This window comes from Somniosus microcephalus, chromosome 7 (genome assembly GCF_052327205.1).
Source record: "Somniosus microcephalus isolate GS21.2 chromosome 7, FLI_Smic_1.0, whole genome shotgun sequence".
Classification (NCBI taxonomy): Eukaryota; Metazoa; Chordata; class Chondrichthyes; order Squaliformes; family Somniosidae; genus Somniosus; species Somniosus microcephalus.
This window is the reverse complement of record NC_140993.1, coordinates 272,269,882-273,292,980: the sequence shown is the minus strand read 5'-3', so window position 1 is coordinate 273,292,980 and position 1,023,099 is coordinate 272,269,882. Positions and strand designations below refer to the sequence as shown.

At 46.4% G+C, this 1,023,099-nt stretch overlaps 2 protein-coding genes across 13 annotated transcripts; both read left to right on the top strand.

The window, feature by feature from the left end:
- The first annotated feature begins 76,826 nt into the window (after positions 1 to 76,826).
- Positions 76,827 to 286,952, top strand: golga4 (golgin A4). 10 transcript variants are annotated; one of them, XM_085993781.1, is made up of 27 exons: positions 76,827 to 76,953; positions 88,496 to 88,597; positions 97,438 to 97,536; positions 118,131 to 118,214; positions 131,430 to 131,750; positions 139,398 to 139,445; positions 140,594 to 140,650; positions 150,646 to 150,744; positions 152,958 to 153,111; positions 156,788 to 156,975; positions 161,071 to 161,154; positions 163,792 to 163,939; positions 166,810 to 166,830; positions 178,626 to 178,804; positions 197,063 to 197,194; positions 199,727 to 199,882; positions 210,370 to 214,619; positions 231,890 to 232,011; positions 237,539 to 237,669; positions 239,832 to 239,945; positions 241,413 to 241,442; positions 242,883 to 242,951; positions 243,050 to 243,125; positions 253,247 to 253,347; positions 267,777 to 267,863; positions 283,415 to 283,474; positions 286,424 to 286,952. In XM_085993781.1, exons 1-26 carry the CDS (start codon positions 76,888 to 76,890, stop codon positions 283,442 to 283,444), a joined length of 6,948 nt encoding a protein of 2,315 aa, XP_085849907.1. In that variant the 5' UTR covers positions 76,827 to 76,887; the 3' UTR covers positions 283,445 to 283,474; positions 286,424 to 286,952. The 10 variants fall into 10 exon arrangements, with proteins under 10 accessions (XP_085849907.1, XP_085849906.1, XP_085849912.1 ...); XM_085993780.1 differs by having other exon boundaries at positions 283,415 to 283,478; XM_085993786.1 differs by lacking the exon at positions 97,438 to 97,536 and having other exon boundaries at positions 283,415 to 283,478.
- A 40,226-nt stretch (positions 286,953 to 327,178) lies between these two features.
- Positions 327,179 to 866,715, top strand: itga9 (integrin, alpha 9). Of its 3 annotated transcripts, XM_085993778.1 has the most exons (28): positions 327,179 to 327,618; positions 328,621 to 328,748; positions 342,453 to 342,559; positions 371,649 to 371,772; positions 379,198 to 379,265; positions 396,475 to 396,604; positions 405,905 to 405,990; positions 409,901 to 409,963; positions 415,471 to 415,608; positions 418,330 to 418,435; positions 427,829 to 427,923; positions 435,559 to 435,649; positions 449,199 to 449,244; positions 463,651 to 463,805; positions 477,331 to 477,488; positions 625,854 to 626,006; positions 660,826 to 660,902; positions 683,643 to 683,793; positions 697,919 to 698,005; positions 710,518 to 710,597; positions 752,112 to 752,201; positions 757,287 to 757,395; positions 773,015 to 773,122; positions 803,025 to 803,150; positions 807,414 to 807,533; positions 808,856 to 808,957; positions 832,780 to 832,899; positions 860,721 to 866,715. In XM_085993778.1, exons 1-28 carry the CDS (start codon positions 327,443 to 327,445, stop codon positions 860,817 to 860,819), a joined length of 3,093 nt encoding a protein of 1,030 aa, XP_085849904.1. In that variant the 5' UTR covers positions 327,179 to 327,442; the 3' UTR covers positions 860,820 to 866,715. The 3 variants fall into 3 exon arrangements, with proteins under 3 accessions (XP_085849904.1, XP_085849905.1, XP_085849903.1); XM_085993779.1 differs by lacking the exon at positions 625,854 to 626,006; XM_085993777.1 differs by lacking the exons at positions 660,826 to 660,902; positions 683,643 to 683,793; positions 697,919 to 698,005; ... (7 more) ...; positions 832,780 to 832,899; positions 860,721 to 866,715 and adding an exon at positions 654,987 to 656,728.
- The last annotated feature ends 156,384 nt before the right edge of the window (positions 866,716 to 1,023,099 follow it).

Sequence of the window (1,023,099 nt, the reverse complement as noted above, 5' to 3'; positions counted from 1 at the left end):
ACAAAAGAAGTAAAAGAAAGATTAAAAGGTATCTGCAGTATTTTGCTATCGTACTAGTGTTTGGTTCACTGCCACACCTTTTCTAGGAATGCCTACCTTGAAGAAGTTCTGCTCTTCTCTTCGACGGGATCTCCGTTTGGCTCTTCAACCTTGTTCATCTTCACTACTTTCAGTTTCCCTTCTCGTGTTTGATCAGGTATCTGCCAAGACTCGGCTTCACAGCCACATCATTTTCCTCAGCAACTGTCTCCGGTTCCGACTTATTCCACGCGGATTCCAACTAAACTTCCACCCTTCGTGTTTCGGATCCACCCAGGATTACAAATATCTCCAAGATATTCATCGTTCCTCGAACTACTGCTCTCGCCGCATCTTGAGATCCATGCTCAACGCCATGCGGCGCCACATGAACACTCTCGACCTCTCTCTTCAGCAACATCGGCGCACTCTATCTCAAAGCTGTCCGGGTCCACAGTTCCATTTCATCCTTCGACTCATCCGACGCTTCAACAAAAAACTTTTTTTCTTCCTTTCCGATGTCAAGGATCGCAAGCTTCATCAACTCTTGGACACCAACGCCCCTCCAGAACCTTCTTCTCCTTCACTTTCCTCTGACCCCCTTCTTCCAATCTCACCCCCTGCCGCGTTTTCACTATCCCCTCTGACCTTCCACTCTGACCCCGAACGATCAGTCCTCAGCAAAGGCCTAAGCTTCATCCCCTTACGCCCCCACCTCAATGAATTTCGAGCTCGGCACGATGTTGAGCTCTTTTTCCGCCGCCTTCGTCTCCGTGCCCACTTCTTTGGCCAGGAGTCTTCCCCCCGCATGACTGACCCTTTCTCCCGCTTGCAGAATTCCCGTTCTACCTGGACCCTCCCCCTGGCCTCTTACCCTCTCTAGATCTTTTCATCGCTAACTGCCGCCGTGACATCAGCCGTCTCCATTTCTCTGCTCCCCTCACTCACTCCAACCTACCTCCCTCTGAACTTGCAGCACTCCATTCTCTTAGATCCAACCCTGACATTGTCATTAAACCCGCTGACAAGGGTGGTGCTGTTGTTGTTTGGTGAACTGACCTCTACCTAGCGGAAGCTGAACGCCAACTCTCCGACACCTCCTCCTACCTCCACCTGGACCGTGACCCCACTACCGAACATTAAACCGCCGTTTCCAAGACTGTCACTGACCTCATCTCCTCTGGAAATCTTCCCCCCGCGGCCACCAACCTCATAGTTCCCCAACCCCGCACAGCCCGCTTCTACCTCCTTCCCAAGATCCACAAACAGGACTGCCCTGGTAGACCCATCGTTTCAGCCTGTTCTTGCCCCACGGAACTTATCTCTTCCTATCTCGACTCTATCTTTTCTCCCGTTGTCCAGTCTCTTCCCACCTACATCCGCGACTCTTCGGACGCCCTCCGCCACTTTAACAGTTTCCTGGCCCCAACCGCTTCCTTTTCACCATGGACGTACAATCCCTCTACACCTCCATCCCCCACCAGGATGGCCTGAGGGCGCTCCGCTTCTTCCTTGAACAGGGGCCCGACCAGTCCCCATCCACCACCACCCTCTTCCGCCTGGCTGAACTTGTTCTCACATTGAACAACTTCTCCTTTGACTCTACTCATTTCCTCCAAATCAAAGGTGTTGCTATGGGTACCCGCATGGGTCCGAGCTATGCCTGCCTTTTCGTGGGATATGTGGAACACTCTTTGTTCCAGTCCTACTCAGGTCCCCTCCCTCACCTCTTTTTCCGATACATTGATGACTGTATTGGTGCCGTTTCCTGCTCTCGCCCCGAACTAGACAATTTCATTCACTTTGCCTCCAATTTCCACCCTTCCCTCACCTTCACATGGTCCATTTCTGACTTCTCCGTCTCCATCTCTGGGGATAGGTTATCGACTAATATTCACTACAAGCCCACTGACTCCCACAGCTACCTGGACGACACTTCCTCCCACCCCGCCTCCTGTAAGGACTCTATTCCATTCTCCCAGTTTCTCCGTCTCCGCCGTATCTGCTCCGACGATGCCACCTTCCACACCAGTGCTTCCGACATGTCTTCCTTTTTCCTCAACCGAGGATTCCCCTCTACCGTGGTTGACATGGCCCTCGACCACGTCCGTTCTATCTCCCGCACTTCTGCCCTCACCCCTGCCCCTCCCTCCCAGAACCACAATAGGGTTCCCCTTGTCCTCACCTTTCACCCCACCAGCCTCCACATTCAACGGATCATCCTCCACCATTTCCGCTACCTCCAAAGTGATCCCACCACCAAACGCATCTCCCCCTCCCCTCCCCTTTCAGCATTCCGTAGGGACCGCTCCCTCTGAGACACCCTAGTCCACTCCTCTATCACCCCCAACAGCCCTTCCCCTTCGCCTGGCACCTTCCCGTGCAAGCGCAGGAAATGTAACACCTGCCCCTATACCTCCCCCCTTCCCACTGTCCAGGGCCCCAAACACCCCTTCCAGGTGAAACAGTGATTTACTTGTACTTCTCGCAATCTAGTATACTGTATTCGCTGCTCACGATGCGGTCTCCTCTACATTGGGGAGACCAAACGCAGATTGGGTGGCCGCTTTGCGGAACACCTCCGTTCAGTCCGTAAGGGTGACCCTGAGCTTCCGGTCGCCTGTCATTTTAATTCACCGCTCCATTCCCACTCGGACCTCACCGTCCTTGGCCTCTTGCATTGTTCCACGGAAGCTCAACGTAAACTCGAGGAACAGCACCTCATCTTCCGATTAGGCACTTTACAGCCTTCCGGACTCAATATCGAGTTCAACAATTTCAGATCATAACCTCGGCCCCTATTACATTTTTACTTATATTTTTTTCCACCCCTTGTTTTGGGTTTTCCCTTCCCCCCCACTTTCCTTTTTTTTTCTCCCTCCCACATGGCAGCTGTCTCTCATCCTGCCAGAACATTTCACACCTAATCTCAGCCATCTTTTGTCTCCACTGTCCTATTACCATCTCGTCTGGTTTTGAATACATCTTAATGTCTCTTTTACTTCTTTTGTTCTATCGCAGCCCTGCCTTCGATCGATTTTATTTCCTTTCCAGTTTTGAAAAAGGGTTTCGACCCGAAACGTCGACTCTATTTTCTCTCCACGGATGTTGCCTGGCCTGCTGAGTTTTTCCAGCATTTTTCTGTTGTTATTTCAATTAGAACAATGTCAACTTCACCATTGTGCTCCGCCAACCATGCACAAGCAGTCATGTGACCTGCAATGCATTGGTCCAACATCCACCAACATCTGAGATTCAAATCATCCCGCCACCTTCCACACCCATTAAATTAAAACCTGACTGGGAAATCTACAGTCAGTAATGGGACAGACTGGAATGGTGTGAGTAACTAATTTTTAATATAGTGAACAAAGTAATTGGATTAAGACAAAAAAATGTGACACCCGTGCTAACCCGCTATGATCTATGTATTCTTTCTATGCCTACCACTTCTATGTAGCAATGCCCCTGTGGCTTCAGCGGAGATGCTGGAAGGCTGCTGCTCACCTTTCTCAGTTTCTTGATGTAAGATTTAGGATCGCAGGTCACACACAGATTATCCAAAGGGTCTTAGGAGTTGTAAGGCATTTTATTAAAGAGCTACAGTTTAAAGTATAATCAGATATTACCACATGCGATTGAAATAGATACAGTAGACATACAACCCATGACAGATGAGGGCGATCTACGGCCCTGGAACTGAACAAAACAACTGGACGGACAGTGAGGCAGTATGGTGGTCTCGGATTGGGTGGATTCCTGCAGTCTGCTGCAGCAGTCACTTCCGTTGGGTCATTCCTCGAGCTGTTGGAGGTGTTAGGCCGTCAGCCACCTCAGAGGCTAAACTCGAGCAAGGTGTTAGGCCGTAGCCACCTTGGGGAAGACTTCGCCCCTAACTGCCTGATTTCCTCTCTCGGTCGTCTATATTTATAGTTATTTCAGTGGGCTGGTGATTACCTGGTGTTAATCATTTGTTCCCCATCCTATTGTCCAATTGTGAAGCAGGAAGGCATCCCTCACCGTCCCTTCCTGCATGGCGGACGAGCCTCCCTCTTATCTTTCTGAGGAATGTTTTGTTATGTTTCTTTAAGGACAGTTTATGACTTTTCAGCTCCATTTTTGTCTATTATCTCACCACCCTGTGTTGTTTTGCGTTTTACGATTCCCGATCACTTTGTCTTTTGGTGCTTGTTATTCGACCTTGCTGGCATTTCTACCATCTGTTCCCGGCTGCATGTTGTCTAGTCTCTGTACTAAGAATTAAAACCCCATCTTTGAATCTAACAGCTATCACTTACAATGAGTTGTTCTTGGTCGACGCGTTCTGGGGCTTGGAGCCTATGAGGGCCCTGCCATTGACTGCTCTTCCTGCACTGGTGCAGGGGCAGTGTGGGCCAGCTGGAGTGGAGGCACCATGTCGGGTACGGGTTGTGCTGCGGCAATGGATGAGATGTGCAGCTGTTCCGAGAAACATCTGCACTTGCCTCGCCTGTTCCGCCATCCTCCCTCTCCCTGGGGCAGCAGCGCATCAGTCCTACCTGTCTACAGGAGAGCAGAGTGGAAGAAATCAGTGACGCCTTGGAAGCCCCGATCTAGTCTGTTTACGATCTTGTAGAGATGCTTGCGCCCAGAGTCTGCAGAGCCACTGCCTGTGCCTGCATGCAGGACACAACGGCTGTCAGCATTGGCTCGTGTGCAGCCGGCTACAGTTGCCACACGCTCCATGGTAGATTGCAGAGTGAAAAAGTTCCACGACATCCCCCCAACATATGTTCAAATTCCTCTCTGCCACTGTGGACAGTGAGCCCGGCAAGCCTGCCATTACCTCAAACAGTTGCTGCTGTGCTTCCAACATTCTCCTTTTCAGTGCCGGCCCCTGCGTCCCTGTCCTGATCAGCAGAGCTTGGAGAGGATAGCGCCCTCCGCTCTTGATCTTCATGTGAGGAGAGAAGCAAATATTAAGTGATGGCACTTTGAGAATGTTGATCTGCCCATGAAACTCTTCATCAATGTTGTCAATGTCCTGAGGTCCACTGAAGGAGAAGTTGCTTTGTGGGAGATGCGGGTATGAAAGTTTAATATTGTCACCCTTCTCTGCTGGACCGGCAGCCTCGCTCAGGGAGCTTGAGATCCCGCTGATCTGTAGTACCTCCTCCTCCCCTAGTGAAAACTCAACAATCTCTTGTGGTCTCCACCAGATCTCGCTGTCTCCTTGGCGTTTTGTGCTCTCTTCTCCTGCAAGGGTGGCGTGACATACCTATGACTGGCTCTGAGCGATGTGTCTGGATGGATGCAGTGCAAACGGTGAAGGTCTGATTCAGCCACATGCATAAGGAATGTGAACGCCATGTCTTTGAGGATTGTGCTAACGTTGCCATTTCAGGATGTGTGATGAGAGTGGTTGGAAATGACTGAGATCGGACAAGATGAGATGAAGATTGTAGTCACTGGTAGTGTTGAAGTGAGGAAACAGGTGGTGAACATGCCCAGAGAGTGAGGGTGACAGGAGGTGATGTGAGTGATGTGCGGGCAAAGAGTGCTATGAATGGAGTAGGAAGGACAAGACAAAGTGAGAGGGGTACAGTATAGGATCTGGGTGAATATAGCCATATGCACACCTTTCCTGACCTAGTCAGTGATGTAAAAAGACTACTGAGCACTTGGTTTGAGTGTAAAACAAGGCTTTAAACAACTTGTTTCAGAAAATGGAGGTCTAGTTGTACTTCACTAGTTCCTGTCTTACAAAATGTCCCTGAGCAAGCTGGGCCCACGCCCGAGTATTTATACTCCTTGGACGGCGCCACCAGCTGGCCGTCCAGTGTTATTTCGTGAGTCATTTCTTCATGATGATGAGATTCATAACAGTCAGGTCATTGAATCGCTTGCGGTACTGAATCCATGATCTCTGGGTCACACTCCTGCTGCTGACCTCCTCTGCCACCTCCAGGTAGTAATTCTTGGTCATGGCAGCAGGCTTCTTTTTCCCACTGGCTGGGAACAGCACCCACTCCTGCTCCTTGCTGCCCCCAGCAGCACATCCACAGATGCGTCTGAAAATCTTGCTGCAGCCATTCCTCTTCTTCCACTCATCCTTCAACTTTGTGCTTGTTCTCTGCCACCACCCCGCCCCTGCTCTATTCCCGTCTCCACATTATTTCCAGGGTCCAGGACTTTAGTGAACCAGCGGAGACTGTCAGATTTCTTAAGAAGTCATTTTCATGAAGGATGAACCCATTTCTCATATGTCCAAGTAGATTGTAGCCTCCTGCCACATTTTAATTTTCAATATATTTATCACTTTCTTTAAGCTGTAAAAGCTCTGGGTTGTATTTAATTCTCTCCAATTTGAAAAGTGGTGGCGTATCGTGTGATGATATTCAATCCAATAAGCAGATTACTGCAAGTAGGGTAATTGCTAATTGCCAGGGTGTGCAGCTTTGCTAAAGACAGATTATCAGAAAGTTACAGTTTTTGGATTATAGGGGACAAGGTCTATAGTGGGACTCGCTATTAAACGATTAAGAGAAAACATTTGAATAAAAATCTGAAATTGCAACTGTTTGAGTGTAACGAATCTGAGCAAGCGGACTACCTGCGAGGGAGACAGTCGGCAAGTGACACAACGAAGGAGTGATGTCAGAATTCAAAGGTGTCGTTGGCACAAGGGAGCTGAGAGGTGAGTGTCGGGTGAGTATTTGTGGTAAGTTTTTTTTTGTTCTGTTTTGAGTATATTTCTGCTGAGTAGATGATAGCCGATCTAATTGAGGGAGGTGCTGATTGGTGTGTAACTGTTGAGTGTTTCTTGTTAAGTTTATTTCTGCTAAATGACTTCCATAGTCTGGTGAATAGAGGCATGGCTGGGCAGCTCAGTCCCATTATTTGCACATCCCGGGCCATGTGGGATATCCTGGACGCTTCTTGCGGCCTGGACGACCACGTGTGTAGGAAGTGTCACCAACTGCAGCAACTCGCGCTCCGGGTTTCGGAGCTTGAGCGGCAACTGGAGTCACTATAGTGCATCCGCGAGGCTGAAAAATACTTGGAAAGAACGTTTCTACAAGTGGTCACTCTGCAGCCTCAGAATGTGCAGGCAGAGAGGGAATGGGTGACCACCAGACAGAGAAGGGAAATGGTGTTAGGGAAATTGATGGGATTGAGGGCCGATAAATCCCCAGGGCCTGATAATCTACATCCCAGGGAACTTCAGGAAGTGGCCCTAGAAATAGTAAATGCATTGCTGGACATCTTCCAAATTTCGATAGACTCTGGAACAGCACCCATGGATAGGCGGGTAGCTAATGTTACCCCACTGTTCAAAAAAGGTGGTAGAGAGAAAACGGGGAATTACAGAGCGGAAAGCCTGACATCGGTAGTGGGGAAAATGCTAGAGTCCATTATAAAGGATGTAATAGCAGAGCACTTGGAAAAAAGTGACTGGATCGGACAAAGTCAACATGGCTTTACAAAAGGTAAATCGTGCTTGACTAATCTACTGGAATTTTTTGAGGATGTAACTAGTAAAATAGATAAGGGAGAACCAGTGGATGTGGTGTATTTGGATTTTCAAAAGGCTTTCGATAAGGTCCCGCATAAGAGATTAGCGTGTAAAATTAAGGCACATGGGATTTGGGGCAAGGTATTGACTTGGCTAGAGAACTGGTTGGCGGACAGAAAGCAAAGAGTTAGAATAAATGGGTCTTTTTCCGAGTGGCAGGCAGTGACTAGTGGGGTACCGCAGGGATCAGTCCTTGGGCCCCAGCTATTCACAATATATATTAATGATCTGGACGAGGGAACTAGATGTAATATCTCCAAGTTTGCAGATGACACAAAGCTGGGTGGGCGTGTGGGCTGTGAGGAGGATGCCGAGAAACTCTAGTATGATTTGGACAGTTTGGTGATTGGGCAGAAGCATGGCAGATGCAATATAACGTGGATAAATGTGAGGTTATCCACTTTGGTGTCAAAAACAGGAAGGCAGATTATTATCTAAATGGCAATTGATTGGGAGAAGGGGAAGTGCAACGAGACATGGGCGTCCTTGTGCACCAGTCGCTGAAAGTAAGCATGCAGGTGCAGCAGGCAGTTAAGAAGGCAAATGGTATGTTGGCCTTCGTAGTGAGAGGGTTTGAGTACAGGAACAAGGATGTCTTGCTGCAGTTGTACAGGGCCTTGGTGAGGCCACATCTTGAGTATTGTGTGCAGTTTTGGTCGCCTTATCTGAGGAAGGATGTTCTTGCCATGGAAGGAGTGCAGCGAAGATTCACCAGGCTGATACCTGGGATGGCAGGAATGACGTATGAGGAGAGATTGGGTCGATTGGGCTTGTACTCGCTGGAGTTTAGAAGAATGAGAGGGTATCTCATTGAAACTTATAAAATTCTAACCGGACAAGACAGACTAGATGCTGGAAGGATGTTCCCGATGGTCGGGGAGTCCAAACCAGGGGTCACAGTCTAAGGATAAGGGGTAAGCCATTTAGGACAGAGATGAGGAGGAATTTCTTCACCCAGAGAGTGGTGAACCTGTGGAATTCTCTGCCAAAGAAGGCAGTAGAGGCCAATTCATTAAATATATTCAAGAAGGAGTTAGATATATTTCTTAAGGCTAAAGGGACCTAGGGATATGGAGAGAAGGCAGGGACAGGGTACTGAATTTGGATGATCAGCCATGATCTCATTGAATGGTGGAGCAGGCTCGAGGGGCTGAATGGCCTACTCCTGCTCCTATCTTCTATGTTTCTATGAGAACTAGGCAGGTAGGGCAGGAATCCCCAGAGTGCATCTGGCTCACTAACCGGTTCACAGTTCTAGAAACTGGTGGAGGTGATGGCTCCTCTGGGGAGAGCAGCCAGAGCCAAGGCCACGGCACCACGGGTGGCTCAGCTGCACAGGCGGGGAGGAAGAAGAGTGGAAGAGCAATAGTGATAGTGGATTCATTGGTATGGGGAACAGGTAGGCGTTTCTGTGGATGCAGACTTGACTCCAGGATGGTATGTTGCCTCCCTGGTGCCAGGGTCAAGGATGTCACTGAGCGGCTGCAGGACACTCTGAGGGGGGAGGGTGAACAGCCAGAGGTTGTTGTCCATATCGGTACCAATAACATAGGCAGAAAGAGGGATGAGGTCCTGCAGCCAGAGTACAGGGAGCTAGGAAAGAGATTAAGAAGCAGGACCTCAAAGGTAGCAATCTCCAGATTACTCCCAGTGCCACGTGCTAGTGAGTACAGGAATAGGAGGATAGAACAGATGAATGCGTGGCTGCAGAGGTGATGCAGGAGGGAGGGCTTTAGATTCCTGAAGCATTGGGACCATTTCTGGGGAAAGTGGGGCCTGTACAAACTGGTTACACCTCAACAGAACTGGGACCAATATTCTCATGGGGAGGTTTGCTAGTGCTGTTGGGGAGGGTTTAAACTAGCTTGGCAGGGGGATGGGCACCAGCATGTAGGAGTGGAGGGGAGGAGTAAGGTGCATGGAAGAGTGAGTGTGTTGGATGGAACTGGAGGGGAAGGTAGGGCTGGAGGCAGAAATAGTACCATATTAGATAGGAACAGACTAAGAAAGATTACGAAAAATTTAAAAATGGGTTTAGAATGTATGTACGTAAACGCACAAAGTGTGGTGAATAAGGTTGGTGAGCTACAAGCACAATTAGACGTGTGGCAATATGATGTTGTGGCAATAACGGAAACGTGGCTTAAAAACGGTGAGGACAGGGCACTTAATATTCAAGGGTACAAGGTGTTCAGAAAAGATAGGGAAGGAAAAAAGGGAGGTGAGGTGGCAGTGCTGATTAAGGAAGACATTGTAGTGTTGGAAAGGGAGGATGTTCTTGAGGGGACAAGGACAGAATCCATTTGGTTAGAGTTGAGGAGCAAAAAGGCTATGATCACGCTATTGGGGGTATTCTACAGGCCTCCAAATAGTGAGAGGGAGGTAGAGGAGCAAATCTACAGGGTAATCGCAGAGACATGCAAGAGCTATAGAGTGGTGATATTGGGGGACTTTAATTACCCAAATATCGATTGGGATAATGCTAGGGTAAAGGGAAAGGAGGGGGAGGAATTTCTGAAATGTGTTCAGGAGAATTTCCTTGACCAGTATTTTCTTGGCCCAACTAGGAAGGAGGCATTGCTGGATCTGGTGCTGGGGAATGAGGTGGGCCAGGTCGACCAAGTGTCTGTGGGAGAACACTTGGGTACAAGTGATCATCGTATCATAAGGTTTAGATTAGCAATGGAGAGGAGCAAGGAACAATCTAAAGTGGAACTTCTAAACTGGAATAGGGCTAACTTCAATGGGATGCGAAAGGATCTAGCCAGAGTAAAATGGAACCAAAGACTGACAGGAAAAACTGTAATGGAACAATGGGTGATCTTTAAAGAGGAGATGTTCCAAGGACAGGCTAGGTACATTCCAACAAGAGGGAAGGGTAAGGGAACCAAAGCAAGGGCTCCTTGGATGACGAGGGAGATAGAGAAGATGATGAAACAAAAAAAGAGGGTGTATGATGAATGTCAGGTGAATTCTTCAAGGGAGAACCAGACCAAATACAATAAGTTGAGAGGGGAAGTGAAGATGAAAATAAGATTGGCAAAGAGAGAATATGAGAGAAGAATGGCAGTTAACATAAAAGGGAACACAAAAATCTTCTACCGGCATGTAATCAGTAAGAGGCGGGGTGGGGCCTATTAGGGACAAAGAAGGTGATATATGCTTTGAGGCACAGGGTGGGGCTAGAATACTCAATGAATACTTTGTATCAGCGTTTACTAAGGAGGTGGATGCTGACAAAATATCGGTAGAAGTGGAAAAAGTAGAAACAATGGAAGGGGTGAAAATTGATAGACAGGATGTACTAGAAAGACTGGATATGCTTCGAGTGGATAAGTTGCCTGGTCCAGATGGCTTGCATCCCAGGTTGCTAAGGGAATTGGGGGAGGAGATAGTGGAAGGGCTTGCCATAATTTTCCAATCTTCCCTAGATGCGGGGGAGGTGCCTGAGGATTGGAAAGTGGTAAATGTGACACCATTGTTCAAGAAAGGGTGTAAGGACAATCCTAGTAACTACAGGCTGGTCAGTTTAACATCAGTGGTGGGTAAAGTTTTAGAAACAATAATCAAAGAAAAAATTTACGGGCACTTGGAGAGGTTTAAGCTAATTAAGGAGAGCCAACATGGATTTGTAAAAGGCAGATCATGTTTCACTAATCTAATTGAATTTTTTGATGAAGTAACAGGGAGGATCGATGAAGTGAATGCAATGGATGTTGTCTACATGGATTTTAGGAAGGCGTTTGACAAAGTACCACATAGAAGGCTGGTTAACAAAATTGAGGCTCATGGAATCGGTGGGTCAGTGGCTGCTTGGATAAGGAATTGGCTTAAGGACAGAAAACAGCGAGTTGCGGTAAATGGCTGTTTTTCAGACTGGAGGATGGTAGACAGTGGTGTTCCCCAAGGGTCAGTGCTGGGGCCACTGCTTTTTTTGATATATATAAATGACCTGAATATTGGAATAGAGTAGAATTTCTAAATTTGCCGATGACACCAAACTTGGGGGTGTGGCAAACAGTGATGATGATACCAATCGACTGCAACAGGACATAGAAAGGCTAGCAGAATGGGCAGACAAGTGGCAGATGGAATTTAATAAAGAGAAGTGTGAGGTGATGCATTTTGGCAGAAGGAACAGGGAGAGGCAATATACACTTAATGGCACAGTTTTAAAGAGTGTGCAGGGATAGAGGGACCTAGGAGTTAATGTGCATAGGTCCCTGAAGGTGGCAGGACATATTGAGAGAGTGGTTAGTGAAGCATGTGTGATCTTGGGCTTCATAAATAGAGGTACTGAGTACAAAAGTAGAGAAGTTATGCTGAATCTTTATAAAGCGCTGGTTAGGCCACAACTGGAGTATTGCATCCAGTTCTGGTCACCACACTTAGGAAGGATGTGAAGGCCCTTGAGAGGGTGCAGAGGAGATTTACCAGAATGGCTCCGGGGATGGGGGATCTTAGCTACAAGGACAGGTTGGAGAAGCTGGATTTGTTTTCATTAGAGCAAAGGAGGTTGAGGGGTGATTTGATAGAGGTGAACAAGATTATGACGGGTTTGGATAGGCTAGACGGGGAAAGGCTGTTCCCACTAGTTGATGGTACAAGGACTAGGGGACACAGAGTTAAGGTTTTGGGCAAGAGAAAACTTTTTTACGCAGTGAGTGGTGAGGACCTGAAACTTGCTGCCGACAGAAGTGGTGGAAGCGGAGACACTCAATGTTTTCAAGGGGAGACTGGATAGGCACTGGAGGGAAATAAACTTGCAGGGCTACGGGGATAGAGCGGGGGAATGGGACTGACTGGATTGCTCTACAGAGAGCCGGCACAGACTCGATGGGCCGAATGGCCTCCTTCTGTGCCGTTATGACTCTATGGGGTTGATTTTCCCGAACCTGTCGGGAAGAAGGTGGGACTTTAACTTTCAGGTTTTAGACCCGCCTACTTCGACGTCCGGCCAATCCGCGCGATTTTCCCTTGATTAACCGTGTTGAGCCCACCCAGCGGGCTCAGCAGGCCAATTAAGGGCCACCTGGCAACAGGTGACGTCACAGACTGCAATTTCATCTGCCAAGAGTTCTTGACAGATGAAATATCAGCGTTTCACAGCTGTTTGAAGCTGTGAAACACTGACAGTCTGACTTCTACCATGAGTCCTTCTGCACAGACTCAGTTAGAACTCACACCGGCACTCAAAGCTGAAGGCTGTCACTTTTCACAGATCGCAGCTGTTCAGCTTTAAGTTCCGGCTGAGTGATGGGCTCCCGACGACTACAGGAAGAAAGGCTGTTAAGGTAAGTATAAGTTCTTTACACACTTTAGACACACCAAACACACATGCACCCATCACTCACCTGAGCACCGACATCGCGACCCCGCCAATTCCTTCAGCCCGATGGCCCACCTGCTCTAACCTAGCGTGGTTTGGAGCCGTCGGGAATCCCACACGAAACCCCTCAAAATAGGGATTAGGCTAAAAACTGCCTGTTAACTACCTGTTAACAGGCAGTTAATTGACACTAATCCCTTCCCGCCTGGGGTTGGCGGGTCCCAGTGTGGGGTGGGTACCCGCCGCCCCTGAAAGTTGCGTGGGGCGGAGTTTTGGGCGGGATGGTGTCGGGACCCCCGAATTCGGGATTTTCCCCCCACCACACGCCTGAAACCCCACCTCACGGCTCCAGGAAAATCTAGCCCTATGTTTCATCATTGTTTCAGCACTGATTTCGCACACTCTTTTCCTTTGACCCAGATATAGTTGGTACTGTCTCAAGAAAGGAAAGGGAAGGCGAGAGTGCTTTCAAGGTCTATGTAATTGCATTAAAAAAAATCCTATCTCTTCGGAGATATTTTTAGGTTTAATATCTTTTTGTTCACCACGGAGACCCATAATTTCAGAACTCTTTTATTTCAACGGGGAGATGCTGGGCTGACATCAATTGTAGGACAGTTATGAAACTGTTCATTTTCAGCTCTGTATATAAATCACAAAATGTCAACCGAAGAAAATGCAGTACTGGCTAAAAATACAGCAGCAATAAATCTTGAATACTTTGCTTTGGCTGTGGTCAGTAAGGTGATTTTGTTATCCTGGAAGAGAAACTCAGCTCGACTGCTTTACGTACTGATGACGATGACTATCTTTGTTTATCTTTGCACCCCAGGGAAGAGGTCCATAGAGACGACATGGACTAGTGGTGGTCTGTTCCCTCCTGACAATCCTCACTTCCCACTCATTAACCTCTTCCCCCTCCCACCCCAGCAAATAAATCCAGAACTTTAGACTTGGCACTGCCGACCCCTTGGACATCTGAATTTAACTGTTCTTGTATATATATAACGAGCTGAAGTGCCCGGCAGTGCCGAGGGATTTTTGAGGGCATGTTGTTGTTGGAAGAGAGAGAGAGAGAGAGCGCGACTTGGGGGAAGAGAGAGAGCGACGGGGGAAGAGAGAGAGAGCGGCTGGGGGGAAGAGAGAGAGCGGCTGGGGGGAAGAGAGAGCACGACTGGGGGGAAGGGGGGGAAAGGGGAGGGGAGGGGGGGAGGGGAGGGGAGAAAGGAGGAGGAGAAGAGGGGGGGAAGGGGGTGAGGGGGGAAGGGGGGAGGGGAGGAGGGGGAGGGGGGGTGGAGGGGGGTGGGGGAGGAGGGGGGAGAAGGGGGGGAGGAGGGGGGGGGGTGGAGGGGTGTGGGGGGAGGGGGGAGGGGGGGTGGAGGGGGGTGGGGGGGAGGAGGAGGGGGGTGAAGGAGGAGGGGGGAGGAGGAGGGGGGGTGGAGGAGGAGGGGGGGAGGAGGAGGGGGGTGGAGGAGGGGGAGGGGGAGGAGGAGGGGGGAGGAGGGGGGGAGGGGGGAGGAAGGGGAGTGGGGGGAGGAAGGGGAGGGGGAGGGGGAGGATGGAGGGGGGAGGGGGAGGAGGGGGGGAGGAGGAGGGGGGAGGAGGGGAGCGGGAGAGGAGGGGAGGGGGAGAGGAGGGGGAGGGGGGAGGGGAGGGGAGGGGGGGAGGTGGGGGAAGGAGGGGGGAGAAAGGGAGGGGGCGCCAGCAGACCCTCTCCCCTCTGCCGGCGATGGGGGGGAAGGGGAAAGGAGGGGGAGAGGGGGGAAGGGGGAAGGAGAGGGGGGAAGGGGGAAGAGGGGGGAAGCGGGAAGGAGGGGGGGAGTCCCCGAGCCCCGCCCCCCGCCCTCCCGAGGCCCGATCTCACGAGGCCCGATCTCACGAGCCCCGCCCCCCGATCTCCCGAGCGCCGATCTCCCGAGGCCCGATCTCCGATCTCCCAAGCCCCGCCCCCATCTCCCGAGGCTCCCCCCCCCCATCTCCCGAGGCCCGATCTCACGAGCCCCGCCCCCCCCCCGAGCCCCGATCTGCCGAACCCCGATCTCCCGAGCCCCGCCCCCCACCCGAGCCGGCTTCAAGAGCAGAGAGAGAGACGCCGCCGCGCAACCTACCGCGTGAGGCCTGGCCGGACTCAAGTCGCGCGCGCTGACTCCTGCCCCACCCGCCTTTACTAAGATGGCGGCGGTGGCGACGCTCGGCTCAGGCCCGCCCCCTCCAGCCTTCACAAAGACGGCGGCGATCGCGAGCCGCTTGTTGAGCGTGACGGGAGGTGCCTAGCTCGGGCGTGGCTGGGCAACAGAGGCCCAGGCTTACAGGCCTGGAAAAACGGTGAAAGGTAGGAAAATTCTAGATGTTAGAGAAAAGATTTACAAATTAATTAACTTTTTTAATAAACAATTTGTGTTTTAAAAGCAACTTTTTTTTTGCTGGAAATGTAGATTTGAAAAGAAACACGCAGAAAGTGGGAAAAAGAAATGAAAAGTTTGGAATCAAGATGGCAGCGACTCACCTCGGTTCAGAATGATAAGGCCCGCCCACACACGCACCGGTTGGTCAACCGTCAGGTCACTGAACTGTAGGATTGGTCAATCATCACGTCACTCAACTGTAGGATGGCCCGCCCGCACACACAATGAACCCGCCCCCACTCGATGCAAATGAGCGGATAATGAGAGGAATTTTGAACGTTTTTTGGATACCGTCGGCACAATTTTTGTCCGACCGTCGGCACAATTTTTGTCCGAGCAAAAAGTAAATATGCCTACAAGAGTCCCCTAATGATGAGCTTTCTTTTGATATAACATATGTGTAGGTACGCTCTATAACTTTTGATTGTATAGCCGGCCAAAGAGACAGACAGACAGACAGACAGAGAGACAGACAGACATATCCTTTTATTTCTATAGATATGCCCTTTCTCCCTCTATTGTATGTTTATGTGATTTCCTGCTCAACTGACTGCTCTTCTGCTCCCTGACTGGTTGTGATTTTCTGTTTTGCCTCTCGTTCTGTAACAACTCCATTTTAGTGTTTGGTATCTCTCATTTGTACATATACTGATCCTTTATAAAAGGAAAGATTACCTGGTGATAAGGTCTTTTTCCTTCTTCAAATGCAGGCATCCTCACACACTGATGGGTTTGTCAGAGCAAGTATGTTCCAAAACATTGAGAAGAACTAAAATGGACAATTTCCTTTTCAGGTACTGATAAGGTAAAAAATTGATATTGACCATATACAACCCACCCAATTAGTATACAATGCAAGCATTGCCCAAAGAGCATTTTGTTATGAAATTGTTTCAATTCATCCTTGGGATATGGGCGTCGCTGGCAAGACCACATTTATTGGCCATTCCTAGCTGCCCCTGAGAAGGTGGTGGTAATCCTTCTTCTTGAACCGCTGCAGTTCGTGTAGTGAAGATACTTCCACAGTGCTGTTAGGGAGGGAGTTCTAGGAATTTGACCCAGCAGCAATGAAGGAACGGTGATATATTTCCAAGTCAGGATGGTCTGTGACTTGGAGGGGAACCTGAAGATGATGGTGTTCCCATACGCCTGCAGCTTTTAGGTGGCTGGAGGTCGTGGGTTTGGGAAGTGGTGTGAAAGAAGCCTTGGTGAGTTGCTGCAGTGCATCCTACAGATCAGGGTGGGCAATTATTTGGGCTAGAGGGCCACTTAGGTTTTGGTGAGCTGTTGAGGGCCTCACACCAATGTTCAGCCTCAGGTGCGCGGTCCCGAATCAATCACGCAGCCCGTTCACCAGCTCCTGTCTCTTCAAAAGACCTGTTGCCGACTCGATGGGCCAAATGGCCTCCTTTGTGCTTCTATGATTCTTTGATTCTATAACAATAACTGTACATAAAAAGTTAATTATAAAATAGTTTAGTATTAGAGTTTGCGAACCCTTTATTATTTTCCTTATTTTGAGGAGTTAGCACAGTGTAACATCTATTATAAATATATCTGCTTGTCTATTATTCATTACATTTATTTGGCACTTCAAACCTAAAACGAGGTCCAGCATGATGCTGTGCAGTCACGATAGTCTGCTGTTTGATGAGGAAAATTTCAGTGGCTAAAGAATTCCAAATAAGGTTTTCTGTTCATTATTCTGGGCATGCCATCAAAACCTACCTAGATTGAGGATACTCTTGAGCAAAAAACCCACAAAAATGTAACTCACATGATAACAGGCTTAGAAGAAGCTAATGCCGAATCAGGTTGAGATCCTATGGTGGTCTGGATGAACAAATATGAGATGTCTGATATTCTAAACACTCTTAGTGTACCTTGACACCAGCAGATGTTCCACAGTGATGGCTTTTACTGCCAAATGTCAAAGTGATTAATATAATGCCACAGAACAAACCTCTTCCACCCTGTGTTATATGCTTTTCAAAGTGGAGGATATTCTGAATGCTCGGAACTAATGCTGAGGGTAGAAGGCCTCATCAGCAATCTGTTCCTCTTGACTACAGGCTCAGAGATACAGAGAGCCAAATGCCATCTGTTTGTTTAGCCGAGACAAAGGATAGCACCAGAGAGGAAGGGCTAGAGGTTATGATTAACTGCAGGAGGTCAACGAATCATATTTTCAAAAGCCATTGGTGTGTTGGTTACCAGAATAAACATGATTGATCTACTCAAACCTTCTGCAGAATCCTTGAAAAGAAGGAAATACGTGCAGAATTGTTCCCTCCCAAAAGGATCAGAGGGAACAGGCTTCATCTGCATGGTCCTGTGTCCTAAAATAACATTTACATACGAACATACAAAATAGGAGCAGGAGTCGGCCATTTGGCCCCTCGAGCCATTCAAGAAGATCATGGCTGATCTGATCTTGGCCTCAATTCCACTTTCCCACCCGCTCCCCATAACCCTCGACTCCCCTGTAGCTCAAATATCTGTCAATCTCCGCCTTGAATATATTCACTGACTCCGCCTCCACAGCTCTCTGGGGAAGAGAATTCCAAAGATTCACCACCCTCTGAGAGGAGAAATTCCTCCTCATCGCCGTCTTAAATTGGCAACCCCTTATCCCCTCGTTCTAGATTCCCTCACAAGAGGAAACATCCTCTCAGCATCTACCCTGCCAAGCCCCTTATTCTGCAAAGTGGCTGGTATATACAATCTGGTGAGGCTCAAATCTATATATATCCGTACATTTTTCCTGATCAGTGTGGTGTATGTAACCTGTACCAACTACCTTAAGAAGATGGACTACTTTCTCTTGCTACTGTATATTGTAGTACCGGTGGTGACCACACCGGCATATAAGCTCTGTGTAGTAATTTGTAAAGCAGTTCAGCCCTGACCTTCAAGTAGTAAAGACCTGTTTAAGTTTTTCCTGTTGTCTGTGTCCAGTTATTTAAAATAAGTATATCTGGAACACACAGACTCAACAGTGGCGACGAGTCGATCTTACCCAGCGGCAATTGCATCCAAGGCAGCTTCGTCCCCAGAACAGGCGTCGAGAAGAGGCATCCGCCCTCATCATCCTGCTGAGCACCGCATTCGCACGGGAGGCATCGAGAACCCGGGTTGGAATTGCTGACCACGAAGTCCACCATCAGCGACAGGCAGTGATCATCCTTCTTCCACGGCGGTGGGTAAGCCGATCTAGCGACACGGGCAGAAAGTCGGCCGCGTTGTCAGTGGAGAAGGGGGGCGAGACCGGAGGAAAAAGGTCGGAGAACTCGACCGCAGCCAGTGTAAAGGGCTGGGCTGCAATCGGAATAGACGCGCAGCAAGAAAGGAAGCGCTAATACCCACGAGGACAGCAGGGAGTAAAAGCAGCAGTGTCGGGGGAAATTAAGGACCGCTGGGAGGCGAGAATGGCAACAGCGCGGTAATCGCCATTGTAGCCAGCGGGGGAAGAAGCCAAGCGCGGGAAGCCACCATTTTAGTCGGCGCAGGAAGAAGACAAGCGCGGGAAAAGCCGCCAAGCGCGGGAAGCCGCCATTTTGGAAAAAAAATAATAATAAAATACTTAAAGAAACTTACAAGGATGCCTAAAAACGGTAACATCACTGCTTTTGATAGCGATGTTGAAGATTGGGCCACTTATGTGGAGCGTATTGAAGTTTATTGTACAGCAAATGAGATACCGGCTGAAAAGAAAACACTAACCCTATTAAACTCGATGGGTGCGAAGACGTACGGGTTATTAAGGCACCTTGTAACACCAGATAAACCGGCGGATAAGACTTTCGCGAATATTGTTACTATCCTGCAAGAGCAATTAAACCCCACGCCGCTGCTGATAGCGGAACGATTTAAATTTTACAGAAGAACGCAGCTGAAAGAGGAAAGCAACGTTGAATTCTTAATTGAACTGCGCAAGCTATCAAAGTACTGTCAGTTTGGTACAGGACTAGCAGATGCTCTGAGAGATAAGTTCGTGTGTGGACTATTAAAAGAAGGAACTCAGAAGCGACTGCTCGAGGAAAAGGACCTTACGCTAGATAAAGCTGTCACCATTGCAGCATCGCACGAGGCGGCAGCACGAGGCACCGCGGAAATGCAGCTAAGGCCATCGGAACTCAGCACCAATCAAATGGCATTGGGTGCAGTAAAGTGCTATCGTTGCAGAAGGACAACGCACGATCAGAACCAGTGCTGGTTCAAAGATCAAGAATGCAGAAAATGTGGCAGACTCGGTCACATAGCGAAAGTATGCCGGTCAGGAAAGAAGACCAGCAACAAAAAGTCACCACAGAAGAAGTACAAAAAAGTACACAAGGTGACAGAGAACAGTTCGGATGAACAGAAGACGGATTCAGACTCCAGCAGTAAGGAACTGGGTTGCCTAAGAATACATAATGTGGGTAACACAGCAGACCACCAAACTATTTGGGTTACACTCCAGATAGCAGGAGTCCAAGTGAAGATGGAATTGGACACGAGATCGGCATTGACGGTCATGAATAAGCAAGATTACAAAAGGTTATTCTCACACATTCCCCTAAAGGATACGGAGATTGTATTAAAAACATACACGGGGCAAAGAGTGTACCCCATCGGAAAGATAAAAGTAAAGGTGGTCCACAAGGGTAAAGAAAGCAAAGGAATGGACTTGTATGTGTTACCTGAGGGAGGTCCACCACTACTGGGACGGGAATGGATCAGGAGAATAAATATGGACTGGCATTCCTTAAAAGCACTAACTGTAGATTCCGGTAAAAAGGACGATGTCAAACCTAAACGACTGTCCAGAATATTGGACGATGCTAAGGAGGTGTTCCAACAGGGACTGGGAACACTGAAAGGAATTACGGCAAACATCAAGGTTGAAGAACATGCAAACCCGAAATTTTTCAAAGCCAGACCGGTACCTTATGCAATACGACCTGCTGTGGAAGCTGAGCTGGAAGGGCTAGAACGTTCAGGAGTACTGTCAAAGGTGGACTGGCGCGAATGGGCCACGCCCATTGTTCCCGTCATGAAGCGTTCATTGAGCAACAAGCCGGGGGAACTGGGGAAGGTTCGCATCTGTGGCGGTTTCAAGATCACTGTTAATCCGGTTCTTCACACGGTGCAATATCCGCTTCCGCGGATTGAGGATATCTTCGCTTCGTTGTCTGGCGGGAAACACTTCACCAAGATAGACCTGGCGCAGGCGTACTTACAGATGGAAGTTGATGAAGCGTCACGCCAGTATCTCACGATCAACACGCATAAGGGCTTATATCGGTATAATAGACTGGTTTTTGGAGTGGCATCGGCTCCAGCGATTTGGCAAAGGGCCATGGAGCAGGTATTACAGGGAATTCCTGGCACACAATGCTATCTGGATGACATTCTTATTACAGGAGATGATGATGAGGAACACCTTGCTAATTTGGAACAGGTGCTCACCAGATTGAAAGAGTATGGACTTCGAGTTAATCACCAGAAATATGAGTTCTTTCAGAAGCGAATCTCGTACTGTGGTCACGTCATTGACCAGGAGGGGCTTCACATGTCACCTGACAAGATCGAAGCTGTTGTGAAGGCTCCCGCTCCGGAAAATGTATCCCAGTTGAGGTCGTTCCTAAGGTTGATTAACTATTACCATAAGTTTCTGCCAAATTTATCCACGGTGCTACACCCGCTGAACGCTCTTTTACAAAAGGGAGTGCCATGGAAGTGGAGCGAGGACTGTAAGCGGGCTTTTCACAAAAGCAAGGCATTGATCACCTCTAAGGAAGTGTTGGCTCACTTTAACCCAACGCTGCCTATTCGTTTAGCTTGTGATGCTTCTCCATATGGTATTGGGGCAGTGCTATCACATAAGTTGCCAAATGGCTTGGAAAGACCAGTCGCGTTCGCATCCAGATCATTGACCTCCGCTGAGCGCAACTATGCTCAGATAGATAGGGAGGCTCTCAGCCTCGTGTGGGGAGTAAAAAAATTTAATCATTACCTGCAAGGCCAAAAGTTTACGCTGCTGACAGACCACCAGCCGTTGGTTTCCATTTTTAACCCTAAGAAGGGTGTTTCGGTGATGACAGCGCAGAGGCTCCAGAGATGGTCCCTTTTCCTAGGGGCACATCAATATGAGATCAAATTCAAAGGTACAAAGCAACATAGTAATGCTGATGGGCTGTCGCGCCTGCCACTACCTACAGCGGAAGAGGCACCGACAGTTGACCCTGTTGAGTTATTTCACTCGACCATCATCGAATGTTTGCCAGTCACCAATGCGAGTATTGAGAGAGAGACCAGGAACGACCCGACACTGCCTCGGGTCTACGAATTGACAGTGAAGGGATGGCCAGCACATGGTGAACCACTGTTACCGGCATTCTCAGCCAGACGAGAACAGCTGTCCGTTTGTCAAGGAACATTGATGTATGGAACAAGGGTGATTATTCCTCCTAAATTAAGGGAGAGAGTTCTAAAGGAACTGCATGAAGGTCATCTGGGGGGAGTCAAGATGAAAAGCCTTGCTAGGGCTTATGTGTGGTGGCCAGGTATCGACAAACAAATAGAGGATCTGACTAAAAGCTGCTCAGGGTGCTAAAAAGTTCAAAATGCACCTCCAATTGCACCGCTGCATCCATGGGAATGGCCTTCAACCCCATGGCAGCGTGTACATATCGACTTTGCAGGTCCATTCATGGATTCCATGTTTTTGATAGCGGTAGACGCACATTCTAAATGGCCAGAAGTGATTAAGATGGCGACCACTACCTCGGAAAAGACGATCGCAGTTCTAAGAACCATATTTGCAAGAAATGGATTGCCAGAACAGATATGTTCAGACAACGGACCGCAGTTCGTGTCAGAAGAATTCCAGAAATTCATGAAGAAGAATGGGGTGAAACACTATACATCTGCCCCATATCATCCGGCTACAAATGGGTTGGCCGAGAGATTTGTACAAACGTTCAAAAAGGCGATAAAGGCCATGAGCGAACACCATATTCCACTACAACACAAGGTGGACAATTTCCTAATGGCATATCGAAACGCCACACATGCAGTGACAAATCAAAGTCCTGCCATGATGTTTTATAACAGGAGGTTGCGGTCCAGGTTGGATTTGTTAAAACCAAATGTGCGTAGGGAAGTCGAAAACAAACAGTTCCAGCATGTAAATAACAAGACCACTCGGAGTTTCGAAATAGGACAACCAGTGTTAGCCCGGGACTATAAGAATGAGAAATGGCAATCTGGAACAATTCGTGCCAGACAAGGACCCCTGATGTACACGGTAGAGATTGGTGAAAACGTAATACGACGTCATGCTGACCAACTTGTAGAATCGAGAACAAGGGTCGAACCCATGGCTACGGCAGAGACACCAGTGGAAGAAATTATTGAACCTGTAGCATCTACCTCAAACGCGAACGTACATGAGGATGTTCAATCCATAAGAGATCAATTAGAGGAGTCACCCCAGCAACCAGAATCAGAGACCCCTGAAAGGCGTTATCCAACTCGGATCAGGAGGCCTCCTCAGAGACTGAATCTTTGAACAGTTGCATGAAAGTTGTATATATGTTATCCATGTTATGTTTAAATTGGGGTGTACACTGTTAAGCTAAAAAGGGAGGAATTGTGGTGTATGTAACCTGTACCACCTTAAGAGAACTACCTTAAGAAGATGGACTACTTTCTCTTGCTACTGTATATTGCAGTACCGGTGGTGACCACACCGGTATATAAGCTCTGTGTAGTAATTTGTAAAGCAGTTCAGCCCTGACCTTCAAGTAGTAAAGACCTGTTTAAGTTTTTCCTGTTGTCTGTGTCCAGTTATTTAAAATAAGTATATCTGGAACACACAGACTCAACAATCAGGATGTCTACTGTGCTCGTTTTACTCATTCTACCAGATGCTGTGCAGAAAGAGCAAACTGGCCTTGTGGCAGCTGTGCCATTGCTGGGGAATGTCTGGCAAAAGCAACAAGATCAAGTCCTCCCCCTGCCAACAACGCCCCCCCCCCACTTTGTTGACACGACTTAGCGTGGGTGCTTTGTCTGTGCATAGATGTAATGTCACACTGGAGTACTGTGTCAAGTTTTGGCTCCCACACACAGCAAATTATATCACGTTCTTGAGAAGATGCAGAGAATGGTCACCAGAAAGATACCTAGCCTAAGGGCTATTAGTTCTGAGGATAAGCGCCAAGATTTAAGGCTATTTACTTTAGTGAAATGGAAGCTCAGAAGTGAGACGAATTGGAGTGCCAGCCCCATCATTCATAGCTTGGCTATGTACAGATACTTTACCAATTTTTTATTTGCTTATACAACTGACTCATTCTCTTTTCTTGCGTTTAACTAGGTGTTAGATCAACTGAGTAGATTCATCCAAATTATACGAATTCGGACACCAGAAAGTCCCCGACAGAAAGTCCAAGCAAGTTATACGTCTACAAGTAGGCTAGTCATTGGGGCCTGCAACTACTAATCAATCCAGACGAGTTCTCAGCATGGAATACGAAGGGATTACCGAAAGTGAGCCTACTTACACACCTGGATGAACAATGTCGCACCACATATGTTGTGCTGTGTATAATAAGACACAGACTGCAGGAGAAACGGTACAACAGGTGTTTACTCAACGTGGCTCACAGTGGAACTGCCCGTACAGATTACTACTCAGTGCTATATACAGGTGTGGTCACTGCCGGTACTACAGTATACATGAGCTGTAAAAAGTAGTTCTCCCCTTAAAGGTATATACATTACAACATACATTCCATTCTCACTGGCACGTGGGCGGCATTTTATTTCTTATCCATAGAAGATAACACAATACAGTATTGCATAGTTATAAATATCACACCCGGCCAGAATAATAACTGAAACCTAGATATGTTTCCAATTAGCCATAATTCTTTTCACAAATCTATTGATGCCTTTTAAGTTGCATTAACCTAGCACCTCCTGCTCACTTAGCATTCCCCTGCAGAATCCTAATGACCTAATCTAAACCATATGCCAGCCTCTATCACACACAATCGGCCAAATATTCGGGTCGGGGGCTTCCCGTGGGTGCAAGCCCCCGACCTGCACTTACCTAGCGCGCTGGCCGTTGACGTCTGGGCCTGCATGCATTTCCGGTCTGTGGCCCGCTGCAGCTCCCGGCGCGCTGTGCTTGCGTGATCCAGTGGTGTAGTTCGTTTGATGAGCCGGCTGGGATCACGTGAGCACTGGGCAACCAATCGGAGGTTGCAAAAGTTCATTCATGAGTTTGATAGTAAGAACTGTCAAATCATGAAAACTCCGGGCACCCAAAACAGTACTTAAACTTCAAATAAAAGTTAAAAAAACATCCCACTAATTAAATGAACTATTAATAACTGTAAAAAAAACTAATTTAAACAATTAATCAAATTTTTGAAAAAAATAATTTTTTTAAAAATCGGGTCTATAAATACACTTACCTTACTGTAAAGTCTTTAAAAATAATAAACCTGTGGAAAAAAATTTCTAACTTTAATTAATAGGCCACTTACCTTTTAAAACTAAGTACTTACGTCTGGTTTTTAGATGTGCAAAAAGTGCAGGCATTCACGCACGGGCAAACCTGTCAAAAAACCCGCAGTTCAACGCGCACGCGCTGCCTCATACGTCGCACGCATTTCACCTCTTAACCCCTTCGTTCAGGGGACCGGAAGTGCCGTTTTCCCGCGCATGCGCTGCGCATGCAAGAAACTGGCATTTCCATCGGGTCCACGCGTGGGTACTCCGTCCGTACCCACGCGTTGGGACCCGAATTTCTGGGCCAATACATTCTCATAATACAAAGATATTAATACTGACTTCTGTATCGTTAAGTTATTTTTCCTTTTATAATACACATTATCCTACACTAGGTATACATTTGTTGTACACCAGGTTCTTTTACGTAGAATTACATAGAACATACGGCACAGAAATAGGCCATTCGGCCCAACCAGTCCATGCCGGCGTTTATGCTCCACTCGAGCCTCCTCCCGTCCTTCTTCCTCTAACCCCATCAACATAAACCTCTATTCCTTTTTCCTTCATTTGCTTATCCAGCTTCCCCTTAAATGTATCTGTACCATTCGCCTCAACCACTCCCTGTGGGAGCGAGTTCCACATTCTCACCACTCTCTGGGTAACGAAGGTTCTTCTGAATTCCCCTATTGGATTTTTTGGTGACTATCTTATATTGATGGCCTCTAGTTTTGCTCTTCCCCACAAGTGGAAACACTCTGGCCATGAAATTTGAAGTGTTTGCGCTGGCCATTAAGGCCCGTTTTGGGGTGGAAAAAACGCCTTCCGCCTGCTGCCGGAGGGTCCCGCGGCGGCTGCCATTTTTGGCGAGTCGGCAGCGCTGCCATTGGCTGCACTCGCCGAAAGTATTGTAATTAGTCGGAGCGTGATGTCAATTGGCGTGCAGTTTGGATATCGCCACTCCTCTTAGAAACATAGAAGATAGGAGCAGGAGTAGGCCATTCGGCCCCTCGAGCCTGCTCCGCCATTCAATGAGATCATGGCTGATCATCCAAATTCAGTACCCGGTCCCTGCCTTCTCCCCATATCCCTTGATCCCTTTAGCATTAAGAAATATATTGAACTCCTTCTTAAATATAATTAATGAATTGGCCTCTACTGCCTTCTGTGGTAGAGAATTCCACAGGTTCACCACTCTCTGGGTGAAGAAATTCCTCCTCATCTCAGTCCTAAATGGCTTACCCCTTATCTTTAGACTGTGATCCCTGGTTCTGGACTCCCCCGGCCATCGGGAACATCCTTCCTGCATCTAGTCTGTCTAGTCCTGTTAGAATTTTATAAGTTTCAATGAGATCCCCTCTCATTCTTCTAAACTCTAGTGAATATAATCCTAATCGACCCAATCTCTCCTCATACGTCATTCCTGCCATCCCAGGTATCATCTGGTGAATCTTCGCTGAACTCCTTCCATGGCAAGTACATCCTTCCTCAGATAAGGCGACCAAAACTGCACACAATACTCAAGGTGTGGTCTCACCAAGGCCCTGTACAACTGCAGCAAGACATCCTTGCTCCTGTACTCGAAGCCACCTTCTCTAAAGCTCGCTTGTGCGTGCAGCCGCAAAAAGCATTTCACCAGCGGAAACAGCAATTCCCCGAGGACGCTTCAAGTGACAATTGTAAGACAGCCAGAAAGTAAAGATAGAATTATCTCCACGTAACCCTGTTTATATTAATCGCAAGCCTAGGTCTTGGTAGCTGACCCCTGAGATTTGTAGGTAAAGGTTAAATTTTCTGCCTGTACTGTCCTGCCTGAGATTGTAATACTGAATGTGTAACAAATGAGAAGATGCAGAATATCGCAAGTCATTACTTCTGAGTGACTGTAAGAGTAAGCGTGAGGTTTGGATTTGGAATCACCTACGGATGTTCAGTGTTTCGATCTCTGAAGTCTGATGTACGAATTCAAATTCTTTAAGTTATCAGCTATGAGTCCTCTATCCTCACCATGGAATAGTAAAAAGTCCTCAGTTGTCAGGCCCTCCAAAGCCAGTGACTAAAGTGACCTCAGCATATCAATGAAATTATGACTACAATATAATGGTTTCAGAAACTACAAAGCGCTGGATTTCATTGTTCCTGTCCGACATCTTTTTCTTCCTGCTTCATGAAAATTTAAACAAGCATTTAAAATAAGGAGCTTTGCTTAGTCTCTATTCCTTTTGAATGAGATGTGTGGGTAAAGTGGTCGGGGAAAGTCCTTGAAAGTATTAAATGGGCCATCTTGGCCCCAATGTCAAAAGAAAATGACCTGTGGTCCCTTTCAGCTATGGTGTCTGCAGGGTTCTCTTTAAACAACACTGAATGCTGCGTGCCTTCTTCAGCACAATGAGAGATACAGACTTCAGCACAAAAAGAGAATTAATTTGCCCTGTTTTACACCCACACCCTCCCCCCTTCTCCTCCGATCCCATAAAACCCAAAGTACGATCAAACCACAGACTTCTCAACGCAGTCGACAGACTCCCTGCAAATGAAGTAGCCGAACCCTTTTTTCCATCTGTAGAAATGTTGTGAGCCAGAGCTTGAGCTGATTTAAAAGATTACACACTTCCATAGACAGGCGCCGGAGCTTTGCTTGTGTCAATTTCAGGTGCTTTAAACAAGAGCTTTCTCCACAAAAGCTGAATGCAATGCTGTAACATTGATTAGTGAGTGGGTGGGTGGCAGGTAAATACGGCAACTGTTCAGTACCTGGCCGACAGGTTCACTCGTTCCTTCCTCGTTCTCCTTAAATACAAGTGGGATACCGATGAGACCTTCAGCCTCCTGCTGAGCTTAGCACTGGAAAGAGTGCGTTACACCACAAATTCTCCGCACCGCTGATGTTAATTAGCAGGCAGCGCCGAAATACCGGTGCTGCCTGTGCTCGCTCTGCGAGTGGTCGTTAGCCTTGGCCGGCACTGTTATCGGCAGCCTTCCAGCCTACTCCAATTTCTAGGCGTCTGTGCCTTTCAAAATTAGGTCACCCCTCAGCCTTCTCTTTTCAAGAGGAAAGAGACCCAGCCTGTTCATCCTTTCCTGATAGATATAACCACGCATTTCTAGTATCATCCTTGTCAATCTTTTTTGCACCCTCTCCAGTGCCTCTCTGACGTAATAAAACTCACTACACACTTGGTTTGAGCATAAAGCAAGGCTTTAATCAACTTGTTTCAGAACATGGAAGTCTCGTTACACTTCACTCGTTCCTTGTCTTACAAAATGTCCCTGGACAAGCTGGGCCCACGCCCGTCCAGCGTTATTTCTTGAGCAGTTTCTTGATGATGATGAGATTTATAACACACTCTCTATCTTTTTTTATAATATGGCGAACAGCACTGTACGCAGTACTCCCAGTGCGTTCTAACCAAGGTTCAATACCAATTCAGCATAACTTCTCTACTTTTCAATTCTATCCCTCTAGAACTAAACACGAGAGCTTAGTTTGCTTTTTTATGGCCTTATTAACCTGCATCACTACTTTTCGTGATTTGTGTATTTGTACACCCAGATCCCCATGCTCCTCTAACCCATTAAGATTCTTATTTTCTAATATGTGACCTCCATATTTTTCTTACCAAAATGTAATCAGGATTAGGAATTAAACATTGTAGGGTATAACATTTTTAGAAAAGATAGAGAGGGAAAAAGGGGAAGTGGAGTAGCTGTACTTATTAGGGATAAGATAATGGCAGTAGAAAAAAGAAGCAGCTATCAGCAAAACAGAAATAGAATCAATGTGGACAGAGATAAAAGATAATAAAGGATCAATCACACTAATAGCGGTAGTCTACAGACCACCGAATAGTGAAAGGGAGGTGGAGGGAGAAATATGTATACAAATTAGGGAAATGCATAAAAAACATAAAATAATAATCATGGGGGATTTCAACTACCCAGATATTAATTAGACAGAAGAGGTAGGTAAAGGGGATAAGGGAATGGAGTTCCTACAATGTGTACAGCACTCCTTTCTAACCCAATATGTAAAAAGCCCAACAAGGGAGGATTTGCTATTGGATCTAGTAATGGGGAATGAACCAGAGCAGATAAGAGAAGTAAAAGTAGGGGAAAATCTGGGCAATAGTGACCATAATATCATACACTTTAAGATAATAATTGAGAAGGACATAAGTATGACAAAGACCAGGGTAATAGATTGGAGAAAAGCTGATTTTGAGGGGCTGGGAATAGAACTTGGGAAAATAAAATGGACAACAATATTGGCAAACAATGACATGGAACTGCAATGGGAAACATTTAAAACAGTGTTCAACAGAGTCCAGGAAAAATATATTCCGCTAAAAAACAAGAACAAGCTAAACACTAAGAAGACACCATGGATGAATAAAGCCATAAGGGAAAAAATTGAAAGTAAGGAAAGAGGCATAATTAAGTACATGGACAGCAGGGGAGAGCATGATAAGGGATAACAGCACAGGCAGCGATAGAGAGATGGCAGAGATATTAAATAATTACTTTGCTTCAGTATTTACCATGGAGATAGAACAGGTGGCGATGACATCGAATGATGAGATTAGTAATGAGATAACTGCATTTCAAATAAAACGAGCAGATATATTAAATAAACTAATGAAACTCAAAGAGGATAAAACCCCTGGTCCGGACGGATTACATCCGCACATTTTAAAAGAATCCAGGGAAGAGATAGCAGAGGCATTACTACACATATTTAGTAATTCGTTCGAAAAAGGTGTAGTGCCAGAGGACTGGCGGATAGCTAACGTAATACCTATATTTAAGAAGGGAGATAGAACATGTCCAGGGAACTATAGACCAGTCAGCTTAACATCGGTGGTAGGAAAAAGAATGGAATCCCTACTAAAGGAGAAAATGGAAGAACATCCAGAGACCAAAAATATATTAATGAATCGTCAGCATGGATTTCAAAAGGGAAAGTCTTGTTTGACCAATCTCATTGAATTTTTTGAAGAGGTAACAGAGAGAGTAGACAAGAGTAATGCAGTAGATGTAATTTATCTAGATTTTCAAAAGGTCTTCGATAAGGTACCACATAATAGACTAATGAATAAGGTCAGGGAATGCGGAGTCAGGGGACAAGTAGCAGAATGGATTGCTGGCTGGCTTCAAGACAGGAAGCAGAGAGTAGGGGTAAAGGGTAGCTATTCAGAGTGGCAGAAGGTGGGTAGTGGTGTTCCACAAGGATCAGTGCTGGGACCACTGCTGTTCACAATTTATATTAATGATTTAGAATCAAAAACACAATTTCTAAATTTGTGGACGACACTAAATTGGGGGGTGGGGGGAAAGTCAATACTGAGGAGGACTGCAACAATTACAGGAAGACATTAATAAACTTGCAGAATGGGCATATAATTGGCAAATGAAATTCAACTCAGATAAATGTGAGGTATTACATTTTGGTAAGAAAAATAGGGAGGTCACTTATTACTTGGAAAATAAGAATCTAAATGGGGTGAAAGAGCAAAGGGATCTCGGAGTAAAATACACAAATCACTAAAAGCTGCGACGCAGGTTAACAAGGCTATAAAAAAAGCAAACCAAGCACTAGGGTTTATTTCTAGAGCGATAGAATTGAAAAGTAGGGAAGTTATGCTAAACCTGTATCGAACCTTGGTTAGACCACACTTGGAGTACTGCGTACAGTTCTGGTCACCCTTTATAAAAAGGATATAGAGGCACTGGAGAGGGTGCAGAGAAGATTTACAAGGATGTTAATAGAAATGCAAGGATATACCTATCTTCTCTTCTTTTTAGGCAGTCCCTCGGAACCGAGGATGACTTGCTTCCACATTCAAAATGAGTTCTCAGGTGACTGATGAGTCCAATGCAGGATCTACAGTCTCTGTCACAGGTGGGGCAGACGGTGGTTGAAGGGGTGGGTGGGTGGGGTGCTTGGGTTGACGTGCGCTCCTTCCGCTGTTTGCGAAATACCTATTAGGAATGGATGAACAGGCTGGGTCCCTTTTCTCTTGAAAAAAGAAGGCTGAGGGGTGACCAAATAGAGGTCTTTAAAATCATGAAAGGTTTTGATAGAGTGGACACAGAGAGAATGTTTCCACTTGTGGGGAAGAGCATAACTAGAGGCCATCAATATAAGATAGTCACCAAGAAATCCAATAGGGAATTCAGAAGGAACTTCTTTACCCAGAGAGTGGTGAGAATGTGGAACTCGCTACCACAGGGAGTGGTTGAAGCGAATAGTATAGATGCATTTAAGGGGTGGTATGATAAGCAACCGAGGGAGAAGGGAATCGAGGGTTACGCTGATAGAGTTAGATGAGGAAAGACGGGAGGAGGCTCGAGTGGAGCATAACCGCCGGCATGGACTGGTTGGGCCGAATGGCCTGTTTCTGTTTTTAATCCTATGTAATACCTCACACTTATCTGTGTTGAAATTCATTTGCCAATTATATGCCCATTCTGCAAGTTTATTAATATCTTCTTGTAATTTGTTGCAGTCCTCCTCAGTATTGACTATCCACCCCCCACCTCAATTTGGTGGCACCCGCAAATTTAGAAATTGTGTTTTTGATTCCAAAGCCTAAATCATTAATATAAATTGTGACCAACAATGATCCCAGCACTGATCCTTGTAGGACCCCACTTTGCACCTTCTGCCACTCTGAATAGCTACCCTTTACCTCTACTCTCTGCTTTCTGTCTTGCAGCCAGCCAGCAATCCAGTCTGCTACTTCAGCTCTGGCACCTTATCGAAAGCTTTTTGGAAATCTAGATAAATTACATCTACTACATTACCCTTGTCTACTCTCTCTGTTACGTCATCAAAGAATTCAATGAGATTGGTCAAGCAAGATTTTCCCTTTTGAAATCCATGCTGACCATTGATGATTATATTTTTGGTTTCTGTTGTTGCACAGCAGGTTCTTAACTTATACCCCAAGCCCTGGCAATGCAGTCCACGAAATCACAGACAACTCTGGGACTGTGGTAGCCCATAACTGTTCATAATTTGTATCTTACCTTCTATAAATTGAAATGTCCTATTCCCTCCAGAAATTGTTGGGTTCCCTATAGCAACTCCATTTCCACTGCATGTTTTTATAGTTTGTTCCAGAGGGCAATGACTTTCTTCATGCTTTGACAATGGATTTTATATACACGCCCTACCATTTCTATCCATTCCAAATACACAATCTAACCGGACTGTATCCAATCCCTTCATCAGTTCAAAAATCCTCATTCATATCTCCTCTGAGCTTATATTTTGCTAAAGTAAAGAGCCCTCATAAGTTATAGGCTTTATACTACATATCATTCTGGTCACCTTGTCTGCACCTTCTCAAGAGCCTTCATATCATTTGCTGTGTGGGGTGTCAAAACTGGACACCATACTCCAAAAGGAAATGCACCATGTGTTATTGTACAAGGGGGATTTGTTCTACACGCAATGGTCCTAGGAATAGATTGAAGAAAAGACTTATATTCATGTACATCTTCCACGACCTCAGGATGTCCCAAAGCACTTTACAGCCAATTAAGTACTTCTGAAATTGTAATGTAAGATATGTGGCATCCAATTTGCACTCAGCCATGTCCCACAAACAGCAATGAAATGAATGACCAGACCATCTGTTTTAGGTGTTGGTTGAGGGATAAATGTTTCCCAGGACACTGGAAGAACTCTCCTGCTCTTGTTCGAATTGTGCCGTGGTATCCTTTACATCTACCTGAGACCTCATCCGAAAGTTGGCACCTCCAACAGTGCAGCACTCCCTCAGTACTGCACTGAAGGAGTGTCAGCCTGGATTATGTGCTCAAGTCTCTGGAGTGGGGCTTGAACTTATGACGTTCTGACTCAGATGCAAGAATGCTACCACTGAGCCAAACCTTAACATACAACCGAAAACCATTTAGCCATCTTATACTGCTTGTGCACCTTTAGTGAGTTATATAAAATATTACCCCCAGACCTTTCTTGATCTGTTGCCTTTAATGGGTAGCCCTGCATGATGATAAACACGCCTGGAGTTTGCCAACCCCAAGTGGTTACACTGCATCAGCCACACATGTACCCATTCACCAAATAGGAGCTGGACAAATAACTATCAATAGAAAGCAAATTCTCAAACACCCACACATAGAGTAAGAGTGTCCAAACTATGACCTGGGGGCCATATATGGCCCATGAGCCTCAGTACTCCAGCCCACACAACTCAGCTCGATTGGCACTTCGATTCTTCACTTGCTGGTTTGTCCTATTTTAATTTTGTGGGCGTAGAGAGTTGGAAAGGACTGTTGTTAAGTCCTAGAGTCAATGGATAAACCCTAAATGAAAACACTTAGTGGGAAAAATTGGGTCGTGCCCCCTTTGGGGCGCTAACTTCGCCGGGGTGCTACTTTTAGCGCCCCGAAAAAGTTAGCTCCCCACGCCCGAAATAGAGTGGTTGCGCACCAAGCAGGAGGCGGGGTCGTTACTGGAAGCGCTCCCCCTCCCTCTTGGGTGCGCCCCCATTGAATATCTAGCACCGCGGTACTACAGGCCTCCCTCCCCTGATTAAAGGCCCTGCTGGACCACCGGGGAGCGGGGTGCCAGCAAAAGAGCCCGGCGCTCAAGAGGAGTGCCGGGCTGCCCGATTGCGGCCGGCACCCCGCATGAGATGGGGAAAGGGGGCAGGTGCTGGCAGGCGGCACAAAAAAAATGGCCACCCGGCACCTGACCTTTAATTTTCGCCGCCCCGGCTGCAAACACGGCACCCTGACCCTATTGGACATGGCGTCCGGCGGCAGGTCAGGGGGCGCGAGCAAAGTTTGCGGCCGAGGCGCAAGCGGGGCGCTACCGGCTACCGCCGCCGCTAACCTCCTGCAGAATTTCACAGGAGGTGACATAAGAAAACTACTAGGCACTTGGTCTAAACGTTAAACAAAGCTTTAATCAACAGTTTTATAACATGGAGGTCTAGTTGTGTCCTTCACTAGTTCCTGTTAAGAATGTCCTGCGCAAGCTGGGCCCATGCCCAAGTATTTATACACTCCCTGGACAGCGCCACCTGCAGGCCGCTCAGTATTATTTCATAAGTCTTTCTTTTATGAATGACTGATTCATGTCAGGAGGCGTTAGCGGCGCCGTGCCCGGGTGCGAGGTGCTTTGGGGGCGCTAATGGGAGGTGCAAAGCAACCCAATCTTTCCCCCTTAGATCTCTTAGTAAAAGAGCTTCAGGTAGAAGCATAAAAAGAACATGAATTTAAACTTGACATGTGGCCCTTGAGGCCAAATACTACTCACCTAAGTGGCCTCCAAAGACTGTGGGGATATAAATTGGATAACCCCTGAAACAGGCACAGGGCTCGTGATGCATGATTAACCCGCGCCTGTTCAATGTAATGCAGGTCCACCCCAACTTCGTGTTGCCTGCTCATTTCAACGATTTCAGCGTGCAACTTCGGCTTGACTCCGAGGACCTGGATGCAGAAAGTTCAATGACCCCACACGAGTGGCGAAGGTCAGTGAATGAATCTTCAAATGCCGCATCCTACCAACTGCACCACTAGCCTCAGCCACTGCTCAATGCACCACACCCCCAGCACTCATCTACCAACAATCTCTGTCAATCAGCACTCATACTTATTATTTGTAGCTTCACCTCACCCTCACACACTTAGAACTGCTGCAAGCCTCACAGCCACATTTCACAGCTTGTACACACTGCCAGCTGTTCAACCATGACAGGCACATCACCCAAACACATTGCACCACACTCACTGACACACTTCACCCAAACACATTGCACCACACTCACTGACACACTTCACCCAAACACATTGCACCACACTCACTGACACACTTCACCCAAACACATTGCACCACACTCACTGACACACTTCACCCAAACACATTGCACCACACTCACTGACACACTTCACCCAAACACATTGCACCACACTCACTGACACACACATCACCCAAACACACTGCACCACACTCACTGACACACTTCACCCAAACACATTGCACCACACTCACTGACACACTTCACCCAAACACATTGCACCACACTCACTGACACACTTCACCCAAACACACTGCACCACACTCACTGACACACTTCACCCAAACACATTGCACCACACTCACTGACACACTTCACCCAAACACACTGCACCACACTCACTGACACACTTCACCCAAACACATTGCACCACACTCACTGACACACTTCACCCAAACACATTGCACCACACTCATTGACACACTTCACCCAAACACATTGCAAGACACTGATGATGAAGACACACTGCCACTCGATTTAACACTTGGAGCCACCAGCTCAGATACTGACATTGCGTGTCATATAGAGGAGAGCATAGAGAAAAAAAGAAAGACTTGCATTTATATAGCGCCTGTAAAGTCTGTGAGTTGTATAGCGAAGTAATACACAGACTACAAGAGTAACTTAAACAGGACTTTACTATTCGAAGGTCAGGGCGAATCTGCCCAATAAATTCTGCCACAGCACTTAGATACCGGTGTGGTCACCGTCGGTATTACAGTATACAGCAGCCAGGATAAAGTAGTGCCACACCTAAAATAGTTCTCTTAAAGGTGGACGGTTACATACAATAGTTCTCTTAAAGGTAGAACAGTTACATACACTACAATCCTCCCTTTTTAGCTTACAACATACTTATTCCCCATTAACATAACATCATAACATATCCAACTTCATGTTACAACAGTTCACAGAGGTAGTCTCTGCGGAAACAGTTCACAGATTCAGTCTCTGCGGGAAACAGTTCACAGATTCAGTCTCTGATCTTCTTGACTCGGTCCGGACCACGCCTCCGTGGTGTAGTCGGGTCACCTTGCTAGAGGGACTCATCCCATAGTCCTTCCCTAGACTTAACAGCTTTACTTCCATCACTTCTGAACCAGCATTGCTGACTTTTTAAAACAAACAAAAAGCAGTTGGATTGCCTTGGGAAATTTTCCTACTTTCCAACTGATTGGCTCCGTTCGGGGGACCACGTGTGTGATCGGGTAGAGGTAATAATGGTTCAGATGGTTATCATCTTCTGCTTCGTCTTTTCCTTTTTTGCTTCTTGGAGACTCTCGGGGCTCCATTGTCAGCTGCCAGCTGTAACGCCACCATCTCTCTATGTTCCTTAGACTTTAAGTGATTCATCCTGATTTCGGCACTTTGGGAGTTCTCGGCACAAGCTGGGCAGACCAGGTCCTCGTAATATTCAGTGTCACTCAACAGATCATGGTAATATTCGGTGTCGTCCTGAGCTAGGCCAGCGAGAGGGTCTTCTATTTCCTCCTTACCCAGCTGGACGTCAGCCGACTTTTGTTCCAAATCCCGACATCTGTCCTGAAGAGACTTCATCATGCGTTCAGATTCATCCCGCTTTTTCTGGGCTTCCTGCAAGTCTTTTACTAATGACCTCATTTGTGATTTCAATACTTCAACTTCATTCGGAGATTGATTGATCGGACTATTCAATCCCTCTACTGAAGTAGCTGTTTCAGTATTCTGTTGTTCTACATTGCCGTGCGTCAGCGTACTTTTGGCATCCAAGGGCTGTTCTGCTGCAGACTTCTCAGTCTGGGTTGCCACCTCAGCTCTTCCAGTGACTTTTGAGAGCTCCCTTCCCTTTGAAGATTGAGGCTCGTATTTAAGTTTTTCCCATTTTAGAGTTTTATCCCTCAGCATATGAATGAGTTGGCTGACTGTTAACTCTTCTGCCATCATCCTTTTTCCATTAACTACAGGGCTGTTTATAACCTTGCCCTGGAGGAGTTGGCTGACTGTTAACTCTTCTGTCCTCATCCCTTTTCCATTAGCTGCAGGGCTGTTTAGAACCTTGTCCTGGTGCTCCTTTGCTGCTTCTACTTCGCCATCATCCGCAGCCCCCATCATTCGAATTTCCACAAATGAATCGTCCGGTGATGCTGCACTCAACTTCAGTAGGAGCTCGGAAGTCATGTCGACCAACTCAGCTTTTTCTGCCTGCAACCTGCTAACCAGCGCCTTCAGTTGCGGCACATCTTGTTCCACCGGATTGGAGCACGCCCCTTCAGAAGCCGAATCAGCTTTGATTCGTTTGGCCTCCTCGTGCAGACGGTTTGTGTGCTCCTGCTCCCTTTTCTTCCCCAGCTGCTTCTGTTGTCTTTCCAGATTCTCCCATTCGGTATCATAAAACTTTTTCATTGCTTTCATCTCTTGCTCGAGACGGCAATTCAATTGTTCTAATTGCTGTCGTAATCTGAAATAAGTTTGCGTTCGAGCTCGATGTTCCTCAGTAATATATATGTCTGTAACTTGAACAGACTCAGAATTCTCTGTCAAGCTATGTTGTTGTTGTTCAGAGGAATTCTGTTCTGAAACTTTGTTCTCCTCTGGAGCATAAGCCTTTAGGACCACATTCGTTCTACCAACCTTAGTCAGCAAGTTCATTTTAGACTTGTCTGTCATGCTTGGGCTGGTCTTATCGTCATCCGTTTCAGAGTCTGAGCTGATTGTCTGCCCCGAGTCCTCACTCGTTATTGCTTTGAGGTAATGCCATTCCATGTCTATTTTCTTGATCCACTCCCGTCCTAGAAGTGGTGGTCCTCCCTCAGGTAGTACGTATAAGTCCATTCCGGGGTGTTCTTTGCCCCTGTCTCTCACCTTGACTCTTATCTTTCCCATGGGGTATACTTTATGCCCCGTGTATGTCTGCAATACGAACTTGGTATCTCTCAAGGGTATATGTGAGAATAGCCGGTTGTAATCCCTTCGATTTATGACTGATAGGGCTGATCCAGTGTCCAATTCCATTCTCACTTGGACTCCGGCTATTTTTAGCATGACCCAGATAGTTTGTAGGTCAGCTTCCTTACTCACATTGTGAATTCTCAGACTACCCAGTTCCTGGCCGCTTGGGTCTGAATCCGAATTCTGTTCATCTGAACTCTTCTCAACCACCTTGTGTACTTTGTTGTACTTTTCCTGTGATGGCTTTTTTTTTTGGTTGTTGGTCTTCTTCCCTGACCGGCATACTTTGGCTATGTGACTCAGTTTGCCACATTTCCTACAGTCCTGGTTTTTAAACCAGCATTGGTTCTGGTCGTGTGTTGTCTTCCCACAACGATAACACTTCGTTGCACCCGAAGTAATTTGATCCACACTGAGGACCGCTGCCTTCAGCTGCATTTCCGCAGTTCCTTTCGCTGCGGCTTCGTGTGATGCTGCAATAAGGACAGCCCTATCCAGTGTAAGGTCGTTCTCTTCGAGCAGTCGCTTTTGCGTTCCTTCCTTCGACAACCCGCACACGAACTTGTCTCGCAATGCCTCTGTCAGATTTCCTCCAAACTGGCAGTATTTCGCTAGCCTACGCAGTTCGACCAAGTATTCCGCGTTGCTTTCCTCTTTCCGTTGCGTTCTCGCATAAAATTTGAATCGTTCCGCCAACATCAGCGGTGTGGGGTTCAAGTGATCCTTCAGAACAGCAACAATATTATCGAAGGTTTGACCCGCCGGTTTAACTGGTGCTAGAAGATGCTTCAATAGCCCGTATGTCTTCGCCCCCATCGAGTTTAGCAAGGTTATAGCTTTATCATCATCCTCTATTTTATTGGCCTCACAATATATCTCAATGTGTTCTACATACGTGGCCCAATCTTCTACCTCGGAATCGAAATCGTTGATGTTACCACGCTTAGGCATCTTCACCTCCCTGATAAACAACAACGAAATATTTCTTTAACTCTTTTTTTTCCCAAGATGGCGGTTTCCCCGCGCTTATCTTCTTACCCCGCCCCTTTCAAAATGGCGGTTCCCGCTTCTGTCTTTTTCTCCGCCTACTGGCGGCTTCCCGCGGTTTCCCGCGCTTATCTTCTTTCCCCGCCCACTTTCAAGATGGCGGTTCCCGCTTCTGTCTTTTTCTCCGCCTACTGGCGGCTTCCCACGGTTTCCCGCGCTTCTCTTCTTTCCCCGCCCACTTTCAAGATGGCGGTTCCCGCTTTTCTTCCCCTGGCGGGAGGGGTAAGCTTTTCCCTCGGGCGACGGCCGCTGGCTTTCGGGGTTCGCAGCCTGCGCTTCGGCTTCAGCGCGTTCCCTTCTCTCGGCCGGGCAACCGGCTCTGGGTACAACCCGTTGACGGCGAACGGTCTCAGCCGCTGGCTGGATCTCGCTCAGTCTCCCTCGCTCGGGCTCTGTCTCTCCGGTGCTGGGTACAACCCATTGACGGCGAACAGTTTCAGCCGCTGGGCTGGATCTCGCTCAGTCTTCCTCGGGCTCTGTCTCTCCCGCTCGCGCGGCTCTCGCTCGCTCTCTCTCGGGCTCTGTCTCTCCCGTTCGCGCGGCTCTCGCTCGGGCTCTGTCTCTCCCGCTCGCGCGGCTCTCAATCGCACCTCCCAGCCCTCTCGCAGTCCGGTGCTTCCTTCCCCGGCTGCGGCTGAGTTCTCCGTGATTTATTTATTTTATATCGTCCCGCGCCTTACGATCCGGTTGCAGCGCCTCATGGTCGCGGTAGTTGTCCGGCCTTTTTCGCCGTCGCGGTCTAGCCGTCTCATGACGCTCCCCAGCCCGCTTGTACTGCGGCTTCTGCTCCACGCTGCCCCAGTCTCAGCGCCTCTGGGCCCGACTTCTGTCCGGCTCCTTTCCCCCTTGACCGTGGTCGAGTGCACCGCCCTTATCCTCCGTTTATTTGTTTCTATTTTCCCTTTACTCACAGTCACCGTGGCCGACTTGCTTCTCGTGTTGATCGGCTCACTCACCACCGTGGCAGAAGGGACAATCCGTGCCTGTTGCTGATGGAAGACTTCGTGTTTGAAATCTTCCTCCTTTCTTGGTCTGCAGACTCAAGTTTTCTCTCAGCAAAACGACGAGGGTGGGTGCCTCTTCTCGACGCTCGTTTACTTCTTCAGAAGTATTGTTGCCGCAGGGTAAGATCGAACTCGTCGCCACTGTAAAGTCTGTGAGTTGTATAGCGAAGTAATACACAGACTACAAGAGTAACTTAAACAGGACTTTACTATTCGAAGGTCAGGGCGAATCTGCCCAATAAATTCTGCCACAGCACTTAGATACCGGTGTGGTCACCGTCGGTATTACAGTATACAGCAGCCAGGATAAAGTAGTGCCACACCTAAAATAGTTCTCTTAAAGGTGGACGGTTACATACAATAGTTCTCTTAAAGGTAGAACAGTTACATACACTACAGCGCCTTTCACGACCACCGGACGTCTCAATGCGCTTTACAGCCAATGAAGTACTTTTGAAGTGGAGTCACTGTTGTAATGTAGGAATGTAGTTGGGATCTGCATGTGGTGAGACACTGGGCACGAGTGGACTGCACCCAGGGCAGGGGGAAAGGATAGCGCAGGTGCCAGCTCCCCGGAGGGCAAGGTTACACACGAGTTCTGCTGCAGAGGACTCAGATGAGCATTTTGATGGGACAGGCTACAGAAGAAGGTTGATGGGTATGTACAAGGAAATACTTGGTGCAATGGGAAGTCTGCCAGAAAGCCAATGTGCAATGTCAAGGAGCATGGAGGAGTCCAGCTCCAACTTGGCACAGGGCTTTGTGCAGAGCTTGGAGACCATCCTTTCCAGCGTGGAAGTGATGGCCAATTCCATTCGTGCACTTGTGGACCCAACCATGATGCAGCGTCTGATGGCCGATGTCTCAGCTTCCAGTGCAGCACAAGCAGAAACCACCCAACGTCTGAGTGCTGCAGTGGAAGCTCAGACTGCTGCCATCCAAGGTCACACTGATCCAAGGTCAGACTGCTGTCATCATGGCTCTGGATTCCAGTGTTCAAAGGGTCTTGCAGGGTGTCACAGCAGTCCCACAATCTGTCCTCCAACAGATAACTAGGATTGATGAGGCGCCGACCCAGGGGAGTGGCAGTGGCTCCGTGGAGCACGAACCCGCTGTCCTCCCACCACTGCCACTCTGCCAGTGCCCTTGGTGTTGCCTGTCAGCCAGCCAGCCCAGACTGGTGCTGTCAATGCTGAGATAGTGCAGTCCACAGCCGGGCCTTCTAGGCCCAGAGCTACTCGAGGTCATCCTGCAAGGCCATCTGCAGTCTCCTCTACTGAAAGTCAGCAGCCTTCCACCGGCCATGCTGCAGCCACTGGGGTAGCACTGCGTAGGAGCACTAGGACAAGCAAAGGCACACGGAAGACGGGCACTAAGGGAATACACAAGGGTGATTAGTTTAGGTTTGTATGCCATATGGCATGATTTAATTTATATATTTTGTTTGGAATGTTTATTTTATGGAGGCTTTTATTTTTGCATAGCGGCCAAGCGGGCGCTGTGATGGTCAGTGACAGAGGGAAGGTAAGGTGTGAAACTGTTGGTGAATGGGGAATTGGGGTTGTGGTTATCGGTGTTGTACTTGGATGAGTTCTTCACGGACAGAGTATTGTGTGCAGTTTTTGTCATCTTATCTGAGGAAGGAAGTTCTTGCCATGGAGGGAGTGCAGCGAAGATTCACCAGACTGATACCTGGGATGGCAGGAATGACGTATGAAGAGAGATTGGGTCGATTGGGCTTATACTTGCTGGAGTTTAGAAGAATGAGAGGGGATCTCATTGAAACTTATAAAATTCTAACAGGACTGGACAGACTAGATGCAGGAAGGATGTTCCCAATGGCGGGGGAGTCCAGAACCAGGGGTCACAGTCTAAGGATAAGGGGTAAGCCATTTAGGACTGAGATGAGGAGGAATTTCTTCACCCAGAGAGTGGTGAACCTGTGGAATTCTCTACCACAGAAGGCAGTAGAGGCCAATTCATTAAATATACTCAAGAAGGAGTTAGATATATTTCTTAAGGCTAAAGGGATCAAGGGAAATGGGGAGAAAGCAGGGACAGGGTACTGAATTTGGATGATCAGCCATGATCTCATTGAATGGCGGAACAGGCTCGAGGGGCCGAATGGCCGACTCCTGCCCCTATCTTCTATGTTTCTATGACAGCCCAGGCAGAAAGGGGCAGTCTATATTGCCTCCTCCCTTTCTTTTCTTCCTCCTCTTCTTCCTCTTCATCCTCCTCCTCAGCTGCTCGCCGTATGGCTGGTGGCAAGGGCTGTGCCCTCATGATGGCGAGGTTGTGCAGAATGCAGCAGACCACCACAAATCTTGACATCCACTCTACCGAGTACTGCAGGGCTCCTCCAGAGCAGTCCAAGCAGCAGAAGCATTGTTTCAGCACACCAATAGTCTGCTCTATCACATTTTGTGTGGCAGCGTGGCTTTCATTGGATGCGTGCTGCGCACGTGTGCGTGAGTTGCGCACCGGAGTCACGAGCCATGTTGTCAGCAGATAGCACTTGTCGCCCAGTAGCCACCCTTTGGTTTGCCATGGTGGATCAAATGCAGATGGCACTGCGGACTGCTGTGAGATGTTGCAAATATCTCCAGCTCCAGCCTGGAAGGAGCCCGACGCATAAAAGTTCATGGCCACGGTCACCTTCACAGCTATTGGCCCTGCTCTGAGGTTGCAGCAGGTGGCAGCTTTCAGTGAGGGTGTCCTTAGTGAAGCGCAGACATCTCTCACATTGTTCCTTGCTGAGGATCAGATAGGTGAATTGCTCCCTGAACACCCTGGGCAGATATGGCCTCCTGCTGAGAGCGCTTCTCCCCCTCCTCCTCCTCCCTCTTCCAGCAGCTTGTCCTGCTCTGCGTGCCCTCTGCTCATTCGCCCAGCCATGCTGTATTCCAAGGGGAATTCCTACTCGTGCCCCCATGATTGGCAGCAAGTGATTTTTGCAGAAGCCCTGAAGTGGGGAAGAAGTCCTTCAGCACCTGCCACTGCACCCGCTGTAGACTTTGGCAACTTTAAACAGCTATAGAAAGTATCAAACACTTGTACAAGCATAGCAACAGCAACAGAAGAAATCAACCAGCAACCAACCTGTAAGTAGGTGATGATCCCTTTAAATTGCGCTGGTGGGGGGTCCTTCCTGCTGCTGAATGTGTGTGATCAGCTGTGTGAGCTTAAGAGAGGGCGTTAGCTGGAGCGTTGAGCCCCAAAATGGCGGCGCTGGCGTCAAATCAGCGTTGCACCCGCTGCATACTTCCGGTCGGTGTTCACCGCGCAAACGCCAACACCTTCAGCAATATGACATCCGGCGTGATATGCCCCACAAGTATGTGCATGCGTGCGTGCGCTGCGGACGCCATTTTGGAGCTCTAAGGGTACTTGTAGTGCCAAATAAACGGGCGCTGCGGATCCACATTTTGCGGCGATAAAGCTTCACCGTGACCGAGAGAATTAACCAGTGACACTCTTTTACACCACCTGGTGGTCAGTTACTAAGTTGCATGGCAAGAGCCTGCAGTCTGCTTAACTTGTCCCATTACCATCTCCTTTTGCCTCGCACCATCATCCCTTTTGTCTCTTCATCTCTCCTGCCTTCCACCCTATCACAGACCTTCCCTTTTGTTTTTTCCTCCCATCCCCCCTCTCCCTGTCCCTACACTTGCTTAAAAACCTGTTCCATCTCCAGCTTTTTCCAGTTCTGACGAAGGGTCATCGACCTGAAACGTTAACTCTGTTTCTCTCTCCACAGATGCTGCCTGACCTGCTGAGTATTTCCAGCATTTTCTGTTTTTATGTCAGGTTAATTGTGCTGCGCTCTTGGGAAACGATATCTCACACTGGTGGCCTTGGAATAATTAAATATCTGGCAGGAAGGTGAAAGGTACGTGGAATGACTACACCTCACACAAATCTCACTTAATGTAGGGAGCACAATTCTATGCAAAAAAGTGCAAAATAAAAACAAAAAAATCACTGCAAACTTTGTACCACAAACTCCACGCAACAGCACAATTTTGTACATGGTCAGCGCAACGCAAATTGCTCAAACCACTTAATTTAAAAAAAGATAAAATGCGACAGAAATTCAAAAGACCTTAAAAGGGACAGATGAAGATGCGGTTTAAAAATCAGTGTCTGTGAAATCCACAACTTGATAGCTGTATAGAAAAACACAAAGGGGTCGATTTTTGCTCCTTCCACCTGCTGTTACCTACACGGTAATGACCTTACTGCCCCAGTAACACCAGCGATGTGGCCGCCCCCAATTTAAAAGGGGCCTACCTCTGGGTGTCCAAAGTACCCGCCTGTTTTAGGCCATGAGCTCCTTTTAATATGGAAATCCAGATAAATAGGACCCCGATTGCTATTTTAGGTAGGAACTATTTGGACCCTGTCCAGTGCAGGCTTCGACCATTTTTTTAAAATTTGTTTATGGGATCTGGGCGTCGCTGGCAAGGCCAGCATTTATTGTCCATCGCTGGTTGCCCTTGAGAAGGTGGTGGTGAGCCGCCTTCTTGAACCGCTGCAGTCCGTGTGGTGAAGGTGCTCCCACAGTGCTGTTAGAGAGGGCATTACAGGATTTTGACCCAGCAAAGATGAAGGATTGGCGATATATTTCTAAGTCAGGATGGTGTGTGACTTGCAGGGGAACTTGGAAGTGGTGGTGTTCCAATGCGCCTGCTGCCCTTGTCCTTCTAGGTGGTAGAGGTCGCGGGTTTGGGAGGTGCTGCCGAAGAAGCCTTGGCGAGTTGCTGCAGTGCATCTTGTTAAATTATGAGGACAGGTTGCATAGATTGGACTTGTATTCCTTGAGTATAGAAGATTAAGGTTTGATCTAATTCAGGTGTTTAAGATGATTAAAGGAGTTAATAAGGGAGTAGGAAAGAAATTATTTCCTGTGCTGGAGGAGTCCACAAAAAGGGAGCATATTAAAATTAGAGCTGGGATGATGTATAGACAGGGGTGATGTCAGGAAACACTTATCCACACAAGGTGTAATGGAAATCTGGAACTCTCTCACGAAAAGCGGTTGAGTCAAGGTCAGTTGAAAATTTCAAAACTGGTAGAAAAATAGGAGCAGGAGTCGGCCATTCGGCCCTTCGAGCCTGCTCCGCCATTCAATATGATCATGGCTGATCCTCTATCTCAATACCGTATTCCCGCTCTCTCCCCATACCCCTTGATGCCTTTTGTGTCTAGAAATCTATCTATCTCCTTCTTAAATATATTCAGTGACTTGGCCTCCACAGCCTTCTGTGGTAGAGAATTCCACAGGTTCACCACCCTCTGAGTGAAGACATTTCTCCTCATCTCAGTCCTAAATGTCCTACCCCGATATTAATTAAAATGTTGTTAGGCAAGGATCTTAAGGGTATGGAACCAAGACATGTAGATGGAGTTAAAATACAGATCAGATATGATCTAATTGAATGGTGGAACCGGCTGGAGGAGCTGAGTAGCCTCCTCCTGTTCCTATACATTGATTTCTATTGTGGCCACCGTTCGCCAGATGTTTCTCTGCTTTAAGGTTACCCAGAACCAGGTCAAAATGTGCTCCTTTCCTTGTTAGAGTAAAAACTATGAAAAGAATTCCACTTCATCACCATAAACTAGTTTTGGATTATTAAAACCTTCTACAAGTATAACTCTATTATTAACACATGCCCCTCTTACCTGTCTCTATATTTCATCTTTGATTGCCTTTTGATTGTTAGGGGGTCTATAATATACACTAAGCAATGTGACCAAATTCTTCCACAGCTCAATTGAGAGGGATTCTGTTCGGACCATTTTTCTATTTAAATCCTTGTGCTCTGGTGCTGTGATACTCTCTAATTAACTCAGCTGTCTCCCCCTCTCTTTTTCCTTTTCCTGAAACTTTTATACCTTATAAGTATGTAGGCTTAGGATGAAAGAGTTGGATCTATTTAGTTTAGAGCAGCATAGACCTCGAGGCGACCTGGTAGAGCTACATAAAATAATGAAAGGGCTGGATTGCATGCCGAGTAAAAGATTATTTCAGTTTGACGAATTGGGGAAGACTACGCATTTATACTACACAAGAGTAGGAATAGGCTAGACGTGAGATGGTTTTTCTTTTTCCAGGGAGTAGTGAGTATCTGGAATTCATTGCCAGCTTGTCAGTGGGCACTGACTCTCTGCCAGCCTTCACGAGGGAGCTGGACCTGTTCTTGGCTGGGTCAGAGATCCCATCACATAAAAGATGAATGGATTTACAGTTAATGTACGCCTGATCAATGTGATCTCCTGGAATGGTTTTGATCGCCTGATGGAGTCGAAGAAGAGTTTTCTAGATTTTTTACCCCCTAATGGCCCTAGGTTCCTCTGGGTTTATTTTTTTGCCTCTTCCAGGAGATTAACATACTTGCGGGGTGGGGGGTCGGGGGGTGGGGGCTTGGGAAGGGCCCAGTCATAATGCTCCAGGCATCATGAGTGTGGGGTAGGCTTGATGGGCCAACTGGTCTTCTCCTGCCCGTCATTTTCATATCTGTGTATATACTTAGTTGCCAATCCTGGCCTAGCTGCCACCATAGTTTTTGCTAATGTGTCATGATTTTAATTTTAATCAATGGTTCTCGTTCCCAATTTTGTTTCTTGTGCTCAGTTTGGATTTCCCTGATTTGGTAATTGTGCCTTTTTTTAAAACTATCTTATCCTGTTGAAACCCTTTAAATCTTTCTACTACTTTAATCCTTTAAAGCTTTACACTTAAAGCTTACTTTCCCTTCCAGGCTGCCTATTCTACTGTCTTGCTTTGAAGAGATATTTACTAGTCCTAGCCCCTTTCGGGCTACCCCGGATCAGGCGTATTTCTCAGACATTCACTTTCAACTAAAGTTTGAGGTAGCTGAATCCTAAAGACGCTTAATTGGGTCTAAAGGTCCGGGCTATCTCTCCCTAAAGGAAAGGAACAACCTGAAAATGTTACCGTCCTCCAGATAGCAATTTTAATGAGTTTAGCTAGACTGTAACGTCCCGGATATTATTAGGGTCCAGAAAACTCACTCAGAATTCTGCAACTCCTCACCAAAGAGTGTAGAGAGATTGAGTTTGCGAGTTATTGACACAGAAGACTTATGTGAGACAATTCTAAAAATATATCGAGATTTACTAAAAGAACCGACATGCAATTTACAGTTGGTGAATCAGTCAATCGCAACATTAACAGTTCTAAAAAGAGAAAAAATAATAGCTTTTTAACAGAGAGTCTTACTTTTAAATCTTAACTTTGCGACAGTATTACAGTTCTTAAATTTTCTATACAGGATATCCATCAATATCAAATACCTTTGATCCCCGAGGTACAAAGAGTTGGAGAACACAGAGCTGCCTCTGTGGTCGAGAATCGCTTTGCCCAATTAAAGCGAGCCTGATATCCCAGTTGAAACTTTAATATTTGTACCCCTTTTCAGTGGTATTTCCTTTAAAGTTTCTGCTGATTCAAGTTAATTATCCCTATTCATCTTTCTGCTGACCTCTGCAATTCTTATTGCTACATCAGCCAGAATCGTGTCTCATCTCCAGGTGCTCTAGGGTCACCATATAGAACGGTGTGAAGGGCAGGTGTTCCTTATTTTATGTCAGCTTTACGAGGGCAGATGTTCCTTATCTTATGTGCCATCTTTACGAAGTTTAAATTAGAACACCTTATCCAGGGTGAACCATTGCTTTTGTTCCCAAACGTCAGCCTGTCGGAGCCTGCACCTTCTGTTTCAATAAGGTTATTTATTCAGGGTCAACAACTGTCTTATCTCAATAGCCAGAATTCTTTCACAGCTATTTCATCGTTAGGTTTCTAAATTTACAAACCCAGTTTGTCCTGTTTTAATAAGACCAGAATTCTTTCATAAGATAGTCTCTTTTTCTGAATAGGTTATATGGCTTATTCCTTCACAGCTTTTACCCCCTGATATTTGAATCTTACCCTCCTCAGCTTTAGCGAACCTCCCAAAGAGGGTATTGGTCCCAGCTTTACGAAGCTATAGGGTGTTCTGTTGGTACAGCGCATGTCAAGGAATCTGAACCTACACCATGCTTCTAGCCATGCATTCACCTCTCTAATCTGTCAGACCTTGGCTATCGTGTGGCACTGCTGAGATGACTACTTTGGAGACCCTGCTTCTTAATCTACCTCCTAATACTGGAGAGATTTGAGCCCATGATCTGGGCTGACACTTCAGCGCAGTACTGAGGGACTGCTGCACTGTTGGACGTGCCGTCTTTCTGATGAGGCATTAAACCGAGGCCCCATCTGCAATCTCAAGTGGACGTTAAAGATCCCACTGAACTATTCGAAGAAGAGCAGGGAGTTCTCCCAGTGCCCTGGCCAACAATTATCCCTCAACCAACATCTAAAACAGATGATCTGGTCATTTATTTCATTGCTGTTTGGGGGCCTTGCTGTGCACAAATTGGCTGCTGCATTTTTCTACAGAAGTACTTCATTGGTTGTAAAGTGCTTTGGCATGCCCCGAAGTCGTGAAAGGAGCTATGTAAATGTAAGTCCTTTTTTCGATTTTTAATTCGTTTGTAAAAGCCAGAATTGGAGTAGCGCAGAGATCTCAGCGGGTTGTAGGGGCGGAGGGGGTTACAGAGATAGGAAGGGGCAAGACCATGGAGGGATTTGAAAACAAGGATGAGAATTTTAAAATTGAGGTGTTGTTGAACCGCGAGCCATTGCAGATCATTGAGCACTGGGGCGATGGGTGAACGGGATTGGTGCGAGTTAGGACAGGGGGTGATCTGTGAACGGGACTCGGTGCGAGTTAGGACAGGGGGTGATGGGTGAACGGGACTCGGTGTGAGTTAGGACAGGGGGTGATCTGTGAACGGGACTCGGTGCGAGTTAGGATACGGACAGCAAAGTTTTGGATGAGCTCAAGTTTACGGAGGTTGGAAGATGGGAGGACAACCAGCAGTGCCATTAGAATCGTGAAGTCCAGAGGTAACAAAGGCATGGATGAGGGTTTCAGCAGCAGATGAGCTGAGGTGGAGACAGGCAATGTTATGGAAGTGAAATTAGACGGCGTTGGTGGTGGAGCAGATATGTGGTCAGATAAACATCTCGGGGTCACATATGTAAGGGGTGGTGTGTGTGGTCAGCTTCACCTCTGACTCCCTGAGCGGTTCGAATCGCTCCCATTCCTTTGGTTCTAGACTTTGGACTTATTTGGGGGTTGTAATGAACTTGCAACAGACACCTGGGTTGGTCAAAAGAATTGAGATCTTTATTTTGAAACAGGAAAATATACAATACAATAAAACTTATATACTCTAAAAGGGTGGGGAACACTCGGAACATGCGAGGGAGAATTACAATAGACAAAAATCCCTTACCCTCCCAACCCCACTATCCTAACTAAGTTGAAGGCCAAAGGACCAGGAAATGCTCACCAAACGACTTTCTTGACAGATTGTAGAGGTTTGCGATTTCGGGGTTCTCCTTAGCTGTGGCGGTTGGGGCCTGCCATACCCCGGACGTGGTAGAAGACTGTATCTGCATTGGGTCTTCAGTTTGGGTTTGTCTGCTGATGCGGTTAGCTACATAGTTTGGATGTATCGGGTAAGTACCCAATTTTCTTTGGCTAGGTAAAGTTTTAGGGTCCTTTGTGTCAAAATCTTACCATGGGGTAAGTCAGACTAGCCTGTAGAGTGGAAACAAGTTTTTTTTGACTTTCAAATTTTTTGGTGGTTGGTTTCTTGTTCATTGCGATGGCCCAGTATTACCTGGTTGGTGGTAATATTGGTTTCTTGAAGCCTTTGGTTGCCGCGACTTTCTTTTCCTTCAAGTCTCCAACTGATGAACTTGAACTGCACTTCTTCTCCGATCTCAACTGTGATCTTACTGCAACTTGAACTGATTCACTAGATAAGCCAGGCCTCAGCAGGCCTCAATTGACACCAAGGTTGCGAACGATCTGTTTCAGCCTCAGACAGCTGCCAAGGAGAGGGATGGAGTCAGTGGCTACGGAACAATTTTGTGGCAGGGACCGAAGACAATGGCTTCGATCTTCCCAAATTAGTTGGAGGAAATTTCTGCACATCCAGTACTGGATGTCGGACAAGCAGTGTGACAAATGAAAGCTGATGCAGGAGTTGAGAGAGGTGGTGGTGAGGTAGAGCTGGGTGTCGTCAGCGTACATGTAGAACCTGACATTGGCCCAGAAATTCGGGTCTCCACGGGTGAGTACGTACTGGGTACTCACCCGTAGGCCCAACGGAAGTGCCGGTTTCATGCAGGCACTGCGCATGCGCGGGAAACCGGCACTTCCGTTCCCTTAAAGGAAAGGGTTCAGAGATCGAACACGTGCGCCGGAGAGGCAGCGCGTGCGCCTGGAACTTAAGTTTTTTTTGCAGGTTTCTCCGGGAGGGTAAGTCTCCAGGAGTTACACATGTAAAAAGCAGTCGCAAGGCCTGCTTTTAACAAGGTAAGTGGTGAATTAATTAAAATTAAAACATTTTTTCCACAGGTTTATTATTTTTAAATACTTTAAAGAAAGGTAAGTTTATTTTTAGCCCCGTTAGAAACTGTAATTAATTTTTTTTTAATTTAAATTATTGTTTAATATAGTTATTTTATGTAATTTATAGTTATTTTAAAAATGTGATGTTTTAAAAAAAATTATTTGAAGTTTTAGTGATGTTTTGGGGCTTATAGTATTTATAGTTTTGACAGCTCTTCCTGTCAATTTTATGAATGAAGCATTCCCTGCTACCATTGGCTCTCCATGGCCCACGTGATCCCAGGGGACGTTTCGAACTAACTGCGCCCCTGGGATACGCAAGCACTGCGCGCCGGCAGTTGGAGGAGGCCCAGGATCGGAATCCCACGCGGGCCCACAGCTCAACGGCCGGCGCGCTAGGTAAGTGCAGGTCGGGGGCTTGCACCCGCGGGAAGCCTCCGACCCGAATTTCTGGATTGTGTTTTCGGATGATGTCGCCGAGGGGCAGCATGTAAATGAGAAGTGTGAGGAGCCCAAGGATAGATTCTTGGGGGACCGCAGGGGTAACGATGCAGGAGCGGGAAAGAAGCCATTGTAGATAATTCTCTGGCTACGACTGGATATATAAGAATGGAACGAGGCGAGGGCAGTCGCACCCAATTTATAGGAACATAGGCACAGATGTAGGCCATTCAGCCCCTGCTCCGCCCTTCAATGAGATAATGGCTGCTCTGTATAAGAACATAAGAATTAGGAGCAGGAGTCGGCCATACGGCCCCTCGAGCCTGCTCCGCCATTCAATAAGATCATGGCTGATCATCGACCTCAACTCCACTTTCCCGCCCGATCTCCATACCCCTTGATTCCCCTCGAATCCAAAAAACTATCAACTCAGCCTTGAATATACTCAAAGACTCAGCATCCACAGCCCTTTGGGTTGGAGAATTCCAAAAATTCACAACCCTCTGAGTGAAGAAATTCCTCCTCATCTCAGTCTTAAATGGCCAACCCCTTATCCTGAGACTATGCCCCCTAGTTCTAGACACTCCAGCCAGGGGAAACAACCTCTCAGCATTTACCCTGTCAATCCCCCTCAATGAGATCACCTCTCATTCTTCTAAACTCCAGAGTGTACAGGCCCAATCTACTCAATCTCTCCTCACTGGACAGCCCTCTCATCCCAGGAATCAATCTAGTGAACCTTCGTTGCACCGCCTCAAAGGCAAGTATGACCTTCCTTAGATAAGGAGACCAAAACTGTGCACAGTACTCTTCTTCTTCTTAGGCAGTCCCTCGGAACCGAGGATGACTTGCTTCCACACTAAAAATGAGTTCTCAGGTGACTGATGAGTCCAATGCGGGACCTACAGTCTCTGTCACAGGTGGGGCAGACGGTGGTTGAAGTGACGGGTGGGTGGGGTGCTTGGGTTGATGTGTGCTCCTTCCGCTGTTTGCGCTTGGCTTCCGCTTGCTCCCGCGAAGAGACTCGAGGTGTTTGGCGCCTTCCCGGATGCTTCTCCTCCACTTTATGCGGTCTTGGGCCAGGGATTCCCAGGTGTCGGTGGGGATGTTGCACTTTTTCAAGGAGGTTTTGAGGGTGTTCCTGAAGCGTTTCCTCTGCCCACCTGGGGCTCGCTTGCCGTGTCGGAGCTCCGAGTAGAGCGCTTGCTTTGGGAGTAACGTATCGGGCATGCGGACGATGTGGCCCGTCCATCGGAGCTGATCGAGCGTGGTCAAAGCTTCGATACTGGGGATGTTGGCCTGAGCGAGAACACTGACATTGGTGCGCCTATCCTGCCAATGGATTTGCAGGATCTTGCGGAGGCAGCATTGGTGGTACCTCTCCAGTGCTTTGAGGTGCCCGCTGTACATGGTCCATGTCTCTGAGGCATACAGGAGGGTGGGTATCACTACTGCTCTGTAGACCATGAGCTTAGTGCCGGGTTTGAGGTCCTGGCCTTCAAACACTCTCTTCCTCAGGTGAAGGCTGCACTGGCACACTGAAGACGGTGTTGGACTTCCTCATCGACGTCTGCCTTTGTTGACAGTAGGCTCTCGAGGTATGGAAAGTGGTCCACATTGTCCAAGGCCTGGTCATGGATTTTGATAATTGGGGAGCAGTACTGTGTGGCGGAGGCAGGTTGGTAGAGGACCTTTGTCTTATGGATGTTTAGTGTAAGGCCTATGCTCTCGTACACTTCGGTGAAGGTGTTGACGATGGTTTGGAGTTCGACCTCCGAGTGAGCGCAGACGCAAGCATCATCTGCATACTGTAATTCGATGACAGAGGATGGGACGACCTTGAATCTGGACTGGAAGCGACGGAGGTTGAATAGTTTCCCGTTTGTTCTGAAATTAGCTCCACTCCAGCGGGGAGCTTACTGAGGATGAGATGGAGCATTGCAGCAAGGAAGATCGAGGAGAGTGTTCGTGCGATGACACAGCCTTGCTTGACCCCGGTTCGTATGTGAATTGGATCTGTGGTGGATCCGTTGGTCAGGATCACGGCTTGCATATCATCGTGATGCAGGTGGAAGATGGTGATAAACTTTTGAGGGCAGACGAATTTGAGGAGGACACTCAATCCCTCACGGTTGACAGTGTCGAAGGCCTTTGTGAGGTCAAAGGCGGCCATGTACGTGTTGGTGCTGTTCCCTGCATTTCTCTTGTAGTTGAAATGCGGTGAAGATCATGTCCATTGTGCCCCTTAGTGGACGGAATCCACATTGCAACTCTGGGAGGAGCTCTTCAGCCACTGGGAGAAGGCAATTGAGGAGGATTCTTGTGATGACTTTCCCTGTGGCAGACAGCAGGGAGACTCTTATGTAATTACCGCAATTGGACTTGTCACCTTTCTTGAAGATTACGATGTCTCTGAGATCCCCTGGCATGCTCTCCTCATTCCAAATAAGAGAAATGAGTTCATGTATTTGCGCCAGCAGTGCTTCTCCGCCATATTTTAGTGCCTTGGCGGGGATTCCATCTGCTCCTGAGGCCTTGTTGTTCTTCAGTTGTCGGATGGCCTTTTCAACCTCATGCCGGGCTGGGGTTGTGCTGAGATGGTGGTGGGTTGCATGCTGCGGGATGGAGTTGAGGACACTTGCGTCAAAGACAGCGTCTCGGTTAAGGAGATCTTTGAAGTGCTCCTTCCAGCGGGCACTGACTGCCTCCCTGTCCTTGATGAGTACCTCTCCGTTGTTGGCCCACAGTGGGGTAGGGCCTTGGGTGCTTGGGACGTAGGTGGTTTTGACAGCGCTAAAGAAACCACGCACGTCGTGGATGTTGGCTAGCTGCTGGATCCAGCTGTGGTCTCACCAAGGCCCTGTAGAATTATAGAATGCCTTCTTCACTCGTATACTCCAAACCCCTTGCAATGAAGGCCAATATGTCATTGCCTTCCTAATTGCTTGCTGTACCTGCACGCTAACTCTCTGTGTTTCCTGTACGAGGACACCTAATTCTCTCTGAACACCAACATTTAATCGTTCCTCACCATTTAAAAAATATTCTGTTTTTCTATTCTTCCTTCCAAATAATAATAATAATAATCATCATAATCAACTTTATTGTCATTGTTAGTGCACAAGTGCAGTACAACGAAATGTAGGCTTGCGGCTCCCGAGAGTGTCCATTTAGATTAAGACATTTAAACATTCAACATTCATTTGGCTTGTAACACATTAACATAAACATAATAAAGTGCATTGGCAGATGTGCAGGCTTTAGAGTTTATTGGTGGAGTTCAGTAGGATGACAGCCCTGGGAAAGAAGCTGTTCCTGAATCTGGTCGTTCGGGTGCGAATGCATCTGTAGCGTCTCCCAGATGGCAGGGGGGCGAACAGACTGTGGCTGGGGTGGGTAGGGTCTTTGATGAATAACCTCACATTCCCCCACATTATACTCCATCTGCCACCTTATTGTCCACTCACTTAACCTGCCTATATCCCTTTGCAGACACTTTGTGTTCTCCTCACAGATTACTTTCCCACCTAGCTTTGTATCATCAGCAAACTTGGATACATTACACTCGGTCCCTTCATCTAGGTCATTAATGTAAATTGTGAATAGCTGAGGTCCCAGCACTGATCCTTGCCGCACCCCACTAGCCTGCCAACTTGAAAATTACCTGTTTATCCTGACTCTCAATTTTCTGCCCGTTAACCAATCCTCTATCCATGCGAATTTATTACCCCAAATCCCATGAGCCCTTATCTTGTGCAGCAACCTTTTATGTGGCACCTTATTGAATGCCTTTTGGAAATCCAAATATACGACATCCATTGGTTCTCATTCATCTACCCTGCTAGTTACATCCTCAAGAAATGAATACATTTGTTAAACACAATTTCCCATTCATAAAACCATGTTGACCCTGCCTAATCATATTATGATTTTTTAAGTGTCGTTACCATTTCCTTAATAATGGATTCCAGCATTTTCCTGCCGAAACTCCATCTTAACTCCATCCACCTGCCTTGGCTCCATATCCTTTTCTGACTTGTCTAACAAAAATCTATTGTTCTCAGATTTAAAATTATTAATTGAGCATCTACTGCTTTTTGTGGGCAACACTTCTACACTTTGCGTGAAGAAGTGTTTCCTAGCTTCTCTCCTGAATGCTCTGGTTCTGATTTTAAGGTTACGTCCACTTATCCTAGAAACCCCCACCAGCAGAAAAAGTTTTTCTCTCTCTACCCCATCAATTCCTTTCAAAATCCGAAAATACCTCTGTCATAAATCTCGTCATCGAGAAACTACCTATGAAATAACACTGGACGGCCAGCTGGTGGCGCCGTCCAAGGAGTATAAATACTCGGGCGTTGGCCCCAGTTTTCCATGGACATTTTGTAAAGACAAGGAGCTAGTGAAGTACAACTAGACCTCCATGTTCTGAAACAAGTTGATTAAAGCCTTGCTTTATACTCAAGCCAAGTGTGTAGTGAGTTTTATTACGGCAACCTCAATCTAACCTTCTATGTTCCAGAGAATGCAAGTCCTGTTTGTGTAATCTATCCTCATAATATAACCCTTGGAGCCCTAGTAATATTCTGGTGAATCTGCGCTGCGCTCCTTCCGAGGACTATATATCCTTTCTAGAAAGAAAAACATAGAAAATTAGGAGCAGGAGTAGGCCATTCGGCCCTTCGAGCCTGCTCCACCATTCAATATGATCATGGCTGATCCTCTATCTCAATACCATATTCCCACTCTCTCCCCGTACCCCTTGATGACTTTTGTGTCTAGAAATCTATCAATCTCCTTCTTAAATATATTCAGTGACTTGGCCTCCACAGCCTTCTGTGGTAAAGAATTCCACAGGTTCACCGCCCTCTGAGTGAAGACATTTCTCCTCATCTCAGTCCTAAATGTCCGACCCCATATCCTGAGACTGTGACCCCTCGTTCTAGACCCCCCAAGGTGCAATGCCCAGCTGTGTAGGGGGTGGCGTGTGGCACGTGCGCCCAGTCAGTTATGCCCCTGACTGCCCATGAGCGGTTCGAATCGCTCCCACACCCCTGGGTTCTAGACACCGGACTTAGGTACAGGTGGCGATACAGGAAACTCGAGCAGACAAGTGGTTTGGTGTAAGAAAACCAAGATTTTATTAAAACAGAAAATAGAACACAGTCTTATGAGAAATTACTGATACAAAATTACAGGCATAAACAATAACTATACTTATACATGGAATGGGGAACACACGGCACATCGAGGGAAAAAAACTACTTTAACAATCCCCTTATCCTTATCCCACCCCTATACCTAACTAGATTAAGCTATGAGGGGCCAGGAATTCATGCTCACCAATCCACAGCCTGTTGCTTTAACAGTTGCGAGTTTTGAGGTTTGGGCTTCTGTCCTTTGGGGTATTCCGTCGCCACGTGGTCTCAGGGCGCGGTGCTGGAGCTGTTGCTGCCACACACCTTCCCTCTCCTCAGCTACCGTTGTCGTCTCGTCGCGATGGGTTCTCTTCTTCTTCTCCCTCGGGCGGTTGTCGGCGGTAACGTTGCGTTGTGGGGCGGTTGGCAGTTTTCACTGCTTAGATTTTTCTACCCATCCTCTGAACGCCGGTATATTCGTTGCGGCGTGGACACCAATTACCAACTTATTCTCACTGTCCATACATATATTTCTTCCCCAAGCACCAGCTTATAACTAGGCACTCGGTCTTTATCAATGCGTCTTCTGCTGCCCTTCTCCGCTCTTGTCGGGTCTTTACCTTTTTCTTCATCTCGCCTTATCTCATCTCGTTTCGTCTGCCCCTTTTGGTGGCCCATGTGTCCTGTATAACTTTGGACTCGGGTCTCGTTCCCCTCTCCGTGATTGGTATGGATGTCCTTGGTTGCTTACACAATGTGGGGAGCGAGAAGAGAACCCGCCACGAGGCCAGGGCACGAGTATGAGCGGCAACAGCCCAAGACCAGACAAGAGGTCAGAGTCAAGAGAGCGATTGTTACTGATGGGCCTACAATTATACTCCTTCCGAAGGCCCTTATCTGCGCGTCAAATCAGGTCAGTCCATTGTTTAACTTTTGGCGGGCTGTTTTAAATGATTATACCAATCTAATGGTTCTAGATGGCTGTTTATCGCACCTAATGGCCCGATGTCCGGGTTGTATTGTCATTAATGCATTTTAATTAGCCTGTCCAGCCTTGGTGGCTCCCTTGAGCTGTTTCCAATTATTTATGCGGACAAACTAATGGCCTTATGCTTAGGCCTAACTGGGTTTGATCTGTTTTGATCTGACATAATGCATATTCAGTGTTTGCCTCGCTGTCTAGATTTTCAAACACAAAGTCCTTTTCACAGAAATGCATTTTAAGTTTCAATTTCCCAAAGCTGCCTGTTCTGTGCTGCAGAGTCTCACAGGCTTCTTGGTCACGAGGTGCGGACGCCATCTTTTGGGTACCCTTTTTAAATTGTCCACACAGGGTCCCTTTTTATTAATAACCTTGGGGGAATGTGGGAATTTTGAGAACTGTACACAGTACTCCAGATGTGGTCTATCTCGGGCTTTGTATAGCTGTAGAAAAACTTCCTCCTGTTTATATTCCAGCCCTCTCGTTATAAAGGCCATCATTCCATTGGCTTGGCGGCAGAGGAGAGGCGTTGGTGCAGACTGGTGTGGCCAACCATGCCAAATGCTGGAGACAGGTCGAACAAGGTGGGAAGAGAAAGTTTACCCTGGTCACAGCCACATAGCATGTCATTTGTGACTTTGATCATGGCTGTTTAAGTACTGCAGCAAGGGAGGAAACCTGATTGGAGGGATTCAAACATGGTGTTGCCGGAAAGATAGGCACGGATAAGAACATAAGAATTAGGAGCAGGAGTTGGCCATTCGGCCCCTCGAGCTTGCCCCACCATTCAATAAGATCATGGCTGATCATCGACCTCAACTCCACTTTCCCGCCCGATCTCCATATCCCTCGATTCCCCTAGAGTCCAAAACTCTATGGCCTAGAAATTGGGTTGGGGCGCCAAACTGGCACCAAGTTCGCTTGAGCGCAGGATTTAGCGCAGCGTTCGAGTCTTCAGCGATCATCAGATATTCAGTTTCATTGCCCCTCGAGGGACACGGGGCGAGGCTCGAGGCGCTCCGCGTCCCTCTTAGGGCGTTGAAACTGAATATCGCAGTGCAACGTGCCGCAGCGCCACACGCTGCGGCACGGCACGCTGCGGTACTGCAGGCCTTCCTCCCATTGTTAAGGGGGAGGGGCCTGCAACAGCGCGATCCCCAATCGCAAACGCCGGCAAAAGAGCCCGGCACCGAGGAGAAGTGCCGGGCTCTCGGGAAACAGCCAGCAATGCCGCGGGGGGGCGGGGGGGGGGCTGGTCAGGAGGCCGGAGGTGCTGGCAGGCAGCCGCCGAAAAAGGCGGCCACCCCGCACCTCCACCTTAACTTGCGCCGCTGCCGGCACAGTAAGGCCCCGTGAACCGGGCGTGGGTAGCGAACAGCGCAACTGCGGCGTTCGCAACCAAATATCGTGAACAGGGCGCGAATGGGGCGCTGCGCACACCGATGACGTCATCGGTGGCGGCGCAGCACAAAAGGCTAACGCCACCATTATCGCCCCAACTCAATATCGCGGGAGGCGCAGCCAGTGGCGCTACAGCCACTGCCTGCCTCTTTAGGTGCTAACAAGTGGCGTTGCTCACCCAATTTCTCCCCCTATCTATCTCAGCCCATTTGGGAGGTGACAACACATTCAAGGACTTTGATGGGACCAGTAGCACAGTGGTTATGTTACTAGACTGGTAATCCAGAAGGTCTGGACTAATGATCCAGGGTCATGAGTTCAAATCCCACCACGGCAGCTGGGGAATTTAAATTCAGTTAATTAAATCTGGAATAAAAAGCTAGTATCAGTAATGGTGACCATGAAACTACCAGATTGTCATAAAAACCCATCTGGTTCACTAATGTCCTTTAAGGAAAGAAATCTGCCGCCCTTACCCGGTCTGGCCTATATGTGACTCCAGACCCCAGCAATGTGGTTGACTCTTAACTGCCCTCTGAAATGGCCCAGCAAGCCACTCAGTTGTAACAAACCGCTACAAGAAACAATAATAAGAATAAAACTGGACAAACCACTCGGCATTGACCTCGGCACCGGCTTGGAACACATCAACGACACACCCAGCCCAGTCGACCCTGCGAAGTCCTCCTCACCAACATCTGAGGACTTGTGCCAAAATTAAGAGAGCTGTCCCACAGACTAGTCAAGCAACAGCCTGACATCGTCATACTTTCAGCCAATGTCCCGAACTCCTCCATCACCATCCCTGGGTATGTCCTGTCCCACCGGCAGGATAGACCCACCAGGGGTGGCGGCACAGTGGTATACAGTCGGGGAGGAGTGGCCCTGGGAGTCCTCAACATTGACTCCGGACCCCATGAAGTCTCATGGCTTCAGGTCAAGCATGGGCAAGGAAACCTCCTGCTGATGACCACCTACTGCCCTCCCTTCGCTGATGAATCAGTACTTCTCCATGTTGATCACCACTTGCAAGAAGCACTGAGGGTAGCAAGGGCACAGAACGTACTCTGGGTGAGGGACTTCAATGTCCATCACCAAGAATGGCTCGATAGCACCACTACTGACCGAGCTGGCCGAGTCCTGAAGGACATACCTGCCAGACTAGATCAGCGGCAGGTGGTGAGAGAACCAACACGAGGGAAAAACCTACTTGACCTTATCCCCACTAATCTACCTGTCACTGATGCATCTGTCCATGACAGCATTGGTAGCAGTGACCACCGCACAGTCCTTTTGGAGAAGACGTCCTGTCTTCACACTGAGAACACCCTCCATCGTGTTGTGTGGCACGACCATTGTGCTAAATGGGATAGATTCAGAACAGATCTAGCAGCTTAAAACTGGGCATCCATGAGGCACTGTGGGCCATCAGCAGCAGCAGAATTGTATTCGACCACAATCTGTAACCTCATGGCCCGGCACATCCCTCACTCTACCATTGCCATCAAGCCAGGCGACCAACTCTAGTTCAATGAGGACTGTAGAAGAGCATGCCAGGAGCAGCACCAGGCATACCTAAAAATGAGGTGCCAACCTGGGGAAGCTGCATCACAGGACTACATGCATGCTAAACAGCGGAAGCAGCATGCTAAGAGATCCCACATTCAATGGATCAGATCAAAGCTCTGCAGTCCTGCCACTTCCAGTCGTGAATGGTGGTGGACCATTAAACAACTAACGGAGGAGGAGGCTCCATGTGCTGTGGCATTTGAGTGGAGAGAGAGTGTGGTAAGTAGGAGAAAAAGTCATTTAATCAGATCAATCAAATCAAATCAAATCAACTTTTATTGTCATTGTTAGTGCACAAGTGCAGTACAACGAAATGTAGGCTTGCGGCTCCCGAGAGTGTACATTTAGATGAAGACATTTTGTGAATTTTAGTGTGCTAAAAAGTTAATTATTTGAAGTGAGTTTAATTTTTTAGTGTAAATTAAGCTGTTGGGGAGCTTAAACCAGAAGTAGAATCCGGGTATAAAAGGGGCGGGACTAGTGCGGCTGCACAGAGTGTGGTGCATTGAGTGGAGCAAGAGTTTGTAAGTGGGAGAGTTCGGGCAAGTGGGAGGTGAGGGGCTGTTTTTGCTCTGTTTTGCTCCCTACTCCCAGGCTTAGACAGCACTGCGGAAGCGGAGCAGCGAGACGAATCAACCAAACAGGCCCCACAGACAGCATTCAAAGAGGAGGTTGGTGATCAGCTGGTTGGTAGGCTCTCTTCCTTCTCTTTTATACCTTTAAGTTGGTAAGTCCTATTGAATAGTGTGACAAATGGCACTGGGTGAACCCAACTGCAGGAAGGCAACCTCAGGCAGAGGATAGGTTGCAAACACAAAGATAGACTTTACTAGAAACAAACAAAATAACTACAGGCTAGCAGGCCGGCTAGAGGATCACAAGGCAGTGTGAAACTCAAGACTGAACACCAGACATAAAGCTAAGCACCACTTAAATAGCAGGCATATAACCATGCACAGGTGAGTACGATTAGGAAGAAAGAAGGAAACAATTAAGAGTTCATGGTGCCCTCTGGTGGCGAGGCGAGGCAGAACCTGGGTCATTCCTGACAGGACCAAACCCACTAGGAACGGCCCCTGACGTGCCCCCAGAAGGTCCATGGCGACGACGAAGAAAGTCCTGCACCAAGTCGCGATCCAGGATGTTCCGGTCCGGGACCCAGGAGCGTTCCTCCGGACCATATCCCTCCCAGTCCACCAGGAACTGGAGGCCCCCGCGAACCCGGCGAGAGTCCATCAGGCGACGGACCGTGTAGGCAGGCTGGCCGTCGATGATGCGGGGAGCAGGGGGAGGCCTCGTGGCGGGCGCCAGGGAACTGATGGCTACTGGCCGGAGCCGGGAGATGTGGAAGGTGGGATGAATCCGCATGCAGCGAGGCTGCTGGAGACGGTAGGACACCGGGTTGACCTTCCTCAACACCGTGAAGGGACCGATGAAACGGGGCCCCAGCTTGCGGGACTCCACTCGCAGCGGGAGATCCTGCGTAGATCCGTAGGCCTGGATCCGTCGTTGCCGAGAAGCTCATTGTAAAGCCAGCTGCGCTCTCCTCCAGGTCCGTCGACAGCGCTGGACAAACTTCTCCACGGAGGGAACCCCCACCTCGAGCTCCTGCTCCTGGAACAGTGGAGGCTGAAACCCGAACTGGCACTCGAATGGCGATAGTCCTGTGGGGGAGCAGCGCAAGGTGTTGTGCGCGTACTCAGCCCAGACGATGTGACGGCTCCAGGTCGCAGGGTTAGCGGACACGAGACACCTCAGGGTCGTCTCCAGGTCTTGATTGATCCGTTCCGTTTGACCGTTAGACTGAGGGTGGAAACCCGAGGAAAGGCTGACAGTAGCTCCAATGAGCTTATAGAAAGCTCTCCAAAACCGGGAGGCGAATTGTGGACCACGGTCAGAGATGATGTCAAGAGGCAAACCGAACAACCTGAAAACATGCTGGACCATGAGCTTGGCTGTCTCTTGGGCTGAGGGAAGCTTGGGCAAGGGCAGAAAGCGACAGGCTTTGGAGAAGCGATCCACGATGACCAGAATGACAGTGTTGCCTTGAGATGGTGGAAGGCCTGTGATGAAATCCACAGAGAGGTGTGACCAGGGGCGGGTGGGAATGGGGAGAGGATGCAGCAAGCCCTGGGGGCGAGATCGAGGGTTCTTGTTTCGTGCACAAGTAGCACAAGCTGCCACGAACGCCTTTACATCCCTCTCCATGGTGGGCCACCAGAACCTTCTGCGAAGAAACTCCAGCGTCCTGGATGTGCCTGGATGACCGGTGAGTCGCGACGAATGCCCCCACTGCAGGACTTGTGAGCGTGCCGTGTTGGGAACAAAAAGGCGACCTGGTGGGCCGTTGCCAAGGTCTGCCTCCCTCTGTTGCGCCTTTCTGACCAGCATCTCGATCCCCCAGCGAACCGGTGCTACAATTCGAGAAGTTGGAAGAATAGGTTCTGGTTGTCTCTCCCGCTCAGGTGGATCAAATTGCCTGGAGAGAGCATCAGGCTTGAGATTCTTGGATCCTGGACGATATGACAGGACAAAGTCGAAATGATTGAAAAACAGTGCCCAGCGAGCTTGACGGGAGTTAAGCCGTTTGGCCTCCTGGATATAGGCCAGATTCTTATGGTCTGTCCAGACAATGAACGGGTGTTTAGACCCCTCCAACCAATGTCTCCACACCTCCAGTGCCAACTTAACTGCTAGTAGTTCCCTGTTCCCAATATCGTAGTTTTGCTCTGCAGGAGTGAGTCGGCGAGAAAAGAAGGCGCAAGGGTGCAGTTTGTTGTCGTTAGACCGCTGGGACAAAACGGCACCCACTCCTATATCAGAGGCATCCACCTCGACAATGAAGGGGAGTGAGGGATCTGGAATCACGAGGACAGGAGCAGACGTGAAGCGCCGATTGAGATCCTCGAAAGCCTGCGCAGCCTCAGCGGACCAACTGAAGCGGGTGGAAGCGGTTTTGGTGAGGGCGTTGAGAGGGGCAGCAATGGTGCCGAAGTTCCTGATGAATCTCCGATAGAAATGAGCAAACCCCAAGAAACGTTGCACCTGTTTGAGAGAGGTGGGTGGTGGCCAATCTCGGACAGCTTGGGTCTTGCCAGGGTCCATTTGGATGTTGCCGCTGGAGATGATGAAGCCCAGGAATGAAACCGTGGAAACGTGAAACTCACACTTCTCAGCCTTGACAAACAAGAGGTTGTTAAGCAGACGTTGCAGGACTTGCCTTACATGCTGGACATGATCGTGAAGAGTTTTGGACAAAATGAGAATGTCATCCAGGTAGACAAAGACAAAGCGATTCAGCATGTCTCGGAGGACGTTGTTGATGAGCGCCTGGAACACAGCAGGGGCATTGGTCAATCCAAAGGGCATGACCAGGTTCTCAGTGCCCAGTAGGTGTGTTGAATGCCGTCTTCCACTCGTCCCCTTCGCAGACACGGATGAGGTTGTAGGCGTTGCGGAGATCCAATTTTGTGAAGACTGTGGCTCCCTGTAGTAGCTCGAAGGCCATCAACATGAGCGGAAGAGGATAACGGTTCTTTATAGTAATCTTGTTAAGGCCACGGTAGTCGATGCAGGGGCAGAGACCTCCATCTTTCTTACTCACGAAGAAAAAACCGGCACCAGCAGGAGAGGTGGACGGACGGATGAAGCCAGCGGCGAGGGCGTCACGGATGTAATCCTCCATGGTGGCGGTCTCTGGAGCAGAAAGAGAGAAGATCCTACCCCTAGGTGGGCATGTCCCAGGCAGGAGGTCAATGGCACAGTCATATGGCCTATGAAGGGGAAGTGATGTGGCTCGAACCTTGCTAAAAACCTCTCTTAAATCCTCATACTCGGGAGGCACTCGGGACAATTCAGAGTGAGATGGGGGCTCCTGGGGCTGGGAAGGAGACTTGGAGCGAAGACAGGTGGTGTGGCAGGCGGAGCCCCATTCTGTAAGCTGGCCGGCGGCCCAATCCATGTGTGGATTATGGCAGGCCAACCAAGGGTAACCCAGAACTAATGGAAACTCGGGAGAGTGGATAAGGGAGAATTGGATGGTCTCGAAATGTTGTCCTTCCACGCCCAAACACAGGGGGGGCAGTAAGATGGTGAATAGTTCCGGAGCCCAGGGGTCTTCCATCCAGGGCGACAACAGTGAGGGGGTGACCTGGATAGGTATGGGGAATCTTGAGCTGTTTAGCTAAACCCAGATCCATGAAGTTACCATCGGCCCCAGAATCCACCAGGGCCTTAAGATCATGTTGTTGATTGCCCCAGAAAAGGGAAGATGCCAGCAGGACCCTAGAAACAGTGGGGCCGGGAGGGACGGTTACGCTCATCTCAGGGCCCTCCGTCCTGGATGAGCCCTGGCTTTTCCCACCAACTCTGGACAAGAAGAGCGAAAGTGGCCCGGTTCCCCACAATAGAGGCAAGATCCCTCTCTCATTCGGCGATCACGTTCAGGCTGCAAGAGACGAGCTACTCCCAACTGCATGGGCTCCTCTGGAGCAGTCAAAGATGGACTCGGGATGGCTCGGAGGCTCTCGGATGGCTTCGACGCAGGGAAGGCTCTTGTTTCCGGAAGTGGGGTGAAAAAGGAGCGGCGTTCTCTTCGCCTCTCACGGAGACGATTATCCACTCGAATGGACATATCAAAGAGAGACTCCAAATCACTCACCGAATCTCTGGAAGCCAGTTCATCCTTGATTTCATCCGTGAGACCGTGGCGAAAAGTGGCGATGAGCGCCTCCGAATTCCATTGGCTCTCCGCCGCGAGAGTGCGAAACTCAATGGCGAAGTCCGCAACGCTACGAGCCCCCTGGCGAAGCTGAAGCAGTTTGTTAGATGCCTCTCTCCCACTGACAGGATGATCAAAGACCTTTCTCATTTCCTCAGTGAAAAGTTGGTAGTTTGAACATGCCGGAGTTTGCTGTTCCCAGACGGCCGTAGCCCAGGTAAGTGCTTTGCCGGTGAGTAGCGAAACGATGTAGGCTACTCGGGAGCGGTCAGTGGGAAACAATGAACCTTGCAGCTCGAAAACCAGGGAACACTGGGTTAGAAAGCCTCGACATCCTCCCGGGTTACCATCATAGCACTCGGGTGCAGGTAATCGGGGTTCTTTCAGAGGGGGAAGTGAAACCGAAGGAGCGGGTAACAGTGCTGGAGTAGCTTGGGTCGATTGACTCTGGCTCTGATGGAAAGCAATGACAAGGGCCTCCAGCTGTTTCTGGCTTTGGGAGAACGACGTGGCGAAACACCACAGTTCATCCAAGATCAGTTGTAGATGTTCAAAGACTCGTCGTAGCCATTGGTCCCTCTCTGCTGGGTCCATGTTTGGCTCAGTCTTGCTGTGACGAGTGACACTGGGTGAACCCAACTGCAGGAAGGCAAACTCAGGCAGAGGATAGGTCGCAAACACAAAGATAGACTTTACTAGAAACAAACAAAATAACAACAGCACAGATACAGGCCGGCAAGAGGATCACAAGGCAGTGTGAAACTCAAGACTGAGCACCGGACATAAAACTAAGCACCACTTAAATAGCAGGCATATAACCATGCACAGGTGAGTATGATTAGGAAGAAAGAAGGAAACAATTAAGAGTTCATGGTGCCCTCTGGTGGTGAGGTGAGGCAGAACCTTGGTCATTCCTGACAAATAGTGGTGTGATATTATTATCTATATCCGGGCAGGGTCTTCATAACTAATAAGAAATTAAATTAATTATATAGAATGGAGCAGGTGATGTGTTACTGTTGCAAGATGTGGGAGCCGGTGGACCCCATTGAGGCTCACGGTGAATACATCTGCGACAAGTGTTTGCTGCTAGAGGAACTCCGGCTCCGTATTGAGGTGCTTGAGACCGAGCTTCAGACACTGCGACACATCAGGGAGGGGGAGAAGTTCCTGGACTCTATGTTTCAGGAGGTAGTCACACCTATGAAATTAATTAATTCAGATGTAGTCTGTGGTCAGGGACAGGATGGTGTGACTATGAGTGAGGCAAGTACAGGGATCCAGGAGGTAGTGTTAAAGGAGCCGCAGCCCTTGCTCTTGTCAAACAGTTTTGAGATTCTTTCTCCCTGTGAGGGCGGGAGCGGGGACTGTGGGGAGGATGAGCAACCTGGCCACAGCACCGTGGAACAGGGGGCCATTCAAGTGGGGGGAGTAAAAAGAAATGTTGTAGTGGTAGGGGATAGTATCATTAGGGGGATAGATAGGGTTCTCTGCAGTCGAGAGCGGGAGTCCCGAAGGCTGTGTTGTCTGCCCGGTGCCAGGGTTAAGGACATCTCTTCTGGGCTGGAAAGAAGCTTGGAGTGGGAGGGGGAGGATCCAGTTGTCGTGGTCCATGTTGGTACAAATGACATAGATAGGACAAGGAAGAAGGTTCTGTTAAAGGAGTATGAACAGCTAGGGGTCAAATTAAAAAACAGAACCTCAAGGGTAATAATCTCTGGATTATTACCTGACTCACGAGCGAATTTGGCGAGGATAAATAAAATTAGAGAGTTAAATGCGTGGCTCCAAGACTGGTGTGGGAAAAATGGGTTTTGCTTCTTGGGACACTGGCACCAGTACTGGGACAGGAGGGAGCTGTTCCGTTGGGACGGACTTCACTTGGCCAGTGCTGGGACTAGAATCCTAGTGAATCATATAACTAGGGCTGTAGAGAGGGCTTTAAACTAATTAGTGGGGGGGAGGTTTCTAGAGAGCAAATAATAAAAATGACTATGGAGAAGGTCATAGACTTAGGTAGCAGTGGGGGAATTAAAAAACAGAGCGTGTCAGGAAGGGACAGAAGGTATGGAGTAAAAGGTAAAGTAGTAAAAGGGGAAAAAGCAGGAACTGAGTGTCACAAAACATATTTGAAAGTTCTTTATCTGAATGCATGTAGCATTCGTAACAAAATGGACGAGTTAACGGCACAAATAACTACATATGGGTATGATCTTGTGGCCATTACAGAAACATGGCTGCAGGGTGACCATGACTGGAAATTAAATATACCAGGTTATTTAACAATCAGGAAGGACAGGCAGGAAGGAAGGGGAGGTGGGGTGGCTATGTTAATAAAGGAAGGAATCACTGTAATACAGAGAAATGATATTGGGTCAAAGGATCAGGATAGTGAAACAGTTTGGGTGGAGATAAAGAATAATAAGGGGAAAAAAACACTAGTGGGCGTAATCTATAGGCCTCCGAACAGTTGCAACTCTGTTGGATGGAGTATTAATCAGGAAATAGTTGAGGCTTGTAATGAGGGAATAGCTATAATTATGGGGGATTTTAACTATCATATTAACTGGACAAATCAAATTGGGCAGGGCTGCCTTGAGGATGAGTTCATTGAGTGTATTAAGGATGGGTTTCTTGAGCAGTATGTAACTGAACCGACCAGGGGGCAAGCAACCTTAGATTTGGTCCTGTGTAATGAGACAGCATTAATAAAAATGTCCTAGTAAAGGATCCCCTTGGAATGAGTGACCATAACATGGTTGAATTCCATATTCAATTAGAGGGTGAGAAGGTTGGATCTCAAACAAGCGTGCTGAGCTTGAATAAAGGAGACTATGAAGGTATGAGAGTGGAATTGATTAGAGTGGACTGGGAAAATAGATTAAAGGGTAAGACGGTACATGATCAGTGGTGTACATTTAAGGAGTTATTTTACAACTTCCAAAAAATATATATTCCACTGAGGAAAAAAGGGTGTAAAAGAAAAGATAGCCATCCGTGGCTAAGTAAAGTAATTAAGGATAGTATCCGACTAAAAACAAGGGCATATAAGGTAGCCAAATCTAGTGGGAGGATAGAAGATTGGTAAGTCTTTCAAAGACAGCAAAAAATAACAAAACGATTGATTAAGAAAGGGAAGATAGATTATGAAAGTAAATTAGCAAAAAATATAAAAACAGATAGCAAAAGTTTCTATAGTTATATAAAAAGAAAAAGGGTGGCTAAAGTAAATGTTGGTCCCTTAGAGGATGAGACCGGGAAATTAATGGTGGGAAACATGGAGATGGCAAAAACGCTGAACAATTATTTTGTATCAGTCTTCACGGTAGAGGACACTAAGAATATCCCAACACTGGACAAACAGGGGGCTCTAGGGGGGGAGGAGCTAAATACGACTAAAATCACTAAGGAAGTGGAACTTGGTAAAATAATGGGACTCAAGGCGGATAAATCCCCTGGACCTGCTGGCTTACATCCTAGGGTCTTGAGGGAAGTGACGGTAGAGATTGTGGGTGCATTGGTAATAATTTTCCAAAACTCCCTGGACTCAGCAAAGGTCCCAGCAGATTGGAAAACTGCTAATGTAACACCCTTATTTAAAAAGGGTAGTAGGCAGAAGGCTGGAAACTATAGACCTGTTAGCCTAACATCTGTGGTTGGTAAAATTTTAGAGTCCATTATTAAGGAGGCAGTAACTGGACATTTGGATAAACATAATTTAATAGGACAAACTCAGCATGGTTTTATGAAGGGGAAGTCATGTTTGACAAATTTGCTTGAGTTCTTTGAGGAAGTAACATACAGGGCGGATAAAGGGGAACCAGTGGACGTAGTGTATTTAGACTTCCAAAAGGCATTTGACAAGGTGCCACACAAAAGATTATTGCTCAAGATAAAAAAAATCACGGGATTGGGGGTAATATTCTGGCATGGGTGAAGGATTGGCTATCTACCAGAAAGCAGAGAGTTGGGATAAATGGTTCGTTCTCAGACTGGCAATCGGTAACTAGTGGTGTTCCGCAGGGGTCAGTGCTGGGTCCCCAACTCTTTACAATCTATATTAACGATTTGGAGGAGGGGACCGAGTGTAACATATCAAAGTTTGCAGATGATACAAAGATGGGAAGGAAAGTAGTGAGTGAGGAGGACATAAAAAACCTGCAAAGGGACATAGACAGGCTAAGTAAGTGGGCAGAGATTTGGCAGATGGAAAACAATACTGGAAAGTGTGAGGTTATGCACTTTGGCAGGAAAAATCATAGAGCAAGTTATTATCTTAATGGCAAGAAACTGGAAAGTACTGTAGTACAAAGGGATCTGGGGGTCCTGGTGCACGAAACTCAAAAAGTTAGTACGCAGGTGCAGCAAGTGATCAAGAAGGCCAATGGAATGTTGGCTTTTATTGCTAGGGAGATAGAATATAAAAACAGGGAGGTATTGTTGCAGTTGTACAAGGTATTGGTGAGACTGCACCTGGAATACTGCATACAGTTTTGGTGTCCATACTTAAGAAAAGACATACGCTCTCAAGTCAGTACAAAGAAGGTTCACTCGGTTAATCCCGAGGATGAGGGGGTGGACATATGAGGAGAGGTTGAGTAGATTGGGACTCTACTCATTGGAGTTCAGAAGAATGAGAGGCGATCTTATTGAAACATGTAAGATTGTGAAGGGGCTTGATCGGGTGGCTGCGGTGAGGATGTTCCCAATGATGGGTGAATCTAGAACTAGGGGGCATAATCTTAGAATAAGGGGCTGCTCTTTCAAAACTGAGATGAGGAGAAACTTCTTCACTCAGAGGGTAGTAGGTCTGTGGAATTTGCTGCCCCAGAAAGCTGTGGAAGCTACATCATTAAATACATTTAAAACAGAAATAGACAGTTTCTTAGAAGTAAAGGGAATTAGGGGTTACGGGGAGCGGGCAGGAAATTGGACATGAGTCTAGGTTTGGAACGGTCATGGCCCTGTGGGTAGCGGAGCGGGCCCAGGGGCCGTGTAGCCTGGTTTTGCTCCAAACTTCTTGTGTTCTAATTATGTGTTAGATTTCAGGAGATGATTCTATTCCTGTTCCTGGCTGGGGTGGCGATCACCTTTTACAGAGGTAAGTACTGTAGAAAATATAGGGACAGAGTGATCTCCTGGAGGAGTTTCGATCGCCTAGATGGGTCGGAGAGGAATTTCCCAGATTTTTTCTCCCAAATTGGCCATTGGGTTTTTTATCTGGTTTTTCGCCTCTCCCAGGCGATCACATGGGTTTGGGTGGGATGTAGAGTGCTAGTAGATTTGAGGTTAGGATCAGATCAGCCATGATCTTATTGAATGGTGGAGTAGGCTCGAGGGGCCGATTGGCCTACTCCTGCTCCTATTTATGTTCTTATGAATATCCCCATCCCCAAGGCGCCTCACATGAGTGTTATAAAACAAAATTTGGCATAGAGCCACATCAGGAGATAATAGGACAAATGAAAGAGGTCGGTTTTAAGGAGCGTCTTGAAGCACGAAAGAGTTCTAGAGAGACAGAGAGGTTTAGGGAGGGAATTCCAGATGGGAGCAGAGAGGCCACGCGAGATGAGACGGTCGAGGGGGTGGCTGTGAAAATGAGTTGGGAGTTTATATGGAGAGGTTAAGGCGGGAATTGGAAAACAGTAAACTCAGAGTAGAGAGGGCATAGTGAGTTGAGATGGAGGTTGAAATTACCGAGGGTGAGAATTCACTTGGCGGAGGGGCTGAGGGGGGAAAGCAGTGAAGATATCACAGTGAGATTATATCGTGGTACTTGGGTGGTCGATAGAGAACGAGGATTTTAAAGAATCGGCGAGGGGGTGGAACAATGTGAGATGTTTACAGGAGAAGGTGTGTGAGGAGTAGGGGATAGACCAGGATGTGATTTGGTGGCAAGAGCCACACTGCCACCTCGGCAGGGCAAGTGGTGGAAAGTATAGCCAGGCAGGGAGGTTTCATTGAGGAGAAAGTTGTCATCACCCGTCAGCCAGGTTTCTGTCAAGGCTATGATGTCGATGCAATCATCCACAATAAGCTCATGGTAGGCAAGGGCCTTGTTCACCAATGAACTGACATTCTGGAGGGAGCTGCGGAGAGGGGCGGTGATAGCTGTTGTGCTGACAGAATCCGCAGGGTCAGCATTGGAGGGGTGAGTGGGACGGGAAGGACATTGGCAAGATTAGCCTCCGGGGGTGTGCAGAGCGGGAAGCTAGGCGAGAGAGGATGGGGCAGTTGAGGTTGCTGCTCGTGAGGAGGCAGCGATGAGTGCCTCAATGGGCCCTTCGGAGGATGCCATGAGAAGCACAGAAGGAGGCTGTGGGCTTATCTAAGAGGGAGTCAAGCCTGGGGTGGTGGCAGGAGGGTAGGTAGGTCAAGGAGTGCTCAAGGGTTGGGGTAGGGATTTGCGGGGGCAGTGTACCCAAGAGGGGAGAAATGAAAGGAGGCATGATGACAGGAGAGAGCAGCCTAGGAGAGGTAAAGAGAAAAAAAAGGGAAATAGACGTGCCGGGTTCGAGTCCGGAGCAGGAACCAAAACGTGCACACGCACGGACACGGGAAACTCAAGGAACCCTTCCTCTTCCCATATGAGTGTCTTTAATTGCTTCTCAAGCTTAATACCATTGACTTTTCCAGAACGACGGACAGCATCCTGTCTCCTGCATCACGTACAGTCATCTGAACAAATTTGCATGGGATCTATGGTGATTCCTTTTCGCGTTTCATTTTGTGGGGTTAGTCATAAATATTTATTTCAGGAGGCCATTTGGATAGTTGAATGGCATCCTGAGGTGTGCAAAATTATGTTAAACTAGCTAGAGTGCCCGGCGGTGCCGAGGCTTTTCTGAGGGCATGTTGTTGTTGGAAGAGAGAGAGAGAGAGCGACTGGGGGGAAGAGAGAGAGCGACTGGGGGGAAGAGAGAGAGCGACTGGGGGGGAAGAGAGAGAGCGACTGGGAGGGAAGAGAGAGAGCGACTGGGGGGGAAGAGAGAGAGCGACTGGGGGGGAAGAGAGAGAGCGACTGGGGGGGAAGAGAGAGAGCGACTGGGGGGGAAGAGAGAGAGCGACTGGGGGGGAAGAGAGAGAGCGACTGGGGGGGAAGAGAGAGAGCGACTGGGGGGGAAGAGAGAGAGCGACTGGGGGGGAAGAGAGAGAGCGACTGGGGGGAAGGGGGAGGGGAAGTGGGGTAGGGGGAGGGGGGAAGGGGGGAGTGTAGGAGGTGAGGGGAAGGTGGGGAGGGGAAGGGGTGTGGAGGGGGGTGTTGGGGTGGGAAGGCTTTCGGGGGGGAAGGGTGGGGGAAGGAGGGGGAGGGGGGAAGGGAGAAAGGGAGGGGGGGAGAAAGGGAGGGGGGGAGCCAGCAGACCCTCTCCCCTCTGCCGGCGATGGCTCCGCGGAGCTCCATGCCGCCCCACGCACTGACATAGCCCAGCCGAGCGCAGCGCCCCGGTCAGCCCGAGCCCCGCCCCACGCCCTCCCGAGCTCCGGCTTCAAGACCGCCGATTGCGGCTGGGCCTGCGCTGGAGCCAAGCCCCGGGAACGGGCGTGAGCCGGCTTGAGGCTGTGAGAGGGGGCCGGGCCCGGTTGCCGGGGTAACCCTTCCCCCCTTTCCCGCTCTCCCGAGCACCGCCCTCCCGAGCCCCGTCCTCCCGAGCCCCGCCCTCCCGAGCCCCGCCCTCCCGAGCACCGGCCCCCCGTCCGAGCCGGCTTCAAGACCACTGAGCGGGGAAGAGAGAGAGACGCCGCATCTCACCTGCTGGCTTCCCGCGCTCTGTGTCTCGGACTTCTGTGTGTCGCTTGCTGCGCGCGCACCCTGTGCCTGTCCCGTGTCCCTCGCTGCCGACGCCGTTGCCCCGGGTAACGTGATGGGTGGGACTGGGGGGGGGGAGGAGCTTACCACAAGCCGTGGGTCAATTACCTAGCTCGGGCGTGGCTGGGCAGAAGAGGCCCAGGCTTTGAGGCCTTACAAAAACGGGGAAAGGTAGGAAAAAGAATCAGGTTAGAGAAAATATTTACAAATGAATTAACTTTTTTAAAAAACAATTTCATAAAAGGAATTTTTTTTTGCTGGAAATGTAGATTTGAAAAGAAACACGCAGAAAGTGGGAAAAAGAAATGAACAGTTTGGAATCAAGATGGCGGCCACGCACCTCGGTTCAGAAGGATAAAGCCTGCCCACACGCACCGATTGGTCAACCGTCAGGTCGCTGAACTGTAGGATTGGTCAATCATCACGTCACTCAATTGTAGGATGGCCCACCCGCACACACAATGAACCCGCCCCCACTCGATGCAAATGAGCGGATAATGAGTGGAATTTTGAACGTTTTTTGGATACCGTCGGCACAATTTTTGTCCGAGCAAAAAGTAAATATGCCTACAAGAGTCCCCTAATGATGAGCTTTCTTTTGATATAACATATGTGTAGGTACGCTCTATAACTTTTGATTGTATAGCCGGACAGAGAGACAGACAGAGAGACCTATCCTTTTATATATATATAGAAGATATATTAAAATCTGAATACAGGTTTCCTCTCATAATGTGTAATTAAAAAACAATCACAGCACACCAGGGTTGGTAAAGTTCCACTCAATTGCAAGTTACTATCCAGTTTTGATGAGCTGATAAACAAAACACACGAGTTTGCAAATAATGATGTTGATATGTTTATTCCTCCTTTCAATATCCCAAATTCTCCCCACCTGCTCCCACTTCCTTGCTTAATTTTATCCTTTGTGACCTATTGCAGCTATTCCTGACCAATTGAACTTAGCACCTTGCGTAAACTAAAAGGTATTTAAAAAATTTTTTTTGTGGTTTGTGTGCCGCTGGCAATGCTGCATTCACAGAAATCACAGAAACCCCACAGTGCAGATAGAGGCCATTTCGGCCCATCGAGCCTGCACCGACACATATCCCACCCGATCCCCGTAACCCCTACACCAACACATATCCCACCCTATCCCCGTAACCCCATGTATTTAATCCCCTTAACACTAAGGGTCAATTTATCATAGCCAATCAACCTAACCCGCACATCTTTGGACTGTGGGAGGAAACCGGAGCACCCGGAGGAAACCCACGCAAACACGGGGAGAATGTGCAAACTCCACACAGACAGTCACCCGAGGCCGGATTTTCCCCATTCCGAGCAGCCCTGAACAGTTGATGGACTGACTTTGTTGTGACTCAGTGCAGTTCTTGTGGCCTTGATGCTTCCATAGTGGTGTAAAGTGGGCAATTCCAGGATACTAACCCAGCGACATAAAGGAATGGGAGTATATGCCGACCAATAAATGCTGGCCTTGCCAGCGACGCCCACATTCCATGAATGAATACATTTTTTAAAAAACCTCAGGATGGTGCGTGACTTGGAGGGTGATCCCATGACCTTGGAGCTCTTGTCCTTCTCGATGGATTTGCTTGTGCGTCTGGGAGATGCTTTTGTCCCTTTTTTGGATTAAGTTACTCGAGTTAAAAGTTGATGTTAGAATTTTGGCAAGTAAAAGGTAAAAGTTCCACAGGAAGAAGAAAATCTTGGTCAACGTTTGCTAAATTCTGAAACTTTTTGAAGCACTGAAGGAATGTTTTTCCCCAGGGCAGCATTCAAAAATAACCCCTCTATTCAATATTTTTAACATTATAGACAAGTCATTAATAATGATGACAAGTTTAGTGCCAAGGGTTGCATTTAAACAAATTAATATACACACAGCTGAGAGGGGGTGTGAACAGCTGCCAACCTCAAAAAACCAGGAAAGAATTATTATACAAGTACTGTATAATTGAAACACTATTTCAGTCAAGTTATACAAATTCAAGAAGTGCAGCACTTCTCAGAGCATCTTATCACCATTTAAGATGTCCCAAAGTGCTTCAAATATGATGAAGAGCTTCTGTCAGTCACTGTTGCTGCAACAGCCATTTTAAGCACAAACTCATCCCCCAAGCAGTAATGAATGGGCACTTCATTTATTTTTGGTAGTGTTGGTTGAGTTAAGAACATCAGGCAGCACAGCAGCAGATCTCCCTTCTCTTCAAATAGTGTTATGGAATCTTTACTGTCCACCTGGATAGGCAAGAGAACATAAGAACATAAGAAATAAGAGCAGGAGTAGGCCACACGGCCCCTCGAGCCTGTTCCACCATTGAATAAGATCATGGCTGATCATCGACCTCAATTCCACTTTCCCGCCCGATCTCCATATCCCTTAATTCCCCATGAGTCAAAAAATGTATCTATCTCAGCCTTGAATATACTCCAATTCCAATTCCAATTAAAATGCTTTATTGGCATGAAAGTTTACAGAGAACCATATTGCCAAAGCTTACATAGCAAAAAGGTACAGTTTTCCAACATTCTGTAGGTGTCAATCGATTTGACATTTGTTGGGTACATACAATATTACTTTTAAACAATATTAATTTTAAACAGTCTTTGTACTTCATTTGGTACGTTCAATATTAATTTTAAACAGTCTTAATTTTAAACAGTCCTCAGGTTGTGACATGTTGTTACATATTTGGCCCCAAGGTATGGTCTGTCTCCTTCTCCTAGGACTAATCTCAATTTTGACAGATCATCCAATTCCTTGAAATCTGGGGTTGTTTGGCTTAGCTTGTTGAATAATATGTTTCTTGATGTGTTGAATTTTTCGCATTTTAGGAGGAAATGCATTTCTGTTTCAACCTCGCCAGCCAGACATTGATCGCATATTCTATTCTCTCTAGGCTGCCAGGATTTCTTGTATCTGCCTTTTTCAATTTCCAGTTGGTGGTCGCTTAGTCTGTACCTGGTGAGGGTCTGTCTCTGTTTTGTGTCTCTGATGGTCGTGAGGTAGTCTGCCAGTTTATATTCTCTTTTTAGGGCCCGGTAACATTCTAATCTGCTTTGGCTTTCGGTTATTTTGTTCCAATGTTCCAGGTAGGTTTCTTTGCATTTTTTAATGATTTGGTTCACTCGGATTGGTGTTTGGACGGCTGTGTTGGTCTGGGGCTGGTCAGGGTCCCCAAAGACTCAGCATTCACAGCCCTTTGGGGCAGAGAATTCCAAAGATTCACAACCCTCTGAGTGAAGAAATTCCTCCTCATCTCGGTCTTAAATGGCTTACCCCTTATCCTGAGACTATGCCCCCTAGTTCTAAACACTCCAGCCAGGGGAAACAACCTCTCGGCATCTACCCTGTCAAACCCCTTCAGAATCTTGTATGTTTCAATGAGATCACCTCTCATTCTTCTAAACTCCAGAGAGTATAGGCCCAGTCTACACAATCTCTCATCATAGGACAGCCCTCTCATCCCAGGTATCAATCCAGTGAACCTTCGGGATGGGGTGGGCTTAGCTAAATGCCTTATCCTTAGGTGTCAGTCTAGTTTATGTGTTCAAGACTTGGAGTAGGGTGTAACCTCACAAATTCCTGACTCAGATGTAAGAGTGCTACAAATTAAATCAATTAGGTAAAAATCAATGACAGCAAAAGGATGCAAGAACTGACAGCTGCAGTATTTTGGCTGAAGCCCAATACCACATGGAGCAGATCTGGCAGTTATATCCAGCCTGGGACATTTATTTTAAACATATAATGACCTCGTTTGATGTGAAAACTGAACCCACGTACATGTTTATGACGTATGCAGCAACAGGGTTGGCAACTCTGGTTGAAGGTATTCTGGGAGGTTCCATCACATGACCTCCCACCTCCAGCGTCTCCGCCCCCATCCTCCTGCCATTGGTCGCCTGACATGTCCATCCCATGCCAACTGGACATGAACAGACTCCTTGATCACCATTGGATGATTTTTAACTGCCAGTGAAATATTTTTCTATCCAATACTTTTACAACTCACAAATGAAAGTGATCAAAGAAAATTATAAAAAGACAATTTGTTTTAAAACCCCTATGGCTTTTCTGCCAGGTTGCTCCAGGCAGAGTCCTGAAGATTAATCTTTAGTTCCTGGAGATTTCAGGACAATCCTGGTGGGTTGGTCTCAGCCCCCTCACCTGGTGAATCTCACCCCCTCACTTGGTGCCCCTCAACTGGAGCCCCCTCACCTGTTGCCCCCCTCACCTGGTGAATCTCCCCCCCTCACTTGGAGCCCCCTCACCTGGTGCCCCCCTCACCTGGTGAATCTCACCCCCTCACCTGGTGCCCCCTCACCTGGTGCCCCCCTCACCAGGTGAATCTCACCCCCTCACCTGGTGCCCCCCTCACCAGGTGAATCTCACCCCCTCACCTGGTGCCCCCCTCACCTGGTGAATCTCACCCCCTCACCTGTTGCCCCCCCTCACCTGGAGCGGGGGTGAGGACAGCGCCTCTGCCGGCCTGTCCGGGGATCGCTTTGCTCGGTCTCGCGCAGTTTGGTCCACGTCGGCGGCGCGTGCGCGCTGGCCGGAGCCGGAGGAGAAGCGGCGGCCTGGAGCCGGGAGTCGGGATCCGGCCGAGTGACAAGCACCGGGGGCGGGCAGTGGTGGCAGCGCCTTCCTCGCTGATCCCCCGCACAGCCGCCGCCATGTTCAGGAAACTGAAGCAGAAGATTAACGAGGAGCAGTCTCCGGGTCGGAGCAGCCAGGCCCAGGTGAGAGGGGCCGGAGGGAGGGCAGTAGCGGCCCCGGCCCGGGATCAGGAGTCGGCCCCGGCCCGGGATCAGGAGCGGGCCCGGGGGGAGGGCAGGCAGGCTCCCCGGGGCCCGCTCACCATGGGCCGGGGACAGCAGTGCAGGCTCCCCCGGGGGGTGGTGAGCGGCCTGGAGCCCCGTCACTGACCCGCTTCAGGCCCGAGCTTTCAACTCGAGAGGCCGGGCCACGTCTGATTAAAGGGAGGGAGGGAGGGCGGAGCACGGGGGAAAGTCCGGCTCCCCCCTGGGCCAGACCTTCCAGGTGAGGACCCTCGGGGCACTGGCTCACCTGGTACACCTGGCTGGGACCCTCACAGGGTGGGCATTGACTCAGGGGGTTTCAAAACCCTCCTCTCATTCTCACCTCTGCCTTTCTACCTTTCTTCCTGCCTTTCTTTCTATCTTCCTGCCTTTCTATCTTGAATAACAACAGAAAATGCTGGAAAAACTCAGCAGGTCAGGCAACATCCATGGAGAGAAATTTGAGTTGACGTTTCGGGTCGAAACCCTTTTTCAAAACTGGAAAGAAAATAAAATAGATCGAAGGCAGTGCTGCGATCGAACAAAAGAAGTAAAAGAGACATTAAAAGGTATTCAAAACCAGACGAGATGGTAATAGGCCAGTGGAGACAAAAGACAGCTGAGATTAGGTGTGAAGTGTACTGGCAGGATAAGAGACAGCTGCCAGGTGGGAGAGAGAAAAAAAAGGAAAGGGGGGGGGGGGGGGAAAGGAGGACCCAAAACAAAGGGGTGGAAAAAAATGTATAAGTAAAAAAGTAATAGGGGCCAAGGTTATGATCTATCTTCCCGCCTCTCTTTCTATCTTCCCGCCTTTCTTTGCTTGCTTTCTTCCTTCAAGTAGATCACTCAGAACACTGTCATAGCAAAAGTTTTGTTGCAATTTATTTTAGAAAGGAACGTAAAGAAGCTCAACAGTCTGTACCATAAGGATGGACGAGAGTACTTCTCTTTGTGTGGTGAGGTGACTTCACTCACGGTGATAATTGATATACTCATCCTGCAAAATAAAAGATGGGTGTGATTCTGTGTCAGGATTTCTCTCTGGATTTTTTGTTTCTGGAGCCCAGTAGTGAAGAGTGTTTAGCTGGTGCTTATGTTTGAATCAATCTTCACTATCCTCCTACTGAGTTTCTAATTGGTACTACTTCAGAGGGCTGTGGATGCGCAGTTGTTGAGTGTATTCAAGACTGAGAGTGATAGATTTTTCAGCACTAAATAAATCAAGTGATATGGGGATAGGATGGGAAAATGGAGTTGTGGTAGAAGATCAGCCATGATCTTATTGAATGGCAGAGCCAGGTCGAGGGACCACATGGCCTACTCCTATTTTTTATGTTATTGCTCGATGGGATGCTTCAGTATTGTGGAGTTAGCTCACTCATCACTGAGGAAGGACACTCATTAGAAATTTCTAAGCATTTCTCTCATTGGCCTTAGGCAGTCCCTCGGAACTGAGGATGACTTGCTTCCACACTAAAAATGAGTTCTCAGGTGACTGATAAGTCCAATGCGGGACCTACAGTCTCTGTCACAGGCGGGGCAGACGGTGGCTGAAGAGGCGGGTGGGTGGGGTGCTTGGGTTGACGTGCACTCCTTGCACTTGGCTTCCGCTTGCTCCTGGTGAAGAGACTCGAGGTGTTCGGCGCCTTCGCGGATGCTTTTCTTCCACTTTGTGCGGTCTTGGGCCAGGGATTCCCAGGTGTCAGTGGGGATGTTGCACTTTTTCAAGGATATAGGGTTACATTAATAGCAGCGGTGGAGCTAATGACTCAGATTGTTGTTGCCAGTCTTGGCAAAATAGGGTATTTACCCTCCAAACCAATGAAACAGCTCAACTTAATTTTGAAGGGAATATAACTTTCATTGTTTTTTTGGGCAGCTTTTGAAGGTAAACTGCCATTTGGATTCTTTGTATCCTAATGAGAAGTTACAAAATGCTAGTGTGCTTCACCTGGAGATTCCTCACAGTCTGTGGCTAGCAGACTTGTGCGACAAATAACCCAGAGAATTGGTTATGCTGCAATTAGGGGTGTTATTGATACTGCGTTAGTGTCCTGTTTGACTAGAAATTTATAGATTTTAAGCGTTGATTTAACATAGCTGTCTCTTCGCATTGGTTTGTTGATACAACGCTTTACACCTATATTTTTGATGAAAGTATGAGAACCTGGATAATGAGCGTTCGTAGATTGTCTGTCCATCTTTGGGGCATCACAAATGGGCCACATGCTGTCGCACATGGTGCAACCATACACTTGTCAACAGAAGTCACTGGACAACTGTCAGGAGTAGGAAACAAAGCAGTTTTTAGAAAGGCGAATTGTAACACAGCCATTGCCCCATCACCTGAGATGAACTAATTTTGCACACAGTGTGTGTAATCATGGACTCTGCAGTTTATCCTCTGAGGTACAATGGTTTTGGACATCTGTAGATTTGAAAGATAGTTTATGTAGGTGAGCGAAAAGACTATTTAAATAAGTTGTTACCAGTTTTACCAGTAACACTGAGCCTGGTGAATTCCAGGGAGAATTGGCAGCACGAATGCTTTGCTCACCAGTGGAACCTAAATTGAGGGAAGTGAAGCCCTCTAAAGATGTAATTGAGAAAAGAAACTGGAAATATTTAGCATACTCACTCAACCGGTTCTCTGTCACATCAGAATATATCCGTGGAGGGATGTGCAGCTGGATCTTTTATGACAGGCCTGCAATTAGGCTTATTCAAACAATGACATGGCTGTTTCCTTTCCTTGTACATTTGTATCTTTATTTTCTTATTCATCCACCCACTCTCCTCAACTTTCAATAGTACTCGGTCCTCGAGTTTTACGCATTTTATGTACGACAGTCTGCTCATTTTAATTGTTAGTTTCAAACATACATCAGAAAATTGTATGAAAATATTGTTTTACTTTTTATATAAGATTTTCAATCAAAAAAACAAAGTTGAAACTAAGTAGACAAGAACAAAAAAAGGAAATAATTTCCCAGTGGTGATCCCAGCCATCATTACACTGAAATGGGTGTAAAAACACTTAATATTGACAGCAGCATAAAATATCAAAGCTAAAAAGCATCCCAGAACAAATAGATCCCTCTGTGCCAAGAGGACATGAAGAAATGAATTCTCAAGTACGAACTGAAAAATATTCAGCTGGTCTGGGCACTAGATGCAAATCCATTGTGGGGAAAAACCTATCTTTGAGATATTTACTGAGATGAACAGTTAGTCAAGATATACTTTTTAAAAAACTCTATATCACGACATTTGGACAGTGGCTTCCAAGGTCTGTATTCAGTAAGGCCCAAAGTTCACCTTTCCCACATACAGGAAACTTTTTTTTTAATCCGACACGGACGGGACTGACGTGGTGCCGGTTCATCAAAAATTCCGGATAACCGAACGCTATAGTAAAAGATAGGGAGAGCTGACAGCTCCGTATAAAGCAACAAACCCTGTTGCTTAGCAACAAGTGTAGAACAATGGCCACAAGTTCCAAACGTCTCTGTAGCTTAGCAACAGCTGCCGCCACACCCTTGCACAGCAACAGATGGAGGAAGGCAAATACAATATGAAGTAAAACCTACTCCTGAATTTTGCCGGTTAACCGAGATTTCCGGTTATTTAGGTGCCGGTAAATCGAAAGTTTCCTGTATTGATGATGGTTCACCCTAAGATATCCAGGCCAAAAGACTGCTGGCGCAGGCAGACAGTCAGTTCTTCACAACAATATGGTGGGATATTTCAGCACAACTTTTGATTTGTGTTTCACGACTGTTGATATTTGATCAAAAAAATAGATGTTAAAAGTTTGTCCTGAGGAATCTTAAACTACAGAACTGGTATCCGCAATGGTCTTTTTCAAGGCCTAGTTTTTGAGTTGGGGAGGGTAAAACAAAAAGCAAATATTTGAAAGCTTAACGCCTAATTTAGATGTTTTGATTACCTTGTTCATTCAACAGGGACTGCCAAATTTTGGCATGGCAAATAATCAAAAATTGCAGTGACCTCATAGTTAAAGAAGCTGCCCAGTCTCTCCCGAAACAGTGCAGACTATAATATTCCAGGGTTGGTTCCCAGGTCTATGCTGAGCTAATAGTAGTCCTGGAGTTGTCGGTGGGGTGTCACTCTGGGCTTTGTTACCCCAGGGCTAGGAAGGGCAAACAAATCAGCCGGGTTCTGTGCTGCTGATGGCTGTTCTGTGACTCATCTCCCCCGCCCCCCCCCCCCCCCCCGCCCGCCACACCTCCCCGCAAGCAAGTGAACATAAGTGGATGTTTCAGGTGAATACACAAGCTTCTCCATTGTGATGTCCCTATGATTGAATAGCCTGCAAACACAGTGCATAGCCTCAAATGTTCACATTGACACCTTCGATGAAAGCCGCCAGTGCACCGGCATAGACCTGTTGGGGTGATTGGCCTGTTTCTGTGCCGTACATTCTGTGTAATTCTATGTAATTTATACAATTTCTTTTATTGGCCCTGAAATTGCGGTCGGCAGCATAGGTAAGAAGTATGCCGTCGACCTCCGAAAGAAATCCACACTTGGCTGGTGCGAGGCCACCTTGCGTTGTTTCGCTGCGGAGTTGTGCGCAGCGAAGTGGCCCACGGATCCCAGGGGCGCACCGTGTGCTTGAGCGTACCTGGGATCACGTGGGGCGGTGCACCAATAGGAAACACAAATCTCCGATGCCCACTCTTTTTAGTCACGCTCACCCCAGTTATATTAATAAATAAATCAGCATCTCACTCACCCCAGTTGATTGAATAAATAAATCAGTGTCTCATTCCAGGTAGATTGTTTTCACCCGTGGCCTATTTGTCTCCATGAATTGTGTTGGGATCAGAAGATAGTTTGGTGGATGTAGCTATTTGAAGATTTTTTTATCAAGACTGGTGTATATTTCAATTTACTGCAAATCCCCCCATTCCTTACGCTGTGCAAACAGGCTCCTGTGCCTGTTTGCACCAGCCGTAAAACTTTCCTGCGAAATTGCAAGGCATGTGGCGGGCAATTATCCCAATTCTGCGCCAGCGATAAGGATTTCACAGTCGCAGATGATCTGTCAAGTCAGAACTTGACAGATCGCAAGTTTGGGATTTAGCACAAGTGCTTGCGGAAATCCCGAACTTGCAGTCAATTTCAAAGGTGGTATGCCGGCCTACTCTGAGAGCACGCCGGCCTACTCTGAGAGCACGCCGTCATACCGACCTCAAATTCTGCCCCATTAGGTTTAGTTACAAAATTATTAAGTATTTACAGCACAGAAACAGGCCATTCGGCCCAAAAGGTCCATGCGGTGTTTCTGCTCCACACGAGCCTCCTCACACTCTTTATCAAACCCCATCAACATATCCTTCTATTCCTTTCTCCCTCGTGCGCTTATCTAGCTTCCCCTTAAATGCATCTCTGTGAATCGCCTCAACTATTCCTTGTGGTCGTGAGTTTCACATTCTACCAACTCCTGAAAGTGTGTTAGAGGAAATAGTGGAGCAGTGTATTTTAAAAGTGAAGAAGACTTGTAACTCACAAGTATGAATCATTTGGTAAGTGTATTCCTCGTTGTTCATTGTGCATTTAGCTTACATAGTTGTGATGGGATAACTTGGTAAGGGTGTTTGTGTATCATCCTGTCCTCACAGATATACATTGGCACCCCATTCCCAATGCCTTGAATTTTAAATCTTTATCCCTGTCTTTAAATCCCTCCATGGCATTGCCCACTCTGTCTCTGCAATCTCTGCCAGCCATATATTTCTTCCCGTCTCCTCCAAACAATCTGTTCCTCTGACTATGCCCTTTTAAGAACATAAGAAATAGGAGCTGAAGTCGGTCAGTTGGCCCTTCGAGCCTGCTCTGCCATTCATCAAGATCATGGCTGATCATCACCTCAACTCCACCTTCCCGCACGATCCCCACATCCCTTAATTCCCCAAAATTGATCAACCTCAGTCTTGAATATACTCAATGACTGAGCAGCCACAGCTCTCTTGGGTAGAGAATTCCAAAGATTCACAACCCCTTTGAGTGAAGAAATTTCTCCTCATCTCAGTCCTAAATGGCTTACCCCTTACTTTGTGATTGTGACCTTGTGTTCTAGATTCCCCAACCAGGGGAAACATTTTCCCAGTATTAACCCTGGAGGTGGACCATGGAGCTCCTTGCCCGAGGACTCTGCCACCTCCTCTCGACGGGAACACACCACGTCCTTCTTCGGATGGCATGTTTCGTGTGAAAGCCTCTGCTGCTTCTTGGCCAGTTGCAGTATGAGGACTTCGCGAGTCGGGCTTTATTCGACTAAGGCCGGAGTGGTACCTGGGTCGTCACCTTGGCCAGGCGCTTGACTTTTGGTATTCTTCCCGTTACCGCTCCTCTCTCCCTTTTTCCAAACCCCTTAAGAATGTTATATGTTTCAATGAGATCACCTCTCATTCTTCTAAACTCTAGGGAATATAGGCCTAGTCTACTCAATCTCTCCTCATAGGACAATCCCCCCCATCCCAGGAACCAGTCTAGTGAACCTTCATTGCACTCCCTCTAAGGCAAGTATGTCTTTCCTTAGGTAAGGAGACCAGAACTGTACACAGTACTCCAGGTGTGGCCTCACCAATGCCCTGTATAATTGTAGTAAGACTTCTTTACTCTTATACTCTAATCCCTTTGTAACAAAAGCTAACATACCATTTGCTTTCCTAATTGCTTGCTGTACCTGTATGTTAACTTTCTATGATTCATGTACAAGGACACCCGGGTCCCTCTGAGTGCAAACAATTCCCAGTCTCTCACCATTCAAAAAATATTCTCCTTTTTTGTTTTTCCGACCAAAGTGGATAACTTCACACTTCCCCACATTGTGTTCCATTTGCCATGTTATTGCCCACTCAGTCAACCTGTCTATATCTCTCTAGCCTTTTTGCATCCTCCTCACAGCTTACCTTTCCACCTAACTTTGTATCATCAGCAAACTTGGATAAGTTGCACTCAGTCCCTTCATTTAAGTAATTTAATATAGGCCCTGAATTTCCGATCGGAGGCTCTCTGCGGGCGGATGCCTCCGATTGGAAAAAATCTACGCACTTACCTGCTGGCTCCGTAGATCCCGAGACTTCCGATCCTGGGCCTCTCCACTACGAAATGCGCAGCGGCCCAGGTATCCCAGGGGCACAGGCAGTTCGCAAGCATCCCTGGGATCACGTGGGCCATTGGGAACCAATCGAAGAAGGGAATCCCCCTTCACACTTTTGACAGGTCTCTCTGCACAGAACTGTCAAAAGTATGAATGGGGATCACTTAAACACAGCTAAACATTAAATACATTAAAAAAAAATCACGTATTTAAAATTACATTAAATTAAATATCTTAAACAAATTACATTTTTTGAAAAAAATAATGAATTATGGGGCTAAAAATAAACTTACCTTTTTTAAAGTATTTATATATATAAAAGGATACTTCTGTCTGTCATTCCGTCTGTCTGTCTGTCTTGAATAAACTCGAAAGTTATAGAGTGTACCTACACGTGCGTTACGTCGAAAGAAAGCTGACGATTCCAGAACCGTCATAAGCGTATTTACTTTTCGGTCGGACTAAAATTGTTCGCGCGTTATGCAAAAAACCTTCAAAATTAAACTCATTATCTGCTAATAGCATTGATTGACTGACGTCAAGGTCGACCAATCCTGTGCCGTCACGATTGACCAATCCTACAGTTCAGTCACCTGATGGTTGGCCAATCACTGCGTCTGTGGGTGGGACTAATGCTTTTCAACTCGGGCATCGGACAGCCATTGCTTCACTACTTCCAGCTCAAAATCTGCTAATCCAGCTTCTAAAAAGTCATATTTACCAAAAACGTTTTATAAGTACTTTCACTTTCATCTTTGAAGCTATTAAAAGGTAGAAATGTTGCCCGGCAGCAGATTCACAAAGGGACACAGAGACAGGCCCCAAAGCTTGGGACTCGATTTAAAACGTTGCCTGGCAGCAGATTCACACAGGGACAGACAGACAGGCCCCAAAGCCTGGGACTCGATTTAAACCGCCTGGCCCAAAAGAGCCCTGGCAAAGCTGGGCTCCCCCAGCTAGTAAATTATAAATGAGTGGGAAAAAAATATCTTTTAATTTTTTAAAACTCTTATGTTGGTAAAAGCAGGCATAAGATTTTTTTAAGTTTTCAGTGGGCGGAAGTTGTGCAGAAAGCAACTCTCTGCCCGCGGAGGCCCTTTTCCCGGGCGGGCAGATGATCTTTCAAGAGGACTCTTGACAGATCGCAAGTGCCGGATTCGCATGCCTGAAACCATACCTCGTACACACCCGTGGGGGTCGGAAAATCCGGCCCAATGATTGTAAATAGCTGAGGCCCAAGCACTGATCCTTGCGGTACCCCACCAGTTACAGCCTGCCAACCTGAAAAAATCCTGCTTATTCCTACTCTCTGTTTTCTGTCCATTAACCAATCCTCAATCCATGCCAATACATTACCCCCAATCCCATGAGTCCTAATTTTGTGCAATAACCACTTATGTGGCACCTTATCGAATGCTTTTTAAAAATCCAAATATACTACATCCACTGGTTCCCCCTTATCCATGCTACTAGTTACATCTTTGAAAAATTCTGAACAGATTTGTCAAACACGATTTCCCTTTAATAAAACAATGTTGACTCTGCCTAATCCTATTATTATTTTCTAAGTGCCCTGTTACCACGTCCCTAATAATAGATTCGAGCATTTTGCCTGCTATTTTGAATATCCCCCGATTCTTGTGCCCTGACACTGGTGGCAGAGCATACAGCTACCTGGGTCCCACTCTCTGGAACTCCCTCCTAACCTCTATGCCTCTGCACCGTCTCATTTAAAAACTCTCAAAGCACATCTGTTTGACTCGGCTGTTGGCTACCTACCCTAAAATCTCCCTCTTTGGCTCAATTTTCGAAATGCCTTGTGACTTTACTTTTAACATTGAAGATGCTATATAAATTCAAATTGCTAGAGTTTTGATGAGTATAATTGCATCTATATTTGTCAGTTTAATACTCTCCAATGTGTAATGCTGACAGTCAATTCAATTCAATTCAAATCGCTTTATTGGCATGACAAGGTACATCTTATGTTGCCAAAGCATCGAAAAACATTTATGGTTTAACACATAAATGCAGATCTATCCATACAGTGTATAAACAGATATATCCCTGAGTGTATATAAATATACATTCATATAATTTGTATATACTCTTTTCTTATATTTAGTGGTTGTCCCTCTGTTTATGGCAAGCTGTAACATAGTGTGCCGCTAAGGTTACGCAATTTCTCTGTTCCCCTAGTAGGTATGGGAGTTTTTGGTCGTCATTCAAATTTCTGAATTCAGGGCATATTTTTGTGAATTTTGGGTAGAAATTCTCCCTTATGCCCTGATATTTTCCATAAGCTGTGAGGAAGTGCATCTCTGTCTCCACCACTCCCTGACTGCAGTGAGAGCATATCCTGTCCTCTCTTGGCAGCCAGGTCTGCCTGTGTCTGCCTTTTTCGATAGCCAGGCTATGCTCACTAAGTCTGTGCTCACTAGTCAAGGTTTTTCTCAATTTGCTATCTTTTACCGTGGTCAGGTATTCAGCCATGTTGTGTTGTCTGTTTAGGGCCAAGTAGCAATTGAGTTTGTTTTGGGTTTTTGTTGTTTCTGCCCAATATGACAGATATTTTTCCTTTTGCTTAGTGACAGTTGTGTTGGGTCGAATTCTCTGTGCTACGATGTCACTGTCCTGGGGCTGGTTATTGTTAGTAGTGTTAGTAGTTACTTCACTGAGTCCCAGGACTAGTTGACTGAGGGTATTCTTCTTTATGATCCTCTCTTGGCATTTCAGGGCTTCGTAATGATAGCAGTGGGGGTTGCTCACTTTTAGGTGTTTCCAAAATTTGGTAAAACTCTCCAGCTATGGTTGTCTGCTATGTTAAGTCTCCTTTGAAAAAAAATTGTGTGTTATACTTGCAGGGTTGTCTTGAGACCCAGCTACTGCTGCCGCCATCACCTTCACTTGGAAGCCCCAGACGTAGTGGGAATATTTATCTCTAACTCCGTACTAAGATGCATTTTAAGTATCTTGTCAATTTTTTGTGGGAAGGAAATCAATTAAGTTATGCGAAGAGTTGAATGTGTTTCAGCTGTTTGTGAATCTGGCAGATTTCGATCTGTTTTGAGAGGCACGATGAGCTCCTGTCGGGGTATACTGCAGTGAATGATGGATAACAGTTACGATTAAACTGAGGTTATCACATTGTACCAAGTACTATTGATTGTTATTATGACGAGAGGGCTGTCCTATGATGAGAGATTGTGTAGATTGGGCCTATACTAAAAGAATGAGAGGTGATCTCATTGAAACATACAAGATTCTGAAGGGGATTGACAGGGTAGATGCTGAGAGGTTGTTTCCCCCTGGCTGGAGAGTCTCGAACTAGGGGGCATAGTCTCAGGATAAGGGGTCGGCCATTTAAGACCAAGATGAGGAGAAATTTCTTCACTGAGGGTTGTGAATCTTTGGAATTCTCTGCCCCAGAGGGCTGTGAATGCTGAGTCTTTGAGTATATTCAAGGCTGAGATCGATAGATTTTTGGATTCTCGGGGAATCGAGGGATATGGAGATCGGGCGGGAAAGTGGAGTTGAGGTCGATGATCAGCCGTGATCTTATTGAATGGCGAAGCAGGCTTGAGGGGCTGAATGGCCGACGACTCTTATTTCTTATGTTCTTATTGATCAAACAATGTACAGGAAACTTTGTTATATCCGGTACCGACTGGACCGAGCTGTTGCCGATCTATCAAAACTGCCGGACATACAAAGTTAATGTTGAAGCATATGGAGGTTTTCATCTCCGTATCTGACAACAAACACTTGCTTAGCAACAGCTTCAAACAGTCGGCCCATACCTTGGAAGCATCTCTAGCTTAGCAACAGCTTCAGAGAGACTTTCCAGAGCCTGACTGTTGGGGGGAAAAAAAAGCCACGAGAAGAAAAAAAACCTAACAAAACGGCTCCTGATTTCTGCCGGTAGATCGAGGTTTCCGGACATACAACCTCCGGATAAACCAAAGTCTCCTGTAGATTGTGCTAAGCAAAATTAGTGAGGTAGGAATATATCAGTAGCAATACAAATACAGATCTTAGACTGGAATCGGTGAAATAATTAATAGCATTTAAAAAAAGTAAACATTTGAAGTATGTGTAAAACTTAAATTTGTATACAGCATGGACACACACTTCGATATAAAGCACTTTTTGGTTCAGCTCTCACAATTGGTGAATTAATAAACCTCTGCATTTACAATGCCATTTTTAAAGACTCCAAAAGACAGATTTATGGGAGTATTAAAACAAAAATACCAAAGTGGCAAGTGCATGGGATTGTCAGATGCAGATTTTTAAGCCAGGTCCTTTATCATATTTTTTCAAATTCTCAAGACAGTCTCTTTTCCTCAGGCCTCTCCGAAATCCATTCCACCTTCAACAGGAAATCGAAGCCGCACCTCTTCTTTGTCGGGCCAGCATAATGAAGGCACTTTCACTCCCGGTGACAGAGAGGTAGGTTTAAGTCCAAGTATGTTGGTGTTTTGTAACAAAATGCACATCACCATAAAGGTTTTATATTTACTTGATTAAGTGTTGAACTGTTTGCAGGGTCAAAGCAACATGAATTTGAAATGCTGCACCAGTGTTTTATTTCCTTCGAGGGAAACACCATAACAAGGTCGTCTTTGTGGGCTCTGCTAACTTGTACATTGAACTGTTTCCATTTCTTTGCACTATTTCTTCTCTTGCTTTTCATCATTAGAGCTGATTGGACTGGAAAATGGAATACGATTCCATTGGTATGAATATTGTTCATCAGTTCGATCATCCACCTCGGGTTAATTGTTTCACTGTACCGTAGGTCATTTCATTGCACAGAGGATTATCAGACCAGTCCGCACTTATTTTCCTCATCAGTTTTCAGTAGCAGCACTGTACTGTTGCTCTTTAAGTAGGCTAAGCGTTTACAATTTTTGTGCTTTTTCAAGTGATGGCTATCAGTCTAAGATAATGAAGTACTTTCCGATTTTTGGCATTTAGTTTTAATACTCAAATTAGTTTGAATACTGCTCGGCCAAGTATATCACAGCCAGATGTACAGTAAAACTTTCTGTACAGGAGCACTCCAGATGACCAAGTAAAAGTGCTGCAGAGTTAACTAGACCATTAAGGCAGAATGTCCCAGGCTCATTTCCCAATCTGTAATACCTCGCTGATCGAAGCCAGGGTAACACTTGAGACACTGCAAGTGGCCATGGGCTTGGAAGGGAAAAGTCAAATTGGGTTCTTGCTCCTGATTGATATCCAGTGCCACAAGATATGTAGCACTTGGGTGAAGATCTGGAGAAAACTGATTTGACTTGGCTGTGATGGCTCCCAAGTTGAATAGCCTGCCTATGCTTCCTGTCTCGGCTCATTCACAAAGAATGGACACTTGGGTGAGCTGCCAGAGTTCTGAAGGTTCCCATTGAACTGTACCCCTGTGCGAGTTGGTGCCTTCAGAAAAGAGGGGGAAAAAGCTTCCTTTACTCTTGCACCAGCGTGATATTTTCTCAATAGAAAAAGCTCTTGAAATTTTTTCTCATATTGTGCGATGCTTGTTGTTTCTAGTTTGTAGCTGCAGTTTAATTCTCAGCAGTGTCTCGCCAAGCGAGTTGAAGAAATTCTGGTGTGTACATTGGCCCAGAATTTGCGGTCAGCAGCAAAGCAAAGGTGTTCAGGGTTTCCGTGTTTAGATGTGCATGCTCAACGCCCTGAAGTTGCGGTCAGTTTCAAAGGGGTAATAACAGTGAATGCTGTTACTTCGCTGTTATTGCCCACCGCAAATTCCGGGCCATTATTTTTGTTCACACTGGAATATTTTTTGGAACCCCGTTTGTCAGTCACATTGAAACATCTGTGGCGATTTTGTCCCTTCAGGGAGTTTGACATTTTGCATATCCTATTACAGGAAACTCTTTCTTATCCGGCATCGACGGGACCGGCGTGGTGCCGGTTTATCAAAAAGTCCGAATTACAGAGAGGTATAGTTTAAAAGGTACGAGCGCCCCGTACCCGGCCACAGATCCAGGCATCCCTGTTGCATGGCAACAGGTGCAGGAACCCCGGCCACAGATCCACGCGTCCCTGTTGCATAGCAACAGGTGCAGGAACCCCAGTTACACGGCCACAGATCCAGGAACGGCCACTAATATGAAGTAAAACTTAGCTGAACCTACTCCTGAATTTTGCCGGTTAACACAGAATTCTGGCTATTTCGGTGCTGGTAAATCGAGAGTTTCCTGTATCGGGCTTCTCCAGCAACTGATGACCATCAACAGTGCTTGTTGACTTCCATTTAGATGCAACAACAATGAACGTGAAGATTATCTGGTTTTCTTCAGAAGAACATTTTGTGAATGACTTCAGTGTGGGAGACTGATTCTTAAAAATAGAACGGCTTTGTTTGATTCACTGCATCCTGTGTCCTCAAAGGCAGGCCCCAAGCCTGCTTGGATAATGTGAATTACCACAATAATGTGTACCTCAAGTACCGTTAAGGAAAGAGTAGACGTATTTTCCTCCGCTCCTTCCAAGATCCCCCTAACACAATGCCCTCGCACGTGCTTCTGATTCGAAAAAATCTTTTGACTTAAGGTAGTTTGTTGTCTCATTCCATACCAGGTGTTTTAGCCATCTCTGGGACTTGTCAAGTCAACACCCACTATGGTGCTACAGCAGTATGAATAGAAATCAATATGTTCTCTGATGCTCCTTTTCTGGGGAGTTGGTGCACTAAAGTGGCCACTGATATTGAAGCTCCCAGGCCACCCTAAGCTCGAAACAGTTCTAGTAAGTATTTGGACGAAGGCCAATTAAAATCTTCACTGGAAGCGTTGGTCTCATTATTGGCAGTGATTAAATGTTTCACCTCGTTTAAGGTTTTTGACCTGGTTCAGAAAGATGAGGGTCGATGTTGCTGCACAGCCATTGATCTCCGTGTGGGCATATGTGACAGCCACTTCTCATGTTCAGTTGACATCTTGGGATCTTTACAATAAAGTGAAATGGATAACTGCCTTTGGGCCCTCCTAGAAAAATCTCCCTGCCTAAGTAGCTAACCATTTTGCACAACATGATTCTATTTTGGATCTATTGAAACGCTCGTGCTTGCTTCCTGAATTCTCTGGTTTTTTTTCATTCGTTCATGGGATGTGGGCGTCGCTGGCAAGGCCAGCATTTATTGCCCATCCCTAATTGCCCTCGAGAAGATGGTGGTGAGCCGCCGTCTTGAACCGCAGTTAAGACCACATTGCTGAGAGTCTGGAGTCACATATAGGCCAGACCGGGTAAGGACGGCAGATTTCCTTCCCTAAAGGATATTAGTGAGCCAGATGGGTTTTTACAACAATCCGATAGTTTCATCATTGACACCATTACTGATGCAGCTTTTTAATTCCAGATTTATTTAATTAACTGAATTTAAATTCCACCGCTGCCTGTGGTGGGATTTGAACTCGGATCATTAGTCCGGAATTCCTAATTACTGATCCAGTAACATAACCACTATGCTACCGCACACGTGCACCCACAAATTGTTCGGAAAGACCTGATTAAGTTTTTCCTCAGCTTTGGTGCTCTCAGGCCAATATCAGAGTTGGGAGCAATGCCCATGCCGTCCCTAAATATTTAGAATTATCCTTCAGAAAAGATACCCGTTGGCACATCTGCTGTTAAAATGAGCCTGAAGATTAAATTATTAAACCGCCCACCTCTGATTTTTGTAGCAGCTTAGCTTAATGTAAGTGGATCATAAAGGAATGAGGAATGTGACTATTAAATTACCTACCGTCAGTCTGGTTATCTTCGTTATTATTGTGTAGCTTATCATTCCCACCTGTTAATCTTATGCTGCGACTTCAGTTTTATGCCATGGCTCTTGTACAGCATGGAATGTAACTTTGCTGTTACAAGGCCATAGTAAGTACATTTCCTTCAACACATTTTCTTCTATTTGGCAGTGGCCTTAACCCTAATATGTTAGAATAAGCCAAGTACAGAGAATACCAAAATGGGGCAATGTAACTTTTAGAAACATAGAAGCTAGGAGCAGGAGTCGGCCATTCGGCCCCTCAAGCCTGTTCCGCCATTTAATGAGATCATGGCTGATCATCCAAATTCAGTACCCTGTCCCTGCTTTCTCCCCATATCCCTTAAATTGCTTACTCCTTAGACTGTGACCCCTGGTTCTGGTCTCCCCCGCCATCGGGAACATCCTTCCTGCATCTCGTCTGCCTAGTCCTGTTAGAATTTTATAAGCTTCAATGAGATCCCTCTCATTCTTCTGAACTCGAGCGAATATAAGCCTAATCGACCCAATCTCTCCTCATACGTCATTCTTGCCATCCCAGGTATCAGTCTGGTGAATCTTTGCTGCACTCCCTCCATGACAAGAACATCCTTCCTCAGATAAGGCGACCAAAACTGCACACAATACTCAAGGTGTGGTCATTTTTTGCTCATAGTTCAGCAAGATTGCCTCAAGGTCCTTGTGCCAGGATAGCGAGTGAAACCTAAACCCTGTTTACATTACAAGTTTGATATTGGTAGGAGACCTGTATCAAATAATCTGAAGCGAGGAGAAAGCGAGGATGGTGCCATTGCATATATTTTTTAAATTTTATCAAGCCAAGTGGATGACCTAATGTGCTGGCACTGTAACATGACGGAAATTTCTTGAATCCAGGAAACTGTTCTCAAGTGAGAAGAGTTCTTAAAATGCATTACAAGCAATTAATTTGAGTGTTAATTTGGGTGAATGAATCAATCAAGATCACTTGCTAGGTTGGATGAATAAGGCACTTCGGCCAATTTGACCTCATTCTTCAGAATACCGACCAATCCACTGCTTGAGTTGTGAATAATTTACATGTTCATCCAGCCTTGTTAATGGGTTATTCTATTTATTGCTGGTATGATTGGTCACATATTTTGATGCATTAAGTATCTCTTAAAAGCACAGCAGTTTGGTTCAATACCTGCTCAGTGATACATATTTTCATGCTCAGCGAACTATATCTGATATACTTTTTTCCACAGGCAAAACCAAATGCTCAAGTACTAAATGCAGCATTTAAGATTGCTTACTTTAGCACCAACAAGATCTAAATGACTAAGCCAGATGTATGTACAATATCAAGTTGTACTGGTGACAAGTTTGATGACCAGTAGATTAGTTGCTAATTGTTCTGCTTAATTGAGCATTAATTGCATCTCCAATATGAATGATGGCCAAGTATGCATAATGTAAATTGACTAACGGTGGTATCAGTGACTGTTGATATGATACAAGTTTGCAGTGAAGCACTGTAGCACCAACACCCTGACGTTCTAGGTGACGCTGTGTACCATTGGAATAATATTATGGGTGAAGTTTAATTACTGAGATTGTTTTGTGTTATTAAGTATATACACATATTTTTGTGAACACTTTAATGTGTGTTATATCTATGTTCTGCTTTGTAGTTCTTCTTGTTATTGAGAGTTATATTTATGGGAGAGAGTTTAAGTCTTTTCCATGTTACCTTTCAAAGCAGGGACCTTTGTTGGGGCATGGTAAATTATTCAAATTGGCAACTATTCAAGTTCATTATACACTTGCCTTGTGCCTCGTCACACATCTGTCCAGGCTCATTTTGAATTGCACAAAATAAGCTTTTAATTTTAATGTATCCCGATAAGGAGTCAATTAAAATATGTTTTAATCTTCATTGGATACAGCACTGGAATTTAAACTCGCAACATTATTTTCCTTTTCACTAAGTATCCATGCAATTAATTGGTTTTATAATATTTTAAAATATTGATCCATGCCTTTAGACTGTAGGAACTGAGTTTAAACATCTGTAGAAATTTTCAAGAGGGCAAAAAGCAGCTCACAGTCTCTTCCCCATCTCCTTATATAAAAAAAAAAGTATACAAAGTGAAAAATTATGAATGTAATAATTCAATTATAAAACCACTCGAGCTCACACACAACTTGGTATGGAGGGTAATTAAATAGCCTGTGCTATTCTAATCAATTAGAAGCTGCATCATTTGGGGTAAGGGTTTAACAAGATCTAGTACAAGTAGACGATCCTTTATCCGAAAACCTTGGGACCAGCTGTGTTTCGGTTTTCGGAATTTTTCGGATTTCAGAAGGTTTTCATCTCCGTATCTGACAACAAACACTGTTGCTTAGCAACAGCTTGTAAACACTCGGGCCCTGCCTTGGAAGCGTCTCTGAAGCTGTTGCTAAGCTACAGAGACTCTTTCCACAGCCTGAGTGTTTAAAAAAAATGCTAGGGGAAGAAAAAAAAACGAACAAAACGGCTGCTGATTTCTGCCGTTAGATCGAGGTTTCAGGCTCCCCCTGCTCCGTATCTGAATTCCTTGACTTAGCGGGGGTCTGGGGCTCGACTGCTGCCGCCAGTTGTGGGAAAGCCGGATATCGGCTGACTCCTACACTAAACTGGCCCGCAAATCAGGTCGGAGGGGCGGTGAGGGGGGGGGGAAGAAAAGACTATCGGACGGGCCGCTGTATTGTTGGGTTCACTCTCCCGGTACCTCCTTCACACTGCCCAGCTCGGCCTGCAATCTCCTACCCAGGAGGGAACTCTGTGACCCTCTGCCCTGCTCACAGGGAAAGGCAGAGCTCCCGGACCACTCCTGTCATGTTTGGCGCCACTCGGGTCATGTCGTGCGCACGACTTACGCTCCACGAAAAAACTTTCGGTTTTTAGAGGTTTTCGGTTTTTGGAAGTGCGGATAAAGGATAGTCTACCTGTATTGCTGAAACACTCTAGATTTTGTTAAACAACAAATTGAAGGTTTTCCGGAATAGAACTCCAAATAACCCTCAAGCAGGACATCTTGAACTGTCAAGGCCTCCTAAAGAAAAATATTCCTCGAATCAGAGAAACTTACAACACAGAAGGAGGCCATTCAGCCCGTCGTGCCTGTGCTAGCTCTTTGAACGAGCAGTCACGCTTCGTCCCACATCCCCACTTTTTGTCTGTAATCCTCGAAGTTCCTCATCCTCAAATACCTGTCCAATGCCCTTTCAAAATTATTGATGGAATCTGCTTCTAGATCTTTTTCCATTGATTTTGAATTTATGACCTCTGGTTCTTGACCCACTCACCAGAGAGAATAGTTTTTCTTTCTCTCCTCCATCAAAACCTCTCATCATCTTGAAAACCTCCACTAGGTCACCTCTTAAACTTCTCTATTCCCAGGAGAACAGTCTTAACATTTCCAACCTCTCCTCATAACTGAAATCCCTCATCCCTGGTAACATCCTGGTAAACCTCCTCTGTCCCCTTTCTCAGGGCTTCACATCTTTCCTCAAGTGTGGTGTCCAGAATATGCCAGCTGAGACTCAGCAGTAATTTATAAAGTTCTAGCATGATATTTTTGCTTTTATGTACAATTCCTCTATTGATAAACTCAAGTAACCCATATGCTTTTTTAACCACCTTATCAATGTGCCCTGCCACCTTTAAGGATTTGCGTAGCTCTGATTAAGCCAGTGTTAAGGGGTGAAATGTTTCAGGGAAAATAAGACTAAGGTAAATATGTGAGTGAGATATCAATGAATTTGAAGGGGGGGGGAAATAACATTTAATCAAAAATAGATTAACATGTTGATTGTTTATGCTAAGGGGAGAGAAAGAAAGTGTAAGTTAATGAGAAAAAGACAACAATTGGGTGGCAAAAGAAAAGGAAAGTATAATTAACTTGGTTAGTTACATTTTAATGGTGTGATATTTTTGAGTAAGAAATCAAATATCTTTTTATTGAGGAAGGTATGTCTTTGACTTCATTATTGTGTCTCATACACAGGTATGTGTATGCAGGTAATGCATTCTAAGGTCAATTTTAATTTTAATTTCAAAACATCACCATCACTCAATGGGTAAATTCATGCAAAGTGTGTTCAGCTTTTCTGTTCTACCTTCTGTATCCTCTCCATAAAGATGGGTTCAGTGACTTCTGTAAAGTCTTCAAGTTGAATACAAAATCCTTGAATAATTTTTATTCCCTGTACTGTAATTTTTTGCTCATTAATGTGAGGACTACCTGTTCTGAGGAATAGCATATTTTCCAGTGTTTGCACAGTCTGAATACACGTTCAGTGCAGTGTAAACTCCTCCTGCACTGCCTCGACGGTGTGCTCTGTGTTTTGTTACACATCCTAAATATCGATTGTTGAGGGATGAAGCTGAAAAATGATTTTTGGCAAGATTTTCAACCGAGAAGAGCATTAAAGCCAAGTCTGATCCTATCTCTATCAGGCACCCATGCATGCATTAAAGGCAGGGTCATGGATACCAATCAAGAGTGGAACCCGAGCCAAATTTTTTTCTTTCATACATGACCTGAGTCAATAAAAGGCAGTTATAACACACCCCAGTACCACCTTATTAAAGGTCATCCACTCCCTTTCTCCCAAGTTTTCTAAGTTGTCATCTGTTACATTCTGGATTTGTGCATCTTGAAATGTAAAGACTAATATGCTGTGCAACTTCTTATATTTGAGCTAATGAGATTGTATTCATTGTTCATTGCATTACTTAAAGCTTGTTCTTTTCTCAATATTTTTCTTGTCGAAACGTTTAAGAGTTTGATAATGTTTATTTTGCTCTTTTCTCTCCCTGTCCCGCCCCCACCCCCCCTCCCCGAGTCTCACCACAGCACGTGGAGCGGCATGTGCCGATTATGTGGAAGATGTTCTGTGTTGGTGGTTAGTGTTTTGAGCAGTGAAGTATCAATGTGAATGAAGCTTTCTGTTAACTATGGAACAGTTAGGTGCTGTGGCTTTTGACATATTGAACGTGAATCTGCAAAGTAGCCTGGTCAAACCAGAACACTAAGCTTGCTTTGTAACTGATAAATTTACAACAGTGGTTTTTTTTTTACAACAGTGTTTTTTTTTACAGATAAGAGGTCTTAATGCTTTTCTCAATGGTCTCCTTTAAACAAGGTACAATCATGGTAGATGCTGCTGATCTTGGGCATTAAACTTCCGGACTGTAGGTTCATTTAGCTAATACAGGAATCTTGTGCCAAAATTAGGACCAAATTAAGGCACTTTTGGGATGCCTGGAGGAAGCAGTAAATTGTTCATAATTAACTCTATACCTGATTTAGGCTGCTGTAACTTGCTGCAAAGATGAAAAAGAATTTTATTTGCCCAAACATTGTTATTTTTCCCCCAATCATGTGCCAGTTTGAACCATTTTTACCTGTTTTGCTGATGATATGTGCACCATTTTCTGAGTTTTTTTTATTTTCTTTGTTTCCTCCTTTTCTGCTTGTGAATGAGACAGCTGTTGGCCGAGATGATAGCAGAGCCTGCTTTTCTTTCTGAGTATACTATCTTTGCTCTGGAAAGCACCAAACGGCCTAAGCCGCTGCATATCAATGTGGTGAGTCTTCCGACCCTACCAGCAATGCCATGGCAGGGTAGGAGAAGCATTTAGCAAGAGAAGATTGTGCTGCTTGATGCTTGCATTCTTTCAAAGGCATTTACCACTTAACCTTGAGTTTATCTAGGGGTTTCATTAGAAGGTGACTGAAGCTAGTGCCGACTTGGCAAACAGACATAACCTGTGTTCGAACTATCTGTTTCGGTTTCTGGTACTGTGCCATAATTTAAAATGTGGCATTTTGTTTTGTAGAAGTCCTTTGGTAAGTGTTCTGAAGACACAAGCCTCCAAGAAAATAATGAAACCCGTAGATATTCAAAGTACGCTTTGCTCTAAAAACGTCACTAAATGTTGCTCTCAACTATTAGCTGCTGTGAATAATATCCACAAATGTGTGTTTTGTAAATTAATACTAAAAAGCAAAGGTTTACTTCGTGTTAACGGTCATGGGCTCGCATCTGTTGTGTATTGTTTGTTAAACTTGAGTAGGCTGAGCTCAAGGTGGTACACAGTACATCTAAATGACGATTTAGTTTAGTCGCCTTAATGCAGTCCATCCAAAGTAACAAATGAATGAAATTAAAAACATATAACCATATCTATGACTTCAACAAGTCTCTATTAATGAGCATGATCCTTGTGATTGTTCAAAATTATCCATCTTACAAGAAGCCATATTTGACTGAGTTGTCCAAAGAAATTTTGTTAGATTTCTAAAGCCGGCTTTGTGTTTACGAATCACAAATTGTTCTTTAACACAACTAAACAATTTTTTATTTGTCGCTTGCATGAAGTTCGAGAAGTCTTGGCAATGAGTATGTCTGTACCCTTCAAAAATAATTTGCCAACAGGTTCCCGATGTCCACAATTTAGGAACTTGGGAACATTTAGCCCCTCGAGCCTGTTCCGCCATTCAATGAGATTGTGGCTGATCTGTGACCTAACTCCGTTTGCCCTATATCCCTTAATAACTTTGGTTAATAGGTATCAATCTCAGATTTAAAATGAACAATTGACCGAGCATCAACTGCCTGCCGTTTACGGGAAAGAGTTCCAAACTTCTGGTCCTAGACTCCCCAACCAGGGGAAGTAGTTTCTATCTACCCTATCGGTTCCCCTTAATATCTTGAAAAATTCAATCAAATCACCCTTTAACCTTCTAAATTCGAGGGAATACAACCCTAGTTTATATAATCTCACCTCCTAATTTAACCCTTGGAGTCTGGGTATCATTCTGGTAAACCTACGCTGCTCTCCCTCCAAGGTCAATATATCCTTCCTAAGGTGTGGTGCCCAGAACTGCTCCCAGTGCTCCAGGTGTGGTCAAACCAGGGCTTTGTACAGCTGCAGCATAACTTCGACCCCCTTGTATTCTAGTCCTCTAGATATAAAGGCCAGCATTCCATTAGCCTTTTTGATTGTTTTCTGCACCTGTTCATGACATTTTAATGATCTGTGTACATAGACCCCCGAGTCTCTTTGGACCTCCACTGTTTGTAGACTTTCACCATTTAGAAAGTACTCTGTTCTGCCCTTCTTTGTGACTAAAGTGGATGACCTCTCACTTGCCCACATTGAAATCCATTTGCCACAGTTTTGCCCATTCGCTTAATCTATTAACATCGCTTTATAATTTTAATGTTTCCATCTACATTGCTTACAATATCACCTATCTTTGTGTCAAAGGCAAACTTGGATTTGCAGCTTTCTATTCCATTATCTAAGTTGTTGTAAATACGGTGAATAGTTGAGGCCCAAACACAGATCTTTGTGGGACACACCTAGTCACATCCTTTCAATTACAGTACCTGCCCATTGTCCCTACTCTCTCTCAGCCAATTTTCTAACCAGGTCAGTAATTAACCTTCAATTCAATGAGCTTCAATTTTAGCTAACCACTTATGAGGGACTTTATCAAATGCTTTCTGGAAGCCCATATAAATAACATTCATAGACATTCCCCTGTCCACTACTTCAGTCACCACTTCAAAAAAGATTCAATCAGGTTTGTCAGGCATGACCTACCCTTTACAAATCCGCGCTGGCGCTCTCAGCAGCTGAACATTATCAAGGTGTTCAGTTACTCTATCCTTAATTATAAATTCTAGTAATTTCCCGACAACGGATGTTCGGCAAACTGGTCTATAATTCCCTGGTTTCCCCCTCTCGCCGTTCTTTACCTGTTGCAGGGGTTGCATATCAAATGTGAAGTTGTTCTTGCCTTGATCAGATCGGCAGATGTGGCTGTACGCTCAGGATGTTTCCACAAAGACTGAAAAAAAAAAATAACTTCATTCCTTACACGACAAATAACACTTTAGTACAAACTTTATTGGTAACGAAGCAGAAATTGAAGTAGGTAGCCTGAAGGATGGAGAAGCAGAGAAGATTAAATGTTAAATATAGAAGATTCTGTCTGGAAATATTAAAAGTTTAAGATAAATATACTCAAACACAGCATTTTGTTGGTATTTTATTCAGATTAATTAATCCCAAAACCCCTTGGCTCACAGACGTTTAGGATTAACCTGTTGTAATTACTGTCCAGCCAGGTGTAATGTGCATTTTGTTGTGTACTGTTGACTGAAGGACAATGTGCCAGGTTCCATGGAGCTTGCCCCATGTGGCGACAAGGAGAGAACCCATAACTATTCACGTTGTGACAGATTGGTCTGAGACCCGACTCTTCAAATAGGTCGGTTCCGTTGATTAAGATTGAGTTTACAACAACTTATATATTTATATAGCACCTTTAACGTAATAAAATGTCCCAAGGCGCTTCACAGGAGTGTTATAAAAAAAAAACTGAATTTGACACCGAGCCATGAAGGAGATGTTAGGGCAGATGACCAAAAGCTTGGTCGAAGAGGTAGGTTTGAAGGAGCGTCTTACAGGAAGAAAGAGAAGTGGAGAGACGGCGAAGAGACTTGGGGAGGGAATTCCAGAGCTGAAGGCACACTCGCCCAATGGTGGAGTATTTAAAATCGGGGATGTTCAAAAGGCCAGAATAGGCGTAGGGCAGAGGTCTACGGGGATTATCGGGCTGGAGCAGATTCGAGATAAAGATTGGTGAGGCCATGGAGGGATTTGAAAACAAGGATGAGAATTTTAAAATCGAGGCGTTGTTTAACTGGGAGCCAGTGTCGGTCAGCAAGCACAGGGGAGATGAGTGAGCGGGACTTGGCACGAGTTAGCACATGGACGGCAGAGGTTTGGATGACCTCAAGTGTGGGGAAATGTAAGGTCATCCACTTTGGACTGAAGAAAGATAGATTAGAGTTTTTTCTAAATGACAAGAAACAAGGAACTATGGATGAGCAGAGAGATTTAAGGGTCCACGTACAGAAATCACTAAAAGCTAGTGGCAATGTACAAAGAATAATTACAAAGACTAATGGAATGTAAGCCTTTAACTCAAGGGGTCTGCAATACAAAGGGATGGGAATTATGTTACAGCTCTGGTTAGATCCCATCTGCGTTCTGGTGGTGATTGTTGGAGCTCAATCATCTCAGCCCCAGGACATCGCTGCAGGAGTTTCTCAGGGCAGTGTCCTAGGCCCAACCATCTTCAGCTGCTTCATCAATGACCTTCCCTCCATCATAAGTGGGGATGTTTGCACAATGTTCAGTTCCATTCGCAACTCCTCAGATAATGAAGCAGTCCATGCCTGCATGCAGCAAGACATTCAAGCTTGGGCTGGTAAATGGCAAGTAACCTTCGCGCCACACAAGTGCCAGGCAATGACTATGTCCAACAAAAGAGAGTCTAACCACCGCCCCTTGACATTCAACGGCATTACTATCGCTGAATCCCCCACCATCAACATCCTGGGGGTGAACATTGACCAGAAACTTAACTGGACCAGCCACATAAATACTGTGGCTACAAGAGCAGGTCAGAGACTGGGTATTCTGTGGTGAGTGTCTCACCTCCTGACTCCCCAAAGCCTTTCCACCATCTACAAGGCACAAGTAAGGAGTGTGATAGAATAATCTCCACTTGCCTGGATGAGTGCAGCTCCAACAACACTGAAGGAGCTTGACACCATCCAAGACAAAAGAGCCCACTTGATCGGCACCCCATCCACCACCTTAAACATTCACTCCCTCCACCACCGGCGCACCGTGGCTGCAGTGTGCACCATCTACAAGATGCACTGCAGCAACTCGCCAGGGCTTCTTCGGCAGCACCTCCCAAACCCGCGACCTCTTCCACCTAGATGGACAAGGGCAGCAGGCGCATGGGAACACCATCACCTCCAAGTTCCCCTCCCAAGTTACACACCATCCTGACTTGGAAATATATCGCCGTTCCTTCATTGTCGCTGGGTCAAAATCCTGGAACTCGCTCCCTTACAGCACCGTGGGAGCACCTTCACCGCATGGACTGCAGCGGTTCAAGAAGGCGGCTCACCACCACCTCAAGTGCAGTTAGTGGTGGGCAATAAATGCTGGTCTTGCCAGTGACCCCCACATCTCCGGAACGAATAAAAAAAAAAAATGCTCTGGGGACCACAGCTTATGAAGGATATATTGGCCTTGGAGGGGATGCAGTGCGGATTCGCCAGAATGATACTGAGGCTGAAAGGGTTAAATATGAGGATAGGTTGTGTAGTCCCTTGAGTATAGAAGATTAAGATGTGATCTAATTGAGGTGTTTAAGATGATTAAAGGATTAGATAGTTAGATTGAGATAACCTATTTCAAGACAAGTCCAAAACAAAGGGGGCATAACCTTAAAATTAGAGCTGGGCCGTTAAGTGGTCGGGATTCACTTCTTCACACAAAGTGTAGTGGAAACCTGGAACTCTCACCTGAAAAGCAGTATGACCTACTCCTGTTCGTATGTTCCAGTGAGTCTTGTCCTACCTAACTGATGTGAATTGAGGTGCTGCACAGGATGGCCAAGTCTAGACAGATCAGGCAATTCACTGAGGCTGAACCAAGAGAACTTCCAGGTTTGGTCTTCATTCCGAGATCATTAACTGCAACTGATAACTGTGGAACCAGTATAGACTCGATATAAGTGCAAACACTGACACAAAAATAACCGGACAAGCAACACGCAAATGCTCTGCTTTCCCTCTCTCAATGCAGCCCATCTGAATTTAAATGTTCTCATTTTATTCACTTAGCTTGATAAAATGGGTCAGATCTCATTATGCTTTGTAATATAATTTATTCCTATATCAATGTTGTATCTTCCAATTTACCAGTTTTAATTGCAGTACAGTTACTTTTACCTGCAAAGGAATCCTTTGGTCATTATACGAGTATGCGCTGCATGTCTGAGGCTATTGACGGGTGGACTCCCCATTTGTGTTATCGGGAGGTAGTGTTAACTTGTGATTATGCTGCAAACAGTTGTACTTTTTCAAGGTTGATAAATTAAGCTGTTTAAAATCTGAATTTCGATGGTTGCATTGCCTACGTATATTCGTGGCATTGAAAGTGATTAGCGGAGTAATAGATGATTTGAGGAAGTAAATCAAGAGACTAATAGAGGCTATGAAAGCAACGTATTTCCAGAGTAACTCCGAGTAATCTTTAGATATAAAGGTAGGCTACCTGGCGGAATTTTTTTTTACCACTGTGAAATTTTCAAAATACATTGGCCCAGAAATTCGGGTCTCCACGGGTGAGTCCGCACGGGGTACTCACCCGTAGGCCCGATGGAAGTGCCGGTTTCCTGCATGCGTGGGAAACTGGCACTTCCGTTCCCCTGAAAGGGGTTCAGAGGTCGAACGCGTGCGCATCGAACTTAAGTTTTTTTAACAGGTTTTTCCGTGAGGGTAAGTCTGCAGAAGTTAGAAATTTAAAAAGCAGGCGTACGGCCTGCTTTTTACAAGGTAAGTGGTGAATTAATTAAAATTAAAACATTTTTTCCACAGGTTTGTTATTTTTAAATACTTTAAAGCAAGGTAAGTTTATTTTTAGCCCCGTTAGAGTATAAAATTATTTTTTCAAAAATTTAAATTATTGTTTAAAATAGTTATTTCATGTAATTTATAGTTTATTTAAAAAATGTGATTTAAAATAAAAATTTATTTGAAGGTTTAGGGATGTTTTGGGGCCGTAGTATTTATAAGTCTTGACAGCACTTCCTGCCAAGCCTTATGAATGGAGCATTCCCTGCTCCGATTGGCTCCCCATGGCCCACATGATCCCAGGGGACGCATCGAACTAACTCCGCCCCTGGGATACGCAAGCACTGCGCGCCGACAGCTGGACCAGGCCCTGGATCGGAATTCCATGGGGCCCTACAGCTCGACGGCCGGCGCGCTAGGTAAGTGCAGGTCGGGGGCTTGCACCCGCGGGAAGCCTCTGACCCGAATTTCTGGGCCATTGTACCTATCTCTCATAATTAATTAGCTGTAATTACTGGACATTAACTAAGATGTTGGGTTGGAACTTGAAACTCCAGGTTTATGCTGTTCTGCTAAACGCACTCATTTAAAAAAAAAAAAAAAAAAAATTGACGTGGATGAAGCTGACAAAGTCGTAATTATCTCTTGTTTCTAGTTCCCCCGAGAAGATTATGGTGGGCCGCCTTGAATTGCTGCAGTCCTTGTGGTAGTGCAAGTAACATTCCATCTGAAGATTTACCTGACCAATCTGAATCCTGCATAAATGGAGCTTTAGATGACCGTGAATGTTGCTCATTTTTGATGTTGTATTCTTGCCCAAATGGTATGATAAATATATGTACAGGAGAGGGATGTGACCAAAGGAAAAGGTACTGCAACATGCAATGGTTATAGAAACATAGAAACATAGAAGATAGGAGTAGGCCATTCGGCCCTTCGAGCCTGCTCCGCCATTCAACGAGATCATGGCTGATCATCCAAACCCTAGCACCCGGTCCATAAGAACATAAGAAATAGGAGCAGGAGTAGGCCAATCGGCCCCTCGAGCCTGCTCCGCCATTCAATAAGATCATGGCTGATCTGATCCTAACTGCCAATCCACTATCACAGAACCATCTCCTGCATCTAACAGAATTAGACACACGAAATAGGAGCAGGATCAGGCTACACGGCCCCTGGGCCCGCTCCGCTACCCACAGGACCATGACCGATCCGAACCTAGACTCATGTCCAAATTCCTGCCCGCTCCCCGTAACCCTTAATTCCCTTTACTTCTAGGAAACTGTCTATTTCTGTTTTAAATTTATGTAATGATGTAGCTTCTACAGTTTTTTGGGGCAGCATATTCCATGGACCTACCACCCTCTTGAGTGAAGTAGTTCCTCCTCATCTCAGTTTTGAAAGAGCAGCCCCTTATTCTAAGACTATGCCCCCTAGTTCTAGTTTCACCCATCATCGGGAACATCCTCCCCGCATCCACCCGATCCAACCCCTTCACAATCTTATATGTTTCAATAAGATCGCCTCTCATTCTTCTGAACTCCAATGAGTAGAGTCCCAATCTACTCAACCTCTCCTCATATGTCCATCCCCTCATCCCCGGGATTAACCGAGTGAACCTTCTTTGTACTGACTTGAGAGCAAGTATGTCCTTTCTTAAGTATGGACACCAAAACTGTACGCAGTATTCCAGGTGCGGTCTCACCAATACCTTGTACAACTGAAGCAATACCTCCCTATTTTTATATTCTATCCCCCTAGCAATGAAAGCCAACATTCCATTGGCCTTCTTAATCACTTGCTGCACCTGCATACTAACCTTTTGAGTTTCGTGCACCAGGACCCCCAGATCCCTTTGTACTTCAGTACTTTCCAGTTTCTTGCCATTAAGATAATAACTTGCTCTACGATTTTTCCTGCCAAAGTGCATAACCTCACACTTTCCAGTATTGTATTCCATCTGCCAAATCTCTGCCCACTTACTTAGCCTGTCTATGTCCCCTTGAAGGCTTTTTATGTCCTCCTCACTCACTACTTTCCCTCCCATCTTAGTATCATCTGCAAACTTTGATATGTTACACTCGGTCCCCTCCTCCAAATTGTTAATATAGATTGTAAAGAGTTGGGGACCCAGCACTGACCCCTGCGGAACACCACTAGTTACTGATTGCCAGTCTGAGAATGAACCATTTATCCCAACTCTCTGCCTTCTGTTAGATAGCCAATCCTCTATCCATGCCAGAATATTACCCCCAATCCCGTGATTTTTTATCTTAAGCAATAATCTTTTGTGTGGCACCTTGTCAAATGCCTTTTGGAAGTCTAAATACACTACGTCCACTGGTTCCCCTTTATCCACCCTATATGTTACTTCCTCAAAGAACTCCAGCAAATTTGTCAAACATGACTTCCCCTTCATAAAACCATGCTGACTTTGTCCTATTAAATTATGATTATCCAAATGTCCTGTTACTGTCTCCTTAATAATGGACTCCAAAATTTTACCTACCACAGATGTTAGGCTAACAGGTCTATAGTTTCCAGCCTTCGGTCTACTGCCCTTTTTAAATAAGGGTGTTACATTAGCAGTTTTCCAGTCTGCCGGGACCATTGCCGAGTCCAGGGAGTTTTGGAAAATTATTACCAATGCATCCACAATCCCTACCGCCACTTCCCTCAAGACCCTAGGATGTAAGCCATCAGGTCCAGGTGATTTATCTGCCTTGAGTCCCATTATTTTACCGAGTACCACTTCCTTAGTGATTTTGATCGTGTTTAGCTCCCTCCCCCCCCCCCCCCCCCCTTTAGCCCCCTGTTTGTCCAGTGTTGGGATATTCTTAGTGTCTTCTACTGTAAAGACTGATGTAAAATATTCATTCAGTGTTTTTGCCATCTCCATATTTCCCACCATTAATTTCCCGGACTCATCCTCTAAGGGACCAACATTTACTTTAGCCACCCTTTTTCTTTTTATATAACTATAAAAACTCTTACTATCTGTTTTTATATTTTTTGCTAATTTACTTTCATAATCTATCTTCCCTTTCTTAATCAATCTTTTTGTTATTTTTTGCTGTCTTTTAAAGTTTTCCCAATCCTCTATCCTCCCACTAGATTTGGCTACCTTATATGCCCTTGTTTTCAGTCGAATACTATCCTTAATTTCTTTACTTAGCCACGGATGGCTGTCTTTTCTTTTACACCCTTTTCTTCTCAGTGGAATATATATTTTTTGGAAGTTGTAAAATAACTCCTTAAATGTACACCACTGTTCATGTATCGCCTTACCCTTTAATCTATTTTCCCAATCCACTCTACTCAATTCCGCTCTCATACCTTCATAGTCTCCTTTATTCAAGCTTAGCACGCTTGTTTGAGATCCAACCTTCTCACCCTCTGAATTCCATATTCAATTAACCATGTTATGGTCACTCATTCCAAGGGGATCCTTTACTAGGACATTTTTAATTAATCCTGTCTTGTTACACAGGACCAGATCTAAGGTTGCTTGCCCCCTGGTCGGTTCAGTTACATACTGCTCAAGAAACCCATCCCTAATACACTTAATGAACTCATCCTCAAGGCAGCCCTGCCCAATTTGATTTGTCCAATTAATATGATAGTTAAAATTCCTCATAATTATAGATGTTCCCTTATTACAAGCCTCAACTATTTCCTGATTGATACTCCGTCCAACAGAGTTGCCACAGTTCGGAGGCCTATAGACTACGCCCACTAGTGTTTTTTTCCCCTTATTATTCCTTACCTCCACCCAAACTTTCATTGTCCTGATCTTTTGACCCAATATCATTTCTCTGTATTAGTGATTCCTTCCTTTATTAACATAGCCACCCCACCTTCCCTTCCTTCCTGCCTGTCCTTCCTGATCGTTAAATAACCTGGTATGTTTAATTCCCAGGCATTGTCACCCTGCAGCCATGTTTCTGTAATGGCCACAAGATCATACCCATACGTAGTTATTTGTGCCATTAACTCATCTATTTTGTTACGATCTACACCGACAGCCATCCCACCCAAGCCCTATCCCCGTAACCCCACGTATTTAATCCCCCCTAACACTAAGGGCCAATTTTTATCATGGCCAATCAACCTAACCCGCACATCTTTGGACTGTGGGAGGGAACCGGAGCACCCGGAGGAAACCCACGCAAACACGGGGAGAATGTGCAAACTCCACACAGACAGTCACCCGAGGCCGGATTTGAACCCGGGTCCCTGGCGCTGTGAGGCAACAGTGCTAACCACTATGCACCGTTATGCGATGCAGGTGAGTATTGGATATCTCCTGTGGAACGTACTTAAGTGCAACTGCATTCAGGACTCCCATTGTTTTAAAATTTGTCTTCCCTTCTGCATGATCATCACAAGCCACTTTGTGCTACCCTGACCAACTGCTGGGTAATGAGTGAAAGGACAAGGTGAGTGAAAGGACAAGGTGAGTGGAGTAGAAGCTGTTTGTTATTCCCAAGCAAGTGTCCTTGACCATGACTCTCCAGTTCCCTATGGATAATACAGTCAAGGATGGTAATTCAGACATGAGCCCATGACCTACCAGCCTGTAGTGCAGCTTGTTAGAACTTTACTATGCGCTGCTTGCTAGCCATATTATTCCTGCTATTAGCTGGAATTTACACATTTAAGATATTTATTGTGGAATAAATTATTTAAAAAAATCTATTTTCATATTGAAAATTATTTTGCACTGTATGAAGAGTTTGAAATGTATTCTGCTTATACTACTGTTAAGGGAGCATATTGTATCTAACACTTAAGGGAGGGGCAGGAATATATGGATCGTTTACTCGAAACAGCGTCACACGACATCGAGCGATACAGGACGAGGAATGTGACCGACAGTCAGCAGGGTAGGGGCAACCGAGTGCAGGCAGGGAAGGAGGAACTGCAGAACTTGCTCATGTCCTACAGTTACGGTGTACTTACCAGCTGTGTGGATAAGTAAGAAGGCTGTGGGATGATGAACAGAATGCTAAGCAAAGCACCCTGGAGCAGGAGGCAGTCCAAGACAGTTGAGGGCAGGGGGAAAGAGCAGAACAGAAAGGTTATACTTACAGGAGAATTGATTATTAGGAAGCCAGAGGGTATACCATGCGATTGAGTGTCAACGAGATTTGTCGCCAGGGTAAAGGATATCTCGAAACGACTGAAAAGGAACTTGGAAAGGGAGGGGGTGAAGATCTAGTTGATGTGAACCATGTTGGAACCAACGACATAAAGAACAGGGAAAGGGTCCTGCTGAGGGAGTATCAGGAGCTAGGTGCTAAATTAAAAAGCAGGACTTCAAGGATGGTAATCTCTGGGTTACTACCCGAGCCACATGCTAATTGGCATAGGGATGAACAAATCGGGAAAATAAATGTGTGGCTGAAAGACTAGTGAGGGAAGGAAGGGTTTCATTTCATGGAACACTGGCACCAGTGCTGGGACAGTCCACGCCAAGGTTCTAGCAGAAAGGATAAATAGGACTGTAGAAAGCAATAAAAGGAGGGAGGGTCTGGGTGGAAATAATAACCTAAAGATAAGAAAAAAAAGGGGACAAAAGCAAAGGTCAGAGTACAAAAAGAGACAAAGATAATGGGCTAGATCTTGCTGGAGCTGGACATCTCACAGCGTATGCCCTTGGACCTTTTCCTGCACCCTTAGCTCGAATTGTTTTTATGTTGTAACTTGTTGGAAGTGTGAGCTGATAACGGTGTGGTGAAGGCAAGAGAGTATCTGGTACCTCAGTGAACGGTGGGGCCAACAGTGTATCTCCTTAATCAATGACATTTAAGGATTGAGAAAGAAACCGCAACAATGGAGATGAAGGGTAAATTAGAGTGGGTGAATTTTTGTCAAATCAGTTACAGAAAGAGAAATAGAGAGGGAAAGAAAGAAAGATTAGATTGAGAGAGGGAAAAAAAAGACAGGAAAAGTAAGTTTTTTTTCAAATTTTACTTTTTAAAATCTCTAACAACAATTTACTACATGCAGGAATGAGCTTGAACAGTTTAAGTTGTTCCGTGTCTGGGCCTGAGGGGTTGATTGGCATTGCATTAACAATTAGCACGTCATTAAAAAGGTACTTGAGCTGTTAAATTCAATCCTAACTTTCTGTGATGGGTTTAATGGGCAAGTTAATGTGCAAATCCAGCAAGTTCTTCAAAATAAAGTTGAAATGCTGTTGCGCGAAACAAACGGCACGCAGCGTAAATCGACCAGCAAGTTCTGGAGATTCGCAACTTGCCATATCTCTCAATCCCCTGAACTTGCTGGCTATTTGCGCATTAGTTATTAATGGGAACAGAAAAGGTTATAGGAAGTAATAATAAAATACCTGTTAAAAATAAAGCAGGAGTGAAAATTATATTAAATTGCCTGTATAGCAATGGACAGAGCTTCAGCAACCCAAAGTGACAGGTCAAAAAGAGTGAGAAGTACACCATCGGTATAAGTGATGCCGCTGTTACGATGCACTGTGATTGCCTGTGAAATAGCTGTGTCATCGAAACCATTTTTGGAGGGAGAATTTTTGAAGAACTGCATGCTAAAGGGGAAGCTAGATAAGTGCCTAAGAGAGAAAGGAGTAGAAGGATAGGTTGAGATGAGGTAAGGTGGGAGGAAGCTCGTGTGGACTATAAACACTGGCATAGACCTGTTGGGCTGAATGGCCTGTTTCTCTGTTGTAAATTATATTTAATTCTATGTAAGGCTTATGGGCAGCGTTGGGGATAGTTATCCAAATGAGAGTTGTGTTTGAGTGTACGGAGCATAAGAAAGGAAACAAATGAGTTTAAAGCGCAAATTCAGCTTAAAGGATATGATGTAGTCGCCATTGCAGAGCCTTGACTACAAGCTGGGCATGTTTGGGAGCTAAATATTCCAGGCTATAGGATCTTTAGAAAGGACAGGGAAATTGGGAAAGGAGGAAGAGCAGCAATATTGATAAAAGACACAATTACAGCATTGGAAAGAAAGGAGTTCAGTAAGGGTGACCAGGCAGTGGGAGCAGTATGGGTAGAATTAAGGAACAGTAGTGATGCAGTGGGAGGATGTAGCAATACGGAGATCGAGGAAGCATGTAGCAGAAACAATGGGAGATACTAATTTTTCCACAGACTGGGAGAAGCAGAATAGCACACGTGGTAAAGGCAATGGATTGCTAGAATGTATTCGGGACACTTTTCTGGAACAATATGTTTTAGAACTGACCAGGGATAAGGCCAGACTAGATTTAGTGACAAGCTGCGAACCAGAATTAGTCAACAATCTGACTTTAAGGGAACATCTTGTGAATTGTGCCCATAATATGATTGACTTTGATATTAGGTTTGAGAGGGAGAAGCGAGAGTCACAAACAAATTTAAAATTCAGTAAGGCAAACTTTGAAGAGTTGAGAAATAAATTGACCACAGTAAGCTGGGCTGGGTTGTTAATGTCAAAACCTACAGACACACAGTGGGAAATATTCAGAAGTTTTTGGTGCAATACAAAACTAGTACATACCCTTAAACGCCAAAATCTCCACTTGTACAGCTGAGCAACCATAACCAAAAAACGAGGTAAAAGACAGTATCAAGTTCATAGAAAAGACTTGCACAAGTGCAAGGAAAACGGAAATCCAGTAGCATGACCTTGAGTTTAGATTTTTGAGGGTGATCTAATTGAGGTGTTTAAAATAATAAAGGGATTTGATAGGGTAGATACAGAGAAGGTATGTCTTCTGGTGGAGGTACTTCTCACATTGGCAGTCCAAAATAATGGATGAATGTAATTGTGGAACAAATAGTTGGAGGCTCATTATTTTAATGTCATCCTACCTTCGAAATAGACGGGTTCTGGGAGGTACCAGATAAGTTATGAGCTTGAACATAAGAAATAGAAATGGGAGTAGGCCATACGGCCCCTCGAGCCTGCTCCACCATTCAGTAAGATCATGGCTGATCTTCGACCTCAACTCCACTTTCCAGCCTGAACCCCAGATCCCTTGATTCCCATAGAGCCCAAAAATCTATCTATCTCAGCCTTGAATATACTCAACGATTCAGCATCTACAGCCCTCTGGGGCAGAGAATTCCAAAGATTCACAATGCTGTGAGTGAAGAAATTTCTCCTTATCTCAGTCCTAGATGGCTGACCCCTTATCCTGAGACGGTGACCCCTCGTTCAAGACTCTTCAGCCAGGGGAAACAGCCTCTCAGCACCTACCCTGTCCAGCCCTTTCAGAATATTGAGCTTTCTTAAGGAAAAAAGGAAAAGCTTAGGAGATCAAAAGAAAATGCTGGGAACACTCAATTGGTCAGTCCACACTCCGTAATCACATTCATCCATTACATTGGACTGCTAATGCTTGAAATTCCGCCACCTTTCACAGGTACTAAATCTGATGACATTCCAATGTCCTGCATGGTTGCCAGACCCTATTTTACCTTCTCCCTTCCTCGACCCTCACCCAACCTCTCAATCTCATTCCTGAACTTCATCTCGCCTTCCCACTACCAATCTAAACTCGAGCACAATGTCATTTGTGGAGACAATTGATGAGATATTGCTGGTAATTAAATAGAATTAAAAGTAAAGTTTAAGTAATAAGAACTGAACAGAGAACATGGAAGAAAACAAAATGGAAAGACAGGGTTAGAAGAACTGAAGTGCATTAAATGTTTTATAAAAAAATGATGTTTAATGGCCCAGATATTCCGATCCCTACGGGTGGGTACGCGCTGTGTAACACCCGTAGGGTCATCGGAAATGCCGGTTTCAGGCATGCACAGCGCATGCGCTGGAAACCGGCATTTCTGATCTGTCAAGAATGCTCTTGACAGATCCTTCAGCTGCCCGGGAGAAGGGCCTGTGCGGGCGGAGAGTTCCACTTTTTGGAGACCCTCTGCCCGCAGAAAACCCTTGCAATTTTTACGTCTGGTTACCATAAGAGTTAAAAAAAAAATGCTTAATTTTTTTTCACTGATGTGTCATTTAAAAATACTTAAAAAAAAAAAGGCAAGTTTATTTTTAGCCCCGTAAAATTTTTTAATTTTTTTTCAAAAAATTAAATTTTTGTTTAAAATATTTAATTTATTGTAATTTCAAGTCATTTTAAAAATGTGATTTAAAAAAAATGTATTTAAAGTTTTACTATGTTTTGGGGTGATCTCCATTCATATATTTGACCGGTCTATCTGTCAAGGGCAGCACGGTGGCATAGTGGTTAGCACTGTTGCCTCACAGCGCCAGGGACCCGGGTTCGAATCCGGCCTTGGGTGGAGTTTGCACATTCTCTCCGGGTGCTCCGGTTTCCTCCCACAGTCCAAAGATGTGTGGGTTAGGTTGATTGGCTATGATAAATTGACCCTTAGTGTTAGGGGGATTAAATACGTGGGGTTACGGGGATAGGGTGGGATATGTGTTGGTGTAGGGGTTACGGGGATCGGGTGGGATATGTGTCGGTGCAGGCTCGATGGGCCGAAATGGCCTCTATCTGCACTGTGGGGTTTCTGTGATTCTGTGAAGTGTCTGAAGGGAGATTCCCTTCTTTGATTGGCTCCCCATGGCCCACGTGATCCCAGGGACGTTTGCGAGCCGCCTACGCCCCTGGAATACGTGGGCCCTGCACACTTGGAGTTCGAGAGGCCCAGGATCGGAAGTGTGTGCGTCCCGGGAGCCCTCGGGTAAGGGCGCAGATTTTTTCCAGATCGGAGGCTTCCGCACGTGGGAAGCCTCCGATTGGCAAATACGGCCCATTGTTCAATAGTGTAATGGTACTGTCACTGTAATAAACCTCCCGACATTTGAGCAGGTGTAATACTGCAGGGTTCGAGCAGAAAAATGAAATGGCTGCCCTAAAGTAACTGGGGTTTCCCATGAGCGACTGGCAGTCTAAGGGTTTAAAAAATGAACTCGAGTGAAATATTCGCTGAATGATCAAAATTTCCTGGCCAGTTGCTACAGTATTTTTACAAAAAATGTGCATGAAGTTTGGTGTTATCTTAATATTTGAGATTTTTTTTTTTAATATCCCTTCTTCCACATAACCTAATATATTACTAATTCACCAATTAGTGGAGTGTCACCCCAGTTTTGTGAAATAAACTGGAGGAAATATGTAATTTATTTTCAAAGTAATATGTTTGAGGGAACTAAGTATGGAAATGGTTAAAATTGTATTACCTGTGATATGCTCTCTGGTGGTCAGATAGAGTATTTGTTTTGCCTGCATGAATAATGAATGAAGAAATAAATTGAAAGAATAGTCAGCGATACCATAGGGCCTTGCTTTAATATTTAAAGAGGCTATCTTACAATCCATATTCCTTTTTAAAATAGAATTATGATTGAAAAAACCCAAGAAAAGGATATTATCAAACTCTGCTGACGACATAATAGGTGGAACAGTGCTGTAGGAATATAAAGTAGATGCTTTGGCGGTCATGTTACTTCAGTTATTTGTTAACTTATCTCCTTCATAGTTTCCACTGTTGCCATTATCACTACTTTAAACTAAAATGTACCAACTTAAAGAAAAAAATGAACCTACATTAATACAGAGCCTTATTCAAATCTCAGGCCATTCCAAAGCACTTCACAACCAGTTAATTACTTTTGAACTGCAGTCACTGTTGCCAGTTGCTCACAGACAGCACGTGAGATGAATGGCCAATTAATCTGTTTAGAACTGTTGATGTTGGTTGAGAGTGAAATGTTGGGTACAACACGGAGATAACCCCTTGCTGCCCTTCAAGACAGTGCCAAGGGATCTTCTACATCTAACTGAACAGTCCTCCCTCAGTACTGCACTGGTGTCAGTCTGGGTTATATACTAGTGTCCAGGAGTGGGACCTGAACGCACATATTTCTGATTGAGCCATTATGAAATTAATCATTATATCAGTTTTTTAAAACTACTTAGTACGTGTTCAGTATGGTCATTAATATACAGTATAATGCAACTTTGAAGTTATGAACCATAAAACCATTGGTCATCTGAATATCAGAGCAGAATTTTTGTGAGGTATTTGAGGGAAAGTTTAAAGCAACTCCCCCACTCTATAGAAATGTGATTCTTTTATTTGCTGCTTTTGCAGTAACAGCAATTTTCTTACTGGTAAGGCTACCCTCCATTTCAGGATTGCATGCTGCCAGATTGCTGTGGTGATGGTAAGAAAGTATGGTCCCACGTGTCTCGAGGACGGCATAAGACACAGCACAAACCATGATTTCAAGCAGCCTTAGAGCTGCTGTGGAGCTGTGGCACCAAAGGAAGTCACAGCACTGCCTGAGGATACAGAGTACGACACGACAGCTTTAACCCTTAGACTCTAGCAGATCCAGTGACATTCTAGATGCCCTGGGCACCAGCTACAGGAAACTTTGTGATATCCGGCACCGACGGGATCGGCGTGTTGCCGATCTATCAAAACTGCCGGACATAAAAAGTTAATGTTGAAGCATACGGAGGTTTTCATCTCTGTATCTGACAACAAACACTTGCTTAGCAACAGCTTCTAAAGAGGCAGCTGCAAGCGTCTCTAGCTGAAGCTGTTGCTATAGCTACAGACCTTGCAGTGCCTGACTGGGGGGAAAAAAAAGAACAAGAACTAAAAAAAACTTACAGAAAATGGCTCCTGATTTTTGCCGTTAGATCGAGTATTCCGGACATATAACCTCCGGATAGATCGAGTATTCCGGACATATAACCTCCGGATAAACCAAAGTTTCCTGTATTTTTAAATTTCATGACCTATAAAAGCCCTCTGACCCTGAGGTGTTGGTATGTTTGAAGTTTGACTGTATTCTGTAGATTTGTGTCTCCAGTCATTTTTAAATAAATGATACCGATGTCAAAATGGAGTTTTAATCTGATAAAGCACCTGGTCCGGATGGAATGCATCCGAGGTTGTTGAAAGAAGCAAAGGTAGAAATAGCAGAGGCGCTGGTCACAATCTTTCCATCCTCATTGGATACAGGAATAGTGCCGGAGGATTGGACGGTTGGTAATGTTAGACCACTATTCAAGAAAGGGGAGAGGAATAAAGCAGGAAACTATGATCTAGTTAGTCTAATATCGGTGGTGGGCATGTTATTGGAAACCATTATCAGGGACAAAATAAACTTTCATTTCTAAAGGCGTGAGTTAATCAAGGAGAGCCAGCATGGATTTGTTAAAGGCAAATCGTGTCTGACGAACTTGATTGAATTCTTTGAGGTCACAGAAGGTTGAAGGATGTATATATGGACTTTAGGAAGACATTCGACAAAGTGCCACACAGGAGGCTTGTTAAGAAGATGGAAGCCCATACAATTAAGGGGAAAGTGGTGGCATGGGTATGGAATTGGCTAAGTTACAGGAAGCAGAGGGTGGTGGTGGATTGATGTTTTACAGACTGGGAGGTGGTTTGCTGTGGTGTTCCCCAAGGGTCAGTTTTGGGTCCATTTATTAAAAAAAAAAAAAAAAAAAATTTTTTTAATAAATGAACTGGACACAGGTGTCGGGAGCAGCATTATAAAGTTTGCAGTAGATACAAAACTGCGTTGACTCTGTTTCTTTCTCCACGGATGTTGTCTGGCCTGCTGAGTTTTTCCAGCGTTTTCTGTTGTTATTTTGGATTTCCAGCATCCGCAGTATTTTGCTGTTGTAAAAGTAGTAGATGGTGATGAGGATAGTTGTAGACTTCAGGATAACATAGACAGGATGGTGAAATGGGCAGAAGAATGGCAGATTGAGTTTAATGCGGAGAAGTGTGAAATAATGCACTTTGGGAGGACGAATATGGAAAGTATACTATATATAGCACGATTTTGAAACGTGTAGATGAGCAGTGACACCTTGGTGTCCGTATACACACATCCTTAAAGGCAAGTTGATAAGGTGGTTAAAATAGCCTATGAATTGCTTGGGTTTATAAACAGAGGAATAGAATATAAAAGCAAAGGGATCATTCTAGAACTTTATAACTCAGGGGTTTGGCCTCAGCTGGAGTCTGGTGGACAATTCTGGGAACCACACCTGAAACATGTAAAGCCCTTAGAAAGGGTACAGAGGAGGTTCACCAGGATGTTACCAGGGATGAGGGATTTCAGTTATGAGGAGAGGTTGGAAATATTAGGACTGTTCTCCTTGGAATGGAGAAGGTTAAGAGGCGACCTAATGGAGGTTTTCGAGATGATGTGAGGTTTTGATGGAGAGAGAGAGAAAAACTATTCCCTCTGGTGAGTGGGTCAATAACCAGAGGTCAGAGATTCAAAATCATCGGAAAAACATCTAGAGGGGAGATGAGATTTTTTTTTTAACCAGTTGTTGGGATCTGGAACGTTCTTCCTGTGAAGGTGGTGGAAGCTGATTCCATCAATAATTTTAAAAGGGAGTTGGACAGGTACTTGAGGATGAGGAACTGACAGGGTTACGGACAGAAAGCGGGGGGTGTGGGACTGAGCACCACTGTTCGTTCAAAGAGCTAGCACAGGCACGACGGGCCGAATGGCCGCCTGTGTTGTAAGTTTCTAGGATTCTAGGAATATTTTTCTTTCGGAGACCGTGGTAGTTCAAGATGTCCTGCTTGAGGGTTATTTGGAGTTCCATTCTGGGAAACTTCAATTTGTTATTTAACAAAATCTAGAGTGTTTCAGCAATACTAAACCTTGTTAAACCCTTACCCCAAATGATGCAGCTTCTAATTGATTAGAATAGCACAGGTGATTTAATTACCCTCCATACCAAGTTGTGTGTGGTTTTATAATTGAATTATTACATTAATAATTTTTCACTTTGTGTACTTTTTTATAAGGAGATGGGGAAGAGACTGTGAGCTGCTTTTTGCCCTCTTAAAAATGTCTACAGCTGTTTAAACTCATGGAGTAAGCAGCTCCAAATAAACTACTGCTTTCATCATTGAAATTCAAGACGAGTGTGATTTGTTTAGTTTAGTGCCTTGCTATGAAAGTACACTAAAATTCTAACTTCTGTACAAAAAAGTTGAACATTCGTATCCTGCATCAGTCCGCAAGCGCAGTTGTGCAATAAAATGTCTGATCACAATCACACACCTTAGCTACTGGACAGGCTAACAATCTGGCAGCTGCAGAGTATTTTTATTCCAGTAATTGCCTTATCCACATGAATATTCCAAAACCATTAATCACAAAGATGTCTTTGCCAAGGTTGGTAGTCCTAATCCTTTGCTTTACTTGTGTAATTAACTGTCTCTCCTAATTTAAGAAAAAATGCTACTGAACTAATCTTCTACCCCTCTCCTATCTTACACCACTGCTGATTTTAACCTATTCTGTATGAATTGTCTTTGTGTAGTGGAGCATCGTGTTTTCCATTGATTATTAAACCCTGAATTCGACCCAAAGAGAGCTTGAATTGGCTGAGAATATTTGTAAAATCTTAAAGGTGAATGATTTCACTTAATCGCAGAACTTTTCACTGGTCTGCATTTGCATCACAGGAGGATCATGCATATCAAGGAAAATGTATCCCTGTATTAAAGACCATAATCTAATGGCAATAACGAATGTGTGCTTAAAAGCTATGATAAACATGACTTGGAACTGCATTATGCCCAACTGAAAGACTAGACAATAGATGCAACAGTACTTTTCCTTTTGTGACCCTGCTGTTTGTTTTAGTTTCCTCAAAGCAACATGAAGCTGGTGTTAAAGTGAAGTATTGCTGACTGACTCCATACTCTGTTTTAATTTTGTTTCCAGAATGTACTTAAGACATCAACAGAAAACTTGTCTTCTCCGAAGTCCGCAGATAACCCCAATGGTGGCGATTCAGTTGCTGCTCAGGTGAGACCCCCAGCAATTAATGCTTTTATCTGTTCATCAGGCTAATTGACAGTTTCTAATTGCTATGATTTCCAGAGTTGTACACACGCCTGTTAACTCTGCATTCTATTATTCCAGCTAAAATACTGCAAGCACTTTCACAGGGCAAAGTCCCACCCCAGGAATATTTAGTTTTAATTCCATGATCTCTTAACATTATTGTATAAAAGCAAAATACTGTGGATGCTGGAAGTCTGAAATAAAAATGGAACATGCTGGAAATATTCAGCGGGTCAGGCAGCATCTGTGGAGAGAGAAGCAGAGTTAACGTTTCAGGTCGATGACTTTTCGTCAGAACTGGAAAAGGTTAGAGATGGAACAGGTTTTAAGCAATTTCAGAGGCAGGGAAAGGTGGGGGAGGGCAGTAAAGAACAAAGGGAAGGTTTGTGATGGGGTGGAAGGCAGGAGAGATTAAACGATAAAAGGTATGATGGTGCAAGGTGAAAGGAGATGGTAATTGGACAAGTAAAGAAAGAAAAGATGGGTCTGGAGGAGGTGTAAATGGGAATATCAGAATCATTACCAACAGTTGCTGTCCAAAACAATGGGGACAGGACCTATGATCTGAAATTGGTGAACTCAATGTTGAGTCCGGAAGGCTGTAAAGTGCCTAATAAAAGAGGTGCTGTTCCTCGCGCTTTCGTTGAGCTTCATTGGAATAATGCAGAAGGCCGAGGATAGAGGTGTCAGAGTGGGAGCAGTCTGGAGAATTAAAATGACAGGTGACCGGAAGCTCGGGGTCATGCTTGCGGACTGGATGGCAGTGTTCTGCAAACCTCTCACCCAATCTGCGTTTGTTCTCCCCAATGCAGAGGAGACAGTCTCGTGAGCAGCAAATACAGTATACTAAATTGCAAGAAGTACAAGTAAATCGCTGTTTCACCTGGAAGGAATGTTTGGGGCCCTGGACAGTGGGGAGGGAGGAGGTAAAAGGGCAGGTGTTACATCTCCTGCGCTTGCACGGGAAGGTGCTGTGAGACGGGGAGTGGGTGTTGCGGGTACTAGAGGAATGGACCAGGGTATCATGGCGGGAATGGTCCCTTCGGAATGCTGAAAGGGGAGGGGAGGGGAAGATGTATTTGATGGCGGGATCAAGCTGGAGATGGTGGAAATGGCCAAAGATGATCCATTGAATATGGAGGCTGGTGGGGTGGAAGGTGAAGACAACAGGACCCCGATCGTGGTTTTGGGAGGGAGGGGAAGTGGTGAGAGCAGAAGTGCGGGAAATGGAACGGACGTGGTTGATGGCCCTGTCAACTGCGGTGGAAGGGAATCCTCAGTTGAGGAAAAAGGAAGACATATTGGAAGCACTGGTGTGGAAAGTGGCATAGTTGGAACAGATGTGACAGAGATGGAGAAACTGGGAGAATGGAATAGAGTCCTTACAGGAAGTGGGATGAGAGGAAGTGTAGTCCAGTGTTGAAACGGATTTTTTGGTCCTCAATCTGGTTCAGTACAAACACTGAGTCGGAATACTGGTTTAGTTCAACAGTTGTTTTATTCTGTTGTCCCGGGAGACTTACTCTGATACAGCACAGTTCTGACTCCAGCAGAGTCTCGACAGGTTCCACCAGAGCAAGTAATCTTTCATACAGAGTACCACATTATTATACTTGCTTTTGAGAAGACATTAACACATCTTACAGTCTGCACCAATCCCGAGCTGGGCACGTACACATTTAAATTGATTTCCTGGCCTGGCAGTTTGAAATAAAGAAGTCACATTTCACTGAATGGTTTATAGTTTAGGAAATATGCGGGTAATGGTTTCACGATCACCTAATCAGTATGGTAATGCGTTTGCAATAATGGTAATGTGTTTTCTGATCGCCTATTGTCTGTATATCCTCTGCACTCCGCCCTACACTGTTTCTACCAGCAAGGTGTGACATTGTAGGGGCCAGCCATATTAGCCACAGATCAGTTTAGCTTCTTTTATTTTACTTCTTCCTGCTGCCTTCACAGCTTCCCGAGTTAACATGATCATCTCTTACAATATGCAAGTGACTCAGCGATGTCGACATTGCACCACCATTTTAGGCTAACAGGATCCTCCATTTTAGATTGACAGGGTCCTTGGCCATGCGAAGCGAGTTACCCTATTTTTGCATTCTATATCCTCACCAGGTAGCTGTGGGAGTCAGTGGGTTTATAGTGGATATTGGTCAATAACCTATCCCCAGAAATTAAGACAGAGAAGTCAGGGAAGAGATGGACCATGTGAAGGCGAGGGAAGGGTGGAAATTGAAAGCAAAGTTTATGAAATTTTCCAGTGTGGGAGGAGAGCAGGAAACGGCACCAATACCGTCATCAATGTTGTCATCAACAGCATCGATATAGTCAACATTATTGTACGTTTTGTTGACCAATGTGGCACAAATTAAGAGTCTAAATGGGGTAGAGGAGCAAAGGGAATCTATGGTTACAGATTCACACATCTTGCAAGTAGGCTAAGAAAGCCATAAAATGCGAGCAAAGCACTAAGGTTCATGTCTACAGGACTAGAATTCAAAAGCAGAGAAGTTATGTTAAGCTTATGTAGAACCTTAGGTAGACCACACGTTGGGAGTGCTGTGTACAGTCTGGTCTCCTTATTACAAAAATGATATAGATCCCCTTGAGAAGATGCAAACAAGATTTACAAGGATGATACTAGAACTGAGAGGATTTAACTATCAGGAAAGACTGAACTGACTGGGGCTCTTTTCTTTAGAAAAGAGAAGACAGAGAGGTTTAATCAAGGATAGTCAGCAAGCATTTGTTAAGGGAAGGTCGTGCCTGGCAAACTTGATTGAATTTTTTGAGGAGGTAACGAGGGTAGATGAGGGTAGTGCGTTTGATGTAGTGTATATGGACTTTAGCAAGGCTATTGATAAGATTGCACATGGCAGACTGGTCACGAAGTTAAAAGCCCATGGGATCCAGGGCAAAGTGTCAAGCAGGATTCCAAACTGGCTCGGAGACAGGAAGCAGAGGGTAATGGTTGATGGGTGTTTTTGTGACTGGAAGGCTGTTTCCAGTGGGGTTCCGCAGGGCTCAGTACTAGGTCTCTTGCTTTTTGTGGTATATATCAATGATCTAGACTTGAATATAGGGGGTATGATTAAGAAGTTTGCAGTTGATACTAAAATCAGCTGTGTGGTTGATACTGAAGAAGGAAGCTGTAGACTGCAGGAAGACATCAATAAATTGGTCAGGTGGGCAGAACAGTGGCAAATGGAATTCAATCCGGAGAATTGTGAGGTAATGCATTTAGGGAGGGCTAACAAGGAATGGGAATACACATTAAATGGTAGGACACTGAGTAGTGTAGAGGAACAAAGGGACCTTGGAGTGCATGTCCACAGATCCCTGAAGGTAGCAGGCCAGGTAGATAAGGTGGTTAAGAAGGCTTAAGAAGGAATGCTTTATTAGCCGTGGCATAGAATACAAGAGCAGGGGGGTTATGCTTCAACTGTATAAAACACTAGTTAGGCCTCAGCTAGAGTACTGCGTGCAGTTCTGGCCACCACATCACAGGAAAGATGTGATTGCACTAGAGAGGGTACAGAGGAGATTTACAAGGATGTTGCCGGGAGTAGAGAATCTTAGCTATGAGGAAAGACTGGATAGGCTGGGTCTGTTTTCTTTGGAACAGAGGAGGCTGAGGGGAGACCATATTGAGGTGTATAAAATTATGAGGGCCCAGATAAAGTGGATAGAAAGGACCTATTTCCCTTAGCAGAGGGGTCAAAAACCAGGGGGCACAGATTTAAAGTAATTGGGGGAAGGATTTGAGGGGAAATGTCTTCACCCAGAGGGTTGTGGGGGTCTGGAACTCACTGCCTGAAAGGGTGGTAGAGGCAGGAACCCTAACCACATTTAAAAAGTACTTGGATGTGCACTTGGGATGCTGTAACCTGCAGGGCTACGGACCAAGAGCTGGGAAGTGGGATTAGGCTGGATAGCTCTTTGTTGGCCGGCGCGGACATGATGGGCCGAAATGGCCTCCTTCCGTGCTGTAACTTTCTATGATTCTAGGTGACCTGATAGAGGTCTTCAAAATTATGAAGGGTTTCGATAAGGCAGATGTAGAGAATATATTTCCACTTGTGGGTGAGTCCAAAACTAGAGGCCATGAATATAAGATAGTCACTAATAAATCCAATGAGTAATTCAGGAGAAACTTCTTTACTCAGAGTGTGGTGTGAATCTGGAATTGGCTACCACATGGAGTGATTGCAGCGAATAGCGTAGATGCTTTTTAAGGGGAAGCTAGATAAGTACATGAGGGAGAAAGGAATAAAAGGCTTTGTTGATAGGGTGAGATGAAGAAAAGTGGGAGGAGGCTTGTGTGAAGCATAAACACCTGCATAGACCAGTTGAACTGTTAAAGTGCTGTAAATTTTATATAAAATAATGGCTGGAATTTTTACCTTCCAATGTGCTGGCAGCGGGGGAGCCCTGGATCGTGTGGGGAACCTGGAGGTTCCAGCAGTGTGTTTTGCAGCCACTGCATTTGCATCCGACTTGCGGGTTTCCCGACCAATTAACGGGAGCGGGCGTGATGACGTCACGCACGGGTCCAGTTCAGTTCAGGTATTTAAAGGAGCAATGCAGAGATGACAGCTGAAGGTTGGTGGAGGTTGGAGAACAAAGAATGCAGTCTCAGCATCTGAAAGCTGCCCCTCGATTTAGTGATGCCTCCCTGCAACTTCTGCAAAGAGTTAGGGCCCGCAGCGATGTCCTGTTACCTGCTGACGGAAAGAGACCAGCCTCCGACGCCAAGAAGGCATGGCTGGGGATTGCGGAAGAAGTGAGCAGCAGGAGTGCGGTGGCGAGGTCCTGGATACAGTGCAGGAAGAGATTTAATGACCTCATGAGGGCAGGCAAGGTGAGTACAGTGTCACATTCAACTACAGGAAACTCTCTTTTTACCGGCACCTAAATAACCGGAAATCTCTCTTAACTGGCAAAATTCAGGAGTAGGTTCAGGTAAATTTTACTTCATATTAGTGGCTGTGTAACCGGGGTTCCTGGATCTGTGGCCGTGTAACCGGGGTTCCTGCACCTGTTGCCATGCAACAGGGACGCCTGGATCTGTGGCCGTGTACGGGGCTCTCGTACCTTAGTAAGTATACCTCTCTGTAATCCGGACTTTTTGATCAACACACAGCACGCCGGTCCCGTCGGTGCCGGATAAAAAAAAGTTTCCTGTACATCCTGACGTGCGTGTCTCCCCAACCCCCTCACTCTGCCTTCCCAAGCCTACTCCTGCACATCACTCCTCACACCAACCTATCTTACAGGTGCACCCAGCCCCCTCTGTCTTAGGCACTTCCTCACGGTTGAAGCTGTTGCTAATAATGACGGTATGGTCACACTCATCCTCCTCCTCACATCCCACTGCCCCCTCATTCCACAATCTCTTCTCACTTACAAGCTGCTGATGGTGCATGCATGGATATCTTGCTTTCCCCCTCTTCCCTCACCACAACCCGACCCTTGTGCCTTTCTATTTTCAGATGCCCAAGAACTGCCAGCAGGCCAGTCTGTCCTTCCTGCTGAGCAAACTGGAAGAGGAGGCATACAAGAGGAGGAGACACCGGCACTGCATTTGACACTCGCAGACACCAGCTCAGAAAATGGCAGTGTGGAATTTAGAGGGTAGTATAGAGGCGGGATCTGTACCGAGCATGAGTAAGCTGCAGCCAGGCCAGGGGAAAGGTTAGCTCGGGTGCCAGCTCCCTGGAGGGCGAGTTCGTGCACGAGTTCTGCTGCACAGGACTCGAATAATGACCTCGATGGGACGGCCTTCAGAATAAGGGTGATGGGCATGCACACAGAAATGCTTGGTGTAATGGCAAACCTGCTAGAGAGTCTCTTGTCGGTGTCAAGGAACATGGAGGAATCCGGCTCCAATATTGGACGGGGCTTTGCACAAAGCTTGGACCCATGATTTCCAGGATGGAAATGATGGACAACTCCAGGAGAGACCTTGTGGGCCCAGCCATGATGCTGCGTGTGATGGGCGATGTCGCAGCTTCCATTGTGACCCAACGTCGGAGTGCTGCGGTGGAAGTGCAGACAGCTCTCCTGCAGGCTCAGCTTGCTGCCACGCAGGCTCAGACTACTGCTATCGTCCCTGGCTTTACCAGTGCCGAAAGGGGCTTGCAAGGTGTCACAGCAGGCCAGCCCCAATCTGTCCTCCAACAGATTGCTAGGGATGCTGAGGCACCGTCGTGGGGGAGTAGCAGTGGGTCTGCGGAGCAAGAACCTGCTGTCCTCTCTCATGATGACAGCATTCCTACTGCCACTCTGCCATTGCCGCTGCCCACCAGCCAGCCAACTCGGACTGCTGCCCCCATGCCGAGGTGGTGCAGTCTACAGCCGGGCTTTCTTGGTCCACAGCTGGTCGAGGTCATCGTGCAAGACCATCTGTACTCTTCCCCCACTGAAAGTCAGCAACCTTCCACCAGACATGCACCAGCCACTGGGGGAGCAATGCGTTGGAGCTCTAGAGTAGGTAAAGGCACACGAAAGACAGACACTAAAGGAATGCACACGGGTGAATAGTTGATATTGTCATTTTGATTGCATTTGGATAAATTTATGATTTTAGTTTGGAATGTGTGTTTTGTGGTGGCTCTCATTTCAGCTTTGTGCCCAGGAGGACGCTGTGATGTTCTGTGACAGAGGGATGGTATGATGGGGAAGAGTTGAGCAACAGGGATCTGGGGTTCATTCACTGAAATTGGAGTCTGATGAGGCGTTCACGGACATCCGTCCGGAACGAGGATTTGCTGCCTGTCTCCTCCCTCCCTCCCTCCCCTTCCTCTTCCTCTTACTCCCCCTCTGGTGGTCTTGCAGTCCCTGGTGGCAAGGGCTGCACCCTGATGATGGCCAAGTTGTGGAACATGCAGCAGACCACCACGAAATGGGATACGCACTCCGGCGAGTACTGGAGGGCTCCTCCCGATTGGTCAAGGCTGGGAAACTGTTGCTTGAGCACCCTGATGGTCTGCTCGATGATGTTCCTGGTGGCAGCATGGCTGTCATTATATGAATGCTGGCCATGAGTGGTGGGGTTGTGGAGGTGAGTCATCAGCCAGGTCCCTTCTCCTGGCGTAGAGAGCCTCTGTGGCCTCATGGATGCAGTGAGGGATGGTGAACTGGGAGATGTTAGCTACGTCTTCTGCTGCAGACTGGAAGGATCTGCTGGCGAAGAAATTGAGGGCCACTGGGAGCCGCCGTCACTCTGCTCTGAGGCTGCAGGTCTGGTTGAAGGAGGTGGCAGAGTTCTGTGACCTTGGTAAAGTGGAGCCTCCTAACACACTGCTCCTCGCTTAAGTGGAGGTAAGAGAAGTGCTGTCGGAAGACCCTAGGTGGGTAAGGCCTCCTGTTGAGAGCCCTCCTCCTCCTCCCTCTGCGAGCATCTTCTCTTCTTCGCTGCCTCCGCTCCCTCTCCTGAAGATACTCGAGCGCGAGGGGGACTGCTAGTAGAGTCCCCATGACTGAGCAAGTGGTGTGAGCAGAAGCCTTTAAATGCGAAGCAAGGCGTTCTCCACTTGCAGCATCACTCCCTGTGACCTCAGCATCTTTAAACAAGCTTAGAAAGCTCCAAGAGTTGCTGAAACTTAGACAGAGCCAGTAAAGCTGAGAAACCATGTCCGCTGCAAGTCTTTGCAGTCTGTGCAGTTCTGGTCGCCTCACTATAGGAAGGATGTGATTGCTTTGGAGAGGGTGCAGAGAAGATTCACCAGGATGTTACCTGGGATGGAGCGCCTCAGCTATGAAGAGAGGCTGGACAGGCTGGGGTTGTTTTCCTTGGAGCAGAGAAGGCTGAGGGGGGACCTGATTGAGGTGTACAAAATGATGAGGGGCATAGATAGGGTAGATAAAGAGGAACTTTTCCCCTTAGTGGGGGGGTCAATAACAAGGGGGCATAGATTCAGGGTAAGGGGCAGGAGATTTAGAGGGGATTTGAGGAGGAACTTTTTCACCCAGAGGGTGGTTGGAATGTGGAACTCACTGCCTGAAAGGGTGGTAGAGGCAGGAACCCTCACAACATTCAAGAAGCATTTGGATGAGCACTTGAAATGCCATTGCATACAAGGCTATGGACCAAATGCTGGAAAATGGGATTTAGACTCGACAGGGATGGATGGGCGGCGCAGACACGATGGGCTGAAGGGCCTCTTTCTGTGCTGTAAAACTCTATGACTCTTTGTTGATAATCCCTTTAAATAGCGCAGGTGGGGCTTTTTGCTGCTGCTGCAAGCTTGGTCAGCTGGTCGTGATCGAGAGGGTGGTGATTGGAGCGGCGATGTTGAAAATGACAGATCGTGCGTCAAATGAGCGTTGCACACTCATTGACGTCACGATCTGCCTCATTTCCATTTCTCTAGTAACTTGCTGCAAAATTGCTGCTGCCGGAGGAGCCACCGGAAGTGAGTCGGCCGCCATTTTTTCATCAAAATGGGCCTTAATGGCCGGTGCGAAACCCCCGAATTTCGAGGCCCATGTTTCTCACTCAAAGGTCTCTCGTTTCCCTCCTTGCAGGAGAAAAGAGCACAGAACACCCGGGAGAGACAGGGAACAGAGGTGGCTCTCCAGTCATCGCCACGCTGATTACAGCAGAGGAGGGGGCACTGGAGATAACTGGTGTATTGGCATTGATGGCAGTGGGAGATGGAAAGACAGAATTAAAAATCACACAGCCACATGGCATACAACAGTCACTCATGTTGACTTGATGTCAGCAGCCTGTGAAATATGATCATGTGCATAATGTTCACCTGAAACATTCTTATCATGACAGTTCTAATTCATGTCTTTACTCTTCCATTGGCCCATCAAGTGTCCAACAGCCAGTTGAGCCAGAGAAAGTAGAAGACTCCTCATCGGAGGTCGCTGACACTGAGGGTGCACCGTCACAGGACACATGCACAGCAAGCACCAGCGCAGATACACACACGTCGGTGGGACCATTAAGTCAGATAGTTGTGTTGTCACCTGGTGTCTCGCAGATCACGTGTGAGCAAGAGCAGGAGCAGATGGTGCAGACAGGGACAACAGTGGAGAGGCCACAGGTCGCTCCAAGCTCTGCTCAGCTGGACGAAGATGCTGAACCTCGGGGGACCGTCGACAAAGAGGATGATTCTGGAGGAGCAGCAAAAAATGTGAGACGCTCTGGCAGGATTTCCAGCCGCGACATGCTTGCTTGCAGGGAGAATGGAGGAGTCCATCTCGCGCATGACTGGCATGATGTCGCAGGCCATGGCTATGATGTGTTCGTCTGTGGAAAGGTTAGCCACGTGCAGGGAGCAGCAAATGTGCCATTCAAACAAGTGCATGCTTACTCTCACCAACAGCTTGCTTACTCTGAATGCCATCTTAACAAAGATGGATAGAAACCTAGACTTGGCCGTTCATCACCCAAGTGCTCTCCAGCTCCTTGCTAGCACGGAAGTATGGGTGGGCCATGAAAGGGATGATGATGAAAAGGGATGTTGAAGTGGGGACTCTGCTCAAAGCGCTTCCACTTCTCACCTGTTGCCCTTCCCTCAGTCAGAGCCCCACATCCTGCCTCGTCTCCTGATGACCGGGTCTGCCCCTGTATAGCTTCAGGAGGAGTAGTCTTTGGCAAGGCCCTCACTGGCTCCAAAACCCAGAGGATGTCGGCCAAAAGCATCTCCGCAGTCAACAGGGAAGTGAGCAGCCTGCCTGTACCTCTGCTGAAGTCACGGGGTTGCATGACGTAGAAGTGGTAGGAAGAGGAAGATGACCGAATTCTAGATGCACATGGGTGTGTTAGGCAATGTTGCACTGTTATTATGTTGATATTTGGAAGCACATCAAATTACTTCTTTGCACCACTTTCCTGTCTTGTCCATTTTTTGCCTGTTGCCTGGCAAGTGGCCTTGTCACTTGTAATGAATGGTAGGACATGACTTAACTGTGAGCAATGGGTGCCTGTGAAAGGAATGGTTTGGTCATTGTAGGACTGGTTTGTGGTTGGGCAGGGTTGGGGGTGGGGCGGGCGGGAAAGCGGGATCAGCATCTGGGCACAAGATGGGTGCACTGGTGCAACCTAACGTGAATCGTTCCTTTGAGGCCATCCTGGGCAGCAATGTGTACCGCTACTGGTGCCAGGTCCACATAAAATTCCTCCTCCGAAGAGGCTCTGCACTTTGCTCCTCCAGCAGCTCCAGTCCTCGCTGCTGCGCCATGTTGTGCAGCGTGCAGCATACCACGTTCATTCTGGAGACACTGGCTGGTGCGTATTCAAGGGCTCCTCCAGATCTGTCTAGGCATCTGAAGCGCATCTTCAGCATCCCGATTGCTCTATTTGGCTTGGATTGTAGCGCTCTTCGGCCTCATTGCTTGGCCTCCCCAAGGGTGTCATCAGCCATATCTTCATTGGCTACCCCTTGTCTCCAAGCAGCCAGCTGCTAAGTCTGGCCAGAGGTGCAAAGAGCTGAGGGAGGGTGGACTGGTGCAGGATGAATGAATCACGACAGCTCCCTGGCAATCTGGCACACACATGCATGGTCTTTTTGTGGCTGTAGAAGAGCTGCACATTGATGGCGTGGGAAGCCCTTGCGGTTCACGCACACTCCTGGGTAATCTGGGGGGTGCCTTGATGGTCACGTGTGCAGTCAGTGATGCCCTGCACCTGTGGGAAGCCAGCCAGAGCCACAAACCCAAGTGCCCGACATTCTGACTGGCTTCATCAGTGGTAAAGTGTCTATAACTGCCTGCCCTGGCAAACATGGCATCGGTCCCTTCGGTGAAGCATTTGTGGGTGGCCGAATGTGAGATCCTGCAGATCCCTGGAAGGAGCTTGAGGCGAAGAAGTTGAGAGCGGTGGTTACTTTGACAGCTACTGATGACGCATGTCCACTTGGCAGCAGGTCGTCTTCCAGCAGGCTACAAATGTCTGCCACGACCTGATACGATACCCTGAGCCACTGGTGTTCAGTCATGTTCAGGAAGCTGATCCTCTGCCGATATACCCTGTGTTGGGGGTATCGCCTCCTGCCAGCTGCACCCCTGTGCTCATCCCCCCCCCTCTTTCCTGTAGAGCGACAGATTGGTGAGCAGGCTGCTGCTGGTCCTCATCTGAGGTCCAAGGTGAAACAGCATGCTGATCTGACAAATAACAGATGTAAAGTGGAGATCAGACGCACAATCCTCCAGTGTACTGAGGGTGAGCTCCAAAGTTGTAGAAATCGCCTGCAAAATCCTGAAAGCAAACTCTCGGAACAAGTGGTGTGAGCAAAAGCCTTTCCCTTAAGCAAGGAAGCAGGTGTGAGGTCTCAGTAGTTGTGGGATTTTTTGACTGTCATTTGTTCAGCCTCCTCATTTGCCACTGTGCCCCCACCTTGCTTGCGCTGGCGAGGTTTAGGAAGCCCGGGAATCCTGTGCGCACACAGTAAAACTTGAAACCCCACGCAAAAAAGGCTCTTAATAGCCTCTTAACTAGCTATTAATTGCTTTAAATTGCTAACCCGCCTCTCCCGAGGGGGGTTTCTCGCTCACAGCTGAACGTGCTCCAGTTAAAGGCTGAAGCCAGCTTCCTGATGCGCTGTCAATTTCAGCGCTTTGAACTTCCCACCCACTCACACTTTGCAGTTAAAATTCCAGCCAATGTGCTTGAAGGTGTCAAAAGGAGAATTCTCTACTGAGCTAAACCGTCTGCTCTAAATTGGGTTGTGCTTCTGTTAATAGTAAAGTAATTTCAGAGGCAGTGCAGGGATCGGTGCTGGGACCCTAGCTATTCACAATATATATTAATGATCTAGACGAGGGAACTAGATGTAATATCTCCAAGTTTGCAGACGACACAAAGCTGGGTGGGCGTGTGTGCTGTGAGGAGGATGCAGAGAAACTCCAGTACGATTTGGACAGGTTGGGCGATTGGGCAGATGCAATATAATGTGGATAAATGCGAGGTTATCCACTTTGGTGGCAAAAACAGGAAGGCTGATTATTATCTGAACGGCAATAGATTGGGAGAAGGGGAAGTGCAACGAGACCTGGGTGTCCTTGTGCACCAGTCGCTGAAGGTAAGCATGCAGGTGCAGCAGGCGGTTAAGAAGGCAAATGGTATGTTGGCCTTAATAGCGAGAGGATTCGAGTACAGGAGCATGGATGTCTTGCTGCAGTTGTATAGGGCCTTGGTGAGACCACACCTTGAGTATTGTGTGCAGTTTTGGTCGCCTTATCTGAGGAAGGATGTTCTTGCCATGGAGGGAGTACAGCGAAGATTCACCAGACTGATACCTGGGATGGCAAGAATGACGTATGAAGAGAGATTGGGTCGATTAGGCTTATATTCGCTAGAGTTTAGAAGAATGAGAGGGGATCTCATTGAAACTTATAACATTTTAACAGGACTAGACAGACTAGATGCAGGAAGGCTGTTCCCGATGGCGGGGGAGTCCAGAACCAGGGGTCACAGTCTAAGGATAAGGGGTAAGCCATTTAGGACTGAGATGAGGAGGAATTTCTTCACCCAGAGAGTGGTGAACCTGTGAAATTCTCTACCACAGAAGACAGTTGAGGCCAATTCATTAAATATATTCAAGAAGGAGTTAGATATATTTCTTGGGGCTAAGGGGATCAAGGGATATGGGGAGAAAGCAGGGACAGGGTACTGAATTTGGATGATCAGCCATGATCTCATTGAATGGTGGAGCAGGCTCGAGGGGCCGAATGGCCTACTCCTCCTATCTTCTATGTTTCTATGTTTGCACAGCAAGAACTGAAGAGCCCAGTTTCAAGCCATCAGTAGTTTAATCAACGTGGGGGATTTTTATTGTAGAAATAGCAAATTAGAAGCTTTTTTTATAATGGACTGAAAACTAATTAAATTTGTATCTGCTCAAGGCAGATTTTATTAATAAAATTATGAAAACCACATTTTGTCCCTTGTGTTATGTAGCAGAAGTAAGTTCTGAATCTGAGGTTCTTATTCAGGGTAAACCAGTTTTGACATGAAATTAATACTGGGTCCAGATACAAACGATGCAATGGTCACTGGCATTTCAAAATAAGCAAATGTTTGACAAATCAAAACAAGTACTTGAAAGCAAGTACATTTACATTTTTTGGTTAGTTAAAAATGTCTGTTCTAAGATTTTATGAAGTTATTTTTGTGGCACTTTGAGAAAAATGTCTCTTCTGTTGCAGAAACCTGAGATGCAATCCTTTGCCCAGAAACTTCAGCTTCGTGTTCCATCTATGGAGTCTTTATTTCGAGCTTCTTCGAAAGAGGCCCTTTTCCAATCTCCTTCAAAAGAGTCACTAGTGCGATCTGCCTCGAGAGAGTCCCTCAATCGAATTGATGCAGATGTTCAAAGTTCTGGTACCACCTTTGATCCATCGTCAGACATCGAAAGTGAAGCAGAAGATTCTATGGTTAGCTTTGAGAGCCTTAGTAAGGACCCGTCTTCCAACCAATTCCGCAGGATGGAGCGGAGCTTGAGCAACTATAGATTGAAGTATTCAGAGGTAAGAACTACTGAAATGATATATTGTGATTTGTTATAATTTTCTGAGGATGCCACAGTTTTTCCTGTGGGCTACAACCATTCCCTTGTAATCCACAAGGAAAAAGCCTTATCAAGTCTCTCGAACACCCCAAAGTACTTCACATACAATCAATTGTTTTGAAGTGTTATATAAGCAAATTCAACAGCCATTTTGCACAGAGCAAGGTACCACAAACAGCAATGGGATGAATGATGGTGCTGGTTGATGGAGGAATGTTGGCCAGAACACACAACATCCCAGTTCCTCTTTTACCTGAACGGGCTGGCGGGCCTTTTGTTTAAAGCCTCGCTAAATATTGGCACCTTTGGCAATGCAGTGCTCCATTTTTTACAGCATTGCGGTCAACTGTGGTATCATGGAATACATTCGAGACAGTTTTCTAGAACAATATGTCGTGGAACCAAGCAAGGAAGAGGCTATTTTAAGCCTTGTCTTGTGTAATGAGACAGGGTTAATTAGTTATTATTTCTTAGTAAGGGATCCTCTGGGGAAGAGTGATCATAATGATAGAATTTCACATTTAAGTTAGAGAGTGACGTACTTGAGTCTGAAACGAGAGTCTGAAACTTAAAGCCAATTACAGAGGTATGGGGGGCGTGTTGGCTGAGGTAGATTGGGAAATTAGGTTAAAAGGTATGAGGTTGTGGCGAACATTTAAAGAAATATTTCATAATTATCACTGAATATACATTCCATTGAGAAATAAAAACTCCATGGGAAAAGTGATCCATCCGTGGCTAACTTATGAGGTTAAGGATAGTGTTAGATTAAAAGCAGAGGCTTATAATGTTGCAAAGAATTGTAGTAAGCTTGAATTGGGAGAGCTTTAGAAATCAGCAAAGGATGACCAAAAAATTGATAAAAAGGGAGAAAATAGAATGAGAGTAAACCAGCAAGAAATATAAGAGTTAAGGTTGCAGATCAACCATGATCTTATTGAATGGCGGAGCAGGCTCGAGAGGCTGTATGGCCTACTCCTATTTCTTGTGTTCTTATGTTCTTAAAGCAGCGACTTTTCCTGGTATCTTGGCAAACATTTATCCCTCAACCCAACACAACTTGAAACAGATAAATTAATTACTCAGGTCGATGACCCTTCGTCAGAACTGGGAAAAAGCAGGATTTCCAGCATCCGCAGTATTTTGCGATCAAATTAATTACAGGAAACTTTCTGGTATGCGGCACGGATGGGACCGAGCTGGTGCCGGTCTATCAACAATGCCGGAGAATCGAGCGCTACAGTTAAAAGATACGGAGCTCAGCGCTCCGTCTAAAGCAACAAACCCTGTTGCTTTAGACAAACCCTACAAGTAAGTAAACGGGAAGAGAGTAGCAAAAGTAAATGTTGGTCCCTTGGAGGCGGAGACAGGAGAAATTATAATTAGGAATAAGGAAATGGCAGAGACTTTAAACACATATTTTGTATCTGTCTTCACAGAAGAAGACACAGAAAGCACACCAAAAATAGTGGGGAACCAAGGGGCTAATAAAAGTGAGGAACTTAAATAATGACGATCAGCAGAGAAAAAGTACTTGAGAAACTAATGGGACTAAAAGCCGACAAATCCCCTGGACCTGATGGTCTATACTCTAAAAAGAGCTGGTTGCAGAGATGATGGATGCATTGGTTGTAATCTTCCAAAATTCTCTAGACTCTGGAACGGTCCCAGCAGATTGGAAGGTAGCAAATGTAACAAGACAGAAGGGAGAGAGAAAACAAGAGAACTAGAGGCCAGTTAGCCTGACATTAGTCGTCAGGAAAATGCTAGAATCCATTATTAAGGAAGTGGTAATGGGACACTTAGAAAATCATTATATGATAAGGCAGCGTCAACATGGTTTTATGTAAGGGAACTCGTGTTTGACAAATTTATTCAAGATTTTTGAGGATGTAACTAGTAGGGTAGATAAAGGGAAACCAGTGGATGTAGTATATTTGAATTTTCAAAAGGCACTTGATAAGGTGCCCCACGAAAGGTTGTTACACAAGATAAAGGCTCATGAGGATGGGGTTAATATATTGGATAGAGGATTGGTTAAAGGACAGAAAACAGAGCGTAGGGATAAACTGGTCATATTCCAGTTAGCAGGCTGTAACTAGTCGGGTGCCGCAAGGGTCAGTGCTGGGTCCTCAGCTATTTACAATCTATATTAATGACTTGGATGAAGGGACCGAGTGTAATGTATTCAATTTTGCTGACGATACAAAGCTAGATGTGAAGGAAAGCTGGGAGGACGATGCAAAGAGGCTGAAAAGGGATATAGACAGGTTAAGTGAATGGGCAATAAGGTGGCAGATGGAGTATCATATGGGGAAATGTGAGGTTATTCACTTTGGTAGGAAGAATAGAAAAACAGAATATTTTTTAAATGGTGCGAAACTATTAAATGTTGGCGTTCAGAGGGATTTGGGTGTCCTTGCACACGAAACGCAAAGTTAACATGCAGGTGCAGCAAGCAATTAGGATGGCAAATGGGACGTTGGCCTTTATTGCAAGGGGGTTGGAGTACAAGTGTAAGGAATCTTGCTGTAATTGTACAGGGCTTTGGTGAGACCACACCTGGAGTACTGAGCACAGTTCTGGTCTCCGTACCCAAGCAAGGATATACTTGCCCAAGACGGGGTGCAAGAAGGTTCACTAGATTGATTCCTGGGATGAGAGGGCTGTCCTGTGAGGAGAGATTGTGTAGATTGGGCCGATACTCTCTGGAGTTTAGAAGAATGAGAGGTGATCTCATTGAAACAGATAAGATTCCGAGAGGGTTTGACAGGGTAGATGCTGAGTGCCTGTTTCCCCCTGGCTGGGAGTCTAGACCTAGGGGGCGTCGTCTCAGGATATTTAGGACTGAGATGAGGAGAAATTTCTTCACCGAGGGTTGTGAATCTTTGGAATTCTCTACTCCAGAGGACTGTGGATGCTCAGTCGTTGAGTATATTCAAGGCTGAGATTGATAGATATTTGGACTTTGACAGAATCAAGGGATAAGTGGATCGGGCAGGAATGTGGAGTTAAGGTTGAAGATCAACCATGATCTTATTGAATGGCGGAGCAGGCTCGAGGGGCTGTATGGCCTACTCCTATTTCTTGTGTTCTTATGTTCTTAAAGCAGCGACTTTTCCTGGTATCTTGGCAAACATTTATCCCTCAACCCAACACAACTTGAAACAGATAAATTAATTACTCAACAGATAACGCTGGAAAAACTCAGCAGGTCAGGCAGCATCCATGGCGAGAGAAACAGAGTTAACGTTTCAGGTCGATGACCCTTTGTCAGAACTGGAAAAAAGCAGGATTTCCAGCATCCGCAGTATTTTGCGATCAAATTAATTACAGGAAACTTTCTGGTATCCGGCACGGATGGGACCGAGCTGGTGCTGGTCTATCAACAATGCCGGAGAATCGAGCGCTATAGTTAAAAGATATGGAGCTCAGCGCTCCGTCTAAAGCAACAAACCCAGCTTCAAAACAATCAGCACAGCTTGCAAGCGCCTCTGTAGCTTAGCAACAGCTTCAGTTAGACGCTTGCACAGCCAGAAATGAGTAAGAAAAAGTAACTAAAAGTAAAAAAAAGTTATCTGAACCGACTCCTGAATTTTGCCGGTTAACCGACATTTCTGGTTATTTAGTGGCCGGTTAATCGAAAGTTTCCTGCACTCATTTTGCCTAAATTTTAACTACATGTGAAAGGCTTTGAGACATTTCTGAGGCATGATAAGCCACGATGTAATTACCAGTGTCATGGGGCGGGTGGGCCGACAATTGGCTGCTGAATCCTTGGGCGCGGGAGGGAAATAAATCAGCCAAGGTCCGCGTTCCTAATCATTATTGAGTGGTTTCTGCGGGATAGTGCACATGTTGAAATGATTTGAGGACAGGATTAGCTCAGTTTTATTGCCCAAATAGCCTACTGATATTCATTGCTCAGGCTTAAACATGAACAATAACCATTTGGGCAATATATTGAAGTGCTGATGGTATCTGTGATTTCCTATTCCAGCATAAGTTGCTGCCTTCAAGCGGGTCGGAAGCGGATATCGGATGATTCTTTCAAACTTTTTTTTGTTTGTGCGTCATGATTATTGCATGGTTAATATGTTGGCAAGACAGCCAAGGGCACTCCTAAATCTTAAGTTGCACACATTGATTCCAAAGAAATTGGATCAGGAATAGAGACTGAGTACATTTTATATAAAGCCTCTTCGAATGGTTCTGCCATGAGTTTAAAAGGTCCCCTCTTCAGAGCATGATAAATTGTTACTGAGGAATAAGATTTTAATTTTTAAAATTGTATTCCCTAGTAATAGTCACCATTAAAGGAATTAAAAAAGCATATACATGTTTAGTCCACTAATTGCATCAAAAAGTTGATGATAAAAGCCTTGGGGAGCAAAGGAGGAGGGTTTTTGCAGTGTCTTATAAACTGAAATTTGTGGTAGAGTGGTGTCAGATGTTTAAAACCTGGTTACGTGTGCTGATTGAAAGTGTTTTTTCAAAGTGTTTTTTACACTGGACGTCATAGCCAATGTATAATTCTTAATGCATACATAATGAGATGTGCAGTAATTGTTTGCATAACTTTTTGTTGAGTTTATATAAAAATTCTCTCTTTTATACCGCTGGATTTCCCCCAGTCCGTCCAGCACCTGCAGCCAAGAATGCAGGGAACCTAGTCCCATGCTTTGCCTGTGTTGCTCTGAACTAGGTGGTAGATGCACACCGCATTGGTCCCCGAGTTAGAATCCGCACTACAGGAGCTATCAAAAACTCAACAGGTGCAGGGAGTTGAACTTGTTTTCCTCCATTGTCGCAGCACAGTGAACTGTTGATCCACTGACCCATTCCTTTCATGCATTTTGAAGTGTTCTTCCATCGCTATAATGTGATATATTAAATTCAACTAAATGTATAAGCTCCTAATTGGGTCTAATGCTGTATTAAATGTGGGATTTGTAAAGTTGCAGCCTCACATTTAAAAAAAAATCTTTGTTCCTGGGATGTGGGTGCCGCTGGCAAGGCCAGCATTTATTGCCCATTCCTAATTGCCCTCGAGAAGGTGGTGGTGAGCTGCTGCCTTGCAGCCCGTGTGGTGAAGGAACTCCCACAGTGCCGTTAGGGAGGGAGTCCCATTATTGGGACTATGCAGAGCTGTGAAACCGAAGAATATTAAACAATCTTCAATATGATATGCTAAAGTGTTATTTCAATACATTTGTAGCTAACAGTGAAGTTGGCGATGTTAATCTCGGCAAATCTATCTGTATCAAAATCTCACATGTAGCCCAGCTTGAAAATGTTGCAATTGAACATGATTCGTTCTATATTATGTGCACTGAAGCAGTAGCATATCTCCATGAAGTAGCTAGGAATCGACCAATCAACAAATAACACCTTTTATTTAAAAAAAATAAAAGCAAGAAAGAAAGCCTTTGGCCTCATTAAACTAAGGATTTTCCTCTTCACAGCAATTAGTCTTTGTGGCCTTGAAGGGGCAACACAGCTGCACCGTACCAGAATAATGGCCCAGAAATTCAGGTCGGGGGCTTCCCGCGGGCGCAAGCCCCCGACCTGCACTTACCTCGCGCTCCGGCGGTTGAGCTGTGGGCCCGCGTGGGATTCCGATCCTGGGCCTCCTCCAACTGCCGGCGCGCAGTGCTTGCGTATCCCAGGGGCGCAGTTAGTTCGATGCGTCCCCTGGGATCACGTGGGCCATGGGGAGCCAATGGTAGCAGGGAATGCTTCATTCATAAGTTTGACAGGAAGAGCTGTCAAACCTATAAATACTATAAGCCCCAAAACATCACTAAAACTTCAAATAAATTTTTTAAAAACCATCACATTTTTAAAATAAACTATAAATTACATGAAATAACTATTTTAAACAATAATTTAAATTTTTGGAAAAAATAATTTTATTTTCTAACGGGGCTAAAAATAAACTTACCTTTCTTTAAAGTATTTAAAAATAATAAACCTGTGGAAAAAATGTTTTAATTTTAATTAATTCACTACTTACCTTGTAAAAAGCAGGCCTTGTGCCTACTTTTTATATGTCTAACTCCTGGAGACTTACCTTCCCGGGAAAACCTGCAAAAAAAAAATGTAAGTTCGATGCGCACACGCTGCCTCTCCTGCGCACGCGTTCCACCTCTGAACCCCTTCTTTCAGGGGAACCAAAGTTCCGGTTTCCCGCGCATGCGCAGTGAATGCACGAAACCGGCACTTCCATTGGGCCTACGGATGAGTACCCTGTGCGTACTCACCCGTGGAGACCCGAATTTCTGGGCCATTAATGTTGTGTGTCACATGGTTTAACAATCCTGCCCTTATAAGACAGTGTATCTTCTAGCATAATGTGAGTAATGCCATGGGAGTTCCATCAGTAATAAGTTAAATCTTGTGGATAATGCACTTTAAATGTGTCGTAACCCTTAAAAAGCTGTAATTTTCTGATTGGCTCAAATGTTCCAGGAAGTAACTGAACAAGAACACTTTCCCACTATTCACTTGCTTCACTGTCTCTTTTCCTATCTCTCACAAACTTCTTCCATACCCTTTAAATCACCTTGAGCAATACTTAATCAAATCTGCTTTCATCACTCCCATCCTCAAAAAAAAAAGACACTCTTGATCCTTCTGTCCTTACAAACTACCGTCCATTCTCCAATCTCTCTTTCATAGAATTACATAGAATTTACAGCATAGAAACTGGCCATTCAGCCCAACTAGCCTGTGCCAGTGTTCATGCTCTACGTGATCTGCCTCCCACCCTACTTCATCTAACTCTGTCAGCATACCCTTCGATTCCTTTTTCTCTCATGTACTTATCTAGCTTCTCTTTAAATGCATCTATACTATTCGCCTCAACTACTCCATGTGGTAGCAAGTTCCACATTCTAATCACTCTCTGGGTAACGTCTCCAGAGTCCTTGAATGTGTTGTCGCCTCCAAAACCCGTTGCCACCTTTCCCACAACTCCACAATTGAACCTGCAATGGTTTCTCTTCCCGCAACTTTACCTCTGGATACCCCAACGATCCATCCTTGGCCCCTCCTATTTCTCATCGACATGCTGCCCTTTGGCGCCATCATCCGAAACGCGTCAGATTGCGCATGTATGCTGACGGCACCCAGTTCTACCTCATGACCACCTCTCTCAACCCCCCTCTAATGCCTGTGATTTGTCACGTTGATTGTCCGACATCCAGTATCAGATGAGCAGAAATTTCCTCTAATTAAATATTGGGAACCCTAAACCTCTGCGCCTCTCTACCTTTCTTCTTTTACGATGCTGCTTACAACCGTGACCCAGCTTTTGGTCACCTGTCCCAATGTTTCCTTATGTAGCTTGGTGTGAAATTTTATCTGATAATGATCCTGTGAAAGCGCCTTGGAACTTTTACTCTGTTAATAGTGTTAATATAAATGCAAGTTGTTAATGTTTCCTGTAGAATTTTAGAAGTATGTAAACATTTGGATTCTTTGAGTATGACAATTCAGTTATTTGTTGGCATTATGTTACTTATTCCATGTACTTGGGCATGTATGTGTTTAGAACGGAATTTTGATGTTGAGCATTTTCATAAATATATTTTTGTTCTTTCAGTTAGTCACTGCCTATCGAACTTTACAGAGAGACAAAGAAAAAATGCAGGTAAATGAAGATTCCAGCTGCATTAACCCATTATAGACCACAGCCCAATGATCAGTCATCAAACTGGTGACTAAGGGTAAATAGTTCTGAATATAAGTGTGCTGTGCAAGTTTTTCAGTACTCAGTTTGGTTCCAGGGACTGGGTGTTTTTGGGCATGGTAAAAAATACTGCTCAAGATGTGTGTCTCAATCAGAGGCCACAGTAGTGCATGGGGAAGGAAATGTAAATATGGCTGCGGTAGAAGGTGCTTTGAGATGAGGGTTGAGGTGTGGTACTTGGTAATCTCCTTGAGATCTGGCACATGCTATACCTGACCTGGTTTCAGGTGCAGAAAATGGGAAAATGTTCTATTTTTAGCACTTGCATCCTTCAGCTTGACAAGGAAAATATCTACTTTCCTGGCCAACCCTCCAAGTACTGGAAACAAGTTTTTAGTCATCTCTGGATAAAGTAAATATGGTCAGCTTTTAATGAGACCATCTTTCTGCGGTAGTTTAAATGTTAATATTACATGCAGTACTTGGAATGTGCAAAGAATAGTGTGCGATGAAATCTGCAGAGGTGGCGCTTGCAAGAAATGCTCTCGGCTCAATAGAGTTCAGTGGTGAGAAATCTGACTTGGTTTGATTGCAGTTAAAAACCGCAGTGCAAATTTTGCAGTCAAATCAATCAACCTTACTCTAACCACGTAAGGCAGATGAAGCGGTAGAGCATAGTTTTCAGAACTTTTGTATCTACTTAGTCTCTGCTCCGGTAAGCCTGTTCTGCGTCAGCCACGTGTGACATTACTGACTTATGCGTTAATAATTTGTCTGTCATAACACATACATACTTTTGTGCGAAGCATGCTTGTGAAACATCAATGAAAAAAATGACCTAAATTGTAAGTATAAATTATTTTACCGCCCGATAGTTAAATATTATGTGCAATGAAATGTTCAAAAGCACAACTTCATTTTACTATTTTAGTAAACCCTGTTATTTAACGATCTTACTGTGCATAGGAATGTTAAAAACGACGAGGGAAAAATACAGCTGGCTTCAACACAGAGAAATCCAAAATGGAGAATAGTTAATTCGTGAAACATGTTTACATCTGCATATCCTGTACATTGATTCTAAAATATTTTCTACCCACTGCTTTTAGGTAGTTTTGAGTCAGGGTCAAGATAAAGCCCTGCGTAGGATTGGAGAATTACGTGAGGTAAGACCCTGCATGTTTTGAATTAAGCTGCATTGTTTGTCTATTGTGCCGTTAGACCACATAAAATTAGAGGGTGACCAAATATTCTGAAACTTCTGAAGTCCTCCGTTTAATTTTTATGTCCTCTTTCAGATGTGGTTAGTTTGTATTGGCTGGCACTTTTATTTGGGAAAAGAAACAATAAATGTATCAATATTGTTTACAGCAGCCACTGCTGGTCGTAAATTTTAGTCAAGTACTAGTCGAAAGTGTTGTGAATAAAACTGAAGTACATGAAAACAGTGTTTAATATGTTTGTTTATTTTTTTAATTTTGATTGGACTGGGGTCAAAGGGAAGGTTGCACAAGGAAATTAGATTAAAAAAAATCTAAGACTAAATTACTTGCATGACATTTTCTTTGCTGTAGGAGCCTTGAAACAAGGTACAGTTGTGTACTAAAATTTCAGTGGAGTAAAAAATAATTTGATGACTGCTGATGTAGAGCTGTGTATTGAATGTACAGGAAACTTTGTGCTATCCAGCACCGACGGGACCGAGCTGTTGCCGTTAGATCAAAACTGCCGGACAAACCAGCGCTAATGTTGAAGCATACGGAGATTTTGAGCTCCGTATCTGGCAACAAACCCTGTTGGCAACAACTTCTAAACAGTCGGCCGTACCTTGCAAGCGTCTCTGTAGCTTAGCAACAGCTTCAGCGAGACCTTGCAGAGCTTGACTGTTGAGAAAAAAGCAACAAAAAGAAAAAAAGCCTAACGAAACAGCTCCTGATTTTTGCCGGTGGCTCGAGCTTGCCGGACATATAGCCTCCGGATAACACACAGTTTCCTGTATACAGTATATCTACAATTTCGGTTGCGCAACACCCCAGTGTTATCTGTAACATTGGCCCATAAATTCCATTCCCTACGGGTGTGTACGCGCTGTGTACTCACCCGTAGGGCCAATGGAAGTGCCGGTTTTATGCATGCACTGCACATGCGCTGGAAACCGGAACTTCCGCTCTTCAAAGAAAGCACTTCACAGGTCAAACGCCTGCGCCGGAGAGGCAGCGCGTACGGCGGGAACTCCCATTTTTTCCAGCAGTTGCTTCAGTCCAGGTAAGTCTGAAACAGCTGCGCCTGGAAATGCAGGCGCAAGGCCTGCTCTTAACAACGTAAGAGGTGAAGAAAGTAAAAAAAAAAAAAAAAATTTCCCGCTGATTTATCATTTTAAAATACTTCAAAGAAAGGTAAGTTTATTTTTAGCCCTGTTAAAAACTTTAATTAGTTTCTTCAAAAATTTTAATTTTTGTTTAAAATAGTTAATTTATGTAATAGTCATTTTAAAAATGAGATTAAAAAAAAAAAATTATTTGAAGTTTTAGTTCTGTTTTGGGGCTGATCTCTATTCATAGATTTGACATGTCTTCCTGTCAAATCTATGAATGGAGATTCCCTGCTCTGATTGGCTCCCTGTGAACTACCTGCGCCCCTGGGATACCCGTGCCCTGCACACCGGCAGTTTGAAGAGGCACAGCAACGGAATTCTGTACGTCCCGGGAGCCCTCCGGTCCAGGCGCAGATTTTTCAGGATCGCAGCCCTCTGCCTGCGGGAGGGCTGCGAACGGAATTTCTGGGCCAATGAGACTAAGGTCAGAATACACAGGATATGCAAATTTCAGTGTTGTACTTTTACTGCGATGTCAAACTCCCCCCGTTCCCCCTGCACAACCTCGCTCTAAACCATGATGTTGGCTGATAGATAGAAATCGGTCCTTCAGAAACACACTTTTGTGTATTCAACTACATGACACTCTCGATTTACCAGCACCTAAATAACCAGAAATCTCTGTTAACCGGCAAAATTCAGGAGTAGGTTCAGGTAAGTTTTACTTCATATTAGTGGCCGTTCCTGGATCTGTGGCCGTGTAACCGGGGTTCCTGCACCTGTTGCTATGCAACAGGGACGCCTGGACCTGTGGCCAGGGTTCCTGCACCTGTTGCCATGCAACAGGGACGCCTGGATCTGTGGCCGTGTACGGGGCGCTCGTACCTTTTACTATACCTCTCTGTAATCCGGACTTTTTGATAAACCGGCACCACGCCGGTCCCGTCGGTACCAGATAATAAAGAGTTTCCTGTATACTGCTTCTGCAGCTCTTGGAAATATTTTATGCACCTACAGATTACAAAAAATGCTGTATCTGTGGGAACATGATGCATCCACAGCTAGTAAATAACTTGATTGGGGAACAGCTCAAGACATGCTTTCACCTTGTGTCGCCTAACTGCACTCAAGCATAACAGCTTGCAGTTCAGGATATAGCCAGGAGCAGTTCCAGGACAGCTCATAAAACTGCTGATGCGTACCTTTGCTCCCATCGCCAATGAAAACCATAATAAAAGGGCTAGAAAAGGCTTTCAGTTACATACAGAAGCATGGATTAGTACCACTGCACCTTGACTAGCCACCACATGGGATTAAATCAGGAACAGCAAATTTAGCTCTGTTTTATCAATGTAGTTCTGCATAAGTATGTGGATGCATTGCTTAGGTAAGACTGAGATGCACCCAAGTTATAGGAAAAATACAACAATGCTGAATGCTACATAAGCAACAGATGGGAGAAAAGCTGGGCTCCCTTTTGAATCTGAGCCAATGGAGTTAACGCCACCAGGACAAATATCACTACAAGAGAGGGCACCACTACCACAGAATAACTGCCCCAGTCTCAGTCCCTACATCAGTCTCGCCACTGCTAAAAGCCTTATCCATGCTTTTGTCACCTCCAGACTCGATTACTCCAATGATCTACTTGCTGACCTCCCATCCATTCCCCTCCAGAAGCTCTAATTTCTTCAAAGTTTAACCCATTGTATTCTGTTCTGTACCAAATTCTGGTCACCCATCGCCTCCTTCGTTGCTGATATACATTGGTTCCTGTTCCCATCTGCATTACATTTAAAATTGTCCTCTTCATCCACAGATCCTTTTGTGACCTTCACACATTCTCTCTTTGCAAGCTTCTTAAGCCCAATACCCTATCCGACATTGTTTAATCCTCAGACTCTGGCCTTCTATACATCCTCCCCTCCCTTTGCCCTACCATTGGTGGCATAGCCTTTAGCTGCTTGACTGTACTCTCTGGATCTGTCTCCCTAAACCCTTCCACCTCACCACTTCTCTCTCTACCTTTTTCAAAAACTTTCACAGCACACCCATCTTTTTGACCCATCTTTTAATCAATCACCCAAATCTCTTCCTTCATTGCTTTACGCCTGTTCCCTTATCTGCCTCATTCTTTATCTGTTGTCTTTTGGATGAGACTTTAAACACAGGCCCTGTCTCAGGTGAACATAAAAGATCCCATGGCACTATTCCTAAAAGAGTAGGAGTGTTCTCCTGGTGTCCTTGCCAATAATCATTCCTCAGCTAATATTTATTCCTCGACCAACATCATTAAAGCAGATTATCTGGTCATTTATCTCACTGCTATTTGTGGGACCTTACTGTGCTCGAAGGACTGCCGCGTTTCCCGAAATTACAACAGCGACAACATGTCAAGAGTACTTAATTGGCTGTGATGCACTTTGGGATATCCTGAAATTGTGAAAGGTGCTTTGTAAATGCAAAGTTGTTCTTTCATTACCTCTCTCCAAGAAATGCGTTGGAGCTGGGGTTTTTTAAAGAAACATTGAAGGTGTTACATAAATGCAACTTGTTGGTCCAAGGGGGCTTACAGCTCTCCAGTACCTCGCCCAAGGGGCCATTCTTTTGTGAATCCAGCACCGCTGAGCCTGATCCAGTCCTCATGCACACACATCCTTTCCAGCAGGCTCATTGGATAGTGATCTGGAGCTGGAGCACCGGCAGACTTTTACTTTACCCCTCCCTACCCCTAATGGTGTTGCTTGCATAGCCATCCAGCTGAGATCAGCTATCGGGGATCAAACCTGGGACCCCTTGCTGTTTGTGTATGGCTCAGCACTATACTGTGATTAACTACTGGGCCAGCAAGGCAGCACCAAATCCACTGCTTTCAGGTATTTTCTGCTCTTCGAGTTTCCACCGTCGCACACTATTCTCAGTTGTTCCCCGGCCTCCGTCAGTGCTGCTTTGAAACTCGCTGCCATCAGGATGATCAGAGGTGGCTTTCCCTCTTGCTGTTCTCTCCTGTGGGGAAGGGCTTCGTTTGTGTTCAGTTTCACTCCTCCAGTGGAGTGGCGATGTCATCGTGTGTTGGATTAGTTATGTGAGGCTGTGTCCTTGACAGGCTGAAAGGGATATATTTTATACCCAGTGCAGTAAGTTTTCTTTGGATTGATAAAAAACTGACTGACGCATAGGAAGCAGTGAGTACTTGTTAGTTGAGTTATGTAATGGTAGAGAGGGGGAGTGGTGAGTTATGTAATGGTGGAGAGGGGGAGTGGTGAGTTATGGTGAGTTATGTAATGGTGGAGAGGGGGAGTGGTGAGTTATGGTGAGTTATGTAATGGTGGAGAGGGGGAGTGGTGAGTTATGTAATGGTAGAGAGGGGGAGTGGTGAGTTATGGTGAGTTATGTAATGGTGGAGAGAGGGAGTGGTGATTTATGGTGAGTTATGTAATGGTAGAGAGGGGGAGTGGTGAGTTATGTAATGGTGGAGAGGGGGAGTGGTGAGTTATGTAATGGTAGAGAGGGGGAGTGGTGAGTTATGGTGAGTTATGTAATGGTGGAGAGAGGGAGTGGTGATTTATGGTGAGTTATGTAATGGTAGAGAGGGGGAGTGGTGATTTTGGTGCCTCATGGATCGATGTTTGGAATGTTTGTAATTTACATTAAAGTTTTGCATTCAACTGTTCAGTGCAAACTGGTCAAGTTCAGTGATCGAAAACTAGGAGTGACAAATAAATCTGAGGAGGCAGCTCAGGGACTACAATATATTTAAGTGAGTGGAGCAGTGGCAAATAAAATTTCATATGCACAGTGTCAATTACTGCACATAGGAAGGGAAAAAAAGGGTAACATAAATATTCCAGGAATTGTGTTTCTACCTTGGGATAAATTTGGAACAAGTTCTTACAAAATTCGTTTGTCAAAATTTCTGAAGCAGCAATCAGCAAAACAAATAAAACGCTGAACGACATGGCCGAAAGATCACGTGCAGGTCTGAGGAGCTGATGCTCAAATTGTATCGTGCGCCAGTTAGACCACACCCTGAGTAGAGTGTCCAGTTCTGGTCACATGAGAATGATTTAGTTTTCGGAAGTGGTTCAAAGAGCCACTGATTTGGTCTTGAATATACTCAGTCATTGAGTATATAAGACCGAGAGCGATAGATTTTTGGATATTAAGCGAATCAAGGGATATGGGGATGGTGCAGGAAAGTGGAGATGAGGTAGAAGATCAGCCATGATCTTATTGAATGGTGGAGCAGGCTTGAGGGGGCAGAATGGCCGACTCCTGCTGCTCGTTCTTACGTTCACGACCTACTTGCCCCCCTCATCCCTGAGCAACTATTGTATGGGGCAGTGTGAATGAGCACTTGGACAAATATGAGTGTCTATGGATGTTGTTTATATGGACTTCTAGAACGCATTCAACAAGGTTCCACATGAAACTATTAACACAAAGGAGAGCGCCTGGAATTGGAGCAACCTATTGACATGGGTAGGGGTTAGGAGATGTAGAGTAGGGGTAATGGTTATGTCCTCATATTGATAGGATGTGACTCGTGGTTCCGACACGACTGGGGCCTCAGCTTTTCAGTATCTTTATAAATTACTTAGATTAAGAAATAGAGAATCGTACATCCAAGTTTGCTGATGATACTAAGTTAAATAGAACAATAAACAGTGTTTTTATTTATCCATTCACGGGATGTGGGAGTCGCTGGCAAGGCCAGCATTTATTGTCCTTGAGAAGGTGGTGGTGAACCGCTGCAGTCCGTGTGGTGAAGGTACTCCCATAGTGCTGTTGGGGAGGGAGTTCCAGGATTTTGACCCAGCGATGATAAAAGAGCAGTGATATACTTCCAAGTCAGGATGGTGTGTGACTTGGAGGGGAACTTGGAAGTGGTGGTGTTCCCATTTGTCCTTCTTGATGGTGAAGGTCGCCGGTTTGGGAGGTGCTGTCAAAGAAGCCTTGGCGAGTTGCTGCAGCGCACCTGGTAGATGGTACACACTGCAGCCACGGTGCGCCGGTGGTGGAGGGAGTGAATGTTTAAGGTGGGGGATGGGGTGCCAATCAAGTGAACTGCTTTGTCCTGGATGGTGTCGAGCATCTTGAGTGTTGTTGGAGCTGCATTCATCCATGCAAGTGGAGAGTATTCCATCACCGCCCTGACTTGTGCCTTGTAGGTGGTGGAAAGGCTTTGGGGAGTCGGGAGGTGAGACACTCGCTGCAGAATGCCCAGCCTCTGACCTGCTATGTGGCCGTGTGTAGATAGGAGCAGAAAGATTGATAGATTAAGCGATTGGGCAAAACTCTTGGCAGATGGAGTTCAGTGTGGGGATATGTGACGTCATCCACTTGGAAAGGTAGGTCAGAGTATTTTCTGAATAGTGAGAAGCTAGGAATTGTGGAGTGAAGCAGAGAGATTTAGGGTCCAAGTACAGAAATCACTATAGGCTAGAAGAGATGTAATTTAAAAAAAACTAATGGAATGTTGACTTTTATCTCAAGGGCTCTTAAATACAAAGGAGTGGAAATTATGTTACAGTTATATAAAGCTCTGGTTGGACCCCATTTAGAGTATTCCATTCAGTTCTGGGCACCGCTTCTCAGGAAGGATGTATTGGCCTTGGAGGGGGTGCAGTGCAGATTCACCAGAATGAGACCTGCGAGTAAAGGGTTAAATTAGGAGGACAGGTTGCATAGACTTGGCTTGTATTCCCTTGAGAATAGACGATTAAGGGGTGATCTAATTGACGTGTTTAAAATGATTAAAGGGCTTGATAGGATAGATAGAGAGGAACTATTCACTCCAGAACAAGGGGGCATAACCTTAAGATTAGAGCTAGGCAGGGGTCACCTCAGGAAGCACTTCTGCACAATAAGGGTATTGGAAATCTGCAACTCTGCCCCCAAAAGCTATTGAATCAAGGTCAATTGAAAGTTTCAAAACTGATATGTTAGATTTTCATTAGGCCAGGGTATTAATGGTTATGGAACCAAGGCGGATAGATGGAGTTATGATGCATATCAGCGATCATGTACAGGAAACTTTGGTTTATACGGAGGTTGTATGTCCGGAAACCTCGATCTAACGGCAGAAATCAGCAGCCGTTTTGGTTAGGTTTTTTTTCTTCTCGCATTTTTTTTTTTCCAACTGTCAGGCTCTGGAAAGCGTCTCTGTAACTTAGCAACAACTTCAGAGACACTTCCAAGGTACGGGCCGAGTGTTTACAAGCTGTTGCTAAGCAACAGTGTTTGTTGTCAGATACGGAGATGAAAACCTCCGTATCCTTCAACATTAACGCTGGTCTATCCGGAAGTTTTGATAGATCGGCAACAGCTCGGTCCCGTCGGTGCCGGATATCGCGAAGTTTCCTGTATTTGAATCGCGAAATAGGCTCGAAGGACTTGATGGCGTACTCCTGTCCCTTTGTTGCTATGACTGTTTTGAGGAAAGACACAGAAAACTTGAAAGGAGGCGATTGAGAGGTGACCATTTATAGGTGAGTAAGGTATCTAATGGTACAGAAGTAGAAGATCTGGAACACTAATTCAAACTGAATGTGGCAGTAAAATAAGTGGAGCATATGGGCTGAATCGAGTAAAATGTAAATTTTGGGTTGGTGTCAGGAAGTTGTTTATATTAAGAGCAATAAACACGTAGAATAGACTTTAGAGATTAAGTAGTGGAGGCAAAAACCCTCGAACAATTAGATGCTAGGATTGTGAGAGTGATAATCAGATCTTTCTGGGTGGATGAACTCGGATGGATTGTCTATCTTACGTTTGTTTTCTCACTGCACAGACATTGTTAACTCTCCCCTGTGACTGAGCATGACAGGGTAGCCACCTGCTTGGGTGTGAATGTGACTGTTTCTGTGCCAATCACGTGCTTCCAAATGGCTCCATCTCTTTTCGCCTTTCGCTGTACAGCAGTGCGTTTGCAACCATCTTCAGCTAGAAGTGCCGAGTAGTTGATCCATATCGACCTCCTCCTGAGGGCCCCACCATCACAGAAGCCAGTCTTCAGCCAATTCAATTCACTCCACGTGATATCAAGAAACGGCTGAGCGCACTGGATACAGCAAAGGCTATGGGCCCCGACAACATCCCGGCTGTCATGCTGAAGACTTGTGCTCCAGAACTAGCCGCGCCTCTAGCCAAGCTGTTCCAGTACAGCTGCAACACTGGCATCTATCCAACAATATGGAAAACTGCTCAGGTATGTCCTGTCCACAAAAAGCAGAACAAATCCAATCCGGCCAATTACTGCCCCATCAGACTACTCTCAATCATCAGCAAAGTGATGGAAGGTGTCGTCGACAGTGCTATCAAGCGGCACTTACTCACCAATAACTTGCTCACTGATGCCCAGTTTGGGTTCTGCCAAGACCACTGAGCTCCAGACCTCATTACAGCCTTGGTCCAAACATGGACAAAGGAGCTGAATTCCAGAGGTGAGGTGAGAGTGACTGCCCTTGACACCAAGGCAGCATTTGACCGAGTGTGGCATCAAGGAGCCCTAGTAAAACTGAAGTCAATGGGAATCGGGGGGTGGGGTGGAAGCTCTCCACTGGCTGGAGTCATACCTAGCACAAAGGAAGATAGTTGTGGTTGTTGGAGGTCAATCATCACAGCCCCAGGACATTGCTGCAGGAGTTCCTCGGGCAGTATCCTAGACCCAACCATCTTCAACTGCTTCATCAATGACCTTCCCTCCAACATAAGGTCAGAAATGGGGATGTTCGCTGATGAATGCACAGTGTTCAGAGCCATTCACAACTCCACAGATAATGAAGCAGTCCATGCCCACATGCAACAAGACCTGGATGACATTCAGGCTTGGGCTAATTAGTGGCAGGTAACATTCGCACCACACAAGTGCCAGGCAATGACTATCTCCAACAAGTGAGTGTCTAACCACCTCCCCTTAACATTCTACGGCATTACCATTGCCGAATCCCCCACCAACAATATCCTAGGGGTCACCATTGACCAGAAACTTAACTGGACCAGCCACATAAATACTGTGGCAACAAGAGCAGGCCAGAGGCTGGGTATTCTGCTGCGAGTGTCTCACCTCCAGACTCCCGAAAGCCTTTCCACCATCTACAAGGCACAAGTCAGGAGTGTGATGGAATACTCTGCACTTGCCTGGATGAGTGCAGCTCCAACAACACTCAAGAAGCTCGACACCATCCAAGACAAAGCAGCCCGCTTGATTGGCACCCCATCCACCACCTTAAACATTCACTCCCTCCACCACCGGCGCACTGTGGCTGCAGTGTGTTCCATCTACAAGATGCACTGCAGCAACTCGCCACGGCTTCTTCAACACCACCTCCCATACCCGCGACCTCTACCACTTAGAAGGACAAAGGCAGCAGGCGCATGGGAACACCATCACCTCCAAGTTCCCCTCCAAGTCACACCCCATCCTGACTTGGAAGTATATCGCCGATCCTTCATCGCTGGGTCAAAATCCTGGAACTCCCTCCCTAACACAACTGTGCAAGTACCTTCACCACACAGACTGCAGCGGTTCAAGAAGGTGGTTCACCACCACCTTCTCAAGGGCAATAAATGCTGGCTTTGCCAGCGACGCCCAGATCCCATGAACGAATAAAAAAAAAAAAATTGGGAGGAGAAGGGGATTGAACCTTTGTCTCTCCTATTGATGGCATCTCTAGTTTTTGCTTCTATTGTCAGTGCCACCTGTGCTTTCCTTTCCACCTTTTCTCTCTTACACATGCTAAGACTTGAAATGACAGGAGTATTACAATTTCACTAAGTCTTGTTGAAACACCGGAAAAAAATTAATTCTGTGTCTCAATGAAGCTTTCTTTGTTAAATTCTTAGGAACTAAAAATGGATCAACAAGCGAAGAAACATATTCAGGATGAGTTTGAAGCAGCCCTGGAGGAGAAAGACCAATTTATTGGTGTTCTACAGACACAGGTAGAAGGGCACAGCATGTGCGTATCTTAACTATATACCAGGTGGCATCCAAGCCGGTTAAAACATTTTTGTAACCATTGCAGGCAAGTCATCTTGCTGTCCAGGTTTCAGTGGCTTGATTTAAAAGTGTTCAGTATTTAAACTCAGAAGCTACAGGTACATAATGGGACAGAGTCTTGTGTTGTTGGAGCTGCACTCATCCAGGCAAGTGGAGAGTATTCCATCACACTCCTGACTTGTGCCTTGTAGATGGTGGAAAGGTTTTGGGGCGTCAGGAGATGAGTCACTCGTACAATGGTGATTAGTTGATTTTTTGATGTAATATTGGATGGATAGATGTATAAATATTACTTTATAACCATAGTAAGTTAAAAATGTACTTTTATTTTAACAAATGTCACACCCCCATCCACATCAATGGGGCTGTGGTGGAAAGGGTGGACAGCTTTAAGTTCCTCGGAGTCCACATCACGGAAGACCTCTCCTGGTCCCTCAATACCTCCTCTCTGGTGAAGAAGGCCCAGCAGCGCCTATATTTCCTAAGGAGGCTGAAGGGATGTAACCTGTCACCCCTGATCCTCTCTAACTTTTACCGCTGCACAATAGAGAGCACCCTGACAAACTGTATCACAGTATGGTATGGCAGCTGTAGCTACTATGACCGGAAAGCCCTGCAGCGGGTAGTCAAAACTGCCCAACGCATTACCGGCACCCGGCTACCGACCACAGAGCACATATACCAGAAATGCTGTTTACGGAGGTCACGGACCATCACAAAGACCCTACCCACCCCAGCCACAGTCTGTTCGCCCTCCTGCCATCCGGGAGACGCTACAGATGCATTCGCACCCGTACGACCAGATTTAGGAACAGCTTCTTTCCCAGGGCTGTCATCCTACTGAACTCCACAAATAAACTCTAAAGCCTGCACATCTGCCAATGCACTTTATTATGGTTATCTTTATGTTAATGTACGTTGAATGTTTAAATGTCTTAATCTAAATGTACACTCTCGGGAGCCGCAAGCCTACATTTCGTTGTACTGCACTTGTGCACTAACGATGACAATAAAAGTTGATTTGATTTTGATTTGATAAGTAACTTTCCATAATGCGTTTTTAAAATTAAAACCACTTGATTTGCACACAGGGTCATGTTTGATAATCAGGTCTTTCTCTGTATCCTGTCTGGTTTGTGTGCTCCATCGACATTTAATTGTTTCAGCTTAGTTTCACAACTGCTCCTTAACTGACCTCCATCTATGTTTTAATTCATGTGTGCAATAATTGTTGTCTCTCTCTTATTTGAAGTAACTTTTGTAATTATTGAATTTTTGAAGCTCTGTATAGTAGGATGTGGACATGGATTCCTGGGTCCGAGATTAAGCTGGCAGTTTTCTCCCATACATCACTGATGTTGGCCTTGACTGGCTGCAGCAAACTGGAGGCTCCTCATCGAGTTTCCACAGTGCTCAATGGGCACACACATAACCAGCTCTCTCCACCGCCCTGCAGCAGCTTGGCTAAGCTTCGAACCCTAATGGCATGAGAGATTAAACCAACATATCTCCTGACTGTGCCATTGCATGTTGTGGCTGCATTGCTTACCACCAATGCAATACCAAGCAATATTTAGTTTGATGGTAACTGAATTTAAAAAAAAAGCTTCAGTTCTCATAGTTTTGCATAAAATGTCAATCTATTTACAAACAGTTATATCTTGTTGCAACTGTATTATCATTGCCACTTAATTAAATGTTCTAATTTAATTTTAACTAGACTTAGTTGAAATGTTGAATTTTGTATCTCAATTTATTCAACAAGGCACTGACCAATAATTCTTTATATAAATCTTGATCTAGATTTTTATGAACTGCAAAAACCTGAGCTATGACTTGAGTGTCATTTTGATGCTTATCCAGCCACTCTTACAGGTGTAATCGCTGTCAGCAGCCACAGAATCTTTCCTGAAATTGGCCCTTGCCTCCTCGGGGGTTGCATTACTAGTGATTGGGGAGAGTGGGGCACAAGACTGCACTGCTTAATGGATAGGGTAACCATTGATGTGCCTGTTGGATGCTTTCTCGCCCTTCTTTTCATATTTTACAGTTTAAGGAAGTTGTGTTTAAATGTTTGGTACTTCATTTCTTCAGGGGACCATGGTCAGAAGTGCACTTCATCAGTTTGTTAACATTGAACATTTTACATCTGCAGGTTACATTACTAAAGCAAAGGATGGTGCTTGGAGGGACAAATGAGGATCTGCATGAACCCACAGCTGAAGCCTCTGTAATGGAAAATACAGAAACAGTTCAACAGAGTCTCAACAATGAAGAAAATAGTACAGACAGTCCTGATGGATTAGGAGGTGATGTCTATCACAGTCAAGAAACTAAATGAAAAATGTTGTAAAAAGAAAGCTTTTGGTGGTTACAGATGTGCAAGTACAGGAAACTTTGGTTTATCCGGAGGTTGTATGTCCGGAAACCTCGATCTACCGGCAGAAATCAGCAGCCGTTTTGGTTCGGTTTTTTTTCTTCTAGCATTTTTTTTTTTTTAACAGTCAGGCTCTGGAAAGCGTCTCTGTGGCTTAGCAACAGCTTCAGAGACGCTTCCAAGGTACGGGCCGAGTGTTTACAAGCTGTTGCTAAGCAACAGTGTTTGTTGTCAGATACGGAGATGAAAACCTCCGTATCCTTCAACATTAGCGCTGGTCTATCCGGAAGTTTTGATAGATCGGCAGCAGCTCGGTCCCGTCGGTGCCGGATATCGCGAAGTTTCCTGTACTACGCTTGCAGTGAAACATGGGGCCAGAATTTATTGTAAAAATAACGGTGAGGCTTAAGGCCCTGACCGTTATTTATGTGCGCATAAGACAGAAACTTCAAGCGTGGGCAAATGGCAAAGTTAAACGCGAAAATCCGAAAGTTTCCGTCCGAGATGCTACGTGCAAACGGCATCTCACTGCCTGGCTCCCCATTCAAATGTAATAAGCAGAATGAAGTTCCTGTACTTGGATCGTAGATAGTGACTAAACTTACCACCGCTGGGGCTTGTCCACTTCAGTGTAAGTACCCTTTTTAACGGCATGGTAAGTCTTAATTACTGCCAAACAACCTCTGAAAATGAACCTTTATAAGTGTGGCATCTCATTTCTTCAGCTTTTAATTGTTGGAGATTTAAAAAAAAAAGTGACTTGATTTTTACACTTTCTCTTTTCTCTCTCTCAATCCAATCGTTTTTGCCCTCTTTTTGTAGCTGATTTAATATTGAATTCACTATTCTAACTTGCACTTCCTGGTTCAGACTCGGTGCTGTTCATGAATGATTCTTTAATCTGATTGGTTAAGGCAATACGCAGTTGCTTGCCCTGTCCACACAGATCCCAGATGTTTTATAGAGGGCACCGTGGCATTTCGATCTCTTAACTTGCAACAACTTGCTGCGCAAAAGCTGATGGAAATTTGTTCAGTGGCAACAGTAAATTCTGCCCCATGTTAAGCCACAATACATTTTCTTCGTTGTACCCTGAAGTACTTGGATTTTTTTCAACACCACAAGGGGCATGATTGGTGAATCCCAGCAATAGTAATTTCCTCACTGTGCAGCTTTAAGGTCTCTAGTTTTGTCATACTAATTATTTACATGTTGATAAACCTGAAATCGAATAGGCTCGTCTTGGAGCATGATGCCGATTTAATAAAAAATAAAAAAAAAGCCTGAAGTTCCTGGTGGTAATTTAATTCCATGTTCTTGGTTAAACAATTATTTTTTGGTGTGCGTGTGTTAGCAAATTAGATTAAATTCCCAGCTGGAGTTGCAAAAAGCTCCACAATTGGATGTGAATGAAAAGCGTGCAGTTACACTTTAACCCTCAAGACTGCCAGTAATATGAGAATCCCTTGTCTGCTTGGGCTGACTGACTTTGTAGGTTTGCAGCTCACACCCCGAGATCGTTGACACAGGTGAATTTTTCGGTGTCTGTTTTGCGTCAGTGATGTGAGTTTCAGGTGGGTGCATCAGGGAGTGATAGCACCATCAGAGTAGTTCAAGTGAATGAAGAAAAATGTTGGCAGCCCTCGTTCCTGGAAGTCTCATTTTTCGCAAATAAGCTTGAATAACTTTCTACCCTATATGGCTACATATAAATTGAGTTTGTGCAAGGATCGCTTTGAAGTTTTGTAATTAGTATTTTAAGTTTTTTTTTTACTGATACCTAATTAATTCACCTGATTTGCTATGAGGAGGAAATTTTCTGTCCTGCAGGCCATTGCCAACTTGTGCAGTTTTGCATTTTCAAAAATGAGATTTTCAAGTAAGGTCAGCAGTAATGTGACTTTCAAGTTTACTTTTTGTTGTTAATTGTTTTAATAATATCAGTAAATAATTCCAGTTGTTTCAGTGTCTGCACTAAGACGAGAATGTTTTTTGCCGCAACTTGTATTGCACTAGCTTTTTTTTTAGTTCTGTGGCTGGAATGCATTATTAAGGAAGTAATAGAAAATCCTAATACAATCAAGTAGAGTCAACATGGTTTTATGAAAGGGAAATCGTGTTTGACAAATTTACTAGAGTTCTTTGAGGATGTAACGAGCAGGGTGGATAAAGGGGAACCAGTCGATGCAGTGTATTTAGATTTCCAGGAGGCATTTGATAAGGTGCCACATAAAAGGTTACTGCACAAGATAAGAGCTCACGGGGTTGGGGGTAATATATTCGCACGGTTAGAGGAATAACAAAAGAAAGTGCTGGAAACACTCAGCAGGTAAGGCAGCATCAAGGAGAGAGAGAGACGAAGGGTTGGACCCGAAATGTTGACTCTCTTTCTCTCCTCGATGCTACCCAACCTGCTAAGTGTTTCCAGCACTTTCTGTTGTTATTTCAGATTTCCAACATCCGCAGTATTTTGCTATTGTAGCATGGATAGAGGATTGGCTAACTAAGAGAAAACAGAGTCGGGATAAATGGGTCATTTTCAGGTTGGCAAACTGTAACTGGTGGGGTGCCGCAGGGATCAGTGCTGGGGCCTCAACTATTTACAATCTATATTCATGACTTGGATGAAGGGACCGTGTGTACTGTAGCCAGATTTGCTGCTGATACAAAGATAGGTGGGTTAGCAAGTTGTGAGGAGGACACAGAGCCTGCAAAGGGATATAGACAGGTTAAGTGAGTGGGCAAAAATTTGACAGATGAAGTATAATGTGGGGAAAATGTGAGGTTATCCACTTTGGTAGGAAGAATAAAAAAGCAAATTATATAAGTGGAGAGAGACTACAAAATGCTGCGGTACAGAGGGATCGGGGGGTCCTTGTACATGAAACACAAAAAGCTAGCATGCAGGTACAGCAAGTAATTAGGAAGGCAAATGGACTGTTGGCCCTTATTGCAAGGGGGATGGAGTATAAAAGTAGGGAAGTCCTGCTACAACTGTACAGGGTGCTGGTGAGACCACACCTGGAGTACTGCGTACAGTTTTGGTCTCCTTATTTAAGAAAGGATATACTTGCATTGGAGGCAGTTCAGAGAAGGTTCACCAGGTTGATTCCTGAGATGAAGGTGTTGCCTTATGAAGAAAGGTTGAGCAGGTTGGGCCTATACTCATTGGAGTTTAGAAGAATGAGAGGTGATCTTATTGAAACATAAGATTCTGAAGGGGCTTGACAGAATAGATGCAGAGAGGATGTTTCCCCTCGTGGGGGAATCTAGAACTAGGGGGCATAGTTTCAGAATAAGGGGTCGCCCATTGAAAACGGCGATGAGGAGGAATTTCTTCTCCGGGTCGTGAATCTTTGGAATTCTCTACCCCAGAGAGCTGCGGATCCAGAGTCATTGAATATATTCAAGACGGAGATAGACAGATACTTGAGCTACAGGGGAGCCGAGGGTTATGGGGAAAGGCAGGGAAGTGGAGTTGAGGCCAAGATCGGATCAGCCACGATCTTATTGAATGGCGGCGCAGGCTCGAGGGGCCAAATGACCGACTCCTGCTCCTACGTCTTATGTTCTGATGTTCAACTGTGTTATCATTGTGTGTCCTGCAGAGGGAGCTGGCGATGCTGCTAATTCCGTAGTAGTTCTTCAAAAACGTGTGAAGAGGCAAGAAAATCTCCTACAGCGTTGTAAGGATATGATTCACATCCACAAGGAACGCTGCACTCAGATGACCAGTGAAAAGGAAGCCCTTCAAGAGCAACTAGATGAGCGCTATCAGGAGCTGGAGAAATTGAAGGTGAACTTAAAAACTGGTAGAGCTTTCCTTTGCTCTGGCTGCTCTGGTCAGGGACTGAAGTCCAAACACAGTGGAACACTGAAGACCTGGCTCATAGCTGAACGGCAGTACAGCTCTAAAGGGGTGGGTTGCTGTCTGGCACCTTGGCCTGGGTCAGCAGCCTTTGTGCCATCCAAGGGAATGACTGTTGACAGACTGCTCAGCTCTTTAAAAGTAGAATCTGCAGACTCGTCTTTTTTGTAATTGAACTGAAATAATAAATTGCATGTACAGGAAACTCTTTGGTATCCGGCACCGACGGGACCGGGATGGTGCCGGTTGATTAAAATTCCGGATGACGGAGAGGGTTGTCTACCGAGGCTATTTTTTAACAGAGTCAGACTCAAGTTATTGAGGTGTTCGAACTTCCGACAGCGCCAAGAAGCCGAGTAGTGGCAGTTTGGAGAACTACCCCCACTGACTAACTCGGCCACCGCCGGAGACTCGGACTCGGCAACATTGCCGGTTATTGAGGGGTTGTTTTCGAAGTATGAATTTTGCTGGTTAATAGAGAATTCTGGATATTTAGGTGCCGTTTAAACGAGAGTTTCCTGTATTGTAGTTTAATTTCTAGTGCAGCAGTGACCTACAATCTGCATATTTTATTGGTGGTTGGGTGGAGAATAAATATATGGAAATTCTATCAGTATCATGGCCTTTACTCCGACTATACAATTGGTTGACTTGTTCATTTATAATTTGCAAATACTTCCTATTTTAACTGCCAGCAACTTACATTTTTATAATAATCTTGAAGTATCGACAGATATCCCCAAGTTCTTTGTAGAACGGTGGGCAACGTGTGCACATCAGGTGTGTTGGGAGGAGGGGCAAAAGAGATCTTTTGGAAGCTGTTGAAGGCAGGGAGGGAGGTGGCCAGGCTGAGATACTGAGGGGAGATTTCAAAGGGTGGGAGCAGCGGCACCCACATCCCATGAATGATTAACAAAAACAAAATAGCTGAAGGAGTGACCACTGTTGGAGCAGGCAGGCAGTGAGGGGTCGGTTGCGTAGACTTGGCTTGTATTCCCTCGAATATAGAAGATGAAGGTTGAATCTAATTGAGGTGTTTTAAAATGATTAGATAGGGCAGATAGTGAGAAACTACTTCCTCTGGTGGGGGAGTCCAGAACACGGGGGCGTAACCATGGTCCCCCCTAATATTTTTGGGGGTGCGCAATCCCTTTAATGGGCTACGTGGCCCATTCAAAGTTTCACGCAAGTGTGAAATTTCACATTGGAAAAGCCGGTCCCGGGCCGCGCAGCTTAGAGTGTACGTTGGGCATAACCTTAAAACTAGACCTCGGCCATTCAGGGGTCATGTCAGGAAGCACCGAGTCGCACAAACATTAGTGGAAACCTGGAAAACTCTCCCCCACGAGGCTCGGTCAATTGAACATGTCAAAACTGAGCTTGATAGATTTTTGTTAGGCAAGGGTATGGAACCGGCAGGTAAACCGAATTGAGATGCCGATCAGCTGTGATCTAATTGAATGTCAGAACAGGCTCGAGGGGCTCAATCTGCGCTGTGCCCCCTCCAAGGCCACGATATCCTTCCTGAGGTGTGGTGCCCAGAATTTAACACCGTGCTCTAAATGGGATCTCACCAGAGCTTTAGATAACTAACATAACTTCCACCCTTTTGTATTTCAACCACCTTGACTTAAAGCCCAACATTCCATTAGCTTTTTAAATTATTTTTTGTACCTGTCCACTAGCATTGTGATTTCTGTACACAGACCCCTAAATCTCTATGCACATCCACTGTTCCTAGCTCCACACCATTTAGAAAATACTCTGATCGATCTTTCTTGGGTCCAAAGTGGGTGACCTCACACTTTTCCACATTTTACTCCATCTGCCACAGTTTTTCTCCACTCACTTAATCTGTCAATGTCCCTTTGCATCTTTATGCTCGCATCTACATTATTTATTGTGCCACTTGACTTGGTGTCCTCAACAAACTTGGATATACGGCTCTCTCTTCCTTCATCTAAGTCACTTACAAATACAGGAAACTCTCGATTTACCGGCACCTAAATAACCAGAAATCTCTGTTAACCGGCAAAATTCAGGAGTAGGTTCAAGTAAGTTTTACTTCATATTAGTGGCCGTTCCTGGATCTGTGGCTGTGTAACTGGGGTTCCTGCACCTGTTGCTAAGCAACAGGGAAGCCTGGATTTGTTGCTGCGGACGGGGCTCTCGTACCTTGGTAAGTATACCTCTCTGTAATCCGGACTTTTTGATAAACTGGCACCACGCCGGTCCCGTCGGTGCCGGATAAAAAAGAGTTTCCTGTATCGTGAAAAGCTGAGGCCCCAGTGCAGATCCATGGGGGACATCACTAGTCACATCCTGCCAAGTGAAGTACACACCCATTATTTCTACTCTCTGTCTCCTACCTCCTAACCAATTCCCTACCCATGTCGATAGATTGCCTTCAAATCAATGGGCTCTCATTTTTGTTAACAGTCTTTTATGTGGAACCTTATCGAATGCTTTCTGGAAATCCATATAAATAACATCCGTAGACACTCCCTTATCTACCACATTCATTACCTCAAAAAATTCACCTAGCTTCGTTAGACACGGCTTGCCCTTTACAAATCCGTGCTGGCTCTCTCTGATCAGTTAATATTTGACCAAGTGCTCAGTCACTCTGTCCCTAATAACAGATTCTAATAACTTCCCTGCAGCAGACATTAGGCTAATAGGCCTATAACTTCCATATCTATCTCTCCTACCCTTCTTAAATAATGGAGTGACACTTGCAATCTTCTAATCAAAGGGGAAAATTCCTGAATCCGGAGCATTTTGGAAGATTATGACTAAAGCATCTACAATTTCCTCACCTACTTCCTTGAATACCCTCTGGGTAGAAGCCATCAGGTCCTGGCGATTTCTCTATCTTTAGCCTCGTTATTTTATCCATTACCGTTTTTTTACTTGCATTAAATCCAATAAGTTCCTCCACTTGATTTATTTTTACTTTTCCTTGTAACTCTGCTACTTTATCCTCATCCTCGACTGTGAAGACTGATACAAAGTAAGAATTTAGCAAGTCTGCCATTTCCTGATTTTCTGTTGCAATATCACCTGCGTCTGTCTTTAAGGGACCCATATTACCCTTAGCCATCCTCTTTCTCTTAATATACTCGTAAAAACCTTTAGTGTTGCCCTTGATAACTCTCTCAGGTTTTTTCTCGTATTCCCTTTCTGCAACACTTACTACTTTCTTTGTATCCCTTTGCTGTTCTATATATCTCTCCCAGTCCACGGGATCTCTACTGTTGTTTGCATTTGTATAAGCCCTTTTTAGTTTTACATTATCTCACTTCTTTTGTTGACTTAGGTTGTCTAATTACTCAACTAGAGCCCTTGCCCTTTCGGGGTATGTACAGATCTTGTATTCAGCCAAATACTTCTTTGCACACCTCCCACTGTTGATCTGTAGTTTTATCCGTTAATAGTTCTGCCCAGTCTACTGTGGTCAATTTCTGCCTCCATCCCTTCAAAGTCCACCTTACCTAAATTTAAAACCATAGTCCGTGACTCATGCTTCTCCCTCTCAAACCTACTGTCAAATTCAATTACCCATGCAACAACATCCGAATTTCCTATTATTCACAGTGGAGGAAGCAAGTGGTTTCACATGAAAGAAACAAAATTGGACTGTGAAGCTAGGTTGGTGACTGGTTAGGAAATTACATTGGCATAGCCTTGTGAGCATGCCACCTGTTGCCCCTGTTTTTGGAGAATGGTGCAGGAAGTTCAAAGAGAGAAGTAATTTAGTATTCTATCTTTATCTAAAACAAAATTTTTTATGCAAGGTAGTGTGTGAATATAGCATAGATGTATTCAAGGGAAAGCTAGATAAGTACATGAGAAGGATATGCTGATTGGGTTGGATGAAGTAGGGTGGGAGGAGGCTCGTGTGGAGCATAAACTCTGGCATAGACCAGTTGGCCGAATGGCCTGTTTCTATGCTGTAAATTCTATGTAATATAATGGGGACATCAGATGGAAAATGCCTTTACACATTGTTTATTTCTTCAGGATCTGCACACTATTGACAAGAGTAAACTTATCACTCAGCTCCGAGATGCAAAGAATTTAATTGAACAGTTGGAGCAAGATAAGGTGAGCAGTACTTCAGTGAGGTGAGTGTTCTGATGTCTGCTCAGTAGCTGCAGGGAAGCAGGAGTATGGCATGAGTTGCTGCAGAGCTGACCCAGGTCATCATTATTCAGTTCAATAGTAAGCTACTGCACTGAAATAGCAGGAATGGAGTCTGAGCTCCTTTATGTACAGCTAAAAGTTCTTTGAATTTCAAAGTTAAGTTTCTTATTAAACAAAATACTGCAGATGCTGGAAATCTGAAAACAAAACCAGAAAAAGCTAGAAATGCTCAGCAGCTCAGGCAGCATCTATGGGAAAACAAGTCCGTCGACTTTTCGTGCCCTTCCTGAGGACTGGGAGGAGATTTCTTCCATTCCCCTCTGAACTTGTATTCGAGATGGCATTCAAAATATGCCTACATTTAATCTTTAGTGTCAGTGTCATAGGTTAAAGGCTAACAGCTAAAGAAACTTGGTTGCATGCCCTCTTGAAGTGAAAATTAATCATTTGTGTTTTAGCGAAACAATTAACATGTAGCCAGGATTATAATTTAGTGTATTGTCTTAATTCTTCTATGCTCCCTCTCTCATCCAAAGAACCTTATCAACACAGAGCTCCCAATTACAACAGTATTGCCATAGGAAATTGCTGAATGGAGCCCAAGTTATCCTGCTGGATTTAAGCCGGTGGGAAAGAGATAGCCAGTCACCTCTGAATCACTTGTGTGCACCACCTACTGACTGGTTATGTTGGTGTGGGCCCTGAAGTCGCTCTGCAAGCCACCCTCTGAGATAGAGGTGTTGCGTGGCTGAGGAGAAAAATAAATTACAAGGGTGGGGAGGAAAAGCAGGCACTTTCCTGCTGTAGGATGTTTTGATTAGACAGTAGACTCTCTCATCTTTTTGTTAAATCTGTAATATTAAAAAAAAAGCACAGCTCCCATCTCAGATAGGTTTCACTCGATTTTAAACAAAGTTCCAACTACCATTTGTTGTGTACGATCTCTAAATCTGTTATGATAGTATAGCATAACTCAGACAATTACGGGTGGCTATGCATCTTCCTTAATTTTTTTCAAGCTTTTAAAAAAATTTACTTCAGTGTTAATTTAGTTTCTCTTTCAACGTTCTTTCCAAAGTGCTTTTTTCATTAGGATTACCAATTTTGTGGATTCCTGTAAATCACAACTACATTTGAGTAATAAAATTATGTTCAGCAAATGCAAAACTACATTAGGCGACTTTATATAAAAAAAAAATACAGAATACAATTACACACAGCTCTGTGCTCGCCCAGGCACTGACTTTTTTGTTTTCTTTAAAAAGGAGACATTGTGAATCACCTGCATGTCCTATTTACACTGCTGCATATGAAGCTTTAGACTTCAGTGTTTAAAATCGTGATTACAGTCAAGTTTCCAGTGTATTCTCTCGTGATGGACTCTGGGGTCTTTTCAACATTTTACACAGAAGATGCACTCTCATTTTCCAAATTTATTAAGAATCCCATATCCAGTGGGAGATTCTGAATCATCGGAGTTGTGAACCATGTATTTAACTGGTTTACAATCTGTACTGATAGAATATGTGTTGCAAGTGTAGCCGCATAACTAGATGACCAAAATCTCTTCCACATCTTGATGTTAATGTTCTGTCTTTTCTTGCTTAACATTGGATAGCCAATTCCTAGGAATTTCCTTGTCTTACTATGGCATCAGGTCAGCATTTTGCCAGCAGTCGATCATGTACCATGTTAGCTTAGCTCACTTGGTGGCACGCTTGCCTCTAAGTCAGAAGGTCATGGGTTCAAGTCCCACACCAGGAGTTGAGCATATAATTTAGGGTGACACTTTGCTACGTTACTCAGGGAGGGCTGCTGACATGAATCTTGTCATTCATGTGGAAATGACTTATGAAGTAATACTGGGCGGCCTGCTGGTGGCGCTGTCCAGGGAGAGTATAAATACTCGGGCATGGGCCCAGCTTGCTCAGGACATTCTTTAACAGGAACTAGTGAAGGACACAACTAGATCTCCATGTTGAAAAACAGTTGATTAAAGCCTTGTTTAATACTCAGACCAAGGGCCTAGTAGTTTTCTTACGTCAGCTGCATTGCTGGAAGTGTCATATTTCTGGATGAGACATGAAAGTGAGGCCCCATCCGTCTGTTTAGGAGGACATACAGGATCCTATGGCATTACTTGAAGACAAGCAGGGCAGCTCTCCCATTGTCCTGACTGATGTTTATCCCTTACCGAAGACTACCAAAAACAGATAAACTGGCCATTATCTTCTTGTTCGGGACCTTGATAACAACACTGCGAAAACAAATGAATTGGCTGTGAAGCACTTTGGAGCATTCCGATGTCATGAAAAGTGCTATACAAGTTCCTTCTACTGAAGTAGGTAAGGCAAAAAAATGGATTTGCCTTCAACAAAAGTAGCAGCTTTCAGAAATGCAAATAAACTTTCAAATGCAGTTAATTGCATTGTAGGAGGCAAATATAAGTGCTAATAAGCTGCTTGGTGGGAAGCGGTAATTAGAGTAGGAGGAGGCTTTCGAGGAGTATAAATACCAGCTTTGACCAGTTGAGCCGAATGGCCTGTTTCTGTGCGTAGATTCTTTGTAAGCAAAATTTAAAGAATTGATAAATTGCAGGGAATGGTAATCGCAGAGACAAAACGGCAGATGCATGAAACATTGGAAATGAAAGAAGAGGAAATCTCTCAGCTCCGTGCAAGAATTCAGCAGTTCAGTGGACAACGCGAAGAGCTGCTTGAACAGAAAGAGAAGTCTGACAAAGCTGGTAAGCAGTTCTTGCTGCGTTCTTCTATTTTGGCTTGTTTAATTTTTTTGGCTTTTTTTTTACAAATCATCTTCAAATAGATATCTATCTAAGCTCAGTAGAATTCAATAACATGTGTAAGTAAATCCAGATTTGGCTGGTGAAGGAAAAGATAGTGTGTCTGGTTCAGTCAGATACTTCATCAGCAACGTAATGGTGTGCTTTTAGAAATGAACTAGCAGTTTGAGCATTTATGAAATCTGAGCTTAGATTGTTAGCTTATTTCCACCAGCTTATATTGTGTTGATACTTTGTGCACCAGATTGCTGTTGCATGTTTTAACTCTGCTGTGCGATTCTTAACTTTGAAAGGTGCACCAGTGCCCAACAGTAGGTCAAAGGAACATTTTCACCATTGAATAGAAGGTGTTTCTTCAACCTGCTATTCAAAGTCTGCTGACACTGGCATTTGAGCATTAATTTGATGACTTTTGATGCTTGCAGATGCTGTCGTTCAATATTCATTAACAATACTTTGTTGTGACTCATTTCTTTGGGATTTTTTCTGCTGGTTGCGGTTTGCTGGTAATAACTGCGCAGGATGTAGATATGCTTTTATAGTCATGCTGGCCGTAGACAGCGTTTCTTAAAGTTTACTAATTCTGAAAGGATCACGATTTATAAATAAGCTTTTAACTTTTTATCTGCCAAGACAGTGATAATGATGAAATAAATAGCCACTTGCTTTATACCCAGTACTACTTAGTCTTTCTCAATGGGTCAAAGACTAGAATTTGTTTGAATGAGATTATAAACCAGTGTTTTATCAATGAACATTATCACTGTGGGTTGAGTGAGAATTTGATGCTATGTGTACTTTTTTTCGTGACCTAATTTGTCCAGTGTTGCCACCTATTTAAAGGGAGGCTAATTTGGAATCAGCTCATTGGAGCTGTTTCGTTACAGTAAGTGATGAGGCAGTGTTAATTTTACTCAAATAACAAAAAAAAAAGTTTTTGCCCACATATTATTTCTTTGTACATTTTATCCATTACAAATGGTATAAAATTAAGGGATTTTTTGTTTAAGACAACCACCTTTATAATCTCGTTTAAAAATTTTTTTTTTGCATTGGATGGCTGTGTTTGTTGTACTCACCACAGCACTTTAGTCTCAACTGTTGAGTTTATACATCTTTAGTTTACATTTAAACACCCAAGACACAGTGGCCCGGATTTTGCGGTAAGAAAAATGGTGAGGCTCTCGGCGCTCGCCGTTATTCTTGAGTAAATTGGACAGTAACTTCCGGCGTCCGCACAACTGCAGTAAAACGTGGAAAGTTGCTGTCCAGTTTGCCTTGCTCTTCCAGAAGCTTTGCTACACTGGTATCTTGCCAAGAGATTCGGCATTGACACACATGAAGGGCGTGAAGTCGGGGTACTTAACCACTCGATACCCACTGAACATGCCAGAAGAAGTTAGGGCTTGTCCATTCAAGTGTAAGTAAATTTTAATGATGTGATAAGTCTTAATTACTGCCGAACAACCTCTCTGGCACTGAAACTTTACTTTTACAAGTGTGGCGTCTCATTCCTTCAGATTTTACTCACTGCTAGAAATTTGAAAAAATTAAAAAATTATTGTTTTACTTTTTCTTTTTGTCTCTTTTCTCTCTTAATCCCATCTTTGTTTCCCTCTCTATTTTGCTTTCTATGCATGACTTTACATTGATTTAAATATTCTAACTGACACTTCCTGGTTCAGACTCTCCGTGCCTCAGTCAGGATTCTTCAATCTGATTGGTTGAAGAGACATGCAGTTGCGTGCCCTGTTGGTACAGGTCCCAGATCCCCTGTAGAGGGCGCCGCGCTGTTTCAGACTCCCGATGACTGTAAGTTGCTGCGCAAAAGCCCACGAGAAGTCTGAGGGCAGCTGCAAGTGCAATGAATGCCGACTACTGTTTGTTCGCAGTTGACAGCAAAATCCGGGCCAATATATTTGGCAGCAATGATTCACCATGTTTCATTTTAGATCTTCATTTTTATCAGGATTTTTTTATTTTACATCTTTAACACCACTGTGCTGTATAATTTCCTTCCCTTCAAATTATTAAAGCTGTAGGTAATCAAAATTAGAAACCTTTTCTTTGTTAGTGAGCTGTTGGGGCACTACAATTGGCTTCATGTTATGGAGGGGGGAAAAAATCAGCCACGGGTTCCTACTTCTGATTACCATCCAGTGAAACTGCTGGAAAAGCCGCATGTGTAGACATTGGGTGAGGACAGGATCAGCTCGACAGTAATTCCTTTTCCACAATGATCGAATAGCCTGCTGGCACTCGGCCTTTCGTAAAGAATGGCCTCCTGGCTGAGGCACTGGGACAAGGCACCTGTGGAACTGTACTCTGTCACCATTCAAATCAAATCAACTTTTATTGTCATTGTTAGTGCACAAGTGCAGTACAACGAAATGTAGGCTTGCGGAGAATTTAAAAAAAATTGTATAAATGTATTTGATTAGACCATTCTGGCCACTGGGTAGTTAGCATTAAATCCCCAGCTGATCATGAGTCATGTTTTTATGCCTCCTATGCAAATTTTACATGGCAGCAATGCCTATTTTGCTTTGGTATCTGACCAAAGTTAACATTGTTGATACAGTACAAGTTTCTTAGATGTTGATAATTTTAACTAAGGAGATGAAGTATAGCAAGTGCAATAAGTATTGCTTGATGAAACAGATTTAATAAGTTACTCTTTTCTTAAACGGAAGGTGCTGTTAGGTTTCTATTTTTTTTTAGTTTTGAGGTTCACTGAGCAGAAATCTTACACAGCAATTTTATTTCTGTACATCCACGCATGCCAATAAGTGAACCATGGTGCCTTTCCCAAGCCTTGTATGAACAGGACTGGGGTAAGGGCTCTTCTTTCTTACACTCCATAGTGGTTGCACTAGGCTCAGCAAGTAAACCCTATGTTTCTCAGGCAATAGTTTTAATCCTTTACGCTCACAATTCTCGCTGATTCATTACAAAGATCAGTTGTTGCGTTCATGTAAAATACCCTCTTAAATAAAGAATTCGTCAAATTATATTCTTCAGATTTGTGTGCCTACTTTCAGCACGTTTTTCATAAATGTATTCATTGCATTTGTTGTCCGTCCCAAAAATGAGTCTGGCTTTTTTTTTAGAAGAAATGGGAAATTTTTATATTCTCACTAGATACAAGGGTGAAAAATGGCACATCCTTCAGAAAATCTTAGCGCTAAACTAGGAGCCCTGTACAATAAATTGCAATGCAATGCTTCAGCGTCAGTTCATCTCATATCTCCAATGGCCTCTAGTGGAAACAACAGAGCACTGCAACATTTACATTGTTCACAGTAAGAAGCCCGAGTACTGTACATGAACAGTTTGACACGAGGCCGGTGTGAGACCAAAATGTCCATTTGAAATGATAAGTTGAGTGTTGTATAACATAATAATACCTATGGAGACTAAAGGACCAATCATAACTTTGGTAATGGAGCTTGTTCAGTGTATATAACTGGTATTGAAGTGCCTGAAGTTAATTGCTTACACGGTAGAAATAATATCCTATATAAAAAAAAAAAGTCGAAGGTCAGAAGAATTACAGCTTAGTGTCTTAGGGTGGCATGCACACAGACAGAGCAGTACTCCAAATTGCTACAGGTTTGTATATAAAACTTCTCAGCTACAATTAACACCAGCATTGGTGTGCTGTAGCGAGCTGCCCACGGAATGTAATTGACTTACTTAGGTTTTTATTTTTCTTATTCTCCTTTGTTTGACAATTTTCTCACCATTGGTATTATTCTGCTGAAGACCTTGAGTCCTTGCTGAAGTGACCTTTTTGATGTGCGAGTGTTGGCAGGCTGTTGATCTGTGGAGCATCACAGCCCAGCCCTGCTCACCTGACGTCCATGCCTGCACTTCCAGTAGGTGACGCTAGATGGTGACCAGAGGTGGGAACCTTGTCTGATTTTTTTTTTTTTTTTTTTTGTCTCTTCCCTTCCCGGGTTCAAATTCGGCCTCTGGCGACTGTCTGTGTGGAGTTTGCACATTCTCCCTGTGTCTGCGTGGGTTTCCTCCGGGTGCTCCAGTTTCCTCCCACAGTCCAAAGATGTGCGGGTTAGGTTGATTTGGCTATGATAAATTGACCCTTAGTGTTAGGGGATTAAATACGTGGGGTTACGGGGATAGGGTGGGATATGTGTCGGTGCAGGCTCGATGGGCCGAAATGGCCTCTATCTGCACTGTGGATTCTGTGATTCCCAAAACCAAGCAACATTGAAGTCAATCATTGCACCCCCTCCTACCAGCCAACTGAGCTCAGCTAACCTGGTGCAGATTGGGGGTCAACCTGGAACTTGCTTGGTCAGCTACTCTCTGCCTTAACTAGCTGAACCATTGGTGATCTCCAATACCTTGGGTTCTGATTAAACTTGGTCAAGTGCTTCAAGTCTTGGCTTTAAAATTTGACTAGTGGCGGATACTTTTCTGAATCGGTGTAATGAACCACCAATTCTCTGTTGTTAATTTGCACCAGCTCTACCAAGAGACTGAAGTATTGGTGCCTCACTGGAGTAATATTCTGTCATGTCCAATCTAACAGACGGAGCAACCTAATGCCCTTTAGAGAAGGAAATCTGCCATCCTTAGCCAGTCTGGCCTAAATGTGACTCCAAATCCACAGCAATTTGGTTAACTCTTAACTGCCCTCTGAAATGACCTAGCAAGCCACTCCGTTGCATTAAAAACTGCTGTGGAAAACTAAGAATAATAAAACCGGACGGCATCGACCTAGGCACCGGATTCGGACACAATAAAGGCACACCCAGTCAACCCTGCAAAGTCCTCCTCACTTTTATTTGGGGACTTGTGCCAAAATTGGGAGAGCTGACCACAGACGAGTCACAGCCTGACATTGTGATTCTTGCAGAATCATACCTTTCAACCAGTGTCCCAGTCTTCTGCATCACCACTCGTGGGTATGTCCTGTCCCACCGACAGTACAGACACACCAGAGGTGATGGCACAGTGGTACACAGTTGGGAGGGAGTGCCCCTGGGAGTCCTCAACATTTACTCCAGACCACATGATGCCTCATGACTTGAGGTCCAACACAGTAAGGGAAACTTCCTGCTGATTACCACCTACTGCCCTCCCTTAGCTGATGAATCAGTACTCCTTCATGTTGAGCACCAGTTGGAAGAAACACTTGAGGGTGGCATGGGCACAGAATGTACTCTGGGTGGGGGACTTCAATGTCCATCACCAAGAGTGGCTCGGTGGCATAACTGCTGACTGAGTTGGCTGAGTCCTGAAGGACATAGCTACCAGACTAGGCCTGCGGCAGGTGGTGAGAGGACCAACACAAGGGGAAAAACCTACTTGACCTCGTCCTCGCCTATGTACCCGTCGCAGATGCATCTGTCCATGACAGTATTGGTAGGAGTGACCACCGTACAGTCTTTGTGGAGACGAACTCCCGTCTTCCCACTGAGGACACTCTCCATCGTGTTGTGTGGCACTACCACCGTGCGAAATGGGATAGATTCAGAACAGATCCAGCAGCTCAAAACTGGGTAACCATGAGGCGCTGTGGGCCATCAGCAGCAGCAGAATTGTATTCCACCACAATCTGTAACCTCATATCCAGCATATTCCTCACTATACCATTACCATCAAGCCTGGGCACCAACCCTCATTCAATGAGGTGTTTAGAAAAGCATGCCAGGAGCAGCACCAGGTGTACCTAAAAGTGAGGTGCCAACCTGGGGAAGCTACAACACAGGACTACATGCATGCTAAATAGCGGAAGCAGCATGCTACAGACAGAGCTAAGCGATCGCACAACCAACTGATCAGATCAAAGCTCTGCAGTCTTACTACATCCAGTCGTGAATGGTGGAAGACAATTAAACAACTAACGGGAGGAGGAGGCTCCATGAATATTTCCATCCTCAATGATGGCGGAGCCCAGCACGTGAGTGCAAAGAGCAAGACTGAAGCATTTGCAACCATCTTCAGCCAGAAGTGCCAAGTGGATGATCCATCTCGGCCTCCTCCTGAGGTCATTACCCTCACAGAAGCCAGCCTTCAGCCAATTCGCTTCACTCCAAGTGATATCAAGAAACAGCTGTGCGAACTGGGTACAGCAAAGGCTGTGTGTCCTGAAAACATCCTGGCTGTAGTGCTGAAGACTTGTGCTCCAGAAGTAGCTGTGCCTCTAGCCAGTACAGCTACAACACTGGCATCTACCTGACAAGTGGAAAATTGCCCAGGTATGTCTTGTCCACAAAAAGCAGGACGAATCCAATCTGGCCAATTACCGCCCCATCAGCCTACTCTCAATCATCAGCGAAGTGCTGGAAGAGGCCGTCGACTGTACTATCAAGCGGCACTTATTCACCAATAAACTGCTCACCGATGCTCTGTTTAGATTCCACCAGGACCACTTGGCTTCAGACCTCATTATAGCCTTGGTCCAAACATGGACAGTACAGCTGAGGTGAGAGTGACTGCCCTTGACATCAAGGCAGCATTTGACCGAGTGTGGCATCAAGGAGCCCTAGTAAAATTGAAGTCAATGGGAATTGGGGAAAACTCTCCACTGGCTGGAGTCATACCAAGCACAAAGGAAGATGGTTGTGGTTGTTGGAGGCCATTCATCTCAGCCCCAGGACATCGTTGCAGGAGTTCCTCAGGACAGCGTCCTAGGCCCAACCATTTTCCGCTGCTTCATCAATGACCTTCCCTTCATCATGAGGTCAAAAATGGGGATGTTTGCTGATGATGGCACAGTGTTCAGATAATGAAGCTGTCCTTGCATTCAGCAAGACCTGGACAGGATTCAGGCTTGAGCTGATAAGTGGCAAGTAACATTCGCGCCACACAACTGCCAGGCAATGACCATCTCCAACAAGAGAAAGTCTAACCACCTCCCCATGACAATCAATGGCATTACCATCATCAAATCCCCCACCATCAACATCCTGGGGGGGGTCACCATTGACCAGAAACTTAACTGGACCAGCCACATAAATACAGTGGCTACAACAGCAGGTCAGATGCTGGGTATTCTGCGGCGAGTGACTCGCCTCCTGACTCCCCAAAGCTTTTCCACCATCTACAAGGCACAAGTCAGGAGTTTGATGGAGTACTCTCCACTTGCCTGGATGAGTGCAGCTCCAACAACACTCGAGAAGCTCGACACCATCCAGGACAAAGCAGCCCGCTTGATTGGCACCCCATCCACCACCTTAAACCTTGATTCCCTCCAGCACCGGCAAGCCGTGGCTGCAGTGTGTACCATCTACAAGATGCATGCAGCAACTCACCACAGCACCAGCCAAACCTGCGACCTCTACCACCGAGAAGGAAAAGAGCAGCAGGTGCATGGGAACACCACCAGCTTCAGGTTCCCCTCCAAGTCACACACCATCTTAACTTGGAAATATATCACCGTTCCTTCATCGTCGCTGGGTCAAAATCCTGGAACTCCCTCCCTAACAGCACTGTGGGAGCACCTTCACCACACAAACTGTAGCGGTTCAAGATGGCGGCTGACCACTACCTCTCGAGGGCAGTTGGGACTGGGCAATAAATGCTGGCCTTGCCGACGTGCCATGAATGAATAAAAAAGAACACAGCACCTTGGAACCCAGTACATCAGTATGTTGTATACAAATATTGAAACGGCCCAATACCAACCAATTGGCATCAGCCCGACTGCACACATTATCAGACTTGCGGTGGTGGATAGACGTAACGCGTAGTGGCAGATTGTACTCCTCACATACATCGGTCATTCTGGCTTCTGCTAAACTCTGAATGCTGTGTGTGCATATACATAAGCGAGGAGATGCCGTTCCATGCCCCATGTTCAGGTAAATATAATAGCGTGAGTTAGCTGAGTGTAGGTCTTGATGAAAGTGTGTAAATTGAGATAGCACTTAAAAATATTGGTTGCGACGATGAATACTGTTGAAAATGTTTTAATTTTAATTCTGTTACATGCAAACTTAATACTTGGTTAACTATGTCTGAATTTATTATTCGATGCAATGAAAATAATTCCTTCCAGAGCAGCACTGTTTATAGTCCTGTAAATAATGATCCATGAAAATTCACATGACTTTTTTGATTTTCTTTGTAACATTCTTAAAATCTGATACTTTGCGGGGTTGAGGGGGGGATGTTAATCCTGAATATAAAGCAGCTTAATTGCCTGAGATCCATAGTTTTAACTTTAAATAGCCTTAAGTGTGGTTTTGTGGAAGTTTGTCATTGTTGCTTGCTTCTTTCATAGATGTGCCATTTTTAACTGTAAAGCAAGTGTCTGCTGATATGTGCTGTGGACGTGACATCCTAACTCTGTGCTATTGCATGTTGTGCTGTGGTTCAGCATTGCAGATTATCTAAGATGAGCAAAATGGATCTTGGCAGGTACAAGGACCAAGCACTTGTTTTGACCAGCAGATAGCTCGAAAGATTCACGTCGAATAATTCCCACCTAAAACTAAAATGTAATCAGTTTTGTGAAACCGGTTATTCTTAATTGTTACTCTTTCCTGTCTCGCCCTTGGAAACAGACTTAGCTGAGAATCCAACTTACATCAGCCACTTTCATATTGTAACTCCCTGGTAGTAATTTCATATTAACCCCTGATCGGGCTGGAATGGTACAGGTGATTTGCTACTTGGCTCACTCCTACATTTGTGTAGGTACTGCTTTTAATACTTCGAACTGGTCAAGGAAATAATTACTAATACATTTGTTGGCATTAATTGCATGGCAATTCTGGATGTAGGAACTTTTTAAATTGAGTTTTAAGGATTTACAGTAAGAAGCACTGAGATTGCAATTACTGCAACAAAAAAAACCCCACACTTGATTTTTAATTGTACCAAATCTTAAAGGCTGTGGGTGTAATTAAGGTTTTTGCAGATAAAATTAATTGTGTAAATACAATAGAGCAACATAACCACCTTGTTGGGTTTAAAAAAAAATAAAAATAATTTATTGTAAATGTTTTAGTGTAAACTTTGCTTCCCTGCATTGTCCTTTTTGGGACTCTTGTTTTTCAGATTTTTGCATTGATTTTGCCCAGATGTGTATAAATGTTGCTTTCCAACAAGAGTTGTGGATTCGTTGAGACTTTGTAAATGTTTTTCTAAGTTTTTTATCATTTTTGAAAGCAGCTGCTTTTAGTTTAAGCAAATTATTTTCTAACCAGCAGCTGGTTCAAGTGAATAATACCATAAAAATGCACTTCAATTTATATAAAGCAACAAATGAAAGTGTAGAAGAACAAAGTGGTGAATAGTACTTGAATCTTTCATTTCCCCTTGAACTAATATTTGGCAGCAGTATGGGGCTATTGTGTTTATTGCTCTCTCGGAATCCATCTTAAAAGGATTTTTGGGCAGCCTTTTACTAAACTCTGCAGTTGCTTAAATGAGGTTTTGTAGGTTTTGGTGTATTGGATGGAACTTTTACGGTTCTGAAGAAAAAGTCCCAAGACATTTCACAGAGGCATGAGAAAGAAATGAGCATTGAACAAAAAAAGAAAACAACTTTAATTTATAAACCTTTAACGTAGCAAAACGTCCCAAGGTGCTTCACAGGAGCGTCAGCAAACAAAATTTGACACCGAGTCACAAGGTGAAATTAGGGCAGATCTTGGTCAAAGAGGTAGGTTTTAGGGAGAGTCTCAAAGGAGGAAAGAGAGGTAGAGAGGTTTAGGGATGGCATTCCAGAGCGATTACAATCAGGGATGTTCAAGAGGCCAGAATTAGAGGAGCGCAGATATCTCAGGCGGGGGGGTTGTGGGGCTGAAGGAGATTACAGAGATAGGGAGGGGGCGAGGCCATGGATGGATTTGAAAACAAGGATGAGAATATTAAAATCGAGGCGTTGCTTAAATGGGAGCCAATGCAAGTCAGCGAGCACAGTGGTGATGGGTGAACGGGACTTGGTGCGAGCTAGGCCACGAGCAGCCGAGTTTTGGATGACCTCAAGTTTACGTAGGGTAGAACGTGGGAGACCAGCCAGGCGTGTGTTGGAATAGTTAAGTCTGGAGGTAACAAAGGCATGGATGAGGGTTTCAGCAGCGGATGAGCTGAGGCAGGTGTGGAGGCGGTATTAATTATGGCACGGGTACATTGTTGGAAGCTCATTTCAGATTGCTAACAGTTTGGTTCAGCCTCAGACAGATGCTGGGGAGAGGGATGGAGTCGGTGGCTAAGGAATGGAGTTTGTGGTGGGGACCGAAGACAATGGCTTTGGTCTTCCCAATATTTAGCTGGAGGAAATTTCTGCTTATCCAGTATTGGATGTCAGACAAGCAGTCTGACAATTCAGAGATCGAGAGAAGTGGTGGTGAGGTAGAGCTCACGGGGGAAACTCAAGTTTTATAAGCCTGGTTATATAGCAGTCATTCAGATACATATTTCCTGCTGGTAACAGGGAATAGATAGGAGACAATAGGATGGATTCCCGTGGCAGGATAAAGTTGACGTAGGTAGGGTGGAGTCAACATCAACGAACTGTTGTCCAAGTTCGGCGATAGGTGCAGCGGGCAAGTGAAATCCAGAAGCTATTTGAAAGCTGGAGAATTGGAGGATGGAGCTTTTGTCCATGGGAATGAGGATCCAGGTTGCGGGGCAGAAAGATGATGGCGACATTGTTGGTCACTGTAGATCAGAAGCGGCAGAGAAATGTAAATCACTAGCCAGAAACCAACAAAACTGAAAAGCCAGAAGAACGAGTCAGCCAGTCACAGGCTCAACGGCATTACCATAGCTGAATCCCCCACTATCAATACCCTGGGGGTCACCATTGACCAGAAACTTAACTGGACCAGCCACAAGAGCAGGTCAGAGACTGGGTATTCTGTGGCAAGTGTCTCACCTCCTGACTCCCCAAAGCCTTTCCACCATTTACAAGGCAGGAGTGTGATGGAATACTCTCCACTTGCCTGGATGAGTGCAGCCCCAACAACACTTGAGAAGCTCGGCACCATCCAGGACAAAGCACCCGCTTGATTGGCACCCCATCTACCACCTAAAACAGTCACTCCCTCCACCACCGGCGCACCGTGGCTGCAGTGTGTACCGTCTACAAGATGCACTGCAGCAACTCACTAAGACTTCTTCGGCAGCACCTCCCAAACCCGCGACCTCTTCCACCTAGAAGGACAAGGGCAGCAGGTACATGGGAACACCACCACCTCCCAAGTTCCCCTCCAAGTCACGCACCATCCTGACTTGGAAGTATATCGCCGATCCTTCATCGTCGCTGGGTCAAAATCCTGGAACTCCCTCCCTAACAGCACTGTGGGAGTACCTTCACCACACGGACTGCAGCGGTTCAAGAAGGCGGCTCACCACCACCTTCTCAAGGGCAATTAGGGATGGGCAATAAATGCTGGCCTTGCCAGCGATGCCCACATCTCATGAACGAATAAGAAATAAAGAGAACAGTGGTAGGGGAAGGGCTGTAGCTGACCCAAATTGTAGCAGAAAATCAGAGACACAGCATATGAGTCTTGGGGTGTCGTCTAGTGCAGAAGCATAGTCTTGATGTCCAGAGAAGTCCAGGAATTTGGAAGCGAGATTTGAGAAGTGATCCAGCAACTCAGTGAGAGTAGCAAAGAGCAGGCACAGGGGTTGCGGGATGGGTAATGGTGGTTTAAAATAGCAGTTAACTTGTAGTAAAAAAGGGAGATATTAGGAGGGATGACCAAAAGCTTGGTCAGAGAGCTGGATTTTAAGAAGGGCTTTAAAGGGAGGTGAAGCGGCAGACAGATTTGGGAGGAAATTCCTGAGCATGGGACGTAGGCGGCTGAAGGAACAGGCGCCAGTGACTGGAGGAAGAGGGGGATGCAGAAAAGGCTAGACTCCGATGAATAGACTTTTTTTTGCTAGGGGGAGTTGTTACCTTGGAGAAGTTTAGCAATAGAGAGAGGTAAATCGATGAAGGGATTTAAACACAAGGATGAGCATTTTAAATTTGAGTCATGGTGAGATTCGGAAACAATGTACATCACCAAATACAGGTGTGATGGCCAAGCACGATTTGGTGCGCGATACAATACGGGTATAGTGTTTTGGGTGAGCTGAAGTTTACGAAGGATGGGAGGTCACCCAGGACCACATTGGAATGGTCAAATATTGTAATTCATTAATCATTGCAGCGCGCGTTGTAGAATCTGGATAGGAATGTCAATATCTGCAGTACTTTTATTTGCTGTGTTTAATTTTTTTTTGTATTCCTCAAAAATGTTCAACAAAAATTTTTAGAAAACGTCCCTTGTCCCTTTTATTCCCAAGACTTATTGAACGAGTTAATTAACATTGTTCAGAACCGATTTTACCATGTTATTTGCAGCACTTCAGCATATGTCCCCTCTCTTCCTGGGGATGTTAATGACCGTGTACAGCAGGGATGTGTATGAGGGTAGAAGTACTGAAGCAGCATTCTGACATCAATCCTCATACCACGTTAAAGGCTCACTGCTTCTGTCATTCCGTAACTTGTCCTTTTCTTAATTATCTTGAAGAGCAAAGAAGGCTAATGGTTGGTAATTTATATTGATTGATTTGTTGGTAAATGGTTCTTTTGGTTTTCTCTTAATCCATAGTCTGACTACACTGGTAAACTATCCAAAACAGAGAGTAGGGATAAATGGGTCATTTTCTAGTTGGCAGGCTGTAACCAGTGGGGTGCCGCAAGGATCAGTGCTTGGGCCTCAGCTATTTACAATCTATATTAATGACTTGGATGAAGGGACCAAGTGTAATGTATCCAAGCTTGCTGACGATACAAAGCTAGGTGGGAAAGTAATCTGTGAGGAGGACACAGAGTCTGCAAAGGGATATAGACAGACTGAGTGAGTGGGCAGTAAGGTGGCAGATGGAGTATAATGTGGGGAAATGTGAGGTTATTCACTTTGGTAGGAAGAATAGAAAAACAGAATATTTTTTAAATGGTGAGAACGATTAAATGTTGGTGTTCAGAGAGATTTGGGTGTGCTCGTACAGGAAATCTAAAGACAGCATGCAGGTACAGCAAGCAATTAGGAAGGCGGATGGCATGTTGGCCTTTATTGCAAGGGATTGGAGTACAAGAGTAAGGAAGTCTTACTACAAGTGTACAGGGCTTTGGTGAGACCACACCTGGAGTACTGTTTTGATCTTATCTGAGAAAGGATATACTTGCCTTAGAGGCAGTGCACTAGATTGATCCCTGAGATGAGAGGGCTGTCCTATGAGAAGAGATTGTGTAGATTGGGCCGATACTCTCTGGAATTTAGAAGAATGAGAGGTGATCTCATTGAAACATACAAGATTCTGAGGGGGATTGACAGGGCAGATGCTGGAGTGTCTAGAACTAGGGGGCATAGTCTCAGGATAAGGGGCTGGCCATTTAAGATCGAGATGAGGAGGAATTTCTTCACTCAGAGGGTTGTGAATCTTTGGAATTCTCTACCCCAGAGGGCTGTGGATGCTGAGTCATTGAGTATATTCAAGGCTGAGATAGATAGATTTTTGTATTCTCAGGGAATCAAGGGATATGGGGATTGGGCGGGAAAGTGTAGTTGAGGTTGAAGATCAGCCATGATCTTATTGAATGGCGGAGCAGGCTCGAGGGGCCGTGTGGCCTACTCCTCCTAATTCTTATGTTCTTGTGTTCTTCTGAAAGCCGAAAGTAATTGATGGGTCAATTTATTTATTAATGTTATTTCATCAATTAAATGTCGTAAATCATTCAATTTTTTTTGAAACTTTATTGAGAATTATTTAACATTATAAATGGGAGTGTTATAGGAAAGGCAAGGTTATAGTACGAAACTCCTAATTTAGCAGAATAGTCTCTCAAAACTGCACAAACTGAGCTCTTCACTGATTTAGATGCCATCTATCCAAGCATATATTCTAATGACAGTTGCATGAAATTAAAATATTTGTAGCGTTAAGGTAAAAGGGCAGGTTCAACTTGTTACATAGCTGTTGGCTATTCCCTCCATTAACTTCAAAATAATTGCTGGTTTCAGAAGGTTTCTGGTGTCATTAATTCGATAGAGTGGGATCTGAGTTGAGAATGTACGTTAAATCAGTCTTTAACAACCCTGCAAAATAAGGAGCAATCTTGATCGATATTACTTTTATCTTTGAGCGAAAATCTGCACTAAATTTTGAATTGAACATTGCAGTGTTTCAAAGCTGGGGGCAGCGGTTTCTAATGGAGGTTCTAACTGATGCAATAATGCAGCTTCTTGAGTAACCTTGTTTACATATTTGTTCAATTGTTTCACTCCTGTACTTGCATTGATCCACTTTCTCAGCTGAACCACATGAGACTTAACTTGGCACAGTGCAGCTTAAGCAATTTCAATATACGTGTGAATTTGCTGCTCTTTAACTTTCAATGGTGGATGAAGTACAGTAACATGTTTTAATTGTGTTGCTTGATGCCCCATCCTGATGTTGAAAAGCTAACACATTGTGAGCCAAGAGTAGGGTAGCTTGGGGCTGTAAAAAGCTTTGCTGAATTGTAATCAGCTTTTCATTTGTTCTGCCTCTGTCACATTTGAATGTGGGTCTTGTTGACCGAACTGTATGAAATTCATATTAAATTAACAGGTTTGATTCTAGTGTTCAGTTTTATTTGTTTCTCCAGCCTTTGAGGAACTTGAGAAAGCACTGGCCACAGCTCAGAAATCCGAAGATAGTTGTAAAAAGCTGAGGCACGAGATGGAAAAGCGGATCATGGCTATAGAGGAAGCAAGTGAAGAAGAACGAAAGCACTTGCAACAGGAGCTCACACGGGTTAAGCAGGAAGCTGTTAATATAATGAAGGTAAGAAAACTAGTACCAGATAAAATGTCATGTTTGTTTCGGATTGTTTTTTATTCTAAGTTGATAAGATTTATTCCTGCAGTACGTGGAGTTGATAGCTGATTCGGTCTCTAGTAAATGCTGCTGTATTGATTTACACACATTGGGGATTATGGGTGAGGAGTTTATGCCGAAACTTTTATCTTTTCATAATGCCAAGAATGTTCTTTGCTTAATTCTCACAAAGGCACACTTTAAAAAAAAAAAAACTGTACAGGAAACTCTTTTTTATCCGGCACCGGCGTGGTGCCGGTTGATCAAAAAGTCCGGATTACAGAGAGGTATACTTACTAAGGTACGAGAGCCCCGTACACGGCCACGGGTGCAGGCGTCCCTGTTGCATGTCAACAGGTGCAGGAACCCCGGTTACACGGCCACAGATCCAGGTGTCCCTGTTGCATGGCAACAGGTGCAGGAACCCCGGTTACACGGCCACAGATCCAGGAACCCCGGTTACACGGCCACTAATATTGAAGTAAAACTTATCTGAACCTACTCATGAATTTTGCCGGTTAAGAGAGATTTCTGGTTATTTAGGTGCCGGTAAAAAGAGAGTTTCATTTATTTGGAAATGTGCACCTGCATCATTTTAAAAAGGAAAGCAAACTAGGCCACGCCCAAGGGTTTTACTCCTGAGGCCTTTTTGAAGTAAAATAAATTGAAGTTGGAAATTTCTGGACCGGCTTCATTTGAATTGCTAGATAGACAATGTGACCTTTCACACAATCCTCTTACAGCACATAAGGTTGCTGATTGATTTCTAAGCAAGATAACTAATAAATCCATGAAAGAGGCATATTTTTAAAATGATATGAATGAAACAGGAGCTCTCACACAGGTTAAGCAGGAAGCTGTTAATATAATGGAGGTAAGGAAAGCATAACAAGATAAAATGCAGTGTTTGTATGAGGATTGTTTTCTTTCTAACCTCCACGTTGATGGATTTATTCCTGATTGAATACTTACACTAAGCTTGCTTTTGTTGTGGTTTGCTTAATGGCTAATGCTGTAAAGCATGGAAAAGGCCATTTGGCCATCAAGTCTGTTCATTTCACACAACATGTGCAATCTGCCCTGCTTATGTATTCGACTGGTGGAAAATACTGCATAAATACTCCCTAGTACCCAAAGGTTATTGAGCAAAAGTCCAGAATATTCATCCTGGATCATGCCTCTCCTTTCTCCATGGAAAACAAGTTGAACTGTGCAAGGTGCTCCCATAATTTGGAGTCTTAACTTCCAGGGCCAACCTTGTTGTTCTCCAATGTAACAAAACCTTTGTTTGAAGGTAGGGTAACCCAAAACCGACAGTTATCCAAATGTAGCCTCACGGGTAATCTATACAAATTTTGTTTTACTTATTCAAATGTATCTTAATGGCCTGTAATTTGCAGTCAGCGGTGATGGCCGTTGCATCGCCGCTGACCTCAAAGAAAGCTCGTGATCTCTGTAGTGAAAACTTTACCAGTGAGCTCCTGAAGCACTCTCAGGAGATGTCGAGCATGGTCAGGGAGGGAGTATGTGGGGAATATTGACCGACAACTCAACCCGAACCACACACTCCCACTTCATAATCGATGGCTATGAAGCAGAGCAAGATAAGATCTCGGAACAAGTTTGTATATTGTCCTTAAGGCTAGGAATATTGCCTGGTATTGATGATTTAAAAATATGGAGGTAGAGGTGGAGGGGAAAGTGAAGATGTGCGTTTTAAATTATTTTTCTACATCTCCCCTCTTTTAGGTTTCTTCATGCCTTGTGCAATTCTCCAGACCTGTGCAACTACTACTTTGTAATTAGCTGCTAAGAGATGCACAAATAGGAGGGAGAATATGTCCTCGGTTTGCTTTTCCCTTTAGGAAGTACTTGGCCTCCATTTAGCAGCTTGCAGTGATGGCTCAGGAGAGATCAGAAACTCATTTTACAGGGAATTGTGGTTGTAAAGTTAGACCCTGTCACTGTGTGTTGTTTTCTCAAAAGGAAAAATTGTTAACCTCTCCAGTATCAAGGTTTAGGAGCGGTAATGTTTATGGGGAGTCTGTCGTGTCATGCGCTGGTAGAGAATATCACTTCGGCTTCAGGGGTGCAACACTGAGACGCAACTCCTCGCACATGGATCATTTCAATATGGCACCCCTAACAAAGAAGAAGGAGCCCTTGATTTTTTTTTCCCATTTAGCTTTGTGGAAGGAGGTACCTTCACCAGACATCAAGTATAGCTATTGGTTGTGAATTCATAAAAAGAAAGAGAGACTTGCCTTTCACAACCTCAGGACGTCCAAAAATGCTTAACAGCCAATGAAGCACTTTTGAAGTGTAGCCACTGTTATAATATCGGAAATGCGGCAGCCAGTTGTGCACAGCAAGCTCCCACAAGCAGCAGTGTGATAATGACCAGAAAATCTGTTTTTGTTGTGTTGATGGAGGGATAAATGTTGGGCAGGACATCAGGGATAACTCCCCTGCTCTTCTTTGAAATCGTGCCATGGGATCTTTTATGTCCACCTGAGCCGCCAGCTCGGTTTAACGTCTCATCTGAAAGACGGCACCTCCGTCAGTGCAGCGCTCGCTCAGCACTGCACTGGAGTGTCAGCCTAGATTTTTGTGCTCAAGTCTCTAGAGGGGTGAGACTTGTGCCCACAACCTTCGGACTCCGAGGCGAGAGTGCTGCCCACTGAGCCACGGCTGACACTCATGCGCCACTAAGAGTGAACATCAAATATCTGACTCTTGTGTGTGGTATTTAATAGCCAGATTTACATTTATCTAGTTCATAAATGTGTTAGATTTTATCAACTCCCGAATTGAATTCCACAGTGCTGTGGAATTTGTGTCGTCCAGTGTTGTTTCAGGTTTAACCACAAATCTGCAATAAAGCTGGTTTGATTGGATGTAGCTTGACAAGTGGACATGTGGAATGTTTTATGACTGTAAAACTACAATGGTATGTTTAAAGAAGCTGACTGTACTGTCGATAGGACTTTGGGCAGAAAATGTTTAGCACCGAAATTCACATGTGCTTTTCATTAATCTTGGCATGTGTGCAAGTCACTGCAATGTAGGAATATGAAAAACTAATCTGATATAAGTAAAAATAACTCCGTTTCCTTTAAAGCATCTTGATTTCATTGAACATGTAATAGTGTATTTTATCCTTCAATATTTTGAAGAAGTGGATGATACTGTCTGAAATGAAAGCAGAAAATGCTGGAACTTCGCAATATATGTCAAGAGGAAGGACTTTATTAACGTACCGAGTGCACATCGCTCAGCAGAATTGTAAAGTAAATGACAAAAGAGCCCCTGAATCGGAATGCACTAATCAAGGCAGGAGGGACAAGAGAACAATGGGTAAAGGACAAGAATACGTCAGAGGAGCTCGTGGGTTAACTGGCCAGCAAACAGCTTTTTTGAAAAGCTTGCAAGAGATGAAAACCAACATGATATGTGTTGTATCCATGTGTTAATGGAGACACGGCATGCAGGAGTTGGTTTAACAGGTGTTTACTGAACAAAGTCTGGAGGTGAACTAAAAGATACAAGACGCTATGCAGGCTTATATACCCGAGTGGTCACTACCGGTATTACAGTACACAGGGGCTCTTAAAGGTACATACACTACAATTCCTCCCCTTTTAGATAATTAGTACATAACATTTTAAGTAATCATTAATTAACATGTTTACAAGAACAATAATCTACACATTTGCTGCAGTTAATCAATTATAAGTCAGTCTCTCTGGAGGCTTCCTGACTCGGTCCGGATAACGCCTCGGTGGTGTAGTAGTTTTCGGTGGTGTAGTAGGTTCTTTTGGCAAGGTCGATTCGGCTTGAATGCCAGTGTCGGGTTCATTTGGTTCCAGTATCACCGGATCGGAGGTAGATACTATGGGTATCTCTGCTTCATCATTAGGCGTATAGAGTTGTGGTGTAGGTTGTCCCTTTTCGGATGACTCTATGATCTGGTCAGCATGGCCATGCCTTATTATGCTTTCACCAATGTCAATGGTATACATCAGCGGTCCTAGTCGTGTGCAAATAGTTCCAGGCTGCCATTTCTCGGTACGGTAGTCCCGGGCCAAAACTTGTTGACCTATCTGGAAGGCTCTAGTTGGCCTTTCATTCATGCCTTGAAATTGCCGGTTCTCTACGTCCCTTCTGATGTTTGCCTTGATCAAATCCAGCCGGCATCTTAGTCTTCTATTGAAAAACATCATGGCGGGAGTTTGGTTTGTAACCACGTGTTGCATTCCTGTACGCAAACAAGAAGTTATCTACCTTATGCTGTAGATTTATGTCTTCATTACCCATGGCCTTTATGGCCTTCTTGAAGGTCTGGACAAACCTTTCAGCTAATCCATTGGTGGCGGGATGGTATGGGGCGGACGTGTAGTGCTTAACCCCATTGTTTTTTAAGAACTTCCTGAATTCTTCGGACACAAATTGCGGTCCATTATCAGAACAGATCTGTTCAGGCAGCCCATTCCTGGCAAATATGGTCCTTAATACTGTGATGGTTTTTTCCGTGGTGGTGGAGGACATCTTTATTACCTCCGGCCACTTGGAGTGTGCATCAACCGCGATTAAGAACATTGAGTCCATAAATGGACCAGCAAAGTCGATATGTACCCTTTGCCATGGAGATGAGGGCCACTCCCATGGATGTAGAGGGGCTTGTGGTGGGGCGTTTTGGACCTTCTGGCATCCTAGACAGCTCTTGGTCATTTCTTCGATGTCTCCATCGATACCTGGCCACCACACAAACACTCTGGCTAGGTTCTTCATTTTCACTCCACCCAGATGCCCCTCGTGAAGCTCCTTTAGCACTTTATCCTGGAGTTTGGGTGGAATCACCACTCTGGATCCACACATCAAGGTTCCTCGGCACACTGACAGCTGTTCTCTTCTTTGCGAGAATGCTGGCAACAGTGGTTCACCATGTGCTGGCCATCCCTTCACCGTTAAATCGTAGACTCGTGAGAGAGTCGGGTCATTTCTCGTTTCCTTTTCAATGGTAGAATTTGTTACTGGTAGACATTCCACTATGGTTGAGTGGAACATCTCCACTGGGTCCACTGTAGGTGCCTCTTCTACCGTTGGCAACGGTAGGCGTGATAAACCGTCAGCATTCCCATGCTGTTTTGATCCTTTGTATTCTATGTCATATTGGTGTGCCCCTTGGAAAAGGGACCACCTCTGTAGCCTTTGCGCTGTCATAATGGGAACGCCCTTTTTAGGGTTGAATATGGAGACGGGTTGATGGTCAGTCAACAAGGTAAATTTTTGTCCGTGCAGGTAATGGTTGAATTTCTTCACTCCCCACACCAGGCTGAGTGCTTCCCTGTCGATCTGGGCATAGTTACGCTCAACTGAGTTCAATGAGCGTGACGCAAAAGCTATCGGCCGCTCCGAGCCATCGGGGAATCTATGCGATAATACCGCTCCTACGCCGTAAGGGGATGCATCGCACGCCAGTCTGATGGGCAGTGATGGGTTGTAATGAGCCAACACTTCCTTGGATGTGATCAAGCCTTTGCATTTATGGAAGGCACGTTTACAGTCTTCGCTCCATTTCCAAATTACTCCCGTTTGTAGCAGTGCGTTAAGAGGGTGCAGAACAGTTGACAAGTTTGGTAAAAATTTATGATAGTAATTTATCAATCCCAGGAACGACCTTAATTGTGAGACATTTTCAGGTGCTGGGGCTTTTATGACCGCTTCAATTTTATCAGGTGACTTATGCAACCCTTCTTCGTTAATTATATGGCCAGAATATGATATTTGTTTCTGGAAAAATTCGCACTTGGGGCGATTTGCTCATAGGCCCCGTTCTCTCAGCCTAGTGAGCACCTGCTCCAAATTGGCAAGGTGCTCGTTGTCGTTTTCTCCTGTTAGAAGGATGTCGTCTAGGTAGCATTGAGTCCCCGGAATCCCGTGCAGGACTTGCTCCAAAGCTCTTTGCCAGATAGCTGGAGCTGATGCTACTCCGAAAACCAGTCGATTGTACTGGTACAGGCCTTTGTGTGTGTTTATCGTGAGATACTTTTTAGAGGCCTCCTCAACCTCCATCTGTAGATATGCCTGTGCCAAGTCAATTTTGGTGAAACGTTTCCCTCCGGAGAGTGAGGCGAAAATATCTTCTATCCTCGGAAGAGGATACTGTACCGTGTGAAGGACCGGGTTTACAGTCACCTTGAAGTCCCCACAGATGCGAATTTTTCTCTGTTCTTCAGATTTATCATTATTCAACGTTTTCTTCATGACCGGGACGATGGGTGTTGCCCACTCGCTCCAATCTGCCTTGGATAACATGCCTGCCTTTTCCAAATTCTCCAGCTCTGCCTCGACTGCTGGACGAATTGCGTATGGCACCGGCCTTGCCTTAAAAAACTTGGGAATTGCTGCATCTTCTACTTTTATTGAGGCGGTGACGCCTTTCAAGGTTCCTAGTTCCTGTTGAAACACTTCTTTGGCGTTGGCCAAGATGTCTTTTAATCGTTCAGGTATGACGTCATCATTTTTTTTCTTACTGGTCATCGTCAGTGCCTGAATGAAGTGCCAGTCTAAACATATCTTCCTGATCCATTCACGTCCCAACAGCGGTGGACCACCATCTTGCAGAACGTATAAATACAACTTCTGTATTTCCTTGCCGTTGTATACAACAGGCACCTTTATTTTCCCTCTGGGGTATACTTTCTGCCCCGTATATGTCTTCAAGATAATGGATGTGTCTTTCAAAGGTATATGCGGAAATAGCCGCTTGTAATCCCGTCGACTTATGACGGTCAGAGCTGATCCTGTATCTAGCTCCATTTTAACTGGGGACCCCGCTATCGTGAGGGTAACCCAAATGGTCTGGTAATCTTCTTTGGCAATTACATTATGTAATTTGAGACAGCTTAGTCTCTTGTTTCCGGAGTCGCTATCGCTCTTCTGGTCTTCGGAGCTACTGTCCGTCATCATTTGTACCTTTCTGTACTTTTCCTTATTGATTTTTTTTCTGTCAGTGGATTTTTTGTTTCCAGATCGGCATACACGTGCGATGCGTCCCATCTTTACGCATTGCCTGCATGCTTTGTCCTTGAACCAGCAGTCCCTCTGGTGGATCTGCCGCAGCGATAACATCTCTCGAAACCCCGTGTCATTTCATGGGTGCTGAAGTCCTGTGGCTTTTGCTGTATCTCTGCAGCTCCTCTTGCTGCTGCTTCGTATGATACAGCCACACTGAAAGCCTTGTCTAGTGTCAAATCTTTCTCAGAAAGTAGCCTTTTCTGTGTTCCTTCACTTAGGAGACCGCAGACGAATTTGTCTCGTAGAGAATCTGCCAGTCCTGCCCCGAATTGGCAGTGCTTTGACAACTTTCTTAATTCGGTGAGGTAATCAGCGTTACTTTCATTCTTGTGCTGATTCCTCCTGAAGAATTTGAATCGTTCCGCTATCAGCAGCGGTGTTGGGTTTAAGTGCTCCTGTAGGGTATCAACAATCTCCTTAAAATTCTTGTCCATCGGTTTGGCTGGAGTGATTAAGTTTCGTAACAGCCCGTATGTCCTTGCGCCCATCAGATTTAGAAGTACCGATGCCTTTTTATCATCCTCTACTTCATTCGCTGTGCAATATACCTCCACTCTTTCCACATATGTGGTGCAATCCTCTATATCACTATCGAAAGCAGTAATATTGCCAGTCTGAGGCATCCTGAAAATCAAAAATGGCGCCTCCCACGCTTTCCTTTCTTCCCTGCTGAGAAAAAATGGCGCCTCCCGCGCTTTCCTGCCGCTGCTGACAACGCTGTTCTCCGCAGCTTTTATTTACACAGATATTTTTAATAGTTGGAGACTCGTTCCCGCCGGACTCTCTGGGACTTTTCCCTCCCTCTGCTTGGTCCAAACGCCGACCTGCTTTGCAGCGCCGGCCGTCTCCCGAGTGCTCCACCCTCCGTCTCTGTTTGCCTCCGCCTTCCGACTCGCTGCTTGGCCCCGCTGCCGAGCCACCCGATCGAGCCCCAGCCCGCCGCCCAGGAAGGATTAGTGCAGTACCTGCCACCAGCCCGGCTAGCTGGTGAACTCAGTTTTTTTTTTTCTTCGACCTTCGTCTGAGGAATCGATCTCCTTGAGGTGCTGCCGAATTGCAGGTAAGTCCGTTTCCAATTCGTCGCCACTGCTGTATCCGTGTGTTAATGGAGACACGGAATGCAGGAGTTGGTTTAACAGGTGTTTACTGAACAAAGTCTGGAGGTGAACTAAAAGGATACAAGACGCTATACAGGCTTATATACCCGAGTGGTCACTACCGGTATTACAGTACACAGGGGCTCTTAAAGGTACATACACTACAATTTGTAAAGGTTAATTCAGTGAGGCAATGAGAAGACAAAGGATAGCTTGGTAAGGTGATGAAAAGGCACAGGAAAATTGGAAAAAAGAACAGAAAAAAAACTGCAAATGCAAGAAATGTAATAATAAATGAAAAACACCTTAAACATACAAATGCCTGAGATTTTGGTCCTTTCGTACCCGAGAGGAAGAATTTTTTTTAAATTGAAGTGACGGATGAGATAAAGGATGACTTGGAATGGAGGATCAGGACAGCTGTGATACTGGTTGAAGCTGTTGTTGCTGAAGGGAGAGGTCAAAGCGTGTGTGGTGGCATGTGGCAGAGCGTGGATTGCATGAAACAACAAGAGCCGTGATGTTAAGAGCATCGAATATCATATCAATCGTCAGGAGTAGATCCAAAAGAGGAATGGTGAAAGCTGAAGTGGAGTCCATGTGGACTGAATTGGAGAGGGGGGCGGCAGCAAATGCAGAGAAAAGAGATGTAGCTGTAGTAAATACACAATCACAATCAAGAAAGCAAAAGGACAACAATTTTGGTGAACAGGATGAAAGAGGCAAATGAAAAATAAGTTCTGTTCCTCGCTGTCGTGATTTTCATTTGTCTCCGGCAGCAAGGACTGAAAATCCAAGTAGTTCTGGGATGCCAGCCAACCCAATTCCTCCTCCTCTTCCCCATCACTTTCCTCCGACCCATCTTTCCTTTTAATCTCATGTCCAAATGCTTGTTTTTAGGACAATCTATGCACTCGTGTGTTGGCTTTTCTAATCTCTTCAGGCGCTGAGAAATCTGCTGGGTATGTCTGGTATTTCTGTTTTTATTTCAGATTTTTTTTTCAGATTTGTTTCTCATTTTCTTCATTATGTATTGATCTTTCCCAAGTCTTTTCATTACCTCACAAATGCACGTTCCTGCACTTTTTTGCATTTGATGCATTTTCATTGCCTCAGAATGACCGTTGGTTATTATTTACCAGTATTCACCTTTTGTAAGGTTTTTTTTTAAAAAAAAGAACCTATTTGTTGACATTTAACACATTAACTCCACTCAATGGCAAAAGTCCTGGTCATTGATTTTTATCTATTCTTGTTCTCTTCTTTCCCTCCACTCCCTATCCGCCCATTATTTACACCTCAACCAACATGTCTTCAGATCTGCTGTATTGCTAGTAATTCCCAGTATTTTATCAGTTCCACTATTTGCATTTATTCTTCTAACACGAACTGAAGGCATGTTATCACCATTTTTTGGTGGCATAGTGGTTAGCACGGTGGCATAGTGGTTAGCACTGTTGCCTCACAGCGCCAGGGACCCGGGTTCAAATCCGGCCTCGGGTGACTGTCTGTGTGGAGTTTGCACATTCTCCCCGTGTTTGCGTGGGTTTCCTCCGGGTGCTCCGGTTTCCTCCTACAGTCCAAAGATGTGCGGGTTAGGTTGATTGGCCATGATAAAAATTGGCCCTTAGTGTTAGGGGGGATTAAATACGTGGGGTTATGGGGATAGGGCTTGGGTGGGATGGCTGTCGGTGTAGGGACCGGGTGCTAGGGTTTGGATGATCAGCCATGATCTCGTTGAATGGCCTACTCCTGCTCCTATCTTCTATGTTTCTATGTTTATTTGTACAAAATAAATGGTGCAGACTTGCCCCATGAATACTATACCGTTGCTAATTCTTTGGGTGATGTGGTAGTGCAGCTTGTTGAAGTGAGTTCATATCTGTGATCTTCCATGCTGTTGATTCCTTAATCTTGGCCACATTTTCGAGACTGAGGGAAGGCTACGTGACCTATAGTAAGCAAAGGCGGAAGAATTTAGAACGAGGATCCTACAAAGGATGCTGTTGTGTGCCTTTAAGATTCACATTGAACTTAGCTGAAGCAACACCACCTCCCTCTACATCATTGCCACAGGGTTAATCCCTATCATCATGTTCCCACGTAGGGAGGCTGCTCATGAATATTTCAATGCATGCTTGGAAAATCTAGCTTGAACGTGACGCCCTCTTCTGTTAACAAGAGGATGGCATGAACATGTCAAAGGAAGAAGTTGAATATTTTAAACCCAACGGAGTTTAGCTTCAGCGAGAGTGAGTGGAGAGTATTGACTTTCTTACTTATTTTAATGTACTTCTGACTCTTTCATTCTAGCTGTTAAATAGTATGCACTGTTTAAACCTGTTTATTTCGTGCCTTACCTGTGAGCTGGTTTGACTCTTTATTACATTAATTGATTAGCCAAGTGGCATTAATTTTCCTGCAATGGTTGGCGAGTTAAAACTACAACTGAAATTAACTTGGAGATTAGTTTTGAGGAACAAAGGACCAGTGGAATGTGATGGGCCAGAAGAATGTGGAGTTTCACCTCAGTGGGAGCTCAGCCTCAGAGGTACATGAGCTTTTCAGTCACTGAAGTGTTGGATTTGGTTTTATTGAAGAGAAAAAATGTTGATTTACCATGAGGAGAGACAACTGGAACGTGTGATGTGTGGTACCTGCATGATTTGGAAGGCCCTAAATGCTGTGTGTGCCCAGATGACTGGAAGCACAGCATATGTCGCCGATCGCTTGTGCTCGCGCTCAAAGCTTCTGAGCTTGAGTAACTGGGGGCACTGTCACTTGCTGGAGCCTGAAGGATGTCGTAACTATGATATAGAGACGTGGCTTCGGTTTGGGACTGGGGACATAATGTTCCTGGCCGTAACACTTCCAGGAGAGCCAAGGGGAAAAAAGGTGGGTGGCATTATTAAGAAGTGTACTGTCACAGTATTGTGTAGTCTAGGGGATTTGGAATGGTGCTATTCTTGGTAATCATTACTGGTCACCAGAGATGTGTTGGAGGGGGACATTTATAGACATTTCAGATTGGTAAGAGGAATAGGAGAAAAATATTGGGTGATTTTAAATATCCCAAGATAAATTCAAAGATATACTGTGATAAAAGCTATGTATGTGGTCAAAGACTGCTTCCTAGATCAACATGTTTATTGTTCAACCAGGGACGAAGCAGTGTTTGATTTAGACCTGGGAAGTGCAATACAAGTAGAGCTTTTTGTAAAGAACGACCACAACTTAGATTCAAGATGAAAATTGCACAGGATATTGAACTGGACTGGAAAAAGATGAAATTCAATGAGTAAAGGGATCTGGCCCAAATTAATTGGACAGAGAAGTTGACAAACAGGGCAATGAATCAGTAATGGAGAATCTTCAATAGACAACAAAATAGATTTGTACTCAAAAATATCAAATACACAGCAGTAATTACACTTCAGAAGTCATTCATTGGCTATGAAACACTTCGGGCTGTGATGACCACTGTATAAATGCACATTTGTTTTTCCTTTCTTCTTTACCAATTAAGGCAAAAAGTGTGCATCAAAGGTTACAGGTCTGTGGATAAATAGAGAGATTAAAACTCACCTGAAACTTAAATAATAAAACTAGGGTCAACAATGTTAAAGAAATTCTTGAGTAATATAAACAAAATGTAACGAGGAGACAAAAGTGGAGATTAAAGGGGCTAAAAGGGAGTATGAACAAAAAGGTATTTAGATAATATAAAAGGAAATAATTTTAATAATATCAAAAGTGAAAGAATAGGTTCAGTGTTTCGGACCGCCCAGGAATCAAAAGGAAAATCTAGCAGAGAATGAAGGTAAGGTATTAAATAAATATTTTGCATTTTTTTCCTGCAAAATATGGTAGAAATTATAATGTAAGTGCACTTGAGGAGGATGTGGAACGTTGTTACAGATAACTAGAAAAGGAATTGGTTCTGAAAGAAGTTGCGTAACTTAAATGTACTCATGGCTGTTGAAGGCAGAGAGGAGATGGCAAATGCTTTGACCATCATTTTTCAAACCTGCTTAGTGACGCATATTGTGAAGAACTGGAGCGTAACTAGTATAATGCCTCTGTTCAAGAACAGAGAGAAAGTTAAACCAGCTAAATGTAGATCACTTAGTCTAATGTTAATTGTGGACAAATTTTAAAATCCATCAGTTGCAATCAAATTAGAGGGACATGGGATAATGAAAAATAGCCAGCATGTATTTGTTAAAGGAAAGTTATGTTTGACAACATCGTTTTTTTTTTAATCAGTGATGCAGGAGATATATGGATTTTCATAAAGCATTCAGTAACAGTTCACAGAGGCTTATTAGTAAAATTCAGGCTTGTTGTTAAAACATAGATTAAAAACCTGTTTGGAAAGGAAACAGTTAGGGTAAATGGGTAATAAAAACAGAAAATGCTGGAAATGCTCAGCAGGTCAGGCAGCATCTGTGGAGAGAGAAACAAAGTTAACGTTTCAGGTTGATGATCATTCCAGTTCAGAACCCCAGTTCTGACGAAAGGTCATCGACCTGAAACACTGGCCCCGATTTTCGGCTTGTGTGGGAAATGGTTGGGTTTCCCCGAATGTGGGGTTCTGACACACACAAAAGAAGTGTCGGCCAGCTCCATGCAATTTTCCCTCAAGTGGCCAATTAATTCCCAGCATGTGGGAAGCCTTGCTAATTGCCCAATTCGAGTCAGAAATCCCCACAGTATGATGTCATCATTCGTGGTGCTTTCAAGGTCCATAGCAAGCACTGCATCCTCTGAAGGCTTCCAAACGAACCATACAGGATGGCAGAGGAGCCTGCAGGAGCTGTGGCCAATGCCAGACCCCGAGCTGCCTTCAAATTCGACGAGGCTTCACTGCAGGCATTATTGGACGGGTTAGGGCCCACAGGGAGGTCCTCTTCCCTAGCTCCGGGAGGAAGAGGCCTCCCACTGAGACCAATGCTGCATGGATACAGGTGTCAGCAGATGCCAACTTGCTGGGAGTCACCAGAAGAACTGTGGCATTACACCTCTAACTCCTTCCTTTACTCCCCCACAGTACCATCCAGAGCCCCCGTCCTCACTGTGGAGGAGGAAGAGGCTGTGCAGCCAGACTCCTCAGAGGAAACTCCAACCTCTGAGGGCACAGCGTCAGCAGAAGTAAACGCACCCAGCACCAGCGCAGACACTCACACCTCGGGGGGACCTTCGGGACATAGAGTGGTGTTGTCACCTGGTGTTTCACAGCTCACAAGTGAGCCTCAGCAGATTCTGGAGACAGGGACAGCAGTGGAGAGTCCTCGTCGGAGGGCGCAGGACTCTGCCAGCTCAGCTCAGCTGCACTGCATTTCGACCCTCTGCCTCTGGGTCCATCCGCAAGAGAAGAGGTGATGGATCTCCATGCACAGATGCAGGAGTCTCTGGCAGGTTTTGTCTCCAGGGTCGCTGCGAGTGTGGAGCGAATGGAGGAGTCCATAGCGACCATGAGCAGAGCCTTTGTGGAGTCATTGGCCCATGAACGCATCACCATGGAAAGGTTGGCAACCTCCATGGAGGAGATAACTCGCCAGGGTACGGAAAACATGGTGAGTGCTCATAAGAGAATGATATCTCTTGAGGAGCGTTGGTCACCTGTTCAACAGAGAAACCAGACCTTCATGGAAGTCCTTCTGAGTAGGACTGCCAGTGCAGAAACGGGTCCCCATGGCCCCCTAAAGCGCAGCAAGGTGCTCTCAAGCCACTTCCAAGCGCTGGCCCCTTCTGGCCTGTGCAGCTTCAGGTGAGTGAGCAGCAGCCTGGTGCTCCTGTTGCTGATCCTCCTGTTGCTGATCCTGCTGTTCCTGGTTCTGCTGCTGCCGCCTCTGCTGCTGGAGATCCTCTAATAGCAAGAAGGGAAGGAAAAAAAGGCGTCCCATGCTTCTCGTAGATGCCTCCGCTGAGGAAGCGCTGAGTGAGGGTGGCGAGAGGGGCTTCCCAGGAGATCGCATTGGAGAAGTGTGTGAGGCTCCAACCTTCCACAGTTGTGCCCAAGCCTTGAAGAAGTAGCCCCAAACCTGCAACAAGGTCCTTCAACATACAAGTGCTGGCCCTTTAAATCGCAGCTTCTCCGAGTGACCTGCAGCTGACAAGCAAGCCGGCAAGCTTCACACCAGGTCTCATCAGCAGGGTTCCCCGCAGGCGTGTTTGCTGAGGGAAAAGCCCCAAAATCGCAACTGCCCCTGAAAATCGACTTCACACACAATCACAGAAACCCCACAGTGCAGATAGAGGCCATTTCGGCCCATCGAGCCTGCACCGACACATATCCCACCCGATCCCCGTAACCCCACGTATTAAATCCCCCTAACACTAAGGGTCAATTTATCATAGCCAATCAACCTAACCCGCACATCTTTGGACTGTGGGAGGAAACCGGAGCACCCGGAGGAAACCCACGCAAACATGGGGAGAATGTGCAAACTCCACACAGACAGTCACCCGAGGCCGGATTCGAACCCGGGTCCCTGGCGCTGTGAGGCAACAGTGCTAACCACTATGCCACCGTGCTGCCACTTAAACAAGGTAATTATTGATCATTAGTGTGCTGACGACCAGTCCCGTCAGCGGCAGCCGGGACTGAAGCGGGTCGGGGAGAAACGGCAGTCCGAAAGTCAGAAGGGGCGGGGAATCAGGCGGGTGGGGTCCCGACCCGCTTTTTCCGCGATTTTCGGTCCCCGGCCGCATGAAAAGCCGCCCGACGGCTGCCAGAAAATTGACCCCATTAACTCTTTCTCTTTCCACAGATGTTGCCTGACCTGCTGAGTATTTCCAAAATTTTCTGTTTTTATTTCAGATTTCCAGCATCTGCAGTATTTTGCTTTTGATTTAGGGTAAACAGGTGTTGCTCAGAATGGAGAGCAGTTTGGGAGTGTTGTGCCCTGGGGTCACTGCAGGGCAATGTTCTCTTCAATTTTTTTGTTGGGTGCGCGGCCCCTTTAAAATAACACGCATGCGCGGTTTTTCCTCTGTAAAAGCTGGTGAGCCTGCTGCGTGGGAGCTGCAGAGCACTGCGGCTGCACAGCTTCAGGGGAACATTGCTGCAGCGTCTACTTTTGTTGTCTGTATCAGGAGATGATTTGGACATGGGCACAGGAAACACAACATCAAAATCTGTAGATGAAACAAAACTCGGATTGGCAAACAGCAAGGAGGACTGTAAAAGGCTTTGAGGTATAGATAGGTTGGTGGAACAGACAGACAGGCGGCAATTACAGTTTAATGTGGATAAGTGAAATAATGCATTTTCGTATGAAAAATAAGAAATGGGAATATAAATTCAGTAGAAAAACACTGAAGGATGTGGAGGATCAAGGGATTCAAATACATAATTCCTTGAAAATACAACTGCCTTAAAAAATGAAATTAGAGGTTTGGATTTTATAATTGGGCTGCAAGAGCAAAGAGGTAATAAATGTGTATAATGTGTAAATGGCAACCAGAACTGTACGCAGTTCTCTGTGTGGTCTAACCAAGGTTCGATACAGGTTTAGCATAACTTCCCTACTTTTCAATTCTATCCCTCTAGAAATAAACCCTAGTGCTTGATTTGCTTTTTTTATGGCCTTGCTAACCTGTGTCGCAACTTTTAGTGATTTGTGTATTTGTACTCCGAGATCCCTTTGTTCCTCTACCCCACCTAGACTCGCACCCTCCAAGTAATAACTGACCTCCCTATTCTTCCTACCAAAAATGTAATACAGGTAGACTACCTTTTATCCGAACTTCCGAAAACCGAAAACCTCTAAAAACCGAAGGTTTTTTCGTTCAGCGTAAGTCGTGCGCACGACATGACCAGAGTGGCGCACGACCCCGACCCCCGCCGACGACCCCCCGCTGACCCCGACGCCGACCCCCGACCCCCCGCCGACCCACCCCCGACAAATTTCCCAGTCTTACAAAATACCATCCGAAATCTTCCGAAAACCGAAACACGGCTGGTCCCGAGGTTTTCGGATAAAGGATAGTCTACCTGTACCTCGCATTTATCTGTGTTGAACTTCATTTGTCAATTATATGCCCATTCTGTGAGTTTATTAATGTCCTGTAATTTGTTGCAGTCCTCCTCAGTATTGACTATCACCGCCCCCCCCCCCCCCCCCAAAATTTGGTGTCATCTGCAAATTTAGAAATTGTGCTTTTGATTCCAAAGTTTAAATCGTTAATGTAAATTGTGAACAACAGTGGTCCCAGCACTGATCCTTGTGGAACACCACGACCCACCTTCTGCGACTGTGAATAGCTACCCTTTACTCCTACTCTCTGCTTTCTGTCCTGAAGCCAGCCAGCAATCCATTTGCTACTTGTCCCCTCCCTGACCTTGTTCATCGGTCTATTATGGGGTACCTTATCGAAGGCCTTTTGAAAATCCAGATAAATTACATCTACTACTTTACCATTGTCTACTCACTCTGTTACCTCTTCAAAAAATTACCTATGGAACTTTTTTTTTATTCGTTCATGGGATATGGGTGTCACTGGCAAGGCCAGCATTTATTTATTGCCCATCCCTACTTCCCTTGAGCTAATAGAACTACTTGTACTGGAACAGAGAAGGTTAAGCCGAGTTTTAATGAAGGTTTTTAAAATTATAAAATGTTCTGACTATTTTGTCTAGTCGAGGAGCTGGTGGTAATCAATTCATACTTACTAAGAGTTGGGAGCAATTTCGTTACATGAAGAATTCTTAAAAGCATGCAAAGCTTTGTTGCAAGCAGTGGTTGAGGCTAAGACCATTGCATCAATAAGGGAAGAACAGAGGAAGATACAGGATTATGGGGTATAGCCCTTTTTGGACTCTTTCCAATTGTCTGAAGTTGATTGGTAACAGTGGTGGTTTTTATTTGATATAAGTAAGATTTAATACATTACAGTATTTGAGCAGCAGCAAGGAACTATTGAGAATTACAGTACTCGGTTGATCCTTGGGTGGAGATTGTGAAGCCCTGTTCCACGTTCTCTCTTCAGTTCATCCTCTTTCACCCTCCAGGTGCTCGCTGTTGAATCTTTTATACTGAGTGTGGTTCCAAGCCCCCTGGTTGTACCTCCAAAAAAGGAACTTGCAGCAGAATTTGTCCAATCATGTCTCCGCCTCCCCCCCCTCCCCCCCCAACCTACCCAATCATATCGTCGATGATACATACAGGCACAGACGGTGCTTGGGCCCCTCCTATCTCCGTCTTTAGTCTCATCACAAGCTTCAATTGTCTCTGGGCTAATGGCCCATCCTGCAGACTTTTAAACTAACGGCTTTACTGACTGTTATCAGGTCTCAAAACATTACCTTCCTGTAATCCAGTCTCAAAACATTAACTTTGTTAGTAATTTAATTCGAGGAATGATTGTAACTGTGACCTACCAAAGATAAGAGATTAAATGTAGTCTACCAATGCCCAATATTATAAACTAATCAAAGTGGTTGTAGATTGGACAAAGGAAGAAACGTTACCCTCGGTAGACTGGCAAAGCCTATTATCAACATGTAGCAGTTTCAGGTGCATCCGCTGTTGTATGCAAGCTACAATTTTAAATTCTTTGGGAGGAGGCAAAGACCATTGCATCAATAAGGGAAGAATAGGTAAAGCCAAGGAAGATACAGGGCTATGGAGAGAGGGCAATTGAATGAGTTTTGGGTCTGCATCCATGACTGGCTTCCTTCTGTGCTGTAACGTTCTTCTGTAATTCTAAGTACGTTTGAATCTAAAAGTTAGTGCCTTTTGCCTTAGGTTTTGACGTTGACATTTTGTGGCATCTTACTTGATTGGAATTCAGTGGGATCTGTTTCTGTGCTGCACGTGTTGACGTAATAAACTTGCCAGAAATTATTATAGAATTGTGGATAACAAGCAACGAGTGCATTATAATATGGGAGGAGGAAAGGAAAACCATTGCTCATGAAGGTTTCTGGATTACTGTTTATCAAAACAGCACATTGCTCCAGCTAGTTTGGATAGCTAATGTCCTCTTATGCTTGCACGCACTCTGAGCAGTACTGATGTTGTAAATTTGCTTCTTGCTATAGAAGTCCTCTGAAGATCGTATTGGAGAACTGGAAAAAGTTCACATGGAAGCACTGATCTGCAAAGAGAGAGAGTTTGAGCAGCAACTGCAGGCTTTTCAGTGGGAGTTTCAGCAACAGTTGAAAATGGCTCTGGTATGTACCATGCAACCTGAGCTTTCTTTTATTGCAAGAGAGATCAATCATGGTAAATGTGTATTGTGGAACAAAACCATGTAAACTAGGTTCTATGACTCATTAGTACCCCAAAGCACAGTCATGTCAATGCAGTTAGAAAATTCTAGTGGATACTGGCTTAATTCTGGCGTAGCATTTCCCACTTTCTTCAAAGGTATCCATTTTTCAGTGCAGTGTTTCCAGCCCATTTGTAACTACAGGAAACTCTTGTTTAAACGGCACCTAAATATCCGGAATTCTCTATTAACCGGCAAAATTCTCACTCCGAAAACAACACCTCAATAACCGGCAATGTTGCCGAGTCCGGGTCTCCCGCAGTGGCCAAGTTGGTCAGTGGGGTCGTTCTCCAAACAGCCACTACTCGGCTTCTTGGCGCTGTCTGGAGTCGGAACACCTCAATAACAGGAGTCTGACTCTCCCGCGCTGCCGGTAGTCTCTTCCGATCCGCCATTTTACAGGGGTACTGTGTGTCTCCCACGCTGCTGGTAGTCATTGCATTGCATTACCCTCAACTGGCAGTACTGTACTTAATCAAGCATCTTCCACCATCCATTTAACACAACATTCTGTAGGTGAGTACCCAATTACTGTATACTGCACATTTCTTGATTTTTTTATTTTTCTTTGTTAAAAATAGCCTCGGTAGATAACCCTCTCCGTCATCCGGAATTTTTGATCAACCGGCAGCATCCCGGTCCCGTCTGTGCCGGATACCAAAGAGTTTCCTGCACTTTTAATAAAAGGAAGCCTGTTGGGCCAAGGTTCTTTCTGTTCCTCATAATTCTTTCTCCACCACCAACTGTGCCCCACCCCCCTGAAATTTTCCCAACATTTTTAGCTTCTGTTGATAACAAAAAGGCAGTTACCATAAACAGATCAAGTCCAGCGTGATCTAAAATCTGCTCAGGATTAACAGTGACCTCCTAAATGTGGTATACAGTATACAGGCTGGGGTTGTTTTCCTTGGAGCAGAGAAGGCTGAGGGGGGACCTGATTGAGGTGTACAAAATGATGAGGGGCATAGATAGGGTAGATAAAGAGGAACTTTTCCCCTTAGTGGGGGGGTCAATAACAAGGGGGCATAGATTCAGGGTAAGGGGCAGGAGATTTAGAGGGGATTTGAGGAGGAACTTTTTCACCCAGAGGGTGGTTGGAATGTGGAACTCAATGCCTGAAAGGGTGGTAGAGGCAGGAACCCTCACAACATTCAACAAGCATTTGGATGAGCACTTGAAATGCCATTGCATACAAGGCTATGGACCAAATGCTGGAAAATGGGATTAGACTGGACAGGGATGGATGGGCGGCGCAGACATGATGGGCCGAAGGGCCTCTTTCTGTGCTGTAAAACTCTATGACTCTATGACCTGGTTCACAGTGGCATCTACACTCTGTTCTCCCGTTCTTCCACAAGCCAAACTGTAAAACTACAACATGAGAATTATTTTCCTAGGGAATAATACAGAAACAGTGAAACACACCAGGACCCTTGGATGAAAGAGTCTTTCGTCGATGTTCATGATGCAGGCTTGTATTTAGATGGTGCAAGTATCAATTAAATCACTGAGATTAGTCCTCCAGCCAAAACCAAAGCGTGGGGGGAGTTGCAAGTTCTTAGCCAGCCCTGAAGCCTCTGAATCAGAGTTGTTAACCATCCATGTTTAAATGATGCAAGGTATTGCACAGAATGCTGGTGAGCAAATGTTCGAATGCTTTTTTAGTTTTCATTGATGTTAATGACTTGACTGTACAATTTCATTTACTGACTACGGAATCAACTTGTCAGTGGACAGCAGTAGTGCTTCCACTGGGGCTGGTCAATGCATACAATTCATAGAAACATAGAAGATAGGAGCAGGAGTAGGCCATTCGGCCCCTCGAGCCTGCTCCGCCATTCAATGAGATCATGGCTGATCATCCAAATTCTGTACCCTGCCCCTGCCTTCTCCCCATATCCCTTGATCCCTTTAGCCTTAAGAAATATATCTAACTCCTTTTTGATTCCCAGCGGGACTACTTGGTATCAATCAGCAGCATATCTTTGACAGGTATTGAGATTATTTTGTGCTATCCCAAATTTCTCCATCACCTAAAGCTCTTGTCGCACCCTCTTCAGCACATTCCTATACCAATGTCATGGAGCCCGAGTGCAGATGTCAACCAGCAGAAACTGTGTTAAAAAGTTTGCCCCAGCTTTCTGGCTTAGCTTCAACAAAGCAGCAATTATTGCCCCCCTCACTCTCGAGGACCCAGGTTATGGATAGAAAGGGACATATCATTTGTTCAGGTCAGGGAAACTCTCATGCATATTGACTGATGCATGCTGGGCTTTTTTGAAGTGTTCTTTTAGTTTGCAATAGTTGTTTGAATTAACTACACAGTTTTAAAAATCATGAAAATATGTACAGAGCCACAATTTTCAAAGTGGGAGAGAGATATGTCCTGATGTGAGATGACTTGTTTATATGGCATATAAATTATTTTTGACAGGATAACTGTCACGCTGAGTACCAGGAGCAGCAGCAGGAGAGGGAGCAGCAAACTGTGTTGGCATTGGAAGAACAGGAATTGCAAAGAAAGGCTATTCAGTCACAGGCAGCTAAGCAAATCCAGGAATTGCAAGCAGAATTGGAAACCTTCAGAACGGTAAGCCAAGTATCCATGTCTGGTTTTAACTGTACTTCTTAAAAACTGACTCCAGCACAATCATTGATTGCATTTCCAAATCCGTTTCAAATGGGAAAGGTTTTATAATTCATTGCAATAAGAGACGTTTGGTAGGAAAAAAACAGTTACTTGTATCCCAAGCAAGTTCTGTAAACTGTAAGTAAATACAAATTACAGATACATCTGAGAGGCCAAGTATCTTCAGTTTTACTTTCTACCAGGCACGTGATGAATTTGCTGCCTTACAACGGTGGACAAAACTGTCACGTTTAAGTTGCAGTGGGACCACCGTAAATATTAGAGAACAGGAACCTGATCATGAAATAATTACTGATGAGGGAGGCCATTCGGCTTATTTGAGCTCTTTCATCCAAAAGACCCAGATGTCCCCTCGTTGCAGCATCCAGTTCTTAAATCATTTCAGGGTATTTGTTTCCACCATGGACACAGGAGTTCACTCCAGGTGGTGATCACTCTTCGTGTGAAGAAGAACTTCCTGATTTTATTCTTAAATTGTCCTTTCACCAGATTAAACTTGAGGGCCCTTGTTTCTCTTCCATAGTTTAACGTAATTTTCTAAATTTACGTTTTCTGCACAGTTTATAATCTTGAGTACCGATAAGATCATCTCTCGGACATCTCATTTCCAGGTTGAAGAGCCCAAGTTTCTCCAGTCCTTTTCCATAACAGACCTCTAAGACTGGGATCACTCTCCAATACTTGAATGTGTTATTTCTCAGTGTTTCTCAGCGACCAGAGCTGGATAGTATATTCAGTGTGCAGTCTGACCCCAGAGCATGTAAAATGTGATCATGATTTCCTTCAGTTTGTTTTACGACTGTTTCGGTTCTGTAGTTGAACATCCTATTAGCTTTGTTGATTACTGCTGTCCATTGGTTGGACATTTTGAGTGCCGTGTCCACTAAGACTGCATGGCCGCAAAATTCGGCTCCTAGGCATCCGCTGTTTCGCCGCTTTGGATTCAAAATGGAGTCTGCGGTGGGCGGCGCCCGCACACTTCTGGTGCAAGTCATGCCAGAAGCCATCTTGGTGAGGGCATTGGCGCGTGCGCAGTAAACGTCCGCCAGAAGTATGCAGGGTAGGCAGATCATGGCATCAATCAGTGTGTAACGCCAGCCATGTCATTGTGGAGCTCAACGCTCCAGCTGACAGCCTTTCGTAAACACGCCCAGCTGAACACGCGTTCATCAGCAGGAAGGACCGCCACCAGTGCTATTTAATGGGGTCATCAGCTACTTTTAGGTTAGTTGCTGATTGATTTCTGTTGGCGGTTGCTGCGATTGTAGAAGTGTCTGGTGCTTTCTCAAATTCTTTAAAGTTGCTAAAATCTACAGGGAGTGGTGTGGCACATGCAGAAAGACTTTGTCCTGACTTCAAGGCTTCTGCACAAACCACTTGCTCCCAGACATGGACTACAGCATGACGAGGAGAATGAGCAGAGGTGAAACAGAGCAGAACAAGCTGCTGGAAGAGGGAGGAGGAAGGGGAGAAGGGCTCTCAGCAGGAAGCCATATGCACCCAGGACATTCGGGGAGTAATTCTGCTACCTGAACCTCAGCGAGGAACACTATCAGACATCTGCGCTTCACTAAGAACGTCCTCACTGAAATCTGCCAACTGCTGCAACCTCAGAGCAGGGTGAGGACCGCATTGCCAGTGGCAGTGAAGGTGATCGTGGCCATGAACATTTAAGAACAAAGAAATAGGAGCAGGAGTAGGCCATTCGGCCCTTCGAGCCTGCTCCGCCATTCAATGAGATCATGGCTGATCTTCTGCCTCAACTCCATTCACCGGCCCTATCGCCATATCCCTTGATGCCTTTACTAGTCAGAAATCTATCGACTTCTGTTTTGAATATACCCAATGACTGAGCCTCCACAGCCCTCTGGGGTAGAGAATTCCAAAGATTCACCACCCTCTGTGAAGAAATTTCTTCTCATCTCAGTCCTGAATGGCCTACCCTTTATCCTGAGGCTGTGGCCCCTGGTTCTAGACTCCCCAGCCAAGGGAAACATTCTCTCAGCATCCACCCTATCAAGCCCTGTAATAATTTTGCATGCTTCAATGAGATCCCCTCTCATTCTTCTGAATTCAAGAGAATACAGGCCTAGTTTACTCAATCTCTTCTCATACGACAGTCCTGCCATCCCAGGAATCAGTCTGGTGAACCTTCGTTGCACTCCCTCTATGGCAAGTATATCCTTCCTTGGGTAAGGAGACCAAAATTGTACACAGTACTCCAGGCGTGGTCTCACCAAGGCCCTATATAATTGGAGTAAGACTTCTTTACTCCTGTACTCAAATCCTCTTGTAATGAAGGCCAGCGTACCATTTGCCTTCCTAATGGCTTGCTGCACCTGCACATTCACTTTCAGTGACTCATGTACAATGACACCCAGGTCCCTTTGAGCATCTGCATTCCCCAATCTTTCATCATTTAGGAAATACTCTGCTTTTCTATTTTTTCTATCAAAGTGGATAAGTTCACATTTATCCACATTATATTCCATCTGCCATGTTCTCGCCCACTCACTGAGCCTGTCGAGATCCCCTTGAAGCCTCTTCGCATCCTCTTCACAACTGACACTGCCACCTAGCTTTGTGTCATCAGCAAATTTGGAAATGTTACTTTTATTCCCCTCAACCAAATCATTGATCTAGATTGTGAATAGCTGGGACCCAAGCACCGATCCTTGCGGTACCCCACTAGTCACAGCCTGCCATCCTGAAAAAGACCTGTTTATCCCTACTCTTTGTTTTCTGCCTGTTAACCAATTCTCAATCCATGTTAGTATATTACCCCCAATTCCATGTGTCCTAATTTTGTTCACCAATCTCTTGTGTGGGACCTTACCGAAGGCCTTCTGAAAATCCAGATACACCACATCTACCGGTTCCCCTTTGTCTACTCCACTCGTTGCATCCTCACAGAACTCCAATAGGTTTGTCAAACAGGATTTCCCTTTCATAAATCCATGTTGACTCTGCCCAATCTTACTATTAGTTTCTAAGTGCCCAGTTATTGCATCCTTTATAATAGATTCCAGCATTTTCCCAACTACTGATGTGAGGCTAACAGGTCTGTAGTTCCCTGTTTTCTCTCTTCCCTCCTTTCTTAAATAGTGGGGCTACATTTGCTATCCTCCAATCTGCAGGAACCGTTCCAGAATTTATAGAATTTTGGAAGATGACAACCAATGCGTCCACTATCCCAATGGCCACCTCTTTCAAAACCCTAGGATGTAGGTCATCCGGTCCTTGGGATTTATCGACTTTTAGTCCCATTAATTTTGCTAGTACTGTTTTTTTACGAATAATTTCTTTTAAGTTCTTCATTCTCGCCACACCCTTGGTTTTCTCGTATTTCTGGGAGGTTTTTTGTGTCTTCCTCCGTGAAGACAGAAACAAAATATTTATTTAATTTCTCTGCCATTTCCTCATTCCCCATTATAAATTTTCCCGTCTCTGACTGTAAAAGACCTACATTTACCTTCGCCAGTCTTTTCCTTTTCACATACCTATACAAGCTTTTACAATCCGTTTTTATATTTTTCGCTAGTTTGTGCTCATATTCACTTTCCCTTTATCAATTTCTTGGTCCCCCTTTGCTGATTTCTAATAAGATCCCAATCCTCAGGTTGACCGCTTTTTTTTTGGCAACTTTATAAGCTTCCTCCTTTGACTTAATACTAGCTTTAATTTCTTTTGTTAGCTATGGTTGGAACACTTTTCCTTTTTGGGTTTTTATGCCCTTGAAGAATATACGTTTGTTGCAAATTAAGCATTATTTCCTTGAATGTTAATCATTGTATGTCCACCTTCATACCTTTTAGTGTAGTCTCCCAATCTACCATGGCCAACTTGTCCCTCATACACTTGTAGTTTCCTCTGTTTAGATTGAAGACCTTAATTTCAGATTGGACAACATCACTCTCAAACTTAATATAAAATTCAATCATGTTATGGTCACTTGTCCCTAAAGGCCCCTTTACCACAAGATTATTGATTAGCCCTTTCTTATTACACAGTACCAGATCCAGAATAGCCTGTTCCCTGGTTGGTTCCTCCACATACTGATCCAGGAAACCATCTCGCATGCATTCCAAGAATTTGTCCTCCACACCATTAGTGGTAATTTGATTTGCCCAGTCAACAAGAATTTAGGGAGTTATGTAGCAGATTAAAAAGCAGGACCTCAAAGGTTGTAATCTCTGGATTACTCCTGGTGCCACGTGCTAGTGAGTATAGGGATAGGAGGACAGAGCAGATGAATGCGTGGCTGAAGAGTTGGTGCAAGAGGGAGGGCTTTAGTTTCCTGGATCACTGGGTCTATTTCTGGGGAAGATGGGACCTGTACAAGTCGGATGGGTTGCACCTGAACCGTAATGGGACCAATATCCTTGCGAGGAGGTTTGCTAGTGCTGTTGCGGCTTGGCGGGGGATGGGATACGGAGTGGAGCTGTAGTAGGGGGTGATGCACAGCCAAATATAGAGGAAAAACAAGTCAGTCTGGAAGGCAGAGCAAATATGTAACAGCACAAGGGAGTATGGCAAGGCTGGATGGCATTTAATGCAAGGAGTCTTACGAGTAAGGCAGATGAATTGAAGGTGTTGATGAACACATGGGAGTATGATATTGTTGCTATCACAGAGATATGGTTGAGGGAGGGGCAGGACTGGCAGCTTTATTACGGGGCATAGAATCTTCAGGCAAGACAGAGGGGGGTGTAAAAGAGGAGGGGGTGTCGCAATATTAATCAAGGAGTCAATTACTGCAGTAAGGAGGAACGATATCTTAGCAGGTTCCTCTAATGAGGCCATATGGGTAGAACTTAAAAACAAAAAGGGGGCAAGCACTTTGCTGGGAGTGTACGATAGGCCCCCAAACAGTCAGGGGGAGATAGAGGAACAGGTATGTAGGCAAATCTCAGAAGTGTAGAAATAATAGGGTAATAATAAGTAGGGGATTTCAACTTCCCCAATATTAACTGGGATAGTCCGTGTGAAAGGCTTAGAGGGTGCGGACTTCTTAAAGTCCATCCAGGAGAGCTTTTTGAGCCAGCATGTCGCAAGTCCTACAAGAGAGGGGGCGGTACTGGACCTAATTCTAGGGAATGTAGCCGGGCAAGTGGTAGTGACCATAATTCGGTGAGATTTAAGGTAGTCATGGAAAAGGACAAAGATGGACCCGAAATAAAGGTTCTAAATTGGGGGAAGGCCGATTTTAATATGATGAGGCAGGATCTGGCCAAAGTGGACTGGGATCAGCTACTTGTAGGAAAATCCACATCAGAGTAGTGGGAGTCATTCAGAAAGGAAATAGAGAGAGTACAGCGCCAACATGTTCCCGTAAAGGTCAAGGGTGGGACCAACAAGTCCAAGGAACCCTGGATGTCGAGGGATATACAAGAATGGATTAGGAAAAAAAGGGAGGCTTTTGGCAGATACAAAGGACGAAACACAGTGGAAGCTCTAGAGGAGTCTAGAAAGTGCAGGGAGGTACTTAAAAAAAGAAATTAGGAGAGCGAAGAGGGGCCATGAAAAAACGCTGGTGGGCAAAATAAAGGAAAATCCCAAGGTGTTTTATAAATACATTAAGGGCAAGAGGATAACCAGGGAAAGAGCAGGGCCTATTGGGGACCAAAGTGGCAATCTGTGTGTAGAGCCGGAAGATGTTGGTGAGGTTTTAAATGAATATTTTGCATCTGTGTTCACTGTGGAGAAGGACGATGTAGGCATAGAAATCAGGCAGGGGGATTGTGATATACTTGAACAAATTAGCATTGAGAGGGAGGAGGTTTTAGCGGGCTTAAAAGTGGATAAATCCCCAGGCCCAGACAGGATGTATCCCAGGCTGCTGTGTGAGGCAAGGGAGGAGATTGCAGGGGCTCTGACACAAATTTTCAGAACCTCTCTGGCCACAAGGGAGGTGCCAAAGGACTGGAGGACAACTGACGTAGTACCATTATTCAAGAAGGGTAGTAGGGATAAACCAGGGAATTACAGGCCAGTGAGCCTAACATCAGTGGTAGGGAAATTATTGGAAAAAATTCTGAGGGACAGAATTAGTATCCACTTGTCGAGGCAAGGATTAATGAAGGATGGTCAGCTTGGCTTTGTCAGGGGGAGATCATGTCTAACCAATTTGATTGAATTTTTCGAGGGGGTGACTAGGTGTGTGGATGAGGGTAGCGCAGTTGATGTAGTCTACATGGACTTCAGTAAGGCTTTTGACAAAGTCCCGCATGGGAGACTGGTCAAGAAAGTAAGAGCCCATGGGATCCCAGGCACATTTGACCCATTGGATCCAAAATTGGCTTAGTGGCAGGAGGCAGAGAGTGATGGTCGAAGGTTGTTTTTGTGACTGGAAGCCTGTGTCCAGTGGTGTACCGCAGGGATCGGTGCTGGGTCCCTTGCTGTTTGTAGTGTACATTAATGATTTCGATATGAATGTAGGAGGTATGATCAGTAAGTTCACAGATGACACAAAAATTGGTGGAGTGGTAAATAGCGAGGAGGGAAGCCTCAGGCTACAGGACGATGGACGGGTTGGTCAGATGGGCAGAACAGTGGCAAATGGAATTTAACCCTGAAAAGTGTGAGGTGATGCATTTTGGGAGGACTAACAAGGCAAGGGAATACACAATGAATGGTAGGACCCTAGGAAGGACAGAGGATCAGAGGGACCTTGGTGTGCATGTACTGTACATAGATCCCTGAAAGCAGCAGAACAGGTAGATAAGGTGGTTAAGAAGGCATATGGGATACTGGACAAAATGCTAGTTTGGCCACAGCTGGAATACTGTGTGCAGTTCTGGTCGCCACACTATAGGAAGGATGTGATTGCATTAGAGAGGGTGCAGAGGAGATTCACCAGGATGTTACCTGGGCTGGAGCTGTGAAGAAAGACTGGACAGGCTGGGGTTGTTTTCCTTAGAGCAGAGAAGGCTGAGGGGGGACCTCGGGCAATTATGAGGGGCATAGATAGGGTAGATCGAAAGGAACTTTTCCCCTTAGTAGAGGGGTCAATAACCAGGGGGCATAGTTTCACGGTAAGGGGCAGGAGGTTTAGAGGGGATTTGAGGAAAAACTGTTTCACCCAGAGGGTGGTTGGAATCTGGAACTCACTGCCTGAAAGGGTGGTAGAGGCAGGAACCCTCACAACATTCAAGAAGCATTTTAGATGAGCACTTGAAATGCCATAACATACAAGGCTACGGACCAAGTGCTGGAAAATGGGATTAGAATAGACAGGGCTTGATGGCCGGCACGGACACGATGGGACGAAGGGCCTCTTTTTGTGCTGTATAACTCTGACTCTAATATGTAGATTAAAGTCCCCCACGATTACCGTATTGCCCTTGTTACGTGCACTTTTAATCTCTTGATTGATACTGTGTCCTACATTACCGCCACTGTGTGGTGGCTTATGCACAACTCCCACCAATGTTTTCCGCCCTTTGCTGTTTCTTAGCTTCACCCAAACTGATTCCATTTCTACACCACGATCTGCCAAGCCAAGATCTTTTATCTCTACCGCACCGATCTCATCCCTTATCAACAGCGCTGTGCCACCTCCTTTTCCTTTTTGTCTGTCCTTCCCCTATGACATCATTTGAATGAATCTGACGTGTACATCTGCACCATCCTTCACAGAAGACCATTCCAAGTGTTTGTCATCTTTTGCATGAAGAAGTTCTTCTAAACTTTATTTTGATGAGTTTTAATCTGTGCCTGCTTGTTCTTGTGCCCTGCAACATGTGCTCTTCCCAGCCCCTATTAGGCTTCTGATGGTATATCTCATTTCTTTCTCTTGCACTGTCAGCGGCAGTTTGTTATAGTCCTACATATCAAGAAGCAACTTTTTCAGCGCTGTCGAAATTGGTTGCTGTGATTAATTTACATCCTTAGCTGATTGTCCTTCAGCCAGGGTTATTATGAAGCTTTTTGTAAGTTTGCTCATTTTCCCATTCTGCACAGTCATCGGTATCAATTTATGGTTTTGCAAAGGACTGCATAATATTTGAATCAAATTCTTCAGTTGATAACTTGTGTTGATTGATGTTGCTGTGTCATTCTCGGCCTTTTCCAATTCTCTTACCATCTGCTTTGGTTGACAGTTGTGCTTGGTTTCAAGACTTTTACATGCTGCTTGGTCCTTTCCTCTGACAGATGTGCATGATCAGGACGTGCATTGTCTGCAACATTGCATAACTTTCAGAATGAAGAGTCTGACAGGGCTCTCCATTACTGCTTGACATGCTGGGAAATGGTATTGGTGGAAAGAAGACGGATTGCTTCAAAGATGATTATATAAAACTCAAGTGAAGTGCTGTAAGACAGATTGGGATTGGAAGTGCAGATCATCGTGCCAAATATATAAAGTAATCTTGGTCAAAAACACTGGAGAAGTTGTATTTTATTTTGGCTTGAGGCAGTGGAGTAGTGTGCATTATTCAGGACACTGACCCCCCTTCTTCAGTGCTCCACCTAAATCTTTCAACACCTGAATAGGCAAGGTTCTGCCTAGTGCCAGAACATAACTCTTTGCTCAATTGTGGGCAAGGCAATGGTACATGGTCAACTTTCTTAGAAGGGAGATTTGAGTAATATGTTGACTTGGACCTATACCGCAGATAATTCAAGTGCAGTGTCCCAAGTTTCTTTGAGCTGGAAGACAGCTTATTTATTTGTAAGTCATCCCTGACTTGTATTCAGAAGGCAAAGAACATTTACCAAAGGATTTACTGAACAATATGGAACATTAGACATCTGTTCTGTCCTCTTTTTTGTTTCTTTCAATTTCATACACTTTTCAAGCTTCTGTAAGAGGTGGAGGATGATCTAGATGGGGTGGCGGGTGCGGTGCAGGGCTTCAGCACCTCCGTTGTAACTGCCATTTACTTACTGTGTGACATGAGATGTACCTCTGCAAAATGCAGCTGATTTGCTGCCTTTTCTCTTGCCTCTCTCTCACCTCGCCCCAACGACTGAACGGTACTTGATTAAGTAGCCCAGCAGAAATATGGCAAAACACGACCAATAAGAGCAAGTGCGTTTGTCTGTCAGCTGAGTTAGAATTCAAGCTCTAATCTAGTTCTTGTATAAAAAAAATTAAAAAAAAAAAATCAGTTCTGGGTTGCCCGTGGAATTTAGTCTCTGTTTTAGTGGTTAAGTCTCAACACAGCCAAACTCCTCTTCCAACCATGCACTTCTTAATAGTAAAATCACTTTATTTTGGAGCAGCTTCGCATGTGCTAAATCACTTGGATAAGAAAAGCCACAGTTCATCCTTGTGAATATGTGATTCAAATGGTACGATTTTCTTGCCCTTTCCTTGACTTAAAAAGTGCAGCAAGGATTTTGATGGATTAGAGAGACAGCATTTAACCGTGGTTGACTATATTGGCCAGGATTTTGCTGTACTAATAACAGGGAGGCTGTTGGCGCTCCCCATTATTACCGGGTCAAACTGACAGCAACTCCTGGCGTCCGCACATGTGCAGTTAATCGCAGAAATCCGGAAGTTGCTGTCCGTGACACCCTGCTCGACCACAGGTTGTGTTGTTGCAGTCTTTGCCAACTGAATCTGCACAGAAATCACTAAGGCGTAAACTTAGGTTAATTACCCACTGTTATCACGCTAAAAACCGATGGAAAAAGTTAAACCTTGTTCAATCGGGAGTAACTGAGTTTTTAATGGCGCAGTAAGTCATGATTACTGCTGAACAACCTCCCTGGCCCTGAAAAAATAATTTTGTAAGTGTCGAGTCGCATTCCCTCAAAAGACAATTAATGTTGCAGATTTAAAAAAAAATTAGTTTTATATCCTTAATCCCACGTGTATGACCCAATCTTTATTTCACTTCCTGTACAATGATTTAAATATAATTTATATTTCCTGGGTTATTTTTCTGCTTTGCTGCCTGTGAGGATTCTTCAATCTGATTGATTGAACAGCTACCCGGCTGCTTTTTCTGCTCAAAAGATGCCACAGATCCTCCGTAGAGAGCCTTTAATTCAGCCAGATGCCGGAAGAGTAGAAATCGCCACTGACCAGCCCGCTAAATGTCTGGGCAACTTTACACGAGGTGAATGGTGAAATCTGTTCCTTCACCGCTCACAGCAAAATTCAGGCTGTTATTGTTCACTGATGACATATTTAGTTCTGCCTCATCATGTTTGTAATAAATTCTGAAGGGGTAAAATTACGATAAGTAGTTTTGGAATTCATTTAAAATATCTTTTGTGAATACAGTGAAGTTGTTGTGTGAGAGCAACTTTATCTATCTGGCCTTTATTTAGGTCACCAAACACTATTTTCAGATGGATAATTAAATTAATTAAGTAACGAATTAACTAACACACACACACATGTACAACAACTATGAAATTCAAAATACTGCACGTGGTTATCATTTTAAAAATTACATTTTTTTCCACAGCGAGTATTGGAATTGGAGAGTTTGCCTTTAAAGAAGTCACAAGATGGTGAAACTCAATCAGAAGAGCTCGAGACAGAGAAGGCCAAGTACAAAGTCGAAATAGCAGCCTTAATTCAAAAACACCAAGAGGCACTGGAAAACATACGTCAGGAAGAAGAGCAGTTATGGACTGAAAAAATGCGGGTAATTAGCCATCAGCAGAAGGCTAAAGTGGAGGAGCTTGAAGAGAAAGCTAAAGAACTAGAAGCACAATTGAAAGAGAAGGAAACCCAATTCCGTGCACACATTGAGGAAATGAACCAAAAAACACTGGAGAAACTCGATGTGAAACAAACTGAGCTGGAGGCACTGTCAACCGAGATAACCGAAATACTCAAAGTACGCCAAGAGTTGGAAAATAAGCTATCTGCAATTGAGGAAGACTATGAGAAGAAACTAGAAGATAAGAAGATACATTATGAAGAAAAAATTGAAGCTGCTCGAAAAGACAATGAACAGTCCTTTGGGGGAGCGGAGAAAACATTTACAGATGAGCTGAACAGCCTCCGTCATATTCTTGAGGGAAAGGAAAAAATGGTGGGAGAACTGCAAGTGGAAAAACAGGGTCTGATAAATGAGCTTGAGTCAAGTCAAGTCCGTCAGAAAGAGCAGGAAGATGCCAGAGCAAAGATGAATTGTAAACTAGATGACCAACGTCAACAGCATGAAATACAATTAACAGAGTTACAGAACTTGCTGAGAAACCTGAAGACTGAGAAAGTGAATCTTAGCAGACATTTAGAAGAAAAAGAATTGTCGGATCAGACCAGACTGAATGAGCTTACTGCCGATTTAGATCACTATAAATCTCAGGCACAGGAATTGAGAGGCCTGGAAGAAAAAAACAGTGAGTTGCTACAAAAAGTAGCTTCCCTAACAGAGCAATATGAAATCCAGCTTGCTCAGCTCGGATCAGACATCGCACAGTTGCAGAAAAGTTCAGAAGAAAAGCAAAAGGCACTTACTGAGGCACAAGATCTTCAAAAACAACAGGCAGGAGACTTCACTCAAAAACAAACAGAAGAGCAAAGCTTGCGAGAGCAGCAAGTTGCTTCACTTCATGAGGAACATGGAAAGAAAGTAAAAGCACTTGAGGAAAAACTGAAACAAAAGGGGAAAGAAATGCAGGAAAAATTCAAGATAAAACTTTCTGAACAGGAGATTAAACTGAAAGCAGAGCTGGAAAAGAAGCAGAAGGAATTGGTTCAAAAGGAGCAAATGTTCAATGAAAAGATCGTGAAAATGGCACATGCAAGTTCCACAGGAATTAATGAAACAGTGGCCCAGCTGGAATCCAGTCAGAAGCAACAACTGGAAAGTCTTAATGAGGTTCACAAGCAAGAGGTTGTAGAACTTGAGCAAAGCTGGGAGAAAAGGTTGGTTCAGCAGATTGAAGAACTACAAGTGAAGCATCAGACTGAGCTTCAAGAAAAGGAACAGCAAGTGAAAGAGATAACGCTGAGCCTAGAAGCCTCCAATGATGAAAGGGAAGAGATATCCAGGAAAATAACAGAACTGACAGAGGAGGTTGCTATCGGAGCAAATAAAGTGCAGCAGCTCCAAGGGGACCTAATGGAAGCATCTGTTCGGATTGGTACTTTGATGGAAAGTGAAACAGCCCTTAAAGCTAAATTGCAGACCCTTGAAGAGACTTACAGTCAAACTTTGCTAGAAAGAACAGAGTTAGAAAACCGACTAAGCGAGCTGAAAAAAGCAGATGAGCAGAACCAAGGCAAGATTCACGAGCTTAGCAGTTTGTTGAAAGAAACTGACGATAGTCTACAGGCATTGGAAAACCTGCGTCGCAAAGAAAGCGAGGAACATGAAAAACAGCTTCAAGAAAATTGTGTCGAACTTGAGCAGAACGAAATTCAGTTCAGGAGCCGAATAGAGCAACTAATAAATTGCTTTCATGAAGCAGGTGCAAAAATAGAGCTACAAACCAATGAATTCCATAAGAGGTGTAATGATAAAATCAGCATCCTTAATGAGCATATTAAAGTTTACCAAAATCAAATTGAGAAGGTAAAAAAGGCACTTCTGGGAAGGATCAGTAGAGTTGGTGAACTAGAAGCTAAACTTCAAGAGGTAGAAAATCAAAATGTCTTATTGAATAATTCAGTACAGCATACAACACAACAACTGCAAGACGAAGAACTAAACTTTAAGGCTTTGCAATCTGAACTGCAAATCATTACTGCACAGCAGGACACACTCCAGCGAGAAAGCAGACTTCACAATCAAGTATTAGCTGAGAAGGAGGCATGCATTGAGCAGTACAGAAAAGAGCTGGCAGAAAGTACAGATGTGCACAAATCCATCGCAGAACGGCTGAAGGAAAAAGAATTGCTGATCTTGAGCTCGGAGAAACAAATAAATGATCTGAAGTCGCAGCTTGAGCACAGTGTTTGTCTTACAGATCAGGAGGAAGCTAGATCAGTGCTCAACAAGCAGCACCAAGTGGAACACCAAAAGCTGCTGGACCAAATAGGTCAGCTCTCTGTGAGTATTGAAACTGTTTCTCAAGAGAAAGTTTCGGCCCTTGAACAGGCAGACCAGTATAAAAACAAGCTAACAGAATGGAAGAAAAAGGCAGAATCAAAATTCACACAGCAGAACAACAAAATGAAAGAGCTCGAGTCAAAATTTGAGATGTCTGTTAAACAGAATAAAGATAAGGAGGACCAATTATCAACGTTGACAGCAGAGGTAGAAAAACTGACGACCAATTTACAAAGTGTGAGAATTGAAATTGACTATGTGGAGAATGAGAAGGAGAAAATAGTAAATGATCTGAATGCCCAGCTGGAAACAACTAAATCTAGGATAGCAGAACTAGACCAAGATATTGCTGCAAGGTCTGAGGAATGTGAAGTTGTCGAAGAACGCAACAAACAATTGCATCAAAAGGAAATTGAATTGCAGGAGATGGAGCTGCAGCTTGAACAGGCTCGGGCTGGAGCTTGTGATCAGGACAACCGATTCAAGGGTGCGGAAGAAAAAATACAAACTTTTGAGAAAGAGATGGAATCACTCCGGGTTGAATTTTCGCAGAAACAGAATGAGTGGGAGCAAATTAAATTAGACCTTGTAAATAACAAGGAGAAAGAATTGATGGATATGGAAGCCAAAATGAGAACTGAGAGCAGCACTAAAATAGCTGAATTAAAGAAAAAAGCAGAACAGAAAATTTCAAAAATAAAGAAGCAATTAACAACCCAATTGGAAGAAAAAGAAAAACGTATGGATGAACAGCTAAGAGACTTAAAACAAAAATCAGAGGAGCAAGAAGCAACCATTGGGGCCTTAAAAGAAAAACTGAAAACACTGGAAACGACAATAGGATCAGAAAAGGAAGAAAAACAAAAGTGGGTTGAGAAAGTGAGAGAAGAAATGGAACTTGAGAAGGAGAACTCTCTGAAGGTGTTGAGAGACAGCTATGAAGAACAAGTTCTGGTTCTGCAGATGGAGGTAACAGCAAGAGATGAGACGGTGCAAAAACACAAAGAGAGACAGGTAGAATTAAACAATTCTGAACAAGAAAACAGTGAATCTTGTACAGATCTTCAAAAGCACCTCGAAAAAGTTGAAGAGGAGAAGCAAATCCAGCAGAGGGAGACAGACCAGCTTCAATCAGAACTTGAACAACAGAAGCATATGTATTCATTACTGGTTGAACAACAGAAAGAGGAAACTGGTAAATTAGAACATTCTCTGGAGCAGTTAAGAATAAAAGGCAAACAGATAAACGAGATGGAAAAGACAATTGCAGAGTTACAGAAGAAAATGCAGGAAAAAGAAATGACTGAGAAACAAACACTAGTGGAACTAGAAAGTGGTTTCACCTTAAGAAAGGAAGAAATTGAGAAAGAGATAGGATTGGAGAGCAGTTCCCTGACTGAAGGCTACAAAAAACAGATGAAGACGCTCCAGGAGCAGTTAGAAGAGAAAGCCTCTCTGCTGAAGATCTTTGAGGAAAGTTCTGAAGAGAAGACAAAAGCTGACCTAGAACTACAAAAGTTGCTGGATGACATGCGAGAGCAGCAAACCGAATTGGGACGCAAACTGGAAAAGGCAGAAAATGAGAAGAAACAAGTGCGTAAAGAACATGCCAAACTGCAGAAAGACCTGCGTGCCTTGCGCAAAGAACATGAGGTCGAAATAGAAATCAGTAGAAAGGAAATTAATGAAGAAGCTGAAAAGAGAGCCAAGTAAGTGTGCACTACGTAACAGGTGAACATTTATTGTGACATTGTTTTGACTTGCATTGCTTGATCTAATACCAAGTTTTGTCTGTTAACGGCTTGGGGAAAAGCCTCAATGTTATTATCTAAAAGAAAGAAAAAAAGTCCTGCATTTATATAGTGCCTTTCAGGACGTCTCAAAGAGCTTTACAGTGAATGAGGTACTTTTGTAGTGTAGTCACTGTTGTAATGTAGGAAACACAGCAGCCAATTTGTGCACAGCAAGGTCCCACAAACAGCAATGTGATAATGACTGGATAATTGGTAATATTGCTGATGTTGGTTGCGGGAGAAATAAATAATATTTCTTATGGCTAAAGGGATCAAGGGATATGGGGAGGAAGCAGGGACAGGGTACTGAGTTTGAATGATCAGCCACGATCGCATTAAATGGCGGAGCAGGCTCGAGTGGCCGAATGGCCTCATCCTGCTCCTATCTTCTATGTTTCTATGACACTGGGGAGGGCAGACATTTTATCTCTCACCTGAATGCCGACCCCGCGGATAATGCAGTACTCCCTCAGTACTGCACCAGATTTTGTGCTCAAGTCTCTGGACCCACAATCTTCTGACTCGGAGGCGAGAGTGTCAGAGTCATAACAGCACAGAAGGCGGCCATTCGGCCCATCGAGTCCGTGCCGGCTCTCTGTAGAGCAATCCAGTCAGTCCCATTCCCCCGATCTATCCCTGCAAGTTTATTTCCCTCAAGTGCCTATCCTGTCTCCCCTTGAAAACATTGTGTCTCCACTTCCGTCGGCAGCGAATTCCAGGTCCTCGCCACTCGCTGCGTAAAAAAGCTTTTCCTCACATCCCCCCTGTATCTCTTGCCCAAAACCTTAAATCTGTGTCCCTTAGTCCTTGTGCCATCAACTAGTGGGAACAGCCTTTCCCTGTCTAGCCTATCCAAACCCGTCATAATCTTGTACACCTCTATCAAATCACCCCTCAACCTCCTTTGCTCTAATGAAAACAAATCCAGCTTCTCCAACCTGCCCTTGTAGCTAAGATCCCCCATCCCCGGAACCACTCTGGTAAATCTCCTCTGCACCCTCTCAAGGACCTTCACATCCTTCCTAAAGCGTGGTGACCAGAACTGGACACAATACTCCAGTTGTGGCCTAACCAGTGCTGTATAAAGGTTCAACATAACTTCTCTACTTTTGTACTCAATACCTCTATTTATGAAGCCCAAGATCCCATATGCTTTGTTAACCACTCTCAATATGTCCTGCCACCTTCAGGGTCCTAAGCACATTAACTCCCAGGTTGCTCTGTCCCTGCACACACTTTAAAACTCCGCCATTAAGTGTATATTGCCTCTCCCTGTTCCTTCTGCCAAAATGTGTCACCTCTGCCACTTGTCTGCCCATTTTGCTAGCCTTTCTCTGTCCTGTTGCAGTCGATTGGTATCATCATCGTTTGTCACACCCCCAAGTTTGGTGTCATCAGCAAATTGAGAAATTCTACTCTGTATTCCAATATCCAGGTCATTTATATATATCAAAAAACGCAGTGACCCCAGCACTGACCCTTGGGGAACACCACTGTCTACCACCCTCCAGTCTGAAAAACAGCCATTTACCACAACTCGCTGTTTTCTGTCCTTAAGCCAATTCCTTATCCAAGCTGCCACTGACCCATCTATTCCATGAGCCTCAATTTTGTTAACCAGCCTTCTGTGTGGTACTTTGTCAAACGTGCTACCAACTGAGCCACAGCTGACACCAAACTAAGAAGGATTGACTGGAGAAATGTGCTGAATGTGTCACCACACTCCCTTTGTTGGAACAGAGGAGATTATGGGATTATTTGATGGAGGTGTTTAAAATTATAGAAAGCTGGAGCAGAGTAGCTAGAAACAGATTGGGTGACCGCTTTGTGGAACACCTCCGTTCAGTCCGTAAGGGGGACCCCAAGCTCCAGGTGGACTGTCACTTTAATTCTCCGCCCCACTCCAACTCAGACCTCTCCGTCCTCGGCCTCTTGCATTGTTCCGCGGAAGCTCAGCGTAAGCTCGAGGAACAGCACCTCATCTTTCGATTAGGCACTTTACAGCCTTCCGGACTCGACATAAAGTTCAACAATATCAGATCATAACCTTGGCCCCTATCACATATTATTATTTTTTTTAATCCACACTTTCGTCTGGCCTTTTTTCTTCCCTCCCACATGGCAGCTATCCTTCATTCTGCCAGCGCAATTCACACTCCATCTTGAGCCATCCTTTGTTCCTTTACCTGTCTCATCACCACCTCCTCTCGCCTTCAATGTCTCTTTATCTCTCCTGCCTTCTATCCTATCACAGACCTTCCCTTTTGTTCTTTCATCCCCTCCCCCCTTTTCCCAGCCCCCAACTTGCTTTAAAATCTGTTCCCTTTCCTGCTTTTTTTCTAGTTCTGACGAAGGGTCATCGACCTGGAACGTTAATTCTGTTTCTCTCTCCACGGATGTTGCCTGGCCTGCTGAGTATTTCCAGCGTTTTTCTGTTGTTAATTCGGATTTCCAGCATCTGCAGTATTTTGCTATCGTAGCTAGAAACAGACTGTTTCCAGTGTTTGAAGAGTTTAGAACGAGAGAACATGGATATAAGATTAAATACAAGCGATTTAGGACAGAGAGCAGGAGAAACTGTTTTTTACACAGGATTGTGAGACTGTGGAATGTACTTCTAAAGTTAGTGATCGAATCAGAGACCATCAACATTTAAGAATAGGTTAGCTCGGTAGTTCAAGGAAATCGGAATAAATAGATATGGGAACCAAGCGGGTACATGGATACTGCTCATGTGGAGGGTAAACATCAACGTGGCCAGTTTGTGTTGAGATTTCTGTGTAATTCTATGCAAAACATGAAAAAAAATTGGCACACTAGGCAGAGCCAAATATCAATGTTCCAATTGATAACTTGCATTCACTACTAAAAGTCTGTTCCATGAGCAGGTGTGCATCTCTTTGGAATTGAAGATTGCAACCTTGTGCATGACATGAATGGGATAGCATACAAAGGGACCCGTACCATGGTGTGATCCACTGGAGATTATATAGGCTACCTCTATTTTCTGCCTACTTCAAAAAGCAGAAAATACCACAGCAGTTATGTTCAGGCTAATACTAATAGTCGAATTTATTTGCAAGAACAATAATTACACAAAAGTGGAAATATATAACAGGAAACCAGCAGTACAATACTTGACTTACTATATAAGCTGTTTCAAAACATTGAAGATTGCTGAATATTTGGATATCGATTACAATGTTTCCAACTGATTCTCTGCTGAAACATTGCAGGGATAATTGACCTTCACGGAGCCTTTCTGGAAATAAGCTGAGAAGTGAAAATTCTAGGACCACTGTCAGATGGAATCATGTTTTCCTTTGAAGTGGAGGCAAGTTCTGATCAACTTGCTGATCAGATTAGCCTTGGGCTTCCAGGTAGAATTAACAAAACAGTGGTTATGAAACAAAACTGAGCCTCCTGGCTTAGAAAACCCAAGAAGATTTTCCATGTCAGCTTCTAATGAACAAGATGCACCTGCTCTCCCCAAGGCAAGTTGCTGAGGATATAGAGGGAGCGATCAATGTAGAGCGCCAACAGTGCCATAGGCCACCCCTTTCAGCTGTTCACCGGAAGAAGGGTGGTATTATCAACCCTGGCCCGACTACAAAGCACTTCCAGCAATTATCTCTCTTTTGGAATGCAAATCTTAAGCACCCAAGCCCCCTCCCCATGATGGGGAATCAAATAGGTAGGCCATCAGCTGACAGCCCCTGGGTTTAGCCTCTCTTTTAAAGGTACAGGCAAGGTAAAACATAAATCAAATTGCCCCTCACCAGCTTCAGCAACTGGCAGATTCTAAGAAAGCTGAATATTTATACCCATCAGGAAAGGGCTCATAAAGGAAGCCCAGAAAAAATAATCTCTAGGTCCCCTAGTAAGCATATAGTTAGGAAGGCTGAGGATTGCTTCCTGAGAAAAGTAGTACAGGAAACTCTCTTTTTACCGGCACCTAAATAACCGGAAATCTTTCAACCGGCAAAATTCAGGAGTAGGTTCAGGTAAGTTTTACTTCATATTAGTGGCCGGGGTTCCTGGATCTGTGGTCGTGTAACCGGGGTTCCTGCACCTGTTGCCGTGCAACAGGGATGCCTGGATCTGTGGCCGTGTAACCGGGGTTCCTGGGTCTGTGGCCGTGTAACCGGGGTTCCTGTACCTGTTGCTATGCAACAGGGGCGCCTGGATCTGTGGCCGTGTAACCGGGGTTCCTGCACCTGTTGCCATGCAACAGGGACGCCTGGATCTGTGGGCGTGTACGGGGCTCTCGTACCTTAGTAAGTATACCTCTCTGTAATCCGGACTTTTTGATCAACCGGCACCACGGCGGTCCCGTCGGTGCCGGATAAAAAAGAGTTTCCTGTAGATGGAGAATTCTAGTGTAAAACATAAGAAACAGGAATAGCCCATTCAGCCCCTCAAGCCTGTTGATCTTGGAGTATCTGTGCATCAACACCATTTACCCACCTTTGTTCCATATTCTTTGATACCTTTACCTAACAAATATCCATTGATCTCAGTCTTGAAAATTTCAATTGATCCAGCATCCACAGCCTTTTGGGGACTGAGTTCCAGATTTTCCTACCCTTTGTGTGGAAAAAGTGCTTCCTGATTTCACCACTAAGTAACCTCGCTCTAATTTTAAGATTGTAGTTTCTTGTTCTAGATTCCACCACCAGAGGAAATGGTTTTTCCGTATCTACCCTGTCGAATCCCTTTATTATTTTTAAACACCTCAATTAAATCACTCCTCAACCATATGAACTTGGAATAAAAGCCAACATTATGCAACCTGCCCTCATAATTTAACCCTTTACGTCCTAATATCATTCTAGTGAATCTGCACTGTACCCGAGGCCAATATATCGTTCGTGAGGTGTGGTGCCCAAAACTGAACGTGGTACACCAGATGGAGTCTGACCAAGGTTCTGTACAACTTCAGCATCACTTCCTCACTTTTGTATTCCAATTCCCTTAAGATAAAGGCCTACGTTCCATTCGCCTTTTTGATTACTGTTTGTACCTGTGCAAAAGTAGCTTTTAGTGATTTTTGTACATGGACACCTAAATCCCATTACTCCTTCAGAGTTCCTTGTTTTTCACCATTAAGAAAATAAGCTGATTTGACTTTCTCCGATCTAAAGTATATGACCACACACTTCCCCCACATTGAACAGCATCTACCATAGCTTTCCCCGCTCACTTAGACTATGTGTGTCCCTTTGTAACTTCCTACAAACATCCACACAACTTACTGTGCTGACTGTCTGAAATTTGTCTTCAGTAAGTTAATGTCCTGCCTATACATGGCAGTAGTGTGCAGTTGAAATAATTGATTCTGTTGGTCAGACTGTCGTCAATGTAACTGACTCCACTGCTACTGTACTCGCTCTTTCTGAAAATCGGATGGAGACCACGCTGAGGTAGCAGCACAGGTACATGCCATGAAATCCCCTTCCTGCTGCCATGCCTGAGTTCCAAAGGCCAGTTATAAACTTAAAGATGTTTAAATCTTGTACATCACTAAATATTGACATCACTCATCCTCGGGCCGTTAGAGCACAGCTAGAGTTAGTCTTCCCATTTCAGTTCAAAATATTTTTTGCCACTAATTAATTATCAGATGGCAATACGGAGGATTAGTTTCTGAGTCTAATATACAGGAAACTTTGTGCTATCCGGCACCCACGCGACCGAGCTGCTGCCGTTGCCTCAAAACTTCCGTACTCTCCAGAGTTAATGTTGAGAGATACCGAGATTCTTATCTCCGTATTTGACAACAAACACTGTTGCTTAGCAACAGCTTCTAAACACACTGGTGTGGCCCTAAAGCTCTGTAGCTGAAGCTGTTGCTATAGCTACAGACCTTGCACAGCTTGACTGTTCAAACAAAGCAAAAAAAACAAACAAAAAGAATAAAAAATGGCTGCTGATTTTTTTGCTGGTGGCTCCAGATTGCCGGATAGCTCACCTCCGGATAGCACAAAGTTTCCTGTATGTTGATTAGAATCTTGCTGTGCTGCCTGGTGTGGCTGCACCTTCCATTGGTTGTTGTGCATTTAATGATGTAGCAATTCCACATGTACCCATATTTGGATGATTGATTTGTCACAGCTTTCAGTTGGGATGCTTCCAGGCAAGCAGTTTAAAGGTTTTTCCAGAAATTGGGCTTCATGGATAACCATAAGAAATCTCAAATACAATGGCAAAATACTGCGGATGCTGGAAATCTGAAATAACAACAGAAAACGCTGGAAAAACTCAGCAGGCCAGGCAGCATCCGTGGAGAGAGAAACAGAGTTAACGTTTCAAGACCTTTCGTCAGAACTGGGAAAAAAAAGCAGGAAAAGGAACAGATTTTAAGGCAAGTTTAGGGGCTGGGAAATGGGGGAGGGGATGAAAGAACAAAAGGGAAGGTCTGTGATAGGATGGAAGGCAGGAGAAGTAAAGAGGCATTAAGAGATATTCAAGGTTAAGAAACAAAAGATGGCTCTAGATGGGGTGTGAATTGTGCTGGCAGAATGAAGGACAGCTGCCATGTGGGAGGGAAGAAAAAAAGCCAAACAAAAAGTGAGGATAAAAAATATATGTGATAGGGGCCGAGGTTATGAACTGAAATTGTTGAACTCTATGTTGAGTCCAGAGGATTGTAAAGTGCCTAATCGAAAGACGCGGTGCTGAGCTTCCGTGGAACAATGCAAGAGGCCGAGGTCGGAGTGGGAATGGAGCAGAGAATTAAAGTGACAGGCGACCGGAAGCTCGGGGTCCCCCTTATGGACTGAACGGAGGTGTTCCGCAAAGCAGTCTCCGCTGGGTCCCATGCGCGAACTGATATTTGTAGGATTACAAGTCTTCGCAGTTGAAAGGAGAGTTTTCTTTCCTTCTAGAATATTCCGGGGACTCGTATCCCCCACACAACATTTGTGCTGATAGCATGGGCTATCTTTGTAGTTCCAAATGCTTGATTGTCTGAGAACCCTTACTAAAATCATTTGAGTTGCACTGCTGACTTCCCACTTTTCATCTAACGTGCTTAGACTAAGTGCCAGTTCAGGATGTCTTCTGGTGGATTCAGAACCAATGTATTATAAGGAGGCTCTTCTACAGCCTCCTTCTAGCAAGTCATCTTCCAGTCCATCATTGTGGGGCAACTGCCTTCTAAGCCGCACATCAGCTCCGCCGTGCTCGAGATGGCTCAGTGATCTTGTTCAGGGCCTTGAGCCTGGACTGTTAGGAGGGTTGGATCAGGTTTGGCAGGGCCTGCTTGTTTTAAATTGGACAGTACTTTTATATGGCTCCTCTGGTGGTGAAGGATGTTGAACTGAAGAGCCAAGATAGATTGCCCACTTTGTAGAGCCTTCTTCATTCTTTGATATGTATTCATTACAATCCCTCGCAACTGTCCCCTCAGACCCCGCCAGGTTTGTTTTTTTAATTTGGTTATTTTTTTTTTGTAAAGTGAGTTTAGATTCAGGTCAGGTCAAAATGAGTTGCTACTGTTGTGGAGCTTCTTGGGACACTATACAAACATATCTTTATATACAGTGCATAATACCTAACATTAAAGTGTGCCAAAAACAAAGTTTGGGCATGGTTAATGCATGATTTTCCCAGAACCGTTGAATTTTAGCTAAGTTGTACAGTGTATGAAAGATAGCTGTCACTCAAAGAATGAAGAGGATCCTGCAAGGTAGCATAATTTCCATTTGGCCCTACCTTGAGTCAGCAGTAGCATCCTCACTCTCAGTCAGAAAGTCACAAGTTCTAAGCCCCACTCCAGAGACTTGAGCACATAATCCACGCTGACACGTCAGTGCAGTACTGTGGAAGTGCTGCAGCGTTGGAGGTGCCAGCTTTCAGATCAGACATTAATTCAAGGAGTTTGCCTCCTCAGGTGGACATAAATGATCCCTTGGTACTATTTGAAGAAGAGCAGGGGAGTTCTGGCGTCCCGGCCTACATTTATCCTTCAACCAACAGCACCAAAACAGATTATCTGGTCATTTATTTCATTGCTGTTTGTGGGACTTTTCTGTGTGCAGATTGGCTTTGGCGTTTGCCTAGAAAATAACAATGATTATAATTCAAAGATACTTAATCGACAGGCTTTGGTGAGACACCTGGAGTACTGTGTACAGTTTTGGGCTCCGTACCCAAGGAAGGATATACTTTCCTTGGAGGCGGTGCAACCAAGGTTCACTTGATTGATTCCTGGGATGAGCGGGTTGTCCTATGAGGGGAGATTGAGTAGAATGGACCTATACTCTCTGGAGTTTAGAAGAATGAGAGGTGATCTCATTGAAACATGTAAGATTCTGAGAGGGTTTGACAGGGTTAGATGCTGAGAGTCTGTTTCCCCTGGCTGGGGAATCTAGAACTAGGGGTCATAGTCTCAGGATAAGGGGTCGGCCATTTAGGAATGCGATGAGGAATTTCTTCACTCAGAGGGTTGTGAATCTTTGGAATTCTCAACCCCAGAGGACTGTGTGTGCTCAGTCATTGAGTATATTCAAGGCTGAGATTGATAGATTTTGGACTCTAAGGAAATCAAGGGATATGGGGATCGGGCGGGAAAGTGGAGTTGAGGTCGAAGATCAGCCATGATCTTACTGAATGGCGGAGCAGGCTCGAGGGGCCGTATGACCTACTCCTGCTCCTATTCCTTATGTTCTTAGTAAAGCGCTTTGGGATGCCATGAGGACATGAAAAGTGATATAAATGCAAGTTACAAAAACGAAAGCTGGAAATCTGAAATAAAAACAGAAATGCTGAAATACTCAGCAGGTCAGGCAGCTTCTGTGGAGAGCGAAACAAAGTTAATGCTTCAGGTCAACTCGAGACATGAACTCTGTTTCCCTCTCCACAAATGCTACCTGACTGCTGAGTATTTCCAGCATTTTCTGCTTTTATTACAAATGCAAGTTCATTCTTTCTTATGTAATATGTTTTGGGTGGTGAATAAGGTGCTAGATTTACCATCTATCAGCCTTCAATATCACCATCTAAATAAAAAGGAAAGGAATCATCTTGTCCCCACGAGTAGCCACCACCTCTATCCATGTGGCAGGTAATTTCTATTGGTATGTTTGTGTGCATAGCATTTAACTGCAGAGGTTTGGGTGGAGCATGTCCCTGGAGCCCTCCGCTTTCACTATACTAGTTCCAGATGAAGCCGGACATTCTGATATTTTAATCTAGAGATGAGAACTGTGGTCCATATAGCGCAGTTTTGAACCTGCCAAAATAATGGATGCTGCAGTCTTTTGAGCAATTAAATACTCCTGTTGAGAATTTTCATTCGAGAGTCCTGACCTAGGATTTGACTCCGTGTGGAAATGGAAGTCTTTCTCTTTCCCATTCCCTCTTGTAAACCAACTTGATGGAATTGTGTCAGTCTGTTTTCTCCAGCCCAGGTAGGATGGGACAGTTCTGCTGAGTCCCCTGAACTAACTTGGAGATTCTTTACCTTTTGCCTGTCATGAACACCTCCATGATGCTCAAAGTTCAGATATAATAGCAAAATACTGCGGATGCTGGATAAGAGTTGGGAGATCACTTTTTGGGCAGACTCCTGTGTCCTGGAAGAGTTTGAATGATTCGACTTGAGAAATAAGACATCTACTTTCAGAACTCACTAAATGAAAAATTCCCATGACTCAAAAAAATGATCTCTACGCTGGAAGAAATAAATGAAGTGTGCAGTTAGTAGCTGAAATGTAGTTGCTCAATCTGTAACATTCTTCTTCATATTGATTTCTAGCTTGAGATGATAAAATCTTAAATCTTAACATAAAACTGAAAAGCTACCTAAAGTTGAGAGAATTGGGAATTGTACAGAAGGCACTTCAATATGCAAATAGTTAAGGGAACTAGGAAGGTAACTCAACAGTAACAAGAGCGAGAGAGATCAAAATATACTTTCCTGCATAGATGTCTCTGACTCTGCTGATGAATACCTACTGTCTGGGGTAGAGGAGGGTGCCCACGTGCGGTGCAGTTAGTCTTTGGGTCCCTGGATGCATTAAAAGTCTAGATGGCATCTGATCAAATACGAACTGGGGGTGATATGGTTAGCTTTGTGGGGCTGTTCAGTTCTCGTGCAAGGATAATCAATGTAGAGTGACATCACCACAACAATGACGTTTGCTTGCAAGGGCTGTGTTCACTCCTGTTTCCTATTGCCAGGATTTACATCAGGTCTGTTTTTGGTATTGAACCACCATATGAGCCTATATTTGGGCAATTTAGTGTGGGCTTGCTGAGTTACAACCATATTAATCCCATAAATGGACTCTACACTCTGGTGGCAAATCTCTTTCCAAGAATGGGGTATTCAGAAATGTATCTATTGCAACCTGTGACAAGAGAAGACTTTTGAGCTTCTATTTGGAAAAATACATGTGACATGGCTTTGGCTCTGTGCAGTCTGCCCTGGGAGAAGAAAGTTTGTTGCACACTCTTCCTTTTGCTCAGGATTCAGAAAACCTAAGTGAAGGGAGTTCAGGTAATTCTGATAATCGAATAGTGCCTCCAGAAATTGTGGGTCTGAGACATCTCTGACCACTCCAATCTCTGTACATTCATGAAGAGCCAGATCGAGCGTCCCTCTGTAATGAACTTTCTCCTCGACAACTTAACTGTTGACAGGAACATGTGTTCTGAAAGCTGGTGTGAAGTTTCTGCACCAGAAATTTCATGCTCTTCACTCTATACCTTTGCCGAACACACAGAGCTGCATTTATTAACCAAGAGATACCCAATTCGCCAATTTGGAAGCAGATATTAAATCCAGGCCAAAATATCTTCTACTGGGTTAGAATCCTGAGGTACATGGAGGATAGCACAATAAATCAAAATCATCGCCCATCTTAGGAAAATAAAAAAGCACAGGAAATGTTCAGTTCTGTTTGTGTGTCAGTATCTAAAATGCGCAGAAGAAAGTGCATGACAGTTTGGGCTATTGGCCAAAATGCAGATTTCTGCTCATAATACAATTTTCTACCATTACAGTAATATTCAGACACCTAGAATATTTAACCCGTACCATTTATTTTTGAAGTTGTATGATCGTTTTTGTTTATGTAATTAGAACATCTTCATCTTCAAGACACAAAGTATATTGAATGTACAAGAAGAATAATTACTAGCTGAGTTTTGCTATTGACGAGCAGTTGTTCGCTGTTTTAGTTCCTTTTATTCTGCTGTGTTGTAATTTAATCACCTCGTCCTTCTCTTCTGCCCCTTTTTCCATGTATATCGTTTCTGTAATGAATTAGTGTTAACTTGCCTCAGTTGGTAGCACTCCCACCTTGAAATCAGGTTGCAGTTTTAAACCCTACTCCGTGACTAGAGCACATAATCTAGGCTGACACTTCAGTGCAATACGGTGGGAGTACTGCATTGTCGGAGTTGCTGTCCAAGGTGTTAAACCGAGGCCCTGGTTGCCTGATCCACTGGTTCGGGTGGTTATATAAGATCCCATGGCACTGTTTGAAAAAGAGTAGGGAGTTCTCCTGCTGTCCTGGCCAATAGTCCTCCCTCAACCAACACCACCAAAAACAGATAACTAGTCATTGTTATAATTTGCTGTTTGTGGGATCATGTGCAGATTGGCTGCCGTGAGTGCCTACATAACAAAATCATTCATTGACTTTGGGCTGTCTTGAGGATGTGATACGGTGCTATATAAATGTTTGTTTTATTTACTAGCAGGAATTGTAATAAAAGCAAATCACTTGCAGAAACTCACTGTCTTAATATAAGGCAGTGGCTGAAATAATAATCCACCTAGAAATATCCATGGTAACGTTCCAAGAGGAAAATGCTGCTGTTAAACCTTTATTATTACTTGGTTCCATTTAGGGTGATAAAAATACAGGAAACTTTCGTTTATCCGGAGGTTAAATGTCCGGAAAGCTCTATCTACCGGCAAAATTCAGGAGTCGGTTCAGATCATTTTTTTTCTTTTCGTTGCTTCTTTTCTCCAGTCCTGGCTCTGCAAGCGTCTCTGTAGCTATAGCAACAGCTTCAGCTAGACGCTTGCAAGCCGCGCCGACTGTTTTGAAGAACAGGGTTTGTTGCTTCACATGGAGCTCTGAGCTCCGTATGTTTTAACATTAGCGCTGGTTTCTACGGCAGTTTTGATCTAACGGCACCAGCTCGGTCCCGTCGGTGTCGGATACCAGAAAGTTTCCTGTATAATGTTGAGCAAGCTGTGCGGAGGACACGAAGGGCTGAATTTTGCCGGGACTCAAGAGTGCGGGTTTGGAGGCGGGTCTGCTGTCAAACTCACCAGGATTGATAGCGGGTCGGTATCCCGCTGTAAACCCGCCTCCTTGTCAGTTTCCCAAGTGTTGGATCAGTCATCCCTGAACAGATCCGACACCAAGTGGCAGGTCATCCAATTTATATAGTTAAAAGCTTATTATAAGGTAGATAAGAACCATTTTCCCATGTACTTACCATTTTACCAGGTTTTCAACGAGGTTCCCAGAGAGCGGCTATCACGTCAGGTAAGTATGTCGGGTTACCAATTCACAGCTGTTCACTTCCCAATCTTAGAAGCTGGAGCATTAATGATTTAGAACCCACTTTTGAGCTTTATGCACTTTTGAAGTGTGGAGTAATCTCTCTCTCCACTGTCACCTTCTTGGAACAACCTATCTCAACATTGACAGATTACTTCTGTCATCTCAACCTCACCTGCCATCTATTCCATCAGCATCGGTGCCCTTGAAGAAATCTCACCTTGGTCCTCAGAATCCCAGCACAATCAGCAGCAACACCAGCATCACCGGGCACACCAGCAGCACCAACATCCACACCAACCTTCTCCGCAATCAACTGATGCTGCACTGGACACAGGGCATCATCACCTGTGCACATTGCTGCCCAGGATGCCAGCGATGGCCTCACCATGTCCAGATTTACTTCACTTGACGCTGCACACCCTGGCTGCCACATGATGCACCAGGTTGGCACCACCCCACACCAACAATATAAAGCATCCCAAGCCATTCCTTTCACAGTCATCAGCATTTGGGGTGGAGGGGGGATGTTCTGTCTCACCATTCACTGGAACTCACTAAGACACTTTCAAAGGTGCACACAAATCTGTCCAAGAAGGTAAAGTGGTGACAATAAGGATTTCAATGCTTGACAACACATTAACAGAAAGTTTACACAAACATTGGCTGAAACACCCAAGTGCCTATCCTTGTGTGTTGTTAGTTGGTATAATTGGACTCTGATGAGTGTGAGGGGTGGCTAGTGAGATGGGGAAGTGATAATGTAGATAGAGGGGATTGGGTGGAGGTGCAAGGTAAGCTGGTGTGAGTAAGGATGTGCAGGAGTAGGGTAGGGAAGGCAGAGTGATGGGGATGTGACGAGTGGCACAGAAGGATGAGGTTGAGTGTAGTTTTGCAGTAACGTTTCCTGATCTATTGAGATCATTGAAAGGTTTGTGCTACTGCAGCCTGGTCCTCCTGACGACATCCCTGCTTGTGTCCTCCTGTGCAATGTGCAGCCAGGCTGCGTTGGTGTCCTGGGGTGGTCTCTACTGCCCATGGGAAGGGAAGAGGACCTCCTTGTGTGCTGTGACTCCCTCTATAAGCATATGGAGTGAGTCATGGGAGAGCCTGGGTACAGCCGTGCACCTTTGTGCAGTGCTTCTCAGTGCTTGCAGCACCTCAATGCTGTACAACACTGACAGCCCAACTATCAAAATGATTGTGGATATGGTCCCTTAAAGGAAACCGGCTGATGACGTGTCATCAGACCCGCTTCCTTTTAATTGACCAGCAACCTTGTAGGGCTGGCTTAACAAGCTCAATCAGGGCAAAATCACTTGGAGGAGGCGGGATGAAGACGGGTGCGGAGTTTGAGGCAGCCGTCTCCTCCGGACTCGCCACGGCTGGTGAAATCGAGACCAAAGCGACTGCAAAGGGATCTAGACAGGTTAAGTGAGTGGGCAATAATGTGGCAGATGGAGTATAATCTGGTGAGGTTATTCACTTTGGTAGGAAGAATAAAAAAACATGATATTTTTTAAATGGTGAGAAACTATTAAATGTTGGTGTTCAGAGAGATTTGGGTGTCCTCGTGCAAGAAACACAGAAAGCTAGCATGCAGGTACAGCAAGCAATAAGGAAGGCAAATGGCATGTTGGTCTTTATTACAAGGGGGGTTGGAGTATAAGAGTAAGGAAGTCTTGCTACAATTGTACAGGGCCTTGGTGAGACCACACCTGGAGTACTGGGCACAGATTTGGTCTCCTTATCTGAGGAAGAATATACTTGCCTTAGAGGCGGTGCAACGAAGGTTCACTAGATTGATCCCTGGGATGAGAGGGCTGTCCTGTGCGGAGAGATTGAGTAGATTGGGCCGATACTCTCTGGAGTTTAGAAGAATGAGAGGTGATCTCATTGAAACAAACAAGATTCTGAGGGGGATTGACAGGGTAGACGCTGAGAGGATGTTTCCCCCTGGCTGGAGAGTCTAGAACTAGGGGGCATAGTCTCAGGATAAGGGGTCGGCCATTTAAGACCGAGATGAGGAGGAATTTCTTCACTCAGAGGGTGGTGAATCTTTGGAATTCTCTACCCCAGAGGACTGTGGATGCTGAGTCGTTGCGTATATTCATGGCTGAGAGATAGATTTTTGGTCAGTTGGGATTTGGAGATTGGGCGGGAAAGTGGAGTTGAGGTCCAAGATCAGCCAGGATCTTATTGAAATGCTCCTAATTCTTATGTCGTTCTGTTTTGTTAAAGTGAAATAATGTAGCATACAAGTAAAAATATGAAAATATAGTGGTTCTGTTGTGGCATTAATTTACACACAGTATTGAACTGGTGAATTTCTTTGGATTCTGGCTTTTCTGCCTCTACCGAGTGTCACGCAGCCTGATGAAACGGGGGCAGAGTAATGCCCTCTGCCCACCCACTGCTCTCACTCTGATCCTTTGAGCAGGTAGACTTGCATTGTCCGGTAGCTATAACCTGTGTATGATGAAGTTCTGTGGGCTGGATACTCTGACTTTCTCTTAAATTTGGAACAGCACTGTACAAGCATTAATTCCACCTCTGAGACACAGGTATGTGGGTGCACTTGCACCCTGCTGCTCAGCAGTTTAAAGGAAGCTGAAGACTCCATTGTACCCGACCCGTATAAAGTGGGCAACATGAATCAAATGATATTTAATATATTTTACTCCAGCATCCTGGTTAGCATGAAAAAGTCCTCAAGATGTAAAATAAACAGCACTTTACTCACTCAACAACGCCCGCTGAACCCAGCTTTAAAAGAGCGCCAGCTGCTCTGTTAGCTCACTTGTATTTTTTACACGAGCTGTTCTATGACTAGAAGTGAAATTGCAAATGTCAATGCTGAATCCTGGCCGGTTTTGTACTCAAGAATTGTGTCCCTTTAACCCTTGGTTGCGAATCATTCAACTCTTGTCATTTGGGACCCTTCCAGTTTGCAGCAGAAACTTCTGTCCCATCGTGCTTGGCTGATTTTGAATCCAGATACTCTAGGTGAAAGGGCAGTGCCTTAGCCTGAAACAGTGCTCAGCCCCTGGGGCTGTGGGGTATACATGTTTGTCTGTTCCTAAAGACTACAACTTGGAGTTTTAATTTTGGAATATTTAACTATTAAGTCTGCACTTGCTGTCACCAAGGTGCAACCTATTTACAGCTTTAGATTTATCAGTAAATATAATAATTTCATTCGTTAGATTTCCAATTGACACACAGTTCTGTACAAAGAAGTCAGTAGGAACATTAACTGGGGCAATACTAAATGCTTCATTCTCTGTCAGCTGTGGCTCAGTGGGCAGCACTCTCGCCTCTGAGTCAGAAGGTTGTGGCTTCAAGTCCCACTCCAGGGAAAATCTGAAATCTAGGCTGACACTCCAGTGCAGTACTGAGGCAGTGTTGCACTGTCGGAGGTGCCATCTTTCGGATGAGATGTTAAACCGAGGCCCCGTCTGCTCTCTCAGGTGGACGTAAAAGATCCCACAGCCACTATTTCGAAGAAGAGCAGGGGAGTTATCCCCGGTGTCCTGGCCAATGTTTATTCCTCAATCACCATAACAAAATCAGATTATCTGGTCATGATCACATTGCTGTTTGTGGGAGCTTGCTGTGCACAAATTGGCTGCAGCGTTTCCTACATCACAACTTCAGAAATACTTCATTGGTTGTAAAGCGCTTTGAGACGTCAGGTGGTCATGAAAGGTGCTATATAAATGCAAGTCTTTATTTTTTTTCTTGTGTTAATACAGATTATGATTTTACCCAGTCTGAATTTGTTTTATTAGCTTTTCCCCCAAATGTTAGTGAATTTTGATTAGAACAGTTAATGAATTTCTCGCAAATGCCAGGTTATAACTTTCACTGCTTTGACCTAAACAATCAGAAGCAAGAACATATGAATAGATGCAATCTGACATTGGTACCAACCATAAACGCTTAGAAAGTGTTTTTGACCACCTTAGGTAATAACTGTATTTTCTAATCCTTATACAAAAGTAAAATACTGCGGATGCTGGAAATCTGAAATAAAAACAGGAAATGCTGGAAATACTCAGCAGGTCAGGCAGCATCTGTGGAGAGAGAAACAGAGTTAACGTTTCCGGTCGACCTGAAACGTTAACTCTGTTTCTCTCTCCACAGATGCTGCCTGACCTGCTGAGTATTTCCAGCGTTTTCTGTTTTTATTTGCTAATCCTTAATTTTGTTTGCTTAGCCTTCTTGGCTCTGTCCTAATAGGTAGAAAGTTATCACTGAGGCCACCATTTTATTCTAAGGCAAGCTGGAAGTACTGCAGGAAACTTTCGTTTAACCGGAGGTTAAAAGTCCGGAAAGCTCTATCTACTGGCAAAATTCAGGAGCTGTTTTCTATAAGTTTTTTTATTTCTCGTTGCTTTTTTTTTTCCCCAGTCAGGCTCTGCAAGGTCTGTAGCTAAGCAACAGCTTCAGCTAGAGACGCTTGCAGCCGCAGCCGACTGTTTTGAAGCTGTGGGTTTGTTGATTCACATGGAGCTGAAAAGCTCTGTTTTAACATTGCCGCTGGTTTATACGGCAGTTTTGATCTAACGGCACCAGCTCGATCCCGTCAGTGCCGGATACCAGAAAGTTTCCTGTACTGAGTTTTTCTTGCTGGTAACTATTGTTTTTGTTTCACAGACTAGAACTGGAGGATGTGCAGCTGAAACACAACTCCATTCTCAAACAGTTAATGCGAGAATTCAATACACAGCTAGCTCAGAAAGAACAAGAGCTCGATCTATCAATCAAAGAAACCATTAGTAAGTACAAGAACAAAAAGTGATTTTGTATATATTTACATACCAAAAGGATAATGTAGTATCATCTTTCAGTAGATATGTCTATTGGTTATGAAAACCAGAAACCTCTCTTTTAGCCCTTATCTTTTTATAGGTTGATGTTTTCGCTCTGAGAATTGAATCCCTTTGCCATGGTTGTAGATTTAATGTGGCCTTCATGCTATGAAATAAGCTCTGTAAAAATTATTCAACCACACAGAAAGCTCATATACTGTTTATTATGTAACAGGAGCTACACTAATCATTGGGAAGTTTGTTGGCCATTGCCTCTGCCTGCTTTTAAAAGGAAGTGAAATGTAAGTGCTAAATGGGGGAAAAAATGTGAAAGTTGTATTTGTTTCAATCTGAACTGAAACAATTGAGGACAACATTAAATCCTGTTTGCCAGTTTGCTTTATCTGTACTGCATGTTAAAAGTAAAAGATGCCACATGGTAAAGTGGGCAGGGTTCATTGGGCACAATACCACTCCGCTGTGTTATTGTGTAAAGTGTAGTGTATAAACCAAATATTACAAGGTAATTTTTACTGAGTGGAAATGGAAAATGGCTTCAGAGCAAATCATCTGCTCATCCCCCTTAACAAAGCTGGTGCATAATATAAGGCGCCAGGATAACTGAAAAGGTATTAAAAATAGGGGAGAGAAATTAAGATTGTATTTAGTTTGTATAAATTGGGAAATCTCTATGGGCACTTCAAAAGTTTGCCCTGCATAAGTAATATAAATGGTTATGGATAATTCAGTGTAATATCCTAGTTTTATTTTACTGCTGGAAGTTAAAATTGTCTGAACTTTGTACTGGTCATTTCAGTAAATTCTTTTCCTATAGAATGAAAGCTGCCGTAGATCTACATCCACACATCAGAAATGGACGAGCAATGAGTAATCACAGTTCTTATTTCAAAATTCTGTAGCTTCATTTATCAGAGGATGGGCCCTGAAGTAACTATATTTCAATATACCAAGTTCACAGGTTACAAATACATGTTTCTTTATTTATAGTCAATTGACTGATAGCCAGGCAATTATGTGGCCTCCATCAGTTTAGCCGCTGGATTTAGCTGAGTTTAGTTTATTCTAACACACACCATTGGATCCACAATCACCATTTGCCAATAAAACTATCTTCAAAGAATCACAAAAGTTAAGATGAATCAAAGGTCACCCTTAAGTCTAGCCTGAGCACAAGCAAGAACACTATCCTGGATCTGGTAAATGCACCTTCATCCACCAACAAAGCATTTATCAAATAAATGTAAACGCCTCCCTTAAGGGATGCGTTTGGGTCTAGCATCACAGTCCTAAGTGTTATCAAGGACAGAATTCTGGAGGATTGTCTGATCATCTAGCCATAGCTTTGCAGGTTTTCCCCTGTCAATTGCTATAAGGCCTGCTAATGAGATACAGTAAGATTTTGATAGGTTGAATAAGGAAAGACTATTTTCTCTGGTTGGGTAATTGGTGATGAGGGGTTATCAATTTAAAATTGTCACTGAGTGAGGAGAGAGATTGAGGGATTTGTTCAGACAGGATTGTAGGAGCATGGAAAGCTTTGTCACAGTGAGTGGTTGAGGCAGAGGCCATTGTACTGTTTTTTCTTCTTAGGCAGTCCCTCGGAACCGAGGATGACTTGCTTCCACATTAAAAATGAGTTCGCAGGTGACTGATGAGTCCAGTGCGGGACCTACAGTCTCTGTCACAGGTGGGGGCAGACGGTGGTTGAAGGGGCATGTGGGTGGGGTTCTTGGGTTGATGTGCGCTCCTTGCGCTGCCTGCGCTTGGCTTCCGCTTGCTCCCGGCGAAGAGACTCGAGGTGTTCGGCGCCTTCCCGGATGCTTCTCCACTTTGTGCGTTCTTGGGCCAGGGATTCCCAGGTGCTGGTGGGGATGTTTCAAGGAGGCTTTGAGGGTGTCCTTGAAGCATTTCCTCTGCCCACCTGGGGCTCTCTTGCCGTGCTGGAGCTCCGAGTAGAGCGCTTGTTTTGGGAGTCTCGTATCGGGCATGCGGACAATGTGACTCGTCCATCGGAGCTGATTGAGCGTGGTCAAAGCTTTGATGCTGGGGATGTTGGCCTGAGCAAGAACACTGACGTCGGTGCGCCTCTCCTGCCAATGGATTTGCAGGATCTTGCGGAGGCAGCGTTGGTGGTACCTCTCCAGTGCTTTGAGGTGCCTGCTGTACATGGTCCATGTCTCTGAGGCCTACAGCAGGGCGGGTATCACTGCTGCCCTGTAGACCATGAGCTTAGTGCCGGGTTTGAGGTCCTGGTCTTCAAACACTCTCTCTGTTTACAGAAAAGTAGATCAACATTTGAAGCAGAGGAAGATACTGGGCTAAGTGAAGAGTGTAGAGCAGTGGGCTTAGTTTTAGATTGCTCTAGCCAGCACAGATGGGACAAGCCATATGGTGAACCTCTCTGGTTCTAACCTATTTCTGTAAGTCATTGCTGCATCCCATTTGCAAAATTTGTACCACTTCTCATGGATCTCTGAAGGAATTCTGTTTAGTTAACTTTTTTCCAGGTACCCTAAGTCTATTGACATATCCTCTATACATGGAAAAGTGTTGATTCCTCCCAAGAAGTAGTAGAAACAGTTGTTTGGGCCAAGGAATGTTGCATCCAGTTGTGGATAATTTACACCATGAAAACTGTGTTCATGCGGTCTAACCAAATTGGCCTAACTACGACACACTTCTCTTCATAGAGAGGAGTTAGGGCAGAGCTCATGTTGATAACATTGCCTGGGGTTGGACATTTCCTCAACGGTCTGCTATGAATGCTGTGACCAGAAGCAGTCGGACAATTATCCATAAGATGGTATTGCTACATGTATCACCATTTCCCCATGATTTGTCATCTCGAGCAAGAATCCATTCATGGACCAAGTAGAGGCTGTGCTACAAAGCTTCAGTTTGCACCAGCAAAGTATCTAAGAACTTCCAGGCAAGATAGCTAAGCATAGTTCAAGCCAAGTGAACACCGAACCCATGCCCTGGGCTGAAAAAGCAGTTCCTCAGCAGGATTTGCTCAGGGTACTCAACACCCCATCAAGGACCTAAAAAGGAGAAACTTTTTCAGGCCAATTTTAACTTGACGTACCTGGTGGATTTGGGGCGGTAGTGGTCCTAAAATCGCAGTGCTGCCGTGGCTGCCTCATTCTTGCTCTGATCTGCCCACTGCCATTTTGCCCAAAGCCTTTACAAGGGCGGCCCAGACTCTCGCCTGAATCAATTTCAAGGGACAGGTGCGCAGACGACTCACCGTGCACGCTGAAGCAGAAAAGGTCCAAAAAGTTAAGCACAGAATTATCTTTGAGACCCCCCGCGGAGTGCCAGCCGCGGTAGTGCCGGGCTCTTTTGCCAGCACCCCGGTTCGCGCTGCGCTAGGCCTCTCCCCTTTCATAAGGGGAGGAAGGCCTGCAGTACTGCGGCGCGACATGCCGGTGCAGTCCCGCAATTTTGGGCTGGAGCGCCCCAAGAGGGAGGGGGAGCGCTTCCAGTAGCGCCCTGCCTCCTGCTTGGGGCGCTACCATCGAATTCCAAGCACGGGGGCGCTAACTTTTTCGGGGTGCGACCCAATTTTTGCCTCATGATTTTCTACAGACAATCCAAAGGTTTACAAACGTCAAGTTAACAAAGAACCTCTGCTTATTGGAGCTATTTTGTGTGGCTAGGAATACTTGTGTTTCTGCTTCTGCCTTAATTTTGAAGGATAAGTTCAAAATAACTACCCTGCTGCAGATTCTCGAAGCTTGACCATTGAGTTTGAATGATTCTAAATGATTTTCTAGAATTTGGCCAAATGTGCCTGGATAGTAAAATTTCCCCTTCTGAGGTAAGGGGGTTTCATGTTTGTCTGAACCTGGATGAATGGCTGGTTTGAGTGCCTTCAGGGAGTCCCTTAAGGGAGGCAGTCTGAAATGCAAGTGTAGCTATAGTTAATGAGTTCATAGTTAACTGGGAGATGTCCCAACTACACACCAAATAGGAGCCTGGTTCCAGAAAGGGGTCGGCATATTGAAATTGCAATGAACTAGGAAGTGCTTTTATGTCTTTATTTGATAACTTCAATCATCATTTTAATGTTGCATTTTAGCTATATAACCCTGCCCTGCTGCTAAATCTCATAGAATCACGGAAAGCTCCAGCACGGAAGGAGGCCATTTTGGCCCATCGTGTCCGCACCGGCCAACAAAGAGCTATCCAGCCTAATCCCACTTCCCAGCTCTTGGTCCGTAGCCCTGCAGGTTGGAGCATCCCAAGTGCACATCCAAGTACGTTTTAAATGTGGTTCGGGTTCCTGCCTCTACCACCCTTTCAGGCAGTGAGTTCCAGACCCCCACCACCCACTGGGTGAAGAAATTGCCCCTCAAATTCCCTCTAAACCTTCCACCAATTACTTTAAATCTGTGCCCCCTGGTTTTTGACCCCTCTGCTAAGGGAAATAGGTCCTTTCTATCCACTTTATCTAGGCCCCTCATAATTTTATACACCTCAATAAGGTCTCCCCTCAGCCTCCTCTGTTCCAAGGAAAACAGACCCAGCCTATCCAGTCTTTCCTCATTGCTAAGATTCTCCACTCCCGGCAACATCCTTGTAAATCTCCTCTGTACCCTCTCTAGTGCAATCACATCTTTCCTGTAATGTGACCAGAACTGCACGCAGTACTCTAGCTGAGGCCTAACTAGTGTTTTATACAGTTGAAGCATAACCCCCCCCCGTGTATTCTATGCCACGGCGAATCTCCTAGTTCAATGTTCTTGTGATTTTTGTTCCTGTTTGAGAAGTTACTGTGGGTATCCAGGAAAGATTCCACTTTGAAAGCTCCAATGTAAGAGTTTTGTGCACTGGTGTTTGAATGTTTTAAGTTGTATCTAGCAATCCTGTTTTGTTCACCAATGTGACAGCCCAAGTTCTGTTCGAGTTCCAGGGGCGGGGTGCGGGCGTTGCCTGCTTTCAGAGAGATGTTTTCTTAAATGGATATTGTTCTTGCGTGCCTTCTCTCCCGCTCCCCTACCTGAGATGTTCTTCTACTTGCAGGTTGAATTTCAGTTGCCGAGTGTATCTATGGTTAAGTAATCTATCATTTTGCCCCACCTTCTCTGACTCATGATGGGTTACTGTTCCTGGATACCACTGCTTACTAATACTTTGGCTGAATAGCTATTCTTCTTGTCTGAGCCTAGACAGAGTACCTACAGACTATTTGACCCTGGAGATCCAATCCTCAGCCACATAAATACCCTTGAATGGGGTCCTTTCATAGCCAAGCAACACTGAGGCCAATTTAGATTTTGCACACACCAAGGATCGATTCTCTGACCTACTTAACTTGTATGAATCAGTGCCATACTGGCTGGTTATGTGCATATGCTCAGGCTTACAGATTCATTGCTTTTGTATCTTAGATTGTGTAATCGTATACTATTTGAAACTGATACATGAACTGAAGTGTGGTAAATTCAGATAAATTATTTTACTTTCCCAGACAAAGCCCAGGAAGTGGAAGCTGAGCTTCTGGAAAGCCAGAAGGAGGAAGTAAACCAGCTATACCGCAAAATGGCTGAAAAGGATGATTATCTACAAAGGATGACAAAAAAATATGAAGAGATTTTACAGGTACTTCATGCTGGTGTGGTAACAATTACATTTTTGATTGTTCAGAAATGCCGTCTTTATGGACAAAGAATGATGTGTTAAAAGCTCAGCCGGAATTTCAAAGTCATAAGCCCTTTGAAATGCATCTGATTGCTCACTATTTGATGTTTAGAATTGCATTTCGGAGATTGTCTGAGAGAAAAGGTAGCAATCAAATGTCGATGAGCGTTGAATGTATTGTGGAAATACTGATGAAAATGGTTGTGGAATAAAAATACAAGTCAACCTTCTTCAACTGTGGCCAAGTGGTTCTCTCAAGCTAAGTCCAGGTGAGGGAGGCCATTTGACCATAGAAACCTACAATCCCACATCATAGCATCTAACTACCTCTTGAATGGCTCCAGAATTTTTGTCTCCCACTACCCGCAACAGAAGACCATACCAGGTACAGGAAACTTTCGTTTAAACGGAGGTTAAATCTCCGGGATGCTCTATCCACTGGCAAAATTCAGGAGTCGGTTCAGATAACTTTTTTTTAACTTTTCGTTGCTTTTTTTCTCCATTCCTGGCTCTGCAAGCATCCAGCTGAAGCTGTTGCTTAGCTACAGAGACGCTTGCAAGCTGCGCCGACTGTTTTGAAGCTGTTGCTAAGCAACAGGGTTTGTTGCTAGATACGGAGCTCAGAAGCTCCGTATGTTGTAACATTAGCGCTGGTTTCTCCGGCAGTGTTGATCGACTGGCACCAGCTCGGTCCCGTCAGTGCCGGATACCAGAAAGTTTCCTGTATTAACCACTCTTTGTGAAATGCTGCTTCCTGACATCAGTCCTGAACCGGTCTTTCCCAGTTTCCATCTACTTCTCACTGTCCTGCAGTCATAGTTGAACTTGAAATAGTGCTCAGGATTAACCGTTTCTATCCTGCTTAGTGTATACATACCTTTATGAGGTGCACTCTTACTCCATTCCATTTAAGGCTGAAGAGTTTAAGTTTTTCTAACTTTTCCTCATAATTCAGTCCTTTGACACTAGGCATCAGCCTCGTGGCACTTTTTGGCACCACTTTCAGAGCTTGGATATGCTGCGGTGACCAGAAATGAATGCCATACTCAAGATGGAGCTTGATCAGAGCACTGCAGTTTCAGCATGATGGCCTCAGACTTGCACTCTAGTAAATTTGGCAATGTAGCTCAGTATTCCTTTGCATTGTTAGTTGTAGCTCTGCAATGACTGACCAGTGTTGTCTACTATCTCTCATCCTCGCCCCCTGCTCATTTGATTAATTATGTACCCCGTGTCTGTGTCTAAAACTTGCACTAATCTGTATTGAATTTCATCTGCCATCATTCTTCACATTTGCAAATTTGTCTCGGTCCTTATGAATTCCTCAGATGTTTTATTAGACTTTACTGGTGTACTCTGACTCAGTTTATTATAATTTGTAAATTTGACCAACTTGCATTGCACTTCAGAACCTAGATCATTCATGTAGATCAGAAGCAAGAGGGACACTGATTGCTGGGGTGCTTGACTCAGTCGAGCTCCATCACCCCAAGCTAGTACCTGCTGCTTACTCTCTCAGCCAATTCCTTATACATCTCCAAGTTTTACCTAGGCTGCCCTTCCATTGGCACCAAGGGGAAGACTATACAATAATGAGGTATCTGTTGTAATGAGGTTTCACTATTATAAATATTCCCTGTGGAAATCTATAAAGCCTACACTAGGATTTGAGAGCTGCATTATATTTATATCGAGGTTTTGCATTCATGTGACAGTACCAGAACGTAGTATTTATCAAAGGAACTGGTCAAGTCATTTTCTGCATTGAATGAAAGCCAGGGAAAAGGTCCAAGAAACTTCTAAGTCTCGCACAACTTTCTTTAGTTGATGTGGCAACATTGGCCAGTATCGGCATAGCCCAAAGTCCCCGAACACAGCAACAAACTTCCCTGCAGGACAACAGCCAGATGTACCTTGTCAGTTTTTCTGTAAAGGAACTTCAGCTAGTACTTTGTTGAGGAATAACTCTCCACCTGCATGGCTGGCTGGCTGTCTCGTGCTCTGAAACCTGGTGTTGATCTCATCTTTGATGCCTTTTTCTCCTCCCCCATTCCCCGAGAGGTGGCAAAAAATATGAGAGTAAATGTGATTTTTAAATTAACTATAATTATGACATTTTTAAGTCCCGAGAAGAAGAAATGGCTGCTAAAGTGACTGAGGTACAGACACAACTCGAGGAGTTACAAGCCCAACATCAGCAGTTACTGCGTGATGAGGAAAATCAGAATAGGGTACAGGTAATGCACACTGATATTAATTATGAATGAGTGCTACGCTATAAATGAACAGTATGAAATCTTCAAAACTGGTGCTGTGACATCACATGATAATTGTAAGCTTTGCTGCTGTAGATTACATGGCATACCTGCTGATTTATGTGACATAGGAAAGGTGAACAACATAAACTAAGCATAAAATAATCATACATATAGCTGAAGTTTTATTTTTGAGGAGGATAGAAAAAAGGGGAAATAATAAAAATCACCTACGATGTAGGTTTTTTTTTTAAAGCTGGCTAACTTTTTGTTTAATAAAATGCGGTATTTTGTAGGTTTTATTAAACTATATGATCAAAAAAAGACGAAGGGCAGGAATTTCCTTGATACGACTTGAGCCGCATGTTCCGCACTTTCCTCAAGCCCTGATTGTTCACACTGATTCATACTTGGTTTACGTTGGTTCTTACTTTCCAGCGTATGCTAATGAGATTCTCAAGGAATTTCAGCGTAATTTGCCATCAGCGGATTGATGTAGAAGCTGGTCATACAGCACGCTGCCGGGCAGGATAGCAGGCTATAGAAGGCCAAAGCCAGGGACCATTGGTTCAGTCCCCAGCAACTGGAAAACATTGCGGGATTGGAGGGAGGGGGACAGGAGCTGGGCTGACCATGGGGGTGGGGAGGTGGGCGGTTGCCCAGGAGAGATCGTGGGGTTGGTGGGGGTACTGGGAGAGACCGTTTGTGGAAGTGCGTTTTGGGGGGGGGGGGGGGGGGGGGGAGGTCCGGGAGAGATGACGGGGTTGGGGTGGAGGGGTGGCGTTGGACCAGCAATGGTGTCGGAGAAGGGACTGGGAGAGATCGTGGGAGGGGGTCGGCCGATCGCAGCAGAAGATTTGCTTGAGGGGTCGGGGGGAGGCACTCCTGGTCCACAAGCAGTGCTATCAACAGCACTTAACTGTTGGATCCGGCTGCCATCGCTTCCCTGTAGCTGCCGGGTTTCCTGAGCCCTGGGAAACCCGGCTCGTCAGTGTTGAATTCAAATGGCTGCCAAAGTCTGAGGAACGGAGCCTCATTTACATTTTCCAATCACAGGCCCACCTCTCCAGCGCGCGTTACTCGGGTGCCCCCCAAACTCGCCGTGGTTAAAACTGAAGTAGGCACATTCGTGACGAGTTGGGGTTGGGTTCCGCATATTTGACGATTTAACCCCCCCCCCCCCCCCCCCCGCCTATCATGGCGGAGTTAACATTCCTCCTCAATTCCTCCCCCACATATATTTTGTTGCAATGAACATGTACTCTTAAATGAACTTGTCAGGATTCTCCAGATGCTTCAATTGTGTGAGAAATTGTAATGGTAAAAGCCAGAGCCATTTCCACAAATAGTATACAATAACCACAGATTCTATTGAAGAGTTCAAGCATAGTTGTGCCAAGAAGCTGCATTATTAGTATTTTTATGTCTTGTTTTGGTTGATTTATGCAGGGGTGTCCACTCACAGTGACAGAACTGCAGGTGAGACTGTATTAGCATCATTTTTTGATGCCAGTTACTAATTGAGATGCTAAAATCCATGGAAACACAGTTTTAAGCAATGTACAGAGCAATGAAAAAAGTGTGGAAATCATTAGATAGTTCCCAAATAAAAGCATGTTTTATGTTAAGTGTGCTCAGGATGTTTTGTTTCACAAGACTTACTTGGTTTTTAGTGTTTCAGATCTACTTGCAAGAGGCTATGGTTAATGTATTTGCAAAAAACGTTGCAATGTTAAATACAGTAGCACATTCCTTTGTGCGCATTATGCTTTGACTTTAATGCTTGAAATTATATTGCTTGTCTTCACATCTTCAGTTTTCTCGAAGGATTTAAAAAGTACTGTGGATTTTGTTTTCTGGGAATCCTGTATGACCTTAAAGCCAAATTATTTAAATGCAGTTTTACTTAGCTTTCTGAGAACGTTTCTAAACCAAGTTTGACATGTTACTCATCTTTTTATTAATTTTGATTGGTTGAACTATTGAATAATATGCAAAATAATGATGTATATTGACAGTGATTAAGAGCCAAATGTCACAGAAATCCAAATATTTTCAGATACTTACAGAAAATCTAGCTGAATAAAACAAGTCTGCCATAGTTAGAAAAGTTAATTTTTTTCAAAATAGAAATGTCTCCTGTCTTGAGAGTTTAGAGTGAAATGTTTGACCACTTGAGTTACTGAGCCACTAAGTGACCTTTTTAATTTTACTATGTACAGGAAACTTTGTGCTATCCGGCACCGACGGGACCGAGCTGTTGCCGTTCCCTCAAAACTGCGGGACACTCCAGCGCTAATGTTGAAAGATACGGAGATTTTCAGCTCCATGTGAATCAACAAACCCTGTTGCTTAGCAACAGCTTCTAAACAGTCGGCAAGCATCTCTGTAACATCTCTAGCTGAAGCTGTTGCTTAGCTACAGACCTTGCAGAGCTTGACTTGAGAAAAAAGCAATGAAAAGAAAAAAAAAAGGGCTCCTGATTTTTGCTGGTGGCTCGAGCTTGCCGGACATTTAGCCTCCAGATAACACAAAGTTTCCTGTAGCACATGTTAGATTTTTAAATCCTTCGGATTTGTGAAACTGAGGTTACATTTGCTACATCTGTAACATTGACGTGAAGAGGCTCTGCTTCATACCAGTGCTGCAGATACAGACATGTGTACCCTGAATCCAGAATCGGAGCCTACTCCAGTGAGACTGCCTGGAGGATGTAGGCTAGCTCTGCTTTGTGTCGGAGTCAGTTTGACCCTTAATCTGATTCACAGTGCGCAATTTTAGTGTCAGTGCAAGGACAAAATCTGCTTCTCACTGATGTCAAATGTCTTGTGTAAATATGCATCCCAAGCCTCAAATTAATTTGCAATTTTAGAAAAAAAAATTTTTTGGATGCTTAAATATTTTTACTTAACCCATCAGGCACAGCTAGCACAGAAGACTACTCTCGTTAATGATGCTAAACTCCAGGAACAGGAATTTAGAGAACAGGTAAAACCAGATTTTATATTTTCTATTATACAATCTTTGGTTAGTTTCTGCACCAAGACTCTTATTCACTGAATTGTTCTTCTGGGTTTATTTTCCAGATTCATTCACTTGAGGATCAGCTTAGGGTCCATGAGAAAAGCTCCTGTGTGTCACCATTTGGAACGCTCTACAGAGGTGAGAAATTGGGAATCCCATTTGGTTTAATACAGAGACGGAGATGCCAACATCTTGACATGGGGTAGTTTCCTATAATTGTTCACTTTTGAAATGCTGCAGATGAGTTAACTTGGGCTGTAGCTCTTCCTCTTTTGATGTACGTAACCAGGTTTTGGGTTGTGAATTGGCTGGAAAGCTGGTTCTTTCAGAACCTTGCTTATACTATAGGCGTATATAGCCCACTTCGAAACTTTGAGGAAGCCATCTGCCGAGCACACACATGGAATTATTGTCATGACATTTCTGACCGATGGTGATGTATATGGTTTCCTAATATTGTGTTGCATGGAGCCTCGAGACCGATACTGTTGCAGCCTTAAAAGATCTTGACTCATTGTGTTGATTTCCTCTTGGGACAAAGTGTCCAAGCTCTTCACATATGTTAAGTAAGGCAGAATATCAAACATTCTGTTCATTTATCTGGCATCCAGGTTCTTGACCTCTTTCAGGTTTCCCAGAAGCCTACGGTGTTAGTACTGGGAGACGAACCGCCAGAAAATATCAGATTTAACTGTCCTTTTCAGGACAAGCATATATAAGAAAGAAAAAAGCTATGCTTTTTAGGTGGCGTGGTATCACCAGTGACCAATGCCATGTTCAGTGGAAACCCATTGACAAAGCAACCTAACCTGGCAAAAACAACAACAAGCATCAACTAACCAAGACATGAATTGGAATTGTGCACAATGTGTCCCAGCACTCCAGCACTGGTTCTTGCAACACATTGCCTGCATCAAAAACAAACTCTGTGCTTCCATTGTTGAGTCAGTGTGTTTGTACTAACATATGTAAAAAGCTTTAAATACTGTGCAAAATGCAATAGATCATTCACAAGCACGAATGGTCAGGATCATTGTTTAATATGATTGTTGTCTAAGTGTGTTGCTGCAACTTCGAGACCCACTCCCAATGAATGGCTGATCAGTGTTTGCTGCATTATTCAGAATGGGACAGTAGGATAAGACAGGTTAGCGCATGGCTGGAGAAATGGTGCAGGAGGGAGACCTTCAGATTCCTGGGGCATTAGGACCAGTTCTGGGGCAGGAGAAATCCAAGTTTGCTGACAATACAAAGATAGGTGGGAAAGTAAGCTGTGAGGAGGATGCAAAGAGGCTGCAAAGGGACATCGACAGGTTAAGTGAGTGGGCAGACAGAATATAATGAGAAATGTGAAGTTATCCACTTTGGTCAGAAAAATAGAAAAGCAGAATATTTTTTTTAAGGTGAGAGACTAGGAAATGTTGGTGTTCAGAGGGACCTAGGTGACCTTGTACACGAATCACAGAATGTTAACATGCAGGTACAGCAATCAATTACGTCAGCCTTTATTACAAAGGGATTGGAGTATAAGAGTAAAGATGTCTTACTGCAATTATATAGGGCCCTGGTGAGACCACACCTGGAGTATTGTGTACAGTTTGGTCTGCTTACCAAAGGAAGGATATACTTGCCTTGGAGGGAGTGCAACAAAGGTTCTCTAAACTAATTCCTGGGATAGGAGATTGTCCTATGAGGAGAGATTGAGTAGAATGGGCCTATATTCCCAAGAGTTTAGAAGAATGAGAGATGATCCCATTGAAACATAGAAAATTCTTAATTGACTTGACAGCGTAGATGTTGGGAGGATGTTTCCCCTGGCTGGCGAGTCTAGCACTAGGGGTCACAATCTCAAAATAAGGGGTCAGCCATTTAGGACTGAGATGAGGAGAAATTTCTTCACTCAGAGGGTAGTGAATCTTTGGAATTCCCTAACCCAGAGGGCTGTGGATGCTCAGTTGTTGAGTATATTCAAGACAGAGATCAATAGATTTTTGGATGCTAAAGGAACCAAGGATATGGGGATAGGGCGGGGAAATGGAGTTGAGGTAGAAGATCAGCCATGATCTTATTGAATGGCGGAGTGGGCTCGAAGGGCCGAATGGCCTACTCCTCCTTCTGTTTCTTATGAATCTGTGCAAGCCAGACAGGTTGCACCTCAACAACCTTGCGGAAAGGTTAAGTCGTGCTGTGGGGAAGGGGTTAAACTAATTTGGCAAGGGGATGACCACCAGGATGAAACATTCGAGAGGAGAAACAAGGTGCATGGAGGACTGGGAGAAAGAAATAGCACGAGAGTAAAGAATGGTTCAGAAATAGGAGGGATCAGAGGGGGTAAATGCGAGGCAGTCTTAGGTGAGTTTGGAGTGCATGTGTGTGAATGCATGCAGCGTGTTAAGTAAGGTTGGTGAGATAAGGAATAATAAGGGGGAAAAAAACACTAGTGGGCGTAGTCTATAGGCCTCCGAACAGTGGCAACTCTGTTGGACGGAGTATCAATCAGGAACTAGTTGAGGCTTGTAATAAGGGAACATCTATAATTATGGGGGATTTTAACTATCATATTAATTGGACAAATCAAATTGGGCAGGGCTGCCTTGAGGATGAGTTCATTGAGTGTATTAGGGATGGATTTCTTGAGCAGTATGTAACTGAACCGACCAGGGGGCAAGCAACCTTAGATCTGGTCCTATGTAACGAGACAGGATTAATTAAAAATATCCTAGTAAAGGATCCCCTTGGAATGAGTGACCATAACATGGTTGAATTCCATATTCAATTAGAGGGCGAGAAGGTTGGATCTCAAACAAGCGTGCTAAGCTTGAATAAAGGAGACTATGAAGGTATGAGAGCGGAATTGAGTAGAGTGGATTGGGAAAATAGATTAAAGGGTAAGGCGATACATGAACAGTGGTGTACATTTAAGGAGTTATTTTACAACTTCCAAAAAATATATATTCCACTGAGAAGAAAAGGGTGTAAAAGAAAAGACAGCCATCCGTGGCTAAGTAAAGAAATTAAGGATAGTATTCGACTAAAAACAAGGGCATATAAGGTAGCCAAATCTAGTGGGAGGATAGAGGATTGGGAAAACTTTAAAAGACAGCAAAAAATAACAAAAAGATTGATTAAGAAAGGGAAGATAGATTATGAAAGTAAATTAGCAAAAAATATAAAAACAGATAGTAAGAGTTTTTATAGTTATATAAAAAGAAAAAGGGTGGCTAAAGTAAATGTTGGTCCCTTAGAGGATGAGACCGGGAAATTAATGGTGGGAAATATGGAGATGGCAAAAACACTGAATGAATATTTTACATCAGTCTTTACAGTAGAAGACACCAAGAATATCCGAACACTGGACAAACAGGGGGCTAAAGGGGGGGGGGAGGGAGCTAAACACGATCAAAATCACTAAGGAAGTGGTACTCGGTAAAATAATGGGACTCAAGGCGGATAAATCACCTGGACCTGATGGCTTACATCCTAGGGTCTTGAGGGAAGTGGCGGTAGGGATTGTGGATGCATTGGTAATAATTTTCCAAAACTCCCTGGACTCGGCAATGGTCCCGGCAGACTGGAAAACTGCTAATGTAACACCCTTATTTAAAAAGGGCAGTAGACCGAAGGCTGGAAACTATAGACCGGTTAGCCTAACATCTGTGGTAGGTAAAATTTTGGAGTCCATTATTAAGGAGACAGTAACAGGACATTTGGATAATCATAATTTAATAGGACAAAGTCAGCATGGTTTTATGAAGGGGAAGTCATGTTTGACAAATTTGCTGGAGTTCTTTGAGGAAGTAACATATCGGGTGGATAAAGGGGAACCAGTGGACGTAGTGTATTTAGACTTCCAAAAGGCATTTGACAAGGTGCCACACAAAAGATTATTGCTTAAGATAAAAAAAATCACGGGATTGGGGGTAATATTCTGGCATGGATAGAGGATTGGCTATCTAACAGAAGGCAGAGAGTTGGGATAAATGGCTCATTCTCAGACTGGCAATCAGTAACTAGTGGTGTTCCGCAGGGGTCAGTGCTGGGTCCCCAACTCTTTACAATCTATATTAACGATTTGGAGGAGGGGACCGAGTGTAACCTATCAAAGTTTGCAGATGATACTAAGATGGGAGGGAAAGTAGTGAGTGAGGAGGACATAAAAAACCTGCAAGGGGACATAGACAGGCTAAGTAAGTGGGCAGAGATTTGGCAGATGGAATACAATATTGGAAAGTGTGAGGTTATGCACTTTGGCAGGAAAAATCATAGAGCAAGTTTTTATCTTAATGGCAAGAAACTGGAAAGTACTGCAGTACAAAGGGATCTGGGGGTCCTGGTGCACGAAACTCAAAAGGTGAGTATGCAGGTGCAGCAAGTGATTAAGAAGGCCAATGGAATGTTGGCTTTCATTGCTAGGGGGATAGAATATAAAAATAGGGAGGTATTGCTTCAGTTGTACAAGGTATTGGTGAGACCGCACCTGGAATACTACGTACAGTTTTGGTGTCCATACTTAAGAAAGGACATACTTGCTCTCGAGTCAGTACAAAGAAGGTTCACTCGGTTAATCCCGGGGATGAGGGGATGGACATATGAGGAGAGGTTGAGTAGATTGGGACTCTACTCATTGGAGTTCAGAAGAATGAGAGGCGATCTTATTGAAACATATAAGATTGTGAAGGGGTTGGATCGGGTGGATGCGGGGAGGATGTTCCCGATGATGGGTGAAACTAGAACTCGGGGGCATAGTCTTAGAATAAGGGGCTGCTCTTTCAAAACTGAGATGAGGAGGAACTACTTCACTCAGAGGGTGGTAGGTCCATGGAATATGCTGCCCCAAAAAGCTGTAGAAGCTACATCATTGCATAAATTTAAAACAGAAATAGAGAGTTTCCTAGAAGTAAAGGGAATTGAGGGTTACGGGGAGCGGGCAGGAATTTGGACATGAGTCTTGGTCCGGATCGGTCATGGCCCTGTGGGTAGCGGAGCAGGCCCAGGGGCCGTGTAGCCTGATGCTCCTATTTCGTGTGTCTAATTCCGTTAGATTCAGGAGATGGTTCTGTGATAGTAGATTGGCGGTTAGGATCAGATCAGCCATGATCTTATTGAATGGCGGAGCAGGCTCGAGGGGCCGATTGGCCTACTCCTGCTCCTATTTCTTATGTTCTTATGTTCTGCAGGCACAAGTCCTGAAATGGGACTGTGATATTGTGGCAATAACAGAGACCTGGCTCAAAACGGGGGAGGATTGGGAACTTCATATTCCTGGTTACAAGGTATTCAGGAAAAATAGGGAAGGGAAAAAACGAGGTGGGATGGCAGTATTGACAAAAGAGACTATTCTAACACTGGAGAGGGATAATGTAGTTGAGGGTGTTCAAGACACAATCTATTTGGTTCGAATTAAGGAATAATAGAGGATCCATTACGCTACTGGGTGCATGCTATAGGCTACCAAATAGCGGGAGGGGGATAAAGGAGCATATTTGCAGGCAAATAGAGAAAGATGCAAGACCGGCTGGCACGGACAAGATGGGCCGAATGGCGGCCTCCTGTGCTGTAAATTTCTATGATTCTATGACCTACAGGGTAGTGATAATGGGGGACTTCAATTATCCCAATGTAGACTCGGATAATAGTATAAAGGGCCAAGAGGGGAAGGAATTCCTGACGTGTACAAGAGAACCTCCTTGATCAGTATGTTTACAGCCCAACGAGGAAGGAAGCAGTGCTGGATCTAGTTCTGGGGAATGAAGGGCAATTGGAACATGTTTCAGTGGAGGAGCATTTGGGGGAACAGCGATCATAATATCATCAGGTTTAGAATAGTTATAGGGAAAGTACAAGGAACAATCAAGGATAAAAATACTTAACTGAAGGAGGGCTAATTTTAGTGAGTTGAAAAGGCCCTGGTTGATTGGAATCAAAAATTGATCGGCAAAACGGCAATTGAATAATGGGAGGCCTTCAAAGAGGAGATGGTTCAGGTGCAGAGTCGACACATTCCCATGAGGGGGAAAGGAAGGGCATCCAAAGGTATGAATAAAGATATAGATGTTGAAATGAAATAGATAAAGGAGGCTTATAACAAATGTAAGGGTAATAATACAGTAGAAAATCAAGCTGAATGTAGAAAGTACAGAGAAGATCTAAAAAAGGGAATAAGTGGGGCAAAGAGAGAGTATGAGAATAGATTAGCGGCTAACATGAAAGGGAACCCAAAAGTATTTTATAAACATTATAAATAGTAAAAGAGTAGTTAAAGGCTGGGTAGAGCCAAATAGAGACTAAAAAGGAGGTCTTTTTGTGGAGGCAGAGGGCAGGGCTGAGGTACTAAATGAGCACTTTGCATCTTTCTTCACTAGAGAAGAGGATGCTGCCAATGTAGCAGTAAAGGAGGAGGCAGTAGCGATATTGGATTGGATAAAAATAGATAAAGATTCTTAAGGTTGGCAGTTCTCAAAGTAGAAAAGTCATCCGGTCCGGATGGGATGCTTCCTCGGTTACTGAAGGAAGTAAGGGTGGAAATTGCGGAGGCTCTGACCACAATCTTCCAATCCTCTTTGGATATGGGGGTGGTGCCAGAGGACTGGAGGATTGGAAATGTTATACTCCTGTTTTAAAAAGTGGAGGGGAATAAACCCAGCAACTACAGGTTAGCGAGCCTAACATCGGTGGCCGGAAAACTTTGAGACAATAATCTGGGACAAAGGAAATGGCATTAGGAAAATTCTGGACTAATAAATGAAAGTCAGCATGGATTTGTTAAAGGCAAACTGTTGTTTGATGGAGTAACTGAGCGGGTTGATGAGGGTAGTGCAGTTGATGTTATATATATATATATATATATATATATATATAGATATATATTTGTTAATGACCTGGGCTGCACGAAACTCAGAAATGTAGTAAACAGTGAGGAGGATAGTAACAGACTTCAGGAGGACAGAGACAGACCGGTGAAATGGGCCGACACATGGCAGATGTAATTTAACGCAGAGAAGCGTGAAGTGATACATTTTGGAAGGAAGTATGAGGCGAGGCAATATGAAGTAAATGGTAGAATCTTAAATGGGGCTATATGAACAGAGAGACCTGGGGGTGTATGTACACAAATCTTTGAAGGTTAGGCCTCAGCGGGAGTATTGTGTTTAATTCTGGGCACCACACTTTAATAAGGATGTCAGGGCCTTGGAGAGGGTGCGCAATAAATTTACTGGAGTGGTACCAGGGATGAGGGACTTCAGTTATGTGGCGAGACTGGAGAAGCTGGGCTTTTTCTCCTTTGAGCAGAGAAGGTTAAGAGGCAATTTGATAGAGGTGTTGAAAATCATGGACGGTTTTGATAGAGTAAATAGAGAAACTGTTGCCAGTGGCAGAAGGGTCGGTAACCAGAGGACACAGGTTTAAGGTGATTGGCAAAAGAACCAGAGGCGAGATGAGGAAACATTTTTTTACACAGCGAATTGTTGTGACCTGGAATGCACTGCCTGAAAGGGTGGTGGAAGCAGATTCAATAAGAACCGTCAAAAGAGAATTGGTTAAATACTTTTGAGAAAAAAATGACAGGGCTTTGGGGAAAGACCAGGGGAGTGGGACTAATTGGATAGCTCTACTGAAGAAATGGCACAAGCACGCTGGGCCGAATGGCGGCCTCCTGTGCTGCATCATTCTATGAGTTCTGCACAGGTTAATGCACACACTGTTCGAACCTTCTAAATGGAAAATTGCATTATGGTTTGCTTTAGTGCGAGCTCACAGAGTGAATTGCAAGCTTTTATTGTAGATCAACAGTATTTTATTTGGCATCCTCATACAGGTTACTTGGAATTTTTAGCTAATATTGATTGCCAGTTTCATTTAGCTCAGGAAATTGTGGTTCTATCATTTTATCCACTGCCACACAAGTCAGAAATGGAACATCGTTGATGTTCTGATTCCTAAGCTATGCCTCTCACATGCTGCAATTCAAGGTAGTCTCAGAACTTGTTTTTTTTTTTATAGTGCAAGGACCCAAGACAAACTGGAGACTAAATAGCTGAAAGCCAAATGGCTGGTAAATTTGTACTGCACCTCTACCATCTTACAGGAGGAAATCCTACTGGGCAGGTTAAGAGTTATTCCACAGCCACATTCTGGGCATATCTCTGTCAGATTTCAATTGGTAGCACGTGCAGGACTGTTTTGTGGAGCAATCCTTACATTTATTTAATGTTACTGTGTAGATTTAACTGATAGTTGGTGATGTGGCTCCTTTGCAAGAGCCTTCATTCCTAAACCTTTGCTGCTTTGGTATTCAGGAGTGTGTAGCTGAGAGCGGGACTGTTCCTTTCAGATGGATGGGTGGGGGTGACATCATACAATTTGAGCAGTGAGAGCCGAGCAATTGTACTTAATCAAATTTGAAATGGTTATGATAAATACAAATGCTAGCAACGACCTGCATACTTTCTTTAAGACATAAAATAAAAGCAGAAGATGCTGGAAATCTGCAGACTCCTGTCAAAAACAGAACATAGGATATCAGTGATTTTCTAACATGATTAATTATTACAATGCCGTCAGTAGTTTTGTACCCCTCCCCCAAGAAGAAAAAGATTTAGTATATCAGTACTTGGAAAATTACATGTGGCTCTTTAACCAGGTGTGAGTGTCATTGACAGTGAGTCAGTGAATGGCGATCGAGATATTTGTGTGCACTGCAGAATTGTTTTTAAAGAGTTATAACACACAATATTTTTCACGTAAGGGAATTGCAGATTTTTCAACAGTCTACAGTTTAATATATTTTAATACTACTTTATTTTGTCCTTCTAGGTTGCTTAAGATTTATTTTAAATTGGGTGGGAAATGCTACAGTGGCAAACGCTATATAGATTCTTGCTTGGTTGTTCTCTGAAATTAACATTATGACTATGAAAGCATTACATTTGCTGGGATAGTTTTATTTAAAGGCTAGTGATACCTGTAGTAATTTTATGACCTCCCAAAAATAGTCAGCGGTGGGTTGGGTTACGCTGTGTAGATTTAATTATTTTAATTTTGGATGAGAGGCAGCAGAGTCTTTTTCATGTTGATTTTTTTTTTAAACACTTACCTGTACATTTAACTTTTTTTTCTCTAAAAAAGCTTTCTAACTCTAATTCCAGTCTCCCCACTTACCTTGTCTCCTGCATCAGCATTCAGTCATAAGGAAAAAATACTGCAGATAATTAAACCTGAGGTGCACATACCATTTATGCACCTGTACAGAATTTATTCCCCTTTTTAATTTTTCTTCAGGTTTTTTTCAGCTGGCATCTGGGCAGGTGGGGTAGGAGTGTAGGAATTGGAGCTTGGAGCAAGAATTGGGATTAGCGCTCCCTACCTGCTAGTTTGTAAAACTGCCCAGCTATAAATTGGCCCGACAGAAACAGACATGTCTGCTTTATACATGAATTTACATGTCTGTTTCAGTAGTAAACAGGGTTTTTGGGATGATTCAAGAAATATGGGTGTGGTGTATATTGGGATTAGAGATGTTTTATTTGATTCACCTATTAGGGAGCCAGTGACTTTTTAAAACTTCATGAATGCTGTGCTGAGAAGGAACTAACATTGTTTCTGCTGAGTGACACCAATGGCCTGTTTAAAGCTCGAGAAAATAAGCTTCTCTGTTGATGACCAGGACTGCTGAGAGTCCAGAGGTTTGCCAGTTGGTCAACATCTTCAAGATGTGCAAGGTTAACCAGTGGTTCTTAAAATATGACCCTGGATTGAGTAAATTTTGCTGATGCTTTTTATCTTCAATTTGGCAGCAAAGCCTGGGAATCATCCTTCAACGGTGAGCCATTGGAGACTCATCAGGTTAGGGGGTCACTGACGCAGTGCCTTTGTTGTGCCGGGATGAATTTTAAGTTTCTTTGGGTGCCAACTTTTTGCCTACTACTTCTGAGCAAAGTGGCTATTCACCCTGTACAAAAATAAAAGGAAGTAATTAAATTAAATGGGCTAAAAGAGACTATTATCATGGCTTTAAATTGCATAGACTGTAACTTGTTTTGATTCGGCACAGCATAATTGGAATTCAACCATTATCCGTTATCAGTAATGGCTGTCTTTACTAACACCTTCAAACAATTTAAGTTCCAGTGTTTTTCTATCTGTATCTCAATTTGAGAAATATGCTTTTTATATTGGCCAAGATGTTAGCATTGTCAAGATTTAATCTGTTTTTCATAACATTTTCCCCCTCTCTGACATTTTTCTGTGTTACTGAACAGATGGAAGTTATGCTGTTGATGGTTCTGTGATAACGGAGCCCACAGAATTAGAATACCTGAAGAAGGTGCTTTTTGAATACATGATGGGAAAGGAAACTAAGGTATGACATTATGACAATATTTGATGTGATACTCGATGACATAAACCCTTGAAGTTTCAAATTTTTTAAGAAGGGAAAAATATTTGACAAGTTCTAAGGTATTTATGATGTTTCTAGAATCGCTTGTTTTTTTTCCTTGTCTTGTTCCAACTCTTGCTGAGTTTTTCTGCATGCCAGAAATTTCTTGATTAATGGACTTCTTAAGGTGACAGTGCTGTACTAATTTCACCATTCTTTTGATTATTCATATACTTAAATTTTTAGGCAAAATTGAGGTTGTAAGGCAGGTGAAAGAAGTACTAATAGATTAAAGGGTAGGATGTTTCGGCTAGTAATGAGGTGACGATCATGCGGAATGCTTTGTCCTGGATAGTGTTCAGTTTCTTGAGTGTTACTACACCTGCACCCATCCAGGTGACTGGAGCATATTCAGTCACATTCCTGACTTGTGCCTTGTAGGTTCTAGTGCGGCTTTGGGAAGTCAGGAGGTGAGCCACTCGCCACAGAATACCTAGCCTCTGACCTGCTCTAGTATGTTATGTTACTGGTCCAGTTGAGTTTCTGGTTAATGATGACCCCCAGCATGTTGATCGTGGGGGGACTCAGCGATGGTAATGCCACTAAATGTCAAGGCGTGGTAGTTAGGCTCTCTCTTGTTGGGGATGGTCATTGCCTAGCACTTGTGTGGCACGAATGTAACCTGCCATTTATGCCCTCATGCCTGGATGTCATCCAGATCTTGCTGCATGCAGACATGGACTGCTTCATTATCTGAGGAATTGTAAATGGAACTGAACACTGCAATCATCAGCAAACACCCCCAATTTTAGCCATATGATGGAGAAAAGGTCATTGATGAAGCAGCTGAAGGTATTTTGACCTAGGATGCTGCATTGAGGAATTGCAGCAGCGATATCCTGGGACTGACTTGATTGGCCTCCAAAGACCACAACCATCCTGTTCCTATGTTTCTATCTTACTCTGTGACAAATATGACTGCAGCCACTGGAACTTTTCCCCCCGACCCATGTTGACTTCAGTTTTGCTCGGGTTCCTTGATGCCACAACCAGTCGATTGCTGCCTTGATGTCGAAGCCAGTCACTCTCGCCTCGTATCTGGAGTTCAGCTTTGGACCAAGGCTGTGATGAGGTCTGGAGCTGAATGGTCCCGGTGGAACCCAAACTGAGCATCAGTGAGCAGGTTATTGCTGAGGAAGTGCCGCTTGATAGCATTGATGACGACTCTTTCCATCATTTTGCTGATGATTAGAACATTCGAACAATGACGGGCAGGAAGCGACCCTCTGGTCCACCAGTCTGACCCACACAATTGGGCGTCACAATAGATACACTCTCCACCCCACCAAAAACCAGGGGATCTCCTGGGAGAGATGAAAAACAAGATGAAAACCCAGGCAAATGTAGGAGGAAAAAAAGCTGAGAAATTCCTCTCCAACCTCCTTAGGCGATCAAAACTATTCCAGCAGATCACTCTGGCCCTGATAGTTCTATGTAAGAGGTGATCTCCGCCCCAGCCAGAAAGAGGTCCAGCTCTCGCTTGAAGGAATTCAGCGAATCGCGTCCACTGCACGAGACGACAGCCTGTCCAGAGGTCCACTATTCTCTGGGAAAGGAACCACCTCCTGACCTCTAACCTAGACCTGACCTTATGCAATTCCAAATTGTGACCCCTCGTCCTCCCTGCCCTATTTAATTGGAACAAACTGTCCAATCTCAAACACAATCTATTCCCTTCATCATCTTCTAATCCTCCATCAAATCACCCCTAAGTCTACGATTCTCTAAAGTGTAGATTCCCAGCTCTTTAAGCCTATCTTGATAACTAAGATGTGTCAAACTGGGAATTCATCTAGTGGCCCACCTCTGTACCCTTTACAAAGCCTCAATATTACCCACCATGTGAGGCGCCAAAACTGGACATAACTTTCTAACTGAGGTCTGACCAAGGTCTTGTACAAGGACAAAATAGTATGCTTTGTCTTTTAGTCAATTGTTCTATAAATGCACCCCAACACTCTCTTTGCTCCAACTATCCCGTTACGACCTTGCTCATGGACCTTTAGAGATCTATGTACTAGAACGCCCAGATCTATCTTTCTCCGGTTGCTTTACTGCTTTTCCCTGAATGGTGTACGTATGTTCAACATTAACCCTGCCCACGTTCATAGCACTGCACTTTTCAGTTTAACATCATTTGCCAGTCACGAGCCCAATCCCTCAACACATCAAGATCTACCTGAAGCAATCAAGCGTTGTTTACAATCCTGACACTCGCACAAATCATGGTATCATCTACAAACTTGCAGATTGTGCCCCCAAGACCTACTTCTAGAACATTAATAAAAGTAGTAAAGAGCAACAGTAATTGGCTAGTCTAGATTTGTCCTGCTTTTTGTGGACAGGACATACCTGGGCAATGTCCACATTGTCAGATAGAGCTTGGCTAGAGGCTCAGCTAGTTCCAGAGCTCAAGGGGGAGAAATTCGGTTGCTTTGCGCCTCCTGTTAGCGCACTAAGAGGGCGCTAACGGGGGGGCGCAAAGCAACTAGCGCCCGGGCGCGCGCTGCCTACGCCTCCCGTGAAATTCAACGGCAGGTTAGCGGCGGTGGTAACCGGTAGCACGCTGCGCCACCGGCGATGACGTCATTGCCGTGCGCAGCGCCCCGGCCGCGATCTTCGGGAGCGCCCCCTGAGTTCCTGCCGGACGCTATGTCCGACGGGATATGGGGGGCCTACCTGCGGCCGGGGAGGCGCTATTTAAAGGCGAGGTGCGGGGCGGCCATTTCTGTTGCTGCCCGCCTACCAGCACCTGCCTCTGCTCCGGCCTCCTTACCCGCCCCCCCCCCCCGGTGGAGTGCCGGCCGCGCTCCACGAGCCCGGCACTTCTCTTGAGTGCTGAGCTCTTTTGCCGGCACTCCCGATCCCCGGTGGCCCAGCTGGGGCGCGCTGCGCAAGGCCCCCCCCTTTAAGAAGGGGAGGAAGGCTTGCAATACCGTGATGCGATGTCTCGCAGCGCCCCAAGAGGGATACAGTGCCCTTCCAGTAGCGCCCCGCTTCCCTCTTCGGGCACTACTGCTCAATTTCTGTCGTGGGGGGCGCTACTCAATTTTTAGCCCCAAGTCTTTCGCACTGGTGTATCCAGTTCACTCTTTCGGTTACATAGGATCAGGAGTAGGGCATTCAGCCCCTCCTATATAGTATCTTCGCTACTAAATAATCAAATAAAAATACGGGAATTTTGATGAACACCAAGTACTAATTAAGATTTCTTAATTGAAACTTATTAAAAAGATATATCCATATACCAGTGGATATCCCATGGTCTTGCTCAAGGGAAGTCACAAGTTATGCTGTTTTATAATGACAGGAGCATTTACCATATAATGCAGAATGTACTGTTATGGTTGGAGCAAGTGATGTGTATGGTGCAAAGTCCCATGATTGTTAACCAAGATTCCAAAACTTCTTTCAATTGTCAGTTGGACTGAGAGAAGCAGAATACATCCTTCAAAATATTCTGCTGATTGCAATTAAACTGCCGGTGAAGAAAAATGAATTTCAGTGAAATTAGAAGATTTAATTCTAATAGAGAATTTTGAATTTGGGAATAGTCAAAACAAAAATTGTTTTAAAACTAGTGTCTTAGCCCATGTATAAGAACCAAGGCAAATCATAAAAAAGCTCCACCTTGTTACAGTATTGAGACATCTTAGCCTAGACTTACCAATTGGCATTATTTCAATGACACGGGCCTAAATATCAGAAAATCTAGGCTCTTGCATTTGAATTAAGCCTGTATTGGGCAGCCTGTTGTTGCACTAAATTGGAGCATTAACTCTTGTTACATGAAATTGTAGGATGCAGATTTGATTACCTCCCGTGTCAGAGTCTAACCTAAAGGAACTGGGAGGAAAATTAGTGTATGGTGGGAAAGAGCAAAGGAAAGAAAGCCAAGTGAATCAGTTGGTCCCATAATGACTTTGGAGAAAAAGGCTGCTCGGCACATGAGCACTCGCTTTACCCACCTTTTCACCATATTTTCCAATCCCTTCTCTTTCCAGGAACGTGTCTGTCCACTTTGTCTTTTGAACCCATTTATACTGTCCACTTCAATAGCCTTTCATGGTAACTTATTCTACAATACTCTTACCCTTTGGGTGAAAACTTCCTTCTTACTACACTTTGAAAGTATCTCATTTGGTGGTAAAGCGTCTTGCGATGTCCTGAAGTTGTGAAACACGCTGTATAAATACAAGTCTTTTTTTTTAACTTGTAGATTGCAAATGTTTACATTGCTTTCTCCAGTATTTGAAGCCTTCACCATGGTGAACAGTTGGCCTTTTTTCCTGAAAACTTCAATTAGGTCGCCTCCAAGTCTGCTGTATTCCAAAGAAAACAGGGGCAACTTCCTTCACCATTACTCATAACTTAATGTCTAATAACAGAAATTATCTTTGTTCACCTCTACATTTGTTAAGGTTAATTATAACTTTCCTATGATTAGGTGACTCGAACGGCACACAGACATCTGGTTGGAATCTTTAAAATAAATCCAGCAACTCCTTGCCTTTCTTGAACCTATGCCGATTGCCATTTGAAAAGGTTGTCCTTTTGCAAGTGTTAACCAGTTATGTCTCAAAATCATTTTAAAGGCATTCCCTATAAAAGTTTCACTGGTCTTGGTTTCTTCAAGCGTTTTTTAAAAGTAACTAGTGTCACTGCTCATGGACAGCCTGGACACGCGGTTGTCATGTTGAGCTGCTGGCCTGTCCCTTTAAGGTCAGTGTACTTTCTGTGGGGAAAATTGTACAAATAGATTAAACCAGATATTTGTAGCATCTTGTAAAATTCTGCGATAATGTTAACTGCTTGTATCCTGCTGTGTCATGTTTTTCAGTGTCTGAAGTGCGAAGGACACTCTGGATGGAAGACTTTTATATAAATAAATATAATAGATGTGTAGGGGGGCTTCTTTTAACTGGTTTAAGGAAATTTTCCTGGTCTTGCAGCCTTTGCCTGCACTCTGACCAATTCCAATCTTTTACCTGGATTACGGTAATTCACCTGGTCAGGCAGCCTGCTGCTACACTGTAAACCAATTTCCAATAAACCAATTTTCAAACAGCGGTTTCGAATCGCTACCCCACCTTCCAGTTCTGACTGCAGGACTTATAATTAATGATATTAAAAACGGACACGTGGTTTGGATGAGAGAAAAAAAAAGCTTTATTAACTAAAAGAAACTATAACCAAATATCAAACTATACCACACGAACACAGTAATTACAGTAAAATTGCTTAAATGGGGGAATGCGGACGGTAAAAACGAGGGATTAAATGGCTCCAATGTTACTTAAACAATCCTAGCAATATCCCCTTAATTACCATCCCCTAACTCCTTACTGGGTTGCTTTGCTGAGGAGTCAGAAACTCTGCTCACATGTGGTCCAGCGAAGTGAGAGAGAGAGAGAGAGGCTCACCTGTGGTCCCAGGAAGTAAAAAGAGAGCGCTAGCTTCTCAGGAGCTATCATATATACCTGGTGAGGCCCCCCTCCCCTGCTGTTTGTCTGTCTGGAAAATTCGCGCCCAAAAAGTTCCAATTCACAAGAGAAAAGCTGTGATTGGCTAACTCAAAGTGGTTGGACTGGGTTAGTGTGTCTGCGCTGTGGGGCCGAAATGTTCCCGCCCACATCCAGAGTTTACCTGGGCTGAAACAAAAGAGAATGCAACAGCCCAATTGTCCAGACGGATGGGTGATTTAAACCCATTCAGTTCTTAAACTGTAGCAGGTCAAAATCCGTTCCACAGTTTCAATGTATCATTGTCTGTGAATGCTTTGAATGGCTATGTAAACAGAAGCAGTTTCAAATCGATTGTCCTGCATGGGTCTCAAGTGGGTAATTGCTTATATGTCAATAAGCAACTTCAAGTGCTGAGAGGGAAACTCCCTGGTTTGATTGACAGGTCTGACTCAGCCACTGTATCCTCCCACTTATACACACAGGCAACTCGAGCTGCTTGCTGCTCCTTTTGCCATGCTTTCTGTGGCCATTTTAAAACCTTTTGTGATTGCCCAAACTCCAGGGAATGATTATATTAAGATATGTTGTCTCAATGTGTGTGAACACCTCCACGAACCTCGATTTCATTGTTGTCCATGCCATTTTCATCTCAGAGCAGTCTTTTTGCAGTACTAGGCACATTTTAAAACATTGTAGACAAGTCACATCACCCAATTCTTCGTCCACGATGTGGACCAATCTTTTCAATCTTCAGGGAAAAATAGGGGAATTTTGCAAAACCCCTACAGATGGAGTCCTCTCTGATGATGAGCAAACTTGTATATATTTCGGTGCAAACTTTGCTAACTTAAATCTCCATCTCCTTTTTGTTTGTGGATGCACGTTGAATGGATGAAGTACTTTATTTCAAAAGCATTATATAATTTGTTTAGTTCCTTATCTGTCATTTATGAAATTCTGACATTTGACCTCCTCAATTATTTCCTCTTCCTGAGTAAAGACAAACATGAAGTAACTTTCTATGTCCTCGGATTCTAGCTTCTCACTACCATTTTACAGTGAGCCACCCTTTGTTTGCAGTGTATATAGTTGAAAAATCCTTTATTGTGATTTGTGCTCGACAACCTTATATTTAGTTTATAATTGAGTTTCTTGTTACTTTTTTCACTTACTTTGGCTTTTATAATTTTCAATCTTTATCCCTAGTCTTTTCACCATTATTTAACCACATTGGCCTCTTTTGTCCATTAGTCTATTTTGAGCTAATCAGAATGAATTTTGATTGTAGCCTAATCAACACTTCCCGACATACTTTCTATTTTCTACTGTAGATCTCCTAACATTCCATTACAAATAACTTTGTTGGAAACTTATCTTGCATGAACTCTTGCTGTATTCCTTCATAGGCCACACTCTTTGGCGTGTAATTTATTCTTAATGCACTTTACTTGTGATGCAAATCAGAATTAATTTATTTCTCCCATCTTTGTTAGTACACTTGGCGAATGGGTTTAACACGGGCTGTGTTCTTAGAGCTTGGATGTTTTACAACTGATGCACAGTTGAAAAGCCAATTACAAAATCCCACACCAGAGACTTGAGCACATAATCTATGCAGACACTTTCCTGAAGTACTGAGGGAGTGCTGCACTATCGGGTGCAATTTTTCAGATGAGACGTTGAACCGAGGCTCTGTCTGCCCTCACAGGTAGATGTAAAGGATCCCATGGCACTATTCGAAGAACAGGGGAGTTCTTCTCATGTCCTGGCCAACATTTATCCCTCACCCAACACATTAAACAGATGATCTGGTCATTTATTTCATTGCTGTTTGCGGGACCTTGCTGTGTGCAAGTTGGCTGCCACGTTTCCTACATTAGAACAATGACGGCATTTTTTAAAAGTACTTTGTTAGCTATAAAGTGCTTTGGGACATCCTGAGGTTGTGAAAGGCGCTTTATAAATGGAAGTTCTTTCTTACTGATGGAGAGAGTAAGGTGTTTAAAACCCATGCTTTACTGATGAGGCCTTTTAGATGATTGTGGATGGTGTGAGGAAACCGAGAACTGCCATCTATGGGTTGGAAAGGCCATATAAAGGTCCAGCAGGTAGCAAAACACAGAAGAAAAGTAATAACTCTGAAATACAACAACAGGCTAGATAGACAAGGCAGACTTGCTTATTAGCAGCCAAGAAAATGTGTTCATTTTAATACACAGATAGAACTGACTGACCAAAAGTACTCGCTCTACTTTTCCATATTCAACTGGCAAGATATTTCATATTCATTCTCCTACACCTGGCAATCTACACATATCGTGCAGCCATTGCTTCTCTCTAAATAACATTTTGAGCAAGGCATACTGTTCTTTTCTTTGGAGAAGAAGATGGCCTTCAACAGGTGGCGCCATGCAGGGACTGATCGCGGCATGCGGCAAATTAAACTCCTTAACTGCTGATGGAGACCATTTTAAAGATTCAGAGTGGGCTTACTGAGCCTGAGGGATGTTTGTTTTTGGAGATGATTAGGCTTCTGGTGAATTCTATATGCATCCATTCTAACAACGATTTTGATTTTAATCAGGTTAAAGCAGTGTTTGTGTCATAGAAACACATAGTAATATAGGAGCAGGAGTAGGCCCTTCGAGCCTGCTCTGCCATTCAATATGATCATGGCTGACCCTCTATCTCAATACCATATTCCCGCTCTCTCCCCATACCCCTTGATGCCTTTTGTGTCTAGAAATCTATCTATCATCTCCTTTAAATACATTCAGTGACTTGGCCTCCACAGGTTCACCACCCTCTGAGTGAAGAAATTTCTCCTCATCTCAGTCCTAAATGTCGTACCCCGTATCCTAAGACTGTGACCCCTGGTTCTAGACCCCTCAGCCAGGGGAAACATCCTCCCTGCCTCCAGTCTGTCTAGCCCGGTCAGAATTTTATATGTTTCAATGAGATCCCCTCATTCTTCTAAACTCTAGTGAATACACTGAAACACAGCAATGTACTGTCAATACATAACAGTCCACAATGTCATGAAATGTCATAAACCCAGGAGGAGCAGATCTGTACTCATGTCACTTGGAAGAGGAATTTGCTCCAATGCACATACTTTGTAGGATGCTGGTGAAATTGCAGAGGGAACATAGGATGAGTCACTAATCACAGGTGAGAAAGGGGCAGAGTCTGTGGGTGATGAAAGGCTGGCTTTGCTGTGTGGAGCTACAGCATAGCCAAGCCTCCTGCTGGATCACTTAATGATTCTGAGCTCAGGTGGTACCGATGAGCCGGGACCCTTCATGAGTAAGTCAAGACATTTGCATTGTTGCACGAGACTGGTGAAATTGGTCTGGATAGATTTTACCATCCTGTTGAGCATCCTGTAGCAGAAGAATTAGGAGCAGGAGTCGGCCATACGGCCCCTCGAGTCTACTCTGCCATTCTTCTTCTTCCACAGTCCCTCGGACTTGCTTCCACATTAAAAATGAGTTCTCAGGTGACTGATGAGTCCAATGCGGGACCTACAGTTTCTGTCACAGGTGGGGCAGACGGTGGTTGAAGGGGTGGGTGGGTGGGGTGCTTGGGTTGACGTGCACTCCTTGCGCTGCCTGCGCTTGGCTTCCGCTTGCTCCCGGCGAAGAGACTCGAGGTGTTCGGCGCCTTCCCGGATGCTTCTCCTCCACTTTGTATGGTCTTGAGCCAGGGATTCCCAGGTGTCGATGGGAATGTTACACTTTTTCAAGGAGGCTTTGAGGGTGTCCTTGAAACATTTCCTCTGCCCATCTGGGGCTCTCTTGCCGTGCCGGAGCTCCGAGTAGAGCGCTTGTTTTGGGAGTCTCGTATCGGGCATGCGGACAATGTGACCCGTCCATCGGAGCTGATCGAGCGTGGTCAAAGCTTCGACGCTGGGGATGTTGGCCTGAGCGAGAACACTGACGTTGGTGCGCCTATCCTGCCAATAGATTTGCAGGATCTTGCGGAGGCAGCGTTGGTGGTACCTCTCCAGTGCTTTGAGGTGCCTGCTGTACATGGTCCATGTCTCTGAGGCACACAGCAGGGCGGGTATCACATTCAATAAGATCATGGCTGATCTTCCACCTCAACTCCACTTTCCCACCCGATCCCCATATCCTTTGATTCCCTTAGTGTCCACAAATCTATCGATCTCAGATTGATTATACTCACCGACTGAGCATCCACAGCCCTCTGGGGTAGAGAATTCCAAAGATTCACGATCCTCTGAGTGAAGAAATGTCTCCTCATCTCAGTCTTAAATGGCCGACCCCTTATCCTGAGATTGTGACCCCTGGTTCTAGACACACCAGCCAGGGGAAACAACCTCTCAGCATCTCAGCAAGATGGAGAGACTGCCATATAAGCCCTGATATTTAAGGGGAGGTGGGAGAGGACGGGGGAGGCCAAAAGAACCAGGCAATGCGAGGGATGCGGTGGTCCTGCTGAATTTACCGGTAGAGATCTCATCATTTTTTTCTTCGATTTCACGCTCGGCAGCCAGCCAAATTTGCCGGGCTGACCAGGCAGGAAAACCAGCGGCAGGCAGCCAGAGACTCTTGGGGACGGCCCCTGGCAATCGTTGGCAGGGCAGGTTGTAGAATCGGAGGTTGTGGCGGCCCTGATCGTGGGGTGGGATGAGGCACTTGCCTTCTGGAGCCGGCCACTCCCACCTCCATTCCGCTGTCTGGTTTCCAAGCCCTGTCAATACAACAACTTGTATTTATATAGTGTCTTTAACGTAGTAAAACATCCCAAGGCGCTGCACAAGAGCATTAGAAGACACAACTTTTTACACTGGGTCACCTAAGGAGAAATTAGGGCAGGTGACCAAAAGCTTGGTCATGGAGGTAGGTTTTAAGGAGCGTCTTAAAGGAGGAGAGAGAGACGGAGAGGTTTAGGCAGGGAACTCCAGAACTTGGGGCCTAGGCAACAGAAGGCATGGCCACCAATGGATGCTAAGGAGGGCAGAATTAGAGGAGCGCAGACATCTCGTGGTGGTTGTGGGGCTGAAGGAGATTACAGAGATAGGGAGGGGCGAGGCCATGGAGGGATTTGAAAACAAGGATGAGAATTTTGAAATCAAGGCGTTGCTTAACCGGGAGCCAGTGTAGGTCAGCGAGCACGGGGTGATGGGTGAACGGGACTCGGTGCGAGTTAGGACACGGGCAGCCGAGTTTTGGATAACCTCAAGTTTATGTAGTGTAGAACATGGGAGGCCAGCCAGGAGTGTGTTGGAATAGTCAAGTCTAGAGCTAACAATGGCATGGATGAGGGCTTCGGCAGCAGATGAGCTGAGGCAAGGGCGGAGACGGACAATGTTATGGAGGTGGAAGTAGGCAGTCTTTGTTATGCTGCGGATATGTGGTCAGAAGCTCATTTCAGGGTCAAATATGACACCAAGGTTGCGAACAGTGTGGTTCAGCCTCAGACAGATGTTGGGGAGAGGGATGGAGTCGGTGGCTAGGAAACGGAGTTTGTGGCAGGGACCAAAAACAATGGCTTCGGTCTTCCCAATATTTAATTGGAGAAAATTTCTGCTCATCCAGAACTGTATGTCGGACAAGCAGTCTGACAATTTAGAGACCATGGAGGGGTCGAGAGAAGAGGTAGTGAGGTAGAGCTGGGTGTCGTCAGCGTACATGTGGAAACTGAGGCTGTGTTTTCGGATGATGTCACCAAGGGGCAACATGTAGATGAGAAATAGGAGGGGGCCAAGGATAGATCTTTGGGGGACCCCAGAGGTAACGATGCGGGAGTGGGAAGAGAAGCCGTTGCAGGTGATTCTCTGGTTATGATTAGAGAGATAAGAATGGAACCAGGCGAGTGCAGTCCCACCCAGCTGGATGCCGGTGGAGAGGCGTTGGAGAAGGATGGAGTGGTCAATTGTGTCAAAGGCTGCAGACAAGTCAAGAAGGACGAGGAGGGATAGTTTACCTTTGTCACAGTCACAAAGGATGTCATTTGTGATTTTGATGAGAGCCGTTTCAGTACTGTGGCAAGGGCGGAAACCTGATTGGAGGGATTCAAACATGGAATTGTGGGAAAGATGGGCACAGATTTGGGAGGCGACAACACAGTCAAGGACTTTGGAGAGGAAAAGGAGGTTGGAGATGGGGCGGTAGTTTGCAATGACGGAGGGATCAAGGGTTGGTTTTTTGAGGAGAGGGGTGATGACAGCAGATTTGAGGGAGAGGGAGACAGTACCTGAGGAGAGTGAACCGTTAACAATATCAGCTAACGTGGGAGCCAGAAAAGGAAGTTGGGTGGTCAGCAGTTTGGTGGGAATAGGGCCGAGGGAGCAGGAAGTGGGTCTCGTGGACAAGATGAGCACGGAGAGGTCATGAGAGGAGATCGGAGAGAAACTGGAGAAAGATGTGAGTTCAGGACTAGGGCAGGGGGAGCCTTAGAGGAAGTTTGGCCCGGTGGGCATGGAGAAGGAAGGGAAGTGGCAGAGGCAGCTGAACGGAAGGTCTCAATCTTAGAGACAAAGAATCGTAAGTTACTGATTGTGCTGCACAATATTTGCTTATGTTTTTGCTTCATTTTTTTATTTGCAAATAAATCAGCACATTAGTATAGCCTGTACCGAGTGGTCTAGCGATTGTAATAATTTCTGCTTTCTGAACTGACAAAACAGTAGTGGGCATTCTCTATTCTCCAGCGAACAATTTATTATTAGAGTTGATTGTTGAACCTGGGCTGTGCTAACTCAGCACAACATAGAATAGATTAAAAGATGTGGATTTCAGTTCTTAAGAAATGTGATCTGCTTCCCAGAACTGCCATTCACGTGAGAAAAGATGTGCTAGAGAAAGCTTGAACCATAACGAGGGAGGGGTCTAAATGACACACTGTTTTTAGTCTTCGATTGTTATGTATGCAGGGCAATTTCGTGGCAGCTGTTGCTAACATCTATCTTAATCACTTATTTCAGATATATGTCTGCCTATCAACCTACCAGCATAACAAAAACAGATTATCTAGTCATTATCACATTGCTGTTTGTGGGACCTTGCTGTGCGCAAATTGGCTGCCGCGTTTCCCACATTACAACAGGGTCTCCACATCAAAAGGACTTCATTGGCTGTAAAGCACTTTGAGACGTCCAGTGATCGTGAAAGGCGCTGTAGAAAATACAAGTCTCTTTCTTATCTGACTTGTGTCTCTGAGATACAAGTGAGAGCAAAGGTATTTCATTGCTGCAGGAATCCCAGTGAGAGAGTTCAACTAACTGAAAGTAGTCAGATCAGCTGTTCAGAATATCACTAACCTCGTGAGGCCGATCAGTTTTCCTCTGGTTAATCAGTGCTGAGGTTCAATAAATCAGAGTTTTTTGGCCCTTGAGAATATGGTTTTGGGGGTACCCTTGAATGCCCAGTGTTTGGCAGTTCCTGTCTCTTGCTCTCCCTGCTGCTCTGGGAGTACAACCATTGCTATATGCACACAATTAAATTAGTCACCAGACATGTGGTAGTCTTCTGAAGTAATTCCAACTGCACTTTCCTCTACTTTTAGATCAAGATTTTTTTTTGTATGTGTTATTTTTCTGTTTGCTTAAAATAATAATTGGCCAATCATTTTATTTATCTGGACTCGAGAAATTGCCTGTGTTTCATGACTTACCTAACCTAAAAAGTTTTGTTTGATCTGTTCAGTCATCTGTAAAGTGTTACTCATGTCACAGTTATTCGCCCAAGTTTTGGAAAGGTTCCTTTTGTTTAATTTCATGAGCTAAAGACCTGATAAAATCTTTCTAATTGGAATGTTGATTGTTTTTTTTAAAGAGATGGAGATTTCATTTTTGGTAGCTGCAGCAAAAAAACTAATCTGTTTTCCTGGATAAAAAGGAGGTTATCTTATTCCTACTTGAAGGATTTTTAATGGTTGTGACACCTGGAATAAATACATTTTCTAAAATGTACTTCAAAGAATCTTTTAAAGCAATTAATGGTACAGGTAGACTACCCTTTATCCGAACTTCCGAAACCCTCTAAAAACCGAAGGTTTTTTCGTTCAGTGTAAGTCGTGCGTACGACATGACCAGAGTGGCGCACGACTTACGCTGAGCAGGGCAGAGGGTCACTGAGTTCCCTCCTGGGTAGGAGATTGCAGGCCGAGCCGGGCAGTGTGAAGGAGGTACCGGGAGAGTGAACCCAACAATACAGCGGCCCGTCCGATATTCTTTTATCCCCCCCCCCCCCCCCCCCCCCACCCTTTCGGATAAGGGATAGTGTATCCTTTTTCCGCACTTCCGAAAACCGAAATCCTCTGAAAACCGAAAGTGTTTTCGTTCAGCGTAAGTCGTGCGCACGACCCCGACCCGACCCCGACCCCCCCGCCGACGCCGACCCCCACCCCCGACAAATTTCCCAGTCTTATAAAATACCTTCCGAAATCCGAAACACGGCTGGTTCCGAGGTTTTCGGATAAAGGATAGTCTACCTGTACATCATTCTGGAACGGTTCTCAGTTTAGTTTAAAGGATTTCTTACCTCCAAGATAATTTATTCTACTGAATTTATAGTGTTCATATGACATTAAATTGCATGCATCAAACTCCCGTCGCAGCAATCATCCTTTTGAAGTGATGAACATAATTAGTGTTGTAATTCGATGCCATTGGAAACAATTGAATTGAAATAGTGGCAGTTAGTAGCGGCAGTCTAGTAGAGCACTATTTCATTGTTCCCAACCAAATTATTTCTACTAACTATTGACTATTCTATTGAGCGTTTGGTGTTTGAAAGAGCGAACTCATTTTTAGCCCACAATTCATTTAAATTTCAGAATATTGCAGTACTTTTCCAGGTTATCTTTTTGGGGAGAAAATGTGGATCTTTGCAATTATATTGCCTTTTTATATTTCAGACTTTGGCGAAAGTTATAACCACTGTGTTGAAGTTCCCAGCAGATCAGACACAGAAGATATTAGAGCGGGAAGATTCTCGATCTATGGTGAGTCAGTACTAATTTATGAATCTCTTCAGCCAGTGCCACAATACACAAGGTACTGGCTTTCCAGAGTAAGACTCCAATCTTAATTTTTGGAACGGAACCTTCAAGACTTGTATCAATTAGATTTTGGGTCTCAACTAAGTCTCGCTAATGAGATGCCCCAAGTTGCTTTTACTTGAGGGTGAATGGATGCAGTGTACAGCATTAACCAAAAGGATGGCAAAACTGAACCCTGTAAAATTAAACTTGTCATATTATGCAAAGTATAGCAAAAAAAACCTTTGCAAATCACATTAAGAAATCCAAAGTTTCATACATTGCAGTCTGTTATCTATATTGATCAGTCCATTTTCCTTTCCCCTGACCCAATCTCCCCAGGACAAGTATATCCTACAGCTAAAAGAGCAGGTACAGACCTAATCCCAGGGCTCCACCATTTATGAATTTAACTTCATATGAAGAGCAGTATATCTAGGATCATGTGTCATAGGGCTGGCAATACATTTCTAAAAGTTATTTATTGGTTGTAAAGTGCTTTGGGATGTCCTGAAGATGTGATGAGGTGTGTACAGATGCAAGTTTGTTCTTTGTACCATCGGATTTGGAACTAGTACGGGAGTGCTACTATATACTGTTGATCTCTATGAATTGGCAGAAAACAGTGCTGGCAGACGGATCAAGCTTTAAAAAAAAAAAAAAATTAGTTTATTTTAACAAGTAAAAATTATTCAGAAGTAAAAAAGATAAATTAGTGGATAAAAATTAGTTGCAGTCTTTAATTATCACTGATACTTTAAAAATGTTTTGAGGTCAACGTAATGAGCATTTCAGAATCCTTAAAATCTTTTGTCACAGCCTTCTTTGACTTACATGCCATTCATGGGTTTCTATTGACTGCAGAGTCCAAGCTCACTGATGCATTGTGGAGTTAAGCGTTTCCATCGTGTGAACTGAAAAATGTGGTAAACAAGCTTGGTTATGTCTCATTGTGTTGATGCCTAAGCTGACAAAGGAAGATTTTTTTTTTTTGAAAAGACACCCTTAACAATTAATCAAACTTGACCCACAGAACTTTCATGGCTCTACTTTTAAATGTTCCAGTCCTTAAACTAAAGCTACAAATTAATTTGATAAAATTGAAACTGGACAGATCCCCATTCTGGCACAATCACAGCCTTCAATGCACAGAACTTGAAACAGGAGGAACAGGGATTTACAATCTGCTGCCAGCCCTCTAAGTGTCCTCCTGATGTGCCCAAAGGAATTAGTCGGCAACTCACCTCTGGATGTGCTATTTATACCTTGTGGCCTTAAGGGACACAGCTTCAACTTAGAATAATATATTGTATTGTTACATGATATAAATGGTCCTGTCCTTATATTAAATATGTATCCTATCAAACACCTGTTCTGATTCACTGTGAGCAACACCATGGGAGATCTGCTTGAGTAGCTAAATAAATGTTAATGCATGGGTGTTAAATTGTGGTATTTGTTCAATCAAAATTCAGCATCAAAAGCTTCCAGCCGGTCATGTCTGTCATAATAGCCACAGAAATATGGAATTTTGTAATATCTATTTCCATATAATAGTTTAGAAAGCCTGTCCTACTCTAGTTGTCAGAATTTATATAAAAATACTAACAAATCACAACTGATCCATCTTGAACGAGAGTGCAAAAGAAAACCCGGTTATTTCCTGCTGCTTCTCTGACCTTGAAATAATAAAGGGGAGGAGCCAAGCCACTGCCAATCTCAAGAAAATCAATCTCTACCTTAGGACCTATTTAAACAATTTCCCTGCAGAGAGAACCTGAGCAGTGGCCTCAAAGGAACAGTCCATGGTCGCAAGTAAACATTACAGCTATGTTACAGATGCCAGAATACCCGTGAGCAATGATGCAGGAAATCAGCTAATATATATATATTTTTTAAAACAAGTGCTTTGCAAAGTGTACTCCATCTCTCTCCCTGGCAACTGTCTGAGGCTGAACCAGACTGTGTATCATTTGACCCTGAAATGAGCTTCCGACCACATATCCACACCATCACTAAGACCGCCTATTTCCATCTCCGTAACATCACCCGACTCTGCCCCTGCCTCAGCAACCCTCATCCATGCCTTTGTTACCTCTAGACTTGACTATTCCAACGCACTCCTGGCCGGCCTCCCACTGTCTACCCTCCAGAGACTTGAGGTCATCCAAAACTCTGCTGCCCGTGTCCTAACTCACATCAAGTCCCGTTCACCCATCACTCCTGTGCTCGCTGACCTACATTGGCTCCCGGTTAAGCAACGCCTCGATTTTGAAGTTCAGCCTTGCTTTAAAATCCCTCCATAGCCTCGCCCCTCCCTATCTCTAATCTCCTCCAGCCCCACAACCCTCCAAGATAATCTGCTCTCCTCCAGTTTGGGCCTCTTGAGCATCCCGATTTTAATCGCTCCACTATTGACGGCCGTGCTTTCAGCTGCCAACGTCCTGAACTCTGGAATTCCCTCCCTAAATCTTTGTCTCTTTCCTCCTTTAAGGTGCTCCTTAAAACCTACCTATTTTCTGCTCTGATATCTCCTTATGTGGCTCAGTGTCAAATTTTGTTTGATAATCGCTCCTGTGAAGCGCCTTGGGGCGTTTTACTACATTAAAGGCGCTATATAAATACAAGTTGTTGTTTGTAACGTGTCTCAGAGTTGATATCACTTTGATAATCCCATAGGTTTTGCGGTCATGATTTATGACCCCATCTTCATCACTTCCAATGTTACAATCATGTAAAGTCTGTGCAAAGCTTGAATACTTCTGCAAATTGCATATGATTTTAAAAAAACCACAGTATTTTAACCATGACCCTGTGGTCAGTGCTGCTTTCCTTCTCAGCCAGTGTATTGTCCTCCATTCTTTACCTACTCATTACATCCCCTCTATATTGAAATCAGTCCTCATCATACAGTCTCCTATTCTAACTCAATTCTTTCCCAAGATCTAAAAACTTGAAACTCCTCACCTCCTTTAGTCTTTCCTTTCACCTACAATCTTCAGGCTTTTAAAACCGAAGCCTGGTGTCAGCTGATCACTGCCTCCTTTATTTACCTCCGTCTTTTCAATCCTGGCGGTGACCTACAGTATCTGTTCTTGGCCCTTGGATTTTCCCCCAAAAAAGCAGTGCAGATACGGAAATCACCAGAGTCTTATCCTCTATTATCTTTCGGCAAGTCTTGATTGATTCTGTTCTGCTGACTATTCTTAAAAGCCGTTAGTTTAGGCCTATTAATGCAAAATTGAAAAATAATCGGATTGTAAAGAAAATGAAAGATTGGTGTTGTTTTTCCAGTTTTCTGGAGTTGATAACCAAGAGTATTTTCCCTAAAGTAATAATGACATCCACTGGTAGTCAGCACCATTTGTTATGATCACAAGGCTGTAAGGATCAAATCAAATCCAAACCATGTTTTCAATTGGTTTTACTGATTAATTCAGTTTGTCTGGACTCCCAGGAAAGGTGTTGGTGCTGCTACAGAGCCAGCACTGTATCGCAGAGCACTGTTCAGTTGTTTGAAGTGTTGGTGAGCAGGCGCTTCTCTGAAAAACAAACCCTTAGACACTTTTTTTAAATGAATTTTTAACATTCATTCAGCGCTCTTCATTTAAATGCAGTAGTTCTTGGTGTTCTCTGTAGCAGTAGCAGCAGCTTGGGCAACACACCAGGGATTGAAACAGCTGATGCTCTGCTTAGAATGCTTGGTGCCGTTCAGTGACCACAAAGAACTCCTGCGTTTAAATAGAAAAGCACTGACTGAATATTGCTTCAACAACAGCAGTTGCAAGTATGTGCTACAGCTTCTAATAGTTTAACGGTTGGTTTCACTGGTTACATCCTAATTCAGCTAAAATGTAAGGGCGATTTTGCCAGCCCTGGGGAGGCAGGACTGCTGGGAAAATGGCAGAATCTGGGGGCAGGTACCCATCCCACCCCCAACCCGCCTCCGTGCCATTTTCCCAGGAGGCGGGTACCCGACCTGCGCTGGGAGCCGCCTCCCCGAGGCGGGAAGGGGATTAGTGCCAATTAACTGCCTGTTAACAAGTAGTTAACAGGCAGTTTTTTGGATAATCCCTATTTTGCCTCCTAAAGTGTGGGCTTCCCGACGGCTCCGAACCTCACCAGGGTCAGCGAGGCGGGCCGTGGGTCGAGATGTCCGTTGTGCAGGTGAGTAATGGGTGCATGTGAGCAGAGGTAAGTGTGTGAGGTGTGTGTAAAGTGTTTTAAAAGCTTTACTTACCTTTTCTTCTTCCTCCAGGCTTCATCCCTTCGGGTCTCGGGAGTCCCTCAGCTCACTGGCAGAGAAAGCAGAATGGCTGCTGCATTCTCAAACGCTGCAGCCTTCTGCTTTCTGCTCAGGAAGGCTTTCTAATTGAGTCTTAAGTAAAGATTTAACTTAGACAGATTGTCAGTGTTTGACAGCTTCACAGAGCCGTCAAACGATGACAATTCATCTGTCAAAAGCTGGGCGGGCTTAACCAGGTCAATCAAGGGAAGATAGCGTGGGTTGGCCACAAGTCGATGGAGGCGGGACTAAAACCCAACAAGTGGGAGTCCCGCCTCCAAAAGCTCCCCATTGAGAAAATCCAGCCCATAATGTCACACTGAAAGTGGTATATAGTTAAAGTAGTTTTTGGTAAGATACTTTTTTTAAACATTCATAGCTAGAGTTGTGCAATCTGCAGATAATTAATTTCAAGAGCCTGTATGTTATGGAATAGACTATAAATTGAGTACAGCAAAATATTAACTAGTTTTTACAATGTGTTGCTATCTGTATAACCCATGTTCTTTTTGCTGATATATTTCTGGTTTGTGTTCTCTACAATTGATTTTTTTTAAAATCTTTTGGGAACTGCCTTAAAAAAAACAATTGTCTCCAGCACATTGAAGTAATACCGAACAAAGCTCGAATGCCATGCTTGGAAGTCTAATCAACTCTTATAAAACCAGGACTAAAGTGGCGTTGCATTATCTTCATTTGCTTTGACACAGGTCCTATTCAGAAATTACAATTTTGTATTGTAAGTGCACAAATAGCTTCAGTTTAAAGGGAAAACTGACTCTTGTCATAAGGTTCAAGGCAAATTACTTTATACTTTTGGAAAATGTCTGGTATAATGTTTTGAGTTGTCGTGGAGACCTAAATAGAATGTAGCTGTGTTGCAGAGTGAGACTCCACAATCTTTCCAGAAATCTGACTCAAACATCTCTAATTTATCCTATTTTTGGTGCTTCAATCTTCTACATGTCCAAAAGCATTACTTACTCTTAAGTGTACATGGTATGAATGTAACTAATATCTGATGTGTTCAGTGGATTGAAATAATTAATTTGATGCTTACATTTTGTTGAAGCTATTTTCTCTGTACTGAACTACATCTAAATTTAAATATTGACATGCAGGGTAAGCAAAATATAGTTATATATTTTGTATCGTTACTGATGTATCTTCAAAAAAGCATTCCAGTTCTGCAGTGTTGTACATACGTGGTGTGAAAATTAAAGAAAAGCTAAAAGTGATTGCAATCCCATTGAGAAATGGTAAGTTTCAGTTTACTTACGAGTAAGATTCACGTGCTCCTCTGTTTTGGAGAAATCTCATTTGCAACATTCCCTCTTGTGAGTGCTAGGGGGAGCCCCACTGTGTCTGTCTCCATGCTGCACATTCATGTTGCGATTGTTCTGGCCAATTTGTGCTCTGCAGCTGAACTGTGAACAACAGCCTGCAAATGCCTGGCTCCTCACTGAAAGCCTGCACCTTTGTTGTGGCAGCAAACGTCACAGCAACCCAAGCCCGTTATATAATGGCACCAATCTTGCAATAACGATTCTCTTGAAACTTACACAAACAAGACAAGTCATCCAGCAATCCAAAAAGGCACCCTTGCTGGAGTGATTAAATATAGTGTTAAAAGCTAGACTTTTTTCAAATCATTATTCAGAATGCTTGGCAGAGGATTTTATGAATAAAAATTGGCCATATTTTTAAAATAGTGCGCGTTATTTTGTTAGAAAATATGCTGCATGGAATCTCATGTACAGAACCACTATAAACTATATCCAACCAAAAGAACAGTTTTAGTCTTACAACCATGCATGTTCAAAAAGCTATAGTGAGGATAGTGCCATTGTTCGAAATGTTTAAGATTAGCCTTTTAGAATTGCATGAGGAGCCTGTTATACTGACCTCCTGAAACACATTCTAGCTTCAGCCTGCCCGTGACATTTATAATGTTAGAAAGAAACCAGCAGGACAGTTGGCTCTTGTCTAATGTTAGGAACCTAAAGGAAACTCAAAACTTTTTACACTTTAAAGTTTGAAAAGTTAGTTTCACTCCAGTTAGTTGCACTGAACGCACTTGCATTTTTTTTTAGTGGCTTTCACGACATTCAAATGTTGTAGGGAAATGAGGCAGAGATGCCGCACTGAGATTACCCCGGTCCCTGCGGTCTCAGCTCCACTACAAAATCCCCCAAATATTGCAAGATTGGTGCCATTATATTACATGCTTGGGTTGCTGTGACATTTTGCTGCCACAAACAGTAAATAAGAAATGTTTGTTAAGGCACCCTGCTTTTCTCCAAATAGCATTGTGTGATCTTGTACATCCACTTGAACAGGCAGACAGTTCAACCTGAGAGTGCCACATTTTCCAAGTTCCAGGACTGAAGTGTCAACCTTGATTATGCGGTCTAGTCCATAGTGTTGCTGCAACCCACAACCTTTGCCTCGGAGATGAGAGTGCAACCACCTGAGTGAAATGTCACTTGGTTTCTAACCTGAGACAGTAATGTTAGCTGACCAAAGAATGCTTTCTTCTCTAATTATTAATGACTCATAATACTCAACAGAAGGTGATTATTGAAATGTAGTTTGGTATTAAGTCTGTAGGAGAAAAAGGAGTTGAATTCCGTCCAATATAACTTATGCGATAGAAAATAAGTTTCATGAAGGTAGTTTCATAGTACAGTAACAATATTTTGGGCAGGAGACGATCGTCGGTTCATCTACCCTACCTTTCCAAACCTCCTATCTGTTTGCTTACTGTGATTTTGGAATTGACAAAATCCCTTTCCTAACAGAAATTCACCTAATTCTTTTTAAAACCTGCGTTGGTTTTCTGCTAGTAGTAATCTTCAGAATTCTATCAACCTCTTACTGAAGAAAAGTTGCCAAAAATTCATTCTCATTTTCACACCCTTAACTTTAAACCATGTCTCCTGATTCTTAAACTTTCTGCCCAATAGGAGAACTTTCCTAATTTCTCTATACCTGTGAAAAATCTTAGAAATCAGTTAAGCGCCCTTCCCATCCTCCTCTTCTGATGAGAATGGAGTCTCAGGATAGATGATCTTTCCTTGTATCCTCAGTTCAGACTGCTAAGTTCAGGGATTGGTTTCTATACTCCCTCCTGTAATTCTACATTTTTCCTATAATACTGAGACCAAAACTGAAAACTGACATGGCCTCACCAAGGTCAGATACAACTTCAACATCACTACCGTATACTTCGCACTCACATTCTTGCCTATACAAAAACATTTTATTTGTTTTCTTCAAATACCGAACCAATGTTTTTAACAACCCGTCCATCGAAACCCCAATATCACTTTTCTGCTTGACTACCTCAAGCATGTTGCCAATTAGAATGTAATCCACGTTCTTGTTTCTTCTACCAAATCGCATGCTTCCCTTATCAGTGTTAACCTCCATTTACCACTTTTTTTTGCCTATTGACCTACTCTATTCAGATTCCTTTGGATTAAGAGAGAATGTCCTTGAGGGGTCAAGGACAGAATCTATTTGGTTGGAGGTAAGAAACAAAGGAGCTTCTTACACTTCTTGGTGCATTGTATAGGTGAGAAGATAGAGGAGCAGATTTGCAAAGAAATTCCTGAGAGGTGCAAGAACTATAGAGTAGTGATAATGGGAGACTTTACCTACCCCAATATTGAATGGAGCAGTGATTATGTTAAGGGAAGAGAAGGGGAGGAATTTTTGAAGTGTGTTCAGGAGAATTTTCTTGATCAGTATGTTTTCTGCCCAACGAAGAAGGAGGTATTGCTGGATCTATTCCCAGGAAATGAAATGGGTCAAGTGGAGGGGCACCTCGGGAAGATTTAGATTACAGGAAACTCTTTATTATCCGGCACCGACGGGACCGGCGTGGTGCCGGTTTATCAAAAAGTCCGGATTACAGAGAGGTATAGTTAAAAGGTACGAGAGCTTTGTACACAGCAACAAATCCAGGCTTCCCTGTTGCTTAGCAGCATGTGCAGGAACTCCGGCCACAGACCAAGCGTCCCTGTTGCTTAGCAACAAGTGCACGAACCCCAGTTACACAGCCACAGATCCAGGAACTGCCACTAATATGAAGTAAAACTTACCTGAACCTATTCCTGAATTTTGCCGGTTAACAGAGGTTTCCGGTTATTTAGGTGCCGGTTAAAAGAGAGTTTCCTGTTAGTTATGGAGAAGGACAAGGAGAAACTTGGATGAAGGAACCGATTGTAATATAGCCAAATTTGCTGATGATACAAAGATAGGTGGGAAAGCGAGTTGTACAAAGAATCTGCAAAGGGATGTAGACAGGCTAAGTGAGTGGGCAAACATTTGGCAGATGGAGTATAATGTGGGAAAGTGTGAGGTTATCCACTTTGGTAAGAAAAATAAAAAAGCAAATTATTATTTAACTGGAGAGAGAATACAAAATGCTGCAGTACAGAGGGACCTGGGGGTCTTTGTGCATGAAACATAAAAAGTTAGCATGCAGGTACAGCAAGTAATCAGGAAGACAAATGGAATGTTGGCCTTTATTGCAAGGGGGTTGGAGTATAAAAACAGGGAAGTCCTGCTACAACTGTACAGGGTATTGGTGAGACCACACCTGGAATATTGCATACAGTTTTGGTCTCTTTATTTAAGGAGGGATATACAGGAAACTCTCGATTTACTGGCACCTAAATAACCAGAAATCTCTGTTAACCGGCAAAATTCAGGAGTAGGTTCAGGTAAGTTTTACTTCATATTAGTGGCCGTTCCTGGATCTGTGGCTGTGTAACCGGGGTTCCTGCATCTGTTGCTAAGCAACAGGGACACTTGGATTTTGTGGCCGGGGTTCCTGCACCTGTTGCTAAGCAACAGGGAATCCTGGAATTGTTGCTGTGTACGGAGCTCTCGTGCCTTTTACTATACTCTGTAATCTGGACTTTTTGATAAACCGGCACCACACCGGTCCCGTCGGTGCCGGATAAAAAAGTTTCCCCTGTACTTGCATTTGAGGCAGTTCAGAGAAAGTTCACGAGGTTGATTCCTGAGATGAAGGGGTTGACTTATGAAGAAAGGTTGAGCAGGTTGGACCTATACTCATTGGAGTTTAGAAGAATGAGAGGTGATCTTATTGAAACATATAAGATACTGAGGGGGTTCAGCAAGGTAGATGCAGAGAAGATGTTTCCCCTCATGGGGGAATCTAGAACTAGGGGACATAGTTTTAGAATAAGGGGTCGCCCATTTAAAACTGAGATGAGGAGGAATTTCGTCTGAGGGTCGTAACATAGAAGATAGGAGCAGGAGTAGGCCATTCGGCCCCTCGAGCCTGCTCCGCCATTCAATGAGACCATGGCTGATCATCCAAATTCAGTACCCTGTCCCTGCCTTCTCTCCATATCCCTTGATCCCTTTAGCCTTGAGAAATATATCTAACTCCTTGAATATATTTAATGAATTGGTCTCAACTGCCTTCTGTGGTAGAGAATTCCACAGGTTCACCACTCTCTGGGTGAAGAAATTCCTCCTCATCTCTGTCCTAAATGGCTTACCCCTTACCCTTAGACTGTGTGACCCCTGGTTCTGGACTCCCCGACCATCGGGAACATCCTTCCTACATCTAGTCTGTCCAGTCCTGTTAGAATTTTATAAGTTTCAGTGAGATCCCCTCTCATTCTTCTAAACTCCAGCGAGTATAAGCCGAATCGACCCAATCTCTCCTCATACTCATAAATCTGTGGAATTCTCTGCCCCAGAGAGCTGTGGAGGCTGGGTCATTGAATATATTTAAGGTGGAGATAGACAGATTTTTGAACAAAAATGGAGTGAAAGGTTATGGGGAGCGGGTAGGGAAATGGAGCTGAGCCCAAGATCAGATCAGCCATGATCTTATTGAATGGCGGAGCAGGCTCGAGGGGCCAAATGGCCTACTCCTGCTCCTATTTCTTATGTTATGTTATTATGAAATCTAGAATAAAAATACTTAACTGGAGGAGGGCTAATTTCAGCGAAGAAGGATCTGGCCCGGGTAAATTGGAGCCAAAGACTGGGAGACAGAAATGTAATGGAGCAATGGGCGGCCTTTACAGAGGAGGTGGTTCGGGTACAGTCTAAGTACATTCCCACAAGCGGGAAAGGGAGGGCAATCAAAGCCAGACCTCCCTGGATGATGTAGTTAGAGAGTAGGATGAAGTAGAAAAAGGAGTATGACAGATGTTAGCTTGATAATACAAGGGAGAATCAGGCTAAATATAAAAAGTACAGAAGACAAGTGAAAAGGAAGTAAGCGAGGCCAAGAGACAGTACGAGAATAGATTGGCGGCTAACATAAAAGTGACTCCAAAGGTCTTCTATAGGCATATTAACAGTAAAAGGATCATCAGGAGCGGTGGAGCTGATTAGGGACCAAAATGGAGAACTATTAGTGGAGGCAGAAGGCATAGCTGAGGTACTAAATGAGTGCTTTGCATTGGTGTTTACCAAGGAAGAGGACTTTGCCAAAACTATGGTAAACTAGGAGGTTGCTGGGATACTGGGTGAGATAAGAATAGATAAAGGGGAGGTACTAGACAGGCTGGCAGTAATTAAAGTAGATAAGTCACCCGGTCCGGATGGGATGCATCCAAGGTTCTTTAGGGAAGTAAGGGTAGAAGTTGTGGAGGTGCTGGCCACAGTCTTCCAATCCTCCTTAGATACAGGGGTGGTGCCAAAGGAGTGGAGGATTGTAAATGTTACTCCCTTGTTCAAAAAATGGGAGAAGGATAAACCCGACAATTACAGGCCAGTCAGTTTAACGTTGGTGGTGGGGAAGCTTTTAGAAACAATAATCCAGGAGAAAATTAACAGCCACTTGGACAAGCATGGACTAATAAAGGAGAGCCAGCACGGATTTGTTAAGGGCAAATCGTGTTTGACTAACTTGATTGAGTTTTCTGATGAGATAACAGAGGGGGTTGATGAGGGCAGTGCAGTTGATAAAGTACCACATATTAGATTTGTTAGCAAAATTGAAGCACATGGGATAAAAAGGGCAGTAGCAGCATGAATATAAAATTGGCTAAGGGATAGAAAACAGAGAGTTGTGGTGAATGGCTGTTTTTCAGACTGGAGAGAGTTATGTAGTGGAGTTTCCCACGGTTCAGTACTAGGACCACTGCTGTTTTTGATGTACATTAATGACTTGAATTTGGTGGTACCGGGCACAATTTCAAAATTTGCAGATGACATGAAACTTCAAAGTGTAGTAAATATTGAGGAAGATAGCAGTAGACTTCAAGAAGCCATAGACAGACTGGTAGAACAGGCGGACACATCGCAGATGAAATTCAATGTAGAAAAGTGTGAGGTGATCCATTTTGGTAGAAAGAATGAGGAGAGATAATACATGCTAAAGGGTACAATTTTAAAAAGGGTATAAGAGGAGAGACCTGGGGGTGTTTGTGCACAAATCCCTGAAGGTAGCAGGACAAGTTAACAAAGCAGTTAATAAAGCATATGGGATCCTGGGCTTTATAAAGAGAGGCACAGAGTACAAAAGCCAGGAAGTGATGCTAAACCTGTATATAACACTAGTTTGGCCCCAGCTGGAGTCTTGTGTCTAATTCTGGACACCACACTTTAGGAAGGACGTCCAGGCTTTGGAGAGGGTACAGAAGAGATTTACGAGAATGGTTCCAGGGATGAGGGATTACAGTTATGTGCATAGACCTGGAGAAGCTGGAGTTGTTTTCCTTAGAGCAGAGAAGGAGAAGAGGAGATTTGATAGAGGTGTTTAAAATCATGAAAGGTTTAGACAGAGTAAATAAAGAGAAACTGCTTTCAATGGCTGAAGGCTCGGTAACCAGAGGGCACAGATTCAAGGTGATTGGCAAAAGAACCAGAGGCGACATGAGGAAAACTTTTTTTTACGCAGTGAGTGGTTAGGGTTTGGAATGCGCTGCCCGATAGGGTGGTGGATACAGATTCAATAGTAGCCTTCAAAAGGGAATTGGATAAATACTTGAAGGAGAAAAAATTTCAGGGATACGGGGAAAGAGCGGGGGAGTGGGACAAACTGGATTGCTCTTCGAAAGAGCCGGCGCAGACTCAATGGGCCGAATGGCGGCCTCCTGTGCTGTACTATTGTATAACACATTGGTTAGTATCATTGGCCATTGCACTCAAATTGATGCCATTTGCAAACTTGGCTAATATATTCCGTCTCTCAGTTATTTATAAACAACTGCAGCATTTAAAATGGAAAAAGTTGTGTTCAGGTGCTAGATTAATAGATTCTAAACACCGCTGACCCCTCTGAGTCACTGTCAACTGGTTTACGAGTGCACACAAAAGGATGGGAAGATATTAACTGATCCATCCACCCTGTCCCATCCAGTATGGTTAAACCTTAATGCCCCATCAACTGCTGCTGGGAAATTCCTCTCGGACCCTCAAAGGCAATCAAGCGAGCTCCGGGAGACTACAGTAACCGATACCACGAGTCACAGCTAACCTATTTATAACTTCGATAAATCGAGATCTCTTCCAGCTCCTTTTTGAAGGCGAAAAGCGAATCCAGACCCCACATTCTGGCAATCGATGACTGTGTGAAAAGGAGTACCTCCTGGCATCTAAGCTAACTCTGATTTTGTATTTTTTACTGATACCCCTTAGCCCTTCCCTCCCTATCTAACTCAAATGACCCATTCACCTGAACAGAATCAAGTTCCTTCATCATTTTAAAGACCTCAATCATATTCCCTGGAAGTCTATGCTTACCCTGTGTTAAAAGAAAAGCCCACTCAGACACTCCCACACATCATCGCCCTTTGTTGTCTGCCTTTCAGCCACACAACAATCCATCTCAATACTTTGCTATTTGTTTCATGGGTGCAGACCTGGTAAATCTGTCTGATGTGGAACAGCATCAAATGCCTTCCTGTAAATCCAGAAAAGCCACTTTCTTTACGCAATGGGTTGGAGCATGGAATGCTTTGCCACAGGGAGTGGTTGGGGCAATGACCACTTTTAAGCGAAAATTGGATAAATATTTGAAGCGGAGGGAAATAGAGCTAGAGAGAGAGAGTGGGACGTTACAATTTGTTTTGGATTGCTTTGGCTAAGAAGTAGCGGATACGAAAGGCCAACGACCTCCAGTTGTGCTATAAACTTCTGTGGTTCTAATTTTCAAATCACTGCTTATTCTTTCATTGTTCAAATAAAAAAGCACCAATTTTTCAAGTCTTCCTTCATATTTGTATTTCCTCATAGCAGGTAGCATCCTTGTTATTCTACGATGTACCTCAACATCCTTCCTCCATAGAAACGTAGGAGCAGGAGTAGGCCCTTCGAGCACAGATCCTGGTCTGTTTGATTCAGTGTTGCGCCTCTAGTTGATTTACCCACCGAGCCATGGGAGAGGCACTTCTTTCTCCCCACACCCACCCATCAGTAATTTCGAATGGGGATGGACAACAGCTGTAGCGTGGTACTAACTCATGAAAAAAGTGGGATCTCAATGGTCCTGAGACCACACCCATTTTATAATACTTTCCCCAGCCACTCTTGGGGCTTATGTGAATTTTTAACTGACTTATTGCAGTTGAAACATTTAAGCATTTCCAATTTCATAAAGAAAAGCTGCTCTAATGGGTTCAATTTCTGACAGCAGGCACTGAGTGAGGCACCACTAACTGTATTCAGGTACTTTTTGATGGAAGAGCCATTTGGTCTACCTTTAGCTAAGGGCATTTGTAATCCCCTCCACAACTCTACATGCCATCAGCTAACCTTGCACACATCAGGGCTCCAATTGTGATCTTCATGGTCTGTGACTCAGTGAAGCACATCCGGTCAGACTCTCTCTCATGAGTGTTCCAGTATATCAAACATTATTGAAGCTTGCTCCATTTTCAAAAATTGCCCAGTTCTTTAACATTCATTTGTTTATTGCTGTACTTTAATATTCAGTAGTAATGACGGAGTTTAGCACACTCACTTTCGGCCTATATTTGGTGCCCACAAATGCAAACCAACTTCATGTACAAGTCGATGATCTTGGTAGATAGTAACAGGATAGATAGTAAACCAGCATTTCAATCAATCACAGATTAACCTGTAAATAGCATTATGAAGAAAATTCACAATTTACATATTTTTCTTACAAAGGCAGAGGTGCAATAGAGAGTTGTTAGAATTTACATAATTATATTGGCCTGGATTTTGCAGTCAGTGCCAAACGAATGGCACACACCATTCATTCTGCTTACAGCTGCCCTCAGACTTTTTGTGGGCTTTTGCGCAGCAACTTACGGTCATTGGGCGTCTGAAACAGCGCGGCGCCCTCTACAGGGGAACTGGGACCTGTGTGAACAGGGCAAGCAACAGCATGTCTCTTCAACCAATCAGATTGAAGAATGCTCACTGAGACCCACAGAGTCCAAACCAGGAAGTGTAAGTTAGAATATTTAATTCAGTGTAAAATCATGTACAGTAAGCAAAATAAAGAGGGTAAGAAAGATGGGATTAAGAGAGAGCGAGAAAAGAGTCAAAGAAAAAGTAAAAATTTTGATTTAATTTTTTTTAATCTAACAAAAATTAAAATCTGAAGGAATGAGACTCCACACTTGGACAAGTTAATGTTCAGTGCCAGAGAGGTTGTTTGCCAGTAATTATCACGCAGTTAAAAAATCACTTGCACTTGAATGGATAAATCCTAATTTTTTCTGGTTTTTTTAGTGGGCATCTAGCAGGTAAGTAATACAAATTCACACATTTCATGTGTTTTAATACCGAGTCTCTCGACGATGTACCAGTGTAGTGAAGCTTGTGGAGGAGCAAGGGAAATCAGACAGCAACTTCCGGAGTTCCACGTTTAATGAGTGCTGATAGAGTCACCGTTATTCTTAGCGCAAAATTCAGGCCGCAGAGTTCAAATTTAATGTATTAGTTGCATTGTGTTAAATCAGCTTAATGCTAATGGCTCCCATGTCTAAAAGTCTGTCGGGCCTTTTCAAGGAACTAGTTGTTTGTCCCATTTTCTCTCTCTTTCCCTCCCCCTCCCCTTCCTTACCCCTCCCCCTCCCCTTCCTTACCCCTCCCCTTCCTTACTGATTTCTCCAATCAGATGCTGGTTTAACAATCTTTACAATTGTTTGGACAATTCAACTAACAGTTGCCTTTATTCATGCATTTTCCATGGTGTTGGATGTGTTTCTTGCTTATCTAATAAAAGCCATTATGCTCATTTCCCCCGGCTCTGTAGTATTCCTCGCCTCGCACTGGCATCTTCTGAAAGTTGGCTGGTGGTGCATTCACTTAACATGTGGGTGAGTGATAACTTTTGTTTGTCTTGTCTTTTTTTTGTTAGCTTTTTGTAACATAACGTAAAGCTATCCTACTAACCGATTGATGCTAAGTGTTTTAAAGCTATCCTACTAACAAATTGATGCTTAGTGTTTTGTAGCTCATTTACCTAGGCACTGCCATTGATAACAGAGCAGAACAACATTCACACAAGAAAATCTGGAAAGAGAAAAGGGCATTCAACCATCGAGTCTATTCCTTCCACAGCCCTCATAGTTTGCCTTACTATGGATTGTACTTTAAATTTAATTTCTGCAGAAGGTGACCAAGAATTGAAATGTCTAGGAAACAAATGTGTACTTTAACTCCTATTTTTTTTTATTTTTTTTTTTATATAAAGTGTGATGACTGAATAGCAACAAACAGATTTAAGTGTTTTTAGCTGTAAAAATGTATTGTCATTTTAATGATGATCACGTTCACATTTTAAAAAGTTAGCTGTTAACACATTAAAATTACACGGTTTATATATGTACATACTAAAATCTTCAACTCAGGAAGGCAGATTATTATTTGAATGGCAATAGATTGGGAGAAGGGGGAAGTGCAGAGAGACCTGGGTGTTCTTGTGCACCAGTCGCTGAAGGTAAACATGCAGGTGCAGCAGGCGGTTAAGAAGGCAAATAGTATGTTGGCCTTCGTAGCAAGAGGGTTCGAGTACAAGAACAAGGATGTCTTGCTGCAGTTGTACAGGGCCTTGGTGAGACCACATCTTGAGTATTGTGTGCAGTTGTGGTCACCTTATCTGAGGAAGGATGTTCTTGCCGTGGAGGGAGTGCAGCGAAGATTCACCAGGCTGATACCTGGGATGGCAGGAATGACGTACGAGGAGAGATTGTGTCAATTGGGCTTATACTCACTGGAGTTTAGAAGATTGAGAGGGGATCTCATCGAAACCTATAAAATTCTGTCAGGCCTGGACAGACTAGATGCAGAAAGGATGTTTCTGATGGCCGGGGAGTCCAGAACCAGGGGTCGCAGTCTAAGGATAAGGGGTAGGCCATTTAGGACTGAAATGAGGAGGAATTTCTTCACCCAGAGAGTGGTGAACCTGTGGAATTCTCTGCCACAGAGGGCGGTGGAGGCCAGTTCATTAAATATATTCAAGAAAGAGTTGGATATATTTCTTGAGGCTAAAGGGATATGGAGAGAAAGCAGGGACAGGGTACTGAATTTGGATGATCAGCCATGATCTCGTTGAATGGCGGAGCAGGCTCGAGGGGCCGAATGGCCTACTCCTGCTCCTATCGTCTATATTTCTATGAGCAGATTGCAAAATGAATTCCTTCACATAATGGCATAATTCTCAGACCACAGATTGATTTGGTTTCAGTTTGTAGTCCATATGTCTGTGTACCTCTTCATGGGTCAGGAACCTCAAGCAGACTACACCACGACAACAAAAACTGTTCTCTGGTGTACTTCTAGATTTGCAGAATGCGTGACTATAGAAATGTACATCATTGTTCAGGCCCTCTATGGTGAACAGGTTGAAGATTTGCTGAGAAAAATATCTCGAACATTGAGATTGATTTTGGCATGGTTATATAGTGAAACTCTCATCCTCAGGATTTTGGTTGCCTTGTCCAGGGGTTGAAAGAGGAGCCTAGTCTCCTGCTCAGTTCCAGCCATTCTATGTTTCTTTACCAGAAGTTCAAGCACCATAATCTGTGAGGCAGCGAACAGATTGTGAGCAAAATAAACAACTGCTTCAGTATTGGTGTGGGACCTCAGCTTGATCCTTTGTACAGGAAACTTTGTGTTATCTGGAGGCTAACTGTCCGGAATGCTCGAGCCACCGGCAAAAATCAGGAGCCGTTTCGTTAGTTTTTTTTTCTTTTTGTCATTTAATCACTGCTGCCTATCACAGACCTTCCCTTTTGTTCTTTCCTCCCCTTTCCCTGCCCCTACACTTGCTTAAAATCTGTTCCATCTCTAACTTTTTCCCGTTCTGACAAAAGGTCATCGACCTGAAACATTAATCCTGTTTCTCGCTCCACAGATACTGCCTGACGTGTGTATTTCCAGCATTTTCTGTTCTTATTTCATTTTTGCAGCATCTGCAGTATTTTGCTTTTGCACCCATTATCCCTACTCTCTGTCTCCTGACTCCTAACCAATTCCCTACCCATGCCAATAGGTTGCCTCCGATTCAATGCGCTGTCATTTTTGTTAACAATCTCTCACGTGGAACCTTATTGAATGCCTTCTGGACATAAACCACTGGAGCAGCTGAGAAGGGAAATGTTGGCCAAAATGGGCTTTCCTGAGACTACAAAATCCAAGACATTTCATAACGAGTCATATATATTCTATGGCTGTGTTCTCTTAAATCTGGGCTGGGGAGCGGGGTGCTATAAGCAAGATCACAGAATCTACAGTGCAGATAGAGGCCATTTCGGCCCATCGAGCCTGCACCGACACATATCCCACCCTATCTTTGGTGTCGATGTACTAGCTTTGTACTTAGATGTACTAACTTTGCTCCTTGTTTAAGTGAAATCGATTGTACAATGCAGTTGCTCTGCAATGAGATTAAAATTGATATTCATGTGCGGATTGTGCAAAGAAAATAGAGACTGCACTGCTGACATCTTTTGTGAGGGCACTTTTGCCTCTCTGATAGGGCTGGCCACTCGACTGATCAGAACATTGTGCTTTTATTTATGGACTTTAAAATGCAATTGAGTTGCTTAAAATGACATTTTGTATTGCAGAAACATGAATGGTGTATTCATGAAACTATATATGTCTTTTGTGGGTGGCCAGAACTTTAATCATTAGAGACATGGACCAAAGTCATTTGGTTGCATTGCTAAGTAATTGCATATTATGATCTGAGAATGCAGCAGGAAAATATTTGCAGTGTACTGTACTTTACAAAATGATCCCTTGTTTCCTTTTCCAGACTTGGCTACGCTAACAGGGACGTCTCCAAGGGTGACACGGAGCTGTTCCATGATCATGCTGCTGGGATGTTATTTATCTGGTTGCGCGTGGGGAGAAGGGAAATGTGGTACGGTTATCAAGATGATGTTTCTATGGCCTTTTACTGTGATTTGTACAAAATCTAAAATTTTAAAAAGACACAAACATTATTCTGAAGTTAACTCTAGCAGATTCTTGTTAAATGGCACTAGGATAAATTGTGCAATAAATTTCTAATGGGATATAAGCCGTTAATGGACACTGTTAATGTTTGACTGGAATGCTTCTTTCTGTACAGCTTGATTTTTTTTGCTCGGACCTATCCTTGGAGCTTCAGCCTATAAAGATACTGAATCGCAGTACCTCGTTTGTTTACTATAGCTTTTGTACTTGTATTTTGGAAAGAGACACTACTGTAAATTGTAAATACATGATTCCTATCTATGCTAAGCAGAAGGGTAACTTGTAACATTCACTTGGAGAAGTGAAATAAAGTTTTATTTACTGTACTACAGCGATGTCTTTGATTTTTGTTAGCCTTGTTTGCAAATGTTTGGAGAAATGCTTTACCGAGAGTGATTTACATGCTAACCATTTTAGAGCCTTTCCACCACCTGTCACAGCTGTGTTACATAAAACAGCTTCCATTTAATCAGAGTATTTTCCTTAGTTTTGCAGTGAGACATGTACTAAACTAAAGGCCTTTATTTCAAAGAACTACCAGTGATCTCGACTGATCTATTTTAAGTCGTCACCAGAGCTAACCGTGAATTTTATAAATGGAAACAACTTGCATCAATTTAATTTAGGGTAATATTTTTTAAGTTATTAGTCAATGTCCCATGGCATTGCTGATGGGGGCTGAGAACAGGCCAAACAATAGATTTATGATTTTTTTTTTAAATTTAGGCCCGAAATTTCCTTTTGAGCTGATCCCATTGTTCCACCGTAACCACGCTGAAAGTGTGACGGAAACTCCAGTTACGGGCACAAACCAAGTTTCCACAGCACATGCGGCAAAGTTACGGTGCCCGAGCAGCCCCAAGAAAATGTTGTGACTGAAAAACATGACTGAAGGCGAATTGCTCGAAATGGGAAACCCCTATTACAGCGCCACCTAAGGCATCACAGACAAATTACGACTAGAACGGCTGTGTGGATGCAACTAACATGGAAATCTGTGGGAGGAATGTTTACTAGCGACAGGAAATCGCTTTTTGAACAATGTGATGTTCTGTGGCGTTGCGCACAGGGAGTCGAGGACAAGTGTATTCAAGTGAAGTTGGGTTAGAGGCTGGGGAATATTTGGACTGGAATGTACAGATGTAACTCTGGTGGCATTTTAAAGTTGTAATATAAAAATGTGTGTTTTATATTTTTATTTTAAGTTCCTATGTGGAGGGCAGGGTAGCAGGTGGAGTGTAATTGCAGCATAAATTTCTATTCTAAATATAGACATAGAAATTTACAATGGAAAAATGTAACCTGACAGCCGTGATCCTGGAGGAGGCTAGCTTCACGGACTGAGAACCTCTGAGTCAATATCTGGGTTACTTTCCATCGGTTATACAGATAAATGTAAACTTGCACTGCTTCGCAGCGTCGATTGAAAATTGAATCCTGACCAGTGCTGTTACTTTCAAGTACGTTTTTATCACAATTTAATGTTTTTTTAAAAGCATATATACTTTATATATGTATGCTCGTTTGTAATTTAATCGTCCCCAAAACAAGGCAGGTTATTGACGATTAATACTACAATGTACTATACAATTTTAAAGGGAGGTTTAATTTGTATGGCAAAGCGTAATCATTTGAATACAGGCAAATGGCAAAATCACCGTGCCTTGAAGAAAACACTTCCAGTAATTCAACTTAGAAGATAGGTGCAGGAGTAGGCCATTCGGCTCCTCGAGCCTGTTCCGCCATTTAATGAGATCATGGCTGATCATCCAAATTCAGTACCCTGTCCCTGCTTTCTCCCCATATCCCTTGATCTCTTTAGCCTTAAGAAATATATCCAACTCCTTCTTGAATATATTTAATGAATTGGCCTCAACTGCCTTCTGTGGTCGAGAATTCCACAGGTTCACCACTCTCTGGGTGAAGAAATTCCTCCTCATCTCTGTCCTAAATGGCTTACCCCTTATCCTTAGACTGTGACCCCTGGTTCTGGACTCCCCTGCCATCGGGAACATCCTTCCTGCATCTAGTCTGTCTAGTCCTGTTAGAATTTTATAAGTTTCAATGAGATCCCCTCTCATTCTTCTAAACTCTAGCGAATATAAGCCTAATCGACCCAATCTCTCCTCATACGTCATTCCTGCCATTCCAACTTCTGATGTTTAGTATTTACATTTCATCAAACACCCTGTAGAATGAAAGGTAAATAGTGAGTAAACACAACTGTTTCTGACTGAAATAAACAGAGCACTTAAGATGCTAAAACCGTCAACTTTGAAATTGGCATTAATGCAAATAGGGAAATGGTTAGCGCTTTTTCACCAATGTAAGCAACTGCCCATTTTAAGCATGGTGGGCGCTATATACTAATAGATATTTAGCTCCTGTAATGGTCTGTTATCGAGTTATAAAAAAACGTTTTTCACAACAACGTTCTCCTTTACTCCTTAGACTGCCTATCTCAGCTGAACTTTGAAACTGAAGCCAAGGCTTGGCTGCATTAATCCATAAACCCAGAGGACATTTTCCAGCTTGGAGGTTCCATGCAAGCAGGCTACCCCCACAGACTTGTACAAAAAATGATTCTCCAAACTCGTGCCATTATGACCAGATAACCTATAATAGTCAATCACAAGCACAAGCCTCTTTAATGCTTTAAGGCAAAAGTAAAGATGTGATGAGTTTGTCCAGCGAGTAGCTGAATCGTAATAACCAGGAAGATCTCCGGTTTGAATCCTGGTCAATGCTAAGTTAGCTTATCTCGGCCTGGGTGGGCGTTATGATTGGCCCCAGCTGTACTTGTTCGGGAGGAGAAGAGTTACTAGTGCACGTTTGGCTGTTGGTTGAGGACAGGATCAGGTTCAATGTCAAAGCCCACGTAAATAGTGGCTATTTGGCTCAGGTACTGGCGGCTGACTGGTGCTTTGTGAAGCTGAACCACAGTGGGAGCCAATGCCTTCATGAGGAAAGGGAGAAAACTGGTGATAAAAAAGGAAGGGGAAGGACGAATTAGTGTAGGTGTGTAGATTATCCCTCGAGCAATAAACCCTAGTGCCTAGTTTGCTTTTTTTTTTATAGCCTTCAGTGTCAACTGTGGCTCAGTGGGTAGAACACTCGCCTCTGAGTCAGAAGGTTGTGGGTTCAAGTCCCACTCCAGAGACTTGAGCACATAAAGCTAGGCTGACACTCCAGTGCAGTACTGAGGGCGTGCTACACTGTCGGAGGTGCCTTTAAACCGAGGCCCCGTCTGCTCTCTCAGGTGGACGTAAAAGATCCCGTGGCACTATTTTGAAGAAGAGCAGGGGTGTTATCCCTGGCCAATATTTATCCCTCATTCAATATAACAAAAAAAAACATGATCTGGTCATTATCACATTGCTGTTTGTGGGAGCTTGCTGTGTGCAAATTGGCTGCCGCGTTTCCCACATTACAACAGTGGCTACACTTCAAGAGTATTTCATTGGCTGTAAAGTGCTTTGAGATGTCTGGTGGTCGTGAAAGACGCTATATAAATAGAAGTCTTTTTTTGTTAACCTGTGTTGCAACTTTTAGTGATTTGTGTATTTGTACTCCAAGATCCCTTTGCTCCTCTACCCCACCTAGACTCGCACCCTCCAAGTGATAAGTGACCTCCCTATTCTACCTACCAAAATGTAACACATATTTAGCTGTGTTGAATTTCATTTGCCAATTATATGCCCATTCTGCAAGTTTATTGATGTCTTCCTGTAATTTGTTGCTGTCCTCCTCAGTATTAACTATCCCCCCCAATTTGGTGTCATCCGCAAATTTAGAAATTGTTTTTGATTCCAAAGTCTAAATCGTTAATATAAATTGTGAACAACAGTGGTCCCCGCACTGATCCTTGTGGAACACCACTACCCACCTTCTACCACTCTGAATAGCTACCCTTTACCCCTCTGCTTCCTGTCTTGAAGCCAGCCAGCTATCCATTCTGCTACTTGCCCCCTGACTCTGCATTCCCTGACCTTGTTCATTAGTCTATTATGTGGTACCTTATTGAAGGCCTTTTGAAAATCTAGATAAATTACATCGACTGCATTACCCTTGTCTAATCTCTCTGTTACCGCTTCAAAAAATTCAGTGAGGTTGGTCAAGCAAGACTTTCCCTTTTGAAATCCATGCTGACTATTCATCATTATTATATTTTTGGTTTCTAGATGTTCTTCTATTTTCTCCTTTAGTAGGGATTCCATTATTTTTCTTACCACTGATGTTAAGCTGACTGGTCTATAGTTTCCTGGACATATCCTATCCCCCTTCTTGAATATAGGTATTACGTTAGCTATCCGCCAGCCCTCTGGCACTACACCTTTCTCTAATGTATTATTAAATATGTGTATTAATGCCTCTGCTATCATTTCCCTAGATTCTTTTAAAATGCACGGATGTAATCCATCTGGACCAGGGTATTTTTTCCTCTGCGTTTGGTTAGTTTATTTAATATATCTTTCTTTATTTTAAATGCTGTTATTTCATTACAAATCTCATGATCCGATGTCATGCCCACCTGTTCTACCTCCCTGGTAAATACTGAGGCAAAATAATTATTTAATATTTCTGCCATCACTCTATCACTGCTTGTGGTATTATCCTGTCTATCCCTTAGTGGCTCTACTCCCATCCCGACCTTCCTTTTTTTTATTGATGTGCTTGTAAAATATTTTACTATTTTGTTTGATGTTCCTTGATAATTTTATTTCATAATTCCTCTTTGCCGTGCGAATTGTTTTTTTGACTTCTCTCCTAATCTCTTTGTATTCTCTCTTATCATGCTCTCCCTGTACTTAATGTATGCCTCTTTCCTTACCCTCAATTTTTCCCTTATGGCTTTATTCATCATTAGTGTTTAGCTTGTTCTTGTTTTTTAGCGGAATATATTTTTCCTGCACTCTGTTGAACACTATTTTAAATGTTTCCCATTGCTGTTCGACATGATTGTTTGCCAATATTGCTGTCCATTTTATTTTCACAAGTTCTATTCTCAGCCCCTCAAAATCAGCTTTTCTCCAATCTATTACCCTGGTCTTCGACATACTTATGTCCTTCTCGATTATTATTTTAACGCGTATTATGTTATGGTCACTATTGCCTAGATGTTCCCCTACTTTTACTTCTCTTACCTCTTGGTTCATCCAATAGCAAATTCTCCCTTGTTGGGCTTTTTACATATTGGGTTAGAAAGGAGTCCTGTACACATTGTAGGAACTCCATCCCCTTATCCCCTTTACCTACCTCTTCTGTCCAATTAATATCTGGGTAGTTGAAATCCCTCATGATTATTATTCTATGTTTTTTGCTAATTTCCCTAATTTGTTTGCATATTTCTTCCTCCACCCCCCTTTGGATGAAAAGTTAAACCGAGACCCTGTCTCCTATTCAGGTGGACATTTAAGATCATTAGTTGAAGCAAAGCAGGTGCTGCTCCCAGTGTCTGACTTATAATCCTCTCAACCAAAACAAAAAAGCTAATTAAGTGGTTTATCATAACGTTACTGTTTGTGGTGCCTTGCTGTGACCAAAATTGTTGTTTGGTTTGTCTTCACAACTGCACTCGCTGCACTCCCAGTTAATCCAATGTAGGGTAGAAAGAAAGAAAGTCTTGCATTTATATAAGGCCTTTCATGACCTCAGGACGTCCCAAAGTGTTTTACAGCCAATGAAGTAGTTTTGAAGCGTAGTCGCTGTTGTAATGTAGGAAATGCAGCAGCCAGTTGCGCACAGCAAGCTCCCACAAACAGCAGTGGGATAATGACCAGATAGTCTTTTTGTTACATTGATTGACAGATAAATATTGGCGCGGACACCGAGGATAACTCCACTGCGCTTCTTCGAAATAGTGCCTTGAGAGCTTTCCCGTCCACCTGAGAGAGCAGACAGGGCCTCGGTTTCACATCTCATCCAAAAGACGGCACCTCTGACAGTGCAGCACCCCCTCAGCACTGCACTCACTGTCAGCCTAGATTTTTGTGCTCAAGTCTCTGGAGTAGGACTTAAACCTACAACCTTCTGAATCAGAGGCAAGAGCGCTACCCTCTGAGCCACGGCTCGTGGGCATTATGAATTTATCTCTAGACACAGAGGCCCAGAATTTCCTTGGTTTTTCTGCTGCTGTGCCATTGTAACTTCACTGGAAGTGCGGCAGACACCCCAATGTTTCCGATGCACTTCCGGCGAAGTTATGACAGCACAGTGCCAGAGGTTCACACGACAAGAGTGCATGTTGGGAATTTGGGCGTGGAGATGAATGTGTTCTATATGAATTGCTGTTCATTAAAATTAATGGATGGAACAATGTGTGGTGCTCAGCGAATTCCCGTTATGCACCCTTGTTGCATAAAATTCCGTGACAGGAATGTTCAAACATAAAATTTACCCATATATGGGAAGCACTTTTGAGATATTTTTGAGAAATGTGACAATGTGCCGTCTTTGTTTACTTCTTTCATGCACCTCTCGACAGCCAGTTCGAGAGCAACACGGAGAACGCCATGTGAGCAGGTCATTTAGCTGCAGTCTCAGCAGGGGGTGATGGTACATGGTGTAAAGTCTGTGGGTTGTTTAGTTAATTAATACACAGACTACCAGAGTAACTTAAAACAGGACTTTACTATTCGAAGGTCAGGGTGAATCTGCCCAATAAATCCTGACACAGCACTTATATACCGGTGTGGTCACCGTCGGTATTACAGTATACAGAAGCCAACAAAGTAGTGCAACACCTAAAGTAGTTCTCTTAAAGGTGGACGGTTACATACAATAGTTCTCTTAAAGGTAGATGGGTACATACACTACAATCCTCCCTTTTTAGCTTACAACATACTGATTCCCCATTAAACATACATTATAACATATATACAACTTTATGCAAGACAGTTCACAGATTCAGTCTCTCTGGAGGTTTCCGGACTCTGTCCGGATAACGCCTCGGTGGTGTCGTAACTCCCGGCGGGGTAGTAGGTGCTTCTGGCAAGGTCGATTCGGCTTGAAGGACAGTGTCAGGTTCATCTGATTTCAGTATTACCAGATCGGAGGTAGGTGTTCTGGGTATCTCTGTCTCAACATTAACCGTGTAAGGTGGTGGAGTAGGTTGGCCATTTGTGGCTGACCCTATGATCTGGTCAACATGGCGCCTTATACTGTCCCCAATGTCCACCGTATACATCAACGGCCCTAGCCTTTTTCCAATAGTTCCAGGCTGCCATTTCTCGGTACGGTAGTCCCGGGCCAAAACTTGTTGACCTATCTGAAAAGATCTAGTTGGCCTTTCATTCATGCCCTGGAATTGCCGGTTCTCTACGTCCCTTCTGACGTTTGGCTTAAGCAAATCCAGCCGGCATCTTAGTCGTCTATTAAAAAACATCATGGCGGGAGTTTGATTTGTGACCGCATGTGTTGCATTCCTGTACGCCAACAAGAAGCTATCCACCTTATGTTGTAAGTTAATGGCTTCATTACCCATGGCCTTTATGGCCTTCTTGAAGGTCTGGACAAACCTTTCAGCCAATCCATTGGAGGCGGGATGGTATGGGGCTGACATGTAGTGCTTAACCCCATTGCTCTTTAAGAATTTCTTGAATTCTTCGGACACAAATTGCGGTCCATTATCAGAACAGATCTGTTCCGGCAGCCCATTCCTAGCAAACATGGTCCTTAACACTGTGATGGTTTTTTCCGTGGTGGTGGTGGACATCTTTATTACCTCCAGCCACTTGGAGTGTGCATCCACCGCTATTAGAAACATTGAGTCCATAAATGGACCAGCAAAGTCGATGTGTACCCTTTGCCAAGGAGATGAGGGCCACTCCCATGGATGCAGAGGAGCCTGTGGTGGCGCGTTTTGGACCTTCTGGCATCCTAGACAGCTCTTAGTGATTTCTTCGATGTCCCCATCAATGCCTGGCCACCACACAAACGCTCTTGCTAGGTTCTTCATTTTCACTCCACCCAGATGTCCCTCGTGCAGCTCCTTTAACACCTTCTGTTGAAGTTTGGGTGGAATCACCACTCTAGATCCACACATCAGGGTTCCTCGACACACTGACAGCTGTTCTTTTCTCTGCGAAAATGCTGGCAGCGTTGGTTCGCCCTGTGCTGGCCATTCCTCCACCGTTAAATCATAGACTCGTGAGAGAGTCGGGTCATTTCTTGTTTCGTTTTCGATCATCGAATTTGTTACTGGTAGACATTCCACTATGGATGAGTGGAACATCTCTACCGGGTCCACTGTAGTCGCTTCTTCTACTATCGGCAATGGCAAGCGCGATAACCCATCAGCATTTCCATGCTGTTTGGACCTTTTGTATTCGATGTCATATTGGTGTGCCCCAAGTAACACGGACCACCTCTGTAACCTTTGCGCTGTCATGGTGGAAACGGCCTTGTTAGTGTTGAATATGGACACCAACGGCTGGTGGACTGTCAGTAATGTGAACTTCTTGCCCTGTAGGTAATGATTGAATTTCTTTACGCCCCACACAAGGCTGAGGGCCTCCCTATCTGAGCATAATTTCGCTCCGCGGAGGTCAATGATCGGGACGCGAATGCCACTGGCCTTTCCGAGCCATTTGGTAACTTGTGTGAAAGTACTGCTCCAATTCCATAGGGGGAAGCATCACAAGCTAGACGAAGAGGTAACGTTGGGTTGAAATGAGCCAACACTTCTTCAGAGGTAATCAACGCCTTGCTTCTGCGAAAGGCCTTTTTACATTCCTCACTCCACTTCCATGGTACTTCTTTCCGCAACAGAGCATTCAGCGGATGCAGCACCGTGGATAGATTCGGCAGAAACTTGTGATAATAATTAATCAACCCCAAGAATGATCTTAACTGTGATACGATTCCGGAGCGGGGGCCTTCACGACAGCTTCTATCTTGTCAGGTGACTTGTGCAGCCCCTCTCGGTCAATGACATGACCGCAGTACGAGATCCGTTTTTGGAAGAACTCTCATTTCTTGCGATTAACTCGAAGGCCATATTCCTTCAACCTAGTGAGCACCAGTTTCAAATTTGTGAGGTGTTCTTCCTCGTCTTCTCCCGTAATCAGGATATCGTCTAAGTAACACTGCGTGCTTGGAATTCCTTGTAATACCTGCTCCATGGCCCTCTGCCAAATTGCTGGAGCCGAAGCTACCCCCAAAACCAGTCGATTATAACGATACAAGCCTCTGTGTGTGTTGATGGTGAGGTACTGACGCGACTCTTCCTCGACTTCCATTTGTAAGTATGCCTGTGTCAGGTCTATCTTGGTGAAGTGTTTCCCTCCAGCCAACGAAGCAAAGATATCTTCAATCCGCGGAAGCGGGTATTGTACCGTGTGAAGCACCGGATTCACTGTGATCTTGAAGTCTCCGCAGATGCGGACCTTCCCCGGTCCCCCTGGCTTGTTACTTGGTGAAGACTTCATGACGGGAACAATGGGCGTGGCCCACTCACTCCAGTCCACTTTTGACAGTACCCCTGATCGTTCAATTCTTCCAGTTCTGCCTCCACAGCCGGTCGTATCGCGTAAGGTACCGATCTGGCTTTGAAAAATTTTGGGCTTGCATGTTCTGCAATCTTAACCTTTGCTTTAATTCCTCACAGTGTTCCCAGTCCTTGCTGGAATACCTCTTTAGCTTCGTCCAATATTCTGGACAACCGTTCAGGTTTGACATCTTCCTTTCCGGAATCTACCGTCATGGTGTTTAGTGAATGCCAGTCTATCTTTATTTTCCTGATCCACTCCCGTCCCAGAAGTGGTGGACCTCCCTCAGGCAACACATACAGGTCCATCCTTTGGTGATCTTTGTCCTTGTATCTCACCTTGACTTCTATCTTTCCGATGGGGTATACTTTGTGCCCCGTGTATGTCTGCAATACTAGTTCCGTATCCCGTAGGGGAATATGCTTGAATAACTTTTAATAATCATGCTTATTCATGACCGTCAACGCCGATCCGGTGTCCACTTCCATTTTCACTTGGACTTTTGCAATCTGTAGTGTGATCCAGATAGCTTGTCGGTCAGCTTCATTACTCACATTGTGAATTCTCAGACTATCCAGTTCCTTGCAGTTGGAGTGTGAGTCCGAATTCTGTTCTTCCGGACTCTTCCTAGTCACCTCATGTACCTTTCTGTACCTCTTTTGTGGTGACTCATTATTGTTGGTCTTCTTTCCTGACCGGCATACCTTAGCTATGTGACCGAGCTTGCCACATTTCCTACATTCCTGGTTTTTAAACCAGCATTGGTTCTGGTCATGTGTTGTCTTCCCACAACGATAGCATTTCGTTGTACCCGAAGTAATTTGCTGCACACTGAGTGCCGCTGCCTTTAGCTGCATTTCCGCCGTTCCTTTCGCTGCGGCTTCGTTCGATGCAGCAATGAGGACAGCCTTATCAAGTGTAAGATCGTTCTCTTCGAGCAGTCGTTTTTGTGTTTCTTCCTTCGACATTCCGCACACGAATTTGTCTCTGAGTGCCTCTGCCAGATTTTCCCTAAACTGACAGTGTTTCGCTAGCCTACGCAGTTCAATCAGGTACTCCGCGTTGCTTTCCTCTTTCCGTTGCGTTCTCGCGTAAAATTTGGATCGTTCCACTAACATCAGTGGTGCGGGGTTAAAATGATCCTTCAGGACAGCAACAATATCATCGAAAGTCTGATCCGCCGGTTTAGCTGGTGCTAGTAGATGCTTCAAGAGCCCGTATGTCTTCGTGCCCATCGAGTTTAGCAAGGTTATAGCTTTGTCATCTTCTTCTATTTTATTGGCCTCACCATAGATCTCAATGCGTTCCACATACGTGGCCCAGTCTTTTACCTCGGAATTAAAATCGTTGATGTTACCACGCTTAGGCATCTTCCTCTCTTCCTGATAACACCACGGATTATTTCTTTAAATTTTCTTTTTTTTCTTCAAGATGGCGGTTCCCGCGAAAATGGCGGTTTCCCGCGCTTATCTTCTCTCCCCGCCCACTTCAATGGCGGTTCCCCGCTTCTGTCTTCTTCTCCGCCTAATGGCGGCTTCCCACGTTTCTTCCCCTGGCGGGAGGGGTACACTTTCCCCACGGGCGACGGCCGCTGGCTTTCAGGTTCACAGCCTGCGCGTCGGCTTCAGTGCTTTCCCTTTTCTCGGCAGGGCAATCGGCGCTGGGTACACCCCATTGACGGCGAACAGTTTCAGCCGCTGGGCTGGCTCTCGCTCAGTTCCCCTTGCTCGGGCTCTGTCTCTCTCCCGCTCGCTCGGCTCTACCGGCGCTGGGTACACCCCGTTGACGGCGAACAGTTTCAGCCGCTGGACTGGCTCTCGCTCAGTCTCCCTTGGTCGGCTCTGCCTCTCCCGCTCGCTCGGCTCCCAATCGCGCCTCCCAGCCCTCTCGCAGTCCGGTGCTTCCCTCCCCGGCTGCGGCTGAGTTTTTTATATCTTCCCGCGCCTACGCTCCCGGTCGCAGCGCTTCGTGGCTTCGGTCGCTGCCCGGCCTTTTTCGCCGGTCGCGGTCTAGCTGTCTCACGACGCCGTTGCGTCCCCAGCCTGTCTGTACCACGGCTTCCTTGCTCCACGCTGCCCCAGTCTCAGCGCCTCTGGGCCCGACTTCTGTCTGGCTCCTTTCCCCCTCGACCATGGTCGAGTGCACCGCCCTTATCCTCCGGTTATTCTTTTTACTTTTCCCTTACTCACAGTCACCGTGGCCGGCTTGCTTCTCGTGCTGATCGGCTCACTCCTCACCGTGGCAGAAGGGACAGTCAGTGCCTGTTGCTGATGGAAGTCTTTGTCTCTGAATTCTTCCTCCTTTCCAGCTCTGCAGACTCGAGTTTTCTCCCAGCAGAATGACGAGGGCGGTTGCCTCTTCTCGACGCTCGTTAACTGCTTCGGAAGTATTGTTGCCGCAGGGTACGATCGGACTCGTCGCCACTGTAAAGTCTGTGGGTTGTTTAGTTAATTAATACACAGACTACCAGAGTAACTTAAAACAGGACTTTACTATTCGAAGGTCAGGGCGAATCTGCCCAATAAATCCTGACACAGCACTTATATACCGGTGTGGTCACCGTTGGTATTACAGTATACAGAAGCCAACAAAGTAGTGCAACACCTAAAGTAGTTCTCTTAAAGGTAGACGGGTACATACACTACACATGGAGTATGAACATCAGAGAGGAGGAGAATAGCATCTCTTGGAGCTGTACTAAGATCCAGGTGTGGTCTGGAAAACTGTAAGGAATCCTCAAACCTCCGCAAAATGTGTCAAAGTGCTGTAGGTGAATGCCAGTCCAGTGAAGGGGAGGCATTTCTTTCCAAAAAAGTGTTGGAAAAGTTTGTTACATTATATTTTCTTTCAAAAAGCAGATGTTTCTGATATTGCAGGTTCAAAAGTCAAACCCTGCTGAATGGCTACATCAATTTTATCCAGTGGTTCCCCTCCTGACCAGCTGCCATTGAGGAGAGCCTGGGTCAGCATCCTACCTTCCTAGCTGGTAACAATGGTGCTGAAATATTTGTTAAAGATTTAGGGGGAAAAGTTCTGTTGTTTGCGCCTCCTATTAGCGCCTTAATGGCGCTAAACTTTGCGCACGGCCGCTAATGGCGCCCCAAACGGGGCGATACTGAATTTTTCCCCCTTAGTACCTAGGATAGAGTCTTCACCTGGTACTGAGCCAGTAATGTGCTTGGCGGTGCTGGGAGCAGAATCTAGGGGATGGATTTTCCAGGGGTGTCAGCGGGTGCGATCGGTGGTGGGTCGGGTGGGAAAGTTTTTTCCCCCAGCGGGTCGGGACCCCGCTGTGAACCCGCCGCCACACGCCTTTACCAAAGTCGGGTCTGTCAGCGCTGAGCAGACCCAACACGCAGTGGCAGAAGAGGCGATTCAAATCATTAATGGCTTGTTTATAGCCACTCACTTATCAATGGCTTTTTCCCAGCTTTTTGGATTTGACAGGTCACCCACCGGTTTCCCGCTGTGCCTAGACCTTGTCTGTGACGCTGAAACTGAGCTTCAAATGTCAAATCAAAGCTCCCAGCTGATTGAGAAATGTTCCCTTAACCACGAGCTTCTCTAAACTGCATTTCCACTACAGGTTCAGGATACTGCAAGTCTTTACACAAGTCTCTATCCAGTCTGACCTCATTACCTCTCCCACCATTGACAGATCGCTTCTGTCATCTCTACTTCACCTGCCATCTATTCCATCAGCATCGGAGCCCTTGAAACTCTCTCACCTTGATCCTCAGAATCCCACCACGATCAACCCCAACACCAGCAGCACCAACAACACCAGCCTTCTCCGCAATCAACTAATGCTGCACAGGACAGAGGCCATCAGCAACCGGCCATGTTGCTGCCTGGGACACCAGGGATGGGCTCACCATGGCCACATTTACTTCACTTGACGCAGTACACCCTGGCTGCCACATGACGCGCCAGGTTGGCACCACCCCTCACCAACACCATAAAGCATCCCTACAATGCCCAAGCCATTCCTTTCACACTCATCACTATTGTGGCGGGTAACATTATGTCTCAGCATTCACTGCAACTCACGAAGCCACTTCCAAAGGTGCACACAAATCTGTCCAAGAATGCAAAGTGTTGAAAATAAAGGTTTCAATGTTTGACACCACATTAACAGAAACTTTGCATGAACATTGCATAAAACACCCAAGTGCCGACCCTTGTGTGTTGTTAGGTGGTATGCTTACAGTAGGATGAGGGTGAGTGTGAGGGGTGGCTTGTGAGATGTGGATGTGATAATGTAGATAGAGAGGGATGGGTGGAGGTGCAAGGTAAGTTTGTTTGAGTAAGGATGTGCAGGAGTAAGGTAGGGAAGGCAGAATGATGGGGATGTGATGAGAGGCACCGCAGGATGAGGTTGAGTGTGGCTTTGCAGTAACGTTTCGTGATCTAATGAGATAATTGAAATGTTTGCGCCACTGCACCCAGGCCCTCCTGCCCACATCCCTGCTTGTGCCCTCTGCAATGTGCAACCAGGCTGTGTTGATCTCCTGGGGAGGTCTCTTCCACCCATGGGAAGGGAAGAGAACCTCCCTGCGTGCTGTGACATGGGAGAGCCTGAGTGTAGCCGTGCACCTTTGTGCAGTCATTGTCAGTGTTTGCAGCACCTCAATGCTGCAGAACACTGACAGCACAACTGTCAAAATAAAGTTGGCCATGGCCCCTTTAAGGAAACCAGCTGATGACGCGTCATCAAATGACATTACCAGACCCGCTTCCTCTAATTGGCCGGGAAACACGCTGGGCGGGCTTAACAAACCCAATCAGGGGTAAATCATTTCAGAGGCCGGGATGGAGACAGCAGTGGGGTCGGGACCCGCCACCGACGTCACCCGCCACCAACTCACCGAGGTTGCTAAAATCACGGCCTTCGAGTGGGAGAATACAAACCTGTCGCTCTTCAATCGTCCAGGGCAAGAGCAGGAGGCAGCAATGGCATGGTCATCATGTAGCATAAAAGGAGCAGGGAGGGGACCTGAGTAGGGCAGGAACAAAGAGTGTTCAACAGATCTTATGAAATACAGCCGCAGCTAGGACCCATGCGGGTTCCCATGGCAACACGTTTTAACTGAAGGAAGTTAAAGGAAATGTTCAATGTGTGAACAAATTTAACCAGGCATAGGAGGGTGATAATGGATGTGGACTGGTTGGGCCGTTGTTAGAAGAAGTCCTGGTGAGGGAGATATAGAGGGACTGTACATCCATAACACAAAATAAGACAGTTACGGCCAGGAAATCAGAATTTGTTTAAGTGGCGAAGGGCGTCCGAAGAGTCAAAGATGTAGGTTGGTTTTGACAAAGATTCTACACCGGAAGCATTAACTTGGCTGTTCTCTCCACAGTTGCTGCCTGACCTGCTGAGTGTATCCACCATTTTCTGCTTTTGTTTCAGATTTCCAGCATCTTCAGGACTTTGCTTTTTTGTCCCCCTCCATATTAGCTGGCTGCCGGAGGATCCATCGGGCATGTTCTCCGAGCCAATCTCTTCTGTTCTCAACAGCCCACTGTTAGACCTGTAGCATTAGACATATCTGCTATTGGTCATCACTCACCATTCTGGTGAAATAAATAAAGAGACACTGATGCCTCTGATGGTGCCAAGACCTGCTCAAAGAGGTGACTGTGGTACCAAATATAAATGCTGCGTTCCACCCCTCTTCCTTGCCATGCGATGTTGTTGTTCTTCAGTGCTTACATTGCAAAGGGTTCGCATATCCCATTCCTGATTCACTTCCACATATATAAACACTATCAGGAATTAAGACAGTCTTGTTTCTGCAAAATGAAAAATGTATTACGTTTAATGAAAACAGAATAAAGCCTCTGCATTCCTGGGTGGTTTCATTATATTTTGATTTAAAGGTTAACATCACTCAGGTCTTTTGATGCAGTTTGCATGGAGTTAGTACAGTAATGGAGATTTCCCATTAATAATACATCCACCTCCAGTTTAACCAATAATGTTAACAGCATGTTTAAAGCTTTTGATGGGTGGGTGAAAGAACTTCAACATAGGAACAGGAGAACCATTATAAATTATGATATCCATATTCATAATGGAAAGTGCCCATGTTAATTTGTCACACGGTAATTATAGTCTACCACCAGTGGAGGGTGTAGGGGTATATGAACAGGAATCAGCTATTCAGTCCCTCCAGCCTGTTCTGCCATTCAATTAGATCATGGCTGATCTGTATCTTGACTCCATCTACCTGTCTTGGTTCCATATCTACTGGACTAATCTACTGGAATTTTTTGAGAATGTAACTGGTAGAATAGATAAGGGCGAACCAGTGGATGTGGTGTATTTGGACTTTCAGAAGGCTTTCGATAAGGTCCCGCATAAGAGATTAGCGTGTAAAGTTAAGGCACATGGGATTGGGGGCAAGGTACTGACTTGGATAGAGAACTGGTTGGCAGTCAGGAAGCAGAGAGTTGGAATAAACGGCTCTTTTTCCAAGTGGCAGGCAGTGGCTAGTGGGGTACCGCAGGGATCGATGCTAGGACCCCAGCTATTCACAATATATATTAATGATCTAGACGAGGGAACTAGATGTAATATCTCCAAGTTTACAGACAGCACAAAGCTGGGTGGGCGTGTGTGCTGTGAGGAGGATGCCGAAAAACTCCAGTATGATTTGGACAGGTTGGGTGATTGGGCAGATATATGGCAGATGCAGTATAATGTGGATAAATGCAAGGTTATCCACTTTGGTGGCAAAAACAGGAAGGCAGATTATTATCTGAACGGCAATAGATTGGGAGAAGGGGAAGTGCAACGAGACCTGGGTGTTCTTGTGCACCAGTCACTGAAGGTAAGCATGCAGGTGCAGCAGGCGGTTAAGAAGGCAAATGGTATGTTGGCCTTCGTAGCGAGAGAATTCGAGTACAGGAACAAGGATGTCTTGCTGCAGTTGTACAGGGCCTTGGTGAGACCACATCTGGAGTATTGTGTGCAGTTTTGGTCGCCTTATCTGAGGAAGGATGTTCTTGCCATGGAGTGAGTGCAGCGAAGATTCACCAGACTGATACCTGGGATGGCAGGAATGACGTATGAGGAGAGATTGGGTCGCTTGGGCTTATACTCGCTGGAGTTTAGAAGAATGAGAGGGGATCTCATTGAAACTTACAAAATTCTAACAGGGCTAGACAGACTAGATGCAGGAAGGATGTTCCCGATGGCGGGGGAGTCCAGAACCAGGGGTCACAGGCTAAAGATAAGGGGTAAGCCATTTCGGACAGAGATGAGGAGGAATTTCTTCACCCAGAGAGTGGTGAACCTGTGGAATTCTCCACCACAGAAGGCAGTTGAGGCCAATTCATTAAATATATTCAAGAAGGAGTTGGATATATTTCTCAAGGCTAAAGGGATCAAGGGATATGGGAACAAAGCAGGGACAGGGCACTGAGTTTGGATGATCAGCCATGATCTCATTGAATGGCGGAATAGGCTGAATGGACTACTCCTGCTCCTATCTTCTATGTTTCTATCCTTTAATACCCTTGGCCAACAAAAATCTATCAACACAACAGCAAAATACTGCAGATGCTGAAAATCTGAAATAAAAACAGAAAATGCTGGAAATACTCAGCAGGTCAGGCAGCGTCTGTGGAGAGAGAAACAGAGTTAACGTTTCAGGTCGATGACCCTTCGTCAGAACTGGAAAAAGCTGGAGATGGAACAGGTTTTTAAGCAAGTGTAGGGGAAGGGGGAGGGGAGGGAAGAACAAAAGGGAAGGTCTGTGATAGGATGGAAGGCAGGAGAGATTAAGAGACATTAAGAGATGGTGCAAGGCCAAAGGAGATGGTAATGGGACAAGTTAAGAAACAAAAGCTGACTCTAGATGAGGTGTAAATGGGAATGGCAGAATGATCGACAGCTGCCATGTTAAAAAAAACAATAGGGGCCGAGGTTATGGTCTGAAATTGTTGAACTCGATGTTGAGTCCAGAAGGCTGTAAAGTGCCTAATTGAAGGATGAGGTGCTGTTCCTCGAGCTTACGCTGAGCTTCATTGGAACAGTGCAAGAGGCCGAGGATGGAGAGGTCAGAGCGGAGAATTAAAGTGACAGGCGACCAGAAGCTTGGGGTCACCCTTACTGACTGAACGGAGGTGTTCCGCAAAGCGGTCGCCCAATCTGCGTTCGGTCTCCCCAATGTAGAGGAGACCGCATCGTGAGCAGCGAATACAGTATACTAAATTGCAAGAAGTACAAGTAAATCGCTGTTTCACCTGGAAGGGGTGTTTGGGGCCCTGGACAGTGGGAAGGGAGGAGGTAAAAGGGCAGGTGTTGCAAATCTCTGTTTTGAAATTTCAAATTGACCCCCAGCCTCAGCAGCTTTTTGGGGAAGAAAGTTCCAGATTTTCACTAGCCTTTGTGTGAAGAAGTGCTGCCTGACATCACCCATGAATGGCCTGGCTCTAACTTTAAGGTTATGACCCCTTGTTCTGGACTTCCCCACCAGAAGAAATCATTTCTCTCTATCAACTCCTTTAATCAACTTAAACACCTCAATTAGATCGCCCCTTAATCTTCTAAACTCACGGGATTACAAACCTCGTCTAGGCAACCTGTCCTCAGAATTTAACCCTCTAAGACTCTGTGTCGTCCTGGTGAGTCTGTGCTGCCCGCCCCCTCCATGGTCAAAACATCCTTCCAGGGAAATTGCATTTATATATTGTTCACGATTTCAAGACTTCTCAAAGTGTTTCACTGCCAATAAATTACACTTTTTGAAATGTAATCAGCGTTGTGATGTCGGGATACATGACAATTTGTGCACAGCAAGGCCCCTCAAACAACAATGAGATATCGGAACAGAGAATCTTTTTTTAAGTGATATTAGTAGATTAGTGAGGGTCCTGGTCTCGACTTGTAACGTTTACCCTATTGCAGAGAGATTTAGGAGTCCAAGAACAGAAATAACTAAAAGCTAGTGGGTAGGTACAAACATTTTTTTTATAAGGACAAACGGTGGAAGCTGTGCTACTGTCGTATAATGCTCTGGTTATACCCCATCTGCAGAAATGTGTTCAGCTCTGGGCAGCAGCTCAGGAAGGACACGTTGACCATGGAGGGGGAGCAGCACAGACTCACCAGAATGAGACCGGGGCTAAAAGGGTTAAATTACGAGGACAGGTTGCACAGACTGGGCTTGTATTCCCTTGAGTTTAGAAAATTAAGTTAAAGTCGGCAGGGCTTGTGGGAAACCTGTTTCCCGAACACCTCGGAGCCCCCCTCCCCTGCGCTCCCAACTCACTGCGAGCTTGGCCTCACCAGGTGCAATGCTATATTGCTGACACGGGCTGCTTTTACGCTGGTATTTGTTTAGATCGGGCTGTGGGAGATGATGTCTACGAACCACCGGCCCACCTTTACCCGTCTGAAACCAATTCCGTTAACCCCAGTGCCAAAACTGTAAACTCAGTTTTATTGTGGGTTTAGGATCCAGTGGTTGCAGAAGGCAGACGAGAACACCACCCACAGCACAAACCAAACCAATTCAGTGTGAAAACCCCTTCTGTGAACCAAAGCTTGGGAACAATTTCTATTTTACACAACCGGAGCCCGCCTCTGGTGTGTAGCCATTTCCCATTCTGATTCATTCAAGTTTCAAAGATAGTTACTGCTTTGGAGAGTATATTAGCAGCCTTTAGTTACCATAATTTTTTTGCCAAAAGTACAAGGAGAAACTGAATGATGACACGAGAGTGGGTTTTATTTAGGAGATCTTATACGAATTGGTATTAACCAGACAATGAGGTTGCTTCATGTTAATGAAAAGGAACCAAGAACACAAGCGTGGTGTCCTAGATCTCGAGGGCCTTTCAGGCAGTGTGAAGCTATTGAAATGACCTCTCTTTAGATATCCAGCCAGTCTGATCTCTGGCTGTTTTGAGCAACACTCAGTTTGAATCTGTGTCGATAAAGTAGTAATAATGAACCTGTGATCGAAGCAGGACAATTGAAGTAGGCTCCCTTGTTTAAAGGCTCCACGTTCCCCACGGCTGTAGAAACGCTTCAGGGATTTTAGGTTTAAAAAAGCAGTATTAACATTAATGGTTATAAGCTGCTACATTTGTAAGTTGTCTAATAAGGTTTCTATTGAAAAATTTTCCAAACTCAAATTATATTCAATAAAAAATCTTGTGCGCAAGAAGGCTGCTTTCTGGCAGCAAGGAGCGTCTGATTAAATTATTCCAGAATTATTGAAAATACATAAAGAAAAGCTCTTTTTAAAGCAGTACTAAAGGCCATGAATAATAGTTTAATTTTAAAAGAATGTTCCTGGGCCTGTGTGGGGTAATAGCAGCAACAGCGAATTGTAATACAAAAATAAGACTCCCTTAAAGTAAAGGATACCGGGTGAGTCCCTCCTGTAATCCCTCATTGAAACAGTAAGTGGAGCCGACCACCTAGCACATGAGCAGCAAAGTCCATGAGTGTGTTATGTGTGGTTCAATGCTACAGTTGTTCAAATATGTTACAACATCGGGGCTATGTGATAGGCTGGATAAGTAATGACTATAGTTAAGTTTCGGAATACTTAGGATCATACAAAGCACCAGGAGGCCATTCGGCCCATTGTTCCTGTGCTGGCTCTTTGAAAGAGCTATCCAATCAGTCCCACTCCCCCGCCCCTTCCCCACAAGCCTGCAAATTGTTCCTTTTCAAGTATTTATCCAATTCCCTTTTGAAAGTTACTATTGAATCTGCTTCCACCGCCCTTTCAGGCAGCGCATTCCAGATCACAACAACTCGCTGCGTAAAAATCTTTTATCCTCATCTCTCCTGGAAGCGTGTTTCGATTCAGTCGGCAGGATTTCACAGAATCACAGAAACCCCACAGTGCAGATAGAGGCCATTTCGGCCCATCGAGCCTGCACCGACACATATCCCGATTTCTCCCCTCAAGCCACGTTGGTGACTCGGGCGGGCAGTGTGGCTCTTGGACGGGGACCGTCCCGCACATGTACGACGGCGGCAGCCATCTTTGTCCCCAGTGTCAGCTGTGGCTCAGTGGGCAGCACACTCGCCTCTGAGCCAGAAGGCTGTGGGTTCAAGTCCCATTCCAGAGACTTGTGCACATAATGCTAGGCTGTCACTCCAGTGCAGTGCTGAGGGAGTGCTGCACTGTCGGAGGTGCCGTCTTTCGGATGAGACGATAAACCGAGGCCCCGTCTGCTCTCTCAGGTGGACGTAAAAGATCCCATGGCACTATTTCAAAGAAGAGCAGGGGAGTTCTCCCCTCCTGGGGCCAATATTTATCCCTCAACTAACATCACTAAAACTGATGATCCGGTCATTATCACATTGCTGTTTGTGGAACCTTGCTGTGCGCAAATTGGCTGCTACGTTTCCTACATTACAACAGTGACTCCACTTCAAAAAGTACTTTATTGGCTGTAAAGCGCTTTAAGACGTCCGGTGGTCGTGAAAGGCGCTATAGAAATGCAAGTCGGTCTTTCTTTTAGCCTTGGTGGGCTCCCTGGCGCAGGGCAGAATCCTGCCAGGATTCAGGGCGGAGCAAATAGGCAGTGGAAACCCCACCCTGCTGCACTTACAATGTAGGTCGGACTGGAGTGTGTCGAGGGAGGACAAAATCTCACCTCGTAGGTTTATCGAGTCAACAGTGGTGGGCAGTGTTAATGCAGATTGTGACATTGAGGGTTATAGGGTACAGCGCCTCGCTCAATCGGAGCATAGATCTCAGGACTGAGCACAGAGGGCAACACGCCCAATGTACACGCTTGCCACTTTCCTGGGTTGAAACAGGGCTCACTAACTACTTTGTTATTTTCCGGGGTTTTGATAATTTTTTTTTAGAATATTTCACTATTGGTGCCCTTCCTAAAAACGTATTGGCTTTTCCTGGAGCAATCACAGCAACATGCTGTCAGGTAGCACACCTCACAGCACTAATCCCGCATTAACAGGTTATCACACCGACATTACAAGCCTGCACTTGAGGCTGCATCCGTTAAAGTACTGGCCAACTTACAGAGTCATAACTGCACAGAAGGAGGCCATTCGGCCCATCGAATCCATGCCGTCTCTCTGTAGATCAATCCAATCAGTCACATTCTCCCGCTCTATCCCCGTAGCCCTGCAAGTTTATTTCCCTCAAGTGCCTATCCAGTCTCCCCTTGAAAACATTGAGTGTCTCCGCTTCCACCACTTCCGTCGGCAGCGAGTTCCAGGTCCTCACCACTCGCTGCGTAAAAAGGTTTCCCCTCACATCCCCCCTGTACCTCTTGCCCAAAACCTTAAATCTGTGTCCCCGAGTCCTTATAACATCAACTAGTACCATCAAATCACCCTGCAATCTCCTTTGCTCTAATGAAAACAAATCCAGCTTCTCCAACCTGTCCTTGTAGCCAAGATCCCCCATCCCCGGAACCATTCTGGTAAATCTCCTCCGCACCCTCTCAAGGGCCTTCACATCCTTCCTAAAATGTGGTGACCAGAACTGGACACAATACTCCAGTTGTTTGGTGTCATCGGCAAATTTAGAAATTCTACTCTGTATTCCAATATCCAGGTCATTTATATATATCAAAAAAAGCAGTGGTCCCAGCACTGACCCTTGGGGAACACCACTGTCTACCATCCTCCAGTCTGAAAAACAGCCATTTACCACAACTCGCTGTTTTCTGTCCTTAAGCCAATTCCTTATCCAAGCTGCCACTGACTCACTGCCACTATTCCATGAGCCTCAATTTTGTTAATTCAAAATGACATCATTCCAAGTTTTGCCCCCATGAGTTTGTGACATAAACGCGGATTACAGGATAACTCCAAAAACATCTGCAATATAGTTCCACTGAAAGAAAAGAAAGAAACACTTGCATTTATATAACACCTTTCACAACCTCCAGATGTCTCAAGGCCCTTTACTGCCTGATGAAGTGTAGTCACTGTTGTAATCTAGGAAACCCGGCAGCCAATTTGCGCACAGCAAGGTCCCACAAACAGCAATGAGATAATGACCGGATCATCTATTTTTAGTGAGTGTTGCTTGAGGGATAGGTATTGGCTGGGACACTGGGGAGATCTCCCCTGCTCTTCTTCGAATAGTGTTCGACTATCTAGGGTTGGACATCGTCCTGGAGGTTTAATCATATGATCTCCTGCCTCCACCTACCCTGCCCCTACATTGCTGCCGGCTGTTGCCTTTCTTCCTTCCTCACTGCCTTCTCAAGCCAACTGGAAAGTGTACAGACTTTTCATCATCCCATTGGATAATGCATGAAAGTCAGCCAAACAGTCTTTTCTCGTCATCTCCAATACTTTTAGAATTAATAACAAAGTGTTCAAAGATCATAAGAACATAAGAAATAGGAGCAGGAATAGGCCACTTGGCCCCTCGAGCCTGCTCCGCCATTCAATAAGATCATGGCTGATCTTGAGCTCAAAGCCACTTCCCCGCCCGCTCCCCATAACCCTTCACTCCCTTATCTTGCAAAAATCTGTCTATCTCCACCTTAAATGTATTTAATGACCCAGCCTCCACGGCTCTCCGGGGCAGAGAATTCCACAGATTTACGACCCTCTGAGAGAAGAAATTCCTCCTCATCTCAGTTCTAAAATGGCGACCCTTTATTCTGAGACTGTGCCCCCGCGTTCTAGATTTCCCCACGAGGGGAAACATCCTCTCTGCACCTGCCCTGTCGAGCCCCCTCAGTATTCTTATATGTTTCAATAAGATCACCTCTCATTATTCTAAATTCCAATGAGTATAGGTCCAACATGCTCAACCTTTCCTCATAAATCAACCCCCACATCTCTGGAATTAACCGTGTGAATTGTCTCTGAACTGCCTCCAATGCCTCCAAAGAAATTTTTTTTAAAACACAACTTATTTAATGCCCTGATCTATCTCCTGGGTTTCTCGCAACAGTGTCCTGGAGATAAATCTTGGATTCCTGGAGACTCCCGGACAATCCTGGAGGGTGGTCAATCCTCAGGGGTGGGTGGAAGGCTCATTTAGTACCTGCTCCTACCAGAGCTGGTACAACGGGAGTGCCGGAAGCTGCAGCGTGCTCCCAAATATTTGTAAAATGTAAAGTAAACTTAAGACCCACAAACATAAAGCAACTATCATAGTCTGAGGCCAGTTCCCACATCAGTCAACATGGACAGCTAGAGCCCCCACCCTCCCTCCATCCTTCCCTCCCTCCCTCCATCCTTTCTTCCTTCCCTTCCCTTCACTATATTCCAACCTCTGGAGGTCGATTTTCTTTTCCAGTATACATCAAGAGGATGGTGGGCAGGGAGTCCGCTCCGTCCACCCAATGACGTTGGCGGGAGACCCAATCAGTTTTTATGACCGGACCTCATTTGCATTGAATGGACGAGCTGCCAGCGTTAATCACATTCCTGATAGGATGCTCACCAATTAGGATGCTGGGAAATCCAGAGAGGCAGCCAATCATCACGAGCCTGCTCCAGTACCTTAAAGGAGAGGAGGGGAAACATCAGGAGTGAAATGGAGCAACTGTGTTCAGCAGCAGAGGAACTTACAATGAAGCAATGCAAACCTCTCAGGTTCAAAACCCAAATTGACATCCGCTTCCAAATCGGAACAGGTGGACACGTCCCTGTTTACACCTAAAAATGAGGTGGTAACCAGATGAAAACTGGCCTCGTGGAGTTGGGATGAGGAATTTTGGGACCTGTGTCCACACGATCAGAAGATAATTAGAGATGAGGGAGGTCTTTTGACCCATCTCAATTCATCCTTACAGAAAAAACTCTAAAGTCCTCTCAATGCAAAATCCAATTACATCTTACATACCTCCAGTACACCACCACTACTGTATGTGGAAGTTTCTTCCATATGTTGATCACGCTCTGTGTGAAGGACAATTTCCTGATATCACTCCTAAAATTGCCTTTTTACCAGTGTCCCTTTGCCTTCTTTATTCTAACATTTGTTTGTTGTTAAAAAAAAATGTAAAATGTGTAATGTGGGAAAGGTTTGTGTGCCATATGTGGGTAACTTTTGCGAGGCTCTGTTCAAGTTTTGAAGCCTCCACTATGGGCAGCGCGGATCGGAGAATTGGGAGCAGCGGTCAACGTGCTCAACTTGTGGCATTCCCGAATTTCCGGTGAGTGGAATTGCAATTAATCCTGAGAAAAATTATGGGCTTCCAATTTAAAGTAATATTAGAGATTTACCTTCTCCATTCCATTAACTATCTTGATTCTAGGGATATTAGTATACATTTAGTTTCTGATTGAGATTTCTCCTGAATGTTCATACTACGCTTGAAGTTGGCTGCTCCTTCCTCCCCTTCCTGCTATTTTAATACCTTAATAGGCTCGAAGTAACTTGGCTCAATAAAATAGAATTTCTGTCATTGTTACAGTATACTTTGCAGGCGATGCCATTTACAGTGATATCTTCGTACAATAGTCTGCTATTTTGAGACCTTATGTTGATAGTTTGTCTGGATTTTAACGTGATTACATCATTTAAAAGTTTTTTTTTACAACTGATATATGACTAACAATTAACTATAAAACCAAGGCACAGGTTCGTGCAACTTTTGTATTAACATCTGGATGTGCTGTTAATAAATGATGAGTGTTACATAAGAATTAGAAGCAGGCGTAGGCCATGCAGCTCTTCGAGTCTGCAATAAGATCATGGCTGAGTGTTATCAAGAACATATCAGGCAAAATGACGGCATCATTTTATGGGCTGTGTTTGCCCATACCAGGGAAATTGATTGGGTCTCACACCGTCGGTTGTACTGCACAATGAGGAGTTATTCCACGATCCAGTGCTTGCAGAGACCAGAGGTGGAGAAATCACCAAAATCATCTTTCTTATACTGCATGGAACTTACTTACTGTTTGCATTGTAATCATTGAGGAAATACTTTAATGACCCTTACAATTAATTGTTCTGTTGCTGTAAAACATAGAAACATAGAAGATAGGAGCAGGAGTAGGCCATTCGGCCCCTCAAGCCTGCTCCGCCATTCAATGAGATCATGGCTGATCATCCAAACTCAGTACCCTGTCCCTGCCTTCTCCCCATATCCCTTGATCCCTTTAGCCTTAAGAAATATATCTAACTCCTTCTTGAATATATTTAATGAATTGGCCTCCACTGCCTTCTGTGGTAGAGAATTCCACAGGTTCACCACTCTCTGGGTGAAGAAATTCTTCCTCATCTCTGTCCTAATAGAAACATGTCTTTTATACTGCAGGGTGTATTTTGTGAGGATAGGCTTTTAGTGAAGCGTGCACAGGACGGAGAGCCGGGAACAAGAGTAGGCCATTCAGCCCCTCGAGCTCATTCAATTAGATCATTACTGCTCTGTATCTTAACTCCAACTACCTGCCTTAGTTCCGTAACCCTTAATATCCTTGCCTAACAAAAATCTATCGCTCTCTGTTTTGAAATTTCCAATTGACCTAGCTTCAACAACTTTTTGGAGGTCAGCACGCCTGATGTGTGGTGCAACCAATATTTCAATGATTCGTTGTAATTTTACTCGCTGGAAAATTGGGAGTCCCGATTCTCCGACTCATGCTCCAGTTGATGAAAGCTTCACACCAGGAGTGGAGCCTCGCAACATTTACTCACACACGGCACACGAATCTTTGACTCATTACACGTCCTTAAAACTATGGCAACAAAGATCCTCCAGTGGGCAGATTGTATTTTCACACTCACCCTCCAGAAAAAAAATCTACATTTTCTCCAGGCGAACTAACGTTAGATTGTAAAATGTATTTACTTGGCAGGGGCGAGATCTTATGCATTCCTTTACATAAATAGAGTCATAGAGTTATACAGCACAGAAAGAGGCCCTTCGGCCCATCGTGTCCGCGCCGGCCATCAAGCCCTGTCTATTCTAATCCCATTTTCCAGCACTTGGTCCGTAGCCTTGTATGCTATGGCGTTTCAAGTGCTCATCTAAATGCTTCTTGAATGTTGTGAGGGTTCCTGCCTCCACCACCCTTTCAGGCAGTGAGTTCCAGATTCCAACCACCCTCTGGGTGCAAAAGTTTTTCCTCAAATCCCCTCTAAACCTCCTGCCCCTTACCTTGAAACTGAAAATAAAACACACTTTTGAGGCTTTCTGTTAAGCTAATTTACTAGGTCTAAGCTGGTGTTGTTTTCAATAAATTTGTTTCTTTTGGTTGTACGGGCCAAACAAGAGTCTAGAGTTCCAGCTGCAGAGTGTTAACCACTGCCCCTCTCCCTCCCAAACCAGCTCCCCCTTTGCATCACTCAAAAACTGGCAGGGACGAGAGACCCAGTTTTGTGCCAGCACTGAAAATAGGTCCAGGGTCTTTAGGGAGCGATGCCAAGTCCTGTGTTTTACTGAAAATGCTGCAAAACGAGGAATTAAGATTTGGCACTCAGAAAAATACAGTCGGAAACCTTTTTTTCTATCTTAATAACACCTGACTAAAACAAACTTTTCAGGTTGTCGTGAAAATAGACGAAAATCCACAGGCCACGAAAGCCTGACTGAGGGTATGATTTGTGCACAAGGTCACACCACAGGTGTTAGAGGGAAAATGTGGAAAACTGGAAATAATTTTGTAGACTGACGGCAAACATTGTTCAGCAAATGAGAAAAGATGTTTGATGTTACCAGGTGCCTATTCCATTTAAAACGGTTGATGTGCGCAGCATTAGGAAGAGGAAAGACATTTTGGATGGGACCCTTCATCAGAACGGACATGATCAAGGTTCAGAACCCCCTTTATGCCTCTGACACATCAAATCCCCATCACTGGCTTTTTCCTTTGTCGTTACTCAATTTACAGGAAACTCTCGATTTACCGGCACCTAAATAACCGGAAATCTCTGTTAACCGGCAAAATTCAGGAATAGGTTCAGGTAAGTTTTACTTCATATTAGTGGCCGTTCCTGGATCTGTGGCCGTGTAACCGGGGTTCCTGCATCTGTTGCTAAGCAACAGGGACGCCTGGATCTTGTGGCGGGGTTCCTGCACCCGTTGCTAAGCAACAGGGACGCCTGGATCTTGTGGCGGGGTTCCTGCACCTGTTGCTAAGCAACAGGGATGCCTGGATCTGTGGCCGTGTACGGGGCTCTCGTACCTTTTACTATACCTCTCTGTAATCCGGACTTTTTGATAAACCGGCACCACGCCGGTCCCGTCGGTGCCGGATAAAAAAGGGTTTCGCGTAGTTTATTTGCTAGATTGTGTACTGGATAAGTTTCAATAGTTTTGGAACTTTGCAGATGGTGGGCCTCTATATGTTAAATAACACTCTTTAAAGAATCATAGAAATTACAGGACAGAGAGAGGCCATTCAGCCCATCACACTTGTGCCAGTATTGGTGCTTCAGCTGGAGCTACCTAATTTAATTCCCCTGCCCTTTCCCTGGGGGTAACTTTCACCTTATCTTAACCTTGAAGTGTCCACCGTGGCTCAGCGGTAGCACTCTCGTCTCTGAGTCAGAAGGTTGTGTGCGCACGACCCACTCCAATGACTTAAGTACAAAATCTAGGCTGACACTCCAACGCAGTACTGTGGGAGTGCTGCACTGTCAGAGGCGCCCTCTTTCGGATGTGACTCTGAGGTGGATGTAAGAGATCCCCTGGCATTATTTTGAAGACGAGCAGGGGAGTTCTCCCCGGTGTCCTGGCCACTATTTATCCCTCGACCTGCCGCATTTCCTACATTACAGCAGTGACTCCACTTCAAAAGTACTTCATTGGCTGTAAAGCGCTTTGGAATGTCCTGAGGTTGTGAAAGGCGCTAAATAAATGCAAATCTTTCTTTTTCCTTTCTTCACTACTTGGGTGGTAATCCGGCAGAACCTGCCTGATTTTAATTTCCATATTTGTTTCCATTGAAGCTGTTGAAATGACAGTTCAAAAATGATGGTAAGTTCTTCAAAATTGAACAAAGCTCATGTTAGGTGGATATTTTACAAAAAAATTCTAAACTGCTCCCAGCCTAATGGTTCAGAAAATAAAAAATGTTCTGGTGATGGATTTGTGGGGGCAAGGACCACACGGAGTGACCCATCAGGATCATCGAAACACCAATACTTGAGATAGCACAACAGTGTTGAGCATTTTTATTAAAATTCTTTGCATACAAAAGACCATTTTTTACAAGTACCCTCACTAGCAGAGCTTCTCCAACTAGTAACTGAACATCTCGGTAATGCTCCATTACCCAGTGCAACCTGTGGACACTAAAAGAACAAAATTCACATTACTGTAATATAAAGTTCAGATTCGGGCAGCTAGCCTCCTCCCAAAGCTTGCATTTTCCAAAACCAATTAAAAATAAATAAACAGAGCTGGCTGAGAAAGAGCGACCCTTGACTAAAGCAGGAAGACTTAAGTATACCACCCCCTGACCATCAGGAAGGAAAATGCATATATCTGACAGGAAGGCAGAAGGATACTGCCCAATCAACAGGAAATTCAGCCTATTTACTATTGCAGAAGTCAGCATCCTCCAGTAATGCCCTGCCACACAACCTGATCCCTTATACGTGGACCAAGATAGAACAGATCTAAACCAGTAAGATGGTCAAACCGTCTCCATGATAACCATTCTGTTCTGCATTTTTTTTTTTGTTCATGGGATGTGGGTGTCGCTGGCAAGACCGGCATTTATTGCCCATCCCAAAATGCCCTTGAGAAGGTGGTGGTGAGCCGCCTTCTTGAACCGCAGAGGGCAGTTACGAGTCAACCACATTGCTGTGGGTCTGGAGTCACGTATAGGCCAGACTGGGTAAGGACGGCAGATTTCCTTCCCTAAAGGACATTAGTGAACCAGATGGGTTTTTACGACAATTCGATAGTTTCATGGTCACCGTTACTGATACTAGCTTTTTAAATTCCAGATTTATTTAATTAATTGTATTTAAATTTCCCAACTGCCTGTGGTGGGATTTGAACTCACGTTTCCGGATCATTAATCCAGGCCTCTGGATTACTAGTCCAGTAACAAATCCAGAACAATCACAAGGCACGGTGCTGCACAAAATGCATGCATGCTGCTACAGGTGGCCATGGCACTTAGAGAGAGATCTTGCTTTAATATGGTACAGCGTGGTTACTGTTGTTAGGTAGGTGAACACAGCAGCTAATTGGTGTTGGGTGAAGAATGAAAGTTGGCCAGGAACAACTCCCTGCTCTTCTTCAAATAGTACCATGGGATCTTTTAAATCCAATCAAACAGAGCCTTGGTTTAACATTTCATCTGAAAGACAGCACCTGTGGTAGTGCTGCACTCCCTGAGTACCGCACTGAAATGTCAGCATAGACTGTGTGCTCGTGTCTTGGAGTGCGGCTTGAACCCACAACCTTCTGATTTAGAGGTGAGAATGCCATCACTGAGCCAAGCTGACAGCTCCGTAAAGTGGAAAGTTGTTCCAATAGCATGTTCCAAATCAATCAAAAATTAATCTGAATTAGACTGATTCAGATTTTTTTAAATCATCTGCAGTTGACCCCCACCAGATGCAAAAGTAGATGGTTCAAAATTGGCCCTTTTTACCACACAGCGATAGGCAAGTTGTACCTCTGTGATCTTAAATGCCTCCATACATGAACACCAGCAGCATAACGCAGATCCAAGAGTTCAAACAATTCCTGGCAGTTTGCCTCCTAGGAACTGGATTGAGACTGCTCAAACTCACTATGCGTAGGACTCTGAGGCCTAGAAATTTGGGGTTTAGCACTGGCCGTTAAGGCCCATTTTGAAGGAAAAATTGCGGCCGCCTCACTTCCGGTGGGTCCCATGACGGCTGCCATTTTGGACAGGTTGGCAGCACTGCCAATGTCTGCCCTCGCTGTAGATATTTTGATTAGGCAGATTGTGACGTCAGTGAGTGTGCAACACTCACTTGACGCCCGATCTGCCATTTTCGGCATTGCCGCTCCACTTACCGCCCTCTCTTAATCACGACCATCTGACCAAGCATTCAGTAGCAGGAAGGAGCCTCCAGCAGTGATATTTAAAGGAATCATCATCAACAACTTGCAGCTGACATGGATTCTCAGTTTGACCGGCTCTGTGGAACTTTCTACAACGTTTGCAGCTTTCTAAACTTGTTTCAAGTTCCTGAGGTGACAGAGAGTGTTGGTGCAAGTGGAGAACGCCTTCATTCTCATTTAAAGGCTTCTGCTCACACCACTTGCTCCCAGTCATGGGGACTCTACTGGCAGTCCTCCTCGCATTCGAGTATCTTCGGGAGAGAGAGCAGAGGCAGCGAAGAAGAGAAGATGCTCACAGAGGGAGGAAGAGGATGGTGAGGAGAGGTCTAAACAGGAGGCCTTACCCACCTAGGGTCTTCAGAGAGCACTTCTCTTACCTCCACTTAAGCGAGGAGCAGTGTATTAGGTGGCTCCGCTTCACTAAGGAGGTGGTCACAGAACTCTGCCACCTCCTGCAACCAGACCTGCAGCCTCAGAGCAGGGCACCCATGGCTCTCCCGGTGATCCTCAATTTCTTCGCCAGTGGACCCTTCCAGTCTGGAGCAGGAGACATAGCGAACATCTCCCAGTTCGCCGGCCATCGCTGCATCCGGGAGGTCACTGAGGCTCTCTACTGCAGGAGAAGGGACTTCATTGACTTCTCCCTGAACAGAGAGAAGCAGGACGAGTGTGCATGTGACCTTGCCAGGATAGCGGACTTCCCCATGGTGCAGGGCGCCATCGACTGCACACACGTGGCTTTGGGGGTATCCCATAACAATCCTGAGATATTCCGTAGCCACAAAGGCTACTGCTCACTTAATGTGTAGTTGGTGTGCAACCACACCCAGCGCATCATGATGGTCAATGCCCGCTATTCTGTCAGCAGTCATGATGTCTTCATCCTGCGCCAGTCTGGTGTGCCAGCAATCTTCCAGCCACCACATCAAACCCGAGGGTGGCTGCTCGGAGACAAGGGCTATCTGCTCTACACCTGGCTGATGACCCCCTCCGCAACCCACCACTTGTGGCCAGCACTCGTATAATGGCAGCCATGCTACCAGCAGGAATGTTATTGAGCAGGCCATTGGGGTGCTGAAGCAACGGTTCCGCTGCCATGTCCGCTCGGGAGGAGCCCTCCAGTTCTCAAAAGCGGGTGTCCCATTTCATGTGGTGGTCTGCTGCATGTTTCACAACTTAACCATGATAAGGGCACAGCCCTTGCCACCAGGAATTGCGGGACCACCTAAGGAGGAGGAGCAGGAAGAGAAAGATGACGAGGATGAGGAGGAGGCAAAAAGCAGATCCCCGTTCTGGACGGGCTGTCTGTGAACGCCTCATCAGACTCCGATTCAAGTGAATGAAACCCCAGATCCCTGTTGCTCACCACATCCCCATCATACCATCCCTCTGTCATGGAACATCGCAGCATCCTCCTGGGCACAAAGTTGAAATGAGAGACACCAAAAACACACATTCCAAACAAAATTAATACATTTTTCACAATCCAATCAACATTACAATATTGTGCAATCCCTTGGGCCGTGATTTTATCAATGGCAGCTGTCTTCCATTCTGCCAGCACAATTTACACTTCATCTCGAGCTGTCCTTTGTTTCTTCACCTGTCCCATTACCATCTCCTTTTGCCTTGAATATCTCAATGTCTCTTAATCTCTCCCGCCTTCCATCCTATCACAGACCTTCCCTTTTGTTCTTTTATCCCTTCCCCCCTTTCCCAACTTCTTCACTTGCTTAAAAATCTGTTCCATTTCCTGCTTTTTTTCCAGTTCTGACGAAAGGTCATCGACCTGAAACGCTAACTCTGTTTCTCTCTTCACAGATGCTGCCTGACCTGCTGAGTTCCTCCAGCATTTTCTGTTTTTATTTAAGGTCTCTCCTGGAGTTGCCCATCATTTCTATTCTGTATATTATGGCTCCAAGCTCTGCGAAAAGTCCCACCCAATATTGGAGCCGGACTCGTCCATGCTCCTTGACACTGACAAGAGGCTCTCTGGCAGGCTTGTCATTGCACCTTGCATTTCTGTGTGCATGCCCATCAAGCTTCTTCTGAAGGCTGCCCCATCGAGGTCATCATCTGAATCGTGTGCAGCAGAACTTGTGTGTGAACTCGTCCTCTGGGGAGCTGGCCCCCGAGCTACCCTCTCCCCCTGGTCTGGCTGCAGCTCACTCGTGCCTGGTGCCTCACCCTGTGCAGATCCCACCTCTATACTACTCTCTACATTCCGCGCAGTGCCAGTTTCTGAGCTGGTGTCTGCGAGTGTCAGATGCAGTGATGGTGTGTCTACTTCTTCTTCTCCTTCACTCTCCTGCACAGCATGAGGAACAAGCTGACCTGTTGGCAGTTCTTGGGTATCTGAAAGCAGAAAAGCACAATAGTTGGGTTGTGGGGAGGGAAGGGGGGGGAAATCAAGATGCACACACCATCAACAGTTTGTAAGTGAGAAGAGATTGTGGGATGAGGGGGAAGTAGGATGTGAGAAGAAGGATTAGGAATGACCAGACCGTCATCATCAGCAACGGCTTCAACTTCTCCCGGGGCTGCGGCCTCCGTCACTGCCCCTCAATGATATCGATCATGGACTCGTCCAGGTGGCTGAAGTTCTGTATTGCGGCTTGACCACCTCCTGTCTGCCGCTGCTCCCTCCTGTTCTGAGCCACCTTGGCCTGCAAGAGAAAGGGAAGTGTGTCAGTGAGTGTGGTGCAATGTGTTTGGGTGAAGTGTGTCAGTGAGTGTGGTGCAATGTGTTTGGGTGAAGTGTGTCAGTGAGTGTGGTGCAATGTGTTTGGGTGAAGTGTGTCAGTGAGTGTGGTGCAATGTGTTTGGGTGAAGTGTGTCAGTGAGTGTGGTGCAATGTGTTTGGGTGAAGTGTGTCAGTGAGTGTGGTGCAATGTGTTTGGGTGAAGTGTGTCAGTGAGTGTGGTGCAATGTGTTTGGGTGAAGTGTGTCAGTGAGTGTGGTGCAATGTGTTTGGGTGAAGTGTGTCAGTGAGTGTGGTGCAATGTGTTTGGGTGAAGTGTGTCAGTGAGTGTGGTGCAATGTGTTTGGGTGAAGTGTGTCAGTGAGTGTGGTGCAATGTGTTTGGGTGAAGTGTGTCAGTGAGTGTGGTGCAATGTGTTTGGGTGAAGTGTGTCAGTGAGTGTGGTGTAATGTGTTTGGGTGAAGTGTGTCAGTGAGTGTGGTGCAATGTGTTTGGGTGATGTGCCTGCCATGGTTGAATAGCTGTCAGTATGTGCAAGGTGTGAGATGTGGGTGTGAGTGTTGCAGCAGTGGTAAGGTTGTGAGGGTGAAGTGAAGCTATGATTTTGAGATGTGAGTGGAGATAGGTAGAGATTGTCAGTAGGTGAATGATGGGGGTGTGGTGCATTGAGCCGTGTGCGAGGCTTGTGGTGCAGATGGTGGGATATGGCATTTGCTGAAGCCTTCACTCACCTTGACCTACCCTGTGAGGCCATTAAACTTCTTTCGGCATTGGATCCACGTCCTTGGAACCACACTAGTGGCCATGACGGAGTTAGCTATCTCCTGCCACAGCCTTCTACTTGTAGCCTTGGATGGCTTCCTGCCACCCTGCAGGAACAGTACAGCCCGCCTTCTCTGAACGACCAAGGCCTCCAGTGCAGCATCCAAGAACCTTTGTGCTCACTCCCTCAGTTGCTGAGCCACGTCTTCAGCCTGACTGACAATGAGGTGCTGCTACAACAATGCACCTCCCCTTTAAGTAGTGTGGTGAGCCTCGGACAAATATTACTGGCCATCAGACTGCACCCGATATTGGCCCCCCTGTTCAGCGCTAAGCCGATCAGCAGCGCGTTTGGCACTGGCCCATGACACTGCCCATCTTCGGGCCTTATCCAATTTCTAGGTCTTAGAGTCAACAGACAGAAGATACTGAGATCAGTTTGGGCTGGATTTCAAACCAAGTCCTAGTGGAAATAAATCCACTGTATTATCCAATACCCCTAAAGGTCAGTGATACATCACATGTGTGTTCTGTTTTTACATTCAGTGTTCTAATATGTTACTTATTCAGAGATGAGAAAACAACAGCGGTGCTCGAAGATAAGCGAAAAAACAACTTCCCAATTGGACATGAAGTAAATCTGATTCAGGAAGAGTCATCCTTCTTGCTCTTTGTGGGATTTACTCTTTCTCCATTATTTTTAATTTTCTGTTTCAATTATTGATAAAAAAGACATTCAAGGTTAAAGTGAATAAAATTGATAGCAACATGTTTGCAGTAGTACACAATTTTAATCATCAACTTAAAGGAAAGTTCAGATATCACAGAAACCCCACAGTGCAGATAGAGGCCATTTTGGCCCATCGAGCCTGCACCGACAGATGTCCCACCCGATCCCCGTAACCCCTACACCAACACATATCCCACCCGATCCCTGTAACCCCTACACCAACACATATCCCACTCTATCCCCACATATTTAATCCCCCTAACACTAAGGGTCAATTTATCATAGCCAATCAACCGAACCTGCACATCTTTGGACTGTGGGAGGAAACCGGAGCACCCGGAGAAAACCCACGCAAACACGGGGAGAATGTGCAAACTCCACACAGACAGTCACCCGAGGCCGGATTCGAACCCGGGTCCCTGGCGCTGTGAGGCAACAGTGCTAACCACTATGCCACCGTGCTGCCCTATGAATGCATCTACTCAGTGCAGTGCTGAGGGAGTGTACCCTTCAGTTGAGACAGTGAACTGAAGCTCAATCTCTCCCTTTAGATGGATATTAAAGATCCCATGGTACTATTGCAAGAAGAGCAGGAGATTTCTCCTGGTACAAAAGCAAAATACTGCAGATGCTGGAAATCTGAAATAAAAACAGAAAATGCTGGAGATACTCAGCAGGCCAGGCAGCATCTGTGGAGAGAGAAACAAAGTTAACGTTTCAGGTCGATGACCCTTCGTCAGAACTGGAAAAAGCTGGAGATGGATCAGGTTTTTAAGCAAGTGCAGGGGCAGGGAAAGGGGGGAGGGGAGGAAAGAACAAAAGGGAAGGTTGTTGAGATACCGCGGCAAACGTGGGAGTCGAGACCAGAGCTATTGAAGACACAACTGCTTTATTCCAACCACATGACAAACAGGAACTAGAAAAGCCCGCGCATCCACTTAAATACTTCCCAGACAGGAAGTGCTCCCGGCAGCCTGTCCCTGCGGGAAACAAGTTGCTGGAGGAAAGGGCCCCCGGCTGGGGGCTTCTGCTTAGACTGTCTGTGCCGCCGTGAGCGGATTATGTCCAGTGGTGGCGTGTCGCCACAGAGCTCCCCCCAGAATCTGCTTAGGAGGAGTGGACGAGTCGTGACGGTGGTCTAATGGTTCTGCCGCAGCGGCTCTGAGTGGTCGCCGGTCTGGTTGGTTGGGTCGGGCGGTTCGCCGCCGGCTGTGCTGGCTTGCCGGGGGGACGGCCTCTAGTTGGAGGCTGAGCCACGGGGACCTGTTCCCCTGGTTCCGTGTGTGCTGGTTTGAGCCGGTTGATGGAGACTGTCTCGACCCTGTCGCCGAGTCGCAGCTTGAAGACCTTGTCCCCGGTTTGTAGTACCTCGTACGGACCGTCGTACGGGGGTCGCAGGGGCCCGCGGTGCGCGTCGTGTCGCACGAAGACGAAGCGCGCCTGCTGTAAATTTGGCGGGACGTGAGGTGCGAGTTCGCCGTGTCGGTTGACCGGAAGTGGGGCGAACTGCTGAGCGGAAGAGAAAGAGTCGAGCCGCTGCTGTTCGGCCGACCAAGGCTTGGTAGGCTCCGGAAGGAATTCGCCTGGGACGCGCAGCGGTTGTCCGTAGACTAACTCCGCTGCCGAGGACTGGAGGTCTTCCTTGACCGCGGTGCGTAGGCCGAGTAGCACCCACGGTAGGCGGTCAGTCCAGGTACTGTCCTGCAGGCCGGCGTGGAGTGAGGCCTTGAGTGACCTGTGGAAGCGTTCACAAAGTCCGTTGGCCTGCGGGTGGTACGCCGTGGTGCGGTGGAGCGTCACCCCGAGGTTGCGTGCTGTGGCCGTCCAGAGTTCGGAGGTGAACTGGGCGCCTCTGTCGGAGGTTATGTCGGCCGGTACGCCGAACCTCGCAACCCAGGTGTTAACGAACGCCCTGGCGATATCGGCTGTGGTGGTGGAGGTCAGCGGCACTGCCTCAGGCCAGCGTGTGTAGCGGTCGACCATCGTGAGGAGATAAGTTTGGCCTTGCGATGGCGGCAGGGGACCGACGATGTCGACGTGTATGTGGTCGAAGCGGCGGCTGGGTACCTCGAAGTCTCCCAGGGGTGCTTTGGTGTGCAGCTGTACCTTAGCCCGTTGGCAGGCGAGGCAGGAGGTGGCCCAAGTCCGAACATCTCTGCTGAGGCCGCGCCAGACGAAGCGCTTGGAGAGGAGTTTGACGGATGCGCGGGAACCCGGGTGAGAGAGCCCGTGGAGCGCGTCGAAAACGCGGCGGCGCCAGGTCTCAGGGACGACCGGCCTGGGTTGGCCGAGTGAGACGTCGCACGTGACTGCCGTGGCTTCGGGCCCGTGCGCGACCTTGGCTAGGCGTAGTCCTGGCAGGCTGGTAGCCGCCGAGAGGAGGTCTGGGTCCGTGAGCTGGGCCGCTGCTAGTTGTGCGTAGTCGACCGCGAGGTGATTCGCACAGACGGCGGGACGGGAAAGGCAGTCGGCGACCACGTTGTCTCTACCGGAGACGTGCTGAATGTCCGTAGTAAACTCGGAGACGGCCGCGAGCTGGCGTTGCTGCCTAGCGGACCAGGGTTCGGTGTGCTTGGCCATCGCGTATGTGAGTGGCTTGTGGTCCACATACGCGGTGAAGGGGCGGCCTTCCAGGAGGAACCTGAAATGGCGGACCGACAGGTGGAGTGCGAGAAGCTCGCGGTCGAAAGTGGAGTATTTGACCTCCGGGGGGCGCAGTTGGCGGCTGTAGAAGGCAAGTGGCTGCCACGCGCCATTGACCCACTGCTCGAACACGGCCCCGACCGCGTGGTCGGAGGCGTCGGTGGTGAGCGCGACCCGGGCATCGGCCCTCGGGTGCGCGAGCAGAGTGGCGTTGGCGAGCGCGTTTTTGGTGGCGTCGAAGGCGGCTGCCGTGTCAGTGGTCCAGGCTACGTCCATCTTGCCGGATTTTCCTCGGAGGGAGTCGTATAGGGGCTTCATGAGGGCTGCGGCTCTGGGGATGAACCTGTTGTAGAAGTTCACCATCCCGAGGAACTCCTGGAGGCCCTTGATGGTTGTGGGGCGGGGGAATTGCTGGACGGCCTGCACCTTGTTGGGCAGGGGGACGGCCCCAGCAGGGGTGATGTGGTGACCGAGAAAATCGATCTCGGTTAGGCCGAATTGGCACTTCGCCGGGCTGAGGATGAGCCCGTGTTGGGCTAGGCGCCCGAACAGGATGCGAAGGTGTTCGAGGTGTTCCTGTTTGGAGGAGCTGGCCACGAGAATGTCGTCTAGATAGACGAATAGGAAGTTCAGGTCCCGGAGGACTGAGTCCATAAGGCGCTGGAAAGCCTGTGCTGCATTCTTGAGGCCGAAGGGCATCCTCAGGAACTCGAACAGGCCGAATGGGGTGATGACGGCCGTTTTGGGGATGTCCGCGGGGTGTACGGGGACTTGGTGGTAACCGCGCACCAGGTCGACTTTGGAAAAGACGGTTCGTCCGGCCAGTCGGGCCGAGAAGTCCTGGATGTGTGGCACCGGGTATCGATCGGGGGTGGTGGCGTTGTTGAGGCGGCGGCCTCCGCCGGGCTTGGGGGCGATGTGGAGGGGCGAGGCCCAAGGGCTGCTGGAGCGGCGGATGATGCCGAGTTGTTCCATGGTGGTGAACTCGGCCCACGCGATTTCCAGCTTGGCCGGGTTGAGTCTGCGGGCGTGGGCAGAAACTGGGGGGCCGGTGGTGGGGATATAGTGTTCCACACCGTGCTTGGTGGCTTTGGCCGAAAAGGTCGGGTTAGTGAGGGCGGGAAACTCAGCTAGGAGTGCCGAGTAGTCGTCCGTGGCTCTGGCGAGGCAGTAGGTCGTCAGGCCGGCCGAACGGGCCGGGGTAAAGGTGCCGGGGATGGGGGCCATAGTGTTGATGTCGACGAGGCGGTGCCTCGGAATGTCGACAAGGAGGCCGTGGGCGCGTAGGAAGTCAGCGCCGATGTGTGGGCAGAGGACCTTGGCTGTGAGGAACTCCCAGCGGTAGCGGCGGCCCGCGAGGTCGAGCGTGACCATGCGGGTGCCATATGTGCGGATTTCAGAGCCGTTGGCTGCAGCCAGTGTGATACCCCGTGTACCGCGTTGGATCTCGAGGGCGGAGGCGGGGGTGATGCTGTGCTGGGCCCCTGTGTCGCACAGAAATCGGCGGTTGGTTCTGTCGTCAGTGACGTACAGTAGGGGCTCCTTCTGCCCCGCGGCCATCGCGGGGGCCGGTGCGGGGGGGGGTTTGAAGGTACACGGTGGCGTGCAGCGTTGAGCCCTAGCGCCAAAACGGGTGTGGTAGTAGCAGTGACCCGGAGTGGTAGGGCGGTCGGGCCTAGCGGCCCGGGAAGACCACGTGGTCGTTGCTGTGAGGTCGGGCGCGACGTCGCGAGCGGCCTGTGCAGAGAGCAGCCGGTCGGCCTTTTCGGCTATATCATTCAGGTCCGTGGAGTCAGACTCCACAATGATCGGGCGGATGCTGGCGGGGAGCTGCCGAATGAAAAGCGTGCGAAAAAGGGCGCCGGGGTTTTTGTCCTCTGAGAAGGACAGCATGTGGGAAAGCAGGTCTGATGGTGAAGCGTCACCAAGGCCAGGGAGGTCCAGGAGTTGGCAGTGGCGCTGGTAAGAGGACGTTTGAAATTTTTTAAGTAGCGCAGCCTTCAGATGTTTGTACTTGCCCTCTGTTGGTGGATTCTGCAGCGCTGCCCAAACCTTGGGGACTGTAGCGTAGGTGAGCGAGGCGACAAGGTGGTCGTACTTCGTGGCGTCGACTGTAATGCCTTTCAGCCGGAATCTGGACTCAGCTTGAACGAACCAGACTTCGGCGAGGTTCTCCCAAAAGTCTGGTAATTTGACCGTGACTGCGTTTGTATCCGCCATGCTAGCTTAGGATTCGTCCTGAGCGTCGGGGTCACCAGTGTTGAGATACCGCGGCAAACGTGGGAGTTGAGACCAGAGCTATTGAAGACACAACTGCTTTATTCCAACCACATGACAAACAGGAACTAGAAAAGCCCACGCATCCACTTAAATACTTCCCAGACAGGAAGTGCTCCCGGCAGCCTGTCCCTGCGGGAAACAAGTTGCTGGAGGAAAGGGCCCCCAGCTGGGGGCTTCTGCTTAGACTGTCTGTGCCGCCGTGAGCGGATTATGTCCAGTGGTGGCGTGTCGCCACAGGTCTGTGATCGGGTGGAAGGCAGGAGAGATTAAATGACAAAAGGGATGATGGTGCAAGGCAAGAGGAGATAATAATGGGACAAGTTAACTCTGTTTCTCTCTCCGCAGATCCTGCCTGACCTGCTGAGTATTTCCAGCGTTTTGTGTTTTTATTTTAGAGTTATCCTGATGTCTTGGCCAACATTTCCCCCTCAGCCAAAACCACTGAAAGCAGACTACCTCAGTTGCTTTCTGTGGGATCTTGCCTGCGCTGTTGTTTTACAACAACAACCAGGACTCGACTTGGAAAAACCATTCATTCAGTGGCCGCGAAGTGGTTTTTTTTTTGGACGAAACAAATGCAACTTCGAAATAACAACAGAAAATGCTGGAAAAAGTCAGCAGGCCAGGCCTTGACAAAGGGTTTTGACCCGAAACGTTGACTCTATTTTCTCTCCACGGATGTTGCCTGGCCTGTTGAGGTTTTCCAGCATTTTCTGTTGTTATTTCGGATTTCCAGCATCCGCAGTATTTTGCTATGGTACTCGTGTTTGGTTCAAATGCAACTTTGATGTGTTTTAAACAAGCGCTATCCAGCTTTTTTATGAAGATTGACTGGGAATCTTAGAGTGTGTCTCTTCAACAGGCTGTCTTTAAAAAAAAATCATTTTTTTGCAGTTTGGATCCAGGGTTGTGAAGGCAAAGGGTTAAATATCGTGTCAGCTCGGCTGGGGGAAAACCCTGCAGAACATTTCTGGGCAGTGGTCGGTGTGGGGCGTCTGTGCTCTGTGCTTGGAGCCTGGGCTCTCAGTCCACTCCCAGCCAGTCAGATGATCAGAGGCTCTGCTCCTCACTCACTCTCTGAGACTTGATCAGAGTCTCTGAGCACAGACCAGCCGCCCTGCCAACTAACCAAACCCTTTTGCTTCACCCTTCAGGATTGATTTGTGTTCCGTCTATTCGCTGTGGAGACCTCCTCCTCCTCCCTCCCTACACCCTGGCAGGAACTTCTGGGGAATGGATGGGCTGCTTGGGGAGGGTATGAAGTTCTTGAAACTCTGCGCGGCTTTAATTTGCTTGGCTGTGGCGCATTCCTACAACATCGACTTGGACCAGCCGGTGGTGTTTCGGGGAACCCGCGGCACTTTCTTTGGTTACTCGGTGCTGGAGCATTTTCACGACAACACACGCTGGTGAGTAGCTCAACAACTGAGCAAGTTTCAACTCGGCGTTGCGTTTTCTGCGCCTGGAGCCCTCGGTTGGGCAGCTCCCCTCCCTCTCTCTTCCCTCTCTCCTCACTCTCCCCTCCTTCTCTCCTCTCTCTCTCTCCTCACTCCCTCTCTCCTCACTCCCTCTCTCTCTCCCTCCCTCTCTCTCCTCACTCACCCTCTCCCCCTCCTCACTCTCCCCTCCCACTCCCTCTCTTCCCCTCTCTCTCCCTCCCTCTCTCTCTCCCTCCCTCTCTCTCCCTCTCTCCCTCCCTCTCTCTCCCTCTCTCCCTCCCTCTCTCTCTCCCTCTCCCTCCCTCTCTCTCTCCTCCCTCTCCCTCTCTTCCTCTCTCCCCTCCCTCTCTTCCTCTCTTCCTCTCTTCCTCTCTCCCCTCCCTCTCTTCCTCTCTTCCTCTCTCCCCCTCTCCCCCTCCCTCTCTCCCCCTCCCTCTCTCCTCCTCTCTTCTCTCCCCACTCTCTCTCCTCTCTCTCCTCTCTCCCCTCTCTTCCCTCTCCCCCCTCTCTCACTCTCCCCTCTCCTCTCCCTCTCTCCCCACTCTCTCTCCTCTCCCTCACTCACTCTCGCCTCTCTTCCTCTCTCACTCTGCGACAATACTAACTGCAGGAAATTGCAGTTGGTGTGACTAATGCCCCTGCTTTGTAACGGAGAGATTCCTCGGTAGCCGAGATGTTTGTCATTCTGAAGGTAAAACCGAGGCGAGCATTGGATGAGCAGACTGACTGCCCTGCACCCAGCAAGTTCACTGATTGCAGCCCACACCCCATAAAAAAAGGCTGGAATCACTCAATCTCCCAACACTTTTAAGGTGTTTCCTCCAGTTTATGTAAGAAGTGTGAATTTACCCTGTTGACAGTGGCCAGCAAGGGTCTGCCGAACTCTTCTACCTGTGTGTGTTGCTATATTTGGATGTGCAGATGCCTGAGAAAAGATTTTCTCTGTGGTGTAATGTGCTGTAATTTCTACAGGATTCTGGTTGGGGCTCCCCAGGCTAACTCTACCTATAGCTCGTCTGTGCTGTCCCCAGGAGCTGTGTATAAATGTCGAATTCACAGTAACCCCGAGAAGAGATGTACAGAGTTGGATCTGGGTCGAGGTTAGTCTCTCTTTTTTTAAAAACTTGTTTTCTCTTCCTGTATTCTAACGGTGCAGCTTAAATTGTATCTAACACTACAAGTGACGCAGTGCCCCATCATTCAGACAGCGAGAGTGCACAGGGACACAGTGTGTAACTATTTTGCTGCCTGTCACTATCGCTCCTGGACTGTTACTGTTGTAAATCCGGATAAATCTCCATGTATTTTGAACGCAGTCACCGTGCTAATTACTCGTGGACCCATAGCCTGTCCTCCCCCCATGTTTAGGGGTGACTGGGGAGGTGGATGGGGGTTAAATTTAACTTAAAATATTTTCAAACAGGGAAAGACACCCTCCCCCTGAGCTGTGATGGGGTTAATTGAATGGTTCGACCAATGCTCTGAGAATCTATTACTTCTGCTTGTATCAGTCATTGTGGAAGATTCTGTTCCTGCCTCCCAGCCTTTAGCTCCTTTATAAAATGTTTACAAGCTGGTAATCTATCTCTGTCTGTCTCTCTCTCTCTCACACACACTCTCTCATTCCATGACCAGGCAGGGCACTGCATTATCTCTGCTCATTTGACAATCACACAGGATTGATTGCTTCAAAAAAGATATGACATTCAGCAAAGTCTCCTGAGGTGATTTTGGAGGCGGTGTTAGGGGTCATGTAAAATTTACAGCTACAACAGCCCAGCAAACTGTTTCAGAATTGAACACACGGAATACATTACATTGAAGGATAGTGTTGAAGTATAAAGTGATGTTATGGGAGAGTGAGCTGAAGACACAACCTCACTCAGGAGGCCCAACGATCCCATCATCAGCTCTGTAACTTTTATCAACTAAGAATTTTTTAATTTCACGTCAAAGGTTATTCCATGCAGAAACATCAGAGATAACATATAAGTATGTCTGTCTGTTAATCACAGGCATTTATAAAAGGACCTTGTGAAATTAATATAATCAATGGCTAAAGCGTCCTAGTTCAGCCTTTAATAAAAAGGTTTGGTGCTGGATCCCAACGCTCGCTTCAGGGCCGAAGGTGTAAAGCCAGACTCAACCATCAACACCTTTTACATGTGAGGCCCTGATATAACCAGTTGTGAGCACTTGGCTTAACCCCCTGTGAACAGGGCATCATCACCTTTCAGGGTGTTTATGAGCAGGCTGAGGTCCTAGATTGGTTTGGAGTATTGCGTTGTAAGATCGCTTCCTTGGAGCTGGTAACTGGGAAAATATTACCCTTTAACAGCGGTGGTCGTTCCTGCAGAACAAGGCAGCATTTATTGCCCATCCCTAGATGTCCTGAGGACATTAAGAGTCAATCGCATTTGATAAACTTGAATTTTTTTTCCTGTGCATTCGTCATTTGTGTTGCATCCAAACAAGCATCACTGTAAAAGTTGACAGACAACTTTTTTTTTACATTTATTCTTGGGATTTGGGCGACACTGGCAAGGGAGCATTTATTGCCCATCCCTAGTTGCTCTGCGGGTATTAAGAGTCAGTCATATCAAATGGGACTGCTGTTACATGTAGACCAGGCCAGGTCGGGGTGACAGGTTCCCTTCCCTGAAGGGCATTAGTGAACCACATGGGTTTCTACCACAATCCAGTCGCTTTCATGGTCATTTTCTCTGGTGGTCACCCACAATGACCAGATTTATTGTATTCAGTTCATCACTTTGCTCTGGTGGTGTATGAACTCCTGACTTCTGGGCTGCCAGTCCAGTACCATAACCACCAGACTAAAGTGCTAAAGACAGCACTTTAATTCTGGCCCTAGTTTGGTACAGGCAATGGAGCAACCTGATGGCCCAATGTGTTAGATGACAGGATTACACTATTACTTTTATGGGAGTTTTCTGCGCATGTTTTGTTTAGACTGTCTGTGTTTGTGACATTACTGATCAGTAGTTGATTTTGTTTAGCACTAAGGTCACTCACTGAAAGCTATCCCCACTGATATCACTTAGCAGGGAATGACAAAAACCACTTTGCACATTTGACAACCCCTCGGCCAATCATATATTAGGATTTTAGTTATCGTCCAAGTTGGTTTTCATACCTAATTACTTAGCGTGGAGGATCTGTCTCCTGCCCCTTGATGCCCTGTAGAGAGTTGTATATCCTGTAGGTTTGGGAATCCCGACAGGCTTAAGTTGGTAGAAGCAAATCAATTTGTATATTGTGACTCCCAGCTGGGAAAAAAACTTTCATCTTTGCAGTTATGTGGCTGGAATTTGGTTAAAGAACTCCAGGACCAGAGTAACTTTATATGCCACATGCTGACAGGATGCAGGTTCATTCCAGTGGACCCCCCATGCCACCAGTTTCCCAGTTGCAGCCATTCTAGGGATTCTCGTGTCAGCTTGGCTCAGTTGGTAGTACTCTCAGCCTCGACATCAGAAGGGCAAGGGTTCAAGCCCCACTCCAGGACTTGAGCATGTAATCTAGGCTGACACTTCATTATAATAGCGAGGGAGTTAGAGGTTAAGCCTTTTGGGTCAGATGTTAAACTGCCTGTTCAGGTGGATGTAAAAGATACCATAGCACTTTTTGAAGAAGAACAGGAGAGTTCTCCCGGTGTCCTGGCCAATATTTATCCCTTAATCAACACCACAGAAACAGATGATCTGGTCATGTATCTCACTGCTGTTTGTGGGAGCTTGCTGTGTGCAAATTGGCTGCTGTGTTTGCCTACATTACAACAGTGACTACATTTCAAAAGTACTTCATTGGCTGTGAAGAGATTTGGGACATCCTGAGGATGTGAAAGATGCTCCATGTTCTTCCTTGTAGTGGCTGGGTTATAGAGCCGTAATAAACAATTCCTTAAAATGGAAGAACATAAAATAAACGTCTTGAAGAGCTAAATAAATGTAATGAAGATCAATTGTGATGGGGTTCAGCAGTCGGGTTGTGCAACACCGCTTAAGATTACAATAATAAGTTTTAAGTACAGACATAACTCTCTCCGGGTCAATTCCACTTTAATTTTGAGACATTACTTATTCTTTCGCTGTATTTTCACAAACTGGAGAGCAGAAGGCAGGTCAAGGCTTGGTGAGTGTTTCTAAAAGTCAGGCAAAGCTGTTGCGTGGATTTTAATGAGCAGGAGCACGTGGGTTTGGGAGCGGCTGAGGGGGTTAAAACCGATAAAATTGACAGTGCGGCGGGCAGCCAGCTCCAACCTGCTGACTTCCACATTCCACTGGAGCGCGTTAGTGGAAACACTCTCCACTTGCCTGGATGAGTGCAGCTCCAACAACACTCGAGAAGCTCGACACCATCTAGGACAAAGCAGCCCGCTTGATTGGCACCCCATCTATCACCTTAAACATTCACTCCCTCCACCACCGGCGCACCGTGGCTGCAGTGTGCACCATCTACAAGATGCACTGCAGCAACTCGCCAAGGCTTCTTCGGCAGCACCTCCCAAACCCGCGACCTCTTCCACCTGGAAGGACAAGGGCAACAGGCGCATCGGAACACCACCACCTCCAAGTTCCCCTCCAAGTCACACACCATCCTGATTTAGAAGTATATCGTCGCTGGGTCAAAATCCTGGAACTCCCTCCTTAACAGCACTGTGGGAGCACCTTCACCACACGGACTGCAGCGGTTCAAGAAGGCGGCTCACCGCCACCTTCTCAGGGGTAACTAGTGATGGGCAATAAATGCTGGCCTTGCCAGCGACGCCCACATCCCATAAACGAATAAAAAAAAACCTTCAGGAGAGGCGGTTTGTCACTTAACATGTATTAATTGCTCGATTAGAGCAATATTGACATGGGTTTTCAACTTTAACTTTGGATTCACGGGTTTCCCAGGCTTCCTGGAACTCACCAGTGAAACCAAGCCGAGTACACCGCGGCAGTTGAGGGTGCTGAAGCTATCTCGGGGAAATATGCCAATGAATACTCCGCACTGACAGCTGCTTTCTTACCTGCTTCTGGGAAAGGGCTTGTTCACAATACTTGTGTTGAGAGGCTACTTTACACACTGGCAGTTTCTACAACACCTTGGAGGTGTCATCTACACTTTGGAGCTCTGATCTATCAGATCAGGATGGGTGCTACTTACACTGCCTTAGATTGGACATCAGATGAGGGCCAAGATGACCAGCACCAGCCTCAGCGGCAGCAGCCAGCTGGTCACCGGCCTGTAGCTCCACAGGAGAGAGGGGTGCAGCTCGCAGGAGGCTGTACCCGGCACAGGGTCTACAGGCAGAGAATAAGCTTCCTCGACATGTCGGAACACCAGTGTCTCAGGGGGCTCAGGGTGTCGCGTCGGGTGGTGGCAGACATTTGCAGCCTGATGGAACAAGACCTGCTGCCAACTGGACTTGGTGGTCACCCATGGCTGTCAAAGTCACCACCGCCCTCAACATTTTTGCCTTTGGATTCTTCCAGGGATCTGCCGGAGACATTTGCAGGATCTCATAGTCTGTGGCACACAGATGAATAAGACCGGCGACTGGCTTGTTTGCCAGGGCGGCCAATTATTTCAACTTTGCCTGCGATGACGCCAGTCAGAATGAGCGGGCACTTGGGTTTACGGCTCTGGCTGGCTTCCCACAGGTGCAGGGAGTCATCGACTGCACACAGGTGGCAATTAGGGCAGCCACAGATCACCCAGGAATGTTCGTCAACCACAACGGCTTCCACTCCATCAATGTGCAGCTGGCGTGTAACCACGAAAAGGTCTTTATGCAGCTGTGCGCAAGATTCCCGGGCAGCTGTAATGATGCTTTCGTCCTACGGTAGTCCACTCTCCCTGATCTCTTCGGACCTGGAAGCAGAGTTACCGGCTGGCTACTGGATACCCACTTATAGTATGACTGACACCTCTCAGAAACCGGAGGAAGGAGGCCCAGGAGCGCTACAATGAATGCCATATCACCACCAGATGTGTCCTCGAACAAGCCATCGGCATGCTGAAGATGCACTTCAGGTGCCTGGACAGATCTGGAGGCCAGGGTCTCCAAAATGGGCGTGGTGTGCTGCGCTCTGCACAACATTGCCCAGTGGCGAGGTTTGGACCTGCAGGAGAACCAAGGCGCAGAGCCTCTTCAGAGGACCAGGAGGAGGAGCAAGACCAGGAGGAGGAGGATGATCAGGAGGTGGGTGGTGATGAGGGCAAAGCACCACCAGCGGCGCACATTGCTGCCCGGGATGCCCTCATTATTGTGTAGTTCACTTAGGTTCCACCAGTGCACCCAGCTAACAACTTCATGCAAAAGGCACTTTTGCCCCCCCGCCCCGCTCCCGTGTCCCCAGTGCCACTAACACAAAGGAGTCCACCAGACAACTAAGCATCCCTTTGACAGCCCTGTATTGGTCATCACCAATTCAGATCTTCCTATTCATCACCATAGAACTGAAAAGGCCATTTGCCAACCAGTAACCAAGAGTGGGAAACACGGGAAATGGTGCAAAATAATTAATATTTATGTGCATCAAATGAACAAACTAGATTTAACATTACAGAATGTGTGGCGTACCCTTGTGCAACTACAAATCTTTACGCTTCCTTTTCCTATTGCTTCTACGTGGTGCGACCCTAGCGGCAGAGTTAGATTCCCGCTCTGACTGTTAAGGTGCCCTTGGCCGATATCCTCCGGGTTTTGGAGCCCGTGCGGACCCCGCCAAAGACTGCTCCACCTGTGCATGGAGTTGACTTGGCCATCGGGACTCGAGGCAGCATGCCGGGTACTGACTGAGGAGACGGGAGGCAACGGATGCAAAGTGTAGTCCCCACTTCCATGTCCCCTTTCGCCATCATCCCTCTCGTGGCCCAGCCGTACTTCACTGCTACCTGGAGAACACTTTGGTGTAGGTCAGTCGGGCGCTGAAAGGCCAAGGCTGGGGTATCATTCATCCTATTTAAGGTGGCCAAGAATGTCCAAGCCGTTGTTGTAGGCCTACATGCACTCATTCAATTGCCCCATTTGATGCTCCACACAGTTGGTCACTTTATCCGTGAAAGAAGACATCATCGCGATGGCCTGCGACAGCATGGCACTCATGCTCGGGGCGAATGCCTCCAGTCTCTCTGCAATCGAGCACCGTGCGCTTAGAATGCCTGACAGTACATCGCACATTCTCTGCTGCTGCTCAATAAGTATCCTCTTCACCGACAGCCCCCGGGATACAGCATCTGCGTCCAGCTGAACGGAGCTTGGAGCGTCCTGCGCCCTCCGACTCTCCACTGCTGTCCCTGACTCCACCATCTGCTCTTGCTGACTAGTGAAGTGCGAGCCACCATGTGAAAACCCAACTATCTCTCCAACTTGTCCCACGGAACTGCGAGTATCTGAGCTGGTGCATGGTCTGCACGAGTCCTGTGACGGTGCACCCTCGGCGGGATTGAGCTCCTCTGAGGAGTCGATGTCGTTGTCGGCGACCTGGACCACCTCTGCTGAATGTGTGACGGCCTTGTGGGAGATAAAAGACATGAATGAGAATGTTTGAAGTTACCATTGTGCACATGGACATATTTCACTCGCTGTTGTGACTGAGTGTTGTATGCCATGTGGCTGTCTGGTATTTAATTCTGTCACCTGATAGCTGGGAGGCCCCCATCTCCAATGGCCGAGACTCCGCTGATCTCCAGCACCACCTCCTCTGTAGCTGTTAGTTGTGATATCTGTGGCGAGCCTCCTCTGGTTCTCTGCCTCTCCCTCGTGTTCTGGGCTCCCTTCTGCAAGGAGGGAAAGAAGAGACCTATGAGTTAGAGTAATGGCATGTGTTCACCCGATGGATGGAGAGCATTTGTTGAGGGTGACTATGAGGGAGAGGCATGACATTGCATAAGGATGAGGGTGAGTGTCAGTGGTGGCTGGATAGATGGGGATGTGAGGAAGTGCATAGACAGAGCGGGATGGGTGTACCTGCAAGGTAAGTTGGTGTGAGGCGTGATGTGATGGAGTAGGCTTGGGAAGGCAGAGTGAGGGGGTTGGGGTGATACGCACATCAGGATGTAGGTGAATGTGCAACTCTACTCACCTTTCCTGCCCTGCTTAGGTCACTGAGTTGCTTCCTGCATTGGATCCAGGAGTGTAGCACCACACTCCTGCTGCTGATCTCATGTACCACCTCCAACCACGCCTTCTTGGTGTCCCCAGCCCGCTTCTTTGTCTCGTTGCTAAGGAACCATGGTCTAGAAATTCAGTTGTTAGCGCCAGCCGCTAGCGCCTTGAGGGCGAGAAGTGGGGCGCTAAGCGGCTAGCGCCCGGGCGCGGCGTGATGTGCGCCTCTCGCGAACTTCAGTTAAGATTTAGCGCCGGCGCAAAACCACAGCGCCCGCTCAGCTGCGTGCGCAGATCCTGACGTCATTTCATGGTGCAACGCCCTTGGTGCGCCCCGAACCGGAAATTCAGTGGCGCTGGCCTAATGTGTGCCTGGCGCCCCTAGCGACTGGTAGAGGGGAACGGTTCCCAGTCGCTGCGGGGCGCGGGGGGTGCTAATTAAAGGGGACTCCTCCTGCAGTATAAATGGCAGCCATTTTGCGCCAATCCTTCTGTGTGAGAGACGGATATTTGGAGAGAGACAAAGGCAGGGAGCTTTCTGCTTTGACTCAGTGCTCGCACAGGTACTTCTGGCTTCAGGCCAGAGCTTTGCACTTGGATTTCACTTTCAGTGCCATAGCCTTGAGTCGCCACATTTAATGGGGGCTGCAATGGGTAGAAACGTAGGCTTTCTGCATTGCATTCAAAGGGATCAGACGCCGTGAGAGAGTGCCAGTCATGGCCAGACGGAGAAGGGCCAACGGGCGTCGGCACAGGAGGCCTTACCCACCCAGGGTATACCGCCAGCAGTTCTCATATCTGAACATGCCTGAGGAGCAGCGTGTTCAGAGGCTGCGATTCAGAAGGGAGGTGGTCACTGAGATCTGCCACCTGCTTCGCAGAGATCTGCAGCCACATCTGAGGAACAGGACATCTCTGTCGGTGGCAGTGAAGGTGACGGTGGCTCTCAACTTCTATGCCACCAGCTCCTTCCAATCCGCTACTGGGGACATTGCCAACATCTCCCAGTTCGCGGTACATTGCTGCATCCGCCAGGTAAACAATGCCCTTTTCAGAAGGAGACGTCAGTGCATCTCCTTCCCCGTGACCCTGGAACAGCAGCAAGAGCGTGCAATGGGATTTGGAAGAATAGCGGGCTTCCCCATGGTCCAGGGCGTAGAACTGATGAACCAGCAATGGTCAAGCCTTGCTTCAGGGCTGCAGTGTGCAGGGCATGGGTGTGCAGGGCATGGCAGCCAAACAAGTCGACCCTCCCCCTTTAAGAGCTGACCGGCACCAGCGTGTCTGCCTTCATTTCAGAAACTCCCTGCGCCCGCCCTCGGTGGTAGCGCCTCGGATCGCCGGCTTAGCGCCTTAAGATAGTCGTGCACCGCCTGCTTTAGCGCAGCTGCAACCTCTTGGGGCGGTGCAACTGAATATCGGCGAGGGTGGCGCTAAGTTGCGCCGGGCGCAAACTTTAACGACCGCCCGGCTGTAGCGCCCCAAACGTGGCGATACTGAATTTCTAGGCCCATATCTCTCTCTGGGTCCTCTCAGCCCCCAGCAGCACATCCAGGGGGGCATCAGTGAAGTGGCGCACAGCCTTTGCCCATCTACTTTCCCTTGCAAGACCTCGTTCTCTCTCCTTCCCAAGTGCATCAGCTTGTATGTTTGGAGTCCCCTTTAAATATTGGAGTTGAGATTGTGTCATGTGGGTCGTCATCAGGCCTGCTGACATTAATTTGATGGAAAATGTGGAAATTATATGTTAATGAAGTGGCTGCATTTAAAAAGTCACTGACAGACACGTTGCACAAATTTCTGGGTTTTCCACGTGCTATCTGGCCCCGCACCCACCTCCCAGTGTGTCAGCACATTAAAATCCAAGCCATTGACTCTGGTACCTCAGTTATATTTAATGACTCTGATTTTAATTATTGGTGAATCAAGATTAACTTTTCCATTTATCTGAAATTGAAAAATGTCACCCAGCTGTTTATGATCCGTGTAACGTCATTTTCACTGGGAGTGATGGCAGCTGCAGGCGCCAGCATGCTCCTAACCATACTCCGTCTGACATGGCTTAGCAATTGGATAAGACAGAAAGGCTAAATCTTCAGTCTTGTATGTTAAGCAAAGGAATTGCATTTATATCACCCTTTCACATCCTCAGGATGTCCCTCAGTGCTTCACAGCCAATGGTAGTCACTGTTGCTATGTAGGCACATGTGGCAGCCAATTTGCATACAGAAAACGCGTAGTTCACATTTGCTTTGGTTCAGGAAGGAATGTTGTCCAGGGCTCCAGGAGATCACCCTGCTCTTCAAAAAGTCCTGTGAGATCTTCTATCTCCACCTGAACAGGTAGACGGAACCTCAATTTAATGTCTCATCTGACAGATGGCATCTCTGACGGTGCAGCACTCCCTCAGTAGCGCACTGAAGTATCTTGCCGAGATTTTGTGTTAAATCTCAGTTATGTGCTTGAACCCACAATTTTCTGGTTTATAGGCCAGACTCTACTACTAACACATTTATTTTCTACTGCTCAGAAGTAAACTACTTTCAGACATTCCATGCTGTTGCCCATGCAACAATCGATCCTAACTCTTACACAAACATGTTCACCTGCGTGGGACTATTGGACATTATAAAATTGTTGTATCGACAAGACCTTTTATACCGACCGGTCTCTGAATTAGAATTCTCTGTGAAAGCTGTCTCCTGACATTTAAAACTGGTTTCCAGAAGCCTGTGACAGGCTGGTAGATACAGATAAATCCAAGCCCCTGAGTCTGCCACCAGTGCACAAAACCAATTTAACAGCATAAAATTCAGGTACTGACCCCCAGAATCCAAATTAAAAGAAGACCGATATGAGTGGCCTTATACTGCACCGTCGAACATGTCCATTTATTTTAAGTTGCTGTGCACTGGCTGCATTGAATATATGACTGTGTCCTCAGAGATAGGTAGCTTGTAGCCTGTTTTGGACATTGGTGCATATCATTGACTCCACAACAACCCATTGCAGTTGGACCTTGCTGGGAGAAGTGAAACTAAATTGGTTTTCTTATCATGATACAGCAGCATGAAAACACACGGAGGTGTCTCCAGATGGCACTGCACAGCCTGTACTTTTACGTAGAACTTACAGCACAGAAACAGGCCATTCGGCCCTACTGCTCCGTGCTGGCGTTTATGCTCCACACGGGCCTCCTCCCACCCTACTTCATCTCACCCTATCAGCATATTCCTTTCTCCCTCATGTGCTTATCGAGCTTCCCCTTAAATGCATCTATACTATTCGCCTCAATCACTCCCTGTGGCAGCGAGTTCCACATTCTCACCACTCTCTGGGTAAAGACGTTTCTCCTGACTGTCCTATTGGATTTATTAGTGACTGACATGAATCTTGTCATTCATGTGGAAATGACTTATGAAATTATACTGGGCGGCCTGCTGGTGGCGCTGTCCAGGGAGAGTATAAATACTCGGGCACAGGCCCAGTTTGCTCAGGACATTCTTTAACAGGAACTAGTGAAGGACACAACTAGATCTCCATGTTATGAAACAGTTGATTAAAGCCTGGTTTAATACTCCGACCAAGTGCCTAGTAGTTTTCTTACGTCAGTGACTTTCTTATATTTATGGCCCCAAGTTCTGGTCTCCCTCACAAGTGGAAACATCTCTACGTCTACCCTGTCAAACCCCCTTAATAATTTTAAGACCTCTATTATCTGGAGAAAAGAACCCCAGCCTGTTTCCCGATAGTTATAACCTCTCAATTCTGCTATCATCCTTGTAAATCTTTTTTGCACCTTCTCAAGTGCCTCTATACCCTTTTTGTAATGCAGAAACCAGAACTGTGCACGGCACTCCAAGTGTGATCTAACCACGGTTCTATGCAAGTTTAACATAACCTCTCTGCTTTCAATTCTACTCCACTAGAAATGAACCCCACTGCTCTGTTTGCATTTTTTATAGCCTTGTTAATTTGCGTTGCTACTTTTATTGATCTGTGCTCCTAGATCCCTTTGCTTCTCTACCCCATTTAGACACTTATTTGCCAAGGAGTGTGCGGCCTCCTTATTCTTCCTACCAAAATGCAGCACCTCACAATTATCTATAATGAATTTCATTTGTCATTTACTTGCACATTCTGCAAGGTTATTAACGTCTTCTTGTATTTTTGTCGCAGTCCTCTTCAATATTAACTATACCCCTTCCCCCCCCCCCCCCCCCCCCCCCAATGCTGAATTGTCCACCTGCACTTGGCTAAGATAAAAGTTTGAGAGTTCAAGCCCCACTCCAGGACTTTAGCACAAAATCTAGGCTGACACTTCAGTGTAGTGCTGAGGGAGTGCTGCATATTTGAAGATGCTGTTTATCAGATGAGACATTAAATCAATGTCTGCCTGTTCAGGTGGACATAAACAATCCCATGGCACTCCTTGAAGAGCAGGGGAGTTCTCCTGGAGTCCTGGCCAGCAATTATCCCTCAATCAACATCATTAGAGCAGATTGACTGGTCAATGATCTCATTGCTGTTCTCGGGTTGCCAGCTCTGGGTGGGCATATTCCAGGAGGTTTCATTACATGACCTCCCCCCTCGCCCCATACTCCTGCCATTAGACGTCCGATGTGCCCTTTTGCTTCTTTGACAGCACCCACCAAACCCGCCTAGAAGGACAAGGGCAGCAGGCACATGGGAACACCACCACCTCCAAGTTCCCCTCCAAGTCACACACCATTCTGACTTGGGAATATATCGCTGTTCCTTCATCGTCGCTGGGTCAAAATCCTGGAACACCCTCCCTAACAGCACTGTGGGAGCACCTTCACCACACGGACTGCAGCGGTTCAAGAAGGCGGCTCACCACTGCAATTAGGAGCAACTAGGGATGGCCAATAACGGCTGGCCTTGTCAGTGACGCCGACATCCCAGGAACGAATAAAGAAAAAAGTCCTGCACCACCTACCCACACCAATTGGAAAGCGAACAGACTCTTCATTACCCGATTGGAAGAGCTTGACCGTCAGTCAAACAGCCTTTGATCCCATCTCTAAAATGTTTATAACTAATAAACATACGTGTTCCAAGAAAATGAAAATCCACAGAATATTTATAATTCTCCTGTGATTTTTCTCCTGGGTTGTTTGCAGCAGTGTCCGGGAGATTAATGTTTAATTTCTGGCGGCTTCCGGACAATGCTGGATGATTGGCAATCCTATGCTATGCACAGATTGGCTGCTACATTTGCCTCCAAAACAATAGTGACAACACTTCAGAAGTAATTAATTGGCTCTGAAGTGCTTAAGGACATTCCGAAGCTATGACGGATACTATATAATACGCAGGATACTACATCATGCACAAATCAGAGAATGGTGGAGGTGGTTGGACAAGTTGAGTGGTCTGTTTAAAAAGGCATCCGAGATACTTGGTGTTATAATTAAAGGCAAAGCGTGCAAAATCGAGGAAGTTATGGTAAACCTTCATAAAACACTGGTTCGGCCTCAGCTGGAGTATTGTGTCCAATTCTGCGCACCGCACTTTAGGAAGGATGTCAAGGCCTTGGAGAGGGTGCAGAAGAGATTTACTGGAATGGTTCCAGGGATGAGGGACTTCAGTTACGTGGAGCGATTGGTGAAGCTGGGATTGTTCTTCTTGGAGCAGAGAAGATTAAGAGAAGATTTGATAGAGGTGTTCTAAATCATGAAGTGCTTTAATAGAGCAAATAGGGCGAAACTTTCCAGTGGCAGGAGGGTCGATAACCAGAGGACACAGATTTAGGATAATTGGCAAAAGAACCAGGGGTTGAGGAGAGACTCATTGGATCGCTATTTCAAAGAGCCGGCACAGGCTCGATGGGACGAATAGCCTCCTTCTTCTGTGCTATGATTCTATATAAATGCATCCTTTCACATACTACAGCTCTGTAGCATTTTTAAATAAAAGCTACAAAAACTTCTAAATATTCAATTCCTATTTGCCGTAATACTTCGAAAAGAGCCTTGTGAATTAGCTTTGTTTTTATTTTTTCTATCTTTGCCTCACTCACTCAAGTTGTCTGCTCCTTCCATCACCCCATACTATTTGAGAATTCCTCCCATGCTTCTGCTCAGTGAGCTGTAGGCTCGAGAATGGCCCTGAGTTGACTTAACTTTTGATATTCCCTCCCTCTGGAAATGAGCCATTGCACATTGCTCCCTTAACAGCATAACTGAGATTGAGCACTTACTGTGCAGTGACAGGTGCAAGCTCTTATTGTATTATCATGAACACCATAGATATTCTGATACAGTCCACTCTGAGTTCAAAGTTGCTTAATTTAAATTATCTGATCATTTGTTTTCTTGGCACTAATTTTCCACTTTCCTGTGTTACTTAAATTGCTTAATTCAAATGATTGGAAAGTTCAATTTTTTTTAACAATTATTGGGAGTAGATTGTAATTGCATCCATTGCCACCCCTACCTTCATGTGTAGGACTAGAGATGTTTATATAATTGTCGAACATTCTCAAAGTCGCAATCTCCTCGGAATAAACTGGGACGTGTTATGGATACTTCTTTTTGAGTTTAAGAATCCTTTAGTGTTGAGTTTTTGTCCAAGTGTCATTCATTTGCTTCAACATTTTTGATTGACAGAAACTTATCATTAGGACTAACATGGAGCGTAACAATTGTTATTGGATTCTCAGGTAATCAACGGGGCAAAACTTGTGGTAAAACCTGCAAAGAGAACAGGGACAACGAGTGGATGGGTGTGACTCTGTCCCGACAGGAAGGGGGCAACGGCAGCGTTCTGGTAAGACTATGGCTTTTCTTAGCACTTGGGACGATTCAATGCTCTCCCTATTTATATCTGTCTGATATACTTTGGTCTCTGATACAACATGATTTGTTTGTAGTTCTTTCTCCAATGGAGAAGTCATTTCTTTAAAATGGTCTTCAATAAGGAAAATATGGTGCTCCAATCTGACTGTGTGAGATGGGGAGCAGCCAAACAGAGGCTACAGCCTCCTGCAGGGGAAAGGGGGTTATCAGATGGTGAAGACCCGCCCAGTTGTTAACTGGACCTCCTAGCAATTCACGAAAGAGGCCAGTGGTAAAAGATCTGAGAACATGATGCCTGATGTAAGAAAACTACTAGGCACTTGGTCAAAGTATTAAACAAGGCTTTAATTGACTGTTTCACAACATGGAAGTCTAGTTATCCTTCACTAGTTCCTGTTTACAAAATGTCCCTGAGCAAGCTGGGCCCATGCTCGAGTATTTTACTCTCCCTGGGCAGCGCCACCAGCAGGCCGCCCAGTATATTTCATAAGTCCTTTCTACATGAATGGCACAATTTATGTCAATGCCTACGCTTTTAACTGCAGACGTGAGACTCGTGGGCCGGAGAAAAGTGGGGAACTTGGATGGAAAAATGACATACTGCAGCAGGGTGATTGAGGGCCAGTATATCAGCCAGAGGCTGAGGAGGGCTCTGGTCTGTGAGTAAGCATATGGCCCCTTAAAGAACCTTCCTTTTAAAGATAAAAGCACCCGGAGGGGGAGCAGACTTTCCCCAGCCAGGTGAACATAAAAGGGGAGATTCAGGGGAAGTAAAGGTTGAGAGGCTGAGAGTTGAAGAACTAAAAGATGTATTGTGTGATCATGCTTTGTGTTACGCTGCATTAAAAGGTGTTTGGAACTTGGCTTGCTGAAGGGCTCTAAGATGGTAGGACCCTGTTTTTAAAAAAAAAAAAAAAAACGTAAAAGAACAGGGCCCGGGATATCTGATTTAGGATTTATCCAGTGATGAGACAACAGTGCTTAAAAATAACAGCCCATATATTCCGATCCCTATGGGTGGGTACGAGCTGTGTACAAACCCGTAGGGGTCTCAAGTGCCGGTTTCAGGCATGCGAAATGCACGTGCTGAAAACCGGCATTTCTGAATGTTTAAGCGGGCTGCTTTGTCCTGGATGGTGTCGAGCTTCTTGAGTATTGTTGGAGCTGCACTCATCCATGCGAGCGGAGCTTATTCCATCACTCTCCTGACTTGTGATTTGTAGATGGTGAAAAGTCTTTGGGGAGTCGGGAGGTGAGTCACTCGCTGCAGAATACCTAGCCTTTGACCTCCTCTTGTCGCCACAGTATTTGTGGTTGGTCCAGTTAAGTTTCTGATCAATGGTGACCCCCAGGATGTTGATGGTGGGGGATTCAGGGATGGTAATGCCGTTGAATGTCAAGGGGCGGTGGCTAGACTCTCTTGTTGGAGATAGTCATGGTCTGGCACTTGTGTGGCGCGAATGTTACTTGCCACTTATCAGCCCAAGTCTGAATGTTGTCCAAGTCTTGCTGCATGTGCGAACAGACTACTTCATTATCCGAGGAGTTGTGAATGGAACTGAACACTACAGGCATCAGCAAACATCCCTACTTCTGACCTAATGATGGGGGGGAAGGCCATTGATGAAGCAACTGAAGATGGTTGGGCCTAGGGCACTGCCCTGAGGAACTCCTGCAGCGATGTTCTGGGGCTGAGATGATGGGCCTCCAACAACCACAACCATCTTCTTTTGTGCTCGGTATGACTCCAGCCAGTGGAGAGTTTTTGCCCCGATTCCCATTGACTTCAGTTTTGCTAGGGCTCCTTGATGCCACACTCGGTCAAATGCTGCCTTGATGTCAAGGGCAGTCACTCTCGCCTCACCTCTGGAATTCAGCTCCTTTGTCCAAGTGGTCCTGGCGGAACCCAAACTGGGCATCAGTGAGCAGGTTATTGGTGAGTAAGTGCTGTTTAATAACACTGTCGACAACACCTTCCATCATTTTGCTGATGATTGAGAGTAGGCTGATGGGGCGGCAATTGGCCGGATTGATTTTTTCCTGCTTTTTGTGGACAGGACATACAGGGCAATTTTCCACTTTGTTGGGTAGATGCCAGTGTTGCAGCTGTGCCGGAACAGCTTGACTAGAGACACGGCTAGTTCTGGAGCACAAGTCTTCAGCACGACAGCCGGGATGTTGTCGGGGCCCACAGCCTTTGCTGTATCCAGTGCGCTCAGCCATTTCTTGATATCACGTGGAGTGAATCGAGTTGGCTGAAGTCTGGCTTCTGTGATGGTGGGGACCTCGGGAGTAGGCCGAGATGGATCATCTACTTCTGGCTGAAGATGTTGGCACACGCTTCAGCCTTGTCTTTTCCACTCACTCCACCATCATTGAAGATGGGGATGTTCCATGAATGTGTGCAGTCAATACTGGGCCTGTACTGAATTGTATTCACATTGTACTGATATGTACTGTTGTTAGTAATCTTGAATTCACTTTTGTGAACAAAGATTGGTTTGTTGATATATTTGTATTTTTTTTTACTGGTAAAATGACACCGACAAGCAGTGACAAGAAAACTCGTGCAGCATTTCTTGTACCGTAATTCATGAAATCTGTTGTAACTCCTGCTGCTTGTGGTTTCTTCAGTAACAGAAGAATATAAAAACTCTCTTTAACACACCTTTTATGGGTAGCAGAAGCAGTGTTATCGAGGGTATGTAGACTATACAGCTGGGAGTAATAGTCAAATAACTGTTCGGAGAAGGTTTGTGGTAGAGTATGTCAAACACTAGTGCTTTCAATGATTCATTTTATTGTACCCAAGACACTATGTGAGAATGCGTAGACTACTGTGCATTCCCTTCTGTGAGCAGCTAGTATTATCATACTCAAAAGGAGCAAAAGGTGTTTACTAAGGAGGTGGATGCTGACAAAATATCAGTAGAAGTGGAAAAGGTAGAAGCAATGGAAGAGGTGAAAATTGATTGACAGGATATACTAGAAAGGCTGGGTATGCTTAGAGTGGATAAGTCACCTGGTCCAGATTGCTTGCATCCCAGGTTGCTAAGGGAATTGGGGGAGGAGATAGCGGAAGTGCTTGCTGTAATTTTCCATCTTCCCTAGATGCGGGGGAGGTGCCTGAGGATTGGAAAGTGGCAAATGTGACACCATTGTTCAAGAAAGGGTGTCAGGACAATCCTAGTAACTACAGGCCGGTCAGTTTAACATCAGTGGTGGGTAAAGTTTTAGAAACAATAATCAGGGAAAAAATTAACGGGCACTTGGAGAGGTTTAAGCTAATTAAAGAGAGCCAACATGGATTTGTAAAAGGCAGATCGTGTTTCACTAATCTAATTGAATTTTTTGATGAAGTAACGGGGAGGATTGATGAAGGGAATTCAATGGATGTTGTCTACATGGATTTTCGGAAGGCGTTTGACAAAGTACCACATAGATGGCTGGTTAACAAAATTGAGGCTCATGGAATAGGTGGGTCAGTGGCAGCTTGGATAAGGAATTGGCTTAAGGACAGAAAACTGCGAGTTGTGGTAAATGGCTGTTTTTCAGGCTGGAGGATGGTAGACAGTGGTGTTCCCCAAGGGTCAGTGCTGGGGCCACTGCTTTTTTTGATATATATAAATGACCTGAATATTGGAATACAAAGCAGAATTTCTAAATTTGCCGATGATACCAAACTTGGGGTGTGGCAAACAGTGATGATACCAATCGACTGCAACAGGACATAGAAAGGCTAGCAGAATGGGCAGACAAGTGGCAGATGGAATTTAATACAGAGAAGTGTGAGGTGATGCATTTTGGCAGAAGGAACAGGGAGAGGCCATATACACTTAATGGCACAGTTTTAAAGAGTGTGCAGGGACAGAGGGACCTAGGAGTTAATGTGCATAGGTCCCTGAAGGTGGCGGGACATATTGAGAGAGTGGTTAGTGAAGCATATGGGATCTTGGGCTTCATAAATAGCGGTATTGAGTACAAAAGTAGAGAGGTTATGCTGAACCTTTATAAAGCGCTGGTTAGGCCACAACTGGAGTATTGCGTCCAGTTCTGGTCACCACACTTTAGGAAGGATGTGAAGGCCCTTGAGAGGGTGCAGAGGAGATTTACCAGAATGGTTCTGGGGATGGGGGATCTTAGCTACAAGGACAGGTTGGAGAAGCTGGATTTGTTTTCATTAGAGGAAAGGAGGTTGCGGGGTGATTTAATAGAGGTGTACAAGATTATGACGGGTTTGGATAGGCTAGACAGGGAAAGGCTCTTCCCATTAGTTGATGGTACAAGGCCCTAAGCTCTGGAATTCCCTGCCTAAACCTCTCCGCTTCGCTACCTCTTCTTCCTCCTTTAAGACGCTCCTTAAAACCTACCTCTTTGACCAAGCTTTTGGTCACCTGCCCTAATTTATCCTTGTGTGGCTCGGTGTCAAATTTTTTGTCTTAAAATACTCCTGTGCAGCGCCTTGGGACGTTTTACTACGTTAAAGGCGCTATATAAATACAAGTTGTTGTTTCATTCAAAGGAAGTGCGGAGCAGGTGCAGAGGTCAGCGTGCTAGAGGGCGGATTCGCCGTGGGCCAGCAACCCTTTATTTTCTGTAGAACCATTTACGTTCAGTACAGTGTATTTTTGTAAAAATGTATTCTGTACATTCAGTAAAGTCAGGGGCTACAGACTCTGGGATTCCTGAGTAGCACTTCCTCTGAGCACCACTCCTCACCAGGAGTGCCCGATGAGGGAGATTAACCCTCAGATTGGATGTGCTGCTGATTTTCTGGGAATAATTCCCCAATCTGCGTTGACCTCGGTGCTGCCATCAAGCAAAACTCCCCTCCCGGAGTGAATGCTCTGAGCCCTAACTCTTCAACGATGGAATTATTTTGAATGATACTGTTATTTTCACACCGTCCCCACTGCTTATAGTTGGTGTGAACACCATTTTCCCGTTATATTTTTTTGACGGTTTTATGTACAGTCCAGTAACTACCTTGGAACGCTTGTCACGGGGAGTCGCGGATATCGAAGCCTTTTCCCATTGATATTGCTACCAGCCCCCCTCTCCGTGTCATACTGTGATGTTCTTGGTCTGGTCTTGCCATCATTCCTCTCGAGTACGAGTGTGGGAAATATTTAACCTTTTACATCTTGCTTCTTGGATGGTTTATATGATTTTGATCTCTGTCAAGGGCGCAGGCAAGCTGGATTGCTTCAATAAATCCCCTTCTTCATTATACGTGTTTACTGAACACCTGTTTCTGCCCGATATAGCCACCATGCTGTAAACCTGCAATTGACTTTGTACTTGACAGTAATGTTAAGGGAAATTGGTTAGTGCTTTTTGCCTGATTTAAATGTGGGTCATTTAAGTGGTACCGACTGTACTGAGAGGAGGATTGGGTAACGAGTGTGTTTGCAGTGTGGCGAGCATCTTAAGGGAACTGTCAACATTTTGAGGTTTTATGGTTTTGTACACACTTCAAATAGTTTCCATCAGTCTGGGCTAGAAAGCGACCTCACAGACTGATTTATGTGGCTTTCAGAATACTGGATGTTTGTTCCGTCATGCAAATGTAAAAAGTATGTGTTGCTGGATCCTTTCAAATACAAATGAGTTCTGACTATTTCTGGTTGATCGTCCATGGTGTTGCACACAGGGAATGTAAATGTAGCCTTCAGGTGAAGTGGGGTCAGAGGGTGGGGGACAGTTGGACTAGGGCGCACAGATGTAATTTAGAAGAAGGGTTCGACTCGAAACGTCAACTCAAATTTCTGTCCACGGATGTTGCCTGACCTGCTGAGTTTTTCCAGCATTTTCTGTTATTTGTAATTTAGTCTCTGTTTTAAAGTCATACGTTCTGTCACATAGAAACATAGAAACTAGGAGCAGGAGTAGGCCATTCGGCCCTTCGAGCCTGCTCCGCCATTCAACGAGATCATGGCTGATCATCCAAACCCTAGCACCCGGTCCCTACACCGACAGCCATCCCACCCAAGCCCTATCCCCGTAACCCCACATATTTAATCCCCCCTAACACTAAGGGCCAATTTTTTATCATGGCCAATCAACCTAACCCGCACATCTTTGGTCCTTACATTTATATTTACATCATCACTTTCCACATTTTTTTTATAAGCAAGCTGCACACCTAAACTTGTCCCGCTGTAATTACTGAAAGCTAGTGGACAGGTACAAGAAATAACTGAAAAGGCTAATGGAATGTTGGCCTTTATCTCGAGAGGGGTGGAGGGGTAAAAAAATAAAATAAAATTCCAACAGGACTAGACAGACTAGATGCTGGAAGGATGTTCCCGATGGCGCGGGAGTCCAGAACCAGGGGTCACAGTCTAAGGATAAAGGGGTAAGCCATTTAGGACAGAGATGAGGAGGAATTTCTTCACCCAGAGAGTGGTGAACCTGTGGAATTCTCTACCACAGAAGGCAGTTGAGGCCAATTCATTAAATATATTCAAGAAGGAGTTGGATATATTTCTCAAGGCTAAAGGGATCAAGGGATATGGGGAGAAAGCAAGGACAGGGTACTGAGTTTGGATGATCAGCCATGATCTCATTGAATGGCGGAGCAGGCTCGAGGGGTTGAATGGCCTACTCCTGCTCCTATCTTCTATGTTTCATGTTAGAGTTATATAAAGCTTTGGTTCGATCCTATCTGGAGCACTGCGATCAGTTTTGGGCACCTCACCTCAGGAAGGATATGTTGGCTGTGGAGGGGGAGCAGCGCAGATTCACCAGAATGAGACCGGAGGCTAAAAGGGTTAAACTATGAGGACAGGTTGCGCAGGCTAGGTTAGGTTGACCATACCTCCCTGTTTTCCGGGGACAGTTTTCAGCTGAGAGACTGTATCCCCGGGCAGTGTCCCTGGAAGAGACCCTGGTTCAGGAAACTCGTCCCCGAATACGCGCGGGTTCGATTTGGGAGCCGCGTGACCCCGAGCTGCCCTGCGGTCGGTCAGTAAAGTGGGCGGGGCTGTGCGGCGGGGCGGGTTCCGATTGGCGGGAGGGATAGCGATGATCTGTTTTTTTTTCAACCAGTAGAAGGGACTGAGGGACTTTAATCTATGCAGAGATCACACACTGTGGTCGCAGTCCCCTCCCACATCCCCCAACACCCCTTGCCCCACCGAATCCCCGGATAGTCCTGTGAAAATCGGAATTCAGTTGAAGAGTAATCGGCCTCGGAGTCAAAAACGAACGAGTAACGAGGTCACAACAGAGCAGGATCAGAGCGCGCTCCACTATCTCACGTGGTGTGAGTGTGTCGGGCTGTGTGGATGTCCCAGGAGCTGGATCAGAGCGCGCTCCACGACCTCGGGTGGTGTGTGTGTGTCGGGCTGTGTGGATGTCCCAGGATCAAAGCGCGCTCCGTGACCTCTGGAGGTGTGTAGGTGAGTGTCGGGCTGTGTGGATGTCCCGGGAGCTGGATCAGAGCGCACTGCACGAGCTCGGGTGGTGTGGGTGAGTGTCGGGCTGTGTGGAGGGCGAGGAGCCGGTGATTGTGGCCAGCAGATGCTGTGAACAGCGGCCGCGTTGGGTTCAGGTGGAAATTTCCGGCGCTGCTTTTTTGCAGATTCAGTTTGCATCAAAGTAACATGTTTTTGCCTTGCTATGCTGCGCATCCTACATTCTCCGTCCTGGCGACTTTGCTGTGCTCCCCACTGTGTCCCCCCCTGGATTCGATTTCAGAAAATATGGCCACCCTAGACTAGGCTTGTATTCCCTCGAGTATAGAAGATTAAGGGATGATCTAATTGAGGTGTTTAAGATGATTAAAGGAGTTGATAGGGTCGAGAGAGAGAAACTATTTCCTCTGGTGGAGGGGGAGTCCAGAACAAGGGAGCATAACCTTAAAATTCGAGCGAGCCCATTCAGGGGAGATGTCAGGACGCACATCTTCACACAAAGGATAGTGGAAATCTGGAACTCTTCCCCCAAAAAGCTATTGCGGCTGGGGGCCAATTGAAAATTTCAAAATGGAGATTGATAGATTTTTGTTGGCCAAGGGTATTAAGGGTTACAGAACCAAGGCGGGTAAATGGAGTTAAGATACAGAACAGCCATGATCTGAATGAATGGCTGAACAGACTGGGGGGACTGAATAGCCGATTCCTGTTCCTATGTTCCTACACCCTCCTCACAGTGGTCATGCTGCAGTGTATTTACTGTTAAGTCTGTGAATTATTTAGTTAATTAAGACACAGACTAATGAGTAACAATAAAAACAGGTCTTTACTGGTTGGAGGTAGGGACTATACTGGATACAAGATTACTGCACAGTGCTTATATACCGGTGTGTTCACCCCCGGTATTACGTCTACAGCAGCCTGAGAAAGTAGTACATCTCTTAAGGTGGAACAGGCTTAAGCTCTCTTAAGGTGGAACAGGTTACATACACAACATTTACCGTGTGACAAATTAACATGGACACTTTCCATTATGAATATGGATACAGTAAGTTATAATGGTAAAAGTCAACAACAGGTACATACAGATGTAAGATGTTTAATATAGTATAGATAGATATTTTTATGAACTCACTTGCAGATCCCGAAGTAAGGAAAATGTTGTGGTAGCTGTTTATTAATACAATTAATTTTTTAATGAAATGTGTTTAGGCAAATGAATTCTTCGGGGAGTGAGAAGAACCTTTTCAGTTCCATCTTTACAGCATCACATGAGTTTCAACATCTGACACGATCATACTAAGTGTCAGTAAACAACTGTTTATTTAAAAAAAAATCTAACAAACACTTTCTTGAAGACATTGCCCCTTTAACGTTATTGTGCGAGCAGCTCCAACTCCAGTGGGATTCTAAAATGAGGAGACATAGCGGATATAAAAAAAGCCCTGGTGTACACGCACTGCCAGAACCCATGGACCTCTTGAGCTCCGCTTATTTGATGTATTCCTGTTTTTTAATAAATCGAGTAGGAGTAATGAAGGGTGGGAGGAACATTTCTTGAATACAGCTCTGCCTTCAAACCAGCAAGTTAGCAATAACTTAACGTGTTGAATTAATACAAACTTTCTCTGCATCTATTTGGGACAAACTCGCTGGGCTCGATTTTAACTCCCTCTGCTTGGTGGAAAACAGGCAGGGGTGGGGAGGGGTCGGTTTAAAGGAGGTTCAGTCACTCCTCTCCTCTGAATTCGCTTCCTTCCTGCCGTGTCACGATGTTAACCTGTTCTTTTGAGCACGTATGCGGGACACCCGCTGGAAGGCAGCCGGGACCACTTTTAAATATGCAGATCAGGTCCTGATACTGTCATCGGGATAGGACTGCAACATTGGCCTGAGGTCTGAGCGGGGAGCAGTGACAGCTTCCTCATCAGGTCAGACTTGCTGGGAGGAGGTGTGGGGTGGGGTGGGGGAGCGGGGATCGTGGACCAGAAGAAGCCCAACAGGTAATTGTAATGATATCAGCAAATAGTGATGTTATTTGCCTGTTCGATTATGATGCCTTAATAGCATGATTGCAGGTATTGATTGCTTGTGCCTGACCAGCAGAGGTCATGTGACCAGACAAGCAGGCTGAGAGTTTTTAGTTTCACTTTAGCTGGAGCTGAAGCATGGTGTCTCCTGAAAGATTAAAAGTTATTCTTTTTTATAAATGTCTCATCATTGAACCCACAAGGAAATCAATACTTGTAAAATTTTACTTTAGGTTTCCTTGTGGGCCAGGAGCACTGCTCTGGGTCTCACCAGGAAGCCTTGGACCTCCCTTGCAAGTGGCACTCTGAGGCTCCACCCTGCCTCATCATTTACCTGGGTCCTACCTCCTGCTGTCGAATTCTTGCTCCTGCCCTCTGGCCAGGCACTGGATCTGGCTGGGATACATGAAGATAGGAGCAGGAGTAGGCCATTCGGCCCCTCGAGCTTGCTCCGCCATTCAATGAGATCATGGCTGGTCATCCAAATTCAGTACCCTGTCCCTGCCTTCTCCCCATACCCCTTGATCCCTTTAGCCTTAAGAAATATATCTAACTCCTTCTTGAATATATTTAATGAATTGGCCTCAACTGCCTTCTGTGGTAGAGAATTCCACAGGTTCACCACTCTCTGGGTGAAGAAATTCCTCCTCATATCTGTCCTAAATGGCTTACCCCTTATCCTTCGACTGTGACCCCTGGTTCTGCTCTCCCCCGCCATCGGGAACATCCTTCCTGCATCTAGTCTGTCTAGTCCTGTTAGAATTTTATAAGTTTCAATGAGATCCCCTCTCATTCTTCTAAACTCCAGCAAATATAAGCCCCAATCTCTCCTCGTACGTCATTCCTGCCATCCCAGGTATCAGTCTGGTGAATCTTCGCTGCACTCCCTCCATGGCAAGAACATCCTTCCTCAGATAAGGCGACCAAAACTGCACACAATACTCCAGATGTGGTCTCACCAAGGCCCTGTACAACTGCAGCAAGACATCCTTGTTCCTGTACTCGAACCCTCTCGCTACGAAGGCCAGCATACCATTTGCCTTCTTAACCGCTTGCTGCACCTGCATGCTTACCTCCAGCGACTGCTGCACAAGGATACCCAGATCTTGTTGCACTTCCCCTTTTCCCAATCTATTGCCATTCAGATAATAATCTGCCTTCCTGTTTTTGCCACCAGAGTGGATAACCTCGCATTTACCCACATTATACTGCATTTGCCATGCATCTGCCCAACCTGTCCAAATCATACTAGAGTTTCTCTGCATCCTCCTCACAGCACACACGCCCACCCAGCTTTGTGTCATCTGCAAACTTGGCAATATTACATCTAGTTCCCTCTTCTAGATCATTAATATATATTGTGAATAGCTGGGGTCCTAGCACCGATCCCTGTGGTACCCCACTAATCACTGCCTGCCACTCGGAAAAAGACCCGTTTATTCCAACTCTTTGCTTCCTGTCTGCCAACCAGTTCTCTATCCAAGTCGGTACCTTGCCCCCAATCCCATGTGCTTTAACTTTGCACGCCAATCTCCTTTGCGGGACCTTATCGAAAGCCTTCTGAAAGTCCAAATACACATCCACTGGTTCTCCCTTATCTATTCTACCAGTTACATCCTCAAAAAATTCCAGGTTCGGAAGGGCCAGCGAGAATATTTATGGTGCTGAGGCCTCTGTCCCCAGACTCCCTGGTTTCACCGCCCGCTTTGGGGCATGCATGCATTAAAATCAGGGCCTCTGTTTATTTAGCACAAACTCTGTTTAGTACAAATTCTTTGTGTTTATTTAAATCTGTCTGTTTATTTAGTACAAATTGCCTCTATTTATTTAGAAGAAACTCTGTACTTTTATACAGTACATGTTTTCAATGTCGACTCTTTCACCAGCCCATTTCTTCACCCTCTTTGTTTAAAGGGACAGTAAGAACCCTGTGATACTGTTAGGAATCTCTTTTTTGGTCTTTGCATAATCACAGAATTAATTGACATAATTTTCATTGCAAGCACCTTTTGTGTTGTGGGAATAGCAGAGCATCACAAAACATCAGAGTACCACTTGCAAATGGTGTCTTCATGATGTGCCGATTGATAAAAACGACCAGGGCTCTTTCCTCCGCTAACTAGCGACCGTTCTCTTTTTCCCCCCCCCCCCCCCCCCCACTTTAAGCAGATGCTTGTGCGCAACACATGGCCACAACGCGCTCTCATCACCATTTTTAGCTTGGTCCCTTCTATCTAGAGACTGTAAAGCATACCGCTCGTCGAATTCCGAACAATATTTAGGTTCTACTGGGATGTCTGAAATTCTTCAAGCTACATTTCGGTCAGATCCAGGATGATGGTGTGACTGATTAGCGCTCTGGAAACAGATGGAAGCTGATCAGCTGCTGCAGGAAAAAAAAAACATGCGCTGAAAATATGCTCCTGGACAGGCAGGTGTGGATTAACAGACAGGCTGATAGGGGGTTCTGTGTCCAGGGGACCCGGGGACCCAGCCACCCAACACGGCAAAACCACATCCAACTGTTAGCTCCATATAAATATAAATACTAACGCATGCTGTTATAATTTACATTTGTGTTTTAATGGATGGAGGGGGGATGGGGGAGGAGACGGTGGGTTGCCAACCCTCTGAGATTAGAAACATAGGGGGAAAAATTCAGTTGTTTGTGCCTCCCGTTAGCGCCTTAAGAGGGCGCTAATGGGGCGCAAAGTAACTAGCGCCCGGGCGCAGCGATGTTTGCGCCGCTCGTAAAATTAACTAGACAATTTGCGGAAGTGCTAAACACTACCGCCACGATCTCCTGCACCGGCAGATTGTGACCTCAGTCGAGTGCGCAATGCCCTGGTAGTGCCCCGGACCGGAAATTGAGTGGCACCGCCTGCCGCTAGCAATGACAGGTTGAGGGGAGCGTTATACTGTAAGAAAGGGACTGGGGAGCGCTATTTAAAGGCGACCGTTTCCTGCCTTTTTATGTCGGTGACATTTTTGCACCACGCATTCTGAGAGAGAGAGAGACTTCTGGAGAGATTCAACGCTGTGTGAAGGAGTTTTGGGTATTGAGCAGCACTTTGCAGGTTCATTTTGATTTGCCCTTGTATCGATTTAGAAGAGACTATGGGGGTTGCACCCTGAGCTCTTTCTCTGGGCCTCCCCATTGCTCTTTCCAGCAGATTTGATGTACAGGTCTCTCCAGGCCGAGATTCAAGGCTGCAATGAGCAGGGTGTGGATGGAGAGCAAAATCGACCCTCCCCTTTAGGAACTGGCCGGCGCCAGTGTGTCTGTGTTCCATTGCTGACTGACATCACATGGGGTTCGCCAGCGCTCTGAGGTAGCGCCTCGCTCCTCGGCGTCCGCGCCTTGAGAGGCGTGTAGCGCCTGATTTAGCGCTCCAATCACCTCCAGGGGCGATAGAAGCCAAGTTTGCAGTCGGAGGCGATAATTAGCGCCAGGCACTAAACTTTGCACCCGGCCAATAATTGCGCCCCAAATGAGGCGATACCGAATTTCTCCCCCATATAAAAATAGGAGCAGGAGTCGGCCCTTCAAGCTTGCTCCGCCATTCATTATAATCATGGCTGATCCTCTTCTCTCAATACCATATTCTCGCTCTCTCCCCATACCCCATGATGCCTTTTGTGTCTAGAAACCTAAATTTGATTGTCCTAAAGTCTCCAGGAATTAAGGATTCATCTCCTGGACACTGCTGTGAGCAACCCAGGAGAAAAATCGAAGGATCATTAGAAAAATTGTGGGGTTTTTTTTCATTTTCTTTTGTTTATTAAGTTATCAAAATAATGAAGAGGGGGGAAAAATGGCTGTTCAGCTGGGCGGGCTGGTTGGAGGCCAGAGGTCATGTGATTGAAACCTCCAAGTTAGCAACCCTAAAAAGGGGTGGGGGGGAGGCACAGAAGGCCCAAGAATTCTTAATCCGGCCATGTGGACATGGGACATGTGGCATGAAATGTGTCCGACTGCTTTCACATCTGTACTGGGCTGTGGATTCAGGGAAGCTCCTTCCACACGGAGTTTGGCTTCCAACCAAGAGGAGTGTTTAGATGATTTAAAGTTACGATTAGGGTGTTCTGTGACTGGCAACTCACCGATTCCTTCCATCAATAATTTAGCCCAAATTCTCTCTAAACTACAGGTAGACTATCCTTTATCCGAAAACCTTGGGACCAGCTGTGTTTTGGTTTTCGGAATTTTTCGGATTTCAGAAGGTTTTTATCTCCGTATCTGACAACAAACACTGTTGCTTAGCAACAGCTTGTAAACACTCGGGCCCTGCCTTGGAAGCGTCTCTGAAGCTGTTGCTAAGCTACAGGGACTCTTTCCACAGCCTGACTGTTTTATAAAAAAAAAAAAAAAAAATGCTAGGGGAAGGAAAAAAACCTGCTAGGGGAAGAAAAAAAAACCTAACAAAATGGCTGCTGATTTCTGCCGTTAGATCGAGGTTTCTGGCTCCCCCTGCTCCGTATCTGAATTCCTTGACTTAGCGGGGGTCTGGGGCTCGACTGCCGCCGCCAGTTGTGGGAAAGCCAGATATCGGCTGACTCCTACGCTAAGCTGGCCCGCAAATCAGGTTGGGGGGGGGTGGGGAAGAAAAGACTATCGGACGGGCCGCTGCAGCTATCGGACGGGCCATTGTATTGTTGGGTTCACTCTCCCGGTACCTCCTTCACACTGCCCAGCTCGGCCTGCAATCTCCTGCCCAGGAGGGAACTCTGTGACCCTCTGCCCTGCTCACAGGGAAAGGCAGAGCTCCCGGACCACTCCTGTCATGTTTGGCGCCACTCGGGTCATGTCGTGCGCACGACTTACGCTCCACGAAAAAACTTTCGGTTTTTAGAGTTTTTCGGTTTTCGGAAGTGCGGATAAAGGATAGTCTACCTGTACTGCGACAGCAAAATACTGCGGATGCTGGAAATCTGAAATAACAACAGAAAATGCGGGAAAAACTCAGCAGGCCAGGCAACATCCGTGGAGAGAGAAATAGAGTCAACGTTTCGGGTCGAAACCCTTCTACAGAACTGAGAGAAAAGGCAGGAAATGAAACAAAAGGCAGTTTGGGGGATGGGAAATGGGGGAGGGGATGAAAGTAGAGACATTAAGAGATATTCAAGGCGAGACGAGATGGTAATAGGACAGGTAAAGAAACAGACAATGGCTCTAAATGAAGTGTGAAATGCGCTGTAAACTATATATTTTCACATTTCGAGTGGCTCGCGTGAATGGATACTGCACACACAAGGGTCCTTTCAACTGAATTGGTGGCAACTTAAAATTGTTCTGTGACAGAGGGCAAATGGAAATTCCACGACAAAAAACCTATCGCAGCCAGAAATGTGGCACTAATTATTCTTCTGATGTTCCGAAGCAAAAAAAAAATTGATGACTGGAGGTATTGTATATCGCAGCTACCTGCTGTATACTATGCATGGTTTATTTAAATAATTACCGTAAAATTGTAGCTGCTTGATTGATGATAGCCCAGTAATCTGTAGTGAAGGTTACTAATATCTGGGCTTCAAAAGAAATGACAGTGAACTAGGGAAGTAAGAGGAAAGATTAAGCTCATGTTTCTCGGTGACCTTCTACTTGCAGCCTTGTAAGTAGGCACACGGGGACCTGAAGGCAGGAGTCCGGTTTTGGGAGTGGGTCTCTTGTGCACAGCTTTCACCAGTGAATCGATCCTTTAATGTTCAGTGTTGTTTTTGCTAAGGCCACCCATTAATTTAGTGCAGGAATAACATTTGTACAGCGTGTTTGCAAATAGGCTGGGCGATCAACAGGAAGAAGCTCTGACTTGGTGAGATCTTTTACAGTAGCTCCGTGACTTGCCAGACTGAAAACAGGTGGAAATGCATTTGTGTCCGAAGCTGTTCCAAACCCATAGTTCAATGTATGTCTGAAGAAGTTTGATTGCTTTAAGTACTGCAAATCCCTTCATGAAATGTCAGCATTATTTGGCAGGGATTATTTTTTCACCCAAGAAGTGATTTGTGTGATACTACAGGAGCTCCGATCACCTTGGGGCTATGAGCATCACCTAATATATTTATTCTAACTTTAAAACCACATCGGTAGGATTCATCGATTTTTTTTTTAGGAAATGAGATTTCTGTTGCTCCTTTCTGTCCTCTTGTGGTTGTACATCATCCACAGCGCTGAACACCTTCTAAACCGAGTCACGAGGAATATAAGGATAAAGTCATAGACGTATAGGAAGCCAGGAATGAGGAAAGGCCATTCGACTTATCTTGCTTGCCCTGTCAATTAGATGGATGTTCAAGGCACCTACAGATGATTCTACTTTTCCTGCAAGAATTGGGTCTTCCCTGGTGATATACCTACTTATCAAGATGGTGAAAAGATTCCCTATTCCTGCTCTGGAACCAGTTTATCGGAGGTCATGGGAGTGGCTCAGTGGTAGCACTCTCGCCTCCGGGTCAGGGACTTGAGCACAAAAATCTAGGCTGACACTCCAGTGCAGTGCTGAGGGAGTGCTGCACTGTCAGAGGTGGTGTCTTTCGGACGAGACGTTAAACCGAGGCCCCATCTACCCCCTCAGGTGGACGTAAAAGATCGCATGGCAGTATTTTGAAGAAGAGCAGGGAAATTCTCCCTGGTGTTCTGGACAGTATTTATCCCTTAACCAACACCTAAAAACAGATTATCTGGTCATTGTCACCTTGCTGTTTGTGGGAGCTTGCTGTGCGCAAATTGGCTGCCGCGTTTCCTACATGGCAACCGTGACCACACTTAAAAAGTACTTCATGGGCTGTAAAGCACTTTGGGGTGTCCTGAGGTCATAAAGGCGCTATAGAAATGCAAGTCTGTCTGTCTTTTTGGAATATGCACTTGTCCTTTTTTTTCCTCTTTCTCCACGTGAGGAAGCACCTTACCTTATCTTGATAGCTTCTCCACACAGCCTACCTGAGACCAGGACTTCACTGTGCGACTAACAAGAGGCCATATCATTGTCCAACGCCAGTGTTGATTTTCTACTGAACAAAATGCTCTTTGCCCAGCTCCAACTCGGTGACTTAGCAGATCCAAGTGGCAGAGCTGAAGCTGAAGCTGCTACTGCAGCAGTATGAAGGAGTGTATTAACCTTTACACTACCAGGGCAGAAGGAGATACTAGTTTTTGGCAAAATACTGAATAATATGACTATGGCTACACCATTCAATAAGTGTGATCTGAGCATCATAGCATGCGTGTCACTTAAAAGAATAATTATGGGCGCTCTGTGAAACTACAGGTTGAGCGTCCAAAATCCGGAGATCCGGACTCCGAGACGATTGGTGGCAGGGTTGTCCGGAATCTGTAAAATGTTCCGGAATCCGGACACCCTGTCAAACTGCAACCCGGGCCCAGGCATTTCTGGACTCGGAATGTGTTTCTGATGTCCAAAGTCCGGAAACGCCCGAGCCCAGGTTACGATATTTCCGGACTTCGGACATCAGAAACACGTTCCGAAGTCCGGCAAAACACAAAAACCGGCTCGGCCTCGGTCCCGAGGTTGCCGGATTCAGGATGCTCAACCTGTAGTAGCTGTAATGGGAGGTTGAAGTGTTTGTGCAGTGTAGGCTCTGTGTGGGATGTCTTTATACGTGCTGACTGCATGTGCTGTTGGTTGTTCTAAATATCATGGGCAATTTTTAATATGTATTCTTGGAGTTCTTTATTAAACCTGGTTAACTGTAGCTCCAGGAATCTGACTGAGCCTTCGTGTAATTAGTCAGCAGGCTGCCAGAAGATGGTAGTTGGTTTTGAGGTTTGTGCTGTTAATTGCCCGCTGACCATGCTTTTCAACAGCTGTGGTTCTGCTAAAACATTGTGCTAAATTTAACAGAAGGAAATCTGAAAATTCATCAGGAACCTAAACGTGCTTATCAGGGACCCATTTTCTTCATTCCGAGAAAGTTCTGGCCTTCTCTTGTGTGCTTTAGAAATGCATTTGGTTTGATGCTCGAGTAGAACGTTGGTTTGGTTGTGGTCAGTTGGAATGCCTTTACTTTCTGAGAAGTTATTGGAAAATGCTTAAGTTCCACATTTGTGTAAACCAGAGGAACCACAATTAAAGGGGCACTGTGTGGTTAACAAAGTATTTATTGTATCTTGTTTGGGAAGGGTGGGGAGCTGTACATCATTTTGTTGCAATGGAACCGCATGCTTTGGCAGGATGGTGCTTTTTAATGCACCACATGCTTCTAGTCAAACAAGACCAGGTTTGTCAAACACCTTTTGACAGAGACAGTGCCCTTTTAAGTAGTTTGCACGCTTGGTGGAAACCTTCACCCAACGAGAGCGTAGACCGGGAACTCTGGCTGTTTACTCTTTACATGTCAGGAAAGGGTAACTGAGAGATAGTAAACCGGTGAGCAGATGACAGGGTCGTCTGATAGCAGCCATATCAAGAGTGCTTTATTCGAAATAATTGACCGGCATCCCAAGGTGTAGCTTATTTACACACTTGATGCTTCCAATTGTGGCAATTTGTAGCGATTTGTTTTTAAGGTATGGGGGGGGGGGGGGGGAAATTGAGTTGCGCCCCCTTTGGGGCGCTACCCCCGAAAAAATTAGCGCCCCCGCGGCCAAAATTGAATGGTAACGCCCCTAGAGGGAAGTGCCCTGCCTCCCTCTTGGGGCGCTGCGAGCCAATATCGTGCTGCTACATGCTGCAGGCCTTCCTCCCCTTATTAAAGGGAAAGGGCCTTGTGCAGTGCGACCCGGGGCCCAGCTGGGCTACCAGGGATCGGAGTGCCGGCAAAAGAGCCCGGCACTCCACGGAGCGCAGCCGGCACTCCGTGGTGGGGCGGGTAAGGAGGCCAGGGACGGCAGCGGAGGCAGGTGCTGGCAGGCGGCCAGCAACAAAAATGGCCGCCCGGCACCTCCCCTTTAATTAGCACCGCCCCCGCCGTAGGTAGGCCCCCCTGACCCCGTCGGACATAGCGTCCGGTGATAAGTCAGGGGGCGCGAGCGGGGCACTGCGCACGCCGATGACATCGCCGGCAGTGCAGCGCCGCGGGGCGCTAAAGGTTACCGCCGCTGCTAACCTCACGCTGAATTTCTCTTAGGGCGCTAACAGGAGGCGCAAAGCAACCGAATTTTCCCCCATGGAGTTTGATAGTTTATTTCCACTGTGGGTGCCTGCTGTAATTGGAATGGCAAAGCTTTGGTCTGTGTTCACCTAGTTCGTCGTTCACAGTGGACGGCTCCATAAGACAGGCAGCAGCGGTGGGGGAGGGGGGGGGTGGAGAAGAGCTAGACCAGCGGGACAGAGCAGCAAGATTGAGAGAGGATGGGGAGAAAGACAAGGGAGCACTGAGGAAGAGTGAAAGAAGCTTTCTGTGGTTGGGAAGAAGGGACTTGGGACATGCACGCTAATGCAGCAGTTCCACTAGTGCAACGGGCTCTCAAAAACCTGAGTTAAATCACCGGTTATTAAATACACAGCTTGGATACAGCAGATACCAGGATGTACACGTGTCACAGACCCTTAATGATCAGGGATTTCTCATCTTTTGATTGGTGGTTGATTTGAACGTTTTGTCTTTCGTGGAAGATCTGTTGTGTATTGTTTTGGCCTCTGCATGCATCCTGGTCTCGTCTACACTGAACTTTTAATCGGAGTGAGTGTAATACTCATCAATTCAAACCAATATGTACTTTAAGAACCAAACCAAGCTAGTCTTATCTGCTTTCAGAACTGCTTGGGTAACTACTCCAACTAATACTATTAATACAACTGCAATATTACTGCTATTAGTACTGCTCCCCCTCGCTCTGTCGTGCTCTCTTCCCTCCCCCTCTCCCCATATATTGTAAGAAGTCACACAACACCAGGTTATAGTCTTACATTTGTCCACCCCAGTCCAACTCCGCCATCTCCACCCCATATATTGTAACCAAGCATATTTAGTATTTTTGTTTTGGGATGTATTTCTACATTGACGATGCTGTAACCCGGAATTTGCGGTTGTAATGACAGCAAATCTGAACAACAATTCTGGCCCTGTACAACTAATTTTATATTTGTAGAATGTCAAATTTTTCCATTATGATAAAAATTCCATGGTTTTTAATATATAATAGATATATTTTTGAAGTTTGTTTATTATATTTCAGCTTCTACCTTAATCCCATGTGTATGTCCCAATCTTTATTTTGCTGTCTGCAAAATTAATAAAAAGTGAAGGAAAATCAGTGCATTTTATTTCCTGTTTGCTGTCTGTGTGAATTCTTCAGTGTGATTGGCTACTTAACCAACTTGATAACATTGCTGATGGTGGACACCGGAGATCCCCCTAGACTGGGCGACCGATTCAAATTAACATGGGGAGAGGTGAAATCGACGCCACAGAGATCGCCAGATCTTCGCGGGCAGCTTTTTTTGAGGTCAGCGGTGAGCGCTGTCTCTTTGCCGCTGACCGCAAAACTCGGGCCACTTTAAATGGTGGTTGTTAGAACATAAGAACATAAGAAATAGGAGCAAGAGTAGACCAATCGGCCCCTCGCGCCTGCTCCACCATTCAATAAGATCATGGCTGATCTGATCCTAACCTCAAATCTACGATCACTCTTCAACCCTCCCGAACCCATGTGATCTCCTGGGAGAGGCGAAAAACCAGATAAAAAACCCAATGGCCAATTTGGGAGAAAAAAAAATCTGGGAAATTCCTCTCGAACCCATCTAGGCGATCGAAACTCGTCCAGGAGATCACTGTCCCTATATTTTCTACAGTACTTACCTTCTGTAAAAGGTGATCTCCACCCCAGCCAGGAACAGGAATAGAACCATCTCCTGAAATCTAACACATAATTAGAACACAAGAAATAGGAGCAGAACCAGGCTACACGGCCCCTGGGCCCGCTCCGTTACCCACAGGGCCATGACCGTTCCGAACATAGACTCATGTCCAATTTCTTGCCCGCTCCCCGTAACCCCTAATTCCCTTTACTTCTAAGAAACTGTCTATTCCTGTTTTAAATGTATTTAATGATGTAGCTTCCACAGCTTTCTGGGGCAGCAAATTCCACAGACCTACTACCCTCTGAGTGAAGAAGTTTCTCCTCATCTCAGTTTTGAAAGAGCAGCCCCTTATTCTAAGATTATGTCCCCTCGTTCTAGTTTCACCCATCATTGGGAACATCTTCACCACATCCACCCGATCAAGCCCCTTCACAATCTTATATGTTTCAATAAGATCGCCTCTCATTCTTCTGAACTCCAATGAGTAGAGTCCCAATCTACTCAACCTCTCCTCATATGTCCACCCCCTCATCCCCGGGATTAACTGAGTGAACCTTCTTTGTACTGACTCGAGAGCAAGTTGGACACCAAAACTGTATGCAGTATTCCAGGTGCGGTCTCACCAATACCTTGTACAACTGCAACAATACCTCCCTGTTTTCATATTCTATCCCCCTAGCAATAAAAGCCAACATTCCATTGGCCTTCTTGATCACTTGCTGCACCTGCATACTAACTTTTTGAGTTTCATGCATCAGGACCCCCAGATCCCTTTGTACTACAGTACTTTCCAGTTTCTTGCCATTAAGATAATAACTTGCTCTATGATTTTTCCTGCCAAAGTGCATAACCTCACACTTTCCAGTATTGTATTCCATCTGCCAAATCTCTGCCCACTTACTTAGCCTGTCTATGTCCCTTTGCAGGTCTTTTATGTCCTCCTCACTCACTACTTTCCTTCCCATCTTTGTATCATCTGCAAACTTTGATATGTTACACTCGGTCCCCTCCTCCAAATCGTTAATATAGATTGTAAAGAGTTGGGGACCCAGCACTGACCCCTGCGGAACACCACTAGTTACTGATTGCCAGTCTGAGAATGAACCATTTATCCCAACTCTCTGCTTTCTGTTAGATAGCCAATCCTCCACCCATGCCAGAATATTACCCGCAATCCCGTGATTTTTTTTATCTTGAGCAATAATCTTTTGTGTGGCACCTTGTCAAATGCCTTTTGGAAGTCTAAATACACTACGCCCACTGGTTCCCCTTTATCCGCCCTGTATGTTACTTCCTCAAAGAACTCAAGCAAATTTGTCAAACATGACTTCCCCTTCATAAAACCATGCTGACTTTGTCCTATTAAATTATGTTTATCCAAATGTCCCGTTACTGTCTCCTTAATATGTTATAGAAGTAAAACTAGTAGCTGTAATGGGAGTAATACTCATAGTAGTAATATTGTAGTTCTGGTATTAATATTAATAGTTGGAGTAGTAACAGTAATGATGGCCTAAAAATTTGGTTGCTTTGCACCTCTAAGGCGCTAACGGGGTGCAAAGCAACAAGTGCCTGGGCGCGGTGCCGCCAACGCCTCCCGGGAAATTCAGCGGGAGGTTAGTGGTGGCAGTAACCATTAGCGCCCCACAGCGCTGTGCTGCCGGCGATGACGTCTTCGCCATGCGCAGCGCCCCGGCCGCAATCTTTGGTAGCGCCCCCTGACTTACCGCCGGACGCTATGTCTGACGGGGTCGGGGGGCCTACCTGCGGCCGGGGCGGCGCTAATTAAAGGCGCGGTGATGGGCGGCCATTTTTGTCACCTTCCCCCCGTTGCCATCCCCGGCCTCCTCTTCAGCCCCCCCCCCCCCCTGCGGAGTGCCAGCTGCGCTCCGTGCGTCCGGCACTTCTCTTGAGCGCTGGGCTCTTTTGCTGGCACTCCGATCCCTCCCCTTTAATAAGGGGAGGAAGGCCTGCAGTACTGTGGTGCGATGTGCCGCGATATTCACTCGCAGCGCCCCAAGAGGGAGGTGGGGTGCTTCCAGTAGCGCCCCGCCTCCCTCTTGGGGCGCTCCTGCTGAATTTTGGCCGTGGAGGCGCTAATTAAAAGTAGCGCCCCGGCAAAGTTAGCGCCCCAAAGGGGATGCGACCCAATTTTTCCCCCGATGTGTGCTATCTAGGAAAACCTGTAAATTCAACACTGCCAGATGATTGGTGCTGTGTTACTGCATTGTCAAGATATCAGAACTTAGCACCTCATACAGAACGAGGTTAGATATTTCAGATTCATTGAGTGAAGTATGAAGAGAGCCTTTTTGATTGATGATACTTAGCATTAATGACATGGGTAACTTTGTGAGACAGGACTCCAGGTGTGGAGCCTCACTACATGGGCTGTAGAATTGGCTCTTTTGTGTCATTATCCTGCCTTCAACCCACGCTCCCTCCCGTCTCGTGCAGCTTCGTATCTGGCCTTGCAAAATTGCCCCTATGTTGTCAGCAATATGACCTGAATTTCCACAGAGAACGTGCCTGCATTTTACTTCTTCATATCAGTGTGGCCGCCAGGAAGAGATTGCCCCTGATTTAAAGGCTGGACCTACAGACACTTTTGAAGCAGTGGGGAGACCATTCAGCTGTCTTCCCTTAGTTTGCTGTAAACAATTATTGAACATGAAATAAGTCAATCATCTTTAAAACCCATTTCAATCATTTACTTGTGAGCAAAGGTGTAACCAGAAGGAAGCAGCATCGCTCAGAATAAAGCTCGATTCGGGGCCTTTGCTGCTCTGATCGGTAGAACAAAATGGCCGGCAGGCAGGCTTTTGAGCTCTTCATGCTACCTGTAAGTTTTCACTCTTTCACATTTCACTCTCGCTGTTGGCGGCTGTGACATTCCTGCCCTCTGGAATTCTCCACGCGGTTCCCTCCACCCACTTCCTTGCACCCTCCTGTTCCCCACTTTTTTCTGAGTTATTCAGAAGTTCTGTTAAGAACAGTGTGTCGAGGAAGCTGTTTGAAGACGGTAACTCAGGAAAGAAATGATGTTCTAAGCTGTTAGAGTTGCCCTTGTGGTTTATGGCTCTTGTCTGATTTGTTGGTATCTCAGTGCATCATAAGTGTTATATCTATATTTAGTCATTCAGAATTGATCTTGTTCATAGAAACATAGAAGATAGGAGCAGGAGTAGGCCATTCGGCCCCTCGAGCCTGCTCCGCCATTCAATGAGATCATGGCTGATCATCCAAATTCAGTACCCTGTCCCTGCTTTCTCCCCATATCCCTTGATCCCTTTAGCCTTAAGCAATATATCTAACTCCTTCTTGAATATATTTAATGAATTGGCCTCAACTGCCTTCTGTGGTAGAGAATTCCACAGGTTCACCACTCTCTGGGTGAAGAAATTCCTCCTCATCTCTGTCCTAAATGGCTTACCCCTTATCCTTAGACTGTGACCCCTGGTTCTGGACTCCCCTGCCATCGGGAACAGCCTTCCTGCTGTCTAGTCCTAAGCGAAGCTGATACGAGTGCTGTTATGCTCAGCTACGTTCTCACTGTGTGAGCATTTTGACAAGCCATGTGTCTGCTCTCTCTCTGTCTCTCCATTGCTATCTCTCTATCTTCACCATAGAGGCTGCCTTTGCTCTCTCAGCACCTCACCTTTAGGATAAGGAGATCGAGTGAGCGATCACATGTCTGATGACAGGTCAGATTACTGGCAGCCAGCCCCAGCAGAATGAAAGGCAGATGATCAAAGCAAGCGGGGATAGTGCAAACAGCTGCAGCTTTCCAGCTGGGAGCTGGAGACATTTCCAGCGCTGGAGGCGGTTCAAAAAGGAAGTCAAGAGGCTGATCCCTAGTGTCAGAGGTCTGAGGCATGAGAAATACTGAAGAAACTCAGGCTATTTAGCTTTGAAAGGATGCAACTGGGAGGTGACCTTATATAGAAATATAAGATAGTAAATTATGTGAAATCTGGAATATTACTTTAAATTAAATTGAGAGAGCAGGACAAGGAGATACAGGTTAAAGCTACTATAAGGCACATTTAAGATTGATATTTTAGCTCTTCACACAAGGTCCTAATTTATCTCGAATTTCGCTGTGCCCATTAGAGTTTTGAGTGCCCAAATTGGTGGGCTGGGCCATTTGCATGACCTCAGTGCACCCTTGGCCCAGCCAAACCCCTGGGCAAGGTCTTGCAGTGGAAAACAGAAGCAGGCATGTAGGTGCCGCTGCAGACATATGAGGTTGGACTGGCTGCTGCCCTCGAGGCCTTCTGGTTATTGTTTGAGATCCGTGGCGAGGCAGCAACAAAAGGCCTTCTCGGGCTTCCCTTGCCTTGTTGCCGAGCCCCCCTCAGACATCAGGCCTAATACCAGCCTCCTGAAAATGGGTCCCCTTCCATCGCTCTGTGAGGAAACTGAGACCGGAGGACTGGGAAAGCCCCCGCCTGCCTCATTCGTGGCTGCCCTGCACCTGTGGTAGGTGTAGGTCTGCCTATCTGGGGAAGCCCCTGGAAATCCTCGAGCAATATAAAAGGGATGGAAACCTGATGTAATGGATCTCCACCCCCTTTTCTTCTCTGTGGTGCCTGGGAACTGAGAGGAATGTTGGGGCCAAAGTGCGATCAACACCTGCAATGGACTTCTAGTAGATGGAAAAGCATTTCCTCACCCAGAATAACATAGAAACATAGAAGATAGGAGCAGGAGTAGGCCATTCGGCCCCTCGAGCCTGCTCCGCCATTCAATGTGATCATGGCTGATCGTCCAAATTCAGTACCCTGTCCCTGCTTTCTCCCCATATCCCTTGATCCCTTTAGCCTTAAGAAATATATCCAACTCCTTCTTGAATATATTTAATGAATTGGCCTCTACTGCCTTCTGTGGTAGAGAATTCCACAGGTTCACCACTCTCTGGGTGAAGAAATTCCTCCTCATCTCTGTCCTAAATGGCTTACCCCTTATCCTTAGACTGTGACCCCTGGTTCTGGACTCCCCGACCATCAGGAACATCCTTCCTGCATCTAGTCCGTCCAGTCCTGTCAGAATTTTATAAGTTTCAATGAGATCCCCTCTCATTCTTCTAAACTCCAGTGAGTGTAAGCCCAATCGACACAATCTCTCCTGATACGTCATTCCTGCCATCCCAGATATCAGCCTGGTGAATCTTCGCTGAACTCCTTCCATGGCAAGATTACTTTGTGATCTGGTGACAGCCTTTCTGCAAGAATATGTATCATATTTCAGGTTGGTTGCTCAAACAGTGCCAATGACAAGTATTCACTATTCACAACATTTCTGGTGTAAGAGATTTTCTTAGAATTATAGAATCTTGCTGCCGTTTGGCCCATCGTCCCTCTGCTGGCTCCTTGAAAGAGCTATCCAATGAGTCCTAATCACCCGCTCTTTCCCCATATCCTTGCAAATTTTTTCTTTTCAAATATTTACCCAGTTCCCTTTTGATTTCATTCAAATTGTGCCAGCTCACTCAGTTGACTGACTCTGTTGTGAAGTAATCTGCTTTCTGACATTGCCTCTTATTTGCAGCAGGAGGCAACGGCATTACTTTCCATTCCTGTAATACCTTTACAGGAAAAATCATATCAGGCCAACAGACAGGAGGCAAACGGAAATAGGCTGAATGAAGTTGGATTCCTGATAAAATAATATTTAAAAAGTGCCTTATTGGGGCAAAATATCAAAACAATCGTACAGTGAATTACTTTTAAAGTGCGATAACTGTTCTTGTACAGACACAAGCACCAATTGTTCTGTGCCAGCAACTTCTCACAAACAGCAATAAGATAAATGACCAAATAATCTGTATTTTAGTGGTGTTGGTTGAGGTATAAGTGTTAGGCAGGACAGTGAGAACTCCCCTGCTCTTCAAATAGCACCACGGGATCTTTTTCATTCACCTGAGAGGGCAGATGGGACCTCAGTTTAACATCTCATCCCAATGACCACATTGCTGACAGTTCAGCACTCGCTCAGTAGTGCACTTTTATTTTATTCATTCATGGGATGTGGGCGTCGCTGGCAAAGGCAGCATTTATTGCCCATCCCTAATTGCCCTCGAAGGTGGTGGTGAGCTGCCTTCTTGAACCGCTGCAGTCCGTGTGGTGAAGGTACTCCCACAGTGCTGTTAGGGAGGGAGTTCCAGGATTTTGACCCAGCGACGATGAAGGATCGGCGATGTATCTCCAAGTCAGGATGGTGTGTGACTTGGAGGGGAACTTGGAGGTGGTGGTGTTCCCATGCGCCTGCTGCCCTTGTCCTTCTAGGTGGAAGAGGTCGCGGGATTGAGAGGTGCTGCCAAAGAAGCCTTGGCGAGTTGCTGCAGTGCATGTTGTAGATGGTACACACTGTAGCCATGGTACGCCGGTGGTGGAGGGAGTGAATGTTTAAGGTGGTGGATGGGGTGCCAATCAAATGGGTCGCTTTGTTCTGGATGGTGTTGAGCTTCTTGAGTGTTGTTGGAGCTGCACTCATCCAGGCAAGTGGAGAGTATTCCATCACACTCCTGACTTGTGCCTTGTAGATGGTGGAGAGGCTTTGGGGAGTCAGGAGGTGAGACACTCGCCGCAGAATACCCAGCCTCTGGCCTGCTCTTGTTGCCACAGTATTTATGTGGCTGGTCCAGTTAAGTTTCTGGTCAATGGAAACCGCTAGGATGTTGATGGTGGGGAATTCGGCGATGGTAATGCCGTTGAATGTCAAGGAGAGGTGGTTAGACTCTCGCTTGTTGGAGATAGTCATTGCCTGGCACTTCTGTGGCACGAATGTTACCTGCCACTTATCGGCCCAAGCCTGAACATCGTCCAGGTCTTGTTGCATGCGGGCATGGACTGCTTCATTATCTGAGGAGTTGCGAATGGCACTGAACACTGTGCAGTCATCAGCGAACATCCCCATTTCTGACCTTATGTTGGAGGGAAGGTCATTGATGAAACAGCTGAAGATGGTTGGGCCTATTACACTGCCCTGAGGAACTCCTGCAGCGATGTCCTGGGGCTGTGATGATTGACCACCAACCACCACAACTATCTTCCTTTGTGCTAGGTATGTCTCCAGCCAGTGGAGAGTTTTCCCCCTGATTCCCATTGACTTCAGTTTTACTAGGGCTCCTTGATGCCACACTCGGTCAAATGCTACCTTGATGTCAAGGGCAGTTACTCTCACCTCACCTCTGGAATTCAGCTCCTTTGTCCATGTTTGGACCAAGGCTGTAATGAGGTCGGGAGCTGAGTGGTCTTGGCGGAACCCAAACTGGGCATCAGTGAGCAGGTTATTGGTGAGTAAGTGCCGCTTGATAGCACTGTCGATGACACCTTCCATCACTGTACTGATGATTGAGAGTGGACTGATGGGGCGGTAATTGGCCGGGTTGGATTTGTCCTGCTTTTTGTGGACAGGACATACCTGGGCAGTTTTCCACATTGTCGGATAGATGCCAGTGTTGTAGCTGTACTGGAACAGCTTGGCTAGAGGCGTGGCTAGGTCTGGAGCACAAGTCTCCAGCACCATAGCCGGGATGTTGTTGGGGCCCATCGCCTTTGCTGTATCCAGTGCGCTCAGCTTCTTGATATCACGTGGGGTGAATCGAATTGGCTGAAGACTGGATTCTGTGATGGTGGGGACCTCAGGAGGAGGCCGATATGGATCATCCACTCGGCACTTCTGGTTGAAGATGGTTGCAAATGCTTCAATCTTGTCTTTTGCACTCATGTGATAGACACCTAAACAGAGTTGTAGTGTATGTAACTGTTCTACCTTTAAGAGAACTATTGTATGTAACCGTTCACCTTTAAGAGAACTATTTTAGGTGTGGCATTACTTTATCTTGGCTGCTGTATACTGTAATACCGACGGTGACCACACCAGTATATAAGTGCTGTGTCAGGATTTATTGGGCAGATTCGCCGTGACCTTCGAATAGTAAAGTCCTGTTTAAGTTACTCTTGTAGTCTGTGTATTACTTCGCTATACAACCCACAGACTTTACAAGAGTTTCTACCAATTTTCTGCCGAAATTACGGCGGCTGATCTGGAGAACATTCAAGGAAATTCCGGGTGCTTCAGTACGTGCTGGGAGCACATATTGGGAATCTGGGCATGGAAGTCAGCAAGTTGCATATGAATACGAAGTTCTGTGCTGGGAGCTCTACAGGAAACTTTCTTTTATCCGGCACAGACGGGACCGACGTGGTGCCGGTTCATCAAAAATTCCAGATAACCGAACACTATAAAAGATAGGGAGAGCTGACAGCTCCGTATAAAGCAACAAACCCTGTTGCTTAGCAACAACTGTAGAACAACTGTAGAACAATGAACACAAGTTTCAAGCGTCTCTGTAGCTTAGCAACAGCTGCAGCCACACCCTTGCACAGCACAGATGGAAGAAGGCAAATAAATATGAAGTAAAACCTACTCCTGAATTTTGCCGGTTAACCGACATTTCCGGTTATTTAGGTGCCGGTAAATCGAAAGTTTCCTGTAATTTGTAAAATTGATCCTATTTTACTCCCGAAACCATTAAGTTGCTCATGGGCAGTTGACTTTTTAAAATATGTATATCTGTACAAGATACCAAAGGAGTGTGGTGAGACTCTCAGTTCATGGCACAGCGACACCTAGTGACCGGAGTGTCCAACTACACCGTGACATTTGACATAGCAAAATTGAATGAGAAATGTTGACATAGCAAGTTACAATGGGAATTGTTGACAGAAGAGTGACCAGAAATTGTGACAACAGGTTTCAGCACAGGAAGTGCGCGCACTATGCAAGATTTTGTTAACAATATATAGATGGCATAGTTATTTTTGAATGTCATTTTATTTTAGGCATGTGCACATCGGTGGAAGAATATACACTATGAGACAGAACACATCCTGCCCCATGGAGCCTGCTACATCATCCCGCCTAATTTATCCCGGAAAACTAAACAGCTGCTCCCCTGCTACCAAGGTAAAGTCATTGCTGTAATTATCGGTAAAGGAGAGACGAACTAATCTAGACCTTGGGTTTAGAAAAATTGGCATGTTGTGCAGCAATTCACCACACACAGAGTTCTTAATCACCAATGGTGGAGAGGCGTGGGAGCGGATATCTTGCCTGGCCTTTTAGCTCGATGTGGGCTGTGGGGAGGGAATGGTGACCGTTGGTTTTTAACTGGCCAATCCAGGTTTTAAAAAATAAAAATGTGACAGTTAAATTCCAGTGTTTTGGGACTGTAAACGCCGTGTGCCTGTGTCTGAATGGACCTGTTTCATATCTGTGGGATTGAAACCATTTTGTCTCTGAGCAGTGTTTCAGTCTAAAAGTTGGACTGCATTGCACTGAAAATTTCCCATAATCATAGATGTTAAAAGAGAGATATCCATATACTTATTGGTGTTTCTCAGTCATCTTTTGCTATAATTTAGAAATGCTGGGTTGAGGCAGTCTAGGCGCAATCACATTGTGTGGAAGCTCCCCTCCAGTGACATCTTGACTCAAGATCAAGTCCAAAGATGTGCGGGTTAGGTTGATTGGCTATGATAAATTGACCCTTGGTGTTAGGGGGATTAAATACATGGGGATAGGGTGGGATATGTGTTGGTGTAGGGGTTACGGGGATCGGGTGGGATATGTGTCGGTGCAGGCTCGATGGGCCGAAATGGCCTCTATCTGCACTGTGGGGTTTCTGTGATTCTGTGAAGACAGTGGATTGTTGGTAACCATCTCCATTGATGATGTGGCTGAAGGAATATTAGACAAAAGTTCTGCTCTGGACTGCATTAAACTAGCACCAGTACATGTACAGATATATCCTCTGTCTCCAACCTGTGGCACCACATCCTGAGCCCCGGCCACTCAATCTTAAGTGCAGATATATTTTTATTCGTTGGGCCTGGAGGTTTGGAAAAGGCAGTTCGGAGACGATTCACTCTGTTGATTCCTGAGATGAGGGGGTTGACTTATGAGGAAAGGTTGAGCAGGCTGGGCCTATACTCATTGGAGTTTAGAAGAATGAGAGGTGATCTTCTTGAAACATACAAGGTACTGAGGGGGCTCAACAGGGTAGATGCGGAGAGGATGTTTCTCCTCGTGGGGGAATCTAGAACTAGGGAGCATAATTTCAGAATAAAGGGTCGCCCTTTTAGAACTGAGGGTCATAAATCTGTGGAATCCTCTGCCCCAGAGAGCTGTGGAGGCTGGGTCATTAAATACATTTAAGGTGGAGATAGACAGATTTTTGCAAGATAAGGGAGTGAAGGGTTATGGGGAGCGGGCGGGGAAGTGGCTTTGAGCCCAAGATCAGCCATGATCTTATTGAATGGCGGAGCAGGCTCGAGGGGCCGAGTGGCCTATTCCTGCTCCTATTTCTTATGTTCTTATATTTAGTGCTGTTGCCTCATTGCTGGATAAATCCTTAATCAGAACACCCAAGATCTGTTGTTATTGGTAACTTGACATTTATGCAAATCAGTGGGAACAGAGATTTTGGGCTGGATATTGTCAATGGTGTCGTGATGGAGGCGGGACTCCCACTTTTTGAGTTGTAGTCCCGCCCCCATCGACTTGTGGCCAACCCACGCTACTTTCCCTAGATTGACCTTGTTGAGCCCACCCAGCGGCCTCAGCAGGCCAATTAAGGGCCACCCAGCAACAGGTGACGTCAGTGATTGACATTTCATCTGTCAAGAGCTTTTGACAGATGAAAAATCAGCGTTTGACAGCTCTGTGAAGCTGTCAAACACTGACAATCTGTCTTCTAACTTGAGTCCTTCTACTCAGACTCAGTTAGAGATCTCTCCAGACCAGAAAGCAGAGGCTGCAGCTTTTGACATTTCAGCGGCCATTCTGCTTTCTGTGCCGGTGAACTGAGGGACTCCCGGAAGCCTGCAGGAGAAAGTAAAGACAAGTAAAACTTATTAAAACACTTTACACTTACCTCACACACTTACCTCTGCACACATGCACCCATCACTCACCTGCACAATGGACATCGCGACCCCTCCAACCCCTTCAGACCGACGGTCCGCCTCGCTAACTTGGCGTGGTTTGGAGCCGTTGGGAAGCCCACACTTCAGGGATAAAAATAGGGATTATGCCAAAAACTGCCTGTTAACTACCTGTTAACAGGCAGTTAATTGGCACTAATCCCCTTCCCGCCTCGGGGAGGCGGGTCCCAGCACAGGTCGGATACCCACCTCCGTGACCGGCGGGATGGGTTCCTGCCCCCCCGATTCTGCAATTTTCCCACCACTCCCGCCTCCAAACCCGCCTCCACGGGGCTTTGAAATTCGAGCCCTTTAACTTTATACGTGGACCTCAGGCTACATGAATGTGGCCCGTGAAGATGAAAGCTTGGCCACCTCTGCTTGATAAACATGATCATCATGATTATAGGTCAATTCAAATGGAATGCATTTCACCTTTCAGATCAAAACCATTTCTGAAGCTATTTAACAGAATGGATCCCACTTTAAATAGGGAGTCTATCCTGCCTTATTTAAGAAATCCACCAGTTAAAATTAATTAATTTGTTTAAACTGTCAGTGACATTGAAGTAAAAACAGAAAATGCTGGAAATGCTGAGCAGGTCAGGCAGCATCTGTGGAGCGAGAAACAGTTAACGTTTCAGGTCGATGATCCTTTGTCTGAACTGGAAAATGTGAAGAGATGTAACAGGTTTTAAGCAAGTGCGGGGGCAGGGAAAGAGGGAGGGGGGGAAAGAACACAAGGGAAGTTGCGCCATCATTCCTTGTCATTCAATCTCTTCTGCCTTCCACCCTATCACAGACCTTCCCTTGTGTTCTTTCCCCCCCGACCCCCTCTCCCTGCCCCTACACTTGCCTAAAACCTGTTACAGCTCTAACCTTTTCCAGTTCTGATGAAGGGTCATCGACCTGAAACGTTAACTCTGTTTCTCTCTCCACGGATGCTGCCTGACCTGCTGAGTATTTCCAGCATTTTTTGTTTTTAATTCAGATTTCCAGCATCCGCAGCATTTTGCTTTTGCATTTGTGACATTGAAGGGTTGGCAAGGAGGGTTTGCTGAGCCTGATGGCATGAAGGAACTGTCAGGACCTGCTTACAGCTGGATTAAAGCAGCTGAACTGTTCTACCTGACTACCTAGGGTGACTATCTGGGTGGCTTTGGATCAGACTCTCTAGTTTTCAATCAATATACCTGCCAGTCAACCACGCCCAAAAACCAGACAGGAAAGGCTCCCATTATTATAAATAAAATTATACCGCAGGTGCATTCCCAGACTGGGATGATTTGAATTGGCTTGTTCTGGTCAGCGACAATGCCTTAATGATTGGCCAGCATGGCTGTCAATCAGAGAGCACGCCAGGATTTTCTGACCAATGATAGGATGGGAACGCTGATTCTGTTCCAGATAGATTGTTTGCTCACATTTGAGTACAGGCAAAGGGAAATGGGAACTTCAACACACACTGCCCAACGAATTGAGATGTGCAGGAAATTGGGCTGCTGTCGTTCTCACCCAGATCCTGCTTAAACTGGCCAGTTGTGATGTTCCATTGGGGTTTTATGCCCTACTTGAATTCAGGGGTAGGCTCATTATGTATGCATACAGTATATTAATGAAACTGATTTTGTCACCCGCCGAATCCTCTAATGTTGGGGCGGAAGTACCTTCAGGTATCGGCCAATTGAATGGGTATTTAAAAGTTAATGGGATTCACAAGCGTTTTTTTTTAGCATTTAAATACATTTTTTTTTGAGGTATTTACATAACATAAGAAATAGGAGCAGGAGTCGGCCATTCGGCCCTTCGAGCCTGCTCCGCCATTCAATGAGATCATGGCTGATCTTCTGCCTCAACTCCATTCACCGGCCCTATCGCCATATCCCTTGATGCCCTTACTAGTCAGAAATCTATTGACTTCTGTTTTGAATATACCCAATGACTGAGCCTCCACAGCCCTCTGGGGTAGAGAATTCCAAAGATTCACCACCCTCTGTGTGAAGAAATTTCTTCTCATCTCAGTCCTGAACGGCCTACCCTTTATCCTGAGGCTGTGGCCCCTGGTTCTAGACTCCCCAGCCAAGGGAAACATTCTCCCAGCATTTACAGGGATTTCCCCCCCAGCATGTTGAATAATTGATTGACAGAATATAATTTTATCAAAGGACAATATTGATCGCTTTCTTTCCTTGTTTACATGACATCATTATCAAAATGTATCACGCCACTTTGCATGTCAGTGGTGACAATGACATACAGCTTGTTTGACTAATTTTTCTTCATTAAACAAACTAGGGTTTGTCAAATTAAGATATTATCCCTTTTTTTAAAACAAGAACTTCCTTTGTGCCTTCATTTTGTTTACTTACTAATCAGTCTCCCGTGGCATTACATGTGGGGAGCCAGTATCGATTGCAGTGCTCGGGTGAAGTGGAGTTAGAGGGCAGTGGATAATTGGGCCAGGGAATGCAGACATAATTCAGTCATGAGTGCTGTCTTTTATTTTTATATTTTCATTCTAAACTCTTATGTCCATATTTATAATGAAAGCTGCCTATGTAAACCTGTCACGCTGCAATGCTACCCTTCCATCAGTGGTGGCACTGCAGCGCCTCTACTAGATGGCTGATATAATTGCAGCATGACCCGTTCAGATCGACGTTTTCCATTATAAAAATGGGCATAGGAATTTATAGTGGGAAAAAGTTGACAAGAAATGCATACAGATGTCAGATGTTTAATACATTACGTTGACTTACTTTTCATTTTGGCCCCTCTTCATAATACACCATTTTGCCGGTATGAGTATGGGCAGAGAGATGAGCTGCTCCAAGGTCACTGTGATAGACTACTCGGAGGTGATTTCCCATACTCCCTGCCGAGGAGTGGCTGGCCTCTGCTCAGTAGAAAATTTAAAAATGCGCGTAGACAGTCAGCTGAAAGACTCGTTTCTCAAACAGACTACTCCTCCCTGATGGACATATAATGTGTATTATTTCCAACAATCGTTTGCAAGAATATCTTTATGGCAGGCACCAAGTGAGAACACAATACCGTAAGACAGCACAGATTACCTCAAACATTGTCCGTACAGTACCCTTCTCTTATTTTGAACAAGTGAAAAAATCTAGCGACTCCCCCCACTGGCCTCCCTCCTCCTCTACCACCCCCACCGTAAATGCTCGTATGTCGATGTCAAATGAAGAGAAAAAGTTTCAGCAGTGATGATCTCCAGCTCGACCACACTAACTGTCTAGGTTCCCATACAATGAATGATTGATTACCTCAGTGAGGGCTGATGGAGCCTCTGGAACCTGCACCCCAGTAGGATCAGTGCTGCCTGCAGAGACAGAAAGGGGGAAACATTTACATTAGATTGTTGAGAATCAATCTGTATCACCATGGGACCCAGAGTCTACTGTACAACTTAACAAGTAGCCAAATATTAGAATGAGAATCAAGTTAAGTTTCCCACAGAGTAAAGTTAAGTCAGGGGTGTCCAACCAGTGGCCCGTATGCCACATACGCACCCCTCCTCCCCCAATCTCTGACAACCAGCCCTTGAAGCCCAGGCAAATCCTATTTGCACTTCTATTTCTGATTCACTAATTTGTCCTGTTTGAATTTCGTGGGTCTGGAGATTTAGAAGAGCTGTTCTTGGTGCTGCTGCATCATTGGTGGACATACTCACCAATAACCTGCTCACTGATGCCCAGTTTGGGTTCCGCCAGGACCACTCGGCTCCAGAACTCATTACAGCCTTGGTCCAAACATGGACAAAGGAGCTGAATTCCAGAGGTGAGGTGAGAGTGACTGTCCTTCACATCAAGGCAGCATTTGACCAAGTCTGACATCAAGGAGCCCGAGTAAAACTGAAGTCAATGGGAATCGGGGGGAAAACGCTTCACCTAGCACAAAGGAAGATGGTTGTGGTGGTTGGAGGTCAATCATCTCAGCCCCAGGACATCGCTGCAGGAGTTCCTCAGGGCAGTGCCTAGGCCCAACCATCTTCAGCTGCTTCATCAATGACCTTCCCTCCAACATAAGGTCAGAAATGGGGATGTTCGCTGATGACTGCACAGTGTTCAGTGCTATTCGCAAATCCTCAGATAATGAAGCAGTCCATGTCCGCATGCAACAAGACCTGGACGACATTCAGGCTTGGGCTGATAAGTGGCAGCTAACATTCGTGCCACACAAGTGCCAGGCAATGACTATCTCCAACAAGCGAGAGTCTAACCACTGCCCCATGACATTCAATGGCATTACCATCGCCGAATCCCCCACCATCAACATCCTGGGGGGGTCACCATTGACCAGAAACTTAACTGGACCAGCCACATAAATACTGTGGCAACAAGAGGTCAGAGGCTGGGTATTCTGCGGTGAATGTCTCACCTCCAGACTCCCCAAAGCCTTTCCACCATCTACAAGGCACAAGTAAGGCGTGTGATGGAATACTCTCCACTTGCCTGGATGAGTGCAGCTCCAACAACACTCAAGAAGCTCGACACCATCCAGGACAAAGCAGCCCGCTTGATTGGCACCCCATCCACCACCTTAAACATTCACTCCCTCCACCACCGGCGCACCGTGGCTGCAGTGTGTACCATCTACAAGATGCACTGCAGCAACTCGCCAAGGCTTCTTCGGCAGCACCTCCCAAACCCGTGACCTCTACCACCTAGAAGGACAAGGGCAGCAGGCGCATGGGAACACCACCACTTCCAAGTTCCCCTCCAAGTCACACACCAGCCTGACTTGGAAATATATCGCCGATCCTTCATCGTCACTGTGTCAAAATCCTGGAACTCCCTCCCTAACAGCACTGTGGGAGCGCCTTCACCACACAGATTGCAGCGGTTCAAGAAGGCAGCTCACCACCACCTTCTCAAGGCCTTGCCAGCGACGCCCACATCCCATGAATGAATAAAAAAATATACCCTGAATCAGAACACCCAAATCTGTTCACATCAGCAACTTAAAATGTACGGGGACTGGATTTAAAGTTAATGTGTCTGTCTGACGCTCTCCATGGTATGTACTATGTGGCCCTTGAAGAAAAAAGCTTGGTCACTCCTATGTTAAATGAAAGTAACTTCCAAGTAAATTAGATTGCTTCCTGTTTCTATGAAGTTGTGTGGTTTTGCCAGCCAAAATTCCACAGGTTGCTATTTTGTTCTGCTGGGCTGGTGTGTTTTCCAGCTAATGCGGTCACACAACACTGCGGCAATGTGGTGCAGATGTTTGCTGAATCCACCGGTATTTCAGATTTCACCTCGATATGTGAGACCGCTGAGGTTTTGGAGGCTGTGCGGTGTCGAGCAGGAGTTCTGAACATCATTGGCTCCAGCTTCGGGCAAAGACTTTCAGTAACTAACGGTGGATGATTTTTTGTTTGTTGCAGAGTATAAGAAGAAATATGGTGAGGAACATGGCTCGTGCCAGGCCGGGATAGCAGGCCACTTCACTGAGGTAAGTAACCAGTCTTTCTGTCCTGCTGAGATCTGTGTAGTGGAATACCTTTTACAGACTATCTATTACATTAGGCTAGCCACTACGTCTTCGAGTCTCTTCACTGGGAGCAAGCGGAAGCCAAGCGCAGGCAGCGGAAGGAGCGCACGTCAACCCAAGCACCCCACCCACCCGCCCCTTCAACCACCGCCTGCCCCACCTGTGACAGAGACTGTAGGTCCCACATTGGACTCATCAGTCACCTGAGAACTCATTTTTAATGTGGAAGCAAGTCATCCTCGGTTCCGAGGGACTGCCTACGAAAAAGGATACCCGGGGCTTGGGATTTTAAGTGCAGTCTAGATTGATGGCATAAAAGCCTTGTTAAATTTAAGGGCCACAAAATGAGCTTGGACACTTAACCCAGGTTTGATAAGAGGGTTGGGGCCATAGCACAAAACCCATGGACTGGTATTGGCTGGTGTGAAAAATGGAAATGTCCTGCTGGCACAGTCGACAGAGCTGCTTTAGTGATTGGGATTAAGTATTGGTGCAGAGCAGGGGAAATTTAAAGCCTTAAAATTGCAGGATCTCACTTGATTGGGGGGAGGGGGGGGTGGACAGATGGGGAATAAGGCACACAGCTCGTCACGCTTCCTCCCTGCTAACTGGGAAATTGTCAGCAACGCAATTGCAGTACCCTCACCGCCGCAGCCCATTCTCGAATCTGTGCCCCAGTCGAGGGAGCGAGTGAGGCACTGCACCAGGAGAGGAGTCTTGACGATCTTGCGACTTATATCTGGCCCATTCCTGACAGTGGAATTGTAATGTTGGGGGCGATTTTGTCATTGGGGGCGCGTTGGAGGCGGGACTGCTACTTGTCGGGTTTTAGTCCCGCCTCCATCGACGAGTGGCCAACCCACGCTATTTTCCCTTGATTGACCTTGTTAAGCCCCGCCCAGCGGGCTCAGCAGGTCAATTCAGGGAAAGCCGGTGACAGAGGACGTCAGTGTCAAAAATTTTTGACAGATGAATTGTCATGGTTTGACAGCTCTGTGAAGCTGTCAAACACCGACATTCTCTGTTGTTTGATGAGTCCTTGTGTTCAAGACTCATCAAACCTCTTTTGTGAGCAGAAATTAGATGGTTGTTGCATCGGAGAATGTAGTGGCCATCTGTCATCTCTGCCGGTGAGATGCGGGAGTCTCCGCATCCCCAGCTGTTGAAGCCTGCAGGAAGAAACAAAGGTAAGTAAACATTTTCTATCACTTTTCACTCACCTCACATACTCACCTCTCCACACTTGCACCCATCACTTACCTCCACAGCGCACTTTTGGACCTTCCGACCCCCACAGATCCACCACTCGCCTCGGTGACCCTGGCGGGCTTTCCCGACGTCGGGAAGCCTGTACCTCTGGTGGGAAAAATGGGGATAATCCTGTTAAATACCTGTTAAGATGGCTTGGGGGTGGGATGGGTACCCGGAGGCGGGTTGGGGGCGGGATGGGTACCCGCCCCCAGTTTCTGCCATTTTCCTGGCAGCCCTGCCTCCAAGCCCACCTCCCCAGGGCTGGCAAGATCGCGCCCGTTGACGCAGGGTGACTGAAGTTGAAAAGGTGACTAACCCCTATCTTGTTAAACACAAAGATACAAAAATAACAACATTGAAAAAAAAAATGCAACACTTCTTATTGAATTAAAAGACAATAATCTAGTTTCCAGTGCGCTACATTTTTATCAACTGATTACACTTGCCCTAAATTTTTAAGTAACTCGTACTTGTTCATGCATCACTGTAACAAACACTCTCTGGGGTAACCTGGCCTCTGATTTAGCACACATTGCCTGGGTTATACTAGAAATTTCCCGATTTGTGGAAAATTAGCCAAGATCTTAAAATCTGTCGTACCTGTGCTAAACCAATCTGATGTGAGCCAGGATTTCACCCAGTGTGTCGTTCAGTGCTGAGTGACGCTCTCACCTGGTGTCGAGAATACTGACATTTGACTGAATTATGATATGGAAATAAAGGGTGCCAAATTAGCCTGTTTTTATCACACAAATCTCCTGGATGGAAACTTTTATTTCTTTCTAGAAAGTTCGCATGGGTCATTTTCATTTAGTTAGCTTAAAATCCTGATTGTTGGGGAGGATTTTGAAAGGGGATGGAGTGCTGCTATATCGGCCGCTTGATCAGAATCTTTAAACTAAATTTACAGTGAAATGCCTGGACCAGAATCGAAAGGAAAAGGACTTGAGCAAAGCATGGTTCCTTAGACTGCTCCCTCCGTTTAAAAGACCTCCTCCTCCTCCTCACGGGATTTTATTTGTGTTAACTGTATAAATGCAAGTTGTTGTTGTTAAATACAAACAGGAAATGCTCAGCAGGTCAGGCAGCGTCTGTGGAGAGAGAAACAGAGTTAACGTTTCAGGTCGATGACCCTTCGTCAGAACTGGAAAAAGCTGGAGATGGAACAGATTTTTAAGCAAGTGTGGGGGCAGGGAAAGGGGGGAGGAAAGAACAAAAGGGGCGGTCTGTGATAGGCTGGAAGACAGGAGAGATTAAGAGACAAAAGGGATGATGGTGCGAGGCAAAAGGAGATGGTAATGGGACAAGTTAAGAAGCAAAAGATGGCTCTAGATGAAGTGTAAATGGCACTGGCAGAATGATCGACAGCTGCCGTGTGGGAGAGAGAACTAAAATAAATGGGGGAAAAAAAGGATAGGGGCCGAGGTTATGGCCTGAAATTATTGAACTCTATGTTGAGTCCAGAAGGCTGTAAAGTGCCTAATCGAAAGACGTTGTTGTTGTTGTTGACCTATTTTGAGCACTGAAAGTCTTTTGGTGCTTTCAAAGTACACACATGCTTTGCATCAAATAACAGCTGCAGAGAGTGAGACTCTGTAACTTTCTGATAGTCTGAGAGATGCAAGGATTAAGACGTTCTCGATTCTTGATATCCTTGCACGAAATCTCATGTAAAAACAAGAAATGTCTATTGCTGTCAAGCTTTAGTTCTGTCCGTGCGGAATTCTTACAGGAGCTCTGTGAGGGTCACTTGCTGGGCTGCTGGGATTTGTCATGTTTTTCCCCTTACAAATGAGCTTTTGACCACATTCTCACTCACCATCTGGGACGTAATGTCCACATGACCACATAATCGCACACAAAACATCTGTCTGCCAGAACCATCCCTTGTGCAGCTCCACTTCAAGCCCCGGCTCCAAGGTATCTCTATCGCAACTCGGACCTAGCCCTTGACATGCATTTTCTATGGATTCCTGATTAATAAAAGAGCTATTTTTGTTTTAAAGCCTCATCCTGTTAGACACTGGCCAGTCTGACCTGCTTTTGTAATGTATTCAAATCAGATGTTCTGAAGAAATGATTATTGTATAAACGAAGGGGTTGAGGGAATGTCTAGGGGGAGTCCTTTTTGCCCAACGTATACCCTCATTTTATAGAAGGCAATAGTAACAGAACTCTTACTTTTTAGTGAAAAGCTCAGCTTAATTCCTGGCATATGCACCCAGCTGCATCTCCACTCCCTCCCTTCTCCTGGTGGACAGACCCTGTGGAATAAAATGTGCTGCCCATCTGTGGATTAAATTAAAACACTTGCACTGATTGGATGCCCATTAGGCCCCACTATCCGGCATTGCTAAGGCGTCTGGAAGGGGATGGGGCCTTTGAAAGAGGGACCTGTCCTCTTTACGTCTTGCTGTGCATAGACTCAAGGATCAAACTCCAAACTCTTTTTTTTTTAAACTCCTGTCTTAAGTGCAAGTAAAAACCTCCCATCTGCAGATTATTCTGGGGCTGGAAATTCAACCACAAAATCAGGGGCATCTCCAAGGCTGGCGGATGTCCAGTCCCACTGCACCCCCTCCATCCCCACCCTATCGGAAAATCTAGACCTGAATTATATAGCACTGATATTAGAATCATAGAAACTTGCAGCAGAGAAGGAGGCCATTCGGCCCGTCGTGCCTGTGCTGACTCTTTGAATGAGCAGTGGTGCTCAGTCCCACACCCCCCGCTTTGTGTCCGTAACCCTGTCAGTTCCTCATCCTCAAAAACCCGTCCAACTCCCTTTTAAAATGATTTATGGAGTCAGCTTAAACCACCTTTTCAGGTCGAGCCTTCCAGATCCCGACAACTCTCTGAGTGAAAACATTTCCCCCCATCTCCCCTCTCGATCTTTTGCCACTGATTTTGAATCTATGACCTCTGGCTATTGACCCACTCCTCAGAGGGAAGAGTTTTTCTCTCCCTGCACTATCAAAACCTCCATTAGGTCACCTCTTAACCTTCTCTGTTACAAGGAGAACAGTCCTAACTTTTCCAGCCTCTCATAACTGAAGTCCCTCATCCCTGGTAACATCCTGGTAAACCTCCTCTGTACCCTTTACGAACATACGAATTAGGAGCAGGAGTAGGCCACTTGGCCCCTCGAGCCTGCTCCGCCATTCAATAAGATCATGGCTGATCTGATTACTCCACATTCCCGCCAACCCCCGATAGCCTATTAACCCCTCTAATGTTCTAATTTATTAAAATGGTTCACAGAACTACATTTGTTTCCATTGAGAAAGACTAGAGGAGCCATGATCTATGATGGGAGGATAATGTAGACACAAGCTGGTTATTTAGCATGGGCTGCGTGGAAAATCAGATGTGAAAATTGTACCATCAGCAAGATTCAAACTAGATTTAGGATCAGAATGTAATTTTTTCCGCTACAGAATTAGGTCAGTGCCTCTCCAAATGTTGCAGTACTTACTTGGCAATTGGGAAACTACAGTAATCCATTTTGTAAACAATGGCCCGGATTTCCTGGGGCCGATGACCGCGTATGCACAGTGTACGCTGCCGTAAGTGCCGCGCAAGTTCCGGGTTTCCGTGTGCACGGCGCTTGCGCGAAAACCCGGAACTTGCGGTCTGTCACGCTTCAGTTCGACAGATCGTCCGCATCCACAGAAATTGGACAGTCGCTGGCGGAGAGCTCTGCTCAGCAAATGCCCACGAAACTCTTACACCTGGCAGGCATAGGGTCTTTTGCCAGCGTAAGGGTTTAAATAAATATTAAAATACATTTTTATTTTCTAAGGCCTTTACATTTTTCCTGAAGTGTAGTTTCCAGAATTGGCCACAATACTCCAGATGAGACCTAACCAGTGATTTATAAAGTTCTTGGATGCATAGAATCATAATGGCACAGAAAGAGGCTATTTGGCCCATCGAGTCCGTGCCGGCTCTCTGTAGAGCAATCCAGTCAGTCCATATAGAGATGATCTCTTGGCTTTTATATTCTATGCCTCTATTTATAAACCTAAGTAACCCAAATGCATTTTTAACCATCTTATAAACTTGCCCTGCCACCTTTAAGGATTTGTGTAAATGGGCATAAGGTCTCTCTGCTCAACTACGCTTTTCAAAATTGTGTCATTTATAGTTTACTGTCTTTCCAGATTAGTCCTCAGAGAGCGCATCACTTCACACTTCTCCACATTGATCTCCATCTGCCCTGCGTCTGCCCATTTCACCATCCTGTCTGTGTCATCCTGAAGTCTATTATCTGGCCATTATCACATTGTTGTTTATGAGAGCTTGCTGTGCGCAAATTGGCTGCCATGCTTCCTACATTACAACACGAGTGCAATGTGTCCAAGTTTGCAGGCAATGCAAAGCTAGGTGGAAAAGTAAGCTTTGGGGAGGACACAGTCTGCAAAGAGATATAGACAGGTTAAGTGAGTGGGCAATAAGGTGGCAGATGGAGTACAATGTGGGCAAATGTGAGGTTATTCACATTGGTAGGAAGAATAGAAAAACAGAATATTTTTTAAATGGTGAAAAACTATTATGTTGTTGTTCAGAGTGTTCTGCCCCCCCCCCCCCCCCCCAACTTCAGCCGATCTGCTACCGCAATCCTCACCCTTGTCTTTTGTCACTTCCAGCCTCAACAATTCCTATGACTTTCTGGCCGGCCTCACATCCTCCACCTCTGTAAACTTCAGCTCATCCTAGACACTGGTGCCTGTAACCTAACCCACACCAAGTTCTGCTCATCCATCACTGCTGTGCTCTCTGACCGACACTGACTTCCGGTCCCCCAACTCCTCATTTAAATTCCTTATCCTGATGTTTTTGTGTTGCCCCTCCCTATCTCTGTAACCCCCCCCCCGATCTCTCCATTCCTCCGACTCTGGCCTCTTTTGCATCCCCTTTCCATTTGCCCCACCATTGGCGGCCATGCCTTTCGCCACCTCGGCCCCACGCTCTGGAATTGCCTTCCTCAACCCCTTCGCCTCTCCAACTCCCTCTCTTTTATGACTCTCCTTAAAAACCACCAAGCTTTTTCTCCCCCTACTCATATCTCCTTCATTAAAGGCGTCATAGAAATGCTGTTGTTATTTGACTGATTTTAAAAAATATATATCGTCGGGGCATCATTCTGGTAGTGCATGGGTGTTCAGTTCAGAACCAGCTGCTAACACAAAATACTGCACACCCTGAACAATTAAACATCTGCTTCCTGTTCAGGTTTACACCAGAAGCCGCTCTTTGTTACGGCATTCTTCACCTGTAGCAGAAGTAACAATAAACAGGACCAATCCAACTGAGAAACCCCACACACCACGACTGCTAACACGCTCTAATACTTGTTAATGATTTGGAGCATGGCTTAAAGATTTATACAGCTTTACAGAGAAGTCTGTTTGACAGGAAATCTGTTTACTGTATGAAAGCAGCGCAAGGCAAGGTGTCATCATGGCGCGGTGATTTTCTATCAAACTGCTGTTTTAAATTTATCTCTTGTTTTCCTCTTTTTCCCATTTATTTTTGCTGCTGTTTCATGAGTTAGCTACATTCTTCCCATAATGCCCGGTGCTCCAGACTGCACGTTCAGCCAGTCGGCCCCACGCCCAGTCCCTTTTCAAAGCAGCTTCATAGCTGGCTGGCAGCTGGAGAGTGTGAATCCACCTCAAGTTAAATGTTTCCAATTTTCCCCTGGCTCCCCCGACACCCTGGTTAAGAGTGGGAGCTCGCCACATTGGCCAACTGTAGCAAACGCTATGAATCAATGTACTGTAGCACTGGATCGCCTGAACCACATTTTATTTAACACGGGCCAGTGCATCCTCATGTAGCTCCACTGTATATTAAAGTTACATATTTAGAGCAAAATACTTCAGCACAAAAACTGGCTGGGGTTCCATTGAGAATTTTTTATTACATAAATTTCGAGTGGCTTTTTTTTTACAGATTACTTTTTAGCTCGCACACCTACTCCCAGTGTCCATGGCAACAGTAACATAACAAACGCCCTCGTGAATCACTGATGACTGCACCAAGTGCTCTGTTTATCGGAGGCAGTGTGTCAACTGCTTGGCCAAGCTGGTGTGGGCGGTCTCGGAAGCTGCAAGAATATTTTTTTTTTACCCCCAACAATTAATTGCCTTGTGAATTTTGGCAGTGGAGGTGAATTGCTCAACTGAAGCAACAGGAATTTTGACTCCAAATGCAGAGCCACCTAGAGCACGAGCTGAGCAATGACCTGTCTAGTTAATGGCGCCATTATTTTAAAAAAGATTAAAAACAGAAAATGCTGGAAATAATCAGCGGGTCAGGCAGCATATCTGTGGAGAGAGAGAAACAGAGTTAACGTTTCAGGTCGATGGCAGTTTGAATGAAAGTTCATTGACCTGAAACGTTAACTCTGTTTCTCGCTCCACAGATGCTGCCTGACCTGCTGAGCATTTCCAGCATTTTCTGGTTTTATTAAAAAAATAATAATGGCACCATTAACTGGACAGGTAGGAGCTGAAGGGTAGTGAGTAAATTTGCCATCGGCTCGGATTGTCCTCGAGTCTCCAAGAATGAAAGATTAATCCAAAAAGTAAACATACCGCGGGCGCTGGTAATCAGAAATAAAAAGAGAAAATGCTGGAAATACTCAGTAGGTCAGGCAAGCATCTGTAGAGCGAGAAACAGAGTTAACTTTTCAGGTCGATGAACTTTCATTCGAACTGCCATCGACCTGAAACGTTAACTCTGTTTCTCTCTCGCCACAGATATGCTGCCTGACCCGCTGATTATTTCCAGCATTTTCTGTTTTTATTAAAGATTAACCTCCCGGACACAACTGCAAGCAACCTTGGGAGAAAAATCTTAGGGGTATTAAAAACTGTGTTTTCCTTTTTCTTTGAATGTTTTTGTTTGTTAGTTATAAAAAAAAATATTGGAGATGAAAGAAAAGGTCGTTTGACTGACGGTCAAGAATGATCTAATTGGGTAACAAAGTGCCTGCTCGCTTACCAATGGCGTGGGAAGGTGGTGCGTTGTGCAGATGGATGTGGCGGGAGACCAGTGACGCGAGTGGTTAGAGGCAGAAGGTCATGGGATGAAACCTCCAACAATACCAGAGTTAGAAACCCTCCAGTAGCAGTGAATGGCTCTTAGATGAAGATGTTTGTTTGAAATAAAGCTCGACTTCTCCTTCAATGACTTAAAGAAGCAAAGGGGTAAAACAAATAATCCTCCTGAATCCAAAGCCAGCTTACCAGTGATCTCTGCCTGCAGCTTCTGGAACAGACTCTTGGGAAGCAGATTCTGTAGTAAGATTTGGACAAGTTTCACAAGAAAAACAGCTGGGAGGAATTACATTTGCCACTAACGTGCTTTGGACACTGTTATAGGTGTTAATGGCGACCTATAAAACAGAGGCACAACATTACATTGTATTCTATGTGAGAAAGGCCAGCTAAAGAAACATAACTGAAAGCTTCCACGATTATCATCAAAAGCCAATGGGTTCACTAATTTCCTTTGTGGATGAGAGCCTGTCGCTCCTACTCAGTCTGGTTTACATGTGACTCCTGTTCTATATTATATGGTTGACTCTTAATGCCCTCCGAAGTGGCTTAGCAAGCAAATCCGTTGCTACAAAGTTCAAGAATGAAGAAAAATTCCGACATATATTGCAACTTTCAACAACAACAACTTTCATTTATATAGCGCCTTTAACGTAGTAAAAGTCTCTCGGTGCTTCACAGGAACGATTATCAGACAACATTTGACACCGAACCACACGAGGCGCTATTAAGACAGGTGACCAAGAGCTTGGTCAAAGTAGGTTTTGCGGGGCGTCTTAAAAGAGGAGAGAGAGGTAGAGAGGCGGAGAGGTTTAGGGAGGGAATTCCAAAATTTAGGGCCTAGGCAGCTGAAGGCACAGCCGCCAATGGTGGAGCGACTAAAATTGGGGATGCGCAAGAGGCCAGAATTGGAGGAGCACATCGCTCTCGGAGGTTGTCGGGCTGGAGGAGGTTACAGAGATAGGGAGGGGCGAGGCTATGAAGGGATTTGAACACAAGGATGAGAATTTTAAAATCTAGGCGTTGCTGATCCGGAAGCCAATGTCGGTCAGCAAGGGCCGAGAGCCCCCCAACATTGTCTCGAGACCTCATGGAGTCTCATGGCTTAGGTCAAACAAGGTCAAGGAAATGTCTGCTTATCACTACCTATACCCACCCTTAACTGTTGAATCAGTATTACTCAATGTTGAACGTTCATTGGAGTACTCTGGGCGGGGACTTTGATGCCCATCACCAAGTATGGACGGATAGTTCCACCACAGACTGAGCTGGCTGAATCCTGGAGTCCATAGCTTCTCGACTGGGCCTGTATCGGGCGGTGACAGCAACATGAGGAATTAACCTACTTGATCGCACCCTAGTACCCTACCTGTCGCACACATCTGTTCATGATAGCTTTAGCAGGAGTGACCACTGCACAGTCTTTGTGATTGCAAAGTCTACCGTGAGGACACCTTTCATTGTATAGTATGCCACTACCACAGTACTAAATGGACCAGACTAATCTAGCAGTCGAAAACTGGACATCCATGAAACGCTATTATACAATGTAACTGCCAATAATGGCTACCACCAATCTGTATCCTCATGGTCTAGCACATCGCTCAATTATCATCAAGCTGGGAGATCAACCTTGCTTCAATGAAGAGTGTAGAAGAACGTGCCAACAGCTACCACATAGGGCTACCTGGACGCTAACTACTAAAAGCAGTAGACTAAGGACAGAGCTAAGCAGCCCCACAACCAGAGGATCAGAGTTAAGCTCTGTTGCCCTACCACATCCAATCAAGAATGGGGCTGGAGACTCAGACAACTAACAGGAGAAGGTATTGTGTGCAGTTTTGGTTGCCTTATCTGAGGAAGGATGTTCTTGCCATGGAAGGAGTGCAGCGAAGATTCACCAGGCTGATACCTGGGATGGCAGGAATGACGTATGAGGAGAGATTGGGTCGATTGGGCTTGTACTCGCTGGAGTTTAGAAGAATGAGAGAGGATCTCATTGAAACTTATAAAATTCTAACAGGACTAGACAGACTAGATGCAGGAAGGATGTTCCCGATGGCCGGGGAGTCCAGAACCAGGGGTCACAGTCTAAGGATAAGGGGTAAGCCATTTAGAACAGAGATGAGGAGGAATTTCTTCACCTAGAGAGTGGTAAACCTATGGAATTCTCTACCAAAGAAGGCAGTAGAGGCCAATTCATTAAATATATTCAAGAAGGAGTTAGATATATTTCTTAAGGCTACAGGGATCAAGGGATATGGGGAGAAGGCAGGAACAGGGTACTGAATTTGGATGATCAGCCATGATCTCATTGAATGGCGGAGGAGGCTTGAGGGGCCGAATGGTCTACTCCTGCTCCTATCTTCTGTGTTTCTAAGGTGGCTCCATGAACATCCCCATCTGCAGCCATTGTGGAGCCCAGCACAATTACAAGAAAAGGCTGAAGTGTTTGCTCGCATCCACAAGCAAAAATTCTAATTGGATGACCCTCTTAAAGTCCCCACCATCATGGATGCTAATTCCCAGCTGATTTGCTTCACTTCATGTGACATTAAGCAGCAGCTGAGTGCATTAGACACAGTAAAGGATATGGACCCTGACAGTAATCCTGGTTGTTGTGCTGAAGACCTGTGTGCCAGAGCTAGCCGCTCCCTAACAAAACTATTACAGTGCAGGTATGACACGGGTATCTACCTGACAATGTGAAAGATTGCCCAGGTAAATCTAACCTGGCCAGTTAATGCCCTATGAGTCTCCTCCCCATTATCAGTAAAGTGATGGAAGGAGTCATCAGTAGAGTCACCAAGTGACCCCTAGGGCTGGATTTTCTCAATGGAGACGTGCTGGAGGCGGGACTTCTGGTTTCCAGGTTTCAGTCCCGCCCCAACGATGTCTGACCAACCCATGCTAATTTCCCTTGATTGGCCTTATTAAGCCCGCCCTGTAAGTGTATGATGCTCCATCTGTCGAAAAATTTTTGACAGATGATTTGTCAGCGTTTGACAGCTTTGAGAAGCTGTCAGACACCGACAATCTCAGTTCTAAGGTGAGCCCTTGCACACAGGCTCATCAACACCTCTCTCCTCAGCAGAAAGTAGATGGCTGCTGCATCTGAGAATGCAGCAGCCATTCTGTCATCTCTGCCGTTGAGATGAGGCACCTCCGGATCCTCAAAGGTTGAAGCCTGCAGAAAGAAGCAAAGGTAAGGAAACTGTTTCCAATACTTTACACTCACCTCTTATACTTACCTCTCCACACTTGCACCCATCACTCACCTCTACAGCTGACACTTCGACCCCTCTCACCGCGCAGACCCGCTGCTCGCCTCGCCTCGCCTCGCCTCGCCTCGCCTCGCCTCGCCTCGCCTCGCCTCGCCTCGCCTCGCCGGGTTTCCCGACGTCGGGAAGGCCGCATCAGCAGGCTTAAAATGGTGAAAAGCCGCTTAACTGCCTGTTAACTATCTGTTAACAGGCAGTTCATTGGCTCTAATCCCCTTCCCGCCTCGGAGATGGGTCGCTGCGCGAGTCGGGGACCCGCCTCCCGCGAAGCTGGTTCGGATGCAGGTTGGGAGCGGGGTTGGGACCCACTCCCAATTTTTTCCCATTTTCCCAGCAGTCCCGCCTCCTCGGGGCTGGTAAAATCCAGCCCCTAGTCGCTAATAACCTGCTCAGTGATGCTCAGTTTGGGTTCCACCCGAACCCCACAGCTCCAGATATTGTCACAACCTTGATCCAGACATGGATGCAAGAACTGAATGATAGAGGAGACGTGAGAGTCGCTGCTCTCAACATCAAGGCAACATTTGGCCAAGTATGGCACTAAGGAGTTCAAAACTGAGGTCACTAGGGCGTCAAAGGGAAAACCCTCAATGGCTGGAATCATACCCGACACAATGGAAGATAGTTGTGGTTGTCCTCACTGCAGGCGTTCCTCCGGGCAATGTCCTAGACCCAACCATCTTCAGCTGCTTTGTTAATGATCTTCCCTCCGTCATAAGGTCAGGACTGGGGCTGTTTACTGACAATTCCACAGTGTGCAGCGCCAATTCACAATTCTCCAACAATGAAGCTGCCCATGCCAACCTACAGCCCGATCTGGACAACATTCCGGCTTGGGCTGACAAGTTGCAAGTAACACTCACACCACAAAAGAGCCAGGTATTAACCAGCTTGAAGAAGAAAAGACCCAACAATCTCTCCCGACCTTCAATGACACTACCATTGTCGCTTTCTCCCCTTTCCGCCCCCCCCCCCCCCCCGCACTATCAACAGCTTGGGGAATCACCACTGACCAGGACCATAACTGGACCGCCCATATCAACACTGTTGCTGCAAGAGCAGGGCAGAGTCTGAGTACAAAGGCAAAAAACTGCGAAGGCTGGAAATCTGAAATAAAAACAGAAAATGCTGGAAATACTCAGCAGGTCAGGCAGCATCTGTGGAGAGAGACAGAGTTAACGTTTCAGGTCGATGACCCTTCGTCAGAACTGGAAAAAAGCTGGAGATGGAACAGGTTTTTAAGCAAGTGTAGGGGAGGAAAGAACAAAAGGGAAGGTCTGTGATAGGGTGGAAGGCACGAGAGATTAAGAGACAAAAGGGATGATGGTGCAAGGCAAAAGGAGCTGGTAATGGGACAAGTTAAGAAACTGAAGATGGCTCTAGATGAAATGTAAATGGCACTGGCAGAATGATCAACAGCTGCCATGTGGGAGAGAGAAATTATAAATAAATGGCAAAAAAAAAGGATGGGGACCGAGGTTATGGTCTGAAATTGTTGAACTCGATGTTGAGTCCAGAAGGCTGTAAAGTGCCTAATCGAACGATGAGGTGCTGTTCCTCGAGCTTACGTTGAGTTTCATTGGAACAGTGTAAGAGGCCAAGGACGGTGAGGTCTGAGTGGGAGAGGAGCGGAGAATTAAAATGACAGGCGACCGGAAGCTCAGGGTCACCCTTACGGACTGAACGGAGGTGTTCCGCAAAGCGGTCACCCAATCTGCATTTGGTCTCCCCAATGTAGAGAAGACTGCATCGTGAGCAGCGAATACAGTATACTAGACTGCAAGAAGTACAAGTAAATCGCTGTTTCACCTGGAAGGGGTGTTTGGGGTCCTGGAGAGTGGGAAGGGAGGAGGGAAAAGGGCAGGTGTTGCATCTCCTACGCTTGCACGGGAAGGTGCCAGGCGAAGGGGAAGGGGTGTTGGGGATGATAGAGGAGTGGACTAGGGTGTCGCGGAGGGAGCGGTCCCTTCGGAATGCTGAAAGGGGAGGTGAGGGGAAGATGCGTTTGGTGGTGGGATCACGGTGGAGGTGGCGGAAATGACGGAGGATGATCCGTTGAATGTGGAGGCTGGTGGGGTGAAAGGTGAGGACAAGGGGAACCCTATCGCGGTTCCGGGAGGGAGGGGAAGGGGTGAGAGCAGAAGTGTGGGAGATAGAACAGACACGGTCGAGGGCCGTGTCAACCACGGTAGAGGGGAATCCTCAGTTGAGGAAAAAGGAAGACATGTTGGAAGCACTAGTATGGAAGGTGACATCATCAGAGTTGATGCGGTGGAGACGGAGAAACTGGGAGAATGGAATAGAGTCCTTACAGGAGGCGGGGTGGGAGGAAGTATCGTCCAGGTAGCTGTGGGAGTCAGTGGGCTTGTAGTGAATGTTAGTAAATAGCCAATCCCCAGAGATGGAGACAGAGAAGTCGAGGAAGGGAAGGGAAGAGTCGGAGATGGACCATGTGAAGGTGAGGGAAGGGTGGAAAGTCTGCGTACTGAGTGGCTCACCTCCTGACCCCTCAAAGCTTCTCCATATCTACAAGGCTCAAGTCGGGAATATAATAGAATACTCACCACTCGCCTGCATGGGTGTAACCACAACAACACAAAAGAAAGTCAACCCCCTCCAGGACAGGGCACTTTGCTTGATCAGCGCTTCTGTCACTGAAGCTAATAACCACCTCTCCGTCACTGGCGTACTGTGGCTATAGTATGAACATTGTGCAGGATGCACTGCAGCAACTTATTTCACTTCACTTCCCTTCCCTACAATCTTCAACACCGAGAAGGACATAATCACTGGCTCAGTATCCTGGAATTCCCGATCTGAAACCATTGTGGGAGCACCGTCTTCACAAGGACTACAGTGATTCAAGGAGAAGGCTCATCACCATCTCCTCAAGGCAATAAATGTGACTTTGCCAGCATCGGCCACATCCTGAGAGCGAATTTATATAAACCCTACGCTTTCATATAATGATGCTTCCTTTCAGGGCGACTGTGACAACTTGAAGGTCCTTCTGCACTTCAGAAAGGGGGATGGAACTGAAAGAAAATGCTCTTATTATGAGGGCAAGTAAATCTGAACACTGGTGATTCGATTTTATAAATTGGCCCTTTAGTTTTTTTTTAAGATCATTGTTAATGAAGTCTGCACTGAATTTTCACATTGTCTGTTTTCCCATTAAAATTAGCTCAGCACTGGACGCCAAAGCAAATGCTCTCTAACTTGAAATGGCACAAAACTGCAAAAAAAATGTTCCAGACACTTGTCCTCTCTGCTCATTTAAATATCGTCTTCCTGAGTGGTGAAGATTTATAAATTAGGATGGAACTCCCTGTCAGCTAAAAACGCTTCAGCACCAATAAAAATGGCTCAGCAAGTCAGGGAAGTGGCACCCAGGGTCTTGCACGCAGCACTCGAGGTATGTGCAGGGGGGTCAACACCGCAAGAGAGGTCCTCTACCCACAGAGGGCCAGGAGGCCCTTCAGACAGAACGATGTGGGACCAGATCACCGAGGCCGTCACTGCCAGCAGTGTCGCCCCCCACCCCCCACCACCACCACCTGACTCCATGGCTTCATGAGCTTCAGAACTAACTCCAATGCCTGTCTGTCTTTATATCTCGATATGCAACTTATGTACCTTGTGACAGCTGATGGCCTCTTAGTCCAGTAATTTGAGATATTTAAACAACTATTCAAATAATTCAGTGCTGCTGAAAGGCCTACTGGAGATTAACAAAAAATGGAAATAGAAGAATCAAAAATTCCAATGGGGTGGGTGGGGAGGGGGGGTGGGTGGTGGGTAGAGTTTCCGCTTGGGGCGCGATCCGGCAATCTGGGCACAAATCGCGCTGGTTTGCCAAAGTGAAGTTATGGTTCAAGTTTCCACCCAAACCTATTTGCATAATCACAAATATTATGGGGGGAAAATTCAGTTGCTTTGCGCCTCCCGTTAGCGCGAATGGGGCGCAAAGCAACTAGCACCTGGACGTGGCGATGTTTGCGCCGCTCGCGAAATTGACCAGACATTTTGCGGCGGTGCTGAACACTACCGCCACGATCTCCTGCGCTGGCAGATCGTGACGTCAGTTGAGCGCGCAACGCCCCGGTAGCTCCCTGGACCGGATTTGAGTGGCGCCCCCTGTCTTTCCGCCTGCCGCTAGCAATAACAGGTTGAGGGGAGCGTTTTGCAGTCAGGAAGGGACTGGGGGAGCGCTATTTAAAGGCGACCGCTTCCTGCCTTTTATGTCGGCGATATTTTTGCATCACGCATTCTGAGAGAGAGAGAGACTTCTGGAGAGATTCAACACTGTGTGAAGGAGTTTTGGTTACTGAGCAGCACTTTGCAGGTTCTTTCTGATTTGACCGTCCTTTCATCGATTTAGAAGAGACTATGGGGGCTGCACTCTGAGCTCTTTCCCTGGGCCTCTCCATTGTTCTTTCCAGCAGATTTGATGTACAGGTCTCTCCAGGCCGAGATTCAAGGCTGCAATGAGCAGGATGTGGATGGAGAGCAAGATCGACCCTCCCCTTTAAGAACTGGCCTTGCCAGTGTGTCTGTGTTCCATTGCTGACTGACATCACATGAGCTTCGCCAGCGCTCTGAGGTAGCACCTCGCTGCTCGGTGTTAAGACAGGTGTGTAGCACCTGATTTAGTGCTCCAATCACCTCCAGGGGCGATAGAAGCCAAGTTTGCAGTCGGAGGCGAAAATTAGCACCAGGCGCTAAACTTTGCGCCCGGCCGATAATTGTGCCCCAAACGGGGCGATACCGAATTTCTCCCCCAAAATCTTCCATGAACGAATGCAATCTGTCAGCGTAATAGAACGTAATCGTTTTTTTTTACTTTTTTTGCATTAAAAATATTAATTGATGTATTTAAGAGCGGTAACCTGGTGCAGTTTGTTTAATACAACTGAAAATGGGTTTATCACAAAAAATCAGCATTTTTAATCAGAGTGTCTAGTCCACCAGCTGTGAGTAACCCAATTTTAAATCATTGAAAATGACGAGAAAAACTATAGTGAACCCTTTACTAGTTTCATTGGTGTATACTAGTCAGTTTCTTAATTAAATATGTTTTAACATGTAAAAACTTTTAAAACGTGCCTACTAGTGTCGGAGCACCTAAGAAAACCAGCTGAATTTGAGGACCCTCCTCGAACAGCTGCAATGGGGCGCAATCGCTGAAAATTCGCCATGCTCACTACTTCAATCTGGGGCGTTGCCAGTTTTGTGGGCGGGGCCGGTTTTGGGTGAAATGTTTTTTTTAAACCAGCGTTAAAAGATTGTGGAAACTCGGTTTACACTTAACGAAACGCTTGTTTAAAATTCCGCAATCTTTTTGCGCTGGACTGGCCGATTTCAGCCGGGTTGCGGAAACTCGAGGCCCAGACTTCGATCACAACAATAACATTTCTTGCCGTTGTGCCAAATCCCGCACTGCCAACAGTACAGCATGCGCAGTGGCTGCAAAATAGTCACGTCGATTCCAAGTTGAGTGAGCGTCAGTTGTGTACAACACTACACTGTTATCATCGCTTCAGTGGGCTTAACATCTGCCTTATTTTGTAGGACCTGGTTGTAATGGGGGCACCTGGGTCATACTACTGGACTGGTACAGTCAAAGTTTACAGTCTGAAAGATGGCAAGTATTATCACTTTGAGGATTCAACTACTGGGTCCAGCCACTACCGTTACCTTGGTAAGTAATGGAAACCTTCCCGCCTCTTGTCGTGCACAAGTATAAGATACTTGACTTCTCAATGATAACCCAGCAACGTTTGGTGAAAACTGATTTTTGTCTCTGTTCTCTTTGGGTGCATTTGCACAACAAGTTTAGAGTTGCTGAAAAGCAAGTTTGGGCTTTGAAGCAACGTTAAAACTGTGAAGTATAAATCAGGTGCTAAGGGACGAATTGAATCCAAAGAGAAGCAGAGTGAGAGTCAGATCCTGACTCTGGATTCAGGCTGTATTTACAATGGTCCAGAAATTCGGGTCGGAGGCTTCCCGCGGGTGCAAGCCCCCGACCTGCACTTAACTAGCGCGCCGGCCGTTGAGCTGTGGGCCGGCGTGGGATTCCGATCCTGGGCCTCCTCCAACTGCAGTGCTTGCGTATCCCAGGGGCGCAGTTAGTTCGAAGCGTCCCCTGGGATCACGTGGGCCATGGAGAGCCAATGGTAGCAGGGAATGCTTCATTCATAAGTTTGACAGGAAGAGCTGTCAAACCTATAAATACTATAAGCCCCAAAACATCACTAAAACTTCAAATAAATTAAAAAAAACATCACATTTTAAAAATAACTATAAATTACATGAAATAACTATTTTAAACAATAATTTAAATTTTTGAAAAAATTAATTACATTTTCTAACGGGGCTAAAAATAAACTTACCTTTCTTTAAAGTATTTAAAAATAATAAACCTGTGGAAAAAATGTTTTAATTTTAATTAATTCACCACTTACCTTGTTAAAAGCAGGCCTTGCGCCTGCTTTTTAAAAGTGTAACTCCTGGAGACTTACCCTCCCGGAGAAACCTGCAAAAAAAACGTAAGTTCGATGCGCACGCGCTGCCTCTCCGGCGCACGCGTTCCACCTGTCAACCCCTTCTTTCAGGGGAACGGAAGTGCCGGTTTCCCGCGCATGCGCAGTGCATGCACGAAACCGGCACTTTCGTTGGGCTTACGGGTGAGTACCCCGTGCGTACTCACCCGTGGGGACCCGAATTTCTGGGCCATTATATTGCAGCGTCGGTGTGAAGCAAAATTACTTTCTGCCAACATCACATTTGTGTAAATACAGCGATAGAGTCAGTGGGACACCAGCAGCCTCTGGGTGCTTGGCTGCAAGATTGGCAGTGGACTCCGCAAGCTGAGATATTGATTACATCAGTCGAAGGGGCGGTGGAGCGGGAGCACTAATGACATTCTGCTGAAGTCGACTGACTCTCAGTGTGAAATACCGACACAGCCCCAAAACTGACCATTGGCGTGAAACACTGACAAATCCCGAAACGCTGACCATTAGTCTCCGAGCAGTGCGCTGAAATGTCAGGCGAGCTGTCTTTGTGGTGCTTGAACCAACAGCCTCACCAGTCCGAAGCGCCAATACTACCAACTGTGCCAAGTAGACACATAGGCTAAGCAATGTGTTGGAAGCCCCTAGCCGTTCCGCATTGCAACTATGATTATGGTCACACTTTGTCCAAAACACATCCACTTTTAGGAATTGACCACATTTCCTGAGGCCTGAGGTTGTGGCTAATAAATAGGCCACACAGTAAACACCACGAATGAAATCAATTCCACCACAGACTTGTATCCGTCAGATGTCATGAATCAGAAAGGAAGAACCATAGATCAGCATCGATGAGCCCTGTGTCCTATTCATGCAAACGGCCGTACACGGGGTGGGGGGGTGGGGGGCGGTTGGGGTCATGGGGGGCGGTTGGGGGTCGGTGGTGGGGGGGCGGGGCGGGGTGGGTGGCCGGTTGGGGGGTGGGTAGATTTTCCACTTTGTGTCAGGGCGATAATCTGGCGGGTTGAACGCAGTGAATACAAGGTGGTTTTGCATCACCCATCTTAATTTCTTCGCAATGTCCTCAATAATTTACAGAGACTTTTTAAAAAAATTACAGAGCAAATTATGGAGAGAGCCAAGTACCATTTGTTATTTTTCTTCACAAATTGAAAGATGGACTGTTGAGTTTTGATAGGTTGTCATGTATTAGGATTTTAAAATGCCAAAACAGGTCATGCAAGGAACATACAACCTAGTCAGCCATTGGCATAAAGACAAAGAGCTTGTTATTTGTGCAAGATGTACACAGACTTGTACAATACAAGAAAGCTGGACTGGACCATCACATCTGGTGGTGTGTAGTGCCTGCTTTGTGGCCGGGGGTGGGTAAGCTGAATCCCTTTCTTTGGGTTTATGAAACAAAATAAGTTTATAAGTGTTTATTAGCTTATTCAGGGACCACAGACTGGGAAGTTTACTCTTGTGCAGTCCAACCATGAGAAACATCAAACGATCTTTTTAGTGGAGGAAGACCCACTTCACACACACACACACTGGGAGTGGGATCCACTTCACACACACTGGGAGTGGGATCCACTTCACACACACACACACTGGGAGTGGGATCCACTTCACACACACACTGGGAGTGGGATCCACTTCACACACACACACACTGGGAGTGGGACCCACTTCACACACACTGGGAGTGGGATCCACTTCACACACACTGGGAGTGAGACCCACTTCACACACACTGGGAGTGGGATCCACTTCACACACACTGGGAGTGGGATCCACTTCACACACACTGGGAGTGGGATCCACTTCACACACACTGGGAGTGGGATCCACTTCACACAAACTGGGAGGGGGATCCACTTCACATTTACACACTAGGAGTGGGATCCGCTTCACACACACTGGGAGGGGGATCCACTTCACATTTACACACTGGGAGTGGGATCCACTTCACACACACACTGGGTGTGGGATCCACTTCACATTTACACACTGGGTGTGGGATCCACTTCACATTTACACACTGGGTGTGGGATCCACTTCACATTTACACACTGGGAGTGGGATCCACTTCACATTTACACACTGGGAGTGGGATCCACTTCACACACACACTGGGAGTGGGATCCACTTCACACACACTGGGAGTGGGATCCACTTCACATTTACACACTGGGAGTGGGATCCACTTCACACACACACTGGGAGTGGGATCCACTTCACACACACACACTGGGTGTGGGATCCACTTCACATTTACACACTGGGTGTGGGATCCACTTCATACACACACTGGGAGTGGGATCCACTTCACATTTACACACTGGGTGTGGGATCCACTTCACATTTACACACTGGGTGTGGGATCCACTTCATACACACACTGGGAGTGGGATCCACTTCACATTTACACACTGGGAGTGGGATCCACTTCACACACACACTGGGAGGGGGATCCACTTCACACACACTGGGAGGGGGATCCACTTCTCACACTGGGAATGGGATCCAATTCACACACACACTGGGAGTGGGATCCAATTCACACACACACTGGGAGTGGGATCCACTTCACACACACACTGGGAGTGGGATCCACTTCACACACACACTGGGTGTGGGATCCACTTCACATTTACATACTGGGTGTGGGATCCACTTCACACACACACTGGGTGTGGGATCCACTTCACACACACACTGGGTGTGGGATCCACTTCACACACACGGGGAGTGGGATCCACTTCACACACACACTGGGAGGGGGATCCACTTCACACACACTGGGAATGGGATCCACTTCACACACACACTGGGAGTGGGATCCACTTCACACACACTGGGAGTGGGATCCACTTCACACACACTGGGAGTGGGATCCACTTCACACACACTGGGAGTGGGATCCACTTCACACACACTGGGTGTGTGATCCACTTCACACACACTGGGAGTGGGATCCACTTCACACACACTGGGAGGGGGATCCACTTCACACACACTGGGAGTGGGATCCACTTCACACACACTGGGAGTGGGATCCACTTCACACACACTGGGAGTGGGATCCACTTCACACACACACTGGGTGTGGGATCCACTTCACACACACACTGGGAATGGGATCCACTTCACACACACACTGGGAGTGGGATCCACTTCACACACACACTGGGAGTGGGATCCACTTCACACACACACACACACTGGGAGTGGGATCCACTTCACACACTGGGAGTGGGATCCACTTCACACACACTGGGAGTGGGATCCACTTCACACACACTGGGAGTGGGATCCACTTCACACACACTGGGATCCACTTCACACACACTGGGAGGGGGATCCACTTCTCACACACTGGGAGTGGGATCCACTTCACACACACTGGGAGTGGGATCCACTTCACACACACTGGGAGTGGGATCCACTTCACACACACTGGGAGTGGGATCCACTTCACACACACTGGGAGGGGGATCCACTTCACATTTACACACTGGGTGTGGGATCCACTTCACACACACTGGGTGTGGGATCCACTTCACATTTACACACTGGGTGTGGGATCCACTTCATACACACACTGGGTGTGGGATCCACTTCACACACACACTGGGAGTGGGATCCACTTCACACACACACTGGGAGTGGGATCCACTTCACAAGCATTTTGGCGACAGTGACCATAATTCGGTGAGATTTAAGGTGGTCATGGAAAAAGACAAAGACGGCCCGGAAATAAGGGTTCTAAATTGGGGGAAGGCCGATTTTAATATGATAATGCAGGATCTGGCCAAAGTGGACTGGGAGCAGCTACTTATAGGAAAATCCACATCAAAACAGTGGGAGACTTTCAGAAGGGAAATAGAGAGAGTACAACGCCAACATGTTCCTGTAAAGGTCAAGGGTGGGACCAACAAGCAAAGGGAACCTTGGATGACAAGGGATATACAAAAATGCATTAGAAATAAAAGGGGGGCTTTTGGCAGTTACAAAAGACTAAAGACGGAAGAAGCCCTAGAGGAGTATAAAAGGTGCAGGGGCATACTTAAAAAAGAAATTAGGAGGGCGAGGAGGGGCCATGAAATAACACTGGCGAGCAAAATAAAGGAAAATCCTAAGATGTTTTATAAGTATATTAAGGGCAAGAGGATAACCAGGGAAAGGGTAGGGCCCATTAGGGACCAAAGTGGCAATCTGTGTGTAGAGCCAGATGATGTAGGCGGGGTTTTAAATGAATTTTTTGCATCTGTGTTCACTATGGAGAAAGACGATGCGGACATAGAAATCGGGCAAGGGGACTGTGACATACTCGAACATATTAGCATCGAGAGGGAGGAGGTGCTAGCGGTTTTAGCAGGCCAAAAAGTGGATAAATCCCCAGGCCCGGACGAGATGTATCCCAGGCTGCTGTGGGAGGCAAAGGAGGAGATTGCAGGGGCTCTGACACAAATTTTCAGAACCTCTCTGGCCACAGGGGATGTACCAGAGGACTGGAGAACAGCTAATGTAGTACCATTATACAAGAAGGGTAGCAGGGATAAACCAGGGAATTACAGGCCAGTGAGCCTAACATCTGTGGTAGGGAAATTATTGGAAAAAATTCTGAGGGACAAAATTAGTCTCCACTTGGAGAGGCAAGGATTAATCGGGGATAGTCAGCATGGCTTCGTCAAGGGTAAATCATGTCTGACAAATCTGATTGAATTTTTCGAGGGGGTGACTAGGGGGGTGGATGAGGGAAATGCTGTGGATGTGGTTTACATGGACTTCAGTAAAGCTTTTGACAAAGTCCCGCATAGGAGACTGGTCAAGAAGGTAAGAGCCCATGGGATCCAGGGTGCCTTGGCGCGTTGGATCCTAAACTGGCTGAGTGGCAGGAGGCAGAGGGTGATGGTCGAAGGTTGCTTTTGTGACTGGAAGCCTGTGTCCAGTGGGGTACCTCAGGGATCGGTGCTGGGTCCCTTGTTGTTTGTGATCTACATAAATGATTTGGATGAGAATGTAAAAGGTATGATCAGTAAGTTCGCAGATGACACGAAAATTGGTGGGGTGGTAAATTGCGAGGAGGAAAGCCTCAGGCTACAGGACGATATAAACGGGTTGGTCAGATGGGCGGAAAAGTGGCAAATGGAATTTAACCCTGAAAAGTGCGAGGTGATGCATTTTGGACGGACAAATAAGGCAAGGGAATACACAATGAGTGGTAGGACCCTAGGAAGTACAGAGGGACCTTGGTGTACATGTACATAGATCCCTGAAGGCAGCGGAACAGGTAGATAAGGTGGTTAAAAAGGCATATGGTATACTTGCCTTCATTAGCCGAGGCATAGAATATAAGAGCAGGGAGGTTATGATGGAGCTGTACAAAACGCTGGTGAGGCCACAGCTGGAGTACTGTGTGCAGTTCTGGTCACCTCACTATAGGAAGGATGTGATTGCTTTGGAGAGGGTGCAGAGAAGATTCACCAGGATGTTACCTGGGATGGAGCGCCTCAGCTATGAAGAAAGACTAAACAGGCTGGGGTTGTTTTCCTTGGAGCAAAGAAGGCTGAGGGGGACCTGATTGAGGTGTACAAAATGATGAGGGGCATAGATAGGGTAGACAAAGAGGAACTTTTCCCCTTAGTAGGGGGGTCAATAACAAGGGGGCATAGATTCAGGGTAAGGGGCAGGAGATTTAGAGGGGATTTGAGGAGGAACTTTTTCACCCAGAGGGTGGTTGGAATGTGGAACTCAATGCCTGAAAGGGTGGTAGAGGCAGGAACCCTCACAACATTCAAGAAGCATTTGGATGAGCACTTGAAATGCCATTGCATACAAGGCTATGGACCAAATGCTGGAAAATGGGATTAGACTGGACAGGGATGGATGGGCGGCGCAGACACGATGGGCCGAAGGGCCTCTTTCTGTGCTGTAAAACTCTATGACTATGACACTATGACACACTGGGAGTGGGATCCACTTCACATTTACACACTGGGAGTGGGATCCACTTCTCACACACACTGGGAGTGGGATCCACTTCACACACACTGGGAATGGGATCCACTTCACACACACACTGGGAGTGGGATCCACTTCACACACACACTGGGTGTGGGATCCACTTCACATTTACACACTGGGTGTGGGACCCACTTCACACACACGGGGTGTGGGATCCACTTCACACACACACTGGGTGTGGGATCCACTTCACACACACACTGGGTGTGGGATCCACTTCACACACACACTGGGTATGGGATCCACTTCACACACACACTGGGAGTGGGATCCACTTCACACACACTGGGAGGGGGATCCACTTCACACACACACAGGGAATGGGATCCACTACATACACACACTGGGAGGGGGATCCACTTCACACACACACTGGGAGGGGAATCCACTTCTCACACACTGGGAGTGGGATCCACTTCACATATACACACTGGGTGTGGGATCCACTTCATACACACACTGGGTGTGGGATCCACTTCACACACACACTGGGAGTGGGATCCACTTCACACACACACTGGGAATGGGATCCACTTCACACACACACTGGGAAGGAGATCCACTTCTCACACACACTGGGAATGGGATCCACTTCACACACACACTGGGAGGGGGATCCACTTCATACACACACTGGGAGGGGGATCCACTTCATACACACACTGGGAGGGGGATCCACTTCATACACACACTGGGAGGGGGTTCCACTTCACACACACTGGGAGTGGGATCCACTTCACACACACACTGGGAGTGGGATCCACTTCACACACACACTGGGAGTGGGATCCACTTCACACAGATTGGGAGGGGGATCCACTTCACACACACACGGAGGGGGATCCACTTCACACACACTGGGAGTGGGATCCACTTCACACACACTGAGAATGGGATCCACTTCACACACAGCGGGAATGGGATCCACTTCACACACAGCGGGAATGGGATCCACTTCACACACACTGGGAGGGGGATCCACTTCACACACACTGGGAGGGGGATCCACTTCATGCACACACTGGGAAGGGGATCCACTTCACACACACTGGGAATGGGATCCACTTCACACACACACTGGGAATGGGATCCACTTCACACACACACTGGGAGGGGGATCCACTTCACACACACACTGGGAGGGGGATCCACTTCTCACACACACTGGGAGGGGGATCCACTTCACACACACACACTGAGAGGGGGATCCACTTCACACATACACACACTGGAAATGGGATCCACTTCACACACACATTGGGAGGGGGATCCACTTCACACACACACTGGGAGGGGGATCCACTTCATACACACACTGGGAGGGGGGTCCACTTCATACACACACTGGGAGGGGGTTCCACTTCACACACACTGGGAGTGGGATCCACTTCACACACACACTGGGAGTGGGATCCACTTCACACACACACTGGGAGTGGGATCCACTTCACACAGATTGGGAGGGGGATCCACGTCACACACACACGGAGGGGGATCCACTTCACACACACTGGGAGTGGGATCCACTTCACACACTGGGAATGGGATCCACTTCACACACAGCGGGAATGGGATCCACTTCACACACACTGGGAGGGGGATCCACTTCACACACACTGGGAGGGGGATCCACTTCATGCACACACTGGGAAGGGGATCCACTTCACACACACTGGGAATGGGATCCACTTCACACACACACTGGGAATGGGATCCACTTCATACACACACTGGGAGGGGGATCCACTTCACACACACACTGGGAGGGGGATCCACTTCTCTCACACACTGGGAGGGGGATCCACTTCACACACACACACACTGGAAATGGGATCCACTTCACACACACATTGGGAGGGGGATCCACTTCACACACACACTGGGAGGGGATCCACTTCACACACACACTGGGAGGGGGATCCACTTCACACACACTGGGAGGGGGATCCACTTCACACACACACTGGGAGTGGGATCCACTTCACACACACACTGGGAGTGGGATTCACACGTTTGACCAGAGACTCTTTTTGTACATTTGCGATTTGACCCATTTTACCGTTGCACACAGGATTCTTTCGTAGTTTCAATAAAATATCTGTAGCAATTTAGTCACCAGCCTCACTATGTCTCATAGGAAATTGACTTTACTGGAACACTTGTATTCAATTAAAGTGCCAAAATCTTGTAATATTTTTACTAAATGTATGGGAGAACAACCAAAATAAGATCACAGACTACTTTAATCCCATTTCCTTTTTTGCAGTTAAGTATTTGCGTTGGATTTCCTGAGAGTCGCTGTTCACACTGACGAACGTAATTGCGAGGCAGTTGCTGAACCTATTTATTTACATTGAGTTGGGGGGAATGGAGGCCGCTTGAAACAGGCCTTACTGCTAATTTGAACCAGCTGGACCACACGTTTCTTACGCTCTTCCTTTTCCATCTAGGATATGCAGTGGCTACAGGCCATTTCACACAACCCGGTTCTTTGGAGATTGTAGGAGGAGCCCCACAGGATGGAGGCATTGGAAAGGTACAGGTCTAAGGAAGTGTAACCAATTCAATCGCCCACTTTTGCCGCAAATGACCACAAAGTCCTATGTGGGGCTGCACTTCCATTCATTTTTCAAAAGCAGCTGGGAAATTGTGTAATAAAGGGGGCATTTTGTCACTGTTTATTTGTATAATGTTGTTTGTGGTGTTAAGAGTTTTACTTGAACTGGTGGGCTCGCAACATCTGGACCCAATTCTTGAAAAGCAGCCACAATTATAAAGCTTTCTAGTTGTGTTCATTTAATGTATATTATTACTGGCGTGTGGTTCAGGTCAAAGGAGACTTCTTATTGTACAAAGCCTTTGTTTCTACCCCAGGCCCGCTTAACCTAACCATAATTTAAAGCCAGAAATGAGCTGGAACCCACTCCTTTTCAAGAGATTGATATCAACACAGTATTTGTTAAGAGACTCTCCAGTCTTGATTTTGGAAGATCAATCTAATTCTGCTGCCCCTTTTGGGGAGATGTCTGCAATTAGCACACTGTCGTCAATAGGCCCAACTGCATCAAGCCCACCTCAAGCGCATGAAAGCTGAAGGAATCAGGTCAGCACTTGAGGGTAAATGTCACGGTGCGTGCTCCAGGTGAAGAGCTTTGACCACCAGGAGTGCATGCTGGGAAAATACACGTGTGCGCTCCCCCATGATTTTTCCATCCATTAAAATTAATGGAGAGGACATCTGGATGGCTTGTGGTTTCATGATTTCCTTCAGTATGTTCCCAGTGGGCTAGGTTCCGAGCCTGGATCGTGCATTTCTGAACCTTACCGTTTTAGTCTCGGCATCATCCCACTGCATTACTTACTATTCCCCTGCAAACTGAAGGCACTGATTACATAGGGATGCATTTTTGTTTTGCTTCCTCTCCTATCGCCTCGACATAAATTTAAGGGCCAATTGTGCCAGGCTCCGAATTGGCTTGTTTTGTAGTGAAGGGACTTGCCAGAGACTGCAGTGCTGCTGAGCCAAGCTTATCCTCATTAGAGGCTTGACTAGTTCCCTTGCCACATATCACCAGTTTCTGTCCATCTGCTCCCCTAAAGCTGAGGTTACCCACATAAAATGAGAGCTCTGACCGGCTGAAATTCGATTCCGAAAGGCAGGTTACTAGAACAAAGAGTGATTGAAAACTTCTGTTTTTTTCATTTAACATTGGTTCTTGTTTAGCTTTGGTGCTGTGTAGTGTTCCATTTTTGTAGTTTTGTGGTACTTTCCTACAGTATTATAGCTTGCTGCTACAGTTCAGCTTGCATACAAACAAAGCAGTGAGGATGGAAATTCCTTCTGGCATTCTGATTGTGGTGCGCAATCTAGCTGAGGAAGGCAAGTTCATGAGGGGACAAGAAATGCAGGTGCAACAATCCCGAAAGAGTTATATATGTACCTGTCCTCATCTTAGGAGCTGTGTCTACATGGTCAGGCAATCCAACCTGGGCCTTGGCAGATGAGATGTTTTTTTCAGCACCTCTGATTCACAAAGGAGGTTGTCACGTTGCTATGCCATTTCTTGGAGGTCAACCTGAAGGCAACTTCTAGCAATAGGACTGACATGAATCAGTCATTCATGAAAGAAAGACTTATGGAATAATACTGAGCAGCTTACGGGTGGCGCTGTCCAGGGAGAGTATAAATACTCGGGCACGGGCCCAGCTTGCGCAGGACATTCTTAACAGGAACTAGTGAAGGACACAACTAGACCTCCATGTTGTAAAACTGTTGATTAAAGCTTTGTTTAACGCTTAGACCGAGTGCCTAGTAGTTTTCTTACGTCAGGGACAGCTCTTCCTGAAGGCGTGCTTTAAACATTTACGACACCGGATCCTTCCAAGGCACTACTGGTGGCACATGTCAAATCAGTCAATTAGTTGTACACAGATGCATCAAACAAGTGACGGAAGCCATGTGGAAAGGAGGCAATAGACATGGCGCAGGATGCTTCCCAGGTGCTAGGGTTCCCAAGAGTACAGGGGGAAGTAGATGGCACAGACGTACTGTGCCAACCATTGAACCTGGTTGGCATGTCCTGATGGGCAAGGTGCATTGCTGTCCTTTGGGGTGCCCTTAACTGCCAACAGGGAAACTGTACTCAACTCCACCTCATGCAACAGTATTCCCACTTTGCTGGTCATCAAATGAGGCACTGCTTTGTCACTTGCCCATAGACTCTCATTAGATCTTCGATGTGCCTAGCATTCTTTTCCCCTCTATCTCCTCCTCAGTCTTTGTAAACATGCTTATTTTTTTTGAAGCTTTATACAAGCTGAAAATATACTTACCCTTATATGCAGTCACTTATCTTTAAGTGTGCACATCCCTTTATATTTCAGCTGCCAGCTACATTGTGCAGATCCTCCAGTAGGAAAACTGCTGGTCCAAAGCTGTGATGGGAGCTTATGCTAATTATTCAACTTGGGCACAGTCCCCTCAGTGGGCTGGCTTGGACCAGGCTGCCAGCCAGCCATTCCTGTCACAAATTTCTCCAGTCTTTTAAAACGGAGGCTTAAATAATCCTGCAAGGACAGAAGGACAGCATGTTTGCTCATTGAATACATTTTGCACTGCAGTGGTGGGACGTGAGTTTACCCTCATAATGACCTATGTGGACAGGTTCCAGTTCCTGCCGTGTTACTGATAAGCATTAAATGGAGGCGATGAAACTTAGAGAACGGAAGGCAGATCACATTGTGGTGCTCTCATATGCCGTCCTTCCCCTTCCTCGTTGCCCATGTTAGAGACCAACACAGGTAAACACCTGAGCACAGCTCACCTGCTCACCCTGATCGGTGAGGATAATGTCTGGTATTTGGGAGCATAAAAGAGATGGACGAGTAAAACACAAGCACACAAAAATAACAGCCCAGTTAACAAAATAGCAATTAATTATACCGTGTGTGACAGATAAATATTGAAGCACTACCTAAACCTTCATTATTTAATATTTGAAGGGAAACACCGATATTTCTCCAAGCCCAGGGCTTTGAGCACCTTAGTGTCTCCCTCCGTGGTCACTTACTGTCAATTGCCCTTTGCCTTTCCAGGGTTGTTTACCAACAGGTTTCGCGTCAATGACATGATGAATATCATCGTCCACCAGTAGACACAGTAAATGTTTAGACTCACTGTTGATTTTACTATTCAAAGATCAATGATTTGAAGCGGTACAAACTGCATGAATTATGTGCCACAGTCCATAGCACACACGGTGCCAGTGTTTAATCGAGATTGATTATTAAACCATTTTGGACGAGCTTTTGAAATACACTTGCTTAAATTATTTGGAAAGCATTTTCCCATGGGCTTGGTGAGGCTTGATACAGTGACGTTACTTTCCTCATTCGTGTTTGATGTGTCATTACAAAAGTGCCATCAAGGATTGTTTCCCACTCCCGTCCCTGAAAAGAAGTTTGCCAAGAAATTTTTTATGAAGAAAGTGCCCTTTAAATAATTGTAATTAGCATATGCATCTGTTGTCAAATCTGATGCCTCTGCTGTTTAAGGCCAATCTCCCATTGTATACGATTGCATAGACCAACTCTCTCGCCCACGATGCTATCTTTCAGCATACTTACATAAGGCTAGTTTTTCTGTATTGAGCTCCCCAGTGGGCAGGACTCTGCACTGGGAGTGCAATTACATAAAATGACCCCTACATTATACAATCTGGTGAATTTAAAGCCACACACTCATCTAAGTATTACCTACTCACAGAAGTGAATAAGGCATATTTTGTGTCAAAAGTTATATTGAACACTGCCAAGAAACAATATACATTTGTGAGGAATTATTATGCGATGACATTTAATAACGCAGTTGTTTTATCTTTCATTTATAATGTGACCTGCCTAGTTAAGGTTGATGCAATCTAATGCTTTCTAATTTCCTTTTCTAGGTTTACTTATTTAAGATTGACATAGACAAGCTCACGGCGATTGTCACAATTCCAGGAAAAGAGGTCAGTTGTGCAGATTATTTGATGGTTCATTAGGTTCCTGCCTCTTGCTGGGCACCAATTTACAGGCTAGGTACATTTTAAAGACAACAGGAGATCCGACTGTGTTTTAGTTGTGCAAATAGCCTCTAACTTCCTGGTGAGGCAAGGCTAACTTCTGTCTAAACAAAGGAAAGACTTGCATTTATACAGCGGCTTTCATGTCTTTGAATCATTTCAGTGCACTCTGGGGCTGGAGTAGTCACCGTTTTGTAGACCAATATGGCAGCCAATTTGTGGATCACAGCAGTGACTTGTCCTGTAGATATTTTATTCAGGTGAATTATAAAGTTAAAGTACTCTGTTGGTTTTTAGCTCCTCTGCCGACATATCCCTCCTCATCACCATCTTTTTTCCTCCAATCAAGACAGAGCCATCCTCTGGGATTCCACAATTGCTCTCTCGTCCACTACCTAGGTAGACTGCCTGGTGAGACAGGGCTGACTTCCCCTCCCAAAAGGGTTGCAAGGCAAAATGGTTGTGGCCATGGATGAGACTCCTTCTCCATAGTAGATCAACATCGTGTAGATAATTTTTTTTTTGATAGAGCGGGAAAGTGGAGTTGAGGTCGATGATCAGCCATGATCTTAGTGAATGGCGGAGCAGGTTCAAGGGGCCGTGTGGCGGAGCAGGCTCGAGGGGCCGTGTGGCCGACTCCTGTTCCTATTTCTTATGTTCTTATAATTAATGTTGTTAGGAAATACCCCTACGTCAAGCAGTCTGCTTCAGTTTTCAGTTTGAGATGGCCACGTGAAAAATGGAACACTTTTTCTACCCAGACTCTGAATCAGCACTCTCTGGGCCTTTGTTTCACAGGCGAGGTCCAGAGTAGAGTTCATCTTACTTCAATCCAACAGCTTTCACTTCAACCTCAGAGGAAGACTCCTGTTACATTGGTGTGAATTTCTTCCACTGACCATTTTTCGATTCTCCGTTAGTGTCAAATTATGGGCCATTTTGAGTTGTTTGACCAACATTACTGCAGAGATTGTTTATAAAATGATTATCGTTAAGACCCTTACAAATGGCAGAGAGAAGACTTTCATCCCAATCACTCATTTTTGTTTACATCAAGACACCAAAGTGATACCCTTAATACCCTTACCTGACAAAAATCTATCAATCTCAGTTTTGAAATTTTCAATTGACCCCCCCCAGCCTCAACAGCTTTTTGGGGGAGAGAGTTCCAGATTTCCACTCCCCTTTGCGAGAAGGAGTGCTTCCTGACATTTATTCACAGCAGAAACAAAAATACATTTCAGGCCTTTTCTTTTCAAACAACCACCTAAATAGAAACTTGGTTATGACAGAAATAGCACCATCTACAAAGTCTTAAAACTGGTCAAAGAGTAAGGCAGATTGCCAACCCATTTAATCAATGACATGAAAGAACAACTGCAGGGACATAATTGAAGTTGCACCATTACTTGCCGTTACCCTGCCAAGCACCAGCACAGAAATCAACACCCGGCATGGTATAGACAGTTAGTTCGAGGGATCTGCATTGGATGACTCACCGAGCACAAGTGAGCAGGAGTAGGTGCAGGTTGAGAGGACAGGCCAGGACATGCTCACAGAGGGCAAGCTCGCATCGTAGCCTCACTGAAGAGGGCAGAGATACAGATTTTAGGGGCTGTCTGTGCACCAACAATTGCTCCACGAATTGGACTGCCTGCCAGGGAGTGTCTGCAGCATGTCGGACAGTGTGAAGGAGTCCACTGCAAACTTGTCTGGGGTGCAGGCCCATGGTATTGAAACTCTGCAGTCAACCATGGTGCATGTGGTCACCTCAATGGACGTTACAGCTGGGCCCTCCTTGCAAGAATCTGTGACACCCAGTAGTAACATCTCTCAGGGATTCTCATACTGAGGCCATGCAGTCTCTGTGCTCCACTATTTCCTCCACTTTGGACAGGCAGGGAGACTGAATGGAATAGAGGCTTTAGTCGCATCCTGCAGCCTGCTCTCCTGCAGATCAGCGAGAGTGTTGAGCTGCAGCCCCACAAAAGAGGCAGTTGCGCAATTTTTTTAAAAATTTGTTTTTTTTATGGGATTTGGGTGTCGCTGGCAAGGCCAGCATTTATTGCCCATCCCTAGTTGCCCTTGTGAAGGTGGTGGTGAGCCGCCTTCTTGAACCACTGCAGTCCGTGTGGTGAAGGTGCTCCCACAGTGCTGTTAGGGAGGGAGTTCTAGGATTTTGACCCAAAGACGATGAAGGAACGGCCGATATATTTCCAAGTCAGGATGGTGAGTGACTTGGAGGGGAACTTGCAGGTGGTGGTGTTCCCATGCGCCTGCTGCCCTTGTCCTTCTAGGTGGTAGAGGTCGCGGGTTTGGGAGGTGCTGCCGAAGAAGCCTTGGGGAGTTGTTGCAGTGCATCTTGTAGATGGTACACACTGCAGCCACGGTACGCCAGTGGTGGAGGGAGTGAATGTTTAAGCTGGTAGAGGGAGTGCCGATCAAGCAGGCTGCTTTTTCCTGGATGGTGTCGAGCTTCTTGAGTGGCTGCCTCCCAACTTGTACCACCCATGGTTTGAGGGTAGGTTGAAGAATTATCGGTAGTATTGCAGGTAGAGATGAAGATTGCATTGGGGTCTCGACTGCATAATTTGACCCTGGTATGTATTCATTAAAGAGGCCCCCCCCCGCCTGTTTCCAGCAGGAACTCTGGCCGCCTAAATTGATTTCTGTCTGAAAATTGGAATGGACGGACCTCCAGCATCAGTGGGTGGTTCACTTTCTTTTGCAATTTTGTTTCTACTGCCATCCTAGTTTTAGGTGTAAATGAGTTGGTAATGAGGGAAAGTGCAGCCTCCACATTACGAGCAGAAGTACACTGTTACTTGGATGGATATGAATACACTGGATTTATAGTTATTGGCCCGTAATTTCCGATCAGAGGCTTCCTGCGTGCGGAGGCCTCCTATCGGAAAAAAATCTACGGACTTACCTGAGGGCTCCCGAGGTCCGGACACTTCCGCTCCTGGACCTCTCCACAGTCGAAATGCGCAGGGCCCACGTATCCCAGGGGCGCAGGCGGTTCGCAAGCCTCCCTGGGATCACGTGGACCAGTCCAGCCAATGAAAGAAGGGAATCCCCCTTCATACACTTGACAGATAGACCTGTCAATATATGAATGGAGATCACCCCCAAAAACACATCAAAACATTCAATAAATTTAAAAAAAAAATCATGTTTTTAATTTGAATATTTTAAACAAAAATGTAATTAAAAAAAAATTAAAGTTTTTTTGCGAGGCTAAAAATAAACTTACCTTTTTTAAAAGTATTTTTTAAATTATAAATGAGTGAAAATCTTTTTTTTTACTTTTTTAAACTTATATGCTGATAAAAGCAGGCCTTACGCAGGCTTTTACCAGGCGTAAGATTTCTAAGGGTTTTCAGCGGGCGGAGGTTGTGCAGAAAGCGGAACTCTCCCCTCGCAGAGGCCCTTCTCCAGGGCAGGCAGAGGATCTGTCGAGAGGATTCTTCACAGATCGGAAATGCCGATTTTCAGCGCATGCGCTTCGCAAACCTGAAACCGGCATTTCCGATGTCCCTGCGGGTGAATACACAGCTCGTACTCACCCGTAGGCATCGGAATATATGGCCCATTGACTCACTTCAGACAAACACGGGCCTACAGCTGAATGAAGCCTTTGTGCCCTGCAGAACTTAATTAATCAGATTTATATCCCCTGAATTTACCCGTAATTTTTGACAAACCTCTCATTAATGTTTTTGAAACATCGTTGCCACCAAAATACGTTTTTTCTTTATAAACACTGATTATCTATTTGCAGGAAGAGTCCTTGCTTGTTGCAAGTGATACAAACACCACGTAATCTTTGTTTCTAGTTCCCCCTCTAGAGACCAGATGAGCACACTAATACAATAATTGACTGTAATTAACAGTGAAAGACATTAACTGCATTGATGGCTGACCTTCCTGACAATCTCTCCCTTGCTGGCAAGAATCTCTTCCTGCCACCCCAGTGTTCACGATGACAATGGAGATAGATCTTTGAGAACAACAATGTCAAATTGGGGGAGGGGGGGTGGGAGAGAGGTTGGAAGGACAGGACTGCGCCCAGTTTCCTTCATGAGATTTTGTCTCAGTAAGGTACACATTCTCAAATATAATTGAACAGCACTTGACTGGCAATCCCAGTTCTTTGACCTGGGAGGTGACCTTTGAAGCAATCCCCTCCCTTTTCCTTATTATTGGGTGGGATTCCCTTGTGTACTTCCAAAGTTGCACTACATTGTACATCGCTTTATCTTGCCAGAAAGGAAGCTGCTGTCTGCCTGAGCACCAATAACAGGCCGGGCACGGGGCACAGACACAGAAAATCTGACTGTAGTACAGTTGCATTTCTGGCCCTTCCTGACCCACTCTGCTTATCCTTTACCTAGATCACTGCTCTGCTCTACAGCCTTGACATTTCTCTTACTGCTTTTGAATTGACCCTTTTCTGAATCCCCCACCGCCCCCCTTCATTAGTTTAAAGCCCAACTACCGCTCTAGTTATTCGATTCGCCAGTGACGCCCACATCCCATGAAAAAATGTTTAAAAAATTCTATCCAATGACTGACACCGTCATCAGTATGATAATGGAGCTGCATTTTACACTAAAGGCATTATTTTCTGACTTTCTGCTGCTGCTAGGGAACCTCAATCACCACCAGTGCAGATCGGAAATTCAGGCATGTGCCCCACACGATTTTCCGACCATTCATTTTAAAAGCTCAGAAAATCCTGCTCAATGCACGACCAATATATGTTTCCAGTGGGCAAGGCTGCCACTCAGAATACTTTTACATTGAAAGTAAACAAAAAATTACTGAGGTACATGGGATAAAGAATAGTGCCTACTTCATTCAGCAACTGATTTACATAAATGAGCTTTTCATTTTCTTATATTAAAACATTAAGCAAAGAAATACTCCCTAGGATTACAACATTATATTGAAATGTGAAGTCACTGCTCTTACACCGAAGATTTTTATTAAGTGGTGGAATCATTTATCCAATATATATGTATGATACGTATGTATCTCATTGAAACTTATAAAATTCTAACAGGACTAGACAGACTAGATGCAGGAAGGCTGTTCCCGATGGTAGGGGAGTCCAGAACCAGGGGTCACAGTCTAAGGATAAGGGGTAAGCCATTTAGGACAGAGATGAGGAGGAATTTCTTCACCCAGAGAGCGGTGAACCTGTGGAATTCTCTACCACAGAAGGCAGTTGAGGCCAATTCATTAAATATATTCACGAAGGAGTTAGATATATTTCTTAAGGCTAAAGGGATCAAGGGATATGGGGAGAAGGCAGGGACAGGGTACTGAGTTTGGATGAGCAGCCATGATCGCATTGAATGGCGGAGCAGGCTCGAAGGGCCGAATGGCCTACTCCTGCTCCTATCTTCTGTGTTTCTATACATTTTGACTCTCTTTTGACATTCCAGATGGGCTCCTATTTTGGCTCGTCACTATGCGCAGTTGATTTGAACTCTGACGGCTACTCAGATCTTCTGGTTGGAGCCCCCATGTTCACGGAGATAAGAGATGAAGGTCAAGTAACTGTGTTCATCAACAGGGGCAATGTAAGTTCACGGAGATAAGAGATGAAGGCCAAGTAACCATGTTCATCAACAGGGGCAGTGGTTCACTTTTGCAGTGCTTGAATGCTTATTTAGACAAAAGCAATTGACTGAATGGAATAAACCCCTTTTGATCTGTGTAGAGTTAATCAGAGAAGCTCCATGCCAATAAGAGATTTGCTTGACGGAGTGTGGATCGGAGAATCTGGCATGGAAATTAATCATTGGAAAATTGACTACCATATGAAACATATCCTCATCAGGCAACATTCCACGCCTGGTTCAGTGCCCCATGAATTGTATAGCTCTTCGGGCTTTTTTGATATGGCAGGATCAAAATAACATGTCCTAATGTAATCAAATTTGGTGGCAAAATAAATTCTTTTAGCCCTTGGATAAGAGTGTTGGGCCTAGAAATTGGGGAATGCTGGAAACCTGCCGATAACATTGGCGGCCAAGGAGAACGGCCGCCGGCACAGAGAGCGCAGGCAGTACCGGCATCTTGGTACTGCTTTTATCCTTTTCTTCTGCCAATCATTCCTGCAAAGACTCAGTTGTTGATTGCCAGTGCCCCATTTCCCACATTTCCCTAGTTGAGGGGTCAAGAACGAGGATGCACGATACAAGAATGTAAGAGATTTAGAAAAAATGTGACGGCATGGGAATGAGCAACTAGTAGTGGGTCTGACGGAAGAGTGAATGAAGATGTTGTAGAGGAAATAGTCCCTTTGGAAAGCCGGGAGTGGATGGAAAGGCATGCTTGGTACTTGGATCACTGGCAGGAAAGGTGAAGGTGATACACCGGGTGTGGATGGAAGTGGGGTGGAAAGTGAGGGCAAGAGCGATTGTGTCATCACTGAGAGAGGAGGGAGAAGGGTCAGAGTGAGGACTTGGGAAATGAGGCACTGGTGAACGTCAAAGGAGCCTTTGCAGGAGGGATGGGAAGAAAATAAATATAACTGAAGTAGAAAAGTTCCATTGCCATCTTCTTTACAAGTACATCATGCCATTCCCTGACTTTACTGCAAAATGACTGCATGCAGATGACTCCTTATTGGCTGAACTAGAAGCACCGTTTAGTTTGTTCATCTTGGCACAGTAAAGATAAGGGCCTAGAAATTCAGTTGTTAGCGCCAGCCGCTAGCGCCTTAGGAGGAGGAGAAGTGGGGCGCTAAGCGGCTAGCGCCCTGGCGCGGCGCTATCTGCGCCTCTCGCGAACTTCACTCAAGATTTAGTGGTGGTGCAAAACCGCAGCGCCCGCTCAGCTGCGCGCGCAGATCCTGACGTCATTTCATGGTGCAACGCCCTTGGTGCGCCTCGAACCGGAACTTCAGTGGCGCCGCCCTTTTTTGCGCCTGTCGCCCCCAGCGACTGGTAGAGGGGAATGGTTCCCAGTCGCTGCTGGGTGCGGGGGACTCTATTTAAAGGGGACTCCTCCTGCATTATAAGTGGCAGCCATTTTGTGCCAATCCTTCTGTGTGACAGACGGATATTTGGAGAGAGACAAAGGCAGAGAGCTTTCTGCTTTGACTCAGCGCTCGCACAGGTACTTCTGGCTTCAGGCCAGAGCTTTGCACTTGGATTTCACTTTCAGTGCCATAGCCTTGAGTTGCCACATATAATGGGGGCTGCAATGGGTGGAAACGTTGGCTTTCTGCATTGCATTCAAAGGGATCAGAGACGCCGTGAGAGAGTGCCAGTCATGGCCAGATGGAGAAGGGCCAACAGGCGTCGGCACAGGAGGCCTTACCCACCCAGGGTATACCGCCAGCAGTTCTCGTATCTGAACATGTCTGAGGAGCAGTGTGTTCGGAGGCTGCGATTCAGAAGGGAGGTGGTCACTGAGATCTGCCACCTGCTTCACACAGATCTACAGCCATAGCTGAGGAGCAGGACGTTTCTGTCGGCGGCAGTGAAGGTGACGGTGGTTCTCAACTTCTATGCCACCGGCTCCTTCCAATCCGCTACTGGGGACATTGCCAACATCTCCCAGTTCGCGGTATATTGCTGTATCCGCCAGGTGAACAATGCCCTTTTCAGAAGGAGACGTCAGTACATCTCCTTCCCCATGACCCTGGACAAGCAGCAAGAGTGTGCAATGGGATTTGGAAGAATAGCGGTCTTCCCCATGGTCCAGGGCATAGAACTGATGAACCAGCAATGGTCAGGCCTTGCTTCAGGGCATGGGTGTGCAGGGCATGGCAGCCAAACAAGTCGACCCTCCCCCTTTAAGAGCTGACTGGCGCCAGCGTGTCTGCCTTCATTCAGAAACTCGCCGCACTTGCGCTGCGCCCGCCCTCGGTGTTAGCGCCTCGGCACGCTGGCTTAGCTCCTTAAGGTAGTCGTGCATCGCCTGCTTTAGCACAGCAGAAACCTCTTGGGGTGATGCAACTGAATATCGGCGAAGGTGGCGCTAAGTTGCGCCAGGCGCTAAATTTAGCAAACGCCCGGCTGTAGCGCCCCAAACGTGGCTATACTGAATTTCTAGGCCAAGGTTTCAAAGAAATGTTCCAAAGAAATTGAACTATATCAGGACCAAACAAAGCTCCACAAGTAATGGGAGGTTTAAATGATAAAATACTCTTACCTTTTTGGTGAAAATCAGCCTGGAGTCTTCCAGAGCACAGAGCAGATGTTTCCTGAAGGGAGCAGAATGTCACCTGGTCCTAGACAATCAGGTCAGAGTACACGTTGTTCTCACCACGCCTTATTTCCTGTTTGTAGGCAGCACTGGAGCAGCAGCAGCTTTTGAGGGGTGACGGCATGTACAATGCTCACTTTGGAGAGAGCATTGGATCTCTGGGCGACATTGATGATGATGGGTTTCCAGGTCAGTGCTTCCTAATCTCAGTTACATCTCAAGGGCATCTAGGGATGGGCAATAACTGCTGGCTTTGCCAGCGACGCCCACATCCCATGAATGAATTACAAAAAAAATGTTCATCAATCAAAATTAGTAAAGCTTATCAAAATATATTAATTTCCTTCCCATTTTCCCAAATTATTTCTGCCAGCTCTTTGTCTGTTGCCTTTATTCACCATCTTTGTGGCATTCCAATTTTAAACTATTAAACCACAATTCACCAGGCTGCAAGATTCACCATGGAGTTTATTCAGTGCCAGGAATATCTTTTGATTCAGGTGTGATTTTTGCATCAATATTTGACCATGTCAATCTTTAATAAGTAGAATTCTGAATAGCTGGAGAGCTAGGGGGAAAAATTCAGTATCGCCCCGTTTGGGGCGCGATTATCGGCCGTGCGCAATGTTTAGCGCCTGGCGCTAATTATCGCCTCTGACTGCAAACTTGGCCTCTATCACCCCTGGAAGTGATTGGAGCGCTAAATCAGGCGCTTCACACCTCTCTTAAGGCGCAAAGGCCGAGGAGCGAGGCGCTACCTCAGAGCGCTGGCGAAGCTCATGTGATGTCTGTCAGCAATGGAACACAGACACACTGGCACCGGTCAGTTCTTAAAGGGGAGGGTCGATCTTGCTCTCCATCCACACCCTGCTCATTGCAGCCTTGAATCTCGACCTGGAGAGACCTGTACATCAAATCTGCTGGAAAGAACAATGGAGAGGCCCAGGGAAAGAGCTCAGAGTGCAGCCCCCATAGTCTCTTCTAAATTGATACAAGGAAGGGCAAATCAAAATGAACCTGCAAAGTGCTGCTCAGAACCCAAAACTCCTTCACACAGTGTTGAATCTCTCCAGAAGTCTCTCTCTCTCTCAGAATGCGTGGTGCAAAAATGTCACCAACAAAAAAAGGCAGGAAGCGGTCGCCTTTAAATAGCGCTCCCCCAGTCCCTTCCTGACTGCAAAACGCTTCCCTCAACCTGTCGTTGCTAGCGGCAGGCGGTAAGGCAGGGGGCGCCACTCAATATCCGATCCGGGGCGCTACCGGGGCGTTGTACACTCGACTGACGTCATGATCTGTCGGCCCAGGAGATCGTGGCGGCAGTGTTTAGCGCCGCCGCAAAACGTCTAGTTAATTTCGCGAGCGGCGCAAACATCGCCGTGCCCAGGCGCTAGTTGCTTTGCGCCCCATTAGCGCCCTCTTAAGGCGCTAGCGGAAGGTGCAAACCAACTGAATTCCCCCCCCCCCAAGTCTTTTAGAACCTCCTTAGCCAATTAATAAAATATTTGTAGTAAAAAGCTGCTCTCCCTTAAAAAAAGGGAGACAAAAGGCCTAAGTTCATAGAATCATGCAACACAGGAGGAGGCCATTCGGTCTATAGTGCCTGTGCCGGCTCTTTCAAAGAGCTAATCAATTAGTCCCACTCCCCTGCTCTTTCATCATTACTCTGCAATTTTTTCCTTTTCAAGTGTGTATCCAACTCCCTTTTGAAAGTTACTATTGAATCTGCTACCACCGCCCTTTCAGGCAGTGAATTCCAGATCTTAACCACTCAATGTGTGAAAAAAAATCACCTCATCTCCCCTCTGACTCTTTTGCCAATTATCATAAGTCTGTGTCCTCTGGTTACCAACCCTCCTGTCAGTGGAAACAGTTTCTCTTTCTTCCAAGTGCTTCACCAACGGAAAAAGTAGGTGAGGTGCTGGCTTGTTCCCTGCCATTGGCACTGTTGATTTATAAGCAGGATGATTACATCGGATATACAACACAGAAACAGGCCATTCGGCCCAACCAGTCCATGCCGGCGTTTATGCTCCACTCGAGCCTCCTCCCGTCTTTCCTCATCTTCCAGCTACCACATGAAAGCTGAGGGTGGCCGCTCGGAGACAAGGGCTATCCACTCTGCACCAGGCAGATGACTCCCCTCCACAACCCTACCACTCGTGCCCAGCACTCATACAATGAGAGCCACGCTGCCACCAGGAACATCATCGAGCTGACCATCGGGGTGCTCAAGCAACGGTTCCGCTGCCTTGACCGCTCGAGAGGGGCCCTCAAGTACTCACCGGAGCGGGTGTCCCATTTCGTGGTGGTCTGCTGCATGCTCCACAACTTGGCCATCATGAAGGCGCAGCCCTTGCCACCAGGAGTTGCGGGACCCCCTCAGGAGGAGGAGGAGGAAGAAGAGGAAAAGGGAGGAGGCAGGCAGCAAATCCCCGTTCCGGATGGGCTGTCCGTGAGCGCCTCATCAGACACTGATTTGACTGAATGAAACCCCAGATCCCTGTTGCTCATCACTTCCCCATCAGACCATCCCTCTGTCAAGAAACATCACAGCGTCCTCCAGGGCACAAAGCTGAAATGAGAGCCACCACAAAACACACATTCCATACAAAAATCATAAATTTATCAGAATCCAATCAACATTACAATATGAACTATTCACCCTTGTGTAAGCCCTTAGTGTGGGTCTTTCATGTGGCTTTACCTACTCTAGAGCTCCTACGCAGTGCTCCCCCAGTGGCTGCAGCATGGCTGGTGGAAGGCTGCTGACTTTCAGTGGGGAGACTACAGATGGCCTTGCAGGATGACCTCGAATAGCCCTGGACCTAGAAGACCCCGGCTGTAGACTGCACCACCTCAGCATGGGCGGCAGCGGTCTGGGCTGGCTGGTTGATAGGCAGCGGCAAGGGCAATGGTGGAGTGGCAGTGGTGGGATTAGGAATGCTGTCGCCCTGAGAGAGGACAGCAGGTTCTTGCTCCACAGACCCACTGCCACTCCCCCGGGGCGGCGCCTCAGCATTCCTAGCAATCTGTTGGAGCACTCCGGTCAGCTGTTGCTCACGTCAGCTGTGAGCCACCCTTGCCTGCAAGTGAAAGGAAAGTGTGTCAATGAGTGTGGTGCAGTGTGGTTGGGTGATGTGCCTGACATGGATTAATAGCTGTCAGTGTGTACAAGGTGTGAGATGTGGGTGTGAGTGTTGCAGCAGTAGTAAGTGTGTGAGGGTGAAGTGAAGCCACGATTGTAGATACATAGATACATAGAAGATAGGAGCAGGAGTAGGCCATTCGGCCCCTTGAGCCTGCTCTGCCATTCAATGAGATCATGGCTGATCATCCAAATTCAGTACCCTGTCCCTGCCTTCTCTCCATATCCCTTGATCCCTTTAGCCTTAAGAAATATATCTAACTCCTTCTTGAATATATTTAATGAATTGGCCTCTACTGCCTTCTGTGGTAGAGAATTCCACAGGTTCACCACTCTCTGGGTAAAGAAATTCCTCCTCATCTCTGTCCTAAATGGCTTACCCCTTATCCTTAGACTGTGACCCCTGGTTCTGGACTCCCCGACCATCGGGAACATCCTTCCTGCATCTAGTCTGTCTAGTCCTGTTAGAATTTTATAAGTTTCAATGAGATCCCCTCTCATTCTTCTAAACTCCAGCGAGTATAAGCCGAATTGACCCAATCTCTCCTCATACGTCATTCCTGCCATCCCAGGTATCAGTCTGGTGAATCTTCGCTGCACTCACTCCATGGCAAGAACATCCTTCCTCAGATAAGGCGACCAAAACTGCACACAATACTCAAGATGTGGTCTCACCAAGGCCCTGTACAACTGCAGCAAGACATCCTTGTTCCTGTACTCAAACCCTCTCGCTACGAAGGCCAACATACCATTTGCCTTCTTAACCGCCTGCTGCACCTACATGCTTGCCTTCAGCGACTGGTGCACAAGGACGCCCAGGTCTCATTGCATTTCCCCTTCTCCCAATCTACTGCCATTCAGATAATAATCTGCCTTCCTGTTTTTGACACCAAAGTGGATAACCTCGCATTTATCCACGTTATATTGCATCTGCCATGCTTCTGCCCAATCACCCAACCTGTCCAAATCATACTGGAGTTTCTTGGCATCCTCCTCACAGCACACACGCCCACCCAGCTTTGTGTTGTCTGCAAACTTGGAGATATTACATCAAGTTCCCTCGTCTAGATCATTAATATATATTGTGTATAGCTGGGGTCCAAGGACCGATGCCTGCGGTACCCCACTAATCACTGCCTGCCACTCGGAAAAAGACCCGTTTATTCCAACTCTTTGCTTTCTGTCTGCCAACCAGTTCTCTATCCAAGTCAATACCTTGCCCCCAATCCCATGTGCCTTAACTTTACACGTTAATCTCTTATGCGGGACCTTATCGAAAGCCTTTTGAAAGTCCAAATACACCACATCCACTGGTTCTCCCTTATCTATTTTACCAGTTACATCCTCAAAAAATTGCAGTAGATTTGCCAAGCACGATTTACCTTTTGTAAATCCATGTTGACTTTGTCCGATCCTGTCACTGTTTTCCAAGTGTTCTGCTATTACATCTTTTAGAATGGACTCTAGCATTTTCCCCACTACCGATGTCAGGCTTACCGGTCTGTAATTTCCTGTTTTCTCTCTAACACCTTTTTTGAATAGTGGGGTAACATTAGCTACCCTCCAATCCATGGGTACTGTTCCAGAGTCTATCGAATTTTGGAAGATGATCAGCAATGCATCTACTATTTCTAGGGCCACTTCCTTAAGTACCCTAGGATGTAGATTATCAGGCCCTGGGGATTTATCGAGAAATCCTGTCAATTTCGCTAACACCATTTCCCTACAAATACTGATTTCTTTCAGTTCCTCCCTTTCATTAGACCCTATGTCCCCCGACATCTCTGGGAGGTTATTTGTGTCCTCCTTTGTGAAGACAGAACCAAAGTATGTATTTAATTGGTCAGCCATTTCTTTGTTCCCCATTATAAATTCCCCTGATTCTGACTGCAAGGGACCTATGCTTGACTTCACCAATCTTTTTCTCTTCACATATCTATAAAAGTTTTTACAGTCAGCTTTTATGTTCCCTGAAAGCTTACTCTCATACTCTATTTCCCCCCTCTTAATTAATTCCTTTGTCCTCCTTTGTTGAATCCTAAACTGCTCCCAATCCTCAGGTTTACTGCTTTTTCTGGCCAATTTATATGTCCTCTCCTTGGATCTTATGCTATCCCTAATTTCCCTTGTTAGCCACGGTTGAGTCACCTTTTTTTGTTTTATTTTTATGCCAAACTGGGATGAACAAATTCTGTAGTTCATCCATGCGATCGTTGAATGTTTGCCATTGCCTATCCACCGTCAATCCTTTGAGTGACATTCCCCAATCAATCCTACCCAACTCGCGCCTCATACCATCGTAGTTTCCTTTATTTAAATTCAGGACCCTAGTCTCTGAGTCAACTACTTCACTCTCCATCTTAATGAAGAATTCTATCATATTATGATCGCTCCCACCCAAGGGGCCTCGCACAACAAGATTGCTAATTAATCCTTTCTCATTACATAATACCCAGTCTAAGATGGCCTGATCTCTAGTTGGTTCCTTGACATATTGGTCCAGGAAACCATCCCGTATACACTCCAGGAAGCTGTGAGTTATGAGTGGTGATAGGTAGAGATTGTTGGTTGGTGAGTGATGGGGGTGTGGTGCATTGACCAGTGTGTGAGCCTTGTGATGCAGTTGGTGGGATATAGCATTTGCTGAAGCTTTCACTCACCTTGACCAGCCGTGTGAGGTCATTAAACGTTTTGCAACACTGGATCCAGGTCCTGGGGGCAACACTGGTGGCCGTGACAGATTGTGCCATCTCTTCCCAAATCCTTCTGGTGATGAGCTTCGATGGTGTCTTGCATCCCTCCGGGTAAAGGACAGCCCGCCTTCGTTGGACCCCCAGGACCAAGGCCTCCAGTGCAGCGTCGGAAAAACGTCTGGGTCTCTCTTGGCTGTTGGGCTATTGTATCTCCAGACTGACAATGAGCTGCTTCTGCAACCACCCCTTTAAGTAGCGCAGAGAGCCGAGACCAAACTTTATTGGCCAGTAGACTGTCCCCGATATTGCTCCCCCCCCGCCAATTGAGCACGAATTTTGCATGCTGCCTGCACCACTTAGAAGAGGCGTAGGTAAATATCGCTGGTCCGTGCCCCAGGCCTGTTTTTGGGCCTAATCCAATTTCTAGGCCTATATCTTTAGTCATCTAGGGAGCTGTAGCTTTGGATGCCCTTTTCCCCCCTCCTAGGAATGTGTCTAGTCTGTACCTGAACTATCTTCTCCTTGAAGGCCTCCCAATGCTCATTTATTATCTTACCTGCCAAACTTCGTTTCCAGTCCACCTGGGGCAGATCCCATTTCAACTCAATAAAATTAGCGCTCCTCCAGTTGAGTGTCTTCACCTTTGGTTGTTCCTTGTCCCTTTCCATAACTACTCACAATCTGATGATATTGTGATCACTGCAACTTGCGAGAAAGATGGGCACGGATTTGGGAGGCAACAACACTTTCAAGGATGTTGGAGAGGGAAGGGAGGTTGGAGATGGGACGGTAGTTTGCAAGGACAGAGGGGTCAAAGGTTGTTTTTTTGACGGCAGATTTGATGGAGAGGGGGACAGTACCTGAGGAGAGAGAACCGTTAACAATGTCAGCTAACATGGGAGCCAGAAAAGGAAGTCGGGTGGTCAGCAGTTTAGTGGACAAGATGTGCGTGGAGAGGTCATGAGGGGAGATCGGAGAGAAACTGGAGAAAGATGCGAGTTCAGGGCTAGGGCAGGGGGCAGCCTTACAGGATGTTTGGCCCAGTGGGCTAGGGGAAGGATGGGAAGTGGCAGAGGCAGCTGAACGGTTGGTCTCAATCTTAGAGACAAAGAAGTCCATGAGCTCCTCACCCTTGTTGTCGGAAGTGAGGGTGGAGGAGACAGAGGAGAGGGTTTTAAGAAGATGGCAAGCAGTAGAGAATAGAAGCTGGTGTTTATCTTTGCATTCCAGAATGATTTTGGAAAAGGCCAGGATTAGATGCTTAATATTCCTGGGTACAAGTTATTCAGGAATGATGGGGAAGAAAAAAGGAGGCGGGGTAGCAGTTTTGATTAAGGAAAATATTACATTGCTAGAAAAAGAGAATGTCCTTGAGGGACCAAAGACCGAATCTGTTTGGTTGGAGTTGAGGAACAATAGAGGAGCTATTATGCTACTTGGTGTATGTTATAGGTCACCAAAGGAGATCGAGGAACATATGTGGAAAGAAATTACTGAGAGGTGCAAGAACCATAGAGTAGTGATAATAACAGACTTTAACTACCCCAATATTGAATGGGGCAGTGATTGTGTTAAGGGCAGAGAAGGGGAGGAATTTCTGAAGTGCGTTCAGGAGAATTTTCTTGATCAGTATTTTTCTTGCCAACAAGGAAGGAGGCATTGCTGGATCTAGTCCTGGAGGATGAAGTGGGTCAAGTGGAGAATGTCACCGTTGGAGAGCATCTTGGCAACAGTGATCATAGTATTGTAAAGTTTTGATTAGTTATGGAGAAAGACAAGGAGCAATCTAGAATAAAATTACTGGCCACAATCTTCCAATCCTCCTTAGATACAGGGGTGGTGCCAAAGGACTGGAGGATTGCAAATGTTACACCTTTGTTCAAAAAAGAGGAGCAGGATAAACCTGGCAATTACAGGCCAGTCGGTTTAACGTCGGTGGTGGGGAAACTTTTAGAAACAATAATCCGTAAGAAAATTAATAGCCACTTGGACAAGCATAGACTAATAAAAGAAAGCCAGCACAGACTTGTTAAGGGCAAATCGTGTTTGACTAACTTGATTAAGCTTTTTGATGAGGTAACAGAGAAGGTGGATGAGGGCAGTGCGGTTGATGTTGTGTATATGGACTTTCAAAGGCGTTTGATAAAGTTCCACATACTAGGCTTGTTAGCACTGGGTCAATCTTACAAATTTGAGCCACTGACATGGCATTTCCCTGATTAGGAATAGTTTTGGAAAATCCTTTGAGACTCACTGACCCACGTGCCTGAATTTCTGTTCATGTGCTGAAGTTTCACACCGGGAACACAAATTTTAAATAATCTATCCTATGATTTTATAAAGTCAAATTCAAAGGACTGAAGGATGAGCTAAAGAAGAAGCAGAGAAGCGTTTTAATGCGTTCATGTGTGTGGGTGACAGTGACAAGGCGGCAATATTTATTGCCCATCCCTCATTGGCCGAGGGGCATTAAGAGTCAACCACATAGTGTGGGACTAGAGTCACACATCGGCCAGACCAGGCAGGACTGGCAGGTCCCTTCTCTGAAGGACACTAGTAAAGCAGTTTTGTTTTTACAACAATCTAACAGCTGTCATGCTCATTTATTCAGGTGCCAGCCCACAAATTACCAGATGTATTGAATTCTAATTCATAACTTGCCATGGTACATTTAGAATTCATGACCTCTGGGTTGTTAGTCCAGTACCACAATCACCAGACTCTAGTCCGGTACCACAATCACCAGACTCTAGTCCGGTACCACAATCACCAGACTCTAGTCCGGTACCACAATCACCAGACTCTAGTCCGGTACCACAATCACCAGACTCTAGTCCGGTACCACAATCACCAGACTCTAGTCCTGTACCACAATCACCAGACTCTTGTCCAGTACCACAATCACCAGACTCTAGTCCAGTACCACAATCACCAGACTCTAGTCCAGTACCACAATCACCAGACTCTAGTCCAGTACCACAATCACCAGGCTCTAGTCCAGTACCACAATCACCAGACTCTAGTCCGGTACCACAATCACCAGGCTCTAGTCCAGTACCACAATCACCAGACTCTAGTCCAGTACCACAATCACCAGACTCTAGTCCAGTACCACAATCACCAGACTCTAGTCCAGTACCACAATCACCAGGCTCTAGTCCAGTACCACAATCACCAGACTCTAGTCCAGTACCACAATCACCAGGCTCTAGTCCAGTACCACAATCACCAGACTCTAGTCCGGTACCACAATCACCAGACTCTAGTCCAGTACCACAATCACCAGGCTCTAGTCCAGTACCACAATCACCAGACTCTTGTCCAGTACCACAATCACCAGACTCTAGTCCAGTACCACAATCACCAGACTCTAGTCCAGTACCACAATCACCAGACTCTAGTCCAGTACCACAATCACCAGGCTCTAGTCCAGTACCACAATCACCAGACTCTAGTCCGGTACCACAATCACCAGACTCTAGTCCAGTACCACAATCACCAGACTCTAGTCCGGTACCACAATCACCAGACTCTAGTCCAGTACCACAATCACCAGGCTCTAGTCCGGTACCACAATCACCAGACTCTAGTCCGGTACCACAATCACCAGACTCTAGTCCAGTACCACAATCACCAGACTCTAGTCCAGTACCACAATCACCAGACTCTAGTCCAGTACCACAATCACCAGGCCCCCGTACCCATTTACCCGCTTTTAATGAAAGCTTTTTTTTTCCTTTTCAGATGTAGCGATTGGCGCGCCCAATGAAAATGATTATGGAGGAGCTGTCTACATTTACCATGGAGATGCCAATGGAATAGTCTCCAAATATTCAATGGTAACTGCTCATTGATTTCACTAACTATATCAGGGCCAGATCCCTTTGCACTGAGTGAGAAATACAGTGCAGGGTAGATTTTCCTTTCCCGTTCGTTCTGTCTGATTTTGGGCAGATCTAAGGTGGCTCATCATCACCAGCCATCACTTGCAGGATTTCTGGTGACGGCGCCAGTCAGTCAACCTTCCACTCGCCTTCTAGTGGAGAGGAAGGCCCCTTGCTGTGTGTTTTTGGAGGGAGTGAAAATGCCTGCTTCGGTTTTATTTTGAAGGAAGATCAAGCAGTACACTATGACTTAAACATTTGTGGCTAAAGAATGTGATCAGTGAACACCACTAGCTACAGACTGCGATGAACCACCTCTGCATGTAATAGATACTGTAAAATTCACTGTACCGGTTGCCTTTTCTTGACCCACGTGAACATTTTATACAAGGGTCCAATTGTGAATTGAGAGCCAATGTTAAAGTCCCGAGCGTGAGTTTTACACCACAGAGATTTTCAGGAATTTGCTGCTGTAGCTTTCAAATAACTCACTACAGCGCAAATGAATTACAGTTGCATCCTGATCAGTGCACAGATATTACACTGAGATTAAGATCTCTGCAAACTGCAGAGCAAAACAGTCAGCTGTAAATCTATTTAACTCTACTCCATTTATTACTGAGTTGCTCTAAATAGAAAACAACAGAAAATACTCAACAGATTTCAAACAAGTGATAAGCTTTGAAAACTCAATGGCCCAGAAATTCGGGTCGGGGGCTTCCCGCGGGTGCAAGCCCCCGACCTGCACTTACCTAGCGTGCCGGCCGTTGAGCTGTGGGCCCGCGTGGGATTCCGATCCTGGGCCTGCTCCAACTGCCGGCGCGCAGTGCTTGCGTATCCCAGCGGCGCAGTTAGTTCGATGCGTCCCCTGGGATCACGTGGGCCATGGAGAGCCAATTGTAGCAGGGAATGCTTCATTCATAAGTTTGACAGGAAGAGCTGTCAAACCTATAAATACTATAAGCCCCAAAACATCACTAAATCTTCAAATAAATGTTTAAAAAATCACATTTTTAAAATAACTGTAAATTACATGAAATAACTATTTTAAACAATAATTTAAATTTTTGAAAAAATTAATTACATTTTCTAACGGGGCTAAAAATAAACTTTAAATATTAAAAAATAATAAACCTGTGGAAAAAATGTTTTAATTTTAATTAATTCACCACTTACCTTGTTAAAAGCAGGCCTTGCGACTGCTTTTTAAAAGTGTAACTGCTGGAGACTTACCCTCCCGGAGAAACCTGAAAAAAAAACATAAGTTCGACGCGCACGCGCTGCCTCTCCGGCGCACGCGTTCGACCTGTGAACCCCTTCTTTCACGGGAACGGAAGTTCCGGTTTCCCGCGCATGCGCAGTGCATGCATGGAACCGGCACTTTCATTGGGCCTATGCGTGAGTACCCAGCGCGTACTCACCCGTGGGGACCCGAATTTCTGGATTATTATTTCTAGGTGACATTTGACCATGGATTGACTATTTAACGTGTCCAGCGAGGACTCATCAATTCAAAATTGTCACCAAGACAGTGAGGAGAGTGGTTAGGAGAAATTGCTTTGCCAGAAGGCTGTTGGAACAAGGAACAGTTTGCCGCAGGGAATGGTTGAGGCAGAGACTATTGCACCCTTTAAGGGAAAGGTTGTGGTACTGGATCAGTGTTTGGAGCAGCGGGAGATACAGGGCTATGAGAAGAGAGCAGGACAGTGAGGTTAATTTTGCATGGCTTTAGCAAAGAGCTGGCGTGGGCATGATGGGCTGAAAGGCCTCCATCTGTGCTATAAACCTCTCAATCTCATTGGCTGCAGCTGGGAAACGGAGACAAAAAATGTTAATCAGGTCCTGCCGTTAAATTCGGCAGGGCCTGAGGGAAACCCATTCTTCCAGGTTTCCCGACTGCAAAACAGCACCCCACCCCCCCCACCCCGCCTCCAAGTTAATATCGGGCCATGGTCTATGGAGCTGATGGGCTGAGCACGTTTCTCTTCTGTGCTTTCTAATGGGATTTTTTAAAATTAGAATGCTGTAAAAGCAATCACAGAAGTACATAATGTCCTAGTGGTTCCTTTAGTGTAAATCATAAATCTTTAAGCCTAGGTGAAGGCAATGGCTGGTGGCTTGCAAAGGGTGCCTTTAAATTCGTTGCAGTTGTAAGTGATCAGAACCATATGTTTGTGGAAGTAATAGAGAGGCCAGGTACTGACATGAGGTCAGCTCTGTACAGCGTGTGCTTAAAGGACTGATGATTTACAGGGTGCCGTCATCATTTATTCACCCTGGAAGTTTACAGCAAAGAGGTGGCCATTCAGCCCATCATGCCTGCACTGATGTTTGTCTTGAGCAATCCAAAAGTAACTCTGTTGCATTAGTCAGCACATGGCTCCCCCGTAGGTCATGAGTGTGTGGGGTGTGAGTGTGTGGGGGCGTGTTTGTGTGGGTGTGAGTGTGTGTGTGTGTGGGTGTGTGTTAGTGTGTGGGGGCGTGTTTGTGTGGGTGTGAGTGTGTCTGTGTGTGTGGGGTGTGGGTGTGTGTGTGTGGGTGTGTGTGTGAGAGTCTGTGTGTGTGTGCGTGTGTGTGTGTGTGTCTGTATGTGTGTGTTTGTGTGTGTGTGTGTCTGTGTATGTGTGTGTCTGTCTGTGTTAGTGTGTGTGTGTGTCTGTGTGTGTGTGTCTGTGTGTGTTGTGTATGTGTGTGTGTGTGTGTGTGTATGCATGTGTGTGTGTGTCTGTCTGTGTGTGTTGTGTATTTTTCAGCGGGTGAATTACAATTGGCCTCAGTACCTCCCGACTGGGAGGTAAAAAGTCCCTGGTGATCAGTATCCAGTAAATCCTGCTGGAACGTGAGTATATGTGATTGGTGAGCGAGGACAGGGTTGGGCTGAGCTATGATGCTCCTTGTGGTTGAATTACCTTATTTCACCCATTATCGAGGCTCACGCATGAATAATGAACACTTGGGTGAAGTATTGGCGGGCTGGTGGAACCCTTAAAACTCCCCCAGCATGAGTCAGCACCCGTCGAGGGGTTGAGTTGCAAAGATCAAAATATCAGCTGTAGGAATTGAAATATTGATATTAGTGACTCGCAGCATACTCCAGATATATAGTGGCATAGTGGTTAGCACTGTTGCCTCACAGCGCCAGGGACCCGGGTTCGAATCCGGCATCGGGTGACTGTCTGTGTGGAGTTTGCACATTCTCCCCGTGTTTGCGTGGGTTTCCTCCGGGTGCTCCGGTTTCCTCCCACAGTCCAAAGATGTGCGGGTTAGGTTGATTGGCTATGATAAATTGACCCTTAGTGTTAGGGGGATTAAATACGTGGGGTTACGGGGATAGGGTGAGATATGTGTTGGTGTAGGAGTTACGGGGATCGGGTGGGATATGTGCCGGTGCAGGCTCGATGGGCCGAAATGGCCTCTATCTGCACTGTGGGGTTTCTGTGATTCTATGATCAGTTGAAGTGACAGTCCATCGTAAACCAGTGACTTTTAAACTTTTTCATATAGTGTATATTCTGTAAGTATTGACACACACCCAGGGTCCCCAATCCTAACTCCTGAAAGGCAATTCCAGTTACTCAAAGGAAAACAGGACTATCACTGCAGAAAGCAGCTTTTATTAGTGTACAACAGCAGAAATAACACGTTAGTATGTCAACAGGTACAGAATAATACAGAACTTTTATGGTCCTGGGGCAACCTCCCAGGAATCCCTGTTTGAAAACCCATGTTGTAATTGATGTACTTTGCATAGGTGTTTACCAAGGAAGAGGACTTTGCCAAAGCTATGGTAAACTAGGGGGCTGTTTGGATCCTGGATGAGATAAAAATAGATAAAGGAGAGGTACTAGACAGGCTGGCAGTAATTAAAGTGGATAAGTCACCCGGTCTGGATGGGATGCATCCAAGGTTACTGAGGGAAGTAAGGGTGGAAATTGCGGAGGTGCTGGCTTCAATCTTCCAATCCTCCTTAGATACGGGGGTGGTGCCAAAGGACTGGAGCATTGCAAATGTTACAAAAAAAGGGGAGAAGGATAAACCCAGCAATTACAGGCCAGTCAGTTTAATATCGGTGGTGGGGAAGCTTTTAGAAACAATAATCCGGGAGAAAATTAACAGCCGCTTGGACAAGCACGGACTAATAAAGGAGAGCCAGCACGGATTTGTTAAGGGCAAATTGTGTTTGACTAACATGATTGAGTTTTTTGATGAGATAACAGAGGGGGTGGATGAGGGCAGTGCAGTTGATGTTGTGTATCTTGACTTTCAAAAGGCGTTTGATAAAGTACCACATACTAGGCTTGTTAGAAAAATTGAAGGCTTGGGGATATAAGGGGCAGTAGTAACATGGATCCAAAATTGAGTAAGGTGTAGAAAATAGCGAGTTCTGGTGAATGGCTGTTTTTGGACTGGAGTGAGGTATACACTGGTGTTCTCCAGTACAAGGACCACTGCTGTTTTTAATGTCTTGGACTTGGGAGTACTGGGCACAATTTCAAAATTTGCAGATTAAATGAAACTTGGAAGTGTAGTAAACAATGAAGATGATAGTAATAGACTTCAAGAGGACATAGACAGGCTGGTGGAATGGGCAGACACATGGCAGATGAAATTCAGTGCAGAGAAGTGGGAGGTGATACATTTTGGTAGGAAGAATGAAGAGAGACAGTACAAGCTAAACGGTACAATTTTAAAGGTGATGCAAGAGAGAGACCTGGGGGTGTTTGTGCACAAATCTTTGAAGGTGGCAGGACAGGTGAACAAAGCAATTAATAAAGCACGTGGGAACCTGGGCTTTATAAATAGAGGCAGAGAGTGCAAAAGCCAGGAAGTTGTGCTAAACCTATGTAATCAATAGTTTGGCCCCAGCTGGAGTATTGTGTCCAATTCTGGGCACCACACTTTAGGAAGAACATGAAGACTTTGGAGAGGGTGCAGAAGAGATTTACTAGAATGATTCCAGGGATGAAGAATTGGCAAAGACAATCAGGTCCATCCAGATATGGTGTAAAAACGTAAACTATTTACACACACCTTAACGGTGCCATTACCTGGGAGAGGCAAAAGAGAAAAACAACCTGAGGCCAATTTAGGAAAATTCCTCTTAGAATGGTTACAGCATAGGAGGAGGCCATTCGGCCCATCAAGCCCATGCCGGCTCTTTGCAAGAGCACCTCAGCTAGTCCCACAAGACAGGAGTTATTCATTCTTCCATAGATTAGGCTTTTATTCCCTGGAGTGGAGAAAATCAAGGGGTGATCTAACTACCATGTTTAAGATAATTGAAGTTGATAGGGTAAATAGAGAGAGAAACTACTGCCTCTGGTGGGTGAGCCCAGAACAAGGGGGCACAACCTTAAAATTAGAACTAGGCCGTTCAGGGGTGATGTCAGGAAGCACTTCTTCACACAAAGAGTAGTGGAAATCTGGAACTCTCGCCCCCAAAAAGCTGTTGTGGCTGGGGGGGTCAATTGAAAATTTCAAAACGGAGATATAGATAGATTGTTAGGGAAGGGTATCAAGGGATTTGGAACTCAGGCAGATAAATGAGAGTTCAGACACAGATCAGTCATGATCTAATTGAATGGCGGAACAGGCCCCCGAAGGTCCAGGGCACGTGATAGATCATTACTTATCAGCATCCCAGCTAAGGTTGTTGTCCTTAGAGCAGAGCAGGCTAAGAGGAGATGTTTAAAATCATGAAAGGTTTGGATAGGGTAAATAAAGAGAAACTGTTTGCATTGGCAGGATGGTCGATAACCAGAGGACACAGAGTTAAGGTGATTGGCAAAAGAACCAGAGGTGACATGAGGGAAAACTTTTTTAAACGACGAATAATTAGGATTTGAAATGCACTGCCTGATAGGGTGGTGGAAACAGATTTAATAGTAGCTTTCAGAAGGGAATTGGATAAATACTTGAAGGAGAAAAAATCGCAGGGATATGGGGAAAGAGTCGGGGAGTGGGACAAACTGGATTGCTCTTCGAAAGAGCCGGTGCAGACTCAATGGGCTGAATGGCCTTCTTCTGTGCTGTACTATTTATTCTATGATTCTATGATTATGATCACATTTTAGTCTAAAGAGTGAATTCTGATTGAACATGACTGAATCTGAAGAAGAGAATTTGTTCTGATTTTCAGTGAGCAAAGCGACAGCACACTGCGGGTGTGAGTTTCACTTTTATTACTGGGCGAAAAATAGGGGATAGAGACTGACCAGTCTGTTTTACACCTCGCCCACTTGATGTCAATGGCAAAGAAAATAGGTTGAGGTGTAAAATGGTTTGCTGAATCGCCATCATTCGTTTTTCGCCCAGCAATAGAAGTGATAATTACCCCTGGCCTTTATCAAAACTACCTCAAACTTGGTTCTTTAATTCCATCAATGGCATTGAAAACAAATCATGACTGCTGCTCAGGCCATGAGAGCTAGGGCAAGGCTCAAAGGTCCATGGAGCCTGTACTGTTTTATGGCTTTCAAAGCACTCATACTGATGTAGTCCAAAAAGAAATGAAATGTCACTGCAGTCAAACAGACAACATTTCTGATATTTTACACTGTGCGTGAAATTGTCTCCTTGTCTGCTTTAGAGCTCATAGTGACATAATGATGTCCAGTGCCTGTGCGTCACTGGGCAATACTTAACATTATAGCACTTGGGACCATCGATGTCAGGAGGTAAATTAATAATGGAGCTGTTTGATGCCTTACTCAGAGGTGTGGTATCTGGAATCCCTGCCTAGAGCCTCGTGTCAACTCAAACATCAGGACCTAGAAATTTGGTGGGCTGCGCCACCAGTTAGCGCCCAAAGAGGGCACTTAGTGGGTTTAGCGCCACTGGCCACGCCTCCCGTGAAATTTAGTGGGGTGCGAATGGCGGCGCTAGCTGTTAGCGCTGCGCCGCCACCGATGATGTCATCGGTGTGCGCAGCGCCCCGCTACCACCCCGATCGCGAAATTTGGTAGCGCCCCCTGCTGTAATGCCAGTCGCAATTTGCGACCGGTTCGGGGGGGGCTACCTGCGGCGGTAGAGGCGCTGAGGTGCGGGGCGGCTATTTTTTTTGCTGGCCGCCTGCCAGCACCTCCTCGCGCAGCCGTCCCTGGCCTCCTGAGCTCCCCCCCCCCGCGTTGTGCCGGCTGTCTCCCAAGAGCCTGACACTTTTCCTCGGTGCCGGGCTCTTTTGCCGGCACTCGCGATCGCTGATCGCGCTTGCAGCAGGCCCCTCCCCTTTAAGAAGGGGAAGAAGGCCTGCAGTACCACAGCACGCCGTGCCGCAGCATGTGGCGCTGCGGCATGTTGCACTGCGAACTTCAGTTGCAGCGCCCCAAGACGGATGCGGGGCACCTCGAGTAGCGCCGCGCTTCCATTTGGGGCGCTCAAACTGAATTTCTGACGGGCGCTCGCAACTCCTTCCGGGGCGGTACTTCCGGCGCGACCACCGAATTTCGAGGCCCAGATGTATTAAATGATACTAGCTTATGTTTCCTCTGAAGCCAGAACTTTGTTGCCCCCCTTACATGCAGTAGCCTCTTCAGAGTAAAAAATGATCTTGTTGTTTGTCTAATGCCTGCTACACCTTCACTCCTCTAGAGGCTGTCGGGGCAGACGATCAGTCCGCTGTTGCGCATGTTTGGCCAGTCTATATCGGGAGGAGTGGACATGGATGGAAATGCTTATCCAGGTATGTGAGCTGAAAGCCATGTTCTAAAATGTTAGGTTTATTGTGTCTTGTCTCCTGGCCAGAATCTTTGAAGGATGGCCTGAGCTGTTTGGTTTCAGTAAGTCGACTTGCTTATCCTTTTGGCTTCATGTTCTGCAGTAGATTGGAACTTGGATGTAGTTTGTTTCCATTATAAGACATGTTTTGTGCATTCTTTACCGCTGAAGCAGTTTGCAGTATATTATGCCTGTTTTGAGTACAAATGGATATTTAATACTATACAGTCGGAGAATCATGGTTTATATTACAATCTGGACCAGATCAGACTACCTCCTAACGCAACCCTTTCTCAACTCGATCATACCCTCCTGGAACTACCTTCTATCCTGAATCGCCATTCATAAATATTTGCTGAGTATTGCGTTGGTACATTGGAATGGGAGTAGGTCATTCAGCCCCTCGAGCCTGTTCTGGCATTCAGTTAGATTATAGCTGATCTGTATCTTAATTCCATTTACCCCTTTTGGCTCCATAACCATCAACACCCTTACCTAACAAAAATCTATCAATCTCAGATTTGAAATTTTCAATTTTCAATCGCTCGTTTTTCGCCTGGTGATAATAGTCACTGGGGGAAAGATTCAGTTGTTTGCGCCTCCCGTTAGTGCCTTAAGAGGGCGCTAATGGGGCACAAAGCAACTAGCGCCTGGGCGCGGCGATGTTTGCACCGCTCGCGAAATTAACTAGACATTTTGTGGCGGCGCTAAACAGACCGCCACGATCTCCTGCGCCGGCAGATCGTGACGTCAGTTGAGTGCGCAACGCACCGTTAGCGCCCCGGACTGGATATTGAGTGGCGCCCCCTGCCTTACTGCCTGCCGCTAGCAACGACAGATTGAGGGGAGCGTTGTACAGTCAGAAAGGGACTGGGGGAGCGCTATTGAAAGGTGACCGCTTCCTGCCTTTTTTTGTCGGTGACATTTTTGCACCACGCATTCTGAGAGAGAGAGAGAGACTTCTGGAGAGATTCAACGCTGTGTGAAGGAGTTTTGAGTACTGAGCAGCACTTTGCAGGTTTATTTTGATTTGCCCTTCCTTGCTTCACCCGCACTCTGAGGTAGCGCCTCACTCCTCGGCGTTAGCGCCTTAAGAGAGGTGTGTAGCATCTGATTTAGCGCTCCAATCATCTTCAGGGGCGATAAAAGCCAAGTTTGCCGTCGGAAGCGATAATTAGCGCCAGGCGCTAAACTTTGCGCACGGCCGATAATGGCGCCCCAAACGGGGCGATACCGAATTTTTCCCCCAATTTTTTTTGGAGGGGGAGAGTTCCAGATTGCCACAAACCTTTTTTTTTTTAAAGAAGTGCTTCCTGACATCATTCCTAGCTCTAATTTTAAGGTTGTGCCCCCTTGTGCTGGATTCCCCCATCAAAGGAAATAGTTTCTCTTTACCTTATCAAATCCTTTAATCATCTTAAACACTTCAATTATTCTGGTACTCGCCATAGTGCATATTCAACAATGTTTGGACATAGTTGTAGATATGATTTACCGCTTCTGGCACTAAGATTTGCACATAGGGAGCACATATCTAAGCAATGCAACAGTGGAGATCGGAGTGTGCCCCATGTGATTTTCCACCCTTAATAGTTGGAAAATCACATGGGCCGTGCTGTCCTCCGTGGCCCTATTCCCAATATGCACTTCTTGTCTGTATCGAGAGTGCTAATGCATAAAACTTACCTCAGAGTAATGAGCATTCTCACTATACGCGGTGGCTGTGTCACTATCGTCAGTCCTCGTGTTTGGAACCAGGATTTAGTATTCGATATGACAGGGTTAATTAAGCCTCTGGGGAGCAGTGATCATAATATGATAGAATTTTATGTTGAGTTTGAGAGTGATTTAGTTAATTCCGAAACTCCAAGTTTGCAGACGACACAAAGCTGGATGGGCGTGTGTGCTGTGAGGAGGATGCAGAGAAACTCCACGATGATTTGAACAGGTTGGGTGATTGGGCAGATGCATGGCAGATGCAGTAGAATGTGGATAAAGGCGAGGTTATCCACTCTGGTGGCAAAAACAGGAAGGCAGATTATTATCTGAATGGCAATATTGGGAGAAGGAGATGTGCAACGAGACCTGGGTGTCTTGTGCACCAGTCACTGAAGGTAAGCATGCAGGTGCAGCAAGCGGTTAAGAAGGCAAATGCTATGTTTGCCTTTGTAGCGAGATTCAAGTACAGGAGCAAGGATGTCTTGCTGCAGTTGTACAGGGCCTTGGCGAGACCACACCTTGAGTATTGTGTGCAGTTTTGGTCGCCTTATCTGAGGAAGGATGTTCTTGCTATGGAGGGAGTGCAGCGAAGATTCACCAGACTGAAACCTGGGATGGCAGGAATGACATATGAGGAGAGATTGGGTCGATTGGGCTTATATTCGCTGGAGTTTAGAAGAATGAGAGGGGATCTCCTTGAAACATAAAATTCTAACAGGACCAGACAGACTAGATGTAGGAAGGATGTTCCTGATGGCGGGGGAGTCCAGAACCAGGGGTCACAGTCTAAGGATAAGGGTAAGCCATTTAGGACTGAGATGAGGAGGAATTTCTTCACCCAGAGAGTGGTGAACCTGTGGAATTCTCTACCACAAAAGGCAGTTGAGGCCAATATATTCAAGAAGGAGTTAGATATATTTCTTAAGGCTAAAGGGATCAAGGGATATGGGGAGAAGGCAGGGACAGGGTACTGAATTTGGATGATCAGCCATGATCTCATTAAATGGAGGAGCAGTCTCGAGGGGCCGAATGGTCTACTCCTGCTCCTATCCTCTATGTTTCTCTGAAACGAGGGTCCTAAACCTGAACAAACTACTTAGGTATGAGAGGTGAGTTGGCTAAGATAGATTGGTGAACTAGATTTTAAAATATGACAGTAGAAAAGCAATGGCAAGCATTTAAAGAAATAATTCATAATTCGCAATGAATATACATTTCCTTCAGGAATAAAAACACCACTGGGAAAAACGTTCCAACCATGGCTAACAAGAGAAATTAAAGATAGTATTAGATTAAAAGAAGAGGCTTATAATGAAGCCAAAAAGAGTAGTAAGCCTGAGGATTGGGTGGATTTTAGAATTCAGGAAAGGAGGGCCAAGAAAATGATAAAGAAAGGGAAAATAGAATATGAGAGTAAACTAGCGAGAGACATAAAAACAGACTGTAAAAGCTTCTATAGGTATGTAAAAAGGAAAAGATTAGCGAAAGTAAATGTGGGTCCCTTACAGGCTGAGACAGGGAAAATTATAATGGGGAATAAGGAAATGGCAAAGAAATTAAACAAATACTTTGGGCTCGATTTTAACAGCCCTGAGGAGGCGGGTTTAGAGGCATATCAGCTGCTAAAATCAGAAAACATGGCTTCAGACACCCAACACGCCTCCATCCTGCCCCCACGCGATTTTCGTGAGTGTCTGTTCAGCCGCTCCCAAACTGACCCGACTCCAACTGGTGGGACAGGTAGTTAAGGCAGTTAAGAGCCTGTTAACTGCCTTGATAATCCTATTTTGATAGAGTTTTCCCATTTTTGTGCCTCTGGCTCCTGTTTCCCGTCTTGTCAGAAATAGTCCGGCTGCAAGGAGACGAGTTGGTGGAGGACATGATCTGTAGTCATTATTGGTGCAGAACTTTAAAAGCGTTCCTGTAACATGGCTGGCATTCAAATTCAACAACTTTGTTGTTGGAGGTTTGGGATAAGATTTAGCAAATCTATTGACCTTGTGACTGGTCAAGCTGACACACATCTGCTGTTTGAACTGATTGGAATAATTTCAGGCCACTTTGAGCGTGCGCTTGCACGCTTCTTGCCTCAACTGGAATCTGTAACAACGGGGTGGGAACCGTTTACATCCTCTCATCCTGGTCGTCAGATTCGGAGGAAGAGCAGCGCGGCTTCGTGCTGCCGGATGAACAAGTGGCTCAGTACACAGCCCCCTTGGAGGACGAGGAAGAGGACGGGGAGTGACGCCATGTGGGGCCGGACGTGGCCAATCCAGCAGCAGGCGACCACATTGCTGGTCGTCAGTCAAGGGATGCACTCATCCATGCCAGATTCACATAAGCTTACGCTTCAACCAGAGGTGGCTGGCACATGGAGATGAATATAAGTCTGACATTCTCAAAACCCCAGGCATCATCTGTCCAATAAACGATGGTTTGCGCTCAGTGTCACCACCAACATTCTACATGGAAATCGCCCCGAGCCCTCACTCTCGAACTTCCATTTCTCAGAACACAGAGGCCGCACTTTAGGTGATCTCAGCAGATCATTAAACCTTTTTCCACACTGAACCCATGTGCGTCTGCACACAGACCTCGAGCTCACCTCCTCAGCAATTTGCAGCCAAGCTGCCTTGGTTTGCTGAGGAGGCCTCCTCCTTCCATTTCCAGGGAAGAGGAGCTCCTGACGTCCTCTAACTCCCTCAACAAGAGCATGGAGAGAGCCCTCATTGACCCTGGGAGCAGCCTTAGTTAGTGGGGCTGCCGTTTTTGCAGCAGCCAGCACATTTCAGAGAAAAAAGCATTAATATTACTAAGCCAATGATTGGAACAAATCTGGCATCTTTTTCATTTCATAGACAGATAATAAATTGATATATAAAAAAATCATAAATATCTTTCTGGAATAATATGACCAGCAATTTCATTCATTAAATTTTGTTCAGAACAGATGCTGTCAACTCTCCTTTCTTCTATAATACAGCACCAATCCATCCCATTGACATTTTTTCCAAAGGGGACATGGCCCCTTTAAGTTTTCATTTAAACAACGCGTTATCAAACGCGAGAAACTGACGGCCTCCAAGCAATTGCCTGGAGGGACCCGCACGTCGGCCGGAACGAGGCCAATCAAACCAAAATAGTAACTGATGGGAGGCGGCTGCCGGGAGCAGGTCAGAAAGCTGCCGAGCAGCGGGCCCGCCCTCAACCCGCCTCCATTAGTAAAATCGAGCCCTTTGTGTCTGTCTTCACCCTTGACGCCTCTGACCTTGCAAACTACCGCCCCATCTCCAACCATCCTTGTTTTCAAATCCCTCCATGGCCTCGCCCCTCCCTATCTCTGTAACCTCCCCCAGCCCTACAACCCTCTGAGATATCTGCGCTCCTCCAATTCCGTCCTCTTGAGCATTCTGAATTTTAATTGCTCCACTATTGGTGGCCGTGCCTTCAGCTGCCAAGGCCCTAAGCTCTGGAATCCTCTCCCTAAACCTCACCGCCTCTCTACCTCTCTTTCCCCCTTGAAGACACTCCTTAAAACCTATCTCTTTGACCTCATCTGCTTTAATACCTCCTTATGTGGCTCGGTGTCAAAATTTTGTTTGATGACGCTCCTGTGAAGCGCCTTGGGACATTTTACTATGGTAAAGGCGCTATATAAATGCAAGTAGTTTTTGTTGTTGGATGTCGGACAAGCAGTGTGACAAATCAGAGACAGTGGAGGGGTCGAGAGAAGTGGTGGTGAGGTAGAGCTGGGTGTCGTCAGCGTACATGTGGAACCTGACGTGTTTTCGGATGGTGTCGCCGAGGGGCAGCATGTAGATGGGAAATAGGAGGGGGCCAAGGATAGATCCTTGGGGGATTCCAGAGGAAACGGTGTGGGAGCGGGAAGAGAAGCCGTTGCAGGTGATTCTCTGGCTACGACTATGTAGATAAGAATGGAGCCAGACGAGGGCAGTCTCACCCAGCTGGATGTCGGAGAAGCGTTGGAGGAGGATGGTGCGGTGAACCGGGTCAAAGCTGCAGACAGGTCGAGACGGATGAGGAGGGATAGTTTACCACGGTCACAGTCACATAGGTTGACATTTGTGGCTTTGTTAAGAGCTGTCTCAGTACTGTGGCGGGGCGGAAACCTGATTGGAGGGATCAAACAATGAGTTGCAGGAATGATGGGCAGGCGACAACATGTTCAAGGATTTTGGAGAAGAAAGGGAGTCTGGAGATGGGACAGTAGTATCTTAACTGTCCTGTAATCCCTTATGATCAAATCTTTTCCAATAATGTTCTACATGGCACTTTGTCAAAGGCTTTTTAGGAAATCTAGGATACAATATCAACGGGTTTCCTGAAGCCATGCTGGGAATCCTTAAAAAAAACACTGACCTCTTTAAGTGATCATAAATCACATCCCTACAGCCAATGTCAATCTGTCAGGCCTGTAATTCACAGGGCCCAAGTTCTTTTTCTTTTTAAGTAATATGACCATAGGAACCTCTCTCAGTCTATTGGAACCGGTCCAGACCTCAATAAGTTATTGACTATATATGAGGCACTGGCTCACCTACAACTTCCTCCATTTCCTTAAGCACTCTGGAGTAAATGGAATCGGGTCCTGCAGCACAATCAGCTTTAAGTGACTTAATCTTAGCTGAGACAATCTCTGTAGTTCCTTCTGTTAAAGCAACTCTAACTGAGCACCGATCCTGAACTGCTGTGAGCACCATCGTACCTTGGGAAGTGAAAATCTATACAAAGGTGGAATGATCTTTAAACATTCTACATTTTTTTTTCGCATTTCTTAGTACTAATGCCTGAATATGGTAAAAACGTTTGCATTTTGTTTAACTCCTGGAGCCACAATGATGTTAATATATAGGGTAACATTCACCCATCACCCCTGTGCTCACTGACCTATGTTGGCTCCCAGTCCACCAAGCCCTCCCTATCTCTGGAACCTCCTCCAACCTCTGAGAACTCACCGTTCCTCCAGCTCTGGCCTCTTGTAGCACCCCCCACTTTCTTTACCCTACAATGGTGGCCACGCCTTCAGTTGTATAGGGCCAAAGCTATGGAAGTTGCTCCCTTAACCTCTCCACCTCTCTACCTCTCCTCCTTTAAGAAGCTCCTTAAAACCTGTCTTTTTGGCCCGTAATTTCTGATCGGAGGCTTCCTGCGTGCGGAGCTCTCCTATCAGGGAAAAAATCTACGCTCTTACCTGAAGGCTCCCGAGGTCCGGACACTTCCGATCCTGGGCCTCTCCACAGTCGAAATGCACAGGGCCCACGTATCCCAGGGGCGCAGGCGGTTCGCAAACGTCCCTGGGATCACGCAGGTCAGGCCAGCTAATAGGAGAAGGGAATCTCCCTTCATACTTTTGACAGATCGACCCGTCAAATATATGAATGGAGATCACCCCAAAAACACAGTAAATCATTAAATAAATTTTTTAAAAACCATCACGTTTTAAAAATGAGTTAAAATTACATTAAATTTAATATTTTAAACAAAAATGTAATTTTTTGAAAAAGTATTTAAAGTTCTTTACGGGGCTAAAAATAAACTTACCTTTTTTTAAAAGTATTTTTAAAATTATAAATGAGTGGAAAAAAAATGTAAAACTTTTTTTTCAACTCAAAACAAGGCTTTTACCAGGCGTTAGATTTCTAAGTGTTTTCAGCGGGCGGAGGTTGTGCAGAAAGCGGAACTCTCCCACCGCAGAGACCCTTCTCCAGGGCAGGCGGAGGATCTGTCAGAAGTGCCGGTTTTCAGCCCGTGCGCTTGGCATGCCTGAAACCGGCATTTCCGATGTCCCTACGGGTGTGTACACAGCTCATACCCACCTGTAGGCATCGGAAAATACGGGGCATATTTCCTTACGTGGCTCGCCGGGAAATTTTGTCTGAAAACGTTCCTGTGAAGCGCCTTGTGGCATTTTACCATGTTTTAGGCGCGATATAAATGCAAGTTGTTGTTGTTTTAATGTTACACACGGATGGAAAAGAAAGTGACAAAATGTCAGATTTTAACAAAGGATAACTCTGAAGCTAGCTTATTACCTTATTGAAAGAGGGAAATTACGAGCAGATGATTAAAATAACAGTGAAACCACGACCAGGGCAGTAACACACATGGAAAAGAAGAAAGAAAGATTTACATTTATACAGTGCCTTTCGCGACCACCGGACGTCTCAAAGTGCTTTACAGCCAATGAAGTACTTTTTGAAGTGTTGTCACTGTTGTGATGTGGGAAACGTGGCAGCCAATTTGTACACAGCAAGCTCCCACAAACAGCAATGTGATAATGACCAGAAAATCTGTTTTTGTTATGTTGGTTGAGGGATAAATATTGGCCAGGACACCCGGGGAGAACTCCCCTGCTCGTCTTCGAAATAGTGGCCGTGGGATCTTTTACATCCTCCTGAGAGAGCAGACGGGGCCCTCGGTTTAACGTCTCATCCGAAAAATGACACCTCCGACAGCACAGCACTCCCTCAGCACTGCACTGGGAGTGTCAGCCTAAATTTTTTAAGGTGGGACTTGAACCCACAACCTTCTGACTCAGAGGCAAGTGTGCGACCAACTGAACCACAGCTGACACTGACGTTAAACAGAAATGTACAGCTAGTACTGCATGACAGGCATAACATTAGTTGGATACTTCTTTGAGCGCACCAACTCATCTTGTGAATGAGTCATTACAAACAATTACTGCTAAACCCTTTTCCTGCTTTGTCCAATGATGTTGGATTTTAGAAGTTGTGAGGATTAGTCTATTTGGTGGGGGGGGGGGGGGAAACCGATGACTGCACTATACTGAGAGAGGATTCTGGGGGAGGACAGTCTGGAGAAGCTAGGCAGTAGAAGTGGGTGATAATGAGAACCATACTATAGAGACTGTCCTCCAACTCAGCAGCCAAACAGCCTTAGAGAAGAATCACTCGTCATAGCTGAGAAGTTCATAATGAGTGCGAGTGATATATTTCTTGATTTATTTAAACTGTTTGCTTTTTAGTTTTGTCGGTTTTAAAAATATAGCAATATTTAAAGACTTTTTTTTTGCCATTTTAAAATAAAAGTTCCAGTCTTTTCAAATGGCCTATCTGCCATGCAGTGTTTAGTCGGTTGTAATGCATTTTTATGCAAGTCCATAATTAACTTGTGGTTAACTATCGGATATTTTACATATCCTCCCCCCCTCGCCCGCTGATGAGCGCAACCTGAAATATTCACGTCTAAGAATCTCGCAGTTTGTAGCATATTAAGGACACTCTCTTGTTGCATGTTGCTGCTTATTTTGGGCCCTTGCTCTCCAATCAGTGTATTAGCTTTCTTCCTGTCATAGCTAAGGGTGTGTTTGTTGGTTGCCCGTAGTACACACTCAACTGTCCAGCATTTTGTGTGTAGTGAAAACTCTCGTTTTGTTTCGAGTTGGTAAACTAATATGAATATAGTACTCTCCCTGCATTTGAAGATGTACAAGCAATGTACAAGCATTTTGAGTAGATATTTTGGTAAAACTTTGTTCATAGAAACAGAAAAATAGGAGCAGGAGTAGGCCATTTGGCCCTTCGAGCCTGCTCCGCCATTCAATATGATCATGGCTGATCCTCTATCTCAATACCATATTCCCGCTCTCTCCCCATACCCCTTGATGCCTTTTGTGTCGAGAAATACATTAGACTGTTTTTTGCGAATTGTACCTCTGTCACTAAAAGCCATCAAAACATGCATGTGAATGAAAATACTGCACATTTGTTAATAGTACATGCACAGAAATGACAAGCTTGTTTGGCCAGACTATATTGGCTCTTTAAAATCTCAGTCATATTAATATCTGTATGGGTAAAAGTCACGAACAACACAGGTTCTGAACTCGTTCTAATTACCTTGTTTAATAAGGAAATTTTGACAATGGCCCAGAAATTCGGGTCAGGGGCTTCCCGCGGGTGCAAGCCCCCGATCTGCACTTACCTTGCGCGCCGGCCGTTGAGCTGTGGGCCCGCGTGGAATTCCGATCCGGGGCCTGGTCCAGCTGCCGGCGCGCAGTGCCTGCGTATCCCAGGGGCGCAGTTAGTTCAAAGCGTCCTCTGGGATCACGTGGGCCATGGGGAGCCAATCAGAGCAGGGAATGCTCCTTTCATAAGTCTGACAGGAAGTGCTGTCAAGACTTCTAAATACTACGGCCCCAAAATAGCACTAAATCTTCAAATAATTTTTTTAAATCGTATTTTTTAAATAAACTATAAATTACATGAAATAACTATTTTAAACAATAATTTAAATTTTTGAAAAAAATAATTTTATTTTCTAACGGGGCTAAAAATAAACTTACCTTGCTTTAAAGTATTTTAAAATAATAAACCTGTGGAAAAAATGTTTTAATTTTAATTAATTCACCACTTACCTTGTAAAAAGCAGGCCTTACGCCTGCTTTTTATATTTCTAACTTCTGCAGGCTTACCCTCCCGGGAAAACCTGTAAAAAAAAAAAAAAAAAAACTAAGTTTGATGCGCACGCGCTGCCTCTCCCGCGCACGCGTTCGACCTCTGAACCTCTTCGTTCAGAGGAACAGAAGTGCCGGTTTCCCGTGCATGCAGGAAACCGGCATTTCCATTGAGCCTACGGGTGAGTACCCCGTGCGTACTCACCCATTGAGACCCGAATTTCTGGGCCAATAAGTTGTAAAGAATACACTGAGGTACAATGAGCATTGAGGTCAAACAGAAATGAATACCACAACATTAGGCAACTTAATGGTCTAATTCCGCATTTATTCACAATTATAGAGGTAACAGTTCCACTGCACCCATTCCTGCCACATGTGGATTGCTGATTAGGAAACTGCAATCCCTGTGATTTTGTGTACATTAACTTTAATGGATGCAAAATCATGGGCTGATGGGCACAGTGTCTCAGGTTTCAGGTGTGCCGTTCACTTGACCCCCTCCTATTTCTCATCTACATGCTGCCCCTTGCCGTCATAATCCGAAAACATAGTGTCAGTTTCCACATGTACGCTGATGACACCCAGCTCTACCTCACTACAACTTCTCTCGACCCCTCCATGGTCTCGAAATTGTCAGACTGCTTGTCCGACATTCAGTTCTGGATGAACAAAAATTTTCTTCTGTTAAATATTGGGAAGACCGAAGCCATTGTTTCGATCCCCGCCACAAACTCCGTTCCCTAGCCACTGACTCCATCCCTCTCCCTAACATCTGTCTGAGGCTGAACCACACTGTTCGCAACCTTGGTGTCATATTTGACCCTGAACTGAGCTTCTGAGCACATATCCACGGCAAAACTAAGACCACCTATTTCCACCTCCGTAAGATCGCCCGTCTCCACCCTTGCCTCAGCTCATCCGCTGCTGAAACCCTCATCCGCTGCCTTTGTTACTTCTAGACTTGACTATTCCAATGCACTCCTGGCTGGCCTCCCACATTCCACCCTACGTAAACTTGAGGTCATCCAAAACTCGGCTGCCCGTGCCCTAACTCGCACCGAGTCCCGTTCACCCATCACCCCGGCTCGCTGACCTACACTGGCTCCCGGTTAAGCAACGCCTCGATTTCAAAATTCTCATCCTTGTTTTCAAATCCCTCCATGGCCTCGCCCCTCCCTATCTCTGTAATCTCCTTCAGCCCCACAACCCCCCGAGATATCTGCGCTCCTCTAATTCTGCCCTCTTGAGCATCACTGATTATAATCGCTCAACCTTCTGTTGCCGAGGCCCTAAGCTCTGGAATTCCCTCCCTAAACCTCTCCGCCTCGCTACCTCTCTTTCCTCCTTTAAGATGCTCCTTATAACCTACCTCTTTGACCAAGCTTTTGGTCACCTGCCCTAATTTCTCCTTATGTGGATCGGTGTCAAATTTTTTGTCTTATAATACTCCTGTGAAGCGCCTTGGGACGTTTTACTACGTTAAAGGTGCTATATACAGTAAACTCTTGTTTAAACGGCACTTTATCATCCGGAATACTTTAATAACCGGCAAAAAAACAACACCCCAGTAACCGGTGATCTTGCCGAATCGATCCATTTAATGGAACATTCTGTAGGTGAGTACCCAATTATACAGTACATTTCTTGATTTTTTTATTTTTGTTTGCGTTAAAAATTGCCTTGGTAGGTATAACCCTCTGTTATCCAGAGTTTTTCATCAACCGGCGCCTCCTGGTCCCATAGGTGCCGGGTAAGAAAGAGTTTACTGTATATAGAAGTTATATATTTACCTGTTTTACCTCTTTTTGCATCACTGTCTGAAATGCTCAGTACAACAACATTTTTGGGGATATTAGTATGCATTTCACATTTGATCCCTTCCTCTCCTTTTGAAAATTACACTCCACTTCACTTTCAGGCATCCCTGTATTGCACACAATTCCCTGATAAGGTGGCTAAGTCATCATCGGTATGTTGTTGATATGTGTCCCAGCGCACGACGGGAGAAGGTGAAATGAAATCTTTGTCTCTAAATCATTGGACCTCCTCGATTATATTACAGCCTAACAACAAATGAGTCATTTGTTAACTAACGTAGGGAGGAGTTATGATGAAGTCGCGCTTTCGGTGTCGAGCCTCCCGATGTCCCGTCAGGTTGTGAGGTTCTGTCTGGGAGTGTGATACCCTTTATGTGTATACTTTATTTTCACTCCCCTGTATAATGATCCACTGAATTTTCAGTGGCGTTTTGGTAAGACATTTACCTGTTTTGCATCACTTACTAAGTCTGTCTGAAATGCTCAGCACTTCAACATTTTGGGGGATATTAGTATGCATTTCACATTTAAGATCTTCCCCATCTTTTGTAAATTACACTCCCCTTTGCTTTCAGGCATCCCTGTGTTGCACACAATTGCCTGATCAGGTGACCATCAGTATTAACTAGCCACTATTATGTGTACAGAAACAATTTGGGTTGACCTGGCCCGAGATTTTCACCTACCTCACCCATGGGTAAGGCTCCCCTGGTCATCACCACCCCCTTATGTCAGGATTAAACCAGGATCTCTCTCTATGGAGAATCCCAGATACAAACCCTCATCTTACACTAGCACACTGCATTGTGGAATGGTATCAGTGTCATCAGGACAGGAGTAGGCTCTTCAGCCCCTCGAGCCTGTTCTGCCAATCAATTCGATCATGGCTGATTTGTACCTCAAATCCATCTTTGCTCCATATCCCTTAGTACCCTTACCTAACAAAAACATATCAATCCCAGTCTTGAAAAGTTAAATTGTCCCAGCATCCACAGCCTTTTGAGAGAGTTCCAGATTTCTATTACCCTTTGTGTAAAAAAAAAATGCTTCCTGATTTCACTGATCAATGAGCAAGCTCTAATTTTAAGATAACACCCCCTTGTTCTGGATTCTTCCACCAAATGAAATAGCTTCTCTGTATCTAGCCTGTCAAATCCTTTTGTCATTTTAAAGTCTTCAATTAGATCACCCCTCAACCTTTTAAACTCAAGGGAAATACAAACCAACTTTATGCAACCTGTCCTTATAATTTAATCCTTTACACCCTGGTATCATTCTGGTGAATCTGCCTTGTATCCCATCCAAAGCTAATATACATTTCCTGAGACCTGGTACCCACAACTGAACACCGTACCCCAGATGGGGTCTGACCAAGGTATCCTTGAAGAAAAAAGACATGAAAAATTCTCAAGGCGTTTATAGTTTCATAGTGGTTCAGTAAAAAATAATTGCGTAACTGGCAAAATGGAAAACGTTCTCATGAGGAAAACTAGCTGTGGCTTGGTAAATTATCAACATGTCTCTTTTCCCACCAGATGTAACCATTGGCGCTTTCATGTCCGACAGTGTGGTCCTACTGAGGTAAGAACAGTTTGTTTCTTACTGTAGTCTGACGTCTCTTTGAATCAATATTGTATAGACGTGTGTGTGCAAACTCTGTCAGATTGGACTTTGGTTGTTGAGTTGTGTTTTAAAATCAGCTTCTTACAAGAAGAAAAAAAATTGAAAATCTGAAACACAAATGGATAATGCTGGAAATATGCAGCAGGTTTGTCAGCCTCCAGAAAGGGAAAAGACTCTTCGTCAGAATAGTTCCCGTTAAAGGTTACAGCCAAAACATTCTTTGTTCTTTACATTGGACACTTTCTCCTTGGTGGGATTTTCTGTGCACATAATGCTGCATTTAACCAGTAACTGCACAATGTAATTCATTGTATGTGCAACAGGATGTTTCTGAGAGATGTGATAAGGATGTACATTCTCCCTGCCCTCTCTATCTCCCTCTCTTTCTGTCTCTCTGGGGCACGTTGGGGGCGGGACTGCTGCTTGTTGGGTTTTAGTCCCGCCTCCCTCGACGTCCATCCAACCCACGCTATTTTCCCTTGATTGATGTTATTAAACCCGCTCAGCAGGCCAATTAAAGGAAAGCCGATTACAGGTGACATCAGCGAGTGACGTTTCATCTGTCAAGAGCTTTTGACAGATGAATTGTCATCGTTTGAGAGCTTTGTGAAGCTGTCGAACACTGACAATCTGTCTTCTAAGTTGAGACCTGGGACTCAGGCTCACTTAGAGATCTATCCTGAGCAGAAAGCAGAAGGCTGCAGCTTTTGACAGCTCAGCGGCCATTCTGCTTTCTCTGCCGGTGAGATGAGAGACTCCTGAGACCTGAAAGGTTGAAGCCTGGAGGAAGAAGCAAAGGTAAGTAAAGCTTTTAAAACACTTAAAACTCACCTCACACATTTACCTCTGCACACATGCACCCATCACTCACCTGCACGCTGGACATCTCGGCCCCTCCGACCCCCGCAGACCGACGGCCCGCCTCGCTGACCCTGGCGAGATTCGGAGCCGTCGGGAAGCCCACACTTCAGGGCTCAAAATAGGGATCAGCCAAAAAACTGCCTGTTAACTACCTGTTAACAGGCAGTTAATTGGCACTAATCCCCTTCCCGCCTCGAGGAGACGGGACCCGGTGCGGGTCGGGTACCCGCCTCCTGGGAAGCTGGTACGGAGGCGGGTTGGGGGCGGGATGGGTACCCGCTCCCAGATTCTGTCATTTTCCCGGCAGTCCCGCCTCCCCAGTGCTGGCAAAACCGCCCCCTCTGTCTCTGATGTGTGTGTCGCTCTCTCTCTTTATTGCTGTCTGTCTGACCCACTCCCTCCCATTTTATATTTCTGGACCACACCAGTGCAACATGAAATCATGGATATTAGGGAGGCCATGGTCAGGCGTTGAACTATTTTTCTTTTTGTGTCAGCATTCTCCGTAGAAGGTAGAATAATTACGACGTAAAAAGAAACGGTTAATTTATAAGGAACAAGCATGAGCAGTTTTGTGAGTTTTCAAAGAAAAGCTTATTGAAATTTCCATTCTGAGCACGTCAAAATAGATGCAATTGCCATATCCACCCAGCCACAGAACAGTGCAGCTAAAACAGAAATCAATATCAATTATTTATACTGAGGACATGAGGTCAGGAATCTTAGTAAATCCTCACCCCATGTCCTTTTAGAAAGCCCACATCAATTTTTTAAATGCAGCTTGTTATAAATCTCATCATCAAGAAACTACTCATGAAATAACACTGGACGGCCAGCTGGTGGCGCCATCCAAGGAGTATAAATACTCGGGCGTGGGCCCCAACTATCCAGGGACATTTTGTAAGACAAGGAGCTAGTGAAATACAACTAGACCTCCATGTTCTGAAACAAGTTGATTAAAGACTTGCTTTATGCTCACACCAAGTGTGTAGTGAGTTTTATTACGTCAGAGCCCATCTGGATAAGGCTCATCCATTGGTGATTGTATCTTTCAGCGCTGGCCCTGAAGGATAAGAGTGTATGTTCTCCGCTGTGCAAAGTTAAAGACAGATTCTTTCGCTGTTGGCCTTGGCTCAGTTGAAAGCAGTCCTGCTGAGCCAACAGCTGTGGGTTCAAGCCCCCAGTCCAGGACTTGACCACATAATCCAGGCTGACACTCGACTGCAGCACCGAGGGAGTCGGAGGTGCCGTCTTTCAGATCAGACGTTAAACCGAGGCCCTGTCTGCCCCCTCAGGTGGACGTAATAGATCCCAAGGCCACTATTAGAAACATAGAAGATAGGAGCAGGAGTAGGCCATTCGGCCCCTCGAGCCTGCTCCGCCATTCAATGCGATCATGGCTGATCATCCAAACTCAGTACCCTGTCCCTGCTTTCTCCACACACCCCTTGACCCCTTTAGCCTTAAGAAATATATCTAACTCCTTCTTGAATATTGAAAGAAGAGCAAGAGACTACTCCTGGTGTCCTCACCAATGTTTATCTCAACCAGTATCACCAAAACAGGTTGTTCATCTTACTACGAGTAGGCAGATTGTGACGTCAGTCAGCGTGCAATACTGATTTGACGCACGACCTCCCATTTTAGACATTGCCGTTCCAATCAACGCCCTCTCCTAAACATGCACAGCTGAACATGCGTTCGGCTGCATGCGGGACCCCCCCCTCCACCAGCGCTATTTAACAGGATACATCCAACTGGTAGGTCAGTTGATTTTTTTCTCTCGTACTGGCTCTTGCAGAGTTTATATCAATACTGGCTTACTGGAAGACATTTACAAAGTGCTGCTTGATGTTGGGAAGGTGTTGGCTGCTGAGTACACCACTTGCTCCCAGTCATGGGGGCTCTACTTGCAGTCCCCCTCACGCTGCAGCATGACAGGGAGCTGGAGCAGAGGCAGCAAAGACAGGCTGCTTGCAGTGGGATGGGGAGCAGGGCTCTCAGCAGGTTGCTTTACCCACCTAGGGTCTTCAGGGAGCACTTCTCCTACCTGCACCTAAGCCAGGAGCAGTGTATACCAAGGAGGTGGTCACAGAACTCTGCCAGCTCTTGGAACCAGACCTGCAGCCTCAGAGCAGGATGATGACAGTGCTGCCAGTGGCCCTCGAGGTGACCGTGGCCCAAATGTTTTCGCCAGCGCGCCCTTCCAGGTCGGAACAGGCGACGCAGCAAACATCTCGCAGTTCGCCCTCCGTCGCTGCATCCGGGAGGTCACAGAGGCTCTCTACTCCAGGAGAAGGGACTTCATTGTCTGCTCTCTGAACAGCGAGAAGCAGGAGGAGTGCGCACATGGTTTTGCCAGGATATCAGATTTCCCCATGGTGCAGGGCGCCATCGATTGCACACACTGATGGCGAAATATACCGTAACCGCAAAGGCTACAACTCTCTTAAGGTGCAGTTGGTGTGCAATCGCGCCCAGCACATCATAATGGAGAATGCCCGGTACCCTGGCAGCATTCATGATGCCTTCATACTGCGCCAGTCCACTGTGCCAGCAATCTTCCAGCCACCACGTCGATCCCGAGGGTGGCTGCTCGGAGACGAGGACTATCCACTCTACACCTGGCTGCTGACACCCCTCCACAACCACACCACTTGTGGCCAGCAATCGTATAATGACATCCATGCTGCCATGAGGAACCTCATCGAGCAGGGTGCTGTAGCAACGGTTCCGCTGCTTTGGCCGCTCGGGAGGAGCTCTTTAGTAATCGCCCGATTGGGTGTCCCAATTCGTGATGCTCTGCTGCATCCTCTGCAACTTGGCAACATGAGGCGCAGTCCTTGCCACCACAGGTTCCACAATCACCTCAGGAGGAGGAAGAGGGGGAGGAGGCAACCTGCAAATCAACGTTCCTGATGGGCTGTCCATGAGCGCATCACGAAACTCCGGTTCCCCTGACTGAAACCCCAGATCCCCGTTGCTCAACACTTCCTCACCTTACCATCCCTCTGTCCTGGAATATCTCAGAGTCCTCTTGGGCACAATGCTGAAATGAAAGCCACCACAAAACAAACATTCCAAACAAAACTTATAAATGAATAATTCCAGTATAACATTACAAAATCAACGAATCACCGTTGTGCATTCCCTTAGTGTCAATCTTTTGTGTGCCTTTGTCTGTCCAAGTGCTCCTACGCAGTGCTACCCCAGTAGCTTCAGCATGGTTGATGGAAGGTTGCTGACATTCAGTGAGGAACACTGCAGACGGCCTTACAGGATGACCTCGAATAACCCTGGACCTAGAAGGCCCGGCTGTAGACTGCACCACCTCGGCATGGGTGGCAGCGGTCTGGGCTGGCTGGATGACAGGCAACTGCAATGGCACTGGTGGAAGTACGAATGCTGTCATCCTGAGAGAGGACAGCAGGTTCTTGCTCCACGCAGCCACTACCGCTCTCCCGTTGTGGCGTCTCAGTATTCCAAGCCATCTGTTGGAGCACAGATTGCTGGACTGCTGTGACACCCTGCAAGCCCCTTTCCTGATGGCCTGCATCCTAGGGTCTTAAAAGAAGTGGCTGCGAGATAGTGGATGCATTGGTTGTAATCTACCAAAATTCCCTGGATTCTAGTGAGGTCCCAGAAGATTGGAAAACTGCAAATGTAACACCCCTATTCAAGAAAGGAGGGAGACAGAACGCTGGAAACTATAGGTCAGTTAGCCTAACATCTGTTATTGGGAAAATGCTGGAGTTTATTATTAAGGAAGTAGTAGCAGGACATTTAGAAAATCATAATACAGTCAAGCAGAGTCAACACGGTTTTATGAAAGGGAAATCATGTTTGACAAATTTGCTAGAGTTCTTTGAGGAGGTAACGAGCAGGGTGGATAAAGGGGAACCAGTAGATGTAGTGTATTTGGATTTCCAGAAGGCATTCGATGAGGTGCCACACAAAAGGTTACTGCACAAGATAAGAGCTCATGGGGTTGGGGGTAATATATTAGCATGGATAGAGAATTGGCTAACTAACAGAAAGCAGAGAGTCGGGATAAATGGGTCATTTTCAGATTGGCAAACTGTAACTAGTGGGGAGCCGCAGGGATCAGTGCTGGACCCTCAGCTGTTTACAGTCTATATTAATGACTTGGATGAAGGGACCGAGTGTAATGTAGCCAAATTTGCTGTGACATTTTGTCGGTGACATTTTTGCACCACGCATTCTGAGAGAGTGAGAGAGAGAGAGACTTATGGAGAGATTCAACTCTGTGTGAAGGAGTTTTGGGTACTGAGCAGCACTTTGCAGGTTCATTTTGATTTGACCTTCCTTGCATCAATTTAGAAGAGACTATGGGGGCTGCACTCTGAGCTCTTTCCCTGGGCCTCTCCATTGTTCTTTCCAGCAGATTTGATGTACAGGTCTCTCCAGGCCGAGATTCAAGGCTGCAATGAGCAGGGTGTGGATGGAGAGCAAAATCAACCCTCCCCTTTAAGAACTGGCCGGCGCCAGTGTGTCTGTGTTCCATTGCTGACTGACATCACATGAGCTTCGCCAGCGCTCTGAGGTAGCGCCTCGCTCCTCGGCGTTAGCGCCTTAAGACAGGTGTGAAGCGCCTGATTTAGCGCTCCAATCACCTCCAGGGGCGATAGAAGCCAAGTTTGCAGTCGGAGGCGATAATTAGCGCCAGGCGCTAAACTTTGCGCCCGGACGATAATTGCGCCTCAAACGGGACGATACCGAATTTCTCCCCCCTTTGTCCCTTCCTGTTACACTCTGCTTATCTTTATCCAAATTGCTGCACTGTCCTCTTTAGATTTATACACCTCCCCTCACCTGAACCCTCCCTCCCCCACCTTTCTTTTTAGTTTAAAGCCCTATCTACAGCTCTAGTTATTCGATTCACCAGGACACTAGTCCCAGCCCGGTTTAAGTAGAACCCATCCCAACGGAATAGCTCCCTCTTTCCCCAGCACTGTGTCAATCCCAGCTTCTCCAGTCTCACCACATAAATGAAGTCCTTCATCCCAGGTACTGTTCTGGTAAATCTCCTCTGCACTCTCTCCAAAGCCTTTTAATTCTAATTTTAATTATGAGCCACATTTCCAGACTAGACCATTTTTTCAGGTATTCAAAGGACAAGACAATATTTTTATAAAGATTCTATATTACTTATTTCTGGCGACTTTCATTTATTTTAATTTAAGAAGTGCTTAGTGATCGTAAATAAGCCTCTTGACGAATCAGCAGGTTTTGGAAAAGTCAAATTAAAAAGAATAAGAAATTTTAAAAAACTGCAAATGCTGGAAATCCGACCGAAAAACAGAAAATGGCGGAAATACTCAGCATGTCCGTCAGCATCTGTGAAATAAAAAGACAGGTTGTTGGCAGTTTGAGCTATGGTTCCTTCGTGAGAACTGTTCTTTTAATTTTCAGTTCTCACGAAGGGTTCGCACCTCGAATGATAACTTGTGACCTGCTGTCATATTTCCGCATTTTCTGTTTCTTTTTGGATAAGTGTTATTAATTGCCCTTTCAACTTTATGTATCGCCTCATGCTTAAGGGTTTCCTCCTCTTCCCATTATTGTCTGCTGGAGGCTCTATGCAGCCATTTTAACTGTCTGCAGCCAGTGTTCCCTTTAATGTAATTTCTGGATGTGCAGCTATTCAAAATACCGCGTATGCGCGAACTTTCCTATTTAAGCGCCGGTGAGGCAGCTGCGCGGGAGCTGTCGAGCGTTGCGCGGCCACGCAGCTTAAAGGAAACGCTGCTCACGATGCGGTCTCCTCTACATTGGGGACTCCAAACGCAGATTGGGTGACCGCTTTGCGGAACACCTCCATTCAGTCTGTAAGGGTGGCGCCGAGCTTCCGGTCGCCTGTCATTTTAATTCACCGCCCCATTCCCACTCAGACCTCACTGTACTCAGGCTCTTGCATTGTTCCACGGAAGCTCAACGTAAACTCGAGGAACAGCACCTCATCTTCCGATTAGGCACCTTACAGCCTTCCGGACTCAATATCGAGTTCAACAATTTCAGATCATAACCTCGGCCCCTATTACATTTTTTCATGTATTTTTTATCCACACCTTTGTTTTGGCCCTTCCCCCTTTTTTTTCTCTCTCCCACATGGCAGCTGTCTCCCATTCTGCCAGCGCATTTCACACCTAATCTAGAGCCGTCTTTTGTCTCCACTAGTCCTATCACCATCTCGTCTCATTTTGAATACCTCTTAATGCCCTAGAAATTCGGTGGCGCCCCGTTTGGGGCGCCAAGCTCGCCTGGGTGCCGGAATTACCGCTCCGGGCGGAGCCGCTTGCGCCAGCCGGAAATTCAGTTTCAGCGCCCCAAATGGAAGCGGGGCGCTGCTCGAGGCACCCCGCTTCCCTCTTGGGGCGCTGCAACTGAATATCGCAGCGCACCATGCCGCAGCGCCACATGCTGCGGCACGGTACGCTGTGGTACTGCAGGCCTTCCTCCCCTTCTTAAAGGGGAGGGGCCTGCACCAGCGCGATCGGAGATCGCGAATGCCGGCAAAAGAGCCCGGCACCGAGGAGAAGTGCCGGGCACTTGGGACACAGCCGGCACTGCCCGGGGGGGGGGGGGCTCAGGAGGCCGGGGACAGCGGCACGAGGAGGTGCTGGCAGGCGGCCAGCGAAAAAAATGGCCGCCCCGCACCTCCCCTTTAATTAGCGCCACTACCGCTGCAGGTAGGCCCCCCTGAACCAGTCGCAAATTGCGACTGGCGTTACAGCGGGGGGCGTGACCAAATATCGCGATCGGGGCGGTAGCGGGGCGCTGCACACACCGATGACGTCATCGGTGGTGGCGCAGCGCTACAGGCTAATGCCGCCATTAGCGCCCCGCTAAATTTCGCGGGAGGCATGGCCAGTGGCGCTAAACCCACTAAGTGCCCTCTTTGGGCGCTAACTGGTGGCGCAGCCCACCGAATTTCTAGGCCATTGTCTCTTCACTTCTCATTTGTTCTCTCCCTGCCCCCAAACTGGCCTTTTAATTTGTTTCATTTCCTGTGCTTCTTCAGTCTTGACGAAGGGTTTCGACCTGAAACGTTGACTCTATTTCTCTCTCCACGGATGTTGCCTGGCCTGCTGAGATTTTCCAGCATTTTCTGTTGTTATTTCGGATTTCCAGCATCCGCAGTATTTTGCTATCTTAAAGGAAACATTGTCTGCAGCGACCCCTGGGACACCACTTGAGTGTTTAAGGTGCAACCACTTTAAAAGGACCTTCAACTAATAGGCTAAGTGATATCAGTTTGGTTGAGTAGGTCAACTTTATTTCCTCTTCATCCTTCCCAGAGGATCTAACCCGTTCAGGGGGTATCCTAATTCCCCTGAGAAATAATTTTAATGGTTTGCAAATCTTTGAAAATGCACAATTTGATTTGGCAGTTGACCATGATTGATGAATAATTTTTAGAGAGTCAGTTCTTCCGTATAATTAAATGGAGACGCCTCCATCTTGGAAGGACAAATTCTATAATATTTATCATATGATTAGAACTGAGAGGAATAAATCTATCTAGATCCCGAGTTAAATTGATGTCCAAATATTGTGTGTGATGCCTTGACCACTGAAATGGGTAGCATTGGAATGGATGGAGGCAGGCTAGATAATGAAATAACAACCATGAATTGAATTTCCTTGATGTCCAGTGTGCTATTTGTGCAGAAAGTTACACTATTCACCAGCTGATGGAGTTGTATGCAAGTTCCCTTGGTAAATTAATTTGCTTATGAAGTGGTGCGAGTTTCTGGTGCAATTATGTTCTAAAAGTGCAGTGAGCAGCTTAAGGCTCAGGAAACTTCAGTACAGAAATTGTGCAGGTTCTGTGAAGACTGAAGTATTCGCCAGAGCACTTGGGGATAGCAAAGGGCGTCCGCAGAAATTCTTTCTTCGATTGCTTGGCATTCTATCCACTTAGGGAATCTTCCACCCTCATCTGAAGTGCATCTTGTCAGAACCATGAGCGGTCTAATGATAAGGGGTAAGCCATTTAGGACTGAGATGAGGAGGAATTTCTTCACCCAGAGAGTGGTGAACCTGTGGAATTCTCTACCACAGAAGGCAGTTGAGGCCAATTCAAGAAGGAGTTAGATATATTTCTTAAGGCTAAAGGGATCAAGGGATATGGGGAGAAAGCAGGGACAGGGTACTGAGTTTGGATGATCAGCCATGATCTCATTGAATGGCGGAGCAGGCTCGAGGGGCCGAATGGCCTACTCCTGCTCCTATCTTCTATGTTTCTATGTCACAGGCTAGCTGTGCCCACAGGGCATCGTGACAGCGCAGCATCTCGCCAAAGGGCTGTGCATTTTTCGCAGGGAGACCTGCAGACCCCCCCTGGAAGAAGTGCAAGACGGGGGGGACAGATGTGCCAGGCAACACGCCACCCAGCAGTGCCAGCCTTGCTGCCTGGAGGGAGATGGCCTTGGCACTCACTACCTACACCCTCCATATAAGGACAGCACAGCAACGCCAGAAGTTGTTCAATGCCTTGACCAATGCAGGCAAGATAAGTTCCAACGCACTTTGTGCCTTTCTTCCTTGCCCATCAAGGGCACCACCCTGCCTACTCCCTGGCTGATGTTACACGGATACCCTATGGCACCTTCAAAGGATCAAGTGCTAAAAAAAAAATTAGGGCAGCGGTCACTTTCATAGCAACAGACAGAGCCTCTCTGGAGTGGAGCGAGGCTGAAAATCTTTGCAAAGAAGAGCACACAGATGTGCAGTGGTATCCTTGGACAAACACACCCTTCGAAGAGCTCCTCTGAGAGAGCCTCGAGGGACCTCTGTTTACCCATAGACATGGTGTGAAGGGTTAGTGCCTCCTCGCCTCAACGCACTACTGTTAATTCTCCTTCTCCATGAGGTATGCCCATGGAGAATGCCTTGAGGTATGCCCATGGAGAATGCCAAGAGGTATGCCCATGGAGAATGCCATACCTTTTCCAGAGTTGTTCTGAGTACATGGGAGGGCCGTAGTGACGGGGGGGCGGGCGGGGTTGAGGGGGTGCAGTCGGTTACAGAATGTTTGGCTGGATTGAGTCTATATAGCACTTTTTGGGGGGAAGGGAGGTCAACTGCAAGTCTCAATGTGCAAACCTGAGTCTGGGTTGGAAAGTGTCTGTGAAGCCAGAAATCAACAAGCGCAGTTTGGGGCCTCTTCAAGGCTCTAAAACTCTTCATTGCCACCCAAATCAGGTGATTTGGGAAGCAGCTGTGCCTGATTTCTGTCAGTCTAACTTGCCCAGAGAGCGGTAGTGGGGTAAAAGCAAGACTTTCCCAGGCCCAGCGCTAGCAGATCAGTGATGCTCCTCTGTGCTTGATTCCCGCGATCATTTTTATGGCAATAATTGGCTGTAAAGCGCTTTGGGACCTCTTGAGGTCATGAAAGGCACAACATAAATTCATTTTTCTTTTCAATAATGGTGTAAGTCCTGAAGATAGGAAGGAAATTCAGGGTCAGTGTTGCATTTGCTCCATTTACTGTCTTCCAATTGATTCCACAAATTACTTCATTAACAGATAAAGAACTTACATTCCTCAGAACATCCTAATGTCGTATTCCACTAATGGATTAGTGCAGTCACTGTTATATAGGCAAACACAGCAGACAATTTGGATTCAGCAAGGTCTCAAACAACAAATGAATGGATGGCCAGATAATTTATTTTTTGGTGATGTTCTCTCTTAGGCAGTCTCTCGGAGCCGAGGATGACTTGCTTCCACACTAGAAATGAGTTCTCAGATGACTGATGAGTCCAATGTGGGACCTGCAGTCTCTGTCACAGGTGGGGCAGACAGTGGTTGAAGGGACGGGTGGGTGGGGTGCTTGGGTTGACGTGCGCTCCTTCCGCTGTTTGTATGCTTGGCTTCCGCTTGCTCCCGGCGAAGAGACTCGAGGTGTTTGGCGCCTTCCCGGATGCTTCTCCTCCACTTTGTGCGGTCTTGGGCCAGGGATTCCCAGGTGTTGGTGGGGATGTTGCACTTTTTCAAGGAGGCTTTGAGGGTGTCCTTGAAGGGTTTCCTCTGCCCACCTGGGGCTCTCTTGGTGATGTTAGTTGAGAGAAGGATGTTGGCCAGGATATCTGAAGTATCCCCTGCTCTTCTTCGAACAGTGTCGTGGGATCTTTTATATCCACCTAAATAGGCGGGCAGAATTTAACACCGTATCCAAATGACAGCTCCACCAACAATGCAGCACCCCCTTAGTATGAGTCTAAATTATGTACTCAAGCCTTTAAGTGGGACTTGAACCTGTGACCTTTGACTCAGAGGTGAGAGCACTACCACTGTGCGAAGCTAACACTTGTGGAAGCTAGTAAGTAACTGTTATAAATCTCATCATTCATCAAGAAACTACTCTTGAAATAACGCTGGACGGCCAGCTGGTGGCGCCGTCCAAGGAGTATAAATACTCGGGCGTGGGCCCCAGCTTTCCAGGGACATTTTGTAAGACAAGGAACTAGTGAAGTACAACTAGACCTCCATGTTTTGAAACAAGTTGATTAAAGCCTTGCTTTATACTCGAACCAAGTGCGTAGTGAGTTTTATTACATCAGTAACCAGGACTAAAAGTTGTAAAACCAGTAATATTAACTGGTTGATTTTGAGATTATGAAACTGACATGACATTAACATGCAGGTAATTATAAAAAGCAAAGAGGCTAAATATGTAACATTCTTGAAAATACTCCACACACACACATAATCAACCAGGTGTGACTGACACAGAGTCCTTCCTCCGTCCCTGTATCTTTTTGATTAAGCCACATTTTTTTAATTAAGCATTGGAAAAGAAGTTTATAATCATAAGAACCAGTTAATGTGAACCAATACTTTATATAAATAAAACCCATAAGTCCTGGACAGTAGTTCAACAACGAGGGCCGCCAAGAATAATAGACAGGTTGCCAAGTGTTATTGATACATTGCTAAGATTCTCCAGAAATTTGGCCCACCTCTGTTGGGGCTACTCTCTTTGTTCTTGTGAGGCAGCTTTGCCAAGGTCCACAGACATGGCATGACAGGCGTGGGTCTGCTGCAGGAGAGCTCCGAGGGTGCCAGCTATTCTGAAACCGAGAAGCTGCTGCTCGAGCAGTAAACACGATGAAAGAAACATAAACAGTCCAATTGCGAGCGGGAGTGTGTATTGCTGTTGGCAGAGAGAAAATTCCACTTAAAAGTGTAAGCACACAACTTTCTTAAGAAAATGACTGACTCTAAATGACTTAGCAGCAGATAATTGTTGCTGTTATTACTTCCTCTTTGTGACTATATAAATGCGGCCAACAAACTCACCAAAACTAGCTCAGTCTGTTGGTGATGACACACCAATTCAAATCAAATCAAATCAAATCAACTTTTATTGTCATTGTTAGTGCACAAGTGCAGTACAATGAAATGTAGGCTTGCGGCTCCCGAGAGTGTACATTTAGATTAAGACATTTAAACATTCAACATACATTTGGCTTGTAATACATTAACATAAACATAACCCTAATAAAGTGCATTGGCAGATGTGCAGGCTTTAGAGTTTATTTGTGGAGTTCAGTAGGATGACAGCCCTGGGAAAGAAGCTGTTCCTAAATCTGGTCGTACGGGTGCGAATGCATCTGTAGTGTCTCCCAGATGGCAGGAGGGCGAACAGAGTGTGGCTGGGGTGGGTAGGGTCTTTGATGATGGACCGTGACCTTCGTAAACAGCGTTTCTGGTATATGTGCTCCCTTTGCAAGTTGCTGATTCCCACTCATCCATTCTTCTTAGGCAATCCCTCGGAACCGAGGATGACTTGCTTCCACACTAAAAATGAGTTCGCAGGTGACTGATGAGTCCAATGCGGGACCTACAGTCTCTGTCACAGGTGGGGCAGACGGTGGTTGAAGGGGCGGGCGGGTGGGGTGCTTGGGTTGACGTGCGCTCCTTCCGCTGTTGGCGCTTGGCTTCCGCTTGCTCCCGGCTAAGAGACTCGAGGTGTTGGTGGTGAGCTGGTGGGCAGATATCTGTCTGGGTGACCATTGCCTTTGCCACTCTGTGATCAGCTGGCAGGAGGTCTCATTCAAGCAGGGCAGATAGAAAGTCCATATAATAACTGACACAGCTAAATTTCAATTTCACAGGACAGGTGTGTGTGAGAATCAAGTTCTCACTTGGAGCAGCTAGGGAAAGCCTATAACTTTACATGTCGGCTTGGCACTCCTGCTCCTGAGTAAGAAGGTTGTGAGTTCAAACCCCACTCCTGGATTTGACCATATAATCTAGACTGGCACTTCAGTGCAGTACTGAGGGAAGTGCTATTTTATGGATGAGATGTTAAATTGAGGCCTATTGAAGTGGATGTAATAGACCTCCGGCACTTTTTAAAGAAGAGCAGGGAGTTTTCCAAGGGTCTTGGCCAACATTCATCCCATAACTACCACCAATAAAGACAGATTAGCTGGCTATTTATCTCAAATAGTGTACGGGATTTGTCGTGACTGCAGTTCAAAAATTGGATGTGAAATGCTTTGGAACAGCCCGAAGAGGTGATAAAATGCTATATAAATGTAAGTCTTTCAATATCATTGACGACAAGAGAACCAATTTATTTAGCACCCGTACTTTTACAAGATCCATCAATGATAATTATAAAGTGAAGACTTCTTGGTGACTCAATGGGGGCAACATATTGATACAGTAGAGCACTGTGCCATAAGGTAGTATCTGGCAGTCGGTCCCCTAAATCCCCCCAAATAAAAACGCTCCTGATCATGACTAGGTGGTCGGGGAAAGGTGCTTAGAGGAAGCCGAGCACTTCTCAACAAGAATGGACTGAAACATGAAAGAAAACCGGCTTAGGCTGTTCTGGCAAAGGGATGGGAATGGGTTGCCCACTCCTCCTGGCTGAGGCTGAAACCTAAAGAGGAGACATTAAAAATAACAAAAAAAAAGGGCGAGGAGTGGAAATTTGAGAACATTACTGTTGTAGTATTTGCCTGGAATTTTCTAACATACCTTATAAATATTATAAAAGTATTGAAACACAAGCAAATTCTTTTTAGGTTGATTTTTTAAATCTTTCTTGAACTCTTGCTCGAGTAAACCAGCAAAAGAGAACCATGCTGCACTTCTCAGCACTGCCTTGAAACCCTCCCTTACATTTTGGAGGGAAAGGGAACTTCTGACCATAAAAGTCTAGAAGAAAGATTATTTCTCCCCCCCCCCCCCCCCATAAAATCTGTTTCTGGAGGGTGAAAAGAGGAAAGAGGTTTTCACCTATGGGTAACCACTGGATACCCGAAAGGCACCGGGCGCCCAAGAGGAAGTGAGGGTAGTGCAGTGGGGGTGGAGCCCTGATATATTGGGCCTCTGCACCTATGTAACTCTGCTGTGCACTGGGAAATGCCAACTTCCCGAGGCATATGGAAGAGGGAAGTCTCTCCTGTGATTTATCGATCTAATGAGAACGCATTTTTTCATATTCTTCCTCCTTTCCAGAGCTCGGCCGGTTATTACCGTGGAGATCACCATCCTTCTTCCGGGCTCCATTAACATCACAGCTCCGCAGTGCCACGATGGCATACAGCCAGTCAACTGTCTGAACGTCACAACTTGTTTCCGCTTTCATGGCAAGCAGGTCCCGGGTGAAATAGGTAACAGTCTGATGATTACTTTCTCTGTGATGTTCAGGTTTTTTTTGGTCCTCACTAACACTTTCCAGGTTGGCTACGCAGCCAGTTGATGGACTCGTGACCTTTTCGGCTTCACTGACTTAAGATTGACCCACTCTGTATCTCTTTTTTTTTTTTCCCCAACCCATCTCCAAACCACTTCCAGAAGGGGTGGGAATAAAATACTAAACTGCTCTTTACAGGCCACTCCGACAGAAGCAAATACAGTAAACTCTTGTTTAAACGGCACTTAATTATACGGAATTCTCTAATAACTGGCAAAATCGGTGGCCGAGTTAGTCAGTGGGGGTAGTTCTCCAAACCGCCACTACTCAGCATCTTAGCGCTGTCGGAAGTCTCTTCTGATCCGAACCCCTCAATAACAGGAAATGCTGCCGAGTCCGAGTCTCCCGCGGTGGCCGAGTTAAAAATAGCCTCGGTAGATAACCCTCTCCGTTATCCGGAATTTTGAATCAACCGGCACCATCCCGGTCCCGTTGGTGCCGGATACGAAAGAGTTTACTGTACCTGGTTCCGAATAACCATCAGCAAGATGGTTAGAAGTTACAGTTCAATGAAAATTAAAACTGTTGGACTGAATTTTACTAATTGCGAAGTATAATTGAGTTAGAGAGTCCTATTGTGTCTCTCCCTTTTAATGTTTAAATAATTTTTCAAAGAGTTGGACATACATTCCAATTGGCAAATGTTAGGCATGAATGCTTAGCACTATTTTAAGGCAGATTAACTCATTCATTTTAAATGGATTAACATCTGCCAAAACTAACACGCAGCGTAATAGTGTACAAGCATGCTAAGTATTGGCATCTAAAATTCACCAATCATAAAATATACTCCAGTGAATACTGATTACCCAATTAGAAGCACTGGCTGGGAGGAGTTTCTACGCTTTATGGTGTGAAAAAACTGAATCAGGGTTGAAATAAGGGACCGACTTTCCGTTCCCCATGATGGCGTACGCACAGAATACGCCATCGTAAGCCTTGTAAAAGGCCCTGCAAGTTCCGGCTGTCCGCATGCGCTGTGCATGCGCGAAAACCCGGAACTTGCTCTTTGCCCAACTACTGCCCAGGAGATGCCCATGAAACCCTTACATCCTATGCCCGCTTTCACCAGTGTAAGGGTTACAGGAAATTTTCGATTTACCGGCACCTAAATAACCGGAAATCTCGGTTAACCGGCAAAATTCAGGAGTAGGTTCAGGTAAGTTTTACTTCATATTGTACTTGCCTTCCTCGATTTGTTGCTGTGCAAGGGTGTGGCTGCAGCTGTTGCTAAGCTACAGAGACGCTTGGAACTTGTGGCCATTGTTCTGAACCTGTTGCTAAGCAACAGGGTTTGTTGCTTTATACGGAGCTCTCATCTCTCCGTATCTTTTACTATAGCTTTCGGTTATCCAGAATTTTTGATGAACCGGCGCCACGTCAGTCCCGTCGGTGCCGGATAAAAAAAAGTTTCCTGTACTATGAATCTTAAATTAAAATAAAAAAATAAAAAATCACACACAAACATTTTAAATTAGTTTATCTAAATTTTGGCCTGAATTAAAATGTTTAAAATTATTTTTTTTAATTTAATTTTTATTAAAAGGGACTTTTAGTTAAATTTGAAAATGGGAACATTTATTTTTTATTCCAGATGTGTAAATGATTTAATTATTTGGGGATTGGGTTCATGCTTAGGGGGATTCCATTCGTAAATCGAATTCCCATAAGTATATGAGGAATCCTCCTTTCTGATAGGAGGACCTGGCCCACGTGATCCCAGGGACTCTCCCGAACCGCCTGCGTCCCCGGGATCTGTGGGCCTTTACGCAGGCGTACGCCTGCGGGCCCAGGTCCCTCCAGAGGTACGCCTCCGACCGCAAATTCCTGCCCAAGAGATCCTGGCGAGGTTGTTGATTTGTGGGCCCATATGCCGATGTTAAATCAGCACCTTGAAACAGGAAAAATTACACTGTTAGATAATCATCACAGCACGTCGGAGTTACACAGGACTAAACAGTTGCTTTCATAAGTCACTTTCTTGCATCCTCGTAGGAATGGCTGTTGGATGTCAGCCATAATTTGTAATGTGTCAAACATTTAGGGCTTCTTTCCATCCTGTCACTCTGCGGACTGATTATATTTCCTAATATGCAGTTAGAGGGGGCCCACGTAAACTTGTATTTTCCCCCGCCCCATCTATATTTTTGGCCCTCATCTTTATCGAAGATACTAAGAGGCAGAGGAAGACCATGAAAATATGAGGAAAGGGCAGGGAAATAGGTTTGGAATGGAACCTAGGAATATAGGAACAGGAATAAGCCATTTAGCCCCTCAAGCCTGTTCCGCCATTCAGTTAGATCATGGCTGATTTGTATCTTAACTTCATTTACCTGCCTTGGTTCCATATCTCTTAATACCCTTACCTAACAAAAAACTATTAATCTCAGTTTTGAAATTTTCAATTGACTTAGCATAAACAGTTTTTGGGGGAAGAGAGTTCCAGATTCCCACTACCCTTTGTGAGAAGAAGTACTTCCTGACATCACCCCTCAATGGCCTGGCTCTAATGGTAAAGTTCTGCCTCCCTTGTTCTGGACTCCCCCCACCAGAGGAAATAGTTTCACTCTATCTACCCTATCAAATCCTTTAATCATCTGAAACACCTCGATTAGATCACCCGTTAATCTTCTATACTCGAGGGAATACAAACCTAGTCTGTGCAAACTGCCCTCATATGTAAACCCTTTAAACCCCGGTATCATTCTGGTGAATCTGTGCTGCTCCCCCTGTAAGGCCAGTACAGGAAACTTTTTTATCCGGCACCGACGGGACCGGCGTGGTGCCGCTTTATCAAAAAGTCTGGATTACAGAGAGGTATAGTTAAAAGGTACGAGAGCCCCGTACACGGCCACAGATCCAGGCGTCCCTGTTGCATAGCAACAGGCGCAGGAACCCCGGTTACACGGCCACAGATCCAGGAACGGCCACTAATATGAAGTAAAACTTACCTGAACCTACTCCTGAATTTTGCCGGTTAACAGCGATTTCCGGTTATTTAGGTGCCGGTAAATCGAGAGTTTCCTGTATATCCTTCCTGAGGTGCGGGGCTCAGAGCTGAACGCAGTCACTCCAGATGTGGCCCAACCAGAGCTTTTTACATCTGTAATATAACTTCCACCCTTTGTATTCCAACCCTCTTGAGATGAAAGCTAACATTCCATTAGACTTTTCAATTATTTTTTTGTACCTGTCCACTAGTTTTTAGTGATTTCTGCACATGGACCCCTAAATCTCTCGGCTCCCTCCACAGTTTCCAGCTTCTCACCATATAAAAATACTCTTGATGTATCTCGCTTAGGTCCAAAGTGGATGACCTTGCACTTCCATACATACGACTCCATCTTCCACAGTTCTGCCCACTCACTCAATCTATCAATGTCCCTTTTCAACTTTCTGCTCCCATCTACACTACTTACTGTGACACCTAGCTTAGTGTCATCGAATCATAGAATGGTGCAGCACAGCAGGAGGCCATTCAGCCCATCGAGTCTGCGCCGGCTCTTTCGAAGAACAATCCAGTTAGTCCCACTCCCCCGCTCTTTCCCCATATCCCTGCAATTTTTTCTCCTTCAAGTATTCATCCAATTCCTTTTTGAAGGCTACTATTGACTCTACCCACCATCCTATCAGGCAGTGCATTCCAAATCCTAACCACTTGTTGTGTAAAAAAGTTTTTCCTCATGTCGCCACTGGTTCTTTTGCCAATTAACTTAACTCTGTGCCCTCTGGTTATTGACCCGTCAACCATTGGAAACAGTTTCTCTTTATTTACTCTATCTAAACCCTTCATGATTTTAAACACCTCTATCAAATCTCTTAGCCTTCTCTGCTCTAAGGAGAACAACCCCAGCTCTCCAGGCTATCTGTGTAACTTTAATCCTTGATGCCTAGTTCCATTTTAGTAAATCTCTTCTGTACCCTATCCAAAGCTTTCATGTGTTTCATCTTTATTCCTTCATCTAAGTCATTTATAAATATAGTGAAAAGCTGAGGTCCCAGTACAGATCCCCGGCGGACATCACTAGTCACATCCTGCCCATTACCCCTACTCCCTGTCTCCTACCTCCTAACCAATTTCCTGCCCATGTCAAAAGGTTGCCTCCAATTCTATGCACTTCCATGTTTCCCGACAGTCTCTTGTGTGGAACCTTATCAATTGCCTTCTGGAAGTCCATATAAATAGCATCCATAGACTGTTCCTTACCTACCAGTTCCTTAGTAACCTCCTCAAAAATTTCAATTAGGTTAGTTAGACATGACTCAATCTTTAAGTCATCCTCGGTTCCGAGGGACTGCCTAAGAAGAAGAGAAGTCTCTTTACAAATCCACATTGGCACTCTCTGATCAGTTCATATTCATCCAAATGCTCAGTAACTCTGTTCCTAATAACAGATTCTAGTAACTTCGCCACAACAGACGTTAGACTAATAGGCCTATAATTTCCTGGTTTATCTCGCCCACCCTTCTGGAAAAAAAAATGGAGTAACATTGACAATTTTCCAATCCAAGGAAACAACTCCAGAATCAAGAGAGTTTTGGAAGATCACGACGAGAGCATCTACAATGTCCTCACCTACTTCTTTTAGTAACCTGGAGATTTGTCAATCTTCAGCCTCGTTATTATATCCATTACTTTTTTTTGCTTATATTAAATCTAGTAAGTTCCTTCCCGTGATTTATTTTTATTTTTCCTCGTATCTCTGGTACTTTATTCTCATCCTCTACTGTGATGACCGATACAAAGTAAGTATTTAGCAAGTCTGCCATTTCCTTACTTTCAATGACAGCATAGAAACATAAACATAGAAGATAGGAGCAGGAGTAGGCCATTTGGCCCCTCGAGCCTGCTCCGCCATTCAATGCGATCATGGCATCACCTGAATCTGCCTTTAAGGGCCCCACATTAGCCGCCCCCTTTCTCTTAATATATTTGTAAAAACCTTGAGTGTTATTTATCCTTGTTGTCTCTCGCAAGTTTTTTCTCGTATTCTCTTTTTGCAGCTCTTACTACTTTCTTTGTATCCCTTTGCTATTCTTTGTATCTCTCCCAGTCTGTGGGACCTCCAATATTATTTGCATTTGTTTAAGCCCTTTCTTTTAGTTTTATATTATCTCTCACCTCTTTTGTTCACCAAGGTTGTTTAATTACACAAGTAGAGAGCTCTTGCCCTTGAGTATGTACAAATCTTGTATTGTACCAAATACTTCTGTGAACACCCCCCACTGTTATCTGTAGTTTTATCTGTGAACAGTTCCGCCCAGTCTGCTGTGGTCAGTTTCTGCCTCAACCCTTCAAAGTCCGCCTTACCTAAATTTAAAACCTTGCTTCGTGACCAATGTCCCCACTAAGCTGCACATCCTCCTGCGCAGCCTGCCACCCCCAATGTGCAGCCCATTCAAATTTTGTGTCGTAAGACTCTTATTTGGGCAACAGACCCAGCCCTGCCATTTTGCCCTGCTGCTGTTTTTCTTTCACTGTTTAACTGCTTTTTTGTTACTCCCGTTGTAATGTTGTCTGGCCTGCTGAGTTTTTCCAGCATTTTCTGTTGTTATTTCGGATTTCCAGCATCTGCAGTATTTTGCTATCGTACTCCCGTTATCTAGGTGTCTGATCCTCTTGACTTGGGTGTTATTGTAGTTTTGAAACTCCATCATTCCTTGCCTTTTAGCTTCCAAACTGTCTTTTTGTTCACACGCAGGGACAAGACTCAACTTCCCCCTCTGACCACTGACACTCACCCTCATGCTGTAGCGTCTGGAGCTAAGTGATGACTATTTAATTTGAAACCATATGAATAAAATATTCGAACATCATCCTTAGGCTATTTTCACTTCGGTTTTTATTTCTGCCCGAGCCCTCCCCATGGACAGCTGCAACTGAAGAGTCACGGACATGACGGGCCGAATGGCCTCACACTCTACTGCAGTTTCTATGCATCTGATTTCTTTGAAGTAGGAGGGGGCGGATCATCAAACACTGGGGCTTGGAAGTGTAGCAAAACTGGTCCCAAGCTGCTGTCTGCAAACAGACTTCAGAATATACGTGTGCCATGACTGCTTTTTAGGAAAATGAAATGAAAAAAAAAAACCAGAAGCAAGCCCTTGGTCCTCTTGCCACAGGAATTCAAGCAGTGAGTGTGGCTACTTGAAATTACTAGCAAGAATGAAGAATCCTCTGTTACAGGAAGAATAGAGCTTTATGCTAACAGGAATATGGGGGAGGGGTGATATGCAGCCAGTGCTCCTGTGGGCTGCAGTCGAAGAACAGTATAAAAGGGCCTTATCTTCCCTTCCACATCCACCCCCCCCCCCCCCCCCCAACTACTCTTCCCAATTTATAATAATTACCTTTACTTTAAGAACCATTAAATTACACTTGTACACAAATTAGGAACATCTATAGTTGTGCTTCTGTCTGGAGGGGTGGCCTTATCTTAATGTACGTACCTGTGTTGCTCTGTTTGTTCAGTACGTCCCTTCATCTTATCAAAAACATGTTGCAGGATACAGCTGGAAAGTATAAAGGTAGCTGGAAGCAAAACAATTAAATTAGAGGAATTCTGATTAAAATAAAAAAACATGGAACATTGTGACCTTTGATTTTATGAAAACAGTGTCACATTACCGTTCTCCCTTGTGAGACATGATTCTGCTCATCTCAAAGCCATCAATGGGAGGAAATTATAGGAATTACAGCATGGAAACGGCCGTTTAGCCTAACCATTTGGTGTTCATCCTCCACATGAGCAGTGGTCCTAATCCCATGTGCACACCCTGTTCCCATACAGGAACAGGAGTAGGCCATTCAATGAGATCATGGCTGATCTGCGACCTAACTCCATCTACCCGCCTTTGCCCCATATCCCTTAATACCTTTGGTTAACATGAAATCTATCAATCTCAGATTTAAAATTAATAATTGATCCAGCTTCAACTGCTGTTTGCAGAAGAGAGTTTCAAACTTCTACTACCCTTTGTGTGTACAAGCGTTTCCTAACTTCACGACTGAAAGGCCTGGCTGTAATTTTTAGGCTGTGTCCCCTAGTCCTAGGTTCCCCAACCAGCAGAAATAGTTTTTCTCTATCTACCCCAATATCTTGAAAACTTCAATCAAATCACCCGAAATACGAGGTCATCCAAAACTCGGCTGCCCATGTCCTAACTCGCACCAAGTCCCGTTCGCCCATCGCCCCTGTGTTCGCTGACCTACATTGGCTCCCGGTTAAGCAGCGCCTTGATTTCAAAATTCTCATCCTTGTTTTCAAATCCCTCCATAGCCTCACCCCTCCCTATCTCTGTAACATCCTCCACCCCCCCCCCCCGAGGTATCTGCGCTCCTCTAATTCTGCCCTCTTGAGCATCCCTGATTATAATCGCTCAACCATTGGTGCCTTCTGTTGCCGAGGCCCTAAGCTCTGGAATTCCCTGCCTAAACCTCTCCGCCTCTCTACCTCTCTTTTCTCCTTTAAGACGCTCCGTAAAACCTACCTCTTTGACCAAGATTTTGGTCACATAGAGTCATAGAGTTATACAGCACAGAAAGAGGCTCTTCAGCCCATCGCGTCCGCGCCGGCCATCAAGCCCTATCTAATCTAATCCCATTTTCCAGCATTTGGTCCATAGCCTTGTATGCTATGGCATTTCAAGTGCTCATCCAAATGCTTCTTGAATGTTGTGAGGGTTCCTGCCTCTACCACCCTTTCAAGCAGTGAGTTCCAGATTCCAACCACCCTCTGGGTGAAAAAGTTTTCCTCAAATCCCCTCTAAACCTCCTGCCCCTTACCTTGAATCTATGCCCCCTTGTTATTGACCCCTCTACTAAGGGGAAAAGTTCCTTTCTATCCACCCTATCTATGCCCCATATAATTTTGTATACCTCAATCAGGTCCCCCCTCAGCCTTCTCTGCTCCAAGGAAAACAACCCCAGCCTGTCCAGTCTTTCTTCATAGCTGAAGCGCTCCAGCCCAGGTAACATCCTGGTAAATCTCCTCTGCACCCTCTCCAAAGCAATCACATCCTTCCTATAGTATGGTGACCAGAACTGCACACAGTACTCCAGCTGTGGCCTTACCAGCGTTTTGTACAGCTCCATCATAACCTCCCTGCTCTTATATTCTATGCCTCGGCTAATGAAGGCAAGTATCCCATATGCCTTTTTAACCACCTTATCCACCTGTTCTGCTGCCTTCAGGGATCTATGTACATGCACACCAAGGTCCCTCTGATCCTCGGTCTTTCCTAGGGTCTTACCATTCATTGTGTATTCCCTTGCCTTGTTAGTCCGTCCAAAATGCATCTCCTCACACTTTTCAGGGTTAAATTCCATTTGCCACTGTTCCGCCCATCTGACCAACCCATCTATATCGTCCTGTAGCCTGAGGCTTCCCGCCTCGCTATTTACCACACCACCAATTTTCGTGTCATCTGCGAACTTACTGATCATACCTTTTACATTCACATTCAAATCATTAATGTAGACCACAAACAGCAAGGGACCCAGCACCGATCCCTGAGGTACCTCACTGGACACAGGCTTCCAGTCACAAAAACAACCTTCCACCATCACCTCTGCCTTCTGCCACTAAGCCAGTTTTGGATCCAATGTGCCAAGACACCCTGGATCCCATGGGCTCTTACCTTCCTGACCAGTCTCCTATGCGGGACTTTATCAAAAGCCTTACTGAAATCCATGTAAACCACATCCACTGCACTACCCTCATCCACACACCTAGTCACCCCGTCGAAAAATTCAATCAAATTGGTCAGACATGATCTTCCCTTGACAAAGCCATGCTGGCTATCCCTAATTAATCCCTGCCTCTCCAACTGGAGACCAATTCTGTCCCTCAGAATTTTTTCCAATAATTTCCCCACCACTGATGTTAGGCTCACTGGCCTGTAATTCCCTGGTTTATCCCTGCTACCCTTCTTGAATAATAGTACTACGTTAGCTGTTCTCCAGTCCTCTGGCACATCCCCTGTGGCCAGAGAGGTTCTGAAAATTTGTGTCAGAGCCCCTGCAATCTCCTCCTTTGCCTCACATAGTAGCCTGGGATACATCTCATCCGGGCCTGGGGATTTATCCACTTTTAAGCCTGCTAAAACCGCTAGTACCTCCTCCCTCTCGATGCTAATATGTTCAAGTATATCACAGTCCCCCTGCCCGATTTCTATGTCCACATCGTCCTTCTCCATAGTGAACACAGATGCAAAAAATTCATTTAAAACCCCACCTACATCCTCTGGCTCTCCACACAGTTTGCCACTTTGGTCCCTAATGGGCCCTACTCTTTCCCTAGTTATCCTCTTGCCCTTAATATACTTATAAAACATCTTAGGATTTTCCTTTATTTTGCTCGCCAGTGTTATTTCATGGCCCCTCCTCGCTCTCCTAATTTCTTTTTTAAGTATCCCCCTGCACTTTTTATACTCCTCTAGGGCTTCCTTTGTCTTTAGTCCTTTGTATCTGCCAAAAGCCCCCCTTTTTTTCCTAATCCATTCTCGTATATCCCTTGACATCCAAGGTTCCCTGGGCTTGTTGGTCCCACCCTTGACCTTTGCGGGAACATGTTGGCGCTGTACTCTCTCAATTTCCTTTCTGAAAGACTCCCATTGCTCCGATGTGGATTTTCCTTCAAGTAGCTGATCCCAGTCCTAATTTATCCTTCTGTGGCTCGGTGTCAAATTTTTTGTCTCATAACGCTCCTGTGCAGCGCCTTGGGACGTTTTACTACGTTAAAGGCGCTATATAAATACAAGTTGTTGTTGTTGAAATTTTCTAAATTCCAGGGAATACAAGCCTAGTTTGTGTAATCTCTCCTTGTAATTTAACCCTTGGAGTCCAGGTATCATTCTGGTAAACCTACGCTGCACTCCCTCCAAGACCAATATATCCTTCCGAAGGTGTGGTGCCCAGAACTGCTCCCAGTGCTCCAGGTGTGGTCTAACCAGGGTTTTGTACAGCTGCAGCATAACTTCTACCCCCTTGTTCTCTGGTCCTCTGGAGAAAAGCCCAGCATTCCATTAGCCTTTTTGATTATTTTTGTACCTGTCCATGACATTTTAATGATCTATGTACATGGACCCCTAAGTCTCTTTGTACCTCCACCACTTCTAACTTTTTACCATTTAAAAAGTACTCTGTTCTATCCTTTATAGGTCCAAAGTGGATGACCTCAAACTTGCCTGCATTGAAATCTGTTTGCCACAGTTTTGCCCATTCACTTAATCTATCAATATCTCTTTGTAATTTTATGCTTCCATCTACACTGCCTACAATGCCAACTATCTTTGTGTCATTGGCAAACTTGGATATGTGGTTCGCTATCCCATCATCTACATCAATAATAAATACAGTGAAAAGTTGAGGCCTCAACACAAATCTAGTCACATCCTGCCAATTAGATACCTGCCCATTATCCCTACTGCCTGTCTCCTTTCGCTCAGCCAATCGCCTAACCAGGTCAATAATTTGCCCTCAATTCGATGAGCTTGAACTTTAGCAAACAGTCTCTTATGAGGGACTTCATCGAATACCTCTCACTTCTCCAACCTTTTTCCAGTTCTGACGAAGGGTCATCGACCTGAAACGTTAACTCTGTTTCTCTCTCCACGATGCTGCCTGGCCTGCTGAGTGTTTCCAGCATTTTCTGTTGTTGTCATCGAATGCCTTTTGGAAGTCCATATAAATAACATCCATAGACATTCCCCTGTCCACTACTTCAGTCACCACTTCAAAAAATTCACTCGGGTTCGTCAGGCATGGCCTACCCTTTACAAACCCATGCTGGCTCTCTCTGATCGGCTGAAAATGTTCAAGATATTCTTGATAACTACTTATCTAACCTATTCTTAAATGTAGATATGGCCTCTGCTTCAATCACTAACTCTGGCAGTGCATTCTACAGCCTCGCACAACTGGGCTTTAGTAAAACTACACACAGCCTGTTTCTCATCAGTGTAGCAGTTAAGCTGCTTCATGTTGAAACAGCACAAATCTGAGATGGCAATCTCCATGAGGATACATGATTACAGTTGCCAGACTGAGATAACCACCCAGATACAGGCAGGGTATCCATCAGTGCTCTGTGCGTATACTCGAGCCTTATCAAGTCTTTTCATTCTGGTCCTAACGCAAGTTTCTGCGATGGTAAATAATATTTAAAAGGGAAGAAACATCTGAGAGAGTTTTTGTTCAAAGCATTCAATGACTATCGATTCCCATTTTTACTGGGTGTTAGCATTATCGGGCAGGTTTATATTGGGTTTGGTGTGCAAGACCTGTACGTTGGGAACCGTAGGCAGAAGTAATCCTGTAAGGTAAAGGTAAAAGCAGCTTTAAGCTCGCTCAGTTAACTCTGGCAAGGCTTGAGAGGCACAGGGCAGTCCGTGTGGTGAAGGTACTCCCACAGTGCTGTTAGGGAGGGAGTTCCAGGATTTTGACCCAGTGACGATGAAGGATCGGCGATATACTTCCAAGACAGGATGGTGTGTGACTTGGAGGGGAACTTGGAGGTCGTGGTGTTCCCATGCGCCTGCTGCCCTTGTCCTTCTAGGTGGTAGAGGTCGCGGGTTTTGGAGATGCTGCCGAAGAAGCCTTGGCGAGTTGCTGCAGTGCATCTTGTAGATGGTACACACTGCAGCCACGGTGCGCCGGTGGTGGAGGGAGTGAATGTTTAAGGTGGTGGATGGGGTGCCAATCAAGTGGGCTGCTTTGTCCTGGATGGTGTCGAGCTCCTTGAGTGTTGTTGGAGCTGCAACTCATCCAGGCAAGTGGAGAGTATTCCATTACACTCCTGACTTGTGCCTTGTAGATGGTGGAGAGGCTTTGGGGAGTCAGGAGGTGAGACACTCGCTGCAGAATACCCAGCCTCTGACCTGCTCATGTATCCACAGTATTTATGTGGCTGGTCCAGTTAAGTTTCTGGTTAATGGTGACCCCCCAGGATGTTGATAGTGGGGGATTCAGCGATGGTAATGTCGCTGACTGTCAAGGGGAGGTGGTTAGACCCTCGATTCCACACGGCCAATTATCTATGTTACCCGGGAGCCAGCATTACATTTCCCGTACTCGCTCTCCTTGTCTTTCCCTTTATTCCTGATTGACTAACGCTTATCTCACAAAATAAGCAACACTCAGGAGGGGTATCATAAAAGTGCAGTTCAAGGAACTCATCCAAATCTTCTAACATTGAATCAGATCAGAGAAAATCTGCCCCAACAACATAAAACTCACTGCCTCGCAACTCACTCCGAAGATTGTGGCAGCTTGTTGCGTTTAATTTGATTTTCTTTTTGAAAATTTTTTCTTGCTGTAAAGAAATGAAAATGAATTATTATACACCTGTATCTGCCCCCCCACCCCCCCCCCATGACAGTCCCGGAGTGTCTGATATTGGAGTTTGCTTTGATTGGTCGTGGTATCCAATTTTATTTTGCTGCTTGACTTCTGGGGTGATGAATGCAATCTCTCTCTGTCTCTCTCTCCCCTTTCTTCCCACTCCCCTTTCTCGCTCTCATCTGTTTGCCTTTCTCTTAAGTCTCTCTCTCTCTTTCTCCTCTTGTCTCCCTTTCTTTCAATCTCTCTGTCTTTTCCCACCCCTCTGTCGGTCTCTTGTCTCTCTCTTGTCTATCCCTTCCCTTCCCTGTATCTCTGTCCATCTGTTTGTCTCTTTTTCTTGTCTCTCACACCCAGTTCTTTCCTCCTTCAGCAGCGACCACTAATGTGTCCAGCAAAGTGCGTGGGAACTTTGAATCTGCACCAATTTTTGCTGACACTGGGTCTGAAACCCTTGTGCTGCCTTAACTCCGTATCCAACATGCCCTCGTCCCTTGTCCCAGCTTGATCCAAACCCCTGACCATGGATTGACCTTGGGAATAAAAGATGATGAGTGATATTTTCCACTATGTGTGGTGATTGAAGCTTTCAAGATATGAAAGGGAACTGATAGGGTTAATCGAGAGAAACTATTTCCGCTGGCTGGGGAGCCTCGGACTAGGGGGCATACATTACAACAGTAACTACACTTCAAAAAGTACTTCATTGGCTGTAAAGCACTTTGGGACGTTCGGTGATCAGGAAAGCGCTATATAAATGCAAGTCTTTCTTTTTAAATTAGAGCCAGGCCTTTCAGGTGTGAAGTTAGGCCGCAGATCAGCCATGATCGCTTTGAACGGTGGAACAGGCTCGAGGGGCTAAATGGCCTCCTCCTGTTCCTATGTCCCTATGAGAACAGTAGAAAAAAGATGTGATTGAAATACAAGCTGCTTCTGTGTGTTATCAGGCCTTTGTCCAAACACATTGCTAACGTGGAATCTTTTGTGTGACTTTTCTTCATAACTAGATTGCCCTTGTTCAGTGTCCCTGAATGCGGGACTGTTGTTCAGACATGTGTGCTTTACTAACCTCACTGACTAATACTTCAATGCTTCATTGCAGAATTGATTTACAATCTGACAGCAGATGCAGTGAAGAAAGAGAAAGGCCTGCAGGCCAGGGTTTACATCTATGCCAGTGAGCCAATGAGTCAGGTCATGGAGAAAATTGAGCTGTCCTCCAGGAAGGAGAGTTGCAAGCAGTACTTCGTTATTGTCAAGGTCAGTCCATTGCACTTCACCTTATCTCACAGTGCGGTTACTGCTACCTTTTGCAAATCTCTTGTCAGTTTACTGGTGAAAATAAGGACCAAGTTTTGTGAAACAGGATGTCAGAACATAAAAAGCTAGGCTGCCGGCTTTTAAATAGAAAAACCACACATGTGTGTCAGCCATGGCCCAGTGGGCAGCACTCTCTCGGTGGGAGGGGCTAGGAGTGAGCCAGGTGTGACTGGTTGCCTAATTGCAGCTGGGTGTTGGAGGAAGTTTTGTAAAAAGTTGGTGGAGGGTTTTGGGGTGTTGTTTTCAGGTTTTAGGGCCTTTTTGGCCCACAAAAAACAGCCAGATGGCTGCTGAGGGGTCCGGAGTGCCGGGCCCCTCAGAGGACAATATTCCCGAGAGGAATTTTATTAGGGAAGAAACTGTGGTGGGAAGGGGAAAAAAAAGGCCCAAAGATTTGGGCCGGGACCTCAGGAGGTTTGGTAAAGAAAATACGGTGGTGGTGCAATGTGAAGATAAGAAGATTCGAGCCTGGGATATAATCCAGGCAGTTCATGAGGACTGTGGTGAGGGAAGCTGTTTTGCCTGCCGACCAAAACCAAATGTGGGATTTGAGGTGACGGCCAGTGGCCGTGAGGAGGTGGAAAAACTACTGCTCAGTCTGAAAGTTGGGGAGAAATTTTTGGAGGTGACTCTGCTATATTCAGAGGAGGTGGTGGTTTCATTTTTGAACTTGCCTGTGTACATCGAGGACGAAGTGCTGAGCAAAAAGTTGGAGTCGTGGGACATTAAAATCTGTTCCGAAATAAAGAGGAGGTACTATCCGGGAACACGGGTAGCAGACGGAGCCCGGTATGTAAAGGTGCGGTTCCCAGAGGGGGTGAGGTCTTTGCCTTACAGTATGAAGTTCGAGACACTGGAAGGAGTACAGTACTTTCGTGTGCTGCACGATAACCAAGTAAAGGTGTGTTACTATTGTCTGGGACATGACCATCTCGTAAGAAACTGTCCTGATTTGTATTACAATTGTGGTGAGTTGGGACATATCGCACGGAGCTGCAAGGCGGAGAGCTGTGGGGTGTGTCGTAAAGGCCCCGCCCGCTGTGAGTGTGTGGCAGAAGGGAGCGAAATGAGTGATGAGGAGATGGGAGAAGGAGCAGGAGAGGAGTGTGGAACAGCCGGAGGTGCGGTGCAGTCGGAGGACACAGCCGGTAAAATGAAGGAAAAAGGTGCACAGGAAGAGGCAGAGGTTGGCGGAGCGGAGATCGAGATGGAGATGGCGGAAAACACGGCGAGTGCTATGGAGGGGAACAAAGACAGCAGCGGGCAGCAAGGGTCGAGTGCAGACTCGAGCCTTAGTGCAGTTCGGCTCCCCCTGGGGAGTCTGGTGTCTGCGGGGGGAGAGGAGGCAGGAGCGGGGTGTGTGGTGGAAGTGAGTGCTCCGGGGAGAGGTGGGGAGTCGGATATTTTGGTGAGCGGGAGGGGGCAGGGTGGGTAGAGGGTGCAAGAGGCAGGAGCCTTAAAGGGACAGCAGAATGGGATCGGCGAGATAGAGACGTCAGAAGGGAACAATTTAGGTGCGCCATTGTCCCATGGAGTGAGGGAACAAGGTGCAAGGGTCAGAGGTAGAGATGTGGTCGAAGGGGGCGGCACTGGGAGAAACTACGATAGCAGGAAGACTCTCTATGGGAGATGAAGTATCTGACGGGGAGCAGGATTATGTATCTGACTGGAAGCAGGCACAGGGGGTTGCAGAAGAGCTTGAGTGTGAGGAATTAGAGAGGGACAGAGACATGGAAGTCGGGGATGGGGTGGCATCATGTGGAAAGGGAAAGGTTAGTGAGGGGCAGAAGGAGGGAGAAAGGGCAGCTCCTGGGTCCAAACTTAAGGCAAGGAAGAGGCTGAAACAGCAGGGAGGGGTAAAGGAGGGGAAAAAGAGCCGGAGGCTGCAGGAAAAAGCAACAGCTGCCCGAAAAGTTGAGAAGGAGCATGAGAGGAGGGAAGAGCCTGAGATTAAATGATGGGGAGATTATTGGGCATACTTCCCTTCTTTGGAGCCATGATTACATTGGTCTCGATCAATGTGAACGGACTGAGGGGTGAGAAGAAATTGCAGCAGTTGTTGCAGGGTTTTAAAGGCACGGACTTGTTGTGTCTGCAAGAAACCTTTTGGGATGAGGATATTCTAGAAAGAGTTCAGAAGGTTTGGAAGGGAGAGGTGTTTGCAAGTTGTGCAAACAATAACCGTAGAGAGGTGGCTGTTTTGGTGAGTCCATCCATAGAAGAGAACGTTGCCTTGGTGGACAAGGACACTGAGGGGAGATTTTTACGGCTAAGGGTAAAATTGGAGGGATTTAATTGTGATCTTTTTAATATCTATGCACGGAACGACCATTGCAAGCGTCGCGAGTTTTTTCGGGGGTTATTCACTGAATTGGCAGAGGTGGAAAATCCTTGTATAGTGGGGGATTTTAATGTATTTTTATCTTGGATGGACATTTCAGCCCAGATGACCTTTAAAGAGGATAACTCCAGAGGGATGATTATAAAAATGATGGCAAATTTAAATTTGAGAGACTTATGGAGGGACCGGAACCCCATAAAAAGGGAGTTCTCCAGAGCAGGTTGGGTGGGTGATGTTTTAAAACAGAACCGAATAGATTTTGTGTTAATGCGGGAAGGGTTAAGTTCGGAGGTGATGGAGATTTATTATAAAAAAGTATTTTTTAGTGATCACTCGGCTTTGGTTCTTAGAATTAGGAACAGCAGAGTTAAGATTGGTTCAGGGGTGTGGATTTTAAACAATCAATACCTGAAGGAAAGTGCTTATAAAGAAGGGATTATAAAAATAATAAAGAATGCTCGGAAGGAAGTTTTGTTCTTGAAAGAAAGAAGAGTTTGGTGGGACAATTTCAAATATGAGGTAAAAGTTTTTTCGGTACGTTATGGGAAAAAGAGGGCGGCAGCTAACCGGCATCGAGAAGAGAATATAAACAAAAGGTTTACGGATGTCTGTAAAGCAGTTGACGGAGGGGATAAGGGAGCTGAGACTAAGTTCCGGGTGCTAAAGGAAGAGTGGGAATTATTGCAAGCTGAAAAATGCAAGGGGGCCATTCTACATGCAAAGGCTAGAGATGCATTGGAGGGCGAAAGATGCACTAGATATTTTCTAGAGCAAGAGAAGCTGCGACAGAGATTATCATTAATTGAGGAGTTGAAGGTTGGGGAGAAGATCATTCATGAAAGTGAGGAGATTTTGGAGGCGGCTAGCAGCTTTTATCAAGAGCTATATACAAAAGAAGACATTTCCAATTTGGAGATGGAGAAGGTTACTGCTTTTATTGAAAAGGGTTTAAAGGAGGATGAGAGAAGCATGTGTGATAAAGAAGTAGGATTAGCGGAAATAAAAATAGCAATAAGTGGAATGAAGGGGGGGAAAAGCCCAGGGTCCGACGGACTAAGTGCAGAATTTTATAAGGAATTTTTCGAGATTTTAAGTCCATTGCTCTTAGAAGTTTTTAAGGAAATTAAAATTGAGGGAAGCCTGGCCCCATCTATGAGGAGAGGTATCATAAGCTTAGCTTATAAAAATAAAGGGGATAGACGGGATCTGAAGAATTGGAGGCCCATCACATTATTAAATGTGGATTATAAGATCTTGGCGAGGGTTATGGCAAATCGTATGAAGGAGGTGTTGCCGCAGATAGTTTTGCCCTCTCAGTCCTATGGAGTCATAGGCCGGGACATCGCAGACTCTGTGGTCTTAATCCGAGATGCGATAGAGCTCATGGAAGAGAGTGGGAGGGAGGCTTATGTATTAAAGATAGATCAAGAGAAAGCCTTTGATAGGGTGTCTCATGAGTTTTTATTGAAGGTTTTGGAAGCATTTGGTTTCGGGGAAAATTTCATTCAGTGGATAAGGATTTTTTATTCAAACATATTTAGCTGTGTTAAATGTAATGGTTTTTTATCTAAGTATTTTCCGATACAGAGATCAGTGAGACAGGGTTGTCCCCTGTCCCCATTGTTGTACACATTGGTAGCAGAACCATTAGGTTACATGATGCAAAAGAAACAAGGTGTAGTTGGGATTGTGGTCCCCAGTTCTGGACTGGTGTCGGTGATACACCAATATGCAGATGACACAACCTTAACATTGAGAAATGGGGAGTCAGTGAGGAAAGCTATGGAGGTAGTGGAGGAATATTGTAGAGCTTCAGGTGCCAGAGTGAATTATAGTAAGTCCCAATGCCTGGTTGCAGGGAGGGGTGGGGGGAATGGTTGGGGGTATGTCCCTTTAAGGTGGTGGAGGTTTTGGAAGTTCTGGGGGTGCATATGGGGTGCAAGAAAGACAGGGAAGAAGTGGATCGATTAAATTGGGAACCGAAGGTTATGAAAATTAAAAAGATTTTGGGAAGATGGGAAAGAAGATGGTTGAAAGTGCAAGGAAGAGCGACAGTGGTGCCTGCTCTCCTGCTATCTAAGCTATGGTACTTATTGACGGTGGAGGATATTCCTGAGTGGGCAGAAAAGTCCATCCGAGAGGCTTGTGTGAGGTTTTTATGGGAAGGGAAACCAGCCTTGGTGGCTTACAATACCATCATTGGACGGAGAAACCAGGGAGGACTCCATTTCCCAGATATTGATTTGAAGAAAAAATCCTTTAGAATCAAATGGGTGAAGAGATTTTTTCAGAAGTCAAATTCAAGTTTTTGGAAGAGTTGTTTTGAGCATTTTTTAAAACGAAGTGGGATAGGAGGGCAGGGGATATTGTATATGGAATACAATAATATGTTTTTGAAATCGATTAAGCTTCTCCCTAGGTTTTATAAGGGGGTTGTAGAGACTTGGGCTCAATTTTTAAAAAGAATGCAGTTTACGCCCAAGGGGGCTGAGGAATTTTTAGAACAGCCCTTATTTTTGAATAGGTGGGTCAACATCGAAGGAGAGGTTTTATTTAATCAAGCTTTTATAAAAGCAGGGATTATATCGTTGAAAGATGTACTATACGAGGTGATTCCAGGTTGGTTGCCGGAAGCGATAGTGAGGGACATGGTGTGGGAGGAGGATCAGGAGGTAGAAGGAAAAGCAATAGGAATCATGTATGAGAAGATTGTGAGGGCAATGCCACAGGATTGGATGGAAGAAATAAATGCGGAAATCTCCAAAGGAAGTAAAATGCGTCCTGCTTTTCCAAGCTTTGTACTGGAGAAAGGCACGGTGGCATAGTGGTTAGCACTGTTGCCTCACAGCGCCAGGGACCCGGGTTCAAATCTGGCCTCGGGTGACTGTGTGTGTGGAGTTTGCACATTCTCCCTGTGTCTGCGTGGGTTTCCTCCGGGTGATCCGGTTTCCTCCCACAGCCCAAAGATGTGCAGGTTAGGTTGATTTGGCTATGATAAAATTGACCCTTAGTGTTAGGGGATTAAATACGTGGGGTTACGGGGATAGGGTGTGATATGTGTCGGTGCAGGCTTGATGGGCCGAAATGGCCTCTATCTGCATTGTGGGGATTCTGTGATTCTGTGAAAGGGGGAGAGTTAGTCCAATTTGACACCTGTAATACTCGAGATTTCTGAGGTATTCAGAGAATGGAGATTCAAAACACCTGCTGGTCAGGAGTTTTGGCAGAGTATATACCCACAGCTGGACTTCAACAGGATTTGGAAGGGAGTGTGGGCGAATTTTAAATGCCCAGAATGGATTGAACTGGATTTCAAATTGGCTCATAACCGGATTTTTACCATGACGGTCTTGTGCAAGATTGGACGAGTGGAGGCGGCAACTTGCCCAATGTGTGGGACACAGGATGAGACTCTGTCCCATTTACTGGTGTTATGTCCGCAGTTAAATGACTTTAAGTACTATGTTCGACAGTTGTGTGAAGCTTTTTTGCTGGGTGGGGACCGAACAGCGAGAATGGGAATCCCGTGGGACTCAATTTTGAGATGGGGATTGCAGGAGAGTCTGCCAGAGTCTAGCGGAGCGGCAATTAATTTAATGTTCAGTTTGGCTAGATTCGTGATTGTGCAAAGAAGGAATGCTCTGTTTTTTAAGGGAAGGAGAATCAATCTAAAAGAGTATTTTAAATATAAGCTAAAAGACCATTATAAGGCTCTGTGGATGTTTTATTCAGAAAGGAATTTAAGGACAGTATTTTACAACCAATTTTTAAAGTACAATCGATTAATATATGTTACAGGTGACAAATTAAACTTCAGGTTTTGATGTTAAAATGTGGTGGCGGAATGGCTGTGCAGGGCAGTGGAATTGATTTGTATCATACAATGTAATGATCACGATGTTGTAAATGCTCTTAATGTTCAATGAAGTATTGATGGGCCTTCAATAACCACAAAACTAGAAGTTATAGACTTAAACAAGTTGGCTTTTAATCACTAAGATCAGAGCTAACATCTCAACACGCTGACTGGTCCACAGGAATGAGTCATACAGATCCTGGGATCTTTATGTAAGAGAAGTCAGGGGCGGAGCCATCAGCCAAGACCTGGAACCTCCCAGGTTAGTCGGGAAAGAGGAAGTGAAACTATACACAGTGGGGGAGGGTAATATACATGAGTGCAAAACGAATACAGAATCAAGACAAACAGATTTCATTACATTCACCCCTTCTATAGATTTAGTCTATCGGGGTGATGTTTCTTAAAAGTTGGTATAAGTGAGTCTGTCAGGAGGTTTTGCAGTTCTCAGTGATCGGCGCAAAGCCGGTTGGGGTGCCTCTAGGGGGAGTGGATTCTGGTTCCTCCGCTGTCCGGGCCTCCGCAGTGTCTTCCAGGTTATCTGCAGTGTCCTCCAGGTTAAAGTTGGGTATTGATACCTCTGGGCGTCCTGTCTCTTTGTAGTGTAGGTCTTCATCGGGTAGTCTCCCATCGTTCTCTCCGCTCCCCGAGGGAGCGAGGTCTTTTATGGAAACAGTGTCCTCTCGCCCGTCAGAGTATTCGATATAGGCGTACTGAGGGTTTGCATGGAGGAGCTGTACCTTTTCCACAAGGGGGTCCGTTTTATGGCCTCTCATGTGCTTCCGCAATAGTACTGTCCCCGGAGACGTCAGCCACGCGGGTAGAGATATGCCCGAGGTGGATTTCCGGGGGAAAACGAACATCTTTTCGTGAGGGGTAGCGTTAGTGGCAGTACATAACAGAGACCTTATGGAGTGGAGCACGTCTGGGAGGACTTCCTGCCAGCGGGAGGTCGGAAGGCCTTTTGACTTTAAGGCTAACGTGACAGCCTTCCAAACAGTAGCATTCTCCCTTTCCACTTGCCCATTACCCCGGGGGTTGTAGCTAGTGGTTCTGCTAGTGGCTATCCCCTTCGAGAGCAAGAACTGGCGCAGTTCATCACTCATGAATGACGTCCCCCTATCGCTGTGTATGTAGTTCGGCATGCCAAACATGCAGAATAGATTACAGAGACACTTGATGACCGTGGCACTGGTCATGTCTGGGCAGGGAATGGCGAAGGGGAAGCGGGAATATTCATCAATGATATTGAGGAAGTATACGTTACGGTCGGCAGAGGGAAGGGGTCCCTTGAAGTCCAGACTTAGGCGCTCGAATGGCCGTGTGGCTTTGATAAGGTGTGCACGGTCAGGCCTGTAGAAACGAGGCTTGCATTCCGCACAGATGCGGCAGGCTCTGGTCATTGCCCTGACCTCCTCGATGGAGTGGGGCAGATTGCGGGACTTTATAAAATGGTATAGTCGGGTGACCCCTGGGTGACCGGGGTCGTTGTGGAGACCCTGTAATTTGTCTGTATGAATGCTGGCACACATTCCCCGCGATAGGGCGTCTGGGGGTTCACTGTACATAATATCATAGTCGAACGTGGATAGTTCGATCCTCCACCTGAGTATTTTGTCATTCTTGATTTTCCCCCTTTGTTTGTTATTAAACATGAAAGCCACCGACCGCTGGTCGGTGAGCAGGGTGAAACGTTTGCCGGCTAGGTAGTGTCTCCAGTGCCGCACTGCCTCCACTATAGCCTGTGCCTCCTTCTCGACAGAAGAGTGCCTGATTTCAGGTCCCTGAAGGGTTCGGGAGAAGAAGGCCACAGGTCTTCCAGCCTGATTGAGGGCCGCAGCTAAGGCAAAGTCTGACGCATCGCTTTTGACTTGAAAAGGAATGCATTCGTCCACTGCACACACTGCAGCCCTTTCAATGTCGTGTTTAATACTGGTGAAAGCCTCCCGAGCTTCAGCTGATAGTGGGAAGGACGTCGATTTAATGAGGGGTCGGGCCTTATCAGAGTAATTGGGCACCCATTGGGCATAATACGAAAAAAATCCCAGGCACCTTTTTAAAGCTTTGGGATTGTGTGGCAGGGGCAGTTCCTTTAGGGGGCGTAATCGGTCAGGGTCCGGTCCAATTACCCCATCTTCCACCACACAGCCGAGGATACAGAGACGGGTTGTGTTGAAGACACATTTGTCTTCGTTGTAGGTTAGATTCAGCTTTAGGGCAGTTTTTAAAAATCTCGCAAGATTTAGATCGTGGTCTTGCTGGTTGTGCCTGCAGATAGTGACATTGTCCAGATAGGGGTAGGTAGCTTGTAGTTTATTCTCGTCAACCATGCGGTCCATCTCACGTTGGAAGACCGAGACCCCATTTGTTACCCCGAAGGGCACTCTGAGAAAATGGTAGAGGCGCCCGTTCGCCTCGAAGGCGGTGTATGGGCGGTCCTCCGTTCTAATGGGGAGCTGGTGATACGCGGATTTGAGGTCGATAGTCGAGAAGACTCGGCATTGCGCAATCTGGTTGACCATTTCTGATATGCGGGGAAAGGGTAGGCGTCCAGCTGGGTATAAATATTAACAGTCTGGCTGTAGTCAATTACCATCCGTTTCTTTTCGCTATTTTTAACTATGACTACTTGGGCACGCCACGGGCTGGTACTGCATTCAATAATGCCTTCCCGCAGGATTCTGTCCACTTCCGCCTTGATAAAGTGTCTGTCTTCCAGACTGTACTGTCTACTTTTGGTCGCTATGGGCCTACAGTTCGGAGCGAGATTAGCGAATAAAGAGGGCGGGCTGATTTTTAAGGTTGATAGGCCACAGACTGTGAGTGGCGACTGGGACCCGCCATATGCTAGCGTGACACTTTCGTGGTGGCACTGGAAGTCCAGGCCCAAGATTACATTAACACAGAGTTCTGGCATCACGAGGAGTTTAAAATCCTTGTAGTCCGTGCCTTTTACAGTCAGTGTTACCACACAGTAGCCCAAAATGTCCGAAGTGTGGGGCTTAGCAGCCATAGCAATTCTGCTCCGTGTAGGGGTTACCATTAATGAGTGCTGCCATACCAGGCTAGGGTGGATAAAACTCTCGGTACTCCTACAGTCAATTAAACATTTCGTTAAATTCCCGTTTACCTGTATGTCCATCATGGATTTTGTCAACGGGTGTGGCCTGGATTGATCCACCGTGATCGAAGCCACTGTTGGGCCCTGGGCGGCCGTTGAGTCGGGAAAAGATGGCGGATCCCAAGATGGCGGCCCGCACGGCATGCACGAGGCGGTGATGGAGTTGGAAATCGGATTCCCCCTGCAGACTTTGCTAAAATGCCCCTTTTTCTTACATTTGAAGCATGTAGCATCCTTCGCTGGGCATCGTTGTCTGGGGTGCTTGGCCTGGCCGCAGAAGTAGCATTTCGGGCCTCGAGACATTGCCGCTGTAGTAGGACTCCTGGGTGAACTTCTGTGTGGGGACTCCGGCGGCGTAGAGCTGGTCTGAGACCTGGATGGGGAAGATGGCTGATTCCAAGATGGCGGCCCCCTCGACGCACACGAGGCGGTGAGGGCCGCATGGCCGGAAGAATAAGAGTCAGAGTTTCTCTGGGCCACGTCCAGCGATCGCGCAGTGGCCACTGCCTTTTTTTAAGCCCAGGACCTCCTTCTCCAGCAGTCTCTGCCGGATATAATTCGATTTGAGGCCCGTGATGAAGGAATCGCGGACCAATTCGTCAGAGTACGCATTGGCCGTCACGGCCTTGCAGTTACAGTCCCGGACCAGGTCCTTTAGGCCCTGTAAGAAATCGTCCATTGATTCCTCTGGTCGCTGCCTGCGTGTAGCCAGCAGATGTCTGGCGTACACTTCGTTTACCGGCCTCTGGTATTGGGCCTTCAGGATAGTGATGGCCTCCGTGTAAGAGGTGGTGGCCCGGATGAACGAATAAATCCGATGACTTACGCGAGTAGTCAGTAGACTCAGTTTATCTACCTCGCTAGTGGATGAGGCCCCTGCGAAGAGTTTGAAGCATTTGAGCCAGTGTCCAAATTGATTTGATGCTTCAGCAGAATGTGGATCCAAGTCCAGACGCTGTGGTTTTAGGAGTCGATCCATCCTAGTATTCTTTAGTGATTAAAATTGATGGGCCTTCAATAACCACAAAACTAGAAGTTATAGACTTAAACAAGTTGGCTTTTAATCACTAAGTTCAGAGCTAACATCTCAACACGCCGACTGGTTCACAGGAATGAGTCATACAGATCCTGGGATCTTTATGTAAGAGAAGTCAGGGGCGGAGCCAAGAGCCAAGACCTGGAACCTCCCAGGTTAGTCGGGAAAGAGGAAGTGAAACTATACACAGTGGGGGAGGGTAATATACATGAGTGCAAAACGAATACAGAATCAAGACAAACAGATTTCATTACAAGTATCATAAAAAATTTTTTTTTAAAGTGGGTAGCACCCCCGCCTCTGAGTCCGAAGGTTGTGGGTTCAAGTCCCACTCCAGCACAAAAATCTAGGCTGACACTCCAGTGCAGTGCTGAGAGAGGTGACACCTTTCAGATGAAAAGTTAAACCAGACTCCTTGTCTGCCCTCTCAGATGGACATAAATATTCCATGGCACTCATTTGGAGAAGAGCAGGGGAGTCCTTACCAACATTTATCCTCAACCAACATCACTAAAACATTATCTAACCAGTTATATCTCATTGCTGTTTGTGAGACTTTGTTGAAGACAAATTGGCTGTCACGTTTTCCTACATTACAACATGACTACACTTCAAATAGTATTTCATTGGCTCTGATGCACTTTGGGATGTCTTAAGTTTCTGAAAGATGCTATGTAAATACACGAACCAGCTTGCCATTAATTTATTGATTCATGTAATCCATCTTACCCCAACTTGCTGCTGAATCAGGAAACTGGTATGTTTTTGAAGCTTGAAGATTAGTATTTACTATCCAGGGCGATAGTCTGTCCCATAGCCTAAACCCTCCGAGTGTGAAGTTAAGTTTTACTCCACAGCTTAAGTTAAGTTAACTTTGAGGAACAGCACCTCACCATCCGATTAGGCACTTTACAGCCTTCCGGACTCAATATCGAGTTCAACAATTTCAGATCATAACCTCGGCCCCTATTATATTTTTATATATTTTTTATCCACAACTTTGGTTTGTGCTTTTTCCTTCCTCTCTCTCCCACATGGCAGCTGTCTCTCACTCTGCCAGCGCATTTCACACTTCATCTAGAGCCGTCCTTTGTCTCTTTACCTGTCCTGTTACCATCTCGTCTCGTCTTGAATATCTCTTAATGTCTCTTCACCTCTCAGAACTTCCCTTTTGTTCTTTCATCCCCTCCCCCATTTCCCAGCCCCCAAACTTGCCTTTTAACCTGTTTCATTTCCTGCCTTTTTTCTCAGTCCTGACGAAGGGTTTCGACCTGAAACGTTGACTCTGTTTCTCTCTCCACGGATGTTGCCTGGCCTGCTGAGTTTTTCCAGTGTTTTCTGTTGTTATTTAAGTTTTACTCCGTTCCTTTATCGTCCAGTCATGTCCAGAATCCCCTTTCCTACATTAAAACACCGACTACAGTTCAAAAGCACTTCATTGGTTGTAAAGCGCTTTGGGACGTCCTGAGGCCATGAAAGGTGCTGTGGAAACACAAGCCCTTTCTTTCTTCTTTTCTTGGTTCTATACAAAACACAGTCATCTTTTGAAATTCCTCTTGTTATAAAACCTTGAATCGTGTTCCACCCCCATAGTCCTTTCCCCGATGAGAGCAGATCAACTCCTGAGTCTCTCCTGATGGCCGATGCTTTGAATAATTCCACTGCATCTGTATCAAGTCTGCCAACTCTAACTGGACACAATGCCAGAAGTGAATAGTGGGTGGTCTGAGGAATTCTTTCCAGATTGTCAGCCTAACATTCTTGGATGTGTTTCCAGAACCCGACATCCTTGTAAAGGCTATTACCGATTTCCGGCATTGGTCACATTTTGTTTTTGCATAGTGCCCATCTTTAATGTGTATATAAAATGATAATTCAATTGTAGCAGTAAACTCAAGGAGAGATATTTGTTTGAATTTTGGCCAGTGTGAATATTTTTTGCACCTCACGTCTGTCCCGTTGCTGAGAGCAGTTACAGACAGGCACTCCTGAGTTACCTTCGGCCGAATGCCCATTATTCCTCTGGTGTTATAAGAACATAAGAAATAGGAGCAGGAATAGGCCACTTGGCCCCTCGAGCCTGCTCCGCCATTCAATAAGATCATGGCTGATCTTGGGATCAAAGCCACTTCCCCGCCCGCTCCCCATAACCCTTCACTCCCTTATCTTGCAAAAATCTGTCTATCTCCACCTTAAATGTATTTAATGACCCAGCCTCCACGGCTCTCTGGGGCAGAGAATTCCACAGATTTACGACCCTCTGAGAGAAGAAATTCCTCCTCATCTCCGTTCTAAAAGGGCGACCCTTTATTCTGAAACTATGCCCCGAGTTCTAGATTTCCCCACGAGGGGAAACATCCTCTCTGCATCTACCTTGTCGAGCCCCCTCAGTATCTTACATGTTTCAATAAGATCACCTCTTATTCTTCTAAATTCCAATAAGTATAGGCCCAACCTGCTCAACCTTTCTTCATAAATCAACCCCCTCATCTCTGGAATCAACCGAGTGAATCGTCTCTGAACTGCCTCCAATGCAAGTATATCCCTGGTTAAATAAGGAGACCAAAACTGTACGCAGTACTCAATGTGTGGTCTCACCAATACCCTGTACAGTTGTAGCAGGACGTCCCTGCTTTTATACTTCAACCTCCTTGCAATAAAAGCCAACATTCCATTTGCCTTTTTGATTACTTGCTGCACCTGCATGCTAACTTTTTGTGTTTCATGCAACATGTGTTGACGCAACATTGGTTGCCCCTGGTGAATGGATCTTACTGTGGAAGGGATGCACACACCGGATGCCACACAGCACTGCAGGTGCTTGGTGCTCGGTTCCTTTATCTTGTAGTCATGTCCCATAGTTCTTGACGTAATAAAACTCACTACGCACTTGGTTTGAGTATAAAGCAAGGCTTTAATCAACTTGTTTCAGAACATGGAGGTCTAGTTGTACTTCACTAGTTCCTTGTCTTACAAAATATCCCTGGCAAGCTGGGGCCAACGCCCGAGTATTTATACTCCTTGGACGGCGCCACCAGCTGGCCGTCCAGCGTTATTTCATAAGTAGTTTCTTGATGATGAGATTTATAACAGTTCTCATTCCTAGTTCTTTCAAATATGCTGTCATTAGCCCCCCTCCTCAAAGACTCACCCTTGACCCTTCTGTCCTTGCAACCTACTACCCCATCTCCAAACTCCTTTCCTCTCCAAAGTTCTTGAATTGTTGTCGTCTTCCAGATCCGTGCCCATCTTTCCTGCAATTCCGTGCTTGAACCTCTCAAATCAGGTTTCTGCCCCGCACTATCTCTCCTCATCCCTCTCGACCTGTTTGCAGCCTTTGATACGGTCGATCACACCATCGTTCATCAACGCCTCTCCTCCATTGTCCAGCTGAGTGGGACTGCCCTCACCTGGTTCCACTCTTACCTATCCAGTTGTAGCCAGAGAACCTCCTACAAAGGCTTCTCAGCCCGCTCCTGCACCGTTACCTCTAGAGAAAGAATCTCCAAAGCCAATGATTTTGGACCCTGCCACGAACTCTGTTCCCTCGCCATCGATTCCATCCTGCTTCCTGACCACTGTCAGGCTGAACAAAACTGCTCGCAACCTTGGCACCCCCGTTGACTCTGAGCTGAGCTTCCGACCTCCTATCCTCTCCATCACTAAGACTGCCTACTTCCATCTCCGTAATATCGTCCGTCTCCACACCGCCTCAGCTCATCTGCTGCAGAAACCCTCATCCTCGCTTTTGTCACCTCCAGACTCGACTATTTCAATGATCTCTTGGCCGGCCTCCCATCTTCTACTGTCCATAAACTTGAGCTCATCCTAAGTCACACTGAGTCCCGTTCATCCTGTGCTCGCTGACCTACCTTGGCTCCCGGCCCACCTCGATTTTAAAATTCCTTGCATTCAAATCTCTCCATGGCCTGGCCCCTCCTTATCTCTATAACCTCCTCCATCTCTCCGAGAGCGCTGTGTTCCGTCAACTCTGGCCTCTTGTGCATCCCCCACTTCCTTGGCCTCACCATTGGCGGCCCTGCCTTCAGCCGGCTGGGCCCTAATCTCAAGAATTCCCTCCCTAAACCTCTCCGCGTCTCCCACCTCTTTATCCTACTTTATGAAACTCTTTAAAATCTACCTTTTTAACCAAGCATTTGATCACCTGTCCTAATGTCTCAATTTTTTTGTCCGATTATGCTTATGAAGCGCCTTGGGACGCTTTCCTACGTTTGAGGTGCTGTATCAGTGCAGATATTATTTTGCTGTTGTACAAAATACACAGCTGTCCTTTTTTAATTCCTTTTTAATCATATTCTGAAACTCTACTTGAGTTTTATCTTGCCTCTTGACAGTGGTGGGTGAGTTTTGTTAGAAATGAGTTCTGGTTATGAAAGTGTGCAACCGTACTCAATAGCACAGCCTTCTTTATATCCTCATCTGTTCTAAGCATGGTTTATAGGTTTCAACAATTTCTATAGATAGAAAGCATTTATATAGCACTTTTCAGAAACTTGGAGCATCCCAAAGTGCTTGACAGCCAGTGAAGTACTTTTTGAAGTGTAGTCACTGTTGTAATGCAGGGAAACATGACAGCCAGATTGTGTTCAGCAAAGTCCGACAAACAGCAGTAATAATTGGCCAGATATTTTGTTTGTGATGTTGATTTAAGGATAATTGTTGGTCAGGACACTGGCTGAACTCCCCTGCTCTTCTTTGAAGAGTGCCACGGGATATTTATGTCTACCTGAGGAGGGTGGACGGGGTGGACGGGCCTCGGTTTAACATCTCATCCAAAAAGGGAACCTCCAACAGTGCAGCATTCCCTCAGTACTGTGTCGGCTGTGGCTCAGTGGGTTGCACACTCAGCGAGAATGGGAATCCCGTGGGACTCAATTTTGAGATGGGGATTGCAGGAGAGTCTGCCAGAGTCTAGCAGAGCGGCAATTAATTTAATGTTCAGTTTGGCTAGATTCGTGATTGTGCAACGAAGGAATGCTCTGTTTTTTAAGGGGAGGAGAATTAATCTAAAAGAGTATTTTAAATATAAGCTAAAAGATCATTATAAGGTTCTGTGGATGTTTTATTCAGAAAGGAATTTAAGGACAGTATTTTACAACCAATTTTTAAAGTACAATCGATTAATATATGTTACAGGTGACAAATTAAACTTCAGGTTTTGATGTTAAAATGTGGTGGCGGAATGGCTGTGCAGGGCGGTGGAATTGATTTGTATCATACAATGTAATGATCATGATGTTGTAAATGTTCTTAATGTTCAATAAAGTATAATAAAAAAAATAAAAAAAAGTGGGTAGCACACTCGCCTCTGAGTCAGATGGTTGTGGGTTCAAGTCCCACTCCAGAGACTTGAGCACATAAAGCTAGGCTGACACTCTAGTGCAATGCTGAGGGAGTGCTGCACTGTTGGAGGTGCTGTCTTTTGGATGAGACGTTAAACCGAGGCCCCGTCTGCTCTCTCCGGTGGACATAAAAGATCCCATAGCACTATTTCGAAGAAGAGTAGGGGGGTTATCCCGGGTGTCCTGGCCAATATTTATCCCTCAACCAACATAACAAAAACAGATGATCTGGTCATTATCACCTTGCTGTTTGTGGGAGCTTGCTGTGCACAAATTGGCTGCCATGTTTCCCATATTACAACAGTGACTACACTTCAAAAGTACTTCATTGGCTGTAAAGCACTTTGGGCGTGAAACGCGCTATATAAATGTAAGTCTTTCTTTTACTGCACTGAAGTGTCAGCCAAGATACGTGCTCGAGTCTTTGGAATGGGTGCTGGAGCAGACAACCTTCTGACTTACAGGCAAGAACACTACTGCTGAGCCAAGGCTGACACATTTCCTAGGTTTTGTTTAGAAGCATTTGGACTCACTACTTACTGTATGATCTGCTGAATAAAGGCAGCTGATTAACACCATGTTCACAATACTTTGGCTAACATAAGTACGAAGTGGTAACATTCCAGTCAAGGGGCCAGCTAGCAATGCTACTGCAGATGGCCCAACAGGAGGCCCTGATGAAACCAACACTTGGTGGTGAATTCATTTTGCAAGGCGTTGCGTTCCTTTTTCTGGACTGAATTTAGGCAGATGTTGGTGTGGTTTTGGTCTCAAAACTGCACTTTAGGAGGGATTTTAGCTGTTTATTAATCCTTTCTTTCTTATTGGTGGGCAGGCTGAGTGGCAGCCAGCGCTCCCATTTGGTCATGTACGTTCTCTGATCTAAAGAGAGTCGTGTGCCCAGTGCTACATCACTCCAGCTATCACTTGTGGTGAAATACAGGAAACTCTGGTATCCGGCACCGACGGGACCGGCGTGTTGCCGGTTGATCAAAAATTCCGGATGACGGAGAGGGTTATCTACCGAGGCTATTTTTAACAAAGTAAAATAAAAAAACCAAGAAATGTGCAGTATACAGTAATTGGGTACTCAGCTACAGAATGTTGTGTTAAATGGATGGTGGAAGATGCTTGATTAAGTACAGTACTGCCAGTTGAGGGTAATGCAATGCAATGACTACCAGCAGCGTGGGAGACACACAGTACCCCTGTAAAATGGCGGATCAGAAGAGACTACCGGTAGCGCGGGAGAGTCAGACTCCTGTTATTGAGGTGTTCCGACTTCCGACAGCGCCAAGAAGCCGAGTAGTGGAAGTTTGGAGAACTACCCTCACAGACTAACTCGGCCACCGCAGGAGACTCGGACTTGGCAACATTGCCGGTTATTGAGGTGTTGTTTTCGGAGTGAGAATTTTGCCGGTTAATAGAGAATTCCGGATATTTAGGTGCCGTTTAAACGAGAGTTTCCTGTAGTCTGCATGACACACACACACACACACACACACACACACAAGTCTAAGGAGTAATGCAATCCTTAGCAGCAGCATTGAGGGTGAAAGGTACAGAAAGAAACATTTTGTTCTAATTCATATCCATAGATTTTTGAATATTAAGGGAATCAAGGGATACGGGGATAGCTCAGGAAAGTGGAGTTGAGGTAGAAGATCAGCCATGATCTTACTGAATGGCGGAGCAGGCTCGAGGGGACAAATGGCCGACTCCTGCTCCTATTTCTTATGTCCTTATATGTAATCTCCAGAATTGTCAACATCGGGGAAATGTTAGGAGTGAGACGTGGGATCAAAAAGAGTGGACAGATTGCAAACTCATTTAGGCGCATGAAGGGCCAATTCACTAATCCAGCAGGGAGCCATGCTCGAGGAGCGTGTGGGATGGACATAGAGCTATAACCCGACAGTAACAATACTCCAACATGTAGTGTCCCCCCCCCTCCGAGCATGGCTGCTGGCTGGGGATACCGGATTTATTTTTAATACTGAAGCACCTCAAAAAAAAAATTCCTTTTTTTGAACAAAACCGGTGAGTCTCAGTTCCAATAAACGATAATTTAATGGCAAAAATCAATATAAGGGTTAATTGGATAATAATCCTTTTGTAACTTCTGCTTTTATACGGGGTCAGAGGCCATGTACTCTTGAGTTGAAACTAGCTGACAATAACAGAGGTACAGTTTGATTATCCAGTTTAAATATCCAATAACATGTCAAACTGGGTATGAGAGGCCGCCCCAAGTGCTGAGCAATCAAACTGGCTACTGATATTACTTTTAAAGGGGTATCATTCGTGTGTTGATGTAAATGTTGCCGAAATTCATGATCGCACTATTTACGTGTGTCATCATTGTGATGATATGGACCTTTTGGGGTAAAAATTGGGTTTCGCCGGGGCTACAATTTTAGCGCCCCAAAAAAGTTAGCGTCCCCGCGGCCAATTTTCCCAGGTAGCACCCCGAGAGGGAGGAGGGGCACTACTGGAAGCACCCCGCATCCCTCTTGGGGCGCTGCGAGGCAATATCACGGTGCTACGGCACTGCGGCACTGCAGGCCCTCCTCCCCTTATTAAAGGGGAGGGGCCTGGCGCAGCGCGTCCCGGCGCCCAGCTGGGCCACCAGGGATCGGGAGTGCTGGGCTCACGGAGAGCAGCTGGCACCCCGCGGGGGGGGGGGGGGAGGGGGCTTCACGGGGGCCGGGGACAGCAACAGGGGGCAGGTGCTGGCAGGCGGCCAGCAACAAAAATGGCCGCCCGCCACCTCCCCTTTAACTAGTGCCGCCCCGGCCGCAGGTAGGCCCCCCTGACCCTGGCGGACATAGCGTCCGGCGGTAAGTTGGGGAGCGCTACCGAAGATCGTGGCCGGGGCACAGGCACTAACGGTTAGTGCCGCCATTAACTTCCCGCTGAATTTTACGAGAGGTGTTAGTGGCGCCACGCCCAGGCGCTAGTTGGTTTGCGCCCCCTGTTAACGGCCCTCTTAGGATTCTCACGGGAGGTGCAAATCAACTGAGTTTAGCCCCCTTTGGCTCTTCTCCACCTTAAGTGCAAAACAAAAATTGGCAAATACTTTTTATAAAGGCCATGCTCTTCAAATACTTTCAGTCACTAAAACTGCTGGGTGTAGACTGTCAACAGGGCATGCTTTTGAGGCAGTGGTTTCATGCATCCCTCGCTTGTGCCACCAGCTGTGATGACTCAACTCTTGTGGGTTACATCTTGTGGTAAACCGCTGGTCACTCTGCTTTACTTATTTTCTTTTAAACCAGTTATCTTTCATTTATCAGTGTTCAAACAGAAGTCACTGGATAGGGTTCATGAAGAGGAAACGTGTCTGATTTGGTTTTTCCCCTCCCAATCTCAGTGTCACCGAGGCCAGTTGTATTGTTCCCCTCACTGATCCAGACAGCTCAGCTAAGACCAGAGTGCTACCAGCACATTCACTGTGCCCGAGTTCACGGCCTCAATAATAATCCCCCCACACCCCATGTTGGGCGAGAGAGGGTCAGGGTGGGGGGGGGGGTGTTAAAAATGAGAAGAACAGGGAATGCGACCCCAACACGCTGTGTACATGCCCATTGCCGTTTGTACACCGGCGGGTTTCGGGGCGGCTAATTTCACGGCGGGACACTTCATTAACATATTTAAATCTGGCTCCCACAGTGATTTTTACAGTTAGGCTGCGGGTTTTCCAGGGGTCGGGTAACCCGGCAGTGAAAGGGAGGCGGGAGCTGCCAAGTTAAGTGCCTTTTCCAGCGCTCCTTGTGGGCCAGGAAAAGCAGGAGTGCCCCCCCCGCCCCCCACTAGGCCCCGCAAGGAAGCCTTTGGCCTCCACTCTGCCAGTCCTCTGGCACCACCTCCATATCTAGAGGAGGATTGGAAGATTGTGGCCAGAGCCTCTGCAATTTCCACCCTTCCCTCAGTAATCGAGGATGCATCCCATCCAGACCGGGTGACTTTACCACTTTGAGGACTGACAACCTTTCAAGTACTATGGGGGAAAAATTCAGTATTGCCCTGTTTGGGGCGCCATTATCGGCCGTACGCAAAGTTTAGCGCCTGCCGCTAATTATCGCCTCTGACGGCAAACTTGGCTTTTATCGCCCTTGGAGGTGATTGGAGCGCTAAATCAGGCGCTTCACACCTGTCTTAAGGCGCAAAGGCCAAGGAGCGAGGCGCTACCTCAGCGCGCTGGTGAAGCAAGGAAGGGCAAATCAAAATGAACCTGCAAAGTGCTGCTCAGTACCCAAAACTCCTTCACACAGCGTTGAATCTCTCCAGAAGTCTCTCTCTCTCTCTCAGAATGTGTGATGCAAAAATGTCACCAACAAAAAAAGGCAGGAAGCGGTCGCCTTTAAATAGCGCTCCCCCAGCCCCTTTCTGACTGCAAAACGCTCCCCTCAACCTGTCGTTGTTAGCGGCAGGCGGTAAGGCAGGGGGCGCCACTCAATATCCGGACTGGGGCGTTGCACACTCGACTGCTGGCGCAGGAGATCGTGGCGGTAGTGTTCAGCACCGTCGCAAAAGGTCTAGTTAATTTCGTGAGTGGCGCAAACATCGCTGCGCCCGGGCGGTCGTTGCTTTGCGCCCCATTAGCGCCCTCTTAAGGCGCTAACGGGAGGCGCAAACAACTGAATTTTTCCCCCCTTCTCTTTTTTGCTGTAGATTGCAACCGATTAAACCCTCCACCCCCCCACAAAACCCCGATCGCTTAGCTCACCCCCGGTACCCCCAATGGCCTCCCTCCACCCCCAGCTCCAACCTCTGATCTCTGACCATCCCCCCCGCCCGGCGATGGCCTCTTCCCCCACCCCCCACCCCAGCCAGCAAGCTCCAATCGCTGACCTCTCCGTACCGTGATCGCGGCCGACCTCCCCCCCGCCCCCCCACTCCGGATGGGAAATGGAAGAAACGAATGTCATCGACCTGAAGCATTGGGCCTGAACTTGCGGTTGGAGGCTCCCCGCAGGGTGAATGCCTCTGAACCGCAAGAAAAATATGAACCTACCTGATGGTCTTGGAGGTTCGTAGACTGGCGGACCGGGGCCTCTACGCGTACGCGTGCGTGAAAGCCCATGTATCCCGGGGCGTGGGCGGCTCGCAAACTCCCGTTGGATCACGTGGGCCAGGCCAACCAATGAGAGAGGGGGATCCCCATCATGCTTCTGGGGATTCTATTTAAGTACGGAATCCCCGTAAGCATGATTAGGAATCACCCGAAAAACTCAAATTTCACACAATTTAAATAAATATAAATCATTACAGGTTTAAAATTAGTTAAAATACAATTAAATTAAAAACTATAAACAAAAATTAAATTTTTTGAAAAATAAATTTGAACGTTTTGAAGGGGCTAAAAATAACCTAGAACTAATTTTAAAGTTTTTTTTATGTTTAAATAATGCAAAAAAATTATTTAAATATTTATTTAAACTCTTATGCTGGTAAGAGAAGGCCCTAGGCATAAGAGTTTTACGGGCATTCGCTGGGCAAATAGCCCAACTCTCCGCCCGCGGATGTTCATTTCCTGGGGATGCGGAGCATCTGTCGAGCTGAAACCTGACAGATCGCAAGTTCATGCGGGAACCCGGAGCTTGTGGGGCACGTGCGGCCGCGGGACCAGGCCATTATCTCTGTTTCTCTCTCCACAGGGGCTGCTCAGTGTTTTCCAGCACGCGGTTTTTGTTTCAGGTTTCCAGCATTTGCAGTGCATGTTTTGCTTTTGTTTTAGACCGTTTCCCTTCCCTGTTCATCCCAGAATCTTTATTTTGCTTGGGCTTACACTGGTGAAACCTTGATAATGATTGCATGCTGATAATAAATGGGTTGTAAGCTGAAGGTGCGTGTTCCAGGCAGCATGTATTGATTCGAGTAGTGCCTATGCAGTATTTTGTTGGCACCAACATGATTTTCATACAATAAACAGTGGGTTTATTCACTAAACTGCCTCTATTCACATAAGCTTGGATCTTAAGTCTGGATTCACTCTCATTCCTAATGGGACGACTATTGATAAAAAACGTTACTCTTTTAAGAAGAGAATGTTCTTATTTTTATACAAAGTACAGCAAATATACAAAGTACAGAGGAGATCTAAAAACGGAAATAAAAGGGGCAAAGAGAGAGTGTATATAGGAATAGATTAGCGGCTAACCTAAAAGGGAACCCAGAAGTCTTTTTATAAACACATAAATAGTAAAATGGTCGTCAGTGCCACTAAAACGGATTATGTGGCCATTAATCTCATTGCTGTTTGTGGGACCTTGCAGTGTGTCAATCAACTGCTACACTTTCTCCATTACAATAGTGGCTACACTTCAAAAAGCACTTCATTGGCTGTGAAGAGCTTGGGAATGTCCTGAGGTTGTGAAAGACTCTGGAGATATATATTATATATATTTATATGCAATTTGTTTCTTATGGTTCTTGTTGGTGCCAACTGGTGCCACTTAAAATTTAGGTACGCTGAGCTGTCTTGTGAGGATGTGTTCTGGTTTGAAAGGAAGAAGGATTGGACAGAGTCCATAGGAACAGGAGTCGGCCATTCAGCTACTCGAGCCTGCTCCGCCATTCAATGAGATCATGGCTGATCTGCCACCTAACTCCATATACCCGCCTTTGGCCCGTATCCCTTACTACCTTTGGTTAACAAAAAGCTATCAATCTCGGATTTAAAATTAACAATTGATCTAGCATCAATTACCATTTGTGGAAGAGAGTTCCAAAGTTCTACCACCCTTTGTGTGTAGAAGTGTTTCCTAATTTCACTCCTGAAAGATCTGCCTCTAATTTTTAGACTCTGCCCCCTAGTTCTAGAATCCCCAACCAGCAGAAATAGTTTCTCTCTCTCTACCCTATCTGTTCTCCTTAATATCTTGAAAACTTCGTTCAGATCACTCCTTAACCTTCTAAATTCTAGGGAATACTCCCTAATTTGTGTAATCTTTCCTCGTAACTTAACCCTTGAAGTCCGGGTATCATTCTGGTAAACCTACGCTGCACTCCCTCCAAGGCCAATATATCCTTCCTAAGGTGTGGTGCCCAGAACTGCTCCCAGTGCTCCAGGTGTGGTCTAACCAGGGTTTTGTACAGCTGCAGCATAACTTCTACCCCCTTGGATTCTAATCCTCGAGATATAAAGGCCAGCATTCCATTAACATTTTTGATTATTTTCTATACCTGTCCATGACATTTTAATGATCCATGTACCTGGACCCCCAAGTCTCTTTGGACCTCCAGTGTTTTTAGTGTTTCACCATTTAGAAAGTCCCCTGTTCGATCCTTTTTAGGTCCAAAGTGGATGACCTCACACTTGCCTACATTGAAATCCATTTGCCACAGTTTTGCCCATTCACTTAACCTATCGATATCCCTTTGTAATTTTATGCTTCCATCTACACTGCCTACAATGCAGCCTATCTTTGTGTCATCAGCTAATTTGGATATATGACTTTCTATGCCATCATCTAAGTCGTTAATAAATACTGTGAATAGTTGAGGCCCCAACACAGATCCCTGTGGGACACCTCTCGTCACCTCCTGCCAATTAGGGTACCTGCCCATTATCCCCACTCTCTGTCTCCTGCCGCTCAGTCAATTTCCTAACCAGGTCAATAATTTGCCTTCAATTCCATGGGCTTGAACTTTAGCTAACTGCCTCTTAGGAGGGACTTTATCAAATGCCTTCTGGAAGTCCATATAAATAACATCCATAGATATTCCCCTGTCCACTACATCAGTCACCTTTTCAAAAAGTTCAATCAGGTTTGTCAGGCAGGACCTACCTTTAACAAATCCACGCTGGCTCTCTCTGATCAACTGAAATTTTTCGAGGTGTTCAGTCACCCTATTCTTAAATATAAACTCTAGCAATTTCCCGACAACAGATGCTAGGCTAACTGGTCTATAATTTCCTGGTTTCCCTCTCTTGCCATTCTTAAAAAGCGGAGAGACATGCGCAGTTTTCCAATCTAAAGGAACGGTTGCTTAAGCTAGAGAACCAGAGTCCCTTGCTTAAAATGTTGCTTTCTATATCATATCACTGACTTGAATTCAACACTCGGGCCTGTAGTATAACAGTGCCCTGAATTCAGCACTAGGGCCTGTAGTATAACAGGGCCCTGAATTCAGCACTAGGGCCTGTAGTATAACAGTGCCCTGAATTCAGCACTCGGGCCTGTAGTATAACAGTGCCCTGAATTCAGCACTAGGGCCTGTAGTATAACAGTGCCCTGAATTCAGCACTAGGGACTGTAGTATAACAGTGCCCTGAATTCAGCACTGGGGTCTGTAGTATAGCAGTGCCCTGAATTCAGCACTCGGGCCTGTAGTATAACAGTGCCCTGAATTCAGCACTGGGGTCTGTAGTATAACAGTGCCCTGAATTCAGCACTAGAGCCTGTAGTATAACAGTGCCCTGAATTCAGCACTAGGGACTGTAGTATAACAGTGCCCTGAATTCAGCACTAGGGCCTGTAGTATAACAGTGCCCTGAATTCAGCACTGGGGTCTGTAGTATAACAGTGCCCTGAATTCAGCACTAGAGCCTGTAGTATAACAGTGCCCTGAATTCAGCACTCGGGCCTGTAGTATAACAGTGCCCTGAATTCAGCACTAGGGCCTGTAGTATAACAGGGCCCTGAATTCAGCACTGGGGTCTGTAGTATAACAGTGCCCTGAATTCAGCACTCGGGTCTGTAGTATAACAGTGCCCTGAATTCAGCACTAGGGCCTGTAGTATAACAGGGCCCTGAATTCAGCACTGGGGTCTGTAGTATAACAGTGCCCTGAATTCAGCACTAGGGTCTGTAGTATAACAGTGCCCTGAATTCAGCACTAGGGCCTGTAGTATAACAGTGCCCTGAATTCAGCACTAGGGCCTGTAGTATAACAGTGCCCTGAATTCAGCACTAGGGACTGTAGTATAACAGTGCCCTGAATTCAGCACTGGGGTCTGTAGTATAGCAGTGCCCTGAATTCAGCACTCGGGCCTGTAGTATAACAGTGCCCTGAATTCAGCACTGGGGTCTGTAGTATAACAGTGCCCTGAATTCAGCACTAGAGCCTGTAGTATAACAGTGCCCTGAATTCAGCACTAGGGACTGTAGTATAACAGTGCCCTGAATTCAGCACTAGGGCCTGTAGTATAACAGTGCCCTGAATTCAGCACTGGGGTCTGTAGTATAACAGTGCCCTGAATTCAGCACTAGAGCCTGTAGTATAACAGTGCCCTGAATTCAGTACTAGGGACTGTAGTATAACAGTGCCCTGAATTCAGCACTAGGGCCTGTAGTATAACAGGGCCCTGAATTCAGCACTGGGGTCTGTAGTATAACAGTGCCCTGAATTCAGCACTCGGGTCTGTAGTATAACAGTGCCCTGAATTCAGCACTAGGGCCTGTAGTATAACAGGGCCCTGAATTCAGCACTGGGGTCTGTAGTATAACAGTGCCCTGAATTCAGCACTAGGGTCTGTAGTATAACAGTGCCCTGAATTCAGCACTCGGGTCTGTAGTACAACAGTGCCCTGAATTCAGCACTCGGGCCTGTAGTATAACAGTGCCCTGAATTCAGCACTCGGTCCTGTAGTATAACAGTGCCCTGAATTCAGCACTCGGGCCTGTAGTATAACAGTGCCCTGAATTCAGCACTCGGGTCTGTAGTCTAACAGTGCCCTGAATTCAGCACTCGGGTCTGTAGTATAACAGTGCCCTGAATTCAGCACTCGGGTCTGTAGTATAACAGTGCCCTGAATTCAGCACTAGGGTGATGCGCTATCAATAACTCAAAAGACTGAGATTAAGCGAGTAATTAACAGGCTTTTATTAACAAGAGAATGAAGGTGTGCCTCTAGTGGTCGACCGGTCCAGAATACAAAGGGGCTGTGGAGCAGTCACCTTTATACCTGGATTCGTGGGAGGAGTCAGCCGAGGCATGTACAGGCATGTACACAGTGGAATACAAACAGTGGTTTACCACATTCACCCCTTGTTTAAAATTGAGTCCGGCGGGGTGAAGTGTATTAAAAGTTAGTGTATTGGAGTCTCTCCGGAGGTCTTGTCTGCCGCTGTGATCGACGTGGCGACGGCAGGGGTAGTGAAGCTTCCGGCGTCGAGTCCCGCGTAGGCTGGGGCACTGGTGTGTAGTCCTCGTAGATGCCGAGCGGATCGCGGGGCCCAGGCCTGCCGTCTGCTGGGGCTGGATATCGGATCGTTGGGGGGGGGGGGGCGGGGTGGTAGTGGGTGGTGGGTTACTGCGGCCCCTGAGGGTGCGAGGTCTCTTATGGAGACTGTGTCCTCCCGCCCGTCCGGGTACGCAATGTAAGCATACTGGGGGTTGGCATGGAGGAGGTCGACCCTCTTGACCAGGGGGTCCGTTTTTTGGGTCCTCACGTGTCTTCTCAGTAGGACCAGCCCTGGGGACGTCAGCCATGGCGGTAGCGATGTCCCCGATGTGGACTTCCTTGGGAAGACAAACATTTTCTCATGAGGGGTGGCGTTAGTGGCAGTGCAGAGCAGTGACCGAATAGAGTGGAGCGCATCGGGGAGCACATCCTGCCAGCGGGAGGTCGGAAGGCCCCTAGACTTTAAGGCTAGCAGGGCGGCCTTCCAAACTGTCGCATTCTCTCTTTCCACCTGTCCGTTCCCCCGGGGGTTGTAACTGGTGGTCCTGCTTGTGGCAATACCCCTAGCTAGCAGGTACTGACGGAGTTCGTCGCTCATAAACGATGAGCCCCGGTCGCTATGGATATAGCTGGGGAAACCGAACAGGGTGAAGAGGTCGTTCAGACATTTAATGACCGTGGCACTGGTCATGTCTGGGCAGGGGATGGCGAACGGGAAACTGGAGTACTCACCAATAATATTGAGGAAGTACACATTGCGGTCGGAGGAGGGGAGAGGCCCTTTAAAATCAATGCTCAGGCGCTCGAAGGGGCGAGTGGCTTTTATCAGGTGAGCCCTGTCTGGTCTGTAAAAGTGCGGTTTGCACTCAGCGCAGACTTGGCAGTTCCTGGTCATGGTCCTGACCTCCTCAATGGAGTAAGGCAGGTTGCGGGCCTTGATGAAGTGGAAGAACCTGGTGACCCCCGGGTGGCAGAGGTCATTGTGGAGGGCCCGCAGTCTATCGATCTGCGCGCTGACGCAGGTGCCACGCGATAGAGCATCCGGGGGTTCATTGAGCTTCTCGGGCCGGTACAAGATCTCGTAATTGTAGGTGGAAAGTTCGATTCTCCACCTCAAGATCTTGTCGTTTTTGATTTTGCCCCTCTGCTTGTTGTTAAACATGAAAGCAACTGAACGCTGGTCAGTGAGCAGGGTAAATCGTTTTCCGGCCAGGTAGTGCCTCCAATGACGCACAGCCTCCACAATAGCCTGGGCCTCCTTCTCAACAGCGGAGTGTCTGGTCTCCGGGCCCTGGTGGGTTCGTGAAAAGAAGGCCACGGGTCTCCCCGCCTGATTGAGGGTAGCGGCCAGGGCAAAGTCGGACGCGTCGCTTTCCACCTGGAAGGGGATGGATTCGTCCACTGCGTGCATGATGGCTTTGGCAATGTCTTCCTTGATACGGTGGAAGGCTAAGCGGGCCTCTGCCGTCACGGGAAAAGAGGTGGACTTGATCAGCGGACGGGCCTTGTCCGCATAGTAGGGGACCCACTGGGCGTAATAAGAGAAAAACCCTAGGCACCTCTTCAGGGCCTTGAGGCAGTGGGAGTTCCATAAGGGGACGCATCCGGTCGGGGTCGGGGCCGATGACTCCGTGTTCCACAACACAGCCAAGGATGGCGAGGCGGGTTGTGCGGAATATGCACTTCTCCTTGTTATACGTCAGGGGTCCTGCAAGTCATGGCCGCAGATGGTCACATTGTCCAGATATGGGAAAGTGGCCTGCAACGCATTTTGATTGACCATCCGGTCCATCTCCCTTTGGAAGACGGAGACCCCGTTGGTGACGCCAAAGGGAACCCTAAGGAAGTGATAGAGGCGGCCGTTTGCCTCAAAGGCAGTATACTGGCGGTCCTCAGGGCGGATAGGGAGCTGGTGGTACGCTGATTTCAGGTCAATGGTCGAGAAGACGCGGTACTGCGCGATCTGGTTGACCATATCAGCTATGCGGGGGAGTGGGTAAGCGTCCAGCAGGGTGTAGCGATTTATTGTCTGGCTGTAGTCGATGACCAGGCGCTGCTTCTTGCCGGTCTTAACGACCACAACCTGGGCTCGCCAGGGGCTGGTGCTGCCCTCAATAATCCCTTCCTTCAGGAGCCGCTCCACTTCGGTTTTAATGAAAACCCTGTCCCCGGCACTGTATCGCCTGCTCTTTGTGGCGATGGGCTTACAGTCGGGGGTGAGGCTAGCAAACAGTGGGGGTGGGGTGACCCTGAGTGTGGAGAGGTTGCACCTGGTGCGCGGCGGGCAATTTGGAAGCTGCTGGCTGCGGACTGTGAGTGGGGGGAGGGGTCCACCGTACGCCATCGTAACACTTTTAAGGTGGCACTGAAAACCTAACCCCAGTAGAACGGCAGCGCAGAAGTCGGGCAGAACCAGAAGTTTAAAATTATCGTACACAGTCCCGTCTACTACGAGTGTCACCACGCAGTAGCCGCCAATGTCCGCCGACTGGGACTCGGAGGCCATAGAAATCCGCTGGTGCACAGGCAGGACTGGGAGAGAGCAACGCCGCACCGTGTCGGGGTGGATGAAGCTCTCCGTGCTCCCAGAGTCAAAAAGGCAGATTGTTTCGTGACCATTTACCTTAATGTCCATTGTGGAACTGGCCAGCTGGTGCGGTCTCGCTTGGTCCAGTGTAACGGAGGCCATCGTAGGGGTCGGTGTGTCGCTGCGGGTATCAGATGAGGCGGTGTTGGGGGCCTGTTGTGTCCTGGCTGTCGTCCAAGATGGCGGCGTCCATGATCCCCATGTGGCTGGAGGCGTCCAAAATGGCTGCTGTTCCGGTGGTTCGCACATGGCTGGGGAGGCCCAAGATGGCGGCCCGCACGGCCCACACGCGGCGCTGCTGGGGTTCGGGGTGGCTTTGGCTCTGCAGACGCTGGCGTAGTGTCCCTTCTTCCCGCAGCCCGAGCAGATCGCATTTTTCATCGGGCAGCGCGCTCTGGGGTGTTTGGCCTGGCCACAGAAGTAGCATTTCTGGCCTTGGGGCACTGCTGTCTGGCCTTGGGACACTGCTGCGGTAGTTGGGCCGTTGCTGGGATGTGGCTGGGGTGGCACGGCGCTATGAGACGGTCCTACCGTGTCCCAGGCTGTCGTTCCCCGCGGCGTCCACGGTGCAAAGGAGTAGGCATCCATGCCCCGGTATGCTCCGTCTAATAGTGCGAGTTCAGAGGCCTTGTTGAGATCAAGGTCACTCTGCTCCAGCAGTCGCTGTCGGGTGTAATTGGACCTGTGGCCCGCTACAAAAGCGTCCCGGATAAGTTCCTCTGTGTACACGGCGGCCTTTACATCCTTACAACCACAGGCCCGGCCAAGCACAGACAGTGCCTGAAGGTATTCCTCGGTCGATTCCCCAGGTTGTTGTTTACGACTCCCCAGGAGGTGCCTAGCGTACACCTCGTTCACTGGGCGCGTGTACTGGTCCTTGAGGAGCTTGATAGCATCCGCATACGAGGTCGCGTCCTGGATGACCGAGTACACTCGGTGGTTCACTTTGGAGGTCAGGACATCCAGTTTGTCCTCGTCCGATTTGATTGCAGCGGAGGCGGTCAGGAATTTTTCGAAACACCTAAGCCAGTGAGTAAACTTGGTGGATGAGTCCGCCTCCCGATGACCTAAGTCCAGGCATGCTGGTGTGAGGATCTTCTCCATTATAAAAATCTTGTTAATAAAATTGATGCGCTATCAATAACTCAAAAGACTGAGATTAAGCGAGTAATTAACAGGCTTTTATTAACAAGAGAATGAAGGTGTGCCTCGAGTGGTGTCCAGAATACAAAGGGGCTGTGGAGCAGTCACCTTTATACCTGGATTCGTGGGAGAAGTCAGCCGAGGCATGTACAGGCATGTACACAGTGGAATACAAACAGTGGTTTACCACATAGGGTCTGTAGTATAACAGTGCCCTGAATTCAGCACTAGGGCCTGTAGTATAACAGTGCCCTGAATTCAGCACTCGGGCCTGTAGTATAACAGGGCCCTGAATTCAGCACTCGGGCCTGTAGTATAACAGTGCCCTGAATTCAGCACTAGGGGCCTGTAGTATAACAGTGCCCTGAATTCAGCACTCGGGTCTGTAGTGTAACAGGGCCCTGAATTCAGCACTAGGGCCTGTAGTATAACAGTGCCCTGAATTCAGCACTTGGGTCTGTAGTATAACAGTGCCCTGAATTCAGCACTAGGGCCTGTAGTATAACAGTGCCCTGAATTCAGCACTAGGGTCTGTAGTATAACAGTGCCCTGAATTCAGCACTAGGGCCTGTAGTATAACAGTGCCCTGAATTCAGCACTCGGGTCTGTAGTATAACAGTGCCCTGAATTCAGCACTAGGGTCTGTAGTATAACAGTGCCCTGAATTCAGCACTAGGGTCTGTAGTATAACAGTGCCCTGAATTCAGCACTCGGGTCTGTAGTATAACAGTGCCCTGAATTCAGCACTAGGGCCTGTAGTATAACAGTGCCCTGAATTCAGCACTCGGGCCTGTAGTATAACAGTGCCCTGAATTCAGCACTCGGGACTGTAGTATAACAGTGCCCTGAATTCAGCACTAGGGCCTGTAGTATAACAGTGCCCTGAATTCAGCACTAGGGTCTGTAGTATAACAGTGTCCTGAATTCAGTATTAGGGTCTGTGGTATAACAGTGCCCTGAATTCAGTATTAGGGTCTGTAGTATAACAGTGCCCTGAATTCAGCACTAGGGCCTGTAGTATAACAGTGCCCTGAATTCAGCACTCGGGCCTGTAGTATAACAATGCCCTGAATTCAGCACTAGGGCCTGTAGTATAACAGTGCCCTGAATTCAGCACTAGGGCCTGTAGTATAACAGTGCCCTGAATTCAGCACTAGGGTCTGTGGTATAACAGTGCCCTGAATTCAGCACTAGGGCCTGTAGTATAACAGTGCCCTGAATTCAGCACTATGGGCTGGAGTGTAACACTGCCCTGAATTCAGCACTAGGGGCTGTAGTATAATTTGAATTTGGTACTAATTGCTACTCGCTAAGTGTAAGGATGTTTAGTGCAGAAAGGATGTTGCGAGGGTCATGGAGGGATTTGTTTTTGAAGGCAAGAATTTTGAAGTAAGATGGGGAGCCTGTTGACCTCATCAGTGTCAGGTTTAATAGGTGAGCGGGACTTAAATCAGGGCCAGGATACTGGCGGCAGAGTTTTGGATAAAGGGTTTTGATAGAGTAAATAAGGAGAAATGGTTTCCACTGGCAAAAGCGATGGTAACCAGGCACAGTTTAAAGGTAATTAGTAATTGAACCAGATGGGAGATGAGTTTTTTTTTAATGCAGAGAGTTGTTGTGATCTGGAATGAATGCCTTAAAGAATGCTGGAAGCAGTAACTTTCAAAAGGGATTTATCTTAGAGTCATACAATAGTACAGCACTGAAGGAAGCCATTCGGCCCATCGAGTCTGCGCCGACTCTTTTGAAATTAATCCAGTTAGTCCCACTCCCCCGCTCTTTCCTCATATCCCTGCAATTTTTTTCTCCTTCAAGTATTTATCCAATTCCGTTTTGAAGGCTACTATTGAATCTGTATCCACCGCCCTATCAGGCAGCGCATTCCAAATCCTCACCACTTGTTGCGTACTCTGGTTCTTTTTTCAATCACCTTAACTCTGTGCCCTCTGGTTCTCGACCCTTCAGCCATTGGAAACAGTTTCTCTTTATTTTCTCTATCCAAACCTTCATGATTTTAAACACCACGGCTGTTCCAGGAAACTGCTCCAGGAGGCAGGAAGCCACATGACTGCCCACATGTGAGACTTGATGAGGAGGAGCTGGAGAGTTTAGTGCAGAGAACACTGCAGAAATGGGGCCTTGAGTTGACCAAAGCGTGGATGTGGATAGCGTAGAACACTATTATGTGTTGTTATGTGTGGGAATCATTAAACAAAAAGTAATATAAACAAAATAGTGAATGGAGTATTTTTTATGGGAGTAAATTCACATTCTTGCTGTCCTGCCAATTCAGAGAGATGAAAGGTTAACTGGTCTCCGATGGATTGGCTAGAGGGGAGCCATGCTAGAAGGGAGTGCGGGTCGGAGTCAGGGTTACAACACCGTTGGACCAATTCTGTGACCTGTGCTCCCTTCGAGCTTGGCTCCCCACTGGGACAACGCGATTGGTGAATTCATCCTATAAAGTTCTGGCCAACCTAATTTGCAGCAATTTGATTGGAGATTTGTTACATCACAATTTATAATGGACAATGAAGAATGTTTGATTGTCTAATACTTCTATCCCCTTTAAAGCAGAGCCAGGGACTTAGTCCGTCTTGGCCCAGTGGTACCTCTAATGCTGCTAAGTTAGATGGTTGTGGTTTCAAACCCAGTTCCAGGACTGGAGCACCTCACCTATGTTGACACTTTAGTGCAGTACCGAGGAAGTGCTGCACTGTTGGAAGCGCTGTCTTTTGGATGTGATCTTCTGTGAGGAGGATCTACCCCTAACTTGGGGTCAGGGTTCGCTGCTTTAGGAGACTAAACATGCCGGTCAGTCTATCACTTTCTCAGTAATACACAAAGTCAGAAACTGTAAAAATAAGTAAAGTTTTATTAAGGTACCTGGACTTCACTCTGAGAAACCCCATTGTGTTTGCACACAAGTATGCCTCCCAAAGAGTGAGCCCCTAGACTCACTGGCTACAATATTTATACATTTTCATAAATTGCAAGTCATCATGAGTATACAGAAAACTAGGCGATCACACGCTGCACAAGTCATTTGTTTCTTTTTACAGAGCTCTGTTTAAAATACACTTTTAACTTTCAACAAAATTCGACCATGAGACTGTCTCCATCAGTTATCTAAACATTCTGTTCTTGTCCTTTCTTATCTATTTGTACTGCATTCCCACAGTCCTGCATCAGTTTTTACATTTAAACTATTCACTGCATGTCAAGTAGTCCATCATGCCTTGCGAATCATTGGTACAGCAATATTGGATTAACACCTAGCTTAACAATCTGACTGTTCCGGTGGATGAAAAAGATTCCATGGCAATATTCAAAGAAAAGCAGGAGAGTTCTCCTGGTGTCCTGGTCAATATTTATCCCTCAACCAATACCATCAAAACAGGTGAACTGTTCATTTATCTCATCGTGTTTGTGGGATCTTGCTGCCTACCAATTGGCTGCTGCATTTGTCTTTCAAAACAACGGTGACTACACTTCAAAATGAATGCATTGGCGGTAAAGCACATTTAGGATGTCCTGAAGACGTGAAAATGCTGTAATAATGTAAGTTCTTTGAGTCCTTTCAGAGTACCAAAAGTAAACAACTTACTGCAGTGTTTGATAATGGGCTTGCAGATCCAGCTGGAAAACCAATCAAACTGTAAACTGCAGGAAGTGTTGTCTGGGCTTGTGCTCGCTCTCAGCTGTTGTATGTTGCTCTTCAGACTTGCCTATATTTTTGGCAAACCCCACCCCACTTGGCTGTGCAAGGCAGTTCTGAACTTTGTTGAGTAATGCACAGATAGCAAGGTTTGCTGAAGGGGTAGTAGTAAGAGGAGTTCTCTCATGGAGTTGCCTGCTGCCTCACAATGGAGGCATTCACTTTGACAGGCTTCAATTATACTGCCACCAATTATGTCTCATAGCTCACAAGATGTGCATTGTGCAATTTGGGGAAGGCACTAATGAGCAGCACTTATTATCAGACCCCCCCCCCCCCCCCCCCGTTGGATTTTGAGCTGTGCATTTTTGCACCTCAAGTGTTGCTGTTTCGATATCCCTCCGGCAGTGAACATTTGGAGGTTTTATTGTTTTGGAAATCCTATTACAAATAACAAAAATATAAATCTTCTTTAAAGATGTTTCTAAAACGAATTATGAAAATACGTTTTATGAGAATTCTTTTTGCCAGTTTATAATTCAGTGAACTTTGTGTTCCTCAAAATGGCCTCCCGCTGGGTTTGGTCGGACCACGTGCTAATTGTGAATCAGCTTCAGTGACAGCACTAACAATCCTCGGTCCCTGGTCCCAGAAGGATCTGCAGCCAATTATGCTGTTTACTCGAGGTTTTGAGAGGAGAGTCCATGAGTTGTATATTTTGTTTCGGAGAGCTCAAGCATAAAATATTCTAGAGGGATTGAGAATATATCTTGGACTGTTGACAGATTTTGAAAATACCACCATGCTGTACACACAACTTTCTGAAAAGCATATAAATAACTCTCTTACTGTTTATTGCCTGCACTGTGCTCCCTCTCTCTCACAGGACTCGTCATCCAACAGTCCTCAGATTTGATGTCAATGAGGTTCATGCACAATGACTCTTCATTTGACCTGAGTACCGTCACTACACTCTGAAAGGCAAAAAACAAACACATGCTGTTAGCACATTGAAAGCAAAGTCAGGAACAACATTTCTAATTGTGCTTAAAAAGATATTTCAAAGCTTAATGCTTGAGAAAATGACATTAGATTGTGAGCTTTATTAACGCCCAGGTTTTTGTTTTCTGGTATTTGGTAGTGATATAGTCGGAATCTGGCATCTTGCACTTAGTAAGAGGTGGACATGCCGATAATAAAGAATAAAATAGATGCTGCAAACACCCAGCAGGACCTGGTCATTGCCCGATCAATGGGCTTTAGCGTTCTTCTAGGTCTGAGCATAGATACAGCCAACCTGAAGCTGGTTATTTTGAAGTTGATTCCTACACCAGCTCACCACCAATCAAGGCAGAAATCCAATTAGTGAGCAGAGTTACAATCCAACCAAAATAAAACAACCCCTAAAATCGGAGGTATAGGATCTTACCGTGCAGGAGCTGCTCACGTCCTAAATTAAATGTGCACATGTACCTTCAAGTTGTAATCATAGTCTTAAAACATTCCCCTTTTTAGAATCCAATAATACTGATAATACTCGGGTCGCGTTTAACTGGTGGCGCTTTCGGGGTGGGCTGGGGTGAACCCACCTGTCAGGGTGGGCTAGGGTGAACCCACCTTTCGGGGTGGGCTGGGGTGAACCCACTTGTCAGGGTGGGCTAGGGTGAACCCACCTTTCGGGGTGGGCTGGGGTGTGGGCTGGGGTGAACCCACCTGTCAGGGTGGGCTAGGGTGAACCCACATTTCGGGGTGGGCTGGGGTGTGGGCTGGGGTGAACCCACCTGTCAGGGTGGGCTAGGGTGAACCCACCTTTCGGGGTGGGCTGGGCTGGGGTGTGGGCTGGGGTGAACCCACCTGTCAGGGTGGGCTAGGGTGAACCCACATTTCGGGGTGGGTTGGGGTGTAGGCTGGGGGTGAACCCACCTTTCAGTGTGGGTTGGGGTGTGGGCTGTGGGTGAACCCACCTTTCGGGGTGGGTTGGGGTGTGGGCTGGGGGTGAACCCACCTTTCAGTGTGGGCTGGATTGAACCCACCTTTCGGGGTGGGCTGGGGTGAACCCACCTTTCGGGGTGGACTGGGGTGAACCCACCTTTTGGAGTGGGCTGGATTGAACCCACCTCCTCGTGGGGAGCTCAGCTTGGCGCCGGGGCCATTTTAACTCCCGGTCTTCATCATTTGAATAAAGTGGGGCGGTCCAGCCCAAAACTGGTGGGAGTGGCGTCAGGGCTGACGGGCGGCAGCATGTATTGTGCCAGGAGCCAGCGGGCGATGGGGATCTAAGGGAACGGCATAAAGTTAGTGCTGGGGAGGGGATTTGGCTGCCGGCAGTGGCTGGAAGCTGGGGAGGAGAAAGGACTCCTTGCAAGGCCCTGGGGGAACTTTCCTGGCTCACAAGGATTCCACAGGAAGTTAAATTTTTAGACTTATGTTGGCCTCTTCTGGCCAATCCATCACTCCTGCTGTCGGGGGTTGTGCCCATGTGGAAATCCCAAACATGATGCTGCGGAGCCGATGATGTTGCTGCGGAGCCGATGATGTTATCTGCTGTTATGAGGTGAGTTAAGCTGGAGTGGGGACGGGAACGAGTTGGGAGCGCATCGTGCGGGTTGTGTTACAGTTTACCCACGTGTTTCAGATCTGGGAATAACTTTGAGCAACGGCACAGGAAATCTACTTGTGTGGTTAAATAGTAAAATAACAAGAGGAGTAGAATATTGGCATGATCTTGGAGATCGATCCCACCAAAATCCCACTGTTGGTGTGACGGTGTGTGACGCTGATGTGCTGAGTTGCAACCGCACTCAATTAGTTGGTGAAATGCAGCCTGCGTTCCAGCCCAAGTGTTATTCATACAGTGCCCTGCGCGTGTGAAATGGAAACAAAAGTGTTGCCAATGACAACCTTTCCCATTGATTTAAGGATTCCTGCTGCGTTATTTGCCTGCAATTTAAGTAACGTAGCCTAAAGGTTCGAAGCCACTGAACTTGGCATTTGTGGGCACACCTGCGCACCACATGTGTGCGGCACTCCACTGCAGCCTAAATCAAAGCCTTGCAGTGTATGTTCAACAAGTCGTCTGTGATCCACACTACTTAAAGGAAGTGGAGCAAGTTCAGTATAAACAGCAGCTACACTGAAAAAACTCTTCATATTTTTTGCACCATCTATAACGTGCCAACACTGTTGGATTTCACTGATGGCTCCAGAATATTTTGAGGCTATATTTGGCCTCTAGATTTGTTGTTCAAAGCTCTGAGCCTAATTGGATCATGTTTGCACTAACTAGCCCTTGCTGTAATGGGGAATGCGTGTGCATTCAGGCAGTCAAAGGCAGCAGGGCAAAGACGGAGAGAGACATCATGCGTGGATAGTTATAATAGGTATGCACAGGTGAAGAAGAACACAGATAGAAGGAAGCAGAACAGCAAAGAAATAAATGGAAAAAATTTGAAAGAATTGTGAATTATTTGATAGCCTGGACTTCTTTGAGCATGCAGTTAATGAGAGGGCAAAAACAATTCATTTGACATAACTTTTGATTTCCAGAAGACATTTAATAAAGTTCTCCTTCGGTTTTCCAAAAATTAAGGCAGTTAGAAATTAAAATGAAAAATTTGCCAGCTGGATTCAAGAGATTTAAGAACAGAGAGCAGAGGGTAATGATAAATGGAAAATCCTCTGCCTGGGAGGCAGTGATTAATGGAGTTCGGCATGGGCCTGGTCTGTATCCCCAGCTGTTAAGAATAACAAGGAAGATAAAAATAGTAATGCTATGATGACACCAAGCTTTATGTCCAAATCATGAATACATTAAAGGGATCATTTTTCTGACTTCGTGCTCCCGGAGGGCGCGGCTCCCGACAAGGAGCATTAAACTGGAAAATTGCCCCTTAAGTGGCTGAGCTAAGGAATGGCAGATGAATTATAGCCGTAGAAATTTGTGGTCGGCACAAAAGCTGCCAGAGTCACCGCGGCCGGAGGTTAACGGCTGCCGAAAATGGTGGCGCTGGCCGGGCCAAAACATTAGCGCTGGGGACTAATTATCCTCAGCCCGGCGCTAAACTATCAGTGTAACGCTGTCCTGGTGGCGGTGGTCCCGGCAGCAGGCGCCAATGTGGCGCGGCCCAAGCGGCGATGCAGCTTCAACAACGAGGCTGTGATTTCACAAAAGCATTGTGGGATTATTAAAAGGGAAAAAGGCCTTCTGAAATGGAAAAAATTTAAATGATGCAAAAATAGGCAGTCTACACCCAGCTCTATCTCACCATCACATCTCTACCCCTCCACGGCCTCTGATTTGTCACTTTGCTTGACTGACATCCAGTATTGGATGAGCTGAAATTTCCTCCAATTAAATATTGGGAAGACTGAAGCCATTGTCTTCGACCCCCGCCACAAGCTCCATTCCCCAGCCATCGATTCCATCCTTCTCCCTGATCACTGTCTGAGGCTGAACCAGACTGTTTGCAACCTCAGTATCCTAGTTGACCCTGAGCTGAGCTTCCGAACCCACATCCTCTCCATCACCAAGACCGCCTACTTCCACCTCTGTAATATCGCCCGCCTCCGCCCCTGCCTCAGCCCATCTGCTGCTGACCCCTCATCCATGCCTTTGTTACCTCCAGAATCGACAATTCCAATCCTCTCCTGGCCGGCCTCCCATCTCCCCACCTCAGTAAACTTGAGCTCTGCTGCTCATACCCAACTCGCACCAGGTCCCTCTCACCCTAACTCGCACCAAGTCCCTCTCACCCTAACTCGCACCAAGTCCCTCTCACCCTAACTCGCACCAAGTCCCTCTCACCCTAACTCGCACCAAGTCCCTCTCACCCTAACTCGCACCAAGTCCCTCTCACCCTAACTCGCACCAAGTCCCTCTCACCCTAACTCGCACCAGGTCCCTCTCACCCTAACTCGCACCAAGTCCCTCTCACCCTAACTCGCACCAAGTCCCTCTCACCCTAACTCGCACCAAGTCCCTCTCACCCTAACTCGCACCAAGTCCCTCTCACCCTAACTCGCACCAAGTCCCTCTCACCCTAACTCACACCAAGTCCCTCTCACCCTAACTCGCACCAAGTCCCTCTCACCCTAACTCGCACCAAGTCCCTCTCACCCTAACTCGCACCAAGTCCCTCTCACCCTAACTCACACCAAGTCCCTCTCACCCTAACTCGCACCAAGTCCCTCTCACCCTAACTCGCACCAAGTCCCTCTCACCCTAACTCGCACCAAGTCCCTCTCACCCTAACTCGCACCAAGTCCCTCTCACCCTAACTCACCAAGTCCCTCTCACCCTAACTCACACCAAGTCCCTCTCACCCTAACTCACCAAGTCCCTCTCACCCTAACTCACCAAGTCCCTCTCACCCTAACTCGCACCAAGTCCCTCTCACCCTAACTCACACCAAGTCCCTCTCACCCTAACTCGCACCAAGTCCCTCTCACCCTAACTCGCACCAAGTCCCTCTCACCCTAACTCGCACCAAGTCCCTCTCACCCTAACTCGCACCAAGTCCCTCTCACCCTAACTCGCACCAAGTCCCTCTCACCCTAACTCGCACCAAGTCCCTCTCACCCTAACTCGCACCAAGTCCCTCTCACCCTAACTCACCAAGTCCCTCTCACCCTAACTCGCACCAAGTCCCTCTCACCCTAACTCGCACCAAGTCCCTCTCACCCTAACTCGCACCAAGTCCCTCTCACCCTAACTCGCACCAAGTCCCTCTCACCCTAACTCACCAAGTCCCTCTCACCCTAACTCGCACCAAGTCCCTCTCACCCTAACTCGCACCAAGTCCCTCTCACCCTAACTCGCACCAAGTCCCTCTCACCCTAACTCGCACCAAGTCCCTCTCACCCTAACTCGCACCAAGTCCCTCTCACCCTAACTCACACCAAGTCCCTCTCACCCTAACTCACCAAGTCCCTCTCACCCTAACTCACACCAAGTCCCTCTCACCCTAACTCGCACCAAGTCCCTCTCACCCTAACTCGCACCAAGTCCCTCTCACCCTAACTTGCACCAAGTCCCTCTCACCCTAACTCGCACCAAGTCCCTCTCACCCACCACACCTTTGCTCGCTGACCTACATTGGCTTCTGGTCCAGCAATGCTTCAAATTAAAAATCCAAATCCTCCATGGCCTCGCCCCTTCCTATCTCTGTAACCTCCTCCAGCCCTACAACCCACCGAGAACTCTCTGTTCCTCCAATTCTGGCCTTTTGTGCATCCCCGATTTCCTTCGCTCTATTGGCAGCCGTGCCTTCAGCTGTCTAGGCCCCAAGCTCTGTAATTCCCTCGCTAAACTGCTCTGCCTCTTTCCCTCTCTCTCCTTTAAGATACTCCTTAATACTACTATGTTTAAGGTGCTATATAAATGCAGGTTGATGTTGTTATTAGGAAACATGAGAAAAGATTGCATGTTTGCCAATTCACTGAACAACCACTTCACGTGGGATTATCAACAGGATTAATATTAATAATGGGATTATATTTTTAGGGCATCTTATTATAAATTAAAGCCACTCAATTTAACTCATGGTAAGACTACATTTGGCGTGTGCTTCCTCTGCCGCTCTATGGTTAGAGTATCACCCTTGACTTTGGCCGACAGTACTTTTATATGTCAAATCCTCCAGTGCTGCTCCTCACTGATTCACTCAGTGGTTGATTCATTGCAAAGACAAAGCACATCAGCATCAGTCGTTGCGGCCATTCCTGCCTTGAGTCAGAAGGTTGTAGGTCAGAGCTCCATAGTGGGGGGAGTTTAACTTCTTCATTTTGGTTGACACTCCAGTCTAGTACTGAGGGTGCGCTGCATTGTCAGAATTTCTGTCTTTCAGTTGAGATGCTTTCCTCTTCTGATGGTTCAGTCAGGTGTTGGAAAGCAGTGACAGGATCGGACAAAGTCAACATGGATTTACAAAAGGTAAATCATGCTTGACTAATCTACTGGAATTTTTTGAGGATGTAACTGGTAAAATAGATAAGGGAGAACCAGTGGATGTGGTGTATTTGGACTTTCAGAAGGCTTTCGATAAGGTCCCACATAAGAGATTAGCGTGCAAAATTAAGGCACATGGGATTGGGGGCAAGGTATTGACTTGAATAGAGAACTGGTTGGCGGACAGAAAGCAAAGAGTTGGAATAAACGGGTCATTTTCCGATTGGCAGGCAGTGACTAGTGGGGTACCGCAAGGATCGGTCCTAGGACCCCAGCTGTTCACAATATATATTAATGATCTGGACGAGGGAATTGGATGTAATATCTCCAAATTTGCAGACGACACAAAGCTGGGTGGGAGGGTAAGCTGTGAGGAGGGTGTCGTGAAACTCCAGTACGATTTGGACAGGTTGGGTGATTGGGCAGAAACATGGCAAATGCACTATAATGTGGATAAATGTGAGGTTATCCACTTTGGTGGCCAAAAACAGGAAGGCAGATTATTATTTGAATGGCAATAGATTGGGAGAAGGGGAAGTGCAAAGAGACCTGGGTGTTATTGTGCACCAGTCGCTGAAGGTAAGCATGCAGGTGCAGCAGGCGGTTAAGAAGGCAAATGGTATGTTGGCCTTCGTAGCAAGAGGGTTCGAGTACAGGAACAAGGATGTCTTGCTACAGTTGTACAGGGCCTTGGTGAGACCGCACCTTGAGTATTGTGTGCAGTTTTGGTCACCTTACCTGAGGAAGGACGTTCTTGCCATGGAGGGAGTGCAGCGAAGATTCACCAGGCTGATACCTGGGATGGCAGGAATGACGTATGAGGAGAGATTGTGTCAATTGGGCTTATACTCACTGGAGTTTAGAAGATTGAGAGGGGATCTCATCGAAACCTATAAAATTCTGTCAAGTCTGGACAGACTAGATGCAGGAAGGATGTTTATGATGGCCGGGGAGTCCAGAACCAGGGGTCATAGTCTAAGGGTAAGGGGTAAGCCATTTAGGACTGAAATGAGGAGGAATTTCTTCACCCAGAGAGTGGTGAACCTGTGGAATTCTCTGCCACAGAGGGTGGTGGAGGCCAGTTCATTAAATATATTCAAGAAAGAGTTGGATATATTTCTTGAGGCTAAAGGGATCAAGGGATATGGGGAAAAGGCAGGGACCGGGTACTGAATTTGGATGATCAGCCATGATCTCATTGAATGGCGGAGCAGGCTCGAAGAGCCAAATGGCCTACTCCTGCTCCTATCTTCTATGTTTCTATGGCCTAGAAATTGAGGTTGCGCTGCGCCGGGGCTTAACGCCGGAAATTTAGCGCCGGTGCTAAGTCGCGCTGTGCGCGCCAAAAATTCAGTAGCGCCGCGCCCAAACGGCTGCCGGCGCTACTGAAGGCTGTTTGCGCCTGAAAACTGGCGCTATTCCGGCGCTGCGGCGCCCGATGCGGTGCGGCAGGCTCGGGAAGTGCAGGCCTCCTCCTTCCGTTAAGGAGGAGCTGCCTGCACCCGGCCGCGGCCCGCGCAAATCTCTGCAAAAATGAGCCCGGCACCTCGGACAAGTGCCGGGCTTGCATCTGTTCCGGGGGGGGGGTGGGGGAAGAAGTCCGGGGAGGGAGCTGCGGGCAGGCGGCCGGCGGGAAAGCGGCCGACCGCCGCGCCTCCTTAAAGCGCCGGCGCAGACTCCGGCAACACTCGTTTGCTGGAGTCTTAGTTGCGGCTGCCACTGGCGAGGCGGCCGCAACTGAATTTCGGCTTGGGGCCGGGTTACCACGGCAACCGGGACGCTGCGCACACCGATGACGTCATCGGTGCCGGCGCAGCGCTACCGGTCTACCGCCGCGGAAGGGCCCCAGGCAATTTAGGAACCGGCGCCAATTGCAGCGCTAGGCCCTCTAGCGCCGCAAAATCGGTGCTAAGGGCACTGAATTTCTAGGCCTATGTGTTTAACGTACCATGCCATTTTCAAAGTGAAGGGAGTTTTACAAGGATTTTGGTCAATAATTATCCATCAACCAATACTACTAACTGAAAAACCATCAACTGATCATTCATCTTATGCTTGTTTGTGGGATGTTGCTGTTGTAAAATGCATAGGAACAATCACTGCTCTCCAAAAGTAATTTATGGTGTGAAGTAGAGGTAAACGAATATGATATGATTGGGATTACGGAAACATGGCTCCAGGGTGGCCAAGGCTGGGAACTCAACATCCAGGGGTATTCAATATTCAGGAAAGTTAGGCAGAAAGGAAAAGGAGGTGGGGTAGCATTGCTGGTTAAAGAGGGGATTAACACAATTGAAAGGAAGGATATTAGCTCTGATGATGTGGAATCTGTATGGGTAGAACTGAGAAATACCAAGGGGCAGAAAACATTCATGGGAGTGGTATATAGACCTCCAAACAGTAATACAGAGGTCGGGGATGGCATTAAACAGGAAATTAGAGAAGCGCGCAATAAGGGCACTGCAGTTATCATGGGTGACTTTAATCTACATATAGATTGGGCTAACCAAATTAGTAACAATACTGTGGAGGAGGAATTCCTAGAGTGTATACGGGATGGTTTCCTGGACCAATATGTCGAGGAACCAACTAGAGATCAGGCCATCTTAGACTGGGTATTATGTAATGAGAAAGGATTAATTAGCAATCTTGTTGTGCGAGGCCCCTTGGGTCAGAGCGATCATAATATGATAGAATTCTTCATTAAGATGGAGAGTGAAATAGTTGACTCAGAGACTAGGGTCCTGAATTTAAATAAAGGAGACTATGATGGTATGAGGTGCGAGTTGGGTAGGATTGATTGGGGAATGTCACTCAAAGGGTTGACGGTGGATGGGCAATGGCAAACATTCAAAGATCGCATGGATGAACTACAGAATTTGTTCATCCCAGTTTGGCATAAAAATAAAACAAAAAAGGTGACTCAACCGTGGCTAACAAGGGAAATTAGGGATAGCGTAAGATCCAAGGAGAGGACATATAAATTGGCCAGAAAAAGCAGTAAACCTGAGGATTGGGAGCAGTTTAGGATCCAACAAAGGAGGACAAAGGGATTAATTAAGAGGGGGGAAATAGAGTATGAGAGTAAGCTTTCAGGGAACATAAAAACTGACTGTAAAAGCTTTTATAGATATGTGAAGAGAAAAAGATTGGTGAAGTCAAGCGTAGGTCCCTTGCAGTCAGAATCAGGGGAATTTATAATGGGGAACAAAGAAATGGCAGACCAATTAAATGCATACTTTGGTTCTGTCTTCACAAAGGAGGACACAAATAACCTCCCAAAGATGTCGGGGAACATAGGGTCTAATGAAAGGGAGGAACTGATAGATATCAGTATTTGTAAGGAAATGGTGTTAGGGAAATTGATGGCATTGAGGGCCGATTAAACCCCCAGGGCCTGATAATCTACATCCTAGGGTACTTAAGGAAGTGGCCCTAGAAATAGTAGATGCATTGCTGGTCATCTTCCAAAATTCGATAGACTCTGGAACAGTACCCATGGATTGGCGGGTAGCTAATGTTACCCCACTGTTCAAAAAGGGTGGTAGAGAGAAAACGGGGAATTGCAGACCGGTAAGCCTGACATCGGTAGTGGGGAAAATGCTAGAGTCCATTATAAAGGATGTAATAGCAGAGCACTTGAAAAAAAGTGACCGGATCGGACAAAGTCAACATGGCTTTACAAAAGGTAAATCGTGCTTGACTAATCTACTGGAATTTTTTGAGGACGTAACTGGTAAATTAGATAAGGGAGAACCAGTGGATGTGGTGTATTTGAATTTTCAAAAGGCTTTCGATAAGGTCCCGCATAAGAGATTAGCATGTAAAATTAAGGCACATGGGATTGGGGGCAAGATATTGACTTGGATAGAGAACTGGTTGGCAGACAGAAAGCAAAGAGTTGGAATAAACGGCTCTTTTTCCGAGTGGCAGGCAGTGACTAGTGGGGTACCGCAGGGATCGGTCCTTGGACCCCAGCTATTCACAATATATATTAATGATCTGGACGAGGGAACTAGATGTAATATCTCCAAGTTTGCAGACGACACAAAGCTGGGTGGGCATGTGTGCTGTGAGGAGGATGTTGAGAAACTCCAGTATGATTTGGACAGGTTGGGTGATTGGGCAGAAGCATGGCAGATGCAATATAACGTGGATAAATGTGAGGTTATCCACTTTGGTGTCAAAAACAGGAAGGCCGATTATTATCTAAATGGCAATAGATTGGGAGAAGGGGAAGTGCAACGAGACCTGGGCATCTTTGTGCACCAGTCGCTGAAAGTAAGCATGCAGGTGCAGCAGGCGGTTAAGAAGGCAAATGGTATGTTGGCCTTCGTAGCGAGAGGGTTTGAGTTCAGGAACAAGGACGTCTTGCTGCAGTTGTACAGGGCCTTGGTGTGGCTACATCTTGAGTATTGTGTGCAGTTTTGGTCGCCTTATCTGAGGAAGGATGTTCTTGCCATGGAGGGAGTGCAGCGAAGATTCACCAGACTGATACCTGGGATGGCAGGAATGATGTATGAGCAGAGATTGAGTCGATTGGGCTTGTACTCGCTGGAGTTTAGAAGAATGAGAGGGGATCTCATCGAAACTTATAAAATTCTAACAGGACTAGACAGACTAGATGCTGGAAAGATGTTCCCGATGGTCGGGGAGTCCAGAACCAGGGGTCACAGTCTAAGGATAAGGGGTAAGCCATTTAGGACTGAGCTGAGGAGGAATGTCTTCATCCAGAGAGTGGTGAACCTGTGGAATTCTCTACCACAGAAGGCAGTAGAGGCCAATTCATTAAATATATTCAAGAAGGAGTTGGATATATTTCTTAAGGCTAGAGGGATCAAGGGGTATGGGGAGAAAGCAGGGACCGGATACTGAATTTGGATGATCAGCCATGATCTCATTGAATGGCGGAGCAGGCTCGAGGGGCCGAATGGCCTACTCCTGCTCCTATCTTCTATGTTTCTATGTTGAAGTGCTTTGATGTGCTTCAGTGTCGTAAGCTACTATATAAATGAAGTTACTGTTGTTGTAACTTTGGATACCCTACCTTTGAAAGGACTGTGGTCAATTGGAGAGGGTTGAGATAAGAAAGCAAGGGTAATTCTGCAATTTCTGCCTCTTAAGTTATGAAGAGCGACTCATGGAGCTGCTTCTTTAATCATCAGGAAGATGGTCCTGGCCTCTAGTATGCTGGAGATATAGATAATGCAGAAGCAAACATGCTATTTAACTTAGACAATGATCACAGGACATGTGGAAGTGAGTCTAAAATGAATAAACCTCAAGGAAGACTAGGGCTGCGAAGACATTTTTCTTAAGGTAATGAGCATATGGAATAAGTTACCAGAGAAAGCAATTAATACTGTGCAGGTTTACTTATTAGATCGGTTCAGATGAAAATGGAACTTCGGCCCACTTGATCTCATCTTTCCAAATACAGAATGCAGCGTTTAGCCGTTTCCTAAATGACTTCAGTGTCAATCATCTCCCTTGGCAACCTGCCTCAGCTGTCAATCAACATCTGTGTAAAGGGATACTTCCTGTTGTCTGTGCTAAAGATGCTCTTTACCCCTTTGAACCTGTGCCCTTGCATACCTGAAAGTACTGTTTGGAATTAACTCCTTCTCCCGTTAAATATCCTTTATATCTCGATAAGGTCCCTGCTGACACGTCTCTTTTCAAGGGCGATGCGCCTTTGCTGATCAAATCTCATAGGTCCTCTTGACATTGGCGATCAGTCTCGTTGCCCTCTTTTGCACTGCTTAAGGACGGGTGGCCACTGGTGTCACAGTAACCAGAACTGTATCGAGGCCTCTGGGTGCAGCTTGACTGACCAGGGCATTGTACATCATAACCTCTGGGAATTTGCACTCAACTGATATAACACTATAACCCAACATCCTATTTCCTTTGTTTATTGGCAGCTCTCTCTGTATAGACGTGATGAGCAATGAGTCAACGACTGTCTCTCCATCTCTTTCAACTTGCACCGTGGCAAGTTCTATCCCCCCAGTGGAATTCGAGTTTTATTTCCAATGTACATAGAAGTTGCAACACTGAAACAGGCCTTTCGGTCGAACTAGCTCATGTTGGAGTTTATCCTCCACACAAGCAAATAGTCCACTCCTGTGGGAGTGGGAGTGACATTGTGTCTCCACCCAACATCTGGCCTCCTACCTCATGCTGGATACCTGCTTTTGTGATTCTGAAATATCGGCAGGAGGATGCCCCTATAGCTTCTGAAAGATTAGTAACAAACTATATTCTAACCTGGCACGTTTGAGTTTTGGAATCTCTAAAGGTCATAGAAAATCTAGTTAGAAATTTATTCCTTTGCCTCATTGCCAACTCAATCAGAGTTGGAAGTAATTTTAAACCATGATGGGCTAAATTCAGTAAGGTTATATTCCTGGCATGGTGCCTTGGTAATGATGGTGCAGCTAGAGAATTGAGTGTGCAGGTCAGTGGGACCTGATTCATGGTGCTCCAGAATTTCTAGTGATTAAAAACTATCACCAGAAATCTAGGAACGCCACCAATTAGGCCCTCTGAACTGTGCCCAATTCTTTGATCCTCATCCTGTAAATAGAGGTTTTGTGCCTGGAGCACAGCCTCGTCCAAATCTACCCCAAGGTGAATGTAGGAAATGTGGAGCTCAACTGCTGATGTCATAACCAGGTGACAACAGGTAATTGGCATCCATTTTGAAAATGAACTAAATGGTCATGGGTTTTCCTAACCTGTCCCGCTGCCCCGACCTTGGTGTGACCTGGGCCAAGTTTCCTGGGTCGACGTACATTAGTTATGCAGGGCAGGTTCCTGGCGGGATCTCAGTCATCAAGAGCAAGCTTGCTGCTGTCAGGCCTGCCACTGCGGTGGTATTGTAGTGAAGACGTCTTCAGTGGGTGCGTTTTTGGGTCCATAATGGAGGGAGTGGAGGCAACTGCTCGGCTCCCTGCCTCCATCCTGCAACTTGGGGAGCCTATTGCAGCTACCCGGGCACTACTGCCACCCTTGTGCACCAGTCGCTGAAGGTAAGCATGCAGGTGCAGCAGGCGGTTAAGAAGGCAAATGGTATGTTGGCCTTCGTAACGAGAGGGTTTGAGTACAGGAACAAGGATGTCTTGCTGCAGTTGTACAGGGCCTTGGTGAGACCACACCTTGAGTATTGTGTGCAGTTTTGGTCGCCTTACCGGAGGAGGGATGTTCTTGCCATGGAGGGAGTGCAGCGAAGATTCACCAGACTGATACCTGGGATGGCAGGAATGACGTATGAGGAGAGATTGGGTCGATTGGGCTTATACTCGCTGGAGTTTAGAAGAATGAGAGGGGATCTCATTGAAACTTATAAAATTCTAACAGGACTGGACAGACTAGATGCAGGAAGGATGTTCCCGCTGGTCGGGGAGTCCAGAACCAGGGGTCACAGTCTAAAGATAAGGGGTAAGCCATTTAGGACTGAGATGAGGAGGAATTTCTTCACCCAGAGAGTGGTGAACCTGTGGAATTCTCTACCACAGAAGGCAGTTGAGGCCAATTTATTAAATATATTCAAGAAGGAGTTAGATATATTTCTTAAGGCTAAAGGGATTAAGGGATATGGGGAGAAAGCAGGGACAGGGCACTGAATTTGGATGATCAGCCATGATCTCATTGAATGGCGGAGCAGGCTCGAGGGGCTGAATGGTCTACTTCTGCTCCTATCTTCTATGTTTCTATGTTTCTCCCGGTGGCCCCTGGGATTGGAGGAGACGGCGGCGACGACAACACGGTAAATCAGGTGGGAACTTGGACCCTGCCTCCCTGCCAGCATGTAACAGCGGCTGGAATGGAAAGGGTGGCTAGCAGACTTCCTAGCAGCGGCAGGGGTAGGGAAATTCAGGTCTGAGCGGAGGTGGAGATCGGTCTCACTGCCCCACTTTCCTATTGTTTCTGCCACTATCCTGCCCAATTTGGGGTGGGATGGTGGAGGAAAATCCAGGCCAGCTTTGCAATCTGAATTTCAAAATGTGGCAAGATATTTATCATGTTATTCTGCTCCACGATGGCTCATGTATGAAGTGCAAAGCAATTTATAGTTGTTTCAGTTTGCGATTTTTAAATAAAGGACGACGTGATTTATTTGCAATATTTTCATGATAAATATATAATATTTGTAACAGAGATTGTACTGACTGAGATGAGATATGAAAGGCCATGTTTGCAGGCCTGCCACTGCGGTGCCATTGGAAAAGGAAAATGAAAGAAAACGGTAAATTATTCATTTAAGAAGATTTAATTACAAAAGTCTCCATAATTCTTACACAAAACTTTCCAGCTCCTTCCTTTCAACATGCAATCAAAATATCTCAATGAAATACTACCCGAGCCAGTAATTGTAGAGAATTGCCCCATCTTCTGCTGTCAGTTTTATGTTTCCGTTCATTTCGATGGGATGAACTTCAGTTGAACTGAAGAAGGTTTTTGAATCGAGCATCTTAAATTCAGGATGAATTAATGCTTCAATTTACTCAGTAATAAATACATTTTGATGCCATCAAAGCTATAGCTCAGATGCAGTGGTTGAATGTTTGTCCTTGCTTTAATGGCACAGATACTGCTCATTATTCTAAATTCATGGTTCTGTCATAACCAGATTTCTTTTATCTGTTGTGTACTTTTAATGGCCTGGCGATCCCGGGCACGGCTCTGCCAGTGTAAGAGCAGAACCCCTGCCCACCCTTGCCCAAAGCCGGAGACTCCATCCCAAATCCCAGGAACAGGGCCATTTGGATATCCAGGGTGGGCTGTCAGTACCTGCAAGGACATATCAGCGTCCTGATCCTACTTTCTAAAGCAGAGTGGTGCAAATGGTATTAAACGAGCTGCCAATTCACTGCGAGCCCGTTCCGTGCTTCTGGCAAAGACCAATTCCACGCCCAATGTTTCTTGTCTGTCAACCAACCTTCTATCCATGCTGCTACATTTCCTTGTATACAATACCCCTGAACTTTTCTCAAAAGCCCCTTTTGAGACACCTTATCAAATGCCTTGTGAAACTCTGTAGGATGGAATTCCGTGTGTCTGTTGAGGGTAAATGCCCACAAATACTTTGATTTTGAATTCATATTGACTAATAAATTCTACCTGTCTCTGTGTCCTCCCACCTAATCAAGTTGTATTTGGGGCTCAGAAGCTCCCTGTGAATTAAATGTTTAATCCCTGTTCAAGATGGCAGACAGTCCCTTAATAGTGACATAACAGGGAGTATTAAAGCTTTCAGTTACCCCCATCACAATCAAGTAAAATGTTAATTTTTTTTTACAATTATATTTTAAATGTTTGACATGAAAATAAATTGCAATGACAGGCGGTGAGACGTGTTAAATAGCTCACTTGGGAACGATGTGCTTATGGAGATATTTATCATTATCCCCACTACTGGATCTCACATGTGGTCCATTTCTCACAGCCGTCTCCAACTGTAGAAATGACTGTGAGAGAAGCTCGTTCATGTCAAATCCAGTGTCGAACAGCAGGTATTTGAATCATTTTGAATGGGACGATGGCTTAGGCATCAGGAAAGCATAAAGTCCTGACATTACACTGGAAAATTGATTGCAGGACGTGCTGAGAGAGGGAGCTTTGCGCACTTGTTCATGTGCGGAGAAAGTTTTATGCTATGTTAACGCTGTCTTCACTTACCCGATGGTGCCAAAATGATTTGTTATTGCCAGAGTTTTAATGATCGGCACAGCTGAACCTTGTTACATCACTCCTCCTGTCTAGTTTGATTTGGGGTATTGTATAAGAAAGAAATAACTTGCGTTTATATTGTACCTTTTATGATGTCAGGACATCCCAAAGTGCTTCACAGCCAAATGAAGTATATCTTTTAAATCCAGTCAGTGTTGTAAAATATAGGGAAATGTGGCCGCCACATCCCGAAGACGCTGGTGATTGATGCTGTGATGAGAGATTTTATCAGTTTCTTGGAGCTTCAAGCAGGGTTCATCCACTTCCAGTAAATAAAATGTGGTTGATGAAGTGGAGAGGAATTCTCTTAGTAAGTGGTAAAGATAGCAAACCGGCTGTAGCCTGAGGAAATCAATTCAGTGCTTTAACCTGTGTGGCCGGAGAGGACATTCCAAGCTTTACTAACAGGCTCAGCCACCCTTGTTAGGCCAGGCATTAACGTGTCTATTGACTGCCTCCCAGTGTACAGTTTAGTATTCTTCAGTAGCACTTTATGTTGTACCATACATTTATTGATAGCTCTCTCTTTATTGCTTGCTCCCATCCCACATCCTTGCTCTTCACGTGTGACTCTCAAAGACACAATTACAGAAAGAGTCTGCTGTGGGAGATGAAGCAGATTCAATCTGATCAAACTCCGCTGCTAATCCTTTCATTGATGTCCAACTATTTTGCAATTGCTTTTTAAGAGGTTTATGCCTCATGATACTGCAAATTTAGGCCATTTGCAATTAAAAATAGTCACACAATATCTCAGTAGCCCCATAAAGTAAGTGTTGGAGTGGTTACATTTAAGATGCTAATATTTGCGTTAGTTTCCTGTGAGCAAAGTATTCCCAGAGTGCAAGTCTTTAGGATTTGCAGTACACAACTCCAAAATGAGACCTTCTCTTAGGGTTTCGCCCTGGCCCCTAAGTATCTGTGCCACTTTACGCCCAATTCTGCAGGTGGAGCTGTTCTACTTGAACCAGTGTGCTGAAGGTCCTAGCGCTCTGGAACCCAGTCCATTTACATTGAGCACCAATGGCAGTGGTAAAACCGCTACTCAGCCACAGTTCTTTACCAGGTGCAATTACTATTTACATTTTCTAGCTGCGGACCGTCCCCATTGATGGTGGAGGCCCATTATAACCAGCAATGGAAAGGAAAACTGCCAGCCTTAGGCATGCACTGCCACAGCCTGTGCTGTATTACATTTGTCGGTGGTGGTCTTTTGGCTCCAGTTCAGCCGTGGAAATCCCCTCCCACAGTGGTTGGGTCAATCGGTCGATCTTGTGTCTCTTTGCCTCTTTGGACAGCAGGAGCTATAAAGACAAATATTGTAGTGCGAATCTTGAAATCATCTGGCATATTGTGAAGATGTTAATATCCCGAGACTGTCGGTGTGTGGATTTCACGATGAGTCTGTCAAATATTGGGAGGGATGCCTAGAAACAAAATACTCAGTGTGATTGCAGAGACTGTATTTCCTGTAACATGTAGCCTGATATTATTCTCTTCCTTCATGCTCATTGGCCAGCTGACGCACTGTTTGAGTCCTCGATATCTCGCGGGTATTCGGGGTTATTGCTGCCTCATAATTCTCATTAAATTTCCTGTGGTGCTCTGGCCTCTTAGAGGGGTCCTGCTGGGTTACTGGCAGTCTTTTTTTATATTCGCTTATGGGATCTGGGCATTGCTGGCAAGGTCAGCATTTATTGCCCATCCCTAGTTGCCCCTTGAGAAGGTGGTGGTGAGCCGCCTTCTTGAACCGCTGCAGTCAGGTGTGGTGAAGGTGCTTCCACAGTGCTGTTAGGGAGGGAGTTCCAGGATTTTGACCCAGCGATGATGAAGGAACGGCTGATATACTTCCAAGTCAGGATGGGGTGTGACTTGGAGGGGAACTTGGAGGTGGTGGTGTTCCCATGCGCCTGCTGCCCTCGTCCTTCTAGGTGGAAGAGGTCACGGGTTTGGGAGGTGCTGCCAAAGAAGCCTTGGCGAGTTGCTGCAGTGCATCTTGTAGATGGTACACACTGCAGCCACGGTGCGCCGGTGGTGGAGGGGCTGAATGTAGATGGTACACACTGCAGCCACGGTGCGCCGGTGGTGGAGGGGCTGAATGTAGATGGTACACACTGCAGCCACGGTACGCTGGTGGTGGAGGGGGTGAATGTAGATGGTGCACAGTTGATGGAACAAATCATAACCATGGATTTTCTCTCCAGGGAAGGGGCAGCAAGATCAAGGCTGCGCAAACAATGCTCTATCAGTGTTTAGCATTTGGAGACAGGCAAGGTGCTCGCATGTTTAGAAACCACTGTCGGATGGTTTCCCCAAGATGAATGACTTTGATACTAGAAATAAATGTTCAAAGCCGCAAGTCAGTAGACACTGCTAAAGTAAGCTGCTCTTCCAGAGATCGTCAGTCAGGTTGTTACTTTGTGCTTTCGCTCAGTCAGCTCCAGATGGCTGATGTCCTTGCCCCTGTGATGGTTGCTGCTTCCTATAAACTCGAGCCCAACTAGCTTTGAAAGTTCAACATGCTGAAGAATGGGTCATAATTTAAGCAAACAGCAATTTTAATCTTATAGGACAGCTTCCAGTAGTAGAACAAGTGGTGCTCTAGTCATTTAAAAAGATACAGGAGGAGTAGCAAAACCCACTAAGCCTTGTGCTACCGACTTAACAATCAATCACAGTGAAATGCCCTGCATGAATTTGATAATTCCCAATTCTTTGTCAACATGTTAGGATACTAAAATCAATCATTAAACTGTTCCGTCTACATGAGCTGTCAGCAAGAACTGCCAAAGGTTTTGAATCAGTAAAAGACTTGGGTGGGGGGGATTTGGTTGGTTTGCGCCTCCTGTTAGTGCCTTAAGAGGGCGCTAATGTGGCGCAAAGCAACTAGCGCCCGGGCGCGGCGATGTTTGCGCCGCTCACGAAATTGACCAGACAATTTGCGGCGGCGCTAAACACTGCCACCACGATCTCCTGCGCCGGCAGATCGTGACGTCGGTCGAGTGTACAACGCCCCGGTAGTGCCCCGGACCGGATATTGAGTGGCGCTCCCTGTCTTACCGCCTGCCGCTAGCAACGACAGGTTGAGGGGAGCGTTTTGCAGTTGGGAAGGGACTGGGGAGCGCTATTTAAAGACGACCGCTTCCTGCCTTTTTTTGTTGGTGACATTTTTGCACCACGCATTCTGAGAGAGAGAGAGAGAGACTTCGGGAGAGATTCAACTCTGTGTGAAGGAGTTTTGGGTACTGAGCAGCACTTTGCAGGTTCATTTTGATTTGACCTTCCTTTCATCGATTTAGAAGAGACTGTGGGGGCTGCACTCTGAGCTCTTTCCCTGGGTCTCTCCATTGTTCTTTCCAGCAGATTTGATGTACAGGTCTCCCCAGGCCGAGATTCAAGGCTGCAATGAGCAGGGTGTGGATGGAGAGCATGATCGACCCTCCCCTTTAAGAACTGGCTGGCGCCAGTGTGTCTGTGATCCATTGCTGACTGACATCACATGAGCTTCGCCAGCGCTCTGAGGTAACGCCTCGCTCCTCGGCATTAGCGCCTTAAGACAGGTGTGTAGCGCCTGATTTAGCGCTCCAATCACCTCCAGGGGCGATAGAGGCCAAGTTTGCAGTCGGAGGCGATAATTAGCGCCAGGCACTAAACTTTGTGCCCGGCCGATAATTGCGCCCCAAACAGGGCGATACCGAATTTCTCCCCCTTGGTGACAAAACTCACATGCATTTTTTAAATCTTTAATTTCTTGATTTGTGGTGAATAACACAGAGCCGGAAACGTTATTAGCAAACATCAATGTATACGTAGTTTCTCAACACGATGTAAGTGCAAGCAGGCATTGTTTGGTGATGGATCTCTTTTTACATTGAGTTTACTTGCAATGTTAGAAAATGTGTCAATAATTTTTCTTGAAAGTAACGTAGCAACTAAACCAGACTCTGCAATCGCAGGGAGTACCTTTGTCAAGTAACACTCCAACTTACCAATAAACCAGTTAATAGCAAATTTGTCTTTGCACAAATGCTTTGTGAAAATGTCTTGAATTGGAAGTTATGTTTGTGTTGGATGCTTTATTTACTTTTCACGCTTCTTTCCTCATCCCTTCCCCTCGTTCTTTTGAGGTTCTTTTGGACAACACCATTAAGTGTCAGCTGTGGCTCAGTGGCAGCACTCTTGGCTCTGGTTCAAAAGGTCGTGGGTTCTAACTCGCGAGTTCTACATCCCACTCCAGAGTGGTGGTGCACTGTCGGAGGTACTGTTTTCCGATGAGACTTTAAAATTGAGGCCCTTTACCAGGTATCAGGTGAAGTAGAAGATACCATGGCCCTATTTCGGAGAAGAGCAGCAGAGTTCTCCCTGGTATCCTGGCCAATATTTATCCCTCAACCAACATCAATAAAATCAATTTTTAAAAATTACTTTGCGATGTGTGGGGGTGGGGCAGGCTGTGAGCAGTGTTGATTCTTCAGGTTGTGTGCCAGTTCCATCTGACCAGAGCCAGGCATGCTTCTTTCTTTGTAATGCCCTGTTGCTTGAATATTTGATGTCCAAATTGGTTTGTGTCTTTCTTGAAAGAAAAACTCAAACTAAACCCTAACCACTGGTGTAAAAATGATTAAGCTGTAAATATTTGGTGGTTCTTTGATAAAGTATACTGTTCTGTAGTGTGGTGTTGTGAGCTGCCAAGACTCGCTGGTTGGTTACTGAAAGGGGTTTTTCAATTATGTAACAGATCACTGGCTCTGCGGTATGTGACTGAGTGCCACAAGAACCGTACTCTGATGAATGTCCGAATAAAAACGGGGTTTGTTTAATACTCAACTGAGAGCAAAAGGATCTGAAGCAGGCCCTTAATGGAGGACCTAACTCTCTGAATAGCTCTTGTCCGTTATACCGCCCTGATTTCTTGTTATAAGCGTCTACACTTTTAGGTGTATGCATAATTGTATCGGAGTTTGGAAATATTGGCATTGCAACCCTATGTTGAGAGGGTGAGAATCTGTGCTGTAAAATTCTACGTAGTTCCATGTAGATTATCTGGTCATTATCGCATTGCTTCTTTGTGGTACCTTGTTGGCTGCCACGTTTCCTACATTACAGCAATGACTACGCTTTAAAAGTACTTCATTGGCTGTAAAGCATTTTGGGATGTCCTGAGATTGTGAAAGGTGCTATATAAATGCAAGTCTTTTTCCTTTTTGTTAATGCTGCCCAGTCTAAAAACTTTGCAGTTGACCTTTCCCTTGGCTTCTACCAATCTCCATGTGATTGTTAGGAGTTGCATGAGAATGGCTTGTCAGCTTGTAAACTTCTGAGATTCTGAAGTTGCTGTGTAGGGAGTTGAGCAGGATGTATAATGAACAACTTCTCCTTTGACTCCACTCATTTCCTCCAAATCAAAGGTGTTGCTATGGGTACCCGCATGGGTCCTAGTTATGCCTGCCTTTTCGTGGGATATGTGGAACACTCTTTGTTCCAGTCCTACTCGGGTCCCCTCCCTCACCTCTTTTTCCGGTACATTGATGACTGTATCGGTGCCATTTCCTGCTCCCGCCCTGAACTAGACAATTTCATTCACTTTGCCTCCAATTTCCACCCTGCCCTCACCTTCACTTGGTCTATCTCCGACTCTTCCCTTCCCTTCCTCGACTTCTCCGTCTCCATCTCTGGGGATAGGGTATTGACCAACATTCACTACAAGCCCACTGACTCCCATAGCTACCTGGACTACACTTCCTCCCACCCCGCCTCCTGTAAGGACCCTATTCCATTCTCCCAGTTTCTCCGTCTCCGCCGCATCTGCTCCGACGATGCCACCTTCCACACCAGTGCTTCCGACATGTTTTCCTTTTTCCTCAACTGAGGATTCCCCTCTACCGTGGTTGACACGGCCCTCGACCGTGTCCGTTCTATCTCCCGCACTTCTGCCCCTCCCTCCCGGAACCACGATAGGGTTCCCCTTGTCTTCACCTTTCACCCCACCAGCCTCCACATTCAACGGATCATCCTCCGCCATTTCCGCCACCTCCAACGTGATCCCACCACCAAACGCATCTTCCCCTCCCCTCCCCTTTCAGCATTCCGCAGTGACCACTCCCTCCGAGACACCCTAGTCCACTCCTCTATCACCCCCAACACCCCTTTCCCTTCGCCCGACACCTTCCCGTGCAAGCGCAGGAGATGCAACACCTGCCCTTATACCTCCCCCTTTCCCACTGTCCAGTGCCCCAAACACCCCTTCCAGGTGAAACAGCGATTTACTTGTACTTCTTGCAATCTAGTATACTGTATTCGCTGCTCACGATGTGGTCTCCTTTACATTGGGGAGACCAAACGCAGATTGGGTGACCGCTTTGCGGAAAACCTCCGTTCAGTCCGTAAGGGGGACCCCGAGCTTCCGGTCGCCTGTCACTTTAATTCTCCGCCCCATTCCCACTCAGACCTCACCGTCCTCGGCCTCTTGCATTGTTCCATGGAAGCTCAGCGTAAACTCGAGGAACAGCACCTCATCTTCCGATTAGGCACTCTGCAGCCTTCCGGACTCAATATCGAGTTCAACAATTTCAGATCATAACCTCGGCCCCTATTATATTTTTATATCTTTTATCCACACCTTTGGTTTGTGACTTTTCCCTTTTTTTTCTCTCTCCCACATGGCAGCTGTCTCTCACTCTGCCAGCGCATTTCACACTTCATCTAGAGCTGTCCTTTGTCTCTTTACTTGTCCTATTACTATCTCGCCTCGCCTTGAATATCTCTTAATGTCTCCTCACCCCTCCCAGACCTTCCCTTTTGTACTTTCATCCCCTCCCCATTTCCCAGCCCCCTAACTTGCTTCTTAATCTGTTTCATTTCCTGCCTTTTTTCCCCAGTCCTGACGAAGGGTTTCGGCCTGAAACGTTGACTCTGTTTCTCTCTCCACGGATGTTGCCTGGCCTGCTGAGTTTTTCCAGCGTTTTCTGTTGTTATTTCGGATTTCCAGCATCCGCAGTATTTTGCTATTGTTTAATTCTCTGGTCACTTTAGTGGTCTGCTTACGTTCTCTCCCTCTTTCATTAGCTCAATGGTAGCACTCTCACACCTAAGTCAGAAGATTGTGGTTTCCTGCCCCACTCCAGGAATTGAGTTGATAATCCAGGCCAACACTTCAGTACAGTACTGAGGGAATGCTGCATTGTTGGAGTTGATGTGTTTCAGATGAGACATAAAACCGAGGTACAGTCTGTTTGTTCCTAAGACATTATTTGATCAGATTTGAGGAGATTTGAAATTGGTGTACCCAAACGGCCAGTGCTTGGTAAGAAAAATAAGGAGCTCACATTACTTGGAAAATAATAATCTAAATGAGGTAGAGGAGCAAATATAAATACACAAATCACTAAAAGTAATGGCGCAGGTTAATAAGGCCATTTAAAAAAAGCAAATCAAGCACTAGAGTTTATTTCTAGAGGGATAGAATTGAAAGGTAGAGAAGTTATGCTAAACTTGCATTGAACCTTGGTTAGACCACTCTTGGAGTGCTGCGTGCTGTTCTGGTAGCCATATTATAAAAAGGATATAGAGGCAGTGGTGACGATGCAAAAATGATTTGCAAGGATGATAGCAGAAATGTGAGGGTATACCCATCAAGGAGGAATGAACAGGCTGGGTCTCTTTTCTCTTGAAAAGAAAAGGCTGAGGGGTGACCCAATAGAGCTCTTTAAATTGATGTAGACACAGAGAGAATGTTTCCACTTGTGGGGAAGAGCAAAATTAGAGGCCATCAATATAAGATAGTCACCAAGGAATCCAATCAGGAATTCAGGAGAAACTTCTTTACCCAGAGAGTGGTGAGAATGTGGAACTCGCTACCACAGGGAGTGGTTGAAGTGAATACAGGAAACTTTCGTTTAACCGGAGGTTAAATGTCCGAAAAGTTCTATCTACCGGCAAAATTCAGGAGCCGTTTCCTATAAGTTTTTTTACTTCTCGTTGCTTTATTTTTTCCAGTCAGGCTCTGCAAGGTCTAGCTGAAGCTGTTGCTTAGCTACAGAGACGCTTTTAAGCTGCGGCCGACTGTTTTGAAGCTGTTGCTAAGCAACAGGGTTTGTTGATTCACATGGAGCTCAAAAGCTCCGTATGTTTTAACATTAGCGCTGGTTTCTACGGCAGTTTTGATGGTACGGCACCAGCTCGGTCCCGTCAGTGCCGGATACCAGAAAGTTTCCTGTAGTATAGATGCATTTAAGGGGAGGCTAGACAAGCATATGAGGGAGAAGGATTAGAGGGTTATGCTGATAGAGTTAGATGAGGAGGCCCGAGTGGAGCATAAATGCCGGCCTGGACTGGTTGGGCCGAATGGCCTGTTTCTGTGCCGTATATTCTATGTAATTCTATGTATATTTAGATGATTTGGGATTTAGGCATAGGGAGAACAATCTTGAAATTGTTCTAGTATAGAGACAGTGGTCTGAATGGCCGCCTTCTATGCTGTAAACTTCAGTGATTCTATTCAAAGATGGGTGGGAACTGCTTATGGTGTCTTGACCAGCATTCTTTCTGAACAACTATCACAGATTGACTCGACATTCGTCTCATTGCTGTCTGTGGGATCTTGCTGGGGAGAAAATGGCTGCTGCATTTTCCAACAGCATTCACTGAACTTCAAAGTAATTCATTTATGTGAGACACTTGGAGATGTTTTTGAGGCTTGAGCTGGATAAATGCAAGTCATTTTTTCTTACAGAGGTGATTTACAAGAATGATACCAGGGATGAGCGACTTCAGTTATGTGGAGAGACTGGAGAAGCTGGTGTTGTTCTCCTTAGAGCAGAGAAAGTTAAGGGGATGTTCAAAACTTTGATGTGTTTTGATGGAGTAAATAAGGAGAAACTGCTTCCACTGGCAGGAGGGTCGGTAACCAGAGGACACAGGTTTAATATAATTGGCAAAAGAAATAGGGGGGAGAGGAGGAGAATTTTTTTACGCAGCGAGTTGTTAAGATTTGGAAAGTTTGCAGGGCTATGGGGAAAAAATGGGGGAGTGGGACTAATTGGACTGATCTTTCAAAGAGCCGGCACAGACACAATGGGCAGGATTTTCATTGAGGAGTCGGGTAGGAGGCGGGACTACATCTTTCGAGGTTGTAGTCCCGCCTCCATCGAGTTCTAGCCAACCCACTCAATTTTCACTTGATTGACATTGTTGAGCCCGCCCAGTGGGCTCAGCAGGCCAATTAAGGGCCACCCGGCAACAGGTGACGTCACAGACTGAAATTTCTTCTGTCAAGACCTTTTGACAGATGAAATATCAGCGTTTCACAGCTGTTTGAAGCTGTCAAACACTGACAATCTGTACTCTAAGTTAATTCCTTCCTGTCAGGATGATTTAGAGATCTCCCCGGAACAGAAAGCTGAATGCTGGAACTTTTGACAGATCGCAGCCATTCTGCTTTCTGTGCCAGTGAGATGAGGGACTCTCGAGACCTGAGGGAAGGAAGGCTGTAAAGGTATGTAAAACTTATTTAAACACTTTACACACACCAAACACACTTACCCCTGCACTCATGCACCCATCACTCACCTGAACACCGGACATCTCAACCCCTCCAAGCCCTTCATCCCGACGGTCCGCCTCGCTAACTTGGCGTGGCTTGGAGCTGTCGGGAATCCCACACTTCAACAATGAAAATAGGGATTAGGCTAAAAACTGCCTGTTAACTACCTGTTAACGGGCAGTTAATTGGCACTAATCCCCTTCCCGGGTTTGGGAGATGCTGTCGAATCAGCCTCAGCATCTTGCTACAGTGCGTCTTGTAGCTGGTACACACTGCAGCCACGGTGCGCCAGTGGTGGAGGGAGTGAATGTTTGAGATGGCGGAAGGGCTGGCGTTGGCGTTGAGCTTGTTGAGTGTTGTTGCAGCTGTACCCATCTTCTAGGCCTGTGGGAGTAAAGCTCATTTGTAGTAGTCCATAGAAATCCCTTTTGCAGAAGTTGGGTACAAAGACTCTGAGGGGTAATTTTAACCTAATCCACCCGGGGAGAAGCTGACAGGATTGGATCGACTGCCTGTTTTACATCCAATCTGAAAATGCAAAGTAAGATCAGGTGGGGTGGGCGATCCGATCCCCTCAGTCTCCTGCTGGACAGGATAGGTTAAAATTAGCCCCAACTGTAAACCTGTCTCCTTGGAGCAACAGACTGTGAATTGAAGATCATTTTATAGGGCAGGTTAATAATCCCGTTACAGAGCTTTGCGTGTTGGAAAACAAATAGGATATGATATTGAGGCCTGGGGTTAGTGAACCTCACCGTATTTTCTGCCCTTTCATCTGTAGAAAACCGCGATTTCCCAACACAGCTGGCAGGCTCCCAGCTGGTAATGTACATTGTAAAATTGGCCTTGAAAGTCATCTTGTTTGGGTGACCGCTTTGCGGAACACCTCCGTTCAGTCCGTAAGGGTGACCCCGAGCTTCCGGTCGCCTGTCATTTTAATTCACCGCTCCATTCCCACTCGGACCTCACCGTCCTTGGCCTCTTGTATTGTTCCACGGAAGCTCAACGTAAACTCGAGGAACAGCACCTCATCTTCCGATTAGGCACTTTGCAGCCTTCTGGACTCGATATCGAGTTCAATAATTTCAGATCATAACCTCGGCCTCTCTTACTTTTTTCCTTTTAATTTTTTCCACCCCTTTGTTTTGTGTCCTCCTTTCCCCCCCCCTCTCCTTTCCTTTTGTTTCTCTCTCTCACCTGGCAGCTGTCCTTATCCTGCCAGTACACTTCACACCTAATCTCAGCTGCCTTTTGTCTCCACGGGCCCATTACCATCTCATCTGGCTTCTAATACCTTTTATTGTCTCCTTTTCTTCTTTTGTTCGATCGCTGCTTTGCCTTCGATCTTTTTATTTTCTTTCCAGTTTTGGAGAAGGGTTTCAACCCGAAACGTCAACTCAAATTTCTCTCCACGGATGTCGCCTGACCTGCTGAGTTTTTCCAGCATTTTCTGTTGTTATCTTGTTAAGGGTGTCCTCCTACCTCTATCCCAGCAACAAAGAAACAACAATCCTGTTTTATATTTTTTTCCTCAAACAGACCAAAAACAGTCACACATGTTTTGCATGAACCCTTAAAATCTTACCCAGCCCCCGCCCTATCAGGATTAATAATGACGCAAATGGAAAGACATTATCTGTTTCTCAGTAGCCCTCAATGAGACCTCCTCCCAACCTCCCAGGTTTTGTGGCTGTTAAGCAACACTGTCCTACTAAAGTAATAAGCATTTCCTGAGAAAATGGACTGCCGACCCTTCCCAGGAAACAAGCCACTGATATTACACGGTATCTGCCAGGTTACGAATCATCTTTACCAGATTACAGTTCATACTGTGTGCTGGGAACTTCAGAGAGCTCGGTGATGTTGTCATGAACAGAGCACAAAGATACCAAACACTGCATTTGAAAGGAAGTTTAATGTGCCCTCAATGTGCATGCCTTGCAAAGATCTCAGTTCTGTGATGTTTCGAACTGTGAACTTTTGAAAGTATTTAGAAGAGTGTCTAAGATTATCTTTTGACACCCAGCCTGTATTATTTTTTAAACAATATTCCCCCAGCCCGCTGCTCTTTTTTTTTTGCAGTGTTATTTTCTCTTGTCCCTCTGAGAGTTGAACCTGTGTCAATCCATTCTCTAACCTAGAGGGCTGGCTATTGGACCTATGGCTATTGCTCTACAACTGTCTTTTAGGAGGTGTGTGAGAACAACATACCCTCCCCCCTTTTGGGCCTTTCCTCAAGTTTAGCTGAGAACAGCGCGTCACGTTGTGGTGAAGTACAAGTGTACCATCACGGTGAGCAAACTTCTTTGGCAGGCGCCATGATGAGTGGAAATGAAACCGGAATATAAGAAACATAATCCGTGATTAGGAGAGAGCTCTTGAAGCTTCACTTGGAGATAGTAGCTGCCACGTCTCTTCTTCAGAGCTTCGCTGGGATAGCAACTCCGAGAGTGTTACCCGTAGTCACCGCTGATACCGTCTTGCTCGGCAGTCACGCAGGATGCCTCAGTCTACAGGCACCTGGGAGAGAGTTTTGGTTTTTTTTCATGGGTAGAAAACATTTGAAAACACCCAGCCAAAGAGCGGAAACGGAACATGGAGAAACGAGGGAGATTAACTGAGGCGATGCTGACTGAGAAGGCGTGAATTCAGCAATGTTTTCAATGATACAAAGGGCTGTTTCAACAAGATGTGAGATCCAGCCTGCCACACTAAGTCCCAGATAAAAAGTCACCTTTAGTGTGCACTTAAATGAAAGTGTTGGATGAGGAAAGTTCGTTATTGCTATCAGATTGAGGTCTCCTATAATTTTTTTACAGTTATTGAATGTAGTTGCAATTGCTATCTCCCATTCATTGAGGTTAGGGCTACAGCATCACTGATGGACAAGGAGGAGTTACAAGCATCTCAAACAATTGGAATTTCTGCTTATCCCTACCCATAATCTCAGTTGAACCTTTGTCCTAACCCTTTTAAGAATGTATGCAGTTCCTCTACAATATCACAGCTAAGAAAACTAGGACCACCAACAGGCTTGTTTTGATAAATTACATTTGAATTGTAAATAGTAACTTCTGGTTTCGCATGCCTGAATACTTTTGCCAGTGGTCTTCAGTCCCTAATCTCTGGTTTGTTGTTTCCCTGCATTTCATTGCACTATTAACACAGAGGCTGTTCATGCTGCTGTAGTCATTTATAAAACACGTTGAAATGGCCCTTTTTCACTCTGTTTCCAGGTCTATCAGAGAGGAGCCAAGTGCTGGTGGGCTCCCAAAATCGGGCATGAATTTCAGATACTTAAAAAAAAAAATATTGTTCTCTGAGAACTGTGTTGCGCTTTTCACCTCAAAACCCTGGGTTTAGATCCAGCCCAGACTGACAGATGAAAGTCTTCGCCATCTGCTGGCTGGAAGGGTCCCACGTGATATGAGTTTGGGAAGTTCCTATCGGACATGAGCGTACATCATAAAAAAGTCCCTAATCTGTCTTTGGTTGGCAGTGTTACTCAGACAGGCTTAAGCATAATTAATGTGGGAAATGTAAAAGGCATAATTTTGATTGGGGCTGAGCCACATGGCTGGGACAGAGTGGAGGGAGCTTCACTCTGTCTCTATCTGTGCTATACCTGATTCAGGTGTGCTTGATGCGGGTTCTACGTGTGCTTGCTAGGATATTGGGTGCCTAAAATGCCATGGAGGAAAAATTCAGCTGGTTTGCGCCTCCCGTTAGCGCCTTAAGAGGGCGCTAATATGGCGCAAAGCAACTAGCGCCCGGGCATGGCGATGTTTGCGCCACTCACGAAATTAACTAGACACTTTGCGGCGGCACGAAACACTACCGCCACCATCTCCTGTGCCGGCAGATCGTGACGTCAGTCGAGCGCGCAACGCCCCGGTAGTGCCCCGGACCGGATATTGAGTGGCGCCCCCTGCCTTACTGCCTGCCGCTAGCAACGACAGGTTGAGGGGAGCGTTTTGCAGTCGGGAAGGGACTGGGGGAGTGCTATTTAAAGGCGACCACTTCCTGCCTTTTTTTGTTGGTGACATTTTTGCACCGCACATTCTGAGAGAGAGAGAGAGAGAGAGATTCAACGCTGTGTAAAGGAGTTTTGGGTACTGAGCAGCACTTTGCAGGTTCATTTTGATTTGCCCTTCCTTGTATCGATTTAGAAGAGACTGTGGGGGCTGCACTCTGAGCTCTTTCCCTGGACCTCTCCATTGTTCTTTCCAGCAGATTTAATGTACAGGTCTCTCCAGGCCGAGATTCAAGGGTGCAATGAGCAGGGTGTGGATGGAGAGCAAGATCGACCCTCCCCTTTAAGAACTGGCCGGCGCCAGTGTGTCTGTGTTCCATTGCTGACTGACATCACATGAGCTTTGCCAGCGCTCTGAGGTAGCACCTCGCTCCTCGGCCTTTGCACCTTAAGAGAGGTGTGTAGCACCTGATTTAGCGCTCCAATCAATTCTGGGGGCGATAGAAGCCAAGCTTGCAGTTGGAGGCGATAATTAGCGCCAGGCGCTAAACTTTGCGCACGGCCGATAATCGTACCCCAAACGGGGCGATACTGAATTTTCCCCCCCATGTGTTTCATTGCCCAGAGCAAACAGCCCTCATATTGATGATCGCAAAAAAACTTGTTCTCCACTATTTTGTTTCCCAGTGTTACAGTTTGTACTTCAAGAACACCATTTTCTTCCTCAAACGGCCAGACAGAGTCCTTAGACCTTCTTCTTCTTGGGCAGTCCCTCGGAACCGAGAATTACTTGCTTCCACAGTAAAAATGAGTTCTCAGGTTTTGAAGAAGGGTTCGACCCGAAACGTCAACTCAAATTTCTCTCCACGGATGTTGCCTGACCTGCTGAGTTTTTCCAGCATTTTCTGTTGTTATCTCAGGTGGCTGATGAGTCCAATGTGTAGGGGGGCATCCTTTACCTGGTTTACGGTAATTTACCTGGTCAGGCAGCCTTTGCCTTTATTTGTGACCAATTCCAATCAGCGGTTTCGAATCGCTAAACCCCTCCTTCCAGTTCTGACTGGAGGAACTTATAATTAATGATATATTAAAAACGGACAAATGGTCTGGATGCAAGAAAGTCAAATTTTATTAAAACTAAGAAACTACACCACACGATCAAAGTAATCATGGTAAAATTGCTTAAATAGGGGAGGAAAAACGGACACAATGAGGGAAATCGACTAAAATACAATTCTAACGAAATCCCCATTTTACTCCCACCCTTAAGCCTATCCTAAGTTGCCTTGTGGAAGGCCAGAAAAATATATGCTCACCACTGCAATGCCAGCTCCGTGTCCCACGAGATCTTCACTGTCCTGAAGTAAAGAAACACCCCAGTGTTTTAAAAGTAAACTGCTGGTGTTTTACCTCTTCAGACAGACTCCACGCTGTAGAGGGCACACGGAGGCAAGCCAGAGAGAGAGAGATGCCTCCGAGAAGCTATCTCTTATACCCCAATTTTGGGGCCGAAATGGTCTCGCCCAGATCTGGAGTTTTCTGGGTCTAAAACAAAAGGGATCCAACTGTCCCCATTGTCCAGTAATGGGTGATTCAAACCCATTCATTTTAAACTGTTCCCTTCCTCAGTCCAAATGTCTCTTTTCAAATGTCTGTGCTGAGCCTTCGAACCATCTCCATTCATCCTGATGGGTTTTGAATGGGGCTGTTTTACTATGTAAGCAGCCTGGGAGGCTATAGTAAACAGAAGCCATTGTCCTGTGGTCACTGAAACCGCAGCCTAAGTGGTTTAATCCCTTGTGTACACAAAGTAGCAGTTCCTGTAAACAAACATCGATTGTCTCTGCAGGGAGGGGAAACTCCCCTTTTGATTGACAGAATTTGATTGCCATTGCTTCACAGACACAGAAAACTGCTTCCAGGTCCTTTGTCCTCGGCCACGCAGCCTGACGGCCATTTTATCCCCGGGCAAATTACCAAACTCAAGTACATTTTAAAATAAAATGTACTGTCTTAAGGTGTGCGATTTTTTTACAAAGTTCTTTGATTCCGGTGTTGTCCAAGTGCTGCCTAGCTTAACGCAGCCCTTTTGCGGTTATGGGTATGTTTTAAAACATTGTCCAACCCAGAGACAATTTAAATCACGCAAAGTCTTCGTCCACGATGTGGATTAATATTTCCCGATCTTCGGGGACTGAGGGGATTTTGCGAACCCCTACATTCCCCCCCCTTGGATACTTCCAACTGGCTTGTAGTATCCTCTTGAAGAAGTGAGCAAAATTTTCTGACTCCCGACAAACAACCATCCCCTGTATTTACCTATAGCTACCTATCACTGATTCCCCGACCTATCTATTCCCCTTAACTCCGAGAAAAACTGGTACGGGAGGCATCTACAGATACATCAATTACAAAATGTTACAATAGGGGGTCTCATACCCATGCACCACTTGTTACATTATAACATATTACAAAATGTTGCAATCTTGGTTATACAATGTAATCAAAATGATTCCAAGCACGGAGAGGGACCTACGCCTCTGCACCACTTGGAACTGTAAAACAAAATACAAAAATCTCCGTTAAACATTTGAAACAAAATGCTGAAATAAACCCCGACCATCACGTGCCAATGATGGGTTGCGAAATTCGAGTGGGTATTGCTTTTAAAACATACAGAATGGATTTTACGGAACAGTCTGCTCCGCCAGCCCCGAGCCGTTCCCTTGTCCCTTTATGGAGGCGGGATACCCCTCATGTTTCACAGACCGAGACCGGGGAGTTTGGGATCGCGACACCCAGTCCCTCCCCCTCCCGTCTTCCCTCGACTGGCTGGAGAAAATGATGGGTGCCTGTGTGGCGGCTCTCACTGGCCCCACACTCAAACTTGGATCACAGATCCGGCCACTCACTCATCCTTCCCAGCCACACTTGCACTCTAACTTTGTCCGTGGGCCCCGGGTGAGTTCCTCCCTTCCCTCAACGCACCCACGTGACTCTTGGGTCTCCCCCTCCCCTTTACAATCTTTCCCGGACCATCACCACCCACTCCCGGGGAACGCGTCCCTATCTGACAAGGCGCCCGTGCTTACCCACCATGACTCCTCAATAGCGAGGTCTCCCGCAAGTGAAATTCGGTCAGGATAGTGCTGGGTTGGGGCCCCAGCTGGGGCCATCTCTTCTGCGTAGGATGAGTAGGCAGGTTCCTCCGGACCCTGTCCGGTTTCTCCCGAAGGTCGCTGCGGGGTCTCCTCCTGGATTTGTCCAGTGGCGAGGTGATCCCCAACGTTCTGTATCCATATCTTCATTCGATGCCCAGCTCGGGCTGGGCGAACAGGGCTGCTCCTTTGTCCACTCTCCTGCAAAAGAACTTAAAAGGACATGTAGCCAGGTCTCTCCCTGACCTGCTGCCTTAGGTGGAGACATGGTCGGGTCCCTCGACCTCGGACCAAAATACAAGCATTTGGCACACTTATAAACTTAAACTTTAAACTTAAACTCAAAACTACTAGTTACATTCTAAACTTACAATTTAAACACCTTAAAAGCAAGCTATAAACATTGGTAACTTAACACAAAGCTATAATACAAATGCCGCCCGTCTCCGGATGGCCAGGCTAATCTCTGGTGTCACTGTTGCAGATTACTGCTGCCTGCAGCGAAGCTGGACTGCCTCCTGCTCCTGGTCCCTGGCAGCTTATGGCTGCTAGTTAGGGACCTCTGTGATCTGTTTCCTCCCGGGCTCGGGAGATTGCTCTTTGTGGCAGGTACCCTGGTGACCATCTTATCTTGGGCTTGCGGACCCGCTGAGGCCTTTTGAGGGGCGTCTCTGTGGGGGAAACTTTGGCTGACGGACCCTGAGCCTGGGTCACAGCCCTAGCTGGCTGGGAACCTTCTCCCCCTGATGCAAACAGCCCGCACTGTTTAATATACCTGGCAGCCTGCCAGTACTCCAGGTTTGTCTCCTTTTCCCTACCCACTCCTGTACTTGGGGCAGGTATCCCCTCATCACCCGCTGCTGGTGCCTGAAAATCTTCCTCTCCGGTCCAAAACCTGGTCCCAGCTCCTTCCATATGTCCCCTGCAAGAGGAATTGCTATCCCTTTCTCCCCAGAGTCCCACACCATAGGGGGAACCACTCTAGAAGCAGGCTGGGAAGCTTGTCCCTTTAAACAGGCGACTGCACCTGCGCGAACCTCCTCCCCAGAGTCCCACGGCAGAGGCTGTGAAACCTCTGTATTCAAACAGGCGACTGCGCCTGTGCGGGAAAACTGAAGAGGAGCCACTGGGGGACTGCGCCTGCGCGAACCTCCTCCCTGGAGTCCCACGGCAGAGGCTGCGAAACCTCTGTCTTCAAACAGGTGACTGCGCCTGCGCGGGGAAACTGAAGAGGGGCCGCTGGGGTCACAGGCTGGGGGACTGTGCCTGTGCGAACCTCCTCCCCGGAGTCCCATGGCAGAGGCTGTGAAACCTCTGTCTTCAAACAGGCGATTGCGCCTGCACGGGGAAACTGAAGAGGCGCCACTGGGGTCACAGGCTGGGGAACTGTGCCTGCACGAACCCAGTGTTGGGAAACCTCTCCCCTCAGGCGCGCGACTGTGCCTGCGCGAACCTCCTGTTCAAAAGACTGGGGAATTCCTGTCTCCAGACCAGCGACTACGCATGCGCGGGCAGTCTCTTCACAGGGTGGCTCCTCCCTGGAGCCCCCCAAGCGATCTTCTGTGAATGAACTCGCAGCAGCCTGCAGATTTCTACTCTCTGTTTCTCTGTTTCTGAACTAGATAACTGGTTCAATTTTAAACTTTGGCCAAAACTTAGGTCCCACTGGGGCGGGGAAGTGTCCCAATTGGTGGGCCGGACAACTTTTCCCTTGAAACAAGCCACAGTGCCTGTCTTTACAGCCTGTGAACTTGAACTTGTATGGTCAGATTTATACAATTTACATTGGTTGGCATGGAACCACTTTGTGCACCGGGGTAGTTTTACTGCATAGACCATGGGACTGACCCTATCAACTATACTATAGGGTCCCATGTAGAGTGGCTCTAAACTTCCCACCCGGGCATAGTTTCTTACCATCACTAGGTCTCCTATCTCCCACTGGTGGCTCTTGCAAGGCTCGAGCAGCAGCCGGTTATTCCGATGCTGCTTCCCCATGCTGTCTGCTGCCTGCTTGGGGTTGACTTTAAACCGCTTTCTCTCCAGTCATTGTGGGGAGGCAGAGGTGGGTGAGGGGGCTGCAGCACCACTGATGGCTGCTACCTTTCCCTGATTGGCCCTGAGGAAAGATTTTATCACCTCCATGATGGACTCGACTGTATCGGGAGGAGTTTCTGTCTCTGCCTTCTGAGTTGGGGCGGCGGGGGTCCTGGCTTTATCGTCTCTCCCAGGCTTTTCACAATCCCTGCGCCAGTGGCCCTCCTCCCCGCACCTGTAACAAGTGACCTTGTTCTGGGAGGGACGGCTCCCTTCCTGGCGCCACTCTTTCTTGTATTGAGCCCCAGGTTTAACCTCGTGGACCTTACCCTTTTGCTGGGGGGTCCCACTATTCCTACCGTTCCTATATGCTACCGTGAGCTGCCGGATTACAGTCTCTTCGGTTGCTAGTGGGTCTCGGTGGTCAAACCAAGTATCAGCCTTTGCTTTTATCTGGGGCAGGCAATTGGACACCAGGCAACGAAGCCATTGGGTCCGCTGCTGCTGGTTCAGGTGTGCCCTATTTTGTCCCCCTGTACACGCGCTGTTGTGGACTGGCCACAGCCTGTCTGCAAATGCCTGTGGGGTCTCCCCTTCCTTCTGCAGTGTTTTCCCTATGCGATCGAACGGACTGCCGTCGTTCGCACCCATGGCTTCCAGTATTTCCTCCTTCTCCTCCACTTTGTGCGGTCTTGGGTCAGGGATTCCCAGGTGTCGGTGGGGATGTTGCCCTTTTTCAAGGAGGCTTTGAGTCCAACACCACCTTCAGTGTGCCAGTGCAGCCTTCGGTCACCTGAGGAAGAGAGTGTTTGAAGTCCAGGAACTCAAACCAGGCACCAAGTTCATGGTCTACAGGGCAGCAGTGATACCCGCCCTCCTGTATGCTTCAGAGACATGGACCATGTACAGCAGGCACCTCAAAGCACTGGAGAGGTACCACCAACGCTGCCTCCGCAAGATCCTGCAAATCCATTGGCAGAATAGGTGCACCAACGTCAGTGTTCTCGCTCAGGCCAGCATCGAAGCTTTGACCACGCTCGATCAGCTCCGATGGATGGGCCACATCATCCGCATGCCTGATATGAGACTCCCAAAACAAGCGCTCTACTCGGAGCTCTGGCACGGCAAGAGAGCCGCAGGTGGGCAGAGGAAACGCTTCAAGGACACCCTCGTCCTTAATCACACTGCCTTGCACAGTACAAATCCTGCATCTTTTGTTTCTTGTGTAACTCGGGCTTTGCAATGATTCCTGATTGCAATAAATTGTTTACTGGAAGTTGAGCTAGATTCCGACAAGAGCCCTACCTCTCATAAAAGGAAAAAAAGATCACACGCTAGACAAATTACACGCAGGCTAAGCTAACGAATCCAATTTATTTACACGTGCAAAATTTACAGAAGGAAAATATAATGGGCAAACACTACAAGGCAATAATGTCATACATACTGTATAAAGACCACTAAAGTGTTAGTTTGCTTTGGTGGCTACTGACACCATGCAACCTTTCATTTACATTTTAAGAACCCTGGCATCGAAATTTGCTGACACAGCACCCGTTTTACAGGCGTCATATGGACATAGACATAGACATAGACATAGAAGGTAGGAGCAGGAGTCGGCCATTCGGCCCCTCGAGCCTGCTCTGCCATTCAATGCGATCATGGCTGATCATCCAAATTCAGTACCCGGTCCCTGCATCTAAGTGATTAATGTGCCAGGCGGCAGGACATTCTGCGCCGAACCTGCCATATTGGTAAAGGCTGAAGCATCGGCGTCCACGCATGAAGCAGGTGTAAGGCCCTTTGAATGTGCAAAAATGTGCTCTCTGCGCACCATTGGTTATGAGTCCGAAATCGGGCCATGAACAATTTCTACTGTCAAAAACAAATTAACTAACAGTTGCCTGACATGAGCCGCTGTTGCTATTGTTAATGTGCTTCAGTGTTGGGTAAAGATGCTGCACGGAACAAAAACATAGAAACATAGAAGATAGGAGCAGGAGTAGGCCATTCGGCCCCTTGAGCCTGTTCCGCCATTTAATGAGATCATGGCTGATCATCCGAATTCAGTACCCTGTCCCTGCTTTCTCCCTATATCCCTTGATCCCTTTAGCCTTAAGAAATATATCTAACTCCTTCTTGAATATATTTAATGAATTGGCCTCAACTGCCTTGTGTGGTAGAGAATTCCACAGGTTCACCACTCTCTGGGTGAAGAAATTCCTCCTCATCTCAGTCCTAAATGGCTTACCCCTTATCCTTAGACTGTGACCCCTGGTTCTGGACTCCCCGACCATCGGGAACATCCTTACTGCATCTAGTCTGTCCAGTCCTGTTAGAATTTTATAAGTTTCAATGAGATCCCCTCTCATTCAGAATGGGAGCACTGCATTCTGCAGTCTAGACTTTTTGAGTGCCAGATTACAGATGGTGAAATGTTGCGTGGGATTGGCTTTGTGGTGATGGATGAAGTGTTTCTAAATTACGTTTTATGACAGTTCTGTTGTCGATAACCAGCTAGTTTTAGATAGTATGTTCATGGTGAATATTTGGCTATAAATAATGGTTTTAGTAGTGTGACTACCAACCCGTCTCTGTGCCATCGTCCCAGGAGGCATTAACAGGTAGTTAACTGGCAGTTTTTTTGAGAATCCCTATTTTGAGCCCTGAAGTGTGGGCTTCCCGACGGCTCCGAACCTCGCCAGGGTCAGCGAGGCGGGCCGTCGGTCTGCGGGGGTCGGAGGGGCCGAGATGTCCGGTGTGCAGGTGAGTGATGGGTGCATGTGAGCAGAGGTAAGTGTGTGAGGTGTGTGTAAAGTGTTTTAATAAGTTTTACTTACCTTTACTTCCTGCAGGCTTCCTCCCTTCTGGTCTTGGGAGTCCCTCAGTTCACCGGCACAGAAAGCAGAATGGCCGCTGAACTGTCAAAAGCTGCAGCCTCTGCTTTCTGGTCTGGAGAGATCTCGAACTGAGCCTGAGTAGAAGGACTCAAGTTAGAGGACAGATTGTCAGTGTTTGACAGCTTCACAGAGCTCTCAAACGCTGACATTTCATCTGTCAAAAGCTCTTGACAAATGAAACATCACTCGCTGACGTCACCTGTAACCGGCTTTCCCTTAATTGGCCTGCTGAGCCCGCTGGGCGGGCTTAACAAGGTCAATCAAGGGAAGATAGCGTGGGCTGGCCACAAGTCGATGGAGGCGGGACTGAAACCCGCCTCCAAAAGCTTCCCATTGACAAAATCCAGCCCAAAGTTTCACTTGATGGCAGCACTAATTTGGCATGCTGAGGTTATCATTAGGATGTGGGTGAAGCTGGTAAGATCACATTTATTGCCCATCCCTAGTTGCCGTGAGCAGGTAATAGTGGGCCTTCTCCGTCAACCACTGCAGTGCTCGGTGGTGCTGGCGCTCCCAGAATGGTGTTCGGTTGGGTATTCTGTGATTCTGACCCAGCAACAATGAAGGACTAGTGATATATGATAGCAAAATACTGCGGATGCTGGAAATCCGAAATAACAACAGAAAACGCTGGAAAAACTCAGCAGGCCAGGCAACATCCGTGGAGAGAGAAATAGAGTCAACGTTTCAGGTCGAAGACCTTTCGTCAGAACTGGAAAAAGAAGCAGGAAAAGGGATAGATTTTAAAGCAAGTGGGGGCTGGGAAAAGGGGGAGGGGATGAACGAACAAAAGGGAAGAGTATAGAATTAATCACATTGGCAATTCAGTTTCACACAGGGATCCCTTTTCCTGCTTTTTTTTCCAGTTCTGACGAAGGGTCATCGACCTGAAACGTTAACTCTGTTTCTCTCTCCACGGATTCTGCCTGACCTGCTGAGTTTTTCCAGCATTGCCTGTTGTTATTTCGGACTAGTGATATATGTCCAGTTCAGGGTGGCATATGACTTGGAGGGGAACTCGGAGGTGATGGCATTCCCATGACATTGTGGTCTTGTCCTCTTTAGTGGTGAAGGTCACAGGGGTGGCATCAAGCGGTGTGGGGTGGATGAGTGTTGAGTCCAGTTGGCACCGATGAAGTGGATGGCTCTGTCCTGGATGGTGTCGAGCTTCTCGTGAGCTATTGCAACTACACCTGTCCAGGCGGGTATAGAGTATTCCTTCACACTCCTGACTCCCATGCTTACAACTTGGTGCAGATAACGGGAATGTAACATTTACCCTGGAATACAATAGGTGAATGCTGTTTATGACTGGTTGAGACAAATGGGAAATTGAAACTGAGGCTTCTTTTGATTCAGATTCCGAGAGCCAGGCCTCCATGTGCCGGCTCTCGGCGTTTTCTGCAACTCGGCTGCAGACTTGTAGCTCCGTTGTCCCCTAGAGAGGATTAACTTTCTTGGCCGGTGTCAGGGAGCGGTTCGAATGTTGTTTGACTGCAACAGGAAGAATTGCAAAGGATGTGAGTATTTATAGAATGAATCACATTGGCAATTCAGTTTCACACAGGGATCCCACCCGATCAGATTGTAAACTCTGGATGTGACCATTGTTAAGTATGTGTATTGTATTGAACAATTAACACAAAGACTTAAACGTATAACTCAAACAGGTCTTTACTGGTTGGAGGTAGGGACTACACGTAGGTCTTTACTTCAGGCCCACAGGCGGGAACTGAGGGGAGATCAGTACCCACAGTACTATTTATACCCCTATGGCCAGGAGTGGTACTGCGTATCACTACGCCCTACAAGTAGTGCAGTCCTGTCCATAGGTTCAAAGTAGCACACATATTACATACACAACATTCCTCCCTTCTTAGCTTTACAGTCATCTCCCCATTTAACATAACGTAATAACATATATACATATATAACTTCAGGTTTACATAACAGAATAACATAGATACATAGATAACTTCATGTCAAAACAGATCACAGATTCAGTCTCTGCGGAAAACAGTTCACAGATTCAATCTCTGTGGTGTAGTCGGTTCACGTTGCTGGAGTGACTCATTCAATAGTCCTTCCATGGATTTAACAGTTTGAACTTCCGAACTGAATTGGCTCCGTTCGGAGGGACCACGTGTGTGATCTGGTAGAGGTAATAATGGTTCAGATGGGTCATCTTCTGTTTCGACTTTTCCTTTTCTGCTTCTTGGAGACTCTCTGGGCTCCACTGTCAGCTGCCAGCTGCATGCGCAGTTCCTCCTTCTCTTCCTCCTTTTTCCGTAGTAGAGCCACCTTCTCCTGATGTTCCGTAGACTTTCGGTGCTCCTCCATGATTTCTGTATGGTGGGAGTCGAAGTTACAAGTTGGGCAGGACAGGACATAGTAATATTCGGTGTCGTCCTGATCTAGGCCAGCGAGAGGGTCTTCTATTTCCTCCATACCCAGCTGGGCGTTAGCCAGCTTTTGTTCCAAGTCCAGACATCTTTCCTGAAGAGACTTCTTCATGTTGTCTTTCCAGATTCTCCAACTCTATATCAAAGAACTCTTTCGTTGCATTCAACTCTTGCTCAAAACGGCGAAGCATTTGTTCTAATTGCTGTTGTAGTTTGAAATGGAGTTGAGTTCGAGCTCGGTGTCCCTCAGAAATGGGCACATCAGTAGACTTGCCAGACTCAGAATCCACAGTTAAACTATGTTGTTGTTGCTCAGTGGAATTCTGTGCTGAAACTTTGTCTTTTGCACCTGAGTTGGGCTTACCATCATCCGTTCCAGAGTCTGGGCTGACTATCTTCACCGAGTTCTCACTCGTTATTGTTTGTAGGAAATGCCAGTCCATATTCATTTTCCTAATCCACTCCCGTCCTAGTAGTGGAGGACCTCCTTCAGATATCACATATAAGTCCATTATTTGACTGTCTTCGCCCTTGTGGACCACTGCAACCTCTATTTTCCCGATGGGGTACACTCTTTGCCCCGTGTATGTTTTCAATATAATCCCCGTATCCTGTAGGGGAATATGTTGGAATAACTTTCCGTAATCTTTCTTATTTATGACCGTCAATGCCGATCCAGTGTCCAATTCCAGTTTTACTTGGACTCCTTCTATCTGAAGAGTGACCCAAATTGTCTGGAGGTCTGCACCCTTACCAGCGTTGAGTACTCTTAAGCTAGCCAGTTCATTACAGCTTAAGCTAGCCAGTTCATTACTGCTAGCGTCTGAATCGGACTCCTGTTCGGTCACCTTGTGTACCTTTGCGTATTTTCCTTGCGGTGACTTCTTGTTGCTGGTCTTCTTCCCTGACCTGCATACTCTAGCTATATGTCCAAGCCTACCACAAGTTCTACATTCTTGGTTTTTAAACCAACACTGGTTCTGATCATGCGTTGTCTTTCCACAACGATAACATTTGCCAGAACTCACACCCAATTTGTGTGCACTGAGCTCCGGTGACCGTAGCTGCATTACTGCCGTGCCTCTCGCTGCGGCTTCGTGTGCTGCTGCCATAGTGACCGCCTTCTCAAGCGTCAGCTCATTCTCCTCGAGCAGTCGCTTTTGTGTATCCTGTTTAAATAAACCACACACAAATTTGTCTCGTAGTGCATCTGTCAGTCCCGTTCCAAACTGGCAATATTTCGCTAATTTACGCAATTCCAGCAAATATTCAGCATTGCTTTCATGCTGTAGTTGCCTTCTGTCGTAAAATTTAAATCGTTCCACTAGCATCAGCGGCGTGGGGTTTAGATGATCTTTCAGGACAGTAACAATCTCATCGAACGTCTTATCCGCCGGTTCATCTGGTGATAACAGGTGTTTCAATTGCCCGTATGTCTTCGCACCCATTAAATTTAATAATGTTAGAGCTTTATCTTGGTCACGAATTTTATTGGCCTTACAATAATTTTTTACTCTTTCAACATATATGGCCCAATCTTCGAGGTCACTATCAAAGGTGCTAATATTCCCGTGTTTAGGCATTGTAGATTTGCAATTTCTCAGATTTTCTTTTCTTTACTTGTTATCAAAGATGGCGGCTTCCCGCTCTTACCGTCGTCCTCCGCCCACAAAATGGCGGTTTTCCCGCGCTTGGCGGTCTTCACCCGTCCCCCGACGCCGTCTCCCTTCAGCCCCCGAGTGCGGCCCTTATCTTCGCCGCGATCGCCCGAGTGCGGCCCTTATCAGCGGATGTGATCGCTGGATCGCGAAGTGGCTCCCGACCGAAGCGGCTCTCGGCCCTTATCTTCTGTGCGATCGATAGCCCGCGCTGTGCACCGCGGCTCTCGCACCTTGAGCTTCTGCAGCCGCCGCGCCTTTCAGTCCGAGTGCGGCCCTTATCTTTGGTCCCGATCGCTGGCCCGCGCTGCTCCTCGCACTTGAAGCGGCTCCCGGCCTCTGGCTCACCCGCTCGTGCGGCTCTTGCTCGCTCCCTCCCGGGCTCTGGCTTACCCGCTCGCGCGTTTCACCGCGGCTCTTATCAGGGATTGCGATCGCCCTTATCTCCCGATCGGTGGCCCTGTCTTTGCAGCCGATGCTGCTCGGCTTACCCACGAGGTTATGGAGGCTTCAGGGTCCTAATGCCTGTCGCTTCCAGTCGCTGGAAGCTGTCAGGATTTCTGCTGCCCTTCAGTTTTGAGTGGGGTGTTGAGGATTGAAACCTCTCTTCAACGTCCTGTCTTTGGACGAAGCCGCCGTGGAATAACTGCCGCAGGGTTCGAACCGACTCGTCGCCAGTGTTAAGTATGTGTATTGTATTGAACAATTAACACAAAGACTTAAACGTATAACTCAAACAGGTCTTTACTGGTTGGAGGTAGGGACTGCACGTAGGTCTTTACTTCATGCCCACAGGCGGGAACTGAGGGGAGATCAGTACCCACAGTACTATTTATACCCCTATGGCCAGGAGTGGTACTGCGTATCACTACGCCCTACAAGTAGTGCAGTCCTGTCCATAGGTTCAAAGTAGCACACATATTACATACACAACAACCATGACCTCGAGGGATCCTATTAAGTCAGGAAAAAGTGACCCCCTTGTGGGTTCATAGGTTCACATGGGCACAATAAGGATGAGAACAAGCTCCATTTAAAGTCATCTTAACCAAATAGGACCAGGCTATCTTCTCTTAATCTAGTGCACCAGTGTAGGTTCAGACTCTAGACTTTCACTCAGCTGTGACTAACAAGTGTCCTTCACTCAGAGGGTGGTGAATCTTTGGAATTCTCTACCCGAGAGGGCTGTGGATGCTCAGTCATTGAGTATATTCAAGACTGAGATCGTAGATTTTTGGGCACTAAGTGAATCAAGGGATATGGGGATCGGGCGGGAAAGTGGAGTTGATGTAGAAGATCAGCCATGATCTCATTGAATGGCGGAGCAGGCTCGAGGGGCTGTATGACCTACTCCTGCTCCTATTTCTTGTGTTCTTACTTTCAGCTTCCCCAACCCTAGCCTTGCTCACCTGATTTTCCTTCAATTGACCGCACTCAGCCAACAGAAGCCCCTTTGCCTGGCTACCATCAAGCAGACTTCCTTAATTGCGAACCCCTTCCTAATGCCGATTTTTTTTCTGTCAAGAAGTTCTTGTCAAAACATAAAAGTTCAGGAAGATTAATTTCTTCTTGCAACATCCGTGGCACTACAGGAGCCAATGTGGAGGGAGCCTCGCTAGTTGACAACGCATCCAGGGAATTATAAAGCAGCGCACCTGGGGGTTACCATTGATCAGAAACTGAACTGGACCAGCCATATAAATACTGTGGCTACAAGAGCAGGCCAGAGGCTGGGAATTCTGCGGCGAGTGTCTCACCTCCTGACTCCCCAAAGCCTTTCCACCATCTACAAGGCACAAGTCAGGAGTGTGATGGAATACTCTCCACTTGCCTGGATGAGTGCAGCCCGCTTGATTGGCACTCCATCCACCTTCAACATTCACTCCCTCCACCACCGGCGCACTGTGGCTGCAGTGTGTACCATCTACAAGATGCACTGCAGCAACTCGCCAAAGCTCCTTCAACAGCATCTTCCAAACCCGCGACCTCTACCACTTAGAAGGACAAGGGCAGCAGACGCATGGGAACATCACCACCTACAAGTTCCCCTTCAAGCCACACACCATTCTGACTTGGACCTGTATCGCCGTTCCTTCACTGTCGCTGGGCCAAAACCCTGGAACTCCCTAACAGCATTGTGGGTGTACCTACACCATATGGACTGCAGCGGTTCAAGAAGGCGGCTCACCACCATCTTCTCAAGGGCAATTAGGGATGGGCACTAAATGCAGGCCTAGCCAGCGACGCCCACATCCCATCAATGAATAAAAAAATTTTTTTTCCCAATATGCACGGCTGGTGAACAAGATTCCATGCTTTTAGTGCACATTCAGAAGGCCGGCCTTTATAAGGTTATGCTTTCTTGGCTAGTATTAGGGGGCGAACTTTGAGAAGCAAAGTTCCTGGCCCAGAGCCTCGCTGGACAAAGTGTGCATTGGACCAATTGGGCGCAGAGGTCAGCCTTTCCGATTCATGTCATTCCCAATATTCCTGGCATTGATTGACTAGGCCAGAAGCCTTGTATTGCAAAAATTTTATCCCAATATTTCACGAGCACATGTACCCGTTTAATTAAAAAAGGAGACGTGTGAGCAGAGGCTGGAGCTTGTGCAACAGAAACTAATAGACCGCACCTTGAGTATTGTGTGCAGTTTTGGTCGCCTTGCCTGAGGAAGGACGTTCTTGCCATGGAGGGAGTGCAGCGAAGATTCACCAGGCTGATACCTGGGATGGCAGGAATGACGTATGAGGAGAGATTGGGTTGATTGGACTTATACTCGCTGGAGTTTAGAAGAATGAGAGGGGATCTCATTGAAACTTATAAAATTCTAACAGGACTAGACAGACTAGATGCAGAAAGGATGTTTATGATGGCCGGGGAGTCCAGAACCAGGGGTCACAGTCTAAGGATAAGGGGTAAGCCATTTAGAGTCATAGAGTCATAGAGTAATACAGCACGGATAGAGGCCCTTCGGCCCGTCGTGTCCGCGCCGCGACAGAAATGAGGAGGAATTTCTTCACCCAGAGAGTGGTGAACCTGTGGAATTCTCTGCCACAGAGGGCGGTGGAGGCCAGTTCATTAAATATATTCAAGAAAGAGTTGGATATATTTCTTGAGGCTAAAGGGATCAAGGGATATGGGGAGAAGGCAGGGACAGGGTACTGAATTTGGATGATCAGCCATGATCTCATTGAATGGCGGAGCAGGCTCGAAGGGCCGAATGGCCGACTCCTGCTCCTATCTTCTATGTTTCTAAAGGACTGTGGTATCTGCCTTACGGTGACATTTCCATTGGTAAATAAAAGGATAGTTGTTTTCTAGCTGCCTAGAATTGACTGCAGCCCTTGTTATCCACAGACACCTAGATGTGAACAGCATTCTTTGCTTTGACTGAACACGTTGACCAATGATTAGTATTACGTTAGTTAGGCCCATGCATGTTAAAGAAAGAGAGACTTGCATTTCTATAGCGCCTTTCACGACCACCAGACGTCTCAAAGCGCTTTACAGCCAATGAAGTACTATTTGGAGTGTAGTCACTGTTGTAATGTGGGAAACGCGGCAGCCAATCTACACACAGCAAGCTCCCACAAACAGCAATGTGATAATGACCCAGATAATCTGTTTTTGTTATGTTGGTTGAGGGATAAATATTGGCCCCAGGACACCGGGGAGAACTCCCCTGCTCTTCGAAATTAAGGGATAAGTTTGGTCTTGGGGCTGGGGGCGGTGGGGGGGGGGGATTAGTACAAAATGGGTGATAGCGAAGCGGTATTGATGTCAACGGAAAATCGGGCAGGGTTTGGAGCGGGCTGCTGAGTCACTTTTTCAAGGAGGCTTTGAGGGTGTCCTTGAAGCGTTTCCTCAGCCCACCTGGGGCTCTCTTGCCGTGTCGGAGCTCCAAGTAGACGACTGCCCAAGACCAATTTCACTCCCTTTGGTGTTTTTGAGGCAATGCTGATTGGGAGGCCTATTAGATGGATGGGGCTATTAATAGGAACTGGACTGCAATGCTTGTAGATCAGATTATCCAACAGAACCTTTAGCATTTTGAAATAATGCAACCAAAAGTAATTAATTGTGGATGGCGGGGGGGGGGGGGAGTGGGTGATTCAGAAAATATGGCTCCCTGTTTAATAGGCTTTATTTAATTCATACACATTGTAACACCAGATTTCCTGTGAAGTCATAGCTCTTTTATTAGCTACAAATATTTATTTTCCGTTCAATATAGGAAGCAAGAAAGGAACCCACTGCACTTGAAACTTTGGCCCTGGTTTTTTTTGCTCTGTGTTTGTCTGCCCAGAATTTTCTTGTCCATTGAAAATGTAAACCATGAGCTGTTGAGTGTATGAGCAGAAAACCCCGGCCTGCAATTGTATAAAAAACACTAAATCAGCTCTCACTGTCATACTTTATTTTTATTCTTGGGTTTTGTGGGTGACACTGGCAGAGTGGCATTCCTAGCCCCATGCCCAGTTGTCCTGTGAAGGTGGTAGTGAGCTTTCCTGAACCTCTGCAGCCATAGAGTCATAGAGTTATACAGCACAGAAAGAGGCCCTTTGGCCCATCGTGTCCGCGCCGGCCATCAATCCCTGTCTGTTCTAATCCCATTTTCCAGCACTTGGTCCGTAGCCTTGTATGCTATGGCGTTTCAAGTGCTCATCTAAATGCTTCTTGAACGTTGTGAGGGTTCCTGCCTCTACCACCCTTTCAGGCAGTGAGTTCCAGATTCCAACCACCCTCTGGGTGAAAATGTTTTTGCTCAAATCCCCTCTAAACCTCCTGCCCCTTACCTTGAAACTATGCCCCCTGGTTATTGATCCCTCTACTAAGGGGAAAAGTTCCTTTCTATCTACCCTGTCTATGCCCCTCATAATTTTGTACACCTCAATCAGGTCCCCCCTCAGCCTTCTCTGCTCTAAGGAAAACAACCCCAGCCTGTTTAGTCTCTCTTCATAGCTGAAGCGCTCCAGCCCAGGTAACATCCTGGTGAATCTCCTCTGCACCCTCCCTAATGCAATCACATCCTTCCTATAGTGTGGCAACCAGAACTGCACACAGTATTCCAGCTGTGGCCTAACTAGCGTTTTGTACAGCTCCATCATAACCTCCCTGCTCTTATATTCTATGCCTCAGCTAATGAAGGCAAGTATCCCATATGCCTTTTTAACCACCTTATCTACCTGTCCTGCTGCCTTCAGGGATCTATGTACATGCATGCCAAGGTCCCGCTGTCCTTCCTAGGGTCCTACCATTCATTGTGTATTCCCTTGCCTTGTTAGTCCTCTCAAAATGCATCACCTCACACTTTTTGCGTGGGTTTCCTCCGGGTGCTCCGGTTTCCTCCCACAGTCCAAAGATGTGCGGGTTAGGTCGATTGGCCATGATAAAAATTGGCCCTTAGTGTTAGGGGGGATTAAATACGTGGGGTTACGGGGTTACGGGGATAGGGCTTGGGTGGGATGGCTGTCGGTGTAGGGACCGGGTGCTAGGGTTTGGATGATCAGCCATGATCTCGTTGAATGGCGGAGCAGGCTCGAAGGGCCGAATGGCCTACTCCTGCTCCTATCTTTTATGTTTCTATGTTTTCAGGGTCCTTGTAATGATAGTGCTGCAATGCTAGTGTTCGGTAGGGAATTCCATCCCAGTGACGGTGTAGGAATGGCGATACATGTCCAAGTCAGGATGCTGTGCTGAGGTGATGGTGCTCCCCCGACATTGCTGCTCTTGTCCGTCTTGGTGGGAGAGTTTGTGGGACTTGGGAGATGCTGTTGAAGTACTCTTGCTGTATTATTCAGATGACAGTATATGGTGAGCGGATGAAAGGGCTGTGAGTTGGAAACTTAAACGAAATCGCCTTGTAATTAAATATTAATAGAATGCTCAGTGCAGGGTTAGCAAGTTTGCAAACCTCACACCACAATTGAGACGCAGCAGAGTACCTTGTAGTGAATTGCACCGCACAAAAAATATAAGGGAGTTCTGTTGTTTAGAGTGTCATTAATGTGACTGTGCTGTGAAATTTGGCAATGTCGCTGCCTGTGAATATAAGAGAACAAATGTCAAGGGCATTTTTGTCTAATCAATTTGATTCAGATTAATGCTTTTTGTAAATTGAATTGTTTGAGTGGCAGGTTCATCCTCCTCCATTAGTCACACATGAATAAAAATGCTAAACAAGACCAGGGCTGTAACATTACTCATCGTTGACCTTGAGATTATAGTAATGTCATGAGAGAATCAATAATAATGTGGGAGGGAAGAGAATGAACTTGACCGCCAACATGGGAATTAAAACCACAGTACGGGAGAGATATTAAGGAACTGGTTAACTCTGGAAAGATAACTAAAAAAAGATTGACTCATCTTCACTGACATGGATATTTCCCAATATTTACTGTAGTCAGCAATGTATTTCCAAATCTTTTTACAGCACAGCTGGAGGTGCAGAGTCTGGGCTGCACCAACCTCACGACGTGTCCTTAGCCTACTGTCAGGTATTTCAGGGCAGTGTTTCCGCTTTGGGTGCAACCGGCAATCTGGGCACAAATTGCGTTTGAAACTGCGCTGGTTTTCCAAAGTGAAGTTACGGTTCAAGTTTCCGATCAAACTCACTTGCATAATTACAAATGTAAAATCTTCCATGGATCAGCGCAATCGGTCAGTGCAATAGAACGTAATCATTTATTTTTTTCCCCTTGCATTATAAAATATTCATTGACATATTGAAGAGTGGTAACCTGGTGCAGTTTTATTAATACAGCTGAAAATGGGTTTATCACAGAAAGTAATCATTTCTGGTAAGAGTGTCTCATGCACCACCTGTGATTAACCTTATTTTAAATCACTGAAAATGAATTAAAAAAGGATACAATACTGAACCATTTATTGCTTTCATTGGTGTACACCAGTCAGTTTCTTAGTAAATTAAGTATTTTTTAATCAACGTATGGTACAGCACAGGCCCATTGAGTCTGCGAAGAGCAATCCAGTCAGTCCCACTCCCTCCGCTCTTTCCCCGTATCCCTGCAATTTTTTCTCCTTCAAGTATTTATCCAATTCCCTTTTGAAGGCTACTATTGAATCTGTATCCATCGCCCTATCAGGCAGTGCGTCCCAAATCCTAACCACTCGTTGCGTAAAAAAGTTTTTCCTCATGTCGCCTCTGGTTCTTTTGCCAATCACCTTAAATCTGTGCCCTCTGGTTATCGAGCCTTCAGCCATTGGGAACAGTTTCTCTTTATTTACTCTAACTAAACCCTTCATGATTTTAAACACCTCTATCAAATCTCCTCTTAACCTTCTCTGCTCCAAGGAGAACAACCCCAGCTTCTCCAGTCTCTCCACGTAACTGTATTCCCTCATCCCTGGAACCATTCCAGTAAATCTCCTCTGAACCCTCTTTAAAGCCTTCACGTCCTTCCTGAAGTGCGGTGCCCAGAATTGGACACAATACTCCAGCTGGGGCCGAACTAGTGTTTTATACAGGTTTAGCATCACTCCCTGGCTGTTGTACTCTCTGCCTCTATTTATAAAGTCCAGGATCCCATGTGCTTTATTAACCTTGTCATTCCACCTTCAAAGATTTGTGCACAAACACCCCCAGGTCTCTCTCTTTTTACACCCACTTTAAAATTGTAGCATTTAGCTCGTATTGTCTCTCCTCATTCTTTTTACCAAAACGTTTCACCACACACTTTTCTGCGTTGAAATTCATCTGCCACGTGTCTGCCCATTCCGCCAGCCTGTCTATATCCTCCTTGAAGTCTGTTACTATCTTCCTCACCGTTTAAAAACTTTTACAACATGCCTACCAGTGCCATTGCGCCTAAAGAAAAAGCTCAATTTGTAAAACCTTCTTGAACGGTCACACACGGACGCAATCAACGGAAACTCGCCAGGCTCGTTATTTCGAGCTGGGGGCATGGCCAGTATTGTGGGCGGGGCCGGGTTCCATCACGGTGTCTTTTTAAACCCACATTAAAGATCGCGGAAACTCGAGTTACGCTCGATGTATCTTGCGCTTAAAATTCCTCAATCTTTTACGCTGGTTTGGCCAATTTCAGGCGAGTTGCACTGGAACTCGATGCCAGAATATAGGAAACTTTGTGATATCCGGCACCGACGGGACTGAGCTGTTGCCGTCCCATCAAAACTGCCGGACAGACCAGCGCTAATGTTGAAGCATACGGAGGTTTTCATCTCCGTATCTGACAACAAACACTGTTGCTTAGCAACAGCTTCAAACAGTCGGCCCGTACCTTGGAAGTGTCTCTGTAGCTTAGCAACAGCTTCAGAGAGACTTTCCAGAGCCTGACTGTTGGAAAAAAAAGCCACGAGAAGAAAAAAAACCTAACAAAACAGCTCCTGATTTCTACCGGTAGATCGAGGTTTCCGGACATACAACCTCCGGATAAACCAAAGTCTCCTGTAACTTCAGTTTTTGGGGCACATTTGGGAATGAATTGTCCCCAACTTTAAGAATAGAATCCACTCGCTGAAAACACTTGAGTGTGTATCTCATTTTAATTGAGTGGCTGAATGGCCCACTGTTTTAAATAGTTTGCTGCCACCTCCTGTCCAGGCACTTTGCAGTGACCAGCTCCTGACACTGGAGTTCGCTGGCACTAGTTTCAGAATGAGGAACGTTACCGAGGAGCAGCCAATTTTGGAACTTCAATTCCTCCTTCTCAGTCCTATTCACCTCCTCCCCAACCAGGGTTGGCCCACAGACTGACCCTGAGTCTCTCACATGCCATATTCGCAAATATGTTCTATGCTTGCACCTGCAAAACAGCCATTGAGACCGATCTCCAGGGTTTCCACACGCCAGTAAGTTAAAGCCCGCCATAATCAAGTCCCAAGCTTCACCCAAGCCACAAAACCTCAGCAGGGAAGGAAAGGACAGGAAACTATTTGGGGAGGAGCAGGAGGGAGAGCGAGCAGGAAAGCCAACTAACTTCCAGAGACCGAGCAACAGTTATGTAAAAAATAACATGGGAATCAGGGAGAGGAAAGTTTCTGTTACATTCCTTGATTTAGCTTAACTATTTTACCGATAAAAACATCGCCCTGAAATTATATCACGGGATACTCACTTACTAACCCTTAACCCATTTATCTGAAATTACTCCGTGTCCACTATTACAGTGGAATATTAAATCTCTGCTTAATTAACCGGGCAATGTGTTAAATGTTCATATGCTGCCACCCCAATGCAGATTATCAATTAAACCCTTAAACTGCTGCAGTCTGAAAATTAATAACAGCCCTGTACCTACCAGTGATGCAGCTTATCACATCTTCAGGATGCCCCAAAATACCATCAGTGGATTATTTTTGAAGTGTACTGAAGTGGCTGTTGTTATGTTGGCAAATGCAGCAACCAAGCTGGGCACAGCAAGGTCCCACACACAGCAAATGAGATGAGTGCCTAGTTGATTGTTTTTGATTAAGGAACCAATGATTTGCTTATTGATGACAAATAGCTTATTGAGGACCTCTGCTGTCCCTGGCCCCTGCTCTGGACCTCTGTTTCCAGTGTTGCCGGGTTGCCCATCTTGTGTGGGGCTGAGAGAGGGGTGAAGGTTGCAGTGTCTGCCCCAGCATGGTGCAAAGATTTTCGATATAATTTTCTGAATCTCCTGCCTACGATTAATTGCTCAATTAAAAAAAAAACATTATTTTTTAATTTACTTTTTAAGTCCAGGAATAACCAGTGTTGCTAAGACGCAAATAATAGGAAATAAGTCTTACCATTCCCCTCATTTGCATCTGATTGAAATACACCAGCCATATTCGGGCAGTTGTGTTGTACTCCTGAAATCATGGAAGTAGCATTGTTGGAATGGCTTCTTGCTCCTTGCCTGGTTTTCTTCCCTCACCCATCCTCGTTACACCCATTTAACTAGTGGAATACAGTCCTCAGGAGTTCACCATGCTCGTTTTCAAATAGTTTAATGTCTCATCCAAAAGAGGCCAAAGCCAGCAATGGTGAATGGGCGGGCGTGTGTGCTGCGAGGAGGATGCTGTGAAACTCCAGCATGATTTGGACAGGTTGGGTGATTGGGCAGATGCAGTATAATGTGGATAAATGTGAGGTTATCCACTTTGGTGGCAAAAACAGGAAGGCAGATTATTATCTGAACGGCAATAGATTGGGAGAAAGGGAAGTGCAACGAGACCTGGGTGTCCTTGTGCACCAGTCGCTGAAGGTAAGCATGCAGGCGCAGCAGGCGGTTAAGAAGGCAAATGGTATGTTGGCCTTCGTAGCGAGAGGATTCGAGTACAGGAGCAAGGATGTCTTGCTGCAGTTGTACAGGGCTTTGGTGAGACCACACCTTGAGTATTGTGTGCAGTTTTGGTCGCCTTATCTGAGGAAGGATGTTCTTGCCATGGAGGGAGTGCAGCGAAGATTCACCAGACTGATACCTGGGATGGCAGGAATGACGTATGAGGAGAGATTGGGTCGATTGGGCTTATACTTGCTGGAGTTTAGAAGAATGAGAGGGAATTTCATTGAAACTTATAAAATTCTAACAGGACTAGACAGACTAGATGCAGGAAGGCTGTTCCCGATGGCGGGGGAGTCCAGAACCAGGGGTCACAGTCTAAGGATAAGGGGTAAGCCATTTAGGACAGAGATGAGGAGGAATTTCTTCACCCAGAGAGTGGTGAACCTGTGGAATTCCCTACCACAGAAGGCAGTTGAGGCCAATTCATTAAATATATTCAAGAAGGAGTTAGATATATTTCTTAAGGCTAAAGGGATCAAGGGATATGGGGAGAAGGCAGGGACAGGGTACTGAGTTTGGATGATCAGCCATGATCGCATTGAATGGCAGAGCAGGCTCAAGGGGCCGAATGGCCTACTCCTGCTCCTATCTTCTATGTTTCTATGCAACACTCCTTCAGTACTGCACTGAAGTGCCAACCTACTTTCTGTGCTCCAGTACATAGTGGGGTTTGCACCCGCGACCTTCTGACTCATAGAGAAGTATACTACCATTGAGCCAAGCTAACACTTGCCTGTTATAACCAGTCTGTGGTTTGGCTGTCAGCTAGTTCTACTGGAGGCTGTGAATCACACTCCTGCTATTATGTTTCTGTTTGAGATTGTGGTTGGAAGTAACCACGCAGCACTTAATACTTACTATCTGCAATATTTTTGGACAATTTTTGTTTTGTTTGCGTTTTTTTGCTTGGGACTTATCAGGTTCTGATGAATCTTTGTGCCAATTGTTCGTGTTTATTCCCCAGCACCATTTTCCCCACCAACTGGTTTCCCAATATGACACCACCCCCCTCCCCCACCCATCTGACACCAGACTTCAAATGTACACTGATAATACGGCATTCCACCGTTCCACTACTTCTCCCCATCCCTGATGTCAGATGGCGTGTCTGACATCGAGTCCTAGATGAGTCTCACCTCTTTCCAATTCAACACTGGTAGACTGAAACAATCATTCTTGGCCTCTACAAACTCCTTCCCTTACTGTCGGCTCTGTTCTCTTGCCGGGCCACTATCGCAGGTTCAGTTAGAATGTTTCCAATGTTGGTGCCCTGTTTGACCCTGAGCTGAGTTTTAAACCCCACATCTTATCCATCACCGAGACCTTCTGGCTCTGCAACATTTCCTGCCTCTGCCCGTACCTCAGCCCTTGCGCTGCTCAAACCCGTATACATGTTTTCATCACCTCCAGACTTGAATATGCTAATACTCTCCTTGTATGCTTGTCACCCTCCATGAACTTCACTTTTCCAAAATTTTGTGTCCTGCAATAAGTCCCACTCACTCATTTTTAGTGTATTTATTATATATGTGAATTCAGTTGTTTGGAGTATATAGCAGGACGTGTCAGAAAGCAACATGGCCACCAAAGTGACGTTGACATTTTTCTGAGTAATTTAATTGGTTGGTTTTGTGGTGGTTGCTGTTTACTGATTGGTGTTTTTTTCTACCTATCTATTGAATGGAAGTTGTTTTTTGATTGCTTCATATTTTGTTAGTGGGATATCTGGGTGAATCAGCAGCCATAATTTAACAGATGGCTGTTGTTTAAGCCAATCATGATGATTCTATCGAATTGACTGCAATGGAAGTAAATCCCAGGCGCTGCGTGTAACGGGCGGTCGATCCGATATTGCCCGTCTCGTGCCATCGCCTGAGATGAATTTCTAGGCCAGGATATTTAGAGGGAAAACTGCCACATCCGTCTCCCAGCCCCGAGTTCTTAATTTAGGAGTAATTGTCTTTTTTGTCAGAAATGCAACTTCAGATTGTTCTTCACATACAACTCAATAGGGAATGACGTATGAGGAAAGATTGACTACCCGAGGTCCTTTCTCTCTTGAAAAGAGAAGACAGAGAGGGGATTTGCTGGAAGTGTTCAAAATTGTGAAAGGTTTGGACGAATTGGATCCAAGTAAACATTTCTGCCGTGTACAGAATTTAAGCACAAGGGCTTGTATTTAGAAAATTAAGGACAAAAAAAGAAAATAGGAAATACAGGTGGAACATTTTAGTAAAAGGGCGGTAAGTACGTGGAACAGATGGGTGGTGGGACAACGAAACTCAAGAAAGAACTAGGCAGCTTCTTGTCAACAAATGGGATTCAGGGTTATTACAAATGCAGAAAGGGAATTCTGTGGGTAGGTGGGCTAGATGGACCGAAAAGGCTTGTCCTGCCTGAAACTGTTACTGTGTAAACTGTGCAACAACTGGTTTATGCTGTATTAGGATTAAATGGATCTTTTTTTACCAGTCAGTCATTTCTTTCTCACATGACTGTGACCACATATGTAAGCAGTCATTGCTGCAGTTTGGAAGCTGGACAGTGGTTACAATCTGTTAGCTAAGTAAACAAATACTCCCCGCGCCCTCTTTACCCAGTTTGTATTCTCAGCGTTTTATGCTGGTGTTCTCATTGGGTCAGGATGACCTCAATGCTGTTGCCACAGGGTTTATACTGAGTGAGTTAGCGCACCAGGATGGTTTATTCTACCTCACTGTAGAGTATATGGACGGTAGGGTATGCTTTCCAATCATGCACTCCCAGCGCAGAGCCTTGCCCGCTTATAGAGTGCGTATCGGGAAATCACGGGTGTGTAGCAATTAGCAATCCATGTGTCTCTCCATCATTCATTCTCCTCATTCATTTGTCAGTCCGCCGTTGGTTTGACTGCAGTTGCAAAGGTCAGAGCTGTGCTGCATTTGGAGATGTTGCGCTCTCAAAGCTGTGTTTCTAATGCGCGAGACTCTGCATCGGGAGCATGCATTCAAAAAATCTTCCCTAGCATGCCTCGATGAAACTCTGTTAAATAGCCCATTGTAAATTTCCAACCTTCGAGAGACGGGAGGTAATCAGTCAATATGCACAAAGAGAGTAGTGATAGAGAGATGCCCAATTGATTGACATGTAAATGAGTCAATCTCTTGCACTACCATTTGGTGTGAAGGGAACTCGTTATCTTTGCACTTGTTGGGGTGGAGTTATTGCACGTGGAAGAATTCTAGCTAAATATTGGGTTGGGGGCAGGGGGGATCAAAGGATCAACATTTTAGATTAATTTGATAGTGAGCCAGATTGGATGTTGTCATGGTATTGGGTAAATGTGCAGGCCTGCATTCCTGGCATACTTCACAGAACCCCTGTAAATCAGTGGTAAACTCCAGAAAGAGCCCTGTGCAGGCTTTGTTAAATGTAAGAAGTCACACAACACCAACAGCTTTATTTGAAATCACCCCAGTCCAACTCCAGCATCTCCACACCAAAGCTTTGTTAAGTAATTGCTCACAAAAAATATTTCAGCAGAACACCACGATAAATCATCCTTTCCTGGATTCTCAAACAATATGATTTTAGTCAAGCAAGGAGGCACCTTGAAGGCAATATTCACAGCCCAGGCCGCAGCGTAAAGCTTCATAAAGTGGTCGGCACTGGCCCAATTCAGTCAGGGTGACTCAGGAGCCTTTACTCTTCACGGTGGACAGGGAGGCTCTTGGAATAGACCAGATATTACCCACACGCCCACAAAAACACTGTTTAAAAAGGACAAGGTCAATCGCTGACTCTCATTCTTCTCGTCTAATGACATTTCCAAAAAATAATTCGCTTCACTGTCGAGGTCACACTCACCTTTGAAGTGTACTGCAGGAATTTTATGATCGCAAACTCAGTCGTCTTCTCTCTCAAATAACATTTATTAAAAAAGGACTATTTTGTAAATTCTGAATGATGCTCAACATCTAAAACAACAACTTGCACCTTTAATGTAGTAAAATGTCCCAAGGCACTTCACAGGAGCGTTAGCAAATAAAATTTGACAACGAGTCACATAAGGAGATATAAGGACAGGTGACTAAAAGCTTGGTCAACGAGGTAGGTTTTAAGAAGTGTCTTAAAGGAGGAGAGAGTTTCAGTCAGAGGTGGAGAGGTTTAGGGAGAGAATTCCAGAGCTTAGAGCCTAGGCAGCTGAAGGCACGGCCGTCAATGGTGGAGCGATGAAAATCGGGGATGTCCAAAAGGCCAGAATTGGAGATCTCGGAGGAGGTTACAGAGCTAGGGAAGGGCGAGGCCATGGAGAGATTTGAAAACAAGAATGAGAATTTTAAAATCGAGGCGTTGCCAATGAGCACAGGGGTGATGGGTGAACGGGACTTGGTGCGAGTCAGGATACGGGCAGCAGAGTTTTGGATGAGCTCAAGTTCACAGAGGGTGCAAGGAAGGAGACTGGCCAGCAAAGCACTGGAATAGTCGAGTCTAGAGGTAACAAAAGCATGGATGGGAGTTTCAGCAGCGGCTGCTGCCAAGACGGGCGATGTTACAAAGGTGGAAGTAGGCGCTCCTGGTGATGGAGAGGATTATGGGGTCGAAACCTCAGCTCAAGGTCACATAGGATGCTGAGGTTGTGAACAGTCTGGTTCATAGAGAAACATAGAAAAATAGGAGCAGGAGTAGGCCATTCGGCCCTTCGAGCCTGCTCCGCCATTCAATATGATCATGGCTGATCCTCTATCTTAATACCATATTCCTGCTCTCTCCCCATACCCCTTGATGCCTTTTGTGTCTAGAAATCTATCTATCTCCTTCTTAAATATATTCAGTGACTTGGCCTCCACAGCCTTCTGTGGTAGAGAATTCCACAGGTTCACCACCCTCTGAGTGAAGAAATTTCTCCTCATCTCAGTCCTAAATGTCCTACCCCGTATCCTGAGACTGTGACCCCTCGTTCTAGACACCCCCCAGCCAGGGGAAACATCCTCCCTGCATCCAGTCCGTCTAGCCCTGTCAGAATTTTATACGTTTCAAAGAGATCCCCTCTCATTCTTCTAAACTCTGGTGAATACAGACCTAGAAGACCCAATCTCTCCTCATACGACAGTCCTGCCATCCCAGGAATCAGTCTGGTGAACCTTCGCTGCACTCCCTCTATGGCAAGTATATCCTTTCTTAGGTAAGGAGACCAAAACTGCACACAGTACTCCAGGTGTGGTCTCACCAAGGCCCTGTATAACTGTAGTAAGACATCCTTGCTCCTGTACTCAAATCCTCTTGCAATGAAGGCCAACATACTATTTGCCTTCCTAACTGCTTGCTGCACCTGCATGTTTGCTTTCAGTGACTGGTGTACAAGGACACCCAGGTCCCTCTGTATATCAACATTTCCCAATCTATCACCATTTAAATAATACTCTGCCTTTCTGTTTTTCCTACCGAAGTGGATAACTTCACATTTATCCACGTTATACTGCATCTGCCATGTATTTGCCGTGTTCAGCCTCAGAGTGTGGCCAGGGAGAGGGATAGAGTCGGTGGCCAGGGAACAGAGACTGTGGCGGGGTCCGAAGTATTCCGTGGAATTAGATTATGTAGAATCAAAAGGCTGTTGGAAGCTCAGGGGATTTTCATTCTCCCTGGGATGTGGCCATTTTTTAAAGTTTTCAGTACCAACCAATTCTCTCCAAGATTTCCGCCAAAATGATGGCAGATGATCAGGAGAGGCCCTGCAGATATTCACCCCCTCTGTGTCACCACTGGTACTTTCTATTCATTGACTTTGTTAAGAATCTCACCATTTAGGGCATACTTCCTGTCATGAATCTTACCATTCATATAGAAAGGACTCATGAGATAACACTGGGCGGCCAGCTGGTGGCGCCGTCCAAGGAAAGTATAAATACTCGGGCGTGGGCCCAGCTTGCTCAGGATATTTCTGTAACCAGGAACTAGTGATGTAACTAGAATCTCATGGTTGTGAAACAGTTGATTAAAGCCTTGTTTTATACTCAAACCAAGCACTCAGTAGTTTTCTTACGTCACTTCCATTCACAATTCTTTTTTCCCAAGATGTGCTACATTTCTCTGTTACTGGAATGTGTCTCCCCATTCCACTAACCTGTCTGTGGCCTCCTGTAATCTCCTTCCTTCTCCCTAATTTGGTAACATAAGCAAACGTCAATATGATTCCTCTGCCTATGTCCAAATCAATTTACATAAATAGAAAATGAAAGAGGTCCCAGCATAGATCCTTGGTACACATCACTGCCCACATAAATAAATCCATGAATCCCTACTCTCTGCTGTCAGTCTCCTGTTCCACTTTCTCTATCCAAACAGCAACAGCCTCTTTTATAATTGGCACCCCATCAAACGTCCTCTAGAAATGTATATATACATCCACTGAATTCTCTTTATCTAGGTACTCTTGTAGTAACTGTTGAATGAGGCCCGCCACCTGGAGCCTCACCTCGCATCAATTACCCTGCACTCAGTAAGTGTTAGCAATATATGTCGACTGAAATATGCACAAGGTCTGCGAGGAGGACGTGCCGGCCGGGACTGGTTGTATACAATTGCATTCCAGGCAGGGAGCTTCGTTCACTGAGAGCATGTATTGTAAAATCATGGTTGTGCTCCCCACAGTTTTCCAAATATCAGAACATCGTGGAGAGTGTGCCCGTGATTTCATGACACGTGCTTCCTGTGGGTGAGGCTCCACACTGGGAGCAAGCATTTGTACGGGCCCTCCTCAACCGCGATTTCCCGATACATGTTCTTCATAAAGAAAAAAACAAGTTTCTTGGTACAAATTCACCAAGGTTCAGCATTTAAAAAAACATCACATGCCCGTATATTCCGATGCCTACGGGTGGGTACGGGCATGCCAAGCGCACGCGCTGAAAACCGGCATTTCAGATCTGTCAAGGAGAAGGGCCCCTGCGGGGGGAGAGTTCCGCTTTCTGCACAACCTCCGCCCGCTGAAAACCCTTAGAAATCTTACACCTGGTAAAAGCACGTGTAAGGCCTGCTTTTACCAGCATAAGAGCTGAAAAAAGTTAAAAAAGGTAAGTTTATTTTTAGCCCCATAAAAAACTTTAAATGTTTTTTTGAAAAAATTAAATTTTTGTTTAAAAGATTTAATTTATTGTCATTTTAACTCATTTTAAAAATGTGATGGTTTTTTAAAAATGTATTTAATGTTTTGCAGTGTTTTTGGGGTGATCTCTATTCATATATTTGACGGGTCTATCTGTCAAAAGTATGAAGGTTGCTTCCCTTCTCCTATTGGCTCCCCATGGCCCACGTGATCCCAGGGACACTTGCGAACCGCCTGCGCCTCTGGGATACGTGGGCCCTGCGCATTTCGACTGTGGAGAGGTCCAGGAGCGGAAGTGTCCGGACGCAGAATTAGGGGCCATTATTCTCGGGATATGAAGTTGCCCTGAGAAAGTAATGGGGGTGAAATTGGACTCCGGTGCGCCGTTTCTCGGGCACAGAATGGGAGAAGGTGGGGGTAAGGTACCGTGTTCATGCTGCTGTCTCCTACACCCCAAAGACACCTGAAATAGGTCTGACCCCACATTGGGTCAGGCAATTTTTCAGGCATCCTTAGCAGCTGCCTAAAACAAGCCCCTTGCATATGTTAATGAGGCAGCGAGCCTCTTTTCGTACCCCTCTGCGATTCGGGCTACTCTGTGTGGAGCAGGTGCCCGGCTGCATTTGCTGACTAGTGATTCAAGATCACTGTCCAATCCAGGCCGGTAAACAAAGCTTCTTGTAATTGATTTCGTACTGATGATCCCCAGATGTTCAATATGAAGTTCAGCCAAAAGTCTATCTCTCAAAGAAGTAGGTACTCCCACTCTGTTTCCCCACTTGATACAACCTTGCTCACAAGACAATTCAGTACGACGGTCATGGAATGGTTTCAACTCTGTGCCCAGACACTGATAAGTCCATCCATTCAAAGTGTTTTCATTCACTCTTTTCAGTACTGAGTCCTTTTGAGTCTCATTTGCAATCTCAGTTGCATTCACGGGAAAGTCTTTGTCAACTGCACCGAGCGTGAAAATCTCCCCTTCACTCCCAACACGAGTCTTCATGTGGCAACCTGGACAAAGTATCTACGATTGCGTTTTGTTCTGAAGTGCGATATTCAATTGTGTAGTCATATTGTGACAACAACACAGCCCAACGTTGCATTCTTGACGCGACCATTGCAGGGATGGCAGATTTGGGCCCCAGTATTGCTAGGAGCGGTTTGTGATCGGTTATCAGGGTAAACTTTCTGCCGATCAGGAACTGTTGAAATTGCTTGATTCCAAACACTATGGCGAGTGCTTACTTTTCAATTTGTGCATAGTTTCTTTTGCTCTTTGTGAGGGTTCGCGATGTGAACGTAATTGGTTTCTCTTGGCCGTCGCCCATTACGTGGCTTATGACAGCTCCCACACCATAGCTGGAAGCATCACACACTAACTTAAGCTCACACTCTGTGTCGTAGTGCACAAGTAGAGCATCGCTAGAGAGACTTCTTTTATGAGCGTTGTAAGTTTCCTGTTGTGCTTTCCTTGCAAAATCTTATCCATCGTAGCCTGGAAGATTTTGGGGGAGGACATTACACCATACGGCAGCTTGGTGTAGGAGTACAGTCCCTTGTGTGTGTTGATGGTGAGACACTGCTGACTCTCTTTGTCAACATTCAGCTGAGTGTAAGCGTGCAGCAGGTCAAGCTTAGAGAAAACCTTTGACCCAGAGAGGGCTGCATACAAATCTTGTGATGTAGGTAACGGGTACTGTTCATCGTCAGCTGCTTGGTTGATAGTAATTTTGTAGTCACCGCACAAGCGGACAGTTTGTCTGCTTTGGGCACTACCACAATCGGGGTAGCCCATTCACTTTTGTCAGTTTTTACGAGCACTCCGTTCTCTCTCAGCTTCGCTAGCTCTTCCTCCACCTGACTTTTCAACGCATAGGGGACCGGCCTTACCTTACAATAGACAGGCGTCACGTTGGACCTGATGCGGATATGTGCGTCATACCCAGTGATGTCCTCATAACTGTCTGTGAACATGCTTTTATACTTGTTCAGCATTGTGTCGAGTCACTTCTTTGAAGCATCTACACTGAAGATGTTTTTCCAGTCTAGTTTCAACTTTCTCAACCAGTCTTTGCCCATGAGGGTTGTCCTGTTGTTGTAGCTCGCTACAATAATAGGCAGCTTTACTGACTGGACATTGTGCTGAACTGTACATTCCATTTCTCCACATGTCTCCAGGATTTCTCCAGAGTAGGTTTTTATTTCTACAGTACTCTTTGTAAGTGATATTTGATTAAACTTACTCTCATATGTGTCCTTACTCATGATAGGGCAGTCCGGCGCTGTGTCGATACACACATCAATATATTGCTCGTTGGTCCAAAGTTTTGAACGGAGGTCTTTCTCACGATTGCTGGTGTTGCTGCTAGTGGCATAGATACTGTAGATGCCTAGTTCTTCAACATTAGGTGTGTTCACTTCAATATTGTGAATTCCTCCCTTTTGTTGTCACTGCTTTGCATTGCCACTAGAATGGTTCTTACTTTCAGCTTTCAATCTAGCTCTGCAAGCTGTTGAAATATGACCTTGCTTCTGGCTTCACATTTCTGTATTGGCAGGACTGTGGTGAGTGATTTCCATTGCAGCGATAACAATTCACTGAACTGCTCTCACTGACATGCTGTTGACTTGGTCTCACAGCTTTAGGTTTGGTGGTGGCTTTGTGACTGTAGACCTCAGCTGCACTAGTCACTTGAGTTGGATGGAGCTCCCTAGCATTCTTAGATGCTATCTCCATAGATAGAGCAATTTTGCATGCTGTGTCAAACGTTAGGTTCAGAGTGTTCAGTAACTTGGACTGTGTGCGCTCATCCACCAGTCCACACACAAACTTACCTCGTAACGCACGATCCAACAAAGTGCTGAAGTTACAATGTAAAGATAGGTTCTTAAGAGCTACAATGTACTCACTGATGGTTTCACTTTGTTTTTGGTTTCTGGTACCAAACTTATAGCTCTCTGCTATTTCTAACGGCTTTGGGTCGAAATGGTCCTCGAGTTTCTCAACAATGTCTTCAAACGACACATCCTTCGCTTTCCCTGACGCGAGTAGGTTTGTCAACGTTCCGTAGACATCTGGCCCGATCTCTGTTAGAAAAATTGCTTTCTTCCATTCACAAATTACTTTATTTTGAGCTTGAACATTCTCATCAGCACCTTCAGTCTCAATAATGTTATTGGCCTTAAAAAACATCTCCATCCGCTCAATGTAAGAACTGAATGGTTTGTGAGCTCGGTCATACAGGCCTGTTATGTTCATTAATAACTAGACATTCTTATTATGAACACAGCTAGCTTTTGCTAGACACTTTTATTGAGCACATGTGGCCTTGTACAGCATCTTGTAGAGGCTTCCATCTTGACTGCTGCCTTGTGGGTAGCCTAGCCTCATGGGTAATGTAGTCTTAATATATATATAGCTGGGTAGTGTAGTCTTATACATACAGCTATATACAGCTCTACGGCTCCACCTAGTGTCCACTATAGAATGACATGCTATTGATCACTACATCCCCCTTTCTTTGAGGTTTAACAAAATCAATATCAATCAACTTTCAAGAAAACAATAAAGATAATATCAGTAACACTTTTGTTAGTGCTCTATAAACATAAACATTTTCAAAACAGTCAACACATTTTCAAAGCTTTACATAGACTTAATCTTTGAGTACAATCAGGCTTTTTTACTTCACGTGTGGATCTTCTCAACACGGGTAAGTCTGATGTGTCTTCATGAGATTGTTCTGGCGGTGAATGACAAGATGCAGTTGCGGCATTGTCATCAATCTGCTCTTGTATAGATTGAGGTCTCCTTGCGATCTTCGCTTGGAGAGGGTTTCAGTGTTTCCTTCACTCTTCATGCCATAACTCTCAATGTAGTCAATGTACTCTCGAAAAACTGCTGGCAGCTGGATCCCATCATACAGCATAGTCCTCTCAGCAGCCTCGGCTAATGGAACACCAAAGATTGGCCTGAGGGAAGAAGGAGTATCCACCGGAACTGCTTTCTGCTCTGGTGCAGGCTTCTTCTTTTCCTTTTTCTCTTTCCACTGCTTAACAACATCTGCTGCTGTTATATCTTTAGACTTTTTCTCCTTGTGTTTTTCCTCTTTGTGCTTTTCTTCCTTTGGCTTCTCTTTGACCTTAAAGTCTTTTTCTTTCTTCTTGGAGAAACTAGGCTTTTTGAAGACATGGATACCCTTTGGCCTTTTCATCCTTGATGGGCTCTCTGCTTCATCACCTGAGTCATCTGGTCTGCTTATGGCACAGTTTATACGATAGACTCTCTTGACCAGTTCTAAGTCTTCACAAGCTTTGTCACCTAGTATCGAATCAAGTCTTTCAGCCACAACAGAAAACATGAGATGATGCACTTTGTTTTTGACTGTCACTTTAAGTCTGCATACACCTAAGCTATCTATTTTCCGTCCATTATAGCTCTTCAGTAGTACTGACTTTTTCTGTATTTTGGGCTTTTCTTTCATATTTTTTATGTCACTCATACTGATTAAGTTTGCTTTTGCCCCAGTATCTAGTTTCAAGGTAACTAATGCTCCATTTACCTGCAGTGGGATCATCCATTTGTCCACTTTTACTGCATTGACTTTATGTTCAGCATTGTCCATTTCTGAGGGCTGCACATTTTCTGTATCTTTTTTGATATCGTCACATGACACCATTCCTACAAAAAATGTCTCACTTAAATCAGTGCCCTCAATTACATTAACTCGTTGCCCTTTCTTAGTTTTTACTTTTGAAAAGCATTGTTTGGCAAAGTGATTCTTTCCATTACACTTTGTGCACATTTTTCCAAACGCTGGGCATTGTTTTAACTGGTGTTTGTAACCACAGCGTTTACAATTAAAAATTTCATCCTCCGATTGCTTTTCATTTCTGTTCTGCCCATGTTTCTTCCCCTTATAGGACACAGCACCGACAGCAGCATTATCACTCATTACAATCGCATCATTACTGATTTCACTGAAAGTCTTCGCGTGCTTTCGAGCTAGCTCGCTGGCTTGGCATATTTTCACTGCATTTTCCAAATTTAGTTCGGTTTCTCTCAACAGACGTTCCCTGACTTTTTTTATCATGAATACCAAACACAATCTGGCCACGAATCATGGATGCTTTGAGCTCAGAGAAATTACATGTCTGTGCTTTCAGTTTCAGATCAGTTATAAAGCTATCAAAAGTCTCATTTTGCTGCTGTGTCCGAGAACAGAAGATGTGTCTTTCATAGGTCTCATTCTTTTTGGGAGAGCAATGTGCATCAAATTTTTTTAGCACATCTTCTAATTTTTCTCTGTTCTCCACTGGATTAAATACAAATGTATTAAATACCTCTATCGCCTGTGGGCCTGTAACCGTAAGCAGCAACGCTATCTTCCTTGCGTCTGGCTTCGTACCGAATCCGATGGCTGCAATGTAGAGTTCGAATTGTTGTTTAAAAATCCGCCAATTGTAGTCGACATTTCCCTCGAGATTCAAACGCTCTGGTGGCTTCAAATTCTCCATGTCGCTTTTCACAATTTTCAGCAGATCTTCACCACCCTGGTACCATGTTATGTTCATTAATAACTAGACATTCTTATTATGAACACAGCTAGCTTTTGCTAGACACTTTTATTGAGCACATGTGGACTTGTACAGCATCTTGTAGAGGCTTCCATCTTGACTGCTGCCTTGTGGGTAGCCTAGCCTCATGGGTAATGTAGTCTTAATATATATATAGCTGGGTAGTGTAGTCTTATACATACAGCTATATACAGCTCTACGGCTCCACCCAGTGTCCATTATAGAATGACATGCTATTGATCACTACAAGGCCGAGGCTTCCGATGAACCCCATAGCCGGGGCCATGATTGTCCCGATCCTGTCGAACAGTGACTCAGCCGCTACCTGCGTACCTGTGAGAATCAACGCCGCTGTTGCTGTGTATACATACACACATGAAGGTGAAGCACAGACGATTCTGCATCAGCATTAACAGTAAAAAATCGCAAAAAATTGAGTTTGTGTCACAAATTCACCTTAAACTTTTCCACTCAAAATCTGAACACTGTGTCCTTCCATGATCCCTAAAAATGGCTTTGGGATCCCATTCTCATCGCCAAAAATGTAATATATCTGAATAGAACAAATGAAGGACAGAGACACAATGAGTTGCTAGTTGGCCAGAGCGAACTGAGCATGCTCATACTAAACCATGTGACAAACCATGTGATAATACATCACATCTTCAGTTCCACAATTCTCTGTTCAGCATTGTTGAATTGTGTCCAGTTAACTGCAGAAAATCACCAGCTGCTGGCTGATTTTAGGATTTTGGATTGGGAGCAGGCTCACAGAGACAGTTTATAAATTAAAAGCGTGTGTGTGTACTGTGAAAGATGTAGGCCTAGAAATTCAGTCGCGTTTGCGCCCACTTATTGGCTATAGAGTGGTTTGCGCCGGAAGTTTTTTAGCGCCCGAAATTCAGTTGGTCCCTAACATCGGCGTTAGCCGGTAGCGCTGCGCCGGCACCGATGACGTCATCGGTGTGCGCAGCGCCCCGGTTCCAATGCTATTCCGTGCCGATGGCCAAATTCAGTTGCAGCCGCCTCGCCCGTAGCGGCCGCAAACAGCGTTTGAAAAACGGTGCCTTGCAGCTCCGAGAGGCCGGCGCATAAAGGTGGAGGGGCGGCCGGCCGCTTTCCCGGTGGCCGCCTGGGCGCACCTCCCTCCCCGGACTCCTGCACCACCCCCCCCGCGGCATTGGTGTCTGACTCCCGCGAGCCCGGCACTTCTCCGTGGTGCCGGGCTCATTTGCCGGGGGAATCCAGCGGCGATCTCACGGCTGCAGGCAGCTCCTCCTTAAGAGAAGGAGGAGGCCTGCAGTACCCCAGCCTGCCGCACCGCATCGGGTGCCGCAGCGGCAGCTGGACGCCTGAAACTGACTTTCATCGCCCCAAACGAGGCGGCCAAACCCTGCAATAGCGCCCGCCTCCGTCTTGGGGCGGCGCAACTGAATTTCAGGCGGGCGCTACGGGAATCCGGGCGAGCGCAAAATTTCAGGCACTAAAGACCTGGCGCGGCGATACCGAATTTTTAGCCCGTAATTTTTAAATGCAAGCAGTAATTCAGAGCAGCGCTCTCGCCCAGTTCCGTTTTCTGCAGGCAGTTAAATAAGCCAATAAAACACTTGTCAGTTGAACTGTGTGTCCTTGTTTCATTTTTGGAGCTGCCTTGTCCTCCTTTACAGTATCTAGTTCTTAAATGATTATAATTATCCCTTTCTCACTCAGGCATATCAAAGCGTCCCATTAGTTCAGTGGAATTTTAGACTGTTAAACCCATACACTGTAAGACTGTGGGCTGGATTTTTCCAATGGGGAGCTTTTGGAGGCGGGTCTCCCAATTGTCGGGTTTTAGAGTCGCCTCCATCAACTTCTGGCCAACCCACGCTATTTTCCCTTGGTTGACCTTGTTAAGCCCACCCAACGGGCTTAGCAGGCCAATTAAGGGAAAGCCGGTGACAGAGAACGTCAGTGTATAAAGCTCTCAAACACTGACATTCTCTGTTGTTTGATGAGTCCTTGTATTCAAGACCCATCAAACCTATCTGCTGAGCAGAAATCAGATGGTTGTTAAGAGGCAGTTAAGAGGCTGTAATCCCCTTCCCGCCTCGAGGAGACGGGACCCGGCGCGGGTTGGCTACCCGCCTCCTGGGAAGATGGCACGGAGGCGGGTTGGGGGCGGGATGGGTACCCGCCCCCAGATTCTGCCATTTTCCCGGCAGTCCCGCCTCCAAACCCGCCTCCCCAGGGCTGGGAAAATCGCCCCCCTATCAGTCACTTTTGTGCAGCCGATATCTGCACCATTAGTGGATTTCTTTCCCCAGTTTTTTTAAGATTAGTCCTCTTCTGAAAGTGAAGACTTATGCTGGAGAACAGTTCCACATGCACTGGTGGTCTTTGGTACCTTGGACCAATGGCATTATCCATTTGAGAGCCTGGATAGTGGGTCCTGCTGCCTGTATTCTCTCCTACACTACACCCGTCTTGCTCATTAACCTCATCCTTTGACTTTCTGAAATAACCGCTCCTTTCACAACCATTGGTTACAGAGCTTGCAACCAGGACATCGCTGCAGGAGTTCCTCAGGGCAGTGTCCTCGGACCACCCATCTTCAGCTGCTTCATCAATGACCTTCGCTCCATCACAAGGTCAGAAGTGGGTTGTTCGCTGATGATTGCACAGTGCTCAATTCCATTCGCATCCCCTCACATAATGAAGCAGTCCATGCCCGCATGCAGAAAGACCTGGATGACATTCAGGCTTGGGCTGATAAGTGGCAGGTAACATTCACGCCACACAAGTGGCAGGTAATGACTATCTCCAACAAGAGAGAGTCTAACCACCGCCCCTTGACATTCAATGGCATTACCATCGCCGAATCCCCCAACATCAACACCCTGGGGGTCACCATTGACCATAAACTTAACTGGACCAGTCAAATAAATACTGTGGCTACAAGAGCAGGTCAGAAGGCCAGAGGCTGGGTATTCTGTGGCGAGTGACTCCCCTCCTGACTCTCCAAAGCCTTTCCACCATCTACAAAGCACAAGTAAGGAGTGTGATGGAATACTCTCCACTTGCCTGGATGAGTGCAGCTCCAACACCACCCAAGAAGCTGGACTCCATCCAGGACAAAGCAGCCCGTTTGATTGGCACCCCATCCACTACCTTAAACATTAACTCCCTCCACCACCAGCGCACCGTAGCTGCAGACTGTACCATCTACAAGATGCACTGCAGCAACTCGCCAAGGCTGCTTCGGCAGCACCTCCCAAACCCGCGACCTCTACCACCTAGAAGGACAAGGGCAGCAGGCACATGGGAACACCACCACCTCCAAGTTGCCCTCCAAGTCACACACCATCCTGACTTGGAAATATATCGCCGATCCTTCATCGTCGCTGGGTCAAAATCCTGGAACTCCCTCCCTAACAGCACTGTGGGAGTACCTTCACCACACGGACTGCAGCGGTTCAAGAAGGCGGCTCACCACCACCTTCTCAAGGGGCAACTAGGAATGGGCAATAAATGCCAGCCTTGCCAGCGACGCCCACATCCCATGAATGAAAAAAAAATCTCAACCCTGCTCTCTCGAACTTCTTCTCTCAACTCTTCTGCCTCATTACACTCTCGGCCTTTAAAAAAATTCTTTCACCTAATTTTTGCTTCACATTTCCGGCATTTGCTGTTTTTCCTTTATATTTTGAAACCCTTTTTAATTAAACTTTTGATCACCTTCTAACTCTCCCATCATGGCTAGTCATCTGTTACTTTTTTCTTTCCTCTGTAAAGCACCTTATGTTAAAGGCACTATATAAATGCCAGTTGTTGCTGTTAGCAGGCTATTCAACTGTGGAGCTATCATATCCAATCCTGAAGCTTTCCTTGTCTAGCATCCTCACTGACATTTCTAGCAGGGATTACTGGACTGTGATTAGGGATGGCAACACTGGGCACTTCTCCCTTCCCTCACTTGCCAAAACAATAAGGCCAATTGCAAAAGTCCCACCATTGCCCCAGCCAAGATCAGCAAACTCAGCACAGACCAAGGATGAAACGTGGAACGTTCCTGATCTGTGTGGCTGAGTACCACATTATATGGTGAATTTACTCTCATTTGTAATCTGTGCAACTGCAGCGCTTGGACATTGGCCCAGAAATTCGGGTTGGGGGCTTCCCGTGGGTGCAAGCCCCCGACCTGCACTTACCTTGCGCGCCGGCCGTTGAGCTGTGGGCCCGCGTGGGATTCCGATCCTGGGCCTCCTCCAGCTGCCGGCGCGCAGTGCTTGCGTATCCCAGGGGCGCAGTTAGTTCGATGCATCCCCTAGGATCACGTGGGCCATGGAGAGCCAATGGTAGCAGGGAATGCTTCATTCATAAGTCTTGACAGGAAGAGCTGTCAAACCTATAAATACTATAAGCCCCAAAACTCACTAAATCTTCAAATAAATTTTTTTTTAAATCACATTTTTAAAATAAACTATAAATTACATGAAATAACTATTTTAAACAATAATTTAAATTTTTGAAAAAATTAATTACATTTTCTAACAGGGCTAAAAATAAACTTACCTTTAAAGTATTTAAAAATAATAAACCTGTGGAAAAAATGTTTTAATTTCAATTAATTCACCACTTACCTTGTAAAAAGCAGGACTTGCGACTGCTTTTTACATGTCTAACTGCTACAGACTTACCCTCCCGGAGAAACCTGCAAAAAAACTGTAAGTTCGATGCGCACGTGCTGCCTCTCCCGCGCACGCGTTCCACCTGTCAACCCCTTCTTTCAGGGGAACGGAAGTGCCGGTTTCCCGCGCATGCGCAGTGCATGCAGGAAACCGGCACTTCCATTGGGCCTACGGGTGAGTGCCCCGTGTGTACTCACCCGTCGAGACCCGAATTTCACAGAAGAATCACAGAATCACAGAAACCCCACAGTGCAGATAGAGGCCATTTCGGCCCATCGAGCCTGCACCGACACATATCCCACCCGATCCCCGTAACCCCTACACCGACACATATCCCACCCTATCCCCATAACCCCATGTATTTAATCCCCCTAACACTAAGGGTCAATTTATCATAGCCAATCAACCTAACCCGCACATCTTTGGATTGTGGGAGGAAACCGGAGCACCCGGAGGAAACCCACGCAAACACGGGGAGAATGTGCAAACTCCACACAGACAGTCACCCGAGGCTGGATTCGAACCCGGGTCCCTGGCGCTGTGAGGCAACAGTGCTAACCACTATGCCACCGTGCTGCCCTTTCTGGGCCATTATGGGGTAGCGCAAAACAGACGACGTGGCATTGGCCGGCCATCCCATATCCCCTTCCACTGACCTCACTGGAACTGAATAGCAAGCGGGGCTCATAACAGGCGACTGATGTGATACCGCCCAAGAATAATTTCTACCGCTATGTGTCAGAATGCTCGGACCAATGTGAGTGTCCTATGTGAAATGAGTTTGCCTCTTATCCGATTCTGGGAGGGAATTGGCCTACACCGTGAAACTGGCCCTAATTCAGCACCAATTAGGAAATTCCACTCTGAGAGTGTGCAGGATGGGTGATGTGGGAAATTAAAATTAATGTCACACTGACGCAATAAGGGCCACTCTTCTCAGGATGGAACCGAGTCACGTTGTTGAGGCTGAGCAGAAAGAGCTCTTCTCTGGATATGGCTGTGCTACACCTGATCCAGGACTGCTTGATCTTAACGAGTGCCTGAAATGGGTAAGGGATCCATTTCTTGAAATAACCCCTCTCCACTGCTTGAGGAAACATTTCCCTGTAATTTTCTTTACAGTTTTCTTCTGGCTGCTTTAGTCCCATATCCTGTCGCCCAATAATGATTCCACTGCTCCCAGGGCCCTGCCAAGGCCGCAGTCTCTTGCTCTCTTTTCTCATCAGTTTCCGTTCTGACACCCCCCCCACTCCTTGTGGGGAAATTCACCCCCTCCGCTTGACAGTTCCTCAGGTCACCTAGTCCAGAACGTAAACTCACCGCAAGGGCATCTGTGAATGTACAGCCTAACCTTATCGGCCTGTGGAGCAGGTGTTGTCGTACTGCCAGCAATTAACATTTGTTTTCAAATCAAAGGCATTTCTTCTCAGGTTGACATCGGTCTGAAGAGAGCTCCACTCTACATGCAAGCTCTCTGCATGGAAACAAAAAACTTAGACATGACTTAATCCATGCCTGAAATCTGTGCAAATGCAAGTTAAAATTTTATGAAAAGTGGTCTAAATAGAACAGTAACCACAGGAGAACCCCTACCATGCACTTCCAACGAGATTGGAATGAGCAGTAACTGTATAGGCAAGATAATCCATACAGTGTGACGTAATAAAACTCACTACGCACTTGGTTCGAGTATAAAGCAAGGCTTTAATCAACTTGTTTCAGAACATGGAGGTCTAGTTGTACTTCACTAGTTCCTGTCTTACAAAATGTCCCTGAGCAAGCTGGGGCCCACGATCGAGTATTTATACTCCTTGGACGGCGCCACCAGCTGGCCGTCTAGTGTTATTTCATGAGTCGTTTCTTCATGATGATGAGATTTATAACACAGTGCACTTCCAGCAAGGTTTGAATAAACAATAACATGAATATCAGCTTGGCTGAGTTAGCAGCATTCTCACCTCAGATTCAAGCCCCACTCCAGAATTTAACACCTCACCTAGACTGATACCTCAGTGAGGTACAGAGGGAGTGCTACACTGTTGGAGGTGCCATATTTTGGATGAGACGTTACATCAAGGCCTTGTCAGCCCTGTGAGGTGGATGTGAAACACCACATGGCACCATTTAAAGAGTAGGGAATTCTCTTGGTTTTCTTCCCTCCATTCATTCCTCAACCAACAGCAAACAAGAGAGATTTTCTGGTTATATATCTCATTGCTGTCTGTGGGACCTTGTTGTGTGCAAATTGGCTACTGCTTTTGCCTATACAACAATAGTGATTTCAAAAGTAATTAATTGGCCGTAATAGTGGGAAACTAAGGGTGTAGCGAGAATGAGGAACTTAAAGTAATTAGTATTAGTAAAGGAATAGTACCCTCCCTCCTGTATGCCTCAGAGACATGGACCATGTACAGCAGGCACCTCAAAGCACTGGAGAGGTACCACCAACGCTGCCTCCGCAAGATCCTGCAATTCCATTGGCAGGATAGGCGCACCAACGTCAGTGTTCTGGCTCAGGCCAACATCCCCAGCATCGAAGCTTTGACAACGCTCGATCAGCTCCGATGGACGGGTCACATTGTCCGCATGCCCGATACGAGACTCCCAAAACAAGCGCTCTACTCGGAGCTCCGGCACGGCAAGAAGAGCCCCAGGTGGGCAGAGGAAACGCTTCAAGGACACCCTCAAAGCCTCCTTGAAAAAGTGTAACATCCCCACCGACACCTGGGAATCCCTGGCCCAAGACCGCACAAAGTGGCGGAGAAGCATCCGGGAAGGCGCCGAACAACTTGACTCTCTTCGCAGGGAGCAAGCAGATGCCAAGCGCAGGCAGCGGAAGGAGCGCACGTCAACCCAAGCACCCCACCCACCCGCCCCTTCAACCACTGTCTGCCCCACCTGTGACAGAGACTGTAGGTCTCTGGGATACCTGGGATGGCAGGAATGACGTATGAGGAGAGATTGGGTCGATTGGGCTTGTACTCGCTGGAGTTTAGAAGAATGAGAGGTGAACTCATTGAAACTTATAAAATTCTGACAGGACTGGACAGACTAGATGCAGGAAGGATGTTTCTGATGGTCGGGGAGTCCAGAACCAGGGGACACAGTCTAAGGATAAAGGGTAGGCCATTTAGGACAGAAATGAGGAGGAATTTCTTCACCCAGAGAGTGGTGAACCTGTGGAATTCTCTGCCACAGAGGGCGGTGGAGGCCAGTTCATTAAATATATTCAAGAAGGAGTTGGATATATTTCTTAAGGCTAAAGGGATCAAGGGGTATGGGGAGAAAGCAGGGACAGGGTATTGAATTTGGATGATCAGCCATGATCTCACTGAATGGCGGAGCAGGCTCGAGGGGCCGAATGGCCTACTCCTGCTCCTATCTTCTATGTTTCTATGTTTCTATGTCCCGCATTGGGCTCATCAATCACCTGCAAACTCATTTTTAATGTGGAAGCAAGTCATTGTCGGTTCCGAGGGACTGCCTAAGAAGAAGAAGAGTACTGGAGAAATTAATGGAACTAAAGTTTGACAAATCCCCTGGACCTGATGGATTATGCTGTAGGGTTTTAAGAGAGGTGGCTACAGAGATAGTGAATGCATTGATTTTGGATCCTAGAATGGTCCCCACGGATTGGAAGGTAACAAATGTAACCCCACTATTCAAGAAAGGAGGGAGAGAGAAAACAGGGAACTACAGGCCAGTTAGCCTCACATAAGTAGTAGGGAAAATGCTGGAATCTATTATTAGGGACGTGGTAACAGGGCACTTAGAACATCATAAAATGTTTGGGTGGAGTCGACGCGTATTTATGAAAGGGATATCGTGTGTGACAAATCTGTTGGAGCTTTTTGAGGTTGTAACAAGTAGGGTAGATGACGGGGAACCAGTGAATTTAGTGTATTGGGATTTTCAAAAAGCATAAGACCATAAGACGTAGGAGCAGGAGTCGGCCAGTTGGCCCCTCGAGCCTGCTCCGCCATTCAATAAGATCGTGGCTGATCTGATCTTGGCCTCAACTCCACTTCCCTGCCCGCTCCCCATAACCATTGACTCCCTTATCGTTCAAAAATCTGTCTATCTCCACCTTAAATATATTCAATGACCCAGCCTCCACAGCTCTCTGGGGAAGAGAATTCCAAAGATTCACGACCCTCTGAGAGAAGAAATTCCTCCTCATTTCCGATTTAAATGGGCGACCCCTTATTCTGAAATTATGCCCCCTAGTTCTAGATTCCCCCATGAGGGGAAACATCCTCTCTGCATCTACCCTGTCAAGCCCCGTCAGAATCTTAGATGTTTCAATAAGATCACCTCTCATTCTTCTAAACTCCAATGAGTATAGGCCCAACCTGCTCAACCTTTCTTCATAAGACAACCCCTTCATCTCCGGAATCAACCTCGTGAACCTTCTCTGAACTGCCTCCAATGCAAGTATATCCTTCCTTAAATAAGGAGCATTCGATAAGGTGCCACACAAGAGGTTGTTACACAAAATTAAGGCTCCTGGGATTGGGGGTAATGTATTAGCATGGATTGAGGATTGATTAATGGACAGAAAACAGAAAGTAGGAATAAACAGGTCATTTTCAGGTTGGTAGGCTGTAACTAGTGGGGTACCGCAAGGATCAGTGCTTGGGCCTCAGCTATTCACAATCTACATCAATGATTTAGATGAAGGGATCGAGTGTAATGTATCCAAGTTTGCTGACGATACAAAGTTAGGTGGGACAGTAAGCTGTGAGGAGGACACAAAGAGTCTGCAACGGGATATAGATAGACTGAGTGAGTGGGCAAGAACATGGCACATGGAATATAATGTGGAGAAATGTGAAGTTATCCACTTTGGTAGGAAAAATAGAAAAGCAGAGTTTTTTAAATGGTGAGAGATTGAGAAATGTTGATATTTAGAGGGACCTGGGTGTCCTTGTACATGAATCACAGAAAGTTAACATGCAGGTGCAGCAAGCAATTAGGAAAGCAAGTGGTATGTTGGTCATTATTACAAAGGGATTTGAGTATAAGAGTAAAGAAATCTTACTACAATTATATAGGGCCTTGGTGAGACCACACCTGGAGTACTGTGTACAATTTTGGTCTCTTTACCTAAGGAAAGATACACTTGCCTTATAGGGAGTGCAGCAAAGGCTCACTAAACTGATTCCTGGGATTGTCCTATGAGGAGAGATTGAGTAGACTAGGCCTATATTCCTTGGGGTTTAGAAGAATGAGAGGTAATCGTATTGAAACATACAAAATTCTTACAGGGCTTGACAGGGTAGATGTTGAGAGGATGTTTCCCCTGGCTGGGGAGTCTAGAACCAGGGGTCACAGTCTCAGAATAAGGGGTCAGCCATTTAGGACTGAGATGAGGAGATATTTCTTTACTCAAAAGGGTTGTGAATCTTTGGAATTCTCTACCCCAGAGGGCTGTGGAGGCTCAGTCGTTGAGTATATTCAAGACAGAGATCGATAGATTTTTGTATACTAAGGGAATCAAAGGATATGGCGATAGTGTGGGAACGTGGATTTGAGGTAGAAGATCAGCCATGATCTTACTGCATGGCGGAGCAGGCCCGATGGCCGACTCCTGCTCCTATTTCTTACGTTCTTATGAGAATGTGAAAGGCATGATATAAATACAAGTTCATTCTTGCATTCTTTCTTCCCTTTTTCTCTCGTTCTGTACAGACGCACACTGTCAATAAGTTCTGCATTTCTGCTAATCTGTTACCCTTTTCATAAATGGAGGTGTAAGAACCAGCCTATATGAAGTGCGCAGTAATAAAATGGGAGCAACCCCTTGCACACTGTACAGTGTGGATGTTCTATTCCTTTACAAGTGAATGTTTCTGCAAGTAAACAACCCACAGCACTTGTCAGTTTGAATAAAAACAGAAAACTCAATTTGTGAAGAAAGAGCGAAGCAAACTCAGCACTACTATTGGTTAAGCTTTTGGGTTTTTCCGTAAGTGAATTCCCACGAATTTCAAGATGTTCTGACTCTCAAGCACTTATAATCAAGAGTTCGAGCTAACACCTAATTTACACAATAGCCCATAATTTACTGACATTGTGGGCTGGATTTTCATTCTGGAGGCGTGTAGGAGGCAGGACTCCCACTTTCGGGGTTGTAGTCCCGCCTCCATCGAGTTGTGGCCAACCCACGCGATTTAGACTTGATTGACCTTGTTGATCCCGCCCAGCAGGCTCAGCAGGCCAATTAAGGGCCACCCGGCAACAGGTGACATCACAGATTGACATTTCATCTGTCAAGAGCTTTTGGCAGATGAAATATCAGCGTTTCACAGCTCTGTGAAGCTGTCAAACACTGACAATCTGTACTCCAGGTTAATTCCTTCCTCTCAGGCTGATTTAGAGATCTCTCCGGAACAGAAAGCTGAATGCTGTAACTTTTGACAGCTCGCGGCCATTCTGCTTTCTGTGCCGGTGAGATGAGGGACTCCCGAGACCTGAAGGAAGGAAGGCTGTAAAGGTAAGTAAAGGTATGTAAAACTTCTTTAAACACTTTACACACACCAAACACACTTACCTTTGCACTCATGCACACATCACTCACCTGAACACCGGACATCTGAAACCCTCCAAGCCCTTCAGCCCGACGGTCCGCCTCGCTAACTTGGCGTGGTTTGGAGCCGTCGGGAATCCCACACTTCAGGAATAAAAATAGGGATTAGGCTAAAAACTGCCTGTTAACTACCTGTTAACAGGCAGTTAATTGGCACTAATACCCTTCCCGCCTCGGGGAGGCGGGCCCCAGCACGGGGCGGGTATCCGCCTCCTTTGAAACTGGCATGGAGGTGGGTTGGGGGCGGGATGGGGTCGGGACCCCCGATTTCGGGATTTTAACCCCCCACATGCCTCCATTCCCGCCTCCACGGCCCAATGAAAATCCTGCCCTGTGTGTTTAATCTTTGATGTAATATTTGTAACAAGTGGATTATTTGTAGATGACCTATTCCTAACTCTGCCTAAATTGAGAATTTTAAAGACTGTATTTCCTGTCAGTTTTTTTTTTTAGCAGATCTGGGCTGGGTGTGGATGCAGGTGGAAACCTGCTTGGGGGTGCGCTCTGCTGTGTCCCTACCGCCACCCCCCTCATCCCAGTGGTTGTATACAGCGGCCTAAAATAAGCCTGCCCATATGTGAGAAATATGGCCTCCTCCATATGTCCCACCACTTGCTCTTCTTGAATGTTAGATGCAGGGCTGACTGGTGGGGGAGTCCAGAACCAGGGGACACAGTCTAAGGATAAGGGGTAGGCCATTTAGGACTGAGATGAGGAGGAATATCTTCACCCAGAGAGTGGTGAACCTGTGGAATTCTCTACCACAGAAGGCAGTGGAGGCCAATTCATTAAATATATTCAAGAAGGAGTTGGATACATTTCTTAAGGCTAAAGGGATCAAGGGGTATGGGGAGAAAGCAGGGACAGGGTACTGAATTTGGATGATCAGCCATGATCTCATTGAATGGCGGAACAGGATCGAGGGGCCGAATTACCTACTCCTGCTCCTATCTTCTATGTTTCTATGTCGGCCCTGGGAGGTCACGGGTTGGTGGAGGGTGGCGCCAAAGAAAAGAATCGTCAGGTGTCCTGTGCAGGCCTTGCCAGAAATTTGGACTGGGCACGACCAAGTGCCTGACACTGGTATTGGCTCCATATGGGAATTAGTGAGTCGGTTTGGCCATGACTGGGAACCAGTGATGAGATCAATTGTAGATATCTGTCGCTGAGGTCTTGGCAGCAGAAACTGGGTCCATAGTTCTGAAACAAATGAGCACTAATTAGTTTTAGGGTTGGTGCGGTGGAGGTTCATGGGTGTGTGGTCACACACGTAGATCACACTCAGCCATGAGCTCCGTTGAGAACAGTCAAGATCTGTTGTGTTTATCTTGTGGTGCAGTTGATGCTGAGAATGAGGAGATCTGCTGGTTTTCAGTTTATAGCTTTGTTTTGGTCAACTCCATGCAATGGTAAAATCTCTTAAACACTTCACGAGTCAGCACATAGCACAGAGAATATTTGCTCCATGCCAAGGCATAACTGGGGTATTCTTTACATTTACTCTGAATTTTGAATGTATTTCCTAATCTAACTGTGATTTGGAGTCATTTACCAGTTAGCGTTTGATGTTGAACATAGGTTGAATGGTATTATTATAATTTGAACTGACTATGTAGACTCTGATAAAACATGAGAATCCAAGTTTTTGAATCCAATATTTTGAGACTGCTTGAACAGAGATTTCAATCTCCTTCCTGGATTTACCACTTGAATAAATTAAACTTTGGCAGCATGACAGTAAAAACATTTTATTTGGGAGAGTCTAATTATTTGGTTTTGATTACTGTATTTAAAAACCAAGTTGTCAAAGTATTTAGCACTGATTCTTTTCATGTGGTAATTGGTATCATCTCAGCTTTCTGAATTTCAAAATGAATTTTGGAAAAGTACTGTGGGGAAGCTGATGGTTTATTCTCCGTCTCAGTTCCATCCTGTTCAGCTCCTTCACAGGGTTCCTCAAATACTGTAGCAGTAACAGCAAAAAAGAGCCTTGTACAAACATACCATGTCTCAATAAAACAGATTCAAGAATCTGCAATGAAAATCAGAAGCTCAGGCGGTTATTTTCCAAATCAGAACACTCCATACACAAGGCATAAATCCAACTTTATTTTTGTGGCCTTAATACTTTTGTTGCACTATTCAAATTGTAAATACAGGAAACTTTTTTATCCAGCACCGACGGGACCGGCGTGGTGCTGGTTTATCAGAAAGTCCAGATTACAGAGAGGTATTGTAAAAGGTACGAGGGCCCCGTATACGGCAACAGATCCAGGCGTCCCTGTCAGGTGCAGGAACCCCGGCCACAAGATCCAGGCGTCCCTGTTGCTATGGAACAGGTGCAGGAACCCTGGCCACAAGATCCAGGCATCCCTGTTGCTATGCAACAGGTGCAGGAACCCTGGCCACAAGATCCAGGCATCCCTGTTGCTATGCAACAGGCGCAGGAACCCCGGTTACATGGCCACAGATCCAGGAACGGCCACTAATATGAAGTAAAACTTACCTGAACCTACTCCTGAATTTTGCCGGTTAACAGAGATTTCCGGTTATTTAGGTGCTGGTATATCGAGAGTTTCCTGTAAAAAGGAAGATTTCCTTCTTTGCCCTTCACAAATTGGATTAGTAGTAGAGTGATTTTGCATATTTCTAAGTGGCAGCACAAGACCTGTGAAGAATGGAAATGTTCGTGAGGGTAATTGAAACCCAACAGTGTGGCTCATTGGAATCTGAATCTATTTTTGAAATATTATTCTTTACTTTCTGTAATTACAACGTTTGGTGCTCTTCTCTTGTACTGGTCGAGCTGCCTATATATTTAACCGGTAAAATTTCATTCTCCAAACCTTTGTAAGTCACAGGTTAGGGCTCAGCTGGAGTATTGTGTCCAATACTGGGCCCCGCACTTCAGGAGGGACGTCAAGGCCTGGGAGGGATGAGGGACTTCAGTTATGTGGAGAGACTGGAGAAGTTGGCATGGATCTCCTTAGAGCAGAGAAGGTTAAGGGGAGATTTAATAGAGGTGTTAAAAATTATGAAGTGATTTGATAGAATAACGAAGGAGAAACTGTTTCCACTGGTGGTAGGGTCGGTAACCAGAGGACACATTTTCAAGATAGTTAGTAAAAGAACAAGAGGGAAGAGGAGGAGCATTCTTTTAACTCAGCGAGTTGTTATGATCTGAAAGGATGGTGGAAGCACATTCAATAGTAACTTTCAAAAGGGTATTGGATATATACTTGAAAAGGAACAATTTGCAGGGCTACGGGGAAAGAGAAAGAGAAAGGGGAATAGGACTAATTGGAGAGCTCTGCCAAAGAATCAGCACAGGCTCGATGGGCCAAATGGCCTCCTTTTGTATGATTCTGTGATTTGTTCTTGGGATGTGGGAAGATGCCACATTTATTGCCCATCCTTAGTTGCCCTGAGAAAGTAGTGACGGGCTTTGTTCTTGAACCAAGTGATTGTTTTCACAACCAAGTGACTCGCTCGGCCTCTTCAGAGGGCATTAAGGGCATCAACCACGCAGTGTGGCACGGGAGGAAGACATAGTCCACACCCTGTTGGGGTGGCAGGTTCCCTTCTCTGAAGGACATGAGATCAGTTTGCATCTCAGAAATATCTGTGAAGCCTGGTGATTTCAGCCGTGAAGTCATTGGGCTGGATTTTCATTCAGAAGTCGGGAAGGAGGCGGGACTACAACTTTCGGGTTTTAGTCCCGCCTCCATCGAGATGCGGCCAATCCGCGCGATTTTCACTTGATTGACCTTGTTGAGCCCGCCCAGCGGGCTCAGCAGGCCAATTAAGGGCCACCCGGCAACAGGTGACGTCACAGACTGAAATTTCATCTGTCAAGACGTGTTGACAGATGAAATATCAGCGTTTCACAGCTGTTTGAAGCTGTCAAACACTGACATTCTTACTTCTAACCTGAGTCCTTCTACGCAGACTCAGTTAGAAATCTCGCCGGCACTGAAAGCTGCAGGCTGTCACTTTTGACAGCTCGCGGCCATTCTGCTTTCTGTGCCGGCTGAATGATGGACTCCCGAAGCCTAGAGGAAGGAAGGCTGCAAAGGTAAGTACAGGTAATTTAAACTTCTTTACACACTTTAGACACACCAAACACACTTACCTTTGCACTCATGCTCCCATCACTCACCTGAACACCGACATCTCGACCCCTCCAAGCCCTTCAACCCGACGGCCCGACTCCTCTAACCTGGCGTGGTTTGGAGCCGTCAGTAATCCCACACGACAACCTTCAAAATAGGGATTAGGCTAAAAACTGCCTGTTAACTACCTGTTAACAGGCAGTTAATTGGCACTAATCCCTTCCCGCCTTGGGTCGGCGGGTCCCAGTGCGGGGCGGGTACCCGCCTCCTTTGAAACTTACATGGAGGCAGGTTTTGGGCGGGATGGTGTCGGGACCCCCGAATTCGGGATTTTAGCCCCCCGCACGCCTAAAAGCCCGCCTCACGGCACACTGACAATCGACCCCATTGTGTGTGCAGATGTTAAATGGTGTTTTTGGGCTGATTGTTATTAACCCTCAAGATTGGTCTTCCAATTCAGTTTCCGTGTGTCTTGACTCTGGGCGGCAGCTCCCAGCTTTAATGCTGTTGCATCATTCTTTCCCTAGCTTGGTGGCAAATTCAGCCCATGTTTCCAGAGTTTGATTTTAAAGAGCAACAGTATCTGTAGCCTGCTGACTGGTGCACAGATCAGGAAAGGTGCAATAGCAAAATACTGCGGATGCTGGAAATCCGAAATAACAACAGAAAATGCTGGAAAAACTCAGCAGGCCAGGCAACATCCGTGGAGAGAGAAACAGAGTCAACGTTTCGGGTCGAAGACCTTTCGTCAGGACTGAGAGAAAACACAGGAAATGAAACAAAAGGCAGTTTGGGGGCTGGGAAATGGGGGAGGGGATGAAAGAAGAGACATTAAGAGATATTCAAGGTGAGACGAGATGGTAATAGGACAGGTAAAGAAACAGACAATGGCTCTAGATGAAGTGTGAAATGCGCTGGCAGAGTGAGAGACAGCTGCCATGTGGGACAGAGAGAGAAAAAAGGAAAAGGCACAAACCAAAAGTGTGGATAAAAAATATAAAAATGTAATAGGGGCCGAGGTTATGATCTGAAGTTGTTGAACTCAATATTGAGTCCGGAAGGCTGTAAAGTGCCTAATCGGAAGATGAGGTGCTGTTCCTCGAGTTTACGCTGAGCTTCCGTGGAACAATGCAAGAGGCCGAGGACGGTGAGCTCTGAGCGGGAATGGAAGGTGCACTCCGATACTGAAAATAATACAGTATCAACATATAGTTGACATAAAATATTACAGTGATAAGACTCAAAACATCAGGGATTAGATTTTCCTCCCAGTGGGAGTGTTCCTCTGGTGGTGTGGGACATCCCTCTCCCCGCCCCGCCTCGCCCCCGGCCCCCTCTCACATGCCTCCAACCCCGACTTATTATCCTGGGTTGGGGTTCGTTCCCCATGCACGGTGGCTCCTAGTGAGATTCCTACCACCAAGAGAGAGCCCGCCAGTGCTACTTCGGTGATGCCTCTGTAGCACCATAAGAGGTGATGAGGGACCTTAAAGAGGCAGAAAAGCCCCAAAGACTGAAGGAGCTACAGTCACATAGGTTACAGTAGAGGCCAAGCGTAAATGAGGGGAGCTCAAATTCGAAGGAGGCGAGGCCTCTTCGAGGCCCCCCCCCTCCTTGTTGCACTCTAAGGTTATTACTGTCACTACCCTGGGCTTACCACCACCTTTCATCAGGGCATAGCCAGGAGCAGTGGTAATAGAGACAGGGAAAGACCAGCCGGTCCATGGAACCTGACCCAAACAGTCATGACGCAACAGTGCTCCAGGACTCTCAGTGTTCCCTCTCACTCGTAGCCATGTGAACTCCTCGGATCAAAACGGGTTCCAGGAGATCTCAGTGGCCATGGGAAATAGGGTGGGAGGCTGGGCTGTGCCCTCTCCTCTCCTCGCGACATTTACAAACGGCAGGCTCCAACAGGATAGTGGAGCAAAATTCAGCCTCGGGAGTCATTCATTAGTGCAAAGTTGACCTTAAGCTACTAAGATAAATGCTGTGACACAAATTTAAATAGAAATGTAACTTTAATTTTACCATAATGCAACCTTAATATGTTACTAGGCGATTAACCATGGCATTGTTCACAGGGGACTGGAGTGCAGCTAAGTTGTGATAGTTAGTGTGGCCCCATTATAAGCTGGGAATGGGTGCCAGGGAAGGAACCCCAGCTGAGTCATTGAGATTGATAGATTTTCAAGGCTGAGATTGATAGATTTTTGGACTCTAGGGGAATCAAGGGATATGGTGATCGGGCGGGAAAGTGGAGTTGAGGTCTTGATGATCAGCCATGATCTCGTTGAATGGCAGAGCAGGCTTGAGGGGTCGTATGGCCGACTCCTGCTCTTATTTCTTATGTTCTTAAATGGTAAAGAAGTAAAATAAACATGGTTGCAAACTTTGATGGCCCTGAAATTGCGGTCGGAGGCGTAACTAATGAATAAGCCGCCGACCTCCGAAATAAATCCACACTTACCTGGTGCGAGGCCACCTTCGAAAACTTGCGTTGTTTCGCTGCGGAGTTGAGCGCAGCGTAGTGGCCCACAGATCCCAGGGGCGCACCGTGTGCTTGAGCGTACCTGGGATCACGTGGGGCGGTGCACCAATCAGGAAACACAAATCTCCAATGCCCGACATCAATCAAATTTTAAATTAACGGTATGAATATTGATTTGAATTGATGACTTATCATTCCCACTGTAAATAATAATCATTATAGCACTCAAGATAAACTGGCAAGGAATGTTTTTTGCAAAACGTCTGGTGGCTGGGAATAATTAATGATCAGAGTGATGGACAGCAGGGAGAGAACAATACAAAGTAATGACAGTGTTTGTATGGCAGTACAAAGCTATGTTGAATATTAAAACAGTATGGACAACTAACCCCACCACCCCTTACGCTGTGTAAACAGGCTCCTGCGCCTGTTTGCACCGGCCATAAAATTTTCCTGCATAATTGCTGGGCAGTTGGGGGCAATTAGCCCAATTCTGTGCCAACAATGAGGATTTCACAGTCACAGCGGATGATCTGCCAAGTCGGAACTTGACAGAACGCAAGTTCGGGATTTAGTGTGTGCGCATGAACTTGCGGTCAATTTCAAAGGCAGTATGAAGCTGTACTCTCAGAGTACGCCGTCATGCCAACCGCAAATTCTGCCCCTATGTGTTTTTCCACATCAAATGTGAAGAAAGGAAAAAGAAAGACTTACATTTATATAGTGCCTTTCACGACCACCAGATGTCCCAAAGCGCATTACAGTAATTTTGAAGTGCAGTCACTGTTGTAATGTGGGAAACGCGGCAGCCAATTTGCGCTCAGCAAGCTCCCACAAACAGCAATGTGATAATGACCAGATAATCTGTTTTAGTGATGTTGATTGAGGGATAAATATTGGCCAGGACACCGGGGATAACTCCCCTGTTCTTCCTCAAAATAGTACCATTGGTTCTTTAACGTCCACCTGAGAGAGCAGACGGGGCTTCGGTTTAACGTCTCATCCGAAAGACCACACCGCCGACAGTGCAGCACTCCCTCAGCACTGCACTGGAGTGTCAGCTCAGGTTTATGAGCTCAAGTCTCTGGAGTGGGACTTGAACCCACAACTCAGAGACGAGAGAGTGCTACCCACTGAGCTCACTGGCTGACACACAAGTGGTGACTGATGGGTATATAAACTTGTTTGCAGCCTCCCTCCGCACCCGAGAATAGCACTTCTGAATCGAGAAACTTATTTGCCGGCATGCTAACAATTAACGTTTTGAAACCCACACAGAAGCCCAACACGGGTCATTGCAGGCCAGACAATTCTGTGCTGGCCACGGCTGTTCCTGCCAGTGTGTTTCCTAAGGAAAATGCTGATGGCCCCAGCTTCCGTCTCAGAGTTATTGAGAGAATGAGGAGGTCAGTAGGGCTTTGGTCAAAACTAGTGTTGTACTTGGAGGCCTTTTTTATTCTCGAATAATTGCACCATTGGTTCACAATTTATAGCACCATAGGGAAATATTTGGCTCCAACACAGGCCAGTCAGCACCATTGGATCGCCTACTCCTGTGTTTATATTTGGACTGTTGGCACAAATTTCACATCCTAGGGATTTTTAGTTCAGTGCTAAACAACTGGAGGAAGGATTGAAATACCATGGAGACTCAGGTAAAACATTGAAAGGCTGGGAGGTTAGGAGTAAAGCTTTAATTCTGACAGAACCGTGACAACCCAAAACCTGTGGGGAGGGTCATTATCCAGTTTTAGGCATTGTAATGTATCTGGCAAATGGAAAATAAATATGATTAAACTTGCCCTGCAGGTGCCCATGTCATCTTCCCCACCCACTATCACAATATGAACACTCAGCCATCAATCTCTCCAAATCGGTCATGAGTATAATACCTCAATCAAACAACAGGAAGTGTGTTTCTTTGTGGCATGACTGGTCCTTAGATTAGATGCCCTTTCTTTGTAATGGATATCCAACTACACCCTGCCTGAGAACACAGTGAACCCTCGGATTTTGGAGTCCAATGTTCCGCCACTAAAACTACCTGGTTACTAAAGTACGCGTCACCTTTTACAACGGACCGCTTCAGTTCAGCTCAAGGTTTGTTCATTTTTATAGACTAGCACAATCTGACGAGTGAGATATATTGAAGCCTGAGCTAGTGACTAATGGATTCCTGTTGTGAGCTACCCATCTTAGAGGGCAGGATTTTCATCGGGCCGTGGAGGCGGGATTGGAGGCGTGTGGGGGGTTAAAATTGCAAAATTGGGAGGGCACGAACCCATCCCGCCCCCAACCCGCCTCCATGCCAGTTTCAAAGGAGGCGGATACCCGACCTGTACTGGGACCCGCCTTCCCGAGGCGGGAAGGGGATTAGTGCCAATTAACTGTCTGTTAACAGGTAGTTAACAGGCAGGTTTTAGTCTAATCCCTATTTTTATTCCTGAAGTGTGGGATTCCCGACGGCTCCAAACCACGCCAAGTTAGCGAGGCGGACCGTCGGGCTGAAGGGCTTGGAGGATTCGAGATGTCCGGTGTTCAGGTGAGTGATGAGTGCATGAGTGCAGAGGTAAGTGTGTTTCGTGCGTGTAAAGTGTTTAAAGAAGATTTACTTACCTTTACAGCCTTCTTTCCTTCAGGTCTCAGGAGTCCCTCATCTCACCGGCACAGAAAGCAGAATGGCTGCGAGCTGTCAAAAGTTGCAGCATTCAGCTTTCTGTTCTGGAGAGATCTCTTAATCAGCCTGAGAGGAAGGAATTAACTTATAGTACAGATTGTCAGTGTTTGACAGCTTCAAAGAGCTGTCAAACGCTGATGTTTCATCTGTCAAAAGCTCTTGACAGATGAAATATCAATCTGTGACGTCACCTGTTGCCGGGTGGCCCTTAATTGGCCTACTGAGCCCACTGGGCGGGATCAACAAGGTCAATCAAGTGAAAATTGCGTGGGTTGGCCACAACTCGATGGAGGCGGGACTACAACCCCAAAAGTTGTAGTCCCGCCTCCTACACGCCTCCAGTATCAAAATCCAGCCCAGAGTGTCTAAGTTCAGCGAATTATTTCTGATTGGTGAATAATCTTTCTGCTGCACATAAGTACCAGCCCTGATAATTCACAGCTAAAGCCATTCAGCTAACAACAGCAAAAACAATAGATGTGTGGATTGGGAATTTCTGTTTAATGTGCACTTTAAATGATAAGATATTAAGGGGAACTGATAGGGTAGATAGAGAGAAACTATTTCCGCTGGTTGGGGAGCCTAGGACTAGGGGGGCAGAGTCTAAAAATTAGAGCCAGACCTTTCAGGAGTGAAATTAGGAAACACTTCTACACACAAAGGGTGGTAAAAGTTTGGAACTCTCTTCCACAAATGGCAATTGATGATAGATCAATTGTTAATTTTAAATCAGAGATTGATAGATATTTGTTGGACAAAGGTATTAAGGGATATTGGCCAAAGGCAGGTATACGGAGTTAGGTCACAGATCAGCCATGATCTCATTGAATGGCGGAGCAGGCTCGAGGGGCTCAGTGGCCTCCTCCTGTTCCTATATGGAACTGCTTCTAATTGAAGTTGTTCTACCTATCTTGGCTCCCATTGCAGTGAGATCTGCCTGTTTATACCGTGGACCAGTTACACTCCACCAGTGGTAACACAAATGCAACTTGCACAGTGGTTTCAAAGCCAATGTTACGACTCTCATTTTTGGCTGCTGGACTTTCCTTGCTGGCATGGAAGGATTGTGTAAGCCAGCAAAGTGAAGCTGTAGGGTGACCATGTTTTCTGAACCAAATCCGGGGGTACACAGGGTGGGAGCACAGCAAAGTAGCCAGGACGCGTTGCAAGAAAACCAGCTTGATGACTTTGATGCTTCTGCTAGTGGAATACGTGTAGAGACAACTCCATTTTCACTTCTCACCGAATCTTGAGTCTTGCGTGTGTTCTGGCAATAGTGCTCGTCCTCAAATACCCTAACATTTAATTTCTCAATTTTAAATCTGTTCCAAACAAACTGAGATTTTCCCTATAAGATGTGAAACGCCCTCTGTCTCAGAAGGTTTTAGAAACCTCCTCCCGGTGGGAGAATGTAAAGCTTGCCTTCTTCAGTAAAGAAAACACAATGCACCATACTGATCTCTGAGGTAAAGTCAATCCACTCACCCACCAGCTCTCCCTTGGTTTCTCCCGTGCATTTTAAAGGTTCCGCCCTCCGGCCAGTCACTATTGGCCGAAACACGGGGTCAATTCCCCCAGAGTGCAATGCGGCCCGAGCTATCAATGAGGCCTCTTCTCTGCCCCGATGCACTGTAGGAAGGCGGAGCTGACATCGTTGCCTCCATTCAACCAGCTCCTGGAATCCGTTCCTGAGCTCAAACCCAGCGCGAACTGGACAAGAAGCTCCCCCCCCCCCCCACCCTGCCCCCCGGGGTTTCTGTACATTTGTGTTTTTTTTTAAAAAAAAACAAAGATCGAATTTTTCCAGTTTATCCAAAAATAAAGTTAAAATCCAACTCCTGCCAATCAGCGGACCAATGAATATGGCTCCATTCGGGGACAAGTTTCCTGAATCGGGGACTCTCCCGGGGACGTTGTTTGCCCGGGGACGCAGTACCAAATCCGGGGACTGTCCCGGGAAAAGTGGGACGTATGGTCAGCCTGGTTTCTGGTCTGTGCAGGAAAGCCCGTGTGCTCAGCCTCTGCGACCCCCAGCAGTGAAGAGAACCCAGTCGAGCCAATGCTTTGTTCCCACTGCAGGGTTTCTCCTGGAATCGGGCTTTGTCTCTGGAAACACAGGGGTGCAACGTAAACACAGCAGATGTTCGAAACAGGGATTTTTAGACTCCATTCATCAGTTATTTCCTGACATGGAGTTAACTATAGAAAAAGGCAGTTAAATGGCAGTAGATTTTGAACTTGCCACCTGGGCAAAAAACTGGCCACTCGTTATTGAAATAATTGGAAACGAGAATCGTGAGATTTCTCTAATGGGCGGTGAGCCAGTAGATGTCGTGTATTTGGATTTCCAGAAGGCATTCGATAAGGTGTCACATAAAAGGTTACTGCACAAGTTAAGAGCTCATGGTGTTGGGAGTAATATATTAGCATGGATAGAGGATTGGCTAACTAACAGGAAACAGTAGTATGATAGCAAAATACTGCGGATGCTGGAAATCCGAAATAACAACAGAAAATGCTGGAAAAACTCAGCAGGCGAGGCAACATCCGTGGAGAGAGAAATAGAGTCAACGTTTCAGGTCAAAACCCTTCTTCAGGACTGACTCTATTTCTCTCTCCACGGACGTTGCCTGGCCTGCTGAGTTTTTCCAGCATTTTCTGTTGTTATTAACAGGAAACAGTGTCGGGATAAATGGGTCATTTTCCGGTTGGCAAACTGTAACTAGTGGGGTGCCGCAGGGATCAGTGCTGGGGCCTCAACTATTTACAATCTATATTAATGACTTGGATGAAGGGACCGAGTGTACTGTAGCCAAATTTGCTGATGATACAAAGATAGGTGGGAAAGCAAGTTGTGAGGAGGACACAAAGGCCGTGGATTTAATGATGGGGGCGGAACAGTTGGTTTCCAGGTTCCGGTCCTGCTCCCAGCTGCCTTCGCTCTGCAGACGTGATTTTACCTTGATTGGCCTTGTTAAGCCCTGCCCTGCGGGCTTACCGGCCAATTAACAGGAAGCGGGTCTGATGACGTCATTTGATGACGCGTCATCAGCCGGTTTCCTTAAAGGGACCACGGCCACATTGAGTTTGACAGTTGTTCTGTTAGTGTTTGACAGCATTGAGGTGCTGCAGACACTGACAATCACCGCACAAAGGTGAACGCTTGCACCCAGGCTCTCCAGTGATTCCTTCCATATGCTTATGGAGATAGTCACAGCCGAAGGGAGGTTCTCTTCACTTCCAAGGGTGGAAGAGACCTCCCCAGGACACCAACTTACCTTGCACCTCCACCCAACCCTCTCTATCTACTTTATCACTTCCCCATCTCACTAGCCACCCCTCACACTCACCCTCACCCTACTGCAAGCATATCAACTAACAACAATGTCCATGTGAAGTTTCTGGTAATGTGTTGTCATACAGTGAAATCTCTTTTTCAAAAAGTGCCCCTTATTGGACAGATCTGAGCGAAACTTGAGAAGTGTCTTACTGAGTTCCAGTGATTGTTCAGACATAACTCCCTCACCCCACCCCCAACCGCTATAGTGATGAATGTGCATGGAATGGCTTGGACATTAAAGGGATGTTTCATGGTGCTGGTGTGGGATGGTGTCATCCTGGCGCATCATGTGGCAGCCAGGGTTTACAGCGTCAAGTGAAGAAAATCTGGCCATGGTGATGCCATCGCTGGCCTCCCGGGCAGCAATGTTGTCTGGGGCTGATGCCCTGTATCCAGTGCAGCATCAGGAGATGGTGGAGAAGGTTGGTGATGTTGGTGTTGGGGCTGATCGTGGAAGGATTCAGAGGACCAAGGTCTGATTGTTTCATTGGCTCCGATGTTGCTGCAATAGATGGCAGCTGCAGGTGAGGTGACAGAAGCGATCTGTCACTGGTGAGAGAGGATCTCCCAATGAGGTGGCACTGGACATACAGTTGGATCTAAAAACTTGCAAACTGAAGAAATCTCTATCTGTATTAAAAATGCAGTAACCAACATTTTCTGCACTCTGAAACTGACCATCTGCAACATCGCATCCTTTGCATCACTTCTGCAGCTGTCAGCTTTTCACAAACATCAGAGCAGACTCACAACATGCCAGGTTGAACTGTCATGTTCCCCGAACAGCGGGTAACCCGTGGGGGAGAAGGTAAAATTACAAGTAAGCCTCAAAGTACTCTTAACTTGACTCTTAACAAGCCATTTAAGAAGCTGAATTGTCTCCCCCGCCGTTTGGTGTCGGGTCAGTTCTGCGCTGACAGACCCGACTCCTGGGAGACTCGCGAGGAGGCGGGTTTCCTACCCACTGTCAATCTTTGCGATTTTGGCAGCGGACCCGCCTCCAAACCTGCCCCCTCTGCGCGATTAAATTGGCGGCCAGAGAGTCTGCAAAGGGATATAGAGAGGTTAAGTGAGTAGGCGAAAATTTGGCAGATGGAGTATAATGTGGGAAAATGTGAGGTTATCCACTTTGGTAGGAGACTCAGAATGCTGCGGTACAGAGGGATCTGGGGGTCCTTGTACATGAAATAGAAAAAGTTAGCCTACAGCAAGTAACTAGGAAGGCAAATGGAATATTGGCCTTTATTGCAAGGGGAATGGAGTATAAAAGTAGGGAAGTCCTGCTACAACTGTACAGGGCATTGGTGAGACCACACCTGGAGTACTGCGTACAGTTTTGGCCTCCTTATTTAAGGAAGGATATACTTGCATTGGAGGCAGTTCAGAGAAGGTTCACTAGATTGATTCCTGGGATGGAAAGGTTGTCTTATGAAGAAAGGTTGAGCAGGTTGGGCCTATACTCATTGGCGTTTAGAAGAATGAGAGGGGATCTTATTGAAACATATAAGATTCTGAGGAGGCTCGACAGGGTAGATGCAGAGAGGATGTTTCCCCTCGTGGGGGAATCTAGAACTAGGGGGCATAGTTTTAGAATAAGGGGTCGCCCATTTGAAACGGAGATGAGGAGGAATTTCTTCTCTCAGAGGGTCGGGAATCTTTGGAATTCTCTTCCCCAGAGAGCTGTGGAGGCTGGGTCATTGAATATATTCAATGCGGAGATGGACAGATTTTTGAAAAACAGGGGAGTCAAGGGCCCACTCCTGCTCCTATTTCTTATGTTCTTAGCTGCATCACCAGTTTATGCTCAGGCATAAGTTTAAAAACTCCACCATGATGTCTGGGGCAGCCCCCTCTCCAGGAACAGACAGGGAAGAAGCCTGCTTTAAAGGCCCCACTTCCAAACAGCTGCATTGGTCCTCAGGCAGACACACTGCCTTTGCTGTTATTGTGAAATTGGTTTCACATCATAACGTTAACTTTTATATATTTCAGCTGACAAGCATGAAATAAATTAATGGCAGACAATGACTCATTGAAACACACAAGATTCTGAGGGGGTTTGACAGGGTAGACGCTGAGAGGATGTTTCCCCTGGCTGGAGTGTCTAGAACTAGGGGTCAGTCTCAGGATAAGGAGTCGGCCATTAAAGACCGAGATGAGGAGGAATTTCTTCACTGAGGGTTGTGAATCTTTAGAATTCTCTGCCCCAGAGGGCTGTGAATGCTGAGTCTTTGAGTATATGCAAGGCTGAGATCGATAGATTTTTGGATTCTAGGGGAATCGAGGGATATGGAGATCGGGCGGGAAAGTGGAGTTGAGGTCGATGATCAGCCATGATCTTATTGAATGGCGGAGCAGGCTCGAGGAGCCATATGGCCTACTCCTGCTCCTATTTCTTATGTTCTTATGACCAGTGAGGTGGTGATTTTGCATCATCAGTCACACTGTTGTGCGCATATTTGGTAACATCATATCGAACCATGACCATAGATGTTTACAGTGCAGGTCGAGGCCTTTGACCCATCGTGTCTGTGCTGGGGTAACGCAAAACTAATCCCACGCTCCTACTCTTTACAGCCCTGTAGCTTCAAACATTTATCAACTCTTCCCTTAAAAGATGCAATGGTCTCTGCTTCAATCATTCCCTGTGACAAGGTATTCCATCCCCGAATAACTCTGTCGAAAGAAATTTCACCTTTCTTTCTAGATGCAGGAAGGATGTTCCCGATGGCCGGGGAGTCCAGAACCAGGGGTCACAGTCTAAGGATAAGGGGTAAGCCATTTAGGACAGAGATGAGGAGGAATTTCTTCACCCAGAGAGTGGTGAACCTGTGGAATTCTCTACCACACAAGGCAGTAGAGGCCAATTCGTTAAATATATTCAAGAAGGAGTTGGATATATTTCTTAAGGCTAAAGGGATCAAGGGGTATGGGGAGAAAGCAGGGACAGTGTGATGTGCCTTCAATAACCACAAAACTAGAAGTTATAGACTTTAACAAGTTGGCTTTTAATCACTAAGATCAGAGCTAACATCTCAACACACTGACTGGCTCGCAGGAATGAGTCATACAGATCCTGGGATCTTTATGGAAGAGAAGTCAGGGGCGGAGCCAAGACCTGGAACCTTCCAGGTTAGTCAGGAAAGAGGAAGTGAAACTATACACCGTGTGGGGGAGGGTAATATACATGAGTGCAAAACGAATACAGGCAAGACAAACAGGTTTCATTACACAGGGTACTGAATTTGGATGATCAGCCATGATCTCGTTGAATGGCGGAGCAGGCTCGAGGGGCCGACTGGCCTACTCCTGCTCCTATCTTCTATGTTTCTTCACTCCATTAGTGAAAATTTTAAATTGACGGCTCCTCGTCACTGACTCTCCGACCAGAGGGAATGTCTTTCCCTTTACACCCTACCAAAACTCGACATCATTTGCAAAACCCAGTACATAAGTTATTCTGTGAGCTAATGCTTTTTGGACCGAGGAAGCAGCGGCCTTTCAGTGACATGGAGGGTGCAGCACTTCCTCCAGTAGCAGTTAGCTCATGCCTCCTGTGGATTATTGACTTGGCCAAAGACGTCATGTCGTTGATTTGTCCAGGTGTTTCTGTGGAAATACAGATTGTTGTCACAGATTGATCATTAGCCATAAATCATCACTGGGAGTTTCCTGAGGCCTCAATGGTTTCCTTCCTTCCTATAGTTTGTAGATCAGCGGGGCATGGTTCCATTAAAACATTAGCCCCCTGCTTATAGAAAGTTGATTCATCTCAGAGTTTGTATTTCAAAAATTAAAAAAAATTATTCCGCAATAAAGTCATATTTGATCAGTTTGTGACAGAATGCTGCACTTCAGCCTCTGAAAGTGCCAGTATACGGGGTGTTAGAGCTGTGAGTGCGATGATATATCATCAGCCCAGCTCCATGGACACTGGCAAAGAAAATTAATTACCACGGCCATTAGTTTAATCAAGTCTAGACAGCAGGGACCAACAAACGGTGCAGCAGCTCAACCCAATTTGATAAGCCCATTGATCTGTGACCTGGCCTTGCTCGACGAATGTCCTGCTCTCCTGTAACCCAGCGGCACAGCGAAAACCCGGACTAATAGTTTACCATAAAACATAAGAGGGCAGGATTTTCATTGGGCCGTGGAGGCGGGATTGGAGGCGTGCGGGGGGTTAAAATCTCGGAATCGGGGGGGCACAAACCCATCCCACCCCCAACCCGCCTCCATGCCAGTTTCAAAGGAGGCGGGTAACCGACCTGTGCTGGGAGCCGCCTCCCCGAGGCGGGAAGGGGATTAGTGCCAATTGACTGCCTGTTAACAGGTAGTTAACAGGCAGTTTTTAGCCTAATCCCTATTTTTAGCCCTGAAGTGTGGGATTCCCGACGGCTCCAAACCACGCCAAGTTAGCGAGGCGGACTGTCGGGCTGAAGGACTTGGAGGGTTCGAGATGTCCGGTGTTCAGGTGAGTGATGGGTGCATGAGTGCAGAGGTAAGTGTGTTTGGTGTGTGTAAAGTGTTTAAAGAAGTTTTACTTACATTTACTTACCTTTGCAGCCTTCCTTCCTTCAGGTCTCGGGAGTCCCTCATCTCACCGGCACAGAAAGCAGAATGGCCGCGAGCTGTCAAAAGTTGCAGCATTCAGCTTTCTGTTCCGGAGAGATCTCAAAATCAGCCTGAGAGGAAGGAATTAACTTAGAGTACATGTTGTCAGTGTTTGACAGCTTCAAAGAGCTGTCAAACGCTGATGTTTCATCTGTCAAAAGCTCTTGACAGATGAAATGTCAATCTGTGAAGTCACCTGTTGCCGGATGGCCCTTAATTGACCTGCTGAGCCTGCTGGGCGGGCTCAACAAGGTCAATCAAGTGAAAATTGTGTGGGTTGGCCACAACTCGATGGAGGTGGGACTACAACCCCAAAAGTTGTAGTCCCGCCTCCTACATGCCTCCAGTATCAAAATCCAGCCCAGTGTATCTGTCGCCCCCACGTTTTAAAGAAAAGGAATCTTTGTACCTGATATATGTCATATCCCATTTATTTGGATTATTGGGTAAATTACGCTTCTTCTGGTAAAAGTGTTGCTTGTTGGGAACGTGGAACGGAATATTGTGTGCAGAAGTCCGCAGTCCCGATTTCAAGGAGCGCACATTTTTTTTGAGAATTGGCACTACAGTTGTAACCCTTTCTCTGATCCATGCCTCCTCTGAGAACGGTTGCTGCTAGGAGATTGGGGTTGGGGGATTTTTATTCTCCTCTCAAGCTCACGTGCATTTTTATTTCTTCATTGGGAATAAGAGAAAGAAAAGAGTTTCTACGCAGTTGGTATTATTGCAGCATTCATGGACCTAGTGAAACATCGCTCTTAAAAATATGGGGTATAATTTTAACTGAGCTGTCACTATGATTATCATCATCAATATCGCTATCACTACTGCTATCGCTATCGGTGCCACTATCTATCATCACTATTACCATTGCTATCCTTGTCACTGTCATTATCACTATCTCGATCACTTTTTTAAATTTGCTTATGGGATCTGGGCATTTATTGCCCATCCCTAATTGCCCTTGAGAAGGTGGCGGTGAGCTGCCTTCTTGAACCGCTGCAGTCCATGTGGTGAAGGTACTCCCACAGTGCTGTTAGGGAAGGAGTTCCCGGATTTTGACCCAGCGACGATGAAGGATCGGTGATATACTTCTAAGTCAGGATGGTGTGTGACTTGGAGGGGAACTTGGAGGTGGTGGTGATCCCATGCGTCTGCTGCCCTTGTCCTTCTAGGTGGTAGAGGTCGCGGGTTTGGGAGGTGCTGCTGAAGAAGCCTTGGTGAGTTGCTGCAGTGAATCTTGTAGATGGTACACACTGCAGCCACGGTGTGCAGGTGGTGGAGGGAGTGAATGTTTAAGGTGGTGGATGTTGTGCCAATCAAACGGGTTGCTTTGTCCTGGATGGAGTCCAGCTTCTTGAGTGTTGTTGGAGCTGCACTCATCCAGGCAAGTGGAGGGTATTCCATCACACTCCTGACTTGTGCCTTGTAGATGGTGGAAAGACTTTGATGAGTCAGGAGGTGAGACACTCACCGCAGAATACTTAGCCTTTGACCTGCTCTTGTTGCCACAGTATTTATGTGGCTGGTCCAGTTCAGTTTCTGGTCAATGGTGACCCCAGGATGTTGATGGTGGGGGATTCGGCGATGGTAATGCCGTTGAATGTCAAGGGGCGGTGGTTAGACTTGCAATAGTTATCATGACTACTATCACTATAAAGGACCACTGATTTTGTTACCAGTGAATAGAATAGTTGGACGGGGAAGTTGGTGGTTTGTTCCTATGGTAATTACATCTGTAAGAACGCAGTGGTATTTTTGCAGACTAATGATGTGTGTCCTGATAAATTTTGACATTTTGCAATCCACTTTGGCTAGCAATAAATAAGATCTACAAACACTTTTTCCCTTAAATGACAACAGTTCCCCTTTAAAGTCAACTACTGTATTAAGATTATAGAAAAACATTCTGGGTTCAGTTAAACCCGTTATGTTTGCCGAGCGTGATTGATTTTTCCCCTCCGTTATCAGAAGTGGATTTACACAACCATTCTCACTAACATATGAAGGTGAGGGTAAATGCTCAGAAAGTACGCTCCCATTGTGGAGCGTTCCGCCTTGGGAGCGGTTCAAAGTGGATTGCAGGTGAACTCGCTATGATTTCCTGATGTGTGCTTTCAGTGGATGAGGCTCTGTCCTCGGAACTCACCTTCGGACAATTTACCCTCTGTGTAATGTTTTATATGACAAAAATTAACTGGCACCTTTAAGGGGCATTTAAACCAATTTGATTTATGGAAAAATTGCCCTCCCCCTCCCCATTTTCTCCCAGCCTCTCCTGACTTGCTGAAGTTCTCCTGCACGGCTGCCAGCCCTTCAATACCTCATCAGCTTGGCCATTCTTGTCTGAGGGGAAGTCAGTGAACTAGTGGCAGCTATTCAACTGTGGGGGTATCCCAGCCAACCCCTGTTGAGTCCTTCACTAACGTGCAGTCATGCACTCCTTCATCCTGACACCATGGGACAGAGTTCAGGAACTTCGGGACATTTTCTTTTACCCTCCCTATGTTGGGGACATCAAGGACGGTTGAGGGCGCCCATCACCCCTCTGTCAACCAACTCCGTGCACACCTGTAATTATTTTCTCTGGGGATGTGGGCAATGCTGGCGTGACTGTATCTTATTTTGCATCACTAATTGCCTTGAGAAGGTGATGGTGGACTTTCTCTTTTGAATGCTGCAGTCAATAATCCTTGTGATTATGTCATTCGGGACCCAGATGTGATTTTTACTCAGAGGACTGCGCAATTTTCCCACAGTGTAGGACCTGCCAGTGAAACAGGGAGGCAAGCAGCGCCAGGGCCTAGGTAAATATGAATTATTCGAAGCTTTTCTTGTGGGCCTTCTCCTCCCAGATCGAGAATGCCTCTGGACAAAGCACTCCCCCTCACCGTTTATCTTATACCGGGGACTGTTCCCATGGGTCCCCGGCGATGGACTCCTGCCATCCGAAATCCTGATTGGATCAGCCATGATCTTATTGAATCGGGGAGTCCAGAACCAGGGGTCACAGTCTAAGGAAAAGGGGTAAGCCATTTAGGACAGAGATGAGGAGGAATTTCTTCACCCAAAGAGTGGTGAACCTGTGGAATTCTCTACCACAGAAGGCAGTGGAGGCCAATTCATTAAATATATTCAAGAAGGAGTTGGATATATTTCTTAAGGCTAAAGGGATCAAGGGATATGGGGAGAAGGCAGGGACAGGGTACTGAATTTGGATGATCAGCCATGATCTCGTTGAATGGCGGAGCAGGCCGAATGGCCTACTCCTGCTCCTATCTTCTATGTATCTATGTATCTATGAATGGCGGAGCAGGCTTGAGGGGCTGAGGGGCCTACTCCTGCTCTTGTTTCTTATGTTCTACATGGTAATAAGGTCTGGGAGTTAAAATGGCCCCGGCCTCATGCCATGGGGATTTCCCACCCTCTCCAACCCCTGTACGCCACACTCACTCCTTGAGTTAAAACCTGTTAATAATAAAAGATGTATTAGCAATAAATAGTTATGAATCACACCAATGCACCAATTACTTGTGGATATAATTCAACAGTAATAGTGGATGAGAGCATTTTATTATACGGTTTAAGACTGCTTTGTTGTAAAAGGAGTTAAACGCTCTTTTTTATCGTCATCAACTCGAGGGATGTCAGTGTCAGCATCGAGCACTCTCAGAGTAAAGCTCATTCATTTTTGCATAAAAAGTAACTGTAACACATCTGCATTTGCCGGCCATTGTCTCTGCGATTGTGTTCTGGAAACGCAGTCAGCTGCAGATAAATGCAACCCCAATCCAAGCAGCATTCTGATCCAGTCCTGGAATTCTTGCTCACCAAACCAAGCACCCTTCACTGTCGAGCTGATCCAAACAGTTCAAAATTCGGACAGAACCATAAAATATTCCCTGTTAATGCTTAGTGCATCAAATATAGCCAGAGACCGAATCAGCTAAAGTGACTTGGATCGAGACACCATAGGTGTAAAGAATAGGTTCTTGACGAGTGCTCTCGTTTGCTCGTGTTCAGCATCCATTGTGGACTAAATTATGAAATTATCGGGGCTGCCCGTTGTCTATTTTATATGTTCAGTTTACAGAGCTCCTGATCCAATCGTAAGATTTCTCGGCAAGACAGTTACATGTCTATCAAGATTCAGACCTAATCAATACCACCTGCTTTTAATGTACTTACAAATTTAAATTGGGTTTTAACTTTGCAGATGATCGGACATTGTGATTGTAACTGCAGCAGCTGCAAGTCACTGTCTCTTAACATGGCCTATAAAAATTCATGCAGAGTTTATTCCTTGTAAGCTATAAAATGTACAAAGTCTGGGGCATATTACTAGGGTTGTTAAGTAGAACATATTTTGCAGTACTCTCTGTGGGATCAAGTTGGGACACAGTGGCCCTAACATTCCTTGGGTATCGTCCCCAGCGCTTACACCAAGACTGAGCCTGATGGTGCCCAACAATGCTGACCCCATGGAATATGCGGAGTCAGTGGGAGGGCACCTTCGATTGGGTGGATACAAGCACCACTTTGGGTGCATTTCTGCTACCCGCTTACCCATCCATGCCTGCCGGATACTCCAGCACCCATCCATGGCAAGGGGGCCCGCCCAAGCTCTCTGACCCAGCAATTGTCCTATCAGCCTCCCAAGCTAGGGGGCCAATCTGTGACATTTTTTTTTTAACCTCTTTGGTCATTCAGGCCACTTGCCCGGCCTGATCCCCGCTGGTGGCATAGTGGTTAGCACTGTTGCCTCACAGCGCCAGGGACCTGGGTTCGAATCCGGCCTCGGGTGACTGTCTGTGTGGAGTTTGCACATTCTCCCCGTGTTTGCGTGGGTTTTCTCCGGGTGCTCCGGTTTCCTCCCACAGTCCAAAGATGTGCGGGTTAGGTTGATTGGCTATGATAAATTGACCCTTTGTGTTAGGGGGATTAAATACGTGGGGTTACGGGGATAGGGTGGGATATGTGTTGGTGTAGGGGTTACGGGAATCGGGTGGGATATGTGTCGGTGCAGACTCGATGGGCCGAAATGGCCTCTATCTGCACTGTGGGGTACCTGTGTATCTATCTGTGTGGTGGAGCCCACATTCACCCTTGTGGAGGCCGGCACAATGCCACTCGCTCAGCATACCAGTCGCTACTACAGTGATGGGTCCTGACTCTGTCTCAGGAGTCTGGACTCCCGGCTTAGGGGAGTCGCCACCCAGCGTCCCATCGTGTGCCATGTAAAGAGTAGACAGAGTTTCAGCCTCTGACAAGGCATTGGGAAAACGGCTGGAATTGGTGGAGAGTTGGTGGAACTGGGCCTCCGTCATTTTCCTGGGGGTCCTGCCGGTCCCCTGCCAGAATTATTTTGGGGGCCCAAGGAATTTCAGGGCCTCTCTCTCTAATGATATCAACAGCTCACAGTTCAGCCGTCAAATTGCCCGATAGTTCAGTACAGCTGTGTTTAGAGTGTCATTCTTTAACATTTAGGGGGCGATTTTGCCAGCCCCGGGGGGGCGAGTATGGAGGCGGGACTGCCAGGAAAATGGCAGAATTTGGGGGCGGGTGCCCAACCCTCCTCGGTGCCATCTTGCCAGGAGGTGGGTAGCCGTCCCGCGCCGGGTCCCGTCTCCTTGGAGGTGGGAAGGGATTAAAGCCTATTAACTGTCTGTTAACAGGTAGTTAACAGGCAGAACATAGGATTATCCCCTTTTTGCCCTCAAGTGCGGGCTTCCCGAAGGCTCCGAAACCTGCCAGCTCAGCTCAGCGAGTAGTGGGTCTGCGGGGGTCGGGGGGTGCAAAAGTGTGGTGTGAAGGTGAGTGATGGGTGCAAGAGTGTAGAGGTGAGTATCTGAGGTAAGTGCAAAGTGTTTTTAAAAGTGTACTTACCTTTGTTTCTTCCTGCAGCCTTCAGTCGGTGGGTATGCGGAGACTCTCGGACCTCCGTGTTGCAGATGAGAGATGGCCGTTGCATTCTCAGATGCAACAACCATCTCATTTCTGTAAAAGAAAGAAGGTTGATGAGGTCTTGTATGCAAGACCTCATCAAACTACAGAGAATGTCAGTGTTTGACAGCTTCACAGAGCTGTCAAACGATGACAATTCACCTGTCAAAAATTTTTGACAGATGAAACGTCATACGTTGACGTTCTCTGTAACCGGCTTTCCTTTAATTAGCCTGCTGAGCCCGCTGGGCGCTTTACAAGGTCAATCAAGGAAAAATAGCGTGGGTTGACCAGAAGTTGATGGAGGCGGGACATCGACCCGACAAGTGGGAGTCCCGCCTCCAATGCGCCCCCATTCACAAAATCACCCCCTTAGTCTTCCATGAAAAAGGAGCTGGCTCTGGAGTTCACGCTCTCCTGCTTTTAACCAAACTATAGGCAGTGACTAGTGGGGTACCGCAGGGATCGGTCCTAGGACCCCAGCTATTCACAATATATATTAATGATCTAGACGAGGGAACTAGATGTAATATCTCCAAGTTTGCAGACGACACAAAGCTGGGTGGGCGTGTGTGCTGTGAGGAGGATGCCGAGAAACTCTAGTACGATTTGGACAGGTTGGGCGATTGGGCAGAAGCATGGCAGCTGCAGTATAATGTGGAGAAAATGCGAGGTTATCCACATTGGTGGCAAAAACAGGAAGGCAGGTTATTATCTGAACGGCAATAGATTGGGAGAAGGGGAAGTGCAACGAGACCTGGGTGTCCTTGTGCACCAGTCGCTGAAGGTAAGCATGCAGGTGCAGTAGGCGGTTAAGAAGGCAAATGGTATGTTGGCCTTCGCAGCGAGAGGGTTCGAGTACAGGAACAAGGATGTCTTGCTGCAGTTGTACAGGGCCTTGGTGAGACCACACCTTGAGTATTGTGTGCAGTTTTGGTCGCCTTATCTGAGGAAGGATGTTCTTGCCATGGAGGGAGTGCAGCGAAGATTCACCAGACTGATACCTGGGATGGCAGGAATGATGTATGAGGAGAGATTGGGTCGCTTGGGCTTATACTCGCTGGAGTTTAGAAGAATGAGAGGGGATCTCATTGAAACTTATAAAATTCTAACAGGACTAGACAGACTAGATGCAGGAAGGATGTTCCTGATGGCGGGGGAGTCCAGAACCAGGGGTCACAGTCTAAGGATAAGGGGTAAGCCATTTAGGACAGAGATGAGGAGGAATTTCTTCACCCAGAGAGTGGTGAACCTGTGGAATTCTCTACCACAGAAGGCAGTTGAAGCCAATTCATTAAATATATTCAAGATATATTTCTTAAGGCTAAGGGGATCAAGGGATATGGGGAGAAAGCAGGGACAGGGTACTGAGTTTGGATGATCAGCCATGATCGCATTGAATGGCGGAGCAGGCTCGAGGGGCCGAATGGCCTACTCCTGCTCCTATCTTCTATGTTTCTATGTTTCTATTAATTTATTATTTGCAGTAGCACCAGCTCTTTATATAAAAACAGATAGCAAGAGTTTCTACAGTTATATAAAAAGAAAAAGGGTGGCTAAAGTGAATGTTGGTCCCTTAGAGGACGAGACCGGGAAATTAGTGGTGGGGAACATAGAGATGGCAAAAACGCTGAACAAATATTTTGTATCAGTCTTTACAGTAGAGGACACTAAAAATATCCCAACACTGGACAAACAGGGGGCTATGGGGGGGGGAGGAGCTAAACACGATTAAAATCACTAAGGAGGTGGTACTCGGTAAGATAATGGGACTAAAGGCGGATAAATCCCCTGGACCTGATGGCTTACATCCTAGGGTCTTGAGAGAAGCAGCGGTAGGGATTATGGATGCATTGGTGGTAATTTTCCAAAACTCCCTGGATTCAGGAAAGGTCCCAGCAGATTGGAAAACTGCTAATGTAACACCCTTATTTAAAAAGGGAGGCAGACAAAAGGCTGGAAACTATAGACCAGTTAGCCTAACATCTGTGGTTGGTAAAATGTTGGAGTCCATTATTAAGGAAGCAGTAACAGGACATTTGGATAAGCATAATTTAATCGGACAGAGTCGGCATGGTTTTACGAAGGGGAAGTCATGTTTGACAAATTTGCTCGAATTCTTTGAGGACGTAACAAACAGGGTGGATAAAGGGGAACCAGTGGATGTGGTGTATTTGGACTTCCAAAAGGCATTTGACAAGGTGCCACACAAAAGATTACTGCACAAGATAAAAAATCACGGGATTGGGGGCAATATACTGGCATGGGTGGAAGATTGGCTATCTAACAGAAAACAGAGAGTTGGGGCTGCCCTTTCAAAACTGAGATGAGGAGAAACTTCTTCACTCAGAGGGTGGTGAATCTATGGAATTTGCTACCCCAGAGAGCTGTGGACGCTGCGACATTAAATAAATTTAAAACGGAGATTGACAGTTTCCTAGCTGATAATGGAATTGGGGTTACGGGGAACGGGCAGGGAAGTGGACGTGAGTCTAGATTCAGATCAGCCATGATCCTATTAAATGGCGGAGCAGGCCCTAGGGGCCGTATGGCCTACTCCTGCTCCTACTACTTATGTTCTTATGATAAATGGTTCATTCTCGGGCTGGCAATCAGTAACTAGTGGTGTTCCGCAGGGGTCAGTGCTGGGACACCAACTCTTTACAATCTATATTAACGATTTGGAGGAAGGGACCGAGTGCAACGCATCCAAGTTTGCCGACGATACAAAGATGGGAGGGAAAGCAGTGAGTGAAGAGGACATAAAAAACCTGCAAAAGGACATAGACAGGCTAAGTGAGTGGGCAAAAATTTGGCAGATGGAATATAATGTTGGAAAGTGTGAGGTTATGCACTTTGGCAGAAAAAATCAAAGAGCAAGTTATTATCTAAATGGAGAGAAGCTGCAAAGTGTTACAGTACAAAGGGATCTGGGGGTCCTGGTGCATGAAACACAGAAGGTTAGTATGCAGGTACAGCAGGTGATCAGGAAGGCCAATGGAATCTTGGCTTTTATTGCAAGGGGGATGGAGTATAAAAGCAGGGAAGTCTTGCTGCAGTTATACAGGGTACTGGTGAGGCCACACCTGGAATACTGCGTACAGTTTTGGTTTCCATATTTAAGAAAAGATATACTTGCTCTCGAGGCAGTTCAGAGAAGGTTCACTCGGTTGATTCCGGAGATGAGGGGGTTGACTTATGAGGAAAGGTTGAGTAGGTTGGGCCTCTACTCATTGGAATTCAGAAGAATGAGAGGCAATCTTATCGAAACATATAAGATTGTGAGTGGGCTTGATCGGGTGGATGCGGTGAGGATGTTTCCACTGATGGGTGAGACTAGAACTAGGGGGCATAATCTTAGAATAAGGGGCTGCCCTTTCAAAACTGAGATGAGGAGAAACTTCTTCACTCAGAGGGTAGTAAATCTATGGAATTTGCTACCTCAGAGAGTTGTGGAAGCTGTGACATTAAATGGCCCTGAAATTAGGATCGGGAGCTTGCCGCGCGTGCAAGCCCCCGATGTTCACTTACCCAGCGCGCTGACATTTTAATTCTGGCTGATGTGCCATCACTAACTCAAAGACAAGGAGTTTAAAGGATTCAACTGAAGGCTTTTAATCACTAAGAACATTGCAGGTCTTTCCACATCGGGTTCGTCTGATAGAATGACTCATACAGCTCTTGAGACCTTTATATGACAAAAGACAGGGGCGTAGCCAATACACACAATAGGAAAAAGGGGGCGGTACACACAATACAAAGCAGGTAAAACACAGGGGCTGATGAAGGCATATATTTCATCACATTCACCCCTTCTACAGATTTAGTCTGTCCGGGGGTGTGATAGTCCTTCCTGAACGTCGCAACAGCACCTCGGGTTCTGACCGGGAGTCCGTGGTGCCCTCCTGGGCATACCCATGTGTTGGGGGTGTTGCAGGTACTTCTGGGGGTGATGAGCCTGGGGATGGTGGAGGTTCTTCTGGGGGTGGTGGTGATGGGTCGTCGTCGCTTCCTGCCGAGGCGAGGTCCTTTATGGACACGGTGTCCTCACGCCCGTCGGCGTGCTTGACGTACGCGTACTGTGGGTTTGCGTGGAGTAGGTTTACTGCCTCCACGAGGGGATCCGTTTTGTGGCCCCTCACATGCTTCCGTAATAGGACTGTCCCTGGGGTGGAGAGCCACGAGGGTAGGGACACTCCTGAGGTTGATTTGCGGGGAAAAACAAACATCTTCTCGTGAGGAGTGGCGTTAGTAGCAGTACACAGTAGCGCCCTTATCGAGTGGAGTACGTCTGGGAGGACCTCTTGCCAGCGGGAGGTGGGGAGGCCTTTAGACCTTAGTGCTAAGGTGACCGCCTTCCACACTGTCGCGTTCTCCCTCTCCACTTGCCCGTTACCCCGGGGGTTATAACTAGTGGTCTGACTCGTGGCTATCCCCTTCGACAGCAGGTATTGGCGCAGTTCGTTGCTCATGAACAACGCCCCCCTGTCAGTGTGGATGTAGTTACGCATGCCGAACGTGCAAAACAGGTTGCCGAGGCACTTGATGACCGTGGCACTGGTCATGTCTGGGCAGGGGTAGGCGAATGGGAAGCGGGAGTACTCGTCCACAATGTTGAGAAAGTACACATTGCGGTCGGTGGAGGGGAGTGGTCCCTTGAAATCTAAGCTCAGGCGCTCGAATGGCCATGTAGCTTTGATCAGGTGGGCTCGGTCGGGCCTGAAAAAACGGGGCTTGCATTCCGCACAGGTGCGGCAGTCCCTGGTCATCGACCGGACCTCCTCGATGGAATAGGGGAGGTTACGGGATTTTATAAAGTGAAATAGCCGGGTGACCCCCGGGTGGCAGAGACCATTGTGGAGGCCCTGTAGCCTGTCCCCCTGGATGCTGGCACACATCCCTCGTGATAGGGCGTCGGGGGATTCGTTGAGGGCCCCTGGCCTATATATTATGTCGTACTCAAACGTGGAGAGTTCGATCCGCCACCTGAGAATTTTGCCGTTCTTGATCTTCCTCTGACTGGCCCGCTTGAGGTCCTGCCGCGCTGTGCGTACGTGACCCAGCGGCGTACTTAGTGCGATGAGCCAGCTGGGATCACATGAGCACAGGGCAACCAATGGGAGGTTGCAAAAGTTCATTCATGAGTTTGACAATAAGAGCTGTCAAACTCATGAAAACTCCTGGCCCCAAAACACTACTTAAACCTGAAAGAAAATTAAAAAAAATATTGCACTACTTAAATGAACCATAAAGAACTCTGAAAAACTATTTTAAACAATAATTTTAAAATTTGAAAAAAAAATTATATAAAAAATCGGGGCTAAAACGAAACTTGCCTTACTGTAAATTCTTTAAAAATAACTAACCTGTGGAAAAAAAAATTCTCAATTGTATTAATAGACCACTTACCTGAAAAACTAAGTACTTACGTGTGGTTTTTCAATGCGTAAATACCGGAGGCCTTTACACACGCGCAACTCTCTAAAAATAGAGGAAATCCAAGTCGCACACGCTGCCCGATACCGCGCACGCGTTCAGCCTCTTAACCCCTGGGTCAGAGGACAGGAAATACCGGTTTTCAGCGCATGCGCTGTGCATGCTGAAAACCGGCAATTCCTCCGGGCACACGCGTGAGTACCCCGTCCTTACTCACGCGTTGGGCCCGGAATTACTGGGCCAATAAATTTAAAACGGAGATAGACAGTTTCCTAGCTGATAAGGGAATAAGGGGTTACGGGGAGAGGGCAGGGAAGTGGACGTGAGTCTAAGTTCGGATCAGCCATGATCCTATTGAATGGCGGAGCAGGCCCGAGGGGCCGTATGGCCTACTCCTGCTCCTACTTCTTATGTTCTTATATTTCATCTACGTATGAGGGTAATTGTTAGGAATGCATACTCCCAGGGTGGAGCAGTGCCCACTGGGAGCAGGTGTTGCCAAATCGTTGGCGCACTGCCGATGGTTTTCTATTCGTTAACGGACAGAAATCAAGAGGGAGTGGACCTGCAGTATCCCGGTACGTGCTCCAGTTGGGGAAGCTCTAACACGGGCGGGTGCATTGGCTCCTGATATATTGCAACATTATTTTGTGAGGTTGACCCAATGCTATTCTTACAGGCAAGCGTGTCGGGGAAGGAGAGAACGGTTCTTGTGCTAAACATAGTTAAAGTTAATTATTTAATGATGCAGAGGTGATTTGAACTTTTATTAAGAGAATGAGTACGACAAAAAAGCTGGCTCAGGAAGTCAGATAATCATTAAGAACAATAACCTGGGAACATAAGGAAACGAGAGTTCTCCAGAAGTATTTTTGTCTTTACAGGGGCTTGGGGCAGTCTACTTTTGATGTACTGATGTTTCTCATTAGAGATAAATAGTTTGTGAAGAAGGCCATGTCCCTAATGTTGATTTTCGGCATACTAATTATACATTAGCAATAGCTAGTGCTGTATCATGCCACTGTGCCAATTATTTGTGTATATAATTCAATAGTGAGAGTGTATGAGAGGATTTTACTTGTATGGTTTATGACTGTTTTGTTGGAAAAGGAGTGAAACGCTCTTTTGTTATAGACATCAAGTTAACGGATGTTAATGCTGGGGAATGGGGCACTTCCCATTTCAGGCACCCAGTATCATAGAAGCATAGAAGATAGGAGCAGGAGTAGGCCATTCGGCCCCTCGAGCCTGCTCCGTCATTCAATGCGATCATGGCTGACCATCCAAATTCAGTACCCTGTCCCTGCTTTCTCCCCATATCCCTTGATCCCTTTAGCCTTAAGAAATATATCCAACTCCTTCTTGAATATATTTAATGAATTGGCCTCAACTGCCCTGTGTGGCAGAGAATTCCACAGGTTCACCACTCTCTGGGTGAAGAAATTCCTCCTCATTTCTGTCCTAAATGGCTTACCCCTTATCCTTTGACTGTGACCCCTGGTTCTGGACTCCCCGACCATCGGGAACATCCTTCCTGCATCTAGTCTGTCCAGTCCTGTCAGAATTTTATAAGTTTCAATGAGATCCCCTCTCATTCTTCTAAACTCCAGCGAATATAAGCCCAATCGACCCAATCTCTCCTCAAACGTCATTCCTGCCATCCCAGGTATCAGCCTGGTGTATCAGCATCAAGCACTCTCAGAGTAAAGCTCCTTCAACTTTACCCTGTTCCAATAGCATGAAGAGTGCAGGAGATATCCTGAACTGTTATCACAGCATCCAGTGACACCTGGATAGGAGGCCCTTGCCACTCATACAAGTACATCAGGATTAAGCACAGGTAGCGAGCTTTCTATATTCCATTCGGCTCACCAGTTGGCCGTGCAGTCACCCACCTCTGCTGTTTCTTCCACATGGTAGTAAAGCACATCAACAGTTAAAGTGAAGAAGGTCACACCACACAAGCGGAAAGGGCACTAAACACATACCCCAAACACACTGAAACACTAAAGGAAATGTATTCACTTCTACCATATCTTATAGGCTGTGTTTCTTTCACTGAGTAGTAAGAAAAGTGACCAGTGTCTAAAAGGCAAACAAAATGGCTGTTGCCCACTATTGTTGTCTGGAAGGACCGTTTGCCGTTGAACTTCAGGAAAGCAGTCACTTTCACAGCAATTGCTGGTGCATTGCAGGTGCCTGGCTGTAATGCACCACCCGTGGCAGTGAAAGTCACTGCTTCCCTGACAGCCATCATGACCAACAGCCATTACAGGTCTTCATTGAGCAGGTGACCTGGCTGAGTCACGACATAGTGATGCCACTGATTGTGATTGATATTGTGTGTATTACTTTCTGTCTGTACACGAATTCCAGCTTGTATTGTAGCTTGTATTGTAGTGTACACATTAGTGTCCTGGCACAGAGACTAGCATGCTGGGCGGGCTGATGGGACAGGTGGGCAGGTAGATCAGTGTGCTCGATTTGTGGCTCTCACTGATTTCTGGCTATTATTTTTAATGACTGTAACATTGGGGTTGCTGCCCCTACAGGCTGAGTTGTCCAATCAGATCGCCTCCGAGGCTCCGCACTGAGAACGCTAGCTTGTAAATTTTATCCTACATCACTGGATCTGGCTATTCCAGACTAAGCCAGTTTTCAAGAGCAGCTCAATTATAAAGTTACCGTCATAACGTAGATATTAGATGAGTTTTACCTGTAGAAGCTTTCATTTTAGCCAGAATCAAACTAAATGACAAGGGAATGCCGACGTGTCGGGATATGGAGACAGAGAAAGATTGGAATACAGAAAGATGGGAATGCAGGATATTGGGATTTGTAGATGAGAGATTCAGAGTTAAACTTGATGTCCCCTAGTTGTTAATGCAATTTAACACAATGTTTTATTATTTTGTTAAACCGTATGATTAGAGTATAGTCCATACTTTAAGTTAAATCGGTCTGTCATAGAAAGCTGCATTTAATTAGGCATTAACTTGGGATTTTGAACTTTACTCTCTTAATTGAATTAGTGTCTAGTGAGCTAATAACTTTTGATATCATTTAATTTAAAATAATTATGCAGAACTACCCATTGAATGAATGAAGGTGACAGGAGCTATTGAAGGTCTGTATCTGCTCATGACGCTCTGGGGAGGGACGTCACTGAGCTGCAAGCTGGTAAACCACTGTTTTTTCACACTCGTTTGCAATACAGCCTGTTTATCAGTTTAATTAACATTGAAAGTCAACACATGAACAGGTTCTGGTGCAGAGATACAGGGATATGGGAATACTGGAGTATGGAGATAGAGGGTTGAAGGATACTGGGATGAGATGGATAAGGATCCAAGGATGAGAGCTTAAAAGATAACAACAACTTGTATTTATATAGTGCCTTTAACACTGTAAAACATCCCAAGGAGCTTCACAGGATAAAACTACATTTGGTACCCAGCCACATAAGGAGAAATTAGGGCAGGTGACCAAAAGATTGGTCAAAGAGGTAGGTTTTAAGGAAGAGAGAGAGGTAGAGAGGCGGAAAGGTTTAGGGGGAAAAATTCGGTTGCTTTGCGCCTCGTTAGCGCCCTGAGGGCGCTAACTGGGCGCAAAGCAACTGGCGCCTGGGCACGATGCCGCCAACGCCTCCCATGAAATTCAGCGGGAGGTTAGCGGCGGCGGTAACCGTTAGCGCCCTGCGGCGCTGCGCCACCGACAATAACGTCATCACCGTGCGCAACGCCCCGCTCACGCCCCGGCCACGATCTTCGGTAGCGCCCCCTGACTTACCGCCGGACGCTATGTCGACAGGGTCAGGGGGGCCTACCTGTGGCCGGGGCGGCGCTAATTAAAGGCGAGGTGCCGGGAGGCCATTTTTGTTGCTGGCCGCCTGCCAGCACCTGCCTCCGCTGCCGTCCCCGGCCTCCTGACCCACCTCCCCCCTCCCCCCCTGCGGAGCGTGGGATGCGCTCCATGAGCCCGGCACTTCTCTTGAGTGCCGGGCTCTTTTGCCAGCACTCCCGATCCCTGGTGGCCCAGCTGGGCCCCGGGTCGCACTGCGCAAGGCCCCTCCCCTTTAAGAAGGGGAGGAAGGCCTGCAGTACTGCGGCACGTAGCACCGTGATATTCCCTCGCAGCACCCAAGAGGGAGGCGGGGCGTTTCCAGTAGCACCCCACTTCCCTCTTGGGGCGCTAGCACTCAATTTCAGCCGCGGGGGCGCTAATGTATCCGGGGCGTTAACCCGGCGAAGTTAGCGCCCCAAAGGGGCGCGACTCAATTTCTCCCCCTTAGGGTCAAAGATGTAGGTTTTAAGGAGTTTCTTAAAGGAGGAAAGAGAGGTAGAGAGGTGGAAAGGTTTAGGCAGGGAATTCCAGAGCTAAGATCTTTGACAGCTGAAGGCACAGCCACCAATGGTTGAGCGATTAAAATCAGGGATGCTGAAGAGGCCAGAATTAGAGGAGCGCCAATATCTCGGGGGGAGTTGTGGGGCTGGAGGAGTTTACAGAGGTAGGGAGGAGTGAGGCCATGGAGGGATTTGAAAACAAGGATGCGATTTTTAAAATCGAGACGTTGTTTAACCGGGACCCAATGTAGGTCAGCGAGCACAGGGGTGATGGGTGAACGGGACTTGGTGCAAGTTAGGACATGGGAGCAGAGTGTTGGATGACCTCAAGTTTACGTAGGGTAAAACGTGGGAGGCCAGCCAGGAGTGCGTTGGAATAGTCATGTCTAGAGGTAACAAGGGTATGAATGAGGGTTTCAGCAGCAGATGAGCTGAGGCGTGGGCAGAATCGGGACGATGTTACGGAGGTGGTTAGTTATGGCGAGGATATGTGGTCAGAAGCTCATTTCAGGATCAGATATGACACCAAGGTTGCGAACAGTCTGGATCGGCCTCAGACAGATGTTAGGTAGAGGGATGGTTCAAGTCCCAAGTGCAGTTCAGAGATTGAGCACATAATCCAGGCTGTGCTTGGGAGTGCTGCACTGTCAGAGGTGCTGTCTTTTGGATGTGACGTTAAACCGAAGCCCTGTCTTCCCTCTCAGATGGACACAGAAGGTCTCACGGCACTATTTCGAAGAGAAGAGGAGATCTCCCCGGCGTCCTGGCCAATATTTATCCCTTAACCAATATCAATAAAACTGGGATCTTGCTGTGCGCAAATTGGCTGCCCCGTTTCCTACATTACAACAGTGACTACACTTCAAAAGTACTTCACTGGCTGTAAAGTGCTTTGGGATGATCTGAGGTAGTAAAGGGCGCTAAAAGCAAATGATTTTTCTTTTTGTCTGAACATCCCTGGGACAACACTGTATAAAACAATGACATTGCCGTGGTCTATTTCTAAAAGCTTTTTCAAGTTCTTTCCATGTGATTTATTTTGTCAGTAGCTAAACCTTGCAAAGCAACAGTTTGGTTCACTGTGCCAGAAATAGCGAAAGAGCCTCCCTTTCATGTATTGGAGGAGCAAAGCCACTATATTCTGGGCCGTGCAGGTGGAACATGATTTATATTCCCGATTAAAGGCACTCCCTCACTCTGAAGTGCACCAGACAACCTGAGGTTAAATGGAAATCCATTTACATGAGCCAACTGTGGCCTAATAGGAAGAGCAAGGCTGTTTTGTTTGGTGGAGGGCCTGTTGAAGTGAAGCAGATTTTAACTCGCTCCCAGGTGAGGAGATAAATAGATTGGTGGCCATGTTAATTCACCATCAGAGTTTTGAGTATGGAGCTCACCAGTGCCTATATTGATGGGAACTCTTCTCTGGTTTTGGAAAATTTAGAATAAATGAAACTCACCAAAAGGGTGGATTTTGTTTATTCATAACTCAATTTACCAATTGCTGCATGGAGCACAAAAGCTCTGAGTGCTCTGGAACATGACTGGTGTAACGTTTTGGCTGTAATGTAAAATTGACATCCTTAAGCTTTGCTTTTAGTGGGTTGGGGAGAAATTTTACAGAACTTCATCTTAGAAGTTTACTCATGTCCCTCAGTTGAACGAGGTAGAATCAATGATATGGCACACTATATTATTAGATCTGTATAAAGGAAGGGCTTATAGGCCCTATTCTTTATTCATTCCATGGTTTCTCTGTTCTGATGTATGTAACTGTGACAAAGGTGGGTGTGGGGCAGAAATACCTAATACCGATTATATGCAGATAGGCTCTATACTGGAATACGCTGATAATGTGAAAAAATGGTGGGTCTGATTTATCTGTTCCTGCACCTGGTTGTATAATATAGTTACATAGGATTACTCGGATATACGGCACAGAAACAGGCCATTCGGCCCAACCAGTCCATGCCGGCATTTATGCTCCACTCGAGCCGTCTTTCCTCATCTAAATCTATCAGCGTAACCCTCTATTCCCTTCCCCCTCATATGCTTGTCCAGCCTCCCCTTAAATGCATCGATACTATTCGCTTCAACCACTCCCTGTGGTAGCGAGTTCCACATTCTCACCACTCTCTGGGTAAAGAAGTTTCTTCTGAATTCCCTATTGGATTTCTTGGTGACTATCTTATATTGACGGCCTCTAGTTATGCTCTTCCCCACAAGTGGAAATATTCTCTCTGTCAAAACCTTTCATAATTTTAAAGACCTCTATTAGGTCACCCCTCAGCCTTTTTTCAAGAGAAAAGAGACCCAGCCTGTTCATCCTTTCCTGATAGGTATACCCTCGCACTTCTGGTATCATCCTTGTAAATCTTCCCTGCACCCTCTCCGGTGCCTCTATATCCTTTTTATAATATGGTGACCAGAACTGTACGCAGTATACTCTCTAAGTGTGGTCTAACCAAGGTTTGATACAGGTTTAACATAACTTCACTACTTTTCAATTCTATCCCTCTAGAAATAAACCCTAGTGCTTGGTTTGCCTTTTTTATGGCCTTTTTAACCTGTGTCGCTACTTTTAGTGATTTGTGTATTTGTACTCCGAGATCCCTTTGTTCCTCTACCCCACCGAGACTCGCACCCTCCAAGTAATAACTGACCTCCCCATTCTTCCTACCAAAATGTAATACCTCACATTTATCTGTGTTGAATTTCATTTGCCAATTATATGCCCATTCTGCAAGTTTATTAATGTCCTTCTGTAATTTGTTGCAGTCCTCCTCAGTATTGACTATCCCCCCAATTTGGTGTCATCCGCAAATTTAGAAATTGTGTTTTTGATTCCAAAGTCTAAATCTGGACATAAAGCACAGCAGGTGAGTGTCTGGTCCTCCCCACCTGGTGTTTCTCCACGTGCTGCATTGCAGGTGATTTTTTTACACCCAGGTCCAGGAATAGGAAGAGTCTCACCACACACTGGTGCCAAGGGTTTACTTCTGTAGCTGTGGAGAAATAGAGATGCGCAGTTCGGTTTTGTCAACTTTACAGTTTATTTTGACATGAAATAGAGTGAGATGTTATATGAAATTATAATAAATCTGAAGCACTTCCTGCGCAGCGTTTGGTAAAGCATTTGTCTCACCTCCCTGCAGCTGAGAGATTTTTGCTTGAGTTGTGAGCTTTCGGCCCTGTTCATATTGACATTGCTTGTTTCACTGCAATTCTGAATTCACTTCCGAGCAGCGTTGCAGTGAGGAGACCGGATGCCAACACTGTACGTGAATTGTTTGCAGCGTGGCCACGCAGCCGGCTGACAGTCGGATCTGTAAACTCTGGGTTGGCCATCTCAGTCTGCTTTTGTCAAGCTTTCCCTTGACATAGCAGCAAAGGTGGCCGTTGTGGAAAACGCTGCTGCCGCTGAAGGAGCTTGTGCATGCGGTAGGGAAGGGAGAAGGAAGACGACGATGTGCCAAAGTAAAGAGACAAAACCTTTTGTTCCCGCGGCACTGCATGCTGCCGTTTGCGTTTGAATTGTTTAGCACTTCAGATCTGCGCTCTCCCTCTGTTGCTGTTTATTCTTCTTCTTCTCTTCTTCTTAGGCAGTCCCTCGGAACCGAGGATGACTTGCTTCCACACTAAAAATGAGTTCTCAGGTGACTGATGAGTCCAATGCGGGACCTACAGTCCCTGTCACAGGTGGGGCAGACGGTGGTTGAAGGGGCGGGTGGGTGGGGTGCTTGGGTTAACGTGCGCTCCTTGCACTGCCTGCGCTTGGTTTCCGCTTGCTCCCGGCGAAGAGACTCGATGTGTTCGGCGCCTTCCCGGATGCTTCTCCTCCACTTTGTACGGTCTTGGGCCAGGGATTCCCAGGTGTCGGTGGGAATGTTACACTTTTTCAAGGAAGCTTTGAGGGTGTCCTTGAAGCGTTTCCTCTGTCCACCTGGGGCTCTCTTGCCGTGCCGGAGCTCTGAGTAGAGCGCTTGTTTTGGGAATCTCGTATCGGGTATGCGGACGATGTGACCCGTCCATCGGAGCTGATCGAGTGTGATCAAAGCTTCGATGCTGGGGACGTTGGCCTGAGCAAGAACACTGACGTTGGTGCGCCTATCCTGCCAATGGATTTGCAGGATCTTGCAGAGGCAGCATTGGTGGTACCTCTCCAGTGCTTTGAGGTGCCTGCTGTACATGGTCCATGTCTCTGAGGTATATAGCTGGGCGGGTATCACTGCTGCCCTGTAGTCCAGGAGCTTAGTGCCGGGTTTGAGGTGCTGGTCTTCAAACACTCTCTTCCTCAGGCGAGCGAAGGCTGCACTGGCACACTGAAGCCAGTGTTGGACTTCGTCGTCGACGTCTGCCCTTGTTGACAGTAGGCTCCCGAGGTATGGAAAGTGGTCCACGTTGTCCAAGGCCTTGTCGTGGATTTTGATAATCAGGGGGCAGCACTGTGTGGCGGGGGTAGGTTGGTAGAGGACCTTTGTCTTATGGATGTTTACTGTAAGGCCCATGCTCTCGTATGCTTCAGTGAAGGTGTTGACGATGGTTTGGAGTTCGACCTCCGAGTGAGCGCAGACGCAAGCATCGTCTGCATACTGTAATTCGGTTGCTGTTTATTCACCCAACTTGTGGCTTCTTGCTGGTGACTAACCATCACATTTCGATGCAGAGTAGGGCGCGGAGTCACGTGGCGGGATGAGAGTTTGTATTTTCGACTTCAGTGATGTAGAGAGGTCCTTTCAGGAGATTTCAATCCATTTAAGCTGTGGCTATCATCAGCCAGTGTAAACTGAACAATCGCATTGTTGAAGACCATCCAGCTGAAAAATACACAGGGGCAAGATGGATGAAACATCCTGGAAGAAGGCTAAGCCTGGTTCTCACAGCACTGTAAACAAGAGGAGCCATTCTTTATTCGCAAAGACTTGATTTAATTTCTGCCTTGAATTGGCCGTAAGGCCCCAATAGTAACTGACGAGTAAGTGCTGTTTTGTCGCACAACAAGAACATCTTAGTAAATAGCAACAGAAAATGCTGGAAAAACTCAGCAGGCCAGGCAACATCCATGGAGAGAGAAATAGAGTCAACGTTTCGGGTCGAAACCCTTCGTCAGGACTGAGAAAAAAAGGCAGGAAATGAAACAAAAGGCAGTTTGGGGGTTGGGAAATGGGGGAGGGGATGAAAGAAGAGACATTAAGAGATATTCAAGGTGAGACGAGATGGTAATAGGGCAGGTAAAGAAACAAACAATGGCTCTAGATGAAGTGTGAAATGCGCTGGCAGAGTGAGAGACAGCTGCCGTGTGGGAGAGAGAAAAAAAAGGAAAAGGCACAAACCAAAAGTGTGGATAAAAAATATAAAAATATACCAGGGGCCGAAGTTGTTGAACTCGATATTGAGTCCGGAAGGAAACATCTTAGAACATCTTAGTAGTTGTTGATCAGCAGGTTTTCCCCAATTGTCTCAGAGCTTCTTGTAGGAGTTTCCTGTTATGCCTTGTTGCGCAGTTTCTTAAGACAACCATTTGCTTCTTTCTACAGCGGGAAGTGAAGGACGTGATAACACCAATTGTTTTTGAAGTGACATACACCTTGGGCAAGCACGTCATTGGTGGCGAGTCTGAAAAGGAGCTTCCAGCTTTAAAACCAATTCTGCGTTGGAGGAAGGGACATAAACTGGCTCAGCGAAACCAGGTGAAATTTAGATCAGACTATTTAAGTTCAACAAATGCTACATTCCATGTTCTTGCTTACACTTATTACTATAATTTTCCTACATGAAATGCAAGTTCTAAGCAGACTCACACCATGGTAAATCCATCCACTGTAACCCCCTTGAGGGCAGCGATTGCTCTTCTGTGTCCAAACCAAACCAAACCAACCCAAGCTCAGAGTTTGGCTTCATTCCACAGACACTGGAATTTGATGGTTCTGTATCTGAAGCATCACTTTCTGACAGAGTGACATTCTGACATTAATAATTCACAGATACTATTTCAGTGGATGTTGTGTAAGAATAGAAAAGTGGCAAAGTCTTTGATAGATCAAAGGCTTAATGAAGATCTCATTTTAATAACCAGTCACAAAGTGATCCTTTGCAGTGCTATCAAGTTGAAATTGCTGAGTAATTGATTGAAAAATGTGCCAAACCATTTAAGTACTGAAAATAATTTAAAGGCAATTTGGATAATGGGCTAATTTCAGTAGTGATGGATGGATAGATTGTGACTGTGAAGTGCTGAATCTTGTTGAGTAATTATCCTTTGATCTGACTGTGAAGGGGAAGTGCATTATTTTTCATCTCAATGCTCATGTGATTTTCTTACAACATTTTCTGAAGTGATATTGGGTATGTTAAAAGTAATGACACGTTATCATGTTTGCTGGTTTAGCTTGTCATTTGCACAGAGTGCGAAACCTATATTATGCTATGTGTTTAGGATGAGAAAAGGCCATCAGACCCATACACACTTGCCCCACTTTTTTTGCTAGACTTGTTCCAATGTACCTACCCTTCCCCTAACCCCCCCACCTCTTGGAAAAGGCAAAAAATTCAAAAACCTGAAGGCAATTCAGGAATCTGTTGAAAATTGCTCTCCCATCCCTCACAGGTAAGCCTCAGGATGCTCCAAGGCTCGAAGTCTATCGTCATAGCTCAATGCACGCAAGCTGAAGACAATGCATGGTGCCCTTCTCTGTACCATCTCAGTGCCAAAATGTCCTCTTGAGGTACCACGCTATCCAAATCCAGCTGCTATCTATTCCCTCCTTCTAAGGTCCTGACTCTACCGCACAATTTGGTATTATGCATGAATTTAATAACTGTACTACATATGCCCTGCGCCAGATAGTCACAAAATGAACGGAAGCAGAGCTAGCACCAAACCCTGGGCATCCCATTGGGAAGTAGCCCCATTTAAAACCACTCTTTGCTTACAGACATTTGACCGACCCGGCAACTACAGGCCAGTCAGCGTAAGATCGGCGGTGGGGAAAATTTGAGAGACAATTATCCGGGGGAAAAAATTCATTTGCATTTGGAAAATTATAGGCTAATAAATGAAAGCCAGCATGGATTTGTTAAAGGCAAATCATGTTACACTAACTTGATTGAGTTCTTTGCGGAAGTAACGGAGAGGGTTGATGAAGGTAGTACGTTTGATGTGTATATGGACTTTCAAAAAGCATTTGACAAAGTATCACATAATGGTCTTGTTATCAAAATTATAGCCCATGGGATTAAAGGGATAGTAGCAGCATGGATACAAAATTTGCTATGGGACAGAAAGCAGAGAGTAGTGGTGAAGAGTTGTTTTTCAGACTGGAGGGAAGTGTACAGTGGTGTTCTCCAGAGGTTGGTATTAGGACCACTGCTCTTTTTGATGACCTGGACTTGGGTATACAGGGCATAATTTAAAAGTTTTAACGACACTAAACTCAGAAATGTAGTAACAGTATAGCAACTTCAGGAGGACATGGACAGACTGGTGAAATGGGCAGACATGTGGCAGATGCAGTTTAATGCAGAGAAGTGTGAAGTGATACATTTTGGTAGGAAGAATGAGGGAAGGCAATATAAACTAAATGGTACAATTTTAAAGGGGGTGCAGGAACAGAGAGACCTGGGGGTGTATGTACACAAATCTCTGAAGGTGGCAGGACAAGTTGAGAAAGATGTTTAAAAAGCATACAGGATCCTGGGCTTTATAAATAGAGGCATAGAATACAAAAACAAAGATGTTATGCTAAACCTTTATAAATCATTGGTTAGGCCTCAGCTGGAGTATTGTTTTCAATTCTGGGCACCGCACTTCAGGAAGGATGTCAAGGCCTTGGAGAGGGTGCAGAAGAGATTTACTAGAATGGTGCCAGGGATGAGGGTCTTCAGTTATATGGAGAGACTGGAGAAGCTGGGTCGTTTTCCTTCGAGTAGAGAAGATTTGTTAGAGATGTTCAAAATCATGAACGGTTTTGACAGAGTAAATAAAGAGAAACTGTTTCTAGTGACAGAAGGGTTGGTAACCAGAGGACACAGATTTAAGGTCCTCAATTAGGTCTCCTCTCAGCCTCCTCTGTTCCAAAGAAAACAATCCCAGCCTATCCAATCTTTCCTCATAGCTAAAATTCCCCAGCCCAGGCAACATCCCCATAAATCTCCTCTGTACCCTCTCTAGTGCAATCACATCCTTCCTGTAATGTGGTGACCAGAACTGCACGCAGTATTCTAGCTGAGGCCTAACTAGTGTTTTATACAGTTCAAGGATAACCCCCCTGCTCTTATATTCTATGCCTCGGCTAATAAAGGCAAGTATCCCGTATGCCTCCTTAACCACCTTATCTACCTGTCCTGCTACCTTCAGGGATTACTTGCACTTCAAGGTCCCTCTGATCTTCTGCACTTCTCAGTGTCCTACCATTTAATGTGTATTCCCATTCCTTGTTAGCCCTCCCCAAATGCATTACCTCACACTTCTCCAGATTGAATTCCATTTGCCACTGTTCTACCTGACCAGTCCATTGATATCTTCCTGCAGTCTGCAGCTTTATCCTTCATTATCAACCACACGACCAATTTTTGTATCATCTGTAAACTTCTTAATCATACTTCCTACATCAAGTCCAAATCATTGATATATACCACAAAAGCAAGGGACCAGTACTGAGCCCTGCGGAACCCCACTAGAAACAGCCTTCCAGTCACAAAAACATCCTTCGCCCATTACCCTTTGTTTCCTGCCTCTGAGCCAATTTTGGATCCAACTTGCCATTTTGCCTTGGATCCCATGGGCTTTTACTTTCATGACCAGTCTGCCATGCAGGACCTTATCAAAAGCCTTGCTAAAATCCATATAGACTACATCAAATGCACTACCCTCATCGACCCTCCTTGTTACCTCCTCAAAAAATTCAGTCAAATTAGTCAGACACGACCTTCCCTTAACAAATCCATGCTGCCTGTCCCTGATTAATCCGTGTCTTTCTAAATGAAGATTTATCCTGTCCCTCAGAATTTTTTCCAATCATTTTCCCACCACTGAGGTTAGGCTGACTGGCCTGTAATTACTCGGTCTATCCCTTTCTCCCTTTTTAAACAATGGTACCACGTTAGCAGATCTGGAGTGATCTGGAACGCACTGCCTAAAGGGTGGTGGAAGCAGATTCAATAGTAATTTTCAAAAGAGAATTGGATAAATATTTGAAGGGGAAAAATTGCAGGGCTGTGGGGAAAGAGCAGGGGAGTGGGACTATTTGGTATCTCTTTCAAAGAGCCGGCACAGGTGCGATGGGCCGAATGGCCTCCTTTTGTGCTGTCTGATTCTATGGCCTGAATTTTAATACTTTGGCGGGTTGGGAGCAGGGTGACTCGGAAGTGGTCGTGAGAATGGGTTTCCGTTAAAACCGAAAGTGGGCGGGTTGGAGGCGGGTTCTGGTCGGGAGTCAGATTTTTAACACTTTAGGCTGGATTTTATCAATGGAGGCGAGTAGGAGGCGGGACTCCCACTTTTGGGGTTGTAGTCCCGCCTCCATCGCGTTGTGGCCAACCCACTCGATTTTCCCTTGATTGACCTTATTGAGTCCGCCCAGCGGGCTCAGCAGGCCAATTAAGGGCCACCCGGCAACAGGTGACGTCACAGATTGACATTTCATCTGTCAACAGCTTTTGACAGATGAAATATCAGTGTTTCACAGCTCTTTGAAGCTGTCAAACACTGACAATCTGTACTCTAAGTTAATTCCTTCCTCTCGGGCTGATTTAGAGATCTCTCCAGAACAGAAAGCAGAGGCTGCAGATTTTGACAGCTTGCGGCCATTCTGCTTTCTGTGCTGGTGAGATGAGGGATTCCCGAGACCCGAAGGAAGGAAGCCTGCATTAGTAAGTAAAGGTAAGTAAAACTTATTTAAACACTTTACACACACCAAACACACTTACCTCTGCACTCATGCACCCATCACTCACCTGAACACCGGACATCTTGAACCATCCAAGTCCTTCAGCCCGACGGTCCGCGTCGCTAACTTGGCGTGGTTTGGAGCCGTCAAGAAGCCCACACTTCAGGGATAAAAATAGGGATTAGGCCAAAAACTGCCTGTTAACTACCTGTTAACAGGCAGTTAATTGGCACTAATCCCCTTCCCGCCTCGGGGAGGTGGCTCCCAGCATAGGATGGGTACCCGCCTCCTGGGAAACAGGCATGGAGGCGGGTTGGGGGCGGGATGAGTTCGTGCCCCCCGATTTCACGATTTTAACACCCCACACGCCTCCATTCCTGCCTCCACGGCCCTAGGAAATTCTAGCCCTTTAACTTTCCACACAACCTCAACCCACCCATTTTCTGGGGGTTAAAACTCCCCCCTATGATTTTAATTTGCGAGCCACCTCGCCATATCACCCATCGCACCATGGGATTTAATTTTAGGACAGAATCCCTTTTGCAGAACTCTTATCAACTGCTTTTTGGAAATCCAAGTAGATAATGTCTACCCTATCTCCCCGATACATTGTTCTAATGACTTTGAAAAGCTGGATCACACACATGTTCTGATGCTTTCCTTTCCAGTTTTGAAAAAGTGTTCACCCGAAACGTCGACTTTTAATTTCTCTCCACGGATGTTGCCTGGCCTGCTGAGTTTTTCCAGCATTTTCTGTTGTTATTTCTGATGCTGTGCTGAGTATCCCGTCTCACAGCCGAGCGTTCTAGATGATCATTAGCAGCATTCCTAATGATGCTTTGCATTAACTTCCTCACCAGAGAGGATAAATTCACTATTTCTATGGTTACCAGGTTGTAATTTTTATCCTTTTTTTTAAAGAAGGACATCTTTCTCCAATTATCTTGCACTTTATTGAAAATATTGACCAGGCCATCAAGTACGACCTCTGCCATTTCTTTTGGTACCTTAGGATAAATTAAATCTGCCTCTCATGCTTTTTCACCTTGAACCCTTTTAATTTAAGATTGCACCATTTCCCTTGAGATACGCGAGTAACCCATTTGAGTTTCAGTGTTATCTGCTACACAAGGGGCCTGATTCAACTTTCAGAGAGCTAAAAACAGATACAAAGTACCTCTTTCAACTCTTCTGCCATGCCCTTGCCATCATTTAGAATGCTGCATGGGTCACCTGAGAACGGTTCTGTTTACCCTCTAACCGATCTTACTCCTGACAAAAGCAAAAAAAAAAACACTTTACCATTATTTTGATTGTTTTCCACTACCATTCTTTCCAAACTCATTTTAGTTTTCTATTTGTTAGATCCAACTGCTTTTTATACCTTCCACTGTCTGAAAGACTATTGCTCATTTTATACAGATTAAAATACCTCTTTTTGAGTGCAGAGCTCTGAGATGCAGAGGGATCTGGGTGTCCTAGTGCATGAATTGCAAAAGATTAGTATACAGGTACAGCAAGTAATTAGGAAAGATAATGGCCCAGAAATTCGGGTCGGGGGCTTCCCGCGGGTGCAAGCCCCCGACCTGCACTTACCTAGCGCGCCGGCCGTTGTGCTGTGGGCCGGCGTGGGATTCCGATCCTGGGCCTCCTCCAACTGCCGGCACGCAGTGCTTGCGTATCCCAAGGGCGCAGTTGGTTCGAAGCGTCCCCTGGGATCACGTGGGCCATGGAGAGCCAATGGTAGCAGGGAATGCTTCATTCATAAGTTTGACAGGAAGAGCTGTCAAACCTATAAATACTATAAGCCCCAAAACATCACTAAACCTTCAAATAATTTTTTTAAAAATCACATTTTTAAAATAAACTATAAATTACACGAAATAACTATTTTAAACAATCATTTAAATTTTTGAAAAAATTAATTACAGTTTCTAACGGGGCTAAAAATAAACTTACCTTTCTTTAAAGTATTTAAAAATAATAAACCTGTGGAAAAAATGTTTTAATTTTAATTAATTCACCACTTACCTTGTTAAAAGCAGGCCTTGCACCTGCTTTTTAAAAGTGTAACTGCTGGAGACTTACCCTCCCGGAGAAACCTGCAAAAAATTCATAAGTTCCAGGCGTACGCGCTGCCTCTCCCGCGCACGCGTTCCACCTGTCAACCCTTTCTTTCAAGGGAACGGAAGTGCCAGTTTCTCCAGCATGCGCAGTGCATGCACGAAACCGGCACTTTCGTTGGGCCTACGGGTGAGTACCCCGTGCGTACTCACGCGTTGGGACCCGAATTTCTGGGCCATTAGAATGCTATTGTTTATTGCGAGGGGAATTGAATACAAAAGTAGGGCGGTTATGCTTCAGTTATACAGGGCATTGGTGAGACCACATCTGGAGTACTGTGTACAGTATTGGTCTCCTTATTAAGGAAGGATGTGTTGGAAGCAGTTCAGAGAAGGTTTACTAGACTAATACCGGGAATGGGCGGGTTGTCTTATGAGGAAAGGTTGGACAGGCGAGGCTTGTATCCGCTGGAGTTTAGAAGAGGAAGAGGTGACTTGATTGAAACATATAAAATCCTGAGGGGTCTTGACAGGGTGGATGTGGAGAGGATGTTTCCTCTTGTGGGAGAATCTAGAACTAGGGGTCATTGTTTGAAAATAAGGGGTCGCCCATTTAAGACAGATGAGGAGAAATTTTTTCTCACGGAGGGTCGTGAGTCTTTGGAACTCTCTTCCTCAGAGGGCGGTGGAAGCAGAGCCTTTGAATATTTTTAAGGCAGAGGTAGATAGATTCTTGATAGGCAAGGGGGTGAAAGGTTATCGGGGCTAGGTGGGAATGTGGAGCAATCAGATCAGCCATGATCTTATTGAATGGCGGAGCAGGCTCTAGGGGCCGAGTGGCCTACTCCTGCTCCTAATTCGTATGTATGTTCATATTTGGCAAATTGATTCTCCATGAAGCCATTGTGGCTTTCAGCATATATAAGTCTTCATAACCGTCAGAATTTTTATTTTCGAGCTATCCCATTTTCTTTGTGTGTTGCAATCATCCTCATTGAATCTGAGTTTCGAAGTTACAAAACTCCTTTAAGCAAGAGGGTACTTTACCAGTGAAATCTGGGTCTGCAAAGTCTGTTACGGGTAGAAATTGACATGGGCAATAGTGAAATATAAGCAGTATTATCAAACGATGCATCGCCCATGGATCCATTTCACAGTTAGCCATTTCACAGCACTGCTGTGAGAAATTGTTGAGTGGAGTCCAGGTGCTTCCCCACAGTGCGTAGGGAAGATTGGAGGAACATGTGTGGCTGGGATGTCCTTTCAGCTGAATTAAGGATGGCCGTGGCCGATTTCCTTCAGCAGAGCACACGGCAACTGCCTTGGCTGTAGCGTTCTGCATGGCACAAAAAAGTTGCCGAAACGACAACATTAAAAAAAAAAGGAGGTTTCCATAACCTCATCTCTCCATCCTGCACAGGTCTATCTAGAATCATAGAATCATCGAAAGGCTACAGCACAGTAGGAGGGCATTCGGCCTGTCGAGCCCGTGCCGGCTCTCTGCAAGAGTCCCACTCCCCCGCCCTTTCTCCGTAGCCCTGCAATTTTTTTTCCTTCAGGTACTTTTCCCATTCCCTTTTGAAAGCCACGATTGAATCTGCCTCCACCACCCTTTCAGGCAGTGCATTCCAGATCCTGACCACTCGCTGCGTAAAAAAGTTTTTCCTCATGTCGCCTTGGGATCTTCTGCCAATCACCTTAAATCTGTGTCCTCTGGTTCTCGACCCTTCCACCAATGGGAACAGTTTCTCTCTATCTACTCTGTCCAGACCCCTCATGATTTTGAACACCTCTATCAAATCTCCTCTCAATCTTCTCTGCTCTAAGGAGAACAACCCCAGCTTCTCCAGTCTATCCACGTAACTAAAGTCCCTCATCCCTGGAACCATTCTTGCAAATCTTTTCTGCACCCTCTCTAAAGCCTTCACATCCTTCCTAAAGTGCAGTGCCCAGAATTGAACATAATACTCCAGTGTTTTATAAAAGGTTCATCATAATTTCCTTGCTTTTGTACTCTATGCCTCTATTTATAAAGCCTAGGATCCTGTATGCTTTTTTAACCGCTTTCTCAACCTGCCCTGCCACCTTCAATGATTTGTGTACATATACCCCCAGGTCTCTCTGTTCATGCACCCCCTTTAGGATTGTACCCTTTAGTTTATATTGCCTCTCCTCGTTCTTCCTACTAAAATGTATCACTTCACATTTTTCTGCATTAAATTTCATCTGCCACATGCCCGCCCATTCCACCAGCCTGTCTATGTCCTCTTGAAGTCTATCACTATCCTCCTCACTGTTCACTATACTTTCAAGTTTAGTGTCAGCTGCAAATTTTGAAATGGTGCCCTGTACACCTGAGTCCAAGTCATTAATATATATCAAGAAAAGCAGTGGTACCAGTACCGACCCCTGGGGAACACCACTGTGTACCTTCCTCCAGTCTGAAAAACAACCGTTCACCACTACTCTCTGTTTCCTGTCACTTAGCCAGTTTCGTATCCATGCTGCCACTGTCTCTTTTATTCCATGGGCTTCAACTTTGCTGGCAAGCCTATTATGTGGCACTTTATCAAACGCCTTTTGGAAATTCATGTACACTACATCAACCGCATTACCCTCATCAACCCTCTCTGTTACCTCATCAAAAAATTCAATCAAGTTGGTTAAACACGATTTGCCTTTAACAAATCTGTGCTGGCTTTCCTTAATTAATGCACACTTGCCCAAGTGACTGTTAATTTTGTCCCGGATTATTGTTTCTAAAAGCTTCCCCACTACTGAGGTTAAACTGACTGGCCTGCAGTTGCTGGGTTTATCCTTACACCCTTTTTTGAGGGTGCAATTCTCCAGTCCTCTGGCACCACCCCCGTATCCAAGGAGGATTGGAAGATTATGGCCAGTACTTCCGCAATTTTCACCTTTACTTCCCTGAGCATTCTAGGATGTATCCCGTCCGGTCCTGGTGACTGATCTACTTTAAGTACAGCCAGCCTTTCTAGTACCTCCTCTTTATCAATTTTTATCCCATCCAATATCTCAACTACCTCCTCTTTCACTATGACTTTGGCAGCATCTTCTTCCTTGGTAAAGACAGAGGCAAAGTACTCATTTAGTACCTCAGCCATGCCCTCTGCCTCCCTGTGTAGGTCTCCTTTTTGGTCCCTAATCGACCCCTCCCTTCCTCTTACTACCCGTTTACTATTTATCTGCCTATAGAAGACTTTTGGATTCCTTTTTATGTTAGCTGCCAGTCTATTCTCATACTCCCTCTTTGCCCCTCATATTTCCTTTCTCACTTCCCCTCTGAACTTTCTGTATTCAGCCTGGTTCTCAGTTGTATTTTCAACCTGACGTCTGTCATACGCCCCTTATCTGTACCTCAACTGTGAGATACTCAGTCAACAGGGTGAGAGTTTAAGGCCCTGGTTATCCGCAGGGGTTTCTTGGTCTCCGGCCTTAACTTCAGCAGGAAACCAGAGGAATCCCCAGAGATATTGGTGTAAATAACCAGATTCCGCCATTTACATAATTTCTTTGGGGGTTATGGTGGTCTTCCACCGAAGATGGGGCAGAACCAGGAGAACTCTTGTGGAATTTCAGGGCCCATGTTTGTCTTTGGTGCCTGGAATATGTCCATATTTGTGAAGGTTAAAATCCATCTCCATTTGCCTGCATTTTTCCAGACCGTTGGAGACTGTACCCTAGATATTGGTGTTGGTGTGCAATTTAAGGATTAATTGAGGGTTACAGAATGTTTCTGGGAGAATTTATTCCAACTGTTTACATCCAATGGGCCAGAATTTACTCTCAAAATAACGGTGAGGCTAATGGCACTAACCATTATTTATGTGCAAATCACAGCTACTTCAGGCGAGGGTCGATGCGTGGCTATCCGCGAAAATCTGGATGTTGCTCTCCAAGATGTACCGCTCCACCATTAGCTTCCTGAAAACAGCACCTCGCTGACTGACTCACCATCCAAATACATTGCACTTGTGTGATAGATATAAACTAAACTCACCACAGAAAGTTAGGGCTTGTCCATTTTAGCCTAAGTACCCTTTTTAATGGCGTGATAAGTCTTAAGTACTTCCAAACAATTTCCTTGGCACCAAAAATTAACTTTTACAAGTGACGAGTCTCATTCCTTCAACTTTTAATTGAGATTTAAAAAAAAATAAACTTTAAAAAAAACTTTTTCTTTCTGTCTCTTTTCTCTCTCTCTCTCTCTTAATCCAATCTTTCTGACCCTCTCTTTATCTTGCTTTCAGCACCTGATTTGAAATTGAATTCACCATTCTCACTGACACTCCCTGGTTCAGACTCTGTGCTGTTCATTAACTTCCAGCACGATGTTTTTTAAACTAGCGCAAAAGAAACTCTAAACGTAACTTGCGCTCAAAATTCCGTGATCTTTTCCGCTGGTTTTGCCAATTTCAGGCAAATTGCACAACAGAGCAGAATCTCCAGCCGACATATCAGTAATGTTAAATGTAAATGACACAGCACGTACTTAAAAAAACATTTGCATCAACGGAAAGTCATTTTTGGTGCTGAACATTTTGAAAAGTGGGGGAGCAACTGCGACCAGCTACCGCCCAAATACGGAAGCTCAGTGAAGTCATTGTGAGACCCTCTTCCAGGAGAATTGATTGGTTAAGGAGATAGACAGTTGCTTGCGCTATTCGCACAGATTACAGCAAATTGCTGCGTAGAAGCGCATGGAAATTAAACGGGCAAGGGCAGGTAAACAAAGTTTTTGCTGCACCTCCGGCGAAGTAACTTCGGAGGAGTGGGAGCAGTTCCAAGGAATTTCCTGGCCAATTTTTTGCAGTTTGACCTCCCAAAACCTGCCTTGGGCCCTCCCGTTTTTCTGTTCAAGTGGGAAAACACCATTTTTTTAAAACCTTTTTCATAACCATAGCCTCTCATTCCTAGTATCATTCTAGTGAATCTTCACCCTTTTCATGGCTTAATAAGTTACTACAGGAAACTCTTTTATATCCGGCACCGACGGGACCGGCGTGGTGCCGGTTTATCAAAAAGTCCGGATTACAGAGAGGTATAGTAAAAGGCACGAGAGCCCCGTACAGGGCCACAGATCCAGGCTTCCCTGTTGCATGGCAACAGGTGCAGGAACCCCGGTCACAGATCCAGGCGTCCCTGTTGCACAGCAACAGGTGCAGGAACCCCGGTTACACGGCCACAGATCCAGGAACGGCCACTAATGTGAAGTAAGACTTACCTGAACCTACTCCTGAATTTTGCCGGTTAACAGAGATTTCCGGTTATTTAGGTGCCGGTAAATCGAGAGTTTCCTGTACTACTAAGTGAAAAATTAGTTGTCAAGCCTAGTTATTCACCATTTGAACCTTCGGTCATCGTACCAATGTACCGATGTCCAATGGAAGCTTCCCCTATAAGGAAGAAGTTGAATGTGAAGTGGTGCTCATTGGCAGAGGAAAGCTCAGGAGAGGAAATAAGAACATAAGAAATAGGAGCAGGAGTAGGCCAATCGGCCCCTCGAGCCTGCTCCACCATTCAATAAGATCATGGCTGATCTGATCCTAACCTCAAATCTTCTATCACTCTGCATCCACCCGAACCCATGTGATCTTCCAGGAGAGGCGAAAAAACAGATAAAAGACCCCATGGCCAATTTGGGAGAAAAAAATCTGGGAAATTCCTCTCCGACCCATCTAGGCGATCGAAATTCTTCCAGGAGATCACTCTGTCCCTATATTTTCTACAGTACTTACCTTCTGTAAAGGCGATCTCCACCCCAGCCAGGAACAGGAATAAAACCATCTCCTGAAATCTAACACAGAATTAGAACACAGTAGGAGCAAAACCAGGCTACACGGCCCCTGGGCCCACTCCACTACCCACAGGGCCATGACCATTCCGAACCTAGACTCATGTCCAATTTCCTGCCCGCTCCCCGTAACCCTTAATTCCCTTTACCTCTAGGAAACTATCTATTTCTGTTTTAAATTTATTTAATGATGTAGCTTCCACAGCTTTCTGGGGCAGCAAATTCCACAAACCTACCACCCTCTGAGTGAAGAAGTTTCTCCTCATCTCAGTTTTGAAAGAGCAGCCCCTTATTTTAAGATTATGCCCCCTAGTTCTAGTTTCACCCTTCATTGGGAACATCCTCACCGCATCCACCCGATCCAGCCCCTTCACAATCTTATATGTTTCAATAAGATCGCCTCTCATTCTTCTGAACTCCAATGAGTAGAGTCCCAATCTACTCAACCTCTCCTCATATGACCACCCCCTCATCCCCGGGATTAACCGAGTGAACCTTCTTTGTACTGACTCGAGAGCAAGTATGTCTTTTCTTAAGTATGGACACCAAAACTGTATGCAGTATTCCAGGTGTGGTCTCACCAATACCTTGTACAACTGCAGCAATACCTCCCTGTTTTTATATTCCATCCCCCTAGCAATAAAAGCCAGCATTCCATTGGCCTTCTTGATCACTTGCTGCACCTGCATACTAACTTTTTGAGTTTTGTGCACCAGGACCCCCAGATCCCTTTGTACTACAGTACTTTCCAGTTTCTTGCCATTAAGATAATAACTTGCTCTATGATTTTTCCTGCCAAAGTGCATAACCTCACACTTTCCAGTATTGTATTCCATCTGCCAAATCTCTGCCCACTTACTTAGCCTGTCTATGTCCCTTTGCAGGTTTTTTATGTCCTCCTCACTCACTACTTTCCGTCCCATCTTTGTATCATCTGCAAACTTTGATATGTTACACTCGGTCCCCTCCTCCAAATCATTAATATAGATTGTAAAGAGTTAATTCGGGGACTCAGGCTGTAACTAAGAACCTGACACCAGCTGCGATGGGCAGATCGCGGCCTATAATACAATGCGTTGACCCAAGTCTGACTGGCAGCCAAATGTAGTGACAGCGGAGCTCTGCACATGCATCTCCCACACACGGGCAGACGTATGTGCCAGCATACGCTCCTGTGAAGCGCCTTGGGACGTTTTACTATGTTAAAGGAGCTACATAAATGCACGCTGTTGTTGAGATCTGCTATTCCCAACAACAAGCCTTCAACGCTCAAGATGTCTGCATTTTCTTAACATTAAAAACATTCCATTCAAGGCACTTCAAACATCTCTGAAAGCCCTGCAATCCTGTGGGCATTTTGGAAATAGTGTCACACCTGATTTGAGTTATATTATACTGCAGTATAACTCTAGTCTATTGGGAAATCATATTGGAGAGGATCTGACACCAAGAGCTGGATTTTGTCAATGGGGACGTGATGGAGGCGGGACTCCCACTTTTTGGGTTGTAGTCCCGCCTCCATCGATTTGTGGCCAACCCACGCGATTTTCCCTTGATTGACCTTGTTGAGCCCGCCCAGCGGGCTCAGCAGGTCAATTAAGGGACACCCAGTTACAGGTGACATCAGGGATTGACATTTCATCTGTGAAGAGCTTTTGACAGATGAAATATCAGCATTTGACAGCTCTGTGAAGCTGTCAAACACTGACAATCTGACTTCTAACTTGAGTCCTTCTCCACAGACTCAGTTGGAAATCTCTCCAGAACAGAAAGCAGAATGCTGCAACTTTTGACAGCTCGCGGCCATTCTGCTTTCTGTGCTGGTGAGATGAGGGACTCCCGAGACCTGAAGGAAGGAAGGCAGTAAAGGTAAGTAAAACTTATTTAAACACTTTACACACACCAAACACACTTACCTCTGCACTCATGCATCCATCACTCACCTGAACACCGGACATCTCGACCCCTCCAAGCCCTTCATCCCGACGGTCCGCCTCGCTAACTTGGCGTGGTTTGGAGCCGTCGGGAATCCCACACTTCAGGGCTAAAATTGGGATTAGGCCAAAAACTGCCTGTTAACTACCTGTTAACAGGCAGTTAATTGGCACTAATCCCCTTCCCGCCTTGGGGAGGCGGCTCCCAGCACAGGTCGGGTACCCGCCTCCTGGGAAACGGGCATGGATGCGGGTTGGGGGCGGGAAGAGTTCATGCCCCCCGATTCTGCAATTTTAACACCCCACATGCCTCCATTCCTGCCTCCACGGCCCTGGGAAATTCGAGCCCCAACTGACTTTAGTGCACCAGGGTGTCAGGTTGGGATCACTTCACAACGATATCTAAGTGACAGTATAGTAGGGTGTGGTAAACCACTGTTTGTATTCCTGTTTGTATTCCACTGTGTACATGCCTGGACATGCCTCGGCTGACTCCTCCCACAGGTCCTAGTATAAAGGTGACTGCTCCCCAGCCCTTGGTATCCTGGACCGGTCGACCACTCGAGGCAGACCTCCATTCTGTTGTTAATAAAAGCCTTTAGTTACTCTTCTAACTCTCAGTCTTTTATGAGTAATTGATAGCGCATCATAGGGCGACGTTAAGAGGACTGCTCTCGGCTGGAAGGGAATGAGGTACAGACCTGATTATTAACAATTTAACACACGGGCCAAATAAAATACTGATGCTTTAAACATTCTTGTTCAAATTCTTCTGGCTCAGCTGTGACAGACTCTTGAACAAAAATTCTTTGCGTTAGAACAGTGTTGCTTGGACAGCACTTGCAACCACATGCAGACGTAATTACCAGTTTCTGAAAGTGAACAGGACACAGCTAACTCTGAAAGCTGCCCACCTAAAACTTGAGAACTTATTCTCAGTTACCCCAGCCCAGGGGATCGAAGATGTCAGTTGATTTATTTGATTGCCTCGGCTTTCTAGAATTTGCTGGGCTGTAGTTGAAGTATTTTCGGATTTGATCCTTGTCCTTTGGTTTAAAAATACAAATCGACGATCTTTCAATTTTCAAAAGGTAATTAGTGCTTCCATATGTTCTCCAGATGCTCTTACACCCTTAGGATATTTGCATTTGAAATCTAGCATGACAATGGAACTTTGTTTGGTATTGTGCCCATCACGTGATTTCTGCGAGATATTGCACTTTACCAGTGCAATCAACATAAAGAGGAATCGGCTCCTGTCAATAATTCGGAATCAACTTCAGATAGATGGCTCTTTTATTAGAAAAAAAGTTCAGAATAGTTCTGAACACTTCTTGTGCTGAAGATAACTAACCAGTGGAGCCATTGCTTCCTGTTCACAACACCATTACATTAATGGGAAAATGTAAAGGTTATTTATCCGGGCTTGTTTCCTACCATCTTTCAATCAAAGATGTCTCTTTTTTTTAATTTGTTTTTATGGGATGTGGGCATCGCTGGCAAGGCCAGCATTTATTGCCCATCCCTAGTTGCCCTTGAGAAGGTGGTGGTGAGCCGCCTTCTTGAACCGCTGCAGTCCGTGTGGTGAAGGTACTCCCACAGTGCTGTTAGGGAGGGAGTTCCAGGATTTTGACCCAGCGACGATGAAGGAACGGCTGATATATTTCTAAGTCAGGAAGGATGTTCCCGATGGCGGGAGAGTCCAGAACCAGGGGTCACAGTCTAAGGATAAGGGGTAAGCCATTTAAGACTGAGATGAAGAGGAATTTCTTCACCCAGAGAGTGGTGAACCTGTGGAATTCTCTACCACAGAAGACAGTTGAGGCCAATTCATTAAATATATTCAAGAAGGAGTTAGATATATTTCTTAAGGCTAAAGGGATCAAGGGACATGGGGAGAAAGTAGGGACAGGGTACTGAATTTGGACGATCAGCCATGATCTCATTAAATGGCGGAGCAGGCTCGAGGGGCCGAATGGCCTACTCCTGCTCCTATCTTCTATGTGTGACTTGGAGGGGAACTTGGAGGTGGTGGCGTTCCCATGCACCCGCTGCCCTTGTCCTTCTAGGTGGAAGAGGTCTCAGGTTTGGGAGGTGCTGTCGAAGAAGCCTTGGCGAGTTGCTGCAGTGCATCTTGTAGATGGTACACACTGTAGCCATGGTATGCCGGTGGTGGAGGGAGTGAATGTTTAAGGTGGTGGATGGGGTGCCAATCAAGCGGGCTGCTTTGTCCTGGATGGTGTCGAGCTTCTTGATCCAAGATGGTGTCTTGATCCAAGCTGAGCCACCTTCCCCACAATTTCTCCTTTATTTCATTACTGGAACTGAAAGGGCTCAATCCATATGATGTTTAGGAGCCAATTTATTCAGAGTCATCCATTTCTTATGTTCCAGATGGCCTGACTTTAGAGGCTTATCAAAACCGAAGCCCCCCCCCCAAAAACGGGTGGGTTTATGTTAGGTGGGATGTGAAAATGTTAAAAATCTCAAACCTGTCTCGAACCCACCCACTTCTGGTTTTAACGATTGAGGTGGGGGGGTGGAGTGGGGGAGGGGGGTGGCGAGGGGGTGGGGTGGGTGGGAAGCTGCGTGCCTCAGATTTAGTCTCCATTTAAATTTAATCCAGCAGTTAAATGAATGTGAGGTCTGCTGGATCTAGCAGGTAAATAAAAATATCTTTCCACTTACCCACTGGATCCAGCTTCTTTGCTTCCACTTCTCCCCCCCACCCGCGATCAGATACCAACCCCCACCGAGCCACGATCTCCCCCCTCCCCTCTGGATTTTCCGATCTCTCTCCTCCTCCAACGTCTCCAATTCCCCCTCCGGCCTTCGATCCCACCCCCCCCCCCCCAAGGCTGGAGGGGATTGTTTTATATTTACAAGATATTCCTATATGCCTTTGAGCTTTTATTCACAATGTATTTGGATAATAGTTACTCTATCCATTGGAGAGTTACTCTACCCACTATCCAAGGTTAAATTTTCAGTGTGGGATTATATTTCTCTTCGGGAAGTTTTTTGACCAACTAGATGTCAGTTGGCACTAACAGCAATACTACATCTTTGAAAGGCTGGCTCCAATTGAGTTACAGTTGTGGATGAGTGGAAGGTCACTTTTCAATCCAGCTATTTGCTCTTTGTAAACAACTGTAGGAATCTGCTGGTATGTTTTGGAATTCTAGAGTTTCAATGTAGAGAGAACTTTACTCCGTATCTAACCCGTGCTGTACCTGCCCTGGGAGTGTTTGATGGGACAGTGTAGAGGGAGCTTTACTCTGTATCTAACCCGTGCTGTACTTCCCCTGGGAGCGTTTGATGGGGACAGTGTAGAGGGAGCTTTACTCTTTATCTAACCCGTGCTGTACTTCCCCTGTGATGCGCTATCAATTACTCATAAAAGACTGAGAGTTAGAAGAGTAACTAAAGGCTTTTATTAACAACAGAATGGAGGTCTGCCTCGAGTGGTCGACCGGTCCAGGATACAAAGGGCTGGGGAGCAGTCACCTTTATACTAGGACCTGTGGGAGGAGTCAGCCGAGGCATGTCCAGGCATGTACACAGTGGAATACAAACAGGACAAACAGGAATACAAACAGTGGTTTACCACATTCACCCCTTGTTTAAAATTGAGTCCGGCGGGGTGAAGTGTATTAAAAGTTAGTGTATTGGAGTCTCTCCGGAGGTCTTGTCTGCCGCTGTGATCGGCGTGGCGACGGCAGGGGTAGTGAAGCTTCCGGCGTCGAGTCCAGCGTAGGCTGTGGCACAGGCGTGTCGTCCTCGTAGATGTCGAGCGGGTCGCGGGGCCCAGGCCTGCCGTCTGCTGGGGCTGGATATCGGATCGTGGGGGGGTTGGTAGTGGGTAGTGGGTTACTGTGGTCCCCGAGGGTGCAAGGTCTCTTATGGAGACTGTGTCCTCCCGCCCGTCCGGGTATGCGATGTAAGCATACTGGGGGTTGGCGTGGAGGAGGTCGACCCTCTCGACCAGGGGGTCCGTTTTATGGGTCCTCACGTGTCTTCTCAGTAGGACCGGCCCTGGGGACGTCAGCCATGGCGGTAGCGATGTCCCTGATGTGGACTTCCTTGGGAAGACAAACATTTTCTCATGAGGGGTGGCGTTAGTGGCAGTGCAGAGCAGTGACCGAATAGAGTGGAGCGCATCGGGGAGCACATCCTGCCAGCGGGAGGTTGGAAGGCCCCTAGACTTTAAGGCTAGCAGGACGGCCTTCCAAACTGTCGCATTTTCTCTTTCCACCTGTCCGTTCCCCCGGGGGTTGTAACTGGTGGTCCTGCTTGTGGCAATACCCCTAGTTAGCAGGTACTGACGGAGTTCGTCGCTCATAAACGATGAGCCCCGGTCGCTATGGATATAGCTGGGGAAGCCGAACAGGGTGAAGAGGCTGTTCAGACATTTAATGACCGTGGCACTGGTCATGTCCGGGCAGGGGAAGGCGAACGGGAAACGGGAGTACTCATCAATAATATTGAGGAAGTACACATTGCGGTCGGAGGAGGGGAGAGGCCCTTTAAAATCAACGCTCAGGCGCTCGAAGGGGCGAGTGGCTTTTATCAGGTGGGCCCTGTCTGGTCTATAAAAGTGTGGTTTGCACTCAGCGCAGACTTGGCAGTTCCTGGTCATGGTCCTGACCTCCTCAATAGAGTAAGGCAGGTTGCGGGCCTTGATGAGGTGGAAGAACCTGGTGACCCCCGGGTGGCAGAGGTCATTGTGGAGGACCCGTAGTCTATTGATCTGCGCGCTGGCGCAGGTGCCACGCGATAGCGCATCCGGGGGTTCATTTAGCTTCCCGGGCCGGTACAAGATCTCGTAGTTGTAGGTGGAAAGTTCGATTCTCCACCTCAAGATCTTGTCATTTTTGATTTTGCCCCTCTGCTTGTTGTTAAACATGAAAGCAACTGAACGCTGGTCAGTGAGCAGGGTAAATCGTTTTCCGGCCAGGTAGTGCCTCCAATGACGCACAGCCTCCACAATCGCCTGGGCCTCCTTCTCAACAGCGGAGTGTCTGGTCTCCGGGCCTTGGAGGGTTCGTGAAAAGAAGGCCACGGGTCTCCCCGCCTGATTGAGGGTAGCGGCCAGGGCAAAGTCGGACGCGTCGCTTTCCACCTGGAAGGGGATGGATCCGTCCACTGCGTGCATGGTGGCTTTGGCAATGTCCTCCTTGATACGGTGGAAGGCTAAGCGGGCCTCTGCCGTCAAGGGAAAAGAGGTGGACTTGATCAGCGGACGGGCCTTGTCCGCATAGTAGGGGACCCACTGGGCGTAATAGGAGAAAAACCCTAGGCACCTCTTCAGGGCCTTGAGGCAGTGGGGCAGTGGAAGTTCCATAAGGGGACGCATCCGGTCGGGGTCGGGGCCGATGACTCCGTGTTCCACAACACAGCCAAGGATGGCGAGGCGGTTTGTGCGGAATATGCACTTCTCCTTGTTATATGTCAGGTTTAGGAGTTGGGCGGTGCGGAGGAATTTTTCGAGGTTTGCGTCATGGTCCTGCAAGTCACGGCCGCAGATGGTCACATTGTCCAGATATGGGAAAGTGGCCTGCAACGCATTTTGATCTACCATCCGGTCCATCTCCCTTTGGAAGATGGAGACCCCGTTGGTGACGCCAAAGGGAACCCTAAGGAAGTGATAGAGGCGGCCGTTTGCCTCAAAGGCAGTGTACTGGCGGTCCTCAGGGCGGATGGGGAGCTGGTGGTACGCTGATTTCAGGTCAATGGTCGAGAAGACGCGGTACTGCGCGATCTGGTTGACCATATCAGCTATACGGGGGAGTGGGTAGGCGTCCAGCAGGGTGTAGCGATTTATTGTCTGGCTGTAGTCGATGACCAGACGCTGCTTCTCGCCGGTCTTAACGACCACAACCTGGGCTCGCCAGGGGCTGGTGCTGCCCTCAATAATCCCTTCTTTCAGGAGCCGCTCCACTTCGGTTTTAATGAAAACCCTGTCCCCGGCACTGTATCGCCTGCTCTTTGTGGTGATGGGCTTACAGTCGGGGGTGAGGTTAGCAAACAGTGGTGGGGGGGTGACTCTGAGTGTGGAGAGGTTGCACCTGGTGCGCGGCGGGCAATTTGGAAGCTGCTGGCTGCGGACTGTGAGTGGGGGTAGGGGTCCACCGTACGCCATCGTAACACTTTTAAGGTGGCACTGAAAATCTAACCCCAGCAGGACGGCAGCGCAGAGGTCAGGCAGGACCAGAAGTTTAAAATGATCGTACACGGTCCCGTCTACTACGAGTGTCACCACGCAGTAGCCGCCGATGTCCGCCGACTGGGACTCGGAGGCCATAGAAATCCGCTGTTGCGCAGGCAGGACTGGGAGAGAGCAACGCCGCACCGTGTCGGGGTGGATGAAGCTCTCCGTGCTCCCAGAGTCAAAAAGGCAGATTGTATCGTGACCATTTACCCTAATGTCCATTGTGGAACTGGCCAGTTGGTGCGGTCTCGCTTGGTCCAGTGTAACGGATGCCAGCGTAGGGGTCGGTGTGTCGCTGCGGGTATCAGATGAGGCGGTGTCGGGGGCCTGCTGCGTCCCGGCTGTCGTCCAAGATGGCGGCGTCCATGATCCCCATGTGGCTGGAGGCGTCCAAAATGGCTGCTGTACCGGTGATTCGCACACGGCCGGGGAGGTCCAAAATGGCGGCCCGCATGGCCCATACGCGGCGCTGCTGGGGTTCGGGGTGGCTTTGGCCCTGCAGACGCTAGCGTAGTGTCCCTTCTTCCCGCAGCCCGAGCAGATCGCGTTTTTCGCCGGGCAGCGCGCTCTGGGGTGTTTTGCCTGGCCACAGAAGTAGCATTTCTGGCCTTGGGGCACTGCTGTCTGGCCTTGGGACACTGCTGCGGTAGTTGGGCCGTTGTTGGGGTGTGGCTGGGGTGGCACGGCGCTATGAGGCGGTCCTACCATGTCCCAGGCTGTCATTCCCCGCGGCGTCCACGGTGCAGAGGAGTAGGCATCCATGCCCTGGTAGGCTGCATCCAACGATAGTGCGAGTTCAGAGGCCTTGTTGAGGTCGAGGTTACTCTGCTCCAACAGTCGCTGTCGTGTGTAATTGGATCTGTGGCCCGCTACAAAAGCGTCCCGGATAAGTTCCTCTGTGTACACGGCGGCCTTTACATCCTTACAACCACAGGCCCGGCCAAGCACAGACAGTGCCTGAAGGTATTCCACGGTCGATTCCCCAGGTTGTTGTTTACGACTCCCCAGGAGGTGCCTGGCGTACACTTCGTTCACTGGGCGCGTGTACTGGTCCTTGAGGAGCTTGATAGCATCCGCGTACGAGGTCGCGTCTTGGATGACCGAGTACACTCGGTGGTTCACTTTGGAGGTCAGGACATCCAGTTTGTCCTCGTCCGATTTGATTGCTTCGGAGGCGGTCAGGAATTTTTCGAAACACTTAAGCCAGTGAGTAAACTTGGTGGATGAGTCCGCCTCCCGATGATCTAAGTCCAGGCATGCTGGTGTGAGGATCTTCTCCATTATAAAAATGTTGTTAATAAAATTGATGCGCTATCAATTACTCATAAAAGACTGAGAGTTAGAAGAGTAACTAAAGGCTTTTATTAACAACAGAATGGAGGTCTGCCTCGAGTGGTCGACCGGTCCAGGATACCAAGGGCTGGGGAGCAGTCACCTTTATACTAGGACCTGTGGGAGGAGTCAGCCGAGGCATGTCCAGGCATGTACACAGTGGAATACAAACAGGACAAACAGGAATACAAACAGTGGTTTACCACACCCTGGGAGCGTTTGATGGGGACAGTGTAGAGGGAGTTTTACTCTGTATCTAACCCGTGCTGTACCTGCCCTGGGAGTGTTTGATGGGACAGTGTAGAGGGAGCTTTACTCTGTATCTAACCCGTGCTACAACCTGCCCTGGGAATGTTTGATGGGACAGCGTGGAGGGAGCTTTACTCTGTATCTAACCCCATGTTGTACTTCCCCTGGGAGTGTTTGATAGGACAGTGTAGCGAGAGCTTTACTCTGTATCTAACCCGTGCTGTACCTGCCCTGGGAGTGTTTGATGGGACAGTGTAGAGAGAGCTTTATCCGTATCTAACCCGTGCTGTATCTGCCCTGGTGGTGTTTGATGGGACAGTGTAAAGGGAGCTTTACTCTGTATCTAACCCTTGCTGTACCTGCCCTAGGAGTGTTTGATGGGACAGTGTAGCGAGAGCTTTACTCTGTATCTAACCCGTGCTGTACCTGCCCTGGGAGTGTTTGATGGGACAGTGTAGAAGGGAGCTTTACTCTGTATCTAACCCGTGCTGTACCTGCCCTGGGAGTGTTTGATGGGACAGTGTAGAAGGGAGCTTTACTCTGTATCTAACCCGTGGTGTACCTGCCCTGGGAGTGTTTGATGGGACAGTGTAGAGGGAGCTTTACTCTGTATCTAACCCGTGCTGTACCTGCCCTGGGAGTGTTTGATGGGACAGTGTAGAGGGAGCTTTACTCTGTATCTAACCCGTGCTGTACCTGCCCTGGGAGTGTTTGATGGGACAGTGTAGAAGGGAGCTTTACTCTGTATCTAACCCGTGCTGTACCTGCCCTGGGAGTGTTTGATGGGACAGTGTAAAAGGGAGCTTTACTCTGTATCTAACCCGTGGTGTACCTGCCCTGGGAGTGTTTGATGGGACAGTGTAGAGGGAGCTTTACTCTGTATCTAACCCGTGCTGTACCTGCCCTGGGAGTGTTTGATGGGACAGTGTAGAGGGAACTTTACTCTGTATCTAACCCGTGCTGTACCTGCCCTGGGAGTGTTTGATGGGACAGTGTAGAGTGAGCTTTACTGTGTATCTAACCCGTGCTGTACCTGCCCTGGGAGTATTTGATGGGACAGTATAGAAGGAGCTTTACTATATATATATATATAATGTTGTTGTGCTATCCTTCTCCAGGCAAAACAGAATGATTAGCTTTGGTATTTATTTGGTGCTAATCTAAAAACATAAAATCGTATTGCAAGGTTTGACCTGCAGCAGGTACAGACCAGCTGCAGAACACATTTACTTACAATGGCAGCGATTGAGCTGAGTTTTTGGCGGGGATGCCCAAATATTCCTCCAATATGGTCATGATGCCTGTTTCAAATGATGCTTGTTTATGCAGTTAGTTATGAACAGAATAAGCAAATGACTAAAACCTGTGGAATGGACACTGCAGGAAGTGATGCAATCAGCTTTCCAAAGTCTAGGTCAACGTAAACTAAGAGAATGTCCAAGTCAGCAGAGTTAATTGAAGATTTATTTCATTAGTATTTTGATAGAACAATCAAAATACTATGCAGTTACTTTCAAAATAGTAGACAGAAAGCTTTTAGGCAGGTTTTAGACACTTACATATGGGGGAAAAATATCTTTCCAGCATTTTCTTGCATAATGTTCACAGTAGTAGCACAAATATGTAGCAGTGGAGAATTAAGACCTACAATTATGCTAGTTAAGCATCTGAATGAGTTAGAAATTATTCTTTGATGTCTGGGTGAAAGATTAGGTAGAGAATGCCAAAAACTGTAAGGGACCGAAAGGCTGCAAAGACCGATTTGGCTGTTTTGGTGATGGCTGTTTTGGTGATGGCTGTTTTGGTGCTAGCTAGTTTGGTGATGGCACCAGTAATGAAATAAAGGAGAAATTGTGGGGAAGGTGGCTCAGCTTGGATCAAGACACCATCTTGATGGTGCATAAGACAGAGAATTTGGATAAAGATGTTGATGAGATAACCTTCAAGACAAGAATAATAATGCATCAATAGGATACTCGTCACATGTCTGAGGGTCACAGACTGGCGAGTACTTCTTTGTGCTTTGGGCTTCAGAATGGTTGCATTCAGTCTACTACGTGGGATAATTCAAATATCACAGCGAGTGCTGCACGTTATGTTGTGACCCACGGAGTGAATTACATGTGGTCAATCTGAGGGAAGATCTTGCAGGTCTTACAAAGGGAATTCCAGCCATCATTCAAGCAGGGTTTGTGAGATCACCAGTCACCGTGGAACATAAATTGTCACCTCATAGGCAGATCACAGCACTTGTCTTTAGTGATCTCTTAGAATCATAGAAAAATCGGAGCAGGAGTAGGCCATTCGGCCCTTCGAGCCTGCTCCGCCATTCAATATGATCATGGCTGATCCTCTATCTCAATACCTTATTCTCGCTCTCTCCCCATACCCCTTGATGCCTTGAATACTTTGATATTACTTGAATATTACAAGGAAGATTGCATCAAGTTTAAACTTGGTTGGATTCCAATAAATACAAGCTAAACTGGTAGTTTTCAACATCATGCAGAAAAGAAAGAAACAAACAAACGGAAAAGATGGTGGGAAACTTGTCAAAACAAAATTCCAACCAAAATCTAATTTTCCACCTCCTGAAAATCAGAGAACTTAACTGACATTTAGAAGATGGCTTTGGTTTAGTCTCTTTGTTTAAATTATATTAGCAGTGTTGAAATGGGCATGAAATTATTTTTTTGCAGTTACAATTTAATAGGAATGTTGCTCTTTCTTTTTGAAAGCTGAAAAGGTCATTCCAGCCCTCACTGTATTAAGTCATGGTTCTGCCTGTCAAGCTTGGCTCCTGAAAAGGATCTGACGACTTCAATCGCAAGAACGCGGCGATTACTCCAGTGTTCTTGCGAGTGTCTCCACAACCCATGCTATTTCCTCTGGATGTCGGAGGACCCATTGTAGACGTGCTGTCTCATTGGGTTACTATGGTAAAAAAAAATCTTGAACTAGAGAAAAAAAAATCCATGTGAAAAAAGGCAATAAAGTTTGGCCCAATTGAACATGAACAAATAAAATCTATATGAAAGAAGTCCCAGATGAGGTTTCTTCACTAACATGCTTGACATTTATTGGGTGTTTTGTGTTTTTATCCACTCTTTTGCTGACCAGCGCCATTATGTCAAAGTGAAGTGATTAACGAGTTCCTTTGTATGGCACATTTACCCAAAATGTGAAAAGTGTTACTTTCACTCTGAGAATGTTTTTGAAGCAGTTTGGAAACAACATTCTTCGCCTGAAGTAGTGTATGATCTCATTGTTGAGCTTTTTTGGCTCCTTGCTTTTCCACAGCCTCCTTCAGGGCTGGGCAAACTGTGGACTTTTCCACCGCTGCCTTCAGGATTGGCCCAGCCATCAGCTTTTCCACGGCTTCCTTTGGTGCTTGCTAAGCCGCGGATTTTTTGCAGCTCCCTTCAAGGCTGGCCCTTCCATTAAGCTTCCTGTAGCCTCATCACAGCAGTTGCCAGGGTGTACTGCTCCATCTAATGGCCTCGTCAGGAACTGGGAAAATCCATTGCAACTGAGAATAACCAACACCGGACAATGATAGGCCTTGGAGTAAACAAGATGGAGGTTTAAATATATAATTTCCGAATTAAAACAGAGAAAGCTGGAGAAACTCAGCAGGTCAGGCAGCATCTGTGAAGAGAGAAACAGAGTTAACGTTTCAGGTCGATGACCTTTCGTCAGAACTGGAAAAAAGCAGGAAATGGAACAGATTTTTAAGCAAGTGAAGAGGCTGCGAAAGGGGGGAGGGGATGAAAGAACAAAAGGGAAGGTCGGTGATAGGATGGAAGGCGGAAGAGATTAAGAAACATTGAGAGATATTCAAGGCAAAAGGAGATGGTAATGGGACAGGTTAAGAAACAAAGGATGGCTCTAGATGAAGTGTAAATTGTGCTGGCAGAATCCTCTACATTGGGGAGACCAAACGCAGATTGGAGGTGTTGTGTATGTACCTTTAAGAGAATAACTGGTCTCAGACTGCAGTACCGGCAGTCACCACCCCTGTATAAAAGGGGCTAGAGAGCCTCTGTTGTTTTAGTTTCGTTTATGCCTTTCACCAGTAAAGTTCTGTTTGTTTTCTCTCCTGCTAGTCCGTGTCTCAATCATTCACGGACTTAACACTGGCGACGAGTTAGAAACGAACTAACCTGCAACTCAGCAGCAGCTCCGACGACGTTGTTGAAGGTCGGAGCCAGAAGAAAGAAAAAAAAAAATTAGGCCATTGAAACTCGAAAAACGGGCGTCGACCGTCAATCATCGAGTTCAAAACTTGCAGGAGAGACTGTCCAGAGCCAGGCTGGGTTCCTCGGTCCGTGGTTTCCCAGCTAATCGGGCTGGTGGCAGGTAGTGCTCTGATCCTTCCTGGGCTGCGGCGGGCTGAAGCTCGATCGGGTGGCCTTTCAACGGGGCTGGGCAGCGAGTCGGGAAGCGAGAGAGAGAGAGGGTGGAGCACACAGGGCGCGGCCGGTGTTTCAAAGCTGGGCAGCGTTCGGACCTCAGAAGAGGGAGGGAAGTGTCCCAGAGGGTCCGCTCCATGACGGGAAGATAATAAAAGAAAACGAATTAATATTTAACGCGCAGGAAACCGTGGAAAGCAGCGCTAACAACAGCGGGGAAGAAGACAAAGCGCGGGAGGCGCCATTTTGTTAAATCGGGGAAGAAGGCAAAGCGCGGGAGACGCCATTTTAGTTTTACAAGACGCTGAAGACTGGCTGTATCACTGCTTTTGATAATACATTAGAGGACTGGACCACGTATGTGGAAAGAGTCGAGGTATATTTTGAGGCAAATGAAATAGCGGAGGGGAAAAAGGCATCAATATTGCTAAACGTAATGGGCGCTAGAACGTACGGCCTATTGCGGGATCTGATTACTCCAGCCAAACCGAAGGCGAAGAGTTTGAATGAAATTGTTGCTGTTCTACAGGAGCACTTAAACCCTGCACCGCTGTTGATAGCAGAAAGATTTAAATTCCACAGGAGAACTCAGCACAAAGATGAGAGCAATGCTGAGTATCTTACGGAACTACGCAAGCTATCAAAGCACTGCCAGTTCGGAGCAGGACTGGCAGATACCCTACGGGACAAATTTGTCTGTGGACTCCTGAGTGAAGGAACACAGAAGAAGTTACTCGCAGAAAAAGAGCTGACGCTAGATAAGGCTTTCAGCGTGGCAGTATCGTATGAAGCAGCAGCCAGGGGAGCTGCAGAAATTCAACAAAAACCACAGGAATACGGCACCCACGAAATGACACGGGGATTTGCAAAATGTTATTGCTGCGGCAGAATTAACCATGACCAGAAGGACTGCTGGTCCAAAGACAAAATATGCAGACAATGCGGGAAGATTGGACACATTGCACGAGTTTGTAGGTCTGGGAAGAAGACCAGCGACAACAAAAAGGCTACTAAGGAACCGTACAAGAAAGTACAAAAGATTTCGGACAGTAGTTCCGAAGACCAGATGAGCGATAATGAATCCGAGAACAGGAGATTAAGCTGTCTCAAACTTCACAAGGTAATCGCAAAAGAGGATCACCGAACCATTTGGGTCACCCTCACGATAGCAGGGTCCCAAGTTAAAATGGAATTGGATACAGGATCAGCGCTAACCGTCATGAATCGACGAGACTATGAGCGGCTATTTTCACACATACCCTTGAGAGAGACATCCATCGTCTTGACGACATATACGGGGCAAAAAGTGTACCCCAGAGGAAAAATAAGGGTGCCTGTCGAATACAATGGCAAGAAAATACGGAAATTGTATCTCTACATACTGCCAAATGGTGGATCACCGTTATTGGGACGGGAATGGATCAGGAAGATAAACTTAGATTGGCATTCCATTCATGCAATGACGGTGGACGGTAAAAAAGATGAAGACGTCACTCCTGGATGATTGTCAACAACCTTAGCTAACGCCAAAGAGGTATTTCAACAAGAACTGGGCACGCTTAAAGGCGTAACCGCCTCGTTAAAAATAGAAGAGAATGCATTTCCCAAGTTTTTCAAAGCGAGACCGGTACCATATGCAATTCGTCCAGCTGTCGAGGCAGAGCTGGAGAATCTGGAGAAGGCGGGCGTGTTGTCTAAGGTCGACTGGAGCGAGTGGGCGACACCCATCATTCCTGTCATGAAGAAAACGTTGAGCAATAAGTCCGGAGAGCCAAGGAAGATTCGCACCTGTGGGGATTTCAAGGTGACGGTGAACCCTGTCCTTCACACAGTACAATATCCTCTTCCAAGGATAGAAGACATCTTCGCCTCACTGTCTGGAGGGAAGCGTTTTGCAAAAATTGACCTAGCACAAGCATATTTGCAGATGGAGGTTGAAGAGTCCTCTAGGAAGTATCTCACGATAAACACTCACAAAGGTCTTTACCAGTATCATCGATTGGTATTCGGAGTAGCATTGGCTCCGGCGATATGGCAAAGAGCGATGGAACAAGTCCTGCAAGGGATTCCGGGGACTCAGTGTTACTTGGACGACATCCTTGTAACAGGTGAAGATGACAGTGAACACCTTAACAACCTAGAACAAGTGCTCACTAGACTACGGGAGCATGGGCTGCGAGCCAACCGCCCCAAGTGCGAATTTTTTAAGAAACAGATATCGTATTGTGGCCACGTGATTGATGAAGAGGGGTTACATAAGTCCCCTGACAAAATTGAAGCGGTTGTTAAGGCCCCAGCGCCTGAAAATGTGTCGCAACTGAGGTCATTCCTCGGGTTGGTGAATTACTATCATAAGTTTTTGCCGAATTTGTCGACAATTCTGCATCCACTGAACGTCCTGCTACGAACGGGGGTAGCATGGAAATGGAGCGATGATTGTAAACGTGCTTTTCAGAAGAGTAAGGACTTAATCACTTCGAAGGAAGTATTGGCTCACTACAACCCAGCACTGCCAATCAGGCTGGCGTGTGATGCGTCTCCCTACGGCATTGGGGTGGTACTGTCACATAAATTCCTTGATGGTTTGGAGAGGCCGATAGCTTTTGCGTCACGCTCGTTAACTTCTGCCGAGCGTAACTACGCCCAGATTGACAGAGAGGCCCTCAGCCTAGTGTGGGGGGTGAAGAAGTTCAATCACTATCTGCACGGTCAAAAATTTACTCTACTAACCGATCATCAACCTCTTGTCTCCATTTTCAACCCTCAGAAGGGCGTACCGATAATGACAGCACAACGGCTGCAGAGATGGTCCCTTTTCCTAGGGGCACACCAATATGACATCGAGTACAGGGGAACTAAGCAGCATGGAAATGCTGATGGATTGTCACGTCTACCGTTGCCGACGGTGGAAGAAGAAGACCTTGCGGTGGATCCAATGGAGTTATTCCACTCCACCATAGTCGAATGTCTCCCTGTGACGAATGCAAACATAGAAAAGGAAACACGGAATGACCCGACACTATCACGGGTCTATGATTTAACGGTGAAGGGATGGCCAGCACATGGCGAACCACTGCTGCCAGCATTTTCGTCAAGAAGAGAACAGCTGTCAGTGTGCAGAGGAACCTTGATGTGTGGATCCAGAGTAGTAATTCCACCTAAGTTGACGGATAGAGTGCTCAATGAGCTTCATGAGGGTCATCTGGGTGGGGTAAAAATGAAGAGCTTAGCCAGAGCATTTGTGTGGTGGCCGGGAATTGATAGAGAAATCGAAGAGATGACCAAGAGCTGTGCAGGATGCCAGAAGGTCCAAAACGCCCCACCACAAGCTCCTCTGCATCCATGGGAGTGGCCCTCATCTCCATGGCAAAGGGTGCACATTGATTTTGCTGGTCCCTTCATGGACTCGATGTTTTTAATTGCAGTGGATGCACATTCAAAGTGGCCAGAGGTAATAAAAATGTCCTCAACCACCACGGAAAAAACTATCGCAGTTTTACGAACCATATTCGCCAGGAATGGGCTGCCTGAACAGATTTGCTCTGACAATGGACCACAGTTTGTGTCTGAAGAGTTCCGGAGGTTCTTAAAGAACAATGGTGTTAAGCATTACACATCTGCCCCATATCATCCAGCCACTAATGGATTGGCCGAGAGGTTTGTCCAAACATTCAAGAAGGCTATCAAGGCAATGTGTAATGAAGATATACCCCTACAACACAAGGTGGACAACTTCTTGTTTGCCTACCGGAATGCGACACATGCGGTTACCAACCAAACTCCAGCCATGATGTTCTTCAATCGAAGACTACGATGCCGCTTGGATTTGGTTAAGCCAAACGTCCGAAGAGATGTGGAGAACAGGCAGTTTCAGAATATGAATGAAAGGCCGACCAGGAGTTTTAAGATAGGTCAACCAGTTTTGGCCCGGGACTACCGCACTGAAAAATGGCAGCCAGGAACGATTTGTACACGACAAGGACCTCTCATGTATACCGTGGACATTGGGGAGAGCATTGTAAGACGCCATGCTGACCAGATTCTAGAGTCACTGGAAAAGTCAACTCCACACCACGATCTGATACACCTGGTAATGAAATCGACGTTCCAATTGCAGCTACCGCAGAACCGGTAATATTGGAAGCAGATGAACCAAACAACGACATTGATTCTGACTCAACATTGCCAGAAGAACCTGATACTCCAAAGAGGCGTTATCCAGACAGAATTAGGAAGCCTCCTCAAAGACTGAACTTATAATTGCTTAAACTTAACCAATGTATCTAGCAACAGTAATTGTGATTGTAATTCGTTATCATTAGTTGTTAAATGAATGTTATGCACTGTTTATCTAAAAGGGGAGGAATTGTTGTGTATGTACCTTTAAGAGAATAACTGGTCTCAGACTGCAGTACCGGCAGTCACCACCCCTGTCTAAAAGGCGCTAGAGAGCCTCTGTTGTTTAGTTTCGTTTATGCCTTTCACCAGTAAAGTTCTGTTTGTTTTCTCTCCTGCTAGTCCGTGTCTCAATCATTCACGGACTTAACAGGAGGATCGCTTTGCGGAACACCTCCGTTCAGTCCGTAAGGGGGACCCCGAGCTTCCGGTCGCCTGTCACTTTAATTCACCGCTCCACTCCCACTCAGACCTCACTGTCCTTGGCCTCGTGCATTGTTCCACTGAAGCTCAGCGTAAGCTCGAGGAACAGCACCTCATCTTTCGATTAGGCCTTCTGGACTCAACATAGAGTTCAACAATTTCAGACCATAACCTCGGCCCCTATCATAAATATATATATTTTATCCACACCTTTTGTTCGTGTCTTTTTTTCTTCTCCCCCACAGGGCAGCTGCCTCTCATTCTGCCAGTGCAATTCACACTTCATGTAGAGCCATCCTTTGTTTCTTAACCTGTTCCATTACCATCTCCTTTTGCCTTGAATATCTCTCAATGTCTCTTAATCTCTTCCGCCTTCCATCCTATCACAGACCTTCCCTTTTGTTCTTTCATCCCCTCCCCCCTTTCCCAGTCTCTTCGCTTGCTTAAAAATTTGTTCCATTTCCTGTTTTTTTCCAGTTCTGACGAAAGGTCATCGACCTGAAACGTTAACTCTGTTTCTCTCTTCACAGACGCTGCCTGACCTGCTGAGTTTCTCCAGCATTTTCTGTTTTTATTTCAGATTTCCAGCATCTGCAGTATTTTCTTTTGATAATTAAACCTGAGGATTGGGAACAGTTTAGGATTCAGCAAAGGAGGACAAAGGGATTAATTAAGAGGGGGGAAATAGAGTATGAGAGTAAGCTTTCAGGGAACATAAAAACTGACTGTAAAAGCTTCAATATTTATGTGAAGAGAAAAAGATTGGTGAAGTCAAGCATAGGTCCCTTGCAGTCAGAATCAGGGGAATTTATAATGGGGAACAAAGAAATGGCAGACCAATTAAATACATACTTTGGCTCTGTCTTCACAAAGGAGGACACAAATAACCTCTCGGAGATGTTGGGGAACATAGTCTAATGAGAGGGAGGAACTGAATGAAATCAGTATTTGTAGGGAAATGGTGTTAAGGAAATTGATGGGATTGAAGGCCGATAAATCCCCAGGGCCTGATAATCTACATCCTAGAGTACTTAAGGAAGTGGCCCTAGAAATAGTAGATGCATTGCTGGTCATCTTCCAAAATTCGATAGATTCTGGAACAGTTTCCATGGATTGGAGGGTAGCTAATGTTACCCCACTGTTCAAAAAAGGTGGTAGAGAGAAAACGGGGAATTATAGACCGGTAAGCCTGACATTGGTAGTGGGGAAAATGCTAGAGTCCATTATAAAAGATGTAATAGCAGAGCACTTGGAAAACATTGACAGGATCGGACAAAGTCAACATGGATTTACAAAAGGTAAATCGTGCTTGACTAATCTACTGGAATTTTTTGAGGATGTAACTGGTAGAATAGATAAGGGAGAACCAGTGGATGTGGTGCATTTGGACTTTCAGAAGGCTTTCGATAAGGTCCTGCATAAGAGATTAGCGTGTAAAGTTAAAGCACATGGGATTGGGGGCAAGGTACTGACTTGGATAGAGAACTGGCTGGCAGACAGGAAGCAAAGAGTTGGAATAAACGGGTCTTTTTCCGAGTGGCAGGCAGTGACTAGTGGGTTACCACAGGGATCGGTGCTAGGACCCCAGCTATTCACAATATATATTAATGATCTAGACGAGGGAACTAGATGTAATATCTCCAAGTTTGCAGACGACACAAAGCTGGGTGGGCGTGTGTGCTGTGAGGAGGATGCTGAGAAACTCCAGTATGATTTGGACAGGTTGGGTGATTGGGCAGATGCATGGCAGATGCAGTATAATGTGGATAAATGTGAGGTTATCCACTTTGGTGGCAAAAACAAGACGACAGATTACTATCTGAATGGCAATAGATTGGGAGAAGGGGAAGTGCTACAAGACCTGGGTGTCCTTGTGCACCAGTCGCTGAAGGTAAGCATGCAGGTGCAGCAGGCGGTTAAGAAGGCAAATGGTATGTTGGTCTTCGTAGCGAGAGAGTTCGAGTACAGGAACAAGGACGTCTTGCTGCAGTTATACAGGACCTTGGTGAGACCACACCTTGAGTATTGTGTGCAGTTTTGGTCGCCTTACCTGAGGAAGGATGTTCTTGCCATGGAGGGAGTGCAGCGAAGATTCACCAGGCTGATACCTGGGATGGCAGGAATGACGTATGAGGAGAGATTGGGTCGATTGGGCTTATACTCGCTGGAGTTTAGAAGAATGAGAGGGGATCTCATTGAAACTTATAAAATTCTAACAGGACTGGACAGACTAGATGCAGGAAGGATGTTCCCGATGGCGGGGAGTCCAGAACCAGGGGTCACAGTCTAAGGATAAGGGGTAAGCCATTTAGGACAGAGATGAGGAATTTCTTCACCCAGAGAGTGGTGAACCTGTGGAATTCTCTACCACAGAAGGCAGTTGAGGCCAATTCATTAAATATATTCAAGAAGGAGTTAGATATATTTCTTAAGGCTAAAGGGATCAAGGGGTATGGGGAGAAGGCAGGGACAGGGTACTGAGTTTGGATGATCAGCCATGATCTCATTGAATGACAGAGTAGGCTCGAGGGGCCGAATGGCCTACTCCTGCTCCTATCTTCTATGTTTCTATAATTTCAGAATGTCTGAAATGAAAGCCCCACCTTGTTCAGTCATGTTGGAGTTGTTATATGTTTCCGTATGATCTGAAACAAGCAAAAAAGCTGATTTTAACATTTTGCTAAGAGTGAGCCAACATATTCGAATTGCACGGGCAATTTAGTTCTTTCATGCATAATTAGAATGAGTGCTGGCAGTCCATAACTGAAAAAAGTGCTGATTTTATGTTATTTTGCTCAATGAGACAGTTGAGATGCTGTAAAATTACTAGGAACATAGTGGTTACATAGATTGCCCTCTTCACCAAATGCCCAAAATCACCAAAAGCTATATTTAGTCTAAGAAATTCAATTTGCTGCAGACTTTGCTGTTGTCCCATAGGTTATTACAACCTTCAATACCACAAGTATAGTCATTCTAAAGGAGCCCATTGAATGTTTGAGTGCGGTGTCATGTATATTCCTAACTGCTCATTCCACTATTCTGACATGTTAAATTAGATATTTAGCTTCTTCTAAATGGAAGACTGGATAGGGTCATGACCAGGGAGCAGGGCAAAGTAGTCTGGGTAAGACTGCAATTTGGATGAGGGTGGATCAGAAGAAGAGGATGAGCAAATGAAGAGATTAGATTAGTGCTGAAGGAGGATGATTGGTTGATAGGTCAGTGGGCTTGAGGTTGTTGATTGCAGACGGCAAAACCTTTCTTTAAACAGAACATTTTTATATTTGTGCAACACTAAAAATTGAGATACAATGAAAGAAAGGGCTTGCATTTCTATAGCGCCTTTTACGACCACCTGCCGTCCCAAAGCGCTTTACAGCCAATGAAGTACTTTTTGACGTGTAGTCACTGTTGTAATGTAGGAAACACGGCAGCCAATTTGCGCACAGCAAGCTCCCACAAACAGCCATGTGATAAGGACCAGATAATCTGTTTTAGTGATGTTGGTTGAGGGATAAATATTGGCCCCAGGACACCGGGGAGAACTCCCCCTGTTCTTCTTCGAAATGGTAGCCATGGGATCTTTCACGTCCACCTGAAAGAGCAAACGGGACCTCAGTTTAACATCTCATCCAAAAGACAGAAGTTCCGACAGTGCGGCATTCCCTCAACACTGCACTGCAGTGTCAGCTTAGATTTTTGTGCTCAAGTCTCTGGAGTGGGACTTGAACCCACGACCTTCTGATGCAGAGGCAAGAGAGAGAGTGCTACCCAGTGAGCCAGGGCTGACACTCAGGGACAAATGGGGAGGGAGGGAGGGTAAATTGGGGCGCAGAGGTGAAAATTAGGACTGCCTCAAAAAACACAAAATACAACTGCAAAGCATAGTTTGTTTTATCCTTCTAAACTGATGCATTTCACCTTTCAGCACAACTCCTATCAGTGCAGCATACTGCTTTCAATATGTGGCCTGACTGAGCCTTGATTTCTTCTTCATTTTACAGACTGTTTTTGAAAGAAACTGCTTATCCGATGACTGTGCCGCTGATCTGCAGCTTCGTGGCAAGCTGCTGCTGTCCAGGTATGTGACCGGGTGCAAACCATCTCTACAGCTGCCACAAGCCACTGTGAACAACAATTCAGATCAACAATAACTGCCCAACATAGCTTTTCATTTAATTGAGTGGTATGTTGTTTATTAGATCAGGCTTTGCCAAGAGTTAGCTCTTTATATATGTTCAGTATTAAAGGAAATGTTATAATACAGAATTCTAATGCTGATTAATGCCTGGCTAATTTTTTGAGGTAAAGCACGAAATATAAAGAGATATGGTGAGGCGGAGCTAAAACCTATAGGCCTAAAAATTCAGTTGCTTTGCGCCTCCTGTTAGCGCCCTAAGAGGGCGCTAATGGGGCGTAAAGCAACTAGTGCCCGGGCGCGGCGCCACTAACGCCTCCTGCGAAATTCAGCGGGAGGTTAGCGGCGGCGGTAACCGTTAGCGCCTCACGGCGCTGCACCTCCGGAGACGACGTCATCGCCGTACGCAGCACCCCGCTCGCGCCCACGACCACGATCTTCGGTAGCGCCCCCTGACATACCGCCGGATGCTGTGTCCGACGGGGTCAGGGGGGGCCTACCTGCGGCCGGGGTGGCGCCAATTAAAGGGGAGGTGTGGGTGGCCATTTTTGTTGCTGGCCGCCTGCCGGCACCTGCCCCCTCTGCTGTCCCCAGCCTCCTCTGAGTGCCGGCTGCGCTCCGTGAGCCCGGCACCTGTCTTGAGTGCCGGGCTCTTATGCCGGCACTCCGATCCCTGATGGCCCTTTAAGAAGGGGAGGAAGGCCTGCAGTACCGCGCCGCGATATTCACTTGCAGCGCCCCAAGAGGGATGCGGGGCGCTTCCAGTAGCACTCCGCTTCCCTCTTGAATTTCTTCAGCGAAGTTAGTTCCCCAAAGGGGGTGTGACTCCATTTTCCCCCCATAACATTTTATTCCATTTAGAAGGTGTTCACAAAATAATTAAGGATGAAGGCCATTAGGGCCCATCTTATTTACCCATTCAGAGACATTCTAGAGCATGGCCATTTCAGCAAGCTCCTGTATCCATTCTAACTTTGGTAGAACATACACTTGACACGGTAAAGCTGAGATTTCGCTGTTTGGAGAGATTAGGGCAGGTAATGCTCTTTAAGTCTGAGAAGCTGCCAGAAATGATCTGCTTCTGTTATATATAGAGCGCATAATTTTGCTACCCAGAGAGGGGAAACTGTTCAGCTGAAGGATCAGCCTGTGATCTTGGCGGAGGAGGAGGAGCAGTAGGAGGAGGAGAAGGAGTAGGAGGAGGAGGAGCAGGAGGAGGAGGAGCAGTAGGAGGAGGAGGAGGAGGAGAAGGAGCAGGAGGAGGAGGAGGAGCAGGAGGAGGGGGAGGAGTAGGAGCAGGAGGAGGAGGAGCAGGAGGAGGAGGAGGAGGAGGAGCAGTAGGAGGAGGGGAGGAGGTGGAGGAGGAGGAGGAGGAGGTGGAGGAGGAGCAGGAGGAGGAGGAGGAGGGGGAGCAGGAGGAGGAGGAGGAGGAGGAAATGGTTGTGGGCATTGTGCAACTCAGAAGACTGGTGTGTCAATTATTGATTGATGGGACTTTTACTAAAATCTGCAAATGTACCCCTGCATGATCAGTCCTCGGGTCCTATCCACAATATATTGGCTCCATAAACCACACGACCTGCCTAATCATCACTGCCTTTACTACCACACCTGTCTATATCCCACCCTGTGTGATTGGAGGACTACACAGCGTGCACGTTGCTCCGGTGGGATTTTGACTTGATGGCACAACAATTAACAGTTCGGTGTGATATGAGAGGCATTTCTCGGTACCAGCTACAAAGTTCAAGCTGAAGCATTACAGACATGTATAAGCCACCAAACAGTAATGGTAATGTAGGGCACAGTATCAATCAAGAGATTAGAAGTGCATGTAACAAGGGCAATACGGTAATCATGGGGGACTTTAATCTACATATTGACTGAGCAAATCAAATTACCAGTAATGGTGTGGAGGACGAATTTTTGGAATTCATGCGAGATGGTTTCCTGGATCAGTATGTGGAGGAACCAACCAGGGAACAGGCTATTCTGGATCTGGTACTGTGTAATGAGAAAGGGCTAATCAATAATCTTGTGGTAAAGGGGCCTTTAGGGACAAGTGACCATAATAGGATTGAATTTTACATTACATTAAAAGGTATGAAGGTGGATATACAATGGCTAACATTCAAGGAAATAATGCATAATTTGCAACAAACATATATTCCTCTAGGGCATAAAAACCCAAAAGGAAAAGTGATCCAACCATGGCTAACAAAAGAAATTAAAGCTAGTATTAAGTCAAAGGAGGAAGCTTATAAAGTTGCCAGAAAAAGCAGTCAGCCTGAGGATTGGGATCTTTTTAGAAATCAGCAAAGGGGGACCAAGAAATTGATAAAGAAAGTGAAAATGGAATATGAGCACAAACTAGCGAAAAATGTAAAAACAGATTGTAAAAGCTTGTATAGGTATGTGAAAAGGGAAAGACTGGCGAAGGTAAATGTAGGTCCTTTACAGTCAGAGACGGGAGAATTTATAATGGGGAATGAGGAAATGGCAGAGAAATTAAATAACTACTTTGTTTCTGTCTTCACGGAGTAAGACACAAAAAACCTCCCAGATATACGAGAAAACCAAGGGTGTGACGAGAATGAGGAACTGAGAAATTATTATTAGTAAAAAAACAGTACTAGCAAAATTAATGGGACGAAAAGCCGATAAATCCCAAGGACCGGATGACCTACATCCTAGGGTTTTGAAAGAGCTGGCCATTGGAATAGTGGACGCATTGGTTGTCATCTTCCAAAATTCTATAGATTCTGGAACGGTTCCTGCAGATTGGAGGATGGCAAATGTAACCCCACTATTTAAGAAAGGAGAGAGAGAGAAAATGGGGAACTACAGACCTGTTAGTCTCTCACCAGTAGTTGGGAAAATGCTGGAATCTATTATAAAGAATGCAATAACTGGGCGCTTAGAAACTAATAATAAGATTGGGCAGAATCAACATGGATTTATGAAAGGGAAATCCTGTTTGACAAACCTATTGGAGCTCTTTGAGGATGCAACGAGTGGAGTAGACAAAGGGGAACTGGTAGATGTGGTGTATCTGGATTTTCAGAAGGCCTTCGATAAGGTCCCACACAAGAGGTTGGTGAACAATATTAGGGCACATGGAATTGGGGGTAATATACTAGCATGGATTGAGAATTGGTTAACAGGCAGAAAACAAAGACTAGGGATAAATGGGTCTTTTTCAGGATGGCAGGCTGTGACTAGTGGGGTACCGCAAGGATCGGTGCCCCAGCTATTCACAATCTATATCAATGATTTGGTTGAGGGGACTAAATGTAACATTTCCAAATTTGCTGACGATACAAAGCGAAGTGGCAGTGTCAGTTGTGAAGAGGCTGTGAAGAGGCTTCAAGGGGATCTCGACAGGCTCAGTGAGTGGGCAAGAACATGGCAGATGGAATGTAATGTGGATAAATGTGAAGTTATCCACTTTGGTAGAAAAAACAGAAAGGCAGAGTATTTCCTAAATGGTGAAAGATTGGGGAGTGCAGATGCTCAAAGGGACCTGGGTGTCCTTGTACATGAGTCACTGAAAGTGAATGTGCAGGTGCAGCAAGTCATTAGGAAGGTAAATGGTATGCTGGCCTTCATTACAAGAGGATTTGAGTACAGGAGTAAAGAAGTCTTACTCTAATTATATAGGGCCATGGTGAGACCACACCTGGAGTACTGTGTACAATTTGGTCTCCTTACCTAAGGAAGGATATACTTGCCATAGAGGGAGTGCAACGAAGGTTCACGAGATTGATTCCTGGGATGGTGGGACTGTCGTATGAGAAGAGATTGAGTAAACTAGGCCTGTGTTCTCTTGAATTCAGAAGAATGAGAGGGGATCCCATTGAAGCATACAAAATTATTACAGGGCTTGATAGGATGGATGCTGGGAGAATGTTTCCCTTGGCTGGGGAGTCTAGAACCAGGGGCCACAGCCTCAGGATAAAGGGTAGGCCATTCAGGACTGAGATGAGAAGAAATTTCTTCACACAGAGGGTGGTGAATCTTTGGAATTCTCTACCCCAGAGGGCTGTGGAGGCTCAGTCATTGGGTATATTCAAAACAGAAGTCGATAGATTTCTGACTAGTAAAGGCATCAAGGGATATGGCGATAGGGCCGGTGAATGGAGTTGAGGCAGAAGATCAGCCATGATCTCATTGAATGGCAGAGCAGGCTCGAAGGGCCAAATGGCCGACTCCTGCTCCTATATCTTATGTTCTTATAGGAAGGTTTTGATCTGAAAAGTGATTATGTAAGTGCCTCCCATGTTTGGGGCACAATGCTTGTGACATGTATAATATGAGCATATATTTAATTTGCATTTTCAACCATACTTTATTTAATCAGAGTTGACAAACTGTTCCTGAACAACAACCTATATTTCTATAGTACATTTAACATAGAAGAACATCCCAACGTGCGTTATAGAGTTGTAATAAAAAACAATGAATGCTGAGCCAAAGAAGGAGATATTAGGAGGGGTGACCAAAACTTGGCTTTAAGGATAGTCTTAAAGGAGGAGAGGGTGGTGGAAATGCACAGGATGACATAAGAAAACTACTAGGCACTTGGTCTAAGCGTTAAACAAAGCTTTAATCAACTGTTTTACAACATGGAGATGTAGTTGTGTCCTTCACTAGTTCCTGTTAAAGAATGTCCTGCGCAAGCTGGACCCGTGCCCGAGTATTTATACTCTCCCTGGACAGCGCCACCTGCAGGCCACCCAGCATTATTTCATAAGTCATTTCCACATTAATGACAAGATTCATGTCACAGGGTATAGAGGCACAAAATGTCTTCCTCAGCTGCTCCCATGATCTATGGACGTAGAGGACAATATTGACTCTATCCACCACGCCCTGCTTCATGCTCCACATTTGCACACACAAGGAAGGTCGAACTCTGCCGCAGATATAGCAACCTTCCTCTGCTGTACCTCTTCCAGAAGAACATCTGATGTAGTGTCATCAGAAGGTGTCCTTTCTGTCCCAGAAAGAACTTCCACTGTAAAGATCAACCTGTTGTCTTAGACCACACGATAGAGGGGCCAGTTCTGAGCTGGAGTTCAGGACTCCCGTTTAGTTTATATCTCCGCCTCTCCATGAAATTCTGCACAAACTGACCTAGACGAGGACTTAACAAGCAAAAAGATATATTTTCGCTAATTTCTACTGATAGTGTAGATGGTTGGCTATCCCTGCAAGTCTTTAGCGACGTCTCCTCTGCCATGCCCAAGTCGCTGACTGTGTTGAACATTGCAGTATTTAACAAGGCTTAGTGTAGCAGTAAAAAGCAGTTGGTATCACTTTCTACTGATATTATAGTCCCGTTTATATAGGTCTGTCAAAATTAATGCACAGAGGAAAACATGAGGCCCTATTTTTCAGGAAGGGAACCTCACTCAGTGGCAGTCCATGTTGAAAGTTTGAGTGCATTGTTGCGCATGATCCTTCACCCCATAATTTGAATGATCACTCATATGTGGTGTGTGCCCAGATCACCAATACGTACATATGGTGAGCGAGGCTTCTCGTCAGGTTGGAAAATTACTGCCATAGCCTCAAGTGGAATGGGCAAAGCATATTGAGCCTATCATTTCAAAGTGCCTCGCTATAGTATTTACAAACCAAAATAAACACATCGAATGGCAAGCATCATTTTCATTGTCAAAAACTAAGACAGATCTGTTAAGATTTAATCCAGCTTAAGGGCTGTTCTGCTTATCATCTTGCATGTTTCCTTTCCGTGTTTGTTTGAGTATGCAGTCTCTGTATAAACTGAGAGAATGGAGAATAGGCATACGTTTACCGTACCTGGTTCCCAACGTCATGGGTGTAAAATTCTATTTCAACAGAAAACAGGTGGTAATGGACGGTCCGCCGGGTATAGAACAGTGATTCATGGTCACCATTACTGATCCACTACCGCCCGATTACTGCCACCAGCAAAAGTTAAAATCAGTCTTCATAAGTCTACAGCAGGACATAGTGAGCTCCATTCACAAGACCAACTGGTTCTGGGTATCATTAGTCCATCGAAACATTACCGCCACCTGGAAAATCACCCCCCCCACAATTCTTTTATTTGATAAAGTTTGATGGGTCTTAGATTGAATAGAAGGACCCTGTCCCACCGTCATACAGGGTGTGAATGTAGCTCTTTCATTCCTGGTTGTGTAAATGCTTGTTTCATTACCAGTATGTAACTCACTTCATTACCGTGGCAATTAAGAATATTTCATTCTCAGTTAAGGACTTTCCTTAATCTAAATGTACACTCTCGGGAGCCGCAAGCCTACATTTCGTTGTACTGCACTTGTGCACTAACAATGACAATAAAGTTGATTATGATTATTATTATTATTTTGAACTGTGATTCAGTACTTGAAAGGTTAATAGCATTTATTGGAAAAAAAGTTACCGGAGCAGACAGAATGCTCAAAGGACTGGGACTCTGTGGCTTATCTGTAATGTTTGGATAGTATGGTCGTGGTTTGTTGCTTCTTTGCTCAACAGCCCACGATTCTGCACCCGTTAGAGTGAATGGGGAGAACACCACAGGCTGGTGCATGGGGCAGCAGAGGGAGGGAGTGCTGTTTAATTTTTTTGTGATTACTGCCCTCTTGCTGCTGTTTTAAAATTGTGCCACGGAACGTTCTCGGCCCATTTAAACCAGGCCTCGGTTTAACATCTCACCAAAACACAGCACCTCCTCGACAGTGCAGCACTCCGTTAGTGGTACTGCCTGGAATTCCCAGCCGAGGGTATATAATGACATCCTGGAGTGGGGATTGAACCTGAGCCCATCTGACTCAGTAGGAGGCATGTCATCAACCAAGCAAAGCACTTATCATGTAGAAAATCATATACCAAATGTGACCAAATCTCTGTCTGGTACTGCCTGATCTGCTTATGCCACCAGATGACAATTTGATTATCCTGCTGCACTAGTGGGGTGAATTACCTCAGGGTTTCTCCCACCCTGCTGCTGTTAGTTCGTCGGAAACCCCATTTCCACGTGGTCTCCGCCGAAGCCACAGCGGTGGAGTGGGAGAAATCTCGAGGTAATTTACTCTCTAGTTTTTCTGATGCAGTTTTTTTGCTGGTTGCAGAGCAGCCACACTTCTCGAGAAGGGCCGATTGCGTTTGCCCCTCCAAGACCTCTGCAAGTTGCTGGAGTAACTCCATCGTAACACCGGGAGGAGAGAGGATGCTGCCGCAGGGTCATGATGTGACTTGGACCTGCTGCATGCAGCTGCAGACCAGCGCAAGCCTTGGATCAGTGGCCGGTGACCAATGGGTTTGTGTAACCTGTGTGAGACCAAGGGCTGGATTTTGTCAGTGGGGAGATTTTGGAGGCGGAGCTCCCACTTGTCGGGTTTTAGTCCCGCCTCCATCGACTTGTGGCCAACCCACGCTATCTTCCCTTGATTGACCTTGTTAAGCCCGCCCAGCGGGTCTAGCGGGCCAATTAAGGGAAAGCCGGTTACAGGTGACGTCAGCGAGTGACGTTTCATTTGTCGAGAGCTTTTGACAGATGAAATGTCAGCGTTTGACAGCTCTGTGAAGCTGTCAAACACTGACAATCTGTCCTCTAACTGGAGTCCTTCTACTCAGACTCAGTTAGAGATCTCTCCTGAGCAGAAAGCAGAAGGCTGCAGCTTTTGACAGTTCAGCGGCCATTCTGCTTTCTGTGCCGGTGAGCTCAGGGACTCTGAGACCTGAAGGGAGGAAGCCTGCAGGAGAAAGTAAAGGTAAGTAAAACTTATTAAAACACTTTACACACGCCTCACACACTTACCTCTGCACACATACACCCATCACTCACCTGCACACCGGACATCTCGGCCCCTCCGACCTCCGCAGACTGACGGCCCGCCTCGCTGACCCTGGTGAGGTTCGGAGCCATCGGGAAGCCCACACTTCAGGGTTCAAAATAGGGATTAGCCAAAAAACTGCCTGTTGACTATCTGTTAACAGGCAGTTAATTGGCATTAATCCCCTTCCCGCCTCGAGGAGACGGGACCCGGCGCGGGTCGGGTACCCGCCTCCTGGGAAGAGGGCACGGAGGCGGGTTGGGGCCGGGATGGGTACACGCCCCCAGATTCTGCCATTTTCCCGGCAGTCCCGCCTCCCCAGGGCTGGCAAGATCGCCCCCCAAGTTACACTGAACACAATGGGTGCTCTGACTGCCTTTGAAACTTGGAATGTCACTGCTGATGCCTGTGGTGTAGCACAGTGTGTGTGAGTGCCTGCTCATGCACGGTGATGCTTTGAGTTTCGGAGGAACCCAAGTATATGGGCAGTAGAAACCAACTAGTGCAACAGAGACCACAGCGTGCAGTGTGCATTCTCCCACCCGCAGGCTAGGAACAAGAAAGACTGGAGCAACTTTCTCTTAAATTCAAGGTGAGGTCAATTCCTCCTCTTCCTATGTTCAGTGAAGAAAGTTATAAAACAGGATTTCCTAAAACAAGGTTTCCAAAATAGTTATCGACATGAGGAATTCCACCGTCAAGATTTCTTTGAGACGTTAGTAGGCTGGAAAATGTCCAATTTAACAATTGTTCATGAAGACCCATTTTCACTTCAAACCATTTCTGACCATTTCTTTGTGCTGAGCCGCTCATTTGAAATTGGATGTCAGGTACGTTTGTTGATGGCAGCGACGTAAGAAAACTACTAGGCACTTGGTCAGAGTATTAAACAAGGCTTTAATCGACTGTTTCACAACATGGAAGTCTAGTTATCCTTCACTAGTTCCTATTTACAAAATGTCCCCTGAGCAAGCTGGGCCCGTGTTCGAGTATTTATACTCTCCCTGGACAGCGCCACCAGCAGGCCGCCCAGTATATATTTCATAAGTCCTTTCTACATAAATAGCACGATTTATGTCAGCATGTATAAAAGCTGTCCCCTTCCTCCTCCCTCTAATGTCCTAAATTCATGTGACACAATTCATGCATTGTAATCCCATGGTCAGCATGGTTATATGTAGAGTGTGTTCGTGAACAATCGTCTGTCTGGAGACCTATCCCTGTGTTCCTATTGGCTCACCGTTGCATCGTATGGTCTAAAAGTGAAAGATTTCCTTTTGAGGTATTTGTGAAAGTGTATTTGATGGATTTCCGTTTGCGTAGAATGCCTCCTACCCCATTAGTAACATGGCAGTAGGGGATGTAATCCTTTATCATGACGGTTAAGAATACTTCTTTGTTAGTTTTTCTTTTGAACTGAAATTCATCACTTGAAAGATTAATACTATGCAGCACTTACCTGGAAAAAAATCAGGATGAACAGATTGTTTAAGAGACTGGGACACCACAGCTCCACTCTGTTTGGATAGACAGTATTTGGCACTTCAAACAGCGGGAGGAAGTGCTGTTTAATTTTCTGTGGTTAAATCACATCGAGTGTCATAAAACAGCGGAAAAGGAATTTATAAAATGCTGTCCCCCAACTGTTCAGCCATTAAATTCTTCAATCTTCATACCTTCCAGTCAGCTGTTCTGCCAGTTTCCTTCAATAAAACCCATTCAGTCTCAGGGTTTGTCTTAACACTAACTATTCGTTTTTTATTTTTGTTGCCGTTGTGGTTTTGGCTTCAACATGAAATGTTTTCTTTGAATACCAGTGTTTTTGCAGTGACATAACAGACTGCTATCGCATGGCAAGTATGGTCCAAATATCCTTTGTAACCCGACAGAAAAACTGGCTGACTTATGTTGGCTCGTATTTTTTATTCAACTTTTTTGTAATTTTAGTCAATGTCCTGTCTAGATCAAGATGTAGAATCGGTTTGGGTGGAGATAAAAAATAATAAGGGGAAAAAGTCTCTGGTGGGCGTAGTCTACAGGGCCCCGAACAGTAGCAATACTGTTGGACAGAGTATAAATCAACAAATAATGGAGGCTTGTAAAAAAAGTACTGTATCTCCATATTGATTGGACAAATCAGAGTGGCCATGGTAGCCTTGGGGAGGAGTTCATAGAATGTATCCGGGATGGTTCCCTAGAACAGTATGTGATGGAACCAACCAGGGAGCAGGCTATCTTGGATCTGGTACTGTGTAATGAGACAGAATTAATAAATGATCTCATAGTAAAGGATCCTCTAGAAAAGAGTGATCATAACATGGTTGAATTTCAAATTCAGTTGGAGGGTAAGAAAGTTGTATCTCAAACCAGTGTCCTGATCTTAAACAAAGGCAATTACAATGGCATGAGGGCAGAACTGGCTAAAGTGGACTGGAAAAATAAATTAAAAGGTAAGACAGTTGAAATGCAGTGGTGGACATTTAAGGAGATATTTTATAACTCTCAACAGAAATATATTCCAGTGAGAGAAAGATTTTAAGAGAAGGGAGCACTATCCGTGGCCAACTAAGAAAGTAAAGGATGGTATCAAATTGAAAACAAAGGCATACAATGTTGTCAAGATTGGTGGGAGTCCAGAGGATTGAGAAAATTTTAAAAACCAGCAAAGGATGACTAAAAAAGTAATAAAGTGAGAGAAGATGAATTATGAGAGTAAACTGGCAAGAAATATTAAAACAGATAGTAAGAGCTCCTACAGGTATATAAAAAGGAAGAGAGTAGCTAAAGTAAACGTTGGTCCCTTAGAGGATGAGACTGGGGAATTAATAATGGGGAACGGGGAAATGGCAGAGACTCCGAACAAATATTTTGTATCTGTCTTCACGGTAGAAGACACTAACAACATCCTAATAATGGATAATCAAGGGGCCACAGGGAGGGGGGAACTAATGACAATCACTATCATTAAGGAAAAAGTATTTGGTAAAATAATGGGACTAAAAGACGACAAGTCTCCTGGACCAGATGGCCTGCATCCCAGGGTCTTAAAAGAAGTGGCTGCAGAGATAGTGGATGCATTGGTTGCAATATACCAAAATTCCCTGGACTCTGGAGAGGTCCCAGCGGATTGGAAAACCACAAATGTAACACCCCTATTTAAGAAAGTAGGGAGACAGAAAGCAGGAAACTATAGACCAGTTAGCCTAACATCTGTCGTTGGGAAAATGCTGGAGTCCTTCATTAAGAAAGCAGTAGCAGGGCATTTGGAAAATCATAATGCAGTCAGGCAGAGTCAGCATGGTTTTATGAAAGGGAAATCATGTTTAAAAAATTTGCTGGAGTCCTTTGAGGATGTAATGAGCAGGGTGGACAAGGGTGAACCAGTGGATGTGGTGTATTTGGATTTCCAGAAGGCATTCAATAAGGTGCCACATAAAAGGTTACTGCATAAAATAAGAGCTCATGGAATTGGGGGTAATATATTAGCATGGATAGAGAATTGGCTAACTAACAGAATGCAGAGTCGGGATAAATGAGTCATTTTCCGGTTGGCAAACGGTAACTAGTGGGGTTTTTTTTTGGTTTTTTTATTCATTGATGGGATGTGGGCGTCGCTGGCTAGGCCTGCATTTAGTGCCCATCCCTAATTGCCCTTGAGAAGATGGTGGTGAGCCGCCTTCTTGAACCGCTGCAGTCCATATGGTGTAGGTACACCCACAATGCTGTTAGGAAGGGAGTTCCAGGATTTTGGCCCAGCGACAGTGAAGGAACGGCGATACAGGTCCAAGTCAGGATGGTGTGTGGCTTGGAGGGGAACTTGTAGGTGGTGATGTTCCCATGCGTCTGCTGCCCTTGTCCTTCTAAGTGGTAGAGGTCGCGGGTTTGGAAGGTGCTGTTGAAGGAGCTTTGGCGAGTTGCTGCAGTGCATCTTGTAGATGGTACACACTGCAGCCACAGTGCACCGGTGGTGGAGGGAGTGAATGTTGAAGGTGGTGGATGGAGTGCCAATCAAGCGGGCTGCTTTATCCTGAATGGTGTCGAGCTTCTTGAGTGTTGTTGGAGCTGCACTCATCCAGGCAAGTGGAGAGTATTCCATCACACTCCTGACTTGTGCCCTGTAGATGGTGGAAAGGCTTTGGGGAGTCAGGAGGTGAGACACTCGCCGCAGAATTCCCAGCCTCTGGCCTGCTCTTGTAGCCACAGTATTTATATGGCTGGTCCAGTTCAGTTTCTGATCAATGGTAACCCCCAGGATGTTGATTGTGGGGGATTCAGCAATGGTAATGCCATTGAATGTCAAGGGGAGATGGTTAGAGTCTCACTTGTTGGAGATGGTCATTGCCTGGCACTTGTGTGGTGCGAATGTTATTTGCCACTTGTCAGCCCAAGTCTGAATGTTGTCCAGGTCTTGCTGCATATGGACACGGACTGCGTCAGTATCTGACGAGTCTCGAATGGTGCTGAACAGTGTGCAATCATCAGCGAACATCCCCACTTCTGACCTTATGATGGAGGGAAGGTCATTGATGAAACAGCTGAAGATGGTTGGGCCTAGGACACTGCCCTGAGGAACTCCTGCAGTGATGTCATGTGATTGAGATGAATGACCTCCAACAACCACAGCCAACTTCCTTTGTGCTAGGTATGATTCCAACCAATGGAGAGTTTTCCCCTTGATTCCCATTGACTTCAGTTTTGCTAGGGCTCCTTGATGCCACACTCGATCAAATGCTGCCTTGATGTCAAGGGCAGTCATTCTCACCTCACCTCTTGAGTTCAGCTCTTTTGTCCATGTTTGGACCAAGGCTGTAATGAGGTCAGGAGCTGAGTGGCCCTGGCGGAACCCAAACTGGGCGTCAGTTAGCAGGTTATTGCTGAGTAAGTGCCGCTTGATAGCACTGTCGACGACACCTTCCATCACTTTGCTGATGATTGAGAGTAGACTGATGGGACGGTAATTGGCCAGGTCGGATTTGTCCTGCTTTTTGTAGACAGGACATACTTGGGCAATTTTCCACATTGCTGGGTAGATGCCAGTGTTGTAGCTGTACTGGAACAGCTTGGCTAGGGGTGCAGCTAGTTCTGGAGCACAAGTCTTCAGTACTATTGCCGGAATGTTGTCACAGGGATCGGTGCTGGGGCCTCAACTATTTACAATCTACATTAATGACTTGGATGAAGGGACCGAGTGCAATGTAGCCAAGTTTGCGGATGATACAAAGATGGGTGGGAAAGCAAGTTGTGCAGAGGACTCAAATAATCTGCAAATGGATATAGACAGGCTAAGTGAGTGGGCAAACATTTGGCAGATGGAGTATAATGTGGGGAAGTGTGAGGTTATCCACTTTGGCAGGAAAAATAAAAAAGCAAACTATTATTTAAATGGAGAGAGATTACAAAATGCTACAGTTCAGAGGGACCTGGGGGTCCTTGTGCATGAAACACAAAAAGTTAGCATGCAGGTGCAGCAAGTAATCAAAAAGGCAAATGGAATGTTGGCCTTTATTTCAAGGGGGTTGGAGTATAAAAGCAGGGAAGTCCTGCTACAACTGTACAGGGTATTGGTGAGACCACACCTGGAGTACTGCGTACAGTTTTGGTCTCCTTATTTAAGGAAGGATATACTTGCATTGGTGGCAGTTCAGAGACGATTCACACAGTTGATTCCTGAGATGTGGGGGTTGATTTATGAAGAAAGGTTGAGCAGGTTGGTCCTATACTCATTGGAGTTTAGAAGAATGAGAGGTGATCTTATTGAAACATATAAGATACTGAGGGGGCTCAACAAGGTAGATGCCGAGAGGATGTTTCCCCTCGTGGGGGAATCTAGAACTCGGGGGCACAGTTTCAGAATAAAGGGTCGCCCTTTTAGAACTGAGATGAGGAGGAATTTCTTCTCTCAGAGGGTCGTAAATCTGTGGAGTTCTCTGCTCCAGAGAGCCATGGAGGCTGGGTCATTAAATACATTTAAGGTGGAGATAGACAAATTTTTACAAGATAAGGGAGTGAAGGGTTATGGGGAATGGGCTGGGAAGTGACTTTGAGCCCAAGATCAGCCATGATCTTATTGAATGGCGGAGCAGGCTCGAGGGGCCTAGTGGCCTATTCCTGCTCCTATTTCTTATGTTCTTATGTTCTTTCTGCTAAATGGTGACTTTTCATGCCAATTTTCTCTAAGTCTATACCGCTGCCACCCTCTGCCCCACTTTCTTTTAGAGCTGGGGATGGAGGGGAATAGGGGAAGGAGGAGAGTGGCTGGGACTGCGGACTGCCCCAAGGCCACGGTGAGTACAGATCTATGGTTGGGTAATAGCACTTGTATGGGCAGGATTAATCCTGGTGTTTTTATCCTCCCATACTGTGACGGTCTCCATTTGAAGCTTTAGAATGACTGAAACTTGCCCACTGAGAGAGATCAAGTTCAAGCCTGGAATTTGAATTCTACTGTTGTTATTTGGAATCCTGTTCACCATGGACTGCCCAAGACACCAGGCCTCCCACATTCACCATTTTGTACTTGCGTGTAGTTATTATCACAATGATGAATTCAGTTTTTCTATAATGACTCTGGCTGTAGTGAAGTATAAACAATGAAACCAGCGTGATACTGTTTCCTGACTCTTGGGTGACATCCATTTCCACACTTCCTGTTTCTTTTGCCACTTTGCTTGTTCTGAACACCAACCTATCTTGTTCTTTTGTAAAAGCTTCAGGATAAAGAAAGTTAACTGAACCTGTTCTGGTTTTTGCTGTGCCCAGCACTTCTCACCACGTTGTCCATGTATAAGTAACATTCATATGATATTTATGTTGTCTGGAGTCTCAAATAGTAAAACTTGCCAACCTAACTTATTATAAGTAATGTGGAGAATTATATTTATTCGGCAGTACGTGTGTATTATAATAATAATAAAACTGGACAGACCACCTGGCATCGACCTCGGCACCGGCTACGGACACGACAGCGGCACACCCAGCCCAGTCGACCCTGCAAAGTCCTCCTCACCAACATCTGGGGACTTGTGCCAAAATTGGGAGAGCTGTCCCACAGACTAGTCAAACAACAGCCTGACATAGTCACACTCACAGAATCATACCTTACAGCTAATGTCCCAAACTCCTCCATCACCATCCCTGGGTATGTCCTGTCCCACCGGCAGGACAGACCCACCAGGGGTGGCAGCACAGTGGTATACAGTCGGGAGGGAGTGGCCCTGGGAGTCCTCAACATTGACTCCGGACCCCATGAAGTCTCATGGCTTCAGGTCAAGCATGGGCAAGGAAACCTCCTGCTGATTACCACCTACTGCCCTCTCTCAGCTGATGAATCAGTACTCCGCCATGTTGATCACCACTTGGAAGAAGCACTGAGAGTAGCAAGGGCACAGAATGTACTCTGGGTGAGGGACTTCAATGTCCATCACCAGGAGTGGCTCAGTAGCACCACTACTGACCGAGCTGGCCGAGTCCTGAAGGACATATCTGCCAGTCTGGGCCTGCGACAGGTGGTGAAAGAACCAACACGAGGGAAAAACCTACTTGACCTCGTCCTCACCAATCTACCTGTCGCAGATGCATCTGTCCATAATGGTATTGGTAGCAATGACCACCGCACAATCCCTGTGAAGACAAAGTCCCGTCTTCACACTGAGGACACCCTCTATTGTGTTGTGTGACACCGTGCTAAATGGGATAGATTCAGAACAGATCTAGCAGCTCAAAACTGGGCATCCATGAGGCGCTGGGGACCATCAGCAGCAGCAGAATTGTATTCCACCACAATCTGTAACCTCATGGCCCGGCATATCCTTCACTCTACCATTGCCACCAAGCCAGGGGACCAACCCTGGTTCAATGAGGAGTGTAGAAGAGCATGCCAGGAGCAGCACCAGGCATACCTAAAAATGAGGTGCCAACCTGGGGAAGCTGCAACACAGGACTACATGCAGGCTAAAAAGCAGAAGCAGCATGCTATAGATAGAGCTAAGCGATCCCACAATCAGTGGATCAGATCAAAACTCGGCAGTCCTGCCACATCCAGTCGTGAATGGTGGTGGACCATTAAACAACTAACGGGAGGAGGAGGCTCCATGAATATCCCCATCCTCAATGATGGTGGAGCCCAGCACGTGAGTGGAAAAGACAAGGCTGAAGCGTTTGCAACCATCTTCAGCCAGAAGTGCCAAGTGAATGATCCATATCAGCTGACTCCTGAGGTCCCCACCATCACAGAAGCCAGACTTCAGCCAATTCGATTCACTCCACGTGATATCAAGAAACGGCTGAGCGCACTGGATACAGCAAAGGCTGTGGGCCCCGACAACATCCCGGCTATTGTGCTGAAGACTTGTGCTCCAGAACTAGGCGCGCCTCTAGCCAAGCTGTTCCAGTACAGCTACAACACTGTCATCTAGCCGACAATGTGGAAAAGTGCCCAGGTATGTTCTGTCCACAAAAAGCAGGACAAATCCAATCCGGCCAATTACTGCCCCATCAGACTACTCTCAATCATCAGCAAAGTGATGGAAGGTGTCATCAACAGTGCTATCAGGCGGCACTTACTCACCAATAGCCTGCTCACTGATGCCCAGTTTGGGTTCCGCCAAGACCACTTGGCTCCTGACCTCATTACAGCCTTGGTCCAAACATGGACAAAGGAGCTGAATTCCAGAGGTGAGGTGAGAGTAACTGCTCTTGACATCAAGGCAGTATTTGACCGAGTTTGGCATCAAGGAGCCCTCGTAAAACTGAAGTCAATGGGAATCAGGGGGGAAACTCTCCACTGGCTGGAGTCATACCTAGCACAAAGGAAGATGCCTGTGGTGGTTGAAGGTCAATCATCTCAGCCCCAGGACATCGCTGCAGGAGTTCCTCAGGGCAGTATCCTAGGCCCAACCATCTTCAGCTGCTTCATCAATGACCTTCCCTCCATCAGAAGGTCAGAAATGGGGATGTTTGCTGACGACTGCACAGTGTTCAGCGCCATTCACAACTCCTCAGATAATTAAGCAGTCCATGCCTACATGCAACAAGACCTGGACGACATTCAGGCTTGGGCTGATAAGTGGCAGATCACATTTGCGCCACAGAAGTGCCAGGCAATGACTATCTCCAACAAGTGAGAGTCTAACCACCGTCCCTTGACATTCAACGGCATTACCATCGCTGAATCCCCCACCATCAACATCCTGGGGGTCACCATTGACCGGAAACTTAACTGGACCAGTTACATAAATACTATGGCAACAAGAGCAGGTCAGAGGCTAGGTATTCTGTCTCACCTCCTGACTCCCCAAAGCCTTTCCACCATCTACAAGGCACAAGTAAGGAGTGTGATGGAATACTCTCCACTTGCCTGGATGAGTGCAGCTCCAACAACATTGAAGAAGCTCAACAACATCCAGGACAAAACAGCCCAACCACCACCTTAAACATTCACTCCCTCCACCACCGGCGTACCATGGCTGCAGTGTGTACCATCTACAAGATGCACGGCAGCAACTCGCCAAGGCTTCTTTGGCAGCACCTCTCAATCCCGCGACCTCTTCCACCTAGAAGGACAAGGGCAGCAGGCGCATGGGAACACCACCACCTCCAAGTTCCCCTCCAAGTCACACACCATCCTGACTTAGAAGTATATCACCGATCCTTCATCGTCGCTCCCTCCCTAGCAGCACTGTGGGAGCACCTTCACCACACGGACTGCAGCGGTTCAAGAAGACGGCTCACCACCAACTTCTCAAGGCCAATTAGGGATGGACAATAAATGCTGGCCTTGCCAGTGACGTTCACATCACATAACCACCCCATCATTTTTTTAAATAATTTGTTTATCTGAATTCCAATGACATCAGAAATTGTAAGAGTAAACCTTGATCAGTTTAAGTCCATCTTGAACATTAGAAGACAGCTTTTAAATCCCTTCATGAAACAGTTTTCATTTAATGTGGGGCTCACTCTATGTTTTGTCAGCCTTGACGCTGGTAGTCTGTTGGTGTGGGCACAATTGACTGTATGCTCAGTGCCCACAATATGTTTGTACACGATTTTATGGCTTTCTCAGGGGGAGATCATGTCTAACCAATTTGATTGACTTTTTCGAGGTGGTGACTAGGTGTGTGGATGAGGGTAGTGCAGTTGATGTAGTCTACATGGACTTCAGTAAGGCTTTTGACAAAGTCCCACATGGGAGACTGGTCAAGAAAGTAAGAGCCCATGGGATCCCAGGCACATTTGGCACATTGGATCCAAAATTGGCTCAGTGGCAAGAGGCAGAGGGTGATGGTCGAAGGCTGTTTTTGTGACTGGAAGCCTGTGTCCAGTGGTGTACCGCAGGGATCGGTGCTGGGTCCTTTGCTGTTTGCAGTGTACATTAATGATTTAGATATGAATGTAGGAGGTATGATCAGTAAGTTCGCAGATGACACGAAAATTGGTGGAGCGGTAAATAGCGAGGAGGGATGCCTCAGGCTACAGGACGATATAGACGGGTTGGTCAGATGGGCAGAACAGTGGCAAATGGAATTTAACCTTGAAAAGTGTGAGGTGATGCATTTTGGGAGGACTAACAAGGCAAGGGAATACACAATGAATGATAGGACCCTAGGAAGGACAGAGGATCAGCGGGACCTTGGTGTGCATGTACATAGATCCCTGAAGGCAGCAGGACAGGTAGATGTGCGGGAGTCCAGAACCAGGGGTCACAGTCTAAGGATAAGGGGTAAGCCATTTTGGACTGCGTTGAAGAGGAATTTCTTCACCCAGAGAGTGGTGAACCTGTGGAATTCTCTACCACAGAAGGCAGTTGAGGCCAATTCATTAAATATATTCAAGAAGGAGTTAAATATATTTCTTAAGGCTAAAGGGATCAAGGGATATGGGGAGAAAGCAGGGACAGGGTACTGAATTTGGATGATCAGCCACGAATGGCCTACTCCTGCTCCTATCTTCTGTGTTTCTATAAGGTGATTAAGAAGGCATATGGGATACTTGCCTTCATTAGCCGAGGCATAGAATGTCAGAGCAGGGAGGTTATGATGGAGCTGTACAAAACGCTAGTTAGGCCACAGCTGGAATACTGTGTGCAGTTCTGGTCGCCACACTATAGGAAGGATGTGATTGCTTTGGAGAGGGTGCAGAGGAGATTCACCGGGATGTTACCTGGGCTGGAGCGCTTCAGCTATGAAGAGAGACTGGACAGACTGGGGTTGTTTTCCTTAGAGCAGAGAAGGCTGAGGGGGGACCTGATTGAGGTGTACAAAATTATGAGGGGCATAGATAGGGTAGATAGAAAGGAACTTTTCCCCTTAGTAGAGGGGTCAATAACCAGGGGGCATAGTTTCAAGGTAAGGGGCAGGAGATTTAGAGGGGATTTGAGGAAAAACTTTTTCACCCAGAGGGTGGCTGAAATCAAGAACTCACTGCCTGAAAGGGTGGTAGAGGCAGGAACCCTCACAACATTCAAGAAGCATTTAGATGAGCACTTGAAACGCCACAGCATACAAGGCTACGGACCAAGTGCTGGAAAATGGGATTAGAATAGACAGGGCTTGATGGCCGGCGCGGACACGATGGGCCAAAGAGCCTCTTTCTGTGCTGTATAACTCTATGACTCTATGGGGGAGAAATTGGGTGAGTAGTGCCACTTGTTAGCGCCTAAAGAGGCAGGCAGTGGCTGTAGCGCCACTGGCTGTGCCTCCTGTGATATTGAGTTGGGGCGATAATGGTGGCGTTAGCCTTTTGCACTGCGCCGCCACCGATGACGTCATCGGTGTGCGCAGCGCCCCATTCGCGCCCCGTTCGCGATATTTGGTAGCGAACGCCGCAGTTGCGCCGTTCGCTACCCGCACCCGGTTCACGGGGCCTTACTGTGCCAGCAGCGGCGCAAGTTAAGGTGGAGGTGCAGGGCGGCCGCCTTTTTCGGCGGCCGCCTGCCAGCACCTCCGTCCCCGGCCTCCTAACCCCCTCCCCGCGGCATTGCCGGCTGTTTCCCGAGAGCCCGGCACTTCTCCTTGGTGCCGGGCTCGTTTGCCGGCACTCGCGAGCGGGGATCGCGCTGTTGCAGGCACCTCCCCCTTAACAGTGGGAGGAAGGCCTGCAGTACTGCAGCGTGCCATGCCGCAGCGTGTAGCGCTGCGGCACGTTGCGCTGCGATATTCAGTTTCAGCGCCCTAAGAGGGACGCGGAGCGCCTCGAGCCTCACCCCGTGTCCCTCGAGGGGCAATGAAACTGAATAGCTGACGATCGCTGAAGCCTCAAACGCCGCGCTAAATCCTGCGCTCAGGCGACTTTTGCGCCACTTTGGCGCCCCAACCCAATTTCTAGGCCTATGACAATGAACAAATATGGCGGTAATTTTCCGAGTTAGCGCTCCTGGTGTGCTCTTGCTAGTAGAGCAGATCGGACAATCGGTCAGTACACCCGATTTGCACCCCCTCCCAATTTTTCGCTCACCAGATCCCTATTCCTACCACCACACTATCTCACTTCCCTCTTCAGTGGGGACTGTGGGTAATGGGAGGGGTGCGGGGAAGGAGAGAGGTCTGGATGGCAGTCACTGGAAAATGGGAGGGCCACGAATTGGGCGTGTACCTGTGATTGTGCAGTAAGTTTCTGCACTAGGAACGGTAACTTATTAAATTTATCCCGTGATGTATATTCAGAAATAATCTGCAGTCAATTCTGTGTTCCATGTATACTATATGTTAGAAAGATTTGGACATAGGTGTATTGGTGTATTAGGTATAAAAAATGTATCTGGCTTTTATGCTGAGCAAAAAAACTTGGTTTTAAACAGTGCATAATCACATCTTCAATTTAGGACATAAGAATCTTTCTGAGAGTATGGGCCAGAAATTCAATGGGCTTTGCGCCCAGTTACCGCCCAAAGAGGGCTTCTGCGCAAGTGTAAGAGGGTGCGCTGATATTCAGCGCTGCGGTAATGGCGGCGGTAGCCGGTAGCGCTGCGCCGACACAGATGACGTCATTGGCGTGCGCAGTGCCCCGGTTCCGCCCCGCTTCCGGCCCAAACCCCATATTTAGTTGCGGCCGCCTCTTCTGCAGCGACCGCAAACAGCGATTGAAAAACGGGGCCGTACTGCTGCGCTACTGGGGCGCTTTAAGGTGGAGGTGCGGCCGGCTGCTTTTTCGGCGGCCACCTGCCCGCACCTCCTTCCCCGGCCTCCTCCACCGCCCCCCCCCCCCCCCCCCCCGCGGCATTGCCGGCTGCTTTCCGCGAGCCCGGCACTTCTGCTTGGTGCCGGGCTCATTTGCCGGCACAATCCAGCGGCGATCTCGCTGTTGCAGGCACCTCCACCTTAAGAGAAGGAGGAGGCCTGCAGTACCGCAGCCTGCCGCACCGCATCGGGTGGCGCAGCGGCACTTAGAGCGCAGAAATTCAGTTTCAGCGCCCCAAGCGGGGGCGGGCACACCCTGGAATAGCGCCCGGTTCCGACTTGGGGCGCAAAAGCCGAATATCTGACGGGCGCACCTGGCTCCGCGCGCAGCGCTAACTTTTGGGCGTCAGCCTGCTGGCGGGTCTTAACTGAATTTCTAGGCCTATGACTTTATATTCTGTCAGCAGTGTCCATTCAAATGAATGGAAAACTCTGATCGCTAGGAAATTACCTATTTCACATTTACTGGGCTATAAACCCCCTCCCCCCCCCCCATCCCCTTCCCTGACCATGATAAACACTTTCTGATTTCTTGCTGCCTCTCTATCTTTGCCTAAACTGTGCTCTATCTTTGGGACCGGCCAGCTTCTGGCCTTTTACTTTCCTATGAAATACATTTATAAAATGAGATTTAAAAAGCTCGCTCTGATTCCCAATTAGAGGCACGGTCTACGTTAATATCCAATGGGCATTAGTCATGGATGGAAAGAGCATAAAACTGCTCGGAAAACCTTCACCGCACGGCTCGCCATCAGCTTCTCGAGGGCAATTAGGGATGGGCCTTGCCAGCAACGCCCACATCCCAGGAATGAATAAAAAAACAAGTTTAGCAAAGGCTCAGATGTTGCTGACCAGATATCGCTGAACATTCATTCGTCTTTAGCTACACAAACTTAAATTATGGAGGTACTTGGGGGGAAAAATTCAGTTGTTTGCACCTCCCGTTAGCGCCTTAAGAGGGCGCTAATTGGGGCGCAAAGCAACTAGTGCCCGGGCGCGGCGATGTTTCCGCCGCTCGCGAAATTAACTAGACATTTTGCGGCGGCGCTAAACACTACCGTCACGATCTCCTGCGCCGGCAGGCCGTGACATCAGTCGAGCGCGCAACGCCCCGGTAGCACCCTGGACTGGATATTGAGTGGCGCCCCCTGCCTTACCGCTAGCAATGACAGGTTGAGGGGAGCGTTTTGCAGTCAGAAAGGGATTGGGGGAGCGCTATTTAAAGGCGACCGCTTCCTGCCGTTTTTTGTCAGTGACATTGTTGCACCACGCATTCTGAGAGAGAGAGAGAGAGACTTCTGGAGAGATTCAACGCTGTGTGAAGGAGTTTTGAGTACTGAGCAGCACTTTGCAGGTTTATTTTGATTTGCCATTCCTTGCTTCGCCAGCGCTCTGAGGTAGCGCCTCGCTCCTCGGCCTTTGCGTCTTAAGACAGGTGTGAAGCGCCTGATTTAGCGCTCCAATCACCTCCAGGGGCGATAAAAGCCAAGTTTGCTGTCGGAGGCGATAATTAGCGGCAGGCGCTAAACTTTGCGCACGGCCGATAATGGCGCCCCAAACGAGGCGATACTGAATTTTTCCCCCTTGTTGTTTCCTCTTTACCCCAACTACAGCAGGGCTGCATGATGATCCTGAACACAGCATGCTAATTTATTTCTGCTTTTCTGATTTTTTTTCAGCATTGATGAGCACAAGGCTTTCCTAGCATTGGGGGCAGTGAAGAACATCTCTGTGAATGTGACTATTGGAAATGCGGGAGATGACGCATACGACACCAACGTTTATTTTAACTTCTCTCAAGAGCTCTTCTTCATCAAAATGTGGCAGAAGGTTTGTAAACAGTAGATGCATCTTGAACTCATAAGGCTGGAAATCTTTGATCTGCCTTTTTGGAACTGAAACCCAGACTGTGCCTGACTTGTGAGTTGTTAAAACCCAGGCTGCGTTACCAGGTTTTAGAAGCTGAGCTGTTCATGGCGAGGTGCGATGGTATCTCCTGTGGCTCCAAGTTTATTTTGGTTGTAACTTAAAGTACAAAGTCTGTCAAAGAAAGGATTCATAACAGCAGTTTGGTAATTTGTTTTCCTTGGTGTCTCCCTCCATTTCAACAAGTAGGAAGGGAAATTGCATTGATGACAGCAAAACAAAGCCTTCTGGCTGTGGAGTTCAATCCTTATCTAATGAGGAAACCTGTATCTCTGACTGGGATACAGTGATAAAGAAAAATTATTCCATTGAATTAGCAGCGATCTCACTGACTTGAACTATAGTTCAGTAGTGCAGCTGTATCATATGATTTGTCAGATCCCCGATGTTCATGCCCTGATCCCATGTTTCTTTTGAATTTTTCAACTTCTAATCCCTTGGCTTTGCTTCGTAGCAAGTTAATTTAGGACACATTTCCTGCAGTTCTGTAGTTACAGTTTTGGTTAAGTGACCTGCTCACATCAATTATTATGAATGTCTCTCATTTAAAAGAAAACCAAATCACATCCCTCTAATAAAAACAAGTTCAGGTCCCTGAGTCTGTCTTCACAAATTAGAGCCTGAGCGATTGGAATCATCCAGGTTGTCCTTTATTGATCTTTCTCTGGTGCATCATTGCCACTTTGAAGAGCATGTACCCACAGTATTCCTGCTCTTTCATCAGTGAGTTATGCAGGGTTACTTGCCCTTTTTTTTTTGGTAACAGGAAAGACTAGAGTGTCTCAGGTTCTTCATCCTTGAAGGGAGGCATCCGAGAGATGGTCTTATAGAGGGATCTGGGGGTCCTTGTACATGAATCACAAAAAGTTAGCATGCAGGTACAGCAAGTAATTAGGAAGGCAAATGGAATGTTGGCCTTTATTGCAAAGGGAATGGAGTATAAAAGTAGGGAAGTCCTGTTACAACTATACAGGGCGTTAGTGAGACCACACCTGGAGTACTGCGTACAGCTTTGGTCTCCCTATTTAAGGAAGGATATACTTGCATTAGAGGCAGTTCAGAGAAGGTTCACGAGGTTAATTCCAGAGATGAAGGGGTTGTCTTATGAAGAAAGGTTGAGCAGGTTGGGCCTATACTCATTGGAGTTTAGAAGAATGAGAGGGGATCTTATTGAAACATATAAGATTCTGAAGGGGCTCGACAGGGTAGGTGCAGGGAGGACGTTTCCCCTTGTGGGGGAATCTAGAACTAGGGGGCATAATTTCAGAATAAGGGGGCACCCATTTAAAACGGAAATGAGGAGGAATTTCTTCTCTCAGAGGGTCGTGAATCTTTGGAATTCTCTTCCCCAGAGAGCTGCGGAGGCTGGGTCATTGAATATATTTAAGGTGGAGATAGACAGATTTTTGAACGATAAGGGAGTCGAGGGTTATGGGGAGCGGGCAGGGAAGTGGAGTTGAGGCCAAGATCAGATCAGCCATGATCTTATTGAATGGCGGAGCAGGCTCGAGGGGCCGAATGGCCGACTCCTGCTCTTAGTTCTTATGTCGGTGTATCAGATTGTAAATGGTATGGAAAAGGTAAATCAAAAAAATGACTGGAATAAATTGCGAGTGTAGAACAAGAGGACATGGGTACAAACTAGTAAAAGGTAAATTTAGCTCTGATGTCGGAATGTTTTTCTTCACATAGAGAGGACTCTCTGCTAAAGTAGTGCAGGCAGAAAGTTTGGAATCATTTAAGAACCGATTGGATGCTACAGTGATGGGTCTTTAGGGTCATTCTGGATGGATGAGCTGAAATGGGCTGAATGGCCTTCCTCACCTGTAATTAGACAATGCATGGCTCCTCAGGAACTACGAATATTTTATTTTGCCATGGCTCCCTTGAAACAGCCATGAAGAAGAGCAGAAAGAAAGGATGTCTTGCTGCAATTGTACAGGGCCTTGGTGAGACCACATCTTGAGTATTGTGTGCAGTTTTGGTCGCCTTATCTGAGGAAGGATGTCCTTGCCATGGAAGGAGTTCAGCGAAGATTCACCAGACTGATACCTGGGATGGCAGGAATGACGTATGAGGAGAGATTGGGTCGATTGGGCTTATACTCGCTGGAGTTTAGAAGAATGAGAGGGGATCTTATTGAAACTTAGAATTTTATAGTCCTGTTAGAATTTTATAACAGGACTAGACAGACTAGATGCAGGAAGGATGTTCCCGATGGTCGGGGAGTCCAGAACCAGGGGTCACAGTCTAAGGATGAGGGGTAAGCCATTTAGGACAGAGATGAGGAATTTCTTCACCCAGAGAGTGGTGAACCTATGGAATTCTCTACCACAGAAGGCAGTGGAGGCCAATTCATTAAATATATTCAAGAAGGAGTTAGATATATTTCTTAAGGCTAAAGGGACCAAGGGATATGGGGAGAAAGCAGGGACAGGGTACTGAATTTGGATGATCAGCCATGATCTCATTGAATGGCGGAGCAGGCTCGAGGGGCTGAATGGCCTACTCCTGCTCCTATCTTCTATGTTTCTATTAAATCAATGTAATAAAGCACAGAGAGCCACCGGGATTGTGGTACTGAACATCATCAGATTGTTAAAACAAAGGTTCAGATGCCTGGATAGGGTGCTGCTCCTCAAGGTCTCAAAGATCATAGTAGCCTCCTGCCAACTGCACAACACCACAACCCAAAGCAACAGTGATACTTGCCCTGAATTTGGGAAGGCCTCTCAACGTCCCTACTCCCATTCCTCCTACAGGAAACTGTTTTTTATCCAGCACGGACGGGACCGACGTGGTGCCGGTTCATCAAAAAAAGATACGGAGCTGAGAGCTCCGTATAAAGCAACAAACCCTGTTGCGCTTCAGAACAATGGGCATAAGTTGCAAGCGTCTCTGTAGCTTAGTGACAGCTGCAGCCACACCCTTGCACAATAACAAATGGAGTAAAAAATGTAATAAAAGTTACCTGAACCTACTCCTGAATTTTGCCGGTTAACCGAGATTTCCGGTTATTTAGGTGCCGGTAAATCGAAAGTTTCCTGTATGATGTTGGTTCTAGAATTTGGAAGGAGGACTCCTTGTACTTGCCAATTTACGAAAGTTGGGAGGATCCTCTACGGTCTGCTGTTCCTGCCTCCTGTTAAGTGCAACCTTTTTCTGTAGGCAGATGCAAAACATGCATATGTTGGAATGTGGAAGAGTAGCGACAGTGGCACCCAAGTGCCCAGTCTGCATGCCACCTTGCTGTGCGTCCATAAACACGCCACATGCTTCTGTTGACAGCGTGGCTTAGTGATCCTAATTTTATAAGATTTGTGTGTGATATTTCTGAACCAACAACAAATTCTGCCCTGCAGCAACACGGGCATTGACGTGCACATGTCGAAGAGCTCGAGGCTCCCTGATACGATAGCAAAATACTGCGGATGCTGGAAATCCGAAATAACAACAGAAAACGCTGGGAAAACTCAGCAGGCCAGGCAACATCCGTGGAGAGAGAAATAGAGTCGACGTTTCAGGTCGAAACCCTTCTTCAGAACTGAGAAAAAAGGCAGGAAATGAAACAGATTAAAAGGCAGTTTGGGGGCTGGGTAATGGGGGAGGGGATGAAAGAAGAGACATTAAGAGATATTCAAGGTGAGACGAGATGGTAATAGGACAGGTAAAGAAACAAACAATGGCTCTAGATGAAGAGTGAAATGCGCTGGCAGAGTGAGAGACAGCTGCCATGTGGGAGAGAGAGAAAAAGGAAAAGGCACAAACCAAAAGTGTGGATAAAAAATATAAAAATATAATAGGGGCCGAGGTTATGATCCGAAGTTGTTGAACTCGATATTGAGTCCGGGGACTTTTTTTTCTCTCTCCCACATGGCAGCTGTCTCTCCCTCTGCCAGCGCATTTCACACTTCATCCAGAGCCATTGTCTGTTTCTTTACCTGTCCTATTACCATCTCGTCTCACCTTGAATATCTCTTAATGTCTCTTCTTTCATCCCCTCCCCCATTTCCCATCCCCCAAACTGCCTTTTGTTTCATTTCCTGCTTTTTCTCTCAGTTCTGTAGAAGGGTTTCGACCCGAAACGTTGACTCTATTTCTCTCTCCACGGATGTTGCCTGGCCTGCTGAGTTTTTCCAGCATTTTCTGTTGTTATTAAGGTTCCCTGAGTGCTTTGTATGCTGCCTCAGTTAAGCTACAGCAAGGCGAGACTGAATTATTGTTAGCATTCAGCAGAAGACCATACATGAAAAGTCGGCCAAGTGTGGCTACTCTTCCTTGGCAATCTTCCTGAGTCCAGGAGATTTCTTTCTCAGCCATTTCCCATAACCAATGAACATGGGAGATAGCGTTGGCAGCCAAACTGGATGTGGCTGAGTGAGTCAATGCAATCTTTACATCCATCGGTCATAACAGCTAGAGATACATTGGGCCGGATTTTCCGATCGGAGGCTTCCTGCGGGCGGATGCTTCTGATCGGGAAAAATCTACACACTTACCTGCTGGCTCCGTAGGTCCCGACGCTTCCGATCCTGGGCCTCTCCAGGTCCGCGCGCACAGGCCCAGGTATCCTAGGTACCCCAGGGGCGGCGCAGGCGGTTCACAAGCGCCCCTGGGATCACATGGGCCATGGGAAACCAATCAAAGAAGGGAATCCCCCTTCACACTTTTGACAGGCCTCTCCGCACAGAACTGTCAAAAGTATGAATGGGGATCACTTAAAAAACAGTTAAACATTAAATACATTTTTTTAAATCACGTATTTAAAATTAGTAAAAATTACATTAAGCTAAATATTTTGAACAAAAATTTAATTTTTTGAAAAAAAAATTCAAGTTTTTTACGGGGCTAAAAATAAACTTAACATTTTTAAAAGTATTTTAAAATTATAAATGAGTGAAAAAAAATATTTTTTTACTTTTTTAAACTCTTATATGCTGATAAAAGCAGGCCTTACGCAGGCTTTTACCAGGCGTAAGATTTTTAAAGGTTTTCAGTGGGAAGAGGTTCTGCAGAAAGCGGAACTCTCCGCCCGCAGAGGCCCTTCTCCAGGGCAGGCGGAGGATCTGTCAGGAGCATTCTTGACAAATCGGAAATACCGGTTTTCAGCGCATGTGCTTGGCATGCCTGAAACCGGCACTTGCCAGACCCCTAAGGGTCTGGGAGCAAACGGAAGCCAAGCGCAGGCAGCACGAGGAGCGCACATCAACCCAAGCGCCCCACCCACCCGCCCCTTCGACCACCGTCTGCCCCACCTGTGACAGAGACTGTAGGTCCCGCATTGGACTCATCAGTCACCTGAGAACTCATTTTTAGTGTGGAAGCAAGTCATCCTCGGTTCCGAGGGACTGCCTAAGAAGGAGCGAAGAAGGGTGTTTACGCAGTGCGTACCCACCCATAGGCATCGGAATATCCGGGCCATTGTCTGTACTCCGGTAGTCTTGCTTCAAACATAGCAACCCTGCTTTGCAACACTTCCTGGAGTAAGACCTGTAGATCTACATCCTCAAAGGAGCATTCCTGCTCCTGTCTATCCTTGCCTATTCCCATCTCAATTACTAGCAACAAGACTTTACACTTTTGAATGTGCAACTGTGCTTTAATTCTGTGCGGCATCCCTTTAAGAGCTGCTGATTCACTGGTTATCCTGCCCTGCAGACCGAGCACGCTCCCTGCACATCAATCAATCTGTGTAGAGAGCAGATGATAAATATTCGGGCCCTCCAATTAATGCCAAAACATAATTGATTTTTAATTAATCTTAAGGTGCACAGTTTTATTGACATACTGAGCCAGAAATAGGATCTCTAACTGTTAGTCACTGAGGTTGGAGCTTAAAACGAGTGATTTAACTTACTGGGCCTTTGTTGAGAAATGATGTGATTGCCCGAAAGAGGAGACGGCTTTGCTTTGGTTTCATGTGGATGTCACAGTTCATTTTCTTGCTGTCTGTTGGTATTGCATGCAGAAGCTTACCAGATATAAGAGGAATAGGACTGGGTTCAGAGCAGTGGTTTAGCCCTCAGCAGTCGCAGAATAATCAGCAACAATGATGGTATGAGTGCGACTGTAGTGGCAGGGGGTGGGCTTGTCATTTTGTCAGATTGACTCATTTGGTGGCACACTCGTCTCCGTGCCAGAAGGTTGTCGGTTCAGGCCCTACTGGAGGACTTGAGTGTCAGCCTAGATTGTGTGTCCCACTGCAATACTGAGGGAGCCGTATTGTCGGAGGTCTCTTTTAGCTGAGGCTCTGTCTGCTTGTTCTGGTGGACATAAGCAATCACACAGCACTGTTCAAGGAAGAGCAGGGTGCTCTCCTGGTATCCTGATCAACCAACACCACCAAAAAAAACCAGATTAAGTGGACATTCATCTTCTTTGCTGTCTGTGGGATCTTGCTGTACAAAACCTGCCGACACAACAGTGACTGCACTTCAAAAGTAAATGATTGGCTGTGAAACGCTTTGAGATGAACTGAGGATAACATCCTGATGAATCTGATGACGTCTCGGGCACTAAAATAAGTTCCAGTGTTACATTTGTTATGGTGGCATTTCACACGTGATGATGTCATGAAGCAATATCAGCAGAGGCGTTCCAAGAATATAACACATCACCTTTCTGCCAATGTTGCGCTCTCAGGGACTGGCGTTAGACCTAGTGGAAAATGGGTGTTCCTGGCTGCCAGTCTAACAAAATCCATCAGTTTTACCTTCATCTCACCGTTAGCTGTGGAAGGCCTGGACTGAGAGAGTCACAACATAAGATTGACAGAAAAGTTTTTATAAGACCATAAGAAATAGGAGCAGGAGTCGGCCATTCGGCCCCTCGAGCCTGCTCCGCCATTTAATGAGATCATGGCTGATCTGATCTTGGGCTCTGCTCCATTTCCCTGCCCGCTCCCCAAAACCCTTCACTCCCTTGTTGTCTATCTCCATCTTAAATATATTCAATGACCCAGCCTCCACAGCTCTCTGGGGCAGAGAATTCCAATGATTCACGACCCTCTGAGAGAAGAAATTCCTCCTCATCTCAGTTCTGAAACTGTGCCCCCGAGTTCTAGATTCCCCCACGAGAGGAAACATCGTCTCTGCATCTACCTTGTCGAGCCCCCTCAGAATCTTATACTTTTCAGTAAGATCACCTCTCATTCTTCTAAACTCCAGTGAGTATAGGCTGATGTACACTGGTTTAAGCTGCAGTCTTTATTCTGTGTGTAAGTGCAGTATTGTGCTCCATTTTCACTACAAGTAAATTCAGAGAAGCGCAGAGTCTACTTCACTGCCTCACTTGCAATCAGGGAAGAGCGGAGCTCTGCTCATTGACTGGTGCCGCTTTTAATGTGACCAATAAGTCACGAGAACAGTCAGCAAGTTTCTAACATTAGGGGTCATCCAGCAAGCCACCTGGGTCTTCTCAAACTTTAATTTGTTCTGTACCAAACTGTCGCCATAAGGGAAATGTTAGGGATGAGATATACAATCAAAAGAAGCCTGATTGATCGCAAGCTATTTAAACATATGGAGCTGTGTTTGCTTTTAAGAGGGAGATAGATTAAAGTGGGTGACATTAAAACCAATATAAATGAGTCTCAGTACCATTTAACGGGATTTGATGGGTCTTGGCTTGGCATCAGTTGAAGGTATACTTCGGCCTGCATGAAACTCAAATACAGGAAACTCTTTTTTATCCGGCACCGACGGGACCGGCGTGGTGCCGGTTGATCAAAAAGCCCGGATTACAGAGAGGTATACTTACCAAGGTACGAGAGCCCCGTACACGGCCACAGGTGCAGGAACCCCGGTTACACGGCACTTGTGCAGGAGTCCCGGTTACACGGCCACAGATCCAGGAGTCCCCGTTGCACGGCCACAGGTGCAGGAACCCCGGTTACACGGCCACTAATATATAGTAAAACTTACCTGAACCTACTCCTGAATTTTGCCGGTTAAGAGAGATTTCCGGATATTTAGGTGCCGGTTAAAAGAGAGTTTCCTGTAGTGGGAGACTGCCTCCTGGTGGCTGCGCTCGCACCCCACACCAAATCCCAAACTCGGGCTCTTGTGTGGCCATGCAGACGAAGCCTCACTGAAGTGGTGAGAAATGGCCAGTGTAGGCATTTCGACACTGCTGGAGACCCGTGCTGGTGTGGCCAAAGTGCAGGCCTCACGCGGCTAGCCAAAGGGCCAAGGGTGAAACCACCAAGGACTTGCTCAGACCGGATGCCGGGAAGGTTGTTTTTAGCGGATTTTTTTTGGGGCTGCCGGTCTCAGTGACGCTGGCGGTTTTACAGTTAGCCTGGTTGGTGGTTGGTTGCACATGAGCTACTACTTTGGGAATCGGGCCCTGCCATCGCAATGTAAAAGTGCTTTATAGAAACATAGAAACATAGAAGATAGGAACAGGAATAGGCCATTCGGCCCTTCGAGCCTGCTCCGCCATTCAATGAGATCATGGCTGATCATCCAAACTCAGTACACTGTCCCTGCCGTCTCCCAATATCCCTTGATCCCTTTAGCCTTAAGAAATATATCTAACTCCTTCTTGAATATATTTAATTTAATGAATTGGCCTCAACTGCCTTCTGTGGTAGAGAATTCCACAGGTTCACCACTCTCTGGGTGAAGAAATTCCTCCTCATCTCAGTCCTAAATGGCTTACCCCTTATCCTTAGACTGTGACCCCTGGTTCTGGACTCCCCCGCCATCAGGAACATCCTTCCTGCATCAAGACCCCCTTCTGATATAAAATTCTGTATCCCCTCGTGGGGAAATCTAGAACTCGGGGGCATAGTTTCAGAATAAAGGGTCGCCCTTTTAGAACTGAGATGAGGAGGAATTTCTTCTCTCAGAGGGTCGTAAATCTGTGGAATTCTCTACCCTAGAGAGCCGTGGAGGCTGGGTCATTTAATACATTTAAGATGAAGATAGACAGATTTTTGCAAGATAAGGGAGTGAAGGGTTATGGGGAGCGGGCAGGGAAGTGGCTTTGAGCCCAAGATCAGCCATGATCTTCTTGAATGGCGGAGCAGGCTCGAGGGGCCAAGTGGCCTATTCCTGCTCCTATTTCTTATGTTCTGGAATAGACAGACTGATACTTTATCGATGTATAAATCTGTTCATTATGGTTTCTATGTTGCTCACCATTCAGCATTAGATGTGACACTCTTGTCTGCGGGACTGTTTACCTGTGTGGAGGGTGAGGGGAAGTGAGATAGTATTGGTAGTATTTGAATAGACTATGGAAAGAGACATTTCAGCGCCCGACAGATTACACCAGCTCGTTGCTCCTCTATAGTTCCCAAGGCAGCAGTGGTCACAGCTTTCTGTTTTCAAACACTGGGGTAAGGTCCATTTGGAAGAACTTCCAGTAATTTTAGATAAACATTAGGACCGAGCCAAGGAGAAAGGTCTTTTAATGTTGCCTTATATTTAGTCATACGAATTTTACAAAACACACCAAATTCCTTACGGATATTTAATTCATATATTTTTTTAAACAACTGCTACATGGTTTACTTTCTACTGTACAAGCAATGATATTTCTTCCCCGAACACCCAAAGGTTTTGTTTAAAGTAAAGCAAGAGGCCAGGGTTGGAACACTGACGTTTTCTGTGTATCGAGCAGCCAGTAATACAAGTTTTTAAATGAATAGAAAAAATCCAGCTGTTCCATATAAGGTTTTGAATTTAATCTTTACACATCATAATGCTCTGGAAAAAAAAGGTATCTTTAGGACTGGCCATTCATAGCCTTGTAGATGTAGGTGCTGTTAGCATATGAGAAGGGAGGGGAGGCAGACAACCTTTACTCCTGAGATCATGGAATATGCAAGAAAATCTGCAGCCAGCGCCAAATACAGAGGTCATGTATTAAAGGCTGTTGCAAGCTGAATTTAAATGGGATTGTGTTGACGTGTGGTGAGTACAGTAAGGAAGAGACAGAATTCTGAAAGTTTTACTCTCCGAGATATGATCTTATTGAGCCTGGTTTGCTGTCATCTTCAGCTGACCGAGCATTGAATGTTGTTGAGCCTCTTTTACTTATTGTGGCATATTTTCCACATGTGGCTGCTCACTAGGTCAAGCGTTCCAAGATCAAGTGATTGGCCGTTATCGGTGCTCGCTGATCAACTTTCTCAGCTGGTGAGATAATATCAGACCTCACTAAAACATCTGGGATAAGTAACATTCCTTTGGGTCTGTTTATGCTTTGCTGCCTTAGAGACTGAATGGGGTGGCCAAGGGGGAGAGGGGTTATCTCCCCAGATATCTTAATGAATAAATGAACTGTGAAATGAGACATGAAGGCCTACGGACCGGGAAAGTTCCAAATTCAATCCCTAATCTGTGCTTGAGTAAACAGATATCAGCCGGTCCAGTATTGGAGGAGGGGAGGGGCGGGGCTACGGTGGGCCTCAGCGGCCCTGGGCTATAGAGTGAGGAAAAGTCAGTTTTCTACTCCTGATCATTATCCAGCGACCTCTGCTGCAAATTAGCATTGGCAGGTAGCTGCAAACAAATTGCCTAGTTGAAATCTTTGAGGGTGGATTTTAACTATTGGGCGGCCGAACAGAAACTTTTAACCTTACCGTTTTTTTGTTTGCTGGGTAAAAGTATTCACGGCACACGCTCCGCCCAGTTGTGTCCAGTGTTCCCTGCAATCTTTGGGGGGGGCCCACGCGGCCCCATTTAAAATACCGCGTAGGCGCGGTTTTTCTGTTGGCAAGCTGGCTGCACGGGACCCATGGTTGTGTCGCTAAATCAGACGTCATAGAACTCCAATTTGAAACAGGAGGGTGCTCTTGCCGTCTAGTAGGTCGCATCGGACACGGGAAATGGGGCGGTTAGAATTTCCCGTGTTTTTCGGAGAGCTAGTGGAGCATTTCCGCCTGGTGCAGTCAGTAAAAATCTTCCCCTTGGGGTGTGGCATGGGAGCAACCTGGCAAATATCCTGATTGTTTTTTTCCCCTAAATTTCCTCCTCCCTCCCCCAGGCACATATCTCTTGGATATAGTGGCCCAGAAATTCTGGTCGGAGTCTTCCCGCGGGTGCAAGCCCCCGACCTGCACTTACCTAGCGCGCCGGCCGTTGAGCTGTGGGCCCGCGTGGGATTCTGATCCTGGGCCTCCTCCAACTGCTGGCGCGCAGTGCTTGTGTATCCCAGGGGCGCAGTTAGTTCGATGCGTCCCCTGGGATCACGTGGGCCATGGAGAGCCAATGGTAGCAGGGAATGCTTCATTCATAAATTTGACAGGAAGAGCTGTCAAACCTATAAATACTATAAGCCCCAAAACATCACTAAAACTTCAAATAAATTTTTAAAAAATCACATTTTTAAAATAACTATAAATTACATGAAATAACTATTTTAAACAATAATTTAAATTTTTGAAAAAATTAATTACATTTTCTAACGGGGCTAAAAATAAACTTACCTTTCTTTAAAGTATTTAAAAATAATAAACCTGTGGAAAAAATGTTTTAATTTTAATTAATTCATCTCTTACCTTGTTAAAAGCAGGCCTTACGACTGCTTTTTAAAAGTGTAACTGTTGGAGACTTACCCTCCCGGAGAAACCTGTAAAACAAACGTAAGTTCGATGCGCACGTGCTGCCTCTCCGGCGCACGCGTTCCACCTGTCAACCCCTTCTTTCAGGGGAACGGAAGTGCCAGTTTCCCGCGCATGCGCAGTGCATGCACGAAACCGGCACTTTCGTTAGGCCTATGCGTGAGTACCCTGTGCGTACTCACCCGTGGGGACCCGAATTTCTGGGCCACTAGTAACCTTAGTGGTTATGGTATCGGACTAGCCACCCAGAGGTTGAGAGTTCAATTTATGGGCTAGTAGCAGGGGAAAATGTTTATAAAGGTTGCTGTATTGGTGTAAAAACCCAACTGGTTGACTGATGCCCTTCAGGCAATGGAACCTGTCACCATTACCTGCTCTGACCTACACGCAGCTCCAATCCCACACTATGCGGTTGACCTTTAATGCCCTCAGACCAATCAAGGATGGGCAAGAAATGCATCCCAACAACAAATAAGGAAAAGCCTTCCCATCTGAATTTCACTCATCCTGCAGGAAAACAGCTGGTGGTGGTCAACTAAGTTTGGAAACTTGGCGGATTGTTTTGAGCAGGCGAGCAGGGCACCCGCAGGATGGAAGCGGGGGTCCTTCTTTAAATAGGCAGATCGGGTCCGATGATGTCACTGGGACCCGATCTGCAATGGTAGCTGGAGGCCTAGAGCGGAGCAGGGGAGCAGTGACAGGCACAGACCTGCCAGGAGATGGATCATTGGCCAGGTAGGTTTTCTAACTTTATTTTAGGTTTCCTTGTGAGCCAGGGAAAGCGGGAGTGCTCCTCTGTGCTTCATGAGGAAGCATTGCGCCTCCCTTGCCCTGGGCTCCGCACCACCCTCCCCGACCCAAATCACCGCCAGAGTCCCCCTCCCTCACAGTGCCACTGTCCCTTTAATAAATTCTGATAAATGTCACTTTCTCAGGGCAACTAGACAAGTAGAAACCAGCTGGCTAGCTACTTTATCAAGCCAACAGTTACTCCAGCTAGCTACAGGAAAACTGCTTTTCCTTTCGTTACACAATAGCAGGGCAGAGCATTTGTAAAAAGGTTTTGCTTTGAGAATAAAAGCTTGTGCTGTTAGGGTTGGTTCCACATTTTAATGCTGTTTAAAAATTCCCAGCCAGAGGCGGGGGGTCACACCAGCAGACAGCAGCTGGTCACTGTCATCAATCTATTTGTAAACTGTTTATATTTCAGACTAGTTAAATCTTTTCCAAGGCATAGAACTTTTTTGGTTGAGTTTGCAAGTGGCAGTATCACTGCCTGCCAACACTGTAAAGTATACAGAGCCAACTTGCATTTACATAGCGCCTTTCACATCCATGGGAAGTCGCAAAGGCGGTTCACAGTCATGGAATTCCTTTTTGAAGAGTGGTCACTGTTGTTATGTAGGCAAACGCAGCAGCCAGTTTGTACAGAGCAAGATCTCACAGACCACAGATGAGATGAACAACCAGTTAATCTGTTTCTCCTGCTGTATGTTGAGGCATAAATGTTGGTCAGGATACCAACGAACTCTCTTGTTCTTCTTTTGAATAGTCTTATGGAATCTTTTACATCCACCTGAGCAGGGAAATAGGACCTCGGCTTAACGGCTTGTCCAACAGACAGTGCAGTACTCCGCCAGTATTGCACTGAATTGTCAGTCTAGATTATCTGCTCGAGTCCTGGATAGGGGCTTGAACCCACTACCTTCTGACTCAGAGGTGAGACGCTACCAACTAAACCAAGCTGACACTTACCAAGCCTTCGCTCTGCGTGAGGAAATAAGCTCATCGACCTGAAACGTTAACTCTGTTTCTCTCTCCACAGATGCTGCCTGACCTGCTGAGCATTTCCAGCATTCTCTGTTTTTTTTTAAATTTTACACATCACAGCCCTATCTCTGCCCCACATGATTCAGCTGCTTACCCCGATGTGATTGTTTGTTTGGCTTTTGATGTCAACTTGATTTGGATAGCTGTCTTGGTGACACCAGTGAATGCCCTGCCAGCATTAGCACCAAATCCATTTACCAAAAATGGGAAGCAGAGCCGAACCAAACAACCATCTGATTGAGCTGGGCTGGTTTGGATCTTTGTCCCAGATCAGCTCAATAAGCAGAAAGGAGTTCACTTTCTCAGTGATTTCAGCTCGATGGGAGTGTATGTATAAAATAATATTCACTGATGAGACTGCAGGATTAGCAGATTTCCTGAGAACTGGACTGAAGTATTCTCTGGAATGTTTATACAAGCCTTAATTGCATGGATTTGTTTTTAAAGTTAGAATGTAATGAGTTCATATATTTCCTTATAGTCCTTTAATTACTGTTGAATTTACCCAGGAATAAAGTGACCTGCTGAAGAGAGAGCTTGGTATCCTGCTACTTTTATTGACTATTGTTCGGAACCAGTTTCCCAGTTGTGATTGGTAATTTCTCACCCTGCCTGTCATCATTTCAGGAAGAAAAAGGCACTTACTGTGAACTGATGGAGGCGGACTTCCTGAAATGCAGCGTGGGATTTCCTTTCATGAGAGCGCAGTCCAAGGTAGAAGGCGGAGTCTATTATGTTTACGCCAGATGGTACAGTAACAGCCTGTTTTGATTAATGTCTTTGAAGCTTTGGCTGGTTAGTCATTGTCCTTGTGCATGGATTTCCTTTGCCTTTACAATGCTGACAGCACAGCTTCACTTTCAGGAGGTTAACCCTGTGCTAGATTCTTTCGGCCTTTTCTTTATAATCACATTACATCTCTGTTTGATTGCCCCAGTTCCATCTGCCCTCTGGGACCCCCTTAGACATCATGACAGGAGCCACCAATATCATGGTCTGTCTTTCCGCAGGAGGTAAGCTTTATTGGGAAAGAGCAGTCCATCAGCTTATTGTCTGCAGCCTTTGACACGGTTGACTACACTATCCTCCACCAATGCCTCTCCACCATCGTCCAGCTGGGTGGGACTGCCCTCGCCTGGATCCATCCAGTTGTAGCCAGAAAATCACCTGCAATGGCTTCTCTTCCCGCTCCCGCACTGTTACCTCTGGAGTCCCTCAAGGACCTATCCTTGGCCCCCTCCTATTTCTCACCTACATTCTGCCCCTTGGCGACATCATCCGAAAACACAGCGTCAGTTTCCACATGGGAGAACCAGTGGATGTGGTGTATTTGGACTTTCAGAAGGCTTTCGATAAGGTCCCACATAAGAGATTAGCGTGCAAAATTAAGGCACAAGGGATTGGAGGCAAGGTATTGACTTGGATAGAGAACTGGTTGGCGGACAGAAAGCAAAGAGTTGGAATAAACGGGTCGTTTTCCGAGTGGCAGGCAGTGACTAGTGGGGTACCGCAAGGATCGGTCCTAGGACCCCAGCTGTTCACAATATATATTAATGATCTGGACGAGGGAATTGGATGTAATATCTCCAAATTTGCAGACGACACAAAGCTGGGTGGGAGGGTAAGCTGTGAGGAGGATGTCGTGAAACTCCACTACGATTTGGACAGGTTGGGTAATTGGGCAGAAACATGGCAAATGCACTATAATGTGGATAAATGTGAGGTTATCCACTTTGGTGGCAAAAACAGGAAGGCAGATTATTATTTGAATGGCAATAGATTGGGAGAAGGGGAAGTGCAAAGATACCTGGGTGTTATTGTGCACCAGTCGCTGAAGGTAAGCATGCAGGTGCAGCAGGCGGTTAAGAAGGCAAATGGTATGTTGGCCTTCGTAGCAAGAGGGTTCGAGTACAAGAACAAGGATGTCTTGCTGCAGTTGTACAGGGCCTTGGTGAGACCACACCTTGAGTATTGTGTGCAATTTTGGTCACCTTACCTGAGGAAGGACGTTCTTGCCATGGAGGGAGTGCAGCGAAGATTCACCAGGCTGATACCTGGGATGGCAGGAATGACGTATGAGGAGAGATTGTGTCGATTGGGCTTATACTCACTGGAGTTTAGAAGATTGAGAGGGGATCTCATCGAAACCTATAAAATTCTGTCAGGTCTGGACAGACTAGATGCAGAAAGGATGTTTCTGATGGCCGGGGAGTCCAGAACCAGGGGTCATAGTCTAAGGATAAGGGGTAAGCCATTTAGGACAGAAATGAGGAGGAATTTCTTCACCCAGAGAGTGGTGAACCTGTGGAATTCTCTGCCACAGAGGGCGGTGGAGGCCAGTTCATTAAATATATTCAAGAAAGAGTTGGATATGTTTCTTGAGGCTAAAGGGATCAAGGGATATGGGGAGAAGGCAGGGACAGGGTACTGAATTTGGATGATCAGCCATGATCTCATTGAATGGCGGAGCAGGCTCGAAGGGCCGAATGGCCTACTCCTGCTCCTATCTTCTATGTTTCCATGTACGCTGACGCCACCCAGCTCTACCTCAGCACCACGTCTCTCGACCCCTCCACGGTCTCTAAATTGTCAGATTGCTTGTCCGACATCCAATACTGGATGAGCAGAAATTACCTCCAACTAAATATTAAGACGATTGAAGCCATTGTCTTTGGTCCCCGCCACAAACTCCATTCCCTAGCCATCGACTTCATCCCCCGTCCCTGGCAACTGTCTGAGGCTGAACCAGACACTTTGTAACCTTGGTGTCATATCTGACCCCGAGATGAGCTTCCGATCACACATCCGCGCCATCACTAAGACCACCTATTTCCACCTCCGTAACATCGCTGACTCCGTCCTTGCCTCAGCTCATCCGCTGCCTTGGGCTTGCTAAGGCCTTGAATTGCCCCGGGACACTTTACTACGTTGAAGGCGCTATACGAATACAAGTTGTTGTTGTTGTTCATTTCTTCCATACCTATTTCCCCCCTCCCTACCTGATACTCCTTCAGGAATGAAGACGTTTGCTCGTCTGGCTTGCTTGAGATATGACAGAAGCACATTCATTAAAAACGTATGTAAGCATGGAATGAGTATAGGTCATTCGATCCATCAAGCCCACAGATTTATTAATCTTCTGAGGGAAAGCTCTGCAAAACATTTCCCTAATTCTCAAAAACTCCACAATGTTTGTCTACACTTTTCCCTCCATTCCTGCTTTCCACCCAGCAGCATTTAGCTTTCTATTATGATAGCTAACTCTGGATGCCAGTCAAGGGTGGGATTTGAATTCGCGTCTCGAACATAAGAATCCATTACTGTCTATGCTGTGACAATGATGCTTTTGATTTAATTTTTAAATGGTTTGGCCCAAGTGTGGGCGTTGTTGTTTAATACATTGAATCCAACTTGTAATCAGAAGCCTCTATTTAATAAACAGCGGTGACTTATAATACAAGTCAGCCTTGCAATGTTGCAGTCTAGCATGGGAATGAAATGTCTAAATGTGACATTTGATTAATAAGGCTGTGTTGTTGATTATTACTTATTAAATAGTTAAATGTTATGTTTGATTAATAAGGCTGCCCTCTATTATTACTTATTTTCAGTTTTGCTTTAAATTTCTCAAAAAAATTGAATCCAGATGAAATCTGGAAAAAAAGAGACAAGTGATGTCGCTCTTTCTGGGGAGAAAGTCAGGGGCAGAAATCAGTGCGACAAAATAAATCAGCAAAAGAATCTTTTACCCCTTTCAAAAACACGATATTTATTGGGATGGGGTTTCCAAGTGGGGGGGAAGAGTTATGGTGGGGAAACCCAGAAGTCTAGATGTCCCCAACTGCGTGCGTGTGTGTGTTTTTTTAACAGATTTCCCGCTCGGTAAGTTATGTGGTTGTTGGGGGTAGAGATTGAGTGAGTCAGAAGAAAGACTAATTTATAACGGGAGGGCTGCTGGCAACAGAATGTGATGAGGAAAGTACTACAGAAAGTACGTGTGTCACTTGCAGGAAATGCATGCTATACATAAGACTTTTAACACATTACAGGAAACTCTTTTTTATCCGGCACCGACGGGACCGGCGTGGTGCCGGTTTATCAAAAGTCCGGATTACAGCGAGGTATAGTTTAAAAGGTACGAGAGCTCCGTACACAGCAACAAATCCAGGCTTCCCTGTTGCTTAGCAACAGGTGCAGGAACTCCAGCCGCAGACCAAGCGTCCCTGTTGCTTAGCAACAAGTGCAGTAACCCCGGTTTCACAGCCACAGATCCAGGAACGGCCACTAATATGAAGTAAAACTTACCTGAACCTACTCCTGAATTTTGCCGGTTAACAGAGATTTCCGGTTATTTAGGTGCCGGTAAATCGAGAGTTTCCTGTATATAGATATTGTTGATCTTCTTTGATGTTGCATACACACAGAGTGAAGATCAAGTATGTTACTGAGGTGAAATGAGGTTAGAGAGCAGAGCAGAATTCGATCAGGACATGCAGACATAATTCAGTCCCCATTTTAAAGTCATACATTCTGTCCTTATTTTTATATATAAATAATTCATTATTTTTATTGATAAATAGACAACTTGCATTAATTTGGGAAGCAGAAAAATATAGTTGATTGTTGCACAGGAGTTTCTCTGCAATTCCTGCTGAGTTGTTGACACAGAAATGAGATGCTGTAGTGCCGTTGCTGGTGGGAAGGTGTAACTACAGCATGGGAAATTTACATAGGCAGTTTCCAGTGTAAATGTGGTCACAGGAATTTATCCTGGAAGATTTGACAGGAAGTGCATGCAGACACACGCTTTTTTAATAAATAGGTCTTTCAGCCCATCAACTCGGATTTCTCCACAGAGCCAGCGCGGAATCCGCTCTACCCATTCAGTCTCCCAATGGAGGCAAACAATGGCAACCAAACCCGCAAAAAAAGGTCATGCTGTGTGAATCATAGAGCACGTTCCCATCTGAATCCCACAAAACTTCAGAATATCCAAACAAGATTGCGACACTTGCTCACAGCTCTGACCAGTTCCATTCCACAGCAGCCTCTGGAGCACCTTGTTCCGCATGCTATTTGATCATCTCTTTCTCTCTCTCTCTGACTTAGAGGCTTCGCTAACATTTTTAACCAGACACTTGTCCATTCTTTTTCCAGCAGTTAACCAGTACATAATTACTGTTTTTGCTGAAAGCCTGTCCCACTCCTACAAATCTCTGTAGGATAAATACAAACTTCTTGGGGTTAATTTTTGTAATTTAGCGCTGCCAGAGCTGTCTTTGTGTGATGGGAATGTATATCAAGAATTAATGGATGGAAAATTTCATGGGTTGCAATTCAGGTGGGATAAACTCCATTCCCAAAGTGAACTATTGTTGTGTGACGCTTTGCACTGGGAGTGCTAAATTGCAAAGTTCACTCCCTCATCTCCACTGCAGTCTATCTAGCTGCTTCTTACGATCCAAGTACAGGACCCAACATTATTAATTCTTTCCAGCAATGTACGGACCTGAATCATGTCTCCTCTCGGCCTTCTTTTCTTCAATGAAACAACTTTATTTCTATGACTTTTCACAATTGGGAACCCTAAGTTGTTACTGAGCCCATTCCAAAGTGTCCCTTTTAATTAATTTATTTGCTGTTGGGATGTGGGCAACACTGGCAAGTCAGTATTGATTGCCCATCCTTCGCTGCCCAGAGGATATTGAAAGTCAGCCACGTAGTGTGGGACTGCAGTCAGATGTAGGTCAGACCGGGAATAGGGGGGCGGGCAGGTTCATAGAAACATAGAAGATAGGAGCAGGAGTAGGCCATTCGGCCCCTCGAGCCTGCTCTGCCATTTAATGAGATCATGGCTGATCATCCAAACTCAGTACCCTGTCCCTGCTTTCTCCACATATCCCTTGATCCCCTTAGCCTCAAGAAATATATCTAACTCCTTCTTGAATATATTTAATGAATTGGCCTCAACTGCCCTGTGTGGCAGAGAATTCCACAGATTCACCACTCTCTGGGTGAAGAAATTCCTCCTCATCTCTGTCCTAAATGGCTTACCCCTTATTCTGAGACTGTGACCCCTGGTTCTGGACTCCCCCACCATCGGGAACATCCTTCCTGCATCTAGTCTGTCTAGTCCTGTTAGAATTTTATAAGTTTCAATGAGATCCCCTCTCATTCTTCTAAGCTCTAGCGAATATAAGCCTAATCGACCCAATCTCTCCTCATACGTCATTCCTGCCATCCCAGGTATCAGTCTGGTGAATCTTCGCTGCACTCTCTCCATGGCAAGAACATCCTCAGATAAGGCGACCAAAACTGCACACAATACTCAAAGTGTGGTCTCACCAAAGCCCTGTACAACTGCAGCAAGACATCGTTGCTCCTGTACTCAAATCCTCTTGCTATAAAAGGCCAACATACCATTTGCCTTCTTAACCGCCTGCTGCACCTGCATGCTTACATAGAAACATAGAAACATAGAAGATAGGAGCAGGAGCAGGCCATTCGGCCCTTCGAGCCTGCTCCGCCATTCAACGAGCACCCGGTCCCTACACCGACAGCCATCCCACCCAAGCCCTATCCCCGTAACCCCGTAACCCCACGTATTTAATCCCCCCTAACACTAAGGGTCAATTTTTATCATGGCCAATCAACCTAACCCGCACATCTTTGGACTGTGGGAGGAAACCGGAGCACCCGGAGAAAACCCACGCAAACACGGGGAGAATGTGCAAACTCCACACAGACAGTCACCCGAGGCCGGATTTGAACCCGGGTCCCTGGCACTGTGAGGCAACAGTGCTAACCACTATGCCACCGTGCTGCCCACAAAATCCCACCCTTACCTTCAGCAACTGGTGCACAAGGACACCCAGGTCTCGTTGCACTTCCCCTTTTCCCAATCTATTGCCGTTCAGATAATAATCTGTCTTCCTGTTTTTACCACCGAAGTGGATAACCTCGCATTTATCCACATTATACTGCATTTGCCATGCATCTGCCCAATCACCCAACCTGTCCAAATCATACTTGAGTTTCTCAGCATCCTCCTCACAGCACACACGCCCACCCAGCTTTGTGTCATCTGCAAACTTGGAGATATTACATCTAGTTCCCTCATCTAGATCATTTATATATATTGTGAATAGCTGGGGTCCTAGGACCAATCCCTGCGGTATCCCACTAGTCACTGCCTGCCACTCGGAAAAAGACCCGTTTATTCCAATTCTTTGCTTCCTGTCTGCCAACCAGTTCTCTATCCAAGTCAGTACTTTACCCCAACCCCATGTGCTTTAACTTTCCCTGAAGGACATTAGTGAACCAGTTAGGTTTGCATAACAGTCTGGCAGCTTCCATGGTAATTTTTCTGGTGTCTGCCCACAAATGACCTGATTTTATTGAATTCAATTTTAGAACTTTTCATGGTGGGATTTGAATTCGGAAACCTGTGGGTCGCTAGTCCAGTAATATAGCTACTAGACTACTGTACTGAAGGCAGTTCACCCAAAACTGCACATAACAGGGTAGGTTTTATGGACGTGGCTCCTGGCTGGAAGCCTGGCCTGCCGGCCGCGTATAGCGAGAAATCGAGTGGACACATATTCGTAAAATCATCCCCAATATTCCACATCTAGCAATTTCCATATTAAGAATATATCCCTAATCACGTTAATGTTGGCAATTGAGTTCCTTGTAGATCACATTGAGGGAGGGTCAAAGATTGTGCAGCTGGCCCTATAATTAATGGAGCTGTGATTCCGTTTCTTCCTGGGAAGCAGCTGCTGCGAATTGTGAAGCTACGAAGAGAGGGGAAAAAAAATGCAATTTTGTTTACGATTTTAAAAAAAGAACGCGCCGAACTATTTATATCCAAGATCTGGTAAGGAGGAAGGGCCTGGTTCAGTTAAAAGTTTGGCTGATTGCTGCGTATTGTTTATACGCTGTGTGAACCGATTGGCTGACGATTTCTGCTCCTCTGATGGTCGACGCACAATTTTCCGTTCATTAAAATCAACGGGCGGAAAATGATGAGAGGAGAAGCAGAAAAACCAGCCTAAGTTGAGATAGTATCCCTGAAATCGAAAGACTCTGCTCCCCAGCGGGGAGTCTCGTTCGACAGGTGAGCAAATTGGAGGTTCAGGTGCAGGGGTTAGCATGATGCTCCTGACTTACAATGGCCGGCAAAGTGGGAGCGCAAAGAATTGGGCGGGCTGACCTCCGTACCAGTTCTCCTATTTACACTGCTGTTAAGTGTGGTCTTACACTTTTGGAGCTAATCTCTTAGAAATCATGGTGTGCATAAATTAGTTATCAACCAATCTGATGAGTGATGACTGTAATAAATCTACCAAGCACAAGTGCCCATCTTTCATCCATGGGTTTTTGTTAAGTCACAGAACACTGAAGGAGCAGAAATCCCTTCAGAGTCAGTTTGAAATGGTAAAACCACTAAATAACAACAAAAACCTCCATTTCCCTAGTGCTATTAACATGAATACATCCCAGCGCGCTTCACAGAATGTGTATAGGAATTGGGCGCCAAGGAGGGATTAGGAGAGGTGATTAAAAGGATGGTCAAAGCGATGGGTTTTGAGGAGGAGGTTTTTAAAGGAGTTGTGGGGAGGTTACTAGAATCTGTCATCAGGGACAGAGTGACTGAGCACTTGGACAATTAAGATCTGACCAGAGAGAGCCAGCATGGATTTCTAAATGGAAAGTTATGTCTAACGAACCTAGTTGAATTTTTCCAGGCGGTCACTGACGTGGTAGATACGGGAGTGTCTATGGATCGAATTTGTTAAGGTTCCACACAAGAGATTATTGGCAAAAATAAGAGTGCATTGAATTGAAGGCAACTTTGTGACATGAGTTTGAAATTGGTTGGGAGGTAAGCGACAAAGAGTAGGGATTAAGGGAACATACTCTTGATTGGCAGGATGTGACAAGGTGTTCCCTAGGGATCTGTATGGGGAGTCCAGCTTTTCACCTTATGACTTGGATGAAGGGATAGAGAGTTGTATATCCAAGTTTGCAGAGGAGACACAATAAGTTGTGCAGATGGGAGCAGGAAGTTACAGTGGGAATAGATAAATTAAGTGAGTGAGCCAACTTGTGGCAAATGGAGTTTAATGTGGGGAAGTGTGAAGGCATCGGGGGCAATTTTGACTTTGTGCGATAGTGTAAAATGGGTGAAAATGATTCGGCGGCCTGTTTTACATCTCTCCCGATGTTAATATTTCCATTGAATTCAAAATTACACCCATCCACTTTTTGTATCCAAGAAAAAAATTATTTTCAGAATTGTGAGAAACTAGGAACTGTGGAGGAGCAAAGAGATTTGGGTGTCCATGAACACAAATCAGTACGAAACTCAGTTACACTTATGGTGAAAATGGGGAGGCTACTGTCTGTCCACATGATGTATATGACAAATGCACACAATGTTGACGCATTATTTGGTCAACATCCTTTGATTTAATTCCTGATTTATTTAGGATGTTATTCCTGTTTGGCGTGTCAAGGTTCAAAATTATTCTAGCCAACAAGTTATTTTTGAAATAAAATTGCTGTGAAGTCACATTTAATTCCAGTGCACAATACACCTTTTCTCACACTACTATTTTTGCTCATACACTGTTACACAAATACTCTTGTGTGCAGTCACGATTTTCTAGGCCCGAGTTCGGATCTTGTAGAAGTCAGCTGGAGTGGGTGCGGCCATGGAAATTCTGGGATTGTTTGAGAATGGTAGTCCTTCCAAATTAACTTCACTTCTTTTGTCGCAATGGCAACAGTGATTCTGCAACATAAATCATGCCTGTTGTTTAGTGGCAGTACACCACGCAGTTTCCTATTTCAAATAAAGAAAGAAAGCAGGACCAAAGAATTGTCTTTCCATAAAAGTTCAAAAATGATTTGGGGCATAATAAAAAATAATAACTAGTAAAAGCATAAATATTTGGTCATGTGTTATTGTTTTAAAAGATCTATTTTTTAAGCTTCTATTCATTAGGATGGCTTTATCCGATAGGAATCCTCTTTGGTTAATTTTATAATGACACCTTTGGAGTAGCACAGCAGCCCCCATTGTGTGGTCTTATTAAAGCTGCTTATATGATCCATTTGCAGCATTTATATTTGAATGGCAACGTCATAAAATTTGAAATAACAACAGAAAATGCTGGAAAAACTCAGCAGGCCAGGCAACATCCGTGGAGAGAAAATAGAGTCAACGTTTCGGGTCGAACCCTTTGTCAAGACTGGACAAAGGGTTTCGACCCGAAACGTTGACTCTATTTCTCTCTCCACGGATGTTGCCGGGCCTGCTGAGTTTTTCCAGCATTTTCTGTTGTTATTTCGGATTTCCAACATCCGCAGTATTTTGCTATTGTCATAAAATGCGACTCTGTTACAAACCCTGACCACCTCCCCCAAATTGTGTATCAATGGAATATAGCTTGATGCAGTAGATTGCAATAGTGTCTGCATCAAAGTGGGAGCAAAACTTGACTAGTACTGATTGTAAACTATTACCTAGTTTTGGATAAGCTTGATGTGCTTACCTTTCAAAATCCCCCATTATGAAAATTAAAGGCATCAATTTATATATTAAAATTGGTGAGTGGGTCACAACATTCCATTTAAAAATGCATTGAAAACATCTGTGTCAGGTGCTCGCAATGCAAACATCCATTGTGAAAGTGTCAACACTTGGCTGTAGTATGTTACGCCCATCGGTGGCATTCTGATAGGACTAATACAATTTTAATTGGTAGTCACATAACGTTAGTCTGTAAACTGCAGATTTATATTTCCAGATTGCTCCACAGCAATGTTTATGCTGTAACCACAATATCTGAATGTAAAGCATAATCTTAAATTGTAAGTTGTAAATATATATTGTTTAGCCAAATTATTGTCAATTACGGCTGTTTGTCATTTGATCTCCTAAATTAGTATTGCGGTGCATCCCATGCCTTGCTGTAAATTGTTTTTGATGCAGTGGACCCACATATTTATGAGTTGCTATCTCCTCTCCCATTGTCTGCCAGGCCAACCACGAGCTCTTCCATCTCTGTCATTGAGTCCCATTCCAGTATTAACCTGCCCCAGCTAGTCCTGCTGATCCTTGCCAAATAACCTTTCTAGCACTACATCCCCTAAAGTCTGCTTGGCGGGCTTCCTCTGCCACTCTACCCTAAGGCTATTTTGCATGAAGGTAAGCATGCAGGTGCAGCAGGCGGTTAAGAAGGCAAATGGTATGTTGGCCTTCGTAGCACGAGGGTTCGAGTACAGGAACAAGGATGTCTTGCTGCAGTTGCTACAGTTGTACAGGGCCTTGGTGAGACTGCACCTTGAGTATTGTGTGCAGTTTTGGTCACCATACCTGAGGAAGGACGTTCTTGCCATGGAGGGAGTGCAGCGAAGATTCACCAGGCTGATACCTGGGATGGCAGGAATGACGTATGAGGAGAGATTGTGTCGATTGGGCTTATACTCACTGGAGTTTAGAAGATTGAGAGGGGATCTCATCGAGACCTATAAAATTCTGTCAGGTCTGGACAGACTAGATGCAGGAAGGATGTTTCTGATGGCCAGGGAGTCCAGAACCAGGGGTCATAGTCTAAGGATAAGGGGTAAGCCATTTAGGACTGAAATGAGGAGGAATTTCTTCACCCAGAGAGTGGTGAACCTGTGGAATTCTCTGCCACAGAGGGCGGTGGAGGCCAGTTCATTAAATATATTCAAGAAAGAGTTGGATATGTTTCTTGAGGCTGAAGGGATCAAGGGATATGGGGAAAAGGCGGGGACAGGGTACTGAGTTTGGATGATCAGCCATGATCACATTGAATGGCGGAGCAGGCTCGAAGGGCCAAATGGCCTACTCCTGCTCCTATCTTCTATGTTTCTATGACCCGCAGGTCACCTGCTAGTGGCTGCGCTTCAACTGCACTGTCAGTGTTCTGGCACCTACCCTTTCAGGGTCACTTTTTTCTTTGACCGTCCGATGGTCCTAACAGCATATCCTGATACTCTGCTCCCCCACACCAGCTGTGAGATAATTACCACTGCGTATCAAACCCCGGCCGAAATTAAAATTTCGCCACCTGGCAGATGCTGCTCTTCCACCCCACTGCGATTATCCCTGAGCCCTGATAGATGAAAAAGCAGCATACCCCTCACTGCCCACATTAATTTTATTGATGGCACTGGCTGAGAAATTCATAACCTGAACACCCCTCTTCCCTCCATTGTTCTGCGCTACCTCCAAGATTGTTTTCTGACATCCCGTTCTCTGCCTCCTCCCTTTATCCACCCCCTTCCTCTCTCCCTCTACTGCCAATTACCCTCCCCAATTCCATCATCCTTCCTCCTCAGCTGTGGTAACCCTGGAAATTCAAACCTAACAACAGGAACTAGAAAACAATTACAATGGGGGTCATTCCACAACCTCATCGCTATCATAACCACCATTCCACATAAGGACATTTACTGTAAGATATTTATTTTTAAACCGTCCGGCACCTAATTTTCCAGATGACAGACTCGGCACTAGAACAGCATGACCATTCTCAGGTCAGGTTAGTATGCACTGCCTGATCTATCACCTGAAGACTGGGGCACCATTGTTCCTTAGTTGAGTGCTGAGCCCCCCCACCTGTTGGAGGTATTTACAATGACCGCCCATGAGACAGTATATGCGTGATGCTTAATGTGTGTGGATCAGAGATTCTTGATTCGTTGAGTGCATTGACACCTTTTCTGTTTTTATTTCATGCAGAATTCTTTTATTTGTGTTACGCTGATGTAAAAAAAATCTTTTTGTTTATTGTTGTGCTTTGAACTCACAGGCCTCCATAGTATGAGCCACTACGACAGGATGCATCCCAGTGAAGGCATTGCACATGTTGTTTATGCTTTCTGTTGAAATGGGGCCCAGGAATCCATTAGATTATATTAGATCAGATAAAGATACAGATTGTTTGACAGAGCTGCCTTGGACCGAGGATAAAGGTCAACAGTGACAGCTCATTAAAATGCCTGGGGTAACTGGATAGTGGATGTATCTCAGGGCCTGTCGTGCGTTGCAATACACCAGCAGAGATGAGTGAGTGTGGCACTCGGCACCTCCAGTCATCTTAACACGCTGGAAGATCGATAAGATAGCTGCTGGTTTCATGGGTTCATCTGCTCATCACCAAACTTTTTTTCCCCCCTCCCTGCAGTATGAATTCAGCGTCATTTTTGACACGAGCCACCTGTCTGGGGAGCAGGAGAATTTGGAATTCACAGTCACAACACAAAGGTAAGGCTCGCTGCGGAATGTAGAAACGACTGCAACTTGGCTTTAATTCTTTTGTACCACCAGCATTTAAGATTAAAATGATGTCTACAGAGCAACACAAAATACATGTTTCGTATGAAATACTGTTAAATGTGAAAGTGGTTGGAATGACATGGATAATAATGACAGTACACCCTGCCTTCATTACAAGGCTCAGTTATTACACTATCTCTGCTGTAAAGTTACAATGCTTTCCCCTCGGCAGTATTCCCTGTTACATTCTGTTCAGCTGAATATTAACATGGTCAGCCAAATAAGAAGGAATAAACAAACTAAAAGGATGATGAAATCTGCTACACAAATGCTGGCTGTTGTGGCAACTTTGCAGCTTATTCCTTGATGAGCTTGCAGAGTCATTAGCACTTTTGTTGGAATGTGTGCAGCACACGTTCAGAATGACCATTCAGTGTCACACTAACACCAGCATGAAACTGAGCACTTGATTCCAATAACGGATAACTCGGACTGATTGCCAGGCTGTGAAACAGAGGGTAAGTTTACAAGCCCATTCACCAGATGAGGAGCATCATCTGCTGGGAGCACATATTAGATATACGGATTATGCACTGCCCATGATTTTCTGACCATTGAAATAAATGGTCGGAAAAGTGTGAGCACCCAAACTTCTGATAAGCGCTTCCAGTAGGCAGGCTCACTGTCGGGAGCACAGGCTCAAAAATTACCTCAATAATTTCAGGGTTTAGCTGATGACTAGAAAGGCTTTGGGCTTCACTACTCTGTCACGTGGATGCTTTGATTAGATTTCTGTTCTCCCAGGTATTCACTATCATTATCTAACACGTACTTGCACTATTTAGGAGGATTAAAATGGCTACTCATTATAAAATCTCGGCCATATTTATTTCTCCACTCTAAACTCATTATTTACACCGAAGTTTACACCTACCATTGCCTGACAATTTACAAACAAGACCAACCTCACACCAGCCGCTGACTATCCTCTGTTCACCCAATGGGCCAAAGCCTGATATAAAGTAACCACCTTTAACCCCTACTCTCTGCTTTCTGTTTTTGCATCTGGTTTGCTATCCATTCTGCAACTTGTCCCCCGACTCTGTGTCTGAGTGAATGATTGCGTCCGCAAGATTGTTCTTGAATCCGAAAACCAACTGCCATGTATCAGTCTAACTCGGAAAAGGGGGAACGATCTGTAAGCTAACAAAAGCTGAGGCGTGAGCACGGCATATACTTGATTTACAAGTGGTGATTCCACAAATTGGTGCTCTCAGAAGAGAGCAGTGCTTAAAGCAAGCGCCTCTGAGGAAATCACAGGTGTGTAGCCTGTGACTTTCTGTCCACTGCTACTTTCGTACGATGGGAAAAGCTTAGAATGGGATGTCTAGTTTGGCTCTCCATTCAATGGCCTCCTGAAATGCCGAGTGGAGAAATGAGGTTCCTCCCGCAACAGATCTTAGTGGGCAGGTCAGTGTGATGTGTTACACGGTCTGGGACTCGTGGCCACAGTCGCACTTCGGGTCATCCCTCATCTTCCACCTGTGGAGCCGGTGGCCGCACCGTCCATGCCCTGTGCGGATTGGGTTGAGCGCCGTCCACTGTCTGCGAGGGAGGTCGAAGCCAGGGACCTCTGCTGTTGGGTCAGTGATGAGGTGTTGGTTCTTTATGTTGCACGCGTCCCACGATTCCGTCCATCTGGATAGTGGGTCGATACCAGCTGCTGTTTCCCAGAATGACTGGCGCGATTTTTAACGTTTTCCTGGTGGGTTTTTCAAGCCTTCGTGAACGGGAAGGTCGACGTTGCTCATGATTTTTTCCATCTCAGGGGGCACAGTGGCGTCGTGGCGGAAGTCAGGCAGGCCAGTGTGGGATTGCACCAGGGGCCCCTCAGTTGGGAGTGGACTTAAGCGTCCCTGACACCCTCTTTAAGGGGGGTGTGGATAGTACTGAGGAAGACTGCGACAAAATACAAGAGACGTTAAGAAACTTGCAGAATGAGTGTGTAAATGGTAAATAAATTTCAGTATAAATAAGTGTGAGATGTAGCATATTAGTAGGAGGAATAAGGAGGCCAACTAGTTCTTTGGAAAATAGGAGTCTAAATGGGGTAGAGGCACAAAGGGATCTAGAGGTACAGATTCACAAATCATTAAAAGTAGCGACACAGGCTAACAAAGTCATAACATGCAAACAAAGCACTGGGGTTCACTTCTAGAGGACTAGGAGTCAAAAGAAGAAAAGTTATGTTAAGCTTGTATCGAACCTTGGTTAGCCCACACTTTGAGTACCGTGCACAGTTCTGGTCTCCAAATTGCAAAAAGGATATAGAAGCACTGGAGAAAGTGCAAGAAAGATTTACAAGGATGATACCAGATCTAAGAGGGGGCAACTATCTGGAAAGACTGAAGAGGCTGGGGCTTTTTTCTCTAGAAAAGAGAAGACCGAGAGGTGACCTGACAGAGGTCCTTAAAATTATGAAGGGTTTCGATAGGGCAGATGTAGAGAGGATGTTTCCACTTGTGGAGACCAAACCTCAGGGCTATAAATACAAGATAGTCACCAACAAATCCAATAAGGAATTCAGGAGAAACTTTACCCAGAGAGTGGTGAGAATGTGGAACTCGCTACCACAGGCAGTGGTTGAGGCAAATAGCGTAGAAGCATTTAAGGGGAAGCGAGATAAGTACATGAGGGAGAAAGGAATAGAAGAATATGTTAATAGGGTGAGATGAAGTAAGGTGGGAGGAGGCTCGTGTGGAGCATAAACCTATCGGGCCGCATGGCCTGTGCTGTGCTGTAAAATTCTATGTAATTCTGTGTAATCCTATTTGGCAGTAATTGTGCTGAGGGAAAGGAACTATAAACTGAAAATGAATGACAACAGTAGGCCAAGACTATGGGCATGCTGCATCTGCCTTTTGATTAAAGAAAATTAAAGATCCCTGTTTTGTTCCCATTTCTATCATCATAAAATATACATGAAAGCACGCTCATTCGCACCAGTTGATGCTTGTAGTTATGACTAAAATCTTTTCATTAAAGCTAATTTACATTTCCTATGGCTCTGATAGAGCTTTCAAACATTAGTGCTGGCATTTAACATCTGTCTTTTACCCCCTGATAACATCGAGGCCCAGTGACACTCTAGAAGGATGTCCCACTGTGTTGGATTTACCACTTCGTTCCATGACTCACTCAGATGCTGTCATCACTCTAATCTCTTTGGACAGGCATTCTGAAAAAGTCTGAATGTTTTGATTGTGTTCCAGGGTCTCTACCCCTCTCCCCCGCCCAATAATCTAATAATCTTTACAATAAATCAGTAGAATATTTTGATATTCATTATTATTAGTGATCAAACCAACACCAACATTCCCAGGTCAAAGTGGTCACGTGGATTAATTTGGAAAAATTGTGATTTAACCAAATTCTAATTTGAATTACGTGGATGTGTAATTAAAACGCCAAAACATATTTACTAGAAGGGTAAACCTCCTCTGCAGCTTGCTTCCTGCTGCCATTCTGTGCAGCCAGCAGACAATGCTGTGATCAGGCCAGCAGGCAAGAGCCTCTCATGTGCTGGTGTCATTATTCCCACCAGAAGCTTTCCGCGACCAATCTCTTGTCATAAAAATAGGTGTTTCATTCAAAAAATGGAATAGATTTTACCCACTATACTGTTTATAGTGGGTATTTATATAGCACCTTGAGCACACTAAAGGTACCAAAGGAGACGTAGGGATGCTGAGCAGCAGTAAGATATGTTATATCCGTGTATCTTAATGTTGTGTCCTTCAATAATCAGACAACAGACTGCAGGGAACGATCAACAGGTGTTTACTGAATGAGGGTTACTCTAGAACTAACTATACAGATCACTACTCAGGGTTTATATACAGGTGTGGTCACTGCCGGTACTACAGTATACAGGAGCTGTAAAAAGTAGTTCTCTCCGTTAAGGTGTATATATACATTACATACATTACAAGATAAGAATTAGGAGAGGAGACTGAAAGCATGGTTGGGGAGGTAGGTTTTAAATTGGCATTTGAAGGTGGCAAGGGACAATAGCAGAAGGATTTAACAAAGCAGTCTGAGTGTAGGACTAGAATGGTTGAAGGCTCTGTCGTCGAACGTGAAGCTGAGGGGAGGGGGTGCGCGGAATGCAAATGAAGCCAGAGTGGAAGAGTGGAGGGAAGTTGAGGCTCAAGGAGTTCCAAGGGTTGAGTTGGGGGCATGGCTGAGGGACTGTAAACGTAGATGAGGAATTTGAGTTCAATGTGCTGTGGGAACAGGGAGCCACAGGAGGTCAGGGGTGGACTGGAGTGATCGATAAGCAAAAATTAGTGCAGGATAGGAAGTAGGGAGTAGAATTTTGAATGAATTAGACTTTGCGTAGGGTTTAATTGGAAGGGCAACAAGGTGAACATTGGCAGAGACAAGCCTGAGGATGCAAGAGCATGGATGAGAATTTCAGTGGTGGTGGGGTGAGATGAGCACCTAAAAAAGCAGTATTGCTGAGATAGAAATATGCGGCCTTGTTGATGGATATGAAACTCAACTCGGGGTCAAACTGGACATCAAGGTAATATACTGAGCAGCCAGGGAGGGCTTGGAATTTGGGGCAATTATGCCAGGGTTGACCTGTGATCTTGTTGATATTTAATTGGAGAAAGTTCTTGTACATTCACGATGCAGCTGTGGTTTCTGGATTCAAGGGAGGTGTTGAAGAGGTGGAGCTCGATGGCATCGGTTTACAGGGAAGCTGCTTGAAGATGGTATTGCCCAGGAGCAGCAGGTAGATGAACAGTAAGGATAAAGCTTGGAGCACCCCCAAAGTAACGCTGTGGGATTGGGATGGGAAGGTGTTACAACAACAACAACTTGTATTTATATAGCACCTTTAATGTAGTAAAACGTCCCAAGGCGCTTCACAAGAGTGATTATCAAACAAAATTTGACACTGAGCCACAGAAGGAGATATTAGGGCAGACGGCCAAAAGCTTGGTCAAAGAGGTAGATTTTAAGGAGCGTCTTAAAGGAGGAAAGAGAGGTAGAGAGACGGAAAGGTTTAGGCAGGGAATTCCAGAGCTTAGGGCCTCAGCAGCTGAAGGCATGTCCGCCAATGGTGGAGCGATTAGAATCAGGGATGCTCAAGAGGTCAGAATTAGAGGAACACAGATATCTCGGAGAGTTGCAGAGGTGGAGTGGATTACAAAGATAGGGGGCGGTAAGGCTATGGAGGGGTTTGAAAACAAGGATGAGAATTTTAAAATCGAGGCATTGCTTAACCGGGAGCCAATGTAGGTCAGTGAGCACAGGGGGTGATGGGTGAACGGGACTTGGTGCGAGTTAGGACACGGGCAGCCGATTTTGGATGACATCAGTGTGTCAGCCGTGGTTCAGTTGGTAGCACTCTCTCTCGCCTCTGAGTCAGAAGGTTGTGGGTTCAAGTCCCACTCCAGAGACTTGAGCACAAAAATCGAGGCTGACACTCCAGTGCAGTGCTGCGGGAGCGCTGCACCGTCGGAGGTGCCAGCTTTCGGATGAAACGTAAAACTGAGGCCCTGCCTGCCTTTTCAGGTGGAGGTAAAAGATCCCATGGCACTATTTCAGAGAAGAGCTGGGGAATTATCCCCGGTGTCCTGGCCAATATTTATACTCAATTAGCATAACAGACGATCTGGTCATTATCACATTGCTATTTGTGGGAGCTTACTGTGCACAAATTGGCTGCCGCGTTTCCTACATTACAACAGTGGCTACAATTCAAAAGTACTTCATTGGTTGTAAAGCGCTTTGGGACGTCCTGAGATCGTGAAAGGCGCTGTATAAATGCAAATCATCTTCTCAAGTTCACAGAGGGTAGAACGTGAGAGGCCAGCCAGGAGTGCATTGGAATAGTCATTGGAATGGAGGTAACAAAGGCATGGATGAGGGTTTCAGACAACAGACATGCTAACTGCATCGGAACAGATAAGAATGGAACCAAGCGAGGGCAGTGCCATAGAGCTGGACCAAGAAGGAGGAATGCTGGAGGAGGATGTGTCAAATGCCATGGAAATGTGAAAAAGTGATGTAGAGCTGGGTGGTGACCACATATTTCAGAACCTTAAAGAAGGAAGGGAGGTTTGAGAGTTTCCAACAAGAGTAATTGGAGCAGATGAAGGTGCAGAGGGTGGCCTTTTTCAGGAAATAGTGGAAGATGACAATTTTGAAGGTGGGGCAAGCAGTGCCTGAGGCTCATGGAATGGACTCCGATCCGTGGCGACTGGGATTAAATGTTGCTTGGTCGGTTGTGTTATTTTCCTCAAGTTCTTCCCGTCTGTGCTGAAGCTGTTACTTTTATTTAGGTATAGATCTACAGGTGGTGATAGCTCTCTGGTACCTTGTCCAAGTGACCGTTCTTAATGTGTGAGCCTAGGCGGTGAGTTCTAACAATCTGTTGTTCCATGGAAGACATGACTGCTGAGCCTGGTCCTCTTGACAACTGATGATACAAGTGCACTTTCCAGCAGAGATAGCAATCAGGAGCACAAACCCTGAGTGATTGTTCCTCTCCCAAGTCTAGTGGCTTTGAGGGCAGTTCTAACAGCACAGATTAGGATCACATAAGAACATAAGAAATAGGAGCAGGAGTAGGCCAATCAGCCCCTCGAGCCTGCTCCGCCATTCAATAAGATCATGGCTGATCTGATCCTAACCGCCTATCCACTATCACAGAACCATCTCCTGAATCTAACAGAATTAGACACGTGAAATAGGAGCAGGATCAGGCTACACGGCCCCTGGGCCCGCTCCGCTACCCACAGGGCCATGACCGATCCGAACCTAGACTCATGTCCAAATTCCTGCCCGCTCCCCGTAACCCTTAATTCCCTTTACTTCTAGGAAACTGTCTATTTCTGTTTTAAATTTATGTAATGATGTGGCTTCTACAGCTTTACCTGACCTGTACAGGTAGTGCTTATTGACGAGGACATTTGGGGAGCTAATCTATTGTGTTTCATGACTGTATGAGTTCAAGTCTGACGTGGAAGACCAAATGTAACTGAATGTTCATTGCTGGCGCTATAATACAAGGGGAAAAATTACAGCATTAAGCAGCAGAAATAGTGCGGAACCAAGGGGCTAATGAGAGTGAGGAACTTTAAGTAATTAATATCAGTAGAGAAAAAGTACTGGAGAAACGAATGGGACTAAAAGCCGACAGATCCCCAGGACCTGATGGCCTACAGCCTAGGCTTTTAAAACAGGTGGCTGATGAGATAGTGGATGTATTGGTTTTGATCTTCCAGAATTCCCTAGATTCTAGAATGGTCCCAGTGGATTGGAAGGTCGCAAATGTAACACCACTATTCAAGAAAGGAGGGAGAGAGAAAACGGGGAACTACAGGCCAGTTAGCCTGACATCAGTCGTCGGGGAAATGCTGGAATCCATTGTTAAGTAAGTGGTAACCGGGCACTTAGAAAATCATAATATGATTAGGTAGAATCAACATGGAAGGGAAATCGTGTTTGACAAATTTATTAGAGTTTTGTGATAAAGGGGAACCAATGGATGTACAAGAAACTTTCGTTTAACCGGAGGTTAAATGTCCGGAAAGCTCTATCTACCGACAAAATTCAGGAGCCGTTTCCTGTAAGTTTTTTTTACTTCTCGTTGCTTTTTTCCCAGTGAGGCTCTGCAAGGTCTAGCTGAAGCTGTTGCTTAGCTACAGAGACGCTTTTAAGCTGCGGCCGACTGTTTTGAAGCTGTTGCTAAGCAACAGGGTTTGTTGATTCACATGGAGCTCAAAAGCTCCGTATGTTTTAACATTAGCGCTGGTTTCTACGGCAGTTTTGATGGTACGGCACCAGCTCGGTCCCGTCAGTGCCGGATACCAGAAAGTTTCCTGTAGTATATTTGGATTTCCAAAAGGCATTCGATAAGGTACCACATAAAAGGTTGTTACGCAAGATAAGGGCTCATGGGATTGGGGGTAGTATATTACCATGGATAGAGGATTGTTTAATGGGCAGAAAACAGAGAGTAGGGATAAACAAGTCATTTTCATGTTGGCAGGCTGTAACTAGTGGGGTGCCAATCAGTGCTGGGGCCTCAGCTATTTATAATCTATATTAATGACTTAGATGAAGGGACTGAGTGTAATGTATCCAAGTTTGCTGACGATACAAAGCTAGATGGGAAAGTAAGCTGTAAGGAGAACACATTACAGTAGGTGATTTTCATTCAGAAGTCGGGAAGGAGGCGGGACTACAACTTTCGGGGTTGTAGTCCCGCCTCCATTGAGATGCGGCTAATCCATGCGATTTTAACTTGATTGACCTTGTTGAGCCCACCCAGCGGGTGCAGCAGGCCAATTAAGGGCCACCCGACAACAGGTGACGTCACAGACTGAAATTTCATCTGTCAAGAACTTTTGACAGATGAAATATCAGTGTTTCACAGCTGTTTGAAGCTGTCAAACACTGACAGTCTTACTTCTAACCTGAGTCCTTCTACACAGACTCAGTTAGAAATCTCACCAGCACAGAAAGCTGCAGGCTGTCACTTTTGACAGAGCGCAGCCATTCTGCTTTCTGTGCCAGTTAGATGATGGACTCCCGAAACCTAGAGGAAGGAAAGCTGTAAAGGTAAGTACAAGTAATTTAAACTTCTTTACACACTTTAGACACACCAAACACACTTACCTCTGCACTCATGCACCCATCACTCACCTGAACACCGACATCTCGACCCCTCCAAGTCCTTCAACCCGACGGCCCGACTCCTCTAACTTGGCGTGGTTTGGAGCCGTCGGGAATCCCACACAACAACCTTCAAAATAGGGATTAGGCTAAAAACTGCCTGTTAACTACCTGTTAACAGGCAGTTAATTGGCACTAATCCCTTCCCGCCTCGGGTCGGCGGGTCCCAGTGCGGGGCGGGTACCCACCTCCTTTGAAACTTACATGGAGGCGGGTTGGGGGCGGGATGGTGTCGGGACCCCCGAATTCGGGACTTTAACCCTCCACACCCCTCCAATCCTGACTCCATGGGTCAATGAAAATTGACCCCAAAGAGTCTGGAAAGGGATATAGATAGACTAAGTGAGTGGGCAGTAAGGTGGCAGCTAGAGTATAATGTGGGGAAATGTGAGGTTATTCACTTTGGTAGGAAGAATAGAAAAACAAAATAGTTTTTAAATGGTGAGAAACTATTAAATGTTGGTGTTCAGAGAGATTTAGGTCCTCGCACAGGAAACAGAGAGCGTGCAGGTACAGCGAGCAATTAGGAAGGCAAATGGCATGTTGGCCTTTATTGCAAGGGGGTTGGAGTATAAGAGTAAGGAAGTCTTGCTCCAATTGTACAGGGCCTTGGTGAGACCACACCTGGAGTACTGGGCACAGTTTTGGTCTCCTTATCTGAGGAAGGACATACTTGCCTTGGAGGCGGTGCAACGAAGGTTCACTAGATTGATTCCTGGGATGAGAGGGCTGTCCTATGAGGAGAGGTTGAGTAGATTGGGCCGATACTCTCTGGAGTTTAGAAGAATGAGAGGTGATCTCATTGAAACATACAAGATTCTGAAGGGGTTTGACAGGGTAGATGCTGAGAGGTTGTTTCCCCCTGGCTGGAGAGTCTAGAACTAGGGGGCGTAGTCTTAAAGGTCGGCCTTTTAAGACTGAGATGAGAAGGAATTTCTTCACTCAGAGGATTGGTAATCTTTGGAATTCTCTGCCCCAGAGGGCTGTGGAGGCTCAGTCGTTCAGTATTTTCAAGGCTGAGATTGATAGATTTTTGGACTCGAGGAGAATCAAGGGATATGGAGATTGGGCAGGAAATGGAGTTGAGGCCCAAAATCAGCCATGATCTTATTGAATGGCGGAGCAGGCTCGAGGGGAAATATGGCCTACTCCTGCTCCTAATTCTTCTGTTCTTAAAGTTCAATATTAACTAATTGATTAAGGCCATGGGATAAAAGATAGTGGCCTAGAAATTCAGCTGTTTGCGCCAGCCGTTAGCGCCAGATTTCCGGCGCTAGCCACTTAGCGCCCGGGCACCGCCGGATCTGCGCCTACGCCGAAATTCAGGTGGGATTTAGCGCCGGCGCAAAGTGTTAGCGCCCGCTCAGCTGCGCGCGCATCTTATGACGTCATTTCGTCGTGCAACGCCGTTTGTGCGCCCCAAACCGGAAATTCAGTGGCGCCCGGCCGATGTGGGCGTGGCGCTGCTAAGAACTGTGAAATGGAACTCAACAGAGGCCCTGTGGGATTCGGGGAGCGCTAATTAAAGGGCACATCCACTCACCCATAAAAGCCAGCCATTTCGCTGCAATGACTTTACTGCTTTGGATTTCTGCACAGAGAGCAAGGCACAGAGATTACTGATTTCGGACACCATAGGAGAGGTATTTTTGGCTTCTAGCCAGTGCTTTGACATTTGCATCCTTGTGATTTTGCTGTTTGGAACTTTGTAATGGGGGCTGCATGGGGGGCCAACCCTCAGTTGCTACATTTTGTGCGAAGGGCTCGCAGACGCTTTGAGAGAGGGCCAGGCATGCCTAGACACAGAGGGGCCATTAGGCGTCACCAACGTAGGCCTTACCCAGTCAGGCAATACCGGGAGCAGGTCTCATATCTCACCATGACTGCGGCGCATTGTATTAAGAGGCTGCGCTTCAGAAGGGAGGTGGTTGGAGAGATCTGCCAGCTGCTTCACGCAGATTTGCAGCCACAGCTCATGTCCAGGACGTCTCTCTCGGTGGAAGTGAAGGTCACGGTGGCTCTCAGCGTTTATGCAAGCGGCTCCTTCCAAGCCGCTGCTGGGGACATTGCGAACATCTCCCAGTTCGCCGCGCATCGCTGCATCCGACAGGTCACCGAAGCACTTTTCGCGAGGAGGCACCAATTCATCTCCTTCCCCATGACCCAACACAAGCAGGAGCAGCGTGCAGTCGGATTTGCCAGGATCGCGGCCTTCCCCATGGTGCAGGGCGCCATTGACTGCACGCATGTGGCTATGCGGGCACCTATCCACAATGCCGAGCAATACCGCAACCGGAAGGGCTACCACTCCCTAAATGTGCAGCTGGTGTGTGACCACAGGCAGCGCATCCTAGCTGTCAATGCCCGCTTCCCAGGAAGCAGCCACGATGCCTTTATCCTGCGCCAGACTACTGTGGCTGACATGTTCCAGGCACAGCCTCCACCAAGGGGATGGCTTATCGGGGACAAGGGCTACCCTTTGTGCACATGGCTCATGACCCCGCTCCGCGCGCCCAGGACCCCAGCGGAGCTGGCATACAACGAAAGCCATCAAGCCACAAGGAACCTAATAGAGCAAACGATAGGCATCCTCAAGCAACGGTTCCGTTGCCTGGATCGTTCGGGCGGGTCTCTTCAGTATTCGCCGGATAGAGTCTCCCAGTTCGTCGTGGTGTGCTGCATGCTCCACAACCTGGCTATCCGCAGGACTCAGGCACTGCCACCTGACATTGCCCCACCACCTCAGGAGGACGAGCAGGAGGACCCTGAGGAGGAGGAGCACCAGGCCAGGAGGGAGCGACAAGGTCCAAGGGCCGTCCGCCGGGGGCTTATTGCTCGACACTTCTAGGCCCCCTGTCAGGGAATGGCCTGGGCCACTGAACGCAGCTGAAGGCAGCCGCTCCGCAAGCCCTCAGCCGGTTAACCCAACAACCACTTGAAACATGACACCTGCACATGGTGAATAAATAAACATCTTTATTTCAAAAACTCAGGGCCCTTCCCACATGGAAGAGCAAAACAGAGAAGACCCCCAAAAAACAGTCACAAACTTCTGTCACTCCCAAAACCTGGGGAGGACTAACAAAACATCAACATCCAAATGGCCTTCCTCACTGGCCTAACAAAAACAAGCCCCCCCCCACAACACAAACACCCCCATAAAACCAAACAACATAATGCCCCCCAGAACAGAAGCCCCCGCATCACCCAAACCCTCGCTCACCACACTCTATTCGGTGTGGCAAGAGGGCGAGTCCGTCGACAGCCGTCTTTTGCCCCGGCCCGTCCTGCTGCTGCACCTCAAGCTGGGCCGTGAGGCTGTGGCGAGGCTGGGGGAAGGATCTTCAGGGCGACAAGGCGTCTCGCCAGATGCCCTTGGGGGTCGGCCTACACGAGGGCGGGCCCGGGAGGGGCCGGCTGGTGGCTGCTGCAGCTGTGGGTGGCCCTCTTCACTGCCTGCAGCAGCTCCTTGCACCCTGGCTGGGGGAGTGGCAGGCTCGCCTGCACCAATGGGGACAAGGTGGGTGATGCCAGGCGCGCGCTGCTCGCCAGACACACGTGCACTCGGGCGGCCTGGCCGGGGAGCAAGCGCGCCAAACTGTTGGTCGCCAGACCGGTGTGCGGCAGCAGGGCGGCGGCTGGCCTGGCGACGCCTCCGCGCCAGTGCGAGGGTGGCAGAAGTCAGTGCCCCAACTGCGCCGGCATGTGCCCGCATCTGCAGTGCCATTGTCTGCCCAGCACCTCTCAGCTGGCGACTGGCGTGCTGCGCTGCCTCGAGTTGTTGCACCCCCCTCTCATGCGCTGCCACAAGGAGGTCCACCCCCCTGGCGTGCGCTGCTGCGATTTGCGCCAGCCCCCTGGCCTGGGATTGGCCGAAAGCCACCACACTTTGTGCGAGGCTTTCGATGGCGTGAGGCATCTGTGCCACCACCTCCATGAATTCGACGTGCCGCCGCTCCGACGCCGCCGACATCTCGTCCAGGAGGCGCACCTCCTGGGCGACGTCCGAGTCTGGACTGGAGGGCGCCTCCCCCCTCTGGGCAGAAGGCTGGCGTGCCGCCGGAGCCTTGCCGCGTGCGGCCACGCCACTGGGAGCAGGTTCTGCCCTCCCCTCCACCGCCTCCCCCCTCTGGGCAGAAGGCTGGCGTGCCGCCGGAGCCTTGCCGCGTGCGTCCATGCCACTGGGACCAGGTTCGGGGCTCCCCTCCCCCGCCTCCCCCTGGCTCTCCAGCACGCCAGACGTCTCCCCTTCATTGCCATCTCCTGGAGTGGAGGAGGGTTCCCCCGAGGTGGCGCCTTCCTGCTGCTCCTCGACGTCCTCCTCCTCCGAGGGCCTGGCTGTGTGGGCTTCAGGGAGCACCTCCTCCTCACCAGCTGAAAGCAGGAAGGCACAAGTGTAGCTTTAGAGTGAGGACAGGCCGACAGCGAGGGAGGCCGCACTGGTGCATTATGCGCATTTTTCGGCCAGTGGGGAAGGATGTAGATCTGATGCGCGAGGGCAAGGAGAGAGGTGCACCCGGTCCTGTCCTTACCAGTGGGTTCCAGTATAGGGTCGGCGTCGCCGAGCGCCACAGGCCCAGTCACCGGGTGACGCAGGAGTCGGGCCACCCTCTCTTCCAGAACCGTTAGCTCCTGGTAATCGCGAGGGCCTCCACCAGTGACACGCAGGCTCCTGGCGTTCCTCGCCAGCTTGGCCTGCAAGAGAAAGGAGGGCGTCTAAGTACAGTGTGGTGCCCCGTTGGTGTGTGTGAGTCCTCCCATGGTGGAATAGCTTGGACAGTGTGGTGCCCTGTTGCTGTGTGTGAGGCCTCCCATGGTGGAATAGCTTGGACAGTGTGGTGCCCTGTTGCTGTGTGTGAGGCCTCCCATGGTGGAATAGCTTGGACAGTGTGGTGCCCTGTTGCTGTGTGTGAGGCCTCCCATGGTGGAATAGCTTGGACAGTGTGGTGCCCTGTTGCTGTGTGTGAGGCCTCCCATGGTGGAATAGCTTGGACAGTGTGGTGCCCTGTTGCTGTGTGTGAGGCCTCCCATGGTGGAAAAGCTTGGACAGTGTGATAAGTGCAGAAAGAGCTATTGATTAACATGCAAGTGCCATTGCAGCGGGAGGAGGGCTGGGCATTAGACCTTTGATGTCCCTTTGGCCCTAATGGGAGGTGCACATGCAAGGATGAGGGGGACACTGGAAAGGGTACTCACCTTGACCAGCCGACATCGGTCATTGTATTTCTTGCGGCACTGGTCTGCACTCCTGGGAACATCGGAGTTGGAGGAGACCCTCCGGGCAATTTTGGTCCAGGCCTCCCTGAACTTGCTCCTGGGAGCCTTCCTGCCACTAGCCGGGCACACGACCCGTCTTCTCTTGCGTACCCCATGAAGGAGCACACCCAGCGCATGGTCAGAGAACCGCTGGGCTCTTTCACGGGCCCTCTCCATTACCTCCAGGCGTTGATTTGGGACACAACCAGTGCTGAGGCCTAGTTGCAAGGCTACAGCATGCAGGGCGTGGCTGCAGTCAAAGTTGACCCTTCCCCCTTTAAGAGCTGGCCGGCGTCAGGGTGTCTGCTGACACTCAGCACATGATCGCACCTGCGCTGCGCCCGGAATCGGCGTTATCAGGCCGCATCGCCGGATTAGCGCCTGAACACAGGGTTCCAACGCCTATTGCAGCGCTCGGCCAAAAAGTTGGCCAAATCTACTGAATTTCGGCGAGGTCGCCTGCACTTTCCGGCAGCCACTAAACTTGCCGAGCGCCCGACTTTAGCGCCGCAAGAGCGTCCGAACTGAATTTCTAGGCCAGTGACTTGAATGAATAATTATTTTGCTGGTGTTGCACATGACATCAGATAGCTTTCAGAATCACGGCCTAAATACAATAGGCCCATTACCACTAATGGAAACAGCAAACTCTGACGGTGATAGAAAAGCACTGACTTATTATCTGGACACTAGAAAAAGATGTTTAGACTTTCATCATAGGAAATGGACTTTATTCTGTCTGTAAGAGCGCTGGATAGGTGGAAATTGATTAGTCTGCCCACAAATTTAAATAAATTACAATCTTAATATCACTCCCATGGTATCGGATATGTTTTATAATGTGGAATTCACAAGAGTGTTTTTGTTTTGTGTCGGGTCAGTATTTGGTCAGTTGTAGCGATTGTCTGTTTTATTGCTGTATAATAGCGACTGTATAGTGGGATTAGCAATTACTTTGTAATCACTGTAGATTTTATTGAGTAGTAATAAAGTTAGTTAGCAGGAAATAATGTAATCTATATACAGGAAACTTTGAGTTATCCGGAGGCGAACTGTCCGGCAAGCTCGAGCCACCGGCAAAAATCAGGAGCCGTTTTTTATTCTTTTCGTTTCTTTTCTTTGCTTTGTTTGAACAGTCAAGTTCTGCAAGGTCTGTAGCTAAGCAACAGCTTCAGCTGGAGACGCTACAGAGACGCTTGCCGACTGTTTAGAGGCTGTTGCTAAGCAACAGGGTTTGTTGATTCATACGGAGATGAAAATCTCCGTATGTTTCAACATTAACGCTGGAGTGTCCGGCAGTTTTGAGGGAACGGCAGCAGCTCGGTCCCGTCGGTGCCGGATAGCACAAAGTTTCCTGTATTGAGTGATGATTAAACAAGCCTAACCTTCCCAATTGGAATCCGGTCAGGTGTTAAAACCTCTTCTTCTTAGGCAGTCCCTCGGAACCGAGGATGACTTGCTTCCACACTAAAAATGAGTTCTCGGGTGACTGATGAGTCCAGTGCGGGACCTGCAGTCTCTGTCACAGGTGGGGCAGACGGTGGTTGAAGGGAGGGGCGGGTGGGTGGGGTGCTTGGGCTGACGAAACCTGTTAAAACCTGCTACCGTAATGACAGTAAGATGGCACTGCCTGTGATTGGTCAGCATCGAGTGCTGGGTGGCGGTTAACCTGGCCACATGCGGAACGTGCCAATGACTTTGAGCGAATGAGCAGCTGGAGGAACGTAGTGGGGCCCTTGTTGGAGGGAATGCCATCAAACGGCGGATGAGCTCATCCTTGAATAAGCCAACGGCACCCACAACCTGCAACCCATGACGCAGAACAAGCCAATGAATGAGCAACCACGGGCAGTTTGCAAGATAACACCAGAGTTCAAGCCCATGCCTTTATAAAGAGGTGTGGAGGACAGTCACGGGAGCACCAACGATAGGGATGAATCCTTCTGATATTGGGTCAGGCTGTACAGGTTCTGGATCTGTTGATTAATGTTTATCAGCTCATTGATTGTTCCCATATTCACAGAATCACAGAATCCCCACAGTGCAGATAGAGGCCATTTCGGCCCATCGAGCCTGCACCGACACATATCCCACCCTATCCCCGTAACCCCACGTATTTAATCCCCTAACACTAAGGGTCAATTTATCATAGCCAAATCAACCTAACCCGCACATCTTTGGACTGTGGGAGGAAACCGGAGCACCCGGAGGAAACACACGCAGACACAGGGAGAATGTGCAAACTCCACACAGACAGCCGCCCGAGGCCAGATTTGAACCCGGGTCCCTGGCGCTGTGAGGCAACAGTGCTAACCACTATGCCACCGTGCCCCCCTAATATTATACTAGAACAAGTTATGCTACCCCGTTATAAATAACTGGTTAGGCCCCAGCTGGAGTATTGTGTCCAATTCTGGGCACCACACTTCAGGAAGCATGTCAAGGCCTTGGAGAGGGTTCAGAGGAGATTTACTAGAATGATACCAGGGATGTGGGACTACATTTATGTGGAGAGACTGGAGAAGCTGGGCTTGTTCTCCTGAGTGCAGTGAAGGCTAAGGGGAGATTTGATAGAGGTGTTCAAAATTATGTCGGGTTTTGATAGAGTAAATAGGGAGAAACTGTTTCCACTGGCAGGAGGGTCAGTAACCAGAGGACACAGATTAACGGTAATTGGCAAAAGAACCAGAGGGTAGATGAGATTTTTTTTTTTTACGTAACGATGTGTTAGGATCTGGAATATACTGCCTGAAAGGGTGGTCGAAACAGATTCAATAATAACCTTCAAAAAGGAATTAAATATATATTTGAAAAGGAAACATTTGCAGGGCTATGGGGAAAGAACAGAGGAGTGGGACTAATTGAGTAACTCTTTCAAAGAGATATGCATGGTGGGCCAAATGGTGTCCTGTGCTGCGTGATTCTATGAACAATAATTCAGTTTGTGGTTTAATGCCAAATGTGGTCCAACTTACTGTCTGTGTCCTATTAATTAACTTAAAAAGATAAATGATTTTCAGGATGGCTGCAGTCTTTCTTGATGTTTAGTTGAGGGATAAATATTGACCAGGATACCAGGAGATGTCCTCTGCTCCTCCTTGAATAGTGGCCATGGAATATTTTACGTTCACCTGAGAGGGCAGACAGGGCCTCGGTTTAACATTTCATCTGAAAGATGGCACCCTAACGAAACAGCCCTCCCTCAGCATTGTACTTAAGTGTCAGTCGAGATTATCTGCTCAGGTCCTGGAGTGGGACTTGAACACACAGGCCCTGAAATTAGGATCGGGAGCTTGCCGCGCGTGCAAGCCCCCGATGTTCACTTACCCAGCGCGCTGACATTTTAATTCTGGCCCGCATTGCATTTCCTCTGACTGGCCCGCTTGAGGTCCTGCCGCACTGTGCGTGCGTGACCCAGCGGCGTACTTAGTGCGATGAGCCGGCTGGGATCACCTGAGCACAGGGCAACCAATGGGAGGTTGCAAAAGTTCGTTCATGAGTTTGACAGTAAGAGCTGTCAAACTCATGAAAACTCCTGGCCCCAAAACACTACTTAAACCTGAAAGAAAATTTAAAAAAAACATTGCACTACTTAAATGAACCATAAAGAACTCTGAAAAACTATTTTAAACAATAATTTTAAAATTTGAAAAAAAAAAATTATATAAAAAATCGGGGCTAAAACTAAACTTACCTTACTGTAAATTCTTTAAAAATAACAAACCTGTGGAAAAAAAAATTCTCAATTGTACTAAAAGCCCACTTACCTGAAAAACTAAGTACTTATGTGTGGTTTTTCAATGTGTAAAGACCGGAGGCCTTTACACGCGCGCAACTCTGGAAAAAAAAAAGGAATTTCACTGCGCACGCGCTGCCTGTGCAGTCGCACGCGTTCTGCCTCTTAACCCCTTGGGTCAGAGGACAGGAAATGCCGGTTTTCAGCGCATGCGCTGTGCATGCTGAAAGCCGGCAATTCCTCCGGGCACACGCGTGAGTACCCCGTCCGTACTCGCGCGTTGTGACCGGAATTACTGGGCCACAATCTTTTGACTCTGGATGAGAATACTATCAATGAGCTAATTTCAGCACTTCATTTGCACCAGCAATCTCTTCTTGGAATCGTAGACTGGTTACAGCACCGAAGGAGGCCGTTCGGCCCGTCGAGCCCGTGCCGGCTCTCTGCAACAGCACTTCAGCCAGTCCCACTCCCCCTGCCCTTTCCCCGTAGCCCTGCAATTTTTTTTCCTTCAGGTACTTATTCCAATTGCCTTTTTGAAAGCCACGATTGAATCTGCCTCCACCACCCTTTCAGGCAGTGCATTCCAGATCAGATCAGAACCACACGCTGCGTAAAAAAGTTTTTCCTCACGTCGCCATTTTGATCACCAGGGCTGCCTGCCCCTTTAAGCTGCCGCTGGTGTCTGAGGCCCACAGAAGCCACCATTTCTCCAGCCCGGGCGGAAATCCCACTTTAGAAATGTAAGTAATGTCAACCCCGGAGAGCTCGCTTGACATCAGCGACAGATCGCTCGGGCGGGTCCACTGCTCTAATGGCGACATTACTGCCAGAGCTGGATGTCTTGGCGGGGATGGGGTTGGAATAGAGTCATAACGGCACAGAAGGAGGCCATTCGGCCCATCGAGCCCGTGCCGGCTCTCTGCAGAGCAATCCAGTCAGTCCCGTTCCCAAAAGTAGCTGACTGACGCGGCCTCTCAGCGGTTCAGTCACGGGAATGAACAAGTGAATTCCTCCTCCTCTCCCCCCCCCCCCCCAAAATAGACAGGAAGACGGGAAAAGGACGAGGAGATTCTCCGCAGTAGCCGGAGATGGCAACAAAAAAAATATTAACTTGGAAACGCATCTCAGAGAAAGAAAGGTCAACATTTTCTCAGGAATGACCCACAAAAGGCAGAAACAGACGGATAATGCTGAAAATGCACAGCAGGACTGTTAGCGTGCGTGCGTGCGTGAGGAGAAGGGTAGGTTAATGCTTCGGGTGCAGACCCTGGTCAGTTTTTTTTGGGGGGGTGGCCACAGCAGCAAGGGGCTGCCGATGGAAGTCAGGGTCACACAACACCAAAGGCCGCCCAGTCCAGCCGGGGAGGAATTTTTAAATAGATTTTTAAACCATAGAATCTTGCAGCAAAGCTCAGGAAACTTTGGGAAGCAAAGCTGGTTGGAGCAGTGGGAGTATCTCTACAATAATGGCCAAGGAGCTGGGAGACACAAAACTAAAGGTGCCACAGCACCGCCACTGGCAGGAGGGTGTCATTACAGCGTGACACGTTACATGAGAAATTCCCACTCTCGATGCTGGAATCTCTGCTCAGAGTAGGGTTGTGAGCTCTGGTTGGACGTATTCCAGGAGTTTTCATCACGTGACCTCGTGCTTCCAACTGCCCTGCACCCCCCGGCACTCCCGCCATTGGCCGCCCAACACATCTCTCCCCATGGTGCACTGCCTTCCACACCAATCAGAAAATGAAAAGACTCTCGGTGCCAATTGGATGATTCTTGACTGTCAAACAGTCCCCTCCCCCCCTGTATCTGCAATATTTCTATAACTAATAAGCAGAACTGTTCAAAGAAAGTGAAAAAAAAATTTTTTGGTGCCCCTGTGATGGAACCACGAGAGGATTACGGACAATTGTATATAATTCCTTTTACAGCAATGTAGTACAGCTGGGGGCTGCACCTTTAATGTATCTGTTAACTGTACTCGGGCTTCTTTCCTGTACTCCGCATGATGACGTCATACCGTCCGTCACGTGATCTCTCAACGGCGGGAAGAACATGATGACGTCATGACATCAGAGCTCGGAACCTTCTAGCAATAGAGCTCGGAACCTTCTAGCAGTTGAGCTCGGAACCTGCTAGCAGTGGAGCTCGGAACCCGCTAGCAGTGGAGCTCGGAACCTTCTAGCAGTTTCCAGAGAGGCTTTCAAGCAGACCAGACCTATTTGCATTGTATCCTACAGTTTCCTGTACAGCTTCGTTTGTTCATTAAATTTTATTGTTTTTGATTTTCTGAGTCGATCTCAATTCTTCGGCTAGGAACCCCAGTTCCTACATTGGTGACCCCGATTTCTTCGATCAATTTTCGTTGAAGTTACATCATGGACACGAACGCCGTCACCCTCAAACTGCCGCAATTTTGGGAGCAACAACCGGCCGTGTGGTTTTTCCAGGCGGAAGCCCAATTTGCAATCCGGGAAGTAGCAGCGGATTCGACCCGTTATTATTACATGGTCTCCGCCCTCGACAGCGCCACAGCCTCGCGGGTCGTCAGCCTCCTCGAGAGTCCACCGAACGATGGCAAGTACGAAGCTTTAAAAGCACGTTTACTGCAGATTTTCGGTCTGTCCAAGTCGGAGCGCGCTCGCAGACTTATCTCCATGCCCGGCCTCGGGGACTCAAAACCCTCAGAGCTCATGAGCCAAATGCTCACGCTTTTGGGCTTGGAATCACAATGTTTTCTGTTCCGCGAGCTGTTTCTTTGGCAACTACCAGAGCCAGTACAGACGGCCTTGGACAATTCCGCGATCACGGATTGTGCTGAACTCGCCGCGGAAGCGGATAAAATATTCACCGTCTCACAACAATCTTGTGCAGCCACAAGGCGCCCATCCCCCACAAGAGCGAATCCTCCTCCTCCTCCTGCAGGCTGGTGTGCATACCACGCTCGTTTTGGCGCGAAGGCCAGAAATTGCCGTCCGCTCTGCAGTTTCTCACCAAAAAAAAAACCTACCTCAAACCAGCGGTTTCTGAGAAGATCAATAAGGCCTAAGGGACGCGCCGGAGTTGCGATGGCCGTCAGGTCCGCAGGGAAACTCCTATACATTACAGACTCCCTGTCAGGGCGACGTTTTCTCTGTGATACTGGCTCCCAGTGCAGTATCCTACCAGCGTCGAAGCTAGATCTTCAATCCGGCGGTCAAGGTCCCCCCCTCGAGGCAGCCAATGGTGCGGCCATTCGCACGTTCGGAAAGCGTAGGGTCCAGTTGAGTTTTGGCGGCCAACGTTTTGTTTGGGAGTTCATCACGGCGAAAGTCTCACAGGCCATCCTGGGGGCAGATTTCTTCTGCGCAAATGGGTTTCTCGTCGACGTCCAACACTGCCGGCTAATCAGTGCCTCCACTTTTCACTCAGTCCCCTGCCACCGAAGCACCGTGATGTCTTGGTCAGTTGCCTGTGCAGTCCCATCTCAAAATGAGTTCTCTCGTCTTCTCAGTGAGTTCCCTGAGCTCACCAGGCCCACATTTTCTTCTTCAGTCGCGAGGCATGGTGTGGCGCACCACATTACCATGACAGGATCCCCTGTTTATGCGAGAGCTCGAAGGCTGGAACCCGGTAAACTCGCGGCCGCCATGGCGGAGTTCCATACAATGGAACGCCTGGGTATTATTCGACGTTCGAATAGTCCTTGGTCCTCGCCATTACACATTGTTCCTAAGCCGGGCGGCGGATGGCGACCATGCGGTGACTACAGACACCTGAATGAGGCTACCACACCGGATCGGTACCCAATTCCTCACATTCAGGATTTTTCGGCCCATCTGGCAGGGAATTCCATCTTTTCCAAAGTAGACCTCGTCCGAGGCTATCATCAAGTGTCCGTGCATCCTCAGGACGTCCCCAAAACTGCCGTCATCACACCTTTCGGGCTCTTTGAGTTCCTTCGTATGCCGTTTGGGCTGAAGAATGCAGCACAAGCCTTCCAACGTCTCATGGATTCCGTGTTGCGCGATCTGCCGTTCATCTTCGTCTACCTAGACGACATCCTTATTGCCAGTAACAGCACGAAAGAACACATTACGCACTTGCGTACCCTTTTTTCTGGTCTCAGCCAACATGGCCTTATTATCAACCCGGCCAAGTGCCAGTTTGGGTTGCACAGCATTGATTTCCTGGGACACAGAATCACCTCAGAAGGCGCCGTCCCGCTGGCCACGAAGGTGGAAGCAGTCACCTCGTTCCCTCTTCCTCAGACCATCAGGGCCCTCCAGGAATTTCTGGGAATGGTCAATTTTTATCATCGGTTCGTCCCCAAGGCGGCATTGTTGATGCAACCTTTGTACGAGGCCCTCAGAGGTAAATCGGGCAAAGACCAGATCGATTGGACACCCCAGATGGACCAGGCTTTCCTCGACACTAAGAACGCTTTGGCTGCTGCGACCATGTTGGCACATCCCCTTCCGGGCGCAACCATTGCCCTGTACCACCGACGCATCTGATTATGCCATCGGGGCAGTACAGGAGCAGTGGGTCAACAGCACATGGCAACCACTGGCTTTCTTCAGCCGCCAATTGCGGAAGAACGAACGCAAGTATAGTACTTTTGATAGGGAGTTGTTGGCATTGTTTCTGGCCATCCGCCATTTTCACTTCCTACTGGAAGGACGCCCATTCACGGCTTTTGTAGACCACAAGCCACTTTTGCAATGGCCAAGACAGCGGAACCATGGTCGGCACGGCAACAACATCATCTTACGTACATATCTGAATTTACAACCGACATACAACATGTCTTGGGCAAAGACAACCTGGTGACGGATTGTCTCTCCCGCGCCCAGCTCCACGCAGTACACCTGGGAGTCGACTATGTTGGTTTGGCAAAAGAACAGAAGGCAGACCCTGAAGTGCAGGCATACCGGACCGCACCTTCCAGCTTACAAGTGGCTGATGTCATTTTCCAGGCCGCAGGGACCACACTCCTGTGTGACATCTCGATGGGCGTCCCACGTCCAATCGTTCCAGTCGAATGGCGCAGGAGAATTTGACACTATCCACGGGTTGTCACACCCTGGCATGAGAGCGTCACAACGACTCATGGCAAAGAAATTCATCTGGAAGGGCATGCATCTCGACGTCCGTGACTGGACCAATACCTGCGTGAGTTGCCAGAAGTCCAAGATACAACGCCATGTTAAGGCCCCAGTCGCCACTTTTCCGGTTCCGGAGCGTCGATTCGACCATGTGCACGTGGACCTGGTTGGTCCTCTCCCTTCCTCTCGCGGGTACACTCACCTCCTCACCGTGGTAGACCGCACCACCAGGTGGCCAGAGGCAATTCCTTTGGTTGCCACCACAGCGGCAGACGTCTCCAGAGCCTTCACCTTGTCGTGGGTAGCTCGGTTCGGGGTACCGGCTGACATCTCCTCCGACCGGGGGCCTCAATTTACCTCTGAGCTGTGGAACGCCGTAGCTCAAGGTTTGGGCACCAAGCTTCATCGTACCACCGCCTACCATCCACAGGCGAACGGTCTGTGTGAAAGATTCCACAGGTCCCTTAAAGCCGCACTGCGTGCTAGTCTCCGTGGGCCTAGTTGGGTGGACAGGCTCCCTTGGGTGCTGCTAGGTCTTCGCACGGCGCCTAAGGACGACCTGCATTCTTCTTCAGCAGAGCTGGTTTACGGCCAACCACTCAGAGGATTTTCTTCCTCCTCACACGGAACCCTCGTCCCCAGCTCAGCAGCTCGTCAGCCACCTGGAAGCGGCTAGGAATTTCATCCCAGTGCCTACGTCGCATCGTGACCTGCAGCGCTCCCATGTCCCGGTGGATCTTAAGACCGCAGAATACGTGTTCATTCGGCAGGATGCTCGCAAAAACCCGCTCAAACCGCCTTACACAGGTCCGTTCCACATCATCTCATCAGGTGACAAGTCCTTCACAGCCGACGTCGGCAGTAAGCCTGACCACATCTCCATCGACCGGTTGAAACCGGCGCATCTGGATCTGAGCGAACCAGTCGTCACCGCTCAGCCGCCTCATCGTGGTCGTCCACTGTCGACTGCCGGTCCAGTACAGCCACAGTCATCTGCTGAGTCGCCAGTGCCCGCCTCACCGGGTCGACCACAGCCGGCCTCTTCTTCTCCTCCGCCTGCAGCGTCATCCCAACCACAGCCAACGGCCAGTTCGTCTTCTAGCGCTCTGTTCCAGCTGCCGGGGTATCGCAGTTGGTCAGACAGACTCGTCAGACCCCCTTCTCGTCTTACCTTCTCTGTTAAAAGCAATTCTGGGGGGGCGCATGTGGCGGAACCACCAGAGGATTACGGACAATTGTATATAATTCCTTTTACAGCAATGTAGTACAGCTGGGGGCTGCACCTTTAATGTATCTGTTAACTGTACTGGGGCTTCTTTCCTGTACTCCGCGTGATGACGTCATGCCATCCGTCACGTGATCTCTCAATGGCGGGAAGAACATGATGACGTCATGATGTCAGAGCTCGGACCCTTCTAGCAGTTGAGCTCGGAACCTGCTAGCAGTTGAGCGCGGAACCTGCTAGCAGTTGAGCTCAGAACCTTCTAGCAGTTTCCAGAGAGACTTTCAAGCAGACCAGACCTATTTGCATTGTATCCTACAGTTTCCTGTACAGCTTTGTTTGTTCATTAAATTTTATTGTTTTTGATTTTCTGAGTCGATCTCAATTCTTCGGCTAGGAACCCCAGTTCCTACACCCCGATGATTTTTCTGCAGGGCTGCTTGCGGCAGTGTCCCGGAGATCAACATTCAATTCCTGGAGACTCCAAGCCAATCCTAACTCACAATGGTAGATTTTTGGAATAATTTATCAAGGAAAACATTAGAGGATGCGACATTGGGGTTGTTCAAAATAGAGGATATGATGGCAAAAAAAGATTTAGTGGAGAAGTGAGCTTCAGTGGATCACATAGCGAATTCGCATTAATTACTTTGCACATCCTTACGTCCCTAAGTATGCATGCTGCCATATTATATTGAGGTATGCATGCTGCCATATTATATTGAAGTATGCATGCTGCCATATTATATTGAAGGGATCAGGATTGGGCTAAATTTGGGTATTTGTGTTTCAACCCAAAACAGCCCGGTTCAGGTCATTTTGGGTCATTTCAGGCATTTAGTTCGGCTTGGCTGACCCTTCCAGTACATGTTCGAGTCAAGAGGTCACTCCCTGCTGATTAAAAGCAGGATTCGAAACAATCTGCAGTTTCAGTTCAGGATTCCATGGATACTGAATAAACATATAAATACTGACGTGGAGAAAAAGTACCACCAACTCGCCGGCTAGTTTGTGACATTTCTGTTAGACCTCTTCACGTACATATGTATTTGAAACAAGTTTTTTGTATTATCCAGAGCCGAAATAAAAACCAGATTTTTCAGCACTCAGTAATGTTAATAGAACATATTTACAACGACAGTGTGTCGAGGGGAAGTTCAAACTAGTGTCATCACCTAGGAGACGGGGTCAAAAATCAACTGGAGTTAAAATTGACATTCTTGTGTTAATAATTTGGGTTTATTCTAACACCATTTATGGCAATCGGCTGAATGTTTCTATAAGTAGATTGTGTCCTTACAATCTAAAACTGGTCTCTTGCACTTCTGTCATTCTGAGTTAGCGTAGCCCAGGGATTACCCAACATAGCAGCAACACTTCAACATCAAACTCATGTTAGGCTCCCAACTCTGGGTGGAGGCAATCCCGGAGTGTTTGAGCATGTGACATTCTGACCATGTGACATCTGAGCATGTGACATCTGACCGCATGACATCTGAGCATGTGACATCTGAGCATGTGACATCTGACCATGTGACATCTGATCATGCGCCATCGAATCGCGTGACATCTGCAGATGTTACTGCGTTAAAATTGTAAAGGTTGGGTGCCCTAGAGTTGAGTGTCTTGGCTCGTGGTGTCGTGCCAGCAGCTGTTGGGCAAGAAGTTCTGAGGACCAGGAGGCCACTGGTGCGCAGGGGAAGAAGGGAATCCGAGGGTAGGAATGAGGGGAACCAAGGGTGGGGGTGCAGTTTACAGAGGAGAAACCAGAGGTGGGCAGAATTTTGATTCCACCAGGAACTAATAGTAACTCACTGAAATTGCACCAATAACTAATGGTAATACAGGAAACTCTCGTTTAAATGGCACCTATATATCCGGAATTCTCTATTAACCGGCAAAATTCTCACTCCGAAAACAACACCTCAATAACCGGCATTGTTGCCGAGTCCGAGTCTCCCGCGGTGGCCGAGTTAGTCAGCGGGGGTCGTTCTTCAAACTGCCACTACTCAGCTTCTTGTCGCTGTCGGGAGTCATTGAAGAGTTATGGATTCCCCTCAACGGGCAGTACTGTACTTAATCAAGCATCTTCCACCATCCATTTAACACAACATTCTGTAGGTGAGTACCCAATTACTGTATACTACACATTTCTTGACTTTTTTAAATTTTTGTTTGTTAAAAATAGCCTCGGTAGATAACCCTCTCCGTCATCTGGAATTTTTAATCAACCAGCAACACGTCGGTGCCGGATACCAAAGAGTTTCCTGTATTGGTAACACTCCAATTCCCCTCATAACCAAAAGTAATACAATAATTCACTGATGGTCCATATTTAACTGCTAATAATAGATGTAATGCCCTGATATCCTACCTTTAACGAGTAGTAATCTTATCATCCGTTGAAATTACAACCAGCATCCCCCTGCAAGGGACAAGGTGTGGTCAGGCTCCCCAGTAAATGCCACTTTTAACAGGCCCCCCCCTCTTTCTCCCTATCTCCTCGGACTCTAGTCTGAACTCCGCTTCTGTACAAAAGTGACAACTGAACTGGAAGCCTCAGTCAGAACCAACCTATTCTTGAGCATCACAGGTCTGGCCACCGCCGCTAACCTCCGACTGAACTTTGCGTGAGGCGTTAGCAGCGCCGCGCCCGGGCGCTAGTTGCTTTGCGCCCCATTAGCGCCCTCTTATGTCGCTAATGGGTGGCGCAAATCAACTGAATTTTCCCCCCTAAGAGTGCTAATTAAATTAATTTGCAGTTATATGATGTATAACTTTTATGATGTATGACTTTTTTTTTTACAAACAGCGCCGACCTGTATGGCTGCTGTTTTACGAGCTCCTCCCCAACTGGTATTTTAATGTTGTATTTAATGTATTTAATGTTGTATTTAATGTTGTATTTTAATATACTGTTTTATTTATTATTACTGTATTTCTATTAGTATTTTTATCATTGCTATGCCATATTTATTCCAATGTTGGGAGGACTCGTAAAAATCAACATTTCATTGTGCAGTACACACGTTTGCTGCATATATGACAAATAAAATTGAATTGAATTGAATTGATTGATTGATTAAATGTGAGCCTATGGATAAATGTTATACAGCATAATAATTGTATAAAAGACGACAGTTGGTTAATTGACCCTTTTCAAACCTCAGGCTTTCTGTAGTTAAAGTCAACGGGGGAAAAATTCGGTTGCTTTGCGCCTCCTGTTATCACCCCGCGAGGGGGCGCTAATGGGGGGCTAACCTGTCAAATCTATGAATAGAAATCGGCCCCAAAACATCACTAAAACTTCAAATAAATTTTTTAAAAATCACATTTTTAAAATAACTATAAATTACATAAAATAACTATTTTAAACAATAATTAAAATTTTTGAAAACTAATTTATTACAGTTGTTAATGGGGCTAAAAATAAACTTACCTTTCTTTAAAGTATTTAAAAATAATAAACCTGTGGAAAAAATGTTTTAATTTTACTTAATTCACCTTTACCTTGTTAAAAGCAGGCCTTGCGCCTGCTTTTTAAAAGTGTAACTCCTGGAGACTTACCCTCCCGGAGAAACCTGTAAAAAAAATCGGAAGTTCCAGGCGTACGCGCTGCCTCTCCGGCGCACGCATTCGACCTGTGAACCCCTTCCTTCAAGGGAACGGAAGTTACGGTTTCCCACGCATGCGCAGTGCATGCACGAAACTGGCACTTTCGTTGGCCCTACGGGTGAGTACCCAGCGCGTACTCACCCGTGGGGACCTGAATTTCTGGCCCATTATGTTTATTGCATTAATATTAACAGCCAGAGGCTTCTGAAGAGATCCAGCGGCTGTATATACAGGGAGTGGGTAAGGTTCCTTTACTGCGGTTTTATTCGTACAGCCAGCTTCAGATAACCGCTCAACATATTCACTTTGGCACTGGTTCTTCGTGGTCCCCTTGGCACAGCCAAGCTGCAGGTTTGCGTTGACACTCTGGCACCATTAAATGGCAGAGCTATCCTCAATTTAAAATTCCGTTTACAGTGCCAGCTTGGCTCAGTGGGTAGCACTCTTATCTCGGACTGACTCAGAAGGTCGTGGGCCAAGCTGCTCGCTAAGGACTCGCACATTGTCTCCAGGCTGACACTTCAGTGCAGTACTGAGGGAGTGCTGGGTTGTCGGAGGTTGAGACGTCTGTCTGGGTGAGATGTAAAATATCCCATGGCCCTGTTCGAAGAGCGAAGGGTTGCCCTTGCCGACATTTACCCCTCAATCAACATCAAAAAGCACGGTGGCATAGTGGTTAGCACTGTTGCCTCACAGCGCCAGAGACCCGGGTTCGAATCCGGCCTCGGGCGACTGTCTGTGGAGTTTGCACATTCTCCCCGTGTTTGCGTGGGTTTTCTCCGGGTGCTCCAGTTTCCTCCCACAGTCCAAAGATGTGCAGGTTAGGTTGATTGGCTATGATAAATTGACCCTTAGTGTTAGGGGGATTAAATAGGTGGGGTTACAGGGATAGGGTGGGATATGTGTTGGGGTTACGGGGATCGGGTGGGATATGTGTCGGTGCAGGCTCGATGGGCCGAAATGGCCTCTATCTGCACTGTGGGGTTTCTGTGATTCTGTGATTACCGATTCATTTAGCTGTGTGCGGGATCTTGGTGTGCTGCCGTGCTTACCCCTCAGAAGAAATTGTTTTTGCCAGTGAAGTGTCTTGGGACATCCTGAGGACATGAAAGAAATTATATGAACGCAAGTTCTTTCTTTACTGACTTCGCTTGGCATGCTGCAATGGACAAAACATGGTTTTCATCTCCCATTGTCTATTCTGATTGTGAGTGCTGTTGTGAAGGGAATTGAATAACAAACTAAACAGCACGTCATGATGCAAAAATCTTTCTCTTAACAATCTGTTCTTTAAAAATTCATAGATTGATTTTCGGTTGTGCTGTTTAAATGTGTCAAAGAACTTCAACAGGGCCGTGGGATATTTTATATCTCACCCAACCAGACAGACGTCTCAACCAAAAGACGGCACCTCCGACAACCCAGTGGAGCTCCCTCAGCACTGCACTGTAATGGCAGCATTATATGGGCAAGAGGCCCTCCTTGTTCAAAGTACTCGACCGTTATGTATGTTAATAAATTTCCTTGGGGTTATCCCACTTGTCCATCGTAACTTTGACAAAGAGCGGAGGGAAAAAAAACGATGCAAATGGAGATGATGTCATTCTTCCAGCTCTTCTGCTAAAGTTTCAGTGGACAAGCCGGAGAACTCCCTTGGGAAGTCACCCCCTGTGTTCCTCAGCATATTTCCTGATGTTTAAAAGTGGGTATTGGATTTGCTCTAGCTGTGGAGACCAGTTACTTCAGGCACCCTCCTTCTATTAATGTGACCACTAAAGGGAGGGGACCCGTCTGCATCCTGGAATTTAAACACGAACCTTCCCTTCGGCACTGTCTGGGCGCTGATCCAGAGCCCAGGAAAACACACACTGACAAAATATGCTGCGTATCTTGAACATAAGGGCGATTCCATAATCCTGCACTCCCAGTGAAGAAGTGTGCTTGCAAAGAGTGCCGGTCAGAGATGAGGCTATAACATTAATGGAATGGGAATGCAGGATCACCTTTATAAAGTACAGGAAACTCTCTTTTAACCGGCACCTAAATAACCGGAAAACTCTGTTAACCGGCAAAATTCAGGAGTAGGTTCAGGTAAGTTTTACTTCATATTAGTGGCCGTTCCTGGATCTGTGGCTGTGTAACTGGGGTTGGTGCACTTGTTGCTAAGCAACAGGGACACTTGGTCTGTGGCCGGAGTTCCTGCACCTGTTGCTAAGCAACAGGGAAGCCTGGATTTGTTGCTGTGTACGGAGCTCTCGTACCTTTTAACTATACCGCTCTGTAATCCGGACTTTTTGATAAACCGGCACCACGCCGGTCCCGTTGGTGCCGGATAATAAAGAGTTTCCTGTATTCCCTTGGACTTTCCTTCCTTAAAGGGTGTTGAGGCCATTTGTAGCGCCTTCTGCTGCCAGCCTGACTCAGATCAGCTAACATGGCACAGAGGAGAATTGAACCTGGAGCCCTTGCTGGTCTTTATGCCTTAACCCACTGGAAGAGCCAGCCTCTGTTTGAATAACCAAGATGGCTGCCTGCCCCAAGACTTTTGCCAATGTCACTCTTTGGTTGTATCTGCACGACCACGATCAAGCTGGTGTGAACGGATCTGAGCTAACTTGGGTGGAAATGGAGTGAGACTCTCTCTTCCGAGGTACCTCACTTTGCCTTGCCCTGGAATCAGGTTGGAGGACCTGACTCTGGATTTATACTATGGGGAAATCTTGGCACGACCCCACCCTCACGAGGTGGGGGCCTTAAACAATGGGTTACATAAGACATAGTAGGAGCAGGAGTAGATCATTTGGCCCCTCGAGCCTGCTCCGCCATTCAATAAGATCATGGCTGATCTGATCTTGGCCTCAATTCCACTTCCCTGCCCGCTCCCCATAACCCTTGACTCCCTTATCATTCAAAAATCTGTCTATCTCCATCTTAAATATATTCAACTAGCTGGAGTGCCCGGCAGTGCCGAGGCTTTTTCGAGGGCATGTTGTTGTTGGAAGAGAGAGAGAGAGCGACTGGGGGGAAGAGAGAGAGCGACTGGGAGGAAGAGAGAGAGCGACTGGGGGGGGGGAGGGGGAGGGGGGAGTGGGGGAAGGGGAAGGGGAAGGGGGAGGAGTGGGGGGGAGGAGGGGGAGGGAGGAAGGAGACGATGAGGGGGAAGGGGAGGGAGAAGGGGGAGGGAGGAGGGGGAGGGAGGGAGGGAAGGGGATGGGGGGGAGGGGGGAAGGGAGGGGGAAGGGGAGGAGGGAGGGAGGGGGTGGGGGGAAGGGGGGTGTGGGGGGAAGGGGGGGTGTGGGGTGTGGAAAGGGAGGGGGGGAGATAAACTTAAAGTACTTATAAAACATTTTTGGTAAATCTTTCTATAACATACACTTTACAACCTCACCAATCTTTTTATTAAAAAAGGGGTCCTCATCTGTCAGTGTGTTGTATCACAAACAATGGCCGCAGCTTGCTTTTCAGTTGGAAAGATGAGGCCCCACCCACACAGTAGACTGTCTGTCCCGGTCACCAGGACCCGATTGGGAGCACTGAAGCCCCACCCACTCTGTGTTCCTGTACTAAGATGGCCGCACATGCACTCTGTTACACACTGAATCAAAATGGCGTCGCACTGAAACTTTTTGCCCTCCTTGATAAAGATGGCTGCCGTTAACCTGGGGCTGTCAGCAGAAGAAATTCCCTCAGCTGCAAACACAGGATCTTTAGATTATTATTCGGGGCTTGCGACCTACCCCAGTTGCTAATGAAGCCTCCCCACCTACCGACCCTGGGAATGGAGCTGAGGCAGCACACCCTCTCCCCTCTGGAAGTGTTGGTCCCTGTCTAGGCCGGGAGCCTGGGAGTGGAGTTGCGTTGCTGGCAGTTGGAGAAGCCTAGGCCCCGGGCCTGGAAAAACGGTGAAAGGTAGGAAAATTATAGAGGTTAGAGAAAAGATTTACAAATTAATTAACTTTTTTTAAAAACAATTTGTGTTTTAAAAGCAACTTTTTTTTTGCTGGAAATGTAGATTTGAAAAGAAACACGCAGAAGGTGGGAAAAAGAAATGAACAGTTTGGAATCAAGATGGCGGCCACTCACCTCATTTCAGAATGATAAGGCCCGCCCACACACCGATTGGTCGACCGTCATGTCACCGAAGCGTAGGATTGGTCAATCGTCCTGTCACTCGACTCTAGGATGGCCCGCCCGCACGCGCGACGAACCCGCCCCCGCCACGCAGCGATTGGTCGACCGTTGGGTCGCTCGACCGTACGATTGGTCGACCTCGACGTCACTCAATGCTAATGAGCAGATAATGAGCGGAATTTTGAACGTTTTTTGGATACCGCGGGCACAATGTTTGTCTCACCGAAACGTAAATACGCTTACGACCGTTCTGGAATCGTAAGCTTTCTTTTGATGTAACACACGTGTAGGTACGCTCTATATCTTGAGAGTGTATAGCCGGACAGACAGACAGACAGACAGACGGTCGGAATGACAGACAGAAGAACCGCTTTATATATATAGATGACAAAATGACAGATGTGCTGCTCGCAGATTTTTTTGTTGCAATCTCTTCAGGGCTGTGGCGGTAATGCCAGGTCCCACCACGTTGACCCCATGTAACTTTAGCTTTGCACCAGTGCTCCGTTAGTAGTCAAATTCCAGCCTTAGCCAGCCACTGGGAGATGCACAAGAGGAGACCCGTTGATGGTCTTTGATTTGCCTCGATTGGCTGCCTTCCCTGGTGGTTGAGTTTCTGAATTCACCATTTGGGGAACCAGCCTCCAACTGTTGCTGTGGCAACAACATGGAGCTGTAAGTGATAACATGACCATACAATCAATCATCGTGGAAATTAATTCCACAATTTGACCGGGTGTCACATCCACTCGACGAGCGATCGCGGAGTTTTACTGTAGTACATTTTCCAGAGACATTCCATGTGGGGGATCAGAACTTTGTAAATCTTACCAGTTTTATCTTACATCCCTAATCATAGCCCTGTTCAGACTGGACGTTGTCTCCTCCAACTGAATAGATCTTGTAGCTACAAATATATCATCACCCATCAGGCCACGTTGTACTGTGTAATAAGCAAAGAGATCAGCACACTCGGACACACTTACATAGTTTGCTGAAAGCAACGTTTATATTTGGAAGATATTTGTTAAAAAAAAATGTATAAATCACTGTAAAGCTTTAGAACAAAGTGTTTACTCAGAATAGTTTACAAGATACATGAAAGATGAACAGGGTGAATCATAACTCAAAGATTTTGGCCTGGATATCTTTCTACATTCTGCCTTGTACAGAGTCTGGTTAACAAATAAATTGCATAATATGTTCAGATGCAGCATTCTTGTAGTTCCTATGGTAATCTTAATTGGAACCAGCTGCTTGTTGAGTTCGAGTGAGGAGGGGTGGTGGGGGGGAGATGGATTTGGTTGTTTTGAGTCAGTCTCCTGAAAGACGTACGGTACTTATTAAATGTTCTTCTGTTCCCATCCGATAAAGAGACCATGACTTCATCGACTGAGGTCAAGACAGGATTTTTGTTTATTTTTTTCTCTTCAAAAATCAACATTATAGCAAACTAACTCAAAGAAATGCACACAGCCCTTCGAAGTTTGATTTAAAATCAGGACACTTGTTTTCAAACTATCTTTCTGATATATGTGTAAACTGTTAAATAAACCACTTACAGGAAACTCTTTTTTTATCCGGCACCGACAGGACCGGCGTGGTGCCGGTTTATCAAAAAGTCCGGATTACAGAGAGGTATAGTAAAAGGTACAAGAGCCCCGTACGCAGCAAGAAATCCAGGCTTCCCTGTTGCTTAGCAACAGGTGCAGGAACCCCAGCCACAAGATCCAAGCGTCCCTGTTGCACAGCAACAGGTGCAGGAACCCTGGTTACACAGCCACAGATCCAGGAATGGCCACTAATATGAAATAAAACTTACCTGAACCTACTCCTGAATTTTGCTGGTTAACAGAGTTTTCCGGTTAGTTAGGTGCCGGTAAATCGAGAGTTTCCTGTAATTCTTTTCAGAGTTGTGTACAGTGGCTTTGTCCGCCTTGTCACCTCCTCCAGGCATTTTCACCAGCCCTAGAGCAACACTCGGTCTACAGCCCCCGCCTGCTCCCGTCAGCTCTCTGCTCAGCAACACTCGGTCTACAGCCCCCTCCTGCTCCCATCAGCTCTCTGCTCAGCAACACTCGGTCTGCAACACTCGGTCTACAGCCCCCGCCTGCTCCCGGCAGCTCTCTGCTCTGCTTTACTGGTAGCTTTCGACACACGCCCATCCCTTACAAAGCTAAGCAGGAGAGAAGGGTTAGAAAAAGGGATGGGGAGAGAGAGAAGCAGGAGGAGGAGAGAAAAAGTAAAAAATAAACAATATTTTTGCTCTAGAATTTCAATTTTTTTTCCTCCAGTGAAATTAGGTGTGGCCAGCCTGAGTGATTCAGATGGCTGTAAGAGACCTCATGGCCGTGTTCAAATACGAGCAGGGAGTTCTGCTGGGGTCCTGGGCAACATTCCTCCCTCAGCCACCGCCATCAAATAATAGATTCATTGGCCATTGATCTCACTGCTGTTTGTGGGATCTTGCTGTGCACTGATCAGCTGCTGTGTTTGCATACCAACCGTGATGACGATCGGAAATTAATTTGGGTGAAGTGATTTGAGATATGATAAAGGCTCAGTCTTGGCTCAATTGGTTGCCACGGTTTCCCTACATTACAGCAGGGACTACACGTCATGGGCTGTGATGAGCGTTGGGGTGGGTGAGGCGCCAGATGAATGCAAGATCATTCTCTTAAAAAAATAGCCTTTTCTAAACCCAGGTATTTGTGCTCAAGCTGCAGTCCTGTTGATCTTCCTAGCGTGGGCTTTGTGTAGCCAGTGGTCACGTCAAAGTAAAGTGACCCGGAGTTTTAAGAACCTCTTTTTTTTTTACTGACCGCTGCTGGTCTTCCTGGAGTACTGTGTACAATTTTGGTCTCCTTACCTAAGGAAGGATATACTTGCCATAGAGGGAGTGCAACGAAGGTTCACCAGACTGATTCCTGGGATTTATGAAGGGGAAGTCATGTTTGACAAATTTGCTGGAGTTCTTTGAGGAAGTAACATATAGGGTGGATAAAGGGGAACCAGTGGACGTAGCGTATTTAGACTTCCAAAAGGCATTTGACAAGGTGCCACACAAAAGATTATTGCTTAAGATAAAAAATCACGGGATTGGGGGTAATATTCTGGCATGGATAGAGGATTGGCTATCTAACAGAAGGCAGAGAGTTGGGATAAATGGTTCATTCTCAGACTGGCAATCAGTAACTAGTGGTGTTCCGCAGGGGTCAGTGCTGGGTCCCCAACTCTTTACAATCTATATTAACGATTTGGAGGAGGGGACCGAGTGTAACATATCAAAGTTTGCAGATGATACTAAGATGGGAGGGAAAGTAGTGAGTAAGGAGGACATAAAAAACCTGCAAGGGGACATAGACAGGCTAAGTAAGTGGGCAGAGATTTGGCAGATGGAATACAATACTGGAAAGTGTGAGGTTATGCACTTTGGCAGGAAAAATCGTAGAGCAAGGTATTATCTTAATGGCAAGAAACTGGAAAGTACTGAAGTACAAAGGGATCTGGGGGTCCTGGTGCACGAGACTCAAAAGGTTAGTATGCAGGTGCAGCAAGTGATTAAGAAGGCCAGTGGAATGTTGGCTTTCATTGCTAGGGGGATAGAATATAAAAATAGGGAGGTATTGCTTCAGTTGTACAAGGTATTGGTGAGACCGCACCTGGAATACTGCATACAGTTTTGGTGTCCATACTTAAGAAAAGACATACTTGCTCTCGAGTCAGTACAAAGAAGGTTCACTCGGTTAATCCCGGGGATGAGGGGATGGACATATGAGGAGAGGTTGAGTAGATTGGGACTCTACTCATTGGAGTTCAGAAGAATGAGAGGCGATCTTATTGAAACATATAAGATTGTGAAGGGGTTGGATCGGGTGGATGCGGGGAGGATGTTCCCGATGATGGGTGAAACTAGAACTAGGGGGCATAGTCTTAGAATAAGGGGCTGCTCTTTCAAAACTGAGATGAGGAGGAACTACTTCACGCAGAGGGTGGTAGGTCCATGGAATATGCTGCCCCAAAAAGCTGTAGAAGCTACATCATTACATAAATTTAAAACAGAAATAGACAGTTTCCTAGAAGTAAAGGGAATTAAGGGTTACGGGGAGCGGGCAGGAATTTGGACATGAGTCTAGGTTCGGATCGGACATGGCCCTGTGGGTAGCGGAGCGGGCCCAGGGGCCATGTAGCCTGATCCTGCTCCTATTTCATGTGTCTAATTCTGTTAGATTCAGGAGATGGTTCTGTGATAGTAGATTGGCGGTTAGGATCAGATCAGCCATGATCTTATTGAATGGCGGAGCAGGCTCGAGGGGCCGATTGGCCTACTCCTGCTCCTATTTCTTATGTTCTTATGGCGGGACTGTCGCATGAGAAGAGATTGAGTAAACTGGGCTTGTATTCTCTTGAATTCAGAAGAATGAGAGGGGATCTCATTGAAGCATACAACATTATTACAGGGCTTGATAGGGTGGATGCTGGGAGAATGTTTCCCTTAGCTGGGGAGTCTAGAACCAGGGGTCACAGACTCAAGATAAAGGGTAGGCCATTCAGGACTGAGATGAGAAGAAATGTCTTCACACAGAGGGTGGTGAATCTTTGGAATTCTCTACCCCAGAGGGCTGTGGAGGCTCAGTCATTGGGTATATTCAAAACAGAAGTCGATAGATTTCTGACTAGTAATGGCATCAAGGGATATGGCGATAGGGCCGGTGAATGGAGTTGAGGCAGAAGATCAGCCATGATCTGATTGAATGGCGGAGCAGGCTCGAAGGGCCGAATGGCCTACTCCTGCTCCTATTTCTTATGTTCTTATGTTCTTTTCTTAAGCCCTCTGCTCGAGTGGTGGCAGCACACCTTGGTGGCGCCGTCATGTCATCACTCACGGGTGCCGCTGACCACTCAGTCTTGACTCAACATCATGATGTCACTACACCATACACTGGGGGGAAAATGACAGGACCAGTTCAGCATGTACACAAAATGGCAGGCCCCAGAAAGACCGGCTGCGCCGTTGAATGCAAGACGGTGGCTCAATTGACTCAATCTCCTGAGACTTGGGCTGCAATGCAAAAGCAGCTTCCAATCCAGCCCAGTGTTTTATCAGCAGAAACTGGACATCAGGAAAGATGAGCCTAAAAGAAGGGACGTTTTACCATTTTAATGATCCACGGGGGGGGGGTGAGAGCAGGCTCTGGGGGAGAGGGGGCCATGCCCCCTGTCGAGATTAATGCCTTCCAGTCGGAATCCCAAGCATTGGTTGTATTAAACGAAAGCTGGTCTTTGCGCTGAATCTAGTCTAAGCCCCTGGTTCTGTGGGACGTGCGTGTTAGAAACACAAGAACCCATAGTAAGCCACAAAAGCCCATTTGGCCTTGGTGTTTCAGAGCAGGATGCAGCTCACACTCTTTAATCTGTTCACTTTGTAATCCAATCCTTGGTCTATTGAGGTCATCTATCCGTTGCTCAATTCATCATTGTTCCAATGTATTGGTTAGTCTAACTACCCTGGCTGAAGCTCGTATTGCTGTACAAGTGCTCAAAGTGTCGTCCTTTGAAAAATAACAAAGAATGCTCAAATATGTCCCTGTGGAGCTATCAACTGATAGTAGTTACACTAACGTACAAGAGTTCAAATATGAGTTGAATTTCTTGAATGAAAATAACAGTGAAAAAATTGTATGGATTTAATCAGAGGAAACCTTAATAAGCTAAGATTAGTAGTTTTAGGAGTCTGGCTGAATGCTCACAAGTATTCAGGGTTCGATTCCATATATGGCAGAAATGCAAACAGTTATTAGCAAAATCAACAACTACCCACTGACCTGGTTAATAGTTTAAGATGTAATTACATTTTACCACTTACAGACTCTCAGTCAGCAAACTTTTGAACACACTGACATTTCTGGGCCTGACACAAACCAGGTACATTCAGATTATTTACACTGTTTCTCCAAAGCTATTTCCTGATGAACTCAATAGCCAAGTTCCATGCTTTTTGTGGAATCAGGCCCAAGTCTCCTCGGGATACAAGAGCCATCCCACAATGAACCTGGCACTGCCAAAAGGGGCCAAGTGTTTTTCTCCTGGAGCGGGTCCATTCTGGCTCACTGGAAAGAAACGATCTAATGGAACAATTCCAAAATTAACCTTTTTTCTTTTTAAAATCAAATGTTAATTAATTATAATTTTTAGGTTAGCCAAACAAAAAAGAAAATATTGCAGTAGTCAAATTAACATCATTTGATAAGTAGGAACAAGAGATTCAATTTTGAGAAGAATCCAAGCACTGTGAAACAAAGTAATATTCACCTCCCAAATATTTGCCTCGTAATCTTGTTTCCAGTAATTTTATGTGCTCTAATATCTTGAGTTCACTCGCCAAGCTTTAGTGGACCATTTTCGGCCAGCGTACCTTTTGTGACCATTTCCTACATTACACCAGTGACTGAACTTCCAAAGTACTTCATTGGCTGTAAAGCGCTTTGGGATGTCCTGAGGTCGTGAAGAGCGCTGTAGAAATGCAATGCTAGTCCTTCATTGGGACAGGGGCCAGTTCATAGTGTTTACCAGATTTCCGAATTTAGACCGATATCCACACATTCCCTGACTGAACAGTTACTTCAGCTGCACGAGCTGCCCTTGGCCAGACGTCCCCTGGAGCTTCTCCTCCCACTGATCCTCATTAGGCATCTCATTGCAGCGGAACTCCAGCTCTCTGAGAAGTTTGGTTTTGGGGTTATGAGTACTTATTCAGACAATGACTGGCAAGTCAAAGATGCATCTCAGCTGCTCTTGGCACTTGGCCAAAACAAATCCTACCCCAGTGGCTCTCCTCTCCATTATCTTTCACTGTTTGAATTGGATTCGAAAAGGTCAGTACATCGTCTGCAGCACTGTATATGTAGGCTACTTTATTGTACCTGGGAAGCTGGGATGGGTGCAAAGGTCTACTCACGCCAGCAAGCTGCGATGACGTTCCTCAGACAGTTTTGCCAGTATTTTCCATGGGAATTAATTTAAAAACATTACAATGCATTTACCACAACACTGCTAGCATTATGAGTGGAACATTGCCAGTTTTGATGTACCCAAAATATATTGCTAGGCTCTTGTCCACTCAGAACACATTGCCGTCCTTCATCAATCCAGAAAACATTTTGTTCCATGTTTACCCAGTACAAATTACCAGCCTCTATCCACCCAACATACACTGCTATCTTCTGCATGCCCACAACACATTGCCAGCCTCTGTATATTCAGCACAAATGACCAAACTCTGTGTACTACAAACACATTGCTATCCTCTGCGCACTCAGAAGACATTGCAGCCTCTGCATACTCAAAACGTATTGCCGTCTTCTGCATACCCACAACATATTGTCCTTTTATGTGTACTCAAAATACATTGGCCCAGAAATTCGGGTCGGGGGCTTCCCACGGGTGCAAGCCTCCGACCTGCACTTACCTAGCGCGCTGACTGTTGAGCTGTGGGCCCGCGTGGAATTCTGATCCTGGGCCTGCTCCAACTGCCGGCGCGCAGTGCTTGCGTATCCCAGGGGCGCAGTTAGTTTGAAGCGTCCCCTGGGGTCACGTGGACCATGGAGAGCCAATCGTAAGAGGGAATCTCCATTCATAAGTTTGACAGGAAGACCTGTCAAACCTATAAATACTATAAACCCCAAAACATCACTAAATTTTCAAATAAATTTTTTAAAAAATCACATTTTTAAAATAAACTATAAATTACATGAAATAACTATTTTAAACAATAATTTAAATTTTTGAAAAAATTAATTACATTTTCTAACAGGGCTAAAAATAAACTTACCTTTCTTCAAAGTATTTAAAAATAATAAACCTGTGGAAAAAATGTTTTAATTTTAATTAATTCACCACTTACCTTGTTAAAAGCAGGTCTTGCGACTGGGAAAACCTGCAAAAAAAACGTAAGTTCAATGCGCACGCGCTGCCTCTCCGGCGCATGCGTTCGACTTCTGAACCCCTTCCTTCAGGGGAACGGAAGTGCCGGTTTCCCGCGCATGCGCAGTGCATGCACGAAACCGGCACTTCCATTGGGCTTACGGGTGAGTACCCCATGCGTACTCACCCGTGGAGACCCGAATTTCTGGGTTGTTGTCACCCTGTGTGAACCCAGAACACATTGCCATCTTCTGTGTATCTGAACTCATTGCCACTCTCTGTTTACTCAGAACACAATGGGGGTAACATTTGATTTCAGTGTGGGTGGTAAGCTGGCAGTATCCTATCTGCCATCCATTGCCCACCCTGCCTGATTTTCCTTTCCGTTGACTGCCGATCCGACACCTCCAGTTTTCCGCCCCTGCCAAAGTTGAAAGTTCTCCCCTTTATTAACAGTGTACTCAGCGCACCTGGTCACCCTATATATACTCCAATCGCATGTGGGGGCAATTGTTGACTGTGGTGTAAACCAGGCGGGCAGCGGGTGGGGCGTTTGCGACACGTGCCCGAGGGCACCCAACGCCCAAACCGTTTTCATGGTCAGGCCTCACGTGGATGGACATCCAAGAGCTGCTGGAGCTCAGTGAGCACTAACGGGCTAGCACGCAAATCAGCTTCACTTCGGGACATACACAGTCTCTCCCTGTCTGACTAGAAAGTGTGATATCTCTTGACGGCCTCGGACTCGGATGTCTCTAGACTGACTTCTCCAGAGAGGGAGAGAGAGATAAAGACTGACCTCCGACCCCTTCCTCAGCTCTGTGTATCTTTGAGCCTTTAATCAAAGTTACCACCGTGAATGAGAACCACCTCCCTGCAGTTGGTTCATACATCCTCCACCTGTGTTCACTTCTTTCCAGCTTTTCAATAAAACCTTCAACCCATTACCTCTCCTCCTCCCCCCCCTCATTTTCGTTTTGTTCAGTTCCATGAAATAGCTTGCTTATCTTTCATTTTCCAGTTCTAATCAAGGGTCCGCACCTGAAAGAATAGCCTGTGTTTTTCTTCCCGGATGCTGACCGACCTGCTGTATATTTATAGCATTTTCTGTTTTGATTTCAGATTTCCGGCATCTTTTTATTCCTTAAAATGTCCTAACACGTGCGGTCCCTAAACTAAATCTGAATGGAGTTTTGTTCCTGTTATCTTTAACTTTGGCTCTGATAGCTGAAGCAGAGATTCCTTGTGCTTCCGACACTGGGATGCATGTCTCTTGGGCCAAGCAGCACTTTGATTTTTGCTCCATTCACCTTGAACTTGAGGGGCTTCGAGCCAACAGGAGTGTTTCCAATCCATTCGCGTGACCTTTGAGGTTAACATTCAGTGAACATTGCATTTAAGTCTGGAATTCCCCCGCTGCCCTAAGTTTCCTTTCTAATCCAATGGGACATCATTACTTGTCTACAAAAATATCAAATGATCGCAATATTCGAACATACTCTTCAGAAATGTTGAATGGTGCAGCTGTTATGGTTGTGACTTCTAACACTCAAACACAAAGCAGTTTGAGAAGGTGTAAGGGCCGTTTTTCAGACTTTGTACCAACGGTGGTAACTCAGGAAATATCCCCCCACAACGTAATTGTCTTCAAACCACAGCATTATATTTATTTAGCTCCATATTGTTTCTGACAACACAGTTTGAAATGTCTAACTTGTTTTTCTTTTTACGTGGTTGATGCAGTCTTTAAGATAGTTTGTGTTTCTTTTCTGCAGTGGGAATGTGGAGCGTAATGAATCTCTACACGACAACACACTCCTCCTCACAATGCCTCTGAAACACGAAGTGGACACGGCTGTTACAGGGTAAAGTCCATCAATGTACTGGCAAGATTTGAAGTGACTATTGCTGGAACACAATTTGCCACAAAAAGATTAAGGGGTGGAAATTCAGGTGCACCCATTTTTGGGTGTGTGGGCTGGGGAAGTGACGGCGGGGGGGTGCGTTAGGTTGAATCCCTGCGCCTGAATGCTGAGGCCTGAGGAGCACCCAATATTCTTGCTGCAGTTGTACAGGGCCTTGGTGAGACCGCACCTTGAGTATTGTGTGCAGTTTTGGTCACCTTATCTGAGGAAGGATGTTCTTGCCATGGAGGGAGTGCAGCGAAGATTCACCAGGCTGATACCTGGGATGGCAGGAATGACGTATGAGGAGAGATTGGGTCGATTGGGCTTATACTCGCTGGAGTTTAGAAGAATGAGAGGGGATCTCATTGAAACTTATAAAATTCTAACAGGACTAGACAGACTAGATGCAGGAAGGATGTTCCCGATGGTCGGGGAGTCCAGAACCAGGGATCACAGTCTAAGGATAAGGGGTAAGCCATTTAGGACAGAGATGAGGAGGAATTTCTTCACCCAGAGAGTGGTGAACCTGTGGAATTCTCTACCACACAAGGCAGTTGAGGCCAATTCATTAAATATATTCAAGAAGGAGTTAGATATATTTCTTAAGGCTAAAGGGATCAAGGGATATGGGGAGAAGGCAGGGACAGGGTACTAAGTTTGGATGATCAGCCATGATCTCATTGAATGGCGGAGCAGGCTCGAGGGGCCGAATGGCCTAGTCCTGCTCCTATCCCTTATGTTTCTATGTAACGATGTAATATTGGGCCTCTGGCCTCATTAACATCAAGCTGGAGTGGCGCAAACAGCCAGCCAGTGAAGAGTAAATCCAGATTTGGCTGCTGGTGGGTGAGGGGGTGGGGTGTTGCGGGAGTGGGTGGGGTGGTGGGTGGGGAGTGGGGTGAGGGGGTGGGGAGGGGGGTTGGAGGGCAGGGAAACGGAGGCTGGGTCGGGAGATCAGAGGGAGGGGAGGGGGAATCAGAGACCGGGAAGGGAAATTGGAGGCTGTGTCATGTCGGGAGGTAGGAGGGTGGGGGTGGGGGGTGTTGCGGCAGGCGAAGACACTGCAGAATGATTTGTTTTCCTCTCCTAACATGGCGAGTGCTTCCAGCTGGAATTGTGTGCTTGCATTTTGCCCGCCGTATTGGGACTGAATTTATGGGCCTGTTCAATCTGCGGTCAGTAAAAGAGGAATGGAATGAAGAAGGAGAGGCTGACAGTTACTGCATTATACAATTAGGAAAATACCAGAGGGGGGATATAATTGTAATGAGTTATAGAGTAATACGAGAGTAGGGAGAACTGAGTACTGGTTTATAGAGTAATAGGAGTGGGGGGAGACCTGATACTACTGGTTTATAGAGTAATGGGCGAGGAGGGACAACTGATCATACTGGGGTACAGAGTGATAGGAGCGGTGGAAAGGTGTTTTGAGTTACAGAGTAATGAGAAAGGCAGATCTTCTGATAATAGTCGCTGCAGGAAGGACTGGAGGGAGGCACCAGGGGAGTGTAGTTTGTCGCCGTGTGGAGTTTCCAAAGGATGTTGCAGGCCTTCTGTGTTGTCAGATGACTTCCTCTCTGTGCTTTTTGTGTAGAGGAGAGCTCGCTGCAGTGTCAGAGTTAATGATTTGTTATTAATGGGTTCACTGACTCCCGAGTCATTTCTCCAGTGCTACTTTAGAAATTTGCAGCTTTAATCTTTCTGCAGCTTTGTCGAAGAGAAACATCCCATTGGGTTAATTAACCCTTTGGGTGCTGTAAGCCTGTGCTGCTTTGAAGATATGAGCCATAGATGGTTGTCTGTGTGTGAGTGTACAGTTCATCACACTTAATGGGCTGGTATGGCAGGACGGATCTTCCACTTGCCCCTTTGACCCCACCACAACACTGACCCATTTTCTTTGGGTTGTGGTTCATTGGCCATAAATGGCAGTTCTCCTGGTAGGATTCCTACTGCCAGGTGGAAGTCTGCCGAGGTTGAGGAGGAAACCGCAGGGGTGCTGCAGTGGGGAGGGAGGCTTCCGTAGCTCCGCAGAAGGCGGTGAAGGCCCGTAAACCGGCACGTGCGCCCTGCAAATGAAGAGGGAGCTGTGCCTTTGTAGGGCTCCGAGCCGACCGGGACTTACCCAGATAGTGTACGGGACCACAACAGAAAACGCTGGAAAAACTCAGCAGGCCAGGCAGCATCCGTGGAGAGAGAAACAGAGTTAACGTTTCAGGTCGAAGACCTTTCGTCAGAACTGGAAAAAAGCAGGAAATGGAACAGGTTTTAAAGCAAGTTTAGGGGCTGGGAAAAGGGAGAGGGGATGAAAGAACAAAAGGGAAGGTGAGTGATAGGATAGAAAGCAGGAGAGGTTAAGAGATATTCAAGGCAAGAGGAGGTGGGACCACAGAGTGTACGGGACCACATTGGAGGGAGAGGAGGCCTATACTTGGACATTGTTGTCATTGTCACCATCCACCACCCGTTGGTCCTGGCGAGGAGCTGTAACAGGGGCAGACGAAAGGGAAATGGGATGAGAAGCTGAGCCCCGCCTCCCCAGTGGCACTTGCATGTGGTGGGTGGGGCTGGCGAGATTAGGGCATTTAAGCAGCAGTAGCCCTATGAGTTAGAGAGTCGATATTGATGAGTCCAACAACATTCGCACTTACCTTCCATTTACCCTGCGGACATAAATGGTTTAGAAAAGAAGGAAAGGCATTGCAGGGGTAATTTCGGCATTCGCAGTGGTGAAGCTGCACTCAGAGTGAGCAGAGTTTGGAGACAGAGCTACAGCAGTGAGTCCTTGATCCTCCAACCTGCACTCCTTGTGAGTGCAGGAGCACAGAACGAAGATATTCTCCAAGATATTCATCGCTCCTCGAACTACTGCTCTCGCCGCATCTTGAGATCCACGCTCAACGTCGTGCGGCGCCACATGAACACTCTCGACCTCTCTCTTCAGCAGCACCAACGCACTCTATCTCAAAGCTGTCCGGGTCCACATAACCTGTCCCATTACCATCTCCTCTTGCCTTGAATATCTCTTAATCCCTCTTTACTTCTCCTGCCTTCCATCCTATCACAGACCTTCCCTCTTGTTCTTTCATCCCCTCCCCCATTTCCCAGCCCCTAAACTTGCTTTTAAATCTGTTCCTTTTCCTGCTTTTTTCCAGTTCTGACGAAGGGTTTCGACCTGAAAGGTTGACTCTGTTTCTCTCTCCACGGATGCTGCCCTGACCTGCTGAGTGTTTCCAGCGTCTTCTGTTGTTAGCACAGAACTAACCCTTGTCAACATCAGTACGTTTTTATTAAATGTTAGAATTTTAATTTACATTTTGCAATGAGACACATACTGGAGATTCCCATGGACGATTGACAGGAGCCTCTGCATGCACATTGCTCAGCAGTTGTTCCTGTAAAGCACCCTCCGCGCTGTGCATGATAGTTATATTGACGTGTGCACTGGCTCTTTTATTTGCTGTGTGCAGGCTATCGACCTGTCAAAGACTTTGGTGCCCAAATTTGTCTTGGGTGATGGCACAAAACGGGCAATAGCGAATCAACGGCACATTTTACACCCCGCCCAATAATATGTGGCGGTCTGTAAAACGGGTTGCCAGTTCGCAATCGGCCATTTTGCGGTACCGCCCATGACAGATTTCACCCCGCGCGAAACCAACATTGGCATCCAGAGATAAATTCCACAATTTGCCGCATACCATTAACATGAAATTAACATCTATTTCAGCTGCTAAACATTATGAATTAAAATGTACAAAAACTATACACAATACAGCCCGGAAATTGCCAGACACTGCTCTGACAATTGAGTCTCGCTCGCCTGGACCAGTGAAACAGGCGTGAGGATCAGCTTGTGCTCCGGATTTTCCAGCTGTTGGTTTGCACCAACAATGGAGTCTTGCTGTCGAGAATCTCCGGTGGTAAATTTTCATCTTTACCGCTTAGGTGGTAAGAAGACAGAAAGGATAACCCGCCTGATAGAGAAAACGCCCTGTTGGAAATAAAAATCGGGCAGTTTCTTTCACAGGCGACGATTTGCCCTGCCAGGTTACTGCCCAGGAGCTGAAAACAAAAATGACCCCCTCTGTCTCTAGCCTCCTGTCCCTCTCTCTGTCCCCCGCATTGCTGGCTGAACCGTCAGTCACCTAGGCTCTGCTCTCTGGCACTCCCTCTTATTCTCTTCGTCCCTTTGAAACTCTCTCTCCTGGCTCAGTGTTTTGTTCCTCTTACTATTAACATGCAAAGTGCCTTGGAACATTTTGTAAATTAAAGGTACTGCAGGAAACTCTCGATTTACCGGCACCTAAATAACCGGAAATCTCTGTTAACCGGCAAAATTCAGGAGTAGGTTCAGGTAAGTTTTACTTCATATTAGTGGCCGTTCCTGGATCTGTGGCTGTGTAATCGGGGTTGCTGCATCTGTTGCTAAGCAACAGGGATGCTTGGTCTGTGGCTGGGGTTCCTGCAGCTGTTGCTAAGCAACAGGGAAGCCTGGATTTGTTGCTGTGTACGGAGCTCTCGTACCTTTTAACTATACCTCTCTGTAATCCAGACTTTTTCATAAACCGGCACCACGCCGGTCCCGTTGGTGCCGGATAAAAAAGTTTCTTGTATATAAATGTTGTCACGTCTTAATTCACTATATATATAAAATTTATATATTAAATTTACACACTCACTTTTACATTTGTTCTATTATCTACATATTAAATAAATTAAAAATGACAATCTGACATTATTTTACATTTTGTTATTGATAAACTCAGTTAAAAAAATGCAGGTGCTGTTTTGTTCTGAAGCTCAAAACATTGCTTCTGAGAGTGTTTCAGATTTAAGTTCCACTTGCTTTGAGACTTGATGCTAGCATTTATTCAGCTGTGCTAAAAAAAAAAAGCTGTTTAGGAATAAATCTCTCCGCCAATAAAACAAAATAAATGCTGATACTTTGTTTATTCTTGATGTTCGGCATTGCTGGGTCTCGCTCGGTGCTGCCTCCTCTCCCTGTCCGTGTTGTTAACTCTCAATTTCTCTTTAAAATAGGTCTATTTCTCCAGCCTCCTTTATTTATGGTGATTCAGTGGATGCATCCAAGTTTATTCAGCTGGAAGACATGTCCTGCCTCTTTCAACCATTCAACTTGACGTTTCAGGTGACATTTCTGAGCCAGTATTCATTTCTTATACGGCAGTAATTTGGTTCAAGTAGTCTGCCTCTTGGTTGTGCACTTGTTCCATCAAAATATCCTTTCAGTCTATGCAACCTTAACCAGTTATAAAAATTGTGTGGGGCGCAGTGGCTCCTGAGCCTGAATTCTGGATAATTTGGTCCCAGTGCGCCAGGAGTGTGAATTTTTAAAATCTATCCTAAATGGGGTATTTCCATGATCTCATAGAGTTATACAGCACAGAAAGAGGCCCTTCGGCCCATCGCGTCCGCGCCGGCCATCAAGCCCTGTCTATTCTAATCCCATTTTCCAGCACTTGGTCCGTAGCCTTGTATGCTATGGCGTTTCAAGTGCTCATCTAAATGCTTCTTGAATGTTGTGAGGGTTCCTGCCTCTACCACCCTTTCAGGCAGTGAGTTCCAGATTCCAACCACCCTCTGAGTGAAAAAGTTTTTCCTCAAATCCCCTCTAAACCTCCTGCCCCTTACCATGAAACTATGCCCCTGGTTATTGACCCCTCTACTAAGGGGAAAAGTTCCTATCCTATCTATGCCCCTCATAATTTTGTACACCTCAATCAGTTCCCCCCTCAGCCTCCCTGCTCTAAGGAAAACGACCCCAGCCTGCCCAGTCTCTCTTCATAGCTGAAGCGCTCCAGCCCAGGTAACATCCTGGTGAATCTCCTCTGCACCCTCTCCAAAGCAATCACATCCTTCCTATAGTGCGGCGACCAGAACTGCACACAGTATTCCAGCTGTGGCCTGACCAGCATTTTGTACAGCTCCATCATAACCTCCCTGCTCTTATATTCTATGCCTCGGCTAATGAAGGCATGTATCCCATATGCCTTTTTAATCACCTTATCTACCTGTCCTATCTTGTGCTTCAACAGAGACCTGCACTCACAGGCATCCTCAGCATCCCCTGCTCATGTCAGAATATACCCAAGAAAACAAAGGGGAGAACAACAGGTTGTGCTTACTAGTTTGACATCCACCAGCTCCTTTCACAGGAAGTCAACTAATGGGTTTTGTAGCTTGTTAACAGGTTTTAAAATGCTGGCAAGGAGAGTCAGGCACTGTACACTTCACTGAGGTGAAGTGTAGGCTATTTTATTTTGTGTTTGCATTAGCAGATCTCAGAACATTGTCTATTTCTGGCAATTGTTAACATTTGACTTTAAGCATTATAAAGGTTTTACTCCAGGAAAGCAGGTCACAGAATCAAATGTAGAGCTCGGTGCTTCCGACTTGCAGCACTCTTGATTTCTTGGATCCTGCACTGAACTCTCTGATTTGACCAGTACCATCATCTGAAGCTGGGCTACAAAGGGCTGTCTGTTAGCAGCCCTCAATCGTAAATTGTTTCTTAGACTTACAGAAGCGACCTGTGAACGATGGAAACTTATAGTTGTGAGGAAAGGCTGGAGATACTGGGACTGTTTCCACTGGAGCAGAACAGGCTAAGAGAAGATTTATTAGAGAATTTTAAAATGATAAACAGTTTTGATAGAGTGAATAGGGAAACACTGGCCCCAATTTTACCTCACCGAGCCGGGAGTGGGGGGGGGAGGGGCAGCTAAAATAAAGACAACAACTTAACCCTGCTGATCCCGTTGCCTTCCAGTCGTGTCCCGATGTTAAGAAAATAAATAAGACGTGGGAGCAGGAGTAGGCCATTCGGCCCCTCGAGCCTGCTCCGCCATTCAATAAGATCATGGCTGATCTGATCTTGGCCTCAACTCCACTTCCCTGCCCGCTCCCCATAACCCTCGACTCCCTTATCGTTCAAAAATCTGTCTATCTCCACCTTAAATATATTCAATGACCCAACCTCCACAGCTCTCTGGGGAAGAGAATTCCAAAGATTCAGGAGAATTCCAAAGATTTCTCTTTTGAGAGGGCAAGTGGGTCACCCACAGGAAAGCAAGGGATCCTGCTTTAAATACGCAGATTGGGTCCAAAGATGTAATTGGGACCTGATCTGTTATCAAAGTCGGATCCCTGAGTGGGGAAGTGACGGCTTGACCGTTAGACTGAACCTGGCGGGAGGTGGACTGTGGGTCAAAAGTGGTCCAACAAGCTAAGTTTAAATTTTTTTATTTTAGGTGGTCTTATGGGCCAGGAGGAGCAGGCGTGTTCCCCCGGGCCTCCCAAGGAAACCTTGGGCCTCCATTGCCTTGAGCTCCCCTCCCTCCCTCCCTCCTCATCACTTAAGTGACTGCAGGGTTCGATCCCATGGTTGGCTCTGGCCTCCTGCCACCGATTGCCTGCTCTTGCCCGCTGGTCAGGTGTTGGACCGGGGTGGGTCTCCAGGAAAATCTATGCAAATGCTCCATGTCCCCGAACTGCCCGGGTTTGCCGCACACTTCAGGGCTCAAACTCACTCTACCCCCCCCCCCCACCCTCCGCCCCCCCGCCCCCCCACCCTCCCCTCACCCCCCCACCCCGCACCCTCCCCTCACCTCCCCCACCCTCCACAACCCCCCTCCCCACCTTTAAAACAGGGGCCACTATTTCTGCTGGTTAGAATGTCAGTGACCAGAAGTCATCAAATTCAAATGATCCCTAACAGAGTGAGGAGAGAGGATAGGAGAAATGTCTTTATGTAGAGAATTGTTGGAGTACAGAACGCTTTGCCACAGGGAATGGTTGAGCCAGAGATCATTTGCTTCTTTTTAAGGGAAAAGCTGACAATTAATGGAAGCAGAGGCAGATCTAGGGCCATGGCGAGAGAGCCAGGCAGTGGAATCACTTTTGGATTGTTCTAGAAAAGAGCTGGCACAGATATGATGGGCCGAATGGCATCCCTCTGTGCTGTTAACGTCTACAGTTCAAACTTACAGGGTTTAGAAATGGCAGCTCTAAAACAGTGACCTGTACACACTGGGCACCTACTTAATGTGTACCTAGTTCTGGTCTGTAACACAGAAATCACAGAAACCCCACAGTGCAGATAGAGGCCATTTCGGCCCATCGAGCCTGCACCGACACATATCCCACCCGATCCCCATAACCCCTACACCAACACATATCCCACCCTATCCCCGTAACCCCACGTATTTAATCCCCCTAACACTAAGGGTCAATTTATCATAGCCAATCAACCTAACCCGCACATCTTTGGACTGTGGGAGGAAACCGGAGCACCCGGAGGAAACCCACGCAAACACGGGGAGAATGTGCAAACTCCACACAGTAACAATCTGGCTTGTCTATTTATAGAACAGTTCTAGACCGTGAACCCAAGATGATTAGTACTCTGAGGACTAAGGGTAATACTACTTTGATGCAATATATGTTTATTTCAATTATGGCACATTAATGTATAAAAGAGTATCTTTGATCCATAAAAGCACCAAGGGTTGTGTGGACCTGACTTATAGGTGCATTCACTGCAGTTTGTTCCTGTTGACTAAATAGGACTCTGTAGTTTTCTCTGAGCCTTACCAAGCCTTGAACATTCAGAGATTTCAGGATTATTTTAACTAAACTCAGTCCCTTTCTGAACCTCTGGGATGGTGTAAATTCTTGGCAGGGACATCTAGCTTTATTCTACAAGCATTCCTTCCGACATAAACAACCCCTTTGGGAAAATGCATTTAGTGCTCGAGAACATATCCCAACCCAGCTCTATGCCTGCTCGGCCCCAGTGACAGCTTTTATTTATCTCATTCTGATCACGCTCCTTCCCATAATGGGGAAGGTATGACAGCAGGGGAGGAGTTATGGTCTCGTATCATCCTGGACCTGAAATCTGTACAAGTCTCTGTATCCCCGCAAAATGACATGAACATTTTCCTGAGGTTTTATATTGCACGGCTGCTAGTTTGAAAACCTGCCAGCTGTAGAACGCTTGAACAAGCCAAGCCACACACTTGTGCACTTGATTGTTTAATGGCAGCATTACAAAGTTGTCAGGTTTTACCTTGTGAACTGAGGCATATTCTGAGCTCTTATTGAGGTAACAAGACGTGAGCCGATTGCACCTATTTTCCTTTGTGTCCACTTTTAGTTTAGTTAAAGTGCTGAGGGTTCCACCCCACTGGATTCATGTGGCGTGAACAATTTATGCGGCCAAGTCAAGGGAACATAACAAATCATTTTAAATGTGTTTGTCCTAACGAGACCATTAAGAGCCTTTCAGTAAGCAGCAGTCTAAAAGTTTACTTCAATGAACTTGCAGCCAGGATTTTCAATGGACATTATATTAAAATGATTCGGCTAATACTGGTCAGAAAGCCTCTATCGAGACTCTTTCTAAAGTGGGATTAAGGTGGACATGTGCTACAGCTTGTGACGTGAGCAGCATTACTCAGCAACAAGTAAATCAGATTGTGATTCCGTGTTTACTTAGCTTATCCACAATTAGAATTGAGGGGAAGTTGCCATTAAGTCTGACTCCGCCACTTATTACACTGCCTTTGTTCCTTTTTTAGAGTTTTCAAGTTGTGATGATTATATAAAGGGTATAAACAAGTACATCTAAAAACATAAACCATCTCTCTAAAGGCTACCTCTGGGAGCCATACAGAAGGATGTCACAGTGAGACAAATAAGGGCACATAGTCAAGCTGGTGCTCCCAGCAGTGAGCAGTGTTTACGGGGCACATCTCCGGAAATTGGGGCTGCGCAGCGTGTGATTTTCACTCATTAAGAAGGAGCTCTGGATTGCAGAATCATCCCATGTTCTTTTATAGAGTTCAGTATTGGCGTTCTGCACAGAGCGGGATTAAAACAGGGTCTACTTAAACAAGAGTGTTTTATTTGGGAATTTGGAAAGAGTGGGAATTTCTGTTAAGCATTAGATGTAAAAAGTGAAAGTTAGTTTAAACATTTTGATTTTAACCTAGAACTTTAAAAACTGTAGTTAACAGAAGCTGCCTGTCCGTGGCAATTAACCGTCAGTCAGCTGTAAGTGTTTGTCTTGAATAGGCGCGAATCACCAGGAGCAGGGGAGCTGAGTCATCACTTGTAAATTGGGTGAGGCTCCTAGAGTATAAGAGTAAACAGGTCTGCAGAGCACAGAGTGGGATTAAAATGGAGTGTACTTAAACAGTGTTTTATTTGGGAATTAGGAAAGAGTGGGAATTTGGAGAAGGGGGGAAGGAGTTGCTGCTTTTTGCCTGCACTACTTGTAGTGCTTTGTGTTACAGGTAGATATTTAATTTCAGTACCCGTAACTTAATCTAGATTAAGTAAGTAGTCAAGAAATTACACTGTAAACAAAGTTACCTAATTACAAATTTAATTAAATAAATCAAAGTCATATAGGGATGGCAGTGCAGGCGGTGTGTCGCAACTGCAGCATGTGGGAGTTTGTGGAGAGCAGTGATCCCGGACAACCACGTTTGCAGTAAGTGCCTGCATCTCGGGGAACTTCAGCTCAGAGTTTTTGAGCTGGAGTCTGAGGTGCAGACATTGCGGGGCATCAGGGATGGGGAGAGTTACCTGGACACTTTGATCCAGGAGGCTGTCACACCCCTTAGGTTAGGTAGTGGTACAGGGCTGGTTAGTGGTCAGGGACAGGAGGGTGTGAATGCAACTCAGGCAGGCAAGGGGACCCCAGGTGCAGTGCTGGAGGAGCCTCAGACTTTGCCCTTGTCCAACAGGTATGAGGTTCTTGCTGCCTGTGTGGATGAGGGAAAGGCCTGCAGGATGGATGAGCAAGCTGACCATGGCACCATGGTGCAGGAGGCCATTCAAATGGGAGGAGTGAAAGGGAATGTAGTTGTGGTAGGGGACAGTATAGTCAGGGGGATAGATACTGTTCTCTGCAGCCGCGACCGAGAGTTCCGAAGGTTGTGTTGCCTGCCCGGTGTGAGGGTTAAAGACATCCCATCGCGGCTGGAGGAGAACTTAGAGTGGGAGGGGGAGTATCCAGTTGTCATGGACCATGTAGGAACCAACGACATAGGTAGAACTAGGAATGAGGTTCTGCTGAGGGAGTTTGAGGAACTAGGATCCAAATTAAAAAGCAGAATGTCAAAGGTAATAATCTCTGGATTGTTACTTGAGCCACGTGCAAATTGGCATAGGGACAAACAGATTAGAGGTTTAAATGCGTGGCTCAAAGGTGTGGGAGGAAGGGGTATTGGTTCATGGGGCACTGGCACCAGTACTGGGGAAAGAGGGAGCTGTTCTGTTGGGATGGGCTCCACTTAAAATGGGCTGGGACCAGTGTCCTGGTGAACCGAGGGCAGTAGACAGGGCTTTAAACTAATGTGGGGGGGGGGGGGGCAGCGGTGGGAAGATTCAGGAAAGAGTAAATTTAAAATCAGCGAGAGAAATGTCAAGGCTGCAGAGCAAAATAGAGTGTTGGGTAAAAATAAGCAGAGTGGGTCAGGAAAGGACAGAAAGAGTAACAAAGGTAAAGAGGCATCAATGACTAAGGTAACATCAGGGAAAAACAGAAAAAAATCAAAGTTAAAGGCACTATATCTGAATGCGTGAAGCATTGGCAACAAAATAGATGAATTAATAGCGCAGATAGAAATGAACAGGTTTGATCTAATAGCGATTACGGAGACGTGGTTGCAATGTGGCTAAAGTTGGGAACTAAATATTCCAGGATACTTAACTTTTAGAAGAGAAAGGCAAAATGGAAAAGGGGGAGGGGTAGCCCTGATAATAAAGGATGGGATAAAGACAGTAGTAAGGAAGGATCTTGGCTCCGAAAATCAAGAAGTAGAATCAGTTTGGGTGGAGCTAAGAAACAGCAAGGGGCAGAAAACATTGGTGGGAGTTGTTTATAGGCCCCCAAACAATAGTTGTAATGTAGGACAGAGTATAAATCAGTAAATTAGAGATGCATGTAACAAGGGTAATACAGTGATAATGGGGGACGTTAATCTACATATAGACTGGGCAAACCAAATTTGCAGTAATAGTGTGGAGGGCGAATTCATGGAATGTATGCAAGATAGTTTTCTAGATCAGTATATTGAGGAACCAACTAGGGAACAGGCTATTTTAGATCTAGTATTGTGCAATGAGAAAGGGTTCATTAATAACCTTGTAGTAAAGGGGCCTTTAGCAAAGAGTGAGCATAATATGATAGAATTTTATATTGAGTTTGAAAGTGATTTCATTAACTATGAAACTAGGGTCTTAAATCTAAACAAAGTAAACTACATAGGTATGAGGAGCGAGTTGGCTAAGATCAATTGGGAAACTACATCAAAAGGTATGATGGTAGAGAAGCAATGGCTAGCATTTAAAGAATTAATACATAATTTACAACAAATATACATTCCTTTAAGGCACAAAAACCCCCACAGGAAAAGTGGTCCAACCGTGGCTAACAAGAGAAGTTAAAGATAGTATTAGATCAAAGAAAGAGGCTTATAATGATGCCAAAAAGAGTAGTAAGCCTGAGGATTGGGAGGAGTTTAGAATTCAGCAAAGGAGAACCAAGAAATTGATAAAGAAAGGGAAAATAGAATACCAGAGTAAACTAGCGAGAGACATAAAAACACCCTGTAATAGCTTCTATAGGTGTGTAAAAAGGAAAAGATTAGCGAAAGTAAATGTAGGTCCCTTACAGGCTGAGACAGGAGAAAGTATAATGGGGACTAAGGAAATGGTACTGTGGCCGCGATTGACAGCGGGTTGGAAACCCGCCACCATCCCGCCTCCACGCAACTTTGCAAAGTGTTGGGTCTGCGAGTCCCGATCAGACCCGACACCAAGCGGCGGGAGAGGCACTTAAGGCAGTTAACAGCTTGTTAACTGCCTACATAATCCCATTTTTACCAGGCTCTTCCCATTTTAGTACTTTTTCAGCGTGTTGCACGTCATGCGACAAACACGCCAGCTGATTGTGTCGGGTTCAGCAACTCGCTGAATTCTTGACGGCTGCTCCTGCAGCTTAAAAGCGGACCTGTAACATGGCTGCCTTTCAGATGACAGAACTTTGTGTTTTGAGGTTTTGGAACACATTTTGCAGGTCTATTGAGCTTGTAAGTGTTTAAGTTGAGAACCATATGCACTGCGACCTCCTTGGGAAAACCCTCTCCCCACATTGACTGAGCGCTTATAACATCTATTCCTCAACTGAGATATATACCAGCGGAATGGGAACCATTTATACCCTCTCACCTGGTCCTCAGAATCGGAGGAAGAGCAGCCGCGGCAGCAGCAGAACCAGGCACAACAGCAGCAGCAACAACAGAAGCGCCAACCTTCTCCTCACCCAGCTGATGCTGCACAGGGCAGAGGGCGTCAGCGCAGGCCTGCACATCGCCGCAGGAGATACCCCCAACACAGGGTTTACAGGCCGAGGATGAGCTTCCTCAACATGAGTGAGCAGCAGTGCCAAAGGAGGATGTGACTTTCACGAGAGGTAGTCGCTGACACCTGCACAATGCTGGACCAGCACCTGGAGCCCAGAGGAGCGGGTGGGCACTCCTTACCAGTGGCTGTCAAAGTCACCACCGCACTCAACTTCTTTGCTTCAGGGTCCTTCCAGGGATCAGCACCAGACATCAGTCCCAGTTGGCCACCCACACTTCACTTGTATCACGCAGGTTACCGATGCCATCTTTGCAAAGTCGCATAATTACATCCACTTCTCCATGGATGAAGCAAGTGTAACCGTGCGTGCTGTTGGCTTTGCAGATATGACAGGTTTCCCAAGGGTGCAGGGTGTCGTCGACTGCACACATGTGGCCATTAGGGCACCCCATCACAACCCAGCTGTATTTGTCAACCGCAAGGGCTTCCACTCCCTGAACGTCCAGCTGGTGTGTAACCACAGGAAGAACATTATGCATGTTTGCGCCAAGTTCCCTGGCAGTTGCCATGACTCGTTCATCCTGCGGCAGTCTACTGTGCCTCAGCTCTTCAATCCACCAACCCAACTTTATGGATGGCTACTTGGAGACGAGGGCTATCCCCTGAAGATGTGGCTAATGACACCGATGAGGAGGCCATCAAACGAAGCTGAGGAGCGGTACAATGTGAGCCACATTTCCACCAGAAGCATCATAAAGCAAACCAGCAGCTTGCTCAAAATGCGATTCAGATGCCTCAACAGATCTGGTGGAAACCCACGGTACTCACCAGCCAGGGTCTCCAGAATCATCGTAGTCTGTTGCGCCCTGCACAACATCGCACTGCAGCGTGGCTTAACGCTGCCTGAGGAACCAGTGGCTCAGTGCAGAGCCTCCTCCTCCTCCTTGGGGGAGGTAGATCTTGCGGAGGCACATGTGCCAGTTCCACCAGCATCGAGCACATTGCTGGCCGTGAGGCAAGGGGTGTACTAATCCATGCCAGATTCATGTAAGATTACGCAGCAAACATGTGGCTGGCACATGGCAATGAGTGTCTGGCCGACCTTCTTAACACACCATACAGCATCTGTACACTAAACTGTGGGTTCCTATCGCTCTCAGATGAAAGACGCCCTGACCCCTCACTGTGACACTTCCATTTCTGAGCACACATAGGCCAACTCTTTGAATCTTTGCCATCGCATTTCTTTATTACAATTGAAATAACGATGAGAATCTTCACTTTGTATTAGGTCAAAATACCCAAGTGACTCCCCTTGTGACTATTTGTGTGTTAACTTTCTCTTACGCGTGCTTCTACGTGGTGCTTCCCCTGTGGCTTCAGCAGGTGTTGAGGCACCTTGCTCACTTTCGTGCTGCTCCTGCTTCAATGCCTTTGGCAGGGGTCCTCTGGGTTTGGGAGCCTGGGAGGGCTCCACAACAGTCTGCTCCTCCTGCGGCTGTGCAGGGGCCGAGACGGCCATCTCAGTTGGATGAGGAATCTGGGGCTCTGACCGAGGGCATGGGAGTTTAAGCGCTTGGAGAGGAGCCCACACTTCCTTGTTGTCGACCACCATCATTCCTCTCATGGGTTACCTGCACTTCACTGCTAGCAAGTAGCTGGAGAGCACCTTGCTGCACATCAGTGGGGCCATGAGGACCCATCTCTGTACTGACAGTCATCATAATGGGAACATCCATGTACCTCTGGTGCCTCTCCTCATCTATCCTCCATAGCAGACCATCTATTTAGAAGAGTCAACATGTTCATTTGAGTCTGGCGATTTATGTCCTCCATGGAGGTTGCCATCCTTTCCATGGTGGCATCTACATTCGCCATTGCGTGCACCATGGCAGTGCTCATGTTTGAGATGGACTCCTCCATTCTCTGCACACTCGCAGTTACCGTGGTTGCAAACCCTGTCAGAGCCTCCTGCACTTGTTCCTGAAGCTCCAGCACCGCTCTCTTTCTGGATGGCCCCAGAGGCACAGCGTCCACATGCAGCTGAGCAGAGCTAGGAGCATCCTGCAACCTCCGACGAGGACTCTCCACTGCTGTCCCTGTCTCCACCATCTGCTGATGCTCACTTGTGAGCTGTGAGACACCAGGTGACAACACTAATCAATCTCGCGAATGACCCGCCGAGGTGTGCGTCTCTGCGTTGGTGCTGGGTGCGCTCAATTCTGCTGACCCTGCTCCCTCAGAGGTTGCAGCTTCCTCAGAGGAGACTTCCGGACAGTGAGGAGGGGGGCTCTCGATGGTCCTGTGGGGGAGTAAAGGCATGAGTTAGACATGTGATATTAACGTAGCAGACACATCCCATTGTGCAGATGCTCAGAACTCAAACTGTATGAACATCAGATGCCATATCAGTCACTCATGCAATCTAAATGAGAGGGTTGCAAATCTATTCTGTCACCAGCTTGCTCTACTGCGCCCGTCTGACTGTCCCCCACTTCCAGCTCCTCTGCACCTCCGACGATGTCGAGAGCAGCCTCCTCAGCGGTGGTCAAGTGCGCCATGGAAGGTGGCCCTCCTCCTGTCCTCCCCCCCCCCCCTCTTATTGTGGGCTCTCTTTTCCTGCAATGAGGGACACAAGTGGAGGTTGAGCGAGAATGTTGGCGTGAGTGTAGGGAATCCATAGCATAGATGCTTAGAGGGAGACAAAGAGGGAGTGAGGTGCCAATACCAAGGGCCCTCCCTGTGTGTTATTAGTTGTTGTCATTGCATAACAGTGAGAGCGAGTGTGAGGGGTGCATCGTAGAGTGGTGGAGTGAGTCTGTACATAGAGAGGGATGGGTGAGGGTGCAAGGGATGTAAGGATAAGTTGGGATGTGCAGGAGTAGGTTGACAATGCAGAGTGCTGGTGATGAGAGGAGATGGGGAGCAGATTGAAGGTAAGTGTGATGTTATACTCACTTTTGTTGAGTGTAGCAGATCATTGACCCTTTTGCGGCACTGACCCCAGGTGATGAGCACAAGGACCTGACGCTCACCTCCTCAACAATCTGCAGCCAGGCTGCCTTGGTTTGCTGAAGAGGCTTCCTCCGTCCATTGGAGGGGAACAGAACCTCCCTCCACCCTCTCGCTCCCTCCACAAGAGCATGGAGGGAGTCATCATCAAATCTCGGAGAGGCCTTTGCTCTTGAAGCAGTCATATCGCTATCTGCCACACTGAGAAGCATTAGAATATGAATGAAAAACCACAAGGCTGCATGGGCCCCTTAAATGTAGCTGAATCGAGGCGAGCAGCAGACCCGAACCCACTGATTGGGCCGGGTAACATGCACGACTCGCTTAATAAGCCCAGTTAAGGGAAAATAGTTAATTTAGAGCGGATGGGACCGGAACCCGCCGACTAGCCAACCCGACTCCAATCCGCCGCCGATGGTAAAATCACGGCCTTTGTGTCTGTCTTCACGGAAGAAGATGTAAAAAAAACTTCCCGGAAATAGTGGAGAACGAAGGCTCTAGCGAGAATGAGGAACTGAAAGAAATTAGTATTTGTAAAAAAATAGTACTGGAGAATTAATGGGACTGAAAGCTGATAAATGCCCTGGACCTGATGGCCTACATCCTAGGGTTTTGAAAGAGTTGGCTAGAGATAGTGGATGCTTTGGTTGTCATTTTCCAAAATTCCATAGATTCTAGAATGGTTCCCGTGGATTGGAAGGTAGAAAATGTAACCTCACTATTTAAGAAAGGAGGGAGAGAGAAAATGGGATACTATAGACCAGTTAGCCTGACATCAGTAGTAGGGAAAATGCTAGAATCTATTATTAAGGACGTGGTGACAGGGCACTTAGAAAATAATAATAGGATTGGGCAGTCAACACAGATTTATGAAAGGGAAATCGTGTTTGACAAATCTGTTAGAGTTTTTTGAGGTTATAACTAACAGAATAGATAAGGGGGAACCAGTAGATGTGGTGTATTTGGATTTTCAGAAGGCATTCGATAAGGTGCCACACAAGAAGTTATTAAACAAACGTGGAATCATAGAATTGGGGGTAAAACACCAACATGGATTGAGGATTGGTTAACGGACAGAAAACAGAGAGTAGGAATAAACAGGTCATTTTTGGTTTGGCAGGCTGTAACTAGTGGGGTACTGCAAGGATCAGTGCTTGGGCCTCAGCTATTCACAATCTATATCAATGATTTGGATGAGGGGACCAAATGTAATATATCCAAGTTTGCTGATGATACAAAGCTGGGTGGGAATGAAGTTGTGAGGAGGATGCAAAGAGGCTTCAAGTAGATATAGACAGGCTAAGTGAGTGGGCAAGAACATGGCAAATGGAATATAATGTGGAGAAATGTGAAATTATCCACTTTGGTAGGAAAGATAGAAAAGCAGAGTGGCCCGTATTTTCTGATGCCTACGGGTGGGTACGAGCTGTGTACGCACCTGTAGGGACATCGGAAATGCCAGTTTCAGGCATGCGAGCGCATGCACTGAAAACCGGCATTTCCGATCTGTCAAGAATCCTCTTGACAAACTTAACTGGACCAGCCACATAAATACTGTGGCAACAAGAGCAGGTCAGAGGCTGGGTATTCTGCAGCGAGTGTCTCACCTCCTGACTCCCCAAAGCCTTTCCATCATCTACAAGGCACAAGTCAGGAGTGTAATGGAATACTCTCCACCTGCCTGGATGAGTGCAGCTCCAACAACACTTAAGAAGCTTGACACCATCCAGGACAAAGCAGCCCACTTGATTGGCACCCCATCCACCACCTTAAACATTCACTCCCTCCACCACCGACGTACCATCTACAATATGCACTGCAGCAACTCGCCAAGGCTTCTTCGGCAGTACCTCCCAAACCCATGAAGGACAAGGGCAACAGGCGCATGGGAACACCACCATCTCCAAGTTCCCCTCCAAGTCACACACCATCCTGACTTAGAAGTATATCGCCGATCCTTCATCGTCGCTGGGTCAAAATCCGGGAACTCCCTCCCTAACAGCACTGTGGGAGCACCTTCACCACACGGACTGCAGCGGTTCAAGAAGGTGGCTCACCACCACCTTCTCAAGGGCAACTAGGGATGGGCAGTAAATGCCGGCCTTGCCAGCGATGCCCACATCCCATAAGCGAATAAAAAAATGTTTTTAAATCAGACGCCTGCCCTGGAGAAGGGCCTCTGCGGGGGGAGAGTTCCGCTTTCTGCACAACCTCCGCCCGCTGAAAACCCTTAGAAATCTAACGCCTGGTAAAAGCCTGAGTAAGACCTGCTTTTACCAGCATAAGAGTTTAAAAAAGTTAAAAAAAAAGTTTCACTCATTTTATAATTTAAAAATACTTTTTAAAAAAGGTAAGTTTATTTTTAGCCCTGTAAGAAACTTAATTTTTTTCAAAAAGTTACATTTTTGTTTAACATTTAATTTAATGTAATTTTAACTCATTTTAAAAATGTGATTGTTTTTTAAAAAATGTATTGAATGTTTTGATGTGTTTTTGGGGTGATCTCCATTCATATATTTGACAGATCTACCTGTCAAAAGTATGAAGGGAGATTCCCTTCACCTGTTGGCTCCCCGTGGCCCACGTGATGCCAGGGACGCTTGCGAACTGCCTGCGCCCCTGGGATACGCGGGCCCTGCGCATTTCGAGTTTGGAGAGGCCCAGGATCAGAAGTGTCTGGACCTCGGGAGCCCTCGGGTAAGTGCATAGATTTTTTTCCGATAGGAGGCCTCCACACGCAGGAAGTCTCCTCTCGGAAATTATGGGCCAGTATTTTTTAAGTGGTGAGGGATTGGGAAATGTTCAGAGGAACCTGGGTGTCCTTGTACACAAATCACTGAAAGTTAACATGCAGGTACAGCAAGCCATTAGGAAAGCAAATGGGCCTAGAAATTCAGTGGCGCCCCGTTTGAGGTGCCAGCCTCGCCAGGGCGCCGGAAGTACTGCCCCGGAAGTAGTCGTGGCCGCCCGCCGCAAATTCAATTTCAGCACCCCAGAGGGAAGCGCGGCGCTACTCGAGGCACCCCGCATCCCTCTTGGGGCGCTGCAACTGAAAATCGCAGCACCACATGCTGCGGCACAGCGCGCTGCGGTACTGCAGGCCTTCCTCCCCTTAAAGGGGAAGGGCCTGCTGCAGTGCGCTCGAAGAGCGCGAGTGCCAGCAAAAGAGCTCGGCACCGAGGAGAAGTGCCGGGCTCTTGGGACACAGCCGGCACTCCACGGCGGGGGGGGCTCAGGAGGCCGGGGGCAGCGGCGCGGAGAGGTGCTGGCAGGCGGCCAGCAAAAAAAATGGCCGCCCCGCACCTCAGCGCCTCTACCGCCGCAGGTAGGCCCCCCTGAACCGGTCACAAATTGCGACCAGCGTTAAAGCAGGGGGCGCTACTAAATTTTGCGATCGGGGCGGTAGCGGTGCGCTGCGCACACCGATGACGTCATCGGTAGCGGCGCAGCGCTAACGGCTAGTGCCGCCAATAGCGTCCCGCTAAATTTAGCGGGAGGCGTGGTCAGTGGCGTAAAACCCACTAAGTGCCCTCTTAGGGCGTTAACGGGTGGCGCAGCCCACTGAATTTCTAGGCCATGGTATATTGGCCTTTATTACAAGAGGATTTGAGTATAAGAGTAAAGACATCTTACTGCAATTATATAGGGCCCTGGTGAGACCACACCTGGAGTATTATGTACAGTTTTGGCCTCCTTACCTAAGGAAGGATATACTTGCCATAGAGGGAGTGCAGCGAAGGTTCACCAGACTGATTCCTGGGATGGGGTGATTGTCCTATGAGGAGAGATTGAGGAGACTAGGCCTATATTCTCTCGAGTTTAGAAGAATGAGAGGTGATCTCATTGAAACAGTCAAAATTCTTACAGGGCTTGACAGGGTAGGTGCAGGCAGGATCTTTCCCCTGGCTGGGGCATCTTGAACCAGGGGTCACAGTTTCAGAATAAGGGGTCAACCATTTAGGACTGAGATGAGGAGAAATTTCTTCATTCAGAGGGTGGTGAATCTTTGGAATTCTCTACCCCAGAGGGCTGTGGAGGCTCAGTCATTGGGTGTATTCAAAACAGAGATCCATAGATTTTTGGATATTAAGGGAATCAAGGGATATGGGGATAGTGCAGGAAAGTGGAGTTGATGTAGAAGATCAGCCATGATCTTACTGAATGGCGGAGCAGGCTCGAGGGGCCAAATGGCCGACTCCTGCTCCTATTTCTTATGTTCTTATTAAAAAGGGAGCCATAAATAATGCATGTTATGTCACTAGACCAGAGAGTGTTACGGTGAAGGGTGGGGTATTGCTAATGCTTGAATTAAACAGGTATAACAACAGCTTTTTTTTCTGTTTATTATTGAATTAAAGGTTATAAACATGGGCCCAAGCAGTGCGCCAGAACTTGCTGTGCAAATTATGATTCCTAGCAGACTTTTTACAAATGGAGCGGACCTCTTTCTTGTCCAGGAGGTCGTGGTGAGTACACAGGGCTGTCGATATTTATTGCAGTCTGCTGCTACCTATGAGTAAATAGCTTGCATCAGTTTTGGAACTTGGTTGTCAGGTGTACATAGCACCATTTCCTAAACTATGCAGTGATCGTAGAGTTATTGTCACACTTTGTAGATCGCGTGGGCGAAGTTAAATTTTTCTGCATATGCTCATTTTCTAGGCCTGAATTAGGTTCAATTTTCTTTCCTGCCCATTTGCGTTTGTAGTTGATTGGTGCTGAATGCAATGAGGCATTACTTCAGGACTGAGGATTCTTTATTATTCTCTTAATGCCAAAGAACTACTTCTCTGACTGACTGTTTTGAGACTGTGCTTTTTGACTATCCAATGTGACGGGTTGATTTCTGAAAACTGCAGAGCGTCCGTTTCACAACATATGCAAGTATGAAAAGGCTGTTTTGCCCATTAAAACCTGTTGCTTTCAACAAGCCCTGTGCTATTCGTGCTATTAATGGGGGTACAATTTGTCTTCAGTACTCCTGGCGCTCAGCTTTGTGCACGGGGGACACAGACTGGGAATTCAGGAACATGTGTTCAGTACAGGGGACCACGATTGACGGGGTTACAAGTAGTGTTTCCAGTGATTTATTTTTGGAGCCTTAAAGGGGGCCGGGTGGGCCATTCAAAATACTGCACATGCCCGTTTTTTTGCATTGAACAGCCGGCTGCGCGGGTCCCCTGGAACACCGCGTGGCCGCACAGCTTAGAAGGGAGACTGGTTGCGAGTCAGACATACGCCTGAATTCCCAATCTGCACTGCTGGTGTGTGAAGGTCTGTGCCAAGAGAGATAAAGACAACAATTTACCTCACATTCTCTGACCATCTGACACTGGTGAATAACCAGAGCTAAAAGGTCCAGAAAGGTAAAACTATGACGGTTCTCCCTCTCGCCAAAGGTAATCGAGTAAAAATTCACAGCAAGCCTGACGAATTGCATCCCACAGGTGATGCTCCTAAAGTCCCAACAGGACTCGAGTCTAATTGAACACTGTCGTTTTTGTTCATCTCAATCTGTAGTTATCTTTAAAACCATTAATCCCATTCTTAATCAGATATATGTCCTGTTTTGAGGAGTTATTTTACATAGTGACATGAATCAGTCATTCATGAAAGAAAGACTGATGAAATAATACTGAGCGGTCTGCGGGTGGCGCTGTCCAGGGAGAGTATAAATACTCGGGCACGGGCCCAGCTTGAGCAGGACATTCTTAACAGGAACTAGTGAAGGACACAGCTAGACCTCCATGTTGTAAAACAGTTGATTAAAGCTTTGTTTAACGCTTAGACCAAGTGCCTAGTAGTTTTCTTACATCACATAGCATTAGCTACTTTGATTGAAGTGTATTCTCTGTAACCAGTTTTCTGTGAAAATCACTCCAGTGTCTTAAATCACCTTCCCAATCTTGTACTTGTGTCCTCTAGTTCTGAGCTCATCGCCCAGGTGGAATAATCTGCTTGTACCCACATTATCCATGGCTTTCAGCATTTTGAAAAACTGGATCATAGCTCCTCTCAGCCTTTGCCCAATGAAAGCAAGAAAGAACGAACTTGCGTTTATGTAGAATCCTTCACACTTTGCAGCTAATCGGTAACTTCAGAAGTGTAGTCGCTGTTGTTATCAAGGGAAATGCGGCACCCAAATAAAAACAAGCAGATTTCTGTAGGCCTCTTCTCATAGCTTTGAACTTTATATCCCAGATGCACGTCCGTTGCTGTTTTCTGACCTCTCTCCAACGCATCAATATAACGTTGATGGTCAGGTGGCCATTGCTTTACGTTTCATGACGTGCTTTGTGCGCTCTGATAGCCATCTCTCGCTACCTACCAAAAGCGCTTTAATTAATGCAAAGTTTATTATTGTAAAGTTCCCAGTGGTGAATTTCAACAGGGATCCTCCTGCTCATCTGCAGCCGCAGAAACCCTGGAAATACGGCGTAAGCCCTGGTCACGGTGTTTTACTGGGGTTTCTGTGGCTCTTTTGCCAAAGTTCTGGTGGCTGAGCGGAAGAACCTCGGTAACGTCCCTTATCTTACTCTCTCAGTCAGTCACCTTCCCTTCCCCAGCCAGGCAAATTTGTATAAAATTACTTGTGTGAAATACAGATCTGAAGTCCTTTTAGAAGATGGTACATACAATCTGATCACGATCACAGCACCTGGACACTTACAAAAACGAAGGCAGAGTGAAGGGCGCTACAATTAATGGACAACCACTTGAGTTGTGCAAGGTAATTGTGGGCATGCTCCTTAATTCCCTGTCAAACAAAATAATTATTATTCAATCAGAGTTTCAGCTCTTGTTTCTAGCAGTGCTGCTTTAATAGACACTTTCTTTACAGAGACATCAGAAAGGCAATGATGAAGTGAGGAAATCAGCTTAATTTCTATGGCAACTGAACTAATTAGTCATTCAGTCCCAAACATATCTACTTTCCTCTGATATGTATAATGTTTATTTATTCTACTCTCTTTCCCCCCCCCCCACTCCCTCAAGTATTCCTTCTCCAACAAGACTGCAATCAAATAGGGCACAGATGTTCCCCAGTGGCTAGCTACCAGTGATATTGTTTAATATTTTTCTAATAGGAAGGAAGCTTGCTGTGTGTGAATAGCAGGTGGATGCTAAGGGTCCCCGTTGCTCCTTTGCGGAAAAAATTAAACCTTCCCTGTCTCCTGAGAATATTGACTGGAACTGTTGGGTGTCCATGCTGCATTAGTGTTTTGTGCCATTCCAAATAGTGCAGCACCATTCGAGCATTTCAGCTCATTAACTGCGGTGTTGTGCTTCAGTGTGTGTGGTTTATTTGGTAAGGTTCTACATTGCTGGAATCAATTACATGCCAGAAGATCACCGGACCTGCTTTACATATTTGACAGCCTGTTCCCTTTTTATAGATACTATTATATTATGTTCCCAAGTTATTCATTTTTAAATCTGTTTTATTTAGCATGTTATCATTTAAATAAAAGATAAGGGCACAAAAAAGTGGGTATTGAGCTGTAACAACAGCATTGTATATCAGGGAAAGGTCACGCCCACCAAACATACTACTGTAGGTTCTTTTCTGCCCAAGTCGTCGTCTTCTTAGGCAGTCCCTCGGAACCGAGGATGACTTGCTTCCACACTAAAAATGAGTTCTCGGGTGACTGATGAGTCCAATGCAGGACCTACAGTCTCTGTCACAGGTGGGGCAGACGGTGGTTGAAGGGGCGGGTGGGTGGGGTGCTTGGGTTGACGTGCGCTCCTTCCGCTGCCTGCGCTCCTTCCGCTTGCTCCCGGCGAAGAGACTCGAGGTGTTCGGCGCCTTCACAGATGCAACCCAAGTACCCCACCCACCCGCCCCTTCAACCACCATCTGCCCCACCTGTGACAGAGACTGTAGGTCCCGCATTGGACTCAACAGTCACCTGTAAACTCATTTTTAATGTGGAAGCAAGTCATCCTCGGCTCCGAGGGACTGCCTAAGAAGAAGAAGTACCAAGGGAGCGGTTGAGCAGGTTGACAAAGACAGCAGTACCCTGGCCAGTAAAGAGCCAGAGGAGAAAATCTGGGAGTTAGAAAGTGTCCTTGTGAGGGAACTGCAGGGAAGATTTTTTTTCCAAGGGCAGGGGTTAAGGTGGGTAGGAAGATATAGATGGTGACAGAGATACGAAAGGGTTTGTAGACAGCTTTGTCAGTGATCAAAACCTTGGAAGTGGCAAGGCTTCATGTGATGGCAAGGTCCAGGCATGGCAATGCATCCCAAAAGTTGGTATAGTAATGGCCTGAGAAGGATTGCTTTGTTACTTTGGAGATTATTCGCCCCTCCTCCCAACTTAAAACAATTAAAGGGCAAGGTGTGACCTTTAATACCGTATCATTATATCATACATCATATCACCAAACACATCAGAACGCACTACGCTATGTACAGTCCTTGTAAGACACTGTATCAGCTGAATTCTAATGTAAAGGTTACTATTTAAATGTTGAGCTGCCTGTTACTCACAAGTGGCTGCAAGGTGCAGCTGCACTTGGTTGGGGTGAGTCATGGCCTCGTATTGAACCACAGAAATTACAGCACAGGCGGAGGCCCGGCAGACGATTGAGTCAGGGCCGGTGCTTTCTGTTTAACCAGCACTATCTACTCTCTTCCCATTTCCCCAACTATTTGCTTTTCTTCCCTCTCAATTACTCATTATGGTGAGTCTAAGTTAGATTTGATAGGCCCATCATTGAGAGACGGACAAAGGGAGATTGGTGCTTCCCTCAGCAGGGAAGGCTGCACAAGCTTGCCGGGCCTACACAAGCACCGGCAGCTGGAGACTGATGTGTTTGGTGATATGATGTATGATATAATGATCCGGTATTAAAGGTCACACCTTGTCCTTTAATCGTTTTAAGTTGGGAGGAGGGGCGAATAATCTCCAAAGTAACAAAGCAATCCTTCTCAGGCCATTACTATACCAACTTTTGGGATGCATTGCCATGCCTGGACCTTGCCATCACATGAAGCCTTGCCACATCCAAGGTTTTGATCACTGACAAAGCTGTCTACAAACCCTTTCGTATCTCTGTCACCATCTATATCTTCCTACTGGCTTTAGCAGTGCACCTATGATCCAGTATACTCCGTGATGAAATCAACTCTAATTAAGCCAAACCCAGAGCTCCTTTGCTTCAGTTTGTTTCTTGGCATTTACCAACAGACAAGCCTCTGAGCTTCCAGCTGACGTGAGCTCTGGACTTCATTAACCACTTAACTCTCACTTTGCTGAACAAACAGAAGTTCCGTGCAATTAGCAGAGTAAAATCTGTGACAAGTGATTTAAGCGTTAAGCAGTTTCACGTTTTCTTCTAAGTAGAAGAGGTGCATTTGACATATCAACATTATCCCGCCACACAGGGTGATCGGCCATGGATTCGCTCCCACCATTCCCCACAAGACAAACTTCCAGTCTCAGCCAGAATGTAAAAGTTTTGATGCAGGTTGGAGGCCAAATACTTTCCAGTTTGGTGGGAGAGAAGTGAGCCAGTGGCCCACTTGTGATGACCTCCTGGTAGCTGGCTGTAGAACAGCATTGAAAGCGAGCTGGGAACTCAAGTCAGGAGAGTGCCGCTGGAGCGGTGGGGGACCCAAGGCGAGGAGAAAAATACATTCAACATGGAGTCACAAACAAAGAAATAATTCTTATGGTGCAGTGAAGTTATTTTGTGTTGGTCTGTTTGACAGGCTAAAAGTAGAGCATGTCCTTTGGGTCTATAGGTTTGACGAGTTCATCCAGCCTGTTGCATTGAAAGACTTTGTTTGCTGACTAATCACTCAAGAGGTTTACGTGAAAGAGAATTGAATGCAAACACATTATTTACAGTTGGTTCCAATTAATCTGCATAATTTTGCCATGAATAATTCTGTCTGGTACTGAAGTTACAAGATGATGCGGGGGGGGGAAACAAAGTGATAAATAAAATAAATCTGGATAAATAAACCAAACTTGGTGCCGTGACAGGGGTTGGCTGAGCCCAGCATTCCGGATCATCTCCCCAAAAGGCGTGTTTCCGAGTATAGCAATAGAAGGTGAAGCACGTTACAGGCACACACATCTGCCTGTCGGAGGAGTTCAAGCAGGTTCGCAGTCTGATAACCTCATTATTAATCAGTTGGCCTGTTGAGGCTGCCTTGTAAATCTGTGCTGAGTAAGTCGCAGCAAACCACTGTAAGCTTGCCAGATGTTGGCTGTGAAGGTCAGTAACACTGACCCCCGCGCCCCCCCCCTCCCCCCTCCCGCGGGGGTCTGCATTTCGGAAGCAGTGCCTACAGGAAGCCATTCCATGGAACTCTCAGAGCAGGAAAACACTATATTTATTGTGTAAAAGGTTCATACAGCAGTTGAGGCCGACTGTACCAGTGACATTTGAAACCTTCAGATATGAAAATATATATAATTTTATGTTACAGAGAAAATTGTTCGTCCCCTCCTTTTCCTCCATTTCCCTATCATCTCCTGAAGGAGGTGACTCAATGGCTGGGCTATGGTTCCGCGTGTGCCAGCAGCCTCTGGTAATTTTCTCAGTGGCCATTCTTTGTGTATGGACCCGAGCCCAATCCTATCCTCCTCCAATATCCACAGATGCAGCTTCCAGCGAGGTGGGGGAGGGGAAATGATGAATGGAAAATGCTGAGGAAAAGAAACCCTGGCTGAATTTTATTCTCCTCCTTAGGACAATAAGGGGGGCTAAAGGGCGCTAACGGGGCGCAAATCAATTAGCGCCTAGGCGCGGCGCCACTAACACCTCCCGCGAAATTCAGCGTTAGCACTGCACTGCACCGCCGGCTATGACATCATTGCGTGTGCAACGCCCCGCTCGCGCCCCGGCTATAATATTGGGTGGAGCCCCCCGACTTACCGCTGGACGTTATGTCCGCCAGGATCAGGGGGGCCGACCGGCCAGGGCGGCGCTAGTTAAAGGGGAGGTGGCGGGCGGCCATTTTTGTTGCCGGCCGCCTGCCAGCATCTGCCCCCGTTACTGTCCCCGGCCCCTGTGAAGCCCCCCCCCCCCCCCCCCATTGGGGTGCCGGCTGCTCTCCGTGAGCCCGGCACTCCTCTCAAGTGCCGGGCTCGTTTGCCGGCACTCCCGATCCCTGGTGGCCCAGCTGGGCGCCGGGACGCGCTGCGCCAGGCCCCTCCCCTTTAATAAGGGGAGAAAGGCCTGCAGTAACGCGGCATGTAGCGCCGCGATATTGGCTCGCAGCTCCCCAAGAGGGACGCGGGGCGCTTCCAATAGTGCCCCTCCTCCCTCTCGGGGCGCTACCTGGAAAAATCGGCCATGGGGGTGCTAACCTTTACGGGGTGCTAAAATTAGCGCCCCAGCAAAGGTAGTGCCCAAGGGGGTGCCACCCAATTTTTACCCCTAGGTAACCAAGGACTTGTGTCTCAAGACCATGGGCCTTGATTGTGGTCATAACTTTTGAGCAGAGAGCTGGGTTGAAACTGAGACATACGAATGTACGAACAATGACAGACAGGTAAAGACCCTCTGGTCCACCCAGCCGGTCCCACACAATCGTGATACCTTGTGTATCACAAATAGATACAGTCCAACTCACCCAAAACCATCTGATCTCCTGGGAAAGGTGAAAAAGCAGCTAAAAATCCTGGGCCAATTTGGGGTAAAAAAAAAATCAGGGAAATACTTTTTTTTAAAGATGGGGACTACATTAGCCTCCTTCCAGTCTATGGGAACCATTCCAAAGTGCAGTGAGCAATTAAAAATACAGGCTCGGGCCTGGCACAGCAGATGTTCCATCTCCCCGAGGACCCTCGGGTGGATATCATCCGAGCCAGCTGCTCTATTTTTAAGTTCTTAATTCTTTCAAAAACAATATGTTCATCTATGTTATTAATATTAATAATTTTGTTAGTAACATTATTAAATTCTAATGGTCGAGCATCATCTTCAAGAATGAAGACCAATGCAACGTACTCATTTAATGGGCCGTATATGCCAATGCCTATGGGTGTGTACGAGCTGTGTACACACCCGTAGGGGCCTTGCAAGTGCCGGTTTCAGGAATGCGAAGCGCACGCGCTGAAAACCGGCATTTCTGATCTGTGAAGAATGCTCCTGACAGATCCTCCGCCTGCCCCGGGGGTAGAGATTCGCTTTCTGCACAACCTCCGCCCGCTGAAAACCCTTGAAAATCTTACGCCTGGTAAAAGCAGCGTTAGGCTGAACATTTTTTTTCACTCATTTATAATTTAAAAATACTTTTAAAAAAGGTAAGTTTATTTTTAGCCCCGTAAAAAACTTGAATTATTTTTTTCAAAAAATTAAATTTTTGTTTAAAATATTTAATGTAATTTTAACTAATTTTAAATATGTGATTTAAAAAAAATTATTTAACGTTTAACTTTTTTAAGTGATGCCCATTCATACTTTTGACAGTTCTGTGCGGAGAGACCTGTCAAAAGTGCAAAGGGGGATTCCCTTCTTTGATTGGTTCCCCATGGCCCATGTGATCCCAGGGACGCTTGTGAACCGCCTGCGCCCCTGGGATACCTGGGCCTGTGCGTGCCGCACCAGGAGAGGCCCAGGATCGGAAGTCTCGGGACCTACGGAGCCAACAGGTAAGTGTGTAGATTGTTCCCGATTGGAGGCATCCGCCCGCAGGAAGCCTCCGATCGGAAAATCTGGCCCAATTTTTCTGCCATGCCCAGTGTCCTTTGTAACCTTTCTTGCCCCATTTACAGACCAGACTGTGTAACCTTTCTAAACATATCAATATGTATTTGTTTGATGTGTAAGCACAGCAGGAATGGCAACTGGGATGGAATGTTGTAAAATGAGGTAAGGCTTGTTTCATTGGCCAACAGTCAATCTTCATTAAGATCCATGTGATGTCATCCAATTGTGTTATTTGTGATATTTTCCTTGTGTCTCAGTGGCCAGAACTGAATGCAGCATTCAAGGTGTGACCTGAGAGGAGCACTGACATGAATCAGTCATTCATGAAAGAAAGACTTATGAAATAATACAGGTGGCGCTGTCCAGGGAGAGTATAAATACTCGGGCACAGGCCCAGCTTGCGCAGGACATTCTTAACAGGAACTAGTGAAGGACACAACTAGACCTCCATGTTGTAAAACAGTTGATTAAAGCTTTGTTTAACGCTTAGACCAAGTGCCTAGTAGTTTTCTTACGTCAAGCACTATATAGCTTCAGCACGACAGTCTCAGATTTATAAGGGGCGATTTTCAGTTTATGTGCCAGATAGGCGCGATATCGGCCATGCGCTCGTGGTGCCTGCCCTACGCAGCAGTTGGGAGGCCCTATTAACTTTCAGGTTCGAGCCCTATTAACATTTTGTTGGTGAGCTGCGGGCGCCGAATGGGCACCCCGCTGCAGCTCGCTGGTTCCCCACGGCAGAAAATTGGCCAGCTGTACTGTGCAGTCCAGTCCGCAGCGTGACCCCGAGCTTCCGGTCGCCTGTCACTTTAATTCTCCGCCCCACTCCCACTCTGGCATCTCGATCCTCGGCCTCCTACGCTGTTCCAACAAAGCCCAACATAAGCTCAAGGAACAGCACCTCATCTTTCGATTAGTCACTTCACAGCCTTCTGGGTTCAACATCGAGTTCAACAATTTCAGGTCATAACCTCTGCCTCCATTTTTTCCAGTCGGCAGCTGTTGATGATTCTGCTATTCCCATGTACACCTCCTCCAGACCCAGCTTTTGTTTCTTTATTTCTCCCGTTACCACCTCCTTTTGCCTTTTACAATCATACCTTTTGGGCCGTGATTTGACAGATCCTCGGCATCCCCGGGAAAAGGGCATCCGCGGGCGGAGAGTTGGGCTATTTGCCCAACTAGTGCCCAGTGAATGCCTGTGAAATTCTTACGCCCGGTAAAAGAGTTTTAAAAAAACAGAAAAATAAAATTTTAGCAACAATTTAAAAACCTGTGAAACATAGAAGATAGGAGCAGGAGTAGGCCATTCGGCCCCTCGAGCCCGCTCCGCCATTCAATGAGATCATGGCTGATCATCCAAATTCAGTACCCTATAGAAGGTAAGTTTATTTTTAGCCCCTTTAAAACATGTAAATTTATTTTTCAAAAAATTAAATTTTTGTTTTAAATATTTAATTAAATGTCATTTTAATTCATTTTAAATGTGATTGAAATTTTTTTTATTTGAAGTGTAGAGGTATTTTTTTTGGTATTCACATTCATACTCATGGGGTTTCCGTACGTAGGGAACCTCCATAAGCATGAATGAGGATTCCCTTCTGTCATTTGTTGGGCCGGCCCACCTGATCCCAGGGGAGCTTGCGAACTGCGTGCGCTCCTGGGGTACGTGGGCCTCTGCGCATGTCTACGCGTAGAGGCCCAGGAGCGCGAGTCCCCGTGGATCCCGAGGCAGAAGGTAAGTTCGTAGATTTTTTTTGCCGGTCGGGGGCATCCGCCCGTGGGAAGCCTCCGATCGGAAATTCTATGTCTACGGTAGAAGCAGAGTCTTTGAATATTTTTAAGGCAGAGGTAGATAGATTCTTGATAAGCAAGGAGGTGAAAGGTTATCGGGGGTAGGCGGGAATGTGGAGTAATCTGATCAGCCATGATCTTATTACATAGAAACATAGAAACACAGAAGATAGGAGCAGGAGTAGGCCATTCGGCCCTTCGAGCCTGCTCCGCCATTCAATGAGATCATGGCTGATCATCCAAATTCAGTACCCTGTCCCTGCCTTCTCCCCATATCCCTTGATCCCTTTAGCCTTAAGAAATATATCCAACTCTTTCTTGAATATATATAATGGCCTCCACCGCCCTCTGTGGCAGAGAATTCCACAGGTTCACCACTCTCTGGGTGAAGAAATTCCTCCTCATTTCAGGCCTAAATGGCTTACCCCTTATCCTTAGACTATGACCCCTGGTTCTGGACTCCCCGGCCATCAGAAACATCCTTCCTGCATCTAGTCTGTCCAGGCCTGACAGAATTTTATAGGTTTCGATGAGATCCCCTCTCAATCTTCTAAACTCCAGCGAGTATAAGCCCAATCGACACAATCTCTCCTCATACGTCATTACTGCCATCCCAGGTATCAGCCTGGTGAATCTTCGCTGCACTCCTTCCATGGCAAGAACGTCCTTCCTCAGGTAAGGCGACCAAAACTGCACACAATACTCAAGGTGCGGTCTCGCCAAGGCGGAGCAGGCTCGAGGGGCCGAATGGCCGACTCCTGCTCCTAATTCGTATGTGTGTCATTTAATCTCTCCTGCCTTCCATCCTATCACAGACCTTCCCCTTTGTTCTGTCCTCCCCCTCTCCCTGCCCCTACACTTGATTAAAACCTGTTACCTCTCTAACATTTTCCAGTTCTGACGAAGGTTCTCCGACCTGAAACGTTAACTCTGTTTCTCTCTCCACAGATGCTGCCTGACCTGCTGAGTGTTTCCAGCATTTTCTGTTTTTATTTCAGATTTCCAGCCTCCGCTGTATTTTGGTTTAGCTTTAGCAATCTTAAATCTGTTGAATCTGGACAATTTGGATTAGCACCTTGGACTCAGCACTTAACCCAACTACCTCTTCTGTTACATACATTTCATATCTGCTGACCCAATGATAAAGCAGGTGCAAATAAATTCTCTCCCTGTACTGGGTTCCGAGCTCATTGAATTGCAGTTTTGCAGTTTTTTTTGCACAAAATGAATAGACTGGAATGGTTCCTGTAAATGGACCTTGTGCCCAATAATCAAAACCTGTACGTGTTTTATTTTCATCTGAGGGCTTCAGGGTGAGCCAAAGTGAAACCAGAAAATGCTGGAAATGCACAGCAGGTTAGTCAGCATCTGTAACGAGAAAAGGTAGGTTGTGACATTTTGGGTGTGCGCCCAGTTCGCAGTGAGTGATCTGTTTATTGGATTTAATGAAGATTTTACCAAGCTCCACATATTACACGGTTTATAGGCTGAAATGGTGAATATATTTATTTATAATATTAAATAGTAATGTGAAGCACAAATGTTCAATAGGGTAAATCTTGTGAGTTGTCGTCGTCGTACGTGTCTTCACATTGTTCCCTTTGGGGAACTGTATGAAGTGGTGGAAGGATTTCTGGCCGCGTTTAACGCTCCTTCCATGACCGTAACCATCTTCATACCAGCCATTAGGGTGGTTAGTCCTATGGCGGGAGGGTTTTACGGGCTCCCACAACACATATGGGGGGGGGGGGGCCACCCGCACCCACGGACGCAAGTATCCCGCTGGATGTCAACCCAGAATTTAGAGCTGGAGCTCCGACTCCACTTGCCGGGACTGTCTGGAGCGGGGTTCGAAACCCTACACCTTCTAGCCCAGCGGCGGGGATGCTTACCGCTACGCCAAAGGCCCACTCCATCTTGTGAGTCATAAGGAAGGATATACTTGCATTAGAGGCAGTTCAGAGAAGGTTGACGAGGTTGATTCCAGAGATGAAGGGGTTGTCTTATGAAGAAAGGTTGAGCAGGTTGGGCCTATACTCATTGGAGTTTGGAAGAATGAGAGGGGATCTTATTGAAACATATAAGATTCTGAGGGGGCTTGACAGGGTAGATGCAGAGAGGACGTTTCCCCTCGTGGGGGAATCTAGAACTAGGGGGCATAATTTCAGAATAAGGGGGCACCCTTTTAAATCGGAAATGAGGAGGAATTTCTTCTCTCAGAGGGTCGTGAATCTTTGGAATTCTCTTCCCCAGAGAGCTGTGGAGGCTGGGTCATTGAATATATTTAAGGTGGAGATAGACAGATTTTTGAACGATAGGGGAGTCGAGGGTTATGGGGAGCGGGCAGGGAAGTGGAGTTGAGGCCAAGAGCAGATCAGCCATGACCTTATTGAATGGCGGAGCAGGCTCGAGGGGCCAATTGCCCTATTCCTGCTCCTACGTCTTATGGCCTTATAGCTCCAAGCACAGAGCCACACTCACTGGGAACACAGATTGGTGATTCAGGTGCTAGAGGTCAGTGCGTCTGATTTGAGGCACTCCTGATTTTTAGGTCATTAAAATTAATAATCAGAAAATTGGAAAGGCCACAAGTCAGACACACTGATCTCTGCTCCTGATTTCCTAATCAAGGCACACATCTTGAAAAATCTATGTATAAATTTGTAAGAAAATGTACATACAGTTTTTAAAAAAGTCTGTAATGGGTTAATTATCCTTGGCAACAATTCTTTGGCTATACTGTAAAAGCCTTTTTAGTTTTGATAGGTAAGTGCTGGTTGCTGGTATGTCAAATTCAGTTGGCTTTCTCTTATAGACTCATACAGCACAGAAGGAGGCCATTCGGCCCATCATGCCTGTGCTGGCTCACCAATTAGTCCCACTCCACTGCTCTTTCCTTATAGTTGTGCACATGTTTCCTTTTTAAGTACATATCTGGTTCCCTTTTGAATGTTACTATTGAATCTGCTTCCACCACCCTTTCAGGCAGTGTATTCCAGATCACAACAACTCGCTGCATAAAAATAATTCTCCTCAGTTGCCTCTGGCATTTTTGCCAATTATCTTAAATCTGCGTCCTCTGGTTTACGACACGCCTGCCACTGGAAACAGTTTCTCCCTATCTACCCTATCAAAACCCCCTATCATTTTGAACATCTCTATTAAATCTCCCCTTAACCATCTATGCTCTAGAAACATAGAATGATACAGCACAGTAGGAGGCCATTCGGCCCACCGTGTCCGTGCTGGCTCGTTGGCAGAGCTACCCAATTAGTCCCACTCCCCGGCTCTTTCCCCACAACTCTGCAAATTTTTCTCTTCAAGTATTTATCCAATTGTCTTTTGAATGTTGCCATTGAATCCGCGTCCACCGCCCTTTCATGCAGTGCATTCCAGATCACAACAAATCACTGCGTAAAAAGGTTTCCTCATATCGCCTCTGGTTCTTTTGCCAATCACCTTAAATCTGTGTCCCCTGGTTACCGACCCTTCTGCCCCTGGAAACAGTTTCTCTTTATTTACTCTATCATGATTTTGAACACCTCTATCAAATCTCTGAATTTTCTCTGCTCCAAGGAGAACAACCCCAGCTTCTCCAATCTATCTACGTAACTGGGGTCCCTCATTCCTGGCACCATTCTAGTAAATCTCCTCTGCACCCTCTCCAAGGCCTTGACATCCTTCCTAAAGTGCGGTGCCCAGAATTGAATGCAATACTCCAGCTGAGGCCTAACCAGTGATTTATAAAGGTTCATCATAAATTCTGTGCTTTTGTACACTATTCTTCTATTAAAGCCGAGCATCCCAAATGCTTTTTTAACAGCCTTCTCAATTTGCCCTGCCACCTTTCTGTTCCTGCATCCCCTATAAAATTGTACCATTTAGTTTGTGTTGCCTCTCTCTTCATTGTTCCTACCAAAATGTATCACTTCACATCAGTAGTAGGGAAAATGCTGGAGTCTATTATAACCTATGTGATACCAGGACACTTAGAAAATATCAACGGGTTAGACAAAGTCAGCATGGATTTATGAAAGGGAAATCGTGTTTGACAAACCTACTGGAGTTTTTTGAGGGTGTAACTGGTAGACTAGATAAGGGAGAACCAGTGGATGTGGTGTATTTGGATTTTCAGAAGGCCTTTGATAAAGTTCCACATAAGAGGTTAGTGTGCAAAATTAAAGCACATGGGATTGGGGGTAATATACTGACATGGATTGAAAATTGGTTAACAGACAGGAAACAGTAGGAATAAATGGGTCTTTTTCGGGGTGGCAGGCGGTGACTAGTGGGGTACCGCAGGGATCAGGCTTGGGCCCCAGCTATTCACAATATATATCAATGATTTGGATGAGGGAACCAAATGTAATATTTCCAAGTTTGCTGACAACATGAAACTAGGTGGGATTGTGAGTTGTGAGGAGGATGCAAAGAGGCTTCAAGGAGATTTAGACAAGTTGAGTGAGTGGGCAAATACATGGCAGATGCAGTATAACGTGGATAAATGTGAAGTTATCCACTTTGGTAGGAAAAACAGAAAGGTAGAGTATTATTTAAATGGTGATAGATTGGGAAATGCTGATGTACAAAGGGACCTGGGTGTCCTTGTACACCAGTCACTGAAAGCAAACATGCAGGTGCAGCAAGTAGTTAGGAAGGCAAATGGTATGTTGGCCTTCACCGCAAGAGGATTTGAGTACAGGAGCAAGGATGTCTTACTACAGTTATACAGGGCCTTGGTGAGACCACACCTGGAGTACTGTGTGCAGTTTTGGTCTCCTTACCTAAGAAAGGATATACTTGCCATAGAGGGAGTGCAGCGAAGGTTCACCAGACTGATTCCTGGGATGGCAGGACTGTCGTATGAGGAGAGACTGGGTCGACTAGGCCTGTACTCACTAATGAGAGGGGATCTCATTGAAACGTATAAAATTCTGACAGGGCTAGACAGACTGGATGCAGGGAGGATGTTTCCCCTGGCTGGGGGGGTCTAGAACGAGGGGTCACAGTCTCAGGATATGGGGTAGGACATTTAGGACTGAGATGAGGAGGAATTTCTTCACCCAGAGGGTGGTGAACCTGTGGAATTCTCTACCACATAAGTCAGTGGAGGCCAATTCATTAAATATATTCAAGAAGGAGTTAGATATATTTCTTAAGGCTAAAGGGATCAAGGGATATGGGGAGAAAGCAGGGACAGGGTACTGAATTTGGATGATCAGCCATGATCTCATTGAATGGCGGAGCAGGCTCGAGGGGCCGAATGGCCGACTCCTGCTCCTATCTTCTATGTTTCTATTTGTTTTGAGTGCCAGAATTTTAGATGAATTCACATCTTCCTTCAAGCTCCAGCTTTTAACATAGGAAGTGTCCAAATTTCTGTCCAAGTATAGTTTTCAGATATTTTTCGCTATCCTTCATACATACTAAGAGTTGACAATCGGGAAACCAATGAAGGCATGTATCGAAATGTAGGCATGTCCTGTGTGTGTTTTCCGTCCATTTGAATTAATAGTCAGAACATCATGAACAGCGCACGGCCAAATTCCTGATACATGTTACCTGCCAGAAGCACAAAGCTGGAAAATTATTCCTGTGCCTGGGGCTGACAATTTATTCTGGCTCTGGGTGTTCGACTGCCACATGGTTATTGGAGAAAAATCATGGACTGCATTTACAAAATTTTCCAAGGTTCACTCCTCACTAGGTGCACTGGGTAACGTAATCCCCCTTCAATCTATGCAATGGTGCGTATGCCGACAGCGATTATCAATTTGCATACAAAATCTATACAAAGAACAAACTTTCCTTCCCATCAAATGTACCCTGCTGTTAATTACATATAGGAAACAGACCAATTTGATCTTTTGATCAAAAGGCACAGTCAGTTCTTTGAGGAATGGAAACAAGCATTTCAACCTTGTTTACAATATCTTGGTGTTTGGCAGTTTTTTGTCTGTCATTTTTGTGCTGACAACATGGACAAGCATCAAACTGTACATTTCAAAGTGATTAATGTCATTGTCTTGTGCATTTGTCAACAGCTTGTCACACTTTTTTTGTAGAGACAGTGCCTTTTAACGGAACGGAATTACGCTGAATACATCTAATTTGCTTTATCATTTCACATTTTAAAACCCATCATAAATAATTGCTCTGACATCAGTTCTGTCAGAAGATGAAGTACTTTAGTTACTGCCAAGGTTGTATCATTTTTGGAAACATGAAGGATAAAATTTGTCCTGTTGATAATTTTACCCAAAACGCCCTGGGAGCTATTTTCCCCGCTGTGGCACCAGTAATTTAGATGCTAAAGAGGTGGCCAAGGTGGGGTCTTGAGCTGCAATGCCTGTTTGGCCCACCATAAGTGCAAGAGGCTATCTTGGTAAAAGGTTTTAAGCACGCTAGGAATGACCGCCCCGAGGATGATTAAGCCTCTGATGACCAATTAAATTGGCTTCTATGTTCATTAAAGAGGGTGCATGCCATTTTGCTGGCTAACGCTGCAATTACCAACCTCCCCTAGCAGCGACCAGCTGAACAGGAGTAAAGAAGTCTGACATGAATCAGTCATTCATGAAAGAAAGACTTATGAAATAATACTGAGCGGCCTGCTGGTGGCGCTGTCCAGGGAGAGTATAAATACTCGGGCACGGGCCCGCTTGCACAGGACATTCTTAACAGGAACTAGTGAAGGACACAACTAGATCTCCATGTTGTAAAACAGCTGATTAAAGCTTTGTTTAACGCTTAGACCAAGTGCCTAGTAGTTTTCTTACGTCAAAGTCGTTGGTGAGGATTGCGAGCGCTACTTAAAGCCATGCTCAGCTTTTACTGCTCACATGCTGATTGAGATTGACTGACTACACTGTGTTTGAAGAAGACTTTTGATACACATTGGGAGACATTCCAGGACACTTTGTCAAGATTTCACCAACACTCTATCAACATTTATTCCGGAGCTTCTCTGAGGACCTCACCTAAAGAGAGTGAGTGGTGTGCCGTTACCACCAGCAGTTGAGCCAGAGTGTCAAGTTCAGGAGCAGCAAGAAGAAGAGGAGGAGGGGGTTGAGAAAGAGGAGGGGGACCAGAGAGTTCCAGGTAGACGGACCGCACCTGGGAGGAACGCTTGCTGACAGCTAAATAAAGAGCACTTTTAAGAGACATCCTCCACCATCAGACTTCGGAGCACTCTTGTCACAAGCCTTACCTTCAATGACTGAGGATCTATCAACAAGCCCACCATCTGCACTCAATCCCACCAACCCCTTCCCCATGAAGAACACAATAAGAAAGACCGCCAATTCCAGAGCTGCCCAATTAGCATCATTACTCTTTATCAACACCAAAAACAAACAGTGAAAACATGACCCAACCAACAGCACTTCCAAACATTAAACTATTTGCCCTGGTGCTTACCCTTGGAAGCTATTGTAGAAAGAAAGACTTGTCCTGCCCTGGTCAATATTTATCCCTCAATCAACATAGTATCAGAGAATGGTTACAGTACAGAAGGAGGCCATTCGGCCTGTCGAGCCCATGCCGAAGGGCGGGGGAGTGGGACTTCAGCTAGTCCCACTCCTCCGCCCTTTCCCCGTAGCCCTCCAAAATGTTTTCCTTCAGGTATTTATCCAATTTCCTTTTGAAAGCCACGATTGAATCTGCCTCCACCAGCCTTTCAGGCAGTGCATTCCAGATCCTAACCACTCGTTGAGTAAAAAAGTTTTTCTTCATGTCGCCTTTGGTTCATTTGCCAATCACCTTAAATCTGTGTCCTCTGGTTCTCGACGCTTCCGCCAATGGGAACAGTTTCCCTCTATCTACTCTGTATAGACCCATCATGATTTTGAACACCTCTATCAAATCACCTCTCAATCTTCTCTGCTCTAAGGAGAACAACCCCAGCTTCTCCAGTCTATCCATGTAACCGAAGTCCCTCATCCCTGGAATCATTCGCGTTAATCTTTTCTGCACCCTCGCTAAGGCCTTCACATCTTTCCTAAAGTGCGGTGCCCAGAATTGGACACAGTCCTCCAGTTGAGACTGAACCAGTGTTTTATAAAGGTTCATCATAACTTCCTTGCTTTTGTACTCTAGGGCTAGAAATTCGGTATCGCCCCGGTTGGAGCGCTAACTTTTGAGAAGTTGGAAGTTTAGCGCCAGGCACTAATTAATCACGCTGCCCGCTAAATTCAGTCTCAGCGCTCAAAGAATGCAGGGGAGCGCTAAATCAGGTACGAATGGCGTGGGCGAGTGGCGTTAGGCTCCAAGCGATAATGAATATGAGGTAAAAACAGAAAAATGCTGGAGAAACTCAGCAGGTCAGGCAGCATCTGTGAAGAGAGAAACAGGGTCAACGTTTCAGGTCGATGACCTTTCGTCAGAACTGGAAAAAAGCAGGAAATGGAATAGAGTTTTAAGCAAGTGAAGAGACTGGAAAAGGGGGGAGGGGATGAAAGAACACGAGGTGTTGTGTAATCGGGAGTGAGCACTAGCGCAGGCGCCTTCCAGCCATTAAAGAGGAGGGTCACTGGAGTCTGCACACCAGCCCCCAATGAGTCGCAGAGTGCGGAACGGCGATATGCTGCGGGATGAAATGCAAAGCCCTTTGACGGACCGCAACACTCCGGGGACTGAGCAGCCTTTAGTTGGCTGCAGGTACATCCTGCGCTCTCCGCCACTCATCATTGACCTATGGAACGGAACTTCCTTGACAGCTGGGGCGCATCCCTTTAAGTAGCGTCCCGTCGGCTGCTGGCTGGCTGGTTCACGCCTCTGCTCTCTGGCGCTGTCAGCGCAAGGCGGTAAAGCAGGGGCGCTACTGAAGTTTGCAGACCGGGCGCCCAGCGAGCGCAGCACGCTCACTGACGTCACGATCTGCATGCCGAAAGGTGCCCAGGTGCTAACACTTATTGCTGGTGCTACGGGGCCGGCGAATTTGCGGTGCGGCGCGGGATTCGCCCCGCCGCGGCGCTAACTGGGTAACGCTAACATGCCGAATTATCTTTCCCTTTGCCTCTGTTTATGAAGCCCAGGATCCCGAATGCTTTTTTAACTGCTTTCTCAATCTGCCCTGCCACCTTCAACGATTTGTGCACACATACCCCCAGGTCTCTCTCTTCCTGCACCCCCTTTAGGATTGTACCCTTTAGTTTATATTGCTTCTCCTCGTTCTTCCTACAAAAATGTATTACTTCGCACTTTTATGCATTAAATTTCATCTGCCACGTATCCGCCCATCCCACCAGCCTGTCTATGTCCTCTTGAAGTCTATCACTCTCCTCCTCACTGTTCACTATACTTCCAAGTTTTGTGTCATCTGCAAAATTTGAAATTGTGCCCTGTACACCCACGTCCAAGTCATTAAAATATATAAAGAAAAGCACTGGTCCCAATATCGACCCCTGGGGAACACCACTGTATACCTTCCTCCAGTCCGAAAAACAACCGTTCACCACCACTCTCTGTTTCCTGTCACTTAGCCAAAACAAAGCATAACAAAATCAGATTATCTGGTCATTATCACATTGCTGTGGGAGCTTGGTGTGCGCAAATTGGCTTTCCTATATTACAACAGTGACTACACGTCAAAAATACTTCATTGGCTGTAAAGCGCTTTGGGACATCCGGAGGTCGTGAAAGGCGCTATAGAAATGCGAGTCTTTCTTTTCTCCTCCACTGTACCTCCTCCACCAGGATCTCCAATGCTGCCTCTGAGAACCTGTGAACCCTGTCCTTCAGCCCCTGAACCATCCTGATATGTGGCTGTTGTGTGTCAGCCAGCACGCTCCAGACCTACAGTGCAAGTGCGTGCATGGAGGCTACACAAATTGCTCCGAATCAGCGCTCGAATGCTGTACGTGCAATTATTCATTTTAGTGCCTCCAGGCATGTTTAAATCATGGTAGTCCACAATTAGCCCCAAAATTCTGGGGTAAAACCAAGATTTTAAAAGGCGTCTTATTAGCACAGTGCCCACTTAACGCCTGTTTGCACCCCTTTCCCCAAAATAACCCCTCCCGCTCCATCATTTAAACAGGAGGAATCTCATCCACATGACGTATTTAAAAGTAGACTGAAGGGGCGATGACATGAGCCATGACCCCTAGTGCGGGATGCATCTTGGTAAATTGTGTGCAGGCAGCCCATGATTTTCCTCCAATAGAGACGTGGCATTCTAACGCCCGGAGCCAGAATAAATCGTCAGTCCCAGACGTTGGAATAATTTTCCAACCGTCAGGTAATCTCAAATGTGTATCGGAAATTTGGCCATGCTTTGTTTATGATTTTCTGACCATTAATTCAAATGCACAGAAAATCACAGAGGGCTTTCCTACAATTTGCTGTGTGCTTCAGTTGGCTGTGGTTCCCCGCTGGTACCAGGATGTCCAAAAAATTAACCCTCCTGCCTACACGATAAGCGCCATTCCCTGTTTAAAACTTCAGCGCGAACACCCATCACAGCACAGCGGAGGATTTTTACCTGGTGTGTCAGTCAGCAGAGAAAGGCCGACCAATTCATTGAGCCCTGCACCCATTTAACTTGGTGCTGTGTGTATTGATCGGCCCAAGCTGCTCCTGTTTTTGCAAACTCAGGGTGAATGCTTCATTTCAACGATGCATTAATAAGTAACGAGAAAACATTGTGCTGATTTTTCTCTCATCTTCTGTGGAAAACTGCATCAACAAAAATTCCTCATCAGAGTTCTTTTTCTGATCTTTCTCCAAGTATACTTTACATATGGCGTCTTGCCCTTTTTACAGGGATGAGTTATAGTTTAAAATTTACTTTCTTCATAAATAGTAAATCTGCGGCCAGCGGTGTGCGGAGCCTTGCAGGAGATCCTCCAAGACGTGGGGCTAACGATTTGAATGCGTAGTGCCCGTTGTTTGGCCGCTACGGGTGCCATTTTGGGTCGGAAGTGGCACCCGAGCCACATGCGCACAATTCTGGTGCGGGCCGCGCCGGACACCATCTTGGTGAGGGTGGTAGCGTCGGTGCTGAGAACGTGCGCCAGAAGTATGCAGAGTGGGCAGATCGTGACGTCAATCACCGTGCAAGGCTGATTTGACACCGGCGCTGCCATTTTCGTCCTCCACGCTGGAACTAACGCCCTGTGTTAACCTCGCACAGCTGAACATGCGTTCAGCAGCTGCAAGGACCCCCCACCAGCGATATTTAAAGGGATCATCAACCAATCTAAGGTTAGTTGCTGATTAATTTCTGCTGACTCTGCGTAAGTTTGTGGAAGTGTTTGGAGCTTTCTAGAGTTGTTTAAAGTTGGTGAGGTGACGGGGAGTGGTGCTGCAAGTGGAGAAGGCCTTGCTTCTGACTTCAAGGGTTCTGCTCAGACCACTTGCTCCCAGTCGTTGGGTGCTCCAGCTGTCATCCCCCTGCAGCACGACAGGGAGATGGAGCAGAGGCAGCAAAGAGGAGGACAAGCTGCTCGCAGAAGGAAGAGGAGGAGGGGGAGAAGGGCTCTCGGCAGGAGGCCTTACCCACCTCGGGTCTTCCGAGAGCAATTCTCTTACCTCACCCTGAGCCAGGAGCAGTGTGTGAGGCATCGGAACTTTACAAAGGAGGTGGTCACAGAACTCTGCCACCTCTTGCAACCAGACCTGCAGCCTCACACCAGGGCAAGGACAGCACCTCCAGTGGCTGTGAAGGTGACCATGGCCCTGAATTTCCTCACATCGGGATCCTTCCAGGCTGGAGCAGGCGACATCTGTAACATCTCCCAGTTTGCTGTCCACTGCTGCATAAGAGAGGTGACAGACACTCTTTGTACCAGGAGAGGGGACTTCATTGTCTTCTCCCTGACTAGAGAGAAGCAGGTGGAGCGTGTACATGGCTTTGCCAGGATATCGGGCTTCCCCACAGGGCAGGGCACCATCGACTGCACGCACGTGGCTTGGCGGACACCACATCTAAATGCTGAGATATACCGCAACCACAAAGGTTTCCACTCGCTGATTGTGAAGTTGATGTGCAGCCATGTTCAACACAACATATTGTAGAACAGATTGCTGGAATGCTGTGACATCCTGCCAGCCCCTTTCCACACTGGTAAACCCAGCCACGAGGGCAGCGGTCTGAACTCGCAAGACTTTAATCTGAGCTTCCACTGCAGCACTCAGATGTTGGGTGGCTGCTGCTTGTGCTGCAATGGAAGCTGAGTCACCGGCCATCAGACGCTGCATCATGATTGGGTCCACAAGTGCGCTAATGGATCTGCTGACCCCTTCCATGCTGGAAAGGATGGTCTCCAAGCTTTGCACAAAGCCCTGTGCAAGGTTGGTGCTGGACCCCTCCATGCTCCTTGACATTGCACTCAGGCTTTCTGGCAGAAATGCCAATGCACCAAGCATTTTGTTGTGCATACCCGCCAGCGTTCTTCTGTAGGCCACCCCATTGAAGTTCTCATCTGAGTCCTGTGCAGTAGAACTCGTGCGCGACCTTGCCTTCCGGGGAGCTGGAACACGCGCTATCCCTTTCCCCCTGCCCGGGCTGTAGCCCACACACGCACGGTGACTCACCACCTGCAGATCCCGCATGTAAGCTACCCTCTAAACTGTATGCAGTGCCAGATCGAGTGATGGTGTTTCGCCTTCTTCATCCCTCTCCTCTCCCTCTTGTAAAACCACTGGCTGGGCAGGTTGGATTTCTTGGGTATCTGAAATGAGAAAGGCACAAAGATCAGTTTGTGGTGAGGGGAGGGGTGAAATCAAGAGGTGTACGCTTCCACCATCTGCAGATTGTAAATCAGAAGTGATTGTGGGATGAGGGGGCAGTGGGATGTGAGAAGGAGGATAACAGATGAGGATACCGGCATCTTGTTGTCTTTCAGCCCCGCCGCTGGCCACGGGCTCGGCCATGCCCTTCCCAAGAATGGCCATCTCCTCCAAGGGGGTGAGGTTTTGCAGGAGAGCCTGTCCCTCACCGGTTGGCTTCTGCTGGCCACCTTTTCCTGCAGGAGAAAGGGAAGTGTGTCAGTGAGTGTGGTGCAATGTGTTTGGGTGAAGTGTGTCAGTGAGTGTGGTGCAATGTGTTTGGGTGAAGTGTGTCAGTGAGTGTGGTGCAATGTGTTTGGGTGAAGTGTGTCAGTGAGTGTGGTGCAATGTGTTTGGGTGAAGTGTGTCAGTGAGTGTGGTGCAATGTGTTTGGGTGAAGTGTGTCAGTGAGTGTGGTGCAATGTGTTTGGGTGAAGTGTGTCAGTGAGTGTGGTGCAGTGTGTTTGGGTGAAGTGTGTCAGTGAGTGTGGTGCAATGTGTTTGGGTGAAGTGTGTCAGTGAGTGTGGTGCAATGTGTTTGGGTGAAGTGTGTCAGTGAGTGTGGTGCAGTGTGTTTGGGTGAAGTGTGTCAGTGAGTGTGGTGCAATGCGTTTGGGTGAAGTGTGTCAGTGAGTGTGGTGCAGTGTGTTTGGGTGAAGTGTGTCAGTGAGTGTGGTGCAATGTGTTTGGGTGAAGTGTGTCAGTGAGTGTGGTGCAATGTGTTTGGGTGATGTGTGTGTCAGTGAATGTGGTGCAATGTGTTTGGGTGAAGTGTGTCAGTGAGCGTGGTGCAATGTGTTTGGGTGAAGTGTGTCAGTGAGTGTGGTGCAATGTGTTTGGGTGAAGTGTGTCAGTGAGTGTGGTGTAATGTGTTTGGGTGAAGTGTGTCAGTGAGTGTGGTGCAATGTGTTTGGGTGAAGTGTGTCAGTGAGTGTGGTGCAATGTGTTTGGGTGAAGTGTGTCAGTGAGTGTGGTGTAATGTGTTTGGGTGAAGTGTGCCAGTGAGTGTGGTGCAGTGTGTTTGGGTGAAGTGTGTCAGTGAATGTGGTGCAATGTGTTTGGGTGAAGTGTGTCAGTGAGCGTGGTGCAATGTGTTTGGGTGAAGTGTGTCAGTGAGTGTGGTGCAATGTGTTTGGGTGAAGTGTGTCAGTGAGTGTGGTGCAGTGTGTTTGGGTGAAGTGTGTCAGTGAGTGTGGTGCAGTGTGTTTGGGTGAAGTGTGTCAGTGAGTGTGGTGCAATGTGTTTGGGTGAAGTGTGTCAGTGAGTGTGGTGCAGTGTGTTTGGGTGAAGTGTGTCAGTGAGTGTGGTGCAATGTGTTTGGGTGAAGTGTGTCAGTGAGTGTGGTGCAATGTGTTTGGATGAAGTGTGTCAGTGAGTGTGGTGCAGTGTGTTTGGGTGAAGTGTGTCAGTGAGTGTGGTGCAATGTGTTTGGGTGATGTGTGTGTCAGTGAGTGTGATGCAGTGTGTTTGGGTGAAGTGTGTCAGTGAGTGTGGTGCACTGTGTTTGGGTGAAGTGTGTCAGTGAGTGTGGTGCAATGTGTTTGGATGAAGTGTGTCAGTGAGTGTGGTGCAGTGTGTTTGGGTGAAGTGTGTCAGTGAGTGTGGTGCAGTGTGTTTGGGTGAAGTGTGTCAGTGAGTGTGGTGCAGTGTGTTTGGGTGAAGTGTGTCAGTGAGTGTGGTGCAGTGTGTTTGGGTGAAGTGTGTCAGTGAGTGTGGTGCAGTGTGTTTGGGTGAAGTGTGTCAGTGAGTGTGGTGCAGTGTGTTTGGGTGAAGTGTGTCAGTGAGTGTGGTGCAGTGCGTTTGGGTGAAGTGTGTCAGTGAGTGTGGTGCAATGTGTTTGGGTGAGGTGTGTCAGTGAGTGTGGTGCAATGTGTTTGGGTGAAGTGTGTCAGTGAGTGTGGTGCAATGTGTTTGGGTGAAGTGTGTCAGTGAGTGTGGTGCAATGTGTTTGGGTGAAGTGTGTCAGTGAGTGTGGTGCAATGTGTTTGGGTGAAGTGTGTCAGTGAGTGTGGTGCAGTGTGTTTGGGTGAAGTGTGTCAGTGAGTGTGGTGCAGTGTGTTTAGGTGAAGTGTGTCAGTGAGTGTGGTGCAGTGTGTTTGGGTGAAGTGTGTCAGTGAGTGTGGTGCAATGTGTTTGGGTGAGGTGTGTCAGTGAGTGTGGTGCAATGTGTTTGGGTGAAGTGTGTCAGTGAGTGTGGTGCAATGTGTTTGGGTGAAGTGTGTCAGTGAGTGTGGTGCAATGTGTCTGGGTGAAGTGTGTCAGTGAGTGTGGTGCAATGTGTTTGGGTGAAGTGTGTCAGTGAGTGTGGTACAATGTGTTTGGGTGAGGTGTGTCAGTGAGTGTGGTGCAATGTGTTTGGGTGAAGTATGTCAGTGAGTGTGGTGCAATGTGTCTGGGTGAAGTGTGTCAGTGAGTGTGGTGCAATGTGTTTGGGTGAAGTGTGTCAGTGAGTGTGGTGCAATGTGTTTGGGTGAGGTGTGTCAGTGAGTGGTGCAATGTGTTTGGGTGAAGTGTGTCAGTGAGTGTGGTGCAATGTGTTTGGGTGAAGTGTGTCAGTGAGTGTGGTGCAGTGTGTTTGGGTGAAGTGTGTCAGTGAGTGTGGTGCAATGTGTTTGGGTGAAGTGTGTCAGTGCGTGTGGTGCAATGTGTTTGGGTGAAGTGTGTCAGTGAGTGTGGTGCAATGTGTTTGGGTGAAGTGTGTCAGTGAGTGTGGTGCAATGTGTTTGGGTGAAGCGTGTCATTGAGTGTGGTGCAATGTGTTTGGGTGAAGTATGTCAGTGAGTGTGGTGCAATGTGTTTGGGTGAAGTGTGTCAGTGAGTGTGGTGCAATGTGTTTGGGTGAAGTGTGTCAGTGAGTGTGGTGCAGTGTGTTTGGGTGAAGTGTGTCAGTGAGTGTGGTGCAATGTGTTTGGGTGAAGTGTGTCAGTGAGTGTGGTGCAATGTGTTTGGGTGATGTGTGTCTGTGAGTGTGGTGCAATGTGTTTGGGTGATGTGTGTCAGTGAGTGTGGTGCAATGTGTTTGGGTGATGTGCCTATCATGGTTGAATAGCTGACAGTGTGTGCAAGGTGTGAGATGTGGGTGTGAAGGTTACAACAAGGGTAATTGTGTGCGGGTGAGGCGAAGCTATGAATGTGAGGTATGAGTCATGTTTTGTAGAGATTGTTGGTTGTTGAGTGATGGGGGTGTTGATGCATTGAGTAGTGTGTGAGGCTAGTGGTGTAGTTTGTGGGATATGGCATTTGAAGATGAATTCACTGACCTTGACCACTCGTGTGAGGTCATTAAACTTCTTCCTGCACTGTGTCCAGGTCCTCGGGGCAACACTGTTGGCATTCATCACATTGGCTATCTGCTCCCATTGCACTTTGCACTGTTGCCTGGAGGGCTTCCTGGCCCACAGTGGAAGGAGCACCTCTCTCCTCCTATTGACCTCCTGCACCAAGGCCTCCGGTGCTGCACCAGACAACCTTGGTACACGCTCCCTCCCCTGTTGTGCCATCATTAATTGACTTTTCCTACTGTCTTCCTCAGCCAGTTGAATGATGATCTGCAGGCAGAGTGCACCTCCCCTTTAAGAAGTGCAGACTGCTTTTAAGTATTGCAGACTAGCTTCAATTGGTGCTGGCCTCGCATGACTTGAGGCCCCCTGCTGAGCGCTCAGCCACTCAGCAATGGGTTCAGTGCTTGGCTGAACGCCACAATCGTGCAGATGAACAGGCAGCACGACGTTTGCGCGCAGTCCTCCGAACCGGCGTCGATTGTTTGCGCATCGCTATCCCCGTGTCCGTTTTTATAGGATGCGAACTAATTTCTAGGCCGTGCTCTTTTCTCTGACGCCTTTTTTTTCCTGAGACCTTTGTGTTTCACTTGGTGCCGCCAATCGTCCGAATGCGTGTTGCTGGCACATAGCCTCGCTCGCTGGGAACGTGTATGAACAAGACACGGGTGAGCTGCCCCCATTTTACACTCATTAAAAAGAACCAGAGGTGATGTGAGGAAATTCTTTTTTACCCAACGAGTGGTGAGGATTTGGAATGCGCTGCCTGATAGGGCGGTGGATACAGATTCAATAGCAGCCTTCATAAAGGGATTTGGATAAATACTTGAAGGAGAAAAAATTGCAGGGATATGGGGAAAGAGCAGGGGAGTGGGACTAACTGGATTACTTTTGGAAAGAGCCGGTGCAGACTCGATGGGCCGAATGGCCTCCTCCTGTGCTGTACTATTCTTTGATTCTATCAACAGACAGGAATTTGTGGAGAATGCTCCTGCGATTTTCCAGTCTGCACTCCCAGCGAGTGGGGCTCCTTGGTGGCACTGTGATATTGCAAAATCTGCTCTTATTTCTCTCTTTAATTGCAGCTTTTCCTATTATGTATTCTGTTTCTTCTATTTTTATCCATCATTTAAAAAAAAATCTTTTATGTTCCTCTGTTGTCATTTTGTGCTTGCTCCTCGGATATTGCAGGGAACCTGCAGAGAATCTTTTTAACTTCTGACCTTTGGGATTCAAACCCTTCTCTATAGTGAACAATCAAGCTTGGATTAATTTTGTCAGTTCCCATCATAATCTTAAAATCTTCAACGAGATCACCTTAAACTCTCCTCTGATCTAAAGAAACAAGCCCAACTTGAGAACTCTGTTGCCCTTTAATCTGTTTTGATTTGTCCGCCATCTAGCAGGAGTCCCTGGCTGGTGATTAGGTGTTTCTCCCCTCACCGCGCCAGGGTTGTTGAGGTCAGTTGTGGTTTTCCCACCACAGTCCTGGCTGACTCGTTAACTCAGCACCAACCAGGGATTGGTCTTTGAGACCTTCCCGGTCTCTAGCTTGGCGCAACATCACTTCGAGTATTTGTCCACTCCGCCATCAATGGAGTCTCTCCGCTGAGTGTAAAAATTGTTTAAAGCATTTACGGAAATAACTACTTTCTGCAAAAACGGTTATTTTCAAATCAACTGCTCCATGTTTATTAAACTCCTAATGGATACGTCATCCAGTTCCTAATTGGGATTGACTGATCTTTTTAAGCATCAGCACAGTGACCCATTGCGGCAGAGACACCTGCCTACGGTAAGATGGTCATCATGGGAAGAGCTTCTAGTTTAATATAATGTGATTTTAACAAGCTTCTTCTTAAAGCGATATCACAGGGTGTAAATGACAGGCTCTTAGTCTGTGGCCATTGTTCAGATAGAGTTTAATAGAAAAATAGGCCCATGGGGGTTCACTCACTTGCATTAAAAATTAATCCTGTTAATTTCACTGACATTTATTGTCCTGCTGGGAACAGTAAATGTAACATTTAATTGCAGCAATATAATAATTAGGGCTTGCCATAATTTTCCAATCTTCCCTAGATGCGGGGGAGGTGCCTGAGGATTGGAAAGTGGCAAATGTGAAACCATTATTCAAGAAAGGGTGCAAGGACAATCCTAGTAACTACAGGCCAGTCAGTTTAACATCAGTGGTGGGTAAAGTTTTAGAAACAATAATCAAGGAAAAAATTAACGGGCACTTGGAGAGGTTTAAGCTGATTAAGGAGAGCCAACACAGATTTGTAAAAGGCAGATCATGTTTCACTAATTTAATTGAATTTTTTGATGAAGTGACAGAGAGGATTGATGAAGGGAATGCAATGGATGTTGTCTACATGGATTTTCAGAAGGCGTTTGACAAAGTACTACATAGAAGGCTGGTTAACAAAATTGAGGCTCATGGAATAGGTGGGTCAGTGGCAGCTTGGATAAGGAATTGGCTTAAGGACAGAAAACAGCGAGTTGTGGTAAATGGCTGTTTTTCAGACTGGAGGATGGTAGACAGTGGTGTTCCCCAAGGGTCAGTGCTGGGGCCACTGCTTTTTTTGATATATATAAATGACCTGGATATTGGAATACAGAGTAGAATTTCTAAATTTGCCGATGACACCAAACTTGAGGGTGTGGCAGACAGTGAGGATGATACCAATCGACTGCAACAGGACATAGAAAGGCTAGCAGAATGGGCAGACAAGTGGCAGATGGAATTTAATACAGAGAAGTGTGAGGTGATGCATTTTGGCAGAAGGAACAGGGATTGGCAATATACACTTAATGGCACAGTTTTAAAGTGTGTGCAGGGACAGAGGGACCTGGGAGTTAATGTGCATAGGTCCCTGAAGGTGGCAGGACATATTGAGAGAGTCGTTAACAAAGCATATGGGATCTTGGGTTTCATAAATAGAGTATAGAGTACAAAAGTAGAGAAGTTATGCTGAACATTTCTAAAGCGCTGGTTAGGCCACAACTGGAGTATTGCGTCCAGTTCTGGTCACCACACTTTAGGAAGGATGTGAAGGCCCTTGAGAGGGTGCAGAGGAGATTTACCAGAATGGTTCCGGGGATGGGGGATCTTAGCTACAAGGACAGGTTGGAGAAGCTGGATTTGTTTTCATTAGAGCAAAGGAGGTTGAGGGGTGATTTGATAGAGGTGTACAAGATTATGACGGGTTTGGATAGGCTAGACGGGGAAAGGCTGCTCCCACTAGTTGATGGTACAAGGACTCGGGGACACAGATTTAAGGTTTTGGGCAAGAGATACAGGGGGGACGTGAGGGAAAACTTTTTCACGCAGCGAGTGGTGAGGACCTGGAACTCGCTGCCGACGGAAGTGGTGGAAGCGGAGACACTCAATGTTTTCAAGGAGAGACTGGATAGGCACTTGAGGGAAATAAACTTGCAGTTAAAATCAGGGCTATTAAGACTTGCTCAGGGTGAATTTTCGGCTTACAAATAAGGTGCGATAGATGGAGATCTATGTCATTTATATAGGTCTGATTTTTTTTTTAACAGTAATATAAATATTTCTGACAATTGGCTGCTGTTGTAACCACAATCAGTGAGACTTTACAGGCCAGGGTTTAACTTTCTAACACATGGACTCTGGAATCAAGAGAACCACTTACTGCTGCTGATGACAAGCCAGAGATCCTGATTGACATCTTGACACCTTGTGAAGACGTCTGCATCAACTGAGCTGGTGTTTTATAGAGTTCAGAAGTGCAGCCTTCAGCCAATTAACAACCCTTCAGCTAGTCAACTTGTAATTTGAATATAGTCCAACGCTCACTGATTCTGTCTTTGTTCTTTGTTAAAGGTTGGACATGAGGGAGGTAACTGTACCTACCACAGGAACCTCCAGCCCTGCTTCATACCTCAGGACAAGGAGAACATCTTCCACACAATCTTTGCTTTCTTCACTAAGACTGGCAGGAAAGTATTGGTGAGTTTGACCTTTCGGCATTTACTACTAAAGCGGGACATGGGCTGTCGGTTAAGGGAATGCAGTGCAGGATAAGATAGAGTTTGTCATCGAGGTGAGATTATAGAGGGATGGACCACAAGGTGAGTTATAAACTAGCCGGGAAATGGAGCTTGAGTTTCTGCATGAATTGCCAGTTAGGTGGATGCACATGTGGGCATGAGGTATTGGGGCATACAGTGGGCATGAGGTATTGGGGCATACAGTGGGACATGAGGTATTGGGGCATACAGTGGGACATGAGGTATTGGGGCATACAGTGGGGCATGAGGTATTGGGGCATACAGTGGGACATGAGTTATTGGGGAATACAGTGGGGCATGAGGTATTGGGGCATACAGTGGGAGATGAGGTATTGGGGCATACAGTGGGACATGAGGTATTGGGGAATACAGTGGGGCATGAGGTATTGGGGAATACAGTGGGACATGAGGTATTGGGGCATACAGTGGGGCATGAGGTATTGGGGCATACAGTGGGACATGAGGTATTGGGGCATACAGTGGGCATGAGGTATTGGGGCATACAGTGGGACATGAGGTATTGGGGCATACAGTGGGACATGAGGTATTGGGGCATACAGTGGGACATGAGGTATTGGGGCATACAGTGGGACATGAGGTATTGGGGCATACAGTGGGACATGAGGTATTGGGGCATACAGTGGGACATGAGTTATTGGGGAATACAGTGGGGCATGAGGTATTGGGGAATACAGTGGGACATGAGGTATTGGGGAATACAGTGGGGCATGAGGTATTGGGGAATACAGTGGGACATGAGGTATTGGGACATACAGTGGGGCATGAGGTATTGGGGCATACAGTGGGACATGAGGTATTGGGGCATGCAGTGGGACATGAGGTATTGGGGCATACAGTGGGACATGAGTTATTGGGGAATACAGTGGGGCATGAGGTATTGGGGAATACAGTGGGACATGAGGTATTGGGGAATACAGTGGGGCATGAGGTATTGGGGCATACAGTGGGACATGTGCAATGGGAGATGAACTACGATGGAGCATAAGATGGGCGTGAAGCATCAATTGTGGAACGCAGCACAAGATGGACCCGAGCAATGTTACTGTTCAGCTGTGTGGCCGCGTGGCTGCATTGCTGCCTTAAGCTCCCACGCAAGCTGCTTGCTTATTTCTCCATGGAAAAATCGCGCATGCGCGGAAGTTTGAGTGGGCCGCACAGCCCCTTAAAGCACCCCCCAAAGATTTTAGAGGGAACATTGGACATGAGGGGCTGGATTTTCTGAATGGGAAGCTTTTGGAGGCGGGACTGCTGCTTGTCGGCTTTCAATCCTGCCTCCATCAGCTTTTGGCCAACCAGCGGGATTTTCCCCTGATTGACCCAGCGGGCTCAGCAGGCCAATTAGGGGGAAGTCAGTGACAAAGCACGTCAACGTATGATGTGCCATCTGTCAAGAACTTTTGAAAGAAGGAATGTCGTCACTTGACAGCTCTGTGAAGCTGTCAAACACTGACATTCTGTGTAGTTTGATGAGTCCTTGTGTTCAGGACTCATCAAACCTTTCAACTTTGCAGAAATCACCTGGCTGTTGGTTCGGAGGATCCAACAGCCAATCTGCGATATCTACAATAGAGATGTCGGGACACCGGCTCCACAGCGGCTGAAGACTGTAGGCAGAAGCAAAGGTAAGTGAACATTTTCTAACAGTTTACACTCACCTTACATACTTACCACTCTACACTTGCACCAATCACTCACCTCTACATCGCCCTTTCAGACCCCTCTGACCCCCGCAGACCTCCTACTCGTCTCCTACACCCTGGCGGGGTTCCCCGAGGTCGGGAAGCCTGCACCTCGGAGCGAAAAATAGGGATAATCCTTTTTTCTGCCTGTTAACTATCTGTTAACAGGCAGTTAATAGGCTTTACTCCCTTTCCCGCCTCGAGGAGACGGGACCCGGGGCAGGACGGCTTCCCGCCTCCTGGCAAGAGGGCACGGAGGCGGGTTGGGGGCGGGTTTGCCACCTGCCCCCAAATTCTGCAACCTTACTGGCAGTCCCGCCTCCATACCCGCCTCCTCGGGGCTGACAGAATCCAGCCCGAGGTGTCAGAAGGACAGAGCAGCTTTGATTTTCCTTTCTCCCGTCCCTCCTCCGACTGTACCTGTCATGAAATGACCATGTCTGAATTTAATGGTTCAGGTAATCTTGAAAGTCCAGTTGCACCGTCAGTGCAGGCCTGCTCCCGGATAGGGCCTTGTAGCCAAAATACAGGAGCCAGAAGGCCTCAAGGCCCCAAGGCCTAAAGATCTATGGGAAGGCTGTAAGTAAAAGGTAGGACTTACCTTAAAGGGGCCGTGCATCCAAAAAATAATTAAAGGAAACATTTGTCCCACTCCCCTGCTCTTTCCCCACAGACCTGCACATTTTTTTTAAGTATTGATCCAATTCTGTTTTGAAAGTTACTATTGAATCTGCTTCCACCACCCTTTCAGGCAATGTATTCCAGATCATAATAACTCGATGAGTTAAAAAAATTCTCATCTTTCTCCTGTTTTTTTTGCCACTTATTTTAAATCTGTGTCCTCTGGTTATTGACCCTCCTGCCAGTGGAAACACTTTCAATCGATCTACTCTATCGAAACTCCTCATAATTTTGAACACCTCTATCAGATCTCCCCAGGACCTTCTCTGCTCTTAAGGAGAGCAATCCTAGCTTCTCCAGTCTCTCCAGATAACTGAAACACCTCATCCTTGGTACCATTCTAGTAAATCTCCTCTGCACCCTCTCCAAGGCCTTGATGTCCTTTCTAAAGTGCGGTGCCCAGAATTGGACACAATACTCCAGCTGAAGCCTAACCAGTTTTTTAGAGAGGTTTATCTCCATGTTAGGGAGCTTTTATGACATTGGAAGGGTGATTTCAAGACCGGTGCTCCCAGTGGGAAGTAGTGCTCACAGGAAATGTAGGGTTTCAGCCTGTGACTTACTTGTCTATCTATTTTATCACAAAATGATGCATCTTGTATAGATATAAGAAAGGATATACTTGCCATAGAGGGAGTGCAGCGAAGGTTCACCAGACTGATTCCTGGCATGGCAGGACTATCATATGAGGAGAAATTGGGTCGACTAGGCCTGTATTCACTAGATTTTCGAAGAATGAGAGGGGATCTCATTGAAGCGTATAAAATTCTGACAGGGCTAGACAGACTGGATGCAGGGAGGATGTTTCCCCTGGCTGGGGGGCCTAGAACGAGGGGTCACAGTCTCAGGATACAGGGTAGGACATTTGGGACTGAGATGAGGAGAAGTTTCTTCACTCAGAGGATGGTGAACCTGTGGAATTCTCTACCACAGGTGGCTGTGGAGGCCAAGTCACTGAATATATTTAAGAAGGAGATAGATAGATTTCTAGACACAAAAGTCATCAAGGGGTATGGGGAGAGAGCAGGAATATGGTATTGAGATAGAGGATCAGCCATGATCATATTGAATGGCGGAGCAGGCTCGAAGGGCCGAATGGCCGACTCCTGCTCCTATTTTTCTATGTTTCTAGATATTGCATCATGATATTTTACAGCTGTACTATGACTTAACTCACGGGTATGATTTTGAAAATTGTTTAATCTTCAGAAGGTTCAAGCCAGCTGCTTATGTGTAAAATATAAGACAGATGTCCGCAATCCTACTGCACACATGCATTTGTGAATGTAATTTTATCGAAGCCCTGGACTTGGCCAGGCTCTGCTCCCAGCATGGAGTCCTGCTGACCCGTGGCGTGGATTGGAGAATCGGCTGTGGAATTTTGCGTTCCTGATTTGCAGTGCCCTCGGTTTTCTAGCCGCAATGTGTGGAGTTTGCACATTCTCCCCGTGTTTGCGTGGGTTTCCGGGTGCTCCGGTTTCCTCCCACAGTCCAAAGATGTGCGGGTTAGGTTGATTGGCTATGATAAAATTGACCCTTAGTGCTAGGGGGATTAAATACGTGGGGTTACGGGGATAGGGTGGGATATGTGTTGGTGTAGGGATTACGGGGATCGGGTGGGATATGTGTCGGTGCAGGCTCGATGGGCCGAAATGGCCTCTATCTGCACTGTGGGGTTTCTGTGAATTCTGTGAATGTTCCAAGCAAGTGAGCAAGGCTCTCGCACAGACTCTGGGCATTAATGTGTCAGGTAATTAGTTAAAACAGGTTATCTAATTGAATAACGTAAGTTTGTTTTCTTGGCTTGCTAATTCTTTTAGGATTGTGACAGGCCTGGCCGCCCCTGTTCGATCATCAACTGTAAACTAAACTCCCTAGCAAAGGAAGAAACCAGAAACATTGATGTACACTTGCTGCTCAATACTGAAATATTGAAAAAGGTGAGAGCGTGCTGATTTTTTGCCCCCCACATGCGCTGATTAGGAAATCACTAACTCCTTTCAAACCAAGAGTTTTGGTGTGGATTGTGCTTTTATCTTTTTTTAATTATTTGCTTATGGGATGTGGGCGTCGCTGGCAAGGCCAGCATTTATTGCCCATCCCTAGTTGCCACTTGAGAAGGTGGTGGTGAGCCGCTGCCTTGAACCGCTGCAGTCCGTGTGGTGAAGGTACTCCCACAGTGCTGTCAGGGAGGGAGTTCCAGGATTTTGACCCAGCGACGATGAAGGATCGGCGATATACTTCTAAGTCAGGATGGTGTGTGACTTGGAGGGGAACTTGGAGGTGGTGGTGTTCCCATGCACCTGCTGCCCTTGTCCTTCTAGGTGGAAGAGGTCGCGGATTTGGGAGGTGCTGCCGAAGAAGCCTTGGCGAGTTGCTGCAGTGCATCTTGTAGATGGTACACACTGCAGCCATGGTGCGCCGGTGGTGGAGGGAGAGAATGTAGATGGTACACACTGCAGCCACGGTGTGCCAGTGGTGGAGGGAGAGAATGTAGATGGTACACACTGCAGCCATTGTGCGCCGGTGGTGGAAGGAGCGAATGTAGATGGTACACACTGCAGCCACGGTTTGAAAAAAAAACCTAATAGTCCTGCACTGTAGTGTGCTGGTCAGACAGTGATGGGGAATACAACATGTTTCCACTTCCGCATTCACTGCCGTTATCGAGCTCTCCTCATTTAGTTACAACATTGGTTTGGTGCTGAGTAAAGTTCCCTCTGTTCTGCTCCAACTGTGCACCTTAACCCCCCACCCTCAGGTACGCACCACGAATGTACAGTGCAACATTTCCGTTTCCCACACCTGTTGTTTTTTTTATGGCCGCTTTGAGTCAGACTCTAATTTTGTGCCAATTTGTGCAAAATTACGGACTGATTTAGGGTAAAAATGGTGCATCCACTGGCCCAAACCCACATCACTTCAGACTTTTGTGAAAACTTTCATCCAACACCGGCTGGGCTGGATTCCGAGTGAGGCCCTGAAGCCCAAGGATAGAGTGCTAACTCACAGTACCACCCTGTTCCCACCCAGAGAATACTACACCTTCCTGATTAATAGCAGGCCAACACACTTGAGCTGGGCCAGTGACCTTACCCACCAGTAATAAGCATGTTATGGAACAGACTATGGCCATGATTTACCTCTTGCCTGCGCTTGTAAAATGTCTGGAATACAGTTTGGTGCTAATATGCGCGCCTACCGTGAGGGTAGAAGTTGTCATCATGATCACATTCTTACCATTTCTCTTGGTGTTCTGCAGGACAGCGCCTCCGTTATCCAGTTTGTTACCAGGGCAAAAGGAATGGTAGCGTCAGACGCTAGGATAGTGGAGGTGGCTGGTGGACTTCCTGAAGATGCAACAGTGAGTATTACTTCACAATGCAAGTGTTACTTGGACCAGAGATACATCAATAAGACAAAAAAAGAAACAAAACTCGACTGGAGTGTATTAAAGTAGCACTGAGGCTGAAAATGATTGGGACTTCTGGGGCACTCTGGATGGCTGGAATATGGGCTGAGGAACTGGATGCAGTGGTTCCTGGCCTTGTACAGGAGTCCCTATAGAGCGTTGTAAGGAGTGGGCCTCCACTCACCATTTACAAGGCTGTTGATGCAGGAGCGAGTGTGGCCAGGTGCTAGGGCTCCCAGGTTTGAAGTTCTCACATCCCAGACCTGACAGAACATCGGTGGGCTTGATGTATCAAGTGGGACCAGGGAACCGGCTGATCCAGCTTGGGGTCCAGGTCTGGAGCATGACCTGGACCCCCAAAGAAAGTAGAATTCATCAGGTGAAGATCAGCCTGCTCATAATTGGGGCCAAGACTAATCTACTGGAATTTTTTTTTGCGGATGTAACTGGTAAAATAGATAAGGGAGAACCAGTGGATGTGGTGTATTTGGACTTTCAAAAGGCTTTCGATAAGGTCCCGCATAAGAGATTAGCGTGTAAAGTAAAGGCACATGGGATTGGGGGCAAGGTATTGACTTGGATAGAGAACTGGTTGGCAGACAGAAAGCAAAGAGTTGGAATAAATGGCTCTTTTTCCGAGTGGCAGGCAGTGACTAGTGGGGTACCGCAGGGATCGGTCCTTGGACCCCAGCTATTCACAATATATATTAATGATCTGGGCGAGGGAATTCGATGTAATATCTCCAAGTTTGCAGACGACACTAAGCTGGGTGGGCGTGTGTGCTGTGAGGAGGATGCCGAGAAACTCCAGTATGATTTGGACAGGTTGGGTGATTGGGCAGAAGCATGGCAGATGCAATATAACGTGGATAAATGCGAGGTTATCTACTTTGGTGTCAAAAACAAGAAGGCAGATTATTATCTGAATGGCAATAGATTGGGAGAAGGGGAAGTGCAACGAAACCTGGGCGTCCTTGTGCACCAGTCGCTGAAGGTAAGCATGCAGGTGCAGCAGGCGGTTAAGAAGGCAAATGGTATGTTGGCCTTCGTAGCGAGAGGGTTTGAGTACAGGAACAAGGATGTCTTGCTGCAGTTGTACAGGGCCTTGGTGAGACCACATCTTGAGTATTGTGTGCAGTTTTGGTCGCCTTATCTGAGGAAGGATGTTCTTGCCATGAAAGGAGTGCAGCGAAGATTCACCAGGCTGATACCTGGGATGGCAGGAATGACGTATGAGGAGAGATTGGGCCGATTGGGCTTGTACTCGCTGGAGTTTAGAAGAATGAGAGGGGATCTCATTGAAACTTATAAAATTCTAACAGGACTAGACAGACTAGATGCAGGAAGGATGTTCCCGATGGTCGGGGAGTCCAGAACCAGGGGTCACAGTCTAAAGATAAGGGGTAAGCCATTTAGGACAGAGATGAGGAGGAATTTCTTCACCCAGAGAGTGGTGAACCTGTGGAATTCTCTACCACAGAAGGCAGTGGAGGCCAATTCATTAAATATATTCAAGAAGGAGTTGGATATATTTCTTAAGGCTAAAGGGATCAAGGGATATGGGGAGAAGGCAGGGACAGGGTACTAAATTTGGATGATCAGCCATGATCTCAGTAAATGGTGGAGCAGGCTCGAGGGGCCGAATGGCCGACTCCTGCTCCTATCTTCTATGTTTCTATGTTTCTAAGAGGGCACTTGTGTTTTCTTTCTGGGGAGGGATGGGAGGCCAGCATCTCCAAACCCAGATTCCCAGCATCCTGGGGCAGGGGGTGCCTGAGATGTGCCTTTTTTTGGCACGGGCAGCTGCTCGGGATATTGAAATTGGATGACTACCCCCCCCTGACCCCGCCAACGTTGACAAGGGTCAGTGCCACAGGTCAATCGGTGGATAGATCCCGGCATTTCCGCTGGGGATTAAAGGCGCGAAAGATTTTTGCCCACTATCTTTAGCATAAAATAACATTTGCTAAATCTTTTCTTATTTGGGAGGGAGTGGAGCAAGAAAAAAGTTATTGATCATTGCTGTAATCTCACAGGTGAAATGATGACGTGTTCCACACATTGTTTATTTGTAAAGAAATGGGGAAAACATTGCTCAACATTTTTTTGTGTGATGGTGGTGCCTCTTTGAATTTGGGAAACCTAATCCCACTGAGTGTATGGGATAGTTCTGTTGAGAATTATATTAAACTGGCAAAACATAAACCGGTTTCCAACAGATCTGCAGCAAAAGGCAAATAGATACAAGGTAAACAGAATGAAATAAATTCCACATATGGTAGAAATCCCATTGACACTGCAGACTGTTATGAGATGGATTATGTTGAATCAAAATTGCTGGGTTTGGGGCTGGGCTGGAGATAATGCATTTTGTGTGGGGGTTGAGTCCAACCCAACCTGTTGCTATAGTGAAAGTCACCTGTGTGATGCATTAAAACCTAAAATGCTGGAAACACTCAGGTCAAACGAGGAGCAAGGAAGGATAGAGTTAATGTTTCATGTCGATGACCTTTCGTGATGTGGTCTTATGCATCAAAGCTGGCTGTGAGCACTGCCCTGTGGAAACCGTCCCAAATTCGTGTGTAGCACTGATGTTGAGTTAGGGTTGGATTCAAGAGCAAAACTAAGAAGCGCAGTTCGGGTTGGATTTTTGCTCCACGATCCCAACAGAAAACGACGGGAAAATGGAATCAGAGGGGAAGGTGGATGTCCCACCCTGCCAGTCTGCCCCAGAGTGGTGAAGCCAACCCTCCCACTCCGGCCATGATACACCGCAGATTGAATGAGGCACATTTCCCTCTTTGGTGCTTCGGCATTAATAATCACTAGGGAAGGGAGCATTGAGGATAACTAGGCGGGGGGGTTCACACCGCTGGAACGCTGCCTGCCCCATTTTCCTCAATGCATTTATTTATATCCAAGGGGACAATCTGCCCCGTGGATATCAAACATAAATTTGCTGGTACTTTTGTTTCCAGTTTCAATTGGCTGGAAAGCAGTGAATACTGCAGATTTAAGTCTGAACAATACAGTTGAAGATGTTAGGGGTCGAGCACTCATGGCATTTATGTGGCATTCCTTTCTCCTCTTCTTTAAAGGAAGTGCCCATCTTTTTCACAACTCCATATTTGAACCTCTACAATCTGGTTTCCGCCCCTGCCATAGCATTGAAACGGCCCTAATCAAAGTCTCATGGTGACTGACCATGGTATACTATCCCGCCTCATCCTTCTCGACCTATCTGCAGCCTTTGACACCATCCTCCTACGATGCCTCTCCTCCGTTGTCCAGCTGAGTGGGACGGTCCTCAGCTGATTCCACTCTTACCTATCCAGTCGCAGCCAGAGAATCTTCTCCTCCCACTCCTGCACCGTTACCTCTGGAATCTCCCAAGGATCTATCCTTGGCCCCCTCCTATTTCTCATCTACATACTGCATCTGAAAACACAGTGTCAGTTACCCAGCTCTACCTCACCACCACCTCGCTCAACCTCTCCAGTGTTGCTGTGTTGTCAGACTGCTTCTCCAACATCCAGTCCTGGATGAGCCGAAATTTCCTACAATTACACCTTTGGAAGACCAATGCCATTGTCTTCAGCCCCCGCCACAAACCTTGTTCCCTAGCTACTGATTTCATCCCCCTCCCTGGACACTCTCAGACTGAACCAGATTGTACGCAATCTCGCCATCATCCTATTTGAGCCTGAGCTGAAATTCCGAACCCACATCCTCTCCATCATAAAGACTGCCTTTTCTCCACTTCCGTAATATATCATCTGTCTCCGCCACTACCCCGCTCGTCTGCTACTGAAACTCTCACCCATGCTTTTGTTACCTCCAGACTCAACTATTCCAACACGCTCCCGGCTGGCCGCCTATCTTTCCTCCTCCATTAACTTGAGCCCATCCAAAACTCTGCTGTCCATTTCCTAACTCACATCAACTCCCGTTCTCCCATCATCCCCATGCTCGTTGACCTACATTGGCTCCTGCTCCACCAATGTCTCGATTTTAAAAATCCTCATCCTCATGTTCAAATCTCTCCATGGCCTGGGCCCTCCCTATCTCTGCAAACTCCTTCAGCCCTACAACCCTCTGAGAACTCTGTGTTCCTCCAACTCTGGCCTTTTGCATCCCCCAGTTCCTTCGTCCCCCCCATCAGCCATCTAGGCCCTAAGGTCTGGAATTCCCTCCCCAAACCTCTTCGCCTCACCACCTCTCTCTCCTCCTTTATGACACTGCCTAAAACCTACCTCTTGGACTTCATAGCAAAAGGGTTAGAATACAGGAACAGGGATACCTTGCTGCAGCTGTACAGGGCACTGGTGAGACCACACCTCGAGTACTGTGTACAGTTTTGGTCGCCTCATCTGAGGAAGGATGTTCTTGCCATGGAGGGGGTGCAGCGGCGATTCACCAGGCTGATACCAGGAATGGCGGGAATGACCTATGAGGAGAGACTATGTAGTTTAGGGATGTACACACTGGAGTTTAGAAGATTGAGAGGGGACCTCATAGAAGTGTATAAAATTCTGACAGGTCTAGACAGACTGGATGCAGAAGGAATGTTTCCCTTGGCGGGTGAGAACAGAACTAGAGGACATAATTTAAGGATAAGGGCTAAACCATTTAGGACAGAGATGAGGGGGAATTTCTTCACTCAGAGAGTGGTGAACCTGTGGAACTCATTGCCACAGAGGGCAGTGTACGCCAGCTCATTAAATATATTTAAGAGGGAATTAGATATATTTCTACGGGCAAAAGGGGTTAAGGGTTACGGAGAGAAGGCGGGGACGGGATACTGACGGGATACTGAATTAAAGGATCAGCCATGATCTCATCGAATGGCGGAGCAGGCACGAAGGGCCGAATGGCCTACTCCTGCTCCTATCTTCTATGTATCTATGTATCTATGGACCAATCATTTGATCACCTGCCCTAATATCGCCATTTCCACCACCTCCAGCGTGATCCCACCACCAAACGCATCTTCCCCTCACCTCCCCTTTCAGCATTCCGTAGGGACCGCTCCCTCCACGGCACCCTGGTCCACTCCTCTATCACCCCCAGCACCCCTTCCCCTTCGCCCGGCACCTTCCCGTGCAAGCGCAGGAGATGCAACACATGCCATTTTACCTCCTCCCTTCCCATTGTCCAAGGCCCCAAACACCTCTTCCAGGTGAAACAGCGATTTACTTGTACTTCTTGCAGTCTAGTATACTGTATTCGCTGCTCACGATGCGGTCTCCTCTACATTGGGGAGACCAAACGCAGATTGGGTGACCGCTTTGCGGAACACCTCCATTCAGTCCGTAAGGGTGACCCCGAGCTTCTGGTCGCCTATCACTTTAATTCTCTGCTTCACTTCCACTCTGACCTCTCTGTCCTCGGCCTATTACACTGTTCCAGTGAAGCTCAACGTAAGCTCGAGGAACAGCACCTCATCTTTCGATTAGGCACTTTACAGCCTTCTGGACTCAACATCGAGTTCAACCATTTCAGATCATAACCTTTGCCCCTATCTTTTTTTTCTCTCTCTCACAGGGCAGCTGTCGATCATTCTGCCATTGCCATTTACACTTCATCTCGAGCCATCTTTTGTTTCTTAACTTGTCCCATTACCATCTCCTTTTGCCTCGCACCATCATCCATTTTGTCTCTTAATCTCTCCTGCCTTCCATCCTATCACAGACCTTCCCTTTTGTTCTTTCCTCCCCCCTTTCCCTGCCCCTACACTTGCTTAAATATCTCTTCCATCTCCAGCTTTTTCCAGTTCTGACGAAGGGTCATCGACCTGAAACGTTAACTCTGTTTCTCTCGCCACAGATGCTGCCTGGCCTGCTGAGCATTTCCAGCATTTTCTCTTTTTATTTCTAATTTCTCCTTCTTTGGCTCCGTGTCATTTTATTGTCTGATTACACCCCTGTGAAGTACCTTGGGGGTGTTTTACTACGTTAAAGGCGCTAGATAAATTCAAGTTTAGGCAGCACGGTGGCATAGTGGTTAGCACTGTTGCCTCACAGCGCCAGGGACCTGGGTTCGAATCCGGCCTCGGGCGACTGTCTGTGTGGAGTTTGCACATTCTCCCCGTGTTTGCGTGGGTTTTCTCCGGGTGCTCCGGTTTCCTCCCACAGTCCAAAGATGTGCGGGTTAGGTTGATTGGCCATGATAAAAATTGACCCTTAGTGTTAGGGGATTAAATACTTGGGGTTACGGGGATAGAGTGGGATATGTGTTGGTGTAGGGGTTACGGGGATTGGGTGGGATATGTGTCGGTGCAGGCTCGATGGGCCGAAATGGCCTCTATCTGCACTGTGGGGTTTCTGTGTGTGTGTGTGATTAGTGAATTAACATCTGCATTAAGATATGCAAAAGCATTAATCATTAGGCCATTAATATCAACAGTGGTTGTTTCTAAGCTTTACAACAGTAGCACTAAATTTATGACCCGCTGTGTGCAATTAAAGTAATAAATACAGATTGTATTTCTATATAGGAGCGAGCGCACAGTGACTTCCAGCAAGTCCTCTGATACCTGTTTATGTTGAGAGACTGGGTTAAAAGGGTCCTTGTGGAAAAAGTATTTGGCAAGGTACCTTTTGCATTTGTTTGCACACTTGCAGTGGCTTGACATCAAGCTCGATATCCCGTTAACTTCATCACTTGCGCAGGCATGACCGTTGTGATTAAAATGACGTCTGGTCCCTCTAGCACCTCTCCCTCCCCATGTACAGGGGAGGGTTGCTAAATATTTAACTTCATGAGTTCAGTTGCCCTTTTAAAAAAAAAAATTAGATAAGCTGCAGGAGGCTGAAAATGTTACATCTGTTATAACTGGCAGCAATCTGGGGGTGGGTGGGAATGTACTCAAGTTGTGGGGACTGAAGGAATAGTAGAAAAGGAGCCTGGTCCCCTCAGCAGAGTAACTTAAACCACAGATATGTGGAAATATGAGAAATATTTGCAGGATTTCCAAACCGCGTATATGGTATGAAAACTAACTCACAACTGACTCCAGATGCTGAAATGTCCCTTAGCTACTTATTTACAGACTTTAAAGCAAACTTTTACTACAATTGTTCAACATAAATAAAGACTTTGAGAAGCATTTTACGAGGGTGATTCCACAACCCCATAACGCCCACCCCAGCAGGCACCGCACTAACAGGGGGCAGAGGTCAGGAACAGAGCTACAGGAAGTGCTGTTGCATGGTGGGAGCGAGACACCGCAGAACGGCCCCTTATGAAATGGCTTTTTTAATAGAGGCATAGAGTTCAAAAGCAAGGAAATTATGCTGAACCTTTATAAAACACTGGCTGGGCCTCAGCTAGAATATGGTGTTCAATCTGGGCACCGCACTTTAGGAAGGATGTCAAGGCCTTGGAGAGAGTGCAGCAGAGATTTACTAGAATGGTTCCAGCGATGAGCGATTTTAGTTATGTAGAGATACTGGAGAAGCTGGGGTTGTTCTCCTTAGAGCAGAGAAGGTTAAGGGGTGATTTGATAGAGGTGTTCAAAATCAGGAAGGGTTTTGATAGAGTAAATAAGGAGAAACTGTCTCCACTGGCGGAAGGGTCAGTAACCAGAGGACACAGATTTAAAGTGATTGGCAAAAGAACAAGAGGCAACATGAAGAAACATTTTTTACGCAGTGAGTTGTTGTGATCTGGAATGCACTGCCTGAAAGCAGATATAATAAGAACATAAGAAATAGGAGCAGGAGTAGGCCATTCAGCCCTGCGAGCATGCTCTGCCATTCAATAAGATCATGGCTGATCTTCTGCCTCAACTCCATTCACCAGCCCTATCACAATATCCTTTGATGTCCTTACTAGTCAGAAATCTATCGACTTCTGTTTTGAATATACCCAATGACTGAGCCTCCACAGCCCTCTGGGGTAGAGAATTCCAAAGATTCACCACCCTCTGTGTGAAGAAATTTCTTCTCATCTCAGCCCTGAATGGCCGACCCTTTATCCTGAGGCTGTGGCCCCTGGTTCTAGACTCCCCAGCCAGGGGAAACATTCTCCCAGCATCCACCCTATCAAGCCCTGTAATAATTTTGTATGCTTTAAAGGGGAATTGGATAAATACTTGAAGGGAAAAAAGTTACAGGGGTATGGGGAAAGAGCAGGGGAGTGGGACTAATTGAATAGCTCTACCAGAGCTGACACAGGCACGGTGGGCCGAATGGCCTCCTTCTGTGCTGCATCATTCTATGATTCTAGTTGTGCTTGTTCATTTGCCTGTCCTCGGTTATAGTAGTCGAATAAAGGCTAGTGGTGTGCCTGCTGTTGGTCACAAGTAATAGAGTGGAGCTTAATGGTGTGCCTGTCTTCAGTCACAGTAGTGGGAAGGATGTTAGTGGCATGCTTATTCTAAGTCACAGGAGTGGCGTGAAGCTTAGGAGGTCTACTCTTGCACCAGGCCTCTTTGGGACCTTGTCATGCCACAGGCAAAAATGATACCACTGAACCAAGCTAACACTTAAGGAGCAGTCTGTGTTACCGAGAGGGAGAATATTCACACATCAGCTGAATTTTAATCGGGAGGCAGGTAGGGAGCCGGGGGCGGGGGGGGGGGGGGGAGCGGGCGGTGGGGGCGGGTGGCTAGGAAGCAATGGGGGAACGGGCTTCCCGCAGGCCCTGCCAAATTTAACGGCAGGGCCTGATTAGCATTTCATAGGTCTGTTTCCCACCTTCAGCCAGCCAGATGGAGAGGCTGGCTGGTTGCGGGCGGATAGGCTTGTGGCATTAGGCCACAGAGAGAAGGGAGGGTGGGGGCTGGGAGGTGGTCGGAAGCTGGAGGAGGATCAGGGGGGCGATCACTTACCTATCACCCCCAACACCCCTTCCCCTTCGCCCGGCACCTTCCCGTGCAAGCGCAGGAGATGCAACACCTGCCCTTTTACCTCCTCCCTTCCCACTGTCCAGGGCCCCAAACACCTCTTCCAGGTGAAACAGCGATTTACTTGTACTTCTTGCAATCTAGTATACTGTATTCGCTGCTCATGATGCGGTCTCCTCTACATTGGGGAGACCAAACGCAGATTGGGTGACCGCTTTGCGGAACACCTCTGTTCAGTCCATAACGGTGACCCCGAGCTTCCGGTCGCCTGTCACTTTAAGTCTCTGCTTCACTCCCACTCTGACCTCTCAGTCCTCGGCCTCTTACTCTGTTCCAATGAAGCTCAATGTAAGCTCGAGGAACAGCACCTCATCTTTCAGTTAGGCATTTTACAGCCTTCTGGACTCGACATTGAGTTCAACAATTTCAGATCATAACCTCTGCCCCTATCATTTTTTTCTTCTCTCTCTCACATGGCAGCTGTCGATCATTCTGCCAGTGCCATTTACACCTCATCTAGAGTCATCTTTTGTTTCTTAACTTGTCCCATTACCATCTCCTTTTGCCTCGCACCATCATCCCTTTTGTCTCTTCATCTCTCCTGCCTTCCATCCTATCACAGACCGCCCCTTTTGTCCTTTCCTCTCCTCCCCCCTCTCCCTGCCCCTACACTTGCTTAAAAATCTGTTCCATCTCCAACTTTTTCCAGTTCTGACGAAGGGTCATCGACCTGAAACGTTAACTCTGTTTCTCTCTCCACAGATGCTGCCTGACCTGCTGAGTATTTCCAGCGTTTCCTGTTTTTCTTTCTTTCTCTAGTTTCTCTCCCATCTCCCCTCCTCTCCTCTCCAAGCTCAACATGTCCATGAGATCCATCTCCTGCCCACTTGACCCCATTCTCAGTAAACTGCTGACCACCCAACTTCCCCTCTTGGCTCCCATGCTAGCTGACAATGTAAATGATTCCCTCTCCTCAAGTAATGTCCCGTCCCCTTTCAAAACTGCCATCGTCATCCCCTCCTCCAAAAACCTAAACTCTTCTGTCATGTCAAACCACCGCCCCATCGCCAACCTTCCTTCCCTATACAAAGTCTTGAACGTGTTGTCGCCTCCCACTTAATTGAATCACTCCGATCACGTTTCCGCACTGCCACAGCATTGAAATGGCCTTAATCAAAGTCACATCATCTGAAAACAGGCTGTGCATTTAATGGAGGAGGCGGGATGGGGCGGGACAGCTGGTTTCTGGGTTCCGGTCCTGCTCCCAGCAGTTGCTCTGTAGACGTGATTTTCCCTTGATTGGCCTTATTAAGCCCCGCGCTGCGGGCTTCCCGGCCAATTAACAGGATGCGGGTCTGATGACGTCATTTGATGACGCGTCATCAGCCGGTTTCCTTAAAGGGGCCACGTCCACATGGAGTTTGACAGTTGTCCTGTCAGTGTTTGACAGTATTGAGGTGCTGCAAACACTGACGAGCACTACACAAAGGTGAATGCTTGCACCCAGGTTCCCCAATGACTCCCTCCATATGCTTATGGAGGGAGTCACAGCATGCCGGGAGGTTCTCTTCCCTTCCAAGGGCGGAAGAGACCTCCCCAGGACACCAACGCAGCCTGGTTGCACATTGCACAGGAGGGCAAAAGCAGGGATGTCGTTAGAGGTCCCTGGCTACAGTGGCGCCAACCTTTCAATGATCCCAGTGGATCATGAAACGTTACTGCCAAGCCACACTCAAACTCACCTTGCTGTGCCACTCAACACATCCCCATCACTACCCTGCTCCTGCACATCCTTACTCACACCAACTTACCTTGCACCTCCACCCATCCCTCTCTATCTGCATTATCACTTCCCCATCTCACTAGCCACCCCTCACACTCACCCTCATCCTAGTCCAATCACAACAACTAACAACACACAAGGGTAGGCACTTGAGAGGTTTAGCCAATGTCCATGTGAAGTTTCTGGTAATGTGTTGTCGTACAGTGAAATCTACTTTTCCAACACTGCCCCTTATTGGACAGATCTGAGCGAACCTTGAGAAGTGTCTTACTGAGTTCCAGTGATTGTTCAGACATAACTCCCCCCCCCCCCCCCCCCACCTCACCCCCGCTATAGTGATGAGTGTGCATGGAATGGCTTGGACATTAAAGGGATGCTTCATGGTGCTGGTGTGGGATGGTGTCAACCTGGCGCATCATGTGGCAGCCAGAGTTTACAGCATCAAGTGAAGAAAATCTGGTCATGGTGTTGCCATCGCTGGGCTCCCGGGCAGCAATGTTGTCAGTAGTGCAGCATCAGGTGATGGTGGAGAAGGTTGGTGATGAGGTTGGTGATGTTGGTGTTGGGGCTGATCATAAAAGGATTCAAAGGACCATTGTTTTATTGGCTCCAATGTTGCTGGAATAGACGGCAGCTGCAGGTGAGGTGACAGAAGCGATCTGTCACTGGTGAGAGAGGTTCTCCCAATGAGGTGGCACTGGACATACAGTTGGATCTAAAAACTTGTAAGCTAAAGAAATCTCTATCTGTATTAAAAATGCAGTACCCAACATTTTCTGCACTCTGAAACTGACCATCTGCAACATGGCATCCTTGACACCACTTCTGCAGCTGTCAGCTTTTCACAACCATCAGAGCAGACTCAAAACACGCCAGGTTGAACTGGCGTGTTCTCCCCCACGGGTTACCCGCTGTTCGGGGAAGGTAAAATTAGAAGTAAGCCTCTAAATAGTCTTAAATTGGCTCTTAACAAGCCATTTAAGAAGCTGAATTGTCTCCCCCGCCGCTTGGTGTCGGGTCAGTTCTCCGCTGACAGACCCAACACCGGGGAGACTCGCGAGGAGGCGGGTTGACAGCGGGTTTCCTACCCACTGTCAATCTTTGCGATTTTGACAGTGGACCCGCCTCCAAACCCACCCCCTGAGCGCGATTAAATTGGTGGCCATAGGGTCAGGTTCCACATGCATACTGACGACACCAAGCTCTACCTATCCACCATCTCTCCTGCTCCCTCCATCTGCTTCTGTTGTTGTCAGACTGACATAATTTCCTCCAGTTAAACAATGGATAGGCTGAAGCCATAGTCTTCACCCCCCAACAGAAACTCCATATCCTTGCCACAGCTTCCATCTTCCTCCCTGGTCACTGTCTCAGGTTGAACCAGACTGTTCACAACCCCCGCGTCCTTTCTGACCCTGGGCTGAGCTTCCATCCCTATATCCTGTCCAGCAAAAAGACTGTCTATTTCCACCTCCATAACATCACCTGCTCCTGACCCTGCCTCAGTCCATCTTCTGCTGAAACCCTCGTTCGTGCCTCTGTCCCCTCCCCACTTGACTATTCCAATACCCTCCCGTCTGGCCTCACATTCGCCATCCTCCGTAAACTTCAGCTCATCCAAAGCTTTGCTGCCCGTATCCTATTCCACACCAAGTCCCGTTCAGCCAGCAGTGCTCTTTGACCTATATTGGCTCCGAGTGTCCCCAATGCCTCAAATTTAAAATTCCCATTCTCGTGTTCAGATCCCTCCCTGGCCTGGCTGCTCCCTATCTCTGTAAGCACCTACAGCCCTCAGAGAACTCTGCGTTCCTCCAACTCTGGTTTCTTGTGCATCCCCCACTCCCTTTGCCCCACCATTGGCGGCTGTCCCTTTAACATTCTCTCGATAGTCTTCGAACTCCAAACCATCGTAAACACCTTCACCGAAGCGTAAGAGAACATGGGCCTTACACTAAACATCCATAAGACAAAGGTCCTCTACCAACCTGCCCCTGCCACACAGTGCTGCCCCCCGATTATCAAAATCCACAACAAGGCCTTGGACAACGTGGACCACTTTCCATACCTCAGGAGCCTACTGTCAACAAGGGCAGACGTCGACGACGAAGTCCAACACTGCCTTCAGTGTGCCAGTGCAACCTTCGGTCGCCTGAGGAAGAGAGTGTTTGAAGACCAGGACCTCAAACCCGGCACTAAGCTCATGGTCTACAGGGCAGCAGTGATACCCGCCCTGCTGTATGCTCGGAGACATGGACCATGTACAGCAGGCACCTCAAAGCACTGGAGAGGTACCACCAACGCTGCCTCCGCAAGATCCTGCAAATCCATTGGCAGGATAGGTGCACCAACGTCAGTATTCTTGCTCAGGCCAACATCCCCAGCATCGAAGCTCTGACCACGCTCAATCAGCTCCGATGGACGGGTCACATTGTCCGCATGCCCGATACGAGACTCCCAAAACAAGCGCTCTACTTGGAGCTCCGGCACGGCAAGAGAGCCCCAGGTGGGCAGAGGAAACGCTTCAAGGATAACCACAAAGCCTCCTTGAAAAAGTGCAACATCTCCACCGACACCTGGGAATCCCTGGCCCAAGACCGTACAAAGTGGAGGAGAAGCATCCGGGAAGGCGCCGAACACCTCGAGTCTCTTCGCCGGGAGCAAGCGGAAGCCAAGCGCAGGCAGCGCAACGAGCGCACGTCAACCCAAGCACTCCACCCACCCGCCCCTTCAACCATCGTCTGCCTCACCTGTGACGGAGACTGTAGGTCCCGCATTGGACTCATCAGTCACCTGAGAACTCATTTTTAGTGTGGAAGCAAGTCATCCTCGGTTCCCGAGGGACTGCCTAAGAAGAGAAGAAGAAGAATCTTTTCCCTCTCGCGACCTCCCTCTCCTACTTTTAAGACCATCCTTAACACCCATCTCTTTGACCAAGCTTGAAATCACCCCTCCTAATAACTCCTCCTTCGGGTTGCCATCACTTTGGTCTGATTACAAGTGCAACTGTGAAGACTGCACTTGGCCTTGAATCCCCGTGGGCAATGGATTCAATATACACCGATATATATATAGAGCACATTGGCAGTCAGGTTATACACCGACAGCCACTTCAGGCCTAAAACAGATCCGAAACAAATCAAACTACCGAATGTTATTAACAGGGGCCAATTTTAACTTTTACTGGTGGTGAAGGATGGGTGGTAGTGGATCGGTGAGGAAAGGAAAGGAATGGAGTATGACGGGCAGCCAGTCTTCTCCTGCCTGTTTTCCGTCACTACTGAAAGTTAAAATCAGCCCTAGTTCCTCGAAGCATTAGCGTAGGCTTCCCGCGTGCGGAGGCCTCCGATCTTAAAAAATCTACGCTCTTACCTGAGGGCTCCCGAGGTCCGGACACTTCTGATCCTGGGCCTCTCCAAACTCCAAGAGCGCAGGGCCCACGTATCCCAGGGGCGCAGGCGGTTCGCAAGCATCCCTGGGATCACGTGGGCCATGGGGAGCCAACAGGAGAAGGGAATCTCCCTTCATACTTTTGACAGATAGACCCGTCAAATATATGAAGGGAGATCACCCCAAAAACACATCAAAACATTCAATACATTTTTTAAAAAACATAACATTTTAAAATTAATTGAAATTACAATAAATTAAATGTTTTAAATAAAAATGTAATTTTTTGAAAAAAAGAATTAAAGTTTTGTCTGGGGCTAAAATTAAACTTACCTTTATTTAAAGTATTTTAAAATGATAAATGAGTGAAATTTTTCTTTTACTTTTTTCAAATCTTATGCTGGTAAAAAGCAGGCCTTACGCAGGCTTTCACCAGGCGTTAGATTTCTCAGTGTTTTCAGCGGGTGGAGGTTGTGCAGAAAGCAGATCTCTCCCCCCGCAGAGGCTCTGCTCCAGGGCAGACGGAGGATCTGTCAGGAGCATTCTTCACAGATCGGAAATACCAGTTTTCAGCACATGCGCTTGACATTCCTGAAACCGGCATTTCCGATGTCCCTACGGGTGTGTACACAGCCCGTACACACCCGTAGGGATCGGAAAATACCGGCCAACATATCTAGGGAGTGATTATAAGGTACTGAGCAAGTGAAGTGCTTTAGGTAAGGGTCATAAACTACTTATCTTCACTCCAGTCGTTTGACCTCATTTGATTACTAGTTTGGAACTGCTCCCAGCTACCTACTATATCCTATTTCCTACTAACTCAGTCTTTTGGTGTTATGCTAAGTTATATTTTAGCAAGGACTGCAGAGAAAGTGCACGGAAATGTGCTTTTCATGCTTTAGCAATTTGATTACTCTCTCAATCCCTCTTCTACGCTGATTTAGTTGGGAGGTGGGTTTGGTGTAAGAAATCCGGCCTGTTTCCGAGCTTTTGGTTATACAATCCCTTTCTGGTAATTTTTGCTGAGCCAGCGACTTTTGACAGCAGCATAGCTGGCGAGCACCAATCCCTTTGATGTTTTATATGTATCCGAATTAGCACATGTGCTGGATCAGCGTCCCGGCTAAAGGGCTCAGCTGCTGTTGTTCCAGCTGTTAACACACTCGTAAAACGTTGTACAGGTGTTGTGATCATAGGAGGTTGCATCCTCCCTCCCTGAACCTTGTGTTGTAGGTCGAGTCTGAGCACAGTCGCTCTTCATGGTTGCACTGACTGCAATCTCTGCCCTGTCCCTGTGCATTCAAATTGTTCTCCCTGTAAGTATCGGCAGCAGGTCCAGGAAGGGGTCTAGCAAGTCTCCTGGTTGAGCAGTTCCCTCTGCACCTCCAGCTATTGGCCTTTCCAAGACCAGCATACTCTTCTTAAATGCTGTTTATGAGTATACGTTAAAGCTATTCAACATCTGAATAACTTAAAGCCACAGCTGGGCATCAGAAATACTATACACACAAACCAGTGCCTGCGTACAAGCGTACATATCTTTCCCGATGGCAGAAGCTGTGAGGTAGTGAGGCTGGTACAGGACTAGGGTGCAGAACTGGAGCTGCAATGTTGTGGCATAGCTCTGATATGGAAGCCTTGCACTATCTACCCTTTTCTATTTTTGCTCCATCCACCTGGATTGCGTTAATCCTGTTGGGAACAATTCCTTTTAAGGCCCTCACCTGGTGCTGTAATCTGGTCAATCACTTTCTTTTGGTGCTAAATCACATTTTTGGTTCCTCAGAAAGCAGGGTACCTTCCTTCAGTCTTAATGTTGCAGTTGGCCTTAATAACCCATCATCCTGTTTTTCCTTCCATCTCAGTTAGGAAGCCTGACTATTCAGATGAATTCTGCTGTGTTTGGAATGGTTGTTGTGAAGGTAAATCTCACCACACTCCATAGTGCAGTCCAATAAAATGCTGATGCCTATTTAGGGCAGAACACGGAAAAAAAAGCACTGATGGCAGAAGATGATATTTCACTTTCTTCCCCCTCTGCTCCCCTCGTCATTGACTCATACTGGCCTAGGAGTCCACAGGTGCTACCACCTCTCCAGTACCTTGGCCAAGTTACCATTTTTCACGTGTGAGCCCAGATGGTAAGTGTCACACCAGGGACAGCACAACCAGTCCCAATCATGTCCTCAACACACATTCTCTTCAGCGTGGGTCTCTTGATACCACAGATTCTTTCCCATTTCCTAGCTTAGGGGTACTGTGACCGATTGTAGCCACCATACCCGCCCCCCCCCCCCTCCAAAAAATAGTCTTAGAGACATTGCTTAGCTCAACGTAGACTGGGAATCAAACCTGGGTCTTTCTGGTATGTATACTTCCTTTGTGAGAGCTGTATTTGTAGGGAGTGCATCTTGGAAAAATGTGGCCAAGTGCTTCTGATTTCCTGAGTCCTGCTCCCTGCTGGGACCACCATTGTAGTGCTTATTTTATTATGGCCCGGATTTTGCGGTCAGCGGCGAAGTGATGGCGCTTGCCGCCGACCTCAAAGAAAGCTGCCCACAAAGATCTGGCGATCTCTGTGGCATCGATTTCACCTCTCCCAACATTAGTTTGAATCTGGTGCCAAGTCTAGGGCATCTCCAGTGACCAGCAACATTGATGCAATCAAGCTGGCTAAGCAGTCAATCTCATCGAAGAATTCTCACAGACAGCAAACCAGGAAGTAAAATGCACTGATTTTCCTTTTACAGAGAGAAAAATAAAGATTGGGACATACACATGGAATTAAGGTAGAAGCTGAAATATCATAAACAAACTTAAAAAAAAGAATTATGAAAAACCATGGAATTTTTATAATGGAAAAGTTTGACATTCCACAAATATAAAATTAGTTTTTCAGGGGAAGAACGGTTGTTCAGCAGCAATTATGACTCAGTACGCCATTATAAAAACCCAGTTGTACCTCATTGAACAAGGCTTAATTTTTTTAGGGGTTTGTAAAAGTGATATTCCAGCGTAAAAGGGGAAGCTTTTGTCAGTTCAGTGATTTCAATTGATTGCCAGCTCCGAAGAGTTTGACAGGGAGCGCCCCCTGTGGAGGAGCAGGGAATGACTAACAGCAACTTCTGGATTTCTGCGTTTAACTATGCGTGGGCATACTCCAGGAGTTACTGTCGGATTCACAGAGTAATGACGGCGAACGTTGACAGTTTCTCCGTCACTACAACCGCAAATTCTGGACCTATATTTTTTTTCATGGAATGTGGATGACGCTGGCGGGGCTGCATACATTGACCCTCCTTAGATACCCTGAACAGATGATAGTGGGCCTTCTACCACTGCAGACCTTATGGCGATGGTGCTACCACAAAGTGCTGGGAGAATGTTTCCCTTAGCTGGGGAGTCTAGAACAAGGGGCCACAGCCTCAGGATAAAGGGTAGGCCATTCAGGACTGAGATGAGAAGAAATTTCTTCACACACAGGGTGGTGAATCTTTGGAATTCTCTACCCCAGAGGGCTGTGGAGGCTCAGTCATTGGGTATATTCAAAACAGAAGTCGATAGATTTCTGACTAGCAAGGGCATCAAGGGATATGGTGATAGGGCCGGTGAATGGAGTTGAGGCAGAAGATCAGCCATGATCTTATTGAATGACGGAGCAGGCTCAAAGGGCCGAATGGCCGACTCCTGCTCCTATTTCTTATGTTCTTATGTTAGATAGGGAATTCCAGGATTTCACAGGAACACCGTAAGATATTGTCCTTTATTTGTGCCATGCTGCAAATTTTCAAATGCGTTGTAGAAGTATGAAGTAGGCGTACAACAGCCTACTGGTTATGGTACTGTACTAGCAACCCAGAGGTCATGAGTATAAAATCCCACTATGGCAAGTTGTGAAATCGTAATCTTGTAATTTGTAGGCTATCACCAGAAACAATTACCAGGTCATTGTGAACACCCTGAAGGGATATTTACTAGTCCTAGCCCCTTTGGGGCTATCCCGGATCAGGCGTATTTCTCAGACATTCACTTTCAACTAAAGTTTGAGGTAGCCGAATCCTAAAGATGCTTAATTGGGTCTAAAGCTCCAGGCTATCTCTCCCTAAAGGAAAGGAACAACCCGAGAATGTTACCATCCTCCAGATAGCCCTTTTAATAAGTTTAGCTAGACTGTAACTTCCCGGATATTATGAGGGTCCGGAAAACTCTCTCAGAATTCTGTAACTCTTCACCAAAGAGTGTACAGAGATTGAGTTCGCGAGTTATTGATATAGAAGATTATGTGAGACAATTCTAAAAATATAGAGATTGATTAAAAGAACCGACATGCAATTTATAGTTGGTGAATCAGTCAATCGCAGCATTAACAGTTCTAAAAGGAGAAAAAATACTATCTTATTATTAACAGAGAATCTAACTTTTAAATCTTAACTTCGCTACAGTATTACAGTTCTTAATTTCCTATACAGAATATCCATCAATATCAAATACCTTTGATCCCCGAGGTACAAAGAGTTGGAGACCACAGAGCCGCCTCTGTGGTCGAGAATCGCTTTGCCCAATTAAAGCGAGTCTGATATCCCATTTGAAACTTCAATATTTATACCCTTTTTCAGTGGTATTTCCTTTAACGTTTCTGCTGACCCAAGTTAATTATCCCTCCCTAAACTTTACCGCCTCTTTACCTTGCTCTCTTCCTTTAAGTCGCTCCTTAGAACTTACCTCTTTGACCAAGCTTTTGGTCATCTGTCCTTTTATTTTATTCGCTTATGGGATCTGGGCATCGCTGGCAAGGCCAGCATTTATTGCCCATCCTTGAGAAGGTGGTGGTGAGCCGCCTTCTTGAACCGCTGCAGTCCGTGTGGTGACGGTACTCCCACAGTGCTGTTAGGGAGGGAGTTCCAGGATTTTGACTCAGCGATGATGAAGGAACGGCAACATATTTCCAAATCAGGATGATGTGTGACTTGGAGGGGAACTTGGTGGTGGTGGTGTTCCCATGCTCCTGCTGCTCTTGTCCTTCTAGGTGGAAGAGGTCGCGGGTTTGGGAGGTGCTGCCGAAGAAGCCTTGGCGAGTTGCTGCAGTGCATCTTGCAGATGGTACACACTGCAGCCACGGTGCGCCGGTGGTGGAGGGAGTGAATGTTTAAGGTGGTGGATGGGGTGCCAATCAAACGGGCTGCTTTGTCCTGGATAGTGTCGAGCTTCTTGAGTGTTGTTGGAGCTGCACTCATTCAGGCAAGTGGAGAGTATTCCATCACACTCCTAACTCGTGCCTTGTAGATGGTGGAAAGGCTTTGGGGAGTCAGGAGGTGAGACACTCACCGCAGAATACTTAGCCTCTGATCTGCTCTTGTTGCCACAGTATTTATGTGGCTGGTCCAGTTAAGTTTCTGGTCAATGGTGATCCCCAGGATGTTGATGGTGGGGGATTCGGCAAATGAATGAATAAAATATTTCTTTATGTGGTTTGGTGTCAAATTTTGTCCGATAATCGCTCCTGTGAAGCGCCATGGGATGTTTTTACTGTGTTAAAGGCGCCGTATAAATGCAAGTTGTTGTTGCTGTTAAGTTCAGCAGAGGCAGGAAAAATGTGTGCGAGCGAACTTGACAGATCCACCACATGTCCTTTATTAGGAGAGCGTTCAGACGTGTGGGTTGAAAAATTTATGCTCAAATTGGATTACAATCTGCGTCCTGCTTGCTGATCATAAATATGACTCCTAACAGATCGCCAATGTCGAGAGCTCTGGGATAAGTAAGAAGTGACCTTTGCACGTGCAGAAAGCCTGCCCAAGTCCTGTGTAGAGGTTAGAAGTCATAAGTCAGAGGTCAACTGTTTGCAGCATATATCTGCTCACTGGGAAAGGAGCAGTCAGAATGGAATGTTAAAGTGTGTTGTTTAACAGCTTTAAATAAGTGAAAATAATTGTATCTGTATGTTTTCTGAGATAACAGAGCGATTATTTTTAAGTCTATCTGGCAATTTGCACCTCTATTTCGAAAGTTGATTTTCTCGAGGCTTAAGCCACGAAGGTATCTCCAGAGATGAGAATATTTAGTTATGAGGGGAGACGCGAGAAATTGGGGCTCCTTTATTAGAACAAAGTTTGAGAAGGGCTGTGACAGAGAAGTTCAAAATTTTAAATTGTGAAAGACTATTTCCATTGGTTGGTGAGTCGCTAACTCGAGGCTATGTTTAAGATCACCACCAAAGAATGAAGGGCGACCTCAGGAGAAATTTATTTATGCAGAGTGTTGTTGCAGAAACCCAACTGGTTAATTAAATTCCTTTAGGGCAGGAAACCTGCCATCTGGTCTCTTTGTAACTCCAGTCCCACACCAGTGTGGTTGACTCCTAACTGCCCACTAAAGCGGCCAAACAAGCCACTCAATCACAGCAATTAGAGCAATCAGACAATGAATGCCAAACTTGCCAGCGATGTCCACAGCCCTAGAATGAATAAAACACTTTGGCCAGAATTTTGCCGCCGCTCAGAGTGCGGGTTTGGAGGCGGGACTGCTGTCAAAATCGCAAAGATTGACAGCGGGTAGGAAACCCGCTGTCAACCCACATCCAATCAATCTTCCCAAGTGTCGGGTCCCCGATTTGCGCATGGACCCGACACCTAGCGGCGGGAAGAGCATTAAAGCCACTTACCTGCCTGTTAACAGGTACTTGATAGTAGTTAACAGGCTCTTTTCCAATTTTGCCGCTTCTGCCTCGGGTTTCCTGATGTCCGAACACCACGCCGGGTAAGTGTGGCCTGTTCTGAGTCTGCTGTAATGTTTCTGCATTGATGACGGCTGCAGAAGTGGTGTGAAGGATCCAATGGTGCACTGGTGAGTTTCAGAGGTAAGAAAATGTTGGGAAAATCATTTTTAATACATTTACACTTTTCAGTAGGTTGCAAGTTTTGAATTGGATGTCTAGTCCCACCTCACTGGGAGAACCTCTCTCATCAATGACAGATCGGTCCGTCACCTCACATGCAGCTGCCATCTGTTGCAGCCAATGGAGGGTGTCATTGGAGAGCCTGGGTGCAAGAGCTCACCTTTGTACAGTGATTGTCAGTGTTTGCAACCCCTCAATGCTGTCAAACACTGAGATATGAGCAGTCAAAAAAAAATTGTGCGTGGTCCCTTTTAGAAAACCGGCAGATGACGCATCATCAAATGACTTCATCTGACCCGCTTCCTCTTACTTGACCGGCAAGCCCGCAGGGCGGGGCTTAACAAGGTCAATCGACGTAAACTCACGTCCGTGGGCCGGATGCAGTTGGGGGCGGGACTGGAACCCGGAAACCAGCTGACCCGCTCCCAACCCGCTTCCATTTGCAAAATTGCGGCCTTTGTTTTAAAAGAGCTGTCCTACCAGAATCAGTGGTAGAAGTAGAATCCATAATAGCTTTTAAAAAGGGAAGAATAAAAATAAAAATTTATAAAGAGGGCTGGGGAATGGGACAATATGGCTAACTTTTTCAGAGCTGGTCTAGGTACAATGCATCAAATGGCCCCCTTCTGTGCTGTAAATGATTCTGACATCGAAACTGTGCTAACATGGCACCTCCGGTCCATTTTTTTTACCCAGAGTGCCGTGTCACTGTATTCAAGGGGCATCATTGATGTTTTAGGAAGTTTCCCTGAAACATAGAAACATAGAAAAATAGGAGTCGGCCATTCGGCCCTTCGAGCCTGCTCCGCCATTCAATATGATCATGGCTGATCCCCTATCTCAATACCATATTCCCGCTCTCTCCCCATACCCCCTGATGCCTTTTGTGTCTAGAAATCTATCTATCTCCTTCTTAAATATATTCAGTGACTTGGCCTCCACAGCCTTCTGTGGTAGAGAATTTCACAGGTTCACCACCCTCTCAGTGAATAAATTTCTCCTCATCTCAGTCCTAAATGTCCTACCCCATATCTTGAGACTGTGACCCCTCGTTCTAGACCCCCCAGCCAGGGGAAACATCCTCCCTGCATCCAGTCTGTCTAGCCCTGTCGGAATTTTAAACATTTCAATGAGATCCCCTGTCCCTGCTTTCTCCCCATATCCCTTGATCCCTTTAGCCTCAAGAAATATATCCAACTCCTTCTTGAATATATTTAATGAATTGGCCTCAACTGCCCTGTGTGGCAGAGAATTCCACAGGTTCACCACTCTCTGGGTGAAGAAATTCCTCCTCATCTCAGTCCTAAATGGCTTACCCCTTATCCTTAGACTGTGACCCCTGGTTCTGGACTCCCCCGCCAACAGGAACATCCTTCCTGCATCTAGTCTGTCTAGTCCTGTTAGAATTTTATAAGTTTCAATGAGATCCCCTCTCATTCTTCTAAACTCTAGCGAATATAATCCTAATCGACCCAATCTCTCCTCATACGTCATTCCTGCCATCCCAGGTGTCAGCCTGGTGAATCTTCGCTTCACTCTCTCCATGGCAAGAACATCCTTCCTCAGATAAGGCGACCAAAACTGCACACAATACTCAATGTGGTCTCACCAAGGCCCTGTACAACTGCAGCAAGACATCCTTGCTCCTGTACTCAAACCCTCTCGCTATGAAGGCCAACATACCATTTGCCTCTAGTGAATAGTGAATTCGAGCCTGGACCAACTTATGTGAAAACTACCATGACATTGGCTGTAGCAGTAAGTTGCCTCTGCAGCAGACAATGGGCTAAATTAATTGCTTTTGTCAATTCCCAATGCTGTACTAACTATGCCTAATGTGAGTTCTGGCACAGCCCTGATGATTGTCTATTTGTTAACAAAGGAAAACTGTGAGGTGGGTGGGGGTTGAACATGTTGGAATTCCGGCACGTGAAGCTGTGCAACATTTTTCATTAAGCTTCAAAATTAACAATCTCTGCCGCACTGACATCCAGCCTAATCCCCGGCAATGGACAGCTCCCAAATCCAGGGAACGAGGTTACTTGCCGTGACCAGGTGGGCTATTGGCCCCTGCAAGGATGCATCGGCAGCAGCTGCCCCCGATCTGGCCTAGTAAGGTGAAGCAACCCACAGCCTCTCCACCTGAGGCCCCCCTCTAAGAAAAACTGAACTTTTTGGAATCTTTGGCTCCAAAAGGAGCCACAGGGCCTTCAGACAGGTTAATCAATCCTTTCCCCCAGGATTTGATAGAAACATAGAAGATAGGAGCAGGAGCAGGCCATTCGGCCCCTCGAGCCTGCTCCGCCATTCAACGAGATCATGGCTGATCATCCAAACCCTAGCACCCGGTCCCTACACCGACAGCCATCCCACCCAAGCCCTATCCCCGTAACCCCACGTATTTAATCCCTCCTAACACTAAGGGCCAATTTTTTTATCATGGCCAATCAACCTAACCCACACATCTTTGGACTGTGGGAGGAAACCGGAGCACCCGGAGGAAACCCACGCAAACACGGGGAGAATGTGCAAACTCCACACAGACAGTCACCCGAGGCCGGATTTGAACCCGGGTCCCTGGCGCTGTGAGGCAACAGTGCTAACCACTATGCCACCGTGCTGCCCAGTTTTACAAGAGACTTAATCATTATTACTACAGGAATGGGAAAATTAAAGGAATAGAAATGATTTTGAAAGCTGGCATATGGATGTCAGATGAGAAGTACTTCTCTCAAAACCGCACTGTCAGAATGAAGTGCCCTGAGAAGCTGTTGGCACCGTGTGTGATGCCATACTTAGTGTTGGTCAGTTGGTGTCTCTGGAGCCCAGCGTGTAACGCAGATTTTCTTTCTGTCTAGGTGGTGTTTGAAGCCTTGCACAATCTGGAGCCTCGTGGTTACGTTGTGGGATGGATCATCGCCATCAGCCTTTTTGTGGGAATTCTCATTTTCCTGTTACTTGCTGTCTTGCTCTGGAAGGTAAACTGGCCTGTGATCTCTCGGAGCAGTCGCATATTTTCCCGTGGAAGCAGAAATTTGCCTTTGTTTTTCCTTCCAATGCGCATAAACTAAGCGGGCGGGGAAGTGGCTTTGAGCCCAAGATCAGCCATGATCTCATTGAATGGCGGAGTAGGCTCGAGGGGCCAAGTGGCCGATTCCTGCTCCTATTTCTTATTGTTCTTATATGTATCCATTTAAATGAATGGATCGAAAATCGGGCTGCAGCGACAGAGCACTGGGAGCACTTGATTCAAGAACCAAACCCATCATTTGGAATTCTGTGCAAATTCAGGAGTCATTGTATAATCTAGTGCTTCCTACAATATTAAACACGTAGGGGCTGATTCTATGCCCTGAGCTCTTAATAGTGAATGGCATGTGTGGGTAGCGAGGCTTGCGATTTCCAGAGATGCATTCCATGCAACTGTTGCTCCATCCCACGGGCACTGGGGGTTGGCGTGCAGGAGGTCCACCCTCTCGACCAGGGGGTCCATTTTATGGGTCCTCACGTGCTTCCGCAGCAGGACGGGCCCCGGAGAAGTCAGCCATGTTGGTAGCGAAGTTCCCGTAGTCGACTTCCTGGGGAAAACAAACATTTGCTCATGGGGGGTGGCGTTAATGGCAGTGCAAAGCAGTGACCGGATGGAATGCAGCGCTGCCGGGAGGACTTCCTGCCAGCGAGAGGTTGGGAGGCCCTTAGACTTTAAGGCTAAGAGAACGGCCTTCCAGACTGTCGCGTTCTCTCTTTCTACCTGGCCGTTCCCTCGGGGGTTGTAGCTGGTGGTCCTGCTTGCAGCAATACCTCTCTCTAGTAGGAACTGGCGAAGTTCCTCGCTCATGAAGGATGAGCCCCGGTCGCTATGTATATAGTTCGGGAACCCGAACAAGGCGAAGAGGTCGTTCAGGCATTTGATGACCGTGGTACTGGTCATGTCTGGGCAGGGGAAGGCAAAGGGGAAACGGGAGTACTCGTCAATAATGTTGAGGAAGTACACATTACGGTCAGAGGACGGGAGGGGCCCCTTAAAATCGATGCTCAAGCGCTCGAAGGGGCGGGTGGCCTTGATCAGGCTTGCTCTGTCCGGCCTATAGAAATGCGGTTTGCATTCGGCACAGGTTTGGCAGTTCCTGGTCATGGTCCTGACCTCCTCGATGGAGTAGGGCAGGTTGCGGGCCTTAATGAAGTGGTAAAGTCTGGTGACCCCGGGGTGGCAGAGGTCGTTGTGGAGGGTCTGCAGTCTATCAACTTGCGCGTTGGCGCATGTACTTCGTGATAGAGCATCTGGGGGTTCGTTCAGTTTACCAGGCCGGTACAAGATATCGTAATCGTAGGTGGAGAGCTCAATTCTCCACCTCAAGATCTTGTCGTTCTTGATTTTGCCCCTCAGCTTGTTATTAAACATAAAAGCGACCGAACGCTGGTCGGTGAGGAGGGTAAATCGTTTGCCTGCCAGGTAATGCCTCCAGCGTCGTACTGCCTCCACGATCGCCTGGGCCTCCTTCTCGACAGAAGAGTGTCGGATCTCAGGGCCCTGGAGGGTCCTTGAGAAGAAGGCCACAGGTCTCCCCGCCTGGTTAAGGGTTGCAGCTAGGGCGAAGTCGGATGCATCGCTCTCCACTTGGAAAGGGATAGACTCATCCACCGCGTGCATTGTGGCCTTAGCAATGTCTCCTTTTATGAGGGAGAAGGCTGCGCATGCTTCTGCTGTCAGGGGGAAGGAGGTGGACTTCATGAGGGGTCTGGCTTTGTCCGCATAATTGGGCACCCATTGGGCATAGTAAGCGAAGAGCCCCAGGGTTCTCTTCAGTGCCTTTTGACAGAGGGGAAGGGGAAGCTCCATGAGGAGGCGCATTCTTTCGGGGTCGGGGCCGATGACTCCGTTCTCTACTACGCAGCCGAGGATGGCAAGGCGCGGGGTGTTAAACACACATTTCTCCTTATTGTAGGTGAGGTTCAGCCGTTGGGCCGTACGGAGGAATTTCTCCAGATTAACATCATGGTCCTGCTGGTCGTGGCCGCAGATGGTGACGTTATCTAGATAAGGGAACGTGGCATGCAGCGCGTTCTGGTCAACCATCCGGTCCATCTCCCTTTGGAAGACCGAAACCCCGTTGGTGATGCCAAAGGGAACCCTAAGGAAGTGGTAGAGGCGGCCATTCGCCTCGAAGGCGGTATACTGGCGGTCCTCAGGGCGGATAGGGAGTTGGTGATAGGCCGACTTAAGGTCGATGGTAGAGAATACCCGGTACTGTGCAATCTGATTGACCATATCAGATATGCGGGGAAGGGGGTATGCGTCCAGCTGGGTGTACCGGTTTATGGTTTGGCTGTAGTCGATGACTAGGCGGTGTTTATCGCCGGTCTTAACGACTACGACCTGGGCACGCCAGGGGCTGTTGCTCCTCTCGATGATGCCCTCCTTCAGGAGTCGCTGCACCTCGGAGCTAATAAAAGCTCTGTCCCCGGCGCTGTACCGCCTGCTCTTGGTAGCGACGGGTTTACAGTCGCGGGTGAGGTTAGCGAACAAGGAGGGGGGCGGGACTTTGAGAGTGGAGAGGCCGCAGGTGGTATGCGGCGGGCGGTTTAAAACCTGCTGGTTGTAGACTGAGTGGGGGGAGGGGTCCACCGTATGCCAGGGTGACACTTTGGAGGTGGCATTGGAAATCCAGCCCTAGTAGGACGGCAGCGCAGAGCTGGGGCAGGACGAGAAGTTTAAAGTTTTTATATTCCGTGCCCCTAACCGACAGGGTCACCACACAGTAGCCGCTGGCGTCAGTTGAATGTGACTTTGACGCCATCGAGATCCACTGGCGCGTTGGCCGGACAGTGAGGGAGTAGTAGCTCACCGTGTCTGGGTGAATAAAACTCTCCGTGCTTCCGCTGTCGAACAGGCAGGTCGTGGCGTGGCCGTTTACTCCGATGTCCATCATAGACTTGGACAGATGATGCGGGAGGGCTTGGTCAAGCGTGACGGAGGCCAGTGTATGGCTGAGCGAGCTGCTGTAGTCTGCGGGCGGGGCGGTGGTCGGGTCTGGAGACAAGGTGGCGGTCGAGTGCGGTGAACAAAATGGCGGCGCCCACGAAGTTGAACAAAATGGCGGAGAAGATGGCCGCCCCCACAACTCACATGAGGCGATGCTGGCATCTGTTGCCTTGATTAAAGATGGCCGCCCCCACAACTCGCATGAGGCACTGCTGGCGTCAGTGCCTTTCCCCCTGCAGGCCTTCGCGAAGTGGCCTTTCTTTTGGCAGTCGGAGCAGGTCGCGATCCTTGCAGGGCAGCGCGCCCTCGGGTGTTTCGCCTGGCCACAGAAGAAGCAGCAGGCGGCCCGATCGCGGGGCTCCGCTGCCGCAGCCGGTCCCGGGGGTGGCGGTCCCGATCGATTCCGGGACACCGACGCTGTGGTAGGTCCCAGGGGCGGCGGTGCGAAGGGTATTGCGGCCGGAGTTGGGCCCGAGTCCCAGGGTCGCGCAGCACTGTACCTGGAGTACGCCTCGAGGTCCCGATGGGCCACTTCCAAGGAGCGAGCGAGGATAGCAGCTGTTTTCAGGTCGAGGTCCTTTGATTCCAGCAGTCTTTGCCGTGAGTAGTTTGACCGAAGGCCTTTCACGAAGGCATCGCGGATATTTCCATCGGTATGTTCTGCAGCTGTTACGGCTTTAAAGTCACAGTCCCTGCCGAGTATTTGTAGCGCCCGTAAGAAATCATCAACCGACTCTCCTGGCTGTTGCGAGCGGGATCTTAGGAGGTGCCTGGCATACATAGAATTTACAGGGCTCCGGTACTGCTCTTTCAGCAGGTTGAGGGCGTCCTCGTATGTAGTAAGGTCCCGGGTGAATGCAAATACTTTAGGGAACACCTGGGCGGTCAGAACTCTTAGTTTGGATCCTGGAGGCACGCCAGATTCTCCCAGGTAGGATTCGAAACAGCTCAGCCAGTGTTCGAAGTCGAGGGCTGAGTTCGCTGCCTGTGGGTTTAGATCCAGGTACGGCGGTCAGAGGGCTCGCAGCCAGGCCGGCTGCTGTGGCTGTTGTAGCTGGCCGTTTGGCTGGTCGTTTGGCTGCTCCGATCCACTCATTTCAAAATTTAGCCAATAAAATTGATATACCTATCAATTCATTCCATGAAAAGCGACGAGTTAAGATTGTAACTATAGGTTTTTATTGGCTAAATAACAGAGCCCACCCTCGTGGGTGATCGGTTCCAACAAGGAGGAATACCAGCCAGTCGATCACCTTTATACCTGGGCAAGCAGGTGGAGCCATGGGCGGAGTCAGCTGAGGTCAGCCCAGGTATAACAGCGTGGCAAGAGGTAACCTTGTGTAGTGATACAACAGTGTAAACAGTGATAACCATAGTGTAACGATATAAACAGTGACAACCATAGTGTAACGATAGTGAACGATAACAGTGGTTTACCACAGTACCATCTACAAGATGCACTGCAGCAACTCGCCAAGGCTTCTTCGGCAGCAACTCCAAAACCCGCGACCTCTGCCGCCTAGAAGGACAAGAGCAGCAGGCGCATGGAAACACCACCACCTCCAAGTTCCACACACCATTCTGACTTGGAAATATATCGGCGTTCCTTCATCATCGCAGGGTCAAAATCCTGGAACTCCCTCCCTAACAGCACTATGGGAGCACCTTCACCACACGGACTGCAGCGGTTCAAGAAGATGGCTCACCACCACCTTCTCAAGGGCAATTAGGGATGGGCAATAAATGCTGGCCTTGCCAGCGACGCCCACATCCCATGAACGAATAAAAAAACTAGCTTAATCTAAAGAGCCTCCTCATAGGCCTGCAAATGGGTACAATGAGCGGAAACTCACCGTGGTGATTAATTTGATCTGGGGGCAGGAGCTGGGTCGCTTCCAGCGTGATGTTTTTTAAGCTAGTGCAAAAAATCGCAGAAGCTCGATTCGTGCTGGTTTAAAAAAAAACCGCGCTGGAATTCCTCGATCTTTTGCGCGGGTTGGTCGATTTGTGGGGCGAATTGTCCCCTAGTGGAAACTCCAGGACAATATGTTGCCGACAGTGAAATGTACGTAGCTCTAGGACATGTCCGTATCCGATTCGAAAGGTCAGTATCGGCCCTGATGCGCCTCAATAACTTCAAGACTCAAAGTTTACTGAATAAAACAAGGCTTTTATTAGCAAAGAAAGATGCCTGTGTCTTCACCTAGCTTCACCTAGCGTTCTGCTGCAAGACAAGCCTGGGCTTGTCTTAAGTAGGGCCAGGTATGGGCGGAGCCGACACATCCAATGGGGAGAAAGGGGGCGGTGCACTATATACAATACAAGGTAAAACACCGGAGCAGGCAATACAATATATGTAGTTAAATACAGAGTCTGATGAATGACATATTTCATCACAGGCCCCATCGTTGAAACTTCAACACCAGAGAGCAGAGTCAGGGTCCTGTCCATTGGGCTGATGAAGCAACACAACATATGTGTGAAATGATTTGATGATTTCACTCTGCTGCGTGTGGTACTTGTAGTTTATTTGCTTTCTCTCACTTGGGAGATGGACGCAAGGTTTTTGCTTGTTTCCTTTTTTTGTACAGAACTTGCTTGCACCCTCATGCAGGGAGGGGAACAGTTGCAATCTCATCAGTTTTCCCTCTTTGATTTATTGATTGCAATTTTAATTTCAAGTTGTTTCTGGTGCTGTTCCCATGGTTCAGGAATGCTTTGCCCTGCAACACTGAAACTTATACCCTCAGGTGGTTATTATCATGGTAGATCTCGACTGTTGTACAGCACTGTGTTTCTTCAGTTCTGATAACTGTGGCGTTGATCCAGGATTGTATCAATGGGAACATTTCAGCTGTAATCGTTCAGTAATAGTCAACAAGTTTACTCATGGTGCTGCCAAAACTGCTGGCCTGCAGCTGATGGGAAAATCAACTTCTTATTGCTTATCAGTTAAAATTCGAAAGAAAGCAGCTGGAATGTTTGTACTGCTGGACAAAGGTAAATTAAAACCTGTCTTGAGAAAGGGTCTTGGCCCTGTGCTTGATGACTCTCAGTGGTATGGAAGAATTTATGTGTAATCGCAGCTTGCCGCAGATTTATTTTCCTGTTCTCCTTATATAGACAGTGATCTGAGCTTTGTTTTAACATAATTGACTAAACGGTAAAAATGTGCAGGCTTACGAGGGAGATTTGGTGCTAATCAAGGTAATTAATCCCTACAACACTAACATAAAAAGGCTCTTTCACGTTACAATGGAATAAGTTATGGAAAAGGACAAAGATAGATCAGGAGTAAAAGTTCTCGATGGGGGAAAGGCCAATTTTACTAAACTGAGATCCGATTTAGCAAAAGTGGACTGGAAACAGCTATTTGAAGGTAAATCAGTGGGAGACATTCAAGGAGGAGATAGTGAGGGTTCAGAGCAAGTATGTTCCCACAAAGAAAAAGGGTGGGACTCCCAAATCTAGAGCCCCCTGGATATCAAGGGGTATACAGGGTAGGATAAGGCAAAAAAGGGAAGCTTATGTCAGATACCTAGAGCTGAATACTGCAGAAAGCCTAGAGGAGTATAGAAAGTACAGGGGTAAAATTAAAAAGGAAATTAGGAAAGCAAAGAGAGGGCATGAAAAAATATTGGCAAGTAAAATCAAGGAAAACCAAATATGTTTTATAAATATATAAAGAGCCAAAGGATAACTAAAGAAAGAGTAGGGCCTACTAGAGACCAAAAAGGAAGCTTTGTGTGGAGGTGGAAGACGTGGGTGTGGTTCTTAAAAAATACTTTGCATCTGTCTTCACAAAAGAGAGGGACGATGCAGACATTGTAGTTCAGGAGGAGGAGTGTGAAATATTAGATGAGATAAACATAGTGAGAGAGGAAGTATTAAGGGGTTTAGAACCTTTGAAAGTGGATAAATCTCCAGGCTCAGATGAAATGTATCCCAGGCTGTTAAGAGAAGCAAGGGAGGAAATAGCAGAGGCTCTGACCATCATTTTCCAATCCTCTCTGGCTACGGCGTGGTGCTGAAGGACTGGAGGATGGCTAATGTTGTACCAGTGTTCCAAAAGGAGAAAGGGATAGACCGAGCAATTACAGGTCAGTCAGCCTAACCTCGGTGGTGGGCAAATTGTTGGAAAAAATTCTGAGGGACAGGATAAATCTTCATTTAGAAAGACACGGATTAATCAAGGAAAGTCAGCATGGATTTGTTAAGGGAAGGTCTGACTAATTTGATTAAATTTTTTGAGGGGGTAACAAGGAGGGTCGATGAGGTGAGTGTGTTTGATGTAGACTACATGGATTTTAGCAAGGCTTTTGATAAGGTCCGGCATGGCAGACTGGTCACGAAAGTAAAAGCCCGTGGGATCCAAGGGAAAGTGTCAAGTTGGATCCAAAATTGACTCGGTGGCAGGAAACAAAGGGTAATGGTTGATGGGTGTTTTTGTGACTGGAAGGCTGTTTCCAGTGGGGTTCCGCAGGGCTCAGTACTGGGTCTCTTGCTTTTTGTGGTATATATCAATGATTTAGACTTCACTGCAGGGGGCATGATTAAGAAGTTTGCAGATGATACAAAAATTGGCCGTGTGGTTGATAATGAAGAAGAAAGCTGCAGACTGCAGGAAGATATCAATGGACTGGTCAGGTAGGCAGAACAGTGGCAAATGGAATTCAATCTGGAGAAATGTGAAGTAATGCATTTGGGGAGGGCTAACAAGGCAAGAGAATACACAATAAATGGTAGGTTACTGAGAAGTGTAGAGGAACAAAGGGACCTTGGAGTACAGGTCCACAGATCCCTGAAGGTAGCAGGACAGGTAGGTAAGGTGGTTAAGAAGGCATACGGAATGCTTGCCTTTATTAGCCGAGGCATGGAATATAAGAACAGGGAGGTTATACTTGAACTGTATAAAACACTAGTTAGGCCTCAGCTAGAGTACTGCGTGCAGTTCTGGTCACCACATTACAGGAAAGATGTGATTGCACTAGAGAGGGTGCAGAGGAGATTTGTGAGGATGTTGCCAGGACTGGAGAATTTTAGCGATGAGGAAAGATTGGGTAGGTTGGGGTTGTTTTCTTTGGAACAGGGGAGGCTGAGGGGAGTCTTGATTTAGCTGTTATTATGAGGAGCCGAGATAGAGTGGATAGAAAGCCCATATTTCCCTTAGCAGAGAGGTCAATAACTAGGGGGCATAGATTTAAAGTAATTGGTAGAAGGATTAGTGGGGAGTTGAGGAGAACTTTTTTCACCCAGAGGGTGGTGGGGGTCTGGAACTCACTGCCTGAAAGGGTGGTAGAGGCAGAGACCCTCATTGCATTTAAAAAGTACTTGGATATGCACTTGAAGTGCCGTTATCTACAAGGCTACGGACCAAGAGCTGGAAAGTGCGATTAGGCTAGATTGCTTTTTTTGGCCGGCACAGACACAATGGTCTCCTTCTGTGCCATAACTTTCTACGATTATATGGCCAGAATTTTCCAGGGGATCAGCAGGCGGCATCTATGGTGGGCCAGTGGGAAAGTGTTTTTTTTTGACAGTGGGTCGGGAACCCGCCGCAACGTGCCTTTCCCAATGTCGGGTCTCTCAACACTGAGCAGACCCGACAGGCAGCAGCGGGTGACCCAGTTAAACTCATTATAATGTACTTAACAGACCTTTAACAGTCTTTTTAATTTACTTTTTAACTTTACCTTCATGGCCACGGGACCCACGCTGTTCGGGGACCACGTCTGTCAACCTGAGGCGGGAGTTCAGTGGCCATTGCTCCAGCTGATTACTTGACAGCTTCAAATGTACAGTAAAAGCTCCCACCTGACAAATCATCACATTCCTCAGCCACAAGTTATTTCTCAGTCCATTTCCAGCACAGATTTTGCAGGCTTTCCACTCTCACCTCATTGGAAGAACTCTCTCACCATTGACAGAATACTTCTGTCATCTCTACTTCACCTGCCATCTATTCCATCAACATGTCTCACCTTGATCCTCAGAATTGGACCATGATCAGCCCCAACACCAGCAGCACCAGGCACACCAGCAGCATCAACAACAACAGCAACCTTCTCCGCAATCACCCGGCACCGCACAGGGCATCAGCACCCGACCACGTTGCTACCTGAGAGGCCAGAGATGGCCTCACCATGGCCAGATTTACTTCACTTGATGCTGTACACCCTGGCCGCCACATGATGTGCCAGATTGGCACCACCCCACACCAACACCATAAAGCATCCCTACAATGTCTAAGCCATTCCTTTCGCACTCATCACCATTGTGGGAGGTTACCGTTATGTCTCACCATTCACTGCAACTCACTTAGCCACTTCCAAAGGTGCACACAAATCTGTCCAAGAATGAAAAGTGTTGAAAATAAAAGTTTCAATATTTGACAGCACATTAACAGAAACTTTACATGAACCTTAGATAAAACACCCAGGTGGCTACCCTTGTGTGTTGTTGGTATGATTGCAGTAGGATGTGGGTGAGTGTGAGGGGTGGCTAGTGAGATGTGGATGTGATGATGTAGATAGAGAGAGAGGGATAGGTGGAGGTGCAAGGTAAGTTGGTGTGAGTAAGGATGTGCAGGAGTAGGGTAGGGAAGGCAGAGTGATGGGGATGTGATGAGTGGCACAGCAGGATGAGGTTGAGTGTGGCTTTGTACTAATGTTTCGTGATCTACTGAGATCATTGAAAGGTTTGCGCCACTGCAGCCTGGTCCTCCTGACGACATCCCTGCTTGTGTCCTCCTGTGCAATGTGCAACCAGGCTGTGTTGGTCTCCTGGGGAGGTCTCTTCTGCCCATGGGAAGGGAAGAGAACCTCCCTGCGTGCTGTGACTCCCTCCATAAGCATATGGAGGGAGTCATGGGAGAGCCTGGGTGCAGCCCTGCACCTCTGTGCAGTCATTGTCAGTGTTTGAAGCACCTCAATGTTGTAGAACACTGACGGCATAAACATCAAAAGAAATGTGGCCATGGTCCCTTTACGGAAACTGGCTGATGACGCCTCATGAATGACGTCACCAGACCCGCTTCCTCTAATTGGACCGGAAAACGCGCTGGGCGGGCTTAACAAGCCCTATCAACATAAATTCATTCTAGACAGCGGGATGGAGCCAGCAGCGGGGCCGTGACCCGCCACCGACGTCGCCCGCCCGGGACCCTCCAAGGTACGGAAAATCCCGGCCTATGATTTTAAGAACAGCTTCTTGGTTCTGGAATAAATGCTTAGTTCAATATTGACAAGTCCGGCCATATTAGCAAATGCTCACCTCTGGATGACTCCTTCAGAAATAATCCAATTGCTGTAAACTCAGTTCAGTGTATCAGCTGGCCACCTGGACTGGAATCCTGACTGAATTAATTCAAAAAAATCATTCAACTCTAAGCCTACCAGTGACAGACTGTCACTGAGGTTAGATCCTTTTATTGAACAGAAGGGATTGCCTTGAGTAGACTGGATGGGTAACTACTCTTCATTTATCACTGGGAAATGTTTAAACCTAACATGTGGGTTAACTTCCAGATGTGGAGACTCAGCTACTGAGAGCAGGTATTGGGGGAATTGCAGGGCTCGCTGGCTGTGATTCTCCGTCCATTACGGAGCAGAGAATCGTGGGGATTGCACCCGCGATATCCCAATGGGAGTAATTTTATCAACCTGCACTGCCAGCAATGAGCCTCGATAATGCCAATCGAACATTTTGGTCAGAAATAATAGTCACAAAATTGTGGGCAGTTTGTACCCGAGTTTCTGATATGTGCTGCCCGCAGATGAGGGTCTGTGCTGGGAGCAATGATTCGTACAATACCTGCTCTCTATGTACCACCAGTGGATGTGGGTCTGGAGGAGAGGAGAGGAGCGGCCCATCAAAGAATCAATGGGCTGGATTTTATCAATGGGGACGCGTTGGAGGCGGGACTGCTGGTTGTCGGGTTTTAGTCCCGCCCCCAGCGATGTCCGGCCAACCCACGCTATTTTCCCTTGATTGACCTTGTTAAGCCTGCCAATTAAGGGAAAGCCGGTGGCAGAGGATGTCAGCGTATGACGTTTCCTCTCCACACTTGCACCCATCACTCACCTCTACAGCTGACATGTCGACCCCTCTCACCCCCGCAGACCCACTGCTCGCCTCGCTGACCCTGGCGGGGTTCGCAGCCGTCGGGAAGCCCGCAATTGCAGGGGTAAAATGGGGAGAAGCCTTAAAAATGCCTGTTAACAGGCAGTTATGTGGCTGTAACCCCCTTCCCGCCTCGAGGAGACGGGTCCCTGCGCGAGTCGGGGGCCCGCCTCCCGGGAAGTTGGCACGGAGGTGGGTTGGGAGCGGGGTCGGTACCCGCTCCCAGTTTCTGCCATTCTCCCGGCAGTCCTGCCTCCATACACGCCTCCCCAGGGCTGGGAAAGTTCCCCCCGATGTCTTCATAGAAGGAAAGGAGTGCTCCAACAAATAATCAATTCCACCAGGAAAGGAGAGGAGGATGGAGCACTGGTAATAAGGAACAAAATAGTTCATGTGTATTCTAGTAGGTTATCACTTGATGAATAGATGTTGCTTTAAAAGACGGTTTAGCAGCTTGAGTCAGCCACAAGCCTCCATGGCAGGATAGTGTTGTTAAACAATCGTACAGCATGAGATGCCTCACCCAGTCAATTCTCAGTCAGACCTACTGCTCTGGGTAAGTGTGTTCAGCTACTAACTGCAGCATGGGTTCTGAAAACAAAGCCTCTATTCCCAGGCAGATGCCCTCAGCTTATGTAAAAGCTGACTGCCCTCAACAGAGACTCTACATAAACACACCAGACTTCAGCTAAGTTATGGGGTGGGATGATATCTGATAACACTGAGGTGATACAATGTTTGACATTGATTATTGCATCCGGCATTTCACACAGAGAGCTGGAAACGTCAAGGGCTGTCCATCAATATGGGAGGTCTTAATATACACTGGGACACATGCGGTCAACAGAGGGAAAACTTATAGTTCCCACAATTCACAAAATAGTGGAAGAGCCCACTAGATATAAGGGAGAGGTGTGGCCTACAGTGGATCCAGCGGTATTGTCGGCATGCAAGGGAGCCTTATGCCTTCCACGTCCAATCTGTATCTTGTCACTATCTGAGTGAGCACTCATATTGGTGATGAGTGACGCTGGATCAAGCATGAAGAAATCAGAGAATCAGAGACATTGCTGCTGATTTCTCCTCTCCAGCTCCTGGGCTATAAAAAGGAATGATTCTTGTCCCCATCATCTGGATATGGATCTCACGAATCAAGGCCTCCCAGAATTACCCAAACTGAAAAAAATGTAATAAGCATGGCCACTCATTCATTTAAAGGTTTCTCCGTATTAAGACATGGGGTAGTATTGCTGCTTTGGGCGCAGTTGCTGGTTCCAGCCCAAATAGCGTCCAAAATTGCACTCGTTTGGGAAAGTGTCCCCCCCCACCCCCCCGTGTTTCCACTCAAACTCATTTGCATAGCAGTGAGCGCAATATCTGGCATGAACCAGCACAGTCGGGCAACGTTTTCAAATGTCATTTTTTTCTTTTTAATGGTGATGAATTCATCCTGGGGGCGTGGCCAATGTTGTGGGCGGAGCTTGCTTCCAGCGCAATGTTTTTAAAACTAGCGCAAAAGGATCGCGGAAACTAGAGTTGCACTGTACGCAAACTGCGCTTATAATTCAGTGATCTTTGGCGCTGATTTCGGCTGAATTGTGCTGAAAAAAAACCAGCACAATCGAGCAGAAACTCCAGGCCGCAGACTCTGAGAGAATGAATTACTGTGGGACTGTTTCTATGGCTAGTTTTTTTTACATATTATAAAGTAACATTCTTGTTTAATTGATAGAAAGCAACATTGAGCATTTCACAATAAGATCGATATATGGGACTTAATCTGTGACTTAGGGCTGGATTTTATCAATGGGGGCGCGTTGGGGGCGGGACTGCTGGTTGTCAGGTTTTAGTCCCGCCTCCATCGACGTCCGGCCAACCCACGCTATTTTCCCTTGATTGATCTTGTTAAGCCCACCCAGCGGGCTTAGCAGACCAATTAAGGGAAAGTCGGTTACAGAGGCCGTCAGCGTATGACGTTTCATCTGTCAAAAAGCTTAGAGAAGCTGTCAAAACACTGACAATCTCGGTTTTATGGTGAGCCTTTCCTCTGCAGAAATCAGATGGCTGCTGCATCTGAGAATGCAGCAACCATTCTGTCATCTCTGCCATTGAGATGAGGAACCTTCGGATCCCCAAGGGTTGAAGCCTGCAGGAAGAAGCAAAGGGAAGTAAACTTTTTCTAACACTTTACACTCACCTCTCATACTTACCTCTCCACACTTCAAATCAAATCAAATCAAATCAACTTTTATTGTCATTGTTAGTGCACAAGTGCAGTACAACGAAATGTAGGCTTGCGGCTCCTGAGAGTGTACATTTGGATTAAGACATTTAAACATTCAACATACATTTGGCTTGTAGTATATTAACATAAATATGACCATAATAAAGTGCATTGGCAGATGTGCAGGCTTTAGAGTTTATTTGTGGAGTTCAGTAGGATGACAGCCCTGGGAAAGAAGCTGTTCCTAAATCTGGTCGTACGGGTGCGAATGCATCTGTAGCGTCTCCCAGATGGTAGGAGGGCGAACAGACTGTGGCTGGGGTGGGTAGGGTCTTTGATGATGGACCGTGACCTCCGTAGACAGCGTTTCTGGTATATGTGCTCTATGGTCGGTAGCCGGGTGCCGGTAATGCGTTGGGCAGTTTTGACTACCCGCTGCAGGGCTTTCCGGTCATAGTAGCACCCATCACTCACAGCCACAACGCACTTTTCGACCCCTCTCACCCCCGCAGACCCACCGCTTGCCTCGCTGACCCTGGTGACGTTCGCAACCGTTCGGTAGCACACACTTGTTTGGGTAAAATGGGGATAAGCCTCTTAACTGCCTGTTAACAGGCAGTTATGTGGCTGTAATCCCCTTCCCACCTCGAGGAGACGGGTCCCTGTGCGAGTCGGGGACCCGCCTCCTGTGAAGATGCCACAGAGGCGGGTTGGGAGCGGGGTCGGTGCCCACTCCCAGTTTCTGCCATTTTCCCGGCAGTCCCGCCTCCCCAGGGCTGGGAAAATTCCCCCCTTAATCTCTGGTCTTTTGAAAGGACTTTACAGCTTGCTGTGGAATGTAGAAGGCAGTATGGGAATTTCAACTCCATAAAGCTAAATTGATTATAATTCGCAGGTCAAATTACTGGTGCACATGTTCATGGCGCACAATTTTTAAAAAAATGTAACTTTAGTGTATGGGGTGTTTCATTACAATGCATTGTAGCACATGAATGTGATTGGTTTAAAATAAAAAGTGAACATATTTTTGAATTAATTTAACCCTTGCTGCGCAAATATTGGTTGTCCTGTTTGCCTGGTTAACAACTGCAATTCAAAAGTAATACAGTGGATCTGACGCACTTTGGGTCCTTCTACGGACATAATATATAAATACTGGTTCAACCTTATTTTTATGTATTGGAGTACCTATTAAAATATGCACTCACTCTGTTATTAAGATCTATAGAAATAATTTATAATGTGCACATTAGCCTTGACATTTTAATCTGGAAATAAAGGTAGTTATGGATTCTCACAACATAGGATTTGCTAAACAAGAAAAGACCAAAGTGCTTTGAGTTCACCTTCTACCATCACTTGATGCAACATTTCTGAATGAACGCTGTTCTGTGAATTTACTTAAGAGACAGACTATAATTGTCATGACTAGAGTCCTTGGATTGTTAAAAGCAACTAATTTTAAATGTAACTAGAATCTCCAGGGTACCAGTGTTAAAAGGATGTTATTGCCTTGGTGGGAAGCTTTTGGCCAGGTTCGGCTCTGGACCAACCAGTCGTGGAAATGTCGCCGTGTGCCAACTGCCCATGATGCTGGAAGTCCTGAACTTCTTTGTCACTAAGTCTGAGATCAGCTGGCCCTGCTGCTTCTGCCCTGTCCCATTCCCACCAAGCCAAACCTATTTCCAAGCTCTCCCCTGCCCTAGTGCTGAACCATTGCCTTTCTCGAATTTCTCTCCTCTCTCCGCTCATGCCCGTTCCAAGCTCAACTTGTCCATTGGTACCACCTTCTGCTCCCTTGATCGTATTCCCGCTAAACCGCTGACTACCCAACTTCCCTTCCTGGCCCCCATGCTAGCTGACATTGAAAGTGATTTCCTCTACTAATGTGCTGCCCTCCTTCCTTTCCAAGCTGCCTTCATCACACCCCTCCTCAAAAAAAAGCATCCTCGACCCCTCTGTCCTTACAATCTACCACCCCTTCTCCAACCTCCCTCTCCTCTACAAAGTACTTGAACATGTTGTCACCTCCCACATCCATGCCTGTCTTTCCCACAACTCCTTGTTTGAACCTCTCCAATCAGTTTCCATCCCTGCTAAAGCACCAAAATGGCCTTAATCAAAGTCATAAATGACATCAACGTAAGCTCGAGGAACAGCACCTCATCTTTCGATTAGGCATTTTACAGCCTTCTGGACTCAACATCGAGTTCAACCATTTCAGACCATAACCTCGGCCCCATCCTTTTTTGTTCTCTCTCTCACATGGCAGCTGTCGATCATTCTGCCATCGCCATTTACACCTCATCTAGAGCCATCTTTTATTTCTTAGCTTGTCCCATTACCATCTCCTTTTGCCTCGCACCATCATCCCTTTTGTCATTTAATCTCTCCTGCCTTCCACCCTATCACAGACCTTCCCTTTTGTTCTTTCCTCCCCTCCCCCCTCTCCCGGCCCCTACACTTGCTTAAAAACCTGTTCCATCTCTAACTTTTTCCAGTTCTGACGAAGGGTCATCGACCTGAAACATTAACTCTGTTTCTCTCTCCACAGATGCTGCCTGACCTGCTGAGTATTTCCAGCATTTTCTGTTTTTATTTCATAAATGACATCCTCTGTGACTGTTACCATGGTGCCCTAACCCTCCTCATCCTCTGGACCACTCTGGAGCATTTGACATGGTCCACCACTCCACCCTCCTCCAACACCTCTCCTCCATTGCCCAGCTCTGTGGAACTGGCCTCACTTGGTTCCACTCTTACCAATCGGATCACAGCCACAGCATCTTCTGCAGTAGCCTCTCTTCCCATCCCACAGCATCACCAATAACCTAAACCTGTCCCCTCCTTTTCATTATCTACATGCTGTCCCACGGTGACGTCACCCGCAGATGTGCGGTCAACTTCCGCATGTAGGCGGATGACACCCAACTCGACCTCTCCACCACCTTCTCCAGCCCATCCATTGTCACTGTTTTGTCAAACCGCTTGTCCAAAAGCCAGTCTTGGATGAGCCCCAATTTCCTCCATTTAAACATTGCAAAAGACCGAAGCCATCACCTTCAGCCCCCCACAACAAACTCTGTTTCCCTCGCTAGCGATTCCATCTTCCTCCCTGGCCACTCTCTCGGACTGAACCAGACTGTGTGCAACCTCTGTATCTTACTTGCCTCCAAGCTGAGCTTCCGACTCCGTATTCTCTTCATCAGAAAGATCGCCTACCTCCACCTTTTGTAACATCACTCACCTCCACCCCACCTCACCCACTTGCTGCTAAAACCCTCGCCTTTGTCACCTCCTTTATCTCCTGGCTGCCCTCTCATATTTCACCCTCCATTAATTTCAGCTCATCTAAAACTCTACTGTTCGCATCCTGTCCTGCACCAAGATCTGCTCACCTACCATCCCTGCCCTTGCTGACCTACATTGACTTTGAATCCCACCCCCCCAGCGCCTCCAATTTAGAATTCACATCCTCATGTCCCTTCATAGCCTTGCTCTTCCCTATTGCTGTAATCTCCTCCAGCTCTACAGCCATCCCCCTCCAAGCTGTAAGTTCCTCTGATTCTGGCCTTTGTGCACCCACCTCCCTTCACCCCACCATTGGTGGCTGTGCCTTCAGCAGCCCAGGCCCTAAGATGTGGAATTTCTTGCCTTTACTCTTCCAACTTTCCTCCCTCATCCTTTGTGACCCTACTTAAAACCCACTTCTTTGACCAAGCTAATATTTCCTTCTTTAGCTCAATGTCTATTTATTTGTGAGTATGCCACTGCAAAGTGCTTTGGAATCGTTTTCTACATCAAAAGCGGTATATAAATACACGTCGTTGTTGTATCTTCAGTTGTAAGTGTCAGCTCAGCTCATTTGGGAGCATTCTCGCCTCTGAGCCAAAGTCATGGGCTTGTGTCACATTGCAGGACATAATCTAGGTTGACACCTCACTGCAGTGCTGAGCGAGTGCGACATCGTTGGAGGTGCTGTGTGTTGGATGAAATGTTAAACCTAGGTCCTGTTGTCTGCCTGTTTATCCCTCTCCCCCTTTTTGAACAGGGGTGTAACATTTGCAGTCCTCCAGTCCTGTGGCATTGCTCCCATATCTAAGGCGGATTGGAAGATTGTGGCCGGAGTCATATAAAAAAACCAACAACTGCAGTCCAGTCAGCCTAACATCGGTAGTGGTGAAACTTTTAGAGACAATAATCCAGGACAAAATGAATTGCCACTTGGAAAAATATAGGTTAAACAGCCAGCACAAATTTGTTAAAGGCAAATTGTATTTGACTAACTTGATTGGTTTCTTTGATGAAGTAACAAAGAGAATTGATGAAGGTAGTGCGGTTGATGTTGTGTATATGGACTTTCAAAAGACGCTTGATAAACTAGCACATAATAGACTTGTTAGCAAAGTTACTAGATGAGCAGCAATTTCCTCCAACAAAATATTGGGAAGAACAAAGCCATTGTCATTGGACCCCGTCACAAACTCTGTTCCCTAGTCACCGACTCCAACCCTCTCCTTGGCCACAATCTGAGGCTGTGACAGACCATTCGCAACCTTGCCATCCTATTTGACCCAGAGATGTGCTTCTGGCTCCAAATCCTCTCCATCACCAAGACCGCCAACTTCCACCTCTAGCATCGTTCATCTCAGCTTATCAGCTGCTGAAACCCTCACCCATGCCTGTGTTACCTATAGACTCGACTATTCCAACGCTCTCCTGGCCAGGCCCCCCCCCCCATATTCTACCCTCCACAAAGTTGAGGTCATCCAAAACTCTGCTCGCACCGAGTCCCATTCACCCGTCCCCCTCCCCCCCCCCCCGGGCCCGTATCCTAACTCACACCGAGTCCTGTTCACCCCCCACCCCCGGGCCCGTACCCTAACTCGCACCAAGTCCCGTTCACCCGTCCCCCTCCCCTCCCCTCCCCAGGCCCGTACCCTAACTCGCACCGAGTCCCATTCACCCATCCCCCCTCCCCCCGGGCCCGTATCCCAACTCGCACCGAGTCCTGTTCACCCCCCACCCCCGGGCCTGTACCCTAACTCGCACCAAGTCCCGTTCACCCCGCCCCCTCCCCTCCCCGGGCCCGTACCCTAACTCGCACCAAGTCCTGTTCACCCCCCACCCCCGGGCCCGTACCCTAACTCGCACCAAGTCCCGTTCACCCCCCACCCCCGGGCCCGTACCCTAACTCGCACCAAGTCCCGTTCACCCCGCCCCCTCCCCTCCCCGGGCCCGTACCCTAACTCGCACCGAGTCCTGTTCACCCCCCACCCCCGGGCCTGTACCCTAACTCGCACCAAGTCCCGTTCACCCCGCCCCCTCCCCTCCCCGGGCCCGTACCCTAACTCACACCGAGTCCCGTTCACCCATCACCCCAGTACTTGCTGACCGCGTGACTTTTTTACTTTGAGCGCTGCCAACCTGTTCAGTACCTCCTCTTTACCTATTTTTATCCTCTCCAATCTACCTACTACCCCCTCCTTCACTGTGACATTGGCAGCATCCTCTTTAATGAAGACATTTCGTGCGTCAGTCATGTCCTCTGCCTCTACAAGAAGATCTCCTTTCTGGTCCCTAATCGGCCCCACCCTTCCTTTGACCACCCTTTTACTATTTATATGTTTAGAAAATATTTTGGGTTCCCTTTTATGTTACCCACTAATCTATTATAATATACTCTTTGCTCCTTTTATTTCCTTTTTCAGTTCTCTGTACTTTCTGTATTCAGCTTGGTTCTCTACTGTATTAGGAGCCTAACATTTATCATAAGCTTCCTTTTTCTGTTTCATTTTAATCTCTATGGCCCAGAAATTGGTGTTGGGGGCTTCCCGCGGGTGCAAGCCCCCGATCTACACTTACCTAGCGTGCCGACAGTTGAAGCCTGGCCCTGCGTGGATTTCCTGTCAGTGGCCCGGTTCAGCTCCCGGCGCGCTGTGCTTGCGTGATCCAGCGGCGTAGTTAGTTCGATGAGCCGGCTGGGATCACGTGAGCATTGGGCAACCAATCAGAGGTTGCAAAAGTTCATTCATGAGTTTGATAGTAAGAACTGTCAAACTCATGAAAACTCCGGGTGCCCAAAACACTACTTAAACATCAAATAAAATTTTAAAAAACATCCCACTAATTAAATGAACTATTAATAACTGTAAAAAACTAATTTAAACAATTATTCAAATTTTTGAAAAAAATAATTTTTTAACAAATCGGGTCTAAAAATACACTTACCTTACTGTAAAGTCTTAAAAAATAATAAACCTGTGGAAAACATTTTCTAACTTTAATTATTAGACCACTTACCTTTTAAAACTAAGTCCTTACGTCTGCTTTTTTCATTCGTAAAAGGTTGAGGCCTTCTCGCACGGGCAAACCTTTAAAAAAAAAGGAATTTCAGCGCGCACGCGTTCGACCTCTGAACCCCTTGGTTCAGAGGAAAGGAAATGCTGGTTTTCCGCGCATGCGCTGTGCATGCTGAAAACCGACACTTCCATCGGGCCCACGCGTGAGTACCCCGTCCGTACTCACGTGTTGGGACCCGAATTACTGGGCTCTATATCTTTAGCCATTCAGGAAATTCTAGCAATGGATGCCCTTCCTTTCCCCCTCATTGAAGGCCTCCCATTGTTCATTTACTGTTTTACCTACCGATCCTTGATTCCAATTAACCTGGGAAGATCCTTTCAACTCACTGAAACTAGCCCCCCTTCAGATGAGTATTTTCACCTTTGATTGTTATCCATTCTTTTCCATAATTATTCTAAACCTGATGATATTGTGATCACTGTTTCCCAAATGCTTCCCCACTGAAACATGATCCACTTGCCCCACTTCTCCTCCCCCTCCTCCTCCTCCTCCTTCTCTTCCTCTTCCTCCTCCCCTCCCTCCTCTGTCCCTCCTCCTTCCCCCCTCTCTCCCTTTTACTTCCCTCCTCTCTCCCTCCTCCCTTCTCTCCCTCCTCTCTCCTCTCCCTCCTCTCTCCCTGCCTCCTCCTCCCTCCTTCTCTCCCTCCTTCCCTCCCTCCTCCCTCTCTCCCTCCCTCCTCCTTCCTCCTCTCCCTCCCTCCTCCTCTCCCTCTTCCCCACCTTGTAAATCAGAAGATATTGTGGGATGAGGGGGAAGTGGGATGTGAGAAGGAGGATAACGTGTGAGGATATCCGTATCTTGTATCCTTTCAGCCCCGCCGCTGGCAAAGGGCTCAGCCATGCCCCTGCCAAGAATGGCCTGCATCGTCTCCTCCAAGGGGGTGAGGTGGAGCTAGGAATGGGAGGTGTGCCTCGTGTTTGGTACAGATTGTTGGTAGGTGAGTGATGGGGGGGTGGGGGGGGAGGCGGGGGTACTCATGTAATGAGCAGTGTGTGAGGCTAGTGGTGCAGTTGGTAGGAGACAACTTTTGAAGATGCTTTCACTGACTTTGACCACTGGTCTGAGGTCATGAAACTTCTTTGGGCACTGGAGCCAGGTCATGAGGTGACACTGCTGGCAGTGACGGCCTCAGTGATGTTGTCCCACATCGTTCTTTCTGGAGGGTCACCTGGCCCCCTGTGGATAGAGGACCTCTCTTGCGATTTTGACCCCCTGCACAAAGCTGGAGTGCTGTGTGCGAGACCCTGGTGCCCCTTCCCTGGCTTGTTGAGTTATTTGTGTTGGTGCTGAAGCATTTGTACCATTTTTTTACGTGTGGTAGGCAGTTCAGCTTTAAGAGCTGCAGACTGCCATTTTGGAATTATTTTTAATATTTTTTTTTCAGAAGGCAGTTGAGCTCTAAGGGCTAAAGACTGCAAATTTTTAAATGATTTTTATTTTTTTTCATTTTGGAAGGCAGTTCCCCTTTAAGGGATTGACACTGCTTTCTAAAATGACGGTCTAGATTTAAGACAACGCTGCCTCGCTCCAGGGACGCTACAGCCACACTACATTGGGCCCCCTGCTGAGACTACCACCTGAAACAGCGTGTTACACGGCAGGTTTTGCCCTGCGCTCATGTAAATCAGCAGGCAGCACCAAAATGCGCTCTTTATGCGGGCGGACGTTAACTTTGGCCCACGGTGGCACCGGCCATTTCCCACCTAATCGAATTTCTAGGCCTTAACTTTTTTCAAATCTACAACAATAATTAAAATCTGAAGGAATGAGACACCACACTTGTAAAAGAATATTTTCAGTGCCGGACAGGTTGTTTGGCAGTAATTAAGACTTAACACGCCGTTAAAAATTCACTTACATGTTTGATCATAAATAGTTTCTACCATAAATATTATTACCACCATAAAAATGAATCAAAGTGTAAGACCATAGATATTGGCGTGTTAGTGGGTAACTAGTGGGTGAGTACCGCTAATTCGCACCCTTACATGTGTTTCAATGCCGAGTCTATCGGCGAGATACCAGTATAGCATAGTTTGTGGAGGAGCAGGGAAATTGGACAGGAACTTCCTGATTTCTGCGCTTTAGTGCGCATGTACGGACGTCAGAAGTTGCTGTCCAATTTACTGGAAAATAATGGTGAGCACTGATAGCCACACCATTATTCCTACCACAAATTCCGGGCTGTTGGCCCAGAAATTCGGGCCTCCACGGGTGAGTACACACGGGGTACTCACCCGTAAGCCCAATGGAAGTGCCGGTTTCCTGCATGCACTGCGCATGCGCGGGAAACTGGCACTTCCGTTCCCCTGAACGAAGAGGTTCAGAGTTCGAACGCGTGCGCAGGAGTGGCAGCGCGTGCGCATCGAACTTAGGTTTTTTTTGCAGGTTTTCCCGGGAGGGTAAGTCTCCAGAAGTTACACATTTAAAAAGCAGTCGCAAGGCCTGCTTTTTACAAGGTAAGTGGTGAATTAATTAAAATTAAAACATTTTTTCCACAGGTTTATTAGTTTTAAATACTTTAAAGCAAGGTAAGTTTATTTTTAGCCCCGTTAGAAAATAAAATTATTTTTTTCAAAAATTTAAGTTGTTGTTTAAAATAGTTATTTCATGTAATTTATAGTTTATTTAAAAAATGTGATGTTTTAAAAAATTTATTTGAAGATTTAGTGATGTTTTGGGGCCCGTCGTATTTATAAGTTTTGACAGGTCAGGTCCATTGGCTCCCCATGGCCCATGTGATCCCAGGGGACGCATCGAACTAACTGCGCCCCTGGGATACGCAAGCACTGTGCGCCGGCAGTTGGAGCAGGCCTAGGATCGGAATCCCACGCGGGCCCGCAGCTCAACGGCCGGCGCGCTAGGTAAGTGCAGGTCAGGAGCTTGCACCCGTGGGAAGCCTCCGACCCGAATTTCCGGGCCATTGTCTCTGCTCTAGGTGGGCTCTACTACTGCGTTCTGCTCTCCTCCTCATCAGGTACTGTAAGTCCATAGTTTGAGTGACATTCTCTAAGCCTGTCCTATATTTTTTAAAATCTAATAGTTGCTGCTGTTAAACTTTTATCAAGACATGTGTAGGCTACTTGGTAACATATTGCAAAATCCACATTCGCTTGCCGCCGAAAGGGCACTGCAGAATTCTAAGGACACTGAATAAGCGCAAAATGAATACTTTTTATATAAAATTTGTAACAGATTGACTAGATATTGACGCGATTGCACTGCCGGCCCTACCCTTCTCATTTTATAAAACTGTACTTAAATAAAAACAGAAACTGCTGGAAATATCCAGCAGGCCAGTCAGCGACTGAAATGAAAAAGGAGAGGTCAGTGTTTGAGCTGCAAACTTTCATTAACAAAACATCAGTCTATCTTTAGGGGACTTCTGTCCTGACCATCATTTATCTCTCAACCAACGCCTCCAAAAGCAGGTTATCTGGTGACCTAGAAATCGGCTGTTCCTGGGAGCTTGCTGTGTGCAGCTTGGCTGCAGCGTTTCCCTACATTACAACAATGACTATGCTTTAAATGTATTTCTTTGGCTATCGAGCACTTTGGGATGTCCCGCGGATGTGTAACTTTGTTCCTTTCTGTTTCAAATGCTAATCGCCCCACTGTGCATTTTCCAGCATTGCCTGCGGTTTATTTTTTAGATTTCCCGCTTTTTTAGAGTTTCTTTTGACACCAGGGCTAATTTTCTGACTCAAGCACAAAGTCAGAAAGTTACCCCTATAAACGCTTCAAAGAAAGGAAAAGTGATCAGGAAAAGGTCACGGAAGCTTGAAGTCCTTCAGCATCAAGAAGTAAGCTTCAGTTCTCCACAACTAAAGATAATCCTGTCACACATATTGCCTAATCAGTAAACAGTTAATGGTTTCCCCTTCCACCTTTCCAACAGTATCTATGGTCCTACACTTTGATTCATTTTTATGGTGGTAATAATATTTATGGTAGAAAATATTTATGATCAAACAGGCATTTGCGGAAATGGCAAAAAATTGTTTAGACCGTGAAAATTGTTGTGCTTCCAGACATTTCTTTAAGTTGAGATCACATTTCCCCATATAAGTTGAGAGCGAGGCCAGATGTCGGGAGAGGCTTAGCTGCTGGGGTCCGATTTCATCTGAATCTGCTCCTGGGCAAAGGGGCTCCGGAGGTTGTCTCCTGTCCTCTGTTCCCCATGGATGCCCTCAAAAGATTTGAAGTTTTGCTAAAAAAAAAAAGAATTAAAGTAATGTAACATCAGACCCATAAAACAAAATGGTGGAAATGGAGTCACTTCATGCGTGTGAAAGGTTCCTCATGTCCCCTTACTTTTCAACATGCCCACTGAAGGACCGCTGTTAATCAATGCCACATTCAGCTCTGAGTGATCCTCCGTGCACAAGTACAAAGCCCAGAGTAAAAAAAAAAGGGATATTGAGCACTCACAGTGGGGAGCTATTCTTGAAGAGGGAGTGCAACGAAGGTTCACGAGATTGATTCCTGGGATGGCGGGACTGTCGTATGAGAAGAGATTGAGTAAACTAAGGCCTGTATTCTCTTGAATTCAGTAGAATGAGAGGGGGATCTCATTGAAGCATATTAATTATTACAGGGCTTGATAGGGTGGATGCTGGGAGAATGTTTCCCTTGGCTGGGGAGTCTAGAACCAGGGGCCACAGCCTCAGGATAAAGGGTCGGCCATTCAGGACTGGGATGAGAAGAAATTTCTTCACACAGAGGGTGGTGAATCTTTGGAATTCTCTACCCCAGAGGGCTGTGGAGGCTCAGTCATTGGGTATATTCAAAACAGAAGTCAATAGATTTCTGACTAGTAAGGGCATCAAGGGATATGGCGATAGGGCCGGTGAATGGAGTTGAGGCAGAAAATCAGCCATGATCTCATTGAATGGCGCAGCAGGCTCGAAGGGCCAATGGCCGACTCCTGCTCCTATTTCTTATGTTCTTATGTAATAGATTCTCTCACCCATGTTCCTGTCGGGTATAACTCCCTGCTGGAAATGTGGGATCACTGAATTTACCCTGTAATTTAGTTTGCTCAAATTTACCACCAAAACCCAACAAAAAAATAGGTGGCCAAAGGCTGTGTGAGGAGCCAAGCAGGTTTTAATTGAGGCTTTTGTAGACCTAGCATTCTTTCATTGACAATGATGGTCACTCATTTTTTTTCCTCAATTATATTTTCCGATGCTCATCGAGATGATTAATGTCGGCACTGGGGAATGGGACATTTTCCATTTTCAGTACTTAGTGTCAGCGTCAAGTCTTCTTCCCAGGTCAGGTATGGGATCAACCAACTACAGTAAACATCACTCAGCTGCATTTCAACAACATGTCTCAAATCTAAAAGCCCCTGCTACCCATTACTAACAAGTGAAGTGTTTCCACTGCATATAACAGCCCTTGTTATTGCCTCTCTGAGTGTTATTGCCAATTTTTACTGGATTGTCAGCAGTTTTATACTTTGGACAGCATGGCTGCTAGATCCTGAGCTGAAACTGCCCAAACTCAGATCAAGTAGGACATAGAAACATAGAAAAATAGGAGCAGGAGTCGGCCATTCGGCCCTTCGAGCCTGCTCCGCCATTCAATATGATCGTGGCTGATCCTCTATCTCAATACCATATTCCCGCTCTCTCCCCATACCCCTTGATGCCTTTTCTGTCTAGAAATCTATCTATCTCCTTCTTAAATATATTCAGTGACTTGGCCTCCACAGCCTTCTGTGGTAGAGAATTCCACAGGCTCACCACCCTCTGAGTGAAGACATTTCTCCTCATCTCAATCCTAGATGTCCTACCCCGTATCCTGAGACTGTGACCCCTTGTTCTCGACCCCCCAGCCAGGGGAAACATCCTCAGACCATTCTAACTGTCAGATTCTACTGATCTGATCTAAATTTGAATTTATTTGACAGAATATGCAAAAACACTGCACCGTGCAGTTCCTTTTACAAGCCTTTCAAGCGCAATGTGTCTGGCAACACATTCACCTTCTGATTCTAAGGGTTACCTTAATTTGTCTTGTGATAATTCCTTCTCGTGATGTCGCCTGGGTTCACTGGGGTGTGAGGGGAACATATGCCAACACCAATATGCCAATCAACCTGCCCACTCGATGGCCGGACTTTTCAGGGGTGGTAGCGGGCGCGATCGGTGGCCGGTCAGGTGGGAAAGTTGTTATTTTTGACAGCGGGTCGGGAACCCACCATCATCTCGCCCCCACGTGCCGTTCCCCCTAGCGCGCCTGTCATCGCGGAGCCGACCCGACCGGCAGCGGATGGCATCCCAATTGAAATCATTATCAGATAGTTTACAGGCACTTAGAGCATTTTTCCACTTACTTTTTAAATTCCCCTGCATGGCCACGGGATTCACGCAGCTCGGGACCACGTCTGTCAACCTGAGGCAGGAGTTCCGTGGCCATTGCTCCAGCTGATTACTTGACAGCATCAAATGTACAGTAACAGCTCCCACCTGACAGATGATCACTTTCCTCAGGCAGAAGCTGTTGCTCAGTCCATTCCCAGCACAGATTCTGCAGGCTGCAAGTCTTTCCAGCAAAGTCTCCATCCAGTCTCACCCCATTGGAAGAACTCTCTCACCATTGACAGAATGCTTCTGTCATCTCTACTTCACCTGCCATCTATTCCATCAACATGGGTGCCATTTTCACTGTCTCACCTTGGTCCTCAGAATCCCACCACAATCGGCCCCAACACCAGTAGCACCAGGCACACCAGCAGCACGAACATCAACACCAACCTTCTCCGCAATCACCTGATGCTGCACATCACAGAGGGCATCAGCCCCTGAGCACATTGCTGTCCAGGAGGCCAGGGATGGCCTCATCATGGCCAGATTTGGTCAACTTTACGTTGTACACACATATGGCTGCCACATGATGCGCCAGGTTGGCACCACCCCACACCGACACCATAAAGCATCCCTACAATGTCTAAGCCATTCCTTTTACACTCATCACCATTGCAAAGGGTACCGTTATGTCTCACCATTCACTGCAACTCACTAAGCCACTTCCAAAGGTGCACACAAATCTGTCCAAGACCTGAAAGTGTTGAAAATAACGATTTTTTATGTTTGACACCGCATTAACAGAAACTTTACATAAACATTGGATAAAACACCCAAGTGGTTACCCTTGTGTGTTGTTAATTGGTATGATTGCACTAGGATAAGGGTGAGTGTGAGGGGTGGCTAATGAGATGGGGAAGTGATAATGTAGATAGAGAGGGATGGGTGGAGGTGCAAGTTAAGTTGGTGTGAGTAAGGATGTGCAGGAGTAGGCTAGGGAAGGCAGAGTGATGGGGATGTGATGACAGGCACAGCAGGATGAGGTTGACTGTGGCTTTGTAATAATGTTTCATGATCTACTGAGATCATTAAAAAGTTTGTGGCACTGCACCCAGGTCCTCCTCACCACATCCCTGCTTGTGACCTCCTCTGCAATCTACAACCAGGCTGTCCTGGTCTCCTGGGGAGGTCCCTTCCACCCATGGGAAAGGGAAGAGGACATCCCTACGTGCTCTGACTCCCTGCATAAGCATATGGAGGGAGTCATGGGCGAACCTGGGTGCAGCCCTCTGCCTCTGTGCAGTGATTGTCAGTGTTTGCAGCACTCCAATGCTGTAGTGCACTATGTCAGATTAAACTTCAAATCTAATGTGGCCAGGGTCCCTTTAAAGGTCCCGGCTGAAAACGCGTCATGAAGACGTCACCAGACCCGCTCCATCTCATTGGGCCGGGTAACACGCTGGGCAGGGCTTAATAGGCCCCATTAAGGTAAGTTCATTTTCAGCAGCGGGATGGGGCCATCAGCGGGGTCGCGACCCGACATTGCCACCGCCCACACCAGACCCGCCGAGGTAAAAAAAAATTCCGACCAATATGATTGGGCTAGTGCTGTTGAGTTACACCACAACCTCCAAGAATGAGTAACCGCAAACAACAGAATGCGAGGCTGAAAGGCCTTTATTGATCGCAATTACATTTGCCACAACTAAACTGTTGTAAATCATTCCAATAGTGTGTAGAATCATCTTGGGCCCTTATCCATTCCACTTTTTCTTTTTTTTTGTCTAGATGGGCTTCTTTCGTCGAAGGTACAAAGAAATCATTGAAGCTGAGAAGAACAGAAAGGACAGTGAAGAAAGTTGGGACTGGGTTCAAAAAGACCAGTGAGCTGCCAGATAATTGAGTCATGTGACATGCATCAGACAGCCGACGTGACCCCCGCTCCTGAGTCTTCCATATGTGGAAGAGGGAATCCTTCTCCAGATTTTTCGGAGACCTGATAATTGTGTATTCGTGTAATTCAACTGCTGGAAGCATTCCTGAGGCAGGCACCGCAGACAGAAGATCTGCTGGGTGGTGCTTTGACTTCCTTAAAAACACATCAATAAACTTCAGAAAGTAAAGTGCTGTGGAGAGCACAGACTCGAGATGGAGCAGAATGGGATTTACAACAATACCACCCTCAGGGGATTGAATTCTCTTTGTGTGTTCAGTAAAGAGAAACAGATATTTTTATAAGCGAAGAACATGTTTGTCCAAAATGTTTATTCCTTTATATTTTTATCTAAATATAATTTACTCTTATCCAGTTCTATAACACACTCACTGCACTGATGTCTTGCTCAGAGCCTGAGTGCCGACAAGTTGATGAAGAAGCTATTTTATCTGAAGGTCTTTGCAGTAAGGTCAGTCTTGAGATGATGATAAATTCATGACCACATGCAGAGTTGTCTAACCCTTTCAGTACTGTATATTCTTTGCACTTTGCAGCAAGCTATTTTCCATCATCTACTGTCTGAAACAATGATCTTGCAATGTCGTGTACTATACAAACAATACTTCCAGCCTGGTGGGGAACGGCAGAGGAGTTACTATTGGGCTTAGTGCTCCTAGGTTAGGTCAGAGAACATGGGCCAGGGTTTCTGTACCAGGTCACTATCTAGCGACCCCCCCTGATGAAAGTGTACCATGTGTGGCTGTTGGATGCGGACAGGATCAAGCCTGGCTGTAACGCTCTCCAGCAGTTGAATAGCCGACTGACACTGAACTGCCGAGGCTTAAGACAGGAATAATGACCATTTGTCTGAGGTGCCGGAGGACAAGCAGTACCCCATGAAACGTATGCAGGCAAGGACTCGACACATTCAGGAGAGATGGGAGAAAATTGATGAGAAACGGAGACCCCCCCCCCGCCCCCCCATGCATGCAGGTATAACAACAGCTTTCATTCCTAAAACACTCCTTACACACAAAAAGATGTTGCAGCTTCCTCGCAGAGTAAGGGGAGAAAGGAAGGTGAAAACAAAGGACGGAGCTAAGGACTGGAGCTGAAAACTCAGCCCAATAGGAGGACTTTTAAAAGGCTCCTGAAAGCAGAGGGGGAAGGAGGAGGATGCAAGGTGGAAGGGTTTACGAGGATTCTGAAGAGGGCAGGGCCCAGGTGTCGGCCAATAGCTGAGCTGAGGGGTAAAAATCACTTACATGTTACGGAAAGTAATGGGGAAAGCATTTGCAGGTGATAACACAGTTGAGAGGGGCACTCCTATGGTTTGTGCATTTTACCTGACTTCAGGATTACGTTATTGTCCATGAACCCCCTCCTTAATAGAGCAGTTAAAAGCGATCTTTAGTTTGATTTACTGAATCTCGACCTTTCTGGTGACCTATTGGTATAAAAAGCTTCCTTGGGCCTGTGTGCAAACCCAAAATATGATACCGGTGAGAGCAGAACTCAAGCATTGTGACCTAAGTGTGTGGCCGTTTACTGTGTTGTCATGTCACAAGCATATGTGTTCTGTTGTACAGTGATTTTAGTGGGTTATTCATTGCCTCTCTTCGCACTGTATTATGCAAGGCTGTATTACAGATGAGGATCATTTCAGCGATGTTTCCGGAGCCTCACTTAAGGGAGCTCAGGTCACCGGATTGGTCATAAACAGGAAACGTTGATGCTGATGTGGTGGAAGAGTTCATGGCACATTGATTTTAAACGTGCAGGTTAATGGGACCTTCAGTCTGTGGTCTAAGTTGACCATTCTCAGCCCTGTCTTAAATGTAATATGAAAATACTGGGGGTTAGTTTTTTTCTCCTGAAAAGTCAGTTTCTTGCTCTTTTATAGAATGACACGAATGGTCGAATGCTGCTTGCTGATTGGCTAGAAGAGGTGCTTTCTATAAAATGGAGTTGGTGCCGCCATTTTTATAAAAATAAAATAAACTGGTTAATTAATGCCTGTGCAAAAATAGTGCGCCCTGGAAAGTATGAGCTAATCCCATGATTACAGAAGTACAGGTCAGAGAATCAGGAATAAGGTGTCGATGCTCCAACTCCCAGAGAGAGTGTGGGATCACAGGGTTAGTCCTGTACTACAAGCATATAATGAGAACTTCACCAAGTGGAAATTCTGTCCTATGGAGTTTGGGGCTGAAGTTTGTGTCTTGATTATCAGTCAAGGGAGGGAGTCGGATTCCAAACATTACTGTTTGAGCTATTGACTCGCCCATTACAGGTTATATCCCCACCTCTATGTAAGTTCAGGTTACTTTTGCAGTATTATGGCAGAGGTGGCAGAGTCAAGGTCCCGATCACGTCACACTTCATTGTCCTTCAGTGTAGAATTCCCCTGAACACAGCAGCCACTGATCTGCTGCTGATCGCACCTACAGTCCAAAGGAACCAGGCTGAATGGAATACATTTTCTGTGTCAGGGTATCCATGCTTTTATCTTCATAGCTGTGGACCATGGAGCCTCGCCGAGGGGCCATGTTTAAATTCACGTTTCTATTAATTTGCACATATATCTTGCGTTACTGATACTAACAGGTGTTCTGATTTAGGATTGATCCACTAATGAGACAACCCACAAAATTCAAACAGGACAAGTAAGAAATATAAGTGCAAATAGGATGGAGATGCCTGATCTTTAAGGGCTGATTGCCAGGGTTCAGGGGTCACTGATGAGCCACCCCTACTCTATGTATGCCATGTGATACGAGGACACGATTTCAATTGAATGAGAGGAGCACATCTCATTTGACTCCTGCATCAGCTGCTTGGTGAATCATTCCTTAGTTATCCTTTGTTCATTTATGTGGAATGGGTTTGTTTTGAAAGATGTTACTACACTCCACAAAGAAAGCTCTGTATAATATTCAATTATGGTATATTAACCAGCGGTCCAGTTTAGGAAGATGAAATATTGTTGCATATTACTTTTAGGTAGTAATAAAACTCAGAATATATACATTTATAAGACATAATCTTTCCAGTCAAAGGACAAAGTGATCACCGGCCCCCTCCTAATAATGTTATGGGCAAATATGTTACAATGAGGGTATCGGATATTCCAACAGCGTTAATGCCGGTGACCAACAATGGCTACTTCTTACTTCCATTACTAACCAACTGGTTTCGAATGGCCTTTTTTTTGAGGATCTAGTTTTGTGTCTTGTACTCATGCGCTTGAGTTTGTTGTCTGTAATACGAAGGATTCTCCTCCACTGAAGAGGCTAGACATGGTTTCAACAACATTTTCACACATTCCCAGAAATGATAAACCGCTGGTTTGGCCACAACTGGAGTATTGCGTCCAGTTCTGGTCACCACACTTTAGGAAGGATGTGAAGGCACTTGAGAGGGTGCAGAGGAGATTTACCAGAATGGTTCTGGGGATGGGGGATCTTAGCTACAAGGACAGGTTGGAGAAGCTGGATTTGTTTTCATTAGAGCAAAGGAGGTTGAGGGGTGATTTGATTGAGGTGTACAAGATTATGACGGGTTTGGATAGGCTAGATGGGGAAAGGCTGTTCCCACTAGTTGATGGCACAAGGACTAGGGGACACGGATTTAAGGTTTTGGGCAAGATACAGGGGGGATGTGAGGAAAAACTTTTTTACACAGCGAGTGGTGAGGACCTGGAACTCGCTGCCGACGGAAGTGGTGGAAGCGGAGACACTCGATGTTTTCAAGGGGAGACTGGATAGGCACTTGAAGGAAATAAACTTGCAGGGCTACGGGGATAGAGCGGGGGAATGGGACTGACTGGATTGCTCTACAGAGAGCTGGCATGAACTTGATGGGCCGAATGGCCTCCTTCTGTGCCGTTATGACTCTGAGTCCCTAAAGTAAAGTATATGGCCTGTCCCCAGTTACAGCGTTCAGGTTCTGTCTGATTAACAACTAATAGGCTCTCAGCCCAGGGCTGCAGAAAGAGCTGGTAAAGTGATTTATATTTTTTAAAAATTAATTTCATGCATCAAATCATCCTGAGAGTGCTGAGGTTACATATAATGTGTGAAATAATGAAAATCTGAGTCCCTTTAAGCTTTAGAAAGGAAGTCACCTGATTAACATGCTTCAGACCAGCAACGTTATACCTGGGTGCTTGTCCCCAGGGTCTTTCTGTAACTCAGAACATGAGTAAATACAGCGACCCTTTGCTCCCAGTGAACAGCCACACTCGAAGGCAGTGTGGGTCAGAGAAAGGACTACAACCCTGTAACCCCCGACTGACCTGTGCTCCCTTCACATGCGGCTCCTCGCTGGAGGAGCGGGATTGGGGAATTTACCCTTCGATCAGACGGAGTGTGGGGGGGGGGTGAAATTGGCCTTTGCCAGTCGTGTGAAGCAGGGTCACAGCTAACGGGCAGCTCCTTTGACACCGTGCCCGACTTTCTTTTCCCATTGCTGTCAATGAAAATGGGGCGTGGTGTAGAACAGACTGCTGATTCGCTGTGGGCGTGGTGTAGAACAGACTGCTGATTCGCTGTAGGCCTGCTTTGTGCTACTGGCAAAACACAATTTCATTCCCCTTGTACTCTGGAGAGAAGCAAAACTGTTGTTTCTTCACAGAAAACAATGAAAGCATTTTACAGCTAATGAAGAAACATTTATTAGTTGCAGTTATTAATCACGTCTTAACAACCTACAGCTGCCCCCTTCCCTCTAATAGATTATTTAGCGTGTATGATTTTTTTTGTGATTGGGCTGTGCAGTATTGGGCATGGGAAATGCTAAAGAAATCATTGGAGACCTTTGCATAGTAATTGTTATTTATGAGTGTGATTACAAAGAATGTGGCAGTGTATGTGGCAAAGAAGAAGACAATTGATGGTCTCAGAGGACAAGGTCTTTCAACTACTGCCCTGTGGACATAAGCTCAGGGAAATAGTGCAACTTTATCATACGGCAGTGGTTAGTGAGCTGCATTTCACAAAATGGCCCAAAGTATCTCTGCACAGATTACTTCCAGGGATCTGTAAATAGGCATCCGTGCTCATGGATGGTCCTGTTAGCAGATGATGATTTAGGACTGGATTCTGATGCTTGTAACATACCTTGTGCATATTCTTTTTTTTACTGGTTCTCAGTGGATTTGGGATCGATAATATTGTTTGGTTTGGTATATTTAGTCATCTGCCTGCTTGGTTTATTTAAGGGGAGAGTTTTCAGAATTTCTCCTCCCCTCTCCAGAAGGTGCCGAGTAAATGTAGGGTGCACTTCCCTGGGGGCTGGCGGACTTCTGTCACTTCACCTGGGTGACCGTTTTTTAATTTCGGTGTCGGGGAGGCTTCTCGACAATGACCGATGGTGGTGCAACTTCCAGCAGTCGGCACTGGATAGCATTTAGCCGCAGGAACCTTTGCTGCTTTATCTTCCCTCACCAGCGTAGGATGTCTGCGGACAGCTGTCGTCCCCCTGACTGCCACCCAGGTTAGATCAGCTAATTCAGCACAGACCGGGAATTGAATCTGGAACTCTGGTCTGAATGACTTAGTACAACGGTGGGTATTGGCTTTACCACTAGCCCATCAGCGGAGCTTTCAGAATGTTTACATGTTGCTGGCCTTGTTGAGCTACCATATAACGCCACACACAGCACTGCATACAAATTGCCCATCAAGTATTCCACATTTTATTTCTAATTAGAAGATACTACTACTGTTTGTTTATTATACTTGGGATTTGATTTTCCTGTGTCGTTACATGTATAAGAGCAAGCTCATTCCAAAGTATATTTATAATTATTTCCATCAATTTTATAATAAAAATGGATTCACACTCTTACTCTGTTGGGTTTTCTACATTGTTGATACTCTGTGATGTAAGAAAACTACTCGGCACTCGGTCTAAGCGTTAAACAAAGCTTTAATCAACTGTTTTACAACATGGAGATCTAGTTGTGTCCTTCACTAGTTCCTGTTAAGAATGTCCTGCGCAAGCTGGGCCCGTGCCCGAGTAGTTATACTCTCCCTAGACACCGCCACCCGCAGGCTGCTCAGTATCATTTCATAAGTCTTTCTTTCATGAATGACTGATTCATGTCACTCTGGGCCTGCTGTAGATTGCAACAGCCGTTGGTTTTAAGGATGTTTGGGAATGTTATTGTTGGGTTCTATATCTTGCCCTGAGGGAGGGTATTTGTGTGTGTGTATGATAGCAGATAGTGGCTTCATAGGGATAGCCTTCTGGGAGATTCACAGGGAACGCACTTATGATATGCTTCCCCGTGCTTCGAATTGGCATGATCGAGACGCCTCCTATAATTCGTTGCATTATGAATGGAACGCCTATTTCACGATGCTCTTTTTAACCTCAGGCCTCGGAAATTGCGAGACTTTATGCTTCCATCACGGAGTCTCGCTGGGTGGAGCACAGGTTGAAGAACTAGACATGGGAGTAGACGCCGCCGATTCAGGGTGCACCTGATTTTTCTAGCTATTCATTTCAATGACCAGAAAATAGAACGTATTGCGAATTGGGGAGCACTGACTACGCCTGGTCCGCAGCCCATTGAGTGAGATTCCCTGCTGGGAATACAGTCTCACCGTTTCAGGGCTCTCATACCCGGCTTTTTAAGGGTCATTTCTACTAGTTCAAATCACATTTCCAATGCTAGATCTAACCTCAACGATGTAATCAAAGCTGGGTTAGATCGGTTGCACTTCTGATACAGATTTTTAAGTCTCAATGAAAAATAAGTAAAGCATATTATAACATTTTTAATGTCTCCCCCCCTTCCAAATGTTCCCTTTTGACGTTCAAGTCCACAGCTGTCAACTGGCTTCTAGTACCTCACTCAACAGGCCATTATTCATATATCAGCCTGGATAGCATGTGTCAGCAGCCTGTTTGACCATGGAGGGCATCTACTGCCGAGCCTAATCCAGTTCTCAGCTATCGTGCACATATAGCTCGTTCAGCAGGTGATTTTTTTTTTTAATTTGTTTTTATGGGATGTGGGCGTCGCTGGCAAGGCCAGCGTTTATTGCCCATCCCTAATTACCCTTGAGAAGGTGGTGGTGAGCCACCTTCTTGAACCGCTGCAGTCCGTGTGGTGAAGGTACTCCCACAGTGCTGTTAGGGAGGGAGTTCCAGGATTTTGACCCAGCGACGATGAAGGAACGGCTGATATACTTCTCAGTCAGGATGGTGTGTGACTTGGAGGGGAACTTGGAGGTGGTGGTGTTCCCATGCGCCTGCTGCCCTTGTCCTTCTAGGTGGAAGAGGTCGTGGGTTTGGGAGGTGCTGCCGAAGAAGCCTTGGTGAGTTGCTGCAGTGCATCTTATAGATGGTACACACTGCAGCCACGGTGCGCTGGTGGTGGAGGGAGTGAATGTTTAAGGTGGTGGATGGAGTGCCAATCAAACGGGCTGCTTTGTCCTGGATGGTGTCGAGCTTCTTGAGTGTTGTTGGAGCTGCACTCATCCAGGCAAGTGGAGAGTATTTCATCACACTCCTTACTTGTGCCTTGTAGATGGTGGAAAGGCTTTGGGGAGTTAGGAGTGTGCAGGTGTTGGATACCTTCAGGGTTGGAAGTCGTCTGGCTGCTGCTTTTGGACAGCGACCAGAAGGTCCGTCCAGCTGGTAGCCATCACCACTCTTGTGGGCCTCCCCAGGCCTAGGGAAATGATCTGAACCAGCAAGTATGGTTGGGATGAAGTTAGGTTAAATTTGAGGGTTTTGACGGCTGAACTTGTCGACCAGAACACAGTAATAAAACATGAAGTAAAGCCATCCTTGGGTCATTGGTTTGATTCGGGCTCGAAGGAGCATGAGTGTTGGTAATGGTTAATGTTCCCCGACCACTTCAGCAGTCAAGGACATTCAGCCTCCGATCTTCAGGTAAGCATTCTCCAAGGCGGCCTTCGAGACACACGACAACGCAAAATCATCGAGCAGAAACTGATAGCCAAGTTCCGCACTCATGAGGACGGCCTCAACCGGGATCTTGGGTTCATGTCATGCTACATGTAACCCCACCTGACGTAGAGTCATCCAGACTCGAGTCGTCGTTGGCTTGTTCTCTCTACACAGATGCAGCCGGACCTGCTGTGATTTCCAGCAAAGTTTTTTGGGTTTTTTCTGTTTTTCATACAGACCCCAGCATCTGCAACATTTAACCCCTTGTGACCCCACCTCATTGTTCTTTGATGTAATGTTTTCCTGACTGACCTGTTTGGACACCATTCACACCTTTGATTGCTGTGATTATCTCTCTGCCGAGGTGTGATAAAGGGCAGTTAGAAAGATTACCTGTAATCATCTGGCAGTTTTCTCTGACTATATATGCTGTGCCTATATGCTTCTCTTCACTTCACCTGATGAAGGAGCAGCGCTCCGAAAGCTTGTGATTTCAAATAAAGCTGTTGGTCTATAACCTGGTATGTGACTTCCTACATTTATGTTCTTATGGCACACATCACCCGCAACCCCACCCCAGCCCCCGCTCATATCCCTCTTCCAGGTGCCCCAAAACCGCCTGAAATTGGATGGTCAAAGTGAGAACAATCCAACTCAAATTTTTCATATTGTCCTATCTCTTTCTACTCTGTGTGTGTTTATATGCTGAGACTTTCTGATTAAGCCCATTATTTGAAAATCAAATCTTGATTAAATTATCTTTATAAACATATTTGGTTTTCTTTTGGCCGCGTCTTGTTTTGACAGATGTAAAGCAACACAGACATCGCTCACCTTGTGGCCAGAGGTCCTAAATTATAAAACCACTTTCACCGACCCTAATTTGTTCAAAGGGATGTTTAAACCACATCAGTCGTGAACAGCCCCGAATCTTCTCTACGTAACTATGGTGTACCTTAGAACGCACTGACACAGTTGCGGTTTAACAAAGTCAGAGTTTTGCTCCTTTAGAGCCTGCAACTGCACTTTTCTTCGCAACGAGCTGCCCCAGCCAGCTGATGCTCCAGAGAAAATCAAATTAAACCAAACTTAAAGTCCCGAATCTAAAAATCCATTGTTGTGTATTTGTGTGGTCCAGTGATAATGGCCCAGAAATTTGGGTCTCCATGGGTGAGTACGCACAGGGTACTCACCCGTAGGCCCAATGGAAGTGCCGGTTTCCTGCATGCACTGCGCATGCGCGGGAAACCGGCACGTCCGTTCCTCTGAACAAAGGGGTTCACAGGTCGTACACGTGCGCGGGGGAGGCTGCGCGTGCCCATCGAACTTTGGTCTTTTTTCCAGGTTTTCCCGGGAACGTAAGCCTGCAGCATTTAGAAATGTAAAAAGCAGGTGTAAGGCCTGCTTTTTACAAGGTAAGTGGTGAATTAATTAAAATTAAAACATTTTTTCCACAGGTTTATTATTTGTAAATACTTTAAAGCAAGGTAAGTTTATTTTTAGCCCTGTTAGAATATAAAATTATTTTTTTCAAAAATTTAAATTATTGTTTAAAATAGTTATTTCATGTAATTTATAGTTTACTAGCTGGAGTGTCCGGCAGTGCCGAGGGTTTTTTGAGGGCATGTTGTTATGAAAAAAGTAGAAATAATTTTTATATATGTATAAATGAGTTTGTCTGTCTGTCTGTCTGTCTGTGTGGGAAGGAGAGAGAGAGAGAGGGAAAGAGAGAGGGGTGAGGAGAGAGAGAGAGAGGGGGAGAGAGAGAGAGAGCGGGAAGGAGAGAGAGAGAGACGGGAGGAGAGAGAGACTGGGGGGGAGAGAGGGACTGGGGGAAGAGAGAGAGAGAGACTGGGGGGGAGAGAGAGAGACTGGGGGGAAGAGAGAGAGAGAGAGAGAGACTGGGGGGAAGGAGCGCCTCAGGCCCGGCCGGATGGACCCCTGCCGCTCCGGTGAACCGGAGCCCCCGCGCACAGCGTATCGTCTCAGGCCCGGCCCGAGTGAGCCCTGATGAGCTCCCGCTGCGGGCCTCCGATGCCACTCCGCTGCTGGGCTTATTTCGGGATTAGCCTGGAGAGAGAGGGGGGGAAGGAGCGCCTCAGGCCCGGCCCGATGGACCCCAGCCGCTCTGGTGAACCGGAGCCCCCGCGCGCAGCGTATCGCCTCAGGCCCCGCCCGAGTGAGCCCTGATGAGCTCCCGCTGTGGGCCTCTGATGCCGCTCCGCTGCTGGATTTATTTCGGTCGATGTTTTTCTGGCTGTTGTATGGTCACAGTTTATCAGTTTATCGCCGCGTGGTTGTCTGTGGTTTTTCGTGCTCCCGCACTAACGGCAGTTTGAAAAATTAGGCCCCGCCAACACATGCCATGAAACGCCCCCCGTCACGCAGCACGCTCCCCCCGTAGGATTGGTCAACCTTCACGTCACTCAATGCTAATGAGCGGATTCCCCCGTATGATTGGCCAACCGATAATGAGTGGATTTTTGAACTTTTTTTGTATACTGTCCGCCCGCACTAACGGCAGTTTGAAAGATTAGGCCCCGCCCACACACGCCATGAAACGCCCCCCGTGACACAGCGCGCTCCCCCCGTAGGATTGGTCAACCTTCACGTCACGCAATGCTAATGAGCGGATTCCCCTCTATGATTGGCCAACCGCTAATGAGCGGATTTTTGAACGTTTTTTGTGTACTGTCCGAACAATTTTTGTCTGACCAAAAAGTAAATATGCCTATGACACTCCCCTAATCATAAGCTTTCTTTTGATATAACATATGTGTAGGTACGCTCTATAACTTTTGAGTTAAGTCCGGTCATACACACAGACAATTTATTTGAAGATTTAGTGCTATTTTGGGGCCGTAGTATTTATAAGTCTTGACAGCACTTCCTGTCAGACTTATGAATGGAGCATTCCCTGCTCCGATTGGCTCCCCGTGGACCACGTGATCCCAGGGGACGCATCGAACTAACTGTGCCCCTGGGATACACAAGCACTGCACGCCGGCAGCTGGAGCAGGCCCAGGATCGGAATCCCACGCGGGCCCACAGCTCAACGGCCGGCGCGCTAGGTAAGTGCAGGTTGGGGGCTTGCACCCGCGGGAAGCCCCCGACCCGAATTTCTGAGCCTATATTCAAAGAAAGGAAGCTCCACAATTCCGGGCTATTAAAAAGTCTTCATTAAAAAAAGAGAAAAAACCCCTGAAGGCTCAAACCTGGTGGCGGCGCGCGGTAGGGTGGCGGGAGAGGGGGGGTTGCGGGTGATGTGCGACATCACATCCATGACCCTGAAGGATCAAACCTTCCTCGCAAACAGTGGACAACCATCAATCGCATCAGAACTTGTCATGGTAGATGCTGCCACCTTCTCCATAGATGGAAGATTAACAGCTTGTATTTATATAGCGCCTTTAACGTAGTAAAACGTCACAAGGCGCTTCATTGGAGTATTGTAAGACAAAAATTTGACACCGATCCACATAAAGATAAATTAGGGCAGATGACCAAAAGCTTAGTCAAAGAGGTAGGTTTTAAGGAGCGTCTTAAAGGAGGAAAGAGAGGTAGTGAGGCGGAGAGGTTTAGGCAGGGAATTCCAGAGCTTAGGGCCCAGGCAACAGAAGGCATGACCACCAATGGTGGAGCGATTATAATCAGGGATGCTCAAGAGGGCAGAATTTGAGGAGCGCAGATATCTCGAGGGGTTGTGGTGCTGAAGGAGGATACAGAGATAGGGAGGGGCGAGACCATGGAGGGATTTGAAAAAAGGATGAGAATTTTGAAATCGAGGCGCTGCTCAATCGGGAGCCAATGAAGGTCAGCAAGCACAGGGGAGATGGGCAAACAGGACTTGGTGCGAGTTAGGACACGGGCAGCCGAGTTTTGGATGAACTCAAGTTTACGTAGGGTAGAATGTGGGAGGCCAGCCAGGAGTGCGTTGGAATAGTCAAGTCTAGCGGTAGCAAAGGCATGGATGAGGGTTTCAGCAGCAGATGAGCTGAGGCAGGGGCAGAGACGGGCGATGTTACGGAGGTGGAAATAGGCGGTCTTAGTTGTAGTGTATGTACCTTGACGAAGGAACGATATTCTGCAGCCCCTGTATACTGCAGTACCGGTAGTGACCACCCCTGTATATAAGCCTGTGTAGTAACTTTGTATAGTAGTTCCAGTTTTGTCTCCATTCAGTAAACACCTGTTATAACCAACTTCTGCAGTCCGTGTCTCAATTACACACGGACATTACATTGGCGACGAACAGATCCGAACTTACCTACAGTTCTGCACCACCTCACGGGGATCCATCCCTGAAGCGAAGTTATTAGAGGTCGAAGCCAAAAGGAAGAAATCCAAAAAGAAAAAAAAACCAAACAGAAGAAACGGGCGTCGACCGTGGGCAACCGCCCTCTGATTCATCGAATTCGAAGATTTGCAGGAGAGGCTGTCGAGAGCTGGGCTTGGTTATCCAGTCTTTGGTGTTCCAGCTAATCGGGCTGGTGGCAGGTAGTACACTGATCCTTCCTGGGCTGCGGCGGACTAGAGCTCGATCGGGTGGCTTTTCAACGGGGCCGAGCAGCGTTGTCGGGAAGAGGAGAGAGAGAGAGAGGGTGGAGCACACAGGGCGCGGCCGGTTCTACGAAGCCGGGCAGCGTACAGACCCGAGAAGAGGGAGGGAAGTGTCCCATCGGGTCTGGTCTGACGACGGGAACAGTAATTAAAATAAAAGAAAAAGAAATTAGAAGCGCAGAAAGCCGCGAGGAGCTGCAGTTTGCCACGGGGACTGCGGAGAGCGGCGTTAGCAGCAGCGCGGGGGGAAGCGCGCAAAGACCATAGGGCATCGCCATCAAGGCATAAAAACACCAGCAACAGCGCTGGCAGCAGCGGAAAAGGCAGAAAGCGTGGGAGGCGCCATCTTAATCCAGTGGGGAAGAAGGCAAAGCGCGGGAGGTGCCATTTTGTTCAATCGGGGAAGACGGCAAAGCGCGGGAGGCGCCATCTTAGATCTCCAAGATGCCGAAGACTGGCAATATCACTGCCTTCGATAATGCAATAGAAGACTGGACCACGTATGTGGAAAGAGTCGAAGTATATTGCAAGGCAAATGAAGTAGCCGATGAGAAAAAGGCATCGGTACTACTAAACTTAATGGGCGCAAGAACGTACGGCCTATTGCGGATCCTGATCACTCCAGTCAAACCGATGGCGAAGAGTTTTAACGAAATTGTTGATATCCTACAGGAACACCTAAATCCTACACCGCTGCTGATAGCAGAAAGATTTAAATTCCACAAGAGAAATCAGCATAAAGATGAGAGCAATGCTGATTACCTTATGGAACTACACAAGCTATCAAAGCACTGCCAGTTCGGAGCAGGACTGGCAGATACCCTACGGGACAAATTTGTCTGTGGACTCCTGAGTGAAGGAACCCAGAAGAGGTTACTCTCAGAGAAAGAGCTGACGCTAGATAAGGCTTTCAGCGTGGCAGTATCGTACGAAGCAGCAGCAAGGGGAGCTGTGGAAATACAGCAAAAGCCACAGGAATACGGCACCCATTAAATGACATGGGGATTTGAAAAATGTTATCGCTGCGGTAGAACAACCCATGACCAGAAGGACTGCTGGTCCAAGGACAAAACATGCAGGCAATGCGGAAAGATGGGACACATTGCACGAGTTTGCAGGTCCGGGAAGAAGACTAACGACAACAAAAAGACTACTAAGGTACTAAGGAACAGTACAGGAAAGTACAAAAGATGACGGACAGTAGTTCCGAAGACCAGAAGAGCGATAGTGAATCCGGAAACAAGAGACTAAGCTGTCTCAAACTACACAACGTAATCGCAAAAGAGGATCACCGAACCATTTGGGTCACCCTCACGATAGCAGGGTCCCAAGTCAAAAAGGAATTGGATACAGGATCAGCCCTGACCGTCATGAATCGACGAGACTACGAGCGGCTATTCTCACACATACCCTTGAAAGACACATCCATTGTCTTGAAGACATATACGGGACAGAAAGTATACCCCAGAGGGAAAATAAGGGTGCCTGTCGAATACAACGGCAAGGAAATACAGAAATTGTATCTGTACATACTGCAAGATGGTGGACCACCGTTATTGGGACGTGAATGGATCAGAGAGATAAGTTTAGACTGGCACTCCATTCAGGCACTGACTGTGGCTGGTAAAAAGGATGACGACGTCACACCTGGATGATTGTCAAAAATCTTAGCTAACGCTAAAGAGGTATTTCAACAAGGACTGGGAACTCTTACAGGCGTAACCGCCTCGATAAAAATAGAAGAGAATGCAATTCCCAAGTTTTTCAAAGCAAGACCGGTACTGTATGCAATTCGCCCAGCCGTCGAGGCAGAGCTGGAGAATCTGAAGAATGCAGGCGTGTTATCTAAGGTAGACTGGAGCGAGTGGGCGACACCCATCGTTCCTGTCATGAAGAAAACGTTAAACAATAAGTCTGAGGAGCCAAGGAAGGTTCGCATCTGTGGGGACTTCAAGGTGACTGTGAACCCAGTCCTTCACACAGTACAGTATCCTCTTCCGAGGATAGAAGATATTTTCACCTCACTATCTGGAGGGAAACGTTTTACAAAAATTGACCTAGCGTAAGCATATTTGCAGATGGAGGTTGAAGAATCCTCCAGGAAATATCTCACGATAAACACTCACAAAGGTCTTTACCAGTATAATCGACTGGTATTCGGAGTAGCATCAGCTCCGGCTATATGGCAAAGAGCGATGGAACAAGTTCTGCAGGGGATTCCGGGGACTCAGTGTTACTTGGGCGACATCCTAGTGACAGGTGAAAATGACAGTGAACACCTTGCCAACCTAGAGCAGGTGCTCACTAGACTAAGAGAACATGGGCTACGAGCCAATCGCCCCAAGTGCGAGTTTTTTAAGAAACAAATATCGTATTGTGGCCACGTGATTGATGAAGAGGGGTTACATAAGTCCCCTGACAAAATTGAAGCGGTAGTTAAAGCTCCAGCGCCTGAAAATGTGTCGCAACTGAGGTCATTCCTCGGATTGGTGAATTACTACCATAAGTTTTTGCCGAATTTGTCCACAATTCTGCACCCACTGAACGCTCTGCTACAAACTGGAGTAGCATGGAAATGGAGCGATGAATGTAAGCGGGCCTTTCAGAAGTGTAAAGGCCTGATCACTTCAAGAGAAGTATTGGCTCACTACAACCCATCACTACCGATAAGACTGGCGTGTGATGCATCTCCCTACGGCGTTGGAGCGGTACTGTCACATAAATCCCTTGATGGTTCAGAGAGGCCGATAGCTTTTGCGTCACGCTCATTAACTGCAGCCGAGCGTAACTACGCCCAGATTGACAGAGAGGCCCTCAGCCTGGTGTGGGGGGTGAAGAAGTTCAATCACTACCTGCACGGACAGAAATTTACTCTACTAACTGATCATCAACCTCTTGTCTCCATTTTCAACCCTAAGAAGGGCGTCCCGATAATGACAGCACAACGGCTACAGAGGTGGTCCCTTTTCCTTGGGGCACACCAATATGACATCGAGTACAAAGGAACTAAACAGCATGGGAATGCTGATGGATTGTCGCGCCTACCGTTGCCGACGGTGGAAGAAGCACCTGCAGTGGATCCTGTGGAGATATTCCACTCGACCATAGTCGAATGTCTACCTGTGACGAATGCAAACATAGAAAAGGAAACACGAAATGACCCGACACTCTCCAGGGTCTATGATTTAATGGTGAAGGGATGGCCAGCACATGGCGAACCACTGTTGCCAGCATTCTCGCCGAGAAGAGAACAGCTGTCAGTGTGCCGAGGAACCTTGATGTGTGGATCCAGAGTAGTAATTCCACCCAAATTGAAGGATAGAGTGCTCAATGAGCTTCATGAGGGTCATCTGGGAGGGGTAAAAATGAAGAACTTAGCCAGAGCGTTTGTGTGGTGGCCGGGAATCGATAGAGAAATCGAAGAGTTGACCAAGAGCTGTACAGGATGCCAGAAGGTCCAAAACACCCCACCACAAGCCCCTCTACATCCATGGGAGTGGCCCTCATCTCCATGGCAAAGGGTACACATTGATTTTGCTGGTCCATTTATGGACTCGATGTGTTTAATTGCGGTGGATGCACATTCAAAGTGGCCAGAGGTAATAAAAATGTCGTCAACCACCACAGAAAAAACTATCACAGTCTTACGAACCATATTCGCCAGAAATGGGCTGCCTGAACAGATTTGCTCCGACAATGGACCACAGTTTGTGTCTGAAGAGTTCCGGAGGTTCTTAAAGAACAATGGTGTTAAGCATTACACATCCGCCCCATATCATCCAGCCACCAATGGATTGGCTGAGAGGTTCGTTCAAACATTCAAGAAGGCTATCAAGGCAATGTGTAATGAAGACATACCCCTACAACACAAGGTGGATAACTTCTTGTTTGCCTACCGGAATGCGACACATGCGGTTACCAACCAAACTCCAGACATGATGTTCTTCAATCGAAGACTAAGATGCCGCTTGGATTTGGTTAAGCCAAACATCTGAAGAGATGTGGAGAACGGGCAGTTTCAGAATATGAATGAAAGGCCAACCAGGAGTTTCAAGATAGGTCAACCAGTTTTGGCCCGGGACTACCGCACAGAGAAATGGCAGCCAGGAACGATCTGCACACAGCAAGGACCTCTAATGTATACCGTGGACGTTGGAGAGAGCATTGTAAGACACCATGCTGACCAGATTCTAGAGTCACTGGAAAACGTCAAATCTACACCACGATCCTATACACCTGGTGATGAAACCGAAGTACCAATTGCATCTACCTCAGAATCGGTGATATTGGAAGCAGACGAACCAAACAACGACATTGATCCCGAATCAACTTTGCCAGAAGAACCTGATACCCCAAAGAGGCGTTATCCGGACAGAATCAGGAAGCCTCCTCAAAGACTGAATTTATAATTGATTAACTTCAGCTAATGTATATAGCAACTGTAATTGTAAATATGTTATTTAATTATTAATCGAATGTTATGTACTGTTTAGCTAAAAGGGGAGGAATTGTAGTGTATGTACCTTGAAGAAGGAACGATATTCTGCAGCCCTGTATACTGCAGTACCAGTAGTGACCACCCCTGTATATAAGCCTGTGTAGGAACTTTGTATAGTAGTTCCAGTTTTGTCTCCATTCAGTAAACACCTGTTATAACCAACTTCTGCAGTCCGTGTCTCAATTACACACGGACATTACATTAGTTATGCTGCGGATATGTGGTCGGGAGCTCATTTCAGGGTCAAGTATGACACCAAGGTTGCGAACAGTATGGTTCAGCCTCAGACAGATGTTAGGGAGAGGGATGGAGTCAGTGGCTAGGGAACGGAATTTGTGGCGGGGACCGAAAACAGTGGTTTTGGTCTTCCCAATTTTGGCAGGCGAGAGCAGGACCCGATAATGCTTTATGTGGTCCAGCCAGATCTCTCGGTGAATGGCTAAACCAGTTGTCCGCCATATCCGTTCAAGTCTGTGTCCCTTGGACTTAAGGGAGTGAAGATGAGAGCTGTACCAGGGGGAGCGGCCAGGGTGAGAGAGGGTAATTGTTTTAATAGGAACTAGGGCATCAAAGGTGGTGGTGAGGGTGTTGGTTGAGCAGATTGGTAGCTGCAGAAAAGCCGTGGTGAATGGAGGGCCAAAGGCTGGACAGTTGGGATTTCATAAGTGCAGTTGTAAGAGAGCTGGGAGAGAGTTTCTTCCAGGGATGGACACAGAAGGAAGTAGGGTTGGGGTGGGGGCGGGGCGGGTGGTGGGTGGGTGGCAGTGGAAGGGGAATGTGGGTGGAGCACGATATGAGGAAGTGGTCAGAGATGGCCTTATCTGTGATTGACACGATCAGGACTCATACCTCACGCTCATAGCTTCACCTCACCCTCACACACTTAGAACTGCTGCAAGCCTCACACCCACATCTCACAGCTTGAACACACTGCCAGCTGTTGAACCGTGACAGTCACATCACCCAAACAGATTGCACCACACTCACTGACACACTTCCCTCTCCCTTGAAGGACGTGGTGGCGCTCAACTGAAGGCAGCAGGAGCTAACCAGCAGGGGAGACAGGCATGCATGCATCTCCTAACCCCCATGGAGGAGATGGTACTGGCCATTATTGGGGCGGCCGGGCTGAAACCATCAAAGGTGACGGTACCTCATACCTAATCCTCCTTCTCACATCCCACTTCCCCCTCATCACACAATCGTTTCTGATTTACAAACTGCAGATGGTGTAAACATGCACCTCCTGCTTTCTCCCCCCTCCCCTCACCACAACCTTGCCCTTGTCCCTTTCTCCTTTCAGAGACCCAAGAAATGCAGCCTGGCCAGGCAGTGGTAGAAGAGCAGGAATATAGTGAAGATGAAGACAGCCCAGCCAGTGCTTCAACAATAAGAAGGAGAGGAGAGTGAAGAAGAAGAAACACCGTCACTCAATTACACACTCACAGCCGCCAACTCAGATACTGACACTGCGTGTCATTTAGAAGATAGTATAAAGGCGGGATCTGCATGTGGTGAGACACCGGGCACGAGTGGCCTGCAGCCAGGGCAGGAGGCAAGGGTAGCTCAGGTGCTAGCTCCCCGGAGGGCGAGGGTGAGGTCGTACACAAGTTCTGCTGCAGAGGACTTAGATGAGCATTTCGATGGGGCAGGCTACAGAAGAAGATTGATGGGTGTGATAAATCCATGTAGTGAGACAAGGAACTCGAAGAGGCGAGGTATGAGGATTAAGACGAGTACTTTATTGAATGACTGCGAGACAACCAGGCAGGCCTGCTTCCAGGCATTGCACCTTTGCTGACCTTAGCAGGAAGCTAGCCCCTGACCTTAACAGGAAGCAACCCCTGACCTTAGCAGCAGCACTGGCTACAGCACCACCTGGTGGATAACCTTAATCATAACATCCCAGATTACTATATCCCTCCCCCTTAAGATTTCAGTATGAATTTCTTAACAAACAACCATTCCTAAGGGTCACATAAGAAGTCTCCATTCACCATGTTCCATATTGACGAATCTAACAGGTCAGTATCAATCTGTCTGGTGGCTTGCGAATCCTTTGTGAACGTCTGACAGTAAAGTCTCTGCTTGTTTGTGGTGAAACCACCAACTGCTCCTGTGCAGTGCTCGGAGTATCTGGCTCTGCAACAATGGTTTCCTCTTGATGAATGGGTTCCTGTGGAATTGTCTCTGTCCCTGGTGGTGGCACCACAGATGCACTTGGATAACTGGGGGCAACCCTGTCCTCAGCCATTGCATCTGGAACCTTCATTTCAATTTCCCCTTGTCTGGTAAGTATCTGATCTACATGTCTGCGTACTACCCTACCATCACCCAACATGACCTTGTATGATACTGGACCGGTCATTGAGTCTATGAAGCCAGGAATCCACTTGGGTCCATAACTGAAATTCCTGGTAAGGACTGCATCTCCTTCTCCAAAACTTCGGCTCTTTGTTCTTTTGTCATGGTTCTCTTTTTGTTTGTTTTGTCTGTTTTCCATTTCCCTTTTTAGGTCTGGGTGGACAAGGTCAAGAGTGGAGCGTAGTCTACGACCTAATAACATCTCAGCAGGAGAGAGTCCTGTGGTGGATTGAGGTGTTATTCTGTAGCTGAACAGAACCCGTGACACTTTGGCTGCTAAACTCCCTTCTGCACTTTTTTTCATCATCTCTTTAAATGTTTGTACGGCTCTCTCCGCAAGTCCATTTGAGGACGGATGATATGGGGCCGAGGTCACCTGCACTATGCCATTTTTTCTCAAGAACTCTTTTGTCTCTGTACTCACAAAAAAAGTGGCATTGTCACTTACCACGATCTCCGGTAGCCCTTGATTACTGAAGCTCCGATGCAGGCAGTCTATAGTAGTAGTGGCGGAAGCAGAATTTACAGGATAAACATCCATCCATTTGGAATGTGCATCAATGATTATGAGGAACATCTTCCCCATGAATGGACCCGCATAATCTAAGTGCAATCTTCTCCATGGTTTATCCGGCCACTCCCAGGGGTGGAGAGGAGCCGCTGCTGGTGCCTTCCGGTGTTCCTGACAAGTGCTGCATGTCTTGACTAGATTTTCTATCTCCTCATCTAGCTTTGGCCACCACAAGTAACTCCTAGCCAAGGCTTTCCTACGCGAGACCCCAGGATGACACTGATGTAGTTGCTCTAGGATTGACTGTCGTGCTGGCTGTGGAATAATCACTCGTGCTCCCCACAACACGCAACCATCCTGTACACTCAGCTCTGTTTTCCTGACACTGTAGGGTGTGAAGTCAGCCCCTTCCGGATGCTGTGGCCACCCCCTCACCACATATTCTTGAACTTTAGACAGTACTGGATCTTTACCTGTCCATGTTCTTACTTGCTCTGCAGTCACAAGTGCTGTGTCAGTGTCCTCCAACATCAACACTCTGTCCTCTGGAGCTGCATGGATAGGTGTGACTGGCAGTGGAAGATCGCTTAAGGCATCTGTGTTCCCATGGTACTTGCCCGCCTTGTAGACGATGACATACTCATATGCCCTCAACGTCACAGCCCACCTCTGGATCCGGGGTGACACCATCTGTGGAACTGCTTTCATTTCATTGAAAAGAGAGATAAGAGGTTTATGATCGGTGCATATGGTGAACTTCCTGCCATATATGTACTTGTGGAACCTCTGTAACCCAAACATTACTGCTAACCCCTCTTTGTCTAACTGGGAATAGTTTTTTTCCGCTGGTGTTAGAGTTCGGGACATAAACCCTATTGGTCTTTCAGTTCCATCTTCCATGCTGTGTGAAAGAACTGCCCCCACCCCGTAAAGTGAAGCATCACAAAAGAGAATGATGTCTTTGCATTGTAGTGAACCAGCACATCCGACGACAGCATCAGTTTTTTGGACTGTTCAAATGAAACCCCCTGCTCCTCTCCCCACTGCCACTGTGTCTCCTTGCGCAGTAATTTGTGAAGAGGTGCTAACACAGTTGACAAGTTTGGTAAAAACCTGTTATAATAGTTCAGCAGTCCCAGGTAAGCTTTTAACTCAGCCACATTTGTAGGAGCAGGGACGTCCTGCAGTGCTTGTACCTTCTCCTTGAGTGGATGGAGCCTGGTGGCATCCACTCTGTGTCCCAGGAACACTGCCTCATTCCCCAGGAAAGTGCACTTACTCCTCCTGAGCCGGAACCCTGCCCTCTCCAATCTCTGTAGTACCTCTCTCAGAGTGCTCAGATGCTCCTGGTCGGTTCTTCCCGTCACCAGAATGTCATCCAGATAGATGGAAACATGTGGAATCCCTTGCAGTACACCTTCGATTGTCCTCTGGAAGATAGCTGGACTAGATGAGACACCAAACGGTAAGTGGTTATATGTAAACAAGCCCTTGTGTGTATTTATGGTGACATACTTCTTTGATTCATCATCCAGTGTAATCTGCAAGTAGGCATGACTCATATCCAACTTTGTGAATTTCTTTCCTCCAGCCAGGTTTGCAAAGAGATCCTCTGTTTTGGGAATAGGATACTGCTCTAATTTGGACACCCGATTGACTGTCAATTTATAGTCTCCGCAGAGTCTTACCAAATTGTCCGGTTTTAAAACAGGTACTATGGGAGCTGCCCATTCCGAACATTTCACTGGCTCCAGTATGTTCTCTCTCAATAGACGGTCAAGCTCAGCCTCTACCTTTGGCTTCATGGCATAAGGCACAGGTCGTTGTTTAAAAAACCTTGGCGGTGCCTCCTTGTCTACATAAATCTTAGCTGGGGGGCCATTAAATGTGCCAAGTTCCTCCTTGAACACATTCTCATGTTCACTCAACGCTTCTTGCAATGTCAACTGTTTGCCTACATCTATTTGATGTACTGCTCCCCAGTCTAATTTAAGTTCTTTTATCCAGCCCCGACCTAACAGGTTTGGTCCGGTACCCGATACTATAACTACAGGTAGCTGTTCCACTGTGTCCCTGTGTTGGACAGTTACCTTAGCTGTACCTAATGTCGCTACTCATTCACCTGTATATGTTTTAAGATGCAGGGAGCAAGGCTTTAACTCTGGAACTATTGCACGGTTCCACAATTTTGAGTACTCTGCCTTGTTCATTATGGTCACGCCGCACCCTGTATCCACTTCAAAGTTCACCTTAGAGTCATTTACTGTCAGTTGCAATGTGATAGGAGCCACTTTTGGAATGTTCTCTAACATGCCATACATTATGAACATGTCCTCTTCTCCCTCAGCTTCCCCGCTGATGTGGTGTGCTCCATGTTTTTTCACTTCTCTCCCTTGGTTTTGCTGTCCTCCCCCTTTTGGTTTGGATTCCTCCACATGTGATTTTGCCCTGCAAGCTCATTTTATGTGTCCTTGTTTCCCACACTTGTAACACTTTTCCTCCAGAAACCGGCATTCACTCGCCAAGTGATCGCCCTTGCATCTATAACATGCCTTCACATGCTCACGTTGTGGTTTCTGACGCATGTTCAACTTGTGCACAACAACCTGACCTGAAACTTGCGTAGCATTAGCCCTGTCTGAACCCTGTATTTCTTTTACATCTCGGTTCGCTGTCTCTATGGCTTGAGCAAGTTCCAATGCTTTTTCATAAGTAAGCCCAGTCTCGGATAATAATCTGCACTGCATTCGGTCGCCCATTATTCCACAAACTAGCCTATCTCTCAGCATTTCCTTCAGGTTGTTCCCATAATTGCAATCTTGTGCTAATTTACACAACACTGCTACATAGTCCATTACACTCTCTTCCTCTTTCCTGTTCCTTGAATTAAACTTGAACCGCTGTACAATCTCACTAGGCTTAGGGTTGAAATGTTCTTTTAGCACAGCCACTAATTCAACAAATGATTTGTCTCCAGGCTTTTCAGGACTGAGCAGGTTCTTCATCAAACTGTAGGTTTGGCTTCCCACTGAACTAAGCAGAATGGCTTTCCTTTTTCCGGCATCATTTATTTCATTTGCTTCAAAAAAATAACCCAACACTTCACAGTATTCCTCCCAAGCTTGTGCTTGACTATCAAAAGCGGAGACCGTTCCTATCGTGGCAGCCATGCTCTCTTCCAACTGGTAGCTAACTGCAGCTTGTGATTTTGTTGTTTAAACGTCCTGGCAGACTTCTCTTATTCAGGGTCCTGTTTTACCTCGTCGCCACATGTGATAAATCCATGTAGTGAGACAAGGAACTCGAAGAGACGAGGTATGAGGATTAAGACGAGTACTTTATTGAACGACTGCGAGACAACCAGGCAGGCCTGCTTCCAGGCATTGCACCTTTGCTGACCTTAGCAGGAAGCTAACCCCTGACCTTAACAGGAAGCAACCCCTGACCTTAGCAGCAGCACTGGCTACAGCACCACCTGGTGGATAACCTTAATCATAACATCCCAGATTACTATAATGGGTATGCACAAGGAAATGCTTGGTGCATTGGCAGGCCTGCCAGAAAGCCTGTGTGCAATGTCAAGGAGCATGGAGGAGTCTGGCACCAACTTGGCACAGGGCTTTGCGCAGAGCTTGGAGCCCATCCTTTCCAGCATGGAAGTGGTGGCCACCTCCATCAATACACTTCTGGACCCAACTTTGATGCAGAGTCTGATGGCCGCTGTCTCGGCTTCCATTGCAGCATGAGCAGCAGCCACCCAACGTCTGAGTGCTGCAGTGGAAGCTCAGAGTGCTCTCATCCAAGGTCACACTGATCCAAGGTCTGGATTCCAGTGTTCAAAGGGGTTTGTAGGGTGTCACAACAGGCCAGCAATCTGTCCTCCAACAGATTACTAGGATTGCTGAGGCACCGCCCCAGGGGAGTGGCAGTGGCTCCATGGAGCACGAACCTGCTGTCCTCTCTCAGGATGACAACATTCGTCCTCCCACCACTGCCACTCTGCCAGTGCCCTTGGTGTTGCCTGTCAGCCATGCAACCCAGACTGCTGCCACCCATGCCGTGGTACAGGTGCAGCCGGGCCTTCTAGGCCCAGAGCTGCTCAAGGTCATCCTGCAAGGCCATCTGCAGTCTCCTCCACTGAAAGTCAGCATAATTCCACCAGCCATGCTGCAGCCACTGGGGTAGCACTGCATAGGAACACTAGGACATGCAAAGGCACACGGAAGACGGGCACTAAGGGAATGCACAAGGGTGATTAGTTTACGTTTGTATGCAATATGGCATGGTGTGATTTATAAATCTGGTTTGGAATGTTTATTTTGTGAGGGCTTTTATTTTTGCATTGTGGCCAAGTGTATGATGGTCAGTGACAGAGGGAAGGTAAGGTGTGGGACTGTTAGTGAATGGAGAATTGGAATTGGGGTTACTGGTATCCCACTCAGATGAGTTCTTCACGGACAGCCCGGCCAGAAAGGGGCCGTCTAGGTTGCCTCCTCCCTTCCTCTTCCCCCTCCTCCTCTTCTTCCTCTTCCCCCTCCTCCTCTTCTTCCTCTTCCCCCTCCTCCACTTCTTCCTCTTCCCCCTCCTCCTCTTCTTCCTCTTCCCCCTCCTCCTCTTCTTCCTCTTCCCCTCCTCCTCTTCTTCCTCTTCCCCTTCTCCTCCCTTCCTCTTCCCCCTCCTCCTCCCTTCCTCTTCCCCCTCCTCCTCCCTTCCTCTTCCCCCTCCTCCTCCCTTCCTCTTCCCCCTCCTCCTCTTCTTCCTCTTCCCCCTTCTCCTCTTCTTCCTCTTCCCCCTCCTCCTCTTCTTCCTCTTCCCCCTTCTCCTCTTCTTCCTCTTCCTCCTCCTCTTCTTCCTCTTCCCCCTCCTCCTCCCCTCGTCTTCCCCTCCTCCTCTTCTTGCTCTTCCCCCTCCTCCTCTTCTTCCTCTTCCTCCTCCTCTTCTTCCTCTTCCCCTCCTCCTCTTCTTCCTCTTCCCCCTCCTCCTCTTCTTCCTCTTCCCCTCCTCCTCTTCCCCCTCCTCCTCTTCTTCCTCTTCCCCCTCTTCCTCTTCTTCCTCTTCCCCCTCCTCCACTTCTTCTTCTTCCTCTTCCCCCTCCTCCTCTTCTTCCTCTTCCCCGCCTCCTCTTCTTCCTCTTCCCCCTCCTCCTCTTCTTCCTCTTCCCCCGCCTCCTCTTCTTCCTCTTCCCCTCCTCCTCTTCTTCCTCTTCCCCGCCTCCTCTTCTTCCTCTTCCCCCTCCTCCTCTTCTTCCTCTTCCCCTCCTCCTCTTCTTCCTCTTCCCCCTCCTCCTCCCTTCCTCTTCCCCTCCTCCTCTTCTTCCTCTTCCCCCTCCTCCTCTTCTTCCTCTTCCCCCTCCTCCTCTTCTTCCTCTTCCCCTCCTCCTCTTCTTCCTCTTCCCCCTCCTCCTCCCTTCCTCTTCCCCCGCCTCCTCTTCTTCCTCTTCCCCCTCCTCCTCTTCTTCCTCTTCCCCTCCTCCTCTTCTTCCTCTTCCCCCGCCTCTGCTTCTTCCTCTTCCCCTCCTCCTCTTCATCTTCCCCTCCTCCTCTTCTTCCTCTTCCCCCTCCTCCTCTTCTTCCTCTTCCCCTCCTCCTCTTCTTCCTCTTCCCCTCCTCCTCTTCTTCCTCTTCCCCCTCCTCCTCTTCTTCCTCTTCCCCTCCTCCTCTTCTTCCTCTTCCCCCTCCTCCTCTTCTTCCTCTTCCCCCTCCTCCTCTTCTTCCTCTTCCCCTCCTCCTCTTCTTCCTCTTCCCCCGCCTCTGCTTCTTCCTCTTCCCCTCCTCCTCTTCATCTTCCCCTCCTCCTCTTCTTCCTCTTCCCCTCCTCCTCTTCTTCCTCTTCCCCCTCCTCCTCTTCTTCCTCTTCCCCTCCTCCTCTTCTTCCTATTCCTCCTCTTCCTCAGCATAATTCCAACCAATCTATCTAATCAAAGGTTTTGGGCTTGATGCCTGCCCGTAAGGTTAAAGTGCCCGTAGGGCATGGGGAATATATTATATTTATACAGCAATTGAAAGTACCCAGTATAATTGCAGGGTGAGAAGCATGTAGTTTGGCTCAAATGTCCAATCAATAGAAACTTACCAATCAAAGCGACTAACTGCAAAAATAAAATCACTATTTTAATTAATCTCATAAAATGTTTCTGTAAGAATTTTTCATTAATTAAAAAGCAACTAATGAATATCCAGGAACTACCATAAAAGCAGCCAACCAAATCTTCTTTTCTTAGGCAGTCCCTCGGAACCGAGGATGACTTGCTTCCACACTAAGAATGAGTTCTCAGGTGACTGATGAGTCCAGTGCGGGACCTACAGTCTCTGTCACAGGTGGGGCAGGCGGTGGTTGAAGGGGCGGGTGGGTGGGGTGCTTGGGTTGACGTGCGCGCCTTGTGCTGCCTGCGCTTGGCTTCCGCTTGCTCCCGGCGAAGAGACTCGAGGTGTTCGGCGCCTTCCCGGATGCTTCTCCTCCACTTTGTGTGGTCTTGGGCCAGGGATTCCCAGGTTTCGGTGGGGATGTTGCACTTTTTTCAAGAAGGCTTTGAGGGTGTCCTTGAAGCGTTTCCTCTGCCCACCTGGGGTTCTCTTGCCGTGTCGGCGCTCTGAATAGAGCGCTTGTTTTGGGAGTCTCGTATCAGGCATGCGGACGATGTGACCGTCCATCAGAGCTGATCGAGCGTGGTCAGAGCTTCGATGCTGGGGATGTTGGCCTGAGCGAGAACACTGCCGAAATGTTTTTGCACAAGTCCTTTGCAAAACCTTGTTAGGTTTCCAGTCACCCGACTAAAACCACCTGAAAATAAAATCTATAACCTAATAGACACAACAAAAAATCAATAAGGTTAATACAAATCAGAACTATCTGTAAAGTTACCCATCCCATCTCAAACACATTCCTCTGCATTTTCTCGGAGATCTCAAGCTTGCCTTCTGCCTCCAGCCTTATTAACCTGGGCCTTCACCCATAGTCCTTTTTGGGGTCTGTTTGTGTGTCTCACTTTTCAAGGCCTCCACACGCTGTGACCTCAGTGTACCTCACTGCTGCTTATATATGTTACTGCTCCTTGCTGACCTGCTAAAGGTTTTTTTTCAAATACTTGACCCATGCCTCTCACCTTTCCACGGGATTTAATTACTTCCTGATTCTTTTGTTGCAGGTTTTGGTTTTTGCAATTGTTTTGGTTCACAATGAATATTTATTCCCTGCCAATCTTAGGAGGGCCTTTGCCATTTTGCTTTCGCCATTTTGTAAGTTATTCCAGTGTGATCAAAATTACATTCGGTTTCGTTTATTTTGATTCGAAGAGAACTGAAAAAAACCCCACAATGCTGAAGATTGCCCGACGGTAAATGCTTAGTAAGTTGCACCGAAAAAAAAAAGAAAGGTTTGCAGAGTCTGAGAAGGTTCTCTGGATACTTGGTTCAATAATTACTATTGGCGAGTTTGAGTTCAATGAGATAGGACAGCGTCTGCATTAGAACCTCTCAAAGTTACAAAAGTTGCATTGATGTGCTGTTTTAAGATTTTAAAAATCTATATTTAGCCAAATGGAAATGTGATGGAAAATTCATTTCAATATCTGTTTTCCACCCGCGGTATTCCAAATTTATTTTCTTGTTACTGCCATAAGTTACTTGTTACAACTTTGTAAAATGAAAATGAGGAGAAAAAATTACGGCAAAATGTTCCAGTAAATCAACTATGTTAAAGGTGCTGAGTGAATCAGACATAAGAACATAAGAAATAGGAGCAGGAGGAGGCCATTCGGCCCCTCGAGCCTGCTCCACCATTCAATAAGATCATGGCTGATCTGATCTTGGCCTCAACTCCACTTCCCTGCCCGCTCCCCATAACCCTTGACTCCCCTGTAGCTCAACTATCTGTCTATCTCCGCCTTGAATATGGTCAATGACTCCACCTCCACAGCTCTCTGGGGTAGAGAATTCCAAAGATTCACGACCCTCCGAGAGAAGAAATTCCTCCTCATCTCTGTCTTAAATGGGCGACACCCCATTCTGAAACTATGCCCCCCACTTCTAGATTCCCCCACGAGGGGAAACATCCTCCCTGTCGAGCCCCTCCAGAATCCCATATGTTTCAATAAGATCCCCTCTCATTCCTCTGTCGCCAATGTGTATAGCCCCCGGAACCAGCCATACTCCAGTACTTCCTGTCTCCTGAATACTTCTCGCCTCCAGACTCCTGAGTGATTAAACCTTCTTCCCTGAACTCTGACTTCAGGATTGCTGCCTCCTCAATGAGCGTCTCAGCCACTGAACCTACTTTGCTCCTAGACCGCTGCCCTAGTGCTGCCAGATTGCAGCTTCCCTTCGAGTCCAATTGCGCACAGGCTCCATTCTTCCTCCTCTCCCCCAGAAGTGTAAGGGTTGGGTCTTCTTTAAACTGGTTTAAAGTAATCTTCCTGGTCTTGCAGCCTTTGCCTGCATTCAGACCAATTCCAATAAAACCAATTTTAAAACAGCGGTTTCGAATCGCTACCCCACCTTCCAGTTCTGACTGCAGGGCTTATAATTATTGATATTAAAACAGACACGTGGTTTGGATGAGAGAAAAAATCAACTTTTATTAGCTAAAAGAAACTATAATCAAAATATCCAACTATCCCACACGAACACAGTAAAACTGCTTAAAATGGGGTAAGGCAGACGGCAAAAACGAGGGGTAAGTGACTACAATGTTGGTTAAACAATCTTAGTAATATCCCCTTAAATCACCATCCCCCAAACTCCTTAACTAGGTTGCTTTGTTGAGGAGTCAGAAACTCTGCTCACCTGTGGTCCAGCGAAGTGAGAGAGAGAGAGAGAGAGAGGCTCACCTATGGTCCCAGGAAGTAAAGAGAGAGATAGCTTCTCAGCAGCTATCTTATATATCTGGTGAGCACCCCCCCTCCCCCCTGCTGTTCTGCCCTGCAAGGGCTGTGTGCAAAATTCCCCGCCCAAAGGGTCCAATACACAAGAGAAAGCTGTGATTGGCTAACTCAAAGTGGTTAGACTGGGTTAATGTGTCTTCCGGAGCTCCCTGGGCTGAAACAAAAGAGAATACAACTGCTCTATTGTCCAGAATGCTAAGTGATTTAGACCCATTCAATTCTTAAACGGATCCCATTCAAGATACAAAAGTCTCTTCTGCAGTTTTGATGTACCCACTCGATATACAAACAAATGCTAATAGCATTCAATTGCTTTGTAAACAAAGCATTGTCCTTTGTCTTCGGCCATGTGGTATGACAGCCATTTTTATCCCTGGAAATTTAAAAGCACAACGCCCAGGGATTCTTTAATCAAAAAAATTGATCTTCAGAACTGTAAATTATTGCGAATTCTTACAGAAGGATGCCCAGGCCTAACTCACCAGTGCCCTACTCCACCTCTGAGTGGTCCCAAGGTCAAGATTCAAGCAGCTCCCACATCCCTTCCAGAGCCCCATAACCCCTGAGTAGGCAGGGCCAGCTCTCCAATACCTCACTGAATGTGTGGGCCAGGAACGTGATGTTGACATGATATTCAACCATGAGGATCAACTGAGTGAACGTTTTCCTCATCCCACCCACATCTCCAGCAGGGATAGCTGAATAGGAATTAAATATAACGAAATGTCTTGGCCTAATTTTCCCTTCCATATTCAGGGGACACTGAGATTAGGTCAACAACTCCACACACACCCTGGCTGATTTTGGCTAAGATAGCACAGAGCAGGAATTAAGTCTGACACCAAACACCTTAGTCTGCTCTTTCATGACAAACTTTACCCCTCACCCCACCCTCGCAACAACTCTTAACTCTCTATGAAGTCCAAGTCCATCCAAGACTTGAATATTGCACCCCTATCTGGGGAGGATCCTCTAACACCCCTCATTTGCACTCAGACAGAATATAAGAAAAAGTTTGTAATTAATCCCCCTCCCACCTCTAGCCTCCAACCTCTCTGTGTCTGGCACAACCTTTGTCATCTCCCTCGATTTTATCAGTTCTGTTGTGGTCAGTGGTCCTCTGAGCTTTCCTCTCTTGTCCCATCCCAGTAAATAATATATAAATTTCATTGTATAGTATATGCAGTTTTTATATCAAGTATATTGTATTTTCTATCATTGCAAAATACTGTGGATGCTGTGGATGTATTTTCTGTCTATTAAATGTGTGTTTTGCTATACCATTCTGTTCAAATGAGAAGATTACTGACTGACTAACTTTGATTATGTGCCTATACTTGTACTGATATAATGCTGTATAGATCTTGAAATTATGGCCTTTTTTCTTCCCTCCCACCTGGCAGCTGTCCTTCATTCTGCCCAGGGCCATTCACACTTCATCTAGAGCCATCCTTTGTTCCTTGAATATCTCTTAACGTCTCTCAATGTCTCTTAATCTCTCCTGCTTTCTATCCTATCACTGACCTTTCCTGTTGTTCTTTCATCCCCTCCCCCTTTTCCCAGCCCCTACTCGCTTTAAAATCTATTCCCTTTTCCTGTTTTTTTCCAGTTCTGACGAAGGGTCTTCGACCTGAAACGTTAACTCCGTTTCTCTCTCCACAGATGTTGCCTGGCCTGCTGAGTGCTTCCAGCATTTTTTTGTTGTTATTTTGAAATTATGATTGTTTGGATCTCTGGGTGATATACTAGTATGTTAAGACATGGGCCGGAATTTTGTTTACCTGGTCAGGTGCGGGCGGTCGGTGTGGTGGGTCACGACCCCGATCTTGATTCCATCCCGCTTCTGAAATCAACTCTGTGTTAATGGGGCCTATTAAGCCTGTCCTGCGCATTATCCGGCCCTATTAAATGGTGCGGATCTGATGATGTCATGGATGATGCGTTTTCGGCCGGGATATTTAAAGGAGCCATGGCCACATCGCATTCGAAGATTGATCTAGGAATGTGCAGGCAGCACACTGCATCATTGGAGTGTTGCAACCATTTCCAGAGATGACTGCACAGAGACAGAGGGCTGCAGCCAGCTTCTCTGATGACTCCCTCCATATGCTTGTGGAAGGAGTCATAGCACGCAGGGAGGTCCTCTTCCCTTCTAATGGGCAGAAGAGACCTCCCCAGGAAACCAAAAGAGCCTGGCTCCAAATAGCAGAGGAGGTCAACAGCAGGGATGTGTTCAGGAGGACCTGGGTGCAGTGCCAGAAACGTTTCAATGATCTCATTAGATCAGGAAACGTTAGTACAAAGCCACACTTAACTTCATCCTGCTGTGCCTCTCATCACATCCCCATCACGCTGCCTTCCCAACCCTGCTCCTGCACATCATTACTCACACCAACATACCTTGCACCTCCACCCATTCCTCTCTCTCTATCTACATACATCTCCATCTGACTAACCAGCCCCCACACTCACCCTCATCCTAATGCAATCATTTCACAGCACACAAGGAGGCCACTTGGCTTTGACACCCCATCCCATCATAGTCTCCCTCTAAAGATGTAAAACATCCATTCCTTACACTCATTACATCACTCTCTCTCCTCGCAGGAAAAGAGAGCCCACAATAAGAGGGAGAGGGAGAGAACCGGTGATGGAATGCCATCATTGGTGACCCTAACAACAGCAGAGGAGGCTGCCTTAGAAGTTTCGGAAGTCGCCGAGCAGCTAGAGGTGGGAGACAGAGAGAGGAGGTCATCTCAGCAACCTGGTGACAGAATTACATATCATACAGCTAAATGGTATACATTTGGGGACTGATGTCAGCAGCCACTGAATGGTCATCATGTGCCTAATAGTATCTGTACCCATCCTTCATATGGCATATCTAACTCATCTCTTTACCCTCCCACAGGTCCATCAAGAGCCCCCCGCCCCCCGCCCAACTGTCCAGGAGGAAGAGGAAGACAACTCCTCAGAGGAGCCTCCAGCCTCTGAGGGCGCAGCGTCACCAGACATAAGTGCACCCAGCACCAGCGCGGAGACGCACACCTCGGTGGGCCCCACGCGAGATAGAGTAGTGTTGTCACCTGGTGTCTCACAACTCACAAATGAGCAAAGCAGATGGTGGAGACAGGGACAGCGGTGGAGACTCCTCGCCGGGGGGGGGGGGGGGGGGGCGCAGGACGCTCTCAGCTCTGCTCAGATGCTGAGCCTTGGGGGCCGTCCAGAAAGAGGGCGATCCTGGAGGTGCAGCAGGAAATGCAGGAGGCTTTGACAGGTTTTGCGAGTGCGATGTCTGCAAATGTGCAGAGAATGGAGGAGCACCGTCATATCACAGGTGATGGTGACTGTAGGCTCTTCCATGGATAGGATGGCCACCTGCATGGAGTAGCTAATGCGCCATTCACAGGAGCACATGGTCTCTATGGAGGATAGATGGCAGAGGCTCATAGACCCCCTCTCTAGGAGGGATGTCAGCGTAGACTTGGGTCCTCATGGCACCTTGCTAGCAGGGAAGTGCGGGTGGCCCATGAGAGTGATGATGCAGAGAGGGGACATGGAAGGGGGGCTCCTTTCCAAGCGCTCACACTTCTACCCCGTTGCCACCCCCTCAGTCAGAGCCCCAGATGCCGAGTCTGCCCCTGCACAGTTGCAGGAGGAGCAGACTTTGGCGGGGCCATCACAGGCTCCAGAGCCCAGAGGACATCCACCAAGAGTGTCTAAGCAATCGCAGCAGGGAAGTGAGCAGGCTGCCTCTACCTCTGCTGAAGCCACAGGGGTAACACCTCGTAGAAGCACGCGTAAGAGAAAGATGACACACAAGTAGATTCACAAGGGTAGCCACTTGGGTAATTTATTCAATGTTTCTGTAAAGAACATAAGAAATAGGAGCAGGAGTCGGCCATTCGGCCCTTCGAGCCTGCTCCGCCATTCAATGAGATCATGGCTGATCTTCTGCCTCAACTCCATTCACCGGCCCTATCGCCATATCCCTTGATGCCCTTACTAGTCAGAAATCTATCGACTTCTGTTTTGAATATACCCAATGACTGAGCCTCCACAGCCCTCTGGGGTAGAGAATTCCAAAGATTCACCACCCTCTGTGTGAAGAAATTTCCCGACCCACTCCAAGATATTTCAAATTTCCCACCTGACCCGCCTCCAATCGCACCCGCACAAACCCCAGAAAATTCCGGCCATGGGATTTGTTACAAGGCATTAATCCTTATTAATGAAAACCAGTGGTTTTTAAAAAAAAAACATAAGCAACAGCTAAAAAGTTGAAAAACATCAGCTGGTCAGTGCAGTGTGTGTTCTACCCTACGCCCCTTCCTTCCCTGTATTAACTGCTGACTCACATCCCGTCTCATGCTGTACGACCTCACTCCTGACTGCACTATAATTTACTGACCTGCGGTTCAGTGATTGGCACCAATGGGGCACTATGAAGGAGAAGGGTGATTGCAGGGGTCAAAAATTAATGCTTGGGAGAGCATGGTTACTGCTGAGGGCTAGCACTGACTAATTTACCCAAAAGTATCCACTACAGCTATAAAATCTTGGACACAATTGTCGGACAATCAGGGCTCCCTAAACAATCCCATGTGGTTACTTCATCTGAGGAAAGTAATTCCACCATAAAAGCCTTTTCTTGTTCGCTGTTATCTTTTTTTGTCTTTTCTCCCCTCCTCTCCTGAAGGTGCTGACCCTCCTCCGAATTTCGCTTCACGATCTGCCGCGCCCAAACTACGCTGGACTTGTGCCAGATACCATTGTTGTCCAAAGTGCCCACCTTAAACCAGCGGGGTTTTTATATATATATATATATATTTGTAAATTAGGGCCCTGCGCCAGGTTAAAGACCCTTCTGTGAAATTGTACTGTGGGAGCGCTGTAATCTCTCATTCTAAAATATGTCCACAAAAGGGATTCTGAGCTGCATTCAGGTAAGATTGGCCAGGAAAACAGTAAATGAGCAATAGCAGACCTTAAACGCTGAGATAGTTTACATATGATTACGCGAGATAGAGTAGTGTTGTCACCTGGTGTCTCACAACTCACAAATGAGCAAAGCAGATGGTGGAGACAGGGACAGCGGTGGAGACTCCTCGCCGGGGGCGGGGGGGGGGGGGCGCAGGACGCTCTCAGCTCTGCTCAGATGCTGGGTTAGGGTTAGGGTTAGGGTTAGGGTTAGGGTTAGATGCTGAGCCTTGGGGGCCGTCCAGAAAGAGGGCGATCCTGGAGGTGCAGCAGGAAATGCAGGAGGCTTTGACAGGTTTTGCGAGTGCGATGTCTGCAAATGTGCAGAGAATGGAGGAGCACCGTCATATCACAGGTGATGGTGACTGTAGGCTCTTCCATGGATAGGATGGCCACCTGCATGGAGTAGCTAATGCGCCATTCACAGGAGCACATGGTCTCTATGGAGGATAGATGGCAGAGGCTCATAGACCCCCTCTCTAGGAGGGATGTCAGCGTAGACTTGGGTCCTCATGGCACCTTGCTAGCAGGGAAGTGCGGGTGGCCCATGAGAGTGATGATGCAGAGAGGGGACATGGAAGGGGGGCTCCTTTCCAAGCGCTCACACTTCTACCCCGTTGCCACCCCCTCAGTCAGAGCCCCAGATGCCGAGTCTGCCCCTGCACAGTTGCAGGAGGAGCAGACTTTGGCGGGGCCATCACAGGCTCCAGAGCCCAGAGGACATCCACCAAGAGTGTCTAAGCAATCGCAGCAGGGAAGTGAGCAGGCTGCCTCTACCTCTGCTGAAGCCACAGGGGTAACACCTCGTAGAAGCACGCGTAAGAGAAAGATGACACACAAGTAGATTCACAAGGGTAGCCACTTGGGTAATTTATTCAATGTTTCTGTAAAGAACATAAGAAATAGGAGCAGGAGTCGGCCATTCGGCCCTTCGAGCCTGCTCCGCCATTCAATGAGATCATGGCTGATCTTCTGCCTCAACTCCATTCACCGGCCCTATCGCCATATCCCTTGATGCCCTTACTAGTCAGAAATCTATCGACTTCTGTTTTGAATATACCCAATGACTGAGCCTCCACAGCCCTCTGGGGTAGAGAATTCCAAAGATTCACCACCCTCTGTGTGAAGAAATTTCCCGACCCACTCCAAGATATTTCAAATTTCCCACCTGACCCGCCTCCAATCGCACCCGCACAAACCCCAGAAAATTCCGGCCATGGGATTTGTTACAAGGCATTAATCCTTATTAATGAAAACCAGTGGTTTTTAAAAAAAAAACATAAGCAACAGCTAAAAAGTTGAAAAACATCAGCTGGTCAGTGCAGTGTGTGTTCTACCCTACGCCCCTTCCTTCCCTGTATTAACTGCTGACTCACATCCCGTCTCATGCTGTACGACCTCACTCCTGACTGCACTATAATTTACTGACCTGCGGTTCAGTGATTGGCACCAATGGGGCACTATGAAGGAGAAGGGTGATTGCAGGGGTCAAAAATTAATGCTTGGGAGAGCATGGTTACTGCTGAGGGCTAGCACTGACTAATTTACCCAAAAGTATCCACTACAGCTATAAAATCTTGGACACAATTGTCGGACAATCAGGGCTCCCTAAACAATCCCATGTGGTTACTTCATCTGAGGAAAGTAATTCCACCATAAAAGCCTTTTCTTGTTCGCTGTTATCTTTTTTTGTCTTTTCTCCCCTCCTCTCCTGAAGGTGCTGACCCTCCTCCGAATTTCGCTTCACGATCTGCCGCGCCCAAACTACGCTGGACTTGTGCCAGATACCATTGTTGTCCAAAGTGCCCACCTTAAACCAGCGGGGTTTTTATATATATATATATATATATTTGTAAATTAGGGCCCTGCGCCAGGTTAAAGACCCTTCTGTGAAATTGTACTGTGGGAGCGCTGTAATCTCTCATTCTAAAATATGTCCACAAAAGGGATTCTGAGCTGCATTCAGGTAAGATTGGCCAGGAAAACAGTAAATGAGCAATAGCAGACCTTAAACGCTGAGATAGTTTACATATGATTACATGGGATATACGGCACAGAAACAGGCCATTCGGCCCAACCAGTCCATGCCGGCGTTTATGCTCCACTCGCCTCCTCCCGTCTTTCCTCATCTAAATCTATCAGCATAACCCTCTATTCCCTTCTCCCTCATATGCTTATCTAACTGCCCCTTAAATGCATCGATACTATTCACTTCAACCACTCCCGGTTGGAGCGAGTTCCACATTCTCACCACTCTTTGGGTAAAGAAGTTTCTTCTGAATTCCCTATTGGATTTCTTGGTGACTATCTTATATTGATGGCCTCTAGTTTTGCTCTTCCCCACAAATGGAAACATTCTCTTTGGGCTGGATTTTGCCAATGGGGCGGGCTGGGGGCGTGTCAGGTGGATGGCGGTTCCTGACCCCGCCTCCGATGTGATTCGTGACAATTGGCCAATTTTGCCCTAATTGGGCACTTGATTTCCAGCGTGTGGAAGCCCCTGGCCCAATGAGTCTTTTCATATAGAAACTCCCCTCCGATGATGTCATCTATGCAGCTGGATTTAAGGCCTGCAAGCAGCCTTGCTGCTTTTTCAGCCGTACAACTTTATGACCTTTCTTCTGAGGGATTCCTTCTGCAAGTATGTCCAGCACTAGACCAAAGTGTGCACCCAGATTCGATGAGGCCTCCCTCCAAGCTCTGGTGGAGGGAGCAAGAGCAAATAAGGAGGTGCTCTTTCCTTCCTCAGGGAGGAAAAAGCCTCCACAACAGACTAAAGCTGTGTGACTGCAAGTGTCACAGGAGGTCAATGCTATTTCTATGTGCAGCAGAACCTGGCTGGAGTGCAGAAAGAGGTTTCATGACCTTCTCCGCACAGGAAAAGTGAGTATGACTTTCCCATCACCCTCAATCTGATCCCCATCGCCTCTCCTCACCAGCACTCTGCTTTGTCAACTTCCTCCTCCATAACCCACTTCACCCTTACATCCCTGCACAATTACCCATTCCCTCTCTCTCTATGTTCACATTCACTTAACTATTCAACTATGCAGCCCTCACACTCCCTATCACTGTGATGCAATGACAACAACTTACAACACACAGGGAGGGCCCTTGGTCTTGGCACCTCACTCCATCTTTGTCTCCTTCTAAACATCTATGCTATGGATTCTCTACACTCACTCCTTCATTCTCACTCAAACTTCACTTGTGTCCGTCATTGCAGGAAAAGAGAGCCCATAATAAAAGGGAAAGTGTGAGAACAGGAGGAGGGCCATCCTCAATAGCCCAGCTCACCAATGCAGAGGAGGCGGTCCTGGAGATCGTGGGAGTGGAGGAAGATGCGCAAGTGGGGGACGGGCAGATGGGCGCACCTTCAGCAAGCTGATGGTTTGCTCGATTATGGATCTGGTGGACATGTGGCTGGAGTTGTAGCGCTCCTCAGCTTCGTTGGATGGGCTCCTCAACGGCGTCATTAGCCACGTCTTCAGGGGATAGCCCTTGTCTCCAAGTAGCCATCCGAAAAGTTGGTATGGCGGACTGAAGAGCGGAGGCACACTAGATTGGGGCAGGATGAAGGATTCATGGCTTCTGCCAGGGTACTTGGCGCAAACATGCAAAATTTCCTTCTTGTGGTCACACACCAGCTAAACGTTAAGGGAGTGGAAGCCCTAGCGGTTGACAAAAATACCTGAATTGTGATGGGGTGCCTTAAGGGCCACATGTGTGCAGTCAACAATGCCCTGCACCCTTGTAAAACCTGCCAGATTAGCGAATCCAACCGCACGCACGGTTACACTTGCTTGATCCTTGGAGAAGTTGATGTAATTGTGCGCGATGGCAAAGAGGGCACCGGTTACCTGCGTGATGCAAGTGTGTGCGGCCACCTGGGAGATGCCGCTGATGTCTGCTGCTGATCCCTGGAATGAGCCTGAAGCAAAAATGTTGGTGGTGACTTTGACGGCCACTGGTAAGGGGTGTCCACCCGCTCCTCTGGGCTCCAGGTCTTGCTGCAGCATTGCGCAGATGTCACCCACTACCTCTCGCGAAAGTCTCAGCCTCCTTTGGCACTGCTGCTCAGTCATGTTGAGATAGCTGACCCTGTTTCTGTAGACCCTGTTTGGGGGGTATCTCCTGCGCCGACGTCCTTCCATGCGCTGGAGCCTTCTGGCCTGTGCAGCTTCAGGTGGGTGAGCAGCAGCTTGGCGCTCCTGTTGTTGCTCCTGCTGTTGGTGCTGCTGTTGTTCAGGGTTCTGCTGCTGCTGCGGCTGGTCTTCGTCCGAATCTAATGTCCAGGAGGAAAGGAAATAAATGGTTCCCATTCTTCTGGTATATACCTCAGTTGAGGAAGTGCTCAGTCAAGGTGGGGAGAGGGGTTTCCCGGGAGGTCACACTGGAGATGGGTGTCAGGTTCCAAACTTTCACAACAATGAGTAGACCTGCTAAAAGATCCCCCAGACCTGAGACAACAAAGTTCTGCCACCTGTAAATGATCATTGGTGAAAACTCCTTTTTAATGGTGGAGCTGCAGCAGTTAGTAAGCAATCCACTTGTGAGGCCGCCATGATTAACTGGCGTGTTCCAGAGGAGACGTGCAGCATGGGAGAAATGTGTTAAATTCATAAAGGCCTCTCAAAATGGGATTATAGAGGCAATTAACTGGTTGTTAAGGGCCAAAAGGGCCTATCCCGCCTCTTGGAGGTGGGATGGAAACGGGCTCTGAAACCACAGCTGTGGGAAAATTGCTCGGAGGCGGGATCGAATCCGCCTGCCATTTTTTGCGATTTTAATACCTCACACGCCTCCAATCCCGCCTCCTCGGGCCTGGCAAAATCGAGCCCTTTGTGTCTACTCTATCAAAACCTTTCATAACTTTAAAGACCTCTCTTAGGTCACCCCTCAGCCTTCTCTTTTCAAGAGAAAAGAGACCCAGCCTGTTCATCCTTTCCTGATAGGTATACCCTCGCATTTCTGGTATCATCCTTGTAAATCTTCTCTGCACCCTCTCCAGTGCCTCTATATCCTTTTTATAATATGGTGACCAGAACTGTACACAGTACTCCCAGTGTGGTCTAACCCAGGTTCGATACAGGTTTAGCATAACTTCCCTACTTTTCAATTCTATCTCTCTAGAAATAAACCCTAGTGTCTGGTTTGCTTTTTTTATGGCCTTATTGATCTGTGTCGCTACTTTTAGAGATTTGTGTATTTGTACTCCGAGATCACTTTGCTCTTCTACCCCATTTAGATTCTTATTTTCCAAGTAATATTTGACCTCCTTATTTTTCTTACCAAAATGTAATACCTCACATTTATCTGGGTTCGGGTACAAACCAAGCATATTCCCATAAGGAGGAAAGCTGGGGTACCAGAGCTAGAGCTCCCTGGATGACAAAGGAAACAAAGGTTGAAATAAAACAGAAAACAGTTTATGACAAATATCAGGTACAGAATACAGTCAAAAACCAGACAGAGTGTGCAGGGTGAAACTGAAAATGGATATAAGAAAGGCAAAGAGAGAGTATGAGAAAAGATTAGTGGGTAACATAAAAGGGAACTCAGAAATATTTAATAAACATATGAAAAGTAAAAGGATGGTTAAAGGAGTAGTGGGCCGATTAGGGACAAAAAGGAAATCTTGTTTGGGCAGAGGGCATGACTGAGGTACTGAATGAATACTTTGCATTTGTCTTCACAAAAGAAGACAATGGCCCAGAACTTCAGGTCTCCACGGGTGAGCACGCACGGGGTACTCACCCGTAGGCCCAATGGAAGTGCCGGTTTCCTGCATGCACTGCGCATGCGCGGGAAACCGGCACTTCCGATCCTCTGAATGAAGGGGTTCAGAGGTCAAACACGTGCGCGGGAGAGGCTGCGCGTGCGCATCGAACTTACGGATTTTTTGCAGGTTTTCCCGGGAGGGTAAGTCTCCAGGAGTTAGACATTTAAAAAACAGTCGTAAGGCCTGCTTTTTACAAGGTAAGTGGTGAATTAATTAAAATTAAAACTTTTTTTCACAGGTTTATTATTTTTAAATACTTTAAAGAAAAGTAAGTTTATTTTTAGCCCCGTTAGAAAATAAACTTATTTTTTTCAAAAACTTAAATTATTGTTTAAAATAGTTATTTCATGTAATTTACAGTTTATTTAAAAAATGTGATTTTTAAAAAATTTATTTGAAGATTTAGTGATGTTTTGGGGCCCGTAGTATTTCTAAGTTTTGACAGCTCTTCCTGTCAAACTTATGAATGAAGCATTTCCCTGCTCCGATTGGCTCCCCATGGCCCACGTGATCCCAGGGGATGCATCGAACTAACTGCGCCCCTGGGATATGCAAGCACTGCGTGCCGGCAGTTGGAGCAGGCCTAGGATCGCAATTCCACGGGGGCCCACAGCACAACGGCCGGCGTGCTAGGTAAGTGCAGGTCGGGGGCTTGCACCCGCGGAAGCCCCCGACCCGAATTACTGGGCCTATGAAGTTAATGTCACAGTAGAGAAGGGGGGAGGGGGGAGTAGAGATATTGAATAGGATAAAAATAGATAGAAATGAGGCGTTAAATAGGCTGGCATCACTCAACATTAACTAGTCACCTGGTCCTGATGGGATGCATCCTCGGTTGCTGAGGGAAGCGAGGGTGGAGATAGCAGAAGCTCTGACCACAATCTTTCAATCCTCCTTGGATGTGGGGGTGGTGTCAGAGGACTGCAGGATTGCAAATGTTACACCCCCGTTCAAAAAAAGGGGAGGGGGTTAAACCTGGCAACTACAGGCCAATCAGTCTAAGGTCAATGGTTGGAAAACTACTAGAAACCAATGTCAAGGGCAGAATTAATTCTCACTTGGAGAAGCATGGGTTAATAAGGGACATCCAGCATGGACTTGTTAAAGGCAAATCGTGTCTGACTGACCTGATTGAGTTCTTTGATGAAGTAACAGAGAGGGTTGATAAAGGTAGTGCAGTTATGTTATATATATGGACTTTCAAAGGGCATTTGATAAAGTACCACATAATAGACTTATTCAGAAAATAGAAGCACAGAGGATTAAAGGGATGGTGGTAACTTGGGTATGTAATTGGCTAAGGGATAGGAGGCAGAGAGCAGTGGTAAACGGATGTTTTACTGACTAGAGAGAAATATGCAGTAGGGGCCTCCCTGTGGTAGGTATTGTTGCCATTGATTTTGGGTTTATCTATAAATGACCTGGACTTGGGTATAGGGAATACAGTTTTGAAGTTTACGGAAGATACAAACATTGGCAATGTAGCACATCGTGAGCAGGATAGTAGCAGACTTTAGGAGGACACAGACAGACTGGTGAAATGGGCAGACACATGGCAGATACAGTTTAATGTGGATAAGCGTGAAGTGATGCACTTTGGGAGAGACAACATGGAGAGGCAGGAAAATCTAAATGGTCCTATTCTGAGGGGGTGCAAGAACAGAGCGACCTAGGGTACACATTCACAAATATTTGATGGTGACAGGGCAAGTTGATGAGGTGATTAAGAAAGCGTATGGGATACTTGGCTTTGTAAATAGGGCCATTGAATACAAAAACAAATGCATCACTTCACTCTTGTCTGCGTTACATTGCATTTGGTGTCAGAAAACTTTCAGTTGTCCTGAAAGGCTGGCTGCTGTCAATCTGGTGGGATTCCCTGCCCAATTCCCACCCTCACATATACATTATGAGCTGGCAGAACCAATCGTGCAGGCTGGAAAATCTACCCCAAGGATTTAAATGTCAGCTGTGGCTCAGTGGGTAGCACTCTCTAGGTGGGAGGGCCTAGGAGTGAGCAGGTGTTACTGGTTGCCTGATTGCTGCAGGGAGTTGGAGTGAGTTTGTAAAAAGTTGGTGGTGGTTTTTTTTTTCAGGTTTTAGGTCCTTTTTGGCCCATAAACAACAGCCAGATGGCTGCTGAGGGGTCCGGAGTGCCGGTCCCCTTAGAGGACAGTGTTCCCAAGATGAATTTAATTAGGGGAGAAACTGTGTTTGGAAGGGAAAGAAAAAGGCCCAAAGATTTGGGCCGGGACCCCGGGAGGTTTAGAAAAGAAAACACGGTGGTGGTTCAGTGCGAGGATAAGGAGATACGAGCTTGGGATATTATCCAAGCGGTACATGAGGACTGTGGTGAGGGAAGCTGCTTTGCCTGCCGACCAAAGCTGAATGTTGGGTTCGAGGTGTCGGTCAGTGGCTGAGAGAAGGTGGAAAGACTTTTACTCAGTCTGAAAGTTGGCGATAAGTTCTTGGCGGTATCTCTGCTATATTCGGAAGAGGTGGTGGTCTCATTCTTAAACCTGCCGGTTTATATTGAGGACGATGTGCTAATCAAAAAGTTGGAGTCGTGGGACATTAAAATTTGCTCAGCAATAAAGAGGAGGTACTATCCAGGAACACGGGTAGTGGATGGAACCTGTTATGTAAAGGTATGGTTCCCAGAGGGGGTGAAGTCATTACCGTACAGCATGAAATTCGAGACAATGGAAGGAGTGCAGTACTTCCGAGTGCTGCATGATAACCAAGTGAAGGTTTATTATTATTGTCTTGGACACGACCATCTTGTAAGAAATTGTCCAGACTTATACTGTTATAATTGTGACGAGTCTAGACACATCGCTCGGAGCTGCAAGGCGGAGAGCTGTGGGGTGTGTCACAAAGGCCCCACCCGCTGTGAGTGTGAGGCAGAAGGAAGCTCTATGAGTGATGAGGAGATGGGAGAAGGAGCAGGAGGTGTGAGTGGAACGGCCAGAGGAGCGGAGCAGTCGGAGGACACAACTGGTAAATTGAAGGAGAAAAGAGCACAGGAAGAGGCAGAAAATTGTGGAGCAGAGAACAGGATGGAGATGGTGAAAAACACACTAAGTACAGTGGAAAAGAACAAAGACAGCAGAGGGCAGCAAGGGTCGAGTGCAGACTCGAGCCTTAATACAGTTAAGCTCTCCCTAAAGAATCTGGTGCCCGCGGGGGGGGGAGAGGAGGCGGGAGCGGGGTGCATGGTAAATGTAAGCACTCCAAAGAAAGATGGCGAGTCGGACATCTAGGTGAGCAGGAGGGGACAAGACAAGGAGAGGGTGCAAGAGGCAGGAGCCTTAAAGGGGCAGCAGGACAGGAGCGGCGAGACAAAGACGCCAGAAGGGAGCAATATAGGTACGCCATTGTCCCAGAGTGAGAAGGATCAGGGAGCAAGGGTCAGAGGTGGAGATGAGGTCGAAGGGAGCGGCACTGTTGGACAAACCGCGATAGTAGGAAGACTCTCTATGGGAGATGATGGGGGGGATTTTAACTCAGGTGCGGATGGTGTCGTGTTATCCGAATTTCGTGTTTCCCACATGAATCTAAATGGATGTGGGAGATTGACGCAATTTTAACTGAATTGGCCAATTGATTTCCAACGTGTGGGAAGCCTTTGCAAATGGGTTTTTCATGTCTGAGAGTCCCATCCGATGATGTCATCATTGCTGCTGCATTTAAGGTCCACAGCAAGCCTTGCTTCTTCTGCAGGCTTCCAAGCTTCTTGACTGTGCAGTGTGAGGGAGCTGCAGCAAATATGACAAGCGGGAGGGCAAGATCAGCTCCTCGCTTTGACGAGGTGACACTGCAGGCATTAGTGGATGGGGCTAGGGCCAACAGGGAGGTGCTCTTCCCTTCATCAGGGAGGAAGAGGCCTCCCACTCAGACCAAGGCAGTGTGGATGCAGGTGGCTGAGGAGGTCAACTCCTTGGGAGTCACCCGCAGAACCTGGATACAGTGCAGGAAAAGATTTCATGACCTTCAGCGCACTGGAAAAGTGAGTATGAATTTCCCATCACCCTCAATCTTATCCCCATTGCCTTTCCTCACCAGCACTCAGCTTTAGCAATCTCTTCCTCCACATCCCACTTGACACTGACATCCATGCACCCTTACCCATTCCCTCTCTCTCTATGCTCACATTCACATAACTATTCCACCATGCAACCCTCACACTGATGCTTTGAACACAACTGACAACACACAGGGAGGACCCTTGGTCTTGCAACCTCACTCCATCTTTGTCTACTTCTAAGTATCTATGCTATGCAATCTCTACACTCACTCCTTCATTCTCACTCAACCTCCACTTGTCTCCCTCATTGCAGGAAAAGAGAGCTCACAACAGGAGAGAGCGAGCCAGGACAGGAGGAGGGACAGCCTCAATAGCCCACCTGACCCCCTGGGAGGAGGCCATCCTGGAAGTTATGGGAATAGAGGATGATTCGCGCGTGGGGGATGGACAGACGGGTGTAATACAGCAAGCTGGTGACAGAAAAGTTTCCCATCTCTCTCTTTGACATTGCATGAGTCACTGATAATGATTGTGAAGCTGTAACAGATGGACTTATGAGCATCTGCAAAAAGCTATGTGCATGTAGCCTTTGCATCACATCTCTGACTCTTTCCTTTACTCCCCCACAGGACCATCACAAGCATCCGTCCCCCCTAGCCAGGAAGAAGAGGCTGAGCAGTCAGACTCCTCAGAGGAAGCTGCAACCTCTGAGGGCGCAGCGTCAGCATATTTCAGTACACCCAGCACCAGTGCAGACACTCACACCTCGGTGGGACTTTCGGGACATAGAGTAGTGTTGTCACCTGGTGTATCACAGCTCACAAGTGAGCATCAGCAGATTGTGGAGACAGGGACAGCAGTGGAGAGTCCTAGTCGGAGGGCGCAGGACTCTGCCAGCTCGGCTCAGCAGCATGTCGACCCTCTGCCTCTGGGTCCATCCATAAGATCAGAGGTGATGGAACTCCAGGCACAGATGCAGGAGTCTCTGGCAGGTTTTGTCTCTAGGGTCGCTGCGAGTGTGGATGGAGGAGTCCATAGCGAACATGAGCAGAGCCTTTGTGGAGTCATTGGCGCATGAACGCATCACCACGGAAAGGATGGCTATCTCCGTGGTAAGGCTGGCTACCGTAGAGGAGAGGATGGCTACGGTCATGGAGGAGCTTAGTCGCCAGGGTATGGAAAACATGGTCATTGTTCAGAATAGAATGACATCTCTTGAGGAGCGATGGGCATCAATTGAACAGAGAAACCAGACCTTCATGGAAGTCCTTCTGAGTAGGACTGCCATTGCAGATACGGGTCCCCATGGCCCCCCTGATGTGCAGCAAGTTGCTCTCCAGCCACTTCCAGGCGCTGGCCCTTTCTGGCCTGTGCAGCTTCAGGTGGGTGAGCAGCAGCCTGGCGCTCCTGCTGCTGCTGCTGTTGCTGGTGCTGCTGTTGTTCCTGGTTCTGCTGCTGCCGCGGCTGTTGCTCGAGCTCTTCTAATGCCCAGAAGGGAAGGAAATAAATTGCTCCCATGCTTCTGGTATATGCCTCCGTTGAGGAAGCGCTGACTGAAGGTGGCGAGAGGGGTTTCCCAGGAGGTCACACTGGAGATGGGTGTGAGGCGCCAACCTTCCACAGGTGTGGTTAAGCCTGGTAAAAGTTGCCCCAGACCTGAGACCACAAAGTCCTGCCACCTGCAAATGATGGCTGATCAAATCTCCTCTTTAATGGTTGACCTGCAGTTGATAGTCAGCAATCCAATAGTGCTCCCGGCAGGTTTCACATTCCTGTTTTCCACCAGGCGTGTTTTACATGGGAAAAGGGTTAAATTTGCAAGGGCCTGTTAAAATAGGATTATAGAGGCCATTTAGTGGTTATTAAGGGCCTTAAAGACCAATCCTGCCTGTTGGATGCGGGACGGAGTCGGGACCATCAGACACGCCTGAGTTAAAATTGCTCGGAGTCGGGAACCAGGCGGGGGGTGGGGGAGGTCCCACCCGCCAGTTTTTGCGATTTTAACCCCTCCAAGCCCGACTCCACAGCTCAATGAAAAGCGAGTCCGATGTATCTGACGGGGAGCGGGATTATGTATCTGACGGGGGGCAGGCACAGAGGGTTACAGAAAAGCTTGAGTGTGAGGAATTAGAGGGGGACAGAGACATGGAATTGGGGGTGGGGTGGCATCATGTGGAAAGGGAAAGGTTGGTGAGGGGCAGAAGGAGGGAGAAAGGGCAGCTCCTTGGCCCAAACTTAATGCAAGGAAGAGGCTGAAACAGCAGGGAAGGTTCAAACAGGAGGTGAAAAAGAGTCGGAGGCTGCAGGAAAAAGCAACAGCTGGCTGTAAAGTTGGGAAGGAGCATGAGAGGAGGGAAGGGCCAGAGATTAAATGATGGGGAGATTATCAGGCATACTTCCCTTCTTCGGAGCCATGATTACATTGGTCTCGATTAATGTGAACGGACTGAGGGGTGAGAAGAAATTGCAGCAGTTGTTCCAGGGTTTTAAAGGCATGGACTCGTTGTGTCTGCAAGAAACCTTTTGGGATGAGGATATCCTAGAAAGAGTTCAGATGGTTTGGAAGGGAGGGGTGTTTGCAAGTTGTGCAAACAATAACCGTAGAGGGGTGGCTGTTTTGGTGAGTCCGTCCATAAAAGAAAACGTTGCCTTGGTGGACAAGGACACTGAGGGGAGATTTTTTACGGCTAAGGGTAAAAATGGAGGAATTTAATTGCGATCTCGTTAATATCTATGCACCGAACGACCATTGCAAGCGTCGCAAGTTTTTTCGGGGGTTATTCACTGAAGTGGCAGAGGTGTAAAATCCTTGTATAGTGGGAGATTTTAATGTATTTTTATCTCGGATGGACATTTCAGCCCAGATGACCTTTAAGGATGATAACTCCAGAGGGATGATTGTAAAAATGATGGCAAATTTAAATTTGAGAGACTTATGGAGGGACCGGAACCCCATAAAAATGGAGTTCTCCAGAGCAGGTTGGGTGGGTGATGTTTTAAAACAGAGCCGAATAGATTTTGTGTTAATGCGGGAAGGGTTAAGTTCTGAGATGATGGAGATTTATTATAAAAAAGTATTTTTTAGTGACCACTCGGCTTTGGTTCTTAGAATTAGGAACAGCAGAGTTAAGATCGGTTCAGGGCTGTGGATTTTAAACAATCAATACCTGAAAGAAATTGCTTATAAAGAAGAGATTTTAAAAATAATAAAGAATGCTTGGAAGGAACCTTTGTTCTTGAAAGAAAGAAGAGTTTAGTGGGACAATTTCAAATATGAGGTAAAAGTTTTTTTGGTACGTTATGGGAAAAAGAGAGCGGCAGCTAACCGGCGTTGAGAAGAGATTATAAACATAAGGTTTACGGATGTCTGTAAAGCAGTTGACGGAGGGGATAAGGGAGCTGAGATTAAGTTCCGGGTGCTAAAGGAAGAGTGGGAATTATTGCAAGCTGAAAAATACAAGGGGGCCATTCTCCGTGCAAAGGCTAGAGATGCATTGGAGGACAAAAGATGCACCAGATATTTTCTAGAGCAAGAGAAGCTGCGACAGAGATTATCATTAATTGGAGAGTTGAAGGTTGGGGAGAAGATCATTCATGAAAGTGGGGAGATTTTAGAGGCGGCTAGCAGCTTTTATCAAGAGTTATATACAAAAGAAGACATTTCCAATTTGGCGATGGAGAAGGTTAGTGCTTTTATTGAAGAGGGTTTAAAGGAGGATGAGAGAAGCATGTGTGACAAAGAAGTAGGATTAGCGGAAATAAAAGTAGCAATAAGTGGAATGAAAGGGGGGGGGGAAAGCCCAGGGTCTGATGGACTAAGTGCAGAATTTTATAAAGAATTTTTCGAGATCTTAAGTCCATTGCTCTTAGAAGTTTTTAAGGAAATTAAAATTGAGGAAAGCCTGGCCCCATCTATGAGGAGAGGTGTCATAAGCTTAGCATATAAAAATAAAGGGGATAGAAGGGATCTGAAGAATTGGAGGCCCATCACATTATTAAATGTGGATTATAAGATCTTGGCAAGGGTTATGGCAAATCGTATGAAGGAGGTGTTGGCGCAGATAGTTTTGCCCTCTCAGTCCTATGGAGTCATAGGCTGGGACATCGCAGACTCTGTGGTCTCAATCCGAGATGCGATAGAGCTCATGGAAGAGAGTGGGAGGGAGGCTTATGTATTAAAGATAGATCAAGAGAAAGCCTTTGATAGGGCCTCTCATGAGTTTTAATTGAAGGTTTTGGAAGCATTTGGTTTCGGGGAAAATTTCATTCAGTGGATAAGGATTTTTTATTCAAACATATTTAGCTGTGTTAAATGTAATGGTTTTTTTATCCAAGTTTCCGATACAGAGGTCAGTGAGACAGGGTTGTCCCCTGTCCCCATTGTTGTACACATTGGTAGCAGAACTATTAGGTTACATGATGCGAAAGAAACAAGGTGTAGTTGGGATTGTGGTACCCAGTTCCGGGCTGGTGTCGGTGATACACCAATATGCAGATGACACAACCTTAACATTGAGAAATGGGGAGTCAGTGAGGAAAGCTATGGATGTAGTGGAGGAATATTGTAGAGCTTCAGGTGCCAGAGTGAATTATAGTAAGTCCCAATGCCTGGTTGCAGGAAGGGGTAGGGGGGAATGGTTGGGGGAAAGTCCCTTTAAGGTGGTGGAGGTTTTGGAATGGTGTGGAGATGGTTTTGGAAGTTCTGGGGGTGCATATGGGGTGCAAGAAAGACAGGGATGAAGTGGATTGATTAAATTGGGAACCAAAGGTTATGAAAATTAAAAAGATTTTGGGAAGATGGGAAAGAAGGTGGTTGAAAGTGCAAGGAAGAGCGACAGTAATGTCTGCTCTCCTGCTATCTAAGCTATGGTACTTATTGACGGTGGAGGATATTCCTGACTGGGCGGAAACGTCCATCCGAGAGGCTTGTGTGAGGTTTTTATGGGAAGGAAAACCAGCCTTGGTGGCTTACAATACCATCATTGGATGGAGAAATCAGGGAGGACTGAATTTCCCAGATATTGATTTGAAGAAAAAATCCTTTAGAATCAAATGGGTGAAGAGATTTCTTCAGAAGTCAAATACAAGTTTTTCGAAGAGTCGTTTTGAGCATGTTTTAAAACGAAGTGGGATAGGAGGGCAGGGGATATTGTATATGGAATACAATAATATGTTTTTGAAATCGATTAAACTTCTCCCTAGGTTTTATAAGGGGGTTGTAGAGACTTGGGTCCAATTTTTAAAAAGTGTGCAGTTTATGCCCAAGGGGGCTGAGGAATTTTTAGAACAGCCCTTATTTTTGAACAGGTGGGTCAACATCGACGGAGAGGTCTTATTTAATCAAGCTTTTATAAAAGCTGGGATTATATATGTGAAAGATGTATTATACGAGGTAATTCCAGGTTGGTTGCCGGAAACGATAGTGAGGGACATGGTGTGGGAGGAGGATCAGGAGGTAGAGCAAAAAGCAATAGGAATCATGTATGAGAAGATTGTGAGGGCAATGCCACAGGATTGGATGGAAGAAATAAATGCGGAAATCTCCAAAGGAAGTAAAATGCGTCCCGCTTTTCCAAGCTTTCTGCTGGAGAAAGGGGGAGAGTTGGTCCAATTTGACAACTGTAATACTCGAGATTTCTATGAGGTATTTAGAGAATGGAGATTCAAGACACCTGCTGGTCAGGAGTTTTGGCAGAGTATATACCCACAGCTGGACTTCAACAGGATTTGGAAGGGAGTGTGGGTGAATTTTAAATGTCCAGAGTAGATTGAACTGGATTTCAAATTGGCTCATAACCAGATTTTTACCATGACGGTCTTGTGCAAGATTGGACGAGTGGAGGCGGCAACTTGCCCAATGTGTGGGACACAGGATGAGACTCTGTCCCATTTACTGGTGTTATGTCCACAGTTAAATGATTTAAATACTATGTTCAACAGTTGTGTGAAGTTTTTTTGCTGGGTGGGGACCGAACAGCGAGAATGGGAATCCCGTGGGACTCAATTTTGAGATGGGGATTGCAGGAGAGTCTGCCCGAGTCTAGCGGAGCAGCAATTAATTAAATGTTCAGTTTGGCTAGATTCGTGATTGTGCAAAGAAGGAATGCTCTGTTTTTTAAGGGGAGGAGAATTAATCTAAAAGAGTATTTTAAATATAAGCTAAAAGATCATTATAAGGCTCTGTGGATGTTTTATTCAGAAAGAAATTTAAGGACAGTATTTTACAATCAATTTTTAAAGTACAATCGATTAAAATATGTTACAGGGGACAAATTAAACTTCAGGTTTTGATGTTAAAATGTGGTGGCGGAATGGCTGCGCAGAGCGGCGGAATTGATTTGTATCATACAATGAAATGATCACGATGTTGTAAATGTTCTTAATGTTCAATAAAGTATATTAAAAAAAAAGTGGGTAGCACACTCGCCTCTGAGTCAGAAGGTTGTGGGCTCAAGTCCCACTCCAGAGACTTGAGCACATAAAGCTAGGCTGACACTCCCAGTGCAGTGCTGAGGGAGCGCTGCACTGTCGGAGGTGCCGTCTTTCAGATGAAACATTAAACCGAGGCCCCGTCTGCTCTCTCAGGTGGACGTAAAAGATCCTCAGGCACTATTTCGAAGAAGAGCAGGGGAGTTATCCCCGATGTCCTGGCCCAATATTTATCCCTCAACCAACATAACAAAAAACAGATTATCTGGTCATTATCACATTGCTGTTCGTGGGAGCTTGCTGTGCGCAAATTGGCTGCTGCATTTCCCACATTACAATAGTGACCACACTCCAAAAAGTACTTCATTGGCTGTAAAGTGCTTTGAGACATCCGGTGGTCGTGAAAGGCGCTGTATAAATGCAAGTCTTCTTTCTTCTTCCTTAATAGCTACTGCAATTCTGACTCTGGTTCCCAGCATCAAAGATAAACCTGCATGGCTGGCCGCATGATTTTGATACTTTACCTCATCAGCATCAACTGCTTTTATAAGAATGTAACTATATGCAGCATTTTTAATTTAGACACACACCATATTTTCCTTCTCTGAGTCCAAAAAATGCTATGGGCACAAGCCTTACTCCAGAGACTTGAGCACATAATCTAGGCTGTCACTTCAGTGCACTGTCAGAGGTGCCGTTGTGTAGATGAGATGTTAAACGAAGGCCCCATCTGCCTGTTCAGGTGCATGTAAAAGATCCTATGGCAATATTCGAGGAAGAGCAGGAGAGCCTCCTGTCCAATACTTACCCCTCAACACACACGGTGAGAAACAGATTAACCGGTCATTTGTTGGGAGAGGGATATTGCTGTATGCGAACTGACAGCTGTGTTTGCCTACATAATGACAGTGACTGCACTTCAAAAGTAATCCATTGGTTGTAAAGTGCTTTGCGATGTTTTCAAGGGGAGACTGGATAGGCACTTGAGGGAAATAAACTTGCAGGGCTACGGGGATAGAGCGGGGGAATGGGACTGACTGGATTGCTCTACAGAGAGCCGGCACGGACTCGATGGGCCGATTGGCCTCCTTCTGTGCCGTTATGACTCTATGTCCTGGGGGGCACTCCATAAATACAAGTTCTTTCATTCTGTAGCTTCATCAATATTTTATTGCTAAATTTTGATGCAGTATTTTATTTCTCAATTTCTGAACTCTAATTATTGACATGCGGAAGATTATAGGATTTATAGGTAGGATTTCACAGCATGTCTGAGGAACATCAGAACTGTAACCAATGACAAACCTGAGCTGCTAATCAATCTTCATCACTTCAAGGTGTAACGTACGTGTCCACTTCTCTTAACAGGCAACACTCAGCCAATCCTGCCCTCTAGAGGAAAAATTAATTATACAGCAAATATGTCATGTCACAATGCATCTGTTGAAGAATGGACATCGGTGAACAGTTTTCCACGTATTTACCCCCCTCTGTTTATAAGTAAATATCAGGAAATAAGTTAAAAGCCCAAAGGACATCCGCGTCCATTGTATTCATGCGTGATCAGCACCTTATGTATAAATCCCGGTTCAGTGTTCAAGGTGCCGCATTTCACTTGTCCAGGTCAAGGAGAAGGCCCAGCACCCGATCTCAGGGCAACTTGGGATGGGCGATAAATACGGCCTTGCTCACACCCCAAGAACAAATAAGAAATAATCTTCTCCATGAACATATTTTCTATGTCGGTAAACAAGTGAAAGTGATGTTTTTTGGCCAAATAAACACATTTTTTAATTTATAGTTTGCTCTGGTGATGATGCCTGTATTTCTTCTTTGGACTTTGCCCCGTGCTAAACCTCTGCTGTCGCCACTTCTGAATACACTAATACGGTGACGTGTCAGTGAAAAGTCTGTTTATTTTTCACTTTCTGATTTTGGAGCAGATAATGGCCCAGAACTTGGTGTCGGGGGCTTGCTGCGCATGCAAGCCCCCGATGTGCACTCACCCTGCGCGCTGACATCTGAAGCCCGGGCCTGCTTGCATTTCCTGTCACAGGCCCGGTTCAGATGTCAGCGCGCTGTGCTTACCTGATCCAGCGGCGTAGTTAGTGCGATGTGCCGGCTGGGATCAGGTGAGCACTGTACAACCTATCAGGGGAGGGGAAGGTTCATTCATGAGTTTGAGAGTAAGAACTGTCAAACTCATGAAAACTACGGGGGCCCAAAACACTATTTAAACTTTAAATAAAAATTTAAAAAACATCCCAATCATTAAATTAAGTATAAATAAGTTAAAAAAAATAATTTAAACAATTTTTTTTTTTGAAAAAAATAATTTTTTAATAAAAAGGGTCTAAAACTAAACTTACCTTATTGTAGATTCTTTAAAATAATAAACCTGTGGAAAAAAAAATTCTAAATTACACTAAAACACCACTTACCTGTAAAAATAAATACTTACGTGTGCTTTTTACAAGCGTAAAGACCGGAGGCCTTTAGACATGCGTAAATCCCCCAAAACAGAGGAAATCCAAGACGCACGCGCTGTCCCCTACAGCGCACGCGCTAGCCTCTTCACCTCTTGGGTTAGAGGAGAGGAAATGCCGGTTTTCAGCGCATGCGCTGTGCACGCTGAAAACCGGCATTTCCTCCGGCCAGACGCGTGAGTACCCCTCCCGTACTCACGCGTTTGGGGAGGAATTACTGCCCCATTATCAACTGGTTTTAAAGGGAGGGAAAACAACAACAACAACAACTTATATATTTATATAGCACCTTTAGCGTAGTAAAACGTCCCAAGGCGCTGCACAGGAGTATTGTAAGACAAAAAATTTGACACCGATCCACATAAGGATGAATTAAGGCAGTTGGTCAAAGAGGTAGGTTTTAAGGAGCGTCTTAAAGGAGGAGAGAGAGGTAGCGAGGCGGAGAGGTTTAGGGAGGGAATTCCAGAGCTTAGGGCCCAGGCAACAGAAGGCACGGCCACCAAAGGTTGAGCGATTATAATCAGGGATGCTCAAGAGGGCAGAATTAGAGGAGCGCAGATATCTCGGGGGGCTTGTGGGGCTGAAGGAGATTACAGAGATAGGGAGGGGCGAGGCCATGGAGGGATTTGAAAACAAGGATGAGAAATTTTGAAGTCGAAGCGCTGCTTAACCGGGAGCCAGTGTAGGTCAGCGAGCTCTGTTGAAAGGGGGGCACAGCATCCAAATCAGACCATGCTGCAGAGGAAATGTCTTGCAATCCTGCTGCTGCTGCATGGGTCATGGCTGCAATGGCTGACCTGGCTGGGATTAGCCTTACGACCATGGTCAGTAGGGAAGGTTTTTGCCATTTGTTTTCATAAACAAACTCCCATGGACTTATAGGTAGGCTTTCAGGTGGATACAGGGGGTTGGTCACTTATTAGCTAAACTTGACCAATAGCAGTGACGTTATGGGCCTTCAGACCCTATGTTACTGTTAATTTCCAGTTCCATGTTGGCGATATTATGTTAATCAGTGTGCTGGCCCTAATTACCTTTTAAGGCATTAACTTTGTTATTGATAGCAGACAGGTGTTAATGAGGGTATGGGCTCATTTCCATTCTTTGTTTCCTTATTTCTTGATTAAATTCTATCCAGCCCCTGGAGTACTTACTTAGGAATATTGAATAAAGGGTGTCTTTGGGATCCTACTGATGAGGCGGGGTTGGTTTTACCTTGGCTTCCCCCCTGTGGCTGTGCTCCATCAATGATTTGATTTGGCTGTGTTCTTTAGTCCATGCCTTAAAGGAGAAGGCAGGCATCAGCTCTGATTTCCTTCTGCTTTTCAACTCTTGACTTGCGTTCCTCCTCAGTTGATGATAAGGGAACTGAAATAGGCATATAGGGCACTGCTCTTCCATCAGGCACCTGTGGTGTAATATTGTATTTTTTTTTACACAAATATTACATTAATATTCCCATGTTAAAAAATCAAAGTGTGCTCTGGTTGCATGGTTACCAGTATTCTGTTAGTGTGCAGTGGTTTAGTTAAATGAATTTTAGGGTAAATTCAGGATTCCTAGCATGGAGTGAGTGAGTCTTATAGATGGAGCTGATTCTCCAACCTGGCGCCCCCTCGCAGTGTGGCTCCCTGCTGGGAGCACTCAATTTATCCTTATTTTCCTTGGCATTTTGATGGAAATTCCATGTCAGACTGTGTCAGCTATTCCATCAGGAAAAGCCTCTATTAACTTGTGTGAAGTATACATCAGGATCCTGCATGTAATTGTGAATTAGCTGATTAGAATTCAGCAGATTTTCCAAAAATAGACTGCTGTCTCAGTGAAGTAAAAGAAGATAATATGATTAATGGCTTATCTCTTTGGTAACTTCCTCTTTGGCAGCTTCCATCCTGTCACTCAGAGGCCACTGCGTCAGTGTGAGTGTAGATAGTCAGGAGTCGGAAGGAAAGATTGTCAGATGGAAGGAAGAGCAATATTGGCTGCTTGGTCCTCGGGTTTCTCTCGTAGACATTTGCCTGCTGCGATCTCCTGTTACTCATGCTTTTGTCTGTCATTGATACAAAGCTAACAGTTAACCCACGTTCTAATGATCTCAGAGAGGACACGACTTGGACCAGCAATCTCCACCCAAGCCTTCTCTCTTGTTGAGTAGGTGGATTTTGGGAGGAAGTTTTCTCTAATAAAGAGTGTCTGGCCTAGAAATTGGATAAGGCCCAAAAATGGGTCGGGGGCATCGCCCAGCGCTATTTGGCTGCGCCCGTTCAAAGTGGTGCAGGCAGCTCACAAAGTTCGTGCTGCCCGCTCATTTACATGATTGCAGCGCTGATCTCAGCGCAAAACGCGCTGCTGATTGGCTTAGCGCTCCACAGGGGGGCCAATATCAGGTGCAGTCTACAGCCAATAAAGTTTGTCCTAGGCCCTCTGCACTTAAAGGGGAGGTGCTTTGTTGCAGAAGCATCTCATTGGGCTGGATTTTGCCAGCCCTGGGAAGGCGGGTTTGGAGGCGGGACTGCCGGGAAAATGGCAGAATTTGGGGGCGGGTGCCCAACCTGCCCCCAACCCACCTCCGTGCCATCTCGCCAGGAGGCGGGTAGCCAACCCGCGCCGGGTCCCACCTCCTCGAGGCGGGAAGGGGATTAATGCCAATTAACTGCCTGTTAACAGGTAGTTAACAGGCAATTTTTTGGCTAATCCCTATTTTGAGCCCTGAAGTGTGGGCTTCCCGATGGCTCCGAACCTCGCCAGGGTCAGCGAGGCGGGCCGTCGGTCTGCGGGGGTCAGAGGGGCCGAGATGTCCGGTGTGCAGGTGAGTGATGGGTGCATGTGAGCAGAGGTAAGTGTGTGAGGTGTGTGTAAAGTGTTTTAATAAATTTTACTTACCTTTACTTCTTCCTGCAGGCTTCCTTCCTTCAGTTCTCGGAGTCCCTCAGCTCACCGGCACAGAAAGCAGAATGGCCGCTGAACTGTCAAAAGCTGCAGCATTCAGCTTTCTGGTCAGGAAGGCTTTCTAATTGATTCTTGAGTAAAGACTCAACTTAGAAGACAGCTTGTCAGTGATTGACAGCTTCACAGAGCCGTCAAACGATGACATTTCATCTGTCAAAAGCTCTTGACAGATGAAACGTCACTCGCTGACGTCACCTGTAACCGGCTTTCCCTTAATTGGCCTGCTGAGCCCGCTGGGCGGGCTTAACAAGGTCAATCAAGGGAAAATAGCGTGGGTTGGCCACAAGTCGATGGAGGCGGGACTACAACCCGACAAATGGGAGTCCCGCCCCCAAAAGCTCCCCATTGACAAAATCCAGCCCTTGGTCTTTGTGCAGAGAGCCATGGCCCAGCAGCCAAGGGAAAGGACAAAAAGTCCTGGGGGTCCAAAGATGCCATTAGGTCCTCTGAAGTGATGGAGAAGGAGAGTGATGGAGAAGAAGAAGAAGACACAGTGGCAGTGCGTCTGACACTCGCTGATACCAGCTCAGAAAATGCCACTGCGCCTACTTTATAGGGTAGTATAGAGGTGGGATCTGCACGTGGTGAGTCACCGGGCATGTGTGGGCTGCAGCCAGGCCAGGGGAAAGGGTAGCTCGGGGGCCAGCTCCACGGAGAGTGAGTTCGCACACGAGTTCTGTTGTACAGAACTGAAATGATGACCTCGATGGAGCGGCCGTTAGAAGAAGGGTGATGGTCATGTACACAGAAACGATTGGTGCAATGGCAAGACTGGCAGAGAGCCTCTTGTCAGTGTGAAGGAGCGCGGCGGGTTCCGGTTCTAACACTGCACCGGGTTTTACAGCAGCTTGGAGCCTATGATTTCCAGGATGGATGTGATGGGTAACTCCATTAGAGAACTTGTGAACCCAACCATGATGCTGTGTGTGATGGTCGATCTCGGAGCTCCCATTGCAGCACAGGTGGAAATGACCCAATATCTCAGTGCTGCAGTGGAAGCGCAGACTGTTCTCCTGTAATCTCAGCTTGCTGCCACGCAAGCTCAGACTGCTGCCATCGTCGCTGAGTTTATGAGTGTGGAAAGGGGCTTGCAGGGTGTCACAGCAGTCCAGCAATCTGTGCTCCCATAGATGGCTAGGATTGCTGAGGCGCCGCCCCAGGGAGTGGCAGTGGCTCCGTGGAGCACAAACCCGCTGTCCTCTCTCAGGGTGAAACATTCATACTCCCACCACTGCCACTCCGCCAGTGTCTGTCATCCAGCAAGCCCAGACTGCTGCCGCCCATGCCGAGGTGATGCAGTCTGCAGCCGGGCCTTCTAGGGCTGGAGCTGCTCGAGGTCGCCCTGCAAGTCCATCTGAAGCCTCCCCCACTGAATGTCAGCAGCCTTCCACCAGCCATGCTGCAGCCACTGAGGGAGCACATCATAGGAGCACTAGAGTAGGAAAAGGCACATGAAAGACGGGCATTAAGGAAATGCACAAGGGTGATTGTGGCTCAGTTGGTCGCACGCTTGCCTCTGAGTCAGAAGGTTTTGGGTTCTAGTCCCACTCCAGAGACTAGAGCACAAAAATCTAGGCTGATACTCCAGTGCAGTACTGAGGGAGTGCTGCACTGTCGGAGGGGCAGTACTGAGGGAGTGCTGCACTGTCAGAGGTGCTGTCTTTCGGATGAAACTTTAAACCGAGGCCCCGTCTGCTCTCTTAGGTGAATGTAAAAGATCCCTTGGCACTATTTTGAAGAAGAGCAGGGGAGTTATCCCCAGTGTCCTGGTCGATATTTATCCCTCACTAAAACAGATTATCTGGTCATTAACACATTGCTGCCTGTGGGAGCTTGCTGTGCGCTAATTGTCTGCCGCCTTTCCCACATTACAACAGTGACTACACTCCAAAAGTACTTCATTGGCTGTAAAGCGCTTTGGCACACCTTGAGGTGGTGAAAGGCAGTTGTAGAAATGTAAGTCTTTCTTTCTTTATTTATTAGTTGACTTTGTTCTTCTGATTTGAATTTGATAAATTTATAAATTATGTTTGGAATGTGTGTTTTGTGGTGTCTCTCATTTCAGCTTGGTGCCCAGGAGGATGCTGTGATGTTCCGTGACAGAGGGATGGTCTGATGGAATGCACTGCCTGAAAGAGTAGTAGAGGGAGACTCAAACACGGCTTTCAAAAGGGAATTCGATAAGTAGCCAGAAGAACAAAATTTTCAGGGCTACGGGGACAGGGCAGGGGAGTGGGACTAGCTGAGGTGCTCTTGCAAGGAGCCGGCATGGGCTTGACAGGCCGAATGGCCTTCTTTCATGCTGTAACCATTCTATGATTCTAAAATGGGCAAGTGGTGAGCAATGGGGATCTGGGGTTTCATTCACTGGACCCGGAGTCTGATGAGGCGCTCATGGACAGCCCATCTGGAAAGGAGTACTGCTTCCTGCCTCCTCCTCCTCCTCCTCCTCCTCCTACTCCTCCTGAGGTGGTCCCGGAACCCGTGGTGGCAAGGGCTGCACGATCATGATGGCCAAGTTGTGAAGCATGTAGCAGACCACCATGAAATGGGACACCCGCTCTGGCGTGTACTCGAGGGCTCCTCCCGAGCGGTCAAGGCAGCAGAACTATTGCTTGAGCACCCCGATGGGCTGCTCGATGACATTCCTGGTGGCAGCATATCTGTCATTATATGAGTGCTGGGCAGGAGTGGTGGGGTTGCGGAGGGGAAGATAAGAACATAAGAACATAAGAAGTAGGAGCAGGAGCAGGAGCAGGCCATACGGCCCCTCGGGCCTGCTCCGCCATTCAATAGGATCATGGCTGATCCGAATCTAGACTCACGTCCACTTCCCTGCCCTCTCCCCGTAACCCCTAATTCCCTTATCTGCTAGAAAACTGTCTATCTCCATTTTAAATTTATTTAATGTTGCAGCTTCCACAGCTCTCTGGGGTAGCAAATTCCATAGATTTACTACCCTCTGAGTGAAGAAGTTTCTCCTCATCTCAGTTTTGAAAGGGCAGCCCCTTATTCTAAGATTATGCCCCCTAGTTCTAGTCTCACCCATCAGTGGAAACATCCTCACCGCATCCACCCGATCAAGCCCCCTCACAATCTTATATGTTTCGATAAGATCGCCTCTCATTCTTCTGAACTCCAATGAGTAGAGGCCCAACCTACTCAACCTTTCCTCATACGTCAACCCCCTCATCTCCGGAATCAACTGAGTGAACCTTCTCTGAACCGCCTCGAGAGCAAGTATATCTTTTCTTAAATATGGAAACCAAAACTGCACGCAGTATTCCAGGTGTGGCCTCACCAATACCCTGTATAACTGCAGCAAGACTTCCCTGTTTTTATACTCCATCCCCCTTGCAATAAAAGCCAAGATTCTATTGGCTTTCCTGATCACCTGCTGCACCTGCATACTAACTTTTTGTGTTTCATGCACCAGGGCCCCCAGATCCCTTTGTACCGTAGCACTTTGCAGTTTCTCTCCATTTAGATAATAACTTGCTCTTTGATTTTTTCTGCCAAAGTGCATAACCTCACACTTTCCAATATTATATTCCATCTGCCAAATCTCTGCCCACTCACTTAGCCCGTCTATGTCCTTTTGCAGGTTTTTTATGTCCTCACTCACTGCTTTCCCTCCCATCTTTGTATCGTCAGCAAACTTGGATATGTTGCACTCGGTCCCTCCCTCCAAATCGTTAATATAGATTGTAAAGAGTTGGGGTCCCAGCACTGACCCCTGCGGAACACCACTAGTTACTGATTGCCAGCCCGAGAATGAACCATTTATCCCAACTCTTTGTTTTCTGTTAAATAGCCAATCTTCCACCCATGCCAGTATATTACCCCCAATCCCGTGATTTTTTATCTTGATCAGTAATCTTTTGTGTGGAACCTTGTCAAATGCCTTTTGGAAGTCCAAATACACTACATCCACTGGTTCCCCTTTATCCACCCTGTATGTTACGTCCTCAAAGAATTTGAGCAAATTTGTCAAACATGACTTCCCCTTCATAAAACCATGCTGACTCTGTCCTATTAAATTATGTTTATCCAAATGCTCTGTTACTGTTTCCTTAATAATGGACTCCAACATTTTACCAACCACAGATGTTAGGCTAACTGGTCTATAGTTTCCAGCTTTTTGTCTACTTCCCTTCTTAAATAAGGGTGTTACATTAGCAGTTTTCCAATCTGCCGGGACCTTTCCTGAGTCCAGGGAGTTTTGGAAAATAATCACCAATGCATCCACAATCCCTACCGCCACTTCTCTCAAGACCCTAGGATGTAGGCCATCAGGTCCGGGGGATTTATCCGCCTTAAGTCCCATTATTTTACCGAGTACCATCTCCTTAGTGATTTTAATCATGTTTAGCTCCTCCCCCCCCCATTGCCCCCTGTTTGTCCAGTGTTGGGATATTTTTAGTTTCCTCTACTGTAAAGACTGATACAAAATATTTGTTCAGCGTCTTTGCCATCTCCATGTTCCCCACCACTAGTTTCCCGGTCTCATCCTCTAAGGGACCAACGTTCACTTTAGCCACCCTTTTTCTTTTTATATAGCTGTAGAAACTCTTGCTATCTGTTTTTATATTTTTAGCTAGTTTACTTTCATAATCTATCTTCCCTTTCTTAATTAATCTTTTAGTTATTGTTTGCTGGCTTTTAAATGCTTCCCAATCTTCTATCCTCCCACTAGATTTGGCTACTTTATATGCCCTTGTTTTCAGTCGGATACTATCCTTTATTACTTTACTAAGCCACGGATGGCTGTCTTTTCTTTTACTCCCCTTTTTCCTCAGTGGAATATTTTTATCTTGAAAGATGTGAAATATCTCCTTGAATGTAGACCACTGCTCTTGTACTGTCTTATACTTTAATCTTTTTTCCCAGTCCACTTTAGTCAATTCTACTCTCATACCTTCATAGTCTCCTTTATTTAAGCTCAGTACGCTGGTTTGAGATCCAACTCGCTCACCCTCAAACTGAATTTGGAATTCAACCATATTATGGTCACTCATTCCAAGGGGATCCTTTACTAGGACATTTTTATTAATCCTGTGTCATTACACAGGGCCAGATCTAAGATTGCCTGCCACCTGGTTGGTTCAGTTATATACTGCTCAAGGAACCCGTCCCTAATACACTCTATGAACTCTTCCTCAAGGCTGCCATGCCCAATTTGATTAGTCCAGTCAATATGAAAGTTAAAATCCCCCATGATTATAGCTGTTCCCTTATTACAAGCCCCAACTATTTCCTAATTTATACACCGACCAACAGAGTTGCAACTGCTAGGAGGCCTATAGACTACGCCCACTAGTGACTTTTTCCCCTTATTATTCCTTATCTCCACCCAAACTGTTTCACTATCCTGATCCTTTGACCCAATATCATTTCTGACTATTGCAGTGATTCCATCCTTGATTAACATAGCAACCCCACCTCCCTTTCCTTCCTGTCTGTCCTTCCTAACTGTCAAATACCCTTGTATGTTTATTTCCCAGTCATGATCATCTTGCAGCCATGTTTCTGTAATGGCCACCAGATCATACCCATGTGTAGTTATTTGTACCATCAACTCGTCTATTTTGTTACGAATGCTGCATGCATTCAGATAAAGAACTTTCAAATATGTTTTCTGACAATTTATTCCTGCTTTTACCCCTTTTACTACTTTACCTTTATCATTATACATTCTGTCCCTTCCTGACACGCTCTGGTTTTTAACTCCCCCACTGCTACCTTGCTCTATTGCCTTCTCCGCTGTCATTTTTATTTTTCGCTCTCCTAAAACCTCCCCCCCCACTAATTAGTTTAAAGCCCTCTCTACAGCCCTAGTTATTCGATTCGCCAGGATTCTAGTCCCAGCACTGGCCAAGTGAAGTCCATCCCAACGGAACAGCTCTCTCCTGTCCCAGTACTGATGCCAGTGTCCCAAGAAGCAAAACCCATTTCTCCCACACCAGTCTTTGAGCCACGCATTTAACTCTCTAATTTTATTTAACCTAGCCAAATTTGCACGTGGCTCAGGTAGTAATCCAGAGATTCTCCACTTGCAGCAACACTCCCTGACGTAAGAAAACTACTAGGCACTTGGTCTAAGCATTAAACAAAGCTTTAATCAACTGTTTTACAACTTGGAAGTCTAGTTGTGTCCTTCACTAGTTCCTGTTAAGAATGTCCTGCGCAAGCTGGGCCCGTGCCCGAGTATTTATACTCTCCCTGGATAACGCCACCCGTAGGCCGCTCAGTATTATTTCATAAGTCTTTCTTTCATGAATGACTGATTCATGTCACCTCAGCAACTTTAAACAACTTTCGAAAGCTCCAAACAGTTGCACAAACTTACACCGAGCCAGTAGAACTGAAAGAGCCAGTCAGCTGCGCGTTGTTGACGATCCCTTTAAATAGCGCTGCTGGGGGGGTCCTTCCTGCTGCTGAACACTTTGTCAGCTGGTCATGATTAGACGAGGGCGTTGAATGGAGCGGTGGTGTCGAACATGACAGATCGTGCGTCAAATCAGCGTTGTGCCCTTACCGACGTCACAATCTGCCTCATCTAAATATCTGGAGCGAGTGCTGGCGACGGCAGCGCTACCGACCTCCCCAAAACGGATGCTGCCGCGGAAGCGTGGCGGCTGCAAATTGTTTCAGCAAAAACTGGCCTTAACAGCCGCCATTAGACCTCTGAATTTTGTGGCCACTATGTTTAGTGATATAAGGAACACTGGAGTGATGAGCTAATTTGCCAAATCCAGTCTCCTTTTGGAAACAAAAACCACAGAAAGCATTTGAAATTGCAACTGGCTGAATCCCTTATTTAAATCAGCAATTTACAGACAAAGTTTTGTCTGTTTTTAATGTTGGTTCCATTTCATCACACATTGGCCCAGAACTTGGTGTCGGGGGCTTGCCGCGCGTGCAAGCCCCCGATCTGCACTCACCCTGCCCGCTGACATCTGAAGCCCGGGCCTGCTTGCATTTCCTGTCAGTGGCCCGGTTCAGATGTCAGCGCGCAGTGCTTACCTGATCCAGCGGCGTAGTTAGTGCGATGTGCCGGCTGGGATCAGGTGAGCACTGTACGACCTATCAGGGGAGGGGAAGGTTCATTCATGAGTTTGAGAGTAAGAACTGTCAAACTCATGAAAACTACGGGGGCCCAAAACACTATTTAAACTTTAAACAAAAATTTAAAAAACATCCCAATCATTAAATTAAGTATAAATAAGTTATAAAAATAATTTAAACAATAATTTTTTTATTTGAAAAAAATAAATCTTTAATAAAAAGGGTCTAAAACTAAACTTACCTTATTGTAGATTCTTTAAAATAATAAACCTGTGGGAAAAAAATTCTAAATTGCACTAAAACACCACTTACCTGTAAAAATAAATACTTACGTGTGCTTTTTACAAGCGTAAAGACCGGAGGCCTTTACACATGCGCAAATCCCCCAAAACAGAGGAAATCCGAGACGCACGCGCTGCCCCCTACAGTGCATGCGCTAGCCTCTTCACCTCTTGGGTTAGAGGAGAGGAAATGCCGGTTTTCAGCGCATGCGCTGTGCATGCTGAAAACCGGCATTTCCTCCGGCCAGATGCGTGAGTACCCCTTCCGTACTCACGCGTTTGGGGAGGAATTACTGCCCCATTATAGTAAAGTTCACTGTAGCTTGATATACACATGGTTTGCACTACAGGAACATTTTTTAATGAACTTTTACATAGTTATTTCACTAAATAGTTTTCCTGACATCACTTCAATATCCAATATCTTCCTTTCTCCTCTATGCCAATTTTCTGTTCTTATTTCAAACTGGTAGATCTCCTGTGGCATTGCTCACAAGTAGCCCACCGCCTTGACTCCAGTTTCTGATGTTTATCGATCCTACTGCAGCAAAAAGCAGACAGTGGCTCACCAATCACTGTAACACAGCAAATTAACTGAAATAATGGTAACAACTTCCCTCTGCCCAATGCCTCATGTACCCTTAGTTCTGAAGTATTAGGTAGCAGAAAGGGGAATGGAGACCTGTTCCACCAGGCCTCCACCCCGGTTGTGTTTGATATGCATTTTCTGGGGCAGCCCCCTCCCTGTCCAGCCCTCATCTGAAACAGGTGGGACCATTTAAGCGTTATGTTTAATGATGTGCGAATGACATCAGTGTGCCTCCTGTGTCATTTTGCTGAGTCTCCACCTGGCCGAAGCCCAAATGGTAGAGAGCCCCAGAGAAAGTGGGCCTTAGAGGTTGTGGGCAACCTTTTCAGATTGGTGGCTTTGAAAAAGGCCTTTCAGTGACCTCTTGGAACCCCCAAAAGGTGATTAGGCTGTTGGCGATGGGCTTGGAAAACTACTGACAGCACTCGCAGCCTAGCGCTTCATGCCCAGGAACACAAATGGGGGCACGCCCAGGAACACAGAATGGGAAATGGGGGACATGACTTTCTGTCCATTACAATTCGTGGATAGAGAAGCACAGTGACCTCTGCACCTGGATTCCCAATATTTACACCAATCCTGCAAAGCTCTGCATCAGCACCACTATTTTATAGGATTTGACCAGAAGGTGCAACTTGGAACTGGCTGCTATGAAAATGTGTTGCTTTCAAATGACTTGTATTTAATATATAGAACACCTATTTGCATAGATTCCACCTCTGATTTATTTAGACATTTAAAAACAATGTTGAAAGTGAATGTTTTTTATTTTAAGGAGACCTGTTTGGAGATCATGAGCAGTCTTTTGTCACCAGATAATAGTTTCACTTTGCTCCCTGATACTGGTAAAAAAATACTCTTCCAAACTACTATTGTCATCATCCAAGAGCTTGCTTAATTAGGACATCTAATGGCATGTTTTTTTGTTTGCCTTTCAATGGGGGCAGAATTTTTTTCTGTCTTAATGACAATCTCACACTCCACTGAAATAAAGTAATTAATTTAAGCACATTAGTCCTGGGTCTATATTTAACTTCAGCTATTTGAACACAGCACGACATCAGGGTCGTTCAGTGTCAATCTATCCAAGGATACTAATAACAGCTCAGTAGCTGGAAAACACGCAATGATTTCGATGAGATGAAAATTGTACGGGTTCTATAATGGTTAGGTAATCCGCCCCATGCAGTGAAGATGAAAATTTACCCCAGCGTGTCTGGGTGGGGTTGATTATGTTTGTACATAGCAACAAAGTAGAAGGTAGGCGGGGAAATGCACTGTGTTGAATAATGGTTTCAGATAGAGTAAGGGCAGATTTCTTTTATCAGACCCGGATTAATGTATTGACTTTGAGAAAAACATATGCCCCATATTCCGATCCTACGGGTGGGTACGAGCTGCGTACACACCCACAGGGACATCGCGAATGCCGGTTTCGGGCTTGCGAAGCGCATGCGCTGAAAACTGGCATTTCCGATCTGTGAAGAATCCTCTTGACAGATCGGGCAGGGAAATGGAACTGAGCCCAAGATCAGATCAGCCATGATCTCATTGAATGGTGAAGCAGGTTCGAGGGGCCAAATGGCCGACTCCTGCTCCTATCTCTCATGTTTTTACGAAGTATTTTTGTCATCACCCTATGTGACAGATTACTGAAATGTGAATTAACAACAACAACTTGCAATTATATAGCACCTTTACCACAGTAAAAAGTCCCAAGATGGATTCCTTGCAGTCCTACAAAAGGGAGCAGAGTATTTTAAATTGTAGAGAGTAAATTGTGGGGACAACTGAGATTCATGACTTACTGTGGTGTGCTGGAGCCTGACTCCTTGACTTAAGGAGCTGGAGAGGAATTTCCCAGAAGTTTTCCTAAATCAGCCTCAAGTATTTTCCTCTGATGTTTTGCTTCTTTCAGATGATTAAGGTGTGGGTCAACGGTGCATGTTTGGATTAGGTGGGTTTGATGAACCAAATAGTCTTTCCCTGTTCTTTTTGTATATTTGTATTTCATTATTGGCACAATGGATGTTGTCGCCTCAATAAAAAAAAATCAAAGGGATGAATAGCAGTCTCTAAATTCCTGCTAATTTTCCCAATGGGGGAAAAAAACACACACACACAAAGTATAATATTTATACTGTGTTACCCGAACCACTGAGCTTTGATTTGTTTCCTTTCAAGTCCTCCTTTTACTGCGTCTTTAATAGAGGGGAAAAAAGTAATTGCTGTATTTGGGATTAGTGTTACACAAAGGCTTAAATATATTCAGCAGTTTTTGGCTTTCACATTTCATTTGTTGAGGGACCATTTTGCACAGTGCCTGCCAACTCGTATGGCTGCTGATTGTCCAGGGGGTTGTTGTATGCTCGACGTGTGGGGTGGAAGAAGGTTGGGGCAGGAGGGCAATGGAAATTCAGGGGCTGAAGGCACTCAGTCCGGCATGTTAGCCTAATCAGAAACAGAAAGCCTCAGTGGAGTGCAAAATCGTTATTGAACCTTGTTTCAATCAGTCCCGAGAACTGAGCCCCGGTTTTTTATTTTATTGGAAAAGGTTGTGAGTCCTCTTGGTCTTCATCTCTATTGGGGCCGGTGTAGTATCGTGGCCGACTGGATCCCCGCTCATCTGCTCTGCTCTCAAACTCGAAGAGGTTCCGGAAAGGAAACAGACAAGTTCCTGACGTTTGAAAGGATTCATAGTTATTGAGCTTTGCAAAGGAAGATGTGGGTTTCAAGTGTAGATAAGAAAGTTTTAAATTTTGTTGACAGCTGACAATAGTTGGATTCTCTGTCAGACCTTACTTCAAAAATAGAGTTCTAAAGGTCATGGCCTGATTTGCTTTAAATCATTTGGAAAACAAATGAACTCATGCAGTTGGGTGGGGGGGGGGGGGCGGGGGGTGAGGAGGGGGGCAGTGGGGGGGCTGCTGTTTAGAGGTTGGGAAACGCGTTCTTCCGTTTTTAACTGCAGGATGACTTTAATTTTTTTTTCTGTCCATTTCCTGCCCACAGCCAACCTGATTGATAGGCTGGAGGCCTGTCGGGCAGGGAAGCCTGCAGCACAAGGCCACAGCCGTGCTGAGCAGGTATGACCAGTGGGTGGGTGGGACAGATCATGGGGATGGGGGCGGGTGGTTTGTTCACGGAGGAGAGGGTTCTGATCATCGGGGGAGTCACAATCGTGGGGGTGCGGGACCCGATCGTGGGGGTGTGGGACCCGATCGTGGGCGTGTGGGACCCAATCACGGGGGTGTGGGCTCAATTACGAGGGTGTGGGACCCAATTGTGGGGGTGTGGGACCCGATCACGGGGGTGGGGGACCCGATCGTGGGGGTGTGGGACCCGATCACGGGGGTGGGGGATCCGATCGCGGGGGTGTGGGACCCGATCGCGGGGGAAGGGGTTCTGGTTGAGGGTGATCCTGATTAAGGGGGCTCCGATGGTAGTTCGGGGGGGGGGTCCGATCGCGGGGTGGGGCGAGTCCGACGTTGGTCAGGGGGTCCGATTGTGGTGAGGGGGCAGGGGGAAGCATACAGATCGCGGTGGGTGGTGCTCCTCCGGCCCACAAGCTGGGCTGTAAAGGCACTTTCCTCACGGATTCAGCCCTACTCGCCTCCTTTCACCTGTCGGCTTTACTGATGTCTGCAAAACCTGCCCGACATGAGTTTGAAATGCAAGCTGGTTGGTCGCCCACCTCTCGCCCCACCGCCATTAAAACCGAAAGTGGCTGGGTTCAAGTTTCAGATTTTTTGAATTTTAATTTCTGACCCAATCACAACCCACCCATTTTCGGGAGTTAAGATTCAGCCCATATTACTGCTATAGCCTGAGGGAAGACACACTTTGAGTAATTACAATGAATCGTACTGATGTATACGGGAAGATTGCTCCACTGCACATGGTAAAACTGCAGGGCTTGGAGTTTCCTCCACCTTTCCACCCAGATACACCTTTCACCTGGGTGCAAATCAACTGTGTGGTTTAAAAGATCACGGAAATTTGGGTGTAAATGAGTTTGGGGCGCGACCTTTTACGTCTATCAAACACTTCATCCAAACGAATATCCGCCCACAAAACTGGCAACTCCCCAACTTTCAAGTTCTAGTATTTTGTTCGTTTGTGGGATCTGGGCATCGCTGGCAAGGCCAGCATTTATTGCCCATCCCTAGTTGCCCTTGAGAACCGCTGCAGTCCGTGTGGTGAAGGTACTCCCACAGTGCTGTTAGGGAAGGAGTTCCAGGATTTTGACCCAGCGACGATGAAGGAATGGCGAGATACTTCTAAGTCAAGATGGTGTGTGACTTGGAGGGGAACTTGGAGGTGATGGTGTTCCCATGCGCCTGCTGCCCTTGTCCTTCTAGGTGGGCTAGACCCCCCAGGATGTTGCTGGTGGTGGATTCGGCGATGGTAATGCCATTGAATGTCAAGGGGCGGTGGTTAGACTCTCGCTTGTTGGAGATAGTGCTGCCTAAGAAGCTTTTGCGAGTTGCAGCAGTGCATCTTGTAGATGCTACACACTGCAGCCACGGTGCACCAGTGGTGGAGGAAGTGAATGTTTAAGGTGATGGATGGGGTGCCAATCAAGCGGGCTGCTTTGTCCTGGATGGTTTCGAGCTTCTTGAGTGTTGTTGGAGCTGCACTCATCCAGGCAATTGGAAAGTATTCCATCACACTCCTGACTTGTGCCTTGTAGATGGTGGAAAGGCTTTGGGGAGTCAGGAGGTGAGACACTCGCCGCAGAATACCCAGCCTCTGACCTGCTCTTGTTGTCACAGTATTTATGTGGCTGGTCCAGTTAAGTTTCTGGTTAATGGTGACCCCCAGGATGTTGATGGTGGGGGATTCGGCGATGGTAATGCTATTGAATGTCAAGCAGTGGTGGTTAGACTCTCGCTTGTTGGAGATAGTCATTGCCTGGCACTTGTGTGGTGCGAACATTGTCCAGGTCTTGTTGCATGCGGGGGGGATGGGGTGGGGGGGTGGAGGTGAGGGTGGGGGGGATGGGGATGGTGGGGGTGGGGATGGTGGGGATGGTGTGGGGGTGGGGGGGATGGTGGGGGGGATGGGGTGGGGGGTGGAGGTGGGGCGGTGGTGAGGGTGGGGGGGATGGGGTGGGGATGGTGGGGTGGGAATGGTGAGGGTGGGGGGGATGGGGGATGGTGGGGGTGGGGGGGATGGTGCGGATGGGGTGGGGGGGATGGTGGGGGGGAGGGGGGATGTTGGGGGAGGTGGGGGATAGTGGGGGGGATGTTGGGGGGGTGGGGGTGGTGGGTGTTGGTGGTGGGGATGGGGGGTGATGTGGTGGGGGTGGGGGTGGTTGCGGTTGGGGGTGGGGATGGGGGGGTGGGGGATAGTGGGGGGATGTTGGGGGGGGTGGGGGATAGTGGGGGATGGTGGGGGTAGGGATGGGGTGGTGGGGGGATGGGGTGGGGGGATGGTGGGGGGGAGGAGGGGTGGGGGGGATGGTGGGGGTCGGGGTGGGGGGGATGGGGTGGGGGATAGTGGGGGATGTTGGGGGGGTGGTGGGTGTTGGGGGTGGGGATGGGGGGAGGGGGTGTGGGGGGTGGTGGTGGGGGTGGGGGGTGGGGGGATGTTGGGGGTGGGGATGGGGGGAGGGGGCGTGGGGGGGTGGGGGGGATGTTGGGGGGTTGGGGGGTCTCTCAACATTGCGACCAGACTTAAAGATGCAGCAGGAAACAAGATCACTTTTCTGGTCTTTGAATTGCAATTTTTTGAGCATTTACTGTATTTTCTGTTTCTTATAATGAATGTTTATGGCATAATTATAATTATAAGCCACAATAAAAATTGAAAAGCTTCTCTGATTGCAGGTGCTGAAATACCCTGTGCCTGATGTGCATAAATGATGGTTAAATGAGCTGAACCTTACATTTTAAGACTCAAAGAAGAAATATACAGGTGTGGGATGGTCCTTTCTCTTGGGCCCTGATTGTTTACTCTGATTTGTGCCCATTTACACCCATTTTAAGCTTGGGTGTGTTCTGATGAGATTGGGAGGATTCTTGGGTGCAACTTGACATTGGCAAAATGGGCGCAATATTGGGCGTATTTTCGGGTTGTGTCCAAGGAGGAAACTCCAGGTCCAACATTCTGACCGTTGTTATCTTTCTTCAGCTGACAGGATGATAGCTCTTGGATGAATATCAACGCCAACCCATGGCTTTTCTGAGGCCTCTAAGTAAAAACATTAATGAAGGTACTCAAACACACAAAGTACAATTTTAAACGTGTGTTTAATCCTGTTATTGTGAAATATGTAACTTTTTAATGTCTTTATTATGTTACAAACTTGATTTTACCTGCCTATTGCGGCTGAAAGAAGAAAAATGTGGGAGGGAAAAATATTTCGAGCAATTTGGTTTGCTCAATTTTATATTGGTAGATTTTTTTCACTGCTCAATGTACAGGCTTCTGGTTTGTTGCTCTTTCAGGAGTATGAAATGTGAATCTATCAGCAGGAAGAAGTTTGAATTGAAGGAAATGTTATGTCCGAAGTGAGACACAGGAAGTGTGAAGGACAAACAGGAATTACAGAAATACAGGAATACAGAAGATCGGAGCAGCAGTAGGCCATTCGGCCCCTCGAGCCCGCTCCGCCATTTACAGGAAACTTTGGTTTATCCGGAGGTTGTATGTCCGGAAACCTCGATCCATCGGCAGAAATCAGGTGCCGTTTTGTTAGGTTTTTTTTTCTTCTCGTAGGTTTTTTTTCTTCTCGTGGCTTTTTTTTCCAACAGTCAGGCTCTGGAAAGTCTCTCTGAAGCTGTTGCTAAGCTACAGAGACGCTTCCAAGGTATGGGCCGACTGCTTAGAAGCTGTTGCTAAGCAACAGTGTTTGTTGTCAGATACGGAGATGAAAACCTCCGTATCCTTCAGAATTAGCGCTGGTTTGTCCGGCAGTTTTGATAGATCGGCAACAGCTCGGTCCCGTCGGTGCCGGATATCACAAAGTTTCCTGTAATGAGATTATGGCTCATCATCCAAATTCAGTACCCTGTCCCTGCTTTCTCCCCATATCCCTTGATCCCTTTAGCCTTAAGAAATATATCCAACTCCTTCTTGAATATATTTAATGAATTGGCCTCAACTGTCTTCTGTGGTAGAGAATTCCACAGGTTCACCACTCTCTGGGTGAAGAAATTCCTCCTCATCTCTGTCCTAAATGGCTTACCCCTTATCCTTAGACTGTGACCCCTTAGACAAGCGGGGCGGGGTGTGGATTTTAACCTGGAGGACCGCATGGGTTTCACGTCCAGGTGGGGGGGGGTTTAAAACCGGCAAAAATGCAAGGCACAAAAAAGAATTCTGCAGATTAGTTTAATCATGTCATTGTGAAATGCATTTTTAAAATATTCATTGGGCCAGAATTTATTGTCGCCGGTAAGCGAATGGCACCCGCTGTTCGCTGGGCTTGCCCTTGCCCGTTTAATGTCAATGGGCCAGAAATTCGGGTCGGAGGCTTCCCACGGGTGCAAGGCTCCGACCTGCACTTACCTAGAGCGCCGGCCATTGTGCTGTGGGCCCGCGTGGGATTCCGATCCTGGGCCTGCTCCAACTGCCGGCGCGCAGTGCTCGCGTATCCCAGCGGCGCAGTTAGTTCAAAGCGTCCCCTGGGATCACGTGGGCCATGGGGAGCCAATCGGAGCAGGGAATGCTCCATTCATAGATTAGTCTAGGAAGAGCTGTCAAATCTATGAATAGAGATCGGCCCCAAAACCTAAGTAAAACTTCAAATAATTTAAAAAAAAAATCACATTTTTAAAATAACTATAAATTACATAAATTAACTATTTTAACCAAAAATTTTAATTTTTGAAAAAATTAATTAAAGTTTTTAACGGGGCTAAAAATAAACTTACCTTTCTTTAAAAGTATTTTAAAAAGATAAACCTGTGGAAAAAATGTTTTAATTTTACTTAACTAACCTCTTACCTTGTTAAAAGCAGGCCCTGCACCTGCTTTTTTCACACGCAGCTGCTAGGGACTTACCCTCCCAGAGAAACCTGTAAAAAAAATCAGAAGTTCCAGGTCTACGCGCTGCCTCTCCGGCGCACGCGTTTGACCTGTGAACCCCTTCCTTCAAGGGAACGGAAGTTCCGGTTTCCAGCGCATGCACAGTGCATGCGCGAAACCGGCACTTCCATTGGCCTTACGGGTGAGTACACAGCACGTACTCACCCGTGGGGACCCGAATTTCTGGCCCCTTGAGGTCTTGCAACAGAAGTTGCTGCAAGTGGGAGATCAAAATGGTGCAGTGCCTGCTACAGGGCATCTGGGATCTGTGTGAACAGGGCAAGCAACTGTGCATCTCCATAACCAATCAGATTGAAGAATCGATAATGAGCATGCAGAGTCGGAACCAGAAAGTGTAAGTTCAAGTATTGAATTCAATGTCAACTCAGGTACAAAAAGAGAAACAAAGAGACAGAAAGAAAAGGCAAAAAAAAAATCAATTAGCATTTAAAAAAATTCTCCAGCAACAATTAAAAGCTGAGGGAATGAGACTCCACACTTGTAATATTTAATTTTCAGTGCCATAGAGGTTGTTTGGCAGAAATAAAGACCTATAATGCTGTTAAAAAGTGTACTTGGACAAGCCCTATCTTTCTGTGGTGAGTTTGTTTTGTAAATACCAGGCAAGTACAGGAACTTCACGCCATTCAATGCATTTGAATGGGGAGCGGACAGCGAGATGCCATTTTCGGGAAGCTAACGGTGGAATGGTGCGACTCTGAGAGCAACTTCCAGATTTTTGCTTTTAATCCCACATCTGCCCTTGCCTGAAGTTGCTGCGCGATTTGCGCATAAATAACGGTGAACGCTATTAGCCTCACCATTATATTGACAATAACTTCTGGGCCATGATGTAAGGTAGCTTATTTTTGAACTCTGGATATTTTAGTTTGTACACAGGTAAAATGGCAGACAAAAGATTTTTGAAGGAAATTGTTTAGCAATTTGATTGATTCAGTTTCTTTCTTTCTTTGGCAGATTTTCAATACTCTTTATAATTACTGAGATCTGAAAGGACTTTCACAAAAGCAATTTGATTGACCCATTTTGTACTTTTTGATTGGCAGATATTTGCGGCTTATTTCAGTCACTGAGTTTTGAGTTATCTCTAATTTACATATATGAAATTTAACTAATCAGCTAGAAGACATTTACATATAATTAGTCTGTGCTAACGGCTTTCATGGTTATTTTTCAGCAGTCAGCCCAAATTATCAGATTTATTGAGTTCAATTCCACAACGGACTATGCTGGGATTTGAACTCAATTTGATCAATAGTCAAGTACCATAACCATTAGATTACAATACCTATAAATTAGGATGGATGCTATAATTGCCCTCTTGCCTTTGTCTTTTCCTTTGTTCTTATGTAAAACTGACTTGAGACTGTCCATTTTACATAGCCATCAGTTAGAGACAATCTTCCCCTCACCTCCCCTTTCAGCATTCCGAAGGGACCGCTCCCTCCACGACACCCTGGTCCACTCCTCTATCACCCCCAACACCCCTTCCCCTTCGCCCGGCACCTTCCTGTGCAAGCGCCGGAGATGCAACACCTGCCCTTTTACCTCCCCCCTTCCCACTGTCCAGGGCCCCAAACACCCCTTCCGGGTGAAACAGCGATTTACTTGTACTTCTTGCAATCTAGTATACTGTATTCGCTGCTCACGATGCGGTCTCCTCTACATTGGGGAGACCAAACGCAGATTGGGTGACCGCTTTGCGGAACACCTCCGTTCAGTCCGCAAGGGTAACCCCGAGCTTCCGGTCGCCTGTCACTTTAATTCTCCGCTCCACTCCCACTCAGACCTCACCATCCTCGGCCTCTTACACTGTTCCAATGAAGCTCAATGTAAGCTCGAGGAACAGCACCTCATCTTTCGATTAGGCACTTTACAGCCTTCTGAACTCAACATCGAGTTCAACAATTTCAGACCATAACTTCTGCCCGTATCATTTTTTTTCTCTCTCTCACATGGCAGCTGTCGATCATTCTGCCATCGCCATTTACACTGCATCTAGAGTCATCTTTTGTTTCTTAACTTGTCCCATTACCATCTCCTTTTGCCTTGCACCATCATCCCTTTTGTCTCTTAGAGGGAAAAATTCAGTTGGTTTGCGCCTCCCGTTAGCACCTTAAGAGGGCACTAATGGGGCGCAAAGCAACTAGCGCCCGTGTGCGGCGATGTTTGCGCTGCTCGCGAAATTAACTAGACATTTTGCGGCGGCGCTAAATACTACCGCCACGATCTCCTGCGCTGGCAGATCGTGACGTCAGTTGAGCGCGCAACGCCCCGGTAGCACCCTGGACCGGATATTGAGTGGCGCCCCCTGCCTTACTGCCTGCCGCTAGCAACGACAGGTTGAGGGGAGCGTTTTGCAGTCGGGAAGGGACTGGGGGAGCGCTATTTAAAGGCGACCACTTCCTGCCTTTTTTTTGTTGGTGACATTTTTGCACCACGCATTCTGAGAGAGAGAGAGAGAGAGAGACTTCTGGAGAGATTCTACACTGTGTGAAGGAGTTTTGGGTACTGAGCAGCACTTTGCAGGTTCATTTTGATTTGCCCTTCCTTGTATCGATTTAGAAGAGACTGTGGGGGCTGCACTCTGAGCTCTTTCCCTGGGCCTCTCCATTGTTCTTTCCAGTAGATTTGATGTACAGGTCTCTCCAGGCCGAGATTCAAGGCTGCAATGAGCAGGATGTGGATGGAGAGCAAAATCAACCCTCCCCTTTAAGATAAAAACAGAAAATGCTGGAGAAACTCAACAGGTCAAGCAGCATCTGTGAAGAGAGAAACAGAGGTAACGTTTCAGGTCGATGACCTTTCGTTCGAATTCCCCTTTAAGAACTGGCCGGTGCCATTGTGTCTGTGTTCCATTGTTGACTGACATCACATGAGCTTCGCCAGCGCTCTGAGGTAGCGCCTCGCTCCTCGGCCTTTGCACCTTAAGACAGGTGTGAAGCGCCTGATATAGCGCTCCAATCACCTCCAGGGGCGATAAAAGCCAAGTTTGCCGTCGGAGGCGATAATTAGCGCCAGGCGCTAAACTTTGCGCATGGCCGATAATGGTGCCCCAAACAGGGCGATACTGAATTTTCCCCACTTAATCTCTCCTGCCTTCCATCCTATCACAGACCTTCCCTTTTGTTCTTTCCTCCCCTCCCCCCTCTCCCTGCCCCTACACTTGCTTAAAAACCTGTTCCATCTCCAGCTTTTTCCAGTTCTGACGAAGGGTCATCAACCTGAAACGTTAACTCTGTTTCTCTCTCCACAGATGCTGCCTGACTTGCTGAGTATTTCCAGCATTTTCTGTTTTTATTATAGTTAGAGACAATTCTCAGCCTAGCAGTCTGGATTGGATTTAAACCCAGGTCCCAGAGGTAGAAGGAGTGTGCGGGAACCCAGTATACCACCCGATTCCCTAGTACTATATCAGGCTGTTAAAATTAATTTCTCCCTTTACTACCTTGACTGGCATCCTATGTCCCAAACTATCAATGCCATAGAAAAAACTACTTAGTTACTCTGCCATGACTACCACCCATTCCATTCTGATTACCACCAGCCCTGTGGACTCACATATCTTTTATATTAGCTCTGTTCCCTGGCTAGAAGTTACAATCAAAATGGAATGGATCGCAGTCATGGCAGAGTAACTCTGGGACGGTGTCAGATCTGTCAGGAGTCACCTCATTATAAATATTTGGTGCAAGTCAGTCAGAATATGTCATCCTACTGGCAGACAAAAAAAGAGCCCCAATTAAGCAACAACCAGAACAGCATTTAAATTCTAGCCTGGCCATGAGCCAGCAGCAATAAGTCCTCATGCCTTCACCACCTGCATACTGGCAACCTGGACTGGCAACCTGGAGACGGCCCTTTCCTATCATTAAGCTGGGATTCCCACTGAGCTGCTGCAGACTGTCCTGCTCTGGTATGATGGACATTTACTGTACATTACAGTCTCGAGATACTTTTCTGATTATAGCTTATCTTGCATCCGAACAGCTTCATAATTTATCTGTAATGAGAATTAGCTGTCTCTAGCACATCGTTTCACTTTAGTTTGTGCTCCTAATGCAAAAATAGCTATTTACAGCAACAATAACTGACATTTATCTAGCACCTTTCACATAGAAAAATGATCAAAAGCACTTTACAGGAGGTGCGGTGGACACTGAGCGGGAAGTTAAACAGAAGCTGGGGCGGGGAACGAAGGTTGCATTTAAAGAGGTAGATTTTGATGGGGATTTGTGAAGGTGGAGAGAGACAACAAGACAAGCCGAGAATCCCAAAGTGCAGCGACATGATGATGTGCAGGGGGATCTATCACTGACTGCGGAACAGAAGCAGGAGGCGAATGAATAGCAAGCCAGAAAATTAGACGGTGTGATTTGTAATATATGATTTGAAAAGGCCCAGGCACAGGGTCAAGCAAAGCCATAGAGGGATTTATAAACTAGTGTAAGAGTTTTGAAATCAATATGCTGGGAGATGGGGAGCTAAACGTCAGCTTGGCTCAGTTGGTGACACTCTTGCCTCCGAGTTAGGTCATAATTTAAATCCCACTACAGATTTGAACACTTGAATTAGGCTGACACTTCAGTATTGTAGTGCAGAAGTTCTGCATTGTTGAAAACAATGTATTTTTAATGAGACTAAACCCATCTGCTCTCTCTGTTTGATGCAAACGATCCCATCGCACTATTTAAAGAGGAGCATGGAGTTCTCCCAGTCCTGACCAACATTTGTTCCTCTACCAATACTACTAAAAAACAGATTCACTGGTCATTTAATGGACTTCAGTGGAAATAAAAATCGGTAAAAGGGGGGGCTGCCGATTCGCTACTACCTGTTTTACACTATCACATGTCAAAATTGCCCCCAATGAATCCGATAAAGCCCGGGGGTTGATGGGGGAGAAACAGCAGAATGCTGTGGGACTGGAAGTGATGGGATATGACGTAAGAAAACTACTAGGCACTTGGCCTAAGCGTTAAACAAAGCTTTAATCAACTGTTTTACAACATGGAGGTCTAGTTGTGTCCTTCACTAGTTCCTGTTAAGAATGTCCTGCGCAAGCTGGGCCAGTGCCCGAGTATTTATACTCTCCCTGGCCAACGCCACCCGCAGGCCACTCAGTATTATTTCATAAGTCTTTCTTTCATGAATGACTGATTCATGTCAGGATATAGCTGGGCACTGAGACCTAAAGAGGCAGGAGCGACTCAGCACACTTTCATCATTTTGGAGAGGAAGGAGTCCATGAAGTTCTCCCGTTGGGCGATAGGGGTGGAGAAATGAAGTTGGTGGATGAGATATGTGGTAGAGAAGTGAATTTTGGGATTGGCGTTGCGTTCCAAGATAATCTTAAAGTGATAGGATGTTTCGGCTTCAGAATATTGAGGTGATACTGCTCCACCTCACCACCACTTGTCTGAACTCCTCCACTGCCTTTTATTTGTCACGCTGCTTGTCTGACATCCGGTATTGGATGAGCAGAAATTTCCTCCAATTAAATATTGTGAAGACCAAAGCCATTGGAGGAAAAATTCGGTTGCTTTACGCCTCCCATTAGCACCCTAGGGTGCACAGCAACTAGCGCCCGGGCGCGGCGATGTTTGCGCCACTTGCGAAATTGACCAGACATTTTGCGGCAGCGCTAAACACTACTGCCACGATCTCCTGCGTCGGCAGATCATGATGTCAATCGAGTGTGCAATGCCCCGGTAGCACCCCGGACCGGATATTGAGTGGCGCCCCCTGCCTTACCGCCTGCCGCTAGCAACGACAGGTTGAGGGGAGCGTTTTGCAGTCGGGAAGGGACTGGGGGAGCGCTATTTAAAGGCGACCGCTTCCTGCCTTTTTTTGTCGGCGACATTTTTGCACCACGCATTCTGAGAGAGAGAGACTTCTGGAGAGATTCAACGCTGTGTGAAGGAGTTTTGGGTACTGAGCAGCACTTTGCAGGTTCATTTTGAATTGACCTTCCTTGCATCAATTTAGAAGAGACTGTGGGGGCTGCACTCTGAGCTCTTTCCCTGGGCCTCTCCATTGTTCTTTCCAGCAGATTTGATGTACAGGTTACTCCAGGCTGAGATTCAAGGCTGCAATGAGCAGGATGTGGATGGAGAGCAAGATCGACCTCCCCTTTAAGAACTGGCTGGCGCCAGTGTGTCTGTGTTCCATTGCTGACTGACATCACATGGGCTTCGCCAGCGCTCTGAGGTAGCGCCTCGCTCCTCGGCATTAGCGCCTTAAGAGAGGTGTGTAGCGCCTGATTTAGCGCTCCGATCACCTCCAGGGCCGATAGAAACCAAGTTTGCAGTCAGAGGCGATAATTAGTGCCAGGCGCTAAACTTTGCGCCCGGACGATAATTGCGCCCCAAACGGGGCGATACCGAATTTCTCCCCCATTGTTTTTGGTCCCCACCACAAACTCTGTTCCCTAGCCACCAACTCCATCCCCCTCCCTGGCCACCATCTCAGGCTGAACCAGACTGTTCACAACCTTGGCGTCCTATTGGAATTTTTCTGAACTTCCCACCCCATATCCTCTCCATCACCAAGACTGCCTCCGTCTACACCCATAATATCACTTGTCTCCGCCCATGCCTCAGCTCATCTGCTGCTGAAACCCTCAGCCATCCCTTTTGTTACCTCCAGACTCGACTGTTCCAAGGCGCTCCTGGCCGACCTCCCACCTCCCACCCTCTGTAAACTTCAGCTCATCCCAAACTCTGCTACCCGTATCCTAACTTGCACCAAGTTCTGTTCGCCCCTCATCCCTATGCATGTTAAAAGGAAAAAAAGAAAGACTTGCATTTCTATAGCGCCTTTCACGACCACCGGACATCCCAAACGCTTTACAGCCAATGAAGTACTTTTTGGAGTGTAGTCACTGTTGTAATGTGGGAAACGCAGCAGCCAATTTGCGCACAGCAAGCTCCCACAAACAGCAATGTGATAATGCCCAGATAATCTGTTTCAGATGTTGATTGAGGGATAAATATTGCCCACGACACTGGGGATAACTCCCCATCTCTTCTTTGAAATAATGACATAGGATCTTTTACATCCACCTGAGAGAGCAGACGGGGCCTCGGTTTAACGTCTCATCTGAAAGACGGCACCTCCGACAGTGCAGCACTCCCTCAGCACTGCAGTGGGAGTGTCAGCCTAGCTTTTTGTGCTCAAGTCTCTGGAGTGGGACTTGAACCCACAACCTTCTGACCTACCTTGGCTCCTGAACTGGCAACACCTCGATTTTAAAATTCTCGTCCTTATGTTCAAATCCCTCCACGGCCTCGCCCCTAACTAGCACTGTCACCTCCTCCAGCCCTACCACCCTCCGAGATCTCTGCGCTCCTCCAATTCTGGCCACTTGCGTTTCCCCGATTTTCAACGCTGCACCATTGGCGGCTGTGCCTTCAGCTGCCGAGGCCCCAAGCTCTGGAATTCCCTTCCTAAAATTCTCTGCCTCTCTACCTCTCCTGCCTTTTAAGTCGCTCCTTAAAACTTACCGCTTTGACCAAGTTTTTGGTCACCCGTCCTAAAGGGCCAGTACTTCGGGTCCCCACGGGTGAGTACGAGCTGGGTACTTCATGCGTAGGCCCAACGAAAGTGCCGGTTTCGTGCATGCACTGCGCATGTGCGGGAAACCGGAACTTCCGTTCCCTTAAAGGAAGGGGTTCACAGGTCGAACGCGTGCGCCGGAGAGGCAGCACGTGCGCCTGGAACTTCTGTTTTTTTTACAGGTTTCTCCGGGAGTGTAAGTCTCCAGCAGCTACGCTTTTAAAAAGCAGTCATAAGGCCTGCTTTTAACAAGGTAAGTGGTGAATTAAGTAAAATTAAAAAAAATTTCCACAGGTTTATTATTTTTAAATACTTTAAAGAAAGGTAAGTTTATTTTTAGCCCCATTAGAAACTGTAATTAATTTTTTCAAAAATTTAAATTATTGTTTAAAATAGTTATTTTATGTAATTTATAGTTATTTTAAAAATGTGATTTAAAAAAAAAAAAATTATTTGAAGTTTTAGTGATGTTTTGGGGCTGAACTCTAATCATAGATTTGACAGGCCTTCCTGTCAAATCTATGAATAGAGATTCCCTGCTACCATTGGCTCTCCATGGCCCAGGTGATCCCAGGGGACGCTTCGAACTAACTGCGCCCCTGGGATACGCAAGCACTGCGCGCCGGCAGTTGGAGGAGGCCCAGGATCAGAATCCCACGTGGGTCCACAGCACAACGGCCGGCGCGCTAGGTAAGTGCAGGTCGGAGGTTTGCACCCGCGGGAAGCCTCCGACCTGAATTTCTGGGCCAATATCTCTTTATCATCTGTCCTAATATCTGTTTCTGTGGCTCGGTGTCAAATTTTGATTGTTAACGCTCTTGTGAAGCACCTTGGATGTTTTGCTGTGTTAAGGGGGCTATATAAATGCAAGTTGTTGTTGTTATGTGGCTTGGTGTCAAGCATTGTCTGATACCGCTCCTGAGAAGCACCGTGGGAAATTTTTTACTACATTAAAGGCTCTATAGGAATGGAAGTTTTTGTTGCTGTTGAGGTGGTTAAGCCTTATCTGGTAGAGGACAAGCAGGCTAGTCATGAACCAGGAACACACAGGCCAGCACACTTTGATTTGTCAGCATAAAGGTGGTTGTTGTACCACAGGGAATTGTGTAGTTAGGAGCTAGCTTGTGAGCTAGTGGGTATGAAGGCATTGATGATGAACACAAGACGGTTGGTGAACCGGTCAACGGAGGAGCTGATGTCATGGTGGATGAAGACTAGAAGAAAGGGAGTATGGAGTTAGAGATAGCGCAGGTGAGGGAGCGAAGGGGAACTTTTCTGCTGCTGGAGGATGAAGGTAGAAAGGTTGCAGGTCGGCAGGAAGTGGTCGGGAATGGCCTTGCACGTGATCATGACTTTGGAAGTGGAAAGGCCATGTCTTATGGCAAGGCTCAGTAAATGGCCATCAGTATGTGTGAAAGAGTTACTTTTATTTGCAAACAATGCTGCTTTGACTACGACAATAAAATGTATTCAAAACTCTCTGGCCATGAAATTGGAGCCTTTAGCACTGGCCGTTAAGGCTGGTTTGGAAGAAAAACTGGCGGCCGCCTTGCTTCTGCCCGCTTCCGGCGGGTCCTGCGACGGCTGCCATTTTGGGCAGGTTGGCAGCGCTGTCGTTGCCTGTGCTCGCTGCAGATATTTAGATGAGGCAGATATTGACATCAATGAGTGTGTAACACTGATTTGACGCATCAACTGCCATTTTGGACGTTGCCGCTCCATTTGATTCCCCTTGCTAATCACGACCAGCTGGCCAAGTGTTCAGCAGCAGGAAGGACCCCCCAACAGCACTATTTAAAGGAATCTTCAACAACTTGCAGCTGACTTGCTTTTTCAGTTCTGGGGTACTGTGTAAGTTTCTGCAACTGTTTGCAGCTTTCTAGAGTTGTTTAAAGTTGCAGAGGTCACATGGAGTGTTGCTGCAAGTGGGGAACACCTTGCTTCTCATTGAAAGGGTTCTGCTCAGACCACTTGCTCCCAGTCATGGGGACTCTACTTGCAGTCTCCCTCGCGCTCGAGTATGACAGGGAGATGGAGCGGAGACAGCGAAGAAGAGGACAAGATGCTCACAGAGGGAGGAAGAGAAGGGACAGGAGGGCTCTCAGCAGGAGGCCTTACCCACCTAGGGTCTTCAGGAAGCACTTTCCCTACCTGCACTTAAGCCAGGAGCAGTGTATTAGGAGGCTCTGCTTCACCAAGGAGGTTGTCATAGAACTCTGCCACCTCCTGCAACCAGACCTGCAGCCTCAGAGCAGGGCGAACACGGCTCTCCCAGTGGCCCTCAATTTTTTCACCACTGGATCCTTCCATTCTGGGGCAGGAGACATAGCTAACATCTCTCAGTTCGCCATCCATCGCTGCACCCAGGAGGTCACAGAGGCTCTGGACTCCAGGAGAAGGGACTTCATCATCTTCTCCCCGAACAGAGAGAAGCAGGAGGAGCGCGCGTGTGGCTTTGCCAAGATATCGGGCTTCCCCATGGTGCAGGGTGCCGTCGACTGCACACACGTTGCTGTACCACAGGGAATTGTGAAGTTGGTAGATAGCTTGTGATCTGGTGGGTAGCATTTCTACTTCCAATGTCATAATCACTTGCAAAGCCCATTGTAGGAGATGCCTTAGCGGGTGCCACATACCAATCCTGAGATGTTCTGTAACTGCAAAGGCTACCACTCACTTAATGTGCAGTTGTTGTGCGACCACGCCCAGCGCATCATGATGGTGAATGCCCGCTATCCTGGCAGCAGTCATGATGCCTTCATCCTGCGCCAGCAATCTTCCAGCCACCATGTCAAACCCAAGGGTGGTTGCTCGGAGACAAGGGCTATCTTCTTTGCACCTGGATGATGACTCTCCTCCACAACCCCACCACTTGTGGCTAGCGGTCATATGATGGGAGCCATGCTGCCACCAGGAATGTCATCGAGCAGACCATCGGGGTGCTGAAGCAACGGTTCCGCTGCCTTGACCGCTCGGGAGGAGTCCTCCAGTACTTGCCGGAGTGGGTGTCCCATTTCGTGGTGGTCTGTTACATGCTCTACAATTTGGCCATCATGAAGGCACAGCCCTTGCCTCCACAGGTTCTGGGACCACCTGAAGAGGAGGAGGAAGAGGGGGAGGAGGCAGGTGGGAGCAGGCAGACAGCAGAACCTCATTCCAGACAGGCTGTCCGTGAGCGCCTCACCAGATTCCAGTTCCAGTGAATGAAACCTCAGATCCCCGTTGCTCACCACTTCCCATCTTACCATCCCTCTGTCACAGAACATCACAGCGTCCTCCTGGGCACAAAGCTGAAATGAGAGCCACCACAAAACAAACATTCCAAACATAATTTAGAAATTAATCACTCTTCTGCATTCCCTTAGTGTCTGTCTTTTGTGCACCTATTCCTACTCTAGTGCTCCTACGCAGTGCTGCCCCAGTGGCTGCAGCATGGCTGGTGGAAAGCTGCTGACTTTCAGTGGGGGAAGCCGCAGATGGCCTTGCAGGACGACCTCGACCAGCTGTGGGCCTAGAAGGCCCGGCTGCGCGATGCCCGTGCCCAAGCCCGTTTTAGGACCTTATCCAATTTCTAGGCCTCACTGTTTTCCATCTGGGATCACCAAATTATTATTGTGAGCACCATGGCATGGGCTGGTACCTCATAGGGTATAACCATGAATGACATGGGCTGGTACCTCATAGGGTATAACCATGAATGACATGGTGCTGACAAATGCCGAGAATTTCTTTGGGGTTCTCCCGTGAGCTGAGTGGAAACCCTGTTTACGCTGTTTATCTGAGGTTACGATGGCTGATCGTAAGAACACTGAAGAAATTTCTAATGATAGTCTCCCCTAAGCATTGTGTTTAAGGCCCTACTTCTACTTTGTTTATATTAATGAATGAGGCATAAACTTATTAAACATAATCTTTAATCTAAATCTATAAGTACGAGTAGATTTCCCACAGCGAAACTCGTGGGTCATTCGGGACCTGGAATGCAGTTTTTGATATTAACCTTGATTGTGCTGTGGTCAAAGAATGACAGCACTTCACCCATTATTGTAATGCAATATACTTATTGAAGCAATATATCATACGACTGTCACTAGGTAAACTTTTACACACTTTTCGATACAGGGCCTCGCCGATATAATCCTGGAAGTTCCAGTGGCCAATATTAGCAGACTAATGCTTAACGTGTTCATATGACATTCCTTTATCTGCACATTGAACCAAAGCAATTTGAAATAAACAAGTTTCTAGCCTATGATATATGCAATACTATTTATAAAACTTGCTTGAGATGCAAGCAGCTCTGTTTTTCCCATCCCCAAAACCTCTCATTCCCAGTTATTTATATTTTAATGTATTTTTTGGCCAACCTCCCACTGTAGATTTGCGATACTTGCTTAAGTTGTCCATTTACGGGCTGGATTTTCCTCCATTTTGGTGCCTACATTTGGACATAACTGGGGACAGCTGAGAGAGGAAAAGTGGACGGCAAGACCCAACGTTGGACACCCATCCCCAAAAACCTATCTGTGGCAAGCAATGCTTCTTTCACCCTGTTGCATCCAAAATATCAGGCGAGGGGGTGGGCAGAGTTTGCTGAAATGCCTCATTTCACTCCCCTGCTGCCTAGTGGCTGCCAGGCATGAACAGCACCTCAACAAACTAGATTTAAGGGCCTACGTGCAGTGGGCCAGAGTTGCTCCACAGTTAAAAGCAACAAGGGATTTGGAAGAAACCTGAAGGTCAACCTTTAACATTTTTATATTAGCTGAAATCTCTTAGTTTTTTTTAGTTTCTATAAAGTATTTTTTAAAGGTTTAGTCTTGTGGACTGGGGCTTGGGCACTAATGGTGGCTCCCATTGGCCTCCACCCGTTCCTCTGCTGTCATAAGGAAACACAGGTTGATCAGCAGAACCAACAGAGATTCCAGGCAGGACAGACATTGCAAGTGGCCTTTGACCCTTACCCGCTGCACATCCAGGCGTCGTTACCTCACCGTGAGCCCTTGGCGATGCTTCAGACGGCTGCGCCTCTCTCATGAGCTAACGCTAGCTATGAGCAGCTGTGGGTGCATCGTATCAGGGAGACCTTCACTTGACTGAGATCCGAGCCCACCGCCAAGTGAGCCCTGACATCATGGTCTTCCTTTGACCACAAACTCAACTCAGTCACTCGCTGATGTGTAACTCTCTTCCACAGCTACCGAGGCTCCCTTTTGGAAATCATTCTGCCGCTCCTTCATACAGGCGTTTGCCCTCTTTGCCACAAATCATAGAAACATAGAAGCATAGAAGATAGGAGCAGGAGTAAGCCATTCGGCCCCTCGAGCCTGCTCCGCCATTCAATGCAATCATGGCTGATCATCCAAACTCAGTACCCTGTCCCTGCCTTCTCTCCATATCCCTTGATCCATTTAGCTTTAAGAAATATATCTAACTCCTTCTTGAATATATTTATTGAATTGGCCTCTACTGCCTTCTGTGGTAGAGAATTCCACAGGTTCACCACTCTCTGGGTGAAGAAATTCCTCCTCATCTCAATCCTAAATGGCTTACCACTTATCCTTAGACTGTGACCCCTGGTTCTGGACTCCCCGACCATCGGGAACAGCCTTCCTGCATCTAGTCTGTCTAGTCCTGTTAGAATTTTATAAGTTCCAATGAGATCCCCTCTCATTCTTTTAAACTCTAGCGAATATAAGCCTAATCAACCCAATCTCTCTTCATACGTCATTCCTGCCATCCCAGGTATCAGCCTGGTGAATCTTCGCTGCACTCCCTCCATGGCAAGAACATCCTTCCTCAGATAAGGCGACCAAAACTGCACACAATACTCAAGGTGCGGTCTCACCAAGGCCCTGTACAACTGCAGCAAGACATCAATTTTGCATATCCATTCAATGACAAAAACATGTCACTCTAAACAAATTTGGCAACCTAGCGACTGCTTATGACCACTTTATACCCCCTTGGTGCCTACTCTTGTGTGCCCTTTCAGTCTTAGCCTCCTGCTTCTCCTACAGTGGAAGAAGGTTCTGAGATGACTGGTTGAAGATTTGCAGCAGGAGTCTTGGAGATTTGAACTGGCTCTTCCTTGTCTTTGGTTGTGGGCCATTTCCCTTTTAAGAAGGAATTGGAAAGATTGAAGAGCCAATATGTGCTATCATATGAAATGGAGCCCAGGTTTCAGAAGGTGTGGAAGTGAGAATAGGTGCTGGCAGTGAAACACCATTCACGTGAGTCGTCCACTGCTTCTCTACATGTTCAGCTGTGAGTAAAGAACGTGTAGGTGAAGGAAGGTATTGTAGTACCTCCTGAACATAGGTGATAAAGTGCAGATGGTGTTCGATGTAGTGAGGGTAAGATAGCTGTAACTCGGATACATGCTTATTGCAGTACAGGAAACTGTCTTTTAACCGGCACCTAAATATCCGGAAATCTCTCTTAACCGGCAAAATTCAGGAGTAGGTTCAGGTAAGTTTTACTATATATTAGTGGCCGTGTAACCGGGGTTCCTGGATCTGTGGCCGTGTAACTGCGGTTCCTGGATTTGTGGCCGTGTAACCGGGGTTCCTGCACCTGTAGCCGTGTAACAGGGACTCCTGGATCTGTGGCCGTGTAACCGGGACTCCTGCACCCGTGGTCGTGTACGGGGCTCTTGTACCTTGGTAAGTATACCTCTCTGTAATCCGGACTTTTTGATCAACCGGCACCACGCCGGTCCCGTCGGTGCCGGATAAAAAAGAGTTTCCTGTACGTTGTTACAAGGTATAACTGCCTCCTGTGTCCTGTTACTATGGAGAGATCAGTTAACATTTTCCGGCATTAAGTAGCTGTGGAGAGGTTGCTTCAGGTGGCACTCACTGCCAAGCCCACCACCTTCCATGGGGCCTGTGGTCTGCCTTCCTTGAAATTCCTGAACATGCCCAGGATCAGGTGTAAATGGAAGCACTTCTGCTGCCTGTAATATTTGGTATTTCAGTAAATTTATGTTTTAGTGCGAGCGCTCGCCTGCACGGTGGACTGCATCAGAGCTGACAATCATTAAAAGGTGCCGTTAATTTATGGAACTTGTAAGGCTATATGTTCAAACTAGATTCTCTGCTCAAGTCCTGAACAAACAACCTTCTGACTTCAGAGGTGGGAATGCTACCACTGAGCCAAGGCTGACACCAGTTGATGAATATATATATATCTATAATATCTATATCAATATGACCTTCCCTTTTGTTCTTTCCTCCCCTTCCCCCTCTCCCTGCCCCTACACTTGCTTAAAAGCCTGTTCCATCTCCAACTTTTTCCAGTTCTGACGAAGGGTCATCGACCTGAAACGTTAACTCTGTTTCTCTCTCCTCAGATGCTGCCCGACCTGCTGAGTATTTCCAGCATTTTCTGTTTTTATTTCAGATTTCCAGCATCTGCAGTATTTTGCTTTTGTACATCTATATCTATATATATCTACTATATATATATATCTATATCTATATATATATACTATACATATATCGATAGAGATCTCTCTCTCTCTCTCTCATATATATATATATATATATATATATATATAGATAGATATATATATATCTGTATATATATATATATAATTTTTTTACATAACAGGATCATGACAGAGTTGGGGGAGAATCTTCAGAAACTCATCCCACAAAGATATCTAGTGGCCAGACCTTGCAATTACAATGTGACAGTTGACATAGCAAAATTGAATGGGAAATGTCGATATAGAAATTTACAAAAGTAAATGTTAATCAAAAAATGTGACTCAAAACCATGACAATAGGCTGGAAGGTTTATGGACTGGAATTGTGCATCTCATGCAATTTTTAAAATAACATTTATGCTTTTCATTCATTACCTTTCTATGTGAAGTGCTGGCCTGACTTGGCAGCAACACCGGCTGCAGATACTGTCTAGGGATTGTGATTCAAACCTAAAATCCACTCACCTTGTAGGGAACATCCATTTCATAATGTATATGCAACCCAAGTGCAATATTCACTTGATGAGGTCCTTTTTTGCTGATTCATGCTACAGGCAGATAAAATACTGAGTAGAACGCTGCAGTTTAATTGGAGGGTTTAGATGCCTTCTGTAAACCACCGAATTATTGCTGTTGTTGTGCTTCCTGCTGCCATCTGGACCCCCAAATAAATGACAGGTGCTTTGCTGATTACCAATCACCATCACTTTATATATCAGAACAATAAATGAAGTGCACGCAATACTTTACTTAGATGTCACCACACAGCCAAGTGGAAAATTTCAAGCTGTTAATTTGAGTTTCAGGTATTTTTACTGAGACCAGGAATGGCAGTGGATGTGCTCATTGCCTTATACACACCAAGCAACTTTGGACCAATTTGCTCACAATGGCCCGTATTTTCCGATCGGAGGCTTCCCGCGTGCGGAGGCCTCCGATCTGGAAGAATCTACGGACTTGCCTGTGGGCTACCGAGGTCCGGACACTTCCGCTCCTGGGCCTCTCCACAGTCGAAGTACGCAGGGCCCACGTATCCCGGGGAGCAGGCGGTTCGCAAGCCTCCCTGGGATCACGTGGGCCATGGGGGGCCAATAGGAGAAGGGAATCAACCTTCATATACTTGACAGATAGACCTGTCAATTATATGAATGGAGATCACCCCAAAAACACATCAAAACATTAAGTAAAATGTTACAAAATAACATTTTTTAAATTAGTTGAAATTACAATATTTTAAACAAAAATTTAATTTTTTGAAAAAAATTATTGAAGTTTTTTACGAGGCTAAAAATAAACTTACCTGTTTTAAAAGTATTTTTAAACTATAAATAAGTGAACATTTTTAAAAACTTTTTTCAACTCTTATGCTGGTAAAAGCAGGCCTCACGCAGGCTTTTACCGGGCGTTAGATTTCTAAGGGTTTTCAGCGGGCGGAGGTTGTTCAGAAGCGGAACTCTCCCCCCGCAGAGGCCCTTCTCCAGGGCAGGCGGAGGATCTGTCAGGAGGATTCTTCACAGATCGGAAATGCCGGTTTTCAGCGCATGCGCTTGGCAAACCTGAAACCGGCATTTCCGATGTCCCTACGGGTGTTTACACAGCTCGTACTCACCCGTCGGGATCGGAAAATACGGGCCATTAAGCTACAAGTCCACCACGAGTCACGCATGTCGATATTCACCACTGCCCACCAGTCATGCACTTCACAATAGCTTTCATTAAACTAGTGCGTGAGAAATAACTGAGACTACTTAGAAAATTTAAATAATCAGGATGCGAATGGCAAGAACTTTAAGTGACAAGCGCAACATTCTCTGATAGGAAGTGGGCTCGTTAAGTTTGGAGCTGAGACCCCAAGTAATTGTAGAAAAATCCCACCCCCAGTCCTCCTGCTCACTTTATTTGAGATCTTTCCAAACCTCAACGGCAAGGGAAGATTGTAGAAACACAGACATTGATGAAGGACTGTTGCGCAAAGGACACATTACACTGGTTCCAGTGAGTGACCTTTCTTAGTGACCCGATTCTTAGGTGTGCGCTGCACGTTCTATGCGACGAGGAATTTCCTGAGGCAGGTCAAGATCACCCACCACTTCTGAGAGGACCCCCTGAAATGGACAACCCGGCTGCCCATGTGTAATGACAGGAAGTGAAAACAATTGCCTTTTTTTTAGCCATTTATGGTGTTCATGTTAATGAACGTGGAGAGAGAGAGTTTGATAGAAAACAGCTGTGGAGTTGAATGAAAAGAAGGCACATCCTGTCTGTGGAAGTGTTGCCTAAGAGCGATGTTAAACCTCCAAACTGCTGCATTAATAGCATGTGAGTGAGATCACCCTACCAAATATAACAACATGACTTTGTTTGGCAACTGCCTGGGAACAGAGTTAATTACAAACACATGATTTCATCTGAAAAAAATTAAAAGTTCAAATTATTATTCCACAATAGCTTTGCACTTTCACTGTGTGTTACCCTGATGTATGGGTTGCTTTAAATGCCCAATGATATTTTGTTTTACTTCACTCGAATTCTGGAAAATAGGAAGGAAATTGTTGAATAAATGTAATTAACATTAAAATGGGAATGTGCTGCATTTTGAGTGCTGAGTTCTTGCTTATAGAAGGTAAGAGGTGATTTTTCTGGGTCTGTGCCCAGGTGCGCTGGATCTCATGAGCGCAGTGAATATCAGAAAAGTGGGTGGGTCGGAGCGCCAACTGTGAAGGAACCCCCTATATTTTCCTCTATTAATGTACTTTGACCCATCCACTTTTCCGATATTCATAGAAACATAGAAACATAGAAGATAGGAGCAGGAGTAGGCCATTCGGCCCTTCGAGCCTGTTCCGCCATTCAACGAGATCATGGCTGATCATCCAAACCCTAGAACCCGGTCCCTACACCGACAGCCATCCCACCCAAGCCCTATCCCCGTAACCCCATAACCCCACATATTTAATCCCCCCTAACACTAAGGGTCAATTTTTTTATCATGGCCAATCAACCTAACCCGCACATCTTTGGACTGTGGGAGGAAACCGGAGCACCCGGAGAAAACCCACGCCTGCGCCTGGGCGAGCCAATGCATTTGGGTGCAGATTCAGGAAGACCGCTCCTGTAATATAATTCCTGGGATTTTTCCCGATGTGTTCAATACATGAAACAGCCTGCTCCAAAAGCTTGGTTTCACAGCTATGTTTACCATGGAACTACAGACATTTACAACACAGGAGGAGGCCATTTGGACCATTGTGTTTGTGCCATCTCTTTACTTGAGCAATCTAAAGCTAATCCCCCTGCCCGTGCCCTCCCCATACCTTTGTATCTTGCTCTGCTTCAAATGTCTACCTAATCTTCCCTTAAAAAGATGCCATGTTCTCTACTCATCATTCAATAAATGCAGCAGTTAAAAATGTTGCATGTACAGGTAATGTGATTTCCACAAAGATGTTTTCACTTTTAGCAAAAAATGTCACAGATTTTTTGCTTGGCGAGCGCAGGCACGATGAGTGATGTCATCACATTGTCATTTGCATCATTGCACATGTGTTGTCCATACATTCCAATCTAGAAAACTGGCAAAAGCGGACAATGTCTCCCACTGCCCCCCAGCGGAAGCTGAAAGCTGAATATAGGCATCATGAGAGCTGAAGACATAGAAACATAGAAACATAGAAGATAGGAGCAGGAGTAGGCCATTCGGCCCCTCGAGCCTGCGCCGCCATTCAATGAGATCATGGCTGATCATCGAAATTCAGTACCCTGTCCCTGCTTTCTCCCCATATCCCTTGATCCCTTTAGCCTTAAGAAATATAACTAACTCCTTCTTGAATATATTTAATGAATTGGCCTCAACTGCCTTCTGTGGTAGAGAATTCCACAGGTTCACCACTCTCTGGGTGAAGAAATTCCTCCTCATCTTAGTCCTAAATGGCCTACCCCTTATCCTTAGACTGTGACCCCTTAGACAAGCGGGGCAGGGTGCGGATTTTAACCTGGAGGAGCGCATGGGTTTTACGTCCAGGTTGGGGGGGGGGGGTAAAACCGGCCAAAATGCGAGCTCGCCAGGAAGCTCCAACCTGCTGACTTCCGCATTTAACTCGAGTGTGTTAAGCTGCGTGCACGCAACCCCCTCGGGAAAGGCGGGTTGCCTATTAACATATGCTAATCACTCAGTTGGAGTGTTTTCAACTCACTTTAAAATTTAACGGCGCATCCACGGGTTTCCCAGGTTTCCTGAAACTTGCCAGTGAAAGCAAGGCGAGAACACAGTGGCAATTGAGGGGTGGCTGAATCAATCTCAGGGAAATACTGCAATAATTACTCAGTACTCACAGAACCCACTTACCTGCTAGTGGGAAAGGGTTTGTTCACAGTACTTTTGATCAAAGTTTACTTTCTACACTTTGGAGGCTTTCTGAATCACAAAAGGATGGGTGGGGCTTTGGCTTTGGACCTCGGACGAGGAGCAATATGACCAGCAGCAGCGGTACCACCAGCACCAGCAGCAACTTCCTCCTGAGAGCCCTGTAGCTGGACAGCAGAGGGACATCGGGACAGGAGTAGGACATTTAGCCCTCGAGCCTGTTCGGCCATTCAACGAGATCATGGCTGATCTGTGATCTAACTCTATAAACCTGCCTTTGCCCCATATCCCTTAATATCTTTGGTTAACAAAGACCTATCAACCTCAGATTTAAAATTAACAATTGATCTAGCATCAATTGCCGATTGTGGAAGAGAGTTCCAAACTTCTGCCAACCTTTGTGTGTAAAAATGTTTCCTAACTTCAAACCAGAAAGGTCTGGCTCTAATTTTTTGGCTAGGTCCCCTAGTCTTAGACTCCCCAACCAGCGGAAATAGTTTCACTCTTTCTACCGTATCTGTTCTGGTAAACCTACGCTGCACCCCCTCCAAGACCAATATGTCCTTCCTAAGGTGTGGTGCCCAGAACTGCTCACAATGCTCCAGGTGTGGTCTAACCAGGGTTTTGTACAGCTGCAGCATAACTTCTACCCCCTTGTATTCTAGTCCTCTAGAGAAAAGTCCAGCATTCCATTAGCCTTTTTGATTATTTTCTGTACCTGTTCATGATATTTTAATGATCTATGTACATGAACTCGTAAGTCTCTTTGGACCTCCACTGTTTCTAGCTTTTCACCATTAGCAAGTACCCTGATCTATCCTTTTTAGGTCCAAAATAGATGATCTCACACTTGCTTATATTGAAATTCATTTGCCAGTTTTGTCCATTCACTTAAACTATTAATATCTCTTTGTAATTTTATGCTTCCATCTGTACTGCTTACATGCTGCCTATCATTGTGTCATTGGCAAGCTTGGCTATGTGGCTCTCTAACTCATCATCTAAATCATTAATAAATACGGTGAATAGTTGAGGCCCCAACACAGATCCCTGTGGGACATCACTAGTCACATCCTGCCAATTAGAGAACCTGCCCAATTATCCCTACTCTCTGTCTCCTGTCGCTCAGCCAATTTCCTAACCTGGTCAATAAATTGCCTTCAATTCCATGAACTTCAACTTTAGCTAACAGTCTCTTATGAGGAACTTTATCAAATGCCTTCTGGAAGTCCATGTAAGTAACATCCATAGACATTCCGCTGTTCATTACGTTAGTCAACTCCTCAAAAGATTTGATCAGCCTTGTCAGGCATGATCTACACTTTACAAATACATGCTGGCTCTCTCTGATCAGCTGAAAATTTTCAAGGTGTTCAATCTCCCTATACTCACTTATAGATTCTAGGGGGGGAAAATTCATCCCCTTAGTGCCTCCCGTTAGCACCAGTAGATGGCACCAACGGAGCACAAGAGCAGTATCGCCAGGGCGAGGCTAATCCAGCGCTGCACGTCAAATCGCGTCCCCCCCGTAGCGCCGCCGGTAAGAATTATCGTTGGGAATGTCAACGCCAGGTGGATCGTGACGTCAGTGAGTGTGCAACGTTCACTGACTGCTCAATCTGCTAAATTGATTGTCGCCACCTATCTTAGCACTTGGAGTAAACACCGACAGGGAGAGTTGGTGTGAAACACCAGGAAGCCGGCTCCAGGGACGTTATTTAAAGGGATCATCAGTAATGACTCGCAGCTGTTAGTTTAGTGCAGTTTCAGTGCTTTCTTGTCAGTTTCATTCAGGTATTTCAAGGTTCTTTTGTATCAGGAGTGTTGTGGCAACTAAAGATTAGCTACATTTATTCTTCAAAGAATCAAACTGCTACACTTGTTAACATTAATGGGGGCTGTACTGGCATTCAACCTCACCCTCCAGGATCTATGGTGGAGGCAGTGAGTAAGATTGGAACATGTGATCAGGGGGAGGGAAAGGGCCATCAGGGCTCGCAACAGGAGGCCTTACCCTCCGAGGGTATTCTGAGAGCATGTCTCCTACCTCCAATTAAGCGAGGAGCAGTGTATTAGGAGGCTCCTCTTCATGAAGGAGGTGGTCACCGAACTCTGCCACCTCCTGCAACCAGACTTCCAGCCTCAGATCATGATGACCACTGCTCTCTCAGTGACAGTCAAAATCACCGTCACCCTCAATTCCTTCACCAGTGGATCCTTCCAGTCTGCAACAGGAGGTCACAGAGGCTCTCTACAGTAGGAGAAGGGACTACGTTTTCTTCCCCATCACCAGAGAGAAGCAGGACGAGTGTGCACATGGCTTTGCCAGGATAGCAGGATTCCTCATGGTGCAGGGCGCCATTGACTGCACCCACCTGACTTTGCAAGCACCACATAACAATCCTGAGATCTTCCGTAACTGCAAAGGCTACCACTCATTTAATGTGCAGTTGGTGTGCGACCACAGACAGCGGCGACTCAATGTCAATGCCCACTATCCTGGCAGCAACCACGATGCCTTCATCCTGCACCAGACCAGTGTGCCAGCACTCTTCCAGCCACCATGTCAAGCTCGCAGCTGGCTGCTCGGAGACAAGGGCTATCCGCTCTCCACCTGGTTCAGGACTCCCCTCTGCAACAGATCAAAAGAACACGCTGAGTAAAAAAAAAATTCTCCTTATCAATGAGGAGAAATTTCTTCACTCAGAGGGTGGTGAACCTGTGGAATTCTCTACCACAGAAGGCTGTGGAGGCCAAGTCACTGAATATATTTAAGAAGGAGATAGACAGATTTCTAGACACAAAAGGCATCAAGGGGTATGGGGAGAGAGCAGGAATATGGTATTGAGATAGAGGATCAGCCATGATCATATAGAATGGCGGGGCAGGCTCGAAGGGCCGAATGGCCTACTCCTGCTCCTATGTTTCTATGTTTCTATCACTCCTTTTGCTAAATATTTTAAATATGTCCTCTGGTTACCGACCCTCCTGCTGGTGGAAAGTTTCTCCTTATTTACTCTATCAAAACCTCTCATAATTTTGAACTCCTCAATTAAATCTCCGCGTAACCTTCCCTGCTCTAAAGAGAACAATCCCAGCTTCTCTCATCGCCGCACATAACTGAAGTCCCTCATCCCTGATAACATTCCGGTTAATCTTCTTTTGCACCCTCTCCAAGGCCTTGGCATCCTTCCTAATGGGCTGGATTTTCATTGAGGAGGCGGGTAGAAGGCGGGACTACAACTTTCGGGGTTGTAGTCCCACCTCCATCGAGTTCTAGCCAACCCACACGATTTTGACTTAATTGACCTTGTTGAGCCCACCCAGCAGGCTCAGCAGGCCAATTAAGGGCCACCCGGCAACAGGTGATGTCACAGATTGATATTTCATCTGTCAAGACCTTTTGACATGAAATATCAGCGTTTCACAGCTGTTTGAAGCTGTCAAACACTGACAATCTATACTCCAGGTTAATTCCTTCCTCTCAAGATGATTTAGAGACCTCCCCGGAACAGAAAGCTGAATGCTGCAACTTTTGACAGCTCGCGGCCATTTTGCTTTCTGTGCCGGTGAGATGAGGGACTCCCGAGACCTGAAGGAAGGAAGGCTGTAAAGGTAAGTAAAGGTAAGTAAAAATTCTTTAAACACTTTACACACACCAAACACACTTACCTCTGCACTCATGCACCCATCACTCACCTGAACACCAGACATCTCGACCCCTTCAAGCCCTTCATCCCAACGGCCCGCCTCGCTAACTTGGTGTGGTTTGGAGCCATCGGGAATCCCACATTTCAACAATGAAAATAGGGATTAGGCTAAAAACTACCTGTTAATTACCTGTTAACAGGCAGTTAATTGGCACTAATTCCCTTCCCGCCTCGGGCAGGCGGGTCCCAGTGCGGGTCGGGTACCCACCTCCTTTGAAACTGGCATGAAGGCGGGTTGGGGCGGGATGGGTTCGTGCCCCCCCGATTTTGGGATTTTAACCCCCCACACGCCTCCAATCCCGACTCCACGGCCCAATGAAAATCCTACCCAAAGTGTCTGATCTCCCGGTGGGCCTCACCTCTGCTGGGTCTCGTAGAGGCACATCTGGTAAGACTCCCCTTTACATCAGTTACCGACCATGGCAGCCCAGAGGCAGGTGGAGGATTTGAGGTGATGATGATTTCAATATTTCCGGATTGTTTTATTTTAAGGCGTGTCAGGCGTGATAGGGATTCGCTAGCGTCGTCAAAAAAATCAACCTGTCGTAAATTCAAAGACAACAACTTGCATTTATATATCGCCTTTAATGGAGCAAAACCTTCCAAGGCGCTTCACAGGAGCGACTATCAGACAAAATTTGACACTGAGCCACATAAGGAGATATTGAGAAAGGTGACCAAAAGCTTGTTCAATGAGATAGGTTTTAAGGAGAGTCTTAAAGGCGGAGAGAGAAGTGGAGAGGTGGAGAGGTTTTGGGAGAGAATAGTCGGACCTGGAGATAGCAAAGGCATGGATGAGGGTTTCAGCAGCAGATGGGCTGAGGCAAGGGCGGAGACGGATGATGTTACGGAGGTGGAAGTAGATGGTCTTGGCAATACAGAGGATTTGGGTTTGGAAGCTCAGCTCAGGGTCAAATATGACTCTGAAGTTGCGAATAGTCTGGTTCAGCCTCAGGCATTGGTCACGGAGGGGGATGTTATTGGTGGCTAGAGAACAGGTTTTGTGCTGGGGGCCGAAAACAATGGCTTTCAGTCTTCACAATTTGGAGGAAATTTCTGCTCATCCAGGACTGGGTGCCGGACAAGCAGTGTGACAAATCTGTGGAGGGGTCGAGAGAGGTGGTGGTGAGGTAGAGCTGGGTATCGTCAGCGTACGTGTGGAATCTGACGTCGTGTTTTTGGATGATGTCACTGAAGGGCAGCATGTAGATGAGAAATAGAAGGAGGCCAAGGGTAGATCCTTGGGGATACCAGAGGTAATGTTGCGGGAAGGGATAGAGAATCCATTGCAGGAGATTCTCCGGCTATGACCGGATAGATATGAATTTACTGTTTTTAAAATTACAAATATTTAGGAGCTGTGCTTGGCTGTAATAGAAGATGAACGTTCAATACCTTTGTATATTTCAGTGTTTACTATTTCAATGAAAGCATTAAGCCAAAAATGGGCTCCAGCCCAGCCCTCCAACCAATCTGATTGGCTCTAATGGGCTCCACTTCCACCTTCCAACTGGTCTAATTCAAGTGGGGGAAAGGGAATGTTTCTTGTGAAACATTTGGCCATCATCTTAAAATGTAGCGGAAATTGTCACCAACCTCCCAATAAAATATCCTTTCTGTAAAGTTTAGTTTTCACCTGGCAGGACTCAGGAGAAAGAAAATGGCTTCATTATAAGGAAAGCAAATAGATTACAGAGACAGGTAAATCCAACGGATCACAGAGAATACACAGTAATACAGTGAGATCCACTTTACCATTTTAACAAGATGACAGTGCTCCTTTAACGGTTATCACATAAAAGGCTATGACAAGAATACAAGAACATAAGAAATAGGAGCAGGAGTAGGCCATTTGGCCCTTCGAGCCTGCTCCGCCATTCAATAAGATCATGGCTGATCTTCTACCTCAACTCCACCTTCCTGCATTATCCCCATATCCCTTAATTCCCTTAGTTCCCAAAAATGTATTGACCTCTCGTAGAGGCACATCTGGTAAGACTCCCCTTTACATCAGTTACCGACCATGGCAGCCCAGAGGCAGGTGGAGGATTTGAGGTGATGATGATTTCAATATTTCCGGATTGTTTTATTTTAAGGCATGGCTGATCCTCTATCTCAATACCATATTCCTGCTCTCTCCCCATACCCCTTGATGCCTTTTGTGTCTAGAAATCTATCTATCTCCTTCTTAAATATATTCAATGACTGAGCATCTACAGCTCTCTGGGGTAGAGAATTCCAAAGATTCACCACCCTTTGAATGAAGAAATTTCTCCTCATCTCAGTCCTAAATGGCTGACTGCTTATTCTGAGACTGTGACCCTGTGTTCTAGATTCCCCAGCCAGGGGATACATTTTCCCAGCATTAACCCTGTCAAGCCACTTAAGAATTTTGTATGTTTCAATGAGATCACCTCTCATTCTTCTAAACTCTAGGGAATATAGGCCTAGTCTACTCAATCTCTCCTCATAGGACAATCCCCTCATCCCAGGAACCAGTCTAGTGAACCTTCGTTGCACTCCCTCTAAGGCAAGTATGTCTTTCCTTAGGTAGATTAAAAGGTATGGCGGTAGATAAGCAGTGGCTACCATTTAAATAAATATTTCATAATTCTCAACAAAAATACATTCCATTGAGAAACAAAAACTCCACGGGAAAAGTGATCGATCCATGGCTAACTAAAGAAGTTAAGGATAGCATTAGATTGAAAGAAGAAGCTTATAATGTTGCAAAGAATAACAGTAAGCCTGAGGATTGGGAGAGTTTCAGAAACCAGCAAAGATTGACCAAAAAATTAAGAAAAGGGGAAAAAATAGAATGAGAGAAAACTAGCAAGAAATATAAAAGCAGGTTGTAAGAGCTTCTACAAGTATGTAAAAAGGAAGAGAGTAGCAAAAGTAAACGTTGGTCCCCTAGAGGCTGAGACAGGAGAAATTATTATGGGGAATAAGGAAATGGCAGAAACGTTAAACAAATATTTTGTATCTGTCTTCACAGTAGAAGACACAAAAAGCATAGCAAATATGGTGGGGAACCAAGGGTCTAATGAGGGTGAGAAACTTAGCACAATTAATATAAGTAGAGAAAAAGTACTAGAGAAACTAATGGGACTAAAAGCCGACAAATCCCCTGGACCTGACGGCCGACATCCTAGGGTTCTAAAAGAGGTGGCTGAAGAGATAGTGGATGCATTGGTTTTGATCTTACAAAATTCCCTAGATTCTAGAACGGTCCCAGCGGATTGGAAGTTCGCAAATGTAACATCGCTATTCAAGAAAGGAGGGAGAGAAAAAACAGGAAACTACAGGCCAGTTAGTCTGACATCAGTCATTGGGAAAATGCTGGAATCCATTGTTAAGGAAGTGGTATCAAGTCACTTAGAAAATCATAACATGATTAGACAGGGTCAACATGGTTTTATGAAAGGCAAATCGTGTTTGACAAATCTGTTAGAGTTTTTTGAGGATGTAACTAGCAGGATAGATAAAGGGGAACCAGTGGATGTAGTATATTTGAATAAGATGCCACATAAAAGGTTATTATTCAAGATTAGGGCTCATGGGGTTGGGGGTAATATAATAGCATGGATAGAGGATTGGTTAACGGACCGAAAACAGAGAGTCGGGATAAACGGGTCATTTTCAGGTTGGCAGACTGTAACTAGTGGGGTGCCGCAAGGATCAGTGTTGGGGCCTCAGTTATTTACAATCTATATTAATGACCTAGATGAAGGGACCGAGTGTAATGTATCCAAGTTTTGACTTTTTTCTATCTTTCCCTGATGTCACCTTAGTCACTGATGCCCTATTACCTTTGTTACTCTCTCTGTCCCTTCCTGACCCACTCTGCTTATTTTTACCCATTTTGACTATTTGCTTCAACATACAATGGAAAGAAGGGTCTAATAAGAGTTTGATTCAACACCTTAAAATTATTCCATGCTATCACACAGTAAGCCATTCTTCAACTACTTTGTTTTGGCCCAAGAGAAGTTACAACAATTAGCCGAGGACAAACAAATAACACACGCATGATTTGCTAATGGGGAAAAGGCATGTTTGTTCCCACACACTATCAGGAAATCACAGTTTACAAAAGGGTCAAGAGTTGTGAAATGGTTTAAAGTTGTACAACATTTTTATTGACAAGAATATATTTTTGGAACCTTCCTCTAGGGAATAATTCAACAATTCGCTTTGAGGCATTAGCTGCCTGGGAAACTAGCTGGTAGTTAAAGCCACTTATCATGCCATTGTATATTAGGTATGCAAACATGGAACTATTTCCTATTCATTTAAATCTATCTTATCTAATATCATAATAGAGCCTATTTAGGGCAATACATTCCTGTAGTCATCATTACCTCAGCTAACTTTAACTGTTTTGCACCCACCCTGTGTGGCGTTTACAGTGGTGATTTCATAACTGTCAATATTGGGCAAATATCAGGTGTGAGATCTACAGGCCTGAGTCAGCCACATGCCACATCCATCTCATGGGCTGCCGGAGACAAATGGCCCAGATTTGGTGGACAACTACGAATGAACAGCACCAGCTGCTCATTAAACTTACACCTGCCCACATACTTTGTGTGGGGTTTTTTGCACTGGAACTTGCTTTGATTAGAAAACCAGTTTGGTGCAGTTCCCTCTACAGGGGATCTGGGACCTGTTTGATCAGGGCAAGCAACAATGTGCTTCCTTAACCAAACAAGTTGAAGAATTCTTAATGAGGCGTGCATTGTCTGAACAAGGGACTGTAAGTTAGAATAATTAATTCAATGCCAAATCATTCACAGAATCACAGAAACCCCACAGTGCAGATAGAGGCCATTTCGGCCCATCGAGCCTGCACCGACACATATCCCACCCGATCCCCGTAACCCCACGTATTTAATCCCCCTAACACTAAGGGTCAATTTATCATAGCCAATCAACCTAACCCGCACATCTTTGGACTGTGGGAGGAAACTGGAGCACCCGGAGGAAACCCACGCAAACACGGGGAGAATGTGCAAACTCCACACAGACAGTCACCCGAGGCCAGATTCGAACCCGGGTCCCTGGCGTTGTGAGGCAACAGTGCTAACCACTATGCCACCGTGCTGCCCCATTGTCAGAAAGCAAAATGAAGAGAGGGAAAGAAAGATGGGATTAAGAGAGATTAAAGAGAAAGATAACTTTAAAAAAGTTTTAAACTTTAAATTTTTTTTTAAAACTCCAACAATAATTAAAATCTGAAGGAATGAGATTCCACACTTGTAAAAGTTAATTTTCAATACCAGAGAGCATTGTTTGACAGTAATTAAGACTTACCATGCCATTAAAAATTTACTTACCCTGGATGGACACAGCAAGGGAGCCCCAGGTGGGCAGAGGAAACGCTTCAAGGACACCCTCAAAACCTCCTGGAAAAAGTGCAACATCCCCACCGATACCTGGGAATCCCTGGCCCAAGACCGCACAAAGTGAAGGAGAAGCATCCGGGAAGGCGCCGAACACCTCGAGTCTCTTCACCGGGAGCAAGCAGAAGCCAAGCGCAAACAGCGGAAGGAGCACACGTCAACCCAAGCACCCCACCCACCCACCCCTTCAACCACCATCTGCCCCACCTGTGACAGAGACTGTAGGTCCCGCATTGGACTCATCAGTCACCTGAGAACTCATTTTTAGTGTGGAAGCAAGTCATCCTCAGTTCCGAGGGACTGCCTAAGAAGAAGACGACTTACCCTGGCATGGACAAGCCCTAACTTTTTCTGGCGAGTTTAGTGGGTATATATCACACAAGTACAGCAGCTTCACACCAGTCCATGTATTTCAAAGCCGAGTCTCTTGGCAAGCTTCTGGAGGAGATGGGCAACTCGGACAGCAACTTCCTGATTTACGCCTTTAACTGCATATGTGCTGCTGTCCGATTTACACTTTAATAATGGTGTACGTTAATGACCCAGAAATTCGGGTCTCCACGGGTGAGTACGCACGGGTTACTCACGCGTAGGCCCAACGGCAGTGCCGGTTTCGTGCATGCGCTGCGCATGCGCGGGAAACCGGAACTTCCGTTCCCCTGAAAGAAGGGGTTCAGAGGTCGAGCGCATGCGTCGGAGAGGCAGCGCGTGCGCATCGAACTTACGTTTTTTTCCCAGGTTTTTCCGGGAGGGTAAATCTCCAGGAGTTGCACATGTAAAAAGCAGGCGCAAGGCTTGCTTTTAACAAGGTAAGTGGTGAATTAATTAAAATTAAAACATTTTATCCACAGGTTTATTATTTTTAAATACTTTAAAGAAAGGTAAGTTTATTTTTAGCCCCGTTAGAAAATGTAATTAAATTTTTCAAAAATTTAAATTATTGTTTAAAATAGTTATTTAATGCAATTTATAGTTATTTTAAAAATGTGATTTAAAAAAAAAATTATTTGAAGTTTTAGTGATGTTTTGGGGCTTTTAGTATTTATGGTTTTGACAGCTCTTCCTGTCAATTTTATGAATGGGCATTTCCCTGCTACCATTGGCTCTCCATGGCCCATGTGATCCCAGGGGACGCATCGAACTAACTGCGCCCCTGGGATACGCAAGCACTGCGCTCCGGCAGCTGGAGCAGGCCCGGGATTGGAATCCCATGCGGGCCCACAGCTCAGCGTGGGATTCCAATCCAGGCCCAGGATTGGGATCCCACGCGGGCAGCACGGTGGCATAGTGGTTAGCAGTGTTGCCTCACAGCGCCAGGGACCCGGGTTCAAATCCGGCCTCGGGTGACTGTCTGTGTGGAGTTTGCACATTCTCCCCGTGTTTGCGTGGGTTTCCTCCGGGTGCTCCGGTTTCCTCCCACAGTCCAAAGGTGTGCGGGTTAGGTTGATTGGCCATGATAAAAAAAAAATTGGCCCTTAGTGTTAGGGGGGATTAAATACGTGGGGTTACGGGGTTATGGGGATAGGGCTTGGGTGGGATGGCTGTCGGTGTAGGGACCGGGTGCTAGGGTTTGGATGATCAGCCATGATCTCGTTGAATGGCGGAGCAGGCTCGAAGGGCCGAATGGCCTACTCCTGCTCCTATCTTCTATGTTTCTATGTTTCAATGGCCGGTACGCTAGGTAAGTGCAGATCGGGGGCTTGCACCCGCGGGAAGCCCCCGACCCGAATTTCTGGGCCAATAGGTTTGCCGTTATTTTTAATGCAGGATCCGGGCCATGCTGTTTATCCTTTAACCCAGGCTCTTTTTCCTGTTGTTGCTGATACAATTGCTCCAGGACACTGATTTTCTTTCAGTTATCATGACAGTGGTTGAGCCACACCTCTTAGCAACTAAGGAAGAAATGTGCTGGCAGCAGGAGACCAGTGAGAAGGACTCTCGGAATGTGTCTGAGTGCCCAGCATGGTGCTGTGCGTTGTCCAGCTTCATAGGAAAGTGAGCCAAACTGTAAAGACAAGGCTCCTGCGTGGGACCACTATGAAAATACGGCCAACGCTGCGTCCTTCGGTAAAAATGGTATTACAGGAAACTCTTTGGTATCCGGCACCGACGGCACCGGCGTGTTGCCGGTTGATCAAAAATTCCGGATGACGGAGAGGGTTATCTACCGAGGCTATTTTTAGCAAAGAAAAATTTTAAAAAATCAAGAAATGTGCAGTATACAGTAATTGGGTACTCCCCTACAGAATGTTGTGTTAAATGGATGGTGGAAGATGCTTGATTAAGTACAGTACTGCCAGTTGAGGGTAATGCAATGCAATGACTACCAGCAGCGTGGGAGTCACACAGTACCCCTGTAAAATGGCGGATCAGAAGAGACTACTGGCAGCGCGGGAGAGTCAGACTCCTGTTACAGGGGTACTCTTTTTGTTTGGACCCAAAAAAAACCCAATTGGACTGTAAATAAACAAAAGTTCAACTAAAACTTAACAAATCAAATTAAAATTTGGTTTTCTGGGTTGATAATGCACTCCAGTCCCCGCGGCGCCCACCGGTCGCGGAAATACTCAAGCGCGCCGGCGGACACCGCGTGCTCCATCTCCAGGGCCACCCGGGCCTGTTACAGGGGTATTGAGGTGTTCCGACTTCCGACAGCGCCAAGAAGCCAAGTAGTGGCAGTTTGGAGAACTACCCCCACTGACTAACTCGGCCACCGCAGGAGACTCAGACTCGGACTCGGACTCAGCAACATTGCCGGTTATTGAGATGTTGTTTTCGGAGTGAGAATTTTGCCGGTTAATAGAGAATTCTGGATATTTAGGTGCCGTTTAAATGAGAGTTTCCTAGTACAATGGTTTTCCCCTCCTCTCTCATGTTTTTTCTCTTTCTCTGTGGGGAACCAGTGGTAGTGGGGGAGCTCGGCTACCCCAGTGTTGGAGGGGCAGGGGTTATTTTTTCTCTTGTACTCTGTGATTTGAGTGGCTGGATCTGCAGCCACGCAAAACCCCCTACAGGCCCATGGCTGGGTTGAGCATCACTGGTTTTTAGTTCTTTTTTCTCTCTCAGCAGCTCATTGTGGTTTTTTTTTTGCTATTGTTATCGGAGTAAAGTTAAAATGCATCACACAGCATGGAGCCATTCACAACTCAGGCTGCTGTTAGTGTTGCCTTGGAGATAAGCTGCCTCAGTAATTGTAGAAGAGATGTAAATTTAAGGAGTTTTTTTTTTGCTTTCATCACAGAGTGTCTGCCTCCTGTCCAGAGAGTTTATTGGCGATTTGAGCTGGAGGTCAGTGGCTTCCCATGGGATTTTCAGCCCGCAGTCGGAAAAACAGAACCTGCTGACCTCCACGTCTGAATTCATGATACATGCTCCCGATGGGTGAAGCTCTGTGCCGGGAGTATAAATTCATAAAATTACCCCCATAATGTATGAGCTGCCTTCTGTCATTTTACTGAAATAGGAAATTAAGTTTAACTCAGCTATTTGTTAAAGTGCAATTTGTGCAGCTCTTAAGGAAAAAAAGGAAAAAATTATGCCTTCTCATACAAATGGAAAAGCTGTCAGGCAAAGAGAGCTTCGATGCCAGGAAATATTACTATTTGTGAAGAGTTGTGGCATTCTGGAACAAATTACTGAATCGTGTAGCGGGAGTGTATTCATTGCAGTGTCTTCAGAAAGGAGCTATACCAGTTTCTGCGGGAAGAGGAAATTTCCAGTTAGAGAAGGTAAGAAAGGAAAGAGCTTGCTTTTATAAAGCGCCCTTCACATCGTCGCACAGTGCTTCATAGCCTCTGGCCCCGATGTTGCTGGCGCTCAGAGGGCGGGCTTGGAGGCGGGTCAGAGGTTAAATTAGTACGATAGCAAAATACCGCAGATGCTGGAAATCCGAAATAACAACAGAAAATGCTGGAAAATGCTCGGCCTCTTGCATTGTTCCACGGAAACCCAGCGTAAGCTTGAGGAACAGCACCTCATCTTCCGATTAGACACTTTACAGCCTTCCGGACTCAATATCGAGTTCAACAATTTCAGATCATAACCTCGGCCCCTATTACATTTTTATATATTTTTTTAATCCACACCTTTGTTTTGTGCCCCTCCCCCTTTTTTTCTCTCCCACATGGCAGCTGTCTCCCATTCTGCCAGCGCATTTCACACCTAATCTAGAGCCGTCTTTTGTCTCTCCACCAGTCCTATCACCATCTCGTCTGGTTTTGAATACCTCTTAATGTCTCTTCACTTCTCTTTTGTTCTCTCATCCCCATTTCCCAGCCCCCAAACTGGCCTTTTAATCTGTTTCATTTCCCGTGTTTTTTCAGTCCTGACGAAGGGCTTCGACCTGAAACGTTGACTCTATTTCTCTCTCCACGGATGTTGCCTGGCCTGCTCAGTTTTTCCAGCATTTTCTGTTGTTATTTCAGAGGTTAAATTAGTTTTGATTGACAGCGGGTTCCGATCCCGCCATCAACCCGCCTCCAAACAGCTTTTTCCAAGTGTCGGGTCCCCGATTTGTGAATGGATCCGACACCTAGTGGTGGGAAGCAGATTAAAGGCAATCACCTGCCTGTTAACGGGTACTTGCCAGTAGTTTTTCAGCCTGTTTTTGGATTTTGCCACTTCTGGCTCGGGTTTCCCAACGTCCGGGCACCACGCCAGGTAAGTGTGGTGTGTTGTGAGTCTGCTGTAATGTTTGTGGAATGATGACAGCTGCAGAAGTGGTGTGAAGGATCCAGTGTTGCACATGGTGAGTTTCAGAGTAAAGAAAATGTTGATTACTGCATTTTAAAAACATTTACAGATTTCTTTAGCTTACAAGTTTTTAAATCCAACTATATGTGCCACCTCATTGGGAGAACCTCTCTCACCAGTGACAGATCGCTTCTGTCACCTCACCTGCAGCTGCCATCTGTTCTAGCCTAAGGAGGTAGTCACTGGAGAGTCTAGGTGCAAGGGCTCACCTTTGTACAGTGATTGTCAGTGTTTGCAGCACCTCAATGCTGTAAAACACTGAGAAATCAACTGTCAAAATAAAATTGTGCATGGTCCCTTTAAGGAAACCAGCAGATGATGTGTCATCAAATGACATCATCAGACCCGCTTCCTGTTAATTGGCCGGCAAGCCCGCAGGGCGGGGCTTAACAAGGTCAATCAAGGGAAAGTCACGTCTGTGGAGTGGAAGCAACTGGGGGCGGGACTGGAAGGAGTCGGCCTCGTGAGGGGGTCTCTGATCACAGAGGTGGGTTAGGCAGAGACCCTGGATCCTGGAGGTAGGTATGAAGGCTGTTACCTCCTGGATGCAGCAGTCCTCACATTGCTGTAACTGCCTGCCTCTACCACACAAAGCAGTTGGGGCCAATTCATTAAATATATTCAAGAAGGAGTTCGATATATTTCTTAAGGCTAAAGGGATCAAGGGATATGGGGAGAAAGCAGGGACAGGGTACTAAATTTGAATGATCAGTCATGATCTCATTAAATGGTGGAACAGGCTCGATGGGCCGAATGGCCTACTCCTGCTCCATCTTCAGCTGCTTCATCAATGACCTTTCCTCCATCATAAGATCAGAAGTGGGGCTGTTGGCCGAAGATTGGACAATGTTCAGCTCCATTCATAATTCCTCAGATAATGAAGTAATGAAGCAAGGCCTGGACAACATCTAGGCTTGGGCTGATAAGTGGCAAGTAACTATTGCACCACACATTTGCCAGGCAATGACCATCTCCAATGTGTGAGAATCTAACCATTTCCCTTTGACATTTAATAGCGTTACCATTGCTGAGAACCCCCACCATCAATATCCTAAGGGTTGCTATTGATCAGAAACTCAACTGGACCAGCCACATACATAGCACGGCTGCTGGAACAGGTCAGAGGCTGGGTATTCTGTGGTGAGTGGCTCACCTCCTGCCTCTCCAAAGCCTTTCCACTACCTGCAAGGCACAAGTCAGGCGTGTGATGGAATACTCTCCACTTGTTTGGCAGACTGCAGCTGCAACACTCAAGAAGCTCGACACCATCCAGAACAAAGCAATCCGCTTGATTGGTACTTGACCCAATAGCCTAAATATCTACCCCTCCATCACTGGCATACTGTGGCAATTAGTGTCTACAGGATATAGTGCAGTTAATCGCCAAGGCTTCTTCGGCAGTACCTCCTAAACCTACCACGTCCACTATTCCTTTATAATTGTTGGGTCAAAATCCTGGCACTCCCTAGCTAACAGTATTGTTGGAGACCCTTCACCACATGGACTGCAGTGGTTCAAGAAGGTAGCCCACCACCACTACCTTCTCAATAGCAAAGGCACGGACAATAAATGCTAGCCTTGCCAGTGAAACCCACATGCCAGATGGAATTTTTTTAAAACTCAGGAGAGCGATGGAGAAAAGAGGAGTATACTATAAAGGAAAGTTGCCTGGGTTATCAACACTAGGTATACGGGCCAGAACTTCGGATCCCCACGGCTGAGTACGCGCTTGGTACTCACGCGTAGGCCCAACGAAAGTGCCGGTTTCGTGCATGCGCGGGAAACCAGAACTTCCGTTCCTTTAAAGGAAGGGGTTCACAGGTCGAACGCGTGCACCGGAGAGGCAGCGCGTATGCCTGGAACTTCCGTTTCTTTTTGCAGCTTTCTCCGGGAGGGTAAGTCGCCAGGAGCTACGCTTGTAAAAAGCAGTCGCAAGGCCTGCTTTTAACAAGGTAAGTGGTGAATTTGTTATGTCTGACATTGGTGATAGGTACTCGATTGCCTTGGCCTGAGCACATGGAGTTTGATAGTGCTGTTATCGTTGTATTGTGTCTGACATTGGATATAGGTATTCGATTGCTTTTCCCTGTAGAGTGTGTTTGGATCAGCCATTAAAAGCAACATGAACTGAGCTCTGCATACGGCCTCTGGATTATCTTCGCAAACGCAATATTTGGTGACGAGGATGGCTGAAATCTCTCTTCCACCACCTCCTCCCTTCCTTGCACTACCCGGTGAGCCCCCGATCCCATGGGTTCACTGGTTACAGTCCTTTGAAACCTACCTCACCGCTCTCGGACTAGAAAATGTGAGTACAGCATGGAAAAAGGCACTGTTATCCCATTGCTTGGGAGCGGAGGGCCAGCGTGTTCTTGGGACATTAGGCTCAGCAGACTCAATTCAAACATATGATGTGGCTGTGGCTCTGTTAAGAACATAAGAAATAGGAGCAGGAGCAGGCCAATCGGCCCCTCGAGCCTGCTCCGCCACCCAACAAGACCATGGCTGATCTGATCCTAACCTCAAATCTACTTTCACTCTCCATCCCACCCGAACCCATGTGATCTCCTGGGAGAGGCGAAAAACCAGATAAAAAACCCAATGGCCAATTTGGGAGAAAAAATCTGGGAAATTCCTCTCCGACCCATCTAGGCGATCGAAACTCGTCCAGGAGATCACTCTGTCCCTGTATTTCCTGCAGTACTTACGTTCTGTTAGAGGTGATCTCCACGCCAGCCAGGAACAGGCCCAATTTACTCTTGAAGGACTCCTAGCTGGCAGCCTGTTCCCGAGGTCTGCACTAATCCCTGTGAATAGAACCATCTCCTGAAATCTAACACAGAACTAGAACACAAGAAGTAGGAGCAGGACCAGGCTACACTGCCCCTGGGCCCGCTCCACCACCCACAGGGCCATGACCGATCCGAACCTAGCCTCATGTCCGATTTCCTACCCGCTCCCCATAACCTCTAATTCCCCTTACTTCTAGGAAACTGTCTATTTCTGTTTTAAATTTATTTAATGATGTAGCTTCCACAGCTCTCTGGGGCAGCAAATTCCACAGACCTACCACCCTCTGAGTGAAGAAGTTTCTCCTCATCTCAGTTTTGAAAGAGCAGCCCCTTATTCTAAGATTATGCCCCCTAGTTCTAGTTTCACCCATCGTTGGGAACATCCTCACCGCATCCACCCGATCAAGCCCCTTCACAATCTTATATGTTTCAATAAGATCGCCTCTCATTCTCCTGAACTCCAATGAGTAGAGTCCCAATCTACTCAACCTCTCCTCATATGTCAACCCCCTCATCCCCGGGATTAACCGAGTGAACCTTCTTTGTACTGCCTCGAGAGCAAGTATGTCTTTTCTTAAGTATGGACACCAAAACTGCATGCAGTATTCCAGGTGTGGTCTCACCAATACCTTGTACAACTGCAGCAATACCTCCCTGTTTTTATATTCCATCCCCCTAGCAATAAAAGTCAACATTCCATTGGCCTTCTTGATCACCTGCTGCACCTGCATACTAACTTTTTGTGTTTCGTGCACCAGGACCCCCAGATCCCTTTGTACTGCAGTACTTTCCAGTTTCTTGCCATTAAGATAATAACTTGCTCTATGATTTTTCCTGCCAAAGTGCACAACCTCACACTTTCCAGTATTATATTCCATCTGCCAAATCTCTGCCCACTTACTTAGCCTGTCTATGTCCCTTTGCAGGTTTTTTATGTCCTCCTCACTAACTACTTTCCCTCCCATCTTTGTATCATCTGCAAACTTTGATATGTTACACTCGGTCCCTTCCTCCAAATCGTTAATATAGATTGTAGAGAGTTGGGGACCCAGCACTGACCCCTGCGGAACACCACTAGTTACTGATTGCCAGTCTGAGAACGAACCATTTATCCCAACTCTCTGCTTTCTATGAGATAGCCAATCCTCCACCCATGCCAGAATATTATCCCCAATCCTGTGATTTTTTATCTTGAACAATAATCTTTTATGTGGCACCTTGTCAAATGCCTTTTGGAAGTCTAAATACACTACGTACGCACACACTTCTCTGCCCCACAAAGTGCCCTCCTGCGGCGAGTCATTTTTAGACAGCGTCACCAACTTCCCAGCGAGTCTGTGCATCAATACGTGGCGAATTTGAGGGGGTTAGCTAGCTCATGCAAGTTCGGTGCACTACAAGACGAGATGGCACGTGATCAACTAATAGAGCACACCAACAACGTCAGAGTGCGTGAAAGACTGTTACTCGAGTCCGACGATCTGTCGTTGTCACAGGCACTTAACATTGCCTTTCAAGTGGAGTCTGCAGCTGAATGTGCAGTGAAACTAGCACACACACCCAGTGATGGCGCCCTCGGCCCCGACTGCTCTGACACTGTAATGCTCGCGCGACAGCAGCAACGCGCGCTACCGCGGCAACAGTGTGGAAACTGTGGATCTTGTTCACATGCTACCAGAACGCAGAATTGCCCTGCGCGCGGCCAAGCCTGTCGCAATTGTGGAAAACAAAATCACTTTGCCAATGCCTGCCGCTCTGCCCCGGTTGCTACAACTGAACACTCTCAGTCCTCAAGCACTATAATTCACAACGTGAGCTCTGGGCCAGTAGTGGCTTTCAAGTCATGCACAATTAACCTGAATGATCTGTGCATCCCTCTGTTGTTGGATACCGGCACCAGCGTCTCACTGCTGAATGTGGACACATTCAAATGCTTTTTCAGCTCCCTGCCACTCTCTGCGCCCTCCACTGCCCTTTGCGGGTATGATAATTCGAAAATTGGACTAGTGGGCTCAGTCAACCTCACTGTACGCTATGGAAGAAAAGTGTTGCCAGATTTTTGTTTTCATGTGGCATGCCAAGGAGCTAACCTGATGGGACTGGATCTTTTCACTGACCTGGGTTTTTCTCTCTTGGACACTGGCGGGTCTGCGATTCTGCACGTCGCCTCACCGTGGCACCAAACATGGCCAGCACTCATCGAGGGTCTGGGCTGCCTGACTGCCTTCACCCACCAGCCCATGGTTGACTCCACCATTACCCCTGTCATTCAGCCACTGCGCCGCATCCCGCTTGCTCTCCGTGACGGGTCACAGCTGAACTAAAGCAGCTACTGGAAGCTGGCATCATCGAACCAGTTGATGCCTCCCCATGGGTCTCCAACCTGGTGGTCGCAACGAAAAAGTCAGGTGGTCTACGTGTCTGTGTCGATCTTCGAGCAGTGAATAAGGCCGTAATCCCTGACAAATATCCACTGCCCACGTCCGAGGAACTCACAGCGCAGTTCTATGGTTCCATCCTGTTCTCAAAACTGGACCTTCGACAGGGCTATCTACAGGTTCCCCTCCACCCCAGCAGTAGGGACCTCACTGCTTTTGTGACACATGCTGGCGTCTTTCGGTACACCAGGATGCCATTTGGACTTAGCTCTGCACCCAGCTGCTTCCAAAAGGTGATGTCCTCTGTGCTCGCGGGCATTCCTGGGGTGGCCATCTACCTGGATGACATCGTCGTGCATGGGCCCTCGACCTCCACTCACGACGAACGCCTTCACAGAGTTTTCATGGCTCTAGCAAAACACAAGCTCACACTGAATGGCGAAAAGTGTGTCTTTGCTGTTTCAGAGATCGAATTTGTGGGGTTTCGGTTGTCGGCTGATGGTATATCCCCACTCCAGTCAAACGTGGATGCCATTCACAGCATCCCAGAACCCAGCTCTGCAGCGCAGGTTGCCTCCTTCCTTGGCATGACTGGGTACTACCTGAAGTTTTTGCCCCAGTACTCAGCCACCACAGCCCCACTACGCCAGCTCCTGCGAAAGGATGAGCCCTGGGTGTGGTCACAAGCCTGTATGGAAGCTGTTTGCCTCCTCAAATCGCAGCTCACGTCGCCTCCAGTGTTGGCTCACTTTGACGTCGCCAGCCCCACCCTCGTCACCTGCGATGCGTCTGCTGCAGCTGTGGGGGCAGTGTTATCACAGATACAGAATGGAGTGGAGAAATCAATCGCCTTTGCCTCCCGAGCCCTTAGCCCCACTGAACAGAAGTACTCAGTAGGCGAGCGTGAGGCGCTGGCGTGCGTCTGGGCATGTGAGTGGTGGCACCTGTACACGTATGGCCGGGCCTTCACCCTGCGAACCGATCACCAGGCTCTCACTGCCCTGCTGTCGACATCCGGCACGGGCCACAGACCACTGCGTCTACACCGCTGGTCTGACCGCCTCCGCCAATACAATTTCAGTCTCCAGTTCACACCAGAACGTGACAATGTTGTTGCAGATCTGCTCTCCCGCACTGTCTCTGCCCCAGCCCCACTCGTCGGGTCTGAACATGTGGAACAGGATATCGTCCAGATGCTGCACACGCCTCTCCAAACCACAGTCTCTCTCCAGGAGCTCAAAGAGGCCTCTGAACAGGATCCGGCCCTCTCCCAGCTGTGCACCTTCATCAGAGATGGCTGGCCTCGCAAGGTGCCTGAGGAACTGTCTGCCTACTCCAGAGTTAAAGAGGCGCTCTCCTGCTGGAATGACTCCTGTGTTGCACGTGGGCTCTGCACTGTGGTCCCAAGTGCCCTTCGTACTCGATTGCCTTGGCCTGAACACATGGGCCTAGAAATTCAGTTGGGCGCGCCAGCCGTTAGCGCCTTAGGAGGAGTAGATCTCGAGCGCTAGGCGCTTAGCGCCTGGGCGCAGCGCGATCTGTGCCTCTCCCCAACTTCAGTACACATTTAGCGCCGGCGCAAAGTCTTAGCGCGCGCCCTGCTGCGCGCGCAGATCATGACGTCATTTACTAGTGCAACGCCCTTTGTGCGCCCCGAACCGGAACTTCACTCGCGCCGGGCCATTGTGCGCCGGGCGGCCCTAACGACTGTGAAGTGGAATGGTACACAGCCGAGGCGGGCCGCGGGGAGCGCTAATTAAAGGGTACTTACCCTGCACTATAAAGGCCAGCCATTTTGCAGCATTCACTCTTGTGCAACGGTTTTTTGGAGAGAGACCAAGGAGGAGAGCTTACTGGTTTGGACCAACACTAGGACAGGTATTTTTGGCTCAGACCAGAGCTTAGCAATTATCTTTGCCTTCATTGAGAGCTCAGTGTTTGCCAGCATATAATGGGGGCTGCATTGGGTGCCAACGCTGACTTTCAGCCTTATGCCAGAAGGGCTTACAGATGCCGTGAGAGAGTGGCAGCCCTGGCTAGATGCAGAGGGGGCAACAGGTGTCGCCAACTGAGGCCTTACCCACCCAGGGTATACCGCCAGCAGTCCTCCTATCTGACCATGTCTGCCGCGATGTGTTTAGGAGGCTGCGATTCAGAAGGGAGGTGGTTGCAGACATCTGCCAGCTGCTTCACAGAGATCTGCAGCCACAGCTGATGCGCAGGACGTCTCTGTCGGTGGCAGTGAAGGCGACGGTGGCTCTCAACTTCTATGCCACCGGCTCCTTCCAATCTGCTGCTGGGGACATCGCTAACATCTCCCAGTTCGCCGTGCATTGCTGCATCCGCCAGGTGACCGAAGCCCTTTTCAGAAGGAGACATCAATTCATCTCCTTCCCCATGACCCTGGACAAGCAGCAGCAGCGTGCAGTGGGATTTGCAAGAATAGCGGGCTTCCCCATGGTGCAGGGCGCCATTGACTGCACGCATGTGGCTTTGCGGGCACCTCTGGAGCATGCCGAGGATTACCGCAACCGGAAGGGCTACCATTCCCTCAACGTACAGCTGGTGTGTGACCACAGGCAGCGCATCCTAGCTGTCAATGCCCGCTTTCCAGGCAGCAGCCACGATGCCTTTATCCTGCGACAGACAACTGTGGCTGACATGTTCCAGGCACAGCCTCACCCAAGAGGATGGCTTATCGGAGACAAAGGCTATCCTTTGTGTACCTGGCTCATGACCCCACTCCATGCGCCCACGACCCCCGCTGAAGAGGCATACAACGAGAGCCATCAAGCGACTAGGAACATCATAGAACAAACAATCGGCGTCCTCAAGCAACGGTTCCGCTGTCTCGATCGCTCCGGGGGAGCCCTCCAGTATTCGCAGGAGCGAGTCTCCCAATTCGTCATCATTTGCTGCATGCTGCACAACCTGGCTATCCGCAGGACTCAGGCACTGCCACCTCACGTTGGACCCCCACCTCAGGAGGAGGAGCAGGAGGAGCAGGAGGAGGAGGAGGACGAGGAGTACCAGCCCAGGAGGGAGGCACAAGGTCCAAGGGCCGCCCGTCGTCGGCTTATTGAACGTCACTTCTAGGCCCCCTGTCAGGGAATGGCTTGTGCCAATGAAAGAACGTGATTGCAGCCGCTCCGCAAGCCCTCAGCCGGTTAAGGCAACAAACACTTCAAAGATCAAACATGGACAATGTTAATAAATAAAATGCTTTATTGTACAAACTCAGGGCCCTTCCCACATGAAAACCAAAAACAGACGAAACCCCCAAAAAACACTCAAACACATTACTCGCTCCCACAACCTGGAGAGGATTAACAAAACAGTGCAACTAAAATGGCCGTCATCCTCGGCCTTCGTAAAAAACAAACATCACATCCTCGGCCTTCAAAAAACAAACATCCAATTCTCGGCCTCAAAAAACAAACACAACTGGCCACACATTCGACTTTTTGGCCCACTAGGGCGATGCCTTGGCCATCTTTGTGTGGCCCCTGCCCGCCCTGCTGCTCCTCCTCAAAGTAAGGCCATTGGCTGCTGCAAGGCTGGGGGCAGGCTCCAGAGGGGCACATGTCGTGACGGCAGATGCCCTTGGGGGTTGGCCTAGTCGAGGTCTGGCCGTCGAGCGGGCGGCTGTTGAATGCTGCAGCTGTGGCTGGCCAGCATCAGTCGCTGCAGCAGCTCCTGGCAGCTCCACTGGGGGAGTGGCAGTGGCGGCTGGAGGAATGGGGGCAAGCTGGCGGATGGCAGGCGCTCGCTGGTTGCCTGAGACTCTGGCACTCGCCTGGGCCAGCACTGCAGCATGCGCAACAATCTGCCGAGGGACAGACCGCTGTGCTGCTGCAGCGCGCCGGGTGCCCAGGCGATGCCTGGCTGACACAGCGAGTGTGGCAGCAGTGAGTGCCCGTGTTGACCTGTTCAGTGACCTCATCAGAGCACCCAGTGACTGCACGGCACCACTGATCAGCTGCCCACTCGCTGCCTGAGCTGCCCTGAATTCCGCCAAACTGATGGCCTGTGAGGCCCCGACGTCGGTGACACTCCGAGAGAGGGACTCGATGGCCTCAGGCAACCGTGCCACTACCCCCATGAGCTCCGTGTGCCGGCGCTCCGAGCCCGCGGACAAGTCCTCGAGGCGTTCCATCTCCTCGGCGAAGGCCATCTCCGGACTGGAGGCCGGACTCTCCCTCTGGGGAGAAGGCCGCCGAGCTGGCCGACCCTTCCTGCATTGCTGGACGCCGCTGGGCCCAGCAATTGGACTCCGCTCCGACCCTTCCCCCCTCTGGGGAGAAGGCCGCTGAGCTTCCACCCCCCTCCCGCGTTTCTGCAGGCCGCAGGTCCCATGAGCTCCCCTCCCCTCCGACACTTCCGCCACGCTCCCCTCCAGGGAAGACGTGTCCCCTACATTCGCATGGGTTGCCACGGATGAGGGTTCCCCTGATGGGCCGCCTTCCTCTTGCTCCTCCTCCTCCTCCTCTTCTGAGGGGCTGTCACTGGCAAGTTCAGGGACCTCCTCCTCACCATCTGAAAGCAGGAAGGCACAAGAGTAGCTTTAGAGTGAGGAGAGGGCGTCAGCGAGGGATGCATGAGTGGTGGCATTCAGCGCATTGGTCGGACAGTGGCAAAGGATGTAGATCTGATGCGCAAGTGGGACGAGAGAGGTCCAAACGTTGATGTCCTTACCATTGGTGCCCAGAACAGGGTCGGCATCTCCACATGCAACGGGGCCAATCACCCGGCCACCCATGATGCGCTCCACGCGATGTTGCAGCTCGGTGAGCGGGTGGATCTGGGGTCGGCCTCCCCCGGTCGCAGTCCGGCTCTTCCTATTATTGGCCAGCTTGGCCTGCAAAAGAAAGGACGGCCTCTAAGTACAGTGTGTAGCTCTGATCTTGTGTGTACTGCCTCCCATGGTGGAATAGCCTGGCCAGTGTGTCGCCCTGATCTTGTGTGCACTGCCTCCCATGGTGGAATAGCCTGGCCAGTGTGTCACCCTGATCTTGTGTGCACTGCCTCCCATGGTGGAATAGCCTGGCCAGTGTGTCGCCCTGATCTTGTGTGCACTGCCTCCCATGGTGGAATAGCCTGGCCAGTGTGTCGCCCTGATCTTGTGTGCACTGCCTCCCATGGTGGAATAGCCTGGCCAGTGTGTCGCCCTGATCTTGTGTGCACTGCCTCCCATGGTGGAATAGCCTGGCCAGTGTGTCGCCCTGATCTTGTGTGCACTGCCTCCCATGGTGGAATAGCCTGGCCAGTGTGTCGCCCTGACCTTGTGTGCACTGCCTCCCATGGTGGAATAGCTTGGCCAGTGTGTTAAGTGCAGAATGTGCAATTGATGTTCATGCCTGTCCCATAGCTGCTGGATGAGGGCTGGCCATTAGGGCTTTCAGGTCCCTTTGCCCATAATGTGAGGTGCACATGCAAGGATGAGGAGGACACTGGAAAGGGTACTCACCCTGACAATCCGAGTGAGGTCATTAAACGTTTTGCGGCATTGGACACCGGTCCTGGGGACCTCGCTGTTGGCTGACACCTTGCTGGCGACATGCCTCCAGGCTCTCCGGTAGACGCGGACCGGCGCCTTCCTGCCATTGTCCGGGTACAAAAGATGGCGCCTCTTCTCCACACCACCAACCAGCACACTCAGATCACGCTCTGAGAAGCGCTGCACTCGTTCACGGGCCTTCTGCATGGCTTCAGGCGCTATTTGGGTCCAGCAGCAGTGTTCAGGCCTAGCTGGAGGGCTCCACTATCCAGGGCGTGGCAGCAGACCAAGTCGACCCTTCCCCCTTAAGAGCTGGCCGGCGCCAGGGTGTCTGCTGTCAATCACGAGATGGCCGCACCTGCGCTGCGCCCGGCCTCGGCGCTCTCGCTCAGCACCTCCGGCTTAGCGCCTAAAGAGAGGCGTGCAGCGCCAGTTTTAGCGCTCGAGCAAACTCTTAGGGCGAAGCTAATGAATATCGGAGAAGTGGCTTCGATTTGGCGGCGGGCGCAAACTTTAGCGGCCGCCCGACTTTACCGCCCCAAAAGTGGCTACAATGAATTTCTAGGCCATGGAGTTTGATAGTGCTGTTATCGTTATATTGTGTCTGACATTGGATATAGGTATTCGATTGCTTTTGCCTGTAAGTGGGTTTCGGATCAGCCATTAAAAGCAACATGAACTGAGCTCTGCATACGGCCTCTGGATTATCTTCGCAAACGCAACAGAATTAAGTTAAATTATAACATTTTTTCCACAGGTTTATTATTTTTAAATACTTTAAAGAAGGGTAAGTTTATTTTTAGCCCAGTTAGAAACTGTAATTAATTTTTTCAAAAATTATTTTATGTAATTTATAGTTATTTTAAAAATATGATGTTTTTAAAAAATGTATTTGAAGTTTTAGTGAGTTTTGGGTCTTCCTGACAAATCTATGAATAGTGATTCCCTGCTACCATTGGCTCTCCATGGCCCACGTGATCCCAGGGGACGCTTCGAACTAACTGCGCCCCTGGGATACGCGAGCACTGCGCGCCGGCGGTTGGAGGAGGCCCAGGATCGGAATCCCACGCGGGCCCACAGCTCAACGGCTGGCGCGCAAGGTAAGTGCAGGTCGGAGGCTTGCACCCGCGGGAAGACTCCGACCTGAATTTCTGGTCCTACATGTTACCCAGTAAGTCTGAACCAGAAAGCTATCGTGTTATCAACACTACATCATGTCTGGAAGCATCTTCTTTACAGTTTCATGACAACAACTTTGAAGATTTTTCTCCTCGACTTTTGCAAAGGAGCAACATAGAAATAAAAACACTTTAATCACCACTGCAGCATATAATTTCACCAGGGACCACAGTGTTCAAGGTTAATTAGTATGTCAAAAGCACTTTGGGGTAATTGGCTTAGCTTGCGATGCATATCATTGTGTAAAGTGTGAGGTTAGTAGAGAGCTGGAGGGTAGGATGAAGGGGAAAGGAAGAAGATTCTGAGTTGCTGAAGGGAGCTGCTGGGGAAAAGCTGAGATTAAGAAAGAAATCTGTAAACTGTGGATCCTGTTCTTCCCTCCCCTTGGTGAGCCTGCTAAGGCCAGCATTTGGATAGTTAAAGGCCACATGGCTCTTCCACATACATCTCGTATTCAACACATCTCTGCTGAAAATAAAGAACTGTTTTCTGTAACTCATTGGCCCTGAAATTCCAGAGCTCCAGGACGGCAGAAAGGAACAGTTCCACCCAGAATTTGGGATAGAATCAGTTTGTGTCAGGATCCTGCTCTGTTTACCCCTCCCTTTAAATTCTAGGTTGGGGTGGTGGGGTGGGGGGGTGCATGGGTGGATGACCTGCTCATGTCCCCTGTCAACGGGATGTATCTGGAAGAGTTCCTGGGCTTCTTTAAAGGGTCTCAGTAAAACTCATGCCAGCTAAGGCCCCAGGAGCCCTCCAAGTAAAAGGTAATTGATCCGAGAGGGGATTGATTAGCCTTAAAATGCCTGATAAAAACTGATGAGCAGCACTTCTTTAGCTCAGAGCCCCAGTGTTGGAGCAGCTGAGTACTGATCTGATATCAGCTAGCACCATTGGCAGGAGCCCGTGACGTGCCATTGGAGGTGGATTGCGTTAGTCCTGGTCACTTGAATGACCCCGTCCCCACCATTAGGGGCAGCATCTATGGCCTCAGCAGCAGGCGTATGGGGATTCTGACTAATTTTGAGGCCATTAGCAACAATTATTTCTGAGGTCTATCAAAATTCAAACAAATTGCAAGGGCTCAGAAATTCGGGTCTCCACGGGTGAGTACGCACGGGGTACTCACCCGTAGGCCCAACGGAAGTGCCGGTTTCGTGCATGCACTGCGCATGCCCGGGAAACCGGAACTTCCATCCCCTTGAAAGAAGGGGTTCAGAGGTGGAACGCGTGCGCCGGAGAGGCAGCGCGTGCGCATCGAACTTACGGATTTTTTTCAGGTTTTTCCGGGAGGGTAAGTCTCCAGCAGTTACACTTTTAAAAAGCAGTCGCAAGGCCTGCTTTTAACAAGGTAAGTGGTGAATTAATTAAAATTAAAACATTTTTTCCACAGGTTTATTATTTTTAAATACTTTAAAGAAAGGTAAGTTTATTTTTAGCCCCGTTAGAGAATTTAATTAATTTTTTCAAAAATTTAAATTATTGTTTAGAATAGTTATTTTATATAATTTATAGTTATTTTAAAAATGTGATGTTTTAAAAAAAAAATATTTGAAGTTTTAGTGATGTTTTGGGGCTTATAGTATTTATAGGTTTGACAGCTCTTCCTGTCAAACTTATGAATGAAGCATTCCCTGCTACCATTGGCTCTCCATGGCCCACGTGATCCCAGGGGACGCATCGAACTAACTGCGCCCCTGGGATACGCAAGCACTGCGCGCCGGCAGTTGGAGGAGGCCCAGGATCGGAATCCCACGTGGGCCCACAGCTCAACGGCCGGCGCGCTAGGTAAGTGCAGGTCGGGGGCTTGCACCCGCGGGAAGCATCTGACCCAAATTTCTGGGCCATAAAGTTCAGATTCACACAGCAGCTCCCGGGGGATCAGTTACATTCCCTCCTATGAACAATTCTGTTGACAAACACATTCCTGTATTAGTGGATGCTTCTAGAAGTTATACCACTCCTGAAGCTTTCTGGGATAAGATCATAAGAACATAAGAAATAGGAGCAGGAATAGACCACTTGGCCCCTCGAGCCTGCTCCGCCATTCAATAAGATCATGGCTGATCCTGGGCTCAAAGCCACTTCCCCGCCTCTCCCTGTTGTGTCTCCTTGTGTTCTTATACTATAAATAATACAGACACTTTTAGCTCATTTTAGTTACTGCTTTTACTAGCTGTATTCCTGCTTTGTTTCTGTGCTGCCGCATGGTGCGGAGTGATACAAGATGTCCGACGCTGCACTGTGCACTGCCCGTGCACAGTGTGCCACATAGCAATATAACTACACCATACCAAAGTAGTTCCATACCAAAGTAGTTCCATTTAACGATGTGATACTATAACAATGTAACATCCCTCTTTCTCAAAAAACGAAAACATGAAATTTAACAATTTAAATGAACAAATATTGGCCTAGAAATTCACTTGCGTTTGCGCCCAATTAGGGGCGAAAGAGTGGGTTGCGCCGGAAGTTGCGTCGCGCCCGAAATTAGGTGGGCCCTAACATCGGCGTTAGCCGGTAGCGCTGCGCCGGCACCGATGACGTCATCGGTGTGCGCAGTGCCCCGGTACCGCCCGAAACCACGCCGATCCCCATCTTCAGTAGCGGCCGCCTCATCCGTGGCGGCCGCTAACAACATCGGGAGACCGGGTCCTTACAGCCGCCTTAGCGGGGCGCTTTAAGGTGGAGGTGCGGCCGGCCGCTTTTTCGGCGGCCGCCTGCCCGCACCTCCTTCCCCGGCCTCCTCCACCCCCCCCCCCGCGGCATTGCCGGCTGGTTTCCGTGGAGCCCGGCACTTCTCCGTTGTGCCGGGCTCTTTTGCCGGCACTTGCAATCGGGGCTCCGGCCGTTGCAGGTACCTCCCCCTTAAGAGAAGGGGGAGGCCTGCAGTACAGCAGCCTGCCGCACCGCATCGGGTGGCGCAGCGGGACCGGCAGCGCTGAAATTCACTTTCAGCGCCCCAAGCGGGGCGGCCAAACCCTGGAACAGCGCCCGCTTCCGCTTTGGGGCGCTGAAAGTGAATATGGGGCGGGCACAACTGGCTCCGCGGCGGGCGCAAAATTTACGGCGCAAACGAGCTGGCGGGGCTATACCCAATTTCTAGGCCATTATATCTAAACTATTATTATCAAGTACAAAGAATCGTGAGTTTTTTTTTTATTCGCGATATCGTTCAGGTGGTTGGATGTTGTCCCTCCATCTTGTGGATTTGGTGGTGACCATTCCTCTGTGCGGTGTTTTGGTGTGTTCCGCTCTCGTTGTTGTTGCTGTCGCCTTTGGAGTTGGAGTGTGCATGCTCGTGGTTGTTTGATTTGTAGCGCTTGTTTCTGGTGTTGTACTGCTTGTGGTAGCTGGTGTTGTCAATGTTGCTGATGTTGTCTGCTGCTTATCCAATTCAGGTGAAGGTCTGATGTGGAGTCTGTTCCGTCTGTATTGGTTACCAGGTTCAGTCTCTATGAAGTAGGATCTTGGAGTATCAGCTTTTCCAATGACCTTGGCTGGATTCCAGGTTTTCAACACCGGGTCTTGCACATGCACTGATTGTCCATTCAGCAATTCTGGTAGCGTCTTTGCATGTTTATCGTAATATTTGCTCCCTACGACTTGTGCTTCTGCCAGCTTCTGTCTGAAATCCTCCTGGTCCTGGGGAGGATGTATTTTTGCTGGTAGTGTAGTCTTAAACTTCCTCCCATTCAGCAATTCTGCAGGTGATTTCATGTCTGCTTTCAGTGGTGTTAATCTGAGTGATAGGAGGGCAAGGTCTTGGTCTTCCCCCATCTCACTACTTTTGATGAGAGTTCTCTTGACAGTCTGGATCTGTCTTTCGATGAACCCGTGTCCCCTTGGGAAATGTGGGGATGAGGTTACTATTTTGAACCCATACTTTTCTGCCAGAGCTCTGAATTCACTCGATGTGAACTGGGTTCCATTGTCACAGATTACCTTTTCCGGGATTCCTTGTTCAACAAACAAGCTCTTTGCAATCCTGGTGATAGTTGTGGCTCTCAAGTCTTTCATCCTTCTCACAAAAGGAAACTTGGAATAGTAATCTGCCACTATGAGATACCATTCTTGATTGCACATGAAGAGATCTGCCCCAACGGTGTGCCATGGTCTTGACGGTATTTCACTAGATATCATCTCCTCTTTCTGTTATGCATTTCTGTATTTCTGGCATATACTACATGCAGAGACCATCTGTTCAATATTTTTGTACATGCCTATCCAGTATACAGCTTATCTGGCTCTCAGCTTGCATTTCTCCATTCCCATGTGGCCTTCCTGTATGAGATGGAGAAGTTGTGTCTGCATCGTCTTTGGCACGGTGATCCTCGATCCAGCAAGGAGAATACTGTCTTCTACTGCAATATCGTCTTTAATCGTCCAGTATTGACGAATTGTCGCCTGTACCTGCTGGATTCTCTCCGGCCACCCCTGTATTACTTGTTGTGTGAGTCGTTGCAATTCCTCATCTTTGCTAGTCTCATCTCTGATTTGACTGAGCTTTGTAGGGGTAACATTCACTAGGTGGTGGATTTTTACTGTTAGGCCCTCCACCTCGTGTTTCTCATATGGTGACAATCGAGACAACGCATCTGCTAGCACCATTTCCTTTCCTGGCTTATATTTAAGCGTGAATTCATAGCTTTGGATCCTTAGAAGTAGTCTTTGCAGTCTTGCAGGCGCTTTGCACAGATTCTTCTTATAGATCTGTTCTAGTGGACGATGGTCACTCTCTATTGTAAATTGCCTGCCATACAGGTATGTATGGAATTTCTCGCATCCGTACACTACTGCTAATAGTTCTCTTTCTATGTTGGTGTATCTCGTCTCGGCTGACGTCAAGGCCTTTGATGCGAAAGCTATCGGCTTTCCTTCCTGCACCAGAGCTGCCCCTAGTCCTCTGGTAGAAGCGTCTACTTGCAGAGTGACTGGTTTTCTTCTGTCATAATATGACAGGCTTGTTTCTTTGCACAATAGTTCTTTAAGTTGTTTGAAATTCCTTTCGTGTGATTCAGACCACTGGCATTCGGCGTCTTCTTTCAATAGCTCTCTGAGATTTGTTGTATGTTCCGACATGTGTGGGATGAAAGAACTCATGTATTGGACCAAGCCGAGGTAACTCCTCAGCTCTTTCTTGTCTTTGGGTGGTTTCATTTCAGCAATCGCCGCAATCTTCTCTGGACTTGGCTTGACTCCCTCTGGTGTATAAATCATACCGAAGAATTGGCATTCCTTGACTTTAACTGTTATGTTCATTAATAACTAGACATTCTTATTATGAACACAGCTAGCTTTTGCTAGACACTTTTATTGAGCACATGTGGACTAGGTACTGTATCTGTAGAGGCTTCCATCTTGACTGCCACCTTGTGGGTAGCCTAGTGCCTCATGGGTAATGTAGTCTTAATATATATACCGCTGGGTAGTGTAGTCTTATACATACAGCTATATACAGCTCTACACAGCTCTACGGCTCCACCTAATGTCCACTATAGAATGACATGTTATTGATCATTACATCCCCCTTTCTTTGAGGTTTAACAAAATCAATATCAATCAACTTTCAAGAAAACAATAAAGATAATATCAGTAACACTTTTGTTGGTGCTCTATAAACATAAACATTTTCAAAACAGTCAACATATTTTCAAAGCTTTACATTGTACTCAAAGATTAAGTCTATCAGGCTTTTTTACTTCACGTGTGGATCTTCTCAACACGGGTAAGTCTGATGTGTCTTCATGAGATTGTTCTGGCGGTGAATGACAAGATGCAGTTGCGGCATTGTCATCAATCTGCTCTTGTATAGATCGAGGTCTCCTTGCGATCTTTGCTTGGAGAGGGTTTCAGTGTTTCCTTCACTCTTCATGCCATAACTCTCAATGTAGTCAATGCACTCTCGAAAAACTGCTGGCAGCTGGATCCCATCATACAGCATAGTCCTCTCAGCAGCCTCAGCTAATGGAACACCAAAGATTGGCCTGAGGGAAGAAGGAGTATCCACCGGAACTGCTTCCTGCTCTGGTGCAGGCTTCTTCTTTTTCTTTTTTTCTTTCCACTGCTTAACAACATCTGCTGCGGTTATATCTTTGGACTTTTTCTCCTTGTGTTTTTCCTCTTTGTGCTTTTCTTCCTTTGGCTTCTCTTTGACCTTAAAGTCTTTTTCTTTCTTCTTGGAGAAACTAGGCTTTTCTTTGACCTTAAAGTCTTTTTCTTTCTTCTTGGAGAAACTAGGCTTTTTGAAGACATGGATACCCTTTGGCCTTTTCATCCTTGATGGGCTCTCTGCTTCATCACCTGAGTCATCTGCTCTGCTTATGGCACAGTTTATACGGTAGACTCTCTTGACCAGTTCTAAGTCTTCACAAGCTTTGTCACCTAATATCGAATCAAGTCTTTCAGCCAAAACAGAAAACATGAGATGATGCACTTTGTCTTTGACTGTCACTTTAAGTCTGCATACACCTAAGCTATCTATTTTCTGTCCATTATAGCTCTTCAGTAGTACTGACTTTTTCTGTATTTTGGGCTTTTCTTTCATATTTTTTATGTCACTCATACTGATTAAGTTTGCTTTTGCCCCAGTGTCCAGTTTCAATGTAACTAATGCTCCATTTATCTGCAGTGGGATCATCCATTTGTCCACTTTTACTGCATTGACTTTATGTTCAGCATTGTCCATTTCTGAGGGCTGCACATTTTCTGTATCTTTTTTGATATCGTCACATGACACCATTCCTACAAAAAATGTCTCACTTAAATCAGTGTCCTCAATCACATTAACTTGTTGCCCTTTCGTTGTTTTTACTTTTGAAAAGCATTGTTTGGCAAAGGGATTCTTTCCATTACACTTTGTGCACATTTTTTCAAACGCTGGGCATTGTCTTAACTGGTGTTTGTAACCATAGCGTTTACAATTAAAAATGTCATCCTCCAATTGCTTTTCATTTCTGTTCTGCCCACGTTTCTTCCCCTTGTAGGACACAGGACCGACAGCAGCATTATCACTCATTGCAATCGCATCATTATTGATTTCACTGAAAGTCTTCACGTGCTTTCGAGCTAGCTCGCTGGCTTGGCATATTTTCACCGCATTTTCCAAATTTAGTTCGGTTTCTCTCAACAGACGTTCCCTGACTTTTTTATCATGAATACCAAACACAATCTGGTCACGAATCATGGATGCTTTGAGCTCAGAGAAATTACATGTCTGTGCTTTCAGTTTTAGATCAGTTATAAAGCTATCAAAAGTCTCATTTTGTTGCTGTGTCCGAGAACGGAAGATGTATCTTTCATACGTCTCATTCTTTTTGGGAGAACAATGTGCATCAAGTTTCTGTAGCACATCATCTAATTTGCCTCTGTTCTCCGCTGGATTAAATACAAATCTATTAAATACCTCTATCGCCTGTGGGCCTGCAACCATAAGCAGCAACGCTATCTTCCTTGCGTCTGGCTTCGTACCGAATCCGATGGCTGCAATGTAGAGTTTGAATTGTTGTTTAAGAGTCTGCCAATTGTAGTCGATGTTTCCTGTGAGTTTCAAATGCTCTGGTGGCTTCAACTTCTCCATTTCGCTTTTCACAATTTTCAGCAGATCTTCACCATCCTGGTACCATGTTATGTTCATTAATAACTAGACATTCTTATTATGAACACAGCTAGCTTTTGCTAGACACTTTTATTGAGCGCATGAGGACTAGGTACTGTATCTGTAGAGGCTTCCATCTTGACTGCTGCCTTGTGGGTAGCCTAGTGCCTCATGGGTAATGTAGTCTTAATTTATATACTGCTGGGTAGTGTAGTCTTATACATACAGCTATATACAGCTCTACACAGCTCTACAGCTCCACCTAGTGTCCACTATAGAATGACATGTTATTGATCATTACATTAACTATGCACTTATCTACATTTAACTTGATGCCAGCCTTTCTGGTACGCTCTATGGCCTCATGTAAGTGCAAGTCATGGTCTCTTTCATCTGCTCCATAGATCTGAATATCATCAGCTATTCCTATAGCTCCTTCACAGCCTCTGTATGTCTTGTCTACTTTCTGTTGAAAGATATCTTGACTGACCTTTAACCCGAATGGTAGCCTCAGGAATTTGTAATGCCCAAATGGTGTGTTGAATGTTGTCAGTGTTGTTGATTCCTCATCCAACATCACGTTCCAATATCCATTTCTGGCATCTAGTTTTGAGAAAACCTTGGCTCCTGCCAGTGATGGCGTAATCTCCTCTAGCATTGGGGTGGGATAGTGGTCCCTCTTTATCGCCTGGTTTAGATCTTTGGGGTCCAAACATATTCTGAGACGCCCGTTTGGCTTTTCTCGTACCACAATTGAGTTTACCCAGTCTGTGGGTTCAGTGACCTTTACGATCACTCCCTTTTCTTCCATCTCCTTTAGCTCTCTTTCAAGCTTTGTCTTCAGCTTGATGGGTACTTTTCGTGGGGCATGGATAACGGGCTTTACCTCTGGATCGATGGTGATGTGGTATTGGAAATCTCCGAAACATCCCACTGTATCATCGAAACATTCCGGATATATGTCTATCAAGTCTTTTTTACTCTTGATTTGTGGGCGGTTCTCTAGTGGGGTGTTGCTGTCTATCTTCAGTGATGTTTCCATCAGCTCGTGATGCACTGAGATCAATCTCAACTTCTCGTAGCTGTTTAATCCCAGAATCACTGGCCCCTCAGTGTCGGTGACATAGAACATGTAGTTGATGTTCTTTCTTTTATGTGTCCCTTTGATAAAGGTTATTCCGAGTTGTTTAATCTCACTCCCCCCGTATGCTGTCAGCGTGACATTACTTGCCTTTAAACAACCATTTTTCGGGTAGCCATCTTCTCTCAGGTTTTCGGGAAAGATCTGCTGGTACAGTCTCAATGGGAGAATGTTGCTCTGAGCCCCTGTGTCCAGCTTCAACTTTAAGTTGATGGTTGTGGGCCGACCTTTGACCTTTTTTTTTATTTGGATGATGGTGTGCAATTCTCTCCTCGGAGTATTTTCCGCTCTGGACATCTCGTGAAGCTGTATCTTTATGGTTTCGATGTTTAGTGCATTGTCGTGATTATCATCATCATCCTGCTCATCCATGGCATGGATATTGTGTTTCTTTCTCTGGTTCTGCTGTCCGCCTTTGTTTTTGTTGTATGTTCCTTCTTTCTTCGTTTTACACCTCTTTCCCCAATGGTTTAGTTTGCCACATGCATTGCAGCTTGTTCCATATGCTGGACATTTCCTCTTGTCTGTGTAATCGTGTGGTCTTCCACAGTTTCTGCACATGTTTCCCCCATTGTCATGTGCATGTCTTTGTGTGTTGTACTTTTCTCTCACTGCATCCACTCTGTTGTCCGTCTCAGAAGCCGTCCGCATGTCAGCCGTTTGAGAAATCAGCGTTTTCATTTGTTGCTTCATGGCTTCATGAGCTCTCGCAGTATCTATAGCCTCTTTTATTCCGAGCTTTTCTTTTCCTATCAGGGCTTTCTGTATCTCTACATGCACTGACCCCCATATCAGCTGGTCCACAAGCCTTTCCTCCATTTCCTTAAATTTACACTTGCTGGCTTCATTTCTCAGCCTTGTCAGGAAATTGTCAGATGTTTCACCGGGTTCCTGTCTTAGACTCTGGAATTTGTATCTATGTATACGGTGATTGGATTTAGGCTCTAGATGGTTGCTGAATTTATCAAAAATTGTCGCAGGGTTTTCTTTTTCCTCTTCAGTCAAACTCCAGCTATTATACAAATCTAGGCCTTTTTCTCCTGTCCACAACAGAATGTGACTAACCTTTTCCTCGTTGGTAGTACCCTTCAGGAAGCTTTTGAATGTAAGCTCACATTTCTGTTTGAACTTGCGGAATGCTTCTATTATATCGTCAGCTTCCCAGTTCATGAGGGGTTGCATTTGCACAGTCAGTGCAGCGGCAGCCGTCATTTTACTTTCCCGTACAATTCAATCTCAATCAACGCAGACACCGGCACTCACAATCAGCTCATAAAATCACTTTTCGTCTTATTCGTAGTTCGTTTAGCACAATTTGTACTCACTTATACCGCTGCCACCATGTTGTGTCTCCTTGTGTTCTTATACTATAAATAATACAGACACTTTTAGCTCATTTTAATTACTGCTTTTACTAGCTGTATTCCTGCTTTGTTTCTGTGCTGCCGCATGGTGCGGAGTGATACAAGATGTCCGACGCTGCACTGTGCACTGCCCGTGCACAGTGTGCCACATAGCAATATAACTACACCATACCAAAGTAGTTCCATACCAAAGTAGTTCCATTTAACGATGTGATACTATAACAATGTAACACTCCCCATTACCCTTCACTCCTTTATCTTGCAAAAATCTGTCTATCTCCACCTTAAATGTTTTTAATGACCCAGCCTCCACGGCTCTCTGGGGCAGAGAATTCCACAGTGTAATCAGTGTAACTTTGTTAATATTGATTTACACTATGAGGCAGAGTAACTGCTCCAAGCCAGATTTCCCTAGGGATTGTATTAAATTACTCTAATGAAGGAGCATCAGTACCAGCTACATTAAAAGAAAATCAGTTGTTAAAGTCTAGGATTAACAATCATCTATTTTCTGTCTACTTCAATTGAAATAATGAATGCTGATGACATAATTCAGGGGACTGGGTAGGAGGGATTACTGGCCAATAATATTGGCAGAGATACGTTCAATGTCCCAGGGGCTACAGAGATAGCATCATTTACACAGGCATTGCGCCCGGATTGCCCATTGCGCCCAAAGTGGAAATTCTACCCCATGAGTTTGTCAACATAATTGTCACCTGCTTAAGAACCAGAATAAACTTTGTATAAAAATATACTCAACAATTTTAACCAAATGAACAGGAGATAGTGGGCTAGAAATTCATTATAGTCAAGGGCCTAGAAATTCACTGGCCTTAGCGCCGCTTTTGAGGCGCTAGAGGGCCTAGCGGCGAAGTTATGGCCAGTTTTGAAATTGACAGGGGCCCTAAATCGGCGTTAGGCCGGTAGCGCTGCGCCGGCACCGATGACGTCATCGGTGTGCGCAGCGTCCCGGTTGCCATGGTAATCCGCCCGAACTCGGAAATTGAGTTGCGGCCGCCTCGCCCGTGGCAGCCGCAAGCAACGTTCTGGCAGAGGTGCCTTACAGAACGTTGCGCCGGCGCATTAAAGGCCCCGCGGCGGCCGGCCGCTTTCCCGCCGCCCGCCTGGCCGCAGCTCCCTCCCCGGACTTCCCCCCCCACCCCCCCCGGAACAGAAGCAAGCCCGGCACTTGTCCGAGGTGCCGGGCTCATTTTTAAAAAGATTATCGCGGGCCGCGGCCGGGTGCAGGCAGCTCCTCCTTAAGGGAAGGAGGAGGCCTGCACTTCCCGAACCTGCCGCACCGCAGCGGGTGCCGCAGCGCCGGAATAGCGCCGAAATTCAGCGCATAGCGCCAGTTTTCAGGCGCTAACAGCTTTCAGCAGCGCCGGCAGCCGTTTGGGCGCAGAAGTAGTGAATTTTTGGCCCGCCCAGCGCGACTTAGCTCCGGCACTAACTTCCGGCGCTAAAGCCATCGCTGCGCCAAAACCCAATTTCTAGGCCAAGGAATGGGCGGTGTCAGTAGAAAAGTTGAAGAATTAGCGCCAAGCACAAATGCTTTAGACTGCACGCAAAATTCGTGCGCACTGCTCCATAAAATGATTGGAGTCCTAAATCAAGTCTTAAAACCCAAGCTCATTGGCGTTAGACTTAAAGGGTGGACCAATAATGGGTGCAGTCTAATCACAGCTCATCAATTGCCACAGGCTTTTTTCACCATTTAAAGGGGAGGTTCATTGATGCTGCAGCACCTCATTCTCAGCATTGCTGGCTGTGCAGCTGCTTCAGCAAGCAGAAACAGAACAAGGAGAAGGAGCCAGAGGACTGAACCAGGCATGCTCATAGCAGATCTATGCCCCAGGGAGCGAGCCAGCAGGTTCTCTGATGAAGAATTGGAGGCATTGGTTTTCGCTGTGGAGAGATGGAGGGCAGTGCTTTGCCTGGCAAGTGGCAGGAGGCCAGCGCCACAAGTCTTCTGCACCATGTGGAGGGAGGTAGCACTGTGGTCCCCAGGACCCACACACAGTGCACGAAGAAGTTTAACGACTTCACTCGGGTGGTCAGGGTGAGTGAATGCTTCAACAAATGCTACGTACCACCATCTGAACCTCAGGCTGCACACACTGCCCAAAGCACCACACCCCCAGCACTCACACACCAACAATCTCTACCTACCAACACTCACACCAACACCTCACACCTTGCTCATAATGACAGCTATTCAACTATGGCAGGCATATCACCCAAACACATTGCTCCACACTCACTCACACACTTTCCTTTCTCTTGTAGGCCAAGGTGGCTCACAACAGGAGGGCACAGGCGGGGAACAAGCCAACACCCAACCACTGTCTGAGCTGGAGACTCGAGCGCTGCACCTTATTGGGTGCCAGGTGGTGGGCGCCGTGGCCACCGGCGACGTTGACCATCTTGGGGACAACAACGGTATGTTCATCCCTACTCCTTCTTCTCACATCCCACTTGCCCCTCAACCCACAAGGATTTCGCACTTTCCAGCTAATCATGCTGTATGTAAGCATTTCTCCCTTCCTGCCCCCCTCACCTTAAACTGACTCTTGTGCCTTTATGCTTTCAGATACTGAGCAAGCAGCTGAGCCGCCTGTCCCTGAGGGCACCGTAGAGAGCGAGGCGGGAGAAGAGTCTGAGCGAGCGGACTACCTGCGAGGGAGACAGTCGGCAAGCGACACAACGAAGGAGTGACGTCAGAACTCAAAGATGTCACTGGCACAAGGGGGCTGAGAGGTGAGTATTGGGTGAGTATTTGTGGTAATTTGTTTTTTGTTTTGTTTTGAGTATATTTCTGCTGAGTAGTTCATAGCTGAAATAAAGAATAGATTTGCCTTTCTAATCTAGGCTTTATTAACTTAAAAATCCTGTAGCACATCTTCAACACCCAGTCCCAACTAAAGGCTGGAAAGAACTGAATTTAAGATGGCCACCACAAATCACATGACATCAACTACCAATGAGATTACAGCATATATCCCAAGGCAGGAAACAAACAACCAATCACAATACTTCTTACTAAACATAAAGAATAATCACAATAGCCTATCTAATAGAGGGAAGTGCTGATTAGTGGGTAGCTGTTGGGTGTTTCTTGTTAAGTTTTAAGTTTATTTCTGCTAAATTACCTCATAGTCTGGTAAATAGAAGCATGGCAGGACAGCTCAGTCCCGTGATTTGCACATCCTGGGCCCTGTGGGATATCCTGGATGCTTCTTGCAGCCTGGACGACCACGTGTGCAGGAAGTGTCACCAACTGCAGCAACTCGCGCTCCGGGTTTCGGAGCTTGAGCAGCAGCTGGAGTCACTACAGTGCATTCGGGAGACCGAGAACTTCGTGGATAGCATGTTGCTAGGGGTGGTCACCTCACAGCCTCAGAATGTGCAGGCAGAGAGGGAATGGGTGACCACCAGACAGAAAAGGAGAACCAGGCAGGTAGGGCAGGAATCCCCAGAGTGCATCTCGCTCGCTAACCGGTTCACAGTTCTGGAAACTGGGGGGGGGGGGGCGGTGATGGTTCCTCTGGGGAGAGCAGCCAGAGCCAAGGCCACGGCGCCACAGGTGGCTCAGCTGCACAGGCGGGGAGGAAGAAGAGTGGAAGAGCAACAGTGGTAGGGAATTCATTGGCTTGGAGAACAGACAGGTGTTTCTGTGGCTGCAGACGTGACTCCAGGATGGTATGTTGCCTCCCTGGTGCCGGGGCCAAGGATGTCACTGAGCGGCTGCAGGACACTCTGAGGGGGGAGGGTGATCAGCCAGAGGTCGTTGTCCATATCGGTACCAACGACATAGGCAGAAAGAGGGATGAGGTCCCGCAGGCAGACTATAAGGAGCTAGGGGAGAGATTAAGAAGCAGGACCTCAAAGGTAGTAATCTCCGGATTACTCCCGGTGCCACGTGCTAGTGAGTACAGGAATAGGAGGATAGAACAGATGAATGCGTGGCTGGAGAGATGGTGCAGGAGGGAGGGCTTTAGATTCCTGAGGCATTGGGACCATTTCTGGGGAAGGTGGGACCTGTACAAGCCGGACGGGCTACACCTCAACAGAGCTGGGACCAATATTCTCGCGGAGAGGTTTGCTAGTGCTGTTGGGGAGGGTTTAAACTAACTTGGCAAGGGGATGGGCACCAGCATATAGGAGTAGAAAAAAGGAATAAGTTGCATAAAAGAGTGAGTGTGTTGGATAGTACCAGAGAAGATAGTACTCGAGGTGGTAGTAGTACCATATTAGGTAGGAGCAGACTAAGAAAGATGAAGAAAAATTCAAAAATGGGTTTGGAATGCATGTACGTAAACGCACAAAGTGTGGTGAATAAGGTTGGTGAGCTACAAGCACAATTAGCCATGTGGCAATATGATGTTGTGGCAATAATGGAAACGTGACTTAAAACTGGTGAGGACTGGGCACTTAATATTCAAGGGTACAAGGTGTTCAGAAAAGATAGGGAAGGAAAAAAGCGAGGTGGGTGGCAGTGCTGATTAAGGAAGACATTGTAGTGTTGGAAAGGGAGGATGTTCTTGAGGGGACAAGGACAGAATCCATTTGGTTAGAATTGAGGAGCAAAAAGGGTATGATCACGCTATTGGGGGTATTCTACAGGCCTCCAAATAGTGAGAGGGAGGTAGAGGAGCAAATCTGCAGGGAAATCGCAGAGACATGCAAGAGCTATAGAGTGGTGATATTGGGGGACTTTAATTACCGAAATATCGATTGGGATAATGCTAGGGTAAAGGGAAAGGAGGGGGATGGAATTTCTGAAATGTGTTCAGGAGGATTTCCTTGACCAGTATTTTCTTGGCCCAACTAGGAAGGAGGCATTGCTGGATCTGGTGCTGGGGAATCAACCAAATGTCTGTGGGAGAACACTTGGGTATGAGTGATCATCGTATCATAAGATTTCGATTAGCAATGGAGAGGAGCAAGGAACAATCTAGAATGGAACTTCTAAACTGGAATAGGGCTAACTTCAATGGGATGTGAAAGGATCTAGCCAGAGTAAAATGGAACCAAAGACTGACAGGAAAAACTGTAATGGAACAATGGGAGATCTTTAAGGAGGAGATGTTCCAAGTACAGGCTAGGTACATTCCAACAAGAGGGAAGGGCAAGGGAACCAAAGCAAGGGCTCCCTGGATGACGAGGGAGATTGAGAAGATAATGAAACAAAAAAAGAGGGTGTATGATGAATGTCAGGTGAATTCTTCAAGGGAGAACCAGACCAAATACAATAAGTTGAGAGGGGAAGTGAAGATGAAAATAAGATTGGCAAAGAGAGAATATGAGAGTAGAATGGTGGTTAACATAAAAGGGAACCCAAAAATTTTCTACCGGCATGTAAACAGTCAGCAGGTAGTAAGAGACGGGGTGGGACCTATTAGGGACAAAGAAGGTGATATATGCTTAGAGGCGCAGGGCAAGGCTAGAATACTCAATGAATACTTTGTATCGGTGTTTACTAAGGGGATGGGTGCTGACAAAATATCGGTAGAAGTGGAAAAGGTAGAAGCAATGGAAGTGGTGAAAATTGATAGAAAGGATGGACTAGAAAGGCTGGGTATGCTTAGAGTGGGCAAGTCGCCTGGTCCTGATGGCTTGCATCCCAGGTTGCTAAGGGAATTGGGGGAGGAGATAGCGGAAGGGCCTGCCATAATTTTCCAATCTTCCCTAGATGCAGGGGAGGTGCCTGAGGATTGGAAAGTGGCAAATGTGACACCATTGTTCAAGAAAGGGTGTAAGGACAATCCTAGTAACTACAGGCCAGTCAGTTTAACATCAGTGGTGGGTAAAGTTTTAGAAACAATAATCAAGGAAAAAATAAATGGGCACTTGGAGAGGTTTAAGCTAATTAAGGAGAGCCAACACGGATTTGTAAAAGGCAGATCATGTTTGACTAATCTAATTGAATTTTTTGATGAAGTAACAGAGAGGATTGATGAAGGGAATGCAATGGATGTTGTCTGCATGGATTTTCAGAAGGTGTTTGACAAAGTACCACATAGAAGGCTGGTTAACACAATTGAGGCTCATGGGATAGGTGGGTCAGTGGCAGCTTGGATAAGGAATTGGCTAAGGACAGAAAACAGCGAGTTGTGGTAAATGGCTGTTTTTCAGACTGGAGGATGGTAGACAGTGGTGTTCCCCAAGGGTCAGTGCTGGGGCCACTGCTTTTTTTGATATATATAAATGACCTGGATATTGGAATACACAGTAGAATTTCTAAATTTGCCGATGACACCAAAGTTGGGGGTGTGGCAAACAGTGATGATGATACCAATCGACTGCAACAGGACATAGAAAGGCTAGCAGAATGGGCAGACAAGTGACGGATGGAATTTAATAAAGAGAAGTGTGAGGTGATGCATTTTGGCAGAAGGAACAGGAAGAGGCAATATACACTTAATGGCACAATTTTAAAGAGTGTGCAGGGACAGAGGGACCTAGGAGTTAATGTGCATAGGTCCCTGAAGGTGGTGGGACATATTGAAAGAGTGGTTAGCAAAGCATATGGGATCTTGGGCTTCATAAATAGAGGCCTCTTAACTGCCTGTTACCTACCTGTTTTCTGGATTTTCCTAGCAGTCCTGCCTGCAGACCCGCCTCCTCAGGGCTGGTAAAATCCAGCCCATACAGTACAAAAGTAGAGAAGTTATGTTGAACCTTTATAAAGCGCTGGTTAGGCCACAACTGGAGTATTGCGTCCAGTTCTGGTCACCACACTTTAGGAAGGATGTGAAGGCCCTTGAGAGGGTGCAGAGGAGATTTACCAGAATGGTTCCGGGGATGGGGGATCTTAGCTACAAGGACAGGTTGGAGAAGCTGGATTTGTTTTCATTAGAGCAAAGGAGGTTGCGGGGTGATTTGATGGAGGTGTACAAGATTATGACGGGTTTGGATAGGCTAGACAGGGAAAGGCTGTTCCCACTAGTTGATGGTCCAAGGACTAGGGGACACAGATTTAAGGTTTGGGGCAAGAGATACAGGGGGGATGTGAGGGAAAACTTTTTTATGCAGCGAGTGGTGAGGACTTGGAACTCGCTGCCGACGGAAGTGGTGGAAGCGGAGACACTCAATGTTTTCGAGGGGAGACTGGATAGGCACTTGAGGGAAATAAACTTGCAGGGCTACGGGGATAGAGCGGGGGAATGGGACTGACTGAATTGCTCTACAGAGAGCCGGCACAGACTCGATGGGCCGAATGACCTCTTTCTATGCCATTATGACTCTATGACTATGACACCGCATCACTGCATCTCTCAACCACAGACAGCAGCTCAGATACTGGCACTTCTTGTTCTTTAGAGGCTAGCATAGTAGTGGGATCTGCACAGGGTGAGGCACTGGGGACGAGTGGGCTGCAGCAAGTCCAGGGGGAAAGGGTAGCTCGGGGGCCAGCTCCCCGGATGGTGAGCTCGCACTCGAGCTCTGCTGCACAGGACTCAGATGAGGAGGCATTTAGAAGAAGGGTGATGGGCATGCACATGGAGATGATAGGTGCAATGGCAAGGGTGCCTGAGAGCCTGTCGGCAATGGTAAGGAGCGTGGAGGAGTCCGCCTCCAACATTGCACAGAGCTCATCATTTCCAGTCTGCAAAGGATGGTAGACTCCCAGTGTGACCCAGACCTAATGCCACGTGAGATGCACGATCTGGCAGCTTCCATTGCAGCACAGGTGGAAGTGACACCACATTTTTGTGCTGTAATGCAGTCAATGCTTGGTGGCATCCAAACTCAGACTGCTCTCATGCAGTCTCAGCTTGATGCCACGCAAGCTTTGACTGCTGCCATTGTAGCTGGGTCTACCATAGAAACATAGAAACATAGAAGATAGGAGCAGGAGTAGGCCATTCGGCCCCTCGAGCCTGCTCCGCCATTTAATGAGATCATGGCTGATCATCCAAATTCAGTACCCTGTCCCTGCTTTCTCCCCATATCCCTTGATCCCTTTAGCCTTAAGAAATATATCTAACTCCTTCTTGAATATATTTAATGAATTGGCCTCAACTGCCTTTTGTGGTAAAGAATTCCACAGGTTCACCACTCTCTGGGTGAAGAAATTCCTCCTCATCTCTGCCCTAAATGGCTTACCCTTTATCTTTAGACTGTGACCCCAGGTTCTGGACTCTCTCGCCATTGGGAACATCCTTCATGCATATAGTCTGTCTGGTCCTGTTAGAATTTTATAAGTTTCAATGAGATCCCCTCTCATTCTTCTCAATTCCAGCGAATATAAGCCCAATCGACCCAATCTCTCCTCGTACGTCATTCCTGCCATCCCAGGTATCAGTCTGGTGAATCTTCGCTGCACTCCCTCCATGGCAAGCACATCCCTCCTCAGATAAGGCGACCAAAACTGCACACAATACTCAAGGTGTGGTCTCACCAAGGCCCTGTACAACTGCAGCAAGACATCCTTGCTCCTGTACTCGAATCCTCTCGCTATGAAGGCCAACATACCATTTGCCTTCCTAACCGCCTGCTGCACCTGCATGCTTACCTTCAGTGACTGGTGTACAAGGACACACAGGTCTCGTTGCACTTCCCCTTCTCCCAATCTATTGCCGTTCAGATAATAATCTGTCTTCCTGTTTTTGCTACCAAAGTGGATAACCTCGCATTTATCCAAATTATACTGCATCTGCCATGCATCTGCCCAATCACCCAATCTGTCAACCAGGGCTTTCATGGAACCGCAGCAGGCCAGCAAGCTGTGCTCCAACAAATTTCTATGGATGCTGAGGTGCTGCCCCAGGGGAGTGGCAGTGGGTCAGTGGAGCAGGAACCTGCTGTCCTCTCTCAGGATGACAGCATTCCTGCTCCCACCACTGGCACTCCGCCATTGCCCTTGTCACTGCCTGTCATCCAGCCAGCCCAGACTGCTGCCGCCCATGCTGAGGCGGTGCAGTCTACAGCCGGGCCTTCCAGGTCCAGAGCTGGTCGAGGGTGCCCTGCAAGGCCATCTGAAGTCTCCCACACGGACACTCAGCAGCCTTCCACCCGCCGTGCTGCAGCCACTGGGCCAACACTTCATAGGAGCACTAGAGTAGTCAAAGGCACAGTAACGACAGGTACTAAGGGATTGCACAAGGGTGAATAGTTAATATTTTTGGTGTAAATATGTGTTCACTGATTTTTGACAAAATTATTAATTCACTTACCATTCTTTTATGGTGTCTGTCATTTTAGCTTTCCGCTGTGATATGGCCTGTGACAGGGATGGAATGATGGGGATGTGGTGAGCAACGGGGATCTGGGGTTTATGTCTGAGAAACATAGAAGATAGAAGCAGGAGTCAGCCATTCAGCCCCTCGAGCCTGCTCCACCATTCAATGCGATCATGGCTGATCATCCAAATTCAGTACCCTGTCCCTGCTTTCTCCCCATGTCCCTTGATCCCTTTAGCCTTAAGAAATATATCTAACTCCTTCTTGAATATATTTAATGAATTGGCCTCAACTGCCTTTTGTGGTCGAGAATTCCACAGGTTCACCACTCTCTAGGTGAAGAAATTCCTCCTCATCTCTGTCCTAAATGGCTTACCCCTTATCCTTAGACTGTGACCCCTGGTTCTGGACTCCCCCGCCATCGGGAACATCCTTCCTGCATCTAGTCTGTCTGGTCCTGTTAGAATTTTATAAGTTTCAATGAGATCCCCTCTCATTCTTCTAAACTCCAGCGAATATAAGCCCAATCGACCCAATCTCTCCTCATACGTCATTCCTGCCATCCCAGGTATCAGTCTGGTGAATCTTTGCTGCATTCCCTCCATGGCAAGAACATCCTTCCTCAGATAAAGCGACCAAAACTGCACACAATACTCAAGGTGTGGTCTCACCAAGGCCCTGTACAACTGCAGCAAGACATCCTTGTTCTTGTATTCGAATCCTCTCGCTACGAAGGCCAACATACCATTTGCCGTCTTAACCGCCTGCTGCACCTACATGCTTACCTTCAGCGGCTGGTGCACAAGGACACCCAGGTCTCGTTGCACTTCCCCTTCTCCCAATCTATTGCCATTCAGATAATAATCTGCCTTCCTGTTTTTGCCACCAAAGTGGATAACCTCGCATTTATCCACATTATACTGCATCTGCCATGCATCTGCCCAATCACCCAACTTGTCGACCGGGTCTTTCACGGAGTCGCAGCAGGCCAGCAAGCTGTGCTCCAACAAATTTCTATGGATGCTGAGGTGCTGCCCCAGGGGAGTGGCAGTGGGTCAGTGGAGCAGAAACCTGCTGTCCTCACTCAGGATGACAGCATTCCTGCTCCCACCACTGGCACTCCGACATTGTTCATGTTGCTGCCTGTCATCCAGCCAGCCCAGCCTGCTGCCGCCCATGCTGAGGCGGTGCAGTCTACAGCCGGGTCTTCCAGGCCCAGAGCTGGTCGAGGACATCCTGCAAGGCCACCTGAAGTCTCCCGCATGGACACTCAGCAGCCTTCCACCCGCCGTGCTGCAGCCAATGGGCCAACACTTCATAGGAGCACTAAAGTAGGCAAAGGCACAATAACGACAGGTACTAAGGGATTGCACAAGGGTGAATATTTAATATTTTGGTGTAAGTATGTGTTCACTGATTTTTGACAAAATTATTAATTCACTTACCATTCTTTTATGGTGTCTGTCATTTTAGCTTTGTGATGTGATGTGGCCTGCGAGGGGGATGGAATGATGGGCATGTGGTGAGCAAAGGGGATGTGGGGTTTAAGTCATCCTGGTGTGAGGCTGGAGGTCTGTTTGGAGGAGGTGGCAGAGTCCTGTGACCACCTCCTTGGTGAGGCGGAGCCGCCTAACACACTGCTCCTCGCTTAATTGAAGGTAGGAGAAGTGCTCTCGGAATACACTCGAAGGGTAAGGCCTCCTGGTGAGAGCCCTGATGTCCCTCCTCATCTCTCTGCACACATGTTCCCGTATTTCTTGCTGCTTACGCTCCCTCCACCGTAGCTCCTGGAGGGCGAGGTCGACTGCCAGTACAGCCCCCATTAATGTTACCAAGTTTAGCAGTTTGAATCTTTGAAGAATAAATGTAGCTACTTTTTAGTTTCCAGAAGACGCCTGATACAAAAGAACCTTGAAATTTCTGAGTGAAACTGTTGTAGTGGGTGAAACTAACATAAAACCTGCTGAAACTGCACTAACCTGACAGCTGCGAGTGATTACTGATGATCCCTTTAAATAACGTCCCTGGAGCCGGCTTCCTGGTGCTGCACACCAGCTCTCCCTGTTGGTGTTTACTCCAGGCGGTGAGGCAAGTGGCGAGAATCAATTTAACAAATTGGGCTGTCAGTGAACATTGCACACTCACTGATGTCACAATCCACCTGGCGTTGACGTACCTGGTGATACCTCTTACCGGCGGCGCTATGGGGAGCCAGATTTGGCATGCAGCGGGGGATTCATCTCACCCCAGCGATACTGGTCTAGTGCCCCATTAGCGCCATCTATTGGCGCTAACAGGAGGCGCTAAGGAGCCAAATTTCCCCCCCAGTATCTTTACAACTGTGTGTGCGCGCATCTGTGTGTGCTTCTGTGTGCATGTGTATTTGAGTGTACGTAAGTGTGTGCGCATCTGCTTTGTGTGCATGTGTGCTAGATTAAGCATGTGTGCATCCATGTGCACATATGTACACATATACGTGCATATTTTTGCGTGTGTAAGTGTGCGCATGCGTTTGTGCGTGTATTTTTCTGTGCATATACGTGTGTGTATGCACACGGGAGTGCATGCTTTTATGTGTGTATGTGCGCACAAGTGTTTTCTTGTGTAAATAGGTGTATGTATGTACATATACCATATGTATCACATATACCATATGTAGCACATATACCAGAAACGCTGTTTACGGAGGTCACGGACCATCATCAAAGACCCTACCCACCCCAGCCACAGTCTGTTCGCCCCCCTGCCATCTGGGAGACGCTACAGATGCATTCGCACCCGAACGACCAGATTTAGGAACAGCTTCTTTCCCAGGGCGGTCATCCTACTGAACTCCACAAATAAACTCTAAAGCCTGCACATCTGCCAATGCACTTTATTATGTTTATGTTAATGTATTACAAGCCAAATGAATGTTGAATGTTTAAATGCCTTAATCTAAATGTACACTCTCGGGAGCCGCAAGCCTACATTTCGTTGTACTGCACTTGTGCACTAACAATGACAATAAAGTTGATTATTATTATTATTATTATGCACGTACATGTGCATGCATGCATGTACAATTCCTCCTCAACAGCTCCCTCACTTATGTCACCAGTACTCGCTGTGTAAACAAAAAGATTCCGAATGAAATCGATAGCAATTGAAAGAAGAAAACAGAAGGTAAAATTAATTATAACACTTCATCTCCATTTGATTTTACTCATTTGATTTTAGAAGGATTTTGGCAGTGAACTCCCTCTTCAATGACCCTTGAATTTCCATAGTAAAGAGGTGAACATTTTGATTTAACATGGTGTCATGGTGTGTCATAGTTTCCTCCACACAGAATTGTTATGCGAGTTTCTTCTCAAGCAGCGGGAGATAGTTTCAAGTACCACTGGATGTCACTGAAACTTGCTCACAGTCGGGGTGAGTTCTGGGTGGAGTACCTCATGCATTCATAGACATCATAGAAATCTAGGGCACAGAAGGAGGTCATTTGGCCCTTCTTCTCCATGCCGGCTGAAAAAAAAAGCTATCCAGTCTAAACCCACTTTCCAGCTCTTGGTCCGTAGTCTTGCAGGTTACGACACTTCAAATGCATATCCAAGTACTTTTTAAATGTGATGAGGGTTTCTGCCTCTACTACCCTTTCAGGCAGTGAGTTCCAGACCCCCACCACCCTCTGGGTGAAAAAAGTTCTCCTCCACTCTCCTCTAATCCTTCTACCAATTACTTTAAATTTGCCCCCTGGTTATTGACCTCTCTGCTAAGGGAAATAGGTCCTTCCTATCCACTCTATCTAGGCCCCTCATAACTTTATACACCTCAATTAAATCCCCCCTCAGCCTCCTCTGTTCCAAAGAAAACAACCCCAGCCTCTCCGATCTTTCCTCATGGCTAAAATTCTCCAGTCCTGGCAACATCCTTGTAAATCTCCTCTGTACCCTCTCTAGTGCGATCGTATCTTTCCTGTAATGTGGTGACCAGAACTGCACGCAGTACTCTAGCTGCGGCCTAACTAGTGTTTTATACAGTTCAAGCATAACCTCCCTGCTTTTATATTCTATGCCTCGGCTAATAAAGAAAGCATCCTTTATGCCTTCTTAACCACCCTATCTACCTATCCTGTTTCCTTTAGGAATCTTTGAACATGTACTCCAAGGTCCCTCTGTTCCTCTACACTTCTCAGTGTCCTACCATTTATTGTGTATTCCCTTGTCTTGTTTGTCCTCCCCAAATGCATTGCCTCACATGGTATATCACATGGAGCTGGACAGAAATACTGCGATTTTCAAAATTTGTTCTGTGTCGGTATTAGTGAGGCAGAAAAGCATTGAAAATCAGTGGTGCCGTTGTTGTTACCAAACCGCAGTATTTTTGGTCGCAGTATAAATAGGCCGCACAGTCACAAGGCTTTGTGGTGGCTATCAGTGGGAGTCCGTGATTTTATTTCAGGGGTGTTTATATATGGCATTTCCTCCTTTCAAATCCACTGAGGCCCCCACAGCCCTCACAGGGGCAACAAGTCAGTTTCAACCCCTCGCCGGTGTAATGTATGTACCTTTAAGGGGAGTGTAGTGTATGTGCCTTTAAGAGCCCCCTGTGTACTGTAATGCCGGTAATGGCCACTCGGGCTATATAAGCCTGTATATTGTGTTGTATCAGTTAGTTCGCCTCCAGACTTTGTTCAGTAAACACCTGTGAAACCAACTCCTGCCTTCAGTGTCTCTATTAACACACGGACACAACAGTGGCGACGAATTGGAAACAGACTTACCTGCAATTCGGCAGCACCTCAAGGACATCGATTCCTCATACGTCCAAAGTCGAAGAAAAGCAAGAAAAAAAAAAAAAAGCTGTGGTTTCACCAGCTAGCCGAGCTGGTGGCAGGTACTGCAATAATCCTTCCTGGGCGGCGGGCTGGGGCTCCATCGGCTGGCTCTGCAGCGAGGCCAAGCAGCGAAGGTGGAGGCAAGCAGTAACAGACGGGGGGGGGGAAGCACTCGGGAGACGGCCGGCGCTGCAAGCAGGTTGGCGTTCGGACCTAGCAGAGAGAGTCCGGCGGGAACAAGTCTCCACCTGTAAATAATTTTTTTTTTTTAAAACACGGAAAACAGCGTTGTCATCGGCAGCAGCGGTGGGAAAGCACGGGAAGCACCATATCTTTTCTGCAGGAAAGAAAGAAAAGTGTGGGAAGCGCCATTTTTTTTCCAGGATGCCTAAGGCTGGCAATATTGATGCTTTTGATAACGATATTGAGGATTGGACCACATATGTGGAAAGAGTGGAGGTATATTGCACCGCAAATGGAATAGAAAATGATAAAAAGGCGTCAGTACTTTTAAATCTAATGGGCGCAAAGACATATGGGCTGTTACGAAACTTAATCACTCCAGCCAAACCAAAGGACAAGAATTTTAAGGAAATTGTTGATACCCTACAGGAGCACTTAAACCCAACACCGCTGCTGATAGCGGAACGATTCAAATTCTTCAAGAGGAATCAACACAAGAATGAAAGTAACGCTGATTACCTCACCGAATTAAGAAAGCTATCAAAGCACTGCCAATTCGGGGCAGGACTGGCAGATTATCTTCGAGACAAATTCGTCTGCGGTCTCCTAAGTGAAGGAACACAGAAAAGGCTGCTTTCTGAGAAAGATTTGACACTGGACAAGGCTTTCAGTATGGCTGTATCATACGAAGCAGCCGCAAGAGGAGCTGCAGAGATACAGCAAAAGACACAGGACTTCGGCACCCATGAAATGACACAGGGTTTCGAGAGATGTTATCGCTGCGGCAGATCCACCCATGACCAGAGGGACTGCTGGTTCAAGGACAAAGCATGCAGGCAATGCGGAAAGATTGGACACATTGCACGGGTATGCCGATCTGGACAAAAAAAATCCATGGACAGGAAAAAAAAAATCAATAAAGAAAAGTACAGAAAGGTACAAATGATGACGGACAGTAGCTCTGAAGACCAGAAGAGCAATAGCGACTCCGGAAACAAGAGACTAAGCTGTCTCAAATTACATAATGTAATTGCCAAAGAAGATTACCAGACCATTTGGGTTACCCTCACGATAGCAGGGTCCCCAGTTAAAATGGAGCTAGATACAGGATCAGCTCTGACCATCATAAATCGACGGGATTACGAGCGGCGATTTCCACATATACCTTTAAAAGACACATCCATTATCTTGAAAACATATACGGGGCAGAAAGTATACCCCAAAGGAAAAATAAGGGTGCCTGTTGTATACAACGGCAAGGAAATACAGAAGTTGTATTTATACATTCTACAAGATGGTGGTCCACCGCTGTTGGGACGTGAATGGATCAGGAAGATACATTTAGACTGGCACTCCATTCAGGCACTGACGGTGACCAGTAAGGAAAAAAATGATGATGACGTCATACCTGAACGATTAAAAGACATCTTGGCCAACGCCAAGGAAGTGTTTCAAGAGAAACTAGGAACCTTGAAAGGCATCACCGCTTCAATAAAAGTGGAAGATGCGGCAATTCCCAAGTTTTTTAAGGCAAGGCCGGTGCCATACGCAATTTGTCCAGCAGTCGAGGCAGAGCTGGAGAATTTGGAAAAGGCAGGCGTATTATCCAAGATAGATTGGAGCGAGTGGGCAACACCCATCGTCCCGGTCATGAAGAAAACGTTGAATAATGATAAATCTGAAGAACAGAGAAAAATTCGCATCTGTGGAGACTTCAAGGTGACTGTAAACCCGGTCCTTCACACGGTACAGTATCCTCTTCCGAGGATAGAAGATTTTTTCGCCTCACTATCCGGAGGGAAACGTTTCACCAAAATTGACTTGGCACAGGCATATCTACAGATGGAGGTTGAAGAGGCCTCTAAAAAGTATCTCACGATAAATACACACAAAGGCCTGTACCAGTACAATCGACTGGTTTTTGGAGTAGCATCAGCTCCAGCTATCTGGCAAAGAGCTATGGAGCAAGTCCTCCAAGGGATTCCGGGGACTCAATGCTACCTAGACGACATCCTTGTAACAGGAGAAAACGACAACGAGCAGCTTGCCAATTTGGAGCAGGTGCTCACTAGGCTGAGAGAACGGGGCCTACGAGCAAATCGCCCCAAGTGCGAATTTTTCCAGAATCAAATATCATATTGTGGCCACATAATTAATAAGGAAGGGTTGCATAAGTCACCTGAAAAAATTGAAGCGGTCATAAAAGCCCCAGCACCTGAAAATGTTTCACAATTAAGGTCGTTCCTGGGATTAATAAATTACTATCATAAATTTTTACCGAACTTATCAACTCTTCTGCACCCTCTTAATGAACTGCTACAAACAGGAGTAATTTGGAAATGGAGCGAAGACTGTAAATGTGCCTTCCACAAATGCAAAGACTTAATCACGTCCAAGGAAGTTTTGGCTCATTACAACCCATCACTGCCAATCAGACTGGTGTGCGATGCATCCCCTTACGGCGTAGGAGCGGTATTATCGCATAGATTCCCTGATGGCTCGGAACGGCCGATAACTTTTGCGCCACGCTCATTGAACTCAGCTGAGCGTAACTATGCCCAAATCGACAGGGAAGCACTCAGCCTGGTATGGGGAGTGAAGAAATTCAACCATTACCTACACGGACAAAAATTTACCTTGTTGACTGACCATCAACCCCTCATCTCCATATTCAACCCTAAAAAGGGTGTTCCCATTATGACAGCGCAAAGGCTACAGAGGTGGTCCCTTTTTCTAGGGGCACACCAATATAACATAGAATATAAAGGATCAAAACAGCATGGGAATGCTGATGGTTTATCGCGCCTACCGTTGCCAACGGTAGAAGAGGCACCTACCGTAGACCCAGTGGAGATGTTCCACTCTACCATAGTCGAATGTCTACCAGTAACAAATTCTGCCATTGAAAGGGAAACGAGAAATGACCCGACTCTCTCACGAGTCTACGATTTAACAGTGAAGGGATGGCCAGCACGTGACGAACCATTGTTGCCAGCATTCTCGCAAAGAAGAGAACAGCTGTCAGTGTGCCGAGGAACCTTGATGTGTGGATCCAGAGTGGTGATTCCACCCAAACTCCAGGATAAAGTTCTAAAGGAGCTTCACGAGGGGCATCTGGATGGAGTGAAAATGAAGAATCTAGCCAGGGCGTTTGTATGGTGGCCAGGTATCGATGGAGACATCGAAGAAATGACCAAGAGCTGCCTAGGATGCCAGAAGGTCCAAAACGCTCCACCACAAGCCCCTCTACATCCATGGGAATGGCCCTCATCTCCATGGCAAAGGGTACACATTGACTTTGCTGGTCCATTTATGGACTCAATGTTCTTAATCGTGGTTGATGCACACTCCAAGTGGCCGGAGGTAATAAAGATGTCCTCCACCACCACGGAAAAAACCATCACAGTATTAAGGACCATATTTGCCAGGAATGGGCTGCCTGAACAGATCTGTTCTGATAATGGACCACAATTTGTGTCCGAAGAATTCAGGAAGTTCTTAAAAAACAATGGGGTTAAGCACTACACGTCCGCCCCATACCATCCCGCCACCAATGGACTGGCTGAAAGGTTTGTCCAGACCTTCAAGAAGGCCATAAAGGCCATGGGTAATGAAGACATAAAACTTCAGCATAAGGTGGATAACTTCTTGTTTGCATACAGGAATGCAACACATATGGTTACAAACCAAACTCCCGCCATGATGTTCTTCAATAGAAGCCTAAGATGCCGGCTGGATTTGATCAAGCCAAACATCAGAAGGGACGTGGAGAACCGACAATTTCAAGGCATGAATGAAAGGCCAACTAGAACCTTCCAGATAGGTCAACAAGTTTTGGCCCGGGACTACCGTACCGAGAAATGGCAGCCTGGAACTATCTGCACACGACTAGGACCGCTGATGTATACCGTGGACATTGGAGAAAGCATAATAAGGCGCCATGCTGACCAAATCATAGAGTCATCCGAAAAGGGACAACCTTCACCACAACTTGTGGTGTATGTAACCTGTTCCACCTTAAGAGAACTTAAGCCTGGTCCACCTTAAGAAAGGTACTACTTTCTTTGGCTGCTGTATACGTAATACCGGTGGTGACCACACCGGTATATAAGCACAGTGTAATAATATTGTATTCAGTTTAGTCCGACCTCCAACCAGTAAAGACCTGTTGAATTTACTCTTGTGGTCTGTGTAGTAATTCTCACTATAACACACAGACTTAACAGTGGCGACGAGTCCGATTCTTACCCTGCTGCAGTAATTTCCACGGCGACTTCGTCCACAGACAGGACGTCGAAGAGAGGTTTCCACCCTCATCACCTACGGGAAGACACGTCGAGCGGCAGGCATCGAGCAACCGGGGTGCAGAAGACATCCTGACCTCGAAGCCTCCATCAGCGACTGTCAGCTTCTTCTACTACCTCGTGGTGGGTAAGCCGGGCAGCGACGCGACAGAAGTCAACCGCGTTGGCTGTACAGACGGGGCTGGGAAGACGGAGGAATAAGGGCGGTGAGGTCGATCGCGACCGGAGATAAGGGCCGCATTCGGGCTAAAGGCGCAGCGTCTGGGGAAACTGAAGGCGCGAGAGCCGCGGTGAAGCGGAGACAGCGTCGGGGGACGGGTGAAGACCGCCAAGCGCGGGAAAACCGCCATTTTGTGGGCGGAGGACGACGGCAAGAGCGGGAAGCCACCATCTTAGATAACATTAAAAATACGATAAATTGCTACGATGTCTAAACATGGGAACATTAATGCCTTCGACAGTGATATAGAAGACTGGGCTATGTATGTAGAATGCATACAAAACTATTGTAAGGCAAATAAAATTCCTGAGACAGATAAAGCACTAACATTACTAAACTTAATGGGTGCGAAGACATACGGGCAATTGAAACACCTGTTATCACCAGATGAACCGGCGGATAAGACGTTCGAACAGATTGTTACTGTCCTAAAAAATCATCTTAGCCCCACGCCGCTGATGCTAGCAGAACGATTTAAATTTTACGATAGAAGACAGCGGCAAAATGAAAGCAATGCTGAATATTTGATGGAATTACGTAAGCTAGCAAAATATTGTCAGTTTGGAACGGGACTGACAGAGGCACTTCGAGATAGATTTGTGTGTGGTTTATTTAAACAGGATACACAAAGGCGACTGCTCGAGGAGAATGAGCTGTCTCTCGAGAAGGCGGTCACTATGGCAGCAGCACACGAGGCCGCAGCGAGAGGCACGGCAGTAATGCAGCTACGGCCACCGGAACTCGGTACAAACAAATTGGGTTTGAGTTCGGTCAAATGTTATCGTTGTGGAAAGACAACGCACGATCAGAACCAGTGTTGGTTTAAAAACCAAGAATGCAGAACGTGTGGCAGGTTTGGCCACATAGCTAAAGTATGCCGGTCAGGAAAGAAGACCAGCAATAAAAAGTCACTGCAAGGAAAATATGCAAAGGTACACAAGGTGACAAAGAACAGTTTGACTGAACAGAAGTCAGATTCAGACGCTAGCAGTAATGAACTGGATAGCTTAAGAATACACAACGTTGGTAAGGATACAGACCTCCAGACAATTTGGGTCACTCTTAAGATAGCAGGAGTCCAAGTAAAAATGGAATTGGACACTGGATCGGCATTGACGGTCATGAATAAGAAAGATTACAGAAGGTTATTCCAACATATTCCCTTACAGGATACGGAGATTATATTGAAAACGTACACGGGGCAAAGAGTGTACCCCATCGGAAAATAGAGGTAGAAGTGGTCCACAAGGGCGAAGGAAGCCAAGTAATGGATTTATATGTGCTACCTGAAGGAGGTCCACCACTACTAGGACGGGAGTGGATTAGGAAAATGAATATGGACTGGCTCTCCTTGAAAGCACTAACGGTAGATTCCGGGGAAACAGCTGTCAAACCTAAACGATTGTCCAGAATATTGGATGAGGCTAAAGAGGTGTTCCAGCCGGGACTGGGAACACTTAGAGGAATTACGGCAAACATCAAGATTGATGAACATGCACAACCAAAATTTTTTAAAGCCAGACCGGTACCCTATGCAATACGACCTGCGGTTGAAGCGGAGCTGGAAGCACTAGAACGTTCAGGGGTACTGTCTAAAGTAGATTGGAGTGAGTGGGCTACGCCCATTGTTCCCGTTATGAAACGTCCTGCGAACAATAAGCCAGGAGATCCAGGGAAGGTTCGCATCTGTGGAGATTTCAAGATCACCGTTAATCCGGTGCTTCACACGGTGCAGTATCCGCTTCCACGGATTGAGGATATTTTCGCTTCACTGTCTGGCGGGAAACACTTCACCAAGATAGACCTGGCGCAGGCGTACTTGCAGATGGAGCTTGAAGAAGAGTCACGCCAATACCTCACGATCAACACGCATCGAGGGTTGTACCGGTACAATAGGCTGGTTTTTGGTGTGGCATCGGCTCCAGCAATTTGGCAGAGGGCCATGGAACAGGTATTACAGGGAATTCCAGGCACACAATGTTACCTGGACGACATTCTGATCACAGGTGATGGTGATGAACAGCATCTCGCTAACTTGGAACTGGTGCTCAACAGACTGAAAGAGTATGGGCTTAGGGTAAATCGGCAGAAATGTGAGTTCTTCCAGAAGCGGATCTCGTACTGTGGTCATGTCATTGACCGGGAGGGGCTTCATAAGTCTTCTGACAAGATAGCGGCAGTTGTAAAGGCTCCCGCTCCGGAGAATGTCTCTCAGTTGAGGTCGTTTCTAGGATTAATTAACTACTACCATAAATTTCTGCCAAATCTATCCACGGTGCTGCATCCGTTGATCGCTCTTTTACAGAAAGGGGTACCATGGGACTGGGGCGAAAACTGTAAGAAGGCATTTCGCAAAAGCAAAGAATTGATCACCTCAGAGGATGTGTTGGCTCACTTCAACCCGACACTGCCTATTCGGTTGGCTTGTGATGCTTCTCCATATGGTATTGGGGCAGTACTCTCACATAAATTGCCAAATGGCACGGAAAGGCCAGTCGCGTTTGCATCCAGATCATTGACCTCCGCTGAGCGCAACTATGCGCAGATCGATAGGGAGGCCCTTAGCCTTGTATGGGGAGTGAAGAAGTTTAATCATTACCTACAGGGCCAAAAATTCACACTTCTGATGGACCATCAACCGTTGGTGTCCATTTTTAACCCTAAGAAGGGTGTTTCGGTGATGACAGCACAGCGTCTCCAGAGATGGTCTCTTTTCTTAGGGGCACATCAATATCAGATAGAATTCAAAGGTACGAAACAGCATGGCAATGCTGATGGCGTCGCGCCTGCCACTACCTGAAGATGAAGACACGACGGAAGTTGGCCCTGTTGAGTTATTTCATTCGACCATTATCGAGTGTTTACCTGTCACCAACGCAAGTATTGAAAGAGAAACCAGGAACGACCCGACACTGTCCAGAGTCTACGAGGTGACAGTGAAAGGATGGCCAACACGGGGTGATCCTCTGTTACCGGCATTCTCGGCAAGGCGAGACCAGCTGTCCGTCTGCCATGGTACTTTGATGTACGGGACAAGAGTGATTATTCCTCCCAAGTTAAGGGAAAGAGTTTTAAAAGAACTACATGAAGGTCATCTGGGGGGAGTTAAAATGAAAAGTCTTGCTAGGGCTTACGTGTGGTGGCCGGGTATTGACCAACAGATTGAGGAGTTAACGAAAAGCTGCGCTGGGTGTCAAAAAGTGCAAAATGCACCTCCGATAGCACCGCTACACCCATGGGAATGGCCTTCAGCCCCATGGCAACGCGTACACATTGACTTTGCTGGTCCATTCATGGACTCCATGTTCCTAATCGCGGTGGACGCACATTCCAAATGGCCAGAAGTCATCAAGATGAATACCACTACGTCAGAAAAGACAATTGCGGTGTTAAGAACAATATTCGCAAGGAACGGATTACCAGAACAGATCTGTTCGGACAACGGACCACAGTTTGTATCGGAAGAATTCCAACAATTCTTAAAGAAGAATGGAGTTAAACATTATACCTCTGCCCCATATCATCCGGCGACAAACGGGTTGGCTGAAAGATTTGTCCAGACATTCAAAAAGGCTATTAAGGCCATGAATGATGATCAGATTCCGCTGCAACACAAGGTCGATAAGTTCCTGATGTCATATAGAAACGCCGATCATGCCGTGACTAACCAAAGTCCTGCTATGATGTTTTATAACAGGAGGTTGCGGTCCAAGTTGGACTTGTTAAAACCAAATGTGCGGAGGGAAGTGGAAAACAGTTTCGGCATATTAACAGCAAGACCACTCGAACTTTCGACGTAGGACAACCAGTGATGGCAAGGGGCTATGGAAATGACAAATGGCAGTCCGGAACAATCCGGGCCAGACAAGGACCTCTGATGTACACCGTAGATATTGGTCATAATGTGATAAGGCATCATGTGGATCAACTGGTAGAGTCGAGAGCAAGGGTCGAACCCATGGTTGTGACAGAGACAGCTGTGGAAGACGTTCATGAACCTGAAGCATCTACCTCGGCCGAGAATGTATTTGATGATGATGACACCCAAGACATTGGCAACCAACTAGAGGAGGCACCTCAACAACAAGAATCAGAGACCACTGAAAGGCGTTATCCAAGCCGAATCAGAAAGCCTCCTGAGAGACTGAACCTTTGAACTGTTATACCTGAAGTTATATATGTATATATGTTATGTTTATTTGGGGATATGACTGTTAAGCTAAAAAGGGAGGATTGTGGTGTATGTAACCTGTTCCACCTTAAGAGAACTTAAGCCTGGTCCACCTTAAGAAAGGTACTACTTTCTTTGGCTGCTGTATACGTAATACCGGTGGTGACCACACCGGTATATAAGCACAGTGTAATAATATTGTATTCAGTTTAGTCCGACCTCCAACCAGTAAAGACCTGTTGAATTTACTCTTGTGGTCTGTGTAGTAATTCTCACTATAACACACAGACTTAACACAACTCTGTACGCCTAATGATGAAGTAGAGATACCCATAGTATCTACCTCCGATCCGGTGATACTGGAACCAGATGAACCCGACACTGGCATTCAAGCCGAATCAGCCTTGCGAAAAGAACCTACTACACCACCAGAAATTACTACACCACCGAGGCGTTATCCGGACCGAGTCAGGAAGCCTCCAGAGAGACTGACTTATAATTGATTAACTGCAGCAATGTGTAGATTATTGTTCTTGTAACATGTAATTAATGATTACTTAAAATATTATGTACTGGTTGGCTAAAAGGGGAGGAATTGTAGTGTATGTGCCTTTAAGAGCCCCCTGTGTACTGTAATGCCGGTAATGGCCACTCGGGCTATATAAGCCTGTATATTGTGTTGTATCAGTTAGTTCACCTCCAGACTTTGTTCAGTAAACACCTGTGAAAGCAACTCCTGCCTTCAGTGTCTCTATTAACACACGGATACAACAGGGAGAACTACTTTTTACAGCTCCTGTATACTGTAGTACCGGCAGTGACCACACCTGTATATAAACCCTGAGTAGTGATCTGTACAGTTAATTCTAGAGTAACCCTCATTCAGTAAACACCTGTTGATCGTTCCCTGCAGTCTTTTGTCTGATTATTGAAAGACACAACATTAAGATACACGGATCTAACATTGACGACGACGCAGATTCGAACCTACCTGCAACTCTGCAGCACCTCCCAGGGATTCGCTCCTGGAGAACAGTGGAAGGAGGTCGAGTCCAGAAGCACGGGCGTCGACCACGGGCAACCGCCCAGTCATCCAGCGGAGATTTGAGCATCGCGTGGGAGGCTGTCGAGAGCCAGGCTTGGCTTTCCAGTCACGGTGGTCCAGCGAAACGGGCTGGCAATAGGTACTGCGCAGACCCTTCCCGGACAGCGGCGGCTAGAGCCCGACCGAGCGGCACAGAAAAAGGCCGAGCAACGTCGACGGGGGAGAGAGAGAGAGGGCAGAGTGCACAGGGCGCAGCCAGTGTTCAGGACCGAGCAGCGTCAACGGGGGAGAGAGGCGAGAGAGAGCAGAGCGCAGCCGGTGTTCAAGGGCCGAGCAGCGTCAACGGGGGAGAGAGGCGCGCAGGAAAACGCGAGGTGCTGCCATTGCCACGAGGACCACAGAGAGCGGCATTGGCAGCAGCGCAGGAGCAGCGCACGAAACCCACAGGGCGTCGCTGTTAGATCCGTGATTCTGAGAGTATGATGTTTTCAAATAACTACACGGATGCTGTAACTTAACAATCAACAGATGTTTACTGGAGTAGGGTAGTCTCAAGACTGGGGGTACAGAGGCATGCTCAAGGCTTATATACAGGTGTGGTCACAGCCGGTACTACAGTATACAGGAGCTGTAAAAGTAGTTCTCTCTTAAAGGTACATACACTACAGTCGCCATTTGCCACGAGGAGCGCCGAGAGCGGCGTTGGCAGCAGCGCGGGAGACGCCATTTTAAGCCGCAGCGGGGAAGAAAGGAAAGCGCGGGAGACGCCATTTTAAGCCGCAGCCGGGAAGAAAGGAAAGCGCGGGAGACGCCATTTTAAGCCAGTCTAACCACACCCAAAAATGCCGAAGAGTGGCAGTATCACAGCGTTCGACAATGAAGTCGAAGATTGGACGACATATGTCGAACACATAGAAGTATACTGCAAGGCGAATGAAGTGCCAGATGACAAGAAAGCGCTGGTATTGTTGAATTCAATGGGTGCAAAAACGTATGGCTTACTACGAAACCTAGTAACCCCAGAGAAGCAAGTAGAAAAGGATTTTGAAAACAGTGTCAATCCTACAGGACCACTTAAACCCCACACCGCTGCTGATAGCAGAAAGATTTAAGTTTCACAAAAGGAACCAGCATAAAGATGAAAGTAATGCTGAGTATTTAACGGAACTGCGCAAGCTATTGAAACACTGCCAGTTTGGAACGGGACTAGCAGATACTTTAAGGGACAAGTTTGTGTGTGGGCTTCAAAGCGAAGGAACCCAGAAACGGCTTCTATCAGAAAAGGATCTTACGCTGGACAAGGGTTTCAGCATTGAAGTATCACACGAAGCAGCCGCACGGGGCGCAGCAGAGATACAACGGAGACCGCAAGAATATGGCACAAATGAAATGTCATACGGAACAGTGAAGTGCTATCGCTGCGGCAGAACAACACACGACCATAATGATTGCTGGTTCAAGGACAAAGTGTGCAGACAGTGTGGAAAAGTAGGACACATAGCAAGAGTCTGCAGGTCGGGAAAGAAAACCAGCAGCAAGCAATCTCCACAGGAGAAGTACAAGAAGGTACATAAGGTGACGGAGAGTAGTTCAGATGAACAGAAAAGTGATACAGACTCCGGAAGCAAGGAGCTGGGTTGTCTGAAACTACATAATGTGATCAAAACGGAGGATCACCAAACTATCTGGGTCACGCTCAAGATAGCAGGAGTCCAAGTGAAAATGGAATTGGACACAGGATCAGCCCTAACAGTCATAAACCGAAGGGACTACAAGCGGCTATTCTCACATATACCCTTGAGAGATACAAAGATTGTCTTGAAGGCGTACACGGGGCAAAAAGTCTACCCCAAAGGAAAAATAAGGGTGAACGTTATATATAATGGCAAGGAAACACCAAAAATGGACCTATATGTATTGCCAGATGGAGGACCACCACTACTAGGACGTGAATGGATCCGGAAGATACAGCTAGATTGGCATTCCATACAAGCACTGACTGTAGATGCCCAAAAGGATGACGACGTCACACCTGGGCGACTGTCAAAAATGCTAACTGACGCACAAGAAGTGTTCCAGCAGGGACTCGGAACACTAAAAGGCATAACAGCGACAATCAAAATAGAGGAAAATGCAAGCCCAAAGTTTTTTAAGGCCAGACCGGTACCTTATGCGATCCGCCCAGCTGTCGAAGCAGAGCTGGAAGGTTTGGAATGTTCAGGAGTACTGTCCAAAGTGGACTGGAGCGAGCTGGTTACACCCATCGTTCCTGCAATGAAGAGGTCGTTGAGTAATACGCCTGGGGAACCAAAGAAGGTTCGCATCTGTGGGGACTTTAAGGTGACAGTGAACCCAGTCCTTCACACTGTACAATATCCGCTTCCGCGGATTGAAGATATTTTCACCTCGCTATCTGGAGGGAAACGCTTCACTAAGATTGATCTGGCCCAGGCGTACCTGCAAATGGAGGTAGAAGAAGTGTGCTACCTTTCTTTAGGAATTTATGTTAGTTTTCCAGTTAATTCAGGGGTTTGAGTAATTTGGGTCGATTTCCATTGTGTGCCGCCACCTAGTGGATATTTGGTACCTAGCAACTGCAGTAGAGCGCAGTAAAGTGCAGTAAAGCACAGTAAAGTGCAGTAAAGCACAGTAAAGTGTAGTAAAGTAAACTACTGTATATCACAGACCTGCAGCCACACATGGTCTGGGAAGTTATATTCTTGTCACGCTCCAGCCTTGGACACTATTTGTCTGTAAGTACTTGAGAATGTTATAGATGATTAGTGTACACTATATTTTGCAGAAAATGTTTAGTTTGTAACTTTTCTCTGTAAGCAAACTTACACAGCCAGCCGTGAAGTGCTCGCTCTCTGTCTAGCTGGTTAACTTGTAGCTGTATTTTGATGCACTATGTACAGGGCTAATTTAAAGAGAATGCCTTCCAGTTTGCGAAATGTATATTCACAGTAAGCTGTGTTTCCATGTGTTTTGGTAAGTTACATGCCAAATGTACTGTGTTGCTCAGGCGTACCTACATTTGTGTATGCATATCAGTTATGTGCTTGTGTACTAATGTGTGCTTCCACTTTTGTATTGTATTTCAGTTTCACAATAAGAATCTTTCAGTAAAGTTTACAAGAAAAGTCAAGCCTTGTGATTTTTATGGGAAGATATCAAGTTGTTAGCTACCTGTCTAGCTCTGCATAGGAACGCGCTGCAAGGGCAGAAAAAGAAGCCTCGAAACAGTATCTCATGATCAACACTCATAAAGGTCTCTACCAATACAACTGGCTGGTGTTCGGGGTAGCATCAGCTCCGGCTATTTGGCAAAGGGCAATGGAACAAGTCCTGCAAGGGATTCCAGGGACCCAGTGTTATTTGGACGACATCCTGGTCACGGGCGAAAATGACAGTGATCACCTCGCCAACCTGGAGCAGGTGCTCACTAGATTGAAGGAATATGGGCTCCGAGCTACTCGCCACAAATGCGAGTTTTTCCAGAAGCAGATCTCGTATTGTGGCCACGTTATTGATAAAGAGGGGTTACATAAGTCCCCTGAAAAGATTGAGGCAGTAGTCAAGGCTCCAGCACCGGAAAATGTGTCACAACTGAGGTCGTTCCTCGGGCTGGTGAACTACTACCATAAGTTCTTGCCGAATTTGTCTACCGTACTACACCCACTGAACACCCTACTGCAAACGGGGGTACCATGGAAGTGGAGTGACGAATGTAAATGACCTTTCCAGAAGAGCAAAGCATTGATCACTTCAAAAGAGGTGTTGGCTCATTTCAACCCAGCACTACCAATTCGGTTGGCGTGTGATGCATCACCCTATGGCATTGGAGCGGTGCTGTCACACAAATTCCCAGACGGCTCGGAGAGGCCAGTAGACTTTGCGTCTCGGTCACTAACCTCAGCCGAGCGTAACTACGCCCAGATTGACAGGGAGGCCCTCAGCCTAGTGTGGGGAGTGAAAAAGTTCAATCACTATCTGCACGGGCAGAAGTTCACCTTGCTGACTGACCACCAACCACTTGTCTCCATCTTTAATCCAAAGAAGGGCGTTCCGGTGATGACTGTGCAACGGCTACAAAGATGGTCCCTTTTTCTAGGGGCGCACCAATATGAAATCGAGTATAAGGGCACGAAACAGCATGGAAACGCTGATGGGCTATCACGCCTGCCACTGCCTACTGCGGAGGAAGCACCAGCAGTGGATCCTGTCGAAATATTTCATTCGACTATAATTGAATGCTTGCCAGTAACTAACGCTGGTATAGAGAAGGAGACACGAAATGACCCGACACTGTCTCGGGTATATGATTTGACGGTGAAGGGATGGCCAGCACATGGCGACTCACTGTTGCCAGCATTCTCATCCAGAAGAGAACAGCTGTCAGTATGGCAGGGGACCTTGATGTGTGGATCCCGAGTGGTAATTCCACCCTAGTTAAGGGAGAGAGTGCTCAATGAGCTTCACGAAGGTCATCTGGGAGGGGTGAAAATGAAAAGCCTTGCTAGGGCTTATGTGTGGTGGCCGGGGATCGATCAGCAAATCGAGGACCTGATAAAGAGCTGCTCAGGATGCCAGAAGGTCCAAAATGCACCGCCACATGCCCCTCTACACCCATGGGAGTGGCCCTGATCTCCATGGCAACGGGTGCATATTGATTTTGCTGGTCCATTCATGGACTCAATGTTTTTAATAGCCGTGGATGCGCACTCGAAATGGCCTGAGGTGATCAAAATGTCCTCCACCACCACGGAGAAAACTATTGCAGTCCTACGGACCATTTTTGCCAGGAACGGCTTGCCAGAGCAGATTTTCTCTGATAACGGACCACAGTTTGTATCCGAAGAGTTTCGAAGATTTATGAAAAGGAATGGGGTAAGGCATTACACATCCACCCCGTATCATCCAGCCACAAATGGATTGGCTGAGAGGTTCGTACAAACCTTTAAAAAAGCAGTAAAGGCCATGTGCGATGACGACATTCCACTGCAGCATAAGGTGGACAATTTCCTGTTAGCCTACAGAAATGCGACACATGCAGTCACCAACCAGGCCCCGGCCATGATGTTCTTTAACCGAAGGTTGAGATCTCGTCTGGATTTGCTCAGACCAAATGTACGAAGAGATGTTGAGAGTAAGCAATTCCAGCACTTCAATGAGAAGCCGACAAGGAGCTTCAATGTAGGGCAACCAGTCTTGGCCCGCGACTACCGTACAGAGAAATGGCAACCAGGAACAATATGCACATGGCAGGGGCCACTAATGTACACAGTGGATGTTGGGGAGAACATTGTGAGACACCATGCTGACCAGATCCTAGAGTCACAGGAACGAGTCAACCCCATCTCTCGGCCATACGTACCTGGTGAGGAACCCAACGTACAGCTCGCATCTACCTCAGAAACAATAGCATCAGAAGCTGATGAACCAACCGACGACAGGGGGCCAGAATCGCCTCCGCACCAAGAGCAAGACACTCAGGAAAGGCGTTATCCAGAAAGGATCAGGAAGCCTCCCCAAAGACTGAATTTATAAATAGACTATTTTCAGCTAATGTTGCATGTTAAAAGTGTTAATTGTAATTAGTTTGATATTTAATTGTTAAATGAGTGTTATGGTACTGTTAATCTAAAAGGGGAGGAATTGTAATGTATGTACCTTTAAGGGGAGAACTACTTTTTACAGCTCCTGTATACTGTAGTACCGGCAGTGACCACACCTGTATATAAACCCTGAGTAGTGACCTGTAGAGTTAGTTCTAGAGTCACCCTCATTCAGTAAACACGTGTTGATCGTTCCCTGCAGTCTTTTGTCTGATTATTGAAAGACACAACATTAAGATACACGGATCTAACAGCCGGAGATGTGCCAGCCGTACGACTGCCCTGCAAAGATGTGAACTGAGCCATGTACTGGAGGGAGGGGCTCATAGAAACATAGAAACATAGAAAAATAGGAGCAGGAGTCGGCCATTCGGCCTTTCGAGCCTGCCCCGCCATTCAATATGATCATGGCTGAGCCTCTATCTCAATACCAGATTCCCACTCTCTCCCCATACCCCTTGATGCCTTTTGTGTCTAGAAATCTATCAATCTCCTTCTTAAATATATTCAGTGACTTGGCCTCCACAGCTGTCTGTGGTAGAGAATTCCACAGGTTCACCACCCTCTGAGTGAAGAAATTTCTCCTCATCTCAGTCCTAAATGTCCTACCCTGTATCCTGAGACTGTGACCCCTCGTTCTTGACCCCCAGCCAGGGGAAACATCCTCCCTGCATCCAGTCTGTCTAACCCTGTCAGAATTTTATACCTTTCAATGAGATCCCCTCTCATTCTTCTAAACTCTAGTGAATACAGGCCTAGTCGACCCAATCTCTCCTCATATGACAATCCTGCCATCCCAGGAATCAGTCTGGTGAACCTTCGCTGAATTCCTTCTATGGCAAATATATCCTTTCTTAGGGAAGGAGACCAAAGCTGCACACAGTACTCCAGGTGTGGTCTCACGAAGGCCCTATATACAGGAAACTTTCGATTTACCGGTACCTAAATAACCGGAAATCTCGGTTAACCGGCAAAATTCAGGAGTAGGTTCAGGTAAGTTTTACTTCATATTCTACTTGCCTTCTTCCATCTGTGCTGTGCAATGGGTGTGGCTGCAGCTGTTGCTAAGCTACAGAGACGCTTGGAACTTGTGGCCATTGTTCTGAACCTGTTGCTAAGCAACAGGGTTTGTTGCTTTATACGGAGCTCTCAGCTCCATATCTTTTACTATAGCTTTCGGTTATCCGGAATTTTTGATGAACCGGCACTACGTCGGTCCCGTCGGTACCGGATAAAAAAAAGTTCCCTGTAACTGTAGTAAGACATCCTTGCTCCTGTACTCAAATCCTCTTGCAATGAAGGCCAACATACCATTTGCCTTCCTAACTGCTTGCTGCACCTGCATGTTTACATAGAATATACGGCACAGAAACAGGCCATTCGGCCCAACCAGTCTGTGCCGGCGTTTATGCTCCACTCTCTTCTCCAGCCTCAACCTCCCTGGAGGCAATTCTAACCTTCCCTGCCCAGCGGAAACCTGCTGGTTGCGCAGTTAAAATCCCCCAGGTTACTTACCAACCCTCGAGCTGCTGGGAGCTGACCGTTCCCAATTTTAACCTGCTCTACTGTGCAGGCGGCAAGGAAACCTGCCCAAAGCCGGCCGGGCCCTTTATTACACATGCATGTCGGGTCCCGATGACATCACCAGGACCCGCCCTGCAATTTTAACTCGACAGCCTGAACGGGAAAGGAAAGGAATGGATTGCATTTACATAGCGCCTTTCACAAACTCAGGACGCCCCAAAGCACTTTGCAAGCAATGAAGTAATTTGAAGTGCTGACCCTTCTGTAACGTAGGAAATGTGGCATCCATTTTGTACACAGAAAGGTCCCATGAGCAGCATTGAGATTGTGACCAGATAATCTGTTTTTGTTATGTTCGTTGAGGTATAAATATTGGCCAGGACACCTGGGGAGAACTCCCCTGCTCTTCTTCAAATAGTGCCATGGGATCTTTTATGTCCACCTGAGGGAGCAGGTTTTGGTTTAACGTCTCATCCTGAAAGATGGCACCTCCGACAGTGCAGCACTCCCTCAGCACCAGATTAGTGTGAGCCTACATTACGTGTTTAGCTCTCTGGAGTGGGATTTGCACCCGCAACCTTCTGGGTTAGAGGCGAGGTGTTATCACTAAGCCAAAGCTGACACTGCAGTGGTTTCCCTGCCAGATGAAGATAGTGGGGAAGAGGATCGGACCAGGAGAGACACAAACAGGTAAGATTTTTTTGCTTTCCTTGTGGAGCCAGGAGGAACAGGAATGCTTCTCCGTGCCCAGCAATGAAAGCTTAGGCTGCCGCTGCTGTGGACTTGCTCGCCCTTCCCGATCACGAAAACCCTATCAGATAGCCTTGGCAGCCGATCCTGCAACCTGCCTGGTGTCATCAAGCTTCCTGCTGCCTTCGCAACCGGGACCATTTAAATGAGGCCTACGAGTTAAAATAGCCTGCACCCCATTTTTGGAGCAGTGGGTGAATTTCCAATTCACCATCTTCCCAAGACATGGCCTGAGTTAGAATTGGGGTCCCCATGCCATAGACCATCTCTCATTGAAAGAGCAGACAGGTAACCTACTTGGGCCCCGATTGTAACTCCAGGTGGATTCCCCACTCAGTTCTGAGTTAAAATTACAGTCGGGTCTCAATGATGAAGTGAGTGGGCGAGAACATGGCAGATGGAAGATAATGTGGATAAATGTGAAGTTATCCACTTTGGTAGGAAAAACAGAAAGGCAGAGTATTTCCTAAATGGTGACAGATTGGGGAATGCAGATGCTCAAAGGGACCTGGGTGTTCTTGTACATGAGTCACTGAAAGTGAATATGCAGGTGCAGCAAGCCATTAGGAAGGCAAATGGCTTGCTGGCACTTCATTACAAGAGGATTTGAGTACAGGAGTAAAGAAGTCTTACTCCAATTATATAGGGCCTTGGTGAGACCACACCTAGAGTACTGTGTACAATTTTGGTCTCCTTACCTAAGGAAGGATATACTTGCCATAGAGGGAGTGCAACGAAGGTTCACGAGATTGATTCCTGGGATGGCGGGACTGTCGTATGCGAAGAGATTGAGTAAACTAGGTCTGTATTCTCTTGAATTCAGAAGAATGAGAGGGGATCTCACTGAAGCATGCAAAATTATTACAGGGCTTGATAGGATGGATGCTGGGAGAATGTTTCCCTTGGCTGGGGAGTCTAGGACCAGGGGCCACAGCCTCAGGATAAAGGGTAAGCCATTCAGGACTGAGATGAGAAGAAATTCCTTCATACAGAGGGTGGTGAATCTTTGGAATTCTCTACCCCAGAGGGCTGTGGAGGCTCAGTCATTGGGTATATTCAAAACAGAAGTCGATAGATTTCTGACTAGTAAGGGCATCAAGGGATATGGCGATAGGGCCGGTGAATGGAGTTGAGGCAGAAGATCAGCCATGATCTCATTGAATGGTGGAGCAGGCTCGAAGGGCCGAATGGCCGACTCCTGCTCCTATTTCTTATGTTCTTATGTTCTTGGGCTGCAACATGCACATGGAGAGAAGGACCCTGTTGGCTCCGGGCGTGTGTCCTTGCTGCCTGCTCAGGAAGAGCAGATTAAAATTGCAGATGTTGCGATCATGGCGGCTTTCAGACAGGTAAAAGCCAAGGCCATTTTAACTGCCCACCCGCCAGGTTTCTGCTGAGCGAGTAGGGTTAAAATCACTCCAGATTTCTGACAATACTGCTCTCTGTTTAGACACCAGGTGGTACAAGAGCATAGCCTGGGTTTCCTCTCCTTCCTGTAGGCAATTGCCTGGTCTCCACTCTCGGCAGTTTCCCAGGACAATATCACCATGTGGCCAATCCCAGGCGTAAATTAACGTCGTACTTACTCCCTGCCACAGTGTGCTTGAATCCCAGCAGATCATTCATGCAGTGAAAAGCGAAACCCTGTTCCGAAGCACGTTGGGCTGTCACTCAGATGTTGAATTTTGTGGTAGGAATCTATAGAAAGGATTACTCAACTAGCTGCCCTTGTGGAATCGGTACCAGCGTGATTACAATTTGCTGTATATGATGAACGAGAATCTCAGGAGGGTCGACACATCTGCAATAAAGGCTAGATACCTGAGGAGAAACAGAGACACAGTAATTTTCCAAATATCTATCTATTCTATGAAAATTAAACGTAGAGTGTCAAACAAACTGTCTATAGAGCACAGCTAGTGCAACAAGGAGACAATCCAGTAACTAGTTGTTTAACTCCCCCTAGAGGTCACAGCCAAAACAGTATGTTACATGCAACTAGCATGATCTAGTTATAATGCAAAGTAGTTATTAGTTTCACGTTGATGCAAAATATGTATCAGGTGTGTTTACTAAACTGGCAACATGTTGCATTTAAACAAAAAGTACAAAACAGCCAAGGTAAAGGGGGAGAAAACCTGAAAATGCTGGGAATTGGGAACAGTAACAGAGAATGTTGGAACATGCAACAGGTCTGTCAGCATTTGGAGGTAATCCTGTTCTGCAATAAAATTCAGCATTAAATAAGCTCACACCGACTGTCTTCACGCCAGCTACAGTATAACTGCAATCATGGCAAAGCGTAGTTTACAAAGATCTCAGACGGTCCAACTCTTTAAACGATTTTGACATTTTTGACATCCTGTCAACTTTTCCATCTCATTAGAGTTTCACGGCTGTCTGGAGATCAGTGTGTCAAAAGATATGTAGCCCATAATAAGAATTTTTGACTGGTGGTTCCCCGGTCTAATGACATCAGAAAGGAACAGTTTTGCCAAGGTGATACACAGATACAAGCAAACAGTTTGAATCTAATCCAGCCATTGAGAAGCCAAGCAGCAGGATTTTGCGCTGGAGTTCCCCCGAGGAATGTGGCGTGAATTCTTCACGAGCTGCTCCATTGGCTCCTTGATGTCTTCCATCACTTTTGGAACTTTCTGGTGGAAGCGATTGGGAATGTACACTACGCTTGTCCAAATATGGGCGTGCGTATGGTAAAGGTATGCAAGTAATGGCAATACTTTATCTGACATAATTCCCATCAGTTGTGCCCCAGCAACAATGGGTGTTCGGATTGTTGGCATCCATTGTGCCAAGGTTTGCTATGGCTGCAGGGCAGGGTTTAATCATTAAAGGACTGACTTAGCCATTGTAATCAAAGAGAGGGCAATTAATTGCATATGGTAAGGTAGCATTTAAACACAAAAAGGAAACAAATATTGAGATAGAATTTCTGTGAGAGTTCTCCAGATTGGCAGAAGATTGGCAGAAACCCTTTTATTTTACTTTATTTATGTTTGCAGATCGGAAGAACCCCTGTGGAAACCCCATTATCTAAATTTGGATCAGCCCCAAAGTTTGTCAGGCACACTCAATGTGGCAGTCGCCCGAAGACTGTTAAAGTTATTTCTTGCCTGCTCATCGATGGGCTGCCAGGGGGAGGTTTGGGAGCCACTCCACAACCTAAAAGATAGCCTGCTCCCTCGAAAATGGGTCAGCAGCAAGGTGAATCATGGGAGGGGGAGGGCGAACTTTCGCCCTGACCAGGAGGCGACAGTATCCTGCCAACATGGAAAATTCCAGGAAAGAAACATAGTAAAATAGGCATTGTAAGCAATGTTACACCTGTACAACTGGGAAAAGCACTGTTGTAATACTCCTATAGAACTGGGATAAATAATGGTATAATACACCTGTATAACTGGGATAAATAATGTTATAATATCGCTGGATAACTGGGATAAATAATGTTATAATATCTCTGTATAACTGGGGTAATTAATGTTAAAATATCGCTGTATAACTGGGATAAATAATGTTATAATATTGCTGTATAACTGGGAAAAATAATGTTATAATATCTCTGTATAACTGGGATAAATAATGTTGTAATATCGCTGTATAACTGGGGTAAATAATGTTATAATATTGCTGTATAACTGGGATAAATAATGTTATAATATCGCTGTATAACTGGGAAAATAATGTTTTAATATCGCTGTATAACTGGGGTAAATAATGTTATAATATCGCTGTATAACAGGGATAAATAATGTTATAATATCGCTGTATAACT

Excerpts from the sequence above, each read along its gene's own strand:
- itga9 (XM_085993777.1), top strand. The coding sequence starts at position 327,443 with ATGGATGGGCTGCTTGGGGAGGGTATGAAGTTCTTGAAACTCTGCGCG. Across the intron at positions 327,619-328,620 it reads TTTCACGACAACACACGCTG|GATTCTGGTTGGGGCTCCCC; the intron begins GTGAGTAGCTCA and ends TAATTTCTACAG. Across the intron at positions 342,560-371,648 it reads GGGGCAACGGCAGCGTTCTG|GCATGTGCACATCGGTGGAA; the intron begins GTAAGACTATGG and ends ATTTTATTTTAG.
- golga4 (XM_085993781.1), top strand. The coding sequence starts at position 76,888 with ATGTTCAGGAAACTGAAGCAGAAGATTAACGAGGAGCAGTCTCCGGGT. Across the intron at positions 156,976-161,070 it reads AGGAGCTGGAGAAATTGAAG|GATCTGCACACTATTGACAA; the intron begins GTGAACTTAAAA and ends TTATTTCTTCAG. Across the intron at positions 241,443-242,882 it reads TCACAGTGACAGAACTGCAG|GCACAGCTAGCACAGAAGAC; the intron begins GTGAGACTGTAT and ends TTAACCCATCAG.